Below are 1,153,433 nucleotides of genomic sequence, written 5' to 3' on the forward strand. Positions count from 1 at the left end.
GACCCTGTAATGCTGCAGATCTGCCCCAATGAATGGGTTTTTTCCACTTCCCCATTTCCATGCTGGTTGCTCTTTATTACTCAGGCCTACAGCGGACTCAGCCAGCCAATGCCAACAGCGCCAAAATAGGCCCTCTTTGAGAAACAGTAGGACCCATTATTGTGACCGGAGGAACACCACACTTGGCAGAAGAATCCAGGAGACGGGGCATTAATGGGAGAGGTCAGACAAGGAACTTCTCTCCCGGTGACCCGGTGAAGACAGACATTTGTTTGGTAATCACAGAACGTTGACCAAAAATAGAAAACTGGTAGCAGGACAGGAGTTGGAAAAAAGATATACATGGAAACTCTCTTTCCTTCCCTGAAACTGTGAAAGCCAGGGCAGATCAATGGATATTGATCAAAAGCTGTATTTTCTAAAAAGGTGGGATGTCTAGAGAGCAGAGGCTGGCCAGATTCCTGCAGGGACAGTGTCCTAAATTCAGGATTGTTGCCAAAAAAGGAATTCACAGAAGAGGGAGTTGATTCAACGGGATCAGAGGGCAGGGCACTGGAGGAAGATGTGGGAGACTGGGCAGAAGGGACAACACTTGAAGTAACCAAGTCTCAGACTCTCCAGGGGAGGGATGCAGCAGTGTAGACCTCCAGAATTTGCTAAGGACTCTCAGTTTCCCTTTTCATTAGCCATGCTGCCTAGGATTGTTGGAAAATATCATTCTGCAATTTTTGGAGGAACCTGGAAATTGGTACCTGCCCAAACTGGTTCCTGTAAGCTTCTTGGTGGACCATATTGAGACAAAGGAAGGAACTGGGTTGGCTTCAAGAGCACTTATCAAGAACATTGACATCTTCCAGAATGGATGTCATCAGCCCATGGCTAGGGGAAGAGAGTGGTGGCCCTGTCCTGGAGTGGGGCATTCCCCCATCATGGGAAGTCAAGGAATGACTTGAAGAGCACCATATCCCTTAGAGTAAGAGTACAAGAAGCTGCCCATACCTTATGGGATCTTGGTGGGAGTGAGAGCTAGTGGTTGGAGGACCACCAACTCTGAGTTGGACAACTTTGGGCAGTCAAGTCAGGAAAGGACTTCTGATTGCCTCCTGGGGTGGGGACTTGGACACAGACCTTTTCAGTAGCTGAAACAGCTTGGCCACTCAAGGTTAGGATGACCCCTCCCCAATTTCTTTTAGGAAAAAGGTGGAGATCATTATTTTCTGCCAGGCTTTTGGGAGATAGACTTTTGATATATGCCACTGAGTTTTAGCTTGATGGCTTTACATCAGAATATTCTGCTTTTATGAATTGTATTTTATTTTTTATGGGGAGCTGCCTAGAGTCTATGATAGGGGTGGCTTACAAATGTGTGGAATAAATCCATGAAGAATAGATCATCAGTGCAATGGTTGTTCCCAGGGGCAGAAGCTGTCTGGGCACCTGACTGGGTTTGACCTTGAAATGGAACACGATAAACCACTATTGAAGTCAAGAGAGAAACCAACCGCATTCAGGTATGCTAAAACGGCAGAAGCCGCACATGATGAATAGCTGGCTTCTGGCAACAGATTTTGCAGATACCCCTCCTAACCCTTGTAATAGCTGTGTGAGATTTGTGTCTGCAGGACACAAGCCAGCCATTGAAAGGGAGGTGAGTTTAAATGGACCCAAATCATGGACTTGTGCGTGCTTGATAATTCACCATTTTCTGCAAGTGGGCATATATGAGAGATTTTTAATTGCTTTGTAGACTTTTTTCATTGACTATTCTAAAGCCTTTGACTGTGTGGACCATAACAAATTGTGGCAAGTTCTTAGTGGTATGGGGATACCAAGTCATCTTGTCTGCCTCCTGAAGAATCTGTATAACGACCAAGTAGCAACAGTAAGAACAGACCACGGAACAACGGACTGGTTTAAGATTGGGAAAGGAGTACGGCAGGGTTGTATACTCTCACCCTACCTATTCAACTTGTATGCAGAACACATCATGCGACAAGCTGGCCTTGAGGAATCCAAGGCTGGAGTTAAAATCGCTGGAAGAAACATTAACAATCTCAGATATGCAGATGATACCACTCTGATGGCTGAAAGCGAAGAGGAACTGAGGAGCCTTATGATGAAGGTGAAAGAAGAAAGTGCAAAAGCTGGCTTGCAGCTAAACCTCAAAAAAACCAAGATTATGGCAACCAGCTTGATTGATAACTGGCAAATAGAGGGAGAAAATGTAGAAGCAGTGAAAGACTTTGTATTTCTAGGTGCAAAGATTACTGCAGATGCTGACTGCAGTCAGGAAATCAGAAGACGCTTAATCCTTGGGAGAAGAGCAATGACAAATCTCGATAAAATAGTTAAGAGCAGAGACATCACACTGACAACAAAGGTCCACATAGTTAAAGCAATGGAGTTCCCCATAGTAACATATGGCTGTGAGAGCTGGACCATAAGGAAGGCCGAGAGAAAGAAGATCGATGCTTTTGAACTGCGGTTTTGGAGGAAAATTCTGAGAGTGCCTTGGACTGCAAGAAGATCAAACCAGTCCATCCTCCAGGAAATAAAGCCAGACTGCTCACTTGAGGGAATGATATTAAAGGCAAAACTGAAATACTTTGGCCACATAATGAGAAGACAGGACACCCTGGAGAAGTTGCTGATGCTGGGGAAAGTGGAAGGCAATAGGAATTGGGGCCAACCAAGGGCAATGGATAGATGATATTCTAGAGGTGACGGACTTGTCCCTGGGGGAGCTGGGGGAGGTGACAACCGACAGGAAGCTCTGGTGTGGGCTGGTCCATGAAGTCACGAAGAGTCGGAAGTGACTAAACGAATAAACAACAAACAGACTCCCCGCCCCCTGAGGTACTGCTGAGTGGGAAAGGTGTGCTAACATGTCAAAATGCACATGGTTGGAAAGGAACCTATGGACCAAGGGGGGATAGTTGAGAAAGTGAGAATCCAAATAGGATATTAAAATATGTCTTTGGGGTGGAGGCATTTAGGTTGGCATGGGGAAGGAGACAAGTGTCAGCCTTCCCAGGTAGACCAGACAGGAAACACAACCGGATGTCCTAACAGCCAGGAACCACGCTGAGACAAGGAATAGGTCTCTAATGTTTATTACTGCTACATTAGACAGAAAATCCTAACAAACTGAAGAAGCGTGGGAAAAACCCAGACAGATAAATCCCAAGAGTTAAGGTGGGTCTGATCTGTGTCTCTTTGAATGGCTGCTCAACTCCTCAGTACTACGCATGCGTTTCCCCCCTGGATAGGGGCCCCCTCCTGCTCACCACCAGTACTCATGACACCAGATGAGCTAATCCTACTTTATCATAAGGCTACGTTAACAGAATCTTCCAAGTCTGAAATTACAAATCTCCCACTGTCTCCTTTACAGCCTGAGAAGGGAGGGTCCCTTCTGAGCTGCTTTCTCCATCCATTACACAGCTCTGGGCTATGCCCCCTCTTATCTGACCATTCCTTAGGCAGCATCTGTTTGCCCCGTCTCTCAAGGCCTTTCTCACGTACCATTACAGCAAGGCCCAGGATCTCTTAGTTGCCTGGTTGGAGACATGTACTGGGGAACTATCTTGGTGTCTTCAGATTGCTTTCAGATGTCAAAAAGCATTAGATGCATTGACTGGGCCAGTTGTGCCCATACCTAGATCACTGGTTTCCAGTAGGCTTCCAGGTGCAATATTGGGGCTTGCATAAGGCCTGGCTGCCTAGAGGAACATCTTCCACAGCTTCTGCCCATCCATATGATCAGGCAGAGTTGGCATGCTTTGGGGACTGTTGATTAAAAATGTCCTGTGGTGAGACCCAAGAAGCTTCTTGATCATGACACATGCCCTCTGGAACACTTCTCCAGAGTGGGTAATGAATGCCTTGTGTAATGTTCTGGCATTCTGAATGGTGTTGTTGTTGTTGTTTTTCCCAGACCTCCTTTCTGAAGATGTAATTCTTTGTTGCAACCTTTTGTTTTTTACTGTTGTATTTTGCAAGCTGCCCAGAGACATAACAAATTGGGGCAGCTTATAAATTCCGTAAGTACAGATAAAAAAACATTTTGTGCACGCAGACACCCGTCCACGCCCAAACTTAATTCTGCTTTTCCAGATTACATATGGACATTGGTGCGATTATTCTGAAATTGTGATGGAAAGGAGGAGGAGGTGGGGGGGAATTTCTTGGTGGAAGGACCAAGAAATCCCTGCCATGAACTGATTCCAGGGCAGGTGACCGATGGCCTCAGTGTTGCATCTGTTCCCTGAAGATCTACAAAATGGGCTTCAAAGCTTCCAAAATTGTAATTTTTAATGGGAAGGCATGTCTGAATGGAGCTTAGGAGTTTCAAGTTGGCCATTCCAGAGACCAAGAATCCTAGGATGCATCCCCACAACCCACTTAACCCAGATACTGAACCCATTTTCTGGGTATGTACTTTGTTGAATCATAATCTAATGAATGGGCTGGGTGTGCATAACCTACCAAGTCATTCCCTCCACAACACAAAACCCCTAACCAAGATTAAAACGAACAAAGCAGAGCATGTTTTGCAAACGCATCTGAAAGGTCTTTACTTGGCTTGGTTCGATGTGTGGATATTTCCTCCACAGAAACCCAGACAAATGACTATCTAGTAAACACTAAATGAAAACCACCTAAAATAGTCTGTTCTGCATTCAAGTACTTCTTATATTTGAGACAGATCTTTGAGTGCCCTGAATATCCATTAACTCTGATGTCAAAGTGGTGTTTTTTTAATACATTCAGTCATGTCCGATTCTCGGAGACTGCCTGGCCAAGTCCCCACAGTTTTCTTGGCAGGTTATTCAGAAGTGGTTTGCCATTGCCTCCTTCTGAGGGCTGAGAGAAAGTGAGTGGCCCAAGGCTACCCAGCTGGCTTTGTGCCTAAGGTGGGACTAGCACTCCCGGTCTCCCGGTTTCTAGCCTGGTGCCTTAGCCACTTTTAGGGGCACAATGTTTTGCATCTTCTCTCTGCCCAAATTCAGCTCTAAAAATAGGAATAATCAACCTCTGGGTAGTTTAACATCAGGAATTTCAATCTGCTGATATTAATGCATCACTTTTATGGCCCTTGAGGCTCCGGGCAAAAGGGCAATTTATTATGAAATGTGCTCCTTGGTAGGGAGAAAGGGTCACCCATTCCTTCAGAGCTGACCTTCAAAGCTGCCTCCATCCGCTCCATGTTGCCCAGTTGGGCCTTGTCTTTCCCTCAAGCACAACGGTGGACACGTCTGCCCCGTCATCTGGGTGACAGCCCTTCCGATTTTCTCAAGCAGTCTTTTACAAGACGGAGCCATCGTTATTCCTAATTAAAGAGCCCCTAGCTGTGCATTAGCACTTTTGGAATTAAAATAGGAGTAAAGCTGCTGAGAATAGGGAATCTGGTTGATGGAATCAGCTCTCAGGGCATCCCTGAGAACTCTAGGAGTTTTATCTGATTTTTATTGATTACTTTAATGTGTTCGTCATTAAAAAAAATCCATGGTTTGGGAAGGTAGAGTAAGGTAAGAAGAGGACATTTGTACCCCAAGTGTATACAACGATGAGTTTAGCAAGGGTTTTACAGAAGGGAGGCATTCATTTCATTAAAAACTCATTTTGCCGTGGGAGAATTGGTGTTGCATCAAGGCACAAGATCCAAACTGGGGGACATTTTCTCTTAAGTTAAGGGTCAAGTCTACTTTATTTTTATTTATGTGTTTATTTTATTCATCCTGCCTATTTTTGTCAGCTCAAGGCAGCATAACTACTTAAATGGAATGTGTGACTTCATGAGGACTTTATGCAATATTCTATTTTCTCAGCAACAATATGGAAGTAGTGTGCCATTGCTGTGTGCTGGATTTTTTTAAAAATAATCTTCCTGGATTAGCCTGCCCTTCTGGGAAGCCCATCCAAGCCTGACTCTGCTTATTGATTACACTACTATATTGCAAGTGTTATGCCAAACCAACTGAGTACTGGTTAAATTTCAGCCAATTTTTCAAGGGTCCAATTGCACTTTCCTCCAGCTACATTCTCAACAGCAAAAAACAAAACAAAATCATAACTGCATTGCAACAGGGGACAGAGCTGATTTTTTTATTTTTATATCTTCCTCCTTTTAGATTTTTTGGAAAGTATAATTTTTAAAGGAAAAAAAGAGGCTATTAGAATTTGAACATACCTACTCTACAACTTATCTGGCAGGGAGAAAAATCTAGCACTGCATTAATTTGGCCAGTGTGATCTTGAGAAGAGACTTAAAAAAAAAAAAGGATTTAGGGCGTGTGAAGTGCACAAGGAATGGATTAATCACCTTGGTTTAAGTTATGGGATTGGAGCCTAAAAATGATATTTTATGGAGCCTGTGGAACTGATCTTAAAGTTAAGGGAAGCTTTAATAGCCTTTGCTACTGCTGTTCAAAATTGTTATTAATCTTGCAACTATGCAAAGGGAGAAAAAAATCTTTGCCAAGATTTCTATCCTCTGTGGAGTAAAAGCTCACAAGGCTTGTTAATGGGTGTAGGACCATGGACAGCTCCACAGAAATGGTGTGTTTGATATCCAGTTGGGGGCTTCAAACCAAACCCTGATTCAGACTTTCAGTCCCATTTGAAAAACCAGTTTGGTTTGGACTTTGAGATCATGTCAGAAATCGGATTGGAGAAGGCTTTTGACAGACGGTCAAATTGTCAAATTTCCACATTGCTTGGGGGGGGGGTTGAGGAGAGGGGGATCAAAATCTGCAAGATGGTGGGTGCAGTATTGCGCTCTAAACCCCACCCCTTTTGTACATATGTGCAACATGGCCACATTACAAAAGGCTGTGCGTTGATTTGTAGTAAGGGGAACTCTCCTGGATGATCTGCACGCTTTCAGTAGTTCTTTGAGGCACTGGTTTTTTTTGGGGGGGAGGGGGTTTGTTGTTTCATTGTGATTTTACAGCAATTTTTGCATTATCTTGGAAGTCACTCAGAGTGTCCAGAATTGGATCGGAATGGCATAACAATTAAATAGTGTTCTAGCTCCCCTCTGTTAGCATATAAGGTAGGGAGTTAAATCTTGCTGATGTTCATGAAATAATTAGCTGGAGTAAATAGCCATCCCCATAGTAAGGGGGAACAGTGCTCCAAATGCCTGAAGGTTGATATAGAAATGCACCTCTTGGTTCTGTTGGGCAACCTCTTATAAAGTTAATTCCATAAAAACTAATCATAATTTTAAAAAAGCAAGTAGGTGTATTATAAATTATTGCATTTGTTTCAGTTTAAAATTATGATATTATATTCCACTGCAGTTGTCTGAACAGCTGTTGATTTACTGTTGTAAATGAAGATTGCTTCTTCTCCAAACCAGTCTGCCCTTTCCAGATCATTATTTATATTGTTTTATTATTTTTAAAATTATATTGTTCTTTGCACTGTGTTTGTCTTGTGTAGCCTGGAGGCTCTGCAATAAGGTGGTTTACAGATCTTATAAATAAATAAAATTTAAGAAACAAAACTGGCTGTGCAATATGGCCACATTCCATTCAGTTCAATATTTTGAAGGAGAAACAAAACCCTTGCAGATGCTCCTGCTTCAAAGCTTCAGATGGCTTCAGGAACCTGATAAGGAAAGTTGAGTTGGGTTGAATGAACCACATCTACTTTCAGAAGCGCATGTACATACGATGAATGTTATTTATGTTATTTTTTTAATGCTGGATTGGCAACCTTTGCCTGTTTTCAGGATATGGATTTGGGGAGGATGTGATTAAGGGTGGAAATAGTGTGTGGGGGGGTTGCCTTGAAAAGCCTTAGTGCACCCCCTTCCATTTTTATTTTTAGCATGTTTACACTAAAAAAAAATAATTCAGTGCGATATAAAGGTATGGGGAGGGGGTGTCACAAAATAGAAGTCCCCACCCCACCCCGTTTTATGCAGCACAGCACAATTTTTCTCAGGCAAAGGCTACACTCGGCGTTGATGTGACTTGGTTATTATGCTCAACCAATCAATCAAACCAAAGTTCAAATATATACAACTGCATCAACCGAGCTTCAAAATGCAAGCCTTTATGTGTTATTGATCGTTCTTTCATGGTATGGTTTGCTATTTTCATCTTCTCACTGAAAGCAAGCCACTCAGGACCCCTCCAGGGCTGCAGCAGCATATAAGTCAAAGAAGAAAAACAAACAAAATTGATAAGCATAGCAATAAAAAAAAAACATAGATCCCGGATCCACTAAACCATTCTCAAACAGATCAGATGCTTTTGTCAGCCCTTTGAGATAAGCCAGGTCCCGAACAGACATTGCAAGAATTCCAGGGATGCTACTTTATTGTTAAAGGGTATCTTTCCAGAATCTGGAAAGCCTGCCAGAGTTTCTGTCTCCTCCACTTTTATACCAAAGAAAATCAAGACAAGGCAATCTTGAGTTTCTGTCTCCTCCACTTTTATACCAAAGAAAATCAAGACAAGGCAATCTTGAGTTTCTGTCTCCTCCACTTTTATACCAAAGAAAATCAAGACAAGGCAATCTTGAGTTTCTGTCTCCTCCACTTTTATACCAAAGGAAATCAAGACAAGGCAATCTTGAGTTTCTGTCTCCTCCACTTTTATACCAAAGGAAATCAAGACAAGGCAATCTTGAGTTTCTGTCTCCTCCACTTTTATACCAAAGAAAATCAAGACAAGGCAATCTTGAGTTTCTTTCTCATTCACTCCTCTCTTTCAGGGCTGAGCTGGTGTTTCTGTAACTACCCTTGCATTCTTTCTTCAAGGTTATGACTGTAGTCCTCCACACCTATCCATACATGTAAACAGGGTAAATATTTACATTACTATCAAGTAAGCTATTTTACAAAAAAGGGGGAGGTTGAGACGCTTAATAATAGAAGAAGGAATGCACTATTTGTGTATAGTCCCAGCTGGTATCTTTTGCTTCTCCATTCATTTGATGTTTGGCAAACCCAAGCCTTAATATTCTGTAATGGAATGTGAGAATGGCCTCGGAAGATGCGGGGGAAGAGATGCTTCTTAGGGAATGATTTTATAAAAGAGGAAGGAGCCCTCAACCAAGTAACGGGAAGAGAAAGAAACTTAGGAAGGACCCTCCCTAACTTCTCAGGCTGTAAAAAGAGACGGCGGGAGATCTGCACTTTCAGACTTGCAGGATTCTGTTAACGTAGCCTAACCATAAAGTAGAGGTAGCTCATCTGGTCGTGTTTCCTGTCTGGTCTACCTAGGAGGGCCGACGCATCCTCAACTCTCTGCCCTGAACTCAGAACTTGATCCGGAGATTTGACTGCCCAACGGTGCTGCCATTACTGTGTTGAAAGTCAACTGGAGGAGAGATGGAGGTGTGCAAAGCTGCTCTCAGCCCTTCGAGGTAGTCCAGACTGGAAACCTAAGCCATGAGTACTCACCCTACCTTTATTGTAAGGTTACAGGAACAGAACCTTGCACGTCTGAAAGTCCTTCTCCCCTCCCTTGCTCTGTGGGAGGACAGTCATGATAGTTTATCACAGCCAAAAATCAGGAGGAGTCGGGTAGCCCTTTTCCACACACAAAAAAATCAGATGCATGGAGTGGTTAAAGCGATACCAGATTTAAATTGGATGAGGGGTGGGGGAAAAAAAGGTGGCTATGCAAATGCAAGTAACCTGTGGGACAGATTACAAGGACCTCATCAATGTGCAATTATAATGCATTAGATTATGGAACCCGTTCTATTCATTCTGAGGTAGTCTGATACCTTTTGATGTAGTGGCAAGCTACTCTTGAGCAGCCCAGCTCATGCAATCAGAGATGATCAGTCCTGGCAGTGTTCAGACAGCCTCCATCATCTCCCTCTCCCTCTCTATCATCTCTCATATTTATATAGCTGCCCATCTCATGAATGTGACTCTGGGAAGAACCATAAGCTGGTGGAACAACGTCTGTGACAGACTGACCTCATAACTTCTATACCTTGTTTCCAATAATTACCTGGACCTATTGACGCTGTACTGTTCCACCCTCTGCTGGGGTAGAACGTTGCGTCTTATGAGTCCTGGACTGGTCTATGTCTACACCAGAAGCATGCAACTTCTATTGAGTCCACCCTAGGCTTTGCATGGTCTACTGAGAGATCCATTCCAAAAGTTGAAGGTCCAGGATGTTGGGGGCTTTTGGGTGGGAGGGTTGGGGTTTTAAGGGGCAAAATGGGTGCCTTAACATTCCCCCCCACCCCAGCACCGAAAGGTCTGGTATTTTTGGCTCTGCCCATTCTGGGCAGGCTCTGAGGGGGCAGATAGGTGGGGCGCCTCTGAAGCACCTCAGAGACCCATCTGCCCTGCTAAAGAGTCGTGCAGTCATCTGAAAATAACCACATTTCACACACAACCTGCCCATCATATTGACAGACGTTTAGTTTTTCAGAGCAGAAACAATAGTGATAAAATTATCAGTGTGTAAAATTATGTGTAATAATGCAGAGCAGCTGAACTGTTTGGTAATTGGGTGGGGGGGGGGACCCTGAACAATCCAGGGTTTTGTGTGAAGAAAGAGAGGGTGTGATTTATTCCTTTTGTTATAAATGAAGTTGAGCAATTCTGTACGTTGACTGTAACAATGGAACATGTTGCTCCGTCAGGTACATTTTAAGCAGGGGACACACACGCACACACACACACACACTTTCTTTTTGAAAAAGCACACACACACACCCCGCCAGCTTGGTCTCCCAATAAATCTTGTGAACGCACACACTGTTTTAAATACCTTGGCAGTTCTGTGAATTGCTTCAGCGGAGTTTCCTCAGGACAGCTTAGGTGCACGGTGTGTTTGCAGACATAATAGAAGAAAAAGGATAGCCCCAAAGTAGGGGCATGGCCAAATGTTCCCTAGCCCAGCACTCTCCAGATGTGTGATTGCATCTCCCATAATTCCCAACTACCGGAATTGTGGTCCACCATATCTGAGGATAGGTTAGGATAGATTGGTGAACCAGCCAGAGTTGCTTAGAGGGATGGCAGCCATACAAGTCAGAAGAGGAGGGAGGAGGAGGAGGAAGAAGAGGAGGAGGAAAGGTCTATATCTAGGGTGTTATCTAAATTAGACAACAATCTGTTCCACCCTGGCTCCTCTTCTACCAGCTTGACAGTCCACTTGACCTCCAGGTATGTTGACCTCCCATTTCCATCATCCACATACATAATGGTCTATCTGTTGGGGTGATGGGAGTTCTAGTTTGGAAAGTTGCAGAGAGCTGAAAGCCAGCATCCACTCCTACTACTACTAATTTAAATTTGCCTCCACCAAATTTGCCTGGAAGGATCCTAAAACATCTGCAACATTTTCGGAAGCATCTCAGGAGGCTTGCAAAACATGTCCTAGCCATAGGTATCTAGTACAGCCACAATGACTTGACATGGATCATGATGTAATCACAAAAAAGAAGCATTATTTGAGTGATGTCATCATGCCAGATGTGATGCCACTTCCCCTTTGGCTCTCCCCAGAGACACCCATGACCTTTCTCAGACCACTGAGTTTTCCTCCCTAAAGCAGGAATTCCCTTCTATGGAGAGCCACATTCCCTCAAGTGTGTAGGTGTCCACACCTAACCACAAGCATTCCAAAATGGCAAAATGTGCTCATGATGTCCTGACACAGGTCCACCCTTTCAGGACCATGTGTGTTGTGATGTTGCCCATAAGGGTATAACACTGTGCATTGTGACGTTGTGATGCACATTTCTTGACTTGCTCCCTTGCCCTCTGTGGACATGCAGAGTGAAGCAGGAAGTGAGTGGAACAGAACAGAAACAGGGTGGTCCATTGTCCTCTTCCTTTGTGTATTTCGTTTCTGTCTCTTTCCAACAAACTCCTTCTTCTCCTCTCAAGGGCTGGGTTTGCACCCCACAGTTAATTGGGTCAGTTCAAGAGCTGGCATCTGCTTTGCCCAGCATACTAAACTTAATTAGTTCCAACCTTGGTTAGTTTTCTCATGTCCGATTTCCATTTCATTTCATGAATGACTCGCAGTCAGGGAGGAACCCAGAAAATGGGCTAATTCCGTAACCAAATTAAGAATGCTGGGCAAACCCAGCTCTTCTCTTTTTCTTTCTGATGTTCTCTCCCCCGTCTCTCCAAAGCAGCTGTGGAGAAGCCAGAAGGACCTCTCGACAGACATTGGGATCGCTTGCTTGCAGAAGCTCTTTAGAATCTGGAATTCAGCCAGAGCCATGCACTGCCTTCACCTGCTCAGGTCCTCACTTGGAATGCAGAGCTGGTATAGAAGGAGGAGAAAGCTCTGCTGTTCCTCATGTCCAGCCTTTTGCTCTCACAACACTAATCCGGTTACCTCCAGGCTTCCAGGGCCCTCACACCACCTGCTTGCAATTCCCAGCAATGTTGAAGGTATCTCAACAGTGACTCTACTGTTGAGCTTGACTCCTGATGGCCGAGCTTCATGCAGTTTTCTTCAGAGCGCCAGAGACAAGCTCTGCCATTGTCCTCTTCCCATGTAGTCTACAGCCTCTGGATTTCCTAATGAACCACATTCAGTTATTAACCAGGACATCTCTACTTTGCTTTTTGAGATCAGCCATGGTTAGCTGGGAGCTGCCACCTGAGCTGGGGAAAAATCTCTCTCCAGTTCAGCTGGACTCCTGGGGACTTCATGTAATTTTCTTGGCAACAGTATAGAAGTGGTGTGCCACCACCTTCTTCTAGAGGTTTTTTTCAACTTCCTAGTCTAGCCTACAGCCCTGGGATTTCCTTTGCTCTCCCATCTAAGTACCCACCAGACCTGATCATGCTTTGCTTTTCTCCATGACCAGCAATGGGGGGAAGATGCTGCCACCAGATGTGATAAAGGTGCAGTGGCCTCATGTCTGCGCAATCAGTTTGCATGCATTTTCTACCCAGGTAAGGCTGGGAAAGAGATGTGGTATAGGTGTGGGGATTCAGCTCAAATCAAAAAAGGAAACGCCAGGTTGGATTCGGTGCAATGTAGACCAGCCTCCTCGTGGTGCACCCCGGGCGACGTGACTTGTCACGGCTAAATAGTCTACACATCTGGCTGCTGGACCTCACAAGGACTTCCCAGCAAGAAAAAGCAGCATGAACATCAAACTGCTATGCCATATGATTAAAAACAAACAAACAAACCAAGTTGGATGGACTCATGACCTGCCTCGGTGACTCTGTTCCCACCACATGCTAAGCAACTTTTAATTTTGCTTACAATTCCCCCCCCCCCGCCATATCACTTTACAAGATGCAAGAGCCCAGTTTATGGTTCAATGCACGGTGCGTAATGAACAGACAGGCAAGCCCCCACCTCACATTCATTGACAACCAGCTGGGTCTGACTTTCTCTCCAAATGCAGGCTCATGGAGGCCTGGCCTGGAATCCTGTAGGCATTCTTTCTGCTGGAAAGAGAAGGGGCTTTCCTTTTAATATGTGGTCAGAAGTGGGACCCAAGACTGAGAAAGGAGACAGATTGTCTCCAGCAGCCTCAGAATTAACTGACCAGAATTTCCCAAAACTCAGAGGAAAAGCCCTGGAATAAATGAGAGAAATCTGATTCAGGAAAATGGCTAACTTTGTCTGTCTACACCAGTGTTTCTCTATCTTGGCAACTGTAAGATGTGTGGACCTCAACTACCAGAATTCCCCAGCCAGCCAGACATGACTGCATATCCTCCCCTCCTTTATTCAATGTACATGCTGAATATATATTAAGGGAAGCTGGATTGGAAGAAGATGAGTGTGGTTTTAAAAGAGGAGGAAGAAACATCAATGTGTTTGAGGCACTATGCTGGTGACATTATGCTGATTGCAGAAGATGCAAATGACCTGCAAATGAAAAAAATGGAACTGAGATGAAATGTGAAGAAGACCAAACTCATGACAAAAGGTCAAGCAGTCAGCCTTAGAATTGGCAAGGAAGATATTTAGGTGGTGGGTAGCTTCTGCTTTTTAGGGTTAACTAGTAAATCAATGAAAGTACATCCAAATTAAAGATGGTGATTCAAAACAACTCCATCAAATGCTCTTCGGAAAAAAATCATCTTAAGTAGCTTCTGGAATGTTGGAACAGAGGGAATAGGCCTTAATTCTATAGAGAGACCACCCCGCAAGACTGAAGCCAGTTTAGTGGCCTCCTAGAACCACTGAAATGGAGCACAGCTTATAACACAGCTGAGAAGCTGGCAGAGAAAAAGGATATTATCTTACAATAGCTTCAATGAGCATGCCAGAGAAACACAGGTTATTTATTTATTTATTTATTTAAATTTATATCACCGCCCATCTCCCCACAACAGGGGACTCTGGGTGGTTATAGATCTTACACACTCAGCCCTCCCAAATATAAAACATCACACTCTCAGACATATTAGGTTAAGATAAGTAAAAGAATTCTTACTGACTTTATTGTTGCTTCTGTAACATCCATCTTGGTGGAAAAGATGAAGTTCCTTTGTTCTTCTTTCCTTTCTAAATACTTAGTTTTGCCCTAAATTTTCAGCCCTACAGCTGCCAAGAGCTGCATGGAAGAAAGGGGAATTCCAGGCCCACCACTTGATGCCCAGAATGGAGGAGAGCAGCACACACCTCTGTGCTTGCTTCTGATGGAGAAGAAGGAAGAGAGAGAGATGAAGCGGGAGTGGCAACAAACAGCTTCCTCAGGGTTGCATTGTGGGACAACTTAATTTACATGTTAATTCACATGCAAATGAGGCATGCTGGATTTGCCAGGACTTCCAACAAAGACTGCAGAAGCAACTGAGAAACACCACAGCTGCCAGAATGTTGTATGCTCAATATTGGAAAAAACCTCAAACCCTGTCGATAGAAGAGTGGATACTTAAAATAATGGATTTAGTACAAATGGCTAAATTGACAGACTCAATAAGAGATATAGGTAAAGGTAAAGGTTTCCCTCGACGTAAAGTCCAGTCGTGTCCGACTCTAGGGGGTGGTGCTCATCTCCGTTTCTAAGCCTTGGAGCCGGTGTTGTCATAGACACTTCCGGGTCATGTGGCCAGCATGACGACTCGGAACGCCGTTACCTTCCCGCCGAAGCGGTAGCTATTGATCTACTCACATTTGCATGTTTTCGAACTGCTAGGTGAGCAGGAGCTGGGACGAGCAACGGGAGCTCACCCCGCCGCGCGGTTTCGAACCGCTGACCTTCCGATCGACAGCTCAGCGGTTTAACCCGCAGCGCCACCGCGTCCCTAATAAGAGATATAAGTTGTGACAAATTTAAAGAAACATGGCAACCATTTATGGACTATGTATCAGAGACTGAAAAAGGTGGCATAATAACTCTGAGATTTACTTTATAAAAAGTTTATTTGCTAGAAATAATGTAGGTATATATATATATTGATTTTGTAGCAAAAGAATATGGAATTAAGTAACTAGATATTTCTCTAAGCTGACTAGGCGGAAGTCACATTTCCTTTTTTGTTATGTGTATAAATGTTAACTGGGTGGTTGTATTGTCTTCTCTTTTTGTTTGTACGATTGTTTTTTGGTTCTTGTATTTTAATTTCTGAAATTAATAAAGAAATGTTTAAAAAAAGAAAAAGAAGGAAGGAAGGAAGGAAGGAAGGAAGGAAGGAAGGAAGGAAGGAAGGAAGGAAGGAAGGAAGGAAGGAAGACAGACCACCTGCTGGCTTCTATTTCTCTGACTTCACAAAAGGGGGGGATGACCAAAAGCTGCTCCTGGGTAGATTGTACCAGACAGGCTCTTTCAAGGAGGGGAAGGAAGTTCTGCAACCAGCGAAGTGCCACCGTCATGAGCACTGATGGCGAGCAGGAGGGGGCCTCGATCCAGGGTGGAAAACGCATGCGTAGTACTGAGGAGTTAAGTAGCCATTCAAAGATCAGACCCACCTTGACTTTCAGGGTTTATCTGTCTGGGTTTTTCCCACGCTTCTTCAGTTTGTTAGGATTCTGTTTTATGTAGCAGTAATAAACACTAGAGACCTGCTCCTCGTCTCAGCATGGTTCCTGACTGTTAGGACAGCCACACCATATACTGTAGGTAAAAACCATCCCTTTGAATTGCACCTGGAAGCCTATGGTAACCAGGGTAGGGGCTGGAAGCACAGGGGTAATTAAAGCAGTGCTTCTCAACCTTAGCAATGTTAGGATGTGTGGACCAACTCCCAGAATTCCCCAGCCAGTTAATGCTGGCTGGGGAATTCTGGGGGTTGAAGCCCACAGATCTTACAGTTGCCAAGGTTGAGAAACATTGAATTAGAGGGTAATATTTTTCCCAGTCACTGGGCTGCTACATTTGCAGTTTCCAGATAGTCTATAAGGGCAGCCCCACATAGAACACAATACGGTAGTTAGGTTGGGAAGTGATGAGGGCATAAGCCCTCATCGTGAGATTGGGAAGAACAAGGTTGGGGAAGGCTTTCTGATTCCTCTTTAACAATGGCAGCCCTGGAAAGATGGGGCAGGTCTACCAGAGTCAGATTGTCATACGCAGCAAGGAGTGTGGTTGGTTTTCTTAAAAATCTTCTCTCCCTCTTCTGCTGTTCTCCTATGCTGCCATTGTGTGCAGGAGGAGGAGGAGGAGGAGGAGGTATAGGGGAAGAGAAGGAAAAGGAGATAAAACAGGAGGAGGAGAAAGAAGAGAAGGAGGAGATAGAAAAAGAGGAGAAAGAAGAAGGAGAAGGAGGAGATCTGACCTTAAAATCACAAATTTTCTCCTTATCTGGGCTTTCTTAGAAAAGGGCTCCACTGCTAATAATTATCAGACCAGATGTTATGAAACAGCTTCCCCCAAAGTTGGCCAGGAGAATCAGAGGGGGTTATTGCTAATTATAGCAGGGTACAAACAACGGTATCCCACCTGCACATCCAGACCAGCAGGACTGGAGATGGAAGGCCTTTTCACGTTCCTCAAGGCATTTTTCTTCCCATACTTGCCTGAAGAAGTTGGACCCAGGACGATCCAGGTGTGTCTCTCCTGGAATCCTCAACTGCCTGCATTGTTCACATGTGCCAACCAGGATTCGTTCTTTCAAAGATGGGACCAATGGGACATGCTTGTAATCCTTGGGTTCTTGCACCTGCAATCCTAGTTGCCCTATTGGGCAAGGACAACATGGGCTGAGGAATATGGGCAGTTGTTGTCCCACATATCAGGAGCTGGGAAATTCTGTTCTCATCCACTGCTTTGCCTACTGGGCTGTCACAGGAATGGAGTCAGAAGGCAGTTCCAGAATCAAGGGTTAAAACTACATGGAAGGAAGTTCAGAGTAGATGTCAGGAGGAACTTTGTGACAGCATTCAGGCAGTGGAACAAGCTGCCACATGAAGTGGGGAGTTCTCTTTCGGTGGAGGTCTTCCAAGGGAGTCTGGATGGTCATCTGCCAGAGATGTTTAGTGGATCCTTCACTGAGCAGGAGGCTGGATTAAACGATCCTTAAGTTCATTTCCAACTCTATGATTCTGTGACTAATTTTTTTGACATTAGCTTACTCCTTGTTGCTTTAAAGCCAGCCATTCCCCACCTCCAAGCCCTTGGAATGGGCTTACCATCTGTTCAGAATTGTGCCAGGCAGAAGTAGAGTCCTGTATTTATTTTTAATTCCAGGGCTCCTTCTGTCTGATGGGAGAGAACGGGCTTCTGAAATTTCTTTCAAAGGAGAAGAGAAGGGGAACAAATTCTTCTGAGTGGAATGTGGCATTCTTCTACTTATTTCATAAGAATGTGGTCATAGGCTAGGTTTTGTATTATCCTCTCCCTAGTGGTCCACAGCCTCCCTGGCTTCTCACCTTCCCTTCAGTTCCAGAGAAGGACATCAGGAGGCAAGCTTCTCCTGGTGGTCCTTTTTCCATAATGAAAAACAGGGGCAGCTTGGGAGGTGGCAGAAGGACGAAAAGATGCCTATAACAGAACATCATCCCTCCAGTATCCTGCAGTCTCCCTGGCTTCTCATTCTTCCATTCAGCCCCAAGGAAAGACATCAGGAGAAAGACATCTGCCCAGGGGAGCCACTTCAGAGCATCAAGAAGATGTGCAAGAGAAAAAATCCTCACCATCAGTAGCTCCCTCCACCCTCTTCAACATAGGACAGTGTTTCTCAGCCTTGGCCACTTGAGGATGTGTGGACTTCAACTCCCAGAATTCCCCAGCTAGCCATGCTGGCTGGGGAATTCTGGGAGTTGAAGTCCACACATCCTCAAGTGGCCAAGGCTGAGAAACACTGACACAGGAAGCTCAAAAACACCACCCAGACCAATACAAAAGAACTTCTCTATTGTCCCCCCGCCCAACCAGAAGCTCTTCTGCAAGGGGAAAAAAAAAACTTTTGAGAGATTGTAAAGTAAAATTTTGGCATATTTGTCCAAAATACTGCTTAGTCACTGTGGACTGTAGGTAGGCTGACCTGAAGGACCCACCCTTGTGTGCATTTCTGTGCGCACACTGCAGCGGTCCTGTTTGGACACACAGTTTCAGGAGGAAACCCAGTTCATGGCCACCTATCCTTAAGAAGTCATCCCTAGCAAGGAAACGAGGCTGTGAAAGTGACATATTGCTGAAAACGTGACCAGCAAAGGGAAATAGAACATTTGTCTCCCAATACTGGAAAGTCCGGTGTGTGGAAGATGGGGCAGTTTTCCTTTTGACATTGATCCAGAAGACAGGACTGGAACATATGTGTGAACGTGGCAAGGAAGCAAGGAAATTACTTGCAACTAAGCCTTGGGAGATCTTAATGCTCTTAATGCTGTTCATCAGTGGAACATCAAGGTTTATGGACTTGCAGAGAAAGAGGACAAGAATGCAGTACTGAGAAAAATTACACTGTTCAGAATATGTTCTGGCTAGACCAAGTCAGGAGCAAAATTGTTCTTATTAGCTGGTATTAAGTGCTAGCCGGCCTAATTAGGATTCCCTAACTGACTCTTCCAATCCTCGCTCAGATTTTTAACTGTAACAGTAATGTTTAAAAATCTTGTCTGCTCTATCCAATAATAGGCTGAGAATTGCTCTGGAGTTGTATCAGCCACCAAAAGAGCTTCAGAGGTGCAGAACAAAGTCATACCAATAGGCGTTGGCAGGGGAACCCCAATGATGCAAAAGTATAACAAATTTTTAAAGGGGAATTCTAAATAGGGGACCCCAAAATCAGCTCCATGAAGACTGGCTGAAGTCTGTAACTGAGGGATGATGGGCAAGGGCAGAATTGGAAACTGGAAGGGAGAAGGAAATGGAATGATGGGTGTTGGTCAAGATTTTGGCCCACAAGATTTTGACCAGCAGAGGAGGCCTGGTCTTGTCAGTTTGCCAACATCATGGTGATACCATAAAGCTAAGCTTTTTGCTTTCCTACCAGATGCATGAAACACAAGCCACTGCAAGATATTCTGGAAACCCTCATGCCAAGGGCCAGGAGGGCTTAAGCACAGATTTCTCAACTGCTGTGATTCCTAAGTTATTCCCCACCCCAATTCTTTAAGAGAACCCAGCAAGAATTGGTCACTGTAGATTCCCAGTTAATTCTGTGTCTTCATTGTCCAGGTGCCTATAATTATCTTGGGCCACAATCTGGGGCTGCAGAGTGGTTTGATGGGGTCCTCCATCCTCTGTCATGCCCTGAGAGGAGTAGAGACCTGTCTCCTGACCATGGCCAAGTGTTGGCACGTCTATTTGCCAAACCACCTTTGGCCAAAAAGAAAGGGAGGCATCTAACAGATGCACTGATGGCTTGGCGCCTCCCAGAAGTGTTGCACTACAACTCCCATCTTCTCCAAGGGTAGAGAGCACCAAATCCCAGGAGGCTGCCATATCACCTGTAGTACATTTGGTTTGCATGAAACCAGAGTGTGCATCAGGCATTAGTTTATGCTTAAAAGAATGGTATGCTGGCATTTTTTGTCAGCTTCTGTGACTGATCCAGTGGTGTCCTGAGGGAGTGGGGTCAAAAAAGTCAATATGGTGGCCATGACTGTACAATTGAAGTTCCATCTCTTCTTGCATACTTCAGGACATATGTAAAAAGAGACGGGCTTTGATTGCATGGTTGTGGTGCCCATCTTGACTTTTTTCACCCCCCTGTGGACACCCCTGGAGTGATGTGGGTGTAGCTGAATGACTAGCAGTTTCAGGCCCCAAATACAGATGAAGTCAGTTAGGAATAGGAAACCTAAAGCTGCCGTATGTTGCTGAAATACATCTCCCAGTATCGCTGTTCTTTGGCCATACTGGCTGAGACTGTAATTCAGAAAGTCCTCAGTGCTGTCCTAAAATGAAGAAATCAGCAAGGCAGAACAATCCTTAGAACTTACTACCCAGGATGCTTGTCTTCTGATTGACTGCCCAAAGAGAACCACAACGGTCTTCTTTAAACTCGCACCCTCCAGATACCTTCAGTTTCAGCTCCAGTATACTAAACCCCAACCCCTCTCTTGTGGAAAGTTCAGGTTGAATTAACAAAGGTGGATCTACATCAGCCTTTCTCAACCTTGGCAACTTTAAGACAGGTGGACTTCAACTCCCAGAATTCCCCAGCCAGCATGTTCAGTGCTCCCCCACCCGCCCAATAACCACAACACCCTAGCTGCTGGCTTGGAAGTTTGCAAATTGTCATCCTAGCCCAACTGTCAAACATATGCCCTCCAAATTTGGGGCTCTGTGGAGAGACACTTCTTCTGTGTCTATAGCAGCCTTTCTCAACCTTGGCAACTTTAAGATGGGTGGACTTCAACTCCCAGAATTCTCCAGCTGGCATGTTGGCTGGGGAATTCTGGGAATTGAAGTCCACCCATCTTAAAGTTGCCAAGGTTGAGAAAGGCTGATCTAGCCAGCCTTGACTGATCCCAAACAAGCTAAGCAGGATTGAATCTGAAACTCGGGTGGGAGAGAACCAGGGAATCCTGGACTCTAAATTAGGAAGGTGAAAAAACATTTGGGAGAAGCCAATGGCAAGCCACTTCCATGTGGCTGCCAAGAAAACACTGTGAATGTGTCCAGGGAGTCACCAGGAATCAAGCAACTTGATTTTAACCAACAGAGCTGTAGGGAAGAGATTTTACCTTTCTTGTAACATTGGTAGATACACGTGAATCCATTCCTCATGTCCTCATTCTTTAAAAAAAAATTGGATTTGAGAAGAGCTAGAGACAGACTTAACAAACAAGGTCTGCTTGGCAGTTTTTTTTTTCCAGTTTAACAATTGATTCATTGTGGCACAACAATACATTCATGGCAAGAAAGCATGGGAATTGTGACAGTCTCTTTGATCTGGCCACAGTTAACAAGAACCAACAGCTTGCAAGTTCAAAGTCGGACAAAGTCAAATTAGAAATAAGGCACAATAGATAGATTTGTCAGTTTAAAATGGGAAACGCTTCACCGCTGGGACAGGTGGCCCAGAAAAGAGTAGGGATCAAATTCTGCATCACATCAAAGTCTCTTTTGCCAAAGAAACACCCCAATCTAGCCAGATCGCACTATACTGGGCTTAAAGATGGTGAAACAAATGATTTCAGTGGTGCCCTATGGTCTTTTATATACACTGCTGCAGCTTTCCTCAACCTGGTTGCGAGGTCCAGGTGGCTGGACCTCAAAGCTCTCAGAATTCCTCAGCCAGCATGACCACGGTTGAGCTGAAGTCCATTTCATTGGAGGACCTCCAGGTTGGGGAACGTTGCCTTATCCTGATGTTGCAAATTGAAGGTAGAAAGGACAATAGGAAGTGGAGTCTCTGACATCTTCAGGAACACAGTAGCCATTGCCCCCTTGAGGAAAAATTTTCTCCATGCCTCGGGTGGCCTGCCATGGAAAATCCACAAGCAGTGGTGATAAGAGGCTCCACTGAGGCCACCCCCCAAGTCTGCCAGTCTCCTCCTCCTCCAAGCAAGCCAAGCTTTCTGGTGCCTTCCATCCATACAACCCTGGATCGACATTCATCAGGCTCCAGTAAGCCCCCACCCCACCCCAGATTGGGAATGGAGGAAAAAGAAAAGTGCATAGATGCTGGGGAAAACCTGCCAAGAGGAGGTTGAAAGAGGTTACAAACAGAATGATTTGTGGTCCAGCCCTTGTTGTGTTGATGGCCATGCAAATGCCTGAATCTTGGATAGAAAATCCTGACGCGTATGTATTGCTTAACAGATTATTCAGTTTATCATAAATATATATATATATATATTATATTTATATAGAGAATATTTTATATATTTCATAAGATCCTACTATCTGATTATAAAAGCACACGGTATTGCATTACTCAGATTAGGAAGGGGTTGGTGGTGGTGATGGAAAAGGGTCTCCATGCACTTTTACATGCTTTCAAAGTTTAGTTTAAAAGTTCCACCATGCGGGTCCCAGTGACTCCCCTCAGCTTGGCTGAGGGGAACCCAGCCTGGGGAAACCATGCTATCTGTTTGAGAAGACAGCTCTATCTCCTGTGGGGGGAAACCCCAGAGAGAGGAGAAAGGGAAGGTGAATTTGTGTGTGTGTGTGTGTGCGTGCACAGTTCTGCCGTGGAGGCATTACAGTCTCCCCCAGCCCTGGGCCCTTGTGGCTAAAGGTATTTATAGGTATGTCTCTTGGGCTCTTCCCAATGTTTTTCAAGGAAGTCCATCTGTTCCTCAATCCAGTCATCCGTTGCTTCCCCCGAGGTTACTTCATCCCACTTCTCAGCACCTGGTTGGCAGCGATGAGCATGACGCTGATGATGAATGCGATGGCAAATGCGCAGATGAGGCTTTTCCGGACGCACGTCTGTCTGATCTGTTGGTTGGAACATGCTAAGGGGGAAGTGGAAAGGATGGAGGACAGTAACAGGGTGGGATCACGATGAAGAGTAGACAGAGGACAGGGAGAAAGGGAGAAAAAGATGGGGGAGGAAGAAAAAGAAGAGACTATTGTCATCTCTTAGTAATATCAATTCTCTTAAACCAGTGCTTTTCAAACTTGGTCACTTTAAGATGTGTGGACTTCAACTCCCAGAATTCCCCAGCTAGCCATGCTGGCTGGGGAATTCTGGGAGTTGAAGTCCATACATCTTAAAGTGGCCAAGTTTGAAAAACACTGCTCTAAACTATGAATCGGAATCCTTGATTCAATATCTACCAATACATATATTTCAAGTTTGGCAAAACATTTTCAGAGCAGCAACTGCAGAGCATTTCTTTCTTTCTGAGAAAGAAAAGCGAGCTTTTTCAAAACACAGCAGACGAGGAACAGACATCCATCCCAGCTTTATCTCTTAAGCAGGACCACAGGCCATCCATTGGGGAATCTAGCAGAAAGAACTTCACAAAACTCGCAGGGAACCCCACCTTAAAGTACTCACTAATATAACAGAATTTCAATGTCCTTATTTAGTGTACAAAATTCTGCAATTTAATCCCTTCTTCCTGGCATTAACAGTGATTCATAAGACTCTGCAGACATTGCAGGAAGAGAACGGTGGAAGTCTAGGGTGGAAGATGGAAGAATGATGAAATCCGCACAGTGGAGGATTGGATTGTGAAAATGTCAGAATTGGGCAGGAACTGACCTGTTTGGTCAGAGAACAAACAACAAAAACTTTTTTGAAAGACTGGGACCCTTATATGGATTTTTTGCTGAAAGAAGAAAAAAAATAAACTGATGATTTATGGATTTGAAGATTAAGAAAGATGCCTGCTAAATGGAGAGATTTGTAACATATTTAAGAGGGAGGAGGGACAATAAGAATGCAATTATCTGTCAGAAGAGGTCAGAAGTCATTTATAGGTTTCTTAACTTTTTTTTTCTTTTCTTGCACTTTTCTGTTTTTCTTTCTTCTTTTTCTTTTGGTTTGTCTTTTATTAAATGAAATCTGTGTCTATGTCTATGTCTATGGTGGCCCCATACTGTATCAGAAGGGGTCTGGTATAAAGGCCAAAAATTCCCCATGACCCAATTTACGAGCGGAGACCACACAATCTGCTTGAGCCAAGTTTATCTGAACAGCGCTGGGGACAAATCATAAGGTTCTGCCCACTGGAGGGTACAAACAACCTTTATATATTCTTATAATAAATGTTGACCAGGAATAATGTCAAATGCCAATCATAACATGGGTTAGATTTTCTGCTTATAGTGAGATAAACAGAATAATAAAGGGGACGTTGGCACAAATCACTTTCCCACATACCATTATATTGCCTTCCCCTTCAGACTCATCCCCCCCCCCGTTTCTTTACTGCCCGAGAAACTAGGGAGGGTCCCTTCTGAGCCTCTTGCCCCACCCACCTTTTGCAGTTAGTTACTTCCTAGTTCCTATTTCAAAATACAAAATACAAGTGCTGATTTAAGGTAACTCATGAGCCAGCATCTGCAAATGCCTAAGCAAGATATTAAGGAGGCCTACTTGAGTTCAGGGGTCTTGGTAATTTGGAGGTTTTGGTTCAGGCATTTGTTTTACTCCTTCCATAGCAGCTTTTCCAACCAGCACATTTATTCAAAGGCAGAAGCTTTGGGGAGCTGTAGCGATACTCCATCAGATGCATGGAGTGACTGGACAGATGTAGGGTTTAAATTGGGAAGGTGGGGGGAAAGGGAGGGGAAGACAGGTTGGTGAGGCAGATGCAGGTTACAGATGAGACCAATTACAAATATTTTATCAATTAAGAATTGTAGTGTGTTAAAAACCCTTGTGTTTGTTGAGCCAAACACAATTGTTAATCAATAAGGTACACCACCAACCTATCTTCCTGTCAGCCTTGCAGGGTAAACCAGACAGGAATCACAACCAGGTGAGCTAATTCCACTTTATTGTAAAACTACATTGACAGAATTTTGCAAGTTTGAAAGTACAATTCTCCCATCATGACATTTACAGCCCAAGAAACTAGGCAGGGTCCCTTCTGAGCCTCTTGCCCCACCCACTATCTAGCTGCGGGCTCTGCCCTCTCTTATCCGACTGTTCCCTAGGCAGCATCTCTTCGCCCCGTCTCCCAAGGTCTTTCTCACATACCATTGCACTCCCCCCCACAACCTCACCCCAATTTAAATCCTACGTCAGTCCAAGCACTCTATCCATTGGATGAAGTGAGGTGGAGCTCACAAATGCAGATGCCTTTGAATAAAATTTGTTCATTGGAAAAGCTGCTACCAGGCGCCTTCTGATCCTAAGGCTCTGCAGCTCATGAAAGCTTATACTTTTGAAAAAAATATGTTTGTCAGAAAAAGCTTCTACTACTCTCCTTTTGCAGCTCACCAAAGCTGATGCCTTTGAAGAAAATTGTCGGAAAAGAATAGCTTATATTTATAATAGAGTTTTGTATTTATAATAGAGTTTTGTATTTATAGTTCCAATACTTGGAAATGCTACAGCCAGACTCTTGATCAGAAGACTCTGTGTGAATCTTGCTTCCTCAGCTGGCCACTGCTGGAGGCTTAACCACACGGCATCCAAAACATCAAGCGATGGAAATATGTCTCATTTATACTAGTTGCAGACTCCTGTTTTTCTTGTGGCAGAATTGGGAGCACTCTAGGAGGACCTGAGACGGCTTCATTGCAGGGGACCAGGATAAAATCATAATTTGTTTTCCTTCAACTGGTGTTCAGAACTGAAATATTAAGTGCCATGAACTACATAGTAACTTCCGGTGTATGTAACACAATTCTCCTTTTAAAAAAAGATTTAATTTAATTATTACCTTAAAAAGTACAGTTTGGCAGCTACTTTTGGTGGCGTCTCTGCATTCATGGTTTTGGGAGGGCCACATATGGTTGGGGGTGACTATGTGCATAGGTACCTACTCCTAACCAGGACAAACATTATGAAACCACAACAGAATCTCTGCCCTTTCATTCCTGTATAGTGACATTGCACTGAAGTATGAAAGGTGGAATCTGCATCATCATGACATCACTTGCGTGCCTCCATTAGATGGCCATACATATGTGGCTTTTGGAGGCATACATGGTTTTGTTTGTGCACTGCTAATTTACAGTGATCAACAGCAGAGGTAGAGTTCTTGCTTTGCATGGATCCATATGGTAGCAGGATAGGAAGAGCATTGACCCTTTTGAACTTTGGTGTTAGAGAAGACTCTGATAAGATACTGTGGACAGCCAAGAAAACAAACTGATGGGTCACTGAACAAATCAGCCCTGAGTTCTCACTCGAGGCACAAATGACCAGACTCAAATGATCCTACTTTGGACACTTTATGTGAAGGCCTGGCTCTCTGGAGAAGGCTCTAATGCTGGGAGAGGTGGAAGGAAGGAAAGAGAAGAAGAGGATGAAGTGGATGGACTGTTACAGTGGTGATGAATGCACCATTGGAAGACCTATAAGGCCAAGTAAGGGACACATCACCATGAAGAAAACCTAACTAAATGGTCGCCAGGAGTCAAACACAATTTGATGGCACTTAATCCAATCCATCAATATGGTAGGATGGGTCCATGCAAAGCCACCGTTCTCCCCCTCAGCTCCTACCACGTTGGTCCTGAGTCTTTCACCTCTGCCTCGAGTACTCAGTGCTTTTGATAGAAGCTATTCCTTGTGTTCCATGGAGGAAAATCCATCTGGAAGTCCTGTGCTAGAAAACCTCCCAAGGTATACCTGGCCAGGTGGCGTTCTCAGTTACATCTACAACCTGCCTTTTCTGTGATGTTCAGGCATCCATGGCCACTAATGGACACACCCCCTGGGAACTCATTATCTTGGCTTGCAAAACGACACGTCTTATACCTGGCCCTCAAACTAAGATTCTCTCCCTGTCTAGGAAAGAGTTCTTTCAATTCCTGGGATTCGATCTGGAGACCTGCAGCTAGTGTCATCAGTCCTGAACTATGTGAAGCAATAGTTGACTTGCTATAAGCCAGCTTCCTCTGTTCCTAAGGGCAGGTCTTCATGTTCCTTGACTCACCCACTCTATATTTAGCAGATAAGGATGAAGAACCCCAATGACCTACTGAGAACCCACTAGAATATGTTTAATTTGCCCGGCAGATCTTTGGTTTTCACAGTACAGTTTTAGTTTCAATTCCAGGGCTAAATTTCAACCTGGGGAACTGCTTCTCACCAGATACACAATAAGTGCCCTGCTTTGAATCCTTACAGTAACTCGGCCAAGAGATTTCTCAGAATAAGTCGTAGCAACTCCTGGAATTTTTATAGGAGGAAGAAAAAGGTGATTGGTTCCTTTGCAGGTACCTAATAGCTAGAAGGTTTCTGCTGTAGGTTTGAAGAACCCACAGCTCCTTTTGGGCTCTTTGATGGCATGATAAGCAGGAATCTGATGGCCAACTCCCCTGGCTTCCAATATGGTTCCCAGTGATCTGAGCCCATACTGGTCCCCCAGTGACCTGAGTCCCAAGAAAAAGTTCACTTACTTTCCACATCAACTGGACACTCCTCTGCATTCCCCATGTGGCTTTCCTCCTCAGTCATGATAATATTTTCAATGTCCTTCATGGAGAGGTGCTCACAGAAGGTGTCATACAGCAGCCGTTTCAGCTCATCGACCGTCAGCTTTTGCATGTCACACTGCAGAGGAAGAAAAGTCATTGCACAGCTTCTGATGCCATTATGGACCTTGATGTGGAGGAGGCACATTTACACATGGAGAAAGACTGGACAAAGAACCTGTTGGGATCTCTTTCCTGGATGAACTTCTTATCCTCCTTTATACTGCAAATCCTGGCTGTCCAGTCCTTCAGAGAATATATGTAGCTCAGGGTGGACTGGATGGGTTCATGGTGTTGCAAGCTCAGAGAACACCAAGAAACCCAACATCTTCAGTCCTCCATTTTCTCCCAACAATCTCCTCATGTTGTCATTCAATTTAGTTTCATCCTTTGTGCCATTCTTCTGGGGAAAATAGCACATGTTACCACTGGAACAGCCCTTCCTCAATTCCCAGGTTGGGACATCATAGAATCAGAGTTGGTAGGGGTGTCAAAAAAAGTCTTATCCCCTGCTCAGGCAGGACCTGCTAAAGAAAATTCCCACATGGATGCCTATTTACAGAAGCCAACCCAGTCAAGTTGACTACTGATTATACTTTCCTGTATACTTTCGTCTTTGTAGAAAGACAATTAGGTGGAATATTTGGCTTTTGATTGAACAAAGCTGCCCACTCTCAGATTTCTGGGAACTGCAATTTTGTGAGAGAGGTGGCACATGGGAGCCCATGCACCATCTTCTCAGGACTTGCTACATCTATGTTATGGGTAGGAAAAATCCATTTGGACAATACTGCAGTGTAGGTACAAATGGTGGCAACAGCTAGCCCACTTTGGCTACATATGGAAACAAAGAAGGGTGAAGACTGGTTTGTCCTTGGATGGAGACCACCAGGAGATTCCTGAATTCTGTGGCACCCTGGGATGTTACAAAACTGGTTGGAAAGAGGCAGAGGCTCACCCTTTTCATATTGCCGACAAACTACAACAACATGCAAAGTTGCACCCCTCAAGTCCACAGGAGTCAAGCTCAACTTGAAGACATCTTTACCATACCCACATGGACGAAGAAACATTGCAAGTAATATTAAGGAGAAGGAAGCCAGCTAAGGAGCAACACAGGGACAACTATAGCATCATTCTGGTCATATCTGATGCCCATTTCATCCCAGATGGATTATAAGGAGGCCTCTGCCTATCAGAGAGCTCCCAAACCTGGAAAAAATGTTTGTTAGCCAACACCATGGTGGTTCTATATCTTTCCACTCAACCTGAACATCAGTAAAAGATGCCTTCAGAACCAGGACTCTGTGAAGAAGAGGTGGGTGTGGCAGTGGAATAGAGACATTTCAGTTTTGCAGGGTTGACCAACATGCTAAACCCTCAACTTGGGCTAATGCCATGGAATTGTTGGGCTCATACATAGAGGGCATGGGGAACGGCCTTGAAGGACAGGAGGAGGAGTTGCTATCCAGGCAAGGGTCAGATAAGAGGGGCTTGAGACCTGGCTAAGAAAGTAACTTGAGAAAACATCTCAGACATGCCCCACCCTAGTTCATATGAAGAAAAAGAGAAGAAAGGGGCAGCCCATTCAGACTTGCCTGGCTAGTTTCCATTACAACAGTTGTTATAATAAACGTAAAAAGGTAAAGGTAAAGGTTTCCCTTGACATGAAGTCCAGTCGTGTCCGACTCTAGGGGGCGGTGCTCATCTCCGTTTCAAAGCCGAAGAGCCGGCGTTTGCCCAAAGACACTTCCTCCGTGGTCGTGTGGCCGGCATGACTACACGGAACGCCGTTACCTGCCTGCCGAAGCGGTACCTATTAATCAACTCACATTGGCATGTTTTCGAACTGCTAGGTTGGCAGGAGCTGGGACTAGCAGCGGGAGCTCACCCCGTCACGCGGATTCGAACTGCCGATCAGTTTCTACCTTGTTGGGCTGACATCTTACAACTTGCTGTGCCAAAACAATAAACCTTACCGTACAATGTTTTAGTGCAACTGCCTAGTTTTTATAACATGATGAGGTAATGATGAGGTTCCAGAACACAATAAACTAGCCAAGCCTACTTTTGATTAACCTAATGTTGTGTGAATCCGGTCAGCGTATCAGCCTTTTGGGTGGGCTAGGAATCTTGGACACAATTTGTAGCCAGAACCAAGGCTGAAACCAGAATGTTTCAGAACATAGAGCTATATTACAAGTTAGATCTAGTTTAGATTTCATGTAAGTGCAGTCTAGATTTAGGCTGAATGCTTCAATGGGAAGAAGGACCTCTCTAAAGTAGACTATATGGCCACCCAAGTGGAGATGTTGACCTACTAAGAAGTGAGCTTGGGTTTTAAGGCCTGAACCAACCTCACAACAGTCTTCCAAAAGTTGAGATCCTCCGGATGAAGTTGGACTTCAACTCAGAATTCTGCGCCAGCATGTGATTCCCTGAACTGGGAAAAGTTGCATGACATCATGCAAACCACTCTTACAATGTCGCTCCCTATCCCCATAACATAGACATGGAAAAGATGGAGGAACATGGCAGAATTAAGGGATGATGGGGTTCTACCTCATGGAGAAATGCAAAGGAAAAAATGCATCTGGAGTACAAACATCTGCAGGGAAATTAAGAAGAGGGCCAGAGGGATCTGGAATGAGGTCTCTCCTTACCTTCCAGAAGACAGTGTCAAAGTCAGCACCATGAAACTTCTCGGGGATGCCAGAGGTGGAAAGTTTGGGACCAAGTAACGTCACAAACTCTTCAAAGTCCACTTGTCCATCACCTAGAAATGAGAGGGGCAATCACAGGTGACTCGAAGCAAGTGTGAAGTTGCAGATTAACTTGGATGCACGATAGTGTACCCAGCAGTTTGTAGAGGAGTGGGAAGTGTCCCCCCCCCCACTATGATATGCTCACTGGTATGATTGGCATTGGAGGAGTTTCTACCAGATGGGTAGAATATTATCCGCATGCTGTAGGAACCCAGCTATTCATGGCTTGGACCATAATTGGATCATAATTAGGAATGGCTTAGTGTGATGGGGGAAGCTGTCATCAACGTCTGCAGCACGGGGGTGGTGGTGGTGGTGGTCAATCAAGGCAAGTTGGCGGATGTAGCATTGTGATGCCAGCCCTGTCCCTTTTCACTGTGCCATATCTGCCATCTTGCCTTCTTTGGCCTGTCCCTGCAGATGCCACTGGAACCCAGCATATTAAGCCCCAAAGTGGTTTGTTTCAGGAATGTCAAGGTTATTTATTGAAATTTATTATTAGATTTATATCCCACCTTTATTTGCACCAACTTAAGGCAGAGTACATAATGCTCTTTCCCTATAGCATGCAATTTATACAGTGGGCAACCCGTAATCTGCACAGCCTGAATGAAAGTAAACACCACCATGAAATAAAATAAAGGATGTTAAAGCCCAATTTGTTAAAAGCAGGTTTCATTAAAAAGAGGGAGGAGGAGGAGGAAGGGAGGGAAAGAGGGAGGGAGAGAGGGAGGGAATGAAGGAAGGAGCAGGGAGGAGGGGAGGAGGAAGAGAAGGAGAAGGAGGGGAAGGGGAAGGGAGGGAGGGATTGAAGGAAGGAGCAAGGAGGAGGGGAGGGGGAGGGAGGGGAAGGGGAGGAGGAGTAGGAGAAGGAGCAGGTGAAGGAGCAGAAGCAGGAGAAGAAGAAGGAGAAGGAGAAGGAGAAGGAGAAGGAGACGGAGCAGAATACTTCTTCACACCACCATCTAGACAACTTGGAAGTTGTAGCCCAACAACTTCCAACATTCCCAGCCACCATAGCCAGGCAAAAACCAGGGGACGAAGAGGATGAAGAAGTATTGGGGATGAAGGAGGTTGATGAGAAGAAACCAGCATCAAAAGGAAAAAAAAACAGGATGGCCCTCAGCCTATTCTACCATCTCCAAAAATCCTTACCATCCATATCCAGCCTCTGGATGATGACTTCCAACTCCACTTCATTGGGCATGTAGCCGAGAGATCTCATCGCGGTGCCGAGCTCTTGCTTGGAGATGAACCCGTTGCCATCTCGGTCAAAGACTTTGAATGCCTCACGGATCTCTGCAGAAAGAAAGAGAAGATGTGGGGGCTCGCCAATCTTTCCCAACTGTGCAGCCTTCAGGTATATTGGGGTGGCACCCATCACCCAGCACATCCAGCCAACCTCCACGGGGACTGGAATATGTTTTGATTTTGATGTAACCATCTACAAAAGTAATGGTCAAGAGCTTGACTTATTGACGGTATTCATAAAGTTTCCATGGCAGTGCTGCTGCCTTCTTCAAGGAGTTTTTTGGCCTACAGTCCTGGGACTTCCTGTGATCTACCATCTAAGTACTAACCAGGTCCAACCACGCTCAGCGTTTTTGAGATCAGTCAAGGCCGTCGAGATGTCCCCACGTGGTGTAGCCCTCAAGTCTCCCTCCAGTCAAGCTTATCTCCCATCTGGACACAGACCCTCATTTTTCCTGTCAATGGTACAGAACTGGGTTCCCACTGCCTTCTTTTTAAAAGTTTTATGTCTCCCCTTGCCTGGTTCTCTTCCATCCATTGGTTAACCATGGTCAACCCAACTTAGCTTCCAAAATAGCCAAGGTTGGGAAGATGCTGGGGAAGCTTCATTTTAGAGATTGGCATGGATTCACAGATTTCTGACTGAGGAGAGCCCGTTGTGTTGAGTTTGGAGGCCGTGGGTGCTTCAGAGATATCTACAGGGAGAAGGTCCTGAAGGTCAGGATGGTGGCCACAACTGCGCAATCAAAGCCCTGCTTCTTTTTTACATGGATCATGACACATGTGGATCATAACAAAGAGTCACAGCTTGGATTGCGTGGCTGTGGCCACCATCTTGACTTTTTAAGCCTCTGAGCAGCTTCTTTTCTTCCCAACAACTGAGGATTCTGCTCCAAAGTCCTGCTGCTCTGAAGCCAACCCCACCGCCCCATTGTTGGTCACTTCAGTGATTCAGACATGGAGGTCTCCAGATGCAAAGATTAGATGCTCTGCTTAAAATACTCCTATCACCCCAATCTGCTTTGTCTTGAAACAAAGTCCTCTGGAGAAGACCCCTAGAAAGAAAATAAGAAAATGGGGGGGGGGGGAAAGGGGGTTGGGGCAGTGCTTTGCAGAGCTCCCAAACTTATGTGGAATGGGTTTTTATCCCACCCTTATCTTCTTTTATCTGAGGCTTGACCTCCCGTGCTGAAAGGGATCTTCCCCACCCTGTGCCAGGCAGGTGCTATTTTCCAGCAACTAATTGGCTCAGTTTTTAAAAAAGGCTGGCTTTGAGCAAAACTGCCTGGAAGGAGGACAGTCAATTCCAGAGTCTCTTTTTTGAACAGCTGCGGCCGACGCCTCTTGGGATGGTGAGTGTGGCATGAAGGCTGGGCCCTTCCCAGCATCTTGTAAATGTCCATGGAAATTTATGGGCAGTAAAGTTGTCTGCTCACTATTCCAGCCCAGAAAATTGGCCCTGAGTGCTCCAGGGAGGGAGTGCACCAACACAAATCCTGCCTCTTTGGTGTTAGACTGCAGTTGAATTATGATGGAGTTTTTAAAGGTTAATAAAAGAACTCCAAGCAACTAACAACAATCTTGCAACGTAGAGGCATGAACCAAAAAAGAAACTTGCACATTAAGCTTAATTATGTTCAGAAAAGAATTCAGTCTTCACACAGTAGTCAGATGAAGAGGAAAAGAAAAAGCTTAATTCAGTAGATCTGGATATAAGTAGCTTCATAGTAGAAAGCACTTATTCATCACTGGTTCTTTGTAGACATTTTCTATGGAAATAGAAAGGTCTGCACGCAAGCAAGATGGAAGGAGGAGAGCTGCATTCAGCAGCACCTCCTGCTTGCAGGTGTGTCCAAGAGGTAATGGAGATTGTTAATCCCCAAATCCAAGAAGGAGGAAGTGGAAATCAGGTGACCCTTGTGACATCCCACAAGCACAATAGAGATGCCTTTACTAGAGAAACCCCCCTTTTATGCTTATGAGACAATGCTGAGTTGACCCCTGATAATTCCAACAAATTATGCAAAGCTCTCCAGGCATGGATGAAGCCTTTGGGCTTCAGCCTCCAGCATGTTCTGATGACCTTTTCATGGCCATCCAGCAGTTTCATGCTACCCAAACCTGTCCCTGAAGGGGGAATCATTTTCCACAGGCTTTTATCTCCCTTTGTTGATCCTACATTGGCTGTCTTCAGCCTGGCTCCAGATGTGCTTTGGACTACAGACCCCACCCAGCCAGCCCAGAACATGATGTGGGAATTGTAGTCTGATGCACCTGGAGGTCAGCTATGCTCTTGCACCTTCTAGACACAAATTTAGAAAAGAAAAACATCCAGTTTCCAGCTCCCTGTGTAGAAGAACACAGATGTAATGATTGCCTATTCCAATAAAAGGAGTCTCATCAGTAGTTACTAGAGAAAACTAATTTATTGAATGAATAGTATGCAAAGTACGAAGAAAGCTGAGAATGAGCAAAAGCGCGCCAAATGCAAACTTAAAAAGCCTTGCTCCCGTTGCGAACCCTCCCCTCAGGCTAGCATAGCAACCACCCACCCCAGACGCTAGCAACCGTTAGAATCGGCCTGAGAAAGTAACCTTGAACAGCAGAGATAACCCAAACATACATTCCAGAAGATCACAAGTCAGCACAAAGGAAATTTACCAGCGTGGCCAGGCAGGCACGCAACTGCAGATATGACATGTGAAACGTTACGAGGAACCATAAACATCGGAACGGGAACATGACAACAGAGTTGACCTCGGAGGAGATACAGGATACAGTAGAGCCATCATTAATCAAACACGTGCTTAGCCCAGGACACCAAGAAAGGGTAAGAAAGAAATTCAAGGCTGCCCCATCTTGATTCTCTTTGGTGGAAGAGGGAGGGAAGGGGAAACATGGTCAGGCTTTCAAGATTCTGTTATTACAGCCTAAATCAATAAAGTAGGATTCTAATTTTTCTTGTGGGGTCTTATTTCCTGACCTAGCCTACCTCAAAGGTGGGACCTAGCCCACCCTCTCCCCTCCTTTTTTTTTTCTGTGATTTTACAACCAACAGGTACTCACTGCTCTGTGCTGCATTGTTTTCTGGCCCTGTTCTCCTAGTATGCCATGTGATGGTTTATGCAAATAAATTGCATTCTAACCCAGGAAACAATCCAGTTGTTGAATTTTCTGTAACCTTATCTTGTGCCTCCTTTCAATAAAACTTAGTAAAACAACTCTGGATGAATCCTGCTTTCCCTGCAAGTAAGGGGCAAATAAATTGTCATTAGTCTCAGCTATTGGACTGTTTTCCCTTTAGAATCCAATTTCCAGGTTCCTAAGAACTTTCTTGCAGTCCTGATGCAAATTTGTGAGGAGGCTGTTATTTTAGCTGATGAAGGAACATCTAACTGGTAAGAATATGAATCTCTCTCTGGTTCTAAACATGCCATTATAATTCATCTAGGACAGTGTTTCTCAGCCTCAGCAACTTTAAGATGTGCCGACTTCTAATCCCATGCTGAGAGTCTTAAGGCATGCCGGCTGGGGGATTCTGGGAGTTGAAGTCCACCCATGCTGGCTGGGGAATTCTGGGAGTTGAAGTCCAACTGCTTCTTCAAATCTCCAGCACCCCTTCCCACTCCCAGAAATTGAGAAGGAAGGACTTTCTGAAGGGACCCCCCAGCCCTGGAATCTTGCCTCTGCAAACATTTTTTTGCCAGCCTCACAGAATCTCCAGCCCATGGGCTGGAATGTGTTTGGCATGGCCAGTGTGCACACTCACTGTAATTCCTCTCAATTAGTGTTCTCATAAACCTAAAGGTTGATAAGAAAAATTATGTCGAGCTCTCCGACAGAAAGGTATTAAAATTCACTTTTTCAGTCCAGGAGAGCTGCAGGCACATTGGGCTAATCCTCATGGTGCTTAGAAATCTTTGTTGGATACAAAGAGACAGTTGGAAATCAGTATTTGCTGCCTCGAGGTCTGCCGGTGATCTGATTGCATTTGCTGTGGCGTCCTGCTCGTGTGACAGGTGGGCCTGCTACAATTCCAGCTATGTGATTGCACCTGATGGGTGGTCTGCAGCACCACTGTGTGCTTGGCAACATCTGGCAGAGGCCTGCCCCTAAGTCTTCTGGGGTCTGTAGCAGCCACCAGGAGAGAGCCACACAGGTTCAGGGAACTCGGTTTCCAAGGTCAAGATGTTGCACTGGAATGTGGAAGTTTGCTCTCCGAATCAGCGCTGTGTTGCTATGAGCTCTGCGTTTTTGCAGAACTTCATTTCAGTTTGTTTGCTGGTCTGTGGCTATAAGAAACCGTGCATTCGTGCGTTCCGTCATGTCAGCTCAACAGCAGTTAACCCCATTTCCCAACCTGGTGCCTTCCAAATTATTAGCTTGCAACTGAATGGGAATGTACAGCAAAGCATCAAGAGGGTGCTTGGTTGGGGAACTGCATCTGTCACCCAGGGATATCATCCATACTCAGTCCTGGCTTCAGTATTAGACCTCCAAAGCAAGGGTGCTTAAATAGGAAGATACAGGTAGTCCTCGCTTAACGACCACAGTTGGGATCAGAATTTCAGTTGCTAAGTGAAGCGGTTGTTAAGTGAATCCAACCCGATATTATGACCTTTTTTGCGGCGGTCATTAAGCAAATCACCATGAGCATTAAGCGAACCACGTGGTTGTTAAGCAAATCACGCGTTTCCCCATTGATTTTGCTTGCCAGAAACTGGCCGGCCATGGGACGCTGCAATGGTCATAAGTGCAAACTGGTTGCCAAGAGCCCAAATCGTGATCATGTGACCATGACAGTCAAAAGTGTGAGAACCAGTCGTAAGTCATTTTTTTCAATGAAGTTGTAAGTCTGAACTGCCACTAAGCAAATGGTTGTTAAGTGAGGACTACCTGTATCAAAACTCAATTCTGCATTTCCTCTTACACACACACACACACTCACACACATGTGCACATGCACATTTTCTGCTCAATTAAAGCACTTTTTAAAGAAATCCAGAAAGGATTAAATGAATAAAAGAAATCAGTGCTGAGGGAGGGGGGACCTCCTCCCTTTCCTTCGTCCCAGTTCTCAGATGAATGAAAGAATTTGCTTCTGAAGGAGAAGAGTATCTGGTTGAAATTCTCCTGGGCAAAGCGAGGTGTCTTTGCACTTATTTACCAGCTAGGCATCTAATGTGTGTGAAGTCATTGTAACATTTCTAGCAGTCTGTTTCCTGCTGGCTTCCTATATTCTCATTAAGTCCCAAGAGAAGCCAACAGAGTTGAAATCCTCCTGTGGGCTTTTTTTCAGACTGGAAAGCTTGGATCAGAAAATGGCAAAACAATAATCATTTTACTGCACCAGCACACCTTTTGTTCTTGGAAAATGAAAGGGATTAATTTCCATTTTGGTTTGCTCCCTTTACACATGCCGTTGATCCCTGCATCCAGATTAGAGTGAGCCCACCACTGCTCCCTTCAGCTGGCAACTGATGATAAGCAACCGATGCTTATGTATTAAACTTTAGCAAACATCCAAATCAGTTCACTGGCATAACAGGCCAAAGGCGAGTAACAGCCAGGAGAGACATGAGCAACAGGTAAGAAATTAGTAAAGGTAAAGGTTTCCCTGACATTAAGTCCAGTCGTGTCCGACTCTAGGGGGCGGTGCTCATCTCTGTTTCAAAGCCAAAGAGCTGGCGTTTGTCCGTAGACACTTCTGTGGTCATGTGGCCGGCACGACTACACGGAACGCCGTTACCTGCCCGCCAAAGCGGTACCTATTAATCTACTCACATTTGCATGTTTTCGAACTGCTAGGTTGGTAGGAGCTGGGACTAGCAACGGGAGCTCACCCTGTCACACGGATTTGAACCGCCAACCTTCCGATCAGCAAGCTCAGCAGCTCAGCGGTTTAACCCGCAGCGCCACCGCGTCCCTTAGGCAAGAACTTACATTCCACCTATTTATCTATTTTCCTTTTGGGTCTAATGGACAGGCAACTAGAAAAAAGTCATGGAACTTTGTTTTTATATACAGGTAGTCCTTGATTAACAACCACAACTGGGACTGGAATTCCAGTTGCTAAGTGAAGTGGTCACTAAGCAAATGCAAACTGATTTTACGATCTTTTTTGTAGCAGCCGTTAAGCAAATCATCATGGTCATTAAGCGAATCACATGATCGTTAAGTGAATCACACGGTTCCCCATTGATTTTGCTTGCCAAAAGCTGCCCAGGAAGGTCAAAAATGGCGATCGTGTGACCACGGGACACTGTGACAGTCATAAATGCGAACTGGTTGCCAAGCGCCCAAATCGTGATCACATGACCGTGGTGACGCTGTGACGGTCGTAAGCATGAGGACCGGTTGTAAGTTGGTTTTTCCAGCACTGTCATAAGCCTGAACCATCACTAAATGAATTGTTGTTAAGTGAGGACTACCTGTATGACTACTGAAGCGAGACTATTATATGCTCAAAAGCGGAAAGGTTTGACGCTACCCACCACAGAGGAATGGTTGGTGAAGATGATGGAACTTGCACAGATGGCTAAATTAGAAGAAAGCCATCCTTGATCAGAGAAAAGACATCTACATTTATGCCTGACTGGAAACCCCTTATAGACTTTTTGCATGAAATGGGAAAAAAATGCACTTCTGACTTGTGGTTTCGATGATTAGGGAAAAAAAATGGATAATAGAAAGAAGTGAGCTTTTTTTGTAATCACAGAGTAAGAGATAATTTTGCAATCATGTTTATATTTACTGGAGAGAAAATTGGAAACGTCTTTCTATTTCTTTTTATTCTTTCTCACAGCATTTGTTTTTGCTTCTTTTGCTTCTTTCTTTGCTCTCTCCAGTTTGCATTAGTTTTTATGTTCTCTTTAGAACTTTTAATAAAACGTATTTAAAAAAAATATCGATCTATCTGTTTAGGTTTTCCGGAACCAGTGGAAATGATGCTCTGGGAAGTTAACATGGAAAGTCCCAAAGGTCTTTGATCAATTCAGGTTCAACCCTTTTAAGTCCATCTGAGCTTAGCCCAAAGGCCAAGAAGCAATCGAACTTTTTGATTTTAGGAACCACCTAACTAATGGCTTTAGTTTCATTGCACTCTAGTCTTATAGATTATAGTTTTAATGTTAAAAATAGTAAGTTCTTGAGAATTACTCTGGTCTTAGAGATATATTTTAGTGTTATGATATATTAATTATGTTACTTTCCTCTCCTGCCTGAGATGTTATCTATTTATCCGTCTCTCTGTTTATTTTCTCCTGGCCATTGACTGAATAAAGATTACTTACTAACCCTTTTATGTACATAACAGTAACAGAAGAGATAAAAAACAGGCCACTAGGTGATCCCTCTTCTATTCTGCAACATGAAAGAAACAACTTGGTGGACAGGGCAGATACATCTATTACATTTGTCACCACTAAGCATAAAACAAAGCCAAAATACGATCAGGAAAAAAGGCATTCTCAGCCAGCCTGACAAATGCAGAAAGATGGAAGGTGACAAAAACTTCTGAGAAACTCAAGGCAAATTTCAGCACAACTTTAAAAGGAAGGAAGGCACACAATTACAGAGCAATTGCATCATGCGGGTGTCAAATGTTAAAAAGGAGGATAAGTTGTAATGGCCATCTATATGAGTTTGTTTGTTTGTTTTTACAAAAATTGTGGTGCTCAAGATGCAGCTTTTGTCCATACTGGTAGTCCTCACTTAACAACCATTCGTTTAGTGATGGTTTGGACTTATGATGGTGCTGGAAAAACTGACTTGCAACCAGTCCTCACACTTACAACCGTCACATCATCCTGTGGTCACATGATCGCCATTTTCGACCTTCCGGCTGGCTTCTGGCAAGCAAAATCAGTGGGCAACCACATGATTCATTTAATGTCTGCGGTGATGTGCTTAATGACCACCACAAACAAGATCATAAAATCAGGTTGGATTCGCTTAATGACCATTTCACTTATCAACCAAAATTCTGGTCCCAATTGTGGTTGTTAAGTGAGGACTACCTGTTTAATGTGGTCATTATTTCTTGTATTAATTTTACTTCGGCAGGCTCTTTTTTCTGTAGGCATGTCAGTTCTTCTGAATTATATTCTAGCAGCCTGAAAACTGAAAGGTGGACCACAGAAATGGATTCAACGTGTGTTCATGATCGCAAAGGGACTGGAGAAATACTCATTCTCCCTCAATCACTGTATACAATGGATCGAAGATCTCAGCTCTCACTTTGGCTCCCAAGACTCTCATCTGAAGGAGTAAATAAATAATCAGACCTTTGGACTCAATATACTACCTTATATTCTCTTTACGGTCAAATGAGCTCACTGGCCCATAACTGCATTGCGTAGCATTAAATGAACATACCCTGAGATATAGTTGTGCAGTGTGTCTGTAGGCTTTTCTATGATTTTTTTTGCTTTTTTCATATATCACAAAATAAATAAACAGGACAAAGAGAACCAGGTAAATTTAAAAAAAAAACTCTTGAGTTCCAGCCTGGAGTTTGAATAATATATTGTGCCTCTAGCTCTTTCACTGGGGGTTTTTTTTGTTTGAAAAAGTAATAAAAAAGAGCAAAGTCCAAAGGAAAATAGAAAAAGAACATATGAATCAGTGAAGAGTTTGGCCAGCTGAACTGAAAAGGAACATTATGCCCCGAACTGAAGCACAGCTTTTAAAGCTCGTGGGTAAGGTGGAGTTTGGTCTGTTCTAACAATTAATTATTTTTTGGTAGTTTGCAATTCAGAGAAAAGCACCCTCCCTTCCCTTTCTCTCTCCCCCCTACCCCAATTGCTATACAGGTAGTCCTCGCTTAACGACCATTTGTTTAGTGATGGTTTAGACTTACAACAGTGCTGGGAAAACCAACTTGCAACTGGTCCTTGCACTTACAACCATCACAGTTTTCCCGCAGTCACATGATGACAATCTGGGGACTTGGCAACCAGTTTGCACTGATGACCATTGCAGCATCCTGTGATTATATGATCGCCATTTTCAACCTTCCCAGCCAGCTTCTGGCAAGCAAAATCAATGGGGAACCATGTGATTCACTTAATGACCATGTGGTTTGCTTAATGACCACAGTGATTCACTTAACGACTGCCGCAAAAGGTCATAAAACCTGGTCAGATTTGCTTTATGACCGCTTCACTTAGCAACCAAAATTCTGGTCCCAATTGTGGCATTAAGCGAGGATTAGCTGTATGGTAGGTAAGGTTTCCCTTGACATTAAGTCCAGTCGGGTCCGACTCTAGGGGGCGGTGCTCATCTCCGTTTCAAAGCCGAAGAGCCGGCGTTTGTCCGTAGACCATAGCTGTATGGTAGAGATTAGTAAACTGCAACTTTAGTTCTCATCTGGCTGTTTAATCCAAGTTTTATGACTTCCCCTGCCCCAAAGGATTGTACTGCTGAAGTCTGTCAGCAATTCAGTAACTTTTAGGAGCAGAAGCTTGAACATGTTTTTGTAAAAATAAGGGCTAAACTTCATAGCAGGTGGGTAAAATTTTGAATTTTATGATCACCTTGGACACTCAATGGAGAAAAATGTAAACTGGAAGAATAAATAAGAAGTGTTTCAAAATTCCTTAGAAAGGGGTGTCATGACAACCTTGCCCTTTGGATACTGCCACTTCACCATCACATCCTCTGAAGGACTTGGAGGCCAGCTTCTCTTTTTAAAACATCAATTTTCCAGCCCCAGATTTGCCCATCAGTTCTTTACAGGGAAGGATGAGGTTGTGGCTCTGAGGAACTCCCCTCGGAAGAGACTGAGTTGGAAATTCATCCCTCTCCTGAACTTCTTATGTACTTAGAGAAAAAGAGAAAGGGGGGTCTTGTAACCATGCACCGTCACTTTTTGCCAATCTAAGCTTCCCATCAAAGTCGTGACCACCTCATAAAAATTTTATTTTGGAGTCAGAGCTCAGGAACGTGATCTGGTGGGGAAGGCGGTGGACTGGCGCCAGCGTGACCCAGGTTCTAGGCCTCCTCCAAACACAGAGGCTCATGAGTGAATTTGGGTCAGTGCTCCTATCTCAGCCCAAGAACCAGCATGGTGATGGCAAATGTCCTGAGGTAGGAGTGGGGGGACCCAGGTTCCAGTGCCCCCTTGGTCAAAGGGACTCCTTGGGGGACTTTGAGCTAGTCTCTCCTGCTTAGCCAGTGTGGTATAGTGGTGAAGGACTAGAAGTGGTGAGACCCACGTTCTAGATCTCTCTGAACAAAAGAAGCTCTCTGGGTGCCAGCCTTACCAGGTAGACCAGAGAGGAAACACAACCAGATCAGCTAATTCTACTTTATTGTAAGGTGTGAGGCATGCCTTAAACTAAATAAAAAGCTCAGACGCTAAAGCAAAGTTAGGTTCTGACTTTTATTCAGAGTAGAATGCACACCAGTAGAAAGCTGAGAGTGAGGGAAGCGCGCCCAAAGTTTAATTAAATAGTCTCGCGCTAAACAGCGCTCCACCCCCACACTCCCCGGGTGTGCCCCACGAGTTCCATGGGGTGACCCGTCATCCATGCTTGCTAGGTGAGGGGTCGTCCAGCCCCAGTCGCCTTGGGCATTGCTCCATCTTCTGTTCCGCTGCGTAATGGTTCGTTACGGGTGATTAGGCTTTAGAATTCCTCGAAACTGTCCGGACGCGCCCTTCCGATCCTCGCCCTGATTCTCTCCTCGATAAAGGTGTTAATGGCCAATTACCGGTTGATGAGAGCTTGCAGATCTCCCAGACCCATTACTGTCTTTGTCCTGCCTTATCGCCCATCCCTCTCCAGTCATTAGCAAGCTTCCTTGCTTTGTCATGCGAGCCGTTGCGATGTCACCAACATCGCACCGGTGATCATGACATAAGGTTACACTGACACAATCTTGCAAGTCTGAAGGTATAGTCCTCCCGCCATCTCTTTTATAGCCTGATATGTTAGGAGGGTCCTTTCTGAGTTCCTTTCTCTCCCCATTATGCAGCTGCAGGCTATGCTGTCTCTTCTCTGACCGTTCTCTAGGCAGCAAGTCTTTGCTCCCTCTCCCAAGGTCTTTCTCACATACCATTGCACTGGGTGACTTTGAGCCGATCTCCCTCTCTCTCATGCTTCCCTACCTCTCAGGGTAGGGATAAAATAGGTGAGAACAGTATGCATACCCCCTTGAACTCCTGAACAACAAAATTGAACAAACAAGCAAACATCCTTGAGTCTGAGAAGGACTGTGCAGAAAAACCCGGTTTGGGTTTGATTCCAAAAGCTGCTCTATCCAAGACCCTTTGGAGACAGTTCATGGGGTGTGTGCAAAAAGATCCATTTTGCCCTTTCACCCATCCTTTCAAAAAGTACCAATGAAATAAATAAGAGGCTGAGCTGTTTGTCCCCACCCACTCCAGGGGCTGCCAAGGAGCTGCTTGTGTAAGACCCTTGGACAGTTGGTGCAATCCTGTATTACACAAGAGTTTATAAGCTCTCAGGCTTGACCTCGGTTTTGGAAAGAACGAATATTTGAATTTTGCTGCTTGTGGAATGAGGAACATTCCTCCCCTCTGTCATCTTGACTTCAGTGCTAACTAGGACAAAAAATCAGCATTTGTGCTGTCCCGATTTTTGCTGGGGATTCAGGAAATGATTATCCCAATGGCTGATCCATTTTCAAGCTATCGTTTGGGAAGTGGACGAGGTAGCATGACAGGATGAATGAACAATTCAGCAAGCAATGAAACGCAAGCTCTTTTTTCAGATATGGCAAGAGGAAGATGTTCATAAGCCCATGTTCGATGGATACATTTCATTTCAGTCCCTGATTTGAATATCCAAGAGGGAGAACCTTAGCAAGAAAGTTTTACGAGCAATTAAGCACCATGGGTGATAGAGTCCAGCTATTGCCAGGGAAGTTTGATGGGTAGCTCGTTAAATTAGAACTGTGAAATTAATAGATGAGGGGATTCCAGTGGAATATGATCCAGCACAGCATTTAGGGAAGTGTTTTAAAGAGCAAGCATTTTGTGAACTCCTCACAGTCAAATTGATTTCACTTGATCAGGTATGGGAGCAGGTATGAACAGAGTTGGGTGGAAAAGCTCACTGGGCACCAGGAAGGACAAGGTTGTAATGGTATCTGGGAAAGACCTTGGGAGACTGGGTCAAGAGACACTGCCAAGGGAACGGTCAGATAAGAGACAGCTTAGCCTGCAGCTGGATAGTGGGTGGGGCAAGAGGCTCAGAAGGGACCCTCCCTAGTTTCTCAGGCTGTAAAGTTGATGCGGGGGAGAGAATTGTACTTTCAGACTTGCAAGATTCTGTTAATGTAGCTTTACAACAAAGTAGAATTAGCTCAACTGGTAATGTTTCCTGTCTGGTCTACCTAGTAAGACTGACATCAATCTTGCAAGTTTGAAAATACAATCTGCCCCCCCATCCCCTTCACAGCCCAAGAAACTAGGGAGGGTCCCTCCTGAGCCTCTTGTCCCATCCACTATCCAGCTGCAGGCTATGCCCTCTCTTATCTGACCATTCTCTAGGCAGCATCTCTTTGCCCTGTCTCCCAAGGTCTTTCCCACATACCATTACAAAGGGGGAGATACTTGTCTATAGTCAGAGAGACAAATGGTGGACCTGCTACTACAAAGGGGTGCTGAAGAAGCTAAAAGGTTGCCAGAAGTAAATGATATTCAGGACAACATCTAGCTCAACCATTTTTCCATTATTCCAGTCCGAAACACATTCCTACAAAACCTCAGGTTTTCCTGTGAACTCAATATTGCATATGGTTTCCATCCAGACATCTGGAAGGTGCCCATGTTGGGTTACGTGGTTTTATGAATTGAACCCTGCTTTGATATTTAGCATTGTGGCTCAGCTCACACCATATGCTTACTCCAGCTAAGCCACAAAAATAACAAGGTTAGCTTGGATTACAGTAGCCAAGCTTTGCATGTTGCTAAAACGCATCTGCTAATTCTTTAACTGACCCGTTTGTATGAACCCAGCCAGTCTGCAAGATAACACAGTGTAGATGCCACAGATTGTCTGATATCCGTTTTCCTTGCTGTATTTTTTTGGAGGGAGGGAGGAAGTTAATATAGATCAGGAATGAGTTAATTCTCCTGCACTTTGTTTCCAAGCCAATGCATAACAAATCCCTCTGCCTCGAGATAGCTTTAAATAAAATGAAATAAAATATGAGCGACCTTGTTCGGAGACCTTTTTTTCATCTCCATTTAATGAACAGTTCAAAATTGGTGTCATAATATTACCCCCTAAAGCTCATTTCTTCTTCTTCTTGTATCAGAATGACATGTGCCTCGGGATGTTAAAGAATTTTTGCCATTAATTTGGGGGCTGCGGGGGCTGCTAGAAGAATCCAAGGCAGGACAAATGTCAGCCTCAAGCAAAGACCCTCCCCCCCCCCCAAGTAAGAGGTCTCTTCCAGCTTTGTTGAATCCTTTAAAAAGTCCCACATATTGACAGCAGAGCTGGGTTTTTGCAGAGAAGTTTCTTCCTCACTCTCCAGAGCTCTCTGGAATGACCATGTTGCTCCCCGCCCCCGTTTTTTTCCAAAGATATTTCTAAATTTGCAACTTTCCTAATGCCCACATTCTCTGCAGATAGTTTCCTCTAACATAATGCATGATGGAGATTGTTTTCCAGGAACTGAATTCTTACACAAACCCTTCTCTGAAACATGCACGCTATTGTCGGCAAACGGCGCGGCCAGGTTGGTAGGCCCACGGCTTGTGAACGATGGCTAGCGGTCACTGTGGGTAGCGGTTCGGTGATGCGACATGAGTTACGATTCAGTTGTGAACTGAACCATTGTCTCCTTCCATGTTTAAGCCCCTTCCATAGACCCTGTGTTTCTCTTTCAAGGTTGATCCCCCTTGAAGCAAAAATGAGTTACAGCGAAGCCCCCAGAGACCTTCTATACAAGAAGACAAAAGTCACAGGGGACTCTGTTTACAAATTGGCTGTGGCATTCCTTGGGAGGACTGAGAGAGTCTTCATAACCAAGGGACAGAGAAGCGAACAGATGGGACCACTGTGGAATTAATTAGCTGAGTGAGGAGGACCCTGGACCCTTTCTCTCTGCCTTCTTCCTGGCCTTTATTTTTAACAGCCACAGGCCAAGCAGGGACAGCATGGTCTAGTCTACACTTGGACAGGCAGGACTGAATTTAGCTAGCGCCACCAAGAAGTTAGAATTGTGTTGGGTTTATTCCTTGCAGAGAAGACCTCCCCTCCACCCCGATCAGCAGAAAATGCAGGAAGGGGACCCTGTCAGAACTGCTTCTCAACAGAGAGTGGTTAAAAATGGAGCTGTCATTCTAAGATGATGCTAGAAGAATGTTGACTACATAGGGCAGAGTTTCTCAACCTTGGCCACTTTAAGATGTATGGACTTCAACTCCCAGAATTCCCTAGCCAGCAAAGCTTGCTGGGGAATTCTGGCAGTTGAAGTCCACACATCTTAAAGTTGTTGGAAATCCTGGCAAATCCAGCATGCCTCATTAGCATGTGAATTAACATGTAAATTGAGTTGTCCCACAATGCAACTCTGAGGAAGCTGTTTGTTGCCACTCCTGCTTCTTCTTTTTCTCTTTCCCCTTCTTCTACCCAGGGAGAAGCAGGCATGCTGCTTTGCTCTTCCTTCATCAGGGCCATGTGCTTGGGCCTTGATGAAGGATTCTGCCCCTTTAGTGGTTCTAGCAGGCCACTAAATTGGCTTCACAAGTGACCAAGGTTGAGTGGTGGAAACTGTGAGAAAAAGACTCTAATGTTGCCTTGATTCTGATGGGTATATTATGCTGGGTGGGGAAGAAACCTGGACAGGCTTTCAAGATTCTGTTGTTATACCCTGCAACAACAGAGTTCCAATAGTTGTTGTGGTATCTGTTTTCTGAGCTGGCCTCAGGGATGAAGCCAATTTAGTGGCCTGCTAGAATCACTGAAACGGAGCAGAGCTTATAACACAGCTGAGAAGCTGGCACAGAAAAAGAATATTATCTTACAATAGCTTCAGTGAGCATGCCAGAGAAATACAGGTTATGGATCTTACACACTCAGCCCTCCCAAGCATAAAGAATCACATGCTTAGACAGATTAGGTTAAGATAAGTAAAAGAATTCTTACTGACTTTATTGTTGCTTCTGTTACATCCATCTTGGTGGAAAAGATGAAGTTCCTTTGTTCTTCTGTTCTTTCTAACTACTTAGTTTGCCCTAAACTCAGCCCTACAGCTGCCAAGAGCTGCGTGGAAGAAAGGGGCAGAATCCTTCAAGGCCTGAGCACATGCCCTGATGAATGGAGAGCAGAGCAGCATGCTTGCTTCTCCCTCGGTGGAAGAAGGGGAAAGAGAGAAAGAGGAAGTGGGAGTGGCAAGAAACAGCTTCCTCAGAGTTGCATTGTGGGACAACTCAATTCACATGCTAATTCACATGATAATGAGGCATGCTGGATTTGTCAGGATTTCCAACAAGGGACCCCCTGCACATGCAGGCTCAAATATAGGCCAAAGTTACAACATTATTATATCCGTTTCATGGGTAGGCCTGTCTATGTGCATGAACAGTGTTCTTAAACTAAAAATAAAAAAAGGAAACTTCCCTCTTTAATGTGAAGTTGATCGAATTTGAAATACTTCCTTAAATAAATCGTGATCTCCCAGGGAACCCCTAGTGACCTCTCGTGGAACTCTAGGGTGCCACGGAACCCTGGCTGAGGAACCCTGTATTAGAGAGATCCCTCTCTCCCTTCCTTCTCTGGTTCAGTTAAGAGTAAAGGGCCTCCTTTCTACCTTCCTTTAACTATCAGAATATTTCATGATAACCCATTCATTGTACCTCTGCAAAGCTTGAGGTTCCCCAGAATATGCCAATACCTCTCTTGTTTTGACAGCCCCTTGCATAGTCAAGGACAAAAACCAATAAAATACCCAGTTATTAATACAATGGACCCGTCACCAACCGGTGGAGTTGCTGCACGTCGGACATATAAAATCCGATGCATAATGCATTTGGCAAGTGCCCAAGACATAGAGAGGTTATGGAAAGCAACAGCTGGGGAGGGTGAGGGAGCCCGGAGTGGTGCATAATCACATTTGAGATTATTTAAAGGGCTTAAAATCCTTTCTGAAATGCACCATTCAATGCGCAGTTACAACGAATCGGTTTTCCAGCCAGGGTTTCTGCATGCTTCCCCATGCTAGCTAAGTGCAGAAGTGCCTCCTCACCATGTTCAACACTTAACCACAGATAAAGCTGCAATGGCTGTGCTTCCATAACATGGCGAGGTGGTGGCCTCAATCCCCATGAGGACACCAAGCCATGAACTCTCCAACCTCAATGTGGTCTAGTTTAGGATGTTGGGCAACCCTGACTGCTGAGCTGAAGAGCCATCTCCTACTGATGGGCCTCTAGCCTCTTCTCAGACCTTCTCCAAGGAGGGAGATCTCACATCTCTTCTTCGGCCAGCCTTAAAAACCTCTGGTGTTCTGTTGTGTTCCCATCAACATTTGCCCTCCTGAAATTTAAGACCATTAGATTCCAATTGGATGCATTCATCATGCTAAACTGTGGTTTGCTTAACCATAGATAGCAGTCTTAGTTACTTCTGAAAGTCAGATGTTGAGGACCAACTGATGATCCTATGGTCAGCTAGAGACTGATCATGATTCAGGTTTTGGAGGACCTTTGTCCCAAGGAAGAGAAGTGGTGGGTTTATTGCTTCTTCGCTGAGCTTCTGCTTCTGTTTTATAGAAGTGGGCAAGAGAAAGGCTGATTTGATAGCTGAGCAAAGCAAGAACACTCTGAGACAACTTTTGACTGGCACTGATGCCTGATATAACATCTATTTCCTTCCTGCCAGGTTACCATATGTTAAGGTCTGACATTGATTGGTGACTTTTTGTCCCAAGATGTATTTTGTCTCAATGCCAGTTCCCCATCTGATCATTATCATCCATTATTTTTAAAGCACCTTCAACATGACCTGCCAAGGACATGTCCCTTTCTCCCTTCACAACAAAACCTTCCCCACCTGGTTTGGAATGTCACACCTATCATCCCCAGCCTGGGCAGCCACCAGCCGTGGTAGGAAATGTAGGCTAAGCCACATGAAGGGCACCAAAGAAGTCATGTTACCTTGCTCCCCATTTCATGAAGGCTTGGATCCATGCCAAGATCATCTCCAGCCAATTTTCCTGCAGTTGTCTCTTTATTCACTGTTCTTTCATCTCCTGCTGGCCTCTTCTCTAGAATCATATACTTCTCTCAATGTCCAACAAGGCTTTGCAGCCCCCTCTTTCAAACCTCACATGGCCTTCCCACCTTGAAACCCTGCCCAAGTTCCTGCTTGTTTTAGAGACCCATGAACCCAACTTTGCTCATGAACGCATGCAAGAACACTGAGCTGTGCCCCAAAGTTTTGTAGTGAGGTCTAGAGGAAATCAGAGGTATCACACAGACCTTCTGAAGGAGGCTTACCAGGATAATGGCCAGCAAGATAACTGAATTCAGGCTCAAGGATCTATCTGGTCATGTCACAACTTGTGGCCAATGACTGCAAAGCAACATGGTCTAGCACCCCTCGCCATTGCCCATGCTGGCACAGGAGAAGACTGGAAGCAGACCAAACTAAATTAGGACAATAAATAAAGTCTCTGCCTGGGACCCATAAAACCAAGAGAAGGTTACAAACCACCCAGGATGACCACCCAGCAGAAGGACCTCAGCCAACAATATTTCTGAGCAGTAAGAGATGCAGCAAGAATGCCACAAGTAAAATGGATGAGCTGAAGAAGTATTGGGGGAATCCAGCATCTTCCCCTCACCATGGATGAAGTTTCTGCTGGATTCGTGGGACAGTGACAAACGCAGCATGTTTTGGGTGCTCATTCTAAGCTAGTCAATCAGCTCAGTGTTGATCTCCAAATGCAGAGCTTTATTACTTTTTGGTCAAGAAAAGATGATCCTGTCATAGCAGAGTCATCGCACCAAAGAGCGTAGAATGACAATGGCTTTTCCATTCAAAAGAGTTCTTTTCCCCCCTCCATCTTCCTCCACCCGCGGCTTTTAGATGTCATTATAAAACAAACCATGAACATGGCTTGTCTGGGTTAGAGGCACCAGAGAACCTGGAAGCTAGCTGGCTCAGGGAGGTGTGGAGAGCGATCCATTTGGAAGTCTGCTTCCTGTTTTTCTGATGGTTCTGAATGGGAGAATCCACTTATCAACGTCCAAATGATTTATTCAAGGGTTAGCACCCTCTAGGCATCCGTGCCAAATTTCACATCCTGGCATGAGCACAATCAATCAAACAGAATCTCTTCCCTGGATGGCCCAATTCTCGTGAAATTACCTGGACCTGCAAGGCTCTGGTTTAACATCCGGTGTAATCTCGGGCAGCCAGTGCCAACATCTCAGCAGAGTTAAGACCCACGGCTGAAATCTAGCGCACTTCGCATCATGAGTTTAGTTTTATAGCTCCAATTAATTATTTAATCAATGAAATAATGCATTTCAGATTTTAGAACGATTGTATATTCTGTTTATTTGCTGACATTTTATTGGTCTTCCACTATGGGGAAGTATACGTATTTAAATTAAGATCTTTTGATTCACCATCTTGGATTTTATATTTTATATTTATATTATTTATGTGAAGAATTCTGTTTTTATTGTATTTTAATCTGTAGTTATTTTAATTTTATTGTACACTGCCCAGAGTTGCTCTTCAGTGGGATGGGCGGTGACGAAATATGAAATGTAAAATAAATAAATAAATGTCTTTTCTCATTTCTTCTTTTTTTGTGACTGGAGTCATTTATTTTATTCTTTAAATTTAAAAAAAAATTTTTTTAATTGCCCAGGGGACTCTTGCAGGATCCTTGACTCTGGTTGCATTCCCTGAACTTCTGGCCAAACCACCCAGCAGGATCCTGCCCTCTCCCTCAGCGTCTTTCAGGGATGAAGTCCACCAACTGAGGGATCCCAACACACCTAACACACTTAATCTAACTGTCAAATCAACCATTTTGAGGGGGTTGCATAACAGATGGAACTGTTGTCTGTTTTGACCTCCCTGTGGGCACCCCAAGGCCACAAAAATCAGCAAACCAAGGTTAAAAGACTGTACAATACAGACTGTACAATGGGATGAGACACAGGTTAGGTTAGTTACAGTTTGTATACTCTAAACCAGTGTTTCTCAACCTCAGCAACTTTAAGATGTGTGGACTCCAACTCCCAGAATTCCCCAGCCAGCCAATGAAACCAGGTTTCCATTATGAGAGAGGGCCATCAATGCCTTGATGTTTCATCCCTGAGAAAAATGGGAAGGTTCTCCTATTTTTTGTGTCCTGCAGTTGCCGGCAGGCCACGTGCCAATTGGACAGTATCTGTGACAGCACTACCTCTTATGAAACCCCCTTTATTTCATTAAAGGTTCTGCAGGAGAAATTTTTCCCATTGCAAAAATTAAGAGCACACAGATTTCCCTTTAGTTCTCTTGCTTGGATCAAAGTATCTTAGGGGCGCCCAAAATGCATTAGGGAGAATCTTTTAAGCTGTGCTATTTATCCAGATATTTGCTGTTCTCTTTAATGGTACTATTTTTCTCATCTTTTTTTTTTTCAGTTGGGGTGACTCTGAAATATTGCTTGCTTCCTTTTCACTTACCAACCCAGATGCTGAGCCAGGAATAAGCATAGTGAAATTTTGGGCTATCTTTTGCAGGATCTGAATAGGAAGGCATCCTCCTAATGCTGCGATTGAAACTCTGGACATTTTAATTATGAGATGCTTACAATATGATGATTGCATATTCTGTGTATATTTAGGCTGTCATGTAGCCCTAACCATTAACAATAACAATAACAACAGAGGTTGAGAACCAGAAGGGTTAATGAGAATGGAAATGACTAAATATCCATTTTGCCGAAGTCCCCACATTAGGGAAAGATGTTTTTCGCAATGCTGCCTGGGCACATTTATGGGGAGATAAGAACCAGTGGCATTTTCTTCCTCGGAAGCACAAGTAAAGACTTCAGTCTTAATTTTAATTTTCTGGCCTGTCACAACTCATTAGAGGAGACTAAAAAAGAGGTTGAATAAAATTGGGTTCATCATCCTGTGAGATGCCAGCTGTTTGCGCAAGGGGGGTGAATCAGACCATGTAAAACCTTAGTGTGGTTTATTCGTTAGGGAGTAGCTTGCAATGCAAACAAGCCATGGTGCTTGTCACCCAACATGAGAGTTTTGCGTGCTGTGGGAAGATGCTTGCCACCCGTTCTGCATTTCAAGGAGCTGTTCCCTATTCAAATATACTATTTATTTTTAATTAAATTCAAGGGTTAGCACTCTATACTATTCCTTTTTAATTTAATAATGAATGTAGGTTGTTCCTTTGAGGGGGGGGTAGAAAAATCAAGATGGTGTTCTAGGCCGCACATAAAAAGGGGGTGGGTCTTTGATCACGTGGTTGTGGACACCATCATGACTTTTTTGACTCCCCCTGCAAATTCCCTCATCCCCTCTCAAGTGAAGCAGCTTTCATTTCATCTGCCATTTTTAGCAGGGTACATGACATGAGCACTGATGGCGAGCAGGAGGGGGCCTCGATCCAGGGGGGAAAACGCATGCGTAGTACTGAGGAATCAAGCAGCCATTCAGAGAGACACAGATCAGACCCGCCTTGACTTTGGGGTTTATCTGTCTGGGTTTTCCCACGCTTCTTCAGTTTGTTAGGATTTTCTGTCTTATGTAGCCGTAATAAACACTAGAGACCTATTCCTCGTCTCCGCGTGATTCCTGACTCTTAGGACAGTGCAACTTTCAAACTAAATGTCTTATGAAATGCCTCATTTACAAGTATGATACAAGGCTTAATGGGTAGCACGTCCCATTCATTTCAATGAACCCACCGTACAGGTAGTCCTCGCTTAATGACCACAGTTGGAACTGGAATTTTGGCTGCTAAGCAAAGCGATCATTAAGCGAATCCAATCCAATTTTATAACCTTTTTTGCAGCAGTCGTTAAGCAAATCACCTCAGGCATTAAGCGAACCACGTGGTTGTTAAGCAAATCACATGGTTTCCCCATTGATTTTGCTTGCCAGAAGCTGGCCGGGAAGGTTGAAAATGGTGATCGCACATCCACGGGACGGTGTGATGGTCATAAGTGCAAACCGGTTGCCAAGCGCCCAAATTGTGATCACGTGATCATGGGGACACTGCAATGGTTGTAAGTGTGAGGACCGGTCATAAGTCAGTTTTTCCAGCACCAAGTCTGAACCATCACTAAACGAATGGTTGTTAAGTGAGGACTACCTGTAGTCTGAAGGCTACCTGTGAATTCTAGAAATATCTTGCTTAGAAAGGCAGTTTATAAATATATTCCATAAATAAAAGCCTCACTGTTCCTGTTCTGGCACAACTGTTGCTTAATTAAAATCGTAGAACTCCTGCCTTGTTGAGGAGTGCGCCCAACAATCCACTGGCAGAGATGGTGACGCTACGTAGGGACCCCACCCAAGATCCCCCCAATAACTCAACGTCCTTTCATCTGTGCTGCAGCGGACAGCTCAGACTTGCTGCTGCAGTTCTCCACCAAGAACACCAGAGGGAGCAACACACTTCTCATCCAGCCTCCGTCGGTCTCTTGATTCAAAGCGATGGCTGAAAGCCGGAAAGGCTCCTTCGAGCATTGGCTCGCGGGCACATTTGTCCTGCACAGTGGGTTTTACAGGCGGCAGCATGCAATGTAATGGTGGTTCACCCTGATCTGCTGCTGCAAAGCCCAGGAAGGTGCAGGGGGGAGAGGAAGAAGACGCATTCCACCGTTCTTAGCTTGGGCTGATGTCTCCTCAAGGAAGGCATGATGTCTCCTGGGAGAAAGGAGATTGAAAAATTGGGAAGCCCAGCGGGGAGCCCTTGCCGGGGGTCCAAATGCATAGGCCAGGGTTTCTCAACCTTAGCAACTTTAAGCGGGGTGGACTTAAGCATGCTGGCTGGGGAATTCTGGGAGTTGAAGTCCACCCCTCTTAAAGCTGCTAAGGTTGAGAATCCCTGGCTTAGACTAAAGATGATGAAAGAAGAAACAGAACGAAAGAGAACCGATGGGGGAAAACCAGAGATTCTTCCTTCCAGGAATTCCTTTGGCGTATAGGGCACATTCAGAGCATAAGAGAAAATTTAATTCTCCTTGCCATGTTTGAGGGACCCCCTCTTTGCCAAATATTTTCGGAGAAGCTTCCAAATAACTACTTTGAAGTTTGTCAAAGTAACTTCCTAAGCCATGTCTCTCTTTTACCTGAACCAGCGGGAGAGGAGAGGAGAGGAGAGGAGCAGTGGGGTGGGGGAAAGAGGAGTAATTCAGCCCCTTGCTACCATGCTGTCATGTCAGGCCTGGCCCAAGAACCACATAGCAGCAACCCAGCCAAAGTTCATCTCTTGATTTGCTTAGACCATATAGAAAGAATCTTGCCAGACTAAACCTGCTTTACTAATGGATATACCCTGGGAGATTCTAGGGAGTGGCTATTCTAATTTTCTTCCTCTTCCCACGATCCAGCTCAGGACTGTGTTGTCTCTTGTCTCGCCCCCCTTCTTGAAAAGTGCTCCCTCCTTCCTGAGAACCTGCTGCGTTACTGTAGCCCAGTGTTTCTCAACCTTGGCAACTTTAAGATGGGTGGACTTCAACTCAGAGGATTCTGGGAGTTGGCTGGGGAATCCTGGGAGTTGAAGTCCACCCACCTTAAAGTTGCCAAGGTTGAGAAACACTGCTGTGGTCCATCACATCACCTTCCCCTTCGTAGACACATTCCATCACATGTCAGCCCTTCAAGTCAGGCCAGTTTTGTAAAAAACGGATTGCAGGAATGCTACTTTATTGCTGTAGGGTATAATAAGAGAATCTTAAAAGCCTGTGAATTTCTCTCTGTCCCATCTTATACTAAACAAAATCAAGGCAGGATTACGTTGAGTTTCTTTCTCACACACCTTTCAATCTCTGCACTGTGAATCTCCTCTCCGAGTCCCTCCATAACAGCTCACGCCTTCCTTTCCCAACCTCAGCTCCAAAATCCTTTATATGTCCCAGCGTGGCAAGGTAGCTCCTAAATTAAGTTAAGCCAAGACTTCGCAGCACTGTAGAGCAATTTAGAGCCTAAATTCCCAGGGCTTCATCTAAAGCAGTGTTTTTCAAAGTTGGCCACTTTAAGATGCGCGGACTTCAATTCCCAGAATTCCCCAGCCAGCACGCAGTAAGAAAGATGACCTTAATGGAGATATGCAGAAATCATTTCCTAGGCAAAAGGGGATGAAGCATTTTTAAGTCCAGAGCAGCCCGATAACATTTGGAAGCGGCTCAGAGAGACACCCCCCTAATTCACTGGAGTATAAGAAGGGGGAGGAGGACAAGCACAAGCAGACTTGCAAGATTCTGTTGTTATAGCCCATCTCCAACAAAGTAGTTTTAGTCTTCCTGTAGAGTTGAATTCCTGGTCTGGCCTACCTAGTGGGGCTGACAGAGTACCATGTGCTCCTGCTGTGTGAAAGCATGTCTAATTCTCTTTTGTCTAACTGAGTGAGAAATGCTGGGGTGGGGTGGGGGGTGGAATGGAAGACTATTTTTCTGCCTGGCACACGTCAGGTTTGGTCTCCAATGGAGGTGGGTACCTGAGAAATTTCAGGAGGAGACTGACTGAAGCAATTGCTTCAACTTTGTCTCATGGTAGGACCAGCCCTGAAAGGAAGGCCCTTAGTAGCAATGTCAAGATCCTCTCCCTGTTCTCTTCCCTCTTTGTCAAGAATGTTCTATATAAGTCAAATCATCTTTCTGCTTTTTTTCTTGAAAAGGTGCCTTACCTGGGTCAATCGATATATTTATTTAAAAAACGTACATGGCTGCCTGTCTCATGCAGGGATCCTAAGCAGCTCACAGGAGACAGATCACACCCTTCCCACCAGGTGCCAGCCCATCCATACTGTGGTTCCCCTGACTCGGCCCCATCCTAGCCCAATGCTTGGGGAACAGCCAGGTTCTCATGGTCTTCTGGAATGCTAAAAGGATACCCCACCCCACCCAGATCTCAGGGGGGAGGCTGTTCCAAAGGGCCAAGGCGGCTACAGAGAAGACATCCCTCTGAGGTCCCACCAGATGACAGCACTTGAGGGAAGAGACCTGGAGTGTGCCCACCCCATCTAACCTAATGGGTCAGGCAGATACCCTTGGGGAGAGGCAGTCCCACAAAGAACCTGGCCCTGTGCCATGTAGAGCTTTGAAGGTGACAACCAGCACCTGAACTGCACCCAGAAAGCAACTGAGAATCATTGCAGCTCCCACCACCTCATTGTACCATGGACAAAGTGTGGAGCACCCACAACTGTTGCAGCTTCCAGGTGGTCTTCAAGGGCAACGCCATGCAGAACACATGGCAATAAACCAATTGAGGTGACTAAGCAATGAGTGGCTGCGAGCAAAGCTTGCCGGTCCAGAAAAAGGGGAAAGGTGAAAGGTCCCCTGTGCAAGCACCGAGTCATGTCTGACCCTCTGGGGGGATGCCGCTTTCACGATGTTTTCTTGGCAGACTGTAGAGCAGGGTGGTTTGCCACTGCCTTCCCCAGTCGTCTCCTTCCACAGCAAGCCGGGTGCTCATTTTGCCAGCCTTGGGAGGACGGAAGGCTGAGTCGACCTGAGCCGGCTGCCCGAGAGAGAATCCGGCTTCCGCTGGGATCGAACTCGGGTTGTGGGGAGAGTTTCACTTGCAATACTGCCGCCTACCCCTCTGCGCCACAATTGGTGCACAAGACGGAGTTGTGCGAAGACCCCTCTGGACACGGCTGCTACCTGCTCTTCCAGCAGGACCCCCAAATTGCACATTAGTTCTGTCTGGGGGAGTGGTACCCCATCCAGGGTCAAAGGTGTCATCTCTCAAAGACCCACTCCAGCTTGCTAGGGCTGAGTTGCAGCTGGTCACATTTACACCGTGAGTTAAAGGACGCCCCACCCCGTGTCGCTCGGCACCTGCAGACATTCCCGTACAATTTAGGGCAAAGAGGATCCGGGCTTGTTCAATTAAAAAAATAATTAGAAAGTCAATTCCCGAGCAATAATGACTAGGATGAATCTGTTCTAAGTTCATTTAAGAATTTAAGCTTGATTAGTTTGTTTCTTAAATAAGCAATTTCTAATAGTGGGCCACGGGAAAGGCATTAATCCAGCCGAATTATGCTCCTCTCTCACTTAAGTGGGGGAAATCATTTTATGCAGCACCAGAAGAGAGGGAGAGGGAAGCCGAGAAGGAGAACGCAGATCTGCATAACATTTGTACTGGCTGATTTATCCGTGTGGAATGCAAATGGGGCGCTATCACTATAAATTGAAATCAACGTACAACGCATCCCATGGTAATACGAGGGGGTTCATCCTTGCGGCTCAATCCACTGTATCCAGAGCTAATGTGGGGGGCAGTTTCAGGACACTTTAAGGGAATTTGGATTTCCATGGGATAGGGCCAGATAAGAGCAGATTTTCCCACAATCTATTAGACATTGGTTCTTTTCATTCCCACCTGCCTTGAGCTTATCACAATGATGGCCAAGACCTATGGAAATCAGGGAAGTAGCCTCACCTTTAAGTGCATTGTCTTTCTAGGTGGCAGCAGCATCCAGCTGACCTTGACTGAATTCAGAAAACGTGAGGCAGGGTTGGGGCTGATTCCTGGTGGTCTCCCATCCAATTTGGAAGGGGGACCACCAGAAAATGCCAAGGTGGGCAGTCTGAAAAGAAGTGGTGAACCATGTCTGCAGGTGACTTTCAGCAGGATGAGGGTCTGCCAGATAGTAAGAGACTCCGGCTCCCATCTGCCACAGCACAGTTCAGTGTCAGGGATGATGAAAATTGTAATCTAACAACAATGGTACCATCTGTCGCTACCAAGATAATTTAAGTTGCACCTGGATGATGAGCTAACCTGGATTTTTCTTTACTTGGTTGCTCTCCTCTTTATCTCCTCCGTAAATCACCCGAGCAAGACAAGAGAAACACATAACAATATCATTTTCTTTGCCAAATATTGTAAGAACTCAAATATCGAGGGCCTGAGCTTCAAATATTACATCTGTGGTCTGCCTGGATGCTGCAATGCATTAGTGCCTCCCCTTCGAAGAACCTTCCACTTTCTTTCAGAGAAGACAACCTTGGAGAATTCTTTTGGAGATGACATGGCCAAGGATATGACCATGAATGGCCTGGTATGGTTCTCTGTCCCATGGTCTTCCACCTCCTGGGCTTTCCACACTTCCATCTAATCCCAAAGAAGTAATCAAGAGAAAGTCTTGCTTGGAGAAACAATCAGAGAAGTTCTCCTTTCCCTGGAGAACTTTGGAGAACTTGTCCCCTCCATTCAGGGGTGTCTGCAGGGAGTGGTCCCAAAAAGTGAAGATGGTGGCCATAATGGTGAGATTGAAGCTCCACCTGGGTTTTTTGTGTGTGTGCATGTTGCATCTGGCAGAGTCTTGACTTGTTTTTTTAAATAGTAAATTTTATTAAGTTTCAAAGGAGGAATAAAAACTACAGAAAAACAAAAAACTACAGAGAAAGAAAAAAAACTGAAAAGGTATGGAAACACAAGAGAAATTTTCAAATTTACAAAAAGATGTGGCTTCCGACTTTTAACAGCCAAGGATATACAAAAATCTCCATAATCAATCTCTTATCTATGTTAAACCAAACCATTATTTCTATTAATCATTCCACTTTAACACAGAATAAAAATCACTGAGTATAGTTACTCCTCCCCCTTATATTAAAATAAAGGGGAAAAAAGTTCATATAAACCGCCTAGACATCTTTCTTCCCTCCAAAAGATGACACCTATTTAATTATTCCCTTCCTACCGCTGTTCTATACATTTCTGCTTACTATAATAAGAATCAGATTAAAAAGCACATAGGTTGTCTATATTATACTTAATAATACAACAGTTTTAATAAAGCCAATCGTATTAAACCCAAAAAACAAAGACAATTCAAAACAGTAATTCCATATCTTTAAAAGCAAATAGCGTCAATCAAATCCTTAAAGCAAACCAGACAAACTTTCTTTAACCCTAATACAACAGTTTTAATAATTTTAATCTTAATAAACCCAAAAACGACAGTTCAAAACAGTAAATCCAAATCTTTAAAAGCAAATAGCATCAATCAAACCCTTAAAGCAAACCAGATGAATGTTCTTCAACCCTTATCCCACTTCAAAATAAACCAAAGCAGTTACATATCCCCACACTGTGTACAGAACTTTCCTTTTGAAAGAATCAAACAGCCCAACTGCCCCCCTCAAAGATTCCAGGTTCTTTTCATGGCATTCCACCAGAAGATCAATTTTACTTATGGCTTGCAGGGTTGGGGCTGATTCCTCTCCCTTACAGATCACTCTCTCTCTTAGATCTCTCCAACTCCACTACCCTATCTTCATCCAGCATCTCAATAAAAATGCCAATCTCCGTTTTTTAAAAAAAACCTTTCTATCACTCTTAAATTCCTCAATTTCATCCACCACATCCCCAACCTGATGGCACATTTTAGATCTCATATTTTCCACAATTTCCTGGATATCTTGCATAAAAGCTTGGTGGAAGTCAGAAAAAATCTGTTTGAAATCCTCCATGTCTCACACAGTAGATTATGGTGCTCCCTAGGAGCTTAACCAGCAAAAGGTGAAGATTTCCATATTCCAGAGTGTGTTTACATAAAGTGAGAGTGAGATCACAGACAGTTCTCAAGGGAAAGTGGAAACAGAAAGCTGAAGGTTCAAATCAACCGATTCACCGTGTAGGAAAATGCTAATATCTTCAAATTTAATTCAGAAATAACAGGAAGACAATTGTTTACTCTCAATCCTCCTTTATATTTGGAAGGAAAATGAAATCCAAAAATTAAAAAAAAAATAAAAAGTAATCCCAAAAATAACGTTAAGCACCAAGAGAACCAGCTTCTCCTCACTGTAGAAAGCCTCTCTTGGGGTACATATACTTAAAAAAATACAAATTGGTGAGTTAGAAATGGGGTGGCCAGTCTTAGTGTCCCTTTAACACGGCTTGGAAAGTCATGAAGTCCCCGCCTCCCAGCTGATTCTTACCAATCGAATGTGAACGCTGTTTGCAATCTTCTGGCTGCAAGCAGCCATCCAGAGGACAGATGGGATGATTCCAAGTATTCTCCTTGATCCAGAGAATGTTTCTGGGTTTCAGGAAAACCTGCCTGAGCCCGAAAAAAATCACCGCGTTGTCAGATCCGCCTGCTGAACCCACAGGCACAGCCGTTCAGTCCACCATTCCCACTGGAAGACCTTGACTTGTTTTGACCATCACCTGCAGATACCTCTGCCTCCATTTCTCCCCCTGTAATGTAGTGGAGAATTTCAGAAGGCTATTTGGGCGCCCAGGTTGCTGCTGCAATTAAAATCCAAATTAACTCAAAGTTTTCTGATGGAAATGCCAGAGAAGACGCTTCCAGTCCTCAACCCAGCTGATGAGCCCCATTCTGTATGAAGATGCCTGGTTTCTCCAGAAATATCACTACCTACTTGTCAAATCATGGCTTATTACTTATTTCAATGCTTTCTCTTGGATATTTAGCAGCAGGAAACCAGCCCATCGGTTGCGTTTGCCGCAAGATAACTTGACCAGCCTTGGGTGGTCCATGTCTTGACTGAGGCTGAGATTGATTGGTCTTTTTTGATGTAACTGTAGGCAATAAAATCACCCAGTTTCAAAGCTTAAATTCTGTCTGGCAGCCCAGGAGAGTTAAATGGGCAAAAGCCTACAGGGCACCCCTTCGTTATTTATTAGATTTACATCCCAGATCACTCAGGAGCTCAAGGACCGTTCCTGGAATACTTCCTCCTCCAATGTTCCCCCCCAATTACAACCTTGTGCAATAGGTTGGGCTGGGAGAATGGCTGGCCCGGAGTCACCTTTGGAGTCTCCATGGTTGGGGGGAGGGGACTAGAACCTGGGTCTCCCCCCTCCTAGTCTAGCACCTTCCCTGCTACCCCATATTGGCTCTGGGGCTGAGAGGGAGGGACTGGCCCCAAGTCAAGCAAGAGCTTCTATGCCTGGGGGGAGGGCTAGAATAAGGGTCTCCCCCCTCCTAGTCCATCACCTTCCCAAGCTGCATCACACCAGCATTCTTGTACATTGATTTAGTTTGTCTTTGCACAACTGGCTAAAATAAATAGCTTGGTATGGTACGTGTGGCCATTTTACATCCCCCTCTCCATCCCATCCCCTTCTTTTTGAAACATCTGCCATGTGGCATTCCCAGACCCTGAGACTCCCCTTCTACCACCAATGACATGGGAAGCCACATTGGGGTTGGACTACCACTATCAGACTGCAGGATGCAACAGGGAAAAATGCAGAATGTGGGCCACGCGTGGCCATTAATTGAGTGTTAACTGAACAGGGCGTGCAAGCAGGCTAAATACTCGGGGACAAATTGAAAGAAGAGATATTATCCACACGAAGGACAAATGGAATGGATGCAAGACAAGTAACCTATTTAAGAAAGGGTGTGGGTGGAGGGAAAAGATGAGACCTCCCAAATTCAACTCAGCTGCTGTCACATAGAATTCACAAGCTGTATGGCATGTCAAGTCATCTTGTGTCGTGTCGTGACATGTATTATTATTATTATTATTACATGGTTGGTCACACAGTCAGCCAGATGTTCAGACTGGATTTGGCATTTTTGTCCACCTATCAAGTCCTTCCCAAGAACCTGGGATAGGCAGATGTTGCGGTTTAATAATATTAAAGGCATCGTTGCAGGATGTCAGCTGTTCCAAGCAAAGCTGCCTTTTGCAACTGACCAATGGTGATTTTGTCAGTGCCAATGGTGTTCCAGTGGTGCTCCAGATGTTTTGGAATGGCACCCACGGCGCCTATTACTGTTGGTGCTACCTTTGCGTTCTTTTGCCACAGTCGTCCTACTTCTATTTGCAGGTTTTTATATTTTGTGATTTTTTTCCCAGTTCTTTCTCTTCTCTTCTGCTGTCTCCAGGGATTGCAACGTCCACTATCCAGACCTTTTTGTCTTTCTTATCAACCGTTGTTAAGTCTGGGGTGTTGTGTGGCAGATGCTTGTCTGCTCGAATTCTAAAGTCCCAGGGCACTTTAGCATCTTCATTTTCTACTATTTTGGGGTCCCACCAGTTCTTGCTTGCAGGCAACTGGTATTTCTTGCCGATATTCCAATGCACCATTGTGGCGACTTTGCCATGCCGTTGTTTGTGGTCAGTCTGAGCGATCTCCTTGCAGCAGCTAACTGGGTGGTCCACTGTCTCTTCAGCTTCTTTGCAGAGACAGCATTTACTGTCTGTTGCAGTCTTCTCAATTCTGGCTTTAGATGTGCTTGTTCTTAAGGCTTGGTCTTCTCAGCCAGAATCAGCCCCTCTGTCTCTTCCTTCAGCTCTCCTGCCCTTAGCTCTTGCCACTTCTTGTTATCAGCTTTGCCTGCTAGTCTTTTTATGTAGTGGGCACATCATACTTTGCCTTGCCATGTCTCCTCTCTGTTCTTCATTTGGTCTTTCCTATAGGCCAGCTTGGTCTCTTTGGCATTCAGTAAGCCTTCAGGGTGTACTAGCTTCAGTGCATCTTCTTCATTGTCCTTGAGATAGTCTTCCAATGCCCTTTTTCCTTTTTCCTTCTTCAAGAAAGAAATTCCACCCCCCTCTACGCCCCTTGGTAAATAGGGTCTGTCAACGTCCCTGAGGGGATGAAGGGCATGATTCATTGTCGCTATTTTTCTGGTCTTCCTATCCAGAGCTTCTAGGCCAGCTCCAGTCCACGATTCCAGCAGCGTATCTCATGACTGGAATTGCTCAGGTGTTCGTCGCCTTGATGGTATTTCCGCCACTGAGTTTGGTTTTCAGATCTTCTTCACTCTTCTTTTTTAAATAAAACTTTATTGAGAATACAGACAAAATACTTGTTTTGGGGAAGGTGGAAAAAAGGTGAAAGGTCTCCTGTGCAAGCACCGAGTCATGTCTGACTCTTTGGGGGGATGCTGCTTTCGCGGTTTTTTCTTGGCAGACGGTAGAGTGGGGTGGTTTGCCATTGCCTTCCCCAGCAAGCCAGGTCCTCATTTTACCAACCTCGGAAGGAGGGAAGGCTGAGTCGGCCTGAGCCGGCTGCCCAGAGAGAATCCAGCTTCTGCTGGGATTGAACCTGGGTCACGGGGAGAGTTTCAGTTGCAATGCTGCCGCCTGCCACTCTGCGCCACACGAGGGATAATTACTTTATTTTGGGTAAAAGGATATTAATAAGGTTATTGTCCTGACTTAAGCAAAAAACCACACTGAGACGAGGAGATTGTCTCTAGTGTTTAATAACTGCTTTAATAGACAGAAAAATCCTACCAGACTGAAGGAGCGTGGGAAACCCACACAGATAAACCCCAAAAGTCAAGGCGGGTCTGCTCTGAGTTTCTTTGAAGGACAGTTCAAAGCCTCTAAACTACGCATGTGTTTTCCCCCTGGATAGGGGCCCCCTCCTGCTCACCATCCGTACTCATGACAGTTATTCTTCAAATATGCAATGGTTGTAAGATGGAATGTTTAAGTATATAGATGTTTTGGTTAATTGCATAAATATGTTTATCAGGATGGTTTTTGTAAGGGCTTTGATGGACCCTTTTGGTTTTTTAAAAATAATATTAATTAAATGTAGACAGGCCTTATTATTTTGTTGTTGTTGTTATTTTAGCAAGTAGAGAGGAGTAAAATTGTAGTGAAGAAGGATAATACTTCATTAGTTGTTTATTAGGTGAAAAATTATGCTGCAAAGGTTTTCTATATATTCTTTAAGAGGGAAAGTTTGTTTTAGAGGAGAATGTTATACTGAGAATGGAAATAAGTAGAAATACAGGTAGTCCTCATTTAACAACCACTCATTTAGTGATGGTTTGGACTTACAACGGTGCTGGAAAAACAGACTTACGACCAGTCCTCACACTTACGACTGTTGCAGCATCCCCACAGTCATGCGATCAAGATTTGGGCTTATGGCAACCAGTTTGCATTTATGACCATCACAGTGTCCCATGGTCACGTGATTGCCATTTTTGACCTTCCCAGCTGGTTTCTGGCAAGCAAAATCAACGGGTGACTATGTGATTTGCTTAATGACCACGTGGTTTGCTTAACACCTGCCATGATTCACTTAACGACCACCACAAAAAAGGTAATAAAATTGAGTCAGATTCGCTGGATGATCGCTTTGCTTAGCAACCGAAATTCTGGTCTCCATTGTCGTCATTAAGCAAGGACTACCTGTAATGTTTATTTTAGTTTAAATTAGAGTAAGAGATTGATATTATCTTTCTTGTAGAAAGTCGGAAGCTACTATGTAGTAGTCCCCTTTGTATTTTCACACTTTTTTAGTTTTCTTTTCTCTTGCAGTATTCTTTATTTCATTCTTGGTAGTCTTTATGTATATGTTAGAAAAAAAAAATTAATAAAGCTTTAAAACCAAAAAAAAAAAAGGGAGAGAGAATACAGATAAAATACAAAATATGGAAAAGATTGAAGAAAAGACTAAAAGGAAAAACAAAGAAAAAAGTGCAGAGATAATGAGGAAGAAATACAAAAGGTGACTTCTGACCTTCTCTGGCAAGGATACAAATATAATACATAATACCTTGATTTCTTCCTCTAAACCAAGCCTTATGAAAATTAGTTCTATAAGCCAGAGCAACTTAATCACTGGAACCCCAAATCAAAACTTCATTTTTTTTAGATAAAAGCAGCCATGACCAATCTCGATCAAATAGTTAAGAGCAGAGACATCACACTGACAACAAAGGTCCGCATAGTTAAAGCAATGGAGTTCCCCATAGTAACACATGGCTGCGAGAGCTGGACCATAAGGAAGGCTGAGCGAAGGAAGATCGATGCTTTTGAACTGTGGTGTTGGAGGAAAATTCTGAGAGTTCCTTGGACTGCAAGAAGATCAAACCAGTCCATCCTCCAGGAAAGAAAGCCAGACGGCTCACTTGAGGGAATGATATTAAAGGCCAAACTGAAATACTTTGGCCACGTAATGAGAAGACAGGACACCCTGGAGAAGGTGCTGATACTGGGGAGAGTGGAGGGCAAAAGGAAGAGGGGCCGACCAAGGACAAGATGGATGGATGACATTCTAGAGGTGACGGACTCGTCCCTGGGAGAGCTGGGGGTGTTGACGACCGACAGGAAGCTCTGGCGTGGGCTGGTCCATGAAGTCACGAAGAGTCGGAAGTTGAACGAATAAACAACAAAACCCCCTTCTCCACTTGTCTGATGTATTCACTACTAACTTTCTTCTTGACTTCAGTGTGCTTGATGATGTATTATCATTATTCAGCTGTCGAAGGCACTCACCTATTCTATTTGATTGCAAGCTACATTCTGCAGAAAGGACTGCTCACTTAGATTCTTACTTAAAAAGCAAAAAATACTGGGCATCCAGGAGAAACTGTCTTACTTTTTGCAGGGAACAAGCCTGCATATCACTAGTAGGACCGCACTCTTTATATCCAAGGCCATTTCGAAGGGGACAGACGGTCTAGATCAGTTTGAGGTTAACTGTAGGGGTGACAACTTAATATGAATATGTCCTACTGTTTTCTTTGTATTTACTTGTATACATGTATCGGTTTTATACTCTTGATATGGTCAAATGACTAAATCAGTAAAGTTTCTATTCTGTTCTATATTATTATTATTATTATTATTATTATTATTATTATTATTATTATTATTTGGCCACTTGGATTTTATATTTATATTTATATCTGGGAATTGTATTTATATTTTAATGTTATTTATGGTTATTGTTTTAATGCCCAGAGTTCCTCTCTTTGAGGGAGATGGGTGGTGGCAAAATTTGAAAAACAAACAAACAAACAAACAAACAAACAAATAAATGCCCTGCCTTTTAAAGGTATAACTCAAGGCGGCAACATACTGAATACTCCTGTATCCTATTTTCCTCCCAAAAGATGCCGTTGGACATACATCCCAAGGCACATGATAAGAAAGGATTAAAAATTGCACCACGTTTGGTGCACATGCGATAGTGTGCTTAAAGCAGGCAGCACCTCAAGGCTGGGGCTTCAATATTTCACTTCCAAAAAGAGAAGATAAAAATGCATTTACCACGTTCGGAAGCCCTAGACCAAAATGCTGCTGGTCAGTTAATTTGTGCCCTCCAGCTTGCCTTCCGTATTTTATCCCCAAAGAAAAGAAATTACAATGGAGGAAAAACCCATCAAATGTCTTGGGCTGTGCAATCGAAATAAAACCTCCATAAACAGGGGCAGCTGTCCTGCTTTTTGGAGGAGCCAGGCAGCTGGAGCATGGCTGTGGCTTTTCTTCTTTTTTTAATTTCAGACCTTTCATGCCTGCCTTTCGGGATCAAGCTCCTACCAAGCAGATGGCTGTCTACTAAAATATTGGCTCCTTCAACACAGATAAAGAAATAAAGACAGGAGGGCCGCGTTGGAGAAAAACGGTATATTAAAATAATTCAGAGGCAGATGGTATCACTGAGTCTAACAGCAACTCTGCCCCACCTGGGAAGGCAATCCAAGATGGGTCAGTTCAGAAATGTCCTTGGAATTTGTCAGACTCTCAAGTTCTCCCTGGAAGGCCTTAAAAGAAGCAGGAGATCAACAGGAGAGGTAAACGCCCTGCCTTTCTGTGTTTATGGCTCCCTGGGAGGGGGGAACTTGAAAGTAAAATTAAGGCTACAGAGAAAAATCCAAGCAAACGGAGCCCGCCAGGTAGTTCCAACAGCGGCTGGCCTGTTTTTCCAATGCTCTCCAATTTGGCTCCAAAAATGCAGACGTTCGCTCCCCTCTGCCCGCCTTGCACGGGTCTGAGGCAGGGCCGGTGCAAATGCACTCCTCCCTCGCAGGGCCTGGGCCTCTTGCCAGCGGCAGCGTCCCTGGCTTCCCACACCTCTGTTTGGTCGCGAGGGAAGAGATCCGGAGCACGTTCCCTCCGAGCGGCTTCTTCACGTGGTGGTGGTGGGGGGGCAGCGAGGGAGGCAGCAGAGGGGTGGGAAAATCTGGAATGCAGAGCCTCCCTGGCTTCTAGGCAATGCCCTATCAGGAAGGAACTCTTTCTGGGGTTTTTTTTTCATGGAAAGTATGAATAGCCAGGGAGGCTGAAGTAGGACAAAAAGATTTATGACAGCAGCCTGCAGCCTCCCTGGCTGTCCCCATTCCCTCCTAACAGCCTCAGCCTCCCTGGCTTCCCCCACTTCCACCTAACTGTTTGCAGCCTCCCTGGCTTCCCCCATTCCCACCTAAAAGCCTGCAGATGTCAGCCCTTCGAGGAAGTCCAGACAAGAAACCCAAATCATGAGTAGTAACACTACCTTTATTGTCAGGTTACAGTAATAGAATCTGGCAAGTCTGAAAGCACCTCTCCCCTCCTTTACTTTCACTTTCCCGAAAACTAGGGAGGGTCCCTTCTGAGACACTTCCCACACCCTCTTTCCTTGTGTGGGATGAGATACCTTTTGCATGATGGTTGCCTAGGCTGCGACTCTTTCTCCTGTCTCCTGAGGTCATTCCCACAGACCATGGCATCAGCCTCTCTGGCTTCCCATGTTTGCATTCAGTCCCAAACAAACACATCAGAAGGAAATTCTTTTTCCCAAACTGGGATGTATGAGTAGTCAGGGAGGCTGCAAGGCAATGAAATGTGGCATAAGAGAAAATCAGAACCCTGACCGTCGACTCCTTTGTCATCTCTAATAATAAAGGAAAGTCAAAAAATGACCTACAGAAATTCTGAAGAAATTCTCAAGCCCCCTGAACAGTTCTTTTTAAAAAACATCTTTTACAGGGGAAAACTTTGAAAAATTCAAGGGAATTTTCCCATAGCATTGAACAATAGACGATGGCATTTAAGCAGATGAGCATTAATTCCCTGCCTTCAACCCATGTACGGATATAACACCCCCTCCTAGATCAGACAGCGAGTTCTCCCCATCCATTACTCCATTATTTATCATGCTTCCTCCCATCACATGCTTATTTCTGATTTTATTAATTTAATCCATTTATAAGCCACTTCAATCACCACCGCGACTCTAGGAGACATGCCATAATTTGAGCAATAGAATGCAAAGACAACCAGAAAGCAAGAAAATTAATCATCAAAGTATTAACAGCCCATCTCAGGGAAACAGAGCAACAATTGTTCAACCTATAAATGTTGGTCAGCCAAAATCAAGCCAGTTTGCTGTCCTGTGGCTCAGAATTCATGCTTTGTCTCTGTATTCCAGCCTGTGAAGAGGCCGGAGGCCGCAATTTCATGTAAAATAATAATTGGAGAGCAAAAATGAAGAAGGTTTAACTCACTCCCTACCCCAACCTTCTTTGCCTTTCAAGTTTGCTTTTCTTTGGCTAAAAAAACAACTATCTGTTCATTTTTACACGACATTCCAGCTGCAGTCGCAGGACTTCTCCTCTTAGTTATTCAATTAACACATTTTTTCCGGCTGTGCACAATATAATAACCATAATCCTGGGTGAGCTGCCTTCCCCCTCAAAGCCCACGACCCAAATTTAAAACCAAGCAAGGGTTTGCATGATTGCAACCATCGGTCCCAGGGCTTTCAATCACCAGGTTTAACACACAGTTTGCAGATGCAGGCTGAAACACGAACTGGATAATATTTTAATGTACTTTTTCTTTGCACTACATTGCTCTTCCTGTTATAGCTGGGGGAACAGTTGGCTTTAAAAAGTGCTCTTACCTCTCCTAAACAAGCAGGCAATGCGCATGGCTTGACCACATGTGTTTTTGTGCTTTTTGCCCTCAACCCTTGAACATTTACAAGCCATGCATTCACCCTTACAGGCCATGCGATTCCATAAGAAGCTGTTCGTGGCTTGCTAAAGCCTCAAATTCATTTTCTCTCCCCTTTCCCTGCAAATAGTTTCCCCCTGTAAAGCTTAACAACTGTCAGAGCTTTTTAAAAACAAATCTGAATATGGAAGTACAAAAGAATTCTCTCCAGCTAGGCTTGAATTTTGCCTTTTCTTTTCTTTTCTTTTCTTTTCTTTTCTTTTCTTTTCTTTTCTTTTCTTTTTTCATTTCTTTTCGCAACAAATACAGCCAGGAGCTGAAATCTGAAATGGTGCCATTCGTCCTGAGTCCAGGAAAAAATCTGCAGGGTTTTTCTGAGTACGTGGACTGCAAAACTGAAGGAAATAGAGCAACGCTGCAATCATCCAAAATATTGTCTGGCTCGTAAGCGTGAATGTACGGATTGCCACTTTTCAGTCAGGCAGTTGTGATTGAAACAAACAACTTCCTGCTGTAGCGGGGCATGGTTAACTGCAGCAGTGGTCGGGAACTATCTCTGAAGGGGTCTGACCTGGTTGCATGTGCTACCCAAGCCACAGCTAGAAAAATCAGAATATTTTTAACGAGATGGAAGAGAGGTTGCACGATCAAGGGAATGCAACGCTTTCTGAAGTTCCAGCAAGCCCCCAGAGACCCGTTTATGCCCTTAACTTGCAGATAAAAAATAGGGAAACGCTTGGAATCAGAATTCCAAGTCCTTGTTCCCAAAGGACGTCAGCCCAACCCCTCCATTCTGCGCATGGTTTTATTCCATGTGGCTGTGTTTGCTGATGTTACGACCTCCCATCCTCCTCTCATTTAAACACATGTTCATCCTAGTGGCCAATAGACAAGAAGCATGTTGAGATGTTGACCTACAGTCTGTCAATATCTATCCCGTTGAGTCCAGGGAATGAAATATGCTGGTTGTATTTACCCATATGATTGCATTCCTCCTTATTTAATTTCTAGGGGCCTTGAGGAAGGAGGTAGGGGACGATTAATCTTTGGGCTGTAAGAGACCAGTTTGATTCCCAACATCTCCAGCCCAGGGTGGGTAAAGATCCTGACTCATGTTGGGCAGGCAGAGGTGGCAGCAGCGAAGAAGGCAGGCCCACTTCAAAAAGCCGCTCCCGCTGATTAACCTTCCCAGCAGAATCATGAGGACTAGAATCATTCTGCCATCAGGCCATAATAAAACGTCAGCTTTGCATGAGAAAAGTTGCAGATGCAGTCTAAGCTGGGGAGCAGCCAGTGCAGGTCGCAGAGAAGAAGCTAGGAAAATGGTGGGGCTGAGTCTTGGATGGGGCTGGGTGTCAAGAGGGAAAAACAATTCGGAACTGAATGAGCTGTGCCTACAAACCAACCTGTTTTAGCTGGCTGATGTTATTTTTGAGAAAAAGCCCCCAATTCCGTTTCTAAGCAATTCTCATCCCAAAATTGCCCTTTATTTCATCTACCATGGAAGATGCTGCTTGAAATAACTGGCATTTGAGGGCAAACAAACAAAAACATTCCACTGTCACAGGAAGGAGGTTTTCATTATAAAACCAGCACAGGGCTGTAAACAGAATTCGGAGTATATTTTGGATGGGAACGGCATTTGCCTTTTCTGAAGCGGCAGCACTTACTCAAGCTAATTCCTATTGCAAAGAAAACAAAATAGAAGTCCTTTTAAAGCTAGCCTTCATTTATTTATGTTTTAACAGTCATGTTTATTTAAATAGTTTTGGACTTCACTCTGACAGCACTTTAAGAAGGCAGAGGCAATGTGGTGTAGCGGTTAAGGTGTTGGACTGGCACTGGAAAGAGCCGGGTTCAAGTCTGCTGTGAGCGACAGAAGCTCACTGGGTGACTGAGCCAGTTCATCTCTCTTAGCCCATCCTACCTCACAGGAGCGTTGTGGGTAGAAACAGAAGGGAATGCTGTGTGTATGCCTTGATCTCCTGAATGAAAGGTGGATATAAATCGAACAAACGAGCAAGAACAGTATTTCTAACTGGATGGCTAGGATGTCCCTACCACGTATTTAGTCTGAGTGCTGCAAAGTGGCTATGCCCCTCCCCCACTGCTGACCCAGGTCACAGAAAGACCAAGGGGCTACATTCACACAACACATTAAGCCCAGTGTTACCTAGCCCAGTGGATTAGTTTCTGCGAGTGTGTGGCTGAGTATGTTGCACAAACCCAGCCTGTTCATTTCATCCATTAGTGTCTTGTATAAACCCAGAAAGTGGGTTCAATGCCAGGTTAAGATGGAGCTTGCCCCCCACTCAGTGAAACGGAGCTTATGAGTAAGGGAAGGAGAATAGGTAGCCATCAGAGACCACATCAGGCACCTATCCGCAAGATGCCCTTATCCATGCTTGCCCTGATTACTCAATTCCCTCATTCTCTGGATTCACACAAGACACTAATCCCTAACCCTAACTTACAAGCTGGGCTCCCATGATAGGCTGTTCTAAAATGTGGCTGACTAGTTTGGGGTTCAGTGAGCCGTGTGAAACTCAGCCATCCTCATACCCCTTGTCGACCTCGCATGACCCTTAACCCAGGTCAGTCAGAGACTTAGCCGCTGCATTCCCACAACGTAGTAAGCTTGGTTAGCTTGAACCCTGAGAAGTTTTTGTCTTCTCAAGAGTTAGCATATTGTATGAACTCACCCATCTGCTTAGCTGTTGCCCAAATCTAGAAAAGGGTCTAATTCAGTAATCACGTTAAGCATGTTGTGTGAATGCAGCCCTTGAGAGAGCTACCGTTCTTTGTCTTTCTGTGCAGCCTAGAAGAGCTCACAATTCAGTGGTAGCACAGTCAGAAAAAGGAAACACGCACTTCCTCATCCTTCTGCTTTCCTCCTCTGGATGGGGAGAAGATAGGCAAAGGGGTTGTGAAGGACGTTGAAGAAGGGACTCTCACTGAGGCCCCTCAAGGCTGGCTAAGCCAATAGCAAACCTACTAATAATTAATATTAATTCCTTCTATTCCTCCCTCTGCATTCTCAGTTGGGATGTGTGCATGAACCAGTCCTCCAGAAGAGAAGCTGAAGATTCCCGTCCCCACACCTTGAAGTGGTTGTGTTGAGTGAGAAGATGTGGCTACTCTAAAGAAACCATCACGGGGCGGCCAAAGCATCTGCTTTGTAGACCAAGGGGGGCAGGTGGAGATCCACCCTGTAAGGCCATCCGTTTTCTTCCAAAGATGGCGAAGAGGCCTTGACGCTCAGAGTTTAAAAATGAAGCCAGGCAAAACTGGATCGAGGATTATTCCGATGGGATCTAAGCTAGCTTTCCAGGTGCAGCCACACCACCGGCCAGTTCAACAGGGCTGCATCAAGATCCTATGCTACGTAGCTGCAGCTGCAAGGCAAGTCAAGGAGGTGATGGTAGACCATGGATTTGGATGCAAAGGTGGGCTACACAGGAGGGCCTGCAGCATGTCTATATCCCCAAGGCTGCTTGTGGACAGGCCTGTGCGGAGTTCCCCTCCATCGTCCATCCCGGAGCCCAGCCTGGATCAACAGCAGTGAGTGATGCTGCAACCGAGCAGAGATGGTCTTTGAGCATCATCTGCCTCGTCTGTTCCTGGGTTCTCCATACAGCTCCTGGCCCTTCCATTTCACATGGACAATACAGTACGTCTGTCTCGTGTATGTGCCAGGCAAACAGAAGCAGTCCTAATTCTTCACGGCCAGGGGGCTTCAAAGGCAGGGGGCAGAATTAACTTCTGCCTCAAGGATGTCTCTGAAAAGCCGTCTCTGAATGTTTTCCTGGATGGTGGTGCTTCCCTTGGACATTTCAAAGGATGCATCTGAGGGCATGAGAGCAGAGAGGGCACAAATCTCCCATCCTGTCCTTCCTATCCTATGCCAGTTTAGTCTAGCGGTTAAGGCGCTGGATTCAAAGCCAGGAGACCGTGAGTTCTGCCTTAGGCACAGAAGGTGACTGGGTAAACCTGGGCCAGGCACTTCCTCTCAGCTCGGAAGAAGGTGGCAACAGCAAACCACTTCTAGAATACGTTGCCAGGAAAACCACACGGACTGAGGATTGACTTGATGGGCCCTAACGACAGCAGTGACATTGAGGACGGGGGCTTGCTGCTGATCAGGGGCTAAAGGGACATACACTGTCTGTTGAGGCCAAGAGAAACAGGGACACCACCACCCCTTCTCAGCCAAGGTCTTCTGAATCGAAAGTACCACATGCCACCAATCCCAGTGATGGGGTGTTTTATTAGTAAGACAGAAGACTCATTCAGGGTGAAGGGTGAATTCGTATATATTGTTTTAGCTTTGTTGTGAGCCACTTGTCTGTGAGATGGGTGACTATATAAATACAAATAAACAAACAAACAAGCAAATAAATAAATAAGGCAGGGCAGCAAAGCTCCTCTACATCTCCACAAGGTTCTGCCCAGAATTGCTCAGCGACTGGATAATATCTACAAGGAGCCCAAGGGGACCTTTTACTTCCAAAGCAGGTGCTGATTATTTGGCCCAGCTGCCCAGAGACAGTCAGGGGAACCCTTTCAAAATACACCAGTGAGTTTAGACAGACAATCCTCTGTTGGTGGGTTGTCCAGGTCACACTGAAAACAAGCCTGCGGTGGGAAACCATCCCAGATTTTGGGGGTTGGAGAGGGGAATATTTGAGGAGGATGCGGGAGATTGAAACCTTTCCTGCCCCTTTGAAATCATGCTCTTGAATGGGGTAAGCACATCCCCACGGTTGGGAGATACAAAGCCTGGTGCGCCCATGGAGGCCCCTGGGTAGATGTGAACCAATGTCCTTTGCCATCCGGGTGGTTCCTGGTCCAGTTTGTGGCAGCGGAAAAGAATCCAGCTCAGCCAGCGATGAAAGAAAAACCCTAGCTATATGTTGGCAGGGAACGATGGGAGCTGAAGTCCAGTTCATTGGGGAGGGCACCAGATGGTTAACATTTTCCCCAGTCTTTCCCAGATTCATTCATTCATTCATGCTCAAAGCCAAACAGTTTTGACACACCTGGATAGCTTCTGAATATGGGAGAAAAACACTATTTTAATATAACTGAAGCCCCTCTGCCTCCTAGTCTGAAACGGATAAGGCAAGGTCACGGGGACGGGGCAAAAAAAAGAGGTGGGCAGGTCTGCCAGCCGGCGAGGGGGAATAAGCCGAGGGGGCGGTTTCTTTCCTGAAGGGAGCCGCACCTTTCCTGCTGAAGTGGAAGATCTCTTTGCGCCCTTGAAAGGCGCCTTGCGCCCCGCAAGCCCCTTCGAGCACCGCCTCTCCGCGTTCTCATTTTTGATGCCTCCCCGTTCAGACCTGGCCTTGCCCGGGTAGAAACAAGATCTCTGCTCAGCGGGCTGAGTCTGGTTCAGTGGCAGGGCGTGAGGCTGGCATGGGAAACCCCCAGCTTCGATCCCGGCGACCTCCTTTTTTTGCAATGCGAAGATCAGAGGGACCCACCGCGGCTCGCTCCGGGCAGCCTGCGATGCTGCCCAGCACTTTCGAGGCGGACCTGTTGAGCCCCGGTCGGGCACACCGCCCCCCCCCCCGCGCCTTCCAAAACAAGCTGCTGCCAATCGCATTAGCCGAGGCTGGCTCTAAAACACACACACACACAGACACTCCTGGATGACTTTGGCCAACGGTCGATCCATGCGGGGGGTGGGCGGGGGAGGCGGGCAAGGCGGAGAAAGAGAGATTGACAGCTCGACACCCCCCCTCCGCAATTCCGCGTGCACCCCGTGGAAAATCCAATCGAGAGACGCCATCGGGAAAATCTGGCGCGGGGCGTGGGGAGAGACGAACAGAGAGATGCCTTCTCCCCGCTTCCCAATATGCCCTCCCATCCTTCCGAGGTAGCGGCAGGACTCCCCCCGCCCCCCACACAACCCAGGGCCAGATTTCTGTTTTTCTGTTGGCGCACCGCTGCAGCCGCTCGACGCTGAAGGAGGCGGTCCATCGCCGCCCGCGGATGATGGAGCGGGGAGTTCTTTCGCCACTGGGGCGTCAGGATCTGGGACATCAGGGCTGGGGGGCTGGGAGGGGGGAGAGAAGAAGGAAGCCATAGAAGAAGGGAGACGGGGGCGCCTGGCTTTCTAAGTTGCAACTCCGGGAGAGGTACCGCAGAGGGTGTTTATATGGCAGGGGACCCCCCCCCCACAAGTCCAGAGCTGCTGGAAGGAGACTGCCGCCCCCGCCGCTACCTGTTCCGCGCACAGACTGCAGGAAATGCCTCTTCCCGAAGAGGCTGTTGCAAAAGCAGCGGATGGAGGGGGAGGACGGGGGGCGGGAAGCTCCCTTTCTCCCCCCCCCCCCGCCCGCCCGCCCGCCCGGCAATGATTCCTGCTGGGCTCACTCAAGCCGGAGCGCCAAGCACGTCTCCAGCCGGTCTTCCGCGGCTGGGGAAAAGCGCGCTCTCTCTCCCGGTCCTGCGGTCGTTTCCAGCCTGATTTCCGCACACCGCCCCACCGTTGCCCCCCAGGTTCACTGAGCTGAATTATGCCCAGAGGGAGGGCGTTGGGAGCCGGTCTCCAGGTGCCCCTTTGGGTTCCTCGCTGCCTCTCCTCCCCCTCGCCTTCTCTCCTCCTAACAACCCTGCCAGGTAGGCCAGGCCAGGCCAAGACACGCACACACACACACGCACACACACACAGCTCCTTACCCGCCCTTTTCGGCCCCACATCCTCCTTCCTTTCCTCTTCCCGACCTCTCTCCTTCGTCTTCTACCGCGACATTCACGCCGTGCACCCACAGGCACCAACACACTCGCACACGTCAAAACATCTCGCCACTTTCCGAGCTTGTTTACCGACTTCGCTTTCACGGGGGAGGCGGGGAGGGGCTCCCCTCCTGCACCGCAATCCCGGGACCAACCCGGGCCCCATCCCCGAAGCTGCTGGTGCCCCTTCCCGGGGGATAACCGAGGACCCCAGATGTACCCCCTTCCTCACGCTGGGTGCCCCCCCTCCACGCAGCCCCCCCTACCTTCCAACTCGTCTTCAGGAATGTCTACCGGATTCGGTTCCGCTGCCAGAAGGTTGGGAATCGTATAAATGCCCCGGTACATCAAGGCGGCCGTTACGGGATGGAAAGGCATCTTGGCTGCTTTCAGAAGCCCAAACTTTAATTCCAAATGTCATAGGGGGCGACCGGGATGGCACGCGGGAGGCAGCCGGAAAGCCCAAGCGAGGGGCGATGGTGGGGGCGGGGGGGCCTTCTCCCGACCCCCAAAGATTCCTCTTCGCCCGCCCCGGGCTGGAAGCTAGCGGCGGACCCCACCGCTTCCCCGCCACGCACCGGCGGGTCCTAACTCGAACTCGCGCGGAGCCTGACCCCCACCGCGCCGAAGGGGCATCGAAGGCGAGGGCCCCGGGTGGCAGCAGCGGCCGAGAGCGAGCTCATCACCTCCGCCCAGGTGGCCGGCCGGGAAGCTTCCTCGCCGCTCCCTGCCTCGGCGCGAGAAGCGAGCGATCGCCGCGCGGGCTCCCGCGCCGAGACGGTCGGCTCCCCCAGCCCGGCTCCGGTGCCCGGGGACGGCAACTCGGGCAAAACTCCGCGCGCCCCAGGCCGACGCGGGGGGCTCCTCCGCGGCTCCCGCGCGAAGCTTCAGCCAGCCCCCGCCGGGCTGCAGCCTTCGCGGCCGAATCCTCCGCCGGCCTCGGCTGTCCGCAACCCCGGCCGAAATCTGGAGTAGCTCTAGGCCAGCTTCTTAAGGGAGCGCCTGGAGCAGCAGGTAGGCAGGCGGGCGGGCGAGCGAGCCGGGGGGTGGGGGACCCCAAGGGTTCGGGCCACCCCAGAAGAAGTTTCTCCAGCCGCCGAAGGCAGCCCACCCGATTCCTTCCCGGATCTCCTTGCAGTTGCTGGCTGGGGGTTCCCCTTTTTTTGTTTTTCCCCCAGCTCTGTAGCACCAGCTTCCCTTTTCCTGGCTAGCCTGGTTGCTCTGACTGACTCAGTACAGTTACACACACTCCTCCTTCCGCTGCCAAGCAAGTGAGTGTCTGTGTGGCAGAACATCTAAATCAGTTGTGCGGGGGGGGAGAGAAAATATCACATGCAGAGGAAGGAGGTGCACCGGCTGGCCCTCTGCTCCAATTTTGCTCCCTCTGGGGGTGGGGGACACCTTAGCAGTTCAGATGGCACACTTTGACTTCGAGCCTTGCAGTCGCCCCCCTGGACTTCCAGTGCAGGGGGAGGCGGTGTTGTCTCCCACCTGCCCCCTCCCCATCACGCAGTGCAGATTGAAAGGCAGCAGGAATCTCTACGGATGGCAGGCATAGCTTCAAAGCAGATCCCTCACACCTGGCTTTTCTTTCAGGGCCTCGGAAAAGCCCTGAAGGCTCTTGCATGTTTGCACACACCCCGGTCTGTGCAACCCGACCAATTCTGACTCACTGTGATGGGACTTTGTGCGTGCGTGAAAGGAGGCGTCCTAGCATTTATTTGAGGGGGCAGGGGCTAAAAGGTCGGTCCAGAAGTCCGGTTTTTCATGGTTTGCTGGTCCTTCTTGATGTTCCTGGCTTCCTATGCAGTCTCCAGAGGGATGGCGTCATAAAATAATCCTTCCCAGACCCTTTGTCAGACAAGTGCATCTGATGCTGGGATTAGGCTAGATTCCCGAGGTGCAGAAACGATGTCTTCAATTTCTCATCCTCAAGTTGGGTGGCCTATTTGAAAAGGCCGTTGCTGCAGTGCCAATCACTAAATCAGTGTTTCTCAACCTTGGCCACCTGGAGATAGGTGGACTTCAACTCCCAGAATTCCCCAGCTGGGGAGTTCTGGGAGTGGAAGTCCACCCATCTTCAAGTCGCCAGGGTTGAGAAACACTGGAATAGATCTTCAAACACCTGGGAGAGCAAAAAAAAAAAAAAAAATTGGCTTGAAAAAGACCATACATGCAAGCATTAAATATTCTTTGTTGAGAATTGTTCAAAACCCACAACCTCCAGGCAAGATCCTACAAGCATTTGCTTGAGGATTGAATGCACCCTGTAAACCAGGGCTTCTCAACCAGGGTTCTGTGGCACCCTCAGGTTCTCCGAGAGGTCACTAGGAGTTCCCTGGGAGATCACGATTTATTTAAAAAATTGTTTCAAATTTAGGCAACTTCACATGAAAGAAGTACATTTCATTCTTTATTTTCAGTTTAAGAACACTGTTAGTGAATATATCCAGGCCTACCCATGGAACAAATAGAATAATTTTGAAACTTCTGGCCTATCTTTGAGCCTGAATGTGCAGGGGTTCCTCAAAGCCTGAAATATATTTCAAGAGTTCCTCCAGGGTCAAAAGGTTGAGAAAGGCTGCTGTAAAATGTTGGGCAGGACAGAAGGCTGAAAGCCGAGAGGACATGAGAACAGACTGACTGGAAGTCCGAAGCACCAACAACTATTTGCTTTGATATTCCAAGTGCTGGAAATAACTGGGAAAGGGAGAAATGATTTGGGAGGGAAACGCAGGCCAGACAGACACTATCAATCATGTGGGATCCCTTCCAGGTGCAGAGTAGGAACCTGTGCCTCCATCATTTTGGATTGCCCAGTTGGAAGCTGGCACCACATCGGGCATGCCAATTCTGAACATGAAAAAGACACCAAAAAAGAACACTTTGGACTTCAGGGCAGCTGGGCTTTCCCCATCCTCAGCACAATGGAAATCAGAAATTCTCTGCAGAAAAAGAGGAAAAAGAGAAAGAGAAGAAAATGGCTGGGGGGGGGGGATGGGGGAGGAGGAAACTGAGTGCCCCCCTTTTTTCCCAATGATTCCCAGCTGCCTGTCAGCACTATTTCTTTTGCTCAACTTCTTTCTCCGTCTGCCATTGATTAATAGCAATGCACTTAAAAGGAGGGGCCGTTTGCCAGGGATGAGACCGAGGCCTGGGCAAGAGGGCAGGAAGGTGGGTCCTTGGACTGATGAAGATGCCAGAGCTGTCAGGCCAGTCAATTGGCAGGATCCCTTCGTGAAAGCCGACTCCTCCATGCGATGAATGAAAATTGATTTTTTGAGAAAAGGCAAATTGCTTATGAAGACATTACTGGAAATTAATCTTTCTTTTTCCCTGGCTGGGTGCCTGATTGGATCTGGGCTCCAATGGCCCTTGGGGTCTTCAGCAACATCTCTGGGCACATCAAGGAATGCCTGTTTGTTCAAACCAGGAACTTTAGGATGCTAGATGCTAGGGAACTGTGGTTCAAGTGGGAAGCTTGGAATAGTTGTGCTGTCAGTTGAAACATTCTGAATCCAGGCCAGTGACAATCCAGGCTCAGTTATGCCTTGTTGTGCAAATGGGATTCAGGGCAAAGCATGATTAGCCTGTTTTGATCTGGAAGCTTTTGTATGTTACAATAGGGGATTCCTGCACTGGGTGGGGAGTGGACTAGAGGATCTCTGTAGACCCTTCCATTTGATGAATCTCTATTTTGTCCTGCAGAATCTCACCCAACAGAGCTGTTCTCCTTTCAGGCTTCACGGGTCAGAACACTTGCTCATGACTAAGGGCCTGATCCAATGCCTGCCTTGCAATTCGCCAAAGCGTGCCTCTCCTGCAAAAAATGGTTCCTGCTTTTGCACCCTTTTCTCGCAAGGCCTGTGAACATCTTTCTAGGAAAAGCGTCACTCTTGAGCCAAACTTTAAATAAACAAACAAACAAATAAATAAATAACTCGCCCAGCCCAGCCCACCTCACAAGGTTGCTGTTGTGGGGAAAATAGGAGGAGGAAGGAGTATTAGGTATGTTTGCCGCCTTGACTTATTTATAAAAATAATAACAGTGGGATAAAAAAATCTAAAAAAAACCCCTGCTCACCTACTCCTGAGCAGCCATCCTTACAAAGAGGGCGGCTCCTCAGGTGAGTCCAAACTTTGACCTCTCCACCCACCTTTCCAATCCAGGGGGGAGGTGTCTTCTTGCAAACTCGGAGTGCCTTCTTGTACTCTCTGGGGTTCAAACTCCCTTACAACCTTGGTTGATTCCTAAACCATGGTTAATTCTAATCTCCACTCCACCCCTTGGCTGCTTATAGGGCTACGAACTTAGGGAATGCCCAGCTCGTCCGCCATGCACAGAGACTCCTTGGCTGGACCCATCTTCTTAGAGCACCAGAATCTGGGGGGCCTGCAGGGGGAGGTCAAAAAAGTCAATATGGCAGCTTTGATCATATGCTCACAGCTGCCACCTTGACTTTTTTGACCTCCCCTATCGATGTCCCTGCTAGATCCCCTGGTCAAGTTCAGGCTTGGTCCAGTTTCTCCTGTGAAGACACCATCTTTAACAGGGTTAGGACCCAGGTTGAGGTCCCAGTTGTCTGGCATTCCCATTTCTGCCTGTAGCTCAGCTTTCCCAGTTAATATTCCTGAGAGGAAGTGGCTGGTGCTGACTCAGGAGGCATACAGGTAGTCCTCGCTTAACAACCATTTGTTTAGTGACAGTTTGAATTTACGTCAGGGCTGAAAAAAACAACTTGTGACCAGTCCTCACGCTTACGACTGTCGCAGCATCCCCTGCGGTCATCTGATCACAATTCGGGCACTTGGCAACCAGTTTGCATTTATGACTGTTGCAGTGTCCCACGGTCATGCGATTGCCATTTTCAAGCGTCCCATCCAGCTTCCAACAAGCAAACTCAATGGGGAACCATGTGATTCGCTTAACAATCATATGGCCTGCTTAATGACCAAAGTGATTTGCTTAACGACCGCTGCAAAAAGGTCATAAAATTGGGTTGGATTCACTTAATGACCGCTTTGCTTAGCAACCAAAATTCCAGTCCCAATTGTGGTCGTTAAGCCAGGACTACCTGTAAGACTGAGGACTAACTGCTTGATGACTTGATAATTAGCTTCCTTGTGGCATCCTTCATGTGGCCAGCGTAGTATCAGAGGGAAGAATTGGTTCCATCCCGTTGGCCTGAACAACTACATAGCTTTACACACACTTAAAGCTCGAAACATACAGTCCCAGAGCTGACCCGGTTTCCTGGCATTTCTGAAACCAGAGTCCCTGCGAGATCCCCAATTAAAATTCCTTGCAGTGTGAGCTGCTTACTTTTCGCAATTCCACATTTTATTTTTTGAACAAAGGCTACCTTTGGCCTTTGAATGGATGCCAAGCGCTGCACTCCAAAAAGTAATGGGTGGAAGCAAGCCAGAAACCTAAATTTGAGTGGGTTTCATTTACATTTAAATGGTTTTTAGAATATTGATGTGCCCTCCTCTCTGTTAACGGCTTTGGGCAGGTTACAAGTTACAGTGAAAACATCAGACAACTAAGAGTAAAGCAGAACTGATAGAAAGCACAAAGGTGCAGCCGTGGCATTAAAGGGCCTGAGAGAAAATAAAGATGATGCTGGACCTGCAGAAGTGCCCTTGTTAATCTAAAAATGTGGGTCCATATTAATCAGTGTTTTTCAACCTTGGCAACTTTAAGATGGGTGGACTTCAACTCCCAGAATTCCCCAGCCAGCCATTCTGGGAATTCTGGGAGTTGAAGTCCACCCACCTTAAGGTTGCCAAGGTTGAAAAACACTGATATTAACCAACCTGGTTAAGCCTGGATTGGAAACACACCAGCCTGCCTTGATGGTGGAAATGTGATAATCCAAGGACGCCTTTTGCTGCATCATTGAGGACAGCAAAATTCATTTTCGGCTCTTCGCTGTGATAATATCAGCCTGCAGTTATCCTTTAATGACCCCCCCTTACTTTTCCCTTCTCGCTCCTCCAGCTTTTGAACAGATCCATCCTCTGATGAGGTTAATGGATAACCCCTCCCACCTTTGGAAAATGGCACCTCCCAACTTCCTGTATGTCATTTACAAACATTTAGCAAGATCGAAAGGTTCAAAGGGAATCTAGAGATCATCTAGTCCAACCCCTGCCCAGTGCAGGAATCCATCAGTAAATGCGACTGTAAATGCTATGTTCACACAACATCAGAAGACTGAAGTTCAGCTACCAGACTCAGCACATCAGACAAAAACTGCATGCAAAGGCCGGGGAAAAAATTCTGTCATTTCCTGCAGAATGAAATGAATTGGTCAGATGGTTAAAATGTTGTTTTGCTAATAAAGAGAATATTTTTAGGACTACAGGGAGATTTCCCTGGTTTGCAGCTGTTTCCAGGGAGAAATTTGTTTGCATTGATGCTTGTCAACAAGATGTCAGGTGAACCTTGGTTTGTGTCTTGTCTTGTCTTATTTTGTTTATTTTCATTATTTGAATTTAGTTTTGCAGCCTGGTTTGTTATGGCATAGATGCTATACAAATAAAATTTACTACCATGCTACGTGCAATAGTCTTTACCAAGGGTGTCCACGGGAAAAGTGGGGCACAAAACAAGATGGCATCCATGACTGTGTGACCGAAGTCCTGTTCCTTTTTTCGTATGCTGCGGGGATTTGACTGTACAGTTGGGTCACCATCTTGACTTTTGTAACCCTCCTGGATGTCCCTGTAGCTTGGGCCTACATAAGAAATAGGTTAGACCAGGACAAAAACTAGACTTAACATATATATTCTCTGAGTTAAAATTGAATTAATGACCTAAATATGGTCAATATGTTTGTTCACTGCATACCTAATAATTTCCCTTTACTACTGTATTTAAAATTACAACTTCTGGACAATCTTGAGAGGTGTGGGGGGTGCAACCAAGATTTTCATTCACCCCCTGACATCTCTACTAACTCAAAGTGTTCAAAGATAAAGTACAATAAACTTTCTAATCCATTTTAATTCTGCAGTTTGCCTAAAATGGGCTATTAGTCTAAATCTACTGAAAGAAATGTTGCATTTGTCTAGCTCAGTGTTTCTCAACCTTGGCCGTTTTAAGATGGGTGGACTTCAACTCCCAGAATTCCCCAGCCAGCGTCCACACATCTTAAAACGGCCGAGGTTGAGAAACACTGCTCTAGCTTCACTGCTGGCAAGGTAATGGACATGTTTATACAGGGTTTTTTGGCAGTAATACAAAAGTTGTTTGTTCCTGCTTTCTTCCCATATCTTCTAAGTCTCTTTTGACTTTGCAACATAACCTACAACCCTGGGGATCTCCTAGTGGTCTCCCATCCAAGTATTAACCAGATCAGTTGCCATTCAGCTTTTTCAAAGTCTGCCAAAGAAGCTGCCACCTGCTCTACCGAAACAAGGCCAAAGGGAGCAGCATCACACAACACCTTCACCTGATTGCTCTATGAATCCATTTTTCTGGGTTTTTTATTTATATTTATTAAAAAAATTTCGAAGAGTAAAAATCAGATCAAAAGGAAACAGGGAAGGAAAGAAAGAAACAAAAAGGAAAAAGTGTGAGAAATGAAAAAGAGAAGAAAAAAACCCCTAAAATTAAGAAATGCAACTCCCAACCTTCTTTTAAACAGATACTGTATTTATAATTTTATAGTAAATTGTAGTTTCCTTCAGTCCCTCATTTAATCTACATCTTTCTTACTCTTCAAACCCATAAATCATCACGTCATTTTTTTCTTCCTTCAGCAAAAAGTCCATAGAAGGTTTCCAGTCTTTCAAAAAAAAAAATAGTTATTTGTTCTCTGACCAAACAGGTCAATTTTTGCCATCTCTGCGAATTCTGACATTTTCACAGTCCATTCCTCCACTGTGGGGATTTCGTTAATTCTTCCATCGTTGTGCACACAATAATCTTGCTGCAGTTACCAAACACAAAATCAGTCTACCATGAGTTTTTCTAATTCATTCTCCATTAATCCCAATAAAAATAGTTCTGGTTTCTTCGCAATATGAATCTTTAACATCCTTTGCATCAGTGTATGAGTTTGTATCCAAAATTTCTTAGCCTTCCCACAAGTCCACCCTGCATAATAAAATGTCCCCTTGTGTTTTTCACATTTCCAGCACTGGGTTGAAATACCACTTTTGTTCATGTCTCTGGTGTCATGTACCAACAATACATCATTTTCTGAAAAATTTCTCATAGATTATGGCACAAGGTAAACCACCTTCTCTCCAAGTGTCCATCTCCATATGAATCCATTTATTTTGGATTTGCATAACACCCCAGGTCATTAACCGCCCAGAGTCATTTGTCATGATGGCCGGTGTAGAAATGCGATAAATAAATAAATTAACTAACTGACTATTCAGGCTGGAATTGTCCAGGCCACCAATGAACCGAGGTTGACACTAACCAACCAAGCTTGGCACCAGATGCAAACACAGATGTGAGGTCTTCCCCTGATCCAGTTAAGCATGCTTTGCACACCCCAGCCAGGCACTGAAGCTTTACAAAAATATCTGTAGGATTATATTAACAAACGGCTACCAGGCAGGTGTGTCTGAATGCTGCCCATCTTACCTCTTTTAGGGTGACATTTTGCAAGCTAACAAAGTTTTGAAGCCGAAAATCTCCCCCTGAATACGGCACCCAGAAGATTGCCAATTAAAAGCAAGCAGGGTATCAAGGGATTCTTTTTAACCTGTGGGAACTCAGGTAGGAATCTTGTTTATCCTAAGTGGCCCAGGTGCCACACTGACAGATGACAGTGGTCTTTTACTGGAAACTGACAAGTGGCATGAACACACCTGGGTGGGGACCCAGAAAACCCCAGTTTGGTGTGCACTTTTGGACAGACCCAAGTTAAATAGTGGTTCCTGCGTCAGAAGCTTGTGCTGGTTGCAAAAGGAAACAAGCTAACTCAATGATCTGAGGGGTGGAGTGGAGAATTGATTAAGAAATAGCACTGCTAATGAATTTGAGAGCTTCTGTGTCAATGTTAGAAAAGGGGGCAAAAGAGAAAACGTTAGATTTTGCTTGAAGTGTGAAATAGTAAATGCAAGATAAATGTTTACAGTTACCTTTAAATGCTTCATAAGGTATTTACAGGTAGTCCTCATTTAGCTACCACAACTGGGACCGGCAACTCAGTCGTTAAGCAAATTAGTCGCTAAGTGAAACCGCGACTGTGCTTATGATCTGACTTCAGCTTTCCTTTGCTTTACAGACCTGCAATGGTCGTAAATGTGAGGATTGGCCGTAAAGTTACTTTTTCATCACTGACATCACTGCAAACGGTCGCTAAACGAGGCAGGTGCTAAATGAGGACTACCTGCAATGGCAGAATGAATGACCAAGATGGAATGTCTTCCTTCTTCTAAGTTTGCCTTTTTCTAAGCATGGTTCTTTAATAAAAACAACCATGGCTGATTCTGCACATGAAGCCAAGTGTTTTGCAACCCTCTAAAATCACACACGAAGTGGTGTGTAAGGTGTGTGTAAGGATTCTGACTTCCAGCTGGAGCCCTGTGTTAAGTCATAGATCATGTTACATCAGCTCCCCTGCCTGAGTGCGCAGACTGTACTAAACCAGGATTTGGTGCCTTTTGGCAGCTACAGGCAGCATTTAAGTTCTTTGGAGGGACAGAGTGCCATAAAGTGCATTTTGACTGTGATATGCCTATCTGAAGGCCTGCAAGGTAGAATCGTTGCATCTAACAAGTGGAAGAGAGGCTTAGAGATCATCCAGTCCAACCTCTGGCCCAGAGCAGAAACCCACCAGTTCAGCATTCCTGAGAGAGAGCCTCTGGCTAAGCAGCTCCACTGAAAGCGGCTGTGCTGCCACCCCAGGGCAGCCCCTTCCCTGCAGAACCGCCCTTCCGGTTGGGGAGTGTGTCTTGTCCCTGCGTCCCGCCAAAATCTTGCTCTCGTCCTGCTCCTCCTGCTCAGGGTGTTAGGAACAGGGGCCACCAGTTTTTAGCAAACATGGGCCTGAAGGGATTCTAAGAGTTTCAAAAGAAAGAAAAGAAGAAAGAAAAGAAGGAAGGAAGGAAGGAAGGAAGGAAGGAAGGAAGGGAGGGAGGGAGGGAAAGAGGGAGGGAGGAAGAAAGGAGAAAGAGAGAGAAAGAGAGAAAGAAAGAAAGAGAGAAGAGAGGAAGGAAGGAAGGAGGAAGGAGATAGAGAAAGAAAAGAAAGAGAAACAAAGAGGAGGAAAAAAGAAAGACAGAAAGAAAGAAAGAAAGAAAGAAGGAAGGAAAGAAAGAAAGAAAGAAAGAAAGAAAAGGGGAGGGGGAGGGGGAGGGAGGGAGGAGAGAGAGAGAAAGAAAAGAAAGAAAGAAACAAGAGGAAAAAAGAAAGAAAAAGAAAGAAAGAAGGAAAGAAGGAAGGAAGGAAGGAAAGAAAAGGGGAGGGGGAGAGAGAGAGAAAGAAAAAGAAAGAAACAAAGAAAGGAAGGAAGGAAGGAAGGAAGGAAGGAAGGGAAAGGGAGGGAGGAAGAAAGGAGAAAGAGAGAAAGAAAGAAAGAGAGAAGAGAGGAAGGAAAGAAGGAAGGAAGGAAGGAGGAAGGAGAGAGAGAAAGAAAAGAAAGAAAGAAACAACGAAGAGGAAAAAAGAAAGACAAAGAAAGAAAGAAAGAAAGAAAGAAAGAAGGAAGGAAGGAAGGAAAGAAAGAAAGAAAAGGGCAGGGGGGAGGGGGAGGGGGGAGGAGAGAGAGAGAAAGAAAAGAGAAAGAAAGAAACAAAGAAGAGGGAAAAGAAAGAAAAAGAAAGAAGGAAGGAAGGAAGGAAGGAAGGAAGGAAGGAAAGAAAGAAAAGGGGAGGGGGGAGAGAGAAAGAAAGAAAAAGAAAGAACAAAAGGAAGGAAGGGAAAGAGGGAGGGAGGAAGAAAGGAGAAAGAGAGAGAGAGAAAGAGAAGAGAGGAAGGAAGGAAGGAAGGAGGAAGGAGAGAGTGAAAGAAAAGAGAAAGAAAGAAACAAAGAGGAAACAAAAAAGACAAAGAAAGAAAGGAAGGAAGGAAGGAAAGAAAGAAAGAAAGAAAAGGGGAGGGGGGAGGGGGGAGGGGAGGGGGGAGGAGAGAGAGAGAGAAAGAAAAGAGAAAGAAAGGAACAAAGAAGAGGAAAAAGGAAAGAAAAAGAAAGAAAGAAGGAAGGAAGGAAGGAAGGAAGGAAGGAAAGAAAGAAAAGGGGAGGGGGGAGAGAGAAAGAAAGAAAAAGAAAGAACAAAAGGAAGGAAGGGAAAGAGGGAGGGAGGAAGAAAGGAGAAAGAGAGAGAGAGAAAGAGAAGAGAGGAAGGAAGGAAGGAAGGAGGAAGGAGAGAGTGAAAGAAAAGAGAAAGAAAGAAACAAAGAGGAAACAAAAAAGACAAAGAAAGAAAGAAGGAAGGAAGGAAGGAAAGAAAGAAAGAAAAGGGGAGGGGGAGGGGAGGGGGGAGGAGAGAGAGAGAAAGAAAAGAGAAAGAAAGGAACAAAGAAGAGGAAAAAGGAAAGAAAAAAAAAGAAAGAAAGAAAGAAGGAAGGAAGGAAGGAAGGAAGGAAGGAAAGAAAGAAAAGGGGAGGGGGGAGAGAGAGAGAGAGAGAAAGAAAAAGAAAGAAATGGAGGGAGGGGAGAGGAGAGGAGAGGAAGGAAGGAATCGGTGGCTGCTTACAGACCCAAGGGTGCCACCCTTTATGGTAAGCCACAGTTTATTTTAACCATGGTCAATTTGTACACGATTCAGCCCAGTGTTTGCGCTCCAGCCCTTGCGCATTCTAGGGCTGATTTATTCAGTGCCGTAAATCTTGGGAGCCAGGCCTGCCGCTATTCCAGGCGACCTCTGCGCTCCTCGGTGAAAAGCGAGCATGTCTCGGCAGCGCGTGATGCCCGCTCCTGGTCTCCCGCGGAAAGTCGTAACGATGCCGGGCTGTATCGAAGTTGATCAACCTTTTGTGACTGTCGCGTCGAGGGCAATTAGTGCCATAATTGTTCTCCCGTCATTTAGAGAGCGTCCGCGGCTCGCCCGGTGTTGTCCTTGGAACGCTCGGATGTAAAACGCAGCCCAGTGAATTTCAATCCGTAATTTCGGATCTTTACCTGCTGCAACAGAACGATGTGTGGGGGAAGTGCACTCTAGAAATGCAATACAGCATGCCAGAAGAAGGAAGGAAGGAAGGAAGGAAGGAAGGAAGGAAGGAAGGAAGGAAGGAAGGAAGGAAGGAAGGAAGGAAGGAAGAGAAATGTATCTTTCAAAGTCCCCTGAAAGTGGGGAGCAGGTAATTTTTGGATTGCACCTACTGACGTACCCAGCACCAACATGGGTCTATCAATGCCAGTTCCAAATCTGCCAGGGCTGTAATCTCTTCCAAAGTGGGCCACCTTTTTTTGTGACTTCCTCCCACTTGTGGAAGAGAGAGGGAGGAGGAGAATAGACATCTCCCTCTGGGCAAATGCCCTGAGAGTCCCGGGGCCCCGTCAAGACTAAGCTGCTTCTTACAGCAGCGTGTGTGGGCTCCAATCAATTTCAACAGGTGCATGGTTTTCCCGAGAACAAGTAGCTTTGCACACAGACACACGTGCCCCTGTGGGGTAAGACGGAAACAGAAAAAGGGGCTGTGGGAGGACAATAGATTGGAGAAGGGACCGACAGTGAAAACAGGCCACAGAGAGTGGCCATTCACAAAACAGTTGCTGATTTTGACCCAGCGATTCTTGCTATCAGCCAATCAATGTAGGGTAGCTGCTCTATTTTACAGAATTCATGCTGAATCTCCAAATCAATTCTAACTCAGCTGCTTTGTTATATGACATGTGTTATGTAGCTGTTTTCTTTGATGGAACATCCTGGGGAATAGTCATCAGGATCCACCTTCTTCAAAGAAATGAAAGCTATGCAAGAGTTGTAGAGCCCCCATTTAACAATCACAATTGGGACCGGCATTTCGGTTATTAAGCGAATCCGACCCAATTTTACGACCTTTTTTGCGGTGTCTGTTAAGCGAATCACTGTGGGTATTAAGCGAACCACATGGTCATTAAGCAAATCACACAGTTCCCCCTTGATTTTGCTTCCCAGAAGCCATCTGGGTAGGTTGAAAATGGTGATCACGTGACCACGGGACACTGTGACAGTCATAAATGCGAACCAGTTGCCAAGTGCCCAAATCACGATCATTTGACTGTGGGGGATGCTGCGATGGTCATGTGAGGACTGGTCGTACGTTGATTTTTTTCCAGCACTGTCATAAGTCCAAACCATCGCTAAACAAATGGTTGTTAAGCGAGGACTACCTGTATGCCAAATGTTGCCTGGAGTTGCAATCCCACGTAGCATAAAAGAAGCTGAGGTCACACAATCCATTTCACCACTCCAGATCCTAGCAACTCTATTCACCCATTTTGCTAACCTCAGAATTTCATTTCATTTCATTATTTATTTAATTATTTCACCCCATTATTTATTTATTTATTTATTTAATCTCTTTATTTATTTATTTATTTATTTATTTTGCGGCATGGGGTGCTGTGCCAACTCCCTTGGTTTTTCAGTTAATTTGTGGTTCAGGGCATTGTGGGAAGCCCAAAAATGGATCATTTCAGTAATTCAAAAGCATTTGAAAGCATTGTTTCTGTACAATCAAGATGTGACTCAAGACCACACCTAGATTTGAGGAAGTGCAAAGATTCCCGTTTTCATTTCTGAGAATCTATCAGGTCTGAGCTATCAGACTTCTCCCGAAAGGCTGTGCGTGTTTTAACCCACCTTTTCCCAACTATATGCATTTTTGCTTGTATATGTATTTTGCCTTTCTGTGCCCAGCTTTGGCAAAGAATTCTCCCTCTCCTGCACAGGAGCGCTCCAGGATTTCATGGATCTCACTTTGCGGTTGGGGACCCCTGGATGAACTGCAAAGAGTCAGGCCTCCAAATTTTGCCTTGCAAAATCCCAACTGCAAAATTAGACAAGCAGGTCAGCAAACTTCTCATACATCCCTTGGTAAGGTGAGGGGGCCACCAGTAAAGGCCAGTTTGTGCTTTTCATGCCAAATGCCAATGTGTGCTAAAGGTTAGGTAGGAAACGCTGTGAACCAGCAAACACCCACATCCGTTGGCAGCAATAGCTGTGTTGTCTCAATGGATCCCACAGCTGCATCTTTGTTAAAACCCTCCCTTATTATATTCTTCCAATTGCTTCATTTTTATCCCTTCAGTTCATTTTCTGTCCTCATTTAAAACTCTGCAGACACACTGATCATCTCCCAGGGCTGACCGGATGGATGGAACTCTGAGAACAGATGTTCTGCCTGCCCACGCAGTTACAACCAGCCAAGAGCTTCATCAGGATCCTCAAGGCCTTGCTTCCTATCACTTTTCCCCCTTGTAGCAAATAACTTGAGACTCCTTAATACAGTGTTTCTCAACCGTGGCGACTTTAAGACGGGTGGACTTCAACTCCCAGAATTCCCCAGCCAGCCATGCTGGCTGGGGAATTCTGGGAGTTGAAGTCCACCCGTCTTAAAGTCGCCACGGTTGAGAAACACTGCCTTAGTGCAAGTCAAATCTGGCAAGGTGACTTCATTTTTCTCCCCTCTGCTTCTGATTTTGTTCTCGGACCAGCTGTTCCAATATCCATGTCGATATTATGGTTTTTTTCCTACAGGAACAGTCAAGCACTCCTGATATTAAGTTCTTACACAATATTTTTGCACGAAGATCCCTCTTTTAAATATATTTATGAAACGCAATAAAACCGAACCTCTCTTCATGTCACGGTATTTTCTCAAGCTGGCTCAGAAAATAAATACTACATGAGATCCATTGGAGACAAAATGCGTCGGTTGGATCTCACATTTCTGCCCATCCTGCTTCCCAAATGGTTACAAACAGCCCTTTTTTTCCCTGTGGGGTTCCTGGCCAAACAGCAGAATTAATGTAGACAGAAATCAAGTCAGTCAGAACTGTCCATCCCGATCTAGCTTACTTAAGCAAAGAAAAAAGAAAAAAGAAAGGCAGCATTCTTGACAAAACAGAGAATGTAATTGCAATATAAAATGACAGACAGAACAAAGGACAGAGCTAGCGTCTTAGGGAAAAGCCAAAAAATTGAGGTCACTTCAAAAGGAAAGCCGTTATGTGGTTTCTTGCTTAGGGTATTGTGTGAGCCTTGCTGACTGTGGTTTATTCAATAAACCCTGATTCAGCAAACCATGGCTTGACGTAATATGCATAAGCATGGACGTACAGGAGCAATCAGCACAGTTTTCCTAATGCCTTTAACCAAATCAGTGCTTGTGGAGATGTGAAACTCCATGGTTCTTGTCTGATATTCCAGCCACTCCCAAAGTGAGTTTGGGAAATGGGTGTGTTGTTTGTGGTTTGATTTTCTGCCAACTGTCCATTTGACCATCACATTACAGAACGGAAGCTCCTTAAATTATCTTTAAGGGAGCCAATTTCTTGCAGCCATATTATATGTTTATTGTTTTAACTGTACTCTGTTGGCAAAGTGCTGTGCAAATATTAATCAGCTGTGGCTTCCAATGGGTGTTGATATTGTGCAGACCTGATGGGTACCCAGGTAGCCCAGGCTGAGCACCTTCCGCTGCCCCTGGATCCTTTAAAGCAGTGTTTTTTCTCAAACTTGGCAACTTCAAGACATGTGGACTTCAACTCCCAGAATTCCCCAGCCAGCATGGGTGGACTTCAACTCCCAGAATTCCCCAGCTAGCATGGCTGGCTAGGGAATTCTGGGAGTTGAAAGTGCACACCGTTTCAAGTTGACAAGGTTGAGAAACACTGAGCTAGCTGTTGCATCAGCCACTAGATGGAGTGAAGCACTAAATGAGCTTACAAATATACCTGAATCTTGAAAATAATTCTGGAGGTATTTTAAAAAAAGGAACATCCAGTATTAAATATAATAAAGATACCATCAGATCCTCTTTATCCTTACATGGGCTTTGCTGCTGTCTGAACTGTGGCCTGGTTCCTGATTTTTTGGAATCTCCCCCTTCTGCTGGGCAGGAACTATTTTATTCAGCAATGCTGTCTCCCACCCCTCCTTCCAGATCACACATGAGACTGTATGATGTAGGGCTCCATGACGAGGTAGCAATTCATCAGGAATAGCACCACCTCTGTCCTCTGTTGGTAGATCCAGTGGCCAAGAAGACTGCTGAACCACCTGTTGGATTTCTTCCTGTTTGGCAGAAGAACAGCTTTATTATTTATTATTTCCTTGTATCTTTATTCTACTTTGGATGAATTCCAAGTCTGCTTTGCTGACTTCCATCTTAACTTCACAACAGTTGTTTGAAGTAGACCAGAACTGTGAAATACATGATTACTCCATGAGTTTTAAGGCCAAATCTGAGATCTCTCTGGGTCAAGACGTTATGGGCTGAATCTGAGATCTCTCTGGGTCAAGGCGTTATGGGCTGAATGGGTCAAGGCGTTATGGGCTGAATCTGAGATCTCTCTGGGTCAAGACGTTATGGGCTGAATCTGAGATCTCTCTGGGTCAAGGCGTTATGGGCTGAATCTGAGATCTCTCTAGGTCAAGGTGTTATGGGCTGAATCTGAGATCTCTCTGGGTCAAGGCGTTATGGGCTGAATCTGAGATCTGTCTGGGTCAAGACGTTATGGGCTGAATCTGAGATCTCTCTGGGTCAAGGCGTTATGGGCTGAATCTGAGATCTGTCTGGGTCAAGACGTTATGGGCTGAATCTGAGATCTCTCTAGGTCAAGACGTTATGGGCTGAATCTGAGATCTCTCTGGGTCAAGGTGTTATGGGCTGAATCTGAGATCTCTCTGGGTCAAGGTGTTATGGGCTGAATCAGATCTCTCTGGGTCAAGGCGTTATGGGTTGAATCTGAGATCTGTCTGGGTCAAGACGTTATGGGCTGAATCTGAGATCTCTCTAGGTCAAGACGTTATGGGCTGAATCTGAGATCTCTCTAGGTCAAAGTGTTATGGGCTGAATCTGAGATCTCTCTGGGTCAAGGCGTTATGGGCTGAATCTGAGATCTGTCTGGGTCAAGGCGTTATGGGCTGAATCTGAGATCTGTCTGGGTCAAGACGTTATGGGCTGAATCTGAGATCTCTCTAGGTCAAGACGTTATGGGCTGAATCTGAGATCTCTCTAAGTCAAGAAGTTCTGGTCCTGTCAATGCTGCTGATCTTCCAGCAGCAAGTCAAAAGGGATTCTGGGTATTGTAGTTTTGCAGCACCTGGAAGGGTTCCCCCACGATTATCCTATCATGACTCACACAGATAGGAAATTGATTACATTGGTTGTTCAGCTTGGAAGATAAAGATAATTACTTCCTTTGGCCAAATCAATATATTATATGGATGCACCATAGCAGTGTAAGAGAGCCTAGTTGTCCCTCTTAGAAAATCCTATACATATTTTCTGAAAGAGAACATGGATTCTTAAGTACTGTACTGAAGCCACCGTTATTAAGTTATGATGATGATATTTGTTATTATGGAGTAAGATCATTAGTAAAAGACACAAACAATCTTCTAATTTGACTTTCTACTTCAGCAATGAAGGATCTGATCTCCTGATGTTACATCCAGCTTGAAAGCTGGGATTAAAAAGAAGTTTTAGATTTAGCCACTTAGAAGAAGAAACAATCCAGGTAGCTTACAGATGAAGCAATCTAGACAGACATAAAATGAACTAAAAGTAAAGAAAGAGTAAAAAAAATGAAGGAAAGAAGATGGAAACATATTTTTTTAGTTTTTTTTTCTTGCAATTATGGATAACCACCCTTCCAAAGCAACTTTCAAGCAGTGAAATTGCAAGTTAAAATGTAAAAATTATTAAGGGCAAACAATTTAAGAGGAGCATTGAGGGCAACCACTATGTGGCAAAAGAAGGGGAGGAATAACTCAATTTATCAAAGGTCTAACTCAGCCTAAAATCATTGACTCAGGTATCATACATCTGTTGTGTGTCCCGCAAACCTTGATGTCATCCTCTTCTTTTGGTGGCAATGGACCTACTTTTTGGCATTGAGCAAGAGGCCACCCCACACCCACTGTGCTCTGCACACATCATCTTTCTTGGCAGTAAAGAGCCAAGAGCAGATCTGGCGCAGAGGTCTTGAACTGCTGACCGCTGTCCGAAACCTTTCTCTAGAGTGCTGTTTCTCAACCTAGGAAACGTGGATGGGGAATTCTGGGAGTTGAAGTCCACACATTGCCGAGGTTGAGAAACACCACTCTAGAGGGCCGCAGCAACCCACCAACGTACCTTCTGCTGTACTTCCCATTCTTCTTCATTGGAATCCACAGACAGTTCCTTTAATGGAGCTGAGAAATTGGATTGGAGGTTATTAGCTCCTGGGCATCTGCTAGCAGCCACTGTGGGACATGAACACTTCAACATTCATTTACTTAATGAGCTGCTCGTTTGTTTTGCTGCTCATTCTCTTTGTTAATTGGTTGCCCCTTTCCCTGCGTGCTGAGTCACAGGCTGCCACGGCTTGCCCTCCTTCAAGATGGCTCGAGACACACCAAGCAAAGTTCAGGGTCTTCTCTAAACGGAGACAAGTGGAACCAATTCAGCCCCAATGGATCAGTCTGGGGAGCGTGGGCCAGCTTCTTCTCAATTGGCTCAGTTCTTCTTTCTCTAGGAGCAGCTGGAGGACTCAGAAATATATAAAGAAGGGTGTTTCTGGCATACAGGTAACAAGCTGTCAGCCTTGCGAGGTAGTCCAGACAAGAATCACACCCAGGAGCACTGGCTCTACCTTCATTGTAAGGTTACATTAGCAGAAGCTTGCAAGTTTGAACGTACATCTCTCCCCCCTCGCCTTTACGGTCCAAGAAACCAGAGGGGTCCCCTCTGAGACATTTGCCACACCCCCATTCCTTTTGCGGGCTCAGCCGCCTCTTATCTAACCATTGTCTAGTCTGCCACTCTTCCTCCTGTCTCTCAAGGTCATTCCCCCAGACCATTACACAAGCAGAAACATCTCTTACAAACTGCGGGGTGGGGGTGGTTCCTAATAGTTTCTTTTAATTATTAGTGTAATTCCCGCCATTTCCAACGTTCATGGTGTAGAATCTTGTAGCCAGCCCTGCCCGAGTTGGGAGTTCTTGGCTGGTTGGATGAACTCTGCAAGCTTCACAAAAGAGCTTGCCCAGTATTTTTGAGAAAATCCAGGGATTGCACTGCTGAAGAATCTCAGCTGTAGCTTAGCTTGCTTGGGAAGAACGTAAGTTGATTTCCACTATGGAAAGGGGTGCTTGTGGTGGAACTAGTAATGGGGGGGGGGGAAATGTACAGTTAGGCCACCTGTATAACTTTCTGGGCAGGGATATCCTGGGGGGATGTCAAAAAAGTCAAGATGGTGGCCACAACTGTGCAATCCTAACCGCCCCCCACCCTGCAAAAAGGGGGCCGGGATTTGATCACATGGCCATGGCCACCATCTTGACTCTTTGACCCCAAGCACCCACCTCCTTAAGGCTGTTTCTGAGTCTCAGAAAACCATGTGCATTTGGTAGGTTTATAACCCCAGCAAGAACAAAGAGATTATAACTGAAATATGTTGCAGAGGAAACTGAGGAAAGGAAGGGCTGGAAAATAGGGGGAAAATACCTTTCTCTGGCCTTGGCACTAATGCGTAGAATTAGTCGCTTTAGCTGCAGAAGTAATCATCAGCCCCATGTTGTGACAATCCCTGGTGCTTCTGGAAGAACAGCCTTTGAAAGCCAGAAGTGAGCAATTTAGGCTGACTTTCAAGGTGGTTTCCCCTACCCCCATCTCCCTTGGTCAGCCAACAATTCTTTCTGGAAACCAAACAACGCTGTCCTGTTTTCATTTCTGCAAGCCAGAAGAATTTAAAACAAAACAAAACATCAGCACAGAGCGAAAGAGAGAATTGGATTTGTTCCACTGCTGTAGCTTTAATGCCCAACAGAGTCATTAGCGATATGGGCAAAAGATGTTACAGGATTCTATTATTTTTAACCAGACAGGAACCCCCTTTGAGAAGAATTTGTTTATTCCGGGAAAACGTCCATCCATGTTTCTCCCACCACCATTTTCTTGCCTGAGATGAGAATGTGGGCTACAGTTGTTCTCAGAACAATCAGTGGAATTTAATTAAAAATAAAGCCGATCCCAGCCTGGCAAACAAATCTTGATGTGCTGAATGTGGATGTTCTGAATTATTATGGGTATAGAACTGTTCACGTGACTTTGCATTTGCTGAGCAAACTTGGTCTCCCTGTCCTGACAACCCCATGTGAACTTTTCAAAATACAATACTTAGCCTTCTTTGTTGGATAGGCTAAAGTTTGTGTTTTTGCTATAAAATTTCAAGGGGCTTTGGAAACTCATCCAGATCTGTTTAGCCAGAAGAACAGGAATGAAAAATAAACTTCCCTAAAGGAAACTGGGTTTATACAGTCACGCTAGACTACGCTAACGTGGCTTGTGGCTCTCAACTGACCAAGCTGCGTGAACAACATTAACCCATAATACGATTTCTATGTTTGAGCATTGCCTGTTATGTGAACAGGGACTTTGTTGACTTGCATTTAGCGTGGTGTGTGATCCCAGCCTGCTCATCCACCATGGTTGATCTGCTAGCATGGCCTGCATCCAGAAGACAAAGTTGTATAACAAATCATTGTACCGTAAATTCAAGAGTCAACCCTCTGCAGAAAAGTCATTGCTAATCTTTACTGCTTACCCATGTCAAAAAGGGTAGAACCCATCATTTTTCAAGGTGGCCTCATCTCACAAGCTCACGCAAAGAATATTATCCCCACTTAAGATTCCAACACCTCCCTCTGTGCAATTTAAACCCGTGGGTGTGAATCCCACACTTTAGAGCAGCCTTTTCCAACTTTTGTCCCTGGAGGAACCCTTGAAATATTCTTCAGGCCTCGGGGAACCCCTGCCCATTCAGGCTCAAGGATAGGCCAGTGTGAGGAATGTGGGTTCAGATTTCCGAATAGTAAGAAATCTCTCTGGAGCCAGTTAGGTCTCAGTAAGGTATTTCGTTTATTGGTCTGCATCTAAAGGCTCAAGTAATTGTATTCCCCCCTGCCCTCTTCTTTTATCAGACCCAAGTCCCTGCCTTCATTTGAAATTGAATATTTACAACTGCTTTCGGTTTTACAACATGGGCTTCAGCAACATTCTTCACTGCCCGTTGGCAGATAACACTTTAGCCACAGCATTCTGGTGTCAACTTGCTGAGTCTGTGAAGTTTCTAATTCTTGCTGGCTCTGTGATGTTTCCAGCTTTCACTCACATCAATCAAGTCTCCCCCCTCCCTCCTTTACAACCCATCACAGAGGAAAAGGCCCAGAAGGGGGGTTTATGACTTCTGGGGCCAAACCTCTGACAGCCAGAAGTTACCAAATTATTATATTCATTTCATGGGTAGGCCTGTCTAGATGCATTCACAGTGTTCTTAAACTGAAAATAAGGAATGAAACTTCCCTCTTTCATGTGAAGTTGCCCAAATTTGAAATAATTTTTTAAATAAATTGTGATCTCTCAGGGAACCTCTGGTTGAGGAACCCTGGTTTAGAGCAATGGCAGTTCAAAGTCCTTTCCTCACCCATTGAATTGTTTCTGCCCAAGCTACCAAGCATGGTTTAACTTAATCATGATTAAGGCATTCAATAAATGAACCTCAGACAAAGCAGAAACTGTAGCTAGCTTCTGGTTGCTAGTCTCTTTTCTTGGCATCCTAGGACCCTTTGCTTTTTCTTTGGCATTCCTGGCCTTGCCCCATCCCTAGAGCAGAACAGAAGCCCTTTGTGGCTCATCCAGAATCAGATCCATGTAATTTGTTGTTTATTCATTCAGTCGCTTTCGACTCTTCGTGACTTCATGGACCAGCCCATGCCAGAGCTTCCTGTCAATCCATGTAATAGACTGGCAAAAAGTTAAGCCATCCTCCTGGTTTGGTTCTATTCCTGAAAACCATCTGTGACTGGTTGAATGTACCAAGAGAAGAGAATATCTGCAGCTCAGGGTTGAAGTGTTCAGTCCTTGGTGCTGTCTGAGCTTGGTGGTTGGCTTGCAGAAATTTCTGAAGATGTTCCCTAGTTGGGCAATGAAACATCTGTAAGCCAACCACCAAGCTCAGGGAGCTCCAAGGACTCCATGGTTTGAGCGTGACAATCAAATAAGGACTTTTGTAGCACTCTACTTAGTTTTCTTTCTGTGCTTAATCATAAAATGATGGTTAGTGGAAGTTCAAGTGTCATACCAGATCGCTGCAGATTAGGTTTTAACCACAACCATGGTTAGAGGTTGTGGTTAAGGAGGACTGGCTGTTTTGTTGAGTGGATCAAGAAGAAGACTCCATTTATTCCTATCAACAGGTCCAAGTTGAGATGACAAGCAAAGCATATGTTTGACTTGGTCATGGAAACCAGATCAATAATTTAATGTTAACATGCCAAATTAACTCTTCCCCAACATGATGCGGTCTAGCCATCAGAATTCTTAGCCTGATTTAACCAGGAATGCTGGCAACTGCGATCTTAGGACATCTGGAAAGCAAGATGGGGGGAACCAACATGTTGTTTCCTCAATTGCAGAGTGTGCAGATGCAGCCTGCATGGCTTGTAAACCAGAGATTGGGACTTAGCATGTTGGATGGGCTCAGCCATCCTTAAGCAAGCTAGGGCTTAGCACAATGTGTACATTCGGTGTATATAGGGTGATCTACGTAAGTGACAATTAGTTTGGAAATTGAAAGATACCTGAAGATTTCACTGCACTAATGCACATTTAGCCCAGGCGAGCACCATGATAAGTGACTGTACATATCCATGGAAATGATGTTGTTAGTAACGGTTACCTTGGAGGATTTAATGACTTTTGGGATATGCAGAATTCTTCCGGAGGGACACTTCCTAGCTTCTGGAAATGTTAAGCCTGGCAATATTGTCCAGGGGAAAATAATTTGGCTTTGGAAGTATCCAGGAATAGAAAATGGCTTTTCTAGTTACCTGCTCAGGAAGGTCTCTTTAATTCTGTTTTTCCAGGAAGAAGGTGAGCTTACAAACTACTTAAGCTACAAGGAAGGGAAGAATGCAGGGAACAGGACTGAATGACAAGAGGAGGAATGTGTTTCTGATGTGATTTATATACTTTGCCTGATATCTGTTTGGGGTGGGGTCGCAATTCTAGAACTCAAAGGGGGAATTGCACATGGAACTCTGTTCATTGTTCAGTGCCCCCCACCCCCAATAAAACAACACCCTTGCTGTTGAAGGCTGCTGGCTTGGAAATTTGCAAATTGTCATCCTCACCCAGCTGTCAAATATCTGCCCTCCAATTTTGGGATTCTATGGAGAGACACTTGTTCTGTGTCTATAGCAGTGTTTCTCAACCTTGGCAACTTTAAGATGTGTGGACTTCAACTCCCAGAATTCCACACATCTTAAAGTTGCCAAGGTTGAGAAACACTGCCTTAGTGCAAGTCAAATTTGGCGAGATTTCCTTTTACTCACCTCTGCTCGTGATTTTCTTCTCTGACTGGCTATTCCAATATCCATGTCAATGTTATGGTTTTTTTCCCTGCAGGAACAGTCAAGCACTCCTGAATATTTTGGCATGGAAACATGCTGGCTGGGGGAATTCTGGGAGTTGAAGTCCATGTATCTTAAAGCTGCCAAGGCTGAGAAACACTGGCCTATAGTGAGCTATTGTTTTCCTGTTTAAAAGATGGTCAGCATCCGTAGATAATGTCACAGGCACTATGCACATCAGCAGCCTATGAATCCTCTTCTGCTCTATGCAGCATAAGCAGCTACCCTAGTATTTCGGTGTTAGTATGAATACAGAGTTATCTGTGGCTGGCAGGAAAAACTGGGTTTGTGATAGGAAAGAGAAGTGGGTAGCCATCTGCTTTTCACAGCGGATGAAAATCCTGAACACACTTAGCCCACACACACAACTGGCTTACGAGAGACGTCTATTGTGAATTTGGCTTAAGAATAAAGGAACAGACTTGTGTCTGGCTGGATCAGCCCAGGATTCATTCTGGCAACATTCGCACCACCCACCGGTGGTGCTTCCTGAACTAATCTACTTTCTGAGTTCACACAAGGCACTGAACAAGAAAATAACCCAACTGACAAACCACCAAAAAGTGAATCAAGGTTAAAGTTAACCAGCTTAGCATATAATATGAATGTAGCCACTCTCTAGCATTTTGATGCCAATAGGAGCCAGGCAGCTAGCTCCAGAGGCTCAAGAGCTGGATAGGTTGTTTACCCTGGGCAGCTGACTTTCAAGGGTACACTGTCTCTGTATATGGAGGTTTCATTGCTGGGTGCTGTTTCTCTTAAAATCCCAGGGGTTCAGAGCTCATGAAGGGCTTCTTTGACTTGGATGCAATATGAAGGAAAATATGGTAGGTTAATATTAAAGCATATGCAGACATTCTTTGGCACTCTGCAGAGAATAAACTGGGGCTGGTCTCTATGAGCTTCCAGAAACAAACTGGTTATAACATTAGCCTTGAAAGTACAGGTAGTCCTCGCTTAACAACCACAATCGAGACCGGAATTTTGGTTGCTAAGCAAAGCGGTATTAAGCAAATCTGACCCAATTTTACAACCTCTTTTGCAGCAGCCATTAAGCGAACCACATGGTTGTTAAGTGAATCCCGCATTGATTTTGCTTGCCAGAAGCCAGCCGGGAAGGTTGAAAATGGCGATCATGTGACCATGGGATGCCGCGACCGTCATAAATGCGAACCAGTTGCCAAGTGCCCAAATTGTGATCATGTGATCATGGGGACACTGCAACAGTCATAACTGTGAGGACCAGTTGTAAGTCAGTTTTTTCAGCAACTTTGTAAATCTGAACTGTCACTAAATGAATGGTCATTAAGTGAGGACTACCTGTAGAACGTTGCTGGTTTGAAACACAGCAGTTTTTTTTTAATGCCATCTGAATTCCTCTGGGACTGGACCCTCAATCAACCAATTAATCAAACGTCTCCATTCTTATTGTTGAGATTTCTCCCAATTTGGTAACTGAACATTAGGTATTAAAAGTACATTAATAAGATAATGCTTAGGGTTTATTGCTTACTCTTTTCTCCCCCTTAAGATGCTGAAGTTTATATCTTCAGGAAAAATAAGTTGCTCCATTTTAAAACAGCAGCAGTAGCCGCTAATAAATAAATTCTCTTTCTGTTCAGGGCTATAATTGCTCTAAGAGGCCAGTGCTTGAAAGAATTTAAGAGATAGGAAAGAAGAATCAATATCTGGAGACAGACAGTATCCTAGCATAGGATACTCTTCTATCATTTGCCCAGGTGTAGTTCTGGGTACTATTAAGGTATAGTACCCCTGCACACAGAGCCTCTATTTACCTATTGCAACAAGCACCAGTTATTCTCAATTAGGTAGGTGCGCTTCGAGGCCTCTGTTCCCAGACCGGAATGTGCAGCTCGGCTTTGCTCGTTCTGCCCTGGCGGCATCCTCCCTATTTGCAATTCTCCTGCCTTCCCATCTGCTTCTCCTCCATTCTGCCGCTGAATAATGTTGCTCTTCAGAACTCCCCGAGGGAGGGTGGCGTGAAATATTCATGGGGCCAACTTTGTGTGGGAAAGCTGCAAATGCTGGATGGACGATGGAAATTTCCAGCCACCCCTCTGTCTTGATCAGGGTTGAAGGATTGTTTGACAGACCTCAGTCTTTAGCAGGGAATTTGCAACCAACGGTCACACTCTGTGGAACCGTCTCTGGCAATGTTTCAGCTTAACTATGGGTGAAAGTGTTAGAGATGGAAAGTGGTTTCCAACTGGCCAATTTCCAGATGTGCGGGCTTTGACTCCTAGAATTCTGCACCTGCCGTGACTACTGATGAGAATTCCCAGGCATCTGGAAGTTATGGCTAGGAAACACCCAAATCTTGCATTCTCCAAATACGATGGGCCTGTAGATGCCACAATCTTGGGATCTCCCAGTTCTTGGAAATTGTAGTCCCCAGATACTTTGAAGGAACTCTTTTACAGCGCCCAGTTCTGAACTGGCTACCACACCATCGGCCAACAAACTGAACGGTAAGCTCACCAGTCTGGCCTGACATGTTGTGTGAATTCAGCCCATCAGGTTGTAGTTCAGTGCTCCACGGCAATCTGAGATATTGGGTTAATTCTGTAACCATATGTGAACACAGCATAGTTTCATTTGCTATCTTCACAGAATATATTTAACCTGGTTAACCCATTTTCTGGGCCGGTCCTTGACATGGAACCATAAACTACCCTCCCAATTGGATTTTGCTAACTTATTAAACAGACCTGGGTGGGTTAGCACTAACCAAGCTTAGCATCTTGTACAAAGGTGGCAACTAGATCATTAAGAGAACCAGGTCAGCATTTTGTATAAGATGAACCATGAAAAACAAACAAAGTTCTTCACCTAATTAGCTTTCCTTGAAAGATCATTAAAAAGCCCCTCTAGTCTTTTCCATCCTATTCATTTGCAGCACTTCTGACTGTTTCACTCACCAAACTATTCGGAGTCCCTGCAAATTCCAAGCTCAACAAATAATCTAAGAGCAGAGTTTTAAAACACCCCTGAATGTTTTCACTGTGCCTCAAGGGAAAGGCAGGCAGGCAGGCAGGCAGGCAGGCAGGCAGGCAGGAGGAGATAGGAAGGAAGGAAAGGAAGGAATGAAGGGAGGGAGGGAGGGAGGGAGGGGAAGGAAGGAAGGAAGAAAGGAGATAGGGAGGGAGGGAGGGAGGGTGGGGAAGGAAAGAAGGAAGGAGATAGGAAGGAAAGGAAGGAAGGAAGGAAGGAAGGAAGGAAGGAGGGAAGGAAGGAAGGAAGGAAGGAGGGAAGGAGGGAAGGAAGGAACGAAGGAGGGAAGGAAGGAAGGAAGGAAGGAAGGAAGGAAGGAAGGAAGGAAGGAAGGAAGGAAGGAGGCTTACTGCAAAGGGAAGCAACCTCTAGCATTTGCATTTATTTGCAGCAATATCTTGGGGGCAATACAGAGCTAACTTACCTTCCATTTTATGGGTATTGGGTGTCAGAGCATACTCACCATAGGCTCCCACTGTGCCATTTTATGATTGCATGCCCTCAAATTTCCAAACAGGCCCAGAAAGGTGTCTACACCTGCTTCAAGGAATCAGGACTCCTTACTTTAAGTTGCAGAGTTTTGGTGAAGTTCTCCAGGTCCGAAAATGAGAATCTCCATGTGGGACAAAGAAAGCCCTCCTGGGTCCTGAGATGGCTACTCACTGTTCGTAGAGGACAGACTAGGGGCAACTAGAGCCAACTTCCTCTACCTGAATGGAATGAAAGTTCAACAGGAATGGAAGAACCAAGACCCACCAGGCAGAAGACTAACTGGATTAATTCAGGGAAACATTGGTTCAGTTACCTATGGGTTAACATGTTGTATGAACTCAGCCCTAGAGTGCCAGTAGGAAAAAAGGGGAAGATGCCACTGAGTTGAGTTGAACACCAGAGATGGACACACATCTAGCAGCAGTATAGAATTGCTTTGCCATTGTTTTCTCCAGGAATTTTTTTTCTTTTTTAACCTTCTTTCAATGTCCTCCCTGAACAACAATTTCCCTTCCCCCTTGTCCCTCTCCCTCTTCTCCTTTTTCCATTTGTCCTTTGGTGTCATTTCTTTTAGACTACAGAACTAATCTTTCTCTTGACTGTATGTGAATTGCTTTGGGTGTGTGTGTGTGTGTGTGTTTTAGCCAAAATTTGGGATAAAAGTGCTGTGACAAAACAAATGGAAGTTGGGAGATAGATTTTGCCAATAGAGCAAAGCTGTGGGCAGAGGGCCATGCCCCATACAAAGAGATCTACTTTTTTTATTGTTATTAACCCTTAATTTAATTAGATATTCATTTGTCATTTTAAATTAGAGAAGAAAAATAGAATTCTGCATATTTGTAATGCTGAAATTCTGTCTATTTGTCAATAGATATTTTTCCATCACTTATTTGTTTGTTTGGAAGGAGGTGGTGGACAAAATATTTTTATTTTATTTTATTTTATTATTTTTTGGGGGTAGGGGAAGGATGTGATCTTTGGTGAAATCTTAAATATAGCTCCTTTTTCATCCATTCAAGGGAAAGGTCCACTGGAGTTGGGTGGCCAATACATTTTAATAAATAATAATAATAATAATAATAATAATAATAATAGAGGTGGGGGCAAAATGAAATTCCACCATTCCACAATTTTCCAAGTTAAAATGTTGGGACTACTTTTCCAGAATCCAGTTTGGGACCGAAAAGACAAATTCTGTTATTAACTGAGCCAAAAGCCTATAATCATGCATAGTGCATAATTCCTTTGTAACCTTCCCATTATGATGTTCTGTTCCATTATCTTAATAGTTTCCTTAATTAGATTTATCATAAAACCAAAGACCTGGATGGCTTTTAAATAGCTCCGCTATATCTTTTTGTCATCCCTGTTCTTTAGCGGGTCACTTTTTCCTGGGTTTTTAAGCTTTAATTCTTGTTGTTGTTGTTTTAAAAAAAGCCTTTTCTGGTAAAACCATTTAATTTTCTGTCTCCACCATAGACCCTGCGGGACTTCAGCCCCCAGACTTTATGACTGCATATTTTGGCCAAACCCTGCAGGAAATCTGCTTTTTCCTCCACCCCATGCTTCTCCCAAGTGCATCTTAGTTTTACCATAAGGTTTGTTAAAAGGATTTCTCATGCTAGGGCATTTTAGAGTTATCATTAATTTAATCTTCCTTGCCTTGCTTATTAATGAGTTCACTTTTTCTCTTAGATATTCCCTCCCATGACAGTAATATAAAACCTTTAATTCTCCCAGAGGCTTTCTTTCCTTTAATTATTTCCCTGGGCGGAAACACGTTTTATTTAATAGGCCTGCTCTTATCTTCCGCTGGCTGTGCATTCCTAGGGACTGGGGCCGGCTCTGCCGTTAGGCAGAATCTCGGCAGCAATTGCCAAAAGTGAGTGGTGTTTGAGGTGAAGTATTAGATAACCATGCTCCCTGAGCATCAGAGCTTTCTCTGCCCCTCCTAAACTAGGCTTCTGTCTTCAGAGGCAGGGAAGGGTTGAATCATTAAACTAAAATTTAACCAGCAAGTTCATTTGCTTCTCTAAATGGAATGAGGAGGGGCACCATCCTGTCTTACATTTCAAGCAAAATATTTCAGGCGACCTGGCTCTCCAGCTTCCTAGTCCCTTGGGGGTGGGGGGTGGGACAAAGGAGCTGGGCCCCCATCCGGCATCTTTGAACAGTTGTCAGGGCTTCTGAATTTAAGCAGGAACTGTAGATGATGTTTGTACTGGAACATCCTCTTCTTATTTATTTTTCCCCTCTGGCATTGTGAGATATGGGCAGTCCTCACTTAACGACCACAATTGGGACTGGAATCTCAGTTGCTAAGCAAAGCAGTCATTAAGCGGATCTGACCCAATTTTAAGACATTTTTGTGGTGGTCGTTAAGTGAATCACTGCGGGCATTAAGCGAACCATGTGGTCATTAAGCAGTTCCCCACTGAGTTTGCTTGCCAGAAATCAGCCAAGAAGGTGGAAAATGATGATAACATGACCACAGGACGCTGCAATGGTCATAAATGTGAACTGGTTGTAAGTTATTTTTTTCAGCACCATCATAAGTCCAAACCATCACTAAACGAATGGTTGTTAAGTGAGGACTACCTGTACTATTATTAATACTGTTATTATTATTAGCAGTAGTAGTAGTAGTAAGCTGCCCGATTCCAAACGCTTCTGGGTGGTTCACAACAATCAAAGATTGATTGATTATGTGCCATCGAGTCATTTTCAACTCCTAGCAGCCACATAGATAGATCGAAGAAATTATCATAAAGTCAATATAAAAAATAACGATAAAAGATGGCCGATGTCATGAGTGAGGATGGCGAGCAGGGGGCTCCCATCCAGGCTGTAAAGCGCATGCGTAGCACTGAGGAATTGGTCAGCCATTCAAAGAGACACCAATCGGGCCCGCCTTAACCTTTGGGGTTTATATGTCTGGGTTTTTCCCACACTTCTTCAGTTTGTTAGGATTTTCTGTCATGTAGCAGCAATAAAACACTAGAGGCCTGTTCCTTGTCTCAGCGTGGCTCCTGGCTGTTAGGACAGCCGGGGTGAAGAGCCCGGCCTTCACAGCTTTTCTAAACAACAGCAGAGTGGGGGCCATCTGGATCTCGGGGGAACCTCGTTCCAGAGGGCGGGTGCTGTGGCAGAGAAGACACACTTCTGGGGTGCTGCTGGTGACAGTGACATATGAATAGATACAATCCTACAGTTCTGGATTGCCATTGCTGGCATCAGGGATGTCGGGGGGCTCAAAAAAGTCAAGATGGTGGCTACAAACCATGGGACTGCAGTCCCTTTTTGACATGCATCGTAACATTTCACATAATTCCAAAAGGGCATATTCCCATAATTCCTAATCCAATCCAATCCGTTCACATAATTTGCAGTCCACTGCTGATTATGGGGCCACTCTGCCCTGTTCTGCTGAAACCTCCTATGCTTAGACCAATCAGTCAGATGCATGATAAAAAAGGGTGCAGTCCACCTCAGGTTTGTAGCCACCCTCTTGACTTTTTGTGACCCCCCCCCCCCCCCCACCTCTGGCTATGCTCTGTGGTCAGCAGCTAAACCAGGTCTGGGGATTTTGGGGGAATCACTTGCCTTCTTTGACCTCTCTATTTCTGTTGCATTGTAAGAAAGATCAGTCAAGAGCCCATTTCTATGCAAAGCTCGTGCCAGCGCCGCCTCCCTTGCTTGGCGAGCGCATTTGCTTTGATCTATGGCATTTTTGTTCCAAAGCTTTTGCCACTCTCTAGTGAGATGGAAAAGGGAGGGTGTGGCGGCCAACCTTTGCTTCTCTCCTTCGGATTTCCAAACAGGCAGCCGTTCATCTTCTTCTGTGGCTGAACGAGAAAGCAACGGACTGGGGAAGCAATGGCTGGGGCAGAGAGAGGAAGGAGAGAGAAGAAGAGCTGATTTTTTTCCCCCCCTTGGCTCATTACTTTCTTTCGATCTTGTCCCTGCACTTTTACAGGCAGGGGCATCTGCAGAGAGAGTCAAAAAAGTCATGATGGTGGCTTAGGAAAAGGGGTGGGGCTTCATTTGCATGGCCACCGTTTTTTTACTGCCTCCTCTGTGGATCCTCCTGTTTCCTGAAAAGCATGGACGGTGCCAATTTGGATCTCCTGTGGTCTTACATCTCTATTCTCCACTACTGGAAAACTCAGTAGGGCAGTGTGTCTCAACCTTGGCAACTTGAAGACGTGTGGACTTCAACTCCCAGAATTCCCCAGCCAGCATGGCTGGCTGGGGAATTCTGGGAGTTGAAGTCCAGCCATCTTAAAGTTCCCAAGTTTGAAATACACTTTTCAAGATGGATTGCACCTCTGCTGGGGAGCTTGTGCTTCCCAAGACATTTTGTAGAAACATTTTGCTCAAAACGTTTTGCTCAAAACTCAAAGAATCTCTTCAGTGCACAGCTGTATTATGAAAGCCAGCTGAGAAACATGGGGGACCTTTGTTGAATTCCAAGATGCCCAAAGGGGTAAATGCTTATTTGAGTGTTGGAGAAATCCAAAATCCTGAAATAACTCTTATTCTTAGATTTTGGCAGATTCACTCTCAGCCCTGAAGGACGAATATTAATACATTCTAAGTATCAAATTATATTTCAGAAGTGAGACTGTCCCCAAAGTGAAAGCGCAGGCCACATGGGCCACCTTTCAAAAGAGCTCAGAAACTATGCCTGTAATTTAAATCAGAAGTGCAAAAATTGCATGCAAATAATTATAAACAAACAAATCAATCAGAAATGCTAAACTCACAGGTCTCCTTGTGCAAGAATCCTGGAGGCCTTCAATTTTTTTAGTCCGCTTCATTGTTTTTATTTTTTGTATCTTTACACCAAGCTTCCTTCCTGGAACAGTCTATAAAAAAGAGTGAAAGAAACCAATCCTCAGTTTAAAAAAAGGATCAGTCACCAACATAATCATAATCTATCATAAAATTAGACAAGGGAAGCAGGAAGAATGTGGCAATTTAAAACAAACCAATATTATATTTTTGTTAATCCAAGAGAAGAGGAAAATACAAAAAAAAGAGAATTAGTAATTAATTGTATTTATTTTAGTATGGTGTAAGTTTTTTTATGCACTCTGGGACAATCAAAAACAGATCATGACCTTCTTCTGGGTGACCCCTTCAGGAACCTGAAAAACCTGAAAAATGTTAAAATATTCTCCCCTACATCATCTTTTCTTAGGGTATAGATGCCCAGCTTTCTGGTTCTCTGGCATCCATGAGTCCATTTCTTGCAACCCAGTCCTATTTGCTGAGCTCCTTCTTAAAAATGATGCCCAGAGCTGGATTAAGGAAGAGGTCTGACCCATGGAGGTGAAATCTTTTCTAGTAACCTTCCAATTCTGGAAAAGGGAGGGAGGGAGGGAGAAGTAAACTTCCAACTCTAGAAAACTGTCCAAAAGCAGGAATGGGAGGGAGGGAGGGAGAGAGGGAGGGAGGGGACAAAGAAAAAAAATAATATGTAAATTTACAAAAGAAGAAAAAAGAAACAAAAACATACAGGGCATATGAACAAAATATATATGGTAGTTCAGTAAACATTTCAATGAATGGAAACTGTAATTCATTATAATCATTCATAGCTAATCCACAATGTATTGATAAGTTATTGATTCATAAATTGCTGGTGACCTCAATTCTGCAGACCTCTGAATAGTTGAAGCCACATGTTTGTCCTTCCAGTGCTGGACAATACGGCTTTTGCTCATTTGCCTCCTGAGCGGCTGAAATACCTTTGGGTCTCAATTGGACTAACGCAGGGGGGATTAAACTATTTCAGGCTGCAGAATCTATTCATTAAAATTTTTTTTCCCAGCACTCTTGATCAAGAGGCAAAGCTAGTGGCTGCATCCTATTATTATTATTATTATTATTATTATTATTATTATTATTATTATTATTATTTTGCCTAGCCTCTCACAGAATGACGTTGAGAACCCCAGGGTTCCATGAAGCCCAGTCTGAAAAATCAACTAACTTACTTGAAATTTCATTAAACACCCCAGCTTTCCAAACTGCTGACTGGGGGGCAGCAGAAAGTATGAATTTGTCATCTCTCAGTAGGATTCATGGAAGGTTCACTGATCCTTTGTGTGGGTTTTCAGCCCCCTCCTTTCTCCACAGCACTCCAGGAGCGTCGAACCCCAATTTTGCATTAATTTACACTTTGTTAAAAGTGACAAATGGTGGAGTGCCCTTTCCCTGCCCTCCCCCCCTCCAACAGCCGCTTGCAAGATTTATGGGTCAGCCATAAAAATGAATTTATCTCCAGTGAAATATAGGGTGACTGGGAAAAAATGACAGCTCCATACAAATGGAGCTGTGTTGCATGTGCAAAAAATTAAAGGGAGGGAGAAGGCAGGAAATATGCCATCTTTTCAGGACCTGCCATTTATAACTGTAAATTAAGATGCTCGGTGTTAGTGCAAAGGCTCACACCGGTCTCAACATCCAAGTCAGGCTGCGACAAGTGGTTGGCTAGAATGCTGATTTGGAAAAGGGGGGCACTATTTATTTATTCCCCCCCCCCAAATCTCCATTGCTCAACAGCCACAAAGTTCTGAAGCCCCCATCACCATTGGATTGGTATAATTAGGATTCGGCTTGAATCCATTATGCTCGACCCATAATGTTCGACCCATTATGCTCAACTTTCACATTGCTATTGTTTGGGATGAGATTTGGCTTCAAAATCCTGGGTTTCTTTAAATTCTCTGCCACACCAGGTCTCCAAGCATCACTGTTGATGTAACTCTGAGCATCTTATCTGCAATTTCTCTTGGACATCTGCAGTCATTCCAAGCCAGGATCTCACTGCCTTTCCCTTCCTTCCATCTTCTATCTATAGAAGCCAAACCTCCATTTCAAGCAAAGGCAAGCAGAAAAGCAGAGGATACCAACATGAAATACAGAGGAATATCCAGCTCGGCCTTGTTTGTAAGTGGGAATTCTCAGCAGGTTGAGGAGGGCCCACCTCTGAGTGAGAAGATTTCAGGACCCTGGATAGCTCTCAATGGCCTGTTGACTCTGAATTTGGGACTGGACATTTCTGAGGATGAATGAATCAAAAGTGGGAAAGTGACAGGAATTTCTATTCTGAGACAGGGCAGAGGAACTCCATCTGTCGGCATCCTCAATGTTGCACAATGTGTGGTTTCTTCTGAACTCAGCATGCTCATGGAGAAACATGGACGAGCACTGCAGAGTGAGACTATGTGAAGCCACCTGTGGAGTAATGCCTTCTTAACTCAGTGCCAGACTGGAATGAGATCTTGGAACAGAAGAGTTATTTTCTTTCCTTGCTCCCTATGGCCTCTCCCAACAGATCTGAACAAGGCTTCTATTTCAGGCTGCTGGGAATGCAAATGTGGAGTAAATCATGGTCCACTGCTATATTATATGGCAGGTCCTAGAGTTCTGTCCTAGAATATTGGTAAATCCTTCATGCAGGAAGAACACATTCTGTATCCAGCAAAGAATTCAGCTCTGGTTCTGAACAATATCAATTATATAGATCAAACGTTTTTGCATCCATCCTCTTTCTTTGACGCCTTCTTCTGTAATATTTATGATCTCCAATAGTTGATTTTCCTTCTATGAGTCCTTGGCAGGCTCATTCCCTACTAAGGGCTGGATCCAAACATTTTCAAACAGATCTGCACTAATCCTCAGCAGATAAATTCTCCTGTGTTTTCTTGATCATTCAATTGAATGAAAAGGAATTTGTTTTAGAAATCATTTCAAAGGTGGAGAGAATCGGTATGTGTGTGAGTGAGTGAGGAAATACAATTATTTAGGGACAAGATGGCAGAGAATATATGTAAACCTTTTCTCTTTCAGTGTCCAACAATTGCTCCTTTTAGCTGCAAATTGTCTGACTTCTTATATTTTAGTTAAATCATAAGGAAAGCTGTCAGGAAGGGATTCTCTCCCCACCCTTTGGGGAGGGGGGACTTTTTTAATAGTTGCACTGCCATTTCAAAGGGGAGTCCTGCCCTTAAGAGATGATCACTCCTTCTCTGGGAGAAATTTGGAAGAATAGCCAACCAATTTCTAAGTCTTCAGATTCCCAGTGTTAATCTTCCCAACATTAAGTGCTAGAGATTTAAATGGTATAGATTTTCCTGTCTTTAAGAATGGAGGGAAGGAGGAGAAAGAACAGAAGTGAAGCTTCTTCTCCACCCAGTGCTAAATTCTGTAGCTTTTTCTGCATTTAACATGGCATCATGGAAGATGGCACTCCATTTAATAGTAACAATAATTTATTAAATGCATATGCCGCCCAACTCCCAGCCACTCTGGTTGGTTTACAAATAGTTAAAAACATTAAAAACCAGGAACAATTTGAAAAAGACAAAACAAAGGAACAGAGATGGCAGAGAAAACAAACCGGGTGGGGGGGGGACAACAAAAAGCAGCATATAAATTTAATAAATAATAATAATTGGTATTATTAAAAGGAAGAAAAGGAGCATTAATCATTCTTATCAAAGCCCTGGCAAAGAGCCACATCTTCAGGGCCATTTGAAATACCAATAGGGTGGGGCCATTTGAATCTTGGGGGGAACCTCATTCCAGAGGGCAGGTGCTGCTACAGAGAAGGTACCTTCTGGGGTCCCAATAAATGGCATTCTTTAATTCAGGCTTTCTCATCTTTTGGACCCTGGAGGAACCCTTGAAATATTTTTCAGCCCTCAGGGAACCCCTGCACCTTCAGGCACAAATATAGGCCGGAAGTTACAAAATTATTCTATTTGTTTCAAGGACAGGCCTGCATATATGCACTAACAGTATTCTTAACCTGAAAATAAAGAATGAAACTTACCTCTTTCATATGAAGTTGCCCAGATTTGAAATGACTTTTTAAATAAATTGTGATCTCCCGGGGAACCCCTAGTGGCCTCTCGTGGAACCCGAGGGTGCCACAGAGCCCTGGTGGAGAAACCCTTCTTTAAGTGATGGACCCCGGAGCATGCCAACCCTGCCAGATGGAACCGGCCATTTGTAGTTTTCACCACTTACGTCACTGATGTAAGGAGTAGCGATTCAACCCAAAGCTCACAGGCACTTCTTCCAAAAGACCTCTTTAGATTTATAGTTGACTGCCTGGGGAAAGTTAATGTTTATAGCAGATCCATGTAAATCATCCCAACGTCTTTCCCAGACTGTCTCATTTCTGTGCTAAGCTGCAGAAGGCCTTCGGCTTGAAAAAGTCCTGTTGCCTCAAACACACGGGAGACCCCCTCTCTTTTCATGCAGCTCGTGTAAACTGGATTCTCTCTTGAATGGCCTATGATTGCACAGCAGCCTTGATCACGGCAAGCCCAGCGTCCCGGCATCCACACTCAGTCTGTGCCGCTTCACCTGTTAGGCCCTGGCTCGCATGAACAAACAGGAGCAGAGAAAAGGCACAGAGCAAGAATGGAAAACTGCCTAGCCCCATACCGAGATCCAGAGAGGTCATATATAAGTGCAATAAAATCAGTGTACGTGGATCTGCTATAAACATTAACTTTCCCCGGACAGTCAACTATAAATCACAAGGGGTCATTTGGAAGAAGTGCCTGCGAGCTGCTGTGAGGACTGGAATCAATCTTTTGAGGACAAAAAGTCAAAGGCGCTCCGAAATCTGACTTTTTTTTTCATTCCAGTTGGATAATCCATCAGAAGGGGGAAAAACAACTTTCTTCAAGGCAGGTTTCTGGGCTCAGCCACTGGGAGTTATTACTGGGGTGGTGGTGGTTGAGGAAGGTATGGGGGTGTGCGGGTTGGATCCCTGCAAAGATCCTGGGGGAGACAGATCCAATTTATTTATTTTTAAAATTATTTTTTATTTTCTATCCTGCCTTTATTATTTTTATAACTAAGGTGGCAAACATACCTAATACTCCTTCCTCCTCCTATTTTCCCCACTACAGCAACCCTGTGAGGTGAGTTGGGCTGAGAGAGAGGGACTGGCCCAGGGTCACCCAGCCGGCGTTCATGCCTAAGGCGGGACTAGAACTCACGGACTCCTGGATTCTAGCCTGGTGCCTTCACCACTAGACCAAACTTCTGGTAGTTTGGGATCAGTTACTTAGCACTCCAAGCAATCAGGGCCTTGAGTGCAGAGTTTTATTCCTCAAGAATTCACAGGCAGAGTTGCAACAGTGATACTCAAGTTCGTAGTACCAGCCATGAAGTCAACCAGCCAGAAGTTTATATGCTATTTAGACACACACCTGGGTTTTCAATCTCCTTTCTCATTGATAATGTGAGTTCTTCATGGACTGTATAGTATGCACAGTATTACATCATGCAGCTATATCTTCTTAGGCTTTCTTTTCCTATTTTTTTTTTTTAAAAATTGAACTTCTGTAGACGTTGGGATTTAACCTCCCCACTGATGCACTCTCTTATGCAGGTCAGAGGTACAAAAATGGTTGCTCACCAGCATAGGTATTGCTGGTGAGTAAGGTGGTAAGTTATTAAAACTACATTGAGACATTGTAATGCAAACTCCACATTACAGACTTGTGCGCAATGTCATGATGGAAGGACAACAGGGTAGAGCTTGGGTCAAGATGTCACAATGTCCATTTCATCATCTTGGCATTAATGTGGTTCAAAACAGATGATTGTATTTGCCTGGATGCCTTAAATGACCCCCAGGCCACCTTCAAAGTGATGTGAGAATGGTTAAGAATTTCCTGGAGAATTAATCTGTTCCTGCTCAATGAGTATTTAGTAGCCATTTGTAAGTAGACAAGTCTCCCATGAGCACCATTTTGTGTGCCCATTACTTGCTCTCAACATTCCTAATGTGCCCCATAACCATAGAGAGTCATGCTTGGTGTAATCTCTGTAGCAGCCTTCCTTGACTTGGATGATCTCCAGATGTGTGGACTTCAACTCCAAGAATTGCCCAGCCTTCACAGCCATTGCTGAGAATTCTGGGAGTTGAAGTCCACACAACTGGAAGGCACCCAGGTTGAGTAACAATGTTCTCCAGCCCCACTCTTTCAGGAGCATGACTTCCTCCTGGTCTCTGCTCGCACCAAGAGATGAAGAAATTCTAATGATGTGTTTCCTAAGCAAGTCCATCTGCAAAAAAGTCCTTGATGGGTTTTCTAGACAGCTCACCATACATAATGCTACTTTCCTCTGGGGAGGAATAAGCGATAGTTTAATAGCACACAACATTCTTCTAACAGAGGAAAGGACAGCAAAGGGAATTCTCACACTGCAGAGTGCACAATCATTTGCAAATGGCAGGAAAAAAAAACCAAGAGAGCCTATACTATCATTGATACTAAGGATCCATCAGACTCAATTCATAATTCAAACACATGCACTGGATTCATGAGGGCAATCAGCAAGTCTGTGGACTCATTGGTTCTACCTTGAATAGCAGAACTTACCCTTGAGTAAGTCTGTTTGGCACAGCAACCTTGGTGATTTTTGTTCTAGCCAATGAAATAATCCTACAATGGCCTCCATTGTGGAGTGTTGAGTTGAAGAAGGAAAGGTTGCCCGTGATCTTGGAAAATGTCGGGACCTGCAGCCATCCATCAAACCTGAAAGTTGTGGAAGACTGGCCTCTGTTTTGGAAATGCATGCCAAAGGCAGATTTCCTTTCTGAAACAGAGACTAATCAAGTTATGGATGAAGACCATGCCAGAAGTTTTTCTGAGCTATAGCGAATTAAGTACTTGAAATGAACAAATCCTTTTTTTTGTTAAGGATGCTTTCAGAATATTTGCTGGGGCATACGAGAGGTATGAAGGCAGAAGATACTGTTCGACTCCCCAGGAACTGTATTAGCAAGCTTATTGGAAGCAGCTTGTAGTCATCCCAGTTAGCAGCCGTGGTTAGCTTTCTCTCTATAAAAGCAGCCAAGGGTGGGAAACTTTTTGATGTCCAAGGGCTGCATGTAACACTTTTCAGTGGAAAAAGGTCCTAATATGGATGGAACCGTATCACACATGTGGATTACAGCAGGCTTTGGACCATCTGAGTTGAGGGTCCTCTGAATTTTGAAGTGTAATATGCCTGTTTTATGACTTACACTACAGTTTTGTCATGGGATGTGAGAACGACCTTGGGAGGCAGAGGAAGAGCCACAGCATAGTCAACTGTCATGCAGAAGATATCTCAGCCCACAGAAGGAAAGGGGTATGGGAAACATCTCAGAAGGGACCCTCCCTAGTTTTCTGGAAAGTAAAAGTAAGGGAAGGGTGAACTGTTTCCAGACTTGCAAGGTTCTGTAACTGTAACCTACAATAAAAGTAGTGCTCCTTGTCTGGACTACCTTGAAGGGCTGATAGGTTTTCACCTGTATGATAAAAGTCAAGTCCCCCTGGGAATGCAGCTCAGTTTCTGGTGACTTTGCAGACACATCTATGCAATTTTCTTGACAATGTGACGGAAGGAGTTTTCCACTGCCTTCTTCGGGGATAGTTTTTGACTTCTAGTCCAACCTACAATCCAGGAATTTTATGGCAGTCTCCCATCCAAGTACAAACCAAGACCAACCTTACTTAGCTTCCCAACCTGGACCAGGTAGACCAGGAGCTTCCGCCTGCTGAGAGTTTCAAGTGTTCTCCCCTCCCACCCCCCCAAAACAGAAGGAAACAGTGACACCTCTTTTCTGCACAGTGTGGGGACTGAGACTTTACAAATGGGAGTTTGTTTGTTTATTTATTTATTTGTATTTATATTTATTTATTTGATTTCTATGGCCGCCCATCTCAACAAGTGAGTTGAGAACCACTTACAGCCCTGGAGCTGCAGGTCACCCACCCTTGATCTCAAATAGGTCTGATGCCCATGAGCTGCTAATGGTGAAACTCTTAAATAAAGCTCTGCAGGACGATTTGTCCTTTTTTCCTTATCAGTTGGAAGAACAGAATCTGCTTTGTAAGTGTCTTTCCAAGGGGAAACAATAATTCAGAAAACCTTCTTGGCTGGAGTGGGGCAGTCTTCATGGCCAAGGCTGAGGTGAGGATCTCCTGCCCTTCATTGTAAGAACACTTGTCCTGCTGTCTGCACTATCCTGGGCTTTAAAAGAAATCCCAAAGCATTTAAGGGACATAATGGGGCTTTATCAGATCAGGAAGCAGGGAAGCCAGGGAGGGCTCAGCATTCTGTGTTGCAGAAAATAACAGCTGTAATATCCTTGGCCAGGACCATTCAGAATGCAGGCTCGTGTAGAGACACAACTGAAGACTCCTCCTAACTAGGCTCACCATATTTCCTTGAGACAAAAGCGGGACTTTGGGATGGCAAAACGGGGCGGGGCAGGGCTGGGCGACAGTCTAGATCAGCAGGCAGGAACTTCTCCGGTTTTCTTGGGCTGGGAATCTTCAGATTCCTTCGTTTGCGAGAGGCAAGGCTGGGCTGGAGAGTCTAGTGAACGGTTGTCCCCGACAAACTGTTCCTCCTCTGACTGTGCTTTTACGTTCTTTTCTTCCCACTGTTTCAAGGCAGGAGCCAATCGGCTCACCCTTTGATCACCGCCTATCAGCTGATCCTATTTTTCTCTTTTTAGGTTTCCTGCTGGGTTGAGCTCTGCGGCTTTTTTCCCGCCGTTTCTGCTGAGCTCCCCCTCCTTCCACTCAAAGTCAGACTGCATTCTGACAGGTTCAAGGGAACTTTCAAATTTTTAAGTAAGGTTTTTAAGAAAATGGGACAAAACAGACATTTATATTAAAACGACAGGACGGTCTGGAAATGTTAAAAAAACGGGACTGTCCCATTCAAAACGGGACGTATGGTCAGCCTACTCCTAACACCTGCAGCTGCACACACATGCATAATACACAATTTGAGCCCAGGAAAGCTGCAGTGGAGCCAATTAGACCCTAAGAGACACATTGGGGTGGATCGTTTAAGTCCTGCCTCTTTTCATCTCTCCTGAAACTCTACAAGTTCTCCCAAAATGGTTTGGGAAGCAACTGAGAATGTTGTGACCGAGCCACATCTGCAAGCGTTCCTAATGCCTCTTTTTCTGGGTTGAGGAAAGGCCATTCGTTCATTCTCCACCTCTCCTCCGTTGCCCTCCAACTGAGTTTGGGGAACAATGTGCAGGGAAGAACAAAGGGGAAAGGACGGGGTGGGTGGGCAGGGGGTAGCAGAGAGAAAAGAAATCAATCAGGGCCCTGACAGAAATAGAAGGCAGGCAGATGGAAGCTTTGTCGGAGCTCTTAAAAAAGGGGAAGGAAGACATCAAGGGCGGGTGAGCGTGAGATGAATGAAATCCGCTCCTCATCAATTGACAAGGATGAATAGCAAGCACAGATGTGGAGATAAAGTGTGGGTCTTCAGCTTCCGTGGGAATGAAAACGACACAGCGCTAAAGGTCTGGGGCAGCACAGCTAGTCCAGATTGGGAAGAAGCCCATCACGCTAGGAGAAAATTTGGGGCGTTTGCTGCAGCAGGACTAAAATAGCTGAATAAAATCTGGCTAATATTTGTCCTTGCTCAGGGGGAAAAAAAACTTTGATGAGGATGGATGGCAGCTGCACAATGTTCTAAATTTTTCCAGTTTGGGAAAGTTTCATAGACTTATAGAAGTTTGAATAGAAGAGAATCTCTGTAGCTCAGGGTTGAACTGTGGAGTCCTTGGTGCTCCCTGAGCTTGGTTGTTTTCTTGCAGACGTTTCATGACCCAACTAGGTGGCATCATCAGTGCAAGGGAGGGTGGGGTTCACACTGATGAAGTTACCTACTTGGGTAATGAAACGTCAGCAAGCAAACAACCACGCTCAAGGAACACCAAGAACTCCACTTACAGAAGTGCTGAACTTTTTCAATATACTTTTCCAGGGCTTCCTGGAATGGCCAGATATTGAATGGTTACATGGTCAATCCAAGAAGTGTTGGTAAAGAAGCCTTCACGTTTCAGTGTGGTCAGTTTTGCTGTATGTTATTATGACTTGTTTGTTTGCTTTAAATTTAACCAATACAGTAAAGACCTTATAGAATGTATACAGTCAATGTATCCTTTGTCTTCCCTGATGCAGCGATTTTATCTGTGGATTTTTAAAATTAATAAAAAGGAATGAAACCTTGCCAATTAAGAAATATGCCCCCCTGCCCCCAAGCAGACAGTTCAATGGAATATGTTCTAATTTCTAATTTTTATCTGCTGGCTTATTCTAGCCCTCTTAGGCCTGAGAATTGTGCAGAAAATCACCAGGCAGATTTATTAACTTAAATTAAAGCAAAACTAAAAAAACAAAACAGTTTAAACAAATTTTTACAAGAACTAAATAATCTTGCTATGGATTTGCAAAAGAACCCACTTTGCTGGGCACATGTTATAACTCATGACAGTCTCTTGTTCATTCCCAAGTTCATAACCAGACCTTTCCTACCTGTTGGTTGTATTTTTAATGACTGTTTTTTAAATAATTGTTTTTATATATTTATTGTTTCATTTTAATGGTTGTACGCTGCCCAGAGACACTTGGTGTGAGATGGGCAGCTATATAAATTTGCTAAAGAAATAAATAGTTACACTTGAATTTCCAAAGAACACCAGTCAAAAGATGTGATTTATTTGTTTGTTCTTTGTACTGGGTTATTCCTTGAAGAAATAATAATAATAATAATAATAATAATAATAATAATAATAATAAAAAATACCCCATCATGTTGACACTGTACTTACAGAAGAGGCAGAGAAAAATCCTTTACGTACATCCTTGCAAACCAAAAATGACCAAGGGCTTGAACTTGAAGCTTTTGATGCAAGCTGTGCTCTGGGTCAAGCGTCTTTATAGTTTGTGCTTTAAACTGCAATTGTGCCCCAATTTATTCCCCTTTACAGAAACTTGCTCAGTCCACCTGCCATTGCTCTTACATCAATTTTTCTCTTGGGCTGCAAAATATCTAGGGCTTACGGCTCCTGTAGAAGCAGATAGGCGAGTCACTGTTTTGTACTTACAGGGGACCAAGTTCTCCAACCACATTGTTAGGATGCCCCCCGATTAGTTTTATTCCCTGATTTTTTTTCTCCTGCGAATAAAATGGGATAAAGTGGGAGTTTGTAGTGTGCAATTCTGCACAGTATAGGAAGCAGAACTTTGTGCGAAGCTGTAACTATATGCTTACACCTTATGGAAATGCAGTATGCATTCACTTTACTGACTGGACTTCTTTAGAGAGCAGCACCCTTCTGCTAGCTTTTCGATTTCAACCACAGTTGGAAGGGCACTGCAATTTGGGGGGTGGGGGGGCTCCCTAAATTAGGGAGAAATAGTTTGCAAGGATAGTTTGAGAATGTGACAATTTGTAGAGAATAGGTGGGACATGGCGGTTAAGGTGCCGGACTGCATTAAGGAGACCCAGATTCTAGTCCCCCCCTCCCCCAAGCCACCAATGCTCATTGGCTGAATTTGGATCAGTTCCTCCTAAGAGCCAACCAGGTGTGGTGGGGAAGGTGCTGGATTGCAGGGAGAGACCCAGATTCTAGTTTCCCCTCAGTCATAGGAGCTCTCTGGTTGACTTTGGGCCAGTCCCTCCCCTCTCTTTTCCAGATTTGGAGAAATCCATTAGAAGGATGAGGGAGCGTCATCTATGCTACCTCGAGCTCCTGAATAAAAGGCAGGATGTAAATCTGATGAATGAATGAATGAATGAATGAATGAATGAATGAATGAATGAATGATAGGCTTTGCCTTGTAGGCTTTGATGTGCTTCTACCACTATCATCTCTTCTGGTGTGAGGTGGAGACAGAGGTTGTCTACGGGGTATTGGTGTCCAAATGCCAAGATGGTGGCTGTGTCCATGAGCTCCAGGCCGCATCTATTTAATGAGTATTGCAATGTACAGCTGACTTCTTGACTTTTTTGACCCATGTGTGGAGACAAAAACACCAGCAAAGAACCATCAGTTGCCCCAAGCTCCAAGCCAATCTTTGGCTACTACCGTCAGCAGCCGATTTTGTCTGCCTGGCATTGCTTTTGCTCTGGGGGAAGGGTAAGAGCACTGGATACACTTGGGCCCTCGATGGCACCCTCTTCCCAGAATTCCCAGTGCCATCCTCCAAAGGCACAGCCAGCTTCCCCTCTTTGCAGCACCCCTCCCTGTCCTTCCCTGCATCCAGCTGACCAGCACCGGGATCCTTCCATTGGAGATAAGAGCTACTCAGCCCTCTTTCCTCTGTAGGGCCAACCAGGCCACTTCACTGCTGTGGGGCAGGTTATCGCAGAACCAGGAAAGACTAGAGATGAGGATGCAGCAGTGCTCAAGGACAGAGTGAGAGAAGGTGGAAGGGGGGAGGGAGGGGCATTTTGCATCTAACAACCAGGGTGCCTGACCCATATCAACTGGTTGGATCAGCAGCCACAGGCTTCTTTACCCTGGTTTGAAAAGGATGGTGGCTTTGCCAAGGCTTGGAAGCTAAGCAGGGTTGGGCCTGGCTAGCATTTGGATGGGAGAACATGTGGGAATTCTGGGTCTGCTGAGCAGGAAGATTTTTTTTTTCTAAGTAAATAAATCCTGGAAGAAAATTGTAAATTATTTCTGTAATCCCCAGAAGAAAATGGCATGATTCTGCTCCTGTATTCATCAGGAACCAGGCTCTTGACTGGGGGGGGGGGATCTTACTTTTTACTGAAATGCTACATGGAAAAGGGGGAAAGGGACCTATTGAAAATACTCCCATCATGTTTCCTCCTGGCATGAGACCACCTGTTGGCAAAATGTGAGAAGCATCTCTTGCTTGTAGATGTGTTTTTCTCCCACTTCCAAACCCAAAGGGTTTCCCCCAGCCTAGCTCTCGAGAGCAGTGCCAAGGAAGACACACCATCTGTTGTTTGCTTTCTTGAGCAGACAGATACTTAGCCAAGTTCCTCTCCTGTCTGCCCTTCTGTTCCCACCTCCCTGCTTTCTCCTTCAAAGGCAGCAGTTGGCAGTCGTTCCTTGCAGTCTTTCAGCCGATGTTCCCCCTTTGAAAGGGAAGGAGCAGAACTTCTGAACTTGGACATCCTCCTGACTGTTCTCTGCCAGCCTGATGAGCTAGAAGCAAGATTGTCCAGAGGGTGTGGTCAAAAAAGTCAAGAGAGCGAAGCTTCAGTTGCACCTTTGAGGCTGACATTGTGACATTTTTTATCACACCCTGCGGACACTCCAAGTCAGAAGGTAGCCCTCCGTTCTTATCTGCAGCGTGAAAAGCATCCACCCACTTTTCCACCCACCCATTTCCAATCCAGCTCAACTCCTAGGGACTTCATGGACATACAGTCCTGTAATTTTCTTAGCAACAGTATGGAGGTGCATTCCATACTGCAAACTTTGAAAGTTATGTGTTTATATGCAGTTATAAAGTTATGTGCAACTTTGAAAGCAGCTGCAGCAGTTTTCATGAACGTTGAAAGAGATCAGAGAGGTGCTCTGCTCACACTTTTATGAAATCCCAAGAACCTTTGAATCAATTTCCAAACATGCACAGCCTCAATTTTTTAATGCAGTTCTGCCTGACGCACACATTTTCTCTTGCAAGCTGTTTTCCATCGCAGGGCCTCTCATCTTCCAGTGAGAAGATCATTATTCGCCACCTTGAATTTTATATTTTATATTTGTATTTTTATATATTTATGTTTGTATTTATATTTATATTGAATTGTTTTAGCGATACGTTATTTTTTATTGTCTGTGTACCGCCCAGAGTCGTAATACGAGATGGGCGGTAAAGGAATATGACAAATAAATAAATAAATGGCCACATATTTAACTCAAACATCCCCATTTCATGCCCCAACCTTCCAAGAAATGTAAGCTTCAAAGGATGACTGGGTTTGGCTTGGCACGTTATTTTGGAAGTGCACAGTTAGGAAAATAGAGTAAAAATATGAACCAAATGAATCCCATTTTTATGTCCACACCTTCAAAGGCTGGAGCAAAGCAAGCAGATTCAAAATTGCTTGGAATAATGTGATGGTTTGTAGCCCACTGCCAGCCAAGCAGAAAGACAAATGAATCAAGCAATGCCCAATGGCATTTTTCTCTAGCTAGCGATAGCCATGCATTGTAGGTCTGTGAACAAAGCTGTCAAGGTAACTGTGCCTCTTTTCCCACAATACCCTTAATCCTTAGCCTCATTAAACACAGTAGTTGTTCACATGAGACGGAGGCCCAAGCGCATAAACCGAAGTATGGCTTAAGATGTTGGCTTGGTTCATGCAGCTTGCTAAGGAAATGGTTGGGTTCTCACCACATGTTAAGCCACAGACTAGCCAACCCTGTTTAATCCAGCCTAGCCTGTGTGAATCCAGCCAAGGTGTGTGGCTAGCTAACATGTTTTGAAATCAGACATCTGACCATCTAAAGAGGAAGCCCCCCCCCCACCTTAAGACCATTAAGTGGGGCGAGCTAGTTGGGATTGTAAAACTCCAGAGAACCACTGGAGGGCAGCAGAAAATACAGAAAACTCTGGGTGCTGCCAGCTACTTGCTGGCTGGATTTGTGAAGTCCAGACTTAGTAACCCTACCATTAAAACTTGGGCTGAAATCTAGCTTCTCCATATAGAACAACATTTCCATCTGCAGTGACAGTTGGATGCTCAGAGCTCATAAACCCTGCATTTGCCCTCCCTGCTGTTCACTCAGTACTTCACCAAACATGGAGAGCATCACTCTGAAAGGCAGCAGACTTTGGCGTCGTCTACTGGCCCTGTGCTACAGCCGATGCAGAGGAGACCTCCCCACCAGCTGGAGGTTTTGTAAAGGCCAGCAGCTTCTTGGCAACCCCGTCTCTTCCTGATAACAAGAACTCCTGGTGGTCATTCATTCTGAGCCTAATTGCATCTGGATGGAGCTCAACCAGCCATGGGATTCGGAGGCCTTCTGGAATGGGAGATAAGCCAATGGCCAAATGCCGTCCAACCTAAGGACTCAACTGCAGATTCCTGCGACCTTCGGGACTTTGATTTTGAAATTTACATCCCTCCTCCAAGCATTTGCTTGTCCGTGGGCTCTGCATTCTCATCCCCCTTCCCTGGAATTCCAGGTCATTTTCTCACACCGGTGAGCTGTGAAACGGATGCTCGGTTTCACTTTGCACGTTATGTCAAGTTGTATTTCATGTTGCGTGCAAATGGGGAAAACGATTCATTCAATGACCAGGTTAAATTAGCCACTCTGTTTACAGGGATTAGAGTCACACAACATTTGAGCTATGTGTGCATCACCCGTTGAGCTACAAGCTAGCTAATGATGTTTTAGGTTGGCAGGTCATGTGAACCCAAAAAATCAGTTAGTTGGGTGAGTCTAATGTTCCTGTAATCACGGGTAAGTGCCATCGAACCATAAGGTGCTTTTGGTTTAGCCTGTTGCGTAAACCGGCCATTGTGACTTGGGAATCATGGCTTAAAGTGTATTGTGTGAACTTTACCCATTGTGGTTTGTCCAATAAATCAAAATGAAGCCTATTATAGATTTGTACTGGACTGCAAAACTCCGGATGACCACTAGATTGTGGGAAAGAAGAATAGAAACCTCTTAACTCTTTCTTCCCATGTAATGGTCATCGCAGTAGGCCTAGTTTTGTATAACATGTGAACACCACCTCTGAGTTCCACTCTTTCTCTCCATTTCTCAGCTTGAAGGGGCAGTAACCCATGGCCCCTAAAGTCTTCAGTAAGTAACACACATCTTTCCATCAGCAATCCACAGACAGACTGTTGAGCCCAGCACCTGGTTATCTCCCCTGGTGCTTATGCCTCTGTGGGGCAGAGGTGGGAGAACTGGAAAACAACAGGTGAGTGTCACAAGGGTGTGACCCAGATAAACACAACTGCATGCACTTTCCACTGTTTATCTCTAGGAAACCTCATGTTTTAAACCCCAGCCCAAGGCCACCTTATGCTCCCAAACTTTCCCAAATTTTTGCTAAGTTCTTGTCTTACATTGCTTCATTCAGCTGAAGAGTGTGAGAGCCAGTTCCAGAAGGATCTGCAGCTAGCCACAATAATGCAAAAATGACCAACTGCACATCATGACATCATGCTGCATATTGGCACAGGCGGTCCTTGTTTAGTGACTGCCTCATTTAGCGACCATTCACAGTTACGAAGGTGATGAAAAAGTAGCTTTGCAACCAATACTTGCATTTGCGACCATTGCAGGTCTGTAAAGCAAAGGAAAACTGAAGTCAGATCATAAGCACCATTGCAGTTTCACTTAGCAAACGCTTTGCTCAACGACCTAGTTGCTGGTCCCAATTGTGGTTGTTGAATGAGGACAACCTGCATTTGCATCATGGCGTTGCATGGAAGTACATGAGGAATAACTTTTGCATCACAATATTGCGATGCATCTTCTGTTATTTTCTCTCCCCTCCTCCCCTTACCCTCTTCTGCAGATTCTCACAGATGGCTCTCACATTATAAGAAGTCTATCGGCCATTTCCAAAATACTCCAGTGGTTCATTGTGCCCAACCTCCTTTTTATATTGAAAAAAGTGTGAGAAAATGAACCAGAATCTTGCTATCTTAATTTGCCTACATATAGCCTTGCAAGGTAGTCCAGAGAGGAAACACTCTCAGCTGAACTAATTCTACTTTATTGTGAGGTTACATTAACAGAATCTTGCAAGTCTGAAAGTACATCTCTCCCCCCCTCACATCTCCTTTGCAGCCTGAAAAACTTGGGAGGGTCCCTTCTGAGTTTCTTACCCTGTCCATTATGCAGCTGCGGGCTCAGCTGCCTCTTATCTGACCGTTGCCTTGGTGCAGCTCTTCCTCCTTTCTCCCAAGGTCATTCCCACAGACCATTACAACTAGAGACTCCTTTCTTCCCTCCCTGCCCCTTCCTAGAATGTTCCTGATTCATTGGTCTGCTTCCAACATCAGCCCAGATGTAAGCAAAAGGCTGGCACAGTGAATGAAAGACAGATGGCTGAAGGTAGCCTTTCTGAAGATTGGCCCCCTAACTAGGTGTAATTGGATGTGAGATTGCAATTCTCTGCTGAGAAGCACATTAGGAAGGCTGGCGAAGGAGGGAGCTCTGCTATCCACAACAAAGATGACGAGATGGGATGAAATATGTCAAGGAGCAGGAAGCATCGTTTCATGATAACGACATACGTCTGTGCAGTCAAATAAGGAAAGCATTCTTAGCTAATTGGATTCCCAGGCCATGAAATGTTTGCTTGTTACCAATCCTTACCCAGAGCCATGAAGCCAATTTAGTGGCCTGCTAGAACCACTGAAACAGAGCAGAGCTTAACACAGCTGAGAATATTATCTTAGATAGATTCAATGAGCATGTTAGAGAAACACAGGTTATTGATCTTACACATTCAGCCCTCCCAAGCATAAAGAATCACACTTAGAGTAGGTTAAGAAGTAAAAAGAAAATCTTACTGACTTTATTCCTGGTTCGGTTACATCCATGTTCAGTGGAAAAGATGAAATCTTTGTTCTTCTTTGGTCCCTAAACATAATTCACCCTTAGCCCTACAACTGCTAAGAGCTGCGTGGAAGATAGGGGCAGAATTCTTCATCAAGGCCCGAGCACATGGCCCTGATGAAGAGAGCAGCATCCATGCTGCCTGCTCAATCCATGGAAGAAGGAGGAAGAGAGAGAGAGAGAGGAAGTGGGAGTGGCAACAAACAGCTTCCTTAGAGTTGCATTGTGGGACGAACTCAATTTATATGCTAATGCACATGCTAATGAGACAAGCTGGATTTGCCAGGACCTCCAACAAGCCAGACTGGAGAATTCTGGCCAAATCCATCCCATAGTCCTTGGTGTAGTCAGGAGCAGAGTGCCAGGACATTGTGCTAGAAGGAGATCCTATTTTCTTTGCAATTCTAGTGGCAGGTGGGAAAGACCTTGGGAGACAGGGGAAAGAGATGCTGCCTTGGGAATGATCGGATAAGAGAAGGCAGAGCCCACAGCTGCATAATGGGTGGAGCAAGAGACTCAGAAGGGACTTTCCCTAGTTTCTCGGGCTGTAAAGGAGACGGCGGGAGATCTGTACTTTCAGACTTGCAAGGTTCTGTTAATGTAGCCTTACAATAAAGTAGCATTAGCTCATCTGGTCGTGTTTCCTGCCTGGTCTGCCTGGGAAGGCTGACAGCAATGCAGGAAAGGCCTTTTGTACTTTTCCTTTGGGAATATGTCCCTCTGTAATTTCACTTCTAAATATAAGTTCTATGATTCTCCTTTTTTCCTGGTAATTGAGTTTTGTCTGAGAAATATAATTGCATTGCTGTGGGTGCAAAAGACGGGGTGCAACTCTGAGGAGGAAGATCACACTTTATTGAAACAACAATGGTTGGGTTCCAGTTTACAAAGGAAGAGGAACAGAGAATAATAGGAAGGAAGATCTTTTTTTAAATCTAAATCCTTTTTAGAAGGACTTTGAATGATGGGTCAGGGATTCTAGGGCTCTGATTCACTGTCAGGATCTTGGGACAATATAGGGAAAACTGGAGAAGTTTGATATGTAAAGAGAGGCACTTTATTGTTAAGAAAGAATGTGCTTTTCAGAGGCGGCAGAGGTGTTGGAAATAGCCATTGTTTCTCGTTAGAAACAATTTGGGTAATTTTCTTACAGCCACTCCTTGGTTAGCGACTACCTCAGTTAGTGACCATTCGCAAATACGACAGTAATAAAAATGCATTTTCTGACCAATGCGTGTATTTGCCACCAAATTTTATGGGCCTGACAACAAAAGCCTTCTGTGTGAAACTGATTAAGGCCCGGTCAGTTTTAGGCAACAGCCCAGGCAGACCAGGATTCTAATAGACTAATTAAGGTCACAGAGCTGAGCTTGTTAACTTCCCCTTAGCACTTTTTATGGAAGCGCTGCGGAGAAAAGCACGTTAGGAAGAGATAGCTTGTTTAAGCAATTTCTCCGCCCTGCGAGAGGGCAGAAAAGGGGAAAAAAACCAAGTCAGGCACAGGACACTGTAGAAGATAATGATCATTTATCTGAATGAGACTGCAGCAACCAGTAATCTTTGCAGCATCTCTCTCCCTCTCCCTCTCCCTCTCCCTCTCTCTCTCTCTCTTTCTCTGTCATATGCTCATTTAGCGACCATTTCACTTAACGACCAAGTTGCTGAAAGGGATTGTGGTTGCTAAACAGGAGAGGGTGTATTAGGTTTGCCTTAGTCAATTGCAAGGGTTGCAAAGATCTTGCCTCTAGTCCAGGGTTTCTCAACCTGGTTGAGGAACCTGCCTTAGTCAATTGCAAGTCAATTGACTAATGCTGGCTGGGGAATTCTGGGAGTTGAAGTCCACACATCTTAAAGTGGCCCCGGTTGAGGAACCCTGCTCTAGTCAATTTCATTTTGCCTCTGTTAATAATTTATCTTTCTTTTCAGCAAGGAAAGGGGGGGGGTGCCGTTTAAGTGCAGGAATGATTCCTCTAGGTCTGACGGCAAATTGAACCTGGTCCCTGTCATGTTTGCAAGAGAGTTTGCAAGATTAAATTCTCATCTCCTTTCAGCCATAACAACATTTCCCTGCAGAACAATGATTTCCTCAGGGAAAATATAGTTTTCACTTACAGTTTTCCTGGTAGTTTTCTTTGCAAAATATAATATAGTTGGACTATAGATTTTCTTGGGAGATACAGTTTCACTAGCCTTTATATTTCCTTTGGGAAATGCCATTTTTCTTGGGAAATGTAGTTTGCATTTTATTTCCTTCAGGAAACTCTGTTATCCTTGGGAATTATAGTTTAATTTGTATTATATATCCTTAAGGAAACATCCATTTTTCTCAGGAAATCCTTTTTATTTCCTTTGGGAAACACTGGTTTTCTTGAAAAATGTCATTTTCTTATAATATTCCTAGGGAAATATAATTTTCTTTGCCTTTTCTTCTTTTTTTGAGAAACACACTTTTTCTTGGATAATATAATTTGGTATTTGTATTTGCTTTGGGTGACGACCGACAGGAAGCTCTGGCTGGGCTGGTCCATGAAGTCACGAAGAGTCGGAAGCGACTGAACGAATAAACAACAAATTTGCTTTGGGAAACACAGTTTTCTGGAAAACATTGTTTTCCTATCATTTTCCTTGGGAAATATAGTTTTCCTAGTAATTTGCATTTCCTTTGGAGAATGCAGTTTCCCTACAATCTTTCCTGGAAAGCTGAGAGATCTTTACCCTCCTCCATCTTCATAACTGCTTATGCTTCCGTCACTGTACATCAAGTACATCGAATACCTATGATGACAGAGAACGGGTGGTAGGGTTTTTTTGTGGGGGAAGGGAGAAAGCCAGGAATTAATTACATGAAAGAGGAAGGAGGGAAGAGATCCAGGAGTCAGAATGCAGGAGCTAAATCTGATTATTTGGGGAGGAATAAGAATAATTTTTGTGTATGTAGACTCAGGCAAAGTCAGAAATTGTTATGATCACAACACACAGCTACAAGGGCATCCAGGGGGAGGTGGAACAAAGTCAAGATGGCAGCTGTGAGCCTGCGATCCAAAGCCCATTCCTTGTCTACATGTGTCACAAGTTGCCATCTTGACTCTTTTGAGACCCCTCCTCCCACAGATCCCTTGCTTAGGTGCCAGTATGTCTCCTGCCCAAAATAATGGGGTGCTCAGCCTATTCTGCTTCATGGGTGGGAGAACAGGATGCAAGATTTGAACCTTGCTTTGGAGACCGATAGATGATAGATGGAGCTTGCATTTTAGAGTTTGCAACCACTGGATTTTTTTAAATTAGCAGCTTTTCTAGCTCTTGCAATAAACTCCTTGAATCTCTACCTGCAAGACTTGGACCTCCAGTCTGAAAGACTATTATGAAGTCAATGGATATCAGTGATGGGTGATTCCATTTCCCCCTCATTTCATCAACGTGCCCTTCAATCTGATAGCTCAAGGCAGCCTGCCTCAGCCTACCCATGGGCCACTGCTGGCTGGGGATGATGGAAATTGTAGTTCAACACCACCCAGTGGTGCCATTTCAGAAGGTCACCAGGAAGGCAAACCAGGTGGGCATTGACTTGACCTCTTTGAAAGAATCCAGAGGAATGAGTTTTACAGTTATGGAAGGGCCGGACGAACACAATTAGCAGCATTGCCGGTCAATATTAAAAAGGAAAGGTCATCTGCAATCACATTTCTTTACATTTACTCACTAGAGTCATTCCCTCTTGAATTAACTCAGTAGGTAGGAATAGTCCCACGAAATAAACAAGCCTCCATTTCACTCGCAGCCTCACCAATTAATAGAAGCCCCTGCCAATTAATCAACGAAAGCACTTTTTTTTATTACAGTAGATTAATCAGCTGATTAATGGGATGCTTAAGCTCGCAGGGCCCTATAAGAGGATAAGCTGACACATTTCAGAAATGGAGCTGGTGAACAGTGACAGAGAAGACATGGAAAATGAACTTGGGTAGCTGGGAGGAAGCACCATTAAACACAACAGGAGTTCCTTCCGAGTTAACATGCTGACGGTTGCCCTGAAAGCCGCATCTTCTAAAAAAGGCAAGAAGTGACATGAAGTTTTGGGATTCCCAAAGGAAGACAGGCAAACAGATTATGCCTCAGAAATAATGCCCACCTTTTACTTCTGGGCTTATTTTCTTACTACCAGACGTTGTTATTCACACAGGCATTGACATCCTGCAGATGCAAAGGCATGATCACTAGGACCAACTTCTGGAGAGCTTCAGCTGTAGAGGAGCTGTAGAGGAGCAAAACCCAGTCCCTTTTATTGCTTTTTCTCTTTAGGGAATTAATAATGTGGTCCATTGGCTTGCTGGGCAGATTAAGACTTTTTGTTTCACTCAACCGCTAGACATTTTCAGTGGCTTACATTCCAACGATTTCCCACCAGGCAGTCTTCACACAGCTTCCCCTGCTATTAACCATAATTTCCCTTTTATTTGACTAATTGGCCTGTAGCTAAAGTTATTGTTTTTTAGCTCTTTTGCAGAAGGCTCAAAACACAGAAATGCTTTTCTCCAACAACAGAAGATGGCAATTTCTTTTGGCCAATGTTTGCCCAAGGATAATAAAAGGATGGTAATTGATTTTGTCCAACATTGGCACTGGTACCTGGACTCAGCTGTAGTGGATTTCATGAAGAAAGGATTCTCTTCCAGATTTCTCTTACATCTCTGCCCTCAACCTGGTGGTCTGTGATAAGTCTTATCAAGTAGCAGGGTGGGGAATGTCCATTTTAATTTCCCACAATGGCTTGATGCAGCGTTTCTCTGCAGAACTGTGGGAAATTGAAATTAAAATTACATCTTGCACGTGAGCGAGACATGATGGTTTCAGGCATGGTCAACCCAGAAGAATAACAGCAATAAACTGCTATCTTTTTTGCATTTCTCCAGGTGCTTTCTAATCAAGATAAATCCCAATGATTTGCCGGCCACTAAATGGAAAAGAAAAAAAAAGAGCAAGAAATCAAGAATGTGAACCAGATCTTCAAGCAGGGACTGCGTGACTCTCCACCCCACAAATGTTATGATATATAATTTTTATTGAGCTGTAGTGATGGGACTGCTAAGAATGATTGGCAAGGTTTCCTACCCAGTTAAAACAGGAAACGTACCTTCCAGTCATCAATAAATGTAGATAATGTCTCTTCTCATTTTTTTGCATAAAAATGAAAAAATTGAACTTGTGATTTATGGCTTTGATGATTAAATAGGAAGATGATAGAAAGAAGAGTAATCTGATGTAACTTTAGAGAGCAAGGTTAAAATATATTTGTACTTATAACTGCTGTGAAGAATATTGGAAACCACTTTATAACTTTTTTCTTTCTTTTCTATTTTTCTTCAACTCCTTTTCTTGCACTTTTTGTTTTTTTTTCTTTGATTTCTTTCTTTTTCTTTTTTACCCCTTACTTTATATTAGTTTGTATTAGTTTTTATCTCCTTGCTTAAAAGTTTCAATAAAAATTACATATAAAGGCAGGAAACATATCAAAAATGTAATGCCAGCTTAATGGAATTACTCACACAATCCCTGAATTGAAGCCTGGGTTTTCTGAATTTGCCCCGTGGCCTGAATTCACATGACCCACCATCAGAGGCTGGGGGGGGGGGGGCAAATAAGTTAAGATGCAGTTGCAACCACATGTAGAAAAGGGGTGGGGCTTCCATCACACGGTTGTTGCCACCATCTTGACTTTTTTACACACACACACACATCTCCGTGCTTCTACCTGCTTTAGAGTTCACATGCATGGGATATTTTAATTCTATAACCACTGTGTCAGACAGAAAATGGAATGAAGGCTTATTTTTTTATTTATTAACCCAAGGCAGACATCTAAAGGAATTTTCTGCAAGAAGATCATGAAATTGCATAGAAGTCACAAATAAGATTTTCCTGATGTATCTTTGTTGTCTGCTTTCTCATCCTGGTGGCAGCTGCCTGGGGTGGGGTGGGAAAGATATTTAAGCAGTTTTTAAAAGTGTATTTAAACATTTTCTAGATATATACACATTTTCCCCAAAGCTTTTTTTTTTTTGCAATGGTCTAACAGCTTGTGTACACAGCAGGATTGTTTTAGCTATCTTTATTTTGAAAGTCCATATTTTAATTCAGATTTTCCTTACCCCCTTCAAGGAGTTTTTTAACTGAAGTATTTTGTTGGTCAACGGATAAAGAATGTGGCAGCTCCTAGCTGGTGTTTGCCTAAAAGAAAGAAGAAGAAACACATTATTCAAAATGCTGTTGTGTTTGACAGATGACTAAAAATATACAGGTGAAGGGTACCTGGTAGATCTTTCGATCCTATATCATCACATTTATGTTTGTGAGATAGGTGGCTTTATAAATATACTCAATCAATCAATCAATCAATCAATATTGATCCTAGGCTTTATACTTTCAATTTATTTGGGGGTACATTTAGAACTTTACTGAGCATCTCAGGCTTCCCAAAGTGGATGTCTTGAGTACTGATGGTGAGCAGGAGGGGGCCCCTATCCAGGGGGAAAACACATGCGTAGTTTAGAGGCTTTGAACCTTCCTTCGAAGAAACTCAGAGCAGACCCGCCTTGAGTTTTGGGTTTATCTGTGTGGGTTTCCCACGGCCTTTCAGTTTGGCAGGATTTTCTATCTACTAGAGCATTCAATAAACACTAGAGACCAACTCACTGTCTCAGCGTCGTACTTCGCTCTAAGTTAGGACAGTGTATCTTGTAAGCAGCTAAGGTCCTGCAAGGGCTATGATGGAGGATCTGTAAAGATGTAAATTTTTGAACTTATCTTAAATTGAGAAAATAAGATGCTGTTGCCTCCCTCCCCAGTGCATGTGACTCTTTCCTTGCTTCATCCCTCTTGCAGAAGAGGGACGCTGATGCAGGCGCAAGGGTGTTGGAAGGGCATTCTATGAAGCATGCACAAAGTGTGCCCTATCTACATTCATTCGGCCAATGTTTCTCAACATTTAAGGTGTATGGACTTCAACTCCCAGAATTCCCCAGCCAGCATGGGGAATTTTTGACCACACCCTGCAGACAGTTCTGCTTCGGATCCTGCCCAGTTTAGCCCTTCTAATTAATTTGGAAACTGTGGTGGTTGCCAGTAGATGAAAAGCAGGAACTCTTCCAAACTGGCACCCATTACTTCGGCGGTGTCCAAGGATGCTACTGGTTTATGCTAGCAGACCAGCAAGAATAATCTTTTCTTCCTTCATTTTTCCATTTCTCTCTTTCTCCTTGAACTAAGTTTGAAATGTAGTTCCATTTCTCTTCTTGTCAGAGGCTTGTCAACTGATCAATACACCTTGAATTATGTGCATATTAAATGTATGTACTTATTGGCAACACCTTAACGATTGCCATACTCCAGTATGCAGTCTACTATATATGTCCAATTTAAACTTTCATATGGATTCATTTTGTGTGTATGAATTTCCCATATTCTTCCCATACACATTCTATTATCTATCTATCTATCTATCTATCTATCTATCTATCTATCTATCTATCTATCTCTGTCCATCCAACCATCCTATTCATATTGTTTACATATTTCGGCATTGACTAATCTTTGATCATAATGCACTGAAATACAGTTCAATGTATTTTTATTGCCTTACTACTTTTAAACATTTTATTGCCTTTTAAAGTGATTGAAATGTGTCTTTAACAATGCATCTCTTCCAAAAATGCATAGCACGAAAGGTAATGTTTAAATATTTTATGGGGAATGAATAAATAAACACACTGTAACACACTGTAACCTGTAATGTAACACATTCATTTCTCGCCAGCTTTTCCTGCAATAAAGCAGTTATTTTTTCAGGCAGGCCTGGTCCTGCTACTTGGTTTCATCCCACTCAGCACAGTCCATAACTATCCAACCAACTAGAGTTGGCTGCAGAATTTGCTAAGTGAATTAAATAGACTCAACGTTCCCATTTTGTTGTTCCCCAAGGAAATGTTCTAGACTGAATGCAGCATTCATTTGATTCATGTAAGCAAGCACTCTCATCCTGTACGTTTTCTTTAGGTTGGGGAAAATGACTATTTTATTGGTTCTTCAGAATTCTTCCCCACCTCCAAGCTCTTCCTGCAAGTACTACTCGATGCCCTGCGGTCACAAAGCTAAAGCAGGAATGGACATAGGTCTGCCTTCCCCCTCCACCCTTTCTGGTTTATTTTCTTTTTCTTCTTCTTTTTTGCAGCTAAGTAACAGCGACATTTAGTAACATTTCCAAAACAGCTTACAACAAACAATTCAATAAACTTCCCTTTATTGCTGCCCTAGATGAATCGGTTCCTGAAGGATTTGAAAAAGGAGTAATTCCTACTGTTCAATGCAAATAGCGGTTTATTTGAGTCTAGGCTGTTGGCTTATAAAGAGGCTTTGACGCAGCGTCTCTCAACCTCAGCAGCTTTAAGATGTGTGGACTTCAACTCCCAGAATTCCCTCTGCTAATTTGGCTCCTGACACTAAAAGTTCCTCTGCCCTGGATTAAAATGATGGTCACCAGAGATTCATCAATTGTTTCTGCTGGCATCCAAGTTTCTTTGCACTTGGCTTCTACCAGGAGCCCAGTCAGGAGTAGATGATGTTGGGTAGAGTTGTTTTTATGGATGAAGCTCAAGCAGCACCAGCCCATCTGCTCTGAGATGCAAGGTTAGATCTGTGTATCCCAATCTGTGTGATTAGTACAGGGAACAAATACTTCAAGCAGTAAGTTGTTTTTTTAACTGTCCTACGTGCTTCTTGCAGTTAAAAAGAAAACTCAGTTCAGGAAAGACTTCTACCACTCCTCCAGTTCTTGGAAGCTGATAAGCCTGATAGATTCCATGATCCATCCACTGATTTCTGCTCTGGCATCATCAGGATTCCTGGGGTAACGTCTGCTTAATGATCACAAAGGAACTCTCCTTGGTCCTGAAACTGCAATCCCAAACACTCTGCATAGCTGGTTGCTTTCCTTCAATTGTCCTCCACTACTTTCTCTCACCCGAACTAGTCTGGGGAAAGATCTGATAAAATGGGGCATCCTTTACATTAGGCCCCCATTGGGACCATATGATTTCCAAGGGGTTGTAGCTCTCTGAATCTGAGGTGTGAACTTCATCCTTCAACTCAGCCTGAAGAGAGCATTGTTCAGCTCAGCTTCCATGCCTCCAATTCTCATCTCACAGAAAGAAAAATGCAGTGAATAAGAATGCCAAGAATTTTACAGCACAGTGCTGTGAAAGGAGAACTTTCAGCAGTACAATACCTGTCCATTCGTCCAGACCAGTGTTTCTCAACCTTGGCAACTTTAAGATGTGTGGACTTCAACTCCCAGAATTGGCTGGCTGGGGAATTCTGGGCTGAGAGATTCTGGGAGTTGAAGTCCACACGACTTAAAGTTGCCAAGGTTGAGAAACACTGTTCCAGCCAAATTCAGGACTGACTGGTTGCTGTTTTAACTTTGGCTGCTCTCCAGGGTGATGACCTTCAAAGTATCTGTTATGGGGGAGATGGGCAGTGACAAAAAAAATAAATAAATTGAAAAATAAATAAATAAATAAATAAATAAATATCAACATATCAGGTTGGTCTTTCCATTATGGATGGAGAAGTTACAAACTTCTCCAAGGTGGTTTTCCTCCTCTTGTCTATTTCTGGATATGCAACCTGTCCTAGAGCCAATGGAAGTGTCCTTGATGGTCCTGGGCTGGAGGGATATGAATTAAAGGAAAGGAGGCACCATGCCCAAGGTGCCACCATATTTGGATCTGCAAAGAGGACAAAAAGTACCTGTCTGGATATGTGATGGACGATCCTCTTTCTTTCCATCCTCTTCTCTCTGTTTTAAACATTATCTAGTGGGTCTTCTGAAAGAAGCATTCCTCAGAACACTCCAACCAATGCTGTTAAAGATAATCAACAAAGCAGAGGAGAATGGAGACAGTTGGCATCCAGCCCTGTGTTTTCTTTAATCTTGCATTCTCTCCTTCACACAGACGGACACACATCCTGCCTCCCTTGGCAAGGCTGACCGGTACAGAACAGCCAGTTCTTTTGTTCCAAGTGTTTAATGGGAGCAGCGTGATCCACCAGAAGGAAGCTACTATGCCAGGGGGTGGGTGAAATAGCCAGAGCAGTTGGCAAACACTTTACAACATTTTGTCCTTCCAGGTGAGTTTGGACCACAATTCCCCACATTTTTAGCCAGTGTAGCTTGGAATTCTGCGAGCTGGGCTCCTGACATGTTGCTGTAATGATATGTGGGAATGACCTTGGGAGACTGGGTGAAGAGATGTTGCCTAGGGAATGGTCAGAGAAGAGGGAGCATAGCCCACAGCTGCATAATGGGTGGAGCAAGAGACTCAGAAGGGACCCTCCCTAAGTTCCCGAGCTGTAAAGGAGATGGCAGGAAAGTTGTAATTTCACACATATTTATTTATTTATTCAATTTGTCCCCACCCATCTCCTCCCACCGGAGGGACTCTGGACTTGCAAGATTCTGTCAATGTAGCCTTACAATAAAGTAGAATTAGCTCATCTGGTCGTGTTTCCTGTCTGGTCTACCTGGGAAGGCTGACTGTTGCAGAATGCCAGGTAAAAGAAGGATGCTTTCATATCCAGATGGGGGGAAACACACCATGGGTGAACACTGTGTCCTCGTCACCACATAATTTCATGCATTTCTTGCCATAGTTGTTCATTGCACATCCTGGTGACCTCTAGGTTTATTAGACAATATTCATCATCACCTGGTAACAGAATTTACGGGCATTACAGTCCAGTTCATCTTTGTTGTTGCAATGTTTAAGGTACATCGTAATGTTTCACATGCCATGGTGCTGACGCGTGTTCCGGTTGGGAGGGAGCTGCTGGGGGACCTTGTACCAGGCTTTCTATCTCTCTTCATGGGGATGGAATGTGTTTGGGTTATCGTTTGTGTTCAAGGTCTTTTTACCCGCTGATTAGCAGGACTCATTAGGAGCACCTGGGATGGGGAATTTGAAACAGTTGTACGAGGAGGAGGGCTTACATTCGCACCGAGGGTTTTTAGATTGTATTTGGCGCGCTTTTGCTCATTCTCAGCTTTCTTTGTACTTGCATGCTATTCTTAAATAAGCCAGATTTGATTCAAGATCTCACTTGTGAGTCTGAGAATATTTTAAGATAGGCAACCATTACATTAAGAGGGTTTGAAGCTGGAAGCAGATGCCTTCGTGTGTCAGGTCAGAACTTTTAACAGCATGGGATTTCATACAAGAAAGAAAGCGTAGAGACCCCCACCTATAAGGCTTTGGGGCAGCTAATTTTTTCCGGTCTGATTCTCACAGAGTCTTCTTTAGCAAGATTTATCGTGATGAATGGGATAGGGTTACAAGCATTCCAGCCACTGAACAGGTTCACTGAGAACCAATGTATTTCCCATGTACTTTAGGATGCAGACTTTCTGATTTCCTTCTTGCCTCTGGTCCTCCTTGGAGGTGTCAGATCTCTTCACTAAGAAGCTTGAGCTGGAAATTTACTTAACAGCCTCCAGAATTTTTGTCAGTTTGAGATCCCGCCTGCAGCTCCTGAAAGCTTCTGCCTCTTAATAAAACTGGTTAGTTGGAAAAGGTGCTATGGCTGGCTGGGGAATTCCCAGAATTCCCCGGCCAGCCAAGTTGCCAAGGTTGAGAAACACACTGGCTGAGTGAGAGGGACTGGCCCAAGGTTACCCGTGGCTTCATACCTAAGGCAGGAGAAGGGTTCACGGTCTCCTGGTTTTTAGCCTGGTGCTTTTAACTATACTGACTCACATCTTGACCTTACACTACCAGGAAAAGATCCAACGTTTGTAAGAAGTAAGAAGATGAGCCTCCGCAACTTGCACATGGCTAGCAGCTATCTTTTGAATATAATAGAAACACTTTGGCTCCAGGAGAACTCGGCCGGTCCAGATCAGCCCAGGAACGGAAGACGGACTTGTCTGATGTTGCTCCGATTATTTGTCCTTCTGGTTTCCAGCAGGGGCTCCTCTGGCTCCAGAACCTTAGCCTCAGGGTCCCATCCTAAGTGAACCATTGGCCCCCACCACTCAGTACACTATCATGTCCCAAGGGATGCCCAGTACTGCCTTTTAATATCACTTTGTTTCAATCTGTGTATTTTAGATGACTTTTCTGCTAATGACTTTATTTGGTTCTTCCTTAACAGACAGTTATTTCATTGTCCCCTTTCTGCGGCCCTCGAGCTTGGCTGATTGCAAAAGCTAAGCAGGGCCAACCCTGGCTAGTATTTGGATGGGGGTCCCCTGGATATCCCCGGGCTGTTGCCTAAGTTGGCAAACTCCCTGCAAAAAAGAAAAAAGAAAAAAAGCCCCTTTTATAAAGCTGCCAAGGGAATTGCACGGAATCAGTTCTTGGGAATGAAACATGATGCAAAGGCATCTTTATCATTTTTTGTATACCTTTGGGAAGAAAACCAGTATAAAAATTCTACCTTCAGGTAGAATTACAACCTTATTCTCCAGCTGACAGTTCTTTACCAGCCCAGTTCAGAGATATTTAATAGCAGCTTGGCCTTCACTGAGTAAGAAAAGCCACATCTCCCCACCATAAAACAGAGAGGCAGGTTATTCTGGGTCAGCTCCCCCTGCATCTCCCCCACCCCCACCCCTCGTGATTTGAAGGACAACCTGGCTGTAAAAAGCACAGCCATGTATCCAGAGCTCCCTACGCTGGGGAATGCTGCAGACCAAAAGGGATGTTTTTTCAGTGGATTGTTTTAAAAGGATTTTTTAAAAGGATAGGCTGAAAGGCAGCTCTCCTAACACAGACAGAAAATGGGCCAGGTTTATAGTGCCACACTTTGGGGAGACAGGGAGATTAAGAGACATGAAAATGAATGAATGAATGAATGAGAAAGAGAAAGAGAAAGATTGAAAGAAGAATTGAAGCAGATGAAGAGAAGGATTATGATAGTGAGTGAGAAAGAGAAAGAGAGGAAGGGAGGAAGAGAGGAAGGAGGGAAGGAAAAGGAAAAGGAAAAGGAAAAAGAAGGAAGGTTTCAGCAGAAGACACAATCTGATCCCGATAAAGCAACCCAACACAGCATTTTGCTGCCTGAGGCTGGGAACAAGATTTTTATTTATTTATTTATTAATCAAATTTATCGCTGCCTATCTCCCACAAGGGACTCTGGGTGGTTTACAGTAAAACATAAATAAGAGGAATATAAAACTATAAAATAATATAATACATAATAAAAATAAATATCATAGGAACCCGGTGGCTAAAAGTTCTCTGTGATTCGCAAGCAGAGCAGGGTCCTTCTAAGAAACTAACCATCCCCAAGAATGGCTACTCTCCCTCCCGCCCCAGGCACGATGACAGAACCAGGTCTTTAGTTGTTTCCTAAAGTCCAGGAGGTGGGGAGCCAGTCTCACCTCCAGGGGAAGGATATTCCAAAGGGCAGGGGCTGTTGCAGAGAAGGCCCGCCTCCTGGTCCGTAGCATGCCCTCTCTGCATGACTGGGTGGGACATGTTGATATAATAGGGATGATTTTATTTATTTATTTGGCAAATTTATATAGCCTGCATCTCCCAAAACGTGACTCTGGGTGGCGTACAAGCACAGTAACAATTAAAACAATATAACAATCTTAAAACACTGAAACGTGAATAAAAATAAAAACATTTTAAAAAACCAAGACTGCAGGGGAATAACAATCACCCAGCATCATATACCACCACCTCGCAGGTTCCCAAGATGGTACCACCATCCCATTCCAGACATAAAGGCTGCCTGTTCTAGCAGTTACATCTTTTTTCTTTAATCTGTTCAATCGTGTCTAGTTCTCGGAGACTGCCTGGACAAGCCCCTGCAGTTTTCTTGGCAAGGTTTTTCAGAAGTGGTTTGCCATTGCCTACTTCCTGGTGCCGAGAGAGAGGGACTGGCCCAAGGTCCCCCAGCTGGCTTTGTGCCTAAGGCAGGACTAGAACTTACCGTCTCCCAGTTTCTTGCCTGGTGCCTTAACCATGGCACCAGATGGACTCTCTTATGTCTTTAGTTACATCTAAAGTTGCTAAGGTTGAGAAACACTGCTTTAATATGCATGGACTTCAACGCCTAGAATTCTGGGAGTTGAAGTCCACACAACTTAAAGACTCTTGAGACTGAGAAACATTGGTCTAAGCCATAGCTAGGCCTTTTCCCCTACTTTGATGAAAGATGTCTAGGGGGAAACTCAAACATTGTTTTGTCTGCAAAGCAGCAGCCTTGGAGATCAGTCTCAGTCACAGTACCCATAAACCCCAGCCACCCGTCTGCCTGAAAAGCTAAACCTTTCAGGAGGATAATGGGCAGGTACACACACACACACACACACACACACACACACTTATTTAAGCCTAGCGGTTTCTCCAAGCAGCTAATTCTGGCCCCTGCTTAGCGTTCATCCCCCATCTTCCAAGCCAGCATGCCAGTGAAACAGCCTTTCATCCCCATTCAAAGGAGGGATTGATGTTTTTGCCACTTGCCAACCCTCAAGGGCTGCACAGTTTGGGAAGCTGAAGAAAGAGATGTAGAGTCTTTGACATTCAGATAGCAGCTGGGTAAGACTCTTCTGATCACCAAGGGAGAGGTCCATGAGATGGTGAAGGGCAGCAGTGCTTCACTGTCAGGAAAATTCTTATTACTGGAAAGCCGGACATGAATTGCCATCATTGGAAGTGACAGAGTAGAGTCAATGGAGAGTGCGCAAAACCACCAGCGCCTTAGCAGTTAGAAAGGGAGAAAAGATGGAGTTGGTTTATTAGAAAAAGGACCGGTCAGCCTTTTCAAGCACATCCTTGATTCCCCAAAAGTTTCCCACCACTTTATCAAACACATTCAGCATCAGTGAAATGTTCTGGTGTGACCTGCTTGCTTTTATGAATGAGATTAATAATAATAATAATAATTATTATTATTAATATTAATATTATTATTATTATTAATATGCCAACTGACTCCCAGCGACCCTGGACAGTTGCTTACTGATATACAGTAGCTTAGTTATGGACGATTATAATGAAATGCAGGTAGTCCTCACTTAATGACCATTCATTTAGTGATGGTTCAGACTTACGACAGTGCTGAAAAACTGACTTACAACCGGTGCTCACACTTAGACCATCGCAGTGTCCCTGTGGTCACGTAATCACAATTTGGGTGCTTGGCAACCAGTTCTCATTTATGACCATCACAGCATCCTGTGGTCACATGATCGCCATTTTCTACCTTCCTGGCTGGCTTCTGGCAAGCAAAGTCAATGGGGAGCTGCACGATTCACTTAACGACCATATGGTTTGCTTAATGGCTGCAGTGATTTGCTGAATGACCGTAGCAAAAAAGGTCATAAAATCGGGTTAGATGCACTTAAGGACCACTTCACTTAGCAATCAAAGTTCTGGTCTCAATTGTGGTTGTTAAGCAAGGTCTACCTATATGATTATTCTTTCATGAAACTGTTCTGCAAAATTTCATAAACTCATGTATGCAATGTATATATATATATACATATACATATACTGTACATATACACACACACACACACACACTGTATATATGTTCCATCAATTCCAGGTTCTCTTGTCTCATCCATGTGGTAATAGACAAGGACCAGAAGACAGAGGTGGTGATAGATGTAGCAGTGCCAAGTGGCAGCAACATCAGGAGGAAGGAGGATGAGATGCTGGAGAAGGACCAGGGCCTGAAGGAGGAACTGGCGAGGATGTGGGAAGTGAAGGCCAAAGTGGTCCCAGTGGTGGCAGGAGCACTCGGGGCTGTGACTCCCAGGCTGGGAGAGGGCCTCCAACAGATCCCAGGAGCAACATCCGAGCTCTCTGTCCAGAAGAGTGCAGGGCTAGGAACAGCTAAGATCCTGCGCAGAACCCTCAAACTCCCAGGCCTCTGGCAGAGGACCCAAGGTTGAGGAAGACACATGCCACCCATAGGGGAGAGAGGGGTATATTATACAAGGTGATCAGCCTTGTACAGGAGCAGACAGCAATGGTCCTGCAACATTTGAGAACCTCAACGATACATAGATTAAAATGTAACCATTGCCGTAAAAAATAAGATACTTATTTTTTGCCAAACACTCACCTTGATTATATATATGCACATGTGCACACACACACACACACACACACACACACACACTTCCAGATCTAGACAGACAGGCAGGTACCGGCCAATCAACCAGACATTGTGGTAGTAGACAAGGACCAGAAGACGGCAATGGTGATAGATGTAGCAGTGCCAGGTGGCAGCAACATCAGGAAGAAGGAGGATGAGAAGCTGGAGAAGGACCAGGGTCTGAAGGAGGAACTGGCGAGGATGTGGGAAGTGAAGGCCAAAGTGCTCCCAGGGGTGGTAGGGGCACTTGGGGCCGTGACCCCCAAGCTGGGAGAGGGGCTCCAACAGATCCCAGGAGCCACATCAGAGCTCTCTGTCCAGAAGAGTGCAGGGTTTGGAACAGCCAAGATCCTGCGCAGGACCCTTAAACTCCCAGGCCTCTGGTTGTTTGTCATGGGGGTGAGAAGGGAATTTTTTTTAGTGTGTGTGTGTGTGTGTGGTATGTATATAATTGTGTGTGTGTGTGTGTATAATGTTTTATTGCTTTTCCTCGTCCTTTATTTTTCAGCATTGTTTTCTTTTTGTTCTGTTTTTATTAAATCAACAAAAAGAGGAGAAAAATCCACCTTTGTCACTCTTGAGGGTCAGTTTTCTCAAAATGAAATCAATTTAAAAAAAAAAACTCTGCCTGGTAAAAGTGAAGAGAATCCAAAACGGAAGGTTTCTCTTAAACCTTGGAAGAAATAATATTCTTCACACCTTAAAGCACAAAGGCCCAGTTCTTACATAACACTATTTGAGAATATGGTTTGTTTGTGACTTAGTGGATCATGCAAATTCAACAAACTGTGGTTTATTCAAAAAACTATGGCTAGCCAATCCATGGCTAAGAGCAATGTGCTCACCTCTTGTTGGGGTAAACGCATCGCCTTCTTGAGGAACTACAGCTCCCAAGCGTTGGCTTTGCAAATTGGTGGGTCTCTTGATGGAAGAAATGCTAAATTCATGAATTTTCCCTGTAGTCTTTCTCAGAATCCAGTTCAAGTGAGGGATCTAAGGTTTGTAAAAGAGGGGAGACTTCAACTCCCATAATTCCCAGCCAGTCTGTTAGCTGGAAATTATGGAAACTGAAATCTTGTTCTGTCTGGACAACAGGGTCACCAGCTGTCAGCCCTTCGAGGTAGACCAGACTAGGGAATCAGTGTTATGAATGCTAATACTACTTTTATTATAGGGTTATAGTAACAGAACCTTGCACGTCTGAATGTGTTTCCTCCCTCTCACCCTTTATCCCAAAGAGAACTAGGGAGGGTCAAGTCTGAGATGCTTTTTCAAATTACATTTCTGCCTTGGACTCAAATTTCTTTTGTCTGACTGTTGTCTTGGTTACGGCTCTTCCTCCTGTCCCTCAAGGTTATTCCTTCTGCCCATTACATCAGCTGAGGGGAAGGTGGCAACCAAGCTTGGAGAAGACATTGCATGCCTTCCTCCAAAGCTGGATGCTAGAAATGAGCCCATCCATATGTTACTTGATTGCTAGAATGAGCCTATACGGTCAATATGGTCTGATTTGTCCCACCAACCAATGAATGGTTGGTGGGACAACCACCATCAACAACATAACAAGAGAACAACATAACAAGAGAAACCTGGTGACCTGAAATCTTTCTATATACATCGGGGTATTGCATCCCTCAGGATCTGGGTGAAAGATGGTGGTCAGTTATAGGAAAGAGAAACCCCCAGGGTGTCCTGGGAGTTATGCTTAAAGGCATCTGGTTCAACTTAATACCTCTGGACAGGTGGGGTATCTCAACTTCCATCTAGGGATGGACTAGACAACCTTGCTGGCTGGGGAATTCTGGGAGTTGAAGTCCACATGTCTTAAAGTTGCTAAGGTTGAGAAACACTGGACTAGAACTACCTGTGTTCCAATCCATGTGTAAGGTACGGAGAAGAATTGCATTTTTACTGCAGGAAGATAATATTTTTGGCCAATTTTTAAAAAAACCAACGGAGCTGGTGTTGTTGCAGTATTCAGAAAGTGACCTTACCATGTGAACTGCACTCTCATAAAGGTTTATTCATAATTCAATCCAATAGCTTGGGACTTCCTCCCCAGCAAACATATTTGGAGTATGAATATATGTTAGAAACCTCAGGCTGGAATTATTGTTTGAGCTCAGCATCATATGTGAATGCAACCACTGGCCATATAAATCATGATTTATGGCTTAGCGTTATCCATGCATGAGAACACTTGGACTTGTTCAGCCTACCCAGAGAGACCAAGTTCCAAATAATCCTAAACTGGGTCAATCTGTTAAGTTAACCAAGAACAAATCATCATGAGAATTACAAGTTGTAGCAACAAAGCCTGGTTGCACAGATGAGATTTGCTTGCTTGGGGCTTAGCAGGTGGCCAACAGTGATAAACCCTGGTTTAGTCACCATAATTAAGCAAACCCTGGCTTAGTGTGTTGCATAGACCTGGTTAAGAGGCAGATTTGGGCAGATGCAGCTATAATGGGTAATTCTAACAATTAAAGGAGCCACGGTCCCCATTGTATCTGAGGACCGTCTTTCTATAAGAGTTGCTGTTGCTGTTTTACTGATGGTGCGCAAATTAACTCTCACCAACATCCTGATTCAAAAGGTCCCCTTCGGAGAGGAGGAGAGACATGGTAGCCCACCTAGACACAGATCTGCCCGCCCAAAGTCTAAGCTAAGGCTGATGGCATCTCCTGTAGGTTCAGCCCAACCTGGCCCTTGCAACCTCCTTACCTTGGGTGGGAGATGGAGGGGAGGGGAGGGGACTGGGGAGGAGATGGGCTGTGCCCAGCTATAAGAGTGGGGCTTCTCCAGCCCTGAAGACCAAAGTGGAGTTGATTTGCAGCAGCTTGGTAAGTGGGAAGGGAGGGCAAGGAGATATCTGTAGGCAGAAGGAATGAGATGCCCATGCCTTGGGTTATTTCACCAGCGTTGGTACCATGTTTAACCAGGTTAGGTAAAGCTCTGCCTGGTGCGTTTGCCCACTATGACAAGCAGGGGCAGCACTGCATCCTTATTTAGTTATTTGGCCCTTGTCCTGCTTCTCTTCCAGAAGCTGGAGGGAGTCTCTGGCTGTCCAGCTGGATTCCTGCGGTGGCCACCCAGCCCAGTTGGACAGAGAAAGTCACCAAGTCACCAAAGTCACCAAGGAAAGGTGCCTAAAGTGGATGGGCTTGGGCCTGAATTCAGGGGCGGGGGTCCACAAGGGGGTGGTGGGTGGAAAAGTCAAGATGGCAGATGCTTCCACACAGCTGAGTGTGCCACACAGCCTTTTCCATGAGTCACAATGCACATAGAAGTGGGTGGGGATTTAATTGCTTGGGGATGGCTGCCATCTTGACTCTTTTGACACTCCTGCTGCTGCCGCTGCCTGAGTTTAAGTTTTAGCTGTTAGTTTTAGGAGGGAGGGGGCTTAGTGAGTTGCTGGTATGTTCCATTTACTTAGTTTATGATTCAGTGTTGTAATTTATTTCCTTAAGAGCAATAACTGGGTGTCCTGTGAGCAGTCTCAGAATTACCTGGCTATGAATGAATTTATCATTGCTTTGGATCTTGAGACAGCACTGTTGATAAATCTAGGTTTCTTTTTGGGTCAGTTACATTTTTTCCACTCACTGCAAGCAATGATTCTAGCCGTGGTTTGTTCTGGCCATGGTTTGTTCTGTGGCTGGTTCTAACCATGGCTTGCTACAAAGCAAAACAATTAAAAGGCTGCTTTGGCTTTGCTTTAGCATGGTTTGTGAAGCCAGATGTTGTTGTTTCTAAACTATTCTTTCTGGCAGTGTTGTGGGAATCCAGTTAACTGTGGCTTATTTAACCATGGTTGAAAAACCCATGGGTCAGGGACATATGTGAATCCAGCTCTGAAACTGTCCTGGATCTGTGGACCGGTTTGCACATAGTACAATATGGTTTAAATTTACACTTGGCTGCTGAACATTTGTATATTGTGCTCAGCCAAAATACAGCTATCTTGTTTGTGGCTGGATATGGATTGAATCCACTCTAAATGTTAACCTAGGTTTAGGGTTAAGTGATGCAGAAAGTTAGCAGACCTTGTGTGAACTCAGTAACTCTTTCCCCATAAGGACTAGGAACTTGCCATAATTCTTAATGAGGGAGCTGAGATTCCATACTTCTCTTGTAATATCTTTGGCCTCCGGTGCTTAAAACACACTTCCTGGGTTTTATACATGCTGGCTGGGGAATTCTGGGAGTTGAAGTCCACACATCTTAAAGTGGCTGAGGCTGAGAAACGCTGCATTATACTAAGCCAGCAAGAGCCAGGTTGGTGGTGTGGTTAAGGGCACAGGGCTAGAAACTGGGAGAATATGAGTTCAAGTCCTACCTTAGGCACAAAGCCAGCTGGGTGACTTTGGGTCAATCTCTCTCTCTCCTCCCTAGGAAGGAGGCGGCAAGGGCAAACCACTCCCCAAAGCTTTTTTTTTAAATTTATATTTATAACCGCTCCCAAAAAACTTGCCAAGAAAACTGGGGGGACTATTGAAGTGACTCGAAGGTGTCGATATGTATGTATGCTAAACAAACCCCTGATGGTTTGTTCAGTGCAGCTCCTGAGTTTAGCCAATGTCTGATCTGTTATGACTCGCTCACACAGGGAGGTTCACGAATAGATGTTTTACATGTGACGGGTGCAGTTGGAGTTGTTGCACCTGATGGCGGCAGGGGAATGACGCCAGCCTTTCGAGTATTGGCCTTGCACAGCGTTGTGTTATCCAGATGTTTGCTAACATCCCCCTTTGGAGATGCTGAAAAAAGAAATGAAGAATCAAGTGGAACGTGTTCAATACCCACAAGGGCAGATAACATTTGTCTTGGTCTCTCTTCTATGCTTGTCTGCCAGTAACTAGGTTTTTTAAATTTATTTTTATTAAACCAATTTAAATAGCCGCCTATCTATGGAAAGGCGCTCTGTTGTGATTTGTGCTATGATGACCAAGTGCAGAGTGTGAGGGATTAATGAAAACCCCAGTAGGGCATGTCCTGTGTGAAAAAACAAAACAAAACAACGCAACTTGATCTAAGCTCAGTTTGGATTTTCTGTTATCTTACGTAGAAGTAAAGTCATTCAGAAATTATTTGCCAGCTTAGGACACTTCTCTAAAGGACTGACCAGTATTCCTCAACTGGTCAGGAATAGATAGGTTGGATTTCAACTCCCATTGATCCCAGCCAGCAGAGGATTGTGGGAAAGTTTAATTATGAAGGCTAAAATATGAATATCCATCACTGCACTGTGCATTTCACATGGAAATACAGCCATTGCCTTAGTTTATTCTGTAAACCCTAACATGGTTTATTTGTCTGGGCATAGCATGTGATGTGAACACTGCTTTTCTGTTTTGTCAACCTAGGAAAAACATGATGCAGAACCTCAACCAATTTTAATAAGAATTTGATTTATATAGCCTGCCTCCCCATCTCACTATCATGGCTCTGGATGGCTAATTAAAAACAATATGAAGTTGGTGTGAACTCAATAACTTGTCCCCCATAAGGACCAGAGATGTGCTTTTATTTATTTATTCAGTTTTAGTCCATTGCAGCCAGTCAAATCTTGATGGGTTACAATCTCTCTCTGCAATTTCACGTCCACAGGAAAATCAAATGTCTCCAAAATTAAACTTGCATTGAAAAGATCTATGTTTTAACAAGGGCAAACAAATGACAAGCAATAAACAAGTAGGGGATTGCATTCACTGAAGCTCCTTTTAAATAGTTTTGTTCTTAATGCTTTCTTAAAACCGAACAAGGTAAGTTTAAGTCTTAAGAGCTGAGATTCAGAAGTTCCGTGGCAGGAGCCCTGTTACGTCAGAGTCCATTAACTGAGAACGTTGGCTTGTGATCCTTGGAGTGACAGTGTCTGGCCAAAGGTGAGGAGTCCAGAGTTCGTGGCAGCCTTGCCAGCAGGAAGGAAAAGGCCCACATCTTGGTGGTCACAAAATCGGGTTGTCCTTCGTGACATTGAAACGTTAAATTCTTCTTGCTGGGTTCTCACAAACAGGAGTGCTGGTTTAGCAAACAGCCTGCAACAGCTGCAAAATAGGGCCTTTCAATGTTACTTCTTCACAGGAGGGTGGATAGCTGGAAGGCGATGCACAGAAAACTAACTTGTTGGGGAGAAATACATTTAGTTTAATCTCCTCCCCAAGAATCTTTGGGCGAATGCTATTTTTATACAAAACAGCCCTGAATCGTGACAGTCCTGAGAAAATATTGCTGTGGTTGCATTGTTTGGGTCCTAAATTCATGTTTAGGTTCAGGCTCTGTACTGGGAGTCCTCACTTAATGACCACAATTGGGACCGGAATTTTGGTTGCTAAGCAAAGTGGTCATTAAGCGAATCACTGGAGGGGTTAAGTGAACAAAGTGATTGTTAAGCAACTCACACGGTTCCCCATTGATTTTGCTTGCCAGGAAGGTTGAAAATGGTGATCACGTGACCCTGGGACACTGCAACAGTCATAAATGCGAATTGGTTGCCATGCACCCAAATTGTGGTCACATGACCCTGGGGGATGCTGCAATGGTTGTAAGTGCGAGGACTGGTCGTAAGTCTGTTTTTCCAGCACCGTTGTAAGTCTGAACCATCACTAACTGAATGGTTGTTAAGCGTGGACTACCTGTACTGAACTGTACTAAACCAGGATGTGGCTGCTTTTGGGTTCCATGTGTTGTCTAAATCCAGACAGTGACTTGTTCAGTAAACCATGATTAGCAAACCAAAGTTTGGAGACTTGAGTCTGCGCTTCTATCCAAGTGAGTCTGAAAGCTGACAGTTCAGTACAGGTAGTCCTCGCTTAACAACCATTCAGTTAGTGATGGTTCAGACTAACAACGGTGCTGGAAAAACAGACTTACGACCAGTCCTCAGCCTTACAACCACTGTAGCATCCCTGAATAGGTTTAGATCTGAAACCTAAATTGGCCGGCTTGGGGTATTGAAGGAATTAACTGAGCAAATCTCTATCTACTTCCCCATTTAGAGCAGGATGAGATTCCGGCCAGCAGAGTCACAAGCAGCCCTGCACCTGAATGACAAAGTGTGTCATGAGGACCCAAGAACTCAGGTTGTTAAACCCGGTGCAGCAGGGTGTGAGGGCTCAGCCCTGAGCCATTAAACCCATGGATGAGGTTCATAAAACATGGTTGGCTTGTGGCGCAGCAGGTGGGCGCAATCCTTGCCTTCGGCTTTGGGCTCACAGGGCTGTGGGTAAGGATGGGGGCTGCTCACCCTGCCTTGGCTCTGAGACAGAAAGCTAAAAAAAGCCAATGCCACTGGAGCCAAACCTCTAGGGTTGGCATCCAAGCTTTCTGGGCCGCCCGAAGACCGGGATGCTTCTGCCCTGCCCCTGGGAGAAGGGCTGAACCGGGGGCGGCATCAGAAAACTCCTCTCCTTTGTCCCAATTGCTCAATGGCCTCTGAGTGTGCTCAGGCCACATTCTGCCTGACGCAACAGCCCGGCTGGGTTGGCAGCGCTTTCCAGCCCTTGCGGCGAGAGGTTCTCCCTCCCTTGCCTGTCCAAAGGGCAGCAGGGGCTGGGCTTCTATAAACCCCGAGGCGCGGCGGCCAAGCGGAGGAGAATCTGGATTAGCCGAGCGGCTGGGAAGGCAAGTCTGGGTATTTTTTTCAAAGGCGGGAAAGATTTGAGCCAGGGGTCTTGGATGGCCAAGAAGGAGGGGTGTGGAGGAAGGAAGAGGCTTGTTCAGACTCTGCTGGGCACGTAAACTTTTCTTAGCTGGGAAAGACATTTTGGAGTCAAAAGAAGAAAACGGTGTCTCTTCCCCAGTCCGTGCAGAGGAGTTGACTTGTTTTCTGCTCCTGGGACAGGAGGGGAATTCAGGAGGTGCAGAGCTTGGATCCTGGATTGTGTTGTCCCCCTCCCCCTTGGCATCCAAGGCAGGTATCGCCCTTGTCTAATAGCAGGGCAGGGACTGGCCACGGGGATCTTCTCCAGCTGTTGGAGCACAGGTGAGATGGGCCACCTCTGCATTTCCATCTCCTTATGCCTCTGTTTCGCAGGGTGGACTGGATTGGATCCGTGTTTCTCAGCGTTGGCAACTTTAAGAGGTGTGGACTTCAACTCCCAGAATTCCCCAGCCAGCTTTAGGATTAGATGAGATTATTTCTCAATTTGGGGTTGGTTCTGATGGCAGCTCTGAGCCGTGGGCACCCAGGTGGGCTCACACAACACACTCCACCCGTCTTCCCCAACCTGGTGCCCTCAGGAGTTGGATTTGCAATTCCCAGAATTGGCACCGTAGCTGTGGAATTCTGGGATTTGGAGTCCCAGCACACCTGAGTGGTGCCAGAAGGAGGAAAGGGGATTGTCATGTCTCTTCTTTATGGCAGTGTTTCTCAACCTTGGCAACATAAAGATGAGTGGACTCCCGTTCTGGGAAGTGGAGTGCGCACATCTTAAAGTTACTGAGGCTGAGAAACACTGGTTTATGGTGTGATGCGAACCCAGCCAATTGTGGCTTATTCAGCAGACCCCTGGTTAAACAAACTGTGGCTTAGTGCAATGTGCAGATGGATTGAGTTAGCCAAATATATTATGAATTGCTTATTGCCGCATTGTTCCTTTTCAGCATGAGCTTGGTATTTCTAGGCCAGTCCTGTGACCAATTTGTTGGAAATTGATGTGATTTGGATGAGGGAAGTCTTACCCACCTGATAGAACCTCGTTCAATTAATATTCTCTTTTGGTTTGGTGTTTTCACAATTTTGTAAAGATATTGTTGCTTCAGGGTGTCGATATGCATTTGAATGGTATACCCCAACTTTGGAATGTTTCATTATGTGAGGACTTTGGGATTTATTGCACAAAGAAAATAATTATTTAATGATGGACAACTGGAGTTACTCTGGATTTGCTCTCGTGTATTATGAGCTGACACTCCATTTATCAACTGACTATCAATGCAACACAATGCAAAGAATATTGCTTCGGGTGGTCAGCGCTTAAGGACTGGTTTAATAAATAAGCTGAGATATTATCTTGCAATATATTTTCCATGGTTTTCTTTGTTTTTTCCCCTATTCTTTTCCTTTCTCATACATAAAATGTACATTCCTCATAAAAATAAATACATCTAGATTCCTGGAGGCGCAAGGGAAAAGACTGAGTTTAGTGCAATATATTAACACAGTTATTAGGTTTTTCACTAATCTGCTCTAAGTGTGGGGTGCAAATCCAAGTTCCAAGATGGGCCATTACTTGATTGACCTGAACAAGTACAAAAATGGGGGGGCAAGGGTTAGGGAAGCAGCAAAGAAGTCTAAAAATAGTTGTATGTTTCCACTTTACATAGTAGATTCCTGAGTAGGTGATAACTGTTGTCAGTGCCAAGTTTACAACTAGTAATCAGGGCCAAGAAAATAATTTCCCACCCCCACCCTCTGAAAACAGACCAACATTTAATTCCCAATCTATTTCTTACCACTGGCCACATACCAGACCTTCTGCCCTAAAAAAGAGCAGATTAAAAAAAAAAGATTTATGTTGCTATCAACAAAGCTGGCAAGTCTTAATGGAGGGCTCAACTTTTTGAAAAAGTCAATGAAGCTCAATTGTGGAGTATCATCCTGGCAGAAAATACAACTTATTTGACCCCCTGGAGGTGAAAATGGAAAGGTCACAAATCCCTGTCAGTTGCTATTTCACAACTTTAGTGGCTTGGTGGGCCTGGACCACCCCATCTAACGGTAGAACCAGCCTTTAAAAGTAACTACAGAATGGGAAAGGCAAAGAAGGAATGGGTAGGCACTTATGTAATTTGCTATAAATAATATCTCAATGTCCAAAAGCATTTCATATACATTAATGATTATCCTTACAAGAACCCAGAGAGAGATAAACTCTCTAAGATGAGCTGGTGGTTAGAGTTGTCTTGGCAGGGGTGCAGAAGTCATTGGCCATTGCCTTCTTGGAGAATATCTTTTTCAACTTCCCAGGCTAGCTTACAAGCCTGAGATTCCCTGGTGGTCTCCCATCCCAAACTGACCCTGATTAGCATTCTGGCATGCAAGGTCAGCTCGCTGCTCCTGAAGCTCAACATGAGGGAAGGTGACATGGTGGCCCCCAGTGGGAGGTACAAGGTTCTAGGTTCGCTCCTTGCCCTTTTTGCTTCATGGAGATTTTTCACAAGGGAAAAACTTAAGGACTAGCAACACCAGGCATCAAGCTGTAGAAATGGCCCATTAGCCACCAAATCAGCAGTTGAGTTAGGAGACTATTAGCCAAATACTGAGACCGTATAGCCTGGAGGTGGGGTGGGGTGGCAAATGACTTGGAGAATGCCAAGATTTGGAGGTTGGTGTTACTCTCTGAGCAACCTCTTTTCTTCTTATTTTGAGCGGCGACCTATATTTTTCACTTTTCAGATCTGTCCTTTCCTGCAAAAACCAAAGCGCTGGTGTTCTTGTGCCTATGTCTGGGGACCAAACTCATTTGTCATAGCCATGAAAATGCCAATGTTTGTTTCGTTGGAGGCTAAAATGCAAAATGGCTCACGCACAGAGTTCTCTTTTTCATATAAAAAGGGTATGGATAAAGCCATTTTTGCTTGCCTGCACATGCCAGACCGAGCACAGAAGGAAGAAAAGAAGAAAGGCGTTAGTGGTGTTTTCTAACCCTAAGGGCTCAAAAGGGGCATAGAACCAATAATATTCAGGCCTTATATTTATCTAGCTGCCCCCACTCCATCAAGAAGTCACTTTATAAAAAAGAATAAGGAAAGACAACGCAACACTCTTAACCCAGCTTTCTCTTCCTCTAGAGCTTGAATCATTTTTTGCGCACACCAATGGATTATGCAAAGAAATCTTTGTGTCTCCTCTCTGCCAGGTCACTCTCCAAGTAAGTACCAATAAATAAGCAGCGATGAATTGTTAGTCCTGATTTTGTTTAATTTTGCTTCCCACCCCCCCACCGTCCCCGCCTTGAATTAATCCCATCTTGTCACATCACGGGCTCTGATATTTTTGTTTAATTCCGAAGAATGCACAAAATTAACATTCAGATACAATTGTGCATTCCTCAGAAGGCCTGTTAATTTGTATAATCCACGATCGCACGGCATTTCTATGTGGAAAATGTGTTGAAGCTTTGCGAAGCATTAGGACAGCAACTTGCAATTTTCCACCAAGCCAACCTTGAGAAACAGCTGGGCTGTTTCTTGAAAGAAAGAGCACTAGTCAATCCCTAGGGACTGAGAAGTGTCCAAAACATCCTGGAAGAAGGCAGCGGTGAACCACGTTCATAGGGTGGCCAAGAAAACTACGTGGACGTGTTCCTGAAGTTTCCAGGAGCTAAGCTTTAAAAAAAAAATCATTATTTTATGATTTCAGTAAAGTAGAAATTGTACTTTATTGAATGACTTTGAGTGATTTATTCAATAAATTATTTATTTATTGGATGATTTCAATAAAGTACACATTGTTCTGAGCCTACCAATTCTATTTATTAGTCTGTTACAGTTGCATCCCACCTTTCATACAGGCAATATACTTAGCACGCCTTCCTCCTATTTTTTTTCCCACAACAACCCTGTGAGGTAGGCTGGGCTGAGAGAGAAGGATGAGCCCAAGTCACGGGGTAGATTAGAATCTGGGCCTCCCCAGTCCTAGTGAACATCTGAACCACTACAAAGACACTATCCTGTGTAGTATTCGTTCAAGAAGTCAGTTTCCTGCACTTAACCCGGATTCTAAAACATAAAGAAGACATGCTTGCTGAACCAACCACAGTTTTCTGGATTCACCAATACACTAAACCATAAACAAGCCACAATTAGCTGAGCTCGTTCTTTGCATGAGGTGAAAACATGGTTTGTTCAGTTTGGTTTAATGTATCGGGTGAACCCATCCCTGGTGGCTTATAAACCACGCTTGAGGGTTTAATGGGCTGTGCACACTCTTCCAGTTGGGGGTTGTTTATGACTTAGGGGGTCAATCATAGCCCCCCAAGAGGGGTGTGATGCAGAACCGCCCCCTTCCTATTTCCAGAGGAACTGAAGGGTGCTGAGGAAACCCAGGATTTTTTGCAGAACTGCAGATGCAAAAGCTCTTGAGCAGAGATGGGAATGGAGACTGTCCAAAGATGGCGTGCTGAGGAGGGGGCGTTTTTATCCTCCCCCCCATCAGATTATTTCTCCTCCTCCCCCAGATGTGTGTCGGCCAGCGCTTCCATGACCCAGCAGCTGCTCAGTAGCCCCGCACCCCGTCCCAGGCCGTATCGGGTGAGCAACTGTGACCGCACCCTGCGCAAAGGCATCGTGGCCGAGAGTCTGAACGACCTGCTTGAGAAAGTAAGCTGGGGATCGGCCAGTTCTGGCACTGGGTGGCACTGAGCAGTTTTGCAGGACAGACCCCCCGCCACCAAAATTGCATTAAAAAAAAAAAAAGCTAAACGGTTAGTCTTTTAGAATTAAAGCTGGCTGCAATCTCAGTTTTTTTAAAATGGAGAGGGAAGGGCCCTATGGAATGGTGAAGTGGACTTGCCATCACCCTTCCCCACCCCAAGAAAAGCCATTACCCGTAGTTCCTGCTTAATGACCATTCGTTTAGTGATGATTTACACTTACGATGGTGCTGAAAAACCCAACTTGCAACCAGTGCTCACACTTACAACCGTCGCAGCACCCCTGCGGTCATGTGATCACGATTTGGTCACTTAGCAATTGGTTTGCATTTATGACCATTGCAGCATCCTGTGTTCACAGGATCGCCATTTTCTGCCTTCCCAGCCAGCTTCTGGCAAGCAAAGTCAATGGGGAACCATGTGATTTGCTTAGCAACTGCAGGAATTTGCTTAATGACCACCACAAAAAAGATTGTAAAATTTCCTTGATGACCACTTCACTTAGCAACCGAAATTCTGATCTCAATTTTGGCCATTAAACAAGGACTACCTGTAGTCTCAAAGCTTCCTTTCTAAGCCAGCTTGGCAAACAGACGCTTGCTAATGAACTCCAGTTTCTAGGTTGTCTGGAACTGCAGGGCATCCAACCTGATTTGTTGCTGCAGGTACGAAGTGCTCTGGTCTTAGTGGGCACCATCACTGTTGTCTTGGATGAAGATGGCACCAGCATAGAATCGGAGGAGTTTTTCCAGACTCTGGAAGAGGGAACAGTATTGCTGGTCCTAACCGAGGGACAGGTGTGGCGTCCAGCCAAGGTGAGTAGCCAAATGTAAGACTTAAGCCAGGACAGACTTGATAGCCATTGTTTCAGGGACATGCTATCTTCCAGTTAGCTTGGACAGCAGGTATCTGCTTCCTCCCAGGGATGGTCCATCTACAACTAGGTTGGAAACACTCATCTGTTGGGTTTAACCATGGCCTGTTGAATAAGCCACCATTGGCTAGGCAGGGAAGCTCAGCCAAGAGATGGAGGTGGCTAACTAGGATAAAACCATTTTGACCTTGTCCATTGGAATGGACATTTCCACAAATGGGAGGGTTTATTTTTAATTTAAGTCATTTATTTAGTCAACATATATGGCCGCCCACCTCAAATGCATGAGTTTGGGTGGCTAACCATTAAAAGAACCAAAACGAAAACAACATGAATAACATAAAATAGCTCATGGCATCCTTTATTTAACATAACCATGACCAAGAAGCAGGCTCACCCATACCATCAGGGCCCCTAGCTTGACAGCAAAACCAGGTTTTTAATGCAGCGTACCAGCATGGCCAGCCGCTTCTTCCTAGCATGCTTTGGGAAGGGCTGAAGCCCAGGATAATATCATTTAGCTCAAAATGTGGCCCGTTTTTTTCTCCCTGTTATTCCCGCATGGCTTCTACCCGCCTAGTCTGAAGAACCCTTCTTGCAGAGTCATCAACTTTCCATGGTTGTCTGAAACTTCAGTTTCCGTAACAAAGTCAGGACCTCTTTTTATGTCAGTGAGAAGGAGAGGGTGCTTTGCAACAGCTTGGCAATGTGTGTCCAACAGCATCTACAAAGGCCTGATTAATTTTCAACTGAGTTAGGGGTTGTGGCTCAACCACGCTCCGCAACCCCAATCCGTTTGGCTGGCGAACAGTTCAGCGTGTTCTGCAAATGTAGCAAATGAGTTAATTTAGTAGCTGGGTTGTGTGAACCCAGCCAAGGGACACCATCGGCCGCTTGCTCGGCCCCTCTAATGTGAAGGATGGCCATCCAGAATTCTAGCTGAAAAGCCAAAAAAAGATGCTCTCCCTATCGGTTTTGTGTAAATGAAACATTTGAAAGTTGGTTTTAAATGCTAGAGCATTTGATGATTCTGCTGGGAAGCTCCCTGTGATCACAGAAGAAAAGGGCAGCTTAAGTAAGTTTCATCTTGATAAAGGTGATTCCCAGCATACAATATTGCAGAAAGGAAATGGAGCATATAGTCCTGGAAATTGATAGCTCTTGGGGGTCAAGTTAGGGATCATCTTGTGTGAAGGGAAAGGGAGAAAAAGGGATTTGTTTCCTGGCCATGATTGCCAGTTGTGAATTAGTTGCTCTTCATGAGGGCTAGAATCCTGAAAAGCAAAACCTATAGCAAAATATAAATCTTTGCTGGAATGGAGGCTGGGCAAAGCTTTGATGCAGAGACTGGGTTCAGCGATGACCCATTTGCTTCTCCATGTTGAACAGACCTTCCAGATAGGTGGGAGGGATGGACTTTCAGGTTACAACAATGGTTGGAACCGAATCAGTGAATCGAAAAGAGCAGGAGGTGAGGGTGCCTGCAGGCAGCTTATTAGCAACGATAATTCTGGAAGGCTTGGAGTACCTTCTTCCTTTTTTAAATATAACTTTATTAAGATTTTAATAAAGAAAGATAAAAACTAACAAACTAATACTTAGAATGAAGAAGAGAAGGGGGAAAAAAAGAGCCAAAAGTGGAGGGAGGGAGCGAGAGAGAGAGCTTCCGATTTTCTTTACAGCAGTTATAAGCATAAATTATGACTTTCATTTTTTTTCTTTTTTTAATTAATTTTTATTGCTTTTTAAAATAATAACAAAAAAAAGAAAAAACCCCAAAAGGTACAATACACAAAGGTATATACATTATTAAAAAAAAAATACACAACGTGCTTTAAAAAGTGAGAAAAATATAACAGAAAAAGTAAAATAAAACTATGAAATATAATGTATCATTGCAACAGTAAACAGTTACAATTCTATATATATATTTATCTAATGCAAATATGATGCAAATACACACACACACACACACAATATATATATAAAAGAGTACCCAGCTTGCTGGGGGAAAGGCATTTATGGCTGGGGAAGGCATGGCAAACCACCCCGCTCTATAGTCTGCCAAGAAAATGTCGCGAAAGCGGCATCCCCCCAGAGGGTCAGAAGTGACTCAGGGGCCTTTCTTGCTTTCTATATTTATTTCCAATACATTTATATAACTATCATTCGACTTTAACCTACTGTATTTTGTATAAATGAGTTCCATATTTCATTATACTTATCTATACAAAGTCTACGTCCATAGGCAATCTGCTCATAGGCGGCAAGTGTGACCAGATCTTCAATCCATTGAGTGATTGGGGCCAAGTGTCCTTTTTTCTATAATCTATTTTTTTTAATCATCCAAACCATATACCATCGGTTCCTTTTTTTCTGTTTCACACAAAAAGTCCAATCAGCAATAAACTTTGCTAATGTCTTTTCTCTGATCAAAGAAGTCAATCTGGCCATCTCAGCAAGTTCCATCATCTTCTCCATCCATTCCTCCCTTGTGGGTCATGTTGAATCAGAGTGCCTTTTCCCCACTTTTGTCCCCAGACAGCTGGCTACCAGCTCTCTCTGTCCCACAAGCCACGGCGTCGGATTGACGTGGCCTGCATAACGTTCGACCTCTACAAGACCAATCCCCAGGATTTCATCGGCTCCTTGAACGTCAAGGCCACTCTCTATGGGACCTACAGCATGTCCTACGACATGCAATGCTATGGGGCGAAGAGGATCATGAAGTAAGTGTCTTTGGCTCACCGCCTTCCCTCCCGAGCGGAGCAGCTCTTTCCCACCTCAAAAGGGACCAGAGGGCAATGCGCAGCTGGTTGGCACATGGGTGGTTGCCCATTTGCAAGGCCTTCCAGATATTGGTGGGCGTTGGGCCCAGGAAGCCTGTCTTGACTTAGGAGAGAGAGCAGATGAACTGGCTGAAAATTATGTGGCGGCTGAGAAAGCTTGAAGGCCACACCAGGGGGTCTCTGAGCTTGGCCAACAAGTTATGGCTGGACTTCCTGGGAACCAGCCAAATGGCTTTCCACATCTCAAAAACCAGGCAAAGTGGGTCCAGACAGACACTGTTACTAGTATTTTAGAGCAGTGTTTCTCAGCCTTGGCAACTTTCAGACATGTGGACTTCAATTCCCAGTATTCCCCAGCCAGCCATTGGTGGGAGCCTGGGTTTGGATCACAGGACAAAAGCACAAAATCAATGTTGGTAAATGTGCTCCTGACCCAGTTTCTGGACACGGGACTCTTAAGCATAAAAAACAGCCATGGCTTTCGTGCTCCTCAGCCAAACAAGACTTTCTCCTGAGGGTGCTGCGCAAAGCCAACCATTACAGCCTGCAAACTTTGGGGGTTGTTCCATAAAGCCTGGTGAAGATCCAGCCGCAATGGAATTTGATACACTCATGAGCAAATTATGGAGGAATTCCAAAGGGGTATTAATTCCAAATGAATATGGGAATGGCCAACCCAGGGAGACATCCATGTAGTGTTTAGACCAGTTCTTCTCAACCTTGACAACTTTAAGATGTGTGGAATTCAACCCCCAGAATTCCCTAGCCAGCATGCACCCAAGTATAGTTTTTTCCTCTTCCCTCCCCACCTCACTTCCTCTAGGGTTGTGTCTTTTTACACCGTGAATCTAAGGATGGGCACTCTCAGCATTGTCTAGAGGCTGCAGGGGGAACCTTTCCAGCTGAAGCACAGAGCGGAATAATAATAGAGATAATTTGTTAGCTCAGGGTTCAAAGAGCACTTTAAACTGCATTGACATACAATAATCCATCCAGATGGGCCTTCAGGCTCCCTGACTGTCTCTCTCCAACTTCTGCTTGTTTTCTCAGAGAGGCTCTCCGCTGGACCCTTTTCAGCATGCAAGCAACGGGTCACATCCTGCTGGGCAGCTCCTGTTACATGCAGCAATTGCTGGACGCTCCTGAGGAGCCAAAGGAAGAAGCTTTGCCGTCACTTTCGGTCTCTCTTCCCACCTCCCTTACCCGAAAGATGTTGCAATGAGTTTGGGGTCTGTGTGTGTGTGTGGGATATTTTCTGCTCCAGTGCTGCTATGGACTCCGAACCAGGGAGGGCTGATGTCCTACGTCTAGGGCATCCGTGGGGACCCTGGGGAGGGACGGGCACCTCTCTGCACCTGCTGGTTTTGGTGGAGTGAAAAAGCACAGCCAACCTCAAGAAATGTGGGCCCTGCTTTAGGATTCCAGGCACTCACAGGTTCTTGTTAGTTATAGGGTGCATTTCTTCTTTTCCAGCTCTTCAGCTGGAGGCCAGAATGGTGCTGAGAAAGAACAATGTTTCTCCTTTCTCTGTTTATATATAAATAAATAGATATATAAATTTTCAACCTGCATAGGTAAATGTGCAGCCAGCATGATGCCGTGTCTTGTGTTGACTTGTATTGCACTGTAAATATGTGAATTAAAAAGAAATCTTTTCTTAAACCGTGATGGCCTCTCCCCTGTTCCCCTGCCGTATTCTCCAATGGGCAGTTTTAGCCAGGCCTGCAACTAGGGTCTGTGTCACCAGGGGCAAACATGGATTCCGTGCCCATTTTGACGCCCCCCCAGCACGGTGCCTGGTTGCCCCCCCCCACCTAGTTGCAGCCCTGGTTTTAGCAAAAGACACATCTGCACCCCACCAGTTCCTTTCTGGAACGGAAGGAAATAGAGCTGAGTGTATCTTGTTATTATGGTTGGTTGCACAGCCAGCCAGATGTTTAGATTGGATTTAGCATTTTTATCCACCTATCAAGTCCTTCCCAAGGACCTAGGATAGGCAGATGTTGTTGTTTGATGGTGTTAAAGGTTGTTGTTGTTGTTATTATATACAGGTGGTCCTCACTTAACGACTGTTCGTCTAACAATGGTCTGAAGTTACGACAGCCTCGTAAAAAGTACTTTATGACCTGTACTCACACTTAAGACTGTTGCAAAACATCACACTACCCCCACAGGCACATGATTGCAATTTAGGCACTTGGCAGCCAGCTCGCTTTTACGATCAGTTGCAGTGTCCTGCAGTCACGTGATTGCAATTTGCGACCTTTTTTTCCAGGTTCCAGCAAAAAATACCCGTTGGGGAAGCTGGATTCTCTTAACGACCATCATAAAAATGGTCGTAAAATCAGGTCCAGTCACATGGTGACTCGCTTAATGACCGCACTGCTTAACAACCAGCTTTACAGTCCCTATTGTGGCCATTAAGTGAGAACTACCTGAACACAGCAACGTGAAATCACAGCAGCCAGTTGTTTAGCTGGTGTTGGCCTTTATTCTCATCGGGTTCTTCCCAAGAACCTGGGACGTTGTAATAGGCGTAGTATATGTGCGGATCCAAGCAGTGTGGCCTTTTGTGATTGGCAGGTGGAAGTTTTGTCAACGTGCTGATTTTCTAAGTGCCGTCCAAGGTTTTTTGGAATGGCACCCAGTGTGCCGATAACCACTGGGCCACCATGGCCGGTTTATGCCATAATCTTCCAACTTTGATTTTCAGATCTTGATACTTTGTGATCTTCTCCAAGTCTTGGTCTTCTGTTTTACTACCCCCTGTGTTGCCACATCCATTACCCACACTTCCTTCTTTTCAACCACAGTTAAATCCGATGTGTTACTCGCCAAGACTTTTTCAATTTGCATTCAGAAATCCCACAATATTTTAACCGGTGCGTTATGGACTGTTTTTTCAACTGTACGTTCCCACCAATTTTTCATTACTGGCAAATGATGATTTTCACAGATGTTCCAGTGAATCATTTTGGCGACTGTGTCATGTTTGTGTCCTTTTGTGCAATCTTCATGCACGAGCTGAATAGATGATCTCCTATTTCTTCTGCTTCTTCGCACAATCTGCCCTTTGAATTACTCGGAATCAGATGATGGTGATGATTTAAACTTGTATAGTGCCCAACTCTCAACAACTCTGGGTGGCTCACAACAATCGGAGAAAGAAATTACAAGAGAAATTAAAAATCCAGCCCACCCTCCAGAGGGCGGGGGCAGGAAAGCCACCCGTCTGATTTCCCTGAGAGATCGAGTTAACGGGAGCATTATCCTTCCGTGGCTTCAGAAGGGCGGAAGAAATCCCAGGACAAGGCATCAGTTCTCAACACTGGGAAGCTGCTTGCCCCACGGCTGTGGGAAAAGATGTTGAAACCGCCAATGCAGTCACAGGATTGCAACAGAGCTTAGAGGTCATCTAGGCCAACCCCCTGCACTGTGCAGGATCCACTAGACTAGTGTTTCCCAAGCTCAGCCATTTTAAGATGTGTGGAGTTCAACCCCCAGAATTCCCCAGCCAGCTGCCCTAGACCATCTCTGATAGATGACTCTCCCAGTTCTGTTTAAAGACCTCCAGAAATGAGAATTCTCAACTTCATGTGGCAGCCTGTTCCACTGGCTGACAGCTGGTACAATGAGGAAGTTCTTCCTGACATCTGGACTGAACTTCCTTGTGGTTTTAATTCAGTACAGGTAGTCCTCACTTAATGAACATTCATTTAGTGATGGTTCAGACTTACAACAGTGCTGCAAAAACCAATGTACAACTGGTGCTCACACTTACGACTATAACAGCGTCCCCATGGTCATGCGATCATGATTTGGGTGCTTGGCAACCAGTTTGCATTTATAACCGTTGCAGCATCCCGTGGTCATGGGATTGCCATTCTTTACCCTCCTGGCTGGCTTCTAGCAAGCAAAATCAATAGGGAGCCATGTGATTTGCTTAACGACCACATGGTTCGCTTAATGACTGCTGCAAAAAAGTCATAAAATTGGGTCAGATTCCTTTAATGACCACTTCACTTAGCAACTAAAATTCTGGTCTCAATTGTGGTCTTTAAGGGAGGACTACCTGTACTGTAGTTCTGGTCCTGTCTTCTGGAGCAATGGAGAATAAGTCCACACCTCTTCTGCATGACTATCCCTTGAGAGATTTGAAGACTGCGGTCCTGTATTCCCTAAGTCACTTTTTTTTTCATGAATAATTTTTATTAAAAGATTTTTTTAAAAAACTACAGAAACATGGAAGAAGTCAATTTAGCCATTTCTGCAAACTCAGCCATCTCCACCATCCGTTCCTCCATTATGGGTGTTTCTGTGGTCTTCCATCTTTGTGCACATAATAGCCTCGCTGCAGTTACCATATATAAAACCAATAGTCCATGAGCCTTTTCTGGTTGAGTGTCTGTAAGTCCTAATAAGAAAAGTCCCAGTTTCATCTGAATGTTAATTTTTAAAACTGGCTGCGTCACCATATGTATTTCTGTCCAGCATCTTTTTGCTTTTTCACAATATGTAATGGAATGTGAGAATGACCTTGGAAGATGGAGGGAAGAGATGCTGCCTAGGGAATGAGATGGACTACATTTCCAGCTGGCTGGAGATAATGGGAGTTGCAGTCCAAATAGATCTGGAGGGCTCCAGCTTGGAGAAGGCTGGTAGTATCATTTGAGGATAGGCCCCTGCTAACCCATTCCTATTTTCCTGCCCAAACTACACTTGAAAATTCCCCTACCCTTTTATAATGCATGGCTGGGGAATTCTGGCTGGGGAATTCTGGGAGTTGAAGTCCATCCATCTTAAAGTTGCCAAGCTTGAAAAATACTGGAATAGATGTTTGGCTGCCAGTAATCTCTTTTGGGTGAGTTTGCAAAAAAAAGGGGGGGGAGGGGAGGAGGAAATGCTTGTATTGCCTGATTTCATGACCAAGAAACATTAGTCTGCAAGAGAATTATGTTAATCTTCTTTAAATGAAGCAAGACAGAGAACCATTAACTCATTAAGCAAAAAAAGGACAAGTTCAGCAGAGGATTTAGCCTGCCATAAAAGTGCTTATATCACATCCTTCCAGCTGGGGGAAACACCAGATACATTTCCCCAAATCCTCACCCTGGCTGAGCATTCAAACCCCACTAATCCACCCTATGGTTCATTTCCATATTTGCACTAAACTAGACCAAAACCCCATGAATGTTTAGCAAGCCCTGTAAACCTAGCCATTTTCAACAAACCACAGTGATACCTTAGTCCGTTGCTTTCAACCTTGGCAACTTTAAGACCCGTAGGCTTCAACTCCCAGAATTCCCCAGCCAACATAGATGAAGCCCACTGTTCCCTTCTGAAATTTTCTTGGATTCGGCTTCTTGCCCACTAGGAAAATTGAGAATTGACAGTTGGTAGCTCTTCATCAGGTCTGCAAACCATTATATATGCAAGAATTTCTCTGAGCAATTTCCAGATGTTTGGACTTCAACTCCCAGAATTCTCCAGGTACCACAGGCATGGCAGAGACTACTGGGGGTTGAAGTCCACACCTTTGGAAGCCCTAATCTATACCCAGGGCCTGCAGATCCTGAACTACCATTCCCAGCATTCCTCATTACTAACGATACTGTAGTGCAGTGTTTCTCAACCTTGGCAACTTTAAGATTTGTGGACTTCAACTCCCAGAACTCCTCAGCCAGCCTTGCTGGCTGGGGAATTCTGGGATTGAAGTCCACGCATCTTAAAGTTGCCAAGGTTGAGAAGCACTTCTGTAGTGGCTAATGTTCTCAGGAATCGAGTACTGTGAGGGATGTGGATAATTGGGGAACATAATATTTCCTTACCTTGATTGCAATCCTCTTTTACTTGAAACAACATCAGTTTCCAGGAAGAAGAACAATAAAGCTACATGCCTAGCCATGACCCTGGTTTATGGTGCAAACCATGGTTAATTCCGAAGCATTGGTTGATGCAAGGCTCTAACATTTTCTGAGCCAAGCACGATTTTTACCTTTTCAATAATATGGCCAAGGCTACACTCCTAAAAAGTATTAATGAGGCCCAGGAGGAAACCTAAGTTTGATTTCATTTACATTTCAACACAATTAACATTAAATCTCATTTATAAGAAGTCCCTGGGACACATATTTAATTTTTCCCCTTCTTGTCACATTGGAAGTTATAATTTGAAGACAAATTTCCAATGTCCTTGAAAGGCCACCCTCTGATTTTCCCGGGGTAGCACAGACTTCAGACTGTACCTGTGCAGTTTACCGCGTCCCACAATCCAAAAGACCAAAGGCATGAGAGCTAGAAGCTTTAAAAAGCAACCACCACCGCCCTGCCAAAAAAGAAAAAAAAACACTTAAATTCTCTTTACAGCAAATACAGAACTTTTTTTTTTTGTAATAGACATCTATTTGTAGACCTTTCACACTCTTGCAATATTAAAAACCTGTGGCCATTACGAGATAGTTGAAGATTCCCAGAGGGCTAGTTAAGGAACTCAAATGCCCTGAGCCATATGAAAACCAGAAAATTTTAATAAGGCCATTTTCATGGCCAAGCTCTGTCCGCCTCAGAGCTGAGGAAGCAACTGGGTTCTTTTTAAAAAAAAGGGCGAAGCGAAGTTTATGGGCCCGGTGGCGAATGCATTGCCATCACTTCCTGCAAGGGGGGAGACCCATCTCTGCATCCCCTTGTGCACCCTTGTGGAACTGGGGAGGTCAATGCAGGGCCAGGAAGACTTCTGCCTTCATCAGCCTCTTCCATCAATCACAAGTCAGGTAATTTTGCAAGCCACATTCAGAAAAGCCTAGCCAGAATGAGAAGCAGGAATGGGCTGGGACATGGGGAAAAGGAGGCAGAGGAAAACCCCGCTCTCCCCCTGCCTTTTGGCTACTCCGTAATTGCTAGAGCTCCTACTTTAAGGCAGTTACAAGGAGGAGGGGAGGGGAGGGTTCTCCCCCCTCATTTGTCTGCATCAGAGTCCAAGCTGTTGGAGGATCACATCACTCCTTCTACTCAATTTTTGTTAATAAAAAACTTTTACCGAATAAAAAAATGTAAAAGAAAAAAGGGAAGTAAAAGAAACATGGAAGAACAAAGAAATGAAAGAGAAAGGAGGGAAAGAGAAAAGAAGAAGAAAAGAGCAGAACAAATTAGACAAGAATTAATTCCATCTTTTCTTGATTGTGCTGGGTAGGACTTAACAGCAGATGTGGAGAGTGTCAAGTTGGGAAAAACTGCTCTCTAATTCTGGTTTTAGAGCTACTTCTAAACACAGGATTCTCCTTTCTTATCTTCTGGATAGCCTAATTAATACATACCCAGTTAAGCACTAATATCTAGCATGCTGGCTGGGGAATTCTGGGAGCTGAAGTCCAAACATCTTAAAATTGCTAAGGTTGAGAGACATTGGCTTAGCTTAGTGTGAACCCAGGCAATAATATTTCTTTCTAGATTTGCTTCTACGAAAGCATATTCTTGGGTTGCTGGAGAATGATTGGAGAATTAGCAACAGCAGAGAATTCTAAAACAGACTAAGCAAAAGATTAAAAGCCAGTTGAAGAAGCTAATTAACAGCCTAGGGTTTTACAAAGTCTACAGTTATGTGGATTATCACTGCTGTTCAGTACCACTGAAATGCAACATCTTGGGGGCATCAAGTAAGATTTAGAAACTATTGGAACATTCTGGGAAATGCTCCAGAGAGAAATTTGCAAAATTGAATTTTAGGTCATGTGTCAAAGGAGATTGCATTCATTTTCCAGCCTCATTTGCAAGCCTGTAGCTTTGGAACGGAAGGTCGCCAGGGTTGCAGAAGGCCACACCTTCTCCAGTGTGCAAACGTTGCCATGGCAAGTCTTGCTTTATGGACAGCTATGAACAAAGGCAATTGATTAAGGAGAGCCAACTGACAGGGTGGGGTCAAAAAAGTCAAGATGGTGGCCTCAATCACGCAATCAAAGGCCCGCTCATTTTTACATACATCCTGTGGCCATCATCTTGACCCCTTTTTTTGACCCCTTCCCTGTGGACACTCCTGAAGGGCAGAGGGATGCTGCTGGCCCAGATGCCTTGCAACATCTGCACGAGCAAAAGTCAAACGCTAATTTTAGCACAGCTGCACAAAGATTCTCAGACAAGGAGAGGGTGAAGCAATGGGCTGCCAGAAAGAATTTATTGAGTGACAGCTGTGGATCAGTGCTCATGAGTCACCATCCCAGAGCAACATCAGTGCCAGAGTCCAGCTAGAGGGGTTCAAGTGGCCTTCTGAAATTCTTCCCCTGCCCCACCAAAACTCAGCGCAGAGAAAGTGAGTGGATGATTGCTCCAAATTTCACCAGGGGAAGGAGGAATTCTCCAACCAGATCTCCAGGGCAGGATGTCCTCTCAGTAGTCATAGTAGCGTGTCTGTGTGTCAAGTCAGTGTTGACTCCTGGTGACCACCTGGAAGACCACCTGCAGTTTTCTCAGCAAGATTTTCAGAAGCAGTTTGCCCTTGTCTTCTTCCTAGGGCTGAGAGAGAGGGACTGGCCCAAGGTCAGCCAGCTGGCCTCATGTCTAAGGTAGGACCAGAACTCATGGTCTCCTGGTTTCTAGCCTGGTGCCTTTAACCACTACACCAAACTGGCTCTCAGCTATAGTAACAACACTGCTTAAAAGGCCCACAGAAGGCCATTCCTTCTGAATTCCCTCCTTTGAGACTAATGGAAGCATGGAGAAGAAGGCAGGTCAGTGAAAAACACTATATTGACTCTCCCCACCTGCCTGGCTGCCACTGAGCCCAAGAACATCACAGTCCATCCAGGCGAACTCTCTTCCCCTTTGAAAGAAATGCATAAAGCAAGTCCTCTTTCATCAAATGGGATGACCGAGCAAGAAAGCAAGAACCTTTCTTGATTCTGCACTGCTAATCTTCAGCTACAATCTTAACCTGCTGACTGCAATATCAGCCCAATGTCAGTGAGGTCCCTGCACGTGGCTCTTTCCTCTTACCACCCCGCTGACCCCAAAAGCAAAGGTTCATGTAACATGCAAAATAAAAGTCTTTGTTATTGATTTAGTGCAATCTCCCCTTTAGGTGTTAGCAATTAGATGCAAATCAAAGAATCAGTTGCTGATCACCCCCATAAATCAGTCACGATGATGGGCATGCGTTTATTTATTTAGAGATTTGTATACAATCCCACTTTGACTCAGGGCAATTTACAATACAACAACAGTCACACGATTAAGCCAATGTAAACATCAGAATCAATTGCAAAGGCAATTAATCCCTGGTTCATTGTCAGCATCTAAAGCCAGTCAGAACAAAATGATTTTAATGGCTTTGCAAATGTTCCCAAACAAACTGGGAACACTTCACACCTCGGGGCAAGATAGTTTGGAGTCTACATGGAGAAGGCCCACTTTTCTCACTTCACATGGGGTGGGGATCCTCAGTAGGTCTTTCCAGGGTGAAGACACAGGATGGGCTAAGTCCTGTTGGAAGAAACAATTCTCTAACCATGGTCTAGATCAGAATATGTTGAATTTGTCTTCCTATAATCTTCCACTTTAAGAACTGACTACAAATAATTTTCATGCTAGGCTCTGTTAGGACAGCCCATGCTTAGTAGGCAAGTCTAGAAGCTCTGAGGAGGGAGAGGGAATCAGGCTGAGCACCAGCTTAAGATGTTCCTGGTCCTGCAGGAAGAAAATGCATGCCATATGTCGGGATCCCATCTTCTCACAAGCTTCCCAGCCTGAAGAAGCTACAGTGGCTGTGTTCACATGACACACTGAACCACAAACTTGCCAGCCATATTTTAACCTAACATGTTCTGTAAACTCAGCCTGCATGGCTAGTTTATGATTAACTGTACAATGAACAGGCAGCTAATTGGCCCCTGCAGATATTATGGGCAATGTCTCCCACTATTCTTTGCCATGCCATAGGTTGTTGGGGCTAATGGAAAGTCCACGTCCTCTCCAGAGGACCAGATTTCTGTAACGGTATGTGGGAAGGACCCTGGGAGATGGGGTGAAGAGATGCTGCCTAGGGAATGGTCAGATAAGAGACGGCTTAGCCCACAGCTGGATAGTGGATGGGGCAAGAGGCTCAGAAGAGACCCTCCCTAGTTTGCCAAGTTGTAAAGGAGATGGGAGGGGGAATTGTACCTTCAGACTTGCAAGATTCCATTAATGTAGCCTTACAATGAAGTAGAATTAGCTCATCTGGTTGTGATTCCTGTCTGGTCTACCTGGTAAAGCTGACATTTCCTATCCCTAAGCACAGAGTCCTGACAATGGGGTTACTTGAGTAGATCATACATGTTAAAGTGGCTAAAATATTGCATGAACTGTAGCACTGTTGACAGCTCGGATGTGGAAGCTGCAATGGCTCCACAATCCATCCGCTACCGTTCAGAACCGTGCCATGAAGTCCCAGTCCTTACTCATCCAAAACTTTGTCTGAGCTAATGTTTGCGCAGTTGGACATAGACCCTTTAACTAAGAAAGGCTATCCAAGGTGGGGTACATGTAACCATCTAGACCAGTGTTTCTCAAGCTTGGCAACTTTAGGATGTGTGGACTTCAACTCCCAGAATTGAACTCCAAGGCTGCCTGGGGAATTCTGGGAGTTGAAGTCCACACATCCTAAAGTTGCCAAGCTTGAGAAACGCTGAGCTAGAGTGAGTTATAGTGCTATTTAAGCTTCAGAGGATGCCTCAGGCTGCTTCTGAAGCGGTATCTGAGTCTTCTCCAGGCTGGTGAGATGGTTGCAGAAATGCCTGGAAACTGTCCAAGGTCCTGGAAGTACCACCTGAATCTGCTCGGTGACGCCCAGGAGATAAAAACCATATCACTGCAGCCGTTCACCAAGAGAGCTTCTAGCTCTTCACTGACTATGCTTAAGTTGGCCACTGATTCCTTCCTGGACCGGAAGGAGTCTAGGAGGGTTTCTTGCCTTTGTGGTGTCTGGATGAGTAGTTCTCAATGTGGGTGTTTTATGGACCTCAACTCCCAGGATTCCCAAACTTCTTGGAACCGAACTCTGTGCTTCTTCAGGGCAACCAAGTCTTCCCAAGTTAGCTTATTCCTGCAGTCCCACCTCCTGACTTGCTTTCTGGCTTTGACTTTAGGGTCCTCTTTATCTTTATATTTCAGATTTCCCAAGGATCTACTTTGGGTGCTTTAGGGCACAGTAAAAAAGCTAAAGGTTTCCCTTGACATTAAGTCCAGGCATGTCTGACTCTAGGGGGCAGTGCTCATCTCTGTTTCAAAGCCGAAGAGCCGGCATTTGTCCGAAGACACTTCCTCCATGGTCATGTGGCCGGCATGACTAAACGGAATGCCGTTGCCTGCCTGCCGAAGCGGTACCTATTAATCTACTCACATTTGCATGTTTCTGAACTGCTAGGTTGGCAGGAGCTGGGACTAGCAGCGGGAGCTCACCCCGTCACGCGGATTCGAACCGCCGACCTTCCGATCAGCAAGCTCAGCAGCTCAGCGGTTTAACCCGCAGCGCCACCGCATCCCACTTAGGGCACACTAAGAACTTTGAAATTGCAGATCCTGCTATGCCCTTCAGAGACCAGCATTGGGGTGGAAATGGAACATAATTCCCATTTTCCTTGTTTCCCAGCGCTGTCACTTTACCCATACTGCTTCTCTTCTCCTCAGCCCCGTTTTCCCTTGCCTGAATCATAAACAACCAACCCAAAAGAAACGTGAACAGGGAACAGAGGACATTGACCCTGCTCATCCATCTCAACTATGAGAAACAGCCACATTTTAAAGGCAATTAATACCACTTCTGAAAAGGTGTCAACTTTGCCAGTCCAGAAAAATGAGAAGAACCAGAGAAGGATTAGGACGCTCTGCCACATCTGTCTGACCCTTTTTTACAGCAGGAAGAGGCTGGCCTGGAGGAGGACACAGAGAGGGCAAGAAGGGGAAAGGTGAGATTTCACTGTGAGAAATTTGCCAGGACTGTTGTGGTTAGTTTGCACACTGCCTCCAAGCATCCCTAACTTGGAAGGAAATGCCTCTGAAATCAACAGGCCCAGCAATGCTGAGCAGTGGGGGGACAACTGAGAAATTTGCTCCAAGATGCTGCCAAGGTAATGGTGTCAGCCCTTCCAGGTAGGCCAGATCAAGAGTCAGACACAACAGGGATTCCAAAAACGCTCTGTATTTTTACAGGGTAGAACAGCCTTTCTCAACCTTTTGTTCCTGGAGGAGCCCTTGAAATATTTTTCAGGCCTGGGGAACCCCTGCACAGTCAGGCTCAAATATAGGCCAGAAGTTCCAAAATTATTCTATTTGTTTCATGGGTAGGCCTGTCTATAGGCATAAACAGTGTTCTTAAACTGAAAGTGAAGAATGAAACTTACCTCTTTAATGTGAAATTCCCCGAATTTGAAATATTTTTTTAAATAAATCATGATCTCTCAGGGAACCCCTAGGGACCTCTCACAGAGCCCGAGGGGTCCACAGAACCCTGGTTGAGAAACCCTGGAGTAGAAGAACTGAATCTTGAAAAACTCAATCAATCAATATTTATTACAGTCACAGACCAGAATTACGAATAAAATACAAATGTGTACAAATACAAATAATTATCATGTTTTGTTTTATTTCATTTTAATGCATTTTTATTTGTATCTGTACACATTTGTATTTTATTTGTAATTCTGGTCTGTGACCATAATAAATATTGATTGATTGATTGATTGATTGATTGATTGATTGATTGATTGATTGATTGAAAAACTCAAGTTTCTCTCTGTCCCATCTTATACTAAACAAAATCAAGATGGGGTTCTGCTGAGTTCCTTTCTCACTCTTTCCTGCTTTCTCAGGACTGGGTAGCCTCTTCTTCCAGGCCCCCCTAACAACTCACTCCTTCCTTCTCCTCTTAAAAGATCTCTCTTCCCCAAGGTCAGCTCCGCCTTCCTTTACACACATTTCCATTCCGGCTTTAATCCAATCGGATGGAAAAGAATTCGTGCTAGAACGGTCTTTGGAAGTGGGATTTGCTGAGAGCAGAGTCCTTCCACTCATTTTGCAGGGAGGTGGATGAGGGATGGGTTTCCTCTCCTTCAGCGTATAATCCTCTCTCCAGTGGTCTGGCCTCTCCAGTTTTTCAAAAACAAAACCCACAAAGGTATCCTGCCATAGTGCTATCAACCTTTGGAAAGTGATGCTATTTTACAAACCGGTCCCCCCCCCCCTCAAACCCCTTTAGGAGAAGGTGAAAAAACAGAAGACTCTTTGACAGGGGGAGCAGATAGTTCAACAATTGCAACCCACTGTTGAAGGATGCTGGGAAAAAGAAACTGAGTAATATTGAGTAATATTAAAATCAATCTAATTCCTATAACTCTAGTTAGTGATTTATATATTGTAAACTATATATTTTTAATTTAATGCTTAACAGCGATGTTTAGCCTCTCCTTTAAAATTGATACAACATATGTATAAGTAATGAAAGATGTATTGAAAAACTAACCTCCATGACATTTCATTCCTGGGTTTATTTGCTTGTAGTTCACTATAGTATATATACTACTATATGCTATATACATTTATATATTTATATTTATATGTTGCGGCCTTCGGCTCGGTTTTGATTCCTGGTGACCACTTGGACAAGTCCCTGCAGTTTTCTTGGCAAGGTTTTTCAGGAATGGTTTGCCATTGCCTCCTTCCTAGGGCTGAGTGAAAGGGACTGGCCCAAGGTCAACCAGCTGGCTTTGTGCCCACTGAGGACTAGCACTCAGTTTCTAGCCCAGTGCCTTAACCACTACACCAAATTAGCTCTCAATATACATGGACATATTTTTTTTATTTATAAATTTATTCACCGCCCAACTCCACCTCATGGGGGACTCTGGGCAGTTTACAATAAAACTGTTCTAACAGCCAGAAACCACGCTGAGACAAGGAACAGGCCTCTAGTGTTTTATTGCTGCTACATGACAGAAAATCCTAACAAACTGAAGAAGCGTGGGAAAAACCCAGACATATAAACCCCAAAGGTTAAGGCGGGCCCGATCTGTGTCTCTTGGAATGGCTGCCCAATTCCTCAGTGCTACGCATGCGTTTAACAGTCTGGATGGGAGCCCCCTGCTCGCCATCCTTACTCATGACAAAAACGAGGTTAAGATTTAAAACCATTCAATACAGCCATACAATAAAATGAAAATATAATAAAATCTAAATGGCGAAAGGTCTTAATCAGTCCATGAGTGTAATAGGCCCCTCAAAATCACTTAGGGCGCTAGCCATCCCCAGGTGTAATTATTCGCCCTCCCGTTCCAAGCCCGCCTACAAAACCAGGTCTTTAATCTTTTGCGGAAGTCCAGGAGCGAGGGGGCCTGTCTCACCTCTGGGGGGAGGATGTTCCAAAGGGCGGGAGCTACGGCAGAGAAGGCCCGCCTCCTGGACCCCGCTGGATGGAATTCTTTTATAGGTGGGGCCCGCAACATGCCCTCCCTGCATGACCAGGTGGGGCGGGTCGATGTGATAGGGATGAGACAGTCCCTCAGATATCCTGGTCCCATGCCATGTAGGGCTTTAAAGGTGATGACCAACACCTTGAATTGGACCCGGAAGCAAACTGGAATCCAGTGCAGCTCATGCAACAAAGTTGAGTCCAAGAGGACCCCCAAGTTATGCACTGGGTCTGTCGGGGCAGTGCAACCCCATCCAGCACTAAAGATGACAAGTTCCTGGCACTTGAGGTGCCATCAATCCACAGCCACTCCGTCTTACCAGGGTTCAGTCGAAGCCTGTTGTTCCCCATCCAGGCCCGCACAGCCCCCAGGCACTCAGAGAGGGTGGTCACGGCATCACTTACTTCCCCCGGGATGGAGATATACAATTGAGTATCATCGGCATACTGATGATACCACATCCCATGGTGCCGGATGATCTCTCCCACTTTCTAGCCTGATGCCTTAACCACCAAACCAAACTGGCTCTCTCATATATTTACTACTAAAATTCTTGATTAAAATAAAAAAGAAATGGAATCATATCAAAGCCTCCCTGCTTACCACCAAGCTGCGGCTACTAAGAATATAATTTCTGCTTTTATTAGCTGCATGCAACAGGAACAGCTGGTTCCAGCCAACATATGGACTAGCAACAATGCTGAAGAAAAGTGTGGCTCCCGACTAGTGGGCAGAAGACAATATGGGGAAAGGTCTTCATCTTATTTCCTGCCCACTTGTCAGAAACCTCACTTCTCTCCATAGGAAAGACCCCTATTAGCCATTAACGAAGGTTAGTGTCCCTTAAATGAAGCCATCTGCTGCTCTGGCCTCAACACCTTAACTGGCCTTCAGTGGCTGAGAGCCTAGCAGCTCGACAGGTCCAGGGGCTTAAAACCTTTGCTCTCCATCTTTCAAAGTAGACAACCACAACATCCAAGTCCCCCTCCCATTCAACTCCTTGTTGAAGCTCATTTATCAAACTTCACTGGCCATTACACACAAGAAATGGAGCAGTCTGTGTTTGGCATGTGTGTAAATTTAAAGAACTGCTGCAGCAGAGCAGTGGTTTAAAGCCAGGAACTATAAACTGGGAGACTCGATTTGTAGTCTTGTTTCATTATGACTCTGGTTATGGCCCAGCCTTCAGCCCAAGCAGGAACAGTGGTGGGCAAATTATTTTCTCTTCACACAGGATGGGAAGGGACCTTGGAGGTCTTCCAGTCCAACCTGTTCCCAGGGCAGGGATCCTCTGACCATCCCAGACCATTGGTTGTCCAACCTTTGCTTGAAGACCTCCACCGATGGAGGCCCCATGACTCCAGGAGCAGGCTGTTCCCCTGCTTAATAGCTCTCACCATAAGGAAATTCCTCCTAATTTTGAGTTTGGATCTCCCTCTGCAAAGCTTCTACTTGTTGGTTCTTGTCCTACCCTTGGTTACTATGGGGAGCAAATCCACACATTCTGCCCTGTGACAGACCATTCGATGTCCGCTGTCATGTCTCCCCTGAACCTTCTCTTCTTTAAGCTAAACATACCAAGTTCCTTTATGGGACGCGGTGGCGCTGCGGGTTAAACCGCTGAGCTGTCGATCGGAAGGTCGGCGGTTCGAAACCGCGCGGCGGAGTGAGCTCCCGTTGCTAGTCCCAGCTCCTGCTCACCTAGCAGTTCAAAAACATGCAAATGTGAGTAGATTAATTGGTACCGCTTCGGCGGGAAGGTAACGGCGTTCCGAGTCGTCATGCTGGCCACATGACCCGGAAGTGTCTATGACAACGCCGGCTCCAAGGCTTAGAAACGGAGATGAGCACCGCCCCCTAGAGTCGGACTCGACTGGACTTTACGTCAAGGGAAACCTTTACCTTTACCTTTACTACCAAGTTCCTTTAATAGCTCTTCATAGGATTTAGCTATAATGGTGTGTGGGAAGGACCCTGGGAGACGGGACTAAGAGATGCTGCCAGATAAGAGAGAGCTCAGCCTGCAGCTGGATAGTGGGCAGGGCAAAAGGCTCAGAAAAGACTGTCCCTAGTTTCTTGGACTATAAAAGAGATGGGGGGAATTGTAATTTCAAACTTGCAAGATTCTGTCAATGTAGCTTTACAGTAAAGTAGAATTAGCTCATCTAATTGTGTTTCCTTGTCTGGTCTACTTGGTAAGACTTGCAGTAGATGATACATTTGTGGACCAAGGTATCATTTCCAAATTCCAAATTTTGAAGTTCATGATAGACTTAGAAGATTGGGCCTTTTCCAACAAAATGCAGTTTGGTGGCAAGAAAATGTAGGGCTCTGCACTTAGGTAGAAAAAAACCAGATGTATAGGGACAAGATAGGTGGTACCTGGTCAAAATAGCACCTGTGAGAAGGATCTGGGTCTCCTGATAAACCACAGAATAAACATGAGCCCATGGTGTGCTGCAGCTGCCAAAACAGCCAATATGATCTTGGGCAGCAATCACCACAATGCAAAAAGGATGCTGAGGAACTGGAAGGGGTGCAGAAAAGAGCAATAAAGATGGTAAAAGGTTTGGAGGCTGATGCTGGATTTTATTTCGGGCAGTGGTGAAATGTCATTTAGCTTGGAATTTGAGCTAGAATACAAGGCAAGGGAGGAAAAAGTGTGCACATCTGTGCATCTTGCACGGGTGGCTTTTCTGAAAAAGCAGCATTCTGCTTGACACCATTTCTTCAACATTCCCACATAGCTCTTCGCTTGCACTTCTGAAGTCTCCAAAGCATCTGAAGTCCCTTTCCTTGATCTCCCTGTAAAGTTTCAGGCAGAAGTCTTTCTGCTTGCTCTATTATTGGCAGGACTTTTAACTCTGGAGCCCTGCAGATTTATCTTGTGACCTTCATTGTACAAAGACTTTGATCTGCCAATATTGTTGACAGGCAGGAGAGATGGGACGGGGTTTCAAGGATCTTCTAGCCTCCCTGGGTCAAGGAGAAATCAATAGGCAACAATATCCAAAGGGGGCTCATTTGCACACCGTAGGCAACTGCAGCTCAATGCATCTTGAATTCTGTACAGTTCATGAGGGCTAGTCTGCAAAATTTATGCCATACATTAAGCCAATTTGTCTTACCAAGTGGCCCAAAGCTGCTTGACAGTTTGCATGGTGCTCCAAGCTAGGGTTTCTTGGATAAGCCATTATGGGCTGAGTTCACAGAACATGCTAAGACCAGCCCAAACAAACCATGTTTCCACCCCTGGAACTAGGGTCTATACTGTTTCTGTTGCTCCCCTGGAACTGTAATGTCTGTTTCTAGGGCAGTGGCTCCCCACCGCAGAATTAATGCACAGGGTTGGTTTTCCTCCTTCCAAACTAGAAATAAAAAAAATTGCAAACAGAGAGGGGAAGAAATGTCTTGTTAGGCAGGGAATCCCCCAACCCTTGGCAGGAGAGATTAAAGTGAGCCGGGAATCAAACTAATAGCCAGCAAAGTGCCAGGCAAGTCGATTCAATTTGTCGAAACCTTCTGCTGGGTGGAGATCGACTTGAGCTGGGTGGCTGGGGGTGATTGGGAGAAGTCCTTTGAGTAACCCCTGGTCCTCCCTTCCCTTTTGGATGGAGAGCAGAAAATGGAGAGGACAGAGGGAATGGCCTTGAAGGACAGGAGGAAGAGCTGCTACCAGGGCAACAGTGAGATAAGAGGGGTTTGAGCCCGGGCCAAGAAAATCACTGGAGAAGACATCTCAGACATGCCCCTCCCTGGTTCACACAAAGATAAAGGGAGGGAGGGAGGGAGGGAGGGAGGGGGAAGCACATTCAGCCTTGCAAGATTCTGTTATGATAAAAGTCATTGTGACCTATATGGCGCTGGTTTCTTAGCCTGGTCTACCTTGTTGGGCTGACCCAAAACCTAGAGCACCATCTGGGTAGAAGTTGGGGCAGGCCACCACCTTCCCTCCCACCAGAACGTATGGGCTGTGGAAATGACCTTGGGAGATAGGAGAAGAGCTGCAGACCGGACAACCAGCATGTGAAAGACGTCTCAGCCCACAGAAGGAAGGCGGGTGTAGGAAGCGTTTCAGATGGGGCCCTCCCTAGTTTTCCAGAGAGTAAAAAGGAGAGGAGTGGAGAAATACTTTCAGCCTTGCAAGTTTCTTTTAATATAACCTTAAAATAAAGATAGAATTGGTATTCCTGGTTGTGCTTCTTGTCTGCACTACCTCGCAGGGCTAACAGCAATCCACCACATTCCCTCCTGGCAGAATAAGATGTAAAAAATGGGCGGAGCTTCAATTGCACCGTCGTGGCCACCATCTTCACCCTTTTGACCATATCCTGTCCAGGGCACTTCCACATCATTTGAGCAACACTGCCGAAAAAATTTGCCACCAGCTTCTTCCAGTATATATTTTTTTCAACTTCCCTGTCTAGTTTGCAGCCCCAAGATTACCTAGTGCTCTCCCATTCAAATAGAGCCAAGCCCATCCCTGCTTAGCTTTTTGCAGTGAGCCAAGGTCAGCTGGGCCCTTCCTAGCAGCCGAGGTTGAAATGGATAGTAATCCTTAGGAGCGGGAAGTATTTGTGGGTGAAAAATGCATGTGTGAATAAATATTTCCCAACCATGTCTAAACATCGCCCATCCGTGTCATAGAACAGTTTCTCAAGTTTAGCAACTTCAAGACGTGTGGACTTCAACTCCCAGAATTCCCCAGCCAGCACAGATGGACTTCAACTCCCAGAATTCCCCAGCCAGCACAGATGGACTTCAACTCCCAGAATTTCCTAGCCAGCATGCTTTAACATGTGCGGACTTCAACTCCCAGAATTCTTCAGACGCTTCAGTTCTTTTCTTCCCTGAAATAAATGCTCTCAATATTCCACAGACATTTTGCATAAGGACGTATCTCTCTCTGTCTCACACACACACACAAGCACCTACATGCACACGCATAAATGCCTCTCAACAACCAACACAGCTTGATAATTGGTCTCCAGACTGATGGATGCTTAAATAGGCTGCAACAAATTAATCAGATCTGTTACATTCACTGATTAAAAACCTTTTGATAAAAAAAAGTGTCCTTGATGAAGTAGGCAGCAATTAATTTTTATTTTTACAAAACCCACTCTGTGAATCACTTTCATCCGAGAAATTAGAGAAATGGAGGATAGCAACTGCCTGCTGGATAAAAAGATGCCTACTGGAGCCACTGCAAGCAGACCCAGGTTTCCCAGCGATATTCAGAAACAACGAAGCATCTTTTTTTGCCAGGCTCAGGGCTCCCCTCACAAGTTGGGCCACAACTTCTTTTTCTCATTTTCTGAAATTTTTGCAAGGTCTCCTTGCAGCTCCTGCTGGAAGCCAGGAGGGCCAGGAGGGCCTTTGCTCAGGGTCATCTGGTGTGCCAGCTGCACCCTTTCCTCCATCGGGAGGCCCTTCAGACACTCCTGCCCTGATCAACTCATGATTGAATTACTGCAAAGTGCTTGAAGACCACCCGGAAGCTACAGCTGGTTCAAAATGCAGCAGTGTGAGCAGTAACGAGCGCCTCTCAGTGGGCCCATGGGTCACTACTGCTATGAGAGCTGCACTGGCTGCCAGTCAATTTACAGGTGCTGGTTATGTATGGCAGAGGGCCTGGATACCTGAGGGACCAGCTGTCTCCTATCGTTTCTGCCTGCCCAGTACGCTCCAGCAGAGTGGGTACATGTAATGGTATGTGGGAATGACCTTGGGAGACGGGGCAAAGAGATGCTGCCTAGGGAACAGTCAGATAAGAGGGGGCATAGCCCGCAGCTGCATGGTGGGAGAAGCAGATTGATGTTAGCCTAACCAGGTAGACCAGACAGGAAAAACAACAAGATAAGCTAATTCTACTTTATTGTAAAGCTACATTAGCAGAACCTTGTAAATCTGAAAGTCCTTCTCCCCCACATCCCCTTTACTGCCCAAGAAACTAGGGAGGGTCCCTTCTGAGCCTCTTGCCCCTCCCATTATGCAGCTGTGGGCTATGCTGTCTCTTATCTGACCATTCCCTAGTCAACATGTCTTCACCCATCTCCCAAGGTCATTCCCAAATACCATTACAGTGCACTCCAGGTCCCTTCCATTAAACATTGCCATCCTGTAGGACCTAGGAAGGATGCCTTCTCTGTTGTGGCTCCCAACCTCTGGAACAGCCTCCCACTGAGATCAGGACAGGCTCCTGTCTCCGATGTCCCAGAAAGCCTTGAAAACCCAGCTTTGGTCCCAGGCCTGGAGTTGATGTTTGTGATTGGTTTAACGGCCCCCATTTTGTTTTGTAGATTTTGTTATTAAATCAATATGTCTATTGATTTAATAACTTGGCTGTTTTATGTCTTTCTTAGTTGGCTGGGGGGTTCTGGGAGTCGAAGTCCATGCATCTTACAGTTGCCAAGGTTGAGAAACACTGATCTGGACCCATGTCTTCTGCTTCCCATTGCTTCTTCCAAGCCCACTAGCAGCTTGCGGGTGAGTGACAGCTAAAGGCCACCCGCCATCAAAGGCTGATGAAGCCTTTGTAAGCAAGCCCTTCTTAATCATCCGTACCCACTCAAGAAACCTCTTCAGTCATCTTTAGAGAAAAAGGCATCTCCTCACTTTGCAATTTGGATCTACTTGTATTTTCTCAAAACTATTCTTGAGCTAGGAAAAAGACTTCTAATCTTCTACCTTACTCTAAGGGTGCTTGAGGATTTCTTCTGACTTCCTTGGGGGGGAGGGTTGAATTTCCAGGATTTTGTTAGGAGAGGCAGTGGGTGTGACACCAGTTCCCGCCCCTTTGCAGCTTCCTTTGCTGTTCCTAAATCCCAGTATGGACCCGCTCCCCAACCCCCCTTGAGCCGATTTAATACAACCTTTTCAATAGCAGGTAAAATTCTTTCCATTCTCCTTGGAATTTGAGAAACAATTTTCTTTCTGTTCAGTGCTGCCTTTTCCCACTTCTGTTGTTTTTTATTGGATGCTGCTGGTTTTATCAGCTTTTACTGCCATTATTTTACTGTCCTCTTGTAGTTTATATTTTTAATTTAACTAGACACCACCCGGAGAACTTTCCTTATTGCTGGATCTAAACATATGAAGAGAGAAAGAATCATTTGCACTGCTGTAGATGAAGAATCTGCTGGAGGAAAGATAGATTCGACGTTCCCTGCAAATTCTGTGGATGTTCTGGCAAGGGCCCCAGAAAATATTCATCACCATCAATGGTGGCGGAGCTGAATTCATTCTCTTAATTCTGCTAAAAACTTACTAAGTAGCAATTCCAAATCACAGCGGCTTCATTGCTCCCTTTTTCCCCACATACAGTGCTCCATACATACTACAATAGAAAGCCCCTAGAAAGGTCATAACCATGGCTCTACTCTTGGTCATTCATGCCCTGGTCCCCTCCCGAATGGACTACTGTAATGCGCTCTACATGGGACTGCCCTTGAAGAGCATCTGGAAGGGTCAGTGGGTGGAAAATGCAGTGGTGCTGGCAGTTATGCGCACACCTAGATCTGCGCATGTTTCACCTCTGCTCTGCAAGTTGCATTGGTTGTCAGTTTGCTTCTGGGTTCAATTCAAGGTGCCGGTGATGACCTCTAAAGCCTGACATGGGATGGGCCCAGGGTGAGGGTATCACATCTCTCCTTCCCAGCAGATCCAGCAGAAGGGGGACGTTATGGGTCCCATCTACCAAGGAGTTTCATCTGACGGGACCCAGGAGCAGAGCAGCGGCACCTGCCCTGTGGAACATCATTCCCCTTGAGGTTAGATGGGCCTCAACCCTGTTGGCCTTTCAGAAGGTCCTAAAGACATGGCTTTGCCATCGGGCCTGGGGATCCTGCGGAGGTAGGGAACCTGCCAAATGGTTGCACTGTTTGTGAGGTATGGACCGCATTCTCCCACAGGTTCTGTTTTTTATGGTTTTGATTGATTTTGATTTGTGTTTCATGTTTTTTTCTTGTAATTGTTTTGGCATGAGTCTTTAGTTTTCTGTTATTTTTAATGGTGTGAGCCACATAGGTGAGATGATAATATATATCTATATTTATATTATATAAATATAAATATATGAAGCTATATCTATCTATCTATCTATCTATCTATCTATCTATCTATCTATCTATCTATCTATCATATTTTTATCACCGCCCATATCCCCCACACAGAGGACCCTGGGCAGTTCACAATAAAAACATAAATCAATATAAATTGAACAAACAAACAAACCAATAACCAGATGGCAATCCTCCTCTTCCACTCCACAGAACCTGGGCTTCTGGAGTCAGTAAACAGCCATTAAAATTGGTAGCCGCTGAATGCCTGCTCCTCCATTAATTTAAACCTTCGGGTGAGGGTGCCCAGTTCCTCACCCGCTGACAGCAAATTGTAACTTGATAAGGCAAATTACAGTAAATGAGATAAGGCTCCATTGTCTATAAAAGTACCAACTGCTATTTGGCTTCCAGCACAACCAGCTTGGCCAAAATAAGGTCTATTTAATGGAATTCCCCCTCTAGCACTGTCTGTAAACTTTAGAGGTCTAACCAACAGCTCAAAGAGAAGAGCTTTGACCAGATCCATCCAAAAGCATCACCACCAATGCTAAAGAGAAGTTTGCTTGTTCTTTGATTAAATAATCCATAGCAGGAAATACTGTGACTCTAAGTGTCATGAGCACTGATGGCGAGCAGGAGGGGGCCTCGATCCAGCGGGGAAAACGCATCCGTAGTACTGAGGAATTAAGCAGCCATTCAAAGAGACACAGATCAGACCCGCCTTGACTTTCGGGGTTTATCTGTCTGGGTTTTTCCCACGCTTCTTCAGTTTGTTAGGATTCTGTTTATGTAGCAGTAATAAACACTAGAGACCTGCTCCTCATCTCAGCGTGGTTCCTGACTGTTAGGACACTAAGGCAGTGTTTCTCAACCTTGGTGACTTTAAGAGGCATGGACTTCAACTCCCAGAATTCCCCAGCCAGCCAAACCTCTTAAAGTCACCAAGGTTAAGAAACACGGCTCTAATGTATAGTCTCCTGGATAAAACAAGTCTTGTCCTAGCTTCATTGGGAGGTAAGAGGGACCCACTTTCCTTTCCATAGCTCACTGAGCTGTGGGCCATGCCAGAGGTTTTGACAAAAGTCTAGGGAACATGGCAAGGTATAGAGAAAGGCTATACATAACCCAGTTAAGCAGAAGTGCTTAGATGAGAGTCTGCTTGATTTCCTCGCCAAAGTGGGACAAATTGAGCATTGCTGCAAATTCCCTGGTGGTAACAAACTGATGGAAGGGTTTTTTTTCCCTGCAGCAAGCCAAGGGCTGTTTGGAAAAGGGGTGGCTGCAATCAGCATCAATGGTCTTCTAGGTTCCTGCATGGGTTCAAAAATTAGCATGATCTCTTTGACAGAAGAAGGGAAGGGAAGGGAAGGGAAGGGAGTAAATGGATGGGGAAGGGAAGGGAAATTATTCTTGACTATCTTAATTCTGCATGTTTCTCATTCTTTCTGTCCATTGGCTTATGGGTTTATGGAGACAGAGTAGCTTATTAAGATTTGGAAAGATGATGGTCATTTTTGAACAGATGGTATAATAATGCTTTGACTATAAAGCATGTCTGTGGATGTCATTAGATTTGCCAACTAACAGTAGCCAATTTAACAGAGCACACTAAATGTTAAACCTTGGCTAGTAAAACACAATTGGGTTGTGTTCACACAACACACACAATCTAGGAACTGAACTAACCCGTTCTTTGGATCTGCGCCATATACCAGAGGATAAACTCATCCACCTGAGCAAGTCAGCACAAATTACCAATCAGAAAATCCAAGGTGAAAAGTATGCAAGCTTTACCTGCTGGGCAACTCTGCTGCAGGGTTTTTAGCTGACCTGGTTAATTTGGTTGTGCAAAACCATCTTTGCTGTGCACACGTTACATGCACTGTTCCATATTCATCAAAAAGGCTGAGAATGACAAGACTTAAGCCAGCTTGTCCTGACTAGGGATTTATCGGAATTGGAATCCAAACATCTGGAGATGTAATGGTATGTGGGAAAGACCTCGGAAGATGGGGCGAAGAGATGCTGCCTAGGGAATGGTCAGAGAAGAGAGGGCATAGCCCGCAGCTGCATAATGGATGGAGCAAGAGGCTCAGAAGGGACCCTGCCTAGTTTCTTGGGCTTTAACGGAGACGGTGGGAGATTGGTACTTTCAGACTTGCAAGATTCTGTTAAGGTAGCCTTACATTAGTAGTATTAGCTCATCTGGTCATGTTTCCTGTCTGGTCTGCCTGGAAAGCTGGGGAATTCTGGGAGCTGAAGTCCACATGTCTTAAAGTCGCCAAGGCTGAGAAACATCGCTCTACTATGTGTGAAGTTCTCATTTCTTAAAAACTGGAATGCAGCCATGGAGCCAAAAAGATGAGGGTCCCCCGCTGTATAAGAAAAGATCCACGGATCCTTTCTGATCGGTTGGTAATCTCATTTGGAGGGAGGGAGGAATAATATCCTCTATATAGCTGGGTGCTATAGATGGCAGGTGGAAGGAAAACCCCCAATATCCCTATTTCCCATCTATTCCTGAAAAACAGACTGAGCAAAAGGAAGGTAACAGGCCAGAGAAAAAGATCACTCTTCTAGCATCTGCCCTAAACAATAACCGCCAGATGCAATGGGACGTCTTCCAAATTAGGATATCCTGGGTAAGAATACTCAACGTTCAGCCCTCATTTTTAGGCAGACCTTTCTCATTCATACTTCTTAGATTGGAAGGCAGTCGTTCTTCTGTTTCTCACTGTTTTCTAAAATTGGTGATACAGTTTTCATTTCACAAAGCAGAGGAAACCGAATGTAATAAAGTACCATTCCTGGAATCTCCGCAGGGTCTCTTTCTCAACCTGGCCTACCTCAAAGGGCAGACATGGAAGCCCCCAATTTGCTTGTTTGTTCAAACCTCCAAATGATAATTAATTAATTTGGAGAGAGACAAGCTGCTTTGTAGGGCACTGGTGTTTCTCAACCTTGGCCACTTTAAGATGGGTGGACTTCAACTCCCATACTGGCTGGGGAATTCTGGGAGTTGAAGTCCACCCATCTTAAAGGTGCTGAGGTTGGGAAATACTGGTCTAAAGCATCAAATACTGGTCTAAAGCATCTAAGCCAATAAGGCCTAGAATCAAATAAACTCCTGTTTGCATCAAATAGTGGGGATCATTCTTTTTCAAATGCTGGCTGGGGAGTTCTGGGAGTTGAAGTCCACCCATCTTAAAGTGGCCAAGGTTGAGAAATACTGGAGTAAGGAATACCAGCAATGGTGCACCAGCATTAAAACTCAAATGGGAACAACTCAGCAGGGTTTCCTTCTCCCAGAGCAAAGTCCCACTCTTGGCATGCTTCCCACTGCAAAAAACACCACAGCAGAAAACTGCATTATTTACCACCAGGAAGCTTCTCCCCATGGTTGATGAAATTAGGTCAGGCATTTCTTCTTTAATCTTTTCTATTTTGCCTGCTTGTCCTCAGGAGTCCACAGACATCGCTCTTTCCTTTCCCCCTTCCCCAGCCTCCAAAAAAAGTGAATTCCTGCTTTGCTTGCATGCTTCTGAATCTTCAGCCTCACCTGGAAAGAAGGACCGTCCAGCTGTTCACCTCTAATTATTGAACTCCAGGGAGGGCAGACTGTGCATCAAAGATCACACTCTCTTCTCCCAGAACTAATGGAATTGTAAGAGGAGTTGGGGGGAAAGGCCAGCGAACACAGAGAAGGTAAACAACTTTGCCAGTGTGCTCATTAATAGTTGTTGTTTATTCGTTTAGTCGCTTCTGACTCTTTGTGACTTCATGGACCAGCCCACACCAGAGCGTCCTGTCAGTCGTCAACACCCCCAGCTCCCCCAGGGACGAATCCATCACCTCTAGAATATCATCCATCCATCTTGCCCTTGGTCGGCCCCTCTTCCTTTTGCCCTCCACTCTCCCCAGCATCAGCATCTTCTCCAGGCTGTCCTGTCTTCTCATTATGTGGCCAAAGTATTTCAGCTTTGCCTTTAATATCAAGTGAGCAGTCTGGCTTTATTTCCTGGAGTATGGACTGGTTCGATCTTCTTGCAGTCCAAGGCACTCTCAGGATTTTCCTCCAACACCACAGTTCAAAAGCATCTATCTTCCTTCGCTCAGCCTTCCTTATGGTCCAGCTCTCGCAGCCATATGTTACTACGGGGAACACCATTGCTTTAACTATGCGGACCTTTGTTGTCAGTGTGATGTCTCTGCTCCTAACTATTTTATCGAGATTTGTCATTGCTCTTCTCCCAAGGATTAAGCATCTTCTGATTTCCAGTAATCTTTGCACCTAGGAATACAAAGTCTTTCACTGCTTCTACATTTTCTCCCTCTATTTGCCAGTTATCAGTCAAGCTGGTTGCCATAATCTTGGTTTTTTTGAGGTTTAGCTGCAAGCCAGCTTTTGCACTTCCTTCTTTCACCTTCATCATAAGGCTCCTCAGTTCCTCTTCACTTTCAGCCATCAAAGTGGTATCATCTGCATATCTGAGATTGTTAATGTTTCTTCCAGCGATTTTAACTCCAGCCTTGGATTCCTCAAGCCCAGCATGTCACATGATGTGTTCTGCATACAAGTTGAATAGGTAGGGTGAGAGGATACAGCCCTGCCGTACTCCTTTCCCAATCTTAAACCAGTCCGTTGTTCCGTGGTCTGTTCTTACTGTTGCTACTTGGTTGTAATACAGATTCTTCAGGAGGCAGACAAGATGACATGGTATCCCCATACCACTAAGAACTTGCCACAATTTGTTATGGTCCACACAGTCAAAGGCTTTAGAATAGTCAATAAAACAGAAATAGATGTTTTTCTGAAACTCCCTGGCTTTTTCCATTATCCAGCGGATATTGGCAATTTGGTCCCTAGTTCCTCTGCCTTTTCTAAACCCAGCTTGTACATCTGGCAATTCTCACTCCATGAATTGCTGAAGTCTACCTTGCAGGATCTTGAGCATTACCTTGCTGTCATGTGAAATGAGTGCCACTGTTCGATAGTCTGAACATTCTTTAGTGTTCCCCTTTTTTGGTACGGGGATATAAGTTGATTTTTTCCAGTCTGATGGCCATTCTTGTGTTTTCCAAATTTGCTGGCATATAGTATGCATTACCTTGACAGCATCATCTTGCAAGATTTTGAACAGTTCAGCTGGGATGCCGTTGTCTCCTGCTGCCTTGTTATTAGCAATGCTTCTTAAGGCCCATTCAACCTCACTCTTCAGGATGTCTGGCTCTAGCTCACTGACCACACCGTCAAAGCTATCCCCGATACTGTTATCCTTCCTGTACAGGTCTTCTGTATATTCTTGCCGCCTTTTCTTGATCTCTTCTTCTTCTGTTAGGTCCTTGCCATCTTTGTTTTTGATCATACCCATTTTGGCCTGGAATTTACCTCCGATGTTTCTAGTTTTCTGGAAGAGGTCTTTTGTCCTTCCTATTCTATTGTCTTCTTCCACTTCCGCGCATTGCTTGTTTAAAAATAATTCCTTATCTCTTCTGGCTAACCTCTGGAATTATGCATTTAATTGGGCATATCTCCCCCTATCCCTGTTGCCTTTTGCTTTCCGTCTTTCTTGGGCTACTTCTAGTGTCTCAGCAGACAGCCATTTTGCCTTCTTGGTTTTCTCTTTCTTTGGGATGTATTTTGTTGCCGCCTCCTGAACAATGTTGCAAACTTCTGTCCATAGTTCTTCCGGGACCCTATCTACTAAGTCCAGTCCCTTAAATTGATTCTTCACCTCCACTGCATATTCCTTAAGGATATTAGTGAGCTCATATCTAGCTGATCTGTGGGTCTTCCCTAATCTCTTTAGTCTGATCCTAAATTGTGCAAGAAGTTCATGATCTGAACTACAGTCAGCTCCAGGTCTTGTTTTTACCGATTGTATAGATGTCCGCCACCTGTGGCTGCAAAGGATGTAGTCAATCTGGTTTCGGTGTTGTCCATCTGGGGAAGTCCATGTATAAAGCCGTCTCTTAGGTTGTTGGAAGAGAGTGTTTGTTATGCAGAGTGAGTTGTCTTGGCAAAATTCTATCAGCCTGTGTCCTGCTTCGTTTTGTTCTCCCAGGCCATGCTTACCTGTAATTCCAGGTGTCATTTGACTGCCCACCTTAGCATTCCAGTCTCCCGTGATGAAAATAACATCTCTTTTAGGCGTGTTGTCCAGTAGGTGCTGCAGATCCTCATAGAACTGCTCTACTTCAGCTTCTTCAGCATCTGTGGTTGGGGCGTATATTTGGATCACTGTGATGTTAGATGGCTTGCCCTGAATTCGAATTGAGATCATTCTATCGTTTTTTGGATTGTATCCAAGCACTGCTTTAGCCACTTTACTATTAATTATGAACGCTACTCCATTTCTTCTGTGGTCCTTTTGTCCACAGTAGTAGATCTGGTGGTCATTTGACGTGAAGTGGCCCATTCCGGTCCATTTCAGTTCACTGATGCCCAAAATGTCTATCTTTAATCTTGACATCTCACCAATAACCACATCCAATTTGCCCTGGCTCATAGATCTTACATTCCAGGTTCCAATGGTGTGTTGATCCTTAGAACATCGGATTCGCCGTTCACCACCAGCACCGTCGGCCGCTAGCTGTCCTTTCGGCTTTGAGCTAGCTGCGTCATCACGTCTGGGGCTAGTTGAACTCATCCTCTGTTCCTCCCCAGTAGCATTTTGACCATCTTCTGACCTGGGGGTCTCACCTTCCAATGGTATACTGACATATCTCTGGTTGTGCTGATCCATTTAGTTTTCACAGCAAGAATACTGGGGTGGGTTGCCATTACCTTCCCCAGGGATCGCATTTAGTCTGACCTCTCTGTCATGACCTTCCCGTCTTGGGTGGCCCTTCACGGTTTAGCTCATGGCATCACTGAGGTGCTCAAGCTCCAGCACCACGGCAAGGTAATGATCCTTTGCTGAAGGCTCATTAATAGACACACATGGAAATCTGGAGTGTGGGTTTACATTGATCAGCGCAAACAAGACTAGAAGCCACTGGTGTTTGTGTCTGAGGCCTTAATGGCTCACTAAAGTACAAATATTAGAAGTGCCATTAACAGCATTTGCTGGCGCATGAAAATCTTGGATCATTCCTCGTTAGTCCTGAAGCCTGAGATGATGTAGCCAAACTTGAGTCAGTCCCAGTCCCAAATCCCACATCTTATTTCAGCCCTCTTGACATATCCCGCCTAGCGTGGATTGGCCCATCCATAGTCATGACTGTAACCACTCATTCCACAGCTGTTTAAATGCTAAATTCCTCCAGCCATTAGCCATGGTTTGGAACAGCCTGAGGATAGGACACCTCTTGTATCAGTCATCCTGGGATCCTCTATTGATCTGTGATCACCAGCTATGGATTCTTCCTATTCTTCACAATCTACCCCTCGCTGCCTCATCTCATCCCACCCTTGTAATGAGCATCTGCTCTGAAGCAAAATCATTTGCATTTCTACTGCACCCTGACTTAATCCCTTGAGCTTGCCATGGCTACAGAGCAATAAATTTATTTTTTGGACCTTAGGAGAAGAGCGGAATGATCGGAGTTTAATACCATCTGACTAGTGAGAAATGAGATTCAGATCCATATCACATGAGGACAGAATACACAGCCAGACAGAAGAGACAAATGCAGGCTGCGTGGAATAATGGGATCTGACTCAAGGACTGGATTCACACATTACACTTAGCCAGTTAGAAGTAGACTTAATTAGGGTTATTGACCAGAAAACTGAGCCTGCTTTGTGAAATAAGCCACAATTGGCTGGGTTCACGTGGCATACTAAGCATAGTGAGGCAGTGTTTCTCTGTCTCAGCATCTTTAAGATGTATGGACTTCAACTCCCAGAATTCTCCAGCCAGCTACGTTAAAATCTCTCATTCTGATGGGCCATTCTTTCAGAAAATTAGGGTAGGGGAAGCATTTGCATTTAATTTCAGCTTCCCAAGAGATGTGGAAATGTCTTATCAGCAACCAGAATCTCAAGGGTCAGCAAGCCATTTAGACTACCACTAACTGGATTCTTTAAGGCCACGTTTCTCCAATCAGGCATCCTTCTGAGGTTGAATTACAAAACCCATGGCCCACAGCCAACAACTGCTTACTAGCCCTACTGGCTGTGGAAGAGGAGACTCAAGTTGCAGGCCAAAATCTCTGTAGAACCGTGTTTCTCAACCACAGCAGCTTTAAGGTGTGTGGACTTCAACTCCCAGAATTCCCCAGCCAGCTATGCTGAAGTCCACACATCTTAAAGTTGCTGAGATTGAGAAAATACTGCATTAAGGCATAGCTTGCCAAACCATAATTTTGTTGTGCCTCACACAGCTCATTAAAGCATAACCCAACAAACCACATTATAGCTAAATATACCCTATGAAGCCCAGACAGGAGTCCAAAAATTGTTTGGAAGCTCTTCTGTTGACAGCAAATCAGTTTAAAGGCTCTACTTGTATAAAACGGCATCCTAGAAATCTCCTGTGTGTTGAAAATAGGACAACTCTTTCCAAACTGATTTGCCGTGCAACTCCTAAGACATTCAACCTGTGTCTTTTCTGACTCTGATTTGCATCTCTCAGGGCTGGTACTCTCTTACCCAATTGGCTGCAACACTCTGTAAAGAAATCAGCATCAGCTTGTACCGGATACTGCAAGTTGGATTGCATTTTTTCTTTTTTCTTGCAATCCTTATATACAAAATTGTATTTTTTTTTAAAATGCCTAACCAATCCCTGATGATGATAGATTAAGTGTTTCCTTCAACCACCGAAAAGAAAGAAATGATTATTGTTAATGCCTCTCTGTAGAAACTGGGAAATCAGCATCAGCACTTCCTTTCCTTCTAAGGCACCAGGCTGGAAACCAGGAGGCTGTGAGTTCTAGTCCCACCTTAGGCCTGGAAGCCGGCTGGGTGACCTTGGGCTAGTCCCTCTCTCTCAGCCCAAGAGCCAATCAGACGTGGTAGGAGAGTTCTAGTCCCGCCTTGGGCCTGAAAGCCGGCTGGGTGACCTTGGGCCAGTCCCCCTCTCTCAGCCCAAGAGCCAATCAGACGTGGTAGGAGAGTTCTAGTCCCGCCTTGGGCCTGAAAGCCGGCTGGGTGACCTTGGGCCAGTCCCTCTCTCTCAGCCCAAGAGCCAATCAGGCGTGGTAGGAGAATTCTAGTCCCGCCTTGGGCCTGAAAGCCGGCTGGGTGACCTTGGGCCAGTCCCTCTCTCTCAGCCCAAGAGCCAATCAGGCGTGGTAGGAGAGTTCTAGTCCCGCCTTGGGCCTGAAAGCCGGCTGGGTGACCTTGGGCCAGTCCCTCTCTCTCAGCCCAAGAGCCAATCAGGCGTGGTAGGAGAGTTCTAGTCCCGCCTTGGGCCTGAAAGCCGGCTGGGTGACCTTGGGCCAGTCCCTCTCTCTCAGCCCAAGAGCCAATCAGGCGTGGTAGGAGAATTCTAGTCCCGCCTTGGGCCTGAAAGCCGGCTGGGTGACCTTGGGCCAGTCCCTCTCTCTCAGCCCAAGAGCCAATCAGATGTGGTATGAGAGTTCTAGTCCCACCTTAGGCATGTAAGACGGCTGGGTGACTTTGGGCCAGTCCCTCTCTCTCAACCCAACCCACCTCACAGGGTTGTTGTTGCGGCGAAAATAGGAGGAGGAAGGAGTAATAGGTATGTTCCCCATCCTGAGTTATTTATAAAAATAATAAAGGCAGGAAAGAAGAAAAAGAAAGAAAGAGAGAGAGAGAGAGAGAGAGAGAGAGAGAGAGAAAGAGAGAGAGAAAGAGAGAAAGAGAAAGAAAGAAAGAAAGAAAGAAAGAAAGAAAGAAAGAAAGAAAGAAAGAAAGAAAGAAAGAAAGAAAGAAAATGACCGTTGGCAATCCCTGGAAGGGAAAACACTAATGGGATTTGAAATCCAGCACGTGTGGGAGACAGCCTTAAGCTTTCAGCCACAGGATGCTTTGAATTTGAGTCCAGAAAGAGGCTTCGGACCATATGCGTAGCACCCATCTGCAACTCTTTAAAATAGCTGCATCTTCTCCAGGGATCATGTGACCATTGCAGAGGGCAATTGCACAATCCCAGGAAAAGGTTCCCCTGCTTTAAAGAACTGCAAACAGGTGGGACGCTGGCGCTCCTGTGTGCTCCAGAGCACCTTTTTGAAATGCTCCATCCACGGTCTAGTGACTCTGGGTGTGCATGTATGTGTGCGTGTCACAGCTCAGTCAACTAGCGCATCAAAGGATTCCTAGCCAACAACAGCAAGCACTCAGGTGTGAATCAGACAAGGACAGTTCATTTCACAGGTTGGCACAATGTATTCTGCACCCCCCCCCAAAAAAACAAACCTTCAATAGACTTTCTCCTAACGTGCACAGGCAGACGGGCTCCCCTCAGGGGGATAAGCATTTCACGACTCAAAAAGGCATCTCCAGAGGGTGCATCTTCTGGCAGGAACGTAACTGCCTTCACAGTGGAAGGGACAGACTTCTGAGTGGAAAAATAAATCACATTAAGCATTGCAGGGGAAGGACACCAGTACTGGAAGAAAATTGGGAGACTGGAGAGATGATGAACCAAGGACAGCTCTGATGGGGAAGGCTGAGCTTTCTGATGTCCAAGAAGGGGAGAGAAACACATTGGTGAGGCCTCAACTCCCTCTGTCCCAGACTGTGTCACAACAAGGGAAATCATAGCATGCAATATATTCTGGTATTTCCGCCATCACTAATATGAACCTGGCATTGCCACCAAACTGGGCAGAAATTACAGGTAGTCCTCATTTAGCGACAGTTGGGACCAGCAACTCAGTCATTAAGCGAAGCAGTTGCTAAGTGAAACCATTATTGTGCTTACGATCTTACTTCAGCTTTCCTTTGCTTTACAGACCTGTGAAGGTCATAAACACGAGGACTGGTTGCAAAGTTACTTTTTTCATCACCGTCGTAACTGCGAACGCCTAACGAGGCAGTCACTAAACAAAGACTGCCTGTACTCATCATGGAAGCTTTCGTGGCCAATAACCCTTTTCTGCATATGCAGGCACAGAGCTCGAAGCATCCAAATGGCCACAGAAGGCAGGCCTCCTCAATTTCAGCACCCTCCAGCCATTCCACTACAACTCCCATAATCCCCAGCCAATACAGGGAAGCTGACCCTGGCCTTTGCAGTCCAGAAGAGTTTATACCATGGTTTAAACTAGGGATACGGATGGCTTGGGATTCATCATCTGTTGTAATAGCCAGGATTATGGGATTTGGGGTGGGTCTGAAATCTCAAAAAGGCACCATGTAAATCTCTGTGTTAATAATCTCTGGATTTTCCCTTTGGTTTAGAGGGAGGGGGAGCAGATGAACCCTGCACACTGATGTGTAATAATAGGGCAATGAATGCTTGGTAACCTTTCCAAAGGAACCAAAAGCTGAATGCGTTGATTCCTCTCTCTCAAAGTGACAGGGATCATTATTAGAATTAAGCTAAAAGACAAAAAAATCAGTTGTGCGGAGAGTATACCTACCTATAGAACTGTGTTTCTACAGTTCTCAACTCATCCCCATATTAGGAACTGGGAACCATTTTTGGACCACAACTTAATGCATGGATTTGTTCCATGTCCCAAATTTGATTTTTTCCCCCTACATTTAGAGTCTCTATTTCGATTTTAGGAAACATTAGATTTCTAGTGTTGATTAAAGTCACTATAATCTATCATTCTAGTTAGGATTTACCACCCAGACTCCCAGGATTCTCAGCAGCGGCTACGCTGGCTGGGAAATTTTGGGAGTCAATTAATTCAACTTGTATGCCGCCCAGCTCCCAACGGCTCTGGGCAGCTCGCAACCATCAGAACGAAGGAATTGCAACAAAACCAGTAACATATAAAAGATGGCAAGAACGACAGACCCGATGGAATGAAATGAAGGGCCTCCCTCGCCGAAGGCCTGGGGGAAGATCTTCCCAGCTTTACTAAACACCACTAGGGTGGGGGCCATCCAGATCTTGGGGAAACCCTCATCCTAGAGGGAGCAGGTGCCGAGTTGAAGTCCACACATCTGGAAGTCACCAAGGTTGAGAAACCCTGGTCTTTGCAGATGCCTCCCAATATTCAGAGTTAGCATGGCCCATGGGTAGAGGATTCTGGGAGTGGTTATCTACAACATCTGGAAGCACAAAGTTACCTCTTCTGGCTTTGGACAAACTTACCCAGCATTCCTCAGCTGCATTCTCTCCCAAAGTGCTACAAGGCCGAAGCTTAAGTCACGGTGTAAACATGGTGTAAACATGGGGCAGGGAACCCTGGCTTCCCAGCCAGGAAAAGAATGGCTCAGAGTCCATTGACTCAAAAGCCCGGGATGAAAAGACGCAGGACTTAAAGCCTGGAGGGCTCCCCCTTCTGCAGATCTTCTGCATATCCATTGCTGGTCTGCAGTAAAGCAATTTGTGGAGTTTCAGCTTGTGAAGCCTCTGCTTTCAGTGAATCAGAGTTGAGTTCTGGAGAACATATTTATCACCGTACTTGGAGAAACCTGACAGGACTGGCCAACAACTCCTAGCAGTCCATTAGCACAGCTGCTAGAATGCTGATCTACCTTGAATATAAAGGTTTTAACAGCAAGGGGGGAAAAACTGCTGGAAGTTTTACTTCTCATACGCACATCTCCAGTGGCAGCATCCTTTTCTTTTAAGCTAAAAACACACGTAGCTGCCTCTGAAGCCTTTTGATAGATGCAAGTGGGTGGATGGGCAGATGAAGACAGACAGCTGGACGGCACAGGACAGAAGCCGACAGTGTCTGAACCCAGCTGGAGTTCCAAAGAGCACATGGTTAGGACATTACCTGATCCAGATTTAAATGGGGTCACATTGACGTGGCTAATTCTGTCCCTATCATCGCTTACAACCAGGACTTTCTTCTGGTTCCTCCATTCATGTTATGCTTTTTTTCAATAAAGCCTTAAGTCTGCTAGATGAATTTGATCGAAATGGGGAATGGATTAGAAGGGCAGTAGAATCATAGAATCGTAGGGCTGGAAGGGACCTTGGAGGTCTTCTAGTCCAACCCCCTGCCCAGGGCAGGATCCTCATACCAGCTCGGACAGATGGTTGGCCAATCTTTTCTTGAAAACCTCCAGCGATGGCGCACCACCACTCCGGGAGGCCAGCTGTTCCACTGCTTAAGCGTTCTCACTGTCAGGAAATTCCTCCTTTTTTCCAGGCTGGATCTCCCGCTGAGGAGCTTCCACCCATGGCTTCTTGTCCTACCCTCAGGTGCCAGGGTAAGTCGATGCCCTCTTCCCTGTGGCAGCCCTTCGAGTATGGGAAGACTGCTATCGTGTCTCCCCTCAGTCTTCTTTTCATTAAGCTAAACATGCCCAGTTCCTTTAGCCCTTCTTCATAGGATTTAGCCTCCAGACCCCTTATCACAGTAGAAAGCGTGGCAATGGCTGAAAGGTGTAGCTGCTCTGAGGTCTGGTAACAAGGCCAGAATGTGATAGAAACAACCCGCCGGACCGGTAAATCCATCTTCAAAACTGCCAACCCCTTCAATTATTATAGGCCTTGTTCATCGCACAAAAAAAGACAGAAAGGGAGAAGCGCAGGCAGAACAAATGCCAGGGAGCTTGAAAAAGAGCAGAGACTTTAATAAAAGAGATAATGTCTCACAGAAGTACTGTACAAACATTACATTTAAAAATGGCCAAAGTTCAAAAGACTAGAAGCAAAACAGAAATGGATCCTAGCAGGGATCCCCCTGCAGGTAAAATGGTGTGTCCCACATTATAGATCTGTAATTTTTTTTTTCCAGGCAGTATGAAGCCATTACAGTATTGTGCTCGGTTTACTTTTGAAAAAGCAGATTTCCAACCGTCAATGTTGCATAGAAAAAATGTATAAAGACACGCCAGGGCTATCAAAATGTTTAAAATCCCAGAGGGCAGGGGCTGGGCTCCTAGGGGTAGGGGTAGGTTCAGTGTAGCTTCCACCTTCTAGGCCAGTGTTTCTCAACCTTAGCAACTTGAAGATGTCTGGAGTTCAACTCTGTGCTATGCTGGCTGGGGAATTCTGGGAGTTGAAGTCCAGACATCTTCAATTGCTAAGGTTGAGAAACACTGTTCTAGGCCTTTAAACGCCTTCCACCCCAGTTTAACATTATCCCCCATTTCCACTCCCTCAATCCTTGCTTTACCAACATCCTGCAATTAGAACAACAGGTCTTCAAACACGCCTTTTACACACCGAGCATGAACCCCAAAGAGAATCTGGCTTCCTTGGCTTCAACGTAAACCCCTTCAAAGTCCACCAGAATCGAGGGAAAGCCCATCGAAACTTAAGAATTTAGTTCAGGCTCCATAGGGAACCTTGTAAGCCCTTAATTTTGCTGATGAAACAGACGGCTGCTTTCCAGGGGAGCTTCCAAGAGGGTCAGATCCAGCCGGGGGAGAAAGGAACTGTTTCTGCGTCTTGAAGAGGAAGCCTCATTCATAGCTCCTGCGAGGAGGGCCGAGCGAAGGAACGAAACAGTATCAAATCCAGTCTCCGGCAGTAGGGGCATAATCAAAGTCACAACCAATACGAACACTTGGAAAGAAAAAGAAGAAAGCTGAAGCATAACTGTCTGCTACACAGAGGTTATTAAGAACTACAAGGATTCACAGCAAACTCCTCCAGCAATTCACTGCATCCGTAAAGGGAGTCCAGCTGGGAAGAAGCGATGGATCTCCGGTTATGGCTAGTCCTCCGAAGGAGGTTCCCTTAGGCAAGAGCTGTCCCAGGAGCAACGGGGCGTCCTACAGTTCTTCAAAGAAGGCCACGCGGGACTTGGTGCTCTGCAAGGTGAGCTGAGAAGGGGAGACAAAAGCAAAATATCGTTAGCACCAAAAGGGGACTCGGCTCGGCTCCCTGGCCAAAGGCCAGCCCCACTGCTGAGTTTCCACCATCACGACTCACTTAGCTCTGAGAAGGACAGATCAGCCCCCAATTGGCAGGGTTCACTCACGGCACAGACTTTGGTTTTTACATGTAGAAATGTGGAATTATGCCCTCGGCCGAGAGCAAACCAAGCATAGGATGCTCAGCATCATACCCAAACCAGGCCAACAAATCTTGGGAGAACCAGGCTGGTAAAGCAGTAGGTTCAAAGCAAGTGGTCCTTTTTGGGTGGAGTGGGGGAGAGACATCTGCTGAACTTGCTGGGCTAGATCACTATAGAAAGCATCCTGCTTCACCCCAAGATAAGCCTGGTAGCTCCAAAGCAAACTCATGGTGGGCTAGCCGGGGATGGATCCCACTTGCTTGTAGAACCTGCTCAATACTCATTCTTCGTTCTTCCATAAGGGGAACCAGGTTTCTGGACCAGGACCCAGCAGTAATCCCAGCCCCTGCCTTCGCACAGCTTCACAGTCTGCTAAGCTTGACTTGGCCGATGTCCCTCAGACACGCCACGTGGGCCATCTTCAAGTTTCCCCGTAGCTTTGCTTTTGGGTTGCTTTCCTATAAACCACTCAAGAGCAGCAGCACAGAAAATAAACAATACTCAGGGGCACTGCCTCTCCATACAGAAGTGCCCCTGAATGGCCGTCATCGTTTCCTCTCAGTAGCAAGGAATTACAGAGTGGCCATGTCCAAGCCCTGCTTCAAATTAAAGCATTCGGATTGATGGCCGTCTAGCCTTTCCTGGTTTAACTTCTGGCCTGGGTTTGAGCATTCTACCGTCATGATTGAGGCTTAGTGACAGCAGGGGACTTCCAGGCAAAGCCCAGAGCCGCTCACCTCTACTCGTCTGGGGGGAAGGAAAAAGGGTAGCTATTGGGAAACACCTGTTGCCTAAAGAGGCAACCCACAACCCAACCTCCATCTACGGGACAGGACCAGAGCCTGGAGAGATCGGGTTCTCTCTTCTCCACAACTATCCTGGTGACCATCTAGTCAAATTTAAAAATATTAAGATGCCATGTGTAATGGTTGCCTATTCTAAAACACTATCAGACTCATAAGCAGGAATTCAAAGATATCTGATTTATTAAAGAATAGTGTGCACGATCACAAAGAAAGCTGAGAATGATAAAAGCGTGCCAAGTACAAACTAAAACCCCCCGGTGCAAATGAAATCCCTCCCCCTGTAAAATCTTCTCAAGTTCACAATCCCAGGTGCTCCTAACGGTTTCTGATGGTCTGCGGGAAAAGTCCTTGAACAGAGAACATAACCCAAATACATTCCATTGTAATGAATACAGATATAGAGCTTGGTACAAGGTTTCACAGCAGCTCCCTCCCAAACAGAAACGCGCGTCAGCCCCATGGCATGTGAAACGTTACGATGTATACTGTACATTGAAACAGTGAACATGACACCATGGAGGATAGAATCCACACCAGTAAGAATGAAAGGCCCATGCTAACTGCTGCGATGATTTAAAAAAAAAAAGGAACAAGAAAAAAAGGGGGGAAATGCATGGCCCTCTTGATGAAGAACAGGCCCTCTTAAATTTTCCCCATAGAAGGCAAGAAGACATCTCCCCCAATCCCAAAAGAGCCATGTGCGTTTCCCAGGTCCCCTTTGCCCTGAGCACCACAGCTTCAAATTGCCCAAAAGAGAATCTTGCATTTTGCTCATCCGAGGCAGGCCAGCCTCAGAAAACTGCCCTGGCAGCCAAACATCGGGGTGGAGAGATTTGGATTGGAGTCAACTCTTGAAGCACCTCTGGATCTTGTGTGCCTTTGGCTCCAGGGGCCGGGCACACTGCAAAGAGGGGCCGGGCATGAGCCAAGCTGTACTGGCCAAAAAGGTTCCCCAGGAGCTGTTTACCGAAGAAGCGTTTGGCCTCCCCTCCTTGCAGCAACACCCTTGCACTTCTGCCCCATTGCTGAGAGTGCTTTGCTTCTCCTATTCCAAAGCCCCAGGGTACATTGTGGCACTTCAAATGCGATGGGACCTTCAGAATAAAATCCTGACTCAACCATAGCCTGCTGAAACTTTGTCATGCCTGATTAACCCCAGAAGACATCCAAGCTCAGATGAAAGAACGTCTGAAGGAGGGAAATCCGCAACTGTGGACCAGGCAGACCCTTCACTGGTGGCCCCGTTCCAGGAACATCGCTTGAAGACCAAGAGCCCAAGAAAGCACATTTCACACAGTTGCTGAGACCAGAACAGCAGCCAGAGAACATGTGGGGGGAATTATTTGCCACTCTAGTCAAGGAAAAGCTCCTTTTAATCAAATCAGGGTGTCCCTCCAGCACCCTCTCTGCCAGCTAGGGGATCTTTAAGGCAGGGACACACCAAACTGGACAGGTAGGAAAGGAGGCTGCATTCCAAAAAGCAGAAACAAAACCAGAACAAAAACTACACTTACCCGATTAATTCCCATGTATCACATATCCCTGGTTAACTTACCCACGGTTTGTTCAACTAACTCAACTTTGGAGTCCTTGGTGCTCTCTGAGACTTGTTTTCTTGCAGAAGTTTCATTGCCAGACTAGTGTTAATATGTTTTCTACTACAGATTAAGGTTACTATGGTAACTAATCATTTTGGCCGGGTGAAGAGGTTGAATTTAATTGTCCCCTTTTCACGTGTTAATGGTTGCATTGCCTAAGGGAGGAACTTGCCTGAACTTGTTTTAGTTTCAGTTTCCCTTCTGTGTAGGCTTGCAGAGAATATGCAGCTGAGAGAAATCTCTCTTCTCAGCAAACAGCCTTTAAATATGTTTGTTTTCTGTAAATAAAATTATTTTTATAGAAATGCCTGGTGTGTGACTTTTCTGATCTCTCCTGGGCCAAAGGCTTTCTTAGCACTCTGCCAACAGGTTATGGGCCCAGTAAACAGCCCAGTAAGCCCAGTAAACCCCAGAGAGAATAGAGAGATCAGCTACACACCTCATGCACAATTTAAAGGCAGGTAGCAAAGACCTGTGAAGATTTTCTTTGGAGCCACCTGGAGATTTTCCAGCAACTGCCGGTCTACAGGACAAAAGCCAGCTGAGGTGACTTGCAAAAGCAGCAGCCATGGCTACCTCCCAGCCCTCAGCGATGCCTCTGGAGCGCCTATCAGAGACCAACTATTTGAATTGGGCCCTGAAGATGGAGATGTATCTTCGCAGATAGAATCTTTGGCTGCCAATTGGTGAGCAAACCCCCCAAAATCCCAGTGCTGAATGGCTTAGGCAGGATGAGTGGGCTAGAGCCACCATTATCCTGGGAGTTGAGGACAATCAGCTAGTCCACGTGTGAGGTATGCAGTCTGCAAAGCAACTTTGGGACGCTTTGAGAGACTTGTATGTAAAGGCAACAGCAGGGAGTAAAGTTACCCTGATGAAAAAGCTGTACAAAGCCTACCTTGCAGAAGGAGATAGCCTTCCTGAGGACCTGCATTATATTCAGCAGCTGTTTGTTGAGTTGCAGGAGAGAGGAATGGAATTTACACCTCTCACAAAATCCTGTATCTTCCTGTCCTCACTGAATGAAACGTGGGACACGCTGATTTGTACCCTGGAGGCTATGCCTGAAGCAGACCTCACCCCATCATATGTTACACAGCACTTACTCGCTGAATGGGAGAAGAGAGAGGAAAGATCCCCCTCCCATCTCTTCTGGAAAGCTGCAGTACCAGTAAACAAGGGAAAAGAAGGGAAAGGAACCTGAGGCCACAGCACTAGACAGGTAGCGATGCTTCACCTGTGGTTCAGCTGGACATTTGCAGAAAGACTGTACCTTGAGACCCAAGAGTAGAAAGACAGAGAAGAACAACACAAGGGCAACAAAGAAGAAGGCTCTTCAGGCAACCCAAATTGCACAGGTTGCCGAGAAGGGTAATTCTGATGTATGGGTGTTAGATTCTGGGGCCAATTGTCATTTATGTAATTGTAAAAGCTCTTTTGTGTCACTGTCTAAAACTGAAAGACAAAGGGTATCTTTGGCTGATGGGTCTGTGACCAAAATTATGGGACAAGGTGACTTGTATTTATCCTGCTTGGGAGAAACTGTAAAAGGTGTGTTGTATGTACCAAATTTACAATCAAACCTTTTATCTGTGGCACAATTGGCTGCAACAGGGTATGTCATAACATTTAAGAAAAATGGTTGTGAGATACATAAAAATGGAAAATTGTGTGCTACTGGTATATTAAAAGACTCCTTGTACATTGTGCAAAATGCAAGGAAGCCAAGCTGCAAGGCTGCAGTTGGCAACACTCCATATCATGACCAATGTGTACACCTGATGCATAGGAGATTTGGTCATGCTAATTTCAAGTATATAGCACAAATGCCACAGCTGTGTGCTGACCTAAAGATAAAACCCTGTGATAAATACTTAGACTGTGTAGTTTGCAAAGAATGCAAAACACTAAAAGCTCCTGTGAGTAAGCACAGTGACAGAGTTACAACTAGACCTTTGGAAATTGTACACTCTGACATTATTGGTCCTTTTGCTCCAAGTCTTGGACAAGAAAGGTATGCAATGACCATCATTGATGATTTCTCAAGATACACATTTATCTACATCTTAAAACACAAAGATGAGGCATTTGAGAAATTTAAAGGTTTTGTGACATGGGCAAATGGAAAATTCCCTAGGCCTGTATCTGCACTCCAATGTGATAGAGGAGGAGAATACCTTTCTCACAAATTCAAAAGGTTCCTAGTGGAAAAGGGGATAGAACAAATTCTTTCTAACCCTTACACCCCTCAGCAAAATGGTGTTGCTGAAAGAAAGGGGAGAACCTTGCAAAATGCAATGGAATGCATGCTTAAAGATTCACATTTATCTTTTAAGTATTGGGGAGAGGCCATATCTACTGCCTGTTATGTACAAAACAGATTGTATAACTCTGTGATTCAGGACACTCCATTCCATTTGTTTTATGGTGTGAAACCAAAGGTAAACCATCTTAAGAGTGTTTGGTAGCACTGCTTGGGTTCATATTCCAAAACAACAGAGAAGGAAAGGAGGCCCCACAACAAAGAAAGCCATCTTTGTTGGCTATGAACAAAGCCAGAGGAGCTACAGGTTCATAGTGGGAGAGAAATTGATAATTAGCAAAAGCGCTTCTTTTGCTGAGCAAAACTGGGGGAGATTAAATTCTAGCTCTCCAGTTGATCTGACCACAAGAGAACAGCAAGGACTTGCTGATAGTGATCTTTTGCCTGATGAGGACATTAAACCAGAAAAGCAAACTGAAGGCTTTTCACATATTCACAGAACCTGAGTCTTTAGAACAAGTGAATGCTTTACCACCTGAGATTGCACAAAATTGGCATTCTGCCATGCAACAGGAGTTAGCATCCTTGAAAGAAAATAAAACATGGAAACTGGTAAACCTACCTCCCAATGAATGCTGTCTAGGTTGCAGGTGGGTTTTCAAACTGAAAAGGGATGCTGATGGCAAAATCCAAAAATATAAAGCAAGGTTAGTTGCAAAAGGGTTCACTCAGAGGAAAGATTTAGACTTTGACAAGACTTTTGCACCAGTTACTAAAGGTGAATCAATTAGATTACTGTTAAAAATTGCTGCACTCAAAGTAATGTCAGTTAACCACTATGACATTCAGACTGCATTTCTCTATGGTGATTTAGACCACAAATTATACATGCAGCAACCCCCTGGCTATGAAAAAGGGGAGAATCTAGTCTGAATGCAGAAGTCAATCTATGGGTTAAAATAAGCTGCTAGATCCTGGAACCAAAAATTAGATGAAAAACTGCAGAATTTTGGTTTTGAAAAAGGAAAAGCAGATCCATGTGTATATATGAAGAAAGACAAACAAGGCTGTATGTATCTGTGCATTTATGTTGATGATTTGCTGCTGTTCACATCAACAGAAAAACAAAGGCTTGATTTTGAAGCCTGCATGAAAAGCCATTTCACATTAAAAAGCCTTGGAACTGTAACAAATTACCTAGGTTTGGAAATACACAGGAAGAAGGATGGTAGCTTTCTGTTAAACCAAAGAGGAGATAATGTTAAAATGTTGTGAATGGAAAGACACAAAGAGTTAACAAAGCAAATTGGTTTGCATTTTATTCTGTAGTATAAAAAGGGGAGTGTTAATATGTTTTCTACTACAGATTAAGGTTACTATGGTAACTAATCATTTTGGCGGGGTGAAGAGGTTGAATTTAATTGTCCCCTTTTCACGTGTTAATGGTTGCATTGCCTGAGGGAGGAACTTGCCTGAACTTTAGTTTCAGTTTCCCTTCTGTGTAGGCTTGCAGAGAATATGCAGCTGAGAGAAATCTCTCCTCTCAGCAAACAGCCTTTAAATATGTTTGTTTTCGGTAAATAAAATTATTTTTATAGAAATGCCTGGTGTGTGACTTTTCTGATCTCTCCTGGGCCAAAGGCTTTCTTAGCACTCTGCCAACAACTAGGCAACATCTTCAGTGTGAAAAAGATCTTTTTTCGTTTTTCGCACTGAAGATGTTGCCTAGTCTGGCAATGAAATGTCTGCAAGGAAACAACAAGGCTCAGAGAGCACCAAGGACGCCACAGTTCAACTCTGAGCTACAAATATTTGCTTTGATTGGTAACTCAACTTTCCTGTGGTATAGCAGAAAGGTGAAAGGAACCGTCTATTCACCTTACGTGATAATTATCTTATTTGATGATAGCCTCTGTAAGAGGCATCCTGAGACAAGTAAGACCTTTTGGATTAGCAAATGAGAAACGAGGCAGATGAACTCACCGGGAGCCATTTGGCATGCTGACAAAGCAAAGCCTGCAGAGAAAGCAAATTTTCCAGGAAATATTGAGGATACCCCGCCTTGAACTTCCCACCTACCCTGGGAAACCTGCATGCTAATAATGCCATTCCATAGAAGAAAGCTTCAACTCAGTTTTCATCATTGTTCTTTTCACTCCCCAAATGTAGGATTAGCAGGAACCCCACCCCCGATCTGATTCCGTAAGGCTGGACTGCGTGCCAGTTTTGCCTGGGAACCCTGAAGCCAAGTTCCTATCCAATTGCGGTCTCACACGGCCCGGCTTGCAACCACCACATTTTTGCACTTCTAGACCTAACAATTTTCTTGGGGGGCCAGGAATAGCTCCAGTCTCTGCCTCTTTGAGGGCTGGCTACCTCCTGAAGTGAGCAAGAATGGCACAACACCTCTGTCACAGTTTGATGGCAATTTTCTGGCCTTTCCTGTTCAGTAGCTGGTTGTCATGAGTAAGGTGACTGTAAGCCCAACTCCTATCTCTAGCAATAGGCAGCTCTCCAGCATTCTTTCAAGGGACAGGATGCAGTCATATTAAAACCTAGCAGGAATCTCAGCTTTTCTTTAATCCAGGAAAGAAGAGAAACTTAATCTAGGTTTTACTTGTTGGCGTCCCACTGAATCCCTTAAGGTGAGCCCCCTGCGGGGAGCCTCTGCTGGAGCAAGAACATTCTACACTAATCCAAATTCTGCCCCCCGAGAAGCCGAATTCTCCTGTCTCTATAAATTATGGATATTAAATAAATTTGCATGATTTCTCTTGTTTTGCATAATTTAGTCTGCTTTTAATTTTATCCCAGCAGTTTGTTAAAAAGCAATAAGCTTTCACAGTGCTGTTGCCCATAAAGCATGTTGGTTTTGCTAGGTGCGAAGCGGGGAAGTTACCCAATGCGCATAGTCCCTGCCTCTGACCACTCGAAAAATCCGTTGCAAAGACTTCAGCATGCAGAGCCTGCATACTCTTCAATGTGCCTTTACTTAAGGGCTAGAAACTTGCTCCTTTAAAAAAAATAACCTAAAAAAACGAAAGCGTTGATTGGAAAGCAACTGAATGCTGAAGCCAATTCGTTTGATTTACAACCATGATAAAGGCGTATTCAACTGTATGGAGACCTACAACCAATTTATGCATCCACATAAATGGATAATCTTGTTTCACTGTGGCATTCAAACCATCATAGCAGGCTTGATCCACTCCATAAAATGCAAGATGGTTCTGGGTGGAAGAAGGGACAGGAATGTGTTATCTATGCTCAAGGTGTGTGATGAGAAAGTTTGCCAAATACAGCAGGCAGCATAAGCCTTCCTTTGTGTGGGTGCCACGCAGAGAGGGTGAGATTCAAAACCCAAAAAACAACACGCACAGCATCCAAGGATTGAGACAAAGGGCCCGTTGGCTCGCAAATGGTTCTGAAATTCAAATTTCAAAGACAGCAAATGTAATTAAAACAGCAGGAAGAGAAAAGGCTGCTTGGAAGATCAGGAAAAGAGGATGTCTAGTGACAGTTGAGATTCTGATCCAAAGCAGATTTGGGAGAGCATAGAAGCTGCTCTCTTAATCACAATGACGACGACAACAACAATGCAAGCTTCTGGCACAGATACTTTCCAAGCAAAGAGGAACAAAGGCCCTGCCTTGAAGGACTTAACAATCTGTAATTCCCCACAGAAAGACCATAGAGAAAGCAAGAAGGAAAGAGAGCAAGTGGTCAAGCAAGTAAGAACATACATTTGCATCCGCTGCACACACTGAGGCTGAAGGACAGAAGGCTGGGCAGGATAAGGGCTGGTGCAAAGGAGGCTGTGGGAAAAGGTGGCTTCTCAGAGGATGTTCCAGCTGCAAGGGGCAGCAAGCAAGGAAGTCAGCAGGCTCTTAAGCAGCTTGCGCAGCTGAGAATGCAGTAAAATTGGCTGGGGATCCACCAAGAGAACTATCAACTTCAGCTACTTTGGGAGCCAAAACCAGATTTACCCCAGAAAATCTGGGGAGCCAACAAAAACTTTAGGCTTACGCTTGGCAAGCTCCAGAGTTCAAGTCCACTCACCACCACGTACTTTAATGAGCGGCCAGCCGTTGTCTGAGATCCCTTGCTTGACCTACCCAACTGTTGGGAACCATAAACTCCTCGGGACAAGAACAGGATGGAGATGCAGAATATGAAATCAGAGACGATGCAAACAGGGGCAGACAGCCATGCGGGACCCAAGGGATGTTGGCAAGTTGCGAGCCTGTAGGGGGCGCGTTCAAAATGGCTGCCAGGGTGGACCTGGGAAGTCCCAAAATACCCGTTGACCAGCAGGGGAGTTACTTCTTGACCATCCCAGTGGGATTTCTATGAGCCTATGAAGAGAGTAAAGAGCAGAGTTTCTCAACCTTATCAACTTTAAGATGTGGGGACTCCAACTCCCAGAATTCCCCAGCCAGCATAGCTGGGGAATTCTGGGAGTTGGAGTCCCCACATCTTAAAGTTGATAAGGTTGAGAAACCCTGGTACAGAGGATGCCTTCACGGAGGGAGGATCCACTACCAAGGCAAAACAGATAAACAAAGGAGATTTACAAAAATGCTTAAGACAGGCATCATCCTAAATCACATGAAAGGAGGGAGGAGAGGAAGCACATTCAGACTTACAAGGTTCTGTTACTACGGCCATTCTAATAAAAGTAGTTTTAGGCCTACATGGTATCTGTTCCTTGTAGGGCAGAAAAAAAAAAATCAGAACCAGAGGCGGCTTCCTGGGATTCTACAGAAAAGAAACCCAGGCAACCCAAAAACTGGATCCAGAATAATTTTGGTGGGATGTGGGAAGGGAGGAGAAACCTGAACTAATCTGGTACGTTGTTCATGGGCGTGAGCACATTTAAACACAGTAAAGTCCACCTCAAGGCCATCCTTGCTGATCACTCAGGAAATGATTGACTTTTGTCATATTTTTATTACCGCCCATCTCCCCCACTTGGGGGACCCTGGGCGGCTCACAATAAAACAGTATAAAATTCAGTAAGATCAGAATAATATCAATAAACACACATATAAAACGTAATAAAATCCAAGTGATGGCAGATCTAAGTCCACCCGAAGGGGACAGGACTGGTTCCGGCATAACTAGGGAACCAACCAATCCCCAGAGTGGCTCTTCCTCTCCCCACTCCAGGTGTGGGGACAAACCAGGTCTTCAGCCGTTTCCTGAAGTCCTTCATCCTTCCTTGGCGGTTCTCATCCAAACACCCCAGCAGCAGCTCAGATAAGCCGGTATTGATCCCAGCTTCCCCTCTCTTTATAGTCTTTTCGAGCATCTCCAAAACACAGACTCAGGCAGAAGCTGTTCCTTTTCTCCTCTGGGGAGGAAGGTGGAGGGGAGGAGAGACGGGTGTTATTTTCTTCAACATGCATGAGAGGAAAAAAAAAAAGTGTGCCTTGGCAGGTGATCCGGCAAGAGCAGGCAACCAGACTGTGCAAACAAATCAGAGTGATTAAGACCAAATTATGTTTTTTTTGTCACAGGGAGAAAATGGTTTTTGCAAGGCAGCCTTCCGTGATCCCCTGCTCTTCCTCGTAAGGAGGGAGGACAGAGAGGAGACTACAATTCACTGCTGGGAGGGTCAAAGAAAGTAGTTATAAAGAGAGAGATGGGGAGGAGGCAGATGGTGATAATTAAGCAGCCAGACCTCCAAAGGGGGGGGGGGAGAAGAGAGAGGAGGAAAGACCTCATACTGCCTGCCTGAGGTTTCTGTATTCTTCCCAAGAACTACAGATTGTTATTGGATTTTCACGAACTGAAAACTCCACTGCAGCCAAATCGGTTTTACAGCTGCTCACTCAGTAACTAGAGGCGAAGCACTTCTGCTGGCTCTGCAGAACGATGCAGAATTGAAATGAGACCACCAAAGGTATTTAGGTTCCTTTCCCAATTAGGAGAGGTTCTGGGTGAAAACAGGAGGGGAAAAGGCACGGCAACAGGTTGGAATCAAGGAAGCTGTTCAGCGGTGAAAAGTTCTCAAAGAGGTCTTGAACTACAAGACAAGTAAAGGGCAGGAGGCCTGTGTCTGGATTTGGGAGGAGGTAAACACTTCTCTGAGGGAGAGCATCGTGATTGAATTGCTCTACTTTCTTCAAGTCTTCTCAGCATTGGTGAAGAAGACCTGAAGAAAGTAGAGCAATTCAGGTACCTCGGCTCCCTCATATGCAGCGACGGCGATAGCCTTCCAGATGCCCGCGCCCGCGTCAACACCGCCTGGATGAAGTGGCGCCAGGTGACTGGAGTCCTGGGTGATCGCCGGATGCCCCTACGCCTCAAGTCAAAGGTCCACAGAACGGTAGTGCGCCCGGTCACCCTCTACGGATCGGAGTGCTGGCCAGCGACAGCAAAGCACGAGCAGGCCCTGCACGTGACGGAAATGGGAATGCTCCGATGGTGCCTTGGACTAACGCGATTCGACCACACCATGAACGACAATGTCCGATGACTGGGAGTCGCACCAATTGTGGCAAAACTGCGGGAAGGAAGGCTCAGACGGTATGGACGCATCACACGCAGCAGAGAAGACTCAGTGGCAAGAACAGCCGTGTGCCTGGACCCTGGCGGCCGGTGGCCCCGTGGTAGACCCAAGAAATGGTGGATGGACCGCATTAAGGAGGACGTGGAATGCGTGAACGCCACCCCTGAAGATGCCTTGGACCGGGCCAAATGGAGTCGGATATGCCGACAAGCGGACCCTGCCATAGCGCGGGAAAAACACTAAGAAGAAGAGGGAGAGCATCATGTCACCCACTTTGAAAGAGACTGGTGCACCCCCTCTTGAGAAGGCCACTTCTTTTCTGGCCATATTTGAGAACCGTCACCCGGTTTTCCAACCTTTTTTCTTTCTTGGAAAGGTGGCTGAGAAGGTGGTGAGGAATCCGGTACAGAAGATCCTAGAAGCAGCAGATTATCTAAGACCCATCTCAGTTAGGATTCAGACCTGATCACAGGACGGAAACAGCCTTGCTGACTCTGGTGGATGATTGTCAGGGGAATGTGTCCCTCCTGGTCCGAAAAGTGTTCAGTACCATCCATCATGGTATCTTTCTGGACTGCCTGTAAGGTTCAGGAGCACCATTTTGCTAGCTGAGCAGTCCTAGTCCGGAGCCATGGGGGGAGGACAGCTGAGCCCAGGGTTGCTCCAATGTGGGGTTCTACAAGGCTCAGTCCTCTCCTCCATCTTAGTAAACATCTTTAGGAAACTGGAGAGGACAATCAGTCTGGGGTGAGGGGTCATCAATATGCTGATGACACATCACCATCCCAAGGCAATCCGGAGATGTGCCTGAAGTCTTGCACTGGTATCTGGAGGCTGAAACAGACTGCATGAGGAGAAACAAACCCAGATGATATTCTGAAAAGATGGAAGTGCTGATCATCTGTAAACATCCTGACTATCTGGAAATCCTGGTTCTGCTAGTTGCTCCAGATGAGGCATGGAGGCCACGAAGGAGAGCTTCATGACTTGGGGGTCCTCCTACCTAAACAGCGTATGTGTCATGCTCTCACATCAAACATTCTCAGAACACCCGATTGGACTCACATGCATGTTTTGTTCAACACATGTCTTCTTCTTGCGAGTTGAAGGAAAGGGGGGGGAACCATCTTGGAGTGTGAAATCATTTTGTTTGGACTATCTTGAAACACCAAGGTCATCTGCAAAGAACATTGGAGACAGCTGCACATGCTTACACTAACTGGCATGAGAGGGAGGGAGAGGCATACCTGAGAGGGGATTGGAGGGGATTTGAAGTCACCAAAGATGTTTAATGGGGAAAAAGCATGGGCTTTTCCAGTTGCAACTTTTTCTTCTGTACTGAATGCTATCTACCATTAAAGAGAATCCTAAGTAATTACTTACGAGTCAGATTTAATGGGAAGTTGAGTGTTCCAGTCATCACAGTATGGAAGAGCGTGGCCAGGGGCTCTACCTGGACCAGAAAGTCCTGCCGATGATCATTTGTGACCTGATTATCACCCTAAGAGTGGACTACTGCAATACAATCTATGTGGGGCTGCATCTGAAGATGACCCAGACACTGAAAATGGTCAGAATGCAGCAGCCAGTCTCTCAGTGGGGGAAACCCATTATATTAGAGTGCCACTTCATTCTACAGCTGCTCCTCTGATTGCCAGCATGTTTCCAAGTCACATTCAAAGTGCTGGTTATCACCTTTAAAACTCTGTGTGGGCAACAACAGGATCACCTTGCTAAATATGTTCCTGCAATTCTCGTCCAGACCTTCAGAAAGGATCCGCTGACCGTCTCACCCCTGTGGGAGATAAGCAGGGGGTGGGCTATAAGGCAGGCCTCCTCAGCAAGGGCGCTCTATCTCACGGAATATTATTGAATATTCAATCATTAAATATTGAAAGGGCACGGAAAGCTATTTTGTTTAGTGGGCCTTTGGCCCCTTAGGAAGAACTATGGGCAATCATCTAATTTTTCTTTATGTTTCCAGAATGTTTTTGATATTAAACTGGGATCTTCTACACTGGCCAAGCTTATTCTTTTATTATTTATGAAGTGCATAGGTTGCCCCAATCTGTCACAGCTCTGGGCAGCACAAAGTCTTTTACGCGCGCCCTCCCTCTCCCTCTCTCCCTCTTTCTCTCTGTGTAGAAATGATTCTAAATAAATAAATCAGGTGGGGCTTAAACAAGAGAAGCAAAAAGAAGAGGTTCATCTGAAGCAGTGATGGAAAGGCTTAAACCCCCTGCCAATACTATCTACGCCATCTACGTTTTCTGAAGCTTTTCTCAAAAAAAAAAAAAAGAGAGAGAGAGAGAGAGAGAAGCCAATGCTCAGGAACCGTTATTTCGATTTGCATGAGACATTGAGATAGGCCTCACCAAATACAAAAAACATAAATCATCCTTTATCTACGTTAGGCTGCCCTTGCCTTAGATTTCGGCAGTGTAAAAGTTGATAGTGTTTCGCTGACCTGTCACCGACTGGCTAGAAAAAGAAAGTGGGACCGTATTTCAAGACAAGGTCACTGTGACATCCACACGGCTTGCTTCTAACGCCGCCGTTCTCTACTTGCAAGGGTCTTCCCTTCAGATGAAGCTTTTGTAGGCCGGCTTATGAAATATCATTGGGAAGAAAAACAGTTACGCTCGTCTTCGTACGGCACAAATACAAAATCCTTTATTCTGGAAGCTGTCTTGGAATACGCGCACACGCACGCGCAGTTACTTTACCCCTACTTCACATCCTGATTAAACGTTTAAGACTTGAAACTCTCGGTGAACTCTGTCGATGAGTCCTGAAGTAGCTATACATTGAAGGCATTATGTCCCCTCGGTCTAAAGCAGCTGGTTCTCTAAAACAAAAGAACGTACAGATAAGGTGTTCTTATTCTTGTCCTTGGTCAAGGGGCTTATAGCAGCAATCGAAAAAAAATCTGTCTCCTGTTCCTTTGCAAAATGTAAAACAATGCTACGACGTTATCAAAAGCCATACAGGTAGTCCTTGCTCAACAACCATCTATTCAGTGACAGTTCGGACTTACAATGGTGCTGAAAAACCCCACTTGCGACTGGTCCTCACACTTACAACTGTCACAGCACCACCACCCCCGCTCATGTGATCACGATTTGGGCACTTGGCAACCAGTTCGCATTTATGACCGTCGCAGTGTCACTTGGTCACATGATCACCATTTTCAACCTTCCCGTCCTGCTTCTGGCAAGCAAAATCAATGGGGAACCCCCTGTGATTCACCTAATGGCCACATGGTTTGCTTAATGCCCACCAGAAAAAAGGTCATAAAATCAGGTCGGATTTGCTTAATGACTGCTTCGCTTAGCAACTGAAATTCTGGTCCCAATTGTGGTCATTAAGCGAAGACTACATGTAATATAAAGGTTAAGACTTCCTCAAGTCCAGCTGGTAACTTCACGGACACAACGGTGCAGTCTTCTTGGAGGACAAGGCTTTGAGGGACACCTTTACGGGATTCTACTCTCAGAACATTTGTCTGCAGTATCCCTGAAAATGAGGATTAAGACGCATTTCAAATTATCATAAAGCTGGGAATAACTATCTGTTCCCAACTGTCTTTTTCAGAAAATCCTGAGATATACAAGGCTTTGTCTCTCCCAGCCTAGGCACCCACCAAATGTATGAGCTTCATCGGGTCTAAGAGAAGCCCTGAAATCAGAGAGGAAGAAGCTAATGCTCAAGAAACAGCCTCATATATTTGACTGAAGCCAAAACAATGAGACTACTTGATGTTCAGCCAGTTGGAATCCGTGCAACCAGCAGGGCAGATGAGGAAGAAATCAGTTTTAAGAAGAGATACCTGTGCTGAACCCACAAAGCTCATAAAAAGAGATTAGCATGTTAACCACATCATTAAACATGAAGAGCCTCCAAGGAGCCTTCCAAGACAGCTATGAAAATTCGAAGGTCACAAAGGCAGCTGTTCTCTCTGTGTCAGGGCTTAGCTTAGGACAGGCCAAAGTATGGGTTCAAGGGTTCTTAGACCCAGCAAAGAGAGCCTCTGCCGCGGTCCTCAAAATTCAGCAGAGGGAAAACTTGGGAGTCAGATATCAAGACTCATCAAAGTTGATTCTCCTTTCCTTGGAATTTCCTTGAGTGCTCTTTGGGAGGGGGAAAATAGGATATCAGTGATACTAGTAAATATATAAGCCAGCCTCTGCCAATTAGGTGCCTTCCAGATCTGTGACGTCACTTCTGTTCTCTACCATCAGCACGATCAAAGGTTGTTCCGGTTGCGGATTATGCAGGTGGAAATCTAACCTATCTGGAAAGCACAAGATTAACATTCCTTTGTGAAATCGATCTTCTCTAGAAATAAGTCAGTACAAGGGCACGCAACTTGCAACTTTAGCCGTCTGGGCCACCCCAAATACTTTTTGGGGACCCCTGTAGCCTCCTTTAAGCTATTGCTCAAAGTCAGCAAAATGTTCCCACTTTTTTCGGCAAGGGTTGCTTGAAAACTAAACGAACAAGGTCAAAAAGCCTAGCGTGTTTCCCTATTGCATTTATTTGTTTGTTTGTTTGTTTGTTTGTCAAATTTATCACCGCCCATCTCCCAAAAGGGACTCTGGGCAGTTTACAATAAAACATAAATAAAAAAATATAAAACTGTAAAACACTATAATACACAATAAAATAAATATGATAAAAACCCTGATGGCTGGAAGTTAACACTCCAACACCAACCCATCTCCAAAACTCAGGAAAATTTAAACCCCAGCTTCATCTACATATGGGATACCCCCCACACACACTCACTTCATTTTGTCCTGGCTATGGCAGACACCTCCCCCTCCCATTATTAAACACAATCCCTCCTTATCCAAAGTTGCAAACCTGTTCAACATATTTCACTTGCTACTCCCATTAACATGAAACCTAATTATGTCTGAATTTTCTCAGATTTGTCCTTTGTGGCATATCAGTGCCTTATTTATTTCAATCAATTTATAATGACCACCCATCTGGCAACAGCAATGCTGGGTCACCGACGCAGAATTAAAACTCAACAAAAACAACAATAATAAATATACCTATGGTGGTAGCGGAGGGCAACAACAGTCACCACAAAGAAAGTCCATCTCACTGGCCCTATTAACCTCCCAACCCCGCTGCCTGGAAAACAGTTAACGTTTTTAAGGCTTTACAAAATGCCAGCAGAATTAGGGTTAGCCAAATCAGGGTAGGCGTTTGTGGGGGGGGGGGTATGGTGACCTGCAGGAGAAAAGGTCTTGACTCTGCTGACACTTCGTAAAACCTTAAAACACGACTGTTTACCTCCTTCTATCGTTCTTCTTCCATTCCAAATAGGTTTTTCACCGTTTTTTGCACTTTATAGATTTAATTATCTCCCCAGTTAAAACGTTACCAGAGCCTATACTTAAAAACTCCTCAAGAGAACTGAAAATGCAAAATCAATCTCCACTTTGTTTTCTGGATTTGGTTTTCCAAACAAGATTAGCATGACAAGAGGGTTCGTTTCTATCTCAAAGAACAGAGAGGCTTCAGGCCATACAGTATACAATTTCTACCATTTAATTGTTGCTTGGAGGTTACAGCAAAAAGTCCACGCAGATTTCCATAAAGTACCCAAAACTCATTACTGCGGCTGGTCCTAGTGTCAAGAGAGAGTAGAGAATCTTTATGTCTAATACAATAGATCTGGCCCTCCACTCAGATGCATATTGAATTTTAAAAATTGGGCCTTTAGGTCCTAGTGGCTTAATCAGAGTAACACAGAGCAGAAATTAATATCTAGAAGGGAGGAGCAGAGACTTGATGCCATTTTGAGGAAGCAAGTGGAAATCTAAGCTAGCTGAGTTGCTGAGACGGAAAAATGGGGCTCTAACCATGAGCAAAGCAGGAGAATAATGTCAAAATCAAGACTAGAGAGGCTAACTCCTGCAGCCCTTCATATTATGAAGGGAAAATGTTGCAATTCCTCAGAAACACAGGGAAAAAAAAGGAGGATTGTGAGTGGTCTGCAGCACTCCAGATGCAGCTGGGAAAATCTCCCCTCATTCCTGATCAGGGTCCGTGCTATCTGAAGCTGATTAAAATCCACTAGTTTACCCAATTTTTTTTCTTCAGAGAATCCACTTTCTTATTATTCCTGTTTTTAAAAGCAAATTTCTAGCCCTGATGAGATGCGTGAAGCGCACTATCGAAACCATGGCAGCTATGGGATTATACTTGTTGTCCAGGGAGGAATTGGCATCTTGCGCAGTTCCACAGCTCACTAAAATAAGATGATGTTATGCAGAAAGTGCAGAGTAAGCTATGCAAGAAACAAAACGGAACAGGAAAAAAAAAACACCCAGAAAAGAAACAGGATGCAGAAAGCAGCTTGGCAGAATGTAGATGCTTTTCGCCCAAAACAGACACAGTCACCAAAAGGAACGGTTTATCTTCTTGATAGCTTCGGATAGCGGGAAAGGACCAGTGTGCATCTAAAAGAGGCAGATCTTCCACAAGAGAATCAATGTACAGGAAAGCAAGCAGCACCTCCAACAGGATGTTTCTTCCGTCTTCTGGTGCTAAGCCATGGATGCAGGACGTTCAAGAGGAGGGTTGGAAGTGATTCTCAGAATATGAAAAATTCCAGGCAAGAAGTTTGAAAAGGAGATGAATGCCACCAGACCAAAGCAGGAGAGGTGATCCAAAGAAATCCAGGTGCTTGCAGGTGTCCAATCTGCAACACCTACCCCTTAGTACAAGCCTCCTGTGACCCACAAAAGCACAAAGGTGTGAAACAGGCCTACACAATGTACAGTTGAAGCCCACCTTCAAGTTACAGGGGTTTGCGATTCAGGGCATTTTGTATGCCACCTGTTCCAGCATGCTACCCTTTGACCTTGGGGAAGGAAAAAAACACTTCTGAAGACATAAAACCCCGAGAAGAATCCAAGTTTCACAAGTTTAGTGGATGACAGAGTCAAAGGGGAAAAGGTGCTTTGACAAGTGTGGGTTAATTGAAAAGCCAGGCAGGAAGAAAAAAGACAAAGATGGTGTAGAATCCAGCAGAAGATAGGAGATGCCCAAGGCTTCACAACTGTGCTGCTAACAGTTGTTTGATGGGCTTCTATTTTGCCCTATGATGATGGATAGAGTTGCCTCACCAACTCTACAAGACCGTCAAAAGGAACCCAAGACTACAAATGCCCACCTCAATAGCTTCTGCATTATGGTTGACAAGATGCAATGGAGTAACTGAGGGAAGATCAGGAAAACCTGGAGCAAGGATGGAGGCGAATTGAAATGGGCTCCATTTCAGTTCTTCTATGTGATACAAAACTGGCCTGAAACATCCACATCCCCAAAGCTGGTCCTGCTGCACAATGAATGAATCAGTGAAAGGTCTTGAAAAGCACTTCCCCAACTGCCAGATCACCAAGGATGAGCCAGGTTGATGTCAGCAGACCGTGACGATCCCAGGTTGAGGGAGGGTTGTCTGGAGAACTGACAACCTACAAACCTGGTTCTGAACAACCAGAACTTGAACTCCCTGAAAATAAACACCCTAGAGCAGGGTTCCTCCACCTTGGCAACTCTAAGCTGTGCGGACTTCAACTCCCAGAATTCCCCAGCCAGCTTTGCTCCCAGAATTCTGGGAGTTGAAGTCCACACAGCTTAGAGTTGCCAAAGTTGAGGAACCCTGCCCTGGAGAACAAGTGGTAACAAGTTAGTTAGATATCTGATTCTTCTTTTCCTTTCAAGACTCAACGATCCTACTGGCAATTAGCAGATCACCCTGCCATCCAAAATACTGAAAATGTCAACCACAAATCATTCCCTTTCAGGGCTGGTTCCCAAGAAAGTTTTCAGTAGACTTTTTGGCCAGCTGATGTTGTCATGCTGTGACAGCCAACTGCTCTTTTTCCTTCTTAAGAGCTGAAAAATTCTGGTTGAGCAGAATGTGAAACATGAAGCAAAGGCCCCACAGGAGCACAAGAGGTCAACTCTGCCAGGGTTTCCAGAAAGCAAGGGGCAGCTTTAAAGCACAAGACTTGAGGGAGGGAAGCTGCAGCTTCAGAAGGTTCTCTGTGGCTTTATTTTTCACGTTTCAGCCAGCCGGAAAATGGAGAGGGGGGCCAAGTTGTGGCAGATGAGGAAGAAAACAGCCTTGGCAATAACTACTGTCTCTCCCCTCTCCCGTTCCCACTAAACACATAAAGATGGGAGGCACCCAAGCACAAGTGGGAGGGTGGCAGAGAAACCTGGGCAATCTTCCCCCACCAGGGAGGGGGTGGGAGAGAATCGGGAAAGCCATGTTTCTGCACACACAGATCTCCCAGGACACCTCTTTCCTCTGTTTTTATGGAGAAGTGGGCTGTGCTCTTCTATCTTTGAATATGGTATGTGCACAACTGCCCGCATGTCAGGCATTGTCCATCTCAGAAGCTGGCAACCTGATCCCTGTGGATGGCATCCTGTTTGCAAGACCCACAATATATGTCTCCGCCTCCCCCCAAATAAGCCGAAACAATTTTAAAATGGCCATAATCCCATGAGAGCTCTTTGAGAACATGCAAAAGCATGTCAGATTTCCATGGTTTGGGACAACAGGAGCATGCTGAACACACAGTGGACCCTGGAATTAACAGTGTGTTCTTGGCTATGCTCAGCACATGAAAACTGCTCTCCCCACCCATCCTTATGCCCAGGGCCAAGATGTGCTCCTGACGAGGCCTGTCAAGGCATTGATGGTGCTACTCCAAAAACAGGGAGGAGGAGAAGTTCTCTCCAACCCTGAACAGCTCTTAGCAAGCCACATTGATCAACTTCCCACCAGGGTGGCTCAGGTGTTAAACCTCCCTCCTACGCGGGGCCACACAGAAAGCCGGTGCAGTAGTAGCAATCCGTCACAGGCAAGGTCATGCAGAAGTTAGTAGGAAAGACAACCATCCCAACACCAAACACAGAGTACCTTGGAACAAGCTACTTGGAAGTCTCAGATGCAGATAGGTCTTCTGCCCTGGGCTTGAGGCTAAACCGGCAACAACGAGAAACAGAACACAGAAGGGTCCTTTGTGAATTCAAGAGGGCATCAACGCCCCCTCTATGTTTTGTGTATAACACTGAGACACTGGGGAGTTTTCTTTTGATTCAGGGGTGGGGCCATAAACGTTTCTGGCTGTCCTCTTGCCCAACTCCCCTGTTAGGAAGTTCCGGAAGGGAACGGGTTTCGCGTTTGCTATGGAAAGATAACGCAACTGGACGTTCCTCTTCAAGTCCCTGAACAAGATGGGCGTGGAATACATTGGATATATAAATAAATGAAAATAAATGACTGGGTCCAGGCAGGGCAGATACTAAGTGCTGGCATGCTTGGTAAGAGCTGAGCTAGTATTTTTTTTATCCTTGCATTCAGTGAAGGAAAATATTTATAGCGGGTCCCCAGTTTAAGAACGTCCCGGTTTACGGACAACTCCTAGTTAAGAACGGATGGCCATAAAGACTATTATATTAAAAACTTGAGTTAAGTACAATGTTTTGGGTTAAATACACAATACTACTTTGAGTATTATTATGTTTAAGATGGTTTAGTGTATTTGGAAGTGTTTCTTAAGTGTTTTATATGCATGGAAAGGTAAAATATATACTATACTGTATACTAACTGATGCTAAATAACTGTTCCGACTTACATACAAATTCGACTTACGGACGGACTTAGGAACGGACCTCGTTCTTAACCCAGGGACCTGCTGTACTGTTTAAAAAGAGGTGCTGCCAGGCTGCCTTTGTAGGAAGCGAAGAGAGGCGATGCACACTGAATTTTCAGCAGGTAAGGCTGGAGGGGCAAATCCTCAACTTAACAGACACCTGGGGCTGGTCCAACAGCCAATGGTTTGCATGTTGTGTCATCCACCGATAGAAAAGGTCGCTCTAGGAAGAGACTCCAATGAGCAAAGCTTTATGTATTTTTGGCAGGAGGTCCAGTGAAGGCTTGCTAGGCAGCAGTTTATGGAGCTACCAGGACCAACTGGATGTAATAACTAACTGGGATTTCCAAGTTCCTCCAGACAACAGCTACAATTTTAAGCGGAGGACGACGGAAGAGAGCAAACACCTTCCAAGTTGCCAACCTCTGGGGGAAGCAGGGGCTGAAACCCTTGCACCTAAACTGAACCGCTATTCAATTGCCCATGCCAGCTGGTCACGAGAAGGCAGGATTGTGCAACTGCTCTTGGCTTATGGAGCCCATTATGCTTTGCAGGACTCCTCAAAGGCCGCCCTTCAGAAGTGGCTTGCATTTCTGGGGGGAGGAGGGGTGTCTCATGGTTTTTACAAGTGAAATAAGTGCCTTAAGCATCAGCCTGGCTTAAGTCACCCTTTTAAACCCGTCCTATCATGCAGACGTGGACTTTTGGGGAAGATCCTCCTTTGATAAAGAATGGGACACTAATTCTGTTGTCTAAGCCTGCTTTTTTCTCCTTTTCTCCTCATCCCTTTTTCCCAGAGCATCATGTCTTTAAGACCATAAGCCTGAAGGGCAGGGAAAGTCTCATTGCTAATATGCTTTCTGAGCTCTTCAGCTCAAACACCAAAGTTTATAAATACTTTAAGTCCAATAAAGAAATTAACCATACTCCTCAGTCTTCAACAGGTGGATCTTGCCCCAACCAAGGTGGTGGCGGGGTGATCTCTGCCTTGGTAACAACATTATTGTTTTGAAAGAAGGGAAAGTCAATTAACATGCACACACACCCCAGTAAAGCATTCTTACATACGTACACATACACCCAAATTAAGAGGCAGAAGAAAAATTGGCATATATATCTTCCCTCGTATCTGCATGACAAAGCTGGGTCTGCTAATGTTCCCACTCTGGCAAATAAACCATTCAGTGACCTCCTTTGCATGGGTCATCTAGCCATAATTGCAATAAAAATCAGATGCAAATCCTCTGTTCCAGGTTATGCAAAGGCTGAGATTGTGGGCCTGACCTACATCACTGGACTCTGGGGACAATAACATGAAATATCAATAAACTACATCATGAGCTCCAAGCTCTTCAGAGAGGAAAGCATTTAAAAAAATAGAAATAAAATGAAAGCTGATTCTTATTCTTCTTCCTCCTCCTCCTCCTCCTCCTCCTCCTCTAATATATAACAATTTTCTGCTGGAAACTTATGGGATTCATTTCACAGAAGGCATATTATCTTCTACAAGCAGGGAAAATCCTAGCTGACAAACTCCTGGGAGATTTTTGAGATGCTGAAGGAGATCCCAATATCTCTCTATTCCAGCAGATATTTTTGCAAACATAATCATTTTATCCTGTTGGAATGGGAGCTGCTAACAAAATAGTGATTCTAATTAGGAGGTCGAGGGGAAAAGAGAAAGCATCTCTGGTCCCAATTATATACACTCCTGACGTCAGAGGTTTAAAATGCACTGAATTTTTAAAACTTGTTTTTTTACTTTCAGAAACCTCAGATGAAAGCAAAACCGGGTAGGGTTACATAAATGCAACTTCTTCATTCAGTGGCAGCATGCCTCTGATTATCAGTGGCTGGAAATGACATGCACGAGAAAATCCTTCATGTGGATTTTCCACAAGAATGAAAGATGCCGGAATAAATGGAGCACAGGTGTGATCCAGCCGGTTTCATCTTATGAAAGATGCTACAGTCCCTCCTTGCACCCAGCTGCAAAGGTTCCTCCCCACTTGCCTTCTGCATTACTAAAGACAGATTGCTGTTCACTCTATTTATTAAAAATGTGATTCCTCAACTGCTTGGTTCAGTTAAAACTTTGGCTGCTAGGGACAAAAACGTAAGAAGCCAGCTCTCCTGAGCAAGTAATTGCACATGCCAAGCCGGCCAAGGGCTTCTAGCATTGACTAGGAAGCTGGGAATTTGCTCAGCAAATTCCCAGCAAATGGTCCTTCATCACCATGATGTGCTCCCACTCTTTCTCTTGGGTTAAATTTTCCCCAGGGTCTTTTGGATTCAAATCCTCTTTTCTGACCAATTAGGTGTGGGGAGCTAAAGGGAGTTGTGCAAAATCACACAGATTTAGAAGGCAGGCGGGGGGGGTGGGGGGCGCAGAGGAAGCTGGTAATAAAAAGACCAAGTTTGAAAATGGGCCAGATTTGGCTGACGGCCACAAAGGAACTCCCCCCACCAAATCCCCCCAATGTGGCGGTGGCTTTGAATGTTGGCAACTGCTCCAGTCTAAGCCTTCCTTCCTCCCCTCTCTTGGCCACATGACCCAAAGCAGAGCTGCTATGAAGGGCTTGGGAAGAATTCCAGAAACTAGGCTTTGCAAACATTCTCTGTCTTGTCCAACTAACAATATTTCACCATTTTGGAATCTGATGAGCACGCCCAATCTTTTTGCTTTTGGAACAGGACGTGCTTGTTGCTCGCTCATTAAAGGGATTTCTGTATCTCTGCAAGCTTCGGAGATCTCAGCTAACCGCCACCATCTTTGGTTCCACGTCTGTCCTCACAGATGCAGAACGAGAGCTGGTTCATCCAATCCTTCCAGCATTCCTTCACACTTCTGGGTCACCTAGAGACAGGACCCAGAAAAGCTGGGAAGGCAGGCTCAGGATGGTGGCCCTGGAGAAGGGATCAACTAGTCTCCATCTTGCGTGTCCTCCTTTTACAAATCATCTGCTATTCTCCTTTCCTTGTGAAGGTTGACCAACACCTGTATTTATCATAACTGGTGAAGTGAAAACAAACACTGCCCTCCCATTTCTAACAATATGGAGGGCTCATTCTCCTCCCACAGGGATCCTCCTATGAACTGCATCCCACCTTCTCTTCACATGGACATCTTTCCTGGTCTTTAGAGCAGGAAGTCATGGGCACTGTCTCCATTGCCCTACCGAGCCAACCAAGGAATCAACCGTTTTTGCCTTGGCAGACTCATTTTACAGGAATTTCCCTTTCATTTCCTGTTCAGATCAACAATTCAAAAAAAAAAAAGGGGGGGTGTTTCTACTGAGTAGTTGCTTAACCCAGCTTCCTTGCTTGAGAAAGGTTCAAACACAGCTTTCTGAAATGCTGTTTTTATCTCTGTAGAGACTTTTCTCCTCATCAAGCATCATGGCGTTCCCCCCAACCTGCAGTGTGCAGTCTGAACAGCCAAAACAAAACAAAACAAAAAAAAGATTTTTCTGACATAGAAGGCTACTTGGGTTAATGCAAGAAAACTCAGAGCAGAGAGGAACCAGGAACCTTTTAGGAATAGATTCTATTGTGATATTGCAAAGACACATTTGGAGGACAATGCCTGTAGGACACTGCAGAAAATGTCTCTGTGCGAGGCAGCCTAAAGCTTTCTTCAATTTCACTGGCCAAGCCAGCTATCCTGTGGGCCAGATTTCCCTTGTGACAAAATTTAAAAGAAGGCTACAAAAGAGCTAAAGTGAAGGACAGTTCAAGATGCCATTCTCTGGGAGCGAGAGAGGCACATCCACAAACTCCTGGGGACAGAAAAACAGGTCCCGGAACAGTGCGGGTGCTGGCTGGAGAGATAAACGTTTAGTGAAAGCAGGTAAATCCAGTTTGTGTAAGGCAATTAGCTCATCAATCGGCAAGACTAAGGAGGACCGGAAAGAAAAGATTCCAGCAAAGGTTCTCTACCCAAATAGAGGACGCCCCTCCTCTAAGCCAGATGTTTGGCCAACTCTGGCTGCACAAGCAAAGTGAGTGGTTGGGAGGAATGAGTGTGTGAGTGAAAATGAGGGCAAAGCGCCTTGTTTCATTTTGTAACTCTGACTCTGCGTGTTCACAGCTCACTCCAGGATTCTAGCTGCTCTAACTCGTGCCTAAAGGCAATTAGGAAAAGGAATCCCACAGAGTGCTGCGTGCATGTTCTCCCTTCATAAATTCATAAAGACCTGTGCAGGATCAGTTCCTTCAAGACGCCCGGTCAATGTCCCTCGTAAATGGTTGATCAGAGCCACTGGGGGAGTTTGCTTACGTGATCGGAGAGGAAAGGGAAAGGAGGGTGCCTGCGAAATCAGTGGGACTCATAAAACCACAAGGCCAGTCAGAATTGCAAAGGAAGATTGCGCAACACCCTCCCCGTGTGCAACTCCCAGAACTTCCACCTAGCATGGATGGGGACTCCCACCCAGTTTGGGGACACCAAGTCAGGAAAGGCTGGGGTTAGCCATTTCAAAATGGCAAAAGACCAACTACCTTCTTAATGGTGTTGTGCTTGCTGTTCCCCCGGTCGTGGTTCTCGCTGTGCAGAATGTCCATGGCCGTCTCTCTCTCCTTCAGCTTCAGAGCTTCGATCTCGGTCTTCAGCTCATTCAGCTGCTCCTGCAGATGCTTGCTCTTCTCCATATATTCCACCCTGGGAACGTACACATGCAAAGAACCTGCCGTGAGCTGCCACGTAAATGGTTCTGCAGAATTCGCTAAAATAGGTGGCAGATGGAATTATCCTAGAAGCAGTGCCAGGCGGGTGAGGCTGAATGGCACCAGCAACGTTCAGCCAAACTGTATTTTTTGTGTGTCTTTGTAGGATTGGAGCAGGCTGAAAGCTGTTAACTCCACCTGTTGAGGACGGGGGTTATCGGATCTAGCATGTAGTTGGCAGGAAATAATGAATAGGCCCGCAAGCTGACATTGAAAACCTGAAGATCTTCAGCTCTACCACACAACGCCCAACCATGGAGATCTCCATGAGAACCATGGGGAAACCCATAATGGAATTTGTACCGTGTGGCTTAGGACATTGAGGGAAGCCAGTTCCTGTGGTCTGGAAAGTGGGCTCAGCAGGGTGTATGAACCAAGCCACTATAGGTTGTTCAACAAATCACTGTTTAAGCAAACAATGGCTTAGCATAAAGCATGAGCTGAGCCAAGTTAGTTACATCCAGGCACAGGATTTAGAACAAGGATGCCAGGTCCTTAGCGTGAAATACCACTGCTAGCCAGAATTCTGCCAGTAACTTGAAGGTAACATCAAAGCAAAGAGGCAGACTTCTCCAGGCTGGTGCTCTGCAAATCTTTTGGTTTTCAACTTCCCTCATCCCCAGCCAGCACAGCCAATGTCTAAGTATGAGGGAACCTGAAGTTCAACACATCCTTACTGCAACAGGTTGAGAAGGTTGATGCAGAGTTACTGTAATGAAGTAGTAAGAGGACTCACTTCTCCTTCTCTATCTCCATGGACAACCTCTTCATGTCGTTATCCTTGAAGTCAAAGGACAGGCTTTCGCTGATAATGCCAAAGGTTGACAATTCAGTGGACAGAGCCGTTGTACTTGCATTCATGGGCTGCTAAGGACAAAAGCAGAGATTAATTGCCATTTCAGGCAAACAACAGCTAACCGACCAGCTTCCCAGCTGATGAGGGAAACCAAGGAAGAAGCAAGTGGGCACCAGGATGGCTTGTACGTTCTCAGCAGCTGCTGCAACTATCAGCAACTGGCTTCGTTCTTGCATCTCATTTAACACAGACCAGAAAATATGGTTGGCCTCACTCCAGGAAACACACTTATTTCTCTTTAAAAGAACACAACCATTTTCAGAATATATATTAAACCATTTTTCATGCTGGAAGTTCACCACTGATTTTATTTATTTTCAGCATTTATCCCCCATCTCAATATGGCTGAGAGCAACAGCTCACAAAACAACCAGAATATTCAGGCTTCCCAGAGGGATAGCAAAACTGTGTGAGCCTGTATACAGCAGCGTTTCTCAACCTCGGCAACTTCAAAATGTGTGGACATTCAGAGCTGGCTGGGGAATTCTGGGAGTTGAAGTCCACACATCTTAAAGTTGCCAAGGTTGAGAAACGCTGCTGTATACAGGCTGCAGCAAGGCGTTAGAAGGCTGAACGCTCCCTGGACAGACAAGCCCCCAAGTTTGGTTTCTATATATGTTTTATTGAGTGGGTCTCATTTGCTCCCTATAAGTTGACTACTTTTGTAAGTACAAGGTCTGAGATCCATATTACGTACAGGTAGTCCTCGCTTAATGACCACAACTAGGACCGGAATTTTGATTGCAGCAGTTGTTAAGCAAATCACAGTGGTCGTTATGCAGCCCACATGATCATTAAGCGAATCACACAGTTCCACAATGATTTTGCTTGCTAGAAGCTGGCTGGGAAGGTCGAAAATGGCGATCGTGTGACCATGGGACGCTGCAACGGTCATAAATGCAAACCAGTTGCCAAGCACCCAAATCATGATCACATGACCCCAGGGACACTACAATGACTGTAAGTGTGAAGACTGGTTGTAAGTCTTTTTTTTCAGCACTGTTGTAAATCTGAACCATCACTAAAGGAAGGGTCATTAAGCAAGGACTTCGTTGTTTATTCGTTCAGTAGCCTCCGACTCTTCGTGACTTCATGGACCAGCCCACGCCAGAGCTTCCTGTTGGTCGTCGCCACCCCCAGCTCCCCCAGGGACAAGTCCATCACCTCTAGAATATCATCCATCCACCTGGCCCTTGGTCGGCCCCTCTTCCTTTTGCCCTCCACTCTCCCCAGCATCAGCATCTTCTCCAGGGTGTCCTGTCTTCTCATTATGTGGCCAGAGTATTTCAGTTTTGCCTTTAATACCATTCCCTCAAGTGAGCAGTCTGGCTTTATTTCCTGGAGGATGGACTGGTTTGATCTTCTGGCAGTCCAAGGCACTCTCAGAATTTTCCTCCAACACCACAGTTCAAAAGCATCGATCTTCCTTCGCTCAGCCTTCCTTATGGTCCAGCTCTCGCAGCCATATGTTACTACGGGGAACACCATTGCTTTAACTATGCGGACCTTTGTTGTCAGTGTGATGTCTCTGCTCTTAACTATTTTATCGAGATTGGTCGTTGCTCTTCTCCCAAGGATTAAGCGTCTACCTGTACATAATAAACTATCGGCCATACAGGCAACACATTGGTGCCTATACCTAACACCAGCTGACCCCGTTTGTTCCCCTCCAGATATGCTGGACTTTATCTACCACAGGTTAATTATATGACTGGGGATTTAGGAAGCTGAATTCCCCGTATCCCTGTGGTCCTTTAGAAAAGCCATGAAGACCTGGCTTTTTCAACAGCCCCTTGGATAGGCTGATTTGTGACCCCACTGTTATAAGTTGTTTGCATTGCTGTTTTCCAACGTGGGTGGTTTTAATTTCTTAATTATTGGCTATGTTTAGCCTGTTTTTAATTGTTCTTTTATCTTTGGGTGCTGCCTTGAATTTATCTGGTGAAATCGTGAATTAGCTGCCTTAATCGTCATCGTCATCATGATCATCACCATCTTGCTTAGAACCTGAATCAACAGAAAATAACTACTGTAGTTTAAAGACTGTAATACACACTCAATAATGATAACAACATTGATGTCTGGTGGGTAGCAGTTTCTCCGTTCTTCCTCCCTCTTCTGTAAAACAGGGATTGGACAAGGTTACCGTAAAGATTAGAAAGGTAAGGCATGTAACATCCTTGGGATACTTGAAATGCGGCACAGGGGTGCTCTAAGAAGGCGCAGGGGGTTGCTTTCCTGGGTGGCTGGTGATCTCATTTGCTGAGTCACTTGGAGCTGTTTTGCTTAGCTAATATTTTCTGCCAGCTACTGTACACCATGGCCCAAACTGTGCAGCTGAAGGAGAAGAAGACAAGCCTTCCTCCACCAGGCCCAAATGGATTTGGGGACCTTTCAGTTGCACAGCCTGACACTTTTTCCAGAAGCAGAAAGGCAAGAGAGAATTCTGGGCTACAAACTGGTCAGAGCGAGAGAGTGGCTCACCGTTCCTCTCCTGGCGAGCTCAGGCTAAGGCAGAATGCCTCCGTCTGAATGCACTTCGCAAGGCACTAGGAGAGTTCACAGAAATGACAGTATCGTTTGGACCATGGCCCCTGATGAAATGCGAAAGTGGGAAGAGGGATCCCTCTCCAAGCCCTCCAAGATTGGTCACAATGAGGTGAAGTGAGCCCCATGTTGCTACGCCACCAATACAGCACAGCACTGCAGGAAATTGGCGGTAAGCGCACTGGTGTTGTTGGACAGGTTTGCTATCTCTTTTTTCTCTTTTCTAGTTCCTTTCTTGTTCTGTATTATTCGGTTCTTACTTTAAACCACTTTTTTTTTTATTCCGCTCGATATATTGTGAGCCACCCAGAGCCAATCTGGAGTCAGGTGGCACCAAACTGAATAAACTAAACACCTGAATGAATAAATAAATAAATAAATAAAGTCTCAGAGTGGGTATATAGATTCAGCTAATTCAAATTATTAGGGCCAGTTTGGTGTCGTCATGAGGGCATCAGGCGAGAAACCGGGAGACCCTGAGTTCTGGTCCTGCCTTAGGCCCGAAGCCAGCTGGGGGACCTTGGGCCAGTCCCTTTCTCTCAGCCCTAGGAAGGAGGCAATGGCAAACCACTTCTAAAAAAACCTTGCCGAGAAAACTGCAGGGACTTGTCCAGGCAGTCTCCGAGAATCGGACCTAACTGAATGGATTAAACAAAAATCCAAATGTTCAAAAATTCAAATTCGTAAGCTTCATTGCAGGAAAAAAAAAATCCTTCACATACTCAGTTCAGACATCTATAAGCTGCATTCCAAAGACAAGACAAAGAGGTGGAAACTTAAGGAAAGTGGGTTGAGAAAGGCAATATGGAAGCATTCAAACCGGGCGATTCCAACTGGCCAATGCGAAGGGCAGATGTGCTGTCAAGCCCGCGCTGGCCAGCATGCCTGGAACAAAGGCCGGAGTGTCCCTGTCAGCTCGGGGGAAAAAAACCTTGTCAGGCAGGCAAAGCTCTCTAAGCTAAGCCAACGCACCCGGCCAACTGTAGTACAAGGGGAAGGCCACACATAACCGCCTGCTAATATCCTGTTTCAAGAAACTGGCTGGCTCACCTATTAGGAAGGGATGTGCAGCTGACACTGGGCATCCCTACCTGCTCTGCGCCAGCTGCTGAAAGTTAAGACTCGGAGGGAACACGACAGTTGCAGAGAGAGATTTCCAAAAATTTCAGTAATGAGCCCTGAAACAGAAGCCGGGAGATGCCAGTCTTTTAGGGACCAGTTCTGGGATTAATGCAGCTGGCGAAGTGGAGCCGATGACTGCCCTCCAATCTCCCTCCTAATTAGGCTTCAGACAAAAATATACTTGCGGTGCTTGCTGATCAGCTCCCAATGACAACATGGGCTACATGCGTGACGGCCCCAATCCCCACAACACCATCTGCCATGCTGAGCAGAGTTAAGTCAACGTTATACTATCCTAATGGTACTTAGGTGGATAGTGGCCTTCCAGCTAGGATGTTTTGCAAGGCACAAACTGGAATTCCCAGTAGAAATTCACCTTCACAGGAGAATTTTCCATCATGGTCCCAGCAAAACAAGCAAGCAAGCAAGCAAATATCGGTCTCTCATCCATTCTTCCTATATCACTTTCCTTAAAGTTATCGTCTTTATGCTGCATTTTAAACATGCAGAGCCACTTTTCTTACTAATATTTACAATAAACCTGTCGGACTCGCTTCATCCTTTTGCAGAAGAGTGGAGAAGCACTTGCTTTTCCTAAGGCCACATTCACAGCAGAACTGAGATCTGGACCAGGAACGTGGGGGCTTGATCTCACTGTGAATTGAAACATTACTGTCACTCTCTGAAGGTGACGTCACTGACATGTTACAGGTAGTCCTCAACTTACAACAATTGGGATCGGAACTTCCATCACTAAGTGATGCGGTTGTTAAGTGAGTCATGCCCAATTTTACCACCGTTTTGCCACAGTCATTGAATCATGTGCTTGTTACGCGAACCCGGCTTCCCCCATTGACTTTGCTTGCCAGAAACCCCCTGGGAAGGTCGCAGTGACCATGGGGACACGGCGACGGTTTTACGTGCAAGGACCAGTCATAAGTCACTTTTTCCAGCACCATCGTAACTTTGAACAGTCGTTAAACAAATGGTCATAAGTCAAGGACTACCTGTATAAAGATTAGGCTTATAAATACCTCCATTAAATATACTGTAAGATTGTTAGAAATGCTATTTTCAGAGTGGTAGCCCAGGTTAACCTCTTGCATAAAAGCAACAAAGGATTTTGTAGCCCCTTAAAGATGATCCAATAAGCTTTCTTGCATCTAATGAACTGGACTGTGACACACAGGATACCAACCTGCCACCAGTCCTGTAAAGCAGGCTTCTCCAACCTGTGTGCTGAGTGCAATTCCCAGAATGCTCAACCACACCAAATATTTGGAGGGTATTCAGGCTGGGGAAGACAGTCAGAAAGGACTCTCTCTCATGTGTCCCTAAACTACAACTCTGAGCATTCCTTACCCCCGGCCATGCACGGATTGGGGTTTTTCAGCAACGTAATTTAGCTGCTCCTGAAACAGCACCCTTTTTCCTCTCCTGCTTTAGAATCCAACCTTTTGCCTTTTGTATATTTCTCGAATCCCCCCCCTTCCTCTGCCTTTGCCAGTCCTCCTGCAACATTTTCCCTTCCTGGCAGACTAGGCCATTTAATCCTTGAACAACTGTTTGCAGCACAACCTATCAAGGATCCTGGGAAGCTAATCAGGAAGCCTAATTCCCAGCACCAACCGGGTTCAGACTCAAATTTGGCATTTAGCAATGGAACCAGACAAGCTGAAAATATTTGTTCCAAAGATTCCTGTCAAAGCACATGAGCAACCAGTGCTGAGCAGAAGGGGGCCCCTGGCTAGCACAGGCTCATTTGAGCACTGCGGTCCATACTCTTAAAAGCTTCAGAAATGTTTGCAGAGAGCCTCAGAGAATCTGGAGGAAAAGCCATTAAATTCAAGCCACCTTTGTTCTGCTTGTTTAAACACTCACTCGGGGTGATGCAGCATCCAAGACAAATTGTAATAGCAGGAGACGCTTGGAAACAGCTGTAAAAGGAGCCTGCTTAAAGAGCTTATTTGTGACAGCACAACAGAGATCTCTCCCTGCAAAAGGAGCCAATAAATGACGCCAAGGTGCTCCTCAAAATCGTGATTAAACGCAGTGTGGGGGGAAAGGGTGTATTCGATCTGATGGCCCCTGATTGAAAAGGACTTTATTCCTGTTTGAAAGACTGTTCCACCTTTCTATCCGGAAGATTCGGTTATTTTTTTCATTGCAATCTGACACACATTCACACTGGCAACCCTCGTCATCCATAATCAGCCTCCGTTATGAACTTGTTCCCTCCAGTGAGAAGATGGAAGAGGGCACAGAGGAGAACTTTGAGGGTGTCACCACAGAAAGGATTTGCAATTGCCTCCTTCCAGGCCGGCCGGCCAGCCGGCAAGATGTACCACTGTCTAATCTTCAGCTTTGGCGTTCCCTAGTGGTCTCCTATCTAAATACTAATTATTAAGTCTTAAGCAGATCTGACCCTGCTTAGTTAGTTACAAGGCAGGCCAGGTGTTGCTGCCAAAGGAATAAGCTCCCCCAAATCTAAGCCAGTGGCAAAGCTGGCTGCAAACATCTCACCACTGCTGAGATGTTTCATTTCTAGGTGCAAAGGAGGAACAGCAGAGTCAGGTTTTAATGTTCTGTCCTCTGGATCAGTGTTTCTCAACCGTGACAGCTTGAAGATGTGTGGACTTCAACTCCCAGAATTCCCCAGCCAGCCATGCTGGCTGGGGAATTCTGGGAGTTGAAGTCCACACATCTTCAAGCTGCCAAGGCTGAGAAGCACTGTTCCAGATGCTCCAGCACAAAACTGCAGTTGCAGAACCATGAGCCAAAGAAATCTACCTCTTGATCTCATGTACTGGTCCCCAAACATGCACTCTGTGTCCCAATAGCCTGCCTGCCTTTGTATCCTCACACACTCCATTGCCGTGTTACCGGACCTCGGGGTCAGGAGGTGGGGCTGAGCCTGTACATCGGTCTTCTTCCCGTGTGATGGATGGGTCTGTTTTTACCCCGGCTGATCTTTCTACATGTCTTGGGGGGGGGGGTTTCTGCTCTTTTACAATTCCATATTTTCTTTTAACAGCTAGCGACCCAGAGTCATGAATCTGAGACGGGTGGCCATATAAACTGAATCATCATCATCATCATCATCTGCTTATCCCAGGTGCTTGGGAAGAACTTGAGAGGTGGATGAAAGTCTAAACATCGGGCTGATTGTGCGACCAACAACGACGATAAATTAAACTTGTATGCTGTCCCACTCTCAATGGCTCCGGGCACTGAACGAACGAACGAACGAACAAACGAATACCTTTCTTTAACTACCTTGTCCACTTTCCGTTTCTGTGCTCTCTCCCAGCGCGACTACTCTGGACTGGGAAGCTAGCTTTCCCTGCCAGCAGTAATTTTACTGCACTCCTATTTCTTACAATCCTTACTTTTTGCACTCGTCTTTCCTTTCCTACTCAACTAAGGCATCCTTTATGAGAGGACCAGTCCCTAGGCCAGGGTTTCTCAGCCTTGGCACGGCTGGCTGGGGAATTCTGGGAGTTGAAGTCCACACATCTCCAAGTTGCCAAGGTTGAGAAACACTGCTCCAGGCAACTGCACGCTTGCTGTTTAATCCGAGACCAGGAGGGATTCACGCTCCCAGCAAAACAGAACAAATGGAGAATGCAGAGGGCAACATGAAACCGTTCCACAAGGACGGACTCTCCAGGCTAATAAATCCAACAGTTTCAACGATGGAAACCATTTCTCTCCTCTTAAACGTCCATTGCCTTCTGTTTTAATTGCAGGTCTTGTTCCTTTGCTACTATTTAGGGGATAAAGGGATTTAAAGAGTCATCCACGTGCTAAAACCTCCAAGAACAGATGCCTGGATTTCACTAATTCTGAAAACACTGATTGCACTCATGCAGCTCACCGTGGGCAAATTGTGAAAGAACCCCCAAGATCATGCAAAGACATCAGTGCACCTCTGCACCAGTTCAGCTTTTTTTTTAAAGGAAGTTTTTTACAGCCCTTGCCATCAGCACCAGGAAATTCAAAAACTGAAGCATCTTTGAGAATCAAGAACTTCATTTAGATGGACAAACTGACTTCTTTGATTAGAGAAAGGGCAATATCTACATTTATTGGTGACTGGAAACCCCTTATGGACTTTTTGGGTAAAAATGAAAAAAAAAATGAAAGTGTGATTTATGGTTTTGATGATTAGACAGGATAGATTATTATTTATTTATTAGAAAGAAGAGAGTCATGATCTAACTGTAGAGAGAGAGGTTAAAATATAATTGTATTTATAACTGCTGTGAAGAAGATCGGAAGCCTCTTCTTTATATCTTTATGTCTTTCTCTTTTTTCTTACTTCCTTTTTTATTGCACTTTTAGCTTTTTCTTTTATTTCTCCTTCCTCTTCCTTTTCTCTGCTCTATTTTTGTTTGTATTAGTTCTTATTATGGTTGCTAAAACTTTCAATAAAAATTATTGTAAAAAAAGAGAATCAAGAATTTCATTTAAAGAAGAAGTTGCTAGACCTCACAGGCTGATGGATTCTGCTTGTACCCTTAGGAGGAAAGCATTTTCTCCTTAATCTTCATCTCCACCCCTCTGACTTTTTAGGCAGTTTTCTCCTAGACCCAAATATTCAGCAAAAAATATACAACATTATACAATGACAGAAACATTATAGAAAATTATACAACTAGACAGCTTTCCCTGACCTGGCACCCTCTGGATACGTTGGGACGTGCTGGCTACGTAATTCTGGAGGGACCCAGGTTAGGACACACTGGCATGAGGTTTGCAGAATGAATGTGGTTCTCCCCCATTTCATCACCTTTAAGTGCAGCATTCAGGATTCTGGTCGGAGATGGGCGGTGACAAATTTGATAAATAAATAAAATAAATAAAATAAATTTAAGATTTTGAGAGTTCAGCAGAGAGGATTGGGGAATCTGTGGCCCTTCCGATATTGCTGAACTACAAGTCTCACTCTCTCCAGGGTGTGGATTTCACAAATTCCCTGCAATGGCCATGCTGGCCTGGGGATTCCGGGAGTGCAAGCGCAAACATCTGGAGCAGGGTTCCTCAACCTTGGCAACTCAAAGCTATGTGGACCTCAACTCCCAGAATTCCCCAGCCAGCAAAGCTTCGAGTTGCCGAGGTTGAGGAACCCTGATCTGGAGGATATCCAGGCATATCTATAGGCATGCACGGTTTGCAGACCTCAGCAGGAAAAAGGGTGCAGCAGTTCAAAATCGTCTTACTGTGTAGGATGACTTGCTGGTAATTTCCAAAAGCTTCTGCTTTGCTCTCCTCTCAGAGTCACGAGCTTCCTGCAGATCCTGCTTGAGCTGGTCAGCCTCCTTTGCCCTGCAGGCAGTCGACAAAAGGAGAATCAAAAGCCAGACCCAGACTCCTCCTCAACAAGACAGTGTGTGGCAATGCCTCATCTCTCTGAAGGCTAAGCAGTGTCATGTCCTATCAGTATCACAAAGCAAAACCAGTGAAGGGAAGGAGATGGGACCGGGATTGTCACCTGCGGGAGGTGATTCCCGTAACTCTTAGAAAAGAGGCTGCGGGCAACAATTCCCCAAAACAGTTGGTTTTGCTGAGCAGAACCCTCTATGCTCTAAAACAGGGTGGGCAACCTCTCCCAGCCCTCCACTTACAGCGTCCAGAGCTCTCCAAGAACAGACTAATAGTCCTCACTTAACGGCACATCAGGGACTGGAAAACTGGTTAAGAGGTGCAGTCGTTAAGTGAGTCACCACATGACCAGACACGATTTTACGATCATTTTTTATTATGGTCATTAAGCGAATCACTGTGGTCATTAAGCAAATCCGGCTTCCCAATGGACGTTTTTTGCCGGAAACTGGCAAAAAAGGTCACACATTGTGATCACGTGACCGCAGGACACTGCAACTGGTTGTAAATGCGAGCCTGCTGCCAAGTGCCCAAAATTGCGACCACATGACTGCAGGGGTGGTGTGACATTTGCAACAGTTGTGAGCACAGGTCATAAAGCACTTTTTCTGAAGCTGTCATAACTTCAGACCGTTGTTAAACAGACGGTCATTAAGCGAGGACGACCTGTATACAGTGATTTTTACTTTCAGAAAACCAAACCAAATCTAGCATAAGCGTGTAAACCCACTGCAAAAATGAGTCAACATTTAGCTTCTTCCCTCCCAGTGACATTTCATCGCTGCCACATAGAGGGGTTTTTTATTTGTTTTATCCTAAAGTAGCCACTGGTAGCAAAAAAGATAGACTGGCCTAGAAGTTTAATGACGTTTATTATAATGCTATTTGTTTCCATTTTTGCAGGCCGTACGCACGTGCAAAAGAATTTTTAAAAATTCGTATTTGGGAGAGCCGTCCAAAACTTCCCATGCAGAAAACAGCGGAGCTGGGGAGGACAGAGAAGCAAAGTCAGCAAGCCGGCCATTCCAGCTAGCCATGGCTGGCACAGATGTAGTCTGCCAGCAAAGGGCAGAAATTACAGATTAGAAGAAATTTACAGACACAAAAGGTCCAAATCTGGGCACAAACAAATGCAATCCATGGAAAAAAATATTTCACAACAGCCTTCCGACTCCTGGAGGATCACAAAAGGCAAAAGAAAACAGAACTGTTGGGATTAGGAGGTAGGGTGAGAGAGAGATCTGGAGTGACATACGGAAACAAGGGCAAGGATAATGAATTCAGGTTCACATCTGGATGCTACTCCACCCTCTCCATAATTAAAGGCTGGCAGCTTCAACTGGCAGGCAGCACTGGGACCAACCAACAACTTCTAAGCTACCGTTTTTTATTGGAGAAAAGTCAGGAAGCCATCATGAAAGAATTGAAATGACTGTGGTGTTTCAAGAGCAGGCCCTCCTTTTTGAATCAGTATTCAAACCCTTTTGCACTGCCTTCTCTTGCCCACCCTACAGTATGTAATGGGCTGCCTGACCCTCTTTGGGGGGCCTCCATTGGTCCCCCATTTTGGCAACCCTCAGATCTGCCAACGTCGTCACCTTCTCCAACTGAAGACTTGAGAGACTTGAATATGAATTTCTTGAGCAACCAAAGAAATCAATTATGGAGTCCTTGGTGCTCTCTGAGCCTGGTTGTTTTCTTGCAGACGTTTCACTGCCAGACTAGGCAACATCTTCAGTGCAAAGAGGGAGTGGGCCTTGCTCTCCGTTTATATTCCGCAGCTTGCCCTGCTTGTGTTGGTGGGGGTGTTGTTCTCTCCCTGGGAGTTCCCTGATTGGGCTGTTGTTTGCGGCTTGGTTGATTGCCTGAGTTAATAGTTCCTTGATTAGGGTGTATTGTGCTGTTTGATTGTTCATCTGGTGTTAATCCTAGTGTTGATTTTTGCACATCTGGGTGTAGATTGCTGGCAAGGGAGTGTCCTGGTCTTTTGGCTTTTCTATTGTCTCTTTTGAATGGTATGTAAATGTGGTTTACATTTACATCTACGAGTCTGTTGAGGCTGCTTGGTCTGAGTGCCAGGCTTCCGGGAGTTTTTGGATTTGGCTTGGTCTAGGATGCTCACAGTTTCCCAGCTGAAACTATGATTGAGTCTGTCCATGTGCTGTGAGATTAAGGAGTTCTCATCACGTCTTCTGACTGCCAGTTGGTGTTCGTGGATGTGCGCTGCTAGTCTTCTGCCTGTCTGTCCTGCATAGTGGCTGTCACAGTCTTTGCACTGTATGTTGTAAATAACTCCTGTTTTTTCTTCCTGGGCTACTGGGTCTTTTGGGTTGCTTAATACATTTTGAAGAGTTTTAGCTGGTTTATGTGCTGTGGTGATGCCATGCGGTTGTAACAGCCTATTGGTGGTTTCTGAGATGTTTCTGATGTGTGGCAGTGTTATCCTTTTCACAGTTTCCATTGGTTGGGTTGTAGTGGGTTGGGTGGTGAGGCACTTTCTGATGAAGTTGAGCGGGTATCCATTTTGCTGTAAGATGCTGTGCAGATGTTCTTTTTCTTTTTTCTGGTGTTCTGGGTTGCTGCAGTGTGTAAGCGCTCGTCTGAATAATGTTCTTACACAGCTTCTCTTGCGGGAGGCTGGATTGTTACTTTGGTAATGGAGCACTTGGTTGGCATGGGTAGCTTTCCTGTAGACTTGTGTTTCTAACTTACCATCATTTCCTCTACTGATGAGGATGTCCAGGAATGGAAGTGAGTTGCTGTTTTCTTCCTCCCTTGTGAATTTTATTCGATGAAAGATGTTATTGATGGTCTTGTGGGTTTCTTCCAGTTGTTTCTTTTGTATTATGACAATCAATTAGCACCCAAATCCTAAAGGCTCATCCAGTTGGCACAGCTTGGTATCTGAGCGTTCCCCCAAGGATCAACATGTGCATTGTGTTTCCTTGTGTGCAAGCATATGCCTGCAGGCATGCTCATACACCCATGCAAGAAGAGACACAAAAGTGGAGATGATGGAGACGAGACAATTTAGAAAACTTATCCCTTTTTTCCTTTTTTGCCAACTGTTTAGAGCTGCGATGGTGTGTTACGCCTGTTTGTGTAGCGCCTTAGTGTGTTCAAAGCATTCCATTAACCCCCACCATCTCCAGACTAGGAGTTCCACTTCCGGACATCTATAGGGCACCAGACTGGCAGAGCCTGGCTTAGTTCAATTTAAAGGCAGGTGAGAAGTACGCAATTTTACACTTTACACTCCTTTTCTTTTTAAATGACAAAAACCTAAAGCATTTTCATTCTTCAACCACCGCCCTGCTTTCATTAGGACTTCCAGGTTCTTCTGCTGCTTACTTTAAAAGGGACCTGTTTGCTTGACTGATGCCAGAGGCAAACCCAAATGAGTGATGATGGGTAATTTAAAAGGAAGACCCCACCCCAGGGTCACTTGGAACCTGTTTGTGCTGTTTTCTTTACTATTACAGTATTCTCTAAGGAAACAGGAACGGGCAATCTTTTGCACACGGGCGCTCCAATTCCCGGCCCTTGCCTGGCAGGGGCACAGGAAATGTGGTTAGTGATTGCTGCCATCCCTGGAGTGAACCAGACCAAAGTACAGGTAGTCCTTGCTTAATGGCCACAACTGGGACTGGAAGTTTGGTTGCAAAGCAAAGCGGACATTAAGTGGATCCAACCCAATTTTATGAGCTTTTTTGTGGTGGGCATTAAGTGAATCTCCATGGGCGTTAAACGAGCCCCGTGGTCATTAAGCAAATCATGGGGGGGTCCCCACTGATTTTGTTTGCCAGAAGCCGGCTGGGAAGGTCAAAAATGGTGATCATGTGACCACAGGACGCTACAATGGTCATAAACATGAACTGGTTGTCAAGAGCCCAAATTGTGATCACATGACTGTGGGGACACTGCAACGGTCATAAGTGTGAGGACTGGTCATAAGTCGGTTTTTAGCACTGTATTAAGTCCAAACTGTCACTAAACAAATGGTTAAGTGAGGACTACCTGTAAGTATTCCTAAATAAGAAGCCAAGCGGGCATATCAGAGAGGTTGTAAGCAAGTAAGCGGATCCAAGCCCCTCCTATCGTACCACCTTCGTTCAGACTCCTCCGCCATTTTCAGTGCCAGCATCTCAGCCTCCAACACCTTTTGCTCCATCAACCGCTTCTCCTCCTCGGTCCGAATCGCTGTGGCCTTGATCCGCTGCATTTCCTGCTCCGCCTCTGCTGCCTTCTGAGCCAGGAGTTTGGCTTCCTCTTCTGTGATCTGAGCCTTTTCAGCCAGCAAGTCTGCAGTTTCTTCCGATCTCATCTGGGCAAGAAGGGTGGACAGTTAGACACACGAAGGCTGACACGGTAATGGAACTTTGGATGAATTCCAAAACTGTGGAGCTGGAATGAATCCTAAAACTTGAGGATATATCTCTAAGGGATGAAGAGTAAATTAGACAGACTCCAGAGATGAGGAATGGTAAAACAAGAATAAACGCACTGGCTGTTAAGCCAGTCAAGTGTCAATATACTAGGTCCTTTCCCAAATGAACTATCTTTAGAAATAGGAAACTAAGCATTACATGAATGAATGAATGAATGAATGAACTAATAATAAAAGCTATACTGGATGCAACAGATGGAAAATGTAAACACGTAGCTGCAAGGGTCATCTCTGAAGCAACCAAGATGTCAAGACCAGCCAAGGTACTTTATTAATCCATTAGTGCAAATGAAAGTTTCTACTGATTTTTGAACTTTTGGTAAAAAAAAAAAAATGTACTGATAGTTTCTGCTCTTCGGATAGAGAGGGTTTTTTTGCCCATGGGAACCAGCCTAGACTGATTCTAGTCTAAAAAGTCAGGGAAGCAAATGACACGACTCAGGACACTCACAATATGACACCTGGTTCTTGGTTGGGACCTCTCCAGTTATTTTATCTATTTGTTTGTTTTTCAAATTTCTATCACCGCCCATCTCTCCCAAAAAGGGGACTCTGGTTGCTTTTAGTCCCAGAATAGGAAGGCCTAGCACCAGAAGGGTCCTGCTGGATCAGGCGTGGGCCCACCTCACTCAGCGGCCCACCAGATGCACCCAGGAAGCCCACAAACAGGAGATCAAGGCAACCTTTCTTCCTCGTCATTGTTCCCCTGCACTTCAGATGCAGAGGTGGACTGCCCCCCGATGCCTGGAGGTGGCATCCAGTCACCAAGGCTAGTGGCCCTTGGCAGACCCGTCTTCTAGGACACAACCACGAGTGTCCAAGGAGACCAGGTCCATCTCCAGCCTCTACTGTTGGTTAAAAAGAAAAAAGAGAGCAATACACCCTGACCCTCTGTTTAAACCAGACAGCATCACACAATCTGCACAGGAGAACTACAGTTGGCAGTGCATGAGCTTCCACTCCCACTCACTGCTGAAATCCTTCTGCTAACATGTTTAAATAAAGCAATGGGGTCATTAACGCCTAGCTTGACATAGTTTGGTTTCTATCAAACTAAGATCTAAATGGACTTGTGGCTGCTGTGATGGGCCTAAAAAGGGCCACACACATTCTCCGCTAACCATCCTTGATCAAACATCCCTCCTTCCCCAGAGAGACCCTTGTGTCCTTTGCAGGTAGACTGTACCTGTAGCAGCCTTTGAAGGGACCTACCAGAGCTTCATTTGCCATCGTTGCCTCTTCTTTTAACTGCAGAAGTCTCCTCTCCAACTCATCCCTTGTGCGTTCGGCCTCTTCCCTCATCTGCTTCTCGCGGGCTAAACGCTGGCGCTCCATCTAGAAAGAGGAAAGAAGAGAGTGATGGGGGAAAAGAAGTATTAAGAGTAGCTAATATATGCAGGTCATATGCATTCCACAAAGAAAAGAAATTCAATTTATTATGCCTATGGAAGTGACACAATTTATGTATTTGCCTGGCATAATCAGTTCTGCTTCTGTAATCCAGATTTAAAAGAGAATTTTTTAATAGTTTCACTAAGGAGTTCTGTTAATGAATTTTTGATGTAAGGCGTGACATCTTCTGCCTGAATGAAATAACCCTGAATAACTTAAACCTTTCATAAAATTTGCTTATGCTCCAACTTCTTATTCAACCTTCCAGAGATACTATCAACTTCCTCCTAGTTAAGCTAGAGGCTTGGGTCTTCTACCAGCCAGATCTGAACAGAAATGGTCCTTTAGTAAGTTCATGAACAGACACTGGACAGGGCACCAAGTTATTCATGAAACACAAAAAGGCTCAATGCACCAATGCACTAGGAAGGGGCATTTCAACCGTGCAAGCTTTCTTGCTTCTGCATCTGAAAGCTTCTCTCCAGAACAGCAGCCAATTTTCCCCTGATTTTTTTTTTAAGTTGAGAATCGCAGGATGTCAAATGCTGAACTTGATCCAAGAAACAGTGATCTGCCTTTTCCAAGCCACCAAAGGAGACTGTGAGCTTATAGAAATGAAACGAGAAATGCAAAGGAGAATTTAACAGAGCCCCTTCCTCCTTCACAACATGGCACAAGCACATGGAGGGTTGCAGGTCACCGGCAAAGTAGCAAGCAACAGTCCTGTTGCCAAATTCATTTGTTCCCAAAGCTTTTGTACTAGTTCCTATCAACATAAACAGGCCTCCTTCTTCTTAAGACCATCTGCCAAGTTCTGGGCAATCACTGATTCTTCCTGAAACCCACCTTAAGTCCAATGGAGGCTTGAAAGAATCCTTTCAACTTGTCGCAACAAATGTCTTTGCCAGCATGGCAACTTGGCTCGAGTGAACAATCCTTCTCCCACTCGGAGCTCAGGATGTGCCTTTGGATTGGCCTGATTTTCACAGCGTGAGCTGAAGGGGACCTAAACCTTCCACTCACTCAACGCCCCTGGAGGGACCTATCGCTGTGCCGGATGCCCGCTAGGTTCTAAACTGAGACTGGCTAGTGTCCCCACCATAAGGAAAGCCAGGATCAGCACTTTCACCTAAGACTCCTACCATCTCTGGGCACGGTCAGACACTCAGCTGCTGCTTCAGATGCTCTCCAGCAGCTTACCCAGAAGTGGCAATCAATATTCTGTGGAGCTCCACACAGATTAGCTGTACGGGTTCCAGCAAAGAGGCAAGCTCTGCAAGCAGAAAACAATGATTCATACAATCCAATTTGCAGAGATGCACTCGCTGGCTCCGTGCTGCAGACTGCTATGTGCCGTGTCTGCCAGATGGGATAAAGGAGGCCAAGCCCCAAATTAGCATGCAGGCAGCATGCACCCGGACATCGGCACACAGTTCATCATCGTTTAATTAGGATATAGGAGCGCACAGCTCCTCCTCCTAGGTCCCGTTTTCCCCGTACCCAGTTCCCCGCCCCCCGCCCCCCAAAGTCTGGAGAAGAGTAAGAGAACCAGGAGACCTATTTAGAAAGCGCTCAGTAGCACATGCTCACTGGGATCTAAAGGGGAAAAGGTGCTGGGGATGAGATCCGGGCACACTCAGTGCAATGTGTTGGTGCATCCATAAAGGAGTCGTGCTGTTTCCATGACGTGCCTCCTTAACTCTTCCTGGGACTGTGAGGCTACCGTGTGAGCCCAGGGAAAAAGGTACAGCATCTTTAGGGTGCCATGAACACAGCCATGTCTCCTTCAAAGCACCTCTTCTACTTTGGATCCATACAAGGGCACATCCCTACTAAGGAACATGTCTTCCGAAGAAATTTCCCTCCACTGGCTAGTCAAGAAACCGAAAGAATACTATTCCAAGGACGCGAAAACTCAGGTAAGTTGTTGCATTATAGAAAAGCTAAAGAATCCATTGCAAAAAAATAAAATAAAATCAAGCAACTGCTGTGAATCAAGCACGACACCCCTTTACCGTGAAGCCCAATTTCTATGCCTCTTTCACCCACCTATGCGATGTGTGGGCTAAGCACCAATCCCTTTTGGGTGAGAGGGACCTGTCTTGTTTCGGGAACAGACCGACCCGGTATCAGACTGCTTGCCTGTGACCGAGAGCTGGCTTCGCATCACATCTGTTTCTCAAAGGCACACGTAGCTGACTGTGACATACACACACACACACACACACTCACCCATATATTTCTGATTTCTTTATACAGAAGTTAATAGTAGGTTGTCTATTAATGCATGCAAGGTAATGGGTTCACGCGGCCCTCGGTGAAAACGGCTGGAGAGAGTTTATGGTTCAACGTCATGTGTGAGCCCTGCCGTCACCTGAGCAGGTCACCTCAACAGCCCACTGTGCTGAGCCAGAACATGGTTTACTGATTCAGGCAGAGTGTGTCGTGTGATAAGCCCCTGTACGGGGTTCAGGGTCCACTACAGCATGTCTTGCGGATGCAGATCTCCTGGAGGAAATGATTTGTTTCAACTGATAATCTTCTTACCTGTTTCCGGGCTTTTTCCTCCCTGGCCTGGGCTTTCATCTGCTGGACTTCAAGGGAATCTGCCTTCCGCCTCCTCATGAACAGGTCGTGGTTGCCAATGCACAGCTGAAGGATCTGTTCCAGCCAACGAGAAAGGAAGCAAGCCAGCTAAGTCCTTGTGAACACCACCCTGTATGTGAACACCACCTTTGTTTTATCTGTCTCGGAGGACTGGACGACTATGGATCTGCGCCGAGACTCAGAAGGGTGAACAGGTAGAGCATCTGTAGAGCACAGGAGCTTTTACCATCTGCCCTTGAACAGTGCTGGAGACAACTATATCAAACTTCATTCAGCACCATAGTACTGGATAAGAGGGAAACCCGGAACACAACGCTCTGGGAACAGACTGTTCCAGGGAATGCTGACGTAGTATTTTTGTCCCAGACTATGTCTATTTGGCCATCCTGAGATGATCCAAAGGCTTTCCAGAAGTAAATAGAGGATATTCCTGTGTTCCCTGCAACATTCTGTTAGCATAATGGTATGATTTGGAGACACCTAATGGGTAGGTAAGTGGTGGGGCTCAGTCTCGTCTTAGGAACCTCTGCATATGACTGACTAGAAATGAGACTGAAGTCTTTTTCAGATAGATGTGTATCCCAATTCAAGGTGGACAGAAATTCGGATTTTTTGCACGCAACTTATGTGCTCGGTGCTCAGGTCCATCTTTCCACCTGGAAGGGGAAGGAATCATCAATTTTTGGAGATCTTCTCAATGTTCAAAGAACACTTTTGAGACCTAACCCTAGGTTCTTTTTCCAGAATTTTCCAGGCACCCCCCATAAGGCTAAATTTAGGATTCATAGGCAGCCTAGCAGCACGGCCAAATTCCCAAAGTTGATTCCTGTTGGCAAAAAAAAAAAAAAGGACGGAAGGCACGGTTAAGATTGTGTTCTAAGTTACCCTCCGGCTCTTGCCAGCGAGATTCAAACCGCACAGAAAAAAAGGGTAAAATTAGCAGTCTCTACTGAGATGGGTCAACACCTTCTGTAAAGTCTTCAATCCATCAATAGGCGAGGCGCTGCAAAAATTTTGGCTAAAAAGGCACAGGCTGAAAAAAGGTTCGTCAATTGGACTCCTTAATGATGCTAACTAGATGCAGCCAGAAGCCGGGGGTGGGGGAAATAAAGCAGCTGTTGTCAGAAATCTTTCCGCAAAAAGCATGTTGTTTTCCCAGCTCTCCAAGAGACCAGTTTCTGAGAGGATTCTCAAACAAAGCCCTGCTGCTCAAGTGAGAGTGGATTATTCCCTGTCAAGCTGGCCTTTTGCTCAAGATTCAGAGCCACTTACAAGCGTCCCAACAGACCCTGCTCTGTCCTCTCTCAAATCCGCCAGAAAAATAATATGCCTCGCAAGGAAGGTGGGCAGGCAATCTCAGAACGCGCTCCTGCTTCTTATTAGGGTAACTGCCAATGCCCTTTCATCCTGTCTGTTTATAAAAGAACCGTGGAAAGTCAGGTATCTGATGGAGAAGCGTACGGCTTTACTTGAAAGCCGAGGGGAAAACAACTTATGGATGGTCGGGCAAGACCATGAGAATTCACACCAGGAAACATGGACGTGGGCATGGAAAAGGAACAGCGGCTGCCTTGGTCCACAAGAATCACGATCCAAGACACAGAGCAGGTGGTACCTTTCTTTGGAACAAGAGTCCATGCAAAGTAAGTGGTGGAATTACGTAAGCTTGGACTTTATTCCAGCTTGTAACGTAAGAAACAAACCCCACCTCTGGGCCCATATCGCTTAGACTTGGCCGTGGCTTGCCAGATCAGCAGCGAACCTCTGGGTCCTGCAGAAGTTCAGCTACTTGTATCCGCAGCGTGCAAGCATGTCCCAGTGCAGAAACCAGAAATGGGGATCTTGGAAAAACCCGCTCTCTGCTCAGGAGCGATTGCTTCCACGTAACAGTGCCTCGGTACCCACCAGTTTATTCACACGCAGCTTGGAGGAGTTGAATTTGAAGACGTCGATCTTTTTGTCCAGAGGCTTTATTGTAAACTGTATGGAAAGCAAAGGCACATGTATGCATTTTTTTAAAGATGCGAGAGAAAGCGCAGCTACTTAATTATTAACCCAAGGCATAAGGATTAGATAGGAAGACGGGAGCTAGCTTTTACGCAAGTCAAATCTTTGGTTCATCTGGTTGAGAATTTCCTACTGGAACCAGTGTTCCTGGATTTCAAGCAGGAGGCATTCCCACTCCTTCCAAGATATTGGGCACCGATCCAGAAAACATGAGCCTTAATTTCCTTATTTTTCTTCCCCCGACCACTCTGTTGAAAATTAGGGAAATGCCATTCCCTGCCATTCCGATGCTGGAAACACACAGAAATGGAAGCAGAGGCCCCACAGTGGGATTCATTTAGTTGAAGAAACCCACAACAGTGAAAAAAAAAAATCCTTACATCATCTCTCTCTCTCTCTCTCTCTCTCACACACACACACACACACACACACACACACACAAAATCCCTGTCCCAGAAAGCTTGTCCAAAGATTTTGCTGGGGGAAAAGAAAACACTCTGCTTGTCAGTGCCTACAGAAAGGATCAGTGTGGCTCCTCTTACAGAAAAAAGAGCGATGTCCGCTTTGTCAGTTAGCTGGCAGTTGAGAATGAAATGGCATGAAACGCTGCCTTCAATTCTGGCTCCCCTGAAACCACCACCACCAACCCCCCTCTTGAATTTCCTGCCCACAATGGGCAAAGAAAGGATGCTTCAGTTCCAGGCATACATTTAGCAATTACTATACTGTATTAAACACCTCCAGTGTGTCAGGTGGCATCCAATCATGTCAGATCTGCCTTGTGGACATCTCATTGCAAGCATTATTGTCCAGATAAAAGGTGACAGCACCTTCCCTTGAAAGATGGGTCTACTAGAGCCAAGGTAGAGATCTTTCTATTCCTGCAGGAAGGCAGCGTGGGGGTTCTGACATTGAGAAGATGACCCAGGTCTGATCTGCAAAAACTACTGCAAGGCAGGGGGGAACTGTTACAGAATGAACCAAATGTCTCTTTAGAGAAAAATCACAAGCTAAACGCTGAAGCTTTCAGCAATAAAATGTTCCAATGCAGAACTCTTTCACTAGCACCAGGTAGCACTTAGTCCTCTTTACCCTTTTCCCATTGCTAGCAAAACAAGTGCTCATTCCTTCTGCAAATTAGTATTTCTACCTGTCTTAAAATGGTTGTCAATACTCTCTAGTACATGAAAGCTTCTATTCACATTCAAAACTTGATGCCTCTGGATTTTAAGAAATGCAGCATTCAGAAATTTCACTTCACAGTGCTGCCGGAGAGGCAGGACCCCAGTTGTGTCATTATACATAAACACAGTGGAAAGGGCAATTAGGAGCCAGAGGAGAGACCTGGAAAGGGAGGTCAACTTAATTTAAGCACAGCCAGGAATTTTTCAGTTCAAAATGGTCAGCCAAAGGCTTATTTAAATACAGACAGAGAGAGGAAAATTCATAGTGATCCAAAATCAAGAATACCTCCAGGGCAGAGAGCTTCCGTTCTTCCTTCATCCAGGTTTAAGTTCTAGATTAACTGCTTTCAAACTGGGCACCCTCCGCAGGAGGATTTCAACCCAGCACAGCCATTGTGGAGAACTCTAAGAGGTGAAGCCCACATATTATCTCCTATCTCAACGGCACCAACACCAGAGGAGGATTTCCAATTACTTTAACCAGGCAGGTGTTCAAAGCGTGACCCTAAACTACTGTTGCTTTCCCAGTGTTTGCATACCCCAGGCCTACCTCCTTATCGCTGTAAGAGACATTGCGAATCTCGTTCCAAGGAAAGGAGATTTTGGGGGTCAGCCTGTTTTCTGGATCGTATATGTGGAGGCCCAAAGCATCGACCCCTAGAAGCAGCTCAGTCCCCTTCTTGTTCTAAAAGAAGAAAGAAACAGGGAGGGATGGGGAGAGTTAGTTCCCTTTGAAGCCAGGCAGCAAATCAGGCACATGGATTCCACCTCCCTCTCTCCCACCTTGGCCCAGAGGTTCTGCTGCATTAACCTGGTTGAAATGGGGAGGGGGAGGAGGCAGAGAGAGGAGCTTTCCAACTCAGTGTGAACTGCAGTGCCAGCAACTCATTCGTTCCCCTTCAGAAGCCTCTCAACGGCCCCTCCTGGCTTGCAGGTGAAGCCACGACAGAAAGAGTGCCAGAAGAGCCACAGAGCAAACGGGACCAGGTTTCAGCCGCTCAGCCAGAGGACTGGATGCTTCCCCATAAGGGCCCCCCACAAACTACCCAAACTGCAAAGTAATTCCAACAGAAGGGATCTGTAGCTCAGGGTTGAGCTGTGGAGCCCTTGGTGCTCTCTGAGCTCGGTCGTTGGCTTGCAGACGTTTTATCACCCGGCTAGGGAACATCATCAGTGCTGGTGAGTGTGGAGTTTGCTCCATGCTTATATACAGCAGCTTGCCCTGTGTTGGCGGGGTGTGGTTTTCTCCTTGGTAGTGCCTTGGCCAGGGTATTGGTGCCCGCTTGATTGTTTGTCTGCTTGATTGTTTGTCTGCTTGATTGTGTGTTTCCTTGGTAGTTGCTTGATGAAGGTAACTACCTATCGCAAAGTAATTAGGGTATTGCAAAGTGATTCACACCATACACCTCTAAATGTACCTACCCGAATTGCAAAGTAATTCACACCGTACATCTCTAGATCTTGAGCTATTTTCAAGTACTCCATTTCTGCCTCGTCCCTGCAAAGGGAAAGGGGTGAATGTGTGAGAAGGAAGTTTAGTGTGGCAAATTTTATCAGAAAGGGAAAGCATCTGAAAAGCGCCAAAGAACACAAATCAAACACGCTTCGTAGGTGTGTCAGATCCCTTAATCTTCTGAGATTGAAACTTCTATTTCCCGGCCCAGGTGACAAAGCTTTGTAGCAAAGTCTATGCTGGTTTATTGCAGCCCTAATGTCTAAAACTGTAAAATTACTAATCCCCACCCTTCTTATCCCCATCATCCTTAATTCCAATTCCAGCCCATGGACAATTGTCCTTAGAGGGATCGGGGACAGGGGAATGACCCAAATAAGGTGAATTAAGAGGATCTGGAAAACCGCCCATTTTAATTTCCAAGACAAGAAATCCTTTACTGCAGACTGAACTTCCTCAATTGGGAACCCTCTATATCTGGCTAGGATCTGTAGTCCCAAGCTATCTAGGGGAGAGGCTTTGGGGCTGTTTGTCCTGGATACTCCCAAACCCACAACATTCCTGCAAAGATCCCCCCTTAGTTCAGGAATACAAATGATTTGGACATTCTTGGTCCTACATTTTGCAACAACTCTAAAACAAGCTAAATGCAAGTCATGGGCTGTAGCTGCAAATTGTTACTAACCCTAAGAAAGCTGTTTTCTTCCCATCCCTCAAATGTATAGTCCTTATTGTTACGAATATGCTTGCCTTATCTGTCACCACATCTGCCCTTCAGAAAACCACCCCTGTAAGATACATCTGGCCCCCACCCTGGCCGTGTTCAAAAGACCCCTGAAAACCTGGCTCTTGGATTAGAAAAGCTGTTTGACTGTCTTTTAATTATCCTGGCATTGGAGTGTTTCGTTTTCCCATTTTAACTGTACTGTATGATCATTTTTACTGTACACCGCCCAGAGTCATTGAAGAGTTGGGCAGCCTTAGAAATGTCTAAAATAAAGGAAATAAAGGAAAACGAACAAAGTAAAAGGGCACTTTGTAAAAAAAAACAAAACAGCAAAGCTACAGGCCCAAATTTTAAACAACACAGCATCAAATGTTCCAATGTGCATTTCCCAAGCTTCCTGCTTTAGACAGGATCTAAAATTCCACCTGGCGGGGTCCAGGAGGCGGGCCTTCTCTGCAGTAGCTCCCGCCCTCTGGAACACCCTTCCCCCAGAGGTGAGTCAGGCCCCCTCGCTCCTGGACTTCCGCAAAAAACTACAAACCTGGTTTTGTCAGCATGCCTGGAGCAGGAAGGGGAACGGTCTTTCTTGGGGAAGGCTAGCACCCTAGAATGGTCCTTTATACTCACGGACTGAGATACAATCCAAATCCATCTGGATTTTATCACATTTTATATTTTCATTGTCTGTTTATATTTATATTTATTGTTTTTATAATGGTATTGAATTTTAAACTTGGTGTTTGTTGTAAACCGCCCAGAGTCCCTCCTTTGGGGGGTTGTGGGTAGTGATAAAATTTGATAGGTAGGTAGGTAGGTAGGTAGATAATAAAACCTACTGAGAGCTGGTGTGGTCTAACAATTATGGCACTGGACTGGAAACCTTACTTAGCTATGAAAGCACTGCATGAAGGAGATCAAAGCCATTTCAGAGAGATAAACGTATTTACCTGGAGAAGAGAATCTCCGTAGCTCAGGGTTGAGCTGTGGAGTCCTTGATGCTCTCTGAGCCTGGTGGTTGGCTTGCAGACATTTCATGACCCAGCTAGGTGACATCATCAGCGCATCACTGATCACGTTACCTAGCCAGGTAATGAAACGCCTGCAAGCCAACCACCCGGCTCAGAGAGCACCAAAGACTCCACATATTTACCTGTTCCTTTTAAGTCACTCACCTGGCTCTACCTCGATGTTGACCATACCAGGCTGTGATTCTTTCTTCCCACATTTCCGGAGTCATCTGGTAGAGATTTATCACCTAGGACAAGCGAGAACCTTAACTCGGCCCAACCTCACCTGGCTGTGGGCTGGTCTCAGCTGATGCAGTCTGGCAATCAAAGCTGGACAAAGTTTAAAATTCAGCTTCAAGCACGCAGCTCACACAGTGACGCTAACACCTTTTGGCTTGGCCACTTAGCTGCCCAATTCATCTGTGTGGGCATTCGGACTCGGCACGTTGCGTATTTTTTTCCCCAACAGACTGATTCAGCACCAGAAACAGTCGCATGAGAAGCGGCTGTTTACTTCATCACAGTATCTGCCCAGCCTTTCAGCTCCATAAACAGAAAATAAGCCTCAAGACAGTGAGGACTCCCCGTTTTTGTGCCGATCCCAAAGACCTTGTAAAGCAGAAGATCAGCCAAAAGGGACTTTAAAGCAGCAAAGCTGGAGGGACCGATCTGAAAAGAACGATCAGGAAAGGGATGATTCAGATGGTCTGACGTTGCTTACAGAATCGCCTTTGTGCACATCAGTCCAGCTAGCTCTGCAATGAACTTAGCGTTGGACAGGAGCATTCCAGATGGGAATTTTCTCCAAGCTTCACTTGGAATGGTATGGGATTGGCCCCAGCATGCGTTTTACCACCATGGCAGACCCCTTCCGCTAGTCCAGTTCCAGCTGAGCTGAGGGAATGAGATCCACGAACCTTACCCGTTTTGGGAGCAGTTCCTCCTGAGCTAAGAAGCCACGCTTATGAACACTGGGATCGTAGTCTCCGTACTGCAAAGACAGAGGGATTTGCGGAGTTAGAACGACCACAACGATACGTGTTCCCCAGAGGACCTAGGGAGCTGCAGAATCTTTTCTGACTGCTTGTACCTTGTCTGTTGTGGAAGGTAAAGCTGTGGCACACCAAAATATCCAAGAGATATCCCAAATTAGCAAGGAAAATATTTTTCCTCCAGTCTCCCACTGATTACTTATTTATTCATTCAATTTGTGCAGCCGCCCATCTTAAACCAGTGACTCTGGGTGGCGAGCAATCATAAAAACAATTAAACAATCAAACACAATGCCAAGAGAAATTAAATAGCAGCCAAGAGATACAGTAGACTCTCAGTTAACCGGCACCCATGGGGACTGGCAGACGCCGGATAAATATAGTTTCTGATTGCCTCGGAGTTACTGCTAAACCCTAATGCCCACTAGATGGCAGCAGAGAGATAGAGATTTTTGTGCCGGTTGCTTGAGTTCCGGTTAACTGAGAGTCTACTGTATTATAATCCATCGGTGTCAGCACAAGCAGGGAATGGGGCCCTTCACACACTCGGGGCCCCAGGCCTGGGCCAGGTCTTCAAGGCCTTCCGAAAAGCCAAAAGGGTCGGGGCCATCCTAATCTCGGGAGGAAGGATGCTCCAGAGGGCAGGCACTATGGCAGAAAAGGTGCATCTCCCGGTCCCTGCCAGCCGACATTCCTTGGCTGACAGGACCTGTAACATGCCCATCCTCCCAGACCAGATTGGATGGGTTGAAACAACTGGGAAAAGACGGTCCCTCAGGGACCTGATCCCAAGCTGTGAAGGGCTTTAAAGGTGACAACCAGCACCTTAAATTGCACCCAGAAACACAGTGGCAACCAATGCAGCCTCCAAAGCAGTGGTGTTACATGTGCCAAGTAGCTGACACCATTTAAAATCCATGCAGCTGCATTCTGTGCCAGCTGGAGCTTCCGAATGCTCAAGGGCAGCCCCATGTAGACCATGTCGCAGTACAGGTAGTCCTCACTTAATGACCATTTGTTTAGTGATGATTCTGAGTTATGATGGCACTGAAAAAACTGATTTGTGATTGGTCCTCGCACTTATGACCACCACAGCATTCCCCCCCCCATCACGTGATCACATTTCGGATGCTGGGCAACTGGTTCGCATTTACAATTGTCGCAGCTTCCCACGGTCACATGATCGCCATTTTCAACCTTCCCAGCCAGCTTCCGGAAGCAAAATCAATGGGGAACCGTGTGGTTCGCTTAACAACTGTCGCAAAAAAGGTTGTAAAATCATGTCAGATTCACTTAACAACTGCATCAGAACCAAAAGGTATGCAAAGGCCCTCCAACCCACAGCTGCCACACAGAACAATATTCTATTGTTCTCTCTGCTTTAGGATATATGAAAGCCATTTAAAAAAGATAAACCCTCCCTCAGGCTGATCTCAGTTTCCAATGATTACATAGCCAAGACAACTAAGCTTTCTCTGCAGCAATATGCCAGTGCTTTGCCACTGCTGTTTTTTCAACTTCCTGGGATTACCTGGTGGCCTCCCATCCAGGAACTAACCAGGCCCAATTCTACTTAATTTTTTCATATCAATCAAGGGTGGCTAAGTGCTGCCATCTCGGGTTTGGCCATCTCTTAGGATCCAAAGGCAATTCTGTCCTGTTAGCAACAATATGGTACAGCGCTTCCTGCAAACTTTGAATGCGGCATGGTCAATGAGCCTTTTCTTCCTCCTGCTGTGCACGCTGCCCTTCGACAGTTAAAATTCTGTTTTAAGGGAGCCAGGCATTAAAATTATCATTTGCACTGATACTTTTTTAACAAATGGACAAAACCAGAGATGCTAATGCTGCACTCAGCTCAGCACTCTTACCCAGCTAACTAAAATTCCAGAGGAAGGGGGAAAAACTGCATTCAACGGCTCGCAAATTAATTCAGCATGCAAATACCTATTATGTAAGTTATTCCACTCGGCATAGGGAGAGGGGAGAGCTAATCCCGTCCTGAAATCCCGTCCTTTGAAATTCCTGTTGAGTCTCTGCTGCCCCAGGTATGCAGGTTTCCTGGGATAACCCTCTAGACCCTTGGAAGCCAATAAAATAAAAGTGGAGCAGTCCCTGTCAAGGCAATATTTATGGCATGGCTGCAGAACTGGGGCACTAAGAAAATGGCCCAGCAGTGATTTTACTTCTCTTTTTTTCTTTTTGAAAGGATAAGATTTGGAAAATTAATGGGGTCTGCAGAAAAACGAACATCTAAGACCCTAGTAACACAAAGAGATAGCCGTGGCTGAGTCAGAATAACAAAAAAGGTGGAAAGCAGGACAAAAGAAAGGAACGGCATCTCTGTCAAGAGCTACCGGCCCTGCCTCCCCCCCCCCCGCCCCCCGCCCTCCACATCAGAACTTTTATCCGGACCTGCACAAGCGGTACTGTAGCATCTTTGATCTCAGGGAGGGGGCTCTTCTGCGCATAATTACTCCTCCTGCGAGTTTGCTGGTTGCTCAAATCAACCTGCAGAGAGCCGGTTTGCTGCAGTGGTTAAGGCACCAGACTAGAAACTAGGAGACCCCGAGTTCTAGTCCTGCCTTGGGCGCAAAGCCAGCTGGGTGACCTTGGCCGGTCCCTCTCTCTCAGCCCCGGGAAGGAAGCAGTGGCAAACCACTTCTGAAAGAAAACCTTGCCAAGCGAATTGCAGGGACTAGTCCAGGCAGTTGCCAGGAGTCAAAAAACTGACTCGAAGCCCCCCTCTGCCCCCCCCCCAAAATATCAATCTGCAGGTCAACTCTCCTGGGGACAGATGGAGAACTTGTGCTCCAAAGGGAAACCAGATTAGCAAGCAGGACTCTGACCATGCTGTCCTACCCATCACGGCCAGCTTCAGGAGATTCAGCAACCATTGCACAATCATTTTCACAGCCTTCAGGTGAACGCTGCTGGACCAGGAAGACGTGAATCAGGGCTGATGGGATCATATGGTTGGACCCTGTGACGTTCTAAGGCAGGGGAAATGACCCCATGCAATGGGGCAAGGGTGGAGCATCTCCAGAGGGGGTCAAAACAGCCAAGATGGCAGCCAGAACCTTGTGACTGAAGCCCTGCCTTTCATGTGTTGTGACGCACTTGAAAAAAGGACGGGCTTCGGTCATAGGATTTTATCCCCCCTGCCCTTTGCAGGCACACCTGATTGTTTCACAGATGGGGGGAGGCCCAGAACTTTCTATTTTTCTTGCTTTAGGGGGGCCTTCCTTGTTCTTTTGCTTGATTTTTCCATTCTGTTCTCCCCATTCCAGATTGCACATCACAGTTTTTCACCAGTTGCCGCTCTCCAAAGGGTGAGGAAACTAAGCTGCTGGTTTTTAACAATAGGGGACCAGGGACAGAGGGGTTTCGGGACTGCAAAGATGGGACGCTGGGGTCACAGACAATTTTGGGACCCTGGGTTAGGGAGTTCACACACGGGCTAGGTCTCTGGGCCACCCAAGGAAATGTCCAATAGTTGTTTTAACACTCCTTTATTAGGACAGACAAAAATCCTTCTAAAAACTCTGAAGGGATTGTCCTTGGTCAAAAAGGCAAAACGGCTATCACTACATGATGACTTGTTTAACCGACATCAACCCTTTTCACTGGAGAACCACAGGGGGTTTCTGAGCTTACTAAGGAAAAGTAAAAAACTTACTAAAAAAACTTCAAAACACAACTACAAAATAATCTTAGAACCAGGGAATGCCCACAAGAAGACAGCCAGTTTCCCACCAGTCCCAGCACCTGCTTCTCCTAACAAGGAAACCAACCGCTTGGATGTTCACAATGTTGGAATTATCAGGGGTCAACTCAGCATTGTCTCACAAGCATAGTAAAGGGGTTTCTCTGGTAGATGTATCTCTATTGCGCTTGTGGGATGTCCAATGGGTCACCTGATTTCCACTTCCTCCTTCTTCTTGGGCTTGGGGATTAACAATCTCCATTACCCTTCTGGCACACATGCAGGCAGGAATGCAGCCCTCCCCCAACCATCCTCTGCTACCATGAACCAGTGATGATTAAGTGCTAGTTCGAAAACATGCAAATGTGAGTAGATTAATAGGTACCGCTTCGCCGGGCAGGTAACGGCGTTCCGTTTAGTCATGTCGGCCACATGACCACGGAAGTGTCTACAGACAAATGCCGGCTCTTTGGCTTTGAAACGGAGATGAGCACCGCCCCCTAGAGTCGGACACGACTGGACTTAATGTCAAGGGAAACCTTTACCTTTACTACTATGAACCTACCTGTATCCAGATCTACTGAATAAAAGTAAGCTATCTCTATTCTTCTTCATCTAACTATTGTGTGAAGTCTGAATTTATTTCTGAACATAATTAAGCTTAATGTGCAAGTTCTCTTTTGGTTCACACTTCTACTCTGCAAGATTGTTGTTAGCTTCTTGGAGTTTTTTTGTTAACATTTAAAAACTCCATCACATAACCAGTGAGACGGCAGCCCTTGCCGGGTCGGTCCGGTCATACCCCTTCCTCGACTGGCAAGACACGCCCCTTTTCTCCCCGCAGAAGGAGACCAACAGCTGACATCAGAGGCAGAGCAGAGAATTGTGGAGGGTGCTGACCTCTTCCCCAGGAAGGGTGCCACAACCAAGGATGTCCTTGTATGGGCAGCTGTATCTGCAAACAAGACCCCCTTCAGAAACCTCAAGGACTCAGTTGGGACCTGAGGAGACAACGCCGTTCCTACATCTGGTCCCAAGAGATGGGTGCCTTCTACCAGATGACCTTCTGGCTCTAGATTCCAACTCAAGAGTCTACTCTCTTCTTCCCGAATCAGGTCCAGCAGCCTACCTCCCCTGTCTACCCTGACCAAGAAGATGACTTAACATTGGTTTCTGTCTCACTTCCAACAGAGAGGATTAAGAAATGAGTCCCAAGGGCCCATTTAACGGCTGCAGAGGGCAAGCACTCCATCTTGTCTGAGGTGGACTCTCCTTAATGAACGTGATTGCTGATTGAAGGACTTTCACTGTAGGCAAGATTTAGAGGGGCAGCCGGAAACATTTCAGACAGCAACTTGTCTGGCTGCCAAAAGCTCTTTTACCTAAATTGGGTTACTAAGTAGTACCAAATCATTATTCATGTGCATTCATACAATCCATCATCAAAGACCAATACCCTTCAAGTAGTGAGAAAGCCAATGAAACAATCACTTTGGAAATTAAGAATTCAGGTCATGAGACACGGCACAAACGGGCCTGGGACTGCGAACCCCAAGAAGCCAATACAAAGGGAGGGTGATCAACAAAGCCTAGATACCTGCAATATTTTGATTTTAGCTGTCAACAGACAAACTGCAACATCCTGCAGTCACCCACTTCCAAAAGCCAAGGTTTTTTTTTCCCCAACGATTAACTGCAACATGCAAAATGACTCCACTCCTAGGTTTGCCACAAGGATTCAGGTGGAAAGAGTCAGCTGGGATGAGCTTTGTTTTTTTGTTTCTGAATGTAAACAATAAAGGGGCAAAGACAGAAAAGCAGGAATCATTCTTAATCAGGTTCTCTTTTAAAAGCCGAACAAAAGGGCCAGAGCTCAGCCACTGACATCCATAAAGTGAACATCCGCTTTCCATCAGACCCACTTCGCGTGTGAGACAAGAGGGGCTTCAGTGTGGAAATCTGGGGCCAGCACAAATGGAAATGGAAATGCCCCCTCAGCAGCTGAGTCAAATTTCAATTCACAATCAAAGGAGATGCCAGGCGCCCAGCAACTCCCCCCCCCCCCGCCCAATTTCCATGGACCAGATATTTTGTCTTAATCTGGCCTCCCCGTCCACCCCACTCCTGCAGCTTTATTTCTCTCCCAGTAAACCTAATTATGATTTCTTGCTGGCATCTCCTACAAAATGCCGGGCCAAAGGGAGGATTAGGGGTATGGCTGCATGTTTTAAACTCAGTAAAGGGGGGGGGGGTGTGGAGAAGCATTTGATCAGGTATATTTATCCAGCTGCCAAGATTCTATCACTGATCCCCTTTTTCCTAGCACCTTGATAATGAAAGGCTAAGTGAATCGAGCTTCCTTGGTCAGGCGCAGTTGTTAGGCACTTAACAGTACAATATAAATGTTAATAACAGCAATCAGCACAAGGAGACTTCTCTGGGGTATGAACTCTCAGCAAGTTCATGCAAAGAACTTGGGAAGGGACACGAATTGACGGTACGACAGCAGCTTCTCAGATCTTTTCCACAAAAATGCCCTTTGTGGAAACAGGCTGCCCGACCCTCCCTGGGCTACAGTCAAGGTACAAACTGCAACCATCACGTGCCAGGTTGGCAAATGTGGTCCCTGTAAGTCAGGCAGCAGGTTTGCTCACCATTCCTAAAACGGTCTCCAGGAGCATGCTCAGGCCACAAGCCAACCCAGAGATGCAGGCTCTGGGAAGAAGGCCTCCTTGGGGCAAACTTGAGCATTCTCCTTTTTGCTTGAATCCAAGCTGAATATTCAAGCTGAATGAAACTGACTGCCCCCCCCCCAAATTTAATATCTACAAGTAAACACAACTGACAATGCTCCTTCACCAAAAATTAGCATTGCTCTCCAGGAAGATTCCTCTCAATATTAAGTGAGCCATGTTTTACTGAAATCATTTTTGGCACCTGCTAGTCCAACAGGGAATTCCCGTTTACATTTCGAAAGACAACAAGGGGAAATTTTAATGGGTGGGATTTCCCCCCCCCTTCTTACAATAAAGGTCACTCTTAGGCTTATTATATTATAAGAAATTATCGTATGATAAGAAATTATCGTATTCTTTCAGGAATTCCAGAACGCCACCTTTGATCATGTTTTTGCTGTCCCTCCAAGTGTAACCAAGTGATAAAATGCTGTAGTTAAACCAGCTGAAAGTCCTATTTATGAGCCTGGGATAAAGTTAACAAATATTAGAAGAGATTTACCCAGTGAATGGGGCATCAAATTAAGAAAGGTGGTAAAGACACAAAGCAGAGCATAAATATTTCAAGAGATGCTGGTTTGAAAGACTGGCAAACTTGCAGGAGGAAGAAAACCACACAACGCTTTTCAATTAAATTAGATCTTTTTAAAGCACCAGGGAAACTGTTCTTCTTGAAAGAACACTGATTCATGTTTATGTTTATACTTGTAGATCATCATTCTGTCACTGAGACATCTGCTTTTTCTTGTACCAACTAAAATTGTTCCCATTTATATTCAAGATAGCATAGTGTGTATTGGTTTTTAGAAATAACAAATAAAAGAATGGAAAGCTTTGTCAGGAACCAAAATACTACAGAATCCATGAGCCTGTAACAGATTCACTTCTGAAGATGACTCAGGCAATTAAATGGGGGGATTACCGATCTCTTTATTGCTTTGAGAAATTATATTTATTATTTTTTAAAACTTGCTCCATTTTTAACACATACCCAATACTGAAAAACAGCAGCGTGGCAGGAAAGCAATACATGAAAATTAAATGAAAACAAGTTCAGAGGGGAAATGTATTTGATTTATTTATTTTGCCTTAAACCATGGTTTAAATCTAACTGCCATTTGTCTTTGTTGCTCTGGTTGTTCCCTTTCTCCAGTTTATTCTTCCTTCTTTTTTCCAGATACTAAGTTCCATACGTCTTTACCGGCTGTCGCTTAAAATCAGTGCAACGTGAATGTATTGTGGAATTAATTTCTCCAGATAATATAACTGAACTAATGCATAATGATGTCATAAATATTGGAGTCAGCTTGACACAGAACTCTCCTTCAGCAGAAGTAATCATGGCAGCCAAGATGCCTTCTACAAGCCACTTTCAACGATCGGTACTAGTTGAAAAGCTACTGAGGAATGCTCAAGGTTTCCCAGAACAATCTTGGGAAGCTAGAAGGAAATGCACTGATTCTCCCATGACAGCAAAGCAGGTTTGAAGTCTGTTCTGCACCAGCCTTTACAAGGAGCACAGTGGCCTTTAGAAGATTATTGAGGACCATTAAGGGAGCAAGGAGGACAGAACTTCTGAAAGTCAAGTTAAGTACCCCACTTGAAACAGTTCCAGCCCACGGTCTAAACCTCTTTTCTACTCCAATGGGAACTGTATGATGCTGAACAGATGTCCTCCAGGAACTATAGTTTCTGAGCTTGACAGAGAGAAACAGAGGAAGTCTGCTCTGCAAAGATCTCTGGGGCAATTAAAATCTTATTGGACCAACATGGTTTTGGAGTATTAATCAGCTAATATTCGTAGTTACCACTGCTCCATCACTTCATCCTAGCTTTCCTCTTTTGCATGGGGTTCACAAGTAGCATGAGCTAATAAAAGAGGGGGAAGGGTCTTTAGGTGGGATGTGGTGAGCGTGGCTGCTTGCCAGAAGTAAGAAGGGAGCATGCTACTGGAAAGCAGATGTGAGAGGATCAGCCCATCTAGTTTCTCAAGAATAGATGTGACAATATTATTATATTGCTTGGTAGTGGTCATTTCTACTGGTAACTTGAATGGTTTTTAAAAGGGGTTGGATACATCCATGAGAAGAAGTTGATCCAGGACTGCATGAAGACTCCATGTTACCTCTAGCTTAGGGACAGTGGGTCTCCAAATGCCAGGTACAGAAGAACAACAGTGGGACAGGACTATGTCTCCATCTCCTTCTTGTGAGCACCCCAGAGGGATGAGAACCAAAATGCTGCACTAAGACGGGTCTTGGCCTGGTCCAGCAGGGCTGTTCTCATGTCCTTATATGTTTTGTGGAAGGAACAAGGGAAGGGAAGGGAAAGGGGAAAGATGCCTCTAATGCTGTTATACATTCAGGAACAGTCATTTCTGAGTTCAACAGGTAGAAGCCACTGAAGCCTGCTCTGAAAAGTGCCTTTTTGCCAATTAAAGTTGTTCGACACCCCTCTCGCTCAAGGACATCATGCGCAGATAGCAAAAAGCACAAGGCGAATGCTCACCCATGTGGATTAAAAGCAGGTAGGTAGCACATTCAGGCGGGGGGTGGCGGCAATACAATATCCTCTGTAAACCCTTATTAAGGGATTCATCTGTTCCCACTAGTCATTTCACTCAACACAATGCTGTGATTCTGAAGTGAAAAAAAGATGCATTAGCACCTCTGCGTAAGTAGCAAAAGGAACACAGCTCGTTAACAACGATCATTTGTCAATATTTATGTCTCAACCATCAGCTTTCGGTACAATGGATCAGTGGCCCCACGTTTGTTCCAAGAAACAAGGAGGAGATGATGTAGGAGGAAGGGGAAGCAGTCCTGAAAATGAAGAGAAGAGCTTGGGAGCAGCTGCAAGAAAAGAGGCTGTCCAAAAATTCACCCCCTCTCACTTTGAGAGGACAGCTGAAACCATCAAGGGGGGTAGAGTGGACACAGATCTCCACAGACCCATTGGTGACAAAGCTGATGGAGGCTTCAGAAAGGTAGGGTCATCCAGGCCAGTTATCCGGGGACCCACCAAAAGCTTCATTAGAGACATATTTCACTATTTATTTCTGTATTTGTTTATCCATGGAATTTATATGGCCATCCAACTCAAACAGCTGCAACTCTGGGTAATGTACAAGCAACAAGTAACAAGAAAACAATACAGTGAAGAACACCAAAAATTAATTAATAGGCGACTGGTACCCAAATTTTCATTATACCCCTCCAAAGCAAGTCCTCAATCAACTTGACCCCAATGCCCTGCAAAAGAAACAGGTTTTCTAAAGGCCATCATGATCTTGGCCAACCATACATCAGGGGGCATGGGCATCATCAGACGGCAGCACTGCAGAGGGAAGGGCAGCTGACACTGTTTCAGGAGGGACACAAAGCATGCCCATCCTACTAAAGCATGTGGGATGGGCAGATACCACTGAGGACAGACAATCTCACAACTAACCTAGTCCTGTAATGTGTACGGCTTGATAAGTGATAACCAGCACCTTGAATTGAACTCAGGAGCCTATTTATTTTGAGTCACGGCACAGATCACACAGAACAATTAACTATAAGAAAAAGAAGTATAAGAAAAAGGAGAGAAAGAAAATATATGTGCACATATAGAGATGCATATGCTTAAATATATATGGGGGAAGTCAAGCAGAGGTCGTTAACCATTGATTAGTGTCAAAAGCCAGTTTTGTCAAACACATCATCTCGCAATTGCAACTGCACAGAATTTTGCAAGTCTCAGTTCTCCTGATCTTTCGGTTAAAAAAGCCACAATCTCAGAAAAGACACTTGCTAATGAGCAGAGACAATCTAAGGACCAGAATGGGGCAACTCAAGATAATATATAGTCTTGTCTGAACCTGCCCACCCAAATGCAAAGGCTTTCTTGAAAAGGGTTGCTGTTAAATCTCCCTTCTTTGACAGTAGGGCATCCAATCTCTCCTGAATGAACTCTGTTCTGTATGGGGCAGGGGAGGATGCTACAGAAATATTTAGGAATAAGATCCTGAGAGGCAGCTAATTAATCTAGAGCAAAACAGAAAGAATGTTAAAGTGTTTGGACACTGATTTTATATTCTTAGGAAGGAATGGCTGGAGTTTCAGATAAGCAACCTGCCCTTGAAAATTCTTAATGGATTCAGCTAGCAGATCACACAAATCCAAAACAAGTTGGTCATTCTGGAAGGTGCGAGAGAGGAGGGAAAGAATATAGGTACCTTGGGGCTGGATTGATTAAGTTATTAAATTTGTACACTGCCCCACTCCCAATGACTCTGGGCGGCTCACAACAAAACAAAGAAACTACAATAAAATCAATAAAAGATGGCAAGCACAACCAACCAGATGGGATGAAGCAACCTGGGTGAAGAACCAAATCTTCACGGCTCTTCTGAACAGCAGCAGAGTGGGGGCCCTACGGATCTTGGGGGGGACCTCGTGCCAGAGGGCAGGCGCTGCGACAGAGAAGGTACGCTCCTGATGCCCAATGGTTGGCATTGTTTAATCAAAGGAACTCAGGGTGTGCCAACCCTGCAAGATCAAATCAGCCTGGATGGAAGTGGCATTCTCATGCCACTGCTTTCAACCCTATTTCAGATATCACGGAGGGATGGTTGCTCTGTTGCTCCCCTTGAAGGAATGGGTTTCCAGCTGAAGGAGTACTCCCGATTTGTCCTGTGGTTAGAGGCCCGGATTATCTCTGAAGCCCAGAGCACCTTTTATCTTGTTTTGGTCAGGCCAGAGTCTGTCACCTGGGTCAAGGTAGCCTGGCTTCAGGTGATCCATTCTCAGGTCATGGCTAGCCTGGACCACTGCAATGCCTTGGAGCTCCCTCTGAACCAGGAGGGTCCACCCGCTTCCCAATAAGCTGTGAAGAGGCCACCTGGGAAAAGATTATTTCTTTGCTTGAGTATTTCATTACCAGCCCTAACTCCCCCTCTCGTTTCCAGGCCACCTTCAGAGTTTTCTTTTAAAAACACTTTAGGACTTCAAATGAGGGTAATTTAAGGATTCGCACTAGGGTGGAGAGGCTGCAGGGAGCTTTCTACTGCTAGCGGCTTAACTCAGAATGCCCTCCGCACATAGACTCTGGTTCTGAAGGTGTTTGTTTTCTCAGTCCTTTGCATGATTTCTAAACGTCGGCTGAATCTTCTACCTGTTCCAGGACAGCTAAGGCTGCTATTAGATTTTTATTTGTCCTTATATTGCCTGTCATAGATGTCTGGGATGTGGGGCTGCAGACTCTTTGTATCGGAGTGCAGCTGCTTCAAAGGTGAGATATAAAAAGGTCTTCAAGACAAGCCAGTATTTCCTACAGGGGATGAAATCTGCATGCGGCAGTAAATTTTTATCAGTTCTCTACATCAATCAGCGCTGTGATTACCAGAACCAGGAATATACCTCAGTTATGCACCAGTGTTTACCTTGGCTTGCACTGCATAGGATGCTAGGAGGACAGATGCCTCTGGGGGACAGTAGATCTTCTCATCCAAGATCTGTTTCTTCACCTGAACGAGACAACAATGAAATGCAAGATGGCTAAGAACTGTGACTTGCCAGGTAGCCTCAGGCCGCTCCCCAGTAGCTCCCAACCAGCCAGTTAGTTTTCAATTCTAATTCTTAAGCTGCCATCCTGAATATTAGTGAGTGAGCCCCGCTGAAACCTGAGGGATTCATGCTGGAGTAAAAATACCTCCCAGGTTTCATTTTTTTTAGAAATGTAAGCGGCAGGACCAAGATTCAACAGGCGTTCCAAAAGGTAAGTTCCAAGAGCTTTCACTGCTACGTTAAAACTGCATAACGTATGAGCAGAAGAGGCATGCGTAATCAAAACCAAAATCTTCATTTGAGCACCATTTTAAAAGCAAGGTTTTAAGAGAGGCTAAGACAACCAAATTGCACTTGGTACTCCCCATCTAAATTGATTTTACCTTTACTTCAGTATTCTTTTAACCAACTCTGCTCAGACAGGGCTTAACACAATCACCGATCTCATTTTATTCTTTCCCCCACAAGTAAACAACAGACTTCTCCTCCTCCGACAGGGTCTGAAGATTTAATGTATTCTTAAGAGCTCTTTAGAAATGCAAAGCGTACCTCTAGAAAAGGAATAAGCAACCTTGTTTTGGCTGGGTCTATTCTTTTTTAAAACTTCTTTTAAAAAAAATTTTAATACCAGAGAGGGTTTGCAGCAGTCCGGCAGGAACATAATGACTTAAGGAACTGGGGCCAGTATTTCAGGCCCATTTTTTTTCAGTGATTTTGTTCTGGGCTCCAGTTAAGCTTGGATTGTATTGAGTTTTTAGACCCCCAATGCCTTGGGCGGTGTCCTGTGGCACACATTAATTAGCACAAGAAGTTTGCGGGATACACAAGGGTTCTGCTCCAGAGACCCTTGCAGAATGGAATGGAATGGAATACTTTATTGGCCAAGTACGATTAGACATACAAGGAAATACAAGTCGGTTGTTCCAGATGTTGGCTCATGTGCTGGCTACAAATGTGAAACTGCACATACTACATCTGCAGGGGCATGAAACTGTGGTTGCTGCTTTGCTTATGCCCACCAGCAGCGGCTGTGGGTTTTGCACCCCTAACTTAAGGTGCACGTAACCTTCATTCTGTTGGTCTTATATTCGACATTATGAGTCTTAATTATATCTTGGAAAATTGCTAATTAACAAAAAAGGGGGGAAAAAACAGCCCGTGATGGAGCCCCCACGACTCGCAGGAGGCAGCTGCTCCTCTTAAAAAGAAAGAAAAAACTTCTTAAGGAGTAGCTTATTAATGAGAGTCAATGCAACAGTTCAGGCGTTGAACTAGGAGTAGGAAGACCCAGGTCCGGATCCACCCTAGGCCACAGAAGCTCCCTGAGCAGCTTTGGGTCAGCCAGCCTGTAAGTCCGGCCTACCCTATACAACCGGTGTTCTTGTGGAGCAGTAAATGCTCTGCATATGGCCTTGAGCTCCTGGAGGAAAGACTGGATATAAATCAAAGAAAATTGTAACAGTAATAAAGAATGTGGATTGTCTGCTAGAGGAAGGCAGTCAATCAGTGGGAATCAAGCATTATGTATAAAAAGACAATATCCGTGTGTCTCACACACTGGTAGCTTTCATCAGCTATATATTTCAGATGTACAGCTGGAAAGGAAAAGAAGATGATTCATCCAGAGACTTCTTGGCAATCTTTGACTGAACCCCCAAGTACACCAGGCCTGTCTCCCTGGTGCAAGTTTTTCTTATATGAATCAGGGACAAGATTTTCTGAATTGTGGTCATTTGCAGATGTAGTTGGTTCCCTTGAAAATAAAAGGAACAACCCTAGAAGTTGGGGAGGGGGGCTTGTCCCATTCTTTTATAGCTATTTTTTGACCCTCTTATTGACCCTGCAAACTCCATTAATCTAGATCAGCCTTCCCTAACATGGGTCCCCCAGATATGTTGGGGCCACGCAGAGACATCTACAGGGTGGGGACCAAATGTGCAAGATGACAGGTGCAGTGTCACAATCTGCTCCTTTTGTACACGGCTGCCACAATCTGTGTCGTACCCGGCTTGGATCGCAACCTTTGACATCCTAAGTTTTCCAAGTCTCCTGGTATTTCCAGAGACTTCTCTCCCCAGCCCCCACTTGAAGCAGGAACCGTAATTTGAAAACGCATCTCCAGCGGCTGGACAAGTATTAGTCTCCCTTATAAAATGTCTTACCTGTAGAAAGAACAAGTGTTGAGTGATTTCCTGGACAAGCTCTTCTTCTGCATTCTCTGGGTAAAACTTGGCCAGGAAGTGAAAAGTAACCGGCTCTTCCTTTGGGACATCGTGGTCCAGGACCTGCAGAAGGGAGACCTTTGCTGAACCACTCCAAATCTCGCAGAGTCTACTTCTTGTCACTCAGACCCTACTGCTCTCTCCAGCCAGGAAAAGACAGCAGCGGTTGGCTTACTACGTGATTTATGGAACAAACCGCAGTTGGCAGGGTTCACATGATACACTAAGCCATAAAACATGGCTTACCAATCACAATGGCTGGGTTTCCTCATGAAAGGCAGAAACAAGTGAGCACGCTAATGCGAAAGATTTATATGATCTGAAGAGAAACCTTAGGCAAATAGAGACGGGCCTTTGCAGAGCCCACTTTGATGCCTTCCCTTCAGCACTGCTTGTGAGAAGATTTCACGGGACTCCCTATTCACAGAGACTTTGCCCTCATGGTTCCAGGAAAGTAGAAACTCTTGCCCATGTCCTTCTTCTGATGCCCCAAGACATGCTCTGATTTCCCAACCATCTCTAAATTTGAGGATCATCCTGATAAATGTTAATGTTTATTTCTTTTTTAAGGGATGCTGACTCTACACTCACACACCAGGCGGCCAAATATTTTTATCAAGTTATACAATTGCTCAAAACTTTTAATTAGGCATGTTGTTTCACTGTTTTATTGTTTTCCTTTTTCCTGATAACAAACTGTTGGACTACACTATTTTTCTTCCATTGTAAAGGCTGGTCAAAGACCGTAATAGAGAGATTTGACATGCTAATGGACAAACAAGCAAACCAGGGGATGATTTAGCGAGTTGTGTTGACCTGGTCACTGAAATAATAGGGAGATGAGTGGTGGAAGGGGGGTGTTAAATCTAATCCCTCACCAGCCACCATCTGTCCATGAAAGTAGATCTTTCTCCTAAACTTATGGTCTAAACTCTGGAGAGGAAGCCCAGCTGGAGGAACAAGGCATTCTCACCCATTTATTTTACCACTCAGTTCAAATCACCTCTGCTTTGCATCTATACAGCAAACTGCATTATGTAGCCAAGAAAATCAACAGTCCTCTCTGTCACCCACCCAGGAGTGGCCAATCACCAAAGTGAAGCTAAGGATTTGGACGCCAAGTTCTACATCACTCTATGATTCAACACTCATCATGAAAGGTTCAATAAAAACTCAGCAATCAACCCAAGATTCTGGGGGTACAAGAACAGGCCTGTTCACTACATGCATTCTGGCATTTTCTAAATGTTTAACAGAGTCAACGTTAGGCGTGTTTTTTTCTCTAGATCAATGTTAACAGCCATCAGCAGAAAGTGATTTTGAAGAGTGATCTAGAAGGAAGAGAAAACAGGCTCTTTGGGGAATGATTTAAAAGGGGAAAGTAAGAAGTACTCAGGTTTGTGCACTGGTGGCATAAGGGTTTTTGTATGTGGTTTCCTGGTATTTTCTTTATTTAGGGCAGTGTTTCTCAACCTTAGCAACTTTAAGATATATCGACTTCAACTCCATGTATCTTAAAGTTGCTAAGGCTGAGAAACACTGATTTAGGGGAATATATTGATTAGATGTTATTTGGGGAACTTGCTTCCTTGCCCTTCTGGACAAAGGGGCTCTTCTGAAGCAGAAAATTGAGGGTAAAATAGTATGTTTTGTCTCTAGCCAAACAATTCTTTCCTTTGTTGCAGCAATAGATTTTCTTCCCCAATTATGTTTCCCCTGCAAAACTCAACAGGGTCCAAAAAGGTTGGAAACTATTATTCAAAAAAAAAAAAGTAGTCCTCACTTACCGATAGCAATTGGGAGCGGAAATTCCTTCGCTAATCGATGTGGTCATAATGTAAAACACCACATGACCGTGCCCAACTTATGTCAGTTCCGGCTGTGGTCGTTAAGTAAATCATCCACAGTTATTATGTGCGATGTCAAATGACTGAGACTTGCGACCTCCTGCCAGCTTCCCCACTGACTTTGCTTGTCGGAAGCTGGCTGCGAAGGTCACAAATGGCAATCGCATTACCGCAGGATGCTGCAACCGTCATAAATGCCGCCCAGTTGCCAAGTGTCCGAATCACAATCACGCGAGCACGGGGACACTGTGATGACTGCGTGTTCAAGGACTGGTCATAAATCCCCTTTTTCAGCATTGTTGTTAACTTCAAACGGTTGCTGAACAAGCAGTCAGTAAGCGAGGATTACCTGTAAATTCAGCTCTATCTAAACTGTTCCTGGCAATCACCAGAATATTTTCTTTGCTTTTATGTTAATGCTGAATAAAAGCTTTGTATTTTCAGGTGCTCCAAAGACACAGAATCATCACTAGCTAGGAAACAGCAGCTGGATGAGAGCACACAAGATGCTCACAGTGACTCTGGAGCACACTGTCATCTTCAAAAATGATTCTCCACCGGGCACTGAAGAGCCTCATTAGTCAGTGCAGATGCGTCCAATTAGAGGAACTGCACATTCAGGGCATATCCTAATATTAATGTGTCTGGGACCATATAGTCACTTGCCATCCACCATGTAGCTCCCAAAACTGCTTTATCTAATCCCCGGGAGACTCTTTGATTATGATAGGTAAATACTGACAGTACGGTTCTCTGCCATTTTGAGGCAGGAAACATGTTACCTGCCTGTAAGCTCTAAATTAGGAAGCCTGTATTTAAAAAAGGACTTTCTCAGATCCTCCAAAAACTCTAACACATGGAAGGTAGATCATCCATTTGGGGATCCCAGACTCCACTAAAATGCTAAGTGTGTCTCCTGGGCACGGAAAGATACCCATCTTTGCCTTAAGCCATAATGTAGTATGCCGCTTAGACCTTTATGTGGGAATCCAGCTGTTGTGGTTTGCTGAATCCACCAAGGTTAATCATGGTTTAATGCTATGTATAAACCCAGCCAGCCAGTCATACAAGACTGCTTAAGAAGATCATACTAATCTAATATTAATTTTGTAGACTTTTTATAACCCAACTGTATTAATCTGGAAACGGGAAACTCTACTACAGAGGATACTTTCTCTATTACATGTATTAATATAGCCTTCCCCCAAAACACTGTTGGGAATGATGGGAATTGTAATCCAGCACATCTGCAGGGCACCAAAAAAAAAAAAGAAAAGTTGCTTATAACAAATATTTTTGTTGCATTAGAATACACCGACTAGCATTTATTTGGAAGCTATTACAAACACATTTTGGGTTTCAGGAGAGAGAGAGAAAAATGCTGATTCATCTTCCATTATTTTAAGAGTAAAGCGCCATGTCACGTTATCTATTCATTTTTATTTGGGCATAGATGCCCAAAACTTTTGGCACCTTTGTCTCACATTCAGAGGTAAAGATAAAAATTAGTTTTTTAAGATACTGAGTTCGAATCCAGAGTTGCAGAGAATATTGTTGTAAGCCGCCCAGAGTCACTCGCTGAGATGGGCGGCTATAGAAATCAAATAAATAAATAAATAAATTAAGAAAAGGATATTAGCTTTGGTTTAGGCAATCTGACCTTTAATGGCAGTTCACAGATCTTCCAAACACCAAGATTCAAGACGAATTAATGTATAACTTGGGCCAGTCACTCTCTCAGCCCAACTCACCTCATAGGGCTGACATGGGGAAAATAGGAGGAGGAAGGAGTATTAGGTATGTTCACCACCTTGAGTTATTTATAAAAAGAATAAAGGTGGGATAAAAATAAAAAAATAATAATAATCTGGATAGTCAAATCAGTGAGAGGTAAACAAAATCAAACCACCATCAATAAAGATGTGGGTTACACAATGGAAGAGGTGAATTGAAGCCATGGAGATGCGGGCGCTTTCTAACACACCAAACAAACACTAGAAGATCAGATGGTGGACAAGTCCTAATGGAATTAGTATTGTTCATTCCAATTGTACTTGAATTAAAACTGGGCAAAAATGATCTATCTTTTCCCTATCCTCCTTCAGTGAGAGGAAATCAGAGACGAGAAATCAGAGAGAAAGAAAAAGAGAAACAGTGGCAGCCCCACCACTTCAAGTTCTGCCCATTGCTTTCTACACACCCACCACAATACATACTATTGTCCTCAACTGAGTACTTCTCAATACAGCTCCTTGGTCATCCCATCTTACGTGATGGAGCAGCAGACAAATGTCATGTTTCTCAAAGAGATATCAATGCAGATCTCCTGCAAGGCTTTCTTAGAGGAACATGAGGACCAAACAATTCTCCCCCATAAATTTTGCTGACTCAGATTCTGATCACCAATACATACTGTACATTCTTCTATTCAACCTAGAAGAGCTCCTGTCTCCATCTTGATCACAACCATAACAGTAACCAAGATTACTAGATGCTCTGAGAACATCTGCTTGAAAGTCATCACCAACATGACACCCTCCAAAGGTATCTGTGGTGCAAGCCCACCTCCGGACACCACAACCAAGCTGGAGAAAGCGGCACTGAATGAGTAGTCCTTTCTTTCTTCTAGACGTTCATGCTTTGAAAGGGAAGGCACCTTACCTTCTTGTCTGTTTTGAGCCAGGCTATTGTGTCCTTAATCATGTACTGCAGTCCGAAGAACCATGTTTCACGGAGTCCCAATGTCCTACACACCAGATCAAACAGGTCTTTTCCTTTCCATTTCACCTGCACCAGAAAACAAAAGTTAGGAGATCCTTTTCTCAAACCAAGTTTCCTTCAGTTTGCTCTGCTTCCACTGCAGTTGTATTATTTTTAAGTGCTACCCTCTACCAAGAATTCCAAATGTTTTGGCTAACAAAATCTTGTGGAATTCTCATACCATTACACTTCAGAAGACACTGGAAGGAGATGCTGAAGTATTATGACATATGGCCATCTACCTAGACTTTGTCAGAACAGGTAGCAACACCTAGCGAACTAGCCTTAGCTGATCCCTCCAAACTAAGCAAGGTTAATAATTGTATAGGAAAATTCCGGAGCTGCAATTTCTTAGACTGGAAAGTGGACAAAGATCCAGAAGAAGGCAGCGGCAAGCCATTTCCATACTGTTGTCAACGAAACTCCATGGATGTGACCAGGTGCCCACAGAAAGTTGAGCTGGACTCAAAGTAGTCTCTATTTTTGCCTCTTGATTTGTAAAATTTTGTTACGGTGCTATGCATTCCAGCAATTTCAGCTACCGTACATACTTGTGGATAAGCTGAGAATTTTAGGTGCCAAAATATACCCAAAATTGGCTTCAGCTTATCCACAGATGGGCTTATCCGCAAGTATATATGGTGATGCTTTTTTAAAGTACCTGTATTTCCCATACATACTCGCATATAAGCCCATCTGCAGATAAGCCGACTCACACATTTTTAACCAAAATACCATGAAAAATGTGGGTCGGTTTATCCGCGGGTGGCACATTTTTCATGGTATTTTGGTTAAAAATTCAAGGGTCAGCTTATCCATGGATTGGCTTATACTTGAGTATACAGCTGAAGAACAAGTTCCACTCCCAAGGTCTGTCCTTAAGTCGAATTTGTCTATAAGCCGGACCAATATTATTGTGTAACACTATATAAGTAGTATTGTGTATTTAACTCGAATCACTGTCTATTTAACTCAAATTTTACTACAATGGGCTCCACACTTAACTACAGGTCGTCTGTAAACCGGGCATTCTTAACCTGGGACTATCTGAGATAGTCCCCAGTTTAAGAACAAGTTCCATTCCGAAGGTCTGTCCTTAAGTCAAATTTGTATGTAAGTCAGATGTATGTGTAGTATTGTGTATTTAACTCAAATTTTACTACAATAAGCTCCATTCTTAACTATCGGCCATCTGTAAACTTAATTAAATTAATTAATTAAAATTAGTTAAACTTAATGTAAATATTTTTAACCTGGGGACTACCTGCATACAGTACATCTGCCTTCCCATTTGTTTACTCGCTATTAGAGGCTAGAAATTTCATGCACGCAAGCACAGGGAATGGTGAAAGATCATCTAGCCTGCCTTCAACAGGCTGCCCAGCTTCCACATAGGAACTCTCCAGCTACCAGTGTTATGGAAATACTAGCCTGCAATGTATTTTATTAACCTGCTTTCTGCACACAAAACTGGTCCATCTTATCAGGTGAGCAAAAAAAAACAAAAAACAAACCTCTGCAGGTACATAACATGATTGCATTAAATAGTCTGTCTCATCCCATCTAACAGGATGTATAATTTAAATTCCTGTTTATGTTTCAGTGGGTAAACTTCATCCAATTTACACTGGTGCTGGTGAACAAACCCAAAGTACAAGGCATGCAAGAAAAAGAGAGGAAAGGAAATGCAGTTCATGGAAATATGGAGAAAGGTAAGAAAAATAACCAAGTATTGAGTTGTTATTGCTTTTCTTCAAAAGTGAGCTTCCTTCAACAACTTACTACATACGTACTACATACAGATTCAGGTGGAGAAATGATTTACAAATAGGACATTACGTATGGTTCCCAATGTTTCTAGGGGATTAAACAAAGCCAAGATGTTTATTAAATCTGTGCCGTAATATTTGGAAATAACTTCCAAGCAACCTAACACGTCTATGGATATCCATTTCCCCATTTAAAACAAGCTTCCACTGGTAGCAAGAAAATCAACTCAAGATTTGCCCAAATGCTTAACAAGGTTCCACTGATCTAGGGGGGGGAAAAACCGCTTTCTTCAAAACATATGCTGGGTCCCTTCTGTGAAGCAGTGCCAGGCAATAGGACATAGGCAACAGGCCTTCTTTGTTGCACCTGCCCTGTATATCAACATTGCCCCCAAGATCTGGATCCCTCATCTCGTTGGCTTTCTATAACCCCCTAAAGACTGGGCTGATCCCCCAAGACTGGGCCAGGATATGTGGCAAGCCTGGTTTGTATGATGATTCATATGTTTTAGGGGGTTCTGAGTAAGGTCTCAACGGCATGGCATTGTATTGGCGTGGCTGTTGTTATTTTATTTATTTGTGTTATTGCTCTTGTTTTAAATAGTTGTTAGCTGTGCTGAGACAGGCGGCAATATAAGTCTTTTATGTGACTTCACAGGATGAAACCAAAGTTGCTTTAAAAGGAAGCTGGGGTGGGAAGAACCCACCGCCTTTTGCAGCATTCATTCAAACCAAGTCCACAATACAGAGTCACAAAGAATCACACACACACACACACACAATCAAGAAGTGCATGGCGCTGGGTATCTTTGTTCACACTGACACATTTTCAGAGAATTGATTCATGCTATCCTAGACAGTATGGTCTAGATGGGCCAGGAATGATGGTTTTTATAGTCCAGCAACCCTCTGGAGCAGGGTTTTTCAACCAGGGCTCCGTGGCACCCTAGGGTTCCACGAGAGGTCACTAGGAGTTCTCTGGGAGATCATGATTTATTTAAAAATCGTTTCAAATTAAAGAGGCAAGTTTCATTCTTTATTTTCAGTTTAAGAACACTATTCATCCATTTGTACAGGCCTACCCATGAAAAGAATATAATGATTTTGTAACTTTGGCCTATATTTGAGCCTGAATGGGCAGAGGTTCCCCAAGGCCTGAAAAAATATTTCAAGGGTTCCTCCAGGGTCAAACGGTTGAGAAAGGCTGCTCTGGAGGATGACAAGTCGGGAAGAGCTGTTGTACAGAATGGAAGACCACACCACAAGCTGGGGATAATCAGGAAGCTGCACCATTCCCAAATCCAGAGACTTCCAGAGAGGTGCATATCATTTAATACCTCACCAGGATAAAAACACTGCTTAGGAGGGTGGGGGGGAGCCAGCCATAGTTGTGCGGAAGCAAAGAAGTAAATGCCGGAGTCAGAGCTCTTCAAGACAAGGCAAGACCACCCACCCTTCTGGCATAACACTGCCCCCCTCTTCAACAGGATCGCCTGCATAGCATCAATATCCGTCTTGAAACGTGGCCTGGCCTGTTCTGCTTCAGCGTTACTCAGTTCCGGCAGCTGCTATCACCCACTGCCCCCTTGCGGCGACTGCGCGCTGCATAATGGGAAAGGGCGTTCGGTTCTCGCGCCTCCCACTACCTTTCTGGCAGGGCTCCGCCAAGCCTTATGCAAAAGTGACTGACACAAGGCTAAAGTCTCCGGGGAAGAAGGGAAAGGCAAAGTGCTTTTAAGACCGAGAAGCTCGGCCAAGATCCCTACTCCGCAGGAATTTAGAGAGCAGTAAACTCAAGAGTCGGGTCCTGCTCCTGTTCTGTTAGAGGAGGAACAAGAGAGTAAGACTGCAATGAGATCCAAGGGCATGAAAGCAAACACCACGAGAACATCCCATCCCCATAAAGGGTGATCTTGGACCACAGTCTACCGAATGCCTTTCTGCGCAGGCCTCCTCAGAAGAAATGAGAGGTGTGCAAAAGTGACAAAAGTGCTTTTTACAACTGGGCTTGTATACAACCAGTCATCTGCTGGCGCCCATTGCAGGACCCATGGCTGGACTCACACTTCACGTGGCTAAACTGTAATGAAGTTGGTTGGGGGTGGGCTTAGTGTGATGAGTGAACCATGCCTGTGGAGGCTTCTAAACTGTTTTAAATAAATCACGAGAGCCAGTTGGGTGTCGTGGTTCAGGCACCAGGCTGGAAACCGGGAGACCCTGAGTTCTAGTCCCACCTTGGGCACAAAGCCAGCTGGGTGACCTTGGGCCAGTCGCTTGCTCTCAGCCCTGGGAAGGAGGCCATGGCAAACCGCTTCCGAAAAACCTTGCCAAGAAAACTGCAAGGACTCGTCCAGGCAGCCTCTGAGAACCCGACACCATTGAACTGATTTAATAAATAAACAAACCACAGATTAAGGTGATGTGTGAACCTAGTCAAGATCAAGAACACAAAATCACCCCTGTCTGCAAACAGCTTAGTTGATTCCCTTTGCTCGCAAATTGTGTTTGAGCTAAAAAAGGACGAAAAAGCATGGGACACTGGATTAGTATTTTTCGAATGAGGTTTGTTTCATACTAAATACCCCCCCACACACACACCTCTGTAGCCTTTTAGCAGTGGCTTCCGCCCCCCCCCCTTTTCTGTCTTCTGGAAGGCTCTCTTTACTGTTCTGGCTCTAAAGGGAAGGGCTGCAAGGGAGCGAGGCAGAGAAGGAAGAGAGGCGGCACGCAGATATTCTTCCCTTGCTGAAAGCGCTGGCGAAGGAGGCTCATAGGAAGCACCGGCTGCTACCAGAGAAAAGATGCAATCGGTACCCAGATGCAATTGGTACCCAGTGGAATCAGTGTTTTCAAACTCCAGCTGCGCTTTGGCTGTGAAGGACAGGGAGGCTCCCCCTCCCTGGAATTCAAGACCAGCCACAGACTGCAAATGAATTGCAGCCTTATGTAACCTGCTGCAAAGTCTCTAATGAAGTTCTGAAAACATTAAAACGCCGCAGCTCTCGGGACCAGGGAGGAGGAAACAGGGAAGCTGCTGGTAAGAACACTTCTAAGGTTTCTTTCATATATCTCCAAGTTATTTCTAGCAGCCATCCTTCGCCGCGACTGGGCCACAGACGTTCTCAACTCGCTTTTCCATGACTGCTGACGCTATTAAGCTTTAGGCTTGACTCACAAATGGAGTGACACCAATTTAATGGCCATTGCTCCAAGAGGGAGCTGTGCACCTCGATGGCTTTTAAAAAAAAAAACCTCCCATTTTCTTTTTGCAATTTAATTGGCTTGACTAAGATCAAATATTGGTTCACTCGTTCCTATGTATTCGTATGAATTCTACACTTTTAATCCCAAGAATAGGATCAGGTAAACTGATTTTTACATGGGCAAAGCAGGCTTATGGCAATTTTAGCAAAAGTTGCCCAGACTGACTGGGAATTTTGGGAGCGGTGGTCCCCATCGATACAGGCTGGGGACAGACTGACAGAATCTGTCAGCAGAGATATTCCGAGTCAACCTTCCTCGTCTAGATGAATTCCAGATGCACCAGACTACGGTGCCCACCAAACTCCCCTGTTCTTGCTCCCTTGCCAATGTGGCATTCTTTGTTAGAAGACCAAAGTGTGAAGTGCAGTAGCTCAACCACTGGCCAGGTCACACCACCAGGTTCATCTTATACTCTTACTTAAAGCCATGGGCTAGTTGCCAGCTAGCCCGAGAAGAGGGATTTTAATCTTTATGTTAACCTTTCTCAGGTCTACCTAAAAACATTTTTGGGGGCTATTCTGCACCTCTTCTCCAACCAGCCAGATACCGTAGCTGCATAACAATTCTGAAATTTAGAAGGGCTTTATCTTTGGCTAGATTCAATGCCTTTCCAACAGCTGTTACTGAAAGGAGATGCCGAAACATCCCTTTTGAACAAAGACAAAAAAAGAAACCCTTTTGTGGTGGAGGAATAATTGAAATGATGGAACACGTCAATTTTATTGTCCTCTTATGCAGATGCTCGCCAGGAATTATTATCTCCATTTTTTACTAAATGTCCGGGTCATTCGGATTCATTCTATCTTATTACTATCAGACCAATCAGACTTTACTTCACTGACCATAGCTAAGTATTGTTCTATGGTTTGTACAGTACACCACAGTATCTCTTCTCATTTTTCTTAGATACCTTTAGAATTTTAAGTGTTTTTCCTTTTATTCTAATTAGATGTGAATCTTCAGTTTTATTTGCTGGTCTATGACCGAATCAAAATTGATTTGATTTGATTTATTTAAATATCTCTGTGTGTGTATAATTTATTTTAAACTTTTATTTTAAATTTTATTAATTTTAATTCTAAGCGATTTAGGGTCTGATAATCTGAGGGTCTATCGAGATAAGACCTTCCTTCTCACTCTGGACTTTTAAGTGGGATGGATGACTTTGGTCCTTCTTTAACTGTCATGTATGTTTTGTTCTGTTGGGATCAGCTCAGAGAACCCAAGGCACTGAAACAATTAACTACAAATTGAAATAAACAGCAACAAAATGGTTAGGCTCCTTTTTTGGTTTAAGGTAGCACGGTGACTGTAAATCGTACTGAAATCCACATATTGATTTAATGTCTTGTTCCTATCGCCCTGAATTGATTGAGGACAAGATAATGGGGGTGGGGGACTTAATGAAGACTGCCTGCGCTCCCTGCATTTTATGGACTCAGTGGCCAGCATAAATCCCCTTGTGGTCAATGATGGAATCCGTCCCCTGTAAGCCAGCATGGTTACCATGGTTCTTCAGAGGCAGAAACTTGCGAGGGAAGGAAGTAAGGTAGGAAATCAAGAATGAAAACCTAAGCCTCCGTCTTTCTTCCTGCAGCCACGATCAGACCTAACACAAAAATGCACTGGGTGAAGGTCACGCCATTAAAAAGGAAGGCCGGCAATCCGAAAACTGCCTTCCCAGCCATAATCTGGCTTGTGGCCAGAAAGTTGTAATATAGCTACAATCCCCAAGTAACGAATACCACATTAGAGGTGGACCGGTAATTGAATGGCAAGACCGAAAGTCCTCCGCTGCCGTCCAGGGGACACGGGGCTGGGTCCTCCCATGGTCCCTCTTCTACTCAATTCCACCACAGAATTCCTGGCAGGAGAGCAAAACAAATCTTCTTTCACAGGTAGCCTTGTCATATTCCATTAGCCTTATCTTAACATGGCTTGTTAGCTATATCCTCAAGTCTCGGAAGAATACGGGGACAAACTCCCTGATTAAATGAGGCTAAGTGCCGCGTGGCTAATATGTCGTGGGCTGGGGATTTACGATCTTTACTAAATGCAAAGCTCTTGTAATTTGTCAGCGCAGAATGTTTTTAAGTAAACAGGAACAAGTACTTAAAATCCAGCAAGCGCCGGGCGGAAGAAAGCCGGGGGTGGGGGGCTCTGACTCAGGCTCCTGACAGATCCTCCTCCGGTTGGGATGTCAGATTGGAGGGGTGGGGAAAACCTATTAAGAGGCTGTACATTATTTATTAACCTTCAACAGGAGTCATTTGCAATTGGCAGGCACTGGAGCGTCACTCTGAGTGTGCATTCTGTATGGGCGCAGTGTCCTTTCCACAAGAGACGTGCAACTGCTCCTCTGGCAATTAGTTATGAACAGCCTTGCTCAACCTTTTGACCCTGGAGGAACCCTTGAAATATTTTCCAGGCCTGAGGGAACCCCTGCCCATTCAGGTTCAAACGCAGGCCAGATTTACAAAATTGATATTCGTTTCATGGGTAGACCTGTATATGCAGTATGCGCTAACAGCGTTCTTAAACAAAAAATAAAGAATGAAACGTATCTCTTTAATGTAAACCTGCCTGCATTTGAAATAATTTTTTAAATAAATTGTGATCGCTCAGGGAACCCCTAGTGACCTCTCGCGGAACCCGAGGGTGCCACGGAACCCTGGTTGAGAAACCCTGGTTATGAACCTTTGGAAAGTACCAGGCCTAGTCAGAGGGAGACCAAGGGACAAAATGCAAAGCAGAAATTCACCGGAAAGGACACCCCGTACTGGACTACGCTCTAATTCGTTTTTTTAAGAGCTCGGGACAACACTTGTGAGGATGGTTTTTGTCTTCCCGTTCTTCAAGCAGCAGCGGCGGCAGCATTTGGCCAACCCGGTCTGAGTGCGGAAGCTAAACAAGGCCTGGTCCAGTCAGCATTTGGACAGCAGGCACCAGGGAAACCCAGGGCTAGACTGAGAAACTGGAAAAACAGCCCAGAAGTCAGTGGCATAGCACCTCCATCCTGTTGCCAGGAAAATGCATGGGATTGTCCAAGAAATCACCAGGAGTCTGCCCCATCTTCCTGCTTTTGGGAATCAGCCACAATTCATTAGGTCCTGCCACCTGCTGCAGCAATACTTACCCTGAGGGACCTGTCATTCCAAAATTGCAAAAAAAAAAAAAAAATTGTAAACACTGTGGTAGAATTACAATTGTAAACACTACAGGACATGGTAAAAGATTAATTCTGTAATGACAAGGTCTTAGAAAGCCCAAACCCTTGTCTATCAAGGAGGATGCCCATGCTTCTTATCCAAAGCAATTCCGAAAGAACATCAGCAGAATTGCTCCCATTCAGGAAAGCACATCTACATTCGAGACTCGCTCAGAAATAATTTATTAAACTTGTATGCCGCCCAATTCTCAACAACTCTGGGCAGCTCACCACAAAGAAATTACAATAAAACATTTTTTAAAAAAGAAGATAAAAAAGAAATCTAGGATAAATGAGTAATTCATACTCTTTCTTGCTAATAGCAAAGTGAGCTGTTATATATCACAAGGAGCTCGTTTCAAACTTCACTTCTACTATAAACTCATTTCTTGGGAAGCTGCAATCACCCCCTTTATTCATTCACCTAGCAGGATAATATGATTATCTTTTAAAGCTGTGGCAAGGATTAAAGAATAACGTTTGTGAATTCTTGAAAAGTCGATAAAGTCAATTATTATTATTATTATTCAGGAGAAACTGGGCATCAACAGTCAGATGTATTAAAACATGCCGGCACAACATAGCTTTCATTGACTGCCTGATCCTGAATTCATTTCGTGTACCCAGATCCAGCCAACAAAAAGTTATCACATAAACAGCACCCAAACTGGGCAATTATATCCTACGGGCTTAAATCAAACTTCCGATCAAGAAAGATGCAATTGCAACACACAGACCAGCCTGAGGGCAACTTGAAGAAGGAGGGGTATCTGTAAAGAGGCAGTCATTTCCAGCATGAACCAGAGCAGAGGGCTGAAATTTCAGAGAAACAAAAGGGGCAAAATGGATGCTTTCTTTCCTTTCATTAAAAGCCAGTTTCTTTTCCTGCTGCTGATGCTGAAGATACTGGTGCATTTAACAGGAACACTTTACAATTTGAAGAGAAACAAGTCCAAAACAACTGCTATCTAATGGGAAATGCCCTGATCCCACTCCCTGGGCCAGGAGGCAGATGAGCATCAAGTGAATAAAATATTTTAGACCTGCAGAAATCATGGGACTCCCTTCCATTTCTTTCTCTGACAAAGAGATGTCAGGGATAGATAAAGGGCGAATTAACTGGGCCGCATGCAGGAGCTGTGAAAAGCTATTTTTATTTTCTTATGCTGCATGACAACTTGATAATGACTTTTTAATTAAAAGTCATTTCTGCTAATCCACCAAGGAGATACAGTAAACAGTGTAAGGCGCCAAGACAAAAACACTTGGCTTGCTCCACGGGGACCAAGGTAGACAAACAAGTACGGATAAGACAACGAGACTTGAATTCTACTAGCGGAGTAGAAGGAAGGATAGACCAGAGGCAGAAACCAAGAGGAAAAGGTAAAGACTAGGGTATTTACGCAATGTTGGAATTTAAGATTGCAGTCTGGGGTCTTCCAATGATCACTGAACTGGATTAACAAGCTTACAGAATCTGACTTTCCAATAAACAAAGATATTATTACTGTAGCTCTCTCTCTGATAGAAAGGCAACTCTAATTCCTGGTTCAGATCTGCACTGGAATTTATTATATATAATTAATGGGGGCCGGGGTGAGCTTGTTTTCATGGTAAAATTCCTCAACCTTACATTACTTAAAACTGTTAAAAGCAAAACACTGTAAAATATAATTTTGTTTAAATTCAGCTTTCTCCTAGAGCAGGCAGCTCTAAGGGACTGGAAAAAATAAAGTACTGAATTATGGATAACTTCTCTATGAATAATATTTAACACTTTTAATTTAAATCAGATTAATTTCATCCACACGCAGCCTATGGACCTCCACTCCAAGACTCTGTGTGACCCTCAGCTCAAAAAGACCACCCGCCCTGCTCTAATGGGATGTGAAGGCAATATCACCTTCAGCTTGGGTATCACAGCAACCTTCAGTCACCCTGCTGAAACAGCTTTAAAAATAAACAGGTCTATTTGTTCATGGATCTGGGTAATGTTCCTAAGATCAGGCCAAGTGATTTGTGTGTAGCATCCACATGGTATCTGAAACGCCCCTTGCCAAGTTGCCATATTTACAAAAACACAGCAATATCCATAAAATATCTTCAGCTCCAAGCTTTGCAATGCTAATGATTACCAACAATCTGGCAGTAAGCAGAATGCATATTTAGTCTATTTATTAAAGGGGAAAACATATTCGTAAATAGTATATCCCTGATTTCTTAAATTTATAACCCTCCTTTCCCCCAAAAGCCTAAAACAGATTCCCAAGGGGATTAGCCTTGATTTTATCGTCAGAACCACCACCCTGTAAAATTGGCTGGGCTGAGAAAGTGACTAACCTAAAATAACTCAATATATTTTCTTGGCTAAAAGTGGACTTGAATACAAGTCTCCCTGATATTAGCCAAACCATGTCACCATACTGGCTCTCATGAAAGGAATAAAGTTGTTTGGTGGTGGCATAACCAAGGTTACTTCCTGTTGTCCGCCATCTGTGATGAATTCAAAACCGATCTGCAAGGTCCTGCTGCCTACAGCTGTGCTCTTACTTCATCCTTGCCTTATGCCTTAATTTGAGCAATAATCAGATGCTGACTTCTTATGCCATCCTTATACCTCCACAGCACCGAGTATAATGGGGCATTTCTGTCCCCTTTTTCTGTTTTATCAGACACGCAATTTACAGCATGCACTTCCCCCCAATTTAACAGAGACGGCCTGCCTCCCACTTAGCTAGAGCTTTCCAAGTGCCAATCTGATTTTGACATACCATGCATCATTTAATATGATATTAGCGGGCTAACAAGTGTGCTGACCCAAGTATGACAGGCCATAAAAATGATATGGCATCCAAAGCCATGTCTTTACTACAATTACAGGTGTTTTTTTGCTCATGCGCTAATGCGTCACCTCTCTTAGATAGCTTTCTGTCACTAGGACAGATCCATGTTTTCCTTCCCTGCTGTGCAGTAGATTCAAATCACCGCCTTGCTTTCAGAAATATGCCACTGTTCTCAGAAACAGACCAGGTGATGTTGGCCCACTTTAAGCCACAGGGCATTTTTTTCAAGAGCTGCATCCTTTCACATCCCGTTCATCACACAGCTTGCTCTTAAAACGTTGTGGATGCTTTCTGGACATGGCTGGCATAACGTTAGCCAGTGTTCTGCTTTTGATGTATTTTATACCTTCTTTCCTGTAGCTGACAAAGGGCTCTTCAAAAATCTTTTTTTTCCCTAATCCCTCATTCTCCCCTTGCATTTCTTTTATATAAACTTATGTGCAAGGCATCCGTTTTACAAAGGATGACTTTTTTTCTCTCCTAACAAGCTCATCGCCACTTTTCATTACGATTTTAGTAACGCTTGGACGTGGTACTACCTTACATGCCCAGCAGCTTTGAGTGAATTTACAGAGACCTGACCCTTTTAACTTACTTTCTGTTTTTAATGGTCTCATTTTGGAGAAGATTCCTCTTTTAAAATCAAATGTGACTACGCTGAATTTCCTTGCCATCCTCCAATTATATCAAATTTAAACTCGGTAACACTGTAGACACTGCTTCAAGTCGGTTTAACCACATTCCTGTTTCTCGGCAGGTTGTGAGACCACTGAATATTAATCAGGACCACCTTCATCCCATCCAGTTATAGAATCACTTGTAATATCACAGCAACATTTTCTCCTTTTGATACCTTCATGATTTCAGGATGACAATACCATTCCCCCCAGTATCAGGTCAAGGTGTGGGGTGTACCTTTTAAGGTTCCTTGCTTGTTTGAGATCAAGATTTGAGATCTTTCAAAGATAGAGGGATATCAATTTCAGGGCCTGCACCATCTGAAGTTTGTATTCAGTGATGCCTGTACAAACGGGCTTCAGAATTTACAGGGCCTATGTCCCGGTGAGGAGAACAAGGACTTGGGATCACTGGGAAATTAAGTGGGGAGAGGCCTGACTGGTACTTCTGCACATGTGCACAATGACAGACTGCTGAGAATAGCATGCCCCAAACCTCAGACCATCACGGATATTGAGTTCAGATTCATGGTTATCAACCATGAGTATCAAGATCCCATCGAACAAGGGTTTTGTTTATGCCCACTATGGCTGGACTCACCCAGTGCATTAAGTCAAAAAACAAACATGGTTTAACCAGTTGGGTCCACCTGGCCTATATCCATCACAACAGTGGGGTGCGGGGCGGGCATCAAAAAAAGCCAAGATGGCAGGCACATGGGATCTTGACGTTTTTGACCTCCCCTTGCAGACACCCCTCATTTTTATCAGATCCTGAAAGATCATACAGGTAGTCCTCACTTAATGACCACACTTGGGACCAGAATTTTGGTTGCTAAATGAAGCAGTCATTAAGCAAATCCAACCCGATTTTAAGACCTTCCTTGCAGCAGTCATTAAGCGAATCACCATGGGCATTAAGAGAACCATGTGGTCGTTAAGTGAATCACACAGTTCCTTATTGAATTTGCTTGCCAAAAGCCCGCCAGGAAAGTCGAAAATGGTGATCACGTGACCACAACACGCTGCGACTGTCATAAATGCAAACTGGTTGCCAAGCGCCCAAATCATGATCATGTGACCATGGGGACACTTCAACGGTCGTAAGTGTGAGGACCAGTCACAAGTTGGTTTTTTCAGCACCAACGTAAGTTTGAACCATCACTAAAGGAATGGTTGTTAAGCAAGTCCACCCAGACCAGGCCTTCCCACACCTCATATGAACGTGGAATTGGAGGATTGTGTTTCCTGCAAAAGTCCTTCGATTTATCACGAGGTGAGAGTACTAAAAAGATAACTGAACACACATAATACATAAAAAGTAAAATAAACCACAGCACAGCCTTTTAAGAAAGTCAAGAGCAACAGGGTAGAGCACCACCAAGGAGGAAACTCTATCCATACCAAAACTGGCAGGGCCAGCTATTGAATATAAACAGGCAGCAAACTCCACACTCACTCGTACTGACCATGTTCATTGATACGATGAAATGTCTGCCAGCAAACAACCAAGCTCAGAGAGCACCAAGGACTCAACATTTTTATAACACTCATTTAAGCAACTGTCAGAATATCAATGGAAAAAAAAAAAAAAAACTGCTGATGAACATTTCCCCCCTGCAAAACACACCTGAAAAACATTAACTGCTGCTTCTTTGAACTAAATAATATGAGGTTTCTGCAAACTGCAACATTCTAGGCATATTAATGTTATTATTTATTTCTGCTATAATCCCCAAAAGCTTAATAGAGAAATGCCTCTACATTGGCTTTAGTATTAAAAGAAAAGTCAGCCTCAAGCTGAATTTGCAGGTCACATCAAGCCATGATTTAACACTGGCTTATTAAATAATCCATAATTAGTTATGTTCACGTAGATTAACTAAAGACATTAGGTTCAAGGCTTGCTGATGTCACATGTGCCCTGTCATCATCACACAGTTAATGTCAAGCGTGTCCACTGTGTCAATCATGTTTCACTATTAGTGTCCAGTACAAGTCAAGCTGACATCATACATACCACGATGTCACTGTTCAAACAATGCAAATTCACGTGCAGTGATGTCACGGCAAGTATGATATCACTTGTATCCCTTTGTCCCCCCATGGATGTCCATCTGGCTCAACCCACATTCTGGCCTACACAACCTATGAATTCTGTCTCGAGGATTTTAAAGATTAATATTCAACTGAAGCCAGAATTTTTCCTTTTCAGATAGATGGACACACAGTTAGAAAAGAGTCATGGAAGATTATTTCAATATATGATTCCTGGGGTGAGATTTTTACACACCCAAAGATGGAAAGATTCGGCACTACCCACCATGGAGGAATGATTGGTGAAATTGACAGATCTTGCTGAGATGGATAAACTGACTTCTTTGATAAAAGACAATTTTTACATTTCTTGGCAACTGGCAACCCCTTATGGACTTTTTGTGTAAAAATGAAAAAAAAATGAACTTGTGATTTATGGCTTTGATGATTAGACAGGATAGATCATAGGAAGAAGAGAGTCATGATCTAACTTTAGAGAGAGAGGTTAAAATGTAATTTTACTTACAACTGCTGTGATGAAGCCACTTCTTTATGTCTTTATATTTTCTTTATAACTTGCTCTTTTTTCTATTTTTTTTTCTACTGCACTTTTAGCTGTTATTTCTTTCTCTTTCTTTCTATTTTTCTGTTCTAGTTTAGTTTGTTGTAGTTTTTATTCTTTTTTAAGAAAACTTTTAATAAAAATTATATTAAAAAAACCAAATCTGAATCCTGTCTCATTCCGTAATTCTTATCCCATGGGTCCAACATATCTCCAGTCATCCTTAATTATCAATAGCCAATTATCTCGTAAGGGCCAAGTCAAGTCTCCCAGGAGACAAATCAGATTCTTCAAGTTGTTGTTGTTATTTTATCCCATTTCACTAAATTTTTATCAAGGCACTCCCTGGATTGCCCACTGTTTTGCTCCCAAGGCAAAATGGTTTTAAACTCAGTCAGGTTCTTGGCATCTGCCTGAAACTAAAGTCAATTTATCTTCCAATCATAATTCCCACATAGTCTCTTTAGCAAGTTCTGTTAAAAAGAAAGGGACAGAGCTACAAGGATTCCAGTAACTGAACTATTTCCCATCGACAACCAATATATCCCCAACATAATTTTAGAGCAGATTCTTCCATCATTTTCTTTTTTACTGCCTTTCTGTAAAAGGAGCAAAGTGGTGGGTCTCTTCACTGCAAATACAGCAGGTGCTAATAAACCATCTCCTGAACCATTCTCAGTCTGGGAACCAACCACGACGGCAAGAGAAAGTATTTTTCCCTGTGTTAAAGAGAAGGCGAATACTCCCTCACACATGTACACATTTTACACGCGTGATTGAATCAAGTTCTGGATGGAGACAAACCATCACCACCAGCTTCTAAGCCAGGGTTTCTTGACCTTAGCAACTTCAAGATGGGTGGACTTCAACTCCCAGAATTCCCCAGCCAGCTTGCTTTTCCGGGAGCAATTCTGGAGGATGAAGTCCACCCATCTTAAAGTTGCTAAGGTCGAGAAACCCTGTTCTAAGCACTTGTTCTTGGTCCCTCCAAAAATACAGTAACGCATGTCTAGGTATTCAAATTACCTTCCGATTATCATATTCATTCTAAAATGAAACTAATAGAACTAATATTTCTTCTGTGAGGACACTGAGCAACTGACAAGTCGGGCATCTGATCCTCCTACACACTGGCACTTGACACTTCCAATATTATGTTTTACTTCTCTTTGGACAGTGTAATGAAATGTCTTAGTTCTGCTGAGGTTTGAGTGTCATATAACCGGGAAAAAAAAATTAAATCTAGTGTTATTAAAAAAGAAAGGTCACCCATACGGGAGAAGTTGTGTCATGCAACAAATTGTTATGGATTTGAGGCTGTTTACACAACGTGTTTCTCCGAGGTAGCTTAACTATGTTCTGTTCAGCTTACCCAATTTTGGGAGTTCACACAACACCGTACACTAAAATAAGGATTTGGCATTGAGTGTGTAATGTGAATTCAGCCAATATAAACTTAGAAAAGAAAAAATGACGACTATGAACTACCAATGGTTTACGTAGGCATTTTCCTCTGAAATCACGTATTCAAATCCTTTACAAGTTATGAAACCATAATTGGCTGAACAACCCATGAATCATAGTTTAGCAACCACTATGTTGGATTGTAAAATATCATAACCAAACCAAAACAAGCCACATTATGACTTGGTGTTGTAGGAACTCAGTCATTCTCTCCCCACATTCAGCATTATCAGTCTTTCTATGTGACCCCAATTAAGATAACACAGCTTTGCAAATTTCTGAAAATGAGTGGTTTTGACTCGCTGCTGAAAAGGCAAAGTGAGCAGTTACCTACTAATTTCTAGAAAAAGATAATTCAGAGCACAAGGCTAGCTAACACTCTGCTTGCAGCTGCAAGCAGGGTGAGTTAGGCTTGATAATTCCTGTTTCTGTTGCTTGCAAAGGTTTTCGGCTCACTTGCAATGCACAACTTCAAAAAGCAGAAGTTATCTGATGCCAGGAAACCAGCTGGAACAAGACAGGCACTTCCATGGAATGAGATTTCAGAACTCAAAATTCATGAAGAAATCATCAAAATCAAACAAACATCTATCTCTTGGGTGCCCTATGGGAAAAATGTGGATGGAAGACTAAATGGAGGAAGGACAGAACAAAAAGGGCTCTAATCATTTCATCTCCTAAGAAAGCCTTTGGATAAAATGCTTTCTAGTGAAAATAGAATCGGCAGGTCTTCCCTAACCAAGGGTCCTCCAGGCATGCTGAGTCTACACTTTCTAGAAATTCCCAACCAGCATCACCAACTGTCCTAATTACCTTTTCCCCAATGCACGAAATTTCAGAGCAATAATAGTGGCTGGATTACAGCATATGCCGGGGTCAATAAAGTTGGAGGAAGTGGTGGCGGCGGGCGAAAGCGGAAGAAAGTAATTTGAACAACTTTCACAGAATAGCTGCAATTAGCATTGCAAATGCATAACCACCAGTTGAGTAAACTACACTGATCAATGCCAGATCTGGAACAGAAAAAGGCCACAACAAGAGACACCCAGAATAAGCCTAAATTATCCTAACAGGCACTGAGAGATTCACTGCCTTTTCTAGTCTGTGCCTCACAAGAGAGTCGAGCTACAGATCCCAAATTTCCCTCCTGGCTGGGAACTTTTAGAGAATTAGGGGAGGCTGCTTCTGTGATTTTAAGTAATGCTCCCTTTAAAGCTGGTTATTTCCTGGCTTTCATTTGCCATTAAAGGCTTTAGGCTTGCATCTGGTAAGGAAAAATAGAGTAATAAATGGGATAATGGAAACTGTTCCTTTTAACAAATGGAGGAGTTTCTGTGACCCGTATTACAGTTCCGAACAGATATTCCTGGAAATAGGTTCCACTGAAAAGGAAAGCAGCAAGCAAAGCGGAAAATCCACGCATGTGCACATTCTGCAGCAGTGGTTCTCAGCCTCATCAACTTTAAGATGCGTGGACTTCAACTCCCAGAATTCCCCCGCCAGCTCATCTTGTTGCAATTCCTATCTGGTTTACCCCACGAGGCTGACATCCAGCCACCTTATTTTTAATTTGTACATCAATTCAATAATTCAGACTCTCTCATCTTCTGATCGTCACTCTCCAACGTAAGCAGATCGTAAGCCTACTGGGGAAGAAAGCTTCATGAGATCTCTCCTCTGGACTCCACTAAGGTGCACCTGCTAGACGCCTCCTTCCTTCAGGAGGACAGGTGTGGCTTTCAGTTCGGTGCTGTGCTACCGGTTCGTGAATATTCTAACGGGATCTAAAACTGTGCCAATAGTACTTGGAGAATGTTCTGGACTGAGTTCATCTTGACCCCAAATCTTCCCAGGGTTGTTCTAAGCCAGTGTTTCTCAACCTTGGCCACTTGAAGGTGCGTGGACTTCAACTCCCAGAATTCCCCAGCCAGCATCGCTGGCTGGGGAATTCTGGGAGGTGAAGTCCACGCACCTTCAAGTGATCAAGAAGCAGTGTTCTAAATTGAAAAATAATACTAAACTCCCTCTGCTGGTTGAAAATTTTCTGACAGTTCCCAAGGCAAAGATGCTAAATTGGCATCCAGTAGCAAAATGTAAGCAAGTCACAACCATCTTGTGGTGGGTTTAGCAGGTTATGTGAAACCAGTCAATTATGGATTATTAAACACAGTGGAACAAACCATGGCCTCATATGATATAAACCAGGTCAAAGTCAGCTCTGGCCTCTGAAAGTTAACGTTACAATAAATTTTTCACCACGTATTTCACTGACGATAAATTAATTCCCTTGAATTACTTCGTGCCTTGGAAATCCGTTGGACTACAACTCACACAATCCCTTGCCACTGTCCATGCTGGTAGAGGCTGGTAATTTAAAATTCTGGAAGAGACCAGCTCTCCTACCCCTAGAACGTACTAGAATATTCCAGTTTATTAAGAACACCAACTTACTTCATTAATCAGTATTAAAGAACTGAAGCCCATAAAAAAATTGAACGATCTAATAAAGTGTTAGACTTGTAAGCTTGTTTAATTTACATTGAATCTAAGATATAGTATGGGTTATGGGTTATGACGGTATGTCTGATTTGTTTTTTTATCTTTTTGCTTTTAACTACAGGAAGTCCTCGCTTAACGACCATTCGTTTAGCAACAATTCAGCTTTACGGCGGTGCTGGAAAAACGACTTAAGACCAGTCCTCGCACTTAAGACTGTCGCAGCATCCCCACTGTCACATGATCACAATTCAGGCTCTCGGCAACTGGTTCACATTTATGACAGTCGCAGCATCCCCCAGTCATGCGATCACCATTTTCAACCTTCCCAGCCGGCTTCCAGCAAGCAAAATCAACGGGGAACTGCATGATTCGCTTAATGACATGGTTTGCTTAACAACTGCCACAAAAGAGTCATAAAATCAGGTTGGATTCGCTCAGCAACCAAAATTCTTGTCCCAATTATGGTCGCTAAGTGAGGACTGCCTGTAGTATGTTACCCAGAGTCATTAACCGCTCGTTATTAATGGGCAGTTTAAAATGTGAATAACTGTGAATAATTTAAAGAATTAACTGAACTATACAACAAGCAAAGCACCTGGACCCACCAACATTATCAATTCTAGGCGTATGGAAGGAAGACGGGTCCAAGAAATGAGCGAGAGAGCGAGAGAGAGGAATGCAGTACAGATCAAAACCTACTAGAAGCACTGAAATAAAAGTTGGAAAAGATTTTTATCTCTACCTAGAAGCATTTTTTTAATTCTCATGGTTATTCCCAATGCGGGAATCGAGAATTTACCACTTCTCAATTAGTTTCTAATCTAGCTTCCCGCTGATCTGTGTACAAATCCGTGTATTTAATCTGGACCATCTCTCATCAACATCAGACTTGGAGCCCCAAGGAGGAAAGGCAGCGAGCCAAGATTCCCCCTGGCAATGCTCCCCCACGTTCCGGGAAAAAACTGCAGTTCCAGACAAAGCCATCTTCCATTTGATTCTCTCTCGGTTGCCTCTGTTCCTATTATTAATTTACTTTATTTATGTAGTTTTCTGGGTTTATTTACTGCTCCAGTCCTCGCCAACCCCAAACAACCTCTGTACCATATCCCATAAAATATTCATAAACCGTGAAACCAGTAACACACAACACACAGTTCTCTCCCAGAGACAATAAACAACTTCTGTTCCAACAGAAATCTGCATTCCACGTGGGAGCCTTTCATAATTCACCTGTCCCAAGGCCTGCTGAAAAAGCCAGGTTTGAATCGCTTTTCTAAACCCCAGTGAGGTTGGGATGCTATGGATCTCTGGGGGAACGCTGTTCCAAAGAGACAGGAGACAGCAACCTATAAGAAATATGCGTTCAAGAGGAAAAGTACAAGTGTGCTTACAACTCTCTGACCAGGTTTGCACGTACTAAACCATGGTTTATTAACCATGAGATGTTGAAGAAGACACCTATGCACAGAAGCCATGATTGACAGAAACGGCTGGGTGCCCCTCTAGATTTGTGGACCAGCTCCCAGAATTCTCAGCAACAGCCATCTTGTCTGGGGGGATTCTGGGAGTTGAAGTCCACATCGGTGGGGAACACCCAGGCTGGGGAAGGTTATGCTGTGCCCCAAACCACATGCAAATCCAGTCTCTGCCCTGAAGCATCTTAAGAGCAAAGAAGCGACAGAGGATGAACGAGAGAAGCATCGTGCTGTTTTCCTACGACTCAGAGCAGCTGTTTCTGGAATTAAAATAAACAGAGGGTTGGGAAGACTTTCGACGTGTCAATATGAATCTCTGTACCACCTTATGTGACGGGACTTAAAATACCAAGCGATGCAGCAGCCCCTTCGTCCTGCAGATAAGTACTAAATCAATCTGATCGTTTGTGACTCCCCCGGCTTCTGAAAGTACAATCAAAGTCGTTACCTCGCAGTTGAACTCCATCTCGGCATCCATGGTAATAATCCGAACTGTGAAGGTTTTCGGCTGCTTCCTCTTCAGAGAGCTGAAACTCATGCGGGAGGCGATGGCCCCAGCCATGGCAAATCCCCAGAATTTTACCCAATGCCAAGGGCGTACCCTGACCTTTCTGCTCCAGGGAAGGCCCAAATGGGGGAAGTGGTAGAGAGGAACTAGGACCACCCTACCCACAGTTTAGATGGCAGGCTGGGGGGTCAGACGCAAGAAACCCCAAAGAACCAGCCAGCTCGTCCTGAGCTTTTCTATGAGAAAAAGATGAGGGGTCCGACTCGGCCCCTTTAACATGTTTCCAAGGTGCGGTTCTGCCCGTCTTGTTCTCCTTGCCAATGGGGTCAAAAAAGGGACGATGAAAAAGGAAATGCGCACCCCGTTGTGGCACCCAAATCTGCAGAAACTAGCAGGGCGAAGGGCCTTTTGGGATTTTTATGGGGACCAGCTCCTTCCTGCCACTCCTGCTCAGCCTTTCAAAGCTCCGAAAGGAAAATGTCTTGGAAAACAGGAAGAGGTGAAGAGGAAGTGATGGAGGTCTTATTGGATTGGCACAGATAAAGCGCTAACCCGGGAGAGCGACAGGGCCAACAGACATGCAACAGCTGCCTGTGGATGGGTTTGGGCAGAGGAGGAAAAGGGGGCAGGGGCTCCCAATTTTGTCTGGGAGAGAAAGAGTCTGAAAGGACTGCCTGAAATCGGCCCAGTCTTGACCTGGGTGGGGAGGTGCCCTCCTTTTCAAAGTTTTATATTATATATATATATATATATATATTTGGAAGGCAGGACTGGACCCTCCAGGAGGTACTCCTGGGGTTTTCTGGAGGGCAACAAAAAGGCGTCCTTTCAAACCAGCCTGCGAGGAATCAGCAACCTACTTCAGTCCTCCTTGATCTGGGGAAGCGGGGAGGGAATTCCAGAACAGGAGGGACCTGGGAGAAAGAGAAGCTCAGTTAATAAGAGGACAAAGACCGTATCTGGAGGACCGGGGAAGCTTCATTCCAGAAACTGCCATAACCAGCATTGCTGTCGGTCCCAAGCCACCATCCCATTCATGCACCCCAGCCAGGAACCGAACAGGAGGCAACGGAATAGGAAGGGATACTATCGGTTTTGCAATTTTCCTGAAGGCCAATTTGGTTTCTCTATATAAGGAGGGGGGGGGGGGTAGAGAAATGGGAGGGAGGGCTCCAAGCAAGAAAAGGGGCACCTTGTTTAAGGGGGAGGAAAATTACTGAATCCAAGACTTGGGGGGGGGGGATAAAGGGGGCGGCTTCCAGAGACCACAAATCCAGTATTCCCAATGTCTTTAGGCTTATTGGGGGGGGGACTCTCAACGCCAATATGCAGATAGATACCCTGAGGGGGGCTTCAAGAGAGCAAGGCCCCCTATAAGCAGGGGAGGGGGCTTCCCATTGTGTGTGTATTTATGATGGGGGCTCCCCTAAAATATATGGGGGTCTTCAAGGGACAGGGCATAACCTGGGGGGCTTTTTATATAAGCCTATAGGGGGCTTCTATGAAGTCTTTGGGGGGAGGCCCAGGAGTTGGGGGGCTTCTCGCCCAGGGACCTTCCCGCGTGGGAGGGGGCTGGGGAGGAGGGGCCCCGCCCCACGAGTGGGGAGGGGGACGGGGACTCGGGGGGGGGCTCTCCTCGGGCTGCCCCGCGGCCCACCCGCCCCTCCCGCGCTGAAACGCTGCCCTCACCTCGGCCACCACAGCCTAAGCGGCCACTCCTAGCCCCTCTCCTCCCATTGGCGGAGATAAGGGAGAGGCCCGCCCCCGGAGGCGGGGCGCCGCGGCTTCCGACCGCCCACCCGGACCTAGGGACCTCGGTCCCCGAGTGCGGATGACAGCGCAGCAGTTCCGGTTGCTGGGCGGCGTCCGCCATTCGCGGGGCGACAAGGCGCCTCGCCGGACTCACCCTCCCCTCCAAAATCTTGGCGACGCCTAGTCCTGGCTTTTGAGGGGTGCCGTTGGTGCCTTTTTGCGCGGCGAATTTGTACGGCGGGTCTCTGTGTCCCAAATCACTACCCTCAGCACGTTCTTTAAGGAGCCGGAAATGTTAGTGCGCGTTGATGGTGCCCACATCCCGTAATCGGGATGAGGTAGGGAGTGCCGGATTGGTGAACGCGCTTGTCCATCTACGTGAATGGCCCTCCCTCTGTCGAGACCATAGACGCGAGGGAGGGTTGACTGCCCTCTTGGCCTCTAAGGAAAGAAGCGAGGCCGGAGGCGGCGCGGCCTAGAGCGCCCTCTGGTGCGAGAAACGGCGAATGGGCGGCAGGAGAAAGTACAGGAGAAAGGAATGAATGAATTCGGAGCAGGAAGGAAAGGCGCTCGGGCTGAGCTCTCGCAACACGCGTACTTACGAAGATGAACTCGTGTTGTGCATTCACACAATATACCGAACCATAAACTAAATGAACGGGATGAGTTTGCCCAACCAGCTAAATTAGCCAAAGGATCCACTTAATGTCAATCAACTGAGGGCTGAGAAAACAATCAGTCACTAGAGGGCAGCAGAACCTGGGTGTTCTCAATCTCTTGGCTGCCCCCTGGTGGTCATTGGGAGATCTTCAACCCAAGTCCTCTAGTCCTGGTCAAGGGTGTTGTGCGAAAGCAACTGCTGGGGTCTTAACTGACCTGGGTAGTGTGTTGTGTGAACACAGCCCCTAGTTTCAACTGGTTTAAAGAAAAGGGATGTGGGAATGGTTAAAAACCACAAAAATCAAACAGCAAATAGATAATTAGTTGTGAATTATGGTACACACCAGGGGCACCTTGAGCTGCTGACCTCATTTTGCTCCAGGCTTAGTCTGGATTCATATGTTTAGCCATAGATGAATAAATGAACCGCGATTAGCTGGGTTCATAACACTGCACCATTGCAATGCCACAATGACCAGGCTGAGGTTTGCCTAGTCTACAAAGCCAAAATTAAACCACCCATTTCATGGCTTAGTCTGATGTGTGAAACCAGTGCCATCTGAAAGGAACCAGTGGCTTTCTCAGCACAAGATGCCATGCCAATTTATTTTGGGACATGAATAAATAAAATGCAAAAGATTGGGTTTATATTAAGCTATAAGCAAAAGAAATCTTGTTATGGCCTGATGTGTGAATCAGGGCAGTTTTCTTAATGCACAGAAAAAGAACAGCAGTTTCAAGCAAAGAGCATTTAATTTACAGCCTTTTTAAGCAGTAACTTCTCCCCTTTATTAACCTGAGACCCCCAGAAAAAATCTGTTAAGTAACCCTAAATGATATTGAGAAAACTGGGCAATTTGCTTCACTAGATCAATCAAACACCTGGGAGCCAGCATCCCACAATAAACTAAGCTTGGTTAGTGTTAACCTTGCTTTCTTTGTGACAATATCTGGGGCCAAGCTAGCCTGTTTATTTGATGATGATTCAATCTATGCTGGATTAATTAATAACTAAGAGGTTAATTCAATAGGAAGTTAAGCACACTGCAGAAATGAAGCTTCTGCATCATAGAAGCCACGCCTATTTTAGCCTGACTCCCTCCGAGGCCTGTGACTAAAGTTCTGTGCATTGTGTGAACCCAGCACCCTGGGTTAAGTAGCAAGCCATGATTATGCAAACCTAACAGCATGCAAGAAAATCTTTTGGCTGCCAAGGATCTGACTCCTAACTAGCCATTCTCCAGTTCAAGGGGAACCATCCAATTATTTCCACAGCTTGTCTAGAACTCTACCATTGATCATTTGCAAACGTGCACTGAAATCCAGCAAGCATGCCATTCCAGAGACATCTGTGGCTATGCCCCACATGTGTTCTTGCTAAATGCCACCCAATTGTCATCATGGATCATTTAGAAATTCAGAGACAGGAGTCTCATTTGCATCCCTGGCCTGGCTGAAGGAGACAGGAAGACGCCACACAGCTTTCCCTGGCCGGCTGTAGCTGCCAACAATCGGCCATGGATTAGAGCCAGCCCAGTTCATGGAGGTGTTGTGAACTCTGTCAGGTCAGCTCTTGCATTTTAAATCACACCCGTCTCTCGCTTTTCCTGGTGGTTTAAGGTTTCATGTACATTGTTCTGGGGCGTCTTTGGCCAACCCTGTGAGGTAGGCCAGGTCAGGAAACAAGACGCTGTAAGGATTCCAGGAATACCACTTGATTATTGCAGGGCAGTGTTTGTCAACCTTAGCAACTGATGCGCTGATCTCAAAACCTAAGCACAGTTAGGCAGGTCTCAGAGGCGTTTGGGAGTTGGGTGGCACCACCCTTGAATAACCGAGCGAGTGAGTGAGTGAGTAAGTAAATAAAATAGGCTGAGCTGGTGACACAAGGAAGGAACACCACCAGGAATCCCCATGATCTGCAAACTAGCTTGGGAAGTTGAGAAGAAGGTGTCAGTGTCAAGCTACTTCCATCTCCTGGTCAAGAAAACTCCATGGATGGGTCAACCAAGACTTACCAGCTGCAAAGGCTTGGTCTGGGCCCTACAGCAAAAACAGGTGTTGAGTGGACTGTACCGCTTTAAGACGGTGGGGGGGAACGTTTCCCTGGGCCAAACATCCAGGACAGAAACATGCCTGGTCTAGATTAAATGAAATTTGAAATGAATTCCGTAAGGATAGGATTCCTTCACTTTCCGTGTTTCACGCATTCCCACTTTTGGGTCCTATGAAAAGGAACAATTCATCATCCCTGTTTGGAGGGATCCCAGATCTGCACCCAAATCTGTCTTTTCAAAACTAAACTTTGGACACAATTCACCTTCCTGAAGAATAGAGGTCATTAACGTTTTCAGGGCTTGATCGGGCCGCACAGAAAATCTCCCCTCCTACAGACGCAGAATAAGCAAGCCCAATTTATCAACGGCCGATATTCTTGGCATCTGGATTGCATTTGCTTTTATTTAAACCAAAATACAACTGCTTCTGAAATTCTTTCAGATTTCCGAAACGGCACCTTCTGATTTCCTTCCTTCTTTGGAATGCCAGAAAATTCACCATTATTTCCAAGTTCCTGGGCAAAAAGGAGGAAATATACCTAATAAATAAAATAATTATTAGTGGGGGGGGAAGGGGCTTGAACACAAAAGCCACCTTGAGTTAATTACAGGAATTTAGGTGGAATTTTGGGGTGAGGGGTTAAATCGACAATTGATTAAGTACATTTTGAACTGAACCAAACTGCAGCTTCATCGCTTTTTTTTTTTTACTGAATTGTTGGTCTTATCTACAAACTCCTTTGCATGTTTAAAAAAAGGGGGGGGTGTACAAATCAAAGTTGAAACTACAACCACAAAAAAGCTAAGAATCCTTGTACAGTCTGGCTTGGTTTGATCTGTTCATTCCATTTTTACCCTACCCCTTTTCCTCCAGGAGTTTAAAGCAACATACCTTCTCCCTGTTTTATCCCCACAATAACCCTGTATGGTAGGTTAAACTCAAAGGTAAGGCTACTAAGTTTGTACTTTGCTAAACCATCATTTTAAAGTCATGGCTTACTGAATAAATGACACTGGCAGAATTCTCACAACCCCCTAAACCAGTGGTTCTCAATCAAAGCAACTTTAAGATGCATGGACTTCAACTCACAGAATTCCCCAGCCAGATCATCTGGTTGTGATTCCTATCTGGTTTACCCCAGGAGGCTGACATCTATTATTTTTATTTATTTTATTTTCTATCCAGCCTTTATTATTTTCATAAATAACTCAAGGCAGGGAACATACCTAATACTCCCTCCTCCTCCTATTTTCCCTACAACAACAACCCTGTGAGTTGGGTTGGGCCGAGAGAAAGGGACTGGCCCAAGGTCACCCAGCCGGCTTTCGTGCCTAAGGCGGGACTAGAACTCACGGACTCCTGGTTTCTAGCCCGGCACCTTAACCACTAGGCCAAACTGGCTCTCATTATTTTTACTCATTATTTTTAATCCAGCCTCCTTATTTTTAATTTGTACATCAATTCAATAATTCAGGCTCTCTCATCTGCGAATAGTCACTCTCCAATGTAAGCAGACCATGCAATTCCAGCCTCGCTATATGCAGATGGTGTAGTTAATTTTGTGTGTCTCCCAGGTGGGAACGAGAAGGGCATTGAGGACACTGGCTTCCTTTTGCCTAAAAGAACAACTTGTAGTAAACTATAAAATAATTAAAGTGCTGTTGTGTTTGCATGACACGGTAGGTTACAAAGAAATGGCAAATTAACGGGACCCCAACAGAGCAGGCTTATATTTATAAATATCTTGGGATGCAGCTCCAGGCTTCCTTATCTTCCAGCGCACATTTTTCTTATTGGGCAAGCGTGGCCCAGCGTAGCTCCACAGCCGTCTTAAGATTCTTCTCTTCAAAGGGGGCACGTTTTATTCCTGCAGTTTGCAAGGTTTTTCTTGCTGAGGTCATCTCTCAGCATCTCTTCCAATTTGCATTTTTATGAAGTTTGATATCCTGGAAGCTGTCCAGTCCAAATTTCTAACAGCAATACCCACAGCTCCAAGATGCATCAAGAATGCTGTTCTACAGTTAGAGCAGGGTTCCTCCGCCAGGGCTCCGTGGCAGCCTCGGGTTCCGCGAGAGGTGCCTAGCGGTTCCCTGGGAGATCACAATTTATTTTAAAAATTATTTCAAATGTGGGCAACCTCCTATTAAAGAGGTGAGTTTCATTCTTTATTTCCAGTTTAAGAACACAGTTTGTGCATATACAGTATCCAGGCCTAACCATGAAACGAATAGAATAATTTGGTAACTTCTGGCCTACATTTGAGCCTGACTGGGCAAGGGTTCCCCCAGGCCCGGGAAATATTTCAAGGGTCCCTCCAGGCTCAAGAGGAGGAGAAAGGCCGGGCTAGACAGGTTTGGTTTCCGCGGGTGCCAGAGCCTGCTTCTCTCTCCCTGATTTCTGGTTGAAATTGATTTTTTCTCCTGTGAATCTGGCTCCACAGGTTCTCAGAGACCGTTTCAAATCAACGTGGCCAACAGAAGCTAATAGCAGACTCCAGTCCTTAGGACTGTCTTTGGAAAGTCTGTCCATCAGGGCTTGAAAATGCCAGGAGTCATCCCAAACAATGTATCTGGGATATTGATTTTCAGCCCAGTTTAAGCCTATTACCCAACCCTACAGTTTATGGATTCTCCTCAAATGGGCACGTGCCATCCTCTTCTCTCTTCAATTCTAATTCTGAAATGTCGTCGGGCTTTCACCTTGGATGCACTCCCCTCTATAGTTCGGGGGGGGGGCATATAAAAACATCCCTTTTCCGCAGTGCTTCTGCCCACATGGAGATGGCTCTGTGGAATCCCTAAGCTATTTGCTCCTTTCTTGCTCTCTCTATAGGTAGTCCTTGACTTACGGCCACAACTGGGACCAGAACTTGTTGCTGAGTTGGTCGTTAAGTGAGTCACGCCCAATTTTACGACCTTTTCTGCCACAGCTGTTAAGCTAATAACTGTGGTTATTAAGCAAATCCAGCTTCCCCCACTGACTGCTTGTCGGAAGCCGGCTGGGAAGGTCGCAAATGGCGATCACGTGACCCAAGCACACTGCAGCCATCGTAAATGCATGCTGGTTGCCAAGCACCCAGTTTTTTATCACCCGGCTGCAGGGCCGCTATGACAGTTGTAAGTGTGAGGACCGGTCGTAAGTCACTTTTCCCAGCACGGCTGTAACTCTGAACGGTCGCTAAACAAACGGTCGTAAGTCGAGGACCACCTGTATAGGGTAGATATCTATCTACCTGTAATGCTTTCATCAACTCAATACCGTTCAGTATCCAAGGAGCCTCCGCTGGTTAAGGGGCACTGAAGCCCAGCAGAGATAAATGGGTAAAAAAGCGCACAACAAGCATTCACAAACGCACGTGAACATTCATTCCCTGGGGTGAAATCGTCTTTATTTGCTCCGCACAGGCCCAGAGGCGTGCCAACCGCCGTTCAGCTCCAGCGGGAGCCCAGGAAAGCGGGGTCCCTTTGCGGCCGTGATCCCACCCACCACGGCCAAGCAGCCACATCCAAGACAAGCGGGGAGAACGGGGGCCCCAGTGCCAGCCCTGCACGCCTGCTCCCCCGCAGGCCCTTCGCGCGTGGCGTGACTCTGGGCCCCGCTCCCCCGCACCCCGACGCGGAAGGCCCGGCGAACTGAGCGGCCCGCCTTGGCCCGCTCGCTGGGTCGGTGGAGAGCGGCCGAGAGGCGGGCGGGCGCGCGGGCCGCCCCCGTCCCTCCCCCGCCCGCCCGGGTTGGCTGCCGCCGCCGCCCGCCCCGCGCCGCTTCCCGGCCAGGCCGCGCGCAGAGAGCGAAGATGGCGACGCGAGCGGGCGGCCTGCCGGCCCGGCGCCTGCCGCTGCTGCTGGCGCTGCGGGGCGGCGCCCCCGGCCCGGCCAGCCGCGGCCCCGGAGCCCGGTGAGCGCCCGCCGGCCCGCCCCGGTCCCTCCTGCGCGGGGACGGGCGGGGGAGGCCGGGCTTCCCGCGAGGGGCAGGGAGGTGGGCGAGCCGGCCCGGCAGGGCGCCCCGCGTCTGCCCCCCGCCGAGCCCTCCGCCGCTGCAGAAGGGCCGAGGCGGGCCCGGGACGCGTCGCCGGGGCTGCCCGCTTTGCCGAAGGCGCCCCAGGAAGGCTGGGCTCCGGAACCCGCTCGGCTGCTGCCTTCCCACGGGGCAGCTGAGCCCCGAACCCGCCGGCCCCACGCTCGCGTCGGGGGTCGTGCGAATCTGATCCCTGGGGTCATCCTGTAGGCCTCGGGCACGCCCAGAACGTGAGACCAGGGAGGAGTTCATGCAGAGGCTGGAGACCCTCCGGCTGGGATGGACCGAGGGGTCCTGGTCTGGGCAGGGGGGTGGACTAGAAGATCTCCAGGGTGCCCTCCAGCCCTGGGATTCCCCAGTTCTGAGGGGTCTTGCAAGGAGAGCAGCGGCTTGGGATTGACCAGGAGGTAGTGTCAGCTCTGAAGCCCTGCTGTCCTTGTCACTGGATCTGCAAAATCACATTTAAATCCTGCCTTTCGTTCAGAAGCTCAAGATGGGGTACCAGGTGTTCCCGCCTCCCGTTTCTCCCATGGTAACAACAACCCTGTGAGGTAGGCTATGTTGAGTGACTAGCTCAAAGTCAGTGAGCTTGCAGAACTGAAGGTGAACTAGAACTAGAACTCAGGTCTCCCTGGTGCCCGGTCAAATAGTGGTGTTTTAAACCTTAGCAATGCTGCTGTAAAGCCACCAGGCTGCTTTTAATGCAACGGGCAGGTTTGCACAATGCTCAGCAATGGTTTAGCTATGATTTGTGGAATAAACTATAATTCATAGGTTTGCATGGCGCTGTGCCATAAACCATGTCTTTCCAAACACAGACACGGGATTCGCACAATGGACTAATCCAGGATATGGTTTCTTTCGTTGGAACTTAATCTGTTGTGTGAACTCAGCTCAGCCATTGTGGTATGTAACAGATTCCTCCATCGCTTGCTGCGTTGTGCCATCTCCCATCTTTGCTCTGTTCTCTTTCTTTGGTACTTAGTTTATATAGGCCGCTGGGCATTGCCAGGTCAAGAGTTTGTGAATCGCTCTTCCCGTTCATGTCACACTGAGCTACAGTACATACCACGGCTTGCAGCTGATGGTGGCCCAAATCCTGGGAACCACGTTACATCTCAGCACATGATGTGACTTCTGCACAGTTTATTCCACAAACACAAAGTAAACCATGGCTTAGCCAGATGCTTGGCTCCTGGGGATGAGCGACTAGATCCCGCGGAGGGCAGGAAGGTAAAATGTTTGGGACACCCAGTTAGGACTCGGGATGGTTCTTCCTGCTTTAAAAGGAAGTTCCGCGTCTCCCGGTTTCGTTGCGTTCAGAAGTGCATCCAGGCTTCTATGTCAACCTGGCACTGGAGTGGCCCCCCCAGAGGGAAAGGCTTTGCTGCATCAGCTCCAGAGGATTGGAGGGCCCATCTCAGCCCCATTGCTGTTTGTTGCGGTCTTCCAGAGGTGCGACGGCCCTTGCGTTATTTTCCACCAGTTTTCGGGTACGGCGTTGCGAACCCTCGGGTGAATTTGGTTGTTTTGTTCCCTGCTGCTTTGAACTCCAGCAGCTGTGTTTTGAGTTTTTGCAGAAAATCCAGAGAGGGTTTCTGATGGTGAAAAAAAATGTTTCAGATGAATAAGAAAGGCAAATTCAGAACAGGCAGAGATGGAAAGGGATGGGTATCGTGCGGCGTACCATGAGCCAAAATGCAAATGGGGTGTAGCTGGGTTTAGCCAGGTTTGAATAGCATGCGAGGCTAAAGAACGGTGGACTGGTCTGGGGTTGCATTCACACAGCAGTCTGATTACTGACTAACCATGGTTTGTGGAATGAATCCAGGTGTTGTGGACCTGCGCTAGTCCCTAAATTAACTGCAAGAGCTGAATTAGCACAGCCCGCTAGGCGAACATGGAATGGTCTGATTTCTGGCTCAGGTTGCACACATGCAGCCCCTGTGTTCATTGAGGATTCAGTACCATGTGCCAACCCTGGATTAAATCAGTCCTGGTCCATGAAGCCATGGCCAGTATGGGACCAGCAGCACAATGCACTCTAGCTCTCGGGAAAGCACTGTTGTGGGCTCAGAGGAGACATAAGACAGCTTGCAAATTCTCAGCCACCTTTACACAAATGGGGTTTCTGTAAATGTGATGAGTTGGTTGATATCGCGCGCTGTGGTCTTTGGGGTGAACCCAGCAATGTCCGTTTGGAAATGGTGGCTGATTTGATTTAGTGTTTGTGTTTTAATTCTGCCCTCTCCTGAACTCCCCTGAGGGTTCAGTTTATGAGAAGTATGGAAATAACCACAAAACTAGTGTTTCTCAACTGTGGCCACTTGAAGATGCGTGGACTTCAGCTCCCAGAATTCCCCAGCCAGCAAAGCCTTGCTGGCTGGGGAATTCTGGGAGCTGAAGTCCACGCATCTTCAAGTGGCCACGGTTGAGAAACACTGTGCTACAGGAAAGGCAGGGTACAAATTGAACAGATAAATAAATAAAATACGAAATTGTCGCTTCGGCAAAAAAAAACTGAGGATGCTGGGTGATGGTGGTTTATTCTGAATGAACTGAGTAAAGCCAGGACAGACTTTGCTTGGTGTGTCAGTAGCCCTGCCAAGTCACCAGTCCCTTTGAAGAGCCAGCCACGCTAATACCCACAACGGAGGAGGAATGGTTGGTGAAGATGGCAGAATTTGCTGAGATGGCAAAATTGACTTGTTTGCTTAGGGAAAAGACAATAACTGCATTTGCCAGTGACTGGAAACCCTTTATGGGCCTTTTGCTGAAAACAGAAAAAAATGAACTTGTGATTATTTATTTATTTATTTATTTCTCGGGTTTCTAACACCGCCAATCTCCCCCCGAAAAGGGGGACTCTGGGCGGTTTACAATAATTAATGGATTTGATGATTAGAAAGGGTGGACTATGGAAAGAAAGGAGCCATGATGTAGCCTTAGAGGGAGAGGATGAAATAGAAATGCATTTATAATTGCTGTAAAGAAGATTGGACGCCACTTTATGCCTTCCTTTCTTTTTCTTTCTTTGCCTTTTTTTCTTTCCTTTCTTTTCTATTTACTTACCACTTCGACTTCCTTTTTTTCTTTAAACTTGCATTGTTTTTACTTAGTAAAAAAAAAACTCCTTCAAGAAAACTTAATTAAAAAAAAAAGAAAAGCCAGCCATGCTGAACTACAGGTCCCATCCCTCACCCAGCCAGCATGGCTGGTGGTGGTATGGCTGTGGGTGATGGGTGTTGTTGTCCAGCCCGATTGGAAAACATGCCTTTTGGGGGAATGGGAAGCCAGGAATAAGCCGCTTGCTATTGGGCAGTCGGGGAGGGTTGCTGACCAAGAAGAATCTCAGAGTAGCCGGTTGAAAAGATTGTTTACCAGCTATTTTCTGAAGTTAATGAATGACCAGGGTTGGGGCAAAGGTCTTGGTCAAATAAAACATGGGGGGGGAATGTTATTAGCAAAAGTTGATTGGTATATACTGCACCACCAATGAAGGAATATCTTTTGTCCTCGCAAGAAGTCAGCTTGTCTGACCCAAGGAGAGCAAATAGAGGGGGACCTGATTGTGTTTTTTTTTTTCAAGAAACCGTCCATATCCTACTGTTTCAGTCAAGTGTACAACAGCCCTACGAGGTGGCTTTGTCTCGTGAGCCCTGTTGCCTCACCTTGTGGTCCCCTTTCCCTGGAGGGTCTAAGGGTAGATAATGTGATCCTGCCCAGAACTTTTTTTTTTCTGGTTTTAACAATTCTTTCGTTAGGTTTTCCATATTTTCTTGCTTTCTGATCCATTGTATTATTTAAGTGCAGATTTCAGTGCAGTAATGTTTAGATCAGGGTTTCTCAACCTTGGCAACTTGAAGATGTGTGGACTTCAATTCCCAGAATTCCCCAGCCAGCATGTCCACACATCTTCAAGTTGATAAGGTTGAGAAACACTGCCTAGATGCATTTTGGAGCTAGAGGAGAACAAGTGCTGCCATGTATTCTGGCTGCTGAACCAAACATTGGCTGTGTCTTTGGTTTTGCCACAACAGGGACTAGAAACTTGAGTGGGGAGGATGTCCCAAATCCTGTAGATTTTTAGTGAGAATCTGGTAGGAATCAGATGATGCCTTATTTATTCTCCTGGTGAATCATATATTCTCCTTGAATACTTTGGAACAAAGAGGGAAGATTGTTTTAGCTGCTGGACAAAGTTTGTTGCTAAACGGTGTCCTGACATGTTGGAGTTTGCAGTGGTGAGGTGTGTCCTCTTGCCTTCTGGCACTGGGTTCATCTTCCAAAGCAGGAGCCCGTCGGCTGGCTCCTGGCCCTACTACCAAAACTCTCCCGAATCTTCACCAGGAAAAAGTAGAATTTGCTCTCTGCATCAAGCCAGCCTTTTCCCCAGGCAAATTCATACAAATCTTGCAAATCTCAAGGGGAAATGAACTAAGTGAGGACAAGAGATACCCTGTGTCCTAGTCCCTTACTCAGACATTGCCTTGGCACTGCAACAACAGGGGCTAGAAACTTGAGGGGGTTGTCCAAAACTATTTACTTAGGGAATTAATTCTTTTTTAAATTAACACCCCATCCTGCAACCAGAGGACAAATTAAGGTATTTTAGGAATAGAGAGGGTCCACTGGGAGCAATTAAATGGTGTAGAGGTTTTAGTGTCCTACTGTTGCCAGGAAATCCAAGTTCAAACCCCCATTCAGCAGCAAAGTTTGTTAGATTTCCTTAATGACCAGGCTGGTCCTCAGCCTGGTCGAATTTATAGAATTATTGATAGCATAAAGGAGGAAGACAGTTTGCTAAGCTTCAGCTTAGCCCTTCTTCAAACTCAGCTCAGTCTGCTTCCTCCCCAGCTGCACTGCTTTCACAGGCTCTTCCATATTTCCTTTTTGCCTCATGAGGACTAGAAGCATGATGCAAATTGCATGGAACATGCCTCCCTCAGAACTGAGTGGCATTCTGCAGACAGGCGTGTTTCTGGGAACCAATGCAGCGTTAGCCCAAAATCAGATCTCTGGCTCTGTTTGGTTTGGTTAAGATTTGCTGAGTTAAAGGTGCCAACTGGCACAGGGAAAGGGCAGCCAGCGAATCAAGTGGCGTGTGGGATCACCAGGCCCAGAATTCCCTGCGCTGCTGAATGAGGGCAGTAGGACTCGCGGCTTTTCATTCCTCTAGTTCAGCCTTTCTTCAACTTTTTGCTCTCAGGACCTCATTTTTAAAACTGACGGAGGACCCCAAAAGAGCTTTTGTTTGTATGGGTTGTATTTACCAATATTTACCATATAAAAAATTAAAATGGATGCATTCATAGTATATTTATTGATTGAATCATGAAAAATAGCAATATTAAACCCATGAGATATTAACATAAATGAAATATTTTATTGTAAACCGCCCAGAGTCCCTCCTTTTGGGGGGGAGATGGGCGGTGATAAAATTTGATAAAAATATTTTTTTCATTTTAAAAAATTAGCAAATAACAATAATGAGAAGAGTGACATTGTCGTACATTTTGGCAAATATCTTCAATATCTGGCAAATCTGATTTTGCAGACAGTGTCTTGGGGGAACCCTCCAGGGGTCCTCAAACCACACTTTAAGAAACATTGGTCTAGTTTGTTGCAGAAAAAACCATGATGTGATGCTGGATGAAAATCGTGTTAATGAAATCACATTCAGAACAGCCTAAAACAAGGAATAAATCACGTGGGCCCAATCTCAAAGGCTGGAAATACAGTTGTTTTTTCCCTGGAAAACTGAGTTCCATTTAAACTAGGTAGGCTCAGCAAAGGCTGGTGAATATTAACGAGGTTTTATAAAAGAATAGAATTGTGACCTGACTTTTGGACTGTGATATGGTGCAAATGTCCAGTCTAGGGAAATGGGGAGGGTGGTTCCTGGGTTTTAAGAGGAAAATTTCCTTGGTTTGTATAATTTTTATTGGAAGTTTTAACAGCAATAATAGGAACTAATACAAACTACAATAGAACAGAGAAAACAAAAAGGGAAAAGAGAAGTAAAAAACTAAAAGTGCAGTAAGAAAGAAAGTAGAAAAAAAGAGAAAGATATGAAGATATAAAGATATAAAGAAGTGGCTTCCAATATTCTTCACAGCAGTTATAAGTACAATTATGTTTTAACCTCTCTCTCTCAAGCTGCCTCACGACTCCCTTCTTTCTATAACCTATCCATCAAAACCAAAAAATCACAAGTTGATTTTTTTTTCGTTTTTACGCAAAAAGTCCAAAAGGGGTTTCCAGTCATTAATTGATTCATCATTTGTATTGCATGTTTTTACAGTAAGTTATTGCCCCAAAGTATGTCCCATACTTTATGCACTTGTATATATTGTTTTTGTGATCTTTATGCGACAAGGCTGCGTTCTGCCCTGCCGTACGAAACAAACAAAGCCATCGGTCCATGTAGATCTTGCCCTTTCTCTAATCAAAGACCTTAGTCCGTCCATCTCAGCAAGTTCTGTCAATTTCACCACGATTCCTCCGTGGCGGGCAATGCCACATCTTTCCATTTTCCTTGACTTAGAAGAGCATTTAGCGGCGTTCTCTGGAGTATACCGGAGAAACCTGGAGTGTGGAAGGGAGGGAAGTTTAGTTTTGGGGCTGTTCTGAAGATCCGGATTGTGTCTTTTGTTGTCAGCCAGCTTAGCTTCAAGAATCCTTGCACGGGGATCTGTAAATTCAGACTTCTGGTGAATCTACAAGAATGGGTTTGAATGAATCGACGGTTTAATTTTCTCTGTGTCCAAGGTGTTTCATTTAAAGGACGGGTACGTTTCACCTCCCAAATTCTGAATATAACCACTTGCTATGGGAGGTTATTTTGAGAAGGAGACATTAAGACTCTTCCTCGTAAATTCTTCTCCTGCAAAGGGGGTTGGATTGTGACATTTTGGACCTCAGGATCAAGATGTATAAAACCTTTTCAGGCAGTGTTTACCTGGCAACTGTGTCATAGTTGCCATAGGCGACCAGGCGGGTAGATATTTGCAAGGGGCTTGAGGTGACTTTGGTGTAAAACCAACAGCTTTGCCTTCTGCGCTTGCCGCTGTTCCAACTTCTCCCCTTTCTTCCAGAGGTTATTCCAAAAACAATGAAAGCAGCTGGTTTCGCTCCCTCTTTGTCCACAAGGTGGATCCCCGAAAAGATGCTCATTCCAATCTCCTGTCCAAGAAGGAGACAAACCACCTCTACAAGATCCAGTGTGAGTCTCCCCCCCATCTTTCTTTCCTGGGGCAGCTTCTGAATGATGTTCAATTGCACAGCGGCATCCCTAACTTCCTGGACACTCTCGGGCATCGTCTTCCCCTTGCTGTCGTCCTGTATCTTCACCGTTCCTTTTCTTCCAAAGCAAATCCCTTATGCAGGAAAAGTGGAATAAATATTCTCGGATGAGTTACATCAAAAGTCCTCCATCAGCGGGTGGGGTGTGCAGGGGAAATCTGAGGCTCGTTGGATGCTGTGAAAACTCAGGAATCTGGTAGCACCTTTTCTGGCTAACAGATTTTATGCAAAGGCAGAAGCTTTCAGGAGCTGTGGGTCACATCATCAGATGTTGTAAGGATGGAGAACCCAGAAGCAATGGCTAATTGCGACTGGATGCTCCACCCTTACACACCAGTGGGAACGAAGGACAGAGGAGAAACAGTGGAGGGGCAAGGGACGAGAAGAGAACAGCTAGCAACGATCCCATTCACAACGGAGGGCACGAGAAGCCACCATCACACAAACTGTCATGCAGATTAAGGTCGTCAAAAGCACCGAGAGGAAGGGGTGGGACAAAGGAAAGGCGGGATGCTTAAAGAGGGAGGCTGGAGGAAGTAAAACCCAGCCGTGGCTTTGAGGGAGCGAGATACAGATCTAATAAAGAACTTTGCATATCCATTGTGGCTTGTGCCATGAGTTTCTGGATTTAGATTTAAGATCAAGATCCTCACAGATGTGCAGAGTAGCTGGACTGATGTAGGATTTAGATTGGGAAAAGGAGGGAGAGGAGGATGATGATGATGATGATGATGATGATGATGATGATCCCAGAGTCGCTGGGAGTTGGGCAGCATATAAATTTAATTATCATCATCTAAATTTGTTGTGGCTACCCACTCCAGAAATCTCAGGGCTGCTTACCACATTGGACTAGATGGGTTATCTGCATAACCAGTTTGTTAAAAGGTGTACGCTTCATAAATTGGTAAGCATGATAAATTTAATACAGTACATAAATTTAATAAAACATATTAGCCTGAATCAGTGCTACCAGGCTCCAGATCTTTTGCCACCAGAGACTTAACGCAGCCCTCCTCCTACAACAGACGCCATGTCTAAATTTTCCTGTTTATGGCTGGCAGACTTTGTTCCATCTTGGCCAATATAGGAACCATAAGTCACCTAAATCACAGCCTGACCTTTTTCAAAATGCAGAAAGAACTTGGATTTCCGTAACTGTTCGCTATTAAAGCCAAGGAAGAAAAGTCGTAAGTTTCTAGCCCACCTCCCTACAGTCTGTAAAAAGGTCTCTCTTAAAAACTGAGCAAGAATTGTTGATTTTTATCCCTGAGATGGTTCTTTTAAAACTGGTTGTAATTTTTACTTGTAAAAAATTCTGTATTCTGGATCGAAGAGCAACATAGGAATAAAATAAAATCTCATCAAGGGAGTGTTCCTTCTGAACCTAATTTGGCTTCCTATTGGTCTGTAGAATTACACGTGTATATTAAACAGGTATTATATATTCATGGATTGGATGTTCTTCGGAGATAATCTGGATGTTGACGAGTCCTGTCGAACTCTGGCAGTGCCGTCAGTTGGCTGTTTCCCACTAAGTGAATTCACACGTTGCATTAAGCCCAGGTTTGTTGAATCCAAGTTTGTTGAATAAGCCGCAGCTGGTTGAGTTCACACCGCACGCTAAGCCAAAACCAAATGAATTAATGCTTTGTGCAGTATCCTTTGCAGAGTAGCTGTTTTCCCCAGCGCCGTGTTTTTCTAGAGAAAATTCAAAGTAAACTCCAGGCTGCCGATTCACTTGCTCTGAACTGGGCTGGGGTTAACTGCCTTGGGGTGGGACCCTTCTGCCTCTCTTCTTCCCGATCTTTCTCTCGTTTCAGTCCACAACGTGAAGCCCGAATGCTTGGATGCCTACAACAGCCTCACGTAAGGGCCTGTCCTGTTTTTTGTGCAAGGGTCTGGGATCAAGAAGAATTTGCAGGAAAAAAAAAAATTCCTTGCCTACCTGCCAGCTCTAAGAATGATATAGAAAAAAACAAAGCTAGAATTTCATCATGGGTTTTGCAACAAAATCTTGCAGCATTGTGTTCCCTGTTGAGTGAGCCAGACTGCTGTCCCGTTCCACAGTCAATATTCCACACCTACTAGATGTGTTCACTCCCCATTGGCGTATGTTGGGAAGGAGATATTCCCCCTTTATTTATTTATTTTTCTTAATGATGTTTTGATACTCAGTGTGTGTTTTCACTTGAAAATAGGTTTCCTCTAAGCCTGCAAAACCTTTTTTCTGAAAGGGTTACAGTAGTGTGCTTCTGATGGCTAGAGGGCAATGAGTGCAGGATGTGCTCTCTCTTAGGATATACAGTATAGAGGTAGTCCTCGCTTAACGACTGCAATTGGGACTGGAATTTCGGTTGCTAAACAAAGCGGTCCTTAAGCGAATCCAACCCGATTTTACACCCTTTTTGAGGCGGTCATTAAGCAAATCACCACAGGCATTAAGCAAACTGTGGCCATTAAGCGAATCACGCGGTTCCCTATTGATTCTGCTTGCCAGAAACTGGCTAGGAAGGTTGAAAATGACGATCATGGGACCATGGGACACTGCAACGGTCATAAATGCGAACCAGTTGCCAAGCACCCAAATTGTGATCACGTGACCATGTGGACGCTGCAAGGGTTATAAGTGTGAGGACCAGTTGCAAGTTGATTTTTTCAGCACCGTCGTAAGTCCAAACTGTCACTAAACGAATGGTTGTTAAGTGAGGACTACCTGTATTTATTTCTGAGCAGACAAGAATAACAAACAGTGGAAGATGTGATCATTTGCCCATGGGAAATAAATAATATCAGCCTTTGGTGTGCTCTCAGCAGCATGCAGAGCAGGGAGGGGTGTATTCAGCTGTTACCAGCAGCTCAATAAAATTCACCACCCCCTTACAAATGTTGCTGTCGGCCCCTCTGCTCATGCTGTGTCTTGCTTTGCAGGGAACAAGTCCTTCCCAAGTTGCATTCAGACACAGGGTATCCGTGTGACCTGGTTGGCAACTGGAATACTTGGTATGGCGAGCAGGACCAGGCAGGTGAGGAGGGGGGGGACTGATTTGAGGTGAGTGAAGGGCAGTGCAGTTTTGCACTGATTTTCACAGGAGAGTTAAGCAAAATAGGAACATTGCACCTGTGATAGTTTTAGTACTCAGGTTTAAAGACAGCATCCAGGGCCAAAAATGTACCCTTTGAAATGAACCATGGGAAAAAAGGAAGACTTTTGACCACCAGTGGTGGTAACTCAGCCCCAGTTGGAAGGGCTCTGGCTGAATTGGGGCTCCCCGTGTGCAAAGCGCTTGGCTTTCGCTCTTCCCCCTTCGGGTCCTTTCGAACTGTTGGCCGAACAGCCTCTGAGCCTCCTGTGAAATTGTGGGTGCTGGCGAAGGGGCGATCGGCATGGCCAAGCCTCTGATTTCCTTATTCCCAGTGGACTGCATTTGCATCCCGCTTTTATCCGCGTGCTGAGCAGGCTGCTTGCGTGGAGTCCCCCTTCAGTTTATCCCCTCACAACAGCCCTGGGAGGTAGGATTGGCTGTGTCCCCTGCAGGATTCAAGGTCCAGTTGGGGATCTGAACCGGAGTCTTCCACATCAGCCTTGCATCCTTCTGACTCCCGACGGTTTTCTATCCAGGTCAGACCCTAGAAGGGAGGCCGCCCCCATGGAGAGAAGTGGGAGAGGGCCAGAATGGAAACATCCCTTTTGCAAAGCCCAATGACAAGCATCCCTTTTGCAAAGCCCAGTGCTTTCCCACTTGCCATATTCACACAGTGCTCTAAACTAAGTCAGTCCTAATTGCCCCCACCCCCCATGCTAAGGTGGTGAAAGTTAACCTTGGTTTGGGTTGGTTTTTGGTTTTGTTTTGTTTTTTTAAGTTTTACAGTATAGGTAGTCCTCAACTTAAGACCACAACAGGGAGCGGACAATTCATCATTAAGTGAGGCATCATGTGACTGCCTCCAATTTCACAACATTTTTTGCGGCAGTCATTAAGTGAATCATGTGGTCATTAAATGAATCACGTGGTTCTCCATAGATTTTGCTTGTCAGAAGCTAGCTGAGAAGGTCTCAAATGGCAATTATGTGACTCCGGGACTCTGTAACCGTCGTAAATACAGGCTGGTTGCCAAGCGCCCAAATTTTAATCACGTGACTGCGGGGATGCTGTGACAGTCATAAGTGCAAGGACCAGTTGTAAGTCACTTTTTTCAGCACCATCGTAACATTGGGGAGTCGCTAAAGGAATGGTCATAAGTCAAGGACTCCCTGTAGTGTGTTATGCAAAGCCAGCCCCTCTTTAAGTCTGTGGAACCTCTGAAAGTGGGTTAAATCAATAACCAGACTGAAGGTGGGGCAACCCAGCCTAAGGCTGGCTTGTATTTTTTATCACCCTCTCTTTCGGGCTCTGTAAGAATACAAGGCCTCCTCTCTCTCTCTCTCTGCAGTGCATATCTGGAGATTCATCGGCGGCTACCCGGCCCTCATGGAGTGCATGAACAAGCTGAGGGAAAACCAGGTATTTGCGGTGCCCGATCACACCATGCCTTTGCTGGCGCAGCAGACGGTCGTGCTGCCGGACCGTCGTTGGCCAGGCAGTGTTGCGCAGCCAGGCGGTCTCCTCAAGAAGAGGCCGTGCAGCTGAGCGGCTAGAGCACTTCTCCGGCGTAACGCCCACCTTATGCGTTAGGACTCCAATGTCCAGAATGCCTGGCAAAACGCTGGCTCAGGAGTCTGGCGGCTGTAACTGCAGAACTCTCATGCCCCCCTTGCCCCCTCCCCAAATTTCAGCCTTGATGCAAGAGAAACGGGGGTGGTCTTAGCTGCCCGAGGAGCAATTGTCTGGATTAAATGCAGTGGTGTCTGCCGAGTACGGTCAAAAAAGTCAAGATGGTGGCCATGCCGACGCAATCAAAGCTCCACTTGTTTTTTTGTGTGTGGTGGTTTGATTGCACTGTTGTGGGGTGCCATCTTGGCTGTTTTAACCATACCCTGTGGATACCCTTGACTGGGTGTAAATCGTTTGATTTAAATTAAAATCAGCCCTAGGTTTTGTCCTGCCCAGTTTTGGGCTGGTGTGGATGCAAACATTGGCCTAAAAGACTGCTCTTCCCTGCATGAGGCTAATCCGTGTTGGAATTCTAGGCTGCACCAAGTTGGCCACCCCAGTGCTTAGTGGGTTGAAAGCAAAGCGTCACCAAGTCTGTGGTGCCTTTGTGGATGCACCCATTTAATTTTCTTGGCAACAGAAGATTACAGGAAGTACTGAAATCTGTCAGTGCCTCCTTCTGGAATCTTTTATTTTAGCTTAAAAGGTAAAGATATCCTGCCTCGAGATGGCCTTTTGATTGATTCCATGCCATCGAGTCACTGTCGACTCTTAGCGACCACAAAGATAGACCTTCTCCATGATGATCTGCCCCTAACCTGGTCCTTCTGGTCTCCCAACTGGTCCACTCGTTGCCACTATGAGTCCCTCCCCCTTGCTGCCGGTCCTCCTCTTCTTCCCTCTCCTTCCACCTTTCCCAGCATCAGGGCCTTTTCCAGGGAGCCGCCAGGCCTTTGCATAAGGTGTCCAAAGTAGGATAATTTGAGCCTGGCCGTTTGTGCCTCGAGGGAGAACTCTGGGCTGATTTGTTCGATGATCCACGTGTTTGTTTTCTTGGCTCTCAGAAATCTTCTCCAACTCTAAAGTTCAAAGGTGTCAATACTTTTCCTACCCTGCTTCTTTAAAATCCAACTTCCGCTTCCATAGAGCGTCACAGGGAATACCACGACTTGCACAGTTCTGATCTGTGCAGGTGCCGAATGGACCAGTGTTTCTCAACCTTGGCAGCTGGAAGATGTGTGGACTTCAACTCCCAGAATTCCCCAGCCAGCCTTGCTGGCTGGGGAATTCTGGGAGTTGAAGTCCACACATCTTCCAGCTGCCAAGGTTGAGAAACTCTGGTATAGACCCATCACGGCATCTCAACCTCTTTTCCAAGTCCTTCATGGCTGCTCTGCTGAGTGCTAGTCTGCAGCGTATTTCTGGACTGCTGGTTCCTTTACTGTTGATAAGATGTCCTAGTGGTCTCCCATCCAAAGACTAACCTAGTGGCCTTGCTTAGTTTCTGAGCCCACAAGAGGCTCTCCAGGTTCTGCCACCCACATCCAATTGGTTTGCATTTATTTTACATAAGTATGCCCCCCCCCAGGTTATAATGTTGAGTCTGCAAAGCCCAGAGTACTGTGCATTCTCTCTAATGCCCACCTCTTGCACACCTGCACGCCCACCCACCGGCTTTTCTCCCGGCCCCACCCTTCCAACCTTCTTGGGCGTTGGTGGATACTTGATTTAGAATTCTACCGGTGCCATCCATTAATTTCGTTCTCTGTTTGTTTCTCTTAACTCTGATTCTCAGGCTGTCTTTAGGGTTCTTACGTGTTTCTGCTAATGTGCAATTTCACACTGCTTGATAGAACTTACCCTGAAAAGGCAACGTGCGCATCTTTTGCTGGAGAAAGTCTTTCTAAGGGACAGTGGAGAATGATGAGGCCCCCCTGGTGCCATTTTAATTTTTTTTTTAAATCGCCAATTTTTGGAGATACCCCCTACTGACATACATTCGAGGTGGGGACCCACTGAAATGCTTTTGACTATGGCTCTAGAGCAGTGTTTCTCAGCCTTGGTAGCTTGAAGACATGCGGACTTCAACTCCCAGGATTCACTAACCAGCATGGGTGGACTTCAACTCTCAGAATTCTGGGAGTTGAAGCCCACGCATCTTAAAGTTTCGGAGGTTGAAGAACACTGCTCTACAGAATCAATTCCACCTTAAGTCACAGAAGCCCTATGGGCCAGTCAGTCCTCACTCAGCCTACCTTACAGGGGTGTTGTTCAAGGGAAATGGGAAGAGGGAACACTATTCATGCCCTCTTGAGCCCCCTTGAACTCCTGAATGAAAGATGGGATGCCCGTCAAATCAGTAAATGAGTAAATTCTGCATTCCAAGTATCCTGTCTTAATACAAGCGCTAAAGTAAAGGGTAAAGGTTTCCCTTGACGTAAAGTCCAGTCGTGTCCGACTCTAGGGGGCGGTGCTCATCTCCGCTAAGAACCTGCCTAAAATTGTGGACTTTCATAATGGAGTTGCAGCTGCCAGCCTTGTTTTGCCATGTCTCCCGGCTAATTTCCCCAGACCATTTTTGACTCCCAGAGAACGACAGTCATCCGGCCGCCTCCTTTCCACCGCCTGGATCTTCCATTCTTCTCTTCCGGCAGGAATATTTGGAATTCCGCAAGGAGAGGAGTAAAATGCTCCTTTCCCGAAGGAACCAGCTGCTCCTGGAGTTCAGCTTTTGGAACGAGCCTCTGCCGCGAGCCGGTCCCAACATCTACGAGCTGAGAACGTACAAGCTGAAGGTGCGCCCCATCTGCGTGGGTGGGTGATGCCCCGCTGGGTGACCCCGCCTCCCTTCTCTCGGAGTACTTTGGGGTGGGGTGCAGTCCTTGGAAAGAAAGAAAGAAAGAAAGAAAGAAAGAAAGAAAGAAAGAAAGAAAGAAAGAAAGAAAGAAAGAAAGAGTGGGGTAGGGGCTGGCTTTTGGGTGCTTGTTTTAAAAATAATTTTATTAAAAGTTTTAATGGCAATAGTAAAAGTCAATACAAAGTAAACAAGAAAAGAAAAAAAATAGAGCGAATAAAAGGTGCTAGAAAACAAGAAAGAAAGAAAAAATAGCAAAAGAAGCGAAAAAACCCTCAGAAAGTGACTTCCCACCCTCATCACGAGAAGCATAAACAATTTTACTATGGCTTCACCTCCTCTTATTTAGCAGATAGAAAACTCTTCCCGCTATAGCTTAACTCCTAACTGTAGGCAAATCCAATAAGTAATGTCTTCTCCAATCCAGGTATCAGCAAAAAGTCCCAACAGAGCCCCAAAATAATAACATTAATTAACAAATGTAAAATGATTCCGTAGCTCAATTCTTAACTATAAGCAAATCCACATTTAGAAAGCATAAAGTGGCTCCAATATCCTAGTATAGGTAGTCCTCAACTTATGAGTACAATTGGGACCAGAACGTCCGTTGCTAAGCAATGTGGTCATTATATGCCTGATTTTATGACCTTTTTTGCCATGGTCGTTAAGTGAATCACACAGTTGTTAAGTAAATCACGTGGTTCCCATTGATTTTGCTTGTCAGGAATTGGCTGGAAAGGTCACAAATGGTGATCACATGACCCTGGGACTCTGTGACTGTCATAAATACAGGCCAGTCACCAAGCACCCGAATTTTTATTGCAGGAACACTGCGACAGTCGTAAGTGTGAGGACCTGTTGTAAGCCATTTTTTCAGCACCGTCATAACTTTGAACAGTCGTTAAACAAATCGTCATAAGTCGAGGACTACCTGTATGAACAAAAGACTGAAATTTAACATGACAAAGAAGGACAATTTCTGCTCTTTGGTGCTTTTTAAATTATAAAAAGCAAGATTTTTTTAAAAATTAAAGTTAGATGTGGCGGGAAGGGTGGTGACATCTCTGGTCAGGGAGGTCTGCCCAGGTCTTCTCAAATGTTTCCGTGTGGGAGACGGTGGCCTCATTCTGTCCTAGCTCACAAAGCATCCCAGGAGATTGCCAAAAGATTTTTAAAAAGCCTGGCTTAGCGTACCATTTCCAGCTCCATTTCAGCTCAGAAAAATCACCCAAAATGGCCACAGCAAAAGGCAGCTATTTTGGGGTTACTTTGGCTCAACATCAAGGTGGGAATGGGTGCATCAGGCTGCCCAAGGCAAAGCACATTGATTTCCCATTTCCAAACACCCCCAAAATGGGCCCACATGCTTTGCCCCCTTCCACTTAGAGCTCTCAGGGGTGGGTCCCAGTTGAGAAATGGCTGTCCAAAACAAACCTTTGCTTTTCCCGCTGCTGGATTTTCCTTCGGCTGTCAAACCATTTTCCTACAAAAGCACAGCTTGCTCTCTAATGTGCACAAGCTTCCTGGTGATGCTCAGGTCTGCAGACAGCATTGCCCTCTGGGTGAATTTTGAATCAGGACAGGCTGGAGGCAGGCTTGAAATATCCCTTTATTTCCTCATCCTTTCTCCTAAAGGCTTGGATCTGCCAATTCGGTGCCAGGAATCTTTGAAATCATTTCTGCAATCTCTTCTTTCTCTTTGACTTTCAGCCCGGGACCATGATTGAGTGGGGAAACAACTGGTAAGTGGAAAGCAGTTCAAATATTTTTGAAGTGTCTTCACTCCAAAAGTCAGTGTTGAAGAGAAAGTGGTGGATTCCCTTGTGGGCCCCTAAGGAAAAAAAAAAATTCAATCCACAGCTCCCACAGAGCAAAACGATGTCTAGTTTTGTTCCTTTTTCTCTTTCTTGGAACCAGAGATAATTAACAAATTTAGATCATCTGTAAGTAGGGATATTTTGCTGGCTGAGTTGTGTCCTTTCCTGGATGGTTTGGAACTACAATACCTAGAATTCCCAGCTAGGTTGAAGGAGGCTGTTCTCAACCTTGTTACTCCAAGAGGGATGTTACAATCTCCTCAAAGATGGAAGCCGAGTGATCCCAGCAAGAAAAGATCATAGATTTGTTTAGCGGGGAAAACAAGGTTGATGGGTTCAGGACCCCTAAGCCTAAAGACTTGCTTGCTTTGGAGCAGAGTGAAACCCATACACTGAAATTCTGCTATAATTCATAAATACCTACACAAATAAGATGCCTTGGAACCATTTTTTTCTGGAGCTTGTCCCCCCACAGTGCTGTCTTGGGACCCAGAAGTGGTAAAATGGCTTCCGCATAAAGCGATGCTTGCTTTAGGCATCTTCAGCTCTGCCGTTTTGGGGTGCCCATTTTGGATATCTTTGACCTGCTGCAAGAAAAGTGCTAAACAATTTACTTTATTCTAATAAGAACTGGGGAGTTTTCCCCCTAAGGGAGCAATCCAAGTAGTCTTGAGCAAGGAGATGGATTTCTCTCTACGGGTAGTCCTTGCTTAACGACCACTCGTTTAACGACGGTCCAAAGTTACGATGGCCTGAGAAAAAGTGCTTTATGACCATCACAAAACGTCACTCCACCCCTGCAGTCACATGTTCACAATTCGGGCACTTCGTGGCTGGCTCGCATGCACAGCCAGTTGCGACGTCCTGCAGTCACAGGATCATGATTTGCAACCTTTTCCAGCAAAAAACGTTCATTGAGGAAGCTGGATCCACTTAATGACCATGGCGATTTGCTTACCAACCCATGATTCACTTGAAGACTGTCATAAAAATGGTTGTAAAATTGGGTCCGGCCACGTGGTAACTCACTTAACGACTGCAACATTTAACCAGTTTTCCAGTCCCTATTGTGGTTGTTAAGTGAGGACTACCTGTATCAGGTTTCTCTCCAACAAGCTGGGCTGCAATAAATAAAGGCACACAAAGATACAAGAACATATGATTTATTGTAGAAAAGCTAAGAAGCCATTACTTAAGAATTCCAGCAACTGCACATGTCAGATGCAAGTCTATTTATATTGTAATAGGCATTCAGATCATGCCCCTCTTTCTCCCGTCAGCTCTCTGTCAAAGAGTAGAAACGAATCTCTTTTGAACAGGAGGGCGTTTCCATCAGTTCCTCCTTTTGGTAACTGCCAGATCTGGTATCGAGGCTGTTTGCTTTTCACCGTGTGAGAACTAACTTTCACAGGCTCAACACCGTGGAAACAGGCAGTAATATTTATTAGTGTCTGTTTCTTCATCTCTCGCTTCCTCTGTTGGCGCAGGGCTCGGGCAATCAAACATCGTCAAGATAACCAGGAAGCGGTGGGCGGCTTCTTCTCCCAAATTGGAGAGTTATACATTGTACATCACTTGTGGGGTAGGTAGCCTTGAAACACACAAATGTGTTCGTTTCTGTTTCTTTGTCCTGTTGGCTGGCTTCATCCATCACACTGAAAACAGATTTGGAGAACCAGCTATTGTGCCCAGGTTTACAAACGCCTGGATGTACTTCGTGCTCCTGTGCAAAACCAGGCAGTGGCCAAGTTTCCCACAACATGCTAGACTAAGTTACAATGGTGGTTTAGTACATTATGGAGACCCCGTCATTGTCTTAGCAAGACATTTGAGTCAAGCTGTCACATAAGCCATCTTATGTATTTTATTTGGGGGAAGTTACATGTCTTATGTACAGTACCTAGGTTTAGGATTTAATGCAGCCTTTCTCAACTGTGGTTCCGCTAGGAGGCCTGCAAGAGACTGTGAGGGAGAAAAAAACATTGGTTTTTGAATTTTACGTACTGTACAATGCTAGCCCTCACAGGGAATGTTTACATCTGCCAGGGTTCCCTGAGACTTGAAAATTAGCTCAAGGGTTCCTCCAGGATAAAAGGGTTGAAAAAGGCTGTATTGTGCGAACCCAGCCAAATTGCCTAAGGTCTTAGTGCAATGCGAGAGCCCAGACATTTCAGTGTTTGGTTCCCTGATGTTGACAGTGCCCTTGTGTGTGCACACACACATGCTCACCCATCGTATCAACAGACATCTCCCCCATGCTGTGGAACACACTGGATCTCGTACAGACGTGCTCGCTGATTCCGGTTTGCTTCAGCCAACATTTCCAGCTTGGGGTCCTCCAGAAGGGTCTGATTTTGGCTCCCGCGGTCCCAGCCAACCTGAGCTTACCAATTTCAGCTGGGGACTGTAACCCCGAATGGTGGCAGTGGCATCCATTCACTTTCCATCAGACCGTATGAAAGAGTCTGTTGACTGGCAATCTTCTTACAAGGTATTTTTGTTGGTTTGTAGCCTACAGAGACCTGCAATCTCGAGAGGAGACGAGGAACGCTGCCTGGAGGAAGCGAGGATGGGATGAAAACGTTTATTACACAGGTCAGACATCTCGATGAGGGGTGCTGGAATTTGGATGTTCTTATTCAGCCTTTCCCAGCCTGGGTGTCTTCTGGGTGACTGGGTGTCAGTTCCCCAAATTTTCCAGCCATCCCTGGATGAAACAATCTCTAGACCCCTTTTTACAAGTTCAAAAATTGCATCCCCGTTTCGACCAGTGATGTCATTGGATACTCCGGTAGCATTCGAAGGAGAGCAGCAATAACAAGAAGGATAATTCCTCTCCTGGTTTCCCAGCCTGCCAACAAGTCAACCTTAATTGTTGTGCAGCAAATGGAAAAATGGAGCTGTGTTTACCCCCTCTAAAATCAATCCCCACCTTGAAATAACACTACAGGTAGGCCTTGCTTAACAATCGTTTATTTAACAATGGTCCAAAATTACAATGGCCTTGGAGAAAGTGCTTTATGACCTACACTCACACTGACGACTGTCACAAACCGTCGCAACACCCTCGCAGTCATGTGATCGCATTTGGCAGCTGGTTTGCATTTACAACCAGTTGCAGCATCCTGCAGTCACGTGATCGCAATGTGTGACCTATTTTGCCTGTTTCCGGCAAAAAATGTTCATTGGGGAACCTGGATTCTCATAATGGCTGCGGTGATTCGCTTAACGACTTATTTATTCTGACAGCGATCCAGCTTTGGCTGGGTAGGCCATGAATCTTGGGCCTGTGAAACCAGAGCCCTCTCCAAGCTACCCAGGCTTTGCTTGGATAATCTGGCTGTCAGAAGTGAGGCTTGATAGCAGTCCAGTTATGTATACCTAAGATCCTGCCCCCAGGCTGGATTGCTTTCTGAACTCGTTCCCGCTCTGCCTGGACAAACTCGATAGCAGGCTTAATCCAGGTGGAGTAGGAACTTGGTTTGACAGGGCGCCAGCTTTGCGTAGCCAATCATGATAGATTGCACAAATGTGTACACAAAACTAGGAATTGGTCAGACCAGGCTTCTGCTCCGCCCGGACAAGCCAGCTGTCAGCAGCTCCAAGGGGGGTTGCACCCCACAGTTTGAGGTCCTCTGTTCCTAGATTGAGGAATAGCAATCTTCAGAAAATTCTCCACTTTTAAATACAGGTAGTCCTCGCTTAACAACCACACTAGAGACCAGAATTTTGGTTGCTAAGGAATGCAGTTGTTAAGCAAGGCACCACGTGACCAGACCCAATTTTACAACCATTTTTGCGGCGGTCATAAAGCGAGTCACCATGGTCGTAAAGTGAATCGTGATAGTTGCAAAGCAAATCAATTGTTTCCAACTTATTTTTCGGGTCAGAAGCCAGCTGGGAAGATTGCAAATCACAATCGCGTGACCATGGGACGCTGCAAACAGTCGTGAATGCAAGCCGGTCGCCAAGCACCCAGATCACGATCACATGATTGCGGGAGTGGTGTGACAGTCGTAAATAACTTTCTTAGCCCCGTTGTATCTCTGAACTGTTGTTACATGAACGGTGATTAAGCGAGGACTGCCTGTATTCGGCATCCATGAACCAGAGGGACAGTGGGTGTTCCCTGTTTGCCAAGGGTGTCTCAAGTTGGGTGCTGAGAACAACGAGGGACAGTCTCACTCAGTGACTCTCTGAATGTCCTTCTGTGTTTGCAGTTCCTCTGGTTCGAAGCATGGAATCTCGGATCATGATTCCCTTGAAGATTTCACCGTTGCAGTGACGCTGCCTTCCCCGGGCAGCACAAGCCGCAGCTGTCACACGGGGAAAACAAATGTTACATTTCCTCCCCGGCCCCCTGCCCTGAAATGATCTGTGTTACTTCCTGTCCTTCTGCCCTTTCCTTTTCTGCTTTGGTAAGAGAGATCTGTCCTTTTTCCCTTCCACCTTTCCTTCCTTCCAACCTCCAGCCTGTTGATTTCCCGTGTGCTGGACCTGCGAATGCTTGGCTTGCGCTCCAGAGGGAGAGGAGAATCATGTATTGGATGGGTGGCCGTTGACACGATGAGAGCTGGGCTCGGTGCCTGCTGCGGATGCTGGAACGAGGGGGTGAATGCTTTTAAAGATTTTTGCAGCAGATTCTCTTGCCGAGCGTCCAGCCTCTTCACTGCAGGGGGAAGGTGAGCCCTCCACCCTCGCTTAGTGGAACAAGCATTTTGACATCTGGAAGTATGTATGTGGGCCTGCTGTGGCTGCGGATGCCTTTGGCAGGCGTGTGAGATTTAGTGACTTAAAGAGAATGTGCTTGATGATGATGATGATGATAATAATAATAATAATAAAAAGGTCTGCTTTTGAAGGACCGTGTAACCTGCCTTACTGCACATGCCATTAAACGTTTAATATACTAATCTGGGTGCATTGCAAGGACATGCGTTGTGCTTGAGAGCTTGAGGGAGAAGGGGCTTTAAGTATTGAAGGCGCAACCGAGGGGTCCTTCTGTGCCGCGAGTGTTCTTGGAGCTGACAGGATGTGGGGGCTGAATCTGCACTCACATTAAGCCAGGTTTATTTTAACTCTGGTTTGAGTAACTTCAGTGGGTCAGTTTCATCATCATGCTACTTGCCCATCATGGAGAGTATCCAGATGTTGAGGCTGAAGGTTCCTGGATTTTTACACCTCTCACCCCTGAGCTTTGGAAAGGCTGGATATCCATCCTGCTGTTCACTGTTAGGATAAACAATTTTATGGGAAGGAGGGAAAAAGAAGGAAGACAGGATTTAAGAGGAAAGGAGAAGCAAGGTAACTCAATAGAGTTTACCTCAACTCTATTCCTGTCAGCCTTGCAAGGTAGTCCAGACAGGAAGCACACCCAGATGAGCTAATTCTACTCAGTAAGAAGTAAGGCTGCATTAACAGAATCTTGCAAGTCTGAAAGTACATCTCTCCCCCTTTGCCTTAACAGCCAAGAAACTAGGGAGGGTCCCTTGCAAGATGTTTGCCACGCCCCCATTCCTGCTGCGGGCTCAGCTGCCCCTTATCTGACCATTGCCTAGCCTGCGCCTCTTCCTCCTGTCTCCCAAGGTCATTCCCACAGACCATTACACATGGGAATCACTGGATATTACCCTAGATGGCTATGTGACTACTACCTCTGAAGGCCATCTCCTGGGAGATGAGCGGGCTTCTTTGAGCTGCTGGCTGGCCACTGGGAGAACAGACTGCTGGACTAGATGGGCCAGGAGTCCCACCCAGCAGAGCACTGCTTAGGTTCTTAGGAACAGCTCACTGGGCTCTGCGTTCCAAGGAAGGGGAGAAGACCACTTAAAAAGCTTCAAAAAATGGGTGGAGGATGACCATGGCTAACATGGAGAGGATTGCCTTCCATTAATTTAAATAATGAACCACCAAACTGAAACAAGGTATGGAGCGTGATTCCATTCTTTCACATTTTGCTGGACTCCCAAATTCAAGAAGAATAAAAACCGAGTGTCTTTCTTTGATACGCACGCAAGTCTTATGGACGTGAGGTGGTGAGAGAAGGGACAGCAAGGCTCCACTGGCATGGCGTCTCTTCCTGATATGGGCAACAGAATTTGAGGAGGGAGGGGAAGAGGGCATTGAAGGTTGCTTCCTGCTGATGCATGCGATGTGTGAACCTGCCAGGCAAATCTGGCTCCAAATGGGCAGAGGGGTCTCTCCCTTCACCTCATCCTTTACAGGTAGTCCTCGCTTAACAACTATTCGTTCAGTGATGGTTCGGACTTATGACGGTGCTGAAAAAACCAAATTGTGGCCAGTCCTCACACTTACAGCTATCGCAGCATCCCTGCAGTCACATGATCACGATTTGGGCACTTGGCAACCAGTTCGCATTTATGGCCGTTGCAGCATCCCATGGTCACGCGATTGCCATATTTTACCTTCCCGGCTGGCTTCTGGCAAGCAAAATCAAGGGGAACTATGTGATTCCCTTAACGACCACATGGTTTGTGTAACACCCACAGCAATTCACTTAATGGCCACTGCAAAAGTGCTAAAATCAGGTCAGATTCGCTTAATGACTGCTTTGCTTAGCAACCAAAATTCTGGTCCCAATTGTGGTTGTTAAGTGAGGACTAGCTGTACTTCCTTGTACAGTTATTTTTACAGGATTCCTGGTTCTAAGGATGGTAAGGACAGGGAAGCCAGGGCCACGCCTAAGATATTAACAGGCCTCAAGAAAGCAAAAGACGTCTGTTGGGGTACACAGCGACCTATGGAAGTGACCCTTGTTCTGTTTTCTGCTTGTCAAAAAGCATCTGCTTGGTCAGCATTGAGCCAAAGTCTCAGTAACAAGGTTTGTATGCTGCACTTTGCCTGACCTCATCAACCTTGCAAGAAGGCTTTTTAAAAAAAAAAATTGGAATTTTTAATTCATTGGAAGAAGGAGTCATATGGGCTGTGCTGGGCTGCAGGTGAAACAGCAGGCCCTAAATGAAAGTTGGGGAGGACCCAACATTCTTGGGATGGAGGGAAAATCTCTTACCTGTGTTTTGGGCAGAAACAGCTCCCTAAATTAATGAAAATAATTACTTCTGAAGTGCCTTCAATCATCTTTAGTGCAATAAAAGTGGCCTTCTCTGCAGTAGCACCCGCCCTCTGGAACGTCCTTCCCCCGGAGGTGAGACAAGCCTCCTTGCTCCTGGACTTAGGAAGACAGCTAAAAACCTGGTTTTGCCAGGGTGCCTGGAGTGGGAGGGGGAATAGCCATTCCCGGGGATGGCTTGCCCCCTAGAATGGCCCTTTACTCACGGATTGATACGGAATCTTTAGCCATCTGGATTTTAGCACATTTTATATTTTTATTGTCTATATATTTATGGTATTTATAATTGTATTGAATTTTATATTTTTTTGTTGTAAATCGCCCAGAGTCCCCCCTTTTGGGGGGAGATGGGCGGTGATAAAATTTGATAGATAAATAAATAAATAAATAAAGAGTCCTTGATGTACAGGTAGTCCTTGGTTAATGACCATCCATTTAGTGATAATTTGGACTTATGATGGTGCTGAAAAACCAACTTGTGACCGGTCCTTGCACTTATGACCGTCGCAGCATTCCCTGCAACCATGCGATCATGATTTGGGCGCTTGGCAACCAATTTGCATATGACCATCACAGCGTCCTGCGGTCACGTGATTGCCATTTTCAACCTTCCCATCCAGCTTCCGGCAAGGAAAATCAATGGGGAACTGCATGATTCACTTAACAATCACATGGTCCACTTAATGACTGCAGTGATTCGCTTAACAACCGCCGCAAAAAAGTTCGTAAAATCGGGTGCGATTTGCTTAATGACTGTTTCATTTAAGCATCCAAAACTCCTGTCCCAATTGTGGTTATTAAGTGAGGACTACCTGTATTAAGCTGCCCAGAGTCACTTATTGAGGTGGGCACCTATAGAAATTAAATAAATAAATCGAGCTTAAGGCATATCAGAAGCTATTGCTATTACTATTGTGTTATTGAGGATTAAATAGGAAGCAGGAAGAGGAAAAGGGGGAGTCACTATTGTTTTGTGACTACTGGGTTGGGCTCATGGGAATTGGAGTCTAATGTTGCCCATCTTTTTATACAGTCTGGGCTGTCAGTTACACCGGTAGGCTGCTCCAATACTGTACAGTGGATCCTTGATTTACTAGATCACAACATGATGGACTTTGCAAGCAATAGACCAAATTCCCAGGGTTCTCTATGCCTTTTGGGTAATGACATCACACCAGTGACATAACTTGACCCAAATGATGAGGACATTGTGCAAATAATGTCAGTTGCATACCGATTTCAAACAGCAGACATCGCTGTGACGCTGTTCTTCCATATTCAATGGACATTCATGAATAACAGACGCCAACACCACCACCACCCTTGGTCTGTTAAAATGAGGTTTTACCTGGGCATCGTGCACAGCTACCTGTGGTTTGACATCCTGAGTGCTTTCCTTCAGTTGTGCCATCTTCTCAGATGGATCATCTCAGGAGAAGCAGAGGATGGACACCATGGAGCTGGTCACAGACGTCTAGGATGGTTCCAAGCGGGAACCTAATGGGCTTCAAAGCCAAGCATCCACCTATGGTCTTATCTTCCTTTCTAGACCTATGGGAAAAAATGTGGGGGAGGAAGGTTATGGGATGCAGCCTCACCAGTTTGTTCTCTGGTGAAGGAGTGTTTTGGGTCAACCCTTCTGGGATTGTGCTCCAGACGTGGTCTCATAATTATGCAGGGCTTTGCTGGACCCCAGATACTGCTCTGTTCAAAGAAGGGCCAAGGAATTGAAGTCTTTGGAGGAGAGGAGGAGGGGTGCGGTGCGGTGCGGTTAGCCTTGAGTGGGGAGACCGGCACGTGCTATTTCAAGGGGTATCATGTGAAAGACAGGAACAATCCGTTCTCTATCAGGACAAGGAGCAAGAGATAAGAGTAATGGGCTGAAGTTACAGGAAGACGGGGATCTCCTTTGCTCAAAGGAGGTGATAAGCCCCCCTTGGCTGGAGGGCTTCGACAGGCTGGACGCCCATCCGCCTGGGACGCTTGAATCCAGATTCCTGCCCAGAGCAGGGGTTAGACTAGATGACCTCAATGCTCCCTTCCAATTCTCTGATTCTAAATACAGCTACGGGCAGAGAATTCAACAAGGAGCCATTTCAAGGTTTTATCTGGAGCATCGAAAGCTGCTCTTATCAACTGCTGACTTTGAGATCTGGATCGTGGCCAGTGTTGGAAAAAAACAGAACTTTGACATCATTCCCCCCTCCCCCCACTATCTAATCAGGAAATTTCACAAAGGGACAGAGATGGCAAGTCATCTGTTTCTCTGGAGCGTGCCCAGAGTTTTATGGCCACCCGCCAATCTGTAATTCCACTTGAAGCTTGGCTGCGTTGCAAACTGTATCATCCCTTTTTCACAGGAGGAATTGTTTTTTAGTTTGCCCACACAACGCACACACACTCTTTCCTCTTGAGCCACTTCACCCGGTCAATTTCTCCAATGCAAGAGGTTTTCAAACTGTGGGGCCTGTACATTAAAAAAATAATAAAAATCCGGGGATCCCTGCTCGAGAGGCAAAACTCTCATGATAGAAAGCTGGCTGTGCTGGAGAAAACCCTTTTTGTTATATTTTCCGTTTGCCCTTAATCTCTTCTGAAATCTTGTTAAGTTCTTGCAGAATGCTAGAGATCTGCTGGATGCAGTTAGAAAAACCGGAGAAATCTTCTTCTGCTTTACACCCTTCCTTTAACTTGCTTTCAGATGGCTGAAGGCTGCCCTGTTACAGGATGGCCCCCAAAATGGGAAAATCTCTGCTGTTGATTTACATCCAACCTCAGAGCAAGCTGGGAAGCCTCACCTGCCTTCTTTGGGATGCTTAACCACTGAAAGGCTGTTAAAAATTCTTCTTGCCCTGCCAAAATGTGGAGAAATGACACAGCCTGTTTCTCTACCCACAAACTGGGGGAAGAATTTGGAAAAGTCCAGCTGCAGAATCGCTGTGGAGGACCTCATCCCCTGATCCTGTGGAAAGTATGTCCCTGGTTCTGGCCGTGGTTTTATTTATTTTATTGACGTGTTTATTAATCCAATTTATGTGGCCACCCATCTGTCCAAGAAACTCTGGGCAGTGAACAAAATAAAAGAAAATTTTGTTAAAACAAGCAATTAAAATGGCATAAAGGCTCAACAAAAACACAAACCACTAGATACATGCCCCCCATGGCTGAGCAACACACTACCATCCAGGCCCCAATCCCTGTTTTATGCTGGGAAAAGCAGGCCCAGGCCCACAGTTTAGCTTTCCTGCTAAGGGCAACAGGAAACCAGCAATTCAAAGCAAAATCTGGAGACGGGTAAAGCAAGGAGGATCACACACCTAGATGTGGCAACACACACAGACACACACACACACACTTTCTGCTTGTAGATGATCACTCCCTCAGCATACTAGCTTGTATTCAAGCAGCTGCTGGACTTTATGGCAATCTTGGGGAAAAGTTGATAGGGGATTGCCAGGCAGCAAAACCCTCAAAAACTTGACAGAAACATTTGTGCAGTTTTCCTGGCAAAAAGACAGAATTTGCTATATGTTCTTTCTGTAGGCTTTCCTGGTGGTCTCCCATCCAAGAACTAATCAAGTGGAATCTTGCTTCCCTGTGTAGTTTCCCTGGCAAATGGTGCATCTTTGCCTCCTTCTAGGACATAAGCTTGACTTCCCAGTAGCCCCCATATCTGGAGTTTCCTGGGGATATCCCATCCAAGTACCAGCCAGGCCTAACCCTGCTTAGTTTCATGAGATCTTCCAGGATATTTTCTCGACAAGCCTCTGTTTTCCCTTTCAAGGTGCCTCTTTCTATTCGGAGGACGTTTCCACAAAGTTGAACCCAGCTGTGGCAACCTGCAACCTGCATCTCCCACCACCCAGTCCCTGCATCTCCCATCACCTCCCATCCGGTAGAGGCTGATGGGAATTGGAATGCCACAATACCTGGAAAAGAAGAGAGCGGCCATCCCTGTTTTAAATCCAAGCTGAACAAGCTTCTTCCCTGGAAAAACAGAACATCTGATCTAACTCCTGGATGGAAGTTGGCACATTTGCAAGTGGCCTTGGTTTATCTCAAGGCTCCTCCTCAAAAGATGAGCGGTGCTGTTGGGAGAATCAAAGCATCTCTCTCTTATCTCCGGTCACAGCTGGGGCCAAGGTTGTGACCAGGCTATAAAGGAGCTGAACTTTCTGGGTGGCAAAACTTTTCCTGCTGCAGCTTGACAGAAGGACGACAAAATGAGTCTTGCTCACCACCTGGTCCTGGCAGCAGGTACGTGGCGATTTCCCATTTTTAAAAATAATTTCTATTAAGAGTTTTGAAAAGAAGATAAAAACTAAAGACAAGGGAAAAAAAAGGAAAAAAGACAAAGACAAACAGTGCAAAACAGAAGAAAGAAAAGCAATAGAAAGGAGTAGCTTCCCATTTTCTTTGGAGCAAATATAAGTACAATTGCAAAATTACCTTTTAGTCTACAGTTACCAAGAGAAAAGCTCTCCTTTTTTCTGTTATCTGTTTTTCCTAATCATCAAAGCCATAATTCATAAGATCATTTTTTCCTGTTTCACACAAAAAGTCTATAAGGGGTTTCCAGTCAGCCATAAATGTAGTTATGGTCCTTTCTCTGATTAAAGAAGTCAATTTAGCCATCTCTGCAAGCTCCATCATCTTCATCAACCATTCCTCCACTGTGCTGAACCTTTCCATTTTGAGCATATAATAATCTCACTGCAGGTAAGTGGCAATTTTCCAGACCCAGAGGATCCAAGGAATCTGCCGGGGATATGGCAGGCTTCCCTGACTTAGTGGTTTCCAGAGGTGTTAGATATAAGACATCTGTGTAAATTGTTTTATGTATCTGGAGGGCATCTGGCCCAGATGGATGTGTTCAGAGAACATGGGGTGGCCAGAAGGGGTAGAGACCTAGCTGATACATCCATGTCACAGGTTCAGCTTGGATTTGTGGGTGTGGGTGTGGGTGTGGGCAAACCATGTTGTAGAACCTGGGGCCATGTCATTGGTTGCACACCCCCAAATGGATTAATTTTGTACCCAGCTTAAGCGCCTTGCAAATGGAGTTTATGGATTTTGCCCTCTGTATCTGGAGGGTAGGCAGCTCAGGTCAACTCAGCCTTCCCTTCTGAGGTCGGTCAAATGAGCACCCAACTTTCTGGGGAAGGAGACGACCGGGGAAGGCAATGGCAAACCACCCCGCTCTACAATCTGCCAAGAAAACGTCACAAAAGTGGCATCCCCCAAAAGGGTCAGACGTGACTCGGTGCTTGCACAGGGGACCCTTCACCTTTCACCATCTGGAGGGCACCAAGAAGGGAGAAGGTGGAGGTGTGTTATGTCATTCTTCCTGGAGCAGAAAACAGCTTGCAGTAGCATAATCCCATTATTTCTTAAGAGAATTCCCTCCGATGGAAGTTATTGTTATGCTTATTATAGAGGAGAAAGGTTCTATCTGGGGAAATTTAGAGGGTGGATTTCACAGGAAGGGGCTGTTTTTAAATTAGGGGTAGGCAAGCCAGGAGTCCATGCAACCCCCCAAGGGCTGCGATGGCTTCTTCAGACAAAGAGAGAAAAAAATTCAGCTATGCATACTGAAGGGCGCAAAACCGCACGCACCCCAACGTCTTTTGTGATATTGCAAAGGACCTCGTTTGCATCTCCCATGGATTACACCCCCTGCTTTCTGGTAAGCATCAGAAATACGCAGACTTCAACAAGGAATCCCTCAGGAATCCCTTACCCTGGCCACATCTTTACACAGAAATGTCCACTTCTGTCCGGTCACAAGAAATGTATTCTCTAACAATCAGAACTCTGAAGTGGCTGCCTATTCTGTATCTCCGTGTTCTTTCCAATTAGTTCTGGTAGCCGTTAGAAATACGCAGACTTCAACAAGCAATCCCTCAGGTTTTTATTGATCGGTTATGGTGAAAGGGTTAGCCAGGGGGGTCCACAAGATATGGTCAAAAACATCGAGATGATGGCCGTGATGGTGCAATCGCATTGCACCTTAAAAGCAGGTGGAACATCGATTGCAGTGTCGGTGTTAGGCCATGGTTAGCTGATACAGCAGTGGACAATTCAGAGTTGAGGTTTATTAGAACAGTCTGCCACAGCAACTCTGCATGAGTTTCTCATCTGAGCTGGTTCGCGCCTGGTCTGGAGGCACCTACAACAACCTACAGAGGGACTCTTTAGAATGGTGTTTCTCAACCTCTGCAACTTTCAGACCGGTGGACTTCAACTCCCAGAATTCTCCAGCCAGCTGTGTTGCCTGGAGAATTCTGGCAGTTGAAGTCCACCCATCTGAAAGTTGCAGAGGCTGAGAAATGCTGCTCTAGAAGACAGATCGCTTGGACTTTCTAAAAGAGGGAAGCTCACCCAGCTGTCATTTAGCAGGGAAACGGGAATTGGATCTGACTGTTGGGCATTTGGGAAATACTAATGCCAATCTTTTTGTGGGTAGCTTGTGTCTCCTTTTTAGCGGCCTCCACCATTCGTCCCATCCCACGCAACCTGCTACAATTCAACAACATGATCAAATGTGCCATCCCTGGCAGTAAACCTCTGATGGAGTATGCGGACTACGGTTGCTACTGTGGTTTCGGGGGCAGCGGGACACCAGTAGATGACTTGGACAAGTAAGCCCTCCCCTCCTTTAATGCTGTCAGTCTTCACATTTGATCAATCAGAGAATCAGTCACCTGCATGTGATGGTATATGGGAAGGACCTTGGGAGGCGGGGCAAAGAGATGCTGCCAAGGGATTGGTCAGATAAGGGAGGGCAGAGCCCACAGCTGCACAATGGGTGGAGTAAGAGGCTCAGGAGGGACCCTCCCTAGTTTCTTGGGTTGTAGAGGAAACGGCGGGAGATTTGTACTTTCAGACTTTCAAGATTCTGTTAATGTAGCCTTACAAAAAAGTAGAATTAGCTCATCTGGTCGTGTTTCTGGTCTGGTCCACCTGGGAAGGCTGATATCAAAGTACAAATCTCCCACTGCCTCCTTTACAGCCCAAGAAACTAGGGAGGGTCCCTTCTGAGCCCCTTTCTCCTCCCATTATGCAGAGCGGGCTATGTCCTCTCTTCTCTGACCATTCCCTAGGCAGCATCTCTTTGCTCCGTCTTCCAAGGTCTTTCCCACATACCATTACACTGCACGACTTTAAAATGTGCCGTCCCCAAAGGAAAGCCATAGATACTGAAGCATTTCCACTCCAGAATCCTAACTTTCTGGTCATTTCCATGGAGGAGATATTGGGCAGCCAAGCTAGAGGAAGGGATCCTCCTTGTGCAGAAGCAGTCTACCTCTGCATGGTAGGGACAAGCACACTGGAGGATGCATACAGCCCGTCCCCCAGGTGCCCTCGAAAAGCCACAGCTCTCTTTTAACCGCATTAGTACTGATTTCATGAGCTGCATCTATCGTTCATTCCATTTAATTCCAACTCACTGAATTCTCACCGTGACCTTGAAGGCAGCTAAGTCACAACCAAGCAAGAGACATGATCGCTTAAGCAGGATGCTTTCAATAATTGGAAGGGATTTCCCCCCCCCCTTTTCTCATTCTAAAATTTGAGATCATCCAATGAAAGGGGGAGTCTGACACCATGGAAAACTTGATATTGTTGCCTAGAAACTCAGGCACCCCAAGTTCGGCGTGGAGCTGATAAAAACTTGGTCCCTGAATGTGGGAGAGTGTCAGGCTCTGTCTGCTACCCAGTAAAAACGCAGACGGTAGTGTAGGCTTAGGTTCTGGTTTTATTTGAGTAACAGTATGCGTGCCCTTTAAGAAAGCTGAGAGTGAGTGGAGCGCGCCGGAACGGGATTTAAATAGCCCGCGCCGGTCAGCGCTCCCCCCCTTCTTACTTCGGGTGCGCCCCGAGCCCCGTCGGTTCCGTTGCCGGTAGGTGAGGGGTCGTGGAGCCCCTCCTGTGCTCCGGGCGTTTCCTTGATTGCTTCCCTGGCCGGTGATGGTTCATTGCCGGGCGATCAGGTTCGAAATCTCTTTGACAGCTCGGGCGCGCCTCGTGGTCTGGTCTTGTCAATTCCCTTCTTTGCAACATCGTATCTCTCTCTTCCGCGCCTCCGGCTAGAGTTGATACTTTGTTGCCAGCACCTGTTGCTCTCTTTTGTTAGCTAGTTGCCTTTTCCCTTAATCCGCCTGGGACCCATTTTCCTGCATTGTCGTGCGAGCCGTTGCGATGTGACAAGCACCGCAACGGTGATCATGACAGAGAGAGACTAACTTTGCAAAGTGGCTTTTCCCCCCTCCCAACAGCATGAATCATGAATACTTCAGGCAAAGTGAAAAGCATTTATTAAAGGGGTCAAGTCTTTTTACAGGATACAGAGACAAATGATACATACATTCGGTATATGTAAAGCAAGCAACCAAACAATTAAAAGCCACTGATTACATGTGAGAATTGAACAATAGAAAACACTGATTACAGGTAACATTCCACAGGTGGCAAATTTAGGGGTTACGCCACTCCCTTTCCCAGCCGGGTTTGTATCATCTTAAAACTTGCAAGCGTATTCAAGGACTTTCAGAATACGCTCTCTATTGTTTGGTTGCTGAAAAGGCTAGTTTTTGCACGTAAAAGAAAGAAAGGGTTTTATTTTATTTTATTTATTTATTTATCAAATTTGTCGCCGCCCGTCTCCTCTGACCGGAGGGACTCTGGGCGGTTTACGATATAAAACAATAAATATATAATAAAATTCCAGTATAAAACAATTTCCTTTGGGGCAAAAGGAAAACATGGTTTCTTGACCTTCAGAAGAAGGCATGCATGGATGCTGTGCTAGAATACTAATAGCACCTTTATTAAAAAGCTAATAATGAAGCCAAAAATGCCAGCTTACGATACTTGAGTCCAAGCACAAGAGGACGTACCACACCTGGAGAATCTGATCTCAATATTCCTGCTCTTTTCAGGTGCTGTCAGATCCATGACGACTGCTACTCCCGGTCCAAAAAGCATCCCATGTGCAAATTCCTCCTGGACAACCCATACATCAAGACCTACTCCTACCACTGTTCTGGAGGCCACATCACTTGCACGGGTGAATATCCTGAAGCCCAACAGGTCTTTCAAGTACCTGGGACTTTTCTTCCTCCCTTCAGAGGGGGTTCTGCTCATTACCTGGTTTTGAGGACATTTTAGAACAGGGGCTCTTAAGCTGGGGCCCCTGGACCCTTGGGGGGGGGGCTCTAGGGATGGATTGCAGGGCGTTTGTGAACTTGGGTGGAGGAAAAAATGTGCAATTTTATTTTCACTCTCCCCTGACTCAGATTTAGCTTTTCTTTCAAGAACGCATGTAGGCCACCGAGTCATTTATAGGCTCTGCATTCCAAACGTGGTCGTTAACTTGAACACATCTCCCTCTCTAAATTGTCTGAAGGACTTTTTAAATATTTTGATAACTGTACTGGAGCATAATGGGTTTCCCCTTTGGAAAATAACCTGTCTCTATGTATTTTATTTTATGCATTTGAATACTTTTTTTCTGAGAAAGGGTCTGTAAGTCCACCGCAGAGGTCCCTAGGTTTTCCAAAGGGGCCTCTAGAGCAAAAAGGTTAAGAACCCCTGCTTTGGAATATCTTTCAATGGTGTGCTTGAGGCTGATTATTGTTTGATGGTGGAAGGGTATAGTTTATTTTATTTTATCGTTAATTTAATTTAATTTAATTTAATTGTTTATTTTATTTTATTTATTATTTTATTTACTGTTTATTTTATTTTGCTTATTTTATTATTTTATTTATTGTTTATTTTATTTTGCTTATTTTGTTTGTTTTGTTTATTTTATTTTATTTTCCTTTCGTTTTGGTTTGGCTTCCTGATTTCTCCATCCTCTACAACCCCCCATTGCTTCTGCTTCCTGGTCTGAAAGAGCCCCATGGGCACAGTTCACCCCAGGTGTCATTCCTTGGGACGCCGGAGAAACTGTGATCATTGTTGAGATGGGCGGCGGAAAATGCGATAAGTAAATAAGTAAGTAAGTAAGTTCTCACCTGGTCCCAAGTGAGCAGCCTGAAACTAGATCAGATGGCTGCCGAAATAAGAAAAACACTGGGTTAGAGGAAGATACCCTAAATGAAGGACATCTTCCTTTCAAGTAAATGCTGCATAATAAATCCCCTTTACAGTTAAATAGTTATTTAGGGACTGGATGGGGAACGCTCCCCCATTCCGTTTGTTTTGATTTATGATTATTTTATACCTCATCTGGAGGCATCCGTTGGAAAATGTCAAAATGACGAAAGTGTGGTTGCAACCGCACAATGCGAACTCCATCTCTTTTTTCCATGCGTGCAACATTACAATGGATGTCTAAAAGGGACAGGGCTTGCATGCAACGGTGCAATGCTTATTCTTGTCATGGGTCCCCTGAGGTTCACGTTTTTCTTCTTCCTTCCAGATGACAAGGATGAGTGTGCTGCAGTTATTTGCAACTGCGACCGCTCTGCAGCCATCTGCTTTGCTGCGGCGCCCTACAATGAGAAATACAAGAACTTGGACACCAGCAAGTACTGCAAATGACTTTTGGGAGATGCCAATGCAAGGACCTTGGCACCCTCGTGCATGTGACGATTCTCTGGATGGGGCCTTGTGTGGCCCCCTGTGGACCAGGAAGGACAGAAACTGAACCGGGACAAAGACTTTTATTTTTTTTTTAATGACAAAGGAATTGTTTCCTGAACAATAAAGCGAGGCATCGATGTTAATTTAGATTTGCTGCCCTGTTTTCTTTATTAATGGGAAGAAAAGCCTCATGTTGACACTGGAAGAGCTGGTCTTCCCTTTGCAACGTCACTGCATTTTTGCACGATGCCTGTCAGCCAGGGTCATGTCCCCTTCCCAAAGTGGGCAAAGTGAGGATCTTTGGGGCAGGGAAAGAGAGTCAGGAATGTGGAGAGGAAAACCGGGTGCCCCCTCCCCCAAACCACTCCCCGCTTAAAAAGGCCAAAAAAATTAGCTCCATCCACTTGGATGGGACACCCGCTTTGCCAGCCCTGGCCAAAGGGATTACGAGCAGTCTAGCAGTCCTGAGGTATCTGTAGGGTATGGTCAAAAAAGTCAAAATGGCAACCAAGTGTCGGCTCCACTAAGTAGAGCAGACTGAGAAGTCAACTCCACAGGAAGGCTAAAACTGCTTCTGTTGAGATTGGCTCAATATCACCCTCAAGGTCATCTTTGCCATAAAGGTGCACCACGCACTAAAAAAAGGGAGTTCCAATTGCACCGTCATGGCCACCCTCTTGAATTTTTGGCCACGTCCTGCAAACACCCCGGAGCAGTCCTGTGCATCAGCGGGGTGAAAACAAGGCCTCTTCGAGCCTCTCCTGATACATTTCAGGCATTTGTATGGGGGTGAGTCTTGCATCAATGTGCAATCAGTTGCCGTTCACTGTTCAGCTTCTGAGATGCAGTTATCTGAACCAAAAACAAGTTGGAAACCTGCCGAGACAAGGTCCCAAATTTTCTACAGCCCCTTCAGGATGGCTCTACCCTGGGAGGGGGCTCAGAATGGGGCCACTGAAACCCACAGAGCCCCTGCCACAGTGATGCTTTGGGGCATTTTTGGGGAATCTTGTTCTCTGCAGCTCTTGGTGGATCTGGGATATACATGCTTAATAAATTGTTTAATGCAGGTAGTCCTCACTTAGTGACCACAATTGGGACCAGCAACTCTGTCTCTAAGCTCTGCGGTCGCTAAGTGACCCTAACCGCCAACGGACTCACTTCCAGTTTGATCATTAAGTGAATCACTGCAGTTGTTAAGCGAAACATCATGTGACTGTGACACAATTTTTACTTCTGCGTTCTCCATTAACTCTGATTGTCGCGACCCGGTTGGGAAGCATGCAAATGGTAATCACATTACCGCAGGACAGCGTGATGGTTGTAAATGTGAGGATTGGTTGCAAAGCTGTTTTTTTTACACCATCGTAACTTCAAATGGTCACTAAATGAGACAGTCGCTAAGTGAGGACTACCTGTAATAAGCTGTGGACAGCCAGATGCTTGAGAAGGAAATCTTAGCAGGCACACAATCGTTCTCATCGAAATGCACTTTTTCACCTAAGATGTTTTGAACCAAACACAACCGTCAAGCTGCAGGTCCTCATTGGGGAGCATTTGAAGAGAAGAAAATTGAAAAGGGAAACAGATCAGTTCAAAAACTTGCAAAATCAATTCAGAAAACTTCAGCATGTATCACCAGAGTTATTTTTATACATCTGTTCACTGCCTTTTCCTCCTGACTCTAGCTCGAATGAGTCACAAAGGCATCTCTGAGTCAAGCTTAATTCCTTCTGATTTTATGTATGTCACCCATAAAAAACAAGCGGAATTTTGATCACCACATTGTGACTTTTCTGAGTGCAGCCTGCAGACACCCCACGCTGTGGCCTGGGCGAGAGAACAGTGCGGAGGTAACCATGTACGATTAGCAGATCCAAGATCAGTTAACTGGGGAAGGAAGAGCCAGCCGGCTTCCTCAGGCATCGACACGATCTGCAGGGATTCACAAGCGACATCTTCCTGCAAAGTCCAGCATTCCTGCCCAGCCTCCAGCTGCTGGCCCAACTGCGGGGAAGGCGGTGGATGTCAGCAGCCTGATTCATAGAGGGAAGGTGTGCAAGTCACCGGGGATCAACCGGATGCCCAGCCATTGGGAGCCGTGATGCATTGTTGGAGGCCTCTCTTGGAAAGGTCGCAATTGGTCCCTCCGTCCTTGATGTCACAATTCCTCTCCGGGGGCAGCTCTGGGCCAGGACGGCGGAAGGCTTCTCTCGCAGGGCTGCTCCCAGAGGCAAAACCGCCTCTTCTTTCCTGCCAAAAGCGTCAGCTGCTTGGCTATCACAGGCCTGAAGCGTTGGGAGGAGAAGTCCGTTTCCAGCAAAGTCTCCACCTTAATCAAGTACATGCTTCCAGGGGCCTCCAGAATAAAATCCTGGTGGGAATCTGTTGGGCACTTCCCTGAGACACATGCCCAGGTCTGGTTCTTCGGCTCCAGACATCGCACAGCCAAGATTTCCCAATATCTTGGCCATCCACAATGCCAGCCATCTGTAACCCGGTGCCATTTGGGCATCTTGGACATCCATTCCTAGGGTCCCCAGTGGATTTGGGAGTGGAAATCCAGCCCATCTGGAGGCATAAGACGAGAAGGACGTTCGAGGTCCTGGGTGGCTGAGATTTCAGACTTGGCTTGATTCACACAACAGGCTAACCCGTAAGAGCTTAAGGCGTGTGTAAACCCAGCTGGTGTACTTAGTTTATGTTTGGGTGTTTTCTGTGAAGCCAGGTAATCGAGTTAACTCTGTAGGTAATAGCTTACTTACGTAATAATCATTATTACGAACAATTATAATGAAACATGATCTCTTTTAACGGAAACGTTCACATAAAATAAATACGTGCGTAAGCAGCCTATATATATGATATGTATAAAGGAAAACAAACGTGTGTGTGTGTGTTGTTTTCCCTTTTCCCAATTTTTTTCCTGTTCTTTAGTTAAATGAATGAAAAACAAATAATACTAATTAATCAGATTAAGAATACACTTAGTATTTTATTATTAACTGAGGTTCAGCCTCTTAGTACAGGGTGACGATGCTATCCGTTCAATTGTGTCCAATTCTTGGCGATTTTATGGACCAGCTCTCTCCACGTTTTCCGATCTTGTACGGCTTCTTGTTTTATGCTCCATCTGGTGTCAGCTTGATGGTGTCTAGCCACCATGTTTTTTGACGGCCTCGTTTCCTTTTACCACTGACCATGCCAAGCATAAGTGCCTTTTCCAGCGAGGTTGGTGGCATGACATGGCCGAAATAAGTAAGGCAGAGTTTTATAATTTTGCCCACCAGCGATACTTCTGGTTTTATATGCTCCGGTACTATTTATTTATCATATTTTTATCATTGCCCATCTCCCCCACATGGGGGACCCTGGGCAGTTCACAGTAAAAACAATTTAAAAATTCAATAAAATTATAAATAATACCAATACTCAATAAATATAGAATACAATCCAATCCAAGTAAGGGCAGATCAAATTCAGCCCATAAAGGGGTAAGGCTGGTCCCTGCAGGGCTAGGGAACTAACCAGCCCCAAGAATGGCTCTTCCTCTCCCCACTCCAGGCATGGTGACAAAACCAGGTCTTCAGCTGTTTTCTGAAGTCTGGAAGAGAGGGGGCTAACCACACTTCTGGGGGAAGGATGTTCCAAAGGGCAGGAGCTGCTGCAGAGAAGGCCCGCCTCCTGGACCCGGCCAGATGGAGTTCTCTTGCAGACCGGGTCCGTAGCATGCCCCCTCTGCATGACGGGTTGATGTGACGGGGATGAGACAGTCCCTTAGGTAACCTGGACCCATATATGCTCCAGTACTTGCTTGTTTATCACCTTTGCTGACCAAGGAATGCGCAGGAGCCTTCTCCAACCCCACAGCTTGAACGAGTCGATTTTCTTCTTGTAGTATGGGGTAGGTGTGAGGAGAGCAACCATTGTACTTCCTCGACCACAAGATGATGGCATGGTGTGATGGGCGCACAGCTGTTTCTCTAACACCAACTCCCAGCTTTCCAGATGTTTCTCCCCTTTCCAATCAAGCAATGGGAAAGGGGAGAAAAAGCCAATTTGGGCCGTAAGTCTGTCTTGTTTTTAGACTCCCCTGTGGTTACCCCACGTTATTGTGGAGAATTTCTAATTCGTGGCTCGCTTCTGCTAACCAGGGAGAAGATGGAGATACTGAGCGAATTTGACACTGAGGCCCCACTCTACGTCTCCTTCTGCAGGCGAATCTCCCCGGAGGACTTTGAAAGGGAATCCTTGACTTACACTCGGAAAGCTTTGCGGGAGCTTTACGCCCACATGGAACAAAATCCAGGAATCTGCACATCCGTTGTGCGAAAGAGGAAGCAGCTGGACAGCGAGGATGCTGGTTTGGTGTCCTACGTGAAGGTACGATTTAGGCTTTACAGGCGTAAGTCATGAAAAGGATTGCCTCCCCTCCAAAAAATTCACACGGAGTGTCCAACCAAAATTTGAAGTAAAGACCTAGAATGATGGAGTTTTTAAAGGTTAATAAAAGAACTCCAAGCAGCTAACAACGATCTTGCAAAGTAGAAGCGTGAACCAAAAAGAAACTTGCACGTTAGGCTTAATTACGTTCAGAAAAGAATTCAGTCTTCACACAGTAGTTAGATGAAGAGGGAAAAAAAAGTCAGCTTACATTTATTCAGTAGATCTGGATACAAGTAGCTTCGTAGTAGAAACCACTTATTCATCACTGGTTCTTTGTAGACATTTTCTATGGAAATAGAAATGTCTGCACGCAAGCAAGAGGACGAGAGCTGCATTCAGCAGCACCTCCTGCTTGCAGGTGTGCCCAAGAGGTAATGGAGACTGTTAATCCCCAAACCCAAGAAGAAGAAGGAAGTGGAAATCAGGCGACCCATGTGACATCCCACAAGCACAATAGAGATGTGTTTACTAGAAAGACCCCCTTATGCTTATGAGACAATGCTGAGTTGACCCCTGATAATTCCAACATGGAAGACGCATTCACCCTACTGGGGAAACTTGATTAAGTTTCTGGTTGTGACTTACTGCAGAGTGTACAGTAGATCCAGCCATTTCCTTTTTTTTTTATCCATTCAATTGTGTCTGATTCTCAGAGACTGCCTGGATAAGTCCCTGCAGTTTTCTTGACAAAATTTCAGAAGTGGCTTGCCAGTACCGCCTTCCTAGGGCTGAGAGAGAGTGACTGGCCCAAGGTCACCCAGCTGGCTTTGTGCCTCAGGTGGGACTAAAACTCACAGTCTCCCAGTTTCTAATCTGGTGCCTTAACCATGACACCAAACTGGCTCATCTTGGTTAGTTTAGGCATCCACATATTGGGCAGGACATGGCTTATTAGAGTAACCAACTGAAGTGTGTGACTCTGGGCAGCTAATAATTATGGAAAATATAAAATAAAACAATGCCAAACAATGCAAGCAAGGCTTCAAGCAAAATTTTCCATAATGCATCATAAAACACACACAGTACACTAGAGCTCAGCTATCATCCTGGCCCAGTGGCTGAGAGAACAGCCAGTCCTTCAGGGTCTCCCAGAAGGCTAACAGGGACAAATCTATGGCGTGCATTTCTTAATCAACCCTTATGTTAGAAGGGGGAAAAAATGCAATATCTTTCTACAGCTTTCCCAATACACCAGTTTTCTAGAGGCCGAGAGCTTAAGATGGTTTGGTTTGGTGGAATATTCAGAAGTGAGATGGAGGTGCCTGCAGGTTCCAATCTGACCCACTGTTCCAGATGGGATTCCAGCTCCTCTTCTGGTTCCTGCCATCCTTCTCAAGTTCCCCTGAGCCATTTCCCTCCCAGTGACTTATAGCCACCTTTGGAGTGATAGAAAGCAAGCCCTGGTTGCTGTTGTTCTAGTACAACAATGCCGGGAGCCAAGATGTCCAAGGCCACCAGTGGGGAAGTGACCACAGACAAGCTCTTTTGTTTGGCAGGCCAAGTTTTCCTCCGTGTTCCACCACCATGATTCCCTGGAAATGGATAACATACAAGAGGAGGTGAAGCAGCTGAAATGTGAGATGCAGAGGGTGAACAACTATGCCTTTGGTGAGTCCCGACTTGGAGACTGGAGGTCCCTGCATTCTGCAGAGTTATGCTCCGGGTTGCACAAAACATCTCCACTGAGTTGCCACCGTTCCTTTCACAGCTGCCAAAAGAGCATCACAGCTACCACTGGAGAGAACAACAAGGAAGAAGATTGCTTTGGGAAAAGCCAACCCCAGCCAGACCAAAGTTTGTGAGCCACTTGTCCCAGCCATGCCCAAAATCTTTGGACCTTTCCCAAACCAGGTCTGTATTCCTAACTCCAACGGCCCCCTTTGGCCCTTGAATGATCAGGCCGGGTGTTGACTCACAGAACAGCCCCCTCCTGCTCCAACGCATCCTAAATGCTAGTTTTACAAACTTGGGACCCACTTTTCTTAGTGCTTCTTGGGACAATCACGTCTGTGTTCTGCTCAAGAGACCGGAATTCAGAGTTGCAGCACCCTAAGTTTTTCGTTCGGGAAGTCACTGACGAAGGTTGCAGATAGTTTTGTATAAGCAAGGACCTGTGCTAAGTGCTTCGGGCAGCTTTTACTCCTGCAGCGAGAGGAAAGGGTGGATCCAGGGGTGTGTGATGGGATTAGTGGCAAATTGAAGCACAGAAGCAGAGGGCTGAAAGAGATCTTGGGGTCATCTACCAATGCAGGAGACTTTAGAGCAGTGTTTTGTCAACCTCGGCCACTTTAAGATGGGTGACTTCAACTCCCAGAATTCCCCAGCCAGCCATGCTGGCTGGGGAATTCTGGGAGTTGAAGTCCACCCATCTTAAAGTGGCCGAGGTTGAAAAACTGCTCTAACCCACCCCAGTTGATCTTGAAAAGCAGAACAAGATTAGGCTTGGTTAGAACTTGGATGGGAGACCACTAGAAAATGCCAAGATTGTGGATTAGCATGCTGGCTGGGGAACTCTGGGAGTTGATGCCCACACATCTTAAAAGTTGCCAAGGTTGAGAAACCCTGTTCTAAAAGCTGACAAATTCCCTGTCTAACAGGGGTCTTCCCTTTACCCCTGTCCCATTTTTTTTGCCCAAAAGCAACTGATTTGGGGGATATGGAAGGAAGCTCACCATCTAACATTTAAAGAAATATCATGAAGTATTTTTGGTTCAAGTTGAAACCTCAGGAGGGCTCTGGCAGCACCTTTTCCAACTCACACATTTTATTTAAAGGCAGAAGCTTTTGTGAGCTCCAGCTTCTGCCTTTTAATAAAATGTGAGTTGAAAAAGGTGCTGCTGGAACCCTCCTGAGTTTTTTTGCCTCTGTAAAATAACACAACTCTCCTCCTGCAATGGTCCACACCAGGAGTTCCTTGAATTTTTGAATAATTGTCCTCTGTAATAGACTTCATCCTCACTCCACCCTCAGGCAGAGAGATTGGGGAGTATGGCCAACATGGACCTGAAACAGGCCTCAGCTGGAACGCCACCAGTCAGTCAAAAGAGGTAAGAACATCATGGGGGAGACAGGAGTGCAGCTAAGTACTTTTTGATGTGGGGCTCTTGAGAGCTTGGCCTGCAAGGGCGCACAATGTATATAACTTGGGAATAAGCACTGGGTCATTATGGCTGAAGCCAATTCAGCGGCCTGCTAGAACCACTGAAATGGAGCAGAGCTTATAACACAGCTGAGAAGCTGGCACAGAAAAAGAAAATTATCTTAGATAGCTTCAATGAGCATGCCAGAGAAGTACAGGTTATGGATCTTACACACTCAGCCCTCCCAAGCATAAAGAATCACACGCTCAGACATGTTAGGTTAAGAAGCAAAAAGAAGCTTACTGACTTTATTCTTTGTTGTTTCTGCTACATCCATCTGGGTGGGAAAAGATGAAGTTCCTTTGTTCTTCTTTTCTTTCTAATTACATAGTTTGCCCTAAACCCTCAGCCCTCTTTGCTGCCAAGAGGTGTGAGAGAAAGGGGCAGAATCCCTCATCAAGACCCAAGCACATGGCCCTGATGAAGGGAGCAGCATCCATGCTGCCTCTCCGGGGGTGGAGAAGAAAGGGGGAAAGAGAGAAAGAGGAAGTGGGAGTGGCAACAAACAGCTTCCTCAGAGTTGCATTGTGGGACCACTTAAGTCACATGTTAATGAGGCATGCTGGATTTGCCAAAAAAAAAAAACTTCCAACAATGGCAAGCATAAGAAATATTTAAAATAAAGCTATGAAAATGGGCACGTGTATCTGTTGAGCTTGGCTGCCTTGGCTACAGACTTTTTAAAACAGTATTAAGTAAGAAGGATGCTGTGTGGAGAACTTGACCTGGGGGCCCTTCCACATGGCTGCCATTTTCACACGCACCCCCCCAACCCATGCGATCACGGTCAGCCCCTTGGTGAGGAGAGTCCTCAATTCCAGCTGCTGAGGACCCTCATGAGCTGCTCTACAGCTAGCCAACAGGGCCCTCAAAAATCAGCGCTCCGTCCAGCTTTGGGGCCCAGCCGTATTCTGGGTGAAGAATAAGTCTTGATAATTGGGCAGCCAAGTTGATGTGAGCATCCCATTCTGCCCGCTGAAGGGGTTGCAGACAGCACTTCAAGACAACCATCTGGCCATGTCCTCTGGGATGCTGCCAGTAGTCTGAGAGAGAACAGGAGGAACGTTAGACCTCAACCCTCTATAGATGGGAGAGGAGTTTGTTGGAAGCTTGTCCCAGAAACGGTAGCCTAGTTAGAGGACCCAGAAAGAAGAAGAGACTCAAATATTTCAAGAGACTTGGCCTTAATGAACCTTCTCCTCCTCCTCCCTTTCCCTTATAGTTAATAAAAGAGGGCTGGAGGTTCCTACTACAGTTTCCAAGATCCTATACTTTGCCCCTAATTCTTGCCTTAAACCAACCTTGGCAAGTTTCTCAACCTTGGCAACTTGAAGAGGTGTGGACTTCAACTCCCAGAATTCCTTAGCCAGCTCGCACCTCTGGCTGGGGTTTTCTGGGAGTTGAAGTCCACACATCTTCAGGTTGCCAAGGCTGAGAAACACTGCATTAAACTGTTGATTGAAGTCAGTCTGATCCTTGCTTCCTTGATCACGCCTGTCTTTTAAGGGGGCCTGGCAGTCTCTTTGGGGTTTTCTTGTTCAGTCAATGCATTTGTCCATTTTCCAAAACCAACCCCAGTAACTGTTGTTCCTGCCAAAGGCATGGATGACATCTGCACAACTGTCTTATGTCCCCATTCTGTGATGGAATGTGTTGGGCTCCTGATGATGCCCTGCCCTATGGGGAAGCCAAGGTGGAGCCCCAGTGTTTATTCTGGAATTGTTGCTTACAAATGAGTTAGGGTTTTTTCCCTCCACCAACAAGTACACATTTGCTTGGGGAACAGGAATGGCTGGAAAACCCATGGATGCTAGTGAAGTTTCTAACAGCACTTCTTATTTTTCTTCCTAACAGCCTGGTCAACCTGCATCCCGTACTGGTGAGACCCAGCGGTTGTCATTCTTCACTTTGGGGTGACAACACCACCTTCAGCAGGCTGACGCCCACTCCCTTTCCAAGGTAGATTTTCCTTTCAAACATTTTTTCCCTATATTTATGCCACTGAAATTTCCCTGGGGAGGAGATATTTTGTTTTAATGCTGGGGAAGAAGAACAGGCCTGAGGTTTTACACCAGATGTAAAAGCAAAATAGCTTGTTGCTTCCCTGCCGCAACAGAATGTAATAAAACAGAAGCAGGGAGAACGTTTCAGGATTTCTTTTAAAAAATTACATCATATTTGAAGATATTTTATTCTGCCTTCTGCCTCAAAACTGCAGGCAGTTCTCCTATTTCTGCAGGAGGTGCAGTTCTACTCACAAGAAAAAGTTTTGGGTGTTCTCCAAAAGCTTGGAACTGGTTCTCTGAACATGTTAAGAAAGCAGTCCTTAGTCCTTTTCAAGGATCATTCATTCCTAGGATTTTCAGGGAGCAGAAAGCACTGGATATTTCAGACAGGAGCCTGGCATTACCAACCCCAAACTATTCTTATATTTTTTATTTCCTTAGTTAATTAATTCAGTTTGGATGCCACCCGACTCCAGCCAACCATGGGTTACAGTAGTCCCTGGGTTAAGAACGCCCAGTCTAAGGACGACCCATAGTTAAGAACGGAGCCCATCGTAGCAAAATTCAAGTTAAATACACAATACAACTTATAATAATACTGTTCTGGCTTATGTACAAATTCGACTTAAGGACTGATCTTGGGAACGCAACTTGTTCTTAAACTGGGGACTACCTTGGATAGTTAAGAACGGAGCCTATTGTAGCAAAATTCAAGTTAAATACACAATGATTTGAGTTAAATACTCAATGGTTCGAGTTAATTACACAATACTACTTATACAATATTATACAATAATACTGTTCTGGCTCCTGCTCACCTAGCAGTTCGAAAACATGCAAATGTGAGTAGATCAATAGGTACCGCTTCGGCGGGAAGGTAACAGTGTTCCGTGTCATCATGCTGGCCACATGACCACGGACGGGTCCTTACGGACAACGCCGGCTCCAAGGCTTAGAAACGGAGATGAGCACCGCCCCCTAGAGTCGGACACAACTGGACTTTACGTCAAGGGAAACCTTTACCTTTACCTACTGTTCTGGCTTATACAGGTAGTCCTCGCTTAATGACCATTTGTTTAATGATGGTTCAGACTTACAACAGTGCTGAAGAAACCAACTTATGACCTGTCCTCACACTTACGACTGTTGCAGCGAACTTGCAATCACATGATCACGATTTGGGCACTCTGCAACCAATTTGCATTTACGACTGTCGCAGCGTCCCCTGGTCATGTGATTGCCATTTTCGGCCTTTCCAGCTGGCTTCTGGCAAGCAAAATCAATGGGGAAATGTGTGATTCGCTTAATGACCATGTGGTTCACTTAACACCTGCAGCAATTCGCTTAACGACTGCTGCAAAAAAGGTCATAAAATTGGGTCAGATTCACTTAATGGCCACTTCACTTAGCAACCAAGATTCCAGTCCCAACTGTGGTCGTTAAGCGAGGACTACCTGTATACAAATTCAACTTAAGGACAGACCTTGGGAACAGAACTTGTTCTTAAACTTGTTCTTCTCTACCCCATAATAGCCTCTTCCCCTATTTAATTTTCCCCCTTACCTAGTAAAAAAAAATATTGGAAAAAACCCCCCCCACAAGGGTGACAAATGGAAGACATCACAGTCCAGTTTTCCGAACAAAGGAGGCAGGAAGGGTCTTCACAGGAAGCAGCCCCTGTGGAAAAAGATTCCTCTAGGAATCCTCACAAGGCTCCATTTCCTCTTCTAGGACTACCGCTAAGAGCCCTGGCCCCACAGGATCATTCCCAAACGCCAACCAAGCTGGCGCAGCGGTTCTCAACCCTCCGACGTTGGCCAAGCCGAGGATAAGAAAAGAAGATCGTAAGGAGAACGACGACTCAGACCTCGATCCTTGCTCAACAGGGCCCTGAATGTCTCTTGGCGGAGGGGAAGATGCTAAGCAAATGAAAGTTCTGTGCACCACTTTTAGCCGTGTGGCGACTCCGTGGTTGAAGCGCCTCTGCGCACGAAGGGCAGGGGAGGCCCAAAGAACAGGCCCATGAGTGCTTTGAGTGCAAATCACACCCCACCAGCCTCTTGACCTTAACATTTAAGGCAGGTCCTCTTTGAACAGCTGGGTTTGGGAAGCGCCTTGTAGACCTCACCTGGCTTGGGACCATCTACTGCTCTTCTCCCTTTACCTACAACACCCCCTAAAATTCACCTTTACATTGAATTGAAAACCTATTATTTTTCCTCCTTCCGTTTAGCTCACTCTCACGCCCCAGGAACTCAATGTCATCCCTCATGCGAGCTCCAAACTGTTCCAGGTCAATGTTCACCTCAGCAAACACCTACAAGGTATTTCAGATACACGTAGGAAAGGATAAAATTGAGTTCTTTCCTGTTCAGCAACGCGACTCAGAGGACCAACTTTATAGACAGGATTTTGGCAATCCTGATCAAAGATAAGCTGGCACGAATAAAACAGAAATATTTCAGATATTTTTAAAACGTGTACAGGTGAGTACAGGGGGGACACGTGTTCTCAGATGCAGCGTGCTAGCTGTATTTACGAAAATGGAAATATTAAAATATTTTTGCTCTAGTGCCTCCCCGCCCCCCGCACAACCCCTCTTTTAATTTCCCCCTTCTTCCTGCGTTCTGCCCCTGCAAGCGCAGGCGAGGAGGGCTCCCAGAATCGAGCTGCAAAGAATTCGGGTTCCGTCCCTCGTTAGTGCAGTCCCGGCCATCTAGCGCGGCGGTTCCCAACCGGGGGCCGCACACACCTTACTGTCCCTGTCCCTCCCGGTGATGGGACCCGGGCAGGGGGCGGGGTCCCGGCAGGAAAGCAGGTCGGAAGGGGGCCAGGGCCCGGGCAGAAATGGCTGAGAGACGCCGGGCTGGTGGGCGTCCCAGACCTTGCCACCGGGACCCACCGCCCCAGCCGCGGCGCGCTCTGCGGCGGCGCGCCCCGCAGGCTCCCCGGCTCGCGCTCGGCCCCCCTCGCGCTCCGGGTGGGCCCGACCGACCTCGGCAGGCAGCCGGGCTCGCAAGTAACCCTGAAGCAGCGGGTCCTCCAGATACGGGTTTCCGAGCCGCGGCTGCTCGGGGCTGAAGGGCGCCGGTGGGGGCTGCTGGCCCGCCGGCCGCAGGGAAGACGCCTCCATGCTTCCACCCTGGCAGCGGGGTCTCCGAGCGCCCGCCAGCCCCCCCGGCCCTCGCAAGGCGCTCCCGCGGGAGAAGTGCCACCGAGGCCGGGCCAAGCGGAGGAGCTCTGCCACGCCGCCCTCGGGAGGCGTTCCCGCCGGGAGCCCGTCGGGCAGCGCGGGGCGCGGCCAGGGGCGCGCGGGCTGCGAGAGGCGGGGGCGCCTCGCGGGCGTCTTCCCGGCCCGCCCTCCTCCCGGGTCGGGGAGCCGCGGCTGCCGCGGGGGAGGCGAGGACGGAGGGGCTTTGGGGGCTGCGCGAGCGCGCCGGGAGCCCCGGGCACCCCCGAGGGGCGGCCGGGCGGGCGCGGACGAGCGGGCAGGCCGCTGGCGGGGGCTCCGCGTTGCTGCTCGGCGTCGGGAAGCCCCGCAGCTGCCCCCCCCGCCCCAGGGCGCGGCGAACGCGAGGCCGAGGGGGATTTCCCCGCGGGGGGCGGCGGAACGCGGAGCCCTCCCGGCGCGCCTCGAGCGCAGGGCTGCCCCCTCCGGTCGCGACGTGCCCGGGGGTGCCCGGGGGCCAGTCGGCCCTCCGGCCGTTTCCAGGGAGTTTGGATCCCGGGCACGAGGCCGGTGCGCCCCAGCCTGAACGCTGGGGGTTGAAGTCCGCGCGTCGTCGTCGCCGTCTATAGGAATTTCTGTTAGCGTTGACAAATACTCGCTTCGAGAGTTGACAGATACAAAGATGAAAACTAATACAGACTACGAAAATTGTGCAAAAGGAAATAGTTTAAAAGTGCAGACAAAGAGACATCACTCACACGCGCGCGCACACAGAGTAAAGAGAAAAGATACAGAAAGGAAGGACTTCCCCCTTCGTGGAGACAAGTACGCACCATTTCAGAAACTCGGCACCTTCTCTGCTATTACCACAGGGGCCCTTTTCTTTCCATATCTCATCTCTTACCGAGAAATGGATTCTTACATCCCCCTCATTCAATCCTACTCAGCAAAGGTCCATTAACGGTTACCAGAAATAACAGCAGACATATTTTAACCTTAATCAAATAAATCAATTTGGTATGCCTTTCCTTTCAACACAAATAGACAGACAGACAGACAATCATTTATCGCTTTCCCTAAAAATACAACAAAGGATCCCTTCTTCCCTCTCCCACCACTTATCTATCAACAGACCTTCAAGCCTCCCCTTTCGGTCCTGGTCAGCAAAAGTCCATTAAGGGTTACCAGAAACGATAACATACATATTTTAGCCCTGATCGAATAACCCCACTTTCTATTCTTTCCCTTTGCTTTTAGCAATCTGGATTTTTTAATTCCTTTAAACAAGGTCCCAGCATTCATTTCTTTTCATTTTCTCTCTCTCTCTTCTCACAAAGCCCTTCAAAACTTTAGCAGGTCTCATTTGTATATCCAAAACAAACAGGTATCCAAGTCACCCTTCTGGTTTGTTATCTGGGTATCCCTTTTAAGTATTAAACCCAGCCATGTGCACTTGTTCAGCCAAGTGTACATGCCGGTCCCAAGCCCGGACAAACGGGGACGGTGAAGGACAGACCTGGCAACCTCCCCTGTAAAAAATTTTGCCAAGAAAATGCCATGAAAAGGCTCTCAAATGGTTTCGATATGGTGCCCAGCGAATGACTGGAGAAGAGCAAGGAGCTATCGCAAGGAGCCCTGGATTTTATGACGCTCCTGGGGCAAATCCAGTCGGAACCTCCGGTACTGATGCTACCAGTGGTGAAAGCAAGGGTCTGCGCGGCTGGAAAATACAATGAATAGCAACTTGGCATGTCAGAGGAGTGAGCCAAGGTAAATTATCGATTGCTGTAAACCGCCCAGAGTCCCCCGACGGGAGGAGATGGGCGGGGATAAATTTGATAGGTAAATAAATAATAAGACATTGTAAAACGAGAAATGGTCAGGTTAAAAATGGACCTCCTTGGCATTAGTGAATCGCACTGGACAGACCACGGCTATTTTCAGTCGGAAGAATTTACCATGTATTACTCAGGACGTGAGAACACGCGTAGGAAGGGAGTGGCATTCATTGCAAGCAAACCAATGGCCCAAGCAGTAGAAAGCCTTTCCACAGTAAACGATGGCATGATGACAATCAGAATGTGCACTCAGCCCATCAACACCACCGTTGTCCAAGCTTATGCTCCAGCAACTGATGCAAATGAGCCAGAAATTGAGGATTTTTATGCCGCTATTGAAGTTATGCTGAGGACAGTCCCAGAAAAGGACATTATTTACTTACTTGGCAATTTTAATGCAAAAACCAAACGGAGGAATCACTGGAAGTTTTGGGCTGGGGGAAAGAAATGGCGCAGGTGATCGACTGGTACAATTTTGTCAGGAGCACCAGTTTCGAATCATGAATACTTGGTTTGAACAGCGAAAGCGTCGTTTGTACACATGGACCTCGCCTGTTGGACTACATCGAATCAAATAGACTATGTCCTCTGCAATCAACATTGGACCAGCTCAGTTCTTGCAGTCAAAACTTATCCAGGTGCAGACTGTGGCTCAGACCATGAACTGCTGGTGGCCAAGATCAAAGTCAAACTCTGTAACATCAAGAGGACAATGCCACCAAAGAAGCTTGATGTCACCAAAATTCCTTCCACATATGCAGTTGAAATTAGGCTTGAAGTTCTAGACACTGCTGAGAAAATGCCTGATGAACTATGGGAAGAAGTTACATTGCTTATCATTGGCACAGCAGATGATTACATACCATGCAAGAAGGCAGAGAAAAGGTGTAGATGGCTCTCAGAGAATACCATCCAAATAGCCGAGAGGAGAAAGGCAGCTAAAGCAGCGGGCAATCGTGAAGAAGTAAGAAGACTGAATGCTGATTTCCAAAGGGCAGCAAGGAACGATAGTGAAGTTTACTGGGAGAAGCGTTGCAAACAATTAGGGGAAGATTATACAAAAGGACACACTAGGAATGCTTTTGCACTAATCGAAAAGGTTCGGGCACCATTCAAGGCTGGCAAAGGTATCATCAAGGATAAGCAAGGGAAAGAATTGTCTGACCAACAAGGTGTCCAGAATAGATGGCGAGAATGTGCAGAAGAGCTGTATGCTACTAGTACAGAGGAGCAACATCAAAGAGAGGAGGATAAGGAAACAGAATTAGAACCAGCCATCCTTGATGAAGAAGTGGGCAGTGAACCAACTGCCAAACAACAAGGCCTCAGGAGTCGACAACATCCCTGCAGGATTGCTAAGACCAGTACCAACAGCAATGATCAGAGCTCTGTGCCAGAAAATTTGGGAAACCAACACATGGCCACATAACTGGAAACAATCAGCGTTTATTCCATTGCCAAAAAAGGGGGATTCAAAGGAGTGTTCCAAGTACCACACCGTTGCTCTCGTATCTCATGCTAGCAAAATTCTACTGAAAATCATACGACGACGCCTGGCTCCAGTCATCGAAAGGGAACTGCCAGATGTCCAAGCTGGTTTCAGACGGGGTCACGGCACCGGTGATCACATTGCAAATGTACAATGGATAATGGAAAAATGTCACAAATTTCAAAGGAACATTTATATGTGCTTCATCGACTACAGGAAAGCTTTTGACCATGACAAACTATGGAGAGCCCTAGCAGACCTTAGGGTGACACTACATTTGGTGAAGTTGGTAAAATCACTCTATGCAAAGTGGGAAGCCACTGTATGAACTCAGTATGGAGACACTGATTGGTTCAAGATCGAGAAATGTGGGCGACAAGGTTGCATTCCATCACCTTCCTTATTCAACTTGTATGCCAAAGTGATCATCAGGAAACTGGAGCTAGACGAATCAAAAATTGGGGTAAAAATTGGCGGAAGAATCATCAGTAACCTTCAATATGCGGACGATACAACCCTCCTTTCAGAAACCCAGGAAGGCCTAAAGCACCTAATCATGAGACTCAAAGAAGAAAGCAAGAAGTTTGGCCTCTTTCGAGATATCAAAGAAGACCAAACTCATGACAACTGCGAGGAATGGAAACATCAGAATAGTAATTGATGGAGAGGAGGTGGAATGCGTGGAAGAATTCACCCTTTTAGGATCACTGGTCAATCAAAATGGTGAACGCAGCCAAGAAATTAAACACCGAATCATGCTGGGTCACACAGCAATGATGAGTATGAATCAGATTTGGAAAAACAAGGATGTCAGCTTGATGACTAGGTGTAGACTAGTCTGCACTATCGTGTTCCCCATAACTACATATGGCTGTGAAAGCTGGACAATGAAAAAATTGGATAGAAGGAAAATTGATTCGTTTGAACTATGGTGTTGGAGGAGGCTCTTGCGCATCCCTTGGACTGCAAAGATAACAAATAAAGAAGCGTCGAAGCGCATACAACCGGCCGTGTCACTGGAAGGAAAAATAACAAAACTTAGACTTAGTTACTTCGGTCGTGTCATGAGATCAACATTGTTGGAGAAAGACGTTATGCTTGGAACGGTCAGTGGCAAAAGGCGACGAGGACACCAGAGAACACGCTGGCTGGATGTAATCAAGGCAGACGCAGGCCAAAATATAAAGCAACTGAAAGAAGCTGTACGAGATTGGTAATCATGGAGAGAGCTGGCTTACGGAATCGCCAAGGGTCGGATACAACTGAATGGATAATTCAATCCGATTTAAGTATTAAGACATCAGCTGGTTTCATTTGTAAATCCAATGTAACATTTTGTTCCATATCATTCTTGTACCCTGTCATTTTTAAGTCCACGTTAGAACCAGCCTCAGTCTCTCTTTTGTCCAGTGAGATCTGTTCCTCTTCTATACCTCTTTGAAATCCATTTTTACAGGTAGTCCTTGCTTAACGACCATTTGTTTAGTCACATTTCAGACTTATGATGGTGCTGAAAACCAACTAGTGACCACTCCTCGCATTTATGACCATCATAGCATCTCCACGGTCACAGGATCACAATTTGGGTGCTTGGCAACCAGTTCGCATTTACGGCTGTCGCAACCTCCCACAGTCACATGATCACCATTTTCGACCCTCCCAGCCAGCTTCCAGCAAGCAAAATCAATGGGAAACTGTGTAATTTGCTTAAGGACTACATGGTTCGCTTAACAACTATGGTGATTCGCTTAATGACCACTTCAAAAGAGGTTGTAAAATCAGGTCAGATTCACTTAATGAGCACTTCACTTACCAACCAAATTCCGGTCCCAATTGTGATAGTTAAGCAAGGACTACCTGTATAATAGCAGACAATCTTAAAAGTAATTTTTGAGTACATTGTTCCCAAAGATCCCTGAAGTCTTCCAAAGTTAGAGTATTTTTGTCCTAACAGTGAGATACACGCTGAGACGAGGAGTAGTACTCTAATGTTTATTACTGCTACATAAACAGAATCCTAACAAACTGAATAAGCGTGGGAAAAACCCAGATAGATAAACCCCAAAGGCTAAGGCGGGCCTGATCTGTGTCTCTTTGAATGGCTGCTTAATTCCTCAGTACTATGCATGCGCTTTACAGCCTGGATGGGAGCCCCCTGCTCGCCATCCTCACTCATGACAATTTTGCTCCATTCTGTGTTAATTGGCCACCCTTAATTCTAATCTTTAGTTCTTTCTGGTCCCCTCTAGAGTCCAACATTCAAAGTTCCCTCTTATCATGTTTTTCTCAAATCAGCAGCATTTTTTCATGGAAAGGTTTTCATTTTTTTTTAATAGACTTCTAAACAAGCCACAGGAAGCATTCTTATATTAAATTTCAAAATCTTATTTCAGATCCATCTGGCCTGTTAGTCTGTTGATAACTTTCCAAAATCAAAGTCTCATTTGTAATAATAAGATTTAATTTAATAATTTAATTTGATTTAATAATTTGATTTATTATTTAATTTGATAAGAATAATTTAATAATAACAATAAAATAAAAATCTAATCACTCTTTTGCTGTTTATTCCCAAATAAAAAAAAAAATTAAGTTCTTAAAACTTGCGTGAGACTTCTTTCGTCAAGGATAGAAGGAAACTCGGAGAAATGAAACTTGCCTTTCTGAAGGTTCCTAATATGCAAAAATCCATTAACAAGCACTTTCCAGAAGTGATTAAGAGAGGAAGCATACGAACCCCATCTCCTTTTGAAGGCGCCGAACCGCGGCTTGGGCAGAGATGGCGAACCCTCGGCTCCCAGAGCTCTAAACCCACCGGAGGCCGCTGTCTTACGGTCTCCACGCAGGGAGCTGCTGTCTGGAGCACGTGTGAGCGATCCAAAGTCCTCTCCTTGTCCAGAGGCGAATTCCAAGGAGCCAGTCCATTTGCCGGCTCCTCGTTCTGCCGCCGTCACCAGCTCCACACTCTGCAGAGCCATTTCCATTTCACAGTTTCTTCCCCGGAAGTCTGGAGTTGAATCCCAGCATCTTAAAGCATGCTGGCTGGGGAACTCTGGGAGTTGAAGTCCACCCATGCTGGCTGGGACATTTTGGGAAGAGGTCCACACGTCCTAAAGCATGCTGGCTGGGGAATTCTGGGAGTTGAAGTCCACCCATGCTGGCTGGGACATTTTGGGAAGAGGTCCACACGTCCTAAAGCATGCTGGCTGGGGAACTCTGGGAGTTGAAGTCCACCCATGCTGGCTGGGACATTTTGGGAAGAGGTCCACACGTCCTAAAGCATGCTGGCTGGGGAATTCTGGGAGTTGAAGTCCACCCATGCTGGCTGGGACATTTTGGGAAGAGGTCCACACGTCCTAAAGCATGCTGGCTGGGGAACTCTGGGAGTTGAAGTCCACCCATGCTGGCTGGGACATTTTGGGAAGAGGTCCACACGTCCTAAAGCATGCTGGCTGGGGAACTCTGGGAGTTGAAGTCCACCCATGCTGGCTGGGACATTTTGGGAAGAGGTCCACACGTCCTAAAGCATGCTGGCTGGGGAATTCTGGGAGTTGAAGTCCACCCATGCTGGCTGGGACATTTTGGGAAGAGGTCCACACGTCCTAAAGCATGCTGGCTGGGGAACTCTGGGAGTTGAAGTCCACCCATGCTGGCTGGGACATTTTGGGAAGAGGTCCACACGTCCTAAAGCATGCTGGCTGGGGAACTCTGGGAGTTGAAGTCCACCCATGCTGGCTGGGACATTTTGGGAAGAGGTCCACACGTCCTAAAGCATGCTGGCTGGGGAATTCTGGGAGTTGAAGTCCACCCATGCTGGCTGGGACATTTTGGGAAGAGGTCCACACGTCCTAAAGCATGCTGGCTGGGGAATTCTGGGAGTTGAAGTCCACGTGTCTTAAAGTTGCTAAAGTTGAAAAGACAGAGGGAGAGGGAGAAGCCAGAGGAAAGGTGGGATATAAATCTTACTTAAGAAAATAAATAAATATTTAGGTTGCAGCAAGAGAGGGAAGGTTAGCATGAAAGCTCTGGTGGTGTCGAGTTGGCCCAAGGAGACCCCAGTTCAAGTTGCTTATAGATGGATTTATGGATTTTTGTCAGGAAATGGAAATGATTGTGCAAAGCTCTAGATACAGACTCAGGAGCAGCCCTTGTATACATTTTTGATGGCTGCAGTGCTGCTTTTCCTTTTTTTCTTCCTTTTTTCTTCCCTTTTTCTCTCCCATTGAACTAACTAAAGGCAAAAGCCTTTAAAAATACATATTTCTTTGTATGGAATGGGCCAAAAATGGAAAAACATGGCATGGTTTGGAAGATGGAAAAAACGTTTTACTGTTTTGTGTGTGTCTGTGTGTGTGAGTGAACAGATCAAAATAGAAAAAAAACAGCGTGGTTTGGAAGACGAAAGAAAATGTTTAAAAATATGTATTTCTTTGTGTTGAACAGACCACAAATGTAAAAGCTGGGTGTGGTTTGGAAGAAGAAAAAATAATAATAATTCATGGACTTCATTCACTGAAAAAAATAGACACGAGGGAGACCTAAGTTCATTACATCCTTTTCACAAGCTTCGTTCTCTGGGTATTTTGTCCGTTCCCATCCAACTTTTTCTTCCTCCAGCCAGAGAATAGGACTTAGATTTGACAGTTAAGCAAACAGGGGTTTTCGAACCAAGACAAGAGGTTCCTAGAGCATGCGCAAAGAGCTTCTCCCCTGAGCCGGTGTCCCATTCAATGGTGGACAGAGATGTGTGTGAGGGAGAGAACTGGGGGCCCCCTTGTGAGGGGAAGAAAACCCAGAATTTTACCAATCCTGCCACCTTTCGCCCCCCAAATGAAATGAAAAGAGCTTTGGTGCTCAAAAAACAAAGGAATAAAAAAGCAGAGCTGCCCATTCAGTGCCCAGCTCCCTACATGAAAATTGTATTTGTTTTAATCTTTCCATCAGGGAGGTTTAGAAGCTGCTCAGAGCTGGGAGAGGCATCTCAGCTGAATCAAAGAAAAAGAATAAAGAAATAAAATGGTGCCTGAGAGGAAATCCTGCCCAGGCAGGGCTGAGGGAGAGGATGAGGCGCCTCAGAAGATGGAGGATTAAGGTGGGGGAAGATGGAGGCTTCCCTTTTCCCGCCAAAAATCCCCTCAGAGCATTTTTAAAAAAATATATTTTATTTATTTTATTATTAAATCAAAAATTGTTATGAAAAACAGCTTTTTTCTCTTCAGTTGTCTGTTCCTTAAAATCATTATTAAAAAGAGTGTTTTTAATCAATTGCCTGTTCCTTAAATCATTATTAAAAAGAGCTTTTTCTCATCAATTGCCTGTTCCTTACATGGTTTTTAAAAAGAGCTTTTTCTCTTCAGTCGCTTGTTTCTTAAAATTATTATTGAAAAGAACTTTTTCTCTTCAATTGCCAGCCCCTTCAATTATTCTTTCCATCAGGGAGGTTTAGAAGCTGCTCAGAGCTGGGAGAGGCATCTCAGCTGAATCAAAGAAAAAGAATAAAGAAATAAAATGGTGCCTGAGAGGAAATCCTGCCCAGGCAGGGCTGAGGGAGAGGATGAGGCGCCTCAGAAGATGGAGGATTAAGGTGGGGGAAGATGGAGGCTTCCCTTTTCCCGCCAAAAATCCCCTCAGAGCATTTTTAAAAAAATATATTTTATTTATTTTATTATTAAATCAAAAATTGTTATGAAAAACAGCTTTTTTCTCTTCAGATGCTTGTGCCTTAAAATTATTATTAAAAAGAGCTTTTTTTATCAATTGCCTGTTCCTTAAATTATTACTAAAAAGAGCTTTTTCTCATCAGTTGCCCATTCTTGCCAAAGCCAAATTCTTAGCCTAAAAAAAATTCCCACACAGTGCACACCGCTTCGCAGAACTACGCAGCGGTGTTTATTTCTTTTTACAATACATTCATTTATTGAATGGTGGTTAAGAAACATTGCCCAGAGACTAACAGATGTAAATGAGGCCTAGAGGAACAACATACGAAAAAGATATTTTAAAAATTTGCTCAGAAATAGAGTGACAAATAATATGCCCATTTCTATTTACTGTATGACAAAACTGAGGCCACGTTAGGCCAGTTGCGACTGAGATAAAATATAAAGCTTGTGCAAGTTTGCTCAAATGGAGGTTCCTGCCTCTTGGTGCTCCATTTTTTATTTTTTATTTTAATTTAATAAATTAAATAAAACAAATTTCTACTTTAATCTTTTCTAGTGCGACCGTGAAAGAGGCCTTATTCATCCACTTCTCAGCTGTTAGAGGATCTAAAGTTTTCCAGTCTGGGGCAATTATTATTTTGGGTGTTAAAATTGGGTTAATACAGTGAAAGTTCCTTATTTTTAAGCTCGAGATTGAATCCCATAAATAATTGCAGGAACCCTAACTTGGGGAAACATGCTTTCTTTGTTTAGGGTTAGGGATGCTTATCTCCCCAAACTTTTTCTGCCCAAAGCGGCAGCTTTGAGCGAACAGTGTCTTTGGCCCATCTTGAAAACGAACTTTGAAAATGCATCAGCCTACACTGATTTTTGTGGGGTCTGTTTCATGCCATCTGCCTTGCCTTAAGCCCCCAAGATAAGATGGCGAACAGTGCATAAAATGCATTGATTTAAAAACAAAACAGGGCATAAGACGCATTGATTTAAAAACAAAACAGGGCATAAGACGCATTGATTTAAAAACAAAACAGGGCATAAGACGCATTGATTTAAAAAAAAAACGGCATAAGACGCATTGATTTAAAAACAAAACAGGGCATAAGACGCATTGATTTAAAAACAAAACAGGGCATAAGACGCATTGATTTAAAAACAAAACAGGGCATAAGACGCATTGATTTAAAAAACAAAAACAATTTTAAATTTTATATAAAATTTATTTACTGATTTATTTACTGATTTATTTCCCACCCACGATGTCCTTTTTCATTTTCTTCTTTTATCTTAGATGTTGCCATTTATTTTGCCCCTTAAACGTTTTAAAATAATTTTTAAACATTTTTTAAAAAATTAAAAAGAAACAACCCCCCACTCTGAAACAATACGTTTTAAATGTTATGACAGTTGTAAAATTCTGTTTATTTACTCAGGTTTTATTTTTCCATCCACAATTTCCTTTTCCATTTTCTTTTACCGTTTATGTCGCCATTTATTTTGTCCCTTAAATGTTTTAAAATAAAGGTTAAGAAGGTTTAAAAAAAGATTAAAAACAAACAAAAAACCCCCAACAACAACAAAGCATAAAATGCAGAGTCCAAAAGGAGGAAAATTCAGAGATATCCAGGGTCGAATCTGGGGATGGGGGCTAATGAGCTAATGGCAATTTGTGCTCTCCAAAGACGACCAGGCAAAAGGATAATTACAAGCTGGATGCATGTTGTTTGTATCCAAGGATTATGCCTAAAATGCAACTAATCTATCTTGTCTTCCTTTAGGTTGTGACAAAAAAGCCAGCTCTCTAAATTACTATGGCTACCACCCAAATCATGCACATCGGCCAAAAACATAAAACCTTGAAGGTAGGAAACCCCAGATGTGCAAAATGGTTAGGAAAGAAAACGGGGGACTTGTTTTTGAATTTGCCTTCTCAAGCAAACACGCAACCTGTCTTTGTCCTGTGCAGGAACAAGCCCTCTTTCCAAGCAAAATTGCTTCTGAGCAAGAGTCCCTGGTTTTGGTGAAAAGGCTGCTGGCAGTTTCGATTTCCTGCATCAGTTACCTGCGAGGACTCTTCCCCGAAAGCTCTTATGGAACCTGCTATTTAGACGGTAACCAGGTTTGCTGCCTTGGTTTTCTATAACTGAGATTGCTCTGGAGCAAGAATGGCCCAGCAATTTGCCCACCCCCACTTTTTGCAGCCCCCAGAGCTGTCTCCAACATTGTGGCCCAAATCGGGTTCACTTAAAGCAACCAAACCATTTTGAAAATCCAACATAAATTTAGTAGCATGCAAAAAATAAAACAGTGTACACTGGACTCCCAGCAAAGCATTGACAGCTTGTGGGGCAGCCCTTAGCAAAGGCAGAACCATAGCTAATACAGGTAGTCCTTGCTTAACAACCACAACTGAGACCAGCAACTCTGTGCTTAAGTGACGTGATCATTAAACAAAACATCACATGACTGCAACTTGTGGTTTTACTGCTGGTTTCTCCATTGACTCTGCTTGTCAGAAGCCAGCTGTGAAGGTCACAAACAATGGTCACATGATTGTGGATGCTGCAACGGTTGTAAGTACGAGGACAGGTCGTAAAGTTACTTTTTCAATGCTGTCGTAACTTCGAATGGTCACTAAACACGGCAGTCATTAAGCGAGGACAACCTGTATACCCTTGGCTTACTATATTGCAAAGACAAGACAAAGGAAAAGGCAGACACAGGTAAATTACAGCATGACTATTTTGTAATTTCACACCTATTTATATAAATGGAGATACTCTATTAAGAATTACTGTTTTAATTAAGAGTATATAATTTTCAAAATTGAGATTTATTTGCTAATTCGTTAATTTTAGGGGGGAGATGGGCGGTGATAGAAATGTGAATAATAAATAAATAAAATAAATAAAATTTTCAGCCAAAGCTATTTCTTACACTTCTAACAAATTCCATTTTAATTTTCAGCACTAGGCACCCTTTTGAAGATCTAGCCTAATAAAATCTCACAACAATTTCACAACTTTATATTGTCATGAAAATGAGCCATGTAAATTTGCATATGTTCTTCAAAATGTCCTGGTTTATTCTAATAAAATAAAAAGACAAAAGACAATAGTTTTAAAAGGCAGTAGTTATACATAGCCCATCAAGTGGGCATTATACTGTACCTGTAATTATATTGGCTTGTGCAGGGAAAATCACCTTACATTTTAAGACTATAAGGCTGTTCTGGTTGTCTGGGTTGTGATTAAAAACAATAATTTAAATGCATTAAAAAGCAAATACACCATTCATAGATCCACAATGTTCAATCTTCATAGCACCTGGAAATTAACCTGATAAAACATTGATTAATTCTAGATCATTATATACTTCTTTTTCCAGACATGTGTTTAAAAGTCCTCCGAGAAGATAAAAGTTGCCAGGGATCACTGCAGGTAGTCAAATGGTAAGAAAGAGAAAATACAAAAATACACTACTAGGCACCTGCCTGTACACTGACTTGTATATGCATCTAACCAAGGGCTGTGCAAAGCCAGAGGTATTATCTTCATTATTAATTAATCTGGCACAAATTTTGCATTCCTGAGCCCTTCGTTTTATTAGTGATCAGCAGTAAATTGCACCTGGAAGCTTAGAAATTTCCTGTACTAACACATTTTTTTGTGTTTGTTTATTCATTTACATTTCTGCTTTGATAGGATCCAGGGATGTTTCGATGCACTGGAAAAGAACTATGTAAGTTTTTGATGTGGCCTAATGGCTAAGTAATAAACTATACTATACTAATTATATAAGTTGTAATTGAACTCACATTGGAAGTGCGTTTGATGCAATGTGATTTCATCCCAAATTCTCAGAGTGAAAGGGTCTTCTTGTTCTTTTGCTGTTGCTCTGAACGAACATCTAGACAAAAGCAATTCCATGCAAAGCTGTATGCTGAAACCTTTCAAATGCTTAACTTTAATATTTTGCCTTACAGAAATGTTAATCAGTCTAATTAATTGGCATATTATTATGATGCACTGCAGTACTTTGCCTGAGAGCTGAAAGTATCATATGCCTTATGTCCCTGTGGAGAATGTATATTTTGCTGTTTTTGTACTGGGTAGGCATTAAGTTAGAGGGACGCGGTGGCGCTGCGGGTTAAACCGCTGAGCTGTCGATCGGAAGGTCGGCGGTTCGAAACCGCGCGGCGGGGTGAGCTCCCGTTGCTCGTCCCAGCTCCTGCACACCAAGCAGTTCGAAAACATGCAAATGTGAGTAGATTAATTGGTACCGCTTCGGCGGGAAGGTAACGGCGTTCCGTGAGTCATGCTGGCCACATGACCCAGAAGTGTCCTATGGACAACGCCGGCTCCAAGGCTTTGAAACGGAGATGAGCACCGCCCCCTAGAGTCGGACACGACTGGACTTTACGTCAAGGGAAACCTTTACCTTTACCTAGGCATTAAGTTGCTTGCAAAGACCACAACTTGTTATAATTATGAAAGATTTTAAGAGAGGGACTGGCCCAGAGTCATTCAGTAAGTTTTAAGCTGAGTGTGAATTTGATCCCTGTTCTTCCCAGTCGGTATCTAATCAAGAGAAGATACTGTAAATTGCTTACACCTTCATGTTCAGTGCCACATATCTTATCACAGATTTGTGCCACTGGCTGAGTATTTCAACACTGATCGTAACAGCGCAATGCCAGGTGCCACATCTAAAGTTCTAGTAGCTTGCTCCTTGGTTGGCCAACTCCACTTTTATTATTGCTCTTTAGATCCATACAGTATCGTGAAGGAAACATTTGCTTCCTCTGAAATTGTTTTATTCATGAAAAGCAGTATCTAAATTTAATTAAATATTTTTTTTAAAAAGGTGAGAGATGCAGTTTGGGCCCTTGGAAGAGCAGTTGAAATATGCAAAATACAACTTAAGTTGGGAATTTCCTTCTGATACATGGTACAGAAAGGGAATTTATATCATATTTAGACAGAGGGAAATGCAAGTCAAAAAAGCAAGCAAGCAAGCAAGCTTCTGTCTTTGTAATTAATCCAAATGACCACAGTGTGTCAGTGATGTTTCTTGCAATGTATCTGAGTACTGAAATTCTTGATGGGGAAATGACATCTGCTGGCAGCTGTAGGACTTTCCCATTGCGAGGAAGGCAGGAGAAATATTTCCTGTGGAGATACAGTATCTCTTCCCTAGCATGGAGGAAAGGGTTCATGCCCTCTCCTCTTGTCTTGCAGCCTCAGGTCTGATCCACCTACCAGCAACTGCATATTGAAATAAAAATTAAAAGATTTTAAGGTTTCAGATTTAATCCCCAAAAGTGCTTTGTAGTATGGACGTAATGCCTGTCTGCAACACCTTAAAGCAGCTGTGTCTTTCTGCCCTGAGAAAAGGCTGAATGTTTAAAAATTTATATTTTAAATTGTTGTGGACAGGTGTTGTATTCAGATTGCAATGCACCTTTGTGAGATCAAATCCAAAGAAATGCACAGCCCTAAAAGGTATGTGTTAAACATCCATATGTATGTTTTAGGGCTTCAAACATATGTAGCATCTTTGTGCTGCGAAGTCCTCAGATATTTAGACCTGAAAAGTAGCATTTCAGCAGCAGAGGTGATGCTTATGTGGTATTTATTCTAAAACTTATAAATCACTCTTCATTTTGTCAAAAAACTTAAATATGTGAATATTACAATAAATACCACAAAATCCTTAAAACAATAAAATCTTCAGTGATTATGTTGGAGGTGTCAGTCTTCTTTATAGGAGTTTTCATAAAGATTAATGAAGCAGGTACTATAACAGAAAGATTTATTTCCAAGAAAGACTTGACAGGGATAGGCAAAGCCTAGCATCTAGTTAGTTACACCCTACCAGGAGGAGTGTCTAAGAGGATTTGCCCTGTGAGTGTGCCCCTTGGAAAAAAGGCAGAAGGAAGTGATTTGAGATCAGCAATTGCTAGAGTGGGGGTTGGCAAACTATGGCCCATGGGCCAAATCCAACCCATCAGGTTGGGCATCAGGCCTCCTGGAGCCCAGTGCCTGGGGATTGGCATCCTGGGTGGCAGCGGCAGTCTATCAACAGCCTCCCTGCTGATGGACCAGTGCCATCCAATGGCTGCCGCACTTCTTGGCTTGCAGACCTTGGTGGACTGGGTGCAAGATGTGGCCTTTTCCAAAATACGTTTTGCCAGCCTCTGGCTTAAAGAAAGAACAAGCAGAGCAACTGACAAGGAGGAAATCCTCTATCTGCACCCCACTGCCACTTGGAGTCATGCAGAGCCATTGGATTTGTATCTCCAACAGATTAGGGCAACTAGCTAGCAATTAAAACGTGGCATAGTCCACTAAATAGAAGGGATTTTTCTCCTCTGGCCACTGTGATGAAAGGTAGTGATGGGCACATTGTAAATAAAATGCAGATTTTGAACAGTCTCTTTGTTTCTATTTTGCAGCTGCATATGGCAGTTCTGGCAGTAAGTAATATGTACAGGTTTTGTTCTTTCTCTGTTTGGAAAGGGTAGACTGAGGAATCCTATGACCTCATGACAAACACACAAGGGTTTGTCTTTCACATCCAAAGCACTGCCAGCTCAATTTTTTTTAAAAAAGAATGTTTCTCACACCATCACCATCCCTTCCCATTGATTCTAACTAAAAAGAAGGTAGTTGAGCAGCTCTAGAGTTATTGTGTATTATGAATTCATTAGAGTGGTAGTCTAACAAGGTGGCATACATAGACAGCCCTCTCTCCTCCATTTTTCTTCACACTAACTACCTGCAAGGTAGTTGGGCTGAAGAAGAGTATGCGTGGCCCAAAGTTACCAAGTGAGTTTTCATGGCTGAGGATGGACTTCAGCCTCAGTTTCCCTGGTCCAAGTCTAACGCCGTACCTCTACACTCTGGCTGTAATTGATGAAGCCCCTGGGCTGAGTTTGGGGAATGAGAGGGACAGAATCCTATAGTCTCCGAATCCAGTTTACCCTGGCATGTCTATAAAACATTCTGGTTCTGATGCATCTTTCCACCATAGGGCAGGGAACTCTTTCTGTGCAAATTAAGATGCTCATCGGAAGCATTTCTTCCTATATTTCTGTTACTGACCCCTTAGATTTTAGGTCTAACCAAGGGAAATAGAAGAAAAGGAGAAGAAATACAAAAAACTCTTCCCCATGTCCTCATAAGGTGTCCTTTTTATGATGCCCCAAGACATGCTGTGATCTCCCCAGTCATCTCTAAATTTGAGGGTCATACTGATACATTTTGTATTTATTACTTTTTAAGGGATGCTAACTCTACACCCACATACCAGGTGGCCAAATATCTTCATCAAGTCATACAAGTGCGCAAAACATTTAATTAGATATGCTGTTTTGTTGTTTTGTTGTTTTCTTTTTTTTCCCTGATAAAGATTTGTTGTACCAGACTATTTCTCTTTTCCTACTGTAAAGGCTGGTCAAAGATTGTAATAAAGATTGCTGTAGACTTACAAAAGCTTCAGATATGATGCTTTCTGTGTGTTGAAGAGAAACATGACAGTGTATAGACATAACCTGTTGCTTTTTTAATGCTTTCTATTGGAGTTTTTATTTTTTTAACGTCTTTATAACTTTAACTGTTTTTATTTGTATTCTATTTATTTGCTTTTATAATATTTGTAGACTGCCCCAAGCAATTCTGAGTGGTCAACAAGGCAAAGATAAAACAGGCAAAACAACAATAAACTAAATAAACAACAGCGTTTGGTAAATGTTACATAAATAACATTTTATGCTTTGCTTACCATTTTATTCTTGTTGTATTTTTTTATTTTTATTTTTATTCAATTTATATAGCCTCCCATCTCAGACCTAACTCTGGTCATTGATGTTATTGCTAATAAAAAAATAGGATTAAAATATTAAGCTAAACAAAACTTCAACTGGCAGAAGCTTCAAACCTGTATAAGGTTCTGTGCTGCCATTGTGTCTTGGCAACATATGGGCAGTGCCCAGAATTAGACCCCCCCTTCTTGTCGTAGCTGAGGGACAGCATAGGAGGCATTTTTCATTGCTCTGATGCTTTTCTACAATAGTCAAATTTCCATCTTGTATTTTGCTTTTTTTGTACAGAGATGGAATTTTAAAGCCGGGTTGCTTCTCCTTCTCATGCCAGGAGGCAAAGCTAAAATACTCATAATGATCCTTAGAGTAGGAAACCAGAGTTTCTCCCTTCTAGTTATATTCCTGCCTATTGTTTTGCACAGCTCAATTTAGATTTCCCTTACTTGCCCTTCTGAATTCTCTGATGGGCATGCTTCACCTGCTACAGGCTGACCTTCCCACATGGCAGATGACTGGAATAATTTTACAAAAAGGAAACCTGTTGAAAAATCTGGTCAATTTAATGTTATCCCAGTCAGCTAGTGTTAGTGTCCACAAATGAAAGACCAAGGTAGCATTTTTGCTCTGCCAGATAGACAACATTGTAATGTTGTACCATGCTTCATTTTCCTTTGCCAAAGTAAACTAAAACCAGTCTTAAAGCTTTACTGGAAGATGAAGTTAGATCAGCATTCAGGTCATTACTAAGTCAGAAGGCTGTAGGAATGGATGAACTATCTATAGAAATATGGCAAGCAACAGAAGAAGAATCAGTAACAGTTCTAACCAAGCCACGCTAGCAAATCTGGAGAACAACACAGTGACCAGCAGATTGGAAGAGGTCAATCTGCATACCAATACCAAAGAAAGGAAACTTCACAGAGTGTGCAAACTATTGTACAGTATGCTTATGTTACAGTTTTACATACCATCAGAATAATTCTTATGGTAATCCAATGCAGATTAGAGCCCTACATGGAAAAGGAGGTACCAGATGTTGAAGATGGCTTTAGAAAAGACTGAGGAACACAAGACATGATGAACTCTGGATAACTGAGAAAGCCAAAGAACACCGAAAAGAAGTTGGCATGTGCTTCACTGACTATAGAAAGGCCTTCAGTTGTGTCAGTCATGTCAGACTGTGAAATGTGCTTAGAGAAATGAGAATCCCAGAACATCTCACTGGACAGGTAAGGAAGCCACAGTATAGATAGAATATGATGAAACCGTGGCTCCAGGCTGACAAAGGAGTGAAACAAGGCTATATATTCTCCCTTTCTTTATTCGACCTATTTGCTGAATATAGATTAAGGGAAGCTGGATTGAAAGAAGATGAGCGTGGTTTTAAAATTGGAGGAACAAATGTCAATAACCTGCACTACACTGATGACATTACCCTGATAGCTGAAATGCAAAAGGATCTGCAAGCTCTAATAATGAAGTCAAGGAGCCCAGTGAAAACACAGGGCTAAAATTAAAGGTAAAGAAGACCAAACTACAGCAACCAACCTTAGAATTGGCAACAAAGATGTTGACATGGATGGATAGCTTCTGCTTTTTAGGATCAACAATAAAAGAACAAGTAGTCAGGAAATATGCTGCAGTCTAGCACTTAGTAGGTTAGCAATGAAGGCCGTGGAAAAGATATTCAGATGCCGTGATGTGTCTATACCTACAAAGATCAGAATGGTGCGGGCAATGGTTTTCTCTGTGGCACTCTATAGAAGTGAAAGTTGAACTTTGAGGAAGCAGGACCGAAAGAGTATTGACACTTTTTAATTTTGGTGTTGGAGAAGACACCTGAGAATCCCATGGATAGCTAAGAAAAGAAACAAATGGATCATCCAACAAATCAACCCAGAGTTCTCACTCGAGGCACAACTGACCAAGCTCAAACTATAATTCATCAGACATATGAAGACCTAGCTTTCTGCAGAAGTCTATAATGCTGGGAAAGGTGGAAGGAAAGATAGGAAGAGAACGATCAGCAGCAAGGCAGATGGACTCAAGTACAGCGGCGATGGGGGCATTGTTGGAAGTCCTGAAGGACCAGGTTGGGAACAGATCCTCTTGGAGAAAAATCTATCTAATGTTGCTGAGAGTCAACATCAATCAATCAATCAATCAATCAATCAAATCATATAGGTTATATTTCTGCTTGGATTTGACACTCTGGGATCTTCTGCTAGGTATTTCCATGGAAGTTATAAATTGAGGCAGGCTGAAGGAGTGTATTGCTTTGACAAAATTGTTCCACAAAGCATTAACATCTCCCGCTGGGGGAAAAAAAGAGCAAAAATGAAGGACCAATACCAGAGAAGATTACTTCTTTTCCAACCCCTCTATTCGCTACTGGAAAGACAAAACCTTCTTCCACTCGTGGGACTATTGGACGAGACCTCAAGGTAGCACAGAATGGTTTGGTGAGGCAAATTGTATCACCTTGCCATCTTAGATGAATAAATCATGTTATCTCTGCCTTGCATAACCCCTCATTGAAATTAAATGTGGCCTCCTCACACACCTCTGCTATTAGATGTTTTTAAAACAAATTTCTTGTGTGGTGGAAGGGTTGATGACTTGACCACAGTTATCTATGTAGGTGGTGAACAATTCTCTGGATAAGAGCTAGGCTTATGGAAAAATTGACTTAATTTCTCCAAATATACACACTTCTCATCATTTTATAAATTTGCTCAGTTTATGTGACTAGTTACTGCTGCAGGAAGAATGACAAAAAGAAAAATTCCTGCAGTTATTACAATCTGTCTGTGATCAGAGAAAGCTGTGGTTTGGCTTTATTTTATTATGACAGTTCACTGAAGGGCCACATTAATTCTGTCTACTTTCTTGAAACAGATCTATACCAATCCCAAAGACCCTGAGGTAAGAGGTACAGGCTGTGAACCACAAGCAATATAGACAGAACATTTTCATTTCATATTTAAGTCAGCCAGGATTCATTTGGTTAGTTGCCTTGATAATGATGCAAATCAAATGTATAAATTCCTTTTAGTATCATCATTACATCTTCTGCTGAACCACACATTTTTGCTTGCTTCATTAGATATGGGCCACTTCGCACTTTTTCTACCCTCCTTAAGACAGTTTTTTGCCCAAACCTCTGATTATCTTTGGACACTAAATTTGCCTAGTACCTGAGATACAGAATGTTTCTGACAGATAGTTAATGAATTATAATAAATGATCTGAATTAAGGGCAGAAGAAGGCCTGGTTATTGAACAAATAAAAGCTCTTCTGTAGAATACCCAATCTGCTTGCTGCTGAAAATATTAAATTTTCCTGAATATAACATGCTGAGAATATCTAAGGGGACAGATAATTGAAGAAGGAAAAATTCAGGAGACAGCCCACTTGTCTTAATATCAAGAGATTGTAAAACTTTTTCTGAGTGCTCATATAAGCATTCTTTATGGCCAGAACTGTGCTTGCTGGTCCAAAATCTATTTATTTTCAGACACAGTTCAATAATAGATTCTTGCTGTAGCAATGATATTACATCACTTCCTATTCAATGCCTTTACTTATCTATAGGGCCTGTCTCTGTTCTTATTATACTGTAGGGTTTTTTCCTGTCACGTTGCTATATTTTATAATTGACTGAAAGTATGGTAAACTTTTCTGAGTAATAAATAAATAAATAATAGAATCACCGATCAAATATAAATCTGTACTTGAATACTAAATAAGTACTTCAGTTTTCTCTTTAAAAAAAAAGGAAATCAAGACCAAGTTCTGTCTCCTGTTCAATCCTTAGCACTTGACAGAATTCTATCAGTTCAAGTTCAAATACTTGAAGAACGGGCCTCAGATGGACTTTGCTAGGTAACTCTCTTGTTCTTTAATTTCTGGAAAAAGCAGATAGTTTGTATTAAACATCTGGTGAATAGATACTGCTGTCAGGTACACAGATTCTGACTTCTTTAATTTTTAATATTTCCAGTATGTAAATGTACTTTCTAATGCATGTCTCCTAACAAATCCATTATTTTTTCAGAACTACAGTAGTGAAAGCAATTAGTGAGTTACTCCCTAAGGAGCAAACCTTGTTAAATACAATTGTTTCTCGGTAGTTGTGCATCTGATCAGGTTGAGATAATAATACGAGCTCCAAGGCCATGTTGGAACTTGGCGAGTGGATTAAGAATTCTCAGCTGAGATCTGAAAGGAACATTTTTCCATCTGGTGGCCCACATCATGTGGAAATATAATTTTAAAGCACTATTTAGTATTGTGTAGTAATTTTGGGAGGTGGGGGACAAAACATGGGCTTGTGCTTTGCCCCTTCAGTTGTCTTCTTGGACAGCTCTTTCATGATGCACCAGTCTCTTAATCTGTTCACTATGTGAACTGCAGCTGCTTGTGAAGAACAGAGTTATATGTTGTATAATTTACTATCTAGCCTACTTTAATTTTTTTTATATAGACTGGACCCATTCTATCCAATGGGAATTAATGCACCATTTCTTATTTTTAGAGGGGACACACAGAGACATAAGTTCAGTAGTCCAACAAAAGAGTATTCATAATCTTTTTGTGTGTTTGGAGATGTGCCCTGGTGCATCATATGGTCAATTCACTGTTAATGACCCAGTTTATAATTCTAGACAATTGTCAACCACCAATCTGCCTTCATTATCCTATTTATCTTATTGAAGTGATTAAAAACAGAGGCTTTTTTCTGTCCTTCCAGTAAAATGAGTCAGTGGGTGTTCTATATTTGCCCTAATGTCACGGGTAGAATTTATTTTTTGCTATTTTGATTTGCACTGTAGCTGTGAAGCGGTAGTCCAGTCCTGCAGAATGTCTAGTTGTGGAATATATACATGCTGGCTTACTTTGACTTAATTAATGTATCGCCCTATTTGTGGCATATCCATCTTGATACTCTGGCTGGCTGTTACAAGCCTTCTACAGCAGGGAGCCCATCTGGCATTGGACCAATGTGGCATTTATTTATTTTATTTATTGAACTTCTCGACCGCCCAACTCGTATGCAACAACTCTGGGCAGTTTACGATAATAAAAATCACATATCATTAAAATCCAATATACATATACATATAAATATATATAAATATAATATAAATATAAAAATACAAATATAAAGTATAAGTACAAGATAGCCAATCTAGATCTTACTGTTGGCACCATCACAGTGCCAACTACCTCCATGCATGGCTATCGCCCTTCCCACTGGAGGTAGTTTAGATGTTCAAGGCATTGGTTTAGGTCTTTAAGGTTGGGCTTACAGAGACTTTATTTAGTGACCAAAATACTTCTGGATGGCACTAATGTTGGATTTAATCTATGTACCTTCTTGTCCCATTTTGGGATGGTTTAATAATTTAGCATACTGTGAAGTCATTTGTCTTGTTCTGCTAATGTCTCTAAGTTATCCCTCTTGTGAACAGCTTATTCAGGTGAACACTGTAAAGTTGTAACTCATGCAGTATCATAGTGGTGATTCTGTTTAATTTCACAATGAATAGCAATAACAATTTCTTAATTGCACTCATAGGGAAATGAAGGGAGTGGGGACCCAATCACAAATCTCCCAAATTATTGCCCCATCCTATGAAACACCTTGCTGTCTGAGATATGGAAGGCTCCCATCCTCTTGGCCTGCAAGAAGACCTTGAACACTTTTTTTATTCTGCACAGCATATAGCTGCTGCTGATACTAGAGCTGCCTTAGTTAGAATAAAGTGATTGAGTATGGTTTTAAATGGTTGCCACCGTATTGCCCTACTTGCAAATAGCCTTGAGTTCTTCGTGGGAGTGGGCAGGCTATAAATAACTGATTGAACACAAATCTGTGTTTGAATATCAAATAAGAACTTCACTTTTCTCTTTTAAAAAAGCAAAGCAAGACCAAGTTCTGTTTCCTGTTTAATCCTTAGTATATAAATAAACATATAAATAAATAAACTAGACAACCCGTGACCAGTTGGGTCATCGTTTCAGAGATATTTCCTTACCAGATTCCTCAATGCCTTCAACAATGGCAGAGCTTCTAATGTCCTGCCTTCTCTGGAAAAGTTCTTAAAATTTCAGGGAGATATTCAGAGATGTACTTGCCTGGAAAATAGCCCATGTCATTCATACTGAACTTTATAGCACTGTCAAACATCAGGAGCTGACCACAAGAAATGTTTTATGACATTTTGTATTATGTCATAAAATGTTTTATGATAATTTTTATGTCATAAAATGTTTTATAAAATTTGCCAAATTTCAATTCCATGGGAGTCACAGGTCCTGGATTTTGGGCACATTCTGTAAGTTAGTCCATTTGAGGAACCTTGGTTCAAAAATTGTTGGCCTATGATACACCGTTTCACCCAGTTGAAGGTTACAAACAAACAGACACAACAGTTTTAGTAGTATATAGATAAATAAAATCTTCAGGAGTGAAATTGTTATCTTAAACATATAAAGTTTAAGGCAGTCATTTTGCTTCTAACAATCCTTAATCCTCCCAATATGCAAAAAGAGCCCAAATGCTTAGCCCCATCCAGGCCCGCAACTAGGGTCTGTGTCACCCGGGGCAAACATGGATTCCATGCCCATTTTGGCACCCCCCCACGCTCATTTTGGTGCCCCTTCAGTGCTCATTTTGGCGTCCCCCCAGCATGGCACCTGGGGCACATGCCCCACTTGCCCACCCCTAGTTGCGGCCCTGGCCCCATCCATTCAGGGAAGACTCTAGGGTTTACAAAAACTATGCCGGTAGGCCACATGTGCATTCTTGGTTTAAACCACATCAGTCAAGAGGGTTTTTGACATTTGCATTGTTTTCCTGGTAGTACTCAAGTCAGCTTTCAAAATGGAACAAACAGCGATGAAATTAAGAAAGCCAGTATCCTATTGATCCGTAAATTGTACATATTAATGCAGCATCTTGGACCACTACCTAATGACATTACTTTGACCATGAAACTGTTCTATTACAATGATGGTAAGTGGCAAGATTCCTCTCCATTCTGGCTTCCACTCAGGACTAGCCCCAACCAACGGATGTTAGAAGTTGCCATTGAAATGTATCTCAGGACTGGGAGCTTACAGCCCAGCTGCAACTAAAGATGGGAATCAATGAGAAAGCAGAGAGCAGATCATTTTTTCTGAGTGCGGGTATTCAAAATCCTAGCTCAGGACCTTGTGAACCTTGGAACAAGAATCTTCATTTTTCTCCTTCCCCTTCCTCCTCTTTTCCTTCCCTGTTATATTTTCTAGATAAGATAATCTCTATCCATAACTTTGTTGTTTTTATTAATCTATAAAAATCACTTTGAGAAGCCTTTTGGCTGAATCACAAGGTAAAAATGCTTTAAATAATTTATTGAGGCAAATATGTGCATAAAATCATGGCATTTATTTAGATGCTTTGCCCAGTGAGACAGCCATATGTTTTTTTCTTTACCTTTAGCCACCCAGCCTAGTTTCTTGTCCTAGGGACAACAGCTGTTGCTCTAGATTTTGTACACCTTTCCTTTGCAGTCACACCCGCTGATTACCAGCCCCATGGCTTTAAGGAAGGCAACAGCTCAGATGGTCTGCTTTTTGATGGTGACCCTGTGAACCTCAAAGTAGGATCAGTTTCCACTGGATTCCATGTGTTGAAAGTGAGAATAACAACAGAGAGGAAAAGAATGGGGATGCTGGAGGACAGTCTGGTAGAAGAGAATGGTCCCACTGAGATCTCCCACCAAGGGTTAGACTGTGATGAAGAAGAAGAGGACAGCAATAAAGTGCTAGAACAGGTTATATATATTATCTTTTTCACAAACCATTCTGTATAAAAAAGGGTAATCTGATAGTGGGAGTTCAGTTTCATAACATCAGATTTAAAATGGGTTATGAGGTGGTTGTGCATGGCCTTATTACTTGAAGGCAGGGCACCCTGTTTTAAGCACTTCTAGTAAATATACTGTGGGATGTGGTGGCGCTGCTGGTTAAACTGCTGAGCTGCTGAGCTTGCTGATCAGAAGGTCGGCGGTTCGAATCTGCGTGACGGGGTGAGCTCCCATTGCTAGTCCCAGCTCCTGCCCACCTAGCAGTTCGAAAACACGCCAATGTGAGTCGATGAATAGTACCACTTCGGTGGGCAGGTAACAGCATTCCGTTTAGTCATGCTGGCCACATGACCACGGAAATGTCTATGGACAAACGCCAGCTCTTTGGCTTTGAAACGGAGATGAGCACCGCCCCCCAGAGTCAGACACGACTGGACTTAATGTCAAGGGAAACCTTTACCTTTACCTAGTAAATATACTACTCCTGTTAGTCTTTTATTTTTTTTAAGACAAAGCAGAATTACTTTATTCCTAGGACATTTACTGGCATGCCTAGTGGTTTGGTAGGTTTGCTTTAAAAAACGTCCAACTTCTTGCCAATAGCATGATTCTTTGAATATATGTTGATACTACAAGCTTAAACTGCCTTTACATTAGACCTGGAGGGTGGTAGGACACTAGCAGGTTCATTGAGGGTGGGCCAAACCCATCCTTATCTCCCATGAAGGCCTGAGGGAAAGATTAAAGGCTAAAGCCACACACATAGAGAAAAGGTCCACAGATTAAAACTTTGGGATACGACTGTGGTGTGAGAATATTATTGGAAAGGTCTAGGTTTAAATTCATCATTAGCCAACTGACGTTGGGCCTTCCTTACCTCACAGGGTTGTTCTCAGTGGGAAAACATGGGAGGAGGTGATGCTGTATGCATCATTTTGAGCTCCTGGAAATAAGGTGGGCTATCAATCTAGTAAAAAATAATTTGTTAGCTATGGGAAAAAGTCAATATTTGACTTCTCGTGAAGTGGAAAAGACCTTTTGGTAACTTTTGTGAAAAGCTATCACCTAGGAAAAGGATGAAGTTTGGCATCTTGCTGAAAAAGCACATCGGTTCTCCTCTCTTAGAGCAGGATATGACCATTATTTTCATGCTCTACCCACAGCCCACAGCAGCAACCTTTTTCCAAAATGAAAAAGGCACATCCCTCCAACTTTATTAGAAGAAAAAGGTCAAAAGGTGCCTGTTTTTATACAGGAAAAAAAATGTGTTCCATCCTAGTCATTTTTACCCAGAAAAAAAAGCCCTTCTGGAGTTGTCCTTAGTTATTCCAGTCACGTACCTGCACAGAAATTTTTTTCCCCCCAAATAGATTTAAAAGGGTTAGTTCTGTGTTGACACAAATCAGTAACACTGACAGAAGGAGACTGAATGTCATTTGTGCAATGTTGCCAACAAGCAATGAAGGTATTTTTCTGTACATGATTTTCTGTAAATGAATAAAGATGGGATCCTCCCTGAAAGGGAAACTGCTCCTGCAGGTAACTGTTAGTGAAAGTACATTTTAAATTTCTAACGGAAAATATGTATCATTCTCATTTAACTGAAGTTGCCAAGGTGCTCTAGATGATGGTTAAACCATTAGAAAGCTGAGAGAAAAACATACTTATTTTCTCCCCACTGTGGTTATTCTAACAGCTTTTACTTTCCCCCGTTACTTTCACTTTTATAGTAGGACTTTCAGTTTGATATATTTAATCCATGGATTAATGAAATTCACAGATTATTATGTAGTTAATTGAGGAACACCTTTTCCTGCCAGATATATAAATAAGATGGCTACTTCTTCCTTCAACTGCAATTAAAGAAAGAGAACTCTACATTCTGAATTATTTTACAGAGAAATGTTATGGCTGCTTGCCTGGATAAAAACAGGATGTGTGAAGGAAATGCAGCATCCCAGCACATGTCCCTTTTGAATCCACATAGAACAGGTATATCTGTCTAGAGCAAACTTTCTATATACATCCCAGAGGCATTTTCTGTCATTAGCTATAGATGCATACGCTGCATTTTTAATATAGTTCCCTTGGCTCCGAGGTACTGTGATGTGTGGTTTATAAGTAACAGCCGTCGCTTAACCCTGTGTGTGAACCAAGCAGCCACTGTTGAAGCAAACCATGACTTTGTGTAACCTGAGCTGTTGGAGCAGGATTCCTTCTGGACTGGCTTGGAGAAATGTCAGAAAGCCCAGCCTATGGCAAGAACTGCAGGATATAATTCTTTGCCCAATCAGCATTGCCCAGGTATCTTGGGAGCATAAGGCTCCCCTTCCTAACAGTGGTATCATCTGTTAGGTGCATGAACCATAGTATTTGCATGCTGCATGTGTCATCCTTTGTGCCCCCCCTTGTCCCCCTCCACAAAAACCCACAAGTGAATAGTAGCATTTGTTGAATGTATTTTATATTGGTTTTATGGACTATAATTACAGTGACCCTATCTCCTTTATTATAAAGGACAGTCCCTTATTTCAGAAATATTTATTTATTTTTCAAAAACTCACTTTTGTCCCTTATTTTATTTATTTATTTTTCAAATTTCTATCACCGCCCATCTCCCCCAAGAAGATTTTTGGACACTTAACTTTTGGATAATTTTGGACACTTAACTTTTACCATACAGAGGGAACCCCTTAATGCATAGTCTTTCACATTCAGGGGAAAAATATAGAAATTGAATTGTCTTTTTAAAATAAATGTACATATACTGTTTGATTTTAGATATTTTTATTAGAATATGTGTTCTTGTCAAGTTTTTCTCGGTTTTGCTCTTTGATTTTCCTTTGTTAAGCGAAGTTATAAAGGTAAACAATTGTATTTTTTTATCCTTATGAACCTCTTTCAGGTTTGCCCCTTTATTTTTTCCGAGAAAACATGGTCACCGTAACTATAATCCCTCAAAGTATATGCAAGAAAAATGTACTAATTTTGAAAAAGGATAGAAAATGTTCCAGTTGTGCCTCTCTGGATAAGGCTTCATGTAGGAACCACCTCATTAGCTTACAGAAAAGGGGGGTGCAAAACAAAGGCCGTTCACAAGCCCTTCGGAAAGACCACTCCACTAGGCTTCCCCTCTCCTTGAGCTGCATCCTGTCGCTTATTTTATAACCACTGCTATTTAAAAATTGATGTCTGAGCCTGCTTCCCCCACTCCTTTACCTCCTTACCCTTGTTTCTTACTAATGTCCTTTAGATTATAAGCTACCTCTGCAATGCTATCAAATGCTGGCTTTGGTGGACATAAGCAAAGAGTTTTCAAATATTAAATGTTCTGTTTTCTTCCACGAAAGGCCATAAACTATATATAATGTAAACAGGGCCACAACTAGGGACTGTGTCACCTGGGGCAAACATGGATTCTGTGCCCATTTTGGTGCCCCCCTAGCATTCATTTTGGCGCCCGCCCCCCAGCACAGCGCCCGGGGCACATGCCCCACTTGCCCCCCCCCCAGTTGCGGCCCTGAATGTAAATTTTATACAAGGTCATGCAAATCACTTCAACCTTTGGACTACTATATTTATTTGTAAATAGTCTGCTACCCTCATATGTTTTACATGTTCTTTTTGCTTTTTACATTGCTTCAATGTGGACATTTCTATAGCTGTATGAATGTAATAAATTGACTGCATTATAGATGCCTATGTGTAGGGACTATTCTGGGTTTTTGATGTTTTTTAGCTCAAGCCTGGGATTTTAATTTTTTTCAATTAACAAATAACGCCTACTTTCATGCATTTCTGTTTATTAATGCCTTTTTCCACAGATACGTTGTTTTATTAATTTGTTTTTATATACAAAATATTCTTAATGTGTATCTATAAACTATATATTTCAGAAACAACCAGAAAGGATGGAGCTGAAGAGACAGAGAGAGAATGCTGCACTAAGTCTTCTCACAAAGTGAGCATCACTGTTTTGCAGATATGAATCATTTTGACTAGTTTTTTTGTCAGCTGCTGCTGGCCAGAACATTGTGCTGCCTGGATAAGAATCCAGATGAAACCTATGTCTGTAAGCTAAACATTTAAAAGTCAGACATGAATCTTGGCCTTCATCTATCTCTGTCACATAGAGAATATGGGCGTAAGTCAGCTACCCCTGGAAGTACCATGGAGATGACCAAGGAAGCATAAAAACCCCATGGACACATGATTCTTAGCTGAAGTTTTCTGACCTAGAATGGTGCCCCAATTCTGACCTCAGAAATCATTGCCTTGGTTTGCCTTGTACAGTTGAACTGATGACCTGGTATTTTGTTTGAAATAATGGCTGAGTAAGTTTCTGGGCTGCTTGTTTTCTGAAGCCCATTTCTTGCATAAAAATAGGCACTTTTTCTTGAATCAGCAATCCAGTTGTGCTGAGTCATTCACTGAACAGCAGTCCTCATTAAAATGCCATGATTCATGCCTTTTCCACAAATGCCAGTTAATGGCTTATATTACAGTTTGGTGTATATTTGAAAGAGAACATTCCATCAGCAAAGAATCAGTGTGAGCCCATTGTCTTTTCTGCTTTTTGGTGCCCAAGCCATTACTTTATAGCACCAACAATTTTTCAGTTTGCTGGTAGTTTTCTTAATGGGGAAACTGCTGTTCCCTATTTTGCAGAGATTTGACTGGCAGGCTTGAATGATCATGCAGGTCATTTCATGGAAAAAGGGAAATCAGGCCACTAGGCAAAACCAGTTTATTTTTCTGGAAATGCTGTTACTTTATGAATGATTCATTAATTCTGTTCTATTTAGCAGAGGGACTTTCCCTTCCTTTTGTCTCACTAGGAAATAGGTAAGCCCAATTATTGGGCAGCACATTGCTCATTGGAATCCATGTGATGGCAGTTCAAAAAAACCACAACTTGACACACTGTGGGTGAGAAATTTGGATTCAGACTGTGCCAAGTACAGCTAAATGTAGGCAAAGGAAGCTAAAGAATGTATGGGGGTGTGTTTCAGTCTGTCTTTTTGCAGTTTACTGTATAACTAAATTAAGCTGACTTGGCTTAGAGATGCTTAATTAGCTTTCTGAACTAACCCCCTTTGTGTATTTGCACAATACACTGAACCATAAACTATTCTAAAAGTCTGGTTTTCCACAACATGCTTTGCCACAACTTATAGAAAATTAACACTAACCAAGTTTAGCAGCTTATACAAATGCAACTACTAAGTCTGTAATGGAGCTGGTTAAGTATGAGGTGTGAACCCAGCTCATTATTCCAAGATTTTACTTTAGGAGCATGGAATTTCAAAACAACACAAAGAGAAAGAATACACAGTCATGGAATCATAGAGCTGGAAGGAACCTTAAGGGTTTCCTAGTTCAACCATTGCTCAGTACAGGGTCCACTATAGCATCTCTGAGAGGTGACCATCCAGCCACTGTTTGAAAACCTCCTGAGTAGGAGAACTCACCAGTTTATGTGACAGTTTATTTCACTAGGCTCATAGTCAGGAAGTTGTTGGTTCTGGTCTGCCTTCCAGGATGATAGAGAGCAAATCTGTTCCATCCTTGATATGACAGCCCTTTAGATATCTGAAGGCTACTCTCATATCATACTACCCTCAGCTATTTCTGTCTGTTCTTCACAGGGCTTGATTTCCAGTCCCTTCACCAACTTAATAGACCTACCTGAACTCTTAATAGACCTACCTGAACACTTTGTAACTCCCCTTTTTCAACTCTGGTGCTGAGACCTGGATGCAATACAACTGAGGGTCTAACCAGGTCAGAGTAGAGTATGACAATCACTTCCTGTGATATGGGTAATCCTGACTCTCCCACCATTTTTCTGCTGCAGAGAAAGGAACTTCTCTGTTTGAAACATCCAAATTAAGCTTGTGCTTGGAACCTTATATGATGAAACATAATTGGGGGTAATGGAGGGAGGGGAATAATGGAGTGGAGAAATGTTGGGCAAAGAAAAGGTTAAGTACTTTGGTTGCAGTTGCACTCATTGGTATGTGTTACATGGATTGTTTCTAACCAATGAAGAAACTATGATTTAAATCAGTTTTTTTTCAACCTGCTATTCTCTTAATATAGTGTATCTGCATTATTAGTTTAATATTATCAAAAAACATCTTAAAGCTTCAATGAGTACCATATTTTGAATATATTATCTTGCCATTATGTGGGATTAACTCAATAACATAGCCACAGGCCGCAGGAGTCTTGAGTAGCCACTGTGGCAGAATTACCATATTAGTTTGGTTATTTTTCTGTTTTCTCTCAGGTCCAAACAAAATGTTCTTCTAAAGATGCAATAAGTACCAAAAATGGTAACCATGTCCTTAGTTCCTGCTTCTCTTTCTTTCCTATTTCATTAAATTTGCCCTGTCCTGAAATCATTAGCATATTAGACATTGCTGCTGATAAATTCTTAGAGATATGGAACAAGGACAGGAAATGATGCTGTCAGGATGTGATCTATTGATATATCAGGATGCAAGTACATTTGACTAGATATTATGAAATACGGAACTAAAAACATGATTTCCAGTTTTGACAGCAAATTGCACATCAACTGTAACATCTAGGTTGACCCTGCAACCATTTAATTTTGTCTGCAGCTTAACGACTCCCCTCAGTCCATTTTTATTGTCCTTTGATTAATTTGAAATTGATTATCATGAGGCTATACAGTATAACCTGTTAAGTAATAGGATAATGAAGAAATTAGATGAGACAAGATTGCTAGTCTTGGTATGTACCTTAACAGCTTTTGCAAATAGTCATTTGCCTGCACACAGAACATATGCCTGGACTGTTAAATTTCCATAACTGCCCAAATGTCTTTTTTATTTTTAAAACATGATTACATTTTCCTGGCCCTCATTCTAGAGCTGACACACCCATTACAAAAGAATTAAATTTTCTAGGATCCCAAACAACTTATAGTTTGCTATTGCTGGGGAATGTTGACCCTCCCCAAAAAGTTAGTTTTCCAGTTCTTTCCCATCCACCCTTCAGCCTGGTAGATGTATGACTGGGAAAATATTGTAACAGACTGGGTGGGGAGGCCTTTCCATCCTCCTCTAGGAAACTCTACCATATCCCCATCCCTCATATTGGTCTTGGCAGCTCCCAAAAGGGCCAGGGGATCCTGATCTCTATTGTTTCCATTCAAGGGAAGTGCAGAAACAACATCTGTCTGTGAGAAGGCAGATAGCTGATCTCAAGAAAATGAAAATGCCTTTCTTGCTAGGTCACTTTTCAATGGACATGCTTATATGGAAAGAATTCCACTGAATTTTTCATTTCCCTTTTGTATTTTCCCTTACTGTATTTGGTAAAAAAAATGAGAGTCTTTTAATGTATTTGCGTTTTCTAAAGTCCTTGTGTTTCCTCCATATTTCCTTGTCCTTGATATATCTGTCCATCTGGGTAAAGGCAGGTTCAGAAGATTAGTTTATTGATGGTAGCACAGCATGGGCAAGGCCAACAGCATTTTGAGGCACTGCTCTTTTCTCAACATCTCAGGCTGGTGCATCTTTTTCAGCTGAGGCACCCAGTTTTAGAGCATGCCTCCTGAAAAAGTATATCTGCTATTTATGCTGTTTATTTTCAGTTGCTAGGTAAACGGTATTTATTTTCCTTCATGTTGTCAAATTTCTTGATCTTGCTTCTTCTGTCACTTAATGTTGCATTAGATTATTCTGTGGTTCGTATTTATAGATTTTTAAGGTACTCTGGCAAATTAATTGAGAAGATGAGATATAAATATAGAATAATTAAAAACTAACTATAGCCTTGAACAATCAATATCAGGCGATATTAAACAAATAGCTATCAGCCTTCACAATGCCAGCATCCCTCTCTCCCATCGGTACTATGAAGATAGCAATGCCATCTGTCCTTATGATATGAAGATCTTTGAGCAAGCACCATATAAAGATAAAATTATTCATTAGCAAATACATTGCCTGTGGTTTCTTTACAAAATATTTCTAAAAAGAATTGAGTTACAGAAAAATACTATAACATAGATCCATCAAGCATGAAGGAAGTATGATTTTTTTTGTAAAAAAAATAATCTCAGACACTGACAGTCATTATTTCTGGCCCTTTTCATTATGCAACATTTGATAGCAATTTCCAGGAACATCTGAGCACACTTCAAATGGTCCCTTTCTGTGTTTGTGAAAGTGACACAATGGTTTACTGACAGAGAAGTCAAAGAAGGCGAAAAATAGGGTCAGTTCCTTTCTCTCTTTTCCCAATTTCCTCAGCCCTTCACATATTTTTTTTTCCATCTCCAGGCCTCTGAAGCTCTGTTGCTGCTTTTACAATGGAGTTAGCTGCCTCATCCCACCGTATTTTGTTGTTTGTGTGGAGGCAAAATTTTCTAATTGGTAGGATTTTCTTCTGTACTATACATGAATGGTGTGATGGGAAGAGATTGGCTGGGTACGTTGCAATGCATTTGGTACAAATGGAGTTGGCTAGCTTGTGATTCAGTGTGTTGTGGGAACCCAGCCAGTGTGGTTCAGTGTGTTATGAGAACTCACAATTAAGTACATTCAGTAATCCATAGTTCAGTTAACCGTGTTATAATGCACTGTGCCAACACAGTCATTGCAAGCAGGAAAACTGGTGATGTGTCCTTGGGTCTGGAATAAGAACCTAGGGGCTGCATGCAGCTCAACACTATCCCTAGAAGTCCCCACAGTGAGGTAGACCAATAGTGTGGACCATTTTGGAGTTTGGGGAGGTGCTGAAGGGGAAAATGAGTGACTTAAGTCTTGCAGATACTTAGCTGATGAGATCCATATGTATCACCCCTCCTAAAAGTACCGTTGCCAGCAGAATTTGGGCACCCTTTTTGGCAGGTCTAAAGTAGAAAATGATTGTGTTATCTTGTGACGCTTTTCCAGAATAAAACAGGGCCTTTTCTTTTCCCATTTCACTCATCACTGGTTGAATAAGTCCAAAAATTGTCAACTGGAGGAAATGGAACTCTAGCAGAAGCATAATCTCCTCCATTTTCTATGCACACCTAGGAATACTCTGTTGCAGGAAAGGTGCTTGTGAATCCCATAAGCTTCAATATCCTCTGAAAGCTGAATTAGGTTAATACTTCCTGAAGGTGTCTCTTACTTAGTGAATAACAATAACTTAAGCTACTCTGTCACTGATAACTCTTACCTTTAAGAGCACCAGCATTTAGTGTCTTAAAAGAGGTGGGCTTCTTTAGTCAAGAAGCCAGTAGGAATGCATACCAAAAAATCAAGAGTCAGTTGGCATTTTCATGCTGAATTTTCTGCAAATTTGAAGAGGGAATGGTTTACCTCCCTCACATGCACAAACTACATATTAATGTTTAAATGGAAATAAGCTACACAGCAATTCCATCTCCATGGACATTCTTAATCTGGAAACGTGACAGGGAAGATATGGAGAGACCCACATATTTTGGAAACCTAATTAGAATCTATTAGTTTACTTAGCACAGAGAGACATATCAAAAGCCTTTCTACCAGTTTTGAGAAATATTTTCACCCTCCCTCCCATTAACTGACAAAGAAAGTTGGGCTAAAGATTCAGCCTAGCTCTGATTTGAATGAATTCCTTCACACTAGCAGAATTAAATATTAAAATGAACCTCCCAAGACAGCTCTTCCCTTTAACAACAGACACGTCTGCAATTGTGAATGACTAAAAATACAGAGACTTTGTAGGTTTAATGGTTTTCCTGTGAAGAATTACAAGGAGCCATTACTGGGGTGGCTTGTAAAGTGCATTTTAGACAAGCTCTCTACTTTTTGTAGTGTGGGAATGAGGATACTCTGGATAGTCAGTCATTTCTGAGAACTGTGGGAAATTTCTCTTCTCTGTTGGGGAACACCATGTTTCCTTTTGTACTTAAGGTAGAAATGATTTCTTTTTATCCAGTTGTGATTTTTGTTCTATGAAAATTGTTTATTCTTTGGTCAAAATAAAATAATGTTTAGGCACCATCTAAAAGAAATAATGTTTCTGCAGAGAAAATGTGGTTGATGTGGTTGCAGTTCTGACATTGTTGATGTGTGTAAAATTGCAATGGTGGGGAAACCAGGATACAGAGAGTTATTAAAGCTAGTCTAGAACTGAGAGTAATCTCTGGGTTGTTTTTCTTTTATCTCCATTTGCTCTCATTTAATTTGGGTGTAGTGTCTAGAAAGAACATATTATCTTGCTTTTATAATTCATTGTGATTAAATAATTTTGTGTAACAAAGTGCTTCCCTGAGAGCTAGGAAACATGAAAAAGCATCTGTTGCAACTCTGTGGCACCACTTAAAAACCATAGCTGTATCAGAAACCAAAAAGGAAATCCTCAGAGCTGAAAAATATCATTGAACAAAGGAAGAAATAGAAAGTAACCAGTCAATACTCATTTTTCTGACCAAAGGCAACACAGTGTATTCCACAGAGGCCATGGTAGAATTCTACAATAAAAGCTTAGCTTTTCTGCAGTGTTTAGAGTGTTGAAGAGACTTCCCTGTGCATTTCTCCACTAAATTCAATAAATAGAATTGTAAATTAGGCTGGTATTTTCACTCACAGGGAGAGGGAAATGCTGAAAAGAATAAATGTAGAAATCTGGCAATGTGATTCTGTCTGGCTTAATGATTTTGAACTCACACAACTGTTTTCATACTAAAGGCATGAAATTAGCAAACCTACTACGCACAATGTGTGAGAGTAAGTTCCTTTTTTTTGGTCAATGACCAGCATAACACAATTTTGTTGTTTATTCATTTAGTCGCTTCCGACTCTTCGTGACTTCATGGACCAGCCCACGCCAGAGCTTCCTGTCGGTCGTCAGCACCCCCAGCTCCCCCAGGGACGAGTCCGTCACCTCTAGAATGTCATTCATCCACCTTGCCCTTGGTCGGCCCCTCTTCCTTTTGCCCTCCGCTCTCCCCAGCATCAGCATCTTCTCCAGGGTGTCCTGTCTTCTCATTATGTGGCCAAAGTATTTCAGTTTGGCCTTTAATATCATTCCCTCAAGTGAGCAGTCTGGCTTTATTTCCTGGAGTATGGACTAGTTTGATCTTCTTGCAGTCCAAGGCACTCTCAGAATTTTCCTCCAACACCACAGTTCAAAAGCATCTATCTTCCTTCTCTCGGCCTTCCTTATGGTCCAGCTCTCGCAGCCATATGTTACTACAGGGAACACCGTTGATTTAACTATGCGGGCCTTTGTTGTCAGTGTGATGTCTCTGCTCTTAACTATTTTATCGAGATTTGTCATTGCTCTTCTTCCAAGGATTAAGCGTCTTCTGATTTCCTGACTGCAGTCAGCATCTGCAGTAATCTTCGCACCTAGAAATACAAAGTCTTTCACTGCTTCTACATTTTCTCCCTCTATTTGCCAGTTATCAATCAAGCTGGTTGCCATAATCTTGGTTTTTTTGAGGTTTAGCTGCAAGCCAGCTTTTGCACTTTCTTCTTTCACCTTCATCATAAGGCTCCTCAGTTCCTCTTCGCTTTCAGCCATCAAAGTGGTATCATCTGCATATCTGAGATTGTTAATGTTTCTTCCAGCGATTTTAACTCCAGCCTTGGTTCCTCAAGCCCAGCATGTCGCATGATGTGTTCTGCGTACAAGTTGAATAGCTAGGGTGAGAGTATACAGCCCTGCCGTACTCCTTTCCCAATCTTAAACCAATCCGTTGTTCCATGGTCTGTTCTTACTGTTGCTACTTGGTCATTATACAGATTCTTCAGGAGGCATACAAGATGACTTGGTATCCCCATACCACTAAGAACTTGCCACAATTTGTTATGGTCCACACAGTCAAAGGCTTTAGAATAGTCAATAAAACAGAAATAGATGTTTTTCTGAAACTCCCTGGCTTTTTCCATTATCCAGCGGATATTGGCAATTTGGTCCCTAGTTCCTCTGCCTTTTCTAAACCCAGCTTGTACATCTGGCAATTCTCGCTCCATGAATTGCTGAAGTCTACCTTGCAGGATCTTGAGCATTACCTCACTGGCATGTGAAATGAGTGCCACTGTTCGATAGTCTGAACATTCTTTAGTGTTCCCCTTTTTTGGTACGGGGATATAAGTTGATTTTTTCCAGTCTGATGGCCATTCTTGTGTTTTCCAAATTTGCTGACGTATAGCATGCATTACCTTGACAGCATCATCTTGCAAGATTTTGAACAGTTCAGCTGGGATGCCATCGTCTCCTGCTGCCTTGTTATTAGCAATGCTTCTTAAGGCCCATTCAACCTCACTCTTCAGGATGTCTGGCTCTAGATCACTGACCACACCGTCAAAGCTATCCCCGATATTGTTATCCTTCCTATACAGGTCTTCTGTATATTCTTGCCACCTTTTCTTGATCTCTTCTTCTTCTGTTAGGTCCTTGCCATCTTTGTTTTTGATCATACTCATTTTGGCCTGGAATTTACCTCCGATGTTTCTAATTTTCTGGAAGAGGTCTCTTGTCCTTCCTATTCTATTGTCTTCTTCCACTTCCACGCATTGCTTGTTTAAAAATAGTTCCTTATCTCTTCTGGCTAACCTCTGGAATTTTGCATTTAATTGGGCATATCTCCCCCTATCACTGTTGCCCTTTGCTTTCTGTCTTTCTTGGGCTACTTCTAGTGTCTCAGCAGACAGCCATTTTACCTTCTTGGTTTTCTCTTTCTTTGGGATGTATTTTGTTGCCGCCTCCTGAACAATGTTGCAAACTTCTGTCCATAGTTCTTCCGGGACCCTATCTACTAAGTCCAGTCCCTTAAATCTATTCTTCACCTCCACTGCATATTCCTTAAGGATATTAGTGAGCTCATATCTAGCTGATCTGTGAGTCTTCCCTAATCTCTTTAGTCTGATCCTAAATTGTGCAAGAAGAAGTTCGTGATCTGAACTACAGTCAGCTCTGGGTCTTGTTTTTACTGACTGTATAGATGTCCGCCACCTGTGGCTGCAAAGGATGTAGTCAGTCTGATTTCAGTGTTGTCCATCTGGTGAAGTCCATGTATAAAGCCATCTCTTAGGTTGTTGGAAGAGAGTGTTTGTTATGCAGAGTGAGTTGTCTTGGCAAAATTCTATCAGCCTATGTCCTGCTTCGTTTTGTTCTCCCAGGCCATGCTTACCTGTAATTCCAGGTGTCATTTGACTGCCCACCTTAGCATTCCAGTCTCCCGTGATGAAAATAATGTCTCTTTTAGACGTGTTGTCCAGTAGGTGCTGCAGATCCTCATAGAACTGCTCTACTTCAGCTTCTTCAGCATCTGTGGTTGGGGCGTATATTTGGATCACTGTGATGTTAGATGGCTTGCCCTGAATTCGAATTGAGATCATTCTATCGTTTTTTGGATTGTATCCAAGCACTGCTTTAGCCACTTTACTATTAATTATGAAGGCTACTCCATTTCTTCTGTGGCCCTCTTGTCCACAGTAGTAGATCTGGTGGTCATCTGATGTGAAGTGGCCCATTCCAGTCCATTTCAGTTCACTGACGCCCAAAATGTCTATCTTTAATCTTGACATCTCACCCATAACCACATCCAATTTGCCCTGGCTCATAGATCTTACATTCCAGGTTCCAATGGTGTGTTGACCCTTAGAACATTGGATTCGCTGTTCACCACCAGCACCGTCGGCCGCTAGCCGTCCTTTCGGCTTTGAGCTAGCTGCGTCATCACGTCTGGGGCTAGTTGAACTCATCCTCTTTCCTCCCCAGTAGCATTTTGACCATCTTCCGACCTGGGGGTCTCATCTTCCGATGGTATACCGACATATCTCTGGTTGTACTGGTCCATTTAGTTTTCACAGCAAGAATACTGGGGTGGGTTGCCATTACCTTCCCCAGGGATCGCGTTTAGTCTGACCTCTCTGTCATGACCTTCCCGTCTTGGGTGGCCCTTCACGGTTTAGCTCATGGCATCATTGAGGTGCTCAAGCTCCAGCACCACAACAAGGTAACGATCCTTTGCTGAAGGCATAACACAATAACCAGACAAAAACAAGAACAGTGAAAGAATGGGGAAGCAGTAAGACAGAAAATAAAAAGCAGAGAATATCAAATCCATGTGATACTGAACAACATTTTGCTGTAGTATAATATAATTATAAAATAGGATGCTGAAACAAATTATTCTAAGGCTGAAACTCAGAGTTAGAACTAATCTTTTGAGACTGTCAACAAAGAGGGAGCAAAGCATTACTGTCTTATTGGGCTGAAAAATTGATTAGAGCAGTTTTAATTAAAGGAAAAGAATTCAGCTTAAAGCACTGTTGATGGAATAGTAGCGATAGCAAATAAAAAAGAGACTTTTCAGTATGTTTGCCCATAGCCCAGCCCACTAACTGTGTGCAAATTTTGATTGCCACCAAACAAAATTTAAATTCATTCTAAATAATCAGTGTTTGTTCTTAACAGATCCATCCTGTTAATCCCTGAACTGCTTTCAAGGTGCCCACAGATCTATTTCTTTATTAGTTATTCTAGAATATTTCTGGGATCTTATAATTTGTAAGGCAACAGGTCGGCCACTGTCTGAAAAGATATATAACCTGTAGCCCCAGGAGTAGTTGGAGCTTCCCAAAGCCCCGCCAAATGTTGCTTCCAATGTAACTGTTAGTACTACCGAAGAGCAGAATAGCGAGATATAGAGAGAATAATCATATTTTACTGTATTTGATTAATTACATTTATTTAAATTAAGATTTAGAATATGACTCCTGGTGCACCACTCAAAAGCCAAGTATGGTATTTAGCCTCCTTGATGTACACAACTACTGTAGACCACACCTCACAATACTCTGCAACAGGCTATGAACTATTTTGTGTAAGTGTTCCTGGCTAGTCAAGGTAGTGCCCTTGCGTGGGGAAGATATGGAAGTCACTGTTTGCTATTGGCAAGCATGTTTAAATGTGTCATATTACTTTTGCCTTGGAGTGCTCTTGTACCCAACGTTATCACTACTGAACCAGGTAGGTTCATTGACTTGGAGTGCCCATTACATCCTTTAGTTAATCCAGCAGAAGCGGCCTTTCCTTCCTTGATGGGGCTAGCCTTGCTATACGTAAGATTGTTGTGAGGCATCATATGTGGGGCTGCCCATGGAGCCAGCCCAGAACCTCCAGACTAGACTTCTGACCAAGCTGAATGTGAAAAAGTATCATTGGGTGACTACTTGCTTCTGAGCCCAATGCATAGTTCCTTTCAAAGCTCTAAACTACCTGTGGTCCAAATGCCCAACGAGCTGACTCCATCTATCCATGTACTATGTTTCCATGTTTCGAAGTGGGTGTCAGGTGAAAATATTTTTATACTGTATGCTCATTAATTTTATTTTTTTTCCTAAGAATGTTGTTTGATGAATCCTTCTTTCACATGTCTCATTTTTATTTGTATAAAATAAATACAAACCTTCTTAGAATTATTCCCTTATCTTTGAGCCAAGTCCAGCAACCCGCTTCTGTGAGTGAAGGGCAGTATCAAAAATTTCAAAGTAAAACAGAATTAGTAAATACCAAATCTCTCCTGTATTAAATGTTCTCTTTGGTGGTTCTTGCAGACATGGCAAAAGGACTTTGCTTCCAGTCAAGAAAACACAAGTGCACCAAACAAGAAGAAAAAGAAAGTCAGCACACCCCTTGATTTGATTCTTGCGCCTCAAAAATTATGACAGGCCTCTTCCATTCTTGCCTTTGATAAAACTCCAGTTCAGCACAATGAGGTTGTACCAGCCTGTTGGTTAATAGTCAGGCAGAGTGTTGCAGTCTAGAAATACGGCTCAGCTGTAGGATGATACCATTGTATCACTGTGCTTCCCTGGGCGCAAGATTTCCAGAGATGTTTGTTGAAGATTATTTTCCATTGAGGAGAACGTATTGGAGAATTAAATGTGTTCTGTGTGTTCCCCCAGTTTCTCCTTATTTTCAAATAAATACAGAAGAACCAGGTATATAGTTCTCATTTTTAACAACAGAATGGGTTTCATAAATAGCTGCATTTCTGGGTGGTGTTACTCAGTACGGTAACTGGAGCCACCAGTTATCAAAAACATCAGTGCTAATTTAAATCGCTATCGGTACTTCTAACTTGATTAAACTAAGCAAGAACTCAGAAAAAAAAGTCATTTCCTCATTTTGCATGGCTAGACTATCTCAAGTCTCATCTCAGTCATTTCTAGAAAACATTTCATTTTCCTGTTACTGTGTTTTTTCTAGGTACTCTAGTTTCTTCTCACTTTGGGGAAAAAAAGGTGTTGCTTTTTTCATATATTTGTAAAACACACTGCTTCATAAGGCCAACCACACAATATTAGTGCAAAGCTTTCAGCGTGTTTGATGCAAAACTTTCTCATCTTCCCCTTCCCATTTGTAAATGACAGAACTGACCTTTTAGTGTGGGAGATAAAATCTAGCAAGAAGAGCTTGTCAGCGCTGTTAAAAAAACTATGATAGCTTTAAAATGATATTCATGTGGTTGTTTTGTTTATTACATTCCTATCAACTATCTTAATTAAGGCCATGCCTGAAATGCATATGGTTTCTTTTTGAATCCTGTAAAAACAGGCATAGGATTTATCTCACACTTCTTGGTGCCATATTGCAAAGAAACCAGACTTTGTTATAAAGTCAAGTGCATATAAGCCTCTTCTCCTCTATTCTATTGTGCTGTTTCAGCAAATGCAGCTTTAGAAATAGAGGACCTTTCACTAACATGTCATAAAAACTGCTGTGGCATATAACCGTTTGTATATTAAGCTATTTCTACCCCACTTCTCAGACTATGAGGGACACTATAATGTCTTTAAGACTATTTAATATTATCATCTTAACAGCAGCTTCATCTCCCATGCCCTGTCCTTGGAATTTTTGAGACCATCTTGACTTTATCTACAAATCAAGAACTTCCACGTTCTCTCTAGTTTCTCTGAGTAATATTTACCAAATGTTCTCTGCAATGCACATTTAGTGTTCAATTTCCTTCTTTCCTTCCTTCCTTCCTTCCTTCCTTCCTTCCTTCCTTCCTTCCTTCCTTCCTTCCTTCCTTCCTTCCTTCCTTCCTTCCTTCATCTCTATATTGCCCCCTATGCTTTCCCAAAACTTCTCAGTTTTTAGCATTAAAATACTTTTTTAAAAAGGTAAACTATGCATTGAGAGAGCAAGTCTGGTGTAGTGGTTAAGGCACCAGGCTAGAAACCAGGAGACTGTGAGTTCTAGCCCTCCCCTTTGGCACAAAGCCAGCTGGGTGACCTTGGGCCAGTCCCTCCCTCTCAGCCCTAGGAAGAAGGCAAGGACAAACCACTTCCAGAAATCTTGCCAAGAAAACTGCAGGGACTTGTCTAGGCCATCGCCAGGAGTCAAGATTGACTTGAAGGCACAAAAAACAAAACCCTATGCATTAACACTTGCTTCAAAGCAATAACTGTGTATTTAAAGTAATTTTTTAAAAAAGAGATAGCTGGCTTTCTGAACATTTATTTTAAGTCAAGTCCAGTCTCTCTTAAGCTGGACTTGATTTTGATGATTCCTCAAACACATCTATGTCATATTCTTGGCAATAATATGGAAGACATTTGTCATTGTTTTCTTCATGATTTTTATTTCCAACTTCCCTGTCAAGACTAGCTCTCTTATCCTGCTGTTAATCAGGTCTGACTTTGCTTAGGTTTTTCAAGTTCAGTCAAGGTTGATTAGGGTCTGCCACCTGCTGTGACATGCCCATTGCAAACTATGTTTGTTTATTTTTTTCACATAAATTAAATGTGACTGCGATAACATATTACTAGGGAGAGTATCCTACAATTATTTAAATATCCTCCTCTGGTACTTCTAGCAGAAATCTCTTCCATCCCTCCTCCTCATCCCTTTCCCCATCAGAGAAGAAGAGGCACATGGGCGGGGAGATAGGTCAGCTAGGAAGGGCTGGGGATCTGAAGTCCTACCCACTGTCCAGCAGAGGTCTATGCTACATAATTCCTTCACTAGCCCATTCTCCATTACCTAAGTTGTCTTCAAGGATAGACCCATCTAGAACACGTTGCAGTAATCCAAACAGGAGATTACTAGACCATGGACTGCTATGAGCAGACCATCCTGTCCAGGAAATATTGCAGCCACTTGAACAGTCACAACTGTATGATTGATGTAGCGTTTTTAATGCTTTCAACTAGTTACCTGCCCAGAGTTGCTTGGTGAGTGGGCAGCCATATAAATTGAATAAATCAGGAAGGAAGGAAGGAAGGAAGGAAGGAAGGAAGGAAGGAAGGAAGGAAGGAAGGAAGGAAAAGAAAACTGGCCAAATCACCCTGAATCATGAAAAGCACCTGGGCCTCAAATGAAAGCGATAAAGCCAGGACTGCTCACTTGTTTCTCTGCTTGTATGGTTAGTGAATCCACAGCACCCCCAGGGAACCCTTCACAACTTGCAGATGTAGGTTTAGCACCTGCCCAGCTTAACCTGATTCTGATGACAGAGAGACAAGGTGGGAAAAGCCTTCGGTGTATGGCTTCTAGAACTCACCATCTCTTTACCAGCCTTCGGAGGCATCGGAATGTTCTTCTGTGTGAAGAAGTAATGTGTCTTTCTGCTTTCCCTTCTGCATCTGTCCGTGTTTGTAGGTGTGAAGCCCAGTGCAGACTAAATATGCTCTGCTCTGGGTCAGGTGACCAGTAGGGAGAAGGACGGGGGCTTGGAAGGAGCACTCATGTCAAGGGCCAGCCAGAGAACAACCATGAGTCAGTGTGTTCCAAACTTCAGTTCTTTATTAGCTCTAAGCATACAGACAGAATCTTGCCAGACTAAACCTACTCTAACTAACTTAAGCACAAATAACCTGGGAGACTCTAGGGCGGGCAACCCCGAGCCTCTTAGCTTCCCCACAAACACTTTCTGGACTGTGAATCCTCTTATCTCTCTGGAATGCTCTCCCCTCTTCCTGAGAACTAGCAGCAGCGCCAGAATCCACCACAACTTAGCAGCTTTCCAGTCCACTGGTCAACCTCTTTCCCATCAGGAAGCACTGAGTATAATGGTCTGTAGGAATGACCGTGGGAGAGAGGAGGAAGAGGCACACCCTAGGCAATGGTCTGATAAATGAAATTTGAGTCTGAAGGCAGACGGGTGGTAAAAGCATCTCAGAAGGGACCCTCCCTAGTTTTTGGGAGAGTAAAGGTGAGGGGCAAGATGGGTACTTTCAGACTTGCAAGACTCTGTTAATGTAACCTTACAATAAAGACAGAGCTAGTACTCCTGGTTGTGCTTCTTCTTTGGACTAACATTAATCAAAGGGCTAACATTAATCTTGTAAGTTTGAAAGTACCCCTCCAGTCCCTCCCCAAAACTAGGAAGGGTCCCTTCTGAGACACTTCCTCCACTCCTCCTCCTCCAGACTCAAATTTCATTTGTCAGACCGTTGTCTAGGCTGCAGCTCTTCCTCCTGTCTCCCAAGGTCATTCCCATAGACCATGACACTGAACGATATTTTTCTGGAACGCTCTTCTCACCACCCTGGCTGGATCTGGCATCAGATCCCACTGTACCAAGTTTGGCCCCATTCCTTTCAGGCTTGGGAGAGTTATCCTGCTGATGGACGGACAGAGTCCCAAGACCCTTTACACAATTTCTTTCCAACATTCTGCTGGGTTGCAAAGAATAAAAAGGACTGAGAGTTGTCAGTGATTGTACCCTACAATACAGGGTTGCAATAATCCAGATTCCCTTCGAGGGCAGCAGCGAGGAACGGAAACCATCTCATGGTTCCCTGTAATTCTGCATCCCAGATATAACAGCCCCATGAAGGGTAAACACCTTATTGTTTGTTGTGCTCTGGATAAGTGACAAAAGCAGCAGGTAAAACTGTGAGTAGTAACCCAGAACTGTAATGTTTTCCATTTCAGCTCTCAATCAACCTGTCACCTTAAAAGAGGCAATGCAAAGATTTTTTTTATTGTTATTATATATATATAATTTTTATTAAACCTTTTAAACAGAAAGAGAAAAGCTAATACAAACTAATATAGAGTAAGGAAGAAAAAAGAAAAAGAAATCAAAGAGAAAGCTAAAAGTGCAAGAAAAGAAAAGAAAAAGAAAAAAGGAAGAAAAAAGATACAATGAAGTAGCTTCCGACCTTCTTCACAGCAGTTATAACTACAATTATATTTTAACCTCTCACTTTAAAGTTTCATCATGACTCTTCTTTCTATAAACTATCCTGTCTAATCATCAAAGCCACAAATCACAAGTTCATTTTATTTCATTTTTATGCCAAAAGTCCATAAGGGCTTTCCATTCTCCAATAAATGTAGATATTGTCTTTCCTCTGATCAAAGCTGCTTGGGCAATGCATGTCACAGCCTCCTGTAGGCTGCTTCAAGAAACTGGTAAATGAGGGGAATTCTTCTCCCACAGACCCTGGCCTTTCCTGTATGCCTTGCAGACATGGAATACACCTGCCTTCACCGAGCTCTCTTACTCACCGCACCAGCCAGGAATTGCTTCTTGAGCAAAAGCCACACACTGGTGGAGTCCTTCCAGGAAAATCACTGAATGTGAACCACTTCCTTATACTTCACCCTGATTTCAAGTTTTAATAACAAGTCTTCTGGGCAAGGTGTGTGAAGGCAGATGTGACTGTGTTATGTGGGTCTAGACCCACATTAATGATTTCACCTTCCTCCCTTGGTGTAGGGCTTTTCCTTTGGGGTGGAGCAGCTTGCTCCTGCCACCTTATTTAGAAATGAGACACCAAGCACACCACAAACAGTATTACTTTGCGTGTGAGCTCGGTGGAGATCACTCCTGGACTATTGTTTTTACTTGCATTGCGGGGAAAAGTAGGGGATTGTACCAAGCAGAAAACTGTTCTGCTGTGCCAAAATTCCCTGCTCTGAAGAGCCAAATCCCCATCTAATATGTCTGGTCCACTGGGTTTTGACCTTTCTGATTTGCAGTGAGTAATAAAAGTTCCAGATCATCATTCAGCTCCTTGCATATTTCCTTCACTGATGAGGAAGGAGACAAAGGCCCTGTGGCTTCACCCACTTAGTTCTCACCTCCAAACTCAGCCAGGCATCATTGGGCAAACATGGTGATTCACCACTTGACAATTCCCTTTTTCTGCTATGGTTTCCCATTATCTCATTGTGCTCACAAAATAAGGTAGCATTTATTAGGGCAGCACCTGTGTCTTTTCAAGAAGCTTCCCCAAAAATGTTCAAAGGGGCCAAGAGGTGGGAAAATAGGTCCTCAGGCAAAGAGTTGGTTGGAGTTGGGCAGCATCTAAATTGAAATAAATAATATTTATTTTATAAAGCAAGAGGTGGCTAATTTCTTCAAGGATATTAGAGGGCCTCTTTCCTTAATGCTCAGCTTTTTGTTTTTAAAGTAGTACTTAGCAGGGAGGTATAAGGGAATGTGGACCATAGTCCATCCATTCAGTAACCAAGCTACCCTCCTGTTGTGATCAAAGAATTCAAAGGCATTTTATTGGTACTGTTTTGCTTAAGGATTAAACATTTGTTTTATTAGAATTATTAATGCTCTAACAGTTCAGTCCAAAGCTAGTCAGGAGAAAGTCTACATGTTTCCAGTTATTGGAAGAACCAATAATTACTATTTAAAAAGTCTATTACAGTGGAAGGGAAGAGGTCAATAAATAGTTTTAATCTGCATATGCTTTCCCTAAGCTGGTCTCCCCCAGATGTACTGTACATCACATCTCAAAGATTTGGAAGGTTCGTCCACATGTACGGACTCACACAAATAATTCCTGGGGATGGATTCAACCTTTATTCCCATTTCTGCGTCTATGAGAATTTTGTTTTCAGTTTATGCAAATAATATCCGTTGGTCTTCTTCCCAACCATTTATGATGTACAGCTGTCTGGTGACTTGGAGAAAGGGGATTGGCTTGCTCATTTGCTTTTAGCAAGTCATCATACAGCAGGTCCCCGGTTTAAGAACGTCCCAGTTTACGGACGACTCCTAGTTAAGAACGGACTGCCATAAAGATGAGCATACTAAAAATTTGAGTTAAGTACAATGTTTTGGGTTAAATTCACAATACTACTTTGTGTATTATTATGTTTAAGACGTTTTAGTGTATTTGGAAGTGTTTCTTAAGTGTCTTATATGCATAGAAAGGTAAAATATATACTATATGCTAAGACAAACATCTGACTAACTGATGCTAAATAACTGTTCCAACTTACATACAAATTCATCTTAAGGACGGACTTAGGAACGGATCTCATCCTTGAATTTGGGACCTGCTGTATTCAGGAATTGCCTCTGCAGGTTTTTCTTTGCATGGCATTATTAGATTAAGTTTGGGTCTTGTCCTAACAACCAGGAAACACGCTGAGACAAGGAACTGGTCTCTAATGCTTTATTGCTAGTACATAACAGGAATCCTAACAAACTGAAGAAGCGTGGGAAAAACCCAGACATATAAAACCCAAAGGTTAAGGCGGTCCCGATCTGTGTCTCTTTGAATGGCTGACCAATTCCTCAGTGCTACACATGCGCTTGACAGTCTGGATGGGAGCCCCCTGCTCGCCATCCTTACTCATGACAGGTCTGCACATTAAGTGGCTTAAAATCACAGAAGCAAGGGCAGATTTTGTCAGCCTTTACTATTACACAACATAAGCTGCCCCACAGTTTTCGCCACGCAATATGTTTCTTCCCTTTTTTCAGAAGTCCCTGAAACTACAGACTCAGCATGATTTTACCGCATATATCGGAAATTACTTAAAACCAACACTCTTCTTGGGCACCGGAAGGAAGACTCGGTACATTGGACATTATTTACTCAGCTGAACTAAAAACAATGCTGGGTGGCTTTTCCGACTTCTTTCACTGATGGTAGAATTTTTCACCTGAAAGACAACCTGTCATCTTCAAAGGAAAAGAAAGGAATCCAAGCTTAAGAAACGAAACTCTGAAAACAGTAGCCACATGATCTAGTGTAGTACAAAGAAAAACAAACAGATCTCTGAAATAAGGGATCCTTAAATGTCCACCTAATTGTCGAATACAGCCCATTAGACTTATAAAGTGGTATCTTAGGTTGGTAAGTTTAAATTTGGGCACATCAACTATGTAGAGTTTTTGTTAGAAATAATGGAGCAGGAGGCATAGAAGAAATACAGTACCTGCATTTTGCCACATCTCTCTACAAAACTAAAGGTATGCAGGAAAATTAGCACTTTGAAGAACAGCTCTTGGGTGATAAATTAGCTAATAAAGCATTATAAGAGGCTGGACTGGTTTTGTGGTGACAGAGCTAACCCCAGTCATGAGTCAAGCTGAACAGAATAGGGTCAGATTTGCAAATAAATGAAGAAGTATTAAGTAATTAGCTAAGTAATGCCCATTAAGTGATGTCTCTAAACATGAATGGACTGAATTTCTCTGCGTGTTAGTAATCCTCCTCTGCCAGCTCTTCGGCGTCACTGATCTCCTGACTCAGGAATTTTCTGTCTGCAGAACAGCACGTCAAGGGTATGTGTCTTCTCCAGCTTCATCCTGTCCGTGGTCACTAGCGACGCTAACAGCGAACAATGTGAGCCTTGGAGCAAGTGTAGCAGGCAGTTCAAACTACTGGCATCTCCCCAGTAGCAGACTCGTGAGATTCAAGAAATCCCAGAGCAGAGCCAAAAATTTCCATGAGCTTATAGAAATCATGCAAAGAGGCCAAAAATGCAGAATGTAAGATGGATTGATGTTAATGGCCCTTTGATGTTCTTCTCTATTAAACTGGTCCTCCTATTTGGTTTCCTTGATGAGGGTGAACATTTCTTTAAGACACAGTAGTTTCCATGTTTGTGGCTGGTTTTTTTTCTTCTTTTACAATAAAAAGGGCAAAGGAAACACCGATGTCTCATAAAAACAAGCCTGTTGTCACTGGCAATGACTTCAAAAGAATTGGACTCCTGAGTGTCATGCCCCATTTTTTTTTTCAACAGCAGGAAACTCCACTGTGATACAACTTAAGACGTCTTTCTGACATTTCCTAAACTTCTCCTCCCTATTTGTTATTAACTCTGTCGGTTGTGATTGGTCTGGAAAATGCCCATTATTTCAATGGATGAGGACTTGTAAAGGAACATGCAACTCATATTCTCCCTTTTCAACCTGCTTCCAGGATGAGCTTATGGAAATTCTCCAGCAAATTTGTGGGGAGTGACCTTGGGCAGAAGATGTCATTCAACTTCTCCAAGGGAAGGAAAAATTGTCCAGCCATTTCTCAAGGGAATAACTCCATAGTAGCATTGTGGAAAATGTCAGAGGAGTTCCTTCTACACTACTTACCAGTATAAGAAAAATATCCCTGGGGGAATTCTCTTCGGAATACCTTTGGGACTGAATGGAAAAGGGTGAGAAGCCAAGGAGGCTGCAAATAGAGCGGGATTTCCTGTTCCAGATCTTTCCATACCTCTGCAGCTTCTCTGGCTGACCAAACTTCATAACTAGGAAGAGCTTCCTGGAAGGAATTCCCTCTTCATTTCTTCTTTTGGGAAAAAAATGGAAGTGTTGGAAGGCAGGGAAGCTGCAGACCACTGGAGGATGGCTGAAGAATGAAAGACAGGATATTCTCTCTTGCACACGCATGTGCATACATGCACACACAGAGAGAGACTAAATGCCAGAATACCACATTCCATTCAGGAGAATATCTCCTGAATTCTCTTCTCCGTTGAAAGCACTTTTGGAAACCAATTCGCTTTCTCAAACAGATTAAGGGGGAAAAAGGTTTTGGCATTTTTCTCTGCTTTGCACTAGATCCTGGCTCTCTCCAACACACACTGAGGATCAGATGCCAAGCAGGAGGTCTAAGATGAGGCTTTCTTGTATTTTCTAAAAAAAAAAAAAAAGGTCCAAGTTGCAGCAGACCAAGGAGGTATTGGTTCACAGCTAAGAAAAGTGATTGTTCCTGTTCTGGATGGGACTATTACACTTTTTAATTTTCTTTTACCAGAAAGTCACATGGGTGTTGTTGCTAACTAATTGTACTTTTGAGTTTTACTTCTATTTCTTTTGACACCTCCCAAATCACAACAATGCCTCCTTTTTAGATGGAGGGAGGGAGATAGGAGATAGGAGATCAGGAGACAGACAGAGATTGGAGATAGAGATAGCGATCGTAGGTAGATAGACACAGAGAGAGGAGATAGAAGATGAGAGACAGAGGAGGTAGATATAATAGCGATATATCGATTGATATATATGATATATGATATATGATATATCATATCATATATCATATCATACCAATATATATATGTGCATCTCTATCATGAGACAGAGACAGAGACAGACAGACAATAGATATAGATAGATCATATAGATCTCTATACATAGCTCAGTCCACACTGGTATGGATAATTTAATGCTACTCTCACTTTTTTTTTTCCCAGAGGGGCGATTTGATGTGGATGTATCAGATGATACATTTCTATCTTAAAAGCCAATTACCTCCTCCCGTTCCTGCAATTCTATCCATGTTTTTTATTCATCCTTTTTAAATCGACGTTTCAAAAGATCATCTAAATTTAAATTATCGTCTATGTGTATTTAGTTATGATTAGTTGTGTTTGACTACGGCTGGGTATATTATTCTTCCAGTCAGCCAGAATTTTTTTTTCCTCGCATTTATGTATACTTTTTTCTTGGGCATCTCTAAGTTGTCCAGAATTATCACAGAGCTGAGCATCCTCGAATGTGGATAAATAAATAGATAGATAAGCAATCAATCAATTAATAAATTAAAATGGTATTCCGATAAAAAAAAATATCGTGCTAAAGTAAAACTGTATGATACAACTCCACTCATGAGGAGTTTATGAGGATCACCCCTATCAATAAATCGGTTTTACCCATCTATGGAATAGTCATCAATATTCTCCTTATTCCAGTCTACCTCTTATTAGGTGCATTGGTTCATTGGGAGACTTCTCAAGGTAGGTGGTGCCTTCAAGACGTGTGAGACTCCAAGATTTCTCAGCCAACATGGGAGTTCTGAGCATCTTCAACCCATTTGAAGGGCATCAGCATGAGGAAATGTGCAACGTCAATTTCCATCCCTTCAGCATCTGTTTCACATTAACAGATCTCAGAAATTCCCACCCATTGACCTACCACTAGACTCCATGGATTCAAACCAACAGCTCGGTTGCAAAAGACTTTAAGGCAAAAACAAAAACAAAACTTTTACTTTACAAAGCAAAATGTAGAATTTACCTTTTTGCAAATTAAAGCCAGCTTTTCTTTGGCGGGGGTGGGGTGGGGTGGAGGGAGACAAGCAGAATCGGCAAGGAAAGGATCTGATTCATAATTTTTGCAAAGGAACACCACACGTAACTTTTTGCTGCTGATGCAAACTGAGACGGATGTTTGCAACCGTAAGTAGCTAGCTAGCAGAATGGTTCCCTGCCAACAACTTTGGCTTCCTGTGATACCCTTGGAATAATTATTTAAGACATCAAGAACTACCAAGAGATCTGCTGACTAAGAACGAAAACAACTAGCATCCTGGAAATTCTCAATCTTTACCCTTTCAAGTCACAAGGTCCAGAAAACATGATCCGAGGCATGCACCATCCTTTAAAGGAGCCACCCAAATGGGCCTTTTGAACTCATGTTGCATATTGTGCTAATTTATAGGAAAATATGGGGACGTGGTGGTGCTGCAGGTTAAACCGCTGAGCTGCTGAGCTTGCCGGTCGGAAGGTCGGCGGTTCGAATCCGCGTGACGGGGTGAGCTCCCGTTGCTAGTCCCAGCTCCTGCCAACCTAGCAGTTCGAAAACATGCAAATGTGAGTCGATGAATAGGCACTGCTTCGGCAGGCAGGTAACAGCATTCCGTTTAGTCATGCCAGCCACACGACCATGGAGGAAGTGTCTACGGACAAACGCCGGCTCTTCGGCTTTAAAACGGAGATGAGCACCGCCTCCTAGAGTCAGACACGACTGGACTTAATGTCAAGGGAAACCTTTACCATGCAAATACAGGCTTGAGAACAATTTGAATGTGATAAAAGGGAAGCATATTAATTTGCGCGGAAATGCCTGTCTGTCTGTCTGTCTGTCTGTCTGTCTATCTGTCTATCTCTAGCTTTTTTGTATGGCATTACCACAATTTCCGGGCGGTGGGGTAAAAAGGTCAAGATGGTAGCTGTACAATCAAAGCCCTGCCTTTGCGTGCACGTTCATGGACACCACCTTGACATTTTTGACAATGTCTCCCCAATGGACACCCCCAAGAAGGAATCTCGGGCAGAAGAATGTTTCTCTCTGGTCCCCTTCTGCTTCATCTCATTGAGAGTGGGACTAGCATGCTTCAGGCTGGCAGATTCTACTTGAAGCAAGTGATCTTGTAGATATCCAGGTCCTAAACCACTTATAAGTTATTACTCGCACTTGGAAACCAATGCTAATCTTGACAGGCTGTTTCTAGCAATGCTGTTCTTATAGTTATACACTGTCCATCCATGGAGAACTTCTTATTCCTTTTGGACAGCAGTTCTCAAAGGGTGGTCTGGGGGCCCCTGGGGGCCCCATGACCCTTTCAAGGGGTCTGCGCAGTCAAATAAATAAACATTTAAAACTCTCCCAGTTTTAGTTTCTAATACAGTAAATCTTGATAGATGTAACCCATATAAACCAAAGTTCTTTAGGGTCCCCAATCATTTTGAAGAACGTAAAAGGGTCCTGAGATCAAAATGTTTGAGAACTGCTGCTTTAGGGTTCCTGATCTGTAATATAGAGCAACCCCCCACCCCTTCTTGAAAGTCTCATGCTGCCTAGGGAATTCTGGGAGTTGAAGTCCATACAGCTTAAAGTTGCCAAGGTTGAGAAACACTGGTCTAGAGTTTCTCTGGGCACCGTTGGGGTTGGAGTAAATGAAGTTAAGCTGTGACTTCATTCTTTGCGCAACGATAACTGCTGGTTAATCCTGGTTCCCTCCCACAACTCCAACGCATTCTGAATTTAGAGACCTTGCTCACTTGGCCCTAGCCAGAGCAAAACATGCCCTTGAACTATTTTTGTGATACTATGTCCTCTTCTTGTTACCTACATCTCATCTCCAGCCCACTATTAAAATGATTTACTGTTGTCATCTTTAGCTGTTCCAATGCTAAATTAGTGTTTTCTCTCTTCTCCCAACACAATTATTGCTACTGATAGGATCTAGGAGGCTTCATTGAGGATGTGGGTGATGATGCAAATAAGGATGGGATCTATCTAGTTTCTGTTGGCTACTTCAGGCTGGGGTAGGCATGGCCCTTCCCCTCTGGCCACCATGGGCAGGGCTACAGGAGAAACCAAACCTTCTTCTGCAGCATCTGCATGTATCATTTATTTTTTCATTTATTTAATTGATTTATATAGCTGCCCATCTCACAGGCATGACTCTAGGCAGCTTACAGTAAAAGTAGATAAAATACATTCAGTATAAAAACACATACTAGCTGAGCATCAAACAACCATTAACAGCTGTTCACAAAACCAGGAGATGGGCTCTGTCCCACAGCCAGGGCCCCAGGCTCAGGAACAAAACCAGGGCCTTTCAGGGTTGGGGTGAACCAGCTCAGGGCCTTGAGAAAGACTGGCAGGGTTGGGGTGAACTGGATCCCCAAGGGAATGGTGTTCCCAAGGGCAGACGCCACAACAGAAAAGGCTCTGATCTGTTCTTTACAAATATCTTCTTTATAATGTTCTTTACAAGTATTTTTAGCTGCTTTTATTATCTTGTGCAAAAAGTGCTATCCTCCTGACTGGGCCACGCTCCTGGGCCCAGTTTCATGCAACTACACCTTCTAGAGCGGTTTGTGTAGTAGATGCCATGATTCTGTTGTTATTCCTACAGTTTGCCCTACCAGGCCTATCTACTATATTGTAATGGGCAGAAGGAAAGGAATAACTTTGAGGAACAGGAGGAAGAGCTGCAACCAAGGCAACAGATAAAAGAAATTTGAGTCTGGGGCAGAAACGTAATCTGAGAAAGCGTCTGAGACGTGACCTTCCGTAGCTCTCAAAAGATGGGGGGGAGCGTATTCAGACGTGCAAGATTCTGTTACTGTAACCTTGTAAGGAAAGTGGTATTATCATTCATAACTTTGGTTTCCTAGTCTAGTCTACCTTGAAAGGCTGACAATACTCATTTCCCTGGCTTCTTCTGTGGGTTGCCATTACTAAGGCTGGACTGGACTCCAGCAGCACCATCCCTCACAGTACTATTCAGGAAGGGAGCTCAATGGTTATCAGTCACTCCCTCCTGCTTCATCCCATCCCACTTCTTGTACTCCCTGTTAGCCGGAACATGTTTGAAACCGATTTAGCACTCTTTCAGAAGAGTGCTACACTCAGGTTCAGAAATGCCCTGACTGACAGTAGAAGGCCCAGAGGAGGGGGGTTGTACCCAGCAGAAGCTTTGCAATCATTCCTCCCTGCCTGATCCCGTGTCCTCCCATTAGTGCCTGGGATCTGTTAATCCGGCAATTTGACAAGTGGCTTAAACCTGTTTTTTAAGCCCCTGCCTAAAGTCACCTTACCTCACCCCAGGTTAGGGGAAGTAATTGGTAGGTGTTTTCCTGCAAGGAGGTGACACTTGGTGGATGGAAGAAAAAGCCAGGGGAATCCATTAATCCCTTTCCTGTGCTTGGTCCTCAATAAGTAAAGACAGGCACACCGCGTTTTATTGCGCTTCACTTTATTGCGCTTCATAAATATTGCAGTTTTTTTTTTTACAAATTGAAGGTTTGTGGCAACCCTGTGTTGAACAAGTCTATTGGTGCCGTTTTTCCAACTGATTAGCATTTTTAGCAATCAAGTGTTTTTTAATTAAGGTGTGTACTTTTTTTTCAGACATAACACTATTGCACACTTAATAGACTACAGTATAGCGTCAACGTAACTTTCTGTATATTTTACTACCTTGAAAACTTTTCAAATAAAAAAATAATTCCCTTCTCACCCCCATGGGTGGTGTGTGTCTTCCTCAACCTCGGGTCCTCTACCAGAGGCCCGGGGAGTTTGAGGGTCCTGCGCAGGATCTTGGCTGTTCCTAGCCCTGCACTCTTTTGGACAGAGAGCTCTGATGTGGCTCCTGGGATCTGTTGGAGCCCCTCTCCCAGCTTGGGGGTCACGGCCCCGAGTGCCCCTACCACCCCTGGGACCACTTTGGCCTTCACTTTCCACATCCTCTCTAGTTCCTCCTTCAGGCCCTGGTCCTTCTCCAGCTTCTCATACTCCTTCTTCCTGATGTTGCTGCCACTTGGCACCACTGCATCTATCACCACCGCTGTCTTCTGGTCCTTGTCTACCATCATGACGTCTGATTGATTGGCTGATACCTGCCTGTCCATCTGCATCTGGAAGTCCCACAGGATCGCATTCTCTCTCTCTCTCTTCCTCTCAGATTTTATATATATAAAAGAAGTGCCACTAAACTTTAATCAGCTCTCCAGGCAATCTTTTCCTTGGATTGGACTCTCTTCTGCTAAACCTGAACATCCTCAGAGGTTCCCAAAGATCTGTCTCATGATTATCACGCTGCTGCAGAGACAATGCCGATGTGGGTGTGCTCCAAATAATTTTATTTCATCAAGGAATAACTGTAAGAGTTCAGCTTTGAACGGCTATCAAGACGTCTAAGAATGCAAAACTGGTGCCAACCCTTTTATTGATGATGCCCCGCGGGGGTTGCAGATGAGGAAGGATCAATGCAATGGCTTAATCGGGGGCTGCTGCATGTTTTTTTTCCAAAGAATGCAGACAAATGGGAAGCCATGACCTCATGGTCTACGTATCTACCACTTGCTTTCTGCAGAGCAAAACCACAGAAAGGTTGTACCGACTTGACATTGGCCTCAGGTGATGACATTCGCTCTATAGAGAGATTCTTGGGGGGTCTCTGTCGGGTGAGGGGGAGGATATACCGGAGAGAGACAAGACCAGTGTTAGCCTACAGCATCAAGCAACTTTCCCCAAACTGATATCTTCCAGATGTCTCAGGATTACAACTCCTGGTCCTGGCTGATCATTCTGGAAATAGCTATTCCATCTGCAGAACCTCAGGTTAAGAGAGGCTGGTATAGAAGATGCCCTAATGATGGGATCCCAGGAGAATCCCTGGAATTTATGCCAGTCCCTCCTCCTTTTAATTGTTTTTATTACCGTTCTTGTGGTGATGTTGATGATGATGATGATGATGATGACGACAATGTCTCTGATACATTCCTACCAAGACCAAGTGGCTGTGGGTTTGGACTGCCCAGATCTGGGGATATTCCATCTTTGACCTTGGATGAGGTGGCACTTCCCCATTCAAGGGTCAAGTGCAATTTGGGGGTCTTCCTGGATTCACAGCTCCTGCTTGATGAGCAGATATCAGCTGTGGCTCAGAAGGCCTTTTGCCCAACTTCATCTGGTATGCCAGTTACACCTTTTCCTAGATCAGGGGCCCTTCAGATCACTTCAGGGCTTGACTACTGCAACATGCTGTACATGGGGCTGCCCTTGAAGACCACCCAGAAGCTTCAACTGATCCAGAATGCAGCAGTGTGGGCAGTGATGGGCATGCCTCAGTTTGCCCATGTAACACCTCTGCTTCAGTTGCAGAGTTTGTTTTCTGGGTGTGATTCAAGGCTCTGATCACTATTGATAAAGTCCTAAATGGCATGGGGTCAGGTTACTTGGGGGTCCGCCTCTCCCTCATAGCATCTCCCCAGCTGATCCAGTCTGGCAGGGTTGGCACATTCTGGGTTCCTTCAGTTAAACAATGCCATTTATCAGGACCCCAAAAGTGCACCTTCTCTGTCACAGCGCCTTCCCTCTGGAACAAGGTTTCACCTGAGATCCAGATGGCCCCCACCCTGTGGGTATTTTGAAGGGCCCTGAAGACCTGGCTCTTCACCTAGGCCTTCGGTGAGCATGACTGAAGCCCCCTTTTCTTCTTTTTCTTTGCTCCCATCTGGGTTTGTTATCTCTGCCATCTTTCTTCTTCTTTTGTTTTGTGTTGTTTTCCTGTTTTAATGTTTTTTAACAATTAGTAAACTGCTCAGAGTTGCTGGGAGTTGGGTTGCGTATAAATTATTGTTATTATTATACATAGCAATGTGAAATCACAGCTGCCAGTTCTTTAGCTGGTGTTGGCCTTCATTCACATCAAGTTCTTCCCAAGAACCTGGGATGTCATAATGTATTGGCGTGGTCTATGTGCAGATCCAAGCCATGTGGCCTTTTGTAACTGACAGGGGGAAATTTTGCCAATGTGCAGATTTTCTTAGTGCTGTCCAAAGTTTTTTGGAATGGCACCCAGAGTGCCGATGATAATAATAATAATACTGAAATGCAGGACTAGGCAGCCACAGCTGCAGCCGTACGCTCTAAAAAGAATACTGGGCGCCAAACTCAAGATCTGCAGTTACCCTTCCTGCTAGTGCATGAAAAGTGAAGTGGTTTTTCTTGACAGGGTGCCTGGTGCAAAACAAACAAACAAAAATGCCCCCTTGCTCTTCAGCTGATTAATCGTGTTCATTTGAAATCAGTGTATTGGCAAGACCTTCTGGCTGACAAAAGAGTTGTTTTTGCACAGCCAATACCCCTGTAATGCCCAGCTAAGTAGCCTCACCTTGGCTGATTTTGTCTGACTTTGCAAGCTCAGCAAGGTTGGATCTGGTTAGTCCTTGGACCAAGGCTGTAGACCCAGCTTAGAAAGTAAAAAACTGTACTTAAAAGAAAGCAGTTGGAAACAATTTCCCATGTCCATGAAGTCATTAACAGTCAACGTTGAAGGTAATCACTGGGACTGTTATGTAAGAATGGAGGTAGGGTCGTAGGAATGTCTAACAAAATTCTCAACAGCTTTCCTGAATCCCAAGGAATTGGAGGGGGAGGGGGAGGGGCAGACCCCCCCCCCCAGCATATAAACTGATTTAAAATCTATATAGGCTTTGGAGTGTGAATGATCTCTTGTGAACTCTCCCAAGGGAGAATTCCAACCATACCTGGGATAGACTGCTAGACAAAGATGAGCAATGCGGTCTCATGACAAGCCCAGCAGATGTTGTGCAATAAAAGATTGCCCCATGGTTTGGAAATGCAATTCCTCCCTCCAGGACAATCGATTATTGGGAAGATATTGATGTGAGGATAGCATTCTTCCGTTTATTTGAGGACAGCCGCTATCTTAGACAGGTGGCAGTGTGGCACAGCTCCAACCATACCGCCATTCCTCAATCCTAGATCTGCTCTCCTGGACCCATTCCTCCTCAATTCCAGGCCCACCAGGATCTCGATTCATCCCCGGCAAGAGTGTTAGAGCTATCTAGACGGGTGACACTCACAACTCCATCTTCCTAGGACAGTGTTTCTCAACCTTGGCACCTTTAAGAGGTGTGGACTTCAACTCTCATGCTGGCTGGGGGATTCTGGGAGTTGAAGTCCACACCTCTTAAAGGTGCCAAGGTTGAGAAACACTGTCCTAGAGAGAGGCTTAAAAGGGTTAGGAGGAACAGCTGAGAACCCTACCTCTACTTTCTCTCACCGCTACTGCCCAAGGCAGTGCTTTTCTCTGAACTTTTCAAACACCTGAAAAATCTCTGCCCCACGAATTAGTCATGGCTAAAGCTAGACCAGCGTGCCCCGAAGTCCTTAATAGGATTCAGGAGGTAATTAATTAAGTGCAGCCAATCTCAGGTGGGTTATTTGGCTGCCCTCTGTCCCCATTAGCTTTGACAAACTGGGCAAAAAGCCATCTTCCCAGTGATCCCAACAGATCCATTCTTCAGCATCTTACTTGGGTGTGGTGAGGAATCTTGCTTGAGGGCCTAAAATCTTTGCAAAGTCGGTGTGGGTGAGCAGCGGTTTCATGCCAAAGCACACTGCCACTTTTGTTCTTGGCTTTTCATGCTGAACAATCCCTCCCCCCCCCCCCACCAAAATTTCTCTCTCCTGTTCCGGAGACCTCACAGAAAGGTTTTTTTTTTCCTGAACCATGCCATCCCAAGCTCCCAAATTGGAAATTCCCTGGCTGATTCAGAAACTTTCTAGCTTTATCCGGCTCAGCTGATGACCTCAAGGAAGATTGGGTGGCGTGCTTCAAACGCAATCGTGGTGAATATGACCTTGTCCTGGGTTCAGCATGGCTCCTGCTTGGGAAAAAATTATTTTGTTATATGGGAGTTGTTTTATATATTGATCGTGTTTGGAAAGCTCCTTGCTTTTTATAGATGCGCATGTTCTTTTGAAAGATGTATTGACAACTGGGAAATTAACAGGAGGACAACTGAGATGATTGACTGATTATGTGCCATAGGCACCACCTAGCGAGATAGAAATGGCTGTAGCGTCTTTTGATGATTGCAAACCTATTGATTCCACAAGGATGGAAAGATACCCATTTCCCCATAAACTGCAGAGTGATCTGAAAAGGTTTCTTTTTCCCAAACTGAACCAATCTCTTCTCATCGCAGTTGCAGCTGGAGAACGTTTTCAGAATTTTGGCTGCGCTAGTTGACGTGCTTCAATTCCCATGTTTCTGGTGGTTAAGTCAATTGACTTAACTGTTAATAATTGCACAAGAAGACATGAAGATAATAGGTAAATCTCGTTTTGTGTACAAAAGATGGGGGGTTTGTCCGGTCTACCCCCCCCCCCTCTTTTTTTTGGTTCAAAGAATACACTGCAGTAAAATTCTCATTAGCCAAGCTGACCAGGATTGATAGGTATCCAAGACAGCTAGAAGAGATCAGTTTAAGGAAAGTTGTTGTAGGTTTATGCAAATACAGTAAAGAGGCCGTCCTGTCTTTCTGCCCTGCGGTGGCTCTCTTACACCATCACCTCTTATATTTTTGATTGGTTTTGTTTGCTGATAATGGTCTCAGCAGGTGGAAACAGCTGGCTGACTTTGCAGGGACTTGTCTGGGCTTGCAAGTTAAAGCAGGGTCAGACCCGGCTGGTCCCTGAATCGGAGCCCACAGGAAATCCCCCAGTGGCTGGCTCGTGCTTCCCTGCCCTGCCCGGATCAAGAAAAGTGCGGAAGCCCATCTGGTCACTGGTGGACTTGGAAGACCATTTTACAAGGGAAGGGGAAGGGAAAGGGGAAGAGAGGAAAGGAGGAGGAGCGGAGGGGAAGGAAAGAAGGAAAGAGAAAGGAAGGGAAGAAGGATTTCTAGGTTTGATGTAAGTTCTCTGACCTTACAGTCATTTCACAACAAACAATGATCTAAGCTTCCAACCTCGGGAGGAGGCAAAGTGAGTAATGGGATGAGAGGCTCCTTGTCCCTCCCTCTGACCCAGCAACTTTGCCCCACTTGGCAAAGACCAACACAGGAACTTTGGCTGGGGAGCAAGTGGTGAAGGCAGGAGGAGGGGGTCAGCCTCTTCCGTTCTGAGCCCTCAAAAGGGAATCTCATCCCACCCACATCTTTCACCCCCAACCCAGTGCTCTTTAGCAAAACAGGAGGGGTATCTTCTCCGGAAGTGAGTTTACACTCTAAGGTGGCCTCTTGCTCAGCGAAGACTGTGATCCGATCAACATTTCTCTAGCCCAGCGTTTCTCGACCTTGGCAACTTTAAGATGTCTGGACTTCAACTCCCAGAATTCCCCAGCCAGCCATGCTTGGTACAGGCTGGATTAAATGCTTCACACCAGCTAAATTCAGGCCACTCATTTAACCCAATCAGGTCAATGCTAGCAGATCTATCTACCCTGTCTGCTGCTAGGCAGGGCCAGCAGTGTTCACCTTGAGTAGGCTTCTGATCCCATTTCCTCCACCACCACCAGTGCTGGCTCAAGAGTATATGGTGCCCCTAAGCCACGTTGATTGATATGGGTGTGGTACTGCCACCCCCATGCTTTGGCAAGGTTGAGAAACACTGCTCTTGAAGGAAGAGGAAGAGGATCAGCTTGCCAACTCCCTAGCTTGGGTTGTGATCACCTAATCTACTCAACCTCATTGCTGTATTTCCCACCTTTGCCCCATGCACTGAATTCTTTGTAATTTCTCAGAGTAGCCCTGGGATTTCCTTGTGGTCTCCCATCCAAGAAATAACTTGGTCTAACCTGGCTTTGCACTATAGGAAGGGGACATGCATTGAATGATCAACTAACCCAATGGCCTGGCTTTGCCCTCAGAAGCCTAACCAAGGTGAATGTTGGCCCTGCCTCACAGCAGATGTGGTGAATCAGTCTGCTAGTATTGACCCAATCTGGTTAAATGAGTTGCATGAACATAGCTGGTGTGAGGCATTTAGTCCAGCTTTTTCCAAGCTGCCGCCCAGCTGGGTGGCATGGCAGCACCTAGACAACCTTAGCTGATCTCGAAAAAAAAGAGGGATGGGAGACCACAAGGAAATCTCAGGGGGGTATAGACTAGAGTGGGAAAAATGAAGGGCATGGGAGCATCTAGCCAACCTTAGCTGATCTTGAAAAACTAGGCCATGCTGGACTATGCTATTTCTTGGATGGGAGACCAGAAGGAAATCCCAGGGGTATAGACTAGAGAGGGAAACTTTAAAAAATGCCCAAAGAAGGCAATGGCCAGTCAATACTGTCACCAAGGAAAGTACATAGCTGCATCCTTGAATTCATAAGGAGCATGACTATCTAATAATTGCATTAGAGGCTGGTTGGGCTCACAATGAAAGGTTTGAAGCATGAGGTTTCCAAGAAGAGAATGACTAAAAGCAGATGCCAAGGTTTTTAAAAGCTCAATTGGATAGTTGTTGATCTTCCAGGTGGTTAGTGTGCCACTTGGTGAATACTGTACAACCATCTTGGGTTTTGCATGGTTGATTTGTAGATTTTGTTGTTGTTCAGTCGTTCAGTCGTGTCCGACTCTTCGTCACCACATGGACCACAGCGTGCCAGGCCTTCCTGTCCTCCAGTCTCCTGGAGTTTACTCAAATTCACGTTCATTGCATCGGTGATGCTACCTAACCATCTCATCCTCTGCCGTCCCCTTCTCCTTTTGCCTTCAGTCTTTCCCAGCATCAGGGTCTCTACCAGTGAGTCCTCTCTTCACATTAGGTGGCCAAAGTCTTTGAGCTTCAGCTTCAGTATCTGTCCTTCCAGTGAACGCTCAAGGTTGATTTCCTTTAGGATTGACTTGTTTGACCTCCTTGCAGTCCAAGCAACTCTCAAGAGTCTTCTCCAGCACCACAGTTCGAAAGCAGCAATTCTTCGGCACTCAGCCTTCCTTATGGTCCTACTCTCACAGCCATACATTACTACTGGGAAAACCATAGCTTTGATTATACGGACCTATGTCGGCAAGGTGATGTCTCTGCTTTTTAATATACTGCCTAGGTTTGCCATAGCTTTCCTCCCAAAGAGCAAGCGTCTTTTAATTTCATGGCTGCAGTCACCATCTGCGGTGATCTTGGAGCCCAAGAAAATAAAATCTGTCACTGCTTCCATTTCTTCCCCTTCTATTTGCCAGGAAGTGATGGGGCCAGATGCCATGATCTTAGTTTTTTTTAATGTTGAGTTTGAAGCCAGCTTTTGCACTCTCCTCTTTCACCCTCCTCAAGAGGCTCTTTAGTTCCTCTTCACTTTCTGTCATTAGGGCGGTATCATCCGCATATCTGAGGTTGTTGATAACTCTCCTGGCAATCTTAATTCCAGCTTGTGATCCATCCAGCCCAGCATTTCTCACTATGTACTCTGCATATAAGTTAAATAAGCAGAGTGACGAAATACAGCCTTGTCATACTTCTTTCCCAATTTTGAAGCAGTCGGTAGTTCCATGTCCGGTTCTAACTGTTGCTTCCTGACCCGCGTACAGGTTTCTCAGGAGACAGGTAAGGTGGTCTGGTACTCCCATCTTTTAAAGAATTTGCCAGTTTGTTGTGATCCACACAATCACAGGCTTTCGCATAGTCAATGAAGCAGAAGTAGATGCTTTTCTGGAACTCTCTTGCTTTCTCCATGATCCAGCAAATGTTGGCAATTTCATCTCTAGTTCCTCTACCTCTTCGAAACCCAGCTTGTACTTCTGGTAGTTCTCAGTTCATATATTGCTGAAGCCTAGCTTGTAGGATTTTGAGCATAACCTTGCTAGCATGTGAAATGAGCGCAATTGTGGGGTAGTTTGACCATTCTTTGGCATTGCCCTTCTTTGGGATTGGAACGTAAACTGACCTTTTCCAATCCTGTGGCCACTGTTGAGTTTTCCAAATTTGTTGGCATATTGAGTGCAGCACTTTAACAGCGTCATCTTTTAGGATTTTAAATAGCTCAGCTGGAATACTGTCATCTCTGCTAGCTTTGTTGTTAGTAATGCTTCCTAAGGCCCACTTGACTTCACTCTCTAGGATGTCCGGCTCAAGGTCAGAGACCACACCATCGTGGTTATCAGGGACATTAAGATCTTTCTTGTCTAGGTCTTCTGTAGATTCTTGCCACCTCTTCTTAATCTCTTCTGCTTCTGTTAGGTCCCTGCCTTTTTTGTCCTTTATCATGCCCATCTTTGCACAAAAGGTTCCCTTGATATCTCACATTTTCTTGAAGAGATCTCTAGTCTTCCCCATTCTATTGTTTTCCTCGATTTCTTTGCATTGTTCATCTAAGAAGGCCTTCTTATCTCTCCTTGCTATTCTCTGGAAACCTGCATTCAGTTGGTTATATCTTTCCCTTTCTCCCTTGCTTTTTGTTTTCCTTCTTTCCTCAGCTATTTGTAAAGCCTCATCAGACAGCCACTTTGCTTTCTTGCACTTCTTTTTCTTTGGAATGGTTTTAGTTGCTGCCTCCTGTACAATGTTACGAGCCTCTGTCCATAGTTCTTCAGGCACTCTGTCAACCAGATCTAGTCCCTTAAATCTATTCATCACCTCCACTGTATATTCATAAGGGATATGATTTAGGTCCTACCTGAATGGTCTAGTGGTTTTCCCTACGTTCTTCAACTGAAGCCTAAATTTTGCAATAAGAAGCTCATGGTCTGAGCCACAGTCAGCTCCGGGTCATGTTTTTACTGACTGTATAGAGCTTCTCCATCTTTGGCTGCAAAGTACATAATGGATCTGATTTCGGTATTGTCCATCTGGTGATGTCCGTGTGTAGAGTCGTCTCTTGTGTTGTTGGAAAAGAGTGTTTGCTATGACCAGCGTGTTCTCTTGACAAAACTCTATTAGCCTTTGCCCTGCTTCCTTTTGTACTCCAAAGCTGAACTTGCCTGTTATTCCGGTTATTTCCTGACTTCCTACTTTCGCGTTCCAACCCCCTATGATGAAAAGGACATCTTTTTTTGATGTTAGTTCTAGAAGGTGTTGTTGGTCTTCATAGAACCGGTCAACTTCAGCTTCTTCAGCATCAGTGGTTGGGGCACAGACTTGGATTACTGTGATGTTGAATGGTTTGCCTTGGATTTGAACTGAGATCATTCTGTCGTTTCTGAGGTTGTACCCCAGTACTGCTTTTCCCACCCTTTTATTGACTATGAGGGCTATCCCATTTCTTCTGAGGGATTCTTGCCCACAGTAGTCACCTGAATTACATTCGCCCATTCCCGTCCATTGTAGTTCGCTGATTCCCAGGATGTCAATATTTAATCTTGCCGTCTCATGTTTGACCACATCCAGCTTACCTTGATTCATAGACCTTACATTCCAGGTTCCTATGCAATATTGTTCTTTACAGCATCGGACTTTCCTTCCACTTCCAGATACATCCACAACTGAGCGTCCTTTCGGCTTTGGCTCAGCCGCTTCTCTCTTTCTGGAGATGCTCGCAATTACCTTCCACTCTTCCCCAGTAGCACATTGGGCCCAGTAGCACATTCTGACCTGAGGGGCTCATCTTCCAGTGTCAAATCTTTTAGCCCTTTGATACTGTCCATGGGGTTTTCTTGGCAAGGATACTGCAGTGGGTTGCCATTCCCTTCGCCACGACAATGCAGTGATCCAGGAAGGGGATCTATAGATTAGCAATAGGATAATCTACGAGCAGGGATGCGGTGGTGCTGCGGGTTAAACCGCTGAGCTGCTGAGCTTGCCAATCGGAAGGTCGGCGGTTCGAATCCGCGTGACGGGGTGAGCTCCCATTGCTAGTCCCAGCTCCTGCCAACCTAGCAGTTCGAAAACACGCCAATGTGAGCAGATTAATAGGTACCGCTTCAGCGGGAAGGTAATGGTGTTCCGTGTAGTCATGCCGGCCACATGACCATGGAAGTGTCTACGGACAAACGCCGGCTCTTTGGCTTTGAAACGGAAATGAGCACCGCTTCCTAGAGTCGGACACGACTGGACTTCATGTCAAGGGAAACCTTTACCTTTACCTTAGGATGATCTACCCTACTTGCGAGACAGGCAAGATTACAGCATCATCAGGACAGAACAGAAAGGAGATGGGTCTACTGCCTGGGTTCCAAAAGAGTGGTTTAATCTGATGAAAAGGGCTGGAGAGCTGTGGTCCCAAACTGGTAACTCTTTGCTCGCTCCCAAGAAAATAGTATGGCTCGGATTTTTGGAACTCTGTTTAATGAATATCTGAACATGCAGAGCTTGAAAAGACAGTATCGATATTGAGTGCTGACTGGAAGCCCCTTACAGACTTTTTGCGCGAAACAGAAAAGAATGAACGTATGATTTATTGTTTTGATGATTAGACAGGATAGTTTAGAGAAAAAAATTGAGCTGTAAGCATAGAGCAAGAGGTGAATTTATGATTGTACTTATAACTGCTGTAAAGAAAATCTGAAGCTACACCTTTGTATTTTCCTTTCCTTTCCTTTCTCTTTCTTTTGCACTTTTAGCTCTTTCTTTGATCCCCTTCTTCCTTTTCTCTTTTTCTTACTCTACAGTAGTTTCTGTTAGTTTTTTATCTTCTTTCTTAAAAGTTTTGATTAAATGAACATGCAGAGCCCAAAGAGGGAAAGAGAAGCTGGTGGAACACTTCAAGCATTGGCACAAACCCCTGTTTGTCTGCAAACATCTTCTCCAGCACCCATGAATCACTTCTGATAGATGCAGGGTGTGGAACTCTGGAACTCCTTGATATGTTTAGGCTTATTTATCCTCATTTGCCCCTTCCCTGCTATCTGGGCTGGCCTTCCCCTGACCTCTGACATAGATCCAAGCTGATCCCTTTTCAGTAAGAGAGTCCCTCCCTCTTTGCTCTAGCATTTGTGGGCTAAGCTTCTGCTGGGCCATTCATACGTGATCTGTAATTGAAACAAAGCATGTACAGGTAGTCCTCGCTTAACAACCATTCATTTAGTGATGGTTCAGACTTACAACAATGCTGAAAAAAACGACTTGTGGCCAGTCTTCACACTTTTGACCATTGCAGCGTCCCCCCGCACCCTGGACACATAATCACAATTTGGATGCTTGGCAAATGTTTCACATTTATGACTGTTGCAGTGTCCTGGGGTCATGTGATTGCCATTTTCGACCTTCCCAGCTGGCTTCTGGCAAGCAAAATCATTGGGAACCACATTACTCACTTAACAACCACGTGGTTTGCTTCACGCCCACGGTGATTCCCTTAATGCCCACCACAAAAAAGGTTGTAAAATCAGGTCAGATTCATTTCATGATTGCTTCACGTAGCAATCAAAATTCTGGTCCCAATTGTGGTCATTAAGTGAGGACTACCTGTATTGAAAAACTAACATGGCCTTCTAGAGCATGAGAAAAACTAATGTAGCATTAAGTCAAGCTTAGCTGATTCCAACACCCCCCATCCATGAAAAAGCTAAGAAAAACTGAACCTGGTTAGTATTTGAATGGGAGACCACCAGGAAATTCTCCAAATACTGGACCAGGAAGTCAGATGAGCCTGCTACATGAGCCATGTATCTAGTCCCCAGTGCAGTATGTTTTACCTTACCATCTTCTGTTATTTGGACTGCTTTCTCTTTCTGGGTATTTTAAATTCTTGTTTGTTAGTCGCCCAGAGCTGCTTGGCAAGCGGGCCACCATGAAACAAACAAGCAGATAAATCAATTCTGGCGCTCTGGTTTAGATTAGGAAGTTCAACAGACATCCCAGAAAAAGGGGAAGACAAATCACTTCCATTTTGTTGCCAAGGAACCTTGGGAGTGGGCTTGATCATAAATTGGAGGGAGTGGACAGCAAAATGTCCTGGAATGTGAACACAATGGCCCCAGCATGTGCAGCATGAGCAGAGCCACCACCTGATGAGGACACCGCATTTCTTAGGGTGGGTGAGCATGGCTGGCAGTAAATTGGCAGAGGGTGCCAATGGTTTTCTCTGCATCATATTGGGGGAAAGATCTCAGAGGAGGCATCTCTGATTCACAGGTGTGTACAGGGACCTGCTGGGGTTGACAAGTTGACCAAAGCTGCACTGCACCAGAAGCTCCGCCCCTTTGGATGTGCGCAGGCCAGGGGCTTCGGTCCCTGTCCCATCTGGCTCTCCCCTGCAGATGCAGCTCCTCCAAATTATCACTTTCTCTAAAGGCAAAAACAGACTGCGGTGTCTAAGTAAATTATCTTGATCTGCCTTGAAATTTCTCATTCCCCACCCCCACCCCCACCCCACCCCCGTGAAGAAGTCTTCTGTTTTCCTTCCATATTCTTAGTGCGCTGCAGAACACCTTTCAGATTTTCCGTGGTGAGCTGCCTTTATGGTTGGAAATGGGAGAGGGGACAATCACGGGTGGCTTACTTGATACAGGTTTTTGTCCTCCCCCTTCCCCTCCTCCCTCCTCCCTCCCTTCCTTCTCTCTCACTATCTTCCCTTCCCTTCCCCTTCCCTTGTAAAATGGTCTTCCAAGTCCACCAGTGACCAGATGGGCTTCCGCACTTTTCTTGATCCGGGCAGGGCAGGGAAGCACGAGCCAGCCACTGGGGGATTTCCCGTGGGCTCCGATTCAGGGACCAACCGGTCGGACCCTGCTTTAACTTGCAAGCCCAGACAAGTCCCCGCAAAGTCAGCCAGCTGTTTCCACCTGCTGAGACCATTATCAGCGAACAAAACCAATCAAAATATAAGAGGTGATGATGTAAGAGAGTCCCCACAGGGCAGAAAGACAGGACGGCCTCTTTAGTTGCATAAATCTTCCTTAAACTGACCTCTTCCAGCTGCCTTTCTCTCTCTCTCTCTCCCCCCCTTCTTTCTTTCTTGCTTGCTTGCTTTCTCTCTCTCTCTCTCCCCCCCTTCTTTCTTTCTTGCTTGCTTGCTTTCTCTCTCTCTCTCTCTCCCCCTTCTTTCTTTCTTTCTTGCTTGCTTGCTTGCTTTCTCTCTCTCTCTCTCTCTTCTTTCTTTCTTTCTCTTCTTTCCTTCTCTTTCTCGTCTTTCTTTCTCTCCTTCCCTCCCTCCCTCCTCTCTTCTTTCTTTTTCCCCTTCCTTCCTTCCTTCCTTCCTTCGTTCCTTCCTTTTTTCTTTCTCTCTTTCTCTTTCTCTTTCTCTTTCCCTCCCTCCCTCCCTTCCTTCCTGTTTGGATTTTTCATTCCAGGTTGTATTCCATGAATTGTTCACTGGATTCAGCCAACTAACTCTACCTGTCTCTCCAGGGGAATCCACAGGGGTGGGTCATTAAAGAAGTCACACACGTACTGAAAAAGGGCAGGGCTTCAGTCACTTCAGATGGAGTGGCCACCATCTTGACTTTTTTGACTCCCCTGCCAGTCCTTCCTGGCTGCATCTTTTAACTTCCAGCGACTTGCTAGTCTCTGGATATCACCCACTGAAAATTTGCCTGTGTTTCTTGGCCCGCCACCTCCTCCTTTTCATTTCTCTCCCTTGCAGTCACGGCCAACCGGAAATGTGTTCCCCAAACACACGTGGAGCAAGTCGCTTTTTGTTGGTGTTGACATATTTATTGCTCCTAATATGTTCTTCAATTTCCTTTCTGGTACAGCATGGAGAAAATGAGGAAAGGGGGAACCTGGGGTGGAAAGAAAGCCAACAGTTAAAAAAAAACACTTGAGCAGGAAGTGAATTTTGCTTGGTCATCAGTTGTGGCTGCTGGAGCTTTTAAGCTGGCCAGCATCAGGAAGGGACTTTGAGGCTTCCCAGTTGGGCTCCAGAAAGCAACGTCTGCAGGAGTCTGCAGGTATGGAGAACCCAGCTCCTTTGTCCTCCAGGCCTTTCCCTTCCATAGAGCATCACAGGGAATCACAATTTATACAATCAGTATAACTATGACATCACAAACCATACAGTCTATTTCAGTGTTAGACTCGATCTGGTCCAATAAATCCTAGACAACTACAGAACCAAACTAAATTGACCTCTCCTGTACTTAAGTCCCCCTCGTTCAGCACCGTCATAACTTTGAATGGTTGCTGAATGAGTGGTCGTAAGCTGAGAACTACCTGTACTTTCTTCCCAAGGAGAAGCGTGTGGTCATACCCCACTATTGTGAATGAAGAGAAATAGAGGCCAGGAGAGGCTATTTCTCAGTTCTTCCTCCAGATTTTTAGAATAGCCTCCCCTTAGAATTAAGACTTGCTCCATCTGTTTTAGCCTACTAGACATCGCTTTAGATCGAAACTTTCCACAGAACATTTTTATTTATTTATTTATTATTCAAATTTTACTACTGCCCATTTCCCCCAAAAGAGGGACTCTGGGCAGTTTACAATAAAATTAAGACTATAATAATAAACAAGATCTTATAAAAACAATTTACAAATATTTTATTTTTATTTTCAAATGGTCTTGTTTTGTTTTTATACTTCGGTAATATCATTGTGAAAGCCAGTTTGGTATAGTGATTAAGACATCAGGCTAGGAACCAGGAGGCCATGAGTTCTAGTCCCGCCTTGGGCACAAAGCCAGCTGGGTGACCTTGGGCCAGTCACTTTCTCTCAGCCCTAGAAAGGAGGCAATGGCAAACTACTTCCGAATAACCTTGCCAAGAAAACTGCAAGACTTGTCCGGGAAGTCTCCAAGAATTGGACATTGTGATTTGTGATTATTATTTCCTGTAATAATTGATTTCTTAATTTTTTACTGTGGATGTTTTAACTGTACAGTTGGGTGTGTTTGTTTTTTAACAACTACCAAGAGGAAATTCAGGGGAAAAAATGAGAAAACTATAAAGGTAATAGAAAAGAGATTTATAAGCAGTATAGAATAAGTTTTAAAATAACCATAGTAATTATTATAAAATAATTTAAAATGTCAAGATAAAATTAAATCACTGTAGTCTTAATGTGAGATTTCAAAACCATTATTAAGATCAAATCAATAAATAAACAGTACAATATGAATCAGAAATCAGAATGAACTGTTAATTAATTTCTATCAAGTTAAAAATTCTATCCTTATTTAACAATTCAAGCAGAAGCCAATATATTAACACCTCACGCTAAGAGAAACCCAAACTTTGGATATGTTATTTATCTGAATGGCTGTAAACTACTGGGAGGGTTTATTGACCAGGCAGTATGCAAGTAGAATAAAATAATAAAATAAAATACAAACCCACTGGTTGGTTTTTAAAGGCCTTGGTGATCCACACAAGGAAAAAAGGAAATAGCTTTTTCCACTCCTAAATTTGGCCAGCCCCATTCCGTCATTCATCTGAGATGCTAAATGCATATGCATTTCTGTGAACCTAGCATCCTTTGATTTAAAATTTTGTCTAAAAGAGACAGTATTTACAAATGTATTTGTTCTATTATAATACTTCCTGGTATTCATGTACCCATGTGGGCATTTTAGAACAGCATCTTCCCTGAGACCCATGATTTTTGCTTACTAATGCACTATGTTGCAAAATTCAGAAAAGTGGGCATTTCAAGGGTTCCACTGAGTTTGGGTTCTGCTGGTTGAAAAATGCAAAATTAGAGAAGCTTGCATGGAACATGGCATATGAATCAAACTGAATGACTGGTACCGTCAGATCCCTCCAATCAAAAGGCTCACAGAACCCCTTGTAGGAGCATCTTCCTTCCTCTTACCACTGGGAACAGACTCCATGTCACCAGATGGGAGGGGGCGCTGAACTGGAGTGTGAATTGGATTAATATGGCTAGGGATTTGTGGCGTTCACCCGTCAAGGCCAGAGAGAGGAGAGACACCAGAGACACCACCTGGTTTGGGAAGGGGGGTGACATACTTTAGTGGGAAGAGGGGGAAAAGTAATTAAGTGAATGTAGTTTTAAATGTAGGTCTTAGCGGGAATTCTCCATTCGCAGCTTTACTCTTGCGCTGGTCATTTCGCTTCATTAAAACAGTAAAAGGAGCTTGGACTCTAGACTGTTATTGTGAGAATGCTTGAATGTGCCAGTGCTTACAGGGACATGGAATATGACAACTGGACAATATAAATGGATTCCCCCTGCCCTGACTATGGCCAAAGACTGATATTGCAGCATTGGAAAGATAAATGCATGGCCCCATTCACTCAATGGATTGAAGACCTGGTTACACTTGCCACCTAGGAACAGATTGCCTATAGACGTAGATGTTGCATGCCATAAAAATGGTTGTAAAATTGGGTCCAGTCTTGTGGTGACTCTACTTACGATCGCAATGGCTTTCGATGGAAATTCCGGTCCCAACTGTGATTGTAAGACAAGGACTATTTGTAAGTGTTGCTTTCTTTCTGCTGTGACTGATGCACTGTGCCCCCCAAGGACAGGTATGGTCAAGCAAGTTCACATCTTTTGCATGATGTCATCACGTGGAGCATGACATCACTTGTTCCCCCTGGCTTACTGTAATCAGGGGCAACTCCAGAGGGTGCAAGCCAGTGGGATATCTTTTTAGTTAAGGCCCTGCTTAAACCCGTAGGAGAAAGTGATTGGGCTAAAACGGGGAAAAGTTAGAGCAGAGTTGAGAAGCCCTACAAGTTTCAATGGCCTTAGAGAATGTAGCCACAGCAGAAAGGTGGTTTATCAAACACTGAAGGATCACAGTTTTTCCACTCTACATTAAAGAACAAGCCTGGTTGATTTGTCACCTGATGTCACTGGAAATTTGGGGATGACCAACAAGATACCTTTCTAGAATCTACCACTATTGGCATCCTCTACTGTTCTGCCCTAACAACCTGCCTGGCCCTGCTTTCCCAGCCTGCTCCTTTCCAGATGTGATGGACTTCAGTACCCATAATCCCACCCACCTGCCAGGTTTCCAGGAGGATGACAGGGAGGACAATGGGACTTAATATCCAATAAACTGGAAGGCAGTTTGTAATGTTGAATCCAATAAAATATTCAATCCAATAAATAATGTTCAATCCAGTAATTTTCAATCCAATAAAATGGAAGGCAGTCAGTGGGACTAGATATCCAATAAACTGGAAGGCAGTGATGGACTTCCGTACCCGTAATCCCAGCCATCTGCAGGGTTTTCAGGAGGATGACTGGGAGGACAATGGGACTTGATATCTAATAAACTGGAAGGCACCAAGTTTGGGAAAGTTGACTGGATGGATTAGAAATTCCCTAGATCACCAATACAGTTAGGAAGTCTGGAAGCAGCTTTTCCAACTAACACATTTTATTAAAAGGCATAAATTTTGTGAGCTGTAGCTCACACCATCAGATGCATGGAGTGTAGGAACTCCATCACTTTAGCCATGCAATGCATCTGATGAAGTGTGCTGCAGCTCACAAAAGTCGATGTCATTTACTAAAATGTATTACAGGTAGTCCTCACTGAAGAACCATTTGTTTAGTCATGGTTCAGACTTATGACTGTGCTGGAAAACCGACTTGTGGCAGTCCTCACACTTATGACCATCACAGCGTCCCCATGGTCAAGTGATCACGATTTGGGCGCGTGGCAACTGGTTCACATTTATGACCATCACAGCATCCTGTGGTCATGTGATTGCCATTTTTGACCTTCGTGGCTGGCTTCTAGCATGCAAAATCAATGGGGAACCATGTGGTTCGCTTAACAGCCACATGGTTCACTTAATACCTGCTGTGATTCACTTAACAACTGCTGCACAAAAGGTCGTAAAATGGAGTCATATTTGCTTAATGACCACTTCACTTAGCAACCAAAATTCTGGTCCCAGTTGTGGTCATTAAGTGAGGACTACCTGTATTCAGAAAAGCTACTACTAGACTCTTCCTGATTTGGGGCTACCAGAGACTGACACGGTTCTCCTCCTACAATATCCACAGAATTGGAATGACATCTAACAGGAGAAACCATTCCATGCTACAAAAGGCCTTCTTAGCCTTCTTTTGGGGTCAGTGCTGAATTATTATTTACAGACACAGGTTCCAGGCATTTTCCCCAAAAGTATCCTCAAGATGTCTGCAGCATTTAAGACATTTGCAATCTTCAACCCAGCTAGGTGGCTGGTCTAATAAAAACAATGGAGAGTAGGCTTCAAAGAGATATCTTCAGATTGGACATCATTTTTCTTGAACTAGCTCTCCTCCCAAGCCCCATATATCAAGCTAAAAAGGCTGCAGATGCTACTCCTGGTGAGCAGAAGATAATTGCATGATATGATTAGACATTTAATCAGATTAAGCTTGCAAAATGAAGGCTGGCGTGTGATCTGATTGCTAATTCTTGCTCATTCTGACAGATACATGAGAATATTATTCCAAAATTCTCCACGTTGCTAAGCAATAACAGTGGTTGGGCAGACTGCTTCCTACTGAGTGTTGGAAACTGGCTCCCTTGATATTGTTCAGATTGAGCAAACCAGCTCCAATTTATCACACAATACATTAAACCCTGAACCCAGCTAACCAACCACAGCCATGTTCATTTATCACGCTATTTTCCTACAAATGAACCATGCGTGGCTCCATATAATGGGTCAGGTGATAAAGCATGCTAAGGTGACTGGGTTCACATGAACCTGTTCGTACCAGGCTCCTTAAAAAACAAAAAGCCTGCCTTTGCAATTCATTGGCTTGCCTTTCTGCTGCTTTTTCAAGTTTAAATTGGACGAGCTCTGAACAGGTCTCAAAGACAGGACTGTCCTTTATAAAATAAAGAGCTGTGGCTGGACTGCTCCTGAATTTCTCACTTAGCAGATCATTTGCGAAGGTGTATGCCACCAATCATAAAAACAGATCCTTCTCTAGCAGAATGGAAATGAATCACAGCAACTACATACACACAAACCAGCACACACCTCAGCTGTGGCTAGTAGTCAACCACTGATTCCAATCCATGTTCCTCTTAGTTGGTTTAATTGCTGAGAAACACACATCCCACAGATTACAATGTCTAAAAGCAGCCTCCATTTACAAGGACACTTTATCTTTGTCAATCAAGGGCTGCAAAGAAGATGAAGATCTAGTAGCGAAATACATGGGAAAGAATTGACCAGCCTTGTTGGGTAATGTGAGGATGTTGAGCTACTTGGTTCATCCAAGAACAAAGTTCTTCCATTCTTGGTAGAACAGAAATGCTCCTGAACTGTTGGCCTTGTGCTTGTCCCAGGGTGCCAACAAGGAGCGGGTCAAAGGAATCAAGATGGCGCCACAACCAAAGCCCCACCCCTTTTCTACATGCATCACCACACACGTAAAAAAGGGCAGGGCATCAATCACATGGATGTATCCACCATCTTGATTTCTTTGACCCTCTCCCTGAGGACATCCCCAGTTTGCCCTCATCAAGGGATGCTGGGCAAGATTCTGTCCAGAACTGGATGCAAGTTATTTCACATTTCCTAGTGGATGCATGCTGACATTTTCTGCTTTAAGGCAAGATGTGTTAAAAGGGGTATTAAAAGAGTATATTTTATAATATGCATCAAATGCATATTTTATAATCAACTGAATATTCTACAAAGGAGGCTGAGCAGATACAGATTAGTATGAAACTGGGATAAATCAGATTTGCTAGCCAATATAACAAGAGGACTTCAACTGAAAAGAATGGATTAATTCCTACCATAAGTGAGGGTGTTTTTTTCATAAAAATTCAGTGCTAAGCTAAACCAAATCTTTCACTGGAGAAACTGAATTGGGCACCGGCATTATAGGCCACAACAATACAACACACCGGCTTTCCTCATGTCGATACAGCAATGTGTACTGTGATGCCTAATTTATGGGCTGTGCTCAGGTGGCATGCTTGACCAGCATCTAGTGGCTGCTTTTGCACAACATGGAAAGCATGGTTTGTTTTAACCAGGGTTAGTTTTTGTTTGGGGAGGTATGTATGAACCCAGCCCATCTGATGAGGTTTATAAGTCAACATATTAAGCAACGAGAGAAAACAGATTAACTCAGTCACCAGGTCATGTGTGGTCCGTGCACATGGTCATGGTGTTGGAGCCATTCACGGAGAAGGATTACAACTGCTGTCACACTTCCCCCTTGCTGTTCACTTAGCAATCTTATTTAGAAACTCTCCAGATTCCGAGATTTCACTAAGAACCATCCACACGCATCACAGTAGGTTACATCAAACAAGCCAGAACCATGAAAAAAGGAAACAAGCCTTCTCAGTTATTTGTTGCACTTTCTTTTCCTTATATTTCTGCAGAATGACAACATAAACACAAGCTGGCGTGCCATGAGAACAGTGACATTCCTCACCCATTCCTTACTCCTTGCTGAGCACAACCATCTGCTCACTTAGACGTGTTGTTTTGTCTACGGCCCTGAAATAGGCCTCGAATGATCAGATGGGACAGCTGTGATGACCCGCCCCTCAGTCTGCGCTGCTGGACTTCTTCTGCTTAGCACATCTGCAAGGCAACAGCTGCCTTATTCTCTGATCAGTACATCTGCACATGATTGGTGGGAAAGGGAGAATAATGGAGTCTTGCAGTTCTCCAGGTCAAGCTGAGAAGGAGAGGGACCTGGACGGTCTGATGTAATGTGGTGCATGTCGGCAATGGAGACTGGTTGGATCTCGGCTGTGTAATCATCCTTTATCCCTGTCAACAAATGACCCTGATCTTACTCAATGTAGGAAAAGAACTGTGTTAGTCTACGGTAGCCCCAAATCAGAAGGAATCTGGTAGCCCCTTTTTCAGCTCGTACATGTTATTAAGAGGCATCAACTTAAGCTTTTCAATAGCTTAGGCCTTCTAATAAAATTTGTGAGTTGGTAAAAGTGCTGCCAAACTCATTTTGACCTTAGCCAAGTACCTGGAAATCAGGAAGGGCTTCCATTGGCAGCTTGGCTGTCAAAGAACTCACCCAAATGAAAGCAATTGAAGCACAATTTGCCACGCGTGTGAATGGTCACACTTTCAGATCTATACAGTTGTAGGGTTCTGTATATCCTCCAAGGACACTGGGGGAATAGAACACCACCAACTTCTTTGGGGATCTTATCACGCAAGCCAGCCATCCTAGACTGGCTGGGAGAGTCACTATTTGTGGCTGGGCATCCCACTGCAAAATACATCATGGGAAATTATGGGAAATTCCCATTTCCCAATGCATGATGCAAGAACACTGCTCAGCTGGTATGGCATCATTGGCCCAGCCCAAAGGACCTTGCCTGCCCCAGGTGCTGCTGGTTTTACTCTCCCTAGGACAATCTCAGATGGAGTCATTGAGGGGGAAAGGAGAGGGAGTGGCAATTCATGACAGCTGAATCATCATGTTGTTGGAGATGCAAATCAGAATAACACTTCATTAAAAATATTTATGCAAGGCCTAAAATTAGGATGTACTGGGAAGAAGTAATGGCGCATATCAGTCTGACTTTAAGTCAGAGTTTGCTACTTGGAGATGCCCATATTCTTTTGGATTACAGACCTATTCCTTGGAAATCATTGGTTTGGGTAAATGGAATTGGATTCTCCATATCCTTTTTATTGCAAAGGGACTTTATGGCCCCAGTTCCTCAGTGGACTGAAGAGCTGATGTGCCTGGAGAATTACTAACAAGTTGCTGACAGACGTAGAGAATGTATGGAGAACTACACTGCACCATGGTTATCCTTTACTGAAACTGTTGGATTAAACTTTTTGTACTTATGTGCATCTTCAGCAAAGGATCGTTACCTTGTTGTGGTGCTGGAGCTTGAGCACCCCAGTGATGTCATGAGCTAAACCATGAAGGGCCACCAAGATGGGAAGGTCATGACAGAGAGGTCAGACTAAATGCGATCCCTGGGGAAGGTAATGGCAACCCACCCCAGGATTCTTGCAGTGAAAACTAAATGCCTTGGACTGCAAGAAGATCAAACCAGTCCATACACCAGGAAATAAAGCCAGACTGCTCACTTGAGGGAATGATATTAAAGGCAAAACTGAAATACTTTGGCCACATAATGAGAAGACAGGACACCCTGGAGAAGATGATGATGCTGGGGAGAGTGGAAGGCAAAAGGAAGAGGGGCCGACCAAGGGCAAGATGGATGGATGATATTCTAGAGGTGATGGATTTGTCCCTGGGGGAGCTGGGGGTGTTGACAACCGACAGGAAGTTCTGGTGTGGGCTGATCCATGAAGTCACGAAGAGTCGGAAGCGACTGAACGAATAAACAACAAAACTTATGTGCATGTATGAGAAGCCCTTGTAGGTGCAATGTTTTTAATTGGTTTTGGGGGGGTTTCTGTTCTGTTTCAAGGCAATTAAAAAAAAAAGACAATTCATGGGAGAGCCAGTGTGGTGTGGTGTGGTGGTTCAGATGTGGCATGGTAGAGACTCCATTCATGTCCCCCCTCAGTCATGGAACCTCATTGGTTGACTTTGGGCTAGTTCCTCCCTCTCAGCCCCAAAGCCACTGTAGTGTGGTGGTGAAGGTGATGGACTAGGAGCAAGGAGATGGGGTTCTAGTCCATCTGCAGCCATGGAAGCTCCTGAGGTGACTTTAGTCTAGTCCAGGGTTTCTCAACCAGGGTTCCGTGGCACCCAAGGGTCCCATGAGAGGTCGCTAGGGGTTCCCTGGGAGATTGCGATTTATTTAAAAAATAATTTCAAATTTGGGCAGCTTTACATAAGAGGTAAGGTTCATTCTTTAGTTTAAAAACACTGTGAATGCATCTAGACAGGCTTACCCATAAAACAAATAGAATAATTTTGGAACTTCTGGCCTGTATTTGAGCCTGAATGTGCAGGGGTTCCCCGAGGCCTGAAGAATTTCAAAGGTTCCTCCAGGGTTAAAAGGCTGAGAAAGGCTGGTCTAGTCTCTCTCTCTCTCTCTCTGCCCATGAGCCAGTCCAGTCCAGTGGAGAAGGTGCTGGACTAGGAGTGGGGAGACCCAGGTCTGGACCTCTCCTCAGCCATAGAAGTTCAGTGGATGACTGGGCCAGTCCCTCCCTCTCAGCCCAAGAGATCCAGGGGAGAAGGTGCTGGACTAGGAGCGGGGAGACCCAGGTTCTAGTCTCCCCTCAGCCATAGAAGCTCATTGGTTGACTTTGGGGCACAGTCTTTCTCTCTCAGCCCAAGAGCCATTGTGCTGTAGCAGGGAAGGTGCTGGACTAAATCCAGGGAGTCCCAGGTTCTAGTCCCCATGATCCACTGAAGCTCCCTGAGTCGTGGCCCAATCTCCCCCTCTTAGCCCAACCTTCCTCATAGGGCTTTGCTGTGGGAGGAAAAGAGAACATGACGTCATGATCATGCATAAAACCCAATTAAGTCTACCAATCAATGGCCTTTCATATCCATAGTAGCATTTTATTTCCAAAAAGTGCTGCAGAGTTGACATTAAGCCTTCTCTTATCTAGACCAGGATTTTCTCGTCAGAAAATTACCCTTGCTTTAGGCCTAAACAAAAATCCAAAGAAAAAGAGTCCCTGCTCTGATGTAAATTATCCAAAGTTAGAGGTATATGGAAAAATAATCACCAAGGAGGGTCAAGACTGTAAAGCAGTCTTTCTCAACCTTGGCAGCCTTCAGATGTGTGGACTTCAACTCCCAGAATTCCCCATGGCTGGCTGGGGAATTCTGGGAGTTGAAGTCCACACATCTGAAGGCTGCCAAGGTTGAAAAGTGGTGCTGTAAAGGGAATTAAATACTATGGTTTGGGTTTGGAAGATTAAAGTGCTAATTTGATGCATTAATTCTTGTGGCAGCCCAGACTGTTTGCAATCTGGAGGATCTAAGCAGGCAAAATATTGGCGGCATGATCTGGAGCTGCTCTGAACCATCCACCCAGATGCCAGGGTCCTTGTGGAACCCCTAGGCCACAATTCACAGATTGTGGTTGAATACACTCCTTTTTACTGCTATTTGTTCATTCGATCACTTCCAACTCTTCTACAGTATACACTATAAAATTCAATACTGTTAACGTGGCCTGCTGACAACACTGGTTTTCTTGATTTTCCCACTCCAATATATGAATATTGGGGATCAATAAACCACCTCAAAGATCAGGGGGTTCTTCTATGACCTGAATCCTTCCCAGGGCTGATCCTGCCTCCTTGTTTCACCTTTTCCAACTTTGGCACCCTACTGACAGGGGTAGGAGAAATGGCGTTCTTGACCCACTTTGACACCTGTGAGATGCCCCAAATCTAGAGAAGTCTAGGGGTTTTTTTTATCAAGGGTGTGTAAAAATGCAAAAACGTAAGCATTTCTAGCTGTTCCTTCCTCCTGTTCACAGCAGAGAGTCAGCCACGTTTAGGGGATTCATAGGAAGGAAGCCGAAGAAATTTGGGGTGCAGAGCCCAAGATACAAGCCCTTTGCATTGCAGGAGTGATCAAGGATCAAGCCCGATTGTGCCCCCAGCCACATATTCCCACAATTCCAGAGGGACTCTGTGACCCTGAAGGATTGCATTATTCCTACTCCAGGGAATGCACATATCCTGCCATCTCTCTTCTGCAGCCGAATGGGTTGACTTTGACCCCCTGATAATGCATGACAGAGATCAGTGTTTACGTTTCTGGAGAAATTTCTTTTCTGGTTTTAAAGCTGGTGGAGGAGCAAACACTGGGTAAATAAATCATGCCGGTTATGGAATCCAACAGGGCGGAGCGCATTTTTTCCTAGGAAAGTCAGATGCCCCCCACAAAACTGTCCATTGGAGCCACAGCTAATATTGGGTGGAATTCATGGCATTTTTCTGCTCACCCATCCAGGGAGGGCATGGGGGTTAAAAAAAGTCCAGATCAGGGCTGCAACTAGGGTCTGTGTCACCCGGGGCAAACATGGATTCCACTCCCATTTTGGCACCCCCCCCCCAGTGCTCATTTTGGCACCCCTCAGCACGGCGCCCAGGGCACATGCCCCGGTTGCCCCCCCCCCAGTTGCAGCCCTGGTCCAGATGGCAGCAATACCCATGTAATCAGCATGCCTTTGTTAGGTGTGTGTTAAAGCACATAAAAAGAAGTGGGGCTTTGAACACACGGTGATGGCAGCCATCTGGACTTTTTTGACCCAACTGCAGGCACCCCAGCTGCCATCCTCCTCCTTTACTGGCCACAGGAACTCAAACCAAGCTCTGCATGGATCTCACACTCTGGTTTCTTCAGCCCAGGAACAATGCCCAGAGCAAATATGTGAAAGCAGGCAGAGAATTTAGGACATGATCTGGGTATATAATAAGGATGTTTCAAGAGTTCCCTATCTTTCATCTCTGATATGCTGGTACATATGAGGTTAAAGGGTTTGGTTTTTTTTTTAATCTGTTAAAGAGATGGTATCTGTTTTGGGTTTCCGGGCTCCGTTGAAAAGATGCCTGGGTAAGTGTGTCTTTTGAGTGGCATCTGATGACTGTTTGAATTCACTGGAAAAAAGGCTTTTCGTCTGAGCAGTTCAACACACACAGAAGTGAGCCATCTGAGACATGTGATGCAAAGTGAAGTAACACAAGTAAAGCTGTTTTGACCTACCAGTTGGATGCTAGAACTGAGCACCAGACTCTACCCATCGGAATGTCATTAAAATTCCCCTCTCCTTCCCTCAGCAGTAAACCGGAAAATCCCTTTTGCTGAGTGATAGTTGGCCCCGTGACGCAGGTGCAGCAGAAGCTCCAACACACATCTCTGTTATTCAGCCAGTTCTACAGGGACCCTTGTTCGCAGCTGATCTCCCCTCTCCCCTCTCAATTCCCAGGGCATTCTGACTTATTTTACTTGTGTTACCTGTTAGACGCCCGAGACAGCTCATTATCCCTAAGCATTGCTAAGTTTTGTTACACTGCGTGTCAAATCTACTCTGCTATCCGCTGGAACTGCTATCGGCCATGCAATGTTTGCTTACGGAGGTATTTATTACAGTCAAAGGCAAAAGGAAAGAAAATACCTCCCCCTCTATGAAGAGTTTCTAAAGTACATTCCTCTAACCAAACAAGTACCAGTAGGGAAAAAATCCTGGAGAATTTCTGTGCACGGTACACTCATCGTTTGATTTAGTTTGATTTACAGTCAAAGGCCAAAAACAAACACGGATAGACTTAACCAAAGATGATATGCTTAAACGTTCAAATCCATTAATAAAATCAATGGAATGAGTATGCTATTTAGCATCAAATAGCAATAGCAATGGAAGAGGATTTGACTCTTCTGGAGATCTCAGATGACCTTTATTCTCCTCTAGGTCAATAAAAGAGTCGTTAGGCATTGACCTATTTTACAAAGCATACTACATGCAGATAGCTCAGTCCATGCGCGGGAAGAATGTTCCTTATGTTCTGAAAATGAAACGTGAACAGTAGGCAGAGGACTGGTCTCTAAGTGGTGATTTGTGGCCAGCTCTGGATGGTACAGAAGAGGACTGGAGGTTGCCCACCTCTACTTTAAAAAACTTTGAAGTACCACAGATGGACAATGGAAGGGTAGAGATGCCCATTTCATTTTTGTCTGGAAGGAGAAGGGAGTCCACCAAATCCAGAGTGTCCCCTTAAGTTATTGAAGTGAGAGATCACTGATTCTTTTCTTTTTTTTAAGGGCAGTTCATGTAGCCTAGTTGATTCAACTTCTCTAAAAAAAGAAAACAATCTAAAAAATACATTTCTTTATGCCTTTGAACCGTAGGAGATTCTGGATTTAGTTCTTGCTATGTTGGGCCGGTGACGCAGATCTCTGATGCCACTGGAAGGGGACAGTGGGTGACACAAGGAGAATTCTCTTCCCACCACGGGAATATCTAAACCCAGCCATCAATGGGGCATTTGTCAACACAGCCATTTTTCCATGCAGCCAAAAGGACAAAACCATCATCAGCCACTTTGCATCATTGAAGGTCAAGGGCCAGCCTCTGTCATCCCTCGTGATTTCTCCACTCCGTGAGCCCAGAAAAGGACCAGAGAAAGCAATCTGGCCAGGCAAGTTTTTATGGAGAGGAGAAGAGATTTGAATTCCCTGGAGATTTGGCGATGATCAAACAGGATCTTAGCTCATCCGCATGCCCCGGGAGGTTTGGCAAGAATCCTGCAGAGCTTGGTCTGGCTGACAGTTTCATAACTCTGCTCACACACCACACTTACCTCCCTGGGAGCTGATGTGGGCCTGTGTGTTGAACACTCACAGGCCTCCCCCTAAGATCTAGGGGGTCTGAACCTGGCAAAGGGATTGGAATCTTGATCATGCTTGGAGTTTGTGTCTGTTGCTTGGCTTCATCCTGAGTGTTCGCTGTCTGCAAATTTTGTACTCTCCGGGGTGATCAAATATCTGCAGAATGGGAAAGACTGTCCCGGTCCACTTCCTCACTGTCTGACTCTTTGGAAAATGCATGCATACCAATGGAGGCTATTTTTATATAGAGGCTTCTATTTATAGCTTAAAAGACTCCTGTGTATGGTCTGTGTTCCTGCGTGTAATGCAATGCCAAAGTTCTGGGTTTCCATGGGTTCACACAGTACCAGTATCCCTTCTACAGATTTCCTCAGTGGGACATCTAAAGCCAGCACCACAAGGTCGACATTGAGGGCTTATCAAGTCAGCTCCAAAAGTAACATACTGAAGGAAGCATCTGCAGACCATCCCAGAACCAGGACTTGGCCTGGCTGAGCTCTAACATTTCTGATGCTTTTGCTAAAACTATTTCTTTTTTGGTAACCCATGGCTGGGGTGGCTTTGTTTACACATTTTATTTTTAACCTTCATTAAAAAAAAAGAACACTACTTCAAAAGGTGCTTATCTCAAAGTCAGCTCTATAAAGCCCAATTCTATTTCTCCTGCAGTATTTTATTTCATTTATTGAAAAAAAAAACATATGCCACCCACTGCCTTTAGTGGTTCTAGGAAGCTTAACAAAGATTAAGGTATAAAAACCAGGTTAAAAAAAACATTTTTTAAAACCAGACTCAACACATCAAAACAAAAAAACACCCAACCATCTTGACATTTTTTTGAACAAGAAATCTTTTTAGGATATGTGGTTTTGCATTTGAAACTTGGGTATCACAGCACTGTCATGACCTTAAAGGCAAAAGTGCATGGAAGTTTGAGACTGACCATCTAGAGATGGTCTAGGGATGGTCTCTAAATGGCCAACTAGAGATGGTAGGTTGAACAAATGGAACAAATGGAAGTGTGATGGGAACCAGGCTGGTATTGAACAAATATCAGCCTGGTTCCCATCACACTTCAAACCATGATGACATCATGCTAGTTAGGCCATAATATGGTCTGCTGGGTTTCAGGTTACTCTGTTGCATGAACCCAACACCGAAGTCAAAATTATGGTGGATGCCATATTTCTTTATTTCAGGTATTTATAAGATTTACATGCCAGCTTTCGTTCTCAAGGTGGTGCCCACAGTGCTTCCTCCTTTACAACTCTGTGAAGTATGCTAGGCTGGGAGACTGGGACTGTCCCCAGGTCCCTCATGGAGCATCCATGGCTGAGGAGGGACCAGAACCTGGGTCTCCCCACTCTTAGTCCAACACCTTCACCACTACACCACAATGGCTGTTGGGCTGAGAGAGAGAGAGAGAGATTGGCCCAAAGTCACCCAGGGTTTCCATTTCTGGGAACTTAAAAATCAAACAAAACAGGTTCAGGATTGCCAAGTTTTGCTGACTGGCTTCATTTTGTTCTAAACATGAAAAGAAATTAGCCGTATTGTTTGAAATCATGATTACACTGGGAATTTGAAGAGCATAGGATAGGTACCGTCAGCAATGGTGCCGTTGTTTGGCTCTGCCAGTCGGAAAGCACATATTTTTCGTTTACAAAAAGGCTATGAATCTTGTGCATAAAAACGAAGTAATAAGCAGGGTTTTTTTTTACTTTTGCCGTATGCCACCTTATTTTTCTCAATTACTGTCAAACAATTTATAAACTACGTTAAAGCCGGGTAAGGCAAGAGTTTGATTAGTTTAACACACTGCAAAAAGAGAAACAGTGGTAACGTGTGGCTGTGCATTCAGTTCTAAACTAACTGGAGTGATACCAAATTAATAATTTGGGGCACAAACCTCTCTTTTGCTGTGGCCATTTCAAGCACAATTTTCTGCTCAGTGCCACCATAAACTCCATTGAAAGTGAATTTCTACTTCCTGCAAACTGCCACAGACTTTGCAGCAGGGCCAGAGATAATATGAAACAAGACCTAACTTCAGTCTTTCTGGAAGAGAGAGTCTAGAAAACACAACAGCTGAAAAAAAATGGCACACTGGTCAAACTTGCATGCAAAGAATGACAGCTCATTTTAAAGAGAGCTTGCATTGGAGGAAGTTGCAGTTTTAAAGCCTGCAGCGAAGGAAATGCAGCTGCCAAAGAACAAATGCAGGGAGATTAATGTCTTTTAAAAAGAATATTGGGCAATATACATTTATGGTTACATAAAGAAACAGATGATGCATCCAAGTGCTCTATGGGTTAAGAGACCTGTAAATGTCAGTTGTTACCATTTGTTGCAGCTACAGAATAAAAGAGCAGACTAGAATATCACCATAATAAAACAACCAGGATTTTAGCAACTGGCACATCCATTTATTCAAGACCCACTGAGTATAAGATTATGTTGGAAGTCCAGCTGCATGTTCCAGGAAGAAAGAACTTTGCAGTGCATTGCTCAAAACTTCCTGTTAGAATAACATAAAATGTTAAAACCTAAATGGTATCACTTCTCCCCAGCTGACTGCTAAGGCATATATCCCTAACAGCACTATCTAGACTCAGCTCCTATCACCACCTGCCTCCCCAGTCTATGAGTCCTGACTATGCTAATTTTCAAAAATAAATCAAGACAAAAATGGAAGGGCTTCGCTCTTTTCCTGGATGCAGGGGTGCCCACAGGGTATGGTAAAAAAAAAAAAAAGCAAGATGGGGGCCACAACAGTGTGATCAAAGCTCCACTTCCATAATGTGGCCAAGAAAACTACATGATTGTGCATGGAATCCCCTAATATCTAGACCAGCGTGTTTCAAACTTGGCAACTTTAAGATGTGTGGACTTCAACTCCCAGAATTCCCCAGCCAGCATGCTATAAGATATGTGGACTTCAGTTGCATGAGATGGGCGGTGGAGAATTCCCCAACCAGCATGCTGTAAGATATGTGGACTTCAACTCCCAGAATTGCCCAGCCAGAGTGCTGTAAGATATGTGGACTTCAACTCCCAGAATTCCCTAGCCAGCATGCTGTAAGATATGTGGACTTCAGTTGCATGAGATGGGCGGTGGAGAATTCCCCAACCAGCATGCTGTAAGATATGTGGACTTCAACTCCCAGAATTGCCCAGCCAGAGTGCTGTAAGATATGTGGACTTCAACTCCCAGAATTCCCTAGCCAGCATGCTGTAAGATATGTGGACTTCAGTTGCATGAGATGGGCGGTGGAGAATTCCCCAACCAGCATGCTGTAAGATATGTGGACTTCAACTCCCAGAATTGCCCAGCCAGAGTGCTGGCTGAGCAATTCTGGGAGCTGAAGTCCACACATCTTAAAGTTGCCCAGTTTCAAAAACACTGGTCTAGCTCAACTGGAGAGAGACTTTTCCCCAGTTCAGGTGGCAGTTAATCCCTAGCTAACCATGGATGACCTTGAAAGGGCCTGGTTGACCCTTGGCTGGAAGGCCACAAGGAAATCCCAGGGCTGTAAGATACGTGGGGATGTCCAAAAACATTCTAGAAGAAAGCAAGATCAAACGTGTTCCACATTCTCAGGGAAACTACATGGATACCAAGTTCCCAGGATTTGGCTCACAGGAGCCTTCACATCTGTACTGTTTGTGCCTAGGAAATGGACTAGGTCAATAAATGAGTTAGGTGTGGCATCTGAACCTAGCCAAAGGGAAGGACCCTCTAGGGCAGTGTTCCTCAACCTTGGCGACTTTAAGACGTGTGGACTTCAACTCCCAGAATTCCCCAGACAGCCATGCTATAAGATATGTGGACTTCAGTTGCATGAGATGGGCGGTGGAGAATTCCCCAACCAGCATGCTGTAAGATATGTGGACTTCAACTCCCAGAATATCTCAGCCAGCCATGCTGGCAGAGGGATTCTGGGAGTTGAAGTCCACGCGTCTTAAAGTCCCCAAGGTTGAGGAACACTCCTCTAGGCAGATGATAAGGACATTCGAGGAGTCCAGCTGGTCAGGACCAAAGAGACATGTAGTGGAACATCTTGTTTCCCACAGTGGAAATCCAAAAAATTCTGGAAAGCCTGTGAGCAGGAGAAGTGGCCAGTCACTGTGCCCCAGTCGGGGGCCATCCCACTGAAGTGTATGGTGTCCACAGCCATGCTTCTGATCCTGGCTGTTGAGCATGATTTGTTTCTTTGTTTGTTTAATCCAATTCCTCTAGCTGCCCATCTCAGACAAGTGACTCTGGGCGAACGACTGACCAATGGCCATTGATTGGATTGGGGCAGCCATCATCTCCTGTGGTCACAAGTTCCACTGCTGGACCAGTCCTTCCTTTGCCCTGCCATGAACATTCCCCTCTTTGCGGGACACCAGGTTCCTGCTCTTCGCAAGGTTTCCCAGAGTTGCAAAAAGGGTTGCATCCTTTCAGTTCTTTCCGGACGGTTAAAGACCATACAACAACTACTAAGGCAACAAGGATCTCCCAGAACAAACTTCTTCAAAATGTTTTGGGATTCCCAACAACACCAACAGGGAGAGTGAGTGGGGCGTCTTCTCTAATCCTGCCCCTAGGGGGCTGTTTTCCATCCTCATCCCCATATGACTCCAAAAGGGTGGTGGGGTTGAGAAGCGAAAAAGAGGCACTTAGGGAGTTCCTAGCCCCATTTCTGCAGAACTTCCTAGAATTTTGTCCCTGGTTCAGAACTCGGAAAGGATCAGGGGATCAACATGGGTGACTGGGGACATGGGTACCTGTGTCGGGGCTGGGGGAAACATGTATCATAACGTCAGGACACAGATACAGCTTATATGGTTGGGTGAGACACTGGGATTCAAATACATCAGGGACAGATTGGCTCCAATCTCAGGAGCTTCAGTAATCCCTCAAGATTTCAGGTGATTTGGGGGAAAGCTCCAAAAAAAGGTTGGATGATCCCAGGTATGAATGCCATGGCGTGCTGCTTGGGGTTCAGGAGAGCAGAAGATGCCAGCTTGGAGAAGGTTACACACAATGGTGAACCTCAGAACTGAATCTTCACCACCCCAATATCTGTAGGATTTTGATGGTGAGATTGTTTTTTTAGGGGCTGATAAGGCTGTTGTTATGATCTCCTGTGTTTTTATGTTTCTTTCCCCCTATTCTGGGCCACTTATCGTCACAAGGTTGGGATGAGTGGCTCCGTAAGTTCAATATTGACCTGGAGAGTATCAAACAATGGCTGATCAGGGAGAATTAGGACATGACTGTAACTAGGATTACTTTCAAAGAGCAACAAGAACATGTGACTCTCCAACTTCCCTTGTCTTGCAAGCCTGCTTTGGCGGTGACATCGCTGGTTGACTCTAGAGTTTGTGTGCAGTAAGAAACTGATTTCCAGATAACGAGCTGAAAGAGGCCTTTTGACATCCTGTTTAGCCTCTTCCAATTCTTGCTTAATGTTTTAACAAAAAAAGAAAGAAAAAAACAAAAGCCTAACTACAGACCAGACCTCCTTGAATTTGCGTAAAAGCTCACCCCTCTGTATTCAGTCCTTTTTGATACATCAAGGCAAATTCACATTTGGGGTTGTATCAGGGTGATTATCACTGCCATAATGGGGGTTACACTGAGGCTCCCTGGGCTGGCAAAAATTCCAGGCCAAGCCACCAGGCCCAGTGACTGCAAGGCATTTTGCTGCCTTAAGGGAAAGTCCAGATTTAGCAACCCTTGTCGTCGCTAAATGAGGACTACCTGTATTCCAAGCTCTCCTTCCTCATCAGTCACTGCACTTATTTAATGGTGGGAACAAAGAGGGTTGTGTGAATGCCCCCTGAATTTCATGGTACGGTCCTCTCCCTCCAGCAGCCTCCCTGGCTTCCTAGTCTTCTGTTTAACCGTTCAAGACAGGAGAAAGACAGACTGCAGCTTTTCAGAATGAGCATCCAGAGAGGCCACACAGGGATGGAAAGACGTCACAGAACGAACCCCATCGGGCATTGCCTCCTCTCCTCTGCTTTCTCAAACCGAAAATAAAAATGAGCTCAAAATCCAAAAAGAAAAGGAAGTTAAACCATGCCCTTCATCCCCTTGCAGTTAAAGGAATAAAATAGAGCCTTCTTTCGCAGGGGAAGAGGGAAAAGCTTTGAAACATTGCAGGACAGATTTTGACACCACGTTGCTTGTATCCTCATAGATGCTAGGAATGGCCCAGATGCTGCTAGGAAAGATAGTTTCTGAAGTGGAACGGGCCAAGGGAAGGCATTTTTCCTTTGTCTCCAGCAACAAGGTCTCTCTAGAGTTGGGTCCTCCCATCTTGCCTTGTAAGCATCTCTGTGTGGCAGCAAGGAGCAATTCAAGGCCACCAGATCTGGGCTGCCACAACCCAGTTTTTTTGCCCCTGATTCTGGAGGTCCTAACATCAACATCCAAACCAGTTTTAGATGGGTATTAACCAGGGTGTGCGTTTCAAAAAAGGTCAAGATGGCAAACTGCAACCACACAACAGAACCCCTGTCTCTTTTGGTATGTGATACAATAGTAGTGGCTGCCATCTCAACCTTTTTGATCCCTGCTGCAGATATCCCTGGCTTGGACAAATGTCTCTGTCCCTTTTGCCCCAAAGAACCTTGGGAGTTGTAGTTTTGGGGGCCACTGAGGTTTCTCCCCCCCCCACCCCGGTTTCCTTGCAATCCTTCAGGCCCACAGTCTTCTCCAACTTGGTCTTCTCTTCACAAGGAATCAGGCAGCAGCTGGAGCAGATAAACTTGGTTGGGGCACGGGGGTGTGGGGGGGGAGACACAAATACTGCCCCAGAGATGTGAGCTCAAACAGAGGCTAAGACTGAGAAATCATAATGTGATTCTGAGGAGCCTTTTTTCAAAATACAATTTATTTTATAAAATGCATATAAAATCCAAAGTATAAAAATATAAAAAATTTATGCAATTGAAGACATCCTTTCTGTTTCACAAAGACAAATAAAACATTGTGAAAGCTAGCACCGAACAAATCATTGCTTGATGCATCTTTCAATCAAAACTGGAAATCCTGTTGCCTTGGCCCAAATAAATATATTATTATTATTATTATTACATTATCATTACACTATTATTACATTATTATTATTATTATTATATTTATTATTATTATTATTATTATTTTCAAGAACAACAAACAAACAATCTAAGTATATTCTAGTGCCTGAGCTTACTTCCCTCTTAAACTTAAGTCCTAAGCTGTGGACAGAGTGCAAACTGCTGGGCATGCAAGTCTAAGGGCAAAGTCCTGCTGCTTTAAGACAACTGTCCAGCCTGTCGAGCATCTTCACATTTTCCCATTGTGTTAGAGCTTAGAAGATGAAAACTCGCACCTCTTCCCTCTTCCGTCTGTCACCTGCATGGATGCTCCTCATCTACTTGCCATCTCCAAAGCTGAGAACCAACATGAGAAGATGGAATCCGACTCTGGTTCCTTCCTATATTTGCCATCTCCAGAACTCCAAGGATGGATTCCCTCCATCTTTACAGCTGGCTCTTCCCAAGGTTAGGAAGATCTGGCCTTCTCAACCACCAAAAGGAGCCATCTCAGAGGCTGGGATGGAGCTAAGGTTGAAGAAGCTAAAGAATGGGACAGGCAAGCCTCCTAGCCTTTTTTATTATCTCCAGCAGGGGAGAGGGGTTTAGACCAGGAGTATATGTCAAGCAATGGGAGATAAACAAAAAATAAAAGATTGGCTGGAGGCTTCAAAGGACTAAGCGACGTTGCAGAACCCGATGGTTCACCACAGCCAAGGTGCCGCCCCTGAAAGACCTCTTTATTTATTTATTTGTTTGTCTATTTTTTTTTTTTTTTAAAGTAGGCACTTGTCATACGGCAGGGATATCCTGAGAAGGACTAAGGAGGTAACACTTCGGGCAGACTGAATTCTCAGTGGCGAGGGAACCCAGATAGATGTGTTCCCACAACCCCATTAATCATGTCAGTTACAAATCTAGTGGCTGCATTCACAGAACATGCTAAGTGTGGCTGGTGTTAATCTTGGCTAGTTCGTTTTTCTCTGGTGGCCCACCATGCAGTGCAAACCTAGAAAAAGAGGTCAATGCAGTAATGAAGTCTAAGCATGCTTTGACTTCATTACTGAATCCTATAGATCCTATAGATTGGAAGAACATTCTGGATGCCTATGAATATGATCTTAACTATAAACTCAACAAAGAGATTGAATTGCAAGACAGTGAATATGAGAAACCTATATAAGGTAGCCAAGTCACCATTTCTTCTTCATACTTTACATATAAGCAAGAGAACGATTATTCCTGTCTTGCTTACCAGGGATCAACCCCATGTGAGCAAGAATGGAATTTGCTGACCTGTACAAAGGTGAATCAATGCATTCATTTCGTACAGCATCCACCAGTTTGCTTGAAAAATTCAATGGTCCCCTTTCCATTGCGGGACAGCTCTGTGTACATTTTCCCATATATATATTTTTTTGAGTTAAGGCTGGGATGAGAATTAGGGTTCACTGGGATTGTTCTATTAATCAGCATCTGGAATTGATTGCACCCTTTCTCCCAATCTCTCTCTCTCTCTCTCTCTCTCCCCATGCATTTTAGTGCAGATTTATGCATGATTTAAAACTAATTCCTAGATCAACATTTAAATAGTAACTTGGAGAGAAAGCAAGTGGCAAGGAACAGGAAAGAAACATCATATTGAAACTGGACAGAAATCTGGGAATATTTTAAAAAACAAGGTAATAAATAATAGTAGAATGTTCAAAGCATCTGACATCATTTCCACAACAGTCCTGTGAGGTAGATCGGTTTTTTTATCAATCAGACAAGATTGTGTGGTTGGGAAAGAGAGATTAAAGAAGGCACTTAGTGAGCTGGAAACCAAGGTGAGCTGTAGAACAATGCTGCCTCATTCAGCTCAGCCCCTGGACCAGATATGACTTCTGGTTTTCCAAATGAGCTGGACTCAGCTGCTCCAACTGTCGTGGCCAGTGGTGAAGGAAGCCGAGAATTGCAATGTATGGTTTGAGAGCAAGGGGCGCATGAGAAAAGAATAGGGCTTCAAATGGATGGGTGTGACAACCATCTTGACTTTTTTGACCCCTTGTGGAAATCCTTGTTTGGAAAGCCATTCCCCTCTCTGGCAACTAGCAACATATGGTCACATTTTATGCCTCTGGTTCATATAACAAGATGGCGAACAAATACTGAAAAGTGTCAGAACAAGGATGGGCAACTACCAGGCCAAATGGAGCTTTCAGCCCCATATATTTGGCCCTCAGAGCTTCCTGAAATCCCTGTGTTGAAATGCAGCAGCAGATCACCCAAAGATGTGGGACCCCAGTGGTTTCCAGGGGTGTGACAGGGCTTAACATGCCTATAAACTTAGCAGTCTGACCTGTAGGAAGGATCTTGCCCCAAATGCTACGATAAACTCTCTCTACCCCCGTTCAGTGGGGCTGTGGCAACACGTCTGCTTCTGCTGGGGGAGAAGTCACTGAAAAAACCTTTTTTAAGCGATGGATTCTGGCAGCTGAAAGATTGCCTGCCTTTCATACTAGCCAGCAGTAAACTATAAGTGTTTGTGTGTGTGCACATACAGATACACAGACCACACAAAGACAGACCCAGCACAATGCAATAATAACATTAGATACCAAATAATAACATTAGATATCATAAAAAGACACCAAATAAACTATTATTAAATTAAACTAAACATTAACTAAAAGGGATTGTTCAAATTTCAAAAATGCCTGAGGCTTTGGGAGGGTGTTTAGCCCCACAAAAAAGGGCTATTAAATTATTCCAAGTGACAAAAGTTCCCTGCAGTTAGCAGGAAAATATTGGTTCCCTTACTTTCCCATACTTTCTTCCCATACTTTGTTTTATTTTAAACATATATATATATATATATGTTTAAAATAATGTTTTATACATATATAAAATCTCCTTAACTTTCATTCTCCTTTAAATATCTGTTAAGGTGCTGGACTCTCTGGCTGTTTTAAGGAAAATAAAATAGGAAACCAGAGAGTAATTTTGTGTGTGTGTAACACAACCCTGAGATTCAAATAAATACTCTGGTATTTCCACCTCAAACCTGGGTGGAAAAATATTTCAAGAGAAGCTAGTGGCCTAAAAGTTAAGATTGCAGAAGAAGTGTCAGAAGCCCTCCATGTCTAGCAAGTCTTCTTCTCTGCATGAATCCAGGGGATGGGAAGGGAGATCCGGGGAAAGAAGGAGAAGGAGAAGGGGAAGGGGAAGGAGAAGGAGAAGGCCAGAGAGGGCAATTTAGTATCACGTCTGCTTGAGGTGGCAATGTCCCAAAGCTTGGGCAGCATGGCTGATGACTCTTTTGTATTTTCGGAGTATCTGGCAGCCTTGTCGTTTTTTCTCAAAGTTGTCACTGCTGGAGCTACTGCCGTACGTCACATCCACGTGGTCGACCTTGTACTCGGAGCACAGCAGGCACGTGAGATTGGCCAGGAGGCCGCTGGTGTTGTTGGTGGTGTTTCTGAGTCGCCGTAGCAAGTCTTCCTTGTCACTGTGCAGGATTTCCTGGTCGCTGGTGATGTTGCCCAAGGAGGCGTTGAAAAAGACAAAGATCTTGTAGAGGTTGATCAATATTTCCTTCTTGTGACTGGTCGGGCTGACAAAAGGAGGAAACGTGTGGTCAGGTTCACAAAAGACATCCAGCTCCTTCTTCTCGGTGAAGGGGGGGCCTTGGCTTCTGAGCTGCTCCAGAGAAATGGGAGAACCAAATTAAGGGGCGTAAGAAAAGTCGGTTTCAAAAGACAAAGCAAAAGACCCCTCCAGTTTGGAATGCAACCTTTACACCCACGTTCTGAGTGTGAAACATGATTTGAACCTTCAGAATCCACCTGCCACCCTCACCCGCAATATCGGTCACAAGAAGTGATGTTCTGATAGCTGACATGCGTGGCGTTTAGGATCTGGCCTACAGTATTTCTGTTTGGTGAAAGGTAATCAAAGCCTGTGAGTTTTCGACATTTTGAGATTGCAAAATCATGAGAGATTTGGGATCTCCCAAGATTTGGGGTGCAGGGGATACAGTAATAGCCAGCACCAGAATTCTTATCATCCCTGCACTGATTTTAAAAAGCCGGTTGCATGCTTTCAGCTGGTCTCTGACCCCTTCTACTGTACCTCCCACCTGACTAGCACTACAGATAGTCCTCGCTTAACAACCATTTGTTTAGTGATGGTTTGGACTTACGACAGTGCTGAAAAAACCAACTTACAACCAGTCCTCACACTTACAACTGTCGCAGCATCTCTGCAGTCACGTGATCACGATTTGGGCGCTTGGCACTTGCTTTGCTTTTATGCCCATCACAGTATCCCATGGTCACGTGATTGCCATTTTCAACATTCCTGGCTGGCTTCTGGCAAGCGAAATCAACAGAGAACTGTGTGATTCGCTTAACAACCATGTGGTTCGCTTAACGACTGCTGCAAAAAAGGTCACAAAATTGGTTCGGATTTGCTTAATGACTGCTTCACTTAGCAACCAAAATTCCGGTCCCAATTGTGCTCGTTAAGCGAGGACTACCTGTGCTATCCAGGCTGTGTTAAACCATGAACCTGTTACTTAGAATAGAAAAGGTTAACAGAGATAACTTACATAGCTCTCAAATAACCCTGAAGCTGACATGTTCAGACGTGACACCAGGCACCGGACTTGATCAAAGACATGGTGTTTGCAAGGACGAACATCATGACACATGGAATTGTTGCTCTCCTGGTGCAAAGGTCTCCCAGATGAGAGTCTGCAGTGTGTGGTCAGTAGCATGGAGATGACTCCTAGTTGGAGGACAAAAAAGAGGGGGTGAATTTTTCCAGTAGTAAGAAAACTATAAAAGCTGGTGAACCTCAGAAGTTTGGTTTTCTCACTTCGGTTTTCACTTTCCATCCTTCCTGTCATTCTGTCCTAATTTTTCACTCAATTTACAATTTTAAAAAAATCACCTTTGTGTTTTTTACTAAAGTCACATACTTTATGGAACACATGGATTTTTGTTCATATTTTTCTAATGTAAAATATTACTGCGGACCTTCCTTGAATTGGCAAAAGTTCCTAGATAAGTAAGGCAAAGTGGAACTAGCTTTGAACCACTGCTTTCTGCTTTGCATATACAACAGCTTTGGGGAGGGTCAATTCACACTAAAAATGCATAAAAATATAGACTACAGGTAGTCCTCGCTTAACAACCATTCACTTAGTGATGGTTTGGACTTATGACAGTGCTGGAAAAAAGACGCAATCAGTGCTCACGCTTACAACTATTGGCACATCCCCACAGTCACATGATCACGATTTGGGCACTTGGCAACCGGTTCACATTTATGATTGTCACAGTGTCCTGTGGTCATGTGATCACCATTTTCTACCTTCCCAGCTGGCTTCTGGCAAGCAAAATCAATGGGGAACCACGTGATTCACTTAACAACCATGTGGTTCACTTAACAACCACAGTGATTTGCTTAACAGCCACCACAAAAAAGGTCATAAAATCAGGTCAGATTCACTTAATGACCACTTTGCTTAGTAACCGAAGTTCAGGGCCCAATTGGGGTCATTAAGTGAGGACTACCTGTACACTAAGAAGCATTGCTTCAGTACTATTTTGTGCATCACACAGTGATAAACCTGGGCTTGTCCATGTCTCTGCAATCTTTGAAAAGTTTGTGGTACTTGTTTTCAAATACCAGTTACTGTATTCTCATTCTCACTTTATGCTAAAACAACTCTGGGCAGCTCACAGCAATAAAACTATAAAAACCATAAAAACATATAAAAATGAAAAACCTGGTGCCATGATCAACCCCCCAGGGTTCCCCAACAACTCTCTGCAGGCTCCATAACTCTACCCCAGTACCTGCGTAAAGAGCCAGGTTTTAATGGCCATCTGGAAGGCTAAGAGGGTGGGGGCCTACCAGGTTACGGGGTGGGGGAGTATATTCCATAAGGTAGGGGCAGCCACAGAAAAGGCATGGTTCCTAGGTCCCACAAGATTGCAATCTTTCAGGGAAGGGACCTGGAGTGTGCCCATCCTATCCAATCTGGAGGGACCGGCAGATACCCTCAGGGAGAGGGCGGTCCTGCAAGTAATCTGGCCCTAGGGCTTTAAAAGTGATAACCAGCATATTGAATTGCACCCAGAAAGCAACTGGGAGCCAAATGGGAGCTTGCACAACAGGGGAGTAATGTGGGCAAACCTAGAGGTGCCCAACACTGTGTGCGCTGCTGCATTCTGGACCAGTTATAACTTCCGGTGGTCTTCAAGGGCAGCCCCATGTAGAGCACATTGCAATCATCCAGATAGGAAGTTGGAACTCTTTAGCTTGGAACAAAGAAGGATAAGGGAGATATGCTAAAGACATATGAAATCATGCAGGGCATGAGAATCTTTCTCCCTTTATCCCAACCAATGAACTTGGGATCATCAATGGAAAATAATGGAGGGGGATTTAGGGCCGATAGAAGGAACTACTACTTCTCAGGGCTTGAAGGGGCTACACATATGGACAGCTGTGTCTCCCTTCCTGAATCCAAGGCAGTGGTCTTGGTTCCTGGAAAACAACAAGGAAAGCGAAATCTTGCTCTCCAGTCCAAGCTGGTGAGCTTCCAAAGGTATCCATCTGACCACTCAGAATGCAGGACTAGATGCTCTTTGGACTGACCCTTCCAGGGCTCTTCTGAAGTTCTCATGTCTGGATCCATGGCTTCAGGATGTAAGAGAGGAGAGAGAAGGCCCAATATGGGAAAGGGAGGAAGAGGCTGAAAGGGAGGAAGAGGATGAAGAGGTAGATCCAGGCCTTGTGGTCCTCTTGCCTTCTGTATAACACAGTTGTTGACCCATCACATCCATGCCACTTGCAACAAAGACATGACAGCAATATCAGCCACCGTACAGGTACTCAGCCAGACTGAAGTAAGATTAAATTAAATTGCTATTAAAGACATGCTGCTTTTCATCCTGTGACATCCAACATGGGCATGCATATTAGCTTTGCTCCAGTTCAAGGTGCCGTTTGGGTCACACTGGTGTTTTGATCCTGTTCAGACTTGCGGTTCGAATTTTTGTCGAAACAGCCAAGAAAACCCCAAACATCCCATCGCTGCCCTCATTCAGAAGCCCTGGATTTGATTCGTCCAATCGACTGGGCAGACCGACGTAAAAAATTCAAAGAGCGGATCTGATTGCTTTGCCCTGGGCATAGCCCTCCAAGCTGATGCTTAGCGTAGCCCTAGCGCCCAGCTATCCAGAAAGGTGACAAAGCGAAAAAGAGGATCCAACGGAGATGGAAGAAATCCAGAGGGAGAGATGTCAAAGAGGGTTTCTGGAGGAAGGAAGAAAATTTGGCAAGGAATTTGCCAAATTCCTTGGCAAGGAATTTTTGGAATAACAGGAAACTGAGCAGAGTCTCGAGCCCGGGCGTGCACATTCAAAGACAGGCACACCTCTCACAGAAGGGCAATTTGGCAGCAGATTGCACAAGAGCCAGGGAATCCTGACACTCAGAACTGTGATCTGTGAGCAAAAGACTGGGAAAAAGGTCGCGCAGAAACGGCAGTCCAGCCAACGGAGTTTTCACATCACAAGACAAAGTTTGGCTGCTTGTCGAAGGCTGTGAAGAAGGGGAATGAAAGCGTACAGGACCAAATTGGGGCTGGCTGTTTGGTGTGGATTTTAAGGCAAAATCAGTGGCTGAGCCATTCCCGAACCCATCTTCTGATGAGAATACGGCTTTGTTCACAAAGATATGCGAACACTGGGGAAGGTGCCTAGCAAAAGTATCTGTTCGGTTAAAATAGGTACCAAAGTACGCTTATTCAGTTAATATTTACTTCTTTCGGAGCATCATAGAGTTGGAAGGAAGCTAAGAGGTCAGCAAGACCAGCCCCCTGCATGAAACCAGCAACACACTGCATGATTCGCTACGCCATCCCTGAGAGATGACTATCCAGGCTCTGTTTGACCACCTCCAGTGAAGGGGAAGAAACCATTCCATGCGGTGACATATGCCACTGGTTGGCAGCCCTTAGCGTCAAGCAGTTCTTCCTGATGTCTAAACTGTATCTGCATCCTTGAAATCGCATCCCATTCATTCTTCCTAGGGTTGAGAGGGAGAGGGACTGGCCCAAGGTCACCCAACTGGCTTTGTGCCTAAGCTAAGACTTGAACTCACAGCCTCCCGGTTTCTAACCTGGTGCCCTTTCGCCACTACACCAAGCTGGCTCTCACAGTGTCCTTGGTCCCCCATTTCCTCTTAAAATCAACACTTTGTTAAGGAAAGCAGCTCACTGTGCATGACCCAGGCATTTTCCCAGCAGTCAGGAATAAAGAAAAGAAGAAAAAGAAATCTTTTCCAACATCATTTGGCTAGATGCCCAGATATTTAGTGGAACTAGGCCCAAGCAGTGGCACATCCTCGTGTTCATGGTAGGAAAAGGAACCGTGTAAAAATTTGAGACCCGGGTGTAGTTCCAGCCACATACCTTGACAGCGTCAATGAAAAGCTTAAAGCAAAGTTAAAGCTTGGGAAAAGGTTTTTTTTTTACCTGCAAAGATGATTCTCATTGAAGGTTGCATCCTAGAATGACGTAAGAGGCACAGCAGCTCACAGGATACTTCATTCATAAAAGTGATGCCTAGAAAGGAACATCTTGACTGGTTATATACTGAGTGAGACATGGGAGGGAATTCATGTTGAGATCATTAATTACTCTGGAGGGGGAAATATTTTCTCCTCCCCCCCTAACAATTTTTTTTAAATACCCAAAAACACATAACCAACTTTTTAGTCAAGAAAACCGGCTTCATGCTTACATCACAGATGACTCATCACAGCAAAAAAAATCAAACGTTCCCCCCTACACACACACACACACACACTTAGAATCATTTCACAAGCATGAATGGAAAAGTATGGGTGACAGATAGCTTGACTGCCCCCTGGTGGCGTTGCGTGGTTTTAGGGAATAAAAATACTAATATTGTAGTAAAACTGTGGAGAAGACAACAAAGTACAAGACTCTTCTGAGGCTTAGAGCTGGTCCACCTTGGAAGTTCTAAGCTTAGTTTTATTTTCAGAAGAGGGTCGTGAGATTGACTGGTCCAGACCTTGGGGGAGAGTTTCACCCTTAAAGAGACCTTTAAACTCATTTTAAATGGAGGAATTTTCTAAAAAGTCAGCCTAATATGTGTGGCTGATATGAAGAGAAATTGAGGTTTCAGATTTAAGCAGAGTTCGTTGAAAAGATTATCATCTGACTGAAAGAGAGCTATACATGGTCTCCTGTTTAGCTGTTCCAGAAAGACAGTGGCTAAAAACAGAATATTCTATACAAATCTGAGCTTTCGACATAGCCCCTAAGTAGCGTGTTGCCTGGGACAATAGCATAATAAATACCATTTCTGAGGCAATGGGTCCACTCAAACGATCCCTGATGGGCTACCTTCCTTTCTATAACAACTCTTACCTTTTTTGAACAAAGTTAGCCCAATGCTAGGAATTCACCTCTCACTCTGTGTGTGTGTGTGTCTGTTGGTAAGTTAAGAATTTGTGGTGTTTGTATATGATGCAATGTAATTATTTACAAAAGATATTGTTTAGCTACATTGGATTATGGGGATTCACAGCACTCCTTTTCAGGTATATTTCTTAACCATTAGTCAGAAGTTCTATATTTACACACCAGGGAAAGGAACAGACCACTTTTCATGACAATTAATAGCTATGAGCCCCCGTCCACTCTTTCTTGTAAAATACTTTTCCAGGGTTAAAACTGTAAGGCTGCCTTCAGACAACCCACTTAATAAGATTAGTTAAAGACTTAAGGCTGTATCTACACACATGCTATAGATTCGGTTAGTGTGAATTTTGATTTGCTTGGGTGACTATATCGTTCCTATTTCAGGAGTTACATGTAAGTTGACCTTTGCACCTCTTAGCTGGAATTCTGCTTTCTTTTGCTGGTGGGAAAGGGTGGAGCCCTCCATCTTCATGTGTTGGACAGCTGCTGGACTAGAGATGGCAAGGCCTAGGATCTAGTCCACCTTCAGTCATGGAAGTTCCTGCAGGACTTTGAGCTTCCTTCTCAGCACAAGAGCCAGATGTGGTCTAGTGGCAAAGGTGTTGGACTTGGAGCTGGGAGATCCAAGTTCTGTTCCTCTCTCGGCCATCAAAGCTCATGGTCTCTTAGTCCAACCTACCTCAACAGGTTGTCTGGGGGGCAATGAAAGAGATGGTGCTATGGATGTCACCTTGAGCACTTGGAGGAAAGGTGGGGATAGATATAAAATAAATGAATCAACATACTTCCAGAGATCCTAGCTACAGTGGCCTTGTTGACTAGGAATTCTGGAAGCTGAAGTCAATACATGTGGACCTTGAGTAGGCTGTTCTTGCTGCAGGGGAGGGGGCGAATTAGAAACTAGTTTTTTTACAAATAGCTCCAAAACTCTCAGAAAGACATATTCACACTTCACACTCATCATATTCCAGGTGTCCTTCAACCAAATGTCATTCTGGAAGACCGTCTTCTAGAGCAGCATTTGCTACGTTCAGATTTTGCCACCAGGCTCCCTTGCTTACTCTCATGCTCTTTTTGAAGTTTGGGTTGAAGGTTTTATGGAAGGATTTGACCATGATTTTTCTTTTAATAACACTTTTTTTTTTCAGAAGAGAAAGTCTCAGAATGAAGCATCAGGGATTCTACCACATTATGGAAAAGCTTGAGGTTAAAGCTTTTAGATGGAAGGTGGTTAAAAAAGAAAGAAAGAAAGAGCAAGCTGACCTTTCAGTCCAACTGACAAAGAAAATTATGAATAATTTCAAAATTGTTCCCCAAATGTAAATTAGAAAAGGAGGCATCTTGGGTAGATACTGGGGCTGCTTGAAACAACATCTCAGGATAGGTGAAGGAAAGAGCTTTATTTAATTTGCATCTGAATGTGAACTTACCTAATTGTGCACTTTTGAACAGATATACAAACTCAGACTCTCTTGTCTTTTAAAATTAATATACATTGATCATAGAGAGGTGATAGAGATAGAGAATAGATAGAAAGAGGTAATCCTTGTTTAGCAACCACAATTGGAAGTCGTAACTCAGTCACTGAGCGAAGCAGTTGCTAAGTGAAACAGCAACTGTGCTTATGATCTGACTTGAGCTTTCCTTTGCTTTACAGACCTGTGAAGGTCATAAATGCGAGGACTGGCTGCAAAGTTATTTTTTCATCACTGTCATAACTGCGAATGGTCACTGTCAGAGGCAGTCGCTAAACAAGGACTACCTGTAGATAGATAATAGATAGATGGATAGATAGAGATAGATAGATAGGATAAATATAGGATGGATAGGATAGGATAGAATAGAAACAGAGAGAGATGATAAATACAGGATAGGATCAGGAGAGAGATACAGGATAGAATAGGATAGGATAAAATAGAAAGAAATAATAATTCTATTATTATTCAGAATAATTCAGAAATGTTACCCCTTCCTGAAAATCCATTAATTATTGTCCCCCAGGCCTATCTACCTTCAACAGGAAGCAGTAAACAACAGGCTGCATCTGCATATAGGAAGTACTTAATTGAAGCATGAGAGCCTAATCATGATTTGTTTGGGTCGGCTGGAGCGGCACTTTGATTGTATCGCTTTGCTACAGGGTGGATTAAAGAACATCTCTGGTCTTCAGCAATCAGGCCGTGACATAATTTCAAGTGGGCAGAAAATGAAAAGGGGCCATTCAGGAGACAGGCTCGGGTGAACCACTTGCCTGATTCATTGAAAGGGGCTCTGACTGAATCAACTTAAGCTTCGGCAAATTAATCTACCCACCGAAGTTTGCCACTGAGATTTCTGGATTTTTCCTTCAAGTGCCAGGAGTCCCCGGAGTTGCTCTGTCAAAACGTAACAAGCCATGGCGTTATGGCCTTTCCATGTCTAGACAAGGAAACACGCCAACTGTTTGGGAAGTCAGGGGAAGAGGCTGGTTATTTGGCAGCAAGACAAAAATTTATCCCTCTAGGCCTGCTTTAGGCTGATCTCAGCCCTGCCCTATTCCTCTTTGTCATCCAGAAGGCTATTTCCTTCCCATTTCCACCTCTTCAGGTTCCTTCTGCACCACTCTTTGCATACCCTGCCTTCCACAACAATGAAAAACAGTGCCTATGGAACATCGAAATATGTGTACATGTGGTGTGTGTGTCCCTGCATGAAAAGAACTCGGCAATAAAGTCCTTGGAAACACCACCATCAAAGCACCTAACATATGTGTTATAAGGGAACAACCTGTTGCAAGAGGCTTGTGTAGGGCAGGGAATCTCACTGGCTCTTCCATTCACACGTAAAGAACTTCTGGGGCATGGCTCTTCCGAGAAACTGTTGGGAAAGGGTGACTTTACAACACAGTTTCCTTCCTGCCAAAACTCCATTCCCTTGTTATAGAAATGGGCTAATTGCAGCTCACAAATCTGACTTTGGTTTTTTTTGCTTTTATAGCCCACAGCAGGTCTTCTAGGAATGAAGCTCAGCTCCTAATGACTCTGTTGCTGCGTCCCCATTTTCTGGTCAATGATACAAAAGTGATTGGCCACTGCCTTCTTCTGGAGGTTTATTTAATTTCCCAGTCTAGCCTTGTTATCCAGGTGTTTCCTAGGGGGTTCTCATCCAAGGACCAACCAGATTGGACCCTGCTTAGCATTTTCAAGGTCAGCCAAGATTGGTAGAATGAGGCACCTCCTTCTCTTCTTCCTCCTGTGGATTGTGAAAATCAACAACATGGTTTCTTAAGACTTTGAAGGGAACACCTATACATGGATCTCTTAAGCTTCTTCCAGATTTCTCCCCCCAAATGATACATGCAGATCTTGGGCCCCCAAATCTTGTCCATCCTTGCTTTACAAAGTACATATCATAGTGGAGAATACAGGTAGCTCAGAGTTGAACTGTTGGGTTCAACAGTTCAATCCTGTTGAACCTTGCTTTTCTTTATTTTTCTTTATTTGCTTTGTTGAATTTTGAGGCAACCCAATTCCAGAGAACTCTGAGTGGCTTTTGTTGTTGTTTATTCGTTTAGTCGCTTCCGACTCTTCGTGACTTCATGGACCAGCCCACGCCAGAGCTTCCTGTCAGTCATCGCCACCCCCAGCTCTCCCAGGGACAAGTCCGTCACCTCTAGAATATCATCCATCCACCTTGCCCTTGGTCGGCCCCTCTTCCTTTTGCCTTCCACTCTCCCCAGCATCAGCATCTTCTCCAGGGTGTCCTGTCTTCTCATTACGTGGCCAAAGTATTTCAGTTTTGCCTTTAATATCATTCCCTCAAGTGAGCAGTCTGGCTTTATTTCCTGGAGTATGGACTGGTTTGATCTTCTTGCAGTCCAAGGCACTCTCAGAATTTTCCTCCAACACCACAGTTCAAAAGCATCGATCTTCCTTCGCTCAGCCTTCCTTATGGTCCAGCTCTCGCAGCCATATGTTACTACAGGGAACACCGTTGATTTAACTAGGCGGACCTTTGTTGTCAGTGTGATGTCTCTGCTCTTGACTATTTTATCGAGATTGGTCATTGCTCTTCTCCCAAGGATTAAACGTCTTCTGATTTCCTGGCTGCAGTCAGCGTCTGCAGTAATCTTTGCGCCTAGAAATACGAAGTCTTTCACTGCCTCTACGTTTTCTCCCTCTATTTGCCAGTTATCAATCAAGCTGGTTGCCATAATCTTGGTTTTTTTGAGGTTTAACTACAATCCAGCTTTTGCACTTTCTTCTGAGCACCTTACATGAACATAAAAGTAAGAACAAAAAAGGAAGTATGAGAATTCCTGAACATCCAGAAGGAACAAACACAATACCCCTCAAAACACCCAAAGAAAAACCAACAGGGGTTCAACAGGCACCCTATACCCCCAGGCCTAGGAGCAAAGCCAAGTTATCAGCAACTTTCCGAACACCATCTGAGGGGGAGTCATATAGGTTTCTGGGGGGATGCTATTCCAGAGTGCAGGTGCTCCAACACAGAAGTACTGACTTAATAGCTATTGATGGCTGATGGCCCTGAGCTTTAAGTACATTCTGTCTAGAAGCTATGAATGCGGGCATAAAATTGGTGCAAAAGAAGTATGGGGGAACATGTTACCCAAAAAGTAGTAGCTCCCAAGAGCATGGGGGTTCAGAAAGGGAACATCCCATGCCCAATACACTTTGAATAAGCCTGGGGGCAAAGTTATCACATGGCTGGCTGGGGAATTCTGGGAGTTGAAGTCCACACATCTGAATGTTGCCAAGGTTGAGAAACACTGTGTTAAGTCTTTCTAGCTAGTGGACGTTCCCCACTAGCTTTAGTTTCTATTTCTTCTTAAATAATGCATTTTCTTCAGAAATACTATGAGCAATCTCATTTCTAAAAATTTGACTGTGTTATCAGTGTAGGCTTTCACGTTCTTATATGTTTTGATGCCCGGTGGCTAATGAAAATCTCTCTCTCTCTTTACATTTATAAAAAAGAAAAAAGTTATGTTGGTCCATGAGAAAGACAGCCAAAATCTATCACAACCCAAACTAGCTATGTTGTTTCAAAAGCACAGAACAGCGTTAAGGCCATCTGAAGATTTAACAGGACGCAAGGAGGTAAATTTGCCCCAGCTGCAGTTGATCATTTTCAGGCCAAAGCAATTATACAATTGTTGTAGAAGATTCAAATTGGTCCATCCTCATGCAACTACAAACATGTCCAATCAAATTTCCTTAGGGCCATAAACCCCAGCGTCAGGAAGGACGGAAGGAAGGAAGGAAGGAAGGAAGGAAGGAAGGAAGGAAGGAAGGAAGGAAGGAAGGAAGGAAGGAAGGAAGGAAGGAGAGATAGAAAGAGGAAGGAAGGAAGGAAGGAAGGAAGGAAGGACGGAAGGAAGGACGGAAGGAAGGAAGGAAGGACGGAAGGAAAAGAGGTCTTTAAAATTAGGTTATTGATGTTTAAGCCAAGAACGCATCCCTAAAAAATAAGATTTATAATAGTTTAAATCATCTGCTACCTTTGATGTATAAGTAAAAATGATTAAAATTATTATAAATCTCTTTCTTTCCAATGATAAATAAGAAGCCCTTGATTCCACTAATGCCTGGATGATATTCTTTAACCCAGATGAGCAACGGTACTCAAAGCTTGAAAATTGGAAATAACACTAATTACTTGAAAGCCCAACGGTAGTTGCACAAGGACCAACTCTCCCTTATTCGTTGTGGGATGAGGCCAAAGGGAGAGTTTTAGGAACACCAGAGCCGGGTTGTGCATTCATCGCCCTCTCTCCCACATTACTGAAACTGCCACCCCCTGCACGCACGCACGCACACACACACACAAGATTAAACTGATAATTATTTGGGAAAGAAATGCCTTGCCCCTGCTGATTCAGTGGCTTCGTAAAGGAAATATGAGATCAGCATGAGCTGTGGGCAAGGCAGATACTGCAGCTGTCTGAAAGAGCTTTGCCGGCAGAACACTGACCAGAAGAATGATCTAAGCTGAGCAATTTCACCAGATGGGAAAAGGTAGGAAGGAAAAAATATTTGCATAAGGGCCGGAAGAGGGGAAAGAGTTGGAATGCCCGTCCTATCACAAGTTCTGAGCGGGTGAACAAGAAAGCAGGATGCCACGACCACACCTGGGGCAAAAACTAGAAAGTCTGTGGGCAGATGCTCGAATATAGCCATGCAAGCAAGTACTTATAGAAGTGTGCTTGGGGTAGAAGTCATCCCTCCAAATTTCCCACCAAAATAACCACCCCACCAAAATAATGGGGCTCCCACACCCCAGCACGTTGGGACCACAACTTCTCCTGTTCTGGTTCCTTGTTTAGGAGGATGTGACGTAGCTGGGTTTGGTCAACGTTACCCGTGGAGACTTCGTCCAACATTGGGAGATGCCAGACGAGGCTGTAAAGCCAGTTTAAACTTCGAAGAGCTGTGCCGCGCACCGCTTTGAAGAGCTGATCCATGGAACAGCTTCCGATGGGAGCTTCGCACAACGCTTGAAGTTTGCCTGGGCCGAGAATGTGGTTTGTTGTGGTCCCCAGGCATCTGAAGAACACCAGGCTGGGAAAGGCAGAGGGCAAATCCTCATCAATCCTCCAGCATGAGAAGAAAGCAGAGATGGAGGATCCCAAATTTTAAATAAATAAAAAGAAGCATCCAGGACATTTCTGGAAAGTCCATCCCACCAACTTTCTCTGCTTCACCTGAGTGGCAGGAGCTTTCTCAGCCCCAGGAATGCCCAACTCGTTCTGAGCCAAGGGGGAGGTTTGGCTTTGGAATAGCCAGTTGTTGCAGGGGGGGGGGGCAAAATAATGGGTGGGGCTAGGAAAAAAAATCATTGGATTTCATTGCAGTTAAATAAAAATGAAGCAGCACAAATAAGATACCTTGTTTTCTCGGGTTGTGTATTTTAATCATTTTTCTCCTCCTATCATGTTAGAAACTACAATTTGGTTGGTGTCAACTGGGGAAGTCTCCAAGGGCCAGAGTTGAGGACATCAGATTACAGGATGCATCTCTGTTTTAGCAGCTGAAGCGTAAGAGGAGAGGCCAACAAATGAATTCAGGGTGTTTGTACACAAACAGGGTGCACATTCTTTGTCTCTCTCTGTCTCACACAGACACACAAACACAACAGTCACACACACAAAGACAACCATGAATCCAAGAACTCATACTAGGCTTCCTAAATATAATGCTCTTCTAAATCCATTGCTGCATGATCATCCAACCGAAGACCATGTGACCCCTCAAATGTTTGATGTTTAACTCAGAACCCCCATACAGGACAATGGGATGGACAAGTTTCAGTCTTTTGCAGAACTCCTAACTCAATGGCAGAGCATCTGCCCAAATTTTCAGGTCACCTCAGAAGAATTTCCCACCTTAAATGCTGCCAGCCAATGTTGACATTACCAGGCTAAGTGGAGTAGGCTAGATAGAAGCCCTCAGCTGACCATGACTGGTCCACCCCCCCTCAAAAAAAGCAAAGCAGGTTCAGATCTGGATAGTACTTGGATGGGAGACCAAGTAGGTTTGTAATTGACTTAGCTTGTTCAAATGCAACCAGAATATTGTCTAAACTCCAGAGGCCTACCATCTTAGCTTCCTTTCATTCAGATGCAATAGCTTAAGTCTGTTGGCAGTTACAACATCAGCCTGGTTAATCCTAGCTGATAAGTTTACTCCTTGGAAGAAAAAGATAGCATCAGACCTGTGGCCTATCACCCATTTCTGGATGTTCTCAGAGTCTGAGAGGACCATCCCCGATATTAAACACTGAGTCCTTCAGCTGGATTTGCAGATAGATAGAAGCAAAGCCCTTATACACAATGATGGCCTCTCCCTGGTAGAGCTTTCTCCTTATCTAATTACCTCTATAATATCCTTTCTGTCTCACACGGAAATGTGTTTTTGTTAGCCAGGCTCAATGTCATTGATGGTCTTGGAAGAAAGGTTCAACCATGCCTCACCTAAAGATGGTATGTGTCCTTGTCTGGTTGGGACTATGACACAGTCTTGGACATTTGTTGCTCTGTCAACCCTGGTGTTCTGAATATATAGCACCCCTCTGTCTTCCTGTTTGGAGCTGGTCTGGTGAGGAGAATGGTCTGTTTCCTTTAACTAAGAGATCTGCAGAATGTCCAGGATCTGGATTTAGCCTTGGCAGTGCTCACTGGCCAATTTAATTTCTGCCCAGATGGGCTGTAATTCTCTTTATTTCTCAGTCTCTCCCCCACCCCCACCCCCAATTTCCTTTTGTATCACTACAGTACCTGATATTTCAGATCACAATAATGAAAGATCACAATATCCAGATTAATGGGATGCAAGATGGTGGCCGTTTAAAGTTCCAGTGAGGTGGTGCATCTGCAGCCTTGAATACAATATGGCATACCTTATGTTCTTTGTTATTTTATGTTGGTTGGTCAATGACCATAATAAAGAATATTCTACCTATCTGTGGCATGCAGGGAAATTAAAAAAGCCTGGCACATATTCTCAGTATCTAATTGCTTTGTTTGCTTGTTAAGGAAATCCACAGTGAGACTGTAGTCTGATAGTGATTGGATGCACAAAGACAAAGCCATGGTTTATTCTGATGATTTTTTTTTAATGCTCCATAAGAGCTAGATTCCCATAGTGCATTAAACCCAAACCAAACATGCCATATTATGGCCTAATATAATGTATCAAGCCAACCACCGACTATCAGGTAATTCCCCGGGCTATCAGATCTGGCAGCAAAAATCAATATGACCAGGAGATGGCAGTAAGGAGTAACAGACAACTTTTAATTCTTTGCTGCCATCTAGTGATAGCCTGCCTTTTGCAGCTTGGAGTTGGTAACTAACAACACACTATGGAAAATAGAACTTTCTTTGAATGTCAATATCCCATTACATAGTTTTTCTAAATGCTTTGATCTGTTGGGCAGGCATGGGGAATCTCTAGAAGTTGTTGAACAAAAACTCCCAGCACCCCTTGCCATTGACCAAATAAGTTGGGGCTCCTGGGAGTTGTTGTTCAGCAACATCAACCACAGCTCCTGACACCCTGTTCTGTAGGAATATCCACTGGCACAGCATTTCTGCAGCTGTTTTCTTAATTCTCCAAACCACCATGGGAAGGTCCTATCAACGGAGCAGTTGGGACAGAAAATAAGCAAGAGCAGAACTGACCAGTGAGAGATGAGATGGAATTGCTCTGCAGAGATAAAGTCTCTCCACCACGCCTACAAGGGGATTTGTTGCTGGTCCCATCTGGAAGATGTCGTGGCTCAAACAAAAGCCAGAACATAGCCAGTGTCTGTGTGGTCTCAGTAGGGAGGAAGGAAAAGCTTCTGCAGGACACCTCTGCATGCATACAGCAATGAAGTCATCCGCAGTCCTGCTGTTCAAACTAAATTAGATTTCGGAAGGGGAATTGGGCAAGGTATGATCAGTAGCCCCACCTCCTCCAGGACAGGACTGTTCTTCTCCTCCTTCTGACTCAATTAGCCAGACAGCCAGTTTGGACTAGTGGTTAAGGCGCTGGGCTAGAAACCAGGAGTCTGTGAGTTCTAGTCCCACCTCAGGCACGAAAGCCAGCTGGGTGACCTTGGGGTAGTCCCTCTCTCTCAGCCCAACTCGGTGCAGTGTAGACCAGCCTCCTCGTGGTGCACCCCAGGCAACGTGACTTGTCACGGCTAAACAGTCTACACCTCTGGCTGCTGGACCTCACAAGGATTTCCCAGCAAGAAAAAAAAAAGCAGCATGAACACCCAACTACTATGCCACATGATTAAAAAAAAATTAGCCAGACAAAGGGGAATAAAGAAAATGGAAGGAGATGCCACATTGTTCATCTTGGTCATTGCTTGGTTGCTCCAAGTAGGATGGTGAAACAAGAAAAAGTTGCAGAACTAAGAGGATCAGAAAGTCCTTGGGGCAGTCCTAAGGTCAAGATGGGCTTTGATAGGCAGTGTCCAGCTATACTTACCCCTTACCTCAACCTTGTAGGAAACTCTGTGATGCACAAAATGCATCCAGGATCACGCCTTGGCTTCCCATGGGACCTTATTCTTATCCTGTAGACGGAAACTGAGCATCGAACAGCATACTGACCCCAGATTTTGTGCATTTCAGAACATGTGATGGGGAAGTATCTGCCTTTACTAACTTCTTTACTGAGAAACCCACTAAGTTTCTGAAGAACTCCAGTGTTTTAACATCTAAACTCAGAGGGTGAGGCAGTGGAGGAAGACATGACACAGCTCTAACCCAATAAATACTTTTCCAACAGATGCCACCAGAGTTCATTCTGACAATTCTGCAAATGGCCATGAGTGGGTTCATCCAGTGGGCTCAGCTGTGGTTTGGTTAAACCTGGTTTCCTGAGTAAACCGTAATGGTTAGGATTGCACAACACGCTGTGCCACAAACCCTGGTTTCGAAATCACAGTGGTGGGGTGCCAGCAACATGCCCAACCAAAGCAAATCAAACCCTGCTTGTATGGAGTAGTAGAATGCAACCGCTTGCTTTCTGCCGGAATTCATGGCATCAACTCAGGGTAGCATGCAGCATCCAGGGGTCAGGGTAGCATGCCTCCACAGTTTCAGCAGTCTAGTGCGGTGTTTCTCAACCTTGGCAAGTTTAAGATGGGTGGACTTCAACTCCCAGAATTCCACAGCTAGCCTTGCTGGCTGGGGAATTCTGGAAGTTGAGGTCCACCCATCTTAAACTTGCCAAGGTTGAGAAACACTGGCCTAGTGTATGCCACTGAGGGTGGTACACAAAGTGATCAGTATTGGAGGGATCCTGATTTTGTGTCACCTACTGATGCTGGAGAACTTCCCGTAGCTGGCACTTTCCCCAAGGTGGGTCCTCATCTGGAATCGCCTAAACGGAACAGCCACCATTCCTGTGACTGAAATCATCTCCTATCACACGGGCATGATTTATTTCACTTTCCCTCCGTGATGACTGGGTTAGAACTGCCAATCAAAGCATAAAGCAAGAATCTCCTCTCAGATTATATTCCAGAGGAAGGAGAAACCAAGGAGAATTTGGGAGGTGGGGGTAGAATGGAATGAGAGAGACCAAACCCTTGAAACCACCCATCACTCAGTGACAGATTCGTGAGTACAGATTTGGTACCCAGGAAGTAATTAATCATCTATAGATATGCTCTAATATTAGAGCAGTGTTTCTCAACTGTGGCAACTTTAAGATGTGCGGACTTCAACTCTCAGAATTCATGGCTGGCTGGGGAATTCTGGGAGTTGAAGTCCAAAGTGGCCACAGTTGAGAAACATTGTATTAGAGGAACCTGTTAATCCAATTCTTTGCTTAAATATTAAGAAAAGTGACTGTGCTGTTCAATATCTTCCCTGTGTTTTGCTGGTCACATAACCTAAGAAAGAAAGGAAGGAAGGAAGGAAGGAAGGAAAGGGAGGGAGGGAGGGAGGGAGGGAACAAACACATTCCCATTTGGTGGTAGAAGGAAAAAGTAATAGATTCTTTAAGAATATCTTAAGGGAAAGAGATTCTCTCTTGGATTTTATTTATTTATTGTGTTTTATCATAATTGTCTTATGAGATTTTAATGTTTATGTTTTGTGTGGGATTTTATTGTAAACCGCCCAGAGTCCCTCTTCTGGGGGAGATGGGTGGTGGCTAAATTTGAGTAATAAATAAATAAATAAATAAATAAAATAAATTCTGCTTTAATTTTGAAGAAAGCAAGAAAGTTTCAAAATTAGAAACATAACATGAAAGCTAACCTCAACCAGCAATGAAAAGCTCGGCGGAATTTATGCATCTTTGCAGATTTCCTAAATGTTGAGAGAGGGGTGGGTGGGTAGATGCAACTCCCAAGGGCGTGTGCTCCATAGCCTGGGAGCAAGGCAGGAGAAGGCCTTCTCCCACCTGCCAGAAGATGAACCCCGGGTAGCAAGGAACATCTTCAGGAGACCTCTCCTGCAATTCCTAAGGACCTCACATTGGGATGGTATTGGGATTCTACGTCACGTGGTTGCTCCTTATGGCAAATGTCTCTTTTTTCACTGTCTCCCACTTGCTACAGTAAAGCTAACTGTGCTGTTTTCACAAAAGGCATAAATGAGAAGTTGCTATTTGGCACTGCATTATGCAGGCTTGGGGGTTGTCCACTCCCAGCCACGTACTGGTGTCCTTGCACAAAAGGCACCCATCTAATTTTGCGTAATAAAACCATTTGTATAAAGAGCACCGTCTATCCCAGAGCAGTTGATATCTTAAAGTGAATCATCTGTGCATGCCACAGATTTTAGACATGCCGAAAATTAACAGCAGAGCACCCATCTTCTCGTCTTCCCCATAACAACCTACACCCAAGCATTCCAGTTGCAAAGAACGGTTGATTCATGGACCAGGACTGCTGCATCATCAAATTTGCACATTCCTTCCACACTGCAACTGTTCTCCTTTATTTTCGCACCCCCCAAAACCTTCCACAGCCATTTGAATCCAACCTGAACTCCATTTCTTCCAACCGTGAAATGCTGAAAACATGCAAAGATGACCTGGAGCCACAGTAGGTCTCTCTCTGCTGATCAGCTGAGAGTGTTAAAAATGCCATACAGTCAAGTGCTTCACCACTCAGACTAAGACAGTTCCTGACATCAAAAAAACGCCCTCGCTGCCAGCTGAAAAGGAAATAAAACACCGCTTCTCTCAATCCAAGTTTTAAGGACATCTTGTGTGCATTTCTGTTCCATTTGTTGGAAAATCTGAGTGGTTGAGAAAAGGAAGAGCTACAAAGCCAACAAGCCACCTTTCCTCCATTGCGTTCAACAGCCCTTGTGATGCAGAAAGCACAGCATGTCCTCAGGAACAGGATGCTGAAGCTTTGTGGGGTGGGGAGGAAAGAGAATCTAGGAGCTAGGAAGTGGGGGCAAAGCAAGAATTCCCACCAATAGGAAAATGGACTGTCCACCGTGTTGCAGAGCTGCAAAGCCGCAGAGAAACAACCTTGCTCAGATTGGAAATAAGCCGCAATGGAGCCACAAACAATCAGAAACAGCAACTCAGCACTCAAAGCCACCTTCATGCAAGTAATAACAACGACGACAATAACAGCAACACATTCCACTTTACCTTTTTTGTAGCTTTCATATTTTGGCACCAACCCACGCTAATAAATGCTGTTCTTCCACCACAATCTGGCTTCCCAGGGACAAGCGGAGAGGCGTTATCTTGTTTTCATGGTCCTTGATCTCAAATGTTCTCTTGGTTGAAGCTTGGATTGAATGCAGAAAAAAAAGGACCCGCCAGATGAGACTCACATCCACACCCTGGAATAGCTGCCCACAGCTGTTAAAAAGGAAGGGATCCAGAGAAGGCGGATGTTCCAATGCAAAGACACTTTGTTTCCCCGCAGAAGACTATCAGAAATCCTCTGGCTGTTCCTTTTCGGAGACCTCCTTTCTCTTGGTGAGACCGTCTTAGGATCCAACTCTGGGGACGGTTGAGGCCGTTGGGGATGCCAAGGGACAAGAGAGCGAACCATTCAGGTTTGGATTCTGCCCAGATCAAGCTTGGGTGGAGATTCAGGGAGAAGAGAGTTCTCAGAGGGCGAATTGGAATTCACGTCCTCTCTAAGGGCTTCCGTCAAGAGTAAAACCTTCTTACTGAATGACTCACCATTCAGCTGATCTTTGCTATGCCTGGAGGTTTCATCCAGCAAAAGAGGGAATAAATGACTGCTTTTATCTCATGATAGCAAGTGAACACCAAGGGTGTTTGACTCACCTGCCATCCTAGTTGCTACTAGTTGCTGCTCCATGGATTAAGCAGAGGTTCTCCTCCACCCGAGTGAGTCCAGCTTTAACCAACCTGAAAAATCTCAAAGATGGTCTACAGTGAATATGGCAAAAAGAATTATTCAGAAAAGAGGGTTTGGAGTGGAAGTGCCCAACACCATCACCTTTCAGAAACTGTGCATTTCCAGCTCAAGCGGCTTGATGTTGGGTTGGTGGCCTGGAATTCCAGGGAACAAGGGAATAAAAAAGAACAAAAGAATTTTAAAAACCCAACGAAGCTACAGTCTGCTGCTCTCCGTCTGCCACATGTCTTCTGACTGATCCACCTGAACATTAGGAAAATGTCCTAAAGATCATTCAATAGCAGAACTCAGAGGGGTGTTGAGTTCCCCTTCCTTGGTTGAGTTCCAGCAGAAGTTGGACCATCTCTGGCAGGGATGCTTCAAAGTGGACTCCTGTGCAGAGCAGGAGTTTGGATTTCATGTCCTCAGAAGCCCCTTCCAATACTGTGATTCCAGGACCTTCCCTGATCTTCCTTGCAGCCGGTTGGTGAAGTGTGTTGCTATTGGCAGCAGACTGAATAGCAGCAGGTGGGAAAGGGCCAAAGTGCTTGGTTACAAGAGAGACCATCTTGGGAATGAAGGTATACTCAAGTGTAGATAAATAAACTGGGTGGCCTTGCAGCCATATGAGTAAAGTTGAGTTGCGTCAAAGAAATCACATCCTTCAGTACGAAGCTCCCTGCTCAGGAGCAACTCATGGCTGGAAGCAATCTTCCAGACTTGTTTGAGTGGCTTCTCTTGGACCCTGATGGGCTGTCAGATCACCTTGGGGTATCATAGACCAACCTCTATTATTGTCTGAACCTTGACTTTGGTTCTTGCCCTTTGTGACCTCAACAAGGAAGCTGAGTTTTGATACCCGGACTGACTTCCTGATTACTGTTCCGTCTACCCCTCTGGCTGAGAGTAACTCTTCTGGAATTAAATACTGGACTGTGTAACTCCTCTTTGGGACAGGACACCAAGGGCCATTCTGAGGTGGACAGCCCACAGACATTTTATTTCACTTTCTTGAACTATCGAGAAGCATTCCCCTCCGTGACTTTGGACAGATCTTTTCTAAAGCAAACACAGCGAGTGACTGTAATCATATCTTGAGATAGTAGTGGTGGCATATTTGCCTCGCAAGTGTGTTACCCTGAGGGAAGGCATTCCTTCATTACGGTCCCTTTTAAAATATGTTAAACTGGGTGCTGTTTGGTATGTTATTGTTTTATTGACTGCTTTTATTAGCCCCTGCAGCTATCCGTACCTCATTCTCCCTGCTTTTGAGTTTTTCTCCCATATCCTACAGGTAGTCAACCAAACTGCCTTCCAGATATTTTGAACTTCAAGACCCACAGTTGCTCTCATGGCTCATGTTGATTGAGGCTTCTGGGAACTGTTGTGTTGGATCACCTCTCCCATAATCACTCCAATGGGGAAAGCCCCCAATTGTCTACCCAGCTCTAGGCTAAAAGCAAATTAATTCCTAGGATGCCGGAGTTAAAAAGAACAGCAATATCTTGACTCAACTGGTAGAGGGAAAGATCAAAGGGCTTGGGGGCACCCCAAAATTAGCAGTTTATTTTTATATATACCAAAAGGAGAATACCGAACCTTAAGGGAAGTGGGGGGGGGGGGAAATCCCCAAACAGCTCAATCAAGACTGAAAAAGCTGATTAACTATTGAGGGAAGGAGGAAGTGGGAATGGAATTAAGTGGCCAGAACGAAGTGTCTGGCTAACTGTAGGAACTCAGATCACCAGCTCTCCGGTCCCTCATGGATGTATTCACATATCATGGCAAAGCCCCAGCGTCATATTATTGTGCCGTAAGACATCTTGGGTGCCTGCTTATATGTTCCTTGTACCCGCCAAATTCTCTGCTCTATGAAATTCTATTTTTTTTAAAATTAAAAAAAATTGTTTTAATTTAAAAAACAGTTTAATTACAACAAAAAGGAAACAGAACAAAGCACTGTCCTCAAGATTCAGGCAAAAGTATCTGGCCACAGAAATTCAAATGACCATTAGGTGGCAACAAATCAAACCTTTTGCTGCCCTCTAAGGGTTGTCTGAAAATTTGCCCTCCGGATAAGGTAGCCATTATCAAGCACAGCTTACATTCCCAAGAATGTCTCTAAGCACCTTATAGATACCAGAAGCAATTTTAGAAAATAAAATGGTGTCTGGGCAGTTGCAAAAGGTGGTCTATGGTTGTTTTATGATTGGAGTCCCTACAATAAGTCATATTTTGCTTAGCTATGGTTTATGGAGTATATCGGATCAGGTCTGGGAGCATATCATCATCATCTTTTTCACACAGACAGATGCTTAGGCTGGATGTGGCATTTTTGTCCACCTATCAAGTCCCTCCCAAGGACCTAGGATAGACAGATGTTGTTGTTTAATAATAGCAAAGGTATCATCCCAGGATATCAGCTGTTAAAGCTGCTTTTTGCAGTTGATTGATGGTGATTTTGTCAATGCCAATGGTGTGGTTGTTGTTGTTGTTTTTACTGTTTCAATTTGTATGGCTACCCATCTCATCTAAGCAACTCTGGGTGGCTCACAGCAGGTAAAAAACAAGTTTAAAAATATACAAACGTATAAAAACCATCCATAATCAATTTAAAACAGAAAATCATGATCAGTGGCAAAATTCAACCTGTATCAGCTCAATACACCCATTGTAGAAGCTTTCCACCATTGCCAGAGCCCCAGGCATGGCAGCATAGCCATGTCATCAGGTCCTTCCCAAAGGCTGGGAGGGTTGGGGCCAATCTAAGTACATTAAACCATAAATCATGGTTTAGAAACCACCATCACTGTACCAAAGCCCAACCAACTGCATTCCAGCTTGGCACAGTTGAATCAAACAAGTGACTCACTAAACTTCATGGCTGAGATTGGGCTGATCCTGCAGCTCCCCACACTTAGCCTGGTTTCATACATACAGAGCTTGAAAGAGACACAGTTGGGTGGATTCCCATGTTAAGCCAAGCATGAACCTGGCCACTGAGGCAAACGACTAGCTTTTTGCTAACCTGCTACATTTAATTATATTTGCAGATTTTTGGAGAACTGAACCCTTGCAGGACCTTCCACCAACCACACTATCTGGTTGCCCCATAAAAGGGTCAACTTGTTCGACAATCATGTTTTATAAATACAGCCATTAACCCAGGTTTAGGATTTCACATGTGGAGAGAATCCAGTCTATAGGAGAACTCAGCATTTTGTTCCAGATTTGCTTGTTGTCAGCCACCTTATACGTTGTAGGAAGAACTTAGGGTACGGATGGAAATTAGTCACATAAGTCAATAAAAATAAAATATGTATTACAAAGGTGTACTTTCTAACTTCTAGTTCTAAAATTGAAAAGAGATGGAGAGAAACTTTATTATAATATACCAATCTCTCTCTTGGTCCTATCTTTTTCTTTTTTTTTTTTAAGAAACAGCTAAACATTTTCTTAATAAGAGAGTGTATTTCTTGAATACTTGATATTGGTCCTGGTCACCCGGTCCTTTGGCAATTGCACAAGGGCAAATCTTAGAGAAGACATAGTATTTATTCAATCTAGATAGATGAGAGAGACAGAGACAGAGACAGAGAGAGAGAGAGAGGGAGAGAGGAAGGAAGGAAGGAAGGAAGGAAGGAAGGAAGGAAGGAAGGAAGGAAGGAAGGAAGGAAGGAAGGAAGGAAGGAAGGAAGGAGAAAGGAAGGAAGGAAGGAAGGAAGGAAGGAAGGAAGGAAGGAAGGAAGGAAGGAAGGAAGGAGAAAGGCAGGAAGGCAGGAAGGCAGGAAGGAAGGGATAAGGATGTGAATGCCAGCTCACTTTGTTAAATCAGAATGTCATTGCAGTTTGGAAAATCAAGCCACGGTTATTGAATAAAAGCACTAATTTGATTTAACTTTCTAAATCTATTGGGGGGGAGAGTGCATTTGCACATATCCAAGAAATCCATTGAATCAGTTTAAAAGCATCCAGACATATGTATCAGATAATTAAAGCCATATAGTTCAGATATTTGATTTACAAATCTCTGGATCAAATATTCACACTGTCTTCGTATATTATTCCCCAGCATTTCCGCCCCTGGCAAATTGAAATTAAGCACTGAGGGCAGTGAAGCTTTACATCTGGACAATGGGAGTTTATTGGCTGGGATACTAAAGAAGAAAGTGTTGTGTGTGCCTTCAAGTCAGTCTTGACTCCCGGTGACTACATGGGATGTCCTTGTAGTTTTCTTGGGAACATTTTTGGAAGGGGGTCTGCCCTGGCCTTCTGCTTCCCAGGGCTGAGGGAGAGGGACTGGCCCAAGGTCACCCAGCTGGCTTTGTGCTTAAGGCAGGACTGGACCTCATGGTCTCCTGGTTTCCAGCCTGGTGCCTTTAACCGCTACACCCAACTGATTCTCAGAACATAAAGTAAAACACCTTAATTCAAACTGACTACATATATCCTTTTTAGTTTTGTAAACCTCTATTATTTGCATGACACAATTATTGCAGGGTGCAGCTACTTTGGGTTCTTCTTTGACTTATATTCTAGGGCAGTGTTTCTCAACCTTGACAACTTGAAGAAGTGTGGACTTCAACTCCCAGAATTCTGGGAGTTGAAGTCCACACCAGAATTCTGGGAGTTGAAGTCCACACATCTTCAAGCTGCCAAGGTTAAGAAAAACTGTTCTAGGACTTCAAGGCAGACAGTGATGTACCTGCAGAGACCTCATTTTGTACCCACCATATTCCATACCCTGTTTTTTGTTTGTTTTTTTAAAAAGATGAACACATCCTGCAGAGGTAGCTCATGGCCTTCTTCTGAGATGTCTTTTCTGATTTCCCAGTCTAGGCTAGAACTCTGGGATTTTGTGGTGTCACTCATCCAAATGCTAACCTGGGTCAACCCTGCTTAGCTTCCTCAAGATCACTCGAAGTCAGCTCTGTGCTGCCACTTGCTGTGATTTTTTTTTAAAAAAAATTTGTAAGCACAAGCTACATCAATTGTATTCCCTCAACCATTGTCTTGATTTTCTAGGCTCTGCATATACTTCAGAAGCATCCTAAGAAAATTAAAATGAGAGGAGATGGTAATTAGGGCCTCACCTGAAAACGAACTTACTTGTCAGAAAAAAAAATAAAAGTCATTTTAGATACTATAGCTTGGGTGGTAGAGGGGTGGTGAGAAACACCTTGCCTTTGGGTAAAAGGGGGTTTTATACTGGCCACACCCACCACAACAGCCATTTTGTGACCGTGCCCATAATACGTTCCCCAAGTTGCAAAATATGCCAGAGGCCTTAAAAGATTGAAGACCCCAGTCTACATGTCTCTTCAGGTTTACAAATCATAGGTGAACTTCTTTTCAGAAGTCAAAACTTCATTCCAGAAAAATGTGTCAGTTGCTGTCATGAGTGAGGATGGCGAGCAGGGGGCTCCCATCCAGGCTGTAAAGTGCATGCGTAGTACTGAGGAATTAGGTGGCCATTCAAAGAGACACAGATCGGGCCCGCCTTAGCCTTTGGGGTTTATATGTCTGGGTTTTTCCCACGCTTCTTCAGTTTGTTAGGATTCTCTGTTATGTATCAGTAATAAAACACTAGAGACCTACTCCTTGTCTCAGCGTGGTTCCTGGCTGATAGGACAGTTGCTTCTGGAACACAAACCAATTCTGGCCAGCGGTGGGTCCCAAAACAAGTGCCTCCCAAAACAGGTGGAAATCATTTTTCCGGCTAGAAATGACAGTGTTAAATTTGATAATATGATGTCCCTGGTTGTGATAAAGGGGAGACCTATATATTCACACCTATCCCCCCATAAAGTGGTGTCCATAGAGGTGGGTCAAAACAGACAAGATGGCAGATGAAGTCAAGATGCCAGTACCCCTAGATCTGAAACAGAGCAAGCTACGGACGATGTAGGGAATCCCCTGTCTACAGCCCATTGTTCTTGTGATGTGGAACATTCTGGGGGTTTTCCTGCAGAGGAAAAGTGAGACCGAGCTAATTCAGTCTGAATTTCTCAGGCCTCTGAAAGAATGGAACGGAAACCACATTTGACTTTGCTATTTAGGGGACTGGAAGAAGGTATCTTAGTTAGAGATGAATCAAAGCGGTCTCCTCCATGTCTTTCTGCCACAATGACCAATGTCAGTAGTAAAAACCCATGGTTGTGTTCACCCCCTTTGCCAACTCAGTTAAAAATCTGACAGCTGCATTTGCTAGCCCAACACGCTAAGTGTGGTTAGTTTTCATCTTGGTTCATTTCTTGTGGCCAAGCTGATTGTGCTGGGGCAGCTATAAGCATGTAATCGAAGCCCATCCCCTTTCAACGCATTGTTACGGCCACCATCTGCAGACACACGCGTGGTTGTGTGAACCCAGCCTAGTTTGCTCGGCTCAGGGTTTAATGGACTGTACGAATTCTGAAAATGGCTTAATTCAGTAGGTTCTGTTGTATGAATATGGCCACTGTTGGAGATGCAAAAGAATAGGGGAGAATCATGAACATCTGCAGAGGGTAAGTGAAGGAATGTGCACCATCAACAAATGCAGAAACCTATGCAGAACAAATACATCAGGACAGAATTACATAAACATTGGATGTGCAAATGTAGTTCCTTCTCCCATATGTAACTACTCAGACCTTAAATCTTCCAATGAGGTCATCATCCAAATCCCCCACCAAAGGAAGTGAAATGGGCTTCTACAAGAAAACAGCCTTTTCTTTGATGACCCCCCCAAGTATGGCACCCCATTTGGACTTTATAGAGCCCCAACGGATGCTTACATTAGCATTGTTTTGGCACCAGGTGAAGATCTTTCTATTTTCCCAGGCTTTTCCATTCTCTTACGTTTGTTGTTGTTTTAGATCTTCAGCGACTGCCGTGCTGCTTCCCGGTCTGGATGGAGTTTTCATTCTGCATTTTATTTTGATGTTGTTCTATATGTTTTAATTCAAATTGCATTCTTGTGTCTTTTATTGTAAACGGCCCAGAAGGCCTCAGCTACTGTGCAGTTTAAATGTTTAATACAGTAAATCAAGGAAAAATAAATAAATAGGATTTGCATCACCGCATGGTGTGCCTTTGCTGTGATCTTTTTTTCGTCTGTCGAATAAACTACAATTGGTTGAGTGTGCACGACATGCTAAGCCAAAATCAAGCCAACTCCAATATGCTTAATCCAATATGCGCACCCAAACATGACGTGAGATGATACAAATGCTCCTTACTGGAATGTCCTCAATAAGCGCCCAGTGATAACATCAAGCAATTTTCTCATGTCCATAAGTGTACCGGACAAATAACATAATAATCGTAATAATCGTAATACCATATATACTCACAGATAAGCTGAGAATTTTAGGTGCCAAAATACAGCCCAAAAATTGGGATCGGCTTATCTGCGAGTATATACGGTAATACTTTTTTCAAGTACTGTACATCCGATATATATCTGTGAATAAGCCCATCTATGGCTAAGCAAATTATCTGCCAGCCTACGCTGAAAAATAATACCATATTAAAATCCCATCAAACGATTGTGAGAAGTGGTAGAGGCAGCCTCGGTGTCAATTTTAAAATTTTAATATGGTAAATATCGATAAATATAACCCATAGAAACAAAAGCTCTTTTGGGGTCCTGCATAATTTTTAAAAGTGGGAAGGGCCAAAAAAGTTTAAGAAAGACTGTCTAGAAGAAGCCAGAGAGGCTGCAGAGCACTGGAGAAAGGATTATACAATGAAAATCAAAATATTCACACAGGCACACACACAGGCCACAAATACATGTGCTTCAAGTTCACTGCAATTTCTGTCCTCTGAACAAAAATTCTGGAAGTACCATTCTCAGACTTAATGACACAAACTGGCAGAAGAAAAGGCAGGGTTTTTTTTCTGCCAGGAACTAACCCTGACCAGTTACCACGGTACACCTCATTCCAGCCAACGAAAGGGGGTTGCAATTCCTGCTGGGAACTCCTGTGATCTTTGGAAGCTGCTTGGAGCTGTTATCCTTTCCAGGGGTGCTCCTTTAACATACCTGCCTCCCAGTGACTTTTCCATGCACATGGCAAGCGATGCACTGGATCAGATCCCGGCTCTCCCTGAGGCCGTGGCATTCATTTCCTCTGCCTGCTGCGTTTGTCCAGAGCTGCTAAACTCACCTCTCACCTTACTTTGCTGCAAGAAACGGATGAGGTTTGGAAATCGGTGAGGGAGATATTTCAGTAAAGGCAATTGTGTAAGAGGGGTGAATTCATAGCAAACGTCTAACGCCTCTGGACCTTACGGAAAACGGAGAAAGGTGAAATCAAGGCGGGCGGGGGGGAGGCAGAGGAAAATGTCTTTTTTTGGGATCGCAGGGAGATTATCTCAAAGTATGCACAGCTATATTTGCATGCTTTCTTCCCTCATTACCTTGCTTTGGATGTTTTCCCCAAGGCAAAATACTTTATTAGTCAGGCTGCGCTTCCAGATGGGGGTCTAGCCTGTCTATCTTGGACATGTGAAGTCTTCGTTGTGTTCCTTACTAGTGCAAATTCTGATCCACTCAAGAGGAACGCATCACACCTCCATTCACTTAACATTATTCTTCCTACAAGGACATCTACGGGGAGTGTGTGTGTGTAAAAATAGACGCTGGCAGCTGCAGCTGTGTGCTCAAAGCCCCCTTCCCGTTTTACTTGGATTGTAACACACATAAAAAAGGGGGACAAGGGTTTGATCACATGACTGTGGCCACCATCTTGACTTTTTTGACCCACGCACACTCAGAAGCCCCTGTCCTCCCTTAACACACACATTTATTTCCATTGGGCCCATTTATAACAGCATAGTTCATGGCAGATTGCAGTGATGGATTGCAGTGTCCCTCCCCGTATCAAAGGGAAAAAGTTTCTACCTTTCTCCTTGTTCCCCACTTCCACTTCTTTGATGACAAACTATGTTGTCAGCCATTCCCTCTTCCCCCCACCCCCAAGTCTAATTCCAGTGGTTTTGGCAGCCCCATAATCTTTGTGCTTTAAAACTGAATTCCTGCACGGGTGTGTTTCTAGCTAGTCAACTTTTTCAAAAAATGCAATTGAAAGCAAAATGGTGGCACCACATGCCTTGCATTCCGGTGGCATTCCGGGGGCATTCCAAGGGCTAATGTACATGATGAAGCACATTCCCAGAGGCACTGGGGGTCAGGCAGTGTATAAATTTAAATTATAATAATACTTTTCAGCCTCATGCCAGTTCTTAAATTATCACCCTCTGCCTAGGCAGACCCTTGATGAGATGCTACCTTATATACATTATCATACAACCGGCAGCAAATACACTTGGTGGGGGGAGAGAAACAGCATAGAGGAAAAATGTGCATGCATATAACACTGCCTTCAAAATGAACAGGGTGCTGGAGCAAGTTAGTCTCAATGTAACAGTCAATATTAGCATTTTAAATTGACTCCAGAAGGGAATCAGCAGGAACTGTAATGCAGGTCTCCCTTAGGCTGAGCCCATCTTGTTTTTCCCTGGCCCCATCTTCATATTTGCCTGCTCCCTACTACTTTTAGGAGTGCAGTTCCCAGAATATCACTCAAAGGGCAGGTGTGGCCCTTGACAGGGACATCCATGGGGGATGGTGTCAAAAAAGTCAAGATGGTGGCTGCAACTATGCAGTCAAAGACTCACCCCCCTTTTATGATGCATTAAAAAGACCCTGAGAGCCAGTCTGGTGTCATGGTTAAGGCACCAGGCTAGAAACCAGGAGACTGTGAGTTCTAGTCTCGCCTCAGTCACAACGCCAGCTGGGAGACCTTGGGCCAGTCACTCTGTCTCAGCCCTAGGAAGGAAGCAATGGCAAACCACTTCTGAAAAACCTTGCTAAGAAAACTGCAGAGACTTGTTCAGGCAGCCTTCAAGAATCAGACACGACTGAACGGATTTAAAAACAAAAAACAAAAAAGCTCGGGTTTCAATTGCGCAGAAATGTCTGCACTCTTGACTTTTTTCCTCTCTCCTGCAGACTCCCTGGCTCTTGACTTAAAAAAATCAATGCACCGCAGACCGAATGGGTCAGGATACACTGGATCATTTAAAGATCATGAGGATCTGATGGGCAGCAGATCTGACATGGTCCAAGACAGATTCTATAAAGGAATGTAGAGTTTACTTTACTCTACTCTACTCTAGAAAGGAGAAACTTGGAGAAGAGATTGCACAGAGATTGAAGGAAACATGAGAATGAAACTCAAGAAACTCCTGGAATTCCTGCCGTGCCTGATTCTTGAACTGGCCTACCTCGCAGGGCTGATAGATTCATCGGAACAGCTGCCCTGCCTTACTCTACTGTTTTTTTCACAGGTAAGGCGATGTAGCAGGTAGGCATAAATCCACCCTGGTGAGCTGCAGGTAGAAATTACTACTCGTTTCAGTGGCTTCTAAAATATTTAAAAGGCTTTGCCCTGATCTTGGGAACACCATCTACAAATCCATTCACACAAACGCCTTATTCACTAGAGCAGCCACTCAGGGTCTGAACTTCCGATTCTGGTGTTACTCAGGAAGGGTGTCTGCAGAGGCAGTGATATCATCATGCTTCATGACACAATTGTGCAAATGACCGGGAGTTACGCAATTGGTGTCAGTTGTACCACAACTTGATGCAAACCACCAAGCACAAAGCCACTTCCAAGATGCATTTATCGTGGCTTGAACAACCTACCTGCCACCAAGCCAATCTCGCTTTTGCTGGGTATGTGGACTGAAATGTGCTTTTCACACTCTGGCCCAATTTCTCACACCTTAAATAGCTATCGAAAGTGCAACTCTGGCGAAAACAAATAAGAAGCTTTAAAAAAAATCCAAAGCCTTTCATAAAAGTTATTTTTGAAAAGCAAAAAAGAAAGGAAGAAAAAGCTAAAAAAAAGGAAGGAAGAAAATGTAACTCCAACTGATTCAGAATGTGTGTTTCTAGTCTTCTCCAAAATTCACTTCTTTTGTACTTGATCAGAGTGCCTTCCCTTCATCAAAGCAGGGGGAAAATAGATTCACAGAGCCTCCAAAATTCAGCTTCCAAACAACAAACAAAAATTCCTATTTTATTTATTTTTTTTGAAAAGTAGATTTTTAACCCTAATGAGAAATTACAGTATATAGCTGAAGGTTCATGAGGAGTGCCTGATGTAAAACCTTGAACTGAGAGATCTGCAGAATAGAATCTCCAATGTTTACAAGTTATAGTTTTAAAACTACAGTAGCAGCCTATTCATTTATTCATTCATTCATTCATTCATTTTCATTCATTCATTTTCATTCATTCATTGTCATTCATTCATTCATTTTCATTCATTCATTTTCATTCATTCATTTTCATTCATTCATTCTTCAGGAAAGGATAATTCTTCCTCTCTGAACCAGAGAAAGGAGCAATAAGCAAGGTGGTTTGCTTGCTTTAAAAAATTATGTCTCCCCTTTTGGCCTGACACCAGGTCTCCAAAGAGGTGATGAGAAAATTAAGGCACACATCATACAAAAAGTTTCTTAAAAAATATATTTTACGAAAATATCCAAAGGACAGTAATCGTATAATTGCGGTATCAGGAACAGGATACAACACTTTTTTTTTTTTTGGCATAAAAGGATGTTCTTCTCAGCCAGTAAGACCCAGTTCCAGTGAGAATATTATTGTCATGCATCAGTTTGTTCTGTCAAAGTAATAAATACACCAGACAAAATGTCTCAGAGCTGTCCCAGCCCCAGGATAACAAAAGATTAAACAACCCCACCCCTAAAAAAATTAAAAACACAAACATCCTTCATATAAATACCAGTTGCAACATTTTAAATAGGCTTTTAGACATTAGAATCTATGAGCTTCAATAAATAATGAAAACATATTACATGTCTGAGAAAACAGCTGGGCACAAATGGCCTTTCGAAGTGACCCACCCAATTTGTGGGCCATGGAACTGGATGGACGCCTCCTCCCCATTTCTCCAGGGGAAAGACGGTTTCTCCAACTGTTCTTTAAGGAGCAGGTTTATCCTTAGCAATGAGAATTGCCCCTCTATTGGAAAAATCCAAGGGGAGGGGCCCCTCAAACTCTTCCCTTGCAGTTGGATGGAAAGGTGGGAAGCCAAAAAATGAAGAGGGCCATGGGGATGGCCTTGAAGGGAAGATTCAGAAGCCGTTGCAGAAACTAGAAGTCCTGGGAAGGGAGGTAGAGTCGGGAAGAAGCTCAAGCTGGTTCCTCAATGAGGTAAAAGACGGAGGGAAGGTAAAATCCAAGCAGACTTGCAAGATTCTCTTACTATACCCCAGTGTTTCTCAATCTCAGCAACTTTAAGATGGGTGGAGTTCAGCTCCCAGAATTCCCCAGCCAACATGCTGGGGAACTTTAAGATGGGTGGACTTCGACTCCCGGAATTGCTGGCTGGGGAATTCCACACATCTTAAAGTTGCTCAGATTGAAAAGCACTGTTGGATCTCAAAGCCGTCCTGTGGAAGGCGATTTCTTGATCTGGCCTACTTTGTAGGGCTGCGTGAAAGAGAGGATTGACAATGAACAACAACAGCATTCACACATCACACCCCTGTATTAACTTCATGCGGACACATGTTTAACCCGACCAAGTACTTTTGCTCAGCATGAATAGCACAATCAGTATTAGTCTTAGTTTGCATTTAGTAATTCAGCTTGTGTGAATGCAGCCTGCTTCATTCATGTAGGGTGCCATGTATTGTCCAAACCCAGAAAACTGGGTAAATTCAACCACCACTTTAAGTCTGCAGCCCATAAGTGCAACATTAACACACACCCTGGAAATATTCTTTCCCTTAAATAATTTTTTTACAGACAATTCTCTTAATCAGACTGAATTAAACTTGTGGGGTGGGGGAACAGAGCCGGATTTTTCCACCCCAGCGATGGAGGGAGGCATCCTAGGAGCTGAAACTCTTACATTGTCTTTGAAAATGGTGAAAATCACATGTGTACAGTTGAGCTGTAGATCGTAGTGCATTTTGTAGCATGAAGACGGTTAGTCAGGCAGGATCACTTGATAGTGAATCACTGGAGAGAAATGGTCAGGTTCCTATTGAAAGCCTTTTTCTGCTGCGCTGGGATAACCTTTGAAATCAACAGACGTGACTTGATTCCCAGAATTTAAAAAAAAATAATAATGAAGGGGAGGGTGTGGGAAAAACAGCTCTAATTATTCCTTGCTGGAGAAAAACTGGCAATTACCAGCAGAAAACAAGCCAGCTGGGTAGTCTGGCCTGTTTTTTGCTGGCAAGCAAGGAACAAGATGCGTTTTCACAGCATGTCCAGCTGGATCACTACCAAGCCCCTCTCCTCTCTCCAGTGATACTGCTACTAAAGGAGGGGTTTGCCCAGTGGCTAGCTACCCCCAAACAGTCAAAAATTAACCTCGGTTAGCATTAGTGTTTCATTCACTGCTTTGATTCTCAACAATGGTGCATTTAAGGACAAAGCAACTTCAGGACATGCAGGTCGTCCTCGCTTATCAACCATTCATTTAGTGATAGCTCTGACTTAAATGGTGCTGAAAAAACCAACTTACAACTGGTCCTCACACATATGACCATTGCAGCATCCCCATGGTCATGTGATCACGATTTGGGCACATGGCAACCAGTTCACATTTATGACTGTTGCAGTGTCCTGTGGTCACATGATCACCATTTTCAACCTTCCCAGACAGTTTCTGGCAAGCAAAACCAATGGGGAACCACTGTCATGAGCACTGATGGCCAGCAGGAAGGGGCCTCGATCCAGGGGGGAAAACGCATGCGTAGTACGGAGGAATTAAGCAGCCATTCAGAGAGACACAGATCAGACCCGCCTTAACTTTTGGGGTTTATTTGTCTGGGTTTTCCCACGCTTCTTCAGTTTGTTAGGATTTTCTGTCTAATGTAGCAGCAATAAACACTAGAGACCTATTCCTCGTCTCAGCATGATTCCTGACTGTTAGGACAACCACGTGATTCACTTAATGACCACATCATTCACTTAAGGCCCGTGGTGATTCACTTAACAACCACTGCAAAAAGGTCATAAAATTGGGTCAGATTCGCTTAATGACAGCTTCACTTAACAACCAAAACTCCAGTCTCAATTGTGGTCGTTAAGCGAGGACTACCTGTAAACAGTTTAGCAAAGACTCTAAGTATTTCTCTTCCTAGGAAAAGGCTTCTTTGACCTTCCTTGATCCAAAAGCTATTTTCAAGAAACAATTTAAGCACTCACAACAAATAGACCTCTTTTGACCAAAGAGGCAACATGACACTGATAAACTTTATCTGTTGGGGAGATGGAGGTGTCATCATTAGGCTCATGAACAGACTGAAAAAGATGGCTTTGCCATTGCCTGAAAAACCCCTTGGACTGCCCCGTGCTTAGCATTTCCTCCAGCAAAGAGAAGTAAGATTCATTTAGAGGAAAGAACGGTCTGTGTGAAGAGGCTCAGGTTCTCTGCTCCTTCCTTGTTCAGCCCCAAACTCCATTTCTCAACGGCGTAGCCTTGAGTCCGTAGGGAGGTGAGCAAGGAATCAGAACCACGGGGAAAAGCTGCTAATCCGGACCAAAGAGTGCATCAGGCTCCAGACCCAAAACTCTTTGCCCTTCAGACCTCTTCCTTCTCATGGGTCTCCAGATCGCAGCGTCCAAATTCTGGAGTCGGGCGCCTCGTCCCTTTCAGAAGATCTCGAAGACAGGCTTGTCAAAGTATACCCATGTTTATCGCTTTACAGCATCACCACTGATGAGTCACTCAGAAAGGAGTGGTGTATCTTTGCCGTCTTCTTTTTCTGCCTCTCTGGTCTTTTGCCTTTAACACTCTGCTTTTGGAAAGCCTTTGCTAGGCGCCTGATGAACTTGGAGAGATTCCAGAGGATTCGGCATCCTTCCATCTTTCGAACGAAGGTTGAAGAGTCTTGGGTTCTTTCTGGAGGCCTGACGGGGACCAGAGGAAGGCCCCTCAAGCAGTGGGCGCAACGGATGTTGGAAAGGAGGCCCGTTAGTGAAAGAGAAACTATTGCTAGCTGGTGCCGCAATGGCGTCTCTACATCCACGTGCTGATTTTCCAAGGCCTTAAGCGCATCCTCCAGGTTGACCACAGCCTTGTAGAGTTCCTGCAGCATGATTCTCTCTGGTCTCTTTGTGATATTTCCAGACTGCTGGGGGAAGCCAGCAGCGGGCAGCTTGCAAAACAGACGCAGCTCGTTCTGCAGGTCCATATGAGTCAGCTGGGTGTAAAATCAGAGAGGTGAGGCATAAATGAACGGGCCTTCCGAAAAGAGCATCATTCATATCGATAATACCCCAGAATACAGAGCCAAGGCAAAACACAGGCATGGTCCCGCAGGAGGGGAAGGAGAAGAAGAAGAGAAAAGGGTATCTCCCGTTGACGTGCCTTGGGTCAGCAGGCAGCAAGCGCAGCAGGAAGTACATCACTAAAAAGCAGTTTCAGCTTGTGGTGAAACAGTTACACACCCTTTGGTGTCAACCCTGTTCATCCGTCTGCAGGGTCAGTGGTTTAGACTGCTGAATGTGTGTAAAAGTTACAGACAGATGGCCCTGGAAGTTGTGAATTTCTTCTGGAATCTGAGCCAGATCTTGGAGTATGGGGATCAGCTGAAGCTCTCTGCTTTTTCTGTTTCCTCCAAAACAGCTTGCTAGGTGGCTGATCATCATAAGGGCCAACCAACCAAGAAGCCTATCTTCCTCCAATTAAACAATGCTATGGAGGTGTGTGGCTGCAGCTGTGCTTAGCTCTAGACAGGTGTTACAAAAATTGTCCAGTTAGATCAGTGTTCCTCAACCTTGGGAGCTTGAAGATGTGTGGACTTCACCTCCCAGAATCCTGGGAGTTGAAGTCCACACATCTTCAAGCTGCCAAGGTTGAGAAACACTGAGTTAGATGACCTGGAGCCACAGCTTATACAACTTACAGTTCCCCTCTAACACTGGAAAGGGGATAGCACAGGATACAAGAAAGTCCTGCCAATATATAGTGTATATATATATATATATATATTTATACTATATTTATATAGTATATTTTTATATATTGTAATTGTATTGTATATTTGTTTTACTGATTATTTTGTTGTAAACTGCCCAGAGTCCCTCTGGTGGGAGGAGATGGGCAGTGACAAATTTGATAAATAAATAGATATCCTCAAGGACCACATCAGATGCATGACATTGGGAATACCCTAAATAGGGGCAAGCTATGCAACGTGAAGTTGGAGAGACAGCTACAAGAAGACCACCAGGACTGTTTGGTCCCAAACTAAGGTGATTTATACAGAAAATGGGATCAAGGGGAAAAGAAGAATAGCTTTTCTTTTGAAAGACACCCAAACCATTGAGTCAAAGGAACCCCGAAGCCACGGGTTAAGCTGAAAATGAAATGGGAAAAAACAGTGGCATTGGATGTGTTTAGGTGTACAGTGTGAATTTGTTTGTGCATTGCTATACAGATAGTCCTCAACTTATGACCACAATTGGGACCGGAACGTCTGCCACTAAGTGATGTGGTCATTAAGCGAGTCACGCCCAATTTTACGACTTTTTTACCATGGTCGTTAAGTGAATCACACAGTCCTTAAGCAAATCCGGCTTCCTCCATTGACTTTGCTTGTCAGAAGCCCCCTGGGAAGGTTGCAAATGGCAATCACATGACCCCAGGATTCTGCAACTGTCATAAATACAAACCGGTTGCCAAGCACCTGAATTTTGATCACATGACCACAGGGACACTGCAATGATTATAAGTGCAAGGACCGGTCATAAGTCGCTTTTTTCAGCTCAGTAACTCAAACGGTTGTTAAACAAATGGTCGTAAGTCGAGGACTACCTGTAGTTGAAATCAACTCCTGGGTTTGGAAAAGAAGGGGAATTGCAAAGCATAAGAGAAATATCCCTTCTCAAAGTCTGATTTTAGGATCAGCAAATAGCAAACAGCGTTAGCTCCAAATGAAGACCCTTTACCATTTGGAGCTAATGAAGGAGAAAAGGACGAGAGACAAAGCTTCAAAGGGAAAACGCCAGCCCGATGACAGGGCAATCAAATCAACAAAGCCAACTTTACTTACATAGGATTTGTACAATTTTTGAGCAGGTCGCTTCAACCACATGATCTGTAGCGGTATTTTCTGCAGAAATCCTGAATCTGTTGGACACTTGGGGCAGAAGCTGGCGGTGGAATCCACCGGGGTTGGGCACAGGAGCCAAAAAGCGGGCACCAAGACTGGACAGGAAGGTACATAAGCAGATCAGTTGTGAGCCACTTCCAAGAATCAACACAATTTGACACAATTCAGAGGCAGCCATTTCATCTCCGGAATTTCGTTCCAGCATTTCAAAAGGTGTCTGTATTGGTTTGAAAAGTCACCTCAATATCCATACTGTCTTTTGCTGATTCTGTGTCTTTCTGGGCTCTAACATTTGCCTGTTAACGCGTGACCCCAGAGCAAGGGAGACAGGGGGCATTAAATCTATTTAAAATATTTAAAATTAATATATTGCCTTGAAGTTGCAATGAGTTAAGCTCTCGGTGTTCATACAGGGCCCTGATTTCTCAATTCCATCTCCTCTATATACACAGAGCCTTCCAATGGAGTGACAAATGCAAATAAGTCACACCAAACTCCCAATCTGAGAACATAGCTAATAGCAGAGCACTTGTTTTGCACATGCAAAAGAAAAAAAAAACCACATCCACATTGTGACATCTTCAGTTTAAACTTCTTTGAAGCCACCTGGGGGGTGGAGACACTCCCCATCATGGGCAAGGCCATGGTAAGGAAACAGCTAGGGTCCAGGCAGAAACCAAGCTGGACTGAACTGACTTGAAATGAATCGAATGGAAGTAAACATGGCAGGAAATCCATTAAATGCTCTTTCTGCAATGGCCCATCTCATAGTCAATAGTTTCCCCCAGCTAATTGCTGCAGTCCAGGCTTTCTGGGTGGGACACCACATCATCCCCAGGACACCAGCCACTCAGAGATCAACTGAAAGGAGGAGAATGTGTGGGTCCCTCTCTAGCTACTTAGAAGCCTCTCAGCTCTGCAGGAAACAGTTGTTGCTGAACACTAAACAAGGCAGAGCGTGAAAGAAAGAAAAGAAGAAAGTGGGGTGCAGGAGCAGCATGCCAAAGTGTTGTTACACAAAGCGAAGGAAATGTAGAGTCATCACCTACCAAGAGCAGCAACTGCTAAGGACTTCTCCACCATTCTTCTGCAGTTGACTGACTAAAGGGGGAACCTCAGTTTCAGTCATCTCTCTTCGTAGGGTGTGGTCCTCGCCTACACACAAAAGCCACACTTGCAGACATGCCGGAAAAGAAGAAGCACTGACGGTGCAGGGCTTCAAAGGAAGCGCAACTGCCCCATGCTTTGTATTACGTTCCCCGAGGTCAACACAGGTCACAGGGGCGTGTTGGCTGTGGGTAAAACGGGCCAGATACTTCCCCTTCTGCGGGTGACCAGGGGCCTCAGTCTTGACGGTGACGAAATTGCAACAGCCGCTGAGCTGACACGAACGAATCAAAAATACTTCAAAATGGACCATGGAGAGAGCAAGGAACAGGAACCAGTTGCTGGATGCGTCGGAGAAGGGTGGCTGAGCCAACCAGCTTTGGTTTTATGGTTGTATTGCTTTTTCGTTGGCTTGTTTCTGTGTGGTTGTGAGCTGCCCAAAGTTGTGTTTTTAAGATGGGTAGCCACATAGTCTTTTTAATAAATAAATACATTCAAATTCAGGGAGCCCAACCTGAGCTAGAGAGTAGCTGTTACGGGCTTCTCCATACCAGAATTGGTTTGATTTTATCTATCTATCTATCTATCTATCTATCTATCTATCTATCTATCTACCTACCTATCTATCTATCTATCTATCTACCAATCGAACTTTATCACTGCCCATCTCCCTCCCAAGGATGATTTTATTTTATTTTATTTGTTCCTATTTAAGCAAACATGGTTTTGCCCTCCCAGTAAATCCTGGGGACTGGTGAGATGCTGAAGATGGGGTATAGTTTGAAAATGCAATCCGGCTGTCTGTTCTGATGGTCTGTAGACTGGATTCACTTAACATTTAGTCAAAAAGAGTCTGCAGCTCATGGAAGTTTGGGCCTCTTAATGACATTTGTGGGTCAAGCTCTTTCTGATTTTTGGCTCTGAGAGATTAATACATCTCCCTTCCTACCATATTAACTCACTAAGGTAAAGGTAAAGGTTTCCCTTGACATGAAGTCCAGTCGTGTCCGACTCTAGGGAGCGGTGCTCATCTCTGTTTCAAAGCCGAAGAGCCGGCATTTGTCCGTAGACACTTCCTCCATGGTCATGTGGCCGGCATGACTAAACAGAACGCCATTACCTGCCTGCCAAAGTGGTACCTATTAATCGACTCACATTTGTGTGTTTTCCAACTGCTAGGTTGGCAGGAGCTGGGACTAGCAACGGGAGCTCACCCCGTCACGCGGATTCGAACCGCCGACCTTCCGATCGACAAGCTCAGCAGCTCAGCAGTTTAACCTGCAGTGCCACCGCATCCCTGGTTATTAACTCACTAGTCTAAGCTGGTGTTTGTACGAAGGTAGTATTGGAACTCAGGCATTACCTTAGCAAACCCACATTAAGCCACAATATGGTTTATTTGTTTGGGTAAAGCATAGTAAGTGAACACAGTAGTTGGGTTTTGTTATCCAGGACACAGGCAGTTTTAAAATGCTGCATGATCCTGACTGTTTTTTACTTCACCAAAGTATAACCATTGCAGCCTGCAAGGCAGAAGACAAGACTGGGAGGATTAGAAGATGTCTGAGTACAGATAAAGATTAGGAAATCTATCCACTTCCGTTTCCGTCTTCTAGTTTTCCAGCCATAAATTCATTCTGGCCGTTTCAGCAACAGAGCTGTGTCTGTATATTGCAAGTTGACATGAAAATGTGTTTATGCAATGCGCACACAGTATGACTGTAAATGTGTGTGTGTGACTGTATACTGTATATATGTGCAAACATTTGCATGTACCATGATGTTTTACAAGTGATTTCCCCCAGGAAGCTGCCTTTTTAATGTGTGCACGCTTTCCTCTTATGTAGTTTTTCACTCCCTTTTCCTCAGTGGAAAAATGCTGCAATTCGGGGATGACTCATCTGCATTCGGGGATACCAGTCCTTCAGCATGATTATATTTCGAACAGCCTTGTAAATACCTCAGAAAAGCTAAACGCCGTTGTTTCAAAAATCCTTAGCTGACTTTCAGTCCTGTTGTTTTCCAAGGTGACATGCATTGGGTGAACCCTAAATGGACCGGTGGATTTGCTTCAGTTTCACATCCGATTCAATGATTTTTAAATAAATTTGGGGGAAATCAGATGTCTGACACTGACTCAAGCAAAAACATATCTGTGCATGTCCTCTGAATGGTCCAGAGCACTTCAAAGCATCTGATCTGAGTCAACAAGTCCAATCAATTTGACCGTTCAATGCAGAACACGTAGAGATTTGATCAGATCACCACTGAATCAAATCTTGGAATCCAACATTTATACTTCCTTGGGGGTTACACTACCAGACATCTGCAAATTTATTTATTTATTTGCTCAATTTGTCTCTCAAGGCAGGGTAGATAATGCACCCTCCTCCTGTTTATTTTTATTCTATCTATCTATCTATCCACCCATCATCTATCATCTCTCTATCTACAGGTATCTATCTGTCACTTATCTATCATCTATCTTATTTAATTATTTTACCTATTTTATTTTTTTATCCTGTCCCAAGATCCAGATGACCCCCCACTCTGCTGTTGTTTAGAATAGCTGAGAAGACCTGGCTGTTCATCCAGGCCTTTGGTGAGGGAGAATGAGACCCCTCGCTTTCGCTTCATCGCACTTGCCATCTTTTATCCTCATATTTCATATTTTATTGATTTTATTGTAATTTCTTTGTTGGACTGTTGTGAGCTGCAGTCATTGAGCATTGTTATGGCATAAACCGGCCATGGTGGCCCAGTGGTTATCGGCACGCTGGGTGCCATTCCAAAAAACCTTGGACGGCACTTAGAAAATCACCACGTTGACAAAACTTCCATCTGCCAATCACAAAAGGCCACACTGCTTGGATCCACACATATACTACGCCTATTACAACATCCCAGGTTCTTGGGAAGAACCCGATGAGAATAAAGGCCAACACCAGCTAAACAACTGGCTGCTGTGATTTCACGTTGCTGTGTTCAGGTAGCTCTCACTTAATGGCCACAATAGGGACTGTAAAACTGGTTGTTAAGCAGTACGGTCATTAAGTGAGTCACCATGTGACTGGACCTGATTTTACGACCATTTTTACAATGGTTGTTAAGAAGTGGCAGCTGTGATTTCACATTGTTGTTGTAATAATAATAATAATTTTCCCAAAAACAACCCTGTGAGGTGGGTTGGGCTGAGAGAGAGGGACTGGCCCAAATTCACCCAGCCGGCTTTCATGCCTAAGCAGAGACTAGAACTCACAGTCACCCAGTGTCTAGTCCAGCACCTGCACCTGTTACGGTGATGTGGTTCCCTTCTTTTCTTTGCAATTCCTGCTGGGTATGTGAGGGCCCTCTGCAGTTCTCCATCCCCTTCTTCAACTATCTGGTCCCTCTGCAGTTACGGCTCTGCATTGTTTGAAATTCCCTCCCGCAAACCCTGATAGAGCTGAAGTTGGAGGTTTGTTCAGTCCATTCTCCATGGTTTGCAGTCTGTTTCCACTCTGGCTAGACACAACCAGCAACCTGATGATGAAACATGGGACAGTGGCAAAACGGTTCCTTTGCTTTGCTGCCTTTGCTCACTGCCGAAAAGATCCTTCCGTCACTATGCAAAGGGCTTTCGATCCTGTCTTTCAAAGTCACCAGAGCAACCTTGTTGGTTCAGGAGATCCAACCGCCCCCCTCTGGAGTTGGGCAAGATCTTCATTAGGACCACCCCAATGGGTGTGCAAGCTTTGGAGTTCTCCAGAAGACTTCCTCGGCTGAGCCATTACAAAATCAAAGGATGGAGGGGGAAAAAAGAAGGAAGTCCTAAAATTAAGCCAGATGTTCCAGCCACAAGCTCTGCAGTTTAGAGTTGGTCTCAAGATGGAGAGCTGTGATCAGCTGAAGGTGCTGGCTGGTGGTGTTGGTGTCATGCTATATTGAGTAACTAGGGGACAAGAAAAGGCTTGATCCACACCTTTAAAAACACAAAAGCGTTGAGCAACCCAAACTGTCTTCTCTCCAGGGGTGATATTCACCTGCTCCTGGCCTGGTGGAGAGGAGAAATAAGCATTAAGGTCAGCAAAATCAGAGAGTATTTTGGGTAGGGAATAAGATGAAGCCTTATAATTTCTTATTGCATGTCTAGCCCACCTTTTCTCTCAGAATTCAATGTAGCATACACAGAGGGGAGAAACTTCCCAAGTTTTATTCTCAGATCAGCCCTGTGGGAGGCCAACAAAAAGAGGGGCTGTGATCAAGTAGGACTTGACCTCGTCAAGTAGGACTTCAACCTGGGCATCCTTAGTCCACATACTAACCATTCATGTTCTCCCAACTCAGACTGGTTGGGTTCTTATCCCATGTTAAACTCAGGTTAACAAACCACAATTGCTGTGTTCACAATATATGCTCGGCCCCCGCAAATAAACCAGGTTATGGCTTTGCACCATGTGATGGATTCCACAATGTGCTGAAGCACAACCTAACTCCATTCAGTTTATTCTGGTGTTCTGTGAGAATCCACCAGTGTAGGACCTTGCCGTTGAAGGCAACTGAACGCTTAGTACATCTGCTCCTCTTGATGAGGTAGAATTCATTTTCCTCTGGGAACAGACTTCATCCTGAGATGCTATCTGTGGTATCCTCCAGAGTACAGGATTCTTGTACATTCTGGTTTTAACTGGGGAAATAGGGACTAGTCAGGCTGTAAACATTCAATTCACTGTTTGACCCAAAGGAACCAAACCTCCCAATCAAATGCTTCTATGGCAGGGTTTCTCGGCCAGGGTTCCGCGGCACCCTAGGGGTTCCCTGGGATATCACAATTTACTTAAAAAGGCATTTCAAATTCAGGCAACTTCACATTAAAAAGATAAAGTCCATTCTTTATTTTTAGTTTAAGAGCACCGTGAATGCATTTATTTATTTATTTGTTTCTCAGATTTGTACTACTGCCCATCATCCCCCAAAGAGGGACTCTGAGTGGCCTCCCATGAAACCAATATAATAAACGGATTATTATATTTGTTTCATGGGTAGGCCTCTATATAATAATATAATAATATATGATATGATATATATGATATGATTATTATTATATACAGGCCTACCCATAAAACGAAAATAATAATTTTGTCACTTCCGGCTTATATTTGCGCCTGAATGTGCAGGGGTTCCCCAAAGCCTGAAAAATACTTCAAGGCTTCCTCCGGGGTCAGAAGGTTGAGAAAGGCTGTCCTATGGATTTGAGGCATCCAGTTAAGTCAGAGACCTTCAAATCATCTTGGACCCAACTGAGTTGACGCTGGCTTATTTTATGGATTATCCGACTTGGATAGGTTTTCTGAATGGATTCCAGAGTGCAAATTGGCTGGTGTGCCTCACCGCGGGGAATACAACTTCAATGTCAGGGCTACATCTGAAGTTCCTCCCTCTTCCAGCTACCGAAAGATCTGCTCTCCATATTTTCCTTGCTCCTGGGCCATTTGTTGCCTCAGAAGTGGGAGTATAAGATAAGAGGCCAGGAAACCTGGACCTCCGTTTGGGTAAAAATAAACTATTATTTTTCTCCCTCCCTTCCTCTGTTTTTGCACACTCAGTTTTGCCAGTACATTCCTTGGAAAAAGATAAGGGAAGGAAAGGAGAATTTTCTACACGGAACTCAGTTTTAAAATAGGAGCTGCGGCTATTGTTAATCTTGGCGGCCTTTTCCTAGATGTCACCACTGCGTCGTGACTCAGTCAAAACACCAAACAACGGAAGGGAAGGAGGAGGGAAGGGACCTCCTAGAAGCTCCTGACAAGATTTCTAGTCTATGTGAGAGTCAACAAGAAAGACCAGAAACAATTTGCTGTAAGCAAAGAATTGGGGGAACTGTGGTCCTTCAGAGATTGCTAACCGGTGATTCCCAACATCTTCAACCATGCATGGCTAGGAGCAATGGGTGCTGGATCTGGTAGTGCTGCGCCATCCGCAGGGGCTTCCTACCCCTATGCATCCTTGGCCACCTATGTTTATTTAGAAGTAACACACGTTATTGGAAACACATTTGTGTTATCAAATGACTTTTCAAGACAGGATGCATTGATATTTAATTTCTGTAGAACATATGAGTCAGATCAACACATGGTAGGTTGTTTTGCAAATCAAAATGATTTGCATGTTCTGGGTTCTTGGTAAGTCACATTCTCCGTAGGATTCATTTTTCAATTTTATTTTTTTTATAAAAGGGTATCAGATGTGTTAAAATGTTCAGTAAGGTAAAGGTAAAGGTTTCCCTTGACATTAAGTCCAGGCGTGTCCGACTCTAGGGGGCGGTGCTCATCTCCGTTTCAAAGCCGAAGAGCCGGCATTTGTCCGTAGACACTTCCTCCGTGGTCATGTGGCCGGCATGACTAAACGGAACGCCATTACCTGCCTGCCAAAGTGGTTCCTATTAATCTGCTCACATTGGCATGTTTTCCAACTGCTAGGTTGGCAGGAGCTGGGACTAGCCACGGGAGCTCACCCCGTCACGCGGATTCGAACCGCCGACCTTCCGATCGGCAAGCTCAGCAGCTCAGCGGTTTAACCCGCAGCGCCACCGTGTCCCTATAAAGCGTTCAGCACTGGAGATGGAATACTGGCTACAGTCTTGTACATCTGAGCTGTGCATCTCTGACAAACTGAGATGTTGCTGAATGACAAGGGCCAACATTTCTCACCTCTGACTGAGGCTACTGGGCATTGTAGATCAATATCTGGAGGGCCACAAGTTCCCTCCCAGCTTGGTCACTTCCTGCCTCATTCAAGTTATGAAGATGGAGCCCTGATTGAAGAGGGGGGAATAGGACTACCTTGTCATGGCTGCACACCTTCAGATAACCACTAGGTGGCAGCAGTTAGAACTTTCAATGGCTCTTTTCTGCCCCCTACTGGCCACCTGGAATATTGCAGCCCAGATTTGATAGCTTTAAGGGAGAGTTTCAGGGCAAAGCTTTTCCAAGAAGGTGACCTGAAATGTGAGATTGTTCACTCAGATGCAAACCTGCACAATGAACACTGGAAGAAAGTATGAGAAAGTTCTTGATAAAGCCACTGAAAATGCATCGCCATCATTTTATGCAACTTTTGTGGGATGGGAGAGCCAGAAGCTTGTGCAATAGCAAAAGTCAACAATGGGCAGACCCCATTTTAATGGAAAATACCTCTCAGGTCACAGAGCCCTTAGATTCACCGAGGCAACTCAAGATTAATTTTCTTCTCCTTGACTGCTTCTGCAAGACACACCTAACCAGCTCAAAGACTTGGAAACTATTCCTATAACACACTAATCTTGGTTAGTTCTAATCTTGGTTGACGCAGTGCCGTAGCGTGTTGGGTAAACCTAGCGGATTAGGTCAGTCTGATGCAATGTATTTTGTGCAAATATAAACCTAGGAAAAGGGGTTAATTCAGTACCCCATTTAAGCGCAGGGTGCAAAATCAGGCTACTGCCTGAAGACGTGACAATACAGAAACATAAAAGCATTCTGGGCGATGTGATATCCGAAAAGCAAGATAATCGGTGCCCAAGATCAGCACCCCAGCTGATTTAAAATAAAGCAGCAATAAAATGAGGAAGCGTTTTCAACAATAGGTGCATTTCTCTAGAATACTGCATTGTCACAAAGAGCAGATGAGGTGAATGCATGTCTGGATTGGGTTGCATCGCTTCGCTGCATGCTTTTCCCCTGGGCTCCAAACTAGTTTTTCCCTCTGCACATAGAAAACTAGCATTTCAAGCTTTCACTTTTTATATGCAAGACCAATCTGGAGGGGAGAGACGGCTGCGTATCACAGCTCCCTAGCTGGAATCTAGCACAATCCAGCCACCCCATCTGGCTACTGTGGGAAAAACAGGCTTAGGCTCAGCCCATATTGGATTGTTCAGAGTGCTTCCTCCTGCCAGAACTTCCCAGTATTAAAGACTTTTTGCACTTGTGCAAAAATCAGGTTCCAACCGCCTCATCCTTTGGGGTGAACAATGCAGTTCTGACTGCATTCAAAAGAGAAAGGTGGAAAGTTTTACTTACATGATGAGACTCTCAATTGTTCAATAAAAAAATTAGTTTCTGGCTCCCTCTGCTGGTTGAAACTGCTTATCACCTTGTGTGCAATTTGGAAAATAAGATTTTAGCTGCGAAACAGCAACATATTTGGCTGCAGGAGGATCTTCCACCAACCGGGACTAGAATTGTGTTGTAATCTTACATTAATAAATTAATAAATACATTAATAAATCTTCCATTGTGCTCCTACTGTTTAATGCTGTTTAAACACCTCCTTACCTTGCCTCCCCCATCACCCATCCCTAGCCAAATGGGGGCTTCAGTTTGATCATTCCAGCAGCTCAACTCACTCAGATCAGGATTATTATTATTATTGTTAGTATTATTATTATTATTATTATTTTGGTATGCATCTTTTTGCTTAAGAATTGAGGGACTGCTGATGGGAAACCCCTTATGGACTTTTTGCTGCAAATGGATAAAAACGACTTGATGGTTTCTGGATTTGTTAATGGAAAAGGGTTGAATATGGGAGCAAGTACATGATGTAACCTCAGTGGGGGAGGAGTGACAATAAGTATGTTTTGTAACTGCTACAAGGACTGGAAGTCACTTCGTTAAATATTTCTTTTATCTATGCACTTTTTTTTCTCTTTTTCTGTTTTCCTATAATTTTTTTCATGTTTATCTTTCATCTGTTTTAAAAAAAAATTCCTAATAAAAATTATGATTAAAAAAAATTGTGGAATTGCCTTTCCCTTTTCCTAGGAAAAAATCCACCAGGAAAACCACCAACTGTAAAAGAGGATTTATGGGGCTTCTGTGAAGCAAAGCTGCAGGTCTGAACTGCATGGAAATACCAGATCATCAACACCCACAAAATGTTGGTGTTCACACCCACAATCTAATGAAATTTTGGGTGGGAACCCGAAACACTAAAATCCCATGAGGTTTGGCTATTTTAATTGTTTTATTTGGAGAAGTGCCAAATTCTGCATTATGCAGTGATGGCTGGAAGCTTTCAGTGAGCTGGTAAGGGAAATGTTGGGTGCCAGTGATTTAAAGTGATTTGGTCTATCCGGAAGCACATCCAAGCACTCTCTAAAGTCAAGCCATGTTTACGTACGTTTTGCAAAAGCATGCTTACCTCCAGCTGCTTTATTGTTTAACTGTTAAAAGATCTACAGGGCATGCTAAACTAAACCCAGATTTTGGGTAACCCCCCGTCATTATTTGCATTCAAAGTTTTATTGTCATTAGGTTTTTGGATGGGAGGAGAGAACAGAAGTGGGGCAGGGTGGACAAATTCCAACAACCAAAAGGCTGAGAGAAGGAACGATTGAGTCACTGATGCCCTCTTGCACAGTTCAACACTTACACACCTGTTTTGTGTGAAGAAGAAGAAAAAAACAACTTAAAAATCAGATGACACCAGCAGTTCTGTGGACTAACAGGGCTTCCACATTCTCTCCACTTCTTCAAAAGCTTAATCAGAGGTAGGGAACCAAAACCGGATGTCAAATCCAAGCCACCCCACTCTGTATGGCCAAAGATTTTGGTGGGAGTGGTAGGTCAACACATCTGAAAGTAAATCGTCTAGGTGGGGGTTGAGAACTGGCTAAGCTGAAACGATCCAGGCTACTAGAGGAATTACAGAAATTGAAGTCCAACACCCTTTGGAAGGTTATTGTCTTGGGAAGACGGTCCTATACAAAGGGATGACTTGGGTGCGGTTTGGGAAGGCATCTATCTATCTATCTATCTATCTATCTATCTATCTATCTATCTATCTATCTATCTTCTACCTACCTATCTTATCCTGTATTTATTACCTATCTATCTTAAAGACATCTATCTATCTATCTATCTATCTTCTACCTACCTTATCCTGTATTATCTATCTATCTATCTTCTACCTACCTATCTTATCCTGTATTATCTATCTATCTATCATTATCTACCTACCTATCTTATCCTGTATTTATTATCTATCTATCTACCTACCTACCTACCTATCTTAAAGACATCTATCTATCTTAAATATAGCTTTTATCCCCACAACCAAATTTAAAAACACACACATCTATGCACAGGCCAGCTAAGTTCAGAACCCCAAACCTGGATGTCGCCCAATATATCACCACCCCAAAGGAAGGCTGGACTCCAGGTTTGTACCACAGATGAGACACACTGCTTTGCAAGTGTGCAAAAAAAGACCTTTATTGACAAAAATTTAAAACCATGCCAAAAAAAAAAAAAACCCATATAAAGGAATCTGAATCTTAGCCACAGCTCCAGATAGGTTTCCTTTTGAGGAGTGTAGAGAAGCTCAGCTTCTTAGCTTAGTTTAGCACCAACAACCAAAAATAACATCATGGTAGCCACAAGCCACCCCTGTGAAGGGTGCGTCGTCCGTCACTTTCCTGAGCAACTCCGTACATACGTGTTTCAGGCCAGCCCGTTGTTCCCAGTTTCCTCTCTTTTATTAAAGGTGTCTGACAGCAGTGCGGACAGCCTATGGTCTACCTTAGCTGATGCCTTTCAACATATCTCTTGCAGAAAGCTCCCATTTTAAACCTTCTAGCAAACCCGAAGTGTGTGAAACCCTGGGCAGGTAGAGGTGGAGTAAAACCTCCATCAGACTGCCTGGAGCAGTGGCAGGTCACCTACAGAGGTCACCTTCTATCAGTGCATTTGAGAAGGAAAGACCAACCCTTCTCTTCAACACAAGATTACAATCACAGGGCTTGGGCCCCACCCATGGAGTGGGCAGACTTGTGGTCATCTGACTGGCTGAGAAAGAGGAGAAACAGCAACACCAGGCCTGCTACACAACCACACTTCTTCTCTTTAAGCCACAGGAGTTTTAGGCGGAAGACACCTAAGCTAGATCTTCTCGCTGGTCCCAAAGAAGAGCTAACAAGACGCCTGCAAGGGGTGGAGACACACGACACCCTGCGTGTCGCAACATCCTGGTGCAAAGCATGGAACTTGTGCACTTGCCTCCAACATCAGGACACTTCTACAAAAGGCCAGTTTGCATCATAAGGTGACATGCGTTCCGTCATTTTTCAGGTCATTGTGGTTTGTACCAGAGGCCCCTAGGGGCTAAGGCAATAGCTTGCATGATAATTTGTTTTTTTAAAAAGCTTAACAACAAGAAGGCACTCTAAGGCATTAAGGCCTCAAAAAGCTGAAAGAGAGGGAGCTTCTGTGACCCACACCTCTCTCTCTAGCCCAGCTCCAAAAATATTTGACAACTAATGCTTCAGATCCATTAATGCAGAATCTAATACTGTCCCAAGATGGCATGACACCAGGAGGAAGGGATGAGCACCAAAAAGCTATTTTTTTTTTTCTTTTAGCAGCCACAGAACAAAAGAAACTTCTCAAAGGACACAGAGGTCCAATCAGCTCTCCTCCTTCCGGTCACTCCTCCAGCCATCCCCATATCCAATTTAAAAAGAAATCCAGTGTTTTCTGCTCTTAGCATTGTGCACCGAAAAGGAAAACCAAGTCTAAAGCCAGGGCTGTTTTTGTCCAGATACTTTGGGGCTACCACCTCTCTAAGTCCCTCCTTCATCTGGAGAACATCGTCTCTGGAGAACGATGTCCTTTCACTGCAGGGCACAGAGTGCAATTCAATAAGTGACATCTGCCCCCAAGGACGCCTTTAGAAACCTCAGAGTATGTGCAAAATAAAACAGAGGGAGAAAGAGAGACGCCTCTCCCTCCTGACCAAGAAGTCATCACGTATCGGAATTCCTCTGCCAGTCTCCAGAGACAGCAGAAAATCAAGGACCACAAAGATGGCTGAGAAGCCAGAAGGAGCAGCAGTAATACTGAAATCTGCCCAGACAACTCCACCCTGTTGGTGAGAGTTAAGGCAACAAGGCGCATGCTTCTCTCTCCTGGGAGACATGGATGGTCCCCCAGGCTGAAAATATTGGGGTGTGCTCCATGAGCAAGGCTCTCTCTCTCATATTCCAGGAACATCCGTAGGGAGTATGGCTGGGACGAGATCCGTCAGCTTGCCTTCTGAAACCACATCCAAGACCAACAGAGCCCAGGTGATTATCTCCCAGCCTCCTGCCGTTTCTGGAGCACTTCAATGACGTTGTCAATGCCTTCTTCTGGGACCTGGAGGGGGTGGGGAGGAAAAAAAGCTGGCTACATTGATGCCTTTCAGGAAACACCAAGCAGATCCTATAGGGGAAGGCCCAAATGATCTTGTGAATCATCTTCAGATTCAGATTTGTAACCAGATTAACATTGCTATCAATAATAATGTTTTTCATCATCTTATTAAATTTGCCACCACGTCGTTCAGATTCCCAGTGGGGAAGGAAGGAAGGAAGGAAGGAAGGAAGGAAGGAAGGAAGGAAGGAAGGAAGGAAGGAAGGAAGGAAGGAAGGAAGGCAGGCAGGCAGGCAGGCAGGCAGGCAGGCAGGCGGGAAGGAAGGCGGGAAGGAAGGCGGGAAGGAGGGAAGGCGGGAAGGAGGGTGGGTTTAATTCACACTCCTAGTCACACCCTATGCCTCAGAACAACTCAGACAATCAAAACCAACAAGAAGAGTTTTATACAAAATCAAAACTTGGTAACGACAGTAAAGGATCATATCCCGAATGTTCTCTGGAAGAGTTCAGCCTCGGCCAACCTCCAGAGGACCCCTCTAACTGTTAAAGTATCTGGCAAAAGTGGGCAGTGCTTTTCATTCAAAGGCAAAAAGGTGCTTCTGAGTGTGCAGGAGCACTTGCACAACCCTTGCCTGTGGCTCTTTAAAGCAGCTGCATCTTTCCCGCATGGCTGCTGCCCTCTCACCCAATCCTGGTGGGGGGAATGTGTTTGCTTAAAGGAACTGCAAAAAGGTAATACTCCAACAGGTTGCCTCTACCTCCAAAATGCAGCCCTTCCTTGTTATACAGTCAGCATCAGTCTATGATTGACTCAAGATGAAACTCAAAAACCCTTGTTTTGCCCCAAATTTGGAACCCTCAAAACAACAAGGGCTTCAAATTCAGAATGTCCTCAAGCCCTTTGCTGCTTACCAAGGCATGGTCAAAGTTGAAGGTGCTGATGTAATAGGCAGATATGTCTGCATTGGCCAGTGGTTCAGCAATCTGGGCCACGATCCCACATTCATCTGCAGAAAGAACAAAGGGAGACATCAGTTCAGTGTAGGGCCACAATGTCCACTGAAGATTGGTTGGAGACCAGAATGCAATGAAACTCACCAAAGCCAAGGGGCTGCCCGCCAATTCTCACCATCCTCCAGAGCTCTCCTGAGGAACTGGTCAGCAGCAGGTCACTAGGGAACCTGGGAAAAGAGAGGATGGGACATTTTCCCTACAAGTTATCCATTGGAGCAAAGCTAACCCAGAAGCTTGCTTGACTCAACTAAGGAACCCCTAAGACTTCTTCTACCTGTCCCTGGCTTCATCACAGGAAGCTCTCTACCCAACACCATGACTGGCTGGAGGATGCCTAGGCAACCAGGCTAATCCTGCAACCAAAATGCTGAGCTCATATTGATCATTCCAGAGGAGAGCTTTTTTCCAAAGCTACTTGGAGGTATCTGGGATTGAACCCTTCTGTATGGAAAAACAGCATTCTGCTACTGAACTACAATTGTTAAGCAGTAATACAAGTCAATGATTCCATTTGGCAGTCTTGGCAATTTAAGTCCTCTCTAGCGCTATAACTCAGCCTTGCTCAACCTTCTGACCCTGGAGGAACCCTTGAGATACCTTTCAGGCCTGGGGGAACCGCTTGCACATTCAGGCTCAAAGACAGGCCAGAAGTTACAAAATTATTACATTTGTTTCATGGGTAGGCCTGTTTATATGCATTCACAATGTTCTTAAACTATAAACAAACAATGAAACTTACCTCTTTAATGTGAAGTTGCCCAAAGTTGAAATATTTTTTTAAATAAACCGTGGTCTCCCAGGGAACCCCTAGGGACCTCTTGTGGAACCCTAGCGTGCCACGGAACCCTGGGGGAGAAACCCTGCTATAACTTGTCAGCCCATTGAGACAGGCCAGGCATCAGACTTCGTAAGGATTACCGGAATTCTACTTTATTGTACCGAGGTGTAACAACAGAATTTGGAAAGTCTGGCAGAGTTTCTCTCTCCCTGCTCTTATACCAAAGAGAGCCAACGTGGGGCCGTCTTGAGTTTCTTTCTCACCCGGGGCTAAGTCGACGTTTACTTAACCATTCCTGCGTTCCTTCTTCAAGGTTATCTCCATATACTACTACACAACTCAAACAAAAATTCAGCTTCCAAAAAACTATGGCATATCATTGCATGCATTATAACTACTGCACCTGGTATAATTCGTCCTACTCAGAGGAAGTTCGCAGCGTTACCTTCCCCTAAGCCACAGCAAATACAAAGCTCCTGTTCAGAAGACACCTACTTTTTTTTGGTCTCTGCATCCATGACGATGGAGATGTAACCCTCAATCAGTGAGAAGGCAAAGAACGTGATGGAGTCCTGGTTGTTAGCCGCTGCTTCCTTTGGGGGGCTGAAAATGCCAAAGAAAGGCATAATGGGTGAACCATCAGAGTTAAAATTCTGAACAATAAATTTCCCCCGTTTTGGAAGTACAGGATGGAGATGAAAGCTGCTCCAGTGGGACTTCTCTGCTGCTATAAATGCAATGATGCATGGTCTTGCCAAATTGAAGCTTGGATCAGACAATCTGATCACAGCAGAAAAATAAGATCAGTCTGTTTAGGAACATTCTTTGATTTCTCAGGGGCTTTTGATACTCTTGATACTCTTATCATTCTGGATCAGCTCTGCGATTTGGGAGTTAGTGGCAGTTCCACGTTGCTTCTCCTCCTTCGGGGCCAGTTCCAGTTGGTGCTGGCTGGGAGAGAAAGGTTGCTCCCTAGACCCCTCTTTGTGGGGTGCCACAGAGCTCAGTGCTCTCTCCCCTCCTGTTCAACCTCTACATGAAACTGCTGGGTGAGGTCATCTGCTGGTTCAGGGTCCAGTATCATCAGTACGCGGATGATTTATCGACCCCAGGCGGGCCAAGTGAGGCTGTTGAGATCCATCACACATCCTCACCAGGCATTCAAAGAAGGAAGACCCACCTCAACTTTCTTCAACTTGGCCCAGTAGCCATGGTGGCTACACATTCCTGAAATTGCAGTCCCAATATATCTGGAGAAGGCCAAATTAGGGGAAATTGCCCTAGAAAAGATGGAGTTTCCCTGTGCATCTACAACAGATCAGGGTAAGCACTTCCTGAATACTGTAGAGGGACCACTCCAGAAAATGGCTGCCATCCTTAACAACAACTCAACAAGACTTCTGCTTATCTTAGCTGAACCAGCTCTGCAAGGGAAAGGATAACAACCCACTATCCTAGCATCCCCCCAAAGGGTCAGACATGACTCGGTGCTTGCACAGGGGACCTTTCGCCTTTCACACACATCCTAGTCACAAGACGTTCATCACGTTGGATGCTAGAAGCAAAGTGTTCAACTCGACTGTTGTCCTTGTACAAGAAAGGGAGCGGTTACAATGTCAGAGGAAGGCCCAAATGTCCACTGGATCCTTAAGATGGGCGCCTTCTCACGGGCCACTTTAAAGCAGTCGATCCCAAGCTCCGATGGGGGGCACACACGCTCCTGCAACGTCCTCACTCAAACAATAAACCTATGGGCAACTTCCAGATGGGGAGATTCCACGATTTCCCAGCCCGCATGTCCATTGCTGAACATCTCAAAGTATCCAGGTTGGGAAAACCTGGGTTAGACTACTTCTAGAAGATCTTTTGCATGTTCCTTTTTTTTTTTAGCAGCCTTCATCTTTTCCACACTACCAGCACAAACAGATCACTTGCCTGGATGAGTAGAAAAGGACATCGATGAGTATTGTGGCAATGGCAGGCAAGGTTTCGGGGGCGATGCTGAGAATGCAGAATCTGTTCTGAGGAGTCTGTATCGGATGGACAGTAGCACTGAACCCTGGGAAGCAGAGAGACATGCATCAGAGACCCCGTATAAGAGCAGGGAGCAACTGGCAGATCCGTGAGCTTAGACATGGTCAAGCATAGTTGTCATCATCTCTAGACTGCAAAAATCGAAATGACCACTAGGTGGCGATAAATATTCAGACCGTTCTCTGCTGCCTTCTAGAGGCTTTTTTATGTTTTGCAGCCCATATCTCCTACATCTAGTTGAGCACAAACGAGGAAAGAAAGAATATTATGAGCAGGAAAAGAGGTGCCCAAGAGCAGAGGTAGATATTTTTGACCCTTGTTTATTCACCCACTTTTCTGGATTTGGACAACCCATAAACTAACCACAGAAGCTGCACAGGGGAAAACATGCTTGGTGAGTTAACAGTTCGGGGTGCCCTGCGAATACCAACATTGGGCTTTAACATGATATCTAGGCTTCTAATAAATTAAAATTAAAATTAATTTAATTTCCATTACATGCAAGAAACTGAGTGCAGAGCCCAGCCATAAGGTCTGCCCATGAAGCTGGACAGGCCGTGGAATTAATCTAGCTTGGTCTCAGGGACAGAAAACCCACCTTGCTTCGGCTTGTGGAATCCATTGCTTATGTCTTCACAGTTTGCAGGGACCGGTTCGCCATTCACCTCCTTATAAATTTCGAATTCACTTGCCAGGGTGTGGATGACCACAGGCAGATCCTTCTCCCGTACCTGAAAGGAAGACCAAAGGTCACTGCTGCTACACTGCATCACAGCTTCCACTTTGAACGTTGACTTGGTGCTTGTTGGCCAACTGCTCCCTCTGAGCCTCAGCCTCACCCCTTCCCATTCACCATTGGGGATAGCATAATTCTTTCACCCTGCCAGCTGGCTCCATGTTCTTCAAACCAGGGTTGGTTCCAGATTGGAGAGAGCCATTTTAGAGCAGGGGTGGACAACCGGTAGCCTAGCCCAGCCTCTTGAGCAGGGTTTCTCAACTAGGGTTCCACAGAGCCCTAGGGTTCCATGGAGGTCATTAGGGGTTCCCTGGGAGATCACGATTTATTTAAAAAATTATTTCAAATTTGGGCAACTTCACATTAAAGAGGCAAGTTTCATTCTTGATTTTCAGTTTAAGAACTCTGTTCACGCATACATGCAGGCCTACCCATGAAACGAATGTAGTAATTTTGTAACGTCCAGCCTATAATTGAGCCTGAATGGGCAGGGGTTCCCTGAGGCCTGAAACATATTTCAAGGGTTCCTCCAGGGTCAAAAGGTTGAGAAAGGCTATTCTTGAGATCTGGGAGCAAGTTCTCCAATTTAAATTTGCCAGGGAAAACCTACAGTGATCTGGCAGAGATCAGTATTTGGCCACGTTCCTGTCAGTTTCAGCCCAACTAAAATTTGAATTCCAGCTATGGTGTTTCCTGATGTTGAAAACAGACAGTAGTTTAGCAGATACCAGCAATATGTTTTTTTCTTCCTTCCAGCTAGTTTAACATTAATTCAGGGACTCCAGTTCTGAAACTGCTGGAGCAAATTGGAATTCCACCAGAGCTTCCTTGAAAGAGAGGGTGATGCCACCTGTGCCCTTCTCAACAACCCAGCTCTTCTGTACAACTATCACCCTATCTCCAACCTCTCCTTTCTGGGGAAGGCTGTTGAGGTGGTGGTAGGACAGGAGTTAGGCCTGGATAAAGCAGGTAATCTGGATCCTTTTCAATATGGATTCAGACCTGGGTAGGGGTCTGGAACTCCACCAGTCACTCTTGCAGATAACTTGTGGCAGGACTTGAACGGGGAGAATGGAACCTTCCTGACCCTAAACCTCTCAGGGGCCTTCAGGATCATCAATCATGGTATACTTCCAGACTACCTGCATGGATTTGGAGTCAGGGCTGCACACTTACATGGTCCTTTTACCTCCTGAATGAGTTGTTCCAGTTGGTGGAGCAGAGCATTTGAGCCTTAGACTTTCCAAAATGGGGGGCTCCAGGGTTCAGACCCACCCCCTCAGACATTCTACTACAGGAGGTTAACCATTAGCATCAGATGAAGCATCATCAGTACTGATGATATCCAGTTGTATCTGTCTGCCCTGGGCCAAACAAGACAGGAACTCAAAAGTCAGGACTTGAGGCTGCCAAGGGTCTGAACGGGCTTAATCCCAGCAAGGCAGAGGGCCTGTTGATTCAGAAGTCTTCTCCTTCCACAGGAATTCCAACTAGACAGGTCCTGTTTTTTCAGCAGATCCTTCTCCTTGGAGGACCAAGTTGGCCACTGTTGGCAAGATACTAGGTTTTGGTGTTGACATGACATGGCTGAGTGGGTGGGATAATGTTAACCTTAGGCAAGAGTGAATCTGTTTGGGGCCAAATCTATCCCCTCCCTGAGGGTTGGTCAACTGACTGGATCCACTGAGCCTTTTTGGTGTTTCCCCAACAGACCAAACTCCCAATTCCCATTCCCAATTCCCCTACAGGTAGTCCTTGACTTACAACCGTTCATTTAGCAATCATTCGAAGTTACAACCCTGTTGGAAAAAAGTGAGTTATGACCAGTCCTTGCACTTATGGCAATCACAGTGTCCCTGTGGTCACATGATCAACATTCATGCACTTGGCAACCAGCATGTATTTACGACAGTTGTAACGTCCTGGGATCTGGCGATCACCATTTGCGACCTTCCCAGCCAGTTTCTGACAAGCAAATTCAGTGGTGAACTGCTTGATTCATTTAACAACTATGTTGATTCATTTAATGACCGCTGCATAAAAGGTTGTAAAATTGGGTGTGGTCACCTGATGCCTTGCTTAACAATGAATTTTCTGGTTCCTATTGTGGTCATAAGTCAAGGACTACCCATAGTTAAGTGTGCATGTGGGGGGAGCAGGATCCCAAACTTTGAACTCAGCCCTTATCATACCACGATACCCACTCCTGCTCTGGAACCATGAAGCTCACCAAAATAAAATCAGTCTGATAGGTGGACAACATTAAGACTGAGACGTTGTGTTCCGCCAGAGGTTCAATAACAGACTTCGCAATCTTGGTGACTCCAATAGGCTGGTTGTTGATGGAGGCGCTGCCATTGGACGAGACGTTGAGCACTAGCCATGTGGAATCAACAACTTGCAGGAACTCAGAAGGGTGCAGCTCTGGAAGAAATGTGGGAAAACCCCGTAAAGAAGAATAGACCAGCCAGTCAGAAATCAGTTTGATGGCCTTCTTTAGGCTCCAACTGGATTCTTAGTTGGCTGGTACATTATCCATTGCCTCCTTTACTTTTTCAGGTGCAAATACACAGCCCGGATTCACACAGCATCCTAAACCTTTAACTCAGATCCATGAAACCAAATTCCTGGGTTCACCTAACCACTGGATGAGAAAGCAAAAAACAAGATGACAGCTAAACAAGATGCCTTGATGCACACCATATGGTGAGCCAAACATTGTGTGAACCACAAGCCGCCAACCTCATTTTAGCCTTGTTGTTTAGCTTCAGTGTATGTATGTTAAAAAAAAGATTTTTAACAATATGTTAGATTATTGACTGCCTACCCCATAGAATTCTTTAAAAATGAGCCAGAAGCTCAAGGCAATTTTGTTTTTCCTAGAGAAACCGGCAAGTTTTATCTCCCAGCTGCTCAGCTCTGATAGTTATCACTGCCAGTGGGCTTGTGGTGCTACTGACACACTCAATCCCTTCCTAGAAATGCAAAACTTCTTTATGCACCAGCTCTATCTAGAACACAGTCAAGCTAAACCAGGCCTGCAAACTGGCAATGTCACTCCTTCACGGGTGAATTCAAAACTAAGAAGAACGTCTTAGAAGTTCTTAGAAGATCAAAGCAAAAGTCCCAGAGTTGTTTCCTCTAGTGGCCAGCTGGCTCCCTTTGGGAACCTAACCAGTTAGGTGTGAAGGCAGTGATCTTCCATCCTTGCTCCAAGCAACTGGTACTGGCAGATATCTTGGTTACATTGGAATCCAGGTGTCTAGACCAATCACCATCACCTCAAAGGTAGACAACCTCAAAGCATCTAAGGCAGAGATGCGCAACATTTACTGAGCTAGGGTTGCACCAGCTTTTGAGCAACACTGTAAAATCTACACTGCAAAGGAAGTCAGACCATATCAGAAAAAGGAAGAGCAGATAGGATAAACATTAATTTAATCAAATATTCTTGTTTTTAACTCACTGCATTAATAGTTACGTTTTGACACACAGGCACAGTTTAGAATGAACCACAATGCCTAGAGCTCAGTTAACTTCCAGATTTAAAATAAATCAAGGTGAGCAAAAAAAAATAATCTCATTTACACTCAAGAATCTGAAGGGATCTTAGGGGATATCCTGGATCCCGTGAAAGCTGGGCTGTAGGTTGGATGCCTATGATTTAAGGCATCTGGGGAGGGGAGTTAAAGAGGAAACTAATTTGGAAAAGAAGGCTACAAACTGGCATGCAGGTGGCAGGAAACTTGGAATGCTTGTCCTCCAAATTTAGTTAAAAATTAAGTCACTCCGAGTTTCAGAGGACTTGCATGTTTTCAGTGAACCTGGAAGCCTGTTAATGGCTGGCAGCAAGCAGATGATCAAAGGTTTCCGTTCAAAAGGAACTGGGAGGGGGAGGGACACAATTTGCCCCTCTTTTTCCCCAGGCACAATTCCCTACCCCAACCCCCCACCCCAAAACGCAACACACCTCAGTTTCACAGAACAGGAAACCTTTTCTAGGAAGCCTTTCAGCCAACTCTCTTAGATTTATCACCCAGCGTCACTCGGAAGGTACAACAGCCCATTTCTAACAGACACCATACCAATGTTAGGATGCTGCCTTTACTGGATCTATTCAAAACAATGCAACAACAAAGGGATTATTATTGTTACTGTTCTCCTCCTCCTCCCCCCCATTTCAGGAAAGTAATCCTCTTAAAAGAGTTTCCAAGTAGTATAAAAAACTAAATGGAAATACAACCAATATTATTTAAAAATAATTCAGCTTCTTTCTGGAGTAGTTGCTGTGTGTCTGCCTCTCCTCCTCCTTCCTTCCTCTCTTATCCCTCCCTCCCTCCATCTCTCCTTCCTCCCTTCTCTATCCTTCCCGTATCCCTCCCTCCCTCTCTCCTTCCTTCCTCTTATCCCTCCCTCCCTCCATCTCTCCTTCCTTCCTTCTCTATCCCTCCCATATTCATCCATCCCTCCCTTTCCTTCCTTCCTCTTATCCCTCCCTCCCTCCCTCCCTCCTTCCTTCTTTTCCCCTGTATGTTGGTCTATGACCGTAATGTATTTTCATTTTCATATTTACATTTTTATTTAATATTTAATATTTAAAATATTAAAATGTTTAATATTTTCATGCCTTAGGCAGAAAAGCCAGCTGGGTGACCTTGGGCCAGTTCCTCCCTCTCGGCCCAACTCTGTGCAATGTAGACCAGTCTCCTCGTGGCGCACCCTGGGCAACATGACTTGTCACGGCTAAATAGTCTACACATCTGGCTGCTGGACCTCGCAAGGACTTCCCAGCAAGAAAAAGCAGCATGAACACCAAACTGCTATGCCATACGATTTTTTTTTTTAAAAAAAAGTAATATAGATTTGATTTCCTTTGATTCCTTCCCCCTGAACAGCAAGTTTCTCCCCCACTCCAGGAAGAAACTGGGGAGTTTCAGTGGCCGTATTCCCAAAGGGGAACACGTTCCCTGGGAACAGCACAAACAGCTTCCAGCTTAGGAAGATCACACCTTCCCTCGGCCCTGCCAATATCCTGCCAAGGCCGCTCGGCAGGGACTCATGGGTCCAGTGACACAAAAGCTGCTGCTGTCAGCAATGACTGGGTAGGCTCAATTGTTTTCCACTCCCTGCTCTGCTGGGTAAGTGAAGCACGGTGAGATAAACATCTGCTCCCCTCATCCTTGGGAAAAAAAAAAGAATAAATGAGTTTTTTCCCCTTCTCAAAACTCCAGGATCCCCTAACGAAAGAGGCAAACAGACGCAGAGATATACTTTTAATTTGCCACGGCTACCACTTCCCCCACTTTGAGGGCCCTCCATTCCAGCTGGGGAATTCTGGAAATTGAAATCCAAACCTCTGGGGGGCACCCACGTTGGCTGCCCTACTCCATCCACCCCGAAATAATTCCATTCCCAGGAAGTGGCTTTGCATCAAGTTAAACCAGTTGCCCAGGATTGCTGCACTGACAGCTACCAGCACTCCGATCCTCTATACATAGATCCAGTTTTTCAGAATCCACCAACTACCTTCAGTTTGGGAGCATTATTAGCAATTTGGGGTGTTTTTGTGGCCTGTTTTTCTCCAGGAACTCCCTTGCAATTGTAGAAGGTTGAGGAAGAGGGACTGGCTGAAAGTCCGTAAGGAAATTCCAGGACTTACAGGGCATAAAGAGAGAGAGAAAGGAAAAAAAAAGAAAAGAAATTACCAAAAGGGATTGCAAATTATCTATACTCGTCCATCAAATATTAAACAATATTTCAAAGTTCCTAAATTAAGGAACATAAACTATGATACTCTATTTTTGTAAAAAAATGGCATCAAAACTGTGCCCAAAGGAAACATGTTTTTCCCCCCTTTTTCCCCCTTGTTTATTTAGTTTGGGGTTTCTTGTTGTTTTTATATGTTTTTCTTTTTTTCCATTTTTGTTTTTGGCTGAATCTTAATAAGTTAATAAGAAAATAAGAAAATAAGTAAGGGGGGGTAGGGGTGGAAGGACAGACTGCGTATTTGAACATGTCTTTCAGATGGTCCTTGCTGTACCCTAAGCACTAAACTGGTTATTTCTCCTTGACCAGAATATAGACCATGAATGTCCCTTCATTGCTTGGCACTAAGTTTAATCTTTTGCTTGCAACATTCGGGGTTTAGGCAGGTGCAGTATAGATCTGAACAGGATGTAAACACGATATACCGAGACAGAGAAACCATTCCTGTCTAGCCAAGTTGACACCCAGCCAAAAAAGGCCTCTATAAATTGAAATGAGGCCAAGAAGCACCCAGAAAACACTGGGGACTCATTTGAGGTCCGTGAATGTTTCACCCTTCCCTGGACACCCACATCACACCAAGCTAGAATGTGGGATGACTGATTTTGGCTAAGCACAGGTTCCCCCAAGCTGGACATCCTCCAAAGGTGGGGTTTCAACTTCCAGAAGCTTGTATGAACCTTGTTGAAAAGTCTGGGAATTGGTCTCCATCTGGAAAGCAACCAATCGGAGAGAGTTTGGTTTACATATTAGCGCAACCAGGAAATCCAGCCAGCTGTTGCCTGCTCACCCAACCGTGGCTGGTGATGCTTACGTGCCACAAGTTGTTGTCGACTCTTAGCAACCACATAGATGGATTTTCTCCAGGACAATCTGTCCCCAACGTGGTCTTTCAGATCTTCCAATGGTGCCACTATAACTGAGTCCATCCCCCTTCCAGCTGGTCCTCCTCTTCTTCTCTTTCCTTCCACCTTTCCCAACAGTACAGCCTTCTCCAGAGAGCCGGGTCTTCGCATATTGTGTCCAAAGTAGGATAATTTGAACCTGCTCATTTGTGTCTCAGAGGAGAACTCTGGGTTGATCTGCTCAATGATCCACTTGTTTATTTCCTTGGGTGTTCATGGTACTCTCAGGCGTCTTCTCCAACAACAAAGTTCAAAGGCATCAATGTTCTTCCTCTCCTGCTTCTTCAAAGTCCAACTTTCACTTCCACAGAGTGTCACAGGGAATACTCTCTTGCCTGATGCTGATCTTTGTGGTGAGAGACACATTGCAGCACTAGGACATCTTTTCCAAATGGCCAAACACTCTCCTTGCCAGTTTCCAGGTCTCTGATTCAACAAGGCTTTGTGATGTTCCCGGTTCCTTAATGCTCAGCCATAAAGAGAAGGCTGTTTTCTGAGCATCAGAAAAGCTTCCAGCAGCAAAAATAAAATGCAGGCTGCATTGAAGAATCCAAAGGTTTGGGGTTTTTTTAATCCATTCAATCGTGTCCAATTCTGGGAGGCTGCCTGGACAAGTCCCTGCAGTTTTCTTGGCAAGGTTTTTCGGAAGTGGTTTGCCATTGCCTCCTTCCTAGGACCGAGAGAAAGTGACTGGCCCAAAGTCACCCAGCTGGCTTTGTGCCTAAGGTGGGGCCAGAACTCACGGTCTCCTGGTTTCTAGCCTGGTGCCTTTAACCACTACAGCAAACTGGCTCTCAAAGGTGCTATAACATCCCTTAAATTAATGCCGATGCCACTTTCTGCAAAGCAAAACAACTAAGGCACTTCAGCAGCAACTCTGGGTGCAAATTCCAGGAGTTATTGAGCAAGATAAATTGATTCCCATGGACAAGCTGCCACAGGAACTACCAACGTGGGAAGCTGGAAGCACACCCAACCCAGGAAGAGCCCAAGCGGCAGAAAGATTGCTTCGATAGCCTGCAACTCCAGGACAGAGAGAGAAGTGTTATCTGCATATTTCTCTCCAGACTAGCAAGCCAGCCTACAGAGACACGAAACTAGGATGGACGCGATAGGGCTGTTTTTGAAGTGTTCCTTTCAAAGCAACGTAAAGAGCAGCACAGCTGTAGATTCTGTAGGCTGATACCTTCGTGAATCCAACAGCCCTGCTTGTTTAACTTCAGAGCAGAAAAAAACCCCCTAAAGAAATGGCTTTCATGAGATTTGGAGACCAGTCTTTGAAAGCCTGATTGTTGAGGGTGAGATGAGCATTAATGAGAAGGAACAGAGGTGGATTGAGGGCATTTAGAAGGCCCTCAACCGCTTCTGCATCAAGATCAGTAGGCTAAAAGTCAACACGGCCAACAAGTCAACAACATGATAAACCAGGGGAGGACCTTCCACTAGATCAGAGACCTGCAACTGTGATAAGAAGCAGACTTTGCAACATCTCATAAGTTATTAGAGACAGAGTGGTGCCTATTTCAGGAAATGTGCACAACGGTGGAAAGAACGGTAACCCAATCAAGCCATCTGAGAACAAGGAGTTATTCTGCTTAATTCAGAGTTAATTCAGAGTTAAAAGCAATTACAATTCCTGCCCTGGGCAAGTGGTTGGGCTAGAAGACCTCCAAGGTCCCTTCCAACCCTCTGATTCTATGAAGCTCAGTAGGAAGCGGGACAGCAGCCATCAAATCTCCAAAGATTAAACCAAACATCAGATTCAAACTTCTTACGGCAAGGAGTGGGGAGAGAAACAGCAGCTTAGGAAATTGGCCCTTTGAACTCCTCGAACGCAGATGAAAAACTAGGAATTCCATTACAATAAAAATACTTCTAAACCTGCCCCACAACACTTTATAATCACATATATACAGGTAGTCCTTGCTTAACAACCATTCATTTAGCAATGGTTCAGACTTACAACAGCGCTAAAATCCAATTTGCAGCCAGTCCTCGCAATTATGACTGTCACAGCATCCTGAAGTCATGTGATCACCATTTTCAACCTTCCCAGCCTGCTTCTGGCAAGCAAAATCAATGGGGAACTGCATGATTCGCTTAACAACCATGGTGATTCACTTAACAACCACAGATTGATTGGAGAGAACGGGATTGCTAGAAAGTAAGCTGTTTGCTCTTCTACTCATTGGAAGCAATGCCATCATGCTGGCAGCCCGGGGCTGGGAGCCACAGGTATGCCACACAAACAGTTTACAATACCCCCTTGCAATCCCTTCCTCTCCAATCTCTTCACTTGGGGGGGGGGGGGAAGCAAGCAATTTCTGTAGGCAATCTCTCCTTTGCCTGACCCTTTCCCACTTCCTGCACAGTCGCATTGCTTTTGATGTGTAGAAGAGCAGACAGCTTATTCTCTTGCAATCCCTTTCTCTCCAACCAATCTGCTCTGCAAGATTGGGGGGAAGGGTCGGACAAAGGAGAGACTGCCTACAGAAACTGTCTGCTTTTCTCTCCTCCCCACCACAGAGTGGAGAGATTGGAGAGAGAGAGATTTCAAGAGAGTACAGTAAGCTGTTTGCATAGCACACCCACGGCTCCCAGTCCCAGGCTGCCAGCGCAACAGCATTGCTTCTGATATGTAGAACAAACAGCTTACTCTCTTGCAATCCCTTTCTCTCCAATCAATCAGCCCTGCAAGTTGGGGGGAAAAAGAAAAAAACCACAGGTCAGGCACAGGACACGTACTGACTGTAATGGCAATCACGTGACTGAGAGAGCTGTGAAGGCTGGAAATGCTTGGGAATTTGCTGTAAAGTTATTTTTCCAGCACTGTCATAACTTTGGTCGCTGAACAAATGGTCAGTAAGCAAGGACTACCTGTACTAAAAGTTGCTCATACCTTTGAACCCTTCTTCATCCAACATGATGGTGTAGTCTTCAGGAGTTTCTGTTAAGCTGAAGAATCTGCACCTGGGGAGAGAGCAGAAAGCTAAATTGCACTTGTGAACCCAGTCTGGGGAAGTCTGTTCCCTTTGGACAGAAATTGGAAAAACCAACATCAACACCCAACACCGCCAAGCAGACTCCAAACCTGGTTCCACCCCAGGATCCTTTTCTGCACCCCTACCCAGGAACACCCTCTTAATCACAACTGAAAAAACCAGAGAAATCCAGCTTTTTTGCAGCTTTAAGGCAGGAACTGCATGAAAATAGCACATTTCCTTCTAGTCAAGCTGGAGACCCTGCTAACACACGCATGATGTTTTCTTAGCAACAATACAGAAGTGGTTTTCCTTTATTTTCTTCCAGGATGATTTTTAATTCTTTTTTCCAGCTCTGAAACTTCCTAGTGGCCTCCCATCCAAGTATTAACCAGGGTAGCTGCAACTTAGCTTAGCTTTTCAAGATCAGCCAAGGTTAACTGGAACTGCCATCAGAACAAGGGACAACACTCTTTAGTTGAACTGGACACCTGAGGACTTTGTTGACACGTAGTTTTCTTACCACTGATTTCCTCTGGACTATTATTATTATTGTTATTGACTTTCCAGTCCCACCCACAGCCTTCAGAATTCCTAAGGAATCTCTCATCCAAACATTAATCAGGTCCAGCCCTGCTTAGTGTGTCAAAAACAAGGTGGGGGGAACTCCCACAAAAGTCCAAAGGAAAAATTATAAAGCCCCACATCCCAAGTCACTGGTTTGGGATGGGAAGCTACACAAACTGAATAAATAAATTAAAATAAATACTTTGCATATTTGCCTTTACTGCTGTGATTTTTGCTTCTCTCTGCTCCACAAGGGGCAACTTTTAGTAGTATTTGGAAAATATTTATTTTGGAAAAAAATCTGTGATTCACCCTCAATTTTCAGCAGAGTCTGTTTACAACAAAATCATCTGCAGAGGATCCCAGTTCTTTTTGGAATCCAATTCAATGTGCCAAAGTGTTTATCATCTAGAAAGCTTCAGAAATACCCAAGGCCTCATCAGCTGAAGAGCTTACCTTTAAGATGCCCTTACGTTTTAAAAAATAAAGATCTTTAAAAGGTTCTCAAACAGCAAAGGGGTGTCCCCAGAAGCATTTAAACCAGGGTTTCTCCACCAGGTTCCGTGGCACCCTCGGGTTCCAAGAGAGATCATTAGGGGTTCCCTGGGAGATCACAATTTATTTTAAAAAATCATTTCAAATTTGGGCAATTTCATATGAAAGAGTTAAGCTTCATTCTTTATTTTTAGTTTAAGAACACTGTTCATGCATATATACAGGCCTACCCATGAAACGAATAGAATAATTTTGTGACTTCCAGCCTACATTTGAGCCTAAATGTGCAGGGGTTCCCCGAGGCCTGGAAAATATTTCAAGGGTTCCTCCAGGGTCAAAAGGTTGAGAAAGGCTGATTTAAACCCTGCATTTTCCTCTCTAAGAAGTGGAGACAGCATGATTTTCAGCCCCTCAGTCATCACCCACCCCCAACAAAATTTCTCAGGCTGCCCTCCAGGTTGAAAAAACCCACCACCAACATTGCCCAGTGACTCTTAAGCAACACAAGAGTACAGCCCAGCCGCACACAGCCAAACAACACAAGCCTGTCTAACCGCCACACTGTGAGCCGAGCCCTTTCGTCAGACACACAACTTGCTTATTTACTTGAAAGAGTTTGGGAAAGGGGAAAGAAAAAAAATAGGTTGTTTGAGCAGGAGAAATGGGCTAGAATGAAACGGATTGTTGATTCACGTGAAATGCTTGGAGTTGGTGCATGCAACGCCCAGCTCATTTGAGGCCATGACCCTTGGGAAGCTCTGCTTGCCAAGAAAATGTGCAGCGCAATGGGCTGTGTTTAGGTCAAGATCATGTCCCACTCTGGTCAGGGACCCACCCCAGTAGCCTTAAAAAGCATCATTTTCCAGCTACTCGGGGATAACCCTGGATTCCTGCAAGATTCAAACCTGGCCAATCCAGGATGCTGAGCTCAGAAGTACTACCTAAATCAGTGTTTTTCAAACTTGGCCCCTTTAAGATGTGTGGACTTCAACTTCCAGAATTCCCCAGCCAGCATGGCTGGCTGGGGAATTCTGGGAATTGAAGTCCACACATCTTAAAGGGGCCAAGTTTAAAAAAACACTGACCTAAATATTGAATCCTTTAACCAACCAGCCAGGTATCAGAAGCAAAAGTTCACTGTGTGGGTGAGTTTAAATTCAGAGGGGGACAAGCTGAAATGAGGTCCCAGGTGAGAAGGAATGAAGGTAGAGAAGTCAAAGAGGAACTTAAGAAAAAACTGAGAGTAAAAAATTCCCATTAGCAAATTGCCTGGTCATCCCAGGCAATTGGAAGTGCCGTATGGGCGACTAAGTGGGCTGCATTACTCCTCTTGTTTGCATGGCAGAAGTGCGTATGTTTCTTTTTCTTTTCAATAAGGTCACAAATAGATTGTTAACTTTCACTGGGCGAGGGGAGGCGGAATGAAACCGTTCCCAATCTGACAAACCAATGTTTGGCTATTAATGAAAAGTCTGGCTTAATGACTTGTATTGCCAACCCCCCACACACTGCACAAGGATTAAGCCAGATTTTTTTAATTTAAACCACCAAACTTTGATTTTTCAGATTGGAAACTGTTTCAGGCTTGTTTACAATGCTGCCTTAAGGCCTTTAAAAACAACAACAGGTGTCTGTTGTTTTTTCTAGGATTTGTGGCCATCACAGGAAGAAGAACTGCAAACTTTAAACAAACAAACAAAAAAAGAAACAGTGGTTTGAAAGTGAGAAAAGCAAAGTGTGAAAAAAGCAAGCCATATTTTCCAGGAGAATTTTTTAAAAATTAAATATACACAAGCTACGTCCCTCTGCAAAAGCACAATTTCAAACTCTGCTTTCCAGTTTAGGGTTTCTTTAAAAAAAATGAGGAAAAGAGACCAATTGGCACCATCTGGAAGCTGCTGAGTTTAAAGAGAGAGTTAAAAAACCAGAAAGGAAGTAGGAAATGGCTTGCAAAGCAGGAATTGGTGGAAAACAATAGGCGGCGAAGCCAAGGAGCTGTGCTGCAGAAGGACACCAAACAGGCTAAGAACAAACTAGAAAACAGGACTGGAAGGGAAAGAGCAGGCAAGGAATGAAATTTGGGAGAAAGGAGGGGGGAGATGCCCAGCATGCTAATCTGGAAATTATGCATCTCAGAGTAACTGTGAAAGATAAATTTCACACAATTTTCAAATCCTTGGCTTATAGGCTTCTGGTTCTTTTTTCCTCCAAGTGTGCAAAACATCTTATGAAACAGACCTAGGTGGGTGGTGCCAGCCACACACGGTCAGTTTGGTGCTGATAGGAAGTGGAGGCCCTCCAGATGTTCTGTGCTGTGACTTCAAAAGCCCCCGCCCCCGTCAGAAAATTCAGAGAATATTCTCTGTTGGCTGAGAATCTCTACTATGGCATTATAGCAACAACCACCACAACCAAAGATAAAGATTACCTCCGTAAAAGCTTCAGCTACTTCCCAATTCTGGAAACAGAATTCCTCCATAATTATAATGACTTGACTACATCCTAACTCCATAAATTATGTTAACTGGTATTTTTATAAACCGGGTTCGCCGAACAAAATAGAAGCCGGAGCTGAGAATTGGGGCTAAGTTCATTCAAAGCCCCTGAATTCCTTGATTAAAAAGGGCACAATCATGCAGACAGAAGAAATGCAAGAGTGAGTGAGGGAACAGCAGCACGTATTTTGCATCCAGAATGCTTTTTAAAGATCCACATTTTTGGTCCCTTCTCCGATTCCAAAGAAAAACTCGGCCAGTTGGGACACCCGCTGAAAAAAATCTTAGGAACAAGAGAGGCCAACCGCCAACTCTTGTAGCCAACTGCAGGGGCAGATGGGAAGAATTTGGGAAAAAATAAATTGCTTCAAGAGGGAGCAGCTGCAGGGTGGAAAAAAGGAGCGCAGTCTGTTTTCCAAGATTTTCAAACCAGACAAGGACGTCCTGGTCATGTTGGGATCCACACCCATCTGCCCAGCACAAGAGAGGAGCTAATCCAGGTCCAGGGAGCCCCTTTCCAAGAACTGGGGAGGGGATAGGCCTCAGCCCCCGCTCCCAAAAAATAAAAACCAGGAGCAGTCGGAGGAAGGGAATCGGCATATTTTGGGGCTGCGAAGATCCTGCAGGTTCATGGTCGGCTGGGAGGGTGCTGCAGTTCGCATTCCTGAAGTTAAGGGGCAACTCCAACCCCATTGGGGATGATGAGAAATGTAGTCCAAGCGCTCTAGAGGAGCCCAGGTTGGGGGAAGGGCTTCTCATAAGACCCCCGCTCCAATTTTTTTTATTGCAAACCACCCAGAGTCCCCCATCGTGGGAGATGGGCGGTAATATAAATTTAATAAATAAAAATAATAATTTAAAAATCTCTCACACACACCCCTCTCTCTCTGGCTCAATGGTGCAATTCCTTGGTTTATAGACCTCTATCATGCCTCCCCCAGGACTGACCCACGCATGTCCTTCTGAGCCTCTCCCCACCCTGGGAAGGACTACAACTCCCATCATCCCCAGCCACTGGTCAGGACAGTGACGGTTGAAGCAAAGAGGATGCCAGGTATCGGGGGAATGCTGGGGGACCAGTTCTCACACCTTCTGGGCTAGGGCAACTGGCTGCAATACTCCACGGTGCCACTAGATGGCAGTATAAAGCATCTCTGCTGCCATCTAGGGGGTTTCTGGAACATTGCAATCCAAATCCTACTCCAGAAAGACTGGGGGCATCTTCAGAGGCTACTGAGACCCAGGACATGATCCAGTTCGGCAATAGACACAGCCCTGCGCCGTCCACGTGTGCACCGGACTGCCCCTCTCTTCCCCAGACACGTGTATACACACACACCCATACTGGGGCTCAATCCTTAACTTGCAAAGCAGGCAGCAGAGACAGCTGGTTTCCAATGTATAAACTGGCCCTCAGGCACCCCCCCCAGTTCGGTGCACGTGTGTACACGCAGATCTGATCCACGCCTTTGCTATGGCCAGTGCCCAATCCAATAACAGCGCCGAATCCCGCGGCCATAGGATCCCAGCCTTCCGCCTGCGCAATCTCTCCAGTCCACCCACGGCGACACGCGTGTCTGCGCCTTCCCGCATGCACCAACCCCCCGCCTGCGCAGTCACGCCAGCCGAGCCACGGCGACACGCGTGTCTGCGCCTTCCCACATGCACAAACATACACACCCCGCGCCCGGGCCCAATGCACCACCTGCTGCGCTGGGGCAGGAGCAGCATCTTGAGCAGCGGGTGCGTGTAAAGCCAGAGGCCGCTGCGGGCGAGGCTCAGGACCCGCACGCGGTGCTCCAGGATCCGCAGCTCCATGGCACACCGAGCAAGGCCGGCGCCCAGCCCCAGCGCTCGGCTTTACGCAGGCCGGGCCGGCGGCGCCGCCTCCTTCCCCGGGCCCGGCCCGGCCCACGGGGTGGGGAGCGCCGGCCCGGGCCCACCCCGAGCCTCCCCTCCCGCCCCGCCCCCGCCCCCGCCGCCTTCGCGCTTCTGCTTTGCAAGCGGCGGGCGCCTCTGAGCACGGGCAGAGGGCTTTTCCTGCGCTGCGCGCGCTGCAGTCAGGGGCGACGGGCCGAGAGTTTCGGGGCGCGCGCGGCCGGGGTTTCCTTTTTGCTGACACGGGAAGCGGGACACGCCTGGGACCCTTGCACGGGGCTTGCTTCTGCGCCTCTGGGTTGGGTTCCCACAACCCGCCCAGCTTTTGGGGGGGCTTCCCGTGTTAAGGCCGACCCCGCTGGTTTGCAAGCCAGGATTTATGGCTCAGGAGGTGCTGTGCACCCACGCTTTGCCTTGACCTTCCAGTTCTTTTTGCCTGTGCAGGCCAGCCAATATTCCAGTCTGCTAAGCTGTGATTTATTTAGTGAATAATAGTAACTTCTTAAATGCATATGCTGCCCAGTGCCTCTAATTGCAGTCAGTTGAGTAAGGAAGACTCCGGGATGGTCAACATCAGGGCGAATCTTCTTGACCAGGATCCAGTTTTGTGGCTGCCTCTGACCTCCATTGCTGAAAGTGAAAACTGTAGTTTAACTAAGTTTAAAACTGTAAAGCAGTGTTTCTCCGTGTTTCTGTAAAATGTAAAAGTGTAAAATTGTGCTTTAAACCCTAAGGAGAGCCAATGTTTTTAAAAAGAGAAACTCGCACAGCTGAGTCCCCCCCCCCTTTGTGGTCCCTCTCATACATGAACCAGGGCCCTTGGCAATCCAAACATCGCCCACCTTTGCCCTAAAACCTAAACTATTACTGCTTTGTGCATTGCCTTTTGCAAATTGATTTTTCCATTGACCTGTTGTACAAACCAGGGGGGGGGGGCGTTGTTCGTAGCTTAATGGATTGTGCCATTTTCAGCACTGCATTTTGTAAAGGAGGGTCTTCAGCTCAGCACACAGTGGGAAACCCACCAGGTCTGGTTGGTATCGTAAACTGCTGCATCAGGTGGGAATCCAGTGGAAGAACAGCCAGACTGCTCCTGGAAAAACATACTGGATCTAGACAGCAAGGCTTGGAAATCGGCACTGTCCAGATGTGTGTTTTCCCTTGAGCTTCCTCCATGTCTTGCCCACATGCTCCTTAGCAACACGCCTTCGACCTGGGGCATTTCTAACGTTCTCTCCTACTTCCTCTGTCTGTTGCATTCCCCAAACATTTTTTTTTCTCTCCCAGTCTTTGATGCAAAAATGCAGTTAATAAGAAAAACAGGCTGATTCAAGTTGCGGCGGGACCTATAAATGCCAACAGCTAATGTTCCTGCGGCAGCTATTAGGAGTGTAGCTCATAACAGCCCGTCTTCCTGCGGTGAATTGCCCCAAGCTTGGCCTGAAACTGACAGCAGACCCACAAGGAGCAGAATTCCTTGGCGAGGTGGCTTGAAGCCTGCAACTCCCCATTCCATCTTTTGCCTCGCAAAGCCTTCCGGATGCCTTCTCTCCAAGGCCCGCAGCCATTCTGAGGCTGGGGGAGCGTCCCCCGACTTGGCGCTCTCCAGAGGCAGCTCTCCAAAGTGCCCCACGTTGAGGGAAGCTGCATTTGCAATGTCCACACCATCTTTTTTCCTCACCCAGGCTTTCAGAGGTCCTGGCAGAGTTCGCACACGAAGCCAGTGTGTGCTTTGTGGATTGTGTAAATGCTGATATTATGGTTTGCAAACCTGGCTTTAGAGCAGAAAGAGTTGAGTGGACCCAGCCACTTGTGGGTTGTCCAGTAAAGTATGCTTAAACCTTGGCTTAATATGCGGTGTGCCTCCAGCTCCTCCCTGCAGTCTTGTGCCAATGGGCAATCATTTTATTGGTTTATTTATTTATTTGTTAAATTTATCCACCACCTAAATCTCATTCAATGACGACTCTGGGCAGCTTACAATAAATAAAATATTCATTATACAATAAATAAAAAAACCATTACACAATATAATATAATAAATATAAAATGTAAAATATAACATATAACATATAAAATATAAAATATAAAATATAAAATCCAAGATGGTCATGATGGAATTTATGCAGGCCATGTGGCTGAAATCATATATAGGTAGTCCTCACTTAACAACCAAAATTGCGACTGGAATTTTGGTTGCTAAGCAAAGCATTCATTAAGCAAATCTTACTTGATTTCACCTTTTTTGTGGTGGTCATTAAGCGAATCACACAGTTCCTCATTGACTTTGCTTGCCAGAAGCAGGTCGGGAAGGTTGAAAATGGCAATCACAGGACCGCAGGATGCTGTGACAGTCATAAGTGCGAACTGGTTGCCAAGACCCCAAATCATGATCGCATGACTGCAGGGACACTGCGATGGTCGTGTGAGGACTGGTTGCTAGTCAGTCTTCTCAGCACCACTGTAAGTCCGAACTGTCATTAAACAAATGGTCATTAAGTGAGGACTACCTGTATTGGATTAGAAATCCCCAGGGGCTGGATTCATATAACTCAAACCCTAGCAAGCCATATTCCGATTTAGGGAGTTGATACACTGCACAAACAAGGCTAAACCAGCCCCATAAACAAGATTTGCTTTGCTTTAAGTCTTTTGCAGACTGCTGCAAATTCTGATCAGCCGTTGAAGGGTGGTGGCGTGCCCATTTCAGAACAGAGGAAAAAAAACACATAAGCTCATCTGTAAAGTTTTCCATGGCAAATGGGAGGATCACAAGAATCTCAGCAGGGACGGTTGAAAGCTCTCCCAAGGTGGAAAAAAAATAAATAAATGCAGAGCAGGAGTCTGTGGCAGGATTCCCCTTCACATGTTCTGCATTGCTTTGGAACGGAATAGATCAGGTGTGCAAACCTGTAAAAAATTGGGCCGCCTTCCTAGAACACGCTTCTCCGTCATTTTCCAAGTTGCACGGCCCTGTTAGGTAATATTAAACAGTGAAGTGAGAGGTCTGGCAAGAAATGCTCTTTTCTGGGGAAAAAGAGGGTATTTGGGTATTTCACCCACACAGGGCCCTGATCATCTGCCCCAAAGCTAGATTCTGGCAGGGTCACAGATTTAAAACAAGAGTAAAAATGATGGTCTCATTTCTGCAGCCTGACAGTGGAAAATTTCAGCCCCGTGGCAAATTTTGTGGAAATTTACAGGCAGCTACCAATGGGAAGTTGATGAAGTAGAAAGCAGCTAATTGAACAGAGTCTCCAGTTACAGTAAATCTAGATCTTAGGCTCTATTTGACCTATCCTTGCTCGAAAGAAGCTGGATTCCACTTTGTCAAAATTCCAGAATTCAAAAGATTGGGGGAAATTTGGGGGAAATTGCATTTGTCCCAAAACCACCTTGGTTGCTGGGAGTCTTGCGGTGGTGGGGAGAAGCAAAGGGCTTTTCCAGCAGATGTTTCATTACGTGGAGGAACTTGCCCCTTCAGGAGTCTGTTCAACCTTCCCACATCCAAACTTCCAAACCACTTTATTTTGAATGGCAATGAAAGCAAGTTTGTCTCTCATTTTAGAACCTGAGATGGAAAACACCATTTCTGCTTTTTTAATCAGAAAAGTTAAAAACAAGCTGCATTCTTGAAATTCACTTTAAAAAAATCCCCTTAAGGCCTTTGGGCAAAGTGATGAAGACAACTGTAGGATCAACTTGCCAGATATTTTTATCAGTTCTTTCCCAAAGAAATAAATTTTAGAATTCTATTAAATATGATGTGAATGTGTGGCTGAAAATAAGCTATTTCTCCCTCTCCTTCTTTCAGTTTGAGGTGAATTAGAATTAGGCACTTTTCTCCTATAATGCAGACGATACTCTCAAAATGCTGAATCACAAACAGCCACAACCACATGCATGTAATATGTAAACCCAGCACGAATGGCTAATTTATGGCTTACTGCGTCCTGCAACTGGAAAATGGGGTTGCATAAATGACCATGAAGAACATGTGTCTTGCAAGCTGCTTTAATTTTTCAAACTAAAAATAAAACCAACCAGCCACCCTTCTCCCACCGGTGAATCGCATTTTTCAATCCCTCTCAAGCTCCTAAAAATATCAACATCCATTCCTAGGAATACAAACGCATTCTCAAATCAGGAAACACAATCCATTTGCAAGTTAATCAACACTGGTGGTGATGGAAAATATTTTGCCAGAATATCTCCCTCCAACCTCCTAATGATTAACTCAACAGTACTCTTGTTGAAGACACGTTCTCTGTTAGTTTGATCAACTATTCATTGATTTATTGACTCTCTTCATATGGCACAATTACTAAATGAATCTCTTCTCAGGGTTCACACAGGACCAAGAACCACGAACTCTCCAAAATGGCCAAGACAAACCAAAATCTTTGTAACTTGCCCCACTTCACACACTGTGCCAGCAAAATGGTTAAACGAATTCAGGGTATTCCTCAAAGTCTTCCCAAGAAGAATGAAAGAATTTTATCGACAAGTCCGTTGGGAAAAGGGCAGCTGCTCTTTCAAAAGGTTGGATTCGCACAATATGTTGAACCCTCAACCTCAGTTAAAACTTTGGGTTACCATACCTAGCCAGCCAGTTGCTGGCTTGATTCAGACAGTATCTAGCTACCCAACTCCATTTCAATCTAGTGAAGTGTTTCTCAACCATGGCAACTTTAAGACGTATGGACTTCAACTCCCAGAATTCCCAGCCAGCAGGCTGGCTAGGGAATTCCAGGAGTTGAGATCTACCCATGTTGGATAGGGAATTCTGGGAGTTGAAGTCCATACGTCTTATAAAGTTGCTGAGATTGAGAAACGCTGATCTAAACGATCTTCAAGGAAAGGTGGGCCATTAAAGCTGTCCAAGAACTGAGAAGCCGCCACCAACTTTTAGCCATGCTAATGAAAGAAGCACCCTTTTATGTACTCTGAATATTGGATGGCATCGAGAAGGAAGGTGTGGGTCTGTTTCTTGGGCCTTGCCTGTGGTTTTTCCAGACTGACCACTCTTGGAAACAGGAGACAGGTCTCAACAGCATCCTGGCCTGATCCAACAGAACTTCCACAATTCCCTTCTAGTCTTCATCTGCCATACAACTGCTTTTCTACGAAAAACCTGAGTTTCCTTTGGACCCACCTTCCTGGATGTGGATGTGGATGCACCCTTTCCCCTAATCCCTGACAATCATTAATAATCCAGAGTAGGAGGTTAAACTAAGATGGGTTACTTATTGCTCCTTCAATCCTTTGTAACTCTCCTTCTTCCATGATTAACTCACCCTGCTTTCTAATCACCCTCATCACAGACAGGTTCATAAAGATTTCAGCTACTGTAGCCCTCCCAGCTCTAGCACGCTCCAGATTTTTGGATTACAGCTCCCATTATCCCCAGCCTGCCCTGACTGGCAGGAGATTGTAGCGGTAGTCCAACCATCTGGAGGACATGTTACTCTACCCGCTCCCACCAAACGTGACCGAGAACTGCGAAAACTGCATCTTCTTGGGCTGCTTCAAAGTGTGGTTTCCTTTCTAGGCTTCCAGATTGACCACGGAGGACTGGACTGTTCAAGAGGGCCAGTTTTGCCCCAGGGCAGTGCAGTTGCTGAGCCCCTGAAGCCTGGACTCTCAAAAGGGGAAAGAAAAACCATGGCAGATGGGAAGCAACTAATTAGGAACTTTTCCCAAGACATGGCATCTTAGACTTAGCTACCCCAACATGATGCCCTCCTGACATATTGGACTACAGCCTCCAGGGTTCCCAATCACCATACTGGGAAACACCAGGAATTTATCCCCGTATCTGCTTTCAGCAAATGTTCAGCTTTGTCCTTGAGTCTCTGGCTTGAAATCAAAGCCTTGATCAAGTCTGGTGCTAGGGATTCTTGCTCAGACAAACCAGACCAAATCTCAGGAGCGTTATTATCTCCCCTGCACCCCTCTGGCCCGTGACATTTGGTCAGCCAGCTGCAAAACACAACCCAGCAGAGCTAAGTAGCACCTGAGCAACGGCAGAGTTCTGCTGAGGTTCCCTAAGGAGGAAGGAGGGCTGTGAAAGCAGCTTGGATTCGTTCAGTCAAGAGGGCAAGGAGGGCCAAGGACAGAGAGCAGGCAAAGATAAAGCCAAGGCTACATGCCCTGCCACAGTGCAGAGGATAATAAACACTCCTGATCGCTGACCCCGCTAAGAAAATAGGGTGGAGAGAACGGTCCCATTGCCACGTCATGCCAAGATCAGGTTTGTTTTAGCCACCATTTTTCAAATAAGCCCCAATGGGCTGGAAGTGCATTAACAGCTGAGCCAACCAAAGCAATACAGGTAGTCCTCACTTAACAACCATTCATTTAGTGATGGTTCGGACTTACGATGGTGCTGGGAAAGCCAACTTACAACCAGTCCTCACAATTACGACCGTTGCAGTGTCCCTGCAGTCACATGATGACAATTTGGGCACTTGGCAAACAGTTCACATTTATGACCGTCACAGCATCACGTGGTCACATGATTGTCAAGTTTGACCTTCCCAGCTGGCTTCTGGCAAGCAAAATCAATGGGGAACTGTGTGATTCACTTAACGACCACGTGGTGCGTTTAACAATCGTGATTTGCTTAATCACTACCGCCATCACCACAGAAGGTTGTCAAATTGGGTTGGATCTGCTTAATGACCACTTTGCTTCGCAAGCAAAATTCCGTTCCCGATTGTGGTCATTAAGCGAGGACTACCCCCAACATTCATTCATTCATTCATTCATTCATTCATTCGATTTATCCAATTTGTCACCGCCCATCTCCTCCCACTGGAGGGACTCTGGGTGGTTTACAACAGAATACTCAGTAAAACAATAAATATATAAAATGCATTATAAAATTACATATTGTTAATAACATAAATAAAAGTAAAGTCCAGATGGCTGCAGCTCATTCAGTCTTCGTGTGGAAGGGGTACTTCAAGGCACTAGCCAACCCCAGGCATGACTCTTCTCCTCCCTGCCCCAGGCCAGGTGGCATGATGTCTTAGTGGCATGAGTAATCTGAGTTGCGGCAAATTAACGGGGGAGACTAAACCAGCCTTGTATAATAACTATAACAAAACTGCAGGCAAGGGTTTTGGGAACAGAGCAATCCTATCCTTCTATTAGGCTGGAAGTGAAAACAGGGCACCTGACTCCCAGGGTGTGGACTGGATGCTCAGCCTAGGAAGAAACTCACACCTACAAAATGCAAAAAGTGGGAAATTCTGGGCATTTGCAAAACTGCTGGTCTGGGACTGTGTTAGACCACTCACAGGCCAACCCCCCTTAAGCTTTTCACAAGGGTCAGCGTTAAAACGCAGCACAAAGGGCAGGGAGAACTGCTCTGCATAGTGGCATTTGGGGTTGGGGTTGCTATTGCTATCACACCCGCAGCAACAGCTGTTTCCCATCCTTTCAGTGGGCCATCAGAATGGATATTTTATTCAGGCAGAACAGATGAGAACAGACATCAAATGCAGCCCATGAAAGCAGACGTCCTAATAGATCCAGGAATTTAAGAATCCTAACAGTCTTCAAAGCACCCATGAGTAACCCAGATTGGAGCCTGCAGGCAATGGCAGAAATGAGCTTGGCCTCTAGGATCTTTCCCAAAGTTGCCACCGACTTGCGATTTGAAATGAGGGACCAGGGAAACAGTTCAATGCTAAGTGATTATCATTCGAATCATTCGAATATTAGAACGTAAGGCCTGGTCCTGGATGGGACCCCCGGCCCATCTCGTCCCGCAGCCTGTTCTCCCAGTGGCCCGCCAGCTGCCCAAGGAAGCCCAGCGGCCTCCCAGCAGATGGCCTTCAGAGGCAGCCCCCCCACCACCAAGGATCCCCAGGACGTCCCTGAATTGGTCCAACCCACTTTTGAAGCCAGCGAAACTGGCAGCCAGCACCACATCTCATGGCCGTGAATTCCAGAGCTGAATTCTGCTTTGTGTAAAAGAATATTTCCTTTTGTCTATCCTGGTTCTCTTGGGATTCAATGCCTTTGAGTGATCTCTGGTTCTAGTCATTTGGGAAGGGGAAAATAGCTTCTTGTCCACTTTATCCACATCATGCCTAATGCTGGACACCTCAATCACATCTCTCGTTTGCCTCCTTTCTAGCCTAAAAAGCCCCAAATGTCACCCTTTTTCTTCTGTGGAGCAGCGTTCACAACCAAGCTGTCCTCATCATCTCAGCTGTCCTTCTCTGAACCCTCTCTAGCGCCACTGTATCCTTTTGGAGGTGCAAAAGGCATTTAATTGCATTTAACGTTCCTTAAAGCTAAATGACTCCTTACTTCCACTCATATTCACTTTTTGCTCTGGCCTGGCTTGCTTTTTGAAATGCGCATCTGGGCATGCCTTTTACAGACTAAATGGAAGCACTGAATCGCAGCATCGCTTAGGGTCTGCATTCGCACAAGAAAAGCAGGGTGCGGTAGTGGTTAAGGTATGGACTGGCACTGGGGAGACCCAGGTTCAAGTCCATCCTTGACCACCGAAGCTTCCTGGGTGACTTTGGGCCAGCCACTCTCTCTCAACCCAACCGACCTCACAAGCCACAAAGAACACCCCTAACCAAGGTTAAAAACTAAGGTCTGAATGAAGCTGCTTAGTGTTTTACAGGCCTGGTTAAGCATGTCTTTGTTTGTTAGATTTATATTCTGCCTTTGATTTGGGAGTTTTGGGGAGGATTTTGCCCTGCAAGATCATTGGACAGGATCAGCTGAAAACCCCCTGAAGAGAGAAACTTCCATCTTCCCATTACCTGCCCACTGATCTTCAGATAAGGATTACCAACCCAAGTCAAAATCAGGAGTCTGATGGCTCCTTTTCTGACTTAGAACTGTTACTAAAAGGCAGAAGCTTTTGAGTTGCAGCTCATTTCATCAGATGCAGGGAGTGGCTGGACTGATACAGGATTTAAACTGGGGTGAATCGCGGGGGAAAGGAGAGGAAGACAGGTGGGTCAGGCAGATGAAGGTTGAAAGTGAGGCAAATTACAAGTAGCTTGTTAAGAATTGGAATGTATTAAAACCCATTGTGTTCGTTGAGACCTTCTGAAATGGCCTGAAAACTTACATACAGGTAGTCCTCACTTAATGACCACAACTGGGACCGGCATTTTGGTTGCTAAGCAAAGCGGTCATTAAGTGAATCTGACCCGATTTACGACCTTTGCAGCAGTCATTAAGCAAACCACGTGGTCGTTAAGCAAATCACCCCATTCCCCATTGATTTTGCTTGCCAGAAGCTAGCTGGAAAGGTTGAAAATGGCAATCACATGACCACGGCACGCTGAGATGGTCATAAACGCGAACCAGTTGCCAAGTGCCCAAACCGTAATCACATGACTGCAGGGATGCTGTAACGGCTGTGTGAGGACTGGCTGCAAGTCGGTTTTTCAGCACCATCGTAAGTCTGAACCCTCACTAAATGAACGGTTGTTCACCGAGGACTACCTGTATATAGTATGTGAATTCAGCAATTTGTCCCTGCTCAATTGTGCTGCTGCTGTTTCTTTTTTCCAAGAAGGCTACTCTGAGATCCTGAGATGCATCTGATGAAGTGAGGTGCAGCTCGCAAAAACTTGTGCCTTTTAATAACACCCGTCAGCCTGATCCCTCCTGACGTCTGGTAACCAAAAACCAACATGGTTTTCCTCTTACAAGATCCATCCTCAACATTTCTTTTTCTCCAGGGCAACCAGTCAAATGGCACACCGTATTTACATAATTCTGGTTTATTTCACCTTTTGTACAAAACAGTTTCAGCGATTGATTTAAAAAAAAAAAATCCACATATGCAAAACCCACCGTCAGCCATAACCTGGCACAGGAGGAGGAAGGGCAGAACCGTGTCCCCCCGCCCCGTGCCCTTCCCCAGATACACACTTCAATTTTTGCCAACAGAAAAGACAACGGCAAGTATTCCTTTGTGCCTCCCCCAACAAACCAAGTTTATGCCACAAAAGGGGGGGGCAGGTGGGGGGGAAGCCTCTTCTTGCACTTCCTACATAAGAAGCTCCCCCCACTCCAACTTTGCTTTGTGCAAGGATGGAAGCGTCAGTTTACTGTTGCCTTGGAAATACAAAAGGCTGAAGCTCAGCCGGCAACAGGCTAAAAAAACGGACAGGGGGGTAGCATTTTGCATGCCTGAACCCATCGTTTCAGGGAGGGGCCTTAACACAATGGAGAGATGGCGCCAGAGGCTAGGCCACTCGGAGCAGGAGCAGCTCGGTTTTAACTTTGCCAATGCTGGCAAAAACAAGACCCAACTCTATCTGTGGCCGCTTTGCTAAAGACGGGCAAAACAGGGGATTTTAGTGTCCTGGAAATGGATTGCTCTTTGAAGAGAAAATCACAGCCCTGGAACGCAAGAAGACAGGCTGGAATCCAAGCCACTTGCAAGAGAATACAGGCATCGGATTTCTGCCGGAGTTCCTTCTGGTCCAGAATTGGGTTGGGGAATCCAGCATTTCTGGTACATACAGCCTATGGGAATTCGGTCAAGACAGCAAGACTAGCTGGATAGCATTTCTTTCTAACTCTCTGACTTTTATCAGCAAGAGTAGAAACATTAATGTCTTGGACTCCCCTTCTGCTAGAGGAAACGGTCCCAGGGGGCCGTGCAGACAGGAGGAGGAAGAACAGCAGCCAAGTCAAATTGTTCCTATGAAGACAGAACACACATGGAATTATTGCCTCCACTGAACGCCGTTCCCTCAACTTAGGGTCCCCCATGGGACACGCGATCATTCATCTGGAGAACCTCAGCAGGAGAAACAGGTGCCTTGGGCGCCCTTCCCCAGGGACTTCCAGACAGACCTCAATGCCCGTCACAGGCTTGGCGTGACAGAGCCAGTGGTAGCCTTACGCTTTTGGAGGTCACCGGCGTAGCGAAGGGGCTGAGAGAGGTAGCATCTGAGAGAGAAGCCCGGCTGCTCCTCTGATTGAGACTGGAATGTAAGATCCGAGAGCAAAGGCAACTGCATGCATGGAAGGCGGGTACAAGCCCTTCCGGCCAAGAAATCAATGCGCCTCTGCCCTTCTGTCCACCGAGGGAGAGAAGGGCAGGGTTGGAGTTAGGGGGATGACCTCCATGCATTCCTATCAGAAGATGTGCTGGTGGTGTTAGGCTGAGCCAAACCACACCTGCAATTTAACGGTGAACAGGTAGCCACACCCCTCTCCCGCGTTTCTATACCTGTATGGTTCTGGCCAATCAAACTTTCCCTAAAGGCAAGGAGGGCCGCCCCACTGCCTCCCAGCCTCAGAAACACCTCCCCCCCCACCATAAGGAGGACAGCAGGGGCACTCTTGGCCTCAGCCTTCCCAACTGGGGGTGCCAAAGGCATCTGGGACGCCTTCCCTTGGCCACCCACTGCCCCCCGACAAATCTTTCTGCCCCTCCTTACAATCCCAGCTACCACTTTCCTACCCAGGGAGTCACTGGTACAGTCTGGCCTGAGGACTGGGAGGGAGGTGGTCTGGAAAGTGCAGCCCCCCCCCCCCATTTACAGGTATGTGTCCTCACTCTCCCGGGAGCTGAGGCTCTCCTTGGACTGGTGGAGAAGGGAGGAGTCGGGCTCCAGCAGAGTCTGAGATCCATTTTCTTCAGGGATGGGACCATTGGCTTGGTGGCCCCTGATGAGTGGCCCTTTGGGGGGGCCCTTCTGCAACTTGATCTTGCGGCCCTTGGGGGAGAGGGCCGTGCCGGGGGGCAGAATGATGGAGGGCGAGGGCTCCAAGGCTTTGTGGGAGTAGGGCTCGGAGTCCCGGATAGCCTTGGCGCCGTGGAAGCGGGGAGGGGACTTGCACTGCAGCTCCCCGTGGGTCTCCTTCCATTTCTTCAGCTGGATCAGGTGTTCCCGCTCGATGTGACGCTCTGTCACTGGCAACTCTATGATCTAGGAGGAACAAAGCAAATAGGTGGGCATCTGGGTGTTTCCCAAAACCTGGACAGACACCAGAAGGACTGGCGCCAGGATATAAATCATGGTGAGAAGGGTGTCTACCCGCCCTGAGCTTCCTTCTGCCTCCAAATATTGTCCCGTTCCCCATTTTCCTAATGGTCTGAGGACTTACCTACACCCCAGTCACTTTCAGTGAATTCCAAAGCCTTGTGAAGGGGTTACTGCAATGTTTCTCAACCTCGGCAGCTTGAAGGTGCGTGGACTTCAACTCCTAGAATTCCCACGGCTGGCTGGGGAATTCTGGGAGTTGACGTCCACGCATCTTCAAGCTGCCGAGGTCGAGAAACACTGGGTTACTGCAAACCTTGCAGAAATAACATACGACAAGGGCGTCTCTTCCCCGCCACCTCCATCCCAAATGGGGCTGTCTTCTGGGTTGGTCAAAAAAATGAAGGGGCCACCATTACAGTGCAATCAGAGCTCCCCCAGGTTCTGAGGCATCTGCTCCCAAGCGCCTTTGTCCACCACGCAGAGAAAGAGGGATGCTCACGTTCTGAGCTTAAACCAAGAGCTCTGGCCCGTTGCGTTGCGATGCATAAAAAAACATGGGATGGAATTGTGCACCTGTGATTAAGTCTACCTTTTCCATTCTGAATTGCTCAGCCTCAAGTGAGTGTTTGCTTCAAGCAGTGAGGAAGGGGGGCACACGGGGCAGAATTATGCCCTGCCTGGGAACTAAAAGAGGTTCAATTCTTAGGGTTATTGCTTTTTTGTGGGGGGCATTTGTTTAGGCTGGGGGCTTAAGGAATAAAATGTGTCCCTTAAAACCTGAGAAAGCTTAAATAGCTGGTCCTGTGCATATTTTCGCCAGGGTTGAGAAGACAAGCCTAATGCAGAAAGGCTGTTCCAGCAGAGGGCAGCCTTGGTAAAAGCCACTCTGGGAAAGCAGATTCCCATTCCCATTCCCTTCCATCCCTGCTGCATTTACAAAGGACTCTTGGTAGTTTACAACAACCACGAAAACATCCACAGTCAGCATTAAAAGTTTTAAAAAGCTAATAAAAAGTTTTAAAACATTTTTTTGAATCCATTCAATCGTGTCCGATTCTCAGAGGCGGCCTGGACAAGTCCCTGCAGTTTTCTTGGCAAGGCTTTTCAGAAGTGGTTTGCCATTGCCTCCTTCCTAGGGCTGAGAGAGAGGGACTGGCCCAAGGTCAGACAGCTGGCTTTGGGCCTAAGGCAGAACTAGAACTCATGGTCTCCCAGTTTGTAGCCTGAAGCCTTAACCACAACACCAAACTGGCTAACATAAATAAATTAGTTTAGCAACCGTTCAAAGGTATGACGGTGCTGAAAACAGTGAGTTATGACCAGTCCTTGCACTTACAACCGCTGCAGTCACATGATCAAAATTCAGGTGCTTGGCAACTGGCTCACACTTACGACGGCGGCAGCATTCTGGGGTCACGTGATCACCCTTTGCAACCTTCCCAGCCTGCTTCCAACAAGCAAAGTCAATGGGGGAAGTCAGATTCGCTTAATGTCTGTGGGGATTCGCTTAAGGACCATGGCAAAAAACTTCACAAAATCATGTGTGACTCGCTTAACAACCTCCTCACTTAGCAATGGAAGTTCCAGTCCCAATTGTGGTCATAAGTCAAGGACTACCTGTATAGCGCCCAGCTCTACAGCTTTTCTGACTTTAATCAGAGGCTTTACGTACAACAGAACAGAGAGTGTGACCCAGCTGAACTGGTTTTACCTCCTGCACAAGGAATGTCTCTTGCATGATCTTGGGGTTCAGGGCCCTCAGCCGTTCCATCGTCTCGTATTGCCCTTGGCAGGATCTGAGCTTCTCGGAAGAACCCAGAGTGTATTTCAGAAGCACCAGGCCTACCCGGAAGATGATCTTGACTCCTGCAGGGAGGAGAGTTGAAAGCTAAAGTTCAAATCCAATCCTTTATTTGGTCACTAACCAGCATTTTGCACAAATTCACACCGAACACTACGAAATGCAATGCCAAGGTTAAAAGGAGAAGAAAGAAGAGATTACTAAATGAGTCCAGGTAGTCCTCATTTAGTGACCACAATTGGGACCAGCAACTCTGTTGTTAAATGAAGCGGCCACTAAGTGAAACTTACTTGAAGATTAAAACACAGATCTAAAATTGCTGGAATACTGTTAAAATACTACTCTGTGAACCAATAGGTTTTCAATACATTTTACAATCATAAAATCTGTAAAAATCCAATAAAATAGGCTCAGTCTTCCTACCCTTGTTCTCTTTCATACAGTGATGCTAAATTTTGAGTTCATACTTTATGTAAAGCCATCATTTGCTTATTCAAGGTTTACTGAATAAGCCACAATTGAGTTCACACAATACACTAAGCCATAAACTATTATTTCCCATCACCGTGGTTGCATTCACACATTCTAAACTACAAACAAGCACATCAGATTATGGCTTAATACACGGTGCAGATCTAGTCCTTGAATCTTGAGGAAGGATTCAAAGGATTCAATTCAAAATTGAAGGTTTTCAGTAGGAAAATCCAAGGGTGTTACTAAACAAGGAAATGGAAATGGAAGATGCTTGTACAAATTTCTACAACCCGCCCCCAGAAGAACACCTTCACCCAAGCTAGCAGTCTCTTTGTGCAGTTTTCCCACGCCAAGCCCTGAAAAGTGAAATGTGGATTGGAAAGAACACATTAGGTCTGGAGCTGAAGGCCACGGGGACCAAATCTAGAAAAAGTCGATCTGGAACCATCTTGCCCCCTCACAGGACCTGGTGAGCTGCATTAGGAGGGACTCAAAGAGAATTGCATGGATTACAGCCCACGCCGGGCAGGACATGGTCCTCATGGTGCACCTCATGGTGCGGGACAAAGCTGTAACTACAAAGCCATTCACCAGGGGGCAGCCAGGAGACATGAAGCAATTCCCTAAACCAGTGTTTCTCAACCTTGGCAGCAAAGCTGGCTGGGGAATCTTGGGAGTTGAAGCCCACACAGCTTAAAGCTGCCAAGGTTGAGAAACATGCCCTCAACATCCCACCTTCCATAACTATAGGAGAAGGATATGTAAGCGGGACCTGCACACTGGTGAAATGCACTTGCCAGCCAGAAGCACAGTGGCTGGGTTTACACAGCACACCCAAGGCGGGGAAGGGCCCCCCATGGTGCACAAAGGACTAACTGGATCAAGAGGCCCACCCAGTCAGTCCTCCAGACAAACGAGAGGGAGCGGCAGAGTGTCCAGAAGCACAAGATGCCATATTGGTAAAAGTTACTGCCGGGCAGCTGTAAAACATGCCTGCTGAACTGCTCAAACACCTACCTGATGCTAGCTGGGCAGTAGGGAAGGGCAGATCAAGCAGTGGAGCCCACTACACCTTGATGCAAGGGCTCATGGGATATCGGGGGGGCTGCGCATTCCCCCAAAGAGCAGTCCTACTTGGTCCGCCCGCCAGATGCCACGACTCCAGTGCTGGGCAGCGAGAGGCAACCCTTCCCCAGAGGTATCTGCCCTGCCCCAAAGATGACCAGCAGGCATTCCCTCTGCAAAGGCCGGCCACTACGCCCGAAGGGGGACCCCCGGTACCTTCGCAGAAGAACATGTCCCAGACCCGCAGCACGGAACTCCAGGGCAGGGTCCTGGAGAAGGCGCACATGAACCACTCTGTCATGTACAGGATGGGGTCGATCTTCTGCTTGCTGAGATGCTTGTACGCCTGCGGGGAGACTTTGTGCAGCAGCGAGAAGAGAATCTCGCCATCCAGCTGAATGGCCTCCTGCAGGGAAGGAGAGAGGAGATCCTGGACCAGGCTGGCACCGCCTCGCCGTCGGTCCGCCCCCCGGCTCCTGCCCTGTGGCTCCACTTCTTCCTCGCGCTCCGGAGCACAGCACGGCAGCAGACCTTCGTGGTGGCCTCACGGAAACACTCACCAGCTTCTCGCTGTAGTAGCCAGGAAGGTATTTCTCACAGATCTGCACTAGGCACCAGAACGCTTGCTGAGAAGAAGACGACAAAGAGAAAGACGTCATTCCACAGCCCGGGGCTGCTTAGCCTGGCAGGATTAAGCTTGCCCTGGGGAGGGGGAGCGGAAGGAGAATAGGGGGTTGCCCAGCTGGACTTACCATCAGCACCTCCCTCACCCTCCCACCAAGGGAACTCTGCCAGGGGGAAGCAGATACAGATCTGCTGCATCTTCTCCCTTCTACACAACCCTACGCAACGTCCTGCCAGGCAGCATCGGGGAGATGGGCCAGAAGGGCTTCACCCACAAATCCCTGCTCCTCCACAGCCCCCATTTCAATCCCCCCAAACCACGTGGAGAGGATGGCCTGGTTCAGCAATCCTGAAGGCTTTGCCCACCTGTGTTCACACACATGTTTTTCTCAAAAAGTCCAACAGCTGTTGACCAAAGGCAGGACCAGAGCTACAAGGACAGAGGCCCTCCAGCGCCTCTGAAGGCCGCTTCCGGATCAGGGAGGCAGGAAGAGGAGAGGAGGCATGCCAGACCGGACACGGGGTGTGTGTGTGTGTTGTCTAACGGTGGGGTCTTGAAAAAAAGCCCAAGGTCCGCCTGAAGACCGTCTCTGTCGCCTGAACTTCCTGAAACGCTACAGCCTCCCTCCTGTTCGGAATTCTTTGTACCCGCTCCACAAGCTTTTATTTTTACGCCAGGAAATCCAGCTCTGATTATTTTCACCCTTAGCTTAGAGAACGACTGTACGGGCTAGCAAAGCCAGAAGCAGCGGCCCTCTGGATAGAGTGGCATTTCTCAACCTTGGCCACTTGAAGGTGAGTGGACTTCAACTCCCAGAATTCTGGGAGCTGAAGTCCACACACCTTCAAGTGGCCAAGTTTGAGAAATACTGGTCTAGTTAATTAGAAGTTAGTGGGAAGGAAGAAAAGGATCAGTTCATGCTGGCTGCGGAATTCTGGGAGTTGAAGTCCACCCATCTTCAAGTGGCCATGGTTGAGAAACACGGGGACAGAGACAGGAAGGACACGCGCCACCTCCAGAAGGAGAGGAGACCAAACGGAGAGTCTGCCAGGGGAATCCTAGCGCACCTCGGCAGGCATGTGCATCAGCAGCACAGCAGCAATCGGGGCCTGGGCTTGGCAATACCCTTCCTCTGGCCGATACAGCGTATAAGCTTTCAGGACCCGGAATAAATCTTGCTGCCTGGAGAAACAAAAGCAAAGCGTGGAAGGGAGAGGTGGGAAGGTCAGGCAGGAGGAGATCAACTGTTCACAGTAAAGTTCAGATTGTTGCAAAGAAGCTGGTGTGCCCAGTTGCTGGGACGGCCCTCCAACGTTGGAAGTTCTGGGTCCAAGCCATGGAGCGGCCCCACAGATCCCCTGCCCTTAGAGAACTGGCCCCAATCCGCCCACAAAATTGGGGTGAGATCGGCCTCTCTTACAGGGCGGTCCCAAAGAGGCCTCTTACAAAAAGGGCATTGACCGGGGCTGCACAAGGACCAGCTGAGAAGGCGGTCGACCCAAGGTGTCCATCAGAACCAAATTATGGGATCGCAGAACAATCAAAGGCTGCCCCAGACTGAACCCAAGGCCTTCCAGTATGTTCAACAATTTAATAGGTTTGCACGTAAGCACATACGTTTCCACCCCATTTCTGTATTTATTTGCTTTTTAATAAATTTATTTATATTTATATTAATAACATATATGTAAATAAAGATAATTAAAATAAATTTTAAATAAAGATTTATAAGGCTGCCCAGCTCAGACGCTGTGACTCCGGGTGGCCTACAGCATAAACACACAGTAAATCGAAAAGGAAAAATGAAGAAAATCATGTAGCAACACACAGACAATACAACAGTCTAAAATCTGGACCAAGCACACAACAAAACAAACACCAGGAGGGAGAGGGGACAGGGACAATTATTTGACTCCACAAAGCAGCAATTTGAACCAAGATGCTCCTTGAACTGAACCAACATTTTGAACTGGATCTTGGATGGGTCACACACACACACACACCCTCACACTGACCACATGAAACGTACTCCAAGGTTTCAGGTAAGGGCTTGTAACATGATTTTTATAAATACATTAGGGCAGTGTTTCTCAACCTTGGCAACTTTAAGATGCATGGACTTCAACTCCCAGAATTCCTCAGCCAGCATAGCTAGCTGGGGAATTCTGGGAGCTGAAGTCCACGAGTCTTAAAGTTGCTAAGGTTGAGACACACTGAATTAACGTATTGCAGTATTTTTTTCTAATTCCTTTCCTAACGCTTTGGGATCTTCATAAAAACACCCCATCTAACAGTGCCTTGCCTGGACTCAGTAATTAATCAGGAACAGGCCCAGCTAGTTCTTGGATGGGAAACCACTAAGAAATCCAGGGACATAGGCTGGAGCAGGAAGTTGAAAAAGCATCTCAGAAGGCAACTGTGGCAAACTCTTTCTGTACTGTTGCCAAGAAAACCTTCAAGGGTGGGCCCATGAACTCATCAGGAGTCAAGCTCAGCTTGAAGGAGACTTCACTTTTACATGTTGGGCGTTTTCACTGAGTCATCTGCCACAATTCCATCATCCTGTTCCTTAAGATTCAGCACTCACCCAGGTCCACTCAGCATCAGTCGCTCTGCCCATCCCACTCTTGCTTATGCTAAACAGCCTATGTCATTTTCATGCTGTTTCCCAGAATAGCTCTTTGCCGGTCTTATTTTCTGCTTTTTTCCTAATCTGAACCAGGCAAAAGTAAACTGCTGCTTTCCAGAAATTTTGGACTGCAGCTCACACCGTCTCTCGTCCAAAGCCATGCTGCAGGGACCTCAATCTGAAAGGCCCGGCGTGTTCACCCCACCCCAAGTCATTAATGGCTATTTGCAAATAATCTACACGCCGCGATTCCAAGTAACACATAAATGGAAGCTGCACAAAAAAGCCCTTTTCAATTTCAAACCCCAAAGTCTTCTTCCATCATCACACTTAAGCTCCCCACAACTGAATCCTCATGTTGGCCTTTTGGTGCAATGTTTAGAAAGGGATTTCTTCTTTCGAAAGGCTGGATTTTACTGCTTGCCTACTGTAATGCCATTCAAATTACATGGGTTCCTCATTAAAAAAAAAAATCTTAGTTGTTATGATGTTTCCACCTGCAGCTCTGTTTAATGCTAGGCTGGGGGGGTTGTGTATTAATATTTCTTCTTGAAAGCCACTTGAACTGTATGCGTGGAGTAGCAGGGTACCAATGTTTGAAATGGCAAGAAACTACAATTCAGGAGGACAAAGATTGCCCAGCATGTTGAGACTTGCACTCTTACTTCACCAGCCACTCCTAAGTGGCCAGGACAACCAGAATCTTGAGGGTTGCCTGGGAACCTCAGGCAGGGAACTTCCTTGAAATCTTTCACAAGCCCCAGTCAAGAGGAGCTGAGTAGCATCGGCTTAGAATTTTCTAAACCCAACATTGTTAAGGTTGTCAATCCACGACAAAGCCTCCTCCCCAGCAAGATGCCGTGTTTGGACCATCGCCCCCACCTTCATAAAACTACCCAGTGGATCAAGTCACCAGGCTGTCTAATCCAGTGTTTTTCAAACTGGGCAACTTTAAGATGGGTGGACTGGGGAATTCTGGGAGTTGAAGTCCGCCCATCTTAAAGTTGCCCAGTTTGAAAAACACTGGTCTAGTCCATCATTCTGTGCCCACACTGACCAGTAAAATATCAACGGGAGGGTCACGCACAAGCTAGGGACTCAGCTGCACTCCTGCACTTGGGTTCCTAAAACTGACCTTAAAAGACATGGTGCCTACAGGCTTGGAAAGAAGACTAGGAGCCACTGACCGGTTGAGCTGCCATGAATTTGGATCAGCTGCCTTCTAAACCCTTGGCTTGCAAACTCCACTGTCTGATTATAAGCCAGGCAAAGGCCGTCTTCCCCTTATCCCTCCTGAATCGCTCTCCACACTAGAGGACTCCATCACGTTTTGAAAGGAGCATTTACAAAAACACAGGGGACGGACAGGGCCGCTTACCCGTGGCCTCCCCGAGAAGCAAACATTTCATGGAATGGAAACTGCCGGTGGAGATCTCGCTCAATCACGTCCAGCCACTTGGGCTCCCCCGGGGCCACGTCCAGCTCCTGCAAATCAAAAACAATTATTATATGATAGGATTTGGAAGACTCCAATACAGAAATTTCAGAAGTCCCAAGGGTGGTTCTTCCCAAACGGCCCAGTCCTCTTTCTGCCCCACAGCACCGAGGATCTCTCTCTTTCATTAAAGAAAGGGAGAAGATGGGCTGCCTGATTAGCTTGCAGGTGTATCTACTGCTGGCGTTTTATGGCTGGGGAATTCTGGGACTTCAATGCAAAATCCAGGCATTGTAAAGTTGCCAAGGTTCTAAGTGACAGCTGAGGTCTTGAAGGGAGGAACATCTGTGTGCCAAACAGGTGTTTTGCTTCTATACTTCAGCTCTGTCATTAATGCCTTTCAAAAAACCAGAGAAGAACCAACCGACCTCAAAAGAATCTGCAGAGATTCCATCAAGCACAGAAGTGGCAGCTCATGGAATTTGACCTCCTATTATACATTGACCACACTGACTGCAACTGTACCCAATTCCACAGGGAGTCCTCATTTAGCAACTACAATGAGGACTGGCAATTCAGTTGCTAAGTGAAGCAGTTGCTAAGTGAAACCGCAACCGTGCTTCTGATCTGACTTCAGCTTTCCTTTGCTTTACAGACCTGAGAAGGTCGTAAATGCGAGGATTGGTTGTAAAGTTACATTTGCATCACCGTCGTAATTGCGAACGGTCACTAAAGAAGGCCGTTGCTAAATGAGGACTACTTGGACCAGGTGTAGCACCAGAGCTTTGTAATCTGTGCTTATGGATCAAGACTGGAAGGGATGAAGAAAGTGTGTGGAGGGAGGGTCAACAGATGAGCATGGAGCTAAAGCCACAACCAGAAAAGCACAGGTAAGAAAATTCCTAGTTTCTTGAATCTAGAAAGGTATTTCCATCAAGACCAAAACCCGCCATTCGGTTCTTTGTTAAGAACGCAATGTTCCAACGGCTCAGTTATTCTTTAGCACAGCATGAAAAACATCCTTGGCAGACTTTGCTCTGAAAACATGGAAACAGCATACACAAAACAGCACTTTTGCCGGGGGGGGGAGTCAGTGGGGCTGGAGCAGAACCTGGCTTACGGCGATGGCTTCGTTAGGCCGATTGAAAGATTTGCAAAAACACGCAAGCCGTGGGAAGGGGACATTTGTCACATCGGCAGAGCAACCAGGGAAGAAAATTTAACTTTCACTCTCTACCCTCCTCCCCCCACCTCCGCTGCCATTCTGCATTTTTGAAATACACCTTTTTTCAAATATTAGATGCAGAAATACATCTAGCAAGATGTCTGGTGTGGCCCCCTCGTGTAGATAACCCTACAGCCTGAAGGTGACACCTCCCTCTGTGAAGCAGCGTTGTCCCTTATTTGCCTCCTTATTAGCTAACGGGTGACCAGTTTCCACCACCACCCTGCAATTTTAGGGCAGGCAAATAAAAGCCTCCCCTTCTTCTTTTATTCATCAAAGCATCTTACATCAAACCTCCCAGCATTCTGTTCCAGCTTGACTTTGCCGCCCGAGAGGTACTGCCAAGCCCGGCCGCGCAGCGAAGGTGGAATCCCTTTCTGGCACCTCAGCCGGATCTGGAAAGGAGAGAAGAGCCGTCGCTGAGATGCAAGGCTGATACGCAGCAAATGCAAAAGAAAAAACAAATCAGTGTCACATTTTCCCACCCCCTCTTAGCAACCCTCTTTCTCCTCTTCCTTTTGAAAAGACCAGTTTACAGGTAGTCCTTGCTTAACAACCATTCATTTAGTGATGGTTCGGACTTACGACGGTGCTGGAAAAAAACTGACTTACAACTGGTCCTCACACTTCTGACTGTCGCAGCATCCCTGCTGTCACGTGATCACAATTTGGGTGCTTGGCAACCGGTTCGCATTTATGACCATCACAGCGTCCCATGGTCACGTGATTGCCATTTTCAACCTTCTCAGCCAGCTTCTGGCAAGCAAAATCAACGGGGAACCATATGATTCACTTAACAACCATGTGGTTCACTTAACAACTGTGGTGATTCGCTTAACAGCCGCTGCAAAAAAGGTCGAGAAATTGGGTTGGATTCGCCTAATGACCGCTTCACTTAGCAACCAAAATTCCAGTCCCAATTGTGATTGGTTAAGTGAGGTCTACCTGTATTAGGAAATGATGCAAATGCAGAGAAAACAAAAGCACGCACAAGTAAGACACAAAACAAAGCACATTTGATTTAGTTGCTGATTTCCGACCCTTCCCAGCAGTCAACTGAACCTAGAAGACTGTGATTAATCTTAACTACAGTTATTGTGAACAAGCCAGCTTCGTAAGCCAGGGTGTTAAATTAACTGTGGTAGCTGACGATACTTAAGTACACTCTGCTTTGATAGGACATACCAAGTTGGACAAAAATGGAAGCAGAAATGTCCTCCTTCGGTAGAACGGGCAGAAGAGAATATTCCAGCCCAGAAGGTTAGAATCATTTCCAGGAAGTAGGAAGTCATAACGATTTTAGGCTGACCTGTTGGCCTTTGGCTGAGGAGCCTGGAGCTTGAACACGGGTTAAATACTAAGTTGAGTCATCTGTAGGAACCATGTACGCTGAGGCGGTTTGTTCATACGGAGCGAATGAATGAGAATCAAATTGTAAAACAAATATCTGAAAGGACAGCGAAGAGGAGGAAGAACAAGGAAGTGGAGGCTGAATGGAGTTGACGAGATCCTCAAAGAGAAAGATGAGAAGACTATGTAAGGCAGTGTTCCTCAACCTTAGCCATTTTAAGAGGTGTGGACTTCAACTCCCAGAATCCCCCAGCCAGCAATGCTGGCTGGGGGATTCTGGGAGTTGAAGTCCACACCTCTTAAAATGGCTAAGGTTGAGAAACAACGATGAAGCTCTGCATGGACGTGATGGAACTGAAGTTTAGGAAGAACCGAAAGAAAGATTCTTAAAATTCTCTCCGTGGCCCCAAAACAAGATTTGGCCCACTTACAGGGTCCAGAATCTCATTTCACAAAGCAATAGGATAATGTGGTATTCAAATCAGAAAACTATCACCTGCCGTTGGAAAGCTTCACCAAGAGATTAGCAATCTTGTTCCCCACTAGGAGAACAGCTGTACAGGTAGTCCTCGCTTAACAGCCACAACTGAGACCAGAATTTTGGTTGCTAAACGAAGCGATCCTTAAGCGAATCTGACCCAATTATACAACCTTTTTGGTGGCAGTTAAGCAAATCACTGCAGGTGTTAAGTGAACCAAACGGTGGTTAAGTGAATCATGTGGTTCCCCATTGATTTTGCTTGCCAGAAGCTGGCTGGGAAAGTCAAAAATGGCGATCGTGTGACCACAGGACGCTGCGATGGTCATAAATGTGAACCAGTTGCCAAGTGTCCAAATCGTGATCACATGGCTGCAGGGATGCTGCAATGGTGCGATATAAGTGTGAGGACCAGTCACAAGTAGGTTTTTTCCCCATTGTTGTAAGTCTGAACCATCACTAAACAAATGGTCATTAAGCGAGGACTACCTGTAGACTTGTGGGGGAGAATATCTGAGTAGAGACTCCCAGAAAGGTAGTCGGTCATCTCTCTCTCACCCCCAACTTTAATTGACTGGTCTGGACCAGCAGATCTGCTTATGCCAAGGCACCTATTTATTCATCTAACGCTGTTATGGATTCACAGCAATTAATAAAAATAATTATCAATGAAAAATTAATGGCACTTCCTGATATATCCTGGAGCAGCACCATTAAAACAATGACCCCACAGCCTCCTGTTTTTTCAGTGGGATGCCAATAAAATCGACTTACGCTATTCAGCAGAAACATTTTGAAAGCAAACCCTTACTTCCAAATAGGACTTCAATCTGGACTCTAAATGCCTTTGCCTAAGAGGAATCCATACGTGGTGGGAGCAGCCAAAAAAATCATCACAGCGCATGGGGAAAATAAAGTGAAAGCCATCCGGCATCGACTGGCTTTCAACATCGGAATCCATCTTCTTTCACCAGAGAGGCCACCAAGCAAATAACCCGAACAAATTTTCTCAAGCTGCTAAGGACACGGATTTCCTGACCCCCTTTACCCACTCCCCGTTTAATCTGAATTTCGCTATGGGATGTTTGTGTTAATCGTCCGTTTGCGACACAGCTTCACTGCCTTTTAGGAGCCCCACAGCTATTTGATTTGCGTTTGTTTTGGCACCTTACAATGTTATCAGGATTTCTGATTTGGCTAGTAAAGTCCCCAGCCCACGAAAAGCGCCTAAAAAAAGACTGAGCGGAGGACCAGCGAACTCCGGGGAAAGAATTCATGGGGTGACTGCCAGCCAGATGACTGAGAAAAGAGGAAGCTGAACGCCTTCAAAGCCACAGAGGAAACCAGAAGGGCTGAAGGAGCCGGGAGTCAGCAGTTCGCCTGGGCAGGGCCTGGAGCTTCAGGCCACATCAGCAAGAGCGGGCAGGAGACACGGCTCGCCCGCTCCGCCCTCCTGCACCCCCCCGCCTGCTTTCAGGAGCGGACTGCTGTCTCTTACCAGGCGCTGCAAAAGGTTCCCCACTCCCACTGTGGGGATGTGTAGCTGGGGTGGGGCTGGCAGAGAGAAACCAAGGAAGCTTCACCCCCCTGGGACTGCACTCTGTAGGACAATTGCCAGAAACAGGAGGTGGCACAGAAAGTTTGCAAGGGGGACAGGAGCGCACGCCACCAAGCTTGTGCTGCGAGTTATGGGGCAGGGGGGGCCATTTCAAGCATCAACCGCTCCTACAGGTATCTAAGGTTCATGGGGCAGTTCATTTGGCTGCTGGAAGCAAGCAGCTAGTCCCCAGGATTGAAGAAAAAAGAATAGACACCCTGGAGGTTTCTGAATCGTCCTTCTGTGTCCTGAAGAACCAGGACAACTCCCATCACATCAACCCAATAACCAGGGATTATGGGAGTGTTAGCATGTGCAGGACACACATTCCCCATAGAAGCTTCAAAACATCTTGGCGATACTTTATCCATCAGACATGTCTATCTAAGGGGATCCGTTTTGCTCTCTCATTCTGTTTCCCAAGTAAGTATTTTTTTAATGCCTCCCCTTTTTTGACCCCAAACAACAGGTCTACCCAGCCTTCCCGCCTCCATCCAGATTTTCCTCTTTACAGGTAGTCCTAAACCTACGTTCATTTAGCGACCATTCTGGGGTTTTACTTAAAATGAATGCCCTTTAAGCCTGTCTACTCCCTCAATGCATTCATTTCAGGACTTATTTCGTTAAAAAAATTTAAAAAAAAGGGGGGGGTGCAAGAACTGCCCAGCTGAAAAGGACCATTCTGATGCCCAAATTTGGCAAAGCAGCGCATCATATTTAGCTCACCAGTATGAAATGTTCCTGTTGTCAAGAGTTTCTTTTTTTCAAGCTACAAAATAGTATGAGGGCTGGCCTGATAGAGCAAGGCAGTTCTAGGGAGTTTTCATTCTTAGTGGCTTTCTAAGTTTTCTAATGAGAGTCAAGGCATACGATTTGCTTAAAGCCACCTGGGAGTTTACAGCAGACGCAAGATTCAAACCAGGAACTTCATGGTCTATATTTCAGTTTAAGCTACCACTCTACAACAGCTAAGATACTTGTTTGGCTTTACATCGTTTTTATTTTACGTGGAAGTTTGGTTTTTTTCAACACAAGTTTCAACTATACGGATCATCGCTTTTAAAAAACCTGCAAGTTTATGATGCAATCAGATGCACAATCAAGCCCCAAGATGAAGCCCACCTTTCTAGAACAGGAAAAAAAACAAACAAGTACATACTTAAGTCTGCTGACGCAATCCAAAATAGGGTGCAATTTATACTATCACCAGCTTCTGAGTGACAAATCAAATATGGATATTTGCTTCTTAGAGGATTTAGACAGACTTGAAACCATCTATACCAATGGATCTTAAAACCATCTACAAAACCATCTGTAAAACAGACTTGAAACCATCTATACCAAGGGTCTTAAAACCATCTAAACCAGTGTTTCTCAACCTTGGCAACTTTAAGATGGGCGGACTTCAATTCCCAGAATTCCCCAGCCAGCCATGCTGGCTGGGGAATTCTGGGAGTTGAAGTCCACCCATCTTAAAGTTGCCAAGGCTGAGAAACACAGATCTACACAGTATCTCATGGGCCTTTTATTCTGGAGACCTGACTGCACAGCTCAATTCAGGTCCTGCGAGTTTGTTTATATTTTGAATTTAGTCACTGCCCATCTCACCCAAAGAGCGACTCTGGGTAGTTTACAGTAAAAATAGAATAGATAAAGATTAAAATACAATAAAAGCAAGTTTCCAAATTGGGCAACTGGGACTTAATTCAGTGTTCCTGACCTGCATGTCCAGGAACAACAAAGCTGCAAGCCCGTTGTTTTCCAAGCCCATTTCCTTCAAGCCCACTGATATCACCAGGGTTCTCCTGCCTTGGACAAGGACGGGATACGGAGCCAGGCTGAAGCCTGCCGGAAGTGAAGCAAGGGGGTTCTCTTTCAGTCACGAGGAGGAGGAAGGAGGAAGGTGCTGATAGCCGTGGGACATTTCTCCCGTGACTTACCTTTTTGTGTTTTTTCGCCATCCACTTGTCCCAGTTGTTGAGCATGTCCAGCCATTTTGACTCCCTCTGCCTCAGCACCTCTAACGGCACCTCTTCCACCCTAGGAGAGAGAAAGCAGCAATCGGCACAAGTGAAGATGCCCTGGACACAGCCTTGCTCTGAGAATGCCGAGACCGAGGGCGTACATTATGCTAAACCAGGATGTAGTTAAACGTAGCTTGCTGAAGAAGTGGCAAGGGGCTGGGTTCACAGAGTTTGCAAAGCCATAAAAGGTGCGCAAAGCATTGTGGCTGGGGGTCACACAGTACGTTGCGGCAAAGCCAAAGGTGTTATTGACCTGAGTGAACCCCACCAACGGGGGTTATGGTTTATGGCTAAGTGAACTGTGACATATGAACTCAGCCCGAGTTGATCGGCACTCAAATGTACTTCGATTTTGCCCGCAACTTCAAGTTAAGCAGGAAGAAGATGGTAGATCTATCTCCACCCCAATCACCCCAAACCACCACTCAGAGCCCAGAACGGTATTTCCCAAGATTTCTTTAACCAGCACTTCTTTTCCTACCCCACTGCTTTAAAAGCACACCCTGCTATTTCAGTATTAGACCTGGAAAAAGTTACTTTCAGGGTCAGCACAACGCAAGGCCTGACCAAGACGTGCGTATCAGCTTTTGCCGAAGATGTAACCATGTCGCTGCAGCCAGACAGCTAGGAGAGGATGGGCAAGGATGGGGAAGAATTATACATACATCCCTCCAATGGATACTGATTACAGCGAGGGATTCCAAGCAACACCAAATCCTTCAGAGAGACACCAGGCAGCCTCTTTTCTGGACAAGTCCCTCTGAGCTGACTGCACCCAGCATATTCCCATGTGCAGTTTAGAAATGACCAGCTTAGGAAAGAGGTGGCCCTGGACAGGAAGAGAGGAAGCAAGATGAGGACTGGCCAGCAAAGTAAGAGAATGGGCTAGGAGGCAGAAGAATAGGGACCAGCCGACGGGTGGTACCATAAACCTAATACAGGTAGTCCTCAACTTACGACCATTTATTTAGCGACCGTCCAAAGTTACGAACGTGCTGAAAAAAGTGACTTATGACTGGTCCTTGCACTTATGACCATCGCAGCGTCCCTGCGGTCACATGATCAAAATTCAGGTGCTTGGCAACCAGCATGCAGTATCCCAGGGTCACGTGATCTCCATCTGCAACCTTCCCAGACGGCTTCCAACCAGCAAAGTCAAGGGGGGAAGCCAGATTTGCTTAACAACCACGTGATTCACTTAATGACCACTGTAATTCACTTAAGAACTGCTGCAAAAAAGGTCATAAAATTGGGCATGACTCACTTAATGACCGCCCCACTTAATGATGGAAGTTCTGACCCCAATTGTGGTCAGAAGTTGAGGACTACCTGTAGGAGAAATAAAGGGGATCTGTAGGAGAAATTAGAACAAAGAAGAGAAACAGCTGATTTTAACTCCCCCAAAAGGAGGATCATCACATAAGCCTACCAGCCTGGCCTTTCCTGCCCTTGATTTTTCCAACAGCCTCCTTCATCGGGAACCCCTCCTTACTCCAGAAGAGTCAGAGCAAGGGAAGGCAGACCACATACCATAATGCTCTGACAGATCATCAGGTTGCCTGCTGGGATTCTGGCCAACCACACCGGAGGAGGTGGACGTGATCTAACAACGGGCTATTTGTGTTCTCAAGGAACTAGGCACGCTTGGGGATCACGGCTCTTAGCAGGCATGGAGGGCATGCGGTCTTGTTTGGCCAATTTAAATGTTCCACTACATACTCAGGGCGTATCTGCTCAAACAACCATTGTTTTAATGATAATCCCCCTTCTTAGAGAATCTTGGAAATTGTAGCTTTGAGGTCACACTTAAGAACCAAGGATTCTTGGCATGCTCAAAACACAACTTGCAGGAGTCACTCTGGAAACCAAACAAGTTAAACCGGTATAAAGCCCACGTTGGTGAAGGTCTGAATTCTTTATCTTAGCACTTTCAGCTGTATCGCCACCCCCAACTTCAGCTCAGAGCTTTCATGGCACCTCGGTCAGAGCTGATACACCACACTAAGCCAGGGCTTCAGCCTTACGTAACCGAACAAGCGATAGTGGCCTGGTTTATAACAATGTTCAGGCATAAGGCCTGGTTTGCATTCCACATTCTAGTCCAGTGTGGTATGCAAACCCACGGGGTTTGTTTCATTTTGGTTTTGTGTAATGTGCAAATCCAGAGTCTGGAGTTGGTAACTTGGGGCATACGGCTTAGCACGCGAACCCAGACGGCTGTTCTTTTCAATAAATCGGTGTTAAGCTACCCAAAGCTTATTGGGCTGTGTGTGTACCCATCCCACATTTAATACACTTTCACTCCCAGTCCCAGCCCTGTTATTACCTGGCCCAAGGTAACATTAAAGGAGCATTAACATTACAGCAACAGCAGGCGGAAAACGGGCCCCGGCTAAGCGGATTCCCAGGGTCACTAAGCCCATTTCATTTGCGCGCAATCCGCTTCCAGCAACATTTTCAGAAGCTGGAGTCAGGAGACGTGAAGGCATTCAAAAAAAAAGGAAGCAGGGAAGTCAGACCTACACCTACGTTCACTGCTGGGAGCAGGAGGTATTTTTGGAATTGCGAGCCCTGGAAAGCCCAAGGCGCCACCTACTTCCTCCCTTCCCAGCCCCTCCAATGGCAGCAGAAGGGAGAGGTCAACCCAGGCATGGTCCTGGAGCATCTCAACGCTTGAGACAACAGACCTCTGTGTCCAAGCTGGACAGTCCCCTGGCCTTCTTCAGGCAAGGCAAGCACGTCTAATCTCACACGGTGCCCTATTTCACACTTAACGGGCTGCTTGTTTTTTAGACAACACTTTTAAGGATATTGACAAAGTTACCATTTTATATACTGTGTATCACAGTAATAAGATAATAAGTAGGCAGATTATTTTTTGTCCCCTTAGCTGGCAGAGAGGAATAAAATTATAGCGGAGAAGGATAATATTTAACTGTTGACTTATTAGGGGAGAAACCATGTTTGAAGAGCTTTTTTATGTTTGTTAAATCGGAAGGACAACTGTTTTAGAGGGGGAATGTTGCACTGGGAATTGAAATGCTTTACAGAAATAATATTTGTTGCAGTCTAAATTGGAGTAAGAGATGAATATTGATTTATGTGTATCTTTGCTGTAGAAGGTCAGAAGTCACTCTGTCATAGTCTTCTTTGTTAATTTCACACCTTTTTCGTTTCCTTTTCTCTCTTAGGTTTTTTTTTTTGTTTCATGCTTTTTAGATTTTATTTATAGGTTAAAAAGTTTAATAAAGTGTTAATTAAAAAGGGGGGAAAGTGCTACCAGACTCCTAGCTTTTTAATGCTAAGTTTTAGCCTCCCCATAGTCCTTCCCCATAGATCCTTCAAGTCTATATGGGCAACGGAGAAATGGTTCTGTAGGTCTTCTCAGTTTCTATTGATTCAATGGGATATAAGTTGAATGAATGAATGCCTTGATATTCAAACAACTTTACCTGTTCAACAGGATAGCTATCTATTTCCCACTTGGCTCTTTTGGCTTTCTTTGCAAAAGTTGTGTTCCATTAACAGTAAGAAGCGATAGCAAGGGTCAGAAGATCCTTCTCAAACGATAGCATGGCCCTAAGACCAGAACCAAAATAGAACCACAAAAAAATTCAAAATCCATACAAGCAAAGAGGCTCTGTGCATTTAGGTCTTTCACCTCAAAATTCATAATATATGTAAGATGTCAGTTCCCTCTTTATGAGATCAGCAGGATCATTTTCTCCGCAAGGCTGAATCACCCACTTTAGCCACCACGGTTGAAGGTGTACAGCATCATAATTCTATAAATACCAAGCACAATATTAAATGCACCTCACCTTGAGTTTGAAATTAGCAGTTAGCTTATGTGCCTGCCCCTGTTCACACATGCCAGAATTAACACTATCGCAGGTATTCAGGTAAACAAAGTTGACTTCCCTAACCTCAAGACCACGCAGGCAGGTTTCATAAAACCATCACGCCAGGATGCAACCAACTGGACACCTCCAACCTTCAGTGGTCCTGTTGATGTCTTGATTAGAGTTACCAGGACAGGGAGATTGCCAAGAAATCTATGTGGCAGAAGCTCTGAAAATTCCTAAGTCAAGCAAAGTTACACACAGACAGCTTTCTTGCAACAGGCCTGCCTTCAGACAGAATCTGGCCAGTTGGGTTTTTTTCCAACACTGCCAAAAAAGGAGATGCAAATCTGGAAGCCAACATGCTGCCAAACCAGACTGACATAAGTGTGGGGCAGCTGGGGGTATGCATGCCATAGCTTTCTAGCATGCGGCCAGTCCTGATCAAGGGTGTGGCCTTGCTGAGGATGTAGCTTTCCAATTTAGGGAGTCGGAGTAGCTCCTGGAAATGCTACAGAGCGAACAGAAATGGACGCTGGAGCGGTAAACAAGAGACTTTTATCCTGCCCGAGCCCTCCCCGGTTGAAAGCAGGCTTGAGGTTTGGGGCTTTCAAAACACCGACTTGGTTTTGTCAGACCAGTGGAATTGCCATTCATCGGCCAGCCCTGGGATTCCTGCTGATGGAAAACTGACATCAGGTCCTGAGTCACCTCTTCTCCCCCGCCCAAAACCTAAATGCCATCAGAAGTCTAAATGGAGAAGTTGTACAGAACGCTTAAAGAACCGGGCTGAGGTTTCAGCTCTAGAAAACTGCAGTCTTGTCGTTGGACCACCAAGCCCCTGGCCAGAATGGCCAACAGGGAGGGATTCTGGGAGAGGTAGTTCGCCAACATGCAGGGAGCCAAACATTGTGCACCCTTGTTCTAAGGAAAGTGGTGGCCCCCATGAGTGATTTATCCAATCCACCTGAAAGCTCCCCTCCCACAGAACTTGATGCTCCTAAGAATCAGAAGACCTACAGGACCATTTCTCCATTGCCCACATAGTCTTGAAGTATCTATAGGGAAGGACTAGACTCCAACGTAGCGTTACAAAGCTGGGAGGCTGGCAGCACTTTCTCCAAGCAACCCATTTTATTAGAAAACAGAAGCTTCAGTTCACTTCACCAGAGGCACCCCGTGACTTTGAATAAAATGTGCTAGTCGGAAAAGGTGAAACTAGACTCTTCCTGATTTTTGGCTACCGGTGGCTAACACGTGTCTCTTCCTACATCGTTAAAAAGCTAAGTAGGGTTGGATCTGGTTGGTGCTTGGGTGGGAGGGCTTCAGGGCTGCAGGTTGGATGGGAAATTGGAATAGTATCTTAGAAGGCAGGAATGGCAACCCACTTCTGTAGCCATAAAAACTATGGAATGTATCTGTGTCATCCCAGCAGTGAAGCTGGAGTCAAAGACGACCTCCTTTCTACAGTCCTCAAGACTTTAAATCTCATCTTCCTACGCCAGATCTTTCTTAGACTCAGGACAGATGGATTCCCTCCCTATTGCAAACAACAACAACCGCAACCACCTTTCTCTTCACACTCAGAAAAGATCCCAGGGACAATAAAGCCATCAAAGATCGCTAATTATAACGGAAGTATTGATTTTACCGATGCCATCCTGGTATCATAGCAGTTGGGCACGGCAGGGAAGACCCACATTCAAATCTATACTCAGCCACAGAACATGCAGGATAACTTTGGCTCAGCTGTTCTCTCACAGCTCAGTCTACTTCACAGCATCGTTCTGCAGAGGAATAAGAGGAGAACTCCATGTCTGTCACCTTGAGGTCCCAGAGAAAGCATGGGAAATTAGCTTTAAGCCATTACAGTACAATGCTGTGGCCCATATGGGAGGCAGCAAAGCTGTGAAAAGCAGATGCTGGTGAACGCGATCTAGAACAGTGTTTCTCAACCTTGGCAACTTGAAGACGCGTGGAACGCTGATCTAGAAGATGTCACCATCCAACCCGGATCACATAAAGGTCCTCTTCTTGGGATGTGGAATTCTTCTCCTCTACTGAGAAGATCCCTATTCAGCATTCAGGTCTTTCCTCTCCTTACAGAGCAAGGGAGACAAGGGCAACGGTTCAAGCAGACCGTAACTTTTTGAAATCTTTGCTCTAGGGAGGGGAGGGGAGGAGAACCTTATCAGCTTAACTGGAAGACCAGCCTGACCGATTCAATCACTATCCCTCAACTGCTTTTTCCAAGAACCTCAGGAGGTCTTCCCTTTTACCCTCACTGCTGCTGGGTGAAGCGGGCAGGACTCAGACAGACAACACCCCCACAAACTTTGCAGCTGAGTGCCAGGGACCAGGCTAGCTGGGGATGATGGGAACTGAAATCTAATACAAAATACTAGAGGATGCCAGGTTAGGAACGATAGCTTCAAACCCTCCTGATTCCTTCCAACGTGACCGTGAAACCGGAGAGGACGACGAGGAGGAGGTTTTGCATACACTCAAGACATTCAGACGGTCCAGCGAGTCCATGCTTGAGCCTTGCTGTGTAAGAGCCTCTTTCCTAGTTGGGCTGCTTGGCATTGTGTAATTTCTCTCAGCTGCTGAGTGTTTTGTTTATTTATTTGTTTATTTTTCAAATTCCTGTCACCGCCCATCTCCCCCAAGGGGGACTCTGGGCGGTTTACAACGCAGCAACAAATTAAAACCGCAAGACATAAATCACAATATAAATATCATTATATAAATAAATAAATATACGACCCTTGTGGCGAAAAGCTCTCATTCATTTTGTGTTTTTTTTGTACAAGTTTTTACTAAATAAGTAAGTTGCCGCTGAATCTGCCTACAGGAAGGCGACACAGAGGCGGAGGGAAGAGGGGGAAGAGGGAGATAAAGTTGCTTTCTTGAGGAAATACGAGCCAAACTGCAGTTCACGCAGAAATCCTAGGCTTGAAAGAGAAAATCAATTGATGCCACTTGACGGAAACAAGACAAAAAAGATTCTGGAACTTGGAGAGCCCCCAAGAAGCAGCTTAATTTCCCACCAGACAGAAGACACAGCAGGTTTGACTCTTCAGGCCCCTCCATTTGGCTGCTGGCCAGATTCCCATCCTGGATTCCAGAAGCCTCTAAAAAGCAAGATCCACTGATCTGTCCAGTTTTCAACCTTTAGCCAAAGCCCACTCCTTGGCTGATGAGTTTGGCTGGCTCACCTTTCGTGGTGCCACTATGACAAGCAAGGTCTGGTCTTTGCCCCCCCCCCCAGTTTTGCAGAGGTTGTTCAAAGGAAGAGACCACCTCCTAAGGAGTCTGTTACACAGCCCCAGTATGAGAAAGGAAGGCGGGTGGAGGAAAGTTGATTAAACAGAAGAACCTGCTTGGTTAAGCTACTTAGGGAAGGCATGGGTTCAACGGCATCCCCTTGCCATGTGGGCACCAAGGCAACCCCAAATTTAGCCTACCCAAGAGTTGTTCCACTTCTTAGCCAAATGTGCCCAATTCTGTTGGGGAATTATTTGGCTGATTGCCGAGATGTCACCGAACACACCTGGTTGCCATCAGCCTAGTTGCCGTGATGGCCAGCAAATCTGACCCAGCTGTTGTGGTGCTACAGAGAAACAGGGATGTTAAATGGCTTAGAAAAAGAGGTCAGTTCCAGCCTAGAAAAGTAGGGTCCTGTAAAGAAAAACTGACATTAAACAAGGAACCATCAGACTGAAGGCAAAAGCCGTGAAGAGTTTTAAAAAAACAAAACAAAGCCCAACGAACTGGGAGACTGGCAGAAAACAGAGCTTGAGATAATCAACTCAAGAGGTAAGACACTGCATTTTTTAAAATTGTACAAGTAGTCCTCACTTAACAACCATTCGTTTAGCAACAGTTCGGACTTATGATGGCACTGAAAAATCCGACTTGCGACTGGTCCTCACACTTACGACTATCAGTGTCTCCACAGCCACATGATTGCGATTCAGGCACTTGGCAAGCGGTTCACATTTATGACTGTCACAGCATCCTGCGGGTATATGATCACCATTTTTGACCTTCCCAGCCAGCTTCCAGCAAGCAAAATCAACAGGGATCGCATGATTCATTTAATGACCATGTGGCTTGCTTAACGACCATGTGGTTCACTTAACAGCCACCACAAAAAAGGTCAAAAAATCAGGTTGGATTCGCTTAATGAATGCTTTGCTTAGCAACCGAAATTCCTGTCCCAATTGTGGTCATTAAGCCAGGACTACCTGTACAAGCCTTTGGTGATGGGTTCTCTGGCACCAGAAAATCTAGAGTGCCTTTGGCCAGTCAGTTTTGCAAACTAGCTCCTAGTAGTCAACCACTGCTGATCTCATACCCTCTGGAACAAGGGGAAAAAAAGAAAGCAAGCTTGTCTGCTATATTTCAAATGGATTTGACCTTTCATCGTTCATTTGCCTGATTTCATTATTTCAGTATTAAAACAGCACCAAGGCTGCAATTGAAGGATTACAGCCAAAGTACTACGCATAAAGTTCCAGACATTTATGGGCCTATTCTAATATAACCGATGTTAATGCTTTTGCCTGCCGGTAATTATGAACTGGCTCTACTACAAAACTTTAGCACTCAGTTTTACACGCTGATCGTTGTTCTGCCTCTTGTGCGCTGCTGGACTAGCCACACAATACATTCTTTGTTTGTTTTTTTAAAGACACCAATCACATAGCTTACTTCTTTGGACAAAAGTTCAGAGTTGAAAAGCAGAGTGTTCTTCCCAATTTTTTTATCTAGGGCATCTTCTTGCAATTAAACCCCAATTCCATTAACATCCTCTGTCCTCTTCAGCATGATTTAAAAAAACCAGACGGCATATTAATATAGCCTTAAACAGAAGGTGTCCCACTTCTTAGTTTTAAGCCTCTATTCGGCCCCCCACCCCCCCACCCAGATGCCCAACTGTCACAATCCTTTAAAAGATTGTGTGTGTGTGTTTTTTTCTAGCTGCTGATATGGAACAGAGGACGACAGGCTGCTGATAAATCCCATTTAAAAACATGTTATTTGCATGAAAAACTATACATCTGTGCCCAGGACAGATCCCAGAGGTAATAATTAAAATGACAGATGTCCAGAAGCTGAAATCTCTCTCGCTGTGTTTGCCTCCGGGCACCAAGGAATGGAAGCAAGGGGGTATACTCCACCCTGAAATACTGAGATCTCAAAACCAGGGCTTGTATCTTTTCTAAACAACCATTCATGAGCAATTAACCGACCTGGAGGCTTTGCAAGAAACATGGTCTACTTTCCGTTATGACCAGGAAGAGCTTCACTTCCATATTCTCAGTTCTATTACAATGGGGATTTGTATAAACTCCTAATAGCTTTTCTACTGGCGCCTTGTAAAGTGATGACTAGAAAGGGGTTCAAAAAGAAAAACTGGCTAGCTGCAGACGCTCATCCACCTGCTTGGATGGGAACTGCAGAAAGCCTGTTTGAATGCTTTTTTTTTTTAAAGAGTAGAGCAGTGTTTCTCAACCTCAGCTACTTTAAGATGTGTGGACTTCAACTCCCAGAATTCCCCAACCAGCATGGCTGGCTGGGGAACTCTGGGAGTTGAAGTCCGTGCATCTTAAAGTGGCCAAGGTTGAGAAACACTGGCTTAAAGCATTGGGTAAACCAACCCACTGAGCTCTACAACCGCAGAGCCTGTTCCCTAGAGAAACCAGACCCTGGGGAATTCTGGGAGTTGAAGTCCACACATCTTAAAGTTGCCATGGTTGAGAAACACTGAAGTAGAGCATTGAGGTTTTAGGGCTGTGTCTTTGTTCACCTCTTCTGATCTCCCCCTCAAGGTTATACGGCCATTGCAAGGCGCTATGTGGTTTTAGATTCAAGGCTACTGTAGCGCTTCTCTACAAAAAATATATATATCCTGGACTTTTTTTTCCCCTGCAGCAAGACCAAAACATGGATTAGGAAGGCCGCCCGTCACTTTTTCTCTTCCTTAATCCTGCCTCGTGTCCATGCATTCCAGCTGATGAGGTCTTCCAAACTCCAGGCGCCCACGCAAGCAAGATTTACTTGGCCTCCACCACAACGGCCTATGTTCTTCCCTAATCTTTTGTTTTGCTGGCTCTCTGGCCCTCGTGTCACTATCTTTCCTGGAAACAGAGTACACCGGAGCCAAACAGGTAATGGATCCCTTCCGGTTTACAGACACGATGCCGCAGCTGTAACATTCTGGTCCGCAGGGTCCTGGACATGCGGGAAAAGGCAAAATGCTGCTGGGTGCATGGGAATGCAAACTGAACTAATTAAGATAATGAGAAATACTGAATTTCTCTTGGGCAGGAGAGAAGCGCTGCTCAACAACCAGGCTGTGCATGGACAAGAGCCATCAGGGCTTTAAGCTTCTAACTACTGAAGCCCATTCAAAAGAAAGAAATTTAGCTGTTGACCGGAGAAGCCGTTTGGAGCCCAGCTTTGCAACTCCATCCACTTGTGTTTGCTTGCTTTCAAGGCCTGTGTTTGCAACTACAGTGGCCAGAAACAGGGTTTTTCTATTATTTGATGGAAGAGAGGGGCCACTCTGTATCCTGGATATGGAGTTTGTTAGGGAAACGGCCATATACCAGTTAGCCTTTAAAACTAAACTCTAATTTCAGCTGAGCTGTTGCCTTGTCAGCACTCAGACTTTAGAACGAAACACTATTACTCTCTTAGTGTGAAAAAAATATTTCTTTTTTGTCCCCAGGCCGTTTAACTGAAGGGAGCGCTACAAAAAAGCTTGAATTTTGTCAACATCTTGCTAGCAGGTAAGGAACTTTCAGAGACGGAAAAAGCCCCGAAGACAGAATGAAAACACACAACCTTTAATCAAACTCTGATAACACAGAGGCTCACAAAAATGCCGGCACCTGGGCGGCTTAATAAAGGCTTCAAAAACATTTGAGAAGGGAGTGTAAAAGCCAAGGTTAAAGTGGAAAACAATATTATTTCACCTGAATAGCACTTTAACGTGCTTTGAAAAAACCATCTTGCCCAACCAGGAAAAAGCACTCTGTTATTTTCCTTTCTGAAACGTAAATTAGGATTGCATTATTCAAGAGTTAGGACAGGACACTAAAAAGAGTTTGGGTTAGGCCAAGAATTCCAGGCTAACATTATTATTATTAGATTGTTACCACAGAGACAGATAGAGAGTGAGTCAACCCAAGGCAGCAAACATACCTCCTAGTTTCTCCACAACAACAACCCTGTGAGGTGAGTTGGGCTGTGAGAAAATGACTGGCCCAAAGCCACCCAGCTGGCTTTCATGCCTAAGGGAGGCCTAGAACTCACATTATGCATATAACTGCCTTTGTTTCTGTTTCAACATGCCCAAAACTTTCATTTTCTAAGGGACATTTTAACCCACAGACAGCGCTTCAGTTAACACTATGTAATACTGCAGGGCAAACAAGGGACATTGAAAGAGAGGAAGTTTGGGGACACAACCAGACTCCAACGCTGTGATGTTTTTAAACAGGTCTCCACAGGAGCTGCAGGCCCATCGTGGAATTATGATGCATTCTAAACCCAGGATGATGCTATTGCTTAGGTAAGCTAATGAAAGAACAGACTGGGGAATTCATCCAAAATGGTGGATGAAAGTTGGAATCACTGCTGGTCCAACTTCATAATTCAAAGTTGCAAAGGACAACGGGCTCTCTTGACTTTTTTTTCTGGTTGAAATCTGGACAGTCAAGCTTCAGAATGTTATTCCGGTCTTTGACAGCATAAGATAAAATTTTCATCGCTATTACTAAAAATCAGCATAAACGTACCGTCTCTGTAATAAAAAATAAAAGGAGAAATACAATTCAGAATGTAAGAATAAGGAGAAACCTCAAGAAACTATTTAATCTTTTTAACTAGCAATAGCAAGTACTCAATTAGCCACTACCAACAGTAAAACTGCCAAGTAGAAATAGGATGAGGTGGAACCTTTTAGCAATAGGCATACAAGTAGAATACATCTGGATGTCTATATAATGGCAGAGAACTTAGTGTTTAGTAATGCTTTATGGGTCTTATACAATGTTCAACTTTACAATTCTTATAAAGCAATTATAGTAATACACACACACACACACGTATGTTTGCATGTACAAAAAATTGGCTTGAATAACTCGGTATTCCAATCCAAAGTGGAAACTCCTGGATATCCTTTGTGTAACAACACAATCACCCAGCAAGGGAGTTCTTATAGACGTGACGAAGAAACAGTCCTTCGCTCTTGCACATACCAGTTATTCCTCCTTCGTGTTGAAACCTCTTATGCTGGAAAAACCTCCCACAGATTTTTAGGTTGGCTCTGAGTCTCTCAAGACTGCCCTAAATGTAGTATAAACCCTGATCAGCCAGAAATACTCTCTCTTCCCACCCAAACTGCTCCAAAGGGGCGAGCACTTAAATCTCGGTAAATCTCAGACTTTTCAGTCCAGTTCAGTTCTCTTCCTATAGGTACCAGATTTATTCCTATTACTTCAAATAACAGCTTTAATTCAATTATTGATCCAGCCCGGGTCCCCACAGCACCATTTTTCTTGCTCGATTCAGCCTGCCCTGTGCCATCCCTGAAAGGTTTGTACCCTAGACAGGTGCCTTTTCCAACTAAGACATCTTCACTGCCTTTCCACCAGGAACAAGGCACCGTCATTTCACATTGCCAGCCAAAGAACAACCCCCCCCCCCCAGCTATTCTTGCACTATGATTCTTTGGTGGAAACCAAGAGAAACAGCAGGGCAGTGCAAGCCCTTTTTAATTAGCGGTAACGTTTCATAGGCCAGTTGCGGAGGGAGGGGTCAGAAGGGATGAGAGAACACTTCTTCCTTTAGGCCTCACCCAGACTGTGTCATCTGATTATGAGCTGAGTTGCTGAGTTGTTTTGCAGAATCGTTGCTCCCGTGCCTTTAAACCCTAGGGCAGAAACGATGCTCCCCACAGCGAACAAGAACTGGGTTAAGTTCCAAGAGGGCCCTGAACTTCCCCTCAAGGCAATGCCTCACCCATTCTGGGAAAGTGCTCGCAATTTTTAATCAACCCACTATATTGTTAGATCCATTCATTCCCTTGCTCCTTTCCAGAGCTGTGAATCAGTCTTGCCAATTTCACTTCTCCCTTCTGGAGGCAAAAGGACTGAAATTGACAGGGCAGGTTTCTGTACCAGCAAATTTCTGTAGAGCAGGGTTTCTCAACCTTGGCAGCTTTAAGACATTTGGACTTCAACTCCCAGAATTCCCCAGCCAGCCTGCTTTAAAGGTGTGTGGATTTCAGCTCCCAGAATTCCCCAGCCAGCATGGGGAATTCTGGGAGCTGAAGTCCACAAAGTTGCCGTTTCAGAAATGCTGCTTTAGAGCAAGCCAGCTCCCTCCTGCCTTCCAATTTGAGGTATCCCACTTCACTTCATACCATTCTTTTTCTCTTCCTCTTCAATTTCTTTGAGTTAGACAAAACTTTTGCCTTGCCCTGAAAGTGCCTCCAGGTTACCTTTGATGTTTTTTTTAAGCCTTCTTCACTTCACAATGGAAAATGGCTGCTTTCTCAACACAACCTGCTCCTGTCCTGAAAAGCAACATTAACAACACACACACAGAAACAACAGCAGGAGCACAAGAACACCAACTTTCCCTTTCACAGGGAAACAGCAGACAGGGAGCAAAAATCACCTTATTCCGTTATCAAGCAGGGAAGCAATTCTAAACTCACAGAATGCCTTAATCCTCCACTCCAACAGCAAGCCACAAACGATTAACCCCCACAGGCACAGCCTGGCAAACCAGAGAGCTGATTTTAAACGCGGGGGGGGCTTGAAAGAAAGTTTAATGCACAAGTGTTTTGCACAATCACACAAGAGCTCGACCAGAACTGGTATACCGAGTTGCTAACGTGACCAATCTTTAAAAAAAAAAAAAAGAACTACCCCATATATGTCAGTGGAATATTAGTCATTTCTCACACCTGCCTCTACCTCAGTGTTTCTCAACCTTGGAAACTTTAAGATGCGTGGACTTCAACTCCTTAAAGCTGAAGTTTTTTTTCTTTAAAAAACTGATTTTTAAAAAAAATAATAAAAAAAATGAATTTTTAAATCATTGAAAATTGAAAATTGAAAAATTAAAAAATTGAAGTTTTTTTTCTTAAAGTTCCCAAGGTTGAGAAACACTGTTAGTATAGATACCTCATCCCAGCCTCTGTTCAAGGGGATTTGGTACTGCCAAACACTAGGCTACAGAACCATTTTCTCAAGAGTAAGCCGTCTCTTTTTAGAACAGAAAGGCTGGAAAAGAAACACAAAGCATTAAGGCCCACTTCTTCGCTGGGCCACAGTGATATCTGCTTGAAAATCACTGCCTGCAAACTAAGGTTAGTCCCAAAGTGAAGACTTGTTCAAAAGATTTTCAGTGAGTTTCATAAATCAGCAAGCAGTTAAAACTGAGCACCTCACTCTGTCCCATAATCACCCACCCACCCAGAAATAAAACCTTGCTAAGCAATTGGGTCATCTACTGAGTTCTCCCTCCCTACCCTGAGCCAACCCCAGGAGACACAATTCAGCCCACAAGGACGGCTTTACTAAAAGCTTGCTGTCTTGGAAAACTAACTTTGTTTTCTCTCTCTTTTATTTGCTACTTATTTGTTTAGATTTTTGTTTTCCCTTTTGTATTCTTCAGTTTTTTAATTTTAAAAACTTGGATTGTTTCATGTATATTTTATACACTAGCTAAAGAATTTCACATTAGTGGAGTGGTTAGAGATGAACAAACAGACCAACTTTGGAAAGGGTAAAGGAGAAGACAGATTATAGTCCCACTGACTGCCTGGGCATAGTTGCTGTTAACCAGGTTACTGAATTAACCCATTTGCACAATACATTGAGCCTACTGAGTTTAGTAACAGCAACCCAACATCCCCCACTTTTCTTAATTTCAGGAGAGAGCAAAGAGCTTTAGTCAGGCTCAGAAACTGCGGCATACAAGGTTTGAAAAGGACAATACACCTGAGCATGTGAAGAGTGGCTTCCCCCTACATCAAGGCTCTGGCATACTCCAGAAAGGAAGCTGGGAGGGGGTTTTGTCCATCTTGGGTAGCAGTTCTGGGCAAACTCAAGGCCTTCAGCCATGTCTGGACAGGAACAATCCCAAATAAAAGGCAGAAAAGCCTCTCTGCCAGGGGGAAAGGGGCCTTCCACCCCACCCAGCTGGCATGAAGAGGCGATCCCTGTTTTACCCCCAGCCCAATGGTTCACCATCTGCCCCTCCCCCGCGCAAAATCAGGCTATGGCAACGGGGGGCCTCTCGAGGTCCTGGGTTCAGCTCCTGCTGCAGCTTTATTAAGGCGATTTCAAGAGCAGCCTCTTCGGAGGAGCCCCGCGCTGAGCTGCGGCCCTGAAACCAACGATGCCCCAAGCAAGCCACGCAACCGTTAAAACCAGTCTGTTGAAGACAAGCGACAAGCAGGATGACGGGCAACCCCAGAGGAAGCCGGAGCGTCTCTCCGGCCAGAGGAAGGCGGCTCAGCTCGCTCTGAAAAACGGGGCCAAAGTCCATGGCGAGAGGGCCCTCTTGACCCTTGACGCTCTCCTGCAGGAGGGCTCCTGCCCTAGCGGGAGGGGCCCTTCTGCCACGCCCCCATCCGGACCTCCGGGATGCCCCCCTTTCGATAAGAGCATTGCTTGGGGCGAGAAGCCCACTCACTCCATCCCCCCCGGCAAGAGCCCTCTACCCACAAATCTAGCCCCCCCATAACAGCACCCCTGCCCGCCCCAAGCGTCCCACCCCTCCCTGTCTGGCAACAGCGCCCCTGCCCACAGCGAGAGCGCTAAACTACCACACCCATAACAGTAACCCTGCCCGTGGCAAGAGCACCGCTCCATTTCCCTCCCAGCAAGAGCGCCCCTGCCCACGGCAAGAGTGCCCGTCCACCCGCCCCAAGAGCACCTCTGCCCGCGGCAAGAGTTCCCCACCCCGCCGAGCACCCCTGCTGATGGCCAGAGTGCGACCACTCCACCCCCCGCAGTACTCCTGCCCATGGCAGGAGTGCCTCTCCACGCACACCCCACAAAAGCGCCCCGCCCGTGGCAAGGGCACCGCTCCTCCACCCCGAGGGGCAGGACCCCGGCCCATGGCACGGGCGCCCCCAGCAACGCTGCCGGCAAGGGCGCGGCTCCCTCCCCGCCACTCACGGCGCCTCCGGCGGGTCGCCCGCGTCGTGCCCGTCGGCCACCAGGAAGCCGAACTTGTCGATGCGCCGCTCGCCGTCGCCGCCCTCCTGCTCCGGCTCCGGCTCGGCCGCGTCGTCGTCGTCCTGGGCGGCCAGCGGGGCGCGGGGCTCCGGCGAGCCCATCCCGTCGGCGCGGAGCCTGCCGCCGCCGCCGCCGCGGCTCTGGGCCATCGCCGGCGCCGCCCGCTCAGCGACTGCGGCGGCGGGGCGGCCGCGCCCATTGGCTGAATCGCCGCCACGCCCGCCCCCCGCCGCGAACATTGGCCGAGCCGCTCCGGCGGCCGCCGCGTCCTAGGTCGCCCGCGCTGCCAATCCGGCGCTTCGTCCCACCCCTCGCTGAATGGCGGGGACCGCCAGCCAATGGCGCGTTCTCTCCTCCGCCCCTCCCCGTCTGGAACTTCTGGAGTGCGCAAAGTTGGGAGAAAGTGTCTGAATTCGCAGGCGGGGCTCAACTAGCCTCGCCTTAACCATGGCTTACTGACTAAACCTCAGCGAGCCATGAACCGCCGTTAATCAGCCGTAATGTCCCATTCCCACAACCAGCCAAAGCAAACCAGCCAAATTGCAGGTCCAGTGGGGCGCCTGCTTCATGGGAAACCTGATACACCCTGTTGGCTTAACCGTGATTTATCAAAAAAGCCAACTCTGCACCAGGCTCCCATGGGGTTGGTGAGCTTGTAACTAATTGTGTCATCGGAACCCATGGCTCTGTGCCGCAGGTTTCATTAGCCACGTTCTTACAAACCAAGGTTAACTAAACCGGGTTTTCAGAATTAACCTTGCATTATCTGGGATGTGGAGCACACAACACTTCTGAAAAAAATACATGTAATCTTAAGGAATTTCTGTAATAGTTGAGTTTCTTTAGTTTCATTATCAATAGAGACAGAGAAACTTAATGTTCACACAACAGCTTAACCCACAGACAGGCCACCAGATTTTAACGCTTGTGCTATCTACAATTTATTTATTATCTTAATTTATATAGCCACCTATCTCCCAATGGCGACTCTGGGCAACGCACATAAGGTTAAAACCAGTTTGCCACCTAGAGTTATTTATAAAAAGTAATAAAAGGCAGGATAGAAAATAAATAAATAAACATACATACACACGTACATGATAAGAAAATAAGAAAAGTAATGATGGCTGAAAACAAACCCAACTTCATTTATAAACAAGACAAACTCACAGTGATGGGTTCACCTACCCTCCAGACCCCATGTCCAAGGGTTAGATTATGGTTCACTCTGTGAATCCAGAAACCCAACAAAGGTGGTTCTGTAAATCACAGTTAGGTTAACCAGGAGTAGACTTAATAATAACATTCCTTCTATCTCAAGATGCTTTTAGCTTATCTCAAAAGCTTATCCATTTTGTCTAAGACTGATGGCATAAATCAGTGTTTTTCAAAGCTGGCAAATTGAAGACATGTGGACTTCAACTCCCAGAATTCCCCATCCAGGCTGAGGAATTCTGGGAGTGGAAGTCCACAGTCTTCAAGTTGCCAGCTTTGAAAAACGCTGACATAGATCAGCCTTGACTGTGCTGACAGTGCGTGATTGAAGATATCTGGAGGGTTTGTATTGAATTTATGATTGCAATTTATACTCTGCCCTTACACAGCACCACTCAAAGCAGCTAATAGTAAAATATGCATGAAGCAGTTAAAATCCAATAAAAAGACACAGGGAGAAACATTATGAATTGAACTCAAAAATCCTAATTGAAGAGAAAAGGCTTGACTCTGAATGGACACAGACAGAAATAGGAGCAATGTGCAAGGAAGTTCCTTTTGGGGCTTCCTTTTATGGGGCAGGCAGAAATTTTGGGGGTGCTTTTCATTCCAACCCAGGCTCTATCCTTCTTTAAAGAAATGGCTTTGCAATTTTTCAGAAGAAAAGCTTGCAGTTGCTGCCACCTACTGGCCAACAGAGTCCTGAAAACTTGCAAAAGTTATTTATTTATTTATTATTTTTATCCCACCTTTATTATTTTTATAAATAACTCAAGGCGGCGAACATACCTAGTACTCCTTCCTCCTCCTATTTTCCCCCACAACAACAACCCTGTGAGGTAGGTTGGGCTGAGAGAGAGGGACTGGCCCAAGGTCACCCAGCCAGACTACCAGCATACAAACCCAAGCGGTTGTTTGCATGCTACAAACAAGCTATTAGGTGTAAGGGTTGAGTCTGAATCAGACTCGGAAAACTAAACCTATGCTGAGTCAGGAAGGGAAAACAAAACTTATCAGGAAGGATTTGGGGAAATAGAAACCAGGAGTGACTCAGCAGAGCGGGAAGAATTGGGAGAGTCTGGGCAGAATTTGGAGGAAGGTTTGAATCCTCCAATCAGTGCTCGAGAGAGGAGAGCAGAGAAGTGCGCCAGGCAGAAGGCAGCCCGACTGGCTACGGAGGAGAAATGGCGTGAAAACGATGGGATAAGAAGGCACCAGTGCAAAGAGCAAGTTGCCGGAGCAAGCTGCCAGTGTTGGCGGAAGAGTCCTTGCCAGGAAATGGAGCCTCGCCTGTAGCCGACACGGAATCAGTGCCAGCTTCTCCTGCCTCTGAGGGTCCTCCTTCCTTACACCCTGATTCAGCCGAGGGGAGCCTTGCTCCCAGCTCCGAGCCTCATCTTGCCACTTTAGCCAGATCCCGCCCTGCCCCTAGATCCCAGCCGCATCTTGCCGCCCCAGTCAAGTTCCGTCCTGCCTCCAGTTCCAAGCCTCTTCCTGCCATCCCAGCCGGATCCTGCCGTGCCTCCAGATCCCAGCCACGTCTTGTCGCTCCGTCCAAGTCTAGCCTTGTTCCCAGCTCCAAGCCTTGTCTTGTCGCTCCAGCCGCGCCTCGTCTTGCCTCCCATTCTGAGCTGAGTCCTGCTGCTCCAGTCATGCCTAGCCTTGCCACTTCTGCCAGGCTTACTCTTGCCTCCAGTCCAGAGCCTCGTCTTGCTGTATTGCCACGAACTGGTTCTGCCTTTGATCCTGCAGACTTACCTTGTTGCCTTTCACTGGCTGCGTGGACTGGATTATCTAACTTACTAAGGACTGTCTTCTGATGTAAATAGTTGTTGAAAATAAAGAATTCCTTTTGTAATTCTGTCTGGCTGCCTCTTAGTCCAAACAGGACATTAGGACAGTGTTTTTCAAACTTGGCGTGCTTGCTGGGGAATTCTGGGAGTTGAAGTCGCCACATCTTAGAGTTGCCAAGTTAGAAAAACACTGATTTAGGATGTAGTGATGAGTAAAACATGGCTGCTAAACATGGGTAACCATTTCCTATAAACACAGCCCTTGTTCAGGTCCTTAACACACTATGCCACAAACAAACCACCTTTTGGCTTAGCACATTGGGTAGCCTGAGCATTTGATTGCCCAGATCCCAGCCAGATAGTAGGATTGCAAATTCCCTTCCAGAGTTAGCATATCAGCCCTTTAAGATAGACCAGATAAGGCAAACCACTGGAATTCATCTTTCTTGTTAGAGGCTAGAGTAACAGAATCTTGAAAGCATGATAGAAATTCTCTCTCTCTTCTTTGATACTAAAGAAGATCAAGGTGGGGCAGTCTTGAGTTTCTTCCTCACCTGCCCTCTCCCATCTATGCAGGTTAAGCTGATGTTTACAGAATGATGGTTGAATTCCTCCTTCAAGGCCCTCCCCAGACTTCTCTACATACAGAAGAGAAAGTTCCCCCTGCCTGGATGGCTTCTTTCCCCCTCCCTCCCCTGGGACTCCACCAGCAGCAGCGAACTACCCCAACTCCCATCAGTGATGGAAAGCAACAGTGGATCGATTTCTAGCTCTCTAGCCGCTATGCCAGCCTTCCAGAGTACTGTCTCCGGCACACGCATGAAATCCGCTATTCCCTCTGAATTCCCTTGATGAGTCCAGATGCACTCTGTGCCCATGCTCAATTAGCAGACGGGTCCCACTGGTGTCAGAGACTCACCCAGAGTGGATTCCACATCTAACTTAAAGCACTGAATTGGCAAGCCATTGTGTGTGGCCCCTTCCAACCACCACTGAAAATGTCTGGGTTGGTGCAATGTGTTTAACCATGGTTACGCCACCAGCTCACACAGATTCATGCCTTCTCAGGGGTGTCTGCAGAGAGGGGGTCCCAAAAGTCAAGTTGGTGGCCACATCCATACAATTGCCAACCCGCCCATTCGATCACATGGTTCTGGCCGGCCTCTTGACTTCTTTGACCCTGTGGACACCCTCCATGCTTTTGGCCATCTTTCCATTTTCATCTATAGCTTGGTTTATCCTGCCAACTCAAGCGGGGCTTGGAGGGTAATTAAAACAGGAGTCAGAGGTTGCCTTTTTGTGGACAAAGTTCAGTTTTAGCTGGCATGAGAACCCAGCTGATGGATTAGTTGATAGTGCGGAGTGTTGCACAAATCCAGAAATGTCACTTACCATGGTTTTGCTTGTAGCGTGACTACAGCACAGTCAGACAGAAGCCAGTCAAAAATTCTTTCTCAACTGGGTGCCCACCAGATGTGCAATGTAGTGGCTTAAGGTATTGGATGTGGACCAGAAGAGATCCACGTTCAAGTCCCCACTCAGCCACAGAGCTTCCTAGATGGCTTAGAGCCAGCCTACCTCACAGGGTTGTTGTTGGGGGGATAAAATTAGGTTAAAAATTAAAATCAGCACCTTCATTTTTCTGAAGAGGTTGGAACATCAATGGAACAAGACAGGTTTCTCTTACTTTGTGATATTGTGATTCCCCCATAGGAAATAAATTTGCATTACACCCCCCCCCATATAAAAGTAATAACTTGCCCAAGCAAAGTGGGAGCTCTACAAACTTTTCAATCCCCCAAGGGGACCAGGATCCACAGTCTTCCACAGTCCTAGAATAAAGTTACTATTCTAACTTTCCAGGAAAAATGAGGGATGAATGAAGAGGCAGATATTACACAGAAATTAACTGATGCTCATATTTGCATGGCCACAATAAACAGTTAATAAATGCATGAGAAGGGCAACCCATTTAGGGATCTGGTTTCCTAAAAGCCCTTTCAGATTACATCATCCACCTCACTTTGCTGTGGAGGGTTATATAAATCTTTTGGAAAGGCAAACCTCTAACAGCAAAATGGAGATGATTCAGTGCAGTGGGAAGCAGTGAGAAGCTGCTGGTTTTTCCAGCCAATTGTTTCTACGATAGGAGAAAGCACATTAATGCAACTTTCTTTGCAGATTGATTTATGAGACTGTCTTTTGGGGACTCCCAAAGAGCCTGTGTGGCTGAATCAGAATATTACAGCCTGGGCTGAGATTCTCTTTTCTCTGCACCAAAAGGACCCCAGTTCACCCAACCCAACCCAACCCAAACTTGGTGACCTCCAGACCCGCTGAGTTACAATTTCCATGATTTCTTGCCATAGCTTTATTGAACTGCCTTGCAGCTCTGTAGGTACAAAGGCAAGGCACAAGTCAAAGGAATAATTTGTAAGTATTATTTATCAGGAAATAATTCATCCTTAAATATTCTTCTTCTCCTCCACTTCCTCCTTCTCCCTCTTCTTCTCCTCTTCTTCTTCCCTCTTCTCAACCTCTCCTCCTTCTTCTCTTGTTGAATTTATACCACACCTTTCTGTTTCTGCAAACAAGGCAGCTGAGAGGAAGGGAGAGAGCAATACAGGTAGTCCTTGCTTAACAACCATTCGTTTTGTGATGATTCTGACTTACAACAGTGCTGAAAACCCGACTTGCGACTGGTTCTCACACTTATGATCATTGGTCACACGATCACGATTTGGGTGTTTGGCAACCAGTTCGCTTAACACCTGTGGCGATTCACTTAACAGCTGCCACAAAAAAGGTCATAAAATCGGGTTGGATTCACTTAATAACCACTTTGCTTAGCAACTGAAATTCAGGTCCCAATTGTGGTCGTTTAGCAAGGACTGTAACATCACTGCAATTACAATTAAAACTGAAAATCTTAGTATTACTATTTTTGCTTCCTTCCTGACCCTCCCCCTTGCTGTGAATGTAATATAGAAAGAGACAGAGGTAATCAACTTCGTAATTCATCCAAGTTACAAAGATGGGAACTGTTCCCTGCTCACAACTGGTTTCAGCTGGACCCCTTATAAACCTTGTGAAATAAATAAGTAACAGCAAAGCTGGACAGTGAGGGTAGAAGGAATAGATAACTAAATCAGGAATGCAGAGAAGCAAAGGAGAGGTTTGGGCACCTCTCCTTGAGGACCACAGAAAACGCAAACAGAATATTTTAAACCAGGGTTTCTCAATCTCAGCAACTTTAAGATGGGTGGATCAACTCCCAGAACTCCCTAGCCAGCATGCTGGTTTAAACTGTCAAAGAGATACATCTCTTTTAACTCCAAGGGAGGAACAAAGGATGAGAGTGTCCCACCCCCTTTGGCTCTGCCCCTTGACTCCCCTGACTATGATCTGCCTCATGCAGTCTATATTGAAGTAATACTGCCCTGAAAAAGGGTGCAGGAAAGATTCAAACTCTCTCTGCTAAAAAAAAATACTAGGTTGCACAGTTAACATAATTGTTTTTGTTTATCAATTGTTCTGACAATTTTATATCGTCAGACTTACATTCCACCCTTCATTCAAGGGCTCAAGACGGCATTCCACCTATAACCGCCCAGGCTCCCCCATGTGGGGGAGATGGGTGGTCATAAAAATACGATAAATAAATAAAAATAAAAATAAATATTTTCATCATCACCACCACAACCCTGTGAGGTAGGCAGGACTGAAGGAGAGGGTCACCCAATTAGCTTCTGTGGCTGAGTGGGGACTTGAACCCAGGTCTCCCCAGTCCAACTCCTTCGCTACCTCACCATTGACATGCCTCAGGAGAATTCCCAGCCACCAGGAACATCTGTGCAGCTTCCACAGGGCGTGTGACATCTGTGTCATTCGCACAGCAGGATCATGACGTGTGTGATGTCACCGTGGTTTCTACCAGATGACAAGGCCACCCTTTCTGGGAGCTTCAGGCCAACATCTCTGAAGTTTCCAAAGTGATTAGCTTGTAGGCTAAGTCAACTAGCATCTAGGCTAGGTTCCCCAACATCTATATACTGCTAAAACTCTGGTGTCTGTTTGATACTTTGTAACCTTTAACTGGGTGAAACGGTGTGTCATAGGCCAACCATTTTTGAACCAAGGTACCTCAAATGGGCTAACTTACAGAATGTGTCCAAAATCTGGGACCTGTGACTCCTGTGGGATAGAAATGTGGCAAATTTTATACAACATTTTATGACATAAAAATTATCATAAAACATTTTACGACATAATACAAAATGTCATAAAACATTTCCTGGGGTCAACTCCTGATGTTTGACTGGGCTTGCAGTTCAGCTTTGGCTACTTTCAAGGCAGATTCATCTCTCGCTGAATGTCTAAGAACTTTTCCAGTCCATTAGAAGCTCCACCATTGTTCAAAGCATTGAGGAATCTGATAAGGAAATACCTCTGAAACGATGACCCAACGGGGCCCGGGTTATCTAGTTTTAAACCAAAGCTAAACAACCAACATTATAATTCAGAGTGTGGAGGAAACCTGGGCAATGTATTTTGTGAACTGTGATGGGTGGCTTAGTGTATAGTGTAAACCCACTCTGCTGTGGTTCATTTAGTAAAAGATGACTAAGGCTTTGTAGGAAAGATCAGTTCCTGCTGGATCCCACCCTGGACAAACCTTATCAAATAGGCTTTGATTTGAGATACAGCCAAGGGCACAGGACCGGGAAATACCCAGGCTGGAGACCAGATGTGAATGTCCCCCACATCTCCAAACAGAGGATAATAAAGTTCTGTATTTATTCACCCCCACCTAAAATCTCTTACATATCCTTTCTTGGACTGTCGCTCAGCCCGAGTAAAAAAGAGAACAAAAAGGGGAAGTCCAGCATCAGCTGGAGAGTGGCCTAGAGGACCTCTGAGGTCCCCCTCCAAGTTCAGGTTCTCCATTCGGGCGCCCCCGCAGCCTTCCGGGGGTGCTCCTCCGCCCCCCTCCCCGCCTTTCCCCGACCCCGATTGGGCCGAAGAGGGCGCTCTTTGGCCAATCAGGCGCCTCTCCCGGTCGAGCCGCTGCTGGGGGGAGCCCGAGGTGGCGCAGGGATCCCGGCGCGCCTTGGCACAGCCCGGCGGAGCGCGGCTTCTCTTCGCCCCGGGAGCGAAACCTGAGCGGTCGTCCGGGGCGAGCCGGGCTTGGCTCGGGCTTTTTTTGGCCGCCGCCGTCCCCGGGCGGGCAGAGAGCGAGGAGGAGGAGGAGGGATGAGACGGGGCTGAGCCAGTTCGGGCGCGCTTCTCTTGCCGGCGTTCCGCTCCCCGCCGTCCGCTCCGCGCAACTTTCCCCGCGCCTCCTCAGGTCCCCATGGCGGGCTCCTCGCCTCCCCCCGCTTACACGGACCTCAAGCGGGGCCTGGACAAGAGCAGCAGCGGCGCGGAGCTCCAGCTGAACGGCGACGAGGGGGCGCCGGGACCCGAGGAGGAGGAGGAGGAGCGGGGCCCCATGCCCAAGAACTACTTGTGGCTCAGCATTTTGTCCTGCTTCTGCCCCGCGTACCCCATCAACATCGCCGCCTTCGTCTTCTCGGTCATGGTGAGCCGGTGGACAGTGCGGGAAAGCGAGGAACCCGCGGACTCTCCTCCGCGCCCTGCCCGAGGTCGCCGGGACTGGCCCGGGCCGCCGGGGAACGACCCGCGCGCCTGGGCACCTCTGCGGACGGGGAGGGGGGGGGAGGAGGAGACCCCGCCCTGGCCCTCCCCTTGCCCCCCGTCCCAAACGCTGCCCCCCCTCCGCCTTCGCTGTCACCCTTTTCCCTTCGCTTTAGGGCAAGGGCGCTTGTGCGCTTTTACGCACGAGGCAGTTCCACTGGGTGTCGGGGGCTAGGCGAGGGGCAGCTGTAGGGACAGGCAGTTTGGGGGCGCGGGGGTGGAGGGCTAAGGGTCGCACTCTCAGGGAGCAAGGGGACGGGTGCTCTGGGTGCTCTGGCACCGTGGATAGTAGCGGGGAAACCAAGAAGGCGCGGCGGGACCGTTTCGGCTCTGCGCTCTTTTTCCTTTGCGAAGGCGCTGCGGCGCTTGGAGCCGCTCCGAGGATCTTAGAAATTGTTGGGGCGCGGATCCCGCGAGTTGCGGCTCGGTCCCGGCTCAGAACAGCGCTAGTTCCGCAATGTGCAACGGGTTAACCTGGTTTGCGTCCCTCAATCTTGCTTAGGAGTCTCCTGTCAGAAATATGCCTGGGTCGGTCTGCTTGACTGCACTTCAACAGCATTATTCGTTTGCGCCCAGCGGCATGGGTGTGGGTGGGGGGGTGCTTTTACCCTAGGTGGCCCCCAGCAAAAGTCCGGTAGTGGACTTGGAGTATTAAAATTGCAAGTGTGGGGATTTTTATAGGAGAGACCCTGAGGGATCCCAAGGGCAGAAAGTCTCCGCTAACCTTCTTGCCACCAAGGGTTGAAATCCATCATAAGCCAGTTATGTACCAAAGAGTCCCTCAAAATCTATGTCTATTTTGGGTCCATCTGGCCTAAAGTCACGGCATATGATTACTATATTATATTCATTTTTTAAAAAGTAAAAGGCATGGAAAAGTGTAACCCTATCTCCATTCATCTTCCAAAATATAACTTTTAGGATGAGCAGAATTGGATAATCTCTGGATTTGCCGCAGTCCAACTTCCATTATCCCAGCCATCATGACCAACAATAATGGGGGAAGCAGGGTGGAGGATGAAAAATTCCACAGCTGGTGCCAGGGCTGTTCACACAAGCAGATGGACTGGTACCACCAATTTCCACTTGGTTATGGATATTCTTAAATGTATACAAACCACTGCAGGGTTGGATGATTTCCAACCTGGGAAAGTAGGAATATCTTGTTACGCAACTATCTTGTTTATTATTTATTTATTTCTACTGTGTTACTTTTCCTGGATCCACTGTGAGATTGACATTCTATGTATCTGGCAGTCCTGTCGAGGTTTGACTTGCTTCTGAATAATTAGAATTAAGCTGTAAAGGTGTATATGGAAAGTGGAGACAGCTTGAAGTTCCCTTTTAATTTCTATTATTTTTCTCTCTTAGCCCTTCTTTTGCCATTTATATGCAAAAGTTCAGATATATCAGCCTTTCTGGTAGCTCCCTACATTCTTGTGTCTTCCCAAATGCTTGCAAGTTTCAAGGATGTCACCCAATGGATCTTAAAATTATGGCCCCATCCAAGAGGTAGAAATAACAGAGTTGAGTGAGATTCTTTAAAAAAAAAAAGAATAATTTCAGATCACCCAGAAGCCATTCACATTCTTCATTCTCTCGAACAACATCACCTGAAAGCAAGAGAGAAAAAATTATTTCTGATTATGAGCTTTAAAGGATTATCAATTGACAGGGAGTTGCCTGAATGATGGTAAGGATTGGCAATCTTCCTTCCCTTCCCGATTTCCACTAGGCACAGTGCTGTTTTATTCCAGGTCTATAGCTTTAAAGACATATAAATTAAGGAAGGGGCATCTCCCCTTAACAGTAATACAGCTAAATGGGTATAATTAAGTTGCTGGCTGGGGAATTCTGGGAGTTGAACTCCACACATCTTAAAGTTGCTAAGGTTGGGAAAGGCTGGTCTTTAGCTCTGGGCTGGCCGGATGGTCTTCTGTCTGGGTGCTAACCAAGGTATATCCCAGTTCTAAAGACAAATGTTCAAGACTTGGCTCTTCCCCAGCCTTTGGGGAGGGCAGCTGAAGCTCCTTCTGAGTTTATATTTTTATTATTGTGCGGTTTTGCTATCCTTTTGCTCCTTTGTTATTGTTAGTATATGGTTTAATGCTATTTTTTTCTGTTTTTCCTTTACATTGTGAATCACCCAGAATCCCTGTGAGTTGGGAGGTGCACAAATTTTAATAATGATAATGATAATGATAATAATAATAATGTGGTTGCAGATATAAACAGAGGGAAATTCAGAATAGGCAGGACAAGTTGTTACCTGGTCATCTCCACTTTCCGGTGGCCAACACAACACTCATGAGCCAGAAAATGTCTGACCCACATTAGATATTTCTACCCCCTTCCCCACCCTGGCATTCCACCCAGCATTCTCCAGATAATAAAGTACACTTCCCAGAATTCCCGGAAACCACATTCCCAGAAACTACACTTCTCAAAATTCTCAGCCAGCTTGGCCACATGCATCCACTGGTATCCCCTTTATACTTCCCAAAAGCAGGGGGTTCAAAATGTTGCATCTTTGGGGGAGGTTAGGAGCAAAATGCCTTAGTCTTATACGCTTCAAGAACCCTTTTTATTCTTAAAACTCCAGACTCCCCCACCCACCCAAAAGGCTGTAGTGTCAGGTTACAGTCTAACCATCCATTTCTTCTCAATCCCCAGTGATTGATTACTGATCGAAGAGAATATTTGTAGCTCCTCAGGACTGTGGAGTCCTGCACTGAAGATGTTGCCTAGTCTGGCAATGAAACGTCTGCAAGAAAACAACCAGGCTCAGAGAGCACCGAGGACGCCACAGTGATCATTGAGGACTAGGGTATTCACGGACAAGTCACACCAAGACAAGGAGCTTCAGAGGAGCAGCTTCCTGTGGGATGCAAGCCTCAGTTGCTACTTGCTTCCCTGTGTGGGATAGTCAGTGCCCTTACACGGAAGAAGCCATTTGACCAAGTTCATTAGAATATTATTTTTTTGTTGTAACCTGCCCAGAGTCCCTCCTTGGAGGGGGGAGGGGGGTGGTGATAAAATTCGATTGTTTATTTATTTATCTATTTATTTAATCAATCTCCCTTTAGGGAAAGCTTGACAAAAAGAATCAAAAGTGCTCCAAGAAAGGAAAATGAGAAAATAAGGCACCTTGTGGCACTTGGCAAGCTTTGATGCCCCACACTAGCTTATAAATTCGAAGCCTTATGTTTCAGTATAATCCCACACCAATGTACGCAGAGTCTTACCCATTTAGAGCGCAGCTGGCGGGGGTGAGGAAGATGCTAGATTCTTCTTGCAGTCCTACTTCTTGGTGGGTGTTTTATATACGTGCTTAAGAGAGTGCGCTGCATTATGTCTGCGTGGAGAGAGAACTGGGCAAAACACCTTCAGGGCATTACAGTGGGGTGGGGGCAATCTGCCCCAAGTGTTTTTCACCTTTTGAACACTTGGCCTGGGTTCAGTTCATGCCTCCATGCTGACCAGTATTTGGTGCCTGAGCTTGTTATCAGCAACCTGCACAAGAGTCGTGAGTAATTCACAACAACAGCCTGAAGCGACTGTTCAGGAGGGGCTTTTGCCCCACCAAAAGGGCTGATGGATTGGCTTTTTGAGCATCAGGGGAGGGGGGGATTGGCCCTCAACTGGTCGCACAAAGCCAGGTGTGGCCTTCAAGCCAACAGAACGTGTGCACCTATGTGCTAAGGGCCCAGGGGCCCAGTGTTAGCGATGGCGTCTTGTAGCCTGGATTCTCTGGGATGGGTGAGCCCAAGAACAGCCCTTATTGTGAATCTGGAGGACGTTGCTCAGGTGTACCATCTTGATTCCTCCAGAGGCATTCATATAATGATGGTCTGTTCCTGCATGACTTCCTTGGGAGTTTGATTGATTGATTGATTACCATTAAATTGAGGCCAACTCTTAGCAACCACATAGACCAACCTTCTCCGGGGTGATCTGTCCCCAGCTTGGTCCTTTGGACCTCCCAACAGTGTGCCTATCACCTCTGTAGTTGCGTCCATCCATGTTGCTGCTGGTCGTCCTCTTCACTTTCCTTCCACCTTATCCTGAATTATAGACTTCTCAAGGAAGCTGGGTCTTCTCATAAAGTGTCCAAAATAAGGTAGTTTGAGCCTGGTCCTTTGTTTTGTCTTGAGGGAGAACTCTGGATTGGTTATTTGATGATCCATTTGTTTAGACAGGCTGTAAAGATGCATTGCTTTCCAGGCTGTTATTCGTGCCTGCTTTTAGTGGTTATTTTAATCTGTGTGAACGCCCTTTGAATGTTCTCTTGTCGTCCTTGTTAAGCTTTCCTTGTCACCATGAATAGAAAGTAGAGTAGAAAGATGGTGTATAAACACAGGAATCGATAAATGTCCCACTTTCTTCTAGCAGACTGGCCATGGCCAGGGTGGTGGAGAAACAGCCACCAACCCTGGTGTCTGTAGTTGACAGATTGTCTAGGCTCCAATACGACAAGTTCCCTTAACCATGGTTTACAAGATTAACCCACAATTGGCTGAGGTTCCTCAACACATACTGCCATACGCTGTGGCTTACCATCATCAGCGTTGCATTTACGGAGTATGGTAAGCCACCAGCAGAGAAACCATGATGCGGCGCAGGATAGGATGTGAGCCCTGTGGGTCTAGAATTTGAGTTTAGAAGCTATAGTAATTCCTCCTGGGCCTCCTGCTTGGGTTATAATCAACCTTTTGCTGTGGTGGTGACGCAATGGGGCTCCCTTGATGGCTCGGGCCACCTTACTTGTGTGAGATGCTGAGAAGAAGGCAGAGGTCCCTCGGGGGTGAGCACCACAAGTCCAGGCTGTGGTTGTGTGCCCTCTGCAGCAGAGTCACACCCTCTCTGCATTGATTCCAGGCAGGGAGTGGGGCTGGGGCCAAAAACAAGGGTAAGGCATTTAGCAGCCCTAATGGACTGCAGTGCACTACTTAGAAAGGACAACGGGCTCTTCTGAAGTACCAGGAGATATGGGGAGCCATGCCAAACCATCTGGGATCTGAGGAACGAGCAGGAAGTGGAAGGATGGAGACAGGACTGGCTAGCAGGGGAGCCCCCCCGGCTCGCCTGTCCCTCTGGGGAAGCAAAGCTTTCTGATTGCAGCGGCTTTGGAGATTTGGGAAGCCCTCCAAGGGGGGCAGACAGTGATGATGCTTTTTCAGGCCAGCATTTAAAGCTGTCCCGTTGGGCGAAATGCACCTGCTGGAAGAACAGATGGTGAGCAAGCTCCAGTCCAGGGTGGCCAAATGTCCCCCTTCTACAGTGCTCTTCTGCACCGCTTAAGGCTTCTCTTTAGTGTTTTCAGCTGCTGCTTCAATCTGGAAACAGCATCCCCCAGGTTTTTCGCTTTTCCCAATTGGGGGATCTCCAAATGGCACAGTCGTTCCATTACCCTGAGCCCCAAAAGCTGAGTTTAGGGGTCCAAACCACAAAGCAGCTGTGTATGCGTAACAGGCACAACCCTGTCAGCCAGCCATCTCAGGGCTGAAGCCATGAGATGCATGCAACCTGTCAAGATACAGGAGCAATCTAAAAGCTGCCTGCAAATTCTTTTGTGGGCTTCTAGTTCCCCAGAATGCTCCTTCCTCCCTCCCTCCCTCCCTCCCTCTCTCTCTCCCATGTACTGATTCATTCATTCAAATTTGTGATAGCTGCCCAACTCCAGCAGACTCTGGGTGGTATACAAAACCAATTCCCACCCTGGTTATTAATGGAAATTGTTTTGGGGGTAGGGGAGTGGATTACAACTGTTCCTGGGGTTTTATATCATGACGTCATTGTTTTGATTTCCTGGTCATGTTTTGTTTTACAGTAATCAGAATGACAGAGAGCTGGCCGAGACTGGAGTCCTTAAAAGTCCTGTAAAATAACAGGAATAAGGAAATAAGATCACACCACCCACATTTTATTTATTTATTTGTTTCTTTGTTTGTTGGGCTCATACGGCTGCCTAGCTCACGTCATGATTCCAGGTGGCTCACACAAGCCATGAAAAGATAGCTCAGACCAGAAGGATCCTTTCACACACACACCCAGGTGCAGCCACACAGCCTACCGGCTCAACCCCCATCTTAGCCCAGTGCTGTGGGGCAGGGACAGGCCTTCACAGCCCTCCAGAAGGCAAACAGGGGCGGGATCCCTCAGATTTCAGGTGGGAGGCTGTCAGCCTTGCAAGTAGTCCAGACAAGAAGCATGCCCAGATGAGCTAATCCTACTTTATTGTAAGGCTGCATTAACAGCATCTTGCAATCTGAAAGTACATTTCTCCCCCTTCGCTTTTACAGCCAAGAAACTAGGGAGGGTCCTTCCGAGATGTTTGCCATTCTCCCATTCCTTTTGGGGGCTCAGCTGCCTCTTACCCACCATTGCCTAGTCTGCGGCTCTTCCCCCGTCTCCCAAGGCCACTCCCACAGACCATCACAGAGGCTGCACCAAAGGGCTGGGGCGGCCCCTGGGAAGGCACACCTCCGAGGTCCCATCAGGTGGCAACATTTAAGGGAGGGGACCAGGAGCGCGCCCACCCTATCTAACCTAGCAGGGTGGGCAGATACCCTCAGGGAGAGGCGGTCCCACAAATAACATTTGGCAGCAGAGGGGCTTCCCACGCCCTTCCCTGACTGTACAGCCTCTAAAATGGGCCAAGATGGTTAAATTGACTTCCTTGATCAGAGTAAAGACAGTATCTATGTTTATTGCTGACTGGAAACCCCTTATAGACTTTTTGCGTGAAACAGAAAAAATGAACATGATTTATGGCTTTGATGATTAGACAGGATAGATTGTAGAAAGAAGAGAGCTGTGTTGTAACCAAAGAGTAAGAGGTAAACTTATAATTGTACTTATAACTGTTGTAAAGAAGATTGGAAGCTACTTCTTTGTATCTTTTTTCTTTTCTATTTTTCTTTTACCTTTTTTTCCCCTTTCTTGCACTTTTAGCCTACTCTTCAATTTCTTTCTTCTTCTCACATTGTATTAGTTTGTATCTTAAAAAAAAATCTTTAATAAAATCTCTATCTCTACCTTTACCTATACCTATATAAAATTAAATGGGCTGGAAAAGATGGCTGCCTCCTGCAGAAGATTCAAAGGGTGGACTGTGGCCCCTGAAACATCCCCCCGCGCCCCCCCCCTGCACTAACACAAGAGCTGGGTTGCTACAACATGGTGGACTCCAAGCCTTCCACCCCCATTTTAGCCTAATGGGTTGTGTGAATCCCCCACCAATGCACTTGACTTCTAGAATTTTGGCAGTGATGCCAATTTATCTGGTGTGGGGGGAAAGCTAGTCTGTGAATGTGACTCTTTGACTGCCATCAGGAGCATCTGCAGGATCTCATCACTTTGGTCCCAATGATAAAAACAGTGTTTTCCAAACTTGGCAGATTTAAGATGTGTGGACTTCAACTCCCAGAATTCCTCAGCCAGCCATGACTGAGCATGCTGGCTGGGGAATTCTGGGAGTTGAAGTCCACGCATTTGGTTGGAGAATTCTGGGAGCTGAAGTCCACATGTCTTAAAGTTGCCAAGCCTGAAAAACACTGGACTAAAGAAACAATGTGACATCACGCTGCAAACTCCGCCCCTTTTTGGCATGTGTGTGATGTTGCAGTGCATGTAGAAAAGGGGTGAGGCTTGCATTGTGTTAGGGGGTTGGACTAGGAGACCTCGAAGGTCCCTTCCAGCCCTGTGATTCTATGATTCAAGTTGCGATTAAACAAACTATGGCTGAGGAAGGTGTGTGAGCCGGGTTTGTGTGTGTTTTCCTGAAAGGGAAGGTACTGAACAACGGAATAAACAATCCAGTATTTCCGCTGTCTTGCTCTTAAATGACCGTGTGTGCTTATCTTAAGGGAGCTTGGCGGAATGCAAGGCGTTGTTGAAAACGCTGTCCGGTATGGGTGGAATGTGATTAGACAGCAAACCATGATATACAGGTGCTTCAGAAGTACACGTGGGGATCATTGATGCCATCTGCACGGGGGTGTTTCAGTCTTTCCCAACCTGGTGCTCTCAGGTTATCTGCAAGGGGGAAACAAAGATGGCTGCCATGGTCATACGATTGAGCTCTGCCTTTGAGTGACTTTTTACAATGGATGTAAAAAACAGGTGGGGCATTGATCACACAGTTGGGGCCACCAGCTTGACTTTGTGACCACCACTCCCTGTGGACACCCAGGATGCCTTCAAATGCAGTTCCCACAGTTGGCTAGGAGTAGTAGGAGCTGCAGCAGTCCTTGTTTAGCAGCTGCCTCGTTTAGCGACCGTTTGCAGTTACGATGGTGATGAACAAGTAACTTTGCAACCAGTCCCCACGTTTACAACCTTTGCAGGTCTATAAAGCAAAGGAAAGCTGAAGTGAGATCGTAAGCACAGTTGCGGCTTCATTTAGCGACCACTTTGCTTAACCACTGAGTTGCTGGTCCCAATTGTGGTCGCTAAACAAGGCTTCCCTGTATTCCAACGCTCTGCAGCTGGAATTCACCAGACTGGAAAGCCTTGGTGCAGACAGGTCGTGACAGTACACCCTGCGCTCCACTCCTGTGCCGGTGGTTTGTCTTGGCTTCACACAGCGTGTGAATTGAGCAGCGATCGGTTTTTTCAACAAACCGCAAAGCTGGTCTGGTGCATGAACCCAGAGAAAATGGCATATTTGAATACATGAGGTTTTTAAAGAGCTTCAGAAATCTTTTCACAAGCCAGATGGAACGGCTGCCTCCGTGCTGTTTCTTCTCAGGATCTAATTACTAATGGCATCAGAGAGATCCAAGATTTCAGGCCTGGCCCGCGGGGCTCGAGGCATCCCTGCGTGCCCAGGCCTTGGTATCTTCTGGCTGTAATGAGATCTATTTCTGCCGAACTGCATTTTCACGTTTAGAAGAAGGCGTGTTCTCGACAGGCTTGAGTAAACTGGCTGCTGTTGTGCTTTCGTGGGGTGTAGTTGGCTTGTGCACGGCTGGCTGCGTGCAATTTTCTTTTATTCCACTTACGAGCTTAAGGCAACCTGTGCATTTCAACCACTGAATATTATTTGCACAACCATCTCAGGGCCCATTTCCTAGGAAGGAGGAGAAATATTTAACGCTGATCTCTTATATTTTTCACACAGGCAAACATGTAGGTTACAGAGAACTCCGGGAATATGATAGGAGTGTGGTCAAACAACACGGGCTGGAGAGGGCATGCCAAGCATCTGTACAGCACCCTTAACCAAGAGTAATTGGACCACAGTTTTCCAATTACTGTAATTTTGTGGTTGGCAGGATCAGCAGAACCACAAACTAATTGCACAGGCTGGATCTCCACAACGTGCTGAACTAACATGTGGTTGGTTCCTTTGCGGTTTGGTGTATTGTGGGAACAGAGCCAAGTTATCAGAGCTGAGTGCACACCACACCTAAGCCAAGATCAAGCCAACCACATTATAGTTTAGAGGGGTGTGTAAACTCAGCCACGTATTTTGATTCTGTACATAGTTATGCAGATCGGTTTCAATGGAGCCATGTTGCGTGAAGTTGGTGCCCGTCGACTGAGTTCAGTATCAGCAGGATTGGAGGAAAAAACGATCCCCTCATCCTCTGGAGAGAGGCTGGTCCTTCACCCGTCTCTCAGCTCTTTCTCGCCAGCGTCTCCTTCAGCAGGAATCCACAGGCTTCTGGGCCCCACCGATTTTTGACAGTCTGGTTTCAACTTGGTGGGAGACAGCGTAGGTTTGCTCTCCGGAATAGCCACCATTCAGCCACGGTTTTTATGAAGGGGGAAGATGCCAGGAGAGAACCACTAGAGGGCAATCAAGAAGTACAGGAGTGCTTTCTGAGTCTCTCTGCTGCCATCTAGGGAGTCATCTGGATTTTTTGTAGCCCAAATACGGCAGCTCTAGGAGAGGCTACAGAGAAATGAATCTGCTGTGGACTTTTGGAGCTGACATTTTAGCACCGCGTCTCCTTCTTTCCCTTTCCCTTCCTTCCATTATTTCTACTTTGAGCATACATAATCTTTTTACTTCGTACCCCACCCAAAGTGTTTAGATAATTGGTGCTTATATCAAATCTAACAAGTAATAAATATCTATTATTAATTTCTGATGCAAAAGGAGGCATTCCATATTCCAGGGAAACCAGATGGCCTCCCAAGTAAAGTAGTTTGTGAAAACTGTTCTGTGCAGAAGTCCCCGGTGGGTCTTGACCTCCTCGGTAACAGAATGGGTACAGTGCAGGTTGGTATGTTGCCTTCTTGTTTCTTCTGCAGGCGCTAAACAGCTACACTCAAGGAGACATAGAAGGGTCGAGGAGGCTGGGCCACACCGCGCTGGTGGTCGCCATTGCGTCCATTCTCATCGGTCTCCTGATGATTGCAGTCCTTTGTATTGTCCATTATACTACGGTAAGCCAGCTCTGGTCGTATATGGCTTGTATTTAATTCTCCTCAGCCTGGTGCCCTCCATATGTGGTGGGACTACAATGCCTATCATCACCAGCCAGCCCAGCCTAGGGCAGTGATGAGAATTGGAGTCCCAACACAGCTGACAAGTGGTAGATTTCTCAACACAACTGACTGTCTCAATTCTCCCTGGTTTTTGATGGTTTTTCTCAGCCTTAGTCGGAGCTGGGGATCAACCCTCTCACCTTGTGCATGGGGACTGAATGTTATGCCTTGGTTCTGCCCCAGGAATAATGGCTCACCCAGCTGGAAGCTGTTTATCTAGGGGCAGTACTTCTATAGCAATTCAAGCGTTCGGAGAGATTTCATGCTGATTTAGCAGTGCTCACAAGGTGCTTTCAGCTGTGTGTTATGGGAGGGCTTAGAATTGCCTAGCAAAGTGGTACCCAAAGTGGGATTTCCACATCTCACACCTTGCTTCACAGGTGAGCCATTTGGCTACAGGGAACATGGGTGTTTGATTACAATAGTGTTAATCAAATCACAGAACCATGAATGAGTCAAGAGGAAGGAAAAGACTAAGGAAGCTGGGGTTGGATGGCCTTGATGAGATCCTCAGAAAGAAAAAGGTGGATAGTCTAAAGAAAAAAAAGTTGTGTGTGAGGTGGTGTGATGGGGTGAAAGGAAAGATGATTTGCCAGGACCAAAAAAAAAAAAAAATAGAGGGAGGTCTAGTGAATAGGGTTGGTGCAAATTAGATCTAGCTAAGTTTCCTTTTCTTTACTGTTACTTCTGGCTTTGAATTTCCTTTGCTCACTATTTCTTGTTTTCTGGGCTTGCCCAGAAAGGGAATAGAGGGATGGGTTTATGGATGTCATAAATAGGAAATGCCCCAAGTTAGTACATTCTTGATTGCATCCCCCTCAGTCCTGCCTTTGAGTTTCACAGGACTATCTTGCTAACCCAACTCTATGGTTAGGTAGATGCTAGAGAGGTAGCAGATGCCTGCTCCATCAGGGCTTCTGCCAAGTGGATTGGAGACAGTCTAGGCTAGTGTTTCTCAAACTCAGCATGCTGGCTGGGGAATTCTGGGAGCTGAAGTCCACACATCTTAAAGTTGCCGAGGTTGAAAAACACTGGTCTAGGCCAAAGGAAGCAGTTAAGGACAAGTGAACAAAGCAGGTTTTTTGGAAGCATATTCAGTATCTTGGGTAGCAATTACAAGTACGCCAGAGCACTAGAAGGCTTATGGGTCTCTCTTATGGGTCTCTCTTATGCTCAGCAGAACCAAGTCAAGTGCTCAGGGGCTGACTCTGGGTCAATCTCTTCCAGGCTAGCCTAACGAACAGGGCAGTTGTGATAAAAGAAGGGGAGATCCTCATATAAGCTGCCTTAAGCTCTCCAGAGAAAAAGGAGAATGCAATGCAACAAATGTAGCATGCCCCAATCTGCTGTCCTTCAGATGGGGTGGACGTTTGATTCTCCCACCAGCACATAAAGAACAGCCCCCAGCCTTACCAAATGGGCCCACCTCTGGAGGTGTGGATGATGTAAAACTGGCCCCAAATAATAACTTTCTTCCCCTGCCCCACATTGTTATTACACATTATTTCCATTCCTGTCTCCTGTTCCTCTCGTAAGGCAGTGCTCTAGGGATGGGTGTACTGTATCCGTCTGTCATGAGTAAGGATGGCGAGCAGGGGGCTCCCACCCAGACTGTCAAGCGCATGCGTAGCACTGAGGAACTGTTCAGCCATTCAAAGAGACACAGATCGGGACCGCCTTAACCTTTGGGGTTTATATGGCTGGGTTTTTCCCACGCTTCCTCAGTTTGTTAGGATTCTTGTTAAGTACTACTAATAAATATTAGAGACCAAGTCATTGTCTCAGTGTGTTTCCTGGTAATCAGGACACCGTCCCTGTTCAATAAATATATTGTTCATTATTACATGCTGTTGGTTTTAATCTTCTGTGCACTGCCCCGAGTCACTGCTACGAGACGGGCGGCTATATACTTTGATTCAAGCAATCAGTAATACTTTGATTTCAACTATGTCAACCCCATTGCTAATTATCTTAGCCTTTTGACCACCCTCCCTGTGTAGAGGGAAGAGGGAATGGCCTTGAGGGACAGGAAGAAAATCCGCTTCCAAGGCAATGGTCAGATAAAAGGGGGCTGAGCCCCGGCCAAGAAAGTAATGTGAGTAAACATCTCAGAGCAGCCCCTCCCTAGTTCTCATGAAGATGAAGGGAGGGGGAGAGAAGCTTATTCCAACTTGCAAGATTCTGTTAATACATCTGTTGCAGTAAAAGTAGTATTGACTTACATGACATCGGTTTCTTAGTCTGGTCTACCTTGAACAGCTGACATCACAATAGGCCACCGAAAAAGATTAGGGGTGGTCAGCTTCAAATGATGGGGTCAAAGAGAGTTTACTTGCTTTGTCACAGGAGTAGGGAATAGTGGCCCTCTGCGCACTGCGCACCAATTTCTCAACCATCAAGCTTTATCGTTGGTGATCAGGGGGTGATGGAATTTGTAATTCAGCAACACTGGGAAGGTTTCAAGATTTTCCTCTGTCCTCTTCTTCCTCTCCCATTATCTCTTATTTCAAAATTGGATCTGAGGCAATGCTTCCGATTATTGTCAATGGAAAGCTAACTTCTCTGGCAAATAGGGCACCGTTAGGATCAGCAGAGAAATGAAATTAGCATTATTTTTCCATTAAGCTGGCCGAGGCCCGATTATTAATGCAAAATCTCAGTAGCCGAGGGAATTGAAAGAGCAGCTAAAAACCCTGCAGCGCGAGCCCACGGTTTTTTGAGTGCACTTCTATCAAATTATCAACGCTTTAAAGCAAAAAGCATTTGTTTACCTATAACATCATCAAAAGAAACAGAACGAAGAGCAACGGAATACTTTTAGGAGGTAAAACACAAGGTTAGTCCATAAGGGGAATAAATTCCAACATGGACTGCTGAACAATTCAACTGTTATGGCCATCCACAATCCCCTCACCCCGAGTTGATTTTTCTGTGCTGTATTCTGTCCAAAAGCACTTTTTCTTTCCAAGGTTAAGTGCAAACGTTCATAAAAAGTCCCAGGTGGTTCTGCAGTTGGGCCCATCAAGAAGCATAGCATGGATTGACCAGGACAGCTAAGAATGCCCTTTCTCCAAGCAAACAAGTGGGAGGAGCTGGGTTGTTTGCCCATTTGTTTGTTTGTTTATTTACTTGCTATGGTAACATGGGTGGAGAAAATACATACACTTACCAGTGGGGCTGAAAAGCATTTAAAATCAGAGTCTGTCTGTCTGTCTATCATTATCTATTGTCTGTCTGTCTATCTAGCTATCTCTGTATATCATCTTTATCCTCTATCATCTACCTATCTATATCTATATCTATATCTATGTCTGTCTGTCTGTCTATCTATCTATCTATCTATCATTATCTACCTACCTATCTTATCCTGTATTATCTATCTATCTATCTATCTATCTATCTATCTATCTATCTATCTATCTATCTATCTATCTTCTACCTACCTTATCCTGTATTATCTATCTATCTATCTATCTATCTATCTTCTACCTACCTATCTTATCCTGTATTTATTATCTATCTATCTGTCTGTCTGTCTGTCTATCTATCTATCATTATCTACCTACCTATCTTATCCTGTATTATCTATCTATCTATCTATCTATCTATCTATCTATCTATCTATCTATCTATCTTCTTACCTATCTTATCCTGTATTTATTATCTATCTATCTATCTATCTATCATCTATCTATCTATCTATCTATCTATCTATCTATCTATCTATCTATCATTATCTACCTACCTATCTTATCCTGTATTTATTATCTATCTATCTATCTATCTATCTATCTATCTATCTATCTATCTATCTATCTATCTATCTATCTATCTTCTACCTACCTATCTTATCCTGTATTTATTATCTATCTATCTATCTATCTATCTATCTATCTATCTATCTATCTATCATCTATCTATCTATCTATCTATCATTTATCATCTATCTATCCTATCATCTATCATCTATCTATCATCTATCATCTATCTCTATCTCTGTCTCTATCTATCTATCACAATCTACTGAAAGCATTTCCATGCCTGCCACCTAAGACAACGTAGCTCTGAGGTGGCAGCCACGTAAATGCTTTCAGTATACTTGGGCTGACTTCTTTCTTTGCTACAGATATAAGTATACATTTGCATTAAACTCTTACTAAGTCAGTGTTTCTCAACCTTGGCTGGGGAGTTCTGGGAGTGGAAGTCCAGGCCTCTTAAAGTTGCCAAGGCTGAGAAACACTGCTCTAAGTTCACAACATAGCTTTCATTGATTCTATTGCCCATTGTTATTTCCAGTGATCAAATCCAGATAATCATGCTTTCATTTTTTTCTGTTTCACGCAAAAAGTCCAAAAGGGGTTTCCAGGTAACATTAAACATCTGCTTCGCTTTTCTTGTGGCAGGTGCCGAATCTAAGTTTCTTGGTGCAGCTCTGGGGATTATTTGGCAGTGAATTCAGGCTGCGTTTCCCTCTGAAGCCCGGAGAGAGCAAGATCTGTCTTGCTGCCTCCTGGCAGCTTTCACAAACACATTGGCATCAGCAGGCAGCAGTTGTCCCAGCCAAGGGTAGAGTTACCAGCTGTCCCAAACAGGTTCAAGGGGCAGCTCGGGAACGTGGGGGCAGAGGGACTTGTCCCAAGATGTCTCCAAGCCCAGGGAGAGGGACACAAACTGTTGACTGCTTCATGGCCTTAGCAGTCTTTTTTCTTTTTTTAGTTTCCAAGGCAGAATTCCCAAGAAACAGGGATAATTTCAGGAATAAAGCCTGAATGTCTTCAATTAAAGTACATTATAGACAGCTAGTTGAATTAGCAAGACCTGCGAGCTGTTTCTAGGTTGTTTTGGGGAAAAGGGGATTTAAAGCCAAATGGAGGTACAGGTAGTCCTCACTTAACAACCATTATTGAGACCAAAATTTTGGTTGCAAAGCGAGATAGTCATTAAGTGAATCTGACCTGATTTTATGACCTTTTTTGCAGAGGTCATTAAGTGAATCGCTGCAGTCATTAAGCAAACTGTGTGGTCATTAAGCAAATCATGCAGTTCCCCATTGATTTTGCTTGCCAGAAGCCAGCCAGGAAGGTCAAAAATGGTGATGATATGACCATGGGATGCTGCAATGGTTATAAATGTGAACCAGTTGCCAAGCACCCAAATTTTGATCACGTGACTGCAGGAACGCTGCAACAGTCATAAGTGTGAGCACCGGTTGTAACTGGGTTTTTTCAGCACCATCATAAGTCCGAACCATCACTAAACGAATGGTCAATAAGTGAGGACTACCTGTACTTTTCTTCTGACAATAAATGGTAAAGCGTATTTATTTTGCAGGCTGGTTTGTTTCTTTCTTATAATTTAGTTAATTTCTAAAGTGGGGTTTTGTTTCTTTGTTTTCGAATGGACAGATGCAGAGTGTTCCTTGCGTCCCCCAACAAACTCAGATTTATTCTTCCCTTTTGAAAAGTAATAATAAAATTACTGTAGAGCAGAACAAATGAGCAACCGTTACATGGCAGGCTTCCAGTTATTCATTTTTGTAAGTGAATGTGGTCATCCGTTGAAGTTTTTACAGATAATATGTGGCAATAATTATCTATAAAAACTTTGACGGATGACCAAATTAGTTTTTGGCTAAAAATAAGGCTGAACCAGGCCATATTGTCTTGTCTCAAATTTGGGAGAGCCATTGCTAAGCCATAGTTTATTTGTGGGTTAAACCACAGTTGGCTGGAGTCACACATGGCATCAGGCCACATATTATGGCTTACTACATCCAGTTGGGTGGGATTGTGCAGCATATTAAGTCACCGTCACACTCAACAAGCTGTATCCACAATGCGTGAGCCCAGCTTATGAATGAAACTGGATAAATTCCAGGGCAGAGGGATTGTCTGTGGATATGTGGGAACTCTTGAGAAACATCAGAATCAATGATAGGAGGAAGGAAAAAAGGAAAGAAGGAGGAAGGGGGGAGGAAGGGAGGGAGGGAGGAGAACAAAGAAGGAGGGAGGGAGAAAGGAGGAGGGAGGGATGGAAAAGGAAGGAAGGAAGGAGGAAAGAAGAACAAAGAAGGAGGGAGGGAGAAAGGAAGGAGGGAGGGATGGAAAAGGAAGGAAGGAAACGAGTGAGGAAAGAAGAAGGAGAACAAAGAAGGAGGGAGGGAAAAAAGGGAGGGATGGAAAAGGAAGGAAGGGAAGGAAGGAAGGAAGGAAGGAAAGGAAGGAAGGAAGGAAGGAAGGAAGAGAACAAAGAAGGAGGGAGGGAGAAAGGAAGGAGGGAGGGATGGAAAAGGAAGGAAGGAAGGAAACGAGTGAGAAAAGAAGAAGGAGAACAAAGAAGGAGGGAGGGAGAAAGGAAGGAAGGAAGGACAAAGTCAGAGGAAGCAAGGAAGGAAGAGTTCCTAGAAATGTCCTGTAAGTTTCTAGCTCTCAGCAGAATTAAGCATTAGAAAAGAGCGATGGTTTCAGAAGCCAGAAGTCCACCCAAGGATCAGGCCCATCCAAGCCAGGCTGAAAGGCCACCAGCAGGGGAAGAAGCAGAGGCCTTGCGTTTGGCCTCTAGCACTTGCCAATCTGGACGGCCGTTGCCTGGTCAATAGGATTCCCTCTGGGCGGAAACCCGTTTCAGTGCTAAGCATAATGCCTAAATACGCACGGATATCGGTGCAGAGCTGCACAACTCCCAAAGACCTCGCCCCTGCCCCTAATACCCATTGAAAAGCTGTGGCCAAATTCTGAGTTTTAATCCTGATTTTTAATGTTGATTCTTCCCCCTCCCCTACTTTCTGGAAGGTCCTGACCGGGGAATTTGGAAACTTGCATGCTTTTCTGTGCCAAATGAGTTGGTCCGAATAAAGGTATTACTGATCTGTGGACTTTGGATCCCCCCCGCCGCCCCCTGATGGATCACAATGACAATTCTTGCTCAGTCTGATTATGACTGGAGTGGGAAATTGTCCTGAGTAATTATATGAATTGCACTCAATTAATTTTCATGACACTTCCATCAACTCCCATTCCCTTCTGGGTGGGCACTGCCCACTTTGGGATCTAGATTCTCAACCGGCCACTCTGCCCACTCTTGTCTTGAAGGATTCATCTCTAAATTAGCATATGCAGATATAAGGCTGATTGCTGTCTTCTTCTCCCCTCTTTTGGGGGTGGGTGTGTAAATAGCCACCCATGCCTTTTTCTTGGGAATATGCAGCTCTGTTCACATGACACAAATAATCCAGCCAACCACTTTCCTAGGCGGTGTAGCACCTGATCTGGGATGACCACATGGGCATTTTTTTTTCAGACCTTCCAGCAACCCCAAATAGGGTGGGAGGCTGTGACTTCTCTATTTTCTTTTAATTCTTTCCCCATCCAAAGTGGGGAAAATCCACAGTGGGTCAATTGGGGTGATCGCCACTGTAGACAGGGACACGCACCTTACCCATGTTTGCCTTGTTTCTGCACCTCCCAGGTTGCAGATGGAAGCCAATATGAACACAAAGATGGAGTAGCCTAGAGAAGCCCCATTTTCCCAGGGCCTCTCTAGGACTATCTAGACATTGGAAAGGACAGTGAACCCTCTGGTGCAGTGTGTCTCAACCTTGGCAGCTTGAAGATGGGGGGACTTCAACTCCCAGAATTCTGGGCGTTGAAGTCCCCCCATCTTCAAGCTGCCAAGGTTGAGACACACTGCTTTGGTGAGATGTTCACAAGGTTCAGAAGTGTGCATGGAGTGGAGTTATTTTAACCCTATGCAAAACTGGGCCTGTTTGGAATTGACTCAAACTCAGGATTAGTTGACTGGGTCGACTGACCCCTTTGTTAGTGTCCCCACAACGCCGTTACTACAATCATACAACAGTAATGACACATTTTGGACCAATGTGGACCAATCACGTGCAACTATTTGAGGGGTGGGTATTCATTGCACCTTTGATTTGCCAGTCATCAAGAAGGGCATTTGTCCCAAAATGATATCCAAGCAAGCTTTTCAAGGTCCAGAGTCTAGGCAACCTGCAGAAGGCATCTGTAGGATCCAATGCTTTCATCCAGGGGTGCCTGCAGTGTGTGGTCCAAAGAGTCACGATGGAGGCTTTGATGGTGCAAGGCCCATTAAAGAAAGTGTGGGTGGTCACTGTCTTGACATTTTGGACCTTGTCCTGCAGTCAAAATGCCAAAAACAGCATCGTGCTGCAAACTCCACCCCTCTCAACTTGGCAGTGACACTGTGACACATAGAAACGGGCAGAGCTTGACATGCAATGCTGCGTCCATGATTTGACCTCTTGGGAACGGCTCTGTGTGGGTTGCACCCGCACCGGGATGGGATTGTGAGTTTGGGGGCTTCCAAGCCAAGTTCTGTGACGCTCCGAAACCTGCTAGCCTATCCCCATAGTCAAGGAACTTTTGTTATAAATGTACACATTGAGGAAGCAGTTGTGTTCTTAATGCACATTTAATTATGTTTTTAATTGTGTTTTCATTCCATTCTTCTCTGCCTTGAGCACCATCTGTTGGTGGAAAGGGGGAAAGTCACGTTCAGAACTAAATAACAAAGACAGGAGAGACCCAACACTGTCCTGAAATACCTTCTCCTAACCAGCTTCTTAGAGGCTTGGCCAGGCCAGGCTGCAGCAGCCCTCAGCCAGAAGCACATTTGAAGGCAGGTCCCTTCCAGCTGTTGAGAACAAACAACTTTTTGCGGCAGCCAGTTGCCGATCAATGCCCATTTCTCTCCATCAATAAGGGAAGGGTGACGTTCCAACAGCTAAAGTGTTGCTGAGTTTGCAGCAGGATTTCACCTCTGGCAATTGTGAACCAACGTGTTGTTTCAGATATGGGAACTGACTTGCTCCGTCCGGCAAACAGCAGAGTGGGCAGGCCAGTTTGATGGTTATATTTTCTGATGGACAACCACAGCTTTTTTTGCACTTCTCATTACCCAAAGTTGTTTGGGGGGGAGAAACAGATCCGTCTTCCTCTCATGAACCATCAGATCTTCTGCTCTGCCCTGGGAGAAATGAGGTCAGGATGGTGGGGTTGCTCTGTTGGGTTCGTACAGGGTGAGCGTTACGTTTTCTCTTCACCAAAAGAATCAATGGCTTGGCCTTGAAGAAATTTGAACTCCAGCTGGTACAAATTTGCATCTTACCCTGGCTCTTCTTTCTTATGAGCAATCTCCCTGTGGCTGCAGGTTCTCCATCTCCGGAGGTTTTTAAGAAGAGGCTGGCCAACCACCTCTCAAGGATAATTTAACTGGTTTTCCTGCACATTCCACAAGGTTGGACCAGATCAGTGTTTTTCAAACTTGGTAACTTTAAGATGGGTGGACTCAACTCCCAGAATTCTGGGAGTTGAAGTCCACCCATCTTAAAGTTGCCAAGTTTGACAAACACCGGACTAGATGATCCGTGGGGGCCCTTCCAACTCTTCAGATCTATGCTTTTATGTTCAGAACTCAAAAACCTGATGTTCCCCTTGGTAGTGGTTTGATTAATTGCTTTGTGGTGATTCCATCAACTCAAAGAGCGCCTTTAATTAAGGGAGCAGAAGATTGCACATTTTTGAAGGTTAGCGTGGGTGCTAATGAAGGGTCCGGTGGCAAATGCTAAGGCATTTCATGAGGGGTGAGATCCCTGCAAAAAAGTTTCCTGTGGTTGGAGTTCCTTGGGTTAGAAAACAGGCATCTGATTGCAAAGGGAGCACCATGGTACAAGCAAATAGCATTACGCATGCAATTTTCCATCATGCTGAAATTGAGTTACCAAGAAAGCTGAAGGCTGGGAGGTTTTGGACAGACTCAAGGGAGTCCTAATTCAGCGATGCTTGGAAGAACCTCTGCTTGAGGCTGATTGTGATTTACCAGAATAGCTTGGGGGCCCACAGAGGCATTCTTAGAACATGAAAATGGGCAGCTGCGAGCGAAACTGCTTGGAAAAGTGCCCGCTTGCACAAAGAAGACAGCAGTGGGCTGGCATGATAACCTTCTGGCAGAAAGTCACCTCGCTATTTGCACAGGAGCGGCTCAAGCTGTCTTCTGGTCAGTTGGCAACCCCGGTGGGATAGTTTCTCCAGTCTCAGCTGTTGCCACAGTTGGGTGCTGGGTCATCCTTGGTGCTCCAAGGTCACACTACAGTGTCTCCAGGAATGGCCTAAGGGGAGCCTGATGGCATATTCCATGTTAAAGGCAGCGGGTTTTATGAAAACATTGAAGCCAAAAAGAAAAGCATCCAACATTAGCAAACTTTGAGCCATTTCCTGACAACGGGGTTTCGTATTGATTTTTTGAGATTACCCTGATGCATAATTCAGCTTTTAGTGTTGGGGAGGTGACATCTGTCAACGGAAACTTAATGCTTTTGATTCAAAAGTGCACCAAGCCGCTAATGCAGGGAGTTGTTTGTTTAATGGGAACAAGAACCATTAAATAATGTGTCCATTAGGCCTTGCGGATGAATAATTTACTTCATCAAACTCTCTCTCAATCTCTCTGCCTCTCCCTCCCCTCCCCTGGGTTTCCCCATCTTTATTTATTTATTTATTTATTTCCTGCAATGCAGCACACCATCTGAATTCAAAGACTCGGATGTGAAAGCTTACCATCTTCAAGCCTGTGGGACGGGGTCTGTCCTATGAAGAAAGGAAAATGTGGACGGCTAACAAACCGCCCCAGATCTTTTAATCCGGGAGGTTTGGTTTAATCCTACAAACCTGGTTCAAGGCACGGGTGAAAATCTCAAGTGACTGCTGGTTGGGATGCTACAGTATGTGTCAAGATTAGCAGTCCCCTCCAAAAAGAACCAAAACAGGAAAAAGAAAAAAAAATACCTGTCTTTCTTAAAGAATGTCTTTATGGAACTTCCTTTTTTCCCTTTTGCAATCCCACAACTCCATTTTCACGCACGCCAGAAGTGTAACCTGTAGCTCACCTCCCCTGTCCTAGGCTTTTGCACTCAAGCCATCCATTGGATGTCTCCCAGGCTGGAGACCTTTGCTTGGCTGAACTTTCTGGATTGGTGATGGATGCAAGACCTGACCAGACAATGTTAGAGGAGGTGGTGGTCTCCTTGGACTTTTGGCTTCCACCTGCAAACCCAGGTTAGCACCTCAGGACACTAGGGATGAATGCATCCATAGGACATGTCTGCACAAAGTGGATTTCTTCAATCTCCAGATCACCTTCTCTGCTGTGCACCCCTGATGAGTCTTCTCTTGGGGGAAAACTGAAAATGCTCTATTTTGTAAATGTGCTAGCTTGCCAAGGTCTTGACTCCTGTCCTAGAATGAACTTTTTTCCCCTGCATTACCTCGTCTCCAGTCCAACGATAAGGACATCCCTTTTTCTCCTCAAAACTGGCCCCACTCTTCTTTCTTTCTTTCTTTCTTTCTTTCTTTCTTTCTTTCTTTCTTTCTTTCTTTCTTTCTTTCTTTCTTTCTTTTTTTCTTCCTTCCTTCCTTCCTTCCTTCCTTCCTTCTTTCTTTCTTTCTTTCTTTCTTTCTTTCTTTCTTTCTTTCTTTCTTTCTTTCTTTCTTTCTTTTGGCAGGAATGTGTCTGACTTTCTCTTTACAATGTCTGTAATGCATCTGTTTTGATCATGCCTCTTTCCAATGGTTGTACTCATCTGTCTGTGAGTTGTATGAAGCATGTATTATCCAGAAAACAATGACTCCTTGGTGGCTAGCTGCAGTAATTAGGGTGGCCTGGGGGCGGGGAGGGGGGATAAACCAGTCACTTTCTGTGTCTTTTTGGGTGACTTGATCGGCAGAAGGAACAGCTTGAAAATTAAAGTTATTGCCTGCTCCTTGAACTTCTGCTAAAGAGACAGTTTTGGAGGTTACCCTGGGAAGTTGACAAACTTTGGGGGATGGGGGGGAACTGAAGGAGGAACTGAAATTCAGACACAATAATCAGTTGTTTAGCATGTTGTTACCATGAAGGAATCTTTCCTTTTGTAGTGCTGGATCCAGAAATTCTTGGGTAGAATGGCAACGAGGAATGTAATGCCTCCCTGTTTAAAAGCACAGGTATATGGAAAGATTCAGCCATTCCACCTACCTTTTTTAAGGTGATCTCGTGGCTGTGAGCAAAGGGGATAAAAGCCCCTTGGTCAGGTTGCAGAATTAAAAAAAAAAAGTCCTGCTTCTCAAGGAAAACAAAGAATAAACTTGCATTGGTTTGTATATTCCGTTGTTCCATCATTTCAGTATAGATGTGGAGACCAGCTGGGTGAGGAGCAACGACAGGGATTCTTACAGGAGCAACCCCAAAAGTTTCAGGGATCAGGGAAGGGGGGCCAGGACTGGAAAAGAGGCAGAAAGGAGCAGTAAAAGCAATGCCAGGTCAAGATGCCTGCTCTAGAGTAAGCCGCCAGCTTGGAACAGAGTTAACCAACCAGGTAGACTTCCCTGTTGACTCAGAATTAAATCCCACTGGCTGGGGCCACACACGACATTTCCGCTTCCAACTGGCTTAAGAAAACGCAGCAGCTGACCACCTGCACTCCGTCCAAACGTACACAGTGGTGATACAGTATGGCTTATGATTCAAACGACGTGCAAAAACTGGATTCTCCTGATCCCATGAAAACACAAACCACCCAGTCCTAATTTGCACTAGTCTAGCATGTTGGGTGAACTTGGCCACTGGGTTTACGGAATGCATTCAAGATGAGTCCACAAAGAATTGCCATCTAAGGACGGGAGGATCCATGGTGAACCCAAGCGATTGTAATTTTGTATTGTTTTCCTTTGGCTTCCTACATTATGTGACGTTTGCCATCGGAATGTGTAAACTATAGTTTAGAGCTCAGCTGTGCCAGCCAAGCCATGGTGTTGCATGCTAAGCTACGATGTATTTAAGAAGTCGTGAAGGCTTGGCTCATATGTCACGCTGTCACAAGTCATGGTTTCGAAATTACAAGGGCTGGGCTGGCAAAACCGCTTAAGCCAAGATCAGCCAAACCACAGGATGGATAGTGTGCTGTGCAAATCCAGTGGATGCAAGAAGTGACTTGCCAAAATAATAACAACAACAACAAAAATGGCTGGGTTATTCCAGCAGACTTAACTACATGTTAAACCTGGCTAGTTTTAATCTTGGTTATTTGTTTATTTATGATTTCTTGCTCCCCTCTTGACTCCAAGGCTGTGTTCACACAACCCACTGAACTACAGTAACTAACCATATTTTTACTTAGAACCTGTATCCTTAGTTTACGTTTCAGCATATGTGCAAACCCAAAGGATGGGTTGGTTCAGTAAACACACTTGGTTCAGATACCGAGTGCGTTGTGTGAATCTAGCCTTGAAGTGCAGCTGGATTTACTTGCATACTGCTCCCTCAACTGACTGTACAGGTTGGGTTTATAGAACATACTAAACTCATAATTCAGTGGGTGTATTTTATATATATGCAAACCGCTCACAATCGCATAGACAATACAAACCTAATCCTCCATGAAAATTCTTCTCTTGGGTGAAAGAATGTGTGAATTGGCAGGTTCACACCGCTAAACTCAAACGGGAGTTCAGAAAATTGCTATATTCACATGGAACTAGTTGAAAACCGTGTCTGAAATATTTTAGCTTAATTTGATGGCCTGGTTCTTAACTACATGCAAAGGCAACAGCTGGGTTCCCCCGATGGTATTTTGGACATCAGACCACCCAATTCCTTTTTAGCTGTAACTAGACAACCCGTGATTTCCTTCCTTACCAGATCCTCAATGCCTTCAACAATGGCAGAGCTTCTAATGTCCTGCCTTCCCTGGAAAAGTTCTTAAACATTCAGGGAGATATTCAGAGATGTATCTGCCTGGAAAATAGCCCTTGTCATTCATATTGAACTGTATATCCCACTCAAACATCAGGAGTTGACCACAGGATATCTTTTATGACATTTTGTATTATGTCATAAAATGTTTTATGAGAATTTTTATGTCATAAAATGTTTTATAGAATTTGCCAAATTTCAATCCCACAGGAGCCATGGGTCCCGGATTTTGGACACATTCTGTAAGTTAGCCCATTTGAGGTACCTTGGTTCAAAAATTGTTGGCCTATGACACACCGTTTCACCCAGTTGAAGGTTACAAACAGACAGAGAGTTTTAGTAATATAGATTAGCAAGTTGGAACAACACAATTTTGTTGTCTTAGGAGTGCATTCTGGCCTTTGGCTTCAGCTGTCAAATTCTCCCTTCCTTCCTTACCATCCCAAGCATTTCTGGATGACTCACGTCCCAAATCTCTGCCTCCTCCTCCCTCTCCCTTTGGCATGGTTTATAGGCAGAGACAGATGGGGGCAGAAAACTCATGCTCAGCGTCCCTGGATCAGGTTAGCCTCCTTTGGGTCTTCAGGACAGCTGAGCTGCAAAACAGCAGTGCCTGCATAATCCTGATCTGTAATCCTAGAGAGGACCTGCTAAATATACCCAGATATCTAGACGAGGTGAGAACCCAGCAGACATTTATACCAGTGGCTTTGTGAGAGATTTTCTTTTGATAAGTGGCAAAGCCCCTGGACCAGTTGCCTGGAAGACCCAAATCTGCCCGTATCAATGGGCCGTTGAGCCCTCCATGGTGGCACATGAAGCCGGACTGATGATGTTCCAGTGTTTTAGTCCTTGGGTGGCTGGTTTCTATAGGTAAATGAATAGAAGGCCAAGTCGCATCCAGGCCAACCTTGGCCTTGTGTCAGCGTGGCGTAGTGGTTTAGATGTTGGACTGGGAAGGAAAACCTAGGTTGATGCAGCCATGGGAGCGCCCTGGGTGACCCTGGGCTGGTCATTCTCTCTTATCCCAACCCACCTCACCAGTTTGCTGTTATGATTGCATTGCGGAGGGATACCATCTTGACTTTTTTGACCTCTGGAGTACAAACTTATGTTTCAACGAGAATGAAATTGGGTTCACTCAACACAGTTTTGTGGGTTCCCACAGGACACCAAATAATGAACAAATCACGTCGGCTGACTGCCCTCTAGCTTAGTGTGGGGTGTGAAGTCAGCCAAATGTCACAGGCTTAGTTTTCACTTAGCGTGCTACCCCCACTTGGTTTGCACATCATGATTTATGGTTGTGTTATAGGTTCCAGCCAATTCCATAAAACATAGTTTAACCATGATGTATACACTAACACAACTTAGTGTAATCTTGGTCCGCTTTCTTGCTACACCTGCTTCCTTCCTCGTCAGCTACAGCAGCCTCCAGAAGGTTGCCCATCAGCCCAACACAAATAGCAATGCTATCTGTCTTTATTCTTGAGTGGAGGCTGAGCTGCAAATAGAATTCACCTCCTCCACCTTTCCTGCCTGAGCAGGTGCTGCCAAAAGGCTGGAATGTCATCCAGACTTTTGGGGAGCTGTTAAAGCAGGCAAATTAGCCAAGCTTGTGAGAAAAGCTTCAAGGACTTCCAGAGCATTATTTGCAGGTGCTTTCAACTTGGACCCCCTTGAAATCCCCCGTTCCCACTGATACCAGCGAGGAAAGAAATTTAACAGGCGTGTATCAGACAGGAGCATACCAAACACCAAGAACTTTTATTTATTTCGAATTTAGTCACTGCCCATCTCACTCAAAGAACAACTCTGGGCTGTGTACAATAAAAATAGAATAAAGATTAAAATACAGTAAAAACAGTATTCTTAAGTAAAAACATACAATCCAAGATAGAGATGTTAAAAAGTTCTGGATTTCATTAAAAAGTTAAATTGTAATCTTAACTGAATTTTAATCTTAATTTAATTTAAAAGTTCTTAATTTACTTCACTGTGAATTTACTCTTCACAGAAATAGTATGTTCGAGCCAGGAGGGTCCCTAAAAAGCCCCAGGACATCATGACGGCAGAGCACAAATGGCATGGATTATGTAATTTGTGCAGCCCTGATGCGCCCAGCGTTGCATTCCCTCCCGAGAGGGTGCGCAAATAGATGGCAGGTGCTTCAGCAAGTGGTGTTGAAAGGTCACAGGTTACAAAGCCAAAAAAATGGGGAACATAAAACTAGCGGGGGTGCAAGTAAAATGCAAACTTTTTAACATGTGGGCGTCTGTTTATGGCATTCAGCTCGACTCCAGGGGTAAAATTTCTCCTCAAGGGAAGTCTTGTATAAATTGAAAGTTTTCCTTTGCCTGCCCCCACACCCACAATCTCCCTGGGGATGGGTGCCCTAGCACCCCCTCCCAAATTCAGCCATATAAGGCAGTCCGGTTCTGGCTGAATCAGATGCTCTCACGGGAGCATCGGCAGCCTTCAGGGTGATTTGCAGTAGATCCAAATCCAGTAGATTTCTATGAAATGTTTACAGGAACCTTTAATCAGGAGCGAACTGTGAAGTCTCCTCGTGGTTGGTATACATTGCCTATTGTTCCCAAAGCTGGACGGGCTGGTAGCAAATAAAAACTCCCATTAGAAATTTGTATTGTCACAAAAGCGTACAGATCTACCAGCCTGGAACTGCCTTCTTTAATAATACAAAATCTATTTATCCTCACGGAGACTTCACAGTTGAATTATTGAATTATTATTATTGAATTATTACTGATTATTAAATTATTATTATCGATTATTCAATGATTATTTCTTATTATTAAATTATTATTGACTTATTTTTAATTATTATTATTATTGAAGTATTGAAGTATTAAGTTGAATTATTACGTCCTCACCAGTCTTTGACTGTGAATCTAATTGCAGATTACCCAAACAAACAAACGAAGAAATAATAAACAACCATCTGTGCTGTCTGAGCAAGCATTTTGGTTTCAGCTTCGGGGCAAATTGCTGGCCCGGCGACCAGCGCTGCTTCTCCCCAATTTCTTCTTGCAGGTTATTTCACAATTGCAGGAGTCGAAATTAGGAACCCCAGGACTGTATTTTTTAAAGCATTCTTGCACTGGTCACTATGATCCTAAGCCTGGCAGCGCCCCAGTTCTCGGGGACACGTTGCAGCCCAAGGCTGGCCACACTTGGCCGCTTTAAGATAGGTGGACTTCAACTCCCAGCATTCCTCAGCCAGCACGAACCTCCCCCCCAATTCTTTGCTGCCCCCTCCTGGCCGCCTGTGGTTTTGTAGCCCCGAACCACGGCGGAGAGGCTCACGGGGGAGCAAAAGCGCGGCGGCCCCTTTAACTCCGGCCGGCGGGAGGACTCTGACGCGCATGCTCCCGCCGGAACCTCGCGTGCCGGCCCTTACAGGAACCGGAAGGGGGCTGCCCGTTCGAGGGGGCGGGGTCGGAAGTCGCGCCCGGAGGGGAAGGGAGCGGGAGGTTTGCGGTCGGCGAGGCCGTCGGTGGTGGCTCCTTCACCGGCGCGGGGGGGACGGGCAGGGCGTGAGCCGCGGGGCCTCTCCGGGCTTTGAATGTGGCCGGGTAGAATTCACCGCCGGCGGGTCTTCCAACGCAGGGTAACTGCGGGGTTCTTGAGCATGTGCAGAGCGCGGCGCCTGCGGGGCGGGGGGCCGAGTGTAGCTCCGTTTCATCGGTGCGCCATTTGTCCCCCAAAGAGCGCAGGGTGGGGTGTTGAGTTGGGAGCCCCCCTTCCCCTCTTAGGCTCACGACAGCCCCGCGAGGTGGGCCGGTGCGGCCGCGGCAACGTTCGCCCAGGGGCTCTTGGGGCGTCCAGTCCGGGCCCAGGATCACCCCCCGCCCCGGCAGCCTGCGGTCCTCGGACTGCGACGCTGCCTGCAGACCCGCCCATCCCTGCCAGCCGAGAAGGCTTGCGGCCCAGATTCTATAACGGGGGGGGTGGGGGTGGAATGCGGTGCTTATCCGTGCCTTTGCAAAATCTTCCTTGCATCCCCATTTGAAAGGTCAGGAGGTCAGGCGTAAGACCGCATGGGTGGACTTCTCTCTCCTGATGGTGATGTGATGACGACAGGTCCTTTTTCCACCCAAACACTTGCTAGACTGGAAGTCTAGGGCAGGGCTCCCCAAATTGGTCCATAGCGACCCCTGAGGGTCCATGGGACCGTCTGGGGGGTCGATAAATGAGGGAGGGTCAAATTGGGGTCAGTTAACCTGTTGGGGTCTCTGAAGAGCTCCACCCCAGTCCCGAGTCCTCAAGGTGAGGCGGCAGGACGGTGTGTGTGACCCAGGGTTGGAGGGTCAGCCACCAGCAAGAGAACTGTCCCTGTTGTTGTTTGCGGTACTATTTGTTAAAGTGGTATTCATTAAATTACTTTTGTAGAATAAATGTTTGGGGGTCGATGGACAGTCTGAAACTTCATGAAGGGGTCAGTGAGCTGAAGAGTTTGGGGAGCCCTGACCTAGGACCAAAACTGACACATTTGTTCGCTGGCACCTTTCTTTCAGCCTTTGGTTAATCACAAACATTGCATTGTATTAAGTTGTGACATACCCTCTGATTTAGTAAAACATGTTCCACTGTAGGCCTTTTACTGTTTTCTCTAGATGAGGTTTGTTTCCTCTTCTTAATGCCATGGCTTCTTTCTGCTCCGTTTCTTCTTTTACAAGGGCAACTAGCCAGTGATCAAAATAAAGATTATCAATCTGTCAGTCGCCGTCGTCTGACCCTCAAGAGCCATGGGGAACACCAGCAGCGAGCGTGCCGGAATGGAGCGCCAGGGAGGCCATAAGACACCTCGAAGGGACAGCCCTGGGGGAGCAAAGGATGGAGACAGGCCCAAGATTTTGATGGACAGTCCGGAAGATGCTGACTTGTTCAGTTCAGAAGAAATAAAAGTAGGTGAACGCTTGCTATATAAGAAGTATCCTAATGCTGAAGCGTACCGCTGGGCCATCTCAACCAATATTATCTGGAAATGGCGTGGATTGTACGTGTTCTTCTGCATGTGTGTGTGTGTGTGTGTATACATGGATTTATTTCCCTTAGAAATATACAATTCAGCTGACTTTAGGGCTGAAAATACTAATGGATTTGAGCAACCTCCCTCCCACACACTTTTTAAAAACATACTTGTGCAAGTAGGATTTTCTCTGGCACCCCAGTATTCGTAGAAGGTAATGGGGGGGTGTATGTGAAAATAATTAATGGCAAAGCAAAAATAAATCTTGCCAATGATGGGGAATGAAATGGCCAGGGGATGAGACTCCATGAAGTACAAGCTGCTTCCTGAAGGAGATTACTTGAAAATGTTTTGAGTTTTATTTATTTACTTAAGAACAGAGTAGAGGTTTGATTTTTCTCAGCTGCAGCTGTACGATGGCTGCATGTTGATCACATACCCCAAACAGTTTGATGAAACAGTAGGAATCTCTAGACTCAAGGAATTGGCAAGAACTTGGGAAGATGAGCAATTAAATGTATTTTTAAGTTGACCTTCAGCTGCCTAGATGCTTGAGGCAGTTTACGAGAAATTACTAAAAGATAAAATGGAAAATCAGAAGAAGCTAAAAAAAAGGGGGCTGGACCAATCCATGAAAACCCTGGGGATCAAAGTCTCTTAGCCTTGATGGCAGCGGGGCTGCCTCTGAGGGCCACCTGCTGGGAAACGAATGGGCTGCTTTGGGCAGTTGGCTGGCTACTGGGCAGACAGACTGGGGGACTAGATGGGCCAGGGATCCAATCCAGCAGGGCATCACTTAAGTTCTTAAAAGTAATGCCATGCAGATTGTGCAGTAAAACAGAGGAATTGTCTAGTTAAAGAAGTGACGGCAGTCCCTGAAAACTTCGCAGAGCGATAATTCTTTTAGCTGCTTTAAGACTAGTAGCAAGACGGCCAAGCTGTCATCCCTGGAGAGAGAGGGGTGGGGGGAGAGAGTTCTGCTGATGGGGGGCAGATATACAGAGGTCGCTGTCTTGAGTCCCTTCCATCTCCCCTTGAGGGGGGCGGGACGTGTAGCAGGGCCTCGGATGCCTCCAGTGATCCTTCACAAGCCACGGTCTCCCTGAAAGATCACTGCAAGTTTCCCAGAGTCTGCTGTTTCTAGGTGCCAATGGAGAAAGATGAATTCCTGGCTTGGCAACACGATCTGGAGGTGAACGACAAAGCTCCCGCTCAGGCCCAGCCAACCGTCTTCCGCTGGACCGGCGGAGGCAAAGAAGTTTATTTATCCGGCTCTTTTAACAACTGGACCAAACTGCCACTGACTCGGAGGTAAGCTGCGAGAATGGCCATCGATGGGGCCCTTTGGTGGGGCCAGTTGGAAGGACCCTGCAGTACCTCTTCACCCCAAGGGGAGCATATGGAACGCCCGGGTTTCTTTTCAAGAGTCCGCGCTCAGTTTTTGTTTTAGAAACCCAGCTTCTTCTTCGCTTATGCTAATAAAGCATGTCAGGAACTGCTCCATTGACATCCTGCCTTTCCTGTTACGTGGATCTGCCTCTTTATGGTTCCTGCAACTCTTTAAAATGAGTTAGACTGAAAGAGAACAGCCCTTTTCTTGGCCACCTGCTCAGCTCCCTGTGGCTGGTCACTGTTCAGTGCTCTGATAGAACCACGGGTTGGCTCGAAATCGGAAATGAAATCTTCCAGCTTGTCTACGGAAAAAGGAGGCACTTTTCCATTACACCTGAGCCAAGCCGTCAGTTATCCGTTATCAGTTCCACATTTGCTAGTCAGCAGTTGAATGTGAAGGGCGTCATGGCCCAGACTCTGAATCTGGAGAAGCTGCTCCCGCTGAACCAGTAGAATGTCAGCCTCAGGAGACACCAAGGCTGACATTCCGCTGGTTCAGCTGGAGCAGCGGCTTCGGCTTCGAAGTCTGAATCCTGGGTTGTGACAAAGGGCTATTAAAAAACAAAAATCCTTCAAGGATACTGCGGGATAGAAGATGGGAAATCTCAAGGCCGTTTCACAACGTCGGGGTGCCGTGAGAACAGGGCCGTAGCATCCTACAGCATGCTCGAGCACGGTCTTGCCTGATGTCGCGGTTGCTTCTCAGAAGCAGTCAGCCAATTCGCGTGAACAGCGGGACAGGCCATCCCCTTTTGGAGCACATACCAGGCCCCACCAGCGGCCATTCCAACCAATTGGAGTTAGCTTGGAGGCTGTCACTGCTACACGCTAAGTGTGTGCGTATTAGGAAAGGGCAGGTTGCCTAATAAATGGGGCAAGTGCAAAACTGTAGATGATCCGTGCAGCTCCCACTGTGGTGATGCCTTGGGGTAGGGTGGGTGAAGCTCCCCTGCTTGTGAGGCCTTACGTTTGTTTTGCCGTTTCCAAAATTGCCTTGTCAGAATTATTTTGCAGTGCCTTTATCCTGTTCTGGTTACGCTTCATATTTTATGCTTCTTTATTATCATGGGCCGCCCAGAGGTCCTTTGACATCAGATTGAATTGAATGACTGAATTTGGTCTTGGTGGTGACAGGTGTGTCTCTCTCCTCCGTTTCACAGCCACAATAATTTTGTAGCAATCCTCGATCTCCCAGAAGGTGAACACCAGTACAAATTCTACGTGGATGGTCAGTGGACTCACGATCCTTCAGAGGTGACACAATTTTATTCAGGCATCTGGTTCGTTTTGTGAACGGTGTGATTACTCTGCATTTGATGGCTGGCCGCTGAGCATCCTTGCAGCTCTCCAGCTGTTGCTGGGCTAAAATTTCCTGTAGTCCTTTTGGCTGGGGGAAATAGCAACTGTAGCCCAGCCACTTCTGAATGGACACTGGCTTCCACCGTTTATTTATTTATAGCAATAAATCTGTAACAGTCTGTTCGTGTATGAAAGTTGTCACCTGATGGTGTTTCATACAGCCAGAAGGAAGCATGAACTGGGTCAAACAGTACCATTTGGTTCAGAAAAGATGGCCTTGATTTTAAGAGGAAACCCCCCTCCCCCAAAAAAGGAAGATTACTTCTGTCACCTTTTCCATATACTTAGAGAATCTAGATGAGCTTTCAATTTTAAAGGCTAATTATTTGGGGAGAAAAAAATTAGTATTCCCTTCAAGAAAATAGAGGGCAACATTCTGTTAGATCTTACAAACCATACCTCTCTTCCCAGCCTGTTGTAACCAGCCAGCTTGGGACTGTCAATAATGTTATTCAAGTGAAGAAAACAGACTTTGAAGTCTTTGATGCTTTAATGGTGGATTCCCAGAAGTGCTCCGATGTGTCTGGTAAGTAGCATGGGCTAATGGGCCAATTTTCCTCTAGCCAAACGTGTTCTCTGTCACCGTAATTCATTTAAATTTCAGATATCACTTTTTTTTTGTAATTTTAGATGATGTTATACTTTATATAATTGTAGTGTCTCCTTTATGATTTAAACGTGGACAGCATCCTGGACTTCACTCATAGGTGCTAGTTAGATTGTTTTATAACTCTGTTTTAACTGTCTTACATTTTACCTCGTTTATTATCTATTAAGATAGATTTATATATATTCACAGAGCACTCCACTTGTACTGGTCTGTGACTGTAATAAATTGATTGATTGGCTCATTGGCGGTAGCAGGGGCAGGAATCTGAAAGGGAAGCGAGGACAGCCCTTCTGTTTATCTTCAGGGGTGCTGGTACTCGCCTGTCCAGTGGCAATGCAGAGCACCAGATGTTTTCTCAAAGGGGGGACATCCTATATGAGGAACTTCCTTCCAAATGTTTCCTCTCTTTGCTATAGCTCTAATACGTAAGTCCCGGTTTTGGGATTTGCAGTTTTCAGGATTCTGACCATGCCCTCATACTAGCATTAAAGACATTTCCCTGAAGCATGTGTGGTCCTTCCTTCCTGGACCTTGCTTGGCACTATCCGGGGCAAAGGGCCGCTTAATCTTGGGGATGGGACTCTGGTAGCCAAGGCCTCTCAGCCTTTGGGGGAGCTGAGGGCCACAATGGGTGATGTAAGGATCTTTTCAACAGTCATATGCCTATTTTAAGGCTCACACTATGCTTTTCACAAGTTATCTCTCCACAGGCTAGAGGAAAACTGCATCACCACTTCTCAGCCATCATACCCGTCGGGCTAAACCAGTGTTTCTCAACCTCAGCAACCTTAAGGGGTTGCTGAGGTTCCCCATGCTGGTTGGGGAATTCTGGGAGTTGAAGTCCACACCCCTTAAAGTTGCTGAGGTTGAGAAACACTGGGCTACACCAAGGGAACATAGATTGCCCGCCCCTGAAGATTCCAAGTGATAGGAATAGCTTTGCTGGCAGCTCCTGAAGAAGAAATGCCTTGGTGCCTGGTGATGCAGCAGCCACGGTCTAGCATTAAGGACATTCTGTTCTTTCAGGTTTTTTCTCTTCTCTGGAGCAATTGTGTAATTGGCATTGTGCCTGTAAGGCTGTAGGTTTCGTCCTGCGGGAGATGTTTTAAATCTTCTGCAGCCACCTCAAGGCTTTTGGTTTTGGTCTCCTTGTCCGTGAACGCTGACCCTGGACTGGACAAAGGCCTTGCTTAAATTATGTTCATTATTTGTTTTGTAGACTTTTTAACCTGTTCATTATTCATTGACCTGATCGCAGGCTGCTGGTACAGAAAGGAAAAAAGTGGGAAGATGAAAAAGTGTTGCCAAAATGGAACATACAGGCAGTCCTTGCTTAATGACCATTCAGTTAGTGACAATTCAGACTTACAGCAGTGCTGGGAAACCTGACTTACGACCTGTCCTTGCACTTACAACTGCTGCAGCATCCTACGGTCAAGTGATTGCTGTTTTTGACCATCCTAGCCAGCTTCCAGCAAGCGAAATCAAGGGGGAACTATGCCACTCACTTAATGACTATGTGGTTCATTAATGACCGCAGTGATCCACTTAACAACCACCACAAAAAGATAATAAGATCAGGTTGAATTTGTTCAATGACCACTTCACTTAGCAACTGAAATTCTGGTCCCAATTGTGGTCGTTAAGCGAGGACTACCTGTAATAGATAATACAGTCCTTTATCTTCTCCCTCCCTTGTAGGCAAGGTGGTTATCTAATGCGATCTCTGTACTGCCCCCACTGTAAGAATTTGGGTGGCTCATGTGCTTAAGATGTCATAAAATTTCAAAAGCATTAAAATAATCTGACATGTTTTATTTATTTATTTATTATTCAAATTTAATTACTGCCCATCTCCCCCAAATGAGGGACTCTGGGCGGTTTACAATCAACCCTCTTCCTCCCTCCCTCTGCCCCCCTGGTAGAATTGTCAAGCTCACCACCTGGACCGTATCACCAGGACCCCTACGTCGTTAAGCCAGAAGAGAGGTTCAAGTCTCCCCCTATTCTTCCTCCCCACCTCTTGCAAGTCATCCTGAACAAAGACACTGGAATTTCTGTAAGTGGAGAAACACCTGCTTTAGGAGCAGGCCAGAAATGTAGCCCTCCTGCCCCGAGCTGGCATTCTCCAGTTGTGTTGAGACAACCCCCAGAATTCTCTGGGGCAGGGTTTCTCAGCCGGGGTTCCGTGGCACCCTTGGGTTCCGCGAGAGGTCACCGGGGGTTCCCGGGGAGATCACGATTTATTGAAAAAATTATTTCAGATTCCAGCAACTTCACATGAAAGAGGGAAGTTTCATTCTTCGTTTTCAGTTTAAGAACATGGTTCGTGCATAGATGCCAGCCTACCTGTGAAACGAATAGAGTAATTTTGAAACTTCTGCCCTATCTTTGAGCCTGAATGGGCAGGGGCTCCCCGAGGCCTGGAAAAGATTTCAGGGGTTCCCCCAGGGTCAAAAGGTTGAGAAAGGCTGCTCTGGGGCATGAATTGGGGAAGCATTTGTGGTGGGCAAGCTGCTTCCAGTAGAGACCCCAACTTGAGGGGAGCTTTGTTGCACACTTACACGGTGCTGCCTGCTTTTTTCTTCGAGGTCCTTTCCCACTTGAAACTGGAGATAAGACAGTCCTTGAGGACCACTTCATAAACTGATGACCCGGTTTTTCTAACGGCGCCTTAATGGGCAGGGGGGAGAACTGTAGTGTCTCCGGCAGGGAGAATATTCTGTGAACGGGGGGCCTCGAGGTCAAATTCCTAACCAAAAGGTCTTGCTCTTTTGATTGTTCCTCGCAGTGTGATCCCGCCCTGCTTCCTGAACCAAACCACGTCATGCTGAATCACCTCTACGCGCTGTCCATCAAGGTAAGAGAGCCCACTCTGGGCAAAGGGCTGTCTTTTGGTCGCTTCATCTTCTGAGCCAGGGTCCCGTGGTGCCCCTGGGTTCTGCGAGAGGTCCCTAGGGGTTCCCTGGGAGATCACGATTTATTTAAAAAATTATTTCAAATTCGGGCAACTTCACGCTCAAGAGTTAAGTTTCATTCTTTTAGTTTAAGTACACGGTTAGTGCATATAAACCGGCCTACCCGTGAGACGAATAGAATGATTTTGAAACTTCCGGCCTACATTTGAGCCTGAACGTGCAGGGGTTCCCCCAGGCCTGAGAAATATTTCCTCCAGGGTCAGAAGGTTGGGGAAGGCTGTGGACAGTTCCCCTCTCTTGCCTCTTCCTAGGACGGAGTGATGGTGCTGAGTGCCACCCACCGTTACAAGAAGAAATATGTGACTACATTGTTGTACAAGCCCATATGAAAGATGGAGGGAAAGCGGACTGGTCAAAGAGCGGAGGAATCGCAATCAAGATTATCCCCCGAGGCGGCAGCACCACCCTTACTGTTAGATTGTAAAAAGAAAAAGAAAAAAAAGGCCCATGGTTGAACTGGCACCTTGCTCCCCATCTCCTTTCTTCGGATCAAGACAGACCGGCTCCAGTTTTGTCAGTGAAGCATTAAGCTTCCTGTCAACTCCTAGCTGCCTGCAGGGAGAAAGCGAAGGGCAGCCAAAGTATGCGGGACAATTAGCCTGGAAAATTAAATCCTTCAACGCATCCTACTCGGGAGCCAGATGACATCTGTGGGGTGGGGGTGGTGCTGCTACTTGAATCCGTTGTTCTGAAAGTGGCTGACTTGGTGCAATCCTAAGCCCGGGCATCGCTTTCTGGCCAAACCTGTCCTGTCTGCCATTTTAATGTTTTGAGTTAATGATCACAGGAGCAATAAGGACCAAAGGTGGGGAAAGTGCCCACCTCTTTCTCTCCATTGGCAGGGAGTCAGCAGCCTTGGTGCTTTTATCCGAGTAAACTTTGATGGTTCTATAACTGTCTGGGTCCTCAGCAGTCGTCAACCGCTCAAGCAGCTTTATCCCTTGGAGCAGTGTCTCTCAACCGTGGCAACTTGAAGACGTGTGGACTTCAACTCCCAGAATTCCCCAGCCAGCATAGCATAGCTGGCTGGGGAATTCTGGGAGTTGAAGTCCACACGTCTTCAAGTTGCCACGGTTGAGACACTGCCTTGGAATAATCAGCTCAATGGCAGCATCTACTCTAGCAGTACTTCACGTCCACAATGTAGTTGGTATTTATCCTGTTCAGAAATTAGTTTTAATAAATAAAGTAACAGCGGGAAAGAGGATGCACGTTCCTTGTTTTGTCTGCCTCCAAAGTTAAAACATTTCCTGGTTTGACTGTTCTATGTGCGTGTTGATAGTCTGACATTTTCTAATGTGTGGCCAAGGCAAAGGTGGCGGGGGGGGAGGGGGGGCTACTTCCCAATCCATGGGCCTGGGCGAACGAATCTTCCCTCCCATAGATGGGCAACCTGGCTGTTTTCTTGGCTGGGGGCTTAGGCTGAAAGGAAGCAGGAAGCGTGGGAATCGCTGGGTGGAATTTCAAAGGCCAGAAGGTGAACCGAAGGAAGACGGGCTGGGCTGGGATACGGATGCAGAAAAAGCCTTTGCTACGTCGGTCTGCACCCGGTGCTTCCGGAGGGCAAGCTAATAAATTGAAATACAGCTGGGACATGTGTTGGGAAAGGGCAAGAGATCACAGATCGCATGGACAGGACCAAAGCAATTCATCTTCAGTAATTATATTTTTTGTGCACAGTGAAAGAAAAGTAAGGAACGTTTGTAAACAAGCTTGCAATTCATTTATACATTCAAGGTTAGGCACAACAGAAGTCAAAGCAATGGTTTGGTTTAATGCAGAGCGCATCACTATGAACAGCGTGTCGATACAAAGGGGGTCCTCACTGGTCCCCTGCCCACAGCGGGCTAGTATAGGTGGTTAGGTAGACAATGTGCAACTCTTTGAAGCTGACTGCTTGTATTATACACACACACACACCCCATCCCTGTAGAAGAAATTCCTTCAGACCCCGTATAAACTGGCTTTGTTTAAAAATAGAAGTATTTACATTATAATCTGAGCTTGCATCCTCTCGCCAAGGGTTACTTGTTTCCGAGGTGCACATCCTGAATTGTGTCAGAAGTCTGGAAAAACTGAAGCACCAGATAGGACAAAGGGAAGGTCAGGGAACTGTTGCCTTGGGCTCTGCTGGGAGAGAAGACGTTTGATACTTCAAATCAATGGACAGCTTCACTGTGGGATTGGCCAGCAGGTTGCAGGAAGCTGGCAGGATTGCCGATCCTGCTGTAGTGGAGGTAGGACAGCCTGTCCAAGCCTCATTCAGCAACAACACCCGTGGCTGAACCCTCACCCAGCAACTCTTGAGAGAGAATAGTTGCATTAAAAAACTTTCACCACCACCTTCCCAGTGTGGCTGTTGGGAAGTGAGAATTACTACGCATTTAAAGAGACGTTTAAAAGGCAGTGGTGACGTAGGAAGACTCTAGGACAAGGTTGGAAAACATTCTTGCCAGAAGGAAAAGCCAAGCCCATCGCAACCATGCCAGGCAGTAGAGTGAATTGGTTTTTATTTGGTTATCATTTCAACAACAGGTTCAGTACTTTCCAGGTGAAGTGTGTGAGTCCTTCCCCGTTCTTGTCTGCGATAAAAAGGTGAAGAAGACAACTCCTATTCTGTTGTAACGCCTATGGACTTTGTTTACGCTGCCGAGCTTTGGCTGGCAAATGGTACGGTACGGGATTTCATCATGGGGACCTGGCAGATTAGAGGGAGGCTGTTTGGGGCAACCGAAGACCCCTTCAAAACAAAAGGCTGGTGGTTGAAAAAAAAACCGCACACTTTACAATAAAAAAGTAGAAACGGATTTGATTCCTTTTTTTTCTTTTTTCTTTTTTACGAATATAAAGTTTCTTGTAAATATGTACAGTCTTTTGAGCTATTCTATAGCAGGAAGCATTTCACAAACAAGACACGAGATATACACTTTCAGGACTCGACGGGCCGAGTTTTCAGGTAATGAGGGGTTATCATTATCATTGTTGTTATTAGTTTTTCCCATGGGATGCAAAGACCTAAAATAGCTTCCAGGACCCCCCCGAGACGGAAATCCCCGCACGTTTCCTGACAAACCACCAGATAATGCAATCAGCCTGACCCTGTTATCCACAACTCCCCTCCCCCCAAAAGGGCACCGGCGAAGCAAGAGAGACGGAGGCCCCTCTCCGCAGGAGGAGTGCTGGGTGGCAAAAGGAATCGATGGAGGCACGTGGATCTGCTCTTGCCAGCTGGGAAAAAAACAGCGCGAAAGCAAATAACGGCCCCAAAGAGTTCTGCTTGAGCTCAGCGGTAGCCAAGGATGAGAAGCGAGGCTGGTGGGGCCGTCGTGGCGAAAAATAGCCACAGCTGTTTCATTGCCCGCGTTCTTCGCCAACGCAAGGGGGGCTGCGCTCTGAAAGATCCGGACCCCACCCTGTACCTTTCCCCACTCCTTTTGGCCACAGGTTCAGCTTTCCTGCTCTCGCTGTTCTGCGGTGGTCCCTCCTTTGGGGAGGCGTCGAGTGCTTCGAGCACCCCCGGGGCAAGGCGGCGTCTCCTCCGCTTGGCTCTCGCGCTCGGCCGGAGGGCAGGACCCTGCCCAGGCCGGCTGGGGATGCCGCCCCGCCTCGTGGTGCTCGGCGGCGGCGGCGGAATCGAGAACCGTCGCGTTTCCTCCTTCAGTGCCGGTTTCCCCAGTAAACAATGATGGTTATTGGTTGCAGCGTAATCTAGAGAGGCTTCGGTATTTTAACACGGGAAATACGAGACACAATATCGAGCAAAGCAACTGAAAAGGAGGCTGCAGTCTAGGTGATGGCGGTGCAGGAAGCATGCAGGAAGGTGCCATGCAGGAAGCCTGGGCAAGGGTGGTGCATGTGAGCAGGGCAGTTGACGCCCCAGCAGCATTTGAAGGCAGAGGGCGAGAGGCCTGCGGACACGTTTCTCGTCTGGTCGAGGGGCGCTGGGGGATCATTAAAATGGCACTCCTTCCCTGTAACCCAGCAGACCACAGAGCTCCACTTACAGCTCCATTTTTCTTTTAATTTGCATTTGGAACGGTAAATTCCAAAAAGATTCTGGGAAGCAACCGACTCACTCAGTTGCCTGGGGTTTCTCGAAAGCTCTGCAGCGGAAGGGAACGACACTGGGTGAGAGACAGAGACACCGGGCCGTTGCTGGCTACAAGGCTTTTCCGCAAATGCCGACAGCCACATTTTCTCAGTCTTGGGCAAAAGCCCCATCCCATCGGACTATCGACGGGGCAGGTAAAAGCGAAATAGAAAGATCTGTGACCTGCTTTGAAAGGAGCAGTAATACAAAGTGCCCCCCGAGGGGCTGGGGTGGAAGAAGGAGAAAGGAGACCGGAGGGCAGGAAGTGGGAAGGAAAAATCCGAAACGCAAGCCAGTCCTTGCAGCTAACTTCAGTCCTGGTGGATTAAATCTCGTTGCCGGAATGAGTTTGGGCCCAGTACTGTTAGTTAGGGAAATGGGTGGTTAACGTAGAAGTGCACCTAATTCAGGACATTTTCTTGTTCTTCCTGGAGTTCAGGGTCAATTGGGGATGCTTGTGTCGCTTATACTGAAGATTGGTCCCAGACCTGTTGAGGAGAAGGGGAAAAACGGCAAATTCGCTTCAGGAGGGGGAGTCTGTCCCCAGATTTCTAGAACGGCTGCGGTTGGCCCTGGCAGACTGAGACCAGCAGGGCTCCTGGAAGGGCCCTCTTTCCCCATCTCCTCTTTTTGTGGATGACATTACTTAAATCTACTCAACCTTCCTTCCTAAAGCCGTTTTTTCAGTGGCAGGACAGTCTCCCCCTTTGAGATTTAATGCCACTTTCAGGTGACTTTTCCCAATGGCCGGGGGTGTGGCAGAACCATTTCTCCCCTGCAGGTGGGGTGGGAGGTTTCAGGCGTGTCCCCCCCACGGCTCACCTTGTTGACTTGGGAGAGGGGAGTCCTGGCGCCCCCCACTTGCATCCGTCCCCTGCTGCTCTCCTCAAACAGCCTCCCCGGGGACCTCTCTCGGCGGGTGCTCAGGACCCGTCCGGGGGATTTCTCCCGCTCCAGGGGACGCCCTGGAGACTTGTCCCTGCGGAGCTCCGTCCTTCCTTCCCGGTAGCGGTGGGGTGTGCTTGGCTCGCGAGGGTGGCCTGGGCCTTCTGGGGGTCCCGGGCTCGATGCTACCCGCTTGGTTATGTGCTCGTTATACGTTGGTGGACCTCTCTTGTTCGGGCTGCTGTCATGCAAAAACAACAGAGGTGGACGGCCGAGTGACAAAACCTGCTGGTGGCATCTTTATTTACAGCAAGTCCCCAAGTCTTCCCATGTGCCGCCAACCCGTCTGAATAAGCTGCGTGCAGTCAGCTAAGGCTCTGTTCCCATGAAGATTCTGCTTTAGCACATACAGGGCACCACCACAAGCTGATCTTTGTCACAAACCTGTTGCTGGTGCCCAGCACGTCCAGAAGTCACCCTGATTCCATTTCACGCCCCATCCACCCCCAAATGCAGCTCCCCACATCCTCCTTTCGTTATCCTGCCTTCCCTACCCCACCCCTCCCAATCAAACTGCCAAATTGCAGAGCCTCTCAGGCCCCCTTTCTCGGCTAGAAAGCACCATGGACTCCCCACCACAGCTGGAACGCCGCCTCCTACCTGCGGGTGGTCGAGGATCCTCGGTGATGCTCATTGTTCGATTCTTTCACCAAATTCCCTTTGCAGCAAATCACTCTCAGTTTGTCCTGGTAGGAAGAGGCCAGGTAAATGGCGCCGGAGGAAATGGCTGGGCCCAGGTAGCGAGGGCTTGGGATGTCCAGATGGGCTCGGGCTGGAATGCTGGGGGCCGGGGAGGAGGCACAGGAGAGAAAGGAGCTCTTTAGATGGGGGATCAGGCCTTGCCTGGAAGGCTTGGGAGCAACCTGGCCCTCGTGGTCCCCGGAGGCCAACACTTACCCAAGGGAGGCACGGGCTTGGATCTCGATCACCTCGAGGGAGTTGAAGTGGGTCACGAAGAGGTACGGTTCCCTGTAGGCTGTGGCAGTGCACAGAAGAGAGGGGCCATGTTAGAGCAAGCCACTGGGGACAGAACATTTTCTATCCAGCTCAAGTTAAAAAGAAGACAAGTGTTCTGCTCTCTGCAGCTTCCAGAGGGAATTAGTAATTTTGGGGGTGGGGGGGAGAGCCCATCCCGTTAGCAAGGCAGAGACGCCCCAAGGGAATCGCCGGGTCAAGTTGTTGGGGACTTTCTGCTCTCTCGGACCAGAATTCCCTCAACTCCTGGTCCGGAAAGACCAAAAAAAAGAAAGCCTAAAATGGCCTAGAAAAAAGGCAGGGAAAAGCAGCGGGGCACTCTGATTCCCCTTGTTTTTGCTCCCTTGGCATGCCAAAGGCAGAAGCCTGAAGCTGACTTGGTCCCTTGCCAGTATCGTCCAGAAGCAGGGAAAGAAATAGCTTTCGGAGGCCACAGGCTTCCCCAACAAAGCAAAAGCAGAGCTGAGCCAGGCTTTGGGTTCGATCCCTAGCGGGTAGGAGCACAACTGTTACGGGCACTGCTTACTTGGCGCCCGTGACGCCTCTGCTCCATGAGCTGCATTGGCTTCCAGCATGCTTCCAGTCGCAAGCAGCCCTTCAGGTTACGTACAGGACCGTCTCCCCCCAGTTGTCTTTACTTGTCCTACCCAATCCGGCAGGAGGGGTACAGCCCAGGCAGCGTTGGCTAAGGCGTGTGGCTGGCAGGGCGCACCAGGAGAGCTTTTTCTGCCGTGGCATCCACCCTTTGGAACATCACCTCCCCAAAATTAGATTGGCCCCACCCAGCTGGCCTTTCGTAAGGCTAGACAAATTGAATGAATGAATAAACTGTCCTCAGCACTGTCCAGCACCTCTAAATGATATGTATTTTCCTGGAGTATTTTTCCAACACTCTCCATTAAAAAAATACCAGAATAAGACATGTGCAGACCAAGGAGACTAGAAATAAATCACAGCACTTACCAAACGCCAAAGGCAGACGACTCCATTTCAGGTCATCCGAGCGGCTGCGTCTTCCGTAGGAGTCTACAAAGATGCCAAATTCTGCAGGAGAATGGGGAAAAAAATCACTTGAAATGGGAGATTTAAGAAAGAAGGAAACAGCAGTCTGCCAGGAGCCCAGAATTCAATTGTCCTTAACAAAACAGCAACTACAATTATCAGTGTGGGAAATTTCTTTTCACAACACAACTTCAACTCCAGCAACGGCTAAAAATGTTTCAGGTTGGTCGAGCCCACGTTCATGCCCTTGTTCTGAAATCCTTAGAGCAGTGTCTTTCATCCTTGGCAACTTCAAGTTGTGTGGACTTGAATTTGGAATTCCCAGAATTCCCCAGCCAGCATGCCAGCCAGCCAGAATTCTGGGAATTGAAGTCCACACATCTTAAAGTTGCCAAGGATGAGAAACAGTGCCGTAGAGGAAGGGCAAAGAAGGACTTCCAGATATCTGATGTATTTATTAGAACCCTACAGTCTCTTTTTCTGACAAAAGGAACTCAAGGATAGTTACAAGAAAAGTGCAGCATTACCACCTGCGTAAATCCAGTAGCAACTTGGGAGTGAGCACAAAACAGCTTGGAACAAAACAGCTCCACTTGAAACTTTTCAAGTTGGCTGCATTCTTATGGGCTAAAGCAAAATGGAGAGAGTGTTCTGGCCATAAGCAGCAATAGGAACTTGGAAATCCTTGCTCCCTTGTTTTTCACTTTCACAAAGTGGGGCTACTCACTGCTACCGACTTGCAAAAGAATTGGCCACAGGGATTGTTTTTACTGCAGAAAAAAGTCCTCATAGCACACAGCGGAAATATCAGCAGAAAAATCACTCAGACAGATTCTTGTATCAAATTCTGCCTGATGCAAATGGGCTGTGTTTCTGCACAGTATAATCTATGAAATATTCTCTAGGTAAGCTTGAGGAAAGGGGAGAGAAAAGGGGCCTGCCTTGGGCCTGAGGGCGAGCTGGGTAAAAACAGAGATGATCTTCCAAAGAACTAGCTGCAAGTGAACAACCAGCTCTTCTTAGAGGTCTCTATGTTTTCACACACAAGATCAGCTTCCGCATGCTAGAACTGGTGACTTTCTTACAGCTCAAGAGGCCATAAGTTCTAGCATGGGCATCCATTCAACAGCGATGCACAAGCCGCCCGGAGTCACTGGGAGTTGGGTGGCATATAAATTTAATGAATTATTATTATTAAATGCAGGTAGCTGCCACCAGGTGGGTGATCTATGTCCCAGGAATGGGTGCCCCCTTCAAAAAGTCTGTCGATTCGACCATTGTCACCCAACAGACTGAGCACAAATCTCTTGTGTGCACGAACGCTGAATGTCTGCTGTAAGAAGAACGGAAGATGTTTTTGGAAGAGACTGCATGGAGATGCTATTACTGGGGTGGGTGAAAGAAACGGATGAGATGTGGGAGGCCCGTCCGGGGATATTTGTAGTGAGCAGAGAAGGGCCTCCTTGCCACTGAAAACTGCGCTACAGGACATTCCCTGCAGGCACAGCACAAAACCCTTGTGTGTGGAACAGAAGCTTTACGAAAAAGACATGGCCACTCTACGAAGGAGATCGCCAGTTCCTTGCAGAAATGCTCACCAAGGTTCCCATAATATGGTAAAGAGCATCTTAGGTTAGGTAACTAGTTCTTTCTGACTGGCCACGAGCGCCATGGTAACCAGGACACTCCCAGCTTTCAACGCACCCCCAGTTCCAAAGCCATTCCCTGCTTCCGCTGAAGAATGTTGATACGGGACTGCTGTAGGACAGTCCGAGGGTAACATATCCAACTTACCATGAAAGCAAAGCAGATACTCCTCCCTCTGCCCTGTTGGATTCACCTGGATGATGTTGATTGGGAAACTATTGCTGGGTGATGCAAACACAGCCGATGCTAAGGTGTGGTCATTCTTATCCAGGAATTCTAAAACAACAGACTTCATTTTTAGAAAAAGCAGGAAGTCTCCTGGAATCCCACAGCTTTCTTTCCAACTATGCTACCTTCTTGGCCTATTAACCAACCACCTGCACCTCTGCAGCCCTTTAGTATGTGGAAGGAACTGTGGATCAGACATTTTCTCCTTCACCAACTGGGAACTCCAAAAAGGAACATTTTTTTAAAGATTCTGCCCTGTGGGAGGTGGGCAACATGAGATTCTGTACGGGTTCTTAAAGTCTGACTCCCACAGCCCGAACCATCAAGATCCAACCATGCAGAACAATGGGAGATACAGTACCACAGCGGGAAGGCTGTATATTGTCCATTGCTCCACAGAAGCACAGCGGTGAATAAAGAACGGTCCGACTAGCCTCTATTCTGAATCGTTTTTGCTAGAGGTGGCTGTCGTACACGGCTCTTTTGGCTGAGAGAGGAATCTGCTATCTGAGTGGATTTCAGCATCTGAGATATAATTTGGGAAGTTCCTTGCCTGCTACATCTCCAGTGCAGATCTTGGACTGACTCCCCACCGTGAGCTCCCTTCTCGGTGGGCCCATTCTGTTTCCACCCCACAAAGTATCTTGTCTTTTTCTGCTGACCAAACTTGAGCAGGCGTGAATCAGAGTGACAGATGCCCTACCATCACCACTCCCCAAAGAATCTTTAACGGTCTCCCTTAAAAACAAGCTTATAAGAAGGGATTCCTACCCTCAAGGGTATACTGCTTCATCTCAATTTCATAAAACTTATTTGTTCCGATGATGATGCTGTAATTGGTGAAATGGATACAGCTACACGGCTCTGAGGTTTCAATCTCCTGCGAGAGCAGAAACAACGAAGCACACAAGCTTGGTCAGCAAGGCTCTCCTTCATTGGGTAACACCCTGCCTGGCTGAAGATCTTTCCCAGAAGGTGCCTGGCTGTAGCACACAATGCAACACAGATTTAAGACCTGTCTGATCTCACTTCCTGAAAGATGTTTCACAGCTATCCGTAGGATCATGGAGTTAGAAGGGGTGCTGGATCCCACCCCTGCTCAGTGCATCTCTATTAAAGCACCCCGAAGCATTTGCTCTCCAGCCTCTAATTACACACATCCAGCAAAGGAAGCCAAAGACCGCCCCCCCCCCCCAGTAATTCCTTTGTTGAACTGGTCTTACCCCGAAGAAATAACATTCAACCAGATACCACCTTCTGGTAACTAAAGAGCCTCCGTCGATGCTCTCTGTGACAGAGACCAACTTCTTTGCGGCATCCCTACGGGATGGCCTTTCAACTTACTACTCTTCCAGCATTGTTCTAGGATTGCAGGACCCACAAGAGCTATTGTAGTGGAGATATTATAAACAGGCACTTGATCTTTTGGAATCCATTCAGAACGCTTTGTTTCAGGGTTAGAAGACTTGGGCAATGATCAATAGCTGCAAGTTTTAGGAGAAGATCAGGAATGCTGACTATCGGGAGAACTTTTCCATCATTCCTGTTCTCATAAGCTTTGAGGAAGCTTGGAGCCCTGAGTCGCTCTTTGCAAAATAGAGTTGAAAACCAGGAGACCCAATCCTCATCTCCCACCACGGCAGAGACACTCCTAAGGACCTCTTGAATCAGCTGAATATGGAGACACGTGAGGATACAACCCTAACTTATACTAAGGAATTACAGTGCAGACATTCACGCTGCAGACAGGCTGGTTCAAGGGCAAGAGAAGGATGGAGGCCGGGCACAGTCCACTTCAGTTGATCGAAAAGAGGTGCCACCAGGTTTTCACTGGAGCCAACTTCTGGCATCTGGGGAACCGGAAGACAAACTTTACCTTCCTGATGCAGAACTTGTTGAGGCTCTCATTGTAACGCAGCACCACCACTTTGCTGGGCATGGCTGCGCAGATGCACAGCCCATTCTCAATCTGCAAGGGAACCCGAGAGGAGCACCATTTGGTAAAGAGGTGGGCAATATGTGGGATAACGGAGCTTTTAAAGGCCCCTGCCTCAGATAAAAAAAGGAAGTTTCTACAGCCAGAATAACTTCCTCGGCATAAGTTTTCTACTCAGATGAAGACCGAGTTACACAACGTATTGATCAAGAAGTTTCTTTGTTCTTTTCCTTTTGATACACATATAGGTAGTCCTCAACTTACGACCACAGCTGGGACTGGAATTCCCATTGTAAGTCATTGCAGTCGTAAGCTGAGACACCACGTGACCAGACCCGATTTTACGACCGTTTTTACCACAATCGTTAAGCGAATCCAGCTTCCCCAATGGGTGTTTTCTGCCAGAAAATGGCAAAAGACGTCGCAAAACGCGATCATGGACTGAGAGATGCTGCAACTGCTTGTAAGTGCAAGCTAGTTGCCAAGCACCCGAAATGTGATCATGTGACCGTGTGTGTGTGTGTGTGTGGTGCACCATTTTGCAATGCTCAGAAGTGCTTTACAGGCCATAAAGCACGCATTCCGAAGCCGGTGTAACTTCGGACCATGATTAAATGAACAGTCGTAAATCAAGGACTTCCCGTACAAACCATTTTAGTGTGAACAATAACATGAAGCAGCATATATAGGTTTTACTTTGTTAACTACCCTGAAATCATAGGATGATGACATGCAGAATGCAATTATTTTTCAGGAGCTCACGAGAAACAGAGGTATGTTCTTCAGATGGAGCTTGGCAACCCCTTGGATTACGTTCCATGAATGACTAACTCAGAGCTTGGGGGGGCCTACCTTGCCAGCAGCGAACAGATGGCAGCCTTTCACAGCCTCAAAAATGTTGGGTGAGACATCAGGTTGAGCTGGTAGGTGGGACTGAGCGAGGGACTGCTTCACTTTTTTAACGTCCACAAGGCACAGTGCCCTTTCTTCTCCTGGGGAAACCATGCCATGGATACTTAAATTTCATCAAGCCAGAAGAACAGAAACACATCCAACCAGCAAAGCAAAATAATACAGATCAAAGGTCAGCCCACTCCCAGCAGAGGCATCCAGAGGGTACTGTCAGAAAAGTCAAGATCGGGGTCATGATGGTGAGATTGAAACTCTGCCCATTTTTTTTGTGCACTGCATGCCCAACAGACACGCAAAACAGCTATTAGCACCATCAGGGCCACCATCTTGACTTTTTTTGACCATACCCCATACATTCTCCTGCTCCATCCACCTGCAGTGTCTTGCGATTGACCCCAAGAATCATTGGGCCATTGGAAACCAGGCTGCTGAGCTATTTGAGAAAAGATCAAAATGGGAGGTGATAGAAAAGTTTTTTTAAAAAAAAAAACTCACACCCAAGGCTACCCTGAAAGATGCCACAGAGAAGGACTTCAAATCCTTTGAAGGCAACAAAACACCTACACTCAATTTTGTACTGCAAAGCAAAAAGGAGCAGGCCTTCTTCTGCACTCTTGAAGGCTGCACACACACAATAATTGCGTGGAAATGCAGGAGAGCCCACCGAGAGACAGCATATTGGTCACAGGAACCAGCATTCTCAAAAGCAAGTTCTGGGCCCTCCTTATCAGTAGGATACATCTGAAGGTCCTGTAAGTGTGAACTTTCAAAAGCTCCCATGTGTTGAAGAAGGTGGCAAACAGCAAGGGAGTAAGCAGAGAAAAATTTTGGAGCGAAGAAGCTTGCCAGTCTTCGTGGGAAACCGGAGGCATCGTTTCCTACTCCCTACCTGCAATCATGAGCAGTTTCTCCAGGTCCTTGATGAGGTGTATTTGAAAGACAGCACCAATCCCGGGGACGTGCGTTAAAGAATTCTTCAGCACGTTCAGGGCATAAAGGCCTTCCTCAGCGCCCACCAGTACAACCTAGCCAACGGGATTGACATGTCCATTGGTCAAAGGCAGAGAAAGGAGGCAGCCGGGTTGTTCAAAATAGAAGCGCAGAAGGCAAAAGTCGCCAGCCATCCAAAAGCTAAATGGAGGTTCCTGTTCGGGAGCCCCAGAGCTTCTGCTCCGGTGAGGCTGAGCTGAAGCAGGCAACCCTTACCTGGTCACTGAAGGGTAAAGTGCAGTTGATATCCAAACGGTCCTCTCCTTCCAGTTTCAGGAGAGAATTTCCAAGTAGCTTCTGTGCAGGGGTGGAAAAGGGGAAGTAGAAGACGAATAAATCAGTTGAGATGTTTGTCATAACTATGATAGAGAGAAGCTCCATTTCCCACTCCAAATAGAAAAAAATGGGGCAGAATTAAAGACAGCAAGGGCCTCTGTTCCCTTCTGATTTAGTCCATTGCTCACGAGCTGGGGACCTCACCAGAACTCTGCATCTATCCTGATGAAGCAAAAAACATCAACACAAGAGCATCCTCCTCCTGGGCAGAGTTTCTCAACCTTGGCAACTTTAAGATATGTGGACTTCAACTCCCAGAATTCCCCAGCCAGCATGGGGAATTCTGGGAGTTGAAGTCCACATATCTTAAAGTTGCCAAGGTTGAGAAACACTGGTTTAGGGTGACAGCAGTACCTTAGGCAGGCAAATCATAAGCACAGCTTTTCTGTACTCTGCATCATTTTGTGAAATCAGTACTAGTTCTCCTGATCTCAGAATCAGCTGATGTAATGGTACGTGAGAATGACCTTGGGAGACTGGGGGAAGAGATGCTGCGTAGGGAACAGGCAGATAAGAGGGAGCACAGCCCGCAGCTGGATAGTGGGCAGAGCAAGAGGCTCAGAAGGGATCCTCTCTAGTTCTCAGGCTGCAAAGGGGATGGTGGGAGATTGGTACTTTGACTTGCAAGATTGATGTCAGCCTTCCCAGGCAGACCAGATAGGAAACACGGCCAGATGAGCTAATTCTACTTTATTGTAAAGCTACATTAACAGAATCTTGCAAGTCTGAAAGTACAAACCTCCCGCCGTCCCCTTTACAGACTAAGAGCTTAGGGAGCGGCCCTCCTGAGTCTCTTGCTCCACCCACTATGCAGCTGCAGGCTATGCTCCCTCTTATCTGCCTGTTCCCTATGCAACATCTCTTCCCCCTGTCTCCCAAGGTCATTTCCACATATCATTGCTTCTGGAAATAATTCAGCAACTAGGAAGGCCGTCCAAGTTGGGTTCTGCTCCCCAAAGGCAAGCCAAATTTGGCTTTCCTTCAGCTATTGCTCTTCTAAGGGGGCCTGAAGAGCTGGCAGTCTCTTTGTTGCAGCTCTGGCTTATGTGGTTTTCTCTATTGATCCTTCCCCTGTTCAAGCGCATAGCTCGAGGGTTTGCATTTGAAAAAAGAAGGTGGCTGCCTTCACAATGAACCAGGGAGCCAGAAAGCTGTGTTGGGTATCTCCAGATGTACTTGCAAGGCCCTTTAGAAATTATTTCCTTTTTTAGTGCTTGGAGAGGAACATAAACCCTACAGATACTCAGTCCTGCAGTTAACATTTTTATAAGCATGTACAGAAACCCAGGCACCACTAGACGATGAAGGATTATACACTGATGGGGTGGCAGAAATGCCTCATTTCAAATGAGATACATTTTAGTTAATCAAAGTCACTATAATTACAAGAAAATATATTTAAAGCTTGCCTGAGCTCTTATTAATAATTAGAGCACACTTATGTGCATAAACTGAGTTCTTACTGCACAAGACATTCGGCAACAGGGATTCGACAGGGGGCTTTCGCAAAGGGATACAGGTAGTCCTCGCTTAATGACCACAATTGGGACCAGAATTTCAGTTGCTAAGCAAAGCGGTCATTAAGCGAATCCAACCCAACTTCATGACCTTTTTGAGGCAGTTGTTAAGTGAATCACCATGGTTGTTAAGCAAACCATGTGGTCATTGAGCAAATCATACAGTTCCCCATTGATTTTGCTTCTTGGAAGCCGGCTGGGAAGGTTGACAATGGTGATCATGCGACTGCAGGATGCTGCAACGGTCATAAATGCAAGGACCGGTCACAAGTTGGTTTATTCAGCACTGACTTAAGTCCGAACCAACAAATGGTTGTTAAGTGACAACTACCTGTACTCTGCTCCCTGATCAAAAGTTTCACCTTACAATGTTTTCTCCATGCAAAAGAACACATCTGCCTCTGTTTCAAACACCCCTTCCAAGAGGAACAGACAGGCATGAGTGAATCCAGGTTTGTCCTGCACTCTTTGAAGGGGAAAAAAAAAAGTGGGGCAGCCAGCCACGTCTGCTTTGGCTAGCGCTGTCATTTTTCTCCTTCTGAACTTCTTCTTGAAAGGAATTTAACTGGCCCATTCCACACCTCCCCTCTCTCTCTCTCTCTCTCTCTTTCAACTTACAGCATCAGCCTCTGCTTTTTCTCTGGAAACTCTTCCTCCTGCCACTGTGGATTCCAGGGCATTAACCCAACGCTGCTTATCAGGAAAAGTGGGTGCAAGTAAATAGAGAGTCCGGCCAGGCCAGCACGTGGTGTGGGGATGAGACTCCAGCTTTAATATATATGGCACATCTAAGCGGTTAGCAAAGAAAACACAAGAGACAAACTGGATTAGGGAAGAATCCGCACTCTTTTGCTGGCCCCTTTCTCTGCTTTTAAAGCAGACGCAAACTGAACAAGAGGAATCAAAGTTTAACTTTAAACAGCGGCAGACACAGTGGCGCAAATTGCCCCACTTGGGTGCCTTCTTAATGCACTGAGACTCCAACTCCCAGGATTCCCTGCCAGATAAGCTGGGGATGATGGCAATTGCAATGCCAACACATCTGGACAACCACAGCCTGGAAAGGCTGCTGTAAGTTAGGGTTAGCAGATACCGGCTGCAGAAATCCAGGTGGCCACTAGATGGGAGCAAAGAGAACTTTCTGTGGGGTTTTTTTGGCTCCCTCCCAGGGGTCCTCCAGGTTTCTGATACTGAGTGGCAATAATTCTCCAGGGATTCAGGCAGGAGGTGAACCTGGACTGGACCTCTGACTTTCTGCATAACAAACTGTGGTCAGGTTTTGGCCACGGTCAGGAGCATCTTCCAGGACCACAACTGAGACAGTCGGAGCCTCTGCAAGTTTTTCCTCTGGAATGCCTGCATCTCAAAATTAAATCTTTGCATGCCACTTTTCTCTCCCCCACCCCACTATGCTTCCAGAGCAGTGTTTGGCTAGGGCTGGCTAGGGAATTCTGGGCGTTGAAGTCCACACATCTTCAAGTTGCTAAGGTTGAGAAACATTGTGCCAGAGAGACTCAACAAGGGGAAACACAGATTCAGCGCACCCATATTTTATGTTTCCCTAGATGTGACTGTCTTCTCTTTGAAGCAGCCCTTAATAATAGAGATGGGTGAGCTGCAGAATGGGAAAGAGGTAAGTACAGCGAAGAAGGCCAGACCAAGAAACAGACTCCACGGAAGGCTAAAAACTTTTATTTCAACTGTTTATAGTAACAGAATCTTGCAAGTCTGATTGTGCTTCCCCTCCTTGCTCTTTTAGTCATGTGCAGTGGGGGGGGGGGTGTCTGAAATGTTTTTGCAATCCCCCCATAAGCAACGTTTTCCTTTCTGTTACTTTGGTCACGGATCTTCCCTCTCTCCGCCGAGGCCATCCTCCTTACGCTCTACAACTTGTCAGACCGTCCTTGAAAAGAACACCACAACCTTCCTGTCCCTCAAACTAGCTTCCGCGGCACCTTATTTGATCCAGCCTCACCTGTCTTTGCCGTATTTAGAAGTTCCGTCGCTCCCACGGCCCCGTGGACTGTAACGTCTCCATCTGGAAGGCACAATTCAAACTCTTCCACGGGCCGTTGTCCAGCTTTGAAAACAAGAAGAAGAGATTGAAGAGCAAAGGAAGCGTCACGAAGAGAGGGTCTTCCCCTGTTAGACTTTAATCGTAAGGTCACTCATGAAACCGGGTCACTTAAAACTTAGGTTTTGCACCGCAGCGGGAAAAAGCCAACCCGTTTCTCATGGACGAAATTAGCAGCAACAGAGAAGCTTGCCTGAAAGGTGAACTAGCTGGCTGGTCCCAAACTATTTCATCCACGCTCTGCCAGACAAAATGCTCTGGGTAAACGGCCAGCCTTCGTGGTGCAACAGAAATCAGCAGCCCGCAGTTATGGCACCCAGAACAACTGTTATGGCTATGCTGGCTGGGGAATTCTGGGAGTTGAAGTCCACACAGCCGGAAGTTGCCAAGGTTGAGAAACACTGGCTTATAGGGCGGCCAAAAACAAAAAAAACAGTCAGGAGAAGTCCGGTACCATCTTTTCTAACCAACCGATTTGATCCAACGCCGCAAACCTTCGTGAGCTGCGGTTGCTCAGCTGGAAAAGATGCTGCCGGAATCCTTTTGACCCTACAGTGTGAAACTGTTTCCCACTTCCCCAAAGTCAGAGGCCGAGGAGCGGCTGCATCAGAGAAAGCAGGGAAGCAAAGGACAGAGAGAAACTTACCTTCTCTTGTTTCCGTGTCATAAACAAGGACTTTAGTTCCTTCCAGAACTACGTACTTCCTGTCCCAGCCCTGCTGGCCACGTTTATTGTTTCTGAAAGCACAGAAGGACAAGGCTTTGTCAGTGGTTCTGCAAGACTCTGGCTCAGCTGGGAGTCTGACGTTGCCACAAAACGGCGCCAAGAGAAACAGCCTCCGCGGCTTTGGCCCAGGCCTCCGGGCCTGCTCTTCCTTCAGCAGCCCCAAAGCTGGGCTGGCATTTTAAGCGCAGAGACTCACGTTTGTACCTGGGCACCTTCATCCATCCTTCCAGCCGTAAACCGCTGCCCGGTTCTTTCAGCTGCAGACCCGGGGAGTTCAGTTTATCCCGGAAGAAGGCTTCGGAGAAATGCGCGGCGTATTCGGCCGGCAAGCCGCAAGTGGCCGGCAAGCAGGCAGAACACTTGGGGTGGCACATCATCTGGCATTCTTAAAAAAAAAAAAAAAAAAGGGGGTGGGAAGAGGAAGAATAAACCATACAGGTAGTCCTCGCTTACCAACCACAACTGGACTGGAATTTTGGTTGCTAAGTGAAACAAATCTGACCCGATTTTATGACCTCTTTAGCAGTGGTTGTTAAGCAAATCACTGCAGGCATTAAGCAAACCACACGGTCATTGAGCAAATTATGCAATTCCTCATTCATTTTGCTTGGCAGAAGCCAGCTGGGAAGGTCAAAAATGACGCTGCAATAGTCATAAATGCAAACCAGTTGCCAAGCACCCAGATCATGATCACGGGACTGTGGGGACGCTGTGATGGTTGTTAAGTGTGAGGACTGGCCATAAGTCAGTATTTTCAGAAGCATCGTAACTCTGAACCATCACTAAACAAATGGTTGTTAAGCAAGGACTACCGGTATAGAAACAGCCAGATCAAAAGTTATCTAATACAAAGCAAACTATACTTGAAAAGTCCTTTAAAGGGCAGAGCTGCATCCTGAATCACAAATGCCTCTGCAACTTAAAAAGCTGTTCTGTGGCACGCTCCAGTTTACTGTAGAATGTGTACATCTCTCTGAAGTGCTTGCTTTTCTGGAGGATGTGCTGTCAAGGACATATATCTGATGATGGCTACATTCACACATTGTGCTAAAGCTGACTGTGGTTTAGCTTGCATGGACTCAGCCATTATGGCTTATGGCTTAGCATCATGTCTGAACTTGATCTCTGCACCATTCACAACATTGCTAAAACTTGTGCTCGGTCTGCTGTCTGAACCCAGTCTGTGTCTCATTCCACAGGGAGAGACCCTGTTGGCATTCTCAGCAAGTGTGAAGATCCCAGAAGAAACAGGGCATGCTTTTTAAGAAAGCAAATCCAGTTTTAGGGAGACTGCTTCCTTTTATACAGCTCCATGTTGCTTGGCAATATAAAGAGAAAAACAGGGTCTTGGAGAAATTCAAAATTAATAAAAAGTTTTTATTCATTCACAGCAGTACCTATGCCACTCTCTCCTTCAAATCAGGCAAGTTTGATCAAAGGGAAGAAACAAACAGAAAAAAGGAAGTTACAGCCTAGAACAATGTTTCTCAACCTTAGCAACTTTAAGGCATGTGGACTTCAGTTCCCAGATTTCCTCAGCCAGCATGCTTTAAGTTGGGTGGAACGAAGCTGGGGGATCCTGGGAGTTGAAGTCCACCCATCTCAGAGTTACCAAGGCTGAGAAACATTGGTCTAGAAGCCTCCACAGATATCAACTGAGATACTCAGGGATCAGTTAGGTAAAATGAGTCCCAGTTGGCTATTGGTCCAGATATGGAACATTAATATGCATTCCAAATTCCCCATTCCTTTTAAACAGAGCACGAAAATTCTTGGGGAGATACATACAAAAGGCACGGAACTCATTTTCAGGTCCATACGATGTCTCCCGTAACATCTCCTCCAAACAATCTCTTTCCTGATAAAATCATCTACAGATAACCTGCCCTTGCCCATAATTCTTACCAAGACATTTTGAAGCCTGACGTCCAAAGTGCACTGTATCTAAGCAAACGGCACATTTTGTAGCTCTCATATTCAGACCCACATTGAAGCGGTGAGGAATACTGTGATGCATCCGTTCTTTCAGGCGCCGATTAAACTCTAGGGAAAGTAGCGCGGCATCATTAGTTGGGAGCCATCCAAAGGCACAGCTTGCATGAAGATACAATTCTTGGCAATTCTCTGTGAGGCGCATACAGGCCAACACTCATACGTTCCTAGTACTACCATCGGAGCAGAATGTGGGGGCGGAAGGGTAGGATCTTCCCCCCACCCCAGTCCAATGAGGTCACAGCAAAAACGGCTTACCAGCTTTTAAAGAAACTTGGTGATCTAGAACATCATTTCAAGAGCTCCTTCCTCTAAAAACTCAACTCCAAATTGCTCAACCGCTTCACGTCACAGCAGCACACGCACTTGGCATCCAACTGGCCAAGACTTTCAATGGAAGCATTTAGGCCACAGATTTTTCTCCTTTCAGCTTGTTTAGCATGGATGTTAATGCAGGGTAGGCAACCTGGTGCCCTCCAGATGGGTTGGATAGCAAACACCGCTTGTGACACCTGCAGTTTTCTTGGCAAGGTTTTTCAGAAGTGGTTTGCCATTGCCTTCTTCCTAGGGCTGAGAGGAAGTGACTGGCCCAGAGTCACCCAGCCGGCTTTCATGCCTAAGGCGGGACTAGAATAGAAGAATCGGTGTCTCCGATTCTAGCCTGGTGTCTTAACCACTAGACCAAACTGGCTCTCATAACATACCATTATCCTTTAGCTTAGTCATTTTTTACTGTGGTGGGATCTAAATGCAATACATAAATAAATATTGAATCATGGCTCTTAAAATTAGGAGGCCAACACTTGCTCACATGACCCATCAGGAACTTCAAGCAGGGAAATTTGATTAGAAGAGGCATTTTCTTTCTGCCTGAAGCTGGCAGTAGCAGCTCTCAATTATTCATGACATCTACCCATTTGCCTGAGAGCACAGTGTTCTAGACGTGGGGATCTCCCCTCATAGAAACGCATACAATTCTGTGATTAGCCCGAGAGAAAAGGACTGACCCCAAATCACACACTGAACCTTGCAGCTGAATGAAGAATTGAAACTGGGCCTTTTCTTCATCATTACGCCACACTGGCTAACCCTGGCCACCAGTGATTATTCCAGGGATGGACGTTTTTGCAGCCAAGAACTACATTTTTGAAAATCAGCCTTGGAAGTTCATAGAGGGCAGGGGGGAATGAGACAGTAACATCAGGGGCAAAACTGAAATGTTCAGCCCTGTCCCCAACTCTTTTCAGATCTTTGTGTGGGGCTATGGAGCAACACTGAATGCAAAATTCCGGAGGTTAGCCAGAAGAGATAAGGAATTATTTTTAAACAAGCAATGTGCGGAAGTGGAAGAAGACAATAGAATAGGAAGGACAAGAGACCTCTTCCAGAAAATTAGAAACATCGGAGGTAAATTCCAGGCAAAAATGGGTATGATCAAAAACAAAGATGGCAAGGACCTAACAGAAGAAGAAGAGATCAAGAAAAGGTGGCAAGAATATACAGAAGACCTGTATAGGAAGGATAACAGTATCGGGGATAGCTTTGACGGTGTGGTCAGTGATCTAGAGCCAGACATCCTGAAGAGTGAGGTTGAATGGGCCTTAAGAAGCATTGCTAATAACAAGGCAGCAGGAGACGACGGCATCCCAGCTGAACTGTTCAAAATCTTGCGAGATGATGCTGTCAAGGTGATGCATGCTATATGCCAGCAAATTTGGAAAACACAAGAATGGCCATCAGACTGGAAAAAAATCAACTTATATCCCCATACCAAAAAAGGGAAACACTAAAGAATGTTCAAACTATCGAACAGTGGCACTCATTTCACATGCCAGCAAGGTAATGCTCAAGATCCTGCAAGGTAGACTTCAGCAATTCATGGAGCGAGAATTGCCAGATGTACAAGCTGGGTTTAGAAAAGGCAGAGGAACTAGGGACCCAATTGCCAATATCCGATGGATAATGGAAAAAGCCAGGGAGTTTCAGAAAAACATCTATTTCTGTTTTATTGACTATTCTAAAGCCTTTGACTGTGTGGACCATAACAAATTGTGGCAAGTTCTTAGTGGTATGGGGATACCAAGTCATCTTGTCTGCCTCCTGAAGAATCTCTATAACGACCAAGTAGCAACAGTAAGAACAGACCACGGAACAACAGACTGGTTTAAGATTGGGAAAGGAGTACAGCAGGGCTGTATACTCTCACCCTACCTATTCAACTTGTACGCAGAACACATCATGCGACATGCTGGGCTTGCGGAATCCAAGGGTGGAGTTAAAATCTCTGGAAGAAACATTAACAATCTCAGATATGCAGATGATACCACTTTGATGGCTGAAAGCGAAGAGGAACTGAGGAGCCTTATGATGAAGGTGAAAGAAGAAAGTGCAAAATCTGGCTTGCAGCTAAACCTCAAAAAAACCAAGATTATGGCAACCAGCTTGATTGCTAACTGGCAAATAGAGGGAGAAAATGTAGAAGCAGTGAAAGACTTTGTATTCCTAGGTGCGAAGATTACTGCAGATGCTGACTGCAGTCAGGAAATCAGAAGATGCTTAATCCTTGGGAGAAGAGCAATGACAAATCTCGATAAAATAGTTAAGAGCAGGGACATCACACTGACAACAAAGGTCCGCATTGTTAAAGCAATGGTGTTCCCCGTAGTAACATATGGCTGCGAGAGCTGGACCATAAGGAAGGCTGAGAGAAGGAAGATCGATGCTTTGGAACTGTGGTGTTGGAGGAAAATGCTGAGAGTGCCTTGGACTGCAAGAAGATCAAACCAGTCCATCCTCCAGGAAATAAAGCCAGCCTGCTCACTGGAGGGGATGATATTAAAGGCAAAACTGAAATACTTTGGCCACATAATGAGAAGACAGGACACCCTGGAGAAGATGCTGATGCTGGGAAGAGTGGAAGGCAAAAGGAAGAGGGGCCGACCAAGGGCAAGATGGATGGATGATATTCTAGAGGTGACGGAGTCGTCCCTGGGGGAGCTGGGGGTGTTGACAACCGACAGGAAGTTCTGGCATGGGCTGATCCATGAAGTCACGAAGAGTCGGAAGCGACTAAACGAATAAACAACAACATGGAGCAACACAATACAATACATGTGCTAAGCCTACTTACAACTGAGACCCATTGGTTGCCCATTCCAATATCCCCTGAATCAGTGGCGACAGAAAGTAAATGCTTGTGCTGACCAATCAGGTCCTTAAACTTAAATAGGTCATGACTACTCCTACAATTGAAATTGTATCCAAAATTTATTTTCACAATAATACCCATTTACCATCACAAGCAATTTCTAGTTGAGCTCTGCCTTGCTTTGGAAATAATGAAGAAAAGCTACTTTGGGTGGCTTGGAATGGTATGTAGAACTTTTCCTCAACTTTTTAAAGCAGCCGTGTCTTTTCCTCTCTGCAGCTGCCATGTGATCCTAGGAAAAGACAAGGCTGCCTTAAAGAATCGCAGAAGGGCCTCACAGCCCACCTTTCTAACAGGGTTTGGAAAAACAGGCACAGGCAAATCAGAAACTTCAGAAATAATTGCTAAATGAAGGAGTTTCTGATGGAAAAACCTTATGTAACGTACAAAGGTGGTGTGATTCAAGAGCAGCAGGACTTAAAGAACACCACTGTTTGGCAGTCAATACAAAGTTTGGTAAGAGAGTTAGTTAATATGCAGATATTGTTTAGATTTGGGGAACTCTGGAATTAAACATCATAAACCAGCCAGTTAGTAATTTAACACCTATAGAAAAGAAAATGATGATAATTAGCGCTTACACAGACTCTCCCAAGGACTTCATATAATTATCTCAGTAATGGTTACAATCCTGTAAGGTAAGCCACCATTAGTTCCCAACAGAGTCTTTTGCGAAACCATACGATAACTTGAGAGACTGAAAACTGGGGGTGGATGGGGGTCCTCCGGTTCATGCTCCAGGGCAGAACTACACAAAAGTTCTTGGTCACATGACTGAACCACATGGACAGATAGGTAAGTCAAAGACAAGCAGTACTTGGAACATTCATAAAGTGAGGACAGCCATCCTACAGGAAACACGGAGAAATCACACACACTGGAGAGTGAGGAATTGTCAACGGCGCAGGGCTTCTCCTCCACAGTTACGTGCGGATCTCAAAACTACTCTGCTTTTGAGGTCAAGCACTACGTGCCTGGAATCCACTGAGTGGGGTTAGTGATGTCCTCGGACCCCGCTCGAGGACTTCCAGTGGCTCTGTTGGATTTGGGATCCTGACTGGACGAGCTTTGAGACTAATTCCAGTCTGCGGTAGCTTTTAAGCCCTGCAAGAAGGCAATCAGAGCAGGGTGTTCCTAGTTCCACCTCAACCCCCTCAACCCCCTTTTTCAAGCAACCAACTGACTGCCACACTTTGGACCGGCCAAACTACAGTTTGCTTATAGTTCAGGCTGTTTTTAGGTAAGAGCCCCAAAGCTCAGGTGTGGCTCCCGTGCCCTTCTAACAGTCGCTACTGAAGTGTCATATTTAATGGAACGATAATAGAAGATGATTAAAGACGACACTGGGGAGTAACCCCATCAGCCTATTTCATCAGATTGAACATTTTAATACATTTATTCGGGTTTTGGCTTGGCGCTCCCCCGCTTCAGCTCTTGGGCAAACAGCAACCTCACGGGATTCTGGTGCTTGCTGCTCTCAACCTGATGCATAAAAAGGAATCCCAGAAATCCCTCTTACAGCAAAGAGAGCGACTGGTAAATTTATGACTGGCACCAAAGCCCTTTTCAAGCAGAGCGGTCTCAAATCACAGTGCCCGCTTCTGGCAGACCGAAGCTTTGCTCAGCTGCTCGTCCACGGTTTCCTCGCCTCCATTTTCTTTCTTGTTAACATCAATTCTAGTTTTTTTCACCTTTCTATATTCTACAGATGCTCTGGTTTTATATCTAGGACGGTGTTTCTCAACCTTGGCAACTTTAAGAGGGGTGGACTGCAACTCCCAGAATTCCCCAGCCAAGGCTGGCTGGGGAATTCTGGGAGTTGCAGTCCACCCCTCTTAAAGTTGCCACGGTTGAGAAACACCGATCTAGGAACTTTGCCAGCAGCCTTGCTTCTGGCTGTCACTGAAGGTGCACGTTCATTTCTTGCAGCCTGCTGACTGCCCTTAGACCCAGCTTGGCACTGTTAGAAAGCAGGGTGTGAGACGCAGCAGGAGGGGCCTCCGGGCCTCCATCAGAACCCCTCCACAAGCCAACCCCCCCCCCCCGAGCCTTACCCTCTGGTGTGGAGGACTCCTTTCTGCGGCTGGAGGGAGGAGCGAGCAGGCTGATGGGCGTGGGCTGGTGTTCTGGTGAGCGAACTATGGCAGACATGATGATCTGCTGCCTGGCCGTGGCGGGTGTGGATGGGTGAGGGTGCTCTGTAATTTTCCTATGGGCAGCTACGGACACACACAAATAGTTAGTTAACTCCTCCGAGTGGGACAAGGAGCAGCAGCAGTGGTTCTATGGAAGCTTAAAGAACACCTGCAGCCTTGTGTTTTTTGGACAGTCAACAGCACACGAGGGGCGGTGGGGAGGAGAGAGAGAAACGAAGACGTGAAATACACGGTGGGCGTTGGGGACTTTAAACAACACGACCCTCCTCTTCAGATGCAACTTTTCAGTGGCCCCCTACCTTCCTCTCGAGCAGATCTGAGCTCTATGCGGGTTTTCTGGAGGGCCTCCTCCAGCTCGGCTGAACGGGCCTTCTCCTTCTCCAGCGCCACCTTCAGCTCATTGTACTGCAGAGGAACCTGTGTGGGCAAAGAAGGGTCCTCTTTCCGTCGACTAAACAGGCCCTAGCAACAGAAACACACAGACAGCTCCTAACTCCTAGTCAGTGACGGTTCACTCGAGGGGCAGGGAAAGCTGTCTAGCTAGCTGCAGACCAGAGGGTCTGAAGGTATCCTCGTCTCTGGCAAGGAAGGAGCTGGGCCACAGCAAGCACAAGCTTGCGTCTTCCTCCTCCCCCAATTCCACTGTCAAGAACCTTGTGGGGATTAAACGCATTTTTCACCCAGCTTGGCCGTCTCACTGAGGTCACCCATCATAACAAGCCCTAAGGCTGCTGGCCAAGGGCTCAAGGATCCTATGGGCTCTTCCGGTGAGTGAGTGTGGCCAAGGGGCTCCCTGTGCTTGGTTAGCCAAGCTTGACTTGCTGCGTGATCATGGCCCTCTGGCTCTGTCTAGCTGGAAAAACTTGGCGGTGAAGCCCTTCACAAGCTGGCAATAAAGCTCAGCTTTATTCGGTGGTTTCTTCTGGGTGGAAGAAAGAGTCTGGTTGGATCTACACGTCACGTGAAACTCTCAAGTAACTGCAAGAGAGCTCCACAGCTTTGTGGGTTGCTGGTGGGGCCAATGGGGGAGTGGGAACGCGCTGGGGCAGAACTAGGCCCCACAGGGAATCCGGTCTCCCTACTGCTGTCTGCCATCAATAAAAAAGCCAGCTCAGGGCCCTCAACAAGAGAGTCCCAACGGTCACGGACCACCCACTCTCCACTTAGTTGCAGAAGTTGCTCCCCGTTGCTTAGCCACACATTTCCACCTGACAGCAGGGAAAATCTGCACTTTCAAACTCAGCTGAATGCCCAGCTAAACCCTATAATGCTGTCTTTATAACCGTTTCCTAGGCGAGGGCATCTTTGTCCTTCAGCAGGCCTTTAATAACACACACTACAACTAACAGGCCAAGATCCAAAGGCAAACTTAAGGACCTTCAAGGGGTTGGGAAAATCCAGTGGGATTTGGGGTGCCTGGAATAGCTACAAGTCCTCCTCATCTCCCAGCCTTAGAACTTCAGACTGCACAGCACTGCCTCACGCCTGCTAGTCAATCTTTGCATTTATTTAGTTTGCACACCTTTTTCTTCTTGGCTGGCTGATCCATCTTTGCTTGTAGGAAGTCAATAAGCTTGGTTTGTTGGGAAATGGTGCCTTCCATTTTCACTTTTTCATGGGAATAGAGGACCTTTGCAACACGAAAAGGTGGGGGAAAACCAGGAATCACCACTGGTGTCCACTCAGTGATCCAAATAATCCCAAACAGAAGGTCAAATCCTGGTCACAACTGATCCTGGCATGCAATGCTTTCCCCTCACCTGAATATTTTCCAGCTGGTATTCCAGGTCGCTCCTTTCGGTCTTCAAAAGATCTGCCCTGTCCAAGGCCTCTTGCAGGCCTTGAGTCAGGCGAAAGATGTGATTTTTCTGCAAATCCATCTGCTGCTGCAACTTGGCTTGCTGTGAAGAAGACAAAACCCAGCGCTGTAATTATAAAATATTCCTCTTCAGAAACAGAGGGGAGGGAGGGAGGGAGTGGGGGAGGAAAGGGCCATGTTTTGGGGTTATAGCAAAATTTAAACCAGCATTTCTCCACTTTGGCCAGCATGGAAGTTGAAGTCCACCCATCTTAAAGTTACCAATTTGAAAAACACTGACTTAAACCAAGCTTGCAAGATACATCAGGAGGACCCTACTCAGAAAGAAACAAAATCAACAGCTTTGATAATCTAAGCCAGTGTTTCTCAACCTTAGCAACTTGAAGATGGGTGGGCTTCAACTCCCAGAATTCCCCAGCCAGCCCTGCTGGCTGGGGAATTCTGGGAGTTGAAGCCCACCCTTCTCCAAGTTGCTAAGGTTGAGAAACACTGGTCTAAGCAATGACCTGTGGTGAGAATTCTAATGATTTGGGAACAGGAAATCCCCAGATCCCATGATTGCAATCTTCCTGGGAAGAACGAACACCCATGAAACCAAGAAGGCCAGTTGTAGCATCTGCCAATTTCTATCTCCCAGAAAGAATGCACAGGCTTTCAGTTGGGAGCAGGGATTACCTCTTCCAGAAGCCTCTGTTTGAGTTCGCGCTCTGTTTCAAGCTTCTGCTGCAAGCTCCGGGCATTCATCTCCAGCATGGCGTGCTTCTTCTCCAAGTCGTTGAGCTGTTTGGAACAGGGAAATGGCCAGGTTCAACAGACACAGGGACAAAATGCTGCTCGGCCGTCTCTCGGAATCTAGCCTTCCTTCTTAGCTTAGCCCTCTCATCCCCCTTTCTAAACATCTCTGTGATCTTGGCCACCCTCTTATTTTGCCTTTCAGCAGTGCTGCTAGTTTGGGGAGGGGCAAAATGCCCCTTCCACATCACACTTTGGGAAGAAATATGAAATATCCCCTTTTCTTCTCTTCCTAAGCAATTTTGGAGGCTGTTTCAAGGCATGCCAGGAAGAAGGACCCAAATGGGTGCTTTGCAGTCCCTGCTATCTCCAGAAAAGGCTGGGAAGATTTAGGCTGGAAGACTAGCAAGTCTTGGCCAGCCAGCCATGATTCTTGACAAGAAGCTGAGGACTGCAGTGGACAGGCCAATGGTGCCCCCTCACAGGATCATGTCACCAATGTAGGCCAGGCCAAGAGTTTCCATTTTCCTTCAGCTTGTAAGAGTTTCCTGCTTTTTTAAGGCTTATAATGTGGCAGGTTTTTTTCCAGAGATAATCTGGCCTCCTGTTTTCAGCATTTATGGCAGGAGGGACTTGGAGCGCCATGAGAACGCACATCTGGAGCGGGAGGTTGCCAGCTCTTGTTGTAATGACGGTGCCTTACAAACCAGTCACTGTCCGGTCTGTTCATGTCACCTTCGCTCAATCCCAGCCAACCCAGCATTTTCAGCGACCAACCTTGTCAGAGAGACTCTCGGCTTTGAGCTTCTGTTCCTTTAATGCCTGCTGGAGAGCCAAGATCTCCGCTTTATGTTCTTTAACAGCAAGCTCTACTACTTGGCGGGATTCCGTGATACGCTGGTCAGCTCGCACCCTGTATTAAAGATAATAGGTACCTGCCTTACACCACTCCTGGGGTCAGCTTCCTTTCTAGGATCCTGGGATGGATGGGATCGATAGGAAAGGAATCCTCAGATGTCCAAACCCTTTCTTTTGAAGGCCAGAAGGCCATCGTTCGGTGCCTCTTCCTACGTTTCACAAATCTTACCCACACCTGCTCTGCTGAGTGAGATCCAAGTTGGCACAGTGGGAATCCGGAAGAAAAGCTAGTGCCAGATGGTGGTGGAATAAGATGGTTGCTGGCAAATAATCAAAATCTCTGTTTCCCAACACCATGCTCTTGCATAAAGATGAAGTTCTATATGCAGCCTATCTGATCATTAAGAGCCCAGGAATAAACAGGTTGAGAAAGCAAGGCTGGAACAGCCTAACTTCCCGAAATTCTTGAAGCCTTTCCACTGTCACTTGTGTATTCTTCTTTCCTGAAAAAGTGACTGGAAAAATACAATGCTATACAGTTCAATCAGAGAACAAATACTTCATTTAGAAGAAACCACAAGGGCAACCAGCAGTAGCTGAAAGGCTACAAAAAGGCTGGTGTGTATCTCGTCTCTTCCAATCCTCTTAAGAGAGGGAGCAGTGATATCCCCAAATTTTGTTCACTTATTTCATTTATGTCCCATTTTTCCTCCTGAGCTCAGTCTGAAGAAGATAGTACTGTCCCTTCAGTTTTATCCTCACAACCACAGTTTCTCCACCAGGGTTCCGTGGCACCCTCGGGTTCCACAAGAGGTCACTAGGGGTTCCCTGGGAGATCACAATTTATGTATTTTTTTCCCCCAGATTCGGGCAACTTCACGTTAAAAAGGTAAGTTTCATTCTTTGTCTTTAGCTTAAGAACACTGTTAGTGAATATATACAGGCCTACACATGGAACAAATGTACAGTAATAATTGTGTAACTTCTGGCCTATCTTTGAGCCTGAACGTGCAGGGGTTCCCCGAGGCCTGAAAAATATTTCAAGGGTTCCTCCAGGGTCAAAAGGTTGAGAAAGGCTGCTCAGAACCACCTAGTGGGGTAGATGAGGATGAGCATGGCTGGCTCAGCGTTACTGAGAGTTTGAAAGTGGGTCTCCTAGATCCTTGTCAACACTCCAGCCACAAGTCACAGGCTCACTGGCTGCCTTGGAAGCTTCACTGATTTTCAAAGTCAACCCCCTGCCCCCCATTTCCTATAATGATAGAATTAGATTAAAGGGGCTAGTGGTACTTAATAATCATGACAACAAAGAGAGCCAGTCTGGTATAGTGAGGATGGTGTTGGACTAGGAACTCAGAGACTAGAGGTGATTTCTAGTCCTCCCTTAAACAAGGCAGCTGAGTGATCTTGGGCCAGTCCTTCTTCTCTGAGCTCAACCACTTCACATTGTTTTTCTGGTGGGGAAACTCGGATGTAAGATCATTATGTACATCACCTTGAGTTGCACGAAGGAAAGGCAGGATATAAATCTAATCGATCAATAAACACAAAGTAGGCACCTTTGAGGCAAACTCCACTCCTGGTGACTTCATGGACATTGGCAACAGAACAGAAGCAGATGGCCACTGACTTCTCCTGTGGTATTTTTTTCAACTGCCTAGTCTAGCATTGGTGCTGGGCTTCCCAGATGATTCCTCATTTAAGTTCTAGCCCAGGCACCCCTTGCTTAGCTTTTACATCAGCCAAAGCTTCCTAGGTGTGCCACCTAGTGGGGCTGTCAATGAAGAGGATCAACCAGATGAAGAAAAAGCGTTTTATTTTAAAAAACGGTAAGATAAGCCACAAAATAAAACACACTGTAACAGCAATAAAAGGCAGTTTAAAATAATTTACCTGTCCTCTCTTTCTAAATGAGGACCTCAATCAAATGTAGTGGTGCTTAATGCTGAAAGCACCCGAGGACACATGATGGAACCAGGTGGCTACAGAGTTTGAGGTTTGGACCTAACTGGTAAGGTTTTATTTCCCACCAACACCCAACAAAATTCAGAAGGAAAGAATGTGCAGAGTGAAGCCCAATTAACGATGCTAGCATCCAGCCAGGTCTTTCAGTTACCCTAGTCATGGACTCTTAGGGAGCTTTGCTAGCAAACAGCCATTTCCTTCAGCACAGATTGACAAATACAGACAATATAGATTCAGAACAATGAATCTCCATCAGATCTTGACATCCTGGATCAGTTGTTGTCCCCCAGCAGCCTCCCCTTCAAAAGCACATTGAAGAATTCAACCCTGGATGAGACTAGAGCAGTGTTTCTCAAACTTGGCAACTTTAAGATGTGAAGACTTCAACTCCCAGAATTCCCCAGCCAGCTGGCTGGGGAATTCTGGGAGTTGAAGTCTTCACATCTTAAAGTTGCCAAGTTTGAGAAACACTAGACTAGAGTATGGGTGAGGGCTGTGGATGTTCTTTTCCTGGAACAGACGTAGCCTGGAGCACTACAGGCTGTAGCTTCACCCGGGCATCCAGAGACAGGGAAGCTTCAGCCACACTGCCTAATTCCCACTGGAACTACCCCAGCCTGAAATTCACTGTCTTCCAAATGGTACTTGCTGATTTCAGTACCGAATCTGTTTCTCAACCCCTTGTTTTCTCACCATTTTAGATTCACGCAAAACACAAGCTGAAGAGAACCCATACCTGCTTTGCTTCTCCGTATCTAACATTCTCTGGAGTTCCCGAACCCGGCACTCAAACTGGGTCTTCTCATCTCCCAGGACACTTCTCCACGCCTCCCACTGGCGCTCCTTCTCCAAGAGCTCATCATTCAGGGCCTCCAGATCCATCACTTGCTCTTCCAGCATGGTGCAGGTGGTCTTTAAGGCCTCCATCGTCTAAAAATAAATTCCCGGCACAGTTTCTTTATGATGTTCACCTCAAGAGCATCATGCTCGTCTGAAAGAAAGCGCCTTCGTATTCCTTAAGATGAGAGTCTTAACATTTAGGCTGAATCTCTCCAAGTATAATCAAGAATACAGAGAACAGTTGTCCTGGCAATACTCTTCTTCCTTGGACTAGGGGCAGCCAAAACAGTGGAGGAGGGAGGAACAGAGCTATCTGGTCCGGCAGAAAGCTTTGCTAACCATAGAGCAAGGAAACAGGTCATGTACAATGAGGTCTAGTCAGAGTGGGCTCATTTATCCGAGGGTCACTAGTGGCACGGAATGCCCTTTTTCATTTGAGCCTGGTCCACCAGCTGTACGTTTTCCTGGAGAGAGAGAGGGTTTGGCCATTGCTACTAATGCTCTGGTAGGTTCCAAATTAGGCTACGGCAATGCAACATACAGTACTTGGCATTGTTTTGGGAGACTGCAGGGGAATTAGGACAGGTCATGCCAAAGACCATCACACCTTGTCATCATTATTTCAAGGGCTTTAGTTCTGCCCAGCCACCAGAAAGCAAAAAGGACAAAGAATAGGAATGGTAGAGGGTCATGAAGATCTGGCATTCCAGAGTTAAGTAGGATTATAGCTGGATGTGATACTCTCTCCAGTGCAGGAAGATCTACAGAAATGTTGGTATGGCCTTTTGGGAAGGAAATATCAATCTAGGATGTATCTTCCACCATGGTAAGAAAATGCCTTCTCAATACATGCTAATATGTATCTGCCCAAGACCATCTTCAGAGGCTGGTGGCCACGTCATTCTGAAGCAAAGAGGGTGAAAAATGGAGAAGATTTCTCTTCAAATGTGATGCCTTCGTATACTATTCTGTGTCCAGGGAGATTCACCTTGTTTGCTCATCAAGTACATTTTAGGCCCCAGGCCAATACCTTTTCCTTTCTCTAGGCGTTCAATGGCTGATTATTTTCCTAGGTCTTTCTGGTTTTGTTTTGATCCTTCCTTTAATTATTAAAGTTTCATTCCCTATTCACTACCTTCACTAGCCACACTGGTTTTTACTAAATCTAAAGTGGCAAAGAAATTCTACTATACATACTTGAAAGAACAATTCGTGCTTTAACAGTAGAACTCTGTGACATAACTCACATAGTTACGAGAAATTCCTCTGAAGTGAACAGAAACCCTCCAATGAAGAGTTAATTAGCAGCCAAAACATCTCCCAGAAGGTGTCATGAGTAAGGATGGCGAGCAGGGGGCTCCCATCCAGACTGTTAAGCGCATGCGTAGCACTGAGGAATTGGTCAGCCATTCAGAGAGACACAGATCGGGACCACCTTAACCTTTGGGGTTTATATGTCTGGGTTTTCCCCACGCTTCTTCAGTTTGTTAGGATTCCTGTTATGTACAAGCAATAAAACATTAGAGACCAGTTCCTTGTCTCAGCGTGGTTCCTGGCTGTTAGGACAGAAGGACAGCTAGGCCTCCATCACTACAGTCTTCTCTGCTTTGCTCAGCTGGAAAGGAACACTGAGTTTTCCCAGTTCATCCAATTATTTTAAGCACGATACCCCTCTCACATTACAATATGCTGGAGAGGAAGGGAGACATCATAAACAGGTTTCCCTCACTGCTGTTGAGAAAAACTGAATGAATATGTGGCCCAAATCATTTGCTTGAATCATTTTAATCTATGTGCTCTGCAGAGCTCCAAGCACATAGTCTCACACGAACATGACCACGTTTAAAAAATTAACTACAATTCTGTTGATCTGTGTCAAAGGATATTCCTAGGCGACCTCATCCTGAAAATTAGCCACACAGGGTATTGCAGGAGGACGCCCATGCGAGTCTCTGGTAGCCAAAAACTGGAAGGGGTTTGGTAGCATCTTTTCCGACTAATACCTTTTATCGAAAGTCAGATGCTTGGAGTGATATGTATCTGTGTATAAGGACATTTTTCTATATTCTCCCAATTGCTGCAGGAAAAACAAATGGAAGAAGGCGGATACCTTCATTTTATAAGCAGCATCAAACAATATGAGAAGTTACTACAGAAGGCTCCATTTCACTATTATGACAAAAGCTGCAGGAAGTTGGATGTATAACCTAGATAGCACATCAAGAGTCCAGGATCCAACTAATAGAAAATGATAGAAAGATGGCAAAAGGATGCTTCATGAAATATGTTTCTGCATGATTGCATGATCCTGCATGGCTTGGTTTGTTCCCTTAGTTTCAAGCACGAAATGAAAAAACAAAAAACCTGAAGTGCCAACCTAAGACAACGAGGAAACTCTTGACGGACTCTGGATTTAAATGGTAGGTTTCCATATTTGCTCAACAACTCTGCACATGGGAGAGTGCAGCAGCTAAAGAAACAGGAAGTATCTCCTGAAAAGGGGACACCAAGATGAATTAGATGGCTGTGAAGGTGCCTGCTAGTTCATGGCTGGGATGGAATCATCCAAGGGCTGTTTCTTGGGACCGGGCTTCTATGTTGATCACACTAGGGCTTTGTGGCACAAAACTATAACATCCATCTTGATGGTCCAAGCAGATTCCATTTGTTCTATGTTCTTTGTCTACAGATTAAATCCTGCAAAGGAATTCTTAGCTCTTTGCTTCTGCTAGGCAAGCATGATGGCAGTTCTGGATGCTGCACATTGAACAGGAGAGAGGAACAGCAGCTTTGGAGGTGGTTTGTCTCAGACTCAGACTCTGAGGCAGGGCTTCAAAGGTCATAAAAAGGAGGAACAGGAACAAACCATACACAGTGGCTTATATTGCCTGTTCTTGGCTTCTTCAATATCAAGCTAGCCTGATCACTGAACAAGAGCCTAAAATAGTTGGCTTTTATAAAGTTAAGTTGGGAGAACTTACTTGCTTTTGACTGGTGAGCTGCATCTCCCGCTCTGTTATCTCACGACGAAGATGGTCAACCTCACTCCGCAGCTGAACCACCTCATTGTTTGCCCCTGAAGCTTCATCTAACTGCTTGGAGAGGAAGAAATTCTGGTTGTTCAGCTCAGCATTATCCTCAGTCAGCTGGTTCAACTGCTCTTCCAGGTCTGTAATCACCTAAATGAAAAGAACAACATGCCAGAGAATCTAAGAAACAGGCTGACTTAAGCTGAGCCTTCTGACAGCCAACTTCCAAAACTTGATAAAACGGGGTTCTGTAAGTTTATCATGCAGCCTTGCAAAGTGGCACATGCTTAATTGCGTGGTGTAGAGGCTAATCCCATGCCTGGCTTGAAGACCTGCTGACTTTAACCGTTTGGTGTAAGATGCACCTCAATGGAAGAGTTTACTTTTCATGCTATGATCTCAGTTGAAGAGTGCACGGCTGTCTCCCCAGATCTGCAGACATTCAAACAACAGTATAAGCGAACTGATTTATCTTTCCCAACCTTATGTTATCCTCACTGCTGAAAACAGATGCTAGCTTCCCTAAGAGGGATTTGATGTCTTGCTGAGAGCCCTCTGAGGAGAGGCTGAGTATCTGTTAGGTTACTCATTTAGATTTTCAAAAGGAAAGGAAAACCGGTGTGTTGCCAGAAGCTAACCACCCACCCTCTCCAAGTTAGGATATGCAGGATCCTGTTGTCAGTTAAAAACTTTGGTGTGAATTGTGAGAAGTGTCTGCCAGCACACAGATTTTAGGGGGAAAGCTAATATAAGCATTCAATGAGAGGCAGAAAAGAACCAGGCAACGATGCTTTTATGCAAAAAAGCCGGTGTCCATTAAAGCAGAATGGGAGCAAAGATGAAACACTTTGCCCCACCCCAGATATTTTGCATCCTGCTGTCCGTGTTGGTAGAAAACCTGGGCAAACAACTCAAACCAAAGCATGCCACTTGGCTGAAGCACAGAAAACCACAATTCTTGAAGAAGGCTATGCTAAATTTCACACTGAGTCCCACTTCCAGGCAATGCTTGACTGAGCCAACTAATAACAGAAACACTTTCTCAAAAGTTGTCCTAACATGCTTGACTTGTACTCATTCTTGGACTCGCAACCAGTGGCAACTTCTCCGTTTTCTTCCTGTGCATTTAGGCAAACGGGGAAGAATTGACAAGAGAAAAAAGCTGCATGAATGGGAATCAGTGTCAATTTCTGGAAAGCCAGTTACAAAAGTCCTGACACCTGTGGGGCCCCATGCCAAAACATTGTCAAGGTAAGAGAATCTTCTCTTGGTTCATTATATCTAGAGGACTCCATACCGGGAAAACATTATCTTTTCTTGGTTCAGCTGTACTGAACCGGGGGGTGGGGGGGCACATGGGAGAGAAATGAAACCATTCTTATTCCTTTTAAACATATAAAGCTAACAACACCTCCTAACAGGTGGTTGGAGGAAAAGACTAGGAGTAAATATGAAGCTGGACCACAAGGAACACCAATGAGGCCATCTTCAAGCTTGAAGTTCTGAGAACTGCCTAATCCATTTGAGCTGAAGGATCTATAAAAGCTTCAACACCGAGCTGCAGGAACTGGGACACTGCAATGAGGTCCTATGCTCCAAGACCAATCTTTGTTTTAAATGCACTTGGAAAACTTTTCAGGTTAGAATTATGAAAAACAAAAAGTACTCGCTTGAGGCTTCTCTCTTCTGTTTCCTTTCTAGAGGACGATGTCAACATTTATTTCATTGGTATGGCCTTTTTTCCTACACTTCCCAGATTTATAGTTATTGCCAATATCCTGAAATTTATCAGATCAGTAGACTGAAAATTCTTCCCTCCTGGGTGTTGGGGACTGACTTGGAGATTGACATAATAATTCTGAAATAAATAAATAAAGTGTGACTAACATAGAAATACTTTATATTTGACTTTTTCGAATTAAGTATTCTTTGTTTAACTCCATTTATACATATCGCTTTATGCAAGGATCCAGGTTTGACTAAAAACTATGAGCAGCTACCCAAAAATGCTCTCACGTTGGTCGGGAAATAAATGGCGCCTTTGCAAAAAACGTAACGCCCATTAGAACTCACGTTTTCTAGCAAAGGAGACAGCAGATGCAAGGACGAATGTAAGAAGCTAAGTTTTTTTCGTGCTCCATGTTAGTTACAAAACTTATTACGATCCTAGAGGTTACCTTGGTAACTCAGATAGGTGGATAGACCTATCAGTAGTTGTTAGTCATGACAAATAAAACAGTACTGCTTATATTTTCAGACACTCTAGCTCCTGAAGAGCAGGAGCTAGAGGCAAAAGCGGGAATATATTACCACCGTTCTGACCGGCTTAGGAAGCAAGGGCATTTGATTGGAGGCTATTGGAGATAAGCCATGGACTAGGCAGGCTTTTAGCCCAATCCAGCAAGGTAGACTGTTGGGCAATACATTCTTACGGCTTGATGCATCTTCTACGACACGTTGTAAATTACAGGTAAGGGATCCTTCTAAGCCCCAGCGGGGACACCTTCACACTCATGCCTCACAAGATAGGCTGAACATTACATGGAGGCCCAGGTTATCTAAGGAAGCAAACCAGCCAATGGACAGCAAGGCGTCAGTAGATTCAAGAGTCCTTTTTGCTTCTCGAACCACAATGTTCTTGGTCAGAGGAAAAGGAGAGCGTTTATGGCTCCAACATCACCCTGCTTCCAAGAGGACCTACCCCTCTCTTCCCCCCCCATCCCAAATGACTTTATCGTCATAAGTAAGTTCAAATTAAAGAAAAAAACAAAACAGCTAAACACTAAGCAAAGACCACAAAGCACAGTGAATATTAAGGGGTTCTTCAGGTCATTGAATTCCTTCTTCTTTAAGTACAGCATGATTTGTGTAAATGTTTAGCTCAGTTTATTTCGGTCTTTGGCTCCCCCCTCCCCATTTTTTTTAAAAAAAATTATAAGGCTTCTTTTCTTACTGGGGTGCAATTTCATGGGAGTGTCTGTTTTTAATGATTTTAGATCTCCTTTCAACTTTTTAACCTGTTCTCTTAACTTGCCTTGAGAATGCTTTAAGCCTAAGCAATGTGCCAGTTATAAAATAAGCCCAAGAAACACTGTGTGTTTGTGTGTGTCCACAAAATCTGTGTCCGTGTTATTGGATTATTTAGCCCACAAATGCTAGGAGGAGACAATCTCAATAAACCATGTGTGTCACCACAGTTTTTTCCAAGATAATCCACAGGAGAAACTATGGTCAGCTATTAGGTTAAATGCAAAAATCTAGGACTGAAGATCCATGCCAAATGGCAGATTGACTGGGAGAGCAGTTGGTAAAACAGCACAGGGGTCAACACTCCCAACTTTGTCTCCTTGACAAAACTTGCCCGCTGTGTCTCAGCTGATCCCTCTTGAGATCACTATGGGAAGGCACACGTCTAAGAGAAGCCCTCTTCCTCCACAGGGAACAACATTCGGAAAGATTCTGAAGCACTTTTTGTTCAGAAACACGCATCGAAAGCCAAAAATACTGTATTTTTAGCATTTGCCCAAAGCATGTGACCTTTGCATCAAGATGGAGGGAATTTTAGGATTAAATAAGAACAAAGAGTTGAAATGTTAGTTTATAAGCTTATAGAGGCTAACACTACCTAGCTGTAGAAAAGTTACTCAGAGTTTCATTGTGTACCAACGTGGATAAGTTATTTAGGAATTTTTTTTGAACCGGAGCTTTGTAAATAGCTACTCATCTATGGCAAATGAGCATTTCCTATATGGACTAAGCAAAAAGGAGGTTCTTTTCTTTGGCCAGAAACAACAATACATATAATCAAGTGGCCAACTCATATTTCAGATAGGTATAAGTCTCTACAAAGAACAAACAGAACATTGACGGATTTTCCTCAGAAACTGAAAATCCGAGCCGTCGTCTATTTGAGGCTTTAGCTCTACACCATGACAGGTCTATCAGCTATTCAAAGTGCTGGAAGAAAAAATTAAAAGTCTGAAGGAGAAGGGTGCCTTTTTTCAATCCACCTCATGTGGTGCTGCCTTATGCCTTCCTTGGTCTCTGGTGGGGAGATGTGAAAGATTTAAGAGGCTGCAGAGGAAAACAGACAGGCAGGCAAAGACCAAGGGATGGGGGGTTTAGGCATGAGAACCTAATGCAGAAAGGAACTTCATTTGCCTTGATCTTGGGAGGTGGGCAGTTCTTATTACTTGAGGATGGGGTATCAGCGGAGTTCAAGAGACCTAGCGCAACACGCTTGTCCTATATATGCAACCCAATCATGTTGTTTTCACGAATCATATTCATGCATCCTTACAAGCCATTAATACTCTTGGCTGCCTGTTCACCATAATATTTCTGCTAAGAATAACAGCAGGATCTACCTCCTGTTCTCCGTCAAGAAATATCACTAGGAGGACCGAGAGCAAAGCTTGTACTTTTGATGCACCAACGATTCAGTCACCGCAAATAAAGCAGCAAGGGTCTAATCGGAAGACTGTGTTTAAATTTCCTAGGGAAGCAACACCGTTTTGGTTAATGGCACCGAACCAGACAAGCACTTTGTATGAACAAAGCACCAAAATCACAGGTACACCAGAAAATAGGTGATCAAGGTTGGGTCAATGAGATGCCATAATGGATAATTTAGCTCCCCATATTGACTTCCATGAGTTTCATACATACCCTTCCAACCTATTTCTGAATTTAGCAGCTAGTTCACAGTCTATTAATACACTAAAGAAAGAGGCACAGGGTTTGGTCTGGAGTTTTAAAAAACCAGCTCCAGATGTACAGAAACATTAGATGCCTGTTTAAAGTTGTTGCTACACCCAACAACACATCGCAATCCACAAAGCCCATTTATACGGTGTGGGGAGGGCTGCAGCCTTCGCTTCCACCCCCTTCCCCTCAAATAAGCCCAAGTTCAGCCAAAGCAAACCAGGGCAGTGGAATTAAAATTTGGATAAACAGAGCCTGCGCTGACCCAGAGACGTGCTCCCAGCCAAAGTTTTAAGGAGAAGTAACATGTCAAGGAAGCAGTCAATATGTCTGGCAATAAGCCTTACATTGCTGCAAGACAAGTTATCAGAAGAAGCAAGAGCAAAAACTGAAAGATGGGGTTTTGGGAAGGGAAGGGGAAGGGGAAAGGAAGGGGAAGGGGAAAGGAAGGGCCCTTCAGATTCACAGATTACAAAGGGGAAGAGATTCCTAGGCCATTTGATAACTGCAACTCTCTAGCTTGACTTAAAATAGGAACAGGCAACTTCTGCCACCAAGCTCATCCAACTGGCCTATGTGCCTCAACTGAGGGTCTTTCCTTCTGTTCACCACTATCAGCTGATCCATCCCCCCAAAATCCAGTATTTGCATAACAGAGGTGAGTTCCATCTCTACAGAGAGAATCTGAAGGATAGGGCATGACATCACATCTCACCCATCCTGATGGACCAAGCCCATGTTCTGGGGACGATTTCCTGCCTGGAATTATTCACCCTGCCACTGCTCCAGTCTCCAATGGCTGCTCTTGGCAACTCATTGCAGCAGAAGTTAATCCTGTACCAGAGGCCTCTTTCAGCAGATAAAGAACAATGGGACCGTGTGGTGCGCTTTCCTTCTCTTGGCTTAACCCTTAGGTTCTCCTATGTTTACTTCTCCAATATCCCCACCAGCCCACAAAATATATAGAACCGAAACCAAGATGAGCAAGAAGTCACCCTTGGGGTAGCGTTGCCTTTACTTCCAAACATTGCAGTGTTATCACCGCAAGAGGTGTTCCTTCCTTTATCAAGAGTGTGCAGTTGACTTCTTCAGCTCTGAAATGAACACTGATCAAGGAAGCACCTAAATGTGGGAACGCAAAAGCATTGCGTTTGAGGTGATGCAGTCAGACAGTTTTCGTCTTGGGGTGGGTAGGGTGTCCCTTCCATAAAAGGGAAATCATCAGCTGGCATCACAGTGATCAAGTGATGAATGAGCAGGCATGAAACTGAGCTTGCTGTGTATTTGTCAACTTCAAGAATGGATTGTGATTTATGCACAAGCTGGCAGCAGTTTGGGGAGGCCAAATCTTTGGAATGAATTCTTGCTGCTCAACTATAGATGCCTCAAAGGAGAGGCCTCATTCTTTTCTAGATACTTACTTTTAAGAAGTAAGCCAGGACTGAACAGCAAGTAGGAAGAGGAATGACTTCTTCAAGAAGCAATTTGATGTAATCGGATCTTAAACCTACCGAAGGACATACTATGACTTTCAAAGTACACTGAACTAAATTTATTTTTTCTGTTTGTCCCACTTCCAAATCTACTTGAACTCACCTGCTAAAAGTAAAACAAACCAACATACATTTTGAACGACATTTTGAACTGGGGCTTGTTGCAAAATGCTTCTTGCAAGGCCATCCATTAGTTTCGTGTGCGTGATTTTGCATGCGCTCATCCGCATGCAAGTCGCAGTCTTCGAGAACATTAAGAGAATGCAAGAGGCTCACTAAAAATGCGGATGGCAGGAAAAGGAAAGCAGAGATGAGCATTTGCATGCATGATTTGGGGGGAAAACCTAGGGTGCTTGGCATTTTCCATCAAAGGGGCACCTGCAGCAAAGAAAAGAAGATACAGCCGTGCATGCAGCAATTGCCCAAGTTGCAGCAAATGCACATTTGCATCGCAATTCAAATGCGACGTCATAAATGCTTCTTCCTATATAAGGATGAAAGATTGGCTCCCAGAGAATCTGCAGGGTGAGGCAGCATCATATTAGAGACATTGAGGCTGGCTGGATGCCCTAGCATTGTGGAAGAGTAACATCACAGAAGGTACCTCCCGCCCCCTGGAAATGGGGGGGAACCGTATACACACCATTTGTTGCAGCTGCTAAACCATTCTTATTAGCTGCACTGCAATGAGATTTTCTGATTGTTTCTCAGGTTTTTGAAGTAGCCAATGCCAGATTTAAATTCAGATTCAGACCTCAAAAGAGGAGATTTCCCGGCGATCTAAAGTAGGAATCCAGATCAGTCTTGGTTCTGCCAGCTCCTGGAAAGCCAAAGACTCATAAGCCTTTGCGTTCAAGGAGGGGAAAAATTGACGGTTTCCTTCCTCATCCTCTGATTTCAAAATAATTCAATGATCTTTATTGAATACTCACTGTGCAGCTATTACGAAGGGCTTCAAATTTACGCTGGATTTCATCTCTATGTGCCTAAAGGAGGTAAGAAGTTGATCATCAATTTTTGCACACATTAGATTTCGCATCCAACAGCTGTTGCTAAATGAACTGTAGAACAATCTACCAGCAAGCAAAGTTTAGAGAGGGCAGATGCTGCAGGTTGTTAGCTCTGGCAGGACAAAAGAACCAGAGATGTCGACTTAAGGTTTCTTCTGCGCCTGGAAGCTTAATGTCCATTCGTGTCCCTTGCATTGTGGCAAAGACCACACATAAAACAGGCTTCTTTGAAGGTAGGTGCTGTGAAATAATCAAATTATAAGCTTGCCTGTCCAAAGATACTTAATTCATTTGCCTGATGTATTTATTGCCCCTAATATGTCACTTGATTTTTTGATATTAACTATTGCACAGGCATTCAGTGTTCTTCCACACACGAAAGTTAGCCAGAAAAGCCTACAATGAAGCATTAAGCAAGCTCCCCAACCTTGTCTGCTACAGAGCCTATGGGGGGAATATATGTAGCTCAGGGATGGAGAGCGGGGTGGTAGGAATTTTCTGAGCCTGGTTTTGCATTTGCAAATGGAAGTACAGCCTATCTGTGCATCTGCATCTGCAAATGAAAAACCAAGCTCCAAAAATTCCCACAAAAAGCCTATCTAGTATCCTAGTCTTTTCCCAAGGAGGTAGCTCCCCCTACAACAAATGATTCCTTGGGATGAAGGAAGCCTAAGGACACCAAAAGACACGACAGCCCTTAGTTCACAGAAGTCTCAGTAAGACACGGATGTGTTGCTTTTTTTTTTTTTTTTACACAAGCAAAGTATGACACAAAAGCGCGTCTTCCAGCCTCAAGGTCCTTGACCATCAGTGTTAGTCTGCAGTAGAAGTTTCTTTGCTCACTGGACATTCCGTCTTCATTCCAGCCATCCATCTTGAACCCAAGGCATTCAAGAAAGCAAAACTCTTTGACCAAATCCAGAAGGAGTGCTTCCTTCAACCAGTCAGCTGCAGGGGCTCAGACAAGGTCATTCCTTTCTCATCATGCCACCCAAATATGTACATCAGCAGCGGCTGAAGCATTCGATTGAAACAGCTACTTCTTGGAAGGAACACAATTCCTACCCTTATATATTATTTTATGGCTGGATCAACCTATTTCTGGTGTTACTGGATTAAAAGTAAGATCCTCCAAAGCCTCCACAGGCAGGGAAGGATGTCTGAGCAAGGTGAAACTGATCTGCACTGAAAAGGACCACCTAAAGAACCATGGCCGACTTATTGTGCAACTATATGACAAACCGACATATGTGCATTATAGCAGACACACAATCCTCCCCACCATTATTATTTGGGCAATTGACACCCACTGAATTAGAAAACGAACAGCATCGTAACGTAACAGAGGTCGGCAAACTTGCAAGCTCACCTCCATGGACATCTCTAAATAATGCATTTGAGTCTTATACCAAATCAGATGCGTACAAAATCAGTTGCCCAACTTATCCGGTGTTGACGACTCCAGGGTTCTCCAACCTGATGCCCTCCAGGTGAGCCAGAATTACAACCCCCAGATTTTCTGGCTGGCCAGTGTAACCATCCCCCATGCTGGCTTGGAGTTTTAGGGAGTGGTAGTTCCAACACTCTGGAGCAATGTTTCTCAACCTTGGTAACTTTTAAGGTGTGTGGATTTCAACTCCCAGAATTCCATGTTGGCTGAGGAATTCTGGGACACATCTTAAAGTTGCCAAGGTTGAGAAACACTGCTGTAGAATGTACCAGGTTGGAAAAGGCTACAGAGGTCAGACTAGCAGGGGTTCTCCTGAGCCTCAGGCCCAGGATATTTGCAATGCCATTACACATGGTGTTTCATATAAAATCACAGTACGGTGCAGCAGCACCAGTCAACCTGCAGAGTAACTCGGTCCATGGAATCTCATGCTTTGGCACGGCCATACACAGAGCTGTGTCACTTATGAACCCAACCGTCGGACATCATAAGGAAGAGGACACCCATTACTTCTGAGTTTCCTACGTGGGGGGAGGGTTGACTTTCCAAACGGAAAAAGCACTTCCCTTCCCCAGTCCTGCTAATCCCATAAGACACACATAGGCAGGCCCCCTTCTGAATCCCTCAAGCTCCCACTAGCAGCTCAAAGGCAGAGACAGGGCTCTAGCTTCTCGTGGTAAGACAAGCCTTGTTCGCTCTTGGGAGCTTCCATCCTTCCACACCGCCTAGATGCAAACATCACCGAAGAAGCTGCTTCAGCAAGAACCAGAACCCAGCCACAGGGCCACCCTCCACCTTGGCAAAACAGGGTGATGATCCAACTCCGGAGAGAAGGGTTTAAAGCCTTCTTCAAAGGAAATCAATGGCATGTTGAATCAGTTCAGTTCAAAGGACCAAATAAACCAATACCTTAAGAAGGGAAACAACACCCACAGCAGGGCACTAAAATGGTACAACTCTTAAGGAGCAATTTTAGAAAAGCAGCTCTTTTTTTCTTTTTAGAACTGGGCAGCAAAGAAAAGGAGGATGCTCAAAATAAGTCACAGCATTGATGCACAATGGGGACAGCTTTTTTCGAAGTATGTTAGTTTCATCGAACTAAATGTAGGCAACTTACCTGTAATTAACCTCTTTCCCTGCCTCCCAATGTCAGCGAACCTTCTCAAAAAGAGAAGGGCACCTAATGAAGTACTACATTTGAGGAAAGGATTTGTGCCCTGTGGGGGAAGCGCTCCACTTATATATTAGCTCTCAGGGTTATTGTTTGACTTTATAGAGAAGCCAAAGATAGCTTTCATTCTGCAATCCTAAAGTAGTACTTACAAAAAGCAGTGAGTCATATGGCCTTCATAAATGTAAGTGATGGGCTGGGATGAAAACATACCACAGCTTGATTGTATTTTGAAATCAGAGTCATTCCAATGGACTTTCAGCCACAGGCAGCTCAGTCTCTTTCTAAATGCCCTATTTTTAGGACAAGGTAATCCCTCATCCGAGCCAGTTTGGTCTAGTGGTTAAGGCGCTGGGCCAGAAACCGGGAGACTGGGAGTTCTAGTCCCGCCTTAGGCATGAAAGCCGGTTGGGTGACCTTGGGCCAGTCCCTCTCTCTCAGCCCTAGGAAGGGGGCAATGGCAAACCACTTCTGAAATCTCGCCAAGGAAACTGCAGGGACTAGTCCAGGCAGTCGCTGAGGATCGGACATGATTGAATGACCAAAAAAAAAAAAAAGGGGGGGGGGGTCTTGCCTTTTCATGTTAAACAGCCTTCTTCAAAAGTTCATTCTCAGCCTGAGCATCCTCCCTGCCCCAAAAGGGTCTAGGTTACAAAATGACAATCAATAAGGAGTTGAGATGATTTCACTCTGACACCTGTTGTAGGGAGGAAAGAACCTAGAAACTGAAAGGAGCATTCTTACTCAGGGCTTGGCTACTTTGGTGGAACACAGAGACTGTCACCTATCCAGGTAGCAATAATCAAGAAGTCTCCTTCTGTCCACAACAGTGTGATCTGGAAAACATGGGGATTCTCCTTTCTCTTTTAAGCGTCATGGGTATACTGTTAACCAAGGAGGATCAGGGCTGGCGCACAGCACTCTCTAGGTGCAACAACAAAGTTGTTTTTAAAATAGCTAAATGTTTATGAGGTCTCAGCATTTGTCCACGGGATCCAGTGAGACGTCAAGCAAGAATGCTGACATTTCATCAGAGATCAGCATTTGATCATGGCTTTACAAGAGTTAGGGTGATTTTGCATATGGGGATGTGCCTGGTCCCTGAAAAGTTTCTGACTCCTGAAATGGAACGTTTGATAGCAGCTACTTCCTCGCTCTTCAAATCCCATGCCACCTTTGCAGACAAAATAACTACCAGAGCAAACATGGCGTCCTTCTACCACTTTCCTTCAACCTGGGAGGTGCAAAAAGGTTTTGCGAACCATTTCGAGCATGGAAGTTCCCGAAATGGTTTGAACGAAAGACGGGCTGTTTCGAACATTCTTCGGCTGCTTCAAGCTCAGAGCCAGCAGGACGCAGCTCCCAACACCAGCCCGGAACGCGACAGCTTACCGTCAGTGCTTGGATCTCTTCTTCAGCCTCAGCCGTGGTCTCCTCTAGCTCAGTTTTAGCTTCCCGGAGCTGACTTTCCAGGGCTGCCCGGGCCGCTTGCAACCCTGAAATCTGAGACTCCCTCTCCTGGAGGGTGAGTTGCAGTTCGGTAAGCTGCCGCTTCAGCTCTAATTTTTGTTCTTCGTGTTCGAGGCTAACCTGGAGCACAGAAGTTGATAGCAGTGAACTTTAGACTTTAACTTCAAACATTCAGCTCTTCCCTGCCGCTAACTACAGAGGACAAAACAATCAGATTTCGTGGCCAAGAAGAAACGGACACAGGAAGGCCAACAGAGAACCGCAGAACCTCTCGAATCCCCTAGGTCCTCTGCTTCTCTTCTAAATGCTGGCCTTCTCCAAAACAAGGAGTGGATGACTCCCAGTCTGGACAGATACAGTGGCTTCGTAAGGAATATCAAGACCTGCTATCGCCAGTTACCACTGCTGGAACCGGTCACTGTGCTTTTAAGCTACAAAAGACGGCAAAAATAGTACACAGAGTAAGCATATCAGTATAGACAGTACTTTCGGAATGACTGCCAGGGCTGTCAAGAGAAATTATGGTTTACAGTAACAGGAGCAAGCCTAGCTGCCTTCTAGGCTTGCCTGTTCTGATATACCCCAAACGGAAAACAGACGCTTTTGTTTTAATTCTTGATCAATCCTAGTCACGCAGGGCCCCGGGTTGAATGAGATGATCTCCAAATCCCACTCACCTGTTACGTTCCATGATCCTAAACCATCCCTTAATTCTACACAATTTGCTGAAACAAGCTGGTTTCATCAAACGGTTGGTGTGTTCATTCTGGATAACACAACAAGCTGCGGTTAATGCGAAAACAGAAGAAGGGAGCTTCCGTGTTTCACCTCGCAGCATTGCACTAACCTACCAGAATCAATCATGAGAATCCATGGCTGATCATGAATGTGCCTGTTGCTAGTTTTCTCCACTTCCCACAGCCTTTTGTCCCTGCTTACATCCTGCAAACGTGTCTGGCACTTGACAGTCAGACTTCACGCTGTCTGATTCATGGGGATCTAATCCAGTCTACCTGTGTCATAGTGCTAGTTTTTAAAGGGCTGTTGTTCATGTCAACAGAGTCCCTCTGAAGGACCTCCCTCACACGATAAGCAGATGGCCAAGCTCATCTGGATGGCCGAAGTTCGTAAGAAGACTTGCCCTTGCGTGGAAGGAGCCTTTGCCGGCATCAGGGCAACCACGGACATCGACAAGAACAGAGCTAAACGAGAGGCCTCTGCATGAACAGAAACCCAAACCACGTAGGAGGGTAACATACATGATACAAGCAGCATGATCTGCACAGTCTTGCTACCATGACCAACTGATGCACAGTCATGTGCCATCACAGAAGTACTTCTCTTGACAACTTCACTGTCAGCCACTTCCCTCACACGTCCCTCCTCGGTGGAACCCATTCATCAGAAAACCTCTCTTGATTCATCCATGAGCCCACTCTTCCCTTTTCAGTATGGGACGCTGTTTGCCAAACACTCCTGCTACTCTGATGAAAAGAAAGGGATGGTATGAAAACGGGAGTTCCAAGTATCAGATGGCCTGTATCTCTAGCACCTCCTCCTCCTCCTCCTGTCACTTGGAAGGCATTACGAAAGCAATGCTTTCAGCATCCAGAATTAAAACAGTGTTGGGCTGCTAAGTGTCTGGCATTTGCCCCTTCAGAAAAATTAAAACCTGAATATTTGTGTAGATTAGATTTGGGAAACACACTTCTCTCTGCTGTGGCCCACATTCTCTTAAGAGTTCAAATATATAATGGTAGTTGGACTCATGCAAAGCAGAGCTCAGCGCCAGGAGTGAAAGGGGTCGCCCATTCTCTCTAATCCCCTCTTTCGTTTTTTGTCTGAAAGCCTCTTTTCTCTCCCAGAAGCAGCAGGAAAAGGGATGGTGCTCGTATCAGAGGCCTGATATTATTGCTATCAAAGGGCTTCTGAAAATACTTTGGGAGTCACATGAAGTTAGCCTGTGGGCCACTTGCTCTGCCCACCCCTCCAATCCATAATTACAAATGATAACACACATTAAAGAGCTATCGTTCTATCTCTCTGCATAAAGGAGGACCTCACTGCAAAAGTATCACAGCCGTTTCCCTCAATCTTGGCTTCTCAAGGACTTCCATGTCAGAATTCTCAAGGATCAGCGTGTTTTTGAAGGAATCCTGGAACTGAAGACAATATATCTGGAGGGGATCAAGTTGGGGAAGGCTGTGTTAAAGAACCCCTGCGCTGCCAACCTGCTGGAGCTAGTTATGTAGTTGATAACTAGTATTAGCAGTAAAAATATTCAAGCAGTTTTTTTACCTCTCGTAACCTAGTCTCCAACTCCAACAGGCGAGTCTTGTCCGTGTGGTCCTGGTGACTGATCTTTTCCAATTGCTCCTCCAGTTTATTGTTGTGCGCCTCTAATTTTCCAGCCTGAGTTTCCAGATAAAATTTCTGCTGCCTGAGCTCCGAAATCATTTCTTCTTGGGCTTTCCTGAAAAAAAAAAGGCGGGGGGAACGCGGACTCTAATCCAAAGGCCTTTTTCTTTCATTTGGGCGATACTGGAAACCCTCCCAATGCCAGAACTGTCAATCATCAATCATCAGGGTGTATAACCTTCATCATCTTAAAACGAATTGGAAGACTTTTAGGTTTAAAAAAATAGGACATTTGTCAGTGGATTGTGGACAGAAGGCAGCTATGTCAGCCAACTGAGACTTTCTCTTGTTCACAGAAAAGATCTGGTAATTTAGTTCATGAAAATTAGCTAGCTCCCCAACTGGACATTAAAACAAGGAGCTAACTGGTGCTACCAGAACATGTTCCCCTAGAGGAATGAATTTTGCCTCCTCTAAGCTCTCTTTGGAATGGGTTACAAAATAGCCTTTCTTACCCCAAGTTTTAATCAAATGTGGACATTCCAGAATCAGATTGTTGGAAAGTTTGATAGACAGAACGACTGATAATGTGGGTGTCGCACAAAGGCTAAGAAATCTAGAGCAGCTTGACTTACAGAGCTGGAAGAATCATTTAGACCAGTGTTTCTCAACCTTGGCAACTTTAAGATGTTCTGTACTCTTGGTCAGTTGAGAAAGAGCTTGGCTTTTTTCTGCGAGATACTCCATCTGGTACTCAGAGAATTAAATTCTTCCTTTGTTCTTCTCTTATCAGACCCAAGTCCTACAATATCTCCTTCTCAGTTTCCAGTCCTTGTTGCTGCCCTTCTCTGAACCCTTTCCAGCTTCTCTGAATCCTCCTAAAATTAATGTTGTGGATACAGAAATCCTGCACTAATTCTTCCTAACTTTGAAAGTTTAGATGGACAGGGCATTTCATCAGGACTTGCTAGCAAGCTAATAGAAATCCTGCTTAAGAGGGAATCCTGGTTTAGCTGGTTAGAGAATGAAAAGACAGTGAACATTTCCAAGTTTTCCATCCTCACTTGTCTCCAGCGCATACCAGGTACATTCTGGGGCTGATAACTTATAACTTAAAATATCCTGTAACATGAAGAACTGGCTTTTCCTTCACACATGCAAGCTATATGCTCTCCACTGTCCTCTTTCAAAAACTGTCTCAGAAAGTAAAATAAAAAAGTAACATTGAAAAAGAAAGATTAATTGGATGACATGCAAGAAAAAAGAATGGAGGAATCCAGTATCCAAAGCTTTATAAAAGCATCCTAGAACAAAGGAACAGCACATATTGGGAAGTATAAGCATCCATCACAGCCACTGTAACAGCAGCTAGATGAAAACGTTGGAAGAAGGGCCAACGGTTCCTTCAGATGTTTCTCCCCAGGTAAAAGAAACTGCCCCGACCTTGCAAGATTTTAGCAAAGTCATCTGATATCTTGTGCAATTTCTTATAAAGATGCCAAGGTCGCACACATTTGGCAATCTTTCAGCCGACAGACAGACAATGTAATTAGAGTTTGGATTGCCTATCTCTGCTCTGAGGTCAAAGGAGCATCAAAAGGAAGTCACTCTACAATGAGTAATATGCTTGCTAAGCTTCTCCAAAACGCTATGAGTCAAGACAACTTAATAGCAGCTTTTATGCTTACATGTTCCTCTGGGTAAATAGGCTGCTGTTTGCTGCAAGCTTGTTAGCTTCAGACAGTTCCACTATTCTCTGTTCCAGAGACCTGATCTTCGAATCCATCGCATTGATCATCTGAAGAAAGACATTTTTCCATTAATGCGGCTTAACAGTGGCTTTCAAACCACGCTGGGAAAGGGTAAGCACTTATTTTCTCTAGAAAAACAATGGTGGTGCTAGCAAACAATATTCTTTAAAAAAACTACTTCACCGAACACTTCTGAGCATTTCTCGCAACACAGCTCCAAGAGAAGCATATATTTTTAAGTTCATTGGACGGTGAAATGGAATACCCTTTCACTGAAGTCACCCTGCACTCTATGTGAATGGCATGCATACCTTCCAACTCTACTCAAAATATTCCATGGACTCTGCAGGCATGTTGATGCACACCACGGTTCCCAACAGGAGCCGTAGGAGAATTACGAACGGCTCATCAACATGAAAACATCAACGTCTTTTCACTGGCATATCAGCAATACTGATATGACAATTATACATGTTTAATTTATGGCTGACATCTTGGGGATGAGATTCCAAAAATGTAGCCTCATCCAGGCAATCTTGCTAAGACAGTGCAAACAATGTTGCGCATTCTGATGTGACTAAGATCTGTATACTAGCCTGGTGATTCAAATTAATTAACAGCATATCTAAATAGCACCTCACTTACTGCTTTCTGTTCTGCAAGGATTTTGCACTTTTCATGGGCTTCCTCTTCATGTTTCCTCAGCATGTTTTCAAGTGCATCTTTGTCTGCAAGATCTTTCTTCATCTGATTATCAAGCACCTAAATTGACGGGCGGGGGGGAGGAAACCAGCATGCTTACTTTTATGCCTGTTGACATTCAGCCTCAACTTGGACAGCCTTAAATCATTTGGGCCACCAGAAAAAATGTCAGAGAAACACCAGAACTTCAATCCAATCAGAAATTTGCAATGTTTTCTGGGGACTTGGTCTTTTGAATGGCATTCCAGAGGCTGCATTGCAAAAAAAAAACTCACAAAGCCTACTGTTGAATTTCTGCATTTTTGCTACCAAACTCAGTTGCTGCAGTGAGGGGAGGGGAGATATTCAGAAATTTCAGGGATTGGGGACTGAATGCATCCTATAGGCTGCCCATTCCACATCTATGCAGACAGGCAGCCATGCTCAATTGTGCAGGAGATATTCCCATCCTAGTCTGCAGGAATTAAACCTGGGACCTTGTGTGGAACATATATCCTCTTCCAGGGAACGACACCCTTTGGCCTTCCCTGTTTTGGGCCAGAAAAGCCACAGCACAGTGGCAGAGCACATCCATTCCTTGCAAAAGATCCCTGAGGGATCCAGTTGCCATTTTCACTTTGAGGAGCTAAAGGCAATCGCCTCAATTGTAAGGCAGCACTTAGCTAGGCTGATAGATGATTCAAGGCAGTTTACAGCAGCTTCACTTGGAAGAAAGCATTCTTTCTCTAAACAACCGAGGGCACGATGGGGAACTGTCAAATGTGGTCTTGAGGTGGCCCCATCAGAGCACAAACACTCTCACTTGAATGAATGGATCAAGAATACCATCAGTGGAATTGCTTCTGCTCAAAACCAACAGCACAGAGTTTGGCCTTGGGAAGGACCAGCTTGGTTCAAAAATAGCCCAATCAAAGACTAGCCACCAGTGCAGTATGGCCAGATCTAGCATACAAATCTTGTAAAGTTTGGCTCCTGCTTCTTCTCATGTCTTGGTGTCCATCCAGTACTGGCAATATAATGAAGATTTGGCCATCAAACTTTTCCCACACCATCACATCACTTGTAGATGTTTCATAACAGGAACATAAAAATTATTTAGCAGAAAAGAAGCCTAGCATGCCCAACTCAAAAATGATGCTACCTGGAGTCTAATCATTCAGTTGCCTGGTGCTGTGGACATTACTTTGAGAGAGCTTCATTACACTCTTCCTTCATATTTTCTGCCTGGGTCAACTTGACCTCCCAATAGCCACTCAACAGTTCCATGGTAATTCTGCCCTGTGCTCTTCTTATAATCACTTATAATTGTTGAAGGTGTTTCTGGAACTTGCCAATAATTTCTTCAATAATCAGGTATCAAATAAAAGGAGCAAGAATGGGAAAGAATCAAAGGCCAAGAATTATCTCAATCAGGTGTCCTTAATTTTCGAAGGGGTCCATCATTTCACTGATCTATTCAGCATAATAAATCAGGTTTTGCATTTGATTGGGACCAGCATTGGTTTTCTGCCTGGAAGGTACATCTTTGAATGTTTTCAGCTGGACAGCTGCAGAGGGCACCACAGTGACAGCCACATCAACAGAAGAACCACAGCTGGAATCCTCCACTTGGCTTGCATTTTTCAAGTGGGATGTTTTGTTGTAATTTGGTGCAACAGCCGGGCTAAACAGGCAGCATAAATGCACCACTGTGATTTATCGTTCGCTGCACAATTTCAATAGCCTAATTTGGGGGAAGCAGTATAGAGGCCTCAGAAAGAGCACTGGAGGCAACATCTCTGCCCTTGATTCCCTTCCCTCCTATGCCACCTCATTAGCAATGAGCCCTGAGTTCCCCCAGGGTCATTCTATTCTTCTTCCCTTCCCCGACTCAATGCAGCAGGACTGGAAGTGCACAGTATCTCAAGAAATAAAATACGTTCTTACTTTGAGCCTTTCTTCATACATTTGTTCTTTCTGCTTCAGATGCAACTCCAGGTGCTGGGCTGCAAGCTGGGCTTCCCGATGTTTCTCCTCCAGTTCCTAGGAGAAAAGATTCCAGCATCTCAAGGCGCAAGGGAAAGGGGGTGAGCAGCAGAAGCATCTCTCTGAAAACTCACATGCACACACATGCTATTATTACTTGCCTCTTCTCAGCCTATGACATTTGGGTCAGCTGATTACAGGAGGGTATTTTTCGTAATATTGCCTACATCTAAACTAACTGAGCCTATGCGAGATGCAAACTGTTGATGCTGACTATGGACATGCAGAGACTACATCAACACCAAATTTCTTCTGTCTTTTTAAAAAGTCAGCTTCTCCACTTATGTTGAAGTAATCTCAGCACTGGAGTTGCCTAATGGGAGTAAACCTTTGAAATGAATTGTTTCTGAAAGTACTGGAAGTGGAAAATTCCAGACTTGGTGGTTTCAAAACAGTCCAAACTTTGTTCAGTTGTGTTGGGTGCACAGAGGGTAAATACACTGCTTGCGCTGGGAAAATCTGCCATCAAAGACCTATCTAAAGTTTTCAGAAGTAAAGATATCAGTTTAAAAACAAAGGTGCATCTGACTCACGCCATGGTCTTCTCAATTGCCACATACGCCTGTGAAAGTGGGACATTAAAAAAGGAAGATAGAAGAAGAATTGACGCATTCAAATCGTGGTGTTGGCAAAGATTATTGAAAATACCATGGACTGCCAGAAGAACAAAACAAATCAGTTTTAGAAGAAATACAACCAGAATGTTCCCTAGAGGTGAAGATAACAAGGCTTAGACTCTCATACTTCGGGCACATCGCCAGGAAAGACCGATTGCTTGAAAAGGACATCCTGTTTGATAAAGTCGAGGGCCAGCGGAAAAGAGGAAGGCCTTCAATGCGATGGATTGACACAATTACCACAACAAGGGAAGCAACATTGGAACAGCCAGACACATGGCGCAAGACCAAACAGCATTTCGTTCTATTATGCATAGGGTTGCCATGAGTTGTAAACGACTTGATGGCAACTAACAACAACAACAACAAGAGAAACTGTCAGAAGTTGGAATCCGGGACAGAGACCAAACAGTGATGTCTAAGATGTCAAGAAACATTAGCAGGTGTCAGCAGCATCAGAAAACAGAAAAACAGTGGCCATTCCCAAAAAACTGTAGGACAATGATAGAGCCACAAATAGCATTGTCCTACAGTTGCTTTGCAAAAGGCCACTGTTAATAAGATAACTACTTTTTGCATTTCACTTCCAATTGACTTCATGGCTGACAGTTCATCAGTTTTGCACACACACAAGTTACAGATGCATATAGAGGCTGAACTCCGAACATCACTTTATGCATCCGATAACACGGGGTGCGGCCCGTAAACAATTATACAAAAACTGTCAAGAGCCTCTTTTTTCAATAAGAGACCAGCATGTATCTCTCTGAAAACTGTTTAAAAACACGACAGTGATGCTATCCCTTCAATCATGTCCAATTCGCAGCGATTCGATAGATCAGCTCTCCCCCCATTTACCGATCTCGTATGCTTCTTTTATTTGTCTTACGCTCTGGCTAAAGCAAAAATATATCCTAAGGCAAAAAATCAAAAATAAAAACCATGGCCCATTTCCCAAAACGTCTGGATCCTTCTAGAAAGTCAAGGAGTGCAAGTTGAAAGTCGTTACAGACTTTGGGGCAGAGATAAATCACTTGGAAGATTCCTCTCCAGCAGCTCCTACTCAGCTGCCCCTACCTCTGTTGCCATAGCCACTGACAGCATCCACCTACACGACTGAAAGCCCAGGAAAACAGACACTTGCAGCGCATTCTCTTGAGGCCTGCTCCCTCCTCCTCCTCCTCTTCTTCCTCTTCTCCTCTTCGAAGCAGACCCCCAACTTGAGCAGTTGCTTGCTTTGGGGAAAATGCTCTTTGCTCTCCCTGTTCCCAGACACAACGGTTCTCAGACCAGTTGGCCGGTAGTGATTCTCCAGCATCTCAGGGTACATCTTTGATTAAAACAATAAAAACCCAAACAGGCTGCTGCGGATTGACTCAAGACCTCTAATGAAGAAGGGATCCGGCTGTACCGCTGAGCTACAATCCTTTCTGCTTCGCGCGAGACAACATCGCCTGCCTACATTTAATCTCGCCCTAATTAGGAGAAAAACTTGCAGGAGGAAAAAAAAATGTGAAACGAAAAAGGATTAAGAAAAAGGATTAAGCAGAACACATCCAACTGGGATCACTCTGTAAAGCCTGCCTAAGAATGAAACAAATGTGCCCATCACTTTGATAAGCACAAAGAGACTGCAGTAATTGACAAGGAGGAAGTTATACAGGCAGTCCTCGCTTAACAACCACAACTGGGACCAGAATTTTAGTTGCTAAGTGAAGCGGTCATTAAGCAAATCCGACCCAATTTTAGGACTTTTTGCAGCAGTCATTAAGCGAACCACATGGTCATTTCGTGAGGCACACAGTGGCCTATAGATTTTGTTTGCCAGAAGCCAGCCGGGAAGGTAGAAAAAGGCAATTGCTTGAGGCTGTGACAGTCATAAATGCGAACTGGTTGCCAAGCTCCCAAATCATGATCATGTGACCACGGGGACGCTGAGGTGATCATAAGTGTGAGGACCAGTTCCAAGTCATTTTTTCCAGCACCGTCACAAGTCAGAACTATCACTAAACAAATGGTTGTCAGGCGAGGACTACTGTATCTTGCCAATTGCCCAGTCTCTCTTTAGGGGCTCCAGTTTATATGCTGTCTCAAGCATTCACAGTGCAAGAACTCACAGGAAGACCTCCACCCACATACTGTTGGATGGAGCCCTAAGTCTTATGAAAGAAGATCCCCCCAGCCTCTTTTTTATTACAAAAGCTGTCGGCAGCCTTGCAGAGTTTGAGATTTCTTTGCCAAATTGGAAAACTCCCCAAATCCAGAGGAAGTCCCCAGAAAGAGAGCTGATTATAATGGAATTGGGCTCGGTTGTCATCAGCCACTGCGGCAGCCCACCTCCAGGCTGCGAGGCTCCCGCAGGTTGAGGATAATTCCCGCACTAGGAGATGGCATTTGAGGGGGACTCATCTGGCCGTTTCAGAGGCTTGTTAACAGCAAGCTCATTCATTAGTCGTACTCTGCCTTTTCTACCATCGCTGAAGCCTCACTTCTTTGCAAACCACTTCAAATGCTACAGGTCGCCTACCCGAGGAACAGATCCTTCCGATCAAAAGCACGGGAAGTGTACACACTGTGTGCAGAAACAACTTTTTCCAGACAGTCTGTGTCCAAGCTGAAGCCCATGATTCACATGTTCTATATATGGAACAAAGTGGGGTTCTTTTGCTCCAAGACGAGGTGGGTTGCAAGGGCAGATGAGCAAGTGAGGGGAAAAGCCAAGGGTATGAGCAGCAGCTGTGGGGAGGCAGAGGAAAGAGGAAAAGGAAGGTACGGAGAAAATTGGGGGCAGGTCAGCCACTAGGATATACTATGGCCCCTCCTTCCTGCAGGAGATTGGTGGTGGCTGAAAGGGGCAGGGGAAGCTGTGAGATGATCAGGAGATGACAGAACTGGTGGGATAAGCCCCACCACAGACACCGGCAGTGGCAGCAGAGGACAAAACATCTTGGGAGCAACGTCTGGAAGCATTTGGCTGCTCCCCTGCTTTCCCTAAATTTTCTACGTATATGTCCTAGAGCAGGGTTTCTCAAGCAGGGTTCCGAGAGAGGTCCCTAGGGGTTCCCTGGGAGATCACGATTTATTTAAAAAATTATTTCAAATCCGGGCAACTTCGCATTAAAGAGGTAAGTTTCATTCTTTATTTTTAGTTCAAGAACATTGTTAAGGCATATATACAGGCCTACCCATGAAACAAATATCACAATTTTGTAACTTCTGGCCTATATTTGAGCCAATGTGCAGGGGTTCCCCGAGGCCTGGAAAATATTTCAAGGGTTCCTCCAGGGTCAAAGGTTGAGAAAGGCTCTTCTATAGTGTAAAGTATTGGAATCTAAAGCACCCTTGCCAGCTTCAGGTGCCAATACTGAACACATCTAATGTGTACACGTAAATACATCTGTATCAATGGGTATTTTGACAACATGCCAACGCAGAGCAAAAGAACTCTAATCAGCCAGAAAGGAATTTTTGCCCTTGCAAAATATCACTACCATTAATAACGGCGGGAACCCTAGCAAGCTGCACCACAGACTCAGTGGATTATCTCTGGAGAAGAAAGAGTTAAGATGATTAATCCTGTCCTTCTCCAACACAGAAAACACAGCAGATTTCGGAACATGGGCAAGGCTGCCAAGACTCCTCAAGCTTGGCTTTGCAGGCTTTATTGCCATTTAACTCAAACATATGATGTGCAAGGAGTTGACGAAACAGGCTTTGTTTGATTTGGGAGCTTCTGTTGAAGCAACTGGAATCTGAAGCTCTTCCATGGGAAGGAGTAGTGCTACAGTGCACTCGACTGACACTGAGGGAAAGGCCTTTGGCAAATCCTGCTGCAAAGGGAATTGGAGGGCCCTGGCAGAAGATGGTGGGTCTGACTGGAAGTTTCATGATTTCTGGCCTGTCTAACAATTCCCGTGAATGGTGCCCTAGAAATACAGGTATTGCTAGAACAGCTTTTCCTCTGTCAAAGATTGGGGCAACCCCCCCTACCCAGCCCTACTAAGGAGCGCTGTGTCCATCAGAAGGTGGCAAGCTCTTAAGGGAAGAATTGTATTGGATACACATCTTACAAACATCTCTCCCCCCCACCCCCGACTTTGATGTTAATAAGGTGGTCAAGTGGCACCACATGGACACTTTTACCTTTACCTTTAGGGTTTTGGGTTCAAAACCCCCAAAAAGGAAATGGCAAAAAAAACAACAAAAAAACAACAACAAATGTTTCTCAACAACACTGTTAAGCTTGTGTGGAGGAATTTGTGTTTTACTGTGTGTGGTGGTGTGATGGAGTTAGGCTACCTCCCTGATCTGTTGTAACACCAATGAACATTTGTTCTATGTTATGGCTTAAAGCAGTGTTTCTCAACCTTGGCAGCGTTAAGATGTGTGGACTTCAACTTCAATTCCTTGCTGGCTGGGGAATTCTGGGAGTTGAAGTCCACACATCTTAAAGTTGCTGAGATTGAGAAATACTAGCTTAGAGGATTGAATAGGTAACTGGTTCACGCCCTCCAGTCCCAGCTGCCCTTATTTTGCATTTGGCTTCAGTTAATGGATTTTAGGTAAAGGTAAAGGTTTCCCTTGACATTAAGTCCAGTCGTGTCCGACTCTAGGGGGCGGTGCTCATCTCTGTTTCAAAGCCGAAGAGCCGGCGTTTGTCCATAGACACTTCACAGAACGCCGTTACCTGCCCGCCGAAGCGGTACCTATTAATCTACTCACATTTGCATGTTTTTGAACTGCTAGGTTGGCAGGAGCTGGGACTAGCAATGGGAGCTCACCCCGTCATGCGGATTCGAACCGCCAACCTTCCGATCGGCAAGCTCAGCAGCTCAGCGGTTTAACCTGCAGCGCCACCGCATCCCTAACTAATGGATTTTAGGGTCCTAATAAAAAGCAGAAGTAGATCCTATCAGTCTCAAACTGCCCACACATGGTAGAATTTCTTGTAGATTATCATAATGAGGACTCAATATGATAGAAGCCTATGGCTTAGCTCACGCACCTCTCTGAGCCACTCTGTAGTTTCTTTTGCTTGAGCTTAGTGGGTCGAGTGAACCAAGCTGCTATCATTTGTGAAATGGATTTATAAGCCACCATGGCTTGGCACAATGTGCCTTGAGATAACTGCATCCACTTGTGCTCAACAGCTTCCCAAATTTGGGATTGCTAAAAAAACTCAGGATGGGATCTACGTTTTATAAATAAATCTCAACCATGGCTCTATAGGTAGGGGAAATGGCAGCATGGACCACTGAAATTTCTGGAGAACATTGAGGGTCATTCCTTCGAGAAATGGTACACTTTTAGGGCTTTAGAGCCTTTAGAAAAAGTGTAAAAGCACAGTAGAGCGCCGTGGGGAGAAAAGAATGTTAGAAGCTTTGTAAATTTGCGTGGAAAAGCACTGAAGCAGAGAATTTGTTTTCCACTCTCTCACAATACTACAACTTCCATGGATTCATCCTGCAAAATTAAACTGGAAGACATTCAGGACAGACAGGTTCTTCATAGAGCCCATAGAGAAAGTGCAGAATTCGCTCCCATGAGATGGAAGCTGTCAACCCACACAGCATCAAAATCGAACGAGCAACTTTAGGGAGGACGATGCATTTATTTTTGGATTTCTACCTTGCCTTTCTGCCTGAAGGCAGCAAACAGGAAACAAAAGCGAGAGAGCAGTGTAGCAGTTAAAGCATGGGATTTCAACTCGGGAGAGAGGTTCAGGATCCCTCTCAGTCACCAAGCTCAAGACATGACTTGGGACAGCCACACGATCTCAGCCCATCTTGCTTCCTGGATGGTTGTTTTGAAGATGAAAAGGAGAGAGACCCTCCTTTACACATCCCTGAACTCTCAAACAAAAAGCAGGACAGAAAAGCAAGAAATGAAACCAAGTGCCACAAAGTTCAAAAGCCAATTCAACAAGAAAAGCACTGGTATAATAGGAAAAACCATCATGGAAACTATCATTCATCACCACTGGAGTTGGTCAGATTGAGGCCATCTATAAATGCTGTTAAAGAAATAGATAAGTGGGGTTTTATTAGTCAGGACAGCTATATAATTCCTGAATTAAACTGAGTTCCTGTAAAATAATTGCTAGCTATCATGGCTAGTTATGATGCAGAACAGAACCCCAACTAAACCCAACCAGGCTACTCTTAGGTCTGCAAATATTGTAGGAAGAAAGTCTATGGTAGCCAAACCAACCAACCCCAGGAGTGCAGTAGCACCTTTTCTGACTAATACATTTTACTAAAAGGTATCCTTGTGATTAGTGTTTCTCAATCTTGGCCACTTTAAGATGTGTGGACTTCAATTCCCAGAATTCCCCAGCTAGCTATGCTGGCTGGGGAATTCTGGGAGTCGAAGTCCACGCATCTTAAAGTGGCCAAGGTTGAGAAACACTGCTTCTGATCTTAGAACTGCAAGAAGGAAACAGAGACTCATTTGCTGCCTCCAAATCTGATCGCCTTACCCCCTCATGAATTTGTCAGACTTGGCTTTTAGAGGAGAATCAAGTTTGAAAGGTTGGCGGCCTTCCAGAAATTGTGCAGAGGAGCCATCCATGCTGAATGGAGTCTAGAATATCACAACCCAAATGGATGTGGGCTTCAGTGAATCATTCATGTAAAGAAAATCAGTTATGCATGAGTTCGTATTTTACACAAAACTCCCACGTGACTTTGGGCCACTTTCTCTCAGTCCAGCCTGCCTCACGGAGTTGTAAGGAAGGAACACCATGTAGGCTATCTTGAAATGAAATAAAAGAAAGGTTGGATAAAAGCCTAATGTAGAAATGACTAAATAAATAAACAATTGGGTTCACATAATACGATAAGCCAAACCCAAGCAAATTACATTTGACTTTCGGCCACATACGTATGACGCGACAGAATCTGGCTTCACATAGCCATGGTTAAGCATGATAACTGAACCCAGCCTATGACTGGGCTTACACAACCGGCTAAGGCATGATGTGTTTTATGATTTTGGCTTAGTAATAATGCATGAACGTAGCTATAGTGGTTTGTAAGTCATAGCTTATGGCTTAGTGAAAGGTATGGATCCACCCAGTGGTAGTTTATTCAACAAACTAGAGTTAAAATGATGCAAGTATCACATACAAATATCAATGTATAAATACTTCTACTGGGGCAGATTTCCATGACTGATGGTTGCTGTCAACCACCATTGAGAAAAACGGAAGGCTGGTCTCTTGGTGGCTGGTCTCTTCTCTTCCTCCAAAGCAGCAACCACATAACTGTTCAATACCATGGACCCAAGCGTTAGCAAGGAACCTTCCATAAGCTTTACCTGTCTCCAGCTGCAGAAGTTGATCATTTGAAATCTCAAAATCGTACAGCTTTTTCTGTCTTTAACACTTCCCACCAACATCTCACTCCATGAAAACTCCACTCTTTTTTCATTGCTACCCACCAGAATTTTATCAGCCATCTGCTGGATTTGCTGAGACTTTGTCTGGATATCTTCTTTCAGTCGGTTCTCTCGGCGTTCCACTGTCTCCAGCCGCTTCACTTGGTTCTCTAGAGAATGGCGTCTTTCCTAGCCAATGTTCAAGAAGGCAGAATGAATGCAAAAGGAATCTGGGTGGCCACCCAACATATTGCCATCACAGGAAGACCGTATCTCAGACCCTTGGATGATGAGTTTGAGTTAAAAAGCCAAAGCCAGTAACTGAATGCAACAAAGAAGAAATGCCCATGATTTTAAACTGCGACTCTGCCATATGACCTAAGTTTACCCAGTTCCAAATCAATGAACTATAGTTTCCTGCTACAAGCACAGGTGACCACAAACCACGCATGCCCTCCAAATACATCCCTGACTTAATCTAAACTTGGGCTCAAATTCCCCCAACGCAGTAACCTTTGAACAAGCTTCAGTTAGCAAACAAGGTCAGGCTATGACCCAAGGATTTTTGTTGCGTCTGAGCCACGCTTGTACAAGTGACAACTCCGCTAACCTCTGCTTCCAGCAATTTCTTTTTCATGCTTTCACTGGAGTCCTCCCGGTTTTGCAATTTCTCTAACTCCTTCTCCGCTCTCTCTTTCGCTTGCCGTATGTTCTGAAGCAGTTCGGTGGCTTCCGAGCTGGCTTTCATGGCCTTAAAAGATCGATAATGATGCAGATCAATGCTGATCGTTGTATACATGTGTGAAAACACTGAAGCATTTCAGTAACAATTCCACTTTTTAAATTTATCACATCATATGCTTTGAGATATTATGGGGGGGGGGAAACACACTCAAAACACTGCTCCCTACGTTACTCTTATTTGACCAGAAGGAAGGAAGGAGAGAAGTGTGGTGCTGAAGTAGAATTCATAACATCTCTCATCCCCAAAGACCTTGGCCCAAGTACTAGATTCTACCCCTCTACATTTATGGCTGTTAATGATTCCAATCCAACACTCAACTCCTTTCTCCTAAGTAGTGTCAACACCACAATAGGGAGGAAGAACATGAAGCTGAAAGATGTAAAAGCTGCGGAGTTGTGGTGTCATGAGACTTGGCCTATCAAGCATTTCAGCCCAAAGTACCAATGAATGCCAACAGAGTCTAGGAGCAGCAGAAAAATCTTTGCTTAATTATTTTGTAGAGACTGACTCAAACCCAGCTCCTGGTGACTCTGCAGAATTAAGCAGAGTCGAAACTCTGCTAAAATACCAGACTATAATGTTCCTTACAAGTATCCAGAAATACACTCAAGTTAACAACCTTTACCAACCTAGCACCTTCTAAATGTGTTGGACTATACTTCCCACCAGCCCCATCCAATATGGCCATTTAGCAAATGTCTTTGGGCATTACACCAAAATTTTAGAAGATCATCTGTTTGCCTGCTCTGGTCTAAAAGTTCAGTTTCATCACTGGGTTCACACATCACACCAAACCAGGATCTTTGAACCATTGTTCATTGTTGAGATATAATATCCTGGTTCATATAAAATGGCTAAATTCACTCACTGTGCTGAGCCAAAACCAAACCAATCATAGTATGTCCCAATGTGAAGTGTCAATTCAACCTACAGTGGATATAGAAAGTCTACATACCCCTGTTAAAATGCTAGGTTTTTGAGATGTAAAAAAGTCAGACCAAGACAAATCAATTCAGAATTTTTTCCACCATATAACATATAAGCTGTACACTTCAATTGAAAAACAAACTGGAATCTTTTAGGGTGAAATTTTCTACATATATGTACTAGAGCAGGGTTTCTCAACTAGAGTTCCGTGGCACCCTAGGGTTCCATGCGAGGTCACTAGGGGTTCCCTGGGAGATCATGATTTATTTAAAACATTATTTCAAATCCAGGCAACTTCACATGAAAGAGGTAAGTTTCATTCTTGATTTTCAGTTTAAGAACACGGTTAGTGCATATATACAGGCCTACCCATGAAACGAATATAATCATTTTGTAATTTGTGGCCTCTATTTGAGCCTAAATGTGCAGAGATTCCCTGGGGCCTGGAAAATATTTCAAGGGTTCCTCCAGGGTCAAAGGTTGAGAAAGGCTGCTCTAGAACGACAGAAAAATGGTCTTGTTCTTCTTCTGTGTGATATCCTTTCAGGAGTTCAAAGAGTGCTATGAAGCTATGGGAAGGATATATGGGTTGGACTCTTGACAATCTTGCAGAGAGAGATCGATGGCCTGTTTAAGCCCACACAACCAGTTGTCTCTAACATCACACCCTGCAGCCTCTGCATAAAACAGTCTTTCCAAGCAAATGAAGTTCAAATTTGACATCTCATCGTTGCAAAACACACCTCAAGACTGTCCAGGGACTGATCTAAAGGGTTGCACAGTTGGTACAGTAAAGGCAAGAAAGAAAGAAGTAATGGAGTCCTGAGTTATGATTTGGCACCTACCCCTTCAAGAAAATTAGAGCCGAATTACACAGCCACAACCTGTCGCTGTCTCCAGGCTCATTATGTTATCGCAAGGCAGCCCTGACTGCTGAAAAAGCTCTCACCCGGTGCAGCGGGCCCGACTTGGCCTTCTAAAGTTAAATCCCTACCAAATATTCCAAGTCTGACTCAACTTTGTTTTTAAAAATAAGCCTGGGATGACATGTTGTGAAGAGGAGAAAGCACTGAGATCATCACTGAGATTTCAAATTCCAGCCCCCCTGCACCCCCCCCAGTCTCTCCTTCCTATCTACAGTGGAATGACTAACTCTGTTTTGGAACACAAGACACTGTTCCACCCTCCTCTGCATTACAGCTTGCAGGGAAGTCTATAGAGGAGATTTATAAACTGTGTAGGGGGAAATAAAAAGACTTCCCCCTCACCAACTTTTAACGGAAAATCAAAGCCATTGATTCTCCAGCTCACCCGTAATTAAATCTTACCTTTGTCAGCTTCTCTTGTAGCTCCTGAATTTTGACCTGTTGTTCTGCATTGATCTAGACAAGGCAGGAAGGGAAAGAAAATGTGTAGGGGGTGGGAATCACCTTAAAAGCACAAACAAGCTTTACTGGCACCTTCAGTCTCATTTCAGAGTACCAGACCCTAATGATACTGGCTCCCCTTTAGATCAGTGTTTCCTAAGCAAGGTCTCTGAACTCCAAGGGAATAAGAGAAAGAGCCTCATTCCGATTCAGCGTAGGCCAGTAAATGGTACAGCTTTCTCTTTTCAAGGTAAGGAAGCCTGAGGATTTTGGGAACACAGAGGATGCATTATATATCTGCCAACAAGCCATTTTGGTACAGCAGCCTATTACTGGTTTGGCTGGTTATCTAAATTCAGTATGTATATCCCTGATCTCTGCAACTTTCAGCCATGCTCACCAATCTTCTCTGTCCATTCTCACCAGCATTGATCCATCTTGAACGCCTTCTGCTAACCTGCTCCTTTCTTCCTCTGAACTGTTCACTCTTCCACCACTATTTCTAGCTCCCCTTGACCTGGCTTTTTACACATCTTCATTCTTTGTTCTCTTCTTTCTTCCTCCCATTGGATCTAAAAAGCTCAGCTAATGGCAGATAGGCACAGAATTTTGGGCCCTTCCTTCTCATAGGGATAGTATGGCAGTTCAGCCACCACAGCCTCTGTCTGTCACAGTGGAAGAAGTTGAACCTGGAAATCCCCTTGCATGTTCAACAAATAGGCAACAGAATCGGATTAAATCCCCATAGGCCATGCTTTCTCATGCCAGAACACCTGGGGTTACACTCACCAGTAACTGCAAGTTTCACTTTAGTAAGAAAGAGGTCCTTAACTGATGTCCTTTCCACATCAGGACCTAGCAGAAGTTTGCCTCCATGGCTCTCCAGCCCATAGCATTTCAAGCTTCTCCTCAGATCTTTTCTGTGGCATTTAATCCACAGCCCCTGCTCACCTTGGCTCTCCTTCCTTTGTTTCCACACCTCTATCACTCCTTACTTTAATCAACTGCCCTCCAGCTGCTTCTTTCTTCATTAGACTTCTATCTTGCTCAAGGTGGTACCCACGTTTTCCTCCACAATAACTATCCTTTCAGGTAGGTTGGCCCAAAGTCTCTCAGTAAGATTCATGGCTGAGAATAAACTTGGACCTGGGTCTCAGGCCGAATCCTTCACCATTCTTTAGTCATTCCAACTCCAACTTACCTACCTACTCTGTCCTTTCAGCTATCTCTTTTCTAATCACTATTAGACTTCAAAGGCCTTTTCCCTTTCATTTGCTACTTGTTTTTTTAGCACTCTGAATCCCTTCCCTCTCCATTTCCTCAAATACCTGCTTCCTAGTCTTAGGTTTCCCTTGACGTAAAGTCCAGTCGTGTCCGACTCTAAGGGGCGGTGCTCATCTCCGTTTCTAAGCCTTAGAGCCGGCGTTGTCCGTAGACACTTCCGGGTCATGTGGCCAGCATGACGACACGGAACGCCATTACCTTCCCGCCGAAGCGGTACCTATTGATCTACTTACTTCCTAGTCTTAAGTCCCCCTAAATGTTTCAATTTATTTATGTATTTATTTAAGGAACTTATAAAACTACCCCACTCACAATTTGTGGCTCTGGGTGAAATACATCGATAATTTTTTTTAAAAAACATCTAAGTCAAAAGATTAATACAATACAGTACCACTGTCACAAAACACAATCAATCATAGCTAAGGCTGGGTATAGCAAACACTTTCACAACAGAATGGGCTTATCTAACATCCGGGTCTGGTGCAATGTTCCTCATTCTTAGATGAAAGCCTTCCATGAAACTCCTGTCTTCATCTAGCCATCCTGCTTCCAATTTTCCCCTGAACATTACGCTGAGCTTCTCTAATTTGCCTTCTCCACTTTGCTTACACAGCTCAACATCTCCCTCCTTCGCACAGTAACTCCTTATAGCCTCTAAGCTGGTGCAGGGATTTTTCCTCAGCGGCTGAACATGCGCTTCAAGTCACAGGGCTTGAAATTTTATAAGCTGCCTAAGACTGGCAGCTACTCATATGAGGATAAAACATTCATGACAGTTCCATATAATGTTAATGCAGTCAACAGGGCACAGGAGCTTCATCGCTACCGCCTGTCACAAAATCCCACTTTAAAGTACAGAATACATTTGATTTTATGACCATACTCTCACAAAACCTAAATCCAGTGAGGATCACCTGACTAGTCCCTAGCTGAGAATCAAACTGCAGATCAGTCAAATGCTGTATTTATTCTGGGATTTTATCAATAGCCACAAACAAAATGACACTCATACACATACCTTCTCCAACTTGGAATACAGCTCTCCTACTTCGGTTTTTCCTTGATCTTTAACCTTTTGTGTGAGGGTTAAACAGAAAGTGCAATTTAGTAATCGGGTCCAGATAAACAGAAATCTATGCAGTTCCTGAATTTCAGCGTCCTTAACCCCACCCCCGCGTTATTTGAGAAATAAAGGTGAAAACTTGCAGTAACTGCTATTCAGAAGAAAGAAATAGAGTCCGTCTTTCTTAGGTAGATCTCCTTATTTACTTGCACTATTGAAAAAGAGGCATGGGAAATTGACAAAAGCAGTTAAATGGAGTAATTTTGCCCAGCGAAGGCAACCATGTTGGGCATAAAGGCATCTATTCTGATTAATCTGCACCACGCAAAGGAAGAAATGCCATCCTTTGCCATCCCCTGGACCCTTCATATCATACAGGCTAATAAATTTGTCTAGTGACAAATATAAAACATTTTTAGAACAAAACCTGATGTCTGGCAGTCAGAATCCTGAGCAATTCAACCTCCCCACTCCCTCTTTAAAGTAATGCTAAGGAATAACAACTTTTTCCAGCTTCCTTACAACCTATTTCTTGTACTCTCAAAAATTAAAGTCTACAACTCAATCACTGCTGTCTGCATGTGTGTCTTGCAGCCCCCCAAAATGGAGTCAAATTTGTCTGTTTTCCATACATTGGGAGTCAAATGGATTGGAAAGCAACCCGGGAATTCTGGACTGCTGACCTTAACTACTTTCTGAAGCCTGTTGTGACATTCAGTGGCTTTTCGCTTGAACTCTTCTGCAGCCAGTCGAGACTCTCTCAATTCAGATTCATAAAGATCACTACGTCTGCGAGCAGAAATAAGGTCCTCTTCTAGCTGATTCATCATCAATCGCATTTCTTCAACTTGGGCTTGATACTCCTGGGGAAAGAAAAGGGGTGTCGCGCGTTTTAGAGACTATAAAGGACAAATAGGGGCGGGGAAGGATTCAGGAATCACAGAGACACACACAGAGCAGCACTATGTTCATTTTTTAGTCTGTGAAGCCTTTGGTGCTGAAAAGAGGAGGGTTTATATGGAACCATGCCTACTGCTAGAACCAGCTAGTATACTCTAAGTTGTCCTTATTAAAATACTCTGAACAATAGTTATTCATACCTGTTCTTTGATTTCCTGCAACTTCCGACTTTGTTCTCTTATATCGTGAAGGAGCTGCAGTGCTTTGTCATCCTCCTGAGAAACTTCCATCCGAGCCTGCTCCAGACTTCGCTTTAAGCTCTGCAAAAACGCAATGTTGAACACAAAGGCCCCTTTGCCTGAAACTAGGCCAAAGCAAAGGCTATTGGCTTAGGGCAAAAAAATAACCAAAGCAAACAACCCCAACAATTGTGAACAGGAAGCTTTGCATCTTAGCTTTGGTTCCATTTCAACCTTCTTGTCTCAGCTGCAGCAACCATGTCTTCTAGCAGATGTCTCCAGAGCAGATAAATATGGTTTTGATCCAAGTAACAAGGAAACAAGCAACTTAAGGAGCTACTTGCGTGAGAATATAACAGCAATCTCTACCGGACCACTAAATGGAGATGGACCATACCTCACAAGATTAGTATAGAAGATCTGGTCTCAACCAATCCCTGCCATCAGCAGTAGGAGTAAGAAAAGATCTAAATCCTTGGAAAGTCACAATCACAGGAAAGGTCCAAATTTCTGGACTAGTCCCACCCATTATGAATGCTTCCAGCAGTACGTATTTGTTGATACTATGCCTGGAAGAGGATCAATATAGAAAGATCCAGAGATTTAGGATTGTTACTCCTACCAAAGAATTGCCCTCAAACTGACTTTTCAGATTAGTCAAGAAGAGTCTCAAAGGACCATTCCCTATGAGTTGTCGTCTGCCTGTAAGACACAACCCAAAGGTTCTTTTGCTTTGCTATCACACCATCAACCCTTAGGCTCATTAGGAACCGATACCATGTCACAGACTTCAAGGGCTTTTCAAATCAAACTCCCTGCCTGGTGTAATTTGTGAACTTATGGATGCTGCCACCAGCCCTGTTGATGCCAGTCACCAACTAGAAAGCTTCTAAAGGCCAACCAAGGGGAGTGATTTCAGGGGAACAGGGAGAGGCTCACACTGCATTCTGTGATGTAGGTAGCCAGGTCCTGTTCAAGGAGGGATCGCTGGGTCTCGGAGGCTTTCAGTTCCACCTCCTTTTGGCTAAGTACAGCCTCCACCTCTGACACTCTGCGGTGCAAGCGCGTCATTTCCTGCTCCATCTGCAACAAACATTGAAAGGTTTAAAAGGGCTTTCCAAGGTGCAGTGAGCTTGCAGTGTTAAGGCACACATTGGGAGGGAATCTGTCTCTTGAAGAGAGACGAGGCTAGAATGGTGTTTAAAATGCAAATACCATTATTTCTGTTCCTGGAAATTCACAGTTCCTTCTCAGGGAAAGGCAGTAATTCTAAGTCACCCCATTCATTCACGCTGTTTGTTCACATTCAGTCACTCTTCGAACCCCAGTTAGCAAAGAAGTCACAATCATTTTTTCACCTGATTGGTTTTTTTTTTTTCCAGAGATGGGTCACTTTAGCTTTATCCCAAATCCATCTTGGACCAGAAGAGGACTTCCCCCCATATCTTTCAGAGGGAGCAGAGATCAAGTCCAACACAGATCAAAGCAAGAAATAACTGCACTCCCTTTAAGTCCCACAAAGAAGAATGGAGTCTACAGGTATCCCAGTGAGTTTTCTTTCAGAAACAGTTAGAAGTGTTCACTGCAAATCAATGAAGTGGCAACAGTTACATAAGCAGACAGAGGAGGACCAGGAAAAAAAAAAAGACTTTGCAGTACTCAAAATAGAATTAGAGAAGGAAAGCGCCGGATGAAGACGATATGTGAACTGCTGGAAACCGCCATCGAGGCTGGGCCAAGAGAGGATCTTGGAAGAATCCAGAGCTTCTTCTGGTTAAAATGAGCAGCTCTGGAGCGAGACATGGCCTATGTTCATCTCCCTCTGCCTGATGAGGAAACCGCTCCGCTGAAGCTGCAAACCATCATCAGCATCTGGCAGGTCCTTTGGCACTGGCCGGCTGTGAACTCCTGAAGCAAGGAGGAAGGCCGGCCATGTAAATAAATACCTTGTGACACTTATCCTGAGTGTCTTGCAGCTCTTTGCTCTTAAAGAGGAGTTTCTTTTCCATGGAGTTAGTCTTAGCGGGAGAATCCAAACCCAAAGCAGACCTTAAAAGAGGGGAAGAGAGAGAGAATAAATCCCAAACACTGTCAATAAATCTGGGCCTAGAGAATGCACAGATGTATTTCAGGATCCTTCCCGTTAGGACAAGCCACGGGAAGCCTATCAGAACGCCAGAATTGCAATAGCCGTGCCATTGCCTGACGCCATTAAGCATCCCATTAAGACCCCCCTCTCTCTCTCTGGCAAGTTGTATATTAGTACAGTTTGTAGTTATAAAACGGCCTCCCACAGCACATAACATTTCTTTAAAATGATTGCAATTTCCCAGACAGAGGAAGACATGGAAAAGTGTTGCTAAGAGAAAGCCACATGGAGTTTTCAAGCTCTACTCAGAAGGCACCATAACCATCTACCTGAGAGATGTTTCTATTGGCTCGTATTCAGTTTGGAAAAATATTAGAGGTGAACATTCTGCAAGGGGAAACAATTTGCTTGACTGCTTAGAAAAGGCTGGGTTCACATAAGCCCTGCTGCAGTGGCTTGTTGAATAACCAGAATGGGTTGAGACGTATAGTACATCACACTAAGTCAGAGAGGACACTCAGTAGCCCCCAAACATTTTGGATGCGGCCGCCAGAAATCTCCAAGAGTTATCAAATTGAACTTTGATGTGGTTGAAAGGGAAAACTTACACATACAGGAATGGAGAATCATCATACTAGCTATATTTATTACACTCACGTGTAAGTGAAATCACATCTAATTTTTGTCCTGGTCCTATTCATTACTTTTGTAAGGTGGTTTCTAGGACATCACTTCAAGGCTAAGCGCAACCTTCAACTCCAAAAAGCTCTGCACCTTTGCACTAAACCATGAACTGTGTCTACAAGATTATGTTCACACCATACATTGGTGTGGCTTGCTTGGTTTTGGCATACAGTACGGTGTTGTGTGAACCCAGCTACAGTTTGAAAAACCATGATCCCACCATAACTCTCCCCTTAAACTCACCCAGGTTTTAACAAGGATATCCTGGTTGCTTAAACAAGAATTTGCCTCTAGTTATTGCAGGAAATAGTAACTTGGGCAACCAGGATCTTTTTGCCAGTGTTGAGGGTGCAACACTGGGAGGGACAAGGAAGGAACGCTGGGATAATGTCCTTTCCCCAGAGTAAGCCATACTTTACATCAAGGCTTGTACAACCTGAGGCCTTGAGTCTGCCCAGCAGGGATTTCTAAAGTTATCACCAAAATATAATTTTTAATATGTCTGGAAAGGAAAATTAGGCAACATATGACTGGAATGTAACCCTGTTAACTCTATTTTAATTAAACATACATGAAAGGAAATGACATTTGGATTTTGTCCAAGTCCCATCCATTACTTTCTGGAAGGTGATCTCTACATGCAGTCCAAAGGCTAGAAAAAAACAGAGCCACCATGGTTTCTATGAACAGAGATGTGACACTCTCAACCCTCAATCCATGTCCTAAAATGCAAAACAATATTTAAAGGGAATTCTTAGAGAGTATTACAGGTATGTGATATCCCAGTCCGAAGTCTAAGACATTACTTAAAAGCTTTCAAAACTTATTCACAACAGTTTTAAAGCAATACAGGAAACAGAATTCTTCTACCAGTTCAACTGAGGCCTATAAACTCCAGCTTGGAAGCTTTTAATGCAAGATGCCCTATTTCAGGAGTTCTCAAACTCTGCACTGCCCCATAAAATGAATCTCACGAGTAATATTAATGATAACAATTCTGGGCAAGAAATAAACATACAACTTGCAATAATTAGTTTTTCGCCTACATATATAGGATAAAACAATGACAGAACCGTGCAACATTATAAACAATATAATTGTTTACAACAACATTGCAAACAATAACACATACAAAATTTTAAACTTTTTTTTTTTAATGGGAAGAATGGGCCTCTTGAAATCTAGGGGTTATTTTTGAGACCGGCACTTTCATTTCTTATTCCACACTAATTCTGGGTATTGGCTCTATACTGCAATAACAGTAGAAAATTCTGACTTTGCTGGGGGCTAAGTCAGGCAGAATAGGAATGAATTCTGACAGTGATCCGGCTTTGACTTCTGCACCCAAAACTGGAGCCCTGACAAAGTTCACTCCAGGCTTTGCTTAGACAAGCTGGCTGTCTTGTAAGAATGCCCTCTGGGTTCCCCTTCCCAGTGCCTGGATATGCTGGCTCTCAAGCTTTAACCAAATCTATCCAGATCACCCAATTTAATATACAGGTAGTCCTCGCTTAATGACCCAATTGGGACCGGAGTGTCAGTCACTAAGTGATGCAGTCATTAAGTGAATCCAACCTGATTTTATGACCTTTTTTGAGGTGGTTGTTAAGCAGAGCATGCAGTTCCCCCTTGATTTTGCTTCCAGCAAAGGTCAAAAAGGGCGATCACGTGACCGCAGGACACTGCGAGGGGTGTAAATGCAAACCATTTGTCAAGTACCCGAAACACAATCACGTGACCATGGGGACGCTGCGACAGTTGTAACTGCGAGGACCGGTTGCAAGTTGGTTTTTTCAGCACTGTTGTAAGTCCAAACTGTCGCTAAACAAATGGTCGTTAAGCAAGGACTACCTGTACAGCCCACATATCTGTAGGCTTCACTCCCTACAAATCTGTAGCAGAACCTCTTTCCAAGGGGAACGGGAAGAATCATTGGGGCAATTCTTGGATGAAAAGGGAAAAGGGTCTTCCACGTTTTACTCATAGGAGAGGACACACAGAAGCAAGGTTCAGAGGAGCCGGCAGCAAAGCTCCATTACAGAAGGCAACCAGAGTCAAGGCCATTTTACCCATTTCTAGTTTCCTGCATGCAAGACTATACGTATGTGAGCAGAAGCCAGATTTGGCTCCTTGATGCAACCAGAATGACCACCAGAGCCACAAGTTCTAGCCACCCAGCTGGCTGAAGCACTCCAAAGTGTGGACAGCAAGGACAAGTCAGCTCTTTCAAGAAGGCCATGGGCCTCTCCCTGCCTCCTTCTCGATTCCTGGAGGGATGGTGTGCAGGACGCTTGGTGTGTGGCTCTCAAGCAAAGGGAATTCTTCCTGAACTGTCACCTTCTGCTTTTCCCCACCTTGTCCAAAGGCAGTCTGTCCGTCCCCCACTAGTGATTTATAGCCTGTCACTGCATATATGCTGTCCTCCATCTGTGTGAAGGGGGACTGGCACTTCAAATGTGGTCCAAAGCATCAAGAAGGGGGCACCAAGTAGGAAGGTGGATTCCTCTGCGTATCCACTGTCCAGTTGCTTTGCCTGAGGATCTGGGAAGTTGAGCTGAGGGGCAGCTCCTCACAGCAATAAGGCCCTGCCAGCCTTGCTCCTCTCAGCCCACCATTTCTCAGGATTCCACCTTTCAGAAACAGCCCCACCTCCAAAGGACCTTGACGATTTCAGGAGAAACCCTGGGTGGGGGACGACAAGGCAGCTTCCAGTTCATGGGGAAAACCCCAGCTTCTCTCTGATTGAGGAATGGGACAGCACCTGATCTGATGAACATCTGATGGAGGAATGAGACAACACACAGAGCCACCACCATACGCAAAGCCAGAATGCTTCCTTCCTGCTCTGCTTGGATAAGCCAATATTTGACATATCTACCAAACCAGAGGAGGAAATCTCAGAATGTGGATTGAAAGGGCTCTGGCTTTTGCCTCCCCACCCCCAAATTTCTTCACAACACCCAGAGGAACACAAACCAGTTTTGAGGACCTCTGTCATACATAATGCTCCTCCCTACTTTATTTTAGTGATAACCCTGTGAGATAGAGCTGAAACTGGCCCAAGATCATACAAAATAACCAATGCTTGCTGTTTTGTTAATTTATTCATTATGGTAACTATGGTTATTTATGTATCTCAAGTAAGTGAATTCATGTGACACTAGGCTAAAATGAGTTTTTTTAAAAAATAGCATGTAATGTAAGCCAGTGCTTTTACAGTATTTTTCTCCTTTATCCTGATCACCCTCCCCTAAACACTGTAGTTATTCTCCCTCCCTTCAATGACTGTCCAATTTTTGGTATCAACTAGGGTCTAAGAAACAACCAATTTGTTCAGAAAGTTACATGTATAAATGCTCAATCTGGCAAATCATAGCCATGTCTCAGAATGAATCAAAGATCACTTTTCGTGGTGCAAAAAAAATGCAAAAAGCTTTTTGTCACACAAGCTATGTGAATTTGAGAGAGATATTTTACAGCACTGTAATTGGGATTGAAAACCCCAATTGGTTGATAGCTTAGAGTACTATGCAAATGCATCCCATGTTTATTCAGTAAGCTTTCATTAAATAAAACCCAGCAAAAATCAGCCAATTGTGGTTTATTCCATGAACACTGTTTACACCTGCCACAACAGAGCTAATATTTGAACAAATTCCTTCATCAGTATATTTCTGATGGAATGAGGTTTTACATTAAGATTATTTATGGTGGCCTTTCTGCTTAGATAAACACATAGAAGTTACAAACTATGATTTATGGCCTTGCACGTTGTGCAAAACCATGATTGTTATTTGGCAATAAGCTATGATTAAATGAATTATGATAGAGCTAGTGTATTAATCAAATTCTTCTACTGAAACTAGGAGACATCTGTGATTGGGCTTATAAGCCATGGTTTATAGCCTGGCATATTGGGCAATCCCTGCCAAACAGAATTTAGTCAATAAACTATGAATAAGCAAGCATGGCTTAATATAATGTCCAAACCCAGCTTGTCCTTTTAAAATCTCCTAGAGAATGGATGTCACTTAGAGAAAGAGATGCCACACATTTCAACTTTTAGTTCAATAGCTAAGTCTTGAACACCATTGCTAGCTTAATATTTCCATTTTAAAAATCCTTCTCTTCCTTGAATGAAGAATATTTTGGAAGGAACAAGAGAAACTTTAGAACAGCCCTTCAGAAGCCAACCAAATGTGTAGAACCACAGGGTAGCTTGCAAGATCCACTTCCTTGACCACGGCTATTCCTTCTGCTGTCATGTCTATCTGATAATCACACTGATATTTCTCTCCTCAAGGAGGTCTCAGCAAAGGGCCATCAATAGCCTCCACCAAGTATCTTAATACTGTTTCCACCTGACTTCCTCACCAGCTCAGTTGGAACTCATGGTGAAATTGATCAACTACCTGAAGACGCTCATCATAAAGAGGAAGACCTTTCACCTTGCTGCTCTTAACCAAGATCACTCAAGGGTTTGGTAAAGCCTTTTAGGAGACTTTAGGGAGAAAACAAAACAGAAAACTGAGCAGAAAGTCAGCTCTTTGGTGCAGAGGTACCACCTTCCAATTCTTGGTATCCCCAGCTTTCCTCCCCCACCCATAAAGCAGCACCCTCTGAGTAGGAGGACACCAAAGGCAGGGAAGAAGCTCCCTTTTAATTGCTGGCCTATTTAAGGTTCTTCTGACTCATAACATGGGAACATCACTGGTGCCAGGAGAGAAACCAAATTTAGGTTCCAGGCTTCATTTTTTAAAAAAATAATCATCCACACACAGGAAACACGGAAAGCTGATTTAGCCAGACCATCTATCCCATAATTGGGCTCGCCATACACTGAGCCAGTGACCAAGTCCATACCAAACATTAAGCCGAGGTTTCCAACAACCCATGCTTTAAGCAGGGTTTGTTGAAAACCCATGGCTGAATTTGCAGATTTATAATCCTAGTTTACACAACTGTTGGACAGCTTCATACAATATCCTGAACCAAAATAATGATTTAAAAAATAGACTACTTAGGGCATGCATTCCTGTTAAAAAAAAAAAAGGGAGAACACCTTAAATATATAAAATCTCCATGCAGGGACGATCCACAGAGTCTCAATACTCCAGTCATCTTTCTTCCACTGGACAAGCTTTGCTCATACTTTCCTTCTAATAGTAGCAGCACAGACTCCAGGGCCCACAAATCCAGAAGAAGCATCATTATATGACTGATAACTCTTCACTGTATCAGCTCACTACTGTGATACAGGACCTCAGATCTTCCTAAATGGCCAATCACTATGGACCTCTGCATCAGCCGTTCTGCAGTTCCTGTGCCTCCTTTGACCATGAGTTCTATCAACAGCCTGTTCCCCATCTTGGTGGGCATCCTGGATCACTTGGCTCATCTTCACCATGCCCCTAGGGGCTCCCTGGACCTACTAGGCTTAGCAAATATCCCAGCCTCAGCTAGTTCATATCAGCAGCACACACACCCAGTCTTAGATACCCCCAATTTCCTTCCGGATTTTTGCAAAGCCAGACGGTGAATCCAAAACCATTTTCTCCCCTGCAGAAGGCAGGCAACAGATTTTTAGCCAGATTTGATTCCAGGAGTTTTCGTCTCAAACCGAAGAGTCCCTGTTGCATCCTACCTCCAGGGATGGGGGAGACCGGCAACATCCATCACAGTTCAAAGGGAAACAAGCCCTGAATCATCTCCCTACAGCAGCAGACGAAGACCAGTCAAGAGCTGGCTTTTTGCCTCCCCCCAGCCCCAGCAACTACCCTGAGCACAGATCACCTCTGCTACTCATTCCCTGCAAGCCGGTAGCGTTGCCTACTTACTCTGACCGGAGGACCGCCAGCGCCTTGATGAAGGAGAAGCCCACGAACGGCAAACCTTCCCCTGAGAAACCTGCAGGGCTCAGCTGGCACAGAGAGGAAGCGATTCTGGAATTCTGCCCTGGGGCATCAAAATTTGAGGTATCATCTTCACACTTGACGGTAGGCACGAAGGGAGGGAGCGCTGGTGGGTTTTTCCCAAGAGACACCCGGTGGGAGGAAGGAAGGGGAAAAAATTAGCTGCGGTTTGGTGTCCAAGTCTCTCTCCTTCAGCATTTTCAACGGCACTGCAGCGCCTGCTTTTAATCTCGCGAACACCAGCAGGCTGAGCTACTGCTCTCCAGCCCTGTTACAGCAACAAGATATTAACCCCTCCGCTACCAACATGGCCACCATTCTGCAGGGAAGAACCTCGCTCGCAGCTTGCCGGCCAGCCTGGAGCATTCAAGAGCCAGCCCCCGAGAAGCGGCGTCTCCAGCAGGCTGCACCCTTGGACACTTCCTCCAGCTCCTTCTGGAGCAGGGAAGACTTAGCTTAGATACAGAAAGCCGGCCGGTCTGTCCCAATGGCAAGGACCGTGCTGGACAGCAGCCACAGCATCTTTGGCTTGGATGCCAGACTGGCGGATTCCAGTCCCTAAATCAACCTTGCCAGGGGAAGCTGCAGCTCGGGCTAGACCCTAACCATCAATGTCAGAATTAACACCCCTCTGCATCTCTGCCTCCCGCTCGCTCAACCCTCCGAAGGGGGCATCACACCACTGCAGTCCAGCTTCGAGGATCGCTTTCCTTTCCGCTCCCAATGGGCACCTTTGGCTCCCCGCCGCCATCTAGCAGCTTCATTGAAGCCTGGCTTTAACGCTCGCTGCAATCGAAAGAAGGCAAGGAGGGCAAAGACATTTCCAAGAGAAGTTTCCCTTAACCGGGTTCAGCAGCACAATCGCTTGCTGGGGTGCAGGAATCCAAAAGCCTCCCCCCGCCCGTTCTAATTATGCACCTTCCTCCGTTTCCAGTCTGCCTTTAATCCCTGGAAGTCATCAGATAATGCAAATCAACCAGCTCCTCTCTCGGCTTGGGTGAAACAGGCATGCCTCTGCCAAGTTGCTCCCTGTCAGAAGCTGGTGGATATATAGTGTGCAAAGGCTGTTACCATGGCTCCATATAGATCACTCAAAGCTGAATGACTGAGGGGGGCGAGAAAGTCCTGCGTGCCGGCGTGAGCGGCTCCTGCAGTGCAGGCTGCCCGCTCTTCACTCTGTGCATGTTCCAAAGTTTAACCCTATCCGCCCATATTCCTGCCAGAGGCCTGATACTTATGAGTCACTGCTGGGGCTTGCAAGAGGAGAGTGCCAGTCTTTCGTAGCCCAGATCTTTTTTAACCCTTTGCCTTCCAGGCCCTTTGAAGCTATTGCAAGTGATTAAAGGGAAGGAGAAGGAGAAGGAGAAGGAGAAGAAGGAGAAGGAGAAGGAGAAGGAGAAGGAGAAGGAGAAGGAGGGAGGGAGGGAGGGAGGGAGGGAGGGAAGGAAGGAAGGAAGGAAGGAAGGAAGGAAGGAAGGAAGGAAGGGTCATTCTAATTTTTTAAAATTTAAATTTAAAATGTTTTAAAACATTGGCAGTCTTTCATATTGAAAATGTGCGGAGGCTGCATTTGGGCAAAAGAGGGGAGGAACAAACTGGAGGTTAACAATAACTAAGAATAAGTGACAGGGAGAAGTCCAGCACAGTGCTCTATCACGCACCGTTAAGGTTATTCCTATGCAACCCAGAATTCTTTCAAAATAATCATTTTGATATTTTTGGAAGTATGCGCAATTGATGGGTACTTTAATTTAAAACATCAGGAGGAGTCTAGGAGCACCTTTTCCAGCTAATAAATTGTATTAAAAGGCAGAAGCTTCTGTGAAGGTGAACAAACTAGTCAGGGAAATGCCCTCACAAGCTACCCAATGGGTTGCTGCCCCTGAACATTAAGCAAGATCAAACCCTGAACCACTGAGATCCAGCTGGGCCCTATTCTGTTGGCAGCCTTTAAAAAGTGGCTGTTTCCCTGAGCCTAGGGGAGACAAATTGGGCCCACAAAACTGATGTGGGTTGTCGTCCTTGGCTGCCATTATGCTTGTTGTTGTCTATTCGTTCAGTCGCTTCCGACTCTTCGTGACTTCATGGACCAGCCCACACCAGAGCTTCCTGTTGGTCATTGCCACCCCCAGCTCCCCCAGGGACAAGTCCGTCACCTCTAGAATATCATCCATCCACCTTGCCCTTGGTCGGCCCCTCTTCCTTTTGCCCTCCTCTCCCCCCAGCATCAGCATCTTCTCCAGGGCGTCCTGTCTTCTCATTATGTGGCCAAAGTATTTCAGTTTTGCCTTTAATACCATTCCCTCAAGTGAGCAGTCTGGCTTTATTTCCTGGAGGATGGACTGGCTTGCTCTTCTTGCAGTCCAAGGCACTCTCAGAATGCTACTATTATTATTTTAACTGAGTTTTTAATTTTACTTTAGCTGTCCAGCGTCACTGTTGTGAGATGGGCAGCCACAGAAGTTGACTGAAATAAATAAATAAATAAATCCATCCATCTCCTTGAACTTAGTACAGTCTTCCAGATCCCAATGCTGGACTACAACTTCCACCATCTATAGATAGCACAGTTAATGCTGGTGTTGGTTGCAGAGAATGAGAGTACATCTAGAGGGCCACGGAGTAGGGAAAGATGCCACCTACTTCCGGAGTGTATGTCAGGACACAACTTGTACTTTCTAGTTTGGTGAGCTGCTGGCAACAGTATGCTGTCCTGGAAAGTAGTCTCTAGAATAGAGATCCTAATTTACATGTTTGGGGACCAATGACTATGGTTGCATTTGAATCAAACGGGCCAAACTGTGCCCACCACTGGATGTACTGTTAGCAGATAATGCAGCACATAATGTGGGTACCTTAAGACTGGTAATCTGGTTTGTTTCTTCCCCTTTAGTAAGCTTTATGATGGGTGACTGTCAACAACTGTGAGCCCACCTGATGATAGGCCTGGCACATGGAAGATTTTAAGAGAATAAAATGGTAAAGAGCATGAATTACCAAAAAATAAAGAAAAAAGAGAGAAGTTTTAGGCCTGTGGAACAAGACAAATGCAATAGATCTGAACGAAGATTCTGATCTTGCAGAATGCAATTGATAAAACAAATGCAGGGCTGGGAAAGTATAAGCTTAAATAGAACAAAGGGCTAAAATGCATGCCTGAAAGTATGAATGGGTATCATTAGGTTGCCGGGGGGTGCATATGGAAGTTGTTGTTGTTGTTGTTTATTCGTTTAGTCGCTTCCGACTCTTCGTGACTTCATGGACCAGCCCATGGAAGTAGGAATCAATAAATTGATGACAGTTGCACGTTGCGCTCCAGTGAACTATGGTAATGGAAGGACCTGAAAAAACTGTGCAATATTCTAAATGAATGTGATCTGGAAAATAAATTATTCTGTTAGGTGACATAAGCTAACGGGCGGGAATGAGATGAGAGAATGCAGAAGAATTGATTGGGCCATCTGAAGATCTAAGAATGAATGAGATGACTGTCTGGTGGGCGTCTGTTTAAAAAAAGGCCTGTTCGGAATACACGTACGCATGGGAAAAGGAATAAATATAATTCTAGAAGCATGATTGATCTGATGGTTTCTGGTGAAAGACTGGGAGAATTAGTGGAGGATACAAGGTTCATGAAGAGGTTCTGGATGTGGGACAGATCATTATACGGTAATGTTAGGAATGGATCTGGACATGAAGGAAAAGAACAAAGTGAAAGAAAGTGGAGAGGACGAAGAACAACTGCAGGAACAGAAAGTACAGCTCCTGTATGAAAATGTATTATGAAATGGATTAATCTCCTAACAGAATGAATGGAAAGCAAACATAAGGACAGAGAATGTGGAAGCTGCTTGGAACAGAAGGCAAAGGCATCACAGGTAGTCCTCGCTTAACGACCACAATTGGGACCGGAATTTTGGTTGCTGAGCAAAGCTGTCATTAAGAAAATCCTACCTGATTCTACAACCTTTTTTGCGATGGTCGTTGGGTGAATCACACAGTTCCCCACTCATTTTGCTTGCCAGAAGCCAGCTGGGAAGGTTGAAAATGGCGATCACATGACCGCGGGATGCTGCAACAGTTGTAAGCGCGAGGACAGGTTGCAAGTCAGTTTTTCAGCACCATCGTAAGTCTGAACCATCACTAAATGAATGGCTAAGTGAGCACTTCCTGTAGGTTACCGAGTGCCACATGTATGAGCACCAATGGAAAGTATGAAGAAGGATGCATGGTGGAACGATACGGTGAATAAAGTTGTGGATGAGAAAAATGCACGCAGGATAATAAGTCCCTCTTTTGGGGGAGAGGGGTGGCAACAAAGTTTGAAAAACAAACAAACAAATAAATAAAAATAGATACAGAATAAATGATTGCTGCAAAAAGTAAGGAACTCTATTGCTCAATGCGTACTGAGAATAAAGACAGCTGCAGAGAAGACAGCGAAAGGAAAGTAAGGAACAATTATGTTAAAAAAGAGGCAAAGAAAACGCAGCACGACTTCAACGGGAATTTTAAAAATTTGCTCAGGAAGCAGATAAAGAGGGCTAAACAAGGAGCCTTAAAAAGTGGGAACAGAATTAATAACAGAAGTGGTGATGAAACGACCTGGGATGAACTATTAGTTCGTACACCCAGGGCTAACACCATCTATACCTTAAGGAAGAACTTCAGGAGATTCAGATTTTGAGAATCTTTCTTAGGGGTAAGGAACCAAAAGAGGCTAATCTTTGCATTGCAGCAAGCCTAATGCAGTTTAGCATGAATAAAGACTGCAAATGTTGCTGGATTAGCCCAAAAGACCATTTAATTCAGGATTCTGCATCACAAAGCAATCAGCCAGGGGCATCTGAAGTTCACAAGCATGACAAGATTAGTGACCCTTTTCTTTTTTTCGTGGTTGCTTACTTACAGCTGATTATTTAAATCCTTTATCGACTTATTTTGTTTGTTTGTTTCATTTCTATATTGCTCTTTGCCTTAAAAGAGCCCAGAGCTGATTTCAAGAGAATCAAAACAGTCTTAAATCAGAGAACACAATAAAACTAACAATTCCTTAAAAGCAATAAATGTATTATTAATTAATTAATTAATTAATTAATTAAAACCAGGTTCATTTAGGAAAAAAATAGCAAGAAATCTGAAAGGCAGTCTGATCCCAATGTGGCTCTGATCCTACAAATGCCTTGATAAACAGACATTTTCTTAAAGCAAAAAGCAAACCTCCTTAGGACAGAGTTCAACATTTGGGGTGCTACCACTGAAAAGTCCCTGCTCTGAACTAAGCCAGTTTAATTACTGTAAACTGCCTTGAGTTTTCACACAAAAAGAAATGTGGGATATAATTTTAATAATAGAACAAAAACAAAATAAAGATTTGTGAGACCACAAGAAGGGCCTTCCTAGCTGATCTTAAAAGCCCACATTGCATGGTATCAGAGGAAGCAATCTGCTAGGTGGCAAGTTCTGAGCCGTTTATGACTTCCCAGATAGGTTGTAGCTAATGCAGCATTTTCGTGCAGGCTGTGGTTGAGAAAGTAACAGAGGGCCATCAGAACAGCCTTTGATAACTTAATCTTTCATGAATTTGTCGTTGATAGGCAATGTCTTATGCCTCGCCCTGGTACAGGAATCCAACCAATTGCAGATGATTCCACCAGCAACCGTTAGCAAACAACAAGTCAGCGTTATGGGTAAGCCAAGTTACAAATCAACCACAAAAACTGTGTTTACAAAACACTACAAACCAGCCTTTCTCAACCTTTTGACCCTGGAGGAGCCCTTGAAATATTTTTCAGGCCTCGGGGAACCCCTGCCCAGTCAGGCTCAAAGATAGGCCAAGAGTTACAACATTATTAAATTTGTTTAATGAATGTATAGGCCTATATATATGCATTAACAGGGTTCTTAAATTAAAAATAAAGAATGAAACTTACCCCTTTAATGTGAAGTTGCCCGAATTTGAAATCATTTTTTAAAACAAATCTCCCAGGGAACCCCTAGTGGCCTCTCACAGAACCCTAGGGTGCCACAGAACCCTGGTTGAGAAACCCTGCTATAAGCAGTGGTGTAACTTGTTTGATTTCAGCTTGTGCGTGGTATGATCATAATTTGTAAAACTGTAACGTAATGTGTTGAGTCAGCTCAGCCAGCTGTGATGTATGTAGCAAGCCAGGGTCAATCAAACAGTGGCTTAGTGAAATATGTAAGTCCAGTTAATGGTGGATATAGCCTTAACCTTTGGGGTTTATATGTCTGGGTTTTTCCCACGCTTCTTCAGTTTGTTAGGATTCCTGTTATGTGCAAGCAATAAAGCATTAGAGACCAGTTCCTTGTCTCAGCGTGTTTCCTGGTTGTTAGGACATCTGCCATCACTTTACAAAACTCCTTTCAACTGCTTATCTGATGCTGGTTTAGAAAGCTGAGAAACACTCTCGGTAGCATCAAATCAGCTTTCAATCTCATGCTTGAGACAGAAATCCTTTTCTCTTGGTAGGACTTAAGTTATCTCACTTAATTTAAGTCCTCTGAAATAAGAAAATCTGATCCACCAAAGACAGCCTGTCACAGAGGGGACAGAAGATTCACCCAAGTTACTCTGATGACAAGGGGATGCTAGAAGTAAGACTCTCGGTCTTTGCCAGGAGAATTGCAATGATTTGAAGAACCCTGAAAGCAACATTTGAGGACAAGGGGATTGCAATTTTGAATACTAGCAGCATCTTAGGCCGCAAGCTGAAGGAGAGAATTGCTACCCCCGGAACAATTAATTTAATTAATTAGACTTGTAAAACTGCCCAATTCAAAATGAAACATGCCCCTCACAATGAGAGTACTGTTGAGGACACCCCATCAGTTAGCCCAAGGCCTGGGGAGTAAAATTAATAACTTTTTTTTTCAGATAAGGTCTTGGTGTGAGTCCACACAACTCTCAGGGGGAATAATGTGCCAGAGGGCAGGAACAGTGGCACAGAAGGCATACTTCCTGGATCCCATCAGATGACATGGTTTTATTAACCGAAGCATGCCGACTCTGTCTCATTGAACAGGATGGGTAGGTGTTGTAGGAGACAGATGGTCCCTCAAAAACAAGGCCCTATGCCATGAAGGGCTTTAGAGGTGATAACCAAAGATTAGACTCTTTCCTTGTAAAATAAATGTGTGTGGCCTTGGTTTCAGCAGAAGGATTCAGCTGAAACCTTGTCTGGGATCAAACACTGAATTAAACCACTGCATGGTTAGCTTGAGCATGGTTGGCTAACTAAGCCACTATGGGCTGAGTTCACATGTAACACTGCCATAAACGTAATATATAAACCACAAGGCCTAGGTTCACACAACATGTCAAAATCAGACCAAATGAAGCACCAAGCAAGCCTGCTGCTGTGCAAAGCAAGTCATTTGCAATCGCCTTGAGAAGACCATGTCCTTGAAAGCCATAGAAATATATTAAAGTGTTCTACACAACATGCTACACCCAATAAGCCAAATAATCTTATAGCTTAGTGCAGCATATTATCACATTGGCTGGTAAGAGGACTGAGAACCTTCTCCAAAGATTCATGGAGGTTAAAAAAAAAATCACAAGATTGTAACGTCTAAAAACACAGACCACCATGGAACACCCAGAGCAGTAGTAGGAGAAATCAAAAGGCAGAAGAGCTTGTGGAGGCCTGAGCAATGATACACTCATTTGAAACCAATGGGACAGTTTTGTCTTTGTAACTCAAGCACCCAAGAAGAAAAAAAAGTTATATACTGTATGTTACAGCATAATTCGTTTATAGCTACTTCTCACAATTTTTGGGGGGCCCAGGAAATGAAAATTGTGGTATCAAAGAGATTTACATCCATAAACTACAGGTAGTCCTCAACTTACGACCACAATAGAAACCGGAAAATTTGTCGTTAAGCAGTACAGTTGTTAAAGGGGCACCAAGTGACCGCACCTGATTTTACATTTTTTGCAGCGGTTGTTAAGCAAATCACGCAGTCCCCCATTGACTTTGCTTGTCAGAAGCCCCCTGGGAAGACCGCAAATGGTGATCACGTGACCCTGGGATGCTGCGACCATTGTAAATGCATGTTGGTTGCCAAGCACCCAAATCGCAATCACGTGACCACAGGGATGCTACGTCAGTCATAAGTGTGAGGACCGGTCATAAATAACTTTTTTCAGCGCTGTCATAACTTCAAACAGTTGCTAAACAGACAATCATAAGTCGAGAACTACCTGACATCTTTCTCAGGTGACATTTTTATTATAGGAATAGGCTATGGAATAAACCCTGTTAACAAACAATGCAGGAAGTACCCTCTGCTTTTGAACTGAAGGAACACAACATATAACCCCATATAAAGTGGTACATATCCAATGGCCTAGAATAGGAAATGCCAACTTATCTTTCTAGGCTTAAATTCTTAATTAAACAGGGTCAGACAGAACCCCATCTAAAGACAAAACGTCTTGAAACAAATCAACTATTTGGGCAGGGAGAAATGCCACGCTTTGTTTGTAATTAATTGCTGTTTCCACACAACTGCTGTTTCAGACTTTGTGGAAGGTCATATTAATCAGAACAGAGGGTGAGTTCTTTTTTAAATGTTGATCTCCAAGCCAAATGAGATGTTCCTAGCTTCAACATAAGTGCCTCCTTCAAGTGCTTTGAGACCACGTTCCTGGACTACAGGTCCCCATAGATCAGTGTTTCTCAACCTTAGCAACTTTAAGATGTCTGGACTTCAATTCCCAGAATTCCCCAGCCAGCATGAAGTCCAGACATCTTAAAGTTGTCAAGGTTGAGAAACACTGCCATAGATCAAGGGCTTACATGTCATCAGTTAGCTTGTCACTCACAGTCATGGATGGCATTCCAGTCAACATTGGAAAAGAACGGATGACAACAGAGGCCTTCATAATCCAATCGTTCTTTCTGCCCGCAGAGTAAACTCTGCAGCAGATCAAGAAATTCGTTGCTGACCTTTACATTCTCCGGGAATTTGAGGAACCTCTGCATTTGAAACAAAAATAAATCTCACTCAGTGGTAAAGGAACCAAAAATCTAAAGCACACGATTCAAAAAGATACTTTTACTATGCCAAAACATTCTTATATTCCCAAACAGCATCTTTTCAGATGCATTGCAATCAGTTTTTAAAACTTCTCATGTTTCAAAAGCAAAAGGGGACTGTTTTGGTAAAGTTATAAAAATTAAGGTGGTGGTGTTGTTGTTCACATATCCAAAGTTAGTTCCAGAATTCTTTCGGCCTCAGTCATAGCGTTTTAGATTTGGAAAAGTTAGATAAAGGAGGCTACCCAAATTCTACAATTCCATAAAAAGCATAAGGCCTTTGAGAGGCAAAACACTCCGTCTCACCTTAGAGCTGCTAAATCCAAAGCAAATAAAAATGAGCTAAAAACTTTCCTCCATATCCCTTCTGGTAGCATCACCAGGTCATCTGAGAGGTTTCCTGCCACCAACTAGAAAGCTGAACTAACTTTCACAACCAAAACCTGCTCATCTCTGATTTAAGAGAAGATGTTTTAAATTGCTGTATCAATTTCATCAAGCCCCAGACTTTATGGCTGCTAATAATACATCTATCAGTAACACTTCAGGCATTGGTGGAACAGAAAATCTAGGAAAGCTTTGAAAACCTGGCTTTGGTCCCAAGCCTGGGGCTGATATTTTATTATTTCTCTAGGGCCCCTGTTCTTTTTTTCAATTTTGTTTTTGATAAGATTATTTTAGTCTGGGCTGTCTGATCTGATTTTTTTTATCTGTATTTATGCTTTCCCCCCCCTAGTTTTGTACATTGCCCACTGGAGTTGGGCAGTGAATAAATTCAAATAAATAAATAAAATAAAATGACGTGCATCATACATTAACACCCAGGAATGTGCCCAATCCAAAAGGCTCCACTTGAACTGAGAGAAGCTCTATTTGTACCTGAAAATTCATGATGTTGTTGAAAGTCTTAGTAGAGGTCCCTTCAGTAAAAGGTGATTTTCCATAGATCATTTCATAAGCGACTACCCCTAGAGACCACCAGTCACATTCTGATCCATACGAAGCTTTGTTGCTGCTGCTGTTGTTCAAAGCTGTAAGCACTTCTGGGGCCATATAGTCAGGAGTGCCAATGGGCACCTTGGCATCCACCTATAATGCAGGGATCATATATTATTTCATGTTACATATGACAGTGGAATAGATGTTACATTATCTGGGGAAGATCACATATGTTTGTACATGCTGACGATAATGTTACATTAAACACATTCCCCACAGAGGAGCTAAGGAGAAATTGAAGCACAGATCCATCAAAATACACTTAAAATACTGCCAGAGTATATAAATGTACTGTTCTAGAACAAATGGTGGTAGGCTGTTTTTTCATCCTCAGCCACGGTCGAGGGACTGAAATCACATATCCCTATCAAAAATGTTTCAAATTGTTCCAACCCCAAATGTCTTCTTCTGAGCCTACCCAAAGTGTCCAAAGATGGGAATGAGTTGTTCCAACTTCGCACTTGACCTAACCTCTAATTCCTTCCTCCCTGCTGCTTCCTGTTTCAACAAAAAAATACCCCGAGTGAATTAACCATAGTTAAGGGTTAAGACTGTGCTGACTATAGTCCTGGTAAATATTAGGACTGTGCAGTGCTTTGCATTCAAAGGACAAAGATGCAGTGAACCACATCTTGTCTTCCAAATCTGACGCACTGCAGAGCCCTAGGGAATTCTCTCTGCCAGCTATAAAAAAGTAACCCCTGGGTTTACACGTCACGATAAGCCAGGGCTAAAGGCCAGTGAGATGTTTGAAGGCCCTAACAAGTTGCATCGAATTGCATTTTTCAGGGCAGGAGATTAAGAAAACGATTACATCTGTAGAGGGTTCTCCATTAACTAATCTGCTTAATTTAAATCAGCTTTAAATTAAATTAACATTTACATTTTTAAAAAATTGCCTTAGCTTTGCCAACTTCCCCCTACCCACTTTTTGGAGTGAAGCGCCAGCCTGCTTTCCACAAGGCAAAGAAAGGCCTTTGGCCTGCCTGTCTCTGCACTAAGCCCATGTTTTCCTTTCAACACTGGAGTGCTGAATATACCGCAATTGGCTGGATTTTTTTTTAATCCATTCAATTGTGTCCGATTCTTGAAGACTGCCTGGACAAGTCCCTGAAGCTTTCTTGGCAAGGTTTTTCAGAAGTGGTTTGCCATTGCCTCCTTCCTGGGGCTGAGAGGGAGCGGCTGGCTCAGGGTCACCCAGCTGGCTTTGTGCCTAAGGCAGGACCAAAACTCACCGTCTCCCAGTTTCTAGCCTGATGCCTTAACCACGGCACCAAATTGACTAATACTGGTAAAACCAACTGGCTATATCGGTAAAATGTACTAATCCAAAAGCAAAGTGTGAATTCAGTTTACCAATAATACATTTTAGGATGCCATCCTCATTACTATTTAACTTGAATCCCGGCAAACATCCTTGGTGAATGTCCCTATCCTTTGGAACAGTTTATCCCCAGATACCTGGACCACCTCCACACTACTAAATTTTTGGAGAGCCATAAAAACATGGCTCTTCAGAAAGGCATTTGAACACAAAATGATCTTACATTTGAATTGTGGTCATTGCTTATAATTGTATTGATTGATTTTTGGTTTTAGTGTTATATTGTAACCCATATTATTTATTTTATTTATTCAATTATTCAAATTTCTATCACTGCCCATCTCCCCCCAAACAGGGGGTCTCTGGGCAGTTAGACTATACTGTAAGCTGCCCTGAGTCTCTGGAAATGGAGCAGCGTATAAGCTCTAGTAACAAATAAATAACAAAATAGTAATCAGACCAAATGCTCTCTTCAAGAGAAGATAAATTTGGAATCTATATTTCTTTACAAAAACAAGCCTGCCCTATGTCACTTGAGAAGGAAGCGCTCATCATTTTAAGAACCTCCTAAATTTCTTTGGAACACAATTTAAAAACTAATTTTCTTTTCTATCCCTTATTCAGTATTCAGTGTGGTTGGCTTAAGTAAAACAAAATTTCAGCTGGCTTAAGAAAAAGCAAAGGAGGCTAACAATATTTAAATTATAATTTCACATTGTTAAAAAAAATTACTCAGGGTCAGTAAAATGGAAACCAACTGTTTTTAGACAGTACTCATTCAATATGTAAAATCATATCAGTTCAGTTAGTTTAATCAAGAGGTCTTTCTTACCTCTGTATAAGGGACAAGCAGTTCTAGCTGTAATCAAAACCACCATTATTTACCATCCATTACCTCAGCTTCTCTAATTACTCATTTGAATTTTTTCCCCCCACATTAGAATGCACACCATTAAACTCAAAGACCAGGGCAGGAACTACCCAAGATCGATACTGCCGACAGCTTCCGTTTCTTTCAGCTGACAGACAGATGTTCTCTTCAGGAATAAGCACGATAATTTAAAAGAAAAAAAGAATACCAACTTCAACAACATTACTAATAAGAGAAAGGGAAGAAAAAATAAAGGGCCCATTCATATTGCACTGAGCCATGCAATTCCCAGCCTACAGTCATTGGATGCTGCTGGGCATCTCTATCTAACTTTCTCTATCACTGGCAATGCTGGTTGGATATCCAGGTTCTATAGCTCAGCGTCATGGCAGAGTCACTGCAATGTCGTGGTGTTTGACTGTAGCCACGGATTAATCAGAATATCAGACAGATGCTTCTTTCAAGAATTTAGCCTTCAGGCCAATTTAATTTGGTCTAGTTGTTGCTTTTCCAAGATCATTACCAAACGTCTGTGCAACTCTGTGATACAATTACAACAGATGGCAATATCCAAGATTAAATGTCAATCTTTAATTTCTTCATTTCTTACGGGTAGCCCAAAAATCTTTATTACCATTTTATCCACTGTCATTTTGGCAGCAGAACCAAAATCCACCAACTTGATATGCCCTGTTCTGTCAATGAGGATATTCTCTGGCTTAACATCTCTGTAAGACATAAACAGAGTAAAGGATGAATCAATACAGCTCTCTTTCTAAAATTAAAATTGCTTGCCCCATCACGCTGCTGAAACCATGAAAATGGTAAGTAATCAAAAAAGATGCTTCCTGATCTTCAGAACAATTTCCTGCAACAAGATATATTTTATCAGAAGCAAGCTAGGTTCACACAACAACCATAACCATATTAAAAGTTTAGCTCTATGTGTGAACTCAGTCAGAGATATTTACACTCTCCCCAGTCCAGTGGTTAAGGTGCTGGGCTAGAAACAAGGAGACTGTGACTTCTAGTTCCGCCTTAGGCACGAAAGCCGGCTGGGTGACCTTGGGCCAGTCCCTCTCTCTAAGCCCAAGAGCCAATCAGGCATAGTAGGAGAGTTCTAGTCCCGCCTTAGGTATGAAAGCCAGCTGGGTGACCCTGGGCCAGTCCCTCCCTCTCAGCCCAAGAGCCAATCAGACATGGTATGAGAGTTCTAGTCCCGCCTTAGGCAAGAAAGCCGGCTGGGTGACCTTGGGCCAGTCCCTCTCTCTCAGCCCAAGAGCCAATCAGGCGTAGTAGGAGAGTTCTAGTCCCGCCTTAGGCACGAAAGCCGGCTGGGTGACCTTGGGCCAGTCCCTCTCTCTCAGCCCAAGAGCCAATCAGACATGGTATGAGAGTTCTAGTCCCACCTTAGGCAAGAAAGCCGGCTGGGTGACTTTGGGCCAGTCCCTCTCTCTCAGCCCAAGAGCCAATCAGGCGTAGTAGGAGAGTTCTAGTCCCGCCTTAGGCACGAAAGCCGGCTGGGTGACCTTGGGCCAGTCCCTCTCTCTCAGCCCAAGAGCCAATCAGGCGTAGTAGGAGAGTTCTAGTCCCGCCTTAGACATGAAAGCCAGCTGGGTGACCTTGGGCCAGTCCCTCTCTCTCAGCCCAAGAGCCAATCAGGCGTAGTAGGAGAGTTCTAGTCCCGCCTTAGGCCTGAAAGCCGGCTGGGTGACCTTGGGCCAGTCCCTCTCTCTCAGCCCAAGAGCCAATCAGGCGTGGTAGGAGAGTTCTAGTCCCGCCTTAGGCCTGAAAGCCGGCTGGGTGACCTTGGGCCAGTCCCTCTCTCTCAGTCCAACCCACCTCACAGGGATGTTGTTCTGGGGAAAATAAGAAGGAGTGTTAGGTACATTTGCCACCTTCAGTTATTTATAAAAATAATAAAGGCAGGATAGAAGATAGATAAACAAACAAACTGTTCATCCAAAGCTAAAAGTTGTAAATAAGGCTTCCTTTATCATCCTCAACAGCTTTCACATAGTTCATACTTCTTACTCTAACTTTATTCTACATTCTGGGTCTCAGGAAATGAAGTTACTGAAATTTACTTGCCAAGAAGGGCAATTTAACAAGTTGGCAGTACGTGATGATCAAACAAAGGCCGAAAGTTACACAATGATTATGTTTTCAAAGCAATTCATTATTTTTTTATGTTTGGTTAAATACAGAGATGCGAAACGGAAAAACTCACCGATGGACATAACCCATTTCATGGACGCTGTGAATGGCCAGAACTAATTCCGCTAGATAAAACTTGACTGTGTTTTCATTCAGTTGATCCTCATATCGGTTTAAGAATGAGAGTAGATCTCCTCCAGGCTCATAATCCATAACCTTCATATTGATTGGAAGCAATTATGCCACACATACAAAGGGAAATAAAATTTGTGAAACTCTTGTATTAAAGATGACACAGGCTCTTGAAGATTAAAGAGCAGCTTCTACATTTTATTACTTATTCACATTTGCATACAACTAAAGACCAAAAATACCTACACTTTTCCAAGAACACTCGTAAACAAAGAGATTTTAAGTCACAAAGTCAAGAAACATAAGGAACTATGGAACAAGAACCTTTGTTCCCACTACAGGTAGTCCTTGTTTAGCAACTGCCTCTGACAGCGACCATTCGCAGTTACAACGGTGATGAAAAAATAACTTTGCAACCTGTCCTCACATTTACAACCTTCACAGGTCTGTAAAGCAAAGGAAAGCTGAAGTAAGATCATAAGCACAGTCGCAGTTTCACTTGGCAATCGCTTCGCCTAACAACCAAGTTGCAGGTCCCAATTGTGGTCGCTAAACGAGGACTACCTGTACATGCAACATAAGAGTCAGCTGTTTCAGGAGAAATGTAAAAGAGGCATTTCATTCACAGTGAAAGCTGAAGCTTAGTACTCTAGATGTACCATAAAGCACTTGAGATTTATACATGATCCCATTTAACTATAGTATTACTAAATATTACATTAGTATAAGCATTTGGCAAGCAACAGCTTAGGTATTTGGACAAAGAAAGGTGACCAATATCTTACCATTTGCTTGAAGAGGAAAGAAAGACTGGAGATAACCTGCAGCGCTGTGTCCTCAAAACAGACATAGTCATGTTTTGTGGAACCAACCACAGTAAGCGTTGTTGATACATAATGGTACTCCATAGCCATGATTTACATATTTACACTACTTGACTCAACACAAGTGAAAACCGAACTAACCAATTCATGGCTCAGCATGTTCTGACACAACCAGGTGTGTTCTATTCAATACCCATCACAATTAAGCCACACATGGGTTAGTCACAATCATAGAAGAGTTTCCATTTTAACATGAGAGGTAGGAATCATTGTTTATATTTGAAAGGACTCAAACACCCTTGCTCAGGACCTCCATAGATAAAGAGTTCCACACTCCCAGTAAAATACAAAGCCAATTATTCTGCCTCAAATTATCCTTTCCAGGAAATTTTTTAAGAACCTGTAGTTTAATCTAGCTATTGTGACTCAGTCAAAACACTCAAAGGGGAATTGAATAAAATAATAAGAAACAATTATACTATTATCCTTTCCCCTCCCTGTCCTTAAGATAGGGATGGATGGATGGATGGATGGATACACACAAACACATTTTTGTGCCTTTGAGCCAGTCTTGACTCCCAGCGACTGTCTGGACAAATCCATGCAGTTTCCTTGGCAACATTTTTGGAAGTGGTTTGCCCTGGCCTTCTTCTTCCTAGGGCTGAGAGAGAGGGACTGGTCCAAAGTCACCCAGCTGACTTTGTGCTTAAGGCAGGACTAGATCTTACGGTCTCCTATTTCTAGCCTGGTGCCTTAACCACGACACCACACTGGCTCTCAGGCTCTTTTTAATGCATCATTAGGGGTGAGTCTTTGTCACGTTTTTTTTAATCCGTTCAGTCGTGTCCAATTCTTGGAGACTGCCTGGACAAGTCCCTGCAATTTTCTTTGCAAGGTCTTTCCAAAGTGGTTTGCCATTGCGTCCTTCCTAGGGCTGAGAGAGGGTGACTGGCCATCACCCAGCTGACTTTGTGCTTAAGGAAGGACTAGAACTCAGTCTCCTGGTATCCAGCCTGGTGCCTTTAACCGCTACATCACACTTGATTAGATAGATAGATAGATAGATAGATAGATAGATAGATAGGTAGATCAGAGAGACAGAGAACATTAAAAATATACCCCTCCACTTTTCTTTCTAACACTCTTAAAATAAAGAGTTCTGTGCACTTGTTACCTGTAAAGTGCTCTTTAACTCAATGCTATTTTGATGTCATCATCCATCTACACAAAATTGGGCACAGGAGAAATGTTGCATTGTCAACATGGGCCTGAAAGAAGGCAAGCTCCATTTCAAAGAGCCCTTTTCTTAAAAGCTAGCATGTAAAAAGATTTCAAGATGGACATAATTGAAAAATGCGGATTAACTGCTCTTCATGCTCCATAAGCCCTCACCTTCAGTTTAACGCCTCGCCTAATTTCTGCACTGAAGCAAGCGTGGCAGAATCCAGCTTCTTCAAACAGCCGGCTACAGGCCTGAATTTGGAACCTGAGACACCCACGATGAGCTTGCAAACACAAAGCTTACCAAATAAAGATGCTTTTTGTCCTGGAATGCATAGTGAAGACGTGGAATCCAAGGGCTGGTATTCTGGGATAGTATATTTCTCTCGTCCTCAAAGAATGATACCTAAAAAGTTTTTGAGAAAAAAATCATTAAATTCACGGAGGGGGGAAAAAAAAGTGGGCTTAAATTTGCATTTTGGGGTTTCGGCAGAAACAGTCACTCCTATCAAAAGCCAGAGCTTTTTAGGGCCAGTATTCTATTTATGGAACTCTTAACTTCCATATTTATTAAAAACAAGTTTTTCTAACCCCTGTGGATGTAAGATGTAACGGCCTGAGAGTTTGGCTGCTCCCAGGGACATAAATACCCATCAGTCCTAACAAAAGAAGTGTCACACCACAGGTTCTGCCTCTTTTGCAAGCGTTGCAACACCAAGACACAATCATAGGGAAGCCTCACGCTGCAATGACACAAGGCAGCTTTTGTCGGACGGTCACCATTGATCCTCCCTGTGGATGTGCCTGATATGCTTTATAGCAGTGTTTCTCAACCTCGGCGACTTTAAGATGTGTGGACTTCAACTCCCAGAATTCCCCAGCCAGCAGGGCTGGCTGGGGAATTCTGGGAGTTGAAGTCCACACATCTTAAAGTCGCCGAGGTTGAGAAACACTGCTTTATCTTTTTTTAATTAAAACTTATATTTTCAAAGTATAGATAAAAACACGAAAAGATAAAGATTGAAAGAAAACTAAAGAAAGAAGAAAAACTAAAACGGCAGAATAGAAAAGGCTACAAAGAGTGACTTCCGACCCTCTCCAGCAAAGATATATATAAAACACATCAATCTCTAGCTCCAGTTTAAACCATAATAGACATTATTTCTATAATCGATTTCATTAATAACTGAAATAGCTAACACATCATTTTTCCCTCCAGTTAAAAATAAAAATAAAAAAAAGCCCAAATGCAGTTTGGGTTCAATAAGATTTAAAGTAATTATCTCTCATCCCTATAATCAATTTAGCCCTCTCTGCCCAACACGGCTTTAGAAGGACAGAATGTAACATTTTATAGCAAGCCTGTCTGTACTTCTGACAAGTCCATAGGGAGACACCAAGGACTGCATTTCCTACAATTGCTATTAAACTTACGCAGAGTTAGAGAATTCTCCCATAGAATTGGAGCGTACCTGGTCTTTTGCCCACAGAGTCTCCTTCCTCATCACCTTCATGGCATAAATGTCACCAGTGGCCTTTTCTTTCACCAGCTGGACTTCTGCAAAATGACCACATCCTACCAGACTCCGGACTTCGAAATCTTTCAAGCTGGGCTGAAGTTCCCGGAATTCTGCTATTGAATCTGAATCTGCACAAGATCGGGAAGGCAGGATAAGTGGGGAAAAATGAGCAAGCCATCGCATTAGTTGCCTTTGTTGAATTTCGCCTAATCAACTGTCTGTCTGCCTCACCAATAATACTGCTTCTACATCCTCAGCGCACAAACCTCACTGACCAGAACACACCCATAACTGAAACTCCAAGCGTCCTATCCTGTACAGAAGCTCATCTATAAATTTACTTCGGGCACACGCCTTTGAGTCAATCTTAACTGGTGGTGACTACAGAGACAAGTCCGTGCAGATTTTTCGGAAACACATTGTTCTTTCTGGGGCTGAGAGAAAAGGACTGGTCCAAAATCACCCAGCTGGCTTCATGCCTAAGGCAGGACTGGAACTCAGAGTCTCCTGGTTGCTGGGCCTAACCCCTACCTCAGACTGGCTCTCCTAAGTATACATACTAAGGCCCTTTAAAGAGCTTTTAAAAAATAACTCTCTCTTAAATGTCTGCCCTTGTAACTGTCCAGTATTTTTTTCCCCAACAGATGAAAGAAAACACAGTAAGAGCAGGCAATTCACAAACATACCTGTACGGTGGCGAAATATGATAAAATAGAACGTTTAACTGCCATCTGGATTCTATTTTATACTTATACTTTGTATTTATATTTTATGTATTATTTATGGTTTTATTGTATTTTAATTTTTAGCTTCATTGTAAACTGCCCAGAGTGCCTCTCCTGGGGGGAGATGGGCAGTGGCGAAATTTGATAAATACATATCTTCCTTCCATCCATTCTCTCTCCCCCTTCTCCCCCTAAAAATGCAGGACCTCCCTAATCCAAGCTGCTTACAGACATGGATTAAATACTGTATGTCTGAAAGAAATCTGGTCATTCTCTATTGAAACTCATGGAGAACTACACACACACACACACACACCCCTATATATATATTTTGAAACTCTTGGGGAAATACACACACACACATAAGTTCTAGCATTATTTCCTAGGCCCCCAGCCTACCTCCCCAAACCTTATTTTGCACCCATCAAATCATACCACCAAATTTTCGTACAATAATTTCCCACCTTGGGTTGCCAGACAAAGGTGCATAATAGGTGCACTAAGCATTTATAGAAAGCGTTTAGTCTCTCCTCCAAGCCTTGCCCCTTAAGAAAACAGACATTTTCAGTCCAATCTGCCGAGGTCACCCTCTCGCTGGACCCATCCCTAGTACTCCTACTGAAAACAAATAAATAGCCCCAATCAGAAGATGCACAAGGCCAAACCAGACATCAGATGGCTACCAGGCTGATGTTCTGGGTTGAAAAGCACAGTCTGATCAAGACCCTTGCAGGAAGGTTTGCCCTCCTGTTTTGAAGCTCTAAAAGGAAGTCAACAAGACATACGCTTTTTAATAAAACTGCCCACGTGCTTGATCTTCATTAGAAGAGGGTTGTTGCATTCCTCATACAGCATCATAAGGGAGTCCAGAATGCCTTCTCTTGAGAACGGAGACATCTGCTGTTGTGCAAGAGATGAGAACTTCCCCTGAAAACAAGGGCAAATCTTAGTGAAACAAGAACAGAAGAGAAATATTTATACACAATTGGCAAACTGTCCTTTTTTAGAAACACGCTGTACACCAGGTCACTGGGTGTGCATAAAATGGCTCATTTCCTTCCCTTCCAGAGGAAGGGTTCGGGATCTGCAGGTGGGGGGAAGCAAGGGGGGAGCAAGTGATGAAACACGCATCGTGATGCAAAACCTGCGACTTACATATTTGCATCGGACCTCAAGGTGCAAGGAGGCAAGGGCAAAATTTGTGCTGTGATGTCACCGTGCAGGGGTTATCCCTTTGATGCCCTGTCGGGATGTTGCTGCTGCTGAACTCCCATCCCCCTTCCCATGGGTCTGGTGGAAACTGGAGTGCAACATCTGCTGGAGTTAGCTGCTCTAACTGCTACCATTACACTAAATGAACTGCAGTCTTTAGAGCAGCTATTTAAAAACAACTGCCTTCTAAGCAAGAGAATCAAATAAAGGATAAGGGGTATCATTACCTCCTGCACAAATTTCTAGTAAACTGGCTAAACCACTTTTTTCTCTTTCATAATACAGGGAGTCCACGACTTACACCATTTGTTTAGCGACCGCTCGAAGTTATAACAGCGCTGAAAAAGTGACTCGCAACCAGTCCTCGCACTTATGACCGTCGCAGCATCCTTGTGGTCACATGATCAAAATTCAGGCGCTTGGCAACCGGCATATATTTATGAGGGTTGCAGCGTCCTGGGTCATGTGATCGCCATTTGCGACCTTCCCAGCCGGTTTCTGGCCAGCAAAGTCAATGGGGGAAGCCAGATTCGCGTTACAACCACATGATTCACTTAATGACCATGGCAAAAAGGTTGTAAAATCAGGCAGGACTCACTTAATGACCACCTCACTTAGCAGTTGGCATTCCAGTCCCCATTGTGGTCGTAAGTGGAGGAATACCTGTAGGCTAATTAGAAACCAGATATGTCTCTTTAAAAGCAGGCTTATTGTTCACTGCCACAGAGGGCTAGGTCAGAACTAATGGGTTAAAACAGTAAGGAAATATGATCAGGCTGGAGGTCAAGCAGAACTTCCTGACTGTACAACCTGTCAGCCAGTGGAACAGGCTGCCACATGAAATGGTGAGTTCTGCTCAAACAGAGGCTGGGGGCAGGCTGCATTGTGCAGATCATTGGATTAGACCAAGCTTTCACTTCTACTATTCTATGAAAAAAATGGGACAAGTGAAAGTTTTAGTGCATTTGTATAACATACACAAGCTGCAGATATGTGCTTTCTTGACACAAATGTTTTAAAGTTTGTGCCATGTAAGTGCCATATGAAATAGTAATGTTCTTAATCAGTTTTTAGTTTTCTGGACAGAAAGGCAAAATATAAATCAGATTTGCATCACATTATGATGCTGTTAGGTTTGTGGCCCACCCAGTCAATCCTGAATCCTGGTGCCTACAGGAAAAAACTCATGCAGTTTTCTTGCAACATTTTCTGAATTGCCAGTTCTTTCTTCCTAGACCAGTGATTCTCAACTTAGGCAACCTGAAGATGTGTGGACTTCAACTCCCAGAATTCCCTAGCCAGCTTGCTGAGCTGAACTGAGAGAATAACTATTCCAAAGTCACCCAGCTGGCTTTGCACCTAAGGCAGGACTAGAACTCACAGCCTCCCACTTTTTAATCCAGCACCTTAACCACAAGACTGAACTGAGTCTCATCAAAGTATACCATATGATGATGATGATGATGAACAAAACATCACAGCTTACTCACCAGGTCTGGGTATCCAAATCTCAATCAGCTACAGTCTAGTCAACCCCATTTCAGCATAATGGAAAAAAAAATGCTATTTGAGAATTGCAGGGCAGATTGAATAGGAAACAAATCAACAAGCAAGGTTACCTGAAGCAGCAGGTTAAGTCGAGAAGCACGGCTGGCAATAGGTTCCATTGTACCCAGTTCCACGGGATGTGGTGTTGCATATTTAAACTTCAGCATCTTCATCAGCAAAATACTCCACTGTTAAGATAGAACCTGTAGTATAAAATCTCTATTAGAAGGATTAACACAAAAAACAAGATACAAGATCTTTGGCCCTTTTTAATTCTGGAAACCTATTATATTCTGTTTTTATCTCTTTTAAAAGCAACTCAGCAGTGTATACTAAACTAAAGATTTCATAAACTATATTGTTTGATTAATAGGCAACAATTCCACAAAATTTTATTATTTAATATTTCCGTTTATAATCAATCCTATCAGGCCATAAGGCAACCAGCAATGCAACCAAGGTGTAGAACAATTTAAAGACCCCTGAGGAAAAATGATGGCTAAAATAATTTTCGTTCCAACTCAAAAAGTCTGGCTGAAGAAGACAAAACTCTGTTCTTCAGGACAGGGATGTTGGGGATGAATGCACTTCTTGTTTCCATGGTTTGACAACCCTAGCTGCTGTGAAGTTGGTACCTATTTATTCCCAACCAGAAGGGGCATAAAAGTTATTAAACCCTGACTTTAAACCACAAATGTGTTTCCTGGCCCCATTCCTTTTTCCCTCCGGTCTGGCTGATCAGCCATTAGCAAGATGTCAGGGAAGAAATGATTATTTGGAGGCAGCTGTTAGCAATGCTGGGACAGTAATTGTAATGAGAATCATTGCAGGGGGATTAATTTGTCCAGTTTTCTTCCCTGCTGGGATGAACATTCAGCCTTTTTTGCCCAGGGAAGGGGAGTGGGGATGTGGGCCTCCTGTCCAACCTTTGAATGCATCTTCAGAGGGTCACAACTATCATTTCCACCAAGGAAAAATTATAAAATATATGGGAGGGCGTAAGCCAGTTTGGTGTCATGGTTAAGGCACCAGGCTAGAAACCAGGAGACCGTGAGTTCTAGTCCCATCTTAGGCACAAAGCCAGCTGGGGGACCTTAGGCCAGTCACTTTTTGTCAGCCCTAGGAAGGAGGCAATGGCAAACCATTTCTGAAAAACCTTGCCAAGAAAACTGCAGGGACTTGTCCAGGCAGTCTCCAAGAATCGGACACGACTGAACGGATTAAAAAAAAGTTATGTGACAAAGCAAGGGAGGAGGAGGTGGTTATTTATTTTACAATGTTTATAACCTATTCCAACCCCAGCAAATTCTGGGCAAGGTACAAGATCAAAACAAACAATTAAAATACACCCCAAACCTAAACATCATTGATGCCCATAAAAGTAAACTAATATGCAGAGACTCTGAACTTCAGCTTTATGAGCTGGTGAAATCAGAACAGATTTTTGTAATTTGTAACCCTTAGAATAAAACTGCTTTAGCTTGTTTACAAAATGCCTGCAGGTTTAGGGCCATTCATACCACCTGGAGGAGAGTGTCCCATAAAACAGGGCCACCACTGAGGAGGCCACACATCTTACAGGGACAGCAGACTTGGCAACAGGCCATCTTCTGATGGCTACACCACCCAGGTCTGGCAAAGGCTAAGGCTTGCTATATGCTGGTGCCACTCCATAAAGGCTTTAAAAATAATGATTTTGAAGTGTGATTTTATCAGGCCATTGCCATCTAGCCTTCATTATACACTAACCATTATTCTCTCCCTATAATCCTGATAAAGAATGAATTGGAATTCCCTCTTCTGGAAACTCCCCAAGGACACATCAGGTTTTGCAAAGTAACATCTCTGTGCCTTCCCAGCATTTCCAAATCCAGGAAAGTTCCTCCCCATCCTTCCCAATCAGGGAGAAGCAGAAGAACCTCATAGGAATTCCAGAAAGCCACCTTGCTGGAGCTCCACCTGAGAGTCTTCTCAGCATATCCCCCTCAAGGCAGCAGGGTTCCAGAAACGCAGCCTGGAAAGCTCAGCGTTGCCTTCTCTAAAGGCAAACAACTCCAAAGCTGCTTCAACATGCCCTCATAGGGAGAAAAAGGCACTCTGCACACGTTCACAGCTTTCTGCAAGTTTATTTGCTGCTGCCCTCTTGGTAGAGGTTGGAAGAGGAGCTCCACCTTCACTCCAGCTTGGAGTCTCAAGAGCTGCTACTGCCCCTTCTCCAGTTGCAGGGCACATGGGGTGTAACATAGATGTACAGGTAGTCCTCGCTTAACAACCACTCGTTTAGAAATGGTTCAGACTTACGATGGTGCTGAAAAAACCAACTTGCGACCGGTCCTCACACTTAACAGCTGATGCAGCATCCCTGCGGTCACATGATCACAATTTGGGTGCTTGCAACTGGTTCGCATGCATGACTGTTGCAGCATCCCGTGGTCACGTGATCGCCATTTTTTACTTTCCCAGCCAGCTTCTGGCAAGCAAAATCAATGAAGAACCATGCGTTTGCTTAACAACCATATGGTTTGCTGAAAGCCTGCGGTGATTTGCTTAATGACCACTGCAGAAAAGGTTGTAAAATCGGGTTGGATTCACTTAATGACCACTTCGCTTAGCAACCAAATTCCAGTCCCAATTGTGGTCATTAAGCAAGGACTACCCGTACCCATGCCAGGCAGTTACCCCTCCCAACACTCCCAATCCCATCCTGCACACAGCACATGGAGTGGCTCTAGTCTTGGACCGGGACCAGGGAAAGCCAGTTTCAGCAACAAAGGACAGTTCCCTTCAGGGAGAAACAGGAGCGCTCCTGTTACTACCTTTTACTCCTGCAGGAGAATTAGGAGAGAAAGCAGATAAGCTGGCATGGGGGAAGTCCTCCAGGATCACAAACCGTGACTGGATTTACGGAACATGCAAAGCCACATCAGGAGCTTAGAACCCTCCCCAAACCCAGCTAACTATGGTTTATTATCAAGCTTAGTCCCACAAACTATGGCTTGGGACAACAGCAGGGCTCGTGGCATACGCTTGGTTTGCAACACGGGGGTCTGGGAGACCACGGGCAGCCTAGCTTGCAAGCCAGGGTTTATGCTAGTTGTGCCGAGGGCACCGGCCATGGGTGGAGGATAAAATAAAATAAATTAAAAAAGCAATGGCTACAGTGCTGGCCTGGAAACCAGGAGACCATGAGTTCCAGTCCTGCCTTAGGCACGAAAGCCAGCCGCGTGACTTTGGGCCAATTGCCCTCGCTCTCAGCCCAACCCACCTCACAGGGTTGTTGTGGGGAAAGGAGGAGACAGAAGAATTAGGTCCTGTATGTTCACCGCCTTGACTTGACCAAAATATATGAAAGGCGGGATAAAAATAAAATAAAATAAAAATAAAGGTATAAAACACCAGCCACGCCAAGCCAGCCACTTCTTAGGGGCTCCTGAACGTCAGCACCTGAAGACTCGAGGTCTGCGTCCTCTTGCCTGCCCGCAACCATTCAAACTGAGGGCGGAAGCAAAGCAGGGCAGCAGAACGGGCAACTCTGAGCATGTGCAGAGGGCCCCTTTCGCTGGCCAGCACAACCCCACCCCCGCGCTTCCCTAAACGGAGGCTTACTCGCGCCCAGCTCCCAACGCCCATCGCCTCCCGGGAAGCGACCACGCCGCGCCTCAGCGCCCTCCCCGCGAGCGACCCGCCATACCCACGACAACCGCGGCGCCGCTCCCGCCATCGGCGTTTGAACGGAGCCAGCCGGGAAGCCCCGCCCTCTCGCCCCGCCCTCCCCGCTGCTCCGACGCGGCCTCGCGTCATCCGAGCTCTCCGCCAATCCCCGCCGCGGTCAACGTCACAAAGGGGCGGGTCGGCGGGCGTGCTAGCCCGCGTCCTGCTGACGCCTCCCCGCCCGCGAGGGAGGTCCGGGGGCGTGGCCAAGCGAGCCCAACGGTCGTAACGAATGTTCCTGCTTGCCTTCGAATCTGGAGGGGGCGGGGCGAGGTGTCACGCGTCCTGTGAGAGTTCGAGGGCTGGGTTCACACGACTCCCGTTGCATTAGCTACTTTTCTGAGCTCCTGGCGCCGTAGGCTGATTCCTGAGCTCAGAAAACGGTATGAACCAGCGATCGTGGTTTGCAAACAGGGTTTTGGAGGCATGCACACGTTAAGGCAAACGCAGGCCAGGGTGAGGGGTGACCAGCCACGCAGTGCAAAGCTGCATTCATGCAACAATGGACGCTGACTTAGCCCCTTTTATAGCTTTGTGTGTTGCCTTCAATCCTATATTCACCAAGGTTGGGTTCACGCAACACGTTTATTAAGTGATAATGCACTGAGCGGTAAACGAGCCAAGCAGGCTGGGTTTGTGCAAGCCCATGAAGTGACCAAGGTGAAACACCAAGAGGAGCACTTGTGAATACAGTCACGGGGTGGCTGACCTGGTGATGTGTGTTGTGGGAACCCAGGTTGCTAGTTCAGAAGCAGGGCCAGGAAGGGAGTGTTGGAAAGTAATTATTAAAAAGCTAAACCAGTGTTTTAACCTTGGCAACATGAAGATGTGTGGACCAACTCCCAGAATTCCCTAGCCAGCTGTGCTGGCTGGGGAATTCTGGAAGTTGAAGTCCACCCATCTTCCAAGTTGCCAGGGTTGAGAAATACTACTGAACAGCCATTTTAGAAGGGAAGCTAGTACTTTGCTATTACACAGAAGCAAGAGAGTCAGTACATAGATTAGAAAGGAATGTAAGGACAAATGTTATGCTCATAGTAACAGATAAAACATGCCAATTAGAAAGTGAAAAATCAGGCTATTCCTTATTAGGAAAGTAGAACTTGAAAATTCCAGAACTAGACAATTGACAGTTTGGTCTAGTGGCTAAGGTTCTGGGCTAGAAACCAGGAGGCTGTGAGTTCTAGTTCTGCCTTAGGCCTGAAAGCCGGCTGGGTGACCTTGGGCCAGTCACTCTCTCTCAGCCCAACTCAGTGCAATGCAGACTAGCCTCCTCATGGCGCACCCTGGGCAACATGACTTGTCACAGCTAAATAGTCTACACATCTGGCTACTGGACCTCACGAGGATTTCCCAGCAAGAAAAAGCAGCATGAACACCCAACTGCTATGCCATACAATTAAAAAAAACAACAGAGTAGTTGTTTACACCTGAGTATAAAATGGCTTTGCACCCACACGCAATGCTTTTGCTGTGTGTGCCAAATAAAACTTCAACATCTGGCGTTTTGACCTGAGCAAGGAACGGACTAAGGAAAAAAATTTTCTGACAGGAGGAAGCAACAGGGACAATTGCCCCCCCCCCCAACTGAAGCAGCCCCATCTAAATTTCTGATGCTAAATTGTCGCCTTAAAAACTCAGGTAGCCCAAGTGGTGGGGAGCTGAAGACCTATTCCCTGAACTTGAGAGAGAAAACAATTTTACCTTTGCAAAGGTGGCCCTTTGGCCTACCTGAAATTATGAATCACGAAGTAATTCAGGCAAAGCAAAAGGTATTTTTTAAAGGAGTTGAGTCTTTTTATCGGGTACAGAAATAAATGATACATACATTCGGTATATGTGATACGTCAGAAAGCAACTAATCAAACAATAAAAGACATTGATTACATGTGAGCATTGAACAGTAGAAAACATTGATTACAGATAAAATTCCACAAGTGGCAAATTTATGGATTACGTCACTCCCTTTCCCAGCCCAGTTTGTATCATCTTAAAACTTCCAAGTGTATTCAAGGACTTTCAGCATACGCTCTCTACTGTTTACTTGCTGAAAAGGCTAATTTTTGCATATAAAAGAAAAATGGTTTTGGGTAAAAGGAAAACAAGGTTTCCTGAACTTCAAAAGAAGGCATGGATGCCATGCTAAAATGCTAGTATTACCTTTATTAAGAAGCAAATAATGAAGCCTAAAATTCCAGGTAACAATTGATGGGTCAGGATTTGAAATGGTGGCATGGTAATTGATTTTGGTAAAGTGAATTGTCTGAAATAATCCCAAGACTCAATTCAATCCTTTGGATTTCCAGATAGAGCTGTATTGACTTCAGTAGATAAAAAAAAATGGAGGAGAACAAAATGATGCTGATAAAAGGAAGAAGGGAAGGAAGGAGAAGGAAGGAAAAAGGGCAGCTCAAATGAGATTTGAGTTTACACAACATGGTAAACCCAGGATAACAAACTATAGTCACTGTGTTCACGTAACATGGTATGTCCAACCGGCGTCATGGCCTAGTTCACACCACACAGGGAGACTGTCTCTCGGTTCTTACACCAAATTTTTAACTACCAAATCCCCTTTTAGATTCTCATGACAGACAATCTTTAGAACAGTGTGATCTCTTGCATGTTTTTATTCATGTTTTAGTGCTTCCAATTTATTCAACTGAACTCCAGTTTAACTCTGAACGGTGGCATCTGGTGTTTGACCTGAGCAGGGAATGAACCCACAGGGGATAAATTCTTTCTGCAGTTACAGTCCTCTGAAAGGGCCTATGTTCAACCATGTACAACTACGCGCCCACTATTACGAGCTTTGAAGGTGGGTTTATGTAGCAAAATCACCATGGTGCACTGGAGAATCCATGGTCACCCAGATTCGCACAACACACCAGCCATAATGCTCATCAGCAGCTATGGTTAGATTCGGGCATCATAAAAAGGGACCAAGATTTGATTGCACAGTTTCGGCTGTACTGAGTTTTTTGACCCCCACCTGCATACACACCAGTGCCCCTGGTTAGGTTAACGGAGCATGCTAAGCTAAAACCAACCCAGATTAAAGAACAGTTTGAGAATGTGCCCATAATCCCCTTTGCCCTGCCGAAGTAGGGGAATAGGCCTGTGCGCCCAAGTCGTTGGAAACACAGCGGCTGCATTCTCACAACAGGCAAACTGAAATAAGCTATTTGCCTGGGCTTGCACAACATTGTAGGTGTCCTCTAGAAACTGCAGTGACAGGAAAAAAAAAAAGCATGCCGTGACATGACATAAATGCTGGCTTTTTATTTCCACCCAGTTTGTTATTTGGCCTTCTCTACCCTTTTTTGCTCCTTGTTGTTTTTATTGTCAGGTTTTCGTGCTTGAAATCATTTGTAAACCGCCCAGGGCGGCCGGGAGTTGGGTGGCATGTAAAAAATCATCATCATAAAAAATCCAGCCATCTGCTTTTTTTTTAGCCAAGCATCCTGGGTGACCGAGCCAACATGTTTCATTCTTGCAGTTCTGGTCCTGAAGTGGATGTCAGTGGCTGAACAAAGGGGTTAAGGTTGGGAGAACAGGGGCGCCCAATATTCCTGCCTGGATCCCCTGCCTCTATTCCCAAGCCTGAATCCAAGAAGGGAGGTTTAATCCTGTGAATCGTTCAGGCAGGGCCGGGCTGTCATCCCTTTGGTGGGTTTCAGGTGCTTTGTGACATCACAGCAGCCGGACATCTACCTGTCCTGGCCAGTGTCCCCTGGCACCAGAAGAGCATGGGAAGGTAAGAGGCTGACACCTGTCTTTCAGTCTCGCAGAATCATGACCACCGTTCCCCAGAAAGAGTGCCCCAACTCCGAATACATGGTCCCGGTGACCATGATGACGTCGGACATCGACTGGCTGCACTGCCGAGCCAGCCTCTGCAAAGTCAGCCTGTTCAACGACAAAGTCCAGACCAACAAGGAGCGGAAGCTGGTTTGCTTTGTCGATGTCTCCAGCCTGAACGCAAAAGCCCAAGACCAGGATTTCTTGCCACCTTCCAACGGCATCGAGCCCCCGGAGGGATTTGATCTGCAGGAGCGAGAGATTGTGGTCATCAAAGATGAGAACAAGAATTCGTTCCACACTGAAGGCGCCGTGTGTTTTTTCAAGCCAAGCTCCTGTGAAAAAGGGGACGTGGGTGGTTGGCTCAACAACGACCTTGAGAAGTACGCCATAGGATTCCAGCATGCTCTAAGCCCTTCGAACAGATCCCAGAAATCTGCTCCTTTCGAGGCAGCAGCAGCAGAAAAGTCATCTCAGAATGGCCCGGCTGCTTTTAGCTGTTCTGGTGCCTAAAAGGAAGACCCAAGAATCTTTCTGTCCATGATGAACTGCATCTTTGGGCTTTCAAAAGACACGCAAAAAGTTCAAGGAAGATCATCAATAAATTTTTTTTTGTAAATGAATGCTGGAGAGAGGCTGTCATTCCCATTAGTATTATAATCTGCAGAGGCTGGCTAATAGCATACTTGTTATCACCAAGAATTTTCTAGATTGTGGCAGATTAGTCCTGCGATCCTAGATCCCATCGCTGAGAACGATGTGTGCAAATCCAGGGAAGTGAGTTTATTGCTGTCAAAATTAGGAGTCAGGGTTGAAGCTCCTCAAGTGGAAGACGTGGGTTCTTAGGCCGGAGAAAGCCTTTTGTGTAAACAAGGGGCAGAAGCCTTCAAGGCTGGGGAACAAAACAGCCGAATGGCTGTTGGGTTGAAAAGATGGGAGGACATGAGTCGGTATTTAAATCTAGAGACTAACACACACACTGGGTGTACCAAAAGTCAAGCCCCATAGGCCAGTCGCAACATGCTTCATTTTATTGTATTTTTTTCCAAAGAAAAGGTTACTGTACTTAAGGACGTTCAAAGGTCATGCGTCAAACAAGGAAGGGTTTAGAAGACAATGACAACTGAGTTGAACATTTAATGTAATTTATATAATAGTCTAGGCAGCCCGTGACCCGTTGGGTTATCATTTCAGAGATATTTCCTTATCTAAACAGAAAAACTTTAATTATTCAAATTTTGCTACCTCCCCTCTCCCCCAAAAGAGGGACTCTGGGCGGTTTACAATAAAATTAAAACTGTAATAATAAAACTTCCTCCCTTCTCCTTCCTTCCCTCCTTCCCTCCTTCTTTCTTCCCTTTTCCTTCCTTCCTCTTCCCCCTTCCCTCCCTCCCTCCCTCCCTCCCTCCCTCCCTCCCTCCCTCCCTCCCTTCCTTCCTTCCTTCCTTCCTTCCTTCCTTCCTTCCTTCCTTCCTTCCTTCCTTCCTTCCTTTTGGTACACTCTGATTATATATGGGAGAGGATGCACTTCAGCACTTCTTTGGAGGCATGGCTTCTGAATTCTCTGCAATTAATTTGCTTCTCTAACCTTTTTGAGATGGTTGGAAGGAATGCTGAGCAGGAGGAGAATCTAGTTGCTACAGAAGTTATGAAGTTCTGGTCATTAACTCTATTGTGAAATTACCACTCCTGTGATGTCATTGAGGCTGGAGCCAACAGCCCAGAACATTAAACCATACAGAAATGCCACACCAGGCTGCTCCCTCTGAGGATCAGGCTCCTCCTGCCTCTTCCCACAAGGGCTACTGGAGAATGCTGGACCACGGGGAAGGTCAGCACTGACGCAGTTACAAGCTTGGTGGCTGCGTTTGCACAACACGGCAATCCTGGCTAGGTTTTTTGTGGTTTCGTTTGTTCCCTGAACCCAGCCCATTCAGTTAGCTGACAGGTCAGTGGGGCGTTGAAACCCAGAAAATGGGTTAATTCAATCATATGTCAACAGACAGTGGGGCGTAATGGTTAAGATGCTGGGCTATCCACCAGTGAGACCCAGGTTCAAGTCTATCTTAGGCTAAGGAAGCTCACTGGATGATGGGCCAATCGTTCTCTCTCAACCAGGTGGTCAGCTCTTTGAGAAAGACAAGACCAAGAAACAGGAGCAAGCAGAAGGTTGAGGAATGCCCTTATTGCTGTAGGGCAGTGTTTCTCAACCTCGGCAATTTTGAGAGGGGTGGACTTCAACTCCCAGAATTCCCCAGCCAGCATGCTGGCTGAGGAATTCTGGGAATTGAAATCCACCCCTCTCAGTTGCCCAGGTTGAGAAACCTGCTGTAGGGTATAACAGGCTCTTTCAAAGCCATTTCTCTCTACTCCATCTCATACCGAGCAAAATCAAGGTGGGCTTCTTTTGAGTTTCTTTCTCATGCTCATTTCCCAGGACTGAATAATCTATTCTGAAACTGCCCCCTTAACATTTGTTCTTCATCCCTTCCTCATTCCGAGGGCGAGGCTGACCTTCTGTCATACCATCCTACCTCACAGAGTTGTTGTTGGGGGTTACAAAAGGTGGAAGGGGTGTTACGCACACTATTTTGAGCTCCTGAAGAAAAGGCAGGATGAACTTCTGACAAATAAATCGCTGGATGTAAGCATTTGTTCTTATGGAAAGCAGAAAAAGAATGCAAACAATTAATGCAATTATTTCCCGTTTAGCTTAGGTAAGCTAAACTGTAAGAGGTATGCCGTGGAAGAACACACCATTGCTGAAAACTGCATAAAAACAGACACGATTTCTTGCTTTTTAGTCTGAATCACAGCTTTTTGGCTCTGTCTGTGTGGCTTAGCTCCCCCCCCCCCCCAATTGCTGCACTTACTTCTATCTTTGGAAGGCTTTGGCAATGGCCTCCTACGCCTTATTTTATTTTCCTCCCCAAATTAGTAATTATGTGCTGCTGCCTTTGTCAGACTTGGCCCTGAAACCCTTTTTTTTATTATTGTTTCTGCAAAAATAAATTCTTGGTATGTGTCTCTTGTTCCATCCATTCTTCTACTGACATTTGTTTAGACTCTTTTACAAGGATGTATATTTGCAGGATTTTTAAAAAAGTAATTAAAGCATTGCATCAATAGAAACAATCAGAGAAACATGTAATAACAAAACTGGCATTATATTTGCTCAACGCTAAGTTATTGCATATTTGGCTTGGACTGAACCAGACAGTGCCATCAAGTGATTTATTTGATTTTGGCTTAGTTTAGGGTTTTGTTTATGAAACCACAATTGGCTGGGTTCACAGACTGCACTGAACCAAAAACCGGGTTTACAAGCCACAATGCTTTCTGGATTGTGCCTTCCCAGATCCACTGAATTTCAACTCCCAGAATTCCCAGTGATAGAACTGGAAGGCACCAGGTGGTACCTTCTGAGATGATCCAGTGGTCCTTCAACAGGTTTTAAAGCATCCTTTTCATACTTGGGCTTTGCATGAGTCTCATCTGGCTTAGGTTGGTCCATCGTGAGCCTAGGCAGAACTTCTGGTTTCCACTGGATTGCTACCTGGTTTGTTTTATCTGGAGTTTGTTGAGGAAGACCTTGTAATGTAATGAAAAGGCATCCCTGGTGCCCACAGAGGAGCAACAGGGATTCACTTGATAAAGTTTATATTATGAAGTCGTCCAATAAATGGAGTCATCATTCAGGTCCTTTACGCAATGGTGTCCTGATGCTCCCAACATCGTTTTGATGCCATTGTGGCTTCAACTGGATGTCCGTGGAGGCTCCTCAACATTTCAAACATTATACAGAAAAACCCAGGTACAAAATTGCTCATGGTATGAGGGGGAGAGATGAGCTGGCAAAGTTTTGATTAATAGCCAGTAGGTACTGTAGATAATTCCTGATTCAATCCAAATGTTCAGTCTTTCTCCCAAATGTGTCCTTAAAGAGAAAAGTTGACAATCTCCTACCTCCATTCTTAAACACTGAAAACATACATTTCACTAAGCTGGGGTTTGCTTAACCATAGTTTGTTGGATAAACCATGACTTGCTGGGATTACTCACTTTTTATCTTTTATTCCACACCATTTTTATACTATCTTCATTTTAAACCCTGGGCAATTCACAGCTATAAGGGTTACAAAATCTTTAAAACTATATGAAACATCAATTTATCTGTATTTGACAAGGCAAATTTTGTCTCCTAATCAAAAAATGACGCAATACATTTCCCTTTGGCCCAGATTTCATGATATTTTACAACAACAGTATTATCATTGACCCTCTTTAATCTAGAAATTTTAAAATATTTGATGGATATGTGATACGCTTGGATTGTTTGCAATCCTTTTGTCGTTTCCTTTTCCTTATTTAGCTTGCTATTGCTTTGTTGTTGTTTTCCTTTGCATGATTTTTGTTTGTTGGTTTGCTTTCCATTTTTGTGCATTTTTTTGAAAAACTTGTTAAAATAAAATACAGATATAAAAACGAAGCATGAAATTTGAAACCCGTAAAATCAGATGGAAGCAGATCGGAGCCAGCAGTCTCTTCACCTTACACATTGTAAGCCCACTGGAAAAGGAGTGTCCTAATATCTTTCTTTAAAGGATCTGTTTGACAGGTTAGGTGTATCCAGCCAACATATTGTCCCTCTTGTCGCTGCAAGAGGCTTGGGCACTTAACTAACCTGGATATATAGCTAATGATTGGCTGAGTGAGCACAGCACGCCACCCATTGTAAACTTCAATTTAACGCCAACCTGATCATAACTGTGAAATGTTTTTCAGTTTCATTGCAAAAAGTTTCTGTTCCTGAGGCATTGTAAGCGGTTCTCTTGGAAAGTAAGAGTAGACTAACTACAGGGTTACAAAAGTTAGATGGCTAGAATATGTATTGTTTCTACCCAGCACCGCACTGCTCTCTGCTGGTGATCTGTGGCATGAAAAGGCCTTGTGAATCAGACCTCCATCACTATCTATGTATATACTACTGAAATTTTCATTGTGTTTATTTGTTTGTCTGTCTGTACCCTCAAGTTAGCCCAAATGGTGCATTATGCCACAACGATTTTTGAATCAAGGTACCTAAAATCCACTAACTTGAAGAATGCATTAAAAATCTGGGACCCATTACTCCCGTGGAATTGAAATGTCCATGAAGTTCAGACCAGTTTTATTCGCAAAGTGGTGGCTGTAGCAGCATCCAAGGGGTCACGTAATTGTGATTCCCGATGCTCCCTGCCAGCTTCCCACAAGCAAAGGCAATGGGGAAGCCGGCAGGAAGTTGGAAGTCACTCCCCCTCCCACTGCTTTTTTGCCCGGCCGTGGTCATAACCGTTAGCCTGTTTAAGTAAGGAAATATTGACTTCTTTTTGAAATTTGTTTCCCACTACAGTTATTTTTCTATTTATGATATATTCTCTTCTTAGATGATCGTGGGACTGTCTAGCATTGGGGTAAAAAAAATATGGTCAGCCTAAAATATAATGTTCTTCCCAGAAAGGACTGCACTACCTTTCTTTCAAAGGATGACCCAAAGGGTCACAGGGTTGTCTAGTGAGATCTAAAAACAGAAAGTAGCTGCGCGCAATGCAGCATTAAATTAACCATGATTTCCTGAATTAACCCAACTCCGTAACACATCCAACCGGAAAACCAATGCTTGGCTGTGCAAGACCAAGTCACAAGACAAGCCAACCTCACTGTAGCCTTGTGTGTTGTATAAACTCTGCCAAAGACCCTTTTGAGATGAGAATTTGCCTAAAAGTCAGAAAAACAATTCACAAAGTCCCAAAATTGCACTAACTGCTTCAAGTTGCAGTGCAGAGTTGCTTATTCTATTACCCTTACTCCACATAGCTCCCTGCATATAGAAAAGTAGCACATCAAGAAAAAACAAGCATGAAGTTACCTTTTTGTTATGTTGGCAATATGTAAGACTCAACAAAGTTTGGAGAGCTTGGAGCTCAGCGTGTTTTATGAATGGATGTAATTGGTTAATTCAGTAAGCCATGGATGGTGCAAAGACAGCTGTCTCCTAACTGCAGATCTTTCCTTGGCAAGCATTCAGACATTCCGTTTCCTCCGGTACATCCTAAATGATGCCATCTTGGAAAAGTTTTGAACCTGCTTGAATTTCCTCTCCCAATTATAAAGGTCATCTAAACACCCTTGGAAAGGTGCCCTCACATTCAAAATCCTGGAATCAGCATCATGAAGAAGCTCACTTGGTTACTGCGTTGTGCAAATGCAGAAACTGGGTTGATTCAGCAAGCAAATCAAGTTTTTAGTGTGAAAATATAGCTACTAAATTCTCATGTAAAAACGTGACTAAAGGAGACAAGTATTAAATCTACAAGGGCTGTGTTCTCATGGCAAGTCAAGTATGCACATTTTAGCTTCTGATGTTGTGGGAACCAGTCAGTATGATTAGTTTATGGTTCATTGTGCCATACAAACCAAGAAAATTGGATGGTTTTAGTCACGACTATGTTGATCATGCATAAATACATCCTGCAAATACAGCTAGGGAATAATTATATCAACTGTATTTAATTAGTTGCATTTTCGTTAATTTAATATTAATTAATTTGGGGGGAGATGGGCAGTGGCTAAATGTGAGTAATAAATAAATCATAAATTTAATGTTTAATATTCGAGCCAGTTTGGTCTAGTGGTTAAGGCATCAGGCTAGAAACCGGGAGACTGTGAATTCTGTTCCCGCATTAGGCACAAAGCCAGCTGGGTGACCCTGGGCCAGTCACTTTCTCTCAGCCCTAGGAAGGAGGCAATGGCCAACCCCTTCTGAAAAACCTGCCAAGTAAACTGCAGGGACTGGTCCAGGCAGTCTTCGAGAACTGGACACAACTGAACTGAGTAAAAAAAAATAATATTAAATTAAATCACATTTGGAATTTCCCCTTCCCCAGCCTTAGAGAGAATAGCCTCCAGCATTTCCCAGCTCCCAAAATGTTCTGCATCCTTGTTGTGATGATCACTGCTACATAAGCAATATGTATCGATTTATTTGCTTCTTGCAGGAAGCTCAAGATGACACACACCCAGAACCTTATCTCTTCCTTCCACCAACCTTTTTATTCTAGCAACCACCCTGCAAAATACGGTAGAGAGAGGAAAAGAAAAGTGCTGGCTTGGCATGGCATGTTCCATTTGGTTACTGAATTTATTTACTGTATTTATTTTGCCTGTACGGTACTTATAACCTGCCCCAATTTCCAGAGAACTGTGGATGGCGTGCAACATCAGTGTCATGAAAACACAGACCATCGTGATACGTAAGTAAATCAGACCAACGTCAACACCAAAACAATAATAATAAAAAGCAAAAAGGAAGGCCAAATAAAGCTCCACAGCATGCTGAAATAAAAGTTTTAACCTGTCGTTGACCCACCTCACTGATCTCTCAAGGGGAAGAAACGTTTACAGGTAGTCCTCGATTTACGACCATCTGTTTAACAAAGGTCCAAAGTTACAATGGCCTTGGGATGGGTGCTTTACAGCCTGCAAAGCACTTCTGAGCATTGCAAAATGTTGCACCCTCCTCCCATGGTCACATGATCGCATTTCGGGCACTTGGCAACTGGCTTGCATTTATGACCAGTTACAGCATCCCACGGTCACATGATTGCATTTTGCGATGTATTTTGCCACTGTCCAGCAAAAATCACCCATTGGGGAAGCTGCGTTCACTTAACAACTACCCTAAAAATGGTCGTAAAATCGGATCTGGTCACGTGGTGACTCGACTTACGACCACAATGAGTTATGACGGAAATTCCGGTCCCAGTTGTGTTAGTAAGTCAAGGACTACCTGTAATAGAGCCACTCTCAATGACCAGAGCAAACAGGAAGATTCACTTCCGTCAAGTTCTTAACTTGCCGGACCACCTCTCCCTGAGGTATCTGCCCATCCCACCAGGTCAGATAGGGTGGGCGTGTTCCAGGTACCTTCCCTTAAATGTTGTCACCTAGCAGGACCTAGGAAGTGTGCCTTCTCTCTGCCCTGTGGAACACCCTTCTTGAAACCCGACAGGCTCCCACCTTTCCAGAAGACGTCGAAGAGCTGGCTCTTCCCATGAGCTTTGGGGTAGGAAAATGGTGCACAGATGTATGGTAGAATGCTGTCCTGGGGTGCCATGAATTTTCATAGAGACTGATTTTATTTTCAGTTTGGGGGGGGTTGTTGTTTTTACTGTTTTATGCACCACTCAGGGTGGTTGTTACTATATGGGCAGCTATGTCAGCCTAAATAAAATAAAATAAGAAATAAAATAAGAAAATAGGAAATAAAATAAAATAAAATAAAACGTAAAATAAGAAAATAAGAAATAAAATAAAATATAAGAAAATAAGGAATAAAACAAAATATAAAATAAGAAATAAGAAATAATAAAATAAAATAAAATAAAATAAAAATAATACACTAATTCAGTGTTTCTCAACCTTGGCAACTTTAAGATGCGTGGACTTCAACTCCCAGAATTCTTTTTTGGTTGAAAATCATACTTAGGCCCTGAGTCACTATAGCAACATGACAATGAGATGAGACATACTTGATAAGCTTCCTATTATTAGCTTGAAAAATCAAACCTGATCACAATAACAAATGATTAAGAGGCGAGCTAAAATGAAATGTGGCTGAGGTTGTCACCTGCCAATTAGAAGGCATTGCGGGAAGAGGAAAAGCAGTCACTGGTGGGCTTTTAATGCCAGCACGCTGTGTTCTTACACGCATCAGCTCTTATATAACAGCGAAAGCATTGTTTTAAAGAAGTTAACCCAGAGGGAGGGGTGTGGGCAATAAAACACGCCATGTGGGAAGGGTTAATAAGTCTGAACCAAACTTTCCAAGGTTAGATTACCCCGCAGCCCGGAAGTGATGCTGCTGCTGCTGCTGCTGCTGCTGCAGGTACTTTGGACTTCAATTCCCATCCTCCTTAGCAGCAAGGCCAATAGCAAGAGACTCTGAAGTTGTACAAAACATTCAGAGGAAGCCAGGTTGCGCAGCCACTGAACTCTAAACGTCAGTGTAAACTTCCTGTAAACTTCAAACCCCAAGGTGGTAGATGAGTGGGATTGTAGTCTAGTGACATCAAGTGACATCAAGATTGTCCACCTAATTCCTAGGGTGGCCCATCTCTCTTCATGCACCACTGATACAAACTTTTTCAGGCAGCCTGGTTCCCAACTAGGTGAAGCCCTGTAAATTCCATCATCCCCAGCTCATCGTTTTGATACCTCCAGCTCCTTCTTGCCATAGGATTTCCCAGGGGTATCCTATCCAATACTAACCAGGCCTGACCAAAACATAAATGAAGAAATCTTCAAGTTAAGAACAGTTCCTGGGGACTACCTGAAGTCACCCATTCAGTTTTCTTGACCACGGTATGTGTCAGCCCTGCAAGATGGACCAGACTAAGAAGCCAACACCATAGAGGTCAGGTCTACTTTTATTGTAAAGCTACCGTAACAGAATCTTGAAAGTCTGAATGTGCTTCCCTATCACTTTATCTTCATGTGAACTAGGGAGGAGCTTGTCTGAGATGTTTTCTCACGTTACTTTCTCGGCCCAGACTCAAGCCCCTCTTATCTGACCATCGCCATGGCAGTGCCTCTTCCTCCTGTCCTTCAAGGCTATTCTCTCTTCCCTCTACAGCAGTGTTTCTCAGCCTTGACAACCTTAAGATATGTGGACTTCAACTCCCAGTTGGCTGGGGAATACTGGGAGTCGAAGTCCGCATATCTTAAAGTTGCCAAGGTTGAGAAACACTGCTCTGCAGTATGAAAGTCTTCTTCTGGGATGGGTATTTTTTTATTTATTTTATTTTATTTTATTTTATTTTATTTTATTTCCCAGTCTAATCGGCAGTCCTAGATTTTCCTCATGGTTTCCCACATCTGACTTTCATCAGCTTTTCAAGATCAGCCCAGGCTAGCTGGAAGAGGTTGGATTCAGAGAGCTCAACCATCTAGATTAGCTGAAATAACAGAATGTTGCTCAGTGGACACAGTTTTTGTTTTTATTTTGTTTATTTATTTATTTTCTATCCCACCTTTATTATTTTTATAAATAACTCAAGGTGGGGAACATCCCTGTTACTCCTTCCTCCTCCTATTTTCCCCACAACAGCAACCCTGTGAGATGAGTTGGGCTGAGAGAGAGGGACTGGCCCAAGGTCACCCAGCTGGCTTTCGTGCCTAAGGCGGGACTAGAACTCACGGTCTCCTGGTTTCTAGCCCAGCGCCTTAACCACTAGACCAAACTGGCTCTCAAACAGTTTACCCCAAATATATTTCCTACATATCCTCCATTAAATAGCATTCCTATATGGATTTGGATCTGAACAGTCTTTTGCTCCACTTCTGAGCATGATCAAGCAAATGGACAGATAACGCATGAAGGAGTTCAAAGCAACTCCAGAGATCTTTCTCTGCCAGTGGCAATCAATAATTAAATTCAGAGGACAATGACGGATTGTTTGGAACAGCAGATTAATGGGGGACTCTGCAGTAAACAAAACATTAATATCCACAGAGCGAGCAAGCGAAGTGAGCTGCGGATAGGCTGCTGGGCTGACGTGACCCAATGCAGGGGCCAGTTCAGAGCTGGCAAGATGATGCTGTGGGGTGGTGTGAAACTGGAGTCACCCATTTCTGGCAAGTTCCATGCCAAGACACTACAGAGTTGTCTGAACTGTGTGTCCCTTCTTAGCCTGCCACTCAAGATGAAGAAACTAGGGCAACGCTTTATTTGGGGTGGATTAAAGCTGTCAATCTATAATCCCGTTGTGTGCTTGACTCTGGAGAAAGACTTTGGGATACCCTACTACCCACTCAGTGGATTTAGGTAATCAGGCCAAAAAGATTACAGTAAACTCTTCCAGAAGGGAGGGAATCTTATTGGGGATATTCTTCTTCTTCTGGATTGAGAGGAACAAAAGCACTAGTGGTCTTACAATGATCTGGTTTCCAGATTGTCCGAGGTGAGGCAGCCACAGGAGGGCCAGGGCAGGGGAGAAGGAAGGGCATCACACCACCATGACCCAAACTCCTTCCCTTTCGTACTTGCATCACAACACTACACACACTTACAGAAGGGTTGGAGCTTGCCGCACAAAATTATGACGCTGCTTTCATCATTTTGATCCTGGTGGCCTGCCTGCAGCTTGTGTTAAATTTTGGCTTGCTCAGCCATTGTTTATTGAATAATTCATGACGCTTATGCATGGATTACATTTCAAAAAAGCATACCACGATTTGTTTTGGCTTAGTGCATGCATGTACTCCATCACTATGGTTGTAAAACCTGGTTTTATGGGATGTTGTGCAAATGTAGCCAATGGTAGCTTATTCAGTTATGGCTTATTTACAAACTTTTGGCTTACTGTAGCATGTGAAACCAAGTTCTCCCTAGCCTGGAGACCTCCAGTGATATTGGACAATTACCAATGGCTTTCATGTCAGGGAATGATGGATTTTATAGTCCAGTATATCTGCAAGCCAGGAAAGACTGCATTACTAAGTTTTGTTGACATTACTATGAGTATTTTTAGTATTCTATTGGCTGTCTGCACAAAACATGCTAAGGCCTAGCTCTTTTATTTAGTCAAGGTTTATTTAATAAGCCACTAATGGTTAGCAACACAAAACACACTAAGCCATAAATCATGGTTTATAAAGTACAATCACTGAGTTCACCCAACTGGCTAAACTAGAAACAAGCAAAATCCCCTTATGGCTTCATCCATTGTGTGGACATCCTACTGTGAGTTCCTTGGAAGTCTTGATGAACCAGGTATGTAAGTGAGAAATTATAAATTATTTAAAGGGGCCCATATGGATGAATGCCAATGTACTTTTCATAAATGAAAAATTCACTTTAAAAATAAGTTCTCTTCACAATACCAAAGACCCTGATCAATGCCAACATTTTTTTCCAGAACAATTTTCCAGTGGGATCTCATTCCACACAGATTAAAAGCAGTTGATTCAATTTATTAAGCCATGCTTAAGATGACTGTGAAAGGACTGATGTTGGAGTCTCTGTAGCTTTGGGAGAGTTCAGTCTCCATGTCCTGGGAAAGGAATCTGAGTTGGCTCAGGATTTCATGGCCTCCAGGGCAACCATAGACTTATCACAAATGCTTATGGCTTCAACACCCATAGATGGAGACATTCTGAAACTGATTTTTACTTTGGAACAGATGAGAAGTGAAGATATGGAGGACGCTAACATCTGCCATGGTCAGATCACTTTCTGTCAAAGTGTAGATCAATGGCACTTTCTCTTGTTTGGATAATAGATCTATCATGATGGTCCACTCCGGAGACCTGATGGATCCAGATGGTTTCTAAGGGGCACCCGGGGATTTTCTTCTTAACTTTTGGACACGTCTGGCTCTTGTGCATCTAAGGAATATGGAGAAACCATCTGGATGACAAGACAGCATCTTGTCCCACCCATTGTTCTCTTAAACTAATAAATATCTAATGAAAGACAACAAGGTCATATTTCTCCCTCTTAGAAACCTTATCAACAATGCCTCAAAATTCTAAAAAAATACTTTCTCAAATGAAGGCTGTGTTCATTCATTGCACTGCATTTGGGTGTGGGTTTGGCTTTCTATGTGGTGTGAATGCAATCAGTCGAGGTTTATACAACAAAGCACTACTAAACAACCTTAATTCACTGGCCTGGTTTGCACATTGTACTAAGCCACGATAGGGCTCTTTGGGTTTGGTTTAGCATGTAGTATTAAGCTAACCAACAGGAACTTAGTGTAATGTGTGAATTCACCTCCACTCCTAAATCTGTGGTTAGAGATACTTCTTGATGAGGCTGGGGTGGAGAATGGGCAAATCTCTCAAGGTGGGGAAACATCCTCTTTATCTTGCAAAATCTCTCTTGAATATACTCAAAATACAGTAAATAGACATACAGGTAGTCCTTGCTTAACTACCACAACTGAGACCGAAATTTTGGTTGCTAAGCAAAGTGGTCATTAAGGGAATCCCATGGTTCCCCATTGATTTAGCTTGCCAAAAGCCAGCCTGGAAGGTTGAAAATGGTGATCACATGACCACAGGTTGCTGCGACAGTCATAAATGCAAACCGGTTGCCAAGCACCCAAATCATGACCATGGGGACACTGTGATGGTTGCAAGTGTGAGCAGCAGTTGTAAGTCGGTTTTTTCAGCACCGTCATAAGTCTGAACCATTACTAAACAAATGGTCATTAAGTGAGGACTACCTGTACATAAGTTTTACTCATTCATTGTTGCTTATTCCTAAGGAGTGGTACCTAGAAATGTTGCTTTATTTCCCGACAGAATTAAAACAAATGCAACTTATGGCATGATTTTAATGTGCTTGGGTTACAGGAAGAAAACATGGATCCTATTGTGTGTTGATTCATTGCTTCCACTTAATTATTGTATTATTTCTAATAATATAATTATTTTGAAGTGAAACTAGTCTAATTAGTATTGTAGTGATTTACAGATTTTAGTATCATAATTGTATCTATCAATTGCTATGTAGCTCTTCCAATTTTAGCTTCACTTTATCTCCAGTTACTGATTCTGTAGAAATGTCTTTTTTTGTAATTTTTCTTACTCTTATCCACTTATAAATGTGAGTTAATAGATGTAATCCTAAAGGTATTTCAGGGGTAAACATATTCTGTAATTCTATTCTAGTAATATTTATTACTACATTACTAATATTTTATCTCACATTTTAAATTTTAGTTTTTGAACTGATATTGTAATTTTATTTGTGTTATGCTGGTCTTTAACATTTTTTAATTTGTTTTGGTCAATGTCATAGATTACAGCTATTGTTTTTAGACTTGGACTTTTATTTATAGATTCTTCAACATATTTTAACAAAACACATTAACAATATTGTATCAATATTAATTAATACTATTAATTACTATATAATCTGCTTTGTAGCTGCTCAGAAGTAAATTCCACTGAGTTTAACATAACTTATTCTCAAATAGGTTTGTATGGGATTGGAGACTCACTTAAGTAATAACAGCTGGAAGTCTTTGAATTAAGAAAGAAATGCTCAGCATTTTGTGCAAATTCAACAAATTTGGTTTACTGTGTTGTGGGAATCCAGAAAATTAGGTTAAGTAAACTGTGATTTAATTAACCATGGAATTCTGGCACGCAAACTCAGTACCTGAACTACAGACTTCATTGATTAGTGTCTTGGGCTAACCCAGTCAGCATCTTTTGCAAATACAGCTTGCATAATGAGTTTATGGTTTAGCATATTATACAAACCCAGAAAATAGGTTTAAGGAAACCATGGTTAAGTAAGCTGTGGATATGTCTGTCTGGAAACACAGCCATATTGCCCTCCACATAGTTTCTTTAACTGTAGTTTATCAATGTGTTTGGTCTTGGACCATAAATACATTTTGACTGGCTGATTCATTTATTAAATGAACCACCACTGTCTGATTCACACAGTGCGGGGCAACAATTGGCACTTGGAAGCATACACTGTAAACCACAAAATTTGGGTTTGTGCAATAGGCCAAGCCCAACTCCTCTCCCATTACAGCTTAAGGTAAATGTGGCTACTACTTTGCAAATATGAAGCACGAATCAGTGCATCAAAGAAGCTACCTGAACATGTTAGTCAGCAAATCACTCAACTGCTCTTCACACCTGAAAAATTAAAAAACAATAAAAACATGGATTAAATAACATGGGGTGCATTCACTGAGCAGGCTACGTTAGTGCAACATGCTAAGCTCCAGTGAGTTTAATCTCGACTTTTATTTATCAGTTTAAGAAGTTGTGGGTCTTGGGCAAACCCGACTCTGTGGTCAGCTCTGGGTTCAGTGCATTGTATGAACTCAGAAAACAGGTCAATGCAGTAACTGGGTTAAACGTCTTGGGGAAATACAGCCTGAGAGTTTGTGGCCCTTTGGTGACCTTTCCCACGGCGGCCGAGGCTCCCACCTGCCGCAAGGCAGAGCCGGGCCGGCAGATCCCAGCGCAACAGGCGGGGCGAACCTCCCGGGGCCAACCGGGACGGGAGGGGGTTAAGCCCGGGCGGGCTGGGGCGCAACACCTGTGGGCGGGGCCGTGGAGACACCCGGCTAGGCGAATCAGCGCCGTCGGCCGAACAGGTGTTCGCTGGCGTCAGGGGCTCGGGGGTGGAGCCGGCCGCCCGTTCGCCGTCCCCGGTGGCTTCGCGAGCTTCCCGCGGCCGCGCGATGTTTGGCCGGCGCTCCGGCGGCGATGGGGCTCGGCCCGCGGGGCTGCCAAGCGGGGCCGCCGGCAGCAGCAGCAGCAGAAACAACAGCAGCAGCAGCAGCAGCAGCAGCAGCAGCAGCAGCGCCCCACCGCGCCCCGGCCCCGGCAGGACGCCCCGATCGCCTTGAGAGCGCCGGGCGGCGGAGGCGGCCCCAGCGGGAGTAGGCGGCCGCTGCCCTTGCGCGCAGCCCCCGGCGGTTCGGCGGCGGACGAGCGGCAGGAGAGCGGGACGGGGCTGTCCGCTGCGGGCTCCGGGCTCCCTCCTCGGCCGGCGTTGCGCCTGGGGTGGCCCGGGGCCCGGCCATGTCCGCCTTCTGCTTGGCGGGGCCCCTTTCAGCACCTTCGGAGCTGGACAGCGCCTGCCGCATGGAGCGCCCGGGAGCGGCCCAGGCGGCGGCGGCGGCGACCGCGGCGGCCAAGGAGACCCGCAGCCCGCCGCCAGGCCCCGCCGCGCCCGCGGCGGCCCCGTCCGCCTCGGCCGTGGGCGGCGAGCTGGAGCTGGCGCTCGAGGAGGAGCTGGCGATGCTGGCCTCGGCCGGGGAAGCGCCCGGGGAGGCCGAGCCGCCAGGCCCGGCGGCGCCCCAAGCCGAGCCGGAGCTGCTGTCGCTGATGAGGCAGAAGGAGAAGGACTTGGTGCTGGCCGCCCGGCTGGGCAAAGCCTTGCTGGAGCGCAACCAGGACATGAGCCGCCAGTACGAGCGGATGTACAAGGAGCTGACCGACAAGCTGGAGGTGAGGCGCCCGCCGGCGGGAGGGCGAGGCTGGAAGGCCGGGGCGGTGACTCAGGACTCGGGGAATTGGCCGGCCTCCGCACCCACCCACCCAGCCCGCCACTCCTGAAGTGGCGCAGGGGGGGTGGGAGAGGTCCCCTTGGGTGACACCGCCTGACCATGTGCAGAGAGCCTCCCCCGAGGGGGCAGTCCCCCTCCTCGCCCCTCTCCCTGAGCCAGGCGTTCCAGCGCGCCCGGTCTTTCTTCCCGCTCTAGAGCAGCCCTTCCTGCTGGGTTGGGACTGCAGCTCCCAGAATTCCTAGCCATTTTTCACGGGGAGCGGGGTCATGGGACATGATGTCCAGTGCATCAGGCTGGGGAAAGCTGCAGAGGACTGGCCCTCTCCCCTTTGAAACCCTGATTTAGGGAAAAGAGGATGGGGGTTGAGACGGTTGAACCCCTCCTCTAGGCAGAGCTTTGGGTGCTAGGAACAAGCTGTGATGTTCTGAGGCTAGCAAACCAGGATTTAGTGTCATGTGCAGACAAGCAGAGGAAGGAAACAGAACGAAATGTGTTCTGTAGTAGTCATACGCCTATACTCTAGTTCCCTGCAGTTGTGTGGTGAGCACAGTTCCCCAAGGTCCAAGCTGGTTGGGAAGTTGGGGATTCGTAATAGTTTCATCTGGGAGGACACCAGACCACTCAAGGTGGCTGTTCTAAGATGGGGGTTACATAAATAGGCCCAGATGCCCCTTGATACCTGTATTCACCCAGCAATTACTCAGGGGTCAACTGAATCCACTTTCCTGGGCTCGTACAGGATGCTAAACTAGGCTGAAACAGGATGGGGTGACTTCTAGTTGAAATCCAGCCATTGTGAAGCAGGCCGTTTTGTTAAACCACAGAATATAGTTTAGCCTCCTCACATGTTAAATGAACAGAATCATAGTGTTCCATTAACCTGGGTTCTCAGCTGAGTGTGTTGGGCAAACCTGACGCCCAGCCACAAACAAGCCAACCCCAATTCAGCCTTGGGTGAACTTAACTATTGAATTGATGAGCTCAGATGACCTGTTGGATACTGTAAACTAGAAACAGGACACACCCCTTCAACTTTGGATGGATATTGGTGTCTCTTTCTGGTGCTTGGCTGGACTTCCACCTTTGCCTGTTCAAGATGTTGAATCCAAGGTCAACATTTGGTACTTGGGGACCTGGGGAAACCCTCCATTCGAGCCCTCAGTCCATCTGACATACTACGGCCGATGCTGACCAGCAACATCTTTTCCATGTTTCAGGCGGAAGCTTTGCAAACCCTTTTCAGATATGCTAAAAATAGAACTTCAGCCTTCCAGAAGCAATACAGATGTGACTGATTACCAGTTGGCTGAAAATATTTATTTATTTTTAACATTTATAAGGCCATCCAACACAAACTGTGTGGCTCTGGATGGAAAATAGAGCAATTAAAACTGGATTTAGGCTGGATTAGGTACTCAGAGACTCTAGTCATACAATTCACAGTTTATACTCAGCTTCAGCATGTTGTGTTCTGGCTTAATGTTATATGTGAACCCAGCCCTAATGACATCTAAACCATGATTAATGGCTTATCATTGTGACCTAGGCCAGTTTGGGTGGTTCAGATCTGAGCTGAACAAACCATAGCTTACTACAAAGGGTGAACCCAGCAAAGCTTTCATAGTTCAGTAGGACTGTTCTCCATTGGTTACCATCTCTCTGACCACAATCATTCTGGAACCAGCCTACAGTCCTTGATACTAGTTAGTATCAACTTGATATCCGATGAAGCATTGTTCTCCATGTTATCCATTTGGGGCCACATTTTTATTAAGCCAACTCAAGGCAATAAAAACACAGTGTATTTTCAAGAATCCTTTATCAGGCTCTTGGGTAAGTAAAGAAAGAGAGAAAAGGGATACCATTCTGGTATATGAGTCTTGTCTCCATCTGTTACTAAGTCGTTGCCGGCTTAGTGTACTGCTTTACACATGGTATACTAAGCCATCTGTGTCATGATTTCCTTGGTTCTGGTGTGACACCTATGAATCCAGACAATGGTGGTTTGTTCAATATACCATGAGAATCAGTGTCATTTGATGGAATGGCTGGGCTATCCTCTCCTTTCCTTGTTTAACCATCTACCAGATGAATCCTTAAAACCTGACAGCTCATGAGCTGCCCTGCCTCATAATTGTACGTTTTCAAGGGGAGTTTGGAGTTTATCTCATGATTGACACCACTGATTTTCTTTGTTGTGTACTTTTCTATCCCTGCAACCTGGGCAAGTCCATCATTTGAGTTTCTTTTATAAATGTGGGAAGATGATTTAAGAGGATCATCTGCTCACTGCTGATCCAAGATATTCCATCCTCAGGACTTCCTTCCTTCCCACCACTACTCTGAAGCTTGTTTCTTGACCAAAAAAACCACACTGGTAATTTGTAGGGCTTCTAAGGACTCTTATTCTGTTTTTCAACCTCCCAGTCTCTTCGCAGGCCTGGGATTGCATTGAAGGGCTCAACTGCTCATCATAAAATCTCAATCAAATCTTTATTATGGTCATAGACCAGCCTAGATCATCATAAAACCTCATTTCTTGAAAGGTTAAGTTTAGTTTAGCTGTTGGTCATCACACACACACCCATACTTAAAAGGTTTAATTCTAAATAGTCATATCCTGGTCTCACTCCCAACTGCTTCCCATCCTTTGCCACTGTTGGATTGCAAACTCTTTGGCCTGCATTCCCACATCAGATAGGAGGTCCATAATGTTCCTGACTGAATTAGTGTGGGGCAGAGTTCACTGTGCCTATAAAAACTGTCTCCTCGGTTCCATGTTTTTCCTGACTAACACACCTGGAAACGGGGGATATTAGTTCCATCTCCATCTCGCTCCTCCTTCTTAAAGCTGTCTCAATTTCTTAAATTCCTTTTTAGAAGGTTAAATCATAAGGGATTATGCACTAGCAGGTATTTACCCTTGATTGATCAAGGATCTAAACTGCTCAACTAAATTTTGGCTGGGTTCACACAACATGTTGTTGTTTATTCATTCGGTCGCTTCCAACTCTTCGTGACTTCATGGACCAGCCCACGCCAGAGCTTCCTGTCGGTCGTCAACACCCCCAGCTCCCCCAGGGATGAGTCCGTCACCTCTAGAATATCATCCATCCACCTTGCCCTTGGTCGGCCCCTCTTCCTTTTGCCCTCCACTCTCCCTAGCATCAGCATCTTCTCCAGGGTGTCCTGTCTTCTCCTTATGTGGCCAAAGTATTTCAGTTTTGCCTTTAATATCATTCCCTCAAGCGAGCAGTCTGGCTTTATTTCCTGGAGTATGGACTGGTTTGATCTTCTTGCAGTCCAAGGCACTCTCAGAATTTTCCTCCAACACCACAGTTCAAAAGCATCGATCTTCCTTCTCTCAGCCTTCCTTACGGTCCAGCTCTCGCAGCCATATGTTACTACGGGGAACACCATTGCTTTAACTATGCGGACCTTTGTTGTCAGTGTGATGTCTCTGCTCTTAACTATTTTATCGAGAGTTGTCATTGCTCTTCTCCCAAGGATGAAGCGTCTTCTGATTTCCTGACTGCAGTCAGCATCTGCAGTAATCTTCGCACCTAGAAATACAAAGTCTTTCACTGCCTCTCACAACATACTAAACCTTAAACTTGGATGAACAGAACACAAGTTTGGGTAACTGTGCTCAAACAAATGAACATATGATGGTTTCATGGGATAACCAAATTAAAAAGCAACTGAACTGCAAACAACCCCATCCCATCTGAGCTTAGCCTACCTCTGTCGTGTGAACCCATTGGATGGATTCAAATGACATGCTTGCTGATGCTTAACATGTTTTCTTCTACTCACTGTTCTGGATTTGCATGTGCCATAAATTCCAAGGACTGGGTTCATAGAACATGCTGAGCTTAACTGTGGTTAACTAGAAGTTCAGGATGTGGTATAAGTGCAGTTGCTTGGGACAAATTTAACAGTCTCTTATTAAAACTATGGTTGCTTGCTTGCTTGGACAGTGCTAGAAGAATATAGTGGGTTTTATAAGTTTCTCCAAAACAGCCTTTCTCAACTTTTTGACCCTGGAGGAACCCTTGAAATATTTTTCAGGTCTCGGGGAACCCCTGCACATTCAGGCCAGAAGTTACAAAATCATTATATTCCTTTCATGGGTAGGTCTGTCTATGTGCATTAACAGTGTTCTTAAACTAAAAATAAAGAATGAAACATAGCTCTTTAACGTGAAGCTGCCCAAATTTGAAATAACTTTTTAAATAAATCATGATCTCCCAGGGAACCCCTAGTGACCTCTTGTGGAACCCTAGGGTGCCACGGAACCCTGGCTGAGAAACCGTGCTCCAAAGTATGTTATGTATGGAAAGTTGGAGGCATCTTTACACCACTGGTTGAGTTTCCATTCTAGACTAAAATGGGATTGGGTATTTAATCATGCAGCATGTTGTTGGAAACCATTGTTTTGGCATGGCGTGCATCCAAGCCATCATTTTAAGCCCCAATATAGTTCATGATATGGGATGGGGTTTTTTTTCTTCTTTTAACTGTCATCTGCCCAGAGTCATTAAAGTGTCAGATGGCCTCAGAATCAAATAAATACATTTCTTTGGGCAACACACATTAGGTGAACACAAGGAGTTGTGTTTTGTTCACTCAGGGATGTGGGAATACAGGCCAAAGAGTTTGCAATCGAACACTGGCAAAGGATGGGAAGCTGTTGGGAGGGGACCAGGATATGACTATTTAGAGTTAAACCTTTTAAGTAGGGGTGGGGGGGTTGATAATGACCAACAGCTAAACTAAACTTCACCTTTCAAGAAATGAGGTCTTATGATGATCTTTGTTGGTCTATGACTGTAATAAAGATTTGATTGAGGTTTTATGATGAGCAGTTGAGCCCTTCAATGCAATCCCAGGCCTGCGAAGAGACTGGGAGGTTGAAAAACAGAATAAAAGTCCTTAAGAAAGTGAAAAAGCTTTTAGCGAGATTGTTATATGCTCAAAAGTAGAAAGATTTGGTACTACCCACAATGGAGGAATGGTTGGTGAAGATGATGGAACTTACAGAGATGGCTAAATTGATTTCCTTGATTACAGAAAAGATAATATCTATGTTTATTGCTGCCTGGAAACCCCTTATGGACTTTTTGCATGAAACAGAAAAAAATGAACTTATGATTTATGATTTTGATGATTGGAAAAAATAGATGATAGAAAAAAGAAAGTTTTTCTTTTTGTAACCATAGAGTAAGAGGTAATTTTGTATTTGTATTTATAATGGCTGTAAAGAAAATCGGAATTCTTTTTTCTTTTCATTCTTTCTTTGTGCACTTTTTTCTTTTTTTTCTCTTTTCCTTTCTTTTCTTTATACTAGTTCTTGTTAGTTTTTATCTCCCTTTCAAAATTCTTAATAAAAATTATAGAAAAACAAGTGAAAAAGCTTTGGAGCATCAGAGATCTGGGGAGTACCGTAAGGCAATGAAGGCAGAAGAGTTGGGCACGAAAGCTAATGAAGGGGGTTTGAAAAATGGGGGTATGGTATTTAAGAGGAAAAAGAGCTGATTAAAGAACTGAAATCAGAAACGTACAAAAGTGTTAAATATCTATATGCCCTGTACATCAGTTGGAGTACAACAAAAGTGAAAGAAACTAATATTTATAACAGTGTTTCTCAACCTTGGCAACTTTAAGATGGGTGGACTTCAACTCCCAGAATTCCCCAGCCAGCATATGGCACAGGTAGCCCTTGCTTAACTACCACAATTGGGACCGGAATTTTGGGTCCTTTCTGAGATGTTTGCCATGCCCCATTCCTTCTGTGGGCTCAGCTGCCTATTACCTGACTGTTGCCTAGTCTGCAGCTCTTCCTCCTGTCTCCCAAGGTCATTCCCACAGACCATCACAGGAGTAGGGAGAGAAAGCTTGGTGGAAAAAGAGAGACAAGAGTGAGAAAGAATATTCAGGACTAATTTTAAACTCTGAATGAATAGTAGTTCGGGGGATCTATTCTGGATTTAATTTGGAGGGGGGGATGTTATTCACCATTGAGAAAGAAATGTGTGCTCTTTCAGTGGCTGCCAACATGTGGCAAGGTATTTTGGGGGAGGGGGCTGCAGTGCTCTGGTTGCACCACTGTTGGGGGTCTGCAGACTGGGGTCCAAAAAGTCAAGATGGCAGCCACAATACTGCAATTGAAGCTCCACCCTTTTTTTATGCGCATCGCAGGCAGAGCTTCCATTGCACCGTCATGGCCACCAACTTGACTTTTATGACCATGCCTTGTGGACATCCTTGACCATAGTTGTCAGTAAGGAACAAGGCTGAAAAAGAGAAATGGAGGAAGAGAGGGAGCTAAGAGAAAGAGCGAGACATGAGAATGGCAGAAAGAATGTAGGATTCAATTCTTTTCAGGCTCTCTGAAGGTCTTGCCTCCATGTCAATCGAGAAGGTGAAAAAGATCTTTCATTTTTGTCTTATACCAAAATCAGAAGGAAAAAGGTTGTTGCAACTAGATTAGAGGTCAAAAGCCAGTTATGAGTGATAGCAAATAACGCCTAGCCATCACTGAGCAAAAGCCCTGCTGAGCAACTGGTCTGCCATCGCCCATAACTGGCTTTTGGCCATCAGTCTGGTTGCAGCAAAAAAGCTGAAGAAGAAAGCTGAAGAGTGATATAAGGCATAGGTATTTATTTCAATGACGTATGGAATTCACACATCATCCTTAGCCTGGGTTTGCATGGTCATTGTTGAATAAGGCACAATTGACTGGGTCTGCACAAAGTATTAAGTTATAAACCATAATATGCAAATCACAACAGTTGGGTTCATGTAGCCTATTAAATCCAAAACAACCAAGCCATGTTGTGGTTTTGCACCATGTTTGATCCAAGCTAGAGAACTGCAGGGATCCTTGGAGGCCATCTAGTCCACCCCCTTAGCCCAGAAATGCCAAACTCAGGTGTTCCCCAAAGGTAACCATCCAGCTTCTGTTTGATATCCCTCAATATCAAGCGAGCTCCTTTCTGTAATTGGTTGCACCATAAAACTTATCTTCAAGTTCTCTAGTTTCCTGTAATATTCTGTTTTCTATCACCCTGGCTTGTTTGTTCTGTTGGAAAAGCTCAAAATGTCCTTTATTCCTGAAACTCCATCTGTCAATGTGAAGCTAGGTTCTTCTGCTTCCCCCATTCTACCCAATCTATATAAAATGAACTGATTTTGCTGCACCAAAGGCTCCAGTCAAATGTCCCTTGACTTCCAGCAGGAACAATTTAGGAAAACAGGAAGCCATTGAGAAAATACATTTCGGCATTCAAAAGCAGCCGAGTGTTCTGTAAACAGCTCCTGGGCTGATCTCTTTGAAAAGGGAGCCAAGGGGTTTTCTGCAGCTTCTTCCAGACAGATTTGCCATTCAGAATCAAAAAAAAAATCAACAAGTTGCAATTAAAATTAAGTCCCTGGCCTTTAAAATCCAAACCAGCCATTTTTAAAAACGGTGGTTTCCAGTTTATTTGTCATTAAGATTGGTGGAGGATTCTCACATTCAAAAAGTCCCTGTAAAATATTCCTTTCTGGAACACCCACATTTTTGCTGACTCACTGCTTCTACTCACATGTGGATGGTTTCACATGGACCATGAAACCATAAACTGGCATTTAATACGATACACGATGTACTAAGAGTTAATACGATATACTAAGCCAGAATGAAACCAACTGAATTTGGCTTACTGCTATGTCTGGATTGAGGTTTATTCTTCATAGGTCATGATGGCTAAGCCACGGTTTGCCAACCATGGTTTGTTTAATAAACCACAATTGGTTGGATTCACACAACATGCTACCCCAAATCAAACACCCTGGTGTTTTAGTGCAGCAGGCGAATGATGGTGTGACGCTGCTTCCTTGAGACTGATCGGTTTGAAGAAGGCAGTGGCAACCACATCTGTATAATCGCCAAGAAAACAGCATGGATGCGGCTGTTCTTGGGCCTGTTGGTGACATTCAGCTCAACCCAAGGGAGACTTTGTTCTAAGAAGGTGCTTTTGTCAATGAAAAGCTCCTTTGCATGCTAGCAAAAGAATTGTAATGGTATGTGAGGAAGACCTTGAAAGAGGAGGCAAGGAGATGCGGCCTAGGGAATGGCCAGAGAAGAGAGGGCATAGCCCACAGCTGCATAATGGATGGAGCAAGAGGCTCAGAAGGGACTCTCCCTAGTTTCTCTGTCTGTAAAAGAGACAGCAGGAGATTAGTACTTTCAGACTTGCAAGACTGATGTCAGCCTTACCGGGTGGACCAGACAGGAAACACAACCAGATGAGCTAATTCTACTTTATTGTAAAGCTACCTTGACAGAATCTTGCAAGTCTGAAAATACATCTTTTCCCCCATCTCCTAGGGAGGGTCCCTTCTGACCCTCCTGCCCTGCCCATGTTCCTGCTGCGGGCTCAGCTGCCTCTTCTCCGTTCCCTTGGCTGCATCTCCTTGCCCTGTCTCCCAGGGTACTTCCCACACACCATTATGAGCATTCAGGCTACATTCAATGAAACATTGATCCCTGCTTTATGTTTCCCACATTCCTCTTCCTCTCTTGACGCAGCACTTGGAGCAAGAGAAACACGAGCTCCGGAGGCGCTTTGAGAACAAGGAAGGCGAATGGGAAGGCCGAGTCTCGGAGCTGGAGAGCGACGTCAAGCAGCTTCAGGATGAGCTGGAGAAGCAGCAGGTTCATCTCCGGGAGGCTGATCGGGAGAAGACGCGGGCGGTCCAGGAACTATCTGAACAGAACCAAAGACTCTTGGATCAGCTCAGTAGGGTGAGTGAGGCCTTCTGGCCAAGGGGAGGAAAAGGAAGGCTGCTATCGATGGGGCTGACTCAGTTGCAGTTGTTGGAAAATCCGTACCCCTTAAATTGGCCCATGTCTCTCCCTGAGGCTTTGTGGTGGGTAAGTCAGGGTGAGGAACCTGCAGGGTGGTAGAGTTCCAACCGTGCCATATATCTAGTGAGGCATCCTGAAAATGACAGTGAAGCCAACAACATGATCGATACCCCCCAGTGATTTCATCAGACTATGGTAGTCCTCACTTAACAACCATTTGTTTAGCGACTGTTTGGACTTACAAAGGTGCTGAAAAACTGACTTACAGACAGTCCTCACACTTACGACCATCACAGTGTCCCCCTGGTCACGTGATCACGATTTGGGTGCTTGGCAGCTGGTTTACATTTATGACCGTCGTAGCATCCCCTGGTCACATAATTGCTGTTTTCAACCTTCTTGGCTGGTTTCCGGCAAGCAAAATGGGGAATTGCGCGATTTGCTTAACAACCACATGGTTTGCTTAATGCCCGTGGTGATTTGCTTAACCACCGCAAAGAAGGTCATAACATCAGGTTGGATTCACTCCATGACTGCTTCGCTTAGCAACCAAAATTCCTGTCCCAATTGTGGTTGTTAAGCGAGGACTACTTGTATTGCTGCCCCAACATACTTGTGTCCCGATGTCTGACACAGGTAGGTCCCAACTTATCAGAAGTTTTCTGACACTGTCCTGGCCATGCCAGAATTTTTTTTTATTTTGAAAGAGGAGATTTCAGCTAGAAAGAGAGTGGTGTCGAGCGCTGAACCTTTCCAGGAAGCTTGGAGTGGCATCAGAACATTTACACCCAGGCCCCAACGAATTCAGGTTTGGAATTTTGAACTTGAAACAGGCTGTGTGAAAGTTAGTCCTCGCCGTCGGTCAAACAGAAAAACCTGATACTAAATCTGGCTGTTACCAAAACAAAGAACAGATGAAGCTGTGTCTTTCCCCCGAAGGGGAATGATTTTACACAGGGCAATTCTAAGTGGCTTCGGTCCCCAGGTGCTCCTGGCTGTTTGGCAAGCCAACTTCAGAAATTCCAGTAGGTTGGCAGGGGGATGGGCCAAGCAGAAAGTATGGATCCACCCAAACACCAGACAAGAAAAGAGGCACTGAAAATTTGATTGCTGTTTGTTAGATCTACAGCAGCCACTGGAATTCTTTCCTAATGGCTTCTGATCTTTTCTACAGTAAAATCTACTTATCAGAAGTTGCTGAATTTTTGCGTGCCAGCTTAATTGCTTGTTCAGTCCAGTTTATGGCTGCTGCAAGACCAATTTGGTTGTTCCTCTGTTTCTCCCCCTTTCCATCCATGCTGGAAAAGCAAGCCTTGCTAGGTGACTCCTGTGTGGACCTGGGACCAGTGCCTGTCCTTTCTTTTTAGAGATATCCCTTCTCACTAGTCCCCACACCTTTCCTTTGCTTTCCCAGATGTTTGCACATGTGGATGCCTTCATCCCCCAATTGCCACATTACTTCCATTGACTGTAGGTTGAGTCAGGGCAACTGGATTTCTTTCTTTTTGGTAGAAATGTTTTGCTGCTTGCCAAAGCAGCTTCTTCAGTCTGGGCAAAGGTTGGTGAGGGGGCCCCATATATGCCTTCCAGGGTGGCTGCATTGTCTCTACACCTGAATGGCTTGTTAATTGTGCCATGGAGGTGTGGATTGTCTTTGGGAATCTCAAAGGACAATCCACGCCTCCATTGCCCAATTAATGAACCACTCAGGTGTAGGGACAACACAGCCACCCTGGAAGGCATATGTGGGGTCCCCTCACCAACCTTTGCCCAGACTGAAGAAGCTGCTTGGGCAAGCAGTGAAACGTTTCAACCAATAAAGAAAGAAAGAAGTCCAGTTGCCATGACTCAACCTACAGATAATTCCACCTGGATGACTGGGAATCTTCATCGACCTACTTCCACTGACACTAATACAGATCCCATCTTCTTTCTTTCTCCTATTTATTTATTTAATAAAATTTATACACCACCCATCTCACTCTATAAGTGATTCTGGGCCGTTATGGCACCACCGTTGTTCTGATGCTGCAGGAATCCAAATAACAGGGAACAGGTTGTTCTTTCATTCCCACCTTGCTTTGTAGTTGCAAGGAAGAGTTGATGGTTCACCTTCAAAGCAACAAAATAGTAACATTTCTGCGTTGCAACCTAAGATGTTTAAAAATGAAAGGGGAGCATGCAGGATTGTGGGCAGGGGTTGGGAGCCTGCTTCACCCAGCCAGGGAAGAAATTGCAAAAACAACGGGAGATGTAAGGGTTGAATGGAACATGAGCTTCCAGGGTTGAAGATATTTCATTGACATTACAAGCCATTGTGGGATCAACTGCAAGATTATTTTAACAATGCGGAGAATATAGCAACATCGCAGCCCCTGAAGAAATAGCTTCACACGCTGTGATTATCTGCTGGGGGAGGGCATGCCAGGCATCGCTGGGGGCTGCCACTGGGATGGAACGAACCACTGGAGACCATCCACTCTGAAGGGCCTATGTTGGCTTGGGTAGCAAAGCAGGAGCTTTGAACTGAAGCTGGAAATCATGGCCACATGGTGCATTTGCAATGGGCTACAGGGAAGATGACATCATCTGTTCCTGCACTCAGGAAGTGGTGAGTGTCCCGTACTGGTGATGGGCCAAGCAGAAAGTGTGGATCCACTCAAGCAGTAGACAAGAAAAGAGGCATCAGAAATTTGACTGCTGTTTATTAGATATCCAGCAGCCACTGGAATTCTTTCCTAATGGCTTCTGATCTTTTCTACGATAAAATCTACTTATCAGAAGTTGCTGAATTTTTGTGTGCCAACTTAATTGCTTGTTCAGTCCAGCTTGCCTGGAAGAAGTTTGACTGAGCATTCAATCTCAAAATGTTTTCACCATGCAACTTAGGACGTTTATGCTTCTGTGGGCTTGCTAATCTAAGAACACAGCTGGGGCCAGTTTTAATCTGGAGAATTTGCTCAAATGTCCCTGCAGCTCCGTGGCTCGCCCTTGAGGGTGTAAATTTGCACAGAAGGCAGCTCTGAAAGCCACTCCTGTTTTTTCTCAGTTCTATATCTACTTGCAAACTCCACTCTCTTTCCCTCCATGGGCCTGGATAGAAACCAGAATGCAAATTCAATCAAGTCTTCCGAGAATGCCCTTTCTCTTGTTGATTTCATCCTCCCATTTTATCAGAAAATGTAGATGAGTCCATTTCACAAGCCCTTCTAATCAGTTTCACTCTTTGGCTTGATTTTCTCTGCTTATGTAAGTAGCGTCAACCCACAAGTGAAGCTGCCTGTGCCAGAGCTGGGAAACACATTGTACTCGACAGCAGGGGGAAGCTGAAAAGTGTAACAGAAAAGGAGTTTAAGAGGGTCAGTTGGATTGCGTGCATGGATTTCATGAATGAGGCAGTCACCCAGTGATACAATATGAAGCCCGTGCATTTCTCATTTCCTCAACAAGCCAGAATCGCACACTCTGAATGAAGCTTTGTCTCCGATTCCTGTTTTTGTTACAAGAAGCCAAGAATCTTTGCTTGGATGGAACACTACAAGTTTGCTGCTCTTTGAAGCTAAACAGCAAGATCTGGGGAGAATGCTTATATGCAGCAACTCCTCTGCAATTTTGCCTTGTCATTATGTCCCAACTTAGTTTCTGAAGTAGTTAGTGTCATTCATTGCAGGAATATCTTGCACAAGGACCGAGGACAAACCAGTATTAAATGAATGAAAATATTGCGGTTTTCGTTAGGTAAATATGAGTAAAATATTCACAGGAATGCAGACTTTCTCAACTTTTTGATCCTGGAGGAACCCTTGAAATATTTTTCAGGCCTCAGGGAACCCCTGCCCAGTTAGGCTCAATACAGACCAGAGGTTACAAAATTATTATGTTCATTTCATGAGTAGGCTTGTATATAGGTACAAACGGTATTCTTAAACTGAAAATAAAGAATAAAACTTCCCATTTTAATGCGAGGTTGCCCGAATGTGAAATAATTTTTAAAATAATTGGTGATCTCCCAGGGAACCCCTAGTGACCTCTAGTGGAACCCGAGGGTGCCACGGAACCCTGGCTCAGAAACCCTGCTCTACCATTTGCAATTTTGCCTTGTCATTACGTCCCAGCTTAGTTTCTGAAGTAGTTAGTGTCATTCATTGCAGGAATATCTTGTACAAGGGTTGAGGACAAGCCAGTATTAAATGAATGAAAATATTGCAGTTTTTATTAGGTAAATATGAGTAAAGTAATCACATGAATGTGTGGAATAAAACACAGAATAATAAAATGAAATGAAATGAAATAAAATAAAATACCGACTGAAAATATTTTCAAATAACTTTTGCAAGATTTGATATCTGAACTTAACCATCTTTCACACCTCCTTGCTATAACATGTTGGTACTGTATTTTTTTTTTCCTGGAGAACTTGGAATAGTGGTTTTGATTTATTATTTTACAGATTTGATAGCTCTTGAACAACCTGTATTGCTGATGCGTTACATCTTGTTTTGGCTTCAAGTGTGTTGGTAATGTCCTGAGAGAGCCTGGTTAGTTATGGGTTTGCACTGGCAAAAAAACAGAAAAGAAAGTTAGCTTTATGACTTGAAAATACAACATTTCCTTATCTAGAGGGTCTAGCAGTTTCCTCTTACTGGATAGTTACTTTCTATTGGAGAGGCTCAGCAGAAACCGAGGTGGGCTGCTTGTGATTCAGCATATTGTGCAACCCCAACCATCACCTTCATCTGTTGAGTGGACCAAGCCATCAAATTCAGCTCTCACGTGGTTTATTGGAGAAGGGCATGTTATGCAAACTCAGCAATGATCTTTTGTCAACCCAGGTTGAGTGTGCTGTGTGAATCCAGTGATCCAACTCTTGTTACGGCTAAGCAGGTTGACAGAGATCTTGCTGCTGCCTCTATTTCAGTAAATGGTTTTGACCCCAGATACTTCTGTGTAGGGAAGACCTTTGCCTGTAAACAGCAAATACCGAGGATTTTAGGAACATGGAAGCAAAACCACCAGCACAGATTCAGTATCTTGAGTTCCTTCTTCAAAAAAGCGGTTTCCAGCCCACACGCCTGCAGAGTTTTGAAATGAGAGCGTGCAAAAAGTGCTAAGTTATTAGAAGATGGAATGATTAAAGGACACCGTGCTAGAATGATTCAGTTCTGTTCTTTAAAGTTCTGGAAGGTTTGAGATTTACACATCCCTCCCCTTCATTCTAGCCATGTAAATTCCTTCAGTGGATTCCAGCTAGCCACAGGGTGACTGATGCAAATTGCATAATTTACCCCATGGTGTCATGTTGCATGGAACATCCTATTTCACCCAACATCCCCTTGCAGAGACCAATCCCCAAAGTTGAATATTGATGGTACCATTGAAAGGAGCAATGGAGGGCTCTGTGGAGCTCTTTTACTTTCAAAAAGTTCCACAAAATCAGGATATTTATGATTTCCCGCCTGCTCCTTCCTGCCTGCATAAATACTGGCAGTGTATGGAATTAGATGACTCGGTGCGGAATTGGTTCTACCTGTAAAAGGTATGACAGATAGAAGCAGTAATAGTAATGACATCTCCCTTGTTAGGATTTTATGGACTAGAAAGATGCTGGGCTATCAGTATTAGTCTGCCTCCTCCTTGAAACAAGTAATGCCAACCCAGCTGAATATATGCAGCTTAAAGGGGAAGACTCTCAGCAGATGGCAGCATCTGGTTGACCTTGGTTAGGCAAGAAAGCTAAGCCGGTCTGGGTCTGATTAGTACTTGGATGGGAGACAGCCAGGAATTCCAATAGGCTAGGCTGGGGAGATTAAAAAAACATCATGGAAGACAACAGTGCTAAATCTCTTCCATATTGTTCCTCAGAAAATGAGGGGACGTGTCCATGAAGCCACCAGGAGTCAATGTAATGGTGGATTCAGAGACTGATCTATATTCAGTAGATATTCAGAAGTCAGAAGCCCAGCCAGTCCCTGCTCAGTTGCCTAGCAGACCACCTTGCCTCTGAAGATGCCAACCACAGTTACTGGCAAAAAGTCAGGAAATCTGTTGTCTAGACCACCATCACTAAACCCTGAAGCCCAGTACCGCCTATTCAGCAAGTGGTTTGGAAAACAACCATCGGCACATTTTTTGCTTATCTGAGAAAGAGCCACCAGCTCACCAGTTCACAGGAAGGCTCTTTGAAAAAGACTGAAAGGTCTCCATAAAACGGAAATATAAACTGGGTTTTAAAGGGCAAGGAACTCAGTTCCTGAAATTTGTGAAACTGGATCCCTTAACCTATCAGTCAAATATGTTAAGGAAGGATTTGTGGAAATCTCATGTTCTGTGGAGTTGGTGACTGGGAGGCTGACTCCTGAGGTCAAATTTCTCTTTTTTTCACTGAGCAGAAGAGTCCTGGCGGCAAATTATGCTTAAAGGAATTGGATGAATTTACAAAGAATAGTTGACAGCTATGACCGGTTTTTTTTTACTAGGAAACCTCAACATTACTTAGCCCTATATAATGTCCTGCCAGGTTAGCAATGGGCTGCCCTGACACTAGTTATTATCCATTTGCTCGCTAGCAAAACATGTATGTCAAGGATGCTTCTTGGTTTAATGTGATGTCCAGATGGCATTATCAGCTTGTTCCTCTGCTAACAAGCCAGAATTTGAAGCCAGGATCAAACTTTAGTGGTTAAGTTGTGGCAAAAAAAGGCAAACTTACCTCTGAAGGATAGAATAGCTGGTAGAACTTCCAAACAGGATGATACCTCTTAAGCAAGGAGGACCCACTGCAACCTTTTGTGGATTTTCCTAGTTGTGTTTGTCTGTATCTTTGGTTCTCAACCTTGGCAACTTTAAGATGTGTGGACTTCAATTCCCATAATTCTAGAAATTGAAGTCCACACATCTTAAAGTTGCCAAGGTTGAGAAATACTGGTCTATATAATGAGGTCTGTTGTCCAGGCTCAGCAGTTGCTTCAACTGTAGCTGCCCCCAATCTGGTGCCTACATGGGGATTCTGGGTGTTGTAATCCCAACACCTGTAGAGGGCTCTGATGGGGAAGGCTGGTTTAGAGGGTCCTCACTCATCCAGGGGGAAAGCAAGGATGCAGTTCTTCGGTGCCTTTAATGCTGAAAGTGGGCCATCTCTTCTCTTTCTTCTGGATTGCTAGATCCTTCAGTGAGCATGGATTGATTTCTAATAGAAAAAGCAGCAAAGACCCAAATGGAAAATTCCCACCACTGCTGCTCACCCCAACATCAAGAAATGCCACCAGTACTGATTTGGATAGCAAAAGAAATTCTATGCATGCTCAGAAGTCCACCTCTTATAGGCTGCTCAGCTGTAAGATGAGAAGGTTTTGGTTTCAGGCATTCACATTCCAGCCATCATATGTTGTTGACTAGTTTGTGGCCTAGCATGAGGTGAGAACCTGCTAGTTGTAGTTTATTCAACCAACAGTGGCTTAGGGCAGTGTATGAATCAAATGCTCAGTGTGAATTTGAATTTGGGTCTCCAGGACCCCACCTAAGCATATGCTTCCATTCCCCCCTGTAATGGTATTTGCCAAGGAAAGACCTTGGCAAAGATGGAGCAAAGGGACGCTGCCAAGGAAATGGTCAGATAAGAGACAGCATAGCCCACAGCTAGATAGTGGGCAGGGCAAGAGGCTCAGAAGGGACCCTCCCTAGTTTTTTGGGCAGTAAAGGGGATGGGGGGGGATGAGTCTGAAGGGGAAGGTGATGTAATGGTATGTGGGAAAGACCTTTGGAGGCTGGACAAAGAGGTGCTGCCAAGGGAATGGTCAGGTAAGAGACACCATAGCCTGCAGCTAGATAGTGGGCAGGGCAAGAAGCTCAGGCGGGATGCCTCGTGTGATCTTGGGGAGTTACTGGCAGAAGAGGGGAGTGACACAGCTACATTTCATTCTCACAGCCCACAATCTGTTTCCCCTGGGAACTCAGGAGTGGGGAGGAGTCTGAAGGGGAGGGTGATGAAATAGTATGTGGGAATGACCTTGGGAGACTGGACCCAGAGATGCTGCCTAGGGAACGGTCAGATAAGAGTAAGCATAGTCCATAGCTGGATAGTGGGTGGGGCAAGAGGCCCAGAAGAGACCCTCCCTAGTTTCTCGGGCTGCAAAATGAGATGTGGGGAGAAGTGTACTTTCAGGCTTGCAAATTCCGTCAATGTGACAGTAAAGTGAAATTAGCTCATCTGGTTCCTATCTGGTTTACCCCGTGAGGCCGACATGCCCCATGCTGGCTAGATGACGTGCATCCTGTTCCCCAAATTCAGCACACCAGAACAGCTCAGGCAGCACTCAGCACATTAGCATGCTCTGCTCAGCTTTCACCAGGGATGATCAATCTCAGCCAACGTCAAGACCGGGCAGCTTGGAGTGCTTCTCCAAAGCCCTCCGTCACCGGTTGCTAAGCTACTGTATATCAATCTGTCCCAGGCAGCCGCTGTTGCCGTGGTAACCCAATGGTGGTTCCTGGTTTTGTTCTTTTGGGTCTCCCCCCTCCCCTCCAGTGTACCATTACGGTGAGCCTGCAGATAATGAGGGAGACACAACGATGACGTCTGAAATGACTGAGAGTTATTTAAAGGTCTCTGCCTGTCTCTTTCTTTATATCATGTGGCGTCTTCCCCAACAATAACATGGAGCTTGACATATTGGCAGAACCTCAGTCATCAAATAGTTTCCAAAAGTAATAGGATAACATAAACAGGGACCCCCTTTCTCAAAGGTCCAGATGTTGTGGAAAAACGGCCCTGCAAAAATGCTGGGGGTGTGTAGTGGTATGTGGGAAAGACCTTGGGAGGCAGGGCAAAGAGATGCTGCTTAGGGAATGGTCAGGTAAGAGAGGGCATAGTCCACAGCTGCATAATGGGTGGAGCAAGAGGCTCAGAAGGGACCCTTCCTAGTTTCTCAGGCTGCAAAGGAGAAGGGGTGATTGTACTTTCAGACTTGCAAGATTCTGTTAATGTAGCTTTACAACAAAGTAGAATTAGCTCAACTGGTAATGTTTCCTGTCTGGTCTACCTTGTAAGGATGACATCAATCTTGCAAGTTTGAAAATACAATCTGCCCCCCCATCCCCTTCACAGCCCAAGAAACTAGGGAGGGTCCCTCCTGAGCCTCTTGCCCCACCCACTATCCAGCTGCGGGCTAAGCTGTCTCTTATCTGACCGTTCCCTAGGCAGCATCTCTTCACCCTGTCTCCCAAGGTCTTTCCCACATAGCATTACAGGGTGTCCCTGTTGCTTGGGTTAATGATGTTTGAATGCTATTGATCCCCTTTGGTCTAAACAGCCATGTTGATATGTCTTGGAGCAGGACATCCATCTGAACACAGCTCCTTCATCAGCACTGAGAACCGTGTAAACCCTGTTTGCAGAAACAGGGTTACTCCTGAGTTTAAAAAAAAAACACCAAGGTTTAAGGAAGTTGCCCAATTTCATGGATTGTTCTAGTTTTTTTTCTAGCTGCTGCTAAATCAAAGGGCTGGTTCTGCAGCGTTTGACATCCTAGTAGAGGGCCAAGTTCCATCAAAATTATGAACTAGCTGAGACTTGCCTTTTTAAGTCCCTGGAGGAGAATGCAGATAAATTCATCCAATCTCAATATCATTTTCTTTTCTCTCGTTTTTGGGGGGTCTCTTGTCATCAACAGCCTGGTAAACAGAGAAGTGTGCAGCAATCAAAATAGTGAAATAATTCAGGGTTATATTTTGACAGATCAGGTTTATTAATTGCTGGTTCATTCTTGATTAATTGCTGGTGAGGTTTACTGCCTTGAATGAAAAGTTAACAGTTCATCTGATCATTTCAAATTAGTGTGGTGCAGAAAAATGCTTCTGGCTTCTTTTCCCTACCGCTTCTTGTTTCGTCTGAAGAACGAGAATGTGGTTTCTCAATTTCTTTCAAGGGAGGATGTTATTGGTATACGTGGAGTACAGCATTCCTCCATGTATTTAGTGATGGGGTAGCCAAGGGGTGTGTGCGAATGACACTTGCTTTCACTGTACAATCCCCTCTCCTGCAGCTTCCCTGGCTGCCTATTCTTCCATTCAGTCCCAAAGGGAGACTTCAGGAGGGAACTTTTCCCCGGACAATTTTTCAGACTGGGAAGTGTGGGCAACCTGGCTTCCCCCATTCCCACCTAACTGTCCGCAGCCTCCCTGGCTTCCCCCATTCCCTCCTAACAGTCCGCAGCCCCCTTGGCTTCCCTCCTAACCATCCACAGCCTCCCTGGCTTCCCCCATTCCCACCTAATCGTCCGCAGCCCCCCTGGCTTGCCCCATTCCCTCCTAACCATCCGCAGCCCCCCTGGCTTGCCCCATACCCTCCTAACCATCCACAGCCTCCCTGGCTTCCCCCATTCCCTCCTAACAGTCCGCAGCCTCCCTGGCTTCCCCCATTCCCTCCTAACAGTCTGCAGCCCCCCTGGCTTGCCCCATTCCCTCCTAACCATCCACAGCCTCCCTGGCTTCCCCCATTCCCTCCTAACAGTCCGCAGCCCCCCTGGCTTGCCCCATTCCCTCCTAACCATCCACAGCCTCCCTGGCTTGCCCCATTCCCTCCTAACCATCCACAGCCTCCCTGGCTTGCCCCGTTCCCACCTAACAGCCTGCAGCCTCAAATATCCTGTGAACAGTCCTAATACACTATATAATTATAATATAATATAATATAATATAATATAATATAATATAATATAATATAATATAATATAATATAATATAATATTGGAATGCCTACCCAGGCAAGTAAAATGATTATCAGAAAGGTTCGTTTTCATCCACCTTCCCCAACCTGGCCCTTTCTCATCCTCTGGATTGGCGTCTGGGGGTTGTAGTCCGGCCAGGTGGTAGAAGCCAGAGTGGGGAAGACATGCCCCAGGGCCTGCACAGGAATAAAGCAAAGTGTGCTGGGAATGTAAATGCTCCAGCGATTTCTAGCAGATAATCCTTTGAAACAGTCCTTTTTGGAAAATGGCAGGACATTTCTCCTTTGGTGTGCCTGGTGTTGTAGGCAGCAAGCGATGCCTTTGGCAGCAGCCATGCTCTATTTTTGCAATTGCAAAACGGAGTTTTCACAAGTTCTGGTGGGAACATCCTTGATCATTTTATGAATAACTGGAGCCCGTGCTTCAGAAACTGCCTTTTGCTTTTTGCAGAACAGTTGGAAATGCAAGGCAGGGAAGGGGGTTGTTTTCCACTGGGCACAGGGCCCTGCTTGGCTTTTGAGTGACGTGTTCCCCAAAGGCATGGTGGGCACTGGGGCAAAATCTCCCTTGGGTTTCATTCTCTCAACCATTTTGTGGAAGCCAATGCGATTAACGTGATGCTCTCCTCCTAACCCATTAAATCAGGTGATAACTTTTGTAGATCTCTAGATACCATGTATGATCTTGGAGGCTTCAGTCATGTGCCTCTATCACAAAGCCATAGCTCCTGAAATTGAATTCCCATGAGGCTTGGTTTGGGAAAGAGCATGGCTTGAGTCGCAGGGGAAGAGAGGAACATATTTTTCTCTATTTTAAGAGGGATTTTTAGGTTTTTTTTATCCTGTCTATTATTTTTATAAATAACTCAAGGCGGGGAACATAGTTAATACTCCTTCCTCCTTCTACTTTCCCCACAACAGCAACCCTGTGAGGTGGGTTGGGCTGAGAGAGAGGGCGACTGGCCCAAGGGCACCCAGCCGGCTTTCATGCCTAAGGCGGGACTAGAACTCTCATACCACGCCTGATTGGCTCTTGGGCTGAGAGAGAGGGACTGGCCCAAGGTCACCCAGCCGGCTTTCGTGCCTAAGGCGGGACTAGAACTCTCATACCACGCCTGATTGGTTCTTGGGCTGAGAGAGGGCGACTGGCCCAAGGGCACCCAGCTGGCTTCCATGCCTAAGGCGGGACTAGAACTCTCCTACCACACCTGATTGGCTCTTGGGCTGAGAGAGGGGGACTGGCCCAAGGTCACCCAGCCGGCTTTCATGCCTAAGCCAAGACTAGAACTCACGGTCTCCTGGTTTCTAGCTTGGTCCCTTTACCACTAGACCAAACTGGCTCTCTTTCTTGAGAGCAGTCGCTGTGGTGTACTGGGTGTTGGACCTGAACAGGTGAGAAACAGATTCTCATTTCCCCTCAGCTATAGAAACTCCCTGAAGGATATTGGGTCAGTCCCTTTCTCTGCCAGCCCTTTGAGGCAGTCCAGACAAGAAACCCAAACTTGAGTATTAATACTAGTACTTTCCTTTGGGCATCAGCATTCTCATCTCCAAGGTGCTCTCTGAGTCCAAGGTGTAGGCTTCTCCATCCTCTGGCTTCACCTCTACTGAAGAGTGGCCTTCAATCTAAAAGAACAGAACACAGACATGGGGAGGTCAGCCCTTTGAGGTAGTCAAGAGAGGAAATCAAAACCACGAGTACTAACACCACCTTTATTGTAAGGTTGCAGGAACGGAATCTTGCAAGTCTGCAGGGACTTCCCCCTTCCCCTGCTTTCACTTTCCAGAGAACTAGGGAGGGTCCCTTCTGAGAGGCTTTCCACACCCCCATCCCTCCTCTGGGCTCAGATCTCTCTTATCAGACAGTTGTCTAGGCTGCAGGTCTTCCTCCTGTCTCCCAATGTAATTCTCATAGCCCATTACATCTTCTCAGCTCAAGGGTCAGGGGGCTCCAGTGGAGAAGGTGCTGGGCTAGAAGCAGAGAGACCCAGGTTGTGGTCCCCCCTCAGCCACAGAAGCTCCCTGGGGGAGTCTGGGCCAATCCCTCTGTCTCTGAGCCCAAGAACCAGGGTGGTTCTGTAATGATATGTAGGAAAGACCCTGGGAGATGGGATGAAGAGACGCAGCCAAGGGAACAGTCAGATAAGAGACAGATTAGCCCACAGCTAGATAGTGGATGGGCAAGAGGCTCAGAAGAGACCCTCCCTAGTTTCTCAGGTGGTAAAGGAGATGGGGGGGGGATGAGCCTGAAGGGGAGGGTGATGTAATGGTATGTGGGAAAGACCTGGGGAGATGGGGCCAAGAGGCACTGCCAAGGGAACGGTCAGATAAGAGACAGCTTAGCCCACAGCTGGATAGTGGATGGGCAAGAGGCTCAGAAGAGACCCTCCCTAGTTTCTCGGCCTGTAAAGGAGATGGGGGGAGGACTGTACTTTCAGACTTGCAAGATTCTGTCAGTATAGCCTTACAGTAAAGTAGAATTGGCTTATCTTGGTCATGTTTCCTGTCTGGTCTACCTTGCAAGGCTGACAGGTCCAGTGGTAAAGGTGCTGGACTAGGAGTGGAGAGACCCAGGTTCAAGCCCCTGCTTAACTACAGAAGCTTCCTGGGGGAGTCTGGACCACTCATTCCCACTCAGATCAATTTATCCAACATAGGAGCTGTAGTTTCATGCATCTAGGACCTTCACACTATGACATGCTGTTGTTTTGAGAAAAAAGAAAAGGGAGCGGGTGCATTGTACACAGCCTTGAGCTCCTGAATAAAAGATGGGAGGCAAACTGAAGAACTATTTCAGCCTAAGTGTTGCCTTTGGCTGTAGGGTTGTGCATATAGTTTTAAGCATGCATGACAGAAAAACAAGCAAGCACGTCCCCTGCCTGCTGTCCCAGTTCACGGAATTATTCCATGTGGGATGGGACGTGGCCATCACTGTTTGCACAGGGCCTGCTTGGCCTATACTTTACGTGACGGGGTATGGGTTTCACTGTCCTAGATGCATGAAACTACGGCTCCCATTAGGCTCAGCCAGAGTTGCAGGTGCTGCTTGGAGTGGATGGAAACCAGGCCCCAATACAGCTGGTGGGGGCTGGATGGGAGAAGATCGCCAAGGGCCGTGCGTACTGCGTTGCAGGAAAAGCAGCGCCTGCTATTAATATCAAGCTTTGCTGTAAGTGCTTCAGAAAGTTCCAGCAGGTCCTGCTTGGTATGCCCTGCATGTCATAGTGTGTGGGCGTAGTTGCCAACCTAGTCCCTGATTGGTATGCGCTATGCGTGATGGTATGGGGGAGTCACTGCTAGCCTAGTCCTGGGTGGATATACACTGGCGTTATTTTGAGTGATGCTGAGAGCAGGGCTGTCACTTTTACATCGTCCCTTCCCTATCGCATACAGGACGAGGACCTGCTGTGCCAGCCTGATGACAACACATTTCCCCCATCCCTGTGTAATTGGAATATAGAATTGCTTTGCCTATGTCTGCCTGGATTTTTTAAAATTATTATTATTATTCCGTTTGAATTTAAACTGCTTGGCTTCTGAATGCTGTATCCCCAGGGCACAAGGCATCAGTATGTTCCGTTGCATCGAAATATAAAGCTATACAGGTAGTCCTTGACTTATGACCACAACTGGGACTGGAACTTCTGTTGCTAAGTGAGGTGGTCGTTAAGTGAGTCGTGCCCAATTTTACGACCTTTTTGCTGTGGTCGTTAAGCGAATAGGGCTTTCCCCATTGACTTTGCTTGTTGGAAGCTGACTGGGAAGGTGGCAAAGGGCAATCACGTGTCCCCAGGATGCTGCAACCATCGTAAATATACGCTGGTTGTCAAGCACCTGAATTTTGATCACGTGACTGCAGGGACGCTGCAATGGTTGTAAATGCAAGGACTGGCTGTAAGTCACTTTTTTCAGCACTGTCGTAACTTTGAATAGTTGCTAAACGAATGGTCGTAAGTCGAAGACTACCTGTATTATCTTTCCTCTGTTTGCAAAACCTGGAGTTGATGATTTCCAGCATTCTGCCTTCTTACAAACCTGTTTTGCGGTTGGGTTCATTCAAGTACACCTAAATATTAAGTGCACGTGTCCATAAGTAGAAATGTACTTGATGAGGCACAAATGCATTGATGCTAACTATAATTTTGACTCCTTTGTTTCTCTTCCTTCCTGAAACTTGGTGCATGAGTTTGCTTGCTTTCCTTAAAACTTAAAAGTGATGTATCACTTAAAAACGTGTTGGAAAGAATTGCAATCCTCATTCTCTGGGCTAGAGAAGCTGAGGCACTTTATACTACTGTATTTAATCACATGGAATCCAATCACAGGAATATACAACCCTAATAAAAGAATAATAGAAAATGTATAATGCAAATATCAATAATAATATTGTTTTGCTTTTGAAAAGAATTCTTGTTACATGTGTTATACACACACACAGGCACACTGTATGTATGTGTGTGACTGGAATAGTGTCTTCCATGCTAAGTTACTGCCTGCATGCTAAGTTTTAAAAAGTTTTTTAAAAAGTGAAATCTCTTTCTAATTAGGCTTCGTTCTGGGTTCCTTTGCAATAAAACGGCTTTGCTGTTGCATTTTTTTCTTTTGATTTCCTAGGCTAACCGTAATCCTGGGATTTCCTAGTGATCTCTCATCCAAGTATTAACCAGATCCAGACCAACTTAGTTTTTCAAGATCAACCAAAGTTGATTAGTGCTTGTCAGCCTTCCCAGGCAGACCAGACAGGAAACACAATCAGATGAGCTAAAACTACTTTATTGAAAGGCTACCTTAACAGAATCTTGCAAGTCTGAGAGTACAGTTCTCGCCCACATCTCCTTTACAGCCTGAGAAGCTAGAGAGGGTCCCTCCTGAGCCTCTTTCTCCACCCATTATGCAGCTGTGGGCTCTGCCATCTCTTATCTGACTGTTCCCTGGCCAGCTTCTCTTCCCCCTGTCTCCCAAGGTCATTCCCATTACACCCTGCAAAGTTATTAGCAAACTAGAAGCATGATTCCATTAAATGTGAATTAAAATTCTGGTGTATTCTTATGTTGCAGGCATCAGAAGTGGAAAGGAAGCTTTCTACACAAGTTCATGTCCTCCAAGAGGACTTCAGGGAGAAGAGGTCATCGACCAACCAGCACATAGTACGACTCGAGAGTCTTCAAGCAGAGGTGAGCCCTCTGGGGTTGGGTGGTTTCTGGCAATCGTCTCTATACTGGTGGCCTCTCGATGGAATGGGACTACATCTCCCAGAATTCCAAGCCAGTCCCCAACAGTTTGGAGGCCTCTAAGTTGGACAAGCTTGGTCTGAAGGTGGCTTTGAAAAGGCTAGTAGCATCAAAAGCTCTACCTGGATATTCCATGTCAGGCTGAAAGTGGGGGTGGGCATATGGAGGTGGGCATATCTGCATCCAGCATTATAGGGAGGGTAGATGAGGCTTGAGGAATCCAAGGCTGGAGTTAAAATCGCTGGAAGAAACATTAACAATCTCAGATATGCAGATGATACCACTTTGATGGCTGAAAGCGAAGAGGAACTGAGGAGCCTTATGATGAAGGTGAAAGAAGAAAGTGCAAAAGCTGGCTTGCAGCTAAACCTCAACAAAGCCAAGATTATGGCAACCAGCTTGATTGATAACTGGCAAATAGAGGGAGAGAATGTAGAAGCAGTGAAAGACTTTGTATTTCTAGGTGCAAAGATTACTGCAGATGCTGACTGCAGTCAGGAAATCAGAAGACGCTTAATCCTTGGGAGAAGAGCAATGACAAATCTCGATCAAATAGTTAAGAGCAGAGACATCCCACTGACAACAAAGGTCCGCATAGTTAAAGCCATGGTGTTCCCCGTAGTAACATATGGCTGCGAGAGCTGGACCATAAGGAAGGCTGAGAGAAGGAAGATAGATGCTTTGGAACTGTGGTGTTGGAGGAAAATTCTGAGAGTGCCTTGGACTGCAAGAAGATCGAACCAGTCCATCCTCCAGGAAATAAAGCCAGACTGCTCACTTGAGGGAATGGTATTAAAGGCAAAACTGAAATACTCTGGCCACATAATGAGAAGACAGGACACCCTGGAGAAGATGCTGATGCTGGGGAGAGCGGAGGGCAAAAGGAAGAGGGGCCGACCAAGGACAAGATGGATGGATGACATTCTAGAGGTGGCGGACCCGTCCCTGGGGGAGCTGGGGGTGTTGACGACCGACAGGAAGCTCTGGTGTGGGCTGGTCCATGGAGTCACGAAGAGTCGGAAGCGACTGAATGAATAAACAACAACAAGATGAGGCTACACCTTTCTCCATATCATGTTAGGATACGTTTTTTTAAAAAAATCTGTTCAATCGATTCTTGGAGACTGCCTGAACCAGTCCCTGCAGTTTTCTTGGCAAGGATTTTCAGATGTGGTTTGCCATTGCCTCCTTCCTAGGGCTGAGAGAGAGGAACCGGCCCAAGGTCACCCTGCTGGCTTTGTGCCTAAGGCAGGACTGGAACTCAGGGTCTCCCAGTTTCTAGCCTGGTGCCTTCTCCATGACACCAAACTGGCTCTGTTAGGATACATCGGGAGTGTTTTAACTGGGAGAAAGTTTGTAAACTTTCTGTCTCTGACCTACACTATACTTGGGGAAACAAACTGGGCATATTATTAGAAGTAATTTATAGGCACCAACACAATATTGGTAATGTTGGCGTAGTCAAGTTTATTACTTTGAATTTTTGTGCTATGGTTCAGCCAACTTTGGCTTCAATACAGTGTATGAACTCTCGGTCCATTCACAGACTTGGTCATGATGTGGTTCGTCTGGTTTTGGTTGAAAGCATTGTGTGAGTCCAGCCACTTACAGTTTATTCCTTAAGCCATGGTTAAGTATGAATTCAGTCATGGTCTTCGGCCCATTACTGCCCACAGCACCACAGAAGAGTTTTGAATGCAAAGCTTGCATTGAGTTCCTCAAAACCATCTCTGATATCAAGGGTTGGAAGAAGTCCCCAGTGGCTCAAAAACCAGGAAGTTTGGGTTAGGCAATGGATCTAGATGATCGATCAAAGGATGCCTACAGGATATTTGGGTTGTCCACCAGAGGTCTTTCCAGATAAGAAGACTATTTCAGAAGATGTAGTTGAGATGTTTTCCCCCCCTTAAGTTTACCAATTTCTTGTTCCCCTCCTCTGCACTTCATTAACCCTAACTTGTCCCATTTTCCCCTTCCTTCCTCCTTTCCCATCCTCCTCTTACCTGGCTTGGAGCAGCAAATCTTGGAAGTAAGTATGGATGTTTTGAATTGCATGTTCCCTCAGAAACCACTTTTGCATGTCATCTTCGTCTTATTCTGTTGCCATCTGGTTCCCCGGCTTCTTCACGGCCTTGGTGTCTCACTGGTCTGCAAAGGGGTGCTGGTAGAGTCATGCCCATGCAATATACATGAAATATACTTCTTGCCTTTTTCTTTTGAAGCACACGGTCTTTAAAAGCTCTGTATCAATGCTCCCTAACAACGCTTCTGCCAGTTTGAATGCTTGGTCAAGCCAGTGGTCCACGTCATTCACCATCCTGTCTTTCAACAGTGGTCAGCTGGATGCTTCAAGGAAATTCCCATCATGCTTTGCTCCTGAGACTCCTTATGCCTGCCTCAGAGTTACTGGAGTTTTGGAAATTTAGGAAGGAGAAAAGTATCCGCGTGAAATAGCTGAGTGGACTAGAGAGCCTTCTCAGAAATCTCTAATTCTTAAAGGATAATTAATAGGTGTGCCAAGATTCCATTCTGGGATGAGCTCCAAAGCCAGTTCAATCATGTTATCAGATTGGTTTCTGGATCAAATTGGCAAGCTGATTTGAAACGCCAAATTGATGCAGATGATTTGGCTGATCTCTAGGCACCGAAAGAAATGCTTCTTTTTCTTAATTGAATCGGACTGAGTCGATTGATTTGGAAGTTCAAATCAAATCACCCCTCCAATTTTACGAAACAGATTTTGTCTTATTCACACACCCCTAGTAATTAATTCCCCCTGGGCTTCTGGGTATTGGAGAATATTGTCTCACTTCATCAAGCACTTGAAGGATCATGTGCAATATGTTTCCTAATTTCCTAGTGGGTAATGAGAGAAATGCAGCATGGAATATAGCAAATCTATATGTGCACTTTTTAAAAAGTTCCCACTAAAATTTGCATAATTTTTGTGCCCATTTCTCCAGTAAAAACGCATTTTTGTCTATCATTTTATCCTAATATACAGGTTTTGCAGACATGTTGCCCTAATAATGCATTTGTATTTTGTTTTTTTGGAATTTACTTAGTTTTATATAGATTTTTCTCTAGTATGGTTTTAGAAAAAAAGTAATGTGCGTTGCAAAATACAGCAAGTCTTCCAGTTTCAAAGCCTAATAATGTTATGATTTTAAAAATATGAAACAAAACCAGTTTGCATTGGGAAGTGAATTAAAGACATGCCCACCTCTAATGAGAAAAAAATGATTTTTTTCCAGATGCCTGTCCTTTGCCATGCCAGACATGATAATTTCCCCCTTTTCCAAAACTCTATTTACAGCTTCAAGGAGATTTATAAGAATCAGTGGCTGAAGGCCTGTTTGGTTTAACATGGTATTTGCTGAAAGAATAGCCCACCAGCTCCATGTGTTGTTGCTGCTGTTGTTGTTATTATTATTATTATTAAATTTTTATTCTGCCATTTTAAAAATATTTGGTCAACTCAAGGTGGTGAACATGTCAAATACTCCTGCCTCCTATTTCCCCCCAACAACAACCCTGTCAGGTTGGCTAGGCTGAGAGAGAGGGGCTGGCCCAAAGTCACCAACCAACTTGCACGCCTAAGGCAGGACTAGAACTCAGCATCTCCTGGTTTCTAGGCCAGCAACTTCCTATTAGGGTTCCTAACTTTTGAAATTCAGGAATGCACTTGGAAGTAGCATATACAGGTAGTCCTCACTTAACAACCATTTGTTTAGTGACAGTTCAGACTTACAGTGGTGCTGAAAAAAACCAACTTACAACCATTCCTCATACTTATGACTGCTGCAGTGTCCCCCGGTCACATGATCATGATTTGGGCACTTGGCAACCGGTTCTCATTTATGACTGTTGCAGCATCCCGTGGTCACATGATCACCATTTTCGACCTTCCCGGCCAGCTTCTGGCAAGCAAAATCAATGGGGAATCGTGTGACTCGCTTAACAACCATGTGGTTTGCTTAACACCTGAGGTGATTCACTTAACGACCGCTGCAAAAAAGTCATAAAATCGGGTTGGATTTGCTTAATGACTGCTTCACTTAGCAAATTCTGGTCCCAGTTGTAGTCATGAGGACTGCCTGTATAGCCATCATGGCTTGTAGCCAATGGTAGCATCTCTCTCTCTGAATTTCTGCAGTCTCCATTGAAAGGCATCAAAACTGATTGCCATTGCTGTATCTTCTGGCGAGGAGTTCCATAGTTTAATTTCACCCATGGTGATAGGGATGGCATTTCTCCGATCTGCTTTCTACATGCCACTCTCAATTTGGTGCTCTTGTATTATGTCTATCCTGCATCATTATTTTTTTTTTTGCTAAGAAAAAAGGCTCCAAATGCATAGCTATATGTGTTCCTGGGAATAGTAACATTACTCAGATAGGCTCCTTCTTCTGATTAATAGAATCCAACTGTTGATTGCATGTCAGATTCTTGAGTAAATTTCATCTTGCAGTTGTTACGGTTCTTATTTATCTCCAGCTTTTCTTTTCTTGCATTTTTCCCCCTAGTTTGGGGGACTTTTGACCTCCTTATCTGAGGAACAACACCTGAGATATCTGAAAAAATACTCAAGGAGTCACTTACGCATACTAAAAGAAGAAAAAAAAGCAGGGGAAGGGTGCGCAGCGTTGCGGGGAAGAGGTTGCAAATCACAGCAAGATGTTGGGGAAGCCAGAGGTGGTGTCAGTTGGGCCAGCCCCCTTTCCTCGGTTCCTGGGACACTCCTTGTTGCATTTCTTGCTGGAAATGACGGCATGTGATCTTGGCAGAGGGGGAAGGGAGGAAAATTCTGCTTGCTTGCCTCTGTAAAATGTGGTCTACGCTGCAAAATGTTGCAACAGCGGTTAAGCAACATCAGTCTTGGAACTTCGGAAATCTAGCTACTGGCAAATACCCAGGTGGGTGTGTGCGCACACCCAGGCAGGCAGAGGCCTTCTGCAGGAGGGAACCCACGCAGTCCAGGGGCCCCTCACGATGCAGGTAGAAAATAAGGGGTGGGGCTTTGATTGCTCGGTTTCAGCCGCCATCTTGAATTTTTTGACCCTTGGTGAATGCCCCTATGCACACACACACATGCACGTTCACCCCTATATACATATTCTGTTTTAGTTGGTTTTTAATAGTTTTAATGTGTTTAGTGATGGTTCTTAGCTTTTCGTAGGCCACCCAGAGTCGCTTGTTTGTGAGAGGGGCGGCTATATACATTTGAAAAATAAATAAATAAATATGCACACAGGCACACTCATGCACATTCATGGCTTTATACACATACACACGCACAATCACACATATACACACATGTACACACACTCATGCACACAGGCACATTCAGACATACACACCCACACACTTATCCACATTCACACATAAGTATATACACAACACTCACTTAAACACATGCACATTCACGCAGAAAGACACACCCACACATGCACATTCTCACACACACACACACACACATATACATACCAACATACCACACACACATGCACATTCGCACGCGTGTATACACACACGCACACACGCACCCCTTCTTTAGAACAGAATAATTCTGTTCCTAATAGCTTCTCCCCTCTCGGAAGGAGGTAGAAGGGCTCGTTTGGAGAAAACGTCTGTGGTAAACGTCAGAAATTCCTGCTAAATCCACCTGCTTTTCCCAGAAACGCGAGCCCCAGATTACGGTCTGGCAGCTCCGACGTTCCCTCGCCCTGCAGAAAACAATAAACAGCCGTTCCGAGAAGGAAGGGGTCGCGGTCTGCATTTTGGACAGCGGACGAAGGGGACCCGGGCAGGTTGGGGGAAGCGCCGGCCGGCCCCTCTTGGACCCCCCGTTCATTTTTTAATCTGCCGGGAATTCCAGAGAGCCCGGCGGTCAGCCTGCCTCCTCCCTTCCCTCTCCTTTGCTTGGCAACGCGCATTCCAGCTGGCAAGTTTAAATTCCTCCCACTCTGCAAGCAAGTTTCTGAAGGGGGGCAGGTGGGAAGCGAGGTCTCCCTTCGTCCGCTCTCTTCCGACATTCCAGGCCGTTCCCGGCTGCGCCCGCCGGTGCGGGTTCTGCCTCCCAGGTCCTCCTCGGCTGGCCTCTCTTCCTCGGACCAGGGAGGGGGCGAACTCGGTCTTGACGTTGGGCCCCTGCCCCCTGCTTTTCCAGATTAAGATGCTGAGGGATCGGAAGCAGGATCTGGAGCGCCGTCTCAGCGCCGTGATGGAGGAGAACAGCCTGCTCCAGGGGGCGGTGGAGGAACTTCAAGACCGTGTCTTAATTTTGGAACGGCAAAGCCATGAAAAGGACATGCAGGTACGGATGGCAGCAGATGGCCCCGAAAGGCAGGAGCAGAAGACCACGGTGGGAGGAGAAGGCGGGGTCTGTCTAACTCAGGAATCTCAGGAATTTTTGGAGGTCCATCTCAGCCCTGCAGTGGGATGTTAGAATAAAAGAGAGTGGTTTGGGATGCACGCAGAGTGTCCCCCCCCCCCAAAATAGCTCCCTCTTTGAATCCATAAAAACCCACTTGAGATTTCTGGATCCTTGCAAGTGGCACAAGTCTGTCCTTCTAGATCCTGGATCTAATGCCTTATGGACCTTCCTAGTTGGATGGCAGGGCTTCCTTCAAAGGAGCTCAACCCAAGGATGATGGTGCCCTCCCAAAACCTAGAGTATCTCCCCAAGACCCTTCCCAAATTTGTCACCAAACTAATTTTCCATGCAATGTAGTAGGTCGGGGTGGGGTGGGGTGGATATTGAAATTCATTAGGAATACTCCTTGGAACCGAGTTGAATTAACATACTGCATTGGGGTTCTGGTCCTACCTGCTACATCGCCCTAGCCCTTTTCCTGAAAAGTTGCATGCCCTCCTTGGAAGTGCCCCTCAACCGCTATTCCAGGGCACCCCCAGTCTGTTTCAGTCTCCAGGGACCTTGGCTAATCTTCTCTTGGGTAAATTTCCGCCTTATCAGTTGCACCAGAGCCAAGTGGAGCTTCAGGAGGTGAGGCTGTCTTATCGGCAGCTGCAGGTCAAGATGGAGGAGCTGCATGAGGAGAGAAGCCTCCAAGACTTCAACTCCACCAGGATGTCCTTGCTGTCAGAGATCGAACAGAGCATGGAAGCTGAGGAACTGGAGCAAGAGCGAGGACAGGTGCAAAGCCTTGGAAGCAATGCAGAAGTGGGGAAATTCCTGGCGCTTCTAGGTTGTCCTCCAGCTGAATGTTCTTGAGATGGTCAGATTCCAACAGATTGAGGCGGAAAGTTGGGGAAAAAAAGGATAAGAACAGCTTGACAGCAGGACCAGCATTCCACAGAGATAGTAGCCTCCATTGTTGTTGTTGTTGTTGTTCTTATTTATTCTGTGTAGCTCTCAGGTCCCTTTGTGGGGCCCATAGGGGTCTTCCAACCAATATTGCTAAAAAAAAAAATAGCTGCAAGATTTCCCACCATGTAGGGGTGAGTAATAGAAAAACTAGCATAATCTTTGAAGCAGGCTAATTATACTTGAAAAAACAGCAATGGGGAAATAAACCCAAGGAAAACCCAACTTCCTGTAGGTAGGATGTTACCCCAACTCCTTTATCCAGCTGCCCCATCCACACCAATCTTCTTACTCTTTCCAAAGAAGTAACAAATGCAGCTTGGCCACTAAAAAGCTCCTCATCTGTACAATGACATTTTCAGGAGTGTCTGCAGGATATGGTCCAAAAAGTCAAGATGTGTTAGCCCTGCAAGGTAGTCTAGACAAGAAGCACAACCAGGAGGACCAGCTCTCTCTTTATTGTAAGGTTACATTAACAGAATCTTGCAAGGCTGAAAGTCTTTCTCCCCTCCTCTCCTTTTACTCTCTGGAAAAACCAGGGTGGGTCCTTTCTGAAATGCTTCCCACGCCCCCTCTCTAAGATAGCCTTTACACACTGGTTGTACAGTCTATGGCTCTCCCTCCGGTCTCCCAAGGTCATTCCCTTGGTGGCCATTACATGATGGTGGCCACCACAGTGCCATTGAAGCTTCGCCCATTTTTAATGTATCGCATCATCCTGACTTTTTTGGCCCTGCCTTGTGGGACACCTCTGGACTTTTGCAGTCATAAGGCTTGGCAACAGTTGTCAGTTATTGTTGTCATTAATAAAGGAAATAGAGTGGAAATACCCATAAGTCAAAGTATAACAGTGAAGCTGCAGACACCATCTATTGGTGAAGGGAAAATACCTTTGCAAGGTGTAATGGTATGTGGAAAAGATCTTGGGAGACGAGGCGAAGAGATGCAGCCTAGGGAACGGTCAGAGAAGAGAGGGCTTAGCCCACAGCTGCATAATGGGAGGAGAAAGCGGCTCAGAACTCCTTAAATTCTCGGGCTGTAAAGGGGACAACAGGAGATTTATACTTTCAGACTTGCAAGATTCTCTTAATGTAGCCTTACAATAAAGTAGAATTAGCTCATCCGGTTGTGTTTCCTGTCTGGTCTACCTGGGAAGGCTGACACAAGGACAAACTAAATGACTAAATGATTTGGTCTTGGAGATGCAATCCTGGATCTGAGATCTGTCAGATGGATATTGTGGGATTCTGACCCTCGACCGTACAATTTTTTTACTCTGTGGTCACAGTTGAGGCTCCAGCTATGGGAAGCCTATTGTCAAGTTCGCTACTTGTGCACCCACCTCCGAGGGAACGACAGTGCGGATTCTGCTGTCTCCACCGACTCTTCCATGGACGAGTCTTCAGAAACCTCCTCAGCCAAAGACGTTCCGGCCGGCAGCTTGCGGGCTGCCCTCAGTGAACTGAAGAGGCTGATCCAAAGCGTGATTGATGGCACGGATTCCCCGGTAAGCTGGGTTACCGCTTTCGCCCAATGAATTGTCAAACCTCGCCAGATGTTACCTGCTTTTAATCCAGCGAGCTCCTCTGTCCTCTGTCAATGTTTGTTTGTTTATTTAATTTTTATCCCACCTTAATTATTTTTTATAAATAAGTCAAGGCGGTGAACATACCTAATACTCCTTCCTCCTCCTATTTTCCCTACAACAACAACCCTGTGAGGTGGGTTGGGCCGAGAGAAAGGAACTGGCCCAAGGTCACCCGGCCGGCTTTCGTGCCTAAAGCAGGACTAGAACTCTCAGTCTCCTGGTTTCTAGCCCAGCACCTTAACCACTAGACCAAACCACTAGGCTCTGTTGGTTGATATTCAGGAGATCGTAATGTAGACAGTCCGCTTCACGCTTCCCAGTTATCAGCGAAGAGACCTGCCTTTTCGCTAGATCACAGGAAGGATGTTAGAAAGAAAATCTAAAAAGTCTCTGCCCTAAAGTACACAAGGGTATCTTGGCTCTAAATGGGAACTAATTTAGCTGTGGGAGTTCTTGTAACTTCATCCCTTTCATCTCAACAAATCTTGTTAAAAAGAACTCTGAGAATCATGCCTGAAAAAGAATCATTTGGGGGTCTGATGACTACTAAAAACCTGATGTCCAGGATATAGGGTACATAAACACACACATGCATATATACATGGAGGTGGGTAACCCATAGTCCACATTAATTCCCCAGATTCTCCATCCTCCAGCTCTCACACAACCCGTCCATTTTCTTTCCCTCTTTCTCTTCCTGGAATGCATCTTTTGCTATACTTTATTTTTTTAAAAAGCAACCCTCTCATATCCCCATCCCGCCCACCACCATCGCCACTGCCTACAAGCCAGAAAACTGGGCGAGAAACTTTTATATCCTTTTTCAGGGCTCTCGAAGAAGTGATGATGATGCTTTAGAAGAACAGATCAAGCAGACGAGTGAAGATTCAAGAGCCCTGAGGGAGTTAATGGAAGGCGAACGGGGGAAACTGAGGCAGAGTCTGGAAGAGCTGCAGCAGCTTCACAGCCAGGTAAGCAGTGGTGGCACCAAAAGAAAAAGAAAATTGTGAAGGGATGGCCAAAGAAGCAAAGTGCCTTTTGGAGTAAAGGAGCTTTATTCTACTTGTTAAAATTTTGAAGCAGAAATAATACAGGTAGTTCTCACTTAACGACCATTTGTTTAGTGACGGTTCAGACTTACAACAGTGCTGAAAAAACTGACTTACAACTGGCGCTCACACTTATTTATGACTGTCACAGCGTCCCTGCAGCCACATGATCATGATTTGAGCGCTCAGCAACTGGTTTGCATTTATGACCGCCACAGCATCCCGTGGTCTCATGATTGCCATTTTTGACCTTCCTGGCAAAATGTTTGCTTCTGGCAAGCAAAAAGTTCATTTAATGACTGTGATGATTCGCTTAATGACTGCTGCAAGAAAAGACATAAAGTTGGGTCGGATTTGCTTAATGACCGCTTCGCTTAGCAACCGAAATTCTAGTCTCAGTTGTGGTTGTTAAGCAAGGACTACCTGTAGTATATTTCAAGTTACTGCCAAGTGGTGCATGAATGGAGAAGGGAAAAAGTCCTTCTAGAGCTACAGGCAGCAATTCTAGCTGCCTTTTGTTTTAGCGGGCTAGGGAGAATTCAGGGGTGTCAGCAGGGGGTGGTCAAAATGGTCTTGATGGTTGCCACAGTGATATGATTGATGCTCCACCATTTTTTAATGTGCAGTGCCATCACACCATCATGGCCAGCACCTTGACTTTTCTGATACCACCTGAGGACACCCCTCCCAAAATTATTTCAGTTCCCTTGTAAGTCCCCTTGCCTCTCCTTACGGTGATCCCTGCCTGTCTGCTTGACCTCTTGAGCCCAACCTGCACCAGCCAGTGAAAATCTCCTCAGCGTTTCTCCAAAACAGTGTCATTTTGCCCACTGTTCCCAGAATTCAATACTGGTCCCAACGTGTAGCATCCGTTAGCATATTCCCTTAAATCGAACCATGGTTTTGATCTGCCTTTCAGCAGAACAGCAGAGGGTAAATCTCTGGCTGGCTTTCAAGTTTGCCACCATTTTAGAAAGATGAAGATGCTCCTGTGGGCCAGGAAGATACTAGTCATGTCATATCGAACAGGACTGAGGCACAGAAGTTGAACTGTTCACGTTAATGACTATCTCTGCCAGTTGTTATGGTTGGAAGGGATAAGTAATTTTGTACTGGCAGATCTGAGAAAGACCATTTCTTCATTGCCGTTTTGAAGATCTTCCTTTGACTGTTAACCCAAAATTGTTTCAACCACCTAAGCCAGCTTTCTAAAAGCTGTAGAGCATCAATGTCTTTAAGTTGTAGGTCATAATGGAGAGAAAAAAAGTTCTATTTCTTTAATCCAATGATTAGGATGCATAACCCTCATAGAGGTATCTTCAAAGGGGTGGTGGTAAAGAAATTCAAGATGGCAGCTGTGATAGAAGCCCCACCCCCTTTTTCGGGTGATGTAATGGTCTGTGGGAAAGACCTTGGGCGACGGGGTGAAGAGATGCTGCCTAGGGAATGTCAGATAAGAGACAGCTTAGCCCACCGCTGGATAATTGGCAGGGCAAGAGGCTCAGAAGAGACCCTCCCTAGTTTCTCAGAGGGAGAATTGTACTTTCAGACTTGCAAAATTCTGTCAATGTCGCTTTACAATAAAATAGAATTAGCTTATCTGGTCGTGTTTCCTGTCTGGTCTACCTGGGAAGGCTGACAGGTGAGGAGTCAATGACATGTGTTTAGCCACTCTTGTGACTTTTTGACCACCTCCCACAGATGCCCCCGCACCCACAAATTTATTTATTTATTTATTTTATTTAGCACATTTTCCCCCCACCCATCTTAAACACAACTGTGGGCAAATATCAGAGAAGTAGATTTTCTTACCTGAGTTGGCATATTCTGGAATCTCCATTCCTAAATAAATATTTTTAGTATCAAACTTTTGATACAAGGTGGTAATAGAGTAATTAAAGATACAATCCACCACCGTGTTAGCTGGGAATTCATTACAGCCCCAGCACACCTGGAAATTATCAAGTTGGGGAAGGATGAGATGGACCAATTCTTTTCTCATCACAGTAGAAAGGTTGTTGTTACCTTGAGTGTTTCCGGTCAGAGAGCAAAGACAAGATAAAGGGCATCTGGAACAAAGCAAGCATCAACTAGAGAGGCAGTAGAAGATAAGGTAGAGCTTCCTTATCCAAGATGAGGTAGGTCACCTTGATTCTCTAACCTAGTTGGGCTAGTTTTCCCCAAGCTGAGCTCAATTCCTGGGAATTTCATGAATGTGTCAATGTGCTTTTCTTGACAACAGTCCATAAGTGGTTGGCCGTTGCGTTTTTTCAACTTTTCAGTCTAATCCTGACTTTTCCTGAAAGTTTTCCATCTTAGAAGGTCTGACCCCGCTTAGTTTTTTGAGATCAGCCATAGCCAGGCAGGTGAGTTAAATGCTGTTCTTGGACCCCACCCAAATTCTTTCTTCTAGTCCTCTTCTGCCCTCCTGTTCTCCAGTGAACAGAACATTCTGTCTGGGTGGGAAGGCTTTGTTGGGGTTGAGTGTCACTTTTTCTCCACGGGTTTTTAACTTGTTCCCCTCTTCCTCGCTCACTTCCATCCCTACCCATCTTGTTTCCCCTTGAATCCATAGGTATGGCCTATTTTAAAGCATGCAAGTCACCGATGGCTCTGTGTGTGCAGATTTAATTCATACTAAATTTGTTGCCTTCGAAGCTTTGTGAACCTTTATGACTAGAAATAAATATTGATGTCTGCAAAAAGTAAATTTGGACTTCAACATGGCACCCACTTTTCTCTTTTCACTTGTAATAGTGAGTAGCAAGATAGATAGATAGATAGATAGATAGATAGATAGATAGATAGATAGATAGATAGATAGATAGATAGAAAGATAGAAAGATAGAAAGATAGAAAGATAGAAAGATAGAAAGATAGATGATAGATAGATAAAAAGATAGAAAGATAGAAAGATAGAAAGATAGATGATAGATAGATAGATAGAAAGATAGAAAGATAGAAAGATAGAAAGATAGAAAGATAGAAAGATAGATGATAGATAGATAGATAGATAGAAAGAAAGATAGAAAGATAGAAAGATAGATGATAGATAGATAGAAAGATAGAAAGATAGAAAGATAGATGATAGATAGATAGAAAGATAGAAAGATAGAAAGATAGATGATAGATAGAAAGATAGAAAGATAGATGATAGATGATAGATAGATAGATAGATAGATAGATAGATAGATAGATAGATAGATAGATAGATAGATAGATAGAGAAAGATAGAAAGATAGAAAGATAGATGATAGATAGATAGATAGATAGATAGATAGAAAGATAGAAAGATAGAAAGATAGAAAGATAGAAAGATAGAAAGATAGATGATAGATAGATAGATAGAAAGATAGAAAGATAGAAAGATAGATGATAGATAGATAGATAGATAGATAGATAGATAGAAAGATAGAAAGATAGAAAGAAAGATAGATGATAGATAGATAGATAGATAGATAGATAGATAGATAGATAGATAGCTATTTAATATCTATGAGCTACAGTCCCACAGATCTCTGTGCAGGTAATATTTAGTTTATCCCATTCCACCAGCTATTCTAGTCCATTAGTTAAAATACCTCGATATGCTGAAATTTTATTTTTATTGCCTTTTGCTCAATGACCCTTTCAGGGAGGGATGGCATATCAGATTGAGTCCAACAGCCATGAAAACTGACAACTTGCTCTCAAGAACTTAGGATGCAAAATCTCAAGATTCTCAGCAAGCCACAGTTATCTTTCTGATGACTGATTGATCTCAAATTCCTAACCGCAGAAGACAATTTGGAAACAAAGATTCACAACGAATCTACTTAGTTAGGTTTATGGTCAAGAAGGTAAGGGGTTAATACTCAGAACCTTGGAAACAGAATTAATTCCCTAACTCTAGCACTCATTTATTAGTGAATTAATTAAGGTTGGGTCTCTGAGCTGTTTAAACCCTGTTTTCCAGAAGGCCAGGCTAAAGAAGAACTAAAACTCCCTTTTTCTAGATAAGACTGACTCTGAAACATGTGTCTGCTTGTCATTAATGGGTATTTTAAAATACTCCCATGTTTTTCCCAACCCTGGAGATCTCTCTGACAAGTGATGTTCTGTGCTTTCGCAATTATAAGACTCTTGGTGACTTACATACATAAAACAACCATAAAACCTCAAAACCATTCTTAAAAGAATAAAAAAGTAATGAACCCAGCCATTAATAGATGGCAATAAGACTCTCCCCCTCCCAACCTAAACTATAATCCAAAGGCTAGCAAAAGTGGATTGTTTTAAATTCTACTCTCTCATAAGGTTGGGCAGCCCCAGACAAGGCCCGCCTTAGCCTCATGGGTGGAGAAGATACAGGTAGTCCTCACTTAATAACCATTGGTTTAGTGATGGTTCGGACTTACAGCAGCGCTGAAAAGACTGACTGACAGCTGGTACTCACACTTACGACCGTCGCAGTGTCCCCATGGTCACGTGATCATGATTTGGGTGCTTGGCAACCAATTTGCATTTATGACCATCGCAGCATCCTGGGGTCACATGATTGCAATTTGTGACCTTCCCGGCTGGCTTCTGGCAATCAAAATCAGTGGGGAACTGCATGATTTGCTTAACGACCACATGGTTTGCTTAACCTCTGTGGTGATTCACTTAACAACTGCCACAAAAAAGGTAGTAAAATCAGGTTGGATTTGCTTAATGACCACTTTGCTTAGCAACTGAAATTCCGGTCTCGATTGTGGTTGATAAGCCAGGACGGCCTATATGCAACTTCCCTTCATGATATGGGCAGATTCTACCTGGAGCAGGTAGGCCTGAATATAATCCAGAACTGAGCTCTGAAGGGCTTTATAGGTGATAAACAGCACTTTGAATTGTACCTGGAAACCAACAGGTAGCCAGCACAGCAAACAAAGCCATGTTCCTTTGCTGAATTGACCTCCACTTGTCAGGCAATCCACACGTTCTGGACCAATTGACGTTTCTGAATGATCTTCAAAGGCAGCCCCATGTGAGATGTGCTGCAGTAGTCCAGCCACAACATGATGAGGGCATGAGTCACCTTGGCTAGAACATCTGGCACCCAAACCAGAACCATCTAGAGCACCAGCTAAAGGTGGACAAAGGTGCTCCTGGCCATGGCCTCCACCAGTTCAAGCAGTAGCCACCAGATTATGGACCAGCTCCTTCAGGAGGAGGCAACCTCAGCCACAGCCAGAGCGGAAGCATCTAAGGAGCCAGATGCTTTCTGAGCAAACAACTTCTCTACCTTGCAGAGATTTTCCTGGAGTTTAACTCCAACACGGACCAGCTGGTCTTTTCTGATTCATGAGCTCTTGCTGTGGACATCTCCAGACTGAATAGAACTGGTCTTTTGCCCTGGTATTAAATCAACAGCATCAGCCTTGCCTTGATCCCTCCCCCTCCATCTTATCAGGTGACTCTGCTGAGTGTAGAGATGACTTCTCTGAAGGAGGAAAGAGACCGACTCCGGGGATCGGCGGAAGATAAGGAGATGAATCAGCAGCTCTTGAAGGCTATCAAAGACCGAGATGAAGCAATTTCCAAGTAAGCTTATAAAGATTTGGATGGGTGGCAAGATGGGTATGAGGAAGAGGCAGGGAGCAGAGGGGCCGGCCTGTAAACACTCCAAGTCTAGATAACAACCAGGTAAAATTTAAGATTTGTCACCAGGAATTCCAGCAAGGTGGGTTCAGTGTTCATTTTGTGTCTGGTTGCATGATGATCCCCCTGCACTAAATCTGATGAATGGCTTAAATTACATCTGATCACATTCTGTTCTGGCAAAGCCTAAAAAATAGAGAATGGTGCTTCTAACTTACTTCACAAGTGGCAGGAAAAGACTGCTCCATGCATTGCTCGCTGATGAAATAAAGCCTGTGTGATTCTCCTGCTTTGGCATCAGGGAAGGACCTAGACCTATCCACCTTTTGTTCAGCATCAGGTTTCTCACTTACTTCCCTTTTTTTAGCTTTAAAAGTGAAGCCAATTTAGTGGCCTGCTAGAACCACTGAAATGGAGCAGAGCTTAACACAGCTGAGAAGCTGTACTCAGAAAAAGAATCTTATCTTAGATAGCTTTAAGGAGCATGTCAGAGAAACACAGGTTATTGATTTTACACACTTAGCCCTCCCAAGCATAAAGAATCACACACTTAGACAGAGTAGGTTAAGAAGTAAAAGGAATGAATATTTTACTGATTTTTTATTCTTGGTTCAGTTACATTCGTCTTCGGTGGAAAAGATGAAATCTTTGTTCTTCTTTTGTCCCTATACATAATTCACCCTTAGCCCTACAGCTGCTAAGAGTTGCTTGGAAGAAAGGGGGTATTCCAGGCACACCATATGGTGCCCAGAGATGGAGCAGCACACAGCCGTATGCTTCGCTCCTGGTGAAGAAGGAGGAAGAGAGAGAAAGGAAGTGGGAGTGGGAGTGGCAACAAACAGTTTCCTCAATAGCACTGAGAGTTTGCATCCTAGAGCAACCATCCATATGCTAATGAGGCATGCTGGATTTGCCAGGACTTCCATCAAAAAGATCCTTATAATTAAAAAAAAGAAAGAAATGGGAATCAAGTATGGGGCAACCTAGTTCAACTTTTCCCAACCCTTCCCCAACCCAGAATGCCCCAACCAGTTGCTGAGAATTCTGGGAATTGAAGTCCACCTAGCTGGAAAGTGCCCAGATTTGGAAAAGGTTGCGTTATCTTGACTTCCAAAAGTGCCCCTGGGCCTCCTTGAAATTCACTGAAAACAATATTGGTGGATGATGGCAACTCTGCACTTTCTGGGCAGCCCCTGTCCTGAACACACAGACACCCCTTGTTGTGAACACACATGCATACGTAAAGAGAACACATGGGCTGGTCTCCTCACCACATTGCCTTCTGTTAAATGGCTATTTTATCACAGGGTTACCCAAAAACAGCAGTCATTACGTGCTCAGACTTCCAAATCTGTCCCTCCCTCGAAGAGACTGGGATCCCTAGAATGGTAAATAGAGATCAAAGCTGGAAGCACCCCTAATCCAGCATATTTTGAGGGTCCCAAAATTGAGAGTGACTAAAACTGGGTCAATGTGAATCTACATTGCACTGAATCTTGATGCTCATTCAATGATGTTGGGCTCATTGTGTTTTCACAGAGTAATCTACCCCGACAGGGTCGCTGTCAAGGTAAAACACAAGCACATGATCATGCTGACTGCCTTAATCTTTGTTGGAGGGAATGCAATGTTTAAAATTAAAAATGCGGGGCTGTAAAACTCCAGAGTCTCAGGGTAAAAGCAAGCAACAGGTTTGGCCAGCACGTGTCTTGTTTGACTCTGAATGTGTGCATTGCATGAACTCAAGCAGGTGGTTAGGAAATCATGGTTTATGGTGCAGCATGATGTCTGAACCCACCCTTCTGGGACTCACTCATTAAACCATGGTTAGGCAAACCATGGAAGAGTGTAACATGGGAATCCACGGAGGGATTTCAGCCACTGTATTCTGCTTTTGGTCATCTGTCCTCTCTCTTGTATTCATTTTCTGTTCTTTTGATGATGGACCCATTGCACAGCAATGGAGTGGGAGGCAAGATGTGATTGTTACCAGCCTAAAATGTCTGGCTGGAAAAAAGACCAAATTACTGCCCCACTGCTGCCCCCTCTTGTCTGAACAGAGAACGTTCATTGGCTGTTGAGGTTTCAATGCCAGAAAAGAGGAAGCTTCTGGTATTTCAGGCTGTGTGTGGGTTACTGACTCTCGTGTATCCATGGAAACTGGCTACTTAAGAAGTCCAATGTTTAATATTCATTCTGTGACGGGATTTTTTTAAAATCTGCTGTTATGTTTTTTGCAATACAAAGATATTTGCAATGGGGACTGTGTGCTGGCAGCCCTGCCTGCGTAGGCAGAGACTTTTTGTTTTGTTTTTGAAGCAGAGTCTCATGAATGACCACCGTTGCATGTTAAAATAGGTATCGAGATCAGCTTTCCCCAACCTGGTGCTCATGAGGTGTGTTGGGACTGCAGCTCCCATATTCCCCAGCCAGCTTAATCTGTGTTATAGAGGGACGCAGTTCCTGGATGTCTGCTGTCTTTAGGAGAGAGAGAGAGAGAGAGAGGGATGAGAAACCTGTAATCCTTAGATGTTGCTTGATTCCAGCTTCCGCAATCTCTGTTCATTGGCCAGGTTGGCTGGGCCTGATGGGAGTTGGAGTCCAGTATGATTTGGAGGGTTGCAGATTTCCTATCGCTGCTGGTGAGTCCTGCTAGAAATATAAGATCCTAGGGGTGTGGGTGTGTGTGTGTGAGCTAAATTCTCACTGGCTTCCCTCTACTACCCCAGGAAGGACTGAATTAAGATAGATGGATAAACTGTCCCCTGGTGGAAGATGGTATCCTCCATCTTGGCCCCTGCATGCATTAACTGATTATCTACCATCAAGTTGACGTCAACTCTCAGTGACCACAAAGATAGATTTTCTGCAGGAGGATCTGTCCCCAACCTGGCCCTTCAGGTCTTCCAACAGTGCACCCATCACTATCTACCCACCTCCTTGCTGGTCATCCTCTTCTCTTTCCTTCCACCTTTCCCAGCATTATGGAGTTCTCAAGGGAGCTGGGTATTTGGTTGATTGATTGATTGATTGATTGGTGCCATCATGTTGGTCTTAACTTGTAGCAACCACGCAGATTTCCTCCAGGAGGATCTGTCCCCGACCTGGTCCTTCAGGTCTTCCAATGGTGTACCCATCACTCTTCTTCTGATGCTCTTCTTCTTTTTCCTTCCATCGCATTCAATTAGCTTGCCTTAATACGTGAGCAAACTGCTGGCTGTATTCTGGGTTTTGTTGGGTAGACTCAGGGAGGACCCGGTGGGCCATATCAAGGGTTTCAGGAGCTTCAGATGGTCCACAATGGCTTTCCCACTCTTGCTTTGCACAGCAGTGATGCTCCTGGATCCCTGCACCGATGAATTGTGGGAAGAGACGAATGGATTATCCAAATCCAAATGGCGCTTAATTAAGGTGTTTTTGCTTTGCTTTTCAGGAAGAATGCTGTTGAAATGGAACTGGCCAAATGCAGAATGGATATGATGTCATTGAACAGTCAGCTCCTGGATGCCATTCAACAGAAGCTTAATCTTTCGCAGCAGCTGGAGGCGTGGCAGGTAGGAGGAAGCAGACGGCTCGGGCAGGGTCAGGCATAGCTTACTGGTGGAGTTCGTGTGGGTGGTGCCACATGGGCTCAATAAGTGAAGACATCAATTGCCAGAACACTGGAAGAAAAAGGAACAAGGGCGAATGTCTCAAAAATGTCTTCTTCTCCCCCATTGTACCTTCTCTTGTTTCTTCTCTTCGGTCCAAGCAGCGTATAAGTCAGGAAAACAGAAGCGGTTTCAGACTTGAAGAGGAAAGATAGGCATGGTCTTGCTCCCTTGACTTTCCAAAGCTCAGCTTCCGTTAGGACAGTTGTAAATTTGGTTGCATGAAATCTTTGAGCCCCTTGGATGGAGGACAGAGGGAAGAAGCCCCTTCCTCTTTGGCAGATCTCAGCTTGGGCCCCTTGGAAAGAAGCTAAGGAGGCATGCTTCTGGAGGAGGGAAAGCTGGTTTGGATGTCGCTTGACGCCCCTCCAAAATGTCACCTGCCAGCTGGCCTTGATCCGGTTCGGACAGACACAAATGGGTTCCTTGTTTTGCCAGGATTAGGTGCCGTAGTATATGGATTTGTGGAGGGCGTTCCTCCTGGGGGAAGTGGAGGAGGGGAGAAGGTGGCTCCATAGCCGTGGGCTTTCGTTGAAGTCCTTGTTCCCTGGGGGTGCCCAGCTGCTGAACTGACCCTCAAAGTGGGTCCCACCCTTTGGAAACCAACGCCCCCTTTCCTCCATTCCCTCCAGTGCCCCCTTTCCCGGAAGTCCCTCTCTTCCAAATGGCAGATCCCAGGAAGGGAAAGACTTTCCCTGAAATGCAAACTCATCTCTTCCCTTATAGGTCTTGAATTCAGCCCTTGGGACTGCAGGCCACAGGTGTGAGGTGGCCCCAAGGCTCTGCTTGGCCTTGTCCAAATCGCCCCTTGATGAACGAGTGGGCGCCAAAAGTGGGCCGGGGGCTTTCCTCTCCTCATCGCCGTGTCTGTCCTGCAGCTCTCCTGGTTTGATGCTTCCTCCACTTCCCCTTATTGTCACTTCTCTCTCTTTCTCTTCTGTTTCCAGTTTGCTTCTTCAGGCCTTTTTACTATCTGGCTCCTTTGGTTTCTGATCTAGTGGCCTTTATCACTTCCCGTAACAACAGCTTTAGTCGTACACCCCTCCTGCCTTTAAGGTGAGCGCCCACCCGCTTCTTCCCTTCCTCGTGTCATCCTCTCATGTCCCATCCCACTTGGGTATCACTTCATTCTCTCGGGCAGGGACTCGCAATGTTTCAGGGGTCAGGTCACCAGGCAGCCTCCGGAAGCTACTGACGATGTTGGGATGTTGCTACAGGTAGTCCTCAACTTATGACTGTTCGTTTAGCAACTGTTTGAAGTTACGGCAGTGCTGGAAAAAGTGACTTATGGCCACTCCTCACACTTACAACTGTCACAGTGTCCCCGCGGTCACATGATCAAAATTCAGGTGCTTGGCAACCAGCTAGCACTTGCGACAGCTGCAGCATCCCGGGGTCATATGATCGCCATCTGTGAACTTCCCAGCCAGCTTCCAACAAGCAAAGTCAAAAGGGAGAAGCCGGATTCACATAACGATGGTGGTGATTCACTTAACAACCGTGGCAAAAAAGGTGGTAAAATTGAGTGTGACTCACTTAACAACCACCTTGGTTAGCAATGGAAGTTCCAGTCCCAATTGTGGTCGTAAGTCAAGGACTACCTGTACAAGGGGCATTGGCCTGGTTTTGGACTGGGGAGATGGCAAAACACTCCCATGTCCACCTTCAGAACCACCCCCTGCATAGAAAATGAGCCAGAGTTGCACAGCTGGAACTTGGCCATTGGGTTGCCAAATTTCAGCCAGACAGTCTCAAGATACCGTCCGCGGGGAGATGCGCAGCCCACTGTTGCCAACCCCTATCCGAGAGGGATGGAATGCAAGGGTCCCATAAGCTATTCAGGCCTCATCCATGTTGACAGGCATGAACAGCTTATCCCCTAGGTATCTTCTGCAATCAGATCACCTTTTGAAAAAGCACCTTTGTAAATTTTCTGGCCTGTGTCTTGTCTGATTTCCATCGAATATTCTTGCCTGGACTTTTTAAAATGGAACCATTGAGGCTTTTTGTTCCCGGAGCAAAGTGTAGAGTTGATATTTGGTTTGGCATGCAGTTTTCAAAGTGACTCCCTAGCATTTCCAGATAGGTGGGCAAATATATCTGCTCCAGGTAGTTTTACTTCTATTTAGATCAGTGTTTGTCAACCTTAGCAACTTTAAGACCTGTGGACTTCAAATCCCGGAATTCCCCAGCCATGGTCATAAAATTGGGTGTGACTCACTTAACAACCGCCTCGCTTAGTAACGGAAGTCCCAGTCCCAATTGCGGTCATAAGTCGAGGACTACCTGTATAGAAGCTGCTTCACCCTAACCCAATCTGTCTTCTCACAAAGTTGTTTGACCTGACTATGGTTCCGTAGACCCTTTCCTTCTTCATTTACCACGTTTCTGAAAACTCCATAACGAATGGAGAAGGTTGCCGTCTTATAACCCATGCATTGTGAACCTAAGAGCGAAACATTGGCTATGCTGTGCCACTGTTATATGAACATGGGGAGATAATATGCATGCTTGCAAGGACGGCTCATCATCTGCCCTGGCTGGTGATCTTAGTAACCTTGCCGTGCTAATCTAAAATCCTTGGATTTTCTCTTCCCACCCTAACCCTCCTGTTAATTTCAGTTGAACACTGAAGCATTTGGGTGGGAATGTCTCCTCCCAATTTCCTGCTCTCCGGGTATATTGGCCCATGGCTGGGAGTTGCAAGCCCAGCTGAAGTGGAGGCTCCAGGGTAGGGGCTCAAGGATCGGAATAATTCTGCTCAGTCTCCTGCCCTTGCAAAGGGCAGGGTGAATTCTGAGTTCCTTTACGCTGCTCACACCAATGTGTTTGCACAGCAGAGATCTCTGAATGGATCACACTCCCCTTATGGCATACCGTGGGCAATGAGTTCTTGAAAGTTGGGCATTTGAGAGGCGTGGCTGAATACAGCTTCCCCATGAAGACACGGATGTTATCCACTTACTAGCAAAAAAGTAAAGGAGGGCATTTGGGGGAGGAGGGGGAAAAACTGCCCCCCCCCCCGTGGTCTTAGAATCTGGTTACAGCAGAGGCAGGACAGCGACTCTGGGCAAGTTACAAATTGTAGAAGCGTGAAAACAAGGAATTAGAAATAAAATACACTAAACTTCTGAAACAGAAGAAAGAACCACAGAATAACTGAATTACCCGAGGCCAACAAATGGACTTCGCACTCCGGATCTAGACGGGCTCATCCTGTACCGCAGCTCAAGGCTAGCCTGGGTTGGCAGAGGGCAGCAGATTTTTCAGGGTTTTACAGAAGGACAGAAATGTTAGCACTCAGAAAAGGCCTGTCTCATGCGTCCTGCTGGGTGACGCTTTCATAGAAGGGACCCAAATCTGCCAGATCTCCTGGCCAGGCAGAGACAACCAGAAACAGACGGTCCCACAAATAACACAAACGTTACAGTCGTTTCTGTCTACATCCCAGAAGTTTTCAAATGGGGGATCTGGACCTGTGGGAGGTGTACTTGTTTTATTTGTTTATGCAAACAATTTATATAGGCTGCCTGAAGTTAGAGAGAAGGGTTAGCATGCTTGTTTTAAACCTGATCAGCCTTGTATAGGAGCAGACGGCGATGGTCCTGCAACATTTGAGAACCTCGACGATACATAGATTAAAATGTATCCATTGCCGTAAAAAATAAGATACTTATTTCTTGCCAAACACTCACCTTGATTATATATATGCACATGTGCACGCACACACACACACACACACTTCCAGATCTAGACAGACAGGCAGGTACTGGCCAATCAACCAGACATTGTGGTAGTAGACAAGGACCAGAAGACGGCAATGGTGATAGATGTAGCAGTGCCAGGTGGCAGCAACATCAGGAATAAGGAGGATGAGAAGCTGGAGAAGGACCAGGGCCTGAAGGAGGAACTGGCGAGGATGTGGGAAGTGAAGGCCAAAGTGGTCCCAGGGGTAGTAGGGTCACTCGGGGCCGTGACCCCCAAGCTGGGAGAGGGGCTCCAACAGATCCCAGGAGCCACATCAGAGCTCTCTGTCCAGAAGAGTGCAGGGCTAGGAACAGCCAAGATCCTGCGCAGGACCCTCAGACTCCCGGGCCTCTGGTAGAGAACCCGAGGTTGAGGAAGACACACACCACCCATGGGGGTGAGAAGGGAATTTTTATATTCATGGGATGGGGGTGGGGAATCCCACCAAGTCATCACTTTTCATTCTCTGGGTCACCGTAAAGGACATCCCCATCTTTCCACATCATCTGACGTCTGTATCACCCTGTGCAAGTTGAGTTCATCTTTTCAGCATTCCCCGTGTTGTTGCCTGCAACGAGAGCGAACGGCTATTCGCTGTGCGATGGGTGGTGTTGCATTTTGGTTGAAACGCTGCTGGCCATCCACTCTGGGAACGGTGTCCTTTTTAAACCGCTCGGCTGTGCTCCTGCCATGTCTGCCTTTCTTGGATAATCGCCTGCTTTGCTGGCCATTCTGGAGTCTTTCGAGGGTCAACAGGTTGTGGAAGGGAAGCCCTTGCTCCCCGTCTCTCCTTCACTGGCAGTGGTGTGCCTGTTTTCAGAAAAAGAATTGTGAGGGTCTTGTTTGCCTTGCTGTCCTGGCAAAAGGCTGTGTGTCTGCAACATAGGAACCCACCTATGAAAGCTGTGGATGCAATCAATCTGCAAGACTGTAAGGCAGTGTTTCCCAACATGCTAAGCCAGGTTTTGCTTAACTGTGATTTGCTGAATGAACCACTGTGCAGTTCATGCATGGACGATGTTGTGCTGCTAGTTTTGCAGCACAGTGCCTCTGACCAGAAAAATAGACTGTATTGTGATAATACAGTGATTTGTCTTATACAACTTGCCTGGACAGTGCTTGGATCCCCACAATATCTTAAACTGTAAGCTTTTCAATTTGTTTTAGTCTAGTCCAGCGTTTCTCAGCCTTGGCCATTTTAAGACGTGTGGACTTCAACTCCCAGAATTCCCCAGCCAGCCATGCTGGCTGGGGAATGCTGGGAGTTGAAGTCCACACGTCTTAAAATGGCCCGGGTTGAGAAACGCTGGACTAGTCTGCCATCTTATGCAAATCAGCTGCATAAGTCAGAGTCCATGCCTGACATATGAGACTAGCCGTAGAACAATTTTCTTCTCAGCCCAGTCCGTCTAACCTGGTCCCTTCCAGATCTGTTGGACTACAGATAGCCAGAGTGGCTAGAAATCGAGCCAGCTTTCTAGATACTAACCAGGGGAATTTGTGGGGAGGTGTCAGAAATGTCAAAATGGCAGCTGCAATCAAGGACTGTGAACCTTTTTTGTATAAAGAAGGGGGTGAGGATGACTCCATAACAGAAGCCACCTTGACTTCACTGACTCTCTTCCAGCAGACGTCCTTGTTTCTAGCCTTAAAAATGTGTGAGAGGGTCCGTTTTGAAACCAGGATGCTGCAAAACTGCAGGCAAGGGTGTCTGCTGGGGGTGGTCCAAAAAGTCAAGATGGTGGCCAAGACGGTACGATTAAATGTTTAGGTCCTTGTACTTAAAATGGTGCAATCCAGTTCTTTTGCCAAGGCCCATAAAACAGTGCAATCAATTTTTTATGTCAACACACATAAAAACAGACAGAGCTTGGATTACACCATGATGGCCACCATTCTGACTTTTTTGACCATGCAATCTGGACACCCCTGAGCCTGCAGGTCTAATCTGGGCCTCTCCCACTGACCTCCCATCGCCATTGTCTTCTCCTTGTTTCCCCTTAACGGCCTTTCTCTTCCTGGCCATAGGATGACATGCAGAGGGTCATCGACCAGCAGCTGATGGACAGACATCCTAAGGAATGGAGCCAGCCAACGTACAACTTCAACACCAGCAGCCACGGAGCCAAGCGGCACACCAGACCCTCGCCCTTGCTGAGGCTCCAGCAGCAGGGCTCCGGGCCGGCCGGAGCAGAAGGGAACCGCCTGCTTTCCTTTTTCAAGAAAAATTAATTAGAAGGGAGTGAGAGCTTGGTGGTCAATGTTTCCCTATGTAGTCTTCTTGTTGAGTTGTTGATTGGGAGTGAGGAAGGAAGCTGAGGAAAGCTGGTGGCAGATGCTCCCCAGTCCTGATCATCATGCAAGCTACTGCCAAAAGGGCATTCAGCACTATATATATTACACACACACACACACACACACACACATACACACACACAAGCTGTGAGATTTGAACTCCAAGTTTACAGGCATCCCTGCCCATCTCTTTGCATAACAGCACAGCAGGGAAGGACACTTCTTAACCCCTTAACCAACAACCATCAGGAAACGCCAAGCCTTCAGGGGCTTTGGTTAGACACTGATCCTGGCTTTTTCCTGCTGTGTACAGGATTTCAAGGTCGTTGGCTTTTGGCAGAGAGCAAACTAAAATTGAAATTCAGGTGTAGAAAGACAAAGGGAAAAAAACAGACCCATTGATACACAGCAGGGTAAGACCTAAACTTGTTATCAACCTGCTGCTGTTCTGGAGTCAGAAGATTGAAATGCAACGTTTGGGGGGCCCACAACATCTCTAGAAGGTGTCCGTGGGAACTGACCATCAAATTAGAAGTACGTTTAACAAATCCTAACACATCTTCTAAGAGCAGTCATGGTATGCTTGCGTGAGGTCTCATGAATTTGGGGGCAACAAGAACCAGAGGGTAAGAATGCCAAAATCCTTCAAAATCTGGGTCATGTTTAATTCCTTTGCACCCCCGAGAGCAGAGGAGACCTTGTTGGTAGTTCGCCTGTACGACCTTAAGTCCGTGGAGAAGCCAGAATTCACGGGAATGCCTGGGGCACTGTTTCCCTCTTTCTGTTTCGCCACTGGTTACTTGACATGAATTAGGTTGTCTGAAGAGCATGGAGCTACTGGTGTGGCTCCTCTTCCCCTGCCTGCTTGCAGAAACACTGTGTCACTGTGCAGTTCAGATGGGAAAGCATTCAAGGAGAACAGATGTCCCAAGTCATAGTCAACAAAGCAGAACGCTGCAAACCGTCTGGAGGCCAACTTAGCATTATGCAAAACCTTGGAAGGGTTATTCCTCCTCATCCAAGTTCATACCACTTGCTTCCACCCTTAACTGATCCCCCTCTCCCTGCTGATATTACTGTCCTTGTCAGTAGATGAGGTCAGGTTGGAACTGTGGCAGAGGAGAAATGACAGAGGCATCTTCTCTGCCTAGGAAGGAGGATCCTATTGCCTCCGGGAGAAACCACCATAAGGCTCCAGGTTTTCTCCCTCAGTCTTGCATCTCATGCTTCCTTCATCACAAACCAGCATAGGATCAGGCTAACCGAGCCACACCTCTCCAGAGGAGACAGAGAAAATAAGAAGGGGAATATTTTTGGGTAAAACAGTGCATTCAATCAGGGGAGCTCATCCTTGCAACAACTGGGATACAGCTCTGGCTGACAATCCCTGTGAGAAGTATGCCTCTCTGCTCTAGAACCACCTTCCCCAACCTGGTGTCTTGCAGAGGTGTTGGGCCCGTGTCCTGTACAGGCTGGCAATGATGGGAGCCATAGCCCAACACACCTGGAAGACACCAGATTGAGGAAGAGGCTGTAGATAGATGATTGGAAATCCAGTCTTCCTGCCTAAAGATCCAGTATTAGTATTTAATACCTTTTATTATTTATTTATTTATTTATTTATTAAATTTAGCCACCGCCCATCTCCCTATGCACTAATCTCCATGAGTTAGCTGGCTGGGAGCAAGTTGACTGGCCCAAGTCATCCAGGGAACTTCCGTGGCTGAAGCTGGACTAGAACCTGGACCTCCCTGCTCCTAGTCCAGCACCTTCAATACTGTATCACTCTGGTTTTTGGGTCAAGAAGGACTGGCCCAACGTCCCCCAGGGAGCTTCTGTGGCTAAGGGGGGTGGCTAGAACCTGGGTCTCCCCACTCCTAGTCCAAGAACTTCACCACCACACCAGCTGTGTGGTGAGTTATTTCTTCTAGAATCAGGAATCGGCAATAGAGCCAAGGTCGCAGCTGGCATGGTCCTTTTGAGCAGCCAGATGATTGTAGTAGGAAATGCAACTCTGCGGATTTTTAAAGTTGGAATCATGGAGATACCTTCTTGCAGCTTATGGGTTCAGAGCTCCAGAAGGAAAACAACAGCTGCTCAGATAGAATGAAATTGTTCCAATTACTTTGGTAGTGTGAGAGATCTAGTCCTATAGGCCAGAGGTAACCAAGTGCTCCCCTGCCCCTCCAGTTGCCTCAGACCAGTGTTTCTCATCCTTGGCAGCTTGAAGACGTGTGGACTTCAATGCTGGCTGGAGAATTCTGGGAGTTGAAGTCCACACGTCTTCAAGTTGCCAAGGTTGAGAAACACTGCCTTAGACTATGGTCCTTCTATGCAGCAATCATAGCATGGCCACTGGGAATTGCCACAGTTTAGGGAAGATGACTTTAGAGTAGGCTTTAGAGAAAGGCAACAGAAGATCACCTTTATTGTGGGTGGAAGATGTGATCAGGGGTCCTTGCCTCAATAGTGGCCTTGTTCAAGCTTTTCATGGGTATTAGGATTCCCAGCCAGGCTCAAGGATGGTGCCTGGGCTGACTGAGAAATCTAGATGCTGGAGCGCATCCGAAAGGCGCTTGCTTCTGGAGGGCTCATTCAGAGCAATCACGCTATTTGTGGCCATAACTTTCTATGCTCTCAAGCGGACAAGGACACGATTTTCATGGTTATCATCAAGGAGAACTAAGCCAACAATACTTAAAAGAAAGCCCTGGGAAAACCAGGTTGGGTTAGCCTGGCAGCGTTTGTGATGACATGGGTTGAGAGACATTACATCAATCTTCATTGTGCATCTCCACACAATGTCTGAAAAAGACCAATGTCTCCTTATTTCTAGGGAAAATAGTATGATTGGGGGGAAAATGAAGCTGCTAAGATCAAGAGTTTCCCCAACCTGATACTTTCTAGAACTTGAAGGTAATTCTAGAATTCCAATGCCCAGAATTCCTAGGTATGGCAAAGGCTGTGGCCACTAGGAATTCTGGGAATTAAAACCAGCACATTTAGAAAAGATGCCAAGTTGGGCAAAACTGGTAGAAATAATTTAACTTGGGTTGAAAGTCCATTTTCTGCTGCTCATCCCTATCCTGGGAGCACAACACCCCATACCTTCAATGGTCCTATTGGGATCTGATTTGAAGTATCTCAAGCTAGATTATTCACATGACTTTGATAATCTTAATGTTTATATATCAGTCTTTCCAAAGTGTTACTCCCCTGGATGCAGACAACGATGACTTCCATCTTCCCCAGCTAGCATAGGTTAGTAAAGATTGGCCTGGATCTAAACTGTCACTTCCTGAGCTGCTGATGTCCAACCAAGAATGATTTCAGTGTTGTTTGGCAGACATCAGCAATAGAGTCCCAAGGTATATGGCCAATGAAAGTCAAGTTATCTATATATACTTGGTACAAAGACGCCTTCGATGATAGCTGTACTCAGACAATCTTCCTGATCCATGGTTAATGGAACATGGGTTTACTCCTTAACCCAAGTGTAGGAGTTGACACCACATGCTAAGCTACAATGTGATTGGCTTGTTTGTCATACAGTGTCTTGCCCTCACACGGTCTCTATGGGACTTACTTCTGAGTAGATGCAGTAGCACAACCAGGCTGAAAAGTCAGAGGAGGAGGCTATTTTTGTTTAAAGCATTGTCTGGATATCAGCAGGAGGCTGTGATCTCATCTTGCACTGAATGATTTGGGGAGGGGGGTTCAGACTCTTCCAACTATTATCGATGCCCCCCTCCAGCAAAGTTGTCTACCATCTCTTGTTCTGGGACAGTGGAATGAAAGCAATAACTGGGAATGATCAGTTATGATCAGTTATGTGGATCAATCATAATTATGATCAATCAGTTATGATCAATCAGTACCTTTATGGTGTCTGGGGCCTGCTGGCTATTCATCTGCTGCTTTTCCATGATCTAGGTGAGGATCCCAGCCAGGGCGTGGTATGAGGTGGCACAGACTGCAGTGGGGTGGGGAAAGGAGATTGACCATTGGTTTGAGAGCAATTGGTGGAGCAACTGGGTGGAGGCCTATCTTCCTCCTCACCACAAAAAGATTAGACTGGGAAAAATGGTAACGGTAGTTGAGTTGTTCAACCCCCAGACTGCTTGCCCTTGAAAATACACCACAGTCTGTGTCATCGATTGTCCTTAGAACCTCCCTACCTTTCCCACTTCTTCTGCCTCTTTGTAAAAAAAATGCTCATTGAAGTTTCCCTGGATTGCAGGACAGCTGGTGGTCATCCATCCATCCCTCCGTCCCATCCCTCCATAGCTGAGCTCTTCCAATTTCTCTGCATAACAGCTCCCTTTTCTAGGAAGGGAGAAAAAGAGGAGAGAGAGAGAAAGGAACGAAAGGAAAGGAATCACTTAGACAAGGTTGCGTGAACAGTAGTCAGTTTTATGGGGGGAGTTTAGCCCACAGACCCCCCTGCCTCACGCAGGAGGGCAGAGGAGATGTGAAACACATGGAGATCCAGAGACACGCATGACAGGTGGAAAAATCCTGTCTCAGGAGGCAGAGAGGAGAGAGAGGCTAGAAGGCTCCTCGTTAAAAAGGAGAATCCCTGCACATAAACACTTTGCTGCCTCCCCTCTATTTTTTTTTTTTTTTAAGGAGGGAGGTTTAATTTTGAAGCCGGTCTGGCGATGTCTGATTTGCCACTATATGCAGCTTATATCCTCTGCTGTAGTTTGAACCAGGCTATCAGCCAGCCCTTAACTGTGCCCACCGGGAGATGTAGGGGACTACATTTCCCCCCCTTGTCCTGCCTGCATGGATGTTGTTGGATTGTTTGGGAATGATGGGGCTTGTAATCCAAGATGTCCAGAGGACACTGCCAGGGAGGAGTGCTGGGACCCAAAGGTGGCTTTGCTGTTGGCAAATGCTGCGTCACAAGGCCCTCCTGTTGTTATCTGACTTGCTTCTTCCCCTCTGCCAGAGAAACCCGAAAGCTGGTTTGACTGGTCACTGGGGATGGGGGTGGGGGGGGAGGAGGGGTGAAATAAAGCACATTGCTGGAGCGGGCAGACAGAATGTATTTATATAGATCTGTGTACATACCATACATATCGTGACTTTTGTACGTAGCAGTCATGTATATAACTGTACGGTTTTTATAAGATATTCTATAAAGGCATATTTTAGTAGAAAACACTGCTTGGCTGCTCCTTTTGTGAACTGTCCTCGTCTGGATAAAAAGGAGTCCTTTCCGCGGACACCGCCTTTGTGGATTGCTCCAGGCAAAGGCTGGCGTCCAGCCGTCCTTGGGGATGAGAGGTGTTTCTTGCATTGGAACCGCAGCCCGGCTGGGCCACAGAGGCAGCCAAGAGGGCAGCTGTCTTAAGCGGCAAAAGGATGGCAGGATCATTAATCCACTCCGGACTGAAGCAAATCAAGGTTTGCAAGATAGAAGAGATGACATCAGTTCAGCCAGTCCCCTCTGAGGCTGGTTGATCTTTCTGATTTGACAAATTAGAACAGTTTTGCCAATTTCTGTAGCCTGGGGCGTGTAACACCCTAAGCTTAATTGTGGGTATACATGCATTTTCGACTTTTTAAAACAAGTGTTTCAGTTTATGTGAATTAAGCACTGTGGCTTACATTCTCACATGAGTGAATTCAGCCAGTTGTAGTTTGCTTAACCAACCATGGTTAACCCTGCAGCATAACCCATTGCATGAACTAATGGCTCTCAGTTTTTTTTAATGCCTTCTAGGCATTGACTGGGCTTGCAGGAGGCCGTGAATAACCACAAAGGCTGGATTTGCACAACCCTGGGCAAACCTGTTGTGCGAATGGAGTATGCTCCTAGCAAAGTTCTGCCTCATTTTCTTCAGGATCTCTCTGTCCTCCAGACAAACAGTTTCTCCATGAATTTACCTGGGACAAAAACTTGGCTGAGGACTCTGACATTTTTACATGCCTGAAAAGTAGGGTTTTACACCTATTTTTCCCCTATCTGGTAAGAGATAAAGTTGAGGAATTTGTTTAGCAACTCTCCATCTAATGAGAGAATTGGCTGCCAAACGTATTTATTCTGAGATTATTCATTGATTGGTTCATCTCACCCCCTTTTCCAGGGTAAATTTCCAGGTATCTGAATGAGGCTCTTTAGTGCAGGGTCACGCGGAGGGCTGAATTCGACAAATGTTAAGAATGCTAGTTGTGCCCTAGGAAGATCAGTAAGGGATGACCATTACTTTTTGGATGGCAACTCCACTTTTCAGTGCCTGGGATGAAATGAACAAGCTATGCCCCTTGGAAGACAGGACGGAACACATTTTTATTTAGTTTCTGGAACCCATAGATTGTTGCAAACCAAGGAAAGAACTACCTCTTAGGATCTGTGGTTGCTCAAGGTCATTGGAAAAAGTGGACTTGGTTTCTACCAAGCTTTGTTACTTATTCTTCAGACAGACTTAGAGACTTCTCAGAACATAGCACTCTAATTCTCTGAAGTCCTGCAGAATTCTGTATCACTTGGTCTTCAAAACACTCTTCCCGGATCAACGAGGGAAGCACAAACACCACATCAAAGGTATTTTGCATTGACTGGAGTCATTCAGGATTGTAAAACGGGATGAACGGAGCCATGTTCACCTCCCCCAGACTCTTGAGTGCACTCTAAATTATGGCTTCCTGAACAAACCATTGGCTGAGTTTGCATAACCCGCCAAGACAAACCCAGTCAACCCCACCCAACCTTAATGGTGTGCTTGTACTCTGGAGCTGTTGGAACCTAGTCAGTTGTGGCTTGTTCCTGAGCCCAAGGTCAAACCACATCTTAGCACAACGGCTGGGCTTAAGCCACCATGCAGGTTGTTTGTGCCTTAGCAATGCATTATGAAACCAGACAGCATCACATTTCCTTACCTTGTTTTGGGGTGTTCCTTGGCCATTTATGGATGCCTGGAGAAAATGCTCTTTAGCTTCCAGATTGTTCCTCCCGTGGCTCCTTCCTGCTTTTCGCTCAGGGCCTAATCCGACTTTCTAAGTTTGCCTAGGCTCTGTCTCACGCATTCTGCTAAACCACATCTTGCTTTTGGTCTAACAGCGTGTGTGAATAAGGCCAGGGGATTCGTTAAGGCTCGGGGCACTAAAACATGCCCAGAAAATGCCAAGAAGTCACAAACCAGCCATGCATCCCCATTCACACATCACATTAAGCTCTAGTTATCTTGGGTAATGCAGCAATCAGTGGTTTGTTTTAAGGCAGGAACCTGGAGACCAACATTATGGTTTGTGGTTGGCTCTCTGATTACATTCATGGCTTAGGGCGAGTCAGGAGGCCTGTTGGTTTGTGAGTGCTAGGCACGTGTTATTACCCAGGCATCTTGTGAATTCCACCTGCAAGGCAAGAGCAGATTAAAAAGTAGGGGAGACAGATTAGAAACACTGCAGTGGGTTGGACTAGGTGACCACTGTAGGCCCCTCCATGATTCTATGCTCAGAAGACTGAGCCAATACATTTAGAGAGATTTAGGAGGGCCCGATGCAATGCATAAACACACATACGCATACGTACAACACAGAAAGAAGACATTTTCTGTTTCAAGGTTTTATTTATTTAAACAGCTCAACACTCTCTCTCGGAATTGTTATCGTAAGTCTCAAAAAAGTTCATATCCCTGCTACCTGAGCACCCGGCTCCTACCTGCTGCCACATCAACTCAGCATGGGGAAACTCGTGATCACACAGGCAACGCAACGTGTTACATACTATCGCAGTCCAGACGGATTTCATACCAGTCCCCCACCGTTCCTTCCACCAAAAATAGAGACTGATTTAGCCAACTAAGCTTGGGAATTCAACACCACCGCCGCCGCCACCAACTCCCATTTGTGTGGAAATGAAAGTGGGCAAACCCCTTCCTGGAGGGTGCCTGAACCCCACGGGCTGTTGGCCCCGAGGTTTGAAGGGCCCTGCCGGCACTTTCGACAGCTGGAGGTGAGCAGCAGCAAAGACGAGAGCTCAGGAGGAAGGTATGGCAGCTTGGCACCTTTATTTTTAGTTTTTTAAAATTATTTAAAAAGCATAATTAGAAAGTTTCAATGTACAGAAATCATCTAAGCAAACCAGTTAGGCCTTTCACTGCTTGACATCAGCACTGCTAAAGATGCAGCCTTCCCCTTCCCCAACCCCATCCACCACTTTTCCCCTTTCACTCACAACACCTGGAGGTTGGCTAGCAGCCTCAGGCAAAGACGGGCAGGGGGGGATGTTGCTAAAAGATTCAGAAAACATCCCTCTCTTCCAGAGGAAGAACCTGGATGCCAGGCTTAGCCAATATCCCACCCCATTCCATCGGTTCACTAGAGGCCAACGTATTTTGAGAAAATGCCCATCCGTGAGAATCCACCATTGCTTCAGCCCACACCCATGTCAATCCCCATCCCTGCTGTCATCTCTACAGGCTTCCACTGCTGGCGTTCCTTCTAAATCATGAATTGCTCAGTGCGTGAACTGTCCTTCGGCAAGTCAGAAGCATCTTAAAAGAAATGCAGAGAGCGCTTGACGGTGAAAGGCGGCTTGCTGGAACGGAGGACGACACACTTCTGCTGGCGGAAACCCGTCGCTTCTTTATTTTGAGTGAGAAAGCCCCTGGGACTGGGGCTTGGATGCTTCTCTTCTTAAAGGCAAGCCAAACAATAAACAGGGGGTTTTCACTGAGCCCTTCTTGCATGATTTGGAGTCCAAGGATCGATACTGATGGTCCTCTCTTAACATGAGCACCATCATTGTTAGAGGCCGGGGCAACAAAGGGAGGGAATTCACTGTGATCTGAGGATTGTGTGCCTTTTTTATAACCTTGGCCATCTTGATATGCTCTGTGGGGGTCAAATCAAGGCTGAGAAGCTGAATGCTGGTTATTTCCTGACTGAAGCTCATATTAACTTATTTTAACTTAATTAGAAGAATCACTCACTCCTCAGCAGCTGGAATGGGTGGCTTCTTCCAATTTTTCAAAGCCCAAGAGACAGCTTTCGGCCTAATAGAGTACAAATGGAAAAACGCCCAGCCATCCCTTCCCAAATTCTCCAGCTTTCAAAGGAAAAAAAGGTTGGGGGGAGGGCAAGAGGAGAACCACTAAGAATTATCCCATCGGAAGCGCATTTCAGAGTTCACACTTCATACCTGGGTACAGAATGATACATGCTTATTAAAAAAAAAGAAAGAAAGAAAAAGAAAAAGAGAGAAATGATTTTCGTTCTGAAGCTCTTGCAAGGCCAGTAACACTACCAGGAGGACAATACAAGTTTTAATCCTAACTCTTCTCAGCCATGAAGGTCTGAATGCCTTTGGGCTACAAAAGTGGGGCCTTCCCTTCCCTCGAAGAAGGGAAATGAAGAACAGAGATGGAAGGAGAGAGCTGTGGGAATATTGATTATTCCAGAGTCTAGGAAAAGGATTCAAAAGGTTCTCAAGGTAGTTTGAAATGAGATGATAACCAAGGACCCGCTCCTCGCTTCAAGGCTAACGAAGGCTGAAGAACAATGGATGCCAAGAAGGGCAGCCTGCTGTTTGAGGGTCATTGGACTGTATTTCTGGAGAAGGAAAGCAAGCAAGAAAAAAAAAGAGTTCTGAACAATTCATGATTGGCTGATACTGAGCAGGCAGAAGCCCAAGCAACATGAGGGAGGGGCAGTTGGTTAAAGCCAAATATACATTATGTACAAACTCTTAAGTCCCCTTGGTAGGCAAAGTCATTGTTGTCTACGAGATGCTCTTGGAGAGGGGCGGGAAGAAACCCTAGGAAGGAGAGGGACAGGTGGAACTGCCTCCATCCCATCCTTTTCTTGGCACTGTCATGGCAAGGTGCCTCCTGATCGAGACCGCGGAAGGAACTCCTTTAAATAACAGCACATGGTGGGGAGAGTCCCGTGGAACCGCCTGCACCAGGCTGGGAGGGTGGGGCTGCTGGCGCACCCAGTCTCTGCTGCCAGGGAAGGCCGTTAGCAGCACCGCTTCTTCCGTTTACTGTTCTTTGTGAGTTTCACCACGTCGTTCTGTTGCTGCTGCTGCTGCTTCGCTATGTTGTCCTTCTTCGCCCGCAGAACCAGCTCCGTGATGCAGTTGAACATCTGGGGAGGGGGGAAGAAAAGGGAAGGCGATCAGGAAAGGGGAGCTGGCAGGGCGAGCCGTTGGGAGCTCGGGAGCCGTTGCTGAACTACACCTCCCAGCAGCCTCTGGGGTGAAGGGGAGGGACGCTGAGAGAGAGAAGATAAATATCTAGGGAGCCTCGGTTCCTCCTGAGCTGGAGCTACAGGACTGCAGATGACTACCAAATCCTCGCTCTTGTGTAGAGCTTGCCCGCTTCTTGCGCTAATTTGTTATCTCTGAACGGTTATTTCTGGGTTATCCAGAATCTGGAACCCTTTAAGCGTTCCTTGAAGACTACATGGGGAACCCTACACTGGCCTTAGGAGTTAATGCCTGGTTCCCACATCTAAGTCACGGCAGGTTGATGGAGCCCAACTGGCTGGGTTCCCACAGCCTGTAATTGACCAAGAGAGGTTTGGAACTCGGAGACCATGACTGAGTTCCCAGAACAGGAGGAGCCAGAAACAAGCCAATCATGCTAGGATGTCATGGAGGGCGTGGACCCTGCCACCACAAAGCAGAGAAAGTTCCCAGCAGCGCAGTCTTGAACTGTTCCTAAAACAGAGCCCAAGTTAAACCTTAAAGGGTTAGCCTAATGATGTTCATCCTGCTGAACTTGGTAGTATGCTGTCTCTATAGAAGTCAGTGTTTCTCAACCGTGGCTACTTTAAGATGGGTGGACTTCAACTCCCAGAATTCCCCATGGCTGGCTGGGGAATTCTGGGAGTTGAAGTCCACCCATCTTAAAGTGGCCAAGGTTGAGAAACACTGCTATAAATCCTGAAGTGCTGGGTTAGGACTTCCAGAGTTCCCAGCTGTTCCTGGGCAGTTCTGGAGTTGTTTGTGGCTTAAACTAATCCCACCTTACTTGCTCCTGTCACCCAGGGAAGTGTGTTATGCAAATAGGGCCTGGGACGAGTTGGGGAGCCCCAACTGCTAGAAGAAATAGGAAGAAAAGGTTGGAAAAAATTCCCTCTGCTTCCACTGTGCCTTCTGCTCCTAATTAAACAGATCTCCTGGGCCTATCTGGTACCCAGAAACTTTGCAGCTGACAACTAAGCTAGGAGCTTATTTTACAGGGTAAAAAAATAGACTGAAAGGAATCTCATTTTTTTCCTCATAGTATAGGTTTTAGTATAGAAGATAATCTCCTCCTGGCCCGTGTGTCTCACCTGGGGGCCGTGGTCAGCTTCACGAGCCACTTAGCCTGGCGAGAGCAAGCCACCTGAGAGCAGCACACTGGATGGATGACCGTGCTGGCTTTGCTCAGCATAGTTAGCTGAATAAGCTGCCCAGGGCTGGGATGACACAGCAGGCTAAGCCACACAGCAAACAAATGACACAATGGCGTCAAGCAATGAATGTGACCCAGTTCAGGCACCCTACTTGACCCCACAAAGGGCTCGTTCTTGGCTGAAAGGACCCTTTCTGCCCCAGGACCGGTACTTTCTGTTTAATTCTCGGAGACAAAATGGGAGGCAACTGTTTTACAACCGGGCACTCCTCTCCTTTTGTCCACAGCCTACGAAGCAACCCCCAAGACAGCAGCACATTGGATGTCAGCCCTGGGCTCTTTGAGCAATACTGGCACCCCCGCTGTCTTTTCTGGTTACCTCTTCCACATTAATGTTCTCTTTGGCACTGGTCTCAAACAGCTGGATCCCCATCTGCCCAGCAAATTTATAGGCGTCTTCCGTCTCGACCACTTTCCGCTCTGGATCATCGTTCTTATTGCCAACTACAAGAGCAACGGAAACCAAAGGTCATTGCTGCAAACTTGTAAAAGTGGATCAGGAGCCGCTGAAGGGGCGATGCAGGTACTGTGTAAAATCTGGGCTATCGGTGGATAAAGTTTTACTTCCTTACCCCAGGGATTTCTATATTGCTTTTCTGAGGAACCTCAAGAAAGCATCGACTCAAGATACAGTAAGAAGGACAGGAACGCTCAATCTCTCCTTGCATTAAGACAAAAAGGTCTCTCACTTGGAATAGCAGGGTTAACCTCTCCTTCCTCAGCCTGGTGCCCTCTGGATGTGTTGGGACCAAAAGTCATGGCTGGAATCATGGGAGTGGCAATCCTAGTCACCTCTGTGCGCCTGCCTTTTCTCTCCCACTTCTTAGGGCAAGCTACCCATGATTAGCTGAGATGAGAGCTGAGGGCAGCTCTCATGCAACACCTTGGGATGTTCAAAGCGCTCACTCCAGTGATACTGCCTGGGATCTGTCCAATGGCCTCACAGAGTAGATTTGAATTAATATGCTAATACTGCAGATGGTGGGCCAAGCAGTGGCCGAGACCCAGCTTATCTAAAACTACTTATGAAGTTCATGGAAAATAAACTGAGACTTAAACTGGGAAATCCAAAATAGTACAATTCAGGTACACCCGATATATTAGAGCAGCATATTATGGGTTAAAGGCATTCCAATACAGGGGGCCTTGTTCTATTAAGATCCTCCCCAAACCAGGCAGTTTACCTAGTATCCGGCAAACATCATCGCAGTTCTGATTTATTTCGTGCAACCACCGCTTGACATTCACAAAAGATTCTGCGCTCGTGACGTCATAAACCACAATGACCCCGTGGGTCCCTCTGTAGTACCTGAGGGCAGAGACAACCGTTATCAAAAATTCCAAAATTCCCCAAGTTCGCTGATTCCAAGTTCCTCCTTGGGATTCGTTTCCAGCTCTACATGCGTATTGGTAGCTACACGCAGACTTCTTCCGGTGCTTTTTAGATTCGCCGCGTTATAACTCCTCTAATTCCAGGACCTCAGGACCAATGGCTGGGAATGCCGGGAGCTGAAGTCCAACACATTTAGACCATCAAGCTAAGGAAGAAGGTCTCAGCGGACAGTCTGCATTTCCACTATCATAAATCAATTCACCTTAGAATCCAAATCGATAAGGACAACAACCATTTAACACCCCAGACTGATTCAACACCTACAGGGGTGTCTTAAAAGAACTCCAGCGGCACGAGGGCTCACAAGGAGGCTTCTCTGATTTCAAGGAGGACTTCTGCTTTCTTACTATAAGAAAACAAAAACACAGGCACACCTGGGGGAAATAGTATCTGGGGAGAGCCCTCTTAACTCCTCAGATTGGCCAAACAAACCAGTCAGCGGAAGAGGACAAACCAGAGCTTGGAAGGTGGAGGGGAAAAAAAAGAAAGCGACAGGCCAGGAAGCTGGCTCTTCTTTCAGCACATTAGCACTATGGGGGAAGCACATGATGCGGAAAGGAGAAAGAGATCTGTGGGAAGCAGAGTTGGCAGGTTTAAAATATCAGATTGCCATGGAGAGGGCTTTGTGAGCCGGGGACAACTGTTGCCAGCAATAGCCTCCCTCTAGCAGATGAGACATTCAGGAGAGAAGAAAGACGAGGGGGAGAAACGGTGGAAGAAGCCATGGTGTCGGACCAGGGGGCAGCAAGAGGTGTGGGAGAGGACCTTCCACAGCGACACGCCTTAGGAATCCTACAACAGCGAGATATGGCTTAGGGCTGAAGGACAAAGGTAACCCCCGTTGCTGCCATTTCATTATTCAGGACTCCAGCGCTGAAAAGTAAAGGCCAGTCAGCCAGTCATAACATGGACTTATCAATGCCGGGGCACAAATTCTGCATGGAGAAAGTTCTGGGAATAACCACAGCCATCTTGAAGGAAGCCTGGGGGGGAAAAAAAAGACCTGGGTGCAGCCTGGAAAGCTGATGGTGGTGGATGGAGCAAAACCAGCAACATGGAGTCTTCGAGAGGCCAACGCGTCTGCCAAATTCTGCCCAGATGGACGCATCACGTCCACTGGTGCTTTTATATGACTGTTTTGCCCACCTAAAGCCCTTGGCTGTGGGGAAAGAAATATACACATACGGAAACCACCCCGCCCTATCATAAAAGAAGCTGACAATAGATAATAAACAAGACATGAACCAAGTAATCTTCTGCTTGTATTGCTGACAGTGAAGGAAGAGAGCTGGCTTAGTCTATGGTAGCCCAAAATCAGAAGGAATCTGGTAGCAGTCTTTGCTGACCAACACTGACCTTTTCTGACCTTTTATTAGCTGCTGCCCTTTAATAAAATGTACTGCTCAGAAAAGGTGCTACCAGACTCCTGATTATTTTTTCCCACAGTTGCAACTTCTTTTCAGAAAGAAAATATTTGCTACTATAGGTAGTCCTCGCTTAACAACCATTTGTTTAGTGACAGTTTGGACTTATGACAGTGCTGGGAAAAATGACTTATGACCGGTCCTCACACTTATGACCGTTGCAGTGTCCCATGGTCACATGATCACATTTTGGGCACTTGGCAACTGTTTCGCATTTATGACCCAGTGTCCCATGGTCATGTGATCACCATTTTTGAATTTCCCAGGCAGCTTCTGGCAAGCAAAATCAATGGGGAACTGGCCGATTCGCTTAATGACCATGTGGTTTGCTTAACACCTAGTGATTCATTTAACAACACCGCAAAAAGGTCATAAAAGCAGGTTGGATTCGCTTAGTGACCGCTTTGCTTAGCAACTGAAATTTTGGTCCCAATTGTGGTCATTAAGTGAGGACTGCCTGTAGTGCAACTTCATTTTGCCTTGTTTGGAGTTATTTTGGATTAACCTGTATTGGTTTGGTTTTGGTATTTTGGTCTAGGCAGCTGTAGTTTTACATGTTAGTTTTCGGTTGTAAGCCACCCAGAGTTGCTTGGGAGTCGGGCACCTATAAATCCAATAAATAAACAAAGCAAACCAGCCAACGTCCTGGAAATCGTGGTGCAGATCTGATGGCATGATGTCATTAGGAGCAGCTCATAAGGACCTTGACCACCACAAGGACAAACTAATTGGGGGAGCTGTCTTTGGGAGTTAATAAGCTTACTACGGATTAAGCTTAACTAAGCGCCTCAACTTGAGATCACCTTGTACCCCCTTGGCACCCTTTCTACCCGAACAAAACAATCATTTATGCATTTAATTACAGACTTATATCACAGGGCCACCCAACTTGCAGAAATGTGACACTGGGTAGTATACAAGAAAAACAAAACCCAAATACTCTGATCATCAAACATAAACAACAAGAGCAAAAGGCATGGTTGGGGCACACCGACAAAGGATCCCCCTCCCAGGAGACGTCCATCTAACATCCCGGCCCCAACGCCGGAGGGACCCGCCAAGTCTTCAAAGAAATCTTAAGAACAACAACTGGACTCCGTAAGAGGAACGTACCAGCAATAGCAAAAGTAACTGTGGATAGGAGTCCTACTCCTGGCCAGGACTTTTCTGCAGGGGATGCACCAGACAACCTAAGCTTTGCAACTGATTTTTGCCCGGGGACAAAATCTACTTTGGATTTGCTGATAATGCGACTGGCCAAACGCGCGCAGGATATTGAAGTTCAACACCCCAAGCACAGGAAGTCTTGTGCTGAAATTCTTCTGCCTTCTGTGATTTCACCAGGACTTGCTTAAGCAAGTCTTCACACCAGTATAAGTCGGAGAACGTTTTAAACAAAACGAAAAACAAAAACACACACATACACTCCCAAAACTGAGATCCCCAGCAAACCCAATACCGTGGGAGGGGACTTGGTCACACTTCTGGGGAACTGGAGGACACGCTCAGCCCTAGGCGTACCCCTGCACTGAGAACTGGATTAGTGGCACGGGCCTTGCGTAACTTTCTCTGTTCCCATTTAGAAATCTCCTTTCAGGGTATTCCCCCGCAGGAGCTGGCATTAGACACCAGCTAAGCCACCGCTGTCGTTGGCACATGCAGAACCAGAAGAGAAGATCTGCTGACACAGTCAGTGAGGCGCTGGGCTGACACACATCTCTCCATCTGCAAGTGCTGCTTTACACCCCTTCGTCATTTCCTGCCGTAAGCTGGCCCACACAGCAAAAACCACAGAGGACATGCCTTGGGATGGTGAGGAAGTCGGGGCTGGTGAGCACCGTGCACTCGCTCTAGTCGCAGCAGCAAAGAAGTCCACAGACAGCCTTGAGGCCCACATGCAGCCAGTTTCCGTCCACCTTCCACAGAAGACCTGTTTTTAAAAAATTGGGGGGCTTGGTGGAATCCCCTTCCTCTAACTGTGAGATGCGGCGTCTAAGCAGACATGTTTCGGCCCTCCTCCCCAAGCACTTGGCAATATCTCGGTGAATTCTGGGGAGGCTGAGTCGGCCTTCAGCCGTATTTGCAAAGCTAATCTATCATCACGAGCGTTACAGATAGTCCTCGCTTAACAACAGCTGGGACCAGAATTTCGGTGGCTAAGCAAAGTGGCCGTTAAGCAACTCTGAGCTGATGTTATGGCCTTTTTTGTGGCGGTCATGAAACAAATCACCGTGGGCATTAAGCGAACCACTTGGTTGTCAAGCAAATCCCCCACTGATTTTGCTCGCCAGAAGCTGGCCGAGAAGGTTGAAAATGGCGATTGCGTGACCATGGAACACTGCAATGGCCATCAATTCGAACTGGCTGCCAAGCGCCCAAGTCGTGATCACAGGGACGCTGTGACGGTTGTAAGTGTGAGGACCAGTCGTAAGTCAGTTTTTTCAGCACCACTGTAGGTCCGAACCGTCACTAAATGAATGGTTGTTAAATGATGACCTGTAATTTCTTCCTTCTCTGCTGTGAAAAGCAGCACCCATTGGATTGATCTATCAATGAAAAATTGGAATTCTGTTCCTTTCCTTAAGCTTTCACTCTTCTTCTACGAACATCCTACCTTCATGAGTCTGGTACCCAGCTAAACATTTGATTCAACATTTTAAATATCAGCTGGTCTAAATCAAGCCCTGCCCTTTACATACAGGGCTGTGGTGAAGGCATATATATAGCACAAAGACATTTTAGGCCACTGTCACGACTTCCTCCACAGAAACCTCATAAGTCTATTTTAGGTAATGGAAATTCTCTGCTGGAAATACCTTCCCTTCCTCACAGGAGAAAATGCTCAGGTTTCTTTGAAAAAAAGACCAGTAAGCCAGAAAATATTACGCTGTAAATTCATCATTCTCCTTAGCAAACAACCCACCTGGATGAAAAGAGAATGAAATGGCTAAAATCAGGCAGACAAACAATCCCTACTACGATAAGAAAGATTTAAGTGTCCGATCATCCAAATTACTTCTGTGGGGTTTTTCCCATTTTCCAAGCATGCAATGATTCACAGCTAGCCTGTCATTTATTTTCTTGAACGTGCTTTGCCAGAACACTATGACTACGTTCTCTATAGAAAACAAAGTCTCAGAGCTATTCACATGTCTGTATATGTGAAAAGGAGCTGGCAGCCACAGAGAAAGGCCTCTAATCAAGCTTAGTTCCCACTCTAGGTTGTAACACTATCTCATGCAGAATCAGGGACCTATTAAGACAGACTAAGCCAGGGATTTTAACCACACCTCTCCATCAATTCAGAAGCAAATTAAGCCAATTTCACGTGCGACCTGAAGTCTAAGACCCTTCAAAGAAGCCCCCACTCTGAGTGCCGGTTCCACACAAAGTATATACAGTAGTGCAGTCAATCAATGAATGCTGGGGGTACAGGTGGTCCTTGCTTAATGACCACAGTTGGGACAAGAATTTTGGTTGCTAAGCGAAGTGGTCATTAAGTGAATCCGACCTGATTTTACCACCTTTTTGCGGTGGTCGTTAAATGAGTCACTGTGGTCTTTAAGCAAACCACATGGTTGTTAAGCGAATCACGCAGTTCCCCATTGATTTTCCTTGCCAGAAGCCGGCTGGGAAGGTTGAAAATGGCAATCACATGACCACAGGACGCTGTGACGGTCATACATGTGAACTGGCTGCCAAGCACCCAAATCGTGATCAAGTGACCGCAGGGACGCTGTGACAGTTGTAAACGTGAGGAGTCGTTTTTTTCTGCACTGTCGTAAGTCTGAACCATCACTAAACAAATGGTTGTTAAGTGAGACTACCTGTATTCCATGCTTAAAAAAAAGAAACTGCAGTTGGTTACGGTAATCCTACTATTGGTGTCCACAGCGCAGGAAGTCATGTTTGTGCCTGTTATTTAAAAGAGAAGCTTGCAAGCTTTTACTGGTTCCGCTGAACGTTTCAATGGAAGAACTCATATAGATGAACTCTGACAGAAAAGATTGCTAAAGACATACTATTTTTGAAGGCTCCCTGGTCCTGAGTATTTAACGTCATAGCAAATGAAAACAGGAATATCCAGAACAATCTTTCCTTCAAGTAAATATTAGGAATTGGAGTAGGGAACCGGATTGCCAGGTCTCCCTGAGAGCCAACTCCCACTGGCCCTAGACGTGCAGTAGGGGATGTTGGGAGTGACATTTCAACCACAATCTAAAAATCCTAATCCCAAAGATCCCTACTGACCTGGAACCTTGATTATTATATCGTGCCCAAGATAAAAAACCCTGGCCACAAACACCTCTATGTATCTTAATATTTTGTACCGTTTGTCGATTTCAATCTGACTCATGAGGCAAGCTTGGGAGAGGAAAAGAATAAACAAAAACAAGGAAGCAAAGGATAGTCATTTTTAATCTTATCGGTACAAATCCATGACTCAGTCTGGTTATCTGATTCGGCGATGGCCTATTTAAACAGACTCACGTTGATGTGATAGTCCGGAAACGCTCCTGTCCGGCAGTGTCCCAGATCTGTAGCTTGACTTTTTCCCCATTAATCTCAACTGTCCGAATTTTGAAGTCTACTCCAATTGTTGTAATGTAGCTGCCTGTGGTGGAAAAAAAGGACATACACAGTAGAAATTGTGGGGGGTTCTGAAGGTTCAATTATAGACAGTTCACTGCTTCTGAATGGTGCAAAATTGACCAGGAATACTTCTTCTGCAGTTTACAAATTATCTAAGGCAGTGCTTCTCAGCCTTGGCAACTTTAAGGTGGGTGGACTTCAACTCCCAGAATTCCCCAGCCAGCCATGCTGGTTGGGGAATTCTGGGAGTAGAAGTCCAACTGCCTTAAAGTTGCCAGGGTTGAGAAACCCTGATCTAAGGGAAAATACTGTTGGTATCCCACTGTTTCCATTCAACTATCCTGTTGAAACTGGTTTTTAAACCCCGAAAACTCTCATTATTTTTTTAAAGGGGGGGTCTGCATTGTTAGACTATAAAAGCATTCAACAGGGATGGAAGAACACCCTTAATCAATTTATGCTGATCGTAAAAACAAACAACCCCAAGCTGAAAGATGAAATAACAATTAAAAGGCAAATAGTAATGTAAAAACACAAAGCTACCAAATAGTAATTGTAAAAACACAAAGCTACCATTATGTCATGCAATTAGACACCATGTGCTCGTTATTTTTTATATTTTTCAATATAAGCCTCCCACATAAAACTCTTCTTAAGAGGCTTGAAAACAAGACACAGATGAATTAGAAGTTAGAAGAGCAGAAAGGTTTGCAGTGCATTATTTATTTCTGAAGGATCGCCCATTGTACAGGTAGTCCTTGAGGACTTACGACCGTTCATTTAACGCAAGTCCAAAGTTATGATGGCCTCGGAATGGGTGCTTTACAGCCTGGAAAGCACTTCCGAGCATCACAAAACATCACACCACCCCCCGCAGTCACACAGTCGCATTTCAGGTGCTTGGCAACCAGCTCGCATCTACAACCAGTTGCAGCGTCCTGCAGTCACACAACTGCATTTTGTGACAGTTTTTGCCGTTTTCTGGCAAAAAAAAACACCCATTGGAGAAGCTGGATTTAACAACTGCAGTGACTCACTTAACAACTGCAGTAAAAATGGTCATAAAATTGGGTGCAGTCACGTGGTGACTTGACTTACGACCACGATGACTTATGATGGAAATTCCAGTCCCAATTGTGGTCATAAGTCGAGGACTTCCTGTATTGGAAAGTCTAATCACAAGAGTGGGGACATATAGACTTGGAAAATGGTGAGTGGGGATATATGTAACCTTCTTCATCCTCCTCCTCCTCCCACTCGCCTTTTGCAAAGTGTGTTTGCTCTCATTTGATGGGAAACAACCCTGTCCTGTGGCCACAGAGCCTTAGATGGCAATGGGATCAGGGTCTTCTCCCACACGTTCTTCGCTTTTCGGCCCTTTCCTTCATTCCTACAGAGCTTAATCAGTGTTACCTGAAGCACTCTGGGGAACCTTCGATGAAGGCTCTGCTGGCAGTGCCAAGGACCGTCTTACCTGAGAAAGTGTTGTCTGCAAAACGTAGCAGCAAGCTGCTCTTGCCGACACCTGAATGAGAAGGGAGGGAAAAAAAAAAAGCTAAGTCTGCAAGTCAGGCTGGAGTAATAGAGAGCAGCATTTTATTTCAATTCCATTTACTTTGGGACTCATGTTTGAATATTCATAGGGCTTGTGCTTGGACACTGCCTGATTCAGGCAGGAGTTTGCACATCTGCTCTCCAGAAATAAGGCCTCCTGGGAAGCAGGACCACCAGCATCCCGTGGAAGCCCTTGCCAAGAGCAGAAGGGAGTTCTGCAATTCCCCACCTCCTTTCAGGGATCCTAGTGAAGCCACAGAGTAACAGCCAGGACAGCTTTCAAAAGACCTCTGTGAGCCTTGCAGGAGACTTGGCTTTTTAAAGATTTAAAGAGAGGCGCTTCCTTTCTTTGCACGAATGCAAGCTGCAAAGCATCTTTTTCAACTGCCTCACCACGACAGCCTTCCTCCATAGCGAGCACCAGGGAAAGGCACTCAGTAACATGCAGAGCGTGGCAAACTTGATCTGGGCACATTCACTTTTTTTCTTTTTTTTAAGGTGACTAGGCATCTTTTGTGACATTTGAAAATTGTAAAAGTGGGCCTCGTTGGCCTCACTTTGGTGAAGTCTCAGTCCCAATTAAAGTAAAAGATTCATTTATTTTATTTATTATACTTATATCCTGCTGCAATCCCAAAGGACTCTTGGCAGTTCACAACGAGCAACACAAAAATCGATACCAAATTAAGACATATTAAACACTGTAAATCTCCGGCATGATGTCCAGCAGCCATCGATATACAGCCCAGGTAACATCATGTCCCAGAAGCCCTCTGGAAGAGCTCTGTTTTCAGCTGCTCCAAAAACACAGCCGAAGTGGGACCCCCTCTAATTTCTACTGGGAGGCCACTGCAGAGGGCTGGTGCTGCAGCTGAAAAATGCTGCTGCCCGACCTTGGTCCCCTCCCACCCCCACCCCCCCAAAGTGGGGAATCACCAGCCATTTTTCCCAGCAAGACTGAGTTGGTCGGGCCAACTTTAAGAGGGGAATGTGGTCCTGAAGATAACTTGATACTGAGCCTTTAACCTTTTAACTCCAGGTTAAAATCAGCCCTTTAAATCACACCGAGAAACCATTCGGCAACCAGTGCAGGATCTGCAGCACGATGCAACGTGTTCCCGCTGGCACGTGCCACCTAACCCAGGGGCTGCTGCATTTTCAACCAACTGAATTTTCCAAGTTTTCCTTTAAAGGCAGCCCCAGGCACAGCATTTTGCAGTAGTCTAAGCAGCTGGTGATGAGGGCTTGAGGCACTGTAACAAGTCCTCTCACACCAGGTTAGGGCTGCACTGGCGTTCCAGCCAGTGGTGGGTAAAGACCCCCTGTTCCAGCAGGACCTGTGACTCCAGGAGGACCCTCAAGACATGGTCTTGCTCCTTCAGAGACAGGGCGTCTTCATCAAGAAGCACCACTGGAATAGGCAGGCAGCCTTAACGAACGAACAGCAACTCCATCTTGGAGGATTCTGTTTAAGTCTGTACTCCCCCATCATCGAGATATGCAGAGCCTCTAGGCACCAGGTCAAGGCTTCAGTGGCATCGCCAGCGGGACCTGGGCTAGTGATGCATCATCAGCCTGTTGATGATACTGAAATCTAAACTGCTGGTTGGCCTCTCCAAGTGGTTTCATGTAGACATTAAATAGTAGGAGAGAGAGGGCCAACCTGTGGAGCACCCATGGGAGCAATCACTGGACTGACACCCCCACCAGACCTATGCATTGAGGAAGCAGTGGAATCGCTGCAAAACAGTGCCTCCAATCTTTGAAAGTCAAGATGTTTAAAAGGACCAGGACAGGTACACCATCCCCATACAGGTCCCAACTAAAGTCATCCCACCAATGCCATTCAGCCCCATGCCCAGACTTGAATCCTGGGCTCTAGATAAGCTGTTCCTTCTGGAGTTGATCATCCACCACCACCTCAGCAACGTTTCCTTGCTTAGCGAAGGAGTTGCCAGTCCCAACTGCAGACAGTAAGTGAGGACTACCTGCATTGTTTTCATTGTTCATTTGTGCTAATTTTGGTGTTTGGATTTTTAGGAGAGGTGTGTACTTTAAGATTACACTAAAGGGAAGTGCGATGGCAAAAAGTTTAGGAAACCCTGGTCTAAAGGATAAAGTATACTGCAAGAATCTTGCAAATCTCTGGGTTCTCAATTAAATTCTACCTTTATCTATTTTTTAAATTCTCTGATGCCTACAGTTGTCTGGAAAGCCTACTAACCCCAGCATCAGTGCCAAAGCAAATGGAACCACAGTCCTATTGAGTCAAACACAGGAGTGAATGTAACATATAGCATTTTATTTAAATCTTCATAGACGTAACCATTAGGTTGAAATATTTGCTGCTCAAAAGAATGTGAAACAACATGCAGGCAAGGGATCTACTTTTTATCTTTCCGTAGGGGTGGAAAACTGGTGGTCTTGACCTCTCCCTTCCTTCTTCCTCTGCCTCCTCTACAATTCCATGTGAGTTTCCTTCAGCAGGTCCTCTATTTTAGTTGCCTGCCTGGCAGGTATTCCCTCCCTGACCCCCTTTTTTCCAGATGCAGCAAGCACCCAAGATATTGATGATTTCTGATGCGTTTTCTCTATTCCCTGAGAACAACATGTGATGGAAGAAGGCCTAGGAGGAGAATTTCAAGGCCAGGAGGAATGTTTTCCTTGGTGTCTTAGAGACAAAGACTCATACAGAACAGGATGTAGCCACCACTTCCTCTTCCTCCTCCTGCAAGTGCCCCCTTTCTGCCAAAATACAAGCTACACTCAACCTTTCCAGCATGACGATAAAAGCTATCATGATGCGGGAGCATTCTGCATGTGACAGAGAAGGGTGTGCATATACATACTGTAAACTACAGGGATGAAATGCAACTGCATTCATCATAACAGCTTGACTTACAACATTAAGCAATAATGGCTTACAAACCACAAATGCTGGCTTGACCCAGCACACCACACAAAAATAAACATTATGGTTCAGAGGAACATGCGAATCCTGACAATATCTGCATATAGGAAGGCACCATGCAACACCCAACCGAACTTTTTAGATGGCAGAAGAAGGACTTAACTTCGAACTGTTAATAATACAGTCTAACAAATTCTGTCCTTTCAAATATATTAGGCCTGCTATTCAGATGGAATGTTCAAATGTTGTTTTAGACAACCTCTTACTAAAAAGAAAGGCTCAATTTGAGCATCCCATTGGCTGCAACCACTGGAAACAGTCACCACTCAAAGTCTAAAGATTCATCCACTATGTTGTGAAGCTTTTCCCTGATCTTAAGAGTCAATATAACGTAGAGGCTAAAGGGGTTGAACGGCAACCGGCTTGTGCCATTTCTACTTCTCAAACTAACCTATTCCACCAAGCTCCTGCGAGGGTAAAACGACGTGAGGAGAGGAGAGAAACACTGCTGTCATGAGCACAGATGCTGAGCAGGAGGGGGACCCTGTCCAGGGGGGGAAAACGCATGCGCAGTTTACAGGCTTTGAGCTGACATTCAAAGAATCCCAGAACAGACCCACCTTGACGTTTGGGGTTTATCTGTCTGGGTTTTCCCACGCTCCTTCAGTTTGGTAGGATTTTCTGTCTACAATAGCAGTAAATAAAACACTAGAGACTGTCTCCTCGTCTCAGCGTGGTCTTTGCTTAGTCAGGACAACTGCCATGACCAGCTAGATGAAAAGTGAAAGTGGGACCTAAACATTATAAATAAATGCAAATAATGTTGGGTATCCAAGTCTTTTCCTATTTCCAGCTTGTAATACTTTTTGGGCTCTTAGTGACTTCGAAGTTATATGTTTGGAATTTGACGGAGCCCTGCTACAACAGCTCATAGCGAAGAGTTTCCAAGCATGCCCCCTCCCCCAACCTGCAACTCTAGGAGCCCCACCCTGAGCAAAAGAAAGAATCCCAGGATCTTCACTGGGCCACAAGCAGCATTCTCAGACTTGCTGCTGGTAAGCCATTGATACCCATCTGCCCATCCAACGCGACTCACTGATGATTGACAGAGACCAAGAGACAAAGGGACTTTCCATACAGAATACAGCCCTTTATTTATTTATTTATTTATTTATTTATTTATTTTCTATCCCACCTTTATTATTTTTATCAATAACTCAAGGTGGAGAGCATCCCTAATACTCCTTCCTCCTCCTATTTTCCCCACAACAGCAACCTTGTGAGGTGGGTTGGCTGAGAGAGAGGGACTGGCCCAAGGTCACCCAGCTGGCTTTCGTGCCCAAGGCGGGACTAGAACTCTCCTACCACACCTGATTGGCTCTTGGGCTGAGAGAGGGGGACTGGCCCAGGGTCACCCAGCTGGCTTTCGTGCCCAAGGCGGGACTAGAACTCTCCTACCACACCTGATTGGCTCTTGGGCTGAGAGAGGGGGACTGGCCCTGGGTCACCCAGCTGGCTTTCATGCCTAAGGCGGGACTAGAACTCTCAATTGCCTGGTTTCTAGCCTGGGACATAGCTATATAACTGGCTGTTAGATTTATTACAATACTGTTCTCTCAGTAAGAAAGATGAAGAACACTGGGCTAGAGAGTCAAAGCAGGGAGGGATGATTTGGAGAAAGAAAAGAAACACTGCCTGAATTCAGGCAGGCCTGCAGATGATCCTCTTGAAATCTCTGCATGCTGCTTTTCTTGGATGCACAAAACTACCTTTACTAATACTGGGAAATCTTCCCTACAGTCTTGTGAGAGTAATTAAGTGTAGTTAAAAAAAGGTGGGGGGCATGAAGCAAAGACAACCAGCATGCTATTTGCTGGCTATGTCCAAACTGCTGCTCATTGAGGTAAGTGTGATAAAGTAAAAGATCTGACATAGGAACCCCTAGATTTCCAGTCACCAAATGCTTGTTTTCCATGTTGGTCATTGGCTTTTACCTGCCAAGCAAGGACAATATTATTCCTCTCTGTCTTCTTTAGATCAGCATTCCCCAATCTGGCACCTCCACAGCCACCATGATTGTAACCCCAAAAGATCTGCAGGAGGAGCAAATTAGGGAAACCAGCCTTAGATTTTGATCATTCTGAAGGAGCTTTGCAACATCTGGCTCATTCAGCCCACTACTGACGGCTTCAAGTGATTGACTTTCTCATCAATTGCTAGCTCAGAGCTGACTATTTTTCTGAGCCAAGGGCTGCACCTGATCTCGGAATGACATGCTCGGAGGTGGCAGGACCAAGGTACATGTAGATTAATCAAGTTTAATCATGTACCTTAATCAAGTTTAATTAGCACTAAGTTTAATTAACTAAATGTCATTCATAATTGGATTACTATGTGTGTAATTAGGTCTCTTCCCCACCCCATTAAAAATGACATCTAACACTGTGGGGAGCCATTTGTGGCCCAGAGGTTTCAGGCAGGGCATAGCTGCTTTCAAACAGGAGAGGGCTGGAAAGAGACCCAGGGATCTTACAAATGCAAAGCATTATACTCTGTCCTTGAGCTATGGCATCACCCTCTTCAGCAAGTCAAACCCAACTTCATCAATTCTGAAACTATCTCCATTCAGAACAGAGTTTAAGGAGGGCTGTTAAGGAAGTCAGGGAAAGAGCTGTCTCAACAGAACTAAGTCAGCGGCTCTGCTGATGGAGGCCTGTAAAAATTAGTGTCTCCTTATATATTAAGCATTTTCTTCATTCCATGAAAGTATTAATAGCATGATACGATTGCAAACATTCACTCCAGTTTATCTTTCAACAGCCTTACAATAATCACATAAGGCAGGCCAACTACTATCTTCATATTACAGAGAAGACCAACAATGAGGAAATGTTAATATTCCTTACTTCATTAAGCAAAGTTGTGGGCAAGGCAAGAACTGAAGCACAAATTTCTAGCTTGCACTCAGCTACTCTGCAAGCATGACACTCTTGTTTTGCTTTCTAGAAACTTTTATGGAGTGTACACAATAAAAAGACAAAGAGCAGAGGCTGAGCTCGGGTCTATAATCTAAGCTAAGACTAAATACAAAAGGGAAGAGGAATATGAATCATTCTTAACAACTGTAAGATGCAGGAACAGAGAAGTGCTTTTAATTAACAGACACCGAAATATGCCAAGCTCTCGCAGCATGACCTACAAACCTAAACACCTATATTTCATGATTTATCCTCATATCCCTACACAGTCCTTCAATCAAAAGTGCTTCCTGTTAGCCATCCAAGCTGTCCATCAAGTCAGGAAATTAAAAGTGCACAGAAACTTGTTACAGGCTGCTTTGTATTTATAAACCTCTCTTTCACCAAATCTCCAGGCTAACATAATCCAAAGGCTGTGTAAGACTTGACTGTTCCTTAGATGAACTGTGATTATGTTGCCTGGCTGGGAAATCCAAACTCAATCCCCATTCAGTTTTCCATTTCGCTGGGAAGTTGCTGCTTCTCAGCCTAATCTACTCTGCAAGAGTATTTGTGAGGCCAAGACGCTATTCAAAGTGATTGGGAAGAAGGGCAGGAACCATTTAACATCATCCTTAATTATAAGTAAGTAAAATTAAATTACAAGCTATCTGTGGCTGAGGCCAGCCTTTCTGTTACGCACTCAGTAAAGAGTCCCAGATATAATGACACATACATAAAAAGCTCTCTCCAGATATGTGTTTGGTGGCTGGATGATTAGAAGAAATGTCTTTTTGGGAAAGATTTTATCTTTTCTCCTTTATGTGGTCTCTAAGAATAATCTGTAAAGCACCTTACAACAACCGTTCATTCATCCACTGCACTTATCACATACACATCATATTCCTTCCTCCTGAGAGTTTAAGGCAACATGCATCTGAGGCTTTCTCCATTTTGTTCTCACCACAATCCAAAGTTGTGCTGATGAAGTGGAGGGCATGCCAGGCCTGGATTTTCACGTCTGAGGAGGTGATGGATCTGAACCCAGGTCTTATGAAACCAGGCCCCACCTGCCAGGGGCCCAGAAGTTAAATCACTATCATAAGAAACAGGGAAGGGAGGCATCTCAGGAAATAACCCAGCACATAAATGACACCAAATAGTGCCTTCTGTTACGCCACCTCTTTCCCAACATTATTGTCAATATTGGGTCACCATAAATGTTCCTGAGTATCTGTACTTCCATCCGTGAAATACTGGAGAGCACCCAGAGATGCTCTCTATTTAAGAGATAGATAGCCCAGTGCTACGCATATCCCAGAAACATGTCACAATATGTTCAATGGAATTTGCTAAAATATAGATCTGCACAAGATTGAAGTTCAAATTATGAATAAAAGAATCCTCAATTCAAAATGTAATCTTAGGCAAGCCACCTTTTCCCGCAGTTCTGAAATATGGGATAACAATATGATCCTTCTTTATAAAATTGACACAAGATTTTAGGCAAGAGACGGGCATGAAGTAATTAAAATATGTGCGATACAGTGCTTAGACTACCTAAAACCACAGAGATGATAGTTCAAATCATCCACTCAGCCATAGATACTGGATGACCTTGGGTTAATCATCATCCTCTACTAATCTAATCTACCTCTGAGGGAAGTTGTAAGAAATTTATAAAAATGACAACAAGACGTCCATGAAAATCACTATGGAGAAAGCCTGGGATAAATTCAGTAAATAAATATATACTAAGAAAAGTGCTTTCAGTGATCAGAAGTGCTATATAACAGTCCTGCACAGCCATCAAGATTACTGGGTGACCTTGGATAAGTCACACACATGCCTGTTGTGGGGATAAAATGGGGAAAGGCATATAGAGAAAATAGCCTGCCACTTTAGGGACAGAGTCATACCAAGTCAAACCACAAACCTTCTAGAACTGCTGTTCACACTGGTTACATTCATACGACAAACTGAACCACAAACTAGCAAGCCACAGTTTAGCTTAGCCTGTTGTGTGAATCCAGGCCATGGGGCCAACTGACGGTTCTGCATGTCACACAAATTAAACCAGAAATTGCATTAACTGAGCAAACCACGGTTAGGTTAGGAGATATCACGCAAACCCAACCAGGGACCGACAGTGGCCGTGGCTTGGCTCTCGCCCTGCTCCTCCTGCCCCCCCAAGAGAACATCACATCCAGGAAATAAATACAGAAGTTGAAAACAGCCCGAAAGGGAAAGCGGCCACCAGCTCCTCCGGATCCAGACCCGCAGGCCACTGCCAGGCAGCTGCTGCCCCACAGCTGGGGGGATCCAGCTCCTGCCCTCCTCCCCAAATCCCACCTGGGCCCTCCCTCCCCCCATCCTTCCGGGAGTTCTGCCCCTTAACGCCCCCCTGGGTCCTTCAAGTCTTCCACGGGGCCGCTGCCCCCTCCGCCCCCCACCCTCCTTGGGGTCCTGCTCCCCCCTTCGTCGGGACCCCCCCAAAGGCTTCACCCTGCTCGCCCCCCTCCCCCCAACCCTCCTCGGAGGCCCCTGCCTTCCCCCAAGTCCTGCGTGGGGTCTCCCCTCCCCTCCCCCCTCCTGGGGGTCTCGGCCCCCAACCCTCCTCAGGGGCCCCTCCCCCTCCCCCCTCCCCTCCCCCCGCAGGGTCCTCTCCCGCCCCGCCCATCCGCCGTCCCTGCCCTCGGAAAGCCCGAGCCGAGCCGAGCCGAGCCGAGCCGACAGGGCGGGCCGAGCTGGCCGCCCGCCGCCCTCACTCACCGCTGTCGCCGATGATGAGCAGCTTGAAGAGGTGGTCGTAGTCCCGGGCCATGGCCGCTGGGGGGCTCCTGGGGGGCTCCGGGGGGGCGGGCGCTCCCGGCGTGGCGAGAAGGCCGGGTCTCCTCAGGCGGCGCCGAGGCCGGATCGGCTCCTCGACCTGCAGCCGGAACTGACAGCGGCGGCGGCGGCGGCGACGGCGACAGCCCCCGCCCCGCCGCTCGTCGCTTCCCCTCCCAGGCGCATGCGCACTCCTCCACCCGGGCGGCTGGAAAAACCGCCAGGGGCTCGAGCGCAGCCTTTCGCGTCGCTTCCTCTCCCTCCCCTTTCCCTTGCTCAAGATGGCACTCGGAGCGCCTTTGCCAGCTCTGGCGTTCTTCACTTCCGCCACCTTCCCATCAAGGGCCCCAAACCGCAGGCGCAAAAGGAATCTTCTTCCGCCACCTGGCAGGGACGGGCAGCGGCCGGGGAGATTCCTCCAGGGCAGTGTGTTTCAAGCAAAAAAGGCCAGTCCAGGATGCTGAGCTCAGAAGCACTACCTAATTCAGTTTTTTTCAACCTTGGCGACGTTAAGATGGGAGGACTTCAGCTCCCAGAATTCCCCAGCTAGCCATGTTGGCTGGGGAATTCTTGGAGTTGAAGTCCACCCATCTTAACGTCGCCAAGGTTGAAAAAAACTGCTCCCAGCTGTTGCCAGCTCCGCACCGGTGGGGTGCACAGGCAAGAGTGCCTCTGAGAGTGTGCAGAGTGTATCGTTTATTCCACCCCTGGCTTAACCCTCTGTCTTCTTGAATAAATGAATGCTAGATTTTTCAACTGTTAAAGCAAGTTTTATACAATTTCCACCTGCTTGGAGGGCTGCATCTCGCTGTGTGGGCTTGTTGAAATCCACGGTGCAAAAGTGTCCAGGCCGCTTTGGGAGCGAGTTCTAGGTGTCATAATAGGTGCTTTAAACAAGGATCAAGGTACCTATTTTGCCCCTTGACGTACACAAAAGAACCAGTTTTTGGCTCTGGTGGAGAACCTGAAGCTGCGAAAACAAAAGTGGACTTGCTGCAGACTTTTAGACAATGTGCCCTTGGCTTGACTATTTATTTGAACCATTCACGGTTGATTGATTACATTTCAATCCTGACATTACGAAAAAAACTCTTGCTGTAGAGGGAGAAATGAACCAGGGTGGTTCGCCTTACCTCCCAGAGAAAGTAGCTGCAATGTTTTCCTGAATGCCTAAACGGTAATTATGTGACTTGTAAGGATTAAAGTTTGCTTGTTTCTTTTCCCCACCCTTATTCCTTTTTCCATCTTCACAACGGTAAGTTCGCTAAATTCAATGGAACTCACTTCCTTATAAATCAGAATGAGATTAATTACCCTGTCGGACAAGTTTTATTTAGCTCCAGAAAATGTTAGGAGTGCTGTTGCTGTATGAATACGAATTAAAGCAATAATAATACATTCTGTTGGGGGAGAAATCAAGTTGTTATTGTTATTATTGTTATATAATATGTGTGTATGTGTGTGTGTTTTATCCGTTCAATCATGTCTGATTCTCGGGGACTGCCTGGACAAGTCCCTGCAGTTTTCTTGGCAAGGTTTTTCAGAAGTGGTTTGCCATTGCCTCCTTCTTGGGGCTGAGAGAAAGGGACTGGCCCAAGGTGACCCAGCTGGCTTTGTGCCTAAGGCAGGACTAGAACTCAGGGTCTCCCGGTTTCTAGCCTGATGCATTAACCTCTACACCAAACACTCTCTCTCTCTCTCTCTCTCTCTCTCACACACACACACAGCTAACGTACCTAATATACATACCTTCTATTTTCCCCACAACAACAACCCTGCGAGGTGGGTTGGGCTGAGAGCCAGGGACTGGTTCCAAGTCACCCAGCCGGCTTTCATGCCTAATAATATAGGATGCATCTCACAGAAGAAAAACTTGACTTCTTTAATTCAAAACAAATGCAGCGGTTTGTTTCAGGCTTGAATCTGTGGGTGAAAGGAAATCACTTCTTTTGACCTAGACTCATCCCTCTGTATATGAACTGAGAAAGTTCATGTTACTTGTTGTCAAAATGGTTTTGTTTTAGGCCAGTTTTTATCCATGGGTCACTTAGAGCTATGCTGAAACCCTGAACTTATTGCAGGAGCTGAGCTTCACCACATGGTAGGTTAAAATATGGATCATTCGGATATAATGTTGCATCGTGTATTGGCGTTTTGTGTGAATACAACTAGAAAGACAGGAATCTTTTGCTTTCAGCTGTTTCATTGTTACCTAAGAGAAACAACCAAAAAAGATTCTGTGTAATGGGCCAATTATGCCCTGGAAGCTACAGTACTCGGCATGGAGCAGCCCTTTCTCTACCTTTTGACCCTGGAGGAACCATTGAAATATTTTCCAGGCCGCCGGGAACCCCTGCACATTCAGGCTCAATAGAGGAACTCCTTCAAGGCATTGTGATCCTTTTCATGTCAGGGAGGATCCGTATACTCGGCTGGAGAATAAGTTCTATTATCTACCAGTGAAATATTTAGGTATTTACTTTTGGGGTGTGCAAATATGGGCATGGCCACCAGGTGGCAGAAGGTGTTAGGGATGTGTGGGTGTCTATATCGCCATCTAGCGGTCGACCAGATTGCTGCATCCCAGATCCGGTAGTGCTAATTCAGAATTGAAAAAAAAGGTTTTTGTCAATCATGGTGGTTTGCCCTGCAAAATTATTTCCTTGAGCTAAATTGCAAAGTGGGGCTCTCAGTCTTTTTTTGCTATTGGCCCCCTTCCAACCTTGTTTTTCTCCTGTGGCCCCCCTGTCCAGGTCCCCTTACAAGTGAAAAAGATTGTCACTTACACACCTGGCTTGCAAATAGAATATATGCTTTTATTTATAATAAAGACAGTATTTGCTTTATAATGTACTTTGCTTTTCTGTGGCCCCTTAGTGCATGTGCTGCTGTCCCCTCTTACATACTTGTCACCTCTGGCCTCCTTGAAATACTCTAGGCCCCCCTTATAACCCCCAGTTAAGAACGGCTATTATAAGGTATGGCTCTCAGATATGGGCTGTGATACTCCAAATGGCCACTAGGTGGCACCAAAGAGATATGGAAAACACTAAGCATTTGCTGCCATCTAGTGGTCGTTTGGAGTATTGCAGCCCAGCTCTGGTGTCTAAGGTTGCAATGGAGAGATCTATTCCTCTGTAGGCATATATGATGCTTCTAGGCATCCCTTTCTATGCAGCTCTTTGGACCCTGCCCCCAGAGATAAGGCCCCCCTCCTCGCTTTCCACCCAGCTTCTACTTCCGAGTTTGACGTTTGCACAGATTAACATAAATGTCCCAGAAGCCTTTGCAACATCGGATCTGCTTTGGAGTGGGAAGCAGGGGCAGCTTTTTCCTTCCACTGTGCAAAAATAGAGTGTGGGAGGCATTGGAGTATAGGATGTCAGGTGGGCAATTGTTCTAGTCAGACTGGGTTGGGTGGCTCACCGTGGGGTAATTCATGGTTGCATGGTTGGGCACGAAAAAGGTGGGGGAAGAGAAGTTGACTTTGCGCAGTGGCAGTATCGTAGCCAATGAGGTTAATCCGAGGCGCGATTATTGCTAATTGAAAACTTTTCCCAATACCCCGCCATGACGACTTGAAATATAGTCGGCATTGGCAATTTTTGACAGTTTCTACGGAGACTGATAATTCTGGTTTAAAAGAAGAAAAAAAAGGAAGTCACATTCTGTGGATAGGTTGAAAGGGCCCCTTCAAAGAGTAATGAGGTTGATTGATTACAATTTATATCAGTGTTTTTCAACCTTGGCAGCTTTAAGAGGGGGACTTCAACTCCCAGCATTCCCCAGCCCCCAGCCAGCATGCTTTAAAATGTGTGGACTTCAATTCCCAGCATTCCCTAGCCAGCATGCTGACTGGGGAATGCTGGGAGTTGAAGTCCACCTGTCTTAAAGTTGCCAAGGTTGAAAAGCACTGGTTTATATAGTGAGCCAACTGTATCAGGCCAGAAACAGAGTGGAATTACTTTGCAAAAGTTTCTGGAGTTAAGCCTATCCCACGTAATGGAAGAATTGAATTAATTACACTGAATAGGAAATGAAAAACTTTATGGTGCTCATTAACCAGCACAATGCTTTGAATACGTTCATCGTTAACACAACCTTTTTTTTAAAGACATGTCTCTAATGCCGGGAAGTGAGATTAATAAACAGAAACCACTGTTTAGCCCAGATGTGTTAGGTTGAACCTAACTGTGGTTTAGCCAATTAGTCCAATGCTCTGATTTGTCTGCTCTGCCCAGTTTGCCTACGCTTTGTCTATTAGCCTATTCTAAGCCATCATGGTTTAAACTGCATGCTAGTTTAAAACATGTCTGGCTCCTTTGTAGCTCGGTGTGTTACAAGAACAGTTAACCAAGGACTGACAGGACAGCCATCACGGCCGATAATAAATTATAACCATACAGTGACCATACCTCCCTTATTATAAAGGACAGTCCTTTCTTTCAGAAAGCCCTCCTTTAGGTTTATGTGATTTAATTATTTATTTTCTTGGTGCAGCTTTGTAACACACAGTTATAAACATAAAAACAATTAATTTTTGTTTTATCCGTATGAACCTGTATCAGATTTCTCCCTTTTTCAACTTTGTCCTTTATTTTTTCCAAGAAGATATGGTCACCATAATTAACCCTTAACGCAAGGGTTTTATCACTAATGGCAATCGTAGAATTGCATTAGATTGAATAAAGTTAGCATGGTTTTACATTCTCGTAGCCTTTTGTAGTCTAATATTATTTAGGTCCTTCTATAGTTATCTATCCTAGTTTTTTATAGCCTTTAGATTTCTCATTTGTAGAATTAATTGCAATTTTATAGGATTCGTTCATATTTTTAATTCCTGTACTCCGTAATTTTACGTTAATAATTTTATCTTTACCTTATTTTATTCTATCAATGTGATTTTTTAAATTTTAATTTCTCTTTTAGTTACGTTATTAGTTCTATGCTGGTCTAATGACTGAAATAAAATCGAACTGAAATTGAATCGAATTGCCCAGCTAGGGGGCCGCATCTAATTTTGGGGCCAATCCCCCAAAACTGAGCCATGGGATGGGACACCAATAGGTGATCCCGGGGCTTTGGCTGCCCTGGGAATTCACAACAGCTCTGGAGGGAGAAAATGCCAAGGTTGGTCCCCGAAGGGCAGCAGCAGACTTAATTTGCATGGTTAAACCTCGGCATAACATGAGAAGGAACGATGTAGGGCAGTGTTTCTCAGCCTTGGCCACTAGAAGACTGTGGACTTCAACTCCCAGAATTCCCCATGGGGAATTCTGGGAGTTGAAGTCCACACGTCTTCTAGTGGCCAAGGTTGAGAAACACGGGCGTAAAGCAAGAATCGAGGCAGTGTCCCCTGGGGCTTAAGAAGCACGGGCATTCCCCCCTTCGGGAGCGGGGCTTCCAACCTGCGGATCGCAGGCAGGGCGGCTAGGGGGCGCTGGTGCCGCAGAGACGCCGCGAGGCCTCCTTTCCCCTCCCCTCCGCGACCCAGCTGGTGCAGCTGGCGCCCGCGCGGCGGGGGCGGGCCTCGGTGGGCTCGCGCGCGCGGTCCCGGCGGCGCCGAGGGGAGAGCGGCGGCTCCAGTCGGGGCGGCGGCGGCGGCGGCGGCAACATGGACGACCTGGGTGAGCCACGCGCCAACGGGGCGCCCCCTCCCCTTACTTTGGGGGCGCCCTGCTGCTTTCCTTGCCGCCTTTCCCCCCCTCTTTCTTTGGAGCCTCTTTACTTTGTTCGCCTGGGGGGCGGGTCCCCGCCGCTCCTCTCGGAGTCTCTCCTTCGCTGCCTTCAATTGGGGAGGGGTCCCCCGTCGGTTGGGCTCTTTTCCCCATGGGGGGGGTCTCCCCCTGGTCTCCCTTGGCGCGCTTCCTTTACTTTTTAAAATGGGTTTCCTTTCCGTGGGGGGTCTGCTTGGTTACTCTTCTGTCTCCCCGATCCTTTTTGCGGGGAGGGGTCCCACTCGTCCAATCCTTTAAGGTCCTGGGGGAGCCCCACTTCCCTTACGCCTTAGGGCGCTCCCGATCTCTCCCTTAACTTCCTAGCTCAATTTTTTTTAACGGGGGTCCCGTGTCGTGTGTTTCCTGGTCTGTTCCTGGGGGGGGGTCCTTCTGGGTCCCCAAACTTGTCCTCTTCCTGGTTTTCGCGGTTGTCCTCTTTGCGTTCAACTCGGGTTTCTGCCCCTCCTCTCCACCTGCCACGCGTGAGCACCCCCCCCCCCCCGTGAATCCTCTGTATGCCTTCGCCCCCCACCCCTTGGCTTCAAATTCACATATTTTGCCCTTCGTTGGATCGCCTTGGATTTTCCCCCCTCTTTGAACGTCAGCCTCCTCCCTGCTTTCCTTTTGCTTCATGCTGGGACGGGTTCACACAACAGGCTAAATCTCAGACCTGGGTTAGGTGTACATACACTCACATACATGGAGTGTATTCACAGAATAGGTGACCCCCAAGTCAATAAATAATATTACGCCATTTCTGATGGCTGGCTCCCCCCATCTTGAACACCAGAGTTCCTAACCCCATTTTAGTCTAATCTATCTGTTGTGTAAACCCCACCAAGGGGTACCCTCAACTGTCATTCCTCCAGACTCCTTCTCCAAGTGATGCGTTTGATCACAACTCCCATTGTCCCCACCCAGCAGAACCCACTGGGCGAGTGGTGCCCTCCCCAAGCCCCTTAAAGGTGTTGCTTTCACAGTTGTAACATTTAGGCCTGACTTAAGTTTGCTTTTAAATACATTCAGATAAAATGAATCTTTTTTTCTGGTGTTTATATATCCTCAAGTGCCAGGAAGCTATTAGCAAGGGGGCTGCATCAGAAGGAATCAACAGCATGATTGTTTTTTTGTTAGCATACGAAGTTGCAAACAAAGTTTGGAGTTCCCACGTTGTTTTTATAATATCCACCTTATGAAAGAGTGTTTTGACGAAATGGAAAACTGGCTTGTTGTTTTGGGTGATCTCCCTGTAGTTTTTTCCTTTGCGGAAAGGTTCAGGAAATGAAAGTCCTCTCTGGGTATGAAACCTGTGATTTTAAGCAATATCCTATAGAATGGCATTGAACTCTGTGGGACTCACTTCAGAGCAAACATGGGTGGGACTGAACCAAGATTCACAGTTTTGGGTGTAATTCCTGATTGATTCACAGGGTTGTGGAAGTGAATGTTTTGTTATGAGGCCCAGAACTGGATGCAACATTTTAGGTCCAGTCTGACCAAAACCGAACAGAGATGAATGATGAATTCTCTTGATCTTAACGCTATACTTAGGATTGTATTTGCTGTTTTTGCAGCTGCATCTCAGGGTTGGCTCCTGCTCAACTTGTAATCTTTCAAGACATGCAGATCTGTTTTGCGTGTAACGCTATCCAGTATGGTCCTTCGATTATTGTTAAGACATGTTAGATACGCACAATTTTAAAAAATGTTTTTCTCTGAGGATGTATTGTTTTTCCTGCATGGAATCCTGCCATAATTTTTAAAATCAACATCTGCTTTATCCCTAGTATCTTTACTTTTATTTATTTATTTAATTAATTTACGTGTGTCTCAAATTTCTACTACTGCCCATCTCCCCCCAAGGAGGGACTTTGAGCGCTTTTTTCTTAGACTTTATGCGATGCACTAAATTACAGACTAGGCAACTTCTTTTTAGCATTGTATAACAGTTCTGTAGGGTTTATTTTGTACGCTTCCAGGAAACTGAGTCAAGGAAATCATTATTAAACTTAACCACGGTTGGAAATGGCATGCAGACATAGCCCTGCCCTTATAACTGTTTATTTATTAACTACATATGTCTTATTACAACGAAAGCCAATGATTTCAGAGAACGTATTAGGGCAAAGTAACCAGGTTGTAATGCAGTACAGAATCGAAACACCCACTATTATAACTTAAAAAGAAAAAAAGATGGGAATTGAGCACAATACTGTAATTGAAAAAATATATAGGTTACAGATTTTTTGGTAGCTATTTTGTAGCTGCATCCAGTGGCAATAGCCCTGGGGAAAATTCATCCACTTTCCTGGAAACTCCACTGAATTGATCAGTTAGTAAAAAGCACCATGGTCTGTGTTGATGCCAGTTCAGATATGTGGCAATCAGAAGGATTAACAGAACAGCAGGCTGCAAATTTAATTAATAAATAAAAATTGAACTCTTCTTTCCATCTCTTTCCTATTTTATATCCTCATGTTCTGGCCGTACCATACTTAAGGCAGTTACAGCAAATCAAATGTAGAAAACAGCAAGAAAACAGAAACTGCTAGAATGAAGGCGAAATGAAAGTCAACGTCGTTAAAATCAATTCCACCGATTGTGTTGGATTATCCAACCTCTCCCAAATCATCCATGCAGCTGATTAGTTTCTAGGCCAACCCAAGGCCTTGAGTCCATTTCATGTCGCTTTGGATTGTTTCCATTTGCTGCAAGTATTATTGACTACCGTCATATAACACCTAGTAGCAAGTTCCCAAACTTAGTATTTTTGGTACTTTAACATTTGCTGAAATGGTACTCTAAATATCATAGCTTCTAGGATATGCTAATCAGTTTGTTGGACCAAAAACAGTTGTGGTTGTGTTATGCACATTGTATTAATCTGTGACTTGTTAAGCTACGGATGATTGGATGAACCACAATAAGTTGCATTTGCACAACACGCTAAGTCAAAGCTAGTCAAAGCTAATCAAACCGCAGTGTGGCTGATCACAATGTCTGGACTCCCAGCTCTTTTCTGTAGAGCCTTAAAGACAAATTGCGTTTATTTTTTGCATGAAGTGGTGGTGCTCCAGGCAAGGTTCTGCCAAAATCATTTCCTTGCCTTTAAGGTGCCCTTCACGTACTTGAAGGCAGCCATCACGTCTCCCCGTGGTCTTCTCTCCTCACTAAACACACCCACTGCCTTCAATCATTCTTACATTTTTCCTTCCAGGGTTATCATTTTGTTTGCTGTCCTCTGAACATGCTCTAATTGTTCATGTCCTTCCTGACATGTGTGCTCAACACTGGATGCGTTATTCTAGGGATAGTCTGACAAAACAGAATCAAAATGAATGATGGCTTCTCTTGAGCTTCACGTTATACTTACAGTATATGGCTGCAGCCTAGGATTGTATTTGCTGTTTCTGCCGCTGCATCACAGTGTTGCCTCATGCTCACCTTGCAATCTGCCAAGACACCCAGATCCTTTTGCACATACTGCTGCCCAGTTATGGTCCTACCATCATTTCTTCATGCTCTTGATTTTTCTGGCCTAAATATAGGACTTTGCATTGGTCTGTGTTCAAATTCCTTCTGCTGGTTTCTAGCTTTTGTTCCAGCTTGTCGCGATCCTCCAGGAAGTTGATAGCTGTCCTCTGAGATATTTGCTCTCCCCCATCCTTTTGCTTTCTGCAGTTTTGATCCCTGTGTTTTCCAACCCTCATCCCAGTCATTTATAAATAGGTTGAAGAATGTAGGGTATAGAGCAGAAGTCTACGATACACCATTTGAAACTTCCATTGGCTATGGTTGTTCCACCAGCTGAGTACCCTTTCATGGTAGCAAAATCCACCCCATATTTTTCCATCTTCTATACCAGAATGTCGTGGGAGACTTTTTTGAAAGTGTAGCTTGGATTTCCGTAAAACCATGTCTGCTGTATTTCCCTGATCAACTTCCTTTAAAAAAAGAAGGATCCTTTCCTTTTTAGAAAATTGAAAAATGTTTACCAGTGCTCAATATCATTTCCAACAGATGTGTGAACGTAGAGTTGGTTATATTGTACAATTGATGCTTAATACGGCCTTGATAAGAAGTCGCAAAGTGCATTGGATTAGTTTGTTATAGGAAAAAAGGGGGCGTCTTTGAACTTTGAATATGAAAAAAGTCTGTACCTTAGAACTTAACACTAAAGTCTCCGTTGTATTATTATGTGGTGTTGTTTATGGCATGATTTTTTTTTCTTGATCAATCCACGCTGGTTTTGGCCGAGCAATGCTTCCTTTTCTGAAACCAACTGCGTAATAATCTGTTTTGGTTATTCACTGTTGGGTATTCAACCCTCCTGAAACGTAACCATATTTCACCAAAGCACTGAGCTTACAAGCACTTGCCATTGTTTATCTAACAGCATATTTATCTGATACATCATGCTTGTTTCCGGCCAGCTTCATGCAATCCGGCTGCCTTTTCCTTTGGAAATGTGTTGATCTTGTCAGTCTGGCTCTTTATTTTATTGTTGATTGACTCTAGTTTTTTTCCCCTCGAGATACACCCCAGATCATCTTACGCAACCTGAGATGCCACGCTTTTTTTTCTACTTCGGGATTGTTGTGGATTTTTTTTTTGTTTTTTGGGGGGGTTTTTTTTGCCTTTTTGCCTCTTAAATCTGCCAAACTTTCCATCACAAATGCAGCGCCAAATTTATGATGATACATAGTGGAATGTTGTTGGGGAAAAAAAAATACTGTGTCTGTTTCATAATTCTGTTCCCATCCCACCAAGCCATGATTTGCTGGAAAAAAAAAAAAAAGACAATTGGAGAAAGTCACAAACACCCTAACCCTTTAATCTGGCTTAGAAATCACATTGTCTGCTTCACAGGATATACTAGACTAGGAAAGGCAGACAGCAGCTTGTGTATTGTACGGACTGAGTCTTTGTGAACATTTTGAATAAAGAAGAAGGGTGCTTAATTGGAATACCCAGGTTTTAGGACAGTTTTAGCTACCATTACCTGAACAGGATATTTCTGTTTCTGAAACCAGTTAGCCATCTTAACCAGTAGGTGTTTTGCTTGTATTTAAAAAAAAAAATTGCTTCAGTCCTGTTACAGGTAGTCCTCGCTTAACAACCATTCATTTAGTGATGGTTCAGACTTATGACGGGGCTGGAAAAAATGGCTTATGGCCAGTGCTCACACTTATGACCGTCGCAGCTTCCCCATGGTCACATGATCACAGTTTGGGTACTTGCCAACGGGTTTGCATTTATGACCGTCGCAGCATCTCGTGGTCATGTGATTGCCATTTTCGACCTTCCCGGATGGCTTCTGGCAAGCAATGGGGAACTGCGTGATTTGCTTAACAACCACATGGTTCGCTTAACCCCTGCAGTGATTCGCTTAAGGAGTGCCACAAAAAAGGCCGTAAAATTGGGTCAGATTCGTTTAATGACCACTTTGCTTAGCAACCAAACTTCTGGTCCCAATTGTAGTCGTTAAGCGAGGACTACCTGTATTGCATACACACACACACCCACTTAGATTTCCTACAGATGCGGACTTTTCTTGCCCCTGATACTGAGAAGGCTCGGCTTCTCTTTTTAGTCTTGACTTTTAGTGTTTGCATGTGCGAAAGGAACTTTTTGCAGATGGAACTAGTTCCCTGTTTTTTGCAATCGTCTTAATTAAAGCATACTCATGTTAATGTTCAGGCTGCTTTCTTCTCTTTGTAAGTTGTATTAACAAGCCAACGAGAGTGCTTCACGTTTGCCTGATGGGATGTTGTAGCAGTGAGGTCTATCCAAAGAGAACTCTTGGCAAGACCCATTTATGGCCCTGCCACTGTTCCTTTAATAGCCGCTAAATGTGTTGTTCAAATATTCTCCAGGAAAGTCTCCATTTTATTACTAGGCCTTGAGTATTAAATTGCAGTGCTAATTTAAAGTCAGCAGTAGCACCTACAGAAGAGGAAATCTAAAACAAGCAAGGGGTAAATCCATCTAGACGCGGCGTCCATCCGGGACTTTCCTCTGCCCTCTTATTAATCATCTTCCCTTTCTACGGAGGAATAAAAATGGCAACGATGCTGCTGCTGCAAACGATGGTGAATTAAGGGAAGTTCTTTCCAAGTGAGGAGGTGTCTGCCTTCCCTCAAACCTCTCTCCTTTACATCATCACCATGGCAGGAATAAACAAAGAATGGGATAGCTTAGAATACCTGCCCTGTGATGCTTGTTTATTATTTATTTCTTGCACAAATTTGGTGACCGTGCATCTCCCCCAAAAGAGGGACTCGTATTCTAGACCTCAGATATTTTCCCTGCATTGTGCTCTCTTTCCACGAATGGGTTTCCAGCTCCAGCGAGCACTACTTTGGTTAAGGGCGAGCATTTTGAGTACGCATTTGCGTACCCACCGAAGAAACATTCCCATCTCCTCCAGACCATGGTACTGAAATGCACAAGCTACAGCTGTTGCATTCCATAAATTCAGTGAGGTATTTGCGACTGTCCCCCGACCGCTTAATCGCCAAATGGGGCATGCGCCAGTGACTTTTCTTCCTAAAGGGGTGTTTAATCTGAGCTGACTCTGCTCTTCTGTGATTTTTGACATGTGTACTGTTGGCTCAGCAGTATTTGGAAAGCTGAGTTCTTCCTTGATTGTCTCAAAAAGTTTGGTTGTCGAGCGAACGAGTTTTCCTGTGGTAAAAATCAAAGCATTCCTTGTTCTTAGTTGCCACATGCTAGGATTGGACCTTCCTAAAAACGAGCTTCTGTGGACAAAAAGAGGAATCTAAGATTATGATGAAGGTGAAAGAAGAAAGTGCAAAAGCTGGTTTGCAGCTAAACCTCAAAAAAACCAAGATTATGGCAACCAGCTTGATTGATAACTGGCAAATAGAGGGAGAAAATGTAGAAGCAGTGAAAGACTTTGTATTCCTAGGTGCAAAGATTACTGCAGATGCTGACTGCAGTCAGGAAATCAGAAGACGCTTAATCCTTGGAAGAAGAGCAATGACAAATCTCGATAAAATAGTTAAGAGCAGAGACATCACACTGACAACAAAGGCCCGCATAGTTAAAGCAATGGTGTTCCCCGTAGTAACATATGGCTGCGAGAGCTGGACCATAAGGAAGGCTGAGAGAAGGAAGACAGATGCTTTGGAACTGTGGTGTTGGAGGAAAATGCTGAGAGTGCCTTGGACTGCCAGAAGATCAAACCAGTCCATCCTCCAGGAAATAAAGCCAGACTACTCACTGGAGGGGATGATATTAAAGGCAAAACTGAAATACTTTGGCCACATAATGAGAAGACAGGACACCCTGGAGAAGATGCTGATGCTAGGGAGAGTGGAAGGCAAAAGGAAGAGGGGCCGACCAAGGGCGAGGTGGATGGATGATATTCTAGAGGTGACGGACTCGTCCCTGAGGGAGCTGGGGGTGTTGACGACCGACAGGAAGCTCTGGCGTGGGCTGGTCCATGAAGTCACGAAGAGTCGGAAGCGACTAAACAAATAAACAACAACAACAACAAGATTCATACCTGGCATTGGTCTACATGTTTAGCCCCCTGTACGTTTATTTGTTTCATGGCTTCTCATTTTTACGTTGTAAAATAAGGGTTATAAAAACCACAGTTCAGAGGGATGTTTTAGCGATAGTTGATCTTTATAAAGCATTTTACTCCCAATCGATGGCCCAACATTTTATTCCGAGAAACCATCATTGCCATTTAAAAAAAAAAAAATGTCCCTAGAATTACTCTGGTATAAAAAATCTGACACATACACACACAGAGAGAGAGACCCCGTGCGTGCAAGGAACTTGGTATATTTCCAAACCAAGCTTTTGCATTGCTTTTAAAAATTTCTTAACGTATCCCGCATAAACTGGGATATGTGTAAATAAATGTGAATGAATATCTGGATTCACATATGGTAATTCCACACAGTGTATTTTTGGATGCTTTTTACAGTTGTGTATTATTCATTGCCTCTTGGCACATCCTTTATTTATTATGATGATTTTATTGATTGCATCAACTCCCTAATTTTGGCATGGCACAACCGTGCCTCCTAAACCATCTTGATAAATTGATCCCAGGTTTGAATAAATTGAATTCAGCTTTGCTCCCTCCCACCTCTTCCCCCTCCCCCCAAACCGTTCTCCCATATGATCTCATGGTATAAGCCAATGTTTCTCAACCTTGGCAGTTTTAAGATGTGTGGACTTCAACTCCCAGAATTCTCCAGCCGGCATGCTTTAAGATGTGGGGACATGCTGGCTGGGGAATTCTGGGAGTTGAAGTCCACACGTCTTAAAGTAGCCAAGGCTGAAAAACACTGGTATAACCAATAGAAACTAGGCGGCATCTTTAGCATTCTACTAAGATTTGTTCATCCACTGGTTTTCCAATTTGCTGTGCCTGAACATCTGTCCCCATCTATCCTCCCACCATGCACCTGTGCTGAAACCTAAACTCTTATTCTAGGAATTAATAGGTAGTTCTATCTTGGCTAGCATTTTGGATTTTATTGGGAATTCTTTCTGGGTGCTTATTTCCCACCATTGTTTTCCCTCTATTTCCCTTTCCCAATAAAGTCTTTTTTTTATATCCCTCTATTTCCCTTTCCCAATAAACTCTTTTTTTATATCTAGAGATTTGGCTTCCTTGCTTTGCTGAGGGGATTTCTCCTTAAAGGGAATTTCCCAGCCAGGTGGAGGATCCAAATCCTTTTCTCTTTGAAAGGATTTTCCATGAGTTGGGCTGAAGGGAGAAGTCCTTGATAGAACGATTAAGGAGGGTTAAGCTGATGAACTTAGCATGTTGGGAGCTTCACTGGGACTGATGTAGCCTGTCTTCAGCATCTTTTACTGGAGAACCTTTCGATGAAGCATTGTTGGTAAATGATCACCCCTCTAAGATCGTGACCCTGTATGGAACACAAGCTTGGCGGGGAGGCAAGCTTGGTTAAAGATTTCATAAGTTGCTTAAGGAGATCAAGACTGTTTTTCAGTGGCCTGAATTCATCCAGCTTTCTTTTTCCTTTAAATGTCAGTCCTGGCCACAAGGTAAAGCTTTGAGGCGGAAAGCGATAACTGATGTGAAAGCAAAGTGGCTGTATATTACTGGAAGTCCTTGTACAGATGATCATAGCGAAAGTAATAGGGGTTTAGATCTCATTTCGATGTCACGCTAACCCAGATTTGTTTGGAAAATTATTAGTTTGGGTTCCTCCTGAATAGTTAAAGAAATGTGGAAGTGTCTTCTGTGGTTGGCTTGAACTGGGTTTTGTCCCTTGTTCTTGCTGTAACAAACCAAACTTGTTATGCTAAATACAATATAATTTCAAATATCAAAGGTTATCACTTACTAGATTTAAGTCCACCAAAATGAACACACAGGTAGTCCTCATTTAGTGACCACAATTGGGACCGGCAGTTGGGTTGTTAAAGAAAGCAGTCACTAAGTGAAACAGTGACTGGGCGTATGGTCTTACTTCAGCTTTCCTTTGCTTTACAGACCTGCGAAGGTCATAAATGTGAGGATTGGTCATAAAGTTATGTTTTCATCACTGTCATAACTTGAACAGTCACTAAACGAGGCAGTCACTAAACGAGACTACCTGTATTAAGTTGCCCAGCGTTGTATCTGCAGGATGGGAAATGAATGTGGATTAGTTTCATATACTGACTAAACACTAAACATGGTTTCTTTCCCTTAGCTTAGCATATTGTGTGAATCAGCTGGCCAGTATTCAGTATCAGCCAATATTCAACCAGCCATGATTTAGCACAGTTTGTAGACTAAATCCAGCATATAAGATCATTGTGGCATCCTATTCATGTCAATCAGGTGGCACAGGAATTTGAGGACAGGGTTTTTCAAACGTGGCAACTTGAAGATGTGTGGACTTCAACTCCCAGAATTCTGGCTGGCTGGGGAATTCTGGGAGTTGAAGTCCACCCGTCTCAAAGTTGCCCAGTTTGAGAAATACTGGCCTAGTATCCCTTAGTTTGCAAAGCTAACAAGCAGAAAAATTGTTGACTACTTGTTAGAAGACCTTTCCAGTGGGCCGTGACTTAGTGCAGCAAGAGGGGTGCTGAAGGGTCAGTCCATTTCAACCGGCTGAAACGTTGCTATTTTTTCCTGTTGCTGATGTATAGATTGTTCTGTGGTGCATTTCTCTCACACCTATTTTGGGTGTGTGATCATGTTCTGGGAGAAAACAGCAGATCCCTGGCTGAGTTTAATTGGGAACTCAGCTCTGGAATATGTTCGTTGCTTGGATCTACTCTCTCACGCTGCCCCCAAAATGTGTCCGTTCCCTGTGAGGTCTTCAGTTTATGGTGCTTTTGCTTCACTATTTCAGGCCGAGGGTCACACTTGGCTCTGAATAGTGATCTAAGGCTGGAGTGGTGAGAAGAAACAAATGTTTGACGTAATTCACTTTTCACTTTAATTAGAATTAAAGCCACTTACGCTGATTACTGTCCAGTCATGTTGTTCATTAACTCCCCCCTTGACCTACATTTGGAATCTGATCTCATGGTGTTTAAAAAAAGGCCTTAAATGCATATTGTTTTCAGGTCAGTCATGAAACTGAAAAGACAATTGTGGGTGGGGGGGAAGAACCGAATACCATTTTAAATTATGCTAGTGCTGGGGTGAGAGAGTGTTTGCAAAATTGATTTTATTTATTTTTAATTTATTTATATTTTAATTTTCGTCACTGCCCATCTCGCACAAAGCGACTCCACTTGATTACAGGTAGTCCTTGCTTAACGACCACAATGGGGACAGGAATTTCAGTTGCTAAGTGAAGTGGTCATTAAGCGAATCCAACCCAATTTTACAACTTTTTTTTTTGCGGTGGTCATTATGGGAATCACCACGGGCGTTAAGCAAACCACACGGTTGATAAGCAAATTGTGCAGTTCCCCATTGATTTTGCTTGCCCGAAGCCAGCTGGGAAGGTTGAAAATGGCAATCATGTGACCACGTGATGTTGTGACAGTCATAAATGTGAACCAGTTGCCAAGCGCCCAAATCGTAATCATGTGACTGCGAGGATACGGCAACAGTCATAAGTGTGAGGACCGGTCGTAAGTCGGTTTTTCCAGCACTGTTTTAAATCTGAACCATCACTAAACAAAAGGTTGTTAAGTGAGGACTGCTTGTATTAATATATGTATATGTGCGTGTGTTTTACTTGGTGGTGGATGTTGTACTGAGCTTAGGGGTAAATGCATACCAAATAAAAAATATTACTACGAGTGCTACCGATAATTTTGCCCTTTGTCACATGAGTTATAATGCCATCATGACTTTTGCACTGGGGGGAGGGCATAATCTGTGTTTTCGGGACTGCATGCTACACACACCTTGGTTGTAGGAGCATTCCAGCATTTGGTTGTTGATCTGGGGCTGGACATCCGACTTACCCAACACGTGAGCTACAAAACGTGGGGGACGTGGCTGGCTTCTTGTTACGATATGTGCTGAAATTCTGAAGAATATTGCCCCTGTTTGGGTATCTGTGAAGATGGTAAAGGGGGCAATAACCTCGCCATGACAAGGAGAGATTCTCTCTTCTCCTAAACGATTTGATTCCCATGTAAAACAGAGGTGGTTTTGTCTTGTCGGACTTGGACAGAAGCCTAGACCTCAAGCAGGGCATGATGCAAAGGGCATTTTGTGCATTGCCATTGCATTTCCTCAACAGTCTGGGCTTTGCAGTTAGGTTTAACTCCTTGAGTTTCGTTAGAAAGATCAGGACATCGCCGTGTCCCCATGGCTGGTGCAGCAGATCCAGAGTAAAATAAAGGATTCAGTTTTCTCCACTTCCCTCTACAATTTTGTCAGTTCACCTGCTGCTCTTAGACATCCCAGGCAGAATATCTCATTCTGAAAGAGTTACCTATTCTGTGTTAGCTACTTTTGAGACCATCTCTCTCTTCGGTCCCTCCTTTCTGAAGTTCTCATTCATCCTCAGAAAGCCCCGTCTAATGATCCTAGATCAGTGTTTTTCAAACTTGGCGACTTTAAGATATGTGGACTTCAACTCCCAGAATTCCCCAGCCAGCAAGGAATAGGCTGGATCGTGAAATGCTTCTCCCTTTACAAGGCAGTATCTTTAGTCTGGACATTGGCCAGCATAAAATAAACACATAGAGACTTTAAAGAGCCGACTGTAGTGTCTAGCTTAGCGTTACTGCAGAAAATCTCCATGGGTCTCCGTGGTAAGAGAGCTGTGGAAGAGTAGAAAATTGCTAGAGCATGGAGTGTCCCAGTTACTGTTCCTGATCATCCCTTCAGGGTAGCAAGTTGGAGTCCAGTTAGTGTTTATGAGCAGGTTGAATTGCTCCTGAGAACTCCAGTGGCTACTGAATGGGTAACTTGGCTTTCTGTGCTGATAAAACTGAGATTGTTTTGGCTAGCTATAAGCAATTTAAAGGGGCCTTTGCAGAGAGAAGGAGGGAACGAAATAACAGCTCTTTGATATCGTACAGGTAGTCCTCGCTTAATGAGCATTCGTTTAGTGACAGTTTGGACTTATGGTACTGAAAAAAAAAAACAATTTATGACTGGTCCTCACAGTTATGACCATCACGGTCATGATTTGGGTGTTAGGCAGCTGTTCACATTTATGACTGTCGCAGCATCCCATGGTCACATGATCACCATTTTCGACCTCCCCGGCCGGCTTCTGGCAAGCAAAATCAGTGGGGGACTGCATGGTTCACTTAACGACCACATGGTTTGCTTAATGCCAGTGGTGATTCACTTAACGACCGCTGCAAAAAAGGTCATAAAATTGGGTTGGGTTTGCTTGATGACTGCTTCACTTAGCAACCAAAATTCCAATCCAAATTGTGGTCATTAAGCAAGGACTACCTGTACCATCTCTTTCAACTCCTAGCTCTGAGCACGTGGTGGGAGGTAGAGAAGTGGTCTTTTTTATTCCTGTTATAAAATGTAGGAAGGTCTTCCCCCGATAACCTAAATTGGATCGTTAGATCATTTTAATCTAAGAGTTGTACCTGCTGTGGGGCGGTCGTTCCACTTTCTTTTAGGGATGAGCAACACAACATCCAGAGCGCCTGCACCTTTCCTCTCCCTCATTTTTTCAGTCTCCAAAGCCCCCTCTCTAATCCCAAGCATTGCAAATTTGGTGGCCTAGTCACCTGCCATTTCGACAGACGAAACTTTTGAAAAGCAGCGTCAAGTCTTAAAACTGGCTCAGCATTATTTTTCACTGGTTTTCCCTGGGCCGCTCCATGGAAGCAAAAACTGGAATTTTTTAAAAATTTTTTTGAAGAGGATAGAAAGAGTATTGATGCTTTCCCAAGCACCTTCCTCAGAATTCTGTGGATAGCCAAGAAAACGGAGCGGACCAGAGCAGACCAGAACGAACAGATCTAGAACGGATCTGGAACAGATCCCCAGGGAGGCTCAAGTTACCATATTTTGAACACACGATGCAAACATGATGAATTCCCTGAGAAGTTCATAATGTTGGAAAGATGGAAGGGAAGAGAAGAAGGAGATGACCAGCAGCAAGGTGGAGGGACAGTGGTGGAGGTTACAGTGGTGGTGCGGGACCTGAAGGACCAGACTGGAGACAGATCGTTGAGACAATTCAGAAATAAGATTTCCAAGGCCTTCCCCACATTCCAGTGCAGCAGTCCTGCATTCTAAGCAGTGGCGGCTTTGCATTCCTGAGTCTCTGAGGGATCCTGTCCTCAGCGCAGCCTCCATGGACTGGCACGCATGACTGGTGCGTGGTACAAATAGCACGGAGAGGCTGCATGAAATATGTGGGTGGAGGTGGAGGAAAGGAACTGGGGTGGTGCACAGAGGAAGTTTGATGTAGTTCTTGGCTGTTTTCCTCGTAATTGTTTTAATCAACTGGAATGCAGCCTTGTCCAGTGCTCGCTTGGCAGAAACAGCCACGCTCCCCCCTTTTCAGAGTGCTGGATCGGGATGAATTCTCCGTTGCTTTCCAAATGGTGAAACTTGGATGTGTTTCTCAGGGGAAGGGAGCAGAGAATTAAGGGGACTAAGCAGCCCAGAGGAAAAGTCATTTATTCAATTTTAAGACTTTACAGAAAACTAGATGCTATAGTGGCTGAAATGTTAGGCTGAGGATTAATGAGATGGGCCTTCAAATCTCTACGTAAGCAAAAGTCTGGGGGTTGCAAGAGATCCGTTTAACTTAGCCCACTGGATGCAGGACAAGAAAAAATAAAATAACATATGATGGGTGATCCTGAGAATTGTTATTTTTTAATTTAAAAAAACAACCCATTACGCCTTTGTCACATTACACAAACTTGGTAATACAGAAGAACCTTTTTGGAAAAGAGCTTGTTTTTCAAGGGCAGGACATTTGAAGAAATCTAGCGAAACCGTGATTAATTGTGATGTAAATGAGCACAGCTGTGATCTGAAATGCCCCTCATCTGCATCTTGGGTTTGTGCTCTACTTCTGTTTAAATGCACACCAATTTTTTTAAAAAATACTAAATACTAAATTGTAGTAACAACACAGAAGAGGTTGAAAGCATTTGCTGCTTTTCTTACTCACTCCAGCTTGTCTTCTTCCTCTGAACTCGGCAAATGGTGGTTAACCCTAGCTGTGACTTCTTGGAAATAAGCCATTTTTATAACTTGGCTCATAATTACAGTGACCGGATCTTCTTGGAAAAAATAAAGGACAAACCTGAAAAGGGGGCAAATCTAAAAGAGGTTCATAAGGATTTAAAAAATAATTATTATTTATGTTTATAATTTTGCTTTAGAAAGGAAAATTCAGGAACAAAACTAAGGAAGTAAAAAATTAAATAAATCTAAAGGACAGCTTTCTGAAATAAAGGGCTGTCCTTTATAAGAAAGGACATATGGTCACTGTACTCATAATATGAGTGTGGACCTCAGTAATGACGTTTTTTCTCAGTTGAACCTGTATCTTGTTTTCCCCATATCCTGATAGTTGTAGAGAAGGAGGTTATCTCGGTTCATTCAGCCTTTCTGAAGATTTATTTTATTTTTATTTTATTAATCAAATTGATCACCGCCCATCTCCCAAAAGGGACTTGGGCGGTTTACAATAAAACGTAAATAAAAAGATGGTGGCTCATTGGCAGTCACCATTCATAGCTGTCCATAAGGTAGATTTTAATAGATGATCGTCCTAAGTAATAATAAACTTACTAGTTTTAAAAACCCTGTGCCTTTTTCTTAGATAGTGGCAACCGTTAGCTGATTTCTTTCACATTTGTATCTAGCATATGGTGAAGAGTTCCTGTCTCTTGTAATTCTGCTCCGTTGGCTAATGGATGCTCTTGTTCAGTGTTTCCCAACCTTGGTGACTTTAAGACGTGTGGACTTCAACTCCCAGAATTCCCCAGCCAGCTGTAATCATGTAATCATGCTGGCTGGGGAATTCTGGGAGTTGAAGTCCACACGTCTTAAAGTCACCAAGGTTGGGAAACACTGCTCTAGTTAATAAGTACTTCTCTTGTTAACGATTTGTAGTGAATTGCACTTCTCCGCCAACGTGTTCACTTATTTCTCTGGGTGTACTCACTTCTGTTAGACTTCTCCACAGGGGTGCAATGGGTCTTTATAGCTTCCACGCCTAAATGTAGTCTCAAGGCTCAAAAGACCACACCAGAAAAAGTTGTGAAAGGAACATGAGATGGTATTCCTGGCTGAGCTATGCTTTCTATCAGACCCTCGCAGATTCTCGAGTTTGCCTTGTCCAATCACATTATCTGGAGCTGACCATGAAGCTTATATCTCCTTGGGTATCAAGGATGGGTGTATTAGTTTTGTCTCTTCTGAATCCAGACCCAGCCCTTAATAAATATTGCTTTTTGTGGAGTTTTTAAACCAGCTGTCTTCTGTAACTTGGGCCTTGAAGGTCATTTCTTCACATGCTCTTCACCACCTAAGAACTTAACAGGTGTGGTGGAAAAGCAAAGCCCCTGTGCCCCAGTGTTGTATCTGCACATATGAGTCCCAATTTATTGATCTTGGTTTCCCCAGTTCGGAACTTAGGGTGGCTCATGATATTTTGGTGCAGTTGAAGATGTTTATTTCTTTATTGCTTTGATTTATATCCCAGTTTTTTTTTTCTTCAAGGGCTCAAGGTGGTGTATGTAGTGCTCCATCCTCCTGTTTTTCTCCCACTGGAACAGTGCTGTGAAGAAGGTTGGGCTGAGAGAGAGGGACTGGCCCAAAATTATCTAGGGAGAATCCTTGGTTGAGGATGGTCTAGAGGTTGGATCTCCCCATTCCTAGTCCACCTCCTTCACCACCTAACTGTTCTGATTCTTGGGCTGAGCGGGAGGGACTGGCCCAAAGGCCCCCAGGGAGCTTCTGTGGCTGAGGGGGACTAGAACCCGGGTCTCCCACTCCTAGTCTAGCACCTTCTCCACTACCCCACATTGGCTCTGGGGCTGAGAGGGAGGGACTCATCCCAAGTCAACCAATGAGCTTCTGTGGCTGAGAGGGACTAGAACCCATGTCTCCCCACTCCTAGTCCAGCACCTTCTCCACTGGACCACACTGGCTCTTGGCTTGGGAAGGAGAGACTGGATCCAAGTCTCCCAGGGACCTTCCGTGGCTGAGCAAGGACCAGAACCTGGGTTTTCCTGCTCTTAATCCAGCACCTTAAGCACTGTGCCATTCCAGCTTGTTGGCTTCTTTAATTTATTCATTGATTTTGTGTGCGCCGGGAGTCTGTGCTGAGCTCTAGACCTTTCTTGAGAAGCTTGGTCAGAAAGGCATAGTATGGAAGAAAAAAAGCTACAGACTTTCCTTCTGTGGAGAGAATGGAGTCTCCTCCCTGGCACTGTAGCATCCTAGCTTGGGTGCATCTATCAACGTGTTGGCAATCTTGCATTGAAGTAATAGCAGTGCGTTGTACTTAGTATGCAGAGTACTAAGAAACACCCCAGAACTTGGCATAAGGCAACTGGCAAAAACTTTCCAGCTGCCCTGAACGTGTCTCTGTTGGCCATGCGTGGCATTCCGTGACTCGAGAACGGGAGGCGTATTTGTTAGCCTGTCTATATCTCACATTGACCAGCGGCAACTTTTATTCAACCACAAATAGTGGCCTATTACCAATAACAGTAGTCAGTCATCAGCTTGTGTTAACAGAAGAGGAAATCAAGTTCAAAAGACAAGGACACCCATTCTAGAAATATATCTTGGTTTTTAAGGTCTTGGGATTTTCATTGCTTGCTTGCTTGCTTGCTTGCTTGCTGCCTTTGCATCAGTGTTGGCTCCTGGCCATTGCCCAGCCTAGTCCATGCAGTTTTCTTGGCACGTTTTTTGGAAGTGGCTTGCCCTTGCCTGCTTCTTCCTAGGGCTGAGGGAGAAGGACTGGTCCAAGGTCACCCAGCTGGCTTCATGCCTAAGGCAGGACTAGAACTCACAGCTAGCTCTCCTGGTTTCTAGCATTTTTCACACTGTTTAAACTCAGCCTTAACCCATGGCTCCACCTTCCTTTTTTCTCCCCATTAATTCCAGTGTCATTTCTCTGGTTTGCCAGTGTGCATGCTTCTGGTTTCAAGGGGATGATGTCCAATGGGTGTCCAGGAGGGAGGGGTGTCTTCAGTTCCTTTGCAGAGAAATCTTAGTGCACTGTTGTGCCTTTCTTTCAAAATCAGGTTCGGTTGATGGAGCCATGATGAAATGTTCATCTGTTCCCAGTCTGTGATTGAGTGTGGTTCAGCAAATCCTAAGGCAGTGGGGTAAACTGGAGGTAATGGAGCAATTCGTAATGGCTTCCTTGTGAATCAAGGATCCAGTCTGGGACTGCTGTGGCTGAGAAGTTAGTGTAAAACAACGAAGTCTGATTATCTTTGTGGGGCTAATGACATTATTCAAGACTGGGAAAGGGGGTAATTGGGTCAAATACTTTAAGAACCAGTGTTGTAAGGCCATGATCCCCTCTGGGTCATCCAGTGGTCCTTCTGAAGGTCTTGGTTACCTTTCCGTTTGAGAATGAAAACAGTGTCCTTGCGTCAATAATTTCTCCATACATATGTGGTGGGGAGGAGAACTGATCAGCTAAGCCCCTGGAGCTGTAACTGGAATGATTTTTTTTCTTACTGTAATACTGAGACACTCTAGTAGAGCATAAGGATTTGTAGCTGTCTAGCACAAACGGCATTCTGTGTAGTCATGTCGGCCACATGACCACGGAAGTGTCTATGGACAAACGCCGGCTCTTCGACTTTGAAACGGAGATGAGCACCGCCCCCTAGGGTTGGACACAACTGGACTTCATGTCAAGGGAAACCTTTACCTTTACCTAGCACAAATGTCATTTTTCTGCATGTTGCGGCCCAAAAGGGCTTGTTGACTTAAGACAGTGTTTTTCAACCTCAGCTGGTTTAAGATGTGTGGACTTCAACTCCCAGAATTCCCCAGCCAGCAATGCTGGCTGGGGAATTCTGGGAGTTGAAGTCCACACATCTTAAATCCGCCAAGGTTGAGAAACACTGACTTAAGACCTATTAAAATACTTGTGCTAAGCCCCCTCACAGCTGAGCTTGGCCAAGGGAGTAAAATTGCACAGAATTTAGTAGGCTGTCTTTAGTACTCATCTAGGGTAAATCCAGAACTCTGGAATCTGTAATAGGAGTTTCCCAGGCTCATTTGTAGCAGGCGGCATCTCTCTAAATACTTTGAAAATACTGTCCCGGATTTTCGTCACCTTGGGCTGAATGGTCCTGTATGAGATAAGCAATCAGCTTCTTGACCGCTGCAATCTTCTCCATTTTTCCCCCACAAATTCTCACGACTTTTGAAAATGGTAAAGCACTAAAATTTGGATCTGCATTACCCACGGTTCTTGTATTTCAAATACATACTTCCTTGGTTCCCATCGAATCTTGGTGTAGCTCAAAAACTGTTTGATTCCATTCTGGTGTAACCTAATTGAACTTGAATCAACTCTTCTCTATTTCAGTTCAAGATATGTCCTCTGAATTTTCTTCCATCCCTCTATTTATTGCCGCGTTGCACTGAGTGAAGCCTGGCAGGGGACTCAGATGTTTTTGTTGATAAAACAAACACATTGTAGGAGAGGAAGACGTGTTAGTCTGTGGTAGCAAAAAAAAAAAATCACGCGTCTAGCAGCACCTTTTCGGACTAACAAATGTTTTAACATTTTTATAATATGCAGTTTTATAAAACTGTTAACAGTTTTAACATTTTTATAATAAGAATCAGGAGGAGTCTTTTTCGACTAACAAATTTTAATAAAAGTTCAATATTTTTATAACAGAAATCAGAACGTGTTTAGTAGCACCTTTTCCAACTAATAATAAAAACGTTATTGCGTTGGTCTTAGGTTAGTCCGAAAAGGTGCTACTAGTTGCATCCTGATTTTTAAAAACTAATAAAACTACTTCCAGTTTCAGTCTTTGTGTCCACCAGCATAAGAAACTGTGGTTAAACGACTGTTTCTTTTGTTAGCAAATGAGGAACTCCTGTTTATTTCTAGAATGGTTCCTTGTAATTTGGTGTTCTTGTTTTTTCTGCATCTCCTCTCCAGCCTTTATATTTTGGTTGAGTTAATTTCTCTTCCCACTTACTTACTTACTTACTTAGTAAAGGTAAAGGTTTCCCTTGACGTAAAGTCCAGTCGTGTCCGACTCTAGGGGGCGCTGCTCATCTCCGTTTCTAAGCCTTAGAGCCGGCGTTGTCTGTAGACACTTCCGGGTCATGTGGCCAGCATGACGACTCGGAACGCCGTTACCTTCCCGCCGAAGCGGTACCAATTAATCTACTCACATTTGCATGTTTTCGAACTGCTAGGTGAGCAGGAGCTGGGACGAGCCATGGGAGCTCACCCCGCCGCGCGGTTTCGAACCGCCAACCTTCCGATCGGCAGCTCAGCGGTTTAACCCGCAGCGCCACCGCGTCCCCTACTTACTTACTTACTTACTTATTTATTTTGCCATTCAGTTGTGTCCAATCCTCGAAGGCTGCCTGGACAGGTCCCTGCAGTTTTCTTGGCAAGGTTTTTCAGAAGTGGTTTGCCATTGCCTTCTTCCCAGGGCTGAGAGAGAGTGACTGGCCCAAGGTCACCCAGCTGGTTTTGTGCCTAAGGCGGGACTAGAACTCACAATATCCAGGCTTCTAGCCTGGTGCCTTAGCCACTAGACCAAACTGGCTCCTGATTTAAATATCGATGTACAGTATACAAGACACGATATGCAAATCTGTTACAGAATTAATTCATTTCCTAGGTTTACGCAATATATCCAATCATCTTCTGCCAAAGCAGGCTTGATGTACGCTCCATGCTAAATGATTAAAAAAAACCCTAATCAGTGTTGTAAGTGTTGTAAGTAACTAAACATTTTAGTTGATCTGGGTGCATGCATTGTGATCATCCACTCTGGCCTTGCTTAACATTGTCTCCATCTTCCTTATAGATTAAATTTTTAAAAAATTATTTTAACTATCATGCATCACAGCTTTCACCATGCACTTTTACAGTTCCTTCATCCTCGATCATAGCAAACTGGATTTACTGAGTCGGACTCTGGAATCATTTTGCCCAATTGGTGCTCTGTTACTGTAGGCTGATTCTGCTACCTTTTTTTTTTTTTAATTGGAGATTAACCTGGGGAGTCCCTGGTGCTCTCCGAGCTTGGTGGTTGGCTTGCAGACATTTCGTCACCTGACCAGGTAACATCATCAATGTGAAGGAGTGTGGGATTTGCTCCCAGTAGCCCCACTTGGCCTGCCAGTATTGGGGTTGTGTAGTTTTCTCCTTGGCAGTTCCTTGATTAGGGTATTGTTGTCTGCTTGATTGTTTGTGTCCTTGGTAGGTCCTTGATTGGGGTATGGTCTTCTGCTTGATTTTTTGTCTGGTGTTAATCCCTGCTTATCTGGGTGTTGGTTGCTGGAGAGGATGTGTTCTGGCCTTTTGGTGTCCTTATTAGGTTTTTTGAATGGTGCCTAAATGTGGTTTACCTCTATGCGTCTACTGATGGCTGATGCATCTGATTGTCAAGCTTCCAGGAATTCCCTCGCATTTTTGGATTTAGTTGGTCTAGGATGCTCACCGTTTCCCAGTTGATGCTGTGGGTGAGTCTGTCCATGTGTCGTGAGATTAAGAAGCTTTCATTGTGTCTTCTGACTGCCGGTTGGTGTTCGTGGATGCGCTCTGCTGGTCTTCTGCCTGTCTGTCCTACACAGTGGCTCTGACAGCCCTTGCACTCCATGTTGTAGATGGCTCCTGTTTTTTCTCCTTGGGCTACTGGGCCTTTTGGTTGATGTTTTGGAGGGCTTTAGCTGGTTTGTGTGCTACAGTGATGCCGTGTGTAATCATCTTTTGGTTGTTTCTGAGATGTTTTTGACATGTGGCAGTGTTATCCTCTTCATCACTTGCGTTGGTTGTGGTGAAGTGGGTTGGTCAGGTGCTTTTTGATAAAGTTGTGTGGGTCTCCCTTGGTTGGAAGATGCTGTATCGGCAGCCTGTTCCCTTTTTCTGGTGTTCTCGGCTGCTGCAGTGCGCTTGTACTCGTCTGAATTATCCTGGGGCGAATCTTAAATCCTTTTACGTGCTTCCCTTCACATCCTGACTTTTTAAGCCTCATCTGACAGATGTTACTCTGCAGTCTCTTATCTAGAAGAATGCTTTTTCTCCTAAAACTGGATTCTCTCCTTTATTTAACAGATGTAGAAACTAATTTATCCTTATCCCCGTGATCCTCCTCAGCGTTCCTGGCTGATATTGGCACAATGACTCCTTTTGATTCGTCCTCTTCATCTCTTGTGCTCTGCTCCATAGAAGGCTGTCAGTGGGACCTTCGCTTAATTTTTAAGTAGTGCTCGGCATAGTTGTAGGTACCTTATAATTCATCTTGGTCCTGTCAGATGTTTTGGACTCCAGCTGCAAACATATGTGGCACCACCACTTCTGAGACCATGCTAATGAGAAGTGGCCAGCAAAGGATTCTGGTACTTATTAATGGGATTTTCTTTTCTTTTTCTTTTTAACTAGGACTGCATGACAAGGTTTTAAGGATTTTCACCATGTACTTTTATAGTTCCTTCATTCTTGATCATAGCAAACTGGATTTACTGAGTCAGACTCTGGAATCATTTTGCCCAATTGGTGCTCCATTACTGTAGGCCGATTCTGCTACCTCTTTTTTTTTTTTTTTTAATTGGAGATTATCCTGGGGAGTCCCTGGTGCTCTCCGAGCTTGGTGGTTGGCTTGCAGTGTGGAGTTTGCTCCCTGTTTCTTTAAGGATCTTGTTTATAACTGGGGCGAGATTCCTTTGGTTTTACTTCTTAGAGAAAGTGATAAGCTGGATTATGAAATGGATTTTTTTGATTAGAGTTAAAATATCTATGTGTCACCTCTGGTAGCTCTTAAGAGACATTTGCTACTTAGGATTGTGTGCTGATTTTTTAATATTTTGGTTATTGAGAAGGGATGAGATATGGGAAGAAGAGATCAATTTCTCCCTTTTTTTTCCTACTAGAGAGGGTGTTAAGTCACTGAAATTGTTTATACTTGTCTGGAGGGGTGTATGCTTTTCAAGAGAGCCTCGTGTGGCGCAGAGTGGTAGGTGGCAGGCAGTATTGCACCCGAAACTCTCCCCGCGACCTGGGTTTGATCCCAGCGGAAGCTGGATTCTGTCTCAGGTAGCCGGCTCAGGTCGACTCAGCCTTCCGTCCTCCTGAGGTTGGCAAAATGAGCACCCGGCTCGCTGGGGAAGGAGACGACCGGGGAAGGCCATGGCAAACCACCCCACTCTGTAGTCTGCCAAGAAAATGTCACGAAAGCAGCATCCCCCCAAGGGTCAGACATGACTCAGTGCTTGCACAGGGGACCTTTCACCTTTCACCTTATATAGCTTAAAGTATTGAAAATGGAGAACGGAAAGAAAAAAATCTATCAATATTAATTACCATTTAGGATATCAACATTACAGACGTAGAATTATTTGGCTTTTTCATCCAAAATTAAATATAATTTTAAAAAAGAACCACCTCAATTCACTCAAAGTACAGGTAATCCTCACTTAACAACCATTTGTTTAGTGATGGTTTGGACTTACGACGTTGCTGAAGAACCTGACTTACAACTGGTCCTGAGTGTTGCAGCATCCCCATGGTCACATGATCATGATTTGGGCTCTTGGCAACTCGTTCACATTTATGACCATCTCAGCATCCTGTGGCCACTTGATCACCATTTTTGACCTGCCTGGCCAGCTTCTGGCAAGCAAAATCAATGGGGAAACCATGTGATTTGCTTAACAATCACGTGGTTCGCTTGATGACCACAGTGATTTGTTTAACAAACTGCCGCAAAAGTTGTAAAATCAGGTCGGATTTGCTTAATGTCTGCTTCACTTAGCAACCAAAATGCCGGTCCCAATTGTCATCATTAAATGAGGACTACCTGCATTGGTTATATGATTATGGTTTCAAGATTCTGTTACTGTAACCTTACGGTAAAGGCAGAGTTGGTACTCATGGTTGATGCTTCTTGTCTGGACTATCTTGAAGGGCTGACATCAATCTTGCAAGTCTGGAAGTACATCTCTCCCCCTCACCTTTACAGCCCAAGAAACTAGGGAGGGTCTTGTCTGCGCTTTCCATACCTCCATTCCTTCTGTGGGCTTGGCCGTCTCTTATCTGGTCTGTTCTTCCTCCCTCTCCTCCTCCTCCTCCTCCTCCTCCTCCTCCTGTCTCTCAAGGACATTCTCACAGACCATTACATCTACAAGGGGAAATCCCCAGATTTGCTACTCCCCCCCACCGGAAATCTGAGCTCGATAAATTGAAGGAGGAGACCCATTCCCAAATGGGGTATGAAGTTTGCAATGATGTTCATTCTCACAATCAATTGCGATTGACTTTTCTTGGCTGCCTTTGTTTCTTTCAAGGTAATTTACTGCAGTACATAGTTGTATGTCACCTTGAGTTGCCATGGCAATTGAGGTGACTTTAAAAAACCCATTTAGAGTATGGTTTTTAAAGCTTACGCCAACAGGCGCTGCCAATTGGTTAGTATACAAAGAAGGGGGAAGTCAGAAATTAAATATTTACCTATACTATTTTTAGGGGTGTTGGCTTTTCTTTTTTCTTTTTTTTTTCTTTCTTTCACATTTATAAGCAATAAAATAGTGGAGATTTTGGCATTAAGCTCCCAAATGTGTACTTCTTTTTCACAGCATAAAAATACCTTAATCTGCTCTGCTTGGAACCTTTATGAATGTCAGGTTGAGTAATAACTGCACAACCTCAGTAATTATCTGTCTCTTCACAGATCATCTCTCTTTTGAAAATTATATCTTTGTTTTTAAACAAAAGGATTATAGTAAGACTAAATAATAATAAAACAAGCCCAGACAAACAAACAAACAAACAAACAGTGTATGTACTCATGAATAAGCTGAGAATTTTAGGTGCCAAAATACACTCAAAACAGTGGGTTCAGCTTGTCTGCAGATGGACTTATCCGCAAGTGTAGATGGCAGTACTTTATTTTTAAACAATATTTTACTGATGAGATATAACAGCTAGAAGTATAACCAGATGAAGTGTAACCAGAATTGTAACAGTGCTAATATAATCAGAAAAGAATATACAGAGCAGTAGTTAAATGAATGAGATCTGAAGAAGCTAAGCATACATCCATAAAGTGTTAATATATAACTAGCTCAGCCCTTTAACGTATTATTAAATCTAACCCTATTTTATATCATAGTTACAGTTATATAAATATATAATATTTATAAATGTTATATTTATATGTATTTGTAAACATTTATTTATTTATCTGTCAAATTTGTCACTGCCCACCTCCTCCCGCCGGAGGGACTCTGGGCAGTTTACAACAAAATAATCAAACACAATAAATATATAATAAAATTCCAGTATAAAAGTGCACTATGAAACAATTACACAAGGCTACTAAATATAAAGTCCAGATGGCAGTATGTATATATTGATATTCATATAAATATATTAATGTTAATATATTTATATTTATTTATGTGAAAGGTCCCCTGTGCAAGCACCAAGTCATGTCTGACCCTATCTTTATATTCATATTTATATTTACTTATAAATATATAAATATAGTTTGTTTATATTACAACCCTCCATCTTCTCATGTTGAATCCAATCTTCCCAGTATTTCAATACAATGATCTTTATGTAACATACTTAGAGTCTTAATATTCTATTCTTTTCGTCCTTTCGAGTATTGACTATAGAGAAACCAATTGTGAAAATTAAAACCAGAGAAAATTTCGAGGGCCGGCTTATCTTTCATGGTGTTTTGGTTAAAAAGTCGAGGATCGGCTTATCCGCGGAGGGGCTTATCTGCAAGCGTAGATGGTAACAAATAAAATAATAGGCTACGCTTGAGCCCTGCCGAGTTTTGAGAAACTATGGATGCTTGGGAGGGGCGTTCCCTGGCTCAGAGATGTAGCCCCTGGGTGTGAGTTGTTCCTGGAGAAGGGGGGAAATGGCATAGGGACCCCTTTCTTTGCACACTATGTTAGTGGGAGGCTCCTGTTTCATCTGCTTTGAACTCAGAGGCTCTTTCTTTTTTCCAAAAAAATTCTTTTGGTAGATCTGGCTGAACGGCTGCACCCATTTCTGCAAGCAGCCACATGCGCTGCAGCTGGGTTGCTACAACTCTTCTGAGCTGTGCCCCACAATGCCCTTCCTTGTGTGTCGAAGAGAGGAGGGAGGCTTCAGATGAGACCATCTGTGCTCTCCAGGGTCGGACTATCCATCGTCAGGTGCAGTCCCTAAAAATAAAGCCTTTGGGCTTCTTCTGCCAAGAAATTCCAACTTTTTCGAGTCACTGGGTTTTTTTTTTTATGTCTGTAAAACATTTTTCCAGCCCAGGCGTAAATCCATCTTGATGATTTCGAACCACTCAAGAAGTGTTATTGTTTACATGTTCTTCATTAGCTGGGATAAAATGAATCTTGGCTTAGTGAACGAAGCAACTGGTGCATCTGGGATTGGATGGCCAATAAATTCAAACAAACAAATATCTCCTTTTAGTGAGATAAACTGACAGCACTAGGCATGTTGAGTTAAATCAGCGCTTCCAAAAATGAATTACGACTTTGAACCACCACGGGGTACTGAAAGATCCAGCTACTTTACGACATCCAAAGGAGATTATGGGTGGCTCTCAGTTTAATTATTTATTTTAATTAAAAAATTAGGGACCCAGCACCTGGCCTTCCCCAGATGCATGGGAACGGCTGCTTCCAAATTTCCTGCTCATCATGCCTCTGATTAAAGAGCTAAACCAATTCCTTAACCTTGATCTCATCCCTCGACCATGTTGTTACCTATGGATATTGCTTCTTCATTGATCCTGCATCCAGGTGAAATGAGTCAATGTGGAACTGGCTGTTCAGCAGCCTGTAAGATTTTGCCAGCGGATGTTTCTCCTGAAAGAAAAAAAAATCTTTAGCTTTGTCCCAGGGAAAGTTTTTTTAAAAGAAATAAAGTTCAGAAGTGAAATGGGAACATTTCCACTCACTCTTCCCTTTGGGTGTTACAACCTCCCTTTCTGGGGGGAAAATGCTGCTTACATAATGATTAAGGCTTGGGAGGAAAAACAAAGTGGATTCATGCTGTAGCCTGCAGCACGCTTTATTTAAGCTTATTTGATGGGATGTCAGGAAAGACTGCCACGCTGCAGCCCCTGAAGTAAGTAAGTAAGTAAGTAAGTAAGTAAGTAAGTAAGTAAGTAAGTTGTTTATTCATTTATTTCTGTAGCCGGCTGAAAAAGGCTCACTACTGTGTGCTGTGTTAATACTTCACAGTATTACAGGTAGTCCTGGCTTAACTACCACAATTGAGACCGGAATTTTGGTTGCTGAGCAAAGCAGTCATTTGCTTGCCAGAAGCTGGCCGGGAAGGTCGAAAATGGCGATCGCATGACCAAGGGATGCTGCAATGATCATACATGCGAACTGGTTGCCAAGCACCCAAGTTGTGATCACGTGGCCGCAGGGACACTGCAATGGTCGTTAAGTGTGAGCACTGGTTGTAAGTTGTTTTTTTCAGCACCATTGTAAGTCTGAACCATCACTAAACGAATGGTTATTAAGTGAGGACTTACAAGCAAAATCAATGGGAAACCACGTGATTCACTTAATTACCATGTGGCTTGCTTAACTATCACGATGATTCGCTTAATGACCACTGCAGAAGAGGTCGTAATATCGGGTTGGATTTGCTTAATGACTGCTTTGCTCAGCAACCAAAATCCCGGTCTTAATTGTGGTTGTTAAGTGAGGACTACCTGTAGTCCAGGCAATTGCTAGGAATCAAAAACTGACTTGAAGGCACACACACACACACATGTGGATCTTTCAGTAGTGACCATGAGTGGTTTCTACTTGAAGACGCAGTAGTTGTTAACAGCGCATAATGCTTTTCATATTTGGCTCCTCCAAGAACTTCTGGAGATAATTTGTGGAGCCCAGCTTGATCCTCTTTGCAGGATCAATTTGCAGACGTATTGCTTGAACTGAAGGAAACAGGAATGAGGGAGAAATGGGAAGGGAAGGGGCTATGCTTGATTTCTAATATCGATGAGGATAAATTTTTATAAAGTGGAAAGGGAAAGATGGAGAAAGAATAAAGTTATAAGCTGGAATGTATGGGCAAGCAGCGAAGTGTACATAGAATTAGAAACAATCATAAAAAGAAGCAGGACAAGGTAATGTTCCTCAGACAAGCTTGTTGATGCTTGTGTAAGGAATGTGCGTTGGAGAAGACTCGGGCCAGAACTGGGCTTTTTTTTGGTGCAAATTCAAGTTCTTTCAACCAGTTATACTGTTGGGGGACCTCACTGGCCCGCTTCTTGGTTTTTCCTGTCAACGGGAAGGAACTCTTCTGGATGCATTTGGTTCTGGAACACGGGCAAGCAAGTAAGCAAGCAGGCTTTTCTTTTTCTGATGCTTTGCTGCCTAGTAAAAAATAACTTTTCCTTGTTGGCTGTGCAGTTTGGCAGGGATGGGAGACCTTGCCGTGGCCTTGATTCACTGTCCCAAAGCCAGTTTCTGAAGGAGGAGCAGTGGGAAGGATGAGGCATTGCTTCTTACGTGCTCTGCTTGGGGAATTCCTCTCAAACTCTCCCCCCATTTAAAAAAAATGGGGGCAGAAGGGATTGCACTTCAGGCAGATGGCCTTTACCCCATTTTTGAAGTTGGTCCCTCAGCTTCTCTCCATTTTTAGTGGCAGAGAGAGAGAGAGAGAAAGACTGTTTAGAGGTTTCCAATAAGTCCTTTGATTTGGAGGAATTTTACTTCCCATTCTTGCCTTTCTTTCTGTATTTTCAGTCCTGGGGTGCCCGTTTGCATTCTGATTTGGGGAACTCTGCCAGGCTCAACCTGCTTCTCCTCAAGTGGGAGAGAATCCAGCATTTTTTTTGCTGAGTCTGTTTGTTTAGCAGCAAGGGGCAATGTCCTTTCTGGACGAACGTTTAAAGGGATAAATATACCTACATTCCCCATTCCTCGGCAGTTGCTCACCACGTAAAATAGTCCTGCTGTGGATTAAATTACTGCCGGGATTGTGTCCACCTTAAATGAGGGTTCTGTCGTCAGGGCTAATGGTGGCGGTGGGCAGTTAGGTTGAGGGACTCGGCCTTTTTTTAAACATGAGTATCTGTTTCTCTGTAAGGGTTTCTGGTGGTACCTTCAGAAGGACATTCCAGAATCAATCAATCTACAAAACTATTGTAAGAAATGCTCCAATACGGGTTGTGTTTGCACATCTGGGCCACTCCTACTGAATTCAAATTATCTGGCTTCATGCGTCGGACCGAACCGTTAGGGTGTTGTGTGAATCCAGTTAGTGAACGTTGATGGGTCATGGATTAATGTGCTGGGTGAATTTGCTAATGTGACTTGCTAAGCAACCCAGACTCTAATACAAAAAGGGCGATCTTCATTCTGGTAATTCTGGTGCTGTCTAATGATAGATAGAGGCATATCTTCAGGATTATAAGTTACAAAATTCTGCAGGACAGGAAGTCTGAGAAATTTGCGCTTCTTGTTGTCCGAGGATCCTATTATCCATGAAGCTTTTCCGTGTAATCATAAGCATATGAAAAAGGCTTTTCTGGACCCATGGCCTGTTTGGTCCAACTTTCTGCTTCCCACAGTAATCTACTTAGTGGCAAACATATTAATTAACAGCCACTGGTAGACCTCTTCAGTAGACCTTGTCTAGTCCTCTTTTAAAACGTTCCATTTTAAGGAAGTCATTCTCCAGATCCGTAATGAAATCCATAAGAAGTCCATAATGCTGGGAAAGGTGGAAGGAAAGAGAAGAGGATGACCAGCGGCAAAGTGGAAGGACTCAGTTACAGTGGCGATGGGGGCACTGTTGGGAGACATAAAGGGACAGGTTGGAGATAAATGATTCCGGAGAAGATCTATATATGTGGTTGCTAAGAGTCAGCACCGACTTGATGGCACGTAATCAATTTTCCAAGATCATCTCTGGTAAATTCTACATATGTAGATAAGCTCTACGTTCTACAGTTTGGCCTCTATGTCATCTGGATAGAGGTCACTCCCTCTTGGTGCCCTTAACTATACCATCTTGTGATAAGAGTGGGGTGCCTTGCTGGATCATTAACAAATATTAACAATAGAGAAGAATATATATAGCACAGAGTTGAACTGTAGCGTCCTTGGTGTTCTCTGAGCTTGGTGGTTTTCTTGCAGATGTTTCGTTGCCCGACTAGGCAACATCTTCAGTGGGTGTTGCCTAGTCGGACAACGAAACGTCTGCAAGAAAACCACCAAGCTCAGAGAACACCAAGGACTCCATAGAAATATTAATAGTTAAACACAAAGACAACCCAATGCTTTTGTAAGAGGTGGGAAGGGATTATTAGAAGAATATTGTTCACAGTTGGGGGAGGTAAAGGAATGTTAGTCGCTTTTGTAAAGGGACAAAAGACTTGGTGTTACCGACCAGCGGAGTCTGTAGGAGACAAACAATTTCTTGCGCTGGCTGAGTTGGGGCACGTTGGTGTGGGCTCTCTTAAGTTTCTCCAGTCTGTTTGTGTCTTTCCAACAAGGTCATTCCAAGGTTATATGGGAGACTTCCACTCTGGGGCCGGCATTTAGATGCAGAAGAGCTGTGTCCTGACATGGTCAGTGAACATGGATTGGGTGCTACCATCATCTAGACCAGTGTTTCCCAGCCTTGGGCACTTAAAGATGGGTGGACTTCAACTCCCAGAATTCCCCAGCCAGCATGGGAGAAGCTGGATTTGCTTAATGACCACATGATTCACTTAACGACCACAGCAAAAAGGTTGTAAAATTGGGCGTGATTTGCTTAATAGCAGCCTCGCTGTAATTAAATACAGATGGGACCACACTTTCTTTTTATATACATTTGTAGTACGCTTGGGCCTTGCAAATATTGTGATGCATCAATGTTCTGTCGTCAAAGTAGTTTATTTCATTTTTCTTCTTTCCCCCACCCCGCCCTTCCTGTATGATGGGCTGTATAAACATGTTCTTACTGTGATGTTTGAATGTTCTATCATCAAAGTCGTTTATTTCATTTTCCTTCTTTAATAAGGACATGTTTATATTGCCCATTATACAGCAAGAGCAGGGTGGGGGGAAGCATGGTGATGAACAGTGGGTTAAACACGCCCCAAAATTTGTCATCTGATTGTGAAAGAAAGAAAGAAGTTAAAAAGGTTTTTAAAAAGGAGATGTAATTCTTTGGGCAGCTCCCTTTAATTTCAATGTCCCAAATAAACTTGTATTTAAAAAGTAAATCTGATGTAGAATTCACTTCTAATGGGAAACCATTCTTGGATTATCATTTACTATATGGACTTGTACCCCGTTCTTTTTTATATTTAGAGTTTATGCTTTAATTTTAAACAGAAATTAGATCCTTAGCATTGACCTGACTTTACAGCCTACAATTATAGTTAGTGATTTATTCTGTGTTAGCCAGATATTTGTACTTTGAAACCTAATGGCGACTTCTAGATTCTCCATGAAAAAGCAATATACATCACAACTTAAAAAATAAGGAAGCATATATTGAAAAATTGTAACCTCCCTGCCATTTCAGACCCCATGTTTACCTACTTGTATTTAACTATTGTGTCTTACTCTTTTAATCTTTCACATTTTCTTGTTCTTTCAAAAATAGAAAAATGTAGAAAAAAGTTTTAGTTATGTGGGCAGAAAATAAATGGGATTAAGTGGGAGATTTCTGGCCATACACCAAGATGTTTTGGCTGCTGAATGTTGGCTCAGTGTGTTCTGTAAAAACATGACAGAATATATTCTCTTGTTGGTTGCTTATTTAACCAAATCTCTACATCTATTAATAGGAATTAGATGAAGCTCAGATCACATTGTACAGGTAGTCCTCACTTAATGACCAAATTGGAATTTTGGTTGCTAAGCAATGCGGTCATTAAGCAAATCCAACGTGATTGCACGACCTTTTAGCTGTGGTCGTTATGTGAATTGCCATGGTGGTTAAATGGACCATGTGGTCATTAAGTGAATCATGCAGTTCCCCATAGATTTTGCTTGCTGGAAGCCAGATGGGAAGGTCAAAAATGGCAATCACATGACTGTGGGATGCTGCAACGGTTGTAAATGCGAACTGGCTGCCAAGCACCCAAATCATGATCACACAGCCGTGGGGACACTGCACCGGTCGTAAATGTGAGGACTGGTTGCAAGTTGTTTTTTCAGCACCATCGTAAGTCCAACCGTGGGGACACTGCAGCGGTTTTAAGTGTGAGGACTGGTTGCAAGTTGTTTTTTCAGTGCCATCACTAACGAACGGTTGTTAAGCAAGGACTGCCTGTAGTGATAGGATAGTTCAGAAGGGCTCCGACTTTCTCCCCCCACTGTAAATCCCCACCCCAATCCAGCTCATTCAGGTGCTGAAAATAACATTTGGGGGAAAAAAACCAGGAGTGGATTTGTATGTGAAAGAACTCGGTTCTAATACTGATCTCAGATTCCAGAGCTACGCATCTGCTCCAAAGTCATTGTAGGAAGGCAGCTGGGTGAGTTTGAGGTGGCGAAAAATCAGGACCCTGGTAGCACCTTTTCCAACTAACTAATTCTATTAAAAGACGTCCGCTTTGGGGAGATGAAAGCCGATGGCTTTTAAAGAAATACGTTAGTTGGAAAAGGTGCTAACAGACTACTAACTTCTTAGTGTGACGTCTGGCTAAGCTGCTGCTTAGCATCTGGATCCAGTTAATGGATCTTTGGTTTGAAGTGAAGTAGTAATCCGAGCACTGCTAACAAAATAAATTCCAAATCAGCCGTAAGTCTGCTCGTGCACCCCTGATCCCTTTGGCCTTATTTGAAATGCCGGGCTGTATTACAATCAAGCCACAATTGATAGAGCTTTCCCTTCTTCCATGCATACACATGCGCACCCACGAGGTCAGACTGAAGGATCGAAGTAGTAAAAATGGAAGAACTCCTTGAGCTTTGATGTTTGTAAAAAAAAATTTTATTTTGCAAAGAGTACAAGAATGCGTAATGATTCAGACCATAACGTAGAGAAAAAATATGCCTGTTAAATACCCGTTCTGAATCATATACTTGAAATGATAAGATTCAGAATGAGCATTTAACAATAGCTGGCTGGCTAGCTAGCTAGCTATCTATCTATCTATCAACAAATCTTTATTGTGGTCAAAGACCAGCATAAGGAGGGTGGGGTACAGTCATTAAAAGCGTAGAAGGTACATTAAAATCTAATATAAGAAGCTAAAACACAAAAGTGCATTAAAACCTGATATCAAAAGCTAAAACACAGAAGTAAAAAATACATTAAGATCCAATATAAAAAACTAAAACACTGAAGTTTAGAGGAAAAGGAAAAAGGAAAGAAAATCTAGAGGGAGGGGTAGGAGCATTAGATGAGTGTGGGGGAGCATAAAGGTAAATATATCTGTAAATACAGTACTCTAGTGTGATAAAATAAAATAAATGCTAGTTTATGGCCTATCCATCCATCCATCCATCCATCCATCCATCCATCCATCCATCCATCCATCCATCTATGAATTCTGTTGCCCCCAACAGATATGTTGATTTAGCAAACAGTAAATCATGCCTAGTCTCGTGGTTTTTTTTTTTTTTTTAACCAAACCATATGCTTAAGTATTGATACTGCCTTCCTCTAATGTTTTGGTTCATATAAGTCAATGTTTTTCAGCCTTGGCAACTTTAAGAAGTGTGGTCTTCAGCTCCCAGAATTCCCTAGCCAGCATGCTGGCTGGGGAATTCTGGGAGCTGAAGTCCACACCTCTTAAAGTTGCCAAGGCTGAAAAACACTTATATAAATCCTCCTTTGAGGCAGAAGACAATACCTCTGTCCTTCCATGCTGTACAACATTAAAATTAGCCCTGGCAGTGTTGCTGGGGATTTGCTAGAGAGGAACTATGAGTCTAATTTGGTAGACACTCTTTATGGCTAGGGAGAATTTTCAGCATTTAGTGGTGAAATAGAGGGAACCGTCTTCAGATTCTGCTTGAGATATCTGCATTTTCAGCTAGCTGGCACGAATACGTGGAGATTGCTGAAGGCTAATCCTTGGAATGAATGAATTCTTTGCCCTGTCTGATATGGTGGGGCGGGAGGGGAGCATATAGATAGAGCAAGAATGCTTGTAAAACAAGGCCTTGTTTATTGAGATTGCTGGATCCTTCTGTAGGTCTGGATCCTTTCTGCAGAAGGCTGATCCCCAATTCTCAAGAATGAAACTCATCTTTCCTGTTGGGAAGGGACTGACCCACCCTCCCTCCCTCCCTCCCCTTTCTTTCTTTCTTTCTTTCTTTCTTTCTTTCTTTCTTTCTTTCTTTCTTTCTTTCTTTCTTTCTTTCTTTCTTTCTTTCTTTCTTGTATTCTAACTCTTGATAAATTTAGGGTTTTTTTTTATAAACACATATTGAGCAATTATATAACGGAGACTTCAATTCTGAGTAACCAGCTCAAGTCTGAAATCTCTTGCAGTGTTTTTCAAACCTGGCAACTTTAAGACATGTGGGCTTCAACTCCCAGAATTCCCCAGCCAGCATGCATTGTACAGCACATGCTTTGATGGAATCTGCAGTAGATTTTCTTAATATTATATTCAACTTCTTTGCCTGTGGTTTGTACCATGCCTTAATTGTAACCCCATCACAGTTCCCCACAAGTGCATGTATATGGGTGTGGGGGACAGGATATGAAAGGTTCAGCACAATGTTGCAATCTTCCCATTGTGCAATCGGATAATTGCCTAGTTCAAAATGACATACCAGAAGGATCTGCTTCACGGTGTGAGTAATAAAGTTTAACATGATGCTGAAGCCTGGATACCATCTGGAAATGTTGATTCTGAAAGAGGCCAGGTCATGCTGATTGAGTAATGCTAAGTTCAAAAATTAGGAGCCTGCAGGTACAAGTAAATTAAGGCTTGACAAATGGAGATTTGGATCCTGGCTTAGCTAACAGTCGAATACTCTGAGTTGTTTTTAGCGTAAGATTTTAAGAAAAGGTGTGCTGATTTAGATTAGCATTCTGTTCCTGCAGTTGCCAACCTATTGAGCACAATGGCTAACCCCAGCATTTTATCCCATTTCCAACTCAATCACGGTTTGCCATTCCTCACCTGGATGATCTCCTTAATTTTAATTATAAATGGTCCAAACAAGCCAGCTTCAGAGTGCAGGCTTAGGGAACCTCTGAACCTCGTTTGGACAAAGTGGGGAGGTTATTATCATTGACTGGATTTTTCTATTCTGCTTTTCCATCTGAAAAGTCAGCTCAAGGCAAGGCTTGAGTCAGCCCAAGGCATGGATAAAAACCAGTGTATTAAAGAAACAAAAACAAAGGCATACAAACAGAATTTTAAAAACTGTTGCAAAAACGCTTCGATCAATACATAGTTAAAAACGTCGTTACAAATAGATAAAGCAGCAATGCACACCACTGCTAAACCACCGTTTGACGGGATCATTCAGCTGAACGTGGGAGCCAAAACGCAGAGGGGAGAAGAGGGTGTCCCCACCGAAGGCTCACCCTGTGTCTGAGTGTTGGGTCCTAAAATGCAACCCTTATATCCAGTGTGTTTGCTTTGGTGCCTTCGAGTCAATGTTGACCCCTGGCAACTGCCTGGACAAGCCTTTGCAGTTTTCGTGGCAAGGTTTTTCAGAAGTGGTTTGCCCTTGCCTCCTTCCTAGGGCTCAGAGAAAGTGACTGGCCGAAGGTCACCCAGCTGGCTTTGTGCCTAAGGCAGGACCAGAACTCACACTTTCTTGGTTTCTAGCCTGATGCCTTAACCCAGTGTTTCTCAACCTGAGCCATTTTAAGATGTGTGGATGCTGGCTGGGGGATTCTGGGAGTTGAAGTCCACACATCTTAAAATGGCTAAGGTTGAGAAACACTGTCTTAACCACTACACCAAACTGGCTCTTACTATATCCAGACTGTTAGATATTTGATGGGTTGTCAATGCTATTTGATTGCTGTAAGCCCCAGGGGAGCCCATATGTATGGGTTGGAGATTCTTCTGTGACGTCATTTCCCTAACTGATGAGAGTTGGATGAGCTATTGCTGGGGCGGGGGGGGGGGGTTCCCTGTGATGAATGTTGCCCTGTGCCTTGAAAGAGGTGCCTGCCTGTGCCAGGGCGCATCAATTACCACGTTCTTACTTGTGCTGTAGCAAGAACGCACCTCCGGGGCATGCCAAAATGCCACTTGCATGCCATGGTTTGTCTGCAAAAGCAAGCAGAGACAAACTGTGGGTTTTCAGTTTGCCATTATTGTCTGTAAATTCTTCCCCAAGCTTGGTGGCCTTCAAACGTGTTGGACGTCAGCTTCCATAACCCTCAACTAGTCTGGTCCGCGTTATGGGAACTGAAGTCGAACCAGCCTCCCAGACCAGGAGAAGCTGCTATTTTTTGCCCAGGTATCTTATCTTTGCTTAATTTCCTTTCCTTTCCTTTCCTTTCCTTTCCTTTCCTTTCCTTTCCTTTCCTTTCCTTTCCTTTCCTTTCCTTTCCTTTCCCCCCCCCCCCTTTCTCTTTCTCTTTCTCTCTTTCTTTCTTGGAATAAGGCTTTCTTAAAATTTTCAAATAGAGATAAAATACGAAATAGAGAAAAGATTGAAGAAAAGACTAAAAGACATACAAAAGAAGTGACTTCTGACCTTCTCCAGCACAGATACAAATACAAAATAATGCATCAATCTCTTGCTCTAAATCAAACCATAATAAACATTATTTTTCTAAGCTATAACAACTTAATAATCAAAGTCCTTGCTTCTTTCCTTGTTGTTATTTGTTAGATTTCTACCCCACCTTTCCTCCAGGTGCAAAACACCACTGTACCTAAGTGTTCCCTTGTCTGATTTTTCCCACAACCCTGCAGGTAAGCTAGGCTGCAAAAGGATGGCCCCAGATTGCCCTGTGAGCTTCCTTGGATGGGTGTGGGCATAGCCCTGGGCTTCTCTAATTGTTCAACACCCTACTCATTGGTTTGCCTTCCACAGTTGGTGCCCCCCCCCTTCTTTATTATTCTGCCCAGAAGAAACTCAGATCTTATCAATGACCTTCTCAGAACCTTAAACTTAGTCATCGTTTATGCTTCAGCATGGCTTATCACCAGCCCTTTTGATTAAATTGATTGTGAGACATCTTGCCTGTCATGCATCCTGGCAGCCCTTCCCCTGCACTTCCTGTTCTTCAACTTGGAATGGATGGTGGAAGTTGGGAAGGAACAGGGTCTCAGTGGTGGACACTTGGGAAGGAACAGGGTCTCAGTGGTGGACGCTACTTAACAGTTTGAGAGATGGGGTCCTCAGCGCATAATAATCTTTACTCAAGTATGTTCATTGTTTGTGAGCCAGAATGCCCATACTGAAGACAGGGAGTTCCTTTAACTCAACTGAGGAATGGAGATTTTTTTTGGGGGGGGGGGAAGTCTTCCAGTGTTCCCCTCACTCGTAAAGGTGTTGGCTGCATTGGCAGGTGTTTAATTGCCCAGAATTGAGTCTCCTGTTAATACATCTGTGAAAATGTTCTTTTTTGTTGTATCTTCATATTACACAGTTTGGTTTCCTTTTTAAGATTCTGGGAAAGGATAAAGAGCCCAGGTTTCTGCATATAAACTAAGTTGAAGCTTAAGAGATAGCTTGCTGGAACATCACTGAGTTTGGCATACTTCCATTTCCAGCTTTATTGAAACTACAATCCCCAGAATTCTCAGCCACACATCTGGAGGGCCTTATTTGGGGAACCTGGTCCCACATCTATATGAAATGTAGCCTTCGAATCTTGGTCTGAGAAATCTTCAACTATGCTTACCCCATCTCTCTAGTGTCTTCCAAGCACGATACGTGTAAACTCTTTTTCCCCCGTCTGACGTGCTCATTTGTGTCTCTCCAAATAGGAGTAGGTTATTGCCAACCACATTGATTTTATCAGTGAATGGCTAATTTTCTGCACTGCATTAAATATTTCTATGTGTAGCCAGCCTGCCCCATCTTGTGGACTACAGAAGTAACTGGAAAAAAAATATTTACCTTTAAAGACCATTCAAGAACAAATTTGAAATGTTTGAGAAGAAAAGGGTAGACGGAACTTAGAACTAAAAATGTAGAAATAATTAGGAATGTAGTGAATCCTCTCTGAAATCTAAGGCCCAATGCGGTGCGTGCCGGAAGCACTTCTTGGTGTTATGAGTGGCTAAAATGTCAAAACAATGCAATGTGAATTACATCAGATATGAAGTAGTTCTTAGCAGGAGCTTCCTCTTATATTTGATACTGATGGTCGTTTTTACTGCTGAGGTAGCTACTCTTTTATCCCCCCGTTTAGAAAAAGAAACAGCAGCTATTTCATAGAAAAGTAATATGGGGGATATTGATTTTGAAAGAGCACTTCGACCACTGTGAAGGACAGCAGTATTGATGATCTGTTCCAGAACCAAATCTTTGATTGATCTCAGAAAGGAGTGGGGCTAAGTGCTGTAAACTCCTAATGTAAGCAACTTCCTGCAGAGGATGGGGATGCCCTGCTTTCCATTGGCCAAATCAACTTGGGAATACGACTAAAACCAGATCCTTAAGAGAGGGGGGAAACAATGGGGTTGAGCAGGGGTTGAGCAGGACAGGCAGGAGTTCTTCAATAGCGTTCCCTGGCCTGCTTTGCAACTGAGAACTCCTAGTTGTGATAGGGTGAGGCTAGGGGTGTATATGTGTGTGCATAAGAGAGAAAAAGAGCGTACAGGCATGAATGAACAGTCACGGCATGTAGGAAAGTGTTTGGAGCAGAGCCACGCCTTCGCTGCTCGAACTTGACTTGTCAAGTCTGCTTCAACATTGACCTCCAACCAAAGAGCACAGGACTTGAGAGAACAGCCATTTTGGTTAGGTACCCATGACCTTCGTATTCTCATTCCGCTCAACATCAAATCCTGATTCTCAGCTGCGGTCTGGTTCTGTGCCTTGAGTTTCGTAGGCACCGTTGGCGTCCTTTGGGGCGTCATCTCCATTCCGTGGCACCCATAAGGATGATAATCATGTTAACTGGATTGTGTGACTCTCCTGCCCTTTACTGGGATGATTATTAGGATGGATTATGTGCCATCGAGTAGCTTTGGTCTCCTAGGGACCACACAGGTAGAATTTCTCTGTGACAGTCTATTCCTAACTTGGTTCTTCAGGTCTTCCAATGGTGTAGTCCTCACGTCTGTAACTGAGCCCATCCACCTTGCTGCTGGTCGTCCTCTTCTTCTCTTTCCTTCCACCTTTCCCAGCATTTTGGACTTCTGAAGGGAGATGAGTCTTTCCCCTGACTGACTGACTACGTACCTTCAAGCCAATGTTGACTCCTAGAGACCGCACAGATGGATTTTCTCCGTGATGATCTGTCCCTAACCTGGTTTTTCAGGTCTACTAATGGTGCCTCCATGCCCCTGCAGCTGAGTCTGGGAGTTGAAGTCCACACATCTGAAAGGGGCCAAGGTTGAGAAACATGGTCTACCTGTTCAGTTTTCTTGCTCGGCATGGAGCCTTGACTGTGCAGTCATGCCTTCTCATTCCCAGTTATTTGCATTTTATTACTGTTCCTGCTGTAGGGAGGCATTCTTTGAGCCTTTTTAACTAGTGAGGGTGATTAGTAATCGGATTAACCCAATGCCTGCTGTGCCCTTTGTCCTGCAAGCTGCATCGTTTCTGAATACTGTATTTAGGAGTGCAGCCCGCTATCATTTTCTTCCCTGGAGGCAGCCACTGTTTATTGCACTGGAGGGCTTGGCGAGAGGGCCAGAAGAGAGAATTTCCCTTTCCGGCGTTCATTTGTTCAGGGAGGAAAGGAAGTGGAGGAAAAGTATGGCAGGGTTGAGACCTGCTCCTTTGTCTTTGTGTGTGTGTGTGTGTTTTGCATGCCCTCTGAGCAAACAGCTTTATGATTAACCTAGTGAGATAGGAAAAGCTGTTGTTCCTTATGCTGCCTCCCACAGCTAAACCCAGCTGCTCAATATCCAGTGGAATGTAAAAATTACCTTTTTTTTTTAAAGGGGTCTACACCAGTTTCCCCCCACCTGGATTCTGCTACACACACACACACACACACACACACACACACACGGCTTCCTCTGCCATCCTCCGCCAGGATGGCTCGAGTTGAAGTTGCAATGCATCTGAAGGGGTTGTGCACCATCTAGAGCGATCCAAACGAAGACGGTCCATCTGCCACGCACGGCAAAGTGTGTGTGTGTCTGTATGCTTATTACGTGCAGTGATGTCCTTGCTAGGGACATGCAGTTTCCTGTATGGAAATAATAATCCACGTTGAGAAGAGGTCACATGCAGCTATTGGCTTGGCGTTCCCCAGCTATAGTCTGCAAGTGCACCTAAAAGTCTTAGTGTTTTTCTTTGGAAAGCTGGCTCAGGCCAGGCCATAAATACAGGCTGTGTTGAATGGAGGTGGGCCTTTCCTTGTCTTGCTTGTGTTGAACCCGAGACTGTTTGGAAAGAGTAAAGGCTGTCTGGATTCTTCCCCACCCCTCAAGTCTTTGTTTCGTTGCACTATAATGTAGAACTAATAAATTTTCAACCTAGGCTGGCAAATAATTTTGATTTCATGGACCTCTGAGAGGGCCTTGGGGGACCCCCATGGGTCCTAGGACCACTCTGTAAGAAACACTACATTATAGGATACAAATATTAGCTGGCTACAGTGGTATTTATGCAATCTAAACTAAAAATTCTTAATGTGATAATGATTTAGGTAAGTTAAACCTTTAAAGATAAGGAGAGAAAAGTTGGTATCAATGTTAAGGATAACATCTAAAATGCAAATAAACAAAAGGAGGCTTGAATTGTACACTTTAAGCTGAGTATAGCGTTGATGGACAATTGCAAAACGCATTAAATTATTTTATGAAATAAAAAGGGTTTCTTTCTCTGGGCTTAATGCTTAACACTAAGTGCTATTTATTGTTATTTATAAATGGAGAAAAGAAAAGAAAGGGATTCCTTTTTTTCCCTTGGATTCTTTTTCAGTGTAAAATTTGTTTCTTTGTCTAAATCTAATTCAGATGGCCTCCTCTTCATGTTTAGGTAAACGCTGCCTTTACAATGTAATTTTTGTCCAAGAGAAGAGTTTGGTCTGGCTTGAAAATGTCTTCCAAATGAAAACTTAGCTGGTCCAGTGAGAGTGTTTTCTCTGTTTACCTCTTTTCTAATGCAAAGCTGCGTTAACAAAAGTCACCTAAAACCTCATTCCCCTGAAGAATCTTCATGATCTGTAACAGCTTCTCCAACCTGGCACCCTCAACATGCAGCCCCTATTTGTGTTGGCTGGAAGGGATGTTCGTTACGTTACTTGGAGGGCATGCCAGGCTGAGTTTGGTTGCATTATGACAACCATGTCTGGGATATTCCATATTTACCTGGCTTTTTCTGTTGAAGACAAAATTGGTTAACCTGGTTGCTGGGTTTCTTCTGGCTATTTTAGTACAGGTAGTCCTTGACTTACGACCACAATTGGGACTGGAACTTCCGTCACTAAGCGATGCAGTTCAGTGAGTTGTGCCCAATTTTATAACCTTTTTGCCGCAGTTGTTAAGCAAATCACACAATAGTTAAGCGAATCTGGCTTCCCCCATTGACTTTGCTTGTTGGAAGTCAGCTGGGAAGGTCGCAAATGGAGATCAGGTGACCCCAGGATGCTGCAAATACGTGCTGGTTGTCAAGCGCCCAGATTTTGATCACATGACCTCGGGGACACGGCGACGGTCGTAAGTATGAGGACCGGTCGCAAGTCACTTTCTTCAGCACTGTCGTAACTTTGGACGGTCACTAAACGAATGGTCGTAAGTCGAGGACTACCTGTATTTTATGGAAGAAGGGTGGACAATTACAGATCAAAATTCCTGGCCCTCCACATTCCACTTCTCCTTGTTGGTGCCTTTTTGGAGGTAACTGTGTTTGCACTATTTAGAAGAGACGAATTCTTCCCTCAGGAATTTGCAATTGACCCAGCATGTTTAGGAAATGAAATTGCCGTTACCTGGCGGAGCCTGGAGCCCGCATTAGCTCTCTGTGTCTGGGCAGCAGATGCAAGAGGCAACCTTTGGGTACTGATGACTGAATCCCTTCCTTGGTTCCTCCCTGACTCAGAGACCTTTGTTTTGCCCAAAGCTGGGCTTGTGGCCGGGTTTCGAATGAGTTCACGACGCCAAGCTAGCAATTAGCTGCTTTGAGACTTCAGCTGGGTTTGTGCGTCTCAGTGCCGGGCTGCTGGAGCGAAGCCGTCCCTCCTCTCAGCTTTCCTTCTCGGCCTTCGGCATCCTTCTTTTTTGGGCTTTGTCTTTCGGTCTGTTTGACTTCTAAAAATAAAGGAGACTTAATTATGGAACGGAGCAGGAGCTCCCTCTGGACACACGTGCAGATCGTCCAGGAGAGGACGCTCCCTCCGGAAACGCTGTTGAGGAGGAGGTGTCTGGAGGCAAAGGTAAGTCTTGTGATGTCAGTCAAACAACCCTTCCACTTTTGTGTGGCTTTTGTGCAGATGCCCTTCTGGCTGATTTGGAATCCACTACCTCCCATATCTCCAAGCGGCCGGTGTTCCTGGCGGAGGAAACCTCTTATTCCTACCCAACTGGAAATCATACCTACCAAGAAGTATCACTCCCACCACCAGTGCCTCCCCCTCCTTCTACTGAGGCCTTGAACGGGACCGTGAGCATCTCTTTGGACCAATGGCATCCTGTTCTTCCCAGAAATCCTCACCAACAGGTAATTTTTGTTTAGCTATTCCTTCCTCTCCACTTCGGTAGAGGAGAACACCTTCTTTGTTCCTCATCCTGAGCCCAGCCCAGCGTCTTCCTTCTGTGCCATGTCATTGTCTGTGCGCTTCAGTCCTGCTGTGATTCACAGACAGAGAGCCGTCTTTCTCTAAAAATGACCACAAGGAAGAGGAGTAGATGGGGCTGAAATAGCCTCACCTGACCCGGTTACTTTGGTTCATCTACACCAGTCTTTCTCAAATTTTTGAACCTGGAGGAGCCCTTGAAATACTTTTCAGACCTTGGGGAACCCCTGCACATTCAGGCTCAAATATAGGCCGGAAGTTACAAAATTATTATATTCATTTCACGTGTATATGCCTGTCTACATGCACTAACACTGTTCTTAAACTAAAAATAAGGAATGAAACTTCCCTCTTTAATGTGAAGTTGCCCGAATTTGAAATAATATTTTAAATAAATCGTGATCTCCCAGGGAACCCCTAGGGACCTCTCGCGGAACCTGAGGGCGCCACAGAACCCCTGTTGAGAAATCCTGAACTACACCCATGTTTCTCGACCTTGGCCCCTTTCAGGTGTGTGGACTTCAACTCCCAGAATTCCCCAGTCTGCAAGGGGAATTGCTGGCTGGGGAATTCTGGGAGTTGAAGTCCACACACCTGAAAGGGACCAAGGTTGAGAAACACTGATCTACACTGTATCACCAGTGGCTTTTAAACAAGGGTCAAAAGCAAAAAGATACAGAAATGAAGAACACCAAATGAAGCAGATGGGGAGGGAAAATAAGATGCATGTTCATGTCATTGCAGACTAGGCGTCGTGAGTACTGATGGCGAGCAGGAGGGGGCCTTGATCCAGGGTGGAAAACGCATGCGTAGTACTGAGGAGTTAAGCAGCCATTCAAAGAGACACAGATCAGGCCCGCCTTAGCCTTTGGGGTTTATCTGTCTGGGTTTTTCCCACGCTTCTTCAGTTTGTTAGGATTCTGTTTATGTAGCAGTAATAAACACTAGAGACCTGCTCCTCGTCTCAGCGTTATTTCTGACTGTTAGGACACTAGGTCCCTGTGCATTTCTAGAGGAAATACATTGGACTTAATTTGCAAGGTGCATTTATTTATTTGCAATATTTATTTATTTATGGCCTCAATTCAGATGACCGTCCATTTCAAGTTCACGGCCGTGGGCGGCTAACAATAATTAAAACAGCATCACAAACCAAAAGGCAACAACACATGTGTAATCCGCACCCAGGGCAAAATCAAACCCGCCAAGAAGGAATCAGATCCCTCCTTTTTCCTCTTCCAAATGGATGTAAACCTAGTTAATTTCTGCCCTCTGTATGAAACTACTTTATTTGTGAGTCTCCTGAATAGCATCTCTTCTGTACCGTCATTACAATAATGATGTTAACGCAGTGGTTCCTTCGTGGCTGTTTTGCAAAAAAAGCTTAATTATTGCTCACAGAGGAGATGCTGGTTGGTATTACTGATTGCGTCAGCTTGACTTCTCCTTCATGACGAGACGGCCAAACTAAATTGGAGGAAGTGAGCAGATGGAAAGACTTGCTAAGTCTGGAGGAAGGCTTCTGGCCTGTAGCTCCTTCAACAGCCAGTCATGAAAACCAGGGCTTGAAGTTGGCTTCTAGTTCCAGGCTTTTCAACTGGCAGGTTTAATGATGACGGATCAACAGAGCTCCAGGAAATGTGAACATTACCCACCTTAGGATCCCTGCACGGGACAGGGGATCAAACTAGGGATTTCCAAGAATGTTTTCAACTCTTCCATTCTGTGGTTCTAGGATTGCCACTGGCAGCTGGAAATGTAGTTAATTGTTCCTTGGCTTCTTGGAAGAAACCTGCTTTGGCTACGGCTTTTTGAAATGCATCTGGGTTGACCGGCCAGCAGCTCATTGGATTTGATATCCGGTGGGGATTTAAATGCTGACCTCCTCTCTCCACGGACGTTAAGGATTTCCTGATCAAGCAGAGTCATGTTCAAACTTTAGCTGGCAGTTTAGAAGTCTGTCTTTTGTGCTTTTATTTCCTGGCCTGTGAAAACAGACCTCAAGTGCCACGCCCTTGGAAAACACTCTCTCCTGGCCTTTCTCTCCAAGTTCTGTCAAGGTGCAATAGAACGAGGAAGGTATTAATCACACATGGTGGAGAGAGCGAAGTGTGTCTGGAGCAGGGTTTCTTCACCAGGGCTCCGTGGCACCCTCGGGTTCTGCGAGAGGTCCCCAGGGTTTCCCTGAGAGATCACGATTTATTTTAAAATTTATTTCAGATTCCAGCAACTTCACATTAAAAGAGGTAAGTTTTGTTCTTTTTAAGAAAACTGTTCATGCATATAGACAGCCCCACCCATGAAACGAATATAATCGTTTTGTAACTTAGAGCTTATATTTGAGCCTGAATGTACAGGGGTTCCCCGAGGCCTGAAAAATGTTTCAAGGGTGCCTCCAGGGTCAGAAGGTTGAGAAAGGCTGGTCTAGGTAGAACATACAGCGGTGAGCTTCAGAAAAGAGGAGGGGAATCATGAGTCGCATTTCCTAAATGGAGCGAAGGACAATCTCTGCATCCTGTTTGTTTCACATTTCAAGATTTCGGTCATGCAAGTAGAAGCCGATTCTCATAATTATCTGGGCTTCTCTCTCCCCCTTTCTCTTTCTAAATATGCTTTTCATCAGAATTTTTCAATGTAGTGAAAATAGACAGAACGAAGATAGAAAATAAGACCTGGAGAAAAAAGGAAGACATCAGAAAAAGAAAAAAAAAACATACAGTTACGTTTTCTGCCCTTCTTCCTATTGAGTAATTATCACCTTAAACTTTTCCCCAACCTCTTTGTCCATGTCAATCCCCAAATCATCCATTTGACTTTTTCTTCTTTCAATGAAAAGTCGATACAGTATAAGGTTCCCAGTCTTTCAGAAAAGTCTTTACAGTATTGTTTTTATCTCTGGCCAAACTGGTCAGCTTCACCGTTTCTGCAGGTTCAGTTACTTTTATAATCCAGTCTTCCACTGTAGGTACGTCATTGTTTTTCCAGCTTTATGTATGCAATTATCTGGGCTTCCCCATGTCAAAAGGCTGTGAGAGGGGCTGGATCTTAAAAAACAGAATGTAACCAGGGAAATCTCTGCAGAATCCAATGCTTTTGGCAAAATGTGGTGTTGGAATACCAGCTCTGCCTCTTGGGTACATATGTGCGGTGTCAGGACCAGGTACGCCCCCTGCCCCAAGACATTGCTGGGTAAATAGTAATTTTGTCTTAATAATGTGATGATTGTATCACTCGTTCTAGAGAACGGTTTAGCTCAAGGCCTTGTGAACCAGTGGCCTGAGTCAGCCAATGGACCTTTGGCTCCCTACCACAACCCCATTGTTTTCATTTCCTCAATTCCCTGGAACATTTTTAAATCAACCAGTTTGTGAAATCGAAAGAGGCTTAAGTTCAAAAAGTTTCAGTGAGGTTGCGTTGGGCAGTTTCAGCCCAAACCAAGCCAAGTTGTTTCTTCTCAAAGGAGATGAGGAAGACTGAATGAGTTGGGAATTGACAAAGCCACACTTTGGGGGGTGGGTTGGAGGGAGAAGCAGAGGCAGTGAGGTGAGCGGGCTGCTTTTCGTTTTAAAAAGTGCTGGAAAATTCGGCATAATATATGGTTTGGTCTGGGAGTGTGAGCTGTCATATTCCTTCTTGGTTATGGTCTCGTTAACTTGAAAAAACAAACCCAGGTGGGCGGCAGCACATAGACTCTGTTGGTTGTTCTTAAATGGCTAAGTTGGGTCAGGCCTGGGCTAGTACTTGGATGAGAGACCAAGTCTCTGGGGTTGACTGGGAATCACACAAACACCTTCGAAAAAGGACGTGCCAGGCCTTTCTTCATCATAGAAAAAAATGACATGGACGTATTCATGAAGGCAGGAGTCAAAAGCATCTCCATCTTCTAATTTGAATAAACTTAAACCAGTCAGTGGTGCCTCCCAGATGTGCCTCATAGTAGGGACAGTAAGGTTGACCTATATAACTTGACCATTGGGTCACGTTTGATCACTGGGCTAAGAAGAATCATTGCATTACAGCAACCACAGTCTTTTCTAATGCAGGGTGAGTTTGGTCCTCTAGTAGAAATTTTGGCTAATGCAGCCGGTGGTCCTAACATACCTAAATAAAACGTCCAATTCATTTTTTTGCAGCCACAGCCCCAGTCTCCTCTGTTTAGTTCTAGTGCCTCTGGGTCCAGAGAGTGTACCATCTCCCCTTCGTGTGCAAGCGACGAAGAACACGTCTATAGGTATGCCATTTCCCCCCCCCCCCTTTGTTGCACCTATATGATCTAGCTACTTCACCACCTGAGGTTCAGATGGGGGTGGGAAATGCCCCGGTTGGTCATGCTGAATAAGAGATCTTGATTCAGTGGCTGCATTTGCAGCTCATACCAAGCCACAACATGACTTGTTTAGATTTGAGTTATTAATTAATTAATTAATTGATTAATTAATGTATATGGCTGCCCAACTCACACACAGTGACTCTGAGTGGCTTATTCTAGGCATCCAGCCAACTGTCCTGGGTAAACAAGCCACAGTTTTTTGCTATATGCAACCAAGCCAGCCTCAGGCAGCTTCCTCTATCACGACCATGCATTCACCATCTTTCCCCACATGCATAACTCTAGTGGTTCCTACTTGAAAAACAAATAATATGTGATGTGTGATGCAAACAAACCATTGAGGTTAAGATCTCACTTAACTTAATTTAGTGACAGTTTGGATTTACGACGGTGCTGAAAAAAAAAGACTTATGACTGGTACTCACACTTATGACTGTCGCAGCATCCCCGTGGTCACATAATCACGATTTGGGCACTTGGCAATCTGTTCGCATTTTTCTCCGTAGTCATGTGATCTCCATTTTCGACCTTTCCAGCCAGCTTCTGGCAAGCAAAATCAATGGGGAACCACTGATTCACTTAACAACTGCATGGTTCGCTTAATGCCTGCGGTGAATTGCTTAATGACTGCTGCAAAAAAGGTCATAAACTTGGGTCATATTTGCTTAATGACCACTTCACTTAGCAACCAAAACTCTGCTCCCAACTGTGGTCGTTAAGTGAGGAGTACCTGTAACTGTGTACATAAAAGAAAAAAAAAGGAAGGAATGCAATAAACCTGTTTGATCAGAGCATTGGTGGTTAGGAGTCATCTCAAAATTCCTCTGTGTTTATCCTCTGAACTCCAGTTTCCCCAACAAGCAGAAGTCTGCAGAGCCATCTCCAACCCTGATGAGTTCCTCCTTAGGCAATAACCTGTCAGAACTGGACCGACTCCTCCTGGAATTGAATGCTGTCCAGCACAATCCCCCACCTGGCAGTCCCACAGGTATGAGGGGCTGGGCTCTAGGAGCAGGATAATGCAGCAGGGGAGGAGAGGAAGGGAGGAGGAGAGCGACAGCACGGTCCTGATGCTGGAACTGCTATAGCGAGTAGAAGGAAGAACCAGGAGGAACAGGAGGAAGAGCCGCAGCCAAGGCAACAGTCAGATAAAAGAAATTTGAGTCCGGGGCGGAACTGTAATCTGAGAAAGCGTCTCAGGCTTGACCCTCCCTAGTTCTCAGGAAGATGGAGGGAGGGAGGGGGGAAGCGCATCCAGACTTGCAAGGTTCTGTTACTGTAACCTTATAATAAAAGTCGCGTTAGCTTGTGTGACTTTGGTTTCCTAGTCTGATCTACCTCAGAGGGCTGACAACAGCTGCCTGTCCGGCACGCACCTGTTGTCTCAGTGGAAATGCCATGCCTGAGCGTGGGATGTCGGCTGCAGCTGCTGGAAGCAGCCCGGGAGAATGTGACGAGGAGGGAGGGAGGCAAGGAGTGGAAATGTAGGGCCTGGGAAACCTGCCTTGCTTTGATAGGAAGGAGGAGGCTTTTAGGCCACCGTGTTTTTAATCCTTCTGCTTCTGCTCTTTCGATGGGAAGCACCCTTCCGAGCCCTGTCCGTGTTCCTCTGTTCATTAGATGAAGCTCCCGGAATCCCCTCGCGGCCTGGTGGGACCGGCTCTCACTACAGCCTCTTGGAGAACACAACCACTCTGAACGCACAGCCGACAGCTCCGGTGAAGGAAAAGCCCAAGTGGAACGGAGGGCCAGGGGTGGAAGAGGCGTGCCCCAGCGTGGAGAGCCTCCTGGACGAACTGGAGAGCTCCGTGCCCAGCCCAGTGTGAGTAGCCACCTGGGCACCGCCCAGCTAGCGTGCGACAGCTTCTGGAGAGGGAGGAGTTAACGGTGTCTCCCATTAGAAGGTGCAATGTTAGCAAGTTCTGTTAAGGCTGGGCGGCGTTTTGCATTTGGTTCCAGAAATATTCTCTGGAACACACTGGGGGGAAACACAGCATTTATTGGCAACTCCTGAAATCTGGGGTGATTTTTTTTCTTGGGATTGTATAGCTGCTCTTTACAGGTTCATGTAATCCCTGGCAAAGAGGCAGCTACAGGTAATCCTTGACTTACTTACAACCAAAATTGGGAGTTCTGTTGCTAAGTGAGGTGGTCGTTAAGTGAGTCATGCCTGATTTTACCACCTTTTTGCTGTGGTCATTAAGCAAATCACCACGGTCATTAAGTGAATCGCATGATTGTTAAGCAAATCTGGCTTCCCCCATTGATTTTGCTTGTCGGAAGCCGACTGGGAAGATCGCAAATGGCAATCACGTAACCCTGGGATGCTGCAACCGTCATAAATGCATACTGGTTGCCAAGCTCCTGAATTTTGATCACATGACTGCAGGGATGCTGTGACGGTCGTAAGTGCGAGGACCAGTCGCAAGTCACTTTTCCCAGTGCTGTTGTAACTTTGACAGTGTCATGCGCTGCCTGCCTCTGAATAATGCTCAGACACTGGTTCGATGGATCAGGCTCTGGTTTATTCACAGCGCAGTTACAGCGTCGGAAGAAAAAAGCTGAGAGTGACAGGAGCGCGCCGGTGCGGGGTTTAAATACCCCGCGCCGGTCAGCGCCCCCTCACTCGCGGTCACGTCACCCCCCTTTGTCCAATACGTTGCCCTGCCGGTGGGTGAGGGGTTGTGAGGCCCCGCTGGCGTTCCGGGATCGCCCATCATCGGGTTTTCTATTCATCCGGTGATTGCTGTCAGCTGGGCGATCTCCGTTGTATTGGCGCTGATGGCTTGGGTGTGCTCCGTGATCCGTTTAGTTATTGTTTGTTGGCCGTTAGTCGTTGTGAGTTGATGGCTACTTATCTTGAGCCCCTTCTCCTGTTTCCTTGTTATTGTCATGTGTGCCATTGCGCTGATGACTTCAGCTCAACGGCACTCATGACAGACAGTTGCTAAACGAATGACCATAAGTCGAGGACTACCTGCACTTTAAAAAGTTGCAGCCTGGTGCTGTGTGCATGATCCCTGCATGCTTTGAAGCATTTTGCTGGAATCCAACCTGCAGGGCTGCCCGGCTCTCATTTCTGCTTCTTCAAAGCTGAGGGCTGCTCGCTTAAGAAAAGAGGAACATGCAGAAGCCATGGGCATCCCTTGGCAGGGCATCCGCACATTTTGCCAAGAGGAAAAAAGATATAAGAGCAGAGCCAATGGGACACAAGTCAGCTGGAGGGTGAAGGGTGTAATCTGGATTTTAGAGAGACATCAAACTGGAAGTGAGCTGGGGCTAGTGAGAAGAAAGGAAACCGGAGTGACGATCATATCAGTGAGTGGAATTCAGGATGAAAGAAACAGAGTTAAGAGAGGGCGTGGAATACAGAGGAACGTGGCCATCAGCAACCAAAGTAACGAAGAGTAAGCAAGAGCGTTAGGTGATCCAGACAAAAGGAACAGGCTGAAAGCTGTATGATTTTGGCGACTGAGAGGGGGAGAGATCCAATAAAACAAAGCCAGAAAATTCAATATTTATTCATAGGTATAACAATCCCAAATGGGCTTAAAGTCAACCGATGTGACTTTGTCCTCTAAGTGCTTTGCCCCTACCTCACAGCCTGTCACCATGTGTCTTCTTAGAACAAACCAGTCTAGTTTCAAAGTTGAAAATGGGGCTGGTGGGTCCATACCAGCCTTCTCCAACCTTTTGACCCTGGAGGAACCCTTGAAATATTTTCCAGGCCTCGGGGACCCCTCCACATTCAGGCTCAAAGATAGGGCAGAAGTTACAAAATTATTATATCTGTTTCATGGGTAGGCCTGTCTGGATGCATGAACAGTATTCTTAAGCTGAAAATCAAGAATGAAACTTACCTCTTTAATGTGAAGTTGCTGGAATTTGAAATGATTTTCTAAATAAACCGTGATCTCCCAGGGAACCCCTAGTGACCTCTCGTGGAACCCGAGGGTGCCACGGAACCCTGGCTAAGAAATCCTGGTCTGTACGTTCTCTTTCTTTGAACAGTTTCTAAGCCATCTTGTGGGTATCGATGGCAGTCTGAATTGCAGTCTGAATTGCAGGTGTTTTAAGGGGGAGGGAAGTTGAACTAGAAATTTTTATTTTTATATATATATATACACACACACACACGCTTCCTTTTTTTATATAAAGGGAAGGAGCAGTTGTATTAGTGATCAATACATGTGTTAATGGAAGGATTGATAGAAATAATGTGATCTTGGTTTGATATAGAGTAAGGGTTTGATTATGGAAATTGCTGTATATTCTTGCTGTTGAAAGTTGGAAGTCACCTTTGTATGTAATCTTTAAAATCCTTTCTTCTTGTGCTTCACACTTTTTAATTCCTTTTTTTCTGTTTTTAGTTTTTTTGTTTTTCTACAGTTTTTATCTTTGTCTCAAATACAATAAAATTTTTTTATTCTGAATTGCAGGCTCTACTCAGGCAGGACCATGTGGATAAGGTCCAGGGGGGCAAGGAAGATGTCTTTTTCTCTGTTCCTGGAAGCAGATAGCAAGCGAACAGTTCTCTTTTCTTTTCTTTCATTAGACCAGCTATCACTGTGAATCAGGGAGAGATGAACAGTCCCCAGCGGTTCACATCCAGCCAGCAACAGACCCGCATATCTGCCTCTTCAGCAACCAGAGAGCTCGACGAACTGATGGCTTCTCTTTCAGACTTCAAGGTGCCCCCTTGTTACCATTTGACACCCTTCCTCTCTCGCCTAGCGATGGGTGTGTTGGCACATCCTCGCCCTAACCCCTTGCTCACCAATTGGCTTCCAACCAAGATCTGTTGGGTAGGTCAGGAATTGCCAGGGGAGCAATCAATCAGACATCAATCCTTTTCTCCTCCCTTTTTTAAAAGTTGTTCATGCTTCCAGCTGTGGGGAACAAGACAGCGTTAATCAACCAGAAACAAAATGTAGTCCCAGAAACAAGCAGTGGATGAAGCTGGGCTTTGCTCTTCTGAAACACACCCCGGTATATTCATGAAGCACGCTATGGTGTATTCATTGCCTCCACTTGTTTACACAGCACACAAGGCCAGAAGCAAGCCACAGGGTAGCTTTCATGTTGTGTGAACTCCCTTCTCCTTGTCCCATAAAATACTTCTTCCATTGTTTGCTGTTTCTGTAACGGAGCCTCAACAACCTGTATTACAGTCCTGGATGTTTTGTTGAGTAACATGACCCAAGTTAATTCTGTTTAGTTGACAACAGAGTTGTCTTTCCCACGAAAAAAACATGCCTGTTTAGATATTTTATTAATTTATGTTGAATATGCAGGGATGCTTACCCCCCCCTCCCCTCAAGAAATCAAAAGAGAAGCTGAAGGAGCTGGGCTTTCTTGGAAGAATCTTTCTGCATTTTGATGATCTAGGTACACTTGAGGCCTAAGTCCCATTGAGTTCAGAGAGGTATCCCTTTTGTCACAAACTGATGCACCCAGCCTAAACCAGTGTTTCTCAACCTCAGCAACTTTAAAACGTGCGGACTTCAACTCCCAGAATTCCCCAGCCAGCATGCTGGCTGGGGAATTCTGGGAGTTGAAGTCCACACATCTTAAAGTTGCTGAGGTTGAGAAACACTGGCCTAAACAATGTGCCCCAAACTTAAGGAGAAAGTCAAGAGAACCATATGTCTATTTGTAACATCTCAGTTCTATGGTTAGGGGTGTCGTATCTTCAGCCTCCCTGGTGACTTTTGAAGAGTCATCTCCATTTTAACCTCCGCAGAGCAGCACACCAAGGAGGTGCAACCTAGGAAGAAGGTAGTGGAAAGGAAATGAAAACCTTCTCCCCTTCCCCACTCCGTTCCTTCTGGCACTAAATTCAGCCACAAGGTAACACCTCCACTGAGATGAGGATGAAGGATTAGGAGGACCAGACAAGGGGACATTCTGCCAAGTCTTCTCTGAGGAGCAGTTCCCACTAAAAGAATTGGAGGGTGGGGAGGAGAAACAGAGGAAAAATCAGGAATGGAGAGATGCAGGGAACTCAGGCCCAGAGTGAGTGAGAGGCAGCTCAGAATCAGAAACAGGAGTGGAAAATACAGCCTCCAGAGCAACATTTCCCAACGTTGGCCATTTCCAGGTGTCTGGACTTCAGATCCCAGAATAGCCATTGATGGGAATTCTGGGATTTGGAGTCCGCACACTTGGGAGTTGCCATGGTTGGAAAACGCTGATCTAGAGAGAGAGCACAGAAACACAGAGGAGATCTAGGGAACACGCACACACCAAGTATTCAGGAGGAATCTAGAGACGGAAGCCCAACCAAGGTTTGCTGTAGAGATGGGGAGACTGACCACAACAGTAAAAGAGTAACCTGCTGGGTAGCTCTTCTGTACATTTCCTCTTAGATGGCATTGCTCTCTGGGTAGAGAGGCCCTGGTGGCTAAAAATCAGGAGTCTAGTATGCCTTTTCTGACTGACTAATTATATTGAAAGGCAGCAGCTTTCACGCTGCCAGACTCTTAAATTGAAGGAAAGGAAGCAAGTTCAGCTGAGGAATGTTCACTAAGAAGGTGGACTATGACCTTCTAGAACATAGTGAGTCATTAGGTCCTGTATAAAAGAAATAAACCATCTGTCCCCCATGTAGATATTTATTGTGTGAAGAGCATTTTTAGCTTAACCTTTGGCTAAAAAATTTGGGCCTTTGTCCAGTGACCATTGGCCAATGAAGCAGAAGCCACTTGAACGAATTACAGCTCCATGTCCTTGTCCCGGATGTGCTTTGGTCAGGATGGGGGTGGGATGCATTCCCACTCCAGGTGGTTGAATTTTGCGTGCGGTTATTTGCAGTACAACGATTGCTTTGAAGAAAGACTTAAATCTCGTTCCTCAGCGGAGCCTTGGTCCGGATTCTCCTGCTGACAGTCCTTTGTCCACCCAACCATGACAGCCGGGGACTGCGAGATAAAAATCCCAACATGTTTGCAGGCGAATTGAGCCAAATTCTATATAACCTAATCATCTATATTCACTTGCTTGTCGCGTGGCACACTCCTCCTCCTTTAATCTGCTATTGATTTAGCACAGGCTGTTGTGCAAGAGAAGTCATGAATAAGTCAAGGACACTTAAGTGGCAAGAAGAATGTTAAGTGGAGGGCAAAGTTTAGCTACAACTGTGTGTGTAGCAGCGCAGTTTTGCTTGCTTGCTTTGTCTCTTCTTTTGGGTACAGAAGGCACTATTAATTCTGAACTTCTGGCCCGCTTTGGACAAGGGATTCTGAGTCTTATTTTTTGGCCATAAAGGTGGGCTCCTGGCTAGGGGAGAGAGAGAGAGAAGAGACAGATGAAAGGATGGATAGATTGATAAAATGGTAGATAGGAGATGGGTGGGTGGATGGATGGATGGATAGGAGATGGATAGATAGATAGATGGGAGATGGATGGATAGATGGATAGATGGATGAATAGGAGATAGATGGGAGATGGATGGATGGATAGATGGATGGATGCATGGATAGGAGATGGAAGGATGGATAGATAGGGGATGAATGGATGGATGAATAGGAGATGGATAGATAGATGGCAGATAGATGGATGGATAGATGGATAGATAGGGGATGGATGGATGGATAGATGGATGGAGATGGATGGATGGATGAGAGACAGATGGATGGATAGATAGGAGATAGTAGTCTCCCACTGTTGACTTTTACTGGCCCACTGGAATCTGGACCATTTGATTTAATCTGAACAGCTGTTTATATTCTGCCTTAAAAAAAAAAAGATCAGGGTGCCCCTTTAACCACATTATTTACCAGAAAAGGCTGCAGCCCCTTTCTCCATACAAATAATAATAATAAAAATAAAAATAAAAATAATAATAATAATAATAATAATAATAATAATAATACACCCAACTCGCAGCAACTCTGGGATTGCATAGATTATATTAACTATATAGATTATGGATATGGATTTCCCCACCTCCATCCCACCCTGGGATCTCTCTCAAGTATTGCCTGAAAGCTTTAAGTACTTTGGTACTCCAAAGGGGCCGAACCTTGAATTGTTGCTGATGGTGAAAGCAGAGATATGCAAAAGCATGAACCGCAAATCTCAGAATCCCTTCTTGCTGAGATGACGCAGATCCTGGGAAATGCGTAACTCTCATTAAAGAAAAGGAATCAGGGATGATTCTTTGTTAGATGATTCTTCCCTCTCCAAGGGCTTCATGGGCCTCCCTCAAGTATTAATGTTTCTGAGAGGCTGAGAATGTGGATTCTCTTTTTTTAATGGCTCAAAACAGAGCAGAACCGTTCTGGTTAAAAGAGATGCGTCTCTGGTGCAGAGTCCTTCTCTTTCCCCCCAGAGTGAGCTTCACAAGGACTGAGGAGACAAGTTCCAGATCTTCTCTGTTGCAGGTTCACCAACCTCTTGCTTGCTTGTTGAAGCAGCAAAGCGTGATGTGGGGTCGGCACAGGGGCTGTCTGAAGAAGCTTGTGGTTTGCAAATCAGAGTTATATTCTGGTCTAACTGGGGAATCTAGTCCATGAGGAGGAGGAGGAGGAAGCAGGTTTTGTGACTGGGCTGCTGCCAGGAATTATGTAAATCTTTTATTTTCTCCCGAGGCTTCTTTGCTTTTAATTAACTTGGGCCACTTTAATGCAGGGACCTCTTATTTTTCTGTCACTTTTTGCTTCTTTTCCTTCTTCCTTCAATCCTGTTTCCATCTTTTCTCCCATCTGTCTTTTTCCCCTCTCTTCCCCATCCTTCCTTCCACCTTCCTTTCTCTTTCTTTCAGACCAGTTCCACCATATCACTGACCTCTGAGCCTTCCCTGCAGCTATCTTCTGGACAGACTGACCCAGCTCCGTCTCATATCCTTCCTCCTGCTGCTTTAAAGCAACAAAAGGCAAAATATGATGGGTGCGACCTGGGTTCTCTGGCCCCTCTTGAGTTGGAGGTCCTTCACATTGACGAGAAAAGCAGTGGTTTAGCCGTGGCTTCGATTCCAGCGCGCGCTCCCACCACCTTGCATCGTCACCCGTCTGGACCCTGGACAAAGCCTCCTCTTGCCAAAGCTTCTGCCAGTCTCACAAGCTCAGATGGGCTAAGCAAAACCACTCCTGACAGGTCATGCCTCTCTGTTTCTGAGGCCAAGTCATTATCTGTTTGCGCTGGTGGTGCAGGGCTTCCGAATCAGAGACCTGTGGAACCAGAAGAAACTTGGAGGGGGAAGCAAAAAAGTGAAGTCCAGGATGCCATTGCTTTGGTTTCGAGCAGGGTGAAAGTGCCAGCCTCCCAAGAACTGGAACGGGGGCCTGCCTTTCAGCTAAAAGCTTCTGCTTTCAAGGAGAACGGAATCGGGACAATCGGTTGCGCCAGGCAGAGCAATTCAGAAACATCTCTGTGTGCACCAAGGACGTCCCCCAGGAAAGACCATGTTGTGCCAGCAGGATGCAGACCAGATCTTTTTAATGTAGAAAGATGGGAGAGCTTTCCAGGCACCAAAGGGCAGCTGGGCTGGGCTGTGCAGCAGGGCTCCAACCAGAGGACTGAAATCCGAGATCCAGTGAGGGCAAACAGCTGTCCTGATGTTGCTGACAGGGGATCCGGAAAGCATAGCCTTCTGAACGGTGTCACAGGAGGATGGTGGGACGAGCCAGCTTCCAGCTTGGCAGCTGCTCCAAAGCCTGCAGGAAATGTCTGGGGAGAAGAATTAGACGGTATCGCCGGTCCTAAAATTCCTGTGGAGAGAATTTGCACATCAAGCCAGGCAGGCATTAGAACGAATGAGATGAGGAGTGAGCTGGTGGCCAGATGGAGGGAATGTCTTCGTACTGCTTCTAGTTTGGGCTGTGCATGAAATGTGCTTTGGGGTTTTCCCCTGGATTTAGCTAGTTTGCATGCTTTTCCAAGGTAGACACAACGAGCCTCCGGGTGCAGGACGTGCTTGGTGGCAAACTGTTGCTCTTAATAAGTTTTGGGCCTTTACTTGGCTCTCTTCTGAGTTGTGAAAGTGGAAGGCTCCCTTGCATTGTTCTTGGTGGAGAAAAATAAACCGGCCTTGGAGGGATAGAACAATACAGGTAGTCCTCAACTTATGACCATTTGTTTAGTGACCATTTGAAGTTACAATGGCAGTGGAAAAAGTGATTTATGACTGGTCCTTGTGCTTACAACCATTGCAGCATCCCTGTGGTTAAAGTTCAGGCACTTGGCAACCGGCATGTATTTTTGAAGGTTGCAGCATCCTGGGGTCATGTGATCACCATTTGCGACCTTCCCGGCCGTCTTCTAACAAGCAAAGTCAATGAGGGAAGCCAGATTCACTTAACAACCGTGTGATTCACTTAATGACCACAGCAAAAAAGGTCATAAAATTGGGTGTGACTCACTTAATGACCGCCTCACTTAGCAATGGGCGTTCTGGTCCCAATTGTGGTCATTAAGTCAAGGACTACCTGTAGATGCTAAGGATAGGGCTCACTTCCAGATCATTGTTCTGTAGTCCAGTGTTTCTGAACCTCAACAACTTTAAGATGTGTGGACTTCAAATCCCAGAATTCTCCAGCCACACATCTTAAAGTTGCCGAGGTTGAGAAACTCTGCTGTAGACCGATGCAGAAAGACGTTGCCTACCCAAGTTCAAACCACAGGAAATGCTTGTTTCTTAGGCCTCGGGTTGTTGTGGTGCTGCAGTACATGCAACTGCTGTTGCTCTCCTGCAAGCCGCACTTTCACATGTTCTTATACTCGGGTTTCCCTCTGAATTCATAAACCCGGAAAAGGCTGCCAGTTGACTGTGGTGGTTTTAAGGGTTTTTCTAACCCCCAACAAAGTGTCTGCTGTTATACTTGGCCAACTGAGCTGAGTTTCTGTGTTTGGGTGATGTGGCTGGAGTTGGAGAGCTTTTCTAACGATGGATCGGCTGCTTGTGGATGTGCCAAGGGGACCGTCCTCCAGCTGAGGAAGGAATGACGTCTGCTCTTCCTGTTTGTGACCACTAACCATGTTGAACTTGAAGACGGTGCAATCTGTGCTGTTCAGTTGAAGCTTACTGAACTTGACGTTTTCCTCCCATTAAGATCAAATCTGTAATCAGGAAAACAAAAGAGATCTCCAACGTGCATCCAATGTGCCGTGATCTCTCACCGAGACGCAAGCTGGGCCCGGTCATCTTCCATAAGAATGTCTCCCAAGACCGCCTGATTGAGGAGCTGCAAGACAGGCTGGGCATCAGCAAACCAGAACAGGAGGAATGGCAGCGAAGCCCAGATGATTGGCTGACCGAGGGGGTCATCATCACCTCCAGGCCTCAGAAGAAGGAGAAAGGTGGTAGTCAACAAATAGAAAAGGTAGAAAGTAACAGTTTCTGTTCCCACCACATCGCAGGGACGTCTGGAGGCGTCTTCCCGCTGACAGGACGAAAGTAGTTTTTGGGTGCTTGTTGCAGAGCACCTCTTGATAATTCCAGAAAGAGCATTCCCGCTGCTGAGAGCAGATGAATCCTCTCTCTTCTTGGTCATCCCTACAGCAGACGAAACCAAAACAATTGTATAAGCTGCACCTTGGCATGCTTGGCCTATTAGAGTCCTGCCAGTCAGTTTGAAATTTAGGGATCAGCCCTAATCTGAGCATCGAGAGAGCAGATAACGCTGTGATGTAGCTTCCGAAATGAGAGAAACGCAGGTGCTCCCTTTATGGTATGCCAAAATAAGGATCTGTCCCTTGTACATTTGTGGGCATTAATGTTCTGCTGGACACCAGAAGAGCACAATGGAATTCGAGATAAGCTTGTTTTCCTGGTTGGTTACTAGAAAGTAAATGAGATGGAGAGCTTCATTCTGCTCTCTAACTGGTATTTCAATCATTTGAGGTTGCAGGCTGCAGGCTTAGTCTGTTGGATTTCCATACAAGTTGGCTTGTAATCTGTACTCCTCTGGACTGTTTTCGTCTATAATGGATTTGAGATCACGGACCGGTTATAGGTCAGTCCCTTAGAAATAGGAATCTCAGATGTAGAATGAGGCCTCGCGGATTTTTCCAAGCAAAACCGTTGATTGCCATTTTCTTGGATGATCTGTCTAGCATCATTCAGTAGCCTTTTAAGGCCCTTCCACCCAGTTGGGGGCATCAGGGGCTAAACAGATGAAAGCCTATAAAGATGCATGCTTTCCCACTCGGTTCTCCTTGGAAGTGCCTCCATTCGTCGTCGTCCCATTTTGTGTGCCAACGGAAGCTTTATGTTCAGCAAGGTTGAGCTAGCTGGTCCTACGGCCTTAGCACAACGTTCTCCAACCTCTTGCTCTCCAGAAGGGTAGACTTCAACTCTTAGACTCCCCCAGCCTGCATGACCGTTGATGAGAATTCTGGGAGTTGACATCCACTTCCCAAAGTGGACATCCACATCCACTTTGGGAAGCCCCCAGGTTGGAGAAGTGTGCCCTGTGTTACCTTCTTCTGGTGCATTCAAATATTTCTGCGCAAGGTGTCTTTGGACTGTTCATGTTTCTCCTTGCTTTTTTCTTAGGTGGTTATCCCTGCTACATCACCTCTTCCTTTGAGAAGAACCGTCTCTGTCCCACCTTCTCCTCCACCACAGCTTCCTAAAGATGTCTCAAAGGCAGCCTCTTGCAAAGCCACTCTTGCCTCTTCTCTCCCACCTGCTCCGCCGCCGCCGCCCCAGCCCCTGCCCCCATCGCCACACATCCCTCAGCTGCGCTATGTGCCATCCGCCCACCCGACTCAGCCTCCGCTCCGGTGGGAAATGCTGTTGGAAGAAGGTCCCTCCCATCAGGCACCGATTCCCACCCAGCCCATAGGAACGGCCCCTCCCTCCAAAATGATGGTGTCGGTTAGCTGTCAAACAGAGGAGGATTCCTTCTCTCCACCACAGCAGGCACGGTCTCCCTTTGATGTTATAGCTGATCCTCAGCGGGAAGGAAGAGCAGCTGGGACGTCACTGAGTCCAGTTTCCATTGTGAAATACAGGGCTCCAGGCTTCCCTGGCCTGGTGTCCTTCAGACGTGTGGGCTTCAACTCCCAGAAGTCTCTACAGTGGCAACACTGGCTAGGGAACTCTGGGAACTGAAATGCATACATCCAGAGCATGCCCCCTTGAGGAAGGCTGTGTGCAGAAGTCAGAAGGGCTACGATGGGGAAGTCCGTGGCATGCCCTGGGTTGGGGACAGCCGAGAATTCCATAATTGGACCAGAATAATTGGTCCGAGAATTAGAGTGTTGTAAAATATAGGGAGGAATATCTCCTTAGCTCAAAAGTCCCATTGCTGAAGACGGCGTGGCTGGGATTTTCGGTGACATTGGACGTGAGCTTGCAGAAGCTCTGCATGATTTGCTAGAGCTGGTAGGCTCAAAAATCACCGTAGAGGTGAAGGAAGAATCTGAACTTTCTCTGGCTGTCCCAAGGCTTCAGGGCGTTGTGTTGCAGAAGCATCCAGGGGCTCCATGGTTCAATATACTGCTTGCCTCCTTCCTCTCCAGTCTAGCTCCACTTAGAAAAGTCTGTAGCTTCATTGATTGATTGATTATGTGCCATCAAGTAGTTCTGGGCTCCTAGTGACCACAGAATAGATTTATAGCTAGCCCAGGTGATATCTAAGGTAGATGTGTACATCCAGAGGGTCAGAGCTGTTTGCAGGATTTTGCCTTTGGAGGGTCCAGAAGTTTTGACCAAATTGTCATGTTCAACGCAGCGGAAGGGAAAAAACGACTGGAGAGTTAACATAGGTGTTTTATTTTAATTGAGGGTACAGGTAGTCCTCGCTTAACAACCATTCATTTTGTGACGGTTCAGACTTACAACGGTGCTGAAAAAACCGACTTATGACCGGTCTCCACACTTACAACCGTCACAGTGGTCACATGGTCATGATTTGGGTGCTTGGCAGCCAGTTCACATTTATGACAGTTGCAGTGTCCTGTGGTCATGGGACTGCCATTTTTGACCTTCCTGGCTGGCTTCTGGCTAGCAGAATCAATGGGGAGCTGTATGATTTGCTTAACAATGACATGGTTTGCTTAACACCTGTGGTGATTCGCTTAACGACCGCTGCAAAAAAGGTCATAAAATCAGGTCAGATTAGCTTAATGGCTGCATCGCTTAGCAACCAAAATTCTGGTCCCAATTGTGGTCATTAAGTGAGGACTACCTGTAGATGCAAGCAAAGTCAAATCAAATGTTTAGTTCTGGATCAGTCTAAAATGGCCAGAAAAAGATAGATAGCTTTTCTATAACTTGCACACCTTTGTAATGCTGTTATGGGAAATCCATTATTTTAGATGCAGAATGAGATCCAGGTTTTGCACTCAGAATTCACCCCGCCTTGAAAAAAAAAATGTGTTTAAATTAGGCATGGAATTCAGGGGTTTCTTAAATTCTGCAATCTCTTCAGCTTTTTAAAATGGTTGCAGCATGCACAGCTCATTATGAATTGTACCTTTCAGATCCCTCGTGTTCCGTCTTTGGACCACGCTCTTGCTACTCGCCCACCCACTCCTGAGAAGGCAGGACCTTTGCTTTAATTCCTGCTCCAGCATGTCGAGTGGAGAATAATTCCTTTGGCAAAGATGTGGACCTTGCATGGAGTTGCGAGTTGTCTGTAGAAATGCGGTTTGCTGTGTTTTTCTAAGGCTCCGTCTGCTGCGTTGCAATCTTAAAAGAAGTGGTCAGCTTCTTCAACCTAGCATGAGCGTGGAGGGTTCGTGGCATGACCGTCTAGAGGATGTGGAGAGTTTTGTGGCCGGAGAAAGGGAGAGAAGGCTATAGACGTTCAACAGCGGAACCCATAAAAATTCAAATTATGTGCCAAGCCCTTAAATTGCTAGTGACCTATGAGAAGTGAAAGTTGTTACAGTCCAAGTGGTGTAGCTGTACAAAGGATGGCTTACGAATCCTACAGACTTGTGTGATTCCTCCCTTCAAGGGATGAGAATAATATGGTCAAAAGATGCTGGTGGAGTAAGAGAGGGCTCATAAAGGGGGTGGGGGCTTGAAGTTTGTCCATTCTTATTATACAGGTAGTCCTTGACTTAATGACCATTCATTTAGTGACTAAAGTTACAGTGGCACTGAAAAAAGTTACTTACGACCAGTCCTTGCACTTACGGCTGCCATGACATCCCCATGGTCACATGTCCAAAATTCGGATGCTTGGCAACTGGCTCACACTTAGGATGGTTGCAGCGTTCCGCAGTCACGTGACGGCCATTTGCAACCTTCCCAGCCGGCTTCCGACAAGCAAAGTCAATGGGGGAAGCCAGATTTGCTTAATGATCATGGTGATTTGCTTATTGACTGCAGTGATTCACTTAATGACCATGGCAAAAAAAGTTGTAAAATTGGTTGACTCACTTAACAACCGCCTCACTTAGCAACAGAAGTCTCAGTCCCAATTGTGGTCGTAAGTTGAGGACTACCTGTCAAGCGTGGCACGAAATCATGTAACTTTGCTTTATTCGTTAATCTGTCTGGAGGCTGCTCGACACAGAACTTTTGTGGCGGTTCAGAATCAGCTTCTGATCTACCCTTGGTCATGTCAGCTATACCAAGAGGCTGAGCTGATGTGTTGTTAATGTTGCTGTGAACATACACAAAATCACAGCAAAGCTTGTCTTCTTGTTTTGAAGCAACGGTGCAACCACAAGCAATCTACCTTCCCTGAATTGGCTGGAACTTTTGCCTCCCTCTTACCTCCTTTCTCTGGCCTCAGTGCCCTTCAGAACTGTGCTTTGAGGGGTTGAGGAGTGGAAATGATGGCGCAACGCTGCGGTGCGGAAGTGCTCTGAAAGTTGCCTGGCCTTGCAAATGCTTAGAGCGCTGGCCCTCTTCTTAGGAAGACCGCTCCAACAAACTTGTTGACAGCCACCCTTTCTCTCCTCAAGTGTGATCCTTGGCCAGCTTCTGCAGTTGCATCGACAGTTCCAGGACCCATGAATGCAAACTCAGAACGGCTTGTTGAAGTTCCGTGGGCAGAAGGGCTCTGTTGTGGGTTTTGCCTTACCATCTCTGCTTGGGTCTCTCCTTTAGTTTATGTCCCAGGGAAAAGGCGGTGGCAGCTACCCATCCTCAACTCCTCCAAAGCCTGGCAGCCAGTTGGACAGCATGCTTGGAAGCCTCCAGTCTGACTTGAACAAACTTGGGGTCGCGACAGTTGCCAAAGGCGTATGCGGAGCCTGCAAGAAGCCAATTGCTGGACAGGTGAGCCGCAGGGAGAGCACCCCCTGCTCCCCGAAGGAGAACTTCAGCTCCATCATTGAGAGCCAGTCTGGTGTAGTGGTGAAGGCGCTGGACTAGAAACCAGGAGTCTGTGAGTTCTAGTCCTCCCTTAGGCATGAAAGCCAGCTGGGTGACCTTGGGCCAGTCCTCCTCTCTCTCCAACCCACCTCACAGGGTTGTTGTTGTGGGGAAAATAGGAGGTGGAAGCACTTGGGTTGCATAAATTAAGGTGGGAGGTAAATAAACATAAACGTTAAAAGATCAGAGAGGGCTGTTAAAAGCATAGAGATAAATGGAGTGGCCATGCTGAAGAACCTGGAGTACAGGTAGCCCTTGACATACAACCATTTGTTTAGCGATTATTCGAAGTTACGATGGCACTGGAAAAAATGAATTATGACTGGTCTTCACACTTACGACCGTCACAGCATCCCCGCAGTCATGTGATCAGAATTTAGGCGCTTGGCAACCGGCATGTATTTACAGCAGTTGCAGCGTCCTTGGGTCATGTGATCGCTATTTGCGACCTTCCCAGCTAGCTTCTGACAAGCAAAATCAATGGGGGAAGCCGGATTTGCTTAACGACCACTTGATTCACTTAACAACCACAGCGATTCACTTAATGACTGTGGCAAAAAAGGTCATAAAATCAGGCGTGGCTCACTTAACTGCCTCACTTAGCGACGGAAGTTCTGTTCCCAATTGTCATAAGTCGAGGACTACCCAACTGTGTAACCCCTAGCCAGGGGTGGAGTGAGCTCCTCCAGGGATTCTACCCAGCCCACGAAGGACAGCCTTTTTTGAGATGATAGACACTCAGTTTTCCTCCTACTCCAGTCCAGGCTGCCACCTGAGTTCCAAGAATGTTTTCTCTCCTTGGTGCTGAGCTCTGCCTGACGTGTTCCCACACGAGATGCTTTACCTGGAAGGTGGAGCATTTCCCGGAGCCAGGACTCTCTCCTGTTCCTCCTCCCACCTTAGGTTGTCACAGCAATGGGAAAGACGTGGCACCCCGAGCATTTCGTTTGCACCCATTGCCAGGAGGAGATCGGGTCCCGGAATTTCTTCGAGCGTGACAGCCAGCCCTACTGCGAGAAGGATTATCACAACCTCTTCTCGCCTCGCTGCTACTACTGCAACGGTCCCATCCTGGATGTAAGTCCCCGAGGCGTGACGTCTTCGCTTTTCTATTAACTCGGTTTCTCCTAACCTGTTTCCTCTCTAGAGGTCTTAACTTCCCTTAATCGCTCAACGTGGACCAGGCTGGATGGTGGACTGTGCAACTGGAAGTCAAGATACCTTGATTTGGACTTGCCATAATCCCTCACCTTGACCAGGCTGGAGAGTGGATTATGCAAGTGGAAATCCAAGGTGTCTGGAGAAAACCACGCTGGGTCTGTTGTCTGTGTTGTTCTGCTCGCATGCCCTGTGTTTTTATGCATCTACTTTAGGCTATTTATTCTTTACGCTTTCTTCTTATCAGAAAGTGGTCACGGCCTTGGACAGGACATGGCACCCCGAACACTTCTTCTGCGCCCAGTGCGGAGCATTCTTTGGCCCTGAAGGTATGGCCCCTGAAAGATGATTTACTAATTTTTCTCCACGTAGCTTGTTGCCAAACGTGTGACTTGCCCTGAAGAATTGAATGTTGGGTCTTACGACTTGATAGCAGGGCTGGCATTTGATTTCTGCTTGTTCCTCTCCCCATCCCCACTCCTGCCCCCCAATTTTGCAAGGGTGATGGAGGCATTATTCTTACGAATTTGGTGCAGAGCCATTTAAATGACCTATAATATAAAGAGCTCTTAGTATGTATAGCATAGTATGTATTGCAGTAAAGCGAGTTTTGAACCATAAACAAGCTAGTCTTCAGGTCACTTGTGTGCATAATTCTTCGAAAGTAAATGTCATTTAATTTTACAAGATCACCCCCCTCCACTAGTATCTTTAATAAGATTGCCCTCTCGTCTAGCATCTTTGCAGCTCAACCTTGACAGCTCAAGACAAGTCTGTTTTTTGAGGGGTGGGGGGGAAGATCCATATCCCACTGCCCAAAGATGGAATGCCGTTGTTTTTATTTAAGCATGAATTGGTTTCTCATCTTTTCCCAACTGGCACCAGAACAATGCAGCCAATTCTCACTGGCTTCAGAGGTCAGCTGTGGTGGGATTGGCACTGGGAATTCTTGGGGCAGGAAGGCTGATTATGCCAACCAACGACAGCCTTCTGCCTCCAAAGCTGAGAACTGCAAGGCAAAATATAATTAAGCCATGGGAAAGAAAAAGGCCAACACTGTAACGGGGGACTGCACTCTCATGTTGGCGGAGGGCCACGAACTGCTTAAAGTGGCTTGATCCTAGTGTGAGAGTTTGCGGGGAGGCCAGAAGAACAGGACAGTACCCTGGGTGTAAACAATCAAGAGAGAGGTGGGGAATCTGCTGGCAATTTATCTCATAAATAGCAATTCAGCCCAGGTGGAAAAAAAACTGAAGCATTTCCAGTCACACACAGAGACTTCATCTTAATCAGCTCGCTACAAAGGAGGCTGGGAAATTCCTCTTTCCATTTCCAAGATTCCATATTTATTCCAGACTACAGGTAGTCCTCGCTTAACAACCATTCGCTTAAAGACAGTTCGGAGATAACAACGGGGCTAAAAAGGTTACTTACGACCTGTCCTTGAAGTTACGACCGTCGCACCACCTCCATGGTCATGAGATTGCAATTTGGGTGTTTGGCAACCGGCACGTATTTACGACCAGTTGCGGCATCCTGCGGTCACGTGATCAGAGTTTGTGACCTTCCCAGCTGGCTTCCGACAAGCCAAATCAATGGGGAGCCATTGATTCACTTAATCATGTAGAAATGGTTGTAAAATCAGGTCCAGTCACATGATGCCTCGCTTAACGACTGCATTGTTTAGCGACTAAAATTATGGTCCCAATTGCAGTCATTATAGGCCTCGCTTAACTACTGCAATTGGGACTGGAATTTTAGTCGCTAAACTATGTAATATTAAAGATAGGTAAAGGTAAAGGTTTCCCTTGACGTAAAGTCCAGTCGAGTCCGACTCTAGGGGGTGGTGCTCATCTCCGTTTCTAAGCCTTGGAGCCGGCGTTGTCATAGACACTTCCGGGTCATGTGGTCGGCATGACGACACGGAACGCCGTTACCTTCCCGCCAAAGCGGTACCAATTAATCTACTCACATTTGCATGTTTTCGAACTGCTAGGTGAGCAGGAGCTGGGACGAGCAACGGGAGCTCACCCCGCCGCGCGGTTTCGAACCGCCGACCTTCCGATCGACAGCTCAGCGGTTTAACCCGCAGCGCCACCGCGTCCCTAATATTAAAGATACTTTCTTGAAAACTGGGAAGTTATTGCTTCCTTGATCTCACCCATGACATCCTTCTTCAAAATGGTCAATAGTTACATCACCAAGTTTTGTCAGTAGTGGACAGAAGGATACTTTGGGGGGTTGCAAACCAAAGCATAGGTATCGCTCTAAAAATTCTACCCCGATGGGAAAGATTGTGCAGAGGGCAGGAGAAAAGGAATGGAAGAGAGAGCAGACATAAACCATCAAGGGATGGAAGGGGACTCATAAACAGCAACCCAGCCAGGTGTAGAGAAAGCTGGGGAGAAGCATTTAGCAAAGAGAAGCAAAGGGACTCTACCTTAAACAAATCAGAAGAAATGAGAGTTGGAAATGCAAAAATGAGCTTCCATGGCTGACCAGTGGTTAAAGCATTGGAGTAAGACAGGGGAGCCCACATTCAAATCCACGGTCAGTCATGGAAGCCCTTTGGACCAGCCATTGTCTCTCAACCCAACCAACTTCACAGGTGGGGGTGGGGGGTGGGGATAAAACTGGAGGAGGGAATTCTGTGAATGCTGTCAGGAATTCCTGGAGGAGATTTGAAGTATAAATTTTAGCAAAGAATAATTAAAAAGCACAGCAGGTTAATAAGGATAACAGAAGAAGGCACCGGTAAAACATGTACAGGGAAGGAGGTCCATCATGGAGTTCTCAGCTGAGATGGGAGTCTGTTCTCTGGCTTCTGCCATAGCCAGTTGATCCTGCACCATAAAATCCAAAGGTCACGCAATCCTGCCCTCCTGTGGCAAAGCTGTGCATGTGTCCCACAGAGAAAGGGGACTTTGCAGCATACAGTGTTGTAGCTTTGCTCTTGAGATGCAGCTTCTTCTGTCCTTCAGAAACCTCCTCAGAAAGTGGAACTGCTGGATCTAGTTTGGTCAAAGGGCGTGTGACGCAGTGTAAACAAAGGTGCTTTAGGAATGTCTAGCTCAGTGTTTCTCAACCTTGGCCACTAAGACATGTGGACTTCAACTCCCAGAATTCCCCAGCCAGCCTAATGTGTATTTATTTATTTATCATATTTCTTCACCACCCATCTCGTATAGCTATGTGTATCCCTTCCCATCCTTTCCCTCCCCTCCTGTCATGAGTAAGGATGGCCAGCAGGGGGCTCCCACCCAGACTGTCAAGCGCATGCGTAGCACTGAGGAACTGTTCAGCCATTCAAAGAGACACAGATCGGGACCGCCTTAACCTTTGGGGTTTATAGGGCTGGGTTTTCCCACGCTTCCTCAGTTTGTTAGGATTCTTGTTAAGTACTACTAATAAATATTAGAGACCAAGTCCTCGCCTCAGTGTGTTTCCTGGTAATCAGGACACCTCCCCTCCCCCCTTCCTCTTCTCTCCTTCCTCCCTCCCCTCCCCTCCCCTCCATTATCCATCCATCCATCCATCCACCCACCCAAGAAAATGGGCGACTTCAGCCACTTAGACCTCCCCCACATATTATCCCTGCAGCCTCCTCTCTTAATATTTAAATCATGATTTCTATTTAGAATCCAAGCCACAGCTATATTGCTTTCTTGAAAAAGCCATTTATTCTGCTCTTCAGATAAAACCGCTTGGTTAACTGGCTTCCCATTCCATTTTGCTTCCAGGCTTCCACGAGAAGGATGGCAAAGCCTACTGCCGCAAAGATTACTTCGATATGTTTGCTCCGAAATGTGGTGGCTGTGCCCGCGCCATCTTGGAAAACTACATCTCTGCCTTGAACACCCTCTGGCACCCCGAGTGTTTCGTGTGCCGGGTAGGAGACCTCGTGATTCCTTCCTTTCCATTCTGTTTTGGGGGTCACCTGCCCACCTAAGATGCCACAAGGGTCATTCCTGGGGGGTGGGGGGAAGGTGGTTCAGCAGGTACATCTCTCATTTTTTTTAAATAAGACCTTTATTAATTTTCAGAGTATAATTAAAATACAAAATATAGAATATAGAAAAGCTGGAGCATAGGGCTAAAGAAGAAAAGAAAAAACTATAAAAGTGCAAGCAGATCGAAAACAGAAAGTGACATCCAACTTTCTCCAATACAGATATGAATAAGTTTACAAATATAATCTCTTTGGTAAAGGTAAAGGTTTCCCTTGACATTAAGTCCAGTCGTGTCCGACTCTAGGGGGCGGTGCTCATCTCCGTTTCAAAGCCGAAGAGCCGGCGTTTGTCCAAAGACACTTCCTCCGTGGTCATGTGGCCGGCATGACTAAACGGAACGCCGTTACCTGCCCGCCTAAGCGGTACCTATTAATCGACTCACATTGGCGCGTTTTCTATCAAAGCAAACCATTTAATCACTAAAACCCAAAATCAAAGCTTCATTTTTTTCCTAGCACAAGCGAATAATCTGAAAGTGGTTGCCAAGTAGAAATAAATCCAGAAACAGTGTTTTCGCTTATTAACGCTGTTAACTTAGCCATTTGGGCCAAATCCATTAGTTTAATAATCCAATCTTCCACTGTAGGTATTTGTGAATCTTTCCATCGCTGTGCATATCAAAGTCTTGCTGCTGTAATCGTATATAAAAGCAAAATCCCATATTGTTTCTCAAGTTCCTTCTCCATCAATCCCAAGAGGAACAGTTCTGGGTTGTTTTGTAAGTCCACTTTGAGGATCTTTTGAAGAATAGCACGTATTTGATCCAAAATTCTTTGGCCTTCTCACAAGTCCACCAAAGAGGAGGAGCGCATGACAAGGATGATAAGTTCCTTCACCCTCTAAACATTTCCTGCAGGTACATCTCTCATTTGGAAGGATCATATACTCCACAAAGACAGTTAGGGTTATATTTCAGGTTTTGGGAGCTTGCCATAAGGAAAGGATGCACGTCCCTTCCCTATGATTTGGATGCCTGGCAACCAGTTTGCATTTATGACCATCGCAGCATCCCGTGGTCATGCGATCGCCATTTTTGACCTTCCTGGCTGGCTTCTGGCAAGCAAAATCAACGGGGAACCACACGATCCGCTTAACATGGTTCACTTAATGCCCACAGCAATTTGCTTAGCGACTGCCACAAAAAAGGTCATAACATTGGGTGGGATTCGCTTAATGACCACTTTGCTTAGCAACCAAAATTCCGGTCCCAATTGTCATTAAGCGAGGACTACCTGTATAAAAGCACTTACTGTTTTGATAGTTTTACCATTTGTGTTATTTTTATCGTTTATGGGTCCTGAGGGCTTCCGGCAATTCTCTCCAAGATTTCTAATAAATGTAACGAACAGACAGGGTACTCACCACCAATCCCCCCCCCCTTTTTTTTAAATCAAGAGCACTTTGCTCTTAAGTGTTCTTTGTTCCGAGCTCCCCTGCCTTGCTGCTCGTCCCTGATACGGATCGTTTTCCTTCCTGGGCAGGAATGCTTTACTCCATTCATCAACGGCAGCTTCTTCGAACATGACGGGCAACCCTACTGTGAGGTGCACTACCATGAGCGCCGCGGCTCGCTCTGCTCCGGCTGCCAGAAGCCCATCACGGGGCGCTGCATCACTGCGATGGCCAAGAAATTCCACCCGGAACACTTCGTCTGTGCCTTCTGTCTCAAACAGCTCAACAAGGGAACCTTCAAAGAGCAGAACGACAAGCCGTACTGTCAGAACTGCTTCCTGAAACTCTTCTGCTAAGGCCCAGCTCACCATCGGTGGTGTCTCCTGCCAGGAAACCCGGCCTTGTGGCTTGTCACCCAAGTTCAGTCACTTGAGGCGTGAATGGGTGGATGTAGGAGAGGAGGAGGAGCAGGATTAGCGTGTGTGTGGATGTGAATGAGATGCTCACAGTTGCTCTGGGACGGTGGGAAATCCAGAGAAAGAGGCACAATGGACTATTGAGGTTGGACCTTCTCCAACCTGCCCCCCCCCATTAACAGGGGAACCACACCTCCCAGAATTCTGAGCCAGCGTTGCTTGGGAATTCTGGGAACTCTGGTTCCACAAGACATTGGGGAGACGCCAAGTTGGAAGACGTTGAGTCAGAAGCAGCGTTTGAACGGGAAGGTTGCTTTCCTTGTACCTTAGTGACGCCTGAGCCATGAAGGGAGTTGGGGTTGGTTTGGTGAGCAGTGGCCAGGAGACAAGCAGGGTGATTTTGGTTTGGGGATAGGGAACAAGGATTCTCCCAAAGAGGGTGAAATCTTGTGGGTGCTGTGTTGGGAGGACACTGGTTTCTGGAGTCCTTACGTTCTCCTTCCGTGGTTCACGGAACAGTGGTCAGAATTCTAGTAGGTGCCCATAAAACCTCTCACTGTTGCATAAAGAGTGGGTGGACCTTCCCCTTATCTTTCTTTTCTGAGATTTTCCAACCGTTGTTGGCAGCCCCTATCTGAGAATTCCTTAGAATGCAGGGGTTCTCCATGGGTTGGGAAAAAATCCGCTTCCAGATGGGGAGAGGTCGTCCCAGTCCCCTGGAGCAAAGCTTTTCGACAAAGGTCTGACCTATTTTTGTGGTTGCACCCGAGAGGCAGGAGAAATGTAAAACCACCAATCTTGACTTTTCTGCCTCTCAGTTTTCCTTCCCCAGCCCGTCTCTCGTACCTGTGAAAGATGCTTCACAGAGATGACTTTCTGAGCAATAATGACTTTTTATATTGACTTAGCAATTTCATAAAGCCCTTGGTGTTCTGCTCAAGCCCTTTTTCTCTCCATGGCGTTTTGACTGTGAGAGAAATGGTCTTTTTGCTATCAAACCGAATACTGTGTGTTTGGGTGAGGAATGCTGGTTTTTTTTACACTGGGTCTTGAATGCATAACAAAAAAGCTTTTAAAACTCTTGTATGAGATTTTAGTTTTATGAACTCTTTTGACAGATGCTTTTAGTATCTGATTGTTCTGGGCAGGGCCCTAGCTGTGTTGGTGCCTGTATCCTTGATGCTTTGATAAAACCAACTATTAATTATATATATATATATAAAAAGTCTTTTTTAAACTGGGGGCCGGAGAAGTGGAGTCTATGAGGAGTGTGTGTGTATTTTCTTTTTTTCTTTTTGCTTACTGAGTCATTGTCTATGGATCAGAACTCAACTGGAATGGATTTTGTAAAAGGAAAACTTACAAACCACTGTATTGGGAAGTCGTTCGACTTTCTCTTCCCGAGTTAAGAGCCTTAACTTCCTTTGGCAGATAAAAAAGCACAAGTGGAAACCCACTGGGTTTTAAGTTTCATAGTCTGTTTCAGATGTTGCTATTGGGTTGTTTTTTTTTGCAACATGTATTTTAGCCTTTGATCAACATCGATCAAAAACATTTGATTGATCCAAAAAAGCAGACCCTGCCCCTGCGGGAAAAACGCTGGGAAGAAAAAAAAATTAGCCTTTGATGGTTAGACTTTTTCTTCTTCTTTTTTGGCCATGCATGCTCTAACTCTGTAGTGGGAGATGCTGCAGCAGTGCGTTGCATTTAGCCATGCCGATGTCATGTCTCTCTGTTGACAAGGAATCAGGCAGCAATTCAAAAGGGAATAATGGCAGAAATACACCTCTGGCTGTGGGTCCCAGGCTGGTGGAGGCAGGCCAGGAGGGCCCTAAATCTGGACTGCTTGGGGCCTCCCTTTAAGGTCATAGAATGAAAACTGGGAAGGGACCTTGGAGGTGATCTCTCCCACCTCTGGCCTTGTGTGGAAATCCATGACTTCACGGAGAAAGGTTCTGCACGACTCGATGTGAATTGGCTCCTTCTCTTTAACCGCATGCTGATGGCAGGGCCTTCATCCGCTGCATCTTTGCCTGATGCTGTCCGAGCACTTTTTAAGGGACCGGTTTTTCAAAGCCTGGATTTGGGAAGAAGGCTCTTTTGAAAGCTGGGGTGTTTTATCTAGCTTTCAGCGTGGGAAAACCAATCAAATGGTTTGGCAGGCTCTCTGTTAGGATGAAAATGTGCCTTTTTTTTTTCTTTTGGGGTGGAATATCCTGTGCTACTGTAGCTTTGGCATTATAGGCAGTTTTTTCTGTGCTTCACACTTTTTTTTTTAAATAACTCTTTTAAGTGCCTCAAAATGAAGTGGGTCTTGGTTAAAGCTTCAGCTGTTCTGCTCAGGAGGAGAAGGGGGGTTTTTCCTGTGGAATTATATTTCTCTCCCCCTTCTCCATTTTCCATACTCATTTTTAAATACGTGGCCCCCTTCTTCCTTCTTAAAGTTCCTGTGATGATGCTAATAAAAATTTCAAGACAGGTTTCTGTGTCATTCATGGCTTCGAGTATGCTTGTGCATGTGTGTGGGACAGAGAACAGAATGCAGGGGTTGGGGGCCAGATGTTGAAATACAACTCCCAGAATCCCTCAACACTGGCCAGGCTGGCAGTTGGCTGCAGCTGGATTGCAAGTCAGCAAAATCTGGAAAACGACCACTTCCCACTTCCTGTTTTAGCGGCATCTTCAACCAGGAGCTTTTTTTTTTTTGCCTTTAACCATTTTTTTTCCATTCAATCATGTCCGATTCTTGGAAACTGCCTGGACAAGTCCCTGCAGTTTTCTTGGTAAGGTTTTTCGAAAGTGGTTTGCCATTGCCTCCTTCCTGGGGCTGAGAGAGGGTGACTGGCCCAAGGTCCCCCAGCTGGCTTTGCGCCTAAGACGGGACTAGAACTCAGAGTCTCCCGGTTTCTAGCCTGGTGCCTTAACCACGACACCAAACTGGCTCTCTAACCAGGAGTTAGTATAATGCTAATCTTTTCCCCCACAATCTGATGCTTTCCTGATGTGCCTTGTGGAAGACTGCGCAAACCATGGAGTGAATCTGTCTGGAAAATGGTCCATGTGTGCAAAGAAGGCAAATACCAAGTTTGTGGCTCCCTAAATATATTATTTTTGGCTTTGGGGAGGGAGCCTAATTTGTTGCTCTGTGCCTGAGTGTTGCATCACATTTAGATTGCCACTGGAGTCAAGTCACGCAGAAAGTAATTGAAAGTCCTGGAGGACTTTCAGTACAGCAGGTCCCAGTTTAAGAATGACTGGGTTTACAGACAACAACTAGTTAGGAACGGACTGCCATAAAGACTATTATATTAAAAATCCAAGTTAAGTACAATGTTTCGGGTGAAATGCACCATACTACTACTACTACTAAGTATTATTATGTTTAAGATGTTTGGAAGTGTTTCTTAAGTGTTTTCTATGCATAGTAAAGGTAAAGGTTTCCCTTGACATTAAGTCCAGTCGTGTCCGACTCTAGGGGGTGGTGCTCATCTCCGTTTCAAAGCCGAAGAGCCGGCGTTTGTCCGTAGACACTTCCTCCGTGGTCATGTGGCCGGCATGACTAAACGGAATGCCGTTACCTGCCCGCTGAAGCGGTACCTATTAATCTACTCAACTGGCGTGTTTTCGAACTGCTAGGTTGGCAGGAGCTGGGACTAGCAACAGGAGCTCACCCCGTCGTGTGGATTCGAACTGCTGACCTTCCGATCAGCAAGCTCAGCTCAGCGGTTTAACCCGCAGCGCCACCGCATCCCACTTTCTATGCATAGAAAGGTAAAATATACACAATATAGCAAGACAAATATTTGACTAACTGATGCTGAATAACTGTTCTGACTTACGTACAAATTCGACTTAAGGACGGACTTAGGAACAGAACTCGTTCTTAAACCAGGGACCCACTGAATACACTGACTAGCAAGTCTGAAATTCCCATTTGTTCATTACTTCGCATCATATTGCAATTTTACAATCTTTATAAAATCTTTTTGCAGGGTTAAGAGGAATATATTTTATTTTTTTTAGAACATGGACTTCCTTCATTTTGGTAATACATTATATTGGAAATAATTTAGTAAAATACCAAGAAAAGAGACAGGCCTAAGCTGGTACAATTTTTTAAATTTTAATGAAATATTTTAAAGACTAGATTGGAAGGTTGGCGGTTCGAATCCGCGTGACGGGGTGAGCTCCCGTGGCTAGTCCCAGCTCCTGCCAACCTAGCAGTTCGAAAACATGCAAATGTGAGTCCATTAATAGGCGCCGCTTCGGCGGGCAGGTAATGGCATTCCATTTAGTCATGCCTGCCATATGACCACGGAGGAAGTGTCTACGGACAAACACCGGCTCTTCGGCTTTGAGATGGAGATGAGCACCGCCCCCTAGAGTCGGACACGCCTGGACTTAATGTCAAGGGAAACCTTTACCTAAGGGAAATAAAAGGGTCAAGTACAAACAATAAGATAATAATCTAGGAACCTTGTAGGTACACCTCAAAAGTCATGGAGATTACAGATTTTCAATATATCATTAATTGCTTATGAAAGTATGAAATGTGTTATCACATTTTAAAGGAAAAAAAAGTCATGATTAGCTTTAAACTAAGGTTATGTGATTAACACAATATACCTCTGTAACTAAAATTATAAGCTATAACCAATCAGTGCTGTGCTAGAAATCTGATGTTTTATGAAACTGAAATATAGATTCTACATAGAAGAACTCAAATTTTGGATGTGGTACAAATCCATGTGTTAAACTAGGGTGCAGGAATGTTTTCCAATTAGAATCGAATTCTACATCAGATTCACTTTAAAACCTAAGTTATTCTGGACATCAAAGCATCCTTTCCGATAAGATGCTTATAATATCCTAGCAGCAGTTAACATAGATAAAACTAGTTCAAATATACCTTAAAGGAATGTATCATTTAGTCAGGTTTATTAAAAAATTACAGGTTGCTCTGGGAATTCTACTCTACTTTCAAACTGTGGTTCATTCTAATACAAATCATTTCCCAAAACTGTTGAGTGACTTGTTCAGTGCATTTCCACCGTTTTTAAGGAAATTATTTCTCCATTTTAGCAATCAAGACTGAAGTAATACCAGTGCTAGAACATCTTATACCAATTTTCTCTTGAGTGTAATATTTGGAACACATTTAAGGTTCTTCAGCTGAAATCCCCATCATTCTATTACTGTATTTGAGTTCTGCATTCATTTAATTATACAATCTGTGATCTTTTCCACCTCTGGGTCGTATTTCACTGATATAAATTAAACCCAGTAGTAGTTTGGAATTGCGTGTTGGAAAATTTTCAAATTCAGCCAAGTGTCTCAACATTCCCCTTTGCTCCTGCAATTGTTTTAAGGCCATGCTACTTTTTGAAAGTATTGAAATCCATATGGTAGATAAGGCCATTGTGAGATAAGCTGGTACAGTTTTCATTTAGTCATCTGAATGAATATAATGGTTTACACATAGGTTTAATTTTATGCACAGAAGAATGCACTTAAGTCATTGTTAGGAACATTAAGGCTGCAGCATAGATGTCAGGGAACTAAGTTATGACTATGGCTGGCAATGTTCCTTTGTCCAGCCTCCTGTTAAAAAGCCTTAATTGTACTACCTTGCTTGAGCTCATCTGTAAGTAAATAACAACACGGGATTCTTTAAAGGGAAAGTTAATGGCAAAATAGTTGTGTTTTCTCTCTGCGTACATACACAATGCTATTCATTGTGGAAGGCGGTTCAGACATCTTCCCGACAGGTTTATCAATCTTTCTGAGTTCCACAGGAATTTCTTCTAAGCTCTGATTTCTGCAAACATTGGGGAAAAAGTGTCATTTTCAGCTTTGCTATGAAAATTGGGCAGTAGACCAGAAGATCCAGTCCTGCGGGATTTTGTAGTCAATTACCTAAAGTTTTTCACTTTTTTTCAAAAAACAGTCCCCAAATGACACACGTGCCCCTTTCCCAAATGAAGCTGATATAAACTTGGGGAGAAATGCAGAAGGGCATGTTTGGTGTGAAAGGCCCTAATTTCAGTGCTGACCTCAGCACATGCTCAGAGTTACCGTGGCCCTTAATGGCTTTGCTTCCAGACAAATAGCAAAATCTATACCATAAGGATAAATGAATGCAATGAAGCCCGAGCAGTGCTCAGCCAGCTCCCCGCAGCCCCGTGCACTGGAGATGGGCTTGGACTACTCGCCTGCACCATGATCTCCAGCCACGGCAGCATGATGGAAGTTGTGATCTTTTGCAGGTTTGAAAAAGGCAGGTCTCTCCATTTCTCCAGCAGGGGGTCTCAGGAAGTTCCTCTTTAACCAAGAAGAGTCTGGTTGCACTTTTTCCGACTCCTTTTTATTAATAAATAAACACAAAGCAAATAAAATATAAATAAATAAAATGATGCATTAAAAAGCATCAGCTTTCGGGAGCTGCAGCTCTCTTCACCAGATGCCTATGAATCATCTAGCTCGGTGTTTCGCAACCTTGGCATCTTTAAGATGCGTGGACTTCAACTCCCAAAATTCCCCAGCCAGCCTCCGCGGGATCAGCTGTAGTTAAATCACCCAACTCTTTCTTTGAGTGACTGTCCAAGCAGCCCATCAGACCCGGGGGGCGGGCCTTCCCCGCTCCTCCTCTTCCCTCCTCCACGGCTCGCCCAATCCGTCGCGAAAAAGGCGGGGCCCTGCGGAGGGTGCCCGCTGATTGGTCGCGGCCTCCCGGGTATAAAAGCGAGCGGCGGGGGCAGCGCCATTCCTTTTGTTCCACGGAGGTCTCGTGAGGTAGGTCGGCGCTGCAGGCCGCGCGGGCGGGCGGGCTCGCGGCCTACCTCGGCTGGGCCTGATCTCCCTTCTCTCCCCCCTCCAGGGAACGCCGCTGTCTTTAAACCGCCGCCCCGCCGTGCGATCCTTGGGTCACCGCGATGCCCAGGGAAGACCGAGCCACGTGGAAGTCCAACTACTTCCTCAAGATCATCGTGAGTCCCCGGGGGGGGGGGCGGAGGCGGGGGCGCTCCTGAGCACGTGCAGAGCGCCTGGCTGCGGCGGGGACATTTCCTTGGAGGCGCCCCGTCCCTCTGTTATTTCCTGATAATCAGCCAACTAGGAAAATCAATAAAAGAATATATGTAGCTCAGGGTCAAACAAATAAAAGGGTAAAGAACAATAACAGTAACAACAATTTATGGATTAGCCATTGGGCCCCATCGGGATACAAAATATAAAATACAGAAAAACGTAATGCGATTCTAGGTTAGAAAAGAGTAAAAGAAGTAAGTGGAAGAAAATGCAAATCGTATTTCTAGGTCACCCCTACAAGTGACCCCTGTCAGATCAATATGTGTTCTCTAAAAGAGGATATAATAATGACTTAATTTAAATTAATTAATGATTTAACTTAAACTAATGATTGATCAAATTTAAATTAATGGTTGAATTTGAAATAATTTAAATGTTATGTTGTAAAATAGAAAAAGGTTGGACAAAGTAATAATATGGCTAAAATGTTGGGGAGTGGAGGCTGAAAAAGCTTCATGGCAGGCATAGAAGACATTTATGGCTCTGTTCACATGATATTCAAATTAATGGGGGAAAAAAGGCCTGGAAAATTGCATAGTAAAAAGCATGAATGTAACTGGTAACCATTTCAGAAAATGCTAATATTTAAGGCAGTGGTTTTTAAGTGGTTTGGCCCAATTTCCCATTTTTCCTGGTCTGGAATAATGCTGTTCCCCCCACCTCCCAAGAATAAAACCCTGTTCTAAACAAGCATCTCAGCAGCAAATGGATCCTCAAATCAAACAAGTCATTACAGATTGCTTCATTACCCCCAGGATACGCCCAAATTACCCCCAGTTTAAAAACCATTGATTTAAGGGGTGGGAGCCATGAAGGTGTCTGCCTTTCATTGGGAAAAAAAAGTTGACATGCAGTTCATGTCAACGGTCTATTGCTATAATTGTAGATTTAAGATTTTTGTGGGGCGTGGCACTGACTGTAATCCAGTTTTGATGGAGTCTAAAGAATGAAGATACAGCCCAGAAGGATGTAAGCCTGCTTGAAATGTAGTGATTGAACAACAGTTCTTAACATTTCTGTGCATTTCAGCTCAAAAGTATGGCAGTAATGGGATAAGCCCACACCATGTGAGTTAATATTCCAACTTAAGAATTGTATTTTCAATTCTCGCTGGGATTTGTTTGGCTTGTTTGGATCCAGTTGGTGGATATTGTTAAGAACAGAAGTCGCTCTTGCAAGGCTGAACGTAACAGCCTTCTACTGTGACGTGATAGCATTGTGAAGCATAACAGCCCACATCTCCCGAGTTTCAGTGTGCCTCCCACCCAGTTCTGCTCCAAAGTTGCCACTGGATTTTTGAATGGGTCAGAAGAGTCCTGTAGTGTCTGGGTGGACAATAAAAGTAATATTAAGAAATGGATGATGAGCAAGACTTCCAAGTATGTCTGCTTTCCCCGATTGGTTTTCCTCCAGTTGTGTTTGATGCCAGCTTCAACTCTAGCCCAGGCCATGGTGCTCTGTGGTTTGGCATCATAAATTCTTGTCCCACATACCTTGGAAAAAGTCACAAAGAGGCCACCATTTTCTCTGGTATATAAAAGCTAACCTGGTTCTGTATGCGAGATCTGTATCCTTTTAGAACCAAGAATAGCTGCCTCTGAGGTTCTGTGTATTCGGAAATTGTTTATGGAGACGCCTTAAGCAAGATAGCTAACAATGGAGAGCCAGTTGGGTGTAGTGGTGAAGGTGCTGGCTTAGAAACCAGGAGGCATCGAGTTCTAGGCCTCCTTTACCCAGGAAAGCCGGCTGGGTGACTTGGGGCCAGTCCCCCTCTCTCAGCCCAAGAGCCAATCAGGCATGGTTGGAGAGTTCTAGTCCCACCTTAGGCATGAAAGCCAGCTGGGTGACCTTGGGGCCGATGCTCACTCTCAGCCCAACCCACCTCACAGGGTGGTGGTTGTGGGGAAAATAGAAAGTATAAGTGTTAGGTATGTTTGCTGCCTTGAGTTGTGTTTCTCTCACGCTCACACACACATATATAGTGAGATAAAAATGTAATAATCTTACTCTCTTTTAAGAACCTGATTTTGAACATAAATGGGGTAAGGATGACCTGGCTCTTCTGAAGGGATTGGAGTATGTTGGTTCCCTTGAAGTTGGCTGCTTTCCTTTTGCAAAGAAAGGCTGGTGGAAGATGATCACAAATGTGGCTTGAAGACTGACAACCAACGTTTGGCTGAAATGTCATAGATTTTTATCCCTTTCCGTAGCAACTTTTGGACGATTATCCAAAATGTTTCATCGTGGGAGCAGACAATGTTGGCTCCAAGCAGATGCAGCAGATCCGTATGTCCCTGCGCGGGAAGGCTGTTGTCCTCATGGGCAAGAACACCATGATGCGTAAGGCCATCCGGGGCCATCTGGAGAATAACCCTGCTCTGGAAAAGTTAGTGCTGCAAAGCTTTTATGGCTCTCAAACCTTATAAAGGAATTCTTCCTTCTTGTGTCAAGCAGAGAATAGGACTTGATCGACTACAGCAGTGTTTCTCACCCGTGGCAACTTTAAGACATGCGGACTTCAACTCCCAGCATGTTGGCTGGGGAATTCTGGGAATTGAAATCTGCACGTCTTAAAGTGCCACGGTTGAGAAACACTGGCCTACGGGCCCCATCAGCTCATAGGTTTCTTAGTAGGCCAATGCCTCCTACACCAGGATAAAAAAACTTAAAAGACAGTGGGATCTTTCCATTAGCTTGCTGAGGCCTGATGACTATTATATCAGTCTTTTGTGATGATGGTAATTCTAGTTAATTTCTGGGAACCAGATTGGGGAAGGCTGATTTTGTAAGAACCGAGGAAGGTGCTTAGCAGACCGCTGATCCATTTAATTGCAAATGCTTGAGAGGGCTTTGGGGCTGTCTGCTTAAATTGAAAGGGTTTTTTAAATAAGAGAGATGTGCAGATCTTTTTTCAAAAAGATCTACCCTTGCTTGGCTTGGTTCCTCCCCAATATGCAGCTTCTGGCAGATTACTCCAAAGAAGGGCAGCAAAGGATTCCCCTGTTCTATATTGACCTGCCATAGCTCTCCAAGAAAGGATTTTTCCTGGAGACAGGCAAAACATTCTGCATGCAGAGTGGTTAGTTTTGGATGGTCTGTGGTTCAGTCTGGGCATAAACTTGGTTTGCTCCGTAAGTCTCTGGATTTTGCTTCAACCCGGCCCAGAAGCAACCAAAACGTTTGGGGTTTTGGTTCTGTGAAACACCACCCACCCAGAACACTTCCACGTTTTCTGTTAGCTGTCCCCAACTCTGCCTGAATGAAGCAGGGTGTCTGTATCGCAAAACAAGAATTTAGCAACTGACTTGTCTTTCTTTTGACTCTGGTCAGGTGGCCAAATGAGGTTGCCTTTCTGAGCTAGTAAATGAGTTGAAAATTAGCTTTCTCTATTCAAGTTGTCAGGGCACATTTTTCTTTTAAAGGCGCTTGGTGGAACGATGAAACAAATAACCCTGGCTGTGTTTTCAGGCTGCTGCCTCATATCCGTGGAAATGTGGGCTTTGTGTTCACCAAGGAGGATCTGACAGAAATCAGGGATATGCTGTTGGCCAACAAGGTAAATGGAAGCTGAATAGGCATGAAAGCCACTGGGGAATTCTGGGAGTTGAAGTCTACACATCTTAAAGTTGCCAAGGTTGAGAAACACTGCTTTAGATCATGCCCAGAACATCTGTTTACATGCCCTATATCTGAGCATTGTTGCCCTCTGAACATGTATATGCTGGGGAAAAGGTGTTCATGGAAAATTGAGGCAGGGGGAATTCATTTGACTTTTAATGTCCTGCTTGAGGGTGAAGAGAAAAAATGAAATGCAGCCACCCAGTCTCTGCTTCCTTGGAGAAATCAGAATTAAATTAAACTGAATGTTTCAGAGGTGAAGAACCTTGTTGTCTTTCTCAGAAGCTGTTGGTGAATAAGGGTTAATAGTATTCTGACTTGGGAAGTCCAGGAAACTGGGGTGACTATTACTGGAAGCATATAATATATTGATCTGTGAACTAATAAATTAAAAATAAAGGTTTTGGAGGCTAGATAACATATTGGTGGCCCAGGATAAAACTTCTCTCTTGTTATTACCCACAAGATGATAACCGCCCAGAGTCTCCTTTTCGGGAGAGATGGGTGGTAATAGAAATTTGAAAAATAAGATCATAATGTGTGAATGTCTTCCTTGGGGGGCAATTCTGGAGTTTTGAGAAGTGGCTGAAGTTCAGTAGGGCTGTTAATTGTATCACGCAGCCATGAATTGCTCTGTTAGGACCAGGCTGGGTGATCCAGCATCCAGGCTAGCAGTCAAAACCCAGTTGTGGGTGGATTTGGCATTTGCTGCTCTAGCTGTCCTGTCAGTGGGACAAATGGCTCCATTTTCTCAGGAGCTTTGCAAAGGGGTTGGGTTTTTCTTGGCAGAGTGGAGCTGAGGATGGATCCCTGTGTTGTTTTCCTCTCTAGGTACCAGCTGCTGCGCGGGCTGGAGCCATTGCTCCCTGCGACGTTATCGTGCCAGCTCAGAACACCGGCCTGGGCCCGGAGAAGACCTCCTTCTTCCAGGCTTTGGGCATCACCACCAAAATCTCCAGAGGCACTATTGAAATCTTGGTGAGTCCTGAATAGAGCCCCATGTACGTGTATTGGCTAGTCCTGCTGGACTGTGAAGAGAGCTGGTTTGGTGTAGGGGTGAGGTTTCTGGGCTAGGAGCTAGAAACCAGGAGACTTGTGAATTCTAGTCCTCCCTTAGGCGTGAAATCCGGCTGGGTGAGTTTGAGCCAGTCTCTCTCAGCCTTACCCATGTCAGGGTGGTTGTTGGGAGGTGGGAATGCTATCTGCCTTCAGTCATACAGAATAAAAGGCAGGATATAAATCTACCTGTAAATATAGCATCTTTTTGGATTAAAAAGGTCTTTTTTGAAAGCTCTGAAAGAATTAAACTAAAAGGGAAAATACGAAGCAAGCAAAATACTCAGAGACAGTAATAGCCTTAAATAACCAGCCTTGAGCTGGTTGCCTTTCACAACACCCATGTGTTTTCCTTTTCCAGGCTATGCAGCCAGCAGCGTGCAGAGTGTTCTAAATGTAGTTTGAACAGCTCGTACGAACTTAAAAGAGTGGTTTGTTTTATACTGCTGGGAAGATAACACCGGCCAAGTAGATCTAGAATTACGATTCCCTTTGAATATTGCTTATTTTTGAATCCCTAGGATTTCTGAAGACCAGATATTCATTAATTCTGAACTGAATTCACCGCCAGGATGGTGTGACTTTCTGAAATGGTCGTTTTCTGAGTCTCCCCCCAACCCCCTTCTTGTCTCTTAGAGCGACGTGCAGTTAATCAAGACGGGAGACAAAGTGGGTGCCAGCGAAGCCACTCTGCTGAACATGTTGAACATCTCGCCCTTCTCCTTCGGGCTCATCATCCAGCAAGTGTTTGATAATGGCAGCATTTACAACCCGGAAGTTCTGGACATTACCGAGGAAACTTTGCACAAGCGCTTCCTGGAAGTAAGCAAGGCTCTCTGGCTCTGGTGGCGCGTCCCGTGCTTGCCATGGCCTTTGTGAGGGCTGAAAACAGCTGCATGGCGAGAGAGCCGGGTGGTGGAGGGAACCTTTGGGGGTGTTTCATGTGCATGGTGCTTGGTCCTGTTTTGGTTGCCTTTATTTGGCAATAGCTTGAGTTCCAAGATGACACAGGTGACCTTTATCTGAGCTCTTGAGCCGGGGCCCTCCAACCTTGGGGGATGCACATTTCAATCCCGAGAATTTCCTACTGTTTGGGGAGTTGGAATTTCCACACCATTGAAGGGGATCCAACTGGGGAAGAGTGAGCAGGGCTGAATAAGGGATCGGTGAAGGGTACTCTTTTTTTTTTTTTGATGTCTGAGATCCTCCAGAGCTAGATTGCTGCAGTCTCGTCTCTGAAAACCTGAAACCTAATTTCAAAACTGCCGAGCAACATGCAGAGATTTAACTTCAACCATCTCCCCCTCTTTCCAATTGTGTTAACCCAGGGCGGAATAGGAGTGACAGAAAGAGGGATAGGAAAGGCTTTGCCTCCAGGTCAATCGGATGCCCCTTAGAATAATTGTCAATGAATTTGCCATAACCCAGGCCTAAGACTGCACCGAGAGCCAGTTTGGTGTCGTGGTTAAGGCGTGAGGCTAGAAACTGGGAGGCTGTGAGTTCTAGTCCCGCCTTAGGCAGGCACAAAGCCAGCTGGGGAGGCAATGGCAAACCACTTCTGAAAAACCTTGCCAAGAAAACTGCAGGGACTGGTCCAGGCAGTCTCCGAGAATCAGATATTGTTAAAAAAAAAAAAAAAGACTACCAGCTTGTACAGATAGATTTGGAAAGTTGGACTGCACGTGATACAAGGGTGAACCCTAGCCGGGTTTCCCTTCAGTTGCTGCTTGAGCGTGGAGGTCAGAGGAACGCTGAAGGCTGTCCTGCAAATGGGATTTGGAACCTGTGTGCTTTGTCCCTCCCAGGGCGTTCGTAACGTGGCCAGCGTTTGTCTGCAGATCGGCTATCCTACTGTTGCCTCTCTGCCCCACTCCATCATCAATGGGTACAAGCGAGTTCTGGCTGTGGCGGTGGAGACGAACTACTCTTTCCCATTAGCTGAAAAGGTAACCAAGTTTAAGGGTTCTTGACTTCGGGCGTTAGAAGGATTGGGGCCCCCTTTCTGGCAGGCCTGACCTTTTAGAACCTCAAATCAGGAGGCTCTTGTCCTTGAACAAGATTAGTACCCTCCTCATTGCAAGCCCACATAATCCCAGTCGCAGTGGGGGAATTTCCTTTCCCAATATCTCTTTTTGGGTTATTTGTAGATAGATTTATTCTGCTTTTGCAAAGAAAGATCACCCTCCTCTTCAGGATATCCTTGCTGTGAAAACCATACCTGTTTCTGTGATCTGAACCAGAACAGCAACCTTACCTTTGCAGTTAAAAAGACTAGGTGGCCTGAGTACCTCTAGATCAGGGTTTCTCAACCCTGGCAACTTGAAGAAGTGGGGACTTCAACTCCCAGGATTCCCCAGCCAGCATGGTTAGGCAAGTCTGTATAGCAGTGTTTCTCGACCTTGGCAAGTTTAAGATGTGTGAACGCGCTGGCTGCTGGGGAATCCTGGGAGTTGAAGACCACACCGCTTCCAAGTTGCCAGGGTTGAGAAACCCTGATCTAGAAGCAAGTCTGCTGAAGCTAGCTTCCATCCTACTTGAACTGCTTGCTTTTATTCATTTGGGCTTAGTTCCTTGGGCCCACTGGCCGTTAAACATCCTGTACAAAGTCTGGGAAAGCCAGCTGGTTCAGAAACTGCCAGCTGGAGAGGAGTGTTGGGGCATTGGGATACGCCTGAATTTCTGCCGGTTCTTTGCAGGTGAAGGCCTTCCTGGCAGATCCGTCAGCTTTTGCGGCTGCTGCCCCAGCAGTGACTGAAGCTGCTGCGCCTGCTGCAGCAGCCCCGGCCAAAGAGGAGGCCAAGGAAGAATCCGAAGAGTCTGATGAAGACATGGGCTTTGGGCTCTTTGACTAACTGCCTGTTCTAGTCTGAGTAGAGTGGAATTCAAAAGAAATAAATAAAAGTATACTTCTGTACATACCCTTGGAGATGGCTGGTTGGTTCTTCTAAATTGCTTGTGCCTGAGTTAGTCGACAACTGTGGTGGTGTTCGTGTCACTCTGGAGTAGGGTACTCATCATGCTTAATTACAGGTAGTCCTCAACGACCAGAATAAGCACCGGAAAGCTGGTTGTTAAGCAATGTGACTCACCAAGTGACTGGACGACCCTTTTTACGATGGTTGTTAAGCAAATGCAGCTTTCCCAATGGACTTTTTGTTGCTGGTCGCAAATCTTGGATCATGTAACTGCGGGACACTACAACCGGTCATAAATGTGAGCCGGCTGCCAAGTGCCCAAATTGCAATCACGTGACTGCAGGAGTGGTGTGACATTTCCCTAATGCAGCATTTCTCAACCTTGGCAACTTTAAGAGGCATGGACTTCCTCATGCTGGCTGGGGAATTCTGGGAGTTGGAAGTCCATGCCTCTTAAAAGTTGCCGAGGTTGAGAAATACTGCATTAAAGTTGCCAAGGCTGAGAATGTACTTCCATAGCTACAATTAATTTGATGAAAGGTGGTGGCAACTGGTGAAGGGCACATGGGGGTTGAGAAGTTCTGAACGGGGGGGGGGGGCAGACCATTTGGCGATGTCCAGAGTGGATCTTGGACACAGAAGATGAAAGTGAAGGAAACAAAACAATGAGTGCAGAAAGTTAATATTTTAAGTCCCATATGGAAAAAAAAACATGGATGGCTGGAAAGTGGATTCCTTAAAAAAATAGCCAAGCTGGTTTTAAAATGTAAATTACTGCACTACAGAGCTGGTGGAGCTATTTTAATGGGAGGTGTGAAAAGGGCGTGATGGGATGATTAGGACGGGTGCAGGGAGGCGCCCCCCTCCCCAATGGGGGAAAGGGATTTAGCTTCTCTTCCGAGAGAAAACACGGAAACGGGGATTCCCTTCAGAACCACGTCAACCTCAAAGGAAAGCCTCAACGCGCAGGCGCGTTCGTCCTCCCCGTGTCTTTAAGGAACGAGGTCCCCCACACGGTCTCGTGACGCCATCCGCCTGTGCCCAGCGCGCCGGAAGTGGAGCGGAACTGTTTCCGGGACGGAGCCGGCGCGATGGCGGCTGACACGCAGGTGGGTGCTGCTGAAGGCCGGGGCGGTGTGAACGGGAGAGGCCGGGCCAGGACGAGCAGCCACCGCCGCCCGCCTTGGCTCTGTTCCTCGGGCGAGAAGCCGCGCCCTCTCCGCCTGTCCCGGTCTGCTCGCGGTCTGACCCGCAGCGAGCAGCTTCCCGGCTCCGCGCTGGGCCGGTCCTCGGAGGTCCCGGGGGGGTTGCGGAGGGGCGCGGGGAAGCGCTACCCACGGCTCCAAACTCTTTCCTGACGCCCACTGGAGCCTGTGGTCCCCCGGTTCCTGTCACGGCGTCGGTGTATCTATCGGGAGGATGATGGGTTTTGTAGTCCAACAACCCCGGCCGGCTGCGGGGCTGGAGGTCGGTGGGAGAACCTTTCCTGGCTTTTAGAGAAGGGCCTTTTGCAGGTGTTTCTGAAGATGTCAGGCTGTGAAATCATTACGTGGAAAGCAGACACCAGAGAATTTGCCTGTTTAACCTGTGCCCTTCCTTGAAACTCTGGCCGCCCTCCCGTTCTTCAGAATCCGGTTGGGCTTTCTTCTTACATTTTAAAAGAAGCCCTTTCAAGAGTTTATTTTTTTCGGGATAGGTCAAGCACAGACTTGCCTTCCGGCCTGTCCAGTTGTGGAGTCTGGCCAGGATGTTGGGGGTTCACAAACCCAGCTTCAAAACTTTTGTGCTGAAACGACAGCTTGTGTTTTGTGAGACACAGATAGGCAGCCACACTTGGTTGCTGCTGCTGCTGCTAAAGGGTTATCCAAGGAAGCCTGGTCAATGCTATTTAAACTTTCTTTTATTGGGAGTGTAGGATGCAGTAAAGCTAAATGCTCTCAAGCAATAAATAAGCTTCAGGAAAAGATTGTGTTCTAGTTTGGAAATAATTTGACGGCAGGATGTTCAGGACATGGAGTTGTTAAAACGATGTCTTTGTGGTCAATGCAATTCTTGATCACTAGCAAACCAAAACAAAATGAACCTCATCATAGGTTAGGGTGATGCGTGTACTCAATGACTTAGACCAATATCCAGTTTTTATTTCACAGACAGAGCAGGAATCAGGTCTCAGATTGCAGAGCTGTAGGACAACCTCAAACCTCTTTTTCTGCAGCCCCTTCTAGAGCCCTTTCTGAACAATTAGGGCCAGGGTTTCCTGCTGTTTTGAGATGGAATCACTCAAAAGCTGAAGTATACTCTCTAAGAAACACTTAGAATAGTTTAAATTAAAGCCAGGAAAACCTCTGTCATTTCAGAAAATCCTGGGCCCATCTCTTTTGCATTATTAACCCCACCCACTGCGACCCTTAGCATAGAAGAAAGTCACTCCTGTTTACCAAAGGATACCTTCTCCAGGTTTAGTGGATGCATGAACCCAGTATTCCCCATTCATTCTTTCTCTAAAAGGAACCCCATAGGAATTATCTTCTCTGCCCATTGCCCCAAATCTCTATCTTCAATTTAGGTTTCAGAAACACTGAAGAGATTTGCAGTGAAAGTGACCACATCTAGTGTGAAGGAACGTAGAGAAATCCTCAGTGAACTTGGAAGATGCATTACTGGGAAAGGTAATGTGTTGTCAAAATAACACTGAATAGAAAAGAGCTCAATGAGTGGAGGTGTCTTGATCAAATCTAAACCTAAATAGAAGCTATGTGTTTGTGGGGGGGGAGGTGTTTTCGTTGGAATTGCAAGATGTGAAACAAAGCTTCTCTGCCTCTGGGCCATAGCCCCATTCAAAATCTAGTTGCCTAGTGGCTGATACTTGTGACGAAGCTAGAAACTATACATGGCATTAAACATTGTTTCTGATTTTGAGTATTGCTTTTCATTGAGGTACCATGTTAAATTTGGTTTGATCTTTTTCAGATCTGCCAGAAGGTGCAGTGAAGGGCCTCTGTAAGCTTTTCTGCCTCACTCTGCATCGATACAGGTAATTGTGTCAAGCTGGATAGTCTGGAGACTTTGCCCTCTGGTTCAGATAACATTTATTTGATCTGGTGCAGTGTAAGGAAGCAGACAGGTGGTAGTTTTTTAAAGGCTTAGTGATAAGACTTCTTCCCCATTTAAAACTTTCTGCTGTTTTTTTAAACCTCTGTTCTAATTGACCATAAAGTTTCTGTTAGATATTATTTGTGTTTTATTGCATAATACCCAGAGGACTTTTGTAATACAGGGTGCCTAGCCAATTGTATAAATGAGCAAATAAATATATAGTTTTATTTATTTATTTAAAACCCTATTTTTTTCAAGCCATAAATTTTTGGGTAAGGCATTTTAAAAATAATGGGCTAAGATAATAGCCTCACCAGTCTGCCTGCGAAATATACAGTAAATGTGGTTGCTCTGAAAAAGCATTTCTTTTATTTCCTATCTCTAAAACTGCTGCTGCAAAATTGAAGACAAAACAAAGCAGATTCCTGTGAATAAAGAAATAGGTTTTCAGTTCATTGATTAAACTTTAACTGATGATCAGCTGCAATGGCATTGCACAAATTGTTCCTTGCAACTTGCAGAATTCCAGGCCAGCATACAGCTGTTGTGGGTTAATTATGGAAGGTTATTTTTATTCAGAAACTGCAAGGTATAAGCATGTTGGCTCATATTTTGACCCTATCCGAAACAGATGAAAATACGAAACACGGTTCTGTTTACCTCTTTTTAAAATGAATGTTGTGCTTCCTTCAGTATTACAAAAGAAAACCCATACTGAGACTTATATTTTACAATTATAAATATTTATAATTATAAAATATTATCTTCAGTAACCTTTGCTATAGGGGGACGCGGTGGTGCTGCAGGTTAAACTGCTGAGCTTGCCGATCGGAAGGTCGGCGGTTCGAATCCGCGTGACGGGGTGAGCTCCCGTTGCTAGTCCCAGCTCCTGCCAACCTAGCAGTTTGAAAACATGCAAATGTGAGTCAATTAATAGGTACCGCTTCGGTGGGCAGGTAATGGTGTTCCACTTAGTCACGCCGGCCACGTGACCACGGAAGTGTCTACGGACAAACGCCGGCTCTTTGGCTTTGAAACGGAGATGAGCACCGCTCCCTAGAGTAGGACACGACTGGACTTAATGTCAAGGGAAACCTTTACCTAACCTTTGCTATTGAAATAAACATGCAGATTGTTAGGAAAGCTCGACTGAGGACAGGATGCTTCAGAATCCAATTCTGCAGCTCACGATTTCTGCCCTTCCTGTCTCTTAAATACATTTTTTGTTAGAGATGCTGCATCGCACAGAGCCCTCCATACAGCCCTTCGGCAGCTTGCTGAATGCCAGCCGGAAGCAACCGCAAAGAATCTTTTGCACTCCCTGCAGACTTCAGGAATCAGCAGCAAGTCTGGGGGGTCCAGGTGAGAGCTGAGTGCTGTGCAATAACTTCTTTTTGAGCCAGTTTCTGAAACCAGAAGGGCCTGCTCCTCTGATGTCATTTCCAGCTGTTATCATTCTGGAAGCCGCCTCCTCTCTTACGCACTGAAAAGACATTTTAGCAACGGAAGCCCTTGTCTCCTTTTGATGTTGTTACTTCTTTCTGGGGGTGTGTGATGTGATGCAGATGAGATTTCCCCCCCCCCCCATGCTTTAGGAAGCTGCCCAGACAACTGTATGCTTTCCCCCCTCTTGTCCCCAGTTCTGGCTTTTCTTTTCAGATATGGTTTGATTTATATAGAAATGACACTAAGCACATGTTTCACTTCTAAAGGGTGGGAAATCTTTAGGACTGGGAAGGCAACCAATGACTCTCCAGTGGTTGCTGAACTACAACTCTTGATGATTTGGTGGCCTTATAAATCTGTTAAATACTTAAATAACCTCCAAGTGTTCTTCACCACTTGCTGTGCTGGTTGGAACTGCTGGGACTTGTAAGTCAGGAACATGGGTGGGTCCTCAGTCTCTATTTTAACATCCTTATTCGGGGCTCTTATGTCCTAACCAGGATTAGCAGTGGTCTGAATGTAATTCTAAATTTGTACAGGGCAGAGGGAATGGCCTTGAAGGACAGGAGGAAGACCAGCTACTGGGCAAGGATCAGACAAGTGGAGTTTGAACCCATTCTAAGAAACTAATTTGAGAAAACATCTCAGGCCCCTTCCTAGTTCACACAAAGATGAAGTGAGGGAGGGAGAAGCATTCAGACTTACAAGTTTCTACTACTACAGGTAGTCCTTGCTTAACGACCATTGTTTAACAGTGGTTTGGCGATACAACAGGGCTAAAAAAAGTTACTCATGATCTGTTCTTGAAGTTACAACTGTCATCCCCCCCACAGTCACATGATCGTGTTTTGGGCACTTGGCAACTGGCTTGCATTTACGACTGTTTGCAGCATCCCACAGTCACGCGATTGCCATTCGCGACCTTCCCAGCTGGCTTCTGACCCAAAATATCAATTGGAAACAATTGATTCGCTTTACAACCACTGCAATTTACTTTGCAACCATGGTGACTAGCTTTACGACTGCCACAAAAATGTTTGTGAAATCAGGTCCAGTTGTGTGGTGCCTCGCTTAGTGGCTGCAATCCTGGTCCCTAGTGTGGTCGTTAAGCGAGGTCTACCTGTACAGCTGTTACAAGAAAAGTAGTCCTGGCCTATGTGGCATTGGTTTCTTAGTCTGGTCTACCATATAGGGCTGATAAAATTATCTTAGCTATCAAGTGTCCTTTGGATGTGTTGGATTTTATTTGTCTTTGGCCATCATACAAATGGTTGAAGATGCTGTACCAAATCATACAAGGCAGTGGAATGAATTCATGTGGAAAGGTGGTAGACTAAGAGTGTGCATATAGGTAGAGCTGAGGTCCTGTGGCTTACTTTGTAACATTTTTGCTAACTTTCCCATCTTCACCAGCACTGGAAATCCCATGTGATTTGCTAAAACCCTTAGCCAGTCTCCTGTTTTTCCTTTCTGTCATAGCAAGAGCAGTGGATCTGCAGCTTTGCTAGCTCTCTCGTGGACCTGTCTGCTTGTTCGCATCGTCTTCCCAACACATGACAAGAGGCAGGGAGAAACATGGGAGAAGCTAGTAAGAATCCTTGGTTTTGCTGTGTCATTTTACCAGAATCTATCTTGGTCGGATTATTACAATTGTTGCTTTGTCTTCCCAGCTCTCAAGGGATGGAGCACCACAACCTTGTGTGTGTGTGTGGGGGGGGGGGAGAACTTAATTGGGCCCATAAATTGAGCTTTTGTCATAAGGGCTTGAGATACTTTCTGATGGAGTTGTATTCCAAAATGATGGGAGTTGTAGATGATGAGTTTCCTGGTCCAAAACATCTGGAGGGATGATGAGAGTACTACTAGTCCAAAAAGTCTGGAGAAGGTTGAAGTAGACCGGGGCAAGCATCCTTGCTTGATTCAAAATATGACCCTGTGAAAGTGGCTGCTGACCAGGAATGTCAACAAGCTAGAAACTGAGATCAAGGATTGCCAGTGATATCAAATGATCCCAACAGGCATTTTACCTGTCTTTAAACAGGTGGAAGTTCAGTGTTGCCTGCTGTTGGAGATCCTAGGTGGCTCCCGCAAGCCTGTGGTGGATGGGGCCGTGAAGAAATTGAACAGACTGTGGAAAGAGGTGAAGGACATTTTCTGCAAACAGGACCCAAGCTTGATGGTTTCAGTTAGGCTTATCTACCTCATACCTTCTGGATGTGTTGGGATTGCATATCTTGACTGGGCATGGTAGAGATTGTGATCCAACATGTTGGGGTATGGGGCATAGGGGTTGCAGCTCACGAAAGGCTCTTGTCTTTGGCTTCTCCTAAGCAGCTTTTTCTTCCTCTGCAGAATCCTGGGCTGGTGGATCAATATCCCTCCATAATTCTACATTTGGAAGCCAGTCAGGGATATGCGGTCATGCTGGGCCTGCTTGTGCAGTTTTGCACCAATCAGAAAGACCTCAGCACCATCAACAAACACAAGGCAAGTGTGAAAAGACCATTTCGTGCTGGAGAAAGATAGAACGGCGTAGCAAGTTGATAGCAGTGATGTGGGGTGAGACAGTGCCAGGGCTTTGGCTACAGTGGGTAGCTTAACACCCTCTTATCTTGGGAAGAGCCATCTCTTTCTCCCCCATGGCAGTACACTTGGCGCTCAGATTCTGGTGCTTCGTGTCCAAGTGGGAGATTCTGATGCATTATTTTAGGGTTCGTTCAGTTGACGTGGCCCTCCCACTTGCCAAGCAACTCTGGGTGGCTAACGGATTAAAACCATCAGAGTGAAAAACGAAGGGCAATAAAATAACGAGGCACATGGTGCCACGGACAAAACACAGACCTCGTAATTACAGCGAACTCATCAGCCATGCTGGTCCAATGCCTAGGAGAAGAACCAGGTCTTCAAAGCTTTCTTAAAGGGACTATAGAAAGTAATTGGAAGGAAGGCCTTTTAGGGAACCTAGAAGGTAAAGGGGCTCCACCTTCAGTTAATAACTGGAGTGGAGTGGGGCCCTAAGCCACAGCAGAACCGAGCAGTGACATGACCCCGTTGTATCCTGTCCTGTGGTTATAAATAAAGACTGTACAACATTTGTAATTTTCATTGCAAACCCATATTCACTGGCCCTGCTATGAAGTGATGTGCACTGTTGTATGTCAGCATCATAACTCTTTCTACTTGTTCAGGGTGCCCTCCTTGATTTCTACATGAAGACCATCCTGATGAGCAAGACCAAGCCTCATAAACACGTGCTGGTGAGAGAAATCCCTTGAAATCCCCAAATCCTGAGGTTGTGTACTAATTTGCCACATGTAGTCTTGTGGTGGGCGCCATAAGCAGATTTTAGCCAAAGCTTTTGCAGGCTGGCATCCACGTTGCCTGCTGCATCCAGAGCTAAGCTTAGGTAGAATTAAGTAGAAATTCATGTGCGTGTGGAAAAAGAAACTGTAAAGAAGCTTTCACACAGGCATGAAAACAGAAGCGGCCTTTCTATTTTTCTGCAAAGAGAGCTTTGAGGCAGACGTTACTGTAGAGTCATCATCATTTGTAATAGTAATAGAATGATAAAGCATTCGTTCAAATTGATAATGTGCAGACAGGGTTCGCACCCACTTTGTGCCATAATGTGGTTTTGTTTTTGCTTAGCACATCCTGTGAACCCAATCATTCCTGTTCGTGAACCATGGTTTGCAGATTACTGTGATGTAGCAATTCTGGCTTCTTCCACAAACCATGACTTAACACAATGCTAAGCCCAGTTAAATCACGTTAAGTTATTTTCAGGAGAATAATTTTTTGCTGGGTTCCCTAACCTACTGCTTCTAATTATGGAATATGTGTGCTGGCTGTATTTTCTTTGAGATCAGGCTCCCCGCATCATGCCTGATTCCAAGGAGGCCGCTTATGTGTTCAGGGTAAAGTGTCCCAGTTCTTAAAAATAGTGCGGAGATTTATTTGAACACAATCTGAGTCTTTTCAAATGCTTTGGGGAATGATCTAGGGCAGCCTTTCTCAATCTTTTGACCCTGGAGGAACCCTTGAAATATTTTTCAGGCCTCTGGGAACCCAAACATTCAGGCTTATATGTAGGCCAGACGTTCCAAAATTATTACATTCGTTTCATGGGTAGGCCTGTCTAGATCTATTAACAGTGTTCTTAAACTAAAAATAAAGAATGAAACTTACCTCTTCAATGTGAAGTTGCCTGAATTTGAAATAATTTTGTTTTGTTGTAAGGTGATTGCTGGACATAGTCACTGCTGGTTTGGCTTTTCTTGACAATTTGCTTGTCCTATTCCAGCCACTTGATTCTTTCCTTCTTGCCCCAGCAGCAACTGGATCTTTTTAAAGAAAGATTTAGCCAGGGACTGAGTCAGGAGTCAGTGTTCAGCGCAAATTCCTTTTGATCCTAGGTGACTATCCAGCCGATTACGATCCTTTGTGGTAAATTCTTTGCCTTAAAGTGCTGCTGGTTCCTTGCAGGACAATTGTGCACCCCTGCTCCGATATGTGTCTCATTCTGAATTCAAGAACCTCATGTTGCCAGCTTTGCAGAAATCTCTCTTGCGGAGCCCGGAGAACGCCATTGAAAGTGAGTGATGGGGGAAGAATATGGAGTACCTTGTGAAGGATAGCTGGTATGAGTGGGTCAGGATCCTTCTGATATGGGACCCCAGTGATTCCAGCAGGAGTAGAAAAGTGATATTTGAAGTTGATGCTTGTATGAGTGCCTGGCTCCGTACTACGCTGGGCCAGTCTCAGATGGCTAGTTTGCAGCCCTCGATCATACATATACTGTGGCCCAGCTAATGCGAGATTTCTCTTTTTTGTCCACTGTTGCCTGGGGAAAAGTGAGCAGGAATCAGGATCATTGAACAGATGATGAACTAGTTTTTTCCCACTCTCGCAGGGATTTTGTAAGCAGGACAGTCAGGAAGAAGAGATTAGTCCATCTCCTCGCCCCGCCCCCTGCCCCCGCTAACCGTGTTCTGAGTTGGTGGGAAAAAATGGAAGCCTGTCTTCCGCCTTTCAGAAGCACACAGAAGCCTCATGTCTTCCTACTTTCAGCAATTCAACAGTTGTGGGAAGCAGAATTTACAGGAGACAGTGGGAAAGCCTTACATTAATGAGTCAGCCCTTTGAGGTGGGCCAAGTCAAGCCACAGGAGAGATTCCAGGAATTCCTCTACAGAATGGGATAATTAGCATTTGAGAAGTGGAGTGTGTTGGGTGGGGGGAGGGAAGCCCCTGAGGAGGGTTGCTTTTGCTGTTGAACAGATTGTCCTCCCGTGGGCAGCCTCGGAGGGCTGCTGGCGCCCCACCCAAACAGAGACCGTCATTCTGGGCAAGTAGATCCAATTCAAGAGGTTTACAGTTTTTCAGGGTGTCTTCTTTATTATTTTCATTTATTTATTAAACAAATTTATACAGCCACCCATCTACCAGAAGGAACTGGGCAGCGGACAAAATAAAAACCCGGTACAATATAATCAACCTGATGATGATGATGATGATGATGATGATGATGATGATGATGATGATTTATTAAATGTCTGTCCCACCCAACTCCCAGCAACTCTGAGCAGTTTACAGTTGTTAAAACATTAAAAAACAGAGGACAATACAAAAACCCCCACAAAAACAGCAGAAGACAAAGGAACCACGCTGGCAAGGGAGATAAACCCAGAGGGAAACAGAAAGGAAGAAAAGGGGCATCTGTCCTCCTCTCCAAAGGCCTGGGCGAACAGCCAGGTCTTTAAGACCCTTTGAAAGACCAGCAGGGTGGGAGCCGTTCGAATTCTGGGAGGAACCGCAGGCGCTGCTCCAGAGAAGGCACCCTTCTGGGGTCCCGACAGGCGGCCTCGTGTAATCGATGGAACCCGGAGTGCGCCAGCCCTGCCAGGTTGAACCGGTCAGGGGAAGATACTATGGGAGACAGGCAGTCCCTCAAGTAACCAGGCCCCATGTGATTAAAACAATACACTACACTGAGGCCTGGATAAAACCTCGCACCCATCCACCAGCCAGCCGGTGTCAGCTCCATCAGCATCCTCCTTGCTGCTTGTAGAATATGCTCTGTTTCATTTCAGCAGCTCCACAGTCCCATGGTTTCTTTTAACATTGGAACCTACAGACAGTATTGGCTGCAGTGGTTGGTTTTGGCTGTTGTTGCTGGCAAGTCAGAAAGCCTTGGGACTGAACGTGCTTCTTCTTTTCCTTCCTTTAGCGATTTCTTGTTTATTGGCATCGGTCACCCTCGACCTCAGTCAGTATGCTCTGGACATCGTGAAAGGGCTAGCCAGTAAGTGCCTTTGTTCGTGCATGTGTTGCTTTTACGAGTTATGGAAGAATCTCTCCAGCACTTCTCACATTGATAAATCAACCTGTCATTACTGGATTTGAGCCTCGCTGTTGTGAGAACGCTGCAAATAATTTGATGAGCTGTCGGCAGTTATGTCTTAGAAAGGAGGCGTTGGTGCCTCCCAGATCTGGTGCTGCGGGTTAAACCGCTGAGCTTGCCGATCGGAAGGTCGGCAGTTCGAATCCGCACGACGGGGTGAGCTCCCGTGGCTAGTCCCAGCTCTTGCCAACCTAGCAGTTGGAAAACACGCCAATGTGAGTCGATTAACAGGTACCGCTTCGGCGGGCAGGTAACGGCATTCTGTTTAGTCATGCCGGCCACATGACCACGGAGGAAGTGTCTTCGGACAAACGCCGGCTCTTCGGCTTTGAAACGGAGATGAGCACCGCCCCCTAGAGTCGGACACGATCGGACTTCATGTCAAGGGAAACCTTTACCTTTACCTTACATTTGTAGCCAGCCATTGGGGAAGGCTGGTCGAAAAGTCTGGTGGGTCTTTGCCAGATGCTTTTGAGAAGAACAGAAGCTTGGGTTTTGAGTAACACCAGAAAGTCTCTTTCTCTTTTAATTTGTTTCATGATTTGAATAAATCCGTTAGGGGTTGATTTTAATGGGTGAATCCAGGTTTTGGAAAAACAGGAAAAGCAAATTCAGAGTGCCTTGTCTATTTATTTCTTTATTTCTTTAAGTTGAATCTTGCCAGGGTTGGAAATTTTTATATACAGTAGCTTGTATACAAGCCAGTGTTGGTGGGGGGGTGGTTTTCTCCTTGGTAGTTCCTTGGTTAGGGCATTGTTTGTCTGCTTGATTGTTTGTCTGGTGTCAATCCCTGTTCTCTCTGGGTGCCGTGCTTATCTGGGTGTTAATCCCAGATAAACAGGGATTAGCACCAAACAACCAAGCAGACAGACAACCAAGCATAAAACAATACTCTAATCAAGGAACTACCAAGGAGACAAACAATCAAGCAGACAAACAGTACCCTAATCAAGGAACTGCCAAGGAAAAAGCCACACCCCACCAACACTGACAGGGCAAGCTACTGTATATAAACAGGCAGCAAACCTCACACTCACCAGCACTGATGAAGTTACCTAGTTAGGTAATGAAACGTCTGCAAGCCAACAGCCAAGCTCAGAGAGCACCAAGGGCTCCACAGTTCAACCCTGAGCTACATACATTCTCTTCTGTTGAAATCCCTAATTCTTTAACAGTTCTCAGCTCCCACGTTTGATTTTTAGGCCAGCTGAAATCCAACAGTTCTCACCTGATGGACAAGGCCGTGGTCGCGCTCAAGAATCTGGCTCTGCAGTGCAGTGACCCATCCACGGTGGAGTCTTTTGGGAAGCACCTCTTTGCCATTTTGGGAGGTCAGTGATTCTTTCTTTGGGGAAGGGCTATGAGAGTTGCCTCCTGGTGGGCTTCATTCTGTCTCTCTCCTCTTCTGCCAACCGAGAATATATATATTTTATATATATAATATATTATTATTATATATTTATTATTATTGCATAATACATATAATATATTATATATATATATTGCTTACGTAGTCCTCTCTTGTACAACGCAGGGGTCCCTTGCACTGACGTCTCCTATCCCAAAATCCCAGAGTAGGCCAAGAAACCCTTCGGGAAAAGCTCTTCACCTTTCTGAGCGAATCATGTAGCCTAGGATGGCTTCCTTAAGCTCGATGTTAATCTCCCAACTCCATTTTGACAGGTGCGGAGGGAAAGCTGACCGTTGTGGCTCAAAAAATCAGTGTCCTCTCAGGTAAGATTGTTGTAAGAGAACCAAGAAGGATTGTATAGATGGGGCTGATGCAGAGGTTGTAATTGTTGTGGACTCAAAGCACAAATAGGCTGATGGCAGTCTTTATGGCTACCTTGCACACCGGAGGGGTCCTCACCAAGATGGTGGGTGCGTCCCCTGCAGACAAAAGGAATGCACTGATATTTATGCATTACAGAAAAGGAAATGATGTGAACATACATGTTCATGTGATGATGTAAGCAGACATGCATATTCATAAGCAATAGATCTCAAGTTACTTTCTGCCCTGCTTATCTACTCCGAAGAAAGCTGTTGTCTTAGCGGGAAGAAGGGAGGGAGCAAATGTCTTGAATGCAGGGATTGGTGGGTTGCCATAGGAACGTCCGGATCAAAGTTAGCAAAAGCTGCAGAAGCTGGTGTGAGATAGCTTCCAAGGTTCTTGCCACATATCTCTGTGTTTCAGTTTGCTTTAAACTGAAACTGACCATTCATCTGAAAACTTACCTGTCTCACGTTGCAATGTTCAATTCACTGGCACAGTTTCAGTCCCCCAAGAAAGAAAGGGCATGTTAAGAATCTCTAGCAATTACTACGTTTCTTTATTATGTCCCAGTCCTCTTCCAAGGAGTTCAGTGGTATCCATGGCTGTTTTCCTCCTTCCCATTGGTCAGCCCCATAAAACAGACCAGACTAAGAAACCAATGCCATATAGGTCGGGACAGCTTTTATTGTAACAGGGTCTTGCAAGTCTGAATGTGCTTCCCCTTCCCTCCCTTTATCTTTGAGCGAACTAGAAAGGAGCTTATCTGAGACATTTTCTCAAATTATTTTCTTGGCCAGGGCTCAGGCCCCTCTTATCTGATCACTGCCTTGTTAGTCCTGTCCTTCAAGGCCGTTCCCTATGCCCTCTACACCATTTGATCCTTGTAACAGCCCAGTGAAATAGGTTGGGCTGAGGTTATGATTATTCCAAGTTTAAACTTGTCCATCTAGCAGTGACAATCCAGGAAGTCAAGGATTGTCTTCTCCCCTCTGATCCCTTAAACTTGAGGGAACTACAACTTGATGCAAAACAGGTATTTACCAATGAATTGCATAACTGCCTGGAAATAAGTCCCTGTGGACTTGGAAGGATCTAATCCTTGGTTAAATATATGTTGGATAAGGCACAGAGTTGGGTAAACTTCTAATGAGTGGGACATCAACTTCGATTAAATAAAACTTTCCCTACTCAATTTGTGCCTGATTAATTCTACAGCAGTTCTTTTCCCCTCTGTTTTAACGTATCCATTCTGGGCGGGAGGCATCTCTTCCCTTTTACATGTGAGAAAGGGCCCTCTTCCTGATATATACAGTCAAAGGGATTCTTTTCTGGAGTGGGACCTGATCTAATATTTTTCTGATGCAAAACTAGGAAATTTGCTCAGGATCAGTTTTAAAACTGAGCATTTTTCATTCGGCGGCTGCAGAGTTCTTGCTATTGCCCTTGTTTTTAACAAGAAGGGAAATGAATTCTGAGTCGTGACCTCTTGCTCCTTCTAGGGATTGGCAGTTGCAGCCATCATGCGGTTTCAGGGGCATCCAATCAAGTTCTCAGTGGAACCATGGTTGAACTTTTCATCCCTTTCCTTCAGCAGGAAGGTAAGTTTGTTTCGGCAATTCTTGCTATTTTTTTTTATAAGAATTAAGTTTCAGACAAAGATAAAGGCTGCAGAAAAACAAAAAACTACAAAGAAAAAGAAAAAAACTAGCGTAGAAACACAGGAGAGTTTTTTTTTAAATTACAAAAAGAGGTGACTTCCGACTTTTAACAGCAAGAATATACAACAATCTTCCATATCAATCCCTTGTGAAAGGTCCCCTGTGCAAGCACCGAGTCATGTCTGACCCTCTGGGGGGGGACGCCGCTTTCGCAGTGTTTTCTTGGCAGACTATAGCAGGGTGGTTTGCCACTGCCCTCCCCAGTCGTCACCTTCCCCAGTAAGCTGGGTGCTCGTTTTACCGACTTCGGAAGGATGGAAGGCTGAGTCGACCTGAGCCGGCTACCTGAGACAGAATCCAGCTTCCGCTGGGATCACACTCCGGTCACGGGGAGAGTTTCGGTTGCAATGCTGCTACCTACCACTCTGCACCACACGAGGCTCAGCAAGGATATACAACAATCTTCCATAATCAGTCCCTTACTCTGTATTAAACCAAAATCACATTATTTCTTTAAATCATTCCATTGGCACATTATAAAAATCACTAAATACAGTTGTTCCCTCCCCTTATATTAAAAGATATATCTGTATATCTATGTGTGTGTGTGTGTATACATGTATGTATGTATATATGTATGTATATATGTGTGTGTGTGTGTGTGTGTGTATATATATATATATATATATACACGCCTCCTAATCAACTTCCCCCTCAAAGGTAACATTTATTTCATTATTCCTTTCCTGCTCCTGTTCTATACACTCCTGTCTGCTATAATAAAGGTCAAACTAAAAAACATATAAATTGTCTACCATTATACTTGATTATACAACAATTTTAATAATCATGTTAAACCCCAAACCAAGCAATAGATAAATGTTTTTTAAACCTTAATAATCTTAATCCAAATCATTAAAGATAAGTGAAATCAGCCAAACCCTAAAAGCAATCCAGATAAATTCTGGCAATTCTTCCTAAAACCCAGGAGAGCATTGAACCCATGGAATTTCTAGCATGCTTAGCTTGTCCTGGAATCAAACCTTGGAAGCTTTAAGCATCAGCTAAGATTCTCTTGTGGTCAGCCCCACGAGGTAGACCGGACCAGGAAATCAACTCCACGGGAAGGCTAAAACTGCCTTTATTGAGATTGGGAATAATAGCAGAATCTTGTAGCTCTGATGGTGCTGGACCTCCTCCTCCTCCTCATAGTCCAGTGAATTAGGGGAGCCGCTGTCTGAGCTGCTTCCAAATGTTATCCGGCTGTTTCGGGCTTAAAAAATGCTTTAGCCCCTTTTGCCTCTGTTAAGGAATCTTCCTTACTCTCTACAGTTGTTAACTCAGCCTTTAAGATGAATCTGGGCTGCTGTACTTCCTGTTGTTGACCGACCTTCCTTCCTTCCTTCCTTCCTTCCTTCCTTCCTTCCTTCCTTCCTTCCTTCCTTCCTTCCTTCCTTCCTTCCTCATCCTGTCTCATGACTCTTGACAGGACACAATGTCATGGTGAAAACAACTGCATACCATCCAAATCACAAAAACAAAGCCAAAATAGGAGGGGAAAAATAGTGAGAACAACAAGCGCTCATGTGGTGTTGCTGAAAAAATATTTGAAATGCTCCCTTTTTAATTGTTTCCTAAGAACCATTGGGGGAGGAGACAGTTCGATCTCAGGGCATCAGCGCTGTTACGGAGAAGCAGCTTCTTCTAGCTTCAGCTTCCCTGGATATTAAAGGCAAAACTGAAATACTTTGGCCACATAATGAGAAGACAGGACACCCTGGAGAAGATGCTGATGCTAGGGAGAGTGGAAGGCAAAAGGAAGAGGGGCCGACCAAGGGCAAGGTGGATGGATGATATTCTAGAGGTGACAGACTCGTCCCTGGGGGAGCTGGGGGTGTTGACGACCGACAGGAAGCTCTGGCGTGGGCTGGTCCATGAAGTCACGAAGAGTCGGAAGCGACTAAACGAATAAACAAAACAAAAAAAATCTTTTTTATTAACCGTATCCCCATTATGTCCCAGGTTAGCCCTTAGAGAATGTGGCTTTCAGCAGAAAACTTTTTTATAGGTCTGGACGATGCAAAAACAGTCCACGTATGGAGGTTGTCCCTGTCTGTGAAGGTTTTCAAGAAGAGGCTGGACTGCCACCTCTCAGGGATGGGCGATTTGGTTTTCCTGTACATTGCAGTGGGTTGGACTATACCTTATTCGTGGCTCCTTCCCACGCCATAGTTCTGTGATTCTTCCTCTTTCTGCAGTCCACGAAGGCACTCTGGTGCACGCCATTTCCATCCTTGCTCTCTGGTGCAGTCGGTTCGTCACTGAAGTCCCCAAAAGGCTGATTGAATGGTTCAAGAAAGCATTCAGCCTTAAAGCCTGCACTTCTGCTGTCCGGCATGCATATCTCCAGTGTATGCTGGCATCCTTCAAAGGTGAGAGACCGGGGTGGACCATCTTTTGGCAGCCAGGCGCTTCTGGAGGCATCTTCTTGGCTGCAGTGGAAAGTAGGCTGCTGGTCTAAGTGGACCATGGGTTGGCATCAGGAAGGTCATCTTCATGGAATTCTGAAGTTGGAAGGGACTGTTGGGACTACTGAGTCTGATCCTTTGCTCAGGGCTGAATCCAAATCCAGGCGTCCCTGCCAGAAGTTGTCCCACCTCTGCTTCCACACATCTAGTGAATGGGAGCTCATCTTCTCTGGATCTTTGGTTCCACTGCTAAATTGTGCTTGCTGTCGGGAACTTTCCCTTTTTGTTCAGTTGGAATCCTCCTTTCTGTAATGTAAGAACGCCGTTCTCATCTTGCCCCCTGTAATGATACAGAACTTCCTTTCAAGCACTTGACAACACTTTTTGTCTGCCAAACATTCCCAGTTCATCAATCTCTCCTCCTAAGACTTAATCTCAGCCTCCTGGTCATCTTCTGCCCTGTTTCTTGGTCACCGTCCCTGAGTCTTTCTTAATGCGCTTTGCCTAAACTCCCAGGTTCCTGGGGGCTCGTTTTGAAAACCTTTCCCTTACATCACCTGGCAGTTCCCCCACGGTTAGAAAGATGGGCCTTTCTGCTTCTGCCTTATATCTGTATCGGATCAGTTCCCTTTTCTGGACAGGGGAAAACTCACCAACCAGAAGTTTTTCTTTCTGCTTCTGCAGGCAATGTCCTCTTGCAGGGGGCAGAGATGCTGCCACTACTGGTCCAGACAGTGGAGAAAGCAGGAGCTCAAAGCACCCAGATCCCCCTGGTAACTGAAGGTGTCGCCGCAGCTTTGCTAATCTGTAGACTTTCGGTAGCCGACGCGCTAATAGGTAAGACCCCAAGACAGTGAAACCGGTTCTGCTGTTGGCTGTTTTCGGCCGAGTTCCATTTTCTTTAGGCTGGAAATGAATGGTTAGGCGTGACCGGAATGGCTTAATTGCTGTTGGATTGGCAGAAGGGCATAATCGGCACCGCTCTCTCTCCACTTTTGTGCCACATCCTGTGATCTTTGGGTATTTTTTATTGAAAGAATTATACAGGTAGTCCTCGCTTAATGGCCATTCAAAGTTACGACAGCCTTGAAAAGTGTGCTTTACGGCCCGTAAAGCACTTCTGGCCATCCTGAAACATCATGCCACGCCCCCGTGCGGTCACGTGACTGCATTTCAGGCTCTTGGCAACTGGCTCATGTTACGACCGGTTGCCAAGTGCCCCATGATCATGAGATCGCCATTTGCAGTCTCCTCTGCTGGCTTCCCCAGAAAGTCAGTAGGGAAGCTGGCAGGGAAGGTTGCAAGCAGATGGGGTGGAGGGTAGGGGAAACCCTTCGGCAGGCTGAAGGAGCAGAGCTGAGATCTGGAAGATTTCTGCTTTGTTCCAGCAGCCCCACAAAGGATTTCCCCTCTGTGCACGGAGGGTAGGGGAAACCCTTCGGCAGGCTGAAGGAGCAGAGCTGAGATCTGGAAGATTTCTGCTTTGTTCCAGCAGCCCCACAAAGGATTTCCCCTCTGTGCACGGAGGGTAGGGGAAGATCTTCGGCAGGCTGAAGGAGCAGAGCTGAGATCTGGAAGATTTCTGCTTTGTTCCAGCAGCCCCACAAAGGATTTCCCCTCTGTGCGCGGAGGGTAGGGGAAGATCTTCGGCAGGCTGAAGGAGCAGAGCTGAGATCTGGAAGATTTCTGCTTTGTTCCAGCAGCCCCACAAAGGATTTCCCCTCTGTGCACGGAGGGTAGGGGAAGATCTTCGGCAGGCTGAAGGAGCAGAGCTGAGATCTGGAAGATTTCTGCTTTGTTCCAGCAGCCCCACAAAGGATTTCCCCTCTGTGCACGGAGGGTAGGGGAAAATCTTCGGCAGGCAGCTCTTTTGCTCCGTCCGCTTAACAGCTGCAGCTGGAAGTGCTGGGATTGTGGTTGTTGAGTGAAGCAGTCACATGGGCATCTTGCTTAATGACCAATTCGCTCAACGACTAAGATTCCAGTCCCAATTGTGGTTAATCAAGGACCCTCTGTAAGGCTGCCCAGTTCATAAAAATGCAACACCAGCTGCGGGCAGCCAAAGAACAAATCACAGTTGTCCCAGCAGTAACAAAGACCCCAATAATGAGAGAACAGATCACACAATGGGGGGGCATAATCATGCATACTTGACCCCCCCCAATGAGCTCACCTAACATCCTGGCCCCCACCCTGATGCAAAAGTTTGATACATAATTCCTCATCTTTTACATTTTATCTCTCCCAATAACATTAACCAATTATGAAAACGTGTTTCTGGCGGCTAGCGGCAGCGAACGCTAACCAGATTCATCTTTCCTGGAGGATCTGGTATCTGTTGAATTTAGAAAGGAGCCCTAATTGGCATTTGTTGGAAAAGGCACAAGAAGTGGTAGTAATTGATCTGTACTCAAGGGGAGGCTTAGCTGGACCTGCCCCCCGACCAGAATCCATGCTGGCCTTGTGATATCGGCTGCTGAAGAGCCCAAGCAGGAAGCGATACGGTCCTTGTATCCTGCTTAAAGGTTTTCTAGTTAGCCTTTGTAGTTGTAGACCCAACCTGGTTCTTTCTACATGCTTAGAAATCGGATTTCAAGGTAGTTACGATACGGAATGTCGGGAAGAAAAAAGTAGCCACTGCCTTGAGATTAAATCTGTCTACGTGAAATATTCCGATTTGCATAGGTCGCCTTATAGTAGAAGGCACGGCAGCAGTTAAGTACCGTGTGAGCTCTCCGCTTGGAGTGAATTTGTAATTTCCTTTTTTTTTTATTCCACGCCTCTCAGAAAACAAATTGAACAGCTTCTGGCAGCTCATTTTGGACGAGAAAAAGCAGACCTTCACTTCTGAGAAGTTCCTTCAGTCCGCTTCAGAGGAGGGTGAGAAGAAAAACCCGTTCGTCGCCTCTCATAAACTCTGCCTTAACTAACTCTGGAATTCTGCAAAATGGTGTTATTAACGCAACTGGCGCGTTATGGACCTGGCAGGCCAGATGCGTTGCTCTTCCTTTGCTAGTCCGTTTCATTATTAAACAACTGGAGAACTGGAATGCTTGAAAAGAACTTGGAGATCTACCACTAGATCCCAACTGGGCCAAATTAGTCTGTAGAACAGAGGTAGGATGCTTTTCAGTCCGCCAGAAATTTTGGACCGTGATTCTTGTAAATTCTGGCCATGCAGCTACGCTGCGTGGAGCTTATGGGTGGCTGTATCCCAAAACACGTGGAAGGCACCTAGTCATTTACCTCTTAGTATCTCTTTCAGCTGCTTTGTGTTTGGACTGAGAGGTTTCTTTAATCTCCCCAGCACTTTTCTTTGGATATTTGCACATCTTTTTAAGCATGTCTTTGTAACCATAAGGGCTGGCAAGCTGTTTGAAGGAAGTCTGATGCTCAGCAACCCCATGAATTTGCAGCTGGCTCCCAAAATGCAGCTTGTGATGAGCAAAATGCAACTGATCTCCATATAGATCTGTTTTTCCCCCCCTGCAGTGAAGTGTACAGTTCTGCAGCTGACCGAGCGCCTTCTCTTAGACCACGAATGTCGGCTACCTGGAGCTAAAATCCAGTAAGTGTAGCTTGGTGTGCTTCTGTTGCTTACACCTCGCACAGGGAACACATTTTGGATGCATCTTTATTCTGTGGTCATGGATCAAGTATCGCAGGGAGTTTCCACTGTTTGCCTTGATGAATCCTAGCTTCTGGATTGAAATGCATGGCACTTACTGTTAATTTTGTACGTATAATCACTATGTTCATCCTTGTGTCTCTTGTTCTGCATTTTGAGACTTCCTTTCCTTTCTGTTTTCCCACCACCAACTATGCTTGGGTGTTGTAGGGCTGCCTGTTTGTCAGCTGCCTGTTTACTCTTCACAAGCTCCCCTTGAAAAGTGTTCCTGAAACTTTGCATCAATTATCATCCACTTCCTGTTTGTCTCTTCCCAACTTTATCCTCCTACCTTCTCATTTCCAGGCAGTATTACAAGGCCTTGACTGCTGTCCTCCTCAGCCGGTCCTGGAGCGTCCGGAGGCTCGCCCAGCAGACTGTGAGAAAGCTCTTATCTTTGCCAAGAGGATTCAAGTTAGCTTATGGGCTCTTAGAAGAGCTAAAAGCAGTTCTCGCTTTACATAAGGTAAAAATCCCTGACTTTTTATCTAACTTCAGAGCTGCTTGAAACAGTCTGAGGTCAGGGGCATGAGCAAGCCAGATCACTGAAAACAGCTTTGGAGGAACAGCATATTTTTCCCCAGCTTGGTTACTTCCAGATGTGTTGGACTGCCTAGGAATTCTGGGCGTTTCAGTCCCAACATATCTGAACAAGATCTGGAGCATTTAATTAGATCAGTAGCTGCCTGTCAGGGGAAAAACCTGAAGTAAGAATCAATACAAATGAAGTGTCTGGTCACCATTTTGAAAGTTAGAATTTTAATTGAGTGAGTGAACAGCAAACGACTACTTGGTTGGGGCGATACCATGAATCCACAAAGTGGTGGGGAAAAGGGTAATGTAAGAGGGTAAATATTTACTTATTTAATTTTATTCATCAAGTTTTGCCACTGCCCATCACCCCCCAGAGGAGGGACTCTGGGCGGTTTACAATAAAGGTAAAAGATTTAAAATACAATAAAACCATAAATAATACATCAAATATAAATGTAAATACAAGATTTAAAAGCATCCACTCAACAGAAGAGAATATTTGTACCTCAGGGTTGAATTATGGAGTTCTTGGTGCTGTTACACACATGCTCCCAGATTCGGCTAACGGTCCTTTGCTCACACACTCACAGCCTGTTGAGGCACGTGGATTTTGTCAGCCCCCCGGCTTTCTACCTGGGTTTTCCAGAGCAGTGCGGCTTGAGCAGACAAGGCACACAGCCCTGGTCAACAGCCGGGAAATAATTAGGGACACACACAAATCGCTTCCAGCCGAATGTTGGGGCGCAACAGGTTCTTTGGAACACACGGGGACCCAGTGAATTTGAAGTAACAGCAAACTTTACTGGGCGCGAGGTACATTTGCTTTTTCTCTCTCTCACACACACACACTCATCCTCACTTACGTCCTTCTCGACCAGGCTGCCAGGTACTAGCCAGAGGGACAGAAGCCACCAAGTCTGGATCCAAAGACACTCCAGGAGTGGGTGGGCTTTGGGGCCCCTTTTATCCCCAAAAGTCCTTGCTTTGTTGATTCACAAGACTGGCAGCTACTCTCGCCTTGTTAATTTGCAAGTCTGGTAGCTGTTGATGGGATTGGGGTTTCCATGTGCTCAGGCCCAACTTCCTTTGCCTGGTTCAGGTGTCATTTTTCCTTTCTTTCCTTAAGGACTTGCTTCCTTCTTATCGACCTCCCTGAAGAGATCTTTTAGACAAGATTCCTGGCTTTTTTTTTTTTTGTCTTCTCTGCTTACGTGCCTGCTTCATCTCTAGGTTATGGCAGCTTCAGCCTAGTCTCACAGTGCTCCCTGAGCTTGGTTGCTTGCTTGCAGATGTTTCATGACCCAACTAGGTGACATCATCAGTGCTGGTGAGTGTGGGGTTCACACTGATGAAGTTACCTATCTGGGTAACCAACAAGCTCAGAGAATACCAAGAACTCCACAGTGTCCCCTTGGCTAGGGATGGCGCACCGCTTTGCGCGGTAGCCAAGAAAACGGTATGGATGTGAGCTCATCTTCCTTTTTAACTTGTGACCCAGTAAATGGCTTTTTACACAGCCATTCTGCTGCGTAAAACATCCTCCAAAATGTTTGGAGTAGACATTACAATCAGGTGCTTCTTTACTTTATTTGCAACGTTTGTTAGGTGCTTCCCCCTGAGGTCCTGGTAACCGAGTCTGGAGAGCTGTCGGAACAGGGCAGAACATACATCCCTCCACGTATCCTCCAGGAAGCCTTGTGTGTGATCTCGTGTGGGCCAGAGATGGAAGGCGAACCTGAAGAGAAAGAAAAGCTAGTCTTGGAAATGCTGCTCGTGAGCAGTCATCCTTCTTTGGGTGAGCAGAGGGGGAGGTTGTACCTGGGTGTGTGGAAGAAAGGCATTGGTTGGGCTTTTGGGAAGCTCCTGGCATCGGTTTCTCTCTTAGTTGCAGAACAGCCTGGTCTTTGGCCTGCCCTCCTGATTAAGATGAAGCTGGACCCTGTTGACTTCATTACCAAGCATCTGGGAAAAATCTTTGACCTCATCGTTGCCCAGAGGCCAATGAATCAGGTGACTTAATTTGCCCTGGGGAATGGCTTGCAACAACAATTACACTTCTGTGTCTGGAACCCTAGACTTGGTGTGATCACAATTGTGGCCTCTCCTGTAATAAGTAAATGTGGCTAGCGCCATAGCACCCCCTCTCAATTGCTATTCCATCTCCTCTTGGACTTTATGTTTATTATCTTATTTATGTTTTTAGACCGTGATCGAGGTTTAGATGTTTTTATTATGGCTTTTATTGTAAACCGCCCAGAGTCCCCCATTGGGGGAGATGGGTGGTAATATAGATTTAATAAATAAATAAATACAGAACAAATGTTGCGGAGTAACGACCTTGGAGACGGTGAATTAAATTCACAGTGAGAGGAGATCCCGAGACCAATTTTCTTCTCCCTTCCTCCTCTTGCAGTCGTCCCTGAATGCAGTCGGCTTGCTCTCTGTCCTCTTGCCGGATAAAGTCCTCCCTCAGCTGATCAGCACCATCTCTGGCTCCCTGGAAAAGCCAGCCCTGCGCCTCGTGACCCAGGAAGAATTTGCAATCATGAAGATGCCGGAAGGGGAACTGTACGACAAATCCATCTTGCACAGGTCAGCGGGAGTCCTTGGCGCGTTTAGGTGGCAGAAGAAGCCGCCACAATTGATGCCCTCTTTAGCATTAGAGGGGTCTGCTGACTGCTGTTGCATTTTGAGCCTTAATTGTTTGGGAGAGGTGCAATTTAGAGTGTTACCTGGAGTGATACAATATATAGTGATGTAGATGCTTTGAGGGGCAGGGCTGGCTTCCCATTTTCCCTGGTCCCAAGTGAAATTGCCAAATTGGAGAGGCAAATGTGGAGTGTTTTTTTTACTTAGGAACCAAAGTGAGTGCACAGAAAGAGAAAGGGGGATTTCTGGTACTTGTTTATTCGTTCAGTCGCTTCTGGCTCTTCGTGACTTCATGGACCAGCCCACGGCAGAGCTTCCTGTTGGTCGTCGCCATGCCCAGCTCCCACAGGGATGGGTCCGCCACTACGTTTTCTCCCTCTGTTTGCCAGTTATCAATCAAGCTGGTTGCCATAATCTTGGTTTTTTTGAAGTTTAGCTGCAAGCCAGCTTTTGCACTTTCTTCTTTCACCTTCATCATAAGGCTCCTCAGTTCTGGTACTTATGGAAACATATTTGGAATGATAGCTGAGTGCAAACTTAGTATAGTAGAAGAGAAAGGGAAGGGTGGTGGAAACAACCATCGTTGCTGGAGGATCTGGTGGCCCTCCAACCTTTGGGTTTTTTACCTGCAGAACAATATTTAGGGCAGCCAACAGATCTTGTAGGACAGTGGTAGCATCATGCATGAGATCTCAAGCAAAATCTGGAGCTGGTGAGGTTCTGACTATTTAAGAAAGCCATAATAATTTTCATTTACCCTCTCTGTGGTGGAGTGGAATGAAGGACACTCTCCTACCCTTGGGTAGGTTGTTGATCCATGTATTAAAAAAGGCAATGCCTTCTTTCTTTTTAGTGCCCAGCAGGATAGCCTGAAAAAGGCCAACATGAAGAGGGAGAACAAGGCGTATTCTTTCAAGGAGCAGATCATCGAGCTGGAGCTGAAGGAGGTACGGTCTGGTCAGCCTACTGGCTGTTATGGTGGGAGCCCCTGAGATAAGCCATGTGAAGCTTGTCTAGGACTGATCTGGATGGCTCACTGGGTAGCCTAGCTGCGTCTCATGAGATAAGATGGGAAGATGGCATGTTTCTGGAGGGTGTGGAAGGTGAGAATACAAGAATAAATAACCCAGTTAGCAGATCCTGGTTGGAGCTTGATCTCCTTCTCCTTTTCTTAAGCAGGGATGCACCCCTTTTTCCAGGTCAAGGAAAGGCTAGGCTGTAAGAGCCAAATGTGTATGTGTGTGTGTGAAATATATGTATCTAACGTTTTACAAGTAGAACTCGTTCAGTGACTGTTTGCAGTTACGACGGGGATGAAAAAGTAACTTTGTGACCAGTCCTTGCATTTACAACCTTCACAGGTCTGTAAAGCAAAGGAAAGATGAAGTCAGATCATAAGCACAGTTGTGGTTTCACTTAGCGACCACTTTGCTTAATGGCCAAGTTACTGGTCCCAGTTGTGGTTGCTAAACAAGGAATACCTGTTTGTTGTTTATTCGTTCAGTCGCTTCCGACTCTTCGTGACTTCATGGACCAGCCCACGCCAGAGCTTCCTGTCGGTCGTCAACACCCCCAGCTCCCCCAGGGACGAGTCCGTCACCTCTAGAATATCATCCATCCACCTTGCCCTTGGTCGGCCCCTCTTTCTTTTGCCCTCCACTCTCCCCAGCATCAGCATCATCTTCTCCAGGGTGTCCTGTCTTCTCATTATGTGGCCAAAGTATTTCAGTTTTGCCTTTAATATCATTCCCTCAAGTGAGCAGTCTGGCTTTATTTCCTGGAGGATGGACTGGTTTGATCTTCTTGCAGTCCAAGGCACTCTCAGCATTTTCCTCCAACACCACAGTTCAAAAGCATCAATTTTCCTTCGCTCAGCCTTCCTTATGGTCCAGCTCTTGCAGCCATATGTTACTACGGGGAACACCATTGCTTTAACTATGCGGACCTTTGTTGTCAGCGTGATGTCTCTGCTCTTAATTATTTGATCGAGATTTGTCATTGCTCTTCTCCCAAGGATTAAGCGTCTTCTGATTTCCTGACTGCAGTCAGCATCTGCAGTAATCTTTGCACCTAGAAATACAAAGTCTTTCACTGCTTCTACATTTTCTCCCTCTATTTGCCAGTTATCAATCAAGCTGGTTGCCATAATCTTGGTTTCTTTGAGGTTTAGCTGCAAGCCAGCTTTTGCACTTTCTTCTTTCACCTTCATCATAAGGCTCCTCAGTTCCTCTTCGCTTTCAGCCATCAAAGTGGTATCATCTGCATATCTGAGATTGTTAATGTTTCTTCCAGAGATTTTAACTCCACCCTTGGATTCCACAAGCCCAGCATGTTGCATGATGTGTTCTGCGTACAAGTTGAATAGGTAGGGTGAATAGGTACACAGCCCTGCAGTACTCCTTTCCCAACCTTAAACCAGTCCGTTGTTCCGTGGTCTGTTCTTACTGTTGCTACTTGGTCGTTATACAGATTCTTCAGGAGGCAGACAAGATGACTTGGTATCCCCATACCACTAAGAACTTGCCACAATTTGTTATGGTCCACACAGTCAAAGGCTTTAGAATAGTCAATAAAACAGAAATAGGTGTTTTTCTGAAACTCCTTGGCTTTTTCCATTATCCAGCGGATATTGGCAATTGGGTCCCTAGTTCCTCTGCCTTTTCTAAACCCAGCTTGTACATCTGGCAATTCTCGCTCCATGAATTGCTGAAGTCTACCTTGCAGGATCTTGAGCATTACCTTACTGGCATGTGAAATGAGTGCCACTGTTCGATAGTTTGACCATTCTTTAGTGTTCCCCTTTTTTGGTATGGGGATATAAATTGATTTTTTCTAGTCTGATGGCCATTCTTGTGTTTTCCAAATTTGCTGGCATATAGCATGCATTACCTTGACAGCATCATCTTGCAAGATTTTGAACAGTTCAGCTGGGATGCCGTTGTCTCCTGCTGCCTTGTTATTAGCAATGCTTCTTAAGGCCCACTCAACCTCACTCTTCAGGATGTCTGGCTCTAGATCACTGACCACACCGTCAAAGCTACCCCCGATATTGTTATCCTTCCTATACAAGTCTTCTGTATATTCTTGCCACCTTTTCTTGATCTCTTCTTCTGTTAGGTCCTTGCCATCTTTGTTTTTGATCATGCCCATTTTTGCCTGGAATTTACCTCCGATGTTTCTAATTTTCTGGAAGAGGTCTCTTGTCCTTCCTATTCTATTGTCTTCTTCCACTTCCGTGCATTGCTTGTTTAAAAATAATTCCTTATCTCTTCTGGCTAACCTCTGGAATTTTGCATTTAATTGGGCATATCTCCCCCTATCACTGTTGCCTTTTGCTTTCCTTCTTTCTTGGGCTACTTCTAGTGTCTCAGCAGACAGCCATTTTGCCTTCTTGGTTTTCTCTTTCTTTGGGATGTATTTTGTTGCCGCCTCCTGAACAATGCTGCCAACTTCTGTCCAGAGTTCTTCCGGGACCCTATCTACTAAGTCCAGTCCCTTAAATCGATTCTTCACCTCCACTGCATATTCCTTAGGAATATTAGTGAGCTCATATCTAGCTGATCTGTGGGTCTTCCCTAATCTCTTTAGTCTGATCCTAAATTGTGCAAGAAGAAGTTAGTGATCTGAACTACAGTCAGCTCCAGGTCTTGTTTTTACCGACTGTATAGATGTCCGCCACCTTTGGCTGCAAAGGATGTAGTCATTCTGATTTTGGTGTTGTCCATCTGGTGAAGTCCACGTATAAAGCCGTCTCTTAGGTTGTTGGAGGACTACCTGTACATGCAACAAAACAGAAACCAGAGAATTCCAGTTAGCTTTAATAGGATAATTAGTTGAATTCTAGGAAGTTGCTTTACAGTCACTCAGTCTCTGTCCTGTCCGGTACTCAGTGTGTGGGAGTGACTGGCATGCTAGCACCCGTTTCTCTGGAGATGCCTTAGGTTCAGTGGTGCACACACAGGACCATTTACAACCAAAGCAAAACATATGCTCTCTTTCTGAGTCTTGGTCCATTTCCCTTTTTCCCAAGACAAGGAACAATTTGCATGTCAGGGCTTGGAGAACAATAGGATGCTGGGTTCTCCCAAGCATCAAGCCAATGAGAAAAAGTACCCTCCAGCCTGAGTAGGTTAGAAGCCCTTCCTGATTCACAGTGGAACTGCAGGCGATCCAATCCCCCTGACCCTTGGAACAGAGTCTTTGAACTGAATTGTGGAATTGTTTCAACACTTCAGACTGGATGCCTTCAGAGCAATGATTTGGTAGATTTTGGTGTACGTACACCTCCACTTCTCTCAAATCTGTCGGTCGATTTGATCCAGCCTTGAAAGTACAAATGGAATTGGCTCAGCTCTTGCAGTGAAACTGAGCTGCAAATTCAAATTGGATCTTGGCTGATTTGCACACTTTAGCATTTGCTTTTCCATAATCTTGCTTTCTGTATTTCTTCTTGTTGAGCACAACTGGTTCTGGTAAGGTTCTGCTGGAGATGTCCAAGTTTGCATTTTCCATGCCTTTTAACAGTCTAATATTTCACTGTTTCCAGTTCTAATTTTTAGTGTTTCACATTCTCTTATTCTGACAGTGCTTTTATAATTATAGTAGATTGTTTTTATAGCATGTATGGAAGCTGACCAGAGCTATCAAGAACATGGCAGCCATCCATATTTCCCAGCAAAGGAGAGAAAAGTTTCATAAAGCCAAGGGTGTTGCTGCTGTTACCATCATTATGTTTGCCGCTACGTTCCAATTTACTCGATATTTTTATTAGTAAGCTCTGACATTCCTTTTCAATAAGATCTTGCCTCTCCGTTGTTGAAATAAATGACTGTCCATTGCAGGAGATTAAGAAGAAGAAAGGAATCAAGGAAGAGATTCAACTCACTAGTAAACAGAAGGAGATGTTGACTGCCCAGCTGGAGAAGGAATCTCAGATGAGAAAACAGCTGTTAGAGGTAATTCAGAGTTGGGCTGAGTCTTGAACCCTTTTCTTTTAATGGAACACTAACAAGATCTGGCTGTTGGAATGAGTGGAATGGGGAATGAAGGATACAAGGAGTCCTGGAGGAAATGCTCGGTGTGTGTGTGTGAGGAGAGGTGGCAGTCTCGTTGTGTTCCCCTGGGATGGATACATTTGGTTTCCAAAGAGTATCTCCCACCAACACTTGCCCTAAAGCTCTGCAGTCGAGGAACCCTGTTGGTGGGAATGAGAACTTCTTGAGAATGATGCCAGCCAACTCTTGGGTTCATTTCTTAGCCTCACCGGAGTGCAGCGAAGAACTTGTCAAGTATCTTCAAAGATTGCTAAACAATTGCTTATTGATGAAGGAATCAATTCTTCATTATTCTTCCATGCTGCTGCTTTTACTTGCCTCACTCCAAACTTCAGCCAGCAGCCTGCTGTCTGTTATTTGCAAATGGAGCTTGGTTCTGCTGCCTCTCAGTGAAAGCCCAGAATAGAAGATGGGAGAGAAAGTATCTTGTTGCCTTCCAGGTAGGTGGACTTCAATTCCCAGAATCCTCAGCTAGGTGAGAATTCTAAGAGTTGAAATTCACACATCTGAAGGATAGCCAGATTGGGGAAAGCTGAAATACCAATAGAAGAGAATATCTGTAGCTCAGCGTTGAACTGTGGAGTCCTTGGTGCTCTCTGAGCTTGGTGGTTGGCTTGCAGACATTTCATTACCCGGCTAGGTAACATCATCAGGGACGTTCCACCTGCCCTTGTGACAGGCTGGACGGAGAACCCTTGTAGACCACATCTGGTTGTGGGCTGGAAAGTTCTTTTCCATTCAGTGTAATCATTCTGTTGTGTCTCTTCTCTTCCACAAAAGAAATCCCTAATTGTGGAGCTCTTGGTGCTCTCTGAGCCAGGTTGTTGGCTTGCAGATGTTTCATGACCCAGCTAGGTGACTTCATCAGTGCATCACTGATCACGTTACCTAGTCAGGTTATGAAACGTCTGCAAGCCAACCACCCGGCTCAGAGAGCACTGAGGGCTCCATGAAGCTGAAATAAAAACGTACACACACATTTTTTTTCCTGCTTCGGAGATAAGGTGGATTCTCATCAAGAGCCTTTATTGGAAGTATTGGCTTCGGTCAACTAAGTGCTACCTGACGACGATATACTTTGTCCTCAGTGGCTGAATTAACCCAGAGTTCTAAGCTGTGGATCACTGAACCAGCCATAATGGTCTGGTTCACCCATTAAGCCCTGAAGCCAGGTGGACAAACCAGAGTGGTTGGGTTTACACACCACACCGAGCAGACCCAAAGCCACCACCTTGCTTCTTCTCGCTCTGTGATCTGGACGGTCAACTCTGTGCTGTTCTCTTGCAGCTGGACAGTGAGTTGGAATCCACGCTGGGCCTTTTCGACGCCGTTCTGAAGAAGAACCCTCCTGGCCTCTCCCAGTACATCCCTGCCCTCGTCAGCTCCTTCCTCCCTCTGCTCAGATCCCCCCTGGCTGCTCCGAGGATTAAGGCCCCGTTCCTTTCTTTGGCGTTGTGCGTGATGCCGGATCGCTTGAGGACCTTTGGTTGGTGGTGTTCTTCAAACTGTATTAGAGAAAAACAGAACGAGACGTATGGTGTTTGGGGAGCTTATGATCTGCTTCCTCCGAAGCCTAGAAGGGTGTGGAGGAAAGGATGGGATGTCCCCATTTCTCTTCCGCCGGACTCTTCTCCTACAAGCAGCTCTGGGTTTTTATGGCTTCTGGGCGTTTGCTTAAATGCAGCGTTGCAGCCATGGGCGTGCAGATCCCTGAGCTGTCATTCCCTTTTGGAGATTTGTGGCCCTTGGCCCATCTGCTTTTGCTGAAGTCGATTGCAGTCCCCAAAATGTAAAGCAGCGTAAACGTGTTTGTTTTAAAGGTCTTGTACACCTATACTGCTGTGTTATTTTTTTAAACCTTAGCTGTAATTCACATCAGAGGGGTGGCTGTTGGACTGCGCAAACTATGTGGGTAAAGTTTGTGAATTTGGATTTAGAAAGGAGAAGGCAGAATGTTCTGCACTCCCATTTGGTTATATGGCAATGACTTAAATATCCCTTTTGCCCTGCCTTAAAGACTGTGAGGGTTGGATGCTAAATAGCATAATGAGAGTGCTGGTAAAAATAGTTCACTCGTTTGTTCATTTAGAAAATGTGTCACCCACTCCTTTCACAGTTCTGGGTGGCTTCCACGGGTACAGTAAGAACAGCATCATAACAGGCAGAAACACAAACACGAACACCACTATTAAACTGGTTACTAGATAAATAGGTATATGTTAACATTCTCTCATGGGGGCACTGATAGATTCTGTAATCTAATGCTATACCTCTACATATTAAAACTAGGAAGCTGATTTGTGTGTGTGTGGGAGGGGGCAGCCATGCTGGTTTTTGTTTGATATGTGAATGATTTGTATTTTAACGTTTTGATTCTTTTTTCTTTTCTGTCTATGGCCCTGGGGCCTTTTCATAGGCTGGAGGGTTTATATGCCATACATAGGGTCGCCATGAGTCGTAAATGACTCAACAGCAACTAACAACAACAACAGCAGCAACAGCAATGTAAATTGGGGTGTTAGTTTTGCCAACTAGTTTTGTCTCCGTTAGGAGCAGCTGCAGCATCTGATGATTTTGTCACAAAGATATTGCCGCAGTGCTCATTTCATGGTTTGCTTCCCTGGATGCTCATTGTCGTGCAGTGAATTTTCCATATTTCTTCCTCAGTGGTAAAATTAGTTCTTAGCAATGATTTTAAAGTGACAGCCAGTTAGCATCATTTTATGGCCTTAACCTGATTGATAGAGCAGTTATCTAGCCATACAGGTAGTCCTCGTTTAGCAACTGCCTTGTTTAGCGACCTTTCACAGTTATGCCGGTGATGAAGAATTAACTTTACAACCAATCCTTGCACTTACAACCTTCACAGGTCTGTAAAACAAAGGAAAGCTGAAGTAAGATCAGAAGCACAGTCATGGTTTCACTTAGCGAGTGCTTCGCTTAACAACCAGGTTGCCAGTCCCAATTGTGGTCGCTAAACAAGGACTACCTGTTCCAGAAAAACAGAATACTCTGCCTGCCTAGGAAGCAACTGAGACCAGTTATTTGCCAGTTGTTTTTTTCCCTGCACATGTCTGTTGTACCAAAAATGCATTTGCTCTAAAAGAATTCCAAATCTTTGGGACTTCACTCTTGCAGCGAAGTTCAGTGATCCCCGTTAATAATAAAACAATTCTTTGGGCTCTCTCCAGTGAGTTGGCATTGTTTGGTGAGATCCCACCCCTGTTTCAACGCGTCCTTCCTTTCCCTTTCTTTTGTCTTTCAGGGACTGTAGCGAGTCATGTGGCTTTGCGGATGATGAGACCTGAATGTGAGTTGGATGAATCCTGGTGCCAGGAGGACTTGCCCACAGCTGTGAACAGAGTTATTAGTTTGCTACACACGCACACCGTGCCTGCCCGGATAACCAAGGGAGAGGAGGGTGAGGCTTTGCTTACATTCAGATATTCAACATAACAATTCTTGTTCTCATTTTTCTGCTTTTTGTCTTCGTGAGTCTTTTGATCTGACACAGAGCAACAGCAACTTCCAAATTTCCTCTGGAAGGTCCTTAGAATCTGGCTTCTCCCAAGTGATTACCTAAGTAACTTAGACCTGGTTAGCAAGGCTGAGAAAATAGGCAGGAGAATCTCAAGGTTCATAGAACGGATTGTGTCATTTCCTACATGGTTGGTATTAAGGGTTTCCCAGTAGCCAGCCACAACAGTACCCTGGCACTTCCTGGAATGGGTGGCAAAATTTACTATGGCTAGCTGTTGGCAAGCTTGTCAAGTCTCACCCAAAATCTTAGAGTCGTTCCCACACAATCATACAAGATTTCAGATAAGAACCTCACAATCTTCTGTAATTTAGCATTTTTGTGAGATTTCAGCCTTTTAATTAAAAAAAGGTTTTTTGAAAAAAATATTGGGACCGTCACCTCTGCCCTGGTGTTCAGCGGCATCATGTCACTGATATCTGTCTTACATGGTGGTCCTCCACAGTTCCTGATGATGTTGAAGAGGTCTGTATAAGGACAACACTGGGGAGCTTGGGGTTCATATTTTATGTATTTACGATGGTCCTTGTTTTTATTTTTATTTAATATTGTTTGCCACCCAGAGTCACTTGTTGAGACGGGCAGCTGTAGAAATCAATTAAATGAATAAATGAATAGATTGCTTATTTAAAAGAATTTTTAAAACAGGTGGGGCAGGAAGCCTAGGAGCCCCAAGGGAAGTGCTTCTGAGTACTTGGTGTCTTCTCCCTGCAGCATGTATGGTGCTCCAGGCATTGAAAAGTGGAGGGTCAACAGATGATAGGGGAGTAGTAAGAAGAAGGCGATTTGAAAATGGGCTGAGAGTGGCATGCTTGAACTGAGTAGGAAAGGGGCAAGAGAAGAGAGAAAGATTTAATTCTGTGTGGAGGGAAGGGATTGCTGGCTGGAGAGATGATGCTCAGGGAAATGGGAAGTTATCTGGGTTCGTTTAAGGCATCATGATTCTCAGTTCATCAAACAAAATGGAGGGGGCAAGAAGAAGAGCCATCAGTGTGCAGCTGGTTTTGATTTTATTAGGGAAGAAGTTGGACGCATGGTGAGGAATAGCCAAGTCTTAGCAAAGCTTCAGAGGTGGAAGTACAAGGGCCTCCTGGATTAGATACGGATTAGGAAAGTGTGACAGTGCTGCTTAGCCAGCAGGGAAGGAAGCATGACTGGACGGCAGACAAAGTCACCCCGCTCTTTCATGCTCCTCTAGAGCAGTGTTTCTGAACCTTGGCCATTTTAAGATGTGTGGACTTCAACTCCCAGAATGCCCCAGCCAGCATGTTGACTGGGGGATTCTGGGAGTTGAAGTCCACACGGCTTAAAATGGCCAAGGTTGAGCAGCGCTGCTCTAGCGGAGTTCAGCTGCTGGAGAAGTTGAGTGATGAGGTTAGTAACCAATTACTGGAGATGAAGCATAGATGAATTGCAAGCAAGAGCTACAAAACCCTCAGAAGAGACAGTAGGAGCAGAGGAGGCAACAGGCGAGAGGACTGGAGCTCAAAGAAGGAGAACATGGATGGGCAACTGTATGCCATCGTTGAAGGAGACAAGGGAGAGGGAATCGTGCAGTCAAGTGTGGGTAGGCAAGAAGTGGAGAATACATTTTTGTAATGATTGGGCTTGGGTAGTCCTTGGGTGGAAGCCCATCAGGATATTCTAGGGTGGTAGGCTAGATTGGAAAGTTGAAGAAGCATGCTGAAGATGGCAGTAGTAAACCACTTCTGATGGCAGTAGTAAACCAGAAAACATATGCAGATGTTTCCATAAAGTCACCGGTAGTTGAGCTGAATAAGGAGCTTTAACTTTTACTCCGTTAAGTAATAGAAGAAAACCATGTGGACTAAAAGTTGGGAGTTGTAGTTTGGCATCCTGAGAGGCTACCAGGTTGGGGTTTCAGTTCTAATTACCGAAAGTAAGCTGTTTTTACTTTGTTGGAGTTCCTACTCTGGATTCTCTTTGCTCCTGTTCATTAGGAACGTGTTGCTCAGAACCTGAGTCCAGCAGGCCAACCTCATACCTACGTATAATGCATGTGGGATTTGTCTGCCTGGATGCATCCTTCCTTCTTTGTTTTCTCACCCTCCCACTGCAGGTCCTGTGCCATTATCAGCCCCAGCCTTTTCCTTAGTCTTTCCTCTTCTGAAGATGGTGCTGCTGGAGACCCCAAATGACAGTGAAGAGAAGGAAGAGCTGATGGTGAAGGTTTTGCAGATCATCACTGTTCACGCTCAGCTGAGGTCATCTGCCGATAATGGGAATTGGCTGGTGGATGAGGTTAATGTCCTTTCTGTTTCTTTTCCAAGGGATTTACCACCAATACTGAGAGATGTGTCACCCTGCTCCAAATCAGGAGCTCCAGGGTCATGCAGATTGGATCCGATTCGACAGTTCAAAATGTGGGGAATTGGTTTGGCGATTTGATTTGACTGAGTCAATCTGGAAAGTTATATTACAGTTGTTGTTTATTCGTTCAGTTGCTTCCGACTCTTCGTGACTTCATGGACCAGCCCACGCCAGAGCTTCCTGTCGGTCGTCAACACCCCCAGCTCCCCCAGGGACGAGTCCGTCACCTCTAGAATATCATCTATCCATCTTGCCCTTGGTCGGCCCCTCTTCCTTTTGCCCTCCACTCTCCCCAGCATCAGCATCTTCTCCAGGATGTCCTGTCTTCTCATGATGTGGCCAAAGTATTTCAGTTTTGCCTTTAATATCATTCCCTCAAGTGAGCCGTCTGGCTTTCTTTCCTGGAGGATGGACTGGTTGGATCTTCTTGCAGTCCAAGGCACTCTCAGAATTTTCCTCCAACACCACAGTTCCAAAGCATTGATCTTCCTTCTCTCAGCCTTCCTTATGGTCCAGCTCTCGCAGCCATATGTTACTACGGGGAACACCATTGCTTTAACTATGCGGACGTTTGTTGTCAGTATAATACAGAGATTCAGTCAAATGAGCTTTGTATCCTATCTTCAAATAAAAGCTTTGCACATCACGTTCTTTCTAAACATAGGTACTAGAAAACCAGATTAAATATTTAAAAATTACTTAATCTTTTTCTATTTCGATCAAATTTCTCTCCTTTTCCTGCCTCTTGGCCTGACAGTCATCCCCTGCTCTTCAGCTGAACCCAGGTTTAGCATTACAGTCTCCATGTTTCAATCTTCAAAGAAGAACCACGTGCTAATCTAATCTTCCCCAATCTGGAGCCTTCTTCCTATTGGTGCTACTAGCTGGAAAACCTGGGAACTGTAGTTAAAGCATGTCTGGGGAAAACTATAGAACTCCTAATTGTAACGCGTACTCTGATTTTTTGACATCTCTGCCTCTTTTCTCCCTATTGTCTCCCTTTTCTCACATTTTCCTGAACTATTCTGGAGAACGTGCTGTTTAGTGGCATTTCAGTTGATCTCATAGAAGGTTCTATTGCACTGCTTTAAAAGTTGGCTTTTTTCCCCCCTTGGATCAGCCGGGCTATTTTTTTAATGGGTTGTATAGTTATCTTTGCAATTCAGAGGTAAACAGATGCTGCTTTCCTTCCCTCTGTTCCATGTGGCCACCGACCAGAACGGTCCCGAGTTACTTCCTCGTACAGACATGCTGCTGCTACTGACTAAAGTTATTGGGACGGGATCCCCCCGTGTACAGGTCAGTTGATCACCCCTTGATCAGAGAAGGGGGAGATGCAAATTATCAAGGGTCATGCATGCCAATTTGATGCCGGTGGGTCTTCACTGCCTGATGAAAGTCTTACTCCTTCTCAGGTTTTGGGCTCGGTTGCGCTGACGGCCTTGTGTGCCAGTAGCAATGGAGAAGACGGTTGTGCTTACGCAGAACAAGAGGAAATAAATGTGTTACTTCAGGCTCTTCAGTCACCGTGCATGAATGTTCGGGATGCAGCTCTCCGGGTCAGTTGGAACCTCTTTCTTGGACTGAGTGGATGTTCAGTGGTGGGGTCTGAACCTCTTGTCTGCCGACCGAATAAAAGTTAGAGGGGAGGGACACACAGGGTTATCTTATGCTGAGAGTTGAACTCGGGTTTTGAATCATCGGCTTAGGTGGGGGCAAAAAACTGTATCTGATTTAATTTCATTTAAAATTTGCTCACAAAATAAGGTACAGGTAGTCCTCGCTTGAAGACCTACGATGGTGCTAAAACTCGACTTACAACCCGTTCTTTGCACTTAATGACCGTTGCGGCATCCCTGTGGTCACATGATTGCGATTTGGGTGCTTGGCAACTGATCCGCATTTACGACCGTCGCAGCATCCCGTGGTCACGTGATCACCATTTTCAACCTTCCCAGCTGGCTTCCAGCTACCAAAATTATTGGGGAACCACATGATTTGCTTGATGACCACATGGTTTGCTTAATGACCATGTGATTCGCTTAACAACTGCCACAAGAATGGTTGTAAACTTGGGTCAGATTTGGTTAACAACCGCATCACTTAGCTATCGAAATTCCGGTCCCAATTGTGGTCATTAAGCGAGGACTACCTGTTCCGTTAATATGGCCATTTTCCATATACTAATGTTGTTTTCCCCATCTTTAAACATTGAACATTTCAAATCAATGGCAAATTCAGTAGGGGCTTGGATGAACAACCCCAAGTTGTATAGAGGCCCTCAAGCCCCAGGCTGTGTCCTCCATTTATAGGGGTAAAATTTAGTTCTCACACAGTCAGAAGAAACAACCTGATAGTAGATCAGACCATTACCAAGACAAGGAACAAGTAGAACCAGTATGTACCCCTCAAAAATATTATCTCCTAGAGTGGGTGGGAGAAGGAGGGATAAGAAAGCTCAAAAAAGACCCCAGTTGCTCAGAGCAGGGCATTTCCAGTACTCTCCAAGTATTTCCAGATCAAAATGATTCTGCTCATAGCATTCTTTTCCAACCTTTAGGGTTTGATGGAACTGCAGATGGTGTTGCCCACTCCAGATAGCGATGAGAAGAATGGGATGAACCTTTTGCGCCGCCTCTGGGTGGTGAAATTTGACAGAGAAGAAGAAATCCGCATGTTGGCAGAGAGGTGGGTATTACTGCCCTTTGAAGGAGGGAGACGTAATCACATAGTCCTAGACATTCCCCATCCCCCAGACTGAAATTAAAATCTCTTGAGGTAAAATCTCTTGAGATTTTGGCCATCTCCTCCCCAAGATCTTGGTACATGAGAGAAAAAAATCCAGGTTTTCCTACAAGAGAATTTGCATTTTGCAGCCTGAATGTTTTATTCAAATTAAGCATGCATGCGTTACTTCTCTTATTTTGCATCTCTGATCTGCTTGTGGGCATTATGGGGAAGGGCAGAGGCAGAGCACTGCAGTCTTTCACCCCAGAGATCTTTCTGGAGGATGATGAAGCGCCAACGTTCCTGTCTCCTAGGCTTTGGGCATCGATGGGTTTAGAGCTGCAACCAGATATCTGCTCAATCCTCATCAAAGACGTCATCCACCATGAGGAAGCTGTGCGCCAGGCTGGGGCAGAAGCACTTTCCAAGGGGGTTGAACAGTATCGAAGCCAGACAAGGGATGTCATGGCCAAACTGATGAAGATTTATCAGGAGAAACTCTACGTAAGCCCTTGGTGATGGAAGAATAAGCATGGCTGATAACGAGTCCACATGCTGTCATATAGTTAGGTCTTGTTTTAGTTAGTGGTGTGACTCTTAAGGGGCTGAAGGCTTCATAAAAGTAGTTGGAAGTAGACTTGAAAGGAGCTAAGATGTGGCTTAACATGGACGTCACTGAGAGTCCTCTCTTTCACTTGTGTTGGCATTACTCTCTGCTGGCTTGTTGGAGCCCAGATTCTAAACGATTTGGCCATTGCAGATGTGGGTTGGTGTCCTCTTCCCCCAAATAAAACAGTGGTGGGCAGCTTCCATCTTGCAAATGGCATGATCTGCCTTGTTTTGTACTACAGTTTTCCTTGTGTGCAGTGGGGAGATTTCCTTCTTTATTGTCTAGTCTTAAGTTGGTCGACTTTCAGTTGGTATGATTATAATATCGTGATGTCACCACAAAAGCGCAGAACGTTGTATTCACGGTTTCAATATGCTGTGCTTTGGAATGGAGGGCTTTGGCCTGTCTCTGTCAGATGGGACAAGATGGCCCAAGAAGGAATATAGCATCTGAAACATAAACTTTATCTGCCTACTTCATGGTGCTGGGACAAGGTTTCTCATCAGACACTTTTCATCCTTCATCAGAGGCCCCCACCAGTTCTGGATGCTCTGGGACGTGTGATATTGGAATCTCCTCCTGACCAGTGGGAAGCCAGGTAGGTCTCCTTATACTGTAATTCTGACTCTTTCCCACAAAATGTTGAACTTCGGATTTCTTCAAGGCAAGGTAGAAACTAAGGATAAGTAACCCCAGATGTTTTGATTCAATTCATGCAATTCCTTACCAGTGGCCTGCTAGCTGGGCTTGAGGAAGAACAAAAGTCCACACAACTGAAGGTCACTAAATTGGCAAAAATAACTGTTGTGCTACATGATGATCACTAAAGACTAAACTATCTCTTTAGGTGTGGCATAGCTTTGGCCCTGAATAAACTTTCTCAGCACCTGGAAAGCTCTCAGGTAAAGCCTCTTTTCCAGTTCTTTGTACCGGATGCCCTCAACGATCGTCACCCTGAAGTCCGAAAGTGTATGCTGGATGCTGCCCTCTCAGCCCTCAATACCCATGGCAAGGTAGGTTGACATTCATCAAAGGTCCTAGGTCTGTTTAGCTCAGAATTGGGTTTTTTTTTCAGTAAGATTTTTATTAAGTTCCAAACAAAGATAAAAGCTACAGAAAAAAAAGCTACAAAAAAAAACGAAAAAAAAAACTAAAACGTGAAAATGCAAGAGAATTTTTTTAAAAATAATGTTACAGAAAGAGGTGACTTGGCTATACAACAATTCCATAATCAACCCCTTACTCTATATTAAACCAAGATCACATTATTTCTATAAATCATACCATTGGCACATTATAAATATCACTAAGTACAGTTGCTCCCTCCCCTTATATTAAAAGAAAAGAATACACACACACACACCCCTCCTAATCAACTCCCCCAACTCCCCCTGCAAAGATAACATTTATTTAATTATTTCCTTCCTACTGTTTAGCTCAGAATTGTTGATAGTGGGGGGCGGGCTGCCATCAAGGACTCATTAACTTTTGAGTGGAATGTTGGGAACCTTCTCCAATAAGCAGTCAAAGCCTGGACAATTGGATCTTTTGTTGACTAAAATCCAATTAAAATCATTGTATCTAGGCTATTTCTCCCCCATGCCTTGTATTATTTTGCCTTTTGTCACCTTAAAAATGACTGTTACGGGGCAACTCTCAGGGCATCTCTGGAGGCCACATCCAAGACTTGCTTCCTTGAGATTCAGGTTCAGCATCCTTCATCTGCCCAACTACCGCAAATTAAAATAAGATCTTTCCATGCCCGGTATGATTTGGAGTCCAAAGTTGCATTTTTCAGTTATCTCCCTAGTTACCAACTTACTCTGGGTCCTGTTTTTCAGGAGAGCGTTAACTCCTTGCTGCCGGTGTTTGAGGAGTTTCTGAAGAATGCCCCCAACGATGCCAGCTATGACGCTGTCCGGCAGAGCGTAGTCATTCTCATGGGGTCGCTGGCCAAGCATTTGGACAAGAGCGATCCGAAAGTAAAACCGATTGTGGCCAAACTGATAGCAGCACTTTCTACTCCATCCCAACAGGTGAGCAGCCCATGGTTTAGTTTGCGGAGAGACATAAGTGTCCCTACTTTAGAACCGCCTGCTAACCCTATGAAATGTAGCTTTGTGGCTTATTGTCGGCCTTCCCAGGTAGACCAGACAGGAAACACGGCCAGATGAGCTAATTCTACTTTATTGTAAGGCTACATTAACAGAATCTTGCAAGTCTGAAAGTACAGTTCTCCCCCCCATCTCCTTTACTGCCTGAGAAACTAGGGAGGGTCCCTTCTGGGCCTCTTGCTCCACCCACTATCCAGCTGTGGGCTATGCTTCCTGTTATCTGACCATTCCCTTGGCAGTGCCTCTTGGCCCCGTCTCCCCAGCTCTTTCCCACGTATCATTACATCACCCTCCCCTTCAGGCTCACCCCCCCCCCATCTCCTTTACTGCCTGAGAAACTAGGGAGGGTCTCTTCTGGGCCTCTTGCTCCACCCACTATCCAGCTGTGGGCTATGCTCTCTCTTACCTGACTGTTCCTTAGGCACCATCTCTTGGCCCCGTCTCCCAAGGTCTTTCCCACGTAGCATTACATCCTCACCTTCTCGATTACTTTCTGTTGTGTGTATGTTCCTCAACCCTCCCCGCCCCCCGCCCCAGTCAAGTAAAGACAGAAGGGTTTAGTTGTAGGGAAGGCTTCAGGGTGAAAATGTGGCTAATCTTGTTGAGGTCACATTCCCTCTAAAAGATGGGGTACACGGAGGGGGGAGGCCTGTAATTCCTGAAGCAATGATGGTCAGCAGTTCCTCTTACCACCTTAGGTCTGCAGTTCTCTTGGTGCAGACATCCTTCCCCTCTCCTTTTTAAAGCGGCTTTCCCCGAAAGTGAACTTTCTGTAGTACAAAGGAATGGAAACCAGCTTCGCTTTTCAGAATTAGCAGCCATTTAGCAGCCCGTTTAGAATGATCTGGTGGGGGCTTCTTCAGGTTCAAGAGTCTGTGGCCAGCTGCTTACCGCCTCTCGTGCCTGCCATTAAAGAAGACGCTGGTGGGATGATCCAGAAGCTGCTGCAGCTTTTGCTGGAGTCCGATAAGTACGCAGAGCGAAAAGGTGCTGCTTACGGGCTGGCCGGCCTAGTGAAGGGCCTGGGCATCCTCTCGCTGAAGCAGCAGGAAATGATGGCCAAGCTGACTGACGCAATTCAGGATAAGAAAAATTTCCGGCGGAGGGAAGGTGAGTCGAAGGATCCTCATTTTTCTTCTCTCAACGTCTTGAGGGTCTTTTCTGTTTGATGTGGGGCCCTAATCTGCTCAGTTCTGATCAAGGGATCCTAATATCTTTTGAGGGAGATGGGCGGTGACGAAATTTGATAAATGAATAAAAATATTCACAGCCACGTGGAGAATTCGGAAAGGAGCGCAGCTGCTCAGAGAGGTGGCTGCTGGCCAGGTGTAGCAGCTTTGCCCCCCAGAGATGGGAATTTTGTAGTGCGTCTCCTCCGGATTACATTGTGGCCAAGAACAAAATTCCAGACAAAGTGTCTGCTTTCAGACAGACGCCAGCTACGCTACTTAGATGCTAGAGGAGGTGAGGTCCAGGGATGATTTTCCCTGGCTTCGGATTTGATAGACGTCTGGAACGCGATTAAGTGGTGCAGACCACGCAGGCTCTTTGGTGGGGCTGTGGCTCATTCTGCCAGGAGCTGAGCATTGTTGCATATTTCAGAGAGGAGGAGAAGTTGCTGGGGAGGGGGACGGTGCCACTGTGGAAGCAGCCGCTAACAGGTTAAAAATCTGGAGAGCGAAACGAGGGAGCAATTGTACGGGGCACATTAAATTTAAATGCAACTTAAATGAATCCAGATGATGTTTTTTATCTGGGCCCTCCTGCTTTGGCGTGTGCAGCCTCTGCTTTGTTGCATGCAGGCCAAACACGATGCCCAGTCCTAAAAGAGTGGTGGGCCCTGGGGGAGAGGCCCAGTGGGTTTCCTGCACTTCCTTGGCACCCGATGAATCCCCGGGAGTCTTCTTGACCGCATTGCTACTCAGGCACTGTTTTTGTCCTCTTTCCAGGGGCTTTATTCGCCTTTGAGATGCTCTGCACTATGCTGGGGAAGCTCTTTGAGCCATATGTGGTTCATGTTCTGCCCCACTTGCTGCTCTGCTTTGGAGATGGGAATCAGTATGTCCGGGAGGTAAGGCACTACCAATAGAAGAGGATATCTGTAGCTCACGGTTGAACTGTGGAGCCCTTGCTGCTCTCTGGGCTTGGTGGTTGGCTTGCTGACGTTTCTGCAAGCTAACCAGTCGGGCAACGTCTTCACTTTTTTTTTTTAATTGTATGGCATAGCAGTTGGGTGTTCATGCTGCTTTTTCTTGCTGGGAAATCCTTGTGAGGTCCAGCAGCCAGAGGTGTAGACTATTTAGCCGTGACAAGTCGCATTGCCTGGGGTGCACCACGAGGAGGCTAGTCTTTGTTGCACTGAGTTGGGCTGAGAGGGAGGGTCACCCAGCCGGCTTTCATGACCAAGGCGGCACTAGAACTCTCCTACCACGCCTGATTGGCTCTTGGGCTGAGAGAGATGGACTGGCCCAAGGTCACTCAGCCAGCTTTCATGCCTAAGGCGGGACTAGAACTCATGGACTCCTGGTTTCTAGCCCAGAACCTTAACCACTAGACCAAACTGGCTCTCTAACATCTTCATGCTAGCTCTGAAGATGTTGGCTAGCTGGGTAATGAAACGTCTGCAAGCAAACAACCAATCTCAGAGAGTAGCAAAAACTCCACAGGTAAGGCACTCTTGGCTACCAATCCTGGAGAAGTAGGGAGCTTGGGTTCTGCAGAATCCTGGCTGGTTGTTTTCATACACTGGTTGGTTTTATAGGCTCTGTTAAGTCATAAGGTGGTTTGATGGGCTTGGAGTTCACCACGTTGGGTAAATCCAGCTATTGTGGTTCATAAACCACATGTGAATCCAGCCAGCGATAGTTTGTTCTGCAAGCAAACCACGGACTAGCATGTTACGGGAGCCCTATCATAGATGGGGTTCATAGCAAAAGCCATTGCACAAGTTGGTTTGGTATCAGCTTAGTGCACCATGAAAATCCCGCCATGGTGGTTTATAGGCTGTGGTTTATGCTGTAACCTGAAGTGTGAACCCAAACAGTTGTGGTTTATTCAACAAACCATGTTTAAAATAACACATGGCTTGATGTGATGTGTAACTTCACATTGATCTGAATAGGTTCTGCTTCAATAGAGCTGTTGCTGGCCATTGAATCTTAAAGTTGGTTGAGGCACATTTTGATTCCCCCACCCACTTTCTCCTCAAGGCCGCAGATGATTGTGCCAAGGCTGTGATGAGCAATTTAAGTGCCCATGGAGTCAAGCTGGTGTTGCCATCTTTGTTAGCTGCTCTTGAGGAGGATTCATGGAGAACCAAAGCTGGTAAGAATTTGTGTCTGACCTTTTTTTGATTTTGGGGATGCATTATTAGCCACCAGGGCAGTCTTTCTCAACTTTTTGACCTTGGAAGAGCCCTTGAAATATTTTCCAGGCCTCAGGGAATCCCTGCACATTCAGGCTCAAATACAGGCCAGAAGTTTCAAAATTATTATGTTTGTTTCATGGGTAGGCCTGTCTAGATGCATTCACAGTGTTCTTAAACTAAAAATAAAGAATGGAACGGACTTCTTTAATGTGAAGTTGCCTGAATTTGAAATAATTTTTTAAATAAATTGTGGTCTCCCAGGGAACCCCTAGGGGCCTCTCACAGAATCCTAAGGGCCACGGAACCCTGGTTGAGAAACCCTGCTCTAGGGCTTGGAAAAAAATGCCGTTTTTAGTTTTTGTCTGAAGCTGATAAGAGGTTGGATTATTTCCATATTGGAAGACCTGGTACGGGATTGGAAAGTCAGTTGGCAGAAGAGGTTCTCTGTTTACTTCTGGGTCTGACTATCTGTTTAAAAAGTGCATAATCCTTGTGCAACAGTACAATTAAAATTTATAGGCAGTGTCTGCAGAAGGGACCAGAATTGCAGTGTGGGTGCTAGTGGTCTGCAAAAGCGACAAGCTGTGTGGGTATTAGTGGCCGTTAACCCTCTTCTTTTCTTTGCCGGAGAAACTGTTTGTTGTTTGTGTTTGGAAGCGGATATAAGATCGCAAATAAATCCCCCTTGGGTTGGTTAGTAACTCCTAAAAACAAACAAACTAAAACAACTAGTTGGTTTCCAAACAAGAAGTCCATCTACTATAAAATTTCTGTTTACTGGTTTTTTTTTCTATTGGACTTTTTAGAGAAAGTAAATGAATAGAAAATAGAAACAGAATAAAAGAATAAAGCACAGAAGGAGTAAACAAGGGATCTAAAAAAATGTCAAGGAGGTTATAATTTTCCAGTATTAGTATATAATGAGTGATTGAAAGTAATGTGTCGCTTTAAGCGACTAAAAATCACAGGTTACTGGAGTTAATGACTGTACGCCAAGGATACTCAGCTACGCATTCCGCAGGTGGTGGTAAGATATGAAGATTGGAATCCCCTATTTTAAGCTCTTTTTTTCCAATAAGATTCTCCTGTGCTTAGGAACTCATAGCATCATGAAGATTGACCTCTGTGCGAATGCCTGTAATTGGGCTCTGCAAAACTGTGATTTGATTTGCAGTTCGAAGGCAAATGAACTGAATCAATAATTTGGATCGTCTTGGAATCAGTTCAGGGAATTGGAAGGCCTTTTGCACATGCACAAAAATTGAATAAAGTCTCAGACTGACAGTGAAGCTAGTTCCTATTCTGTAAACATATCCAAGTGCTGAGATGTGCAGAGAGTGGAATAAACAAGCAAGAAGCTAGCAGTTTTGAATTACTTCTCTGTAAGGCTCAGCTCTGAAAGCAAATGAACTTGTTGGAATTCTTGCGCTATCAGTTTTTCTGGACGTATCTTTAAAATCTGAACTCAAAAAGACTTAATTCCTTTAACGTTTGCTTCGATAGAGAATTCTGACGGTTACCAAATTACAGCCATAATTATTAGCACACCCTTTCCCCACTCCCCACGGTAATGCAGTTTTTGTACAGTAATCTAGACTTCGATGTTGATGGGAATTACATCTGAGTAGATACCCGTGGGATGGGACTGTGGGTTGAGTTTTGCCGCAGCTCCTGAGAATCATTTGCTCGTTCTCTGTTCTCCCGTGCTCACTAGGGTCAGTAGAATTGCTGGGAGCCATGGCCTACTGTGCTCCCAAGCAGCTCTCTTCTTGCTTGCCAAACATTGTGCCGAAGCTGACGGAGGTGCTGACGGATTCTCACGTGAAGGTTCAGAAGGCCGGGCAACAGGCGTTGCGGCAGATCGGCTCGGTGATCAGGAATCCTGAGATTTTGGGTAGGAGCTTACGGGTACCTGTGGCGGTGTGGGTGAATTTTTTCCTTCTGGGAGCTTTGCTAACTTGGCTTAGCTTGGGTGACACTGAACGGATCAGAGTCCCATAACATTATTATAAGTCATCCCAGTAGTCTCTCTGTGACACTGAATTGGAATAAGCTCCTTATGCTTTTTTTTAAAAGTATTATGTGGGTTTAATGGGGGGAAAATATGGGGCTTGAGCCCTTTTGAGGATGGAACCCGGAGTTTGCAAAGAAAATTTCTCCTGCTTCTACATTCCTGAGTTCCTGGTGGATTTCCCTAGCTGAAATGAAGACTCTTCTGTTGTTATTACTGCTTCTGAAGCAATAGCAATAGTTTCATGACTGTCAGAAGGAAGCACTCCTCCTAACTGGTGGGATGTGGACAACAATGCCAGTAGTCCTCGCTTAACAACCATTTGTTTAGTGATGATTCGGACTTACAACGGTGCTGAAAAAACTGACATGTGACCAGAACTCTCACTTATGAACATCACAGCATCACCACGGTCAAATGTGATCATGATTTGGGAGCTTGGCAACCGGTTCACATTTATGACCGTCACAGCATCCCATGGTCACGTGATCACATTTTCAACCTTTCTGGTGGCTTCTGGCAAGCAAAACCAATGGGGAACCACGTGATTTGCTTAATGACCATATGGTTCACTTAATGCCTGCGGTGATTCACTTAATAGCCACTGCAGAAAAGATCGTGCAGTCAGATTAGCTGAATGACCACTTTGCTTAGCAACTGAAATTCCAGTCCCGATTGTGGTCGTTAAGCAAGGACTACCTGTATGGTGACTTGCCAAGGAGTCTCTAGATAGAGATTCTAGTTTGCATAGAATAGCAGGAGCATGTTTGGGGCAAAACAAAAGTTTCGTTCCACCTTTGCCATCCTGACCAATATCTACTCAACCTCACTGGTACTCTTTACTATTGCATGTGACACGGGTGCAACCAAGGCTTGTGACCTATGCAGTTGGAACCTTCTCTACCTTACTAAAAAGCATCCTTTGAAAGCTGTGATTGACTAAAGTCACGGTGGGCAGAGGAGGTTGCCTGTCTGTGGGTCCATCTGGTGACCATCAGGACATATGGAAGATTGCCGATTGGGATGGGAGATGAGCGAGTAGTGTAAAGAATGCAAATTGATGGATGTAATGAAAGAAAAATAGGTGTGTGGTCTGTGCTTGTCTAGGGCCATAATAAAGATTGATTTGATTGAGGTACCTTGTCTTTCTGTCAAACTAAGAGAAAGGAGATGGCTGTAGCAGGAGGCGATTTGATCTGGGGGAGTGGAGTTGATGAATACCTGCAGGGAAGGGAAGGTGCAGGCTTAATTATGAAAGGAAAAATGTGGAAGCCAGAAAGTGTAAATTGAGGTCATCTAGTCATTGTGAGGGGTGTGTTGAAGTTGAAATCGTAGGTTGATGATGTTGCGTGTTATGTTCCAGTGAATAATGGTAACGGAGGAAGCAGCGAAGAGGTCTAGGAACAATTGTACAACATGCTGAATAAATGTGATCCAGAGAAAAATTATTCTGACATGAATGGGTGAGTGGGAATGAGATGAGAGAGTCCAGAAAAAGGGATTTGGCCATTTGAAAACCCAAGAATAAATGAAAACAGTGACCTTTTTCTGCTTAGAAAAAGGGCTGCCTCCTTCAAATACATGGACACGGAGAAGGAATTAATAGAAATCTAGAAGCATGATCGATTGGGATGAAAGATTGGGAGAAGTAAGGTTATAGGAAGTGCTAAAGGTGGGACAGACCATCATTTGGTAGCGTTAGGAATAGTTTGTGAGAAAAACAGACAGGGAAGAAAAGGAGATGACGTCAATTTTAAAAATACGGTGAAAGTGGAATGATTGGGGAAGTATGAATCTTGAATAAAAAAAGTGCTAGAAGACAAATACTCTCCCAACAGAATGAATGGAAAGTCGACATAAAGAAGCAGGGTATGGAAACTGCTTGGAATAGAGTGAGAATTATGTTACAGGGCACCACAGAAATGAGTGGAGTTACCCTAATGGGAAGAATGGAGAGAATGCTTGGTGGAACAATCTGTCTGTCTGTCTGTCTGTCTATTACATGTATGTAGTCAACCATCCCACACTTTGTGAATCTGAATTATGATGAAATCATTGAGACTGTGGCGGAGAAAAAATGCATGGAAGATAACCATTGTTGAGGAAAAAAATGGAGAAAATGCATAATGCATGCAGGGGGAAAAATAGTTGCTAAGAATGTAGTCAATGTGAGTGAGAAATGATTTAGATTAAGAGTGAGAAAATGCTGTGTGGTTTTGATAGCAATAAAAATGCTTTGGGAAGTGGGCGAAAAGCTAAATGAGGCCCTTCCAGCGGATGGAATGGAATTAAAAAATGCAAGTGATGAAATGATTCGGGATAAAAATGAAGCGAAGGCGTACCAAAAGGAGCATTTTCCAGATTTGTATGGAAGTAATATTGATGCATCAGTGTGTGGAATTGAAACAAATGCTATAAATGTTACTATTAAAAAAATGGATGGAAGGAAAATCATAAATGCTGTGAAAATGTTGAAAAATGGTAAGGCTGCAGGTATAGACAGTGTAACTGGAGAAATAGTAAAAGATATATCTGATTAGCTTATGAGGTGACTATGTAGTTCTTTTAAGTGTATGTGAAGGTTGCATCTTTGCCTACTTACAGGTAGTCCTTGACTTACAACCTTTCGTTTAACGACCGTTAGAAATTACAGTGGCACTGAAAAATGTGATTTACGAACGGTCCTCGTACTTATACCTGTTGCAGCTTCCCCATGGTCACGTGATCAGAATTCAGGTGCTTGGCAACTGACATGCATTTACAATGGTTGCAGCGTCCTGGGGTCATGTGGTTGCCATTTGCGGCCTTCCCAGCCGGCTCCCGACAAGCAACATCATTGGGAACCCTGTGGTTCACTTAATGACCACATGATTTGCTTAACGGCCATGGCAAAAAAAGTCATAAAATTGGGTGCAACTCAATGACTGCATCGCTTAGTGAAGAAAGTTCTCATCTCAGTTGCGGTCGTAAGTTGAGGACTACCTTTATTGGAAGAAAAGTGTATTGTTCCCCCGTGCATAAAGGAAAAGGTAGCAAGGGTAAATGCAAAAACTATAGGAGGATCAGTTTGTTAAGTGTGCCTGGGAAGGAGCTTAGCACAACCCTGACTGAAAAGGTACAAGAAGTGACAGTGAACAACAGCTGAGAGGTGAAATGTGGCTTTGTGCTGTATCTCTGCTTGGGTGGGTGGTTTTACCAGGGGCGGTGAACACCGAGAGCATTCGTTCTGTGTGTGGAAGACCAGCATTTGTATGCCTGGCTGGCCAGCTTCTTGGGAAGACAGCATGATGGATTTATGCTGTTCTTACATGATTTTGATAGTATCCCATCTGCCAGTTTTGTGACCGGGTTTAAGCTTAGCTGGTGTTCTCACAGTTGTATCGGTTTGCTTCCTTCTGTCCTCCCCGCCACTGAACAGCCATCGCCCCCGTGCTGTTGGACGCATTGACCGACCCATCCAGAAAGACTCAGAAGTGCCTGCAAACCTTGCTGGACACCAAATTTGTCCACTTCATTGATGCGCCTTCCTTGGCCCTCATCATGCCGATTGTCCAGAGGGCTTTTCAGGATCGTTCCACAGACACCCGGAAAATGGCCGCCCAGATCATCGGGAACATGTATTCCCTGACTGATCAGAAGGTAGGCTGGCAAGGAGGGGAGTCTGAGGTAAAGAGGACAGGTCTAACTCAATCACTGAAGGATGACCGATGTGCCTGTGCCTTAAAGCGAGAGGCTGCCGAACCCTTGCTTGTTGATCTTAGAATCACTGCTTCCATTTTTTTTTCTCAACTGGCTGTAAAAAAGAAGGGTCAGGGGAATTGATCCTATCACTGCCGTGCTTCCATTGTCAGACTGAGTTGGTAGGAAATGGCGGTTGCTTTTGCTCAAGCATATTCTCCATTTGTGTGGAGTGGAAGCAAAGCCTGGCTAATAGCCAACATGAGCTGAGGAGAGGTGCCCTTGACTAGGGTGGGGGGCTATGGGATAGAACCTCAGGAGATGCCTAAATATAGTTCTTTGAAGCCAAGAATTTGGCAAACCAAGGATATAGATGATAGCCAGCTGGGCTTGGAAGAGGGTCGGTGGTCACAGATGTCAGAGCTGTTTGTTTATTTCATGTATTTATACGACTGTCCATCTACCAAGGCCCTCTGGACAGCAAACAAAGATAAAAACAGAACCAAAGACACAATGCATTCCAAAAAAACCCTCAAAGCCCAAGTTGAGGTTCTTAAAATAGTCCAATGGCAACCTAGCAGGTGCACATCAGAATTCCATTAGCACCCTGGTCCTACTGCCTGGGGGACGAGCCAGGTCTTCAGGGCCTTCTGGAAGGCCAGCAGGGTTGGCGGGGTGGTCCATGTCTCAGGAGAGGTGTCAGCCTTCCCAGGCAGACCAGACAGGAAACACGACCAGATGAGCTAATTTTATTTTATTGTAAGGCTACCTTAACAGAATCTTGCAAGTCGGAGAGTACACATCTCCTGCCATCTCCTTTACAGTCTGAGAAGATAGGGAGGGTCCCTTCTGAGCCTCTTTCTCCTCCCATTATGCAGCTGTGGGCTCTGCATTCTCTTATCTGACTGGTCCCTAGGCAGCATCTCTTCTCCCTGTCTCCCAAGGCCTTTTCCACATACCATTACAGTAGGCTGTGTGATAAGATAGGTGCCATGACAGAGGAGGCACATTTCCTAAGACCCGCCAAGTGACACGGCTTCACCGATGGGACCCTACAGGGAGGCCTTGGGGAAAAGCAGTCCCAGCAGTATCTGTGTTGCCATACATGCCCTCCAAATTCCATCTGCTTCCAAGTAGGAATTTGGGACACTCTTCTGATTTACCACTTGCCTTCTTTGTGTCTCTCAGGATCTGGCTCCTTACCTGCCTAGCGTCACACCTGGACTGAAAACGTCGCTTCTGGACCCCGTGCCTGAGGTCTGTCTGCCTTGAACTTCTTCATAGACAGTCTGTTCCTTCTCTTTGTCCAGTTGCCATAGCTCTTCTTTTGAATCTCAGGTGCGCACCGTCTCTGCCAAGGCCCTGGGAGCCATGGTGAAAGGCATGGGCGAATCTTGCTTTGAAGACTTACTGCCGTGGCTGATGGAAACCTTGACCTATGAGCAGAGCTCAGTTGATCGGTCAGGTGCTGCACAAGGTAAGAGAGGCAGATCTTTGGGTTCCATTTGGGCGATTCTTCTCGAGGGTGGCTCAGCATATAGCTTCATATGCAAAAACATTAACTGCAGGTCCTTGTTTTGCTCATGAATATCTTGGGTGTTGGGGTGGGTCAACGTGCTGCTGCTTTCAATAAACGCTTGCAAGAACAAACTTATTGTGAGTAGGTACAGAGAAAGTTGCTATGCGTTAACTGGGTTTGAATCATCATGCTAAGGAGTGGATAGTTTAATCATTGTTTCTTGAATCAACCATAGCTGAGTTCACACAACATATTGTGCCAACCCCCAAGCATTTTCGTGGTCAATCTGTTTGCTATAATGACACCCTTCCTTTTCTAGGTTTGGCAGAAGTTATGGCCGGCTTGGGGGTAGAGAAGCTGGAGAAACTTATGCCGGAAATTGTTGCCACAGCAAGCAAAGTGGACATTGCTCCCCACGTTCGGGATGGTTACATTATGATGTTCAATTACCTGCCTATTACCTTTGGTGAAAAGTTTACCCCTTATGTTGGGCCCATCATACCTTGCATCCTTAAGGTAAGACCTTGGAGCAGATCTTTAATCCTTTCCGAGTAAGGAAGAAAGGGCTGGGTTTACCCCCCAAAAGAGATCAACCTGAGATTGGGGGCTGTGGTGGCTCAATGGTTAAGACGCTGAGTCAGAGGACTATTAAGGTTGGCAGCTCGGCAGTTCGAAACCCAGAGTGTGAGCCGCGGGACAGAGTGAGCTCCCGTCAACTTGTCCCAGCTCCTGCTAGCCTAGCAGTTCGAAAGTATGCAAATGCAAGTAGATAAATAGGTACCACTTTGGTGGGAAAATAACAGGGATGTGAAAGCCCCCTTGGGTGTCCCCTGGGCAATGGTGACGTCACCTGCAAATCCTTCCAACACAGAAGCACCTTGGTAGGTGCTGCTGACACGGGGAAAAAAAATCTGAGATTGGGAGTGGCTGGAGGCAGTTTCCCTAAAATAATTTAGTTTGCTTTTGTCAAAAGCCTTGTTCAAATCAGGGACTTCACCAGTTACATGGTCTTCTAGCCACAACACTGAAGCAGAAAGGAATTTGTAACTTACAGGTGATTTCTGTCCCCACAGGCATTGGCAGACGAGAATGAGTTTGTGCGGGACACAGCTCTCCGTGCAGGGCAGAGGATTATAAGCATGTACGCAGAGACTGCCATTGCATTGCTCCTTCCTCAGCTGGAACAAGGTCTCTTTGATGACCTTTGGAGAATCAGGTATGACCCAGCTCTCCACTCACCTGTCTTGTCAGGCGGGCGGTTCTTGGTTCAGCATCTCCTTAGGCTGCCGGCCGGTCGCATTAGGAGAGCGAGCAAGACTTTCTGCCAGCCGTTGGGTGAGAAGTGCAAGCCCAGATCTAAAATAAGAATAGGCAACAATAGTTAAATAGTCAAAATGGAACATCGGTTCTACATGCATTGTACCACCATGTAACGGTTGTTGAGGGCCAAGAAGAGACGGTCTTCCGTCCCCTAAGCATCGAGCTGCCATCGCTGGAAAACCAGGATCGTGAAGTATGATTCAGCCATCAAGGCTGTTCTGAGGATCACCCTATCCGAGACACCAGCTCAGCGTGAGGAATCCTGCCATGGCCCTTTGACTGGCTGTTGTGCCAACTGAAAGAAGATTCTTCACAGTGTTAGAATTCATTCATTAAACCTAAAGTTATTCATTAAGACTGAAGTTGGAGAGCTTGAGGATTCATAAAACACAGAGGGCTGGGCTAGTTAAGACCTTGAGCGGACCAGGGCTTGTCTTACATTTTTACCTTTGCAGTCATTTCTTTTTCTGGAATTGCGATATGCAGCCGAATCCCTAAAAACACGGTCTTCAAAAAACCTGAAGTTACTTAATTCATTTACTAGACTGAGATGCTGCTCCAGTGAACTCTCTGGGTGATGTGTAGGCTGGAAACCATCCACAAGGACTCCCCAGGCACCCACATCTCTGCCCTTCTCTTATTGTACTGATTGCTTTTCCAAAATGGTAAACAAGAATAAGTTTCTTCCTACGCAGATACTGGCTGAGATGAGTGCTGATTTGCTGCTGAGATATGCAACCCGAAAAGAGACCATGGTCTGTTTAGCTCAGCGTAAATCGTGTTACCCCGCCTTTTCCTTCACACTGTGGTTTTGTGTTTTGGAACAGGTACAGCTCAGTTCAGCTGCTGGGAGATCTCCTTTTCCATATTTCAGGAGTTTCTGGAAAAATGACCACCGAGACAGCCTCAGAGGATGATAATTTTGGAACAGCCCAATCTAACAAAGTAAGTGGAAGAGTCTGCTAGAGTGGGCGGCTATAATAAATTTAATGAAATGAATGAATGAATGAACGAACAAACAAACAAACAAGCACTTCTTCCTTCTGTCTGTTTTTCCTGTTGAGCAGCCTAGCTAGCAAATCATGAGGCTGAGGATTGGAGATCTAATCAAATCTCTTGCAGTTTATCATCTTCAACCAGTAAGGATCCTTTGAATTAGAAGGGATGATTTCCCTGGAGAAGCACACGTCCTTCTTCTGGATGCCTCTGTTTGCCTTGATTCTTGTGGCGGACGTTCCTGAGAAGGAATATCAGATTATAGGACTGTAAAAATACGCATCTGCTGTGTTTCCCTTTTTTATGCCTTTTTTCCTGAGCTTCCTGTGCTAGTCTAAGCGACTCTGATAAACTAAGGGAATTAAAACGATTCTGAATCTCCCATGAATTTCTTATCTAATTGGCCTTTTAGAAACCAAAGGATGCTTGCTCTTGATGGAAAAAAAAATAACGGCTTTTGCTTTCTGACCTGATTTCTGTGTTTTTAAATGTATTTCCAGGCAATCATTAACGCGCTTGGAGTGGAGCGACGGAACAGAGTCCTGGCCGGGCTTTACATGGGCCGCTCAGATACCCAGCTAGCTGTTCGCCAGGCGTCCTTGCATGTGTGGAAAATAGTGGTTTCCAACACTCCTCGCACGCTCCGCGAGATCCTGCCCACCCTTTTTGGCCTCCTGTTGGGATTCTTGGCCAGCACTTGTGCAGACAAGAGAACAGTTAAGTGCCTGGGCCAGCCAGTCTCCTTCTGCTAGACGTTGAAGATGCGCCTTCGTCAACATCTGTATATGGCGTTGGATGCCTTTGTTTCGGGTTGCTTTGGGCTACCTGAAGCCTCTTCATGGAAGACTCTGCCTGCTCACGGGTTGAGTTTGCACCACAGGCTCAATTAAGCCCCAGTGAGGTTGGCTGGTTTGGGGTTTGGTGTATTGGGGAAACCCAGCCATTGATGTAGGGTGTTGTGAGAACTAGGGCTGTGCTGTAAGGTGTAATACTTTTTTTGGGTGGCGTAGCACGTTCTGTGAACACAAAGCAATTGTGCTTTGTTAACTTGGATTTGAATCCAACTGTTATTCTGTAAGGCCAGCCTAATGTGTATATCTCCCCTCCCTGCCCCTCTAGTCTCACCTTTCTCCTCTCTCCTCCCTCCCTCCCTCTTGCCTTGCCTTGCCTTGCCTTGCCTCCCCTCCCCTCCCCTCCCCTCCCCTCCCCTCCCCTCCCCTCCCTCCCTCCCTCCCTCCTTTCTCCCTTCCCTTCCCTTCCCTTCCCCCCAGTTCTGTAATGATATAGAATAAAACCAGTGCTGAAATATAGATAAAACTCCAAAAACTTCTGGAAGGAAACAACCATTCTGTACAATAAAATACACAGGACCTGCCATTCCCTCTAGCTCAAGGGCTGGGGGAAGGCCCAAGTTTTTAGAGCTCTTTTAAATACAGTCAGGGTGGGGGCCAGATAAATCTCAGGGGAAATGGCATTCCATAGGGTGGGTGTTGTGTACTTGGGTCATGGCTGTTAAACAGAGACTTAGAGTCTCCATAGGCCCAACTGTACCTCTTAAAATGGAGAGCAAAATTAGAAATTCCACTGAGTAAGATTTTAAGGGTAGGTGTTGTGGTTGTATTATTCTGTATTTCACTGTGATGTGCTTTGGAGGTGAAGTGGATCTGGATGCATAAGGAGGGGAAACTTCCTTCCTTCCTCTACCCCTGGCCATGTATAAACATCATTCTTCCTATTAGAGGATTCTATTCTGTTTTTCTTCACCAATCTTCTTTCCCAGTGTTGAACTTTAAGCTTCCTGGGGCAGTGATCTCCCCTGGGCTTTGCTTATAAAGCTATGATTATGAATAAGTTCCTTTTGGATAAAAAGGCAATATAGAACTGGAGTTGATGAGGATGAGGATGATGGTAATGATAATGGCAAATCACCATTCAAATATTGGATTTTGTCTAAATCCATGGACTTGGACAAAACTCCATTCAGAGAGTGACTCACCTATATCTTTTGGGGGCAGATTGCAGCACGGACCCTGGGAGATCTTGTCCGAAAGCTGGGGGAGAAGATTCTTCCAGAGATCATCCCCATTTTGGAAGAGGGCCTAAGGTCTGAAAAAAGTGACAAGAGGCAGGGTGTCTGTATTGGTCTAAGTGAAATCATGAAGTCCACCAGCCGGGATGCAGTAAGTGGATTTTTCTGCTAATAATTCTAGAAACTATTAAAGACCAGTGTCTGTGTGTGTGTTGTGTGATGGAGTCTTAATAGTTGCGTCATTCCATTAAAACTTTGGATGGAAGATACTGTTTTGGGACTTAATCCTGGGATGGTTGGATGTATTCTCAAGTTGCCTTCGCTTCATACGCTGTCTTCTCCCTGCTGGTTTGGGGTCCCAACTTGGGAGATGCTTCCACTCTCTGAAGAGTTACGGTTTCAAAGGAAGTCTTGGCTTCAGCCTGCTTCCTGCCTTCCTCAATGAGCCACCACAAGTTCTTGGTCTCATTTTACAAACTTGGCTGGATTGATACATTTCTCTGTTTCTGAGCAGGCCAGAAGAATCTCTGGGGGCTGGAACTGATCTGTTGAATCCCTTCTTTATAGTCTGCTTCAGGGATATCTTCTAATCTTTTCCTGTCCAACTACCACAGGTTTTCCTCACTATGGAGAGAGATGAATGGCCAACTGGGGGAATCCTGTGACTGTTGGAATATGGGATTTCTCTTGACAGACAGTTCTTAGTTTTGAGTAGAATTATAGATTTCCCTTGACCATAGAGAGGGAATGTTTTGATTAAAGAGGTTACAGGCAGTCCTTGCTTAACGACCACAACTGGGACTGAAATTTTGGTTGCTGGGCGATGTCATGAAGTTAATCTGACCTGATTTTACGACCATTTTTGTGGCAATTGTTAAGTGAATCACTGTGGTGGTGAAGTGAAGCACATGGTCGTTAAGCAAACCAAGTCGTTATTAAGCAAATCATGGTTCCTCATTGATTTTGCTTGCTGGAAGCTGGCTGGGAAGGTCGAATATGGCAATCACGTGACTGCGGGATGCTGCAATGGCCGTAAGTGCGAGGACCGGTCGCAAGTCAGGTTTTAGTGCTGTTGTAAGTCCGAACCGTTGCTAAACAAATGGTTGTTAAGCGAGGACTATCTGTATATCTTCAAATTTCTGCCATCATTAGGCATTCTTACCTCTTGCAATAATGAGAATAGCCAAATAACTTTGACACTATACAACTCCGGGAGGAGTAGCACAAGCGGCGTCCCCCCAGAGGGTCAGATGTGACTCGGTGCTTGCACAGGGGACCTTTCACCTTTCACAGATAGAATTTTCATCCCTGAGAAATGAAAAAAACTGAAAAGCATGTAACTGATGGGGCTGAAGGTGTCGAGGACTTGATCCCTCGTATAACGCTGATGTTTTCGCTTGCTTGCTTGCATTTACACTCTGGCTTCTAGCCCACGTCAGTTCCCAAAGCAGCTTTCAATTACATGCCCACGTGGGTGAAACTGCAGGAGGATTCAGAGGTAGTAAATATGTGGCAAAGCTCTGCGATACAGTCTAGGCCAGTGTCTCTCAACCCTGGCAACTTTAAGCTACCTTCAACTCCCAGAATTCTCCAGCCAGCATGCTTTAAGATGTGCAGACTTCAGTTCCCAGAATTCTCCAGCCAGCCTGAGTTGAAGCTCACATGTCTTAAAGTTGCTAAGGGTGAAGGAACACTGATCTAGGCTCTTGCTTCTACAGTGAGGAGGCAAGAGGGTTTTGGGAAGGACCAACTGGTCGTTAAAATGTTCCAGAAGCAGCCCCTTGGAGCGGGATGGTGATGAAGATGATGATGATGATGATGCATCTCGTTCGTCCACTCTCAAGTCAGCATCTGGTTGACTTTTCTGGGTTCAGAAGCTAAGCAGATTTGGACTTGATTAGTCACAAGATGACAGACATCTGGAAATCCAAGGCTGTGGGTTAGAAGAACACCCTGGCCACGGCAGGCCACTTCTCTTGCCAAGAAGGACATGCCCACATTGTCCTCAGGAGCTGAGATTGACTCGAGGGCATTTTTGCTTTCCTTCCAAAGGAGACCAGAGCATGAACAGCAATGAAAGGAACCATAAAATCACTCATCCTGACAACAGAAATCCCAAAATCATTGTAGTTTATTGTGGGAGGAAGTTCTTCTGAATAGTCTGTTATTTTTAAAGGAAACAATTTAAAACCCCCTCTGCCCCCCATCATTTGTTTTCTGCCAGCTGTAAGCATAGCTGTACTAGGCATCTGTTCTGAAGAAATTTCCGGCACTTATCTTTGCTTCTCGTTTCAGGTGCTGTGTTTTTCCGAGTCTCTCGTTCCCACCGTGAGAAAGGCACTGTGCGACCCTCTGGAAGAGGTCCGCGAAGCAGCAGCCAAAACATTTGAACAGCTGCACTCGACAATTGGATACCAGGCCCTCGAAGACATCCTGCCTTTCCTGCTAAAGCAGCTGGTAGGAATGTGGGAATATCGCCACATCACACGGGGTATCTCTGAATGTCCTGTGTTGAATATAAACAGGGCACAAGCAACATCTGCCTATCTGATGATTGGCTGGAAGGGTGCATCTGTTAGACAAGATGTTGGCCTTTGATTGGGGTGAGGAACCTGCAGCCTTTCGAAGTCCAGCTCTTCAAGCTGGTGGGACTGAGTTGGGAACCCAGCAATATCTGGTGAGCCTTGGATTTCCCCGCATGGTATTTGTCCACCTTGCAAGCTCGTGCTTGCATTCCGATGACTCGTGTTGGAGAAGTCTAAGACACTGTGTGGGGCAAACAAAAATCTTTGGCCAGGTCACTTTGATTCCATGCCGTGAAGCTTCAGCTTCTTGCTGCGTATTTGTGTGGATCAGGTGATCACAGAATGGCTTCATTCAGCATCCTGACTTGTGTAGGTCAGTAATAGAGCGCATGGTTCACAAAGAACATCTGAGCTTTCATCACTGGTTGGCTAGACTTTTATCCGAAACTGGGAGAGTTGCAGTGCTAGGACTACCAGATCGGGGTGTCAGGAATCCAGATGACCACTATCTGGTGGCAAAGAGACATTAACTCTTTCTGTACCTGTTCTTCCCCTAGGAATGTGAAGAAACATCAGAGTTTGCCCTGGATGGTCTAAAGCAGGTTATGGCTGTGAAGAGCCGAGTTGTATTGCCATACTTGGTGCCAAAGGTACATTTGCATCTCTTCTTTCAGGTCTGAAAGATGCTCACTTACTGTTCTGCGTCTTTGCTCCATTCTCAGGGACATAAATTGTGGGACCTTACAGATCAGATACAGGTAGTCCTCGACTTATGACTATTCATTTAGCAGCTGTTCAGAGTTACGGTGGCACTGAAAAAGTGACTTGCGACCAGTCCTCACACTTACAACCATCACAGCTTCCCCACAGTCACATGATCGCATTTTGGGCGCTCGGCAAACCGGCATGTATTTACAACAGTTGCAGTGTCCCAGGGTCACATGATTACCATTTGTAACCTGCCCAGCGGGCTTCCAACAAGCAAAGTCAGTGGGGAAGCCTGATTCACTTAACAACCATGTGATTCACTTAATGGCTGCAGCAAAAAAGGTTGTAAAATTGGTGTGACTCACTTAATGACCGCCTCACTTAGCAATGGAAGTTCCGGTCCCAGTTGTGGTCGTAAGTCAAGGACTGCCTGTATTTTTAGGTGCACGTTGGAGATGTTGAGGAATAGCTCCAAAAACAGAAGTGAATTAGAAAGCTTCTAAAATCTGTGTATCTGCCTGAAAACTGGGTTTGGCTGTTGAATTCTGTGGAATTTCTATATATTGCATTTCTGCTTCCATTTTCTTTGAAGGAATACTTACGGCATATATAGGGTGTGTTTCCCTGTCACCATTGTAACTTTTCAAGAAAAATTAAGTTGAGAGAGAGCAACTGGCTCCAGATCGAATGCCAGTGTTTTGACTCCCCCTCTCCCCAACTTAGTCACCCCCGGCCAGCAACGCCATGTTGGCCAGAAGTGATGGAAGATGTAGCCCAGCGTGGTGGAGGTCACTGCATTGGGGCAGCCACTTTAAGCACTGCTTTTAAGAAGGCTCTGCCTCCTTTCTGGGGCTGGGGAGGAGTAATGGAAACAGTGGGCTGAATGGCATTAATCTGTAGAATTAAATATAAATCTCTTCTATATTTCTCTTTTCTTGTTTCTGTTAGCTTATTTCTCCTCCTGTCAATACCAGAGTCCTGGCCTTCCTGTCATCTGTAGCTGGTGATGCTCTTACCCGGCACTTGGGTGTAATTCTGCCTGCCATGATGTCAGCCCTCAAGGAGAAGCTTGGGACAAATGATGAGCAGCAGGCAAGTTTGTTTCGGCAATGAAGGTCTTGTTCCAAGTGACTCAGTTAATCCTCCTCTCCCCAAGTCACCTCAGCGTCATTTCTTGTCTCAAGCCAGAGGTGACATTTCACCTTCTTCTTCTCCTACGTTCTCACTCATCCCAGCAAGCCCATCTTGTTTTATGGCCCTACCTGTGTCATCTCCATCAAACAAACCGTGCTGGCCTTCAGAACGTCCTTGTATGTTGTTCCTTGAGCCTTTCCTGCCACCTCAGCTTGGCATCTGAGTCATTCTCCTGTGTCAACCAGTGGGGCTTGATTGCAGTCAAGGAGGCCATCCATGGCTATGTGGTGGCCCTCAAAGGGACTTTCGCTCAATTCTTACCAGGTAGAACAGGGATGGTTCGGTTCATCAGGCTGGGATCATCATTTCATCATAAGTTCACCGTTCGTCACCTACGGCTCAGGGTAGAGTTTTCAGGACTTGGAGGAAGAGGCTAGCTATCCCAGATACTGTTTCAAGAGCAGTGCTGTCTTGAGTCCTAGATGCCTCACCTCTTGAGAAATGGGGACTTGGTCTGGAAGCAATGATCTGAATGGCCATGGGACCTTCAAGCCATTTCTCATTTCCCAGCAAGGGAAGAAGTGGAGTGAGGTCTCATTTTGGACTAAGCCAGTCTTGTTTTCCAAGCCGAGCACCTGGGGAGATGCTCCACACAGATTAAACCAACAGATAAATTTTGAGTAGCAAGGAAGAGGTCACCTCTCATTTCCTTCTGGAAGGAGAACCCAGAACTTCCAATTGAAAGATGGTGTAAGGATAGAAAAGGATGAGAGGTGTAGAAAGGCGGTAGAAGGGGCAGGTTGTCTTCTTCACTAAATGTTCCAAAGTTGTGTTTTGGTTTTGATTTGTCCATTGACGTGTGTAGATGATTCCCACCGTTAAGGGAACATACCAGATGGAAAGAAAAATTATTTGTTTGATGTTAAGCTGCTGTGTGAGATCTGAAAGTATGATGAAGGTGGAGAGTCTTGGAGACATTTCTGCCACAACCACAAATGGTTGGAAACCTGTGGTGTCTTTCACAGGAGATGCTGAACTGCCAGGCCGTTATTCTGTCGGTAGAAGATGAGGCCGGGCAGAGGATTATCATTGAGGATCTCTTGGACACGACCCGCAGCGCTGAAGTAGGGATGCGCCAGGCTGCGGCTGTCATTCTCAACATCTACTGTTCCAAGACAAAGGCAGACTACACAGCCCATCTGCGCAACCTGGTCTCAGGCCTGATCCGCCTCTTTAACGACACCAATTCCGTGGTTCTGAACGAAAGCTGGGATGCTCTCAATGCCATCAGCAAGGTAGGGGTTGGAAGTGGCCTGGGAGAAGAAAGGAGGAACCGAGTTTTGGAGAACGGACAACGTGGAAAGCAGGGACAGTGTTTCTCAACGCTGGCAACTTGAAGGTATATGGACTTCACAGCTGGCTGAGGAATTCTGGGAGTTGAAGTCCACACATCTTCAAGCTGCCAAGGCTGAGAAACATCTGCCAGGAAGATGGCATTTGGGCTGTTAATTGCCCCCAATCTGGTTTGTTTGAGACTAGAACACCCATAATCCCAGATAGTTGAATTTGTGACCGTGAAAGCTAAGGCATATCTGGAGATGCCGGTTTTTGAAAAGCTGGATAAGGATAATCAGTGAAAAATTGCAGGAGAACGTTATGGTTTGTTTAAACCTTGAAGCAGAATTTGGTTTAGTGATTAGTACCGATCAATGAATTAGTTTATTGATTGGTACTGAGGCAAAGACAAGCACGAAGAAGGGAGGGGTTACAGCCCCTCTTTATAGGCTTTGTGCAAATTCCTATATACATTTAATTTCATGGATTAGGTTACAACATCTGCATGTTAATGTCTGCGATAATCAGGTGAGACGGGTAAGGTAGTGGGTCAGAATACACTGGCACCCTGGAGTTGAAATGGAGTTGGAGAAGTGATATCTGAAGCCACTGCATCCCTTTACCCAGGGGTTCTTAATCTGTGGGTAGATGTGGGGGTCAGTGAACTTCGGGGGAACAGAAATCACAACTTTATTTTCACTAACCTCCAACTGAATTTAGCTTTTTATTCAGCAATGAATGTAGGCAACGAAGTAGCTTATGGCCTGTTAACTCTAGAAATTTCACATCAGTAAATCTCTCTATCTGAAATTATTTGAGCTTTTAAAAATATTTTGGTAACTGTATTTGAGCATAGTTGGTTTCCTTTGCAATATAATCTGTGTGTTTTATTTTATGTATTTAAAGACATTCTTCTGAGGAGGGGTCTTGACTCTTCTGAAAAGAGTCCATGGCCCACTTAGCCATTAACTAAAAAGCCTCGAGTTCCCAACACTAATAGTTAATCCGTTGTTGCCCAGTTAGCCTTTTAAGGGTTAACACCCTTTCTTGCTACCATTTGCAATGTTCTTTGTGCCTGAGTGTCTCTAGAGCCTAGTGGTTATAGCTGAGCTGGTGCTATCTTTGGTTAAGGGGCTTTTTAACTTTACAGAATTCTACTTCTGGGATTGGCTGAAACTACAATGGACTTGGAATGGGTGCTTTATGGCCTGTAAAGTATTTCCGAGCGTTGCAAAACGTTGCACCCCCCCTGCGTCACATAATCACATTTCAGGCGCTTGGCAGCTGGCTCGCATTTACGACTGTCCTGCGGTCACAGCGTCCCGCAGTCCCACGATCACGTTTTGCAACATTTTTTGCCGTTTTCCAGCAAAAAACACCCATTGGGGAAACTGGATTTGCTTAACGGCCCGTGATTCATTTAACGATCATGGTGATTCACTTAACGGCCACGGTAAAAATGGTCATAAAGTCAGGTCCGGTCCTGTGGTGACTCGACTTGTGACTGCAACAACTTACGATGGAAATACCAATCCCAATTGTGTCATAAGTAGAGGACTACCTGTAGTAATGTTGGTTATGTAATGAAAACTTAAACATGCTTTCGTCATTTACGGATGCATCCTTATGCGATGGAATGCGGGTTCCTTTCCCAGAAATTAGATGCTGGCAGCCAGCTGGCCCTCATTGAAGATCTCCACAGGGATATTCGCATTGTTGGCAACGATGCCACCGGAGAACACGTGCCTGGATTCTGCATTCCCAAGAAGGTAACAGCGGAGGGCAAACAGGGCTCTGAGCATTATTACTGCTGCGGGGATGGTCATCCTGCTGGATGACTGCAGCGTGAACATTTTGGACCATCACCAGAAGAGACCTTCCCTTCCCACAGCACAGCTGTCCCCAACTTGGCACCTTGGGATGGTATGCTACTACAGACTCCAAAATCCCCTGTTAAACTAGGTAGAAATTTTGGGAGTTGACGTCCTAATACTGAAGTGGTTGTCCTAGAAGAATGGCCCTCCTTTGTTTCCATGGCCCCGTGTAGTCTCTCATGCAATGGAAGATCAGCCATTGAAGTCGATGTCCCATGCCCTGTTCTAAAAGAACAGGTTTGCTGTGTGGAGGCTCCATCGGCTTCCTTTTGCAGACAACTGCTGTTCTGTTTAATAAAACGAAGTCTTAAACTTTGAACAGAAATCTTTTATCTTCTCTAAGATTCCTCAGGTAACAATCTATCCCTTTTGCTTCTGTGCAGGCCTCTGAGGGTGGGCAGGGAATATGGTGCCCTGAAAACCAGACTAGAAATTTTTAAAATCAGCATGAAGCATCGTCGTAATTAAAATGGGCAGCTGAGTAGAAAAGGATGTTGCCTTGAATCCAGCTTGCCTCTACGTTTGCAACATGTCTGCCTTGACCCCTTTCACCCAGGGCGTGACCTCCATCCTGCCTGTGCTGCGGGAGGGGGTTCTGATGGGCAACTCGGACCAGAAGGAAGAGGCGGCCAAGGCCCTGGGACTGGTCATTAAGCTGACCTCTGCCGAAGCTCTGAAACCGTCCGTTGTAAGCATTACTGGGCCCCTGATCCGGATCTTGGGAGACCGGTTCAGCTGGAACGTCAAGGTGGCTTTGCTGGAAACCTTGAGTCTTCTGTTGGCCAAGGTAAGCCGGCGAAGGCTGGGAACGAAATCCTGAAAGAGCTTGGGTGGGAATCCGATAGTGTGGGATTAAAATAATATTGGAATTAAATGCCTTGGGTTACTATCAGAAGCGTTCTGCCTGCAGATCGTGTCTCTTTGTGCTCGCCATGATCACAACCCACTTGCCATTTAGGGGCAGTTCTGGTAAACAGCTTTACAAAGAAGCTAAGCCAGCTTTCCCACGGCGTACCCACAGTTCTCCGTATTGCTGGTGGACGAGAGGTCTCTTTTTGTTGTTTAATAATGCTTCCTCGCTTAAGTCACCTGCTGGAGTGACTCGCCAAAGACAGCCAAGGAAAGTTGGATTAATGTATTTCACCAAAGCGGGATCCAAAAGTGCTTTTGAAATTTTAACTCTGTATCATTTAGCATGCCATGTTTTATTAGCATGGCAGAGGCCAGTCGGTTGGTCCTTGTTTTTCTGTTTTGAAATTGAAGTTTCTAAGGACAAGAAGCCTTCTGACACCAGCTGTGAAACTTCTGATAGTGAGTCCATGGATTGGGGAAAAATAAAAAATCTCATTTGTTTTTATTTGTCTTCTGTTCTTTTGGGGTCATCCCATAGAAGATATTAGCTCCAGTAGCTGAGGCCTGGAATCCAACCCTTCTCACTTAACAACCATTCATTTAGTGACAGTTCGGACTTAACGACGGCGCTGAAAAAATGGACTTGCAACTGGTCCTCACACTTATGATCGTCGCAGCGTCCCCACGGTCATGTGATCATGATTTGGGTGCTTGGCAACTGCTTTGCATTTACAACCATCGCAGTGTCCCATAGTCACAAGATGGCCATTTTCAACCCTCCCAGCCAGTTTCCAGGAAGAAATATCAATGGGGAACCACGTGATCCACTTAACGACCATGTGGGTCGCTTAACGACCACCGCAAAAGAGATTGTAAAATTGGGTTGGATTTGCTTAACGACTGTATCATGTAGCAATCAAAATTCTGGTCCCAGTTGTAGTTGTTAAGCAAGGACTACTGATGCAGAAGTCAAAGTTTTGATAATGACTGTATGTAACATGTGCTACCCCGCTTGCCAACACATTCAGGTGGGCATCGCTCTGAAACCATTCCTGCCTCAGCTGCAGACCACCTTCACCAAAGCGCTGCAAGATCCAAACCGGGTGGTCCGCTTAAAAGCCGCCGACGCACTGGGGAAGTTGATCGCCATTCACGTCAAGGTCGACCCGCTCTTTACCGAATTGTTGAATGGCATTCGGACCAGCGAAGATTCTGGCATCAGGCAAGTGACTCGGCTGGCTCAGGAGCGACTGATGCCTCGTCCTTTTTTTTTTTTTAATTTCCCCTGTGGTGGTATTTTGAAAGGCACACTTTAGGGTCAGTGGGGGAAGACCTGTGGGGTGGACAGATCCTCCCAGTTGCTTTAAGGGAAGATTTGTGCAGGGGTCTGTAGCCGTTATTGGGAAGCGTGAAGGTCATTTGCTTTCCAAGGACTGGACACACCACAGTGTGGCAAATCTGGACACGGTGCTTTATTGCAGCCCACACCCTGCCCAACAACAGGCTATTGCTCTGGGTCAACCCCACCCTTCTAGGACTTGCAAACTGCTGTTGCCACTTTAAATACATCTTTAATACCCAGTCCTTTATTCTCAATCTTATAATACTCAGTCCAGGCAAAAGTATCCAAGTCTGTAAAGTGGCATACATCCTTTGCCTTCTTCCAAAAGTTCTTATACCAGTTGGGGTGAGGGGCTGCCTCAGTGTGGTTGTTCTTTTCTAGTTGCCGCCAAGCTTCAGGCCAAGCTCCAAGCTCTACACTTGAGTGGGGTTGCTTCTGAGCACGCCACCTGAACTCCCAGGCTGAGCTTCAGGCAGGAATCTCACCAGGGTGTGCTGCTCACCGTAGCTTGTGGTCCTGGCAGTTGACTGATAGTCCTCTTGCCTGCCTGTAACGGCTGTCAAACTCCAGACGTCGCCTCCCGCTTCCTCGCCTGCTTGCCGTTTTCTTATCACGCCCACGCACACTCCATCGTAGCGTTTGCTTTTGTAAGCTAAGGGCCTGGGTGGGGTGAGGCTGCCTCTGGACGTCAGCACGTCCTTGAAACCGCTCAGTTTTCACAGGTAGCTGGAATGCCGTGCTTGTGAGCAAAGTTGTGAGCGAATGTACAAATGCATGAGGGAAGTGGGGCGGGAAGCGTTTCTGCCTGGCTGCGGCTGCCTTTCCCAAGCGCAAACAGCAATCCCAACTCCACTCCCTCGCAGGAAGAATGTCCCCCCAGTTTATTTTCTGGCTCTGCGGAACCAACAAGGCAGTGTGCTATACTTTAACGTGCCCTTATTTGCCTAAAAACTTCCCCTATTTACAGTGGATCAGAATAACCAAGTGGTTGGGAAGGTTTCTAAGTTCTGTTTTCATAATCCTAGGAAATGTTGAGTCAAAACATAGGTGCCCTCCTACCTTGGTGATTTGGGGGAGTTAGGGCAAAAATATTGTACTGTGAAAGTGTTTTCTCCCAGTGATCCCTCATTCACTCCGATCACTCACCTGAGCTATGCAAGAAACGCTGCCCTCCCTCTTAGTTGACTTTGTTTTACCTTGGAATGGTTTTAGGATCCTGACTGCTTCAGGATGCCTCGTAATAAGTGGCCTAAAATTATCTTAATAAATAAATAAAGGCTTTCACTTGTGCTACCTGGCTTCCTTTAATCAGAAAAGGAATAAGACTTCCCAGTCTTCTTTTTTAGACTGAAGAGTTTTTGTTGGAAACAATAAATAGGATAAAGATGCTTATTGGCAAGAGGTGCTTCTGTTGTTTGGTCCCTTGTTTTTAAACAGCTGTTGACTTACTGCTCTCTCTCTCTCTCGGGACTTTTCAGGGACACCATGCTGCAGGCTTTGCGGTTTGTAACTCAGGGGGCTGGAGCTAAAGTGGATGCCACTGTTCGGAAGAATATCACCACCGTGCTTCTCAGCATGCTGGGACATGAAGAGGTACTGCTTGGCAGAAGCTTGTTGATTGCAACCCTGCCCAATTTGTGTTGACCAGGTCCAGGACTCAGAGAGCAAGACTGTATTGACCACTAGGAGGCAGTACATTACCAGTTTGATCTTATTTTGGACTCGTCAGATGTACGTAGCCAGATCTTAAGTCCTGGCTATGTACTGTACATTTGATGTGTCCCAATAAGGATGAAGCTGGAAACACTGCTTCCTGTCATTCAATATTTACTGGATGTAAGCTGTGTAAAAATGGAGAAATTCCCCCCCACTTTCCAAAAGGGAAGTCATGTAAAACCTCATAGATGGGGACATGATGTGATGTAACATCTGTATCTCTCTAAACCTGAGTGTAAGGGAAGGGGGACTGTATGTGTGTATATCTATATTGTACTAAAACTCTGGTGTCTGTTTGATACTTTGTAACCTTCAACTGGGTGAAACAGCTCATCGCAGGGCAACAGTTTTTGAACCAAGGTACCTGAAATGGGCTAACTTACAGAATGCATCCAAAATCCGGGACCTGTGACTCCCGTGGAATAGAAATGTGGCAAATTTTATAAAACATTTTATGACCTAAAAATGATCATAAAACGTTTTATGACATAATACAAAATGTCGTAAAACATTTCCTGGGGTCAACTCCCTGATGTTTGACTGGGCTATGCAGTTCAACATTGGCTACTTTCAAGGCAGATTCATCTCTCGCTGAATGTCTAAGAACTTTTCCAGTCCATTAGAAGCTCTGCCTGGTGGGACGCGGTGGCGCTGCGGGTTAAACCGCTGAGCTGCTGATCGGAAGGTCGGCAGTTCGAAACCGCGCGGCGGGGTGAGCTCCCGTTGCTCGTCCCAGCTCCTGCTCACCTAGCAGTTAGAAAACATGCAAATGTGAGTAGATCAATAGGTACCGCTTCGGCGGGAAGGTAACGGCGTTCTGTGTCGTCATGCTGGCCACATGACCCGGAAGTGTCTATGACAACGCCGGCTCCAAGGCTTAGAAACGGAGATGAGCACCGCCCCCTAGAGTCGGATTCGACTGGACTTTACGTCAAGGGAAACCTTTACCTTTACCTTTAGAAGCTCTGCCATTGTTGAAAGCATTGAGGAATCCGATAAGGAAATACCTCTGAAACGATGACCCAACGGGGCCCGGGTTGTCGTGTGTGTGTGTGTGTATATACGCACCCACCCACCATTCTGATAGTAGCAAGGCTAGGAAGGCTTCTCTGAGTCAGGTCTCGGAGGATCAGAACAGCCTGCAATAAGAGAGAAGGGGCATTGCTTAGGTGCCCAGCCTCGTCCTCTGTGAGTCAACAGGGCAAGATCCTCCCTCGAAACTGGGAACTTGGACTTCTCCTCTGAGACTCTATAAGGTGCTCTCGCTCAGTGGGGAGGCTGGCCTGCACCCCAGATGGCTCTTGTGACCCAGAGGCATTCTTGCAAATAGAGATGATGCTTGGGGCTAGGGTTGGCCATCTGGCCTGCCCACTGAATTTTAACCAGACCCCTAAAGTCAATGGAGGTCCGTGCAACTGAAGCGATTGTAGTCACCGTGGTACAAAGTGCCAAGGAACAAAGTGAGCAATCTCTCCCCGAGGCTGCCCAGTTGGGCTCTGCTCTCCCCTGCTCCCCCAAGGACTAGAATCACAACTTGCCTGTGGGAATGGTCTAAAACAGGGTTTCCCAACCTTGGCAACTTTCAGATGTGTTGGCTGGAGAATTCTGGGAGTTGATGTCCACATGACTTAAAGCACCCTGGCTTGGGAACTCTGGGAATTGAAGTCCACACATCTTAAAGTTGCCAGGGTTGAGAAACACTGGTTTAAAAGTTGGTTGGTTGGTGTGTTTTTTTTAAGTATTTACAACTCTTCAAACTGGTAATATCTAAGTTCTGCGGAGGGAGACAGTGACCATAAAGTTGGGGTATAAGTAATTTGAATAAAATAGGCCTATGGGTCACTGAAAGCTTACTTCATAAAGAAATCAGGTGTGAAAGTGTTTCTGGCTGGAAAGCTTCAGCGTGAATGGAAACATTCTGGTTTTCTTCCTCACCAGGATGCGACTCGCATGGCCTCGGCAGGTTGCTTGGCAGAAACGTGTGCGTTTTTGACGGATGAGGAACTTGGTGGCGTCCTCCAGAACCATCTTCTAGGTGGGCTTTGGGGGAGAACAAGGACTGCCAGGAGAGAGAGTTTGGGGTCAATCATTGTGTTTTGATGGTTTTGTTCATTTGGAAACCACCTTGGGTCCCTCGTTGAAGTGGACAGCCTATAAATTATTACCTAAACAAATTAAATTTGATGAATTTGAGGTCTAGTTGAGGAGGAATGACTGTCCTATACTTAACTACATAATTATTTATGTATAAAATACATAAATGTATAAATTTATGGATTTGAAAGTGTATTTTTAGGTTGAGATTTGTCTGTATACTGCTTCGATTGGGGCATTATAGTAATTCTGCAATAAATGAATGAATAAATTGTTTGCGTAGAGCAGTGTTTCTCAACCGTGGCAACTTTAAGATGTGTGGACTTCAACTCCCAGTTGAAGTCCACACATCTTAAAGTTGCCACAATTGAGAAACACCGGTGTGCAGTCAATATTTAAATAAATTGAATAGCCTAGCCTAGTATCTTCTGATGCAAGGATCTGAGGAGAAAAGATGGCAGTCCTCTTGCAATTAATTTTGCGCACCTTCTGGTGGTACAGCGTTCCTTGAAGAAAGGCATTTTTTATGTCTAAGTTGACTCAGTTTTGATCACCGACCATAACAGGTGTATACTGGTGGTTTCCTCTTGGTATGATGTTGAGAAGGACAAGATAGGAAGGGTTTGGTGCTGGGCTGAAGGACCACCCTTCTGTTCTGCAGCGGATGTCTCTGGCATTGACTGGATGGTGAGACACGGACGCAGCCTGGCCCTCTCAGTCGCTGTCAACACAGCGGCCGGCAGACTGTGTGCCCCTAAGTATTCCAACAGTGTCCATGAGATGATCTTTAGCAACACTATCGCTGACCGAGTAAGTACCTCCGTCCATGGTTGATTTTTTACAATAGCTTTGTGCAGTCCTGAATGGTTCTCCCTGAAGTTCAAGGAGCTCCCTGGCTGAACTCCACAATCGTCCTTAAGACGGGGCCCGTTCAAGACATGGCTTGTAGACAACATTTTGCAGAGCAAGAACAGAGAAAACAAACTTTTCAGAAAGAGGTGGGGTTGTCTTCTCCCTGAAATGTTAATTTCTTCACAGGGTGTGTGATTTGGGCTCGTTTGAACAGTATTGAAGCAGCATGAGCTTCACCAGCCCACATAGGTTCTTCACAGCCTTCCTAACTCAACGCTTTCTTTCCTTCTGACCGAGGAGCAATTTGCACCAATACCGGTAGTCCTTGCTTAACAACCATTCGTTTAGTGATGGTTTGGACTTACGACAATGCTGGAAAAAAACTACTTACGACTGGTCCTCACGCTTACAACCATCGCAGCATCCCTGCAATCATATGGTCATGATTTGGGCACTTGGCAACTGGTTTGCGTTTATGACCATTGCAGCGTCCTGTGGCCACATGATCACCATTTTTGACCTTCCCGGCTGGCTTCTGGCAAGCAAAATCAATGGGGAACCGCCTGATTCGCTTAAAAACCATGTGGTTCACTTAATGACTGCCACAAAAAAGGTTGTAAAATTGGGTCAGATTTGCTTAATGACTGCTTTGCTTAGCAACCACAATTCCGGTCCCAGTTGTGGTTGTTAAGTGAGGACTACCTGTAAGTCTCTCTCAACCCAGAAAGCTCTGGCATAGCAGGGTGAGGAAGGACGAGGAAGAAGAGGAGCTACACAAGCTCCCCTTGGGGAAGGTTGAACCCAAGGCGCAACACATGCACTGCTTGCAGAAAGCCTTGGGTTCAGCATCTGACATCTCCAGTTGAAAGCATCCAAGGAAGCAGAAGTGGGGAAGGCGCTGGAGAGTGGTGGAAAACAAGAAGCCACAGAACTGGATTAGATGGAGAAACTGGAAGAAGGCAGCTTATGTTCTCAGGGGGAGCTGCAAACAGAACGGTCTTGAGTTGACATCTTCCTTCCCCTCGCAGTGTCTCAAAATAGGAGCTCTGTCCCCTTGTACTTCGCAACCAAAGACACATGTAACTGGTGGGAAGCGCTCGAAGACAGCCGAATTGGATTAGCAAGCGTTCCCACGTGGGTGGAAGAGTGTTCGTAGGTCGGTTACACCAGTGGTTATTTCATGTGCTCTGAAGCAGCATCTTGTTCACTGACAATTTTTAATGGCTTGGCTAAAGAATATTGGGTCATTTGGCCAAAGCCCGATTAAATCAACCAACCAACTAACCAACCAATCAATCAGCCTAAGCAAGCCCATGCTTCTTGAGCCATGAGATTGAGTTGCCCTGCGTAGGCCACATGTGGTGCCTTCTCAGTTCCGCTGGCATCTGATACCCTTTCCCTTGCTGCTCATTTTCTGGCTGCAGATCCCCATTGCTATCAGCGGCATCCGAGGAATGGGCTTCCTCATGAAATATCACATAGAAGCCAATGAAGGGAACCTGCCTCCGAAGCTCTCCAACCTCTTCATCAAGGTAAGGCCTCGGCTCCTGGCCGGCCAGGTGGGTGCGGAGCTGCTTTCTGGGAAGCAGCCCAACAGGTCTGCTTGAATGGGAGAGCTGCACTTCAGCCGTGTCCCCACTGATTGCCCTGAGATGGGAATGCTGGGATGATGCGTCTCCTTGGGAGGGAAGCGGCCCAGGATGAGCTGCTGCGTGGGGCCTGCACAGGCTCCACAGTTACGTCAAGGCCAAGGGAGGCAGAGAAGGATGCCTGTGATTGTACTTTATTTGGGTGTACCAGCTGGTGGATTAACTTGAGGCATCTGCAAATGCATTATAAAATGCAGTTGGACTCCCTCCTACTCAGCAAGCTGTTATTTATCTTCCCCCTTCTGTGTCCTCTGGTGTCTCTTGTCCCTCTTCTGCAGTCTGAGCCTCTGCAGCCTCCAACTACTTCTGTCCCTTAATGTCCTCTCCACAAACGTTTCCCCAGAAGGACACTGTTCTCTCAGTGCAGGTAGAAGAATGAGGGATGTCCTAGATCTCTTTCTAGGATCCTTTGCAGCCCGGGGAGGGGTCCTTGAAGCGAGGAATCTTAACTCCCACCTGCCAAACCCATCTACCATTTTCCTTCTGCAAGCATGTAGTCCAGCTGTTGGACAGGCTTGGCAATACAAGTAGTCCTCGACTTGTGACCGTTATTTAACAATGGTCCGAAGTTATGACGGCCTCAGAATGGGTGCTTTACAGCCTGTAAAGCACTTCTGAGCGTCGCAAAACGTCACCCCACCACCTGCAGTCACATGATCGCATTTTGGGCGCTTGGCAGCTGGCTCGTATTTACGACCGGTTGCAGTGTCCCACGGTCACATGATCGTGCTGTGTGATATTTTTTGCTGTTTTCTGGCAAAAATCGTCCATTGGGGAAGCTGGATTTGCTTAACGACCGCAGTGATTTGCTTAATAGCCGCCGTAAAAATGGCCATAAAATCAGGTCTGGTCACGTGGTGATTGGACTTACAACAATGGCTTAATGATGAAAATTGTGGTCATAAGTTGAGGACTACCTTAAGAGTTGGGCTCCGAAGCAACTGCTGTTTCTAAAACTAGTCTTTTTCCTGACCGAGATACTGCATTATCAGGCCTATTCTGTGATTCGTAGGCTCGCTTTGTATAGCAAATTGGACGGTTGGGCTACAGTGACATTGTAATAAGGCAGCCTGTGCTATCACTGACTGTCTCAGGCGTGCGGGCCTTGACATGCCATCTTCCATCGGGGGTCCAAGTGATTTCACAAATACTAGCCGGCCCTCAAACAGCTTGATCTAGACCAGCATGTCCACAACTGCTTTACGCTAAGGCTTTCTGTTCTTCTCTCTCGTTCGGTGCAGTGTCTTCAGAATCCATCCAGCGACATAAAATTAATTGCCGAGAAGATGATTTGGTGGGCCAACAAAGCCCCTCTTCCTCCCTTGGACCCTCCGGTCGCCAAGCCCATCCTCAAGGCGCTGCTAGACAATACGAAAGACAAGAACACCAGCGTGAGGGCTTACAGTGACCAGGCCATTGTTAACCTCCTGAAGATGCGAGACGGGGAGGAGACGGTCCAGGTATTGGCTTACCTTAGATGGGTGGAGGTGGTAGAGCCGAGCTTCAGCTTAAGAAGCTGAAAACGATGGGACAGATGAGCCTGTTGCTCCAGTGTTTCTCAACCATGGGAACTTTAAGACGTGTGGACTTCAACTCCCAGAATTCCCCGGCCAGTATGGCTGGCTAGGGAATTCTGGGAGTTGAAGTCCACACGTCTTAAAGTTGCCGAGGTCGAGAAACAACGAACTAGGCAGGCCGTTTGCTGGATCCAAAATGACAATTATGCCCCTTCCCTTAGTCTGCGGGGAGGCATTTTTAGGCTGTGCTTGCAAATTGTTTACCGTGCTGTTTTAAATCATGAGAACGGCCGGTGTGTCTTACCCATCTGAACTGGAATCTGAAAATTGGACAGTGGTGAGGAACGGGGCACCTTGCTTAGTTTTCGAAGCGTAAAATTGGACTCCAAACCCCTCTGTGCACGTTATTTCTTGCAGTCCACCTCCAAGATCCTTGATGCTGCCAGTTTGGAGCTGCTGAACGAGAGCTGCCGGCGATCGCTGAAGAAACTCGCTAACCAAGCTGACTCGGTTGAACAAATCGACGACACCATCCTGACGTGAGTCTGGAGAGGCCGAAGGAAGGTTGGCCCTTTGACCCTCACTGCATCAGCATTGCAAGTCAAAGCCAATGAAAATGTTTTCATTTTTGAAAATGCTAATTCTGACAGGAGCTGATTTAAAAAAAAAAAGAGTGGGGGGGGAAATATTTTAATAAAGAAATATACCAGAATAGCCTTAATTATTCTGCTAGTTTAAAAAAAAATGAATTTGGCCTGCCCTTTTTTTTTTTTTTGGAATACATTGTAAGCAGTCCTATTGATTGGTAGCGAGTTAGTGGTGAATTCACACATCCCCCAGACTCTTGTGTTGAAGGAGAAGTTTCCACTTGGGTTAAGTGGGAATTAAAAATTTTTTTGTCAAAAGCAGTTTGCTCTACCGTACTGTTGGTTTGATGTAGCTCTGCAGGCTGCTCATTCTGCAAATCACACTATTTAAGGAGCCTCAGAAATTAAGAGGCATAAGGGGGATGAAAAACAGCTGTTTGACTGGCAATTTAATAAAAAGCTTTCAACCTAATTTCAGTGCTAGATGATTATTTGTTGCGCTTATCCTCACGTATGAAGGCAAAACCTCCTGTTGGCTTGCTGGAGCTCATGAAAAAATGACCAACCTCTGGGAATTCAGGGATGCGAGTCTAAACCCCAGTGGGCTTGATTCATACGATACATTAAGCCATCAACTAATATCAGCACGTGTTCACACAATGTGGTTAACTCAATCAGCTGCTTCCCCAGGTCTCCATGATCATCATCAGTGACTCAGGCAGATGGGGGGGAAAGGAGACTATCACCTGGTGTGTTTTCCACAGAACACAGAATCGATTTTCAACTGGAAAAAAAGTCTTTCAGAGACTGTGCAATGCTTAAATAGTGATTTTAATTCATCAAAATTAAATTCTGAATGAGAAACAAACACAACAAGCAAAAATCAGAACAGACGAACCCGAAGACCTACATGTTGAGTGAAGGGAGCTGATCACCACAAGGAAAGGAATCTGCTGTCCCCACAGACTGGAACAGGGCCAATTATCCATGTAACATTCCCCTCTCCCCTTAGATTAATTTTTAAATCCAATGCAACATAAAACCAAACGTTTAAAAAGCAGAATAATATTGTAAGGTTAAAATGGCTTTGGCTGTTCAATTCTCTTGTTTCTGAACCTGCAACCAAAATGGGTGCACTGTGGTTCTAAACAAACTTTGGAGAATGAGCATTTTCTAGCCTTCCCGTTGGGTCCTTTGGCATTCACCAGGATGTGATCTCTTGGTGAACCCCACTGACCATTTCTTTCACAAAGTGGATCCCCCATTAAGGCCTTTGGACAGGAGCCGCCTGGTGCCGCCTCCTCACAGAGGAGGGGCACTGTGGGCTCGTTTGGGGAATGGCACCCGAGCGTGCAGCCATTGCTTGTAGTCGTCTTCAGGCATATCCACGATATATTCACGCAGGAACTGTGGCAAAAAACGCAAGAACACAAAAGATTTGATCATCAGGTCTACTTCTGAGAAGATGTTTGTCCCATTGTTGTTATTCCAGTGATCTTTAGGATAGCTGGGCTATAAAACTCCCATCCTATGACAACCAGGTTAATGGTTCTACGTTGCTCTGGTTGGGGTGTCACTGCACCAGCCCTGACCCACAACCCAGTTCTTTTCCCTGCACTGACAGTCTTGCCGTGTCCTTTCACAGTCCATATGGCCCAGTAGACTTCGCAGGTTGATGGCAACCCACCCAGCGCACAAGTTGATGAAGCATCCTTAAACTTTGAAGTCCAAGAAGCTCAACTGAAGGCAATGGACTTCTAAGTTATTTGCTTTCTTTTGTTTTTCCCCACACAATTTAGCTGCCCACAGCTGCTGCTGTCTAAGGTAGGGCATGGAGAGGGAGAAGTGCTGTGGATCTACAGCTTCCAGCGAGCAGCCAAATGAGAAAGGAAGGGAACTGGAGGTTGAGGAAGGAGAGACAGGAAATAATCACCGGTCGAAAGTCTCCAGATCTTGTCTCAGGTAGTGACCAAGAAATGGAGATCCCACTGAGCCAGAATGGAGAACTTTCCTCCGTGAATAATCAAAGGCTTTAGATGAAATTATCTAGGCACTATAATTTTGTGTTAATTTCAGAAGCTAGGCGTGCTTCAGGTGAAACTCCCATCTTTTAATTTTGGGGGTGGGGGGTACTGAGTTGACAATATTGATTGGGTGACCTCTGTCTATGAGATTGGGGAAAAGAAATCCGATCTCTTATTTGCAGGATGAGAAGAAGAATGTCAGTCTACCTTTCAGGGCCATTGGAAGGCTATAAAGGCAGAAAAAGCAAACGTCCCATTTTTTAAATAATATTTTTACCAAAACCTCCAGTGAATTCATCCTTTTTTTATTTTTACAAAGGGGGTTCAGGAAATAGCATTGTATCTTGGGCTCTTTATGACCAACGCGCACCTCACTCACCTCCACAGCTGCACAGATGTCTGGTGAGCAAATTTCCCAGATCCGAAGTTCTCCCAACACCTTCAAAAAAGTGGGAGGCCGGATACGTAGGTCTGGATTCCTGGCGAACCTTTCCAGCTTCTTGAGGACTTTCTGGGTACGGCGGTCTCTCTTAATGTCATCAGGAATCCTGACCAGCAGAGTTGAAAACCTTGAAAAAAGAAAATTAGAGAAAGCATTTAACCTGGATGTCTCTACAGCCTGAAAGCTTTCGTTGAGATGCAACTACAAACTGAAATGATAAAGACTGTTCTTGGGAAAGGGCCCTCCCAGCTTCCTGATCCTCCGGTAACTATTACAGGTCCTCAAAGCAATCCCACAAGAGGTTTGAAATTTAGGAGGATGGAATCTCCCAAATTTAGGATGATGAAAAGATACGTTCTTTTCTTCACAAGGCACAACCTAACGGCTAACGAACCTGGATTTATTTTCAATTGTGATTAAAGGGCTTTATGACGCCAGGACCACGTTCTTGGTTTTCCTCTGCAGAATTACACAACCAGCAGTCCAGCTAAGCTCTCTGACCCCTTTCTTACCAGTTTTCTTCCTCTGCATCTTGTTCGGGTTCTCTGCCCACAACGGACTGTTTCATCCTCTCAAGGTCTTTCCGTAACCGTGTAAAATAGTTCAGGCACAGAAATTTCTGAATGTTCTTCTCCTCTCGCCTCCTGTCAAATTAGTTTGCGTGTTTTACAAAAGCAAATATCTAAAGAAGTCTTTGCAGTGTTTCTCAACCTTGGCAGCTAGAAGATGTGTGGACTTCAACTCCCAGAATTCCCCAGCCAGCTTTGGGGCCGCCTGACTCTTTAGTGATCCTGGGAATTCTGGGAGTTGAAGTCCACACATCTTCAAGTGGCCAAGGTTGAGAAACACGGCTTTAAGGCTTCCGGCATCTGGTGGGGTACCAGTTCAATGTGAGTGAGCCTTTCCAGTCTGGCCCTTTCCAGGTGTGTTGACCATTTGGGGGGGGCAGTGGAGGGGAGTCTAAGCACTGAAGAGGAAAATGAAGGCAACTGTTACCATTAAGGGAGGAAGAGGAGGAGTGGGAATTGTTCTAGGCCAGGGTACCCTACTAGCTTTAGGGGGAGCAACTGCATGGAAAATACCAGGACTAGATTGATGGAAAAATGGCCATCATGGGCTAACCAGTTTGATCCCTGTCTCCTCCTCCTCCTCCCCCCCCCATCACCATCTTCATCCTCATGGTTGGTCGCACAGTCAGCCAGATGTTTAGACTGGATTTGGCATTTTTGTCCACCTAGCGAGTCCTTCCCAAGGACCTGGGAGAGGCAGATGTTGTGGTTTAATAACATTAAAGGTCTCATCCCAGGATGTCAGCTGTTCCAAGTTAAGCTGCTTTTTGCAACTGACCGATGGTGATTTTGTCAGTGCCGATGGTGTACCAGGGGTGCTCCAGATGTTTGGGGATCATACCCAAGGCGCCTATTGCTACTGGTACTACCTTTGCTTTCTTTTGCCACAGTTGTTCTACTTCTGTTTGCAGGTCTTTATATTTTATGATTTTCTGCAGTTCTTTCTCTTCTATTATTATTTATTTATTTAACCATTCATTCATTCATTATTTTGATTTCAAGGCTACCTGACTCTCTAGTAACTCTGGGCAGCTTACAGATAAAAATGAAAAGAAAACTAAATTTATAAAGAGGAAAAAGAAGGTAATAACTTCGTTTGTAACGAACTGCCTGCCATAGCACACCCTTTTTTAAAACTAAACCATTGCTCTGATTTAAACTGCGATAGCAACACTGTTTGCCCAAATTATTTCCTTGCTCATGGCACAGATGCAGCCTCCTGGAAAAGGCCATTTATTTACTTACTTATTTTTATCCTGTCTTGGCTTTATTAATTTTTTTATAAATAATTCAAGGTGGCAAACATACCGGATACTCCTTCCTCCTCCTATTTTCCCCACAACAGCAACCCTGTGAGGTGGGTTGGGCTGAGAGAGGGACTGGCCCAAGGTCACCCAGCTGGCTTTCATGCCTAAGGCGGGACTAGAATTCTCCTACCACACCTGATTGGCTCTTGGGCTGAGAAAGAGGGACTGGCCCAGGGTCACCCAGCTGGCTTTCATGCCTAAGGCGGGACTAGAATTCTCCTACCACACCTGATTGGCTCTTGGGCTGAGAGAGGGGGACTGGCCCAAGGTCACCCAGCCGGCTTTCACGCCTAAGGCGGGACTAGAACTCTCCTACTACGCCTGATTGGCTCTTGGGCTGAGAGAGAGGGACTGGCCCAAGGTCACCCAGCCGGCTTTCATGCCTAAGGCGGGACTAGAACTCTCCATCTCCTGGTTTCTAGCCTGGCGCCTGAACCACTAGACCAAACCCTTGTTGCTGCTACAGTTTGCTCTGACAGGTGGGCAATACTGTCGGCTCCTCTTCCAAAGTAGGGAGGACTGACGCCTCCAAACTTTTTTGAGTGCATCCTGTCTCCTATAGTCTTGGAATATCTACCGGGATTGAGTTTAGTAAAGCTGCTTTAGAGTGACTTTGTCCTAGATCTCATGTAACTTAAGTACCTATACTAATTATTCCTCAAGTGATCTGAGATCCAGAATCTCTTGGTACAAATTTAAGGCTTTAAGACCTGTTTAAGGCTTTAACAGATATTGGGCTAGATGCTGAAAGGGCACACAGAGTGATTTCTACAGTGAAGGAATCCACATTCTGAATGTTGGAAATCTTAGCAGCTCCTCTGTCTCCTGAGATCTCAACTGACCATCACTCCCAGCGCTGCAAAAACTTGGATTAGAAACCTGCTCTCAAAAAATAGGAAAACTTCTCATGGAAAGTTCAGGCCACTGCAGGTTTTCTTGACAAGTGTGAGGCACCCACAATCTTTACTTGCTGGTTTAATCTCCAAGCAGAGTTTATGTCATCGGCTTGTTTGTAGATGGAGGCAACAAGGCAGCAACGTCTATGCGGGAGGGAAGTAAATTTTACAAAGGGCTACATGTGCATATTCTGGGGAGCCACCATGGTTTGGGTTGAGCCTGTGGTATGAACTCAGCCAATATTCAAGAAAGCAAGGAATCAAGCAATTTTCCAGCCATTTTTAAAGCTGGCTTTTAGCTGGTGCTATTGCGTAAGTTCTCCTGGTGGTGCCTGCAGCTTGAAAAAACGGCTGGTCCACGGTGAAACTAAACCAAATCCATCTCAGCATGATCTGCAAACCAGGTCAGTGTGTCGCAACTGGGAAACAACATTGAAGGACAAGTTCCACCTACTTCTCCAGGATGTCGAGCTGGTCGTGCAACCTGAAAGCGCTTTCTTGGGACACCTCAAAAAACAATTCTCTCATCTCAGTGCACAGTTGCTGCTTCCTCCTAATGAAAGAGCTGGAGAAGAAGACACATTGGAAGGAATACAGAGGCAAAGGTCAGTGGCTGTAAAGAAGTGGGCCAGGTGGATGCACAGTATGCCAACCTCCACCTTTTTCTCTTTACCATCCTATTGATGCAGGTTAGAAGCACTCCCTTTCCCATCAACGCATCTTTAAAATGAGGGAAATAAACAGAGCAAAAAAGCTGGAAATGTATTTCTGAATACAGGCATCTAATATTCTGGGCCTTCTACTCCTTGAGTGCCTTGAATTTCTTTGAGCCATGAGGAAGCTGTGCTCATGACCTGGATCTACTGTGGTGCCACTTCTTAAGTCAACTTACAGATCACTGTGGCTTCCACTGGATCAAAGTCTCAATTCTTCAACTTCGTGAGATCCTGACTGCCTTTTAGCGGGGGAAGTCTTAAGCATATGAGACCCCTCTTCCAAGTTTATACGAAGAGGTCAAGAAAAGAAGGAGTATTAGGTATGTCTGCTGCCTTGAATTATTTATAAAAATAATTAAGGTGGGATATAAATAAATAAATAAATAAATAAATAAATAAGTGGGTGCTTCGTGTTCCCCAAATCATCTGTATTCCTACCTTTGAGGCCTGCAAACCTGTGAGCTGTCGTCCTCCATAAAAGTTGCGGTGGTGGTTTTATCTTCTCTCAGGGTCACGGCCAGTGAACTACAAGTGAACAGATGCCGTGAAGGGATATCAACAGAGTTTGTAAGAAACATCACATAAACCTTGGTCTTGTCTACCCAGGCAAAGCTGAGAGGATAACTGAGGAGTGGTGGGTGGGTGGGAGGCAGGAACTGGGTTAGTTTGAGGATAAGGGTTCCAGTGGTGATCTGGGATTGGTGACTAGGAGTCTCAAGAACTCAAGCGGGGAGAAGTTCTCTCTACACTATTTCCTTTTTACACTATTTTAAATGTTAATTCCTGGTTGCTTTTATGCGGCTTATGAAACAATGTCCTATGACACTGGCTTATTAATCCCAGTGAAAAGGTGGGAAATATTGAGTGGATTGGAAAAAAAAAAAACAGGCCCATACAGGAGATGTGGGTCTGGAAAGGCAACCTGTGGGAATAAAAGGACTTTTAAGAACTGGAGAAAAATCCCCTTGGGACGGAATGTGTTTGATGACTCCTTGGAGCAGAAGGACAGGCTCTGGGCGTAGAAGAGCCGTCCTACCCCTCCGAGGGGGCCATCGCTCCAGGCCCTCGGACCCATTCCAGCCCAGGAGACCACCTCATGGACTTCCCCGTCTCTTTCCAGAATGGTGGACATGCTGTGAATGCACGTTTCCTGAAGTCAATCTTGAACATACAAGTTTATGTTTCAGTGAAGGCTTTCTATCCCAGGCAAAGTTGTGAACAGAAACGTCTGTTTTAGGCATTTGCAAATAAATCTGTAAGGAAATCCCCAGGAGACTGGAATATTCACAGAGAGAGTACAGAGGAGAATTTACGCAGACCTTCACTATTCTGTTTCAGAGCCCTACTCACCTCTTTCGCTTGGGCTCCACCGGGTTCCCTGATACTTCTTTGGTTATTCCTGTGCTGGTTTTATCATCCTTTGAAGATGACGCTGAGCTGAAAAAAACAGACCATCCTCCAGCCCTTTATCATTCCAGAGCATTGTTTCTCAACTTTGGCCACTTTAAGACGTGGGGGCTTCAACTCCCAGAATTCCCAGCCAGCCAGCAAGAATGATGGAGAAACTTTCAAACCCGCCACCACTGTAACGAAGAACAGGTTGGGGCTTCAACCCATGGAGGAGTTAATGGACAGGAGAATTACCATTCCTCACCTTTTGCCCTTTTGTCCAAATGATATTTCACTGTCTGGAATGGACCTCGATGTGGTGTGTGGACTGAAAAGTAAGAAGGACAACTTGGAGCCCAGCTGCAGCCCAGAGAAAAAAAACAAGAAGGTCAGAGAAAACCTCGGAGCGAATGAGGACAAGGCAACGGTTGCGTATCTTGTCATTCAGAAGACAAACTGTGCAACCTTCCAATCCATTTGGGGTGGTGTCACTGAGTGAGGATCTTTCAAGAGTAAGGCTGGCCAATGGTTAAGTAGCCTTAGGAGCTTCTAGCCACATAACCCCCACTCCCTGTAGCAGGTGGGTATCAGCCCTTCGGTCAGTGTTTCTCAACCTCGACAACTTCAAGATGGATGGACTTGAAGTCCACCCATCTTAAATTTGCCAAGGTCGAGAAATACTGCCTTGGGTTCATGCTAACAGCAGCGCTGGTATATACACACTGCCCTTTTCAAGGAAAAGAAAGAAACACAAACGGAAAATGGTTCAGAGGCCCTCAGATCTTCCAGAGGGTGATTTAAGGAATGATGCCATTTAAGATGCCAGTCTTTGCCTCTTCCCAAGCAATCCAACAGCCCTGGGCTATGGCAGAAAGAGAGAAACTAAAATCAGTATGATCGTTTTCCTTCTCCCTCCCTACCACCTTTTCTTTTTAGTTCATGTCTTTTTAGATTTTAAATCTAAATTTGGTCAGGCTTGAAAAAAAACACTCTCTGTAAGCTGTGCTGGGAGCCTTTCTGGCTAATATGTGAAAAACTAACTTAACAAATTGCTTTTGTAAAATGCACATTGTACTCCTTAAATGGGGGGCCAGCATGGGCCCCCAAAGCCAGTTATCTAACTTACTAATGTGGTTTTGTACTCCAAAACAAATTTTCTTTACTAAAATTCTTAGCCACGTCTTCGTGTATCATCTGAAGTAACGTCTGCAGGTCTGTGGAAGAAAAAAAAAATGAGCACGATATCAGAATTAAATTCCAGGAGACTAGCCCATTCAGACTGTTTGCAGGAAAAAGAGTTTGGTGGCCCTTCAAGATTTGAAAAGTGACTGGCCAAAATGTGCATCAAATACACCAGGTCAGATGCGTAAACTGGTAGACTCATTTGGGAGGTATATACAGGTAGTCCTCGCTTAATGTCCACTTGTTTAGCAACAGTTTGGACTTACAACAATGCTGGCAGAACTGAATTATGACCGGTCCCCGCACTTGTGACTGTCGCAGCGTTGCACAGTCACATGATCCTCATTTTTCACCTTCCCAGCTGGCTTTCAGCAAGCAAAATCGATGGGGAACTGTGTGATTTGCTTAATAACCATGTGGTTGGCTTAATGATGCCACAAAAAAGATCATAAAATCCGATCAGATTTGCTTAATGACCACTTTGCTTAGCAACCAAAATTCCAGGCCCAATTGTGGTTGTTAAGTGGGGACTAACTGTATCTTTAAGGCATTAGGATGTACATTCCAACTCATACACATTGCAGAAGAAATGAAAAGAAATGAGAAGAAAATAAACACAACCTCGTGTTTATTATTTTTTAGAAAGTGCACCTTTTCAGCAAGTACAGAGCACCTTTCTCCCACCACTGAGAGCTGGTTGCCTTTCTTTCTTACTTAGGATATATCGTTAATTAAAAATCAGGGGTGTGTAGATCGTTGTGGGCCTGGGAATCTCCACTGAACAGAAGCACTTGGTTTAACTTGTCTTCTGCTCCAGCTTGGATAAAAAGCACCACTTAAATGGGAGGCCATGCAATGCTCCTCCGAGCAGATAGTATTGTCTGTGCTGCCCTCACAGGCCCCAAAGGCAGAGGAAACAAGGAGGTCTTGAGAGCATCTATCAAAGCCGTACGAGTCACATCGCAGGGAAAAATTCACAGCAAGAAGCTCTCAAGAAGCGTTCTGCTGAATCTGGCCAACGGCATCTCTATTCAATGTTCTTGGTCTTACAGGAGCTCAAAAAATGCAACCTGGAAGTTCAGTAACATGGATCAAAGATGCCAAAGGCAGTCCTCTTCTTCCATGACTGCTCTCCAGAACCTTGTACGTATGTATGTATGTATTCTACTTGCATACAACCAAATCAATAAACTCAAGGGGATTTATGAAACAGTTGACCCAAAAAATCCATAAACAGGTAGAACATCCATGGTAAACAAAAATTAAATCAACCAATAACTAATCAAGGTTATGAAAACCTAAGAATAAATTATAGGGGTAATGAAAAGGAGGCAAAACAAAATTACAAAACCTTACACTGAATTAACATAAACCAGTAAATCAGTGTAAGTACAAATTAAAGATGGCAACAACAAGCTATTTAACCAAATGCTCTTTAGAAGAAGTCTGTCTTGAATAGCTTCCAGGACATTAAAAGGAATGGAGTAAGGGTATTCTGCAAAGGCTAGAGCAGAACAACTGGGAAATGGCCTTCTGGCCTCCATTCCTCTTACTTCATGAATCTGGGATATGACCAAAATCTTTTCCCAGGAAGTACATATTGGGTGGGCCAATTCAGATATGAGAAGATCCTGCAGGCACCAGGGGACAAGGCATGTCTAAGGTACATGCCTGGGATTCAAGCAACAGCAGTGAGTTATTGAGACCAATAGCCCTCAATAGCCTGACCCTCCATGAATGTGTGCAGCCCGCTTTTAAGACATCAAGACTGGGGACGATCACCACATCTGATGGAAGAGGATTCCATAATTTTATGGCATATTGTGTGGAAAACAACCCCTTTGATCAGCCTGGAATCTCCTAGGGACTCACAGTAGCTGAGGTGTTCTTCTTCCTCCCTGGTCTGCTTGCTGTAGCTGGACTCCATCTCTTCCACCTCCTTGACACTGTCAGAGGCAGGTTGGGCTGCTTCATCAGAGCCAGGGGTCAAGGAGCTGGTGCTGGCCAAGGTGGTTTTACTATGTGGGGAGGACAACCCACTGATCTTGGACATGCTCCCTGTCATCTTAGGTGACCTTTTGCTGGATGGACCACGAATCTGCCTCTGGGTATATCTTCTGCCCTGAAAGAATCGTAACAGGAAGTTCAGGGAAGCCCCTTGGCAGAAGGGCCACCATGCTGAGCCCATGAACTCTGGTACCCACAAATGTAGTGTGTGTTTTAGCTAAGCCTCTGCTTTGCATAGGAATAATACAGAACCTTCAAGTTGAGGTATGGGCCACAAGCCAGGGATTTTCCCCATATGAAGCTTCATTGGTTTGTCTGCTTTAGGGCACTGTGTAAACCATTTGTAAACCATGATTTCTTTTAGCAAGTTGTGCTGTTACAGTATAGCCATTAGAATTGCTCACCCTTGGTTTATGGCTTAGTGTTAGATGTGAACCCAACCAAGTATGGTTTACTCAAAAAATGATCCTTAAACAAATCAAGACTTAGCGTAACTGCAGTCTGCAACCAGGTTAAATAGCCTTACAAACTCCGGTTAGAGCTTCCACGCTGGGACAGAGACATGGATTGCTCTCGCTTCCCCACCCCCATCCCGACCCAACACAATTCCCAGTCCTCAAACTCTGGAACTGTTGTGGATGTTGAGAATTCTCCAGGCCTCCCCCTCCTCACAAAGTCTCTGAATTTTCGGGGGGAAGCAGGGCCTTTGAGATCTCCACCCTGTTACACCCAAAGCCTGGTTTCCAAAGCTGCAGGGGCCAAACCGAGGACTCGACCCCACCCAAGGAAAACTAGCCCTTTGATGGCAGCCGTTCCCAAGCCAGACGGACTGACCTTTGCATGCAGAATAAAATGGTCCCATCGACTCTTCACTGCCTTCTCTTTATTGACAGCTTTCATGCAACTTTTTCCGCCACCGTAGTCCCTAAGAAAGGTGGGGCTTCGTGAGCTTTTCATTTCAACAGCAGCCTTTTACAGAACGTAGCCCAAGGCTGGCTGATGGCTACACAGCTTGCTAACCCCAAAACCCAACTTAATAAAGCACGGTGCCCATGGCTATGCTCACCTAAGGCACTCTGTCCAAACGAGTCGAATGTATTACAGCTAAAAGCATCACCTGGTGTCAGCCCTTAGAGGTAGTCCAGACAGGAAGCACCAGCCATGAGTACTAACTCTACCTTAAGGTGCTGGGCTAGAAACCAGGAGGCTGTGAGTTCTAGTCCTGCCTTAGGCCCAAAAGCCAGCTGGGTGACCTTGGGCTGGTCCCTCTCTCTCAGCCCAACCCACCTCACAGGGTTGTTGTTGTGGGGAAAATAGGAGGAGGAAGGAGTATTAGGTATGTTCGCCACCTTGAGTTATTTATACAAATAATAAAGGCAGGATAAAAAAATAATAAGTAAAGTAAAGTAAAGTAAAGTAAAGTAAAGTAAAGTAAAGTAAAGTAAAGTAAAGTAAAGTAAAGTAAAGTAAAGTAAAGTAAAGTAAAGTAAAGTAAAGTAAAAAGTAAAGTAAAGTAAAGTAAAGTAAAGTAAAAAAGTAAAGTAAAGTAAAGTAAAGTAAAGTAAAGTAAAGTAAAGTAAAGTAAAGTAAAGTAAAGAGTAAAGTAAAGAGTAAAGTAAAGAGTAAAGTAAAGAGTAAAAAGTAAAGTAAAGTAAAGTAAAGTAAAAAGTAAAGTAAAAAGTAAAAAGTAAAGTAAAGTAAAAAGTAAAGTAAAGTAAAAAGTAAAGTAAAGTAACCCTAACCCTTTACCTTTAAAGTAAAGTAAAGTAAAAAGTAAAGTAAAGTAAAGTAAAAAGTAAAGTAAAGTAAAGTAAAGTATAAATAAATAAATGGTTACAGGAACAGAATCTTGCAAGTCTGAAAGGACAGCTCTCCCCCCTCACGTTTACAGCCCAAGAAACTAGGGAGGGTCCCTTCTGAGGTGTTTGCCGCACCCCCATTCCTTCTGCAGGCTCAGCTGCCTCTTATCTTACCTGACTATTGAAGATGTGTGGACTTCAACTCCCAGTAATCCTGGGAGTTGAAGTCCACACATCTTCAAGTGGCCAAGGCTGAGAAACATTGGTCTATGAGAATGTCCTAGAAACCGGAGGAGGCGGCGGCGGAGGAGCCACAGGCTAAGCCAAAGACTGGATTCCTCCCACATAATGAATCATAAAGCATCCCTCTTCATTTTGTGCCGACTTACCCAATCCACCCTTTGGGGCAGAACAAGCAGCTGAGAAATTACCACCTTGAATGTGAGCTGCTGCTTTTCCAGATGTATGCGGAGTGGGGTTTTTTTTTTTCCTGGGTGGTCATCTTAGCTAGACCCCAGATTCTTTCATTGTCAGATAGGAAAAAACGTACAATTCTAATGGCCCTGCCTGTGTGAATATGAGAAGCTGCTCTCAGCTTAACTGGACCAGGGCCCATCTGTGATTCCCAACCCCCTCTGGATTGTGTGAGTTCATTTTTTCCCCATTCCTGTCCAGTTCTTTGCTTCTTCCCCATCATCTGCTCCAACCCCTTGCTTCTTTTTTTTTTAAATTAAAACACTCAAAGCTCTACTCAAATTCTAAAAATTTTTTTTGTGGAGACAGAAGCATCTGGCCAACAGGTTGGATTTCTTTACCCTCCTCTGCCCTTTGTAATATTTGACCTGAGGAAGAAGTCTGGAAAAGTTTGTATGTCTTTGTGCCATTCTGGCTGTTCCTAATAAAAATAGTGCCCAGCTCTAGCTCCCCCCACACCCTGCAAAGGCCGAGCCAGCTCTAATTGCTTTGGAAGCCTTGCTTCTTACGCCTTCCCCTTCTCCAGAGCTAGGAGACCCCCTACATCCCTCGTCTTCAGCTACTTGCTCCTGGGACCTACTTGGCGTTCCAGCAGGCGATCAACGGCTTCATGCTGCTGTTGGGGTCCAGGGTCAACGCTTCCAAGAGCCAGTTGAGGGCGCAGAGCTGCCGGAATATGGAGTCGCTGTTGAAGCAGAAAAAGACAGACGGGCTCATTCGCAGAAAAACAGGGGAGGGGGTTTAGGCAAATTGGCCACAGTCAGAGGAACACACAGGCAGAGATCTGAGGCTCTCACAACTAAGGAAAATGTTCACGCAGGCACACAGAAGCTCTGCTCTTGTGAATTTGACCGGCCAGTTTCTCCCCGCGGCCAGCGAATTCAGCATCGTCCTCTCACACACTTTGCCAGAGAAGTGCATTTGAAATCGTGCCTGTTTCTGACCAAGAGCATACATGCGCTGTCTTTTACATCCCCTGCCCCAGCGATTCAGCCGGGGTGTGCGTGCAAATCCTGGGGAAGGAGGGTGGTCTTAACCCCTGCACTGCTGCCGCTGGGAAAAACTGGATGCTGCCCCAGGTCTTGGTTTCAAGGCCACGGGATCAGCTTTACAAACTCAGAGCTTCATATCAATTTTCCTTCTCTTCGTTCAAGCTTTTGTACACAGTGAAGCGGGGGGTGGCGGAGAGGGGAAAGGGACGTCCTGGAAGCTTTCCCCAAATTCCCCCAGATGACAGGAAAAGCTACAATCTCAGCCACTATTTGTGAAAATGGAATTTCACAATCAGGTCCTGGGTAATAGTTGAGGGATTTTGGTGCAATCAAAGGCTGAATTGGAGCAAACGGGGAAGCGGGAGACCACCTCTCTCCCCCTCTCTCAAATAGGGGCCTATGGCACTGTCTACCCCTTTGTGAGGCAGAATTAGGGAAAGACGACGAGCTGCTGACGCGCTTTGCAACATACAAATGTGCATCTGGATGCTTTTCCGACAGCAAGCCATTATGGATGGGGGTGAAAGGTCGGGCCATTTTCTTCTTCTTCTTCTTCTGTTCAACGTGGCTCAGAAAGGAGCTTCCTGTTAAGAAGAAACTGAAGAAAAGAGAGAGACAAAGATATGTCAGGAAACAAAGGCGGTGTCTGTTCTAGCCAGGCGCTGATGATCGCATTTCTGCCCACTCGGGGCGTCCATCTTTTCTAAAGTGCATCCTGACCTCACCCCGTACAGGTGACCCCGCTTGTGATGACCGCAAAATGGGGCAGGTTGTCATAGCAAAGGGAGTACTCGCTGGTGTTCGTGTTCCTAACGGCTAGAAATACCCTTTTCACGCAGAGCTGGGCAATCTTCTGACAGCCACAGGCTGCCTGTAATCTTCTGGGCCAGGCACAAGGGTCTTAGGAGGAGGAAAAGGTCGGAGGGGCCGTGCTACCCATATGGCTGGGGGTCGAATTTTTAAATTCGTTCTTGGATTGTTTTGCTTGTTTTGCTGATTATTTTTACTTCTTTTAAGGATTATACTATTGCTTTTGTGTGTTTGTCTCAAAATAGTTTGGGGCTACATTCGGCCCTGGCTTACAGGCTGCTCTTCCCTGGCTTATTCGTCATTATTTTTTATTATATCAAGCAGTCCTCAACTTGTGACCATTTGTTTAGCGGCTGTTCGAAGTTATGGCGGCGCTGAAAAAGTGACTTAAGATTGGTCCTCGCACTTATGACCATCACAGAGTCCCTGCGGTCATGTGATCAAAATTCAGGCGCTTGGCCACTGGCATGTATTTACGGCTGCTGCAGCATCCCGGGGTCAGATGATCGCTATTTGCGACCTTCCCAGCTGGCTTCCGACAAGCAAAATCAATCGGGGAAGCCAGATTTGCTTAATGACAATGTGATTCCCTCAACGACTGCAGTGATTTGCTTAACAACCCCAACAAAAAAGATTGTGTGTGTGTGTGTGTATAATATTATCATATATCATATCATATCATATCATATCATAATGATGGATGGTGCTTTTGAGCACTGGTGGCTATTAGCTATTGATCTTATCTCAGCCCAAAAAGCCAGCCTCAGGAAGTAAAAGTTGAGCATCAGAAAAGGAGGTAAGCACCAACATAAAGACAAATGGGAGATTGATAGATGGGACAAAATTCTGGAAAGCAGTGATTTATACCTTCTCTTAGAGATACTATCATCCTCTATAGAGACAGCAGATTTGTTTTTTGGAGCAGGAGTCTTATGAACCAACACAAACCCTCCATCCATTTTATATTGTACAAAAATGTAAACAGTCTGTATGGAAAGGAAAGGAGAAACTACAGAACAGTCTAATGTGCTTGGTAGGTCGAGATATCTGTTATTGGGCAGAGGGATGGAAATGTAAGGACAGGAATTCTCCAAAGAGGCCAGCTATGTGGTAGGAACACCAAACGATGGTATTCCATAGGCTGCAAGATTTGACCTTAAGAACTTTAGAAACTTTTGACTGTATCAGGATAAAGGGGCACCATGTTTTGCTGCCCAAGGATGCTCTGTGATGGAACGAGGGTGATCTTGGAGGACAGAGGGAAGAGATGCTGCCTAGGGAACCATCAGATAAAAGGAAAAGGAGTCCGAGAGAGAGTAGCGGTCTGAAGAAGAAATTTAGGAAAGACCCACCTGGACCACTCAAGCGATAAATAGGGAGGGTGGGAGATGAGTACCTTCAGACTTGCAAGATTCTGTTAATGTAGCCGTACAATAAAGTAGAATTAGTTTGTCTAGTCGTGTTTCCTGTCTGGTTTACCTGGAACGGCTGACACCAATCTTGCAAGTCTGAAAATACAAATCTCCTGCCCTATTTATCGCTTGAGCGGTCAGGGCGGGTCCTTCCTAAGTTTCTGCTTTAGACCGCTACCCTCTGTCAGACTTCCATTCCTTCTACCGGTTGTTCCCTGGGCGGCATCTCTTCCCTCTGTCCTCCAAGGTCGCCCTCGCACTCCATCACATACTCTTAGTTGAAACTCTCCACAAATAAATCACACCGCAGTTTTCTGGCACAAACTTGAGGCGTGCTTCTTCCTTGGTGGCTCTTGTTAGAGCAGGTTAAGAACCTGTGTGTCTCAGCCAGCCTGGCCAATGAAAGACATGGTGAGCTGTAGCTCAGCCACACCTGGCGGACCACCGTGGACCCATCCCTAATGAACACAGCCAACACTGGAGAGGATCTGCAGCTTTCTTTTTGGAGTAATGTGAGGCTGCCTTTTTTATTTGAGAACCCCATTAGAATAAATACTAAGCCGTTCCAGATGGTGGGAGGGTTAGGTCTCCTGCTGCTGCTGTCATAAAGGCTGAGGAAAAGGATTAGGATACTTCTCAAAAGGGGGCTGTAGATGGCCTTGCTCAAAACAGACTGACCAGCAGTGAAACTCTCCCAGAAGTGTAGCCCAACTTAAATGTAAAATGAGATCTGACAGGACTGACAACAGCAGCCTTTGCTTTCCATGTGGAGAACTTCAATTCCTGCTGTCCCCAGCCAATGTGGCAAGGGGGGGGGGGTTGAGGTTAAAACCCAAAACATCTGGCTGGAAATGCTTGGGAGAAGAGAAACCATTGGTCAACGCAGCAGTAAGGAATTTAAGGACACCTACTCAGGTTCATCTTCTGAGTTTTCTTCAGAGGATGAGGATGGGTAGCGAGGGGGCTGAAACTCTGTCCTCCTCCTTTCTTCTTCCCTCCGCTCTTCCAGCTTGAGCGCATTCTTCCTCTCAATGGATTCTCGGTGAAGACTATGGAAATACCCACGCCCAATCTTCACGGAGTGGATCAAATGCCTGCCGAAGAGGACGAGATGTCAAACTGTGGCAGTGCATAAGCAGCGCTCCCCGAGCATTCTCCTTTGGGCCCACTTGTGATGGAATGGGAGGGTGGCCTTGGAAGAGGGTGGGAGGGTGGGTGGGAGAGATGCCGCCTAGATCAGATAAAAGAGGAAGGAGCCCGCAACAGAGTAACGGCCGGAGGAAGAAACTTAGAAAGGGCCTGCCCTAATTACTCTGGCAGAAAATAGGGAGGGTGGGAGATTTATACTTCAGACTTGCAAGATTGGTGTCAGCCCTCCCAGGTAATGAGATGAGCTAATTCTACTTTACTGTAAGGCTACATTAACAGAATCTTACAAGTCTGAAGTACAACTCTCCCGCCCTCCCTATTTTCCACCAGAGTACTTAGGGTGGGCCCTTTCTAAGTCTTCCAAGGCCACCTTCCCATCCCATCACACCACTAGGCTCTCTGCTTTATCTGCCTTTAAAGATTCTTTCACCAAAACAAAATAAACGAACTCCACAAGAAGCTGGCTGGGTGGAAAGGAAGGCACCAGCTTTAAGCATCTTCTTTTTTTGCGACAATATCTATGGGATTCACAGAGGCCCTCCTGGGATGGTAGAGCGCGTCCCGGGGAACCGGTTCCCCTTCTATTCAATGGGTGTGTCCTGTTGGCCTCACCCACCCCGGCTGCCATTTTGTGAGTGTACCCACTACATGCTCTCATAATGCCAATGTTCTCCCAGCTCAAAAAGTTGGCCAACTCCTGAGTTATAGCAAAGCTGCAGCAATGAAATCCTTCCCAGCCATAATCCAAAGGCAGAAAGTTATGCATTGAAAGCCACTAGAATATGCAAATTAGCATTTTCTTGGACACTTCTGGGACAGCAACTTTGCACGTGCTCCAAACTGTCAATTGTCCTAAGCCCACGGGAGCCCCTCGTGTGCGAGGGCTTTCCCATTGAAGCCAATGCGTATCCTGGTGGAAGATGAAGCCGAGAGGGAACAACTAGGTGCCCGCCAGCCAAGGATCTGACCTTGATTCTCCTTGGCATAAGCGCACCACTCTATCTGCCATCTCAACTGCTTTTTAAACTAAGCACTGGAGGAATGTGTCACTTTGAAGTCTCCAAATGGTAGGGAAGCTGACATCCTTTGTGTTCATAATCATCCTTGCGCATCCGGTTTGGCTTTCAGATGGTCGAACAATGAAACCACACTCATTTCCTTGTGCGATGGCATCGACAGCACTCAGGCTCCTTGAGCAACATGGCAGCCCTTTGCTGCCTGCTTTCAGGCACGGCATTTGGGGGAAAAGGTGGGCGGTGAAAACGCAATTGCATGGAAGTGCGAGGGCTTTGACTCTAGCTAGCTAAGGCAAGAATCCTGTGAATCAGCTGTGCTTAAGACAGGTGGCCTTGTTCCTTAGGAAAGAGCCACATAGGCACACAATTGCATTATTTATAAGGTGTCTTATATTAAGCTGAAAGCAGGACCAGGAGGAAATATTGTGATCGCCGTGCAGTGTGACAAGGTTCTTTCTCGTCTCCACTTCGGCATAGTTTTCCTTCAATGATGGCTGCGGGCCCGCTTCTAAGGGAACTTAAGAAAAACATCAACACCGCTGCTTATTTCAATTTATAGCCTGCTCATAGGACAGGAACCTGCATACCAGTCTGAGTACAGAGACTTGCAGAATGATTAGATGGTTCTGAAAAGCAGCACAATTCCCACGAAGCAAACACCAGGAAAAAGGGGCTGGAATTGGCACAAATTAGGGATGCCCTAAACCAGGGTTTCTCAGCCAGGGTTCTGTGGCACCCTCGGGTTCTGCGAGAGGTCACTAGGGGTTCCCTGGGAGATCACGATTTATTTAAAAAATTATTTCAAATTCGGGCAACTTCACATGAAAGAGGTAAGTTTCATTCTTCAGTTTTTGTTTAAGAACACTGTTAGTGCATACTGTATATACAGGTCTACCCATGAAACGAATATCAATTTTGTACATCTGGCCTGTATTTGAGCCTGAATGTGCAGGGGGTCTCCGAGGCTTGAAATATATTTCAAGGGTTCCTCCAGGGTCAAAACGTTGAGAAAGGCTGCCCTACACGTACGCCACTGAATGAGAAACAAATGCCGCTGAGTGTGAAATGTGAAATGAAGAGAAGGGTGTGGAAAGAGAAGGGTAAGACCAGAAAAAACTGCTAAAGCACGATCTCTAAGACACCTAATGGTGGAATGGGCAGAACAGGGACAACAAAAATGAGGAACCGGAAAGGCCACGGGGTGATGGTAAAAAGGTCAAGATGTCACCTGGCACGATGCAGTCGAAGTCCTGCCCCTTTTTTGCCTGCACAGCACTCCTAAAAAAGATGAGGCTTCTATCCCAGGACTGCGGCTGCCATCTTGACTTGTTTGACCACTTCCCAGTTGGGTGCTCGTGTGGTGCAACAGTGGGAAGAAAGGGACAGAGCAAGAAGAAAAGGATGAGGGATGACCGAGAAATTGATGAATCTGAATCCCCAATGGGGTGATTCTTTGCTTGGAGCCAACCCAAGGGTTAGCGTCACTTTTATAGTGAGATGGGCGGGGTATAAATTTAATTAATTAATTAACTGCATAAATAAAAGCATGTACCAGTTTCTGAGTTCTCTGGAACCGCTTCATCAGACGAGGGAGAGGGAAAGAAGAAGGAAGTGCAGCCGAAAAACCAGGCTGGATCATTCAGACACAAGCTGGAGTTGTAGAATAACTAGAGTTACAGCTGGTGTTGCTGCCACCATGTTGTATCTACATTCAGGGCAATGACAAAGTCCTGTGCCCCCCCCTGAAAACACAAATCCATCCCATCCCATCCCATCCCATCCCATCAATCTCTCAGGGAGGGCGAGCAGAATTCAGGAATCATGGCAAACTTTAGATCCATAAAGTCGGAGAGTAATTTGGTGTCCTGTGGTTGGTACATGGTCATGCTTGCAACAGCCTCGATGGTTGCAATTTTCTCTGTCTCTTCGCTGCCATTTGGTGGCTAACTGGACTCTTGCAGCCTAAGAAAGCTCATGGGGCCAAATTTGAGAGAATGAGCAGGTCAGAATGCACCATCTTCGTTCACATGGTACATTTTTGCTACCCCCACATGGGTGAAACTAGCTTTGAGTACTCACACGCCATGTAGGACAACGTGGGGGAAGCCTGAAGAGCAAAAATGGCCAAAAGCTTCTACTACACAAGCTACATTGCACAATAGGCTTTAGTCAGGTCAGGGAAAGACCTGTGCAAGAAGCAGGGGGAACTGAATTCCCCTGGGGAATGGTAAATGATAAATTTGCTTAGCTTTAATCCTGGTTAGGTTTGTGCAGACCTAGGACATTTGGGTCACAGATGATTCACTGCACCATGGAAACCCAGAAATAGGTTAAGGTTAGGGCTAGCATCTTGGCAAGTTTAATCTGGGGAAGATTAGGCCAAAGAGCTGGAAATGGGAAACCAGTGTGTTATTATCATTATTATTTTCTGTTCAATCGTGTCTGATTCTTGGGACTGCCTGGACAAGTCCCTGCCGTTTTCTTGGCAAGGTTTGTCAGAGGTGGTTTGCCATTGCCTCCCTCCTGGGGCTGAGAGAAAGTGACTGGTCCAAGGTCCCCGAGCTGGCTTTGTGCCTAAGGCGGGACCAGAACTCAGGGTCTCCCGGTTTCTAGCTCAATGCCCTAACCACTACACCAACAGAGAGGCAAATTTCATGTGTGAACTTCTGTTAAACAAAAGGAAAGGAAAGACACACACACACCCCCGGGAGTCTTAACAACGGCAGATTCTTTCTCCCTTTAATGCCCTTTTTTTTGGTAGAATGATGGAGGAGACAGTCAAAAAGTGGGCAGAGTGGCAGCCAATACATCAGTCTGGGGATAAAACATGCCCTCCTTCATCCCAGAGAGACAAGCACGTCCATCTTTTGGCATGTAACAAACACCCCAAAGTAATGGTGGTCCTACAGCCCTGTCCTTCCTTCCAAGCAATGTATCAAGGTTCCTGAAGGCCAGATGATTAAGAAACAGTGCTAGTTAGAGGTGCTTCAGAAGCTCAAGAGGGGCTGTGTTCCTCCAACCAGGCTCCGTTTCTAGAGACCCGATTTGAACTGTAAGCCTCATCCTACCTTATTCAGACAAAAAAGTTTTACCTCTTTGAGGGATTTCAATAAATCATGGAATTGTACAAGTGGAAAGTGCCACAATGACCACCTAGTCCAACCATCTACCATGGGCAGGAAAACCAACTCACTGTCCATGAAGGGGGGCTGTCCAGCCTCTTCTGAAAAACCTCCAGAGATGGAGAACCCACAACTGCCAAAGGGAGGCTGATCTACCCTTGCATAGATCTTTTTTTAAATAATTTTATTGCTTTTTAATTAATAACAAAAAAGAAAAACAAAACACAATTATAATAATAATATAGATACATACACTAGCAAGAAGGAAAAAAAACATTAAAAAGTGCTATCACAAAAATGTGAAAAAATATGACCAAAGGGGGGAAAAAAAAACTTGGCACAGTATATCATTACAACGGTAAACAGTAACAAATCTATATTTACCTAATGCAGATATGATTCAGATGCATATATAGCTCTAATACATTTATATGATTGTCATATTTTTTTAACCTACTGAATTTTGTATAAAGGATTCCTGTATTTCATTATACTTGTCCATACAAAGTCTACATCTATAGGCAATCCGCTCGTAAGTGGCAAGTGCAGTTCAATCCACTGAAGAAATGGGGCCGTACATTGATCTTACCGGTGCTGCAGTACCTACGCTTGCACAGATCCTGCTGTTAGGAAGCGTTCCATTTAAATGAATTCTACCTATCTGCCACTTAGACCTATTATTTCTGGTCCTAGTTTCTGCGGCTGTGGAAGAGAGTCCCTGGCCATCTTCCCCATGGCCCCTTTTTATGAGGCTGAATACTGATCTAATGTCTCTCCCATGTCTTCTTTTCTCCAGACTCAACACCCCAAGCTCCTTCAGCCTGTCCTTAGAGGGCATGTCCTCAAGTCCCTGGATCAACTCTTCCTTCCTCCTCTGACTCTGACTGGACAGAAGTATGGTTAAGGAAAGACAAGTTTAACCTCTAATCCCCCCACTTCCGTTGGTGCTTTGAACAACTCAACAATATTTTTAGGCAGCATGATCATTCACTTTCTTGTCCTCTCCTCCTGTGCATAAGGAGGCTGGACGTGCTAGCCTAGCTCTTCAAGCCGTACAATCCTGTTAACCACCATGCTCTCACAGTCCTCAGCAGCAATAAAAAAAGGGGTGGGTGGGGGGGTGGGTTGTTGAAAGAAAAAAAAAGAAGGGAAGGACAACTGTGAACCATCATGTAGTCTCACACAACCAGTTTAGGAAGTTCTGAAAAAAAGCAAGCAGCACCTTGGATGGGGCTGTGAAAGGAAAACGATGAGAACCGGGCTGCTTCATACATTGGCAAATCTCACTGAACTCCCGGCTTACCCCCAAAAGAGCCAGATATTTATGTCTAGCTATTACAGTAAAAATCCAAGCATAAATTAGCTAGAGAGAGTGGAAATCTGCCTGGTAAGGTGGAAAAGAAAAGCAGTTCGGATTTAGACCGAGCTTTGCATTTCGAATTTCAGAGAGGTGGCAGGAACTAGAGATCTCGTAAATCTTCCCGAAGGGGCAAAGCACATTCTTTTCCCTTACAGCTTCAAAATGTTGGACTGCTGTAGCAACTTAATAAAATTACACTCATTAAAATGCAAATGTATTTAAAATGAACTTTGGAATACATCTATTAGGATAATTGAGCTCCAACTGACTGTAAGTTGCAACACAAATTTTCTGCCACCTTCCAGGCAAGGGCAGGGTCTTCCTTGTAAACGAATATCTTTGTCAGTGGGAAAACAAAGAGCTTTTTGAGAGCTAATAATTTTCAGCAGAATTCCCCAGCTGCTTTATAAGATTAAATTAACATAGATAAAGGTCAGCCTTGTGCTGCAGCAAAATAAAAATGACCTAGCAACAAAGAAAGTATATACGTGGACTATAAATGCACTTTTGGGGTTCAGCAAGGCTGTGACATGCATTTAATTACACCTAAACCCAAGCTATTTGTTAATTCCAGCCCAGTATGATAAAGAACTGAGGTGAATGTTTGCTTCCAATATTAATGAGGTCCTGATGCACAAAATCAAATATATTTAAAGCTGAAATAAAATCAAATGCAATAAATCCATTTCTCCTCAGCAGGAAGCCTCAGCTGGGCTTTTAGTGTAAGCTTCAAGAAGCACTGCAGGCCAGCTGAGATGCTGCTGAACTGTGGATTGAGGGACTGGTTCTACGTCCCTCTCGGCTTTAAGGAAACGAAGTCCAAGCCTTCAGGGATGCAAAGCATTTTTCAAAGTGTGGGTTCACGGGAGTGCTAAGAGCACTTGGCCTTTCTGGCAGGATCTGAAACATCATCATCTTCACCATCGTTTTGGGAAGTAGTAAGAACCTCATAATAAAAGTCACAGGGCTTTTTTCTGTCCTGGAAGTCGGCAGGGAAGGGGTTAAGCGCTGCCGGCAATCCCTCCTTAGGATCGCTACTGGGAGACACAACCTTTTTGCAACAACGTAAATGAGAATTTAATGACTGCAAGCTTTTATACATCACTAGAAAGGTCTTTTTTTAAGGGGCTAACCTGGAAGATGGTCCAGAAACTGCGGCTGGTGCAAAACGCGCTTGCAGATGGCTACAGGGGAACTTAAAACAAGGATTGTTAAAGGACTGCATTCGAGGCCTTTAATTCGAGATACGGGCGCTGATCTAGACAGCATGAAACCAGTTTAGGACTTCCCATAACACCAGCTCATCCAGGGGATTAGAGTCTCTGGGGAGGGCCCGTGTGGGTCTTGCTGATGGCTTTCTGACTCAGAGTAGTTCCTGTTCATAATCATATTAGCCTCCCCAAATGTGTCTACTTGCACCATGGAAAATCTGATCTGTCGGGATGTAAGTGGACCAATATAGCCCCTTCCTGGGGCTGAGAGAGAGGGACTGGCCCAAGGTCAACCAGCTGGCTTTGGGCCTAAGGCGGGACCAGAACTCAGGGTCTCCCAGTTTCTAGCCCAGGGCCTTAACCACCACACCAAACTGGCTCTCAGTCTAGAATTAGTACCATCCTTAAGCGGGGTCTGGACAATGGGCCAAGCTAGGCTAAAATAGCAGGTGAGTAGTTTTGCAAATCTGCATGTGTCATGGGAATCCAACCATTGGCTTAGCATGTTATGTGAATCAGGCCATCCTATTAAGTTGTCCTAGGGTGTATTTGTTTGCATGGGGCACCTCATGTGAACCGAGCTGTTGCCTTTGGCTAAGCTGGCTTAGATTTAGCATGTCATGTGAATCCAACTTTTTTTTAACCCATTCAATCGTGTCTGATTCTCAGAGACTGCCTGGACAAGTCCCTGCAGTTTTCTTGGCAAGGTTTTTTGGGAGTGGTTTGCCATTGCCTCCTTCCTAGGGCTGAGAGAAAGTGACTGGCCCAAGGTCAAGCAGCTGGCTTCGGGCCTAAGGCGGGACTAGAACTCACGGTCTCCCGGTTCCTAGCCTGATACCTTAACCACAACACCAAACTGGCTCTATTTGCTACTAAACTTTATTAAACTTGTATGCTACCAATTCCCAATGGCTCTGTGCGGCTTACAATGAACAAAGAGAAAGTACAATAAAACCAGTAACACATGAGAGGTAAAAGATGGCAAGAATGACTGACCGGATGGAATGAAGCGAAAGGTCTCTCTCTCCCTGGCCAAAGGCCTGGGGGAAGATCCAGGTCTTCACCGCTCTTCTAAGCAACAGCAGAGCGGGGGCCATCTGGATCTCGGGGGCGGGGGGGGGCTCATTCTAGAGGGCAGGTGCTGCTACAGAGAAGGGGCGCTTCTGGGACCCTGATAGATGTAATTGTTCAACCAAAGGAACATGGAGTGCGCCAATCCTGCAAGACTGAATCGGCTGGGCAGATACTATAGGCGATGGGATGCTCAGGGGCAGGCGTGTCTGCAGGAAGGAGGTAAAAGCAGTCAAGATGGTGGCCACAGCTTGATCAAAGCCTGCCCCTGGTTGTGGCTGCCAGCCTCAGGCCACTCAGGGTCATCTTCACCAAGCTGCAAAATTCCAACTGTTTCCTAAGAATGAAATTACAGCACGCTCAACGCTGGGATAAAAAGCAACGCAAGCAACACCCTAAAATAGCAGCTCCTTTTGTGACTGATGGCACAGATGCTTCATCCCATCCTCCCACCCTAAGCCGGGCATCTGAGTAACACAATCTCGCATTTCCAGGGAAAGTTCATTTCCCCCTCGCCTCCATGAGTATTTTGCAGATCTCCAAGTTGTCGGACTGCAAACAGCGTCCCAATCAGAGCGCCGGGTCTCAAACAGCAAAGGGGGAAAAAATAGACAGTGGGATTCTTGTTTCCAAGCAACTGGCATTACTAACCATGAGCTACAACAGAAACCCGGCAGTGGCAGGTAATTCCCATATCCCAAACAGCAGCATCAGCGGTGTCCTTTCTTCTCTGCACCACCAGCCACACTTCCTCTGTGGGGAAACCCTCCCTCAACAGTCGGATCTACAGGGTGGGTGGAAAGAGGGAAACTGGGTAAAGGAAATGTGCAAGAGATTCGCAGGGCAGACAAAGAACTTTGGAAACACGAAGAAGAGGTTATTTTCCCTCATCCACTTCCCAGAAGAGTGAAAACAGCAGGGAGATGATGTGGGCCTCGCATCCGCACCAATTCAAGTGACCCAGGATGATAGAGTCTTTTCAAATTGGTAAGCATGGGTGATCAATAGAGAGGTATGAGACAGAGAATCGGCTCCGTCTGGGTTGTGATCGATTCAGGGCATCAGGGCTTCACCAAAGCATCTTCACTAAATGCCCATCATTCTGCACACGTTGCAGTGGCTGCTGACAGAAGGCGTCTGCGCTCAGATGTGAACCCACTCACTTAAAAACATGTTAAGAAACATCTGGGTCCCACAAAAATCTGAGTCTCCATAAAATCAAGCCACGTCTGTCTTCTTCATGCTGCTTCCTTCGATCCGCCTGGGAAGAAATGCCTTGGAGGGCATCGTGTTACAGGAAGGGAACATTTGCTTTGCTTTGTTTATTAAAAAGTTTGGAAAAAACCAAGCAATTGGAAGAAAGAACTACGGAAGAAGGAAACAAGAAAAGGAATGGAAAAAGGGATAAAATGTTGGTAAATAGAGAGGGAGCTTGCAATTGTCGTGAAATTTGTAATTCAGTATTTCATTAATTAACTGATGGTATAGAATGAGTACGTTGTATCATTTTGTAAGAAAATCACTGGAAATCTCTAAAAAACTCTCCACAGGATATTAACACCACCATGATTTATCATTACTCCAAGGGTAAATGCATGTATTTATGTAAAAGGAAAAAGGAAATAGAAAAGAAAACCAATGAAAACATTATTGGATTAACCGATTAAAAACACTACTGGAAACGTGCTGGATTTCAAAACCCTCGACATGTGGGAACACTTGTTTCGGAACATGTGCCCTGCTGTGGCTGGCAGTGATCATTTGCCAGGGTTTATTTTTGCAGCAGGCTGTTAGTGAACCAACAGTAGGGAAGCCTGGCATTTGGACTGATATTTGACGTTTGAGCTGAACGAAGTAGCATCTGGTGTTCTAAGTAATGAGTGAACAAAGACCGAAGGAGCCGTCTCATCCAAGGACCACATTGGTCGAGATTTCCATGTGTCTAAGTTACCTCTGAGCTACTTTCAAGGGTCGTTGCTGAAGGCCACTTCATTTGACTTTGTTTTCCTATGTTAACAGCATAACCTAGCATAGGAAACCTAGATGTACAGCAGTCAGGCGGGAACGGTTGCCCCAACTTATGTTCATTCAAATGCCTGGGTTCAGTTCCCAGTAGGGTGGCTTAAAGCAGGGGTTCCCAGCTTTTGGACTCGGGGGGGGGGGCACATTGGAACTTCTTTAAGAGTGTATCACAATGTGGTTCCTCTGCCATTGCTGAGATGGCCAAGTCAGAAACCCACAATGTTCATTCAGGAGGCAAAGCAATGAGGTTGCTCTCCACCATTTCCTGGCGTCTTCCAGGATGACTGTGGCTTCGCTGGCTAGGTGTACCAAAAGGTGGGATTAGGCTCCTAGTTTATAAAGCCGTTGAACAGACTGGCACCTGAACAGGTGGCCACGTCACTTGAGCTGTTGATCACCTAGAACGCTGCTCTTTTTAAATCAGATGCAGGGGAATCTGGACCAGCTTGTCAGCTTTTGGATGCTGAGACAGAGACCACTGCCCCTCCAGTCCAGCGGGGAATATTCCCTCTGGAAGAACCCAAAGATTCCTAAGTAATCTCCCAGTCAGGCAGCCCCTGGGATGTAGAGGGTAAAGGGGAAGGTCTTAAGGGAGAGAGGGAAGAACCGTTACCAAAGAGATGAGAAGGAAAACACAGATTAAGTCCAGGAGATGTAGAAAATGTGCGCGAACGTCTCAGACAGACACCTCCCTAATTCACACGGTTACGAGAGAGAGAGGAACCCAATTAGACTTGCAAGATTCTGTTACTATAGCCAGTCTCAATAAAAGTAGTCTTTAGTCTTCCGTAGAGTCTGTTTCTTAGTCTGGTCTGCCTCGTAGGCTAACACAGATTCATCACTTTCTTAAGGTAGCCTCCCCATGTCTCTTCTTGTCAGCCCTACGAGGTAGACCAGATCAAGACAGCAACTCCACAGGAAGACTAGAAATATACTGAGATAGATTCTAATAGCAGAATCTTTCAAGCATGATTGTGTTTTTCCTCCCCTCCCTCTTATACCCCAGTGAGTCGGGGAGGAGCCAGCTGCAGTCTCTTTGTAATACTATCTCCTTTCCCAAGACTTAAGGAATACTTCTGTCTTTTTGGTTTCCGTAACGGCTGCTGAATATTTGCTTCAGGACTACCCCCGCAGCTCTCCACACTTCTTCAGCCTGTGGGACACAGACAAGGCCCATCTGGTGTAATGACAAGCATTTCCCTTCCTTTTTGTGATGCTCTCGGGAAAAGCAATGAACCCAGAGAGGTGGCAGGCAGTTCTTCCGTTCAAGGTTGGTTTCTGCGCATCGCCGGGCGGCATTTTCCTACCTCATGTGCACAAGGTCTCTGTGGAGGGTCCTCAAGTCCTTCTCTACATGTCTGAAAGGCAGAAGTTTCTTTTCCTGTTCCTGGATCTGAATATATAAACAAACAAACAAATGCCAGCAGACATTAAAGGAGACTGTAGCTCAGAACAACCATTACTTAATTTCTCTTTACTTTGGTAACAGGCCAACTGGGTAACCAAAAATAACCTGAAGAAGCAGCTATACCCAACATGCCCCCCCCCCAAATTCTGGGAGCTTAAAAAAAAAAAAGGAAAGTGAATTTGAGCATGCCTGCAGTGGTATGATGATGTCTCCTCAAGGAAATGAAATCCAAATTGTACACCAATGAAACTCAAGTTTGCCTTAAGCAAACGAGCTTCTGGACAATATCTGGTGGTCTCCAGACAGAAGTGTCCATGGTTGTGTGTGCGTGTGTGTGTGATGGAGTTTCCATAGCAATGTTTTGGCCATTTTGGCCACCATCTTGACTTATTTTTGACCCCACCCTATGGACATCCCTGTCAGGTGAAAGGTCCCCTGTGCCAGCACCGAGTCATGTCTGACCCTTGGGGGGATGCTGCTTTCGTGACGTTTTCTTGGCAGACTATAGAGTGGGGTGGTTTGCCGTTGCCTTCCCCGGTCGTCTCCTTCCCCAGCAAGCTGGGTGCTCATCTTACCAACCTCGGAAGGATGGAAGGCTGAGTTGACCTGAGCCGGCTACCTGAGACAGAATCCAGCTTCCGCTGGGATCGAACCCGGGTTGCGGGGAGAGTTTTGGCTGCAATGCTGCCGCCTGCCGCTCTGCGCCACAGGAGGCTCCTTGTGGGCATCCCTGCCCCCAGCCAAAACCGCCTCATAGCTTTGGACCTGCTAATCAAACATGTCATGGATCGGATACATTTACCTTTGGTTTTGACTTCTTGGAAAGCTCTGTTTCCACCGGTTCGGCGATTTCTTCCACAGCGGCCTCCTCTTTGGAGACTTCCTGAAATGGGAGGCAACACGTTGGTCGGCACACCGTCTTGGGGTAAAGAATCTGTGGTGTTCATGGGAAAATCATCCAGGACTGGTGCTGATCATCTAGACATATCCGAACTGCAGTGTGAGAAGGGATTCTATGTGGCAGCAAGGAAAGGCTCGGCATCTCTTGGCCGTGATGATGGAACGTCTGAATATTCCAGGTCATCAGATCCCATAGCAGCAGCTGCCTGGGAAAGGCAAAGCTTTTGGGAAGTGGCTACTAATTAAAGACTTGGATGCGGAGCATGGGAGAGAGAACACTTTGGCCATGGATTTGTTTCCTTCCTTCCCTCTATTGTCATTCCATACAAGGGACTTCCTTCCACTCTTGCTAGGGCACCTTGACCGTTATTAAACAATGCCTTTCCTCTGGAAAAGCTATCCTTGGGATGCACACCTTATCTTGTTTCTATGCACACAGCTATCTATCGCGGCCTGCTAGAAAGGAAGAGTAAGAAAGTCAACAAAATTCTTCTAGGAAACACGACACGGCTTCAGGGCCATAATACAAGTGCAAAGGTCTCTAATATATGAACACTACATATAAAATATACGAAAATGGAATATATGTGTATTTAAGTGTTATACATGTAAAATCTTCTATCAGTTAACAACTCAATAAAAAACTAATAATACAAAACTAACAAAGGGGTCTACAATAAAAGCCAAAATACAATCCCCCGCCCCCCGCCCAGCAGAATTCAGCAAAATACAAACAGCGATGTCTCCGCCAATCCTCAGATGTCCTCTAGAAGAGCTCCATTTCCACTAACTGGTAGAAGGATAGTACAGAGAGGCCTAATCTGGTTTTCCGGGAGATTGTTTCAGAGGACAGGTGCCATTAGCAAGAAATGTCTCCTGGCTTCACCCTCAACTCACAACGAATGCTTGCGTCCTGACACCGAAGGTCAACAAAGCAATCAACCGATCTACCTGCCACATCACTGGGAAATTCCCCAGATGCCCTCCAGAAATCCTCAGCATTTCATTAGATGTCTGGAGCAATAGGATTAGGTCTTCTTGCCCTACCAAGGTCCTGAGTAGCAATGGAACTCAACTAGAAATGACCTACCAATCGAAGAGAATATTTGTAGCTCAGGGAAAGAAAAAAGCCCTTCAGAACATTTTAAGCAACCTAAAAGACCCAGTAGCCCAAGGAGAGAAAACAGGAGTTATTTACAACATGGAGTGTAAGGACTGTAACAGCCACTATGCAGGACAGACAGGCAGAAGACTAGCAGAGCGCATCCACGAACGCCAACTGGCAGTCAGAAGACACAATGAAAGCTTCGTAATCTCACAACACATGGACAGATCCAACCACACTTTCAACTGGGAAACTGTGAGCATGCTAGACCAAGCCAAATCCAGAAATGCCAGGGAATTCCTGGAGGCCTGGCACTCAGACAAGTCAGCCATCAACAGGCACATAGAGGTAAACAACATTCACATACCATTCAAAAGAGACAATAGAAAAGCCAAAAGACCAGGACACCTGCCCGCCAGCAATCAACACCCAGATAGGCAAAGATTAACACCAGGATTAACACCAGGAGAACAACCAAACAGCACAATACACCCTAATCAAGGAACTACCAAGGAGAGAGCAACACCCCACCAACACAAGCAGGGCAAGCCATGGCATATAAACCGAGAGCAAGGCCCACTCCCTCTTCCCACTGAAGATGTTGCCTAGTCTGGCAATGAAATGTCTGCAAGAAAACAACCAGGCTCAGAGAGCACCACGGACCCCACAGAAATGATCTAACCATGACAAAGGCTAGATATCATGTCCTCAATATCCAGATCGCACAACTGCTCTGTGGCAAAAACCAGGTCCAATATTACTTGGTCCTATGGAGGCTAGGAATTCCCTTCCTTTCCCCACCTCCTGGGTATGATGGTTGAAGTCACCCAATGCTAAAAGATTAGAAGAATCCAACATCAGCCCAATTCAAGGAGCAAAGGAAGAGATACAATGGGGGAGGGGGAGGGGGAAGTACTTCAGAAGGATAACTAGGTTATCCACATGGTCCAACTTTACAGGCATTTGCATTTTGTGACCTCAAGAGCAGGGTCCACTCTCCATAGCTTATGTGTCCCTTAATTTCAACACCATGTCCCCCTCCTTGGCCTCGGTGGTTGCAGGACCCAAATCTGGGTGGACATACTGTACCTCTGAGAGGGCAACATCACAACTCTCAACCCACCAGGTTTCATAATACACAACTTTAATGTAACGTAAAGTCTGTAATGTCCATAAAAGTTGAAGGCAAGAGGAAGAGGCTCGCCAGCGGCGAGGTGGAAGGATTCCTTTATGACTGCAATGAATCCAGTAAATCTTTCACGGAGACACCAAAAAGGCCATGGTAAAGACAGACCACATGTGGCCACAAAGAGTTGAGGCCAACTTGATAGCATTTAATCAATCAGTCAATCAAAGGTCCCAAAGGGTGTGGGGGCATATCACACAGGTGAGGAATGTTTTGTGGGCTTTTTTAATGGGGATATGCCTATCTTGGACTGACACTACATAGTCAGGTTTTTCCACCTCAAAATGGAGAAAAGGGTGTTCTCACAAACCACAGTCAGAAAGGCCTCTGAGGACTGCAGGAAGGGGACTCAGACCACAAGTAGCCCTGAGGTAATGGTTTATTCACTAGACCACAGTCAAACCAGGGCTTACTTTGATGTCTGAAGCCACCCAGAGTGCAAATGGTTTAGATTATATGGTTTGGATTCTATCTTCCTACGGTATATAGCAGTGTTTCTCAACCTTGGCAAGTTTAAGATGTGTGGACTTCAACTCCCAGCATGCTGGCTGGGGAACTCTGGGAGTTGAAGTCCACACATCTTAAACTTGCCAAGGTTGAGAAACACTGCTATATAGACTTGTCTAACCTCTCCAGAGATTAGGGAGAATGATTTGGTGTCTCTATGGGGCACTATTGGTAGGGGCAAGTGTATTATTGCTACTCACAAGATGCAGACTTTTATCCACCATCAACCAACATGCAGTTTTCCTGCGTGTGCTGATTTTGCTGTGTTATTGACAAGTCTTCCCACTTGTTCTATCTGGGCTAAGTGACTGCTTTCAGTGCTTGCTTTAATCTTTGTTCTAGTACTGCGGTGTTTACTCTTTGATTATGAGCAGCTTTGAGAACTTTTAATAGAAAAAAAAAGAGACATCAGCTGTTTCAGTTGTTGCACTCATGCCTTTCTTATTGATGATACTAGATTACTCTTCCTATCTTCCAACTTCTTTTTTTTTAAAAAAAGAATCTTCCTTTTATCATTGCTTCTCTAACGAAAAAGAAAAATAATATATATAAAAAATGTTAACAAGGGCTGCAGAGCTCTATTTCATGAATGCTGCAGTCCTAACAAGCAAACGGGGTGTCAGACAGAAGCATAGATCGGTGTTTTTCAAACTTGGCCACTTTAAGATGTGTGGACTTCGACTCCCAGGATCCCCCAGCCAGGGAATTCTGGGAGTCGAAGTCCACACATCTTAAAGTTGCCAAGTTTGATAAACAATGCACTAGATGAAGCCTGTAGCTAACTGCCTAACTGATCACTGGGACCGGTCTTTGCAAAGCCATTTCAAAAGGTCTGTTCTGAAAACATTAGACCAAGTGATTGGAACAAATCTGGATGGTTAAACGTCACTGAGCGTTGGTTAGACCAGAGTTTCTCAACCTCGGCAACTTTAGGATGTGTGGACTTATTCCACAGCCTTTGCACAGTCCCAAACATCTTTGGGGGAAGTGGGGGGGGGGGGAAGGCTCCTTTTCTTTAGATGCGCACCCCTGCCTTTCCCACTCCCGTCTCCTGAAAGTTAAGGAGGGAAATCAGGGCTTTTTCTTCATGACTGACCACTTTCTCCATGCTGGTCAGCTTCAATCCGTTTCCCCCTCTCCTCCCATCCCCTTGCCATAAAGCGAGCGACCTGGTTGCTCGGCTGCTCCTCCGCTCACTTCTACAGCTCTACGGCAGCGATTCTGGCAAGATCTGTCTGTCTCCTCTCTGGAGCTCCTGCTGTCTCCGCATGTGTCTGTTTATCCTGTCCAATTACAATCAGCTTCACGCTGCTCAGTTAATTTAAACAATTCCGTAGACACACATTTATCGTTGGTGCAACCTTCCCATATGTTTCTTCATTTCACATTATTCGGAATTTGGGAGGTGACCAGATTTGGGGGTGGGGGAGAGACCAACCAACCAACCAACCAACCAGAGAAGTTTGAGAAGGTCCCAGGTTGTGCAGGTGTGCACTAATGTCAGATATACCTGGTTCATGCTGGAGTACCCTAGTTGATGGATTTTCTTCCTCCTGGGGCACAGCGGAAAACCCTGGGGGCAGGGGCACAATCAGGGAGCCCATAAGGACGGGAGCACCTGGGAAAGTAAACATTTGGCAGGGAGTGGCAACGGAGGAAGGATAGGATGAGCAGTGCAGATGGTTGATTTTATGAGAGCATTGTTTTCAGCAGAGACGAGGAGGTGGGGCGGGGAACAGAACTTTATCTCAGTAGCTGGGAAACAGAGATGTACAGACCTCCACTGTAGATGCTCCACAGATGTGTTCCTTGGCCAACCTTCATGGAACCATCAGCAGGGCTCTGTTTGAACCGGAAAAAGTTTGATATTTTTGCAAGGAATGCTGGAGGACTTGTGTTTGTAAAGCGTTGTGCCAAATTCTGACCGTTCAATTTGTTTTGATGCTTATCGTTTCACCGCTTCAGAGGTCAGGAACTGCCTTGCGTATTCAGCTTATTTTTTTTCCCCGTTTGCTGTCTTGGACATTGGAAAGTCGGCTGGCGCAGAATTTTAGTAAATAAACACGGCCCGCACACGTCCTTTGCACAACTTCTGTAGATGCTCACCCTGTTCAAAATCCCTTCCGCACCTCAGCAGTGTCATAGTGCACTTCACTGACTTCACTGGTTTTACTTTAAGATGGAAACTCACTGGAGATTCAGTCCGACGCCACAAACCATATTCCACGTACCGTTTGTTAATTGAAAAGGAATAAAAGGTATTATATCTTGCCTGTTTTAGTGAGAGGTTTTAAACTCAACACTGTATGTTTTCTCAAGAGATTCTTAAAGTATGCACTATTAATGTTAATTGCTAATGTCTGTCTTTCATTTTTTTTCCCTCCTAGCGTTCAGTTTTATTTTTACTAAATCCTCCCGCCTCTAAGAAATACAAAAGCTTAATTAAACTAGCAAATCAGTGAAGCAAAAACATGAAATGAATTAGATGAGCTTGAAAAATTCTCCTCGTGTTGAGCTAACAAAGCCTTTGGGCTCAAACTAGGTTTCTGTTTGAAATGTGGTGCTGTGGGAGAAATTCCCATTGAAGAAATGCTTTGGATCTGTCTGTCCCATAGATTCCGGTTTGCAAAAATGCAACTGGCTCTATTAAACTGTAGTAAGAGAAAAGAGGCAAGAAGGAATGTAAAAACTAGAGGTGAGTGGGTTTGTTAGGTGTCGGAACCCTGATCAAAGAAAGAGGTGGCAATGAGCAGAATTTGGAAGTGCACCTTCACGTGGGGCAGGGGGTTTTCAGGAGAGATTATTCCACTTCAGCAGATCATTAAGGAATTTATGAATATGAGAAAGTTTATTCTACACTTGTAGATTTAAACAAAGTCTATGATACACTGAATAGGTTTAAATTAATGGAACGTTCTGTGCCAATATGACTTAAAGTTGGTTGCTGAATCTGGTAAGAGCAATAGACAATGGAAATACAATTAAACGTAAGAGTAAATGCTTACAGAAAGTTCAGTATTGATCAGGAAGTAAGACAAAAAAGTATCATGTTTAATGGATTGTATAATGGACAAATGCATAAAGAACACTTGTGATGATATTGGATATGTGTTGGCAGGGTATATGAATATAGTTTTGTATGCAGATGATGCCATGTTGTTGGCTCTGAAGTGAAATGACCTGCAATGCAAGTCTGATAAAGTGTACGACGCAGCAAGGAATATGGACCTGAAAATTAATGTATCAAGGACCAATTTAGTGGGGTTTGATGGGGGGGGGAATGATGTGATCAATTTCAAGCTCTATATAAATGGTAAAAACTATAGCAAGTAAATGAATTTCTGTACCTTAGTAAAAGGTTTATTAAAGGTGGAAGAAATTGAGAAATTTTAGGACGTGCAAATGCTGTAGAAAGTACTGTAGGTAGTATGTGGTCCGCAGTGAGAATGAATGCTTATTGAAAGAAGCAAGATGGCTATAGATAAGCATGTGCTTCTTTGTCATACGGACATGAAGGCTGGGAGTGTCAAGATACCACACCAAAATGAGTGACCGACCAATACGGAAGAAGTATGATGAGGTGGTCCGTTCAGAGAGAATAAATGAGGACCGAATTGCAAATACTGTAGATGAAGGAAGAGGGAATCGGTCAAGAAGGAGAAGACCAAGAAAACTGTGGGTTGGACAGAGTTGATGAAATCCTCAAAAACAGAGAGGTGAGGTTTAAAGAATAGAAGGCAATGCATGAAGTGCTTTATGGGTGCCATAAAACAAAGATGGTTTGCAAGGACAGAAAGGTATCGTTGCAAACTGAAATGGAGCTGCCTTAAATTAGATCTGGCTGTATTTCTTTCCTTTTTTTATTGCATGCCTGAATTTCTCTGGATTACTATTTCTTACTCCTTCTGCACTTTGCATAACCTTGTTTATCCCGAAAGGCAATACATACGTACGGCTAATAAGACCAAGGCCAAACACGGTACACATCTGCTTCCTATTTCAGTTTTTCTCGTAACTTTTTCACCCCAACTCCCGGTTAAAACACAGTTCTTCCAATGGAGAAAACAGATACCCGGTGTCTTTGGTGGGGAATTTGGTTATCTTTATGTGCATTTGTGTTCTTTCTTCTTCTCTCTCAGGGGCCATACTGCAAATCTGCCAAAATGTATTTTACACTGCAAAGCTGCAGTCCAGATGGTGCTCTCCGAGCTCAGATGCTCGTGAACCTGGTCTGTAGCTGGGGTTTGATGTTCCTGGTGCAGCTGACATAGGAACCTCATAACAAGTGCCGCCCCAAAGGCCTCTTTACATTTCTTGCAATGCCCAGAAATTTCCTGGGTAATTTTTCTATAAGATCGGCTACCATGGGAGGATTCCACACTTAACGGCAGTCTAAAAATAGTTTCAGATGAATACTGTTAAGAACAATAATCAGGTGAGGTGCTTTGCAATAGTGCTGATAGTGGGGAAACCCTCTGTGCTGTAAGCACGCCAGGATCAACGTTCTCTGTCCATTGCCCCATGCCTTCACCCTGCCCAAATCTTTTCTCCAGCCTTCTAAGAACACACACAGCCACTGCCTCTCAATCCATGGCCTGCCTGCTTCTAAGACCGTGAATAAATGTTAACAGAGCTGCTGTGCAGTAATTGGATTGCTGCCTTTAAAATGCACAAGCTGTTTCCGACATAAATCCAATTAAAGTCTTACTTAAATTTAAGCTGAGAAGAATGCCTGAGTTGTTTTATTCCCCCTTGGTCTTATTCACCATTCCAGCCACAGCATCTGAAAAGCATTGGATGTTTTTCCCTTGTATAGCCATGCATTTGAGAGAGAGAGAGAGAGAGAGAGAGAGAGAGAGAGAGAGAGAGACAACATCCAAATACAGATGTTGCACAAGTCCAATCCTACTGCTTTCTTTCCTCACCAAGAGGAAAGCAGCGTTCCCTAAAGTATAAAGTGACCGTGCAGTTATTATTTTGAAAAGCATCCACCAGAAACATTCACAAAGTCAGCTTTGGCACCAGGATCCCCTCTGGTGGAAAATATAGGAAAGGGTCCCAGGAATCTTGACGGTAACAGTAGAAGCTAATCAATATGTGTGCCTGGATGCACTTGGTACATTGGAAGACAGTGCTGATAGCTGAGCAAACAAGTCATGCAAATTAGACATCATTCAAATCACGTGCACAGCCCACCTTACGATATGTTCATGGTTTCTATCTAATGCCATGAGCTGTCCTTATAAGGACTGGAGGGGAGTCTAGGATAGGCTATAATAAGGATATATGCTCAATATAATGCTTTGTTGATATGCCTGAGCAGCATCCACTGTAATCCGCACATCGACTAATTACTTCTTGAGGAATGTGGTCTCCTTTACTTGTCTATCTCTGATAGAGACCACTGGAGATTGTTGTAAGCTGTCCACGCACTGAGCTAACATAGTTGGTTCAACTTGGGCTTAGCTTGATGCATGACCCAATGCTTCTATCCTGGGTGAATTGTTACATGGGAGCCCCATCCAGATGAGATTGGGATGGCCATGCCATGGATCCTGAGGAATCTCTTTGGCTGCTTGTCAAAAGGGTCTCCCCCCCGCTGCCCCAAGAGACTTGAACTTCTGTTCCAGGAGATTTGTGTGCTTTTCTCTGACCGTTGGCCAAGACCCCACGGTGTGGTCCTCCCTCCCTTTTGGGACCCCTGTGCTCCAGAACAATAGTCAAATGCCAAAGAAAAGGATTTGAAGCACAGCCAAGGCTGTTATGTCCCTAACACCGCTGAGGAATTGGGGGCACTGTGGCATCATTTTGTACATGTGCACTGTGCAGCTAGGCAGGGCATGTACTTGTCATTAGGAATTAACTGACTGTAGTTCTGCACACAGAGATGTGCAGGCTCTGAGTGGGAGGCACTGGCAGGGCTTCCAGGGATCCTGGGGGCACATTTCTTCTTTTGACACCTTTTCAGCTGCATCTTTTTTTCCCCTGCCCATCCTAGCCAGTACCCGCTAGCTCTGCAGATGGTGCAGCCGCACAAATCCTTCCCTGCTTCTCAATCACACAAAATTCATTTACAGGAATCCTTTACTAGTGTGCTCTTTTTATTCCCCCCCCCCCAGTTTAAATACTTTTTCCCATTAAAAAAAAAAACTAAGACAGTTATACATTTATAGTAATTTTGAATATAATTATGCTTTCTTTTCTTTACTATTTATAAGTCAAACATGCTAACTCAGTTCTTAACTGATGCAAAGCAACAGGAAGTCAAATTTACTTCCTCCCTAGGAAAAATGCACTTTGCTTGGTTAAGTTTGATCAGGTTTGTTCAGATGAGTTTCCTAAGTTGAGCCTTCATTGAACTTATGGGTTAACTTTTCCTGAGAGTCTCTGATTATTAACGTGGCCAACAGTTACAGGTAGTACTTGCTTAACAACCACAACTGAGACCGGAATTTTGGTTGCTAAGCAAAGCAGTCATTAAGTGAATCTGACCCGATTTTACAACCTTTTTGGGGGTGGTTGTTAAGCGAATCACCACAGGTATTAAGTGAACCATGTAGTCGTTAAGCAAATCACATGGTTCCCCATTGATCTGGCTTGCCAGAAGCCAGCTGGTTAGGTCAAAAATGGAAATTATGTGACCACGGGATGCTGCCAGGGTCATAAATGCGAACCAGTTGCCAAGCGCTCAAATCATGATCACGTGACCGCGGGAATGCTGCAACAGTCATAAGTGTGAGAACCAGTTGAAAATCAGTTTTTTCAGCACCATCTTAAGTCTAAACCGTCACTAAACGAATGGTTGTTACGTGAGGACTACCTGTAGTACATTTCGATTCCAGAAAAGCTGGTTTCATTCAAAACTCCCGACTATTCTTTCAAAACCCTGACATCCAAATGGTCAGGCTGGAGTCTAGCTCAGAAACACAACACGCTGCAAGTCTTGCCAACATGAAAAATGCAAGAAGACAAATCCCCCTGGCACCAGTTCCTCACCCAGCAGCAGATCTAGCCTCAGAAAAACAAATGCATTGGCTGCAGCACCTGATTTTTTTTTTTTAATGTCACTAATAATAAGCCAAATCATGCAAGTCACTTTATACCCACTTGCAAGGGGGCTAAAAGGAGCCAGAACACCAGTGACAGCAGGATTTTGCAGTGAAAGGTCGAACAGGCTTTTTCAACAAGCTCCAGGAGACAATTAATGATGGATTTTTAAGACGTTTGGGGCAGCCAACACCTCTTATAAAAGAAATAACAGATGTCAAATTCAACATGGCACTAGAAGCTGGAACACTAGGCAATAAAGTCGGTGTTAGAAGTTAACAAGATAAATTAAATGGAAGGCATCAACTGGCTTGGCTGAAATGCCAAGAAAGACCCAGATATTTTGACTTCATGGCCAGGTGGTGGCCAGTAGTTCAATGCTTAAAAAAGCAGGCAAGGAAAGTTCTATGAGAATATAAGACCACAAATCTCCAGCTATCAACTGATAACGCTATGAAGAGATGAAGGAAAAAGAAGCAACATGTTGCTTAGGTTAATTTTTAATTGATTCATTATGTTCGTATTAACGGTGGGACTTCCTGAAGCAGCAGCTAGGGTTTGGTATTTTCCTCTTCCAGTCCTTTTCCATTTGTATCTTCCAGGGTGTAAGAGTGAAGCTTAGCTTGCTTAGTTAAGGAATAAACAATCTAAGAACGAATATATTTTCGGAAGTGGTTTACCACTGCCTCCTTCCTAGGGCCTCACATAAATACTGGTGTCTACAATAGCTAAGGGAACCTTCATAAACTCAGATTAGATGGTGATGGAAGGCTAAATTTTCCTGCTGTTTGTTACCCCTTTTTAATCATCAAAGGTCACCCCTCAAATGCCAAAATGTTATTAAAATTTCCACCCCAAATTCTTATCAACTCACACGAATGGAATAGCCTTTTTATGTGATCCAGAGATGGTTAAAGTTTAAATCTTCGTGGTGCAATTTGGAAAAATGTATGGGCTGTGAGACTTAACATCCTATTGTATTGTGCATTTATACTGCCTCTGTCATGGACTATATACACCGTGTTCCCTACAATTTGGGTCAATATTTTATATATTTAATTGTTTACATACTATTGATTCCATGTGGACTCCTGGCAGTTTATATATGTTCATGAAACATAACATCATAAAATCATCCATTAGGATCGGTAGTTTTCTAGCAGAAATGGAAAGAAAACAAGATTATAATCAGGAAATTATGTAATCTGGACTCTTCATCCATCAAATAAAATTCCAAGATTAACCAAAGGGACTACACAGTAAAAGATTCCATCTGGGAGCATGTTACAAGCTCAAGAAGAATGAGAAAACACAGTATCTCCCAGGATAATGTAAGATTAGAGCCAGGTCAATGAGATGTAAACAGACTCCCTCCTCCATTCCCCCCAACAACAACAACCCTGTGAGGTAGACTGAGAGACAATCTTTAACCCGAAGTCATCCATGATTTTCCATGGCTGAGGCTGAACGTCAGGCTGGGTCCTTAGTCTTCAGCTAACACCTTTATACTGTATATCAAAAAGGTCAGACTAAATTAGAAGCAGATTGTGGGACAGAGGAATTGCAGATTAGAGCAAGAAATGATTTGAATTCTGGGAGGCTACGGGCATCTTGGACTATCGCAGCTCTCCAGAAAAATCAGAGGGGAGAGCAATGGATTTATTGTCTGTAGGACAAGTGTCACTTTGCACACTTGTAAATGAAGTGCACCACTGCAGCGGGGATCAACAACTTTTTCAAGTGGTAGGCTCCCCCCCCCCCCCAATAAAATGTAGATTAAAAACAGCAAAGATTTCATCCCAAGATTTGGCGCTGGAGCCCTGAAATCTCTCGAGATTTGACCAAGGCCTGAAGAAGTTTAGGCCAACTTCTGCAAAGAATGCTATTTCTAGGATTAAGTGCAAAGCGCCCCAAGTGCAAAACGTCTTGGGGACCCAGAGCAGACTCCGTGCTTTCCCCACCCGGGCAACTTCACTCTCCCCGGAGAGATGGCTTTGCCATTGTTATTTGACCTTCTGAGCGAGAACTAATCACTTCTGACATTTTGTGACTGCAATGACAGCTGCAGGCAGACACTGTATCATAATCGCAGTCTGGAAGCCTTTAACATTCACTCAGCTTCGATTTCTAGGCTGTGTCCATTAGTCCCAGGCCCTTCATGTCATATGGCCATTAAATCACGTTTTTTCATTCGACAGAAGAGTTTTTAGTTAACCTCGCAAAAGACGAGTGGGGTGGGGGGAGGGAAATTACACCGTTTTTTAAAATTCACCCGGAGGGCAACTGCTGGTGTAACCGGCCCTGTTGAATTCTTACAAATCCGATTCTCATTGGACCAGAGAATGACAGGCGAAGCCTCTTTGGCTCTGCAGGAGGCTGACCCCTCCCTGCCCCACCCCCAGGACCAAGAAGACACTGCATTGCATCCTTCCTCCTGTGTTGCTAGGAATCTGGAGACCCAGGGGGGATGGAGGAACTTGAGGGACCAGGAAGCAAAAACTTGGGATGGATCTCAAGCCCACTTTAGCCCTGAATCTCCATGGGTGGCTTTAAAAAATCACCAAGCAGTCAACTTATCTACCACATGCAGGGTTGTTAATTATAATAATCATAATAATAGACAAACATCTGCCACACAACACCCCAGACTTAACAACTGTTGAGAAGAAAGACAAAAAAGCCTGGATAGGGGACACTGCAATACCTGGAGACACAGAACAGAAGAGAAGGAACTGGGGAAAAGCACAAAATACAAAGACCTGCAAACAGAAGTAGAACGACTGTGGCAAAAGAAAGCAAAGGTAGCACCAACAGTAATAGGCGCCTTGGGTGCCATTCCAAAACATCTGGAGCACCACTGGAACACCATTGGCACTGACAAAATCACCATTGGTCGGTTGCAAAAGGCACCTTTACTTGGAACAGCTGACATCCCGTGACAATGCCTTTAATATTATTAAACCACAACATCTTCCTATCCCAGGTCCTTGGGAAGGCCTCGCTAGGTGGACAAAAATGCCAAATTCAGTCAAAACATCTGGCTGACTATGTGACCAACCAACATAATAATTTATTAAATGTATATGCTGCCCGACCCCCAGCGATTCTGGGCGGTTTACAATTGTTAAAAACATCTAAGAACAAAAATCAATACTGGACAAAAAACTACACGAGACAGAACAACGATGGCAAAGAAAACAAACCTGGAGGGGAACAAAAAGAAAGTCATCCTCACCAAAGGCTCTTTGAAATAGCCTCAATATAAATATACTGTAAGGATAACATGGAATGAAATAAACGATTCTGCTGGACACCAGCCCACACTACTGGCCCACCCAGCTACATTGATGGACGCTGCCTGCAATTTTATGCAGGAATCTTTCCCGGATCCTTTTGGGCCACATCAGGATGGAACCTGGAAATTTTTGCATGGAAAACATTGTCTGTTCTCCCATGTGTGCCCAAACACCCCTTGCAAATTATTTTCAAAGCCCTACACACCATGCATGAATATTTGTAGCTGGTTTTCAGCCTGTTGGTCCTCTAAGAGACCGGAGCAACAGCAATTGATTTACTTTCCAGGAAGATCATGAAGGGAAGGATATTGAATTCTGCACCCTTCAGCAAGAGAGCACATCCACCAAGCACTTTCCAAAAATCCTCCAAAATGTGCTGCTGGTGGGCTGCTCAAAAAAGTATCTGGGCAGCCTTTAGCTAGATCCATCTGAACATTTCTTAGGAAGCTAGAAAGCTGCACAGAAATGATGGCTGATAGTGGAGCACTGGAGCACGCTGAACAGACTTGGGGTACTCTGCAGAAAGTCAGTTGGGAATTTGAAGGTCAGCAAGAAATTTAGACATTTTAAGATTCTTAAGCAAGCAACTTAAGAACCCCAAATAGGCTCTCCTACCCAGAAAGGTCAGCCATCAGCCGTCCTGGCTGAGAGGCATATTGATCAGCATCAAGTTGAGGAATCTAGGGACTGTTCTAGACATTTGACTTGCATCCAGGAACTGGCATTGTTAAGTATCAGTTAGGGCCAACCTTGGTTTACAATGAAGCAAGAACAGACCTCTCCGAATCAGGAGTAGGCTGTCTTCTGGTGGTCAAAGGCCAGACTTAACTGCTGAGGGCTGTTCTGTAGCTGACGTTTCAGCATAAGGTCACAGGGTGCCCCGCTATCATAAATACAACCAGTACAGCACACATGTACTGATTATTTTATAGCTGTGCTAGGTTGGTGACTTGACTTCACAGGTTGGTAAAAGGATTTTAAAGCCTGTTCCTCTTCTTTGGGACTCTCCAATACAAGGTCTGATAACCTCTTAGCGAGATAGGAATCTTGCCCAGAAGATCAAAATGATGTCAACTTGCTCAGGTTAAGCTTGGCGTTTCAGACCTTAAGACATTTTGCACTGGTACAATAAGCAGGTTTAGCAAGCAGGTGGAAAACAAAGGCATTCCATTATACCCTTTTGGAATAAACAGTGCTATGAGGAGTGAAGAAGAGGAGTTTGAAATAGGAAGCTTCAGAAATGTAGTTACGAGATTAAAAAGAAAAGAAAATATTAGCTTGCACCAGTTTATGCCAACACCTTCACTAAACCTATTTGGTTTCCATCCTTGAAAAAAAGCAGAATATTGAAGTATATAAACATATTCCAAGCATATTAACATTTTGGGAAGTGGTTGCTTAGTTGTTTCATGAAGCAAAATTGCTGGCACTGTCTCAGAATTAAAGGCTATTTGGCAATTAATGTTAACAGTCAGGAGCAGCAAGGAGAATGAATAAATGGATGCTCAAGACTCTTGGGTAAGGAGATCCCAATTCCTCGTTTCTCATGGATCCAGGAGAACCCACCCATTGGATGGCGCAAAAATGAACTATGTCTTCCAGCCCACTTTTGGAGTGTCACCCACAGATGACAACAGCCTTTTCATTAGAGCAGAGTTTCTCAACCTTGGCCACTTGAAGATGGGTGGACTTCAACTCCCAGAATTCCCCAGCCAGTGTTGCTGGCTAGGGAATTCCCGGAGTTGAGGTCCACCCATCTTCGAGTGGCCAAGGTTGAGAAACACTGAATTAGAGGGAGCAAATGACCAAACGTGTCTGAGTTCAAGGGCTATGAACAATTGACAGGACATACCAAGAGAGCCATTGTGGCAGATACTGGAATCTATAAGAATATAAAGATTCTGTAAGGAAAAGGACATTTTTGTTTTACATGTAGAGTTGGTTGGCGTTGCAACCCAGCTTTTAGAGACCCTCATATTGGAAAATCAAAATGGTTTAATACCCACAGGCTGGGTTCACCCCGTGCCCTGTTATAATTTGATTTGTTTGGTTCAGTGGGCTGTGGGAACTCAGCCACTGTAGCCAATTCAGCTAACCATGGCTTGAACAAACCAGGCCTCAACGCAAGGGTAGGCAAACTGTGGCTGAGTTTTCTTTTTACATGTCTGACTGTAACTCTGACTGGGACTTTGGAAAAATGATGGCCTGTCATTTGGGGGCAGAAAACACAAGAGAACTATGGCTTAGACTTGAAATGGGATAGCCTTAGACAAAAAGGGATAGCCTCAAACTCCCCTTCTACCTTGACTGGTCCACTTTCCAGCCTTCAGCCCTGCAAGAAAGTGTACAAAAGCATGCCGTTTGGCTATCAAGCCATTGGCCACTTCAGCTTAGGGCCTGTCTTTAACCCTCCTTTAATGTTTGCCAGCCACTCTGCCCAACCTGTTTTTTTTTAACGAGTGCTTTTAATTAAAATAAATAAGAAGCTAGTATGCTACACAGCAATGCAATCAGCTTCAAGCATAATCTTTTATTTCTAACAATGTCTTTGGGCCCCACACAGATCCCAGAGGGGTGGTGTGCTGGGCAGCTTTGCTTCTGATTTTTTTGCAGTAATTCCCAATACGGAACAGTCCTCTCCTGAAGCAGCCTGATGAGCTGTTTTACATATGTGCTTGATAATTTTATTTTTAATCATGCTTTCCAGCTCAGCAAAGCACTTTTATCCAGCATGGAGATAACACTAGCCTAGACAGACCACTGTTGTCCCCTGGTATTAGCAGTTTGCTATGTCTGTATTCTTATTGCATCAATCAATACAAGAATGATGTGAGCAGGCATATTTATATTCCCTTAACAGATGAGGAACTGAATCTAGGAAAGACTCTGGCTGATATGAAACCCGGACTCTTTATTCTGTATCGTAAAAATCTTGAATTTGTGATTGAAAACAGTGAATCTTTTAAGTCAGCCCAGCCCAAGGTTCTTCAGTGGATAACTCTGAATATGAAAAGAGACATTTCTCTGGCATTCTTGAAAGATTGTCAAGGAGGGGGAAATAGGGAAAGACAGAAAATCTATCAATAATTGTTCATGTCTTCCACCCAGCTATTCCCTGAATGGCTCAGAGGAGAGCTGTTTAAATGATACATACAGTGCATATTATGCCTGCAGAAGATCTGGAGTTCGATCCTGGCGCCTCAGGTAGGGCTGAAAAACCCAGCCTGAACACCTGCAGAATCACTGTACTCAGCTAACGTGTCCTGGCTGCTGGTTCTTCTCATCACCACCCCTGCACAGCCACAATATCAAACTGTCTCCTGCTGAGTGGAAGTGGGAGGCTTTTCCAGTCCAATCTCCCCTGCGGTCATGATATACTTCAGCTTGTTCACTGCCCACTGTAAAGCAGCATTTGACCAAAGCCTTGTTGGAGGTAAAAAAAGGCTGGGAAACCGATCAGACTTTTGCTCATGTCTTAGTTTATGTGGCCTTAGGCTTGGTTTATGCTGCCTCTGCTGAAGTTCAGGAAGCAGGGAGAGAGCATAGATCAACCTTCTCTAGCCTGAAGACTTTCAATATGTTGACACTAAAAGAAATCCAGCCTGAAGAAATGCTGGTGAGGATTTTGGGATGCTGTAATCCCAATATGTTGAGAAAGTGCCAGAGAGGACAGGGTGCTCTAGAGCAGGAGTGACAACAGATACTGTATGCAGCTGGGGCAGCTCAACACAGCCTCCCAAACTTCCAAAGGGGCACAAGAAATTAAAGGTAGTCCTTGCTTAACAACCACAATTGAGACCGGAATTTTGTTGCTAAGTAAAGCAGCCATTAAGTAAATTTGACCCAATTTTATGATCTTTTTTGTCATGGTCATTAAGCGAATCACCACAGCCGTTAAGCAAACCACATGGTCGTTAAGCAAATTACACAGTTCCCCACTGATTTTGCTTGCCAGAAGCCGGCTGGGAGGGAAGGTCAAAAATGGCGATCACGTGACCACAGGATGCTGTGACGGTCATAAATGTGAACCTGTTGCCAAGCACCCAAATCATGACCATGTGACCATGGGGATGCTGCAATGGTTGTGTGAGCACCAGTTGTAAGTCAGCTTTTCCAGCACCGTCATAAGTCTGAACCGTCACTAAATGAATGGTTGTTAAGTGAGGACTACCTGTATGCATCCCCAGTGACAGGCCCTAAGAACTTTTAACTACAGGGGCAGAAATAACAATAGTGTCGTTTTTGTCCTCCTTTGTCTTGTTTCTTTGTAGATGATGCAGCTACTCATTTCACTATACCAGAAGGGGTCTGGTAGTCCTTTTCCGACTAACACATTCCACGAAAAGGCATCAGCTTTCGTGAGCTGCGGCCCACTTCATCAGATACATGGAGTGGCTAAAGGGATGTAGGACATCAAACTGCATCATGTTTAAACTACATTAGTCTAGCCACTCTGTGCATTTGATGGAGCATGCTGCAGCTCAGAAAAGCTTATGACTTTTAATAAAATGTTTTAGTCAGAAAAGGAGCTATCAGGCTACTACAGGCAATCCTCGCTTAACAACCATTCGTTTAGTGATGGTTCGGGCTTACAACGGTGCTGAAGAAATGGACTTACAACCGGTCCTCACGTTTATGACTGCTGCAGCATCCCCACGGTCACATAATCATGATTTGGACACTTGGCAACTGGTTCGCACTTACGACCATTGCAGCGTCCCATGGTCACCTGATCGCCATTTTTGACCTTCCCGGCCAGCTTCCGGCAAGCAAAATCAATGGGGAAGCACATGATTTGCTTAACGACCACCACAACAAGGTTGTAAAACTGGGTCAGGTTCGCTTAATGACCACCTTACTTAGCAATTGCAATTCCAGTCCCAATTGTGGTTGTTGAGCCAGGACTACCCTGTATAGCCTAACCTGGTTCTCCTCCTACAATACAATTTCATTACGTCTTTATACGTGAAAGGTGAAAGGTCCCCTGTGCAAGCACCGAGTCATGTCTGACCCTTTGGGGGGACACCGCTTTTGCAATGTGTTCTTGGCAGACTGTAGAGCAGGGTGGTTTGCCACTGCCTTCCCCAGTCGTCACGTCTTTATATAGAAGCCCCCAAAACTATCCAATGGATTCTTATTATAGTCACAGAAAAGGGCAGAAGAACCAAGCATGCACCTGAAGAAGATGAGGAAAAAAAAAGTCCCTTTTCTTGGGTCTGGAAAATCTACAAGTCAGCCCAGGAGGAATGCAGATGAATTTTGTCATGGCAATTAACTCTCCAGATTTAAAAAAAGAGACTAATATTTCCCTGCAATTGCTCACCAAGGAGTCAGAACAGACCTCTTAACGCAGAGCTCAAAATACCCCGGTAATGAGAAAGTCTATCTGGGGACCAACGTTCCTCAGTGTTCAATGAATCCAAGCTGCCTGCTTAACACGGGGCCCGTCCCCGGAGAGAGGAGTTGAGATTCGGAACCTAAAAACAGGTCATTTTAGGGTTCTTCCATGAAAGTTAAAAGGGCCCCTGTGGAGCATGCGAGAAAGCCTCAGGAAGAGACAGGGGTGGAAGAGAGTTATAACCTCAGGGAGTCCTTAAAAGGAAAAGGAAAAAAAAAAAAAGAAACCCTGGAGCTCTAATAAGTCTTCTGTCAGAGTCAAAAGGCCCCTTGGGTTGCCAACTGAATTCAATAATTCAGGATCCTCATTGAGCATCTCACCATGGACAGGAGACCAGACCTGCCTCTAACCATTTAGATGAATGGGGCATCCAGGAGACAGATTTGGGGTGGGGTGGGGGGAAGCAGTGGCAAAAACATCTCAGATATTCCTCCCGGGCTGTCTTCCTCTCTACCCTCTCTACAACAGCTGAGTTGGCACAATGTGGCTTCCCACCGTTGCCTGAACAATGGTTTACTCTGTTCAACCCATTTTGGGGGGGGTCTGCACCACCCTCCGATGAGCAGCCCTCGAGTCGCCGCCTAGAAACCTGTGCCCGGGTTTGTTTTTTTCCTTCTCCCTCCCAATCCCATTTCCTTTCATGTGGCGTCTGCCAAGCCGCCAGCCTAGAAAACACTTTCCGGCTGTCTTTATTTGCCATCCTTCTTTGGGAGGCTGCTGCAGGCAAAAACCCTTCTGATGGATAACCGGTTGTTTAACGAGAGGCGCGTGCACTTACGGGAGGCAGCTGTCCCAGGCCGTAGAGCGTGAGTTTCCTGGGATCGAGGTAAAGGGGGTCTCCAAAATCCTGATAGGGTTTCCAGCAGGGGGTAAAATACCCCTGCTGCGCGAGCTGTTTGGCCCTCCGATGATAGTTCTCTTGAAAGACTTGCTCTCTCGGGACATCCCAGCAGTTGTAGACCGTTTTGCTCCGAGCCTGAATCTTCATACCTTTCTGGGCAGGGATGGGCAAGGGCTTGATCAGCACGAAGTAGCGGGGATCGATTCTGGGGTTCAACGGCATCCTGCCTCTGTTGCCCCAGGGCGCGTTCCAGTAAGAAACCCAAGTAATAAATAAATGAATAAATAAATAGGCTACCTGGATTGATTTATCCTGAGGCACGCCTCTCTAACAAACATACCCCCAAGCAAATACAATACACTCCTGGGATTCACTCTCTCGGGCAACTGGGGGTTTTCCGCCCATCAAAGCAAGCCACGATGGCTCCCAGCATGTTGGGCTGCTGGTGGCATCCAACCTGGATTTCCTGCCTGGCCTCCGAGGGGGAGCAAAGCCGCCAGCCCCAGACGAGAGTGGCCACTAACTCTTGAGGCCACCAAGCCAAGTGGCCCTTTTCCTTCCGGGGCTCAGCCTCTGCAATGCTCCAGAAATTAAAACCGGGGCCAGGCTTCCCTATGAGCCATGATGAGACCCTCACCTGAATCTAAACCCAGTTTGGACCTAAACGTGGATCCAGCCCTCTGAATTTCCCTACTACTTTCAAGTCTGCTCCATCCATGCCCTGATGTCTCTCTCTCCCTTCCCTTCCTTCCTTCCTTCCTCTTTCCTCCAACCAAGTTCCTAGTCCCTAAGAGTACTCTGCCCTCCTACCAAGCCCGTTTTCCCAGCAAAACCTGCAGCCATCTCACTACCCATCTTCCCCATCCTTGACCTTCAGGATTACTCAGTAGGCCTGAAGGCTTTGGCTCCACTCCCCAATTTTTATTTTCAAGATACTAGTCCCTAAGAGGTCCCTACCAACCTCTCTAGAAAATTACAAACCTCAAGGGTATCATGGCTGAACTGAGGCCTCCTCCCTGAGCTCCCCCCTCACTCCAAAGCCAATCCAAGTGCACCCCCCCGACCTGGGACTTCTTTTCCCAGCCCCCTCCCCTTTATAAACGCCTGCTTCTCTTCCTAACTGCTCCTGAGCATTAAAAGGCTACAACCAAGCCCAACCCCCGGGGGGGGGCTTTCCTTAAAGAAGAGGCAGACATTTTCTAGCCTGCCCCCGACCCAATTTGGAAACCCCCCTTTCTTTATCCCGCGCCCTCCCAACGGCCCGAAGACCAGCTGGCTTTGGAACGAGGGCGGGGGAAAGATAAAATGCCGTCGCCTGTTGTCCTTGGCAACCACCACCGGGACGCGCGCGGGCTGGTATGTCCCTCGGTGCTGTCCGTAGTATCTTCTGAAGCTGCTTCCGCCCGGATGGCTTGCCCTTTTCAAACAGATGGATGAATGAAAGGAATGAATGAATGACTCTGCTCGGGTTTTTTTTGCAACGGCCTTTAGCTTTTGTCTAATTGAAAAGATGGGAAGCGATGGATGTACGGCCTCCCTATTTCCCACCTGTTGGACTGGATTTTTAACCCTCCTCCGGAAAAATTGGAATGAAAGGTCTAACACAGTTTTTCAAACTTTAAGAAGTGTGGACTTCAACTCCCAGAATTCCCCAGGCAGCATGCTGGCTGGGGAATTCTGGGAGTTGAAGTCCATACTCTTAAAGTTGCCGTGTTAGGAAAACACTGGTCTAACTCATCTGGAAATCCAACGCAGGATTTGCACAAAATGTGTTTCTGTGTGACTGGCTGAGTTCACACAGCTTGCTAACCTGGGTTAACAAATGACCATTGTAATAATAATAATAAAGTCTGAGTTCCCTTGGCATGCTGATTAGCCAATCCCATTTCAGCCTAGACTAGTTCTTGTGTGAGCAGATTCCACCCCTTCTTCAATGCACCTCTTGGGGTTTTTTCCTCCAGTTTCTGGGGTTCACAGGAGACCCCCAACCATTCACTAATCACACACCACACTCCAGGCTAAAAGATGATTTGCTAGTTTTTGATTTAGAGAGTGGTGCAGACTTCTACAGCCAAATTTTCTTGTTTTATTTAATTCAGGAGTCAGTCTCCTTTTTATATATATAATAATTTTTATTAAAGTTTAAAAATACAAAGATAAAAGAACTAATACAAACTAAGAAAAATATAAAAAGTTTAAAAAATTGAAAAGTGTGGAGAAAAAAGGGGGAAGGTAAAAAAAGGGATTCTTTCAGACTTGCAAGATTCTGTTAATGTAATCTTACAATAAAGTAGAATTAGCTCATCTGGTAGTGATTCCTATTTGAGGTGACATCAAGTTTGCAAGTCTGAAAGTACAATTTCCCCCCACCATCTCCTTTACCGCCGAAGAAACTAGGGAGGGTCCCTTCTGAGCCTCTTGCCCGACCCACCTTCCTGCTGGGGTCTCAGCTGCCTTTTATCTGACTGTTCCCTTGGCTGTGTCTTGCTGCCCTGTCTCCCAAGGTCATTCCCAAATACCATTACATTGCTCCTCTAAAATCAGCTTGCAATTCCACCCTGACTTCCATGTTTGTTAGTTGAGCCAATTTATTTCCATCACAACTACTACAGTTGAGACAATGATCCATCACAAGAAAGAAAGGATGCCCAGATGAGCTAATTCTACTTTATTGTCAGGTTACATTAACATCTGAAAGTTTGGGGCTCTGCAAATCTTGTGGACAAGCTATTTCCCCATTGGCAGGAAGTTTTGCCTCTATCTGTCAGCCCCTCTCCATCAGCTTGCCCTCTTCCTTTTAGAACAACCCAAATTGCCCTGTTTTGCCGGTCTTTTAAGTATAGCTGAGGAATAGTGTCTTGATGACTTGCAGCTCCCCCTCCTGGCAAAAACTCAGATTTTTTTTTAATAGAAATCACTGGAGAAATGAGCACAACATAAACTAAAACTGTGGATAGGACAGAGTAGGGCACTGATGGAAAGCTAGTTCTTTATGCTTCCTTATTTGTTTGCCTGAAAGACCAACGATGGAGTTCTCAGCATTTCAAAGTCAATGGCCATGAAGGCTGCAAGTCTTCATGTTTGGGGAAGCGCCCTGAAATAAAATTTGGTGAGCTGGCTAGAGTCAGTTGGAGTTGGGCAGTGTCCTAATTAAAAATTAAAATAAAATAAAATAAAATAAAATAAAATAAAATAAAATAAAATAAAATAAAATAAAATAAAATAAAATAGCATATTGTTTGCTGGGGGAGAGAGGAAAATGATACCACTCTTCAAATACCATTGGACAGAGGAATCCTATGACCTCTTCTCTATTGTCCCAGAAATTAGGACACAGAAGAATGGATTTAGGTTCCAGGAATGCAAATATAAATGTTCGTTCCCTGGCTGATAAAGATGCAGGAGACTGTGATATAAAAAGCCAGCTGCAAGCTTCTCTGCTGCCAATGAAGAAACCCACCTCCTTGCAGGACCATTGGAAGACTGTTGGAATGACAAGCAGAAACTCTCCATCTTAAAGTGGAAATAGTTCAGTAGCTGGAATTATTCTAACTGCATCCCTTTCATCTCAATAAATCTTGCTAAAGAAAACTGTCAGAATTGTGCTTGGAATTGAATCACTCTTGGTTTTAGGCAAGTGATGAAGAGCTTGACTGGAGATTTCAGCTGAATGTTGAGAATAATTTGATGAATTAGAGTGACAGTGGAAGCACAGGGATGGTGGGCTCCCCTTCACTGGTTGTGTTCAGGTAGAGTCTGGACAGCCACTGGTAGAGAATGCTTTAATTTGGAACCCTGCCCTGAGCAGGGGCTAGACTTGATGACCTCCCTGGCCCCTTCCATCCCTATGAATGAATGAGAAGCAATAATATGTAATAGCAAAGTTATTAATATAAGAGCAACTGAAGACTAGCAATAAGATACTCTTTTAATGAACAATTATTGTTTCATAATAATTGCATTGCATCACACACTGGATGTAACATGTGCCCGTCTCCATCTAATTGTTACTTGGGTTAATGTATAATTTTAATAATTAAATGTTATATCTCAAGGGGTGGCTCGGCGCACGCAATTGGGATTGAACGCGTGGGTGTGCTTCGCTGTGGGGCGCGTGCATGGCGATCTCTGCCTTTGGGGAAGTGTGCGAGCCGGCTTCTTGTGTGTTTGTGGTCCAGTCTCCATGGCAGCTGAAGAGATGACGTGGGCAACTGTCTTGCGGAGCATCGATTTTGCTCGGGGCTTCAGGCAGAGGATTCTTACAAACTGAGGCCCCAGCCGAATGGCGTTCAAACCACTTTGGGATTCAGTTGGCGAGTAATTTCAGAAGCTCGCTGCCAGCGCATAATTCTCAGCCACTCAACCCAGATGCAAACTTGCGTGGCACTGCTGCCTTTCTTGCCCCCTGAGCATCAAGGCTGGGTGGGTTTCTTGGCTGGGGAGGAGCATCCGTTTTCATGGCTGAAGGGGAGAACGAGGGTGGCAAATGCTGGCCTTTTCTTGTGCCTGTTGCTGCTGATGCAGCTCTTGCTCCGTCCCTCCCCACTTAATAGGGAATGATTCCAAGGAGAAATATTGGCCACAGTTTGCTTGCTTGCTTCAGAAGGAGAACCCAGGAGGACATGCAGGAAGTATTATAATATCTGTTTAATAGCAAATATATGTGCCTGCAGCAGAGTAAACAGCGGAGCACCAAAGCTGAGACAGGGAGGCCCCATTGCACAATTCATCTTCTACCCACCCCCCGCTCCACAGTCACTTTCTCTGCTTCTGCAGCTCCCCCTCCCTCAATTTTAGAGGTGGAGAAAACCTCTATGTTCATTTAGTTCAACCCTGGAAATAGTGTTGCCAGGAATCAGGCGGCATATACATTTAATCCATAATAATAATGATAAAAATGGTGGGTGGGTGTATGTCTCTGCTTTATTTATTAATTCATTGGTTAGGTAGCTCACGTCCTGCAGGAATTCAAGGCAGTATATTCTATTTATTTATTTATTTATTTATTTGATTGACTGATTGATTGATTGATTGATGTAGCTGCCCATCTTACTTTTAGGTGGCTCTAGCTTCTCAAACTGTAAAGGAGATGGTGGGAGAATTGTACTTTGAGACTTGCAAGATTCTGTTAATGTAGTCCTAAAATAAAGTAGAATTTCTGTCTGGTCTACCTGGGAAGGCTGACAATGCCAGGAGGTTTTTGCAATTCTTCCTCTCCAGAGAATTAGCTTAGTTCCCAGGCTGGGATTTTTAACCTTTGGGGACAATGAGGAAGGTGGAATGAAAGGATGTTGAAGGGTTCAGTATAATTATTTACGAGGACTTCCTTCTCATTGGTTTTGCTCAAGCCGAGGAAATAATCTGGCCGTACAGTATGTGATAGTCACTTAATCCTCCACCCACTGCCCATTTGTGTGTGTGTGTGTGTGTGTAAATCTAAGTGCCCCCCCTAAAGTTTTTCTTGAAAAGTCCTTGAAATTCCAGGCACGAGTTTGCCCTGATTTTCAAAAGATTGCAGACTTTCTTTATCAATGCAAATTAGTCTCTCCTGATGAAAAAGGAAAACAAATGGAGTTTTAAAATGCAGCTAATCAAGAAGTTAAAGAGAGGTTAATCTTCTTGGATTAATCAAATTGCATGCATAAGAGGAGGGAGCAGAGGATGAAGAGGTATGAGAGAGATGGGAGGGGGGAAGAAATGTAGTTTGGCTAATTCAAAATGTGGAAATCCTACGAAACTTTTGAAGTCACGTGATCTCCAAGTCATGCTTTTTGACTGGGCAATGAGATCAATAAACTTCTTTGTGAAACTGCAGCCCACCCAAACAGGTTGGATTACAATAGCCATCATTCCAGATACCTGGGCCCTGTTGGCTGAGGAGGATGGGAGGGGTAGTCCATCCCATTTGCTGTGTGCTGGTTGGGGATGAGTCATGAATTCTAACCAGATAGAACATCTCCTCTGTCAGAATAGTCTTAAAGCGTTCCAATAGAAACTCAAAACAAAACACGAACGAAAAAAACAGGCTCGTATCAGTGCTATAAATAACTTTGCTAGCCTGGATTTTTGAAAAAACGAACAAAAGAGAAATCCACAATTCCCTCCCTTCTATCTTTATTCTTGCCCTTTTAAAGAAGCTTACTTCTTAAACAAGGAGCTAGTCCACATGAAGCTATTTTTCAAAAAGATTCAGAGAATTGGTCCAACTCACATAGCCTTTTCTGGTTGAGGTGTTGCAATAATGATATAGTCCAGAATGCAATTGCTGCTGATTATGACCAACAGTCCCAAGGAATATTGATGGTGTTACAGAAACAACGCATGCCCTATGTAATTGCAGATAAAGTGGTCTAGAAAGATCAACTATTTGGGGAAATCATGGCTATTGCAAACTCCAGTTGCTGCCATTTCCTTCTCTTTCTTTAGTCTAATTTTTCATCTGCAAATATGAAGAGAGTCAAACCATCATCTTTGGTCTAGGGGATTTGATATAGGTGCTGTTGTTGTTATTTTTACAGAAGAAATCCTAACCATCAGTCCTAACCATCAATCCTTCAGGAGAAGCAAAGTTCAGGGACGTTTTTGGAAAAGAAAAGGGAGGATGGAGTGCAAGAGTCAAGGTTCAGGTGGAGCAGTCTGAATAATTGCATTTAGAACTTGATTCAAGGTGGAATGTTCAGAGTAAATGAAGTTGATTGATTGATTATGTGCCAGCAAGTTGATGTGGGCTCTTAGCAACTGCTTAGATGGGTTTTCTCATGGTGATCTGTCCCTAACCAGGTCCTTCAAGTCTTCCAATGATGCCCCCATCACCCCTGTAACTGGGTCCATCCAACTTGCTGATGGTCATCCTCGTTTGCTCTTCCTTTCCACCTTTCCCAGTGTCAGAGCCTTCTCTAGACAGCTAGTTCTTTCCCTTGATTGAGTGAGTGAGTGAGTGATGATGTGCCTTCAAGCGAGTGATGACTTCTTGCAACCACAGAGATAGATTTTCTCCAGGATGATCTGTCCCTAACTTGCTCTTTCAGATCTTCCCATGGTGTCCCTGTCACCACTACAACTGGGTCCACCCACCTTGCTGCTGGTCCTCCTCTTCTTCTCTTTCCTTCCACCTTTCCCAGCATCAGGGCCTTCTCCAGAGAGTCAGGTCTTCGCATCATGTGTCTGAAGTAGGAGTGTAAGTGGATTTCCTACATGTTACAGAGGATCAAACTAGATGATCCTTGTGGTCCAACTCTGCGATTCAGTTTTTATGATTCCAGTCCCCATCAGCTACTCCAGCTGCCAATTTGCACTTGAGATGCTGAGCTAACAACGCAATGGCCAAGCTTCATTTCTGAATTCTTAAAATGTTATTGCAGCTTGGAAAAGAACACATTCCCAGATCCATCACTCTGCAAGACCATTTCAGTTGCCCCAAAAGAGCCAGAAGACTTTTGAACTCTGCAAAAGTGCTCACCCTTTAGGTCAACAGCCAAGGCAGTTTAAAAAGCCAGGGATATTGATAATAGGGAGGTGGGGAGACTCATCTAACAGTCAAATTCAAAGGATGAGTTGCCTCATGGAAAAATTACTTTCCCCCCCCAATAATTTAATTAAAGTTTTTAATAAACATAGTAAAAACTTATACAAGCTGAGCAAAAAGACCAAGAAAAAAGAAACATAAAAAAAAAGTTTAGAAAGTGCAGGGAGAAAAAATGGAAAAAAAAGTAGAAGAAAAAAAGAAAAAGACAAAGAGGAAAGAGGAAAAAAAAGGATATAGTAGAGAAAAAGAAAAGAAATACATAAAGAAATGACATCCCCCCTTCATCACAACAAGTATAAATAATTTTAGTAACTTATTACATTCTCTTAAAATACAACAGGTTACCTCTTCTTCCCATAGCTCATTCCTTATCTATAAACAAATCCTTAAAACCTCATGGTTCAGCCCTGGTCAGCAAAAGTCCATTAAGCTGAGATAACAACCTATCTGTTTTAGCCTTGATCAACTAAATTACTGCAGGGAGAATTTCCTGCCTCAGTCCCTTGTTCTGTCCAGTCCTCCCACCACGCTGAAAACTTTTCCAGGAAGAAACGGCTCCCCTTCTTAAAATTCTGTGCATCCGTGTCCCAGCACTAAAGCCAATATTAAGCCGTAAAACGTAATATGTTATGACACCATAAAATGCAGCCTAATTGCCACAAAACCATAAAACGTAATGTAGTTGGCTCAGCGGCTATTATCTTCCCTCCTTTTCCAGCTGTAACGGCTTCGGAGTGGAATCGAGGATTCAGGGCAAGGGCAAACCACACCTCGCCGGGGAAAATCTTTTGGATATCCAAACCTTCACGCTTCCTGCAATCCCAGGAGGTGGGAACTCTTTTTCTGTTATCCCAGACAGCAGAAATCAGGACGTTTAACAGGGAAATCAGGCATCAAGTATTAAATAAACAGTGGTTCGAAACTGGCCAGCAGATTTTTAACTGTGATTCCATTTCAGACGGCTACGGGGATACTCTGTGGCCTTGGACTGCAGGTTGAGTCAGGGCAACTGGATTTCTTTCCTTTTGGTTGAAATGGTTCGCTGCTTGTCCAAGCAGCTTCTTCAGTCTGGGCAAAGGTTGGTGAGGGGACCCCATATATGTCTTCCAGGGTGGCTGCGTTGTCCCTACACCTGAATGGCTGTTGATTGTGCCATGGAGGTGTGGATTGAAAGAAATCCAGTTGCCATGACTCACCTACAGACGATTCCTCCTGGATGACTGAGAATCTTCATCGACCTACTGTGGTCTTCGAATGCTCACAGTCATTCCAGCCGATGTGAAAGAGCGAGAGGCCACCTTCACTCACTGTCCTTAAAGCAGTACATTGGCTCAGTGAAAGTCTACATCGGCAAGAGGCTCAGAAGAGACCCTCCCTAGTTTCTTGGGAATTAAAGGAGATGGGAGGCGATTTGTCCTTTCAGACTTGCAAGATTCTGTCAGTGTAGCCTCACCATAAAGTAGAATTAGCTCATCCAGTTGTGTTTCCCGTCTGGTCCACCTGGGACGGCTGGCACCTGCATTTCTACTTTGGGCACCGACAGCAGGTGCCACCAAGGAGCACGAACATCAGAGCCATCTGGAAACACGCTTTGCCAGATGGGCCTCTTGCTTCTTAGTCAGAACGTGTTTGTTTTGGAGCCCCGTGGAACGTAACCATCTCCCCACCCTGACCCGAGGCTCTAAGAGAGTCTTTGTTTGAAAAGACCTGCTGAGTAATTGAAATGCCTCCCTGCAGAATGGCGTAGCTGGCAAGCCACCTACCCCATAAAGAATAGAAGGAAAGGCCATCCAAATGGCTGTGAGTCACCTAAGCTGCCTAGCCAGAGGCAAGCCAGTTTGTTGGTCCATGGACATGTTCACAAATGGGGTGTCTACCCTCCCCAGTGTGAACACAGATTCAGGCAGAGCCTGAACGCAAAGCTAGGAATGAAATTCTGTTTATTTAATGAAATGTGGTCTATAGGATTCTGCAGGAGCAGGCAGCTCTTACCTGGTCTTGACAGATCTTGACCACTAAGCAGAGTTTGACCTTTTTCAGACTAGGATGGGAGACCACCAGGAGATCCTCAGGCAGGAGGCTAGACTGGAAAGTCAGAAAATCACTTGGTCATATTCTGACCATGAGCAGTACAGGGTAATGTCCAGCCAAGGAAACTCCTAGCTGATCTTGGCTAATCTGGAAAAGCTAAGCTGATGAGCCCTTGGATGGGAGGCCAGCAGGAAATTCTGGCTCGTAAGCTATGTTATTATTGGTGAACCGCCCAGAGTCAGTTAGGCAGCGTCCAAATAGAATTAAATAACTAAACTAAATAAATAAATAAATAGACTGGGAAGATGAGAAAACAACCAGGAAGAAAACAAGGGCAAACCAGTTCCATATTGTTGCCAAGAAAAATGGAGCCTGACTTATGTACTCATTCAGTGTTGGACTTGACTCAAGGGCTGGGGGTGGGTCTGTGTTTGTATGTGTAAGTGAATATGTGTATATATACTCTGGGTAGGCATGCTAGAGTGATGGTTCTGCAAATTAATCTAGAATTCAGCCAAGAAGATCTGCTGTGGTATTGTCAGAAAACAGCTTGAACATCACTTCTGGCATGGCTAGGGATGGCATTTGGAAAAAGTGCTCATACAGGCAGTCCTTGCTTAACAACCATTTGTTTAGCGACAGTTCAGACTTACGATGGTGCTGAAAAAACTGACTTATGACTGGTCCTCACACTTACGACTATCACAGTGTCTCCACGGTCACATAATCACGATTTGGGCACTTGGCAACCGTTTCACATTTATGATTGTTGCAGTGTCCCGTGGTCACATAATCACCATTTTCAACCTTCCTGGCCGGCTTCCGGCAAGCAAAATCAATGGGGAATCACGTGATTCACTTAATGACCATGTGGCTTGCTTAATGCCCATGGAGATTCACTTAACGACTGCCAAAAAGGTCATAAAATTGGGTCAGATTTGCTTAATGACTGCTTCACTTAGCCACTGAAATTCCGGTCCCAACTGTGGTCATTAAGCGAGGACTACCCGTATTATATACAGATGGCAGAACAGCGTGTGCAGAGAAATAGGAACACGGAGTCTTTTTATCAGCATCAATAACTATTAACTGAGGCAGGAAAAGGCATGCCGCTTGCCAAACCACGCCGGCCTTAAACACTACAGGATGCGACGTCCTGGGCGTAGCTGGGATGAAGCGTGAAGTCATGCAATACTTTTGGTTCCTGCAAGAAATCGTTTTGATGGATTTCCTGCAAAAAAGGCCCACCAGCTTTACGAGGATAGGCTCCAGAGCCATGGACAATGGCAGTCGATGGGAGATTCTTCCCAAGATCCGGAGGGCCCCCACTCCGCTCTTCTTTAGATGGGTGGTGGAGACACCCAGGCCCTGGTGAGGGAGAGTGAGACCCCCTTGCTCCCTTCCATCTGCTCTGGCACACTTGCCACCTTTTATCTTGGCCCCGTGTCCCAAGGTCTTTCCCACATCCCATTTCTGTACATGGAATTGGAAAGAGGTGTGTGTGTGTGTGTGTGTGTGTGTGTGTGTGTGTGTGTGTGTGTGTGTGTTTAGAGGCATCATTTCATCCATTGCTTCCAGAAGCAAAACCACTCAAGGCCATCCCTGTCACAAGCGTTGAACACCACCAAGCTGCCTTCCTTAAGATACCCAAAGACCCTTGTTAATTCAGATGAGCAGCAACCGCCCTCCAGTCCAAAAATGTGTTGTGAATAATCCCTCTTTCTTTCATCAAAGTGTTATTGAGCTTTTAATCTTCAGATAAAAATCAGAACCAAGAGGGATCTGTTACTGGAGTGTGGCTAATGAATACTGCTGTACAATTGTGGACTACAATTCTGGTCTGAGATCAGAATAATGCAGGTTCCTAAGATTTAAAGCAGCATCATGGAAGAACATGGGCTGTGAAATCCACATTACCTGTAAGAGCCTACAGCCCCCCTTTGGCAGACAGGAGTTTAATTGATAGTACTGTATTTCCCACCAGAAGCTACCCTAGACTGGGGAACGCTAATGTTACAGAGATGAGCATGTCAATTTGTGCATAAGAACAAGCATACAATAAAATGAATCTTGAACAGATACACAAAGCGGTGCTGGGCTACCCCCAGTCCCACTGCTTGGTGATTAAGCAGCATTGGTTTCTAATCTTTGGGTTTTGTCAGAGTTTGGAAACCACCATTAGCCTTTCCCAAACCCTTTAATCTAATTTTTGATAGCAGGAACCTTTCCCGTTGAATGACCACTTTTCTCCTGAAAGCAGCTAAGACAGAAATGGGAACACCTTCAAAAACAAACGTGATGTCCTCTGAGTTGGACAGGGACAATTGCTTTGGTTGAGGAACCTACCTGAAGCTTGAAGACAGAGGGCTTAACCAAGAGGTCAACCAGGAACCCTTTGTCTTGTATCCATGGAAGGAACATGGATCACAGCAGCTTTTAGTACTTCAGATGATATTATGGAAAGCTCTTTTCTAAGTTTGGGATTCTAAGATTGGAATGATAAATTTGCATGATAAGGGAACTCCCTTTGGATTCAGTTGTATGTTTTATAAGATTGATCTATAGCTATCTATCAATCATCTGTCTATTCACTTGTTGCTCCATCCATCCATTGCTCTATCATCTGTCTATTCCTTTGTTGCTCCATTCATCTATCCACCCATCCATTGCTGCATCCATTGCTCCATTCATTACTCCATCCATCATCCATCCATCCATCCATCCATCCATCCATCGCCTTCCAGAGAAGGTAAGGCTGTCTCATGTTGAATAGTAATTTCAGTTATCCAAGGGTGGACCCTCATGTAGATTCTCTAGCACTTCCATGTCAGTCATGCATGGTCCTTCCAAGGTTCTTTCCAACCCCATGACTCTATGATATAAAGTACAAGAAATGTAAGATATTTGTGTTGCCTATTCATTTTATTTTTTTAGACTTCCAGCTCTTGGTAGAGCCAGCCAGGCTGTTAGGTTCAGCAAGAACCCCAAAGCCACAGGTAACTCCACCTCATTTTATGAGAAGCTGTTCCCTTTAAAAAATAAATGTGACAGTGGTGGGCAACTCTGCAAAGGAAGGGAATACCAAACACGAAACCTATTTATTCCTCTTGTCATAAATATCTCACATATACCCCAGTGTTTATTAAGGACAATTGGTTGCTACATTCGATACAGTATGCAGAAAAGCAAAAGTACAGCATGTAAGACTTCCAGGAAACCAGTGAGCAGATTTGGGCGTCACGTTGCAGGGAGCGTTTATGAAAGAAGGAGAAGGCAGTGCAGCAGTTACCTTCTCAGTTTTGGGATGAGTTTGGCACTGCCCTGTCCTGACGTCAGATCAGCCCTTGAGGGTAGGAGAGGCTGTTTTGTGGTGAAGACAAGCCAGCTAGAAAAGAACAAAGAGTGCTGAGAACATTTTTTAAAAAAAATCTTCTTCAGCACACCCTAAGTCAGTGCTCTGGAAAGTTGTAAACTTGGATGGATTATAGCAACTCAGATAAACTATGTTAGTGCAAAATCAGTAGTAGGACTTCAAGCACTTAGGTGAGACTCCAGCAGCCCATGATGTAGAACTTGGAGAGTAATAGCCACACATTGCTAAATGTTCAGCGAGAGAGAGGGAGGGGCAGGGATTTTTTTTTTCCAGCATTGGGTCAACTTGGAGAAGCGAAATGTGTTGATTGTCTCACCAAAATGGTCCTCCAAATGTTCTTGGACAAGACCTTCCAAGCTGGGCCACCGCTACTTTTTTTCACAGAGATAGGATCAAATATGCCACATCCCCCAAATTTTTGGTACAAATTTGTGCTATGAATCAGGTGACAGAGTGTGTTCACCTAGGAGGTAAGACCTCAACTAGGGCTGACAAGCTTTCTTGGCCCCACCACTCCATCTCTGCATTTGAAAAGGCCAAACATTTCACGAGACCTCCACGATATCTCCAAATAACTCAAGACAATCTCTTAAGATCTGAGCACGTTTGGGCAAGATGACTTCCTTGCTTCAAGGCTGGGATATCTCCCGGTGGGATGATGAAGCAAGCCAGCAAAGGGCTTTAGATCAGAATTATGGGATGTGGGAACATTGACCAGTTCTGAGCATTGATTCAGTGAAAACTAGATGGTGAGTGAGTCCTTAAATACGTCTCAGCAGGACCAAAGATTGCTGTAGATCCATCATACAATGAAGAAGTCTACTGGCCTGGAAAGTTCTTAAGGCTAGCCTGTTCATTTCCCACAATGCCCCAGTGCAGTACTGCCACCAGGCATTGTGGGAAATTTAAACAGCAGTGCTGCTGACTTTACATAGGAGTGATTTCCTCTGGAAGCCACATTGCCAAGGGTTTTCTCTCTTCTGGATTTGCTTCAGCTCTAAGATTTTTTCCTGAAAGATCTAAACAACCAATTTTGGCTTCAACACTTAACTTCCTCAAAATCTTCCAGAGGGCCTTTCCCCCACCAAATATGCTATTTGGTGGATCAGAGAAGATTTCTTGGACTGAATCCTTCTGACTCAACATCACTCCTGCTGGAGACAGGGGATAGCTGATGTGATGCCTATAATTTGTGCCACTGATTTGAAAGCCTCAAAGATCAGGTTAACCCTACCCTCTTCCCTTGCCCCCAAGCCCAACTTGGGAGCTCAACAAGTCCTTTCAAGAGTAGGGTTGACCAGGAAATGTACAATCAAGTGGGCTTTGAGCGAATGCAGCTGCAGGGGGTCAAGAGATGGAAGGACCTTGTGGGGAGGAGAGCCTTGGGCAGGGTCTGCTTCACGCACAGGTGGCTTCTTGGCTGTCCAGAGATATCTCATTCCCATAGCTGCTGTCCCCGTACTGACAGTATGGAGGTATCTGTGGAGCCTCAATGATCAGCAGCCCTTCAGGAGACAAGGAGGCAAAGACCGTGGTGGGATCCACTTCAAGGGGAAGCCTGAGGAAGAGGAGGAGGAAAAAATTAAAAAGGAGATGTTCCAAGTCAAGTCTCAAGCGAGGCTTCCTTATGCTTTCTTCTTAACAAAGATATCAGTATGATGCTTCCAGGGGTGGTTTAGAGAGCCAGTTTGGTGTAGGGGTGAAGGCACCAGGCTAGAAACCAGGAGACCATGAGTTCTAGTCCCACCTTAGGCACAAAGCCAGCTGGTGACGTTGGGCCAGTCCCTCCCTCTCAGCCCTAGGAAGAAGGCGGCAAGGGCCAACCACTTCCGAAAAACCTTGCCAAGGAAACTGCAGGGACTACTCCACACATTCTCCAGGAGTCAACACTGGCTTGAAAGCACCAAAAGTAATTTGCAGGGTATGGCCCAAAAACGTCAAGGTGGCCACCGGGATGGCATGTTTGGAGTATAAAAACCAGGTGGAGCTTCAATCACACGATGGTGGCTGGCATCACGACCTCTGCGACTGTATCCTGAAGACCACCCCTGGATGTGCTCCTTAAGATTCTTAAAAGGTGTAAATGGGAAGCTGGCATGGAACCTGGGCTAACCGGGATTGGGGGGCAACTTCACCAATCTGCCTTCAGTCCCTACATGTGTCAGGATTATCCCCCCACCCAACTATTAGCCAGTTTGGGAGAAGAAAAGGATTACTTTATAGGATTATATCCCGCCTTTCATTCAGCAGCTTGTGAAGGCATAGATAGCACTGCCTCCTCCTAATTTTTCCCATCACAACCCTGTGGGGTAGGTATGGCAGCCATTTTGTGACTGCACCCACAGCTTGCTCTCACGATTCCCAGTCTGCCCTCTTGGGCACTACTCTTAAGATCAATAGCCTTGGTTGTATCATACCCTTAACCTGATTACCGAATTAACTGTTCTCTAGGTTGACATGATATAGTGAACCAACTACCCATCAACCAAGCTGGATTTGAAGAACATGGCTCAAAAATTGACCAGGTTTCATTATGCCAAGCTAATTAAAAGAAAAAAATAGGGATGTATACAAAAGTATCAATGATATATTACATTAATGTTGAATTTTGTAACCACTTCAGTCACTTTTCATAACTCTCCTATCTTCAATAATTGAAGTCATAATAAAAACAAGAAAAAAGGGGAAAACATACTGGCAAATTATGTTATTTTATTCTCCCAGGAACCGTACACCAGGTGGACAATCCGAAGCCCATCGCTTTAGGACTAAACCTCATTGAATTCAATAGGATTTATTCCAGATAAAGAGGCCGCAACATCACGTAGGATGTTAACAAAAGACAATTCCTGTGTTTTAAGTTTTTGATTTGATTTGTACGACTTGACAATCTGACACATAATAGGTAATGCTCCAATCAATAGACCATGCACTGGGTTAAGATGATGGCTACGACCACTGAGTACGCTGAATTCCTGGAACACATTAAAACACCAGCTCCCTTTTAACCTCGCCTAATGTGTTTTGTGAGTCCAGCCTTCTGTTAATCTTCAAACAGCCAGAAAGCAAACACTGTGAAATCTTTGGGGAACCAACCTCTTATCTACAGCTTCATCCTGTCTAATGATTAATGAGGTCTTAGCAGGCACCGGGACCTTGGCTGATCTTCTCTGGGCTCAGAATCTAAACAGGATGGGCCTGTTAGTACTTGGATAGGGCACCTCCAGGGAACCCCAGGGTTATAGCTACACGGGAAAGTTGAAAGAAAACATCCCTGGGGGAAAAAAAAAAGGATGCTGCCAAGGACATGTTTGTGCCCAAGAAGTCACCAGGAGTTGAGTTTGACCAGAATATGATTTTCTGTACAAAATGAGTAATGAAAAATCCCTGATAACTAATCCACTTTCTTTAGCTTTAAAGCTTAACTAAGGAAGATACAACAGAAAGGTTTATTTTGTGGTTCTCTCCCCCCAACCCCCCACTCCTGGTATTGTAGCCCAAGCTTTGGGTAAAATCTGAGTAAATTCTTTGGCAAGCTAGAGTTTGGCTAGATGCCTTTTCAGATCTTGCCCAGTTTAGTCCATCAAAGTAAACACCAGCATGGGGGCAAGAAAAATGTCCTAATAAGGAACTGTTAATGAAACTCAAGATATGGGCTATGCTGGCTTAGCTCTTCATAACCCTTTGCATATTGTTGTACCTTGAGTTACAGCTTCAGCCAGAGAGATGAGGACACACAGCCCTCATTCCTGTGTGAACCACCCATCATAGTTCCCCAGAATGCTTGTTCTGTCCTGTCAGCTACTGTCAGGAAAATTCAGATCCTGCTTGGTTGGGGAAGGTTAGAAGAACAGAGTTTGTCAAGAGATCCCCTGGGCTGGGTTCACACAACCTACCAAGCACAGCCCTGGGTTGACAAAACTCAAGGACTGTGTTTACACATCAGGGGATAGACAAAACAAGTCAATGGTATTATGGCTTAATGTGATGGTCTGGTTCATATGTCTTGCTAAGGTGATGGCTGAGCTGCCCAGCCTAATCTGGTTACACCATGGTGTAAATTTAGTTACAGTTACAATGGTGGTTTTCTTAAAGTTTCCTGGCTGAGTCTGCTTTTTTAGGTTTGCGTTTTGCCCCAGCCTTTAACCCAAGGGGACAACTGAAGAGTGTTGTCTTCTCTGCCTCGAGAGTCACATTCCCCTCACAATAATTCCCCCAGTGTCAAACAGATGGGATTAATCTTATTCTCTAAAGGAATCTAACTGAATTTTAAATTTATAAACAGCCCCTCTAACCACCCTCCCACCCTGAAAAAGATTCTGTGCATCTTCTCTAGCAGATCAACAGAGGCAAGAGGGGTTATGGAAAGAGAAAACTCAGGAGTCTGCCAAACAAGCCATTATTCCTGTGCTTGCCAGGCAGGCTAATTTAGGCTGGTTCAAGAAACCATGGCTGGACAAATCATGGTTTAGAGCAGCCTTTCTCAACTTTTCGACCCTGGACGAACCTTTGAAATATTTTTCAGGCCTCAGGGAACCCCTGCACATTCAGGCTCAAAGATAGGCCAGAAGTCGCAAAATAATTTATTTATTTATCTATCTAATTTATCCCCGCCTATCTTCTCCCGTCGGGGGACTCTGGGCAGTTTACAACAATCGATTAAAAAACATAACCATAAATACACAGAATAAAATACAGTAATAAATAATATAGAGGTAAAAATAAAGAATCCAAGTGGATTATTGTATTTGCTTCATGGTCATGCCTGTATATATGCATTCACAGTGTTCTTAAGCTTAAAATAAAGTATGAAACTTACCTCTTTAATGTGAAGTTGCTGGCATTTGAAATAATTTTTTAAATAAACTGTGATCGCCCGGGGAAGCCCTAGTGACCTCTCACGGAACCCGAGGGTGCCACGGAACCCTGGCTGAGAAACCTGGTTCAGAGTCTACACAATTGCAAATACTCAGCTCCTCTGTGTTGAGTTTATTCCACTGGCCAGCAAGTTCTTGATCATGAGAATTCACTTCTGCTGCCTAAAAAAAGCCTCTCTTGGTCCCAGAGGAGGAAGTATAATTTGTTTGGAGCTAGATGTGAACCACTAACTGTTCTTGTCCAACATTACTAGAAAAATGTTATCAAATGGCTACTTTTATTTATGATGGGTTTGAACAGCATGGTAACGCCAAGCAAATTGTACCATGGTCACTAACCTGGTTTTCCAGGTCTGCACGACAGGACTAATACTGTAAGCCTGGTTCATGCAACATGCTAGTCGGTTTATGTGTGGCTCAATGTGTTTTGCAAATCCAGAAGATGGGGGTGGGGTGGGTTTCCAAATCCAACTGTCCTAGAGGTGTCACTGGGGTTCTCATACATTGGTCAATCTTTCCAGCCCCCTTGCCAGCCAAGCCATTTCTGGGAGTTGAAGTCCACACACCTGAAAGTTGCCAAGGTTGAGAAACACTGCTTTAGAAGATTCACAACAAAAGCAGGTGGTTTCTGGTTTGGCCACGTGAGTTGAACCAACATCCTTCTGGGCTTTGTTCATTTCATGACTGGGGAGGAATCGGCTTATCTGGCAGGCATTCAACGTCATGTGGCCTGGCGTTGGAGGGTGGGAGGATGGTTTCAGGGCAAATTAAATGCCTTGAGCATTGACTCACTTTAAAAGTGGTAAAAGCAGATACAGCGATCTGATTTGGGGGGGCTTTGGAGCTTTAAGAGCACAAGACCCATGTTGGATCTGCTCAAAGGTCTATCTAGTCCCTCTGGCACTCCAAAACAAGGGGCAGCTTTAATCCATTCCTCCCGTGAAGAGACCATCCCTGGTTCCCATCTTGTTTTGTCCCACCTTACTTGACAATATACTGAGCCAGGAAATTTGCAGCAAAGTAGTGATGGGAGGTAGACTAGGTGCAGGAGTGGGCGGACTTGCACCCATCCAGGTTCAGCTAGACTGCAAAACCCATCCCCTGCGATCATTGACTAAGTGGGTGGGGATTGCTTGGCAACTGGTTCACATTGATGGCCGTCACAGCATCCCGTGGTCACGTGATCACCATTTTGAACCTTCCCGGCCAGCTTCTGGCAAGCAAAATCAACGGGGAACTGCGTGAACCACTGAACGACCCTGTGGTTCGCTTAACGACCACAAGAAAGGTCGTGAAATTAGGTCGGAGTCACTTAATGACTGCTTGGTTTAGCAACCAAAATTCTGCTCCCGATTGTGGTTGTTAAGTGAGGACTACCTGTACTTGTGAAACCTGTGGCACTGCTCTCCAACAAGCTTGGAAAAGCTTCCTCTGAACTGTGACCCCCCTGGCTCCCCGGTTTAGGAGAAGAGAGAAAGTTCTGGAGCATGACTAAGTGCTTAAGAGTAAACAAGCTTCTGGAAGCACCATTACGTGGTGATGCCAAAATAGGTCAGGAAAGCATGTCTATGAGTCACTCCGTCTCAGGTGACTCGGCAGCTGAGCCAGTCCCATCTCACCCATCAGCCTTCTTAAATTTCCCTTCCTTTCCAGTGAACCACAAGCAGCTGGACGTTTAGCATACAGGGCACCTTTTCTGCCAATCCCCAGACTTTACAGGAGGGGCTGGTGGGCCTATAAAACAAACTTTGCCAAACAAACCAGATAAGAACCACGAACTGATGTTTCCTTTCATTTTCTCCTATGGATCTTTATCCTTTAATATCATAGTTTGAGCTCAGTAATGGTTGGCTTTTTAGAGATAATAGATGTTTATTTGTTTTGAGGTGGCATCTGTATTGTTCTAGACATTTGATGGGAAGAGCTATAATTTTGATGGTTTTTATGTCATTTTATGCTGCTGGCCCATGACCAAAATAAAGACTTAGTTGATTTCTGTTTTTCTCAAGGCACGGCAGAGCATGAAAACTGGGTTCATACAGAAGAGGAAGGCAGTTTGATTTAAGTCTGTGTTCAGGTGTGAACGGGGTCGTCGTGAGCCTTGCTTGAGAAATCAAGGTGAATACAGGCAGATTTTAATTGCTGTTTCTTCTTTCTAGGGAATGCTGACAGCTGCAGCACAAATGGGTATTTGTGCGCGAATGTATGCGTAGTAATTGCTTTGAGAAATTCGGCACTTTTACCAAGCTACAATTTTCAGATTCAGGGGATTGGCGGAATGGTGATGATTCAAGTTAGCATAGACCCAGTTTCTCTCTTTGCATTGCAGGATGCTTTTTTGGGCTTTGTTTTTAGTTGTATAGTTGTATAATCCAACTAATCTTGGATTTCCCTCCAAGATTTCCAAGACAAGTTGTCTGGTTCTTTCTAAACCACTTTTTATGACCCCAGTCACCTCTGAAATGGATTAGGCTTAAATTAATATTGCATTGGAAGCCGGTTTGGTGTACAGGTTAAGGCGCCAGGCTAGAAACTGGGAGACTGTGAGTTCTAGTCCTGCCTTGGGCACGAAGCCAGCTGGGTGACCCTGGGCCAGTCACTTTCTCTCAGCCCTAGGAAGGAGGCAATGGCAAACCACTTCTGAAAAACCTGCCAAGAAAACTGCAGGGACTTGTCCAGGCAGTCTCTGAGAATCGGGCACGATTGAACGGATTAAAAAAAAATTGCATTAGGCTGGACTCCAACACTGACTTTGCCAAGATCATCCAAAAAACATCACAGCAGAGATTTGAACTCTGGTGGCAGAGCTGCGTTTAGGCATTAGCTAAGCAAGCTACAGTTTAGAACTTGATTGTCTGAAGGGGCCTCTCAAAATTTCAGATTTAAAAAAAAAACGTGTTACAGTTTTATTACAATTTATTCTATGAAAGTCTCTATAAATGAAGCCGTCCTCTATGGCTCACATGACCCCCATTAATTGATAAGCTTTGTTTCTGCACAGATTCCTACCTTCTGTTCAAAAATGGCCTTTCCATAACCCATCATGGGTTTATTCTGAATCTTGGCACCATTCTGGCCAAGTTTAGTTGTTACGCCACCTTACTCACTGTTGCCAAATACAATCTCTACACCTTCCCATAACTTAGGGCAGGGTTTCTCAACCAGGATTCTGTGGCACCCTAGGGTTCTGTGAGAGGTCACTTGGGGTTCCCTGGGAGACCACGATTTATTTAAAAAAATATTTCACATTCGGGCAACTTGACATTAAAGAGGTAAGTTTCATTCTTGATTTTCAGTTTAAGAACACGGTTAGTGCATATAGACAGGCCTACCCATGAAACGAATTGAATTATTTTGGAACTTCTGGCCTATCTTTGAGCCTGAATGGACAGGGGTTCCCCAAGGCCTGAAAAATATTTCAAGGGTTCCTCCAAGGTCAAAAGGTTGAGAAGGCTGACTTAGGGCATCAACAGGTCTAAATATGACCCTGTGTGGTAGGTTGGACTAAGAACTCAAGTCAAATCAATTGTCTGATCATGCTTATGCTGGCTGCATAAGCATGAATGCAGTATTTACCAAAAAGTCTCTTATTTCAGAAAGGTTTTCAAAAGCAGCTTGTTTGCCATCCAACTGAACAAGCATGGTTGGGAAAAAAGAAACAGGGAATACATGACTTTTGGATGTTTTTGGAAAGGGAGGGACTACAGCATTCAGAGCCAAGGGGTTAACATAGTTAACAGCACAAATATTATTCAGTAATCGTGTGGGTATGGGTTCATTTGCTGCTTAAATTTAGGATCCTCTGTTATCCTACATCAACAGCAATAGAGGATGCTAATCCGATTCCTGCCCAGTGACCAACAGAAAGACCGGGGGGTTCCTTCACTGAGAGGAACATCTCAATTTAGCTAGCCATCCTGCAAACGCTTGGTCGCTCATTACGAGTTGGCGGCTGCAGTGAGTGACCAGCCATGCTTGGCGAAAGGTCAGCATGATTTCTGCCTTGCTTGACACCCATGGCTTCAAATTATCTGTCCACTCTAGGTTACCTTTTCTTTTTTAAAAAAGGGGGTGTTGTGAGCAGGATGAGCAGTGAGCAAAGGAAAGCCTGTATTTCAGATTCCTTTGCTGGGACTTCTGTAAATCAGGCCTGCCTGATAGCTGGGACATTTCCAGATTGGAATGCAAGCTCAGACGAAGGATCCCATTTCTTTGAAACACTGGCAAAGCTTGGGAATGTGTAACTTCCACTCTGAAAGATTAGGGGAAGATGCAGCCCAGAGTGTCACTACCAGCTCATTGTAACTTTTAATAGGTTAGCACAGCATTTCTCAACCTTGGCAACTTTAAGATAGGTAGACTTCAACCTCCCACAAGCTGTGCTGACTGGGGAATTCTGGGAGTTGAAGTCCACCTATCTTAAAGTTGCCAAGGTTGAGCAACGCTGTGCTAGAAGAATAGAGGAGATCTTACCAACCATGGTCCTAGAAAGAGATGATCTTAAATCTCAGAATACTTACTGGATTTTCTTGGTGAAATTCTTGGAAACTATTCCACCTTCTGCTTGTTGTTCTTCGTGTTTACCTGCCAGAAAGTAAAATAAAGAAGAGGGATTTAATGATGAATGAATTTGATGAAAATTCAGTTCAATTCAAAATTCAATTCAATTCAAAATTCAATTAATTTCATTCATTCCACCGGGAAGCAAATGCTCCCTCCAACCCACTTGGCTTGCCCAATGCCTTATTTTGAATTTTTTAGTTGGGTACCGAGGTCACATCCAAGAGTCAGACAGCCTTTCCTGACATTTGACCCCCCAGCTGTTGCTAGACTATGACTCCCATCATTCACTAGGGAGGTGATGGGTGATGTAGTCCATGATCCTGATGGAAAGAGTGCTTTCATTTTTAAAATTTCAGATGGAAGAGGGGGGCAAATATAGTTCAAATATCCAAATAATGGTAAAGAGTTTAATTTATTCTCAAAGAGTTGGAAGTTCTGACGTTTTTCTACCTATGTTCAGAAACTTTCTGTCATTATAAAAAAAAGGAAGTTACAACTCAAAGTCTTTATACAAAATCGGATAGCAGCTTCTGGAAATAGTTCCTTTTTCTGATGATACCCCATCTTTAGAATTCTTGACCCCCAAAGCCTCATTTGATACCAACTCTGGGTTTTTTTCATTACTGGTTGAGTTCCCCAATTATCACTTTAATTACTGATATTGCAATTCTTGGAGGTTTATTATCATCCGTCTCTCATTCATTGCTGGGGTTTTTAATAATTAGCTGCCCATTCTAGACTAATGATCAGGATACAAATATTAGTAGATACATGGAATAAGCATCTGATTCTCTCAAGAAATTCTGTTTGACCCATTAAAACCAGTGCTTTTCTGGTTCTGGTTAATCAGCTCAAGAACTTTGGATGAAGTTGAAGCCCCAACCAGAATTGTGGTGTAGCATAGTGCGCACACGGCTGAATAGATCTTGTCAACCCTTGTTTATTAGAGCTGTTAGGAAAGAAGTTCACTGGGTACCCTCAAGCATCTCACCAATCTAGTCCTCAGTGAGGCAGTCAATCCCTATGTGGGTTGGGTGGAGCTCATTGGATAAAAAGATTCCCCTATCACGAATGGCAAATGTAGGCTACGTAGGGAAAACTAGGCTAACCAAAGAAGTGTATATTTTATTTATTTATTGCATTTAAATATTTCTGCATCACTTCGCATTAAAAAAAAGAACAGCTTTTGGTTTGGATGCTAATTTTCTGTGGGTAAAAAAAAATACTTTTTCCAAGGGATTGTGAAATTTCATCTGTGAGCAGCTGAGATAGCAGCTTCCACCTAACCAAATCCCTGTCTTTCAAATAAATCTACCTCAATTGAAGTTTGATGCCTTGAAAGAAAATGGGGTCAAAAAATACTGTATTCCACACCAGGGGGATGTATTTCTAATGGATAACATTTGGCATTCTCAACCCGTGTCCTGTTTTAAGGGCTTGTAGCTTTAAAATGCTGGGTTTTTAAAAGTTTGCATTATATAGATTTTAAATGCCAGTGTTTCAGAATCCTGTAAGTTGGCTTTCCTTCCTGCTTAGGATTGTTTTTAACAATGAAAATGTGGGCCCAACATTTCATTAAAAAATGCTCATCCCACCCATGCATTGCATTAAATTTCTGTCTGATTTTATGTCTGTTAACTGACACATTTACTTGTACCTTTAGCTGCCAGGAAAGAGGAGGGGGAGGAGGAGATAGAAAAAGGAGGTGGAAGAAGGAGAAGGAGAAGGAAGGGAATAAGGAAGGAGAAGGAAGACGAGCAGAAGGAAGAGAAGGAGACAGAAAAAGAGGAGGAGGAGAAAGAAGAGGAGAAGGAGATGGAGGAGGAGGAGGAGGAGGAAAGGAAGGAGAAGGAGATAGTAAAAGAGGAGGAGGAGGAGAAAGAAGGGAGGGAGGAAAAGAAGGGAGGGAGGAAGGAAGTGGAAGGAAGACAAGGAGAAGGACATAGAAGAGAAAGAAAAAGAGAGGGAGGAGGAGGAGGAGGAGGAGGAGGAAGGAAAAGGTAGGAAGGAGGAAGGAAGGAGAAGGAAGAGAAATAGGAGGAAGACAGGTAGAAGGAGAAGGAGATGGAAAAAGGAGGAGAAGAAGCCATGTTGCAATCTCAACTTCTTTTAATAAAGTGTCTTCCTAACCGCCCCCCACCAAGGTGCCCTGTCTGCTTCCTGGCCAGCTCCACGCCACGAGGGTGGCTGAAACCACAAAAATCGGACTTGTCCTCTCGCTGGCAGGATGAGATTCCAGGAACAGCTGCAGCCTGCGGTAGCACTACAAACACCCAGAAATGCTGCCTGGAATGGCATTCGCTGGCAAGGGTGGGTTTTGTGGCAGACGGCCAGTCTCTCTTTTCCTTTCTGCCAGATTCTGGGCGTGGGGCAAGAGGAAAAGCAGACGGACAGCACAAGCTGGGTTGAAACGGCCCTCAAAATATCCCTGTGTATTTGTGGGTGGAGAAACGAGGGGTACAGATGGGAGGGAGCATTTAACACCCCCCCCCCATATCTCTAGAAGGAGAATAAAGCCCTCTCTTTAAATAGCTCTCCCCCCAACTTCTCCAACAGAGCTGGGCCATCGGAAGCTTGGATGACATCTCCCCAGACCTCGAGAGGTTGTCACCCAATTGTGCTTTAGACGGTGCAGAAGGGAGAAATTATAGGCATGAATGGAAAGCCAACATAGTAATTTGGGCGTGTGTGTGCGCTCTGATTGGCCGTGATGTGATCAATCGCCCATTTAGTCCAGCCTGACGCAATCTAAACGATCAATTCCGATCCGAGAGCCAGTTCAATTCAGGAGGATGACTGAATTGCCACCAACTTGGACCTCTGCGTTGCAGCTTTGTACAGCCCTAATACTAATCATATTTAAATTTCATGTAAACCGATCAGGGTTCAAAAGTTGTATCCTTCTTGCACAGGGCTTCAAGGACGAGGTCCATCCATTGGGGGCGGGGGTCAAAAAGTCAAGCTGGCAGCTGTATTCTCAAGTGAAGACCGCCCCCTTTTTAATGTGTGTTGTGTGTATGATGCACGTAAAAAAAGGGTGGGGCTTTGATTGCACAGTCAGGGCCACCATATTGACTTTTTTGATCCCCCCCTCCATGGATGCCCCAGAACTTCAAGGCCCAGTGTGCCCTCCCTCTGCTTGGAAAAAGGTATGAACTTCTGCTGAACGATGTCCTGGACCTACCTAGCAAAACAGCCTTTTTCTTCTTAAGTGGGAGAGGCAAAATTTTGCAAGCAAGTCCAGTGAACAAAATATGTGGCAGGTTACAAAATGGAGTCACATCACTCATTTTTAAACCATTGCATTAAGCCTCCTTTCATCCTTACAATACTCTTTTTGTCTCAGGCTGGTGGGCATAAACCAGGCCCCCAATTTTCAATCTTTGTGGTTGGAGAGTGGCAATCGTTGGCCTTTGTTGCAGGAAAAACTGAGAACAAGAATAATCTCAGATGTTCCTTTGGACTTAACAGTTCCGAAGACATTTTGGCTCAGTGTTAGGAGAAATGTGCTAAACACAGTTTTCAGGCCCAGAATGGCTGAAGATGCTTGTACACACTCTTTTCAGAAATTGCCTTTGATCAAAAGTTTTGGCTCAGGTTTTAAGACAACACAGCGTAAATGCTGTGGTAGACACAGGGAAATCTATCTTTGAACTCCTGCTCAGCTGTGAAGCAGATAACCTTGAAGAAAAGCTGTGAATGGGATCTCAGTGCAATAAATTGTAATATAGATCTTTTTGTGGCCCATCCCATTTTCTACTTTGAACTTCCAAGAGCTGGGATGGGTCTCTGGACACCAGCAGAGTGAACAGGCTAATTATCTGACTGGGGAATTCTGGGAGTTGAAGTCCACCTATCTTAAAGTTGCCCAGCTTGAGAAACGCTGATCTAGAGTCTTCCAGAGGTAGAAAACTATATTTCCCAGTGTCCCCAATCAACATAACGGTTAGTGCTGGGGCAAGTCAAGATGGCATCCATACAACACATGTAAAAAGAGGTGAAGCTTTGATTGTGCACTCATGGGCGCCACCTTGACTTTTTTGACACCTCCCTCACCCAGTGGACATTCCTTCCTGATGACCGGAAAAATATCCAGCAACTGTTTCCCCACCACCTCTAAATTCCAATTATTTGGGGCTATGTCACCATTTCCTCTGCCTTCCCTTTTCTGAATTTCCCATTTCCTTTTAACCATTTGGTCTCCATGCTTTTAAAAACACTTTCAGCAGTGTCAAAAAGACAAACACCTACAGTATTTCTTATTCATCACATTTCCAGCTTGGGAAGAGGGAAAGAAAGGCATACTTCCAAGAAATAGAAACAGGCTTTATAAAGAGCTCCCCATAAATAACCATAGTTAGTCTAGTACAGTGTTTCTCAAAGTGTGGTCCTAGGACTCCTGGGGATCCCCCAAGACCCTCTCAGCAGTCTGCAAAGTCAAAATTATTTGCCAGCCTATGTTGAAAAATAATGTAACATTAAAATCCCCTCAATCATGAGAAGCAGTAGTGGCAGTAAGTGTGTCAATTTTAATTCTTAATGCAGTAAATATCAATAGATATGTCCCATACAAACAAAAGCTCTTTTGGGGTCCTGCATAATTTTGAAAAGTGGGAAGGGGTCTAGAGAGAAAAAAGTTTAAGAAACACAGGTTGAGTAAGAAATAGAAGGAAGGGCAATGGATTGAGTAGGCAGCATATTGTAAGAGAAAGCAAAATTCATGCATGGTAAAAAAATGGATCCATTTTACAGATGGGAAAACGGAGACTAAGAAAAAAAAGGCTGTGGGTGTTTAATGGAGCTTTAGACTCAAAGTTATCACCTGGGTTAAATAAATAAGATGCATATGTACACATATGGAAAGGGATAAAGGTAAAACAACAAATATATATATATATTTTGCATAATTTCCTCAGAGAATACTTGGCTCAGATTTATTAAACCACCCTATAATCTTTGTGGTCAAAATAGTTACCTAACCAGAAAGACCACACACGTTGTCTACCCACACTAATACCGGATTAGACACCGAAAGGACAAAATTGGGTGTCAGCAAAGTTTTAGAATCTTAACTGCGTGACTGATTTCACATAATCACATTCCAATTTCTGCAAAGTTTGTTTGTTTTAACCTTCTGCCAGAAAATGGACAGCCTCTTAAAAAGGAGGCCACCGAGGAACATTGCGTTTCTTTTAATATGTCTTGGGGTTCTCTCAAACTTAATTTATCATGCATTTTCTTTTCATAAACAGACAAGCAAGCTCCTTTTTAAAAGCTTCTTTCATGTCACGGCATAGCAATAAATAAATCTGGATCCTCTTCGTTTGTTGTGATTTTTTAATTGTAAGAATAACATATTTGTGAGTTTGCAGGGTGGGGAAGTATGGTATGAGAGCTGTTAATATTTTCCTGCACCATGGTGGATTCTATGGGGAAGGTCCAAAAAGTCAGCTACAACCAAGCCATCAAAACCCTGCCCCCCTTTTTACATGCATCACAACGCTATTGTTAAAATTTCACCCAGAAGAATCACAGATTAAAAAAACACACAAACATATTCTCTCTTGGCAGCCTTTCAAGACTCGGTTATTCTCTGTGATTTATTGACTAAGCTAAACTTGGCTGGGTTCAGACACACACACTAAAAGCTATATGAACCATGGTTAACAGAACACCATGCCTCTTGTACATGTCGCACAACCCCTGATGCTTGAGCCTTGCAAAATTTCTCTTTAAGCTCAGCGTGTTATATCAATGTGGTTTATTCAATAAACCATGGATAAACAAACTATCCATCAACTATGGCATTGTGGGCTAAAAGCATTTCATTAGGCTGAGCACTTTTTTTCCTAAAAGTTTCAGGTTTTTCTCTCTGCTAAACTCTTCTTCAATCCCCCCCCCCTTTCCCTCTGCAGGCTTTAAAACATTTTGCCTGGGCTTTGTTTCTGTCCCCCACCATAACGTGGCTATAATGAGTCCCCTTTTCGGGAGAGACGGGTGGTGATAGAAATTTGAAAAACAAATTAATAAATAAAATAAATAATGGCTTGTGAGGTGAGTGCGACGGGTTACAAATAAAGAAGTGATCGGAAAGGGAATGAAATGGATCCCAGAGCAAGAAATGATTTATAGCGTTCTTTTTTCTATTGCTTTAAAGGAAAAAAAGAAGAATTAAGTGAAATTTTCATTTGATTTAAATATACTCGCTGTTATGTATAGACACATCACCGGATCAGAATGTGATCGACCCTCCTTCCCTCCCTCCTTCCCTTCCTCCCTTCCTTCCATTTTGGGCTTCAGTTTACATATTATGCTAAGTCTACAAACCAGACTTTCGTGCCTATCCCCAGATCTTGAAACAATACCCTCTTGTTCCTTCCTGGGCCGTACAAATGATTAAGGTGCTGGTCTGGCATTATGGAGCCCAGCCTCAGCCAAGGAAGCTTCCCGGCTGACTTTTCTCTTTTTCTCTCTCTCTCTCCAGCCCACCTCACAGGGTTGTTGTTGTTGTGGGGCAGATGGAAGAGGGAGCACTGTACATGCTCCGTTTTGCTCCTGAACAAAAGACAGAACCCTAAGCTAAGAAATGAACAAGTGATTAAGTATGTATCTGCACTAAAGAGGGTGCAACTATGCCGCCTTTTCTCTTTTGGTAAATCAATGCTTTGGGACTGGCCCTGCCCATTAGGGTAGCCGTTTTGTGAGTGTGCCCATCACTTACTCTTAACATTCGAACTGAGGCTACAGCCCCCCCATCCCCAAATTTGGGAAGCCCTGTTTTAGAACCAGGTCAAGCTCAGAGTGACTCCCCGTTGTGGATTCAAAGGGCAGAACCTTCTAACACAAACTTTCAGCAACCGAAGAAGGAACCTCGAAACGACCTGTATCATAACCGTATAATTGGATTAAATAAATAAATGAATAAACGTGTCCATCCAAACTGAGAACTTGTAGATTTTGATGTAAATAGAGTTTGGGATGAGAAGCTGTGATGCTTCAGGAGTCTGTCCATCACCAAGCCACCCTCCTTGTGAAATAACTATTATTTTATTGTTAAAATTGGATTTCCAAGGAATATAAAGTTGGTTTATTTGATCAAGGTTAAAATAGATAGGTTGTTATCTCTGGTAGCCCTAATGGACTTTTGCTGATCAGGACTGAACGAGGAGGCTTTAAGAATTTGTTTATAGATAAGAGATGGGAAGAAGAGATCATTTGTTACATGTTAAGAGGAGGTGATAAGTTACTAAAATTGTTTATGCTTGTGATGAAGGGGAAGTCATTTCTTTATATATTTCCCTTTTTTTCTTTACTATATTCTTATTTTTTTTCTCTTTCTCTTTTCTTTGCTTTCTGTTCTGCACTTCCTTTCTTTTTTTAGTATGTATTAGTTTTTTATCTTTTTAATTGTAATGTTGAATAAAATTGCTATTACAAAAATTGGATTCCTCAGCAGCCCCAGATTTGGAAGAGAACACTGGGCTACGTGGTGTTTTAGAAAAAGGGACCTGGCTTGAATTGAAGTCGAGGACACCCTCACTGTGAGAATCAAGCCTGTTTGGGCACGTGCAATCTTAACCATCACGAGCAGTAATGACAGGGAGATGTGGGGTGTAGGGGTCAAGGTGTTGGACTGGGGCAGAGAACCCATGTTCAAGCCCAGCTTCAGCCACAGAAGCTCCTGGGATGACTTTGACCCAGTCCCTGCTTTCAGCCCAAGAGCCAGCGTGGTCCAGTGGGGAAGGTGCTGGACCAGGAGTGGGGAGACCCAGGTTCTAGTCCTCCTTCAAACATAGAAGCTCCCTGGATGACTTTGGGGGACAGTCCCTCCCTCTCAAGCCAAGATCCAGGGTGGTCCAATGGTGAAGGTGTCAGACTAGAAGCAGGGAGCCCCCAAGTTCTAGTCCCTGCTAAGCCACCAAAGGTCCCGGGAGGACTTTGGGTCAGTCCTTCTCTCAGCCCAAGAGCCAGGGTGGTCCAGCGGAGAAGGTGCTGGACTAGGAACCAGAAGTCTCTGGTTCAAATCCCCTCTCGGCTATGGAAATTCCCTGGATGACAGCAACAGCCCCTTTCTCTCAGGCTAATCTACCCCACTGGGTTGTAGTTATGGATAAACGGAAGACCACCACCTACCTTGAGTTGCTGAGCAAAAGGCAGGAGACAGACCTAGCAAAGAAGCACGTACGCCTGACACATAAATCCATCCAACAAATGTTTTCTCACCTGAGACTTCCACATAGCCGTCCTTGGTTTTGACCGACAGCTCTTCAGGTTTAAAGCTTTGCACGTTGACACACACTTTCCAAGGCTCTCCGGAAAAGGATGGCGGGCTGGTCCCAAAGGGACTCCCTTCGGGGTAACCGCTGTAGCGAGTGCCATGCCCCGGAGGGGAAAGGCCGGTGGTCCGGACCATCCCTGATCTCAGCGGACTTGGCCAGCCCGCGCTGAGGGGTGTGCGGGCCCAGTCAGGCCAGTTGGCAGTCAGATCCCCGGAAAAGGGGGACATGCCAAAATCATCGTCCAGAAGCCGAGAGGACAAGCTGGATTCCCTGAATGGGTCTCGGAGATTCCGATGCCGGCCGGGGTAGCAAGAGAAAGGCATCTGGTTGTCGGCCATTCTAGTGGGAACCACTGGGCAAAACTAGGAAAGAAGAGCAGAAAAGGTTTTCCAACAGGTGCACGGGCACGCAGAAATGCTGAACTCCGCAGTCCTGGTTTGAGCCCAGCCTTTTTCTCCCGCTTGCACAGGGCAAAAACAACACAGTGGTTCCCCCCTCTTCTTGCCAAGCTGAATGAAAAAACGCAAACCTTTAAAAAGCTCTTGTAAGTCCAAACCAAGCCAACGAAACCAGCTCCTTGTTGGCTTCAGATCCAGCGCCCCAAACGAAAAAGCCCCAGGCTGCTGTTTGGCTCCAGCTTAAAAGCACCCCGGGCCAAACAGAAGCTTAAATAAACCTCGCCTCGACCAGCCGAGAAACTTCCCTAAACTTCCAAACTGCCAGCTGCCCCCTATTTATACACAGGCTCCAGCGCTGGGGGTTGGCAGAGGAGAGGGCGGGTGTTGCAATCCACCCCATGAGCTGTATTTTTGGAGAGCATGAAGCAGGCTCAGAAAATCTGGCCCGTAACAGCTGACCTCATCCCAAAGGGACAGGTTTGCTAAATGGAATTCCAAGTTTAGACTGGCTTGGCTTTCCTTTTCCTCCCTCCCTCCCTCCTCCCTCCTCTTTTTTTTTTTTGGCAGGGTGATCTTAGCAAGCAAGCAACCTATTATTAGCTCGGGGTGTTAGGCCTCTCTCTTTGTGCTTGATTCTTCCAACTGCTTGGACTTTGCTTCTCTGGGCACCTTTTAATCCCCAAGCAGAGACAGCAAAATTCCCGTCCAGCGAATCAAGGCCTCAGTCTAGCAAAGGGGTGCTGATTGGGCCCCATAGGGAATGCGTTCAGTCCACAAGGCACCATCTCGTTGGCTATTTGTGATTTAATTCTGATTTAATGTCTATTTAATCTAATTTAGGTGAGGTGGGGAAAGTTGGGATCCTGCCCATTTCTTTGTTCTGGCTTGGTCCACTTTGGGGAGGGTCTCCCCCAGGACACAGCTCAAAAGACAGATACAGCTCACAAGTCCCAAATGCTGTTCGTCCCAGGCTCAGCGTCTGCATTGGTGGGGAGATAAAGAAGTTTATTTATTTATTTATATTTCAAATTTCTGTCGCCGCCCATCTCCCCCAAAGGGGGACTCTGGGCGGTTTACAACAAAATAAATTAAAACCGTAAAACATAAATTACGATACAGACTATCATTATAAATAGATAAATATAAATATAAGTTTGTGTTTGCTTCAGAGGTAAGTGCCATAATAGGACACAGCATGGCCGCAGTAGAGATAAGAAATGGCTCACTGCATATTTTTCTAAAATGTAACACATCTGTTTATCTTCCCGTGACTTCACCTGTATCTGAGTACCTAGTTGCTTGACACCTGGCCTTCTAACCACTGACCGGTTTGCAATTTGAATCTTTTTGTAAAGCAGAAGTAGCCTATACTTAGTGATGGAAGGGGGTCTTCTGACCTCGGAAACACTGTGTCCTTTGTGTGACTGAGCAGGCTCTGTAGGCCCTCACAAATAAACTATTTGGAGATTGAGTATTGAGGTTGGAGTAGACGAACGGGCCAGGATCAACCTTGTTGTAGAAACTGCTGAGAAGGGAGAGGGAGCTGTGCTACTCAAAGGATTTAAGGGTCACACAACTCTCAGAGAGCTACAAAATTGTTACCGCTTTTCAGGTGGAGATGATGGAATTTCCAGAGATGGCCAAACTGACTTCTTTGATCAGAGAAAAGACAATAACTACATTTATTGCTGACTGGAAACCCCTTACAGACTTTTTTCATGAAACAGAAAAACAAACAAACAAACCCTTAGGATTTATGGTTTTGATTGTAGAAAAAAAGTTAAATTGTAACCACAGAGCGAGAGGTAAACTTATAATTGTACTCATAACTGCTGTAAAGTAGATCAGAAGTTACTTCTTTGTATCATTTTTCTTTCTTTGCTATTTACTTTTTTTCTTACACTTTTAGCTCTTTGATTTTTCTTTTTTTCCCACCCTATATTAGTTTCTTTTATCTTCTTTTCTTAAAAATTTTAAATAACGTTATATATGTATAAAAAAAGGGAATCAGCCTACTTAATTTTAATTTTAAGCTAAGTAAACTGGGATGAAACTTCAGTTCTATTTCATCTTTTTATTTGGTTTTACTGGCCCCGTCCACTTTATTTTCTGGATCAGGCCCCCAGCACAGCACTTTGGGATTACGGAGAAAATTGAACAACCCAGTCCTAGAACTTTAGGCAACATAGATGATCATCCTTGCTTCGCCCAATGCTTCTTTCCCCTCCCAACAATCCTGGGAGACTGATTAGGCTGTTCAATCTCTTAAAAAGCTCCTTAGCTGGAGGGGGCTGTTGACCAGGTTTCTCAGTCCTTTCCTGACAGTCCAACTGCAACACCACATTAAATATCTTTGCACATCCCATTAGGCCCACTGTAAGAAATATCTTCCTTAACAAATAAACCTCACCAGATGAGATGGAGGGCCCCACCAGCCTGTTTCCAATGGAGGACAGCCAGGAACTCAGGGGTAGAATGAAGACATAACCCACCCCCAGTTTGCATCCCCAGCACCTGAAATTTTAAAGCTTACGGTCATTAACCAATCCCATTATGAACCCATCTGAGCTATCGGCCCTCAAGTCATCCTGTGGCAGTGAGCTATATGGGTTCAGGATGCTTTGCAACAGGCAAGTGGGTGGGGCACTATTGAAACCTGCCTAAGTGCCTCCTAAACCAGGGTCAACAGACACCAGCAATTGTGCCACATAAGCTGGGCATTCTGACAAATCAGCCATCAATAGACACATAGAGATAAACCGCATTTACACACCATTCAAAAGAGACATTAAAAAAGCTAAGGAAACCTAAAGACCAGAACACATCCTCACCAGCAGCCAACACCCAGATAAGCAAGGTTTAACACCAGAGAAACAATCTAGCAGAAAACAATATCCTAAACAAGGAACTACCAAGGAGACAAACAATCAAGCAGACAAACAATCAAGCAGAAAATAATGTCCTGATCAGGACCCACCAAGGAGAAACCCACAACTCTACCAACACTGGCAGGGCAAGCTGCTGTATATAAACAGGGAGCAAACTCCACACTCACCAGCACTGATGATGTTCCCTAGCCGGGTGATAAAACGTCTGCAAGCCAACGACTGAGCTCAGAGAGCACCAAGGGCTCCACAGTTAGCCTTGTGCAGAATTCCCAGCCTGGGCTACTTCCACATGTATGGACCACAACTCCCAGAATTCTCCAGCCAGCATGGCTATGGAAATCCACCCATATGGTTAAGTTGGGAAACAGTGACTTCAGGTGTGAAATAAGGTTCTGGATTAAGCCCCATTCTTAAGAAGATGTCTTCAGTCATCTATTCAGGATTGTCTTTCCCCAACCAGACACCCTCAAAATGTCTTGATTCTGCACCTCCCTGATTTTCTAGCTAGGTTTGTTAGAAATTATCTAAAATTGTTGGCAGTGGCTTTCTAGGTTTACAGGGTGGAGAATAAAGTCAGGGAGTGTATTCAGACCAGAAACAGATCATAAAGAATGAAGGGATGAAGATCTAAGGCCATGCAGATGTTTCAAGAGGCCTTTGTTTCTTGGATATCTGAGTGAACCGTTTTCACAAAGTACTTTTGTTCAGTGGAGAGGCGCAGCTGCTTTCCAAGGGAAGAGAGCTTCTGCACATGTGCAGAAGCCTCTGCTTGTGGGACAAATCCATCAGATTGCATCCGCTTAATCTGAACCTCCCAATTAAGTTTCCCTTTGGTCGGGTCAGCTTGTGAAATTAACTGCACAAATGGGCATCTCATCAAAAGGAAGATGGGAAGGACAGACGTCCTCAATCTCTGCTTAGGGATAGTGGCCAGAAAAGGAATCATCATCATCATCGTCATCATCATCATCCATGCAAAAATGGAAGTGCAGTGCTTTTAATGGTGTACAGTGGATCCACAGAGAGAAAGTTAGAAGACAAAAACAAGGAACTTCGATGCCAACAGCTGGAGGTTGTAATTTTGCTTGCCCCAAATGTACCACTTCCTACTTCTCTGCAACTCTGAAATGCGTGTACCCCAGAGTTTGATTATGACACAGCATCCATTGCACTGTGGACCTTGTTGTGTGTCTGAGAAGCAGCAATTGCATTTGGAAAGCTACTATTCAGAATCGGGGGTTGCTTCTCATATCACTTGGACATTGGGAGGACATGGACACAAGTTGGTTAAAGACAGACAAACAGACACTTTATTTCGGTCATTGACCAATAAGTTGGTGAAAGCTTTTTTGATCTCCCTAACTTCTAGTTCTTACTCTTAGAAATGTGAAGGACAGGAAAGACACTGGTGAAATTCATTGGAAAGAAATACATGTGGCCTGGTTGCGCTGGCGAGAACTCACCGGTGTGCTTTGTGGCAAACAAATACCAACCCGTCTCAAATCTAAGATCTATAAGACAATCATTTGCCCGGTGGCACTGTATGGAACCGAGTGTTGGGCAGCAACAAAGGGGATAGAGAGCCGCCTCCGTGTTACGGAAATGCCTATGCTCCGTTGGATATCGGGCATCTCCCTGCTTGATCACGTCACAAATGATGCCATCCGACAACAACTAGGCGTGCCATTGATTACAGAGAAGATGAGAGAATGCTGGCTTCATTGGTATGGACATGTCCTTAGAGTGGAACCTTCCACTGTTGCCAAAATAGCTTACCATCTTAAAACTGATGGCCGGCAGCCATGTGGGCAACCAAAACAGAGGTGGCAAGACACCATCAATAAGGACATGCAAATTGAGGGTCTGCGCCCTGAGAATGTGGATGATCGGGCAAAGTGGTGTTTCAGGATCCAAAAAGCAGACCCCGTGATAGCGGGAAATTGCGAGGAAGAGGAAGAGGAGGAGGAGGAGGAGGAGGAGGAAGAAGCAGCAGAAGCAGCAGAAGCAGAAGCAGAAGAAACAACTACTACTACACTGGATTCACATCCTTCACCAAAGCATGGCTTGTGTTAATCACGGTTTGCAGATTAAGCCACAGAACTCTCAGCCTTTAAGCAGGGTTCTTAATTCATATATTGCATTAAGCCTTGGAAGGCACCACAAAGATCACCACCACCCTTGGCAACATGCAGGAAAAGAAATTAAACCATTCCTGAGAAGGGGCTCTACTTCTTGAAACCTCATTGTTTCTCAACCTTAGCAATTTTAAGATGTGTCGACTTCAACTCCCAGGATTCCAAAAGTCCATACAACTTAAAGTTGCTAAGGTTGAGAAACACTGCTCCAGAGAAACCCAAAATGGAGGAATGATATTATGGCTTCAAGCAATGTGTTTTATAGGACAGATCATCCTTCTGTAAAAGATTCAGAAGTAGGAGCTTTTGGGCCCTCCAGATGCCGAAAGTGTGGTCCTGCAGCTCTCCTCAATCCATTTCTTTGTAAATAAACTGAAATACTGTATTGCAAAACACACAAAACTCCCAGGGGCTCTTCTAAAGCCATGCCAAAGCTGGATAAACAGCTCAGGAGGTCCCACTGATTAAAACCTTGGGGCCAAAGCAATCTATTGTTCTCCCCTTGGGCAGGGCACCAGCTCTGGAAGAACTGGGAGTTTGCTTGCAGACTTTGTGTAAGGGTGGAGTAGGATCATAAATACCTAACACTGAACGGCCCTGCTATACATCTGATCTAGAAGATAACAGGCGCTGAAATGCTATTCCTGATCTAATCAATTCCACTTAAAAGGTTTAGGCACAGCCCCATCTGTGCCTTCTGGCATTAAGTCCACCTAAGATCACAAGGGAGATAATTACTGTTCGTAGCACCCACTCCCAATTCTGCTTGAAAACACAGCTCTAAAGCTGTGACAATTCAATCCCAGGGTTCAGAAGAAGTGCTTGGTTCAGAATTCATCTTGATGGGCGACAGACTATTAGATTTGTTTCGTCACCTAACTGCCCAGTTGATTTGTCCTGTCTATCCATTCAGTCCTGTCTGGCTCTCGGTCACCTTGTGGATCAATGGTCTCCATGCCTTTCTATCTCTTACAGCTTCCTTTAGTTCCATGGTTTGTATCTAACTATATTCCCTAACCTGGTTTCCCAAAGGTATATTGAAAGCCTCATCTGGAATACCTTGAATGCTGAGATGAGATATGGGAAGAAGGGATCCTTTGTTGTATTTTAAGAGGAGGTGATAAGTTACTAAAATTGTTTATACTTGTTGATGAAGGGGGAAGTCATTTTTAAATATTTCTTTTCTTTTTCTTTACTACATTCTTATTTTTCCTGTCTCTTCTATTTCTGTTTCTATTTCTCTATTTTATTTTCTGCACTTCCTATTTTTTCTTTTTACTCTTTTTTTTAGTTTGTATTAGGTTTTATCTTTCTAACTGTAATGTTTAATAACATTATTGTGGAATACCTTGAATGCCTTGGAAGTGACAGACTTTCCTTTGTTGGAGATCTGGATGACCATCTGTTGGGATGCTGTAATAGTGCATCCTATAAGAGATTGGACTAGTTATGATCTCTGAGTCCCTTCTGGCTCTTTCATTCTCCAATTCTATGTCCTGACATAGAAATTAATGGGACACGCTGAGAAGAAAGGTGTTCTCTATGGCTTCTCCCTGGATTCTGGTCCTTGTTGTACCCCAGCTAATCAATTGCCCTACTCATGGAACAAAACATATCTCATTCATCTGCCAGATGTTCTCTTCCATCATAAATCTGGTGGTTTATTCCCCACCCCCCTTCCATGGGTCTTCAGGGCAATTACAGCTCTCTTATACTGCTAAGAACCACATGCTTTAATATTGCAGCATTCTCAGTTTCATTTGTGAGATGATGCTTGGGAAGCATAAGCTGGAGAGTTTCTCTGAGGATTGTGAAACTGTCTAAAAACACTGATTGGCCAACCAGATTTTAATTATTATCAACATGGGAAACAGGCGAGAGAGCATGCAAGCAATTTGCTAAGAGTGCAGGGGTGTGGACTGTTTGATCTCTGCTCCCATCAAGGGACTAATGCTCAGTTTTTAATTTGATTTTTTAAATAAGATACACAGACATGAAGAAATGATGGTTTGAACCTAGTCTTAGACATCATGCTAGACTGAAAAACCACAGATGTACAAGGCAGCAAGAAGACTATATTTTGCTATGTTCTTGGTAATTTGCTCCTTCTCCTGAAGGTATAGAAAGTTGGCCTTGTGCCCACATTCAAAGTTAGCAGCCACTATTTCTCCTGTGGCTACTCAACAGAAATTGCATTTTGGAACGCTGCCATCATCATGCTGATAGAAGATTTTGCATATATAGAACTTAAATACGAATATATTTCATTTTCATATATTTTATAAGGGGTAGCTAAACCTCAGAAAAACCAAGATTATGGCAACCAGCTTGATTGATAACTGGCAAATAGAGGGAGAAAATGTAGAAGCAGTGAAAGACTTTGTATTTCTAGGTGCAAAGATTACTGCAGATGCTGATAGCAGCTAGGAAATCAGACGCTTAATCCTTGGGAGAAGAGCAATGTCCAATCTTGATAAAATAGTTAAGAGCAGAGACATCCCACTGACAACAAAGGTCCGCATAGTTAAAGCAATGGAGTTCCCCGTAGTAACATATGGCTGCGAGAGCTGGACCATAAGGAAGGCTGAGAGAAGGAAGATCGATGCTTTGGAACTGTGGTGTTGGAGGAAAATTCTGAGAGTGCCTTGGACTGCAAGAAGATCAAACCAGTCCATCCTCCAGGAAATAAAGCCAGACTGCTCACTGGAGGGGATGATATTAAAGGCAAAACTGAAATACTTTGGCCACATAATGAGAAGACAGGACACCCTGGAGAAGATGCTGATGCTGGGGAGAGTGGAGGGCAAAAGGAAGAGGGGCCGACCAAGGGCAAGATGGATGGATGATATTCTAGAGGTGACGGACTCGTCCCTGTGGGAGCTGGGGGTGGCAACGACTGACAGGAAGCTCTGGCATGGGCTGGCCCATGAAGTCACGAAGAGTCGGAAGTGACTGAATGAATAAACAACAAAATTCATATGTTAGAAACATTTGCACTTGTATTATGGCCCTGAAGCCATGTTGTATTTCCTAGAAGAATTCTGTTTACTTTCTTCCTGTTCCTTTCTCAGAGGCCTACAGGCCTTGATAGATAGCTGTGCGCATAGAAACAAGATAAGGTGTACATCCCAAGGATAGCTTCTCCAGAGGAAAGGCATTGTTTAATAATGGTCAAGGTGCCCTAGCAAGGGTGGAAGGAAGTCCCTTGTATGGAATATTAAGATAGAGTAAAGGAAGGGAATTCCTAATATGGAATGAGGTTAAGGTGGAGTATGGGTAACTGAGTAAGGGGTGGTCTTCTGAAGGAGGAGTTGAACGGAATCTATATAATGTGCTGTAAGAAGGGGGTCCTGCGCGGCCGCCCACCTCACAGCTCCCTGTCATTGCTTTTGCTCTTGAGTGAAGAATAAAGAACTTAATTTCATGCAACTGCCTGTTTCTTTGGTCCTGGCTCAGAAACGAACCTGGTAAGGAAATATAAAAAAATTCTAACAATGTGACTCCCCTTGAGAAGGATTCCAGGATAGGCACTGCCCAGAATGAGGAATCCTATCTTAGATGGATCCATGTTCTGAATTTTTAGAAAAGCCACTTCATATACAGGGACTAGTTCCCAGCTGAAGGTGAAGGGATCAATGAAAGTGGCTATCATAGTGATCGGCCAAGATAAATCAAAGACAGGAATGTCCGCAGGGAGAGGGGTCAGAAAAATCAAGTTGGAGGCCTAAAAAAGGGGTAGGACTTTGATCACATGGTTGTGGTGGCCCCCTTGACTTTTTAAAGTTGCCCCTGCAGATCCCCCCTGTATAGGTTCTGAAATTCTCAGGGTTGGCCATAACACAAGGCACAGATGACCTGTTGCTTTCCTTCTGTCACATCCCAAAGTGTGCATAGCCATAAGTATCCTCGAACACTGATGCCAAGTGCTTGTTTGCACAGATGTTACACTGAGTGGCATTGAGACATACTCCTGGAATGACTGAAGTGATGCATTTTCAGAAGTCAAGTCAACATTTGGGAAAGGAAAAACCCTTGGAGTGAACATCCTATTTAAACTGGGAGGGGCAGGACACGGAACTGAGGCTGAGTTTTTTGGAATAATGAATCTTCCTAAACAGTGGGGGTAAACATGAGGATTACAACTGGTTTCTGCCTTGTCCAATCTGCCTCTCTTGCAAGCAATTAGTATGTACCTTGGATTCACATTTTAACAATTCACAGTAGGCCCTGGCATAGTGGAAATCAATTAATGCTCTTAAAAAGCACCCATTACATGCTTTTTCAAAGTAATGTCTCCCTCGAGTTCAGCTCAGATGTGGTTGGTTGCATAAAGAAATGCAAAGAAACTCTTGCAAACTCTTCCACCAAATTCAGCCTCACCCAAAGAAATGGGATGGCACCTAGTTTGCAATCCTCTCCCCTGATCCTATGTTAAAAAAAACTCCTTGGTCATCAAAACTTTGCCCACTCTTGTCCAACAGCCAAATTTTCCCACCTTGGCAAAGGAACTGAATTGCAGCTAAGCAAATGATCTGTTTATACCCATGAAGACACAAGCTTGACTCAAAGGAGAATTGACTAACTTATGGTAAATACACACACACACCGAGTATATATATGGATGTGTTCGGCCCATCAGAAGTGTTCCAACTATTGCTGGGAAACCAACTGGATTAGAATGGTCCAGAAAAAAACAGAGAACTCCAGACTCTTCAGAATGTTCTTATTACTTGTATGACATTATTTAATCATTGGTGAGAGCCAGCTTGGTGTAGTGAAGGCACCAGGCTAGAAACTGGGAGACTATGAGTTCTGGTCCTACCTTAGGTCCAAAACCAGCTGGATGACCTTGGGCCAGTCCCTCTCTCTCAGCCTAGGAAGGAGGAGGCCAGGGCAAACCAAGAAATCTTGCCAAGAAAGCTGCAGGGACTAGTCCAGGTAGTTGCTAAGAGTCAACAGCTTTCAATATTCTATTTCCCATACAGAAGGTAGCAAAATTCAGTGTGAACTATCCATGACCTTTTGAAGGCCAAATACAACAAGTAGTCTCATACCACCTTTCGAAGAAAAACACCCTGTTTTTCCTCCTAAATAATAACAGAGGAGCCTACCACAGAATCAACAAACACAACCATGATCCCTGCCTTTGAAAACAGGAATAAGGGTGTCCTAGTTTTGGTCAAGGAAGGGTTTTAAAGAGTTGAATGTTCCTTTCAGGTTCTTGTGGTAGGTGGAATGCAAGATCTGTGGAACCAAGATGTGTGTGGAGAACCTGGGGTCAACCTTCTCCAAACTGGAGTACCTCCTTGGATATAGGGTCCTTTACTTCCAAATTACAAAGCTGAAGCATAGCACACTGGATACCTTTATCCTATATGTTTCACCATGTCAGTGACAACCCTCATAGATACATTTCTTACAATATGCAGAATCTGCAAAGTTAGTTTCAACCTTGGTTTGACTTGTCTGTGTGTGTGGCTTAGTTGTTGAGCTGAACCCAGGCCCTTTGGTTAGTTAACTAATTTGGTGAATTAATTCAGTAACTTAGGCACTTTCTGTTGCATGGGGAAAGTTGTGTAAGTTTTTCTCTTGTGTTTTGTAGACCCAGTCTAGAGGTAAGGATATTGCGTGAACGCAGTCATTAGGTCAAAGCATATTGTGGCTTTCTACAAGTTGTGAACCCAGATTCCATTCTGGAATATATACATTCTAGGTGATGCAGTTTTGACTTGATGAGGTGCAATTTATATTTCAGACATGGAGAATTTATAAACATCTTGCTTCTTTTCCAAAAATTCTAGTTGATTACAGCCAAACTGCTTTGTACTGATACAACCCAATTTTCATGTCTGAAAGGTCTCTGTTGTTACTTTAACTCTGCAAACTGGCCTTAAGATCAACCACATTGTCCATTCACTTTTCCTCCCTAGAGTTTGAGATTAAGGTAAGTCTTGTTATTCAAGATGAGATCTTGGCTTCTCCATGGACATGTCTTCGCATTTTTCTTGGCAACAAAAAGACACTGTTTGCCTTCTTCAAGGATTTTTTCCCTCAACTTTCCCAGTCTAGCCTATAGTCCTGGAAAAAATTCTGGTGGTCTCCCATCCAATCATTTTTGAGTCTCCTTCATTTTTTGAGTTCATCCAAGGTCAACCAGGCATTGTCCTTGAAACCTGAAAATTGCAATGATTTTTTAAAATTTCTTGTGTCTTTGGGAATGCCTACAATATTCAATAGTTGAAATCCAATACCAGGAAAGGCAGTTTTATAGGAACTTTGGCTTCTGCGTAGCTGTCCAGACATCTAACACTCAGGTTACATCCAAGTACATTTTAAATTGCTCAACAATTACCTGCCTGGCACAACCACACTCACACCTGCTGTCTTGACAGGAATGGCACAAAAAGCTGGTTCTGCTTGTTCATACTTCTCACCATTACAGTCTGCTTGGTTCTTTCCTTGGGTGCCAGCCTGCATAAGTGCCCCATACCTTCCCTCTGGCCAGAAATCCAGAATTAGGGCAGTTTGTTTTGAAATCATTCAGTCTAGGGTGGTAAAAATGAGCTAGTATGGAGGACTATCATCACCCAGATGTGGGGAGTGCAGTTCTACTGAATTCCTGACCACCATGGTCATTGCTGAAGGCTGAGGGACTTGAAATCCACAGATCTAGGAGAGGGGACTGGTACTCAGAATGCAAAAAGTTGAATTATTGGAACATATTGGGAATTATGGAATTTGAAATTCAATGTGTGTACAAAAGGCAACCAAAAATGAGGAATTGCTGTCTCATATGTTTATCAACAAGGATGGACTTCTTGCTTATTTATTTCTAATATTTATATCCCAACCTCCCTCATTTGATCATTACAAGGACAACAGCCTATTGAGTTAAGATGGGCCCAGCAGCGGTGACAGAGTGTACATGGTTGACTTAACCAGGGTTTACTGAGTCAAGCACAACTGGCTGGATACATGCAAGAAACTCAGCCCATCAATAATGGAACTCATAGAGCAATTCAAGGTGGTCCCTCCCTCTTAGCCTTCAACCAACCTCACTGGTTGGTTGTGCAACCTCACTTGTTGATGTGCAAACAAATAAGAAGAGAACCACCTGTTCATTCTCTGCATTGACTTTTACTCCCAAAGAAAAGAGGGGAGGTAGAAGTAAACATAAACAAATGATACCTTTTTCAGCTTACGTTCTGTGGCATATTGTCCACCTTGTTATACCCCAGATAAGTGTGCAGAAGACACTAGACTAGAACTGGTGTGAGTCACCTGCAAGTTAGGACATTTTGGGACCCCAGCCACTGTCTTTGTGTAAATCAGGTCATCGTGTTAAACCATACAATGGTTTATTTATTTGGATAACATCTCTTGCACAAGCCCAGGAATCAAGTTTTGTTGACTTGGGTTTAGGGTGTGGTATCTCCTGTCTGGCCAGCTCATATGTCTTTGTATATATAATAGTCACATAAAGCAACTAGAGAGCCAGTCTGGTGTGGTGGTTAAGGCATCATCCTAGAAACCGGGAGACTGTGAGTTCTAATCCACCTTAGGCACGAAGCTAGTTGAGTGATCTTGGGCCAGTCACTCTCTCCCAGCCCTAGGAAGGAGGCAATGGCAAACCACTTCTGAAAAACTTTGCCAAGAAAACTGCCGGGACTTGTCCAGGCAGTCGCCAGGAGTCAACACTGACTCAAAGACACACACACAAAGCAGTATTAACTTGGTCTATTGGTTGATCCTTGGGAGGAAAAATAAGAATTCAACATTCATTAGGACCCACCCAAATGATCCTAAATTGTGTGCAAGCCTCAGAGTCCTCCAGAACTCTTCAAGATGTGAAAAACAAAACCAGGGATGGCAAAGAAGTGAGAAAAGACTAAAAATCAGGCCAGATGGTTCAGCTCTGAGATATGCAGGTCATAGTCAGTCCCAAGATGGAGGGCAAGGTCTAAATGCTGAGTCACAGATGTTCTTCTTGCTTCTGCCAACCTACCTTCAAGGACAAAGGTCATTACCCTAGCTCTGGAGACACCAAAGGCCACTGTTGATCTTTGCCATGGTGACCTTTTGTAAGGGATGACACAGAGAGGTCCTTCGGCCTGCTAGAAGAGAGGACTAAAGACGGACTGGAGTCCCCACCCACACCAGCCTGCACAGGCTTGCCAGGCCAGACTTAATCCTCTACACAGTATTGGGAGAACCTGCCTCTAGCCAGCCTGTGAAGACCAAGGCTGTAACCCACTCATTCCTGTTTAAGGAATGCAAATTGCAAGGTGCTGTGTGCTGTCACAAACTCAGTCAATGGAAAGTGAAGCTTCAAAGCCCCCCCACCCCTGCTGCAGAGGTGAGCCTGTCCTTTCCCTGAGCCCCATATCACAACCCCCCTTCACCCACTGCATGGGCAAGTTTGTGATCTCTTACCCACAACGTTCGACAGCCAAGAAGCTCCGAGCGATGTCTGATGTTTCAAGCAGATCCTGGGAAGGGCAATGTTAGCTTTGAGTCAGACAAGCAGGAAAAGAATCTTTCAGCAGGATTGAGAGAGAGGGATAAAAAAACCCCCTCCCGTTTGCAGTATCCTTGGCTTCTCTGGGCAGACAGTCCCTGCAAGCGATGTTCTCTGCGGACAGGGGTGGAGCAGGGCACCCAGCCAGCTTGCTGTTACTTGAGGACCCAGGAGGCATTTGGGTTTCTTGCAACTGAAAATGGCCTGGCTGGAAGCCAGCTCTGGGACAGGAAGGGTTTGCAGTTCCCCCACAGCTGATGATCCTGATATTCAGAGGCCAGAGAAATCTCATTCCACCCAGCCTGCTTGTTGCAGGAGCAGCTGATAGCAATAGACTCAAGATAAAAGGGAAGGAAAAAAGGAGCAGAACTGGGGTGTGTCTGTTGTCCCTTTTCTTTATCCCAGATATTTTCCAATGCAAGGCTCTTTTCTTTAAAAGCTGTGCCTCTAATCAGCTTTCTCTTGTGGCTTAGCTGTGACAGAGTTTCTGCAAATGAATGTCTATAAGGGTTTTTTTATATAATGAACATTTTTAGGATGCATTATTTTGTTTTATTGAAAAACAACGTATTTTATGGACAACCCAGCTTTGTAAACCATACCTTATTCATGTTCAGCATGTTGTGTACAGCTAGTCCTCGACTTACGACCACAATTGGGACCAGAATCTCCATTGTAAGTCGTTGCGGTTGTAAGTTGAGTCACTGCATGACTGGACCCAATTTTACGACTATTATTATGGTCGTTGTTAAGTGAATCCAGCTTCCCCAATGGGTGCTTTTTACTGGAAAATGGCAAAAATATGTCAGAAAACGTGATCACATGGCCGCAGGGTGCTGCGACCAGTGGTAAATGCGAGCTGGTCGCCAAGTGCCCGAAATGTGATCATGTGACTGTGGGGTGGCGGTGTGACATTTTGCAATGCTCAGAAATGTTTTACAGGCTATAAAGCACCCATTCCAAGGCTGTTGTAACTTCAGACCATGGTTAAACAAACGACCTTAAGTCAAGGTCTACCTGTAAACCTGGCCAATCCTGGTTTCTTCAATAAGCCATAATGAAGCCAAATCTGGTTTGGCGTGAACATCCCAATGGCATCTTAAAGGAGCCCTGCTTTTCTCAAACCAGTGACTGATTTTGGATTAGAGTTCACCCTTGTTGGCTGGAGACATTGAGAGTTGCAGTGTAGCAGATCTGTTGGGTACCTGGTTGAAAAAGTTGGCCATAGCTAATTGCTAGGTCATTTCCCCGCTAGTGACAGATAGCATTTTCAAGGTTCTCCAATGGCTGTTCTGCCAAAATAACAATTACAGACTTTATGTCACTGCACTGATGGCTGGGTGATGCTATGAAGATGCTGTAGGTTACTGATGGGAAATGAGTAGGTCACAGTTCTTGAGGGTTGTAGAGTTCCAGAACTGTGGAGTTGGCAGGGACCACAAGGCTCATCTAGTCCCATCTTCTGTAATGTGCAGGAAAACCAATTTCAATGTTCTCAAAAGATCACTGTCAAGTCTCTTCATGGAAACCTTCAGAAGCAGGGAACCCACAGCCTTCACAGGCAGACTGTTCCACTGTTGTACAGCACTTATTTTCAAGATGTTTTTCCTTATATTTACAGAGCTGCAACTTACACTTCTTATTTCTGGTCCTAGTTTCCTCAGTAATGGACAATGGTTTTTGACCGTCTTCCTTATGGCTTCCCTATACCTGAAGACATCTGTCAAATCTCCCTCTCCAAACTGAACATCTCAAGTTCCTTCAGCCTGTCCTCAAAGGTCATGTCCTCAACAAGTCCATGGATCATCTTGGTTGTCCTCTCCCAGCTCTGTCCTAACCTGTCAATAACCTTCTTGAAGTGTGCCCAGAATCATACAAAGTATTCCAGGTGTCTCACCAGGGCAGAATAGGGGGGAATAAGGATTTCACACAGCTGTGATGCAGTGCTTCTTCTAATACAGGCCAGAATTCCATCATAGTTATTTCGGCAGCCTTTGTGTTGAATTGAGAGAGCTTCCTCTTGTATGTGAGGAATGCATGTTAATGATTCAACAATTCCTTGGGGGCCATCCAGGACATGAGTGAAATAGCCTTGTCTGCTCTGATCCCTCACAAAGACCTCAGAGATGATGATACCAGAAAGGCAGTCTTGGTTGAGAAAGGTGGCCTCTTTTTACGTTCTTCTTTTGCTCATTGACGAACGATCTCATCAGTGGTGTGGTTGTCCTGATAGGCTGGGGAGAGGTGGATTAAAAATCCTTTAAGAAGCCCAGGACAGTTTTTAAAATGGGTAATTGTAATCTATGATCTTCTAGTGTAAATGTGACATGGAAAGAGATCCATGGGATCACATGCAACAATATGTGAGGCATGAAAAAAAGGGGCAGTCCCCATCTAGACATTTTTGAGCACAGACCCCCCACAGATGCCCCTAGATAGCCACTCTTTTGGCCCTGGAAGGCCCATGCCCTTCTCCCCATCCTGGTGATTTCTGAATTAATACACTCATTATTCAAGTACATAACTGAACTGGTTCATGATTATTCTAAGTATAGTTGAACTTCAGGGTAGTGATGTTGGCAGAAAAATAGCGAGAAATAATAAGAGTGAAAGTCATCAGAAGCCAACAGTTTGCTGCCAATGTATCTTGCTCAGTGCTATCTCTTTTTCAAATACCTAATTGTTAACTCTCTTCTAATGGGACACATAGCTCAATTAAATAACCGAGTAACTGACTTGCGAAATCAAGGGTCCCATCATTCATTCATTTCTCTTTACTCAAATGATGACAATTAACAGCAAGGCTGGACTGAATACAGGTGTGCTTAGCCTGACCAAGGATTCACATGCAAGCAACTAGGAATTTACGGAATTATAGATGACATAACTCTGGCAATATCAGGACCATGGAGAGCTCTTCCCAGGAGTTTTCCAAGCTGGGCCAACTTTTGTAAGGAAAACTGTTGTTCCAGCCCATGACAGTGCTCAGTGAAAGGCCATCTCCACACACTTGCTTGCTTCCCACTTTAGAATTAGAGCCCTCTCTGGGAAACTTCAGAAACCATGAGAAGTTCAGAAATACATTTTCTGAATCTGAACGCCTTCATAACAAAAGAAGTTCCTGAGGACTACCTCTGAATCTAGGCATATTGGGGCTTGTGTTACCCCCCAAATCTTGAAAGGCTGCCCAGAAGGACACAGATATGCTGCCACCAATTTTCTGAGATTGATTCCAGACAATATGGAGAGAAAGCTGAGTCTTCCATCCCCAGGACCACCTCAAGCATGGCATCCCTACGTGACTGTCTTGGGAAGGCCTCTTATCACCCTCCATCTCCTCTTTAGGTCTGCAGAGTAGAGCAACTTTCCCAACCTGGATGCTCTTCAGACATGTGGTCTTCAGCATCAAAGGTCCCCAGCCAATGTGACATTGCTGGGGATTCTGGGAATTGAAATCCATATGGTGCAAAGAAGAAGCGTTTTTGGTCACCTCATTCAGTTCTTGGTTATTTTAGGATATAGTCAGGGGGAACATTGGATTCTCAGTTTCCATTCCTTCTTCAATTGCAGACCCCCTGCTTTAGTTAGTCTGTTCTATGAAGAGACAAATCCTGCTATTAATGGATCAAAATCAATAGTTTGCATGCCTTCAGAAACTTCCTTCCTTCCTTCCCTCCTTCCTTCCTTCCTTCCTTCCTTCCTTCCTTCCTATCATCATCATCATCATCATCACCATCATCATCATCATCATCATCATCATCATCATCATCATCATCATCATCATCCAAACTTGTTATTTTATCACATTAAAGTTACAGTCACTTACACATTTCGGAGTAGACTTCCATAAGCTTACATGGTAACATATGACAATTATTTAGAATTATGTTTATTGTATTCAGTCCGAGTTCTACCCATTGCTGAAAATAACAACATGTTTCAAATTGGAACATCTGGCTCCCAGTATGCTTTCCACAGACCATTTCATTTATGGAGACCTTGGTGCTCCCTGAGCTTGGTTGTTTGCTTGCAGACGTACCTTGATTAGGGTATTTTTTACTACTTGATTGTTCATCTGATGTTAATCAAGGAACGACCAACTCAGACAAACAATCAAGCAGTAAACAACAGCCTTATCAAGGAACTCCCAAGGAGAGAACAACACCCCCACCAGCACAGGCAGGGCAAGCCACGGTATATAAACAGAGAGCAAGGCCCCCTCTCTTCTAACACTGAAGATGTTGCCTAGTTGGGCAATGAAATGTCTGCAGGAAAATAACCAGGCTCAGAGAGCACCAAGGACTCCACCGTTCAACCCTATGATACTCTCTTCTATCATTTCATTTATTTCAAATTAATCAGATACGCTCACGGAAGATATCTTCCTGGATCCATCTAGGATTAAGCCATAATAAATTTGTTCCTTGTGATGGTATCACACAACTTTGCTGTTGATCAATCAAAGCTCTCAAATTTTACTTTGCAGCTTCAACGGCTTATCTGAATGCAAATTCTTCTCCTGCCTGCAGATCTCAAAGGTCTCCTAAATCTTTTTTTTAAAAAAAGACAATTCTACTTTTTGAAATGCATGGAAGTATACCAAATCTCAGCTAATACCTTTTGCACTGGCCTCTATTTCTCCAAAAATCTAGTTCATCAGAAACCTGTAAAAAATAAAGGTCCTCTTGAACTGAATCTGATTCCTAGGGATTACAGGAGCAACCTCATTATATGGTTTGTCACTGCCTTCTTCAAGGGTGTTTTTTGATCTTGCAGACTGATCTATAGTCCTGGGACTTTCTGGTGGCCTCCCATCCAAGGCTTAACCAAATTTGACAAAGCTTGCCTTTTCTGAAATCAGCCAAGGTCAGCTAACTTCTGTCATAAAGAACTTCTGGGCTTAAAAGACATAAAATGAAGCTGGTGAAAATGAGACTGGGACATTACCATGACTTATCTCCCTGGAACATTATTATTATTATTATTATTATTATTATTATTATTTCTTTTGCTGCCTTCAAGTCAGTGTTGACTTCTGGCAACTACCTGGACTGGTCCCTGCAGTTATGTTGGCAAGGTTTGCACCCAGCTGGCTTTGTGCCTAAGGTGGGACTGGAACTCAGGGTCTCCTGGTTTCTAGTCTGGTGCCTTTAACCACTACACCCAACTGGCTCTCAAACATTAAAATAGAAGGATGGAAAAGATGCTCATATCTAGGGCAAAATTCTGCACATCCTTGGAGGATGAGGCAGGAGAGATATAAAACCCACTGTCATAGGATGGAAAGAGCATTGATGCTTTTGAACTTCAGTGTTGGAGAAGACTCCTGAGAATACCGTGGACAGCCAAGAAAACAAACTGATGGATCACTGAACAAATCAGCCCTGAGTTCTCACTCGAGGCACAAAAAACAGGCTCAAATTATCCCACTTTGGACACATGATGCAAAGACCCAGCTCTCTGGAGAAGGCTGTAATGCTGGGAATGGTTTCATGGAAAGAGAAGAAGAGGAGGACCAGCAGCAAGGTGGATGGACTCAGTTACAGTGGCGATGGGGGCACCATTGGAAGACCTGAAGGACCAGGTTAGGGACAGATCACCATGGAGAAAACCTATCAATGTGGTTGCTAGGAGCCAACACGGATTTAACGATGCATAATCTATCACTCAAGGATGATAGCCCTCTAAAAAATAAACATTCTTTCTATCCTCCCCCAATTCATTCTCTCAGGCACCCGGTCAATTGTACTTTTCTCCCCCAGCCAATCGCTCCCATTCAATCATGCTTCCACCTAGCCTGCTTCTGTTGAGACTCCCGTGTGCACCCAACCATTTTCAAAAGGGGGCTGTGATGTCTTTACATCAGACAGAGATGGACCTCGGGGAGAAAGTGGCAAATGCTGAGCAAGTTCTTTTGGAGATCAGCTGTGAAAAGGAGCAAAGATAACCCTGGATTGCTGGGCTGGTGCAAGTCCAGAAGATCCTTGCCTTGCACACCCCTTCTCTTGCCTCTTTGCCGCTGTTAAATTGATGTGGCTTCCACCACTGTGCTTGGGTTTTGATTGAGAAATAACCCAATGCAGCAATTCTCTTCATGTCAACCTTATCCTCTCCATCACTCCAAAGGAAGTCCACTGTAGCTCTGTACGTGCATGCCCATTTCCAGAGGCAGAAGCAGAAAACATGTCATAAGAATGAAACACTGCAGGCGGTGGGTGGGGTGTTTTTCATTTTTGGTTTTATTGGCTCCTTTGCATGTGTTTGTACATGAACTCCTTTGGGAAGACTAAAGAATACAGATAGATCCAAGGTAGCATTTAAAATCAGAAGGTCAGGGAGCCATTGTTTTCAAGCAGCTTGGTTGCCAGTGACAATGGGAAAACAGGAAGTGCAACATCTGCCCTCATTCATCCCTACCTATTCATTTAAATTAATTAACTCACCATGGGAGTTATACAGTATGCAAGTCATTGAGAAGCTGCTGAATTTGCTGGCAGTTGAGACTGACGTATTTGAAAAATAAAAAATCAGCTTGCCTGTAATTTAGGAAACCACATTGAAACATGCTGTGTTTTCACAGCCACAGCTCGGCTTCCGTTGAACTGAACAGCATTTCAGTGCCAATAAACTTTCCATCTCTGAATGGCATGGAACCCCACATTCTTACTACAAGAGGCAGATAGCATTGAAATGAACAACAGCATTAGACACTTAGCAGCAGTGCCTTCATTCCCAGACCCCATGAGCGAATATGTATTTGTATTTTTCCATGTTAACTCATATAATTTTTTTTCTCAAAACCAGCAGCCCTACTGGTGTTCTAGCTAACCACCCCGTTTGCCTACAGGGATGGACCACTGCAGCTTCTTCTTGGGCTTGGGATTTCCAGCATGCTAGATTCCTATTTAATTTTGTTTTAATATCTCTGAAGAAAAGCCATAACATCTAGGAAAGGCCTTGGGTCCAATGTGCAGTGGTCCATCCCTGTTCAATTCTTTTATTCCCCCCATCCCCCTTTCTGGGGAAGACTTCGAGAGGATTTGAATTATGCTTAGGAGACCTGTGCTCCTGTGTTGGTAAATGCTTGTAGGGACTTCCCTCGGTACCCACAATTTATGCATCTTGGTCTATTGACATCTTTAAAAATTCTTTGTTGTCCGTGCCTGTATTAGGACTCTAGGCCCATAAAATATTTAAGATTCCATTTAAAACTCCTTCTAAACAATCTGAAGGATTCAAACCAGCACCAGAAAGGACTTTAAACTCTAAGGCTTGGGCAAAAAGGAATGCTTTAAACCCCCTTCTAACCAAGAGTGTCCATGGAGGGTGGTAAAAAATATCAAGATGGCGACTGGGCCTCTGTGATCCAAGCCCTGCCCCTTTTTAAGGCAAGTAAAAAAAGGGGCAGGGTTTGATCATACATGGGCTGCTACCATCGTGAAGTTGGTGACTCCCCTCCTGAGTGGATGCCTCTGTGCCAACTGTAATCAGGCCACAGCAAGTCCCAAAGTTCAGCCATAGAAAAAGGAGGTCTAGCTGTTGATTTTAGACTTGTTGGTGGCAGAAATTTGCAAAATTCATCCCCCCAAAGCCCTGTTAAAGATCCAAGGGCTGTGTATGCATGTCAGGCTGTGCAGGAACTGATGAGCCTTTGAAGCACATTGGACCCAAGGCCTTTCCTAGATGTTATGGCTTTTCTTCAGAGATATTAAAACAAAATTAAATAGGAATCTAGCATGCTGGAAAGCCCAAGCATCAACTTTACTCACAGTTCTACTTCTAGATTCTATACAATCTCATCGACAATTAAAAAAAAAGATGGATGGTAGTAACACAGTCCTTGCGGAGTGATTACACTCGCCAAGGCAGCCATTTTGTGAAGGCATCCCCAGGAGGCTCTCAAAATATGCTAAAGGAGCTTATTTAAGCTTACCTAAGCTTGTGGGCCACTGTGTTTACCTCTTGTCTCCCTTCGCCATCCAAATGGCGTAGGATTGGCAGCCCTAATTCATCCCTCCATGACAGTATCATTCTACAGGTAGTCCTTGACTTATGACCATTTGTTTAGTGATCATTTGTAGTTATGACAGCACTGGAAAAGGTGACTTATGACCAGTCCTCACACTTATGACTGCCATAGCATCCCTGTGGTCATGTGATCAAAATCCAGGCGCTTGGCAACCAGCATGTATTTACGATGATTGCAGCATCCAGGGGTCATGTGATCACCATTTGCAACTTTCCCAGCCAGCTTCTGACAAGCAAAGTCAATGGGGGATTCGCTTAATGACCACATGATTCACTTAACACCATGGTGATTCACTTAACGACCATGGCAGAAAGGTCATAAAATAGGGTCTGACTCACTTAACGACCACCTCACTTAGCGATGGAAGTTCTGGTCCCAACTGTGGTCGTAAGTTGAAGACTAGCTGTACTTTAAAAGCATAAATACACAAAATAAATAAAGAATAAATTATGGGCTATACTTCTCTTCCATACGGATAATCACTTTTATACTGACGAGGAAGAGAGAGAGAGAATAATCATATTTTTAACATGGAGACTGCAAGCCGAACCCCACTGAACTCTCCAGAGCTTGCTTTTTTGTTGGGCTTTGGAAAGCAAGTTTCTCTTGGCACAGAGTGATGCCCTTTAAGGAAAACGAACTGGTTGCTCTTTGCATGAACCCAAAAGGAAGAAACATGATTTGCGTTAGCAGGTTAAGCTAAGCCAGCAGGACTTTTTAAAAAGGGTACTTGCCGAACAAGCCCTTGGGGTTTGATTCAGGCACAATGCCAAGTCACCAAAACTGGGCCCAAACCTCATGCTATGCCAAAATCAAACCGATCAATCATGAACAGCACAAGGGGTAAATATAGCCAATTGTTAGCAAGTCTTTGAGGATGTTTAGCTTCCAGGAAGGTGGAAGTGGTGGCAGATCTGCCCTAGTATTTATGCGTTATTACTTGCTCTCTTCCAGGGGTGTCTGCAAGTTAGGGTCAAAAAAGTCAAGATGGTTTCTGATTATTATATGCACAAAGATGGAAAGATTCTGAAATACCCACAGTGGAGGAATGGCTGGTGAAGATGACAGAATTTGCAGGAATGGCAAAATTGACTTATTTGATCAGGGAGAAGACAAATAGTATTAGTGATTGGAAACCCTTTATGGACTACATGCTGAAAATGGAAAAAAAATGAATTGGTGACTTAGGGATTTGAAGATCAGAAAGGGTAGAAATGGGAAGAAGAGAATCTTAAAGAGGGAGGATAGACGATAAATTAATCTGTAACTGCTGTAAAGAAGATCGGAAGCCACTTCTTTATATTTTCTTTTCTTTTTCTCTATTTACTTCCTTTTTTCACTTACTTGTTTTATCTTTCTTCTCTTTTGTTCTTTAAACTTATACTCTATGTTTGTCTCTTATTATTGTAAAAAACCTTTTAATAAACATTATAACCAAAAAGAAAAAAAAAGTCAAGGTGGTTTCCAGTCTTTCAAAAAAGTCTTTTATCTTTTTTTCTCTGACCAGACTGGCCAGCTTCACCATTTCTGCAGGTTCAGTTAATTTTATAACCTAGAGTTCTTTTGATTTTTTTGCTGAAAGAAGAAAAAAGTCAAATTAACGATTTGGGGATTAAAAAGGGATGAAGAGGCTGGGGAAGAGATTAAGATGGTAATTACTTGATAGAAGGAAGGATGGAAGGCATAATTGTATTTTTTTTTCCTTTTTCTCATTTCTTTCCTCCTTCTCTATTTCTTATTTTCTAACTTGCTTTGGTTTTGTATGTTTTTACTACAGTGAAAAATTCTAATGAAAAAAAATCAAGATGGTGGCTGAAGTGCATGTCAGCACATAAGAAACGGACAGAGCTTTGGCCACATCATGGTGGTTGCCATCTTGACTTTTTTGACACACCCTAAGATGTCCTACTAGTCTCTTCCCTGTCCCTGCCCTTTATATGCCCAACAGCATAGGCCTGATTTTTTTTAAAAAAAAATTAAGACAAGGAGCTATGAAGAAGCCAATTCTTGAAGCCACATGAAATCTGCACCCAACTCCTAAACCATAGAATGTCCACTGGCTTAAAGTGTTTTTGATGCAGACGGCTACCCAAAGTTCAGATTTTGACTCCATCTTCCCAGATGGCTTGCACAACCATATTTCTCTTATTCCCGTCTGCATCTTGTGCTTCGTGCGCTCTGCTTCCACTAGCTGGTTTTTTTGAAGTGCAAAAAGTTACATCTAAGAATCAGCAAACTTTGTTTGGTCCTGGAATCCTTGATTTAAAAAAAAAAAAAAAAACTAGTTATATTTTATTAAATCCCTTCTTAGCTACCTTATGGCTTAAATTGCTTTAAAAAAAAAGGAGCAGGGGGGTAATAGTCCAGAAAACTGAACATCCTGTCTATTTGTCCCTGGAGAAGATCAGCCAAGTTTGGAGGCTGGCTTAGCAGGCACCAGTCTTGAGCAAAGCGACCAGCTTTTCTCCTGGGATGGATGGTGAGAAGTTGTTACTGGAGGCCACTGAAGAGATCAGTGAGCAGAGATGTAGCTTGTGGGTCTCCAAGCCAACCAAACCCCCAAACAGAACCATATTACAGTACTTAAAAAAAACAATAAATTAAAGATTGATAACAACAACGCCACAATCTTCACTCCTTCCGACAGAATCGCAAAGGTAATAAATAAAGTTATGAATAAATAATGGAAGAAGCATAGAACAATGCTGAGTCGACCAAGCAAGGCGAAGGTTGCTAGCTGCCCTGGAATGCCCTTGGCAGCCTGGCCATTGGGAGAAGGACGAAGCGCGTGGGTTGGTTCAGCCGTCCTGCCTTGCAGTAAGAGGAGACAAATTGGGTTGTTGCTGCTGTTGATGCACATTTTACAAAGCCCGTTTCTTCTGCCTTTACTCCAGAGGTGAAGGCCCCAGGCCCCAGAATACCGGTAGTCCCAGGTTAAGTTCCATTCCAAGGTCTGTCCTTAAGTGTACAAGAGGCACATTCCAATCCTGTGAACCAACCTGCTTTCTGGCACATGGACCCCTCGGCAGCCAACCACAAGTGTGATGCCTGCAAGGTGGCAAATTCAGCACAAGTGGGGAAAAGCCACCTACTTTTTAACTGCGGCTGTTTAAAGGTTCTTGTGATTCTCTCTCCCCACTGCCTTTGTGAAAATGGAGATTTGACTTGGTTTTGTATCTGGATGGCTCCGAACTCTTCACCGGGTTGAAAAAGTCTGGAAGTTTGAACACTCTGGGCCTGCCGAAGAACACCCTTCAGCTTTCACACAAACATGCTGAGGTTGGTTCAGGTTCACCTGCTAATGTTTTTGTGTCTTAGCCTGTTGAGCTCACTCAGCCGGTTGGTTTAGGGTTCAGCCTGGTGTGAACTCAGAAAACAGATTAATTCAGTAAGCTGGGAGGTCAGTGTGCTGTGCGAACAGCCTGAATGTATGAATGAGAAAGGGTGAGTTTGTCACCAGTGCCCAGTACAAACCATGAGGATGTCATGGCATCATTGTCACACAATGTGCTGCCATGCGTGTGAGAATGTTATGATGTGTGTGATGTCGCTGACCATGCCCCCCCTGACTCTTCCTCATGGGTACCGACAAAGTGTGTCTAAAGCCTTCAGCTTTCAGTGCAAGCTGTGAGTCTAAGGGCAGAGCCAGATCAGAAGCGACACAAACATTATATAATGGGCTCTCTTGTTATTTTAATTTCAACTTTAGAGCTGTTCCTTCCCTTCACATTGTGAGGCAGGGAGTGGGACCTTTCAATGAATTTGGGATTTCTCACAACTTGGTGCTGAAGCATGAAGGACCCATCTCCATAAAGGCCTAGCCTAGCATGTTGTATAGTGCCAGTCAATGGGAGGTAATTGGGAAGAGAATGGATTACATATCCCATGTGGCTCACACATTTTGTGGCTTGCATACAGATACTCCTCACTTAACAACCATTCATTTAGTGATGGTTCAGACTTATGACGGTGCTGGAAAAAAACGACTTCCGATTGGTCCTCACACTTAACGACCGTTGCAGTGTCTGGTCACGTGATCACAATGTGGGTGCTTGTCAACCAGCTCACATTTTGACCACTGCAGCATCCCAAGGTTACATGATCACCATTTTCAACCTTGATTAACGACCACGTGATTCACTTAATGACCACAGTGATTCGCTTAATGACCACCACAAAAAGGTCGTAAAATCGGGTCGGATTTGCTTAATGACCACTTTGCTTAGCAACCGAAATTCTGGTCCCAATTGTGGTCGTTAAGCGAGGACCACCTGAAGAAGATGTGCTTCCTAACATGAGGAGTGGTGTGGAGGTGTTCCAGCCTTTCCATGTCTGTAGAAGAACGAGAGACTCACCTTAGTGGTCTTCTCCACCAAGACACTGAGGTCGCACCCCAGGAATTAATCTTTTTTCTCGCTCGGCCCACTTTTGTTCAAAGACTTACACCCCACCCCAAGGGGTTCCGTTGGCACAATGCAAGCCAAGCCACCAGTAACGTGACACCACACCAAGGGCAGCATGTTGTGGGAATGCAGAGTTCGTGAGGAGCAGAGTTTCTACATCGGGGAGGGAAGGACATGGAAGGGGGGCCCTTCATTTCAGACATTCCCCCCAAACCCGGGCTGTGGAAGGCTACGTCATTCCAAGAAGTGATGGACGGAGGGCCACCCGAAGAAGGTGTGGACCCTCGCATGGGTGGGAGCGGAGGAAGATGACCGACGTCCACAGTGGCGGGGCGGCTACGAGTGCTGCCAGCTGTCCCGGCTGCCCACCGAGGCCGAGCTGCGGCTGCTCCTGCTTCTTCCCCAGCTGCTCCGGCTGGCCTCGGTGTGGCTGCTCCAACTCCGGCTGCAGCTGGTCCTGTCGCTCGAGTAGCTGCGCCTGCGGGCTGGGGAGTAACTGAGGCTGCTGGACCCCGAGGAGGAAAGGCTCGAGCTGCCGGGGGACGAGGAGGAGGGACTCGGTCTGTAGTAAGGGATGGGGCGCTTTCGGGCGCTGCGGAGGGAAAATCAAGAGGAATGGGAGAGAGCGGGGAGAGGATCCCGCCCCGCTGTTCCCTTTATACCCTTTCTCTGCAGGTGGGAACCCCCCCCCCCCATGCTCCTGCCTCCTTGTTTCCGCTGACCCAAGAAACTTGTGATTGATGGGGTTGGTGGCTAGAAAGGGTAGACTATGGAAAGAAGGGAAGTATGTTGTAACCTTGGAGAGGGAGGGTAAAATATAAATGTAGCTGCTGTTAAGAAGATCAGAAGCTGCTTTTTAAAAACCTTTCCTTTCCTTTCTCCCTCTCTCCCTCCATCCTTCCCCTTTCTCCCTTTCCCTCCCTCCCTCCCTCTCCTTTCTCCCTTTCTTTTCCTTCCTTCCTTCCCTCCCTCCCTCCCTTTCTTTTCCTTCCTTCCCTTTCTCCCTCTCCTTTCTCCCTTTTCCTCCCTCCCTCCCTCCCTCCCTCCCTCCATTTCATTTCCATCCCTCCCTCCTTCCTTTCTCCCTCCCTCCTTCTTTGTTCTCCTTCCTCACTCCTTCTGTTTCCTTCCTTCCTCACTCCTTCTGTTTTCTCCCTCCCTCTCTCCCTCCCTCTCTCCCTTGCTAACAGAGGGGATTAAAAAAGATTGTGACTGGGAGTGGGTGGCATATAAATTTAAATAATAATAATAATAATAATAATAATAATAATAATAATAATAAATCCAAAAGTGCAGTGCAAATGACTCATGAAGTTTAAAACAATTGAAAAAACCCAAGCATGTATCATCAGGATGACCACGGTCTAGACCAGTGTGTCTCCCACCTTAGCAACTTTAAGATGTGGGGACCTCAATTCCCAGAATTCTGGGAATTGAAGTCCACACATCTTAAAGTTGCCAAGGTGGGAGACACACTGGTCTAGACCATTTGGTGTGATGGGCTTTTAACTCTCTGTTTCTTTCTTCCTGTGCGTGGGCAAACGAATAACATCCCATTTATGTCTTATTCCATCGAAGTATCTTGTTTCATTGTCCCAGGAAGCTGCATAGCAAACCTGCAAAGCTGGTTAGGAGGGGTTTACGGTCACCCTGTCACCCTGCGACACCCGGTGTCCCTTTTCCTGCCCCAAAGGAGGGGACATTGAAGAGGAAGAGCCGAAAGACCCCCTCACCTGGTTATACGCCGGGCTTCCAGGTGGCTGGGAGAATCTCTTCGACGCTTCCTCATGGGGGAATAGGACTGCTTGCGCCGGCGGCGCTCCGGATGCCTGTGGGACTCCTTCCCACTGGAGCCGTAGTTGTGATCGGGTTCGCGGTCCCTGGGAAAAAGGGTTCCCAGAGAGGTCGGATGAAGCCCGTTGTCCCGACCACGGGGCTTGGAACCGAGGCTGGCGAACGCACTGTTTGTAGGACCAGTCCTGAGAAGCTGGCTGGTATGATTTGTGGGGGCCCGCGGCATTATTTCAGCGCAGGGCTGCGCGTTGGGGCCAACGCGTGGCACCTTCCAGCAGATGGAATGGACGTGTTCTGAGCTTCCCCCTGCCCCTCCCGCGGCAGGGGAGGCAACGGGCTATCCCTCCCCTGACCCACATTGTTTGTAGCCAGGATGGGACGCAAGGAAAGAAGGGAGCGAGGAAGAGCGCCGCGGGAAGGGCTGAAGGGCCGGCAGGGAGCAGCAGGGCCTTCGCGGCCGGACCCTCCTCGCGGCGGGATCCCCCTCGAGCCCTAGCCCCCGGCTGACGATAGCCCGGGGTTGGCAGCAGCCGGACGGATCCCAGGGCAGAGGCTGGACTCGCGGCAGGGCGCGGGTGGACGGGGCTAGGTAGACCTACCTGCCGGCCCTGTACTGAGAATAGCTCGGGCTCCGTCGGGATCTGGAAAGTCTGCTTCCGGTTGCTCTCTTGCAGGACTTGGGGGAGTAACTGGGGGAGCGGGAGGAGAGTCTGGAAACAGAAGAGGGGTTTAGGGCACTGTGGAGACTAGCAGGACGCGTGATTCGTTCCTGATCCCAACTCTGCCCTTCTTTCCTTCCTTCCTCCCTCCCTCTTCTCCCTCTCCCCCTTCCTCCCTCCCTTCCTTCCTCTCCCCTTCTTTCCTTCCTTCCTTCCTCCCTCCCTTCCTTCCTCTCCCCTTCCTTCCTTCCTTCCTTCCCTCCCTCTTTACTCCCTCCCTCCCCTCCCTTCCTTCCTCTCCCCTTCCTTCCTTCCTTCCTTCTTCCCTCCCTCCCTCCCTCTCTTCCTTCCTTCCTTCCTTCCTTCCTTCCTTCCTTCCTTCCTTCCTTCCTTCCTTTCTTTCTTTCTCCATCTCTTTCTTCTTTCTTTCCTCCCTCCCTCCCAGTATTTGAAATGCTTTTATCACTAATTATTGCTAATGTGCTTCTTATACACAAATGGCACAATAGGAGCAGCAAGTGGTGGGGAAAAACATTCGGTAATTAAAAATATGTTAATATCACACTGAACAGAAACTCTGAAAAACCTGGGTTTATCAGGAGCGAGAAAATGTTATGGTTTGTGCTTGTCAGTCTCTCTTGCTTGGCTTCTCCTGCAATTTAACATGAGTAAGCAAACCAGCTAACCTCTAAATTGATTTGTTGAGCACTATATCTTGAACACCTGGCTTATTCCTCTCCCCAAAAGTCAGGACTATTGGAAGAAAACAAAGTGATTTAGGATCAAGATGAGTTAGGGGAGGGACAAGGCAGAGATCCCAAATCAGACAGAATGCTGAATAAAAAACAGAGGAAAAAAACCTGGCTTGTTAGCACCTTTCCCTGGTAAGAGGCGCTAAGATGATTGGGCTGAATGTATTGCATTAAATGATTTCATGGTTTGTTTACTTCTGGTTTATTGGATGTGCAAATCCACCCATGGTGGATTTACATTATATGCAAATCAGAATATTATTTCTTGGTCACCAAACTGTGGCTGAAAATATCCTGTTTTAGCATTATGCTTATATAAGCATGCTAGTTTATTCCTGACAATTCAGGATTCTTGGCAGATCTGGTTTGCTGTGATGCGCACAGCTGGTTAGCTATTTGTCCTGTTTATGGCCAAGGAGAGGAAACACTTCTGATGTTGCAGTGACAGCCACACCATTTTCCCAAAGAAATAGCCCGAGGTTAGAACTTAAGCAGATCTGCATCTGGGAAGACTTTTGGGAAAGGATTTTTACTCGCGCAAGTCAGGGGCGGGGTGTGTGTGCGGCACAACTGGTAAGAGTGCCATGCGCAAACCAACGGAGCAATGGCTTCTGCTGGAAAGAATTACCACTGCCATGCATCACTGCAGCACATCACCCCCCTCCAAAATGTCTTAAGCAAACCCAAAGATCCAGTAATCAAAAAAGAAAAAACGGGTCGTTTATAACATAGAAAGGACTGTAACAGCCACTATGCTGGACAGACAGCTAGAAGATTGGCAGGACGCATCTAAGAACATCAACGGGCAGTCAGAAGGCCTGATGAAAATTCCTTAATCTCTCAGCCCACAGACAATGTCAACCACAAGTTCTACAGGGAAACTGTCAATATTTCAGATCAAGCCAAATCAACAAATGCTAGGGAATTCCAGGAAGTTTGGCCTTCTGACACGTCAGCCATCCATAGACAAATCCTTTGAAAACAGGTCTCCTTATTGGCCCAGCAGATCACCCACCTTGTCTCTGACGAACAACATGACCGGCTTGACGAGGATCTCCGTCCTGTCTTGTGATATAAGGGATCAGACTGGCGGGACTCCAGAGATGACCTGCTAGAAGGGGACTCGTTTCGAAGGCATGGCCGAAGTGGAGAGCTGGAAAAGGGTTTGGAGACAAAGCTGGCCGCCTTCTTTCCAAGAGATGGCCAAGACTCTCCACTGAAAAAAGTTTTCCAGAAAGGAAAGTTATTCTAGATTTCAGGAGACCTGGGAGAAAGTGTTACTCCAGCTAGAACTTTGGGACCATCCTTTATTTATTTTATTTTATTTTATTTATTTTCTATCCCGCCTTTATTATTTTTATAAATAACCCAAGGCGGCGAACATCCCTAATACTGCTTCCTCCTCCTATTTTCCCCACAACAGCAACCCTGTGAGGTGAGCTGTAAAACACACTGTTTTAGAAAAAGAAAGGTCCACCTTCCTCATTATTAGCTATCCTGGCTGTAAGCTTCAGGAAGGATGAGACATCGTTTTAGGAGCCAGGAGATTTTTTTTATCAGCTCCTTTTAGGAGATTTAACTTTTTTGTAGTGAGGCGGCTGTGGTTGATAGCTCAAAAGGTGGGGAAGCCACATCATACACATGAACAAGGCTAGGACCTTCCTTCCTTCCTAAACAGAGATTTTATTTTTATTTATTTATTATTCCAATTTCTATAGCCACCCATCTCATATATGTGACTCTGGGTGGCTTACAAACAATTAAAAGCAATAGAAACAGCAAAAACTGTTTAATTTATAAACAATAAAAACAACATAAAAGCATATAAAAACCATCACACAATTCATAAAGTTCATAGCTGAGATTGCCTCCCTCCCTCCCTTTCTTTTCCTTCCTTCCTTCCTTCCTTCCTTCCTTCCTTCCTCTCTCTCCCTTTCTTTTCCCCCTTCCCCTTCCTTCCTTCCTTCCTTCCTTCCTTCCCTCCTTCCCTCCCTTTCCCCTTCCCCTTCCCCTTCCCCTTCCCCTTCCCCTTCCCCTTCCTGCCCTCCCTCCCTCCCTTTCTTTTCCCCTTCCTTCCTTCCTTCCTTCCTTCCTTCCTTCCTTCCCTCCCTCCCTCCCTCCCCTTCCCCTTCCCCTTCCCCTTCCCCTTCCCCTTCCCCTTCCTGCCCTCCCTCCCTCCCTTTCTTTTCCCCTTCCTTCCTTCCTTCCTTCCTTCCTTCCTTCCTTCCTTCCTTCCTCTCTTTTCCCCCTTCCCCTTCCTTCCTTCCTTCCTTCCTTCCTTCCTTCCTCTCTCCCTTTCTTTTCCCCCTTCCCCTTCCTTCCTTCCCTCCCTCCCTCCCTTTCCCCTTCCCCTTCCCCTTCCCCTTCCCCTTCCCCTTCCCCTTCCCCTTCCCCTTCCCCTTCCTGCCCTCCCTCCCTCCCTTTCTTTTCCCCTTCCTTCCTTCCTTCCTTCCTTCCTTCCTTCCTTCCTTCCTTCCTTCCTTCCTTCCTCTCTTCCTTTCTTTTCCCCCTTCCCCTTCCTTCCTTCCTTCCTTCCTTCCTTCCTTCCTTCCTTCCTTCCTTCCTCTCTCTCCTTTTCTTTTCCCCCTTCCCCTTCCTTCCTTCCCTCCCTCCCTCCCTTTCTTTTCCCCTTCCTTCCTTCCTTCCTTCCTTCCTTCCTTCCTTCCTTCCTCTCTTCCTTTCTTTTCCCCCTTCCCCTTCCTTCCTTCCTTCCTTCCTTCCTTCCTTCCTTCCTTCCTCTCTCTCCTTTTCTTTTCCCCCTTCCCCTTCCTTCCTGCCCTCCCTCCCTCCCTTTCTTTTCCCCTTCCTTCCTTCCCTCCCTCCCCTTCCCCTTCCCCTTCCCCTTCCCCTTCCCCTTCCCCTTCCCCTTCCCCTTCCCCTTCCTGCCCTCCCTCCCTCCCTTTCTTTTCCCCTTCCTTCCTTCCTTCCTTCCTTCCTCTCTTTTCCCCCTTCCCCTTCCTTCCTTCCTTCTTCCCTTGTTTCCTTCCTTCTTCTCTCATCTCCTTCCTTCCTTCCTTCCTTCCTTCCTTCCTTCCTTCCTTCCTTCTTCCCTTGTTTCCTTCCTTCCTTCCTTCCTTCCTTCCTCTCTTTTCCCCCTTCCCCTTCCTTCCTTCCTTCCTTCCTTCCTCTCTCCCTTTCTTTTCCCCCTTCCCCTTCCTTCCTTCCCTCCCTCCCTCCCTCCCTTTCCCCTTCCCCTTCCCCTTCCCCTTCCCCTTCCCCTTCCCCTTCCCCTTCCTGCCCTCCCTCCCTTTCTTTTCCCCTTCCTTCCTTCCTTCCTTCCTCCCTCCCTCCCTCCCTTTCTTTTCCCCCTTCCCCTTCCTTCCTTCCTTCCTTCCTTCCTTCCTTCCTTCCTTCCTTCCTTCCTTCCTCTCTCTCCTTTTCTTTTCCCCCTTCCCCTTCCTTCCTTCCCTCCCTCCCTCCCTTTCCCCTTCCCCTTCCCCTTCCTGCCCTCCCTCCCTCCCTTTCTTTTCCCCTTCCTTCCTTCCTTCCTTCCTTCCTTCCTTCCTTCCTTCCTTCCTTCCTTCCTCTCCCTTTCTTTTCCCCCTTCCCCTTCCTTCCTTCCCTCCCTCCCTCCCTTTCCCCTTCCCCTTCCCCTTCCCCTTCCCCTTCCCCTTCCCCTTCCCCTTCCCCTTCCCCTTCCCCTTCCCCTTCCCCTTCCTGCCCTCCCTCCCTCCCTCCCTCCCTTTCTTCCCCCTCCCTCCCTCCCTCCCTCCCTCCCTCCCTCCCTTCCTTCCTTCCTTCCTTCCTTCCTTCCTCTCTCACAAAAAAGTGAGCTGGAGGTTTCATGCAGCTTCGGAGCCTCCTGATACCCACATAATCCAAAAACAATGTTGGGGGAGGGGGTCTTTCCTACTAGAATCATAAAATCCTTGAATGAGAAACTTCCCTTGAGGCCAGCTACTCCGACACCTGTCTCAGTGCAGAAATCCAAATTCAAGCCTTCCTGACAGATGGCCTGTGCTGAAACAGTTCGTGCTATCTGACTGGTTCGTAGGGATTTATGCTAGTGTTTTGCTTAAAATTGTATGTCTTTCTCCTAACGTATGGATGTTGTCAGGATCTCCAAGGCAGGCACAGCTTGAAATTTGAGGGAGTCAAGACCGCATGGCTATGGACAATATATTTATTGTAGTTCAGGAATGGTAGCCATTAAAAACAGTTGACAGTCACTGAGCCATTAAAGCTGATTGCAGAATATATCTCTTTTGGCTTTAGCTCCACTATTTTCTCTTGCTGGGTTTCTCTCTGAATAACATTAATCTGGCCTTTCATTTCCTGGACTCACTTGCAAACGTCAATTGCTTGTTTCCTGCCCTCTAGCTCCTAGCAAAACCCTGACAAGCATCACTCATGCCAGAGACTGAATTTGGGGCATTCTGGGTATAAATTATTATCTCCCAACATTCTCAAGCCCCTTTCATGTTGAACCTTGATCAGCACTTCCATTTCCCCCTGTGGCTACCAGGTTGGCAAGTAACCCCAAGCCATTTAATGGGCACAACAAACTTATAGCCAGTGAGATCAGTTAGAATACCCTGATTTCCAGAGTCTTTAAAAAAAATCAAGCAGAGGGTGGCAAAAAGAGCAAAAATGGCATTTTAATTATTCCTTGCCAGCAAAAATCATTTCAGCAACAGTAGGCTGTAGTCGATCTACTTTTACTCATAGTTGAAAGCAAGCCAGCTGGGTGTAATGGGAAGAAGGAGTAACCCTGAGGAACGGGAAGAATAGAAATCTGAGTCCGGAGCAGAAATGTAGTTTGAGAAAGCGTCTCAAATAAGACCCTCCCTAGTTCTCACGAAGATAAAGGGAGGGAGGGGGGAAGCGCATTCAGACTTGGAAGATTCTGCTACTGTAAGGTAAAGGTAAAGGTTTCCCTTGACGTAAAGTCCAGTCGTGTCCAACTCTAGGGGGCGGTGCTCATCTCCATTTCAAAGCCTTTAGAGCCGGCGTTGTCCGTAGACACTTCCAGGTCATGTGGCCAGCATGACGACTCGGAACGCCGTTACCTTCCCGCCGAAGCGGTACCAATTAATCTACTCACATTTGCATGTTTTCGAACTGCTAGGTGAGCAGGAGCTGGGATGAGCAACGGGAGCTCACCCCGCCGCACGGTTTCGAACTGCCGACTTCCGATCGGCAGCTCAGCAGTTTAACCCGCAGCGCCACCGCGTCTGTAGCCTTGTATTAAAAGTAGGATTAGCATTCATAATTCTACCTTCCAACTTGGGTGTAACTTGAAGTTTGTTCAAGCAATGGCTTTTGCCAGGAACAAGATGAGCATTTACAGTGATGTTATGATGCACCTCATATTGGTATCACAATGCAGGCATATTAAAGGACTGGTGCAATGCCATCACTGTAGGGCAGGGCAGGTATAACATGTCCTGTTTTGCTGCAGACATCCCTGAACTTTTGTAACTTCAAAAAATGCAGGTAATCCTCGTTTAGCGACCGTGCACAGTTGCAGTGGTGATGAAAAAGTAACTTTGCAAACAGTCCTTGCCTTGATGACCTTCGCGGGTCTGTAAAGCATAGGAAACCTGAAGTCAGATCATAAGCACTGTTGCGGTTTCACTTAGCAATGGCTTCACTTAATGACCAATTTGCCGGTCCCAATGGTGGCCGCTAAATGAGGACTACCTGTAACCCTTTTGGTGGCAAATTGAGGGGCAAAACTAAAGATTTCTGAGGTTGCTTGGGACTTTGGAGTTGGGCACCTTTGGTGTGGTGAAAGGTACTTCCTGAAGATGACTACTTACTTTTGATCTTTGCACAGATCCCGTGAAGACGGGCTTGGCTCTTCCAAAGATGGTCCTTTCGACTGGGAGCTGTAGCTGCGGAATGAATTCCCCGAGTCGGGACTGCTGACCCTGCTGGCCTTTCCAGAAGAGAAGGCCTGGGCAAAGCCATCGTGGGCTTGACACCTTGCTTCTTGGCTGCCTTTCGACCTGGATGTGCTTGTCTGAACAGATGGAGGGGAAGAAGTCGCATTGCCTGAGTCATATTCGTGGGGATCTCCGTTCTGTTTGATTTGATTCCCCAGCTGACCCGCTGCTTTTTTAAAGAGGCCAGCAGCTGACCCAGAATTTGAGATCTGTAAGTAGAAAAAGCCATGTTTGGCCAGTGTTTAATTGACTTCACATCAAAAAGAAAGAAAAGAAAGAAAAATCCCAAGAATGGGTTGGTGCGTGTAAGACCTTGGGCTCTATTTACTTGCTTGTCAAATTCACCCTTTTTATTTTGCTATTCTTACGTCTTTATTTTTTATCATTATGACGTACAGTCTGTAATCAAAGGAAAAGAAGGAAGAAAGGAAGGAAGGAAGGAAGGAAGGAAGAAGAAAGAGAGAAAGAAAGAAAGAAAGAAGAAAGAAAGAAAGAAAGAAAGAAAGAAAAAAGTTTGAGCTCAATCCACATCTCCCTGAAAGAAAGAAATGCACTTGCTGCTGTTTTTTTTTCTCTCCCCCAGATATAATTGGAAGGTTTTTAAGTCATGCAAAGAATACTGAAAGCATGCGGTCCATGTTGAGAGAGAGGTGTCTCTGTGTATTCGTTTCTTAAATGTAGAAATCAAAGGAGATTGAGGAAATTTAAGAAAAAACCTTAAACAAACTAAAAGAGACAAAAAGAAGCAATAGAAATAGATTGTCACGAGAAAAAAGACATCTAGTTTAGAAATCAGACAAAACGATACAAAAGCCCTACTGGCACCATCCAGCCAAATTTAAGTACTTCTGGTTGTTCCACTCAACTGGAGGGGAAGAGTTGTCGGAACACCTTCTGCTGGAATCAGGAATGCTCAGGCTTTAGCCCAGTTTACTGGGTCTGTATTCTATCAGCCCTCCAAGGTAGACCAGTTGAGGAAACACATGAACTACCATACGAACCACTGGAACTCTAATTGTTATTATTAGGGTATTAGCATAGTTATTAGGGAATAATAACAGAATCTTGAAAGCTTGACAGAGATTCTTTCTCCCCGCTCTTATACCCAAGTGTAGAGGGAAAAGGGAATGGCCTTGAGGGACAGAAGGAAGAGTCTAAGACTACTAAGACAACAGTCAGATAAAAGAGGACTGAGTCCGGGGCAGAGACGTAACCTGAGTAAATCTCTCAGACCAGACCCTCCCTAGTTCTCATGAAGAGAGTTGGATTCCTAGTCTGATTTTGTGGTGGAATGTGAAGGCGACCTTGGAGAATGGAAGGAAGAGATGCTGCCTAGATCAAAGGACAGGGAGTCCAAGAGAGGGTAATGGTCAAGAAGAAACTTAGGAAAGACCCACCCTGATCACTCAAGTGATAAATAGGGAAGGCAGGAGATTTGTACTTTCAGACTTGCAAGATTCTGTTAATGTAGCCTTACGATAAAGTAGAATTAGTTCATCTAGTCATGTTTCCTGTCTGGTTTACCTGGAAGGGCTGACATCAAGAGAATCAAGGCAGGGCACTCTTGAGTTTCTTTCTCACCCCTTACTGTCTCTCTGGGCTAAGTTAAGGTTTACCTAATGGTACTGAATTCCTTCTTCAAGGCCATTTTTGCACTCCTCTACAGATCTTGCAAAACCTCATGTGATTTGGGGCAATTTCAGGGTGGTGTCCCCAAGCCATCATGTGAAATCGTGTGACATCACCTATGGCGTGGAACATTAGCCCATGGCTTGGAGTGTATCAGAAGCACCACCTTAATAAACCCTGCTCTCCCCAGTTGCAAACACCACCCTGAAAACTTAACACAGTGAAATTTGCACACTATTCTGGACCCTGGGAAATGAATGCAAGGTCTTGGGAAAATGGAGAATGGGATTTTGATAAAATGGATCTGGTGTCTAGGCTTCATGGGCCCATATTTATCTATGTCAACGTTCCTACGTTTTTTAAAAAATGCATACAAGTGTGGGAAGGTTTAACCTTGGCTGGCGTTTGCTGATTATCTCCCTTTTTAAAACCCTTCCCTGCTAGGGAAATAGGATGATAACCACCAAAATTGAATATGAAGTTTTAGAAATGAAGTAAAAAAGACCCTCCCAACAAATGTTAATAGTTTGACTTAACTAAAAACAGTGAAAGAGAGAGAGGGAGAGAGGGAAAGACAGTGAGCAAGAGAGAGAGAGAGAGGGAAAAAAAATAAATAAGGAAAACTGAACCAAACTGAAAAATAAAATTTCCTCTAGAGAAAGACAGCAGACATAGATCGCTCTTTGTGTAAAGATCATTTCCCCCTTGTTGAATATTTCTGCGTGACCTCTAATAATTAATATCCTGACAGCTTGCGGTTAGCATCCACTTACCAATCAAGATTTCCTCCTTTAGTAGGTAAGGTGTAAGAAAAAGGGAAGATTGGGGAATGTAAGTCCATGGTTAGAGTCTTAAATTACAAGAGAGATTTAAAAAAAAGAAAGAAAGAAAATCAAATCTCAACCCCTTTCTCTGTCTCTCTCTCTTCCATTTGACCACGCCAATCAAGTATTTGCTGTTTAATTTTTTAATTTTTTGTCCCTTTTTCAAATCCTCATCTTTTAAATCAATTCCTCTTGTTGGGTTGATCATAAGGCATCAGTTCAGGATCTTGGGCTGGCCCACAGAGAATGCAAAAATTAAAAAATAATTCCCAGGAAATCAAAGACTTGAAAACAAAAAAAGGAACGGGGGGTTTGCTGTGCATGGGAGGGTGGTTTAAGGAGAAAAGCCTAAATCTTGGTTTAAGGAGGCAAGCAGAATTTTGCCAGCTGCTTGAGCGCTAGTCTAAGCAGAAAGGCAAGCGATAAATCAACTAAATTAATATACTTTTTCCCACAGCAATTGATAATATCATCATATCCACAGAAAGAGAGCAATGATAGATCTAAATTCTGCATTAGCGCCCGTGTTCCTGCCTTACACCTCGTTCATGAGATCAATTGCAAGATGTGGCAAAATGCATACATTGACCCAGATTTCGTGACGTCTCTGCTGGTTTTACATCTGTCTTGTAAGGTGGCTTAGCATAATCACAAATGGGCAGGTAGGGTGCAAAAGGCTGAGATATCCTTGTTTACAGCCCCATAGCAAACTTATTGCTGACATGAAATTTCAGGCAGAGAGAATCTGGTTTATGGTTCCGACTTGTAACCTCTGCGATCAAAAGTTGGATTCACACAACTTGCAGTTACAAGCCTAGCAGCTGCATTCACACAACACGCTAAGCCTGGTTAGTTGAATCCTTGCTTGATTTTCTGTTGATCTAGCATGCTGTATGAACCCAGCCCATTTGGGACAGTCTATGGTTCAGTGCCAGACAATGGGTTGATTAAGTGTGTGGTGTAAACACAACCGCAGACTTTCGCATCGGCACCTGGCGTCACTGGAGAGCTGTAGAACCCAGAATCATGATTGGCTCAATATATCAGCCTCAGTCCTACATCTCAGGAGATTGGGTTTGGAAGATACCCACCATTTTAATTACCCACAATGCCCCTGACCCACCATCACTCCATGGCATTGTGGGAAATCAGATTCCCACTTACAGAAAGAGGCTGCCTTTTCAGTTTTTTACAATATCTTGGTAGGAGATGATGTTAGAGCATTGCGGATAACTATTTCACAACTTCCTGCCACTAGGGCACTTAGGCTAAATACATATCAATAAATTAAAATATTCATTGATTTGATGTGATTTTGGGTATTGTCCTGGAGATGAAAGTTGCATGTTCAACTCTGTAATGATATGTGGGAAAGACCTTGGGAGACGGGGAGAAGAGATGCTGCCTAGGGAAAACTTTCAGACTTGCAAGATTCTGTTAAAGTTGCTTTACAATGAAGTAGAATTAGTTTATCTGGTTGTGTTTCCCATCTGGTCTACCTGGTAAGACTGACACCAATCTGAAAGTACAAATCTCCCGCCATCTCCTTTACAGCCTGAAAAGCTAGGGAAGGTCCCTTCTGAGCCTCTTTCTCCTCCCATTATGCAGCTGTGGGCTATGCCCTCCCTTATCTGACCATTCCCTTGACAGCATCTCTTCGCCCTGTCTCCCAAGGTCCTTCCCACATACCATTACAACTCTCAGAGAGCTTCTACCAGTTCATTCATTCATTCTTTTTTTTTTTAACAAATGCTATTAATTCAGCAAATGTAGATGCTGCATTCATTCATTCATTCATTCATTCATTCATTCATTCATTCATTTGTTAACCCCGTTTGGATTTTCCTCTCCCATGGAAACAGTTCCCCCTTGCTCCATTTTTAGCATGTGGCTGTGAGAATGCGAGAGCTTCAGACAGCCTTGGAGGTTTCCCAGACAGAGAACAAGAACCAACAGTCTTCATGTTCACCTCGGGTTCTAATTTGCACTGAATGTTTTGCTCAAGAAGCAGCAGATCGTAAGAGGCTTGCTAGAGCACCATAGCAATGAGATTTTCAATTAAGCTGAAGAACATTATTTACTGTGCATCAAACAGGCCCTTGGAGAAAAAGGGTAAATCTGTGGGCTGAACCAGATGGAACTAGCAATCTTGCCGTACAACATCTTTCTATCTCCAGTGCCTTATTCCATCTTTGGAGCTCCTATTTCCAAGTTAAGATTCCTTCCTTCAAAATAGGCCCTCTGTATGTGTGCAACTGAGTGCATGTGCACATGGGTGGGACCCCCAGCACCAGCTTGCAAAGCAGCTGAGCCAAGATTTTAAAAAATGTGCTTCGTAAGTGCTTCTTCACACTGTGAAGCCCACGTGTCAAGGGATCTGGAGACCCTTACTAATAAGTTGAGATCTGCAGAAAAAGTATGAAGTCCTTGAGATTTTTTCCTCATTCTTTCCCACTCAGGCCAGTCACACATATAACTTTACACAGACACACTATAGCTTGTTTTGGCATGCAAAATCTGTGTGGAGAAAAGACATCCACAGTATTGATTTCTTGTATAGCTGTAGGCATATTTATTTATTGGTTAGATTTACATCCTGCCTGTCCTTCAGGAGCCCAAGGCTGTGTCTATCTAGCATTTTTTTCCCCACCACAATGCCCTCATGAAATTTGGCTGGAAATCGGAACAGAAGGTGATTAGATTCAATAAGTCCACTCAGATTTCCAAACTGGATCTCCAAGGAAGGCAATCTGAAGTGTCCAGCTGAATCAGATGCCTTTGCATCAGTCCAAACAGAGGTAGACCCAATGGGGCGCTTTTGTGTACGTGCGAAAAGCCCTTTTGCAGAAGCCAGTTTGCAAGTCCAACTTCAGCAGGTGAATTTTCTGAATCAACCCTAAAATCCAAATCCAATCTCTTTTCCAAATTGAGCTGCTAATTTGAAGCGGGTCTAGACAATTCATGCACTCCATTAGTGGGGGAATATAAAGCCTGAGAGTTGAAGTCCACACATCTTAAAATGGCTAAGGTTGGGAAACGTGGCTCTAAACCTTCCATTATACAGAACCAAGCTGCAGTTAGGCTTGGAGAAAAAGGACAGAAAGTGATTTCTACTGTTTGTTTGTTAAAGGGTAAGGGGGCTTTTGGATTGCAACAGTCAGGACTTATGCCTGATACTGCACCCTGTTAGCACACTGGTAGAGGGACCTGGTTTTTGAGAAGCCACCTACCATTTTAAGTCCTCTGGTTTTCTGGAACTACATTGAATCAGCTGTTGCAGGAACAATGATAGGTTGGTTTCTACCACTTTCCCTGTAGAAGTTCATAACCGGTGGGGCAGGGGTGACCCCATAGAATTGTGGAGTCAGAAGGAATCACAAGGATCGTCTAGTCAAACCTGCTACAATGTTCAGGAAAACCAGTTGAACCATCTAGTAGAATTGGCTGCCCAGCCTCTCTTTAAAAACCTTCAGAGATGGAGGACCCACCATGTCCATAGAAGTTGTGGGAAAGTGGCTGATAGTGGTCCCAATGAACCATGCCAACGTGCTACCCAAGAATGATTATTGCTGCCTCCAGTTTTAGCAGCATGTCGCAGTGCTGCCATGTCTGCCAAAGCTCTAACGTCTTCAGTGTTTAGAAGGTGAGAAGAACAATCTTTGGAGTAGCTGGGATGTCCCTGAATATTCTGTGGCACTTTATCTGCAGAGCTGATGGTCAGCCGGTTAATAATGTGAGATAGCTTCTAACCGCTCTACATCTGGCTCATTCTGGGATGGACCGGGGCCATGAAAGTAAGTGGAGCAAAAATCACTGTGCAGATGTGAAGCAGTATGTCAGAAAGGAAGCCCAAACAATGACATATTGAAATAATCCTTGTTCCTCTTTTTCCTCTTCCATCCCCATTTAATGCTTTCTTGAGCAGAAGAGTCTAATAGGACCCCTGGAAGATGCTCAGATTTTGGTTAACTTTAGAAGGAGAAAGGACCCAATAGAATAAGAGGAGGCCACCTACACCCCTTGGTCACTCATCTGATTCTTTGTCCTCATTTCAACAATTCTGTGCAGGGGGTCCGACTGGGGACATCCACAGCTGAAATGTGGATGGTGAAATGTGGTTGATGAAAGCTCAAGACGATGGTCATGATCGTGAATTTGAAGCCCCTCCTCTTGTTACATATGTTATAGATTAAAAAGGGGTGGGCTTTGATTGTGCAGTCATGGTTGCTCTATTGACTTCGTTGACTTCCCCCATCAGCCCTTGGTTAAGAATTCTCTGTCCCTCCTCTGTGGCCAGCTGCTGGAGGAACAGAGAAGAGAGTGCCAACAAGAAGGAATAGTAGAAACAGTATGGATAGCCCCACCCACTTAAAACTCTGGCTCCTCCTACCACGTGCTTCAGCCCCACCCAGCCAGTGCCCCCCTGGGCACATACTCCCTGATAAAATGCAGCTTGTAAAAGGAGCATCATTGTCCTCTTTTCATAGGAGAACCAGGATTGTTTACTGTTTATAGCCCTGAGACAAGAATATTTATAGGGGCCATAGTTTGAACTGAGCTGCCCCCCACGGGGACATTTGGGTGGTGGTTGACAAAGTGAAGTTGGCAGCTGTGACTGTGTGACTGAAGCCCTGTTCTTTTTAAATCCATGTCTCATTTATTTTTAATTAGCTCAGAATTTCTACCTTGGCATGCAAATGTATCAGGACGATATCGTGAAGGGTGGAATGATAATAAAGACTTCAGATCAGGCTTGGCTTCTAAGGGTTTAATGGAAATATCCATGTAGTTTTCTTGGTTACAATATGGAAGTGATTTGTCACTGTTTTCTTGGTGATCTTTTTTTTTTGTTTACTTTGCAGCTGAGCCAGCAGCCCCAACATTTCCTGCTTATCTCCCATCCAAGTACTGACCAGGTCTGACCCTGTTTAGCTTCCAGGCTCAGACAAAACCATCTACTGTCACCTGCTGATGTCAGAATAATACTTAACACAACAAGCATAGGCTAAAACTTAGCAGTTTCGTCTATATTTTTGGCCCTATAAAAATGGAAAGCCATCAGGTGGACTGCAAGAGAGAAAAAATTCCTAAAATCCAAATTAAGGGAAAATTATTATTTGGCCAACAGGAGGGCTGAAAAATGCAAATTTCCAAGAATTCTTTGTGAAAGGGTTAAAGTCCAGAAAAAAAGGAGAGGAAAACATTAAAAATTATACGTTTAAGCCAAGTTTGCACCTCCTTTGGTCTTAAATGGGAGAATCTTGCAGAAACAAGCCTATTCTGGAGGCTTCCAGGTAGCAATATTTGGTAAATTTAGAGGAAAAGCTTGATGTAGTCCTCACTTAATGATCATTTGTTTAGTGATGGTTCAGACTTACGATGGTGCTGAAAAAACCAACTAATGACCAGTCCTCACACTTATGATGTTGCAGCATCCCTGTGTTCACATGATCATGGTTTGGGTGCTTAGCAAACACTTCGCATTTATGACCATCACAGCATCCCATGGTCACATGATCCTCCTTTTTGACCTTCCTGGCTGGTTTCTGGCAAGCAGAATCAATGAGGAACTGTGTGATTAGTTTAACAACCATGTGGCTTACTTAACGCCCACAGTGATTTGCTTAATGACCACTTTACTTAGCAGCTGAAATTCCGGTTCCAATTGTAGTCATTAAGCAAGGACTTTCTGTAAATGTATACCTATATCTGTAACAAAGGAAGTCGGGAGTCAATTCTTTTCCTTATGTTTCTTTTTCTAGTTTGTTTTTCTTTCTTGCATCTTTGATGCTTTCACTTTTTCTTTGTTCTTCTATTTATTTTTGTTTGTTTTTATGTTTGTATTTTAAAATTTTTAATGTTTTTTTTTAAGTGGTATTTGTACCATACCGATTTCTTTAAAGATTACTAGATAAAAGAGGCCTTTTATCCTTTGTTGTTGGCCTCCAATTTCTGGATGTATAAAACCCTGCTGAAGTGTTTCTATTGATCGTGGGATGTCCAGTTTCCTTGGTTGGTGGAAAACAGAAGATTCTTTCTCTCCCATTTTATTTCTTTCAAAAGAGTCACTTTCAGCAGCACCCTCCCAGCTCCAATAGTAGAAGACCTATATCTATAGAAGGATGCAGTCCTCTGCCCTGTTCTAACTGGAAGAGATCTGAAGCTGTGAGAATGTCCCAGGTTTTGCAAGAAAATAAAAGCTGCTTAAAGAGAGAAGGTATTTGCTTTTCTTCTTCCCTTCCACCTGGAAAGGCACAAGTGACCACTGGAAGCAGACTCATCTGGACACACCCTGAGCACAAGCAAATCCTGACCTCTACCAAAACTGCATTTTGACCTTGAGCTGGCATTGCCAATCTCCCTGGGTAAGGAAATGAATGCCACCAAGGCTCAGTTCTGTGTTTCTGTAATAGACTGTGCGAAGAGATACTGCCAAGGGAATGGTCAGATAAGAGAGAGCTGAGCCTGCAGCTGGATAGTGGGTGGGGCAAGAGGCTCAGGAGGGACCCTCCCTAGTTTCTTGGGCTGTAAAGGAAACAGCGGGTGGGGAGGACTGCACTTTCAGACTTGCAAGATTCTGGTAATGTAGCGTAGCCTTACAATAAAGTAGAATTAGCTCATCTGGTTGCGATTCCTATCTGGTTTACCTGCGAGGCCGACACTAATCTTGCAAATCTGAAAGTACAATTCTCCCACCATCTCCTTTACAGCCCAGGAAACTAGGGAGGGTCTCTTCTGGGCCTCTTGCCCTGCCCACTATCCAGCTGCAGGCTATGCTGTCTCTTGTCTGACCGTTCCCTTGGCAGTGTCTCTTCACCCAGTCTCCCAAGGTCTTTCCCACATACCATTACAGTTTCCTGCTTGGATGCTCATGTACTATCTCCTTGCACCCATGAGTCTGGCTGGTGCTGCTCACAACTGGGATGGTGAGTTTGAAGCCAGCAAAGGCTGCTCCACCTCTCCCCCTCTGTCCTCCTCTCCCCCACTTCTTGCTGCAATTACATTCACGGGAATGTTTCTTTTTATAGTTTTAATCTTTTACGCCTCCAAAGATTGAGCAAATGGGTGCAGAAGAGAGCCAGCAGGGAATCAGACACCGAGCAGAAGAGGTACATAAAAACACATCTCATCAAATATCAAAGCTAGAGGCCACTACTTTCATAAATGTCTCCTCTTTACTATTCATGGTCGAGAGCATAAGCAATCTCCACATGCCCATCCCCATTTTTTCTTCCTCATTTCTACCTGGTGGGCAGAAAAAAAAAGTTTTCAATAAAAAATAAAACAAGCTGGAGTCTAACTAAAGGGATGGAGCCTTCAACATGTCATACAGATCCCTTGATCCCCAGATTGAGTGATTTAGTAGATGGGGGGTACTTACAAGTTCAGTGGTGGAGAGAAAGTAATTGTTCTGCAGGGTGCAGCCAAGGAATGGGCTCCCAGCCAACTCTCCTGCATCGTCTGGGTGAGAAGTCCTCTTTGAAGAGTGCCGTGAATGCGCTGGTCTACCTTTATGGCCTTCATCCTGGAATCTGTCCCTCAGCCTAAGGCAACAATGTCTGTCAAAATAAAATTTCCTGCTCGTCACATAGCACAGACATTTTTAAATAGCATCTGCAGAGCCTGTACATTTAGTAATTGCAATGACAGCAATAATAATAATGTGGAAATTTCATGAAATTGCCATTCTCCTGAGATTCCAGGTAGGGGATCTTGGAGGAGAGATGAATGTCTTCAGCTCTTCAGCTCCTCTTGGCTGGCTCAGACTTGGCTGAATTCTCCTAGTAACTTAACATGGAATGGCTAACAATGAATTGTATTTATTGTGATACCAAAATAGGAGGCACTTCCAACTGCAGGTTGTCTCTTGATGGCTACAGCTGTTCCCCACCTTCCCATATTATTGACATTTTCAGCAATCTTGCCACCAGAATCTCTCATTCCCAATGGATCTTCCAATGCTCTTGTGAAGTAGGACCCTCAATGAATCTTGCATTCCTTCAGAGTTCCTCAACAACATTCAGGGTGGGAAACATTCACTCCAAGGAACGAGTCCAGTTTAAAAGATTTATCAGGAAAAGAGTTAAAGTGACAACAAAAGAATTCTGGCAAGTGTTTGGACTCATAAATAAAATGCCTATATACAGGTAGTCCTCACTTAGCGACCACAGTTGAGACTGGAATGTCAGCTGCTAAGCAAAGCAGTCATTAAGTGAATCCAACCTGATTTTACGACTTTCTTTGTGGCAGCCATTAAGCGAATCACCACGGTCATGAAGTGAACCACATGGTCGTTAAGCAAATCATGCAGTTCCCCATTGATTTTGCTTGCTAGAAGCTGGCCGGGAAAGTCGAAAATGGCGATCACGTGACCGTGGGATGCTGCGACAGTCATAAATGCGAACTGGCTGCCAAGTGCCCAGATTGTGATCATGTGGCCTTGGGGACGCTGTGACAGTTGTAAGTGTGAGCACCGGTTGTAAGTCGTTTTTTTCAGCGCCGTCGTAAGTCTGAACCGTCACTAAACAAATGGTAATTAAGTGAGAACTACCGGTCTACGCAGTTCAAAGCACGTAGACTCTCATGCTCTTTCTGGTGCTTTAATGCTCCTTCTTTGGTGAAGCAACTCTCATACGTCCTTACTCCCCCTCCCCTCTGTGTGTCTGCTCCCCCCACCACGGTGAAACTAAATAAAGCTTTCTTAAAGCTAGCTGACTCTGCAAAACAGGGAGTGAAGTTGGACAATTTCAGAGAACTGGGAGATCGCTTACCGGCTTCCACAGCTCTCTGATAGAGAGTTGGTGCTGTCTATGCCAGGGCGGTGATGGTGGCGTCGGGATTTTTGTGGTCGACTACGAGAGCTTTTGGGAGAACAAGGGGATGGAAGAAATGTAATACGTACTCTGCAGGAGCAAAAACAAGGAATTGGAAACCCCAGCTTATGAATCTCCCAACACTACAAGGCAATCGGTCTTGGTAACGAATTGCTAACGGTTAAATTCATAAAGGTCCGTGTGGACAAGATGGGCTTTCCACCTCTCCTGGAAACTTCCCAATGTTCGTAACTATTGTGAGCCTGGCTTCACATGAAACCTTAAACCTGGATGGACAAAATACAGTTGCATGTTCAAATTACATTCTACGCCCGAATGTCAGAGTTATACCTAGAACGTTGCAATAAAACTGTTTCGGGAAGCTCCAGCTTGCATCAAGAGGTTGAATTAGAAGTCTAATAATTTTATTAAAGAAATTTTAACAAAGCAAAAACCATCAGAGATGAAGCCATCCACCCATCCCATGGTTTAAAATCATCAATTTCATTCTCCTGCCCTTTAATCGTGACAGATTTCTGGCAGCCTATTTGTCAGGCTGGGCTCTCGATGTTACTTTCACTGGTTTATACATCAGTTTGGTCTGTTCCCAGACTCCTTACTTCCTGCCTCTCTCACTGTGCTGGCCAGGTTTACACAACCACACAACAAGCTAGTCAAATGGATTGTGTGAACTCAGTCTTAACATATTCTTCACTTCTTTCCTATCTCAAAACCGAAGGAAACCACGCCACCAATTTTAGCAAGTGGAAGCTAGATTTTAGCAATGTGGCGGGGACGGGGGGTTGCAAAAAATCGCAGCATTGGGCCACAGAATGCATCCTTCCCCCTTTAAAGAAATGAAGCAGCAGGTCTGCGTAGATGAAGCATAACTGCGTCTCCATGGAAGCTTACAGATAAATCTAGATTTATTGAATGAACAATTCAGGCTGAAAATTTTGCCTTTCATTAGAAAAATCAAGCAAGTTTTTCTCCACTGCTGTGCAGATTATATTTTTCCTAGCAGTTCACATTCAGTTTGATGAACGGAAATTTGATTTCAATATTTCATTCAAAAAAGGGGGGAAAAAAAGAAAATTCTGGAGAAATTATCATGGGTGCAGTTAAGTGTCCTTGTGTTTTCTACAATTTTTTATCTAATAGCCCATCAGGAAAATATTTCTCTGTTTAGTTCTGCCACAAATATTTTTGCTCAGCCCACAGTTAGCCCAGATTTGTTTATTGCAGTTTGCCCCATTTTTAAACTGCTCAGCATCACTTTAATTAGTTAATCTAATCAATCAATTAAGTTAAAATTAATGAATTTTGCATCCTCTGATGTGAAGTGGCTGGATGAATATAAATCAAAGGTCATATCACAAAATCCCAAGTTTGAAGGGGCCATTGAAATCATCAGGTCCAACCCCCTTCCTCAGTGAGAAATCCAAATTAAAGCATTCTTGAGGAACACATCCCCATTAGTCCCCAGAATAATACAGGAACATAACTTTAAGGTCACAGCAGCGGCAACTGCAGAAATCTTTAAGGATATCAAAATGGCGCACACACGCAAAAGCTGCCATTTTCATGCTTGCATTCTGACCTCCAGTGCAAGAATACAGGGATGCCATCACCCATCGTCATGCATGTGTGGTCATTTGTCCTTCTACCTTATCCCTCTATGGAAGCCCATCAGCTGACTTCAATTTGAGAGACCCTTGGTAGAGGTGGAGAAGAAACCTGCCATGAATTTCAAGGAGAGTTGATTTGTAAGACGTAGGACATCCATGGGGGGGTCAAAAAAGTCCAGATGGTGACCAAATGTAACCAGAGCTTTGATCTGGTCAAAACCTAAGTTAGAAGGAGGCATTTAAACCGTCAAGTCCAACCCCCTTGCTTACTGAGAAATCCAAATTAAAACATTTCTCAAGGAACACATTCCTCAAGGACAAGGCTTTGATTGCTCAGTTGTGGCCCCCAGTTGACCTGTGGATGTTCCTGTTGCAAGAGCAGCCAAAATGGACTTTGCTGTGGCATGGCTGAAAAGAATGCACGAATGCCTCTCTTTCACTCATCCCAAATCTGTGCAGAAAAGCCTTTCTTCATCAGAGCTGCATCTGACAAAGAACATGGCTTTCTGAAAGTCGCATACGAAAAGGAATACCTCTGTACAAAATGAGAAGCACAGAGCCTGCATTAAAAAAAAATTGACATAACAAAGAATGATTATCGGGGAACTGGGCGGTAAAAAAAACCCTCAATTAATTCGTAATAGTGAGCAAGTACCGTACCTGAGCAGTTTATTATTACTATTGTTAAAATTAATTATATGATATTATACGGTAAAATTAAATTTATTTCTTTATTATAAATATTATTTATTACATGTATTTCTTTATTGCAAATATTATTTATTTCTTTATTTAAAATGTAATATAACGTTACAATAATATAATACATAGGAAGAAGGCAAGGGCAAACCACTTCTGAAAAAAACCTTGCCAAGAAAACTGCAGGGACTTATCCAGGCAGTCTCTGAGAATTGGACACAACTCGATATACAGTACACGCATACATTGTGTGTGTGGTGTGTAATATTATTAATTTATTTAATGCAATCTTATTTATCTATTAAATATAATATTATTACATTACACAGACAAAAGCTTTGTATCTTAGGGAAAGTTTTGGGGAAAAATCTAATTTCTTTTTAACAGATAAAAATGGCTTTGGTGATTTGAGAATGCCCCACAAGCCCTTAGCCATTGACAGCAGTTGCGGTTTCCATGCTGCCAATTTCTCCCCGCGTCTCCGGAAGCTTCTCAGACTTGGTGAGGAACCAACACGGTCAACTTAAGAAAAAAACCTCTTCATATCTTATCATTATCATTATCTCATTATCCAGTCCACAAGGATAATTCTTGGGTGATTGGGTAATTCTTGCGTTCGTTCAGCAGATACACTGAAGGAGAGAGACAGCCGTGACATTGCTTCACAGCTTGTGTTGATCAAGCCACCCACTCACCCATCCTGTACGCATGGAAAGACAGGCCATTTAGCCTACCAGACTGATGTATTCCCAGCCAACGTCTCTCAACTTACTGTTTCTTGTGTTTCCTTCCTTCCTTCCTTTTTCTCTTGGGACTTGATGAACTAAATAAGAAACAGATTGATTAGTTGGCTGCCGCTCCTCTTGCAGAAGCCCCTAGACTAAGCAAATCTGCCATCATCCAGTTCATTCCCAGGCTTTGATGTTCAAGGAATAAGAACATTTAGCTAATAAGCCACTTCTCATTTGGGTGTTCAAGGTGGTGTATGTACTGCTTCCTCCTCCTGTTTTTTCTACACAACAATAACAACGTGAGGTAGGTTGGGCAACGAGACAGTCTCTGGTCCTAAGTCCCTCCAGGGCTAAGGGGAGATTAGAACCTGGGTCTCCCTGTTCCTAGTCCAACTCCTTAACCCCTAAACCACACTGGTTTTCAAGCCACTCAACAGGCGCAATGGAGAAAGGTTGGAGGGAGCATAAAAAATGGACCTCTGGATCTGTTTTGTGGACAGACTTGGATCTGAAACCAGAATCATCTTAATCATATAGGACCATGAATTTTCTATTCATAGCAAGATGTAGCCCCTGTCTACAGGGATAGGCATACATGTCCTTCTATTCTGTGTTAAATTCATATAGAAGAATTATATATACCTTTGCCTGGCACTCTTCACCTTGAGTGCAGACTCTGATGACTCTCTGTAGTAGTTTTGGGCCTTTAATACAACAATTGTTCCATCTGATTCTTTGGGGAGAGTTCCCAGGACACCATCTGCATCCCCAGTGATAACATAGTGTCTACAAAGTCCACACCTCAATTGCTAGTGAACTTTGTTGACCAACGTTCTTCTCTGTATTTATTGCCAAACTTCAGTGGCACACTCTGGAGATTCCTTTGCTTTGAACTTTAATGCTTTGAAAGCTAAATGGGGCCATCAAATTGGCAACAGAAATGCCCAAAAGTAGAGTTGGTGGGATGTGAACAGCACACATATATGAGGAAACAAGAAGACAGTTTCAACCTGAATATGTGCTAAGGAAATGCAGACCTATCACAAATGGAAGTAAGAAATGGGACTGCATAGAATAAGAAAATGGCACCCAACCAGATCATCCATTAATTCATTAATTCATTCATATGCTGCTGACTTCATTCATTCATTCATTCATTTGTTCATTCATTTGTATGCTGTTGACTCATTCATTCATTCATTCATTCATTCATTCATTCATTCATTCATTCTTACAATATTTGAACACTGGCCCAACTGGAATATTCTGGGTGGTGCAAATAAATATTGAATAGAAACTTGAGTTTGCATGATTGAGATGCAGACTAAAGTTCCTTAAATAGTGAATTCAAGGATTCATGTCAAAAGAGATTCAAGTGACCTCATTGAATTGAATCTTGGACCGTTAATAGAGCAGTCCAGCTCTAAGCTGAAGTTGTTGCCCACCACGAAAGCATTCTCTTTCCACTTCATTTAGTTGAGGTTACTCAAAAACCACAGCAAAAGAAAGGAAGGATGTTTCAACATCCTCAGCTAAGCTAAGGAAGAGGTGGATCAGTCATATGGAAGGTTTTAATAGAGGGGATTGTCTGTAAGGGCCTCTGTATCATATCCATCTTGGCAAGCAATTGCTCTCTGTCTCACTGAGCATTGGAGAGTAGTTTAATCTATGATTCTAGGTTTATATTGCTGAGGCAGGGATCAAGACCATCTCTATCCTTACCTGTGTCTTTTCTTCTTTGAAGATATCCTGCAAAATACACACATATTTAAATTTGCCAATGGGAAAACTAGGCACAGGAAGATTGCAAGATTCAGCAAATATTCTGATTAAAATAGGTTTTAAATGTGATTCCTGCTCTTCCAGAATCACAGGACTACATTTCATTGGAACACCCACACGAACATCCTCCCAGTAAAAGTAAGATTTTGGGAAAAGGGAAAGCATTTCTTCTGATTCAAAGAAAAGCCACAGGGCGATACATCTCAGCCCTGACCTAAAGAGGTAGAGTTCTGGTTTCCATTCTAAAAATCTCTCCCCAACTCCTTCTTGGTGTGCTCTGACTTTCAAAGGGGACTAAACCAAGCAGGCATTCCTTAATCCCACCGAGGCAGAAGGCACAGCAATTTTTCTTTAAAAAAGTTTGATTTCTTTTTACCTGTGCAGATTAAGTAAGTAGATAACAAATAGCAAAAAAGTGTCATTGCACTTAGTATATACATGCAAAGAACTCAAGAAGTCACCCGTCTTCTGCCTCTACAATACACATCTGATCTTCAATTGCTGGATTTCTAATCTCAGAACCCCATGAATTACGTTAAATAAAAGTCCAGTTGTTTCCACTCCAGAAAAAAATAATATACTATGGAAAAAGTGTACCTGTTTCTTTTTCTTTTCTTTGAATTCTTCTTTTTCTTCTTCTTCTTCGGAGGGGAAATGCTGTAGGATGGAGATCTAGGGAGAAATCAAGAGAAGTTGTGTTTACTTTGATAAGTGTGCCAGTGGAATTTGCAATTTGAAATGGGCGAAAAGAACCATGTGACTTTCTACTCTTTCAAGATGCATCCAGATTAACATTTCCCTCCAGGAAACTCTGTGCCAACTAAACTATACAAGGATGACTAAGATCTTGATTTTGGGGGATAATATTTTTCTCAGACGCATAATAGAATCAGTGCTACTTAAGCTTATTGATAGACCTAGTTTAATTAAACCAAGGATCCATTTCAGCTTATTATCCATTTTCTCACAGAAAATGATGATGATGGTGATGGTGATGGTGATGGTGATGGTGATGATGATGACATTGCAATTATTACAATTATAATAATACTATTAGTATCAAGCTGGTCTAATCTGAAGATGGTTGGGGAACAGAAAGCAATCTGGAATATATTAGAACAGTGCAAATTGTTTGAAAGAGGACCGGTAGCAGAACTGTTCCCAAAAGATACAAAAACAGGGGAGTGAAATGTTATTAGTAAAACAAAAATGCATATTTTTGTCTCTGCTTTCAAAAACAGCAGCCTCAGACTGATGGACAAATGGAACTGACTGAATTGAAGACTGGAAAAAATGAGAAAGAAAGATAAATTGGGATTGACGTACTTCCCTAAAGTGAATTTACTCAGACAATTTACAGTAGAATTTTAGATATTGCCACTTATTCATTTCTTTTCTTAACTGTGACTATAATCCATTGAGAACTGAACCATCCTGAGTTTTGGAACCCTGTGTAGATGCATCAAAGAACTCCAAATCCTATAATGAAAATAAATCCAACCAGTGGTCCTTGACTTACCTCCTTCTCTTCTTCCTTGTTGATTTCTTCTTCTTTTTCTTCCCCTTGGATGGAGGTGGGGTAGATTCAGCATCCCAAGATGGACTTTGGGGAAAGATAAAAGAAAAACAATATTCAGTTTCCAGGTGTTATTTATACCCATTTGTCATCGCTTGGACAATTCTGATCCTCCACATACGGTTGTCTCTGCATGATGGCATTTTGGGGGCAAATCTGTGGGCAAACGTTTAATTGCCATGTTCTAGGTAATTTAGTCATGCCTGAAATTAAGTGTCTCTTGCAAGGATTTATTGCTGATATAATGAGGAAGTTACTATATGTTAACTCACTTAGCACTAAGTTATCTAAGACACATTTATTGGGGTTAACAACTCCATAATAGATTTCTACATTTGACTTCTTTCAGTAAATATATTTTAAAATAAATTAGGCAGAATTTGATTTACATTGCTAGGTGCTAGGTAGAATGCCCATCTAAGGTGTTTTTTTAAAGAAAGCTATAATGTATATTTAAGAGCCGTTGATTATTAAAATGGCATATTCAGTAGAAATTGATTAACAAGAATCCCATTACTCTTCCATGGGTGTATGTGTGTTTGTGTGTGTGTGTGCAGATTGTAAGGGTTGTTTATTTAGGCTACAATCCTCAGCTTGGGATAACAGTAAGCACCAGTGACTGCATTTGTGTTTAAACTCTTCTGTCCTATCTTGTCATGGCTACAAGTGAAAAGCAAAATCCCAAACTTCTTCATGAACCAGATGATTGAAACTCTCAGGCTGAGTTAGCATGACTCACTCTACCTGGCCAGTTAAACACTTAGTGCCTGCTTTCATACAACATGCTAGTCTGGTTCATTTTGATCTTGGTTATTTTAGCATGTTGTGTGAATCCAGAAAATGGGTTACGTCAGGAACTAAGTTAAGGCTATTGTGGGGACACAGCCCATGTACCTTCCTTACAGATGTTTGGGTCATCTTTTGATCCTTCAGTGTGCCTTTGTGTGTGTGTGCTGGTTTCCAGTAAGTTGCAGAGCTGCAGAACCAAGGATCCATGCAGATCTAGACCTAGTGGTGTGCTGGTCAATGTTGGACAACTGGCTCCATTGCCAAGGCTGCACTGCACCACTAGCTCCAACACACTAGACCTTGTGGCTCAGCTGTGCTCTCAATCAGCTCGCAAACTTCCAGAAACTTCAACAATCGGCTCTCGCAAGCTGGTCCGAGATGGCTCCAGCACACCACTGACTGGAACTGTCTAATCTCTTGAAATGGAGAGAAGGAATAACCTTGAGGAGCAGGAGGAAGGGCTGCAAGCAAGACAATGGTCAGATAAGAGAAATTTGAGTCTGGGCTAGAACTGCAACCCGAGAAAGCATCTCAAACAAGACCCTCCCTAGTTCTCATGAAGACAAAGGGAGGGAGGGGGGAAGCACATTCAGACTTGCGAGATTCTGCTACTATAGCCTTGTATTAAAAGTAGGATTAGCATTCACAACTTTGGTTTCCTAGTCTGGCCTACCTTGGAGGGCTGATACCTACTGACCTCAATAGACATTCAATTCAGCAATTCAGTTGGAAGGCCATTCATCTGGATGTCTGACCTGAATCAGCCAAAGCTGGCTAGGGATCACCCCCTGCTTCCAATAATGCCTCTGGAATCTGATGGGCCCCAGATGATTTCTCAGATAATAAAAATAATAGCAAACAACTGCTCAGTGTTTTGCTTGCAAATGAACATATCTGCTGGGGGATAAAAAAGGACAAACATGAGTGGGCTTGTGGGACAGGAGTTAAGAGGGGTGAGCAGAGATTACTCAGGTAAATGCACATGTCCCCCATGGCAAGCCTCCTGGGAGCCATTTTGTGAGAACGCCCTCAACTCCTAATGTGATTATCAACCCAGGTGGCTCCCTTACTTATGTGATGGTGTAAGGATAGAAGGAACTAGAAAGCTTCCGGTGCTATCTGACACATCAAGGTAAAACCCCAACCTTTCATTTTTCAGAGGACAATTTCATTTGCTTTTGATGCCTTCAGGAGCTGATCTGACTTTGATTCTTTCCAACAGGACTCTAAGACCATTTAAAAGAAAAAGAAAATGTCTTTGCTCGTTGGCCTGGAATACAGAGATTTGAAGCAGACGACTTTCTCTCTGTTCTCCTTTGCTTTTCCCCTGGCAGCAGATAAAACATCTCCTTAATTCTAAGATGGGTTTAGCCAATTGGCCCTTTAAATAACCTCCTTGATTTCTCCGGCTTTAAAGTGAAAAAGGGAAAAGTCTGGAAGAGGGAAAGCAGGAAGAAAGTGGGAGAAGGATGAAAAAGAGAGGTGGTGAACTTGCCGAGTGCCTTTACATCGTAGTTTCCATTTAAGAAAGGTTTAGTCTCCAGGAGATAAGAAAAGGGAGAGAAGCCAAAATGGATTATTTTCCCCTGCCTTTCCATGACTTTCGTGTACTAGAGGGACTAGCTGTTTTCTATAGCTTTCAGATCTCTATCAAGGGCATTCCGGGGGAGGGGGTCAAAAAAGTCGAGATGGCCGCCGTGACCCCAGGATCGAAGCCCCACCCCCAGCGGCCATCTCGACTTTTTGACCCTCCACTGCAGATGTCCCGATTTATATTATTAAACCTGTCTTGTTTAAGTGTAAGTCCTGCATCAAACTGTCTAGAACAGCCTTTCTCAGCCTTTCAACCCTGGAGGAACCCTTGAAATATTTTTCAGGCCTCAGGAACCCCTGCCCATTCAGGCTCAAATATAGGCCAGAAGTTACAAAATTATTATATCTGTTTCATGGGTAGGCCTGTCTATATGCATTCACAGTGTTCTTAAACTGAAAATCAAGAATGAAACCTGCCCCTTTAAGGTGAAGTTGCCCAAATTTGAAATAATTTTTTAAATAAATCGTGATCTCCCAGGGAATCCCTAGGGACCTCTCGCAGAACCCGAGGGTGCCACAGAACCCTGGTCGAGAAAACCTGGTCTAGAATAAAACACCAGTAAAAATAACAAAGAGTCTGAAAAGGACAATTTTCATTGCTTTCTGGAAAGCTGAAAATAAAAATGGACAAATTAAGCAGAACTTCTGTTGACCTCCTGGTCATGCATAGGTCACCTTCTGGACAGCATTACTGAAGTTCTTTTGAGGAGTTTGCTTGACTTCCTATGCTAAATTGCCCACCCATATCCTAACCACATGTGTCTCGCTTAGCTTTTTGAGACAGAAAGAACAGAGGAAAAATTTAATATTTGAGGCAGTGTCGAGGAGGAGAATATCTCAGTGTAGGAGAAGGTCCTTTCCTACATGGCCATCACAGAGGACTCTTTAAGAGGGCATCTCCTACAACTGGACAGGTTCAAACTGATCCCTGAAATTTTCTGATCCTAAGTTATTTAAAGAGACCCAGTTTGGTGCAGTGGTTAAGGCAGCAGGCTAGAAACCAGGAGACCGTGAGTTCTAGTCCCACCTTAGGCATGAAGCCGGCTGGATGACCTTGGGCTAGTCCTTCTGCCTCAGCCCCAGGAAGAAGAAGGCCAGGGCAAACCACTTACAAAAAACTTGCCAAGAAAACTGCAGGGACTTGTCCAGGCAGTTGTCAGGAGTCAAGACTGACTTGAAGGCACCCATCTACCCAATCACACAAGTCATTTAAAGCATTAATGTTCCACACTTGGTTTAGAAGGCAATTGTAGTAAGTGCAGAATGTTCAACAGGGGCATTGTATCATCCCAATGCCAGGCAACAGTTGTGTGTGTGTGTAAAGCTGTGTGTCTGTCTGTGTTGGTGTGTGTTTGTGTTTTTGTGTGCAGAGAGAGAGAGAGAAAAAAATAGCAACTGAAGACTTGCATCCTGGGGGTGGCTAGTGTCCTAGAATGGCCCCTATACTCATGGACGGGTGCAGAATCTTCAGCCATCTGGGTTTTATCACATTTTATATTTTTATTGTCTATTTATATTTGTATTTATTGTATTTATAATTGTATTGAATTTTAAACTTTGTTTTTATTGTAAAATTTGTGATAAAATTTGATAAAATAAAATAAATTTTAGATTCACCAGATATTATAATCCACACATTCATATTGCTTTTTTTTTTGTTTTCCATTACAGTTTAAACCAGTGTTTCTCAACCTTGGCAACTTTAAGATGGGTGGACTTCAACTCCCAGAATTCCCCAGCCAGCATGTTTGGCTGGCTGGGGAATTCTGGGAGTCAAAGTCCACCCGTCTTAAAGTTGCCAAGGTTGGGAAACACTGATTTAAATAATGGTTAAATGTTTCAGACGGAGGGAGAGAGACAAAGACAGGGAGAGCATTTTAAGTATTAGCCTCACTTTGACAGATTTGGTGTTAATAATCTGATGTTATATTTTATTTACATTTGGGAATACTGTATGAGCAGGGGAGTTTTTATTGTATTATATTGTATTTTGCTTTATGCTGGTCATTAACTGAAGCAAACTAAATTGAAATTATATGTGTATGTGGGGGGGGGGGAAGAGAGCATTTTAACTGCACTGCTGTATTTTATATTCCCGATATAATCCACATTTGTGTTGTTGTTTATTCGTTTAGTCGCTTCCGACTCTTCGTGACTTCATGGACCAGCCCACGCCAGAGCTTCCTGTCAGTCGTCAACACCCCCAGCTCCCCCAGGGACGAGTCCGTCACCTCTAGAATATCATCCATCCATCTTGCCCTTGGTCGGCCCCTCTTCCTTTTGCCCTCCACTCTCCCCAGCATCAGCATCTTCTCCAGGGTGTCCTGTCTTCTCATTATGTGGCCAAAGTATTTCAGTTTGCCCTTTAATATCATTCCCTCAAGTGAGCAGTCCGGCTTTATTTCCTGGAGTATGGACTGGCTTGATCTTCTTGCAGTCCAAGGCACTCTCAGCATTTTCCTCCAAAACCACAGTTCAAAAGCATCTATCTTCCTTCTCTCAGCCTTCCTTATGGTCCAGCTCTCACAGCCATATGTTACTACAGGGAACACCATTGCTTTAACTATGCGGACCTTTGTTGTCAGTGTGATGTCTCTGCTCTTCACTATTTTATCAACATTTGTCATTGCTCTTCTCCCAAGGATTAAGCGTCTTCTGATTTCCTGACTGAAGTCAGCATCTGCAGTAATCTTCGCACCGAGAAATACAAAGTCTTTCACTGCTTCTACATTTTCTCCCTCTATTTGCCAGTTATCAATCAAGCTGGTTGCCATGATCTTGGTTTCTTTGAGGTTTAGCTGCAAGCCAGCTTTTGCACTTTCTTCTTTCACCTTCATCATAAGGCTCCTCAGTTCCTCTTCGCTTTCAGCCATCAAAGTGGTATCATCTGCATATCTGAGATTGTTAATGTTTCTTCCAGAGATTTTAACTCCAGCCTTGGATTCCTCAAGCCCAGCATGTTGCATGATGTGTTCTGCGTACAAGTTGAATAGGTAGGGTGAGAGTATACAGCCCTGCAGTACTCCTTTCCCAACCTTAAACCAGTCCGTTGTTCCATGGTCTGTTCTTACTGTTGCTACTTGGCCGTTATACAGATTCTTCAGGAGGCAGACAAGATGACTTGGTATCCCCATACCACTAAGAACTTGCCACAATTTGTTATGGTCCACACAGTCAAAGGCTTTAGAATAGTCAATAAAACAGAAATAGATGTTTTTCTGAAACTCCCTGGCTTTTTCCATTATCCAGCGGATATTGGCAATTTGGTCCCTAGTTCCTCTGCCTTTTCTAAACCCAGCTTGTACATCTGGCAATTCTCGCTCCATGAATTGCTGAAGTCTACCTTGCAGGATCTTGAGCATTACCTTGCTGGCATGTGAAATGAGTGCCACTGTTCGGTAGTTTGAACATTCTTTAGTGTTTCCCTTTTTTGGTATGGGGATATAAGTTGATTTTTTCCAGTCGGATGGCCATTCTTGTGTTTTCCAAATTTGCTGGCATATAGCATGCATTACCTTGACAGCATCATCTCGCAAGATTTTGAACAGTTCAGCTGGGATGCCGTCGTCCCCTGCTGCCTTGTTATTAGCAATGCTTCTTAAGGCCCATTCAACCTCACTCTTCAGGATGTCTGGCTCTAGCTCACTGACCACACCATCAAAGCTATCCCCGATACTGTTATCCTTCCTATACAGGTCTTCTGTATATTCTTGCCACCTTTTCTTGATCTCTTCTTCTTCTGTTTGGTCCTTGCCATCTTTGTTTTTGATCATACCCATTTTGGCCTGCAATTTACCTCCGATGTTTCTAAGTTTCTGGAAGAGGTCTCTTCTCCTTCCTATTCTATTGTCTTCTTCCACTTCCACGCATTGCTTGTTTAAAAATAATTCCTTATCTCTTCTGGCTAACCTCTGGAATTTTGCATTTAATTGGGCATATCTCCCCCTATCACTGTTGCCTTTTGCTTTCCTTCTTTCTTGGGCTACTTCTAGTGTTTCAGCAGACAGCCATTTTGCCTTCTTGGCTTTCTCTTTCTTTGGGATGTATTTTGTTGCCGCCTCCTGAACAATGCTGCCAACTTCTGTCCAGAGTTCTTCCGGGACCCTATCTACTAAGTCCAGTCCCTTAAATCGATTCTTCACCTCCACTGCATATTCCTTAGGAATATTAGTGAGCTCATATCTAGCTGATCTGTGGGTCTTCCCTAATCTCTTTAGTCTGATCCTAAATTGTGCAAGAAGAAGTTCGTGAACTGAACTACAGTCAGCTCCAGGTCTTGTTTTTACCGGCTGTATAGATGTCTGCCACCTTTGGCTGCAAAGGATGTAGTCAATCTGATTCCGGTGTTGTCCATCTGGTGAAGTCCATGTATAAAACTGTCTCTTAGGCTGTTGGAAGAGAGTGTTTCTTATGCAGAGTGAGTTGTCTTGGCAAAATTCTATCAGCCTATGTCCTGCTTCGTTTTGTTCTCCCAGGCCATGCTTACCTGTAATTCCAGGTGTCATTTGACCGCCCACCTGCCCACCTTAGCATTTATATCATTGCATTATTGTTTAAACAATGGTTAAGTGATACACACACAGAGTATTTTAAGTATTACCTTTTATAGATTTAGTGTTAATAATCTGATGTTAAATTAAACTTTCTTTACATTTGAAAATAAAATGTAGGCGTTCTTATTTATTTCAATAACATAAATAATATTTTATTTATTGAATTTGATTTATTATGTCATCTTTTTTTACTGCTCATTGACCAAAAGCAAATAAACTGAAAATGAAACTCTGTGTGTGTGTCTGTGCATGTGTTCAAACCTTCACAATCACCCTGATCTCATTTAATAGTTTGAATTTTGAATGGTTGAATTGTTTGGACTTGAAATGTTTTTCTGCTCGAAAGATCCAAATAATATCAACAATGATTCCAGTGTCATTGCATCAAGTTGATCAGATTGGAAATGTTGATTGGATAGGCAAAAAGAAAAGGGCTTTTGCCCATACAAAAGTAATTCATGGAAACAATGTGATTCAGCAAATGGATGCCGTTCAGAAATTTGATCCAAGCAGCTTCAAATTGAAGTTCAGATCGAATTTTCATGTTGCACAAATACGTATAGTTTTGTCAAGAAGTACAGCTAATGCAAGAGGGGAGAAACAATGCTCCCAGCTTTTTTATTTTTCCCCGAAGGCCAGAGATAAAATTCCTACAACAAAAGAAAAAAAAAATCCTATAATATTTGAAAAAGGGTCCCATTTCCCTTTGTGAAACTTACCTTATTCCTCTCTGGAAACCAGTTCAGACCTTTGAGTCTTCCAAGTGGTAGATTGACTCATGTATTTAGAGCTAAAGTTTAAATCTGGTTAAACTTTAAAATTGATGCGGTGCTGACCAAGTGCCCAGAGGCTGTAAGGGTCTGGGTGGGGAGGCACCGACTTTGGCTCGACCCTGGAAGACGGAATGGCTCTGGGTTTGTGGCCCCCCAGGGCTTGTCATTTTTGACCCTGCGGGTCCACAGAACCCTGGTTGAGAAACCCTGCACTAGACCAAACACTTCCATATCTCAGACAGCTACCAAAATCCAGGAGCTGATGAGTTCCATAGATAACTGTGGAAACAGGATAGGATAGCCTGGCATGGCAAAAGGGTTACCAGCTGGACTTAGGATAGTCCATCCATTGCCGTTCTCAGCCTAAATGCCATTGACTAAGCAGAGAACTGAAGAGACTTTGGTTAGGCCAACCAAGAGCATCGACACTTACCTGCGTGATTTGTGAGTGATGTTTTCTTGGCTGTCCTTCCGCCTCCCACAGCCATTGATGTTGAGGGTCTCCCGAGCTGGATGTGGCTCTTTGGAAGGGGTGACTTCTGTTGGAAGAGGCAGGCAGCTGGGGATATCCGTGCTAAAAAGGGAAGATAGACAAAAACTTTAAAAAGAAATATTCTCTGTCTCTCTCTTTCAGGCTTTGCAGACTGGGAGAATGGTAAATCGTGTCCTCTCCCTTTCTGAATCTGCTCTGTTGTTTTGGCATCTTCCCTTGTCTCTTTCCTTCTTCTCTTGCCTTCTTCCTTCTTCCTTTGTTTCCTTCCTTCTTCCCTCATCTCCTTCCTTCCTTCCTTCCTTCCTTCTTCCCTTGTTTCCTTCCTTCTTCCCTCATCTCCTTCCTTCCTTCCTTCCTTCCTTCCTTCCTTCCTTCCTTCCTTCCTTCCTTCTTCCCTTGTTTCCTTCCTTCTTCCCTCATCTCCTTCCTTCCTTCCTTCCTTCCTTCCTTCCTTCCTTCTTCCCTTGTTTCCTTCCTTCTTCTCTCATCTCCTTCCTTCCTTCCTTCCTTCCTTCCTTCCTTCCTTCCTTCCTTCCTTCCTTCCTTCTTCCCTTGTTTCCTTCCTTCTTCCCTCATCTCCTTCCTTCCTTCCTTCCTTCCTTCCTTCCTTCCTTCCTTCCTTCCTTCCTTCTTCCCTTGTTTCCTTCCTTCTTCCCTCATCTCCTTCCTTCCTTCCTTCCTCCCTTGTTTCCTTCCTTCTTCCCTCATCTCCCTCCTTCCTTCCTTCCTTCTTCCCTTGTTTCCTTCCTTCTTCCCTTGTTTCCTTCCTTCCTTCCTTCCTTCTTCCCTTGTTTCCTTCCTTCTTCCCTCATCTCCTTCCTTCCTTCCTTCCTTCTTCCCTTGTTTCCTTCCTTCTTCCCTTGTTTCCTTCCTTCTTCCCTCATCTCCTTCCTTCCTTCCTTCCTTCCTTCCTTCCTTCCTTCCTTCCTTCCTTCCTTCCTTCCTTCCTTCCTTCCTTCCTTCCTCTCTTGCAGACTTTCATGTGCATAGTACATGCACACACACATGCGTGCACACACACTGCTCCTTGACCTTTGGCTATAATGATGCAATCAGAATAAATTAAAGAACAAATGAACTGCAATAAATTAAAGAATAATGACCTGCCCTTTCAACACACACACAGTTAACTGCCTGAAGAGGCAGCTTGTGGTAGGACTGGACTCCAACAGAGGGTAGACATTTGTAACATTGGGGCAAAATGCATTCCTCCCCATGGCAGAACCTTTCCAAATATTGCCTCTGAACTGTTAAAGTAAAATTGCTAGACCCCTGAGGGGCCATCTTTTCCACTGTATGGAATTAATTTTAATTCTGATTGCATTTAAAATGTAAACCAAATCAAGTCAAATTTAATTTTTCTCCTAGCCCCCAGCCTGTTTTGGAATGTAGCTCTCAGCATGTATTTATCCCCTTGAGCAGGAGCAGAAAATGATAGGGGAGGAAAACAGAAGCTGATTAATGGCCACTAGTAGCCTAACATTCATCATGAATTTTCTACACGCACTCTGGGAGGAAACTATGAAACGACCTGAATTTGAACACAGGAAGCGGTTAACTTAATGCACAAAATCTCCAGCAGTTTCAGGTAAGAGGAACTCACAGATAGTGCCCCAGACATCAGCATGACTTGCTTTTACCTCGTTCTCTACTCCTTGCCCTAACCACCGATTACACCTGACTGTTGAGAATGTGGGGCAAAGGAAGTCATTCTGACATCATCCTGGCTTCTTCTAGGCAGAAAGAGATATATACCCAGACAGAGATACATGGACACATGGCCACACATGCAGAACCAGTGAATGACGTTATATCTAGAGAACTGTGGACATCACAGAACAGTGATTCAAGTCAGTCGAGTTTGATTCAAGTCAGTCGAGTTTGATTCAAGTCAGTCGAGTTTGATTCAAGTGAGTCATATTTGATTCAAGTCAGTAGAGTTTGATTCAAGTCAGTAGAGTTTGATTCAAGTCAGTAGAGTTTGATTCAAGTCAGTAGAGTTTGATTCAAGTCAGTAGAGTTTGATTCAAGTCAGTCGAGTTTGATTCAGGTCAGTCGAGTTTGATTCAAGTCAGTCGAGTTTGATTCAAGTCAGTCGAGTTTGATTCAATTCAGTCGAGTTTGATTCAAGTCAGTCGAGGTTGATTCAAGTCAGTCGAAGTTGATTCAAGTCAGTCGAGTTTGATTCAAGTCAGTAGAATTTGATTCAAGTCAGTCGAGTTTGATTCAAGTCAGTCGAGTTTGATTCAAGTCAGTCAAGTTTGATTCAAGTCAGTCGAGTTTGATTCGTCGAGTTTGATTCAAGTGAGTCATATTTGATTCAAGTCAGTAGAGTTTGATTCAAGTCAGTAGAGTTTGATTCAAGTCAGTCAAGTTTGATTCAAGTCAGTCGAGTTTGATTCAGGTCAGTCGAGTTTGATTCAAGTCAGTCGAGTTTGATTCAAGTCAGTCGAGTTTGATTCAATTCAGTAGAGTTTGATTCAAGTCAGTAGAGTTTGATTCAAGTCAGTCGAGTTTGATTCAAGTCAGTCGAGTTTGATTCAATTCAGTCGAGTTTGATTCAAGTCAGTCGAGGTTGATTCAAGTCAGTCAAGTTTGATTCAAGTCAGTCGAGTTTGATTCAAGTCAGTCGAGTTTGATTCAAATCAGTCGAGTTTGATTCAAGTCAGTAGAGTTTGATTCAAGTCAGTTGGGTTTGACTATTGCTGTACCAAAATTCAGTTGCCAGCTTCCTCAGATATGTTGGAAGTCCTGGCAAATCCAGCATGCCTCATTTGCATGTGAATTAGCATGTGAATTGAGTTGTCCCACAATGCAACTCTAAGGAAGCTATTTGTTGCCACTCCCCCTTCGTCTTTCCCTCTTTCCCCTTCTTCCACCGAGAGAGAAGCAAGCATGCTGCTCTGCTCTCCATTCATCAGGGCCAGGTGCTCAGGCCTTAATGAAGGATTCTGCCATTTTCTTCCACACAGCCCTTGGCAGTAAAGAGGGCTGAGGGTTTAGGGCAAAACTAAGTATTTAGAAAGAACAGAAGAACAAAGGAACTTCATCTTTTCCACCAAGATGGATGTTACAGAACAACAAAGAATAAAGTCAGTAAGACTCTCTTTTGCTTATCTTAACCTAATCTGTCTAAGCGTGTGATTCTTTATGCTTGGGAGGGCTGAATGTGTAAGATTAATAACCTGTGTTTCTCTGACATGCTCATTGAAGCTGTCTAAGATAATTTTCTTTTTCTGCGCCAGCTTGTCAGCTGTGTTATGAGCTCTGCTCCATTTCAGTGGTTCTAGCAGGCCACTAAATTGGCTTCAAGATATCCACAGGCAACCCATGTTTTGTGGTTATAATTTAAGAACCTGCTCATGGCTTGTAGAGGGAAGCCCTTGGACCATTTAGAAAATGGGCACACATCTTACTTTTTCAAAATATGAAATGGAGCTGAGCAAATAAAATCAGTTAATTGAGCATATTCCCCAGGTTTCCATCAAAAGGCTTTCATCTGCCTCATATACTGCCATGGAAGAAATGGGCATTAGTCTCTGATTAGGTTTCCTATAGGGAGCTTTGTGATAATCCTTTCTTTAAGATTAGAATAATGATGACTGTTATACAGCAGAAGCATTTCCATTGCAGACATGAAAGTCTGCAAGAGGAAGGAAGGAAGGAAGGAAGGAAGGAAGGAAGGAAGGAAGGAAGGAAGGAAGGAAGGAAGGAAGGCGGGAAGAAGGAAGGAAGGAAGGAGGGAAGGAGGGAAGGAGATGAGGAAGAAGGAAGGAAACAAGAGAAGAAGGAAGGAGAAAAAGGAGGGTGAAGGGAGGGACAGAGGAGGGAAGGAAGGAAGGAAGGAAGAAAGGAGGGAAGGAGGGAAGGAAGGAGGGAAGGAGGGAAGGAAGGAAGGAAGGAAGGAGGGAAGGAGATGAGGAAGAAGGAAGGAAACAAGAGAAGAAGGAAGGAGAAAAAGGAGGGTGAAGGGAGGGACAGAGGAGGGAGGGAGGGAAGGAAGGAAGGAGGGAAGGAAGGAGGGAAGGAGGGAAGGAAGGAGGGAAGGAAGGAGGGAAGGAGATGAGGAAGAAGGAAGGAAACAAGAGAAGAAGGAAGGAGAAAAAGGAGGGTGAAGGGAGGGACAGAGGAGGGAGGGAGGGAGGGAGGGAGGGAGGGAGGGAAGGAAGGAAGGAAGGAAGGAAGGAAGGAAGGAAGGAGGGAAGGAGATGAGGAAGAAGGAAGGAAACAAGAGAAGAAGGAAGGAGAAAAAGGAGGGTGAAGGGAGGGACAGAGGAGGGAGGGAGGGAGGGAGGGAAGGAAGGAAGGAAGGAAGGAAGGAAGGAGGGAAGGAAGGAAGGAGGGAAGGGGAGAACATACATCAAAAAACTAATCCAAAGGATTACAAGCACTCTAGAGTTCAATGAAAACATATATTCAGTTGAAATCAAGGTAGCTTGGAGTGCATTGGAGATAATTTATTTCCATTAAAATTGCTCCCAGTGCAAGCGAAAGAATTCACCGATGGTTCCAGAGCTGTAGTGCTGTATTATTCCAAGACCCGGTATGAATTAGCTCCAGAAGCAAAAACATCATTAAGGAATTCTAAAAACTGCAGCATGAAAAGGCCATTGTTGCTACTTTACCTAGCCAAATAAAATAAGGTTCCCAAAAGGTGCAGTAGAGTCTCCACACCTCACATCGGGTGGTTGGTTTGATTTTGGCTTTGCACGTTGCACAAACCTGATGTCAGCCCTTCAAGATAGACCAGACTAGGAAACCAAAATTATGAATGCTAATATTAGTTTTATTATAGGGTTACAGTAACACAATCTTGCAAGACTGGATGTGCTTCCCCTCTCCCTCCCTTTATCTTTTGAGAGCTATGGAAGGTCATGCCTCAGACGCTTTCTCAGATGACATTTCTGCCCCAGACTCAGATTTCTTTTATCTGACTTGTCTTGGTTGTGGCTCTTCCTCCTGTTCCTCAAGGTTATTCTTACAGCCCATTACACCCAGCCACTGACATTCCAAAACCACAGTTTGGGGCTTAGCATGTTGGGTGAACCCAGAAAATTGTGGCTTATTGCATAAACCAGGGTTAAACAAGCCCTATCTTCGAGAGATTTGAGAACCTAGCCAATATCTTCATTAAGATCCGCTGACGTTCGCAAGGTAGTGAGCAAAGTGTCAGAGAAAGTTGAACAGCAAAAAGGAGATATGAATGTTTTTAGGGGAAGCCCATGATGACAGCCCAATCTACCTTTCAAGTTACAAGATACGCTCACAGCATGTTGACCTATAGTTTTCTTTAACCAGAGTTTCCTGAATCAATCCAATTTTCTGGATCCACCTGTCCCAGTGAACAGCTTGAGCTGGCTATAAATTAGATTTATGGGGACAGTTTATGGAGTTTGATGTGGTTTGAATCAGGCATGATCTATGTCAAACATTGTCTCATAGGAATCCATTTAGGAAACAAGAATCAAAGGAACTTCAACCAGGAGGTCAATTACAGGAGTCACATGTAAAGTATAGAATCCTGGAAATTGTAAGAAGAACCTCTACCCCTCGTTTATTAGTGAGTTCATTAAGGCTAAGTTGCTCTGCACATTTTTAATTTCTTCTTTTTGAAGCCTGGCACGGGCTGCTGTTTATGCAATAAGCTACTTAGAAATCCCTATCTGGTCGGTTTGTTGTTTATGTCTAACTGTCCTTCATGACTTTCCCCGCCTCCCCACAATCATTCACAGTCTGGCAAAACGGTGAAAGAAATTTCACAAGGTAAATAAACGTGAGTCAACAGGCTGCAGGGTGTTTTTTCCAATCACGGGACTCACTTTTAACCCTATCTTGCAAGATGCAACTGTCTCTCACTCACACACAGCAACTTTGTTTATGCAATCAGATCGGGACTTATACACACCCCAAAAGGGGAAGTTGTCTGCAGATTTGTGAGGGTGCATACTTTTCAGCAGTGCAATACATCATAATAGAAGAAAAAAAAGTAACTTCAGAGCAACACTCCAGTCTCCCAAAATCTGCCCCCAAAGGGCTGAATATTCCTAATGACTGCAGCAAAGGCTCTCTGCATTCAGCTGAAGGAGTGAAGCATGCCCTGTTTATGTACATCATGTGCCCACCTTCTTTCCCTATCTTTCTCTTTCCTCTCTGTTTTCCATTTTCCTGTTTTCTTTTCACAATGAATTTAAGCCACAAGAAAATGGCAATGGAAGGATTGTTATGACTCCTGTTGGAATACAGCATGATTTGGCTGCAGAATTCAGATCCATTGTGTTGGAAAAGACAGGCTTAGGGAAAAGATTGGGAGCCAGTTTGGTGTAGTGGTTAAGGCGCTGGGCTAGAAACTGGGAGACCGGGAGTTCTAGTCCTGCCTTAGGCACAAAGCCAGCTGGGTGACCTTGGGCCAGTCCCTCTCTCTCAGCCTTAGGAAGAAGGAAATAGCAAACTGTTGGCAGATGCTGGGAAAGCCTTTAGCCCAGGAGAGGTCAAAAAAGTCACACACCAAGCATTTCTATAAAAATAATTTATTTACAGAAAGCAAAAACAAAAGCAAAACATTTAAAGGACTTAGCTCCCTTTGGAGCAAGCCTTGCTTGCCTACATATCGGCAGAGAGAAAAAGAGGAAGTGAGAACAAGTCCGGCAGGTTTCCTCCCCCCAGGCTAATTTGCATGAAGCACGTGAGAGGAGACAATCACTTGCAACCTTTTCACCCGGCCAAAATGACTAGGCACAATAATCTATTAGTAGGAAAACCTCAACACAAACCACTTCTGAAAATCTTGCCAAGAAAACTGCAGGAACTTGTCCAGGCAGTCTCCGAGAATTGGACACAATTGAATGGATTAAAAAAAAAGGAAAAAATATTCAAGGGGTGCTCCAGAAAACCACAGGGTCCACCTGGGGTTTCATCACGAGAAGATCACCAAGGACCTACAAGTATCATGGTCCAGAGCTTGGAGTTCCTGCTATTAAAGAGGAGTCTTACATCATGGGAAACAGGAGGCAGATTCAGTACCAACAGAAGAGGATATCTGTAGCTCAGGGTTGAACTGTGGAGTCCTTGGTGCTCTCTGAGCTGGGTGGTTGGCTTGCAGACATTTTGTTGCCCAATTCAGTCTTACATAGAGCATTCATTTTCTTCTCTATGGACAAGGAGGACATCTTGCTTTGCCTGATTCTGAGTTATAAGGGTATCTAAAGTGGGTAAATGCAGAGGGCTTTGAGGCCGCTGACCACCTACCAGACTGCTACAGCTGCAAGGTAGCTTCAGATGGTGGGAGAAGAATCCTTCAAGTTCACAACTCTGTGTGCTGACCATGGTCCTGATTGCCTGGGGCTTGTTTATCTTCCCATCTTCTGGGCTTGCAGCCTAGCCAAAAATAATCGAATTTCTTGAACAGCCCGACACTTATCATGTCCAAAGAAGAAGGATACTGTGTTGGGGTGAGTTTGGAAGCACGCATTCAGTTCAGCACAGGGGTAAGCTGGGAGATGGTCCCAGAACTGTTGACAGCATGCAGCGTTTGCTTTCTCCCACCAAACAAGAAGCATTTATGAAAGTGGTCCTCAAAGATAAAGGTTTTTATGAATTAAATTGTATGTTCTTTAAAAGGTTTTGGTTTGCAGGAAGGCATGCCAGGGCCAAAGCAGTAATGATTGTTCTCTGTTTCAAAAGAAATAAAAACCCAATCGTTAGTCAGATCTGCTCTGGCACAGATTTGATGGAAGATCCACATTGCGGACCAGTCATCTCTCTTGTAGATTTCCAGAAGCATTCTTCCAGTGTAAGGAAGCTTCTGCTTTTCTCTCATTTTCAGGCTTTATAATTCCGTTTTTGGGGCGGGGGGAGGGGTTAGATTGGACTTTATTTTGTAGGAGCCTTTCAGCAAGGGCAGGATTGAACTGGGAAGCCAAACTCATGAGCATCTCTCCAAAACACTCAACTCCTAAACTTTATAATTGTAAGGGCCAGAATTCCACAAAGGGCCCGCAAAAGAAAGCGAGAATAAAAATAGGTAGAACTATACCATCCATGTGGTCAAATTGCAGCAAGTGCCACCCCCCCCCCCCCAACAACAACACTGAATTTGGCCACCTTCAACGAAACAGAAGCATGTTGGCCAGACAGCAACAGGGCTATATAAAATAAATCCGAATGGCCTAGGAGGTCTACTGAGATGGGGGCTACAAAATGTAACCGTGCAGCTGTAAGAAAAGAACAGCACAACACAACAAAATGCAAGACACGGAGAGCATGATTGAAGTTACAAGAAGGCAGAATCCCATTGAGTGTTAGGGGGAAAAATCTTTCTAACATTAAGAGTGATTTGATGGCTGAATCTTTTACTGAAGGAGGTGGCAGGGCCCCCTTCTCTGGATTATTCAAGCAGAGGCTAACTAGCCCACCAGTCAGAAGGCATTAATTCGTATTCCTGCATTGAGCAGAAGATTGGATTCAATTGCCTACATGACCTTCCAATTTTATGTCCCCTATTTCCTCTTCTTGATTCCACCTCCTTTTTCTAAGGCCAGCTCAACACAAAAACCGAGCCAGCATTTGAGTTCCCATGACATTGGCAATGGCCAAGAGCTCACCTGATTTGCTTCTGGCTGTGCGCTATAATGTATTTAAAATTGCATTTAAAATGACTTTTGCTTTTGCTGTGCTGAAGCCCCTGAGAGTTTTTGGGCTGGCTGGTTTCCAATTGACCAGACTTCTTGTGTTCCCTGGTTCCCTAGTCAACCCAGCTTCTCTTCCCTTCTCCGGCGGTCTTTTGCTCCTTGTTAAGATGCTATTACTTCGCAGCTCTTTAAAATGCAATCAAGGGCTTTACAGCTTCCCGTCTCCCACCCCTAGCCACTGCTGCAGTTTTTTGACAGAAAAAAAAAAGGACAAATAAAAGGGTAGGGCACTGAATGAATCAAATCCTAGTAGGACTACAGCAAGTATTTGTAATGGAAAAAGGAATAACCTTGAGGAACAGGAGGAAGAGTCACAATCAAGGCAACAGTCAGATAAAAGAAATTTGAGTCCGGGGTGGAACCGTAATCTTAGAAAGTGTCTCAGACTTGACCCTCCCTAATTCTCATGAAGATAGAGGGAGGGAGGGAGGAAGTGTATGCAGACTTACAAGACTCTATTACTATAACCTTATAATAAAAGTAGTATTAGCATTCATAACTTTGGCTTCCTGCTCTGATCTACCTTGAAGGGCTGACAGTATTAGGCTTATTGCAAGGTAGGATAGTTTTAAATTGTTATAGTGTCTTATTTGTTGTTGTTGTTGTTTATTTGTTTAGTCACTTCTGACTCTTCGTGACTCCATGGACCAGCCCATGCCAGAGCTTCCTGTCGGTCGTCAACACCCCCAGCTCCCCCAGGGACGGGTCCGTCACCTCTAGAATATCATCTATCCATCTTGCCCTTGGTCGGCCCCTCTTCCTTTTGCCTTCCACTCTCCCCAGCATCATCATCTTCTCCAGGGTGTCCTGTCTTCTCATTATGTGGCCAAAGTATTTCAGTTTGGCCTTTAATATCATTCCCTCAAGTGAGCGGTCCGGCTTTATTTCCTGGAGTATGGACTGGTTTGATCTTCTTGCAGTCCAAGGCACTCTCAGAATTTTCCTCCAACACCACAGTTCAAAAGCATCTATCTTCCTTCGCCCAGCCTTCCTTACGGTCCAGCTCTCGCAGCCATATGTTACTATGGGGAACACCATTGCTTTAACTATGCGGACCTTTGTTGTCAGTGTGATGTCTCTGCTCTTAACTATTTTATTGAGATTTGTCATTGCTCTTCTCCCAAGGATTAAGCATCTTCTGATTTCCTGACTGCAGTCAGCATCTGCAGTAATCTTTGCACCTAGAAATACAAAGTCTTTCACTGCTTCTACATTTTCTCCCTCTATTTGCCAGTTATCAATCAAGCTGGTTGCCATAATCTTGGTTTCTTTGAGGTTTAGCTGCAAGCCAGCTTTTGCACTTTCTTCTTTCACCTTCATCATAAGGCTCCTCAGTTCCTCTTCGCTTTCAGCCATCAAAGTGGTATCATCTGCATATCTGAGATTGTTAATGTTTCTTCCAGCGATTTTAACTCCAGCCTTGGATTCCTCAAGCCCAGCATGTTGTATGATGTGTTCTGCATACAGGTTGAATAGGTAGGGTGAGAGTATACAGCCCTGCCATACTCCTTTCCCAATCTTAAACCAGTCCGTTGTTCCGTGGTCTGTTCTTACTGTTGCTACTTGGTCGTTATACAGATTCTTCAGGAGGCAGACAAGATGACTTGGTATCCCCATACTGCTAAGAACTTGCCACAATTTGTTATGGTCCACACAGTCAAAGGCTTTAGAATAGTCAATAAAACAGAAATAGATGTTTTTCTGAAACTCCCTGGCGTTTTCCATTATCCAGCGGATATTGGCAATTGGGTCCCTAGTTCCTCTGCCTTTTCTAAACCCAGCTTGTACATCTGGCAATTCTCGCTCCATGAATTGCTGAAGTCTACCTTGCAGGATCTTGAGCATTACCTTACTGGCATGTGAAATGAGTGCCACTGTTCGATAGTTTGAACATTCTTTAGTGTTTCCCTTTTTTGGTATGGGGATATAAGTTGATTTTTTCCAATCTGATGGCCATTCTTGTGTTTTCCAAATTTGCTGGCATATAGCATGTATTACCTTGACAGCATCATCTTGCAAGATTTTGAACAGTTCAGCTGGGATGCCATCGTCTCCTGCTGCCTTGTTATTAGCAATGCTTCTTAAGGCCCATTCAACGTCACTCTTCAGGATGTCTGGCTCTGGCTCACTGACCACACCGTCAGAGCTATCCCCGATATTGTTATCGTTCCTATACAGGTCTTCCGTATATTCTTGCCACCTTTTCTTGATCTCTTCTTCTTCTGTTAGGTCCCTACCATCTTTGTTTTTGATCATGCCCATTTTGGCCTGCAATTTACCTCCGATGTTTCTAAGTTTCTGGAAGAGGTCTCTTGTCCTTCCTATTCTATTGTCTTCTTCCACTTCTGTGCATTGATTGTTTAAAAATAATTCCTTATCTCTTCTGGCTAACCTCTGGAATTTTGCATTTAATTGGGCATATCTCCCCCTATCACTGTTGCCTTTTGCTTTCCTTCTTTCTTGGGCTACTTCCAGTGTCTCAGCAGACAGCCACTTTGCCTTCTTGGCTTTCTCTTTCTTTGGGATGTATTTTGTTGCCGCCTCCTGAACAATGTTGCAAACTTCTGTCCAGAGTTCTTCCGGCACCCTATCTACTAAGTCCAGTCCCTTAAATCGATTCTTCACCTCCACTGCATATTCCTTAGGAATATTAGTGAGCTCATATCTAGCTGATCTGTGGGTCTTTCCTAATCTCTTTAGTCTGATCCTAAATTGTGCAAGAAGAAGTTCATGATCTGAACTACAGTCAGCTCCAGGTCTTGTTTTTACCGACTGTATAGATGTCCGCCACCTTTGGCTGCAAAGGATGTAATCAGTCTGATTCCGGTGTTGTCCATCTGGTGAAGTCCATGTATAAAGCCGTCTCTTAGGTTGTTGGAAGAGAGTGTTTGTTATGCAGAGTGAGTTGTCTTGGCAAAATTCTATCAGCCTATGTCCTGCTTCGTTTTGTTCTCCCAGGCCATGCTTACCTGTAATTCCAGGTGTCATTTGACTGCCCACCTTAGCATTCCAGTCTCCTGTGATGAAAATAACGTCTCTTTTAGGCATGTTGTCCAGAGGTGCTGCAGATCCTCATAGAACTGCTCTACTTCAGCTTCTTCAGCATCTGTGGTTGGGGCGTATATTTGGATCACTGTGATGTTAGATGGCTTGCCCTGAATTCGAATTGAGATCATTCTGTCGTTTTTTGGATTGTATCCAAGCACTGCTTTAGCCACTTTACTATTAATTATGAAGGCTACTCCATTTCTTCTGTGGTCCTCTTGTCCACAGTAGTAGATCTGGTGGTCATTTGATGTGAAGTGGCCCATTTCAGTCCATTTTAGTTCACTGACGCCCAAAATGTCTATCTTTAATCTTGACATCTCACCAATAACCACATCCAATTTGCCCTGGTTCATAGATCTTACATTCCAGGTTCCAATGGTCTGTTGATCCTTAGAACATCAGATTCGCCGTTCACCACCAGCACCGTCGGCCGCTAGCCGTCCTTTCGGCTTTGAGCTAGCTGCGTCATCACGTCTGGGGCTAGTTGAACTCATCATCTGTTCTTCCCCAGTAGCATTTTGACCATCTTCTGACCTGGGGGTCTCACCTTCCAATGGTATACTGACATATCTCTGGTTGTGCTGATCCATTTAGTTTTCACGGCAAGAATATTGGGGTGGGTTGCCATTACCTTCCCCAGGGATCGCATTTAGTCTGACCTCTCTGTCATGACCTTCCCATCTTGGGTGGCCCTTCACGGTTTAGCTCATGGCATCATTGAGCTGCTCAAGCTCCAGCACCACAACAAGGTAACGATCCTTTGCTGAAGATAGTGTCTTATAGATCCTAGTATTACTGGTGTATTTATCAATAGTTATCTAGCTTGACTACTTATAGCATTTAGAGTATGGATTATAATTTTATGGGTTTTTCCCTGGTTTTATATTTTGTAATTCTATGCTAATAATTTTTTATTTTACTCCTTCTACTTCTATTTTGAAATGATTGTTATTTTGTTTGTCTTGTGCTGGTCTGTGACCGAAATAAAAGCAAACAAACAAACTGAATGGTCATCAAATGGAGTGTGGCTTGGCTTTTGGTGGTTCAAGTGGAAACAGTGATGGTGTGGCCAGCCCAGGGGTTGTCCTGTCCCCACACTTGTCCCATTGAAGTGAGTATGTGCCATTGAAATCAACGGGATTTATTTATAAGTAGCTCTTGTGGAATTTACAGGACCTGGAGCTAAACGTTTTCAGCTTTTGGAGGTAACAGTTCTTGCCTTCCTGTTTAAAAATCTCCCAATGCACATTCACTCACAAAGTTGCACGGATGAACACCCAATCATAGGATCATAGCAAGAACAGTTGGAAGGGATCTGGGAGATCATCTAGTCCAACCCGCTGCCCAGTGCAGGAATTTACTATTATCTCTGACAGATGGCTATCCAATTGTTATTTAAACATCGTCCACAACCTCCCAGGGCAATCTGTTGCACCATTGAGCAGCTTTTACCATTAGGAAATCCTTCCTCATAGCCAAGCAAGATTTACTTCTTTGTAATGTAAGCCCATTGTTTCTTGTTTGGGAATGACTCTGAACAATTCTGCCCCATCTTCTGCATGGTAGTCCTTCAGGTATTTATTGGTTTAAATCATTTATAGAGCTGCCCATCTCACAGGAGTGACTCTGGGTAGCATACATAGATTATTTGAAGACCTCTATCAGTGTGCTGATAAACCTCTGGGATCACCACAGCCAGTTTATGCCATAATCTTTCAACTTCGATTTTCAGATCTTGATCCCTTGTGATCTTCTCCAATTCTTGGTCTTCTATTCTACTATCTTCTGATATTGCCACATCAATTATCCACACTTTCTTTTTTTCAACCACAGTTATATCTGGTTGTTATTATGGTTGATCGCACAGTCAGCCAGATGTTTAGGCTGGATTTGGCATTTTTGCCCACCTATCGAGTCCTTCCCAAGGACCTGGGATTGTCAGATGTTGTTGTTGGATGGTGTTAAAGTGTTGTCGCAGGATGTCAGCTGTTCCTGGTAAAGCTGCCTTTTGCAATTGCCTGATGGTGATTTTGTCAATGCCGATGGCATTCCAGGGGTGCTCCAGATGTTTGGGGATTGCACCCAAGGCGCCTATTACTGTTGGTGCTACCTTTGCGTTCTTTTGCCACAGTCGTTCTACTTCTATTTGCAGGTTTTTATATTTTGTGATTTTTCTCCAGTTCTTTCTCTTCTCTTCTGCTGTCTCCAGGGATTGCAACTTCCACTATCCAGACCTTTTTGTCTTTCTTATCAACAGTTGTTAAGTTTGGGGTGTTGTGTGGCAGATGCTTGTCTGCTCGAATTCTAAAGTCCCAGAGCACTTCAGCGTCTTCATTTTCTATGATTTTGTCTATTTTGGGTTCCCACCAGTTCTTGCTTGCAGGCAACTGCTATTTCTTGCCAATATTCCAATGCGCCATTGTGGCAACTTTGTCATGCCGTTGTTTGTGGTCAGTCTGTGCGATCCTCTTGCAGCAGCAGCTGTTGTTGTTGTTATTGTTGTTATTGTAAAAAGAGCAGAAAAAGCTGTACCTCTGTTGAAAGAGATAAAGTAGCCTGAAAAACTTGGAGCAAGATTTCATCTGGCTTCCATCTCCCACACCTTTGCTCATCCCTATCACATCCAAATGCAGGAACTGATATTCAGCAAAAACAGTGACCAATGCCATTGGAAACAGGTTGCTTTATCCCGAGCTGAGCCAAAAATCTATAATTTGCTGGTTTATTAAATCCTGTAATATTAGGCAAGCAGTGGAGTGTAACTCCCAGCCGCCTGGCCAAATGGTGTGATCGACCCCGCTCTGTTCTCCTAATCTTTTCTCCATAATGGACTCAGTTTCTTGTTTTTGTGAACCCTTTTTATCTCATGCCTCCTGTTTAACGAAGGCAGCCAAATTGGACCTCGATATGGATTAGCAGGTTGGGAAAACATTTTCCACATTGAGTCAATGAGACAATGCCTCAGAAGAGGGTTTTTTTTCCCCTTGTTGTTGTGGTTTGTTTGAAATGAGACTCTTCCTTCGCGAAAGAGTCACTCATCTTTTAGTTAGCATGAAAATACCAACAAGGTCTTCGTGCCCAAAGCTGATGGTTGCTAGATATGAGAAATAACAACTGGAATTCATGTCCAAGCATTCCCCTTCAATGCTACCCATTTAACAGGCATCATCTCTTTTTTCAGGCATGGCCTATAATTATCTGGAGTGGCTAAAAGAAACAGAGAAAAATGGACTTTATTGGGGGTATTTGGAGAATACTCATGACTATTAATAAATGCACATGCCTTCAGGACTTATTTATTACTTTATATATAGTCACATCAAAAGCCAGTTTGGTGTTGTGGTTAAGGCACCAGGCCAGAAACCAGGAGACTGTGAGTTCTAGTCCCATCTTGGGCACAAAGCCAGCTGGGTGACCTTGGGCCAGTCCCCCTCTCTCAGCCCTAGGAAGTAGGCAATGGCAAACCACTTCTGAAAATCTTGCCAAGAAAACTGCAGGGACTTGTCCAGGCAATCCCCAGGAATCAAGACTGATTTGAAGGCATCAAAAAGGGGATCCAGATTGGTGTAGTGGTTTAAGGTGCCAGGCTAGGAACCAGGAGACTGTGAGTTCTAGTCCTGCCTTGGGCACGAAGCCATCTGGGTGACCTTGGGCCAGTCACTCTCTCTCAGCCCTAGGAAGGAAGCAATGGCAAACCACTTCTGAAAAACCTGCCAAGAAAACTTCAAGGACTCATCTAAGCAGTCTCCGAGAATTGGACACAACTGAACTGACACGCACACAAACACACACACGTTGATGTCTCATTCACTCTTAGCATGGGAGGAAGACCCAGCGGAGGTAGTACCATGGCAAGACAAGACCCTGCATGGGAGGTACCATTGACAGACAGCTGAGGTGGCTGACACTGGGAAATCCTACCAGTGGCTGGAAAGGGATGGACTAAAAGACAGCACTGAGGCACTGATCACAGCAGCGCAAGAACAGGCACTAAGCACCCAATCCATAGAAGCAGGCGTCTACCACACTACACAGGACCCAAGGTGCAGACTCTGCAGAGAGGCCTCAGAGACAGTCCAACATATAGTGGCAGGGTGTAAAATGCAGGCAGGGACAGCAGACACTGAACGGCACAAGCAAGTAGCTGGCATTGTGTACAGGAGCATCTGCACTTGGGCTAGACCTTCCCAAGTCCAGATGGAGATTCCACAGAAGGTTGTGGAGAATGACAGGGCTAAGATCCTGTGGGACTTCCAGATCCAGATGGACAGGCAGGTACTGGCCAATCAACCAGACATCATGATAGTAGACAAGGACCAGAAGATGGCAGTGGTGATAGATGTAGCAGTGCCAAGTGGCGGCAACATCAGGAAGAAGGAGGATGAGATGCTGGAGAAGTCCCAGGGCCGGAAGGAGGAACTAGAGAGGATATGTAAGTGAGGGCCAAAGGGGTCCCAGGGGTGGTAGGGGCACTTGGGGCTGTGACCCCCAAGCTGGGAGAGGGGCTCCAACAGATCCCAGGAGCCACATCAGAGCTCTGTCCAGAAGAGTGCAGGGCTAGGAACAGCCAAGATCCTGTGCAGGACCCTCAAACTCCCAGGCCTCTGGTAGAGGACCCCAGGTTGAGGAAGACACACACCACCCATGGGGGTGAGAAGGGAATTTTATTCATATTATTCATATTTTATTCATATTCATATTCATGTACCAAAACACAGAGTTAAAATACAAAACATTCAGCATAAAGAAACTATGCATAGCTCAAACAGAAGGTCCATAGCTTCTGAGATCTATTCCAATGGCTCACCGTTTGGCCCCCTTTTCTGGAGACTTCATATTTAATAGGAAGGTGACAGTTGTCTGTTGGGGCCAGTCCATATAATATATAATTACGGGGGATATTGGCTTGGTCCTGCAAGAATGATAAACAGGGCATTTAAGGAATATACCTATGTAATGGTCTGTGGGAATGACCTTGGGAGACAGGAGGAAGAGGCGTAGACTAGGCAACAGTCCGATAAGAGGCAGATGAGCCCACAGAAGCAATGGAAGTATGGAAAGCATCTCAGAAGGGACCCTCCCTAGTTTCTTGAACTGTAAAAGTGCCAGGGGAGAAATGTCCTTTCAGACTTGTGAGATTCTGTTCCTGAAATCTGACTGTAAAGGTAGTGTGGTGTTAGTACCCATAGTTTCGGATTCTTGCCTGGATTGCCTTGAAGTTACTGTCTGTGACTGTCTCAATTTGTAGGTCTCAACATATGCTCTCAGTAGGGGATATTATTAACTCTCCCCATCAACAACGTTGGTAAACGTAACTAATCAAATGGCCTGGCTTTGCTTGACATGTTAGTCCACAAAAACACAGCATTTTGTAGCTCAATCTGTTGAGAAACCCAGCCAGTTTGGTGAGCTCATGGTTCCACAGTTGGGTTTCTGCGGTACATTTAACCAGTTTGGCTGTAAGTTTGACCATGGCTGCATTTCTACCCTACAATAACTTGGTGAATCTTGGTTAGGTGTTCTTTTTTGTGGTTTTGCATGGTGCGTAGCCCCAGCCCATATGATTCTTGCAGGATTCACTAGATTATGCAAACCCAGAGAATAAGTTAATTCAGTAACTGTCATGCATGTGGTGTGAACAGAGCCACTGAGATCCATTGTAGGGATTAAGGAGTTGGACTAGGATGGTACAAGCCCACCTTCTACTTTGGAAGCAGGGTGACATTCAGCCAATCCCTATTTTTCAAACCCAGCCTTCCTCGCAGGGTTGTTGCGGGGATAATAGAAGCCAGAGTGCTTCTATTATATGCTTCTTTATACTCCCAAAAGAAAATCTGGTATAGCTCTAACCAGCAAAGGCTGCCAAGGTTGCACATTGAGTATCACATATTCTATCTATCTATCTATCTATCTATCTATCTATCTATCTATCTATCTATCATCTATCTATCTATCTATCTATCAATCATCTATCTATCTTTCTATCTTTCTATCTTTCTATCTTTCTATCTTTCTATCTTTCTATCTTTCTATCTTTCTATCTATCTATCTATCTATCTATCTATCTATCTATCTATCTATCTATCTATCTATCTATCTATCTAATTTATATTGTAGGAGGATCTGATCACTCTTTTTAGGATTGATCTTTCTTTTTACCAGAAAAATGTTGGATGGGGTAACTGATCTCCCACTGGATACAGATAGCCACCATCTCATTTTTGCAGATTTGGAGCCCTTACAATATGATGGGGAACATTATGCCTCCAACACTTCTTCAGCTGAAGCTGTCAGATCACACATTCTGAAACTGGCTGCTTTGCAAAGCCCAAACTTGGCAGGAGAGACTGCCATTGCCCCAAGTCTCTGCTGCTCCTGCTGCTGTTGCTTCATCCTGGGCTTGACAATCCACTTCTACCTTCTGATACAGCCTGCCTCTCAATCGGCACCCCTCTAGAAGCCTCTTGAAATCTCTGCCTTTCAGCTAGTGGACCAACCTTAAGTTCTTGCTTAACTTCAAGTGACTCAGTCCTGAAGGAGGGTCTCAGAAGACCCTCATTTCCAACTGATGCACCTTCAGAATGGGTGGATGGGGGACAAAGGTCCGTGATAATTCCCTCTCCCTCTTCTACCTCCAAGAAGATAGGGATTTTGCATCTCTAAATTGGGGGAAAAAAGTGAAAACAAATTGTCATGGTCTCTTGGTGACACCCAGTGCATTGGCTCATCCATCACAATTCTTGATTTCCTCTTCCTAGTTGACAGTTGAGTTTTTAGGTTCTTTCTATCAACTAAGCCTGAATATGGGTAACTGAAAGAGCTGAGTATTGCTCGATTTATCCCCACCATCCACCTGTCCCTCCCTCCGTGTATTGTTTCTCCTGTGTTGCATTTTAAATAGCAACTGTTTGGGAGCAGGGATCAGTCCTGTCATAATTTGGAAAACAACATGCCTGAAGATTAAATCAATATTTATCCAAGGCCCAGGAATATCTTCATGATGTTCCTCATATGCATGTGGCTGAGTTTTACACCGATTCTAAGTATGTTGAATAATTGGATGATCAATTGGCCTGCATCTTGTGTCTTAATAAAATGAAGACAGGAGATCTGGAACAGCTAATCACAGAAACAATCATTTTAGAAACCGTCAACTAAAGATTTGAGGTAAGGTGGCATTGGTCCTTCTACCCAATCATTCTGAGAGGGGAGAATCAGCTTCCACCTGTTGGAAGTCCTGGCAAATCCAGCATGCCTCATTAGCATGTGAATTAGCATGTAAATTGAGTTGTCCCACAATGCAACTCTGAGGAAGCTGTTTGTTGCCACTCCCACCTCCTCTCAATCTCTTCTCTCCTTCTTCCACCAAGCAGGAAGTATGGATGCTGCTCTCTTCATCAGGGCCATGTGCTCGGGCCTTGATGAAGAATCCTGCCCCTTTCTTCCATGCAGCTCTTGGCAGCTGTAGGGCTGAGAGTTTAGGGCAAACTATGTACTTAGAAAGAACAGAAGAACAAAGGAACTTCATCTCTTCCACCAAGATGGATGTAACAGAACAACAAAGAATAAAGTCAGTAAGATTCTCTTTTACTTATCTTAACCTAATCTGTCTAAGCGTGTGATTCTTTATGCTTGGGAGGGCTGAGTATGTAAGATTAATAACCTGTGTTTCTCTGACATGCTCATTGAAGCTGTCTAAGATAATTTTCTTTTTCTGCGCCAGCTTCTCAGCTGTGTTATAAGCTCTGCTCCATTTCAGTGGTTCTAGCAGGCCACTAAATTGGCTTCACCACCTCCCTCCTCCTCCTCCTCCTCCTCCCTTCATTAGTGAAAAAGAAGAAGCTACAGCTAAGATTGCCATTTAGAAAAGAAGTGATATTTCTGGGTTTTTTTAAAATAATTATCTGTACTCAGTCCAGAATACATCCATTTTGGAAGGATGTGTTACTGCACTCAATCAATTAAATTTTCTATAGATGCAGAACAATTTGAGATGGTATTTCTATTATCTCAAGAAGGATGATTCTGTTCCTTTTGTTTTTCTCTTCTCCACACATTTTGGGGGCTTTGTTAGAGAGAAGGGATGCCACAGAACATAACAGATAAATCCAAGGTTTTAGTATAGCTGTGATGGAGCAGTAATAAGTCTTTGTGCTCAGCCACAAAAGTTAATGTAGCGGTAAAAGTACATGGATTAATTTTGGGGAGGACACTTTAGAGAAAGATTTCAAGGAAGGCATCAGGGATGAAGAGGGGAACTGAGAATGAAATCCCACAAAGAGATACCAGGGGAACTTTAAGAGGAGAAGATAGAAGAGGAAGATAATAACAAGTAACATTTGAAAATACCTGAAAAGTTCAGGTCACAAAGAAGACGGTGGAGAACTGTACCTCTGCTCACCCAGAGTGCAGGACAAGGAATTTACAGGATTTACAGGGAAGTAGATTTAGCTGAGCGGGACGCGGTGGCGCTGCGGGTTAAACCGCTGAGCTGCCGATCGGAAGGTCGGCAGTTCGAAACCGTGCGGCGGGGTGAGCTCCCGTTGCTCATCCCAGCTCCTGCTCACCTAGCAGTTCGAAAACATGCAAATGTGAGTAGATCAATAGGTACCGCTTCAGTGGGAAGGTAACGGCGTTCCGTGTCGTCATGCTGGCCACATGCCCCGGAAAATGTCTACAGACAACGCCGGCTCTAAGGCTTAGAAACAGAGATGAGCACCGCCCCCTAGAGTCGGACACGACTGGACTTTATGTCAAGGGAAACCTTTACCTTTACCTAGATTTAGCTGAAGTTTGAGAATTCTTAATAGTGTTGGAAAAAAGTCATATAACTTTGTTTTTATATATGATAACCGCGGTGAGATTATTGTACGCTCAATGATGGAAAGATTTGGCAATACTGGAGGAATGGTTGGTGAAGATGATAGAACTTGCTGAGATGGCCAAATTGCCTGTTTGATCAGAGAAAAGACAGTATGTTTATTGCTGACTGGAAACTCTTAATGGACTGTCTGAGTAAAACAGGAAAAAAGTGAACTTATGATCTATGGTTTTGTTGATTAGATAGGACAGATTATAGAAAGAAGAGAATCACGATGTAACTTTAGAGAAAGAGGTAAATCTACAATGGTATAATTGTAAAGAAGTTCAGAAGCCACGTTATATCTTTTTTCTTTCTTTTCTATTTTTCTTCTACTTTCTTTTCTTTTTCCACTTTAGCTTTCTCTTTTATTTCTTCCTTTTTCTTTTTGCCTCCTTACTTTGTTTTAGTTTGCATTAATTGTTACTCTTGTTTTTAAAACTTTCAATAAAATTATATTTTGAAAAAAAGAGAGAATTCTTAATAGTAAGATGTTGAACAGGAGAACCAAAAACTCTAAGACGTGTTGGACCTTACATGAGATGTATTCAAACAGAGGCTGGACAAGGGGGGCATCATTTGGGGGTGTTTTAACCTGGATTCTTGCCCCAAGTACAAGGTTGTCTTGATAAATTCAGAGCCCCCTTCTGATTCCAGGAATTTTATGAATCTAATTTAAGTATTACTTCATATAACTACAAGCTATTCTTCTGTATATCAAGGTGTATTTATTTTAATTACTCCTTTACCCTAAGAATGTTGACCTCTAGAATATTAATTTCATAAAAGAAAGAAAAATCATCCTGCCAGGAGAAATAAAATCTAGTATTTTATCTCCATTCTGCAGATTGTATTTGTGGCTTGTATTGGTCTTACAGAAAAAAGTCTGTTGTGTTGAATTCAGGACAGCTCTGCAATGTAGGTCCACCCTGTTGTCAAGATGATCTTCTAGGCCAGCCTGAATGCAGATAGTGATCGGTAGGTGGATGCATTGCATCTTTTAAATACTTTCCCTGAAAGACTTTTCAAACATATGCTTAAGTTATAATAAATCTGTACAACTGGCAGACTGGGTAACTGCCAATTAGGTATCTCCGATTTCAGGAACCATAATATGGGAGCTGAGCAATTCTCTGCAGTGTTTCAAAGATAGCATTTAGATATGTTTAAGATGAAACTAGAACAGGAAGGGGAAAAAAAGTCTAAATACTTTGGCACCACTTTTACAATATTCCAGCTGTTACTGTTTGGCTTTATGGCCTTATATCTCACAAGTACAACTATGGTATTATCCACAAAATTCATAAGGTTTTTAATCAATGTAACTGGCTAACTTTGGAATACGTCTTAATAGAGGGACTCACTTATAAGTTTATAAAAATAGGTGTTCATCTTCTACCATTGGAAATACCTGGGTTTATTTATTTTATCCATTTGCTTCTTTATGTTTTCTAAATAATAACTTTGTGGGATAATTTGGGCTGATAGAGGTTGACTGGCTCAACTTTACCTGGTGAATGTCCATGGCTGAGAAAATCCGTGGTCCTAATCCAACCCTTTAGCTATTACAAGATGTGCTGAAGGTCACCTTGCTGTAATCTGGTTCTATTGCTTCTGCTTGCAATTGACTTTTATGTCCTCATTAAGAAAAAAAAAGGGAAGTAAGTTATTGCTGAAGATACAAGAATTCCAGCAACTGAATAATGTCAGCTTCAAAGCCATACATCCCCATTCCCATTCTGGCTGAGACTTTCTGATTTTATTTCCAACACTCCTCCTATGATCCAGCAAGGAGGCAGAACTCTTAGTTGATAATGGAGAAGCTGGCTGCTGTTGGTTTCATCATGGTTTCCTGAATCTTTATATGTCTGGGGATCAACTATTACAGATGCTTTTCTGCTAACCTTGGAATGTGTTTGGTTTTCAGTACTAAAAATGGGTTAATGCAGTCCTCCATATATGCATGTTTGGTGAAAGGAGTCAAAGTATACCTGGGGAAGGCACATAAATTTCTCCTCAGAGTTTGAGAAGAGTTGAAAGACATTTCTGTTGAGTTCCCAGTAATGCTATTTGCAGTGATATTTATTCATTAAATTTATGTAGCTGCCCATCTCTGACTCTTTGCTCCCTTTTATATCAAATAGAATCAATGAGGGACAGTCCTGAGTTTCTTTTTAACCCCTTCCAGTTTCCTTGGGCTAAGCTCATGTTTTATTAACAGTTACCACATAGCTTCTTCAAGGCCACCTCCATACTCCTCTACAACTCTCTAGTGACTGTGTGGACATGTCCTTGTTGCTTTTTTGGCAAAAATATGGATATGGTTTGCCATTGGATGCATTTATTTGTTTGTTTGTTTGTACTGTACTTCATCTTCCAATCTAGCCTACAAACCTGGGATTTCCTTCTCTCCAAAGCCTCCTTTAAGTCAAGTTTGATTTCTGGTGATGTCAGCCTTCCCAGGTAGACCAGATAGGAAATATGACCAGTTGAGCTAATTCTACTTTACTGTAAGGCTACATTAACAGAATCTTACAAGTCTGAAAGTACAACTCTCCCGCCGTCACCTTTAAGCCCAAGAACTTAGGGAGGGTCCCTCCTGAGCCTCTTGCTCTTCCCACTATGCAGCTGTGGGCTATGCTGCCTCTTATCTGGCCATTCCCTAGGCAGCATCTCTTTGCCCGGTCTCCCAAGGTCATTCCCTCATACCATTACAAAAGCAGAGAGGGAGAAGCAGAAAAATGGTGGGTATGCCACCAGTCCCCCAAGGAAGCCATCTCTCATGGATGGTTTAACTGGTCACATTATACAGGGTTAGGCTGGATGATCCTTGTGGTCTCTTCCAACTCTACAATTTTATGATTGCAAGAGTCACTTGCTGAGATGGGCGGCTATAGAAATTGAATAAATAAATAAATACAAATACAAATAAAGCATTATTCTCTCCTTCTTTATCTGTAACAGGGCGCTGATCTTCCCAGGAAACACTGTATAGGTCTGGAATCCTCCACAACAGATGGACAAACAAATAATAATCAGGATCATGGAAGGAATAAGCATGGCTTCTTGGTTAGCCTTCTGAAAATGTGGTCCCAAAGCAAGCCAACCTGAGCAAAGGTACAGCAGTTCTCAAATGTGGGAAGCCTATTCCCAGCTCAGGCTAAGCTGGGTGGAAACGGATTCAGTCAGAGGGAAATCAATTAAATTTAAATAGAGAGAAAGATTAGAAATCAGATGCAGCGTTTTCTTAATTATAGCACCTAATCACTGAAGGAATGGGGGGAGAACAGAGCTCATTTCCTTTCCTCTGGACGTATATTGGTGGCTTGTAATGAGATGTCAGTGAGTAGTAATTCACTTGGGAACATCTGCAAAAAAATAACTCCCAGTCAGGGCTGGGCCTAATAGGAGGGTGGTCTATAGAGTTTTCTTCCCACTGGAAGAAGAAGGGGGAGGAGGAAGAGAAGAAGGAGGGAATTACAGAGAGAGAGAGAGAGAGAGGCTGTTGTGGCTTACAACTTTCTCTTGGACCATAGTTTGAACTGTGCAACGATACAAGAATGGTAAACCCATTCACAGACCAAACCTGTTGCAATGCCTAATCTAATCTTTTTGCTGGAACGAGGTTACTTCAGGAACAATGCAGCTAAGAAAAAGGCTCGAATTGCAATCAGCATCAACTTGCCTGAGATATAAATTACTGGGAATGGGATCCACCTCCAGTAACTGTTCTTCTTGCTCTACATGGCTGTAGTCTCCCTGAACTTCATTCAACAGAGGCCGAACTTAAATATTTCACTATTTCCCCTACAATCTGCAAAACATAATACAATGCAATTCTTTTTACATCTCCTTTCCTTTCTTTCTTTTTTTAAAGGCTTTCTCAAAGGAGAAAGAGCAAGGAGAAGAAGATCAAGATCAAAGTTTTCCTGGGGGTTAATTATACCTTGTGTTGTTTTGATTGGTCTTAACCTCAATCTACCTCTGTGTTTCTGTAATGGTATGTGGGAAAGACCCTGAGAGATGGGGCAAAGAGATGCTGCCAAGGGGACAGTCAGATAAGAGACAGCTGAGCCTGCAGCTGCATAACGGGTGGGGCAAGAGGCTCAGAAGGGACCCTCCCTAATTTCTCAGGCTGTAAATGTGATGAAGGGAGAATTGTACTTTCAGACTTGCAAGATTCTGTCAATGTAGCTTTACAATAAAGTAGAATTAGTTCATCTGGTTGTGTTTCCTGTCTGGTTGACCTGATAAGGCTGACAGTTTCTGGGTCAAATATTTGAAGCCATTAAGCCCTTTCAACATGACATGAGGAAAACACCCTCCCCCCAAAACCCAGGTAGCAGAAGAGCAGTAGAACTCAGTACTCCCAAGAATGCAGGGGCATTGATCAAGGAAAGCATCCAGGTTCAGGAATAGCTAGCTGTGGCAGTGGCAGATGGATCTGAACACAGAACTAACACAGCCCTCCAAGGTAGGCCAGACTAGGAAACCAAAGTTATGAATGCTAATACTACTTTTATTATAAGGTTACAGTAGCAGAATCTTGCAAGTCTGAATGGGCTTCCCCCCTCCCTCCCTTTATCTTCCTGAGAACTAGGGAGGGTCAAGTCTGAGATGCTTTCTCAGATTACATATCTGCTCTGGACTCAGATTTCTTTTTTCTTACCATTGTCTTGCAGCTTTTCCTCCTGTTCCTCAAGGTTATTCCTTCTGCCCATTACACCACGTTTCCCCCACCCTCCTATTTGGGTCTCCATTATTTATTTCTATCTGGGGACCCTGGCAATGGACAGGGGACTTGTCTATTATCTGATCTTAATGTTGCTCTTATTTAGCAGAAACATATATGTCTGAATGAAATCTGAACCACATGGGGGCAAAAACTGTTTGAGTGTAACCAGAGTGTTGTGTTTTCCCGACAGACTGGTCCTCCTTGCACAGTATCCTTAACTGGATTGGGGCAGGGCAGTTAGTGTATCTGGCAAACACCTTAAACTTGTCAAATGTCCCTTTTGCTTTAATGTCAAATGTCCCTATAGCCACGACCAGATTTAGACTTGCTGGGGAAGAAAATACCTCCCAGCCATCAGCTGCGCCATCGGAATGGGTGAGCAGGGATTAAAATGGACCCAACGTCCTAGAGTGGCCCTGTGGAGATGGAGCTATTCTAGGAATGTCAACTCTATCATTCTTCTGGTTTTTGCCCCCTGCAGCTATGTACTGTAAGAGAGTGAAAATAGGGCAGGGACTGATAGAAATGCAGAGGATTTCCCCTTCCCCAATCTCCCTATAGTAATGCTCACTTCAATAAAATCTTTGCAGATTTTTCCTTAAGTTTTTAAAAAAATATTATTCTGGCAATAGGAAAAAAAAAAAAAGACAAGAGAATGGGAAACTTTCCAACCTCCTTTGCATTGTCTAAAAATAGCCAGCACATGACAGGCCCAGCTGTCCTGTATCATGGACTGCTGGCACACAAAACTGAATTGAATCCCTGGGAAAAGAGATTGCTGAGTCAGTGAGTGAAGCAAGCCACCTACTACCAGCTGGCTCAACCATGGTTTACTTAAACACAGTTGCCTGGAATTAGGCCATAAGCCATGATTGAGAAATCATGGTTCCTGGGTTGAGACAGTACAGTGAGTCCCAAACAAGCAAACAACATTGTCAGGGAGGGTTTAGCTCCCCTCTGAACCCCATGCTCCAGTCCAATGCAGATGTGAGGTTCATTGTGCAAACACAATTAATACGCACTATTGTTTTTCTTATTACACGCATTGGAACTGTGCACAGGAATTGTAGGACCACGTGAGCATGGGAATTGGGATCAAACTGAATAGATTGGGATAGAATTTAACTCTTTCTTTCTCTATTGTGATTGCAGCAATGATGTCTCCAAAGATGCCATTTGCCCAACATTAAACATTGCATTCTTTGGTTTAAAGTGCCCCGATTTCTCCCAATGGCTTGTTAAGGGAATCAGCCAGGTTGGGGATAGTCTTTAAAGACCATTTTCCTTTGCAATCCCCCCTCTAACCCTGCCCAGATCTATTGGAGGCCAAAACATGAACTTACTGCACAGAAAGCTGGTATTTTTCCACTCGGCAATGGCCTTTCTGCATTTACCCTCAAGCCATTTCAGGGATAAGTGCCAGTTTTCTCTGGAATGGTTGAAAAATAACTGGGACCTGGCTAATCACTGTTATGCTTTTTTCCTGTCTATCAAGTAATGGAAATCAGAGAGAGAGAAAGAGAGACAGACAGACAGACACCTAATAAGACTGATAGGGGATCATGGGCAAGATGCTGATAATGAAGATAATAATAATTTCTATCCAACTCCCACAGATGAGTTTTGCAAATTTGATTTTAAAATCTAAACAGACTTTGTTCAGATATGGCAGCTTGGAATTAAGGAGTTGCTCAGCTGTTTCATTCTTTCCAGTGCACTTATTCTAATTTAAGTGTTCACTTCCAGGAGAAGATGGAGTTGTTTTGATTATCAAGATGCCACTTCTATTATACCAGTGCTTCTCAGCCTTGACAATGGTAAGATGTGTGGACTTCAACTCCCAGAATTCCCTAGCCAAAATGCTGGCTGGGGAATTCTGGGACTTGAAGTCCACCCATCTTACAGTTGCCAAGAAGTTGAGAAACACTGTCCTATACCATTGTTGTCTTCTGGGAGAGGTCTTTGATTGTCCAGTTTAGCCTACAGCTTTTCACACACAAACTCAGCTTTTCCTTTTTTTAAGATCAGCCAAAATGATCTCAAAGTGGTGTTTCTTAGCCTTGCTAAATGGAAAGGGCCAGAGACTGAAGCCAGCCATGGCTGGTATTTTCCACTGCTATAGTTTCCTCAAAAACATTTTTTTCCTTGATTATTTATAATGGGGTTTGTTTTGAGGGGGGGTGTCACAATTTCCATACACTGCTGAGTTTAATGTTACTGAAGCTGCAGGGTTGTCAATTTCACTGTTTAGTGTAGGTGTGAAGAAACTGACAACCAGGGACTGAAACTGACTAGCAAGATATCCAGATCTCAACTCCAAGAGAATAACAAGAACAACATCCTGCAATGATATCTCTAATATTATTAAATAACAACATCTGCCTATCTCAGGTCCTTGGGAAGGACTCAGTAGGTGGACAGAAATGCCAAATCCAGTCAAAACATCTGGCTGACTGTGTGATCAACCAGAATAATGATGATGATGATGATGATGATGATGATACTTCAAAGGACAAAAAGGAGCTAGGAGTTTAATCTGTGTCCCTTTGCAGGCAGAAAGCTGAACTTCAAAAAATGAGAAGAAAGACAGTAAAAATAAAACTCCAAATTTAGCTCAGTTCCTACAATGACAAATCTATGTAGTTTTCTTCACAGCAACATTGAAATGGTTTGCCATTGCCTCCTCTTGGGATGATGATGATGATGATGATGATGATGATGATGATGATCCTCCCACTCTAACCTATAGCCCTAGAATTTCCCAGTGATCTCCCATTCAAGTACTAACCAGTTTGGACTCTGCTAAGCTTTTCTGAGATCAGCCAAGGTCAGCTAGAAACTGCCATGCACCGTGCCATAAATAAATATTACAGAGCAAAAACTGGAGCCTGAAACTACAATGCTATTGGTCCTTAAAGTCACATGGTCTCCCAGATAGCTCCTCCTCCATCTGCAGTTCTCAGCCTTGGCCCCTGCATGTTCATCCTCCTTAGAAACCCAAGGTACTGCTGGATGGCTTCTCATTTACCACCCTAGAATTGGCTGCTCCTGCATTGTCTTTCTTTCAGGAAAATATCCACTGTAGACTGAGCCTTTGGGGTGTTTGCAAGCAAAGGCTGGGATCTAATCTTGTTCGACAACCCCTCTCCAAATCTGGAACTGGGCGGATATTCCAAGGTGAAGATAGGCAGGAACACAATTCAGATGCAAACAGTCCACAGCAAGGAAAGTTTACTCCAGTTCACAGGTAGAGTAGCTTTGCAAAACGTTTTAGCAATGTATGATTACTGTCTCCAATCCCTTTCATCTGAAAGAAAATCTCCCATGGAGAGGGCTCCTTAATCCTCTTATTGCATAAAACCCATAAGTGTAATTACATCAGAGTCCCCAGCTCTTTAAGCACAGTATCTATCAAGCAGTCACAGATTCCACAACAGCCTCGCCCTCCCCTTTTGCTGAGGTGCAGTAAATTTTTTAAAAAGCACTTCTCCCAGTTTGCTTGCATCTTGGAGCCAAATTAGCAAGGGAAGAAAGCCGTATGGTTATAGAGGATCAAGAAGATGGCCGTGACGGAGATATGTGGGAGCTGTTTCCTCGGCAAAAGGGGCTAAAGCATTTTTAAGTCCAGAACAGCCAGATAACATCTGGAGGTGGATCAGAGAGACACCTCCCTAATTCACTGGAGTATAGGAAGGGGGAGGAGGACAAGCACAGCCAGACTTGCAAGATTCTGTTACTATAGTCCAGGGTTTCTCAACCGTGGCAACTTTAAGCTGTGTGGACTTCAGTTCCCAGAACTCTCCGGCCAGCATGCAGTAAGAAAGATGACCTTGATGAGGATATGCAGGAACTGTTTCCTCGGCAAAAGGGGATGAAGCATATTTAAGTCCAGAACAACCAGATAACATCTGGAAGTGGCTCAGAGAGACACCCCCCTAATTCACTGGAGAATAAGAAGGGGGAGGAGGACAAGCACAACCAGACTTGCAAGATTCTGTTATTATAGCCAATCTCAATAAAAGTAGTTTTAGCCTTCCTGTGGAGTTGATTTCCTGGTCAAGTCTACCTAGCTGGGCTGACAATCGCGAAATAGCCTTTGAAAAGGAGCCATCACAGTCTTTCCAACTTGTTTTACAGTAGAATGCAAAAGCAGAGTTGGTCAGGATCCCAGACTCCCTTCTAGCCATCAGTTCCCTGTTGGGGGAACAGATTCAGTTTCATTAGGAAAAGAACAAAGTCTTTCTGTTCTAGAAAAGTCTTGCTTCTTGTCAGGACTTTGAGGTAGTCCAGACAAGACGCACTAACCATGAGTACTACCTTTACTGTAAGGTTGCAGGAACAGAATCTTGCCAGTCTGAAAGTACCTTTCTCGTCTCTTATTTTTACTCTCCCCAAAACTAGGGAGGGTCCTTGCTGAGACCTTTCCCACGCCCCCATTCCTTGTGTAGGCTGAGATACCTTTTACACGATGCTTGTCCAGACTGTGGTTCTTCTACCTGCCTCCCAAGGTCATTCCCACATACTCTATCATCTGCTCCTCATATGCACAGAGAGAAGCTAAAAAGTAAAGGGGACAACAGAGACAGGTTGACTAGAGAGGCCCCGTTTTTTGCAGGGCTGCTCTAGCTTCTCATCTTTGTGTCCAGCCGCTGTGAAATCCACATTAATGGCAGATTGGGGGAATTTGGGTTAAAAACAATATTCTCCTGTCCTAATGCTGACTGGGTTTTCAGGTTTACACAACAGTTCACCTTGCTTTTGGTTCTCTCATTAAGCGTGTTGTGCTCGCCTGACCCAAAAGGTGGCAATCTGGTGCCTTTCAGGTATTATGGACTGCAGATCCCATCAATTCTAACAAGCATGGCCAATGGCCAAAGATTATGGGAATTTAGGCAAGTGCCTGGTTGCCTATTTCTTTCCCCTACCCAATTAGATTGGCACATTTTATTTGTGTATGTCATGCGCTGCCTACCTCCGAGTAACACACAGACACTGATTCCGTTGAAGCAGGCTCTGGTTTATTCGTAGTGTAGATACAGTGGTAGAAAAAAGCTGAGAGTGACAGGAGCGCGCCGGTGCGGGGTTTAAATACCCCGCGCCGGTCAGCGCCCCCTCACTCGCGGTTACGTCACCCCCCTTTGTCCAACATGCTGTCTTGCCAGTAGGTGAGGGGTTGCGAGGCCCCGCTGGCGCTCCGGGATCGCCCATCATCGGTTTCCCTATTCCTCCGGTGATTGCTGTCCGCTGGGCGATCTCCGTTGCGCTAGCGCTAACAGCTTGGGTGTGCCTCGCGATCCGCTTAGCCTTTGTATCTTGTTCTTTAGTCTTTGTAAGTTGATGGCTGCTTATCTTGAGCCCCTTCCCCTGTTTCCTTGTTATTGTCATGTGTGCCATTGCGCTGATGTCTTCAGCTCAACGGCACTCATGACAGTGTATTTTGTTGACCTATCTCTGCTTAGTATCTCTTTCATTCTGGAGAAGACTGCAGAACTGTGAGATCCAAAATACTTTGGAGCAAAGATAGCCTGCCTTGATTTCTCTCCACACTGTAGATAAATATAATAATTCCTAGGTAGTAAATTGCCAAACTTTTGCCTTGTGATCAGCTGAGGAATTCCAGGTTTTGGCCCCATTGCTTTTTCATTAGAGTTTTCCTTCTCTTAAATAATTTTACTACAAGACAGATACAAAAATATGGGGTGTAAAATGCAGTCATTGAACTTGTTTGGGGTATCTGAGATAGTCTAAGACTGATGCACACATTGCTATAATGAAAAACAAGTCTGAATGTGACACTTATTGGAGGCATATTTCTTCCATTATTCTGTAGGAGTTCTGTCAGATATTCTTGGATGTGTACCTAAATATATCTGTTGCAGTTTTTGGCTTCATCTCTTATGATTATATTTATTTTAACTTGGGTAGGATCTGTGGTTAAATCAACACAACTATTGTTAATAAATAGTTGTCCTTGTTAAGATGACAAAGTCTGCATTTACACATGGTGTTAAACTGGGATGCAAGATATGGGGCCTCTAAAGGTCCTCTTCTGTGGTCCTTAGAGTCACTGAGAATGGAGAAGACTGAAGATTTGCTTCCTTTTTGCATTTTTAAGTGTTTTAAGGGGCAGAATGGATACCTTAACCTAGCATATGCTTCAGACAGTCCATTCACCTTTTCCAAGTCCTGAAACATCCTCCCCAGATGGGCCCTTGCCCTGCCAACTTTTAGAGTATGGTCCTTGCCATGTAATGCAAAGCCTGATGTGATCCTCAAGCCAACAGAAGTTGAACTGCTTGGCAAGAAGCTAGAATGTGTTTTAGTGCACTATATGAAGTCACTGAGGTGTTAAGAACCACAGTTTAGCACCTGATGCAAACTCAACCACATTTCATTAAGCGAACAGTGGTTGAAAGAAACTATGGCTTAGCATGGCATATAAGCCCAACAGGGGGGACTCTGAATAAATCTGATCTTCCTGATCTTTCTAGTGGTCTCTTTTGTTATTTATTCATTCAGTTGCTTCTGATTCTTCATGACTTCATGAACCAGCCCACACCAGAGCTTCCTGTCAGTCGTCACCACCCCCAGCTCCCCCAAGGATGAGTCCATCACCTCTAGAATGTCACCCATCCATCTTGCCTTTGGTCGACCTCTCTTCCTTTTGCCTTCCACTCTCCCCAGCATCAGCATCTTCTCCAGGCTGTCCTGTCTTCTCATTATGTGACCAAAGTACTTCAGTTTTGCCTTCAATATCATTACCTCAAGTGAGCAGTCTGGCTTTATTTCCTGGAGTATGGACTCATTTGACCTTCTTGGGGTCCAAGGCACTCTCAGAATTTTCCTCCAAAACCACAGTACAAAAGCATCTATCTTCCTTCACTCAGCCTTCCTTATGGTCCAGCTCTCACAGCCATATGTTACTACAGGGAACACCATTGCTTTAACTATGCGGACCTTTGTTGTCAGTGTGATGTCTCTGCTCTTAACTATTTTATTGAGATTTGTCATTGCTCTTCTCCCAAGGATTAAGCGTCTTCTGATTTCCTGACTGAAGTCAGCATCTGCAGTAATCTTCGCACCTAGAAATACAAAGTCTTTCACTGCTTCTACATTTTCTCCCTCTATTTGCCAGTTATCAATCAAGCTGGTTGCCATAATCTTGGTTTCTTTGAGGTTTAGCTGCAAGCCAGCTTTTGCACTTTCTTCCTTCACCTTCATCATAAGGCTCCCCAGTTCCTCTTTGCTTTCAGCCATCAAAGTGGTATCATCTGCATATCTGAGATTGTTAATGTTTCTTCCAGCGATTTTAACTCCAGCCTTGGATTCCTCAAGCCCAGCATGTTGCATGATGTGTTCTGTGTACAAGTTGAATAGGTAGGGTGAGAGTATACAGCCCTGCCATACTCCTTTCCCAATCTTAAACCAGTCCGTTGTTCTGTGGTCTGTTCTTACCATTGCTACTTGGTCATTATACAGATTCCTCAGGAGGCAGAAAAGATGACTTGGTATCCCCATGTCACCAAGAACTTGCCACAATTTGTTATGATCCACACAGTCAAAGGCTTTAGAATAGTCAATAAAACAGAAATAGGTGTTTTTCTGAAACTCCTTGGCGTTTTCCATTATCCAGCGGATATTGGCAATTGGGTCCCTAGTTCCTCTGCCTTTTCTAAACCCAGCTTGTACATCTGGCAATTCTCACTCCATGTATTGCTGGAGTCTCCAAAAAGAAAATTGAGAGCAGTCAACTCAGAGGAAACTTTCTCTAATTGAATCTGCAACTCACAACATTCCCGGCCAGGGCCAATGCATCTGGAGCCCAAAGATTGGGACTGGGCTGTCAGCATGGGAAGGGGTAGGTCAAAATGTCAGCTATAACCTCCTGGTCAAACCCACCATCTTGACTTCTTTAATCCTCCCCTCCAAGCAGATGCCTTGAGAAGCTGATCTAAACCCTTGGTGGGAAAGAGCCATTTTGCATGTCTTATCTTGCCTACTTTTAGAATTTGCTTTAACTTCTGGGTCCTTTTTCTATGCCACCTGATTTATTAGCCTAGGGCTTTTCCCATCTTTTCTAACACAACACAACTGCTCCAATTTCAGCCAGCCAAAGACAGGTGTGGCAGACTGAACCTACAGATCAGGTGAGGAAATCTATCGCCTGGCTTTTCTTCCAAATTAAACAAAATGGAATAAAATGTAAGCTTTCCACATCCATTTTTATTTGTTTATTTATTCATTCGATTTCTATAGCCACCCATCTCAACAAGTGACTCTGGGCGGCTTGCAACCATAAAACCACAAAACAGTTAAAACGATTACAACTAAAACAATTAAAATACAAAAAAAGCAAGATAAATATACATGGCTGCCAAGTAAGCAATGTATGGATGTTAATATAACCAAGAGGCGGGACCATCCACATGTTCGGAGCCCCAGACCTGGGCACATAACCAGGTCTTCACGGCCTTAGGAAAGGCCAACAGGGTCGGGGATGTCCTGATCTCTGTAGGGAGAATATTCCAGAGGGCAGGCACTACGGAAGAGAAGGCACGCCTTCTAGTTCCCGCCAACCAACACTCCCTGGCTGATGGGACCCATAGCATACCCAATCTGCTAGATCAAATTGAACGGGTAGAAACAACGTCGGCAGGGATTTTGATTTAGCCGTTATATTTGGCTTCCAGCCTGACTTTTGTGTTCCTTTCTCCATTGAGGATCAATTAACTTTTAACAAGCACCTTTTACTGCTGTCTTCTGAAAAGCATCAGCGGTTTCCCAGTGGGGCTGCATTTTGCCAAAGCGGTTGGGGGCAGCTCCTCTTGTGACACTGGCATGTCAAAGCACAGTAGCACTTGGCTTCCTCAGCCAGTGAGGATGATGGGATGGACTCCTCGCAGTCAAAACGTTAGAGGAGATTGTTGGGGAAAAGAAGGAGTCGCTGAAGGTTGAAGGTAATTGTGACAAAATGGCTTTAAAAGACCTTAGAAATGGAGGAATGGAACAGCCCTGTTCAAAGGCAACTTATCATGAATCAGGGCTGTTTTCCAGGGTGCATTTATCCAAATGACAAAAGCAGCATTGCAGCATTGCGACGCAAACACCCCCACCAAGACTGGCAGGGCAAGCTACTGTATATAAACACAAAGCAAACCCCACTCCCATCTAGCACTGAGGTTGTTACCTGGTTGGGTAATGAAACGTCTGCAAGAAAGTAACCAAGCTCAGAAAACACCAAGGTCTCCACAGTTCAATCCCCAGCTACATATATTCTGTCCTATTGGTTCTTATTTTTCTCAAGCAGAAAACAATACCCTAATCAAGGAGCTACCAAGGAGACAAACAATCAAGCAGACAAACAACCAAGCAGAAAACAATACCCTAATCAAGGAACTACGAAGGAGAAAACCATATCCCCGCCAACGTTGGCCAGGCAAGCTACTCTATATAAACAGGGAGCAAAGCCCGCCCCAGATGATGTTACCTAGTGGGGTAATGAAATGTCTGCAAGCCAACCACCAAGCTCAGAGAACATCAAGGACTCCACAGCTCAACCCCGAGCTACAGATCTTCTCTTCTATTGGCAAACTCTGGCCCCCTTGTGTGTGTGTGTGTGTCTGTGTGTGTGTGTGATATTATGACACAGGTACCCAAATGGGTAGAGTTTGTCTTGCAACGACACAGCCTTTCTCATGTGTTCTCCTCTCGACCTCCTCAGCAGACATGTCTGTGCTCAATACCAGTTTTTATAAGCAGAGGAAATATGAGAGATTGTGGGGCGGCTGCAATAGGAATACAAGCTAGATTTAAACAACCAAGAGATAGAAGCGGGGGGGAGATGTTGGCAGCTTATCTCAGAAAGGGTAACTCAGCCCAGGTGGCCAGAAACCCAGGAAGAAGCATTTCCAATCAGGACAAGAAACTCCAATGGTTACAGACACCCCAAAGCTTCGTTGCTTCCTAAGCCAATACTGCAGGGGCTGATGCCTGATGCTTGGGTGAGACTCCTGCGTCCGCCAAGCAGGTGGCCAAGGGCTCTGTCTCAATGGAAGGAACTTCTGAATCCTCTCTGGAGCTGGAGCAAGCAAGACAGAAAGAGACCAAGATGTTTTTCCTCTACAGGGTCATCGTACGGTTCTGGACCCATCCAATTTAGGCTGAAGGTGCCAGGGTGGGGAAGGATGTCGAGAAAGGAATGGGAGAATAGACATCCACAATCAAGAGTTACAAGATGAGATCATTGGCAGCTTCTCTGGTGTGGCAGCTCAGCCCAGGTGGCCAGAATCTGGGAGAAAGCATTTCGAGCCTTCCAAAGAGACTCTGCCTTAAGGTGTCATCCTTAACAGCTGAGTTACAAGACAGAAAGACACTGCGTGATTGGGCTGGTGTTGGTTTTCAATAACTTTGTTTGTTTGTTTGTTTGTTGATGATTCCAATTTATATAGCTTCCCATCTCATTCATTCATTCATGTCTCTGTGTGTGTGTGTGTGTGTACACACACACACACACACACACACACACTTGGGTAAATGCCCAATGGGTGAACGCTAACTTCCAGAGTTACTCTGCCCAGTAACCATTTTACTGCAGGATCTCAAAATGTGTTTGAATTCTTTCCCTACGCCCATTATTTGACATTTGGCTCCCCCTTAAAAATTTCAGGTTTCTATGAAAATAAAAACTGGGCACCATAAATCTTCTTATTCCTGCTCTGTGGCTTTTCATCCTAGACACTGTATCTTCAGTTTTAATTAGTATTGTGTCTAACAACGCTTCTGTGTTTCCCTGACCCTTTCCCTCCAATCTGATGGGGAAAATGTTGCTTTCCACCTTTTTATTTTCAAAGGAGAAGTCTGGTGGAATCTGCAGGGGAGGAAGGTATATTTTCTTGGACTGGTTTAAGAACAGATGGTCAAGAGCTGTGTCTGAATATCTTGCCTTCCACTCTACTGTTCCCTCTCCAGTTTTCTACATTTCTAGCCCTCCTGTTTTCCACATTTCCATTACAACTGAAGGGAAGAGATCTCCAGGGGCTTTCTCAGGCTGAGAGATAAGGCAGCCTTCAAAGTGGTGGAGTGATAGAAGACAGCACAAAAACTAGCATCTCCTGTCACCCTCAACCGTCAAGCACACTCAAAACATCACCAAAGTATTTTTTCAAGCACCTTGGGAATGAGGGTGGAGAGAATTGGAATGAACAGCAATTCTTCAGAGGGGCAGAAACTTTCCAGAATCAGAAGTACTATTCTAGGACAAGTTAATTTTAGCAGCCCCTTAAGGACAAAAATAGTCATGAGTACTATGTTTTGAAATGTATTGCAGTTTAGAGCTGGCAGCTTTCAACTCAACTCAACTAATATTTGCCATGAAAATGCCAGAGTCATATCTGGCCATGCTATGGCTTTGGGAGTTATCTAAATGGGGTGCTCCAGAGTTGAACATATGGGGGAATGATGCAATTTCCTTGTTTGTGCTCAAATGATTCAAAGCTGGATGGGATAAACACATGCCCTTATTTCTGTAGGTGGGTAAGAAAACACACGGGCAGCCATTTTCCTTCAGCTCTGCAGCTCCTGATGAATATTTCCAGCAATGGAAAATTTGTTTGCCATCACTTGTGGCAGCTTGAACAAACATCCATTACTATATATGAAGAGAGTTAGAAAGAATGTATATAATTTTGCCTTTCTGACATTACAATGAGCTGATTTCCCTTAGCGCACCTATTTTCACACTTCTCTACGCTTTGCAGTGCGGGCCACCAATGTAAAAAAAGGGCACACTTGTATCCTAGCATGGATATATTCCTGAAAACACTGGACCAAAACACATGACGCCAGAGGATATCTTTGGCAAAATGGTCTGCATTAGGCAAAACTGCAAATCAAATCCATACACCTGGAAAAAAGTGCACACAAGGCCATACAACTCAAGTGAGGAATTGAGAGAAACTCAATTTGAGCAAGGCTGCATTGCTACAATACACCAGACCCAGGTGCTGTTTTAATCCCTTTCTGGGTTTGTCCAGTACACCAAAATTTAACAAAACAGGCTGGATTTGTGTAACACACTAAGCCACAAGGAACAAACGAGGTTAACCGTAACCAAGCTTGTCATATTCCACAAAGAGAATATCCTGCGGACACAGCCAGAGTCTTGAGGCATTTTTAAGAGAAACAAATTTGTTTGAACTTTCATGTCTCAAAGTCCACTTCATGATGGAGTATAGATTAGAAAAAGGAACATTATGTACACCCAGCTCTTATTTTTTGAGGGGGTGGGGGACAGGGGAGAGAAAATTACTGTCCCTCATCTGATGGTCGGTGATCAGATGCAATAATAAATTAGTTCCTCTTTGAGAAATCACAACATTCCTTCTTTGGCTATAAAAACGCATACGGACCACCTCTGAAATGGACAGATTAACAAAAAGGAGCAACAGAAACTGACAGAAAGGCAAAGGCAACCAAATTTGAAACTGACAATTCGCAAGTGAAATTGACGGATGTACAGAAAAGATGAACTAGATGGATGGATTCACCCATTGCTACAGTTAAGGAAGATTTTCCAAACTTCTCAGCAGTTTCCAACATTCGTTCTAAACTTGTCCCTATGATCCTTCCAATGTGCCAGAGCAAAGACCCTCCCTCCCCTTACCATTTTTCTGCAGAAGTTGCAATCTAAAGAGTCCATTGGAGTTGGGTGGCTAATGAATTTAATTAATTGATTAATTAAATATAAGTATCTTGGGAGATTTCCCAACCCGTAAATACCTTCTTTTTAGGTAAGGATGGTTCTGTTTGGGCTACAGGTATTCTGCTGGTTTCCTGGAGGAAGCCATATTTAGGGATTGCTCAACATTCTCCCCAAATAAATAAATAATAAACACACTCAACAAATGGAACTGGATGTATGCCATATGCTAGGACCCCCCCCTCTTTCCCCACCCAAAAACATTTTAATTAGCCTGGTGAAGTGTGTTATGTGAACCCAGAAACTGTGAATATGAGTGCATCAGATTCTCTGTGCTGCAATAAATAACATTTATTTCTACATCTGTACCCGGGGAATCTAAATTTGGTGCATTTAAAGTTGAACTCACTGACCTTTGTGAAATTGTTCAAACTCCTACCCTGCTCAAGGAGTCGTAGAAGCAGTGAAAGAAAAATGCTTTGCTTTAAAAAGAAAATGGAAGCCTGGTGCTTGAAAAGAGGATGTTTGCAGTGGTTTAAAGAATGGTCAGTCATCATCACCATCTGGGGAAACTATGGATCTTTATAATGGAGGGTCAGACTGGAAGTGTCATAAAATGAATTATTTAAAAATCATTTCTACTCTGCTTCTTCAGAGAATAGAAGGTGTCTAAGAACGAAACTAACTAACTTAATAAAAAAAATGCCAACAAAAACCCAGAGCATTCGGAGATGTCTCACAGTAGGAGAATGGGATGAAAACTGCAAAAGTGGTGACAATGTTTAAAGTAATAAACAATAATTCAATGAAGGCAACCAGTCAAAACTACATAGAGAATAGGTTCACACATCAGGCTCAACAGTGTCTTGCTTAAACACTGCCTGTTGAATAAACTGCAGTTTGTCTGGGTTCAAGTCAAAACCAAAGAGTTCCCTTTTCAACTTTTCCCAGGTTAGGCCTATTGTCAGCCTTGCGAGGTAGTCTAGACAAGAAGCACACCCAGGAGCACTGGCTCTACCTTTATTGTAAGGTTACATTAACAGAATCTTGCAAGGCTGAAAGGACATTTCTCCCCTGGCACATTTACAGCCCAAGAAACTAGGGAGGGTCCCTTCTGAGATGTTCACCACACCCCCATTCCTTCTGCAGGGTCAGCTGCCTCTTATCTGACCATTGCCTAGCCTGCGCCTCTTCCTCCTGTCTCCCAAGGTCATCCCCACAGACCATTACACCTACACCACAGCTTTGGTGGGGTCAAGGTAAAAAAAAGTGCCATGTCATTTTTGTTGTACTTTAAATGTAATGAATAAATAACATGTTAATATTATGAATGATGTAATTTGGTGCAGTGGTGAAGGCACCAGGCTAGAAACTGGGAGACTGTGAGTTCTAGTCCTGCCTTGGGCACAAAGCCAGCTGGGTGGCCCTGGGCCAGTCCCTCTCTCTCAGCCTTAGGAAGGAGGCAAGGACAAACCACTTCCAAAAAACCTTGCCAAGAAAACTGCTGGGACTTGTCCAGGCCGTTTCCGAGAATCGGACATAATTGAATGGATTTCTAAAAAATTATGAATGAAATCAACTTCCTCTTCTGCCACTTTAAAGAAAGCAACTGATTGAGGAGTATTGGAGATAACCAGAGGCCATTGAACTGAGGTTGTTTATCCAGCAAATGAGACCCAAGCCAGCCAACCTCTTCCTAAAAACTCTAGCTGGCTTACCTCTGAGTAGACACACACACAAGATTGAGGTTGGGCATTGCATATCTACCTCAGCCCTCTTTGACTTCCTTCACCTTCCAAAGTGTTGGATTACATTCCAGGAAAAGCTGGTCTGAATGATGCTCAAGCAAGATATTATTACACAGTTTCCCCGATATGCTTGAAATTGCAGTGCTCCATTTTGCATTTATATGAATAGGGAAAGATGATGAAGCAGGAATGATCGACTGTGACTGATTATTTTCTCCTTTTTCTGTCCTTGAGCTGTTCTACTGCTGGACTTCAATTTTGGTCCAGGCAGACCACCGACGTCAGAGGCTGAAGAGATGTGTTTTGACAGGATGATGCCCTGGATCTCAAGCAACCCAGCTTGGAACAACAATGAATGGGCCAAGTTTTTTACTGCAGGGCTCTGTGAACCTGGGGCCGAAAAGGTCACTGCTTTTATGGTTTAATCCAGGATGCCGAAAAGGGAATGAAAGAACGAGGACAACTTGCAAGTCCTGCATGATAGTTTCAACAGCTTAATCTTGCTTCTTCCTTCAGCTCGGCCAGGATCTCATTGCTTCTCAGTTACAATGGAGAAGAAATAAATATGGATGGGGGAAATAGAGAATACAAAGAGGCTGCATTCACACAGCACGCTGGACATGGTTCCCGAATAATCCAACTTATCCAAAATTCCGTGCCATGTTGTGACTGATCAAATGCATCAAGAAGCTGGGAAGCTGAGAAAAAGGCAGTCCTCCTTTCCTACTTTTACCACTTAGCACATGACATTTAGGCTGTGCTGCTTCGAAAATGTCATATGGCAATCAAGCCTAGTCACTCTGAAAGCTCTGTCCTTTATGAATTTGTCTACTCTGCTTTTTAAATCACCTTAATTGGGGCATGATTGCAGTGAACTCCTTAGTTTAACATTTTCCACAGTCACTTAATTCTGAACCATTTGCTAAGAAAAGAGCCCCAGTTCACATATCACAGGATATGTTGTAACCACAGGACAACCCGGCCCCCCCTTTTTTTACCAAGTTTAACTGAAGGCTGTCTGATCTGGCTGCAGAAATCAAGAAGACCACTAGATGGCCACCAAGTTAGAACTTTCAGCCTGTCTGTTGCCGCCATCTAGTGGCTGGATAAATATTTGTAGGAGATTTTTTTTTTATTTTGTGTGTGTGTGCGTGCCTTTGAGTTAGTATTGACTCCTGGCAACTGCCTGGACCAGTCTTCGCAGTTTTCTTGGCAAGATTTTTGGAAGTGGTTTGTCCTGGCCTTCTTCTTCCTAGGCTGAGTGAGAATGACTGGCCCAAAATCACCCAACTGGTTTTATGCCTCAGGTGGGACTAGAACTCACAGTCTCCCAGTTTCTAGCCTGGTGCCTTAACCACTGCACCACGCTGGCTCCTAGCTCTAATTAACCACATTTATAATGTTGTGCAAACTCACCTGCTTGGTTTTGTAAGTGACCAAGTTAAATCTGCTGGGTGAACACAGCTAGAGTCAAAGGCTGACTTTCAATAGGCAGCTGCTCTGCTATACTTGGTTCCCCACAAACCATGACCTTATTTACAATGAGATCAGGGCCAAGTTACTGTTTGTAGGTAAATTCAAGGGCTTGGACCTTGAACAATTGAATTATCTTCCTGCAGATGTGTTTCCCACTGTTAGTCTTTGATGTCATTTAAACTTAGAAAGAATTATTCAGTTTCTTAATTGTAGCCCTGGCCTTATACATAGGCTGACCATACATCCCATTTTGAATGGGACAGTCCTGTTTTTTTTAACATTTCCAGACTGTCCCGTTGTTTTAATATAAATGTCCATTTTGTCCCGTTTTCTTAAAAACCTTACTTAAAAATTTGAAAGTTCCCGTGAACCTGTCAGAAGGCAGTCTGACTTTGAGTGGAAGGAGGGGGAGCTCAGCTGTTTCTGCTGGTGGGAAACCTAAAAAGAAAAAAACAGGATCAGCTGATAGGCGGTGATCAAAGGGTGAGCTGATTGGCTCCTGCCTTGAAAGGGTGGGAAGAAAAGAACGTAAAAGCACGGCCAGAGGAGGAATGGCTCGTTGGGGACAACTGTTCACTCGACTCTCCAGCCCAGCCTTGCCTCCCGCAAACGAAGGAATCCGAAGATTCCCAGCCCGAGAAAACTGGAGAAGTTCCTGCCTGCTGATCCAGCCGGTCGCCCAGCCCTGCCTCATTTTGCCATCCCAATATCCCGTTTTTAACGCTGCCCAGTTTTGCCATCCTAATGTCCTGTTTTTGTCTCAAGGAAATATGGTCAGCCTACTTATACGTTTCAACCTCGTTGCACCCAATATTCTTTTTATTACTTTATTTTATTGTTACTTTGTTTTCTTGTATCTTATGCTATTCTATAGTGTTTTCTCCTGTGGTTACAACAGTAAACTTATTTATTTACTTACGTAAGGCTTTATACAGTAAAATATAAACTTTTCATTTAACAGTGGCTGCACACATTGGCTTCAGACCGAATACAGAAATCAAGCTTTGTTCAGGAAGACGTAGGTAGAAACAGAGCTTGCAGCATACTAGACCAGGGTTTCTCAACCCAGGTTCCATCGCAGCCTAGGGTTCCACCAGAGGTCACCAGGGGTTCCCTGGGAGATCACAACTTATTTTAAAAACGTATTTCAAATTTGGGCAACTTCACATCAAAGGGGTACAGTAAGTTCCATTCTTTATTTTTAGTTTAGGAACACTGCTAATGCATCTATACAGGCCTACCCATGAAACAAATAGAATAATTTTGTACCTTCTGGCCTATATTTGAGCCTGAATGGGCAGGGGTTCCCTGAGGCCTGAAGAATATTTCAAGGGTTCCTCCAGGGTCAAAAGTTTGAGAAAGACTGTTCGAGACACAGCCTTGATTAAGAAGAAAAATCTCAGAGCTAAAAAATGTTTGTTTTTATAACTTTACTACTATTTAAACTCTTTCAGCCCCTTTATCTGTGTTTCTATATACAATGGGGACCCCCTATTTCTTGGCTGAACTGTATATTAATGCAAAAAAATACACTGCAAAGCAGGAAATGACACTGTAATGGCTAGAAGCACAGAGCTGGTTCAAACCTAATCATGCATTCTGGAAGGCGACAGTATTTCTTAGAATTTATTCTCTGTACACCTTGGTGAAAGGGGCAAGTTAGTACCTGTTTAAAATTATTCTGTGACTCTATGAGGAAAACGCAGGGTTTGCAAACACCTATTTATTCCCTTACAACCAGAGGTATACAACCTAGGTTAATTAAGAAAAAAAATTCACAGGCAGGCAGTATTTTTATTAAAATCAACCTGAAATGTAGAATGTTGTAAGAAAACTGCAGAGGTTACTGTATGTTTAGTGAACATGATGTTAGTCCCAATAAAGGAAAGAAACAGAAGAGAGGGATTGAAAGGAAGAAGAGAAAGAGGAAGAAGAGGAGAAAGAGAAAGGAGGAGGAAGAAGAGGAGGAGAAGAGAAGGAGGCAGAGGAGAGAGAAGGAGAAGGGGAAGGGGAAGAAGGAGAAGGAGAAGATGGAGAAGGAGAAGGAGAAGATGGAGAAGGAGAAGGGGAGAAGATGGAGGAGCAGATGGAGAAAGAGAAAGAGAAGGAGAAGATGGAGAAGGAGAAGGAGAAGGAGAAGATGGAGAAGGATAAGGATAAGGATAAGAAGAAGATGGAGGAGAAGATGGAGAAGGAGAAGGAGAAGGAATCTGTCCAGTGCTAGTTCCTCAAGCTTCTTCATCATTCAGAGGACCATGGGTGACCCAGGTTGGTTTGTTCCACCCCCCCCCCTCAGGTTTTGTCTAGATGATCTCTAGATTACCTTGGCCTAAAAATTCTACCTCAAACTCTCCCCATATTAATCAACCATTCCAAGGACAGCGACAGAAAAAGGGAATGAATCATTTAATCCCACATGTTCTTCCCCTCTCACATTTTAAATTATTTTTCTTTCCTTTATAAAAAAAAATTAGTCTCAATCAAGGCAAACACACTTCAGAATCACTGCTCATTAGTCACTCTTCCATTTTTGAGTAGCTATAATAAGTCAAGCGAGCTGATGAAAATTAGGCCCTTCGAATCAGCTTTACAGACAGCCCTGCGCTTGCTTCCTATTACCTTCATCTGCATCTGTTTAGCATGAGCAATCACAATTACAGACAACACCATGAGGTTAAAATCCCAACCTTGCAGCAGAAGTCCAGGGGAAAGGCTTCATGGCTATTCTCTTCTCAGCATCCATCAAAGAGAACAAAACCCCAGGCACGCCCCCTGTTGAAGATGGAAGACACGGCTGGCTTTCTTCCTGGACTTTGGGAACATGGAAGAGCCCTGGTGGCTGGATCAGCCCCAAAGGGGTGGTATTTCACGGCAGCCACAATCCAGAAGGCCAGCTAGCAGAAGCAGCTCTGGAATGTTTTGCAACAGCAGTGTGGCAATGTTGCAGATTTAGGCATAATCCCATTGCTACCCCAACAGTTCCACAGCTGGTTGCATTCCTACAACTTGCCAACCTCATTCCTGAATAAACCTGATTTCTGGGTAAGCTGAATCTAGGTGGGACTGAGCATGGTTATGGCTGCCAATTTGATTTTTCTGACCACCCCCCCGAGAAACTCCTACTTCACAGTGTTGACTACCATCAAATTTCCATCAAATGCCTCCTGGCTCTATCAACGCATGCGGTTTCTTACATAAGTTTGTTACATTCTCCTGGTCTGACTCTCACCCCACTCCACCCCAAGGAGGATTTCAAATTCCCTCTCAGGGAGAGAGAAAATACTTCTCCAAGACTGCTTGGGATCTACTCAGCTCCTTAGCCTTGTAAGCTGTGTCTGGTGGCAACCAGCTCTTATTTGAGAACCAAATAGTGCAAGCAAAAAGATAAGCAGGATATAGTTGCTTTCAATGATGCTCTGCCCTGTTGGCTGGCAACTCCCAATTCAATATCAGTGCAAGGATGAAGAAATTAGTCTAAATCTAGGCTCTGCCAGGCTGGCAGGATTTCATGGATTATTCTGATTCATTTATGTGGTGTTTCTCAACCTCGGCAACGTTAAGATGTCTGGACTTCAACTCCCAGAATTCCCCAGCCAGCTTGGTTAGGGTGGGGCATGGCTGGCTGGGGAATTCTGGGAGTTGATGTCATGAGTACTGATGGCCAGCAGGAGGGGGCCCCTATCCAGGGGGGAAAACGCATGTGTAGTAGAGAGAGTTTGAGCTGCCATTCAAAGAGACACAGAACAGACCCGCCTTGACTTTTGGGGTTTATCTGTCTGGGTTTTCCCACACTTCTTCAGTTTGTTAGGATTTTCTGTCTACTGTGGCAGTAATAAAGCACTAGAGACCTACTCCTCGTCTCAGCATGGTTCCTGCTTGTCAGGACAGTTGAAGTCCAGACATCTTAACGTTGCCGAGGTTGAGAAACACTGCATAAATGTATGTTGGTCTGCATTAATAAGACTCAAAGAAAACAAATGCTGGACAATCAGCCTTCGCTGGTCCCAACGTTCCCTAAGATAGGGAATTTTCTATACTCCTCTATTGAATACATCAAGGAGCACTGATAGTCTTTTGGTATTTTTTTTAAAAACTCACTATTTTAGGTTGTCCATTTTTTAAAATGTAAAAGGCATTTTCTTAATGCTGGTTTGTATTCAACTTGGATATCACTTTGGGATTCTTTGCAATGAGAAGTGACATAAAATCCTTCTGATTGTAATCATAATCATAATGCTATTTCATGGATAACTTCCTAAATGCTCTTAACTGGATGTATCTTCTCTCTCTCTCTCCATCCATCCATCCATCTTCTCACCCCCATGGGTGGTATGTGTCTTCCTCAACCTGGGGTCCTCTACCAGAGGCCTGGGAGTTTGAGGGTCCTGCGCAGGATCTTGGCTGTTCCTAGCACTGCACTCTTCTGGACAGAGAGCTCTGATGTGGCTCCTGGGATCTGTTGGAGCCCCTCTCCCAGCTTGGGGGTCACAGCCCCGAGTGCCCCTACCACCCCTGGGAGCACTTTGGCCTTCACTTCCCACATCCTCTCTAGTTCCTCCTTCAGGCCTGGTACTTCTCCAGCATCTCATCCTCCTCCTTCCTGATGTTGCTGCCACTTGGCACTGCTACATCTATCACCACTGCCATCTTCTGGTCTTTGTCTACTATCATGATGTCTGGTTGATTGGCCGGTACCTGCCTGTCCATCTGGATCTGGAAATTCCCCAGGACCTTAGCCTTGTTATTCTCCATGACCTTCTGTGGAATCTCCATCTGGACTTGGGAGGTCTAGCCCATACACTGTGCAGATGTTCCTGTACACAATGCCAGCTACTTGGTTGTGCCATTCAGTGTCTGCTGTCCCTGCCTGCTGTCCCTGCCTACACCTTGCCACCATGTACGAGACAAGAGAACCTGGAATATCTCCCTCCCCACCCCCCTCTCTCTGATGTATCTCTTTTTTAAGCAGATATTTATTTTATTTATTTTTCAAATTTTGCCACCCCCCATCTCCCCCCAAAAGAGGGACTTTGGGCGGTTAATTTCAAGCCTTGTCATTGCTGTTCATCCACAGCTGAAAATTTTGGCACCGTTGCATCTTGAAAAGGCACAGAAGGAAAAGGGAGCCACTGAGTTCTTCACCCTCTGGTTTCTTGGAGATCATTTTCTCTCACCATAGGCAAGTAGGCAAAAAGCTATTTTAAAGCTCTGCCCAGGTTCATTTGAATAATGCTTAGCTGCTGAGTCAGTCTTTGGATTTATTTAATAAGCGAGCCATCTCAACAGTCTGTTCGTGTCCATAGCCTAGCAAGATCTACATAGTCAGGGGTCCCCTAGAATCATGTCCTGAACAAATTGAGAGATGAAATGACTTCTGGCAGGTTCAACAAGGCCCTGCAGGGATGCATTTTTCCTCCCAAAAAGGGCTGAAATCTATTTGATTTGCACATTTTCTGCATAACTATGGAGGGAGACCTGCTGCAGGGGTATATAAAATTTATCTCAAGTTGATTGGTTGGGAGAAAAGGCCAGCTTCACTTATTCTGCAAGTAGGCCCAGTCTAGTCTCAGCTAGAACGTAGCACATAGTTTTGTTTTTCATTTTTTGAAGACTTCTCCTAGCATTTTCTCCCTCCAAAGTTGGAAGCACAGGCCTCCTGTTGCCTGGTTCTTTTTTAAAAAGTGGAGATGCAAGGCATCCACACTGAAAATTCCTCTAGCGTTGGGAGGGCAATTCAAGGTCTACAGCCTCATGGGGTCCTAAGCCACTTCGGTGTCCCCTGATTATCTTGCTGATTTTTTTCCCCCTAAAACAAATTGGACTTTTATCTGGTTTTGCTCCTGAAATAGCAAACAGCATAGAAGTATTAGGCCTGGCTTTACTCCGTTCTGCCTTGGCCCAACCCACATCAAGTACAATACCTAGTTCTGAGTGGGACACTATCAGAAGAATTCAGACTAATTCGAACAGATTCAGAGAAAGGCAATGAGGATTATTAACAACATATAAGAAGGAATTATTGGAGATGGCCATGTTTAGCTTTGAGAAAGATGACTGAAAATCATTCTGACAGTAAGAGTAACAGTGAAGCGGAGAGGTGGCGAGCTTCTCTTTGTGGGTGATGTCAAGCCTTGGGTGGACACCATCTGTCATAGAGAACTTGTGTGGTGCAGTACTGACCCCACAGAGACCGAGGTTCTAGTCCTTCTTCAACCACAGAAGTCCCCTAGGAGTAGAAGGCAGAGGGAACGGCCTTGAGGGACAGGAGGAAGCACCGCTACCAAGGTAACAGTCAGATAAAAGAGGTCTGAGTCTGGAGCAAGGACGTAGTGTGAATAAACATCTCAGTTATGACCCTCCCTAGTTCTCAAGAAGATAAAGGGATGAAGGGGGGAAGCACATTCAGACTTGCAAAATTCTGTTATTATACAGGTAGTCCTCACTTAGTGACCGCAACTGGGACTGTCAACTCAGTCATTAAGCGAAGCAGTCACTAAGTGAAAAAAAACAACATGACTGCGACTGTGCTTGTGATTTTACTTCAGTTTTCCTTGACTTTATTGGGATCCTTGCAGAGAGATAAGGGGTGGCTTTGATGACCTAAATGGCTCGTTCCCTCTCCATGATTTTAGGAGTTTATTTTTACCCTTCCCATGTCCGAAAAGGAAAAAAGAAAGACATAATGGAGCCAAAAATCTAGGGACTTGACTATGTCACAGTCACAAACACCCCTAAAGATAAGAAATGAGTTCCCTAGCTCCAGAGAACATTGTCGTCGTCCCCCCCCCCCCCCCCGCTAAGGAACACATTGTTCAATGAATGAAAGGCTATGCCAGAGTTAGCACATTCTGCAGGGAATTGGAGCACATTTCTCCTCAAATGCAGCAGATCATGGCTTCAAGGCATTCTGCCCCCATTTGTCCCCTTTGTCTCTTGTAACTGTGCCCCAGTGACAAATTAGAGTAGTAAATGGCTGTAGGCATCTCTGGGGAGGCCCATTTTCCCCTGCAGAACCCTGCTGTTTTATAACCCAATGATTGACAAGAATATGCAATGTTTTCAGTCAGTTTTTGTTTTAATAATGCCACTACCTAAAGGCCTTTAAAAATAGCCTAGTTTAAAATACAATTGATTTAAAAATGCCAGGAAATCAAGGACCCTGGCTGGTTACAATCCCAAAAACCTTTACTTCAGAAGGACATACCTCTGAATAAGTGTGCATATAAAAAACTGCAAAGCAGGAAATTGATTTTTTTTTTAAAAAACCAATCATTTTCTACAATAAACTAGAAGCTTTCTGGACTGTAACCAATAGGTTGCAATTATAATGATCATTCTGCAATACTTAAAGAAAATTTAAAAGGATACTGGAAATACTGTATTTAGGAAATATATATTTTTTATCCCCCGAGACCATATCCGATTTCTATTTGGTGTAAGCTGAACTTTATTTTGTCAACTAATCTATATACATTCTTGTTTCCGAAATATACCAAAACTTCAGTTGGGGTATTTTACTTAAAGCAGTATCTTCCCTGGCATTTTAAAATCAATTGGTCTGGTTTCCAAAGCTGAAGGAGTTGGAAGTAGGTCACCCAATCAGGTTTCTGACTGAAGCTGCAATTCAACAGATAAAGTAATTTTCTTTATCACTGAAAATCCTTGCTGGGAAAATGTCACTGCTCTACTCAGCATCCAACAATTGTTCAGTGCACAAAGGGTTTTGCTCAGGGAAAGGAACAAATATATTGGCGAGAAGTAAGCGTATTGGCAATATTAATAAAAAAAGCATTCTTGAAATCCAGGTGCTGTGAGCTTTCACACATAAGCAGATGTGAAACACATGAGCATCTTCTCTAGAGTAGATGCTGGAATGCTGATGAGAACGATCAGGGCCAGCCTAGCTCTAAAGGCTGGCTCTGATCTTGCAAAACCACCTGCCACTTCCTTAACGTGCTTTTTTTAAGAAGGCGAAGGACTCTCCAAGGATGAGGTTCAGAGAACTCTATCGCCATACTTGGATGGGGATGTTCTCCCAGGAAACCATCATCCCTCCAACGTTGCAAAGTGAGTCGGCCAATTAAGGAGGATCTTTCAAGAGCCCAGACCAGTGTATTTCAACTTTGGCAACCTGAAGACTTTTGGACTTCGACTCCCACAATTCCTCAGCCTCCATGCTGGCTGAGAAATTCTGGGATGTGAAATCCGTGTGTCTTCAAGTTGCCAAGGTTGAGAAGCACTGGCCCAGATGTTCTTCAAGGAGGGTGAAACCAGTCATATTACAGGCCGTGGCTGCCTCCCTAAATTTACAGCTGGCTTTGCTGCAAAGTTGCAACGCCTGAGACCCCCAAACAACTTGCAACTTCCAAAAGTAGGATGAGGCACTCGGAAACTTCTGAAAGTTGTTAGTAACTTGTAAGAATGAAGAGGAAAAATGAACTCAGAACTGGAGTCCCTTCATAACCATTTTACAAGTAGTCCTCGACTTACGTCCACAATTGGGACTGGAACTTCGGCAGTAAGCGATGTGGTTGTTGAGTGAGTCATGCCCAATTTTATGACCTTTTTTGCTGTGGTTGTTAAGCAAATCACATAGTCATTAAGCAAATTTTCTTGTAAACTGCCCAGAGTCCCCCTTTTTAGGGGGAGATGGGCGGTGATATAAATTGGAATAATAAATAATAAATAAATAAAATACAGATCCCCCCACTGACTTTGCTTGTCAGAAGCCCCCTGGGAAGGTCGCAAACGGCAATCTTGTGATCCCAGGATGCTGCAGCTGTTGTAAATACAAGCTGGTTGCCAAGGACATGAATTCTGATCACGTGACCATGGGGACACTGCGATGGTCATAAGTGCAAGGACTGGTCACAAGTCACTTTTTTCAGCAATGTCGTAACTTTGAACAGTCATTAAACGAGTGGTCGTAAGTCAAAGAATACTTGTATTTACTTGCTCATTGAAATGTCAATGAATTCAGATTTAGTTTTTGCCCTGATCTCATCCACTTTTTTGAAATGTGGTCTTTTACATCCCTCTCAGAGCTCATGTGGATCAGGAAAAGATGTGCACCCCATTTTCAAGCATTGTTGGGGTAACATCATTCTATCATCCTAACAAGATAATTGTAGCCAAGTAGGATTCGTCTGGGGCCATCCAAAACCCCATCTAGGGATCTGCCCAAGGTTTTGTTTTGGTTCTGTCCATGGTCCTGTCCAACAGAAAGCTTCTCTTCTGCCTCTCATAACAATGACTGATCTTCACTTTTTCTTGATTTTATCTAAGACCTTCAAGGCCGTATAGGTGTCACTGGTGAAACAGCTGCAGCAGTTGAAAGTTTCTGTTTCTGAAGAGTGTCCTTTGTATGTTTGACCCAGTTCTTTAGAAATGCCATTCCTTTGGGGAAGGAAATGATGCTCTGTGTTGCTCCAAGGCCATGAGCCAAGTTCAAGTTATGCTGTGTTGACATTTTGACCTTTCTCCTCACACTGGTGTTCAGCAGATCAAAAGAAATGTTTTGGAATTTTAATTTTCTTTTCCATTTGGAATGAATGAATGAATATATATATATATGTAAGTATGTATGTATGTATGTATAGTGTGTGTGTGTGTATAAAATTGTAAATTATAGACTTTCTATAATCATCAGTGGGGAGGGAGCTCTGAGCTCAGAAGATCCCTGGTAATATTTTAACTAACATTCAATCCTGTCCTAGACACTTAAATGGGTCTGGAGACATAGACACAGAGTGAAATATTAGAAGTCAGGGTGTTTTGCGTCGTGGGCCAGTTCTCTCCCAACTGGAGGAAGGAATAAATATATCCAGCCTTCAGGGAATTCAAATTGCCTTCTCTTCTGTGGCTGAATGTATGATTATAAAAGCTAATGGATAAGCAACCTCAACACATTTCTCCCATTTTCTCATCTACTTTAATTTTTTTCATATCCTTCTCTTCCATGTTTTTCAGTATTTCTACAAAATCATAAGGACTAGATATTTGCTTGTTTCTCAGCAATAAAACAAAAAAGCACCTAGAAGGGACTCTAATCTTTTTACATAGCAGAATGTAGCTGCAGTGAGCTGTGTTTTGTGGCTTGCTCTTCCCAATAAAACAAAATAAAATAAATGGATCATCAAACAAATCAACCCAGAGGTCTCACTTGAGGCACAAATGACCAGGCTCAAATTTATCCTACTTTGGCACATCATGTGAAGACCCAGCTCTCTGGAGAAGGCTCTGATGCTGGGAAAGGGGGAAGGAAAGAGAAGAGGAGGAGGACCAGCAGCAAGGTTGAGGGACTTAGTTAAAGTGATGTTGGGGGCACCATTAGAAGACCTGAAGGACCAGCTTAGGGTTAGACTGTCACGGAGAAAATCTATCCACGTTGTCACTAAGATTCGACAACAACTTGATGACACATAATCAATTAATCAATTAACCAATCAACCAGTTAATAGAAAGACTCAGCTCCCTTGAATGCTATAATGCTGGGAAAGGTGGAAGGAAAGAGAAGAGGACAACCACAGCAAAGTGGATGGACTCAGTTATAGTAGTGATGGGTGAACCACTGGAAGAGCTGGAAGACCAGGCTAGGGACAGATTGTCATGGAGAAGATCTATCCATGTGGCCACGAGGAGTCAACACTGAAGGTAATCAATCAATCAGTCAGTCAGTCAGTCAGTGGAAAGACTCAGCTCCCTTAAGAAGTCCATAATGCTGGGAGAGGTGGAAGGAAAGAGAAGAAGAGGACCAGCAGCAAAGTGGATGGATCCAGTTACAGTGGCGATGGGGGCCCCATTGGAAGTCTTGAAGGAGCAAGTTAGGAACAGATTGTCATGGAGAAAATCTGTGTGATCCCTGAGAGTCAACACCAACTTGATGGCACATAATCAATGAAAGTAAAGTAGAGTAGAGAAAAGAGTAAAGAGTAAAGAGTAAAGAAAAATCCACACATTTCTGATTGCAAGAACAAGTGGAAATACGTTATGCACAGAATTCTTTCTTTCTTTCTTTCTTTCTTTCTTTCTTTCTTTCTTTCTTTCTTTCTTTCTTTCTTTCTCTACCAACTTTGAAAATGCAGGTTTTAGTTTGTGAGGTGCTTGATACCTATATAGCTTCAGGGGCTATATAGTTCTCCTTAGAGAGGAGATGAATGTTACAAGTCCATCAAATTAAAGTCCACTTTCTCTGAGGGATTTCCCAACATCCTTCCAGCCTGGAGGGAACAGGACACGTTCCAGAAGCTTGATTCTCTGCAATCATCTCTTGTGGGACTGGACAAAAGCTCTTCCTCACCAACTGGAACAATGCTTGTCTAATGAGATGTTGTGCCCTCTCATTATGAGATTCGTTTCTTTCTGGTACATTAGCGACAGGTGCTGCCAAGCCACAATCTCACCACTTCTGAACAAGCAGAACCTAAATGATTAAATGCAGGCAGCCAGCTCCAAAAAGCCTGCCAGCATCTGCTGCATGTAAATGTGGAGTTCCCCCTCCTGTATATATTACCCCAAAGCAGAAGCTGGAAACCCATGGAGCAGTTATGCAACCCCGCCACCCTCCATCCCAGGCTCTGCTGCTGAGAGTCACAATGCCTCTCCCTTGCTGGAAGAGTTAAGGAGAAATGTTGCTGAGTTAAAGATGGGAAAGCTAATGATGAAAGATGCCTTGATGATTTCGGAGCATTTATCCTTCCAGACAATCAAGGACTTAGAAGAGAAGAGGCAATAAGGAAAGAAAAAAAGAAAAAAAAATTAAGGAGCTAGACTGCATTACTTCTTTTAAAAATTCCAATCTAAAGCAGTCATCACAGTTTGAGTCATTTTTGCTCAGCTATGCTTTAGCAAATAAACTCAATTGGCTGGATTCATCCAGTACAGTATAGGACTTCCCGCTTTGGTTTAGAAGCGGTTTCTACAAGCTGCCAAACGATAGACAAGAAAATCACCGTTGGGTTTCATGTGCTGAGTGAATTCAGTCAATGAAATTTAGTGGGAAAGGGGGCCATTTTAAGAAGCTGGATGATTCCCCGTGGAAACAGCTGGTTGGCTCATCACTGGTTTGAGAGAGGGAAGTTCTAGAGAACAAAGAGGGTGACTTTGAGGGACATAAGCAAGATCCATTGCCAAAGTGGTTAGGAGCTAAACATGGCTTAAGTCCAAAGAATGAAGAAGGTTTACAAAAGCATCTCAAGACACCCCCCTAATCCACATGATTATAAAGGAAGAAAGAAAGGAAGCACAATCCAGCTTGCAATATTATATTACTATAGCTAATCTAAATAAAAGTAGTCCTTAGTCTTCTGTAGAATTGATTTCTTAGTCCAATCTGCCTCCTAGGGCTGACATCGGTCTTGCAAGGTGGATTGTGCATCTCCTTTCCTCTTGTAATGCTTTGAGGGAAAGACCTTGGGAGATGGGGTGGGGGAGAGATGCTGCCTAAGGAACAATTGGATAAGAGAGGGCAGAGCCCACAGCTGCATAATGGGCAAAGAAAGAGACTCAAAAGAAACCTCCGTAACTTCTCAGAGATGGTGGGAGATTTGTACTATCAGCCTTGCAAGATTCTGTTAATGTAGCCTTACAATAAAGTAGAATGAGCTCATCTGGTTTCCTGTCTGGTCTACCTGAGAAGGCTGACACCTCTTGATTAAACAGGCATGGTTGTGAATGTTCCTCCAGTGATGAGGATAATGTTGATGAAGATGCTGAATACTGTGGAAGAAAAGATCAACTACAATACCTATTGTTATTTGGAGTTCTGGAAGCCATAGCAAATAGTTGGAAATTTGACACCACTGACTTTGCAAAAAAAACCACCCTTGTTTGAAATCTCCTGCATACTATGAAGACACTCCACGATTCCTAGGTTCTTGGTTAGACCTCCAATCATCGGAAAATACCCACTCTAAAGACTATGATATTCATTGGGTGACTAGATAATAATAAGTTAATGACATGCTGACCACCCATTGGATATGAACTCTTTGACCAACAGCTTCTGATGTTAATTGAGTAGGGTGACCAAGGGTGATGAACCAGAGGCCATTCCTTCTAAGAGCTGTGCAGGAAAGCCACACTTTGCCTTGACCAGAGAAGCAATGCTATTCACCTTGTCAAATTTGCAATGATGTGATTCACCCCAATGAGGCCTTTTGCTTCAACCGCCTATGGCATTTCCAGTCGCTCCCTAAAAGCATTCAAGCATCTTCTGGCTACCGGAATCGTCGGAGGCAGTTGTTGTAGCAAAGTGAAGTCAAGTGGAACAGTAATAAGCAATAATTGCATTTGTGGTGGTGGGAGATCATCTTGGCTTTGCTCTTTAGACTGCCCAAGGGAGGGGAGGATGGCATTTCTTGGTTTTCCAAAACAACACTCAAAGGTTGATTTGTTCTCATCTGTGTCAAAGCCCAACAGCCCTGTGAAGTTTTGAACAGCTCTGGAGCTGCCGTGGAATACTGCAAAATGATCAACTGTGGGTGAAGCTGTCGTGACTCCACCATTCTTTGAGTTCAGCTTTTTGGATTAGATGTAGGCAGGAAGATTGTAGCAAAAGAGGCAATTGCTAATGAGAGCTGGAGAGCTTGGATCTTCTGCTAGCTTCTGCTAGCTTTCCCAACATGTGGAGAATGATGAAAAGGTTCACTAATGTTCTCTGTTAGGGTTTCTAAAACAAAAAAAAAGGGGGGGAGGGGGATGCACACCACTGCCCTAGGCATCTGTGGGATGCAGCTGGCTTTTCTAATTTGATCACTGGGGTGGGAGAGTTTTAAAAGGGAGGGCAGCCATCATCAAAGGGCTTGGAGATAGACAGAGATCTAGTCTGCTGATACAAAAATGCTTACCAAGCGATTTAGAAAAAGAAATAATTATAATGGTTCTATACATCTTTCATGTCAAGCTTGCTTTTCAAGATTTTTCCAGCTGATTTGTTAACTTCCTATTGGGAGCAGCAGGGGAAGACTGGGCTTCTGTAATGATTTTAGCATGGAAGTGCAAAATTTGAGTTGCGTTCTTGCAACCCCCCCCCCAAATTTAAGGGTACCCCTCAAAAACTTGCCAAAGAATTTTTATATTAAAAATGCAACCACAGTCTGTTAAGGGGTATAATCATGTTGACCACACTTAATTTTAATTTAGTTGCATTTAAATTTAATTTAGCTGACATCACATTTAATTATTGGCCAAATTTTGTTTTTCATTCTTGCCTTACTTCCTTCTCTGGTTTGCCTCTTCTGGAGTGCACTGTTCAAAAACCAAGTGTTTCTTTCAGTCCAAACAAACTTCACTATGGGATCAGAAGCCTTGTTATAACTCCTACCAGCCTTTTACAGGTAGTCCTCACTTAACAACCATTTGTTTAATGATGGTTCGGACTTACAACGGTGTTGAAAAAAAGACTTATAACTGGTTCTCACTCTTACAACCATCGCAGTGTCCTGTGGTTACATGATCACCATTTTCAACCTTCCTGGCCAGCTTCTGGCAAGCAAATTCAATGGGGAACTGTGTGATTCACTTAACGACCACATGGTCCGCTTAACGGCTGTGGTGATTCGCTTAATGACCACCACAAAAAGGGATGTAAAATCTAGTTGGATTTGCTTAATGACTGCTTTGCTTAGCAAGCAAAATTCTGGTCCCAATTGTGGTTGTTAAGTGAGGACTACCTGTAATATTTTAGTTTTCATCTATTTGCTAGCTTATAAACCATTCCAATCAACTGACTCTAAGGGGTTTAGAACTCCCCAAATCCATAATTTAGGTTAAAATATAAACATCTACCTTAACATCTATTTCATAAACATATAAAGCATACTGTAAGACTCAAAGGTTAAAACCAAGATCGTACATTACCAAACAGCCATACACACCAGAAATCAATCATTTCAAAAACGGAATTAAAGTAATTATTAATCAGAGGGATACTCATAAGAGAGCTGGCCGAAAGGCTTGGTGAAATAGCCAAGTCATCACAGACTTTCTGAAGCTCAAATAGCAAGTGCTTTGAGCCAGTCAGGAAGGTCTAAAGGTCGATAATTGTGTTTACAATTACAGGTTTACAAACAAAAAGTTGCCATAGCGGGTCTGGAAACAGGTCCACGTCAAGCATGTTCTTCACTCACATGCATCCTCTGTCAACAGGGTGGAGCAAAGCAGTGTCGACTGTCTATCCTGAAGAAGCAAAATGAGGCACCATCTTCTAGCTTTGCTTTGAAGAACATCTCACCCATGTGCAACTGAACTGGCTCCCCTTTTGGGCCATGACACCAGATAGGGATGGGTGAGAAATCGGTTCCATCCAGGCTTTCCTCCAAATGCACCAGGGATGGGTCTCCTGAACCTACCTGTCAGCTCCTGGGATATCAAAGCCTTTCCAAAATGTTGCTGGGTGGTCCACCACCGTCAAAAATACACCTTAAAATATGGAACAGGGAGGAGGGGGAAATGCATGTAAGATGTATTTAAGGGAATGTTTGTTCCATGGGTGGCAAATTTGCTTGCCAGAAAGATGCACAAGCTTTCAGCCCTGGGTGTCTTGCTAAGGTGCCCCTATTTTCCTCTCCCAGATAATGATGCCTCCCCACGGATTTACAGTTCTGTGGATGCAAAAGACCTACAACGGCATGAGTAACGGCAGGTGGCTTTACTGAGACAGAAGCATTTACTAATTAAGAGTAACCCTAACTCTTGAAACGCTTGACATGGATTCGGTTATCAAGCAACTCTTCTATAACCACTCAGTTCTGCTGCCATTGGCATTTCTTGGCCATTAAATCTTGCTTTTTTAGGTTTCCGGACCACATGTGGCCTCGCAAAGTGTCTCTTAGCGTTCTCAAGATGCTTGCGACGTAATCTCAGGTGAACAATTTCCCCAAGATAAATGGGATGTAGTTAGTAATTGTCCTGAATTGGAGGAGATGAGGCCCCAAACGCCACATCCTTAATGCTGTTTGTTATTAAGTCTTGCCATGGGAGAGAATAATAGGAGAAAGAAATACATTTGTTTAAACCCAGTGCTCTCGTGCCTCCAAAACCTGGTGGAACCAATGAATCAATGAAGTTTAAATTATTATAATGTTTACACAGCTGGATGATCCTTCCAATCATGCTGTCAGCTGTGTTTAAAACAAGGAAGAAAGATGGAGCTTAACAAAATATCGCTTTGTAAAAATCGAAAACAGGGTCCCATCACCACTGTAGAGCAAAGATACTTCCTGCATTGTTCTGCTTTTCAAGCAGGGTCTGCAAGCTTTACTGTTTAGGAGATGCTTTTAGATGTCTTTCCAAACAGTAGCGCAACAGAAGGGTTATCAAAGACAGAGAGGAGGCATACACTTGACTGCGTGTTTACCTAGTACCATAATTTTGAACCAATTTGTAACTGGTATTCAAAACTCAGAAATCCTTGAATTTTATTAATATTCATAATTTATTTATTTATATATAGGCAGTCCTCGCTTAGTGACCATAACTGGGACTGGAATTTTGGTTGCTAAGTGAAATGGTCATTAAGCGAATCTGACCTGATTTTATGACGTTTTTGCGGTGGCCATTAAGTGAATCACTGTGGGCGTTAAGTGAACCACGGTGGTCATTAAGTGAATCATGCAGTTCCCCATTGATTTTGCTTGCCAGAAGCTGGCCAGGAAGGTCGAAAATGGTGATCACACAACCCACGGGATGCTGCGACGGTCATAAATGCAAACCGGTTGCCAAGCACCCAAATTGTGATCACGTGGCCATGGGAAGGCTGTGATGGTTGTGAATGTGAGGACTGGTCGCAAGTTGTGTTTTCCAGCACCATCGTAAGTCCAAACTGTCAGTAAATGAATGGTTGTTAAGTGAGGACTACCTGTAGCTGCCCATCTCACTGCTGTCACTCTGGGTGGCTTATAGAGTTAAACCCTCCAAAAACCAATACAAAGAACTGGAAAAAAATCATTAAAAAAATTAAAAGCAATAAAACTATTAAACCATAAAAACATAATCTGCGGGAGAGCACCGTTCATTTCCTAGCAATATAACCATTTAACAGGCTCTGCACCGACACCACCGGATCCTTAGGCTAGATGGCAAAACAGTGTCTTCAGCCTCTTAATTATTGCCATTATACTATTAATACTATTGTTATTCATATAATAATGAATAACGATAAGGAAATGCCTCACCCCAAATGGCAATGTTCTAAAAAACCTGCAAAATGCATGCTATTAAAGGGAAGTGTTTGCCAAGCCCATTCACATGATGCAAAATTGCAATCCCAACCCAAAAGCTGAACATCATGCATATATTGGCAGCAAAATGTAAACAAAAGTTAGTGTGAACTTTTTTTTTTTAGATGAAGTTTAACAAACCCAAACTCGACATATTCCAAAAATGAGTGGCTGATGGAATCTGAAATTACCAGTTAATTTGTAAGAGCCGGTTTGGTGTGGTACGGGTGGTGCTGGACTAGGAACTGGGAGACGGTGAGTTCTAGTCCTCCGTTAGGCACGGAAGCCAGCTGAGTGAGCTTGGGCCCTGCCACTCTTCTCCCAGCAAAGCCACCACACAAGGTTGTTGTGGTGGGGAAAATTGGAGGTAGGAGCATCATGTATGTTACCTTGAGTAAAGGCGGGATATACATCTAATAAATCAGTTAGCTCATTCCAAACTCAGATAAACTGGGCATGCTTGTTTATCCAAAATGATAGCTGTGAATGGTGGCCAGAATGGTGCATCAAGCTCCCACAAGCTAGACACATTGGCTGTGTTCAGCCAAGACATTTAACCAGGTCAAATAGTCAACAATGGCTCATTTTAACCTTGGTTGTGTGTGGGTGTGGCTTCGTGTGTCATGTGAACCCATCTGTTTGTCTACTCTATGGTTCAAGCTACATGCAAATCCAGAAAAGAATCAAATGGTGCCATCTAATCAATAACCATATGGGATATTGATCCTTTATTACCCTGATATACACAACTTCCAGACTGAACAGCCTTATATTGGTACTAAAAGATTCATCAGACCTTGTGGTCTCACCATGGAGTGAGAAAGCCCAATTCTTCTAGCACTTTTGAAGATTTGTTGTGGTTAATTTGCTGCTTTTTTAAAGGAACGAATGGATGGAGGCATCCAGAGTTAAGTTACTCTTCCCAGGGTAAGAATGAGAGACAGTTCTCTGAAACTATATTTGGCTGGCACAGCTAATTCACACAGACTTCCCATTTCCCTTCTGGCTGATTCTCTTCTACTGTTGTCATCTCTGAGTACCAACAGCATTAGCCTACTCAGAACATCCAACCCAAATTCATCCATTGAAAGAGTTGAAGAAATCGATCATTTGAAAGCAAGTTTGCCTAATGCTTAATTGCAGAAAGAATTACTATCTTAATGAAAGCAAGATCTCTGAAGGAAGTTAGCTAATGCCATATATCCTGGCCATTACCTTCACTATTGAAGGGAACTTGTTGTTTATTACACGTTGGTACAGACATATTCTGACTCAC

The 1,153,433-nt window shown here is 44.8% G+C and overlaps 19 protein-coding genes, 1 long non-coding RNA gene, 1 other non-coding gene and 1 pseudogene across 36 annotated transcripts; 12 read left to right on the forward strand and 10 right to left on the reverse strand.

Annotated features, from left to right (window-relative positions):
• Positions 1-22,477: 22,477 nt before the first annotated feature.
• CABP7 (calcium binding protein 7) lies at positions 22,478-75,497 on the reverse strand. Its single transcript, XM_063315395.1, has 5 exons — positions 75,305-75,497; positions 31,341-31,484; positions 30,084-30,196; positions 27,346-27,499; positions 22,478-22,772 (listed from the first exon to the last, which is right to left on the reverse strand). The coding sequence occupies exons 1-5, from the start codon at positions 75,414-75,416 to the stop codon at positions 22,645-22,647; spliced, it is 651 nt and encodes a 216-aa protein (XP_063171465.1). The 5' UTR covers positions 75,417-75,497; the 3' UTR covers positions 22,478-22,644.
• TBC1D10A (TBC1 domain family member 10A) lies at positions 74,975-545,602 on the reverse strand. Of its 2 annotated transcripts, XR_010068738.1 has the most exons (10): positions 545,421-545,602; positions 529,283-529,382; positions 524,205-524,312; positions 522,636-522,742; positions 519,696-519,810; positions 518,564-518,629; positions 518,220-518,409; positions 516,375-516,529; positions 514,082-514,606; positions 74,975-74,986 (listed from the first exon to the last, which is right to left on the reverse strand). XR_010068738.1 is itself a non-coding variant. In XM_063315378.1 (9 exons), exons 1-9 carry the CDS (start codon positions 545,579-545,581, stop codon positions 514,214-514,216), a joined length of 1,395 nt encoding a protein of 464 aa, XP_063171448.1. In that variant the 5' UTR covers positions 545,582-545,602; the 3' UTR covers positions 512,425-514,213. The 2 variants fall into 2 exon arrangements, 1 of the variants encoding a protein (XP_063171448.1); XM_063315378.1 differs by lacking the exon at positions 74,975-74,986 and having other exon boundaries at positions 512,425-514,606.
• On the forward strand, positions 148,608-158,232 carry CIDEC (cell death inducing DFFA like effector c). The gene is made up of 6 exons (XM_063315391.1): positions 148,608-148,687; positions 151,498-151,577; positions 152,886-153,027; positions 153,746-153,895; positions 156,496-156,683; positions 157,794-158,232. The coding sequence occupies exons 2-6, from the start codon at positions 151,525-151,527 to the stop codon at positions 157,963-157,965; spliced, it is 705 nt and encodes a 234-aa protein (XP_063171461.1). The 5' UTR covers positions 148,608-148,687; positions 151,498-151,524; the 3' UTR covers positions 157,966-158,232.
• NF2 (NF2, moesin-ezrin-radixin like (MERLIN) tumor suppressor) lies at positions 192,839-285,435 on the reverse strand. 6 transcript variants are annotated; one of them, XM_063315943.1, is made up of 17 exons: positions 284,641-285,434; positions 264,296-264,421; positions 259,728-259,850; positions 257,442-257,525; positions 245,506-245,574; positions 244,749-244,831; positions 242,819-242,894; positions 241,947-242,081; positions 240,111-240,185; positions 238,146-238,259; positions 235,419-235,541; positions 233,866-234,083; positions 229,597-229,702; positions 220,586-220,716; positions 219,625-219,784; positions 214,388-214,447; positions 192,839-194,056 (listed from the first exon to the last, which is right to left on the reverse strand). In XM_063315943.1, the coding sequence occupies exons 1-16, from the start codon at positions 284,752-284,754 to the stop codon at positions 214,412-214,414; spliced, it is 1,773 nt and encodes a 590-aa protein (XP_063172013.1). In that variant the 5' UTR covers positions 284,755-285,434; the 3' UTR covers positions 192,839-194,056; positions 214,388-214,411. The 6 variants fall into 6 exon arrangements, with proteins under 6 accessions (XP_063172013.1, XP_063172015.1, XP_063172012.1 ...); XM_063315945.1 differs by having other exon boundaries at positions 220,586-220,713; positions 284,641-285,433; XM_063315942.1 differs by lacking the exon at positions 214,388-214,447 and having other exon boundaries at positions 220,586-220,713; positions 284,641-285,433.
• NIPSNAP1 (nipsnap homolog 1) lies at positions 292,960-314,599 on the forward strand. The gene is made up of 10 exons (XM_063315730.1): positions 292,960-293,064; positions 300,282-300,409; positions 302,313-302,358; positions 303,421-303,515; positions 304,924-304,994; positions 307,739-307,879; positions 309,649-309,680; positions 311,243-311,337; positions 312,267-312,350; positions 313,976-314,599. The coding sequence occupies exons 1-10, from the start codon at positions 292,964-292,966 to the stop codon at positions 314,038-314,040; spliced, it is 858 nt and encodes a 285-aa protein (XP_063171800.1). The 5' UTR covers positions 292,960-292,963; the 3' UTR covers positions 314,041-314,599.
• Positions 319,358-339,054, forward strand: PLA2G1B (phospholipase A2 group IB). Of its 3 annotated transcripts, XM_063315728.1 has the most exons (9): positions 319,358-319,816; positions 320,630-321,102; positions 323,312-323,486; positions 331,593-331,821; positions 333,381-333,492; positions 333,593-333,735; positions 334,855-334,931; positions 336,879-336,983; positions 338,762-339,054. In XM_063315728.1, exons 2-9 carry the CDS (start codon positions 321,069-321,071, stop codon positions 338,922-338,924), a joined length of 1,038 nt encoding a protein of 345 aa, XP_063171798.1. In that variant the 5' UTR covers positions 319,358-319,816; positions 320,630-321,068; the 3' UTR covers positions 338,925-339,054. The 3 variants fall into 3 exon arrangements, with proteins under 3 accessions (XP_063171798.1, XP_063171797.1, XP_063171799.1); XM_063315727.1 differs by lacking the exon at positions 319,358-319,816 and having other exon boundaries at positions 320,447-321,102; XM_063315729.1 differs by lacking the exon at positions 319,358-319,816 and having other exon boundaries at positions 320,447-321,102; positions 331,656-331,821; positions 338,762-339,051.
• HORMAD2 (HORMA domain containing 2) lies at positions 350,844-364,874 on the forward strand. The gene is made up of 8 exons (XM_063315787.1): positions 350,844-351,297; positions 352,574-352,637; positions 352,891-352,927; positions 355,644-355,664; positions 359,910-359,936; positions 360,830-360,897; positions 363,882-364,033; positions 364,573-364,874. Exons 1-8 carry the CDS (start codon positions 351,063-351,065, stop codon positions 364,872-364,874), a joined length of 906 nt encoding a protein of 301 aa, XP_063171857.1. The 5' UTR covers positions 350,844-351,062.
• Positions 366,692-380,945, forward strand: LOC134505737 (uncharacterized). The gene is made up of 3 exons (XR_010068746.1): positions 366,692-366,860; positions 368,765-368,829; positions 380,453-380,945. It is a non-coding gene; the product is annotated as an uncharacterized LOC134505737 (long non-coding RNA).
• Positions 432,493-434,140, reverse strand: LIF (LIF interleukin 6 family cytokine). Its single transcript, XM_063315788.1, has 3 exons — positions 434,110-434,140; positions 433,841-434,019; positions 432,493-432,930 (listed from the first exon to the last, which is right to left on the reverse strand). Exons 1-3 carry the CDS (start codon positions 434,138-434,140, stop codon positions 432,493-432,495), a joined length of 648 nt encoding a protein of 215 aa, XP_063171858.1.
• On the reverse strand, positions 467,356-471,182 carry LOC134505852 (uncharacterized; annotated as a pseudogene).
• On the reverse strand, positions 481,137-502,642 carry CASTOR1 (cytosolic arginine sensor for mTORC1 subunit 1). Of its 2 annotated transcripts, none has more exons than XM_063315524.1 (9): positions 502,498-502,642; positions 497,154-497,224; positions 489,814-490,007; positions 487,446-487,578; positions 486,749-486,872; positions 485,309-485,416; positions 484,151-484,202; positions 483,934-484,028; positions 481,137-483,024 (listed from the first exon to the last, which is right to left on the reverse strand). In XM_063315524.1, the coding sequence occupies exons 1-9, from the start codon at positions 502,608-502,610 to the stop codon at positions 482,766-482,768; spliced, it is 1,149 nt and encodes a 382-aa protein (XP_063171594.1). In that variant the 5' UTR covers positions 502,611-502,642; the 3' UTR covers positions 481,137-482,765. The 2 variants fall into 2 exon arrangements, with proteins under 2 accessions (XP_063171594.1, XP_063171595.1); XM_063315525.1 differs by having other exon boundaries at positions 482,817-483,024; positions 484,120-484,202.
• A 7,981-nt stretch (positions 545,603-553,583) lies between the features above and the next one.
• Positions 553,584-576,213, forward strand: TMEM233 (transmembrane protein 233). The gene is made up of 3 exons (XM_063315484.1): positions 553,584-554,069; positions 564,449-564,583; positions 575,241-576,213. Exons 1-3 carry the CDS (start codon positions 553,842-553,844, stop codon positions 575,250-575,252), a joined length of 375 nt encoding a protein of 124 aa, XP_063171554.1. The 5' UTR covers positions 553,584-553,841; the 3' UTR covers positions 575,253-576,213.
• A 5,766-nt stretch (positions 576,214-581,979) lies between these two features.
• PRKAB1 (protein kinase AMP-activated non-catalytic subunit beta 1) lies at positions 581,980-590,791 on the forward strand. The gene is made up of 8 exons (XM_063315548.1): positions 581,980-582,083; positions 583,153-583,380; positions 584,590-584,756; positions 585,998-586,091; positions 586,608-586,722; positions 588,732-588,865; positions 589,598-589,666; positions 590,036-590,791. The coding sequence occupies exons 2-8, from the start codon at positions 583,222-583,224 to the stop codon at positions 590,111-590,113; spliced, it is 816 nt and encodes a 271-aa protein (XP_063171618.1). The 5' UTR covers positions 581,980-582,083; positions 583,153-583,221; the 3' UTR covers positions 590,114-590,791.
• A 1,480-nt stretch (positions 590,792-592,271) lies between these two features.
• On the reverse strand, positions 592,272-686,915 carry CIT (citron rho-interacting serine/threonine kinase). Of its 3 annotated transcripts, none has more exons than XM_063315402.1 (47): positions 686,773-686,915; positions 684,727-684,868; positions 683,169-683,344; positions 682,001-682,102; positions 679,593-679,735; positions 677,997-678,090; positions 675,048-675,257; positions 673,955-674,108; positions 665,026-665,206; positions 658,362-658,464; positions 657,355-657,498; positions 656,377-656,496; positions 655,960-656,139; positions 655,232-655,285; positions 652,891-652,944; positions 650,501-650,641; positions 649,954-650,079; positions 641,798-641,893; positions 639,815-639,931; positions 639,107-639,216; positions 637,359-637,533; positions 634,983-635,180; positions 630,892-630,945; positions 623,715-623,912; positions 620,630-620,823; positions 617,848-617,983; positions 617,014-617,118; positions 616,280-616,420; positions 616,042-616,149; positions 614,819-614,936; positions 614,418-614,582; positions 609,069-609,206; positions 607,368-607,548; positions 607,083-607,174; positions 606,338-606,442; positions 604,981-605,150; positions 602,726-602,806; positions 602,409-602,544; positions 601,460-601,599; positions 600,548-600,640; positions 599,443-599,551; positions 598,591-598,719; positions 596,758-596,838; positions 595,717-595,795; positions 595,420-595,599; positions 594,697-594,997; positions 592,272-594,362 (listed from the first exon to the last, which is right to left on the reverse strand). In XM_063315402.1, exons 1-47 carry the CDS (start codon positions 686,872-686,874, stop codon positions 594,339-594,341), a joined length of 6,180 nt encoding a protein of 2,059 aa, XP_063171472.1. In that variant the 5' UTR covers positions 686,875-686,915; the 3' UTR covers positions 592,272-594,338. The 3 variants fall into 3 exon arrangements, with proteins under 3 accessions (XP_063171472.1, XP_063171471.1, XP_063171473.1); XM_063315401.1 differs by having other exon boundaries at positions 594,697-595,000; XM_063315403.1 differs by lacking the exon at positions 614,418-614,582 and having other exon boundaries at positions 594,697-595,000.
• Positions 686,916-709,813: 22,898 nt separating this feature from the next.
• On the forward strand, positions 709,814-760,839 carry BICDL1 (BICD family like cargo adaptor 1). 2 transcript variants are annotated; one of them, XM_063315549.1, is made up of 10 exons: positions 709,814-710,242; positions 718,877-719,092; positions 734,936-735,052; positions 741,279-741,425; positions 742,086-742,265; positions 743,725-743,943; positions 744,852-744,995; positions 750,505-750,635; positions 754,126-754,246; positions 760,118-760,839. In XM_063315549.1, the coding sequence occupies exons 1-10, from the start codon at positions 709,814-709,816 to the stop codon at positions 760,319-760,321; spliced, it is 1,908 nt and encodes a 635-aa protein (XP_063171619.1). In that variant the 3' UTR covers positions 760,322-760,839. The 2 variants fall into 2 exon arrangements, with proteins under 2 accessions (XP_063171619.1, XP_063171620.1); XM_063315550.1 differs by lacking the exon at positions 744,852-744,995.
• A 7,544-nt stretch (positions 760,840-768,383) lies between these two features.
• RAB35 (RAB35, member RAS oncogene family) lies at positions 768,384-789,624 on the reverse strand. Of its 2 annotated transcripts, XM_063315481.1 has the most exons (6): positions 789,400-789,624; positions 780,680-780,730; positions 779,104-779,227; positions 772,980-773,104; positions 772,115-772,239; positions 768,384-770,482 (listed from the first exon to the last, which is right to left on the reverse strand). In XM_063315481.1, the coding sequence occupies exons 1-6, from the start codon at positions 789,449-789,451 to the stop codon at positions 770,354-770,356; spliced, it is 606 nt and encodes a 201-aa protein (XP_063171551.1). In that variant the 5' UTR covers positions 789,452-789,624; the 3' UTR covers positions 768,384-770,353. The 2 variants fall into 2 exon arrangements, with proteins under 2 accessions (XP_063171551.1, XP_063171552.1); XM_063315482.1 differs by lacking the exon at positions 772,115-772,239 and having other exon boundaries at positions 770,376-770,482; positions 789,400-789,583.
• A 3,315-nt stretch (positions 789,625-792,939) lies between these two features.
• Positions 792,940-793,080, forward strand: LOC134506000 (U4 spliceosomal RNA). The gene has a single exon (XR_010068765.1). It is a non-coding gene; the product is annotated as a U4 spliceosomal RNA (small nuclear RNA).
• Positions 793,081-794,997: 1,917 nt separating this feature from the next.
• PXN (paxillin) lies at positions 794,998-867,662 on the forward strand. 2 transcript variants are annotated; one of them, XM_063315785.1, is made up of 11 exons: positions 794,998-795,083; positions 837,296-837,522; positions 841,732-841,829; positions 842,777-842,916; positions 843,549-843,750; positions 846,484-846,619; positions 857,941-858,111; positions 859,111-859,284; positions 859,613-859,694; positions 863,106-863,254; positions 864,857-867,662. In XM_063315785.1, exons 1-11 carry the CDS (start codon positions 795,071-795,073, stop codon positions 865,121-865,123), a joined length of 1,659 nt encoding a protein of 552 aa, XP_063171855.1. In that variant the 5' UTR covers positions 794,998-795,070; the 3' UTR covers positions 865,124-867,662. The 2 variants fall into 2 exon arrangements, with proteins under 2 accessions (XP_063171855.1, XP_063171854.1); XM_063315784.1 differs by lacking the exons at positions 857,941-858,111; positions 859,111-859,284; positions 859,613-859,694; positions 863,106-863,254; positions 864,857-867,662 and adding an exon at positions 850,693-852,022.
• A 4,366-nt stretch (positions 867,663-872,028) lies between these two features.
• RPLP0 (ribosomal protein lateral stalk subunit P0) lies at positions 872,029-879,859 on the forward strand. Its single transcript, XM_063315509.1, has 7 exons — positions 872,029-872,169; positions 874,480-874,655; positions 875,738-875,825; positions 876,719-876,865; positions 877,580-877,765; positions 878,749-878,889; positions 879,640-879,859. The coding sequence occupies exons 1-7, from the start codon at positions 872,116-872,118 to the stop codon at positions 879,793-879,795; spliced, it is 948 nt and encodes a 315-aa protein (XP_063171579.1). The 5' UTR covers positions 872,029-872,115; the 3' UTR covers positions 879,796-879,859.
• A 1,034-nt stretch (positions 879,860-880,893) lies between these two features.
• On the forward strand, positions 880,894-953,506 carry GCN1 (GCN1 activator of EIF2AK4). The gene is made up of 58 exons (XM_063315961.1): positions 880,894-880,967; positions 882,425-882,527; positions 882,829-882,892; positions 884,185-884,316; positions 885,880-885,988; positions 886,442-886,540; positions 886,753-886,887; positions 887,589-887,657; positions 888,886-888,994; positions 890,629-890,703; positions 892,005-892,133; positions 892,486-892,536; positions 894,079-894,177; positions 896,496-896,669; positions 897,390-897,542; positions 899,493-899,585; positions 900,198-900,273; positions 900,679-900,838; positions 902,512-902,701; positions 902,792-902,916; positions 903,320-903,498; positions 904,409-904,502; positions 908,397-908,510; positions 909,897-910,095; positions 911,875-912,030; positions 914,228-914,409; positions 915,697-915,777; positions 915,894-916,037; positions 917,039-917,166; positions 917,520-917,709; positions 918,343-918,413; positions 918,663-918,828; positions 919,657-919,851; positions 920,793-921,039; positions 921,879-922,000; positions 923,139-923,253; positions 925,011-925,190; positions 928,726-928,946; positions 930,174-930,242; positions 930,324-930,462; positions 930,824-931,020; positions 931,578-931,720; positions 932,652-932,769; positions 933,321-933,536; positions 934,836-935,000; positions 937,145-937,306; positions 937,932-938,024; positions 939,031-939,174; positions 940,242-940,511; positions 942,207-942,320; positions 942,982-943,212; positions 944,306-944,499; positions 946,098-946,212; positions 948,274-948,370; positions 949,091-949,239; positions 950,706-950,813; positions 952,172-952,390; positions 952,865-953,506. The coding sequence occupies exons 1-58, from the start codon at positions 880,950-880,952 to the stop codon at positions 952,988-952,990; spliced, it is 8,016 nt and encodes a 2,671-aa protein (XP_063172031.1). The 5' UTR covers positions 880,894-880,949; the 3' UTR covers positions 952,991-953,506.
• Positions 953,507-953,856: 350 nt separating this feature from the next.
• Positions 953,857-1,002,800, reverse strand: CCDC60 (coiled-coil domain containing 60). The gene is made up of 16 exons (XM_063315966.1): positions 1,001,630-1,002,800; positions 982,215-982,295; positions 981,312-981,397; positions 969,965-970,147; positions 967,304-967,429; positions 966,420-966,524; positions 964,401-964,491; positions 963,432-963,681; positions 961,504-961,591; positions 960,643-960,705; positions 960,339-960,425; positions 959,427-959,513; positions 958,727-958,837; positions 956,013-956,144; positions 955,438-955,627; positions 953,857-954,441 (listed from the first exon to the last, which is right to left on the reverse strand). Exons 1-16 carry the CDS (start codon positions 1,001,912-1,001,914, stop codon positions 954,337-954,339), a joined length of 2,070 nt encoding a protein of 689 aa, XP_063172036.1. The 5' UTR covers positions 1,001,915-1,002,800; the 3' UTR covers positions 953,857-954,336.
• Positions 1,002,801-1,014,365: 11,565 nt separating this feature from the next.
• HSPB8 (heat shock protein family B (small) member 8) lies at positions 1,014,366-1,046,363 on the reverse strand. 2 transcript variants are annotated; one of them, XM_063315330.1, is made up of 4 exons: positions 1,046,199-1,046,363; positions 1,032,285-1,032,702; positions 1,024,019-1,024,082; positions 1,014,366-1,016,179 (listed from the first exon to the last, which is right to left on the reverse strand). In XM_063315330.1, exons 2-4 carry the CDS (start codon positions 1,032,676-1,032,678, stop codon positions 1,016,020-1,016,022), a joined length of 618 nt encoding a protein of 205 aa, XP_063171400.1. In that variant the 5' UTR covers positions 1,032,679-1,032,702; positions 1,046,199-1,046,363; the 3' UTR covers positions 1,014,366-1,016,019. The 2 variants fall into 2 exon arrangements, with proteins under 2 accessions (XP_063171400.1, XP_063171399.1); XM_063315329.1 differs by lacking the exon at positions 1,046,199-1,046,363 and having other exon boundaries at positions 1,032,285-1,033,187.
• Positions 1,046,364-1,153,433: the final 107,070 nt, after the last annotated feature.

This window comes from Candoia aspera, chromosome 15 (genome assembly GCF_035149785.1).
Source record: "Candoia aspera isolate rCanAsp1 chromosome 15, rCanAsp1.hap2, whole genome shotgun sequence".
In the NCBI taxonomy this organism is placed as follows: Eukaryota; Metazoa; Chordata; class Lepidosauria; order Squamata; family Boidae; genus Candoia; species Candoia aspera.

Excerpts from the sequence above, each read along its gene's own strand:
- CABP7 (XM_063315395.1), bottom strand. The coding sequence starts at position 75,416 with ATGCCTTTCCATCCCGTAACGGCCGCCTTGATGTACCGGGGCATTTAT. Across the intron at positions 31,485-75,304 it reads TCCTGAAGACGAGTTGGAAG|AGATCCGTGAGGCATTCAAA; the intron begins GTAGGGGGGGCT and ends TTCTTTCTGCAG. Across the intron at positions 22,773-27,345 it reads GTGTCCAGTTGATGTGGAAA|CATGTTCCAACCAACAGATC; the intron begins GTAAGTGAACTT and ends CTTCCCCCTTAG.
- CIDEC (XM_063315391.1), top strand. The coding sequence starts at position 151,525 with ATGGATTATGCAAAGAAATCTTTGTGTCTCCTCTCTGCCAGGTCACTC. Across the intron at positions 153,028-153,745 it reads TGAACGACCTGCTTGAGAAA|GTACGAAGTGCTCTGGTCTT; the intron begins GTAAGCTGGGGA and ends TTGTTGCTGCAG. Across the intron at positions 156,684-157,793 it reads GGGGCGAAGAGGATCATGAA|AGAGGCTCTCCGCTGGACCC; the intron begins GTAAGTGTCTTT and ends TTGTTTTCTCAG.
- NF2 (XM_063315947.1), bottom strand. The coding sequence starts at position 284,754 with ATGGCTGGGGCCATCGCCTCCCGCATGAGTTTCAGCTCTCTGAAGAGG. Across the intron at positions 234,084-235,418 it reads CGATGGCAAATGAAGCTCTG|ATGAGATCGGAAGAAACTGC; the intron begins GTAGGTCCCTTC and ends CTTCTTGCCCAG. Across the intron at positions 229,703-233,865 it reads GCGGAGGAGTCTGAACGAAG|GGCAAAGGAGGCTGACCAGC; the intron begins GTGGTACGATAG and ends GACTGCCTGCAG.
- NIPSNAP1 (XM_063315730.1), top strand. The coding sequence starts at position 292,964 with ATGGCGACGCGAGCGGGCGGCCTGCCGGCCCGGCGCCTGCCGCTGCTG. Across the intron at positions 300,410-302,312 it reads CCACCTCTACAAGATCCAGT|TCCACAACGTGAAGCCCGAA; the intron begins GTGAGTCTCCCC and ends CTCTCGTTTCAG. Across the intron at positions 304,995-307,738 it reads ACAAGCTGAGGGAAAACCAG|GAATATTTGGAATTCCGCAA; the intron begins GTATTTGCGGTG and ends CTCTTCCGGCAG.
- PLA2G1B (XM_063315728.1), top strand. The coding sequence starts at position 321,069 with ATGAGTCTTGCTCACCACCTGGTCCTGGCAGCAG. Across the intron at positions 323,487-331,592 it reads CCAGTAGATGACTTGGACAA|GGAGAAGATGGAGATACTGA; the intron begins GTAAGCCCTCCC and ends TCTGCTAACCAG. Across the intron at positions 333,736-334,854 it reads TTGGACCTTTCCCAAACCAG|GCAGAGAGATTGGGGAGTAT; the intron begins GTCTGTATTCCT and ends CTCCACCCTCAG.
- HORMAD2 (XM_063315787.1), top strand. The coding sequence starts at position 351,063 with ATGTGCAAAATGGTTAGGAAAGAAAACGGGGGACTTGTTTTTGAATTT. Across the intron at positions 351,298-352,573 it reads TGGAACCTGCTATTTAGACG|ACATGTGTTTAAAAGTCCTC; the intron begins GTAACCAGGTTT and ends TTCTTTTTCCAG. Across the intron at positions 355,665-359,909 it reads TGCATATGGCAGTTCTGGCA|ATCTATACCAATCCCAAAGA; the intron begins GTAAGTAATATG and ends TTCTTGAAACAG.
- LIF (XM_063315788.1), bottom strand. The coding sequence starts at position 434,140 with ATGACAGGAAGGATGGAAAGTGAAAACCGAA. Across the intron at positions 434,020-434,109 it reads GATGGAAAGTGAAAACCGAA|GAGTCATCTCCATGCTACTG; the intron begins GTGAGAAAACCA and ends TCCTCCAACTAG. Across the intron at positions 432,931-433,840 it reads CAGGGTTATTTGAGAGCTAT|CTCAGAAGCCAAGGCCCCCC; the intron begins GTAAGTTATCTC and ends TCTCTGGAGCAG.
- CASTOR1 (XM_063315524.1), bottom strand. The coding sequence starts at position 502,610 with ATGGAGCTGCGGATCCTGGAGCACCGCGTGCGGGTCCTGAGCCTCGCC. Across the intron at positions 497,225-502,497 it reads CTCCTGCCCCAGCGCAGCAG|GTGCAGATTCTTCAGCTTAA; the intron begins GTGGTGCATTGG and ends CTCTCTCCCCAG. Across the intron at positions 484,203-485,308 it reads GATGCAGAGACCAAAAAAAA|GTTCCCTAGTGACCTGCTGC; the intron begins GTAGGTGTCTTC and ends CTCTTTTCCCAG.
- TBC1D10A (XM_063315378.1), bottom strand. The coding sequence starts at position 545,581 with ATGGGCTCGCCGGAGCCCCGCGCCCCGCTGGCCGCCCAGGACGACGAC. Across the intron at positions 524,313-529,282 it reads TGGCGAAAAAACACAAAAAG|ATCCGGCTGAGGTGCCAGAA; the intron begins GTAAGTCACGGG and ends TCTCCTTTCCAG. Across the intron at positions 516,530-518,219 it reads GGACATGTTCTTCTGCGAAG|GAGTCAAGATCATCTTCCGG; the intron begins GTACCGGGGGTC and ends TCCTCCCTGCAG.
- TMEM233 (XM_063315484.1), top strand. The coding sequence starts at position 553,842 with ATGGCGGGCTCCTCGCCTCCCCCCGCTTACACGGACCTCAAGCGGGGC. Across the intron at positions 554,070-564,448 it reads CCTTCGTCTTCTCGGTCATG|GCGCTAAACAGCTACACTCA; the intron begins GTGAGCCGGTGG and ends TTTCTTCTGCAG.
- PRKAB1 (XM_063315548.1), top strand. The coding sequence starts at position 583,222 with ATGGGGAACACCAGCAGCGAGCGTGCCGGAATGGAGCGCCAGGGAGGC. Across the intron at positions 583,381-584,589 it reads TCAGTTCAGAAGAAATAAAA|GTGCCAATGGAGAAAGATGA; the intron begins GTAGGTGAACGC and ends TGCTGTTTCTAG. Across the intron at positions 586,092-586,607 it reads GGACTCACGATCCTTCAGAG|CCTGTTGTAACCAGCCAGCT; the intron begins GTGACACAATTT and ends CTCTCTTCCCAG.
- CIT (XM_063315401.1), bottom strand. The coding sequence starts at position 686,874 with ATGAAGATGCTGAAGTTTAAATATGCAACACCACATCCCGTGGAACTG. Across the intron at positions 639,932-641,797 it reads TGTATGAAGAAAGGCTCAAA|GTGCTTGATAATCAGATGAA; the intron begins GTAAGAACGTAT and ends CCGTCAATTTAG. Across the intron at positions 601,600-602,408 it reads GAAACTGCTCATGATTGCAG|GAGAAGAAAGGGCACTGTGC; the intron begins GTAGGGAGTAGG and ends TGGTTTCCCCAG.
- BICDL1 (XM_063315549.1), top strand. The coding sequence starts at position 709,814 with ATGTCCGCCTTCTGCTTGGCGGGGCCCCTTTCAGCACCTTCGGAGCTG. Across the intron at positions 710,243-718,876 it reads AGCTGACCGACAAGCTGGAG|CACTTGGAGCAAGAGAAACA; the intron begins GTGAGGCGCCCG and ends CTCTTGACGCAG. Across the intron at positions 743,944-744,851 it reads TTGATGGCACGGATTCCCCG|GGCTCTCGAAGAAGTGATGA; the intron begins GTAAGCTGGGTT and ends ATCCTTTTTCAG.
- RAB35 (XM_063315481.1), bottom strand. The coding sequence starts at position 789,451 with ATGGCCCGGGACTACGACCACCTCTTCAAGCTGCTCATCATCGGCGAC. Across the intron at positions 780,731-789,399 it reads GCTCATCATCGGCGACAGCG|GTGTCGGCAAGAGCAGCTTG; the intron begins GTGAGTGAGGGC and ends CTTCTCATTCAG. Across the intron at positions 773,105-779,103 it reads TTCCGGACTATCACATCAAC|GTACTACAGAGGGACCCACG; the intron begins GTGAGTCTGTTT and ends CTCTGCCCTCAG.
- PXN (XM_063315784.1), top strand. Across the intron at positions 841,830-842,776 it reads GACGAAGAACACGTCTATAG|TTTCCCCAACAAGCAGAAGT; the intron begins GTATGCCATTTC and ends TCTGAACTCCAG. Across the intron at positions 842,917-843,548 it reads CCCACCTGGCAGTCCCACAG|ATGAAGCTCCCGGAATCCCC; the intron begins GTATGAGGGGCT and ends TCTGTTCATTAG.
- RPLP0 (XM_063315509.1), top strand. The coding sequence starts at position 872,116 with ATGCCCAGGGAAGACCGAGCCACGTGGAAGTCCAACTACTTCCTCAAG. Across the intron at positions 872,170-874,479 it reads ACTACTTCCTCAAGATCATC|CAACTTTTGGACGATTATCC; the intron begins GTGAGTCCCCGG and ends CCCTTTCCGTAG. Across the intron at positions 877,766-878,748 it reads TGCACAAGCGCTTCCTGGAA|GGCGTTCGTAACGTGGCCAG; the intron begins GTAAGCAAGGCT and ends TGTCCCTCCCAG.
- GCN1 (XM_063315961.1), top strand. Across the intron at positions 939,175-940,241 it reads GGACAAATGATGAGCAGCAG|GAGATGCTGAACTGCCAGGC; the intron begins GCAAGTTTGTTT and ends TGTCTTTCACAG. Across the intron at positions 949,240-950,705 it reads GCAACACTATCGCTGACCGA|ATCCCCATTGCTATCAGCGG; the intron begins GTAAGTACCTCC and ends TTCTGGCTGCAG.
- CCDC60 (XM_063315966.1), bottom strand. The coding sequence starts at position 1,001,914 with ATGCCGTTGAACCCCAGAATCGATCCCCGCTACTTCGTGCTGATCAAG. Across the intron at positions 981,398-982,214 it reads CCAAGAAGTCAAAACCAAAG|ATCCAGGAACAGGAAAAGAA; the intron begins GTAAATGTATCC and ends TTATATATTCAG. Across the intron at positions 954,442-955,437 it reads ACATCTGTGCAGCTGTGGAG|TTCCTGCGTGAATATATCGT; the intron begins GTGAGTGAGGTG and ends TTTTTGCCACAG.
- HSPB8 (XM_063315330.1), bottom strand. The coding sequence starts at position 1,032,678 with ATGGCCGACAACCAGATGCCTTTCTCTTGCTACCCCGGCCGGCATCGG. Across the intron at positions 1,024,083-1,032,284 it reads CGGCTATGTGGAAGTCTCAG|GTAAACACGAAGAACAACAA; the intron begins GTGAGAAAACAT and ends ACTTTCTGGCAG. Across the intron at positions 1,016,180-1,024,018 it reads AATTTCACCAAGAAAATCCA|GCTTCCCCTTGAAGTGGATC; the intron begins GTAAGTATTCTG and ends CCTCTTCCTCAG.